The sequence below is a fragment of the Callithrix jacchus genome, chromosome 6 (assembly GCF_049354715.1).
Source record: "Callithrix jacchus isolate 240 chromosome 6, calJac240_pri, whole genome shotgun sequence".
Classification (NCBI taxonomy): domain Eukaryota; kingdom Metazoa; phylum Chordata; class Mammalia; order Primates; family Cebidae; genus Callithrix; species Callithrix jacchus.
Window position 1 is genome coordinate 69739455 of NC_133507.1, and position 906246 is coordinate 70645700.

At 37.7% G+C, this 906246-nt stretch overlaps 5 protein-coding genes, 1 non-coding gene and 2 pseudogenes across 102 annotated transcripts; 4 read left to right on the forward strand and 4 right to left on the reverse strand.

The window, feature by feature from the left end:
- The first annotated feature begins 24896 nt into the window (after positions 1-24896).
- Positions 24897-159104, forward strand: PLA2R1 (phospholipase A2 receptor 1). 11 transcript variants are annotated; one of them, XR_013518903.1, is made up of 32 exons: positions 24897-25487; positions 42777-43160; positions 45727-45900; positions 54939-55112; positions 59338-59451; positions 59946-60089; positions 65491-65685; positions 68048-68205; positions 71491-71589; positions 74801-74913; positions 86100-86269; positions 102576-102778; positions 105881-106026; positions 110153-110237; positions 112722-112854; positions 113443-113478; positions 113975-114132; positions 120201-120265; positions 121042-121145; positions 122676-122815; positions 132867-132984; positions 133697-133827; positions 134493-134637; positions 138234-138472; positions 140357-140525; positions 143377-143517; positions 144017-144133; positions 145623-145799; positions 148863-148895; positions 149024-149269; positions 154416-154592; positions 157498-159104. XR_013518903.1 is itself a non-coding variant. In XM_002749407.7 (31 exons), the coding sequence occupies exons 1-30, from the start codon at positions 24926-24928 to the stop codon at positions 149236-149238; spliced, it is 4842 nt and encodes a 1613-aa protein (XP_002749453.5). In that variant the 5' UTR covers positions 24897-24925; the 3' UTR covers positions 149239-149269; positions 154416-155974. The 11 variants fall into 11 exon arrangements, 7 of the variants coding, with proteins under 7 accessions (XP_002749453.5, XP_008997070.4, XP_078183695.1 ...); XR_013518904.1 differs by having other exon boundaries at positions 144017-144127; XR_013518905.1 differs by lacking the exon at positions 113443-113478.
- A 35890-nt stretch (positions 159105-194994) lies between these two features.
- On the forward strand, positions 194995-366040 carry LOC100402350 (CD302 antigen). 4 transcript variants are annotated; one of them, XM_002749408.7, is made up of 39 exons: positions 194995-195168; positions 201218-201589; positions 206531-206701; positions 210244-210408; positions 221655-221765; positions 222888-223028; positions 227604-227795; positions 228726-228883; positions 230888-230998; positions 231552-231640; positions 231780-231949; positions 234626-234825; positions 236350-236492; positions 252747-252828; positions 256406-256474; positions 258911-259025; positions 262447-262482; positions 262914-263089; positions 263751-263818; positions 264097-264176; positions 265093-265232; positions 267755-267860; positions 268080-268240; positions 281744-281873; positions 283130-283356; positions 287040-287205; positions 288439-288606; positions 290472-290588; positions 301199-301393; positions 304069-304295; positions 305808-305976; positions 317547-317696; positions 319258-319380; positions 320747-320914; positions 347050-347160; positions 349246-349362; positions 350043-350216; positions 357959-357985; positions 362817-363320. In XM_002749408.7, the coding sequence occupies exons 1-39, from the start codon at positions 195075-195077 to the stop codon at positions 363011-363013; spliced, it is 5616 nt and encodes a 1871-aa protein (XP_002749454.3). In that variant the 5' UTR covers positions 194995-195074; the 3' UTR covers positions 363014-363320. The 4 variants fall into 4 exon arrangements, with proteins under 4 accessions (XP_002749454.3, XP_008997076.3, XP_008997077.1 ...); XM_008998828.5 differs by lacking the exons at positions 347050-347160; positions 349246-349362; positions 350043-350216; positions 357959-357985; positions 362817-363320 and adding an exon at positions 322982-324859; XM_008998829.5 differs by lacking the exons at positions 194995-195168; positions 201218-201589; positions 206531-206701; ... (29 more) ...; positions 319258-319380; positions 320747-320914 and adding an exon at positions 330131-330245 and having other exon boundaries at positions 362817-366040.
- On the reverse strand, positions 352133-353109 carry LOC144576653 (NADH-ubiquinone oxidoreductase chain 1 pseudogene; annotated as a pseudogene).
- LOC144576857 (18S ribosomal RNA) lies at positions 355399-355854 on the reverse strand. Its single transcript, XR_013519460.1, has one exon. It is a non-coding gene; the product is annotated as an 18S ribosomal RNA (ribosomal RNA).
- Positions 366041-366362: 322 nt separating the features above from the next.
- MARCHF7 (membrane associated ring-CH-type finger 7) lies at positions 366363-421103 on the reverse strand. 35 transcript variants are annotated; one of them, XR_013518909.1, is made up of 11 exons: positions 420661-420792; positions 404085-404251; positions 394469-394661; positions 392222-392389; positions 388935-390033; positions 385463-385632; positions 375845-375977; positions 372035-372148; positions 370233-370281; positions 368034-368058; positions 366363-367668 (listed from the first exon to the last, which is right to left on the reverse strand). XR_013518909.1 is itself a non-coding variant. In XM_078327609.1 (11 exons), the coding sequence occupies exons 2-11, from the start codon at positions 404235-404237 to the stop codon at positions 367656-367658; spliced, it is 2094 nt and encodes a 697-aa protein (XP_078183735.1). In that variant the 5' UTR covers positions 404238-404251; positions 420912-421103; the 3' UTR covers positions 366363-367655. The 35 variants fall into 35 exon arrangements, 22 of the variants coding, with proteins under 22 accessions (XP_078183735.1, XP_017828935.1, XP_035160655.1 ...); XM_078327609.1 differs by lacking the exon at positions 420661-420792 and adding an exon at positions 420912-421103 and having other exon boundaries at positions 375868-375977; XM_017973446.3 differs by having other exon boundaries at positions 375868-375977.
- Positions 420864-870839, forward strand: BAZ2B (bromodomain adjacent to zinc finger domain 2B). Of its 50 annotated transcripts, none has more exons than XM_035304715.3 (42): positions 420864-420985; positions 422419-422598; positions 483730-483832; positions 535032-535387; positions 600465-600506; positions 685321-685467; positions 709969-710157; positions 715629-715796; positions 717006-717199; positions 736854-737057; positions 737369-737764; positions 748972-749578; positions 751174-751467; positions 753069-753129; positions 753911-754019; positions 754292-754393; positions 767574-767784; positions 775130-775222; positions 775338-775399; positions 779290-779355; positions 781039-781104; positions 782528-782572; positions 782815-782847; positions 784092-784157; positions 802930-803070; positions 806011-806265; positions 807254-807468; positions 815384-815458; positions 816262-816505; positions 823122-823184; positions 824670-824814; positions 836987-837636; positions 838063-838336; positions 838506-838661; positions 839687-839847; positions 848922-849232; positions 849620-849755; positions 853977-854123; positions 860811-861076; positions 861786-861929; positions 866011-866155; positions 870580-870839. In XM_035304715.3, the coding sequence occupies exons 6-42, from the start codon at positions 685323-685325 to the stop codon at positions 870670-870672; spliced, it is 6732 nt and encodes a 2243-aa protein (XP_035160606.3). In that variant the 5' UTR covers positions 420864-420985; positions 422419-422598; positions 483730-483832; positions 535032-535387; positions 600465-600506; positions 685321-685322; the 3' UTR covers positions 870673-870839. The 50 variants fall into 50 exon arrangements, with proteins under 50 accessions (XP_035160606.3, XP_078183709.1, XP_078183699.1 ...); XM_078327583.1 differs by having other exon boundaries at positions 848922-849127; XM_078327573.1 differs by having other exon boundaries at positions 782815-782841.
- LOC144576654 (small ribosomal subunit protein eS1-like) lies at positions 448877-450024 on the forward strand (annotated as a pseudogene).
- LOC108592197 (uncharacterized) lies at positions 532572-536290 on the reverse strand. Its single transcript, XM_035304772.3, has 2 exons — positions 536180-536290; positions 532572-535881 (listed from the first exon to the last, which is right to left on the reverse strand). Exons 1-2 carry the CDS (start codon positions 536256-536258, stop codon positions 535556-535558), a joined length of 405 nt encoding a protein of 134 aa, XP_035160663.1. The 5' UTR covers positions 536259-536290; the 3' UTR covers positions 532572-535555.
- Positions 870840-906246: the final 35407 nt, after the last annotated feature.

The window sequence follows — 906246 nt, forward strand, 5'->3', positions numbered from 1 at the left end:
TGAGCTATATAATTATTTCATTATGTATTACAATGCATAATAATAGAAATAAAGTACACAATAAATATAATGCACTTGAATCATCCTGAAACCATCCCCTTGGCCAGTCTGTGGAAAAACTGTCTTTTGTGAAACTAGTCTCTGTTGCCAAAAATGTTGGGGACCTCAGAGTTAGATAACACAGAACAAGGGTTATATTGTAAGAGGAGAATGCTGGTTCTGAGTAAATATGGTGGCAGTTCTTTAAACTAGACTTGAAAAGAACAATATATAAACTAAAATCCGACCTATTGAACTCTTGGGGCCCGAGCAATTCTAATGTGGGACCCTTTTGAGATTAGTAGAGCACAGAAGAGGAGACCTGCTTCCTAATGGCTAAAAAAAAAAGATGGGTCTGTCAGTTCAGAAGGCAGAGTATCATACTGTGGACTGGAGTTGAGTGGCTTCAGTGGAGCATGGACCTGTCAATGCTGCAGATTGAGCAGAAGCCTAGAGACAAGCAGGCACAGGGAACACAGTGGACCACTGGAACCTTGGGAGTGGCCTAGAGGCAGACACTCAGCACATGCAGTGGAAGGTGGACAGCATTCTGGACTTGGGCATACAGCTGTAGAGGCCATAAGGAAGTAGCTGCCTAAAGGAACATCCCCAAAGGAACATCCCCAGATACTAGAGGTGAGTGTGAGCACTGGAAGAGGCACCTCAAATCTTCCAGGGACTATAGTAAGGAACATAAAATTCAGGTGTTAATGTTAAAAAGACTGTTCATTCCCACTGGGCACTAACACTTGGAAAAGGTTTGGGACTCAAAGGACAGACATATTTGATATGAAGGTAGACAAAGGAAAACCAATTTAAAGTAGCATTTCTCAAATTAACACCTGTAGACCATTAGAGGTCATTGTTCAGTTCTAAGAGTAATTTTACAGTCATGTATCTTATTCAGTCCTTTCCCTAGCCAGTCCTCCCAGAGGAACAATCCACCAAACAAATCACAGGTTTTTCTAGGAAGTAGGATGGCGATGGGAAAATAAGAAGGAAGGAGTGGAGGAATGATGTAGGTCATGAGGACCTACAGGCAAAAATGAGAGTACCAGTGGAAATAACAAAGCCACAACTATTATGATAAATAACAAGCGCAAGTGACAGATTCCAGATTTCATTTTTTAAGAAACTAAACAAGCCAAGACTAGTTCAGGTTTGGGTTTAGCCTTTCTGAAAATAATAGCTCTTACTAACAAACAAGAATTTACCTGACTGGAATGCACAAGTCAAAACAGAAATTAACTAAAACGAGATGCACAGATTTTCTGTAGCTCAAACAGGTGAGTCACACAACCCCCTCTGGGAATACAATTAAGGACAAAAGACCAGGGAAAATTCCAGAAGGCATAGTATTTCATCACACTAAGGAAGTGGAATGTTTTAGAAAGTACCACCACGCCACCTGTGATTTAGTTTAAGCATGGCATGCCTTTTTTCAGTCCATAAAGTAGAAGTGTGCCACCCTCATGTGGAAATTAAATTACTCTGAAAGCAAAATTACTCAGTGAAAAGTCGGTCCAAATGGAGGTCATTAACCATGTTTAGAAACAACCCAAGAGACTATCTTTGAATAAGTGATTTAGGGAGATTTTGAAATGCACAAATAAAATTAAGGCAACAAGAAGGGGGTTGAGATGTGATTTCCACAAGAAAGCCCCAAGACAATTGATGATATTTTCTACTATGTGGTCTGAGGAAAGACAGTGTCAGTGGAAAGCAAAGGTCTTCATGGAGCTTAGAAAAGGAAAGGTAAAAGCAGACCCTGGACTAAATGGAGTTTATTCCATAAATGCAGGATTTGCTTACAAAATCAATAAAATAATTTGCCATATTAACAAACTAAAAAGAAAAATCATATGACCATCTCATACATGCAGAAGCAGCATCAGACAAAATCCAACATCCATTCCTGATAAAACCTCTCAAGGACCCTCCTTATACTGATAAAGGACATCTGCAAAACGTTGGAGTTAACCTACTAACTATTCTAGCTAGTACTGACGGTTCTAGCTGGTACAATCGGGCAATGAATAAAACAAAGCACAACTAGATTAAAAAGGAAGACATAAAGCTGTCTTTATTCATAGATGACATGATCATCTATGCAGAAATTCCGGCAGAATCTACAAAAACTACTATAACTAATACATGAGGATAGCAAGATTTCAGCATACAAAATTAATCTACAAAAATCAATTGTATTTCTATATATTCACAGCAAACAATCGGAAAGTTTAAAAAACAATGCTACTTATAAAAGCACCAAAAATATGAAATACTTTGGAATAAAAATAACAAAAGATATAAAAGATTTACAAAGTAGAAGCTTAGTAAGAGAAAAGTTGGAGACTAAATAAAATGGATAGATGTTTCTTGTTCATTGGGTCAAAAGACTCAATATTGTTAAGATGTCAATTTTCCACAAATTGATCTATAATTCCATGCAATCCCAATAAAAGTCCCAATAACAGTTTTGTAGAAATAGGCAAACTGGTTGTGAAGCTCAAATCAGAATGCAAGGATCTCCAAGAGCTAGAACAATTTTGAAAAAGAACAAAATTAGAAGGCTAACACTACCTGACTTCAAGATTTGTAACACTACCACAATCAAAACAATGTGGCACTGATGTAAAGATAAATAATTTAGCAGAATAGAGTTCAGAAATAGACATAAATAGATAACTCATTTATTATAAAAGTGCAAAGCAATTCAGTGGAGAAAATGATACAGGAGCTAGAAAGAAATTATTTAGGCAGATAACAAGGGCAAGAGTTCTTGGCAGAATTTTCCTTTTAACAAAAAAAGCAGCCCCCAAATCATTTCTTTTCTAACAAAGAACAGCCGAAAAAATCCAGCTACAGCCATAGATAAGCAAGCTAGAAGCTTGCACAGGTGAATGATGGCAGCTGTGCCAATGGAAAAAGGCTACTTGGGGGCCAGGTATGTTCAACATGGAGGCTCCATCTTCCCTTTTCTTTGTCATCACATGTACAGTAAAGAAACAGGCAATACGGTGCCAACCAGGCAGAGAATCTCATAAAAGATTAGGGTGGAGGCAGCCAGATTTTCACATGCTATGCAAATGGCAGTGTGACCAATCTTTCATGTTCTATGTAAATCAGACACCACCTCCTCAAGTTCATCTATAAAACCCCTTGCATTTTGCCATGAACAAGAAAATGTGCTCTCCTCTTTCTGCAGGAGAGAGCTTTTCTCTTTTTATCACCTATATATATATTTTTTTTGAGATGGAGTCTTGCTTTGTCATCCAGGCTGGAGTGCAGTGACATAGTCTCAGCTCACTGCAATCTCCACCTCCTGGGTTCAAGCCATTCTCCTGTCTCAGCCTCCCCAGAAGTTAGGATTACAGGTTCACACCACCATGCCCAGCTAATTTTTGTATTTTTAGTAGATACAGGGTTTCATCATGTTAGCTAGGCTGGTCTTGAACTCCTGACCCCGTGATCTGCCCACCTCGGCCTCCCAAAGTGCTGAGATTACAGGCGTGGGCTGCCATGCCTGGGCTTTTTTGCCTATTAAACTTCTGCTCTCTTCCTCTCTCTTTGTGTGTCTGTGTCCTAGTTTTCCATAGCTGTGAGACAACGAATCTTGGGTATTTACCCCAGACAATGACACTGCTTCATTTTGGGGGCCTATCCAGGATCCAAGGTAGATTCACTAGAAGGCTGAGTATAGGAGATGATTCCAACCCTTCCCTTTCCTTTTGAGGCCATCCTCCATTTCAAAATCAAACCAAACACTGGGCCCCCTTCAGCCATTTTAAAACAATGTGGCTGCCAGCCTTACAAGACTTGGGAGGCAGGCTTGCCAGGAGAACTTAGTGAATCCCTCAGTATGCTGGGAATCATGGCTTTGTTTTGAACCAGTTTCTTTTCACAGAGAGCGTCGCTGTCACTTGAGGCTGGAAGAGGTTCAGAGGTAACTGAGGATTCTTGGCTAGGGGCAAACCCTGGTGTTATCTGAAGGCTTCTGGACTAAACCCAGCCTCCAGAAGCCTGATGGGCATTGGAAACAGAATCTCTAAGCTTTTCATATCACAAATTTTCTCCTTTTCTTTCTGTGCATAATGTCTCCTATCCACTCTCTGTATGCAATGCTGTGGGAATTTTTACAAGACAGTAATGCTGTTAGTCAAGATCAGGAAATGCCATAGTAACTGGGAATATAGCTCAATGTATTGCAGTTCTTGTGATTTTCTAGAAACATGGGGTCTTCTGCCTCCAATCAACGCCTCCACCTCAGTGAGTGTCTCTCTCTTTACCCTTGGTATGGAGAGCACATGGTATATTAAGGCCAAAAACACAGTCTAGTGTAATAAGAATCCTCTCCATGAGACACATTGTCAGCCCTTTGGCAATTCTACTTTTTCAATTCTCCTCCTTTTTGCATCCCTCTCCTAGAGGCCAGCTTTATGGCCCTGCTGTTAACAGGAAAACTCAACAATGTTGGGGGGAAGATGGGGTAAGAGGTCCTCCAAAACTAAATCCTAGTCTCAATACTGTTCCATCACTAGAAAGACTGCCATTCAGTCCCTATGTTCTTTTAAGGTACCTATTCTGCCTCCGGTTAGAATATGACTTAAATAGTAAGGGAATTTTATGTCTAGAACTTAACGAGAGCCACTGACTAAAAATAAATGTTTTAGTCCAGGACTCCCTCCATTAAGGGGCCTTGCCAAATGCAACTGTTACATATTCTTACCCAAGATCCATTTATCAGGGGGCCACATAGGTCTAGGAAGTAAAATCACTAGTGGAGGACTAGAGTCTATGGGTGAGCATGACTAATCCCAATCACTTAGTTCCTCCATTTTCATGGCTGAGGGTCATGCCTGCATTCATGGGTGGCACCTTTAATAGATGCTGAGGCTCAGGGAACCAAGTAAGGAAAACAGTTGGGAGGGATGCCCCCACTATCTTCCCCTCCACCTTGGGCCATTCCAAAGAAAAGTAAAAAGACTAAAGGGACACTTTTTTCACTCCACCACTTTCTAGATGGGTAACAGACCATCTTCAGCCTGCACTCCTCTGAAACTCTGCTTTTGCACAAGGGCGTAGCTTTACTAGACTTTTGCAAGCATGACACAATCAACCCAGCTCTTTAAGCAGTCATATCAAGCAGGCCCATAGGGAATGATTCTCCAAAATTAGAGAAGCAACTTCTGCTGGAACCATCTGAGGCAGCTATTGAGTGTCCAGGCCCTTCTTGTCCCCCTTATTTGGGGCCCCCTCCATTTATGCCATCAGCTCCTCCAGTTACACCATCTCCAAAACTCTCCACCCCTGCAGCTTCACTCTTATCCCTACAGGAAATGCCCAGTGGAGGTGATGCCACTAGGGTTCATGTTCCTTTCTCATTGTAGGACCTTAGGCAAATAAAGGGAGACTTGGCCAATTTGCTGACAACCTTGATAGGCATATAGAAGCTTTCCAAAATTTAACACAGGTGTTTGGCCTCTCAGGGAGGGATGTTATGCTGTTCCTAAGCAAAACCCTAACCACAGCTGACAAACAAGTAGCTCTATAGTCAGCAGAGAAATTCAGAGAGAAGCAATATGTCTCTTATAGTAGGCCAAAAAGGAAAAGAGAACATAGGGAAGGTGAAGAAATAGGAAAACCATCATTCTCAATAGGAAAAGAGGTAGTACCTCTTGACAACCCTGAATGGAACCCCAATCACTCCACAAATGAATGGAAAAGGAAACACTTTTTAATGTACATCTTGGGGGGCCTACAAAGAACTAGAGCCAAACCTTTTAATTACACAAAACTATGATAGACCAAAATCCAGATGCAAATCCTGCAGCCTTTATGAAAAGGTTGAAAGAGGCACTAATAAAACAAACCTCCTTATCCCCTGGTTCATCAAGGAACAGCTAATCCTAAAAGAAATTTTATTCCACAAGCAGCTCCCAATATTAGAAAGAAACTGCAGAAGAAGGCTAGAGGACCAGATAGCACCTTGGAAAATCTCCTGAGGATAGTCACCTCAGTCTTTTATAATAGGAACCAGGAAGACACCCAAGAGAAAGAGAGAAAACACAAGAGAAGGACAGAGGCTCTAGTAGCTGCTTTGCAGGCTTGCAAATTCCAGGAACCCTGAAGTGCATCCACTAGTTGCTACCAGTGTAGCAAGTCATGGCACTTTAAGAAGGAGTGCCCAGGAGTCAAGAGGAAGCTACCTTAATTCGTCCATCCTGTGGCAGGGACCACTGGAGATCAGACTGCCACCAGAGATGGAGATCACTGGGTTCAGAACCAGTCTCACAGATGGTCCAACAGGACTGATGGGTCTCAGGGCTCAAACCCCCAGCTCCAGCAGCTCACCGTACCATCACTTTACAGGAGCCCTGGATAATTCTGGAAATTGAAGGAAGGAAGGTGAACTTCCTTCTGGACCCTGGAGTCAGTCTCTGTCTGCTCCTCTCTGTTCCAGAGCATGACCATGATGGGCATCTCAGGAAAGGTTCTAACCTGAAAATTTCCTCAACCCCTTAGTTGTAGTTGGGGGGGATTCATTATTTACACATGCCTTCCTTATCATGCCAGAAAGTCTCACTCCTTTATTAGGTAGAGACATTTTAGCTCGCATGGGGGCCAGCATCCTTATAACCTCAGCACAAACTCTTTGTCTCCCCCTGGTGGAAGCTAATATTGATACAGAAGTATGGGCCACTCAAGGAAGAATAGGTCAAGCTATAACTGCTAGGCCAGTCCAATAGGTGGGATCCTTAAGATCTATTAAGGATCCCACCTATTTTCCTAACCAGAGACAATATCCCCTAAAGCCAGAGTCTAGGAAAGGGCTAGAAGCTGTTATTAATAACCTGAAGATGCAGGGCCTCCTCAAACCCTGTATCAGCCCCTGAAACACCCCAATATTAGGAATGCAAAACCCCAATGGGGAATGAAGGCTAGTTCAGGACCTCTGCCTCATTAATGAGGCCACAGTTCCAATTCATCTGTGGTCCCTAATCCCTATACCTTGCTAACTCAAATACCTGAAGGAACTAAATGGTTAATAGTCCTAGATCTAAAGGATGCTTTTTTCTGTATAGTGTTACATCCTGACTCTCAATATTTGTCTGCCTTACAGCCCTTCAGCCAAACTGTCCAGTTAACATGGATGGTGCTGCCTCAGGGATTTTGATACAGTCCTCACTTGTTTGGACAGGCACTGTCAAAGGACATTTCCAAGTTTTCCCATCCTCAGGTCATGGTCTTGCAACATATAGATGACATATTGCTCTGTGCCCCAACTGAGGAAGCTTCTCAGGAAGGCACTGAGGCTCTTCTTAATTTCTTAGCCAACAGTGAATATAAGGTTTCAAAATCTAAGGCCAAGTTTGGTCAAACCTGAAGTACCTAGATTTAGTATTGTCTGAAGAGACCAGAGCATTAGGGGAAGAAAGGATTATTTCCTCCTTTCTCCTCCCTAAAACCCTCAAGCAACTAAGGGGATTTTTTTGGACATTACATGATTTTGTAGACTATGGATACCCGGGTGTGGTGAGATAGCATGTCCCTTATGTCACTTATAATAGAAGCTCAAGTGGCTAAAACTTATTTCCTAACCTGGGAACCTGAAGTTCAAAAGGCCTTTTACTCAGTTAAAACAAGCCTTACTTAAGGCACCAGCCCTCAGCCTTCCCATAGTGAAGGGCTTCAGTCTTTATGTATTGGAAAGGAAAGGAATGGTCCTGGGAGTTTTAATGCAGGCCCAAGAACCAGCTCAAAAGCCAGTGGGCTACCTGAGTAAGGAACTTAATTTGGTGGCTAAAGAATGATTAGCATGCCTCCAAGCAGTTCCCGAAGTGGCCCAACTGGTACCAGAGGCCACCAAATTAACCCTGGGAAATTGCTTAACTATTTAGGTCCCACATAATGTAGCCAGATTGCTCTCTTCCAGTGGAAGCCTTTGGCTAACAGAGAGCGAACTCCTTAAATATCAAATTTTGCTGTTAGAAGAGTCTACAATCCAATTGAAAACTTGTTCTCACCTAAATCCAGCCAGTTTCCTCCCCAAGAAAACTGAACATGACTCTGAACAAGTTGTGGTATAGACCTATGAAGCCAGGGAGGGTATCAGGGGAACTCCCCTAGAAAACATAGACTGGATCCTCTTCACCAGTGGAAGTTCCTTTGTAGAGCAAGGAATTCATAAGATAGTAGTCAATCTGAATGATGGTATTGAAAGTGTGCCTCTCTCTCCAGGCAAAGTGCTCAACTAGCTGAAATGATAGTTCTTACAAGAGCACTTGAATTAAGCAAAGTAAAGGTAGCTAACTTTTACACTGACTCCAAGTATGCTTTCCTAGTTCTCCATGCTCATGCTGCCATTTGGAAGGAAAGACACTTTCTTACTGCTAATGGATCCCCTACAAAATACCACCAGGAAATTAACAGGTTATTATCCTCAGTTTTTCTTCCACAAGAGGTAGCAGTGATGTATTGCAAGGGACATCAGAAGGGAAGAGATGAAATAGCCAAAGGAAACAAGCTAGCTGATCAGGCAGCCAAGTCAGTGTCAATGAAGCCTCAGGACATCAACATACTGAAAGCCCCTCTAATCTGGGAAGGCTCCATAAGAGAAATTAAACCTCAGCACTCCCCTGCAGAAATAGAAGGGGCCATCTCTCAAGGATACACTCTCCAGCCCTTAGGATGACTACAGCCAGAGGAGGGTAAACTTAACTTGCCAGCCTCCGTCCAGTGGAAAGTCCTTAATATCCTTCACCAAGATTTTCACTTGGGAAAGGATAAAATTTATCAGTGTGCCTAGAGATAATTTTGAGGAGAGAACTTATTAAAAACAGTCAAACAGGTTGTTAATTCTTGTGAGGTTGTCCCTATTGAGGGGATTATTTTTAAGACAGGCTTCTTCCCCAAACCCAAAGAATGGGAAGCTATTCAGGAGAGGATTGACAGATAGACTGTATCCACATGCCAAAGATGAAGGGCATCCAATACCTCCAGGTATGGGTGGATGCTGTCACTAACTGTGTAGAAGCATTTCTACGCTGTAGAGAAAAGGACTCTGAAGTAATAAAAGTTTTAGTTAATGAAATAACTCCCCACTTTGGTCTACCTAAATACCTCTAAAGTGACAAAGGCCCCTCCTTTAAGGCAGCCATAACACAGAGGATCTCAAAGGCACTGGTCATACAATATCATCTCCATTGTCCTTGGAGACCCCAGTCCTCAGGAAAGATAGAAAAAAACAATGTTATCAAAAGATGCCTCAGAAAACTGTCCCAAGAAACTCACCTTCCTTAGGTCACTCTTCTTCCCATGGCTTTACTGTGGATTGGAAATACTATTTTAAAGTTAGGTCTAAGCCCTTTGAAAATGCTGTATGGACAGCGTTTCCTTACCAATGACTTTCTATTAGACCAGAAATGGTTAACCTCGTATGGTTAAGTATGTAACCTCTCTGGTTCACTTCCAGTTGGAATTAATGCAACTAGCAGAAGCCCAACCCCAAGCAATACAACCACCTTTATTTAACCCAGGAGATTTGGTATTGGTGAAAGCTCTCCCTTATGCTCTCCTTCCCTAAGCCCAAGCTGGGAAGAACCCTGCACTGTTCTTCTTTCAACCCCTTCAACAGTAAAAGTTACAGGTATGGACTCCTGGATAAATTATGCTTGAGTCAAAGCCTGAAAAGCTGAAGGAGCAACCCCAGACAGTCCAGATGGATGTCCTGGATGTCAATGCAAAGAAATGGGAGATCTTAAGCTAAAATCATAAAAGATAAGTGGGTAAGTAAGGGCTACTCATCCTACTCAGTCCCACTCCTACCTTCTCTATTTTTAGTCATTTCTACTTTTTCTCTCAAGATTTACAATCAGATATTATAACTCCTTTTTGACCCATAAAGGTGAATTCTGTATCTTGTTGAGTAAAATTTAGATGGAAATTATTTATTACACCCCACTTGTAGGATTGCTATACTCACTCTACTATTTGTATTAGGACTACACACTGTGGCACCTGCAATGTGGAATTCTGGATGGAAAATTCTAATTGCTGTAATATTCTGCCTAGTTATCATCTTTATAACAGGATTAATAGTTACAGGAAAGATTTAACTGAAATTAACACTAAAATTACTCTGGCCACCCAATCCAATGCCACTTTTCCTGAAAGGAAAAATGTTGTGTCTATATGAATGCTTCTGGTAAAGCACAGTGACATCTCGCGGAGCCAAACCAGTATTACATCCCACCAAATTGACTAACAGGTATCAGACAAACTACTGTCATGGTTATGGCCTATAGTACCTGCACTAATAATGGTACTTTTGTTTTGTTTTGTTTTTTTGAGACAAAGTCTTACTCTGTCATGCAGTGGCATTATTTCACCTCACTGCAATCTCTGCCTCACAGGTTCAAGTGATTCTCCTGCCTCAGCATCCTGAGTAGCTGGAATTATAGGCACCTGTCACCACACCTGTCTGATTTTTAGATTTTCAGTAGAGACAGAGTTTCACGATATTAGCCAGGCTGGTCTCAAATTCCCGATCTCAGATGATCCACCCACCTCAGTCTCCCAAAGTGCTGGGATTACAGGCATGAGTCACTGTACCCAGGCAAATAGTGGTAATCTTAATACTCATATTCAAAGCCTATATTCTAAACCTTCTTGTAAAATTTCTCTCTTCTAACTTACAACCTGTTAAACTCCAAACAGTACTATGATGGAACCATGCCTGGACACACCATTCTTCTGAGGATCTTTAGATTGACCCCAGGAGGAGCCTTGACTACTGTTCCCTTCATGATGCCCCTTTTCAGCAGGAAGTAGCCAGAAAGAGTCATCATCCAACATCCCCTAAGAGCAGTTAAGGTTACCATTTGTGAGGGGTCAATATGATACAGGATCTAGAAAGAAATTATTTAGGCATATAGTAAGGGTAACAGAGTCTTCAGCAGAATTTCCCTATTAACAAAAAAAGCGGCCTCAAAATTATTTATTTTCTAACAAAGAGCAGCCTGAAAAATCGAGCTGCACACATAGATAAGCAAGCTGGAAGCTTGCACAGGTGAATGACAGCAGCTGTGCCAATGGAAAAGAGCTACCTGGGGGCCAGATACGTTCAACATGGAGGCTCCATCTTCACTTTTCTTTGTTGCCATGTGTACAGTAAAGAAGCAGGCAACATGGCACCAGCCAGGCAGAAAACCCATCTGCATAATTAAAAATTAGGTTGGGGGTGGCCAGATTTTTGCACTCAATGCAAATGGCACACCTAGCCCTAACCAGATTTTCCCACCTTATACAATTGGCACACCTGATCCAACCAATCTTTATGTGCTATGTAAATCAGACACCACCTCCTCAAGCTCATCTATAAAACCCCTTGCATTTTGCCATGGACCAGAAAACCCCTCAGGACCCTTCTCTCACCTATTAAACTTCACCCTTTGTGTGTCTGTATCATAGTTTTCTGGGGCCATGAGACAACAAATCTCAGGTATTTACCCCAGACAATGATGCTGCTTTGATGTTAAAAAAACAAAAACAAAAACAAAAAAAACTTCACAGCATATATAAATATCAACACGAAATGAACCACAGACCTAAAACTAAAATCTGAAAATATAATGCCATTTGGAAGAAAACACAGAACATCTTTGTGACCTTGGATTAGTCAAAGATTCCTTAGATTCAAGGATCCATAAAAGAACAAATTGATAAGGTGAGCCACCAAAATCTAAAACTTACATTCTTCAAAAAACAAATATTGCTGGGCACAGTGGCTCACGCCTGTAATCCCAGCACTTTGGGGCCGAGGTGGGCAGATCACCTGAGGCCAGAAGTTTGAGACCAGACTGGTCAACATGGCAAAACACTTGTCTCTACTAAAAATACAAAAATACCCAGGTGTGGTGGTGCACAACTGTAGTCCCGCCTATTGGGGAGGCTGAGGCAGGAGAATTGCTTGAACCCAGGAGGCAGAAGTTGCAGCAAGCCAAGATTGTGCCACTGCACTCCAGCCTGAGTGATAAAATGAGACTCTGTCTCAAAACAAAACCTCACAATATTAAGACAACAAAATATAAATTTTTGGAAGCAAATATTAATAAATTATATATCTGATAAGAAACTTGTATCTAGAATATATAAAAAGTTCTCAAAAATCAATAAAGAAGAAAACAACCCAATGGAAAAAAAGAATTTGAACAATATTCCACTATTATTTGACACGCAGATATCAAATAAGCACATGAAACGATTTTCAAAATCATTAGTTACTAGATAAATGGAAATTTAAATCACAATGTAATGCCACTATCCTCCTGTTGGAATGGTTAAAATTTAAAAGATCAACCATTCCAAATGTTGGTAAGTATATTCATGTCTTAGAGCACCCCTAACAAATTTCCACAAACTAGGTAGCTTGAACAACATAAATATATTGTCTCACAGTACTGGATGCCACACATTTAAGATCAAGACGTTGACAGGGTAGATCTCCTTCTGAGAGCCATGAAGGAGAATCTGTTCCATACCTATCTCCTAGCTTCTGGTGGTCTTCTGGCAATCTTTGGTTCTCCTAGGCTTAGAGATGCATCACCTCAATCTCTGCCTTCATATCCTCATGGTGTTCTCTTCAGGTGTATGTCTGTTCCTACGTCCAAATTTCCCCATTTTATAAGGACACCAGACATATTGGATTATGGCTCATCCTAATGACCTCATCTTAACTTGATCATCTGCAAAGACCCTATTTATAAATAAGGTCACATTTACAGGGTTAGTACTTCAGCATCTTTTGAGGGACACAGTTCAACCCATAACAGAAAGGATGTGGAGGAACTGGAACTCACACAATACTGATGAGAATGTAAAACGGTAAAACATCTTTGGAAAACAACTTGGCAGTTTCTTAAAAATTTAAAATATAACTTCTAGATGATCCACTTATTCCACTCCTAGGTATTTACACAGAAAAATAAAATGGTATGTCCATGCAAGGATTTATACATGAATGTTCACAGCAGCTGTATGTGTAATAGGCCTAAACTGGAAAAAACCCAAATATCAATCAACAGATGATGTGTAAACAAATTGTGGTAAATTCATACCATAAACTACAACTCAGCAATAAAAAAGAATAACTATTGCTGAGTGTAACATGGATGTATCTCAAAATATGCTGAGTAAAAGAAGTCAGACCAAAAAAAAAAAAAGAGTGTGCACGGTATGATTTCACTTAGATAAAATTCTGGAAATTGCAAACAAATATATAGTGACAGCTCAATAATTGACTTGGAGCTGGGGTGGGAAGGGGTGCAACAAAGGACTTACCCAATAACACAGAAAGCCTCCAGGAATGGTAGGTATAGCCACTACCTTGATTATGGCAATGCTTTCATGAGTGTAAAAGTATGTCAAAAACTCTCAGACTATATACTTTAAATGTGGTAAGTCTATTATTTGTCACTTACACCCCATTAAAGCTATAACAAGGGGCTTATACAATTTTATAATTCACTGGATTTGCTAAAAATATATTAAAATTTGTATTTAATCTATCGATTCTAGTTTCAAAAGCTGAGGTTTCTGGCCCTATGTTAATAAATTGCTTTTTTCTAGTAACAAAAGTAAATAAAGCCATTATGCTGGAACAAAACTATATATTAATTGTTATATAATATACTTATATACTTAGTACTTAATTGATAAACACAGTCAAGAAAAAAATTAAGTTATAGTTATGAATTCCTGGTCACCTGTCCATCTACATCTTCCTTTTTTATAAAATCCACACATGGCAACACTGTAATTCCTGTTTTGACCCAGAATAAAAATGTTAAGCTAAAGAAAAGCTATATATCATGACTCAGATGATTCTTAAGAGAGCTAAGCAATATAAAACAGGCTTGCCAATTTCTTAGTGCTCAATTCACTCAGCTTTGTAAATCTTCCTATCAAAAAGCCACACTGAACTTTAATATTTAACCAGTTTTCCTAGGAAAGGTAGGTGAAGACCTTTGTCTGCAAGTTTCTTTTCGCAGCCCTGTGATCATCTCATGCCATATCCCCATTATCTCTGCTACCCTGAGCTTTACATTTTGAATTGCCTAAAAATAAAACTTGACAAAGTCTCCAGCCCTCCCAGCAAGCGAGATAAGTATGACCATGCAGGCTCGCTGTCCCTGATCCTTTTGGACCAGGCTCCTTCCCTCAGAGTGGCTGTGGCTGTACTTCTAGGGGACCAGCTTATGCCAGGTATTTGGCTCACTTTATTTCTCAACTTACAATAACCCTGCAAGACAGGTTTTTATTGTCCTACATATAGAAGAAAAAAACAGCAAGATGATGTAATTTTACCCAGTTAACATAGCTAAGAAATAATGGAAGGAGTTATCTTCCACCTATTCCAACCTGCTCTCTGTCTCCTTTTCCTCCCCTTACCTCTTCCTTCCAGATGTGAACACATCCACAGAGTCTGCTTCCATTTATTGGTGGATATTTTGGATGAACCCAAAAGATGCCAGACCTTATATTTTGCTGTTTTTATTTATAAGGAGCATCGGTGACTACAAAAGCTTTTATACACTTTCCTGAATCTTAAATGATATAGAATATTTAAATTCCTAGAAAATGATTAATAGATGTTAAATATTTAACCCTCCAGACATTCCCCTTGAGTTCTAGGAAGGTTATAGAGCCCAAAGGATGCTAGCTAGAGATGCAACGCCTGGGAAGACACTTCCGTACCTTTGGTTCCCAAACTGGGGTTCCTAGAGTCAAGCAGTTACATACATCCACGACAGCCAGACAGCAACATACTCCCACAACAGCTAGACATGTGCTGTGGCTTCCCGTGCCTTGCTCCCCATTCTTTTTGTAATTACAACACAGCCAATTGGAAATTGCATTCTAACACCAGCTTTCTCTGCCCCAACTGAGCAGTTTATTGTTGATTTCTTTTTCTTTCCATGTCCCAGGCATTACCTCCTGCCCTTTTCTATTCAGAACCCAGCATGGGTTCTGAACACAGACCCAGACCTTCTCCACTCTAGCTGCACGTTAGAATTAATCACTTTGGGAGCTTTTCAAAAAAATACTGTTGCCTAGTCCTACCCCAGACCAACTGAATCAGAATCTCTGAAGGGCTAAGAGCCTGAGTAATGGCTGATTTTAAAAGCTCCCAGGTGACTCTGGCCACAAGGAGGGCTGAGCACTACTGGGCCAGAGTAGGTTTCAGAAACATATGCTGCAGGTGCACATTTCTCCCCAGAGGGTTCGCCTCTTTCTTTTAACAACGTGTGCCTCTTTGCCTGCTTCCTCTGCATAGCCTCAACAAGGTTATATACAGGAAGCAGAAGGGAAGGCATGAGCATGCAGAAATTAGGCTCGGCTCACTGACAGGGGTAAAAAGAGACCCTGTGCAGGTCCAATCAAGACAGAAGCTCAACTGGAAAGTAAGTAAAACTTTCTTTCTGGCTAAGAACTACACACTGGGAAAGCCATTAATTGAATTAAATCGATATAAACTGCTGCTTAGACTAAGGTGAACAGCTAGTTCATTAATTCACTACTGAAATTGGCCCTTAGCCCAGTAAATTTTCACTTCTTTTCACCTCTTAGTACTTAAGCCACAGTGGGTGTTATTAGTTAAAATATCGTGGTTCTGCTAAGTCACAATATAAAACAATATTTTGAACACATCCAGAAGGGTTTAATAAGTAGCTGGGAGGTAGCTGTTAGATATACATATTAAATAGGTTGGAAAACTTCTGTCTTATAGAAACCAATATTCTCTTTTATCTGTAGTACAGTTGCCTCTTAATGAAACAGCTTATTACATGTGGTTAATGGATAGCTCAGGATAGGAATTTGACAATGTGTCACTTAACCTCTTGCAGTGTCCTTATCAGTGTCTAATGACTTTAAAAAAATACAAACTTCAAGGTGTTGCTGTTGTCAGTATTATCTAACAATCGTAGCAACATTTCGTGAGCACTCATTATTTGCCAGGTTGAGTGCCATCCATGCATTATGTTATGCAGTGGATATTCTATTAACCTAATTTACACAAAAGAAACTGTGGCTGGGCAAAGTGCCATGACTTAGCATAGGTCACAGAGAAGATTCCAAACTAGGTAGTAAGACCTTTTAACCACTGCACTATGAGCATAATACGCATAAAGCCAGGCACATAACAACCTCTCAATAAATGGCTGCTATTGGGAAAAAATGAGGACAATGTCATATGGCTTTTCTCTCCACCTGGCAAGAAGACAAATCAATACTCATTCTTTATTTCCCTGCAGGATATTTTTATTTGTTTTAAGTAAAAACAACTACTAATAAAAGCCACCTTTGTTGAGTATTTACTATGTGTCTCTGTTCTAAGTACCTCTCAAGTATTAACTAATTTATTCTCTACAATGAGCTAATGAGATAGGCATTATTATTATTATTACTATTATTATTATCTTGAGACTGAGTTTCACTCTTGTTGCCCAGGCTAGAGTACAATAGTGCAACCTCCACCTCCTGGGTTCAAGTGATTCTCCTGCCTCAGCCTCCTGAGTAGCTGGGCTTACAGGCACCCACCACCATGCCCAGCTAATTATTGTATTTTTAGTAGAGATGGAGTTTTGCCATGTTGGCCAGGCTGGTCTCAAACTCCTGACCTCAGGTGATCCACCACTTCAGTCCCCCAAAGTGCTAGGATTATAGGGGTGAGCCATCACACCCAGCCGGCACTATTATTATTATTCCAGTTTTGCAGATAAGGCAATGAAGGCACATGAAGGTCAAGCAACTTGCCCGAGTCACACAACTAGTGAGTGACAAAACCAGGATCTGAACCTGGCAGTCTGGCCCCAGAGCCCTCTCTGCCTGCCACCACCTGTCCATCTGTGGTCATGGAGCTGAGTCCAGTGAGATTCCCACCAAGAACAACAACCTTTTCCTTGCCAATATCTTCAACTCTTGCATGTGACATCCTGATTAGCCAATATCAGTCTGGAAGAAGCCCAGTGTCCACCTGCTCCCTGCTGATACCTGCGCTGCTGAACATTATTAAGAAAACCCATGAGTCACCATAAATTCGTTGGTCCTGGACCACATTTGCGCCCCTGGTGATTTCCGGTCTCCCCAGCAGCACTCTCTGCTGTTTTATATTGAAGCCAGCCTCACCCACTCTCTCCAACTCCAGCTCTCCCCTCATTCTCAGCCAATAAACTTCTCTGTCACTTCCCAGGGAAACTAGCAGCCAGCAGATGAGAGAACTCTCAACCCTACCCACAGCTTACAGGCTTATCTCGGTCTACACTGCTATTTCCTGCTTTTCAACTATATGACAGGTTCCACCTTCCTTTCTAAAGTGAATCCTCTTAGTACTTCAGGCTTCTCAAGGACCTTACTCTATGAATTTCCTCAGAGTAAGCATCTTTGACTCCTCCCTCCCTAGTACGATCTTTCCATCAGGATTCAGACATGTTAAATCTCTCATCTAACAATGTAACAATGTTGACCATAACAACAACATTCTATGTTCCTAGCCTGTGTCAGACTTTGATACCCCTATAGGCCACTGCCCCCTGGACATTCTCCCTCTTCCCCAATCATATGCCCACAGACTATGCAGCCATTTCTCCTTCTCCCTGCAACTACAAACTGCTTGAAAGACTTGTCTATGCTTGTCTCTGCTCCTAGTCATTCTCAAACCACCAATGTGTCTCCTGCCTCCAACGCTTAAGAGCACTCTTCCCAAGGTCATAATTTACCTCCCTGTCCCAAAGTCTGGCACGTGTCTATCCTTAAATCCTTTGACCTCGCCAGAGCATGTGAACCTCTGTTTGTTATCTCCTCAAAATACTCTCTCCCCAGCTTCCAGAATACCACACTCTCTGCCTTCCCTCTCCTACCTCTCTAACTCCAACTCAGTGTGCTTCCCTAGCTGTCCTTATATGTTGTTGTTCCCTACAATTCTTTCAGGCCTCTCCTCTTCCTTCTCAACCTATACTCCCTAAGCTATTGCACATGCTCCCATGGCTTTAATTATTGGCCACAGATAACCCCCAAATCTATGCTCCTAGACTGTTTCTGGCTTTCATACCCATAATATGCAACTGCCCTCTGGATATCTCCACCTGGATGTCCCATCAGCCTTTCAGCATATCCCAAATTGAAATCCTCCACCTTCCCCAAACCTGTTTCTCAGTGTATGAAGCAATTCAGTTGGCCATTAAATGGGACAACCTTCTTGGCAACTTCCCCTCTTACTCCCCAACACATTCAGTCAAAACTACGTCTTGATGATCCTTCCTCTTAAATATCTCAAAATATATGTTTAGATTTCTTTCCTTCCACTGCCTCCTTCCTAGTCTAGGCAACTGCCCTCTCTCTATCCTGGCTCCTGCAGTGGCCTCCTAAGCCTTATGAATTGCTCACCCCCATCCAGTCTCCAGGCTACAGCAAAAACATCCTTTCTAAAATGTAAAACATAATTCTGGCAGCAATGAAAACTTCTCGGCTTTAGCATGAAGTTCTTGACACGATCTTGGACCTAGCACCAACTTTTCTATTTAGTCTCAATGCTCCTGTAACCTCCCAATACAATCTTCAACCTGTCTGCTACAAGAGTTTCTCAAGCACCTTATGTGCACTGTCACCTCTATTTGATCTGTCTGGAGTATTTGTCTGTTCCTTCTAGGCTCAGCTAAGTCTCTGTTCATGCCAGCCCTTCGTTCCCATTCCCAGGCAACCACTGATCTGCTTTTCTGTCACTACATATCAGTTCACATTTTCCAGAATTTCCTGTAAATGCAATCATAAAACATGCACTCTTATTTGCCTAGCTTTTTTCACTCAGCAGAATTACTTTGAGATATAGTCATGTTGTTTCATGTATCAATAGTTCATTCCTTTGATTTACTTGACTTTGGACTCCTGGTCTATAAAACAGAGAGACTGAATTCCCATTGTTTGAAGCAACCCAGTTTGTGGTACTTTGTTATGGAAACCCTAAAAAATAAATGTACTAGTTTTATATTTATTGTATTTTAAAATTTATTTTTATTGTATGTATTTAAGCTATACAACATGGTTTTATATATATATATACATATGCATACACACATAGTAAAATGATTTAAAGTTTAAAAATTAACATATCCATCACCTTCCATAGTTGTCTTTACGTGTTACAAAGAGCACCCAAAATCTACTCTCTTCGAACTTTTCAGTGCACGATGCAATATCATTACCTCATGCTGTACATTAGATCTCCAGAATTACTCATCCTACATAACTGCAAATTTGTATCCTTGACTTCTTCTATGTCCTCCCCTAGTAACCACTATTCTATTCTATTTATTTAACTTTTTTTGAAAGATTCTGCAAATAAGTGAGATCATACAGCATTTTTCCTTCTATCATTCTCCACTCTGCTCTGTACTCTGGGAAGCTGGTTTCTGTGGACTTCCTTGCCCACTGAATTCCAGCTGGGTTCTGCCAATGGGAAGAAGTCAGAGAGCAGGAGAAGACAGACAGGGTACTTACTGTCTTAGCTTCCTCCCCACCAGGTTTCAGTTGGTAATAGTTTCTGTTCTCTTGTCCTAACAGATGCCCTCTGACTCAAGGGTACAGCTTTCATTAGGTCCCTGTAACTGCTCCCTGCCTCTGTGTTCCTGCAGGTTTATTTGTGGTACAGACAGCTTCATTCTTGCCAGAAGCTGGGTGCTTCACCATCCTGTTTTCGTTCCCTTCACTCTGCCCATACCTTTGTAAATAATTCTGTGAAAGGGAAATATCTTGGGCCCCCAAAATCATTAAGCTAAAAAGAAAAGTCACTTTGGGAACTGCTTAGAGCAAGCCTTCCTCCCATTCTATTCAATGTCACCCCTCTGCTCACTGAGACAAATGCATTTCTGATTGCCTCGTTTGAAGAGGCTAACCAGAAACTCAAAAGAATGCAACCATTGGTCTCTTATCTACCTATGGCCTGGAAGCCCCCCCCCCACCCCCACTTCACTTCTCACAGACCAAATAAATGTTCGTCACACACGCATATGTTGAGTGATGTGTCATGGCTCCTTAAAATGTATAAAACCAAACTGTGCTCTGAGCACCTTGGGCACATGTCACCAGGGCCTCCTGAGTCTGTGTCATAGGCATGAATACTCAATCTTGGCAAAATAAGCTCTCTAAATTAACTAAGACCTGTCATAAATTTTCAGGGTTCATATCTTGGTAACCGTGAAGGGAGTCTGAGTGGCGGTTCCCCTGACCTTTGACAAATCTATCTGTGCTTGGTGCCAGCATAAGCTAACTTTATGGCTCAAACCAGTAGGAAGGACAATTTGTGGAGGTTTGGGAGCTCCATCTGCAGAGAATCCCTGATCTCCCAAAATTTCCATGACAATGGAAAGCAGGTAATCCTTCATGGAGTTTGAGCTCATTTCCTACAGGGAAGACGAGGTTTTTTTTTGTTTGTTTGTTTGTTTTTCTTGTTTCTAGAATGGTGGAGAGACATTTTCAGCATGAGACCCACCCCTAGGTAAGTAGCTAAACTGGGGTTTTGTCTTGGCTAAGTTACAACCAACTGGTTTTAATTTCTCCTTACCATTAAAGCACTCAGTAATCACATTAAGTTGTGTAATTGTTTTGCTTAACTGTTTTTTGTTTGTTTTTTTGTTGTTTGGTTCTGTTTTTGTCCTTGGGTCTTTTTTACCATTGGGGTTTGATTAACTCTGTCTGACTTGATCAAATCCAAAGAAATTTCCAAATTACATACATAAGCCACATTCATACCTGCCTACTGATGTATGGACTTCAGAGTAATGTGGCCTACATAATTTTCCAAATGGTTCTTTTGTTTATTGCTGTTATTCTCCTTTCCTCCCCCTATTTTCTCTTCATAGGACATGAGACTTCACAAACTTCTAAAAATGAGCTTTCATAATAACTTAGGACATACCTGTCTAGGAATAAGCCATCCTAGCTATGAAATGTCAGATAAAAAGACAAAACCTGGGACCAGAGACTAATTTTCTCCAAAAGTTTTTTTTTTTTTTTTTTTTCTGAGAGTCTTATTCTATCATGCAGGCTGGAGTGCAGTGGCATGATCTCTGCCTCTGCTTACTACAATCTCTGCCTATCAGGTTCAAGTGATTATTTGCCTTGGCTTCCTGAGTAGCTAGGATTACAGGCGTGCACCACCACACTCAACTAATTTTTTTATTTTTAGTAGAGATGAGGTTTTGCCATGTTAGCTAGGCTGATCTTAAACTCCTGACTTCAGGTGATCTGTCCACTTCAAGTTCCCATAGTGCTGGGATTACAGGTGTGAGCCACCACGCCTGGCCTCTAAAAGATTTTTAAAAGAAAAGACATGAAATGTGAAATAAAAATATCTTGGGCTCCCAAAATCACGATAAGCCAAAGGGAAAAACTTAGATGGGAAATGCTTAGAGCAAACCTGCCTCCCATTCTGTTCAAAGTCACCTCTCTGCTCAATGAGATAATACACATCTGATTGCCTCCTTTGGAGAGGCTTAACAGAAACTAGAAAGAATACAACCATTTGTCTCTTATCTACCTAAGACCTGGAAGCCACCCTCTTCACTTCAAGTTGTTCCACCTTTCCAGACCAAACAAATGTTCATCGTACATACGTTGACTGATGTCTCATGTCTCCCTAAAATGTATAAAACCAAATTGTGCTCTGACCACCTTGGGCACATGTTGTCAGGACCTCCTGAGGCTGTGTCACAGGTGTGTGTCCTCAACTTTGGCAAAATAAACTTTCTAAATTAACTGAGGCCTGTCTCAAATTTTCAGAGTCTACAGTCCCTTGGGTAAATGTTCAACAAATCAGGACCTCACCCTTTCTTGCTGATACCCTAGTTCGTACAGTGCTTAAAAAATTTTGTTAATTTTGACCCAAACCACAGCTCACACATTGAATTTTAAATCCCATTTTTTTCACTATCAATACAATTCTAAGCTTTAATATTTTTCTCAAGTTTCAAATGATCCCATACTTAATGTCACTGACAGGTTCTTGGAAACTACAATTTTAAGTGAAATGACATACAGTAGGTCCTCAAATAACATTATTTCCTTCAATGTGATTTCATTATTACATTGATGAGAAAAAGAAAATTGGTTTTGTTATATGTTGTTTTGCTTAAAATCATAGTTTCTAAGAACCTATAGATGATGTTAAGTGAGGGCTTACTGTATTTCTTTCAACCTCATTCCTTCCTTCCTTCATTCCTTTGTTCATTCAACAGAGATTGAGAGATGACTAAGTTTCTGAAATTCACATTCAGGTGAGAGACATAAATAATGAATTCCAACTCCAAAGGAGAAGGAAAGCAATGGGAAGCTGTACAAAGGCCAGCAGGCACCAAACCCTGCCCTTCGTGCTCCCCAGCTGCTTGTGCTCCTTTGTGCCCCCTAGTCTGGAGCCATAATTACCAATAGTACAGCACTCTGCAGCATGGCTTCTGAGCTTTGCTCTTGCTCTCTGCTCCTCACTCCCTCCCCATACACCCACAGCTCCCAGAGGTGAACTTTACAGTGTGTCAGACTCTGTGGGAAGCACTCTGCATACATTAGCTCATTTAATGCAACCACACAATGAAGCAAACATTATTATCTCCATTTTACATAGAAGGAAACTGAGGCTAGGGGAAACTAATTGGTTTGCTGGTAAGTGGCAGAGCTGCCTCTTTTAATCATTACCCTACACTGCCTCAAGAACCTGAAACATACATGAGTCCAGAATATGGGTGGTGGTTGTTTTCTTGAAGGCTGAAAAGCTCTTTACCACAGATTTCCATTTCGAAGCTGCAGTGTTTCAGGAAGAGATTTTTTTCTTTTTAAGTAGCTCTTTTCTGAGTGTTCTAATGGTTGAATAGGCAATATGGGGTTGATAGGCCAGGAAACTGTCATCACCTCTCTTCATTATACTAATTGCTCTGAAGACGAAATAAGGTTTGTTTCTCCCTTCTTATTTTACTTACAGTCCCAGCTCTGCTACTTCAGAATAGTATCTGCTACGGGTCAAAGGAAGATTTTCCCCCCTCATTATACAGAGACTAAAACAGGCTCATAGCATGTGAACAACTCACCCTGGTCCACAGCCAGTGGGAGGTAGCCCAATGTCCCAGCAACTGTCCTCATTTGTCAGGGTGCCCCAGTGGCTGCCCTTTACTTCAGACAGACATGCCTCACTCTCTCCCATACAAACAGTTCTCACTTTAACCTTTGTATAATATTTTTTTTTCCACAATTTCTTCCCATCCTCCAACAGCCTCTTCCTCCCAATACCCACTACCTTATCTCAGCACACTTAAGCCTCTGTGACCACTCCAACTCCTTCTAGACTCTCACTTTTACTGTCTTGGACTTTACTACCTTGGACTTCACCAGAGATAAGAATCAGTGTCCCATTTTATGACCTAATTATGCCACGTGCATTGCACTTGCCTGCTGCAATACATGCCAGCCTGCTCGGGCAGGGCCAGATCTTCTATTATAATACTATTGGAATATTCTCATAACAGTGTAGTTCTGAGGCCTTAGGAGAGCTGGATACATAGTTTGTGGCTGAAGTCTGTGTAATCTACTAGATTAAAGCATCTCTTTTCTGCATGTTTTCAAGCAGGAATGCTGAATTCTACGTGTAATGATATGTAGACTCTACACACACTGTAACCTCGCACATCCTCTCAACCCACCTCTTACTCCAGCCTCCTCTACAGCCTGTTTCCCCTAGCTGTCTCCTTGGTCCCCACCCCCCTGAAAAACAACCTGACAGTGCCTCGCCTTTTGCCAAGCTGTGCACCTGCAGCTTCCCGCCCCAGGGCTTCTCAGAGACAAAGCGTGGGACCATGCCTGAAACTCGCCCCTGCTGTAGAAGAGTGCAGGGGAGTTAATAACCCTAGGATCTCCCTTATCAACAGAGAAGGATAAACGTCCATAGATAAACACTTTTCCCCTTTTGTCCTCGGACAGACAGTTCTGAGGCTCCCTGAGGTTACTGCAGGACTGAGCACCTTTTGTTAAGGCAGTGGCCAAGGCAACCGCTTCCCCTTCTTCCTCATTTGGCTCTGACCTTCAATCTTGCTCCCTGATGGGCATCTCCTTCCAGGCTCTGCTTTCTGCCCTCCCCCACCCACTTATGTTTTAATGACTCAAGGTCAGTTCTACGTTTCAAGGTCCCTCTGAAGAAAGGTCTTATATGAGCCTGTTCTCAGAATATTAAACGCTTCCAGCACTCTGCTGGTTATTTGAAGGACAGTTAGAAGGATCGCATTCTAGTCCAGGCTGTCCCACTTACTAGAGAGTAACTTTTGCTGGGTTAAGAAGCAAAGCACCGTTGGGAGGCCGAGGCGGGTGGATCACGAAGTCAATAGGTCGAGACCATCCTGGTCAACATGGTGAAACCCCGTCTCTACTAAAAATACAAAAAATTAGCTGGGCATGGTGGCATGTGCCTGTAATCCCAGCTACTCAGAAGGTTGAGGCAGGAGAATTGCCTGAAAGGAGGCGGAGGTTGCGGTGAGCCGAGATCGCGCCATTGCCTGGGTAAGGAGAGCGAAACTCCGTCTCAAAAAAAAAAAAAAAAAAAAAAAAAAAAAAAAAGCAAAGCACTTCGATTTCCTGGGCAGGCTTTCTCAGCTGTAAAATGGGATAATAGGGATCCCGGCTACTTTGAGGGGCTTGGGAGATCAAAAGGACATGAAAACAGGAGGTTACTTCAAAACCGAAGGAGCTGAACAACAGAAGAATCTTTGGGTTACTCTAGGGCAAGTTCACTCTAAGCTGCCCTCTGCAAACCCGCGGCGTTTACCAGAATCTGGGTAGTTTGCGAACCCGGATGTCAGACTCCGTGTCCTGGAGATTCTCAAATCGCTCACCCCCAACTCCTCTCCGGCGTCCCCCAGAAAGGAGAGGGGGGGCTGCGGGCAGGAGGAGCGGAGAGTGTGTCCCGGGCAGCCTCACTCCTCCCGTCCCCGCCCCAAACGCAGGAATTTCTGGGATGGGCAGATGGCCCACCCCCTCCTCCTCCTTCCCCAAGCCGCAGAGGGTAGGGCAGGGAAAACCTCCGCGACTTCCCCGCGCCCCAGCCCAGAGCCCCGAGTGTCGGTTCACTGTGGCTGCAGGGGTGGCGGAGTGGGTCTCCAGGGCCGGGGGCGGCGGGGGCCCTGGAGGGGTGGGGCTCGGAGGAGGCTGCGGATCCGCCTCCGCGCCGCAGGGCCGGGTGTTTGGGGCGCGGCTCCGGGCTCCCGGGACGTGTGGCGCCCGGCGAGCCCAGTGGTTAGCGATGCTGCAGTCGCTGCTGCTGCTGCCGCTGCTGCTGCTGCTGCTGAGGGCACCGCGGGGCTGCGCCGAGGGCGTGGCGGAGCCGCTCTCCCCGGAGCGGCTCCTGGAGTGGCGCGGTGAGTCTCCTCAGGCCCGGGACCGGTTCGGTACGCTGGAGAGAAGGGCCGGGTGGTCGAGGGAGAAGAAGAGGCGAAGCTAGGGGCCAAGCGGTCGGGCGAGGGCTGCAGCGTTTGTAGGGGTTCGTGTGTCGGCAGTCCCCAGCATGGGGGTGCGGTGGTGTCCTGCAGCCTCTTTTCTGGGCCCAGCACCCCACTCCCGCGGCCCGGCGCCCTCCTGGCTTCTGCGGGGATGGGGGGACCGGTGGCAGGGCTTGATCTCGCCGGCAACTACACTAGGCTGTGGCACCCGGAGTCAGCCCTGGATAGGAGTGTCGGAGAAGTTTCAAAACGGAAACACCGAGAGCTGCTTATTTGGGATGATCACATCTCGGATAATGGCAAAAAGATGGCTCAGTTCGTCCCCTTGCAAAGGAAGCCGATACCTGCAGAGTGACCCCAAGCCAGGCCTCCCCAGTCCACCCCTTTCGGAAGAAAACTTCGTGGGTTTTTGTTTTGTTTTGTTTGAGACATGGTCTTACTCTGTCGCGTAGGCTGAAGTGCAATGGCAGGATATTGGCTCACTGCAGCCTCTACCTCCCTAGCTCAAGCGATCCTCCCACCTCAGCCTCTGGAGTAGCTGGGACCACAGGTGTGCACCGCCACGCCTAGCTAAATTTTTGTATTTTTGGTGGAGACAGGGTTTCACCATGTTGCCCAGGCTGTTGTTGAACTCCCAGGCTCAAGTGATCCGCCCACCTCGGCCTTCCAAAGTTCTGGGATTGCAGTCATGCGCCACCATGCCCCGGCTGAAAACATCAGACCAGGTGAGGGAGAGGAGGGTCAGTGGCTCCATAAGCTGTGTGATCCGGAGCTTTTGCGCCTTAGCCTCTCTCAGTGGAAAATGGGGTTTCCTATATACAGGGGAACCCTGAGAATTAAGTTATTCCCCAAACACACTTGTGTGCACACGGATCAATTCAGCAAACACTTATTGAGCACCTACTACACATAAGACTCAAAGGGATGTGTAAAGAGATGGGAGGAGAGATTTCTAGCCTGCATGGCCTGCATTTGAGAATGGGCACCTCAGGCAGAGAAGCCTGTGGCTAACGGGGGAAGTCCATATATGCAAGTAGGAGGGGGACAGGAGGGAGTTAAATATGCCAGGAGGAGCCTCCAGACAGCCTCCATCCTCTCTGCCTTTAGAGATAAGTTTCGAGAGAAGGGGTAACACAAGATGTGATCAATATCTGCATTCACATTTTTTCCTCCTCAGTAGAGTATGTCAACATTTTTGAGGCAATCTTTTCTAGACTGTGTTTCCTAAGCTCCCCAGAGGCTTAATCAGGGGCTGGTAGAACAAGACCATTCTTATTCTAAGGTGACTGAAGTCAGAGATGCTCTTACCTTCTTGGTCAATTCAGTAAAAATTGCTCCTGTGGATGCACATCTGTTCCTGTGCTGTGTCTTGTTCCTTCCCACTAGGTTTACCATGCAATGGTTATTCCTTTGCATTTTAAAATGTGGGGTTTGCCTGGGCACTAGGTGGTAGAGCATAGCTCACAGGACAGAAGTTGGACTGGGCCACACAGAGAGTATGTGCTGGTGATCCTCCCAGCAAATGGCTAATCCCTTCTATACATAGCAGCCCAAAATCCTGGCCTCAGACAAATCCTCATCAGTGCCTTCTTTTTAGCAGTCAAGGGCACTCTGAAATTAGAGCCATCTGCTAGTTCTTGTATCTTCCAGGTGCAGTTTGCAAATCTGAAAGGGTTGACATAGCTGGCACAGAGATTTTTCAGATATGAAAATGCTGCTGCGGATTTTCCAAGGAGAACAGAGATTATGTACCAGTCCTCATACAGGCTCCCTCCCTGACCCCAGTCACCTGCATCAGTAGAATTTCAAGTGTAGGCTGGACAGGTTTGAAGTTAAGTTTTTCCTGTCAATACAAAATGGAAAAACAAAATCTTAACATTGAAAAGGACCTGAGACATTGTCTACTCCAGCCCTCTGTTCTTCAGATGTGCAAATTGAGGTATGGCTGCTGTGTAGTTAGCCATGTTGTGGGGTGCCTCAGTTTACCACTGTGTTCACTGTATCACTGGGACTCACTTTAGCCATGATTGACATCCACAGAACAACTGAGAGAAAAATGCACACTCATTTTAGTTTCCTTTCCACTAATAATGGCTGTGTAATAATGCACAGTGGATTATACATACAGTATTTTTTATCTAAATTGTTTGATATGTATTATTTATATATCTGATATGTATTATAAGCATGCCAGGCTTGGGAGGCAGATGATGGATTCTATTGTGCTGATTTTAGAATGATTTATCAATAATTCTTGATATGATTTGGTTGTGCCCCCACCCAAATCTCAACTTGGATTGTATCTCCCAAAATTCCCAAGTGTTGTGGGAGGGACCAAGGGGAGGTAATTGAATTATGGGAGCCAATCTTTCCCATGCTATTCTCATGGTAGTGAATGAGTCTCATGAGATCTGATGGATTTATCAAGCAAGGGTTTCCGCGTTTTCTTCTTCCTCATATTTCTCTCGCTGCAGCCATGTAAGAAGTGACTTTTGCCTCCCACCATAATTCAGAGGCTTCCCCAGCCAGGTGGAACTGTAAGTCCAATTAAACCTCTTTTTCTTCCCAGTCTTGGATATGTCTTTATCAGCAGCATATAAACAGACTAATACAATTCTGTATTCAAAAGTCAGTAGATACAGTATGATACATTGTCAGACTTCAGAGCTAGACTGTCTGAGTTCAAATCCTGACTATCCCATTTACCATCTGTGTGACCCAGAACAAGTTACTTAACCTGTCAATAGCTCAGTTTTCTCATCTGTAAAATGGAGCTAGTAATAGTACTTGTCTAAGTGTTGTTCTTTTGCTGCCCTTTCACCATGGTCCCCTCTTCCTCTGGCCAATCCAGACCATTTTGACAGGTTGACATCCCTGTAACAATTATTTACTAACCTGTGCCCAGCACTGTACTTGGTGGGTCTGAAGCTCATCTCCTACCTCTAATCTAAGCATCTCTAACCTCCGGGCCACCTACCAGTTTATGGCCTGTTAGGAACTGGGCCACACAACAGAAGGTGAGAGGCAGCAAACAAAAGAGGCTTCATCTGTATTCATATTACTGCCTGAGCTCTGCCTCCTGTCAGATCAGTGGTGGCATTAGATTCTCATAGGAGCATGAACTCTATTGTCAACTGTGCATGTGAGGGATCTAGGTTATGCACTCCTTATGAGAGTCTAATGCCTGATGATCTGTCACTGTCTCCCATTACCCCAGGTGTGACCATGTAGTTGCAGGAAAAGAAGCTCAGGGCTCCCACTGATTCTACATTATGTCGAGCTGTATAATTATTTCATTACATATTACAGTGTAATAATAATAGAAATAAAGAGCATAGTAAATGTAATGTGCTTGAATCCTCCCAAAACCATCCCCCACCCCACCACCCCATCAGTCTGTGGAAAAATTGTCTTCCACGAAACTAGTCCCTGGTGCCATAAAGGCTGGGGATCTCTGCTCTAGTTGGATAGTCCAAGGAACCTGATTGTGGTTTGTTTTCCCTTATCAGAATCTGAGCCCTTCTTCTAGCAAGTGCTAAGACATGCTGACTTCACTCACTCAAGTACTCCAGATACAAAGAGGGCAGGGAAAGAAAGAAGAAGGGGGTGGGAGCATCCTGGTGAAAGGTGGGCATAGTCATAGCAGCGAATAATCATTGCTAAAGGAAATGATTGGGGGCAAGTAAAGGGTTTTGAAGTTTGTTGAAGGTTGGAAAATGATAAATATTAAATAATCCCCAGCTAATATCATAGGAGAGTTTGCTTCTGCAGTGCTCAACTTTGCAGAGCAGGAGTGGAGAGAATCCAAGTCTGTGTCAGTGCCTAGGAACTCTCAGGATGGACTCTTCTAAATGACCAGCGACCAAGGAGGGGAGGGTGCTAATGAGTGTGTTTGCCATTGGATCCTATCTGGGGAGAAGAAAGTGAAACAGGGTGGGGTGTACAGGGTGTCTCTTGTTATGCTATGCCAATGGAAAGAGGGATAGGAGCTGATGGTCTCAGTTGTTCATTATCTGTCAGGCACTGTGTGCTTTATCTCACTGTTTTAGTTGGGCTCATCTAAAAGCAATTCCTGAGACATGTTTTTTTTAGGGTGCAAGTAGTTTTTTTTAGGAGGTGATTCTAGAAATCATGGTAACGGAGTGAGGACATGAGATCAGTCAGGGAAGAAGCCACCACAGGCCACTGGGGCTTGGTTTTGCAAAGGACCCTCTGAGGAATTGTATAGAACTCAGTGAACCCACCAAGGGGCAGGAAGCTGAAGTATTTATCCAACAACTCCCACCTTTCATTGGCTGAGGGTCACTCCTCGGGTATTCACTCCCTTCTGCTCCTGGTATCTCTGATACACTCAGGCAGAGAGCCACAGAAAGTCCGTGGGAGTACACCGAGACTGTCTGCAGATGAGTGAGCTCCAGGTGAAGGGGTGTGAGGAGGGAACCAACAGAATCTGCTACCCACCTCCAGACTGGGGAGGTAAAAACATGAGTAGGATATGACACTGGCCTCAAGAGGCTGAGAGTCCAGAGATAGACATAGAAACACAAGCAATTATGAAACAGCAAGAGAGGTCTTATTATAACCAGGGATGAGCAAAGTGCTGAAGGCATGCAGAGGAGGCGCTGGTCTAGGGAGCTGGAGGCTCATCAAAGGACATTTGTTTTCCTAAAGGATAAGTAAGCAGTTGCAATATAGGTAAAAGGAGACTGAGCATCCCTGGGAACACATATTTTATGTGCAAAGGCACAGGATCATGGGTCAGGCAACAGTAAAAGTTCAGTGAGCTGAAAGTTCCCTTCTGTACGCTTTTGCATTCAAGAAAAGAGGCCCACTGAAGGTCACTCAGGCAAACGTGAAGTTGGTTGTAATGGTGCCAGGATCTCAAGAGGGGACCCAGGACAGGTTCTTCTGGGCAGCCAGGCCTCCTGGGAAACAGGTACTGGCCAATGACATGAAGCAGTTACTTTGTTTTTCTGTCTCTCTCTCTCTCTGGGTCTCTATGGTGGTTCCTGTTTGGTTGTCCTTTTTGTTGACTGGTTTCTTTGGCTTTGACTAGCAGGACTTTCCTCTGTAGTTTGCTTAGCTTCCTGGGAAGAGTCACTTAATTTCCTAGGAGAGGGATCCAGTTACACTCTTCACAGCATGCTGGCCAGTTCCTATGCTCTGCCCTCTAGTCTAAGGCCTTCCCCTGGCTACTTGGCCATGGTAGGGGCAGGAGGTGCACACAGGGATGGATGCTGCTTCATCAGGGGCTGTGGATGGAGTACAACACCAGAATAGTGTACCAGGCAAAACAAGAAGCAGTGACATGTCTATATTTGGAAGCATGAGAGAGATGAGGAAGAGTTTGGTTGGAAGTACCCTGCTTCTGGAAACAATCTGATTGAGTTAATTGGGTACTCCTGAGAAGGGTCTTGTGGGTTTGTACAAAGGGGAACCAGACCACATGTTTAAATTTAGAAGTGCCATGTTCAGTTTGGGACTTGAAAGGGGTTTCCTGTCACCTTGAAGAGAGTAATATTCTGGAGGACAGCAAAAAAAAAAAAAAAAAAAAAACCGTCTGGATAGTTAAAGCTGAGCTAAGTCAGTCCCAATAGGAAAATTGAGGAGCAGAAAGTTTGGATTCAAGAAACAGGGTTTAAAAAGAGGAAATATATATATTTTAAAAACAACAATAAAAGAAAACAGTTAGTGAAAGTTAGGAGATGAGGAAAAGTTGCAGAATAGGAGTGTTAGTGATTAAAGAGTGCAAATTCCAAGTTTTGGAGATGGACCCATTCTTAGTGACCAGATCCAAGATGTGGTTGTGGGAGTGATCACCAAAGTGGAGACCTCTCAACAGAGGAGGTCAAGAAACCCAGTGTCCAGAGCAAAGCTAGAGTTGGAGTAGGGTTTGGGACTCATTTATCAGCAAGCCACAGTAAGAAATACATTTTACATCACAACCCACAGCATATAAGTCTACATATGTATGACTGAAACAATGTTTCATTTAAAAAATACCCTTACCTAATATGACATGCTGCTACATTTCCCTCTGTTCCATTCTGTTTTGTTTTGTCTTGCTGGTCATGACATGTTCAGTTGATTTCATGACTATAAATGGGCCACAACCTGCATCGAGCCAGAGTGTTGGATCATCTGTGTGGAAGCTGAAGTGGTTTTGGGATGTGGAGAACAGTGGGGAGTCTGCTGGTATCAAAGCCATGGTGAATGTGCAGAAGAGTGGTTCAGGGCAGAGGGCCCCAGTGGCAAGGAAAGGAAGAGGTTCTAAGAGAGGGCTATGAGAGCCACTACCTGGAGGCAGCAGTGGGGAGGAGCTCTAGCCCTGAGATTTTTCCCTATAGCTTCTGTTTCTACTACAAAGGTAAACATGCCCCTCTACTGCTTCCGGCATTTTCTAACGGTTGAGGAGTTGTTACTCTTTGCTATTTTACTTACATCAACACATTGTCTCCTCACCAAAACAGACAGTCAATATTAATACATACCCTTCTTTTACAGGTGAAGAAGAGTTAAATAACTTGTGCCTACAGGAGCTTATAGCATGGGGATTCGAACCAAGTACTCAGCACTAAAGCAAAGGATCCCTGAATAGTCTTGTGACCCCATGATATAATTCATTCTGTATCCTGCTACATGACAGGAACATGCAATTTAGTTTCACAGCAGGAAGAACAGGAGGCCAGCCTCTTGCTCTCTGCAACTCCTCCCTTTCCAAACCCCTCCTTCCACATATGGGAGTGATATTTTCCTAAAGCAGAAATGTGCAAAGCTACTGATTTATGTATTGTTTTAGGCAATTCTGATGTCTAGGCAATGAGCCATTCCACTAATATGCAAACATGGACGTTCAGTAAAAGCATGATCAAATAGTGGTTTAGCTGCCCTTCCTGGCCATGAATCATGCTAGCCGTCTTGACTCCATTTCCCCCTTTTCTGTTTGTCATCCCTCAGCACTTCCTCTCCTTCAAACTTTTCTCATCCCACCTTCTCTGCCTGGCTGCTTTCCTGGCAAGCCTTTGTGAGTCATCATAGATGTCCAGTCTTCTTTGTCCTATTTACTCTTTCTCATTAAGCCTCTAACTCTTTTCCTATTGTTGGTTGTCACAGTAACTGATACTACACAATGCAGTTTCCAAGCCCATGACAGGAAAGATAGGGCCACACAGATCTTTCAGTTGTCCCTGCATCTCTCCTTCTTTGACCTAACAATCTGCTTATTTTTATCAGGTTTTCTGAAGAAATGATCCTCTTGTGTTGCCTCTTCTGAAGTCAATCCTAATGCAGCAAATCCTGATATAATCTATCAAAGTAATCAATTTAAACATTTATAAACCCTACCCTCCATTTTTTACAGAAATTATCCTTGAGAGACTTTTGGAGATATTCCAATGAATAGCTAGGAGCATAAATTATGTTTTGAATTGATCAAAGTAAAAATAAATATTATTGTTCATAAAATAAATAAGAGAATACCATATGGACATTATAATAAGTCACTTAGAGAAAAAGATTTTATAAAGCCACTAAAGAAAATTAGAAAATTATGATTAGAATTTCTGTAACTTGGGTTCTGTGACACAGAGCTAAGCAAAACAGAAAAGTCATAGCCACATTTCCAGACAACTATAGTTCCAAAGAAATATGAAAATAAAAATGTGTTACCACTTCTAGCTTTCAGTATTCTGCTCTTGAGAACTTTTCAATTATGAAAATATAAATGTTTTCTGATTAACTATAAAAATTGTTTAATTTTGCTGCTCTTTGGTACCATTTATGTTAAAAGTTAAGGTTTCCTTTTATTTTTATTAATATTTATGAATTGATCATCCTTATCAGGATCTTGTGATGCCAGCAATGTTATCGATTTTTTTCTTTTTATTAGAACATTTAAATTTTTTGTAGAGAGGAGGTCTTGCTACATTGCCCAGGCTGGTCTTAAATTCCTGGTCTCAAGCTGTCCTCTAGCCCCAGCCTCCCAAAGTGTGAACTACACACCCAGCCTCAGAATTACTATTAAACCCATTGTGCAGACAGGAAAACCAAGGCAGATACTCTTCTAGTTTTAAGCAGTTCTGCCCTAAAAGACATGCTCTGTAGTTTTCCAGGGTCTTTTTTCCAGAATGTTAACCTTGTTCAACTGCAAACAAGGAGAGCTTCATGGAGATGTAACCAGTGCAGTTACACAGGGCCCTATCCTCAGAAAGGCCTTCCTTCCACTTAGGATTTAATGCTCCGTGTTTTGGGGTCTTGGGATTTGTAATAATTTCTATCTTTGAATTTTTGTGCTGTGCGTGATGTCCAATGGGACAACGAAACTTGAACCAGAGGTTTGGAGTTTCAGTTTAAGTTCAATTCTTCCTGATGTCCCCTGTCTACCTCTGTGGGATGAATTCTCAGCTGCCTCCTCCCCACAATTGCTGCTGCCTTCTGCAAACAGTGGCAACCAGGTTGCATTGAAGTTGGGGGACTGGAGGCCTGGGGCCTAGGAGTGGATGCCTTGTGGCATTTTGGGGCAGTGCAAGGCAGCATTCATCACCATTGGACTGGTAGCACTTCTGCAGGTTCTATGAGGGCTGAGTGGGGACCTCTCTCCTATCCTCAATCCAGGTACGATATTGCAAGCACATTATAGTTCAGAGGTTGCAATCTTTTGTGGGCCCATGGGAAAAGGAGATTGACTTGACTTTCCCATGTTCTGCAAAGACCACACATTTTCATTGTACTCTGGACCTTGCAAATGATGTAGACAGCCTGAATAAGAAGGATAGGGACTGTTATAACTTGATTAATTTCCCCCCACCAAATTCATATAAGAATGTTACCTTACTTGGAGATAGGGTGTTCACAGAGTTAAACAAGTTAAAATGAGGTAGTTAGGGTAGCCCTAGTCTATTATGACTGGTATACTCATAAGGAGGGGAAATTTGGACAGAGAAATATGCATAGAGAGGTGATATGAAGAACACAGAAGTTGGTCATCTAGGGTCAAGGAGAGAATCCAGGTGAGACGTTCACCACCAGCTGCAGAGGTCTGACCTACAGACCCTGACTCAATGGCAAATATATAAATGCACTCTCATACCTCGTTCAGTGACTGAAGTTGGCTAGGGATGGTCGTTGGCTGCTTTCAGAGGATGTAATGCAACCAATCAACCAAGACCCCCTGTACATCCACACATTTATTCAGTAAAACATTTCATAACAGAGGTTCTAAGTCAGCATGCTTGCTGATAATTAGCTTAGCTAAAAGAGCGGTTTTACAAATGATAAAAGCTTTAGGTTCTGAGCCCAGAGTAAACACTATTAACAGGTAATTCCCCTTTGACCTCCCCCTGAGAGGACCATCCAGGACAAAGTTTACATGAGTAAACAGAGTAGAGACAAAGAGATGTGGGGAAAACATATGTAAACTAGGAAAACCTTTTATTGTGCCTATCTTTTCTCTAACATAATGAACTGGCTACCCTCAGCCTGTCCCAATAAAATCTTGCAGCCTTCCAAAAGGGTTGAGACTATAATCTATAACTTTCCCTAATATTTTCTGTAATATTTTGCCAGCCACCCCAAGTGAATCTCAATATCCAGGAACCCATCCTTCCCTCACAGCCCTCAGAAGAAATCAACCCTGCCACACCTTGATCTCATGCTTCTGGCCTCCAGAATTGCCAGAAAAGACATTTCTGTCATTGAAGCCAGTCAGTTTGTGCTATTTTGTTATGGCAACTCTAGCAAACCAATACAGGGACTAACACTCTATCTACCACTAAAAGTTGTGGTTTTTTTTACATTTCTACCTCGCCTTTAGTAAATGTTTTTTCTTTGAATGGGCATACTCTCAAAGCAGCTAAGATGAATAGTTCAGTGTAAACAGTTTTGTTTTCAGTAATGTCACATCATTTCTAGGGTTCTTTTGGTTGATGGTGGAGTTGTTTTCTGGTTTTGTTGTTTTTCATAACCCAGTCTTTGAATCATTACCCCCCATCCCTGCCGGGCTTTAATATGCAGGCATTTATGAGGGCATCTTAACAATGTTCTGTCTTTTTGTGTCTTGCCCTAACTTGCACTTTGTAATGACCCTCCCTGGTGATTGAGATGGTATATTTTCAACACAGTCTATAAGATAATCACAGAGCTCCTGTGAATAATGATTTTTTTTACACGATTAATGTCTGTTAGGTACTTTCCAGTTAAATAAAGGCAAAATGATGGGAGAATAGACTAAAAGCTAAATTGAAGAAAGATGTTTTCAACTCAGTTTAAAAATTAATTGGTAAGATACAGAGGTCTAGCAAAGCATCACAGAAGAGAGATTTTTCTGCTAGTGTCAGCAACTGCTAAATGAGGACAGAGCAGGAGGATAGAGGAGGGGACAGGAATGGGCAGGGAGTGGCAAGGAAAGTCTGAAAGGGTTAACCCCTCCTGGCACAGGGGTTGGTAATAGGCAATTTGAAGCCTCAGAAAACTGCAATCTAGTGGCACTGATTAAGCTGGGTTTCATTTTTCCTACATGTGAAAAAGAGTATTGTGTGCCTCCTGGAACTTGGAGTGGCGATTGGGGGAGATTAGAGAGAAAAGGGAAGAGAGCACATAAAAAGATTCAGCAAGAGGGGTCCACAGCCCTGTGGAGATGGTGATTATCCAGGTTCAGAAGATGTCGGAGAATAAAGAAGTCTCAGATATAAGGACAATGCTAGGACAGGGAAAGAGGAGGAAGTTCTGAGACAAGACAAAGAGGTTTCTAAAAAATGTACTTGGATAACTTTTTAGTTGGTTAATAGAAGGCAATTGACAGGAACTCAGTGGTTTCAGATTAAGAGACACACAGAAACTCACATAATTTGAGATAAAATGCACATTTTCATTCAGAGAGGGAGTAGGAAGGGCTGGCCCACTTTTCACTCTGTTCTGTGGATCTGTTCTTTGAAGAACCATGCACATGCTGCCTGCTGCAAACCTGGGAAGCTCCTCACTTACTGGTTTGAAAGGTCATACTAAGAATCCAGATTTTCTGCATCACTCAGCCATGAATAGGACTTGATTCAGCAGCTTACAGTATCCTTTCCTGCTACAGAGTAATCTTAGGAACACAATCAGCTCTGAATCCATTGTTCATTAGATGGAACAGACAGAGACAAACCCAAATTTGTGAAGCTGGAAAAAATATATCTCAAGAGAGAAGCTGCTCATCTTCAGACTGGTTACAGAGGAGAGATGACCTCCCTGTTTCCTTCTGGACTGCATCCCTGCTGAAACCAAAATACTGTTAGAACAGCAAGGAGATGGACAGAGTGAAGAGAGGCTACAGCGCAGGAAGTACATGAGCCCAGCACTAGCTCTGTGGGTAGATGGAGTAGAAGCAATTTCAAACCTACAGGACTCGGGTAGGAGATTGAAATGGGTTTGCAGTCTGCATGCTGTGGCTTTCTAATAGCTTGTCATAAGCATTGCACTTGATGTGAACCATGCACTGGAACTTCTCCTTCCAGTTCCCTTAATGGAGCAGCTCAAAGACTGACTTTATGTGTATAGTTGGATTAGGTGAACACCTTCCTGGTATAATTTATTGAATACCAGAAAGTCCTTTGTCTAAAACGGCACCATTAAAACTATTGTTTTATTGTTTCTTTCAAATGGCTTTTGTGAAAAATGCAGAAACTTCACAAAGGCATAACAGTACAAATGTTATCTTACTTAACACTTCAAACCTTCATTCAGCTAGTCCTAAGAGAAGAGCTGTCTAAAGCTAAAGGGAACACCGAAAGCAGGGAGAGGTGATCAGAAGGGATGCAGAAGGTCAAGTGGAGGGGCCTCAGGAGAAACTTCCTGTAGGTACCTTCAGTCTGTGCTGTTCACACAGGCAGATCAAACTGCAATAATGGCCCCAGGCTTTAGGCTTCAACCTCATGGCACCCCATTTTGCTTATATCTCCTATGTCAAAATATATTTTGGCATTAAGTTACAATTTTTTCTGTGTATTTCAGGGATTCCCCTGGAGAATGTAACTTTCTTGCAGGCAAACACTATGACATGTATATCCTTCTATCTGCCGGGTTCCCAAACCATGCCATATTAGCACTTGACAGATGTTTGTCATCTGAAATTTCAAGTCAGCTACTTCAAAATGTTTGGCAACAATCTATACCAGTTTATTTTCTTCTTTCTAATGTATAAATGAATGCATGTAAATAAAGCTACATCTGAACTGAATATGGTCCTAATTGAGTAGACAGATATAAAATTTCTAAGACAAAAAATGGATTTGGAAAAAAAAAAGTAAAAGAATGGCTCAATTAAATAATCTTTATAATTCCATCCAGCTCTGAAGTTCATGGTTCTGGGCTTATGGGTGGAGTGAGTCTCCTCTGCCACACCCGTCTTCCTTCCAGCACTGCCCTGCTTTGTCCTCCCTTGAAAGTGGCCAAGTATGTGTGTGTGCACACTCCCTGCTCAGAGTCTGGTGACGCTGAGGGGTCCTGTCCACCTCTCATGTGACATCAGTTGAAGAGCCAGTTCAGTGTCTTAAATTTTGGTTTGTTTTCTTTCTCTTATTTGTTATCACTTGGTTCTTAAAGCTTTTTAAATAATTGTTTATTTTATTTTAAGTTCTGGAATACATGTGCAGGATGTGCAGGTTTATTGCATAGGGAAATGTGTGCCATGGTGGGTTGCTGCGCCTATCATCCCATTGTCTTCATGCATTAGCTCTTCATCCTGATGCTTTCCCTTCCCTGCCCCTGCCACAGGACTCAGTGTGTGTTGTTTCCCTCTCTGTGTCCATGTGTTCTCATTGTTCAACTCCCACTTATAAGTGGTATCACTTGTTTTTAAGGGCTTATTTTGTTTTTGTTGTTGCTGTTATTTGTTTGTTTTGAGACACTGTCTAGCTCTGTCTCCCAGGCTGGAACACAGTGGCACAATCCTAGCTCACTGCAGTCTCTGCTTCTGGGTTCAAGTTATTCTTGTGTCTCAGCTTCCCAAGTAGCTGGAAATATGGCATGCGCCACCACACCTGGCTAATTTTTGTATTTTAGTAGAGATCTCAAGTGATTTGCCTGCCTCAGCCTCCCAAAGTGCTGGGATTATATGCGTGAGCCACCGGGTCCCACCATTAAGGGCTTATTTTAAATGCAATTTTAATGTTTTCTTTGGAACTGATGAACTCTCTTCATTAGCTATGCAAATTCCCATGATTCCAGAACAAATATATACAGTTTCAAAGGACAGATATTTAGGCAAATAATTTCTCTCTATCTCTAGCATCTTAGTGTCTGTGAAGTAGCTGGCAGCCAATGAAAGCTAGTTGAATGAATGAATGTTCCATATGTAGTCATAAAGGTAATACCCTAAATTTCAGTTTAACAGTTGATCAATGAAACATTCTCCTCCCACTCCTTAGAAGAGCACACGTTATCTTATGGGGCCAAAGAGTGGATCTGAAATGATCTCCTAAAGAACTCAGAAGTAGAAAGTAGAACCACTGTCTTCCTTGAATCTTATTAAAAAAAAAAAAAAAGGATAGAAATTAGCTTATAAGTTACTTCTAATAAATCAATCTCATTTTTCCTCCTAAACTTATAATTATGAAGGGAAGTATAATAACATTTTCCTGAAATGAGATTTAGTAATTCTGGCAGTACTTCATTAATCACTTAATCAGTGTTCAAGCAGAACTGATGTCCTTGACATGTATAATCAATCTTGATTCCTCCCATGTTTGATTTCCATCTTTTAAAAAATCCAGCCACTACACACACTAAGGATTGGTGGCTTAATTTCACATTATAGTTTTGTTAGAGACATTATGTACATATAATAACAATCAGAATATTGATACCTATTTTAAGTCTCCTCACAGTCTATTTGAAAGTAATCATTTTCTCTTCAGTGAATTTATGGAGATTAACAGTACTCGGATCATATTCTATCATAACTTAATGGAAAAATGGGCTCAAGTCATTTTTTAACTTGGTATATTTGGAGGTAACATGTTGATTATTATTGGTGAACCAGAGCTACTTGCCTATGGCACATTCTGAATAACTTTTCTAAAGCTATTTCCTAAAGGTAGCTGGCATGGAAATGTAAGTAGCACCCCAAAATTAGGCAGCAGTGGATTAGGGGTGTCTAATATGTTCTGCTTTGGAAAGGTACTTTTGTGATTGCTGGTGTGACTACAGAAGTTCCAATTTCTGCCACTCTTTTTCTCTTAACACTGATTAATTTGAAAGTTTAAAAGCATTATTGATCAGGCATGGTGGCTCTCACCGGTAGTCCCAGCACTTTGGGAGACCAAGGTGGGAGGACTGCTTGAGTTCAGGAGTTTGAGACCATCCTGAGAAATATATTGAGATCCTGTCTCTATCAAAAAAAAAAAATTAGCCACACATGGTGGTACACATTTGTAATCCCAGCTACTCAGGAGGCTGAGGTGAGACGATCAACTGAGCCTGGGGAGTTGAGGCCTCAGTGAGCCATGATAGTGCCACTGCACTCCAGCCTGGGTGACAGAGCAAGACACAGTTTCAAATCTCTCCACCCCATAGAATATTTATTCACCCCAAATGTTAGCTGTGTAATTTTCATGTCCACTGATTCACAGACCACCCATCCCCCGATCTACACATTGCTCATCAACACCATGTATTTTTCTCTTTTCTATTAAAAAACCTACAGTGTAGACTTTACAGGTGGGTAATGCAGAAAATCAACAGATGAAGGCTCTTAATTCATAATTGCACATGTATTTGAACAAAGGAGGCAAATATTTTGTTACCTGTTTGTTTGGAGAGTATTTTTCCTCCATAAAAGCTGATAGCGTGGTGTCTCGGGATTGTTTAAAACTAAAATGTCTGCACCTACTGTGTGCTGCAGAAACTGAAGTAGAAATAAACTTTTGTGCTAACAGTGTAAGAGGCTTTGAGGGATACTGAGATTAGCACTCTGTAGGTTCAGCCAGATTTACAGCTGGAGCTATAGACCAAGAATCAGAAAGTCAGAGGGATAAAGTAATAATGACAGCTCCCATTTTCTGAGGCTTTTCATGGTGGTCTGTGGTGTGCTTTGCATGGGTTATTCCATGGAATATTTTTAACAGCCATAAGAGGTCAGTACCATACATATTCCCAGTTTAAAGAGGAAAGATGAGGCTCACAGAAATGGAGCAATCTGCCCAAAGTTACACAGCGGGTCTGTGATGGCTCTATGTGACTCTAAAGCTCTCAACCACTAGCTAGGTCATCTACACACATATCTGAGGTGTATAAACTGAGGTGCAGTCAGTGAGTTGCAGAGCTTACAATATATTTGAACATATATATTAGGTAGAAGCTGAACTACAAACCCATTATAGTGAAGTAATCCTTTAATGAAAAATTAATGGAACTCTAGGTTAGCTAGAAAGTAATTAGTAGGTTACAACAGAAATTAAGGTGAACATTCAACCCAGAAGTGAAAAGTGAAAAGGAGAGTTGGACAGTAAGTTAATTACCAGACTCCATATTGCATTGATGAGAGGTGGATTTGACTTTGAATGACTATTACTAATAACCATGCAGACAAGGCCTTCATTAGGAAAACAAATTTCCTGATCTAAATGAAATCTCCCTAAAACCATTTATTTTCCTCACCCCACCCCCTCTCTTTTGCTCTGATGTACAGTGATCAAAGCAATTCTCTGATAACTACTTCAACTCCTCAAATCTGTGGCTATAAGTAGGGTCACCAATTCTTAAATGAGATATAGCGTTTACTAACACATGGACAATCTTTTTATAACAATATCTTAAGTGATTTTCGTTACTGCAAATCAGTTCTCTTCAGGCTAACTTTGGAGAAACCAAAAACGTTTACCAGAATGAACCATTGTTCCACCATGGATCCATGAGGAGTCCCATCCTGCCCTGTCCCAAACCTCTGTAAGACCTCTGCCCATTCCCGTTCTGCCCTCCATGACATGACCTTCCCTAAACCCCAGACATTCGAGGGAACCCTATCATGTCCCTTCAGAGTTCTGAAGAATAGACAGGAAGTAAAATAGAAGAGGGGAGCCTAGCTCATGGAGAACCAAAGAGTACCTGGGCCTGACCAAACATGAACCGAGGTGACCTCAGCAGCCAGAGGCCAAAGCAGCGAGTATGTTTCAACAGCAAGCACTGACTGAATTTCCACCACCCAGCACATCCATGCTTAGACCAGAGAAATGAGACTCGGTTGCCATCTTCAAAAAGCCTCTGAGAAAACACATTCATAACTGCTGAGTACTAGGTGCCTCCCAAGCCAGCAACTTGGATAAAGTCAGGTAGCAGGTTGGGTAAAGTCAGGCCAGCAACTTGGGTAAAGTCAGGTAGCAAGTTGGCAGCCAACATGTATTCCCCAGCTGGGTCCCACCAGCTTTTTCACAGGAAACTCACCCAAATTCCTTCTTCCTGCTTCAGGGAGGAGAGCTCAGGGGCATGTGGCAAAATGCCTGCTATCTCTGCCTATCCATGTGGCCTCTGGTTTCTGCTACTGTAATGGTGCTCCGTCACCTCTCATGTTTTGAGGTGTTGTGTCATAGCTAGTGCCCTGGGCATCTACCTGCTTCTGCCAGCCCCACCCAGCAAGCTGTCTTTAAGAGATCCCCCCCTCCACCCTTGTACTCCAGATAAACATTGTTTTCTGACCAGCATTGAATTCTGTATCAGATCACAAAGCAGCATTTCACTGATAGCCTTTTGATTTTCTACAGGAACTTGATGGTAGCGATTTTCATTCAGAGGCGCTTGATTTAGCAGCTGTGTTCCTAACGTTCAAGCACTTGTCTGAGAAAGCCAGTGTTGTCATATCCATTGGCACCCAGTGTTCCTCCCCAGGAGCCCTGAGTATTATTACCAGTCCCCCTCTCTAACCAATTGTACAAGTGCATCTTCTCTGTCAGTAACAGACTTGAGTGGATTGACTGGTAACCCTTGTTCCTATATGGCCAATGAGGTCTTAGATCAGAGCTCTGCCATTAACTCCAGTAAGCCCTTTCATGCTTCCCAAGAAACTCCTCTGTTTTTTAAAAATAAAGCCCTTCAGGTGGACCTGCGCAGCAACTCCAGACCTGTGGGAAATGGCTGGCAACTGTGGCATCTCGCACTTAGATATGCACACTGATATCCTCAGGACGCTAGTTAATTCTATATGAAAATTTCCTGCCATGTCTTTGATTTTTGTTTCAGATAAAGGGATATTTGTTATCCAAAGCGAGAGCCTCGAGAAATGCATCCAAGCAGGGAAATCGGTACTGACCCTGGAGAACTGCAAGCAAGCAAACAAGCACATGCTGTGGAAATGGGTTTCAAACCACGGCCTCTTTAACATAGGAGGCAGCGGTTGCCTGGGCCTGAATTCCTCCGCCCCAGAGCAGCCGTTGAGCTTATATGAATGTGACTCCACCCTCGTTTCCTTGCGGTGGCGCTGTAACAGGAAGATGATCATGGGCCCGCTGCAGTACTCCGTCCAGGTGGTGCGCAATAACACTGTGGTGGCCTCACGGAAGTATTTTCATAAGTGGATTTCTTATGTGTCAGGTGGTGGAGACATTTGCGAATATCTACACAAAGGTAAAAATAATTTAGATAAGTATTCGGGTAATGACATATTTTTTAAATTTGCCTATAAATAAAGATTTGTAAAGCATTATGTGAAAGAAGTACACAAGGCCTGGACCCTCACCGGACTTCTGCTAAATATATTTTAGTTGTTTCCTTGCTTATGGTAAAAGGGTTATGAGAGTCTCAGAATGGACATACTAAATTCTGCTAAAGAAGCAGAACTTCTCAGAGTTTAAAGGTATTGGGAGGAAAAACTTTTAACTGACTCTGGGAAGCAATGGAAAGGAGGAGAAAGAACAAGCAGGCAGGAGGGAGAGTGAAAAGGAAGGTGGAAGGAAAAGATCTTTGAAGTGAGGACTTTTGTCATGACAAATATAATAACCGCTCCTCCCCGTCACCATTTCTCTTGTTGTAAAAACCCATTCCCACCTCTGGAGGTATGTGTCAAAGGCACCTCCAATGCCTCCTCACGCTGGCTGCCATTCATGTGGTTGTCATGGTGCAAGTCACTTGAAGATAAATGACAGACTGTTGTCAGGGGTTATTTGGCAGATACCAAGCATGGTTGGTGGGGAAGCATGGTTTAGAAAGGAATTTCATTTTCTGCGGTTATTTTTCTAAACATTAAAAATAAATAAATAAAGTTACGTGGTTAAATTCTAAAATCGCAAACCTGTCCCTCAGGGTTTGTTTGGTAGCTCACTCTATCCATCCATCCATCTATCCATCTGTCATCCATCCATCCATCCACCCACACATCCATTCATCCATCCATCCATCCATTCATCCCACATTTTTATCCAGCAGTGCTGTCAAATCCATCACACATTCATCAGGCACTGGGCTAGGCACCTGATTTACAAAGGCCTATAGGACAGGTGGAGTCCTTCCCCTCATGGTGCTCTGTAGAATTATGCTTTCGCAAAAGCATATCCTCCTAAGAATTCTGTACAGTCCTGGGAAGAAGAGCAAGGAACTCCTAAAGAAGAAATGATTAAAAAGAGACAGAACCAAGGGCCCAGCATTTTCAGGACTCACTAACATAAAGCGAGCACTCTGAATAATCTACAGTTCTGAAGAGGAACTGGATATTTTGCTTTATGTTAACTTTTTAGTCACATACCCACACTCATGGTGCATGCAGGTAAAGAGTCTAGGGAACATAGGCTTCTGAGTAAAAGGAAGGAGATTGAAAGAAAAGGACATATCCTGAAATACCTACAGTTCCTAAAGAGCCCTGACCGCTAAGGCTGGTGCCTGGTGACATGTCAGTTCAGCCCCTGCCAATTGTGGGGCTCTCCATAGCTGGTCCTTTTGCCCCAGGACCTACCATTGACAGCCACAGTTGAGTCATGAAAAGTTTTTGTTGGTTCCTGATTAAGACCAAGAATGACCAAGTATTGCAATATCCTGAGAAAGCAGCCAGCAGGCCACGTCTGCAGGGTCATCTCACTCTAGACCACTGTAGAAGCCACCCAGCCAGCCGTCTCACTTCACCCTCTCCTTGTGTAGGCCATTTGCCCCTTTGCATCCCCAGTGATTCTTCTAAAATGGACATCTGATCCTATCACTTTCCCATTCAAAACCTGCCAAGACTTGCCCCCATCCTCAGGGTAGAGGGCAAAGCCCACAGTATGGCAGGGAGACAGCCCTATGTGCACTGACACTCCAGTATGTCTGTGATTTCCCTTCCCAGAAAGCCTCCTTCCTCTTCTTCATTCACCCCACACCTGTTCTTGTCTCAAGCTCTTTATACTTGCTGTTTCTTCTGCTGGATCAACTCTTTTCTGAAGACCTGCACTCTCAGGTCACCCAGTTCTTATTCAGAGAGACATTTTGCTGTCCTTCCTGTCCAAAGTAGTGCCCTGTGCCCCTCCACCCCATCTCTCCCTCTCTCTCTCTTCCTCTCTCTTCCTTTCTCTCTCTCTCTCCCTCTGTCACACGCACACACACACACAGACACACACACACACATACACCCCACTCTGTCTTCTTGTCCTATTTATTTTTCATCATGGCACTTATCACTACCTGTAATTATACTGTATGTTTATTTGTATATCTCTCTCCTTGCTGGAATAGAAGTTCCACTTGAAGGAACTCTTGCCGGTTTGTTCACTGTTGCATCCCCAGTACTGAGTACATTAAATGCTCAATAAATATTTATTGAATAAATAAATTAATAAATGCCTATGTATCTATTGAGCTTTAGATGCTAATGGCTGATGCATTTGGGGACTGGAAGGTACTATGAAGGTAAATCTCCATTAAAGTTTTCTTCTCATCCATCCACAAATATGAATGTTACTGTGGCAGCTCACCATAGTAAGTGAACAAGTAAACAAGTAGATAAATGTATAAGCAAACCATGTATCAACACTTCTTCTGAGCCCAGCACTGGGTCTAGCACTTCTACCGACAGGAGACAGTGAGGACCTGAGGGCTCACTCTGCTGTTGTGAGTATCTGCCCCTACTAGGGTTTCAGTCCATAAAAAAATGCTTTAGATATACAGCAGTTTCCAGAGATAAAGCCGACATCATACTTACCTGACTTCGTACATTTCTTTCTCCTAGATTTGCATACAATCAAAGGGAACACCCACGGGATGCCGTGTATATTTCCCTTCCAGTATAACCACCAGTGGCATCATGAATGTACCCGTGAAGGTCGAGAAGATGACTTACTGTGGTGTGCCACGACAAGCCGTTATGAAAGAGATGAAAAGTGGGGATTTTGCCCTGATCCCAGTAAGAATAAATTTTGTTTTCTATATATGTCGTGAATAAATCAAAGATGATTAAAAAATTATCTGTATCTAAACAAAAGCACTGGGATTGATATATTGAAGTCCAAATAAGCACCCTGATGGTATTAATATAGATTGTGATTATGGGTTTGTTTTTGCCTTGGAAAGACAATTCTAATCTATATTATTTTTCCATGCATTGAAGAGATGTTAATTAGACATTCTTCATTAAGCTCAGTGCATAATGATGTTTTAACCAAATTATAATACTCTGCGATCTCATTGATCCCAGCTTCCTGGCTGGATAGTTGAAAACAAACCTGATTTCATATAAAGACCAGTTAGCCTTTCAATCCACTCATGAGCTGCCTTAATTTCTCCACATCAAGGCTGTTTGTCTTGCCCATTGTCAAGTCCAGGCACCAGCTGGCCCCTTGATGATCTTTCTAAAATCGCAATTGCCCTCATTATTTCTTGACACTGGATTCTTGACTTGCTTTCCTTAATACTTACCTCCTGGCTATAATCTCATTTGTTTTTTCTTAACTTGATTTTCAAGGTTCAATGGCAGTGGCAGTTTTCTAACTTTTTTTCAGTTAGTGCTTTATTATTTTATTTTTATTTAGCTAGAAGGTTTCCAATTGTTCCCAGGTTTTGGGGAATATTTATGCATACCTCCTACTTTCTATATGCAATTTCCTTCCCCTTGGTTTCTGTGAGTCAGAAAGTATAGCTTTTACAGTCTTTTCATCTCCCATGCCCGTCTCTCCTCTGCATATATAAAATGCAACAAATAAATTTGAAGCAAAGGCAAATTAATGAGATTAACTCCAAAGAATCTGATTTATAAAGTATCTGTAGAATTGTTTTTTAATCCAAGAGCCAGTACAGTTTAGTAAATAAGAAACAGTATAACCTTTGAAATAATCAGGCCAAGATTGGAATCTTGCTTCCTTGCAACAGTGAAATTTTGGGAAGCTCCCTCCATCTAAGTCTCAGTTTCTTCAGCCATAAAATGTAGATAATAGCAGTAACTATTAGGATTATTGCGCAATTCCATTAAATGAGGCATTCAAGGCACTTTTCATAATGTCTGACACACAGTAAACCACTCATAAGGGTTAACAATTGCAGCCAGCAGCAGCAGCAGCAACAACAGCAGCATCAAACCCAATTTATCTTTTCAGCAAACACTTCTGAACAGATGATTTCTCCTCTCTGTTGTCAGTCAACAAGCACTAAGCTAGGCATAGTGGTGAATGCCAAGAGTTTTAGGACTTAGGATCCTCCCTTTAAGGAACTTGGCATTAAGACAGGACAGACAGATTTGCTGTATGCCAGAATATGCAGACTATATTTGAGACAATGCCCTAGAATCACCTGGGAGATAGTTTCAATGCATAACCTGGCCCATCTTCCAGAGATGCAGTGGGTTTAGTATGTAAAACCCAAGCATCTGCATTTTTGAAAAGTGCCCCAGGTCACCATGGTTCAGATCATTCTTCCTCAGGCAATTAATAATATGGAGATAATTCTATGCAATACACATCTATATACAGGGGTAATGTCAATACATTTAACCATCAATATGGTAGGGAGACCTTACAGTGGAGACCTTAGTGTGGGGGTTGGGAATTCTAGAGGCCCACTGCTGATATTAACCCCTTAGCTGCTGGAATGTGGGGGGTGGGGAGCAGGGAAGCCTGGGGCAACAATGGCTATTCACCAACCAGCATGAAAGCATTTTGTTATTTTATAACTGTCAAATCACCAGCCTTCTCTATCTGAATCTAAATGTATGCATGTAGGTGTGTATGCATGTAATCCCTACACACCTTGAATTCCTGAACCAGATTTTATATTATTTTTATTATTGTCATATTATTTACATCATCTCTTCTCTTTCCTTTTCTATCCCCAACAGATGTCATTATTAAAACCAAATAAATGAACAAATACTAATAAAGTTAACACATACGTCACACGACTCTAGTACTAGGGACTTTAAATTAAAAAAAAAAAAAAAACCTACGGCATTCTCCGTAAGATTCTGAAAAGAACCCTGCCACCAACCTCTGTCACTTATAAGCAATGACAGTTTCCCAGTGGAAGCCTGGGTTCAGTGGTGCTCTGGGCTTTCCATTCCTGAGACTATCTATCTGTTCAGCCTCCTATGACTCAGAAGCTTCCTCCACTTGACAGCCTGCCAGATTCCAGCTCTCCTGACCTTTACCACAACCAGCAGAGAGCATGTTTATTTGTTCGGTGCCAGTTTTCTTCCTTTCTCATTACTTTTGGCTCCTGGTAGCCAATATAACTCAAAATGACATGTCAGAGATTGAAACCTGAGCACGCCAATAGCTCTTTCCATGAGGTCAACAAGTGGATAGCACAGGGAAGAGTGAGTGGAATAAAGTAAAGGTCTTCACTGCTGTATCTCACCCTTCTTATGTGGGAGGTTTTTTTTTTAAAAAATATCTCAATCTAAAATGATGCTACCTTTGTTTGGAAAAAAAATTTATTGTAAATGAGCAAAATTTAAAGTTAGTATTCATAAACACATACACAGCAGTGAAGGATGTAATAAAACATCTTCAGCAATAAGGATGACACACAGGAATTTCTCTGGGTTTGTTTAGAGGCAATTCTGGGCCTTTCTAGGTTGTATGCCTTAAACAGCTGCAATTATACTGTATGTTTATTTGTATATCTCTCTTAGTTATATATCTCTCTTAGTTGTATATCTCTCTTTGTATATCTCTCTTAGCAGTCACACTTAGTTAATTTGAGATATTTTTAGGGTACCTACCTGTGGAATGATATGTTTATCCTTGAACCTTATTTTTATATAATTCTGATCAGTTGCTAGAGTGACATAATAGAGCAAATTTTGGCTAGGCACAGTGGCTCCCGCCTATAATCCCAACACTTTGGGAGGCTGAGGCAGTCAGATCACTTGAGGTCAGGAGTTCAAGACCAGCATGACCCACATGGTGAAACTCCATTTCTACTAAAAATAGAAAAATTAGCTCTGCGTGGTGGTGCACACCTGTAATCCCAGCTAATTAGGAGGCTGAGGCAGAAGAATTTCTTGAACATGGGTGGTGGAGGTTGCAGTGAGCCAAGATTGTGCCACTGCACTCCAACCTGGGTGACAGAGCAAGACTCTGCCCCCCCACCACCACAAAAAAAGAAAAACAACCAGATTGATACAATAAATGTATGGTCGCTCTCACCTGAGCCCTCAACATGGATCAGCAATGCTATATGGTTCTGTCATGCAGCTCTCTCATACCCCACAGTGTTGCTGCCAACATCTCTATTCTCCTCTAAGTTCAAACCCTACCTTCCAATCTCCTTCCTAATTCTCATCAGGTTACCTCAGTTTCTACCTCATAATGGCAAAAAGATCCATCAGAAAGGCAGTTTTGGCAACTTCTAGCTCCCTAATCTTAAAGCCTACGTGTGCCTGTGCCCATCTTTATTTCCTCCCTTCTATGCATAAGGATGATGTTCCTCCTTCTATGTGGGCCAAGTCTCCTCACCTGGGCTCTGGAGCTCCTCATCCAACCTTCTCCAACCTGTATCTCAGTGGTTCTCAAAGTGTGATCCCTATTCAATCAGCGTCGGAATTCCCTGGGAGCTTGCTAGAAATGCATAGTAGCAGTCCCACCCTAGACCATCATATCAGAAATTCTAGAAGTTTTAACAAACTTCTAGGTGATTCCAGTGCATACCCATACTCTGCTGGGCCCTTGTCCTTAGCAGTTAGACCTGTGCGAGTCTTAAAATAAATCTTAAAAATAATGCAATTCCTTCATCCCAATTTATGCCTCCTGAAAACACCTCTCTCTCTCATCCTCTATATAAAAAGGATTCGCAAAAGAATTATTGCTGGGCATGGTAGCTAATGCCTGTAATCCCAGCAATTTGGGAGGCCAAGGAGGGCAGATCACCTGAGGTCAGGAGTGCGAGACCAGCCTGACCAACACGGAGGAGCCCCCTCTCTACTAAAAATATAAAATTAGCTTGGCGTGGTGGCTTAGGCCTGTAATCCCAGCTACTCGGGAAGCTGAGGCAGTAGAATCACTTGAACGGGGAGGTGGAGGTTGCAGTGAACAGAGATCGCGCCACTGTGCTCCAGCCCGAGCAACAAGAGGGAAACTCTGTCTCAAAAAAAAAAAAAAGAATTGTTTATGCCTTCTCACTTTGCTTTCCTTCTTCAGGACACTCTCTCCTCTTGTCCGACCTGGACTTCCATTTCCACAGACTATTCATCCATTTATTCATTTAACAAATTTGTATTGGACACCTACTATGTGCCAGTGACCCCTCTGGCTCCTGAGGTTATAACTGTGAATGTGAAATACGAAAGTCATAGTGCCTGCCCTGATGAAATTCACATTCAAGTATAATGCCCAAATTAATATATAATTACAGTTTATCGTAGGTTCTACCTTAGGAAAATACAGTATTATAAGTGAGAATCCAATGTTAAAATTGAGAATCATGGCAGACTTTCCTAAGGAAGTTGTATTTGAGCTCTAACTCAAGAGATGAGTAGAAGTTGTCAAGATGGAGAGTGGGGAAATGAGATATTCATTCAGAGAAGCATGGTGCAGCCATGTGCAAAGCAAAGGGAAAGGGAGTGGTCAGCATGGGTTGTGCACAATAAAGGGGGTATACGGTTTAAATAAAACTAATACTAATAATAAAACCAAGTAAAAAACAGCGTGCTTTTGATTCAGCACGCACATGCTCTAACAATTCTAAACAACGTCAGTGATAAAAATACCCCCACCTGTCCAGGCTGACTGCATGTCACTGGCCAAATATCTGAAGGTTTGAAGAGGGAAGAGCTTATTGCCATCTAAGAAAGACAATGTGGCAAGAGTACAGTGGTTGAAGAAGAGAGAAGACACCCTGAAAAGATAGAGCCCAATTCATAGACAGGCTAGATAGTTCAAAGTGTCATAAAGGTAAGGACTTACCTAATTCTAAGTGCAAAAGGAAGCCATAAAAGGCTTTTAAGCAGGAGAGTGATGATAATCTTTAAAAAAACATTTAAGGATTACTCTGGCTCCATTGGACCGAATGACTTGGAAGGGAGGAATATGCAAATCCTGGAGACTTGGTAGAAAGTTGGAACAACAGTCTGGTCCAGGAGTAGTGGTGGCTTCAGTTGGGTGACAGCCAGGGGCTTGGAGAAATGTGAATGTATTGAAAATCTAATTTGTTGTCAAACTGAACAGGACCTAGTTATCAGGAGCTTAGCTGGGCTAAAGACAGCTGAGCTGTCAGGTGTTGGAGTAGCTGATTAGCAACAAGCCAAAAATGAAATCGTTAAGCTGTTGATCACTCACTAGATGGTGTAAGGAAGAGTCTAAAAGAATTTGCCACCTCCCCCACCTCGCCCCTCACTTCCATTTTTACCCAGGGAATAGCACAGGCATCAAGGGTTAGTGGATCGGCACAGACATGAGTTCAGTTCAGCTCACTGTTGAGAGAACCCTAAACAACAACAATAAAGGCTTTTCAGTTTTATAGATTCTGGGTTGGGGTAAGATGAGGGGAAGAGCTAGGAGACAAAAAGTACTGAGCACTGAGTCAGAATGGGGAAAATGTGTCTTCAAGATTCCACTCTTTCATTTGATCCCAGCCTCAGCAGAGGCATCTGAAGAGGACCTTGGCCCACAGCTTCACATAGAAAGAGACCTAGGAACTGAAGGCGCCTGCACCAGAAATGCAAATAACACAGAGCACAATGGGCCTGAGGGGCCTGGACCCATAACTATAAATCTTTTTAAAAACTGCAGTATGCCAGCTCTGCACCAAATCTGGGGTGGAGGCAGCTTTCCCCCATAAGCCTGCCGGGTAAAGCCTTTGTAACTGCCTATGGTCAGGCCTTAAGAATCACATATAGGTTTTTAACCAGGAGTAGGACTTCTCACTACTAAGAACTTGGAGGCTAGGAGAGAAAGTGAGACATTAATTCACACTCCATGTTTCTGACTCGCTTAGCTAAGTTTATGGAGATATACATTTGGAAAAGTACTATTCAGGTTGGCACATGCTACATGTGAGTCAGTTAGGTAGAGATGTGGACTAGGCAGGTAGATGTAATGGTCTCTGTGTATTTGGAAGTTATGGGAAATGGACCCATGAAAACAAGTTAGATAGCCGTGTGTAGAATAGAAAGGAATGGGGCTCAGGGCCAAGCCTTAAGGCCTCCAACATTTAATTTGAGTAGAGAAGAATAAATCAGCAAAGGAGACTGAAAGGGGGCAGCCAGGGAGGTATAAGGGAATCCAGGCATGGGAAGTCCAGAAAAGAGTAAATCAGCACAAAGAGGGAACTCGGCCTGCCAAGTGCTGATGAAGGGCCTTGTTGATAAAGTCTCAAACTAACATTTGCTGAATTTGGCAACACAGGGATCACTGATGGCCTTAACAAGATATACCTTAATTGCCAGATTGAGTGGATGAGAGGGTAAGTGGGGAATTAGAAGAGGATGAAACACTTCCCGAGTCATTCTACAAATGCACTTCAGTTCATTAAAAGAGAGGTGTAGTTTAGGAGGTGGGAAATCACCTATTTATAACACCAGGCAAAAGATTTTGGTACTCTCTCATCACATAATAGGAGACCCAAAGTTATAAATGACACAACTGCTCCCCTGAAGAAGCTCATAGTTTAGCAATAGAAGAAATGATATAAAGTCAGTCAAAGATGTAAAGAATATGACAATAGTATTATAGCCCTTAAATTAGAATTTTTCAAGAATAATAAACATACCTGAGACAACAGCCTTTGATCTTGCATTTTCTGTGGCTTGGAAAGAGATTATATATAAGTGCGAATGCCCAGGTCAAGGTGGGAGCCTGTGGCAGGTAGGTCCCTGGGGAGCAGTCTCCAAGCCAAAGGTTAACATGTGGGAGTTTTTTGGGGGAGCCCCTTCAGGATCAGTTCATGTGAAAAGGAAGGGAAGAGAGCAGGAGTGCACAGAACAGGCTCTGATGCAGGCCTGACGGCCCCTAGGCCAACTCTATTCAGAGGTCTCAAGCCGGGGTGACCCTTCAGAGTTGCCCCTTGTTGGGATGGGGGTCTAAGTATGTCACTACATTGACCGTCATGGTCTGCCAGCTGCCCTTGGGAAGGGAGAGTGACATTGGGCAGAGACTCTTCTGCCAATGCAATCCTTAAAGGAGGCTTAATACTGAGAGCAGCACATCGCAGTGACCATGACAACATTTTCATTCCGTTACTTACAACCTTCAAATGGGATTCATGGAGTGACATGCAGTCCACCTAGAGAAGCAGAGAAAGGACTTGTGTCTGTCTGTGCAGAAGTACAAACTTTTATACAGGCTGAGTATCCCTCATCCAAAATTCTTGGGCCCCAAAGTGTTATAGATTTCTGATTTTAGGATATTTGCATATACATAATGAGATTTCTTGGGTATGAGACCCAAGTGTAAATACAGAATTCATTTATGTTTTATATACACATTATACCCATAGGCTGTAGGTAATTTTATACAACATTTTAAATAATTTTGTGCATGAAACAAAGTATTGACCAAAACCCGTCACATGGGGTCAAGTGTAGAATTTTCTATTTGTAGTGTCATGTCAGCACTAAAAAAAAAAATCACCACATTGCCCAGGCTGGTCTTGAACTCCTAGGTTCAAGCAATCCACCTGCCTCACCTTTCCAAAAGGCTGGGATTACAGGCATGAACCACCATACCCGGCCTCTTTCTTTCTCTTTTTGTAGCAATAGGGTCTTGCTTCCTTCAGTTTTACTTGCTGATAGCCTTATCTTCTGCCTTCCTTTAATCTTGGATCCTTCTACAAACACATGTATCAGTCAGGAAACTCTACAGACAACCTTAGATTTATATGTGATTTAAAAACCTCTGTAATGTGTGTTGCAACCAGACATGAAAATAAACTGTCCACATTTCACAAGAGGAATATCTAAACTAAGTGTTATCAGAAGGAAAAAACAAACAGAAAGGGTTTTATTGTCAAATAAGTTTCAAGGACACTGAATTAAAATTAAACATCTTTATTACAAAACTTCTCAGAGCCTTGAATATGCTAATGTGCATTGTGAATTTCCCAGAGAATGCTGTGCATGCATTGTGTCTCAGATTTTCCTTGGGAGCCTCTTGAAATTGTCTTACTTTGGGAACCACACTTTAAGAAAGGCTGTCCTAGATGCCTGCTGGTTGCCTGTCAGTCATTTTCAGTCATGCTGCAGTATGGCTCACATTTTCTACATTCTGACATTGTCTGAGTTTGATTTCCGGTCATTATTGTGGCTACTTAGTTCACCTCAGAGTTTGATTTAACATGCTAGCGAAAGCACCCAAACTTGGTTTAATTTTCTGTTGTTTCAAGAAATTTCGGACTTCAGCTCCACATTTCATACTCTATTAAATTTACTTTTGAGCATACTATGCACTAAAGACATTCAGCCAATGTCTTCCAGGTGGATCTTGCTTCTATTCCTCTTGGCTAAAAGAACTTTCTTAAACTTATGTCAGTGTTCCTGTGCTTGATATTTATTTGAAAACTTGTGTTTACTATTGACTCATACTGTAACCTTATATTTTAGCATTTTGTATTTGGGGAGAAATGCCTTTTGAAATAACATTTGTATCTACTGAAATGAACATTTAAAGTCACAGGTTTTCAATATAAAGTTCCAAATGACAAAATAACTCAGATCTTATTTTCACAAATATTTCGCTTCCATCTCCTCTTAAAACTGGTTTCTATTATTATTCTGGAAAGGATCATAACTTTTTCATTGGTGATTTCTTGTATTTTCTTAGGTAAATCATGAAAGAGTTTGACCATATCTTAGCAATGACAATGCAGATTTTATCATAAAGACCTAATCAAGAATAGATTAGGCACTAAAGTTTTAGAGATTGCAAGATGGAATAATTCCATTCAGATTCCTCTTAGAAATATGTTGCTGTATAGATAAAATAAGACTTGAATGTTTTTAATGGACATTGTTTCCAGCCTCTGCAGAAGTAAGTTGTGATGCTATTTGGGAGAAGGACCTCAATTCACACATTTGCTACCAGTTCAACCTGCTTTCATCTCTCTCTTGGAGTGAGGCACATTCTTCATGCCAGATGCAAGGAGGTGCACTATTAAGTATTACAGATGAAACTGAAGAAAATTTCATAAAGGGTAAGTAGGTGGATGATGCACATTGATACTGATACAATAAAAAGGCTGTTGTTAACTGTTTTCACATGTACAAAAATATATGCTGAAAAAATTTCTTAAAAAATATTTTTCTTTCCTTAATATGGCCCAAAACTCTAAACCAAAATTTTTCCTTGAATGCTGAGTGATTCCATTTGACATCCAATGATGTCTTTTTTATTTTCTCTCCCTTGGAAAAGAGAATTTGAAGCCACAGCAAGGGACCCAGGAGAGTGGCAATTCTAACAAGTACATCAGGAAGATTTCTAAATTTAAGGGCTAGTTTTTCTCTTCTGGAGATTTTAATTATTCCATTTTCATTAATAAATCATTAAGTATTTTATTAAATGAACAAGATCTTACCTATCACTTACCATGTGCAGGTACATCATAGGCCTTCTGGTGGGTACCAAAAAAACCCTTGAAATTTAATGGGAAAAGCAAAAGCACATATATGTTAACTAACAGTATAGACAATAATATGTTATAAGAATTGTAAACTTAGACTTATGTTTCATCACCTAAACTCTCCTCTTACTTCTCCTTTATACATTAAATGTGTTTGTATGTGTGTACATACACCTCTTTAAAAACTTGTGGAAATATTAGAAAATATCACAAAATTAGTCACTTTTATAAACAGTTTTTGATGCCAATTTTTGTCCAATTTTATTGCATATATAGTACATGTTTATTTTAGAATAATTTTTAAGATTCAGGTATATAGAAAGCAAAAAAATGAAAAAGTTCCCATAGTTCTGTAATCCAGAGATAACTGTGTTTCTCTGCAAAAATATATGAAGGCATGCGTACATACATAGTATATGTAAAAAATGGTATTATACAAAAATGTGGCAGCCATCAAGCGCGGTGGCTCACACCTGTAAACCCAGCACTTTGGGAGGCCAATGCAGGTGGATCAATTGAGGCCAAGAGTTCAAGACTAGCCTGGCCAACATGGTGAAACCCCCTCTCTACTAAAAATACAAAAATTAGCCCTATGTGGTGGCACACACCTGTAGTCTCAGCTACTCAGTAGGCTGAGGCAGGGGAATCACTTGAACCTGGGAGGTGGAGGATGCAGTGAGTTGAGATTGCACCATTGCACTCCAGCCTGGGCAGCAGAATGAGACTGCATATCAAAACACATACATAAAAAATTAAAATAAATAAAAACATGGCAGCTATTGCATAGTGGTTAGGAGCAGGGAGCCACCTGCCTGGGTTTAAATCCTGCCTCTACTACTTGAGTACCACGGTTGCTGAAGCAACTGATTTAACCACTCTGTGCCTCAATTTCCCCCCTACCAAGTGGAAGTAATAAAAATGCAAATCCTTGGTGCAGATTACATATTTTAATATAGGTGAAATCTTATAAAAGCGCCTGGCACACATAATAAACACTCAGTGTGTTTTAACCATTTAACAACATCTGTGTACACAATTCGGTAATCTAATTATTTTGTTTACCTATATATAAGGAACATTGGCCTGGATCTATAAATATAGATCTAAGTTATAATTTTTAATGGTTACAAAGTAGTATAGGTTAGTGGTAATATATTGATTGAATCTCCTTTCCTTAGAGATATTGATAAAACTATTTGTTTTGTTATTTATTTGTTGATATTATAAAACATCCCTGCACATATCTTTGTGCATACATCCCCAATTATTTCTCTATAAGTTTGAAGAAGTGGGTTCACTGGATGGAAAAGTAAGCACATTTTCAAGCTTTTGAAAGTCATTAACATCTTCCAGAAGGATTGTAAGCAACAAATGAACAATGCGTGCCCACCCTTTCCCCACAGCTATGCAGAAGTCAGAAATTATTATTGAATTTGATTTGAGTAAGTCATAGTGCAGGAAAACATCAATTTTCAAAATCATTATAAGCCTGGAATGGTCTTTATGTAAAAGTTTGCACACCATTTATGAATTACAATTATCTATCTTAACTGCCAGGATTTCTCATGAGATGGTCTGGACTTATGCATCAAATTTGAATCACAATTTTAAAAAATAAGACATGTCAGGAACTTTGATTTAACTACCTCAGTTCTATAATTAGTCTGTGGGAAATGTTTGGAAGAACAGAAGTCTATTCATAAAGGCAGAAACCTGTTCCAACCAAGGTATTTTTTAATTATGAAAATAGTCTAATGTTTCTTGCTAATTCTGGTGAACATATACTATGGTATAAGGAATTATCTAAGCTGTCACAAATGCCAAGAAATATCCAAAGGAATTTAAATTCAAGCTTCTTATTACAGTATTGTGAGCCAGCTTAGTCCTAAAGGTAAATAGATGGTTTTTTTGTGCCTCCAGACACGGATTATAAATTGCACAATGATTTTTTATGTTCATTATTAAAACAATTGCACAATGGGTATTCAAAACAATTCTAAGATAAGAATAATTAATGTTTTAATATTTTAACTTGATTTTAAAATATCACTTGGCACTTGTCTGAATGTGAAATGTGAAAATTTCTCCCTGCTTTGTCAATCCATTTCACTTCTTATCATCATAAGACCTGTTAAATGATTTAATCAAATGGTGATATTGAAAGGAATAATCAAATGGACATTAGAAAGAGATTCCATGTGAATGCCGCAGAAATTTGGAAGGGTGAAACCCATGTATAGTATGCTGTTCTGTTTATTGATTTCTGGGAGTCTCAAAATTATAAAGCACCTTTTTCTCTTTTCTTGAATGGGTTAGGCTCTTTGAGTTTTGCACAATTGTATTGAAATATCTCATCACTGAGGATGCTGCAGCCTTGTTATATGACTACAATAACCTTCACAACCTGGGTAATCATACAATCTATCATCCAAACTGAGATTCTTTTGAGAGTAAAAGGGACTGTGATTAATAATTATTCTGGAACTAGCAGCATGAACCATGAGTTTTCCAGGAAAACTGGGGCATACGGTCACCCTGTTTATAACCCTTATCCATCAGGGTCTTGATCTCAGGCAGGACCCCTGTATCTGACTAAAAATAAATTGGGCTCTGAAGCAGATGAATCGTAAGAGAACAATGCTCTCCTTTGTAGATTAGATGAGTAAATGGCAGCATTTCAAAGTTTCACAAAATTGCCACTTTCATTAAGTTTCTGACACTAGGTTTTGGTTTTTTCCCCCCTTCCAAAATTTTACTGCACAAGTAGTACCTATTTGTTCTGGAATAATGTTTAAAATGTAGGTGCACAAAAAGAAAAACTAAAGAGAAATTTCCATAATTCTGTAACTTTAATAACTATGTTTTTCTGCACATCAATGCATGTTTTTATTCATAGTATCCATAACAAAAATTATATTGCATTAAACCGCGAGTTGTAGTGGTCTGGTTAAGAGCCAGCCTGCCATAAAATCTTCTCCCGCCTCAAGCTGTGGAAGCAGCTTCCAGTTTGCACTGCACACAGCCTTAGGTCCCGACCTGCTAGGGATCCCTTGAGACACTCTGGTCCCTCTTGTTGAGCCACCCAACTCCTGGTGGCTCTCACACTGTACACCCCTCGCTGATCTACTTATCTCAGCACACTTTTTTTTTGAGACGGAGTTTTTTGCTCTTGTTGCCCAGACTGGAGTGCAATGGCGTGATCTCGGCTCCCGGGTAGCTGGGATTACAGGCATACGCCACCACGCCCGGCAAATTGTTTTTGTCTTTTTAGTACAGACGGGGTTTCTCCATGTTGGTCAGGCTGGTCTTGAACTCCCGAGTTCAGGTGATCTGCCCACCTCGGCCTCCCAAAATGCTGGGATTACAGGCATGAGCCACTGCGCCTGGCCTTCAGCACACCTTTTTAGCTTTGAAGATGTGCCTCTGTTTACTTTCTGGGAGCGACCCTGCAGACCTGCTCCTCCACCCTATGAAACCTTTAAGTTCATGAGCTCACTCAAGTAAGATGGCCTCAAGCATGCAATCTTGCACCCTTGTCTAGATTGACAGCCACTGAAAGGCGACATTTCGAGGTACTTGCGTGAAGCTTTCACAGTTGAAAAACAGCTGTCAGTGAGCTGCTCTGTTTCTCAAGATGGTGGGAACCTGCTTTGTCACTCAGAAGCACCATGTGCATTCTGTGCACCTTTCCTGTCATTGACTGGGATTAATTTCTGACTCCATGATTCAGGAATAGGAGAGCAAGAAAGACACGTAACACTGGATTTTTTTTTTTGAAGCTCCATAATTTTCATTTCAGAGCACGTGAGCAGTAAAGCAGTGGAGGTGTGGATCGGTCTCAATCAGCTGGATGAACACGCTGGCTGGCAGTGGTCTGATGGAACGCCGCTCAACTACCTGAATTGGAGCGCAGGTACCCGCGGTGTTTTCTTTGCCTTCATCATGTGGCATCATCCTGCAGCCTTACACAGCAGCATTTCCCATGCACATAGGGCATGCTTTTGTGAGAGTAACTTATAAACATCTTTTAGCCTGACTGAATTCCTTTAAGGCAAGCTTTTCCAAACAAGAAAATAGAGACCAAGGAAACAAGCTTTTTAGCCAAAGTTGCAGGAAGGTTTGAGTGCAAGCCAAGATTTCAGTCTGCTGTTTTAAAAATAGCAACAAATTCCAAAATATCTCTCTACTTTAAAATAATAAAATTGGGTCTTTTGGAATCTTTGGGAAATCATTTAATTGACATGCCTGCAAAATCATAGACAACATCTTATGAGATATAACATCTTATAAAATCTACTATATATGACAAATAGAAGGGCTGTCCCCTTGATGCTAAAAGTACATTTCAATATGTATTATACTAACTGCTTTTACTTCTAACATTAAACACACTCATTGTATTTTCAGAGGTAAATTTTGAGCCGTTTGTTGAATATCATTGTGGAACATTTAGTTTGCTTATGCCAAGTGCCTGGAGGAGTCGGGATTGTGAGTCCACCTTGCCATATATATGTAAAAAATATCTAAACCACGTTGATCATGAAATAGTTGGTAAGTGTTTTATTTTAATTTGTTGTTAGATGTTGTTTACTTGTCCTCTCAGTATATGTAAATTCCTCTAGTTTTTGCTAATAGTTCATAATGTAAACTTAGCCAAAGCTAGTTTATCTTTACACACAAAAAAATATACATCAAAGGGACTATGAATTTGTTAACAAATGCATTTAGGTTTTTACTAAAAACTGAAATAAACTGAGCATAACAAACATTTTTTTCCGGTCTTTTACAAAAATTGTACTATTTAGTTATTCTGGATCCAAAAAATAAGATATGTTTCTTTTTCTATTCTAGTGTTGAGTTTTGTTTATTGTTCCCCTAGAAATTAAACATAATTTAGAAAACAATTTTATAGAATTATTTACTTCATTGATTTTCTGACACACTCTGAATCTCTTATTAGCAATATCATCTCCTCCCTGAAATCACATGCAGAACTTTTAGATGGAGTTGATACTTAAATAATACCTAATTGCAATCTAGCACCAGAAGTCCAATTATTTCAGTTTTCAAAGTCTATAACCTCTATAAGGTCTATAGTTTCTGTGAGAATTAATATCTCACAGAATTTTTATTTTTAGAGATAAAGGTATAACAAAGGTATTTAAAAGAATCATTACAAAAATAATTAGGAAAAAACTCTAGATTTAAAATAAGCTGAATTATCATTTTTAAATATTGTCCCTTACAACTTGGTTTTAACTTCTATTTTCCTTTAAATAGCTAAGCCGAGGAGTTTTATAGAATATGGGGTACAAGCTGGGGAAAGAAGAAGCATCTTGCAGTTTTCTTTCCATTGTTTCAGGAATTTGCTGAAATTACTACCACCTGTTATTGTCCTTCTCCCTCCCTCTCTTCCTTCTGTCATGTTCCTTTCTTCATTCCTTCTCTCTTCATTTTTTCTTTCTTTATTATGCCATCTTGCATTCCCTCTTGACACCCTTCTTTTATTCTGTTATATTTATCCTTCTGATCTGCTAGTTGAGGTCAGAAGACCAGAAATGGGAGTAGTTAAGTTAGCTTGTTTGGATTATTTGCTGTTGCTTCAAGTTCAACAAATTCTTCTGAAGATCGATTCAGTCCACTGGCTTCAACCTTTGTGCTTCCCCTGCTTCAGTCAGAGAAGATCCTCTTTAAAATTCCATGTGTTATTGCTTTTGTCTTTGTTTTGTCTTGCTATTGTCACCCAAGCTGGAGTGCAATGGCACAATCTTGGCTCACTGCAACCTCCACCTCCCAGGTTCAAGCGATTCTCATGCCTCAGCCTCCTGAGTAGTTATGATTACAGGCACCTGCCACCATGCCCAGCTAATATCTGTATTTTTAGTAGAGTTGGGGTTTCACCACGTTGGCCAGGCTGGTCTTGAACACCTGACCTCAGGCGATCCGCCCAGCTGGGCCTCCCAAAGTGCTGGGATTGCAGGCATGAGCCACCATATCCAGCTTAAAATTCCATGTTTAAACATAATTCTGTGAGTGTTTTTTTAGGCTGAAAACCTCTGGAGTCAATAATATATAAAGTTCTAACATTCTTTGGCCATGATTCTAATTGCTGTCAGAGTCCTAGAAACAATTTTAAAAGAAAGTTTTGTTTCCCAAATAGCAGTGAAATCGTATTTAGTTTAACTAAATTAGTTCTTAATGGAGGCACCTAGTTGTGGTTAATAAAATAAGGTAAAAATGCCATCATCAGAATGGGGGCAAACTCCTGAGAAAGGAAAGCCAAAATGCAGCAATATGCATCACCACTGGCCTCCAATGTCCAAAGCATCATGGCACTTAGTTCCTGTAAGTTCCACCCAGAGTCCCTATCAGTCCAGAGCAACGCCACAGACACTCAGACTTATCTTCAAAGTGAAACCTATTTGTCTTCCCCATTTTAGAGGAAGTCATCAGAGTTTTAGGCTCTTTTCAGCTGGGGATAAATATCTGCCTTACCCATACACTATGTATAAAATCCTTGGAATACTTTAAATAGTATCCCATAATACTTCTAAATGTAAAACGTTTTCAAAAATGAACACGTTTTACATTTAAATTTTAAATTTTATATCTAGCCCCAACACTCTGCTTTCATTGTATGTCCTTTGTCAAGACTCTTTACTTCTTCGGTTTTGTTGTTGTTGATGTTTGTTTTACTTTTTTACTATTTTTTAGAATAAAATTTGCTGTGTGTGTTTAAAGTATACAACATGTCATAGGATACATATATAGTACAATGGTTATTATAGTGAAACAAATTAACACATCCATCATCTCACTTAGTTACCCATTTCCCCCAATGTGACAATAGCAACTATAATCTCCTCGTTTAGCAAAAATCCTGAATACACCACATTAACTATAATCCGCATGCTGTACGGTAGACTTTCAGACTTGTCCTTCCTCCATATCTGCTATTTGTATCCTTTTTCCTACCTCAGCTCATTTTCCCTCTTTGACCCCTAGTAGTCTTTCATCCATTCAACTATTCTGTGTTTTGATTAGATAATTTCATCAATTTGCATTCAAAGTAATTATAGATAGGTAAGGACTCACTGCTGCCATTTCGTTCATTGTTTTCTGGTTGTTGTATAGGTTTTTTTCTTCCTCTCATTGTTTACCTTTGTGATTTGGTGATTTTGTGTGTGTGCTAAATTTCAATTCCTTTCTCTTTATCAGTTCTCTGTTATAGTTTTGTTTTGTTGTTTGCTTTGTGGTTATCATATGGCTTACATAAAACATCTTATAATGGACTGTTTTGCACTAATAATAGCTTAACTTTAGTTGCATACAATCACTCTAGATTTTTACCCTACCCCCAATAGTTAAAATTTTGATTACACAACTTACATCTTTTAATATTATGTATTTCTTAATTTATTGTAGCTATAGTTATGTTTTACAATTTTGGTTATTTATTTATTTCCTTATTTATTTATGTTTTAGAGATAGGGTCTTGCTCTGTCACCCAGGCTGGAATATGATGGCATGATCATAGCTCTACCTCCTGGGTTCAAGTAATCCTCTTACCTCAGCTCCCAAAGTGCTGGGATTACAGTCATGAGCCACTGCACCCAACCTATTTTTGACAATTTTGACTTTAATCTTTAAACTAGATATATAAATCATTTACAGACCACCATTACAGTATTTGAGTATTCTGAACCTGACTATATATTTACCTCTAAGGAAGAAGGGGTACTCTGGAGGTTTGGCTCCAGGGAACAGAGCAGGGCTGTAATTTTGGAACCAGAACTAGTACGGCACAGTGGCAATTCAAGCTCTAAGGGATGAAGCATCAGGCATTGGTGACTCCAGACCCTGGGATGGTGTGACACAGCAGTATCTCAGGCTCTGTGAGATCAGGTTCAGTAGCAGCAAGGACCCAGGAACGGTAGCATGTAGCTGTGGCTTGTTTCCTGGGGGGCAAGGAGCAGCAAAATGATGACTCCACTCTCAAGGAAGGTAGGGTGTCTCAGCAGCTCAGGCTTTGTGGGACTAGTCCAGTTCCAGGAAAGCAGGGTGCTATAGCTGTTTGACCTGGAGGGCAGGATGTCCCAGCCCTGCCAATGCTGTTTCCCTTGGATGCAGGATATCACATCAGCTAAGCCCCAGGAAGCACAGCTGCTCAGCTCAGCCAAGGCACCCATTCTCCCATGATAGGGCTGATTCAGCTTAGGTGCTGGAATGTATGATTGCTTTGGGCAGCTAAAGCACTGTTTCCCCTGGATTTGGGAGCCACTTCAGTTCAGGTGCCAGGGGTGTGACTGTTCTGGGCAGCCAGGGTAGGGATTCCTTGGGAGGCAGGGCGCCACTTCAGTACACCCACTGGGAATATGACTGCTCTGGGCAGCCAAGGCACCATTTTTTTGGAGGCAGGGTAATGAGCCAGATCTGGCTCTGAGGGGCATGGCACAGCAACAACCAGAAAGGGTAGATGGAGCAGCTCGTAGCAGCTTGGCCACACCAGGTAGAGTGAAGGCCCCACAGTAGCTTGGCATGGGGATGGTGGGTCACGGGGTAAAAGTGTTGCAGTGGTTCCAAAAGATGGAAGGGTGCTGTGACTAGTTACCACTGGAGCAGAACATGACATTCTAGCAGAGGTTCCTTTTTCAAGATGGTGCAGTGTAGTAGCCCCATAGGCCACAGAGAGGCAGGGTTACAGCGTCAGAACTTTCTCTGGGGCAAGCATAGTCTTGTAGACTCCAGGCATCCCCTTCAACTGGGCTTAGTGCCTGTGAGAACTGCAGGGGTCCCCAGTCTGATGGAGTTGGAGGCTGCTGGGGTCCACTTGCTCGCCCTTTCCTTACAGGGAGAAGTCCTTCCTGGCTCTAAGCTGCTTCTAATGGGGGCTTGGGAGTGGGTGGTGTGGGCGGCAAGGGTTTCTGTGCTCCATGTTGTTTCTGCAACTCCCTTGATGTGCTCTAGCACTCTTCTTCAGCTGCCTTTGTGAAAATGTAGTCATTTATTCATCACTTTGGCTGTTCCTGTGACAGGGACGAGCCCCAGGTGCTACCAGAAAGGGGTCTTGATCCAGATCCCAAGAAAGACTTGTAGCAAATCCATAAAATGAAAAAAGTAAGTTTATTAGGAAAGTAAAGGAATAAAGAAAGGCTACTCCATAGGCAGAGAGCAGCAGCTTGGGCTACTCAGCTGATTACACTTAGAGTTCTTTCTCGATTATATGCCAAACAAGGGGTAGATTATTCATGACTTTTTTGGGAAAGGGGCATACAAGTCCCAGAACTGAGGGTTCCTCCCCATTTTAGAGCATAGAGGGTAACTTCCTGATGATGTCATGGCTTGTAAACTGTCATGGCAGTGGTGGGAGTGTCTTTTAGCATGCTAACACATTATAATTAGCACATAATAAGCAGTGAAGATGACCATCGGTCACTTTCCTCACCATCCTGGTTTTGATGAGTTTTGACCGGCTTCTTTACTGCAGCTTGTTTTATCAGCAAGGTCTTTGTGACCTGTATTTTGTGCTGACTTTTTATCTCATCCTATGACTTAGAATGCCTGACCTCCTGGGAATCCTGCTCAGTAGGTCTCCGTCTTATTTTAATCAGTCCCCAAACAAGATGGATTTGCTGTTGTTCAAAGGCCTCTGACATAGGTGTCTCTGTCGGCCATCTTGCTGCCATCCCTCCTCTCCTTACTTCTTTGTACCTTCACTAGCTCATCTGGAAAATGAAAGACTGAGGTTCATTTGATCCTAGATCTAGATCTAGATCATAGATTAGGCCCTTCTCAACTCTGAAGATCTAGAATTCCATGATTTATGTCATTTTGTGTATTTCTGTTTTTCACATTTTTAAAGTAATCATACTGATTGCAATTTACATAAACTGTAATAAGTAATGTTAAAATAATTGTGAAAAATGACCTTGTTTTTTGTTGGTTTAAAAAGAAAAAGATGCTTGGAAATATTATGCTACCCACTGTGAGCCTGGCTGGAATCCCTACAATCGTAATTGCTACAAACTTCAGAAAGAAGAAAAGACCTGGCATGAGGCTTTGCATTCTTGCCAGGCTGATAACAGTGCATTAATAGAGATAACCTCATTAGCGGAAGTGGAGTTTCTTGTAACCCTCCTTGGAGATGGTGAGTCCCAACTGCCTTTGGTTTAAGAGGTATAAAATATAATGTAGTAACTACTTTTATTAGTAGAGTTGAAAAGAAATTTAAGCTATTTAAAAGTGGCTATTCATGGCACATATATTCAAAGTTTCTAAATGATATTCAGTAGTTCAAATTTATTGAATTTTTACAAAATACATGTTCAGAAACTTTGTAACATCTTCACATATGCCACATATATTAGATGATTTTTATAATAGGAAAGTTTATTTCCTAAAACTTCTAATGAAAAACCTAAACCTGTAATTTAGCCTTATGGCCACTAGATAGCAGTAGTGTGTTGTTAACATGTAATCCACACACTGCAGGGAATCCCTAAGGCAAATAATTGGATTTAAACAATTTTCGCCAGTGGACATGGGTAATTTATTTGGTGAGGTGGTGTTCAGACTGTTCTCCATGTGTAGGTGTTTCAGGCTGCTGGCTTCCACCCAGCCTGAGTCCATCAAAGTTGGTCTGCGCCTCACTGTGTCACGAATCTGACATAAACTTTTGCTGGAAAACCACTGAAATTACTGATTTCATTTTTCAGTTTTTAAAAATACAAAAAATTTCCAAAGTCTACTTTGATGACCTTTTCGATTGTTAGCTTTTAGTTTGGAGTAAAAACACACATCCTTCTCTGTTATTTTTTCCGAATCCTTCACATTTGGGATTAAAAGAACCCTGTGGGCCGCTTATCTCACCAAGGGGACTTACACATCTCTTTAAGCCACATAGGGTCCTTTCCTACCTAGGGTGTCAGTTTTAATTACTTTTCCAGCAACCCCATTTCAATGCCTTTAAGAGGTTTTGTTCCTTTCTTCCCATGGCAGAAAAAATAAAAAGGAAAAAACATACTTTAAAAAACAGATTTAAGAAGTGATTATTTCTTGCATGCATATATTGCAGTGGTGAAGTCTGGCCTTTTCATGGCCTCATCATGCATTGGTGCTCAACAGGCAATTTTTTAACCCTCAGCCTCAACCTACCACCTTTTGGAGTCTCCAGTGTTTATTATCCTACTCTGTATATCCATTTGTCTCCATTGTTTAGCTCCCACTTATAAGTGAGAGCATGTAGTTTTTGACATTCTGAGTTATTTCACTTAGCAGAGTCACCTCAAGTGCCATACCTGTGTGCACAAGATATGATTTCATCCTTTTTTTATGGCTGAGTAGTATTCCATGGTGTGTGTGTGTGTGTGTGTGTGTCCATATTTTTTTATCCAGCCCTCCTCTGATGGATACCTATATGATTCCATCTTTTCTGTTGTGAATAATGCTGTGATAAACATATGTGTACAGGGACAAAAATCATTACATCAAAAAATTACTTTTTGATAGTGAGGTTGCTGGATTAAATGGTAGTTCTATTTTTAGTTCCCTGACTCATCCCCATACTGTTTTCCATAAAGGTTGTACTAATTTACACTCCTACCAATAGTGTATAAGTTTTCCTTTTTTTGCATCCTCAACAACATCTGTTGGGGAAAAAAAACCACATATCTTTAAGCTAGACCATCATTAAAAGTTTGTTTGTTTCATGCCTTTTTCATAATCCAGTGGGACTTCCTATTTTTCCTTTCTCTAGGCAGGAGCAAAACCAGACTTTTCAGATCTACCTAACATACACACATGGCTGTAGCAGAAACCAGATCCCCAGGAAGCCAACTTGCTTAGGTTTTGTTGTTGCATTGGCTTTAGCTCATACTCTGTCTCACTTATAAGGCCTATATCAAGCAGATCTGGATATTATAGGAGTGTGTTAGTCCATTTTCTATTGCTTATAATAGAATACAAAGAAACTGAGTAATTTATAAAGAAAAGAAATTTGTTTCCTATAGTTATCAAGGCTGGGAAGTTCAAGGTCAAAGGGCCACATCTGCAGAGGGTCTTCTTGCTGGAGGAGATTCTCTGCAGAGTCCCATGGTAGCACAGGGCATCCCATGGAGAGGGGACTGAGTGTGCTATCTCAGGTCTCTTTTCCTCTTCTTGTAAAGCCACCAGAACCATTCCCATGACAACCAGTTAATCCATTAACTCATTAATCCATTCATCAGGGCAGAACCTTCATGACCCACTCACCCCTGAAAGGCCCCCCTGTCAATACTGCCACACTGGGGATTAAGGTTCAACCTGAATTTTGAAGGGGACACACATTCAAACCATAGCAGGGAGGGGAAAACATTTAAACAGATATTTTATACCGAGACTTAAACAGGTTTCATCACACAAAGAAATAAAGAAATCACATGGGAAGCGGTCTGTTTTGCTAATAACTCCAGGGTGTTATCTCCTTTGCAAATAATAGGAACCCGTAAGTAATTTACATTTATCTCTTACAGAAAATGCATCAGAAACATGGATTGGTTTGAGCAGCAATAAAATTCCAGTTTCCTTTGAATGGTCTAATGACTCTTCAGTCATCTTTACTAATTGGCACACACTTGAGCCCAAAATTTTTCCAAATAGAAGCCAGCTGTGTGTCTCAGCAGAACAGTCTGTAAGTCGATTCACTTATTCTGTGTTCACTTTGCTGATCTTGTGCTGAAGGCCACCTGTGCTGGAGCCTTGGGTTGTGACGAGACCTAGACAGGCACAGTCCTGGCTCCTTATGGGCCTTCCATATTAGGGAGTAAACGAGTACACACAGAAAAAAAAAACCATGGTAATTATAGTTGTAATGATTGCACCAAGGAAATATGTGACACGATAGTGAACAGTCTGGGTTAAGGCAGGACAGGACAGTCAGAAAGCATTTCTGAAAAGATGACATTTAAGCTTGGACTTCAAAAAACTCTTAAAGAGAAAGGAAGAGGATATTCTAAGCAGAACATGCAGAGGGTAGCAAGTGCAAAGACCCAAAGGCAGACCAAGACCTGCCTTGCTGAATGATCAAAAAGGAGACCAGTGGTGAGGAGGTCATAAGAGATGGGCAGCAGAAATTCTAAAATGCCAGGTTTCTAGGCCATGGTATAGGAACCACTAAAGTGCTTCAGGGAAACAAAGGGCATGATCTGATTTACATTTCAAAATTAACCGTGGCTGCTGCACAGAAAATGGTTAGGAGAGGGATAAAATGGAAGCAGAAAAGCCAGTTTGGAGGCTACTCTGGAGTTGAGTTAGGGTAGTGACTGTGAAGAGAAATAGACAGATCCAAGTGTGTTTTGGGGAATAGGAGGTGTTGCTAAGTTAGATGTGGGGGTGAGAAAGAACTCGGCTTTTGGATTGAGCAACCATGGCTTTGGTGGATGGTGGTTCCATTTACTGCCGTGACGAGGAAGGGAAGAACTAAGGGATGGAAGATTACTCTGGAGAGTCATAGTGTTTAAGCTCTGTTATCTTATTTACATAAAGGGATTTAAACAGTGTGTGCAACCTCTTTGAAACTGTGGATCAGTGGAAAATCTTGCTCTTTTCCTCGCATGTGTGGAGCGGTCCCAGTGGCCTGAACATCACACTCATCCCTATGTTCTAGTCTCTCATTTATCTAAAGCACCTGATTATACAAAATTAGTTTAATCCCAAGCCATTTGAACAGTTTATTATGTCTAAAACAGGCTTAATCCCTTTGATCAAGATAGCTTCTGAATGCAGGAGGTTGTTGGGACTTGGTAGATATCCTTATTCTTTCTAACCACCAGGATACTCTGTCAAGATCCCCCAGGAGGCAGTTTATTAAATGTTACTGACGTGGCTTGACAAAGTAATTATGCCAGCCAAACAGGAGCATTTTCTAAGCACTTAACTTTTGTGACATGTTTCATGGTTTCATCTTTTAATGCTGGCACAGACAAATTACAATTGTACAGTGCAGTAACAATTTTACAAGCTAAGGTGGTGTTTCTCAGCCTCATAGGAAGAGAAGAAATAATACCTCTAAACGTTTGTCTGGGTCTAGCTCTGCTGAAATCCACCACAGTGTTTTGCTTGTTTGCTTCTGAGACAGAGTCTCACTGTCACCCAGGCTGGAGTGCAGTGGTGTGATCTCAGCTCACTGCAACCTCTGCCTCCCAGGTTCAAGCAATTCTCATGCCTCAGCCTCCCAGTAGCTGGGATTACAGGCCTCTACCACCATGTCTGGCTAATTTTTGTATTTTTAGCAGAGATGGGGTTTCATGTTGCCCCTGCTGGTCTCAGACTCCCAGACTCTACCTTCCTTAACCTCCCAAAGTGTTATGATTGCTGGTGTGAGCCGCCGTGCCTGGCCTACCACAGTTTGTTCTACAGTATCTGCTGATTTATTGGTTCATTAGTTTTGATATAATTTAGGTGATCATTTCTTATTGACAGGCATGGGGATTTTTTTTTAAGAGATTGAGGATAGGTATTAATAGTATCAGATATGTCAGCACAATGCTGCTGGAAGTGTAATACTTTGTGGCCCCTGTTTTGGCAGCTCAGAAGCTCCTTAAATAGTAGATGTGTAAAAATTAACATTTATTGACATGGAGTAGAACTCAGTATGAATATAATCCTTATAATGAACAAGTTACCAAATCACAGTTGACAAAAATTTGAATACGAGAGCCTAGGAAACAATTCATTTGTTCTTCCATTCATCTAACAGTTCTTAACTGCAGTATGCCTGACGCTATGGAAGACTCCATGGAGAGCAATGCAGGACTCCTCTTACAAATGAAGGAGTCAGCCCTGGACGTTGTATTTTTCTGATGGTCATGGAAGGGCTCCACATTCCCCTAAAATTCTGGATGCATGAAATACCACCAGAATTTCAATTGTGTAATTTTAGCCTAAGGTTCTGCTTTGTGTTATTAAAAAATCCTACGGGAGGATAAAATTTTAATCTGTTAGCAGTTATTATATTATTATGAATGAAAGATCTGAAAGAAACCTTAGATAGAATGAGAGAAAGACATGAAGTTATCTGCTAGCATATAAAGAGGAAATGGGGTGGTGCTGTGAAGAATTCCTGATGAAAGAATCATTGAAGGTTGACATTAATTTCAGTTATGCCAATATTATGTAGGATGTTTCATCGCAGCTTGTAGGAATTTCCTCAGCATCGGGTATATACATGAAAGCAGCAAAGCATTTAATGCAACCCTTAAAAGTGGTTGAAGAGGGGTATCAGCACTCTCAATTGGTCAAGGGGATGGCTTCATCCCAGTGGTTCTCAGAGTGTGACCCCCAGACCAGCAGCTTTAACATGGCCTGAAAACTTCTTAGGAATGCTGATTCTCAGGTCCCACCAGAGCTACCGAATGAGACACTGGTCATGCGGCCAGTCATCTACATTTCAATTAGCCCTCCAGGTGCTTCTGGAATATACTCGAGATTGAGAATCATGGCTCCATCCCATCTTTTCCTAGAAAAATTGAGAACAGCTTAATGAAAAGCCAGGCTGGCCTTGGTATCAATCCTAGCTCCAATTTTTACTGACTCTAGGACCATGTCAAATGCTAACTCTAACCTTTAAAATGAGAATAATAATTCTGCCTCCCTGGAACGTTGAGATAATATATGAAAATCACCCTGCATGAAACCTAACTCGTGGCAGCAATCAAGAAGCACCAGTTATTATTAGTTGCACCCTCTCTCTTGCCTACTCAGTTACAGATTGCACATCTTGAAACTCGTGCTGGACAGAGGGGCCTCCCATCCCTAGACAAAGTGTTAACTCTTTCCGTGACAAAGCGGGGAGCTGTCTGAAACATTATCCCATGTGGGAACACATTATTATCATATTTTTATTTCTAAGAATTGGTATTGCCCATCAGCATCAGCACAGAGTACATTCATTCTCTGGTAACATTTTTCTTCTTAGGAGGGACACTGGAAAGTCAAAAATTGTGAAGAAACACTGCTTTATATTTGTAAGAAAGCAGGCAAGGTACTCTCTGATGCTGAATCAGGATGTCAAGAGGTGAGTGCTGTTAACATTGCAGTGTAGGTACGGGGACTTCATAGCTAGAATATCAATTCCACCATCAACTTAAAGTGAATTTATCCATGTTTCTCCTATCCCTCTCTGTCTCTGTCTCTCTTTCTCTTTTTTCTCTCTCTCTCCTCTTTCTTTCCCTCCCTCTTTTTCTTAGTCCTGATTATCTTTTGATCTTCTACATAGTATTACTTTTCTTTTGAGATTAAAAATGTAAATGATCCTGATAAATCCTGATAATCTCTTTTGAGATTAAAAATGTAAATGATCCTGATAGTCATCTGTACAGTGACTATCCTGTGATGTGTGATGCCCTGTCTCACACTTGGTTTTCTTTCTTTCCTTCCTTCCTTTCTTTCTTTCTTTCTTTCTTTCTTTCTTTCTTTCTTGTCTTGCTCCATCACCCAGGCTGGAGAGTGCAGTGGTGCCATCCCAGCTCACTGCAACATCCACCTCCCAGGCTCTAGCAATTCTCATGCCTCAGCCTCCCAAGTAGCTGGGATTACAGGCACCACTCTGCCTGGCTAATTTTTGTATTTTTAGTAGAGACAGGATTTTGCCATGTTGGCCAGACTGGTCTCAAACTCCTGACCTCAAGTGATCTGCCTGCTTGGGCCTCCCAAAGTATTGGAATTACAGGCCTGAGCCACTGTGCCTGACCTATGGTTTTTCTAGCTTTCAAGTGAGATATCAGAAAACAACTGTGATTCTTTGCCTCAGAGTAAACTATGCTGTATCAGTCTCAACAGTTTTCCAGACCTGGTTTTTATGCAACTCTGCTTTAATTATTTTCTCTTCTGATCCAATTATTTGTGTTATCATTGAACAATGACCCATCCCTCTAGAATCTTCATTTTATTCATAAATCAATGTGTAAACATGCGAACTACTCGTCATACTCTAGCTGGATAATAGATGTGCCATAGCTGACATGCCACCATTTTATCCAATGATTACAATTTCTGGATTAGTTATAGCTGATCTCTGATTAATCTCTGCCTTATCTGAAATATTGAAGACGGGGCAGGGGCAAGGGTGGGGGCATTTGTCTTACTGTGGCTTTTTGGGAAACAATGTGTTTTATTTTTGTTGAAAGGACAATTAACTTCTTACACTGCAGCAACAGAACTGATGTTCTATTCAAACTTTTGTTCACTGCTTCCCTTTTCCAGCCAGCATTACCGGTGTTTAAAGTTTCTGAGTTCAGAGCCAGTTCTCCAGCTTTGTGAGGAAATTCCCATTAATTTTATTATGCATCAGTCTGTGAATATGGTTTTGAAAGTTTTCTGTTTTTTAGAAAGTTGCTTCAATGCAATTCTCTAAACAGCCCACACTGAAAAAATCATTTTGTAAATTCAATCTCGATAATTTCAAAGCAAAAAAAAAAAAAGAAAAGGTGATTTGTTTTTCCTTCTGAGTCACCTTTTCGGGAATTGGACAACATGAGCAATTCCTTCAGTTTTGTCACCACCATCCTTTCATTTAAAAATGAAGTGGCACCTAGCATACAAAGAGTTAACTGATATAATCAATTATCCTTCCCACATGCATTGTGTGGACAAAGCCTTGAAGTAACAAGTCTGTTTTTCTAATTATTCTATGCTGCATCTTTTTTTCCCTCCCTTTTCTTGAGCCTGTTCGGTTATTGGATTTTTCAAATTTGTTTTGCTAAGCAGGCTATGATCTAAAAATGCTAATGAAGAAATACATTGTCAGAAAAGTCAAGTTGCCAGCCTCCCTCTCTCTGTCCTTCCAAGTACAGGAGCAGTCTAATATCCCTGCTTCTACCCTGGAGAGATTCATGAAGGAGCTGTATGGAGCTGTCAGTTACTCAGAGACTGGGAATAGCAGTGAAAGGAGTGAGTTCAGAGCAGATCCTAGATGGCTGGATGTGGGAGCTCCTGTGCTTCACACCTCAGTTAATGATATGTTTGAACTAACATAGGTGATTTCTAAATTAAGGTTTTCTTTAATTTACTGCAAAACCTAAATCTTTTCCAAGAAATTTATGAGAAATCATTTTATAACTAATCAAAAGCTGGCAAATATTGGCATGGCATACAATAAAAAGTGTTTTAAAACTGGTGAATAAATTAAAATAGATATAAATGATGTGATTTAATAACATTGGGAAAAAAGAACTAAAATAGCTCAGTTTAAATATAGAAGACTAATGAATGTACGTCTTCTGTACTGTATGATTTCAGATGAGATTGGGCATGTTCAGAGTGGTATGGCCATAGACTGTACTGCATGATGTCAGAGAATAGCGCCACCCTTCATTGTTCCCAGGGCTAAGCCATAGACCTACATGTTTGTCATTTTTGTCTGAGTGCCAAAGCTTACTTTCTTCCTCTCTAAAAGGCCAGTCAGTTAATTTAGGAATAATCTCTACCAAAGAGAAAAGAAAAAAACACAAATATTGGTCATTCTGTATTTGGAAGCATTGTGCTCCAACCAAGACCATCCTGGACTGTGCCAGAATAGGGTTTCAGGCCCCGCTGATCCACTCGTTTGACTTTATCCAAGTTCCTAATCTCAATGAATCTCAGTGGGGTAACATGAAATAATCAGTATGAAAGTTGAAAAAAAGCTATAATATTATCTAGATACATTCTCTTTGTTCATTTTCTCTTTGCCCTCTGTTCAATTCTAAAATCTCTGTTTGTATTGTCCTTCTCTGATTCTCAGAACAGCCCCATAAATACTACTATTATCCTCAAATTGTATAGATGAAAAAACTAACATATTAAACAAGGTTGCACAGTAGTGGAGCCAGAATTCAAACCCATGCATTCTGACTCCAGAGCCAAAACTTAATTTCTACCCTCCTGTCAGGGCCACTTATATGAAATTCTGTAAGCCAGACACACACACACACACACACACAGAGAGAGAGAGAGAGAGAGATCTTGAATGAGTGCCTTTTTATTTTCATTTGCTTTTGCTTTTAAGTTTTATGTTTTAAGGTTTTTAGTTAATTTTAAAATTTAGGTTTTAAGATAATAAATAAATGTGGAAGTGGCTATAGTTAATGGTATTACCAGATAGAATAAATATAAAAATATCAAGACAAAAATTCAATGAGTTTTAAATGAGTAAGAGAAGAAAGTCATGTAAGTGGTAAAAGAGTATGCAAAAAGATTTCTTTAACTAAATCAGGATGTGTCCTTAATTTCCCTTTTATGTTTTTAAGGGATGGGAGAGACATGGTGGCTTCTGTTATAAAATTGACACAGTCCTTCGAAGCTTTGACGAAGCTTCCAGTGGTTATTACTGTCCTCCTGCACTTGTAACCATTACAAACAGGTAAAGTAAAAATTTTTTTAAACAGAAACAAGGCTGCTTTGATGTGGAATGATAACATTTGGCTACAATCATAACTCATCAAAATCTGAATCATGCTATACATCAAAGGATTAAATTATTTAAATGAGATTAATTTAAATTATAATATGTTATTCCAGAATTGATTTTGAGTAATAAATAATAGAATTTAAGGTGACTTTTACTTTCCGTAAACATTTGTTAATTATCCAGCTTTTCTAATATATTCAGCTGTTTTTAGATTTTTTCTGCCTTCTGTGTTCAAGCAATTTTTCTGCCTCAGCTTCCTGAGTAGCTGGGATTACAGGCACCTGCCACCACGCCCTGCTAATTTTTGTATTTTTAGTAGAGATGGGGTTTCACTATGTTGGTCAGGCTGGTCTCGAACTCCTGACCTCAAGTGATCCACCTGCCTCAGCCTCCCAAATTGCAGGGATTACAGACATGAGCCACCATGCCCAGCCAAAACACATTATTTAACAAGTCTTTTTTAAATGTAATGTATGTGAGTTATATGGGGTCTTTTTTAGCAGAAAAGAAACAATAAAATGTGGAGGATATTCAAATGCCTCACCAGCACTTTGTCTGTTTAATTTAGATTGAGACTTCTCTGTGCACATATATCTTCCTGATGCTGGCACAGAGACTGTACTCTTTTTACACTCCATATAATCTGCAGCATGCTACTGATGCATAATATTTGTAGGGGATAAAAGCACCAACCGCGAAGGTGATCTCATATCACTATAAATGCCAGGAGGGCAGTGAGGGCTGGGACACCTGGGAGACCAAGTCTTCCTGGGGAAGACAGAAGCAGGGTAGAACTCCAGTGGTGCCACAGGAAAGTACAACTGCAAAGCAAATCATTTGCTTATTTGCCTGGACCATTGCCTTTAAAAATATTCACTGAATATCAGGAAATAGGACAACTGGTTTTGCCTAGAGATCCTTCCTATGTAAGTCTAATTCATAGAGGAATTCCTGTATGATTTCACTGCTCTTCCCACATCAGAAGTCAACATCCAAAGCTCCCAGTATGTCCTTCCTCCTCTTACCCTCTTACATCCTTGACTTCCTTCCCAGCTTTTGTTCCAAACAATGCACAAGAATACATACACACACAAACGCACGTGCGCACACACACACACACATGAATGGATTGATAGCATTTGGCAGACTAAATCACCTGGCAAAAATTTTACTTTCAGGAGATCATCTTGTCAGAATATAGCCCTAACTTTAATGTATCTCAGCATTGTTTTTAGCTCTACCTTTCTCCTCCCAGCTTTAGCTAACAGGCAGAAGAAAGCCTTCATCAATTTATTAACTCAGCCAAAAGGTTCCAAGAGCACCTTGGGTTGGAAGTCCCCCAATCAGTGAGTCAAAATTAAACTTTACAGGAGCCTGACCAATGAAGCTGTATGCTCTTTTGTTCATTACAATGTAATCATGTTCTTTTACCAAAAAATAATAAGTCTAATTGTTTCACCTGCTTTTTATGTTTAGTCTGTTTTCTTTTTTTGTTTAATGTTTATTGAGTGCCTGTTACATACCTGGCACTGTGTTAATTACTTTTCATATGTTATCTGGCCACATAAAAAATTAAGAGCCAAGAGTTGGTTAAATAATTATTTATTGGATACCTATTTTATGAGAGGCCCTAGAGTAAACTCTGACATGCCATACACAAGAAATAAAAGGCATGGTATCATTGTCCAGTGCTTTCTGAAAACCAGCAGCTGAAGAGATAGAACGTTGACCCAAGAAATAAGTAAAGAAGGTAGAATAACACGATAAATGGATAAACTCACAGTGACATTACAGATAACCCAAAGTGCCAAAATGACCCAGGCTAAGGCAGAAATGTGTTAGAACAAATGCTTCATATTCTGTGAGCCCTTTGGGGACCTCATACAAATGATAGACAGTATCTGGGAAAAAATCTATTTTATTTTCCCCAAAACCGGATACAAGACTATGTTGTGAATACTTTAAATGTTTTCTCTGGTAAACTGTACTCAGTAGCCAGCAACTGAGTAGCCAGAAACTGCTCCAACTCTAAAGCAGAACTGTGGCATTGGGAAGTTTGTTTTTATCCCAGTCTTGGCCTCCTAGGCCTGTCACCAACCAAGCCCTGAGGGAGTGCATGTGAGCAGGGATGTGGCATCTGTCCAAGTCAGTTAACATATACTAATGCTACCCCCAAAACATGTTTCCATTCAAAGCAGTAACTCCCACACAGGACTCGTGAGTTGAAGAGCCAGTGCTCTTGATTTTTAAACATTCAGACCCCATCAGGGAAGAAACAAGGAAGGGTATACACTGTACTGCTTTTGACTGACAGTACACATTGGAATTTTCTCCAACAGCATCTTTTGTCCGAGAAGGTTGGGCAGTAGACGGAAAGTCTCTCAGATCCAGCAGTGTCCACTAGCGGCCATGGTAATCATTTTCTTCCATTACTGATTTCCAGTTTGAGTTAAGACACTCCTGTCACTCTTCAGTACCCAAGCTTGTAGTGGCTAATTGATTTTCCACTCTTCTGCACAATGGAATGACAGGTTTGATGGGCACAATTAGAACCACCTGCTACAAATTACTTATTTCTTTTGTGATCAGAAAACTGCTTCTGGTCTAGGACTTTTAACACTTTGCAGAATAGAGAGAGGGGGAAGAAAAACAGGTCCTTATTGTTGAATAACAAATTTTTATTTGCTTGCTGACAGTTACAAAATTTTTTCACTGCTGGCTACTTTGCTTCCAGACAAAGCATGAATGTAAAACTTGAGTTCCAAAATTATAATGGATAATTGGCTAAATCCCTGTGTATCTAAATTTTGAATCAAGTCAGCCATGGAGTATTGGCACAAAATAATCCAAATGTCATTCAATTTTGTGAATTTTGCCAAAAGTGAGAAATTCTGCAATATCTCATTTTCTCCTAAGTTTCCTTTATTTTAATTTATTTTTGAGGCAGGGTCTCACTCTGTTCTCCAGGCTGAAGTTTATGGTGCCTTCATGGCTTGCTGCAGCTTCAACCTCCTGGGCTCAAGTAATCCTCCTGCCTCAGCACTCCAAGTAGCTGGGACTATAGGCATGCACCATCATGACCGGCTAATATTTTTTTTTTTAATTTTTTAGAGACAGATTCTTGCTTTGTTGCCATGGCTGCTGTTGAACTCTTGGGCTCAAGCAATCCTCCTGCCTCAGCCTCCCAAAAGGCTGGGATTATAGGTGTGAGCCACTGTGCCTCTCCTAAGCTTAAATATGCACTATTTTAAAGCATTTTTACAGCTCTGCCATTTTCCTCCAACTGTCATATCTACCCAAAACACTTTTGCAGCTAACGTTTTTTTTGTTATAGTAAAATATGCACACCACACACACAAAGATAATTCACCATGTTGGTCATTTTTTTTTTCTTTTTTTCCGTTTTTTTAATTGCATTTTAGGTTTTGGGGTACATGTGAAGAACATGCAAGATAGTTGCATAGGTACACATGTGGCAGTGTGATTTGCTGCCTTCCTCCTCTTCACCTATATCTGGCACTTCTCCCCCTGCTATCTCTCCCCAACTCCGCACCCCGTGCTATTCCCCCCAACAGACATGTTAGTCATTTTTAAGTGTGCAGTTCAACTACCATCATCTATCTCCAGAACTTTTTTCATGTTCCCAAAATGAAACTGCATGCCCGTTAAACAATAGCCGCCTATTCTCCCCTCCTCCCAGACCCTGGCAACTACTATTCTATTTTCTGTTTCTGTGAGTTTACACTACGTATCTCATATAAGTGGACTTATGTTTTTCTGTGTCTGCTTTATTTCACGTAGCATGTCCTCATGGTTCATTCATATTGTAGAGTCAGAATTTCCTTTCTGTTTAAGGCTAATTAATATTCCATTGTGTGCATATACACATATTGTTTATCCATTCATCCATTAATGGGCATTTGTGTTGCTTCCACCACTGGGCTATTATGACTAATGCTGCTATGAACATGAATATACAAATATTCTTTGAGTCCTGCTTTCAGTTCTTTGGCGTATATGCCTGTATGTGACATTGCTGGATTATATGATAATTTAAGTTTTTATTTTCTGAGGAACCCCCACACTCTTTTGCATAACGGCTGCACTATTTTCCATTCCCACCGGTAGTGCATAAGGGTTCCAATTTCTCCACATCCTGGCCAATGCTTGGTGTTTTCTGGTGATTTGTTTTGTTTTGGTAACAGTCTTCCTACCGGGTGTGCAGTGGTATTTCACTGTGCTTTTGAGCTGCAGTTCACTAGTGATTGGTTATGTTGAATATCTTTTCATGTGCTTATTGGCCACCTGTATATCTTCTTTGGAGAAATGTCTATTATTCAAGTCCTTTGTCCATTTTTAATTGGAATGTTTGTCTTTTCTGTTGTTTAGTTGTAGGAATTCTTTATATATTCTGGATATTAATTCCTTATCTGATATATAACTTACACATACTTTCTCCCATTTTGTGGCTTGCCTTTTCATTCTGTTGATAATGTCCTTTGATACACAAAGTTTTTAAATTTTGGTGAAATACAATTTTATTCATTTCTTATTTTGTTGCCTGTGCTTTTGGTGTGATATACGAGAAATCACTGCCAAATACAATGCTATGAAACTTTTTTCCTATGTTTCCCTTTAAGAGTTTTATAGTTTTAGCTCTTATATTTAGGTCTTTAATCTACTTTGAGTTCATTTTTGTGTATAGTATAAGGTAAGGGCCTAACTCCATTCTGTTGCAAGTGGAGATCTAGTTTTCCCAACACAGTTTATTGAGAAAACTGTCCTTTCTCCACTGAACAGTCTTGGCATCCTTTTTGAGAATCATTTGACATATATCAAAGATTTATTTCTGGTCTATTCCACTTGTCTATGTGCTAGTCTTTATGCTAGTACCACACTGGTTTTTGTTTTGTTTTGTTTTTGAAACAGGGTCTCACTCTATCACCCAGGCTGGAGCATAGGGTTGCAATCACAGCTCACTGCAGCCTCGACCTCCTAGGCTCAAGCCATCTTCCCACCTCAACCTCCCTAGCAGCTGGGACTACAGGTATTCACCACTACTGCCCCCAGCAATTTTTCATTTTTATGTTTTGTAGTGACAGGATCTCACTGTGTTGCCGAGGCTGGTCTTGAACTCCTGGGCTCAAGCAAGCTACCTGCCTCAGCCTCCCAAAGTGCTGAGATTACAGGGCTGAGCCAATACGCCCAGCCCACACTGTCTTGATTACTATAGCTTTGTAGTGGTTTGGAAATCAAAAAGTGTGAGACCTCTAACTTTTTTTTTTTCACAAGTATATTGGCTATCCAGGGTTCTTTGAATTTCCGTATAGATTTTAGAATGAACTTTTCTATTTCTGAAAAAATATCATTGGGATTTTGATAGGGATTGCATTGAATGTATAGATCACTTTGGGTAGTATGAGCATCTTAACAGTATCAAGTCTTCCAAGCCATAAACATGGGATTTATTTCCATTTTTTTGTGGCCTCTTTAATTTCATTCAGCAGCATTTTGCAGTTTTCAGTATACAAGTCTTTCACCTTGTTGGTTTAGTTTATTCCTAAGTATTTGGAGGGCACTAATGTAAGTGGAGTTATTTTCTTAACTTCCTTTTCAGATTGTTCATTGTTAGTGTATAGAGACACAGCTGATCTTTTTGCAACTTCTCTGAATTCATGTATTAGTTCTAACAGGTGTGTGTGTGTTTGTGTGTGTGTGTGTGTGTGTGTGTAAGGCAGTTAACTTTCTTTTAAAAAACAAACTGTAGTTATCCTTTTAAAAAATTATACAATAAATGCATTCTCATTGGTACAAATTTGAGTAAGCCAGAACATAGACTAGGAAGTGAAAGTGCCCCCTTGCCTCCATATTTTTCCCCTCCCAGCCAATCTACCTGCCCCCTGGATTTCCTGTTCCAGGTTTATTTCTTCTGTCTATATTAAGTATATTTTCTAAGTGCATATTTCTTTTCTAATCTTTTACAAGAAACAATATCAAAAACGTAACATTTCTAGTTCTTGAGGAACACCACCAGAAACTTGTGACAAAAATGGTTACAATGTGTATCTACCACTTAAAAACTACTGATACTCTACTTCCATTCTTTATTTAAAAGAAAAAGAAATTGATTACTTTTATATTAGTTCAGCAACAAAGTTGTTATTTCAAAATGGCATCAGAAATATTAACAATTGGCCAGGCACAGTGGCTCATGCCTGTAATCCCAACTCTTTGGGAGGCTGAGGTGGGTGAATCACAAGGCCAGGAGATTGAGACCATCTTGGCAAACATGCTAAAAAAAAAAAAAAATTTTTTTTAATTAAAAAAAAATTAGCTGGGAGTCTCTACTAAAATGCAAAAAACTAGCCTGGCATGGTGGCAAGGTGCCTGTAATCCCAGCTACTTAGGAGGTAGAGGCAGGGGAATCGCTGGAACCTGGGAGGCAGAGGTTGCAGTGAACAGAGATCACGCCACTGCACTCCAGCCTGGTGACAGAGCAAGACTCTGTCTCAAAAAAAAAAAAAAAATAGCAATTGTATCATTGGAAGAAATCCAATTGGCAGTTACTTAGTTCAAAAGTGAGTCCTCCCTGAAGGAATCTCCCAATTTCTCATGTTATATAAAGGCTGCTACTATTTTTAAAATTGAAATAGCTCTAGTGAATCTACTTCCAATGCATTACTTTTTTCAATCCCTTGTTTTAGATAATACAAATGCACAGTCATTTTTGTTGCCTGCTAAATACTATGTTGGTCAAGGATGAAAAAGTGTTTTCTTTTCAGCTACATACATCACTTGCCCACCTGATGAAGAAATACAATGTTCAATTAGAGATTAGTATAAAATACCTCCTTTTAAAATGTGCACTTTTTGAAATACAAAATGTTTATTCTGAAATGAAAAAAATTGTCAATGCATGCTAAAAATATGTATTGCCATCTTCAATTGGAATTTTTAAATTAAAATTTAATGTTCATCAACATAAGCAAATATTTTTATCAGACTTAGAAAAGTTTAAGCTGTGTTTTTCTTGTTTACACTAAAAAAAAAACACTCTTGATTTCTTAACGTTTTTAAAGAGTTTATTTCTTTCTGATTCTAAGAATTAAGAATTAAGAATTATTCCCCTGGCCGGGCCTGGTGGCTCATGCCTATAATCCCAGCACTCTGGGAGGCCGAGGTGGGTGGATCAGGAGGTCAGGAGATCAAGACCATCTGGCCAATATGGTGAAACCCTGTCTTACTAAAAATAAAAAAAAAAAAATTAGCTGGGTGCGGTAGCACATGCCTGTAGTCCCAGTTACTCAGGAGGCTGAGGCAGGAGAATTGCTTGAACCCAGGAAGCAGAGATTGCAGTGAGCCAAGATCGCACCATTGCACTACAGCCTGAGCAACAAGAGCAAAAAAAATCTGTCTCAAAAAAAAAAAAAAGAATTATTTCCCTATAAAGTTTGATTTTCTAGGTAAGTACACATAAACAAAATATTTTATTGTTTTCTTTAAAGAATAACAAACAATTATTACTTTACTGAATCTCTTAGAGATAACATGCTGTTTTGGATCAAATTATAATATAAAAAGCAGTACATGGCCAGACTTGGTGGCTCACGCCTGTAATCCCAGCACTTTGGGAGGCTGAGGCAGGCAGATCACAAGGTCAGGAGTAAGGTCAGGAGTGAGTTAGAGACCAGCCTGGCCAACATGGTGAAACCCCATCTCTACAAAAAAAAAAAAATTAGTCAGGAATGGTGGCACACATCTGTAATCCCAGCTACTCAAGAGGCTGAGGCAGGAGAATCACTTGAACCTGGGAGGGGGTGGTTGCAGTGAGCCAAGATCATGCCACTGAATTCCAGCCTGGGCAACAGAGCAAGACTCTGCAAAGAAACAAAATGTGCATATAGCTATTTTTGGTTCCTCAAGTCACAACATTTAAATTAAACAACCTCAGTGAAACCAGATAAAAAGGCCAGATATTATAAAACTCTAGAATATTCTCTTATGAATGATTCTAAAACACAGGGTGAGAAAAGACTTTGAAAGGTCATTTGCTGTATTACTGTAATACAGAGCTTCATAACACTTTCAGTGTTTGAAACCAAGTAGAGAGTGGTAAAGAATATAAAATTAGGTCAGGCGGGGTGGCTTATGCCTATAATCCCAGTACTTTGGGAGGCCAAGACAGGAGGATCACTTGCCCCTAGGAGTTTGAGACCTGTCTGGGCAACATAGAGAGACCCTGTCTCTACAAAAAATAAAAAAAAACCAGCCGGATGTGGTGGTGTGTGCCTGTAGCCCTAGCTACTTGGGAGGCTGAAGTGGGAGGATCACTTCAGCCCAGAAGGTTAAGGCTGAGATCGCACACTGCACTCCAGCCTGGGTGACAGAGTAAGACCCTGTCTCCAAAAAAGGATGTAAAATGTCCTCCTGTTTCTTTACAAGCTGAAAACAGACACTCAAGAGATTTCATGCTGTTATCCAGACTTAGGTTTTTTACAATATATGCTTTAGAAGACATACATGTTTGCTTAAATTCTTTCCTAACAGGCCATCTTTTAAATTGGACTAGGAAAATTAGAATTCTGTTTTGATTAGAAGGCATTAGGTTTTGATGCATGAGTATTATATGTGACTAAAGATACACTTACCAATTTAAAAAGCAGGTTTCTATTGTTTTAAGCAATGATAAATGGAGATAAAATATCAAATTGGAGTGGACTAAATAAATCTACAATTAATGGGGTAAAAAAATAATAATACAATACTCAAGGCCAAGTTTACAGATAACATAACTTCCCTGCCAATCAAAATTATCTCATAAATGCCATCATAGAAGCTAATGGAAGAGCCAGCAATGGCCCCCGAGTATAGAACCTGCACAGAAAACAGTGGTCCTGGCAGTAGCACCTATAGGGCAGTATCTCGCTGATCTCTAACACATCAATTTCAGGATTAAGTGGGGAACCTGGCTATTTATCCCCCTCGTAGGACGTGCGGCTGTGGCTCGCTTTTTTCTGTGCCCCGCAGCTCGAACTCCTGGGGGAGCATGCAGAAGGGCAGGCTGTGGGCTCCGACCCCACAGCAGCATCTAGGGTTCAGTGTTTACAAGTCCCGAAGCCCCGGTGGGCGTGTGTTACAGTGTGCTCTTTCAGTTTAGCCTTCTGTAGGTGTAGGTGGCTTCTGGCAAGGACAGAGAGGGCTTTCTGTATTCCGGGTTCTTGCCGTGGTGTTCCGGAAAAAATCAGATTACACGTGGGCTTGGAGAATGGGTGCAAGGTTTTTTTATTGCGTGGTGGTAACTCTCAGGGAGGAGAATGGGGAGGGCAGCAGGGGGATGGAGTGGGAAGGTGGTATTCCCCTTGAGTCAGGCGCCCAGAGGCGGACTGTCCTCCCACGTCCCGGCCAAATTCCCACACAGTTCTTCCCGTCCATGGCCTGCCGGCATCTGCTTGTGCCTGTCGTGTGCTCTTCCACTTGTGTGTTCCTCTGCCGCTAGTCACTCTTCCCGCTAGGATCTGGGTGGGGGTTACAGGCACAGGATGGGGGCGGGCCAGGATGGTCTTGGGAAATGCAACATTTGTGCAGGAAAACAGAAAAGCTTGTCCTACCTAGGTCCGTGGGCACAAGCCAGGGGTGGAGCCCTAACCAGGGACCCCGCCCTTCTCCTCCCAGCACTTCCCTTCCCCACCTGATCCGTATTACTACTCTGCCTCCGAGGAGGTAGAGAAAAGCAGACCATGTACTACTGAGAGCATGAACCAACAGAAGTGTAAGGAAACTTACAACAGTGTGTTGGCAATATTTAGTCTTCTATACGTTCCTTTTGAAGCACATTTATGTAAGATTCTACCAGTATGATCTGGATAAAAAAGAACTTTTCTTATTTCAAATGTGTGCTATTTGGGTTATTAATAGAGTATCGGCAGAAAATATTTTCTAAAGCATGATGAAAATTCATATCCCCTGCAAAGATGAGTACCATAGACGCCCAAGATCTCTAAATGGTGCTAATAATATCTGTCAGGCACTTAAAATTTTTACTTCTTTTTATTCTTTTCTCTTTTTATCTTCTATTTCCATTGAGACTCCTCTATTCATAAATGACATCATTGCATTTGCTTCCCTTAGCAAGTTAAGGATGCACGGTATTGAAAAAAACCACCAAAATTGAATGAAAAGGTCTAATTTGCCTTCTCATTAGGTTTTCTGGGTAATGGCTTCAGCCTTTTATTTCCCATTGTCTCAGCAGATATGCCCAGAAGTCACCACTGTTTGAAATGTGTTTCTTCTAACTTTATATGTTCTAAAAATAGCTTTCTCAAGATAGTTTCAACTTAGCTGAGAGGTTCAATGCTAGTTAAATTTTAATAGTCATGTTTTCCTTGGTAGGCGTGCATGTGGAAGCATATATGAGAGTTTTCTAGATCCTGCTTTTGACACATTCATACTGGAAAGGGGGCACTGCCACCAATCATTGAACAGTAATTCATTCAGCTGTTTGGAAAACAGATTAGTGGATGTACGATCTTAGATTAGTTCCTAGGCTTTTACATTTTTCTTCAGTGAAAATGCAGATTTAAACACATTTGAATAAGCTGAGGCCTACCTGTGTCTATGAACACACTGATTTGGGAGACACAAAATTGCTACTTTAATTTCTGTTTCTTTCTCCTCAGGCAAGTGTGTGGTAGGTGGGCGCATGTGAACTCTCTATTAGTAAATGCTCATGCAGAAAAGCATAATATCTTACCTCCTCTCTCCTACCCACCCTTACCCCATGCATATTGTGGCATGGTATGTGTGGTATGTGGCCTAATCACAAAACAGCTCACATGGTACTCCAAGAAATGCATTTGGCCATGTGAACTTTACCACCTATGCTTTGAAACTGGAACTGGAAGAATTAAGCCCCATATGCAAGAGTCATATTCTCCTCACTCATGAATTTCTGGGAATTGCAATGACATTTGGCATTTATTAGTAATGTTCAGGGTCTTTGGGTGTTTTTCTGCTCCATGTTCTAAAGAATTAATGAGAAAGGCTTACTCTAGGGCCATTCTATGCACTTCATTATGTTTTAATGTCATTTTTTATTGCCCAGAAACTTAATATAACCACTTCTGTTTTCCCCTTTTAAGGTTTGAACAGGCTTTTATTACCAGTTTGATCAGTAGTGTGGTGAAAACGAAGGACAGTTATTTTTGGATAGCTCTTCAAGACCAAAATGATACAGGAGAATACACTTGGAAGCCAGCAGGGCAGAAACCCGAGCCGGTGCAGTACACACACTGGAACGCACACCAGCCCCGTGAGTAGAGTGTTCTGCACCACCAACCCTCCCTCACCTCTGGCTCCTGTTTTCTTTACTCCAAATTCCTTCCACCCCTTGGTCCACCTCCTTTTTCTCTTTCTTAATGTTTCTTAATGCCTATATCAACTACAATAATCAGCACAGGTTCACAGGGGATGACATGTGGCTGATATTTATTTATTTATTTATTTAGAGACAGGGTCTTGCTCTGTCACCCAGCCTGGAATGCAGTAGTGCAATCTTGGCTCACTGCAACCTTGACCTCCTGGGCTCAAGTGCTCCTCCCACCTCAATCTTCCTAGGAGCTCCCACAGGCATAAGCCACCACACTCAGCCAATTTTTTTGTATTATTTGTAGCGACAGACTGGTATTGAACTCCTGGGCTCAAGCAATTCTCCTGCCTCAGCCTCCCAAATTATTGGGATTATAGGCATGAGCCAAATTGCCTTGCTTTGTGGTCATTTTTAAAAGTATAATCTGTATTTGACATGTTCAAGGCATAAATTCATTGCTCAAGACCACTACTGCCTTTATTAGCAGCAAGTCCAGTTTCTCCCTCCTAAAGTCTTTCTCCCCACCTGCACCCCACACTGCCTAAGAATCTCAAACACTCAGTTCAGAATGGTCAGTTATACTTCAAAGTACAGTGGATGGGCACATATGGGTACATGCAATCAGTTCACAGTCACTGCCTGTGGTACCTTAGTCAGGATTCCAGCATTAACAGTTCTACTAGCTCATCCTCAGGTGTTTGACTCTGAATATCAAGGCATGAAACTGTGCCAGGTTGGTCAGTACCAGAAAAGCTGATGGTTTCCGCTACAGCCTACACTAGAACCAGTCTCTGTGGAACAAGCCCTTGTATTAAGCTTAGGTCAACAGCCTAGACCCAACAGCCCCTGTACTTCAGGGTGAGTTCTTGCTTGCCAGGATCTCGATCAGGGCTATGCCAGAGACAACAGGAAACAGTTACCAAGTTCAGATCTAGAGGAAATGGGTTGGGGGCTCTTCCCTCCCTGAAGGTCCTGAGCTCTTTGTACAAATTAGTTTATTTCATCCTCAGAGCTCTATATACCATGGTTAAAAAAAAAAAAAAAAAAAAAAGTGTTTGCTAAGCCACAGAGGGAGAGATACCTAGTGGCCTCAAGCTAAAATATAAAAGAGGCCACACAAGCCCTGTTTCTCATAATTATAAAAGTCCAGTTCAAGGTAGTTTGCTAATCTTAACTCTAGACAGTGGTTGGTAAGGCGTCACCAATTTTTAAAATGCAACAACAAAATCATGAATATATTCTCACTATAAATAATGTGACCATATACCTCACTTGCCCAGAACAGTTCTAATTCATGTCTGTTGTCCTAGAGCGATTAACAGCGTGCATTTTTACTCCAAATTTTTCTGGTTTGGATGGTAAATTATGTAGATGCTCTAATTATAGAGAAGCATGCTGAGTAAAATGTGGAAGTACTCCATTACATCTTTCTCTTCACTCCCCCAACATCAGTACACTTCCCTTTTTAGAAATAACCACTGTTAACTGTTTGGTGTGATCCTGCTGGTGTTTGTCTATGCGTTTAAATTCATATATGCACATGTACTTTTTAAATGGATATAAAAATTGCATGTTTCTGTTATTTGCTTTTTTTAACTTAGCAATCTGTCTTGGAGAACTTTCCACATCAAATTTATTAGGCAACATTTTAAACAGATAAGATACATAGAATTTCACGATATGTAGGAGTATGTAGGACTCATAATTTGCTTTGCCATAACCCTGTTGAGGAACAATGGGTTAAATTCATTTTCATTTCTGCTACAAAAGTCTTACAACAGATAACTATGTTGATGCTGCTGTGCATAAATATGAACATATTGGCCTAAAATTGAACAGCCTGTTAAGGCATTATTAGTTTATAAGCTCGTCTAACAAAATTTGAGGGTGCCAATTTTCCCACATTTCTGTCCATACTGAATGTAACAACCTTTTACATTTTTGCCAATTTGATAGAATAAAAAAAGTTTTATCATTGCTTTAATTTCTACCTTTTGAATTAGTAATTTGAGCGATTGTTCATATTTGTACCATACATCTTGTTTTTGTTTTGTTTTTCAACCGTGTGGTCATATAATTTAATCACTTTCTATTTTTATTTTGGACACTTTCTATCTTCCATTGATTAGTGGAAATTGCATTATATTCTAAATATAAATTGTACATGTCTATTTGCCTTTTAATTGATATGTTTTGTCACACATAAATGTTAAACTTTTGTAGTAAAATACGTTTATAGTTTTCATTTTATCTTTGCAGATTTTTATGTTTTCTATTGGCCTTCCTCAACCAAAGATTATAAAAATGTAATATTGCATATATGTCAACAGATTATGTTAAATGTGTTGTCTTCTAATACTTTTATAGTTTTTTTAAATGTATAATTTCAATTGATCTGAGGTTTTTAAAAATATATCTAGGAGATATCTTATTTTAATTTTTCTAAATAGTAACCAATTTCAACACTATATACTAAGTCCACTTTTCATCTACTCAGTTGAAATACCATAATAAACATAAACTACATTCTGATTTTCTGTTTCTCTTCCAATAGCACAAACATAATTCAAGCAGTGTGATATTTAAAGAGAAGCAGAAAGAATAGAATTAATGTCGCTGAAAAGAGAGTACTATAAGAATGTAATTTCTATTATTCCTAGTTTGCTTGGAGCTCTTTTTAAAAATTATTAATAGACGTTAAATTTTACTCAATATTCTGAATCTATTAAGACAATCCTAAGGTTTTTTCCTTTAATCTCCTAATGTGACAAATCGCCTTATAGTAGTAAACCAGCTCTGTACTGTTGGGAAAACTTAACTTAGTGATACGTACTCTAATACATCTCCGGGTTTAGTTTGCTAGTACAAAGCTTCTCATACTCTAACGTACGTAAGGATATCCTGTAGATGTTGCAGAAGTTAAAATTCTGATTTAGTAGATCTGGGGTAAAGTCCAAGAAGCTGCAGTTTTTAAAAAGCTCCTGGCTGCTGCCTGTGTTGTGGGTACACAAAGTAACCTTTGAGTGGTAAAACATTCATATTAGGTTTATGATTTTCACAACATTTTCATAGGGAGAACTAGTCCATATTTCTTCATTTGTATACAGCTTAAGCCTCATGATTATGCTAGTTTCACAGAATGGACTAGAGAATGTTTACTTTTATTCTCTATAGAACTATATAAATGTTTATTAGAATATGCCTCATATTTTATATGGTAAATTTTAAAACAACTAATTCAATTTCTTTAATGCTTATAAGACTATCAAGGCTTTCTATTTCCTTCCAAGGGCTGCTTGGATATCCCACTAGTAGAATTCTGTAATTTTTCAATTTAGAATACATTTTAATTTCCAATATGAATATGATTTCAACCCATGAATTATTTAGAAGAGGTGCTTTTCTTTAATTTCCCAAAATACAGGCGTTTCTAGTTCCTTTTGTTGTCGATATCTAATTTAATTGCACTGTGGTCAGGAAATACAGTTTGTTTGGTACCTGTCCTTTCAATACAAAGTTGGCATTATGGCCTTGCATGTGATCATTTTTATAATATATATATTTTGTATGTACTTGAAAAGGTTGTATATTCTGCTTTTGCTGTATGAAGTATTGCATATATGTCAAAAGATTATGTTAAATGTGTTGTTCAACTCATCTATAACCTCGATTTTTTTGCCATTGTGATCTATCGATTACTGAGAGTTAAATATCTAATACTACAATGGTGGATGTGTGATCTTCTCCCTGTAGTTCTGTCGAATTTTTATATTACATACTTTTTAGGCTATTTTATTATTAGGAACATACAAGTTTAGAATTGTGATATCATACCTGTGGTGTCAAAATCGGTATAGCATTGCAAGTGACCCTCTTGTTCTCTCAAAATTATTTTCTCCTTAAAGTTAATTTGTTCGTGAATGTAGCTACAGTAACTTTTTAAAAATTAGTATTGGCCTAGTATGTATTTTCTATTTTTTCTAACTTTCAGTATTTTGTGTACTTAGAGTTAATGCATTACTTATAAACAACATATAACTAAATCTTTAAAACCCTATTTACATACTCTTTGCCCTAAGAGAGTTTGATTTACTTATATTTTTTGTAATTATGTATATAAGTGGATTTATTTCTTCCATTTTATTATATCCTTTCCATTTATCCTGCACTTTTTAGTCATTTTTTCTCTTCTTTCTTGCTATCTTTTGAATTTATCTTTTTCTCCTTTTCTCATTTCATTCTTTCCCCTTTACTTATCTGGAAGCTATATTATCTAAATCTATTTTTTATTTGTTATACTAGCTATTCAACATGCATTCTTAACAAAATCAACAATATCAAAAGTTATTCACCATCTTTGCTCTCGTATTTAAAAAGATTATATTTTGATATTGCTATCTAGTTTGGAAAATTCTGAACTGTTTCATTTCTGTTAGCCATTATTTTGTTATTTTTGCAATGAATATTTGTTTAGATCTATCTATATGCTAGCATACCATTCTTTCTGTGATCTGGGACACCTTCAGTTTCACATCCTTTTCATTAGACTCCCTCAACCTGAATAGTTGGTTTTACACAAATCTGGAAAGCATTATCTTTTCAAATATTGCCTCTCTCCATTCATTCCAATATCTCCTTTTATTATTCCAATTACTCAGTCTCTCCTCCATGTTTGTTAATATTTTAAAAATATTTTCTACCTCTTGGTTTCTCAAGGATGTATTTTAAGTAACTTCCTGAATTATTTCTGTTCACTGATTCTCTCTTCAGCCAGATCTGTTCTAATTAAATTTTATTTTTTAGCTTTCAGTGTTAGGTATTATACTGTTTTCATTTCTAGAAAGTCTATTTCTGTTTTAAATTTGTGTTTGTGGCTCTTTGTAGTCACTTCTTTCCTCCTCATATTTTTAAGATTCTCTTTTATTTCCTTAAACATATTCAAGTTATTTTGTATTTGGTTTCTAATAATCTCATACCAGAAGTTTTATGGGTCTGTTTCTGAATCTCCTTTCTTTCACTTTGTGGGTTTTGCCTGGAGCTACTCATTTTTCTTTTTACTTTATTTAGGCGAGTTCTCTCACCCCTAGGTTGAAATTGGGCTCCTCCAGTGAAAATCACCATTTGTTTTCACCACTTAGTTTGAGACACTACCAACTAAGGACCACTTTAAAAACTCTGACTGAGGTTTTGTCGAACACATAGGTAGCATGATTCAAAGACTAACCTGCATGAAGTTTGGGTTGTAATTACAAATTCTTTAGAAAGTTTTTTCATTTCTTATTATTCACTGCCATGATTGACAGAGACAAGTTTCCTTAGAACAACTGAGTGAGTTTATTCTCATGTACCCTTACCAAAGGTGGCCAATTTGGGATCCTATTTCATGTAGGTTTCTTCTATTAGACTTTTCACTTTGTATATCTTTTAGGTCTCATCTCCTTTCCCTCAAAATCTCCATGCAACTATCAAAGTTCAAGGTCTCCAGGATTAGAAAGAAACCTTTAGGGTAAATTCCACTAGGAAGGTAGTTTGGCTTCCATGGCTCATACTTTTACTTCATTTGAGAGCTCTACAGATTTGTTTATTTTATGCTATACATTTATAAAGATGTTTTCAAAATGTTTTATCCAGCATTAGTTTGACTGAAATAATCTTTTAGGGTACCTAATCTGCTAGCTGTTTCGCATAGCATCATTTATTTTAACACATGAGATTTTAGGTCAGAGAAGAGAGAAACACATATATTCAGTCTATAATGCAATCTTTGAGATGTCTCCCTCTGTGTTTTTAAAAAATTTTTTTATAACCCTGTTGCATAATTAAAGTCATTCATTCAATAAATTTTATAAGGCATTTGTATGACAAGGGACAATTAAAAATTACCTAATGTACATACCTTTATGCTGCTATAATCTGGGAGTGGTGATAGCAAATACAATAAATAACTTGTATATAGATGTCTTAGTCATTCCTGCTGCTACAACAAAATATCACATATTGGGTAATTTATAAACAACAGAAATTTGTTTCTCACAGTTCTAGAGGCCGGGAAGTCCAAGATTAAGGTGCTAGCAGATTCAGTGCTGCTAAAGACCTTCCTGCAGCGCCCTCACATGGTGGAAGGGCAAAAGAGCAAAAAGGGACTAGGACACTCTCTCAGCCTCTTTTGTAAAAGCACTAATCCCATTCATGAGGATGGAGCACTCATGACTTTATCACTTCCCAGAAGGCCCTGTCTCTTAATGCTATCACACATGAATTTTGGTGGGATATATTACATTCAAACCATGGCAACAGGAAAATATGTGGTGAGCGTTGTAAGAAGTAGAAACTAAAGTACTCTAATAGTTAAATGAAGGGAGGATTAATTCCCATTGAAGTTATCATAAAAGTTCAAGAGGAAGTGGCCTTTCACCTGGGATTAAAAATGTCTGAAACATAGTAGAATTTAGTGGTTAAAGAAAAAGAATCTTCTCAGCAGGACCAAATATATGGGGCAACTTTGAGAAATTTTAGGAGCACTATGTAATTAGAGAGTAAGATATATGGAAGAGAATTCAAATCCCGGGTATGTGATCCCAGGGAAGTTACTTAATCTCTCCATTCCTCAGTTTCCTCTTCTTTAAAATGAGGGCAGTAATAGTATCTACCTCACAGAATTGTGAAAATTAAAAGAAATATTAAATAATTATATAAATAATTTATAATTAATTGTAAATAATTAATTTATAATTTATAATCAATGATTTATAAGACATTATAAATAATTGATAAATACTAGCAAAGAAGTAATTTGCAAAATTTTACCTGAAGCTACAGACAGTGACATTGATAGCCTATTAGGGTTCCTCACCCATACATTCTAAGATGAGGACCTATTCTGTGTTGGGCCGGCCAGCCACCCATGTGAGCACCGTGGGAAACCACAGAGCTTTAAAGCAAGGTCTAATTGTGGCCTATGTGCTTACATTTCTCCAACACTTATGAGCCAATGTTATTTATTTATTTTTTTAATTCCTTTGGATCTCCTGAAATTGGAAGAAAGAAAAAAGAGAGAGATCAAAGAAAGTCAGTTTACAGTTACATTATCTCTGTTAAATACATGGTTTAGAACTTTGTACTTTTGAAGACTTCCAGTTCCCAGTCCAGCAGATAAGAAGCTTAGAAGTTGCTACATCATCCTAATGAGGAAAGAGCTGAAAAACCTGAAAATCAACAACTCTTCTTAGATCCATCACAAGACAAACCACTGCCACCCAAAAGTGGAGAAGTAGGAAGATACAGAGAATCACAACTTTCTGGAGCAGAAACCCACGAGCAGAAACCTCCAGAAGAACCAGTGCTGGGAGAGGAACATCTGAACTGTCATTGATAAAATTGCTGGAAGCTCGACACTGACAACTCTGAGGGTTAAACACTCCAGGGGACCCAGGCATAGGAGATTCCCACACTTTTGTGAGTTCTATCTCCAGGTGATCTATCAGATTATCACAGTGAAATATCAGAGAAAAAACCCCTAATGCTTCCAGCAGAGGAAGGGGAAAAGGAACTATTTTGAAATAGAGCAAAACATTCTGTTCTTAACAAGACCCCGCCTCGAGAGAGGTTATTTTACCAGAGACTGCCTCTGGAGTTTTATCAGAGCCTGACTTATCTGGAGGAAGGGAAATCTGCAACTCCAGCCAGCTCTATCCTTTCACATGATGAAAAGGAAATACCCAGCTCCAGCTCTCTAGCCATCCTGTCCCATCAAGCAGAGAAAAATAACTGAGAAGCAATCACTGATCAAGGGCGAAGTCCAGGAACACAACCTCACCAAAGGCTGAGACCCAATTGTAAAATTGTAGAACACTTTCTCTCCTCCCACACCTTACCATTCCATTGCAGAGGACTGTTTACTGCAGTTTCTTTTACCTACTATATTACATCCACTTTTCAACAAAAATAATACATCCACTAGTATATTACATCCTACCTAATATATTATATCCACTTTTCAACCAAAATAATACAAGACATACTAAAAGGCAAGAAACAGAGTTTAAAGAGACTAAACAAGCATCAGAGCCAGTCAGCTATGACAGGAATGTTGAAATTACCAGACAAGCATTTTTTAAAACTCTGATTAATATGCTAAAGGCTTTAATGGGAACAGTAGACAACATGCAAGAACAGCTGGATCCTGTAAGCAGAGAGGTGGAGAGTCTAAGAAGAAAACAAAAAGAAATGCTAAAGATCAAAAACACCGTAACAGAAATGAAGAATGCTTTTGATTAGTTTTCAATAGACTGGACACAGCTGAGAAAAGAATCTCTGAACTTGAGTATGTGACAATAAAAACTTCTGAAACTGAAAAAAAGGAAAAATACTGAAACAGAGAAGAATATTCAAGAACTATGGGACAGCTACAAAATGTATAATGGTAATATCAGAAGGAAAAGAAAAGAAATAAAGGAACAGAAGCAATACTTGAAGCAATAATAAGTAAGAATTTTCCCAAGTTAATATCAGACACCAAAGCACAAACACAGGAAACTCAGAGAACACCAACCAGGATAAATGCACAAAAAACTACATACAGGCATACTGTATCCAAACTTCAGAAAATAAAAGGCAAAGAAAAAATCTCGAAAGAAGCCAGTGGCGGGGGGGGAAACCTTACCTATAGAGGAGCAAAGATAAGAATTATATCTGACTGCTCTTCAGAAATCATCCAAGCAAGAAGAAAGTAGCATGAAATATTTAAAGTGCTGAGAGGAAAAAAAAAAAACCACCAACCTAGGATTCTATACTCTGTGAAATTATCCTTTAAAAATGAAGGAGCATTTTTATCAGCTTTTATCTGATTTTTATCAGACAAATGAAAATTCAGGAAATTTGTTGCCAGTAGACCCACTTTGCAAGAAATATTCAAAGAAGTTCTTCAGAGAGAAGGAAAATGATATCGAAGCTCAGATCTATATATATAAAGAAAGAAGGAGCATCAGAGAATAAGTGAAGGTAAAAGAAAAACTTCTATTTTCCTTATTCGTAACTGATCCAACAGAAAACAGTATGTTTAAAATAACAGCAGCAATATATTCAAACATAGATTAGATAGATAGACGATATATAGATACATGATTGACAGATAGATAGATCTTAGATAGATAGCTAGATAGATAATAGATTTGCTTTTATACAAATGAAATGAGTGACAGAGATGATGCAAGGGATGAGAGGAACTTTGGGTGGTTGTGATGTGTTCATGTAGGTTCATCAGTGGTAGCAAATGTACCACTGTACTATGGGGTGTCTATAGTGCAGGAGACTGGAGGGCAGTGGTGTTAAAGGGGAACTCTGTACTTTGCACTCAATTTTGCTGTCAACCTAAAACTCTCTGTTACTAACTTTTTTAAATTATGCTTTGCATAGAAGTGAAATGAAGACAAATTAGATTTTTTGTATATAAGCATCAGTTCAGGAAATTTGTATGGAAACTGGTAACTTTCCATAGCTCCAAACAAGTAACATCACAATTTGCTCAACAGAACAACCTTGTTCTATAAATCTATGAGTATTATTAAAATAAAGAGAGCAATAAACTTCCATGTCACACTATACTGCAAAAAAATTAAAGTTTAGGTATCATTTCTATATACTTTGGAATTTTGTTAGGAATGTCTATACCTGTCAAAATAAATTAATACATTTTGAGTAGAGAAAACCTTTGGTTTTAATATTAAGCTTCTTGGGGCATATTTAGATGTCTAAAATCTGGAACTGAAGCAGAGCTCCTTGTCATTCATAAGTTTCTGCTGTAATTTATTTGAGTGGCACTACTCTTTTTCTCTTTTCCCTAAAGCAAAAATAATGCCATGATGTTCAGTTTGGCTGCTCATGCTGATTGACACTGAGTAAATTGTCTCTGAATAAGATGAAAATGTAAATCTTTTTTGAAGAAAATAGCAATATAAAAGCTCCTGTGTTTCCCTTTTTCTTTTAAATTGCAGCTTGCAGAAACACCACCTAAATCACATTTTCTTTCCTGCCTGCCACAAAAGAATCCATTAGCTTGGTCACCACGTAAGAATCTTAATCCAACAAAGACTGACCATGTGAATTGACCACTGAACAGGAAGCCTGCAGCTTTTTATAAACTCAGCCAGGCCTCTCTCTTTATGTCATAGCAGCAAAATATTCACCCACCCCACATCCCACGCCACAGTAGTACATTTGCTACAATTGATGAACCTACATGAACATATCACAACCACCCAAAGTCCCTCTCATCCCTAATATCATTCCTGTTACTCATTTCACTTGCATAAAAGCACGTTAGAAGGGAATCACCTTTCCACCATTTTTTCAACTTAGTATTATGTTCACCAAATAGTATAATGAACCACTATGATACACCACCAAGCATCAGCAGTTACCAATTCATGATCAATCTTCTTTCATCTATACCCTCATGCCTTTCCCATATTTTTCCATAGCAAATCCTCGACATCATATTGTTGCATCCATAAATATTTCTGCATTGTTTCCAAAATATAAAGACTCCTTTTTAAAAGACATAATACAATTATCACCCCTTAAAGTCATTAACTATAATTGCCTGTCATTATAAATCTTCAGTTAATGCTCAAATTTCTAAATGGTTCATAAATGTTATATAATGTATTTTACAGTTAGTTCAAATCAAGATCCAAAGAAGGTTCACGCATTGTAATTGGTTGATAGATCTCCTAGTCTGTTTTCATCTGTTTCTCACCCCCCACCCGACAGCTCCTACCCCTGCCTTTGTTAATGCAAATGGGTTTTGTCTCACAAATTTTCCTACATTGTTGAATGTGTTACTCTATTTTCTTTTTCATAAAATAGGCATTTTTATTTTTAAAAATAATGAGAGACTTGATCAAATTCAGATTTTTTTGAAAGATCATTTCATAGGTAGTTGTGTGTTCTATCTGGATGCACATAATGTCCAATTTTTTCTCTTTTTGTGATATTAGCAACCTTTGATGATCAATTCTTAGATCCATTGACTCATTAGGAGTTCCTTCACTTACAGCTGGGATATTCCTATAAAGAAGTAATTCCTCTCAATCACTTTTTTGTTACCCCATAGTACAATTTTTATAGAAAACACAGAACAAATGCTTAGTTCTTTCCCTTTACTAGTTTTCAAAATAATTATTTCTTCATTAGCATCCTTCATCAGTGACGCATTAGAGGTGTTTTTCTTTTTTTGGCATTACTATGAAGTAAGGGTTTTAAACATATTTGATATGTTTTAATCTATCGCAATTATCCTTTTTAATGATCGAATTGCCCCACCTTTGTGATGGGAATTTCTTTAAGGAATATCTTCTGACTCCTTCTGATGTGATCCTCTTAGTCTTTGATAGTGTGCTTGCTATCTGGTATGACAAGATATAAATTTCTGCTGCAGACCTAGAAACATCCGTTGCTTCAAGGAACTCTGGTGGTGTCTTTTGCTGGGAAATGATATTATTTCAGCATCACTGTCTGGGCCTACGGGTGGTTGTTGTTTGTGGTTTGTTATTGTTTCTAGGCCATTTCAGGGACAGATCTAGGAAGTGTGTGTGTCTGTGTGTGTGTGCGCACGCATGCGTGTGTGTGTAAGATTAAACACTTTTTGAGTTCAAACTCATACTTACAATTTGAATTCAGGACTACAAAGTTAATTAACCTATATTTTAACTGTATTTCCTTTCTTTAATGTCAAATTTCCCATTCTCAGAACACCAGAAAATCCTGTTATTTTTACTAAAAAGCAACAACGACAAAGGGACTCTATGACCCTTGGTATTTCAAGAGAAATTAAATATTCAGGTGTAACAGGAAAAATGGTTTTCATCCATACTAATCATTGCCACTGATCAAATGGAAAGATGATAAATTAGCTTCTCATTCAAGGAGAAGCTAATGCTTAGAAACAAAAATGTACTTTGCACCTACATTAAAGATTCAATATAAGTGGAGGTTGCTGTATGGTGAAAGAAAATAGATGAGTCTACACTTGCTAAGATATTCAAAAACACTTTTCCAAGTTATATTAGAGGCTCATAGGTATCTGTATTGAGAAAAATAAACACTTTCAATCACTCCTTTGCAGCCATGCATAACTCAGGCTCTGCAAAATGTTTTGTTTTTAGACCTAGATATTTCTGGTGCGTTTCACTCATATGGGATGACTCCAGGGTATGTTCACCTCAATTGTTTCAAGTCCATGGAAATATGCAAGTGACAAGGAAAATAAAATCCCAGTAAAGCAAGTCAGGTCTATTTTCTTGAAAGTGCTCTGCACATAGTGGGGAGTACTAGGAAGCCTGTCCCATCAACAGACACTAGAGGCCAATCCATTTTAAGGCTCTTCAGAGCTCTGAAATGAGCCACCACATAAATGAGGATAAACCAGGTCTCATTCCAAGGACCCTTAGAACATTTCCATATCTCCTCATCATCATATAAGTATCTGTCATGCAAGGTAAAAATGACAGAAGATCTTCAAGATCTTCAATGGGAAATGAGTTATCTTCAAGTGATCTACTGTCATTTTTACCTTGCATGACAGTTACTTATATGTCACTTCAAGTGACAGTAGATCTTCAAGGAAATGTGTGGCCACACGCAGGAGAGAAACATGATCAGGGAATGCGAGAGAGCTCCGTGGAACAGGAGCATGATTTTAGGGGAACTCATTCATTCGTTTATTCAACCGTTTATCGAATGCCCACCCACTCACTCTGTTCCTTGATATTGTCTCACAGCAGACCCAAATAAATTTAATTTCAAATCCTGGATCAAGCCCACTACCTTTGTGAGCTTTGGCAAGTTATTAAGCCTCTATGCCCTAATTTTACCATCTGCAAAATGCGGGCACTAATACCTGCCTCAAAGAATTTCTGAAGTTAAATGGGGAAAAGACCATATTAAATGCCTGTCACAGTGTCTGGCAGATACACAGCACTGCAGGAAACTTACCTTGCCTGCCCAAAGAGCTTCACCTTTCCTTGTTAGAGGAGAGAAGGAGAGGGAGGGAAGGTGAGAGGGTAGAGGACTTGAGAGATGAGGATATAAAGGGTTGTTGCAGGGAACCAGAAAATAAGTAGGCAGACTCAAGTGAAATAATTGTCTAGAGGCACTGAAAAACCAGCACAAAGAGGTTTGGTCAGTTGACTTGTTTGTAGGTATTTGAACAGAGAGGTGGACAGTGGAGATTTTCCCAGCTCACTTAATTTTGCATGGTTAGGTAACTTGATGAATTAGAATATCTTAATTGACAGAAAGTCTCCCCATTCATGTTTGTGGGAGAGAGTGAGTGGGGTGTGGGTAAGGCAGTTAAGGAGAATCTGTTGAAATGTGAGACTCACCACTAAGAATAATTGTTTTACTTCTCCAATGGGAAGTGAGTTATCAAATTTAAGAACAATTTCTCTGAAAGAAAATTCGCCTCCACTCTTTCCCACATTCTTACCCTTATTATTTGGCTTTGCAAGCATCCCCACGATATAGGCTTATAAATTTAGTTTATCTCTCCCTTAGCTCGGTCTTCCTTTATTATACCACTTTACTGCTTCTTTGGGGCTGAGACTCCAAAATTTGGGTCAAATGTTCCATTAAGTTAACCACTTTAGAATACCAATAACACTCCTGCAGCACTTTTCATCTTCATAGCGGCTCACAAACATCTCCTTCTTCACTAATGAAGATGAGTCGAATATCTTAAGAGCATCTAAAACCAAAGCTATTTAATCATTGTCTGATGTGGAAAAGTGAGACAAAATGCAAGAACGACAAAAAAGTATATTACATTTCAAACTTGCTGATTCAAACTTTTGAAAAATTCTTTGAACATACAGGCAGAAATCACGCCACAGAATCCTGGTTTTTGGAATGAAAATGGCCATATGCATAATAACAACCTTGTAGGGGTGTTTTTAGCTCTTCATATTTTACGGGTGCTTTTCAATTCATTATTTCATTTGATCTTCAGGAAAATCCACAGGAAAAAAAAGAAATTACTGTCCACATATTTTAGACAAGGCCTATTGTGATTAATTCACATCCTCAAGTTTCAAGTTTCCAGTTACTAAAGATTTGTGCTGGGACTAGAACCCCAAATTTCACTCTCCAAGTCAGAAGTTCTTTCCATGAGATTTCCTACCTGTGCTGTGCAATAACTGGAGGTTCCACTGGGGCTGGAGGAATGAAGCAGGAATGTGTGTATTCCCTCCTCTTTTAACTAGAGCAGTGCCACCAATATGCTGCATTTGGGGCTTTCACATGGTTTTCTCCAGTTCAGTTTTATTGCACAGAGCATGCAGCATCTCCTCTATTGTTTATGATCCAACTGGACTGTGAGCTGCATTTTGAAATTGCCTATAGGCCTGCAAAGCTCCATTCATGGCAGGGGTAGTTGTATACCATACTCTCTCCTTCTTGCCTGCCCCCAACCTTGTATCTTTAACAACTAGCTGTTCTGGGCCAATAGAGCCGTCTGATGGCCTTTGGATGCACCAACTCTTCCTTGACTTCCTTTTCTTCTTTATGAGACATAGCGTGTTTCCTCTTTTACCACTGGCCATTTTTACCTTTGAGAGTTTGATGCATCACACAGGCCCAGGAGGATCTTCCAGATCAGAACCATCTTGCCATGGTGATGCTGGTGCCTAACACACTTGTGCAGCCAGGACTGTTGAAGAAGCAAACACTCATACACTCATTCTTCAGCAAATTATTCCATTCCTAAAGAGATGCTCTTTCTATCTTCCTTTGTCTTCTTTCTTCTCACTTGCACTCTTCATTTTCTCTCTCTTTTGTCTTTCCATGAGCATAAAACAATCAGAACATAGATAACAAGCACAATGCCAGTTTCCCAGTATCTGAAAAAATTGAAGCCATTACTTCTGAAGGGAAATTCAGCAAGATAAATATTAAGTAGTGAGTGACGACATTTTTTAAAGAGCATTCAGGTCCAGCCCACGTATCGGCTTCATCTATAATCACTTGCTTTTTATAAGCATGCCTTGAAAACTCATTTCTCCTTTTCATCCTTCAAAATTTAGCTAAAATGTCACTTCCTGCAAATGTTTTACTGACATTTCTGGACAGCCTCCATCACCCCTTCTGATGTCTCCTCCAGAACTTTGAACACACCTTTTACTATAGCACTTTACACATTATACTTATTACAATTGTGTGTCTGTATCTCACACTAAACCAGGAACTGGTTTTTGTTTTGCTTGGCTTCATCCTTTTCTTTCAAGCAGCTAATATACAGCCTAGCTGAGAACTTGCAGGTGTACAGTTTTTTATTTTTGTTGATAAGTGTGAATTTAGTTAATTAAATGATCACCCAGGATTCAAGAAAGAACAAGCTCATTCTTACTCATTTTAATTTTTTTTCTTGGAATAGAATTGCTTTCTACTATTCCTCACTGAAATTTGAAGTGTATTTTTTGTTGTCATATGAGTTGTATAGATTTTGGTGACAAAATTTAATTTAAAAATCTTAATTTATAAATTGTTTCTATGGAAATATACATCTTACCTTCTAAAATGTTCAAGCATATATGAAGAAAATATGGAGTTTTGTCCATACCTAATCTATATACTATGAAGGTAGGAGGTAAAATCTCTGTATTTTGCTTTTCACAGAAAAACCTCTCTCTAATTCTCTTTCTCTCTGTTCCCTGATGTCTGCCCTGTCCCTACCCCTACAACTTTACCTCATTTAGAGAATTTATCTCATTCTCTTCATCCTTCCAAGGTTTACAGTTTGGTTTTCTGTTGTATACTTTTTAGTCTACCTTGAATCTGTTATTTACATATTTCCCCTGTTGAATCCAGTTGTAAGAGGATGCGCACGATGTACTTTTCATGGTTGATTTTTCACAATGGGATTTGCAAGTACAATATTGAGCTATGGGGGATATTTTGGTTCCAGGTAGGAACAGCTCCTAGTTCCTCATCATTTGCCATCTGAGTGCAAAGCAGACAAGGTCCATATTTCAGCCTTCACACTCTCTTTTCTCTTTTTCCCATCTTCTATTCTTTTCTCCAGAGATGAAGAGAAATGACATAATCAGGTCAATAATGCATTCTTTTTCATCTTGATTGTTCTTGTCTGGGTGCTTAATTATGAGATGTCAATTATTCAGCACTCTGTAACAGCATTCTTCTAAGCTCAAAACGTTTTAGTCATTGGATATTAAAAGTGCTTGTTTTCTGCTTTTAGGCTACAGTGGTGGCTGTGTGGCCATGCGAGGAAGGCATCCACTTGGCCGCTGGGAAGTGAAGGACTGTCAGCACTTTAAGGCAATGTCCTTGTGCAAGCAGCCAGTTGAAAATCGGGAAAAAGCAGAGCATGAAGAGAGATGGCCCTTTCACTCCTGCTATTTGCACTGGGAGTCAAAGCCTGGTCTGGCCAGTTGCTTCAAGGTGATAGCAAGGTTACTTGGGCATTCTTAACAGAACCAGCACCATTTTAATTTGATCCATGTAGCCCAAATTCCTGTATTCCAGGACCCTTTTTTTCCAGAACAGTGCCTGACAGATGGCAGGTGCTTAATCAAGTTTGTTGCCTGTCTCTATCCTTTCAATCATATTCCAAATACTTTTTAAGTCACAAAAATTGACACATCATGGTGATATTGAAGGCTTCCTCATGAAGATTGATATCTGTTAAGCAGAAATACTGCGCACGGTATTTGGCCGGGCACGGTGGCTCATGCCTCTAATCCCAGAACTTTGGGAGGCCAAGGTGGGTGGATCGCTTGAGGTCAGGAGTTCCAGACCAGCCTGGCAAACATGGTGAAATCCCATCTCTACTAAAAATACAAAAGGTAGCCAGGCATGGTGGCATGCCTATAGTCCCAGCTACTTAGAGGGCTGAGACAGGAGAATTGGTTGAACCTGGGAGGCAGAGGTTGCACTGAGCCAAGACTGCGCCACAGCACTCCAGCCTGGGTGACACAGCGAGACTCTGTCTCAAAAGAAAAAAAAAAAGGAAAGAAAAGAAATACCATACATTAATATTAATCCCTGGAAGAAGAGCACCATGCACTGGTTATCACTCTTTGGGGAGGACTCTAAACACCTGACCAGTTTCTGCATAGGTTCCTAGCTCTGGCAGGTCTTGCACAAACTTGGCTGCCAGAATATGAATCTGGTGAGACAGAACTCCCACACAAGAATACGGACAAAGGAACTCTATTACAGGTTGAGTACTCCTTTTCTGAAATGCTTGGAACCAGAAGCGTTTTAGATTTCGGATTTTTTAAAAAAATATTTGCATTGAACTTACCAGTTGAGCATTCCAAATCAGAAAGTTCAAACTCCAAAATGTGCCAGTGAGCATTTCCTTTGAGTGTCTTGTCACTGCTCAAAAAGTTTTGGATTTTGGAGTTTGGATTTCTGGATTTTGGATGCTCAACTTTGTATTCACAGATAGGCAGCAATAAGCAGCTGAAAGGCAGCAAAAAGCACCATGATCCATGGTGAGTCATTCTCCAAGGCTCAGGAAAGCAGCCCCAGGAAGATGGAATCTTGTCTGCACATGCCCCAATTTGTACCACAGCTGAGGGCTCCCCAAAGTGCTCTTCTCAGGGTTTTACATCCCAGGTGCCCCTTGGATCACTGAGCTAAAGCATTGCAAGACATCTGTTCTAGGAGGGATAGGATACTTCATATCTCAGGATATTGCGCTCTTGGTACACTTGGCCCAAGAATTGCCAGGAAAAGGAGGAAGAGCTGGGTCAGCAAGGGTCATTTGAGGAACTGTCCTCCTGCAATATTGAAGCCCTTGTCAATATTGCTCATATACCAAGTGAAGGAGGCAGACACTCAGAGGGTGTTAAATGGTATACTTTCATATTGTTTCTAAGCCAATAAATAAAGTCTTTATTATGGAATGATACAATTTTACTAATAAGAATAGCTGTTGCCGCTTGCAAGACACCCAAAGATCAAACAAATTAATGCATACAGTTGATTTGTATGTGTATATATAGGTGTGTATGTGTGTATGTGTGAGTGTATGTGTGTGGTGTGTGTGTGATGTGTGTGTAGTGTGTGTGTGTGTGTGTGTAAAGAAATCTCTATGTTTAAAGTCAGCTTTAGGTCCTATATTTAAATTAGTTCCTATAATCTTGTCAGAAATACATTTTTTAAACTATGATTTAAAAAAAATTTTTGGTGGTTTTGTCTTGGTTTATTTTCCAAATAGGGGTTTACTAGATCTTGGGAGAAACCTCCCCAGCAGCTCTGCACAGGCAGAGCAGAACGAAGACAGACTCCATCTCCAGAACTATTGTAGCTTGTAGATAGCATGAAGCAGAGGTGAATGTGCTCAATTTAAATTGCATACATGTATAATCCTACATTATATTCATAGAATAATAACCCCAAAAGTAGCCTCACCAAGTAATAAGTTAAACTTTAGAGATGAGTAAACTGAGGCCTGTGAAATGTAGTGATTTGCCCAAGATCATGATCATTTATTGACAGAGTTGGAATAAATCCCTGGTTTTAGACTGCTGGTCCAGTGCCTTTTCTACTATATATCACCCTGATATGTCAGCAAATGCATGGTGTGTGTGATGGGTATGGTGGTAGGATTTATGAGTTTAGAGTGATTCGGGAGGAGGTTCCCAGAGGAGGGAAATTTTGAGATATAATTTAAAAGATGGAAAGGTTGTGCTGTGGTCCACGGGATTTGGAAAGCTATTCATTCTGGTCTCAGCAAGTAAAAGTCTGGTTAGGGCTGGCCACAGGGTGTACCTGTCTGGCAACAAAGGTTCAGGCTTAGTGCCAGGCAGTTGAAAATGAGAAGCGTACAAAGGACTGGGATTGCAAGCCCTGTGTCTTCAGTCCCTTTCCCCAATCTTAAATAAAGCCAAAAGAAGACCTTCCATTTGGCTGACTTCTTCTGGCCACTATGAAGACAACTGAGAAGCAGCAGAGGTTTTAGACACAGCTGAACCACTGCACCTGCCAGTTGAACTAAGATCCAAAGACTAGAAATAGAGCTACCCTAGATCCCAGGTCTCATTCCTCATTTCTTTCCCTGAGTCAGCCAGAGTAATGATCAACCCACTAATTCTAATTTGTCAGAAGGCAGTCTGGTGGGACGGAAGTTTATGGACTCTGGAAGCAAGGAGTCATAGGTCTAATCCCAACTCTGCCAGTTTATAGCTGTGTGACCTAAAATTCTTAACCTCTCTTGGCCTGACTTTATTTATCTCTTGACAAATATTTACTGAGGGACAAGTACATGCCAGTCACAGAGGATTTAAGGTGAAAACAATTCTTCAGAAAGCTCATTTACAAAAGTGAGTTTATTTGTTCGGAGGATAGAAGTAACTAATGGTTTTATGATGCCTAGGCACTTTCAAGTTCAGTAAATGTTACTTCCTCTCACTAGATCAAGCTCTTAATAAAGATAATGATGATTATATTAATATTATTGTTATTTTCTTGAGCAGAGTTAAACAACCTCACCTTGTCTATGACAATGTTAATTTCTTCTCTTTTACTATACAGCTATTTCATAGTGAAAAAGTTCTGATGAAAAGAACATGGAGAGAAGCTGAATCATTTTGTGAAGAATTTGGAGCTCATCTTGCAAGCTTTGCCCATATTGAGGAAGAGAATTTTGTGAATGAGCTCTTACATTCAAAATTTAATTGGTAAATACTTGTTAATTATGAAAAAATTGCAGTCAAATATTCTATCTTCCAGTAAAGCCTTCTTAGGGGTGAGTGTCCCAAGTAGTTGTTTAAAATTCCAGTATTTATATTAAGCCCAAAGCCAAGAAAAATATATATACATATACAGTTTTACATTTATCTTGTACCAGGTTCTCACTTCATAAAACAAAGAACGAAGTGAAAATTGTTTAGATATTTTAAATCTTTTCTTTGTCCTTCAAGTCAGAACTGTAGAGCTTTCCTGCCAAATTCAGAAATTATCTACCCCAGTGGTTTTCAAAGTGTTTCGGAAGGATTCCAAGAATCCTGGAACCCCAGGAATATGAGGGCCACATAGGCAGAGCTCCTGGTTCCTTTCACGCCTCACCAGAGCGACTCTGACCAGCTCCACTGCTAATTATTTTGTATATAATTGGAGCCTATGTAAGATATTGTTTGAAAAAAAAAAGAGTCCCAGTAATTTTTTTAAAATTCCACCCCAACCTCCTACGTTTTCATTTAGGGAAATAAGCTTTGGCTTATCTGTATCCATCTTGCAAGTTTACAGAACCCTGAATTCAGGGGAGTTAGAAACTCACATTTAAACTGGAAGAACTCTAAAAGGTCTTGTGCTACCTGCCACCATATACCATGGTCATCTGCTGTCTGCATAATTCCTTGCAGTTTCAGAATGCTTCTTATTTGGGAGAAAGCTCATTCCATTGCTGAAGGCTGGTTTCAAAGAGCAGCTTTCTCATAAGCCAGAAACCTGCCTCCCCTCAGTTTGAGCTAGAGTAAATACAAATCAAATCTTCTCTATTTTCAAAATAATTGAAGACAGTCATCTTCTCTCCTTTCAGTGAGCTCCCCATCCCTCACTTTGGCCTCTCATTTTGGAATGTTCTTGTTAGCCTGCATTGTGAGAGTATCTTCTGTGGAAGGGGCACAGTTACATGCATAGCTGGTTAGAGAATTCAACAGATGTGACAGACAAAATCCTGCCTCTTAGGATGTTGTGATCACCACACCTCCATGATTCTGTATATGTATTTAATGAAAACAAATGTAATAACAGGCACTCTCCTTCAAGCTCTGGAAATCTGGAGTCTCAATGAAACACTTGTCTGGATCCCAAAGAAAAATCCCATACTATTTTTTGAGGAAAATGTTGGCCTTTCCCATAAGTTTCCTTGTAGGACATTCCCATAAAAAGATTAACATGTGGCATCTATCAAATTATTCATCTTCCACATCCACAAAAATGACCTTAAAGCTGGGAGTTTTTGACATCTCTCCATGTGAGTTTTGTGCAGCATTCTACAGGGAAGGAAGAGGATTTTATGGTTAAATATGTTTGCAAAACAATGCAAAATCTTGGAGATTTGCCATATACATTAGCATCACAAAGGGTTCTAGAAGAAAGCACTATCTTTGACCACAAATCCCTTCTTTTAGAATACTTATTGACATCCCACAGAACTGCTAGTCCCTACGGGAAATGCTGATCTGAGGCCATGACTCAGGAACCTGGCTGCTCATCACACTTGGTAGGGACACCTTTTAATACAGAGCTTTCTGGCCTCACACCAGAGGTGCTGAGTCAGATTCTTCTGAGTCTGAAGAAAAGCTTAAGAAGCTTCCTGGCTGATTAGATTATCAGCCAGGTGTGTAATCAGCCAGGTGTGAGGCCACAAATCCAAAGGATAGATGATAGTCTCCATTGCTCAAAGTTACACTTTGCTTCATTACTTTAGCTCCCTGCAAAACATATTTGCATATTCTGCCCTTGCCTTTTTGTGAGGTTTTCCATGTGACAACCCACACAAACTGCTTCCCAGTTTGCTTTAAGATCAAATATCACTGTCATTTCTGTTTATATAAGTTCTCACACTTGAAATGTCTAGTAGAATTTAGTGTCAAGCATCTATCAAATCATTGATCTTCAATATCTGATCACAAAAACTATATAAAATGAGCCAGGTACAGTGGGTCACAGCACTTTGGGACACCAAGGTGGAAGGAACACTTACGGCCAGAAATTCAATATCAGCCTACGCAGCATAGCAAGACTCAAGTTTCTTTTTTTTTGAGACGCAGTTTCACTCTTGTTACCCAGGGTGGAGTGCAATGGCGCAATCTCGGCTCACTGCAACCTCCGCCTCCTGGGTTCAGGCAATTCTCCTGCCTCAGCCTCCTGAGTAGCTGGGATTAGAGGCACGCGCCACCATGCCCAGCTAATTTTTTGCATTTTTAGTAAAGACGGGGTTTCACCATGTTGACCAGGATGGTCTCGATCTCTTGACTTCGTGATCCACCCGTTTCTACAAAAAAAATTTAAAAATTAGCCGGGTGTGGTGGCTACCACACCTGTAGTCCCAACAAAACCTAGTTCAAAGTTTCAGTGAGGTATGATTATGTCACTGCACTCCAGCTTGGGCAACAGAGCGAGAAGTGTCTTTAAAGAAATATTTTTAAATTCTTGGCTGGGCACAGTGATCCCAGCAATTTGGTGGCCAAGGTGGATTGCTTGAGCCCAGGAATTAGAAAACAGCCTGGGCAACATGGCGAAACCCCATCTCTACCAAAAAGTTAAAAAAAAATTAGCCAGGCTTAATGGTATACACCTGTAGTCCCAGCTATTCAAGAGGTTGAAATGGGAGGATCACTTGAGTATAAGAAGCAGAGGTTGCAGTGAGCCAAGATTGTGCCACTATACTCCAGCCTGGGTGATAGTGAGACCCTGTCTCGAAAAAAATTATCAGTAATTGTATATGTTTCACTTTATTCCCAGACTACCAGGGAATTCAGTCAAATCTGATGCTTCATTATAGCAAACATACCAGATCTCATAGTTATCAGGTGTGGCAGGTATGCTGCTTTTCCTTTCTATTTTATTAACCAGATACACACACAGACACATGTATACACATACCTGTGTGTTTATTAAAAATTATACTATTGATGAAGAGAAAGTAAATACCATTTCATCTTCTAGAAGACAGTATATAGCAGGAAAGACAAAGAACTCTGAATTCAGTGAGGAAAGAAAAGGTTCACAACACTGGGAGAGTGACATGGATTTTCAGCCTGTGCCATGGAGATTAACATGCTTGGCTTAAACTGAAGGTGGACATTCCCACTTTCTCCCAACCTTAAATGTAAAGTATCATCATGACAGTGACCAACCGGGCATCCGTGATCTCTTGGATTTCTAAGCTGCCTTTGACTTTAATTTGTGTCATCCAGGTGGAGTAGCTGAAATATCTGAGAAGGAATTATTCAGAGTAGGCTTGTTTCTCTACACGAAGGAAAATAACGTATCTGTCCCGATATCTGAATCATTTACATCTTTGATTCTTCAAACTTATTCTCAGAAAATTATCTTAGTGAGATGGTTCATTGTACAATTAGGCTTTATTACTTGATTTTTTTGAGTATTCCGTGGACACATTTGTACTCTGTTTCATAGAAGGGAAGATGATTCTCTGTGGAGCTTCTCACCAAGTCTAAACCAATGGTAACAATTGAGGTTAATCTACAACGGGTCAGGGTGACTTGATTTAGAATTATTTATACTGATTTAAAAAAAAAAACAAACCCAAAACCTACTGTGTACCTTTTATTCAATGGGAATGATGGTGGTTAACTTTCAGAGTAAACATGAACATTTAAAGAAAAAGCAACAAATCAAAGCATAGTAAAGTAGAGTAAACAGAATAGTGAAGTAGCAAACAGTAAAGCAGTAAAAGGTCCTCTGGACTAGAGATGCTCCAAAATTTCTTATCCATTTTCTTTTCATGTGCTCTTGTCCTTACTAAAAGGAATTGTTATTCCTGATGAGAAATTCGTTCTCAATAAAAGCTGAATTTTTCCCAACTGTATGTCACCTGTAAGCAAACACACAAACCAAGAGAAATAGAACATGAGGCTTATTCTTCCCTCAGTTCATGTCATAGCTCAGGGTTTTGCACATTAAAAATGCTCAATCCTTGTTGACTTGATCAATCCTGCCAGTAGCATCAGCTGTTTCCTGCATACATAAATATTTTTAAATATTTTTTGAACCTTTCACATAATGCTGTAAACTTGATGGGAAAGGCAAAGCTTTTGTTTCTTCTCTTCACAGGACAGAAGAAAGGCAGTTCTGGATTGGATTTAATAAAAGAAATCCACTGAATGCTGGCTCATGGGAATGGTCTGATAGAACTCCTGTAAGTCTTTTCAAACTGGAGAAAAGGGATGGATTCAAAACAAGTGGCCCTGAAACCACTTGATGAACCAACCAAGAGAAGCTAGAAATGATGACCAGAGCTCCCATGACAAAACTGCACCAGACCTTGGTACCAGGAGAATTATTTTGGCAAGGTCCTGGGAAATCTTTGCTAGCCACATTGTTCTGAGGCCACTGTACAATCTCAGCCTGAAAAAGTATCAAAAACCTCTGAAAAGTCTCCCCAAACGATCCTGAAAAAGAATTAAAAACCTCCAAAAAGTCTCTCCAAACCATCCTGAAAAAGAATCAAAAACCTCTCAAAAAGTCTCCCAAACCATCTCCCATATGAGGTGTCTCTCTGGCAGAGAAGCAGCTGTTCTTTAAAATAACACAATACTCCCTTTACCCTATACCTCCCTATCCTGCATGGCACCTGATTTTCTGAGTATGGGAACCTTGCCCATGTCACAATGAAATGGAGATTATTTTGGAGAATGATTTTTTGTTTATCTCACTCTAAAAGGACAGTAATGCCAGCTTTAGAAATATCACCTTCTCAATCATAGCAAGTTGTTCCAGAAGAAAAAAAGTCTTCCTTTTCACTCATCCTCACACTTGCAAACTTCTGTGAAGGACACAGAGAACTCACTATTGCATTTTTTTTTTTTCAGGTGCAAAGGGTAATTCTCACATTTTTCTCGAAATAGCAGGGATGAAACTGAAGTAGTATCCCAGATTGAAGTAGGATCTATCCTAGGGCACAAGAAAAATCACATTATTCACTTTCACCTGTGAAATGGGGAAACTCATAAGAGCCTGCAGTGAGCATTTGATGTAACTCCTGTTTACTGAGCCCTTATACTATTCTAAGCACTGAGCTGAATGAATGCCTACATGATCTTATTTCATCCTTACAATAACTCAGTGTCAAGGGTATTAGAATGATTAAGTGGTTTGTCTAAAATAATACATAGGAGGCTGGGCGCGGTGGCTCAAGCCTGTAATCCCAGCACTTTGGGAGGCCGAGGTGGGTGGATCACGAGGTCAACAGATCAAGACCATCCTGGTCAACATGGTGAAACCCCGTCTCTACTAAAATTGCAGAAAATTAGCTGGGCATGGTGGCGCATGCCTGTAATCCCAGTTACTCAGGAGGCTGAGGCAGGAGAATTGCCTGAATCCAGGAGGCGGAGGTTGCGGTGAGCCGAGATCGCGCCATTGCACTCCAGCCTGGGTAACAAGAGCGAAACTCCATCTCTAATAATAATAATAATACATAGGAAAGCCAGGATTTGCACACAAGTTGTCTGACTCCAAAGTCACAATGTTACAATATCTCATGGTTGGCAAAATATCAGTAGCCAAACTTTGAAGTAGTAAAGAGCAATAGAGGAAGCCACGTACCAAGATGGTGTTCAAATTTGTGTTGAGGAAAAGGTGTATATAAGAGAGTAGGAAGAGATTTTAAAGGTCACTCAGTCCCACTAATCTATTTTCTGATAAAGAAATCAAGTCTCAGAAAACAGAAAAGGCATAGCAGGGTCAACTTTCCCCGTAAATGGCAGCCACTACATGGAACAGCTGGGTGGTTCAAGTCAATATAGCACTTGAAAAAGAAAATGTGTTACATAGAGGTTGAGAATGCTTCCTTTTGTTTTAGTATAACAAACTCATTAGCAATAAGAGAGGATAGACATTTTGGGTCAGAATAAATAAGATAAGGCCATAAAGCAGTGGCTGAGCTTCTCACCAATCTCTGCTGGACAAAATGAATTCAAATCACACCATTTTCTGAACCCGAGGCTATATATATTTAAGTTAGATGAATTGTTGCATGATGGTATACATGTTTGAGGAGGAATATAAAGGATTTGAAAACATCCTTTTTTTCCCCAAATTTTTACCCTAATTTTACTTGTGGTACATCATTCTTCTGTGAGTCAGTCATTAAATATTTGAGAAGGTTGAGTCTTTAATTCTCCTGTAATATGAATTATATGAGTTATGTGGTCACTCATGGATAGTGACGTGATAGATTCCTGATTAAAGCTAGCTATGGCTTAGAATCTAGTTATTAGAGAAAAAAAGCTTAGTATATGTGCCAACTAATCAAAATCAAAGTTAATATGAAGATCTGACACACCCCTGAGTCCCTAAGAAGTTTACCCAGGACCCTAAGCTGGAAAATGTTCCCAGTTAGAAAAATGTGCAAGTTCAGACCAAAGCTTCATTTGATTTGTTCCTTCTAGAGAAAGGAGTAGCGTACCTTTTTTTTTTTAAGCATCTTTAAGGAAAAAATGCTAAATATTGATTAGCTTGTTCTTCACAAATGTGAAACAACCTTCAACTAGAATGGCATCCAGACATTTCCGAAGCTTCTAGTAGAAGCCTGCAATGCTTATGTACAAGGGATGCCTTTTTTGATCTTTGGAAACTTTGTGGGGGAGCATCATTAAGGAATAACGAATCTTATCTGCTGCAGGTTGTCTCTTCATTTTTAGACAATAATTATTTTGGAGAAGATGTGAGAAACTGTGCTGTTTATAAGGCAAACAAAACACTGCTGCCTTTACACTGTGGTTCCAAACGTGAATGGATATGCAAAATCCCAAGAGGTAAAAACAGTAATAAGATCTTTGTTGTATGTTTGATTTCTAATAATCTCTAGTACTTTCCCAAGTAAAGGATTACAGAGAAGTAAAATGTAAGCACCCCAAACCACCATATCAACAACCTGCATGATGAACCCAATTGCACTATTTTAGCAAAAAATATTTCTATAGTAAATGAGAGAAAGTGACACCAATGCAATATGCCAAGTGAGTTATTTGGGAACTAAAGTAACCAGCTAATATTGCAGAATATTTATAGTGCAAGTACAGTCTGGGAGAAATGTCACTTTGACATTACAAAGCAAACAGGATACTTGTAAAATGAGTAAGTGGAAGCACCTAGTGCAGCGTGTGACACACAGTGGGCCCTCAGCAAGTGCTCATGTCCTTCCTTCTTTAATCAGAAGCCTCTCTGGAGCCCCCTCTTCAAGTATGAGAACTCACCACATATTCCAGACAGCACAATGTACCTGTTTTAAAATGATATTTTAAAAGATGAAGGACAAAACAGTGTGTTTAGAGCTGAAGTAATTCACAGACAATGCACTTGAGAAGCTAGATCAGTCAAGGTGATTTGCTTTCACTTTGCAGATGTGAAACCCAAGATTCCATTCTGGTACCAGTACGGTAAGAACTAGTCTGGCAGTTCTTGAATTTCTAATTATTAATATATACTTTACAAGTACTCCTATATACCATGTGTTGTTAGATTTCTCAAACCGAGCCTCTCTTTTCTTGTGTCAACCTAGAGCTAATTTGTTTAAATTAATAATTAATAAATGTAGTCATTAAGTATGTTTAAGAACTAGTATCTTCAATCATTTTTATGACATGTGATTTTATAGTATGTATCTATCCCTGACCTTTAAATCAGTGAAGGTATCTTGTAAGAGATAGACCAAGGAAAATAAGCAAGTTATATATCTATTTATGTGCATATGTGTCTGTGTGTGTGTGTCTGTGTGTGATGTGTGTGTGTTCAAATTCATGAGTGTGTATATATATAATTTTTTTTAGTGCTGAGTGACCAAATAATAATTTGGGGTCAATCTTAGCATACCTATTTAAATCTGCACTCTCTCAATGAAGTTGGCAATATTTTCACTGTTTCTTTTTCTTTCAGATGTACCCTGGCTCTTTCATCAGAACGCAGAATACTTTTTTCATAACTTTGCCTCAGAATGGTCTAACTTCGAGTTTGTCTGTAGCTGGCTACACAGTGATCTTCTCACAATTCATTCTGCACAGGAGCAAGAATTTATCCACAGCAAAATAAAAGCGGTACTTCAACATAATTCATCATAAAAAATTCAAAGTTTAGCACCTTCTTTTGTCCTAAAAGAACAAAAGAAGTTTCTTTGCGGGGGATGAGGGGGTGGGGAGGGATAGTTTTTTTTTTATTTCACTTCAGACATTTATTTAAATTTCAGTAAAAGCCATAGATCTCTGAGAATTGTTTTCCTCCCTGTTATAGAGATTAAGAGAAAATCACGGAGATACAGGTTTACTGTATTGCTCTGTCATTTCACTTCTCTTCATTCTTTGTTAGCAGTAATGGTGAGTAAGTCGAGATTGTTTCATGAGGTTCATTCAAGCATTCAACACATATTTATTAATACCCTTCTAGGAATTAGGGTTCTGTCAGTGATTAAAACAGACACAAATTCCTCTATCTTCATGGAGTTTATATTCTTGTCTGGGAAGAAAGACCATAATCAATACAAGTAAATAGAATTATATAATATATTAGAAAAAAATAAGTGGATAAATGCCACAGGAAAAAGATTAAGCTCAAATGAGGGATGAGGAATACTTGGGAGGTACCTGGCAGTTTTAAAGTTTCAAATCTTACGAAAGTACATTATTCTTAAGTTTGTAAAGACTAATATACAGAAAATAGTAAGGAGTAGTTTACCATTTCAACTTAAGCTAAAGAAAGGCTACTTAATTCCTTGCAGAACTAAGCTAGTAAGAAACATGCAAGACCTATTGGATAGTAAAATAAACTAGCAAAGAATAGTATACTTTTCAGTGTGTTCCTTCAATAAGCATTTATTATCAAGTATGTGCCAGGCACTGGGATATTTGTCAAAGATGCAAAAATGTATGAGATGCAAGTCTCTGTTTTCAAAAAGGCTAGGTATATATACTTTAAAACATCATGTTGTACACAATAAATACATACAATTTTATGTCAATTTTTAAAACATAAATTAAAAATGATAAAGAAAGTGGAAGTGATGTGATGTAGCAAGTGAAAAGGGCGCATGTACAAATTATGGTGGGGGCATTAAGGAGGGAAATCCTCACTTCCAACTTTCCCCTGGAAACCTCTGAAAGCAAGAAAAGGCCATTTTCTTTTCCTATAATTTAATCACATTTCAGAATCTTCAGGAATCCTTCCTAGCTCTATCATCCTTTTATATCTTTGTAAGTTCACTAGAAAATGAGGCCCTGTATTAAAGCATCCTAGGCTTGAAAAAGAAATGTCTTTCCTCACAGTTCATGGGGATTTAGTGTCTCTGTGTCCTGTCTGTTGCACAGACAGCCCACAAGGTACAAGCAAGTTGTGACTCCTATCACATTCTGATGGAAAAGCCAAGAAAAAAGCTAGGTGACAATCACATGGTCTCACAGACACTCAGTGGCAGAACAACCATTAGATCTGGAATGCTCCCCACCATAAATATGTACACTATTTTGTCACCTTTCCACTCTTACAAATGGAACACTCGAGCAAAAACCATAATGTTCAATATGAGCATGTTCAATTGCATACCACGATGTCAGAAAGTATCCTGAGTAGCTGAAATTACAGGCATGTACCACCATGCCTGGGTAATTCTGTATTTTTAATAGAGATGGGGTTTCTCCATGTTGGTCAGGCTGGTCTCAAACTCCTGACCTCAGGTGATCCACTTACCTCAGCCTCCCAAAGTGCCAGGATTACAGGTGCGAGCCACCTTGCCAGACCAAAAACACACATTTCTTTAGCCAGACACCATACTCTTACCTCAGAGGGCAGTAACAAGAGACCAGATGAATGGCTGAAAACTAATCTATGGGCACACAAAGTGCACATCCCAAAAAGAGCTGATATTTGGCCATACTTACCATAACTGTGTCAGGTACTATGAGTACTAAAATGTAATTTTTCCAAGAACCCTCTGTGGGAAGTCTATTATTGGTACATTTTACAAGTGAGGAGGCTAAGACTTCGAAGAGGTTAAGCAACTTGGTTACACAGCAGCTAAATGGCTGAATTTGGAAAGAAACCCAGGCCATCTTATTTATCTAGTCATTTAAAAACCCTACTTGGTGCTGCCTGTGACAGTGGAACAGCAGTATCAGGGCATGTAAGAGCATGATGTCTTCATGACATCAAAGTGCTAGTCCCAAAATCCTCCCCAAAAGATGGCTGCCAGCTCTGTCTCAGACATGAACAATGAAGGGATTCTTTGATCTTTCCAGCAGAGCTAAGCTCTATTGGGAACTTCTGTAGATCTTCTGTCTTCACCTTTCCTCTTAATTCGTCTCCTAATATTTGGAAATTGAGAAGCCAATGGGGCTGGTAGAGTTAATGACTCCCATAGAAGGGAAGGGTGAAACCCCACAGGTTGAGCCGTTTGAGTCATCATAGCCACTCCCATGGTTTAATTGAGGATTCTGATCTCAAATCAGACAAATGTTATGGTGCCTTACATGGCAAAATTGTCACCCAGTCTATGGCCATGTTGATGTAGAATGCCCTGTCAGTTTCATGGGTAAGCTGCTGACTGATCTCCTTACTGTGCTACAAAAGAAAATTATGGGAAGGTATACGATTTAACTACTGAGAACAGGGCCAGGGGACTGTCTTAGTGTTTTCAGGCTGCTATAACAAAGCACTATAGACTATGCAGCTTACAAATGACAGAAAATTATTGCTCACAGTTCTGAAGGCTGGAAACCCAAGATCCAGGCATTGGCAGATCTGATGTTTGGTGAATGCCTACTTCTTCCTGGTTCATATGTATCCTTACATAGGGGAAGAGGCGAAGGAGCTCTTCAGAGCCCCCTCTTAAGGGTGCTAATCCCATTCATGAGCCCTCCTCAACCCTCATGACCTTATCACCTGCCAAAGGCCTTACCTGGTAATATATCACCTTGGGAGTTAGTATTTCAACATTTAAATTTAAGGGGCCACAAACATTTAGTCTATAGCAGGGGCCAAAGGAAAACAGTGTCAAATTAGAAAGAAGAAAGCTGTTGCTTTCCAAGAAATTCATATTTCTGCATAATTTGTGCCTACTTTGGGCACATGGTGGTGGTGATAGTGGTGTTCATAGTAACCATGCACATTTCGTAAGAAACCCCATATCTAAGAATGTACTACTGGAATGGGTCAATCAATACAGAAAGTATTTCATTCCAGGATGAGGAGCAAGATGTGTAGAGGTCATTCCACTCACTTTTGTCTCAGATCTCTCTTATAAATGTAGGAAGAGGACAAATAAGTAATTTAATATTTTTTTAAATTGCATGTGTTTTGTATAGCTCCCCTAAGAAGAGCAGTGATTAGAATTGTGAAAAACAAAAACAACATTTAGTTCCAGTGTCAAAAAAATTAATTATGAACAAGGAAGCTAGATACAGTTTTAAAAATCTGAAGCAAATAAAATTTTAATAAAATATTTCCATCTTGGAAAAAGAATGTTAATGTTTTCTCTCTCACTCTTTGAGTAACAGAAGACAATAAAGCATGATCAGAGTAAATTTATTTTTTGAGCCATCTCGATAATCACATTAATGCTGAAAAAATGCTGCAAGCATTTTAGGAGTTTTTGACGCAAACTACTAGCTAATTAGTCCATTTGCCTGACATTTTTACACTGTTATGCAGTATTATCATTTTGAAATGGCAATTACCATTATTATTAAATTTTTATTTCTAAATGTTTCTTAAAATGCATATCAAATCTATTAGTCTTCCTCCAAAATATCATTTTGTCATTCTTAATGGGAACATTTTAAAAGATGACAGGTTGTTCTTTCTTATATTGCTTTATGGATTAATATATTGACTGTCACTTGGGGGTTTTGTTTGTTTTTGGTAAATGCTGTTTCCATATGATGCTAACTATAATGGCAATTTGTATATACCAAAATGTAGTTGATGTTATTAAAATGCATGTTCATATGACATTTTTTAAGCCCTGAGCTTACTTCTCTATCACAGTTCTTTATGCAAATACATATTAATAATTCTTTCTTTTGCTGTGACCTTCCAAAGCTATAATTTCAAACATCCACTTTTCATATTGGATGTTCCATTCTGGGTATCTTCTAGCTTGTCCTATGAAGTTCGGTTCTGTGCCATATCACAACAGGTTGTGATGTGCCACATGGAGATTACCATGCCATAATTGAGGTGGTAATAAATATGCCACTTAACATGCAGCAGTTATAATTTCTCTTTAGAGGTCCTTAATTGGGGCAGCGAACAATCCAGGTCATGATTTTCAGTCCTGTAGCACATGAAATCTCTTTAGATTGAATGAAATTGTTGTGGTTCCCCCACTGAGTTCACAACGAGTCTCAATGGACCCATTCCAAAGTCTGACAATGGGAATCTGAATTCAGCATGTAAGAACACGTCTGCAAAACAACACCTCAGGGATCCAAAATTGCAGTTGTTCCTTCTTGCATTATTCTCAAATTGTGGATATGACAAACAGCCATATTGTTTACAGAATAAAAATACCTGTTTATAAATTAGATTGTTAAAGGGCTATTGGGTTCTGTTGTATGGAGAGCTAAAATTACTATGGAAAAATAATATATTGTAAAATTTTTTCCCCAGTCTTTACAGAAGAAGTGAGAGTAAAAATTTAAATATATAATGCTTTCAAATTAACACGATTTTAGCATATAAAAATTAAGTTACAGTTCAACACACACACACACACAACATTAAATATACTGATTTACAGGTCTTAGAAAAATCCTTACTGCCTCTTTCTCTTTCATAGTTAAAGAGGGAATTGCAATATCCTGGATCATAAGTCAGTATTACATCTGCCCTAATGTGTGTGTGTGTGCGTGTGTGCACATACATGCACATGGTGATTTAATTTTATACTTTATTGTACTTGGGTCCAAGTGATTAATAGTGGTGTAACATTAATAAAATATAAAACGATAATTTTCTTTGTCGTTGTTGTTCTATTTCCTTACTAATTTTTACTATCTTTATTCTGAACACCACAACATTACTCATACAACCTCAGATTAAGTGGGCGTTTTGGTTGGTGGTAACTATATCACTCTGTTAACATAGAATTTATAATCTAAAATTCCAATTTTTTGTTATAGAGTTTGAAGTTATATTATGAAGTACATATTTTGAAATGTGTTCCTGTTGATACATGTAAATCTGGTTCCCTTTTTTTATTATACTTTAAGTTCTGGGATACATGTGCAGGTTTGTTATATAGGTATACACATTCCATGGTGGTTTGCTGCACTCATCAATCCATCATCTACATTAGGTATTTCTCCTAATGCTATCACTCCCCTATCCCCCCATTCCCCGACAGGCCCCAGTGTGTGATATGCCCCTCCCTGTGTCCATGTGTTCTCATCATTCAACTCCCACTTATGAGTGAGAACATGCAGTGTTCGGTTTTTTGTTCCTGTGTTAATTTGCCAAGAATGATGGTATCCAGCTTCATCCATGTCTCTGCAAAGGACATGAACTCGTCAAAAGGATAATTTTCTAGTTGTCAAACAATGGGCATTCTGTAGTATTCTTTTGTCCTATATTGTGTCTCTCTATATGGATGCGGAGGAATGCTTACACTGTTTAAAGCTTAACAATCAGACTAATACCTAAAATTCAGTATCTTTATACTAATGATGCCTTGATACCTTGAATTGTTTTCAACTACATGTGACATATGCAGTGAATTATAAATCACTGAAAGGGTAAATCACTAAGAGGGTAAGCCAATAAATTTTTGTCAGGAAATAAATTAATTTTCTGTTTTATTTTATTTTATTTTATTTTAAAAGTATAATATTACTTTTAAAATCCTTATAGGGTTAGAAAAAATACTTTTCAAGTTGTATGAAACTAGAATTATTTTCCATGTTTGATTCCAGTTTTTCTTCATAACGAGGAGGAAATATTTTAGAATAATTAAGCTTCAGGTTTTCTCATGATGCTAGGCCTTGGTATACTCTTCCTTAGAAAATTGGGTAATATAATGAAGAATAGAAAGCTATTAACAGCAACCCCATTAATCTTAATAGCAAAAAAAGGAAAACAAGTGGAATAAATGCTGACTTTTTTCTCTTTCTTTTAATAGCTATCAAAGTATGCTGCAAGTTGGTGGATTGGACTTCAAGAAGAAAGAGCCAATGATGAATTTCGGTATGAACCTAGGTTCATTTGCATTTAATTTTGTTTGAAGAGTTTTATTTGCAGAATGATTGGATTCGATTTTAGTGATCAATTTCAAACATTATATTTAACTTATAAAATTTTGTTTCTCTAACCAAACACATGAGTGTTTTTTAAAGTATACCCTCATGAAACCATCACAACAATCTAGCCAAAAACTTATCCATCACCTCCAAAAGCTTCCTCCTGCCCTATTTATTTATTTATTTACTTATTCACTCATTCATTCATTTTTGTGATGAGAACACTTAACATAAAACTTACCCTCTTACCTGGGCAAGATGGCTCACATCTGTAATCCCAGCACTTTGGGAGGCCGCGGTGGATGGATCACCTGAGGTCAGGAGTTCAAGACCAGCCTGGCCAACATGGAGAAACCCCGTCTCTACTAAAAATACAAAAGTTAGCCAGGTGTGGTGGTGCACACCTGTAGTCCCAGCTACTTCGGGGGCTAAGGCAGGAGAATTGCTTGCACCTGGGAGTCAGAGGCTGCAGTGAACCAAGATCGTGCCACTGCACTCCAGCCTGGGTGACAGAGCAAGACTCCATCTCAAAAAAAATCTACAGCCTTGGAAAACTTTTAAGTATATGATACAGTATTATTAACTATAGGCACCATGCTACATATGATTTTTTTTCAATTTAATAGACTATGATACCTTAATCCCTACCTGAGAACTCTAAGAATGATGTTGGAGACTGGACATGCAGAATGAGAGACCTTAACATTTTTAATCTTCCTACAGCTGGAGAGATGGAACGCCAGTGATATACCAGAACTGGGACACAGGAAGAGAAAGAACTGTGAATAACCAGAGCCACAGATGTGGCTTTATTTCTTCCATAACAGGTTATTTTACTTATCCATTTTTGGGTTTATAATACAAAGTGATAATTTTCAGGAGGCTTAAAGTCTTTTCCATGCATCATTTCCATGAGAAGTTTCTGTTTATTTCTCTTTTTAGTTGATATGTTTAGTTTTGTCTGCCATAAGGCTTAAGGATGGCCGTTCCTTCTGTTCAATGCATGTACTCATGTTCTTGAAAATAATTTACATCTGGATAAGTCCTTCCTCAGAAATCAAAACAGCACCAGAAATGGGCCCAATGAAACTGTTAAAAAATATATGGCTGAAAAATACTTTTCTCTATGAAATTTCAATGTGAGCACTTTAAAAATATATATATATTCCTAGTATCCAATTTATAATTGGCCGGAACTTTGGCCTCTGTGAAATTCACTTCCATTTTTCTATTTAATAAATGTTTTGATTCAAGTAAATATTCTTTTTTTCTTTTAATACCTGGCATCAATTGCTGCCTGACTTAGAAAGGCAATTGTTTGCAAGTTGGATTTAGAAGCACATTCAGGTTAAAGACTGGATTTTAAATTCTCTTCATCAGTGCAGTGTAGTTAGGTTGATTGTCCACTCATGCCCCTTCTTTCTAAACAATAAAATATAACAATATCTGCTACTCTAACAGATTCATAACTAACCTGTGCCCTAGGCCAGGAAAGGGATAAACATGGAAAATAATTTTGGATATGAGGGCCTCTGCAGAGACTTAGGAAAGGAAAATCTGTGTGGTTAATCAGCTTGCTTTTACCAGCAGGTGTCACAACAGCCTACAGAAAGCACTGTTTTGAGAGTCTGGGAGAATGGCAGCTAATCTGCATTGAAAATAGCATTCCAGCCCTTCCTTCAAAGTGCCAACATCTTTTGGCTCATATTTCTGATCTAGAAAACTGAGCCTGCCCTTGCAATTGGCATGCATTCTGCCCTGTTCTGGAATTTATGACTTGGATGCCAACAAAATGCATTCTATAATCCTTATTCTGAAAATATAGCTCTTCTAAATTAAAAGAAAAAGTTTGTCAGAGGCTATATGTGAGTCTGTTTTATTTAAGGGTCAGTATTAAGAAATCCTATTTTCTTGAAAGTTTTTGAGTTAATTTTTCTAAATTATTATATTTTCTAAAGAATTATAAAGTAGGAATTATCTACTGTTTTAGAATCTTTCCTCTCTGCACATTGAAGCTGAAGGGTTTAAAATGAAATAGTTACCCTACAAAGTATTCTTTTGCCACACAAGTCAAATATTCTTAGGACTTTAATCAGTTCTATATTCCAATTGCTGAATTTATTTAGATTTTTTTTAATTTGCAAAATTTCTACATTCTTAAAATTACTGATTTGGCCCCTTGCCCAGTTAGCTGTTATCCTTACAGAACTCTATGATCAGTAGTTTAGTTCAGTTTCTAGATTTTAAAAAATAAATGATGAAAAACCATAGCAGTCATAAAATTAGTGATCAATAGAGAATGCCTTCAAAGAGTCACCATCGTGTCTAAGCCATTTCTAACCCATTTTCTCCTCCAGGACTCTGGGGTAGTGAAGAGTGTTCAGTTTCTATGCCTAGTATCTGTAAGCGAAAAAAGGTTTGGCCAGTAGAAAAAAAGGAAGACACACCTAAACAACATGGAATGTGCCCCAAAGGATGGCTATATTTTAACTATAAGGTAAGCTTGTCTTTCAAAAGTTGCCTTTGTTTTTCTTTTGTAGACACTAATTTTGGAAAGCGTTCAAAAGTGAAAGTGGCTTTTAAAAGCTATGAGTTGCCCATAGGACCTGGAATTTTTTTGTCACAATTTTCAAGAAATTTTAGTTTTCCCATTTAGTAACAAAGCTTTTAGAACAACAAAAAATTTTGTCAAAAACAGTCTGGACACTACTCCTCATTTCTTTTCTTTTTTTTTGTTTTTTTGAGATGGGAGTCACTTTTTTGCCCAGGCTGGAGTGCAATGGCACGATCTCGGCTCACTGCAACCTCTGCCTCCTGGGTTCAAGCGATTCTCCTGCCTCAGCCTCCTAAGTAGCTGGGAATACAGGCACCCACTACCACACCCAGCTAATTTTTGTGTTTTTAGTAGAGAGGGGTTTCATCATACTGGCCAGGCTGGTCTCGAACTCCTGACCTTGTGACCCGCCCATCTCGGCCTCCCAAAATGCTGGGATTACAGGCGTGAGCCACCATGCCACTATACCTAGTTTTACCATTGGCATAGTCATTTATTATGCTGTGTGAATATTTCATTAGATGTGACATATGTATTTATGCATATGTGTGTATTCGTGTGTGTGTGTGCACATGTTTACGTATGTGCCTGCATGCCTGTGTGTCTAGGTTCTGCTCCCAAATAAGTTTTAAGTTCCAGAGGACCCAGACTCCATCTCCTTGTCTTGTGTTTTCCCTGCCTGGAGCCAGCATAGAGCTCTGCCTACGAGTGAATTGAGTGAATAGTAACTTAGCTTGGTCAATGTCATCTTAGCCTCATAAAGCTAGTGCTTCCATACAGAATTGAATTAAGAAAAAAAAAAATTGCCAGTGGGGATATTTTAAACCAGATTTCTTATTTCTGATGCTGCCTTCAATTAAGGCTTAGACTTTCCCTCCACTCCTTATATTTTATAATAAAATAACTTTATAGGCCTTAGGTGGAAGTTATTAAAATGCATCCCGAATTATAATTGTTTAACTCTTAGAAAACTAAAGAACCCAAACTGTGTCATCATTTCATATGCTAATATGAAATTCCTCTTCAATTGTGGACAGCCAATTTTTAATCTAAGTGTTCAGTTATATTGGCAGGGCTTTCTCTCCTTTGTGATCTTTCTCTCACTGTTATTTGAGAAATGAGGCCACCTGGATTTTTCACACATTCATTGAGTACCCACTAAATATTTGGCAGTGATTTTTAAACTTTTTAAAATTGTGTAAAATACATACAATATAGAATTCACCATTCTAGCCATTTTTGTTTACTGTTTACTAGTGTTAAGTATCATATATTCACATTGTCATTCAACAAATCTCCAGACCTTTTCCATCTTGCAAAACTGAAACTCTACCCAGGAGTGTAGAGTTTTTTTAGTTTGCAAAATGCCTACATTCTTAAATTAAAATTACCAATTTTGCCACTTGCCCAGTTAGCTGTTGTCCCTAGAGAACTCTATGATCAGTAGTTTAGTTCAGTTTCTAGATTTTAAAAAATCCATGATGAAAAACCATAGCAGTCATAAAATTAGTGATCAATAGAGAATGCCTTCAGAGTCACCACTGCCTAAGCCATTTCTAACCTATTTTCTCCTCCAGTTAACGACTCCCTTTTCTTCCTACCCTGAACTCCTTTGACAACTACTCTTCTACTTTCTGTGTCTTTAAACTTGACTACTTCAGATACCTCAAGTAAGTGGAATCAGACAGTATTTGCCTTTTTGTGACAGGCTTATTTCACTTAGCATGATGTCCTCAAAGGTCATTGACACTGGCATGTGACAGGACTTCCTTTAGACAGTTGGACAATATTTCATTATATGGATATACTACATTTTGTTTATCCATTCATCCATTGTGACTATTTGAGTTGCTTCTCCTCTTAGCTAATTGATTTTATATATTTCTTCTATCACTGAATTTTAAAAATATATACAATTGCTCTCCCCATTTTACATATGAGAAGACTGATGCTAACAAAATTGTGTGTCTTTTCTGAAACTTTACAGTGGGTAAGTATCAGGCCAAGAAGCACATTTTTTTTGACCCCGAGTCTGGTGTCTTGCCCCTTTCCAATGCCTGCCACTTCACATTGGAACTTAAGGACTCACTCCAGAAATGCAAATTAAAACAACAATGAGTGATTTGCCACTGCGAATCTACTAGAATGGCCCAAATCCAGAGCACTGACAACACTACATGCTGGCAGGGAAGCAGAGCAACAGGAGGTCTCATTCATTCCTGGTGGGAATGCAGAATGGTGTGGCCACTGTGGAAGGCAGTTTGGCAGTTTCTTACAAAACTAAACATACCTGTGATTCAGCAATCACACTCCTTAGTATTTATGTTGGAATTGAAAACTTACATACACGGGGGCCGCAGTGGCTCCGGCCAGATGTCCTGGCGCTTGAGGATGTGAGGCCATGAGTTCAAGGCCAACCTGAGCAACGTTACAAGCTCTCATTGATTACCAAAAAAAAGAAAACTTACATACACATAAAAACCTGTACATGGATATTTATAACATCTTTATTCTTAATTGCCAAAACTCGGAAGCAACCAAGAAGTCCTTAGTAGGTGAATGGATAAACTGGTACACTCACACAACGGAATATTATTCAGTACTAAAAATAAATTAGCCATCAAGCCATTAAAAGACATTGAAGAAACGTAAATTCATATTACTAAGTGAAAGATGCCAATCTGAAAAGGCTACCATACTGTATGATCCCAACTATATGACATTCTGGGAAAGATAAAACTATAGAGACAGTAAAAAGAACAGTGGTTGCCAGGTGTTACAGGGAGGGAAGGAAGAAGTTGTAGAAGATTGTCAGGTCAATGAAAATTCTCTATATGATACCACAATGGTGTGTGCTTGTCATTAGACATATGTACAAACTCATGGAATATACAACCCAAAGAGTGAACCCTAAAGTAAACTATAGACTTTGGATGGTTATGATGCGTTAATGCAGGTTCATTGGTTGTAACAGACGTATCATTCTGGGCTGATGGGACATGATGATAATGGGGGAGGCTGTGTATGTGTGGTTCAGAGGATATATGGGAAATCTCTGTCCATTTCTTTATTTTTTATTTCATTTTTTTTTCATTTATTTTTTTATTTGAGATGGAATCTCACTCTGTCATCCAGGCTGGAGTCCACTTGAATGATCTTGGCTCACTGCAAACTTCACCTCCCAGGGTCAAGTGATTCTCTTGCCTCAGCCTCACAAGTAGCTGGGGTTACGGTGCCTGACACCACACCCGACTAATTTTCGTATTTTTAGTAGAAATGGTGTTTCACCATGTTAGCCATGCTGGTGTTGAATTCCTGACCTCAGGTGATCTGCCCACCTTGGCCTCCCAAAGTTGTACCTTCCTCTTAATTCTGCTGTGAACCTAAAACTGCTCTTTAAAAAATGAAGTCTTTAATAATGCTTTAAAAAAAAAAGTTGCTGCATCAGCTTTGCCCCACAACACAATCAGCTCAGTGGTACTATGAGATATTTTCTAGAATAATGCAATTGTAGTCTAAAACTTTATTATAGCATTGAGGTACACTCTTTTTAATTATTAATACTTTCTGTAAACTTCCTATTTTCTCAAACTAGAAAATCTTTCTATCAGGTATAAATTATTTTCACATTTCAATGTGAGAAACTTGTAGCTAATATTCAATAAGACATTGAGTATTACTAAGTCTTTTATTAAAACCTTTGACAATTAGTTTTTTAAGGCATCTTTATGGTCATAAATTTTCCATCTTAACCATTACTGAGTGCACAATTCAGTGGCATTAATTAATGCATAATGTTATACAACCATCATCTCTAGTTCCAAAACATTCTCACTATCCCTAGCAGAAACTCTGTAACCATAAAACACTAACTTCCTGTTTCCCATCTCCTAGTAACTTCTAGTCTATTGTCTATCTCTATAAATATGCCTATTCTAGATGTTTTATATTAGCAAACTCATCCAATATTTGCCCTTGTGCTAGCATGATGTTTTCAAGGTTCATTTGTGTTTCAGCATATATCAACACTTAACTCCCTCTTGTGGCTGAATAATATTTCTGTGTGGCACGGGTGTGTGTGTGTGTGTGTGTGTGTGAATATTGCACAACCCATTTATTCATTCATCTGTTGATGGACACTTGGGTTGTTTTCACCTTTTGAGTATTGTGAATAATGCTTCAATGAACACTGGTGTGTAAGTCTCTGTTTGAGTCCCTATTTTCATTCTTTTGAATGTATACCTAGGAATAGAATTGCTGGGTCATATGGTAACTCAATAGTTAACCTTTTGAGGAACTGACACATGTTCTTCTGCAGTGATCAAACCATTTTATAATCCTGCTAGCTGTGTGTGAGGGTTTCAGTTTCTCCACATTCTTGCCAACGTTGGCCATTGTAGTCATCATAGAGCACATCAGGTGTTATTTCATTGTGATTTTGATTTGCATTTCTCTATTATCTGATGAGGTTGAGCATCTTTTCATGTGCTTGTTAACCATTTGTTTATCTTCTTTAGAAAAATGTCTATTAAAGTCCTTTGTCCATTTTTTTAATTGGATCATATGCCTTTTTATTGTTGAGTTATAGGAATTCCTTATATATTCTAAATATTAAATCCCTATCCAATATGTGATTTATAAATATTTTTCTTCATTCTGTAGGTTGTCTTTTAACTTTCTTTGATGCACAAAAGTTTTTAATTTTGATGAAGCCCAATTATCTATTTTTTGTTTTGTCACTTGTGCTTTTGATACTGAAGAACTCACTGCCAAATCCAAAGTCATGACGATTTGTCCCTGTGTCTTTATCTAAGAGCTTTATGGTTTTAGTGCTTATATTAGGTTGTTAATCCATTTTGAATTCACTCTAGTATGTGATAACTGTTAGAACAAGTGTATCTGGTGTGTTCTCTACAGAACAAGCATAAAGGAATGCCTCGCTCATCTCCAAATAACATTTGTGGTACAGAGAGTGAACAAACCAAAGCATGAACACAACTGTTCTAGTTACTAACGCTTGCCTCCTCTCATGTGTAAAAGAGGATATTTTAAGGAAATGAATGACAAATCAAATCCTTGGCATTTGAGAAAAAAATTCTTAGAAACCCAGAATAATTGTTTCTTGTTCAGCCTTTTGCTATCATCCTTCCACCAAACCCGATTTTTACCCACACATCTCAATTCTATCCCACGTGTCCTCCTGTGCACATGTAGAGAGTGTATATGTATATGCAAGGGCATGGTGGCAGTGATGGTGGAGCAGACTCAGGGCAAAAAAGCAAGTAAATGCTTCCCAAGAAAGGAATAGAGAGGGGCATAAATATATGCATGAGAATGGGGACGCCTTCTGAAGCTAGCCCTGGAGCGTGATTAAAACACCTTCACATAGCTCAGAGTCATAAAAAAATTTATTGATGACTAACAGCTAAATCAGTAGTTTTCAGCCCTGGTCAAATATTTAGAATCAGCAGGTGAGCTTTTTTAAAATATCAACGTGCAGGAGATGTCCTGAAGATTCTGATTTAGCTGATCTGCATGGGATCCAGACATCTGTATTTTTTAAAAGCTCTCTCAGTTATTCTAATGTGTAGCCAATATTTGCCCAGCAATCCAACAGTCATAGTTCCACAACTCTTTCTTTAAGGCATTTGGAGAATTTGATTGCAAAGGATATCATCACGGCAGGCTTCATGAGTAGGTGGCAATTCACCTGGCACAGTGTCAAAGTCACCATGCATGTCTCCCCAACCACAGTGCCTTACCCTGCACATTAATGCCTACAATTCCACCACTGGAGTTTCTCTCCCTTGTCCCAACACTTTAATTTTTAAAATGGAAATATTTCTGAGATTGCCTCATCTGTCATCTACACCTTGAAACAAATAGGTTTACCAAATGATTAGAAAAACTGCTAATAGGAGAACTGATAGCTGACAGGAGTGGGATAGTTTTTCCCTATTCACAAATAAAGCTTTAGAAGGAAAACTGGGAGATGACAATGATGGAACTTCTTTACTTTACAATTCTGACATGAGTTCCAATATACTATGACCCATTAAACTTTGCTTCTTGTTTGTGAATTTCCTAGGGCTAATTTTTATTGGTTATTTCTGAGGAAAATAATCCCACTTTGTTGACAAATTAACCACCTTTTAGAGTTTTAAAAACTGAGATACACAGAAATTAAACATCTTTTCTAATGTCTCATAAATAGTGTTCTCTGTGTTTGACAGTGTAAAAGAGGTTTGACCAGGAGTTAACCCAGGAAGAGTGAGTCATCTAAGATACTTGTCCCAGCAGATCTGTGGGAGGAAAAAATTCTAAGTGTGTGTGTGCTTCTACTTACATATTTTTATTCAAGACCTGGAGTGAGTGGTAATGGCTGCTTTGCACCATTGAGTTTGGGATTAGTCAATATTGATTTTTGTTCATAACAAAGTTTTTCCTTAAAAATACTCTGACCTGTTTTGGGAATTCATTCAAATTTGAGCACATTATTCATTCATTCATTTGACTATGCTGGATGTTGGGAATTCAATGGTGAGGAAAAACAGACACAGCCCCTTCTCCTTCGGCGCTTACACACTAGAGGGAGAACAAACGTTAGTAAATCGATCAGGAAAATGGCTGTATAATTTAAAACTGTGGTTTATGTGATAAAGGAAAGTTACATGGCTCTAGAAAAGTGTATAGCTGGAGGACCTGACTGAAGTGGTCAGAAAGATAGGGAACATTAAAAATAGGGAGAGGCTCATGTGCTAAGGTCCTGTAGCAACAGGTGAGTATGATATTTAAGAAACTAAAGGAAGCATAGAGAACTAGAATGGTGGAAGGTGAAGCAAAAGAAGTAGGAAAGGGTGATATCACATTGGAGTTCTGGCCTTTATCCTAAGAGCAATGGGAAACCCTGGATGGGTTCAAAACTAAAGAAGGACGTGACCAGGACCAAATTTTAAAAAGCATTACTCTAGATGTAGTGCCAAGGATACACTAGAGTGAGAAGGGGAAGGGTGAGAAAGCTAAGGACAGTTAGGAGGCTATTACTGTAGTGCAGGCAAGAGATTAGAAGCTTGGCTAAAATGGTGGTGGCAGAGACCATGAGGCAGTGGGAATGGGGGATGAGTGAGGGGGCTTTTTGAGAAATGAGATATCCAAATGGCAGGGCTGTTGGGGTGATGGAGTGAGAGGGTGAGGATGCCTTTGAGGCTTCAGGCTTATTATATGTGTATAAATGCATGCTGACCGTGCCATTCAATGTGGGTAGGAGCACTGGGAAAGGACCAAGTTTGGAGAGACCATGAATTTCATTTTCAAATATTGAGCTAGAAATGATTTTAGTACAAAAAAGAATTTTATATTGAAAACCCATTTAGAATCTAGTAGGACCCCCTTAATTCACAGTAATAATCAGAGATACATCAAACTTGATCACATTTTGCAAATTAATAAGTAAACAATTTTAAATTAAGGATGCTGTACTTCATCTTGCTGCTTTGCCTTAATTATTAATGACATCATTTAGGAGTGTGTTAGTAAATATGTTATATTTTTAGAAACAATGAAGTCGTGGTAATGGGAGGCCACACTTCTGCAGTCAAGCTAGTAAATCCTGGCTGAGGCAAACAGAGGAAGCAGAAGGGGGTGTTTTTCTGGAGAGATTTATTGAGCTAACTGAACCAATGAGGTTCATTGGTATTTATGAATGGTTCATTAGTGTAACTATCTGAACACAAGGTGAATTCAAATTAAATGATAAGGCTTCCCAATAATTAATATGTGCCACTCTTTAGAATTTGTAATTAGAGGAAAGAGGCAAAATGAAAGGAAATAGATAAAAGGATAGTTGTTATAAAATTAAACTCCTTGAAAGCCAATTCAGTTTCTTTGTGAAGCAAACAAGACAAAAAGGACCAAAAGAATTGAAAATGTATTTTCTCTCTTAGTTGGCAACTCAACTTCAAGCTAGTTAAGAGTTTCTGGTTTTTATCCTAAGAGCAGTGGAAATTTTCTGAAGGGTTTAAACTAAAGAGTGACATGATCAGGATTTATTTTTAAAAAGAATTACCTTGCACTATTGACGTTTGGGGCTGGATAATTCTTGCCTTTGGAAGACTGACCTGACCTTTGCTTTGCAAATGGTTAGTAGCATCCTTGCTCTCTACTCACTAGTTGCCAATAGCAACGCCCTCCCCAATTGTAATAACCAAAAATACCTGCAGGCATTATCAAAATATACTCTGAGGGGCAAAATTGTCCTGTTGAAGAACCACTGAGCTAAATGTGAAATGCCTGACAATGTCATTTGACAACCATTTGGGGTCTGTTAGCTTTCATTTTGCTTAATAAATGTTTGCTAGGGACCTTCTCTGGTGTGATGTTCAGAAAGGAATAAGACAGTCTCTCTGCTTTTAAGGGGTGTATATGGTAGGGAATGGGGTGGGGAACTGACAAATTTGGAAATTAAAGGATGATAGGGAAAGATATTATATTAGACCAGTCTTGTATCTCTATAAAGGAATACCTGAGACTAGGTAACTGATAAAGAAAAGAGATGTATTCTGGCTCACAGTTCGCAGGCTGTACAAGAAGCATGGTGCCTCACCTGCTCCTGCTGAGGGCTTCAGGGAGCTTACAATCATGATGGAAGGTGACGGGGAACCAGCATGTCACATGGCAAGAGGAGGAACAAGAGGGTGAGGTGCGGAGTGGTTCCAGACTTTCAATCAGATCTCTTGTGAATTGAGAACTCATTCATCACCTAGGGGATGGCCGTAAGCCAGTCACGAGGGATCCGCCCCCATGATCCAATCGCCTCCCACCAGGCCTCACCTTCAATACTGGGAATCACATTTCAACATGAGATTTGGAAAGGACAAACATCCAAACTATATCAGATATCATTCCAAAATAAGATACTAAAGGATGCTTGTTCAAGTGTAGATTTCCATGCTAACTTAGAATTATCCTGTAGCTGGGTTTTTCTCAGGGGCAAGATCTCAGGATCTGACCTATCCATGACTGGGGTTGTCTGTGTTCACTGATGACAGAATTGATATGAAAGAAGAATTCCCAGCAAATTCCAGATGAAATATCCTTTGCATAAAGTCTCTCCTGACCTCTCTGGAATTTTGTCTGATCCATTATAACCTTTCTCTTCTATCTTTCCCTCTCACCTAACTCCATCTAGTCTTACCAACATGCTTCAATTCCATTGAACTTTCAGGGAAAAACAAACAAACTTATCTTCAATACTGCCTGTCCTGCAGAGTATGTATCATTCCATTTCTCATCCCACCCCATAAGAAAGAAACCTCTGCCCTGATACAGACATGATTCTCTCCTGCATAACACTTAACCTATATTGCCAAATTCCACAACTTGTTTTGTGTTCCCTTTAACATTGATGGCCGACCTTCCCTTCATTTCTACTTCTTTCCAGGTGTTCCATACCCTTACTTTCTGTCCCACTGGCATCATTTAGTTTTCTTCTCTGGCTCTTCCCAATGGACCTACTGACCAAATGGCTGACTCAAGTATTTAGTGAATTTAAATACCTGATGTGCTTTAATTCCCCAGTATTTCTCACTTAAAGAAGTGTATTTATAAATAAAATTGAAATAAGCTGTTTATTGCCACCCCCAGAATGTTTTTTTAGATTACATGTGCCAGTGTAAACTTTGCAATCAGGGTGGCTCCTTTTTAGGAATAATACTACTTTTCATTATGCCAAAGACACTATTCTGACATTTCACATGACAAAACACATTCCTGCTTCTGTTCCTGCCTGCTGCAAATGCAGGCAAGTCACTACTCACCCGAAAGCTGCTCCTCTTTGTTTTATTGTAACAACTGTGGAGTAGTTGAAAGAAAAATGAGTTTCTTCTGCCCAAGAAAATTATAAAGAATTTTCAAAGCTGATATTCAGTGTCTTGGGGAAAGTTTTAATTCACCTAGAAAAATACAGAAATGAACCTTTTGTTTTGACATTTGATAGTGCCTTTTGCTGAATATCCCAAAAGACCCAAGCAGTTGGAAGAACTGGATGCGTGCTCAACATTTCTGTGCTGAAGAAGGGGGGACCCTGGTTGCCATCGAAAGTGAAGTGGAGCAAGGTAGAGCACTCAAGGTCCAACCAGGCCAAGATAACCATTTTTATTCAAGTATTTATTAAAATATCCCCCCACCAATACTAACATTCCCAAATCAACATTTAAAATACTGTATTGCAGATGAGACATGAATTTTCAGTTTGACCCATAGGTTTTATTTCATGACATCTGTAAAAATTAGTGTGCTGCATTGCTTATAAACTGCTGGGTTTTGGAGCCTTTCTCTCACCAATAGCAGTGGAAAGAATAAGGATATATTTCTGGCCTATATTTCAAAATGGCTCAAAGAATCTAACGTATAGTCTACATGTAATTGCATGGTAATTACATGTAATTACCATGGTAACATGATTTTTAGATTCCTTTACATTTATCTACATGCTTTTATTTGATATTTAAACAATTTTATACTTTAGTTTAAATATAGTAGATAAATCCTCTTTTGTTTAGACAGGTAATTAATGAACACTGGAAATTGATTTGCTAATGATATGATGAAATCTCAAGTTATCCAGCTAATTTCTGTCAATTTAAACTAAAACAAAAGTGAAAGAAAGCACATTACCTTAACAAGGATAAAGTAACAAATTCCTACAAATGATTCATAATTATGTTTTGCTGGCATTTAAATATAATCAGAGCTATAAATAGGATTCAGTGATTACTCAAATGCTTTCTACAGTATTAAATTAGATAATGTATTCCTGTTTTTCAGCTTTCATTACTATGAATCTTTTTGGCCAGACCACTAACGTGTGGATAGGTTTACAAAATGATGATTATGAAAAATGGCTAAATGGAAAGCCTGTGGTATATTCTAACTGGTCTCCAGTTGATGTAATAAATGTAAGTTTTAACTATTTACTTTTTAGAGATCACTTTGGAAAGATACTTTATTCAAGACTTGTTTACTAAAGCTTTTTTTTAACTTCCTATATTTTGGAGATATAAATTTATATTAGTTTGTTATTAATATATTAATTTTAATGTAATTTTATATAATTTTTTGAAAGACAAGAGTTTCACTCTGTTGCCCAGGCTAGACTGCAATGGTGTGATCTTGGCTCACTGCAACCTCAGCCTCCCAGGTTCGAGTGATTCTCCTGTGTCAGCCTCCTGAGTAGTTGGCATTACAGGTGCCTGGCACCACACCTGGCTCATTTTTTGTATTTTTAGTAGAGCCAGGGTTTTGCCATATTGGTCAGGCTGGTCTTGAACTCCTGACCTGAGGTGATCCATCCGCGTTGGCGTCTCAGAGTGGTGGGATTACAGGCATAAGCCACTGAGCCTGGCCAATTTTATATAATTTTTTTGTGTTCAAAAAATATAATTACTTTACTCATCACAGTAATTGTTTCTTTTGTAGGTTATGAAATAATTTGTGAATACATTTATTAAATGCAAATAAAGAAATAATTGTCTTAATTTTTAAAAATGTTCTTAATAAAAATGTTAATGTTTTAATAATGCTATATGTTATTATGCTCTTGATAACATGTATTATTTTAAAGATTCCAAGTCATACCACTGAAGTTCAAAAACACATTCCTCTATGTGCCTTGATGTCAAGTAATCCTAATTTTCATTTCACTGGAAAATGGTATTTTGAAGACTGTGGAAAGGAAGGCTACGGATTTGTATGTGAAAAAATGCAAGGTAAGATATATTTGGCTTTTTATTCCTTTCACTTCCAAAGTCCATCCTTCTCTTCGATGTTGGTTCTACACAGCTGTGTAGCTAACAGTTTCACAGCTAACAGCGTCAGGCACTTATTCTTTGGCTTTACATAAGTTTAGTTATTTAATCTCCCCTACCCTAGGCTTATGCCCTTTAGTGGGATTATAAGGACTGCCAAGGCCACTTGAGTGATGACCAAATTTATGTGTATCTATCTTAGTCATATTAAATGGCTTGACTGCTTCATTCTGGGATTATGTATCTGTTCAGGTAATTTTTAAAGGTCACTGAGAAAAAATGTTAGGAAAGAATCAGGGAAATAAAGCAATTCACACTTGCTCCTTTTTTGGAACCCTAAAATGGTCTCTGGCTAAATGCGGCATGCAGCCAGTTTCTAGATCTGATGGGCAGAACCCCCAAATGGTTTCTGGTGTGAAATACCAAAGCCACACTATTACAAAATAGCCAACAGGGTCAATGAGCAGTGTGAATGCACTATAACTGACCTTGAGTAGTGTAAATAAAAACAACAGCTCATGTTTTTACTGAGTACTGGGTATCCCTGTCCATACTGCCCGAGAAAGTCATAGTTGATATCCAGAGCTGTGTGGAACTCTGGGCAGCCTAGCAGATAGATAGATAGATAGATAGATAGATAGATAGATAGATGACAGATAGATAGATGATAGATAGATAGATAGATAGATAGATAGATAGATAGATAGATATGCTTACTTGGAATATGAATTTTACTTCTTAGCATGGCATACGTGTAAACTCTCTATCAACCCATCCTCAAAAAAGCAGTGCCAGGGACGCTCCATTTCTGGTTCTCAGTTACCACTTAAACATTATAGTGTTCTAGAACTGAAAGAAGATACTAGATATGTAATAGCAACAGTAGCATGGGAACAGCAGAGCCTTGTAAGGAAAGATATAATATGAGCATGCCAGGTACTTATACGTTTATGATGTACCCAACGCTATGCCTTGAGTGTATGCACAATATGCCATAAAATCCTCAAAACACTTCTATGAAGTAGGTAAAAGCCTCCCATTTTACAGATAAGAAACTTGAGACTTAAAAACATAAGTAAGCCTTGTGGGTGCAATGCTCACACCTGTAATCCTAGCACTTTGGTGGGCCAAGGCGGATGGATTGACTGAGCTCAGGAGTTCAAGACCAGCCTGAGCAACATGGTGAAACCCCACCTCTACTAAAATACAAAAATGTAGCTGGGTGTGGTGGCAGACACCTGTAGTCCCAGCTACTTGGGAGGCACGAGCACGAGAATCGCTTGAACCTGGGAGGCAGAGGTTGCAGTGAATGGAGAACACACCACCGCACTCCAGCCTGGACTACAGAGTGAGACTCTCTCTCTGAGAAAACAAAATAAAACAAAAATAACACACTCAAGATATCTCAGTTAAGCACAATGATTCTATTCCACTACCTTGATGTTGATTTGTTCTTGAAATTTGCCTCTGATCACTTTCTCTCTTTGGTGTTTTCGGGACTGACAGTGTGGATTTTCCTTTGGAGACAGGACAGAACAGTGATGATTGAGAGCACAGGTACTGGAGTGCCCACCACACATGGGTTCCCACCCTTCTCTGTAAATAAGCTTCAGTCAGGTTACTTATCTTCTATGATCATGATTTCTGCAGCTGCAAACTGTGATGATAACCATCTCACACACTCTATGTATATATAACACTTAGCATACTTACACCATATATTTAACAAATGATAGAGTTTTTTTATTATTTCCAAAAATTATTGTTCAGCCACACTAATTATTTATTGTAGCCAACAATAAATATTCAAGTTCTGCTCCTCTTCTCTCTTTGCCAGATAAATATGTGCTTACATTGGGCTTGAGCCCAAAGTCTTTTATCTGCCAAAAAAAATAAGAAAGCTGAATGAGAAGAGACACAAGTGCAAAGCAACACTCCGCAGTTTAGAACTTGGTTTCCAATAGATCTTTCTTTTTCAGGGCAATGGGTGGCAAAACCACGTTGCTCAAAATCACTTGTTTTGAAATTTAATGAAATCAATTACATATGGAGAAATTCATATATATAAAAATACAGATATATAACTCTGGGGAAAAAACGGTCAAATTGGCATTTCGGTAACATATACAAAGAATTTCATTTAATTTTATGAATTATTAGCATTTTAAAACAACTACTTTGATATTATTTTGATTTTGTATAAACAACCATTACACTGGGCACATAGGCTGGGGACAGACTTCTAGCAAAGAGTAAAAATATGATAAAAGTGAGTTCCATCACAATTTATAGAAATTAAGTAGATTTATTTTACTTTGTTTTACCATATGTACGGCTGCTATATTGAGGTAACAGCTTCAGATAAAGGTCAGTTTCCTGATTTGCCATTTTTGCTGGGGGACTATGACCAGAGGAATAGAGTGGAGCAAGAAGCAACATTCATAGGATGCCTTCCGGGTCTCCGTGCAAGTGTGTGCCCTATGTGGATATCTCATTCAGTTCTATCCACACCCCTCCAAGGGAGACCCTAATCATCTCTTGTAGACCACAAATTTGAGGATTAAAAAGGTTAATTTTTCCAAGGACTCTTTACCAGTTAGGGCCAGAAATAGGATTAAGTCCCAGGTCTTGTGATCTACCCATACTTCACATGCTTCTTTCTAACACCAAATGTAGTAAAACCAAATGTAGTACACAGAAGTTCAAGTCACTTTGGATCAGAAGGTACAAAAACTCTTACTTTGTTTTTTGTCCATTAGAGTTTCTAAAACTTAAGTCTATTCTAGTACACAACATAATACAGAACAGAAAGGCAAATGCACATATCAGAGAGGAAACACCTGTTTGTAAAACACAGGCTTGGTTTTCACATGGTCACAGACTCTCATGAACACTCAACCACCAATGATCACATGTGAACAAACCTTGCCTTTTAATTTGTAAACCTTGGCTCTGACAGGTGACATATTAATAGTAACTGTTTATAAGAACAGTGTGTATTTCTAAGAATTTATTAACTTTATTTTTAAATTATTTTTAGAAGTATACATGCAAACATTAAACATAATAGTGACCATCAGTCTCAAAAGTGTAATCAAGTACTTTACCTGATAATATGCAGCCGTAATATTAGGTTTGCAATGCAGCATATGACTACATAACATGTGCCTCTCTGCAATTTATAAGCATTAAGGTCTGCCAAAGCACTGTGGATTAAGCCAAGTGCAGTTAGTGGAGTGAAATCCACCTACAAAGATCATCATCAGTTCACCAAAAAATAGTCAATTTGATAAGGGATGGTCAAAAATGAGAAATCTTCTAGAAATGGTTCAATCTATGTTTATGTTTTTGAAAAATTATTTATTAAATTTCCTAGGTCTTCTCATTTTTTAGCATCACCCACATTTTCAAATAGCGTCCTCATTTTGAAATAGTCAGTTCCAGAAGAAAGCTGTCTGATCAACATGGATCATAGTGACAAGGATCCATGCTAAGCTTTGCCTCCTCCTTTCTCATCCAGATGCTACAAATGACTTTTGTTGCTGTTCTTGTTCTAGATACTTCTGGACACAGTGTAAACACATCTGACATATATCCAATCCCTAATACCTTAGAATATGGAAACAGAACTTACAAAATAATTAATGCAAATATGACTTGGTATGCAGCAATAAAAACCTGCCTGATGCACGGAGCACAGCTGGTCAGCATCACAGACCAGTATCACCAGTCCTTCCTCACTGTTGTCCTCAACCGGCTGGGATATGCCCACTGGATTGGACTGTTCTCCACAGATGTAGGTATCCTAAAGCCCTTGAAACATCCTTGCATAATTAACTTTAGCATCTTCCTCCTCCATGATGTAGCCACTGAAATTAGCACTGAAAAACAAATCCCCAAAATAATAGTAAACATAACGCTTAAGTAATTGGTTTATATGATTATTTGACCAACCTATGAGCAGCCTATGCCTACAAAATAAGAGTGCACACCTCGTTAGGGTAAACATTCACTTGCCTAATTAATACCCTTCAATGGCTCTCTGAAAATTTCCAAGTGCCCCAATACTGCCTTGCATGTGCAGTGGAACACATCTGGAACTCAAGCACTGCATTTAGGAATTTGTGGCAGTTAAAAAATCCCCAAGAAAAATAATGAATCATGTTTCTTGCCTAGAAATGTGATTATTAATTAGTTGAGTACCCCTTATAATTAAACACTTTAGGTTTTATTTTCCTCTAGGGATGTGGTTTAGAGAATATGTTATTTTCATTTTTTAAATAAAAATATTATACACTCAAAGTAGCGAAAAGTAAACTCTAGTCTATCCTGAGCCCTAGTTCTACTCCCTAATATTAGTAATTGTGAATACTGTCTTGTGTGCTATCTAGAAATTTTCCATGTACACATATATGTGTTCCATATACACATATATACTCATGTAATGGAAGAACATGTATATTGTTTTTCAAACACAAATGAGATCCTATTACACATGCTGTCTTTAAACTTGCTTTTTTATTTAATATATCTTTTACAACTTCACATGTCAGTATATAAAAATCTCATTCATTCTTTAGAACTCAGCATGTAAGGATATACCACAACTTATTAAACCATACTCCTGTGAATAGACATTTGGGTTCTTCTCAGGTTTTCAGTTATAAACAATGCACAACAAATATATCTGTGCCAGTAAGATAAATTCTTTTTTCTTTTCTTTTCTTTTTTTGAGACAGAATCTCACTCTGTTGCCCAAGCTGTAGTGCAGTGGCACAATCTCAGCTCACTGCATCCTTCACCTCCCCAGTTCAAGAGATTCCTCTGCTCAGCCTCCCCAGTAGCTGAGAATACAGGCAGGTGCCAACAAGCCCAGCTACTTTTTTACTTTTAGTAGAGACAGGGTTTCACCATGTTGGCCAGGATAGTCTCGATCTCTTGACCTCATGATCCATCTGCCACAGCCTCCCAGAGTGCTGGGATTACAGATGTGAGCCACTGCACCTGGCCGATAAATTCTTAGAAGTAAAATTGCTGAGCACACTTTAAATTTTGACAAGTACTACCAAATTGCCTCCAAGAGTTTGCACCAATTTATATGCCAACAACAGCGTGTGAAAACATCTAGTTTTTCCACATTTTTGCCAACACCAAGTATTATCAAAATTTTAATCCTTGCCCGTGGGAGAGGTAAAAAATAATTATTTTATAATTACTTATTGCCTCATGTAGTACAGAATGTTTTAACTTTATGTAGTCAATTTTGCTTTATGGTCTCTGGATGTTCTGTGACTTAGAAAGGTTTTCCCCGCACCAACAGTACAAAAAAACTTAACCAAATTTTCTTTAACACATTTATATTGTAGATTTTATGTTTGAGAATTTGCTTAATCTGAAATTTAGTTCAGTGTAAAAGACAAGGTACTGGTCCAATTTCACTCTGATTGCTCACTAGAAAATCATAGTGATAGGGAGTCAAGAATTCCTAAAAATCAGAAAAAGATCTTATTTGTGACAGATACTCCTGTTTGTCAAGCTGTATTCACAGATGTCCTAGACCCTCTTTAAAATGGGGTGTGGAAATATAAATCGATGTGGGAGTTGTAGTATGCTCAGATAACATTGGATGATGCTGCCAGCAGTCGTGGCAAAGAAATGATGGCTCAGTTTTCCTCCACAGAATGGTCTTAATTTTGACTGGTCTGACGGCACCAAATCCTCTTTCACTTTTTGGAAAGACGAGGAGTCATCCTTCCTTGGTGACTGTGTTTTTGCTGACACCAATGGACGCTGGCATAGCACAGCCTGTGAATCATTTCTGCAAGGTGCCATTTGTCATGTGCTCCCTGGTAGGTTCAATTCTACTCAACTCAAGAATACACTCTATGTAACTACTGTATGCAAGGCACTGTGCTAAGCAAGGGACATAAGGATGAATATAGTAAGAAGTCTCTGTCTTCACGAAGCCTCTGGTCTGGGTGGTGACATAAAGAAAAGTAGAACTACCAATGATGTAAGAGAGATAGCAAATGTTATGGGGGTTATCAAGAAAAAGAATGTATCGTATCCATTTGGAGAAAGGTAGAAAGGCTTTTTGAAGGACACGGCAGTGCAGATGGGCCTTGATAAATTGTGGCTCACACCTGTAATCCCAGCACTTTGGGAGGCTGAAATGAGTGGATCACTTGACGATGGGGGTTTGAGACCAGCCTGATCAACATGGAGAAACCCCATCTCTACTAAAAATACAAAAATAGCAGGGTGTGGTGGCACATGCCTGTAATCCCAGCTACTTGGGAGGCTGAGGCAGAAGAATCTCTTGAACCCATAAGGCAGAGGTTGTGGTCAGCGCCATTGCACCCCAGCCTGGGCTTCAAGAGTGAAACTCTGTTGAAAGAGAGAGAGAGAGAAGAAAGAGAAAGAAAGAAGAAGAAAGAAAGAGAGAAAGAAAGAAAGAGGAAGGAAGGAAGGAAGGAAGGAAGGAAGGGAGGGAGGGAGGGAGGGAGGGAGGGAGGGAGGGAGGGAGGGAGGGAGGGAGGGAGGGAAGGACAAAAGAAGGGAGAGAGGGAGGGAGGGAGGAAAGGAAATACAAGTCGATAAATGGGTGGGTGTAGATGGGTAATAATAAGACATGGAAAGGCATTCTGAGAAAAGCTGGATGAAAATGTGGAAGGAAGACACGACGGGGCTTGTGTAAAGCAAAGTTGATGTTTGGATTTGCCTGAATGCAGATTAGGTGTAAAGGAGGGGTGGGAAATTAGATGAGAAACATGGGCTTCAAGCATGTATGGAGGAGTTTGAGGATGCATGTTTTTTGTTTTTTGTTTTTTTTTTTGAGACGGAGTTTCACTCTTGTTACCCAGGCTGGAGTGCAATGGCGCGATCTCGGCTCACCACAACCTCCGCCTCCTGGGTTCAGGCAATTCTCCTGCCTCAGCCTCCCGAGTAGCTGGGATTACAGGCACGCACCACCATGCCCAGCTAATTTTTTTTGTATTTTTAGTACAGACGGGGTTTCACCATGTTAACCAGGATGGTCTCGATCCCTTGACCTCGTGATCCACCCGCCTCGGCCTCCCAAAGTGCTGGCATTACAGGCGTGAGCCACCGCGCCCGGCCAGGATGCAGGTTTAAGTCAATGACTGATAGGATTCCAGAGCCATGATGATGATGATGATGATGATGATGATGATATTGTTTGGATATTTACTAGATATCTGGCTCTGCACTTTATAGAATATCTCGTTTACACTTAAAGTTCACCTGGTCTACCCCTTGATTAAACATAAAATGTAAACTCAGAGCATTAAATAGCTTCCTGAATATCTCACAGCTGTCCATCACCAGTACCAAGAATAGAAATCAAGTTTCCTACATAGAATTCCCTAACACAGGCTGGCCTCCTTTTAAATATCTCATTTAGTAAAAGTGCTTGTATTTACTTACATTCTGGGTACTGTATCAAATAACATGCAAATTATATATCGTTAGATCAAAACAATTCAGGATTAAAAGTAAATGATAGCCCCCTATATCTTGGAAAAGCTAATTTTGCTTCTGAAACACCATAAAAGCTGTCCTTCCCGTTTTCCCTTTTTTTTTTTTTTTTTTTGTTAGCATTTGCCTTTTCTTGGAATTGTGACCTTTCAATAACAATGCATTTATTGAATGCTTTGTGAGGCTCTTACTCATTTAAACTTCTCAACTTGTAAGGAAGGTGGCCATGTGGCTCATACCAGTAATCCCAGCACTTTGGGAGGCAGAAGCAGGAGGACCTCTTCAGGCCAGGAGTTTGAGACCAGCTTGGTTAACACAGTGAGACCCCTTCTCTTCAAATAATAATAATAATAATTTTTCAATTATCTAGGGTTGGTGGTATGTGCCTGTAGTCCGAGCTACTCAGGAGGCTGAGGCTGGAGGATCACTAGACCCCAGGAGTTTGAGGCTGCAGTGAGCTGTGATTGTGCCATTGCTCTTCTGCCTAGGTGACAGAGCGAGACTTTGTCTCTTAAAAAAAGTTTTTTAATTTAAAATATTATTTTTAAAGTTTTTGTTGCTAGCTCTCTTTTATAGCTAAAGAAACCAAGTGCAAGGTAACATGCCCATGGCCACACAGCTAGAAAGTGGTGGAGCCAGGATCACAGCATGGATGTGTCTGACTCTCACGCTAGCTCTCTCAAATAAAGTCCCCCTGGAGTTCCCTCATTTATTTTATGTTATGCTATGTTATGATACTTTATTGAATGCATTATTTTCTTTCATAGGTTTATTAGTGGGTAAGGACTTTTCAAATCTGTGATACACAACACTGCATGAAGCGCATACATTTGGAAATCTCTTGCCAGTATCAGTCAGCTGCCACTCTCTCTGGGAGTCATAGCCCCTGCTTCTTCCAACCTTTAGGATGCTAATTGTAAACATGAAAGACAGCCACCCTCACCCAGGCAGACCCAAACCAAGCCTCCAAAGCTGTGCATTAACATATCTTGTTATGTTTAGGTAAAGATTATTTCTGTCAGAAATGCTATAAGCTGGTTCTAGTTTTATAATCATTTACATGAAACCCAATCTTTTAGAGTATTACCATGAAAATCTTGTTACTTTTATTTATCTTGGTCTTTTATAGAATGTAATGTAATATTTATCTCAATAAATAAACCCAGTCACCACTCTGAAATCATAACTGATTTTTCTTCACAGAAACAAGACCATCTGAACACCCAGAGTTGTGCTCAGAAACATCTATTCCCTGGATAAAATTTAAAAGTAATTGCTACAGTTTTTCTACAGTCCTAGACGGTATGAGTTTTGAGGCTGCTCATGAATTTTGCAGAAAGGAAGGTAATTGTTTTTGTGATGGTAAAAATGCTTTCATGTGCTCCTACTTGCCAATTCAGTAAACAGTGTGGATTTCTTTATTCATCCCATTATTTAGTGACTTTAGGAGCAACAAAAACTATTGAAAAAATAAATACTACTGAAGTTGCTTGTTTGGAGGACAGCTACTATATGAAACAATGTCCAGTATAGAATTTGGAAACCTAAGATGATGTCTCAGCACACTGCACTTTCCGAAGGAAACGTTCCTTTTGCATGCATTTGCATTATGCATTTTGAATGTTCCCTAAAATTAATATTCTATGCCTTAACTTCTGAAGTGCAGCTTGTATCTTTTTTAAAATGTGGTTTTCTTTAAATTTTTTAATTTAAAATCTCTTATTTACAAGGAAATTTTCACTTTTCAAAACCTGTGCTTTGCAAATAATGGTATAGGAAACATATTTTCAAGTATATTTACATGTAAACACAAATATTCCTTTGCTACTTGTCTCTCTTATAGGATCTAATCTTTTAACAATCAAGGATGAGGCTGAAAATGCATTTCTCCTAGAAGAGCTGTTTGCTTTTGGTTCTTCTGTCCAGATGGTTTGGTTGAATGCTCAATTTGATGGTAACAGTAAGTGATTTGGGTAGAGGAGAGGACATAAATAAATACATGGTTGTTAAAGCTGATGATAATGGCATCTGTGAGCCAGAAAACTCTCCTTGGATACATTTGCTGTTAAAAAATAGCATGAAGCCTAAAGCCATTTGGAATCTTCCAAAAACAACATTGGAATGCTTTTCTCTACCCTTTTGTCTTTCTCTACCCTTTTGTCTTTTGAAACAATCCCGGAATACCAAAAATAAAAACTAAGAAACAATAACATGTTTACCTTTATCCTTAGCAGGAAGATGCTTGGCTGAAACTTTGTGTTCACAGACTTAGTCATAGCATACCAAAACCATATTTACTTGAAAATATCCCTGGTTTCTAAATGTTATAAAAGCACAACAGAGTTATGAAAATGTTTCCATGATAAACTGTGCTGTTAGGATTCTTATTTGCTACTCATAAAAACCAGAGTTTGTAATAAAATGGAAGCATAGTATTATTTTCTTTATGTAATTGATGGTTATTGAAAGGTACTTTCGAAGAAAATTATTTTAATTGGTATGGAGAGCCTGTTACAGTGGCGTACCAAGGTAGGGGGTAGCCTACCCTTTCAAGGAGGAATTTTTAATCACCAACATTGTTTAGGATTTCAAGCAGATGGTGATAATAAAAAGCAGACCGACTTTTAGTTAGTTTTATTGTTAGTTTTAAGTTATTTTCCGATGGTACACTCCCCCTTATTGCCCACATATGAGATGAACTCTCCTACTGCCCCTAACCTCTTGGTACATGGCTGGCTTGCTATTAAAAAAACTCACTGTAAAATCTTTTTAGAGGCCGGGCGCAGTGGCTCATGCTATAATCCCAGCACTTTGGGAGGCCAAGGCAGGCAGATTATGAGGTCAGGAGTTTGAGAACAGCCTGACCAACATGGTGAAACACTGTATCTACTAAAAATACAAAAATTAGCCAGGCGTGGTGGTAGGCACCGTAATCCCAGCTACTCAGGAGGCTGAGGCTGGAGAATCGCTTGAACTCAGGAGGCGGAGGTTTCAGTGAGCCAAGATCATGCCATTGTACTCCAGCCTGGGTAACACAGCAAGACTCTATCTCAAAAAAAGAAAAATATTTTTAGAAAGCCATTTTGTAATGATAAAGATGTTAGGACTTGAAAGGATTTTTCTTTACTCGATTAGTTTTGTTTATCAAATGATTTCTTTAAATTGATTATAAATATATAGAATATTTCAAAATTCAAACTCTCACATTAAGAAACATGATAACCTAAATGAACTAGATTAGAACACTGTATCTAAAATAAAGAGGCGACTTTATTAATGCCTACCTTTTGCTATTGAGTTCATGACTATATTTACTATATTTACTGAGTTGAACGCATCAGTTCAAGAGTCTCATTAAATTCAGGGGCTGCTTTTTATGGTTAACTCCAGTCTTAGTATGTTTGATAACCATGCACATGATTCATAATGAGTCAACAATTTTCCCACAGATGAAACCATAAAGTGGTTTGATGGAACTCCTACAGACCAGTCAAACTGGGGCATTCGGAAGCCAGGCACAGACTACTTCAAGCCCCATCATTGTGTTGCCCTGAGGATCCCTGAAGGATTATGGCAGCTATCCTCATGTCAAGAAAAAAAGGGCTTTATATGTAAAATGGAGGCAGGTAGGTAAAGTCAGAGAGTAATTCTTCATTTTGATTCTATCTTAACTAATGTTGACCAACCTCTTTAGTATTTAAAGATTTTAAAATCCAAGTTTTGAGAGTATTTACATAGATGCTGACATTATTGTCGTGTTCTGTACCAAACAAGTCAGAGAATATTGCAGCTCCTTCTTTCTGCGATATGGAAAAAAATCCTTATAAATCAACTTAAAGACTGATTTTTCTTGTGTCACCCTGGTTGATCACCTAAAGGGCAAAAAAGCAGTTTCCCTCAAGCAAATAGAACTAGGAATGTAAACCAGCAACTTTCATTCAGGCAACTGCTATTCAGAATTTTTAAGATTTATATTTGGCCTCAGGAAATATAATGTAGGCTTATGTATATTTGTTGCGGACAAGGAAATGTGATTCTCTGCTGCAAGCATAATGCGTCATAAAAGTCACATTTTAACTTAATCATAAGCAACATACTTAGTGTTTAGTAATAAAAAAACAAATTTTAGAAATCTAAGCTGGAAAATTCTAGTCAGTTGCAAACAACTGAAGAGTTTTTTAAAACAGGGTGTTAAGGAGGATCACTGATGGCGGGAAAATGTCTATAATAATTACAGCAGTTTCTAGATGTCCTAAGTATTATAAAGGAGGGATTGATGTGGCTTGGACTGCTAGAGAAGGCTTCCAACATGAGGTTTTTGGATCCCAAAGGATGAGGAGAATTATAGAAGTTGGAACAGAAGAGGAAAAGGCCCAGTGTGATTAAAGGCAGCAGCTAAGAATGTGTTTCAGTGAGTGCAAACAGCTCACATTAGGGGGTGATGAGAATAAAATTGGACAGTAAAGTAGGATACTTTCACAGAGTGCCAGGCTGAAGAGCTGAACTTCATGGTGGAAGAGACAGACCCCCTATGTGTTCTGTAGACACCTGTGATGAAGCAATAGAACTCATGAGGATATGAAGAGAAACATTTGTAATTTAAGTGATTGATACAGGAATGAAAGAGGAAGGGAGAAATAGGAAGATAGAATCACTGGCCTTGGTGACTGATTCAGTGCTGGGAATGAAGGAGAAAACACTGCAGATTTGGGCACCAGTGTTTGAAACCCCCACAGTGTGAGTCTCAACTCTGTGTGAAAAGCATGGCTAAGCCTAATAAATAATGTGCCCAAATTATCACTAGCCTTTAAATATCAAAAACACCTCATGTCTTACAGAACTTGAAAGCTTCCTATAATGCAGATAACACCTGTTTCATCCTTTGCAACAGCTTTCCAAGGTAGTGGAGCAATTAAAATATCCCCATTTTGCAGATGGGAAAAGTGCCTGTCCAAACTGAGGCTACATCAAGGACTACAGAGAAAACTCCCAGTTTCCCAAGTGCTCCTTCCATGCTGCCCACTGCTTCTATCCTAAGGACAAACACTCTTAACAGTCTTTCTCTAAAATGTATCTTTAAAGTGATGATTATCCCAAGTACACTATACAAATTATATGACTGTATTCAATTATCACTTGTATCCTAAAAATTTGTGCATCTGATATACATCAATTTTAAAGAAGTATCTTCATAAAAACACAATAATGCATGTTTTCAACAGTTCAGTGCAACATTATATGGTATTCTTTTTATATTACAAGAACAAGTCTGGGCTGGACACGGTGGCTCACTCCTTTAATCTCAGCACTTTGGGAGGCAGAGGCAGGCAGATCAGTTGAGGTCAGGAGTTTGAGACCAGTCTGGCCAACATGGCAAAATCCCATCTCTACTAAAAATACAAAAAATATCTGGGCATGGTAGTGCATACCTGTAATCCCAGATACTAGGGAGGCTGAGGCAAGAGAATTGCTTGAACCCAGAGGGCAGAGGTTGCAGTGATTGTACCAAGATTGTACCATTACACTCCAGTCTGGGCAACAGAATGAGACTCCATCTCAAAAAAAACAAAAAGTCTGTTTTATAAAAATCTGGATTTGTTATTGGTAACAGTGTTGATTCTTTCTTTTTTCATGTCTATCAGAGTGAATGAGCATCAGTAGGACATCAAGGCACTTTTTTTTTTTTTTTTTTTTTGAGACGGAGTTTCGCTCTTGTTACCCAGGCTGGAGTGCAATGGCGCGATCTCGGCTCACCGCAACCTCTGCCCCCTGGGTTCAGGCAATTCTCCTGCCTCAGCCTCCTGAGTAGCTGGGATTACAGGCACACGCCACCGTGCCCAGCTAATTTTTTGTAGTTTTTAGTAGAGACGGGGTTTCACCGTGTTGACCAGGATGGTCTCGATCTGCCGACCTCGTGATCCACCCGCCTCGGTCTCCCAAAGTGCTGGGACTACAGGCTTGAGCCACCGCAGCCGGCCCAAGGCACTTCTTTTACTCACAAACCCGTTTATTCATCTTCCTCTAGTTCATTCTCTGGATCTTTCTCTAGATCAAAAATAAGAGTTCACATTTTGATATAACATCTACTTAAAAGATGTGTTTTTACAGTAGAAAGTTTTAAAACAGGAACTCTTAAGTTTTTGGATGGAGAAGTTGTTGCTCATTCCCCAAGATCCATGAGATCACAAAGGTGAGAAGATGCTGATTTTAAAATCCTTACACAGATACAGGCAGATTATCATTGTTGAACAAACTCCATATAAGATCCCAACAAAACTGTGAGTTCTTGTATGCAGGGCCTATATTTTACTCTATATTTATTGCAGCACAGTGCTGAGACTGAATGGAAAGTTCTTGGCTTTAAAAAAAAAAAAAAGTGTGTGTTTGTGAGCACTAATAACGATGATTACAGTAAATCAAAGCTCAACAAACTTTTTTTGTAAAGGGCCCGCTAGTAAATATTTTAGGCTTTGGGAGCCATATGGTCTCTGTCACACGCCATTGTAGCACAAAAGCAGCTATGACAATACATCAATGAATGAATGTGGCTAAGTTCCAGTAAAACATTTTTTATAAAAACAGGTGACCCGGTTTGATCCATGGGCCATAGTTTGCTGACACCTGCTGTAAGCAATGACATTTTTGCTGAATGTTTAAAAACTCATTTTAATTTTTGTATTTGGTTTTAGATATTCGCACTGCAGAGGAGCAGCCAGAAAAAGGTACATTTGAAACCATACAGAACATTTTGATTTTTATTAGAAATAAGATAGAAAGCAACTGTATGACAGTATCTATATTAATTCATCGTCACTGAAGTTTTCCTTTTTAAAAAAAAATCTCCTTTCAGGACCAAGTCACAGCATAATTCCTCTTGCGGTAGTACTGACACTGCTAGTCATTCTGGCCATTGTCACACTTTCCTTGTGCATATACAAGCAGAATGGTGGCTTCTTCAGAAGACTTGCAGGGTTTCGGAATCCTTACTATCCTGCAACCAACTTTAGTACAGTACATTTAGAAGAAAATATTCTCATTCCTGATCTTGAGAAGAGTGAACAATAATAATGAGGTCAGAGAATGCCGCAGCCAGCGGGTGAGTAAAGAAGACTAAACAGGAGTCTCATCTGCCTTTCCCTTTACTGCCCAGATGCCATTAGAATGTGAATTGGGTCACTATTTTAATTATTCTTGAAGTGATTACTGGTTTGAATTTTAACCAAATCAGATGGGTTTTGATTTATTCATTTCCCTAAACTGTGATCCATTCTTAAAAAGGGGAAATTATGCATTGGTTATTATTCAGAAAGACAAGAACTATTAAAAGAAACTCCCTATTGAAAACTCTCAAACCAATATGAATAATAGTTTTTGCATTAATGTGTCTCTACTAAAATTTGGGAGAATTTTAAAACCAATCTGGTATCTATTCAGACATTTACACACACTCATTGCATTAAGAAAGACAGAAAGAAGCAAAAAAAAAAAGTTAATCTCATATATGACAGGAAAAGGAAAGGGCTTCTGAGAGGATTCTTAGTTGTTTCTTTTGAATTCACTTTTAATAGCAGGAGTTTGGAAAATACTTATTTCTATGCTTAAGGGTCACAGATTCTGGGCTCTCAACTGATATTTAAGATGACATTCATTTTTATTAGGTCTAACGTCTCAAGCTAAAGGAGAAAGAAAAACATCTTCCTTAAATGGCAAAGACCTTCATTAGCAATATACTTTCATAAACAACCATATAGCTAATATGTGGCCTTAAACCTTCAGTTACTAAATGATGATTTAGTTGGATATTTTAAACTGTCTTATAGATAAGCTTAAAGTAATATATTGAAACTTTAACAGTTTTACTGTTAAAACTCATGGACTTTCTGAAAAACTACAGATATGAAATAATATATAATACTCTTAACAACTGGAAGATATCAAATGTAACTTGGATTTAAAGGAGAAGAGCTGAAGATCTGAATTATAGTCTCATTAGAACCAGACAGAGGATTTTTGAGAAGTACTAAATAAATTAGTAATCTAGGTATCTCTATTATGTAAATGATTTTAGGTGTTCTATTTAATAAACTATTTTATGGAAACCATCTCCTTTTATATTAGTCTAGTTAGTATAGATGGTAAATAATGATTATAATACTGTCTGTAAATAAAAAATTACAGATCTTATTTTTCTTTATTAATTTCTTATAAAGAAAACAGCTTGATAATCAATATCCAAAAATTTACTCATTACAAAAGTGTTTATTGAATTCTATCAAGAAAAAAGTGTGCTGGGCATGATGGCATGCACCTGTAGTCCCAGCTACTTGGGAAGCTGAGGGAAGAGGATCAGCTGAGCCCAGGAGTTGGCAGCTGCAGTGAGTTGTGGTCACACCACTGCCCTCCAGCCTAGGCAATTGAATGAGACCCCCAACTCATAAAAAGTACCATTCTAGAAACAGAGGTGCTAAGGTGAGCAAGTTGGGGTGAGGTCTATCTTTTCATGGCATTTATTTTCTAATGAGGGAAAACCGACAGTAACTCAGTAAAGAAATGCATATGCAGAAAATAGCGAGTGGTTACGAAAATGAAGTAAGGTTCCATGATAGAGGGAGGCTGGGGGACTCTCAGGGCCTCCTTAAGGAGTGTGCATTTTAATTATTACAACCAACTGCCCCAAAACAGGGGCCATTAGTCACAAGGGGGAGCTCTGAGAGAAAGTATGAATGAATTTCTAATAGGCAAACCATCATCATTAGAAATCGAATTTGAAGAGCATACCACTAAGAATGAATCCTTAGTGGTTAATCCAGCTTCCAAAAAGCAGCTCTTTTGGAAGAGAATGAGCTTTCCTACTGCCGTATAAGTGTTTAAACACTGGGAGAGTCTACCTCCATAATTTTTTTAAAAGTATTAGGACTTCATTTTTTAAAAGATGTTATCTTATGTGGCAGTTGCATATTTATGACTCAAAAGAATAATTGGCTTGAATTCACCACATGATATAAAAGCCCAATTTAACAATCTTTTGAGTGATTAAAGTTCTATTCTCTTCAATGGACTTGGTAAAACCTGCTAATCAACCAGACTTCCAGTCAAGGTATATAGCCACATATAATAATTTGACAAAACACGCCATTAGGAAAGTGATTTTGCAGAACAAAACTGTATTGTTTGTCAATGCTCCATAGTTTGATGTTTAGTATTGAACAACATCTCCAGAGAATCTGGACCCATGGACAGATCACACACTTCTTGCTGTTACTGAAACTGCAGAAATAGTACTGAAATATTTGGCTATATTCATATATATGCATTTTTTGAAACTTTTTTTCACATGTATGTTGTTGTTATTGTTGTTTTAAGACAGAGTCTCCCTCTGCCGCCAGGCTGAAGTGCAGTGGCGCGATCTCAGCTCATTGCAACCTTCAACTCCCTGGTTCAAGCGAGTCTCCTGTCTCAGCCTCCCGAGTAGCTGGGACTACAGGTGCACACCACCATGCCCAGCTAATTTTTGTATTTTTAGTAGAGACGGGGTTTCACCATGTTGGCCAGGATGGTCTCAATCTCTTGACCTTCTGATCCGCCCACCTTGGCCTTCCAAAGTGCTGGGATTACAGGCGTGAGCCATCACCCCCGGCCTCACATGTATTTTTAATCCGAACTAGATTTTATAGCTATAAGATGAAAAGGAAAAAAAAGTAGCAGGTAATGGGTATTTTATACACTATTTGGGTGATGGTTACACTAAAAGCCCCGACTTTACCACTACATAATGTATTTATGTAACAAAATTACACTTGTGGCTGGGCGCGGTGGCTCAAGCCTGTAATCCCAGCACTTTGGGAGGCTGAGGCGGGTGGATCACGAGGTCAAGAGATCGAGACCATCCTGGTCGACATGGTGAAACCCCGTCTCTACTAAAAATACAAAAAATTAGCTGGGCATGGTGGCGGGTGCCTGTAATCCCAGCTACTCAGGAGGCTGAGGCAGGAGAATTGCCTGAACCCAGGAGGCGGAGGTTGAGGTGAGCCGAGATCGCGCCATTGCACTCCAGCCTGGGTAACAAGAGTGAAACTCCGTCTCAAAAAAAAAAAAAAATTACACTTGTACTCCTTACATTTATGCCAAATAAGTAGCAGGATCACAAATTTACACATAGTTAATATGCCCCTACAAAAGTCCATTTTTTTTTTGACTAACCTGAATATCTTTTTTTTTTTTTTGAGACATAGTTTCGCTCTTGTTACCCAGGCTGGAGTGCAATGGCGCGATCTCGGCTCACCGCAACCGCTGCCTCCTGGGTTCAGGCAATTCTCCTGCCTCAGCCTCCTGAGTAGCTGGGATTACAGGCACGCGCCACCATGCCCAGCTAATTTTTTGTATTTTTAGTAGAGACAGGGTTTCACCATGTCGACCAGGTTGGTCTTGATCTCTTGACCTCGTGATCCACCCACCTCGGCCTCCCAAAGTGCTGGGATTACAGGCGTGAGCCACCGCGCCCAGCCCTAACCTGAACATCTTTATAGAATCTGGGTAATGGAAATTCTTGGATTTTTCCAATTAACAGTGTCTTGGGCTCTTACAATCACAACAGTCTTCTTTCAGGTTAAATATTTCTTCTCTTGAAGGATCCACTCCTTACTAAGGATAAGGTTAAACTGAATGTTTATTCAAACATTCAGTCTTTTGAAGTTTCTTTCTTTACTCTTCGCAAAATGGTGGTTGGATATATGAGAACTTGTTGTGTCCTGGTAGTGTTGAGGGCAGAAGGTGGTAACTGACTGTGGTTGTATGTTATCCGGTGTCCACTGAGAATAGCTGTCTGGCCTCACTCCTGGGCATTCTGCTGGCATCTGCTGAGAAGTCTGTAGTTGCTTTAATCTGTAGTCTGTTCTCTTTGATTTGGCTTCATTCTGGCTGTCCCTGGTGCTGCCATATCTCTCAAGAATTGGCTGTGTCTCCTGTTGAATTCCCATCTGGACACTGCAGTTCTTGGCTACAAGGCAGTCACTTCGCTCCTGCAGTGGTGAGATCCTACTGGCCACCATCAGCTACTCTTTTAGTACAAGGAGGCGAAATGCCATACCAAACAATCCCACAGTCTTGGTAGCTTAACACAGCAAAGATTTATTTCTCACCCACACCTGCATAGGCTGGCAAGAGGACTTTGCTCCATTCAGTTATTCATGGGTCCATGCTCCTCCTATATAGCCAGCCCTCTGTCTCCTAAGGTCTGGAGTACTCCATGGGCCTCGGATCTGTGGCTGACAGGAAGATGTTAACTTGAGACCCATCTTTATGGAGCTTCCACAGGCTGTTGAAATATATCCTCTAAGTCAACAGTCTTCAAACTGGGGACACATGCTTAAGGTGTTGAGAGAAAGGCTGACGCATAGTCTGCTTATCTGACACAGGATGGGAGTTACTGGAAGACCATGCTCCATGCTCAAAGCAAGGAAGACCTCTTTGAAGCACCAGAATTAGACCAGACTTGCTGGCTCTAGCTGCAGCATTTTCCTCTAACTGTTTACTCACTGTATCTAAAGTAGAGCACGCTCTAAACCTCCCAAGGAAATGCCAGACCACCACAGCTATAGATCATCTGCTTGATGCTTCACTTCCTTTTCACCCCCCACATCCCTGAGCACATGCTTCTCTGTTTAAACACTCAATAAACAGTGTAGGTCTCCAGTGCTCAGGGCCTTCCCATCCTCCTACTTGCGTTGGCCCCCTGGGAGCCCACCTTTATGCACTCTTACTTTTGTCTCTCAATGTCTTTGTCTCCACCAACCCTCGTTACTTCTTAGGTTGTGTCTGGGCTGGATCCCCAACATAAGGAATACAGGAGCATGTGTATTTTAAGAAACTTAATTCCCAGAATCTTCATGTATATTTTTTCTTAAAACTGATTTGCCTGAGAGCACTCCTGGTTCTTCTTTCCCACCTCTTTTTACACAAATGCCTTTCTCTACTTTTAAAAAGAAAAAGAAATGACTTTCATTTCTGATCTTACTATGGGAAAATTCTCCATGGCTCCAAAGAAAAATATTCAAAATATTGATGTCAGTGAAGCTTCTTTTAATTAAAAAAAAAAACAAAAAACCGTAAACTCATTATGTAGGTCCTCATATCTTTGTCTGTGTTAGGGCATTTTTCTGTTAAAATTGAAGTGATGACTTACAAATGAGTTATTTTGCCCCATGTCCATATTCCGAATTAATATGTATTATACCTTTAAACAGCTGGAGTGCAAACTACCTTCATTGGAAGATTTATCTCATCTGTTCCCTGACTATTGTCAAAGAATATGCTACAGAAAAAGTCTGGTGAAAACAAAGTGAAGAGCATGTTGCTAAGAACCTAACATCTTATGTTATCCAGAAGAAAGTCCCAAGACTTGATTTATCTTAGATTTCCATGTGAGTTGTGGGCATGAGTATTAACAAGCTTATTTAAACTGAAAAATGAAATCAGAACTTTTCTGAAAATTTTTTTTTAATTTGGCTCATTGGTTTGACAACAAGGATTGACTTTACCAATTAAGTTTTATGGTGAACATTTTGTATTAATTTAATGAACTAAATCTGCTCCTCTTGTGTTCTGATTAAAGCTTGTAACATGATAAAGACATTTTAATAGAAAAATAGTATTGACCAAACTATAATGAATTAATATTTTACTTTTCCCACCCTTCATTTGTATATCAGGTAAAGCGTGGTGCCTGTAAGTGAAAGAGTAATAGACATAATGAACAGTTATTTGAAAAGTTTTAGTAAAGCCTTTTAGTTTTATGTCTAGTAAATTGACATGAATCATTCTAATGACTGGGTAACAAATCATTTTGCAAATAGCATGTTTCCAGTTCTTTGCTTTAAGGAAAACTGAAGGAGGACATAACCAAGCAGCTAGTTGATAGATAATAAATCATTACATCTATTTAATGTAGAATCACTGTTTTTTGGCAACTGGGAGAAAGGAATTCAAGTAATAGAGGGATATTGTTATAACAAACGTCATTTTATTCTCATCTACTTATTTATATCAACAAAGTTTATATGTTAGACAGGATAAGTTAGAGTATGCTGTGGAAACATCCCCTGTAATATTAATGATTAAAAACAAAAGTCAGAAGTTAGTTTCTTGGTCATGTGAAGCCTGTTATGATCAGGACACTTGCCTCCAAGCAGTAACTCACAGATCCAGGCTGTGTCCTACCTGCAGAACATGGGCCTTCCAATGCTGCCATGGCACTAGAGATCTGTTAAGTTCCCAGGTTTAGGAAGCAACACGTGGCACTTCCACTCGCATGTCACTGGCTGGAATGAGTCACATGACCTAACCTAACTGAAAGGAAGTCCAAGAAGTCTTCTGCTTTGTGTGCTCAGGAAGGAGAGGATAACTGACTGCAGTTAGCACTAGCAATCTCTACTAGAGTTTCTCAGCGGGTATATGTACAAAAAAAGAGAACAGAATTGATGCTGAACCTTGATGCATACTAGCAATTTTTAATTAATACTAATTAATTTTTATCTATGATACATCCATTTCATTAAGAGATCCATTTGCTATCATTTTAGTTTGACATATACTAATCTTATTTTAATCTCTGTACCATATTTATCTTGTTCTGATCAATTGCATACTAACAATAATTGGAATGACAACTCAAAATAGAAGAAAATGTATAATACATAGAGCCTATGTTCACAGAGACTTCTTAAAAAATAATTTTAATTTATATACATATTTTTACTGCAGCAAAATATGACAAGGTAATGAATAAAATATTTCACAAATAAAAGTATATTTCATTAGGATAAAATTCTGTGGGGGAGTTGGAATGGAATTACAAGATTGAAAGAAAGTAATATCTCTGACTTGCTGAAGAGGTTATTTGTGTGTATTTCTATTTTAAAATAGATTATGATAGAATTCAAATTGTTGTAGTGTCTCCAGTCAAAGGAACTTAGGCTTCTTGAGAAAGTCGCTGATTCCAGGTCTATGGTAGGAAAATACAACATGAAACTGGAATATCTTGTGATGGCAGAAAATAAGGAGGTGCTCACAAAAAGATGGGGCATATCTGAAGGGTACAGGGACAACCTGAAGGAGCTCCCCAATGGAAAAGTGGGAACAATTGGTGCAAAAAAAATTATAATACCAGATTATAATCCATAAAATAATTATCCAACAAATATGGATATTTATTGTATGGGTTATAATCCATGTGCCCATACTGATGTAAACAATTGAATGAATGTCCATACTAATGTAAACAATTGAATGAGTGAATGAATGAATGAATGAATAAATGAATGAATGAAAAGGAGAGAAGTAACAGTTCTTCTCTACAGTAGAATTCCAATTACTAAATGTAGAAGAGATGGAAGAAACAAAAATCTCTGTTAGGAAAACACAACAGTAATAACTGTTGTTGGCAAGATCTACCAGTTGGTGCTAAAGTTAATGGGTGAATGTTTGAGGAAAAAACAATATTTGCATAACCTTAGAGTATTTCCCCCAAGATAATCACTAATTACAAAGGGAAAGTAATAACTTTACATTAGAGAAACTTCTTTAATCAAGGGATCAAGGTTAACAGAAACAGTAATAAGCCACATCAGCATCATGTACCCCCTGGTATGATGCATTGAGAAGGTCACATGACTTCTTTGGTATCCTCCCCAATATGCATAATCTAAATTTAATTATGAAAAAACGTTAGACAAATCCAAGTTAAGGAACATTTCACAAAATAAATGATCACTTCAAAAATGTCCAGGTCATGAAAGATAAGGAAAGATTGAGGAAATGTCAAGGATTGGAGACACTAAAGAGACATACCAACGACGTGCAAGGTGAAATCCTAAATTGGATCCTGGAACAGAAAATGGACATTATGGGGAAATGGGAAAGCGAAGTCTGTAGTTTAATTAATAGTATTGTGCCAGTATCAGTTTCTTTGTTTTGATCATTGTACCATGGTTTTGTGAGATGTACCATTAGAACAAGCCAAGGGAGGCTGTACAAGAACTTTCTGGAATAAATTGGCAATTTTTCTATAAACCTAAAATTGTTTCAATATAAAAAGTTAACGTTTTGCTATGATATTAGGTTCCATTGGATATATTAAAATGGTGGCAAGGCCCTTTTATTTTTAAACATCATGAGTAATAATATTCTGAAAATTGCATCCTAATTATAAAAAATGTTGGCTGTCAACTTAGAAGTTTGTGAAGTGATATGCCTTCTTTCACAATTCTAAATTTATATGTAAGCCAAAAAGTTTGAGGACTACTTTCTCTTTTTTCTCTCCTGTCTCAGATGAGAAGCAGGGCAAAATCCTGTGTGTCTCCAGCCTACCTAACACACCATCCGCTTCAGCATTAGGACCCAGACACATCTTGCTGCAGGCCACGCTGACTTTCATCTGCTGCTCGTTTTAATCTGCAGTCTTCTTTTGTGTCACTTCCCTATCTCATCAGCACTTCTAATTCTCATATTCCTGCTTATCCCCTACAACCTTATACCTTAGTATTAATAGGGTATGGCAGGGAAAAACTCACTTAGTTTCCATTCTATTCTTAGAGAAGAAAAATTGGGAGACATTTGCAAAATGGCATGTACATCAGAATTATTGCCAACATTTATAAGAAATTTTGTAGGGATTATCAAGATACATGGTTGAAATATTTATTCCCTCTTTCCCTACCTTTCAAGGATTTAGAGCAGGGGTTGGCAGGGCCAAATCTAGCCTGCAGCCCATCTTGAAACTAAAGTTATTGGAACACTGCCATCCCCATTCACACACATATTGAGCATGACTGCTTTCATGCTTCCATGACAGAGCTGAGTGGTTGCAACAGAGACCGAATGGCCTACAAAGCCTAAAATAGTTACTTTCCGGACCTTGCAGGAAGTTTGCCAACCTTTGATTTAGAAAGTGAAAACCTAAATGGGGAAGTCTTACATACTTTAACGTATCTTAGCAAGCACTGTTATGTTAATGTATATGGGCAGCACCTAAAATATATTAATAAGCAATTCTGGTCAGTAAACATTTATTTAGATCCTACTGTGGTCCAGAAAGTGTCCTGTACTCTGAGGCTATAAATAGTGATAACCCCCCATCTCTTCCCTCATAGAACTCAGTCTTGGGGGAGAGGAATATGTAAATAATAAGTGCAATACAATGTGACATAAATAATATCAAGAGGAAGAGAATCAGAGAAAAAGGGAGGGGGGCTGATTAATTCTGTCAGAAGTAGAGAAGGGCTTAATAAGCAATATGTATTAAACTGTAGGAAATGTTAGAAAAAACAGCTTTCTTTAATATTTTTTGCGCTAGAAAGCAAGTTTTTAGCTTGAAGTCAAAATATTTTTAGAGAAAAATTTTAAAATATGCCTAATATCTGAAATTCTGGATTTAAAAAAGTGAAAATTCACATGTGCCTATAATACCTAATGATGAATTCTAATTGCAGAAAAACGCCAGTAACTAAGACCACAAAATGAGCCCAGTGTATACCGGTGACCTTCTTTACTCAGAGTTAATTAACACAAGCACTTGTTTCTTGCAGAGCACTTTGCTGTAATTTAGAACAAATTAAGGGAAAAAAATCATTCAAGTGCTGTTTTCTGCACACCATGAAGTAAGCATGATGGACCAAAGTTAACTCATTTAAAATATTATTATCCATTTCTTGTAATTATGAAAAGCAACACCATCTTTTTTCTTCAAAAAAAGACATCCTGATCTATGCTGTTTTCAACTTGTTTCCTGTGCTTCTATTTATTAATGGAAATTGATTTTTCAAGATTAATATAAAACGTGTTACCATTTCTCCTGTTAAGTCTCTTATGTATATTAGATTTTAGGTATATGTTCCTGGATATTTTTCCAATAAACATTTCTAATATAATACAGCAAATTGTTAAAGGACCATTTTTGATGTTTTTTTCTGCCCCTCCCCAACCCTGAAATTGTGGCTTTATTGTCTCCACACAGTGGTTTGTGACTTAACTTGAGTTCCTTGAGTCCCTACTTCTAAGAGATTATTTAAACTTCACTCTTTACCTTCTTAGAATATAGAGCACAGTAGGAACTGGACACCCAACTCCTAGATTTAGGAATCAGTGGGTTCTTGCCCTTGTAGACATCAGGACTAGAGGGACGGAAAGACAGAGAACCTGAAGGCAGAACAAGGAAAAACTCACAGAAAGAAATTGGGAGGAGTGGAAACCTAACAAGAAATGTTGCCTCAGTGAGTCACAAAGGGCTTTGGAGTTCCTGGTCCAAAATGTGATTCTGCGGAGGCCGAGGATAAACTTGTTCAAGACAGAGCATGTGTTATTAGATGTAGTGTTCACCCAAGCCACTGGCATGGGGAGTCCTCAAGCAAGGGCTCCTCTAATCAGACAAGGAATTGTTTCCTTCTCTTTTACTCCAGATGACACGTAAAGGTACAAAAGAAAACCAGTCTCTGCACACCACCTAACAAAGGGTGCATCTGAACCAAGCAGAGCCTCCTGGCCACAGGGAAGGAGCAGAAAGTTTGGTGAAACTGGTGCTCAAGGTAGAAATTCCCTGCGGTTGCTGCTGCAACTTATACTAAACATCCCAAGCGAAGTGAAGGGAGAAAACAGAAATATTGAGCCAGAAGGTCTACTTGCTTATGCATTGCTTTAGAAGATAATCTGTAATGGCATATTAATAAGTGAAGTTAATGTTACATTTAAATAATAACCTATATTTGTTACAAAATGTAGTTTCATGGATGGTAGCCATTATAATTATGTTATTGTCATTACTCATATTTACATTTGAATCACTCTTACCTGACTTCTTTGGTCAGGAAATCAAAAAAGTTAAAGGAAGGAATTGTAAGAATTGTTTTAACATTAGTTTAAACATTTTCTTTCCTATTAGAAGACATAAACATACGTTTATCAACTAATCTTTTGGTGTGGGGACAATGTCTTTTTAATATTCCTTCCTACTGGTTTTATGCATAAAGCACATCTGTAGGTGTTGTTCACAATCTCCCGTTTTTAGTAAATGAAAATGAAACCCTGTCTCTGCAAAAAAAAAAAAAAAAAAGCTAAAAAAGTTAGCAGAGTGTAGTGGTGCATGCCTGCAGTACCAGCTACTTGGGAGGCTGAGGTGGAAGAGGCTGAGCCTGGGGAGATTGAGACTGCAGTGAGCTGTGATCGCACCACTGCACTCCAGCATGGAGGAGAGTGAAAGCCTGTCTCAAAAATAAAGATAGCTGTAGACCAATTTGAGTGCAAGCCCTAAATTTATAAAATTTGTAGTTGTCTTGCTCAATAATAGCTCACTGCAATGTCAAACTCCTGGACTCTAGCAAGCCTCCTGAGTAGCTGAGCCTGCAGGCACACACCACCATGCCCAGCTTATTATTTTAAAAAAATTTTTTAGAGACAGGGGTCTCACTATGCCCAGGCTGGTCTCAAACTCCTGGCCTCAAGCAGTCCTCCCTCCTCACCCTGGTAAAGTGCTGGGATTGTAGGCATGAACCATTGCACCTGGCCCTATTTTATGTTTTATAATTAAACTATAAAGTTACAATATCTAGTACAATTGGCATTAAGGGATTTGGGAACAAACACAACCAACTGATGCTAAGAATATGAAGGAACCCATGGGTGGAGCAGCCTGGATGACCTTATTTCACAGGTAGCTTGGCTGATCCCACAGCACAGGTAAGTGGAAAGCTACAGCTTCAGCTGTTCCTGTTTGAGAATTATTCCGCATACAGGAAATAAGACTTTCCCTCAGAACTGAACTTTGAAATCCACACAGAAGAGATCTGAGCATAAATAAGCAAGAAAGAGGGAAAATAGGTCCCCAGGGCACCCATCAGATTGGAACTTGATTTAACATGTCTGAAAAAGGAAATCAAGGAGGTGCTGAGGAAGGGATAAGAAGAGAAACAGTCCCCTGTGGAAGCAGGCTCAGAGGCAGGTGTCCTTAGCAGATTTGGGAGAAGGAACTTGCACTTCCAAAGCCAAGGCTCCTAGGGATGTGGCTAAACGGCTGTAGGGTTCCAAGGGCATCTCTGTGGTGAGGTGGATACATTATTAGGTTATCTGCTGTAAGCACAACTTCCTTTGTTTCATTTCCATGTTCACCAAAAATCTCTAGTTAGGATTTAGGTCCTTCGTGTAGGTGTGTCTGACATTAAGAGAAAGTCTGACTTCAACTTTGAGTATATTAGACCCCTAGAAGGATCTAATAATTCCCAAGGGTTTTTGGGGAACAGGTTGTTTGGTTACATGAGTAAGTTTCTTAGTGATTTCTGAGATTTTGGTGCACCCATCGCCCAAGTAGTGTACACTGTACCTAATGTGTAGTCTTTTATCTCTCACCCCCTTCCCATCCTTCTTCCTGAGTCCCCAAAGTCCATTGTATCATTCTTATGCCTTTGTGTCCTCATAGCTTAGCTTCCACTTATGAGTGTGAATGTACAATGTTTGGTTTTCCATTCCTGAGTGACTTCGCTTAGAATAATGGTCTCCAGTCCCATCCAGGTCACTGTGAATGCCATTATTTCATTCCTTTTTACGGCCGATTAGTATTCCATGATATGTATATACTACAATTTCTTTATCCACTCGTTGATTGATGAGTATTTCAGCTGGTTCCACAGTTTTGCAATTGTGAATTGTGCTGCTATAAACATGTGTGTGCAAGTATCTTTTCTGTATAATGACATCTTTTCCTCTGGGTAGACACCCAGCATGGGATTGCTGGATCGAATGGTAGTTCTACTTTTTAGTTCTTTAAGGAGTCTCCACATTGTTTTCCAAAGTGGTTGTACTAGTTTACATTTCTACCAGCAGTGTAAAAGTGTTCCCTTTTCATCACATCTCCATTAACATCTATTTTTTTTTATTATTATGCCCATTCTTGCAGGAGTAAAGTGGTATCACATTATGGTTTCAATTTGCATTTCCCTGATCCTTAGTGACGATGAGCATTTTTTCATATGTTTCCTGGCCATTTGTGTATCGTGTATCAGTATCTTCTTTTGAGAATTGTCTATTCATATCCTTAGCCCATTTTGTGGCGGGATCATTTGTTTTTTCTTGCTAATTTGTTTGAGTTCCTTGTAGATTCTGGATATTAGTCCTTTGTCAGATGTGTATATTATGAAGATTTTCTCCCATTCTTTAGGTTATCTGTTTACTTTGCTGATTGTCTCTTTTGCTGTGCAGAAGTGCTTTAGTTTAATTAAGTCTCATCTATTTATCTTTGTTTTGTTGCATTTGGTTTGGGGTTCTTAGTTGTGAAGTCTTTGCCTAAGTCAATGTCTAGAAGGGTTTTTCCAATGTTATCTTCTAGATTGTTTATGGTTTCAAGTCTTAGATGTAAGTCCTTGATTCATCTTGACTTGATTTTTGCATAAGGTGAGAGATGAGGATCCAGTTTCATTCTTCTACATATGGCTAGCCAATTATCACTGCACCATATGTTGAGTAGCGTGTCCTTTCCCCACTTTTATTTATTTATTTATTTATTTATTTATTTATTTATTTATTTATTTATTTATTTTTGGTTTGCTGAAGATTAGTTGTCTATAAGTATTGTAAGTATTGGCTGTATTTCTGAGTTCTCTATTCTGTTCCATTGGTCTATGTGACTATTTTTTTGCCAGTACCATGCTGTTTTGGTGACTATGGCCTTATAGTGTAGTTTGAAGTCAGGTAACATGATGTTTCCAGATTTGTTAGTCTTGCTTTGGCTATGTGGGTTCTTTTTTGGTTCCATATCAATTTTAAGACTGTTTTTTCTAGTTCTATGACAAATGATAGTGGTATTTTGATAGGAATTGCATTCAATTTGTAGATTGCTTTTGGCAGTCTGGTCATTTTCACAATGTTGATGCTACCCAACCATGAGCATGGGATGTGTTTCCATTTTTCACGTATGCTTTTTTCAGCAGTTTTGTAGTTTTCCTTACAGAGGTCTTTCACCTCCTTAGTTAGGTATATTCCTAAACATTTTATTTCTCCTAGTAAATTAACAAACTGACATTATGATGTCCTCCTCAGTCTCCTATATGATTTTGTTGGGGCAGTGACAGTTCTGGAACATTGCTATAGAAGATGCACAGGTGTGGGCAGTCTCATCAGAAAGGGGATCTAGACCTGAAGAACTTGTCCTGGTGCAGTGATTCCACAACAAGGACACCAGGCCTTCTTAGATGGCAGAACAATTGTGCATTGGCGTTACAACACCAACCTCAGTTTTTGTAGGTGTTTAGCTGAGTGAGCCAAAGCATGGCATCCCCTGGTCCAGAAAAGAGTGTGTTTCTGTGGCTTGAAACCAGGAACCAGGCCTGGGACATAATGGTGTCCCAGGGGACATAATACTTAAAGCTCCAGCAGATCTCCACACAAGCCCTTCTTTTCTTTGAAGACAACTAGGCTACTTCCACCAGCTCTCATCTCTCTTACTTCATGGTAGTATTTGAGGGATCGCAAATCTATTTCAAGCACAGTTTTACAGATGACAAAAGCAAGACTTAGAAATATTCTTAGATTTTACCAGCAATACCTGGCTAATTTGTGGTACTACATGATAACTAATCAACTGATTCCCAGTTCTGATCTGGGTGGCCTGTAGCCTGACTGTCCCCAGAGCACTGCAAGAAAGAATGTAGGTTGTGGTAGACCAGGGATAATGAAAGAGGCTATGCTATCAGACCATAAAAATCAGGGAAAGGCAAATAGGCTTCTCATCTGACCCAGATGCCTTGAAAAGTGAGATATACTTGTAATTATATACTGGAACCCAAATAAGTCTGTGGAATAGAATAGAAGCCCCAAGGAAAGCTCTGAAAGTGGGGAATTGAGGGGAGGGAGTACAGAAGGGGGAATCAGGAACCCCAGAGGAGATACACAGAATGCCTAACAAACAATTAAATGCAAAGTTCCCCATATGATTTTACTGATGGATCTTAGGAATGGCAAAACTTCCTCCTACGGTCCTGGATAGTAGCAAGAAGTGGGTTGCATCTGTTTTGCTCCATGTTTCTAGAGACTGATGCATTCTTATAAAAAGCTAGTGAGTTGCATCCAATCTGATCAAAGATATAAACAAACAGCCCTGCAAATCACCTAACCCCAGGAAAAAAGAAATTTAAAAGAGTCTTTTTTCAGTAGTAATGACTGGAAAGTAGAAAAATGTGAAATGGAAAGTAGAAAAATAGAATACGATCATTGAGTTTAGATCCAATTGGTCGCATGTATATAAAATACAAATGCCAAGCCTTTTAGCATCAGTTTTATTCCCCTGTCCTCACTCCCAGTCCTGGAGTCCTGGGGTGCTGGCTATTCCTCCAAAGCCACACTCCACCCTTCTTCACCCTGCTTTGTGCCTCAGATGATGCCCTTTGGTGTCCTTGCCCTCTAGTTTCAGTTAGAGCCAGCCCAGTGGGGACTGGGAAAGGAGATTTGAAGGTGGAAAATAAGAAAGCTTGGAGATTTGGTTTCCCATAGCTCCCTCCTTGCCTTGCTGGAACCTAACACTGGCCACATTCCTCCACCGGGGCCACAGTGCCAGTCACCTGCTCCTCTCCATAGCTTCAATGTTTTCCAGGTCCAGGAACAGCAAACACACTGCCTCTTTAGGCCTGGGGTGGTGTAGGCTCCCTGCTACATGGAGTTAGTGGGGTAGGGGTAGTTCACCAACCCTTGTTACTTCCCTTAACCTTCTCATACCTTTATAAATACAGTAGTCCCTTTATTAAACTCTCTGCAGTGACTACTTCAAGTGAGCCACCCATTTCCTGGAGAGCCCCTACTGATACAGCAAGCTTGCAAACATAGAACATGCTTTTGATATTGGAATGGTTCACTATTTAGCCATCTTTTTTCTCCAGCTTTCCATTTCATTTTGTGGGAAGCTTTTCTAACACAACAACATAAAATTCCAATTAAACACATGTTCAGCCCTGCTAGACTCTGAGAGCAAGCGTAGTAAATCATTCCCAAGTAAGCCATTTTTGATCTAAAGTAAGAGTGGACACTAAAAAAAGGTTATTATAAGCCCAAACTGCTAAATTATACTTTCATGACTGAACACAACTGTAATCCATATTATTATTTTAAATTACACTATAAAAAGCAGTCATTTATCGCCTTTCCAAAACACAGTGATAATATATTACCAAATTATCAAGGGTTCTTTATTAAATCTCTTGAATTTGATTTATAATACATGAGGTAGCTTATCCTTGAGAAAGATCTACTAAAAGGTATATTTAGTCTTAAAGTGAGTGAAATAAAATTTCCCTCTAATCAGCTGCCAGAAGCTTCCGCTTCAGTGCTTTGTTGATACTGGTGTCAGCAGGACATTAAAAGCTTGAAGCTTTTTACGTTTGATCAAATACCAACATTATGCTGAAGCAGAAGTATTAATTCATAGAGTAAAGCTTCCAGAACCTCTCCAGCTCTCCTTCATCCTTCCTCCCCCCATCAAAAGGGTAGCATCAAATCAGGGATTCAGGGACAAATGATAGACGGGCATTTTTTCAGTGTTTCATGTACACAAAACCACTCTAGAACCCAAGGGAGAGACAAGCACTAAAACATACTTTTCTAAAAATGCCAGTCACATTTAAGAAAGGGGAAAGTAACTGGTGTTGAAAAATAAGGTGACCTGGTTATTATTCTCATCTTATAATGAGAAATGGAGCACCAGGAAGGGTCAGGAATTTGCCCCAAACTTTCAGCTAGTGTTTGGGGAAGCTGGAACCCTTGTCAATCAGATCATATTACTACAGTCCCTTCCCGAACAAAATCTCTCAACAAAGCAATAGGAAGCCTCCAAGGTTAAAGAAAAAAATCACTTTTATCCACAACTTTAATTCTTAGAAAATAAGAGTTAGCACCATTATTTTTAACAGGTATACAGGTAAAAGGAACTGAAAAAATTCATTACTGGCATGGGGGCAGATACAAGAAGGATCATTTTGGTTGGTTTGAAAATCACATATCAGGGAACTGTGGAAACAGAAGTTGTCCACATCGTATGGCCCAAGTCCTTACTGCAGTAAATGTATTGGACAACGTGGGGCACCACAGGAGTAGTATGTCCCAGACCAGACAGGAAATGGAATGTACCATGACATACAACCAAATGTTACTCTTAATGAAATCTAGGATCTAATCGATTGTTCATACTGGGGTCTGGAACAGATTTTTCCTGGGAGCGAAAAAACGACATGACCCAAAATCAATTTCTCATGTTTTTATTTCGTTTTGCTTTATTTTTTCACCATGACCACCCTTAGTTTTTCACCATCACCATCCACCCCCAGAGTAAAAGAAGATTGTTTTCTAGATAGATGGTCTTCCCTTAGCAATATTGGCATGGATCAAGATTTGGTGCCCAAAGTATTCAACAATAGGTAACTTCTTTCAGTTTAAAGATTCTGGCTGGTCCATTACATAGAATTTCATTTTTGTGAATCTTTGAAGACTATTGTACTTGATATTTGACATTCATTTTGGCCGCTTTCATCTTTGAACACCTTTCCTGACAAGAAGCTATTTCCCAGCTTCCGTTGCAGCTCAGGAGCAGACATGGGACATAGGCCCCACCAATGGATCTATACAAGTGAGACTTCTATTCAGTAGCAAACAATATTGTCCTAGTCCGAAGAGTAGTGCCTACAGATATCAGATCCTAATCCCTGGAATCTGAACGTTACCTTATTTGGCAAAGTCTTTGCAGATGAGATTCAGTTAAGGATGTTGAGATGAGGAAATTATCCTGCATTATCCAGGTGGGCCGCACATGCAATCACATGTATCCTTAAAAGAGGGAGGCAGAAGGAGATTCAACATGTGTGCAGAGAAGGAGGTCATGCAAAGATGGGGCAGAGAGGGATTTGAAGATGTTGGCCCCAAAGATTCTGGTTATGCAGCCACAAGCCAAAGAATGCTGGTACCCCCAGAAGCTGGAAAGGAAGAAATAGGTTCTCCTCTAGAGCCTCCAGAGAGAGAGCACAGCCCTACCAACACCTTGATTTCAACCCAGTGACACCTGATTTTGGAGTTCTGATCTCCAGAATTGCAAGAGAATAAATATTTGTGGTTTTAGGCCACCAAGTTTGTGGTAATTTGTTACACATTGAAAACTAACACAAACATAAAGAAGTAGACCCCATACAGAATGCATTCTAACAAGGTTGGTAGCAGCCACATACAGCTATCAGAAGCAGCAGTAGCAAAGTTTCCAGGACTACCTTCTAGTTCACAGTGCTGCAGAGTCAATGCCCACAAGGTCTGGCTGTGCAGTGCTCCAGTATAATTTGTGCTTTGCTTTTGCTGTGTTGTCTGTGACCCTCTCTACAATCCTGTGAGCTAGAGTATACTGTTAGGAATTACTTTTCTGCCTGAACTATAGTGCATTCTGTTTTTTGCAACTGAGAACCCTGTATAAAAATAATTAAGTTAGCACTATCTTCAACATGTTGGGCCATCCTTACTTATAGCAGATCGTGTGTAGGGCATCTCCTTCTCCCCAGATATTTATCCATGTGAAATCCAGTTAAGCTAAGAAGTATGCAAAACCTTGTGGTGGAAAAGGAGGTGATGTCAGAAGCATATTCAATTCAATTAAGATAAACTGATTGAGTCATTGTATTCAACAAAAATAATGATGAATGAAGCCCAATCCCTGTCTCTAAGGATGCTAATGGGTACTGTAAACATTGTAGAATATTGTAAATGAATACCACATAGTTCCTGCCCTGCTACCTCGCCCTGTGGTTTAGTAATAGAGCATGCCTCCCCTTCGGGCCTCACGAACCCAAGTGTGTCCAGGGACCGGCAGCATCACTCAAGAACTTGTCAGAAGTGTATTAATAGACTCTCAGACCTTAACCGAGACCTATAAATCAGAATCTGCATTTTAACAAGATGCTCAAGTGATTCATATGCATTTTAAAGGTTGGAGGCTCTTTACAAGGGGATAAGGAGGAGGACATTTTGGAGGAGATGAACCTGAGTTGGGACTTGGGTTGAACTAAGAGAAAGACACTCTGAGTAAAGAAAATACCCTGAACATAGGCATGAAGGTGGAAAAGTATGGGACATGATCACAGGTCATAAGGTGTTTTTAAAAATTCTATGTATGAGATAAACAAAGGGGAAGTCGTTTATTTAGAATTTGGTTGTGAAAGGTCAAGGTGGAGTTTCACTTTAGCCTGAGGCATTGAAGGTGTGCAGAGGGGCAGGTGGGAGGGTGACATGACTAGGACTGTGTTTTAGGAAATTTAAACTGACCACATGTTGTCAAGTTGATTCCGAAGGACAGCTAGAAGTAGGCGCTCAGAAGAGAGCATATTGCAATTGTTTAGGCAAGAACAAGGTAGTGATAGTACATGAAAAAAGAAGAATATAAGGGTTACTGGGCAGGAAAACATAAACAGAACTTAGAACTGTTTGTTTGAGGATGTAAAAGAGTCGATTTAAAATTTGAAGTCTGGATGTCCAGCAAGGAAGACAGAAATCTGGAGAAGAAGTAGGTATATCAGCAAGAGGCAAATTGGTGAGTGTTTCAGTCTTGTTGATTTTCATGGGTCAGAAGACATGCATGGGAAGTGCGTTGGAAATGTGAGATTAAACCAGTGCTCAGGAGAGAGGTGGAACCTGGGAAAAGATTTGGGATGAATTGGTGCAAAGGTGATAACTGACACCCAAGAAACAGATTAACTTCCTGGCTAAAAGAATGTGGATGGAGGGGGAAAAAAGAGCCAGGAAAAGAACCATAGGGGATACTCTCATCTAGGAGATGGAGGAAGAAAATGTGCCAGCCAGGGATCCTAGAAGCAAATCACAGAACACCCAACTCTGGCTCACCTAAGCAGAAACAGGATTTACTGATTGGATATGGGCTTGCTCACACAGAGCCAGAGCTGGAGAACCAGGCTCAGAAAACAGGAGGCAGGCAGCCCAGAGCTGCTACATGCTGACGCCAGCCACAGGAGCCCTTTGGTGCAAATGCAACCAGCATGCTGCCTGCCGGGGCTGATGCTGCACCCACCGCCTGAGACAGCGCTCCTTCCACCTCCAGAAATTATTTCTGACTGTCCCAGGCTGGAGCTTCCGACTTGACAGGGTGCAGGTCACATGCCAGGTCTCCAGCAGGAAAGGAGCAGAGGGGAGTGAGAGGGAAGGAACGGCCCTTACCACTGTCCTCCAGGTCCTGCCTGCCTCCTCAGCCCTAGCCCTGATGATTTTCCCAAACAGGCTGAGATCCAGAGGCCGAGCAGCAGAAATTGACAACTGTTCAATAAAGCAGTGAGGAAAGTGTGAACCACAAAGTATCTGAGACAGGTCTCAATCAATTTAGAAAGTTTATTTCACCAAGGTTAAGGATGCACCTGTGACACAGGCTTCAGGAGAGCCTGATGACATGCCCAAGGTGGTCAGTGTACTATAGTGTATTATAGCTTCCTTTAATCACTGTAGGAAGAGATAACATGTCAATCAATACATGTAAGATTCACATTGGTTCTATCTGGAGGGTGGGACAATGCAAAGCAAGGGGGCAGGGCTTCCAGGTAGATTTAAAATTTTCCTGATTGGCAATTGGTTGAAAGAGTTATTATTGGTAGAAAGCAATGTCTGTGGTTGTGGAGACCTTGGTTTTATCATGTGGAGGAAGACTCCAAGTAGCAGGCTTCAGAGAGAACACACTGTAAATGTTTCTCATCAGACTTAAGGCCTGTGTTGATGCTGGTGCTGGAGGGGTAGAATCAGGCATGTCTAGCCCTCTCTTCCCTCATGGCCTGAACTAGATTTTCAGATTAACTCCAGAATGGCTTTGGCTGAGAGAAGGGGTCTATTCAGTCAGTTGCAGGGAGCCTTTGAATTTTAGTTTGTATTACAAAGGAAAGACCAAGAGGAATCAGGAATGTGGTCTCATTGGTGAGAAGAGAGCAGTGGCCATGTGGTCACTGGTGTCCACTGCAACTCAGAGGCCAAAGAAGGTGCGGACAAATGCTTCACAGATCAGTCAACCAAAGTCTCAGGCAACTTTAAAAGGAAATAAAGTCAGTCCACTGGTAGGAAGGTAAAAACCAGACTTCAAAAACAGGGATAGACAGGCAGAGTATGGCAACAACATGGAGACTGTATATAAATGATTCTTTCTAAAAAGTGTGGCAGTGGGAGGAAAGATCAACAAGAAAGTTGTAGGACAGGGGACATTTGAGCCTATTTCAGGCCAATAGGCAGAAATCTGTGAAGAGAGGGACTCAAAATTCCAGAAAAGAGAATTAAATACAATCCTTAAGGATATGGGAGGGATGGGGAGCAGGGAGAAGAGGGTTGTGGTGGAGGGAAGGGTCCAGAACAGAGAAGGAGATGAGGACAAGCAAATCCCGGAGTAGCTCCTTTAATACAAGTTAATATTTAAAGGTGTTTATCATAAACAAGTGTGATGCCAAAAACTGTGGGGTATTCAAACATGGGGAAGACAGGTCATGACTTCAATGAGCTGATGAGAGTAGCTGACCTTCATCAGAGTAGATGACCTTCAATGTTCGTTCAACCTTAAATATGCTAGAACTTAATATTTTTAACTGCAAATATCAATAAAAAACAAGTGAGAACTTAATAAGGTCAAATGATACAAATAGCTATGGGAGTTTAGAGGAGGAAGCAGACACTTCCAGTTGGGAAGGTTTCAGGGAGGAAACAGAATCTTAAAGGATAAGGAGACTTAGTGGGGACAAGGAGCATTTGGAGGGTTTGCCAAAGAAAACAAAAGGTACAAACTATGACACACACACGTATGCAAACTGGATGTCAGAGTAGACATTTATCAATTGTGAGGCTTCCCAGTACCTGAATCTCTTGTTTGAGGTTCCCCATCTTATGAGGCACAGCTATAACTCTAAAAACTGAAAGGTCATATGCTCACTTTCCCTATCATCTTTAGGTCACAGGGGGCACAGCTTGGCTTTCTCAATTAGGAACACTCAGGGGCCGGGCATGATGGCTCACACCTGCAATCCCAGCACTTTGGGAATCCAAGGCAGGCAGATCACAAGGTCAGGAGTTTGAGACCAGCCTGCCCAAAGGGGTGAAACCCCATCTCTACTAAAAGATACAAAAATTAGCTGGGAATGGTGGCTTGTACCTGCAATCCCAGCTACTCGAGAGGCTGAGGCAGGAGAATCACTTAAATCCAGGAGGCAGAGATCACAGTGAGACAAAATCGCACCATTGCACTCCAGCCTGGCAACAGAGCAAGACTCACTCTTAAAAAAAGGAAATAATACAACAGAAAAAACACCTAGAACATGCTCCCAACCTTTCTAGTCCTCAACAGTAAGAATGTGAAAAGCACGTCATATGAAAAGAAATTATTATCTTAAATAAGGGATAATTACAACTTCTCAGTGTGGTACGGAAAGTTCCAAGCCTAGTGTCTGGAACGTAGTAAGTATACATTCAATGTAACCTGCTACTACTTATTCCTTGAAACTCTACAATCTGGTTGCTCCACTTCCACTGTTGACACTGCTCCCATCAAGGCCCCCAGTGACCTAGTTGCTAAAGCTGATGAATGTTTTTCCATTTTTAAGACAGTATTTTATTTAATCTCTTCAAGGTGTTTCATACTGTTGACGCCTCCCTCTTAAATCCAGTCTTTTTTTTTTTTCTTTTTTCCTTTTTTTTTTTTGAGATTGAGTCTTACTCTGTCACCCAGGCTGGAGTGCAGTGGCATGATCTCAGCTCACTGCAACTTCTGCCTCCCGGGTTCAAGCAATTCTCCTGCCTCAGCCTCCTGAGTACCTGGGATTACAGGCATCCACCAAAGCGCTGGGCTAATGTTTGCATTTTTTTTTTTTTTTTTTTAGTAAAGTCAGGGTTTCACCATGCTGGCCAGGCTGATCTCGAGCTCCTGATCTCAGGTAATGTGTCTGCTTTGGTCTCCCAAAGTGCTGGGATTACAGATGTGAGCCACCACACCAGGCCTAAATCCAGTCCTTAAAGTGGGGCACAATAGTTGATCCACTTGGGTGTGGGAAGAAAACACTACAACTTCTATTGATTATAAGATGTACCATTATTTTACATATTATTAAGAAGGAAAAACACTGCTAATTAAATGACATAGCTTCCTTTTGTCACTTGCAAGTTTAGTTAATATTTATTACAAGAATTCTTTTAGATGTAAACATAAATGTATTTAAACTTACAATAATGACAGTATGATTCATTGTGACTAAGTTCACTTATGGGGAGACACTGACAACATCATCACAGCTCCCTTATGGACAAACAATAAAATGGAGAAAATAGGCATTTTACAGTAGGAAAAATATATTTAGTTTATGTCTAAATTTATAAGAAATTAAATTTTACTAATAGTTATATGGATTAAAAATACGTATAATTTATAAGTAAATATACATAATGGGATTTCCTAAAAAAAATACTTTACTGATTGGGTGTACAATGTAAAAAGTTTGGAGACCATTAAATCAATTAAGTCAGCCATTAAATCAATGGTCTCCAAACCTTTAAATTCTAATACTCCTCATGGTTTCTTTCTCCACTCTGACGCCTTTTTCTTGGCTGCCTTCATGCCGCCTCTTCCTCTCTCTTTTCCTGACATGTTAGTATTCCAGATTCTTCATTGTTTAGACACTTCTAGAACTTTATCTACTTTCTGTGCACTGATACTGCTCAAATCTCTGTCTCCAACATAGATCTCTCCTGAGTTCCAGACTGAAGGGATTAGTAAAATTTTTTCATATTCATACAGAGGATATCTAAAATTCATCAAATCTGTAAAAAAAATTGCCTTCCCTTAAATCTTCTCTTCCTCCTGAAACCCTCATCATAGCAAATGGCACCATCACCTACCAGTTGCCCACTTCAGAAGCATGGAATTTATCGTTGCAACAGCCATTTATACTTCTGGATATTATACCTTCCAATAGCACTAGAATATGTCACCTGCTCTCCTTCTCCTCTGGTACTGCTCTAATTTAAGCCTTGGCTGAAAAAGAAAATAAGTTATAATAAAGGCCAATAGCTCCACCTACAATGCAAAATGAAAATGAAAAAATAATTTGCATAGTTAATTCATCATGCTACAGTTACCAAGATCATCAAAATGCTCCAAAACAAAGACATCTGCTGTGAACGGGTATGTGCCAGGGCTCAACACAATATTGTTTTAAGCCCATAATTACCTGGGATGCTGAATTGATTGTTTTTATCCCATAATTTGGTGTCTAGTGACTTAAGTGTCTGGCTTCTAGAGAAAATCCCATTACTGTTTGGCAAACTATTTCAGACTGGATTGATTAGCCATGAAATGAATGCAAGAGATTTGCACAGTTTAAACATGCACTTAATAGTTTAAATATGAGATGACATTGACAGCTTTCCAAATAGTGCTGATACTCTAATAGAGAAATTCACTAACATATATCAGTATAATCCTTACACAGTTTCATTACCATTTCATTTTTTCCTTTATACTTCCATAATTCTCCATTTTTAACTTGACTGTATTCCTAAATTCTTCATCCTGACAATTAACTATGGCAAATACAGCTAAGCTACAATGATCATCAAGGAACATCAAGGAATTGCTGACTTTATTCTCCTCTTCCAATTTTTTTTTTTGAGACAGTCTTGCTCTTGTCACCTAGGCTAGAGTGCAATGGCATGATCTCAGCTCACTGCAGCCTCTGCCTCCTGGGTCCAAGTGATTCTCCTGCCTCAGCCTCCCAAGTAGCTGGGATTATAGGTGTCCACCAGCACAACCAGATAATTTTTGTATTTTTAGTAGAGACAGGGTTCCACTATGTTGGCCAGGCTGCTCTTGAACTCCTGACCTCGTGATCTCCCCACCTCAGTCTCCCAAAGTGCTGGAATTACGGGTGTAAGCCACCATGTCTGGCCAGTCCTCTTCCAATTTTTACACTGTAAATGAAGACAAGTGTAGTTAGAAAGTGCACAGTATACAATTTGAAGAGAAATGTAAAGAATCTCAATTGTACATAGACTGATCATCATTAAAATGAGAAGTTTCTTTAGAATAATCTGGGAGTCTTACTGTACCTCAAATAACAGGTATAGCTCTAACCTTTACAACAGCAGTTTATTATAGTCTATATCCTAGTATGATTTGTCTTATCTCTCCTCTATCTCATTGTTATTGTCCTAGTTACCATTCTCAACATCATCTCTTGCCTGGACTTTTCTTATAGCTCTTGCATTCTTATCAGCTTTAAAGGTATCCACAACTGCCAGAGTTTTTGTGTAGTCTCTTTAAATTTTACATCTGATTATATCTTTTTGGGTCAGGGAGGCCAAAACTCTCCAATGGTCTGCAATGTGCAGAGGTAAGGATCATGCCCCCTAAGGTTGCACACAGGAACTTTCCTGACATGGCTCCACCTTACCGTCCAGCGTCACCTTTGGATGCTACTGTACAGGCAGACCTGGCTCCACGGGTAGGCATCCATCCACTGACAGCTCCCAAGAGCACCACACTGTGTCATATCTTCATGACACTACATATGCAGTCTTGCAACCAGAAGGCCCTTTACCCCACATGGCAACCTTCCCAAACCCCTAGTGTCAATGTGCCACCCCACAGCCTTCCACTCTGGAAAATCTACCATGACATACTCAAGAAAACTTAGCCACTCCGTCCCTTAAGCTGTGACCCTGACTTCAATATGTCTCTTTTGTTGCATGAAATCGTACCAAATCATAAATGCTCCTTAATATATCTCATTTTCCATTAGCCTCAGAGCCACTTGAAGAAAGGGCGATATCTTGTCTATTTCTTATAGCTCCAATACTAACCTTAATAGCTAACAATAATAATAAATATCAGTTATTACACACTAGAACTATGTTTCAGGTGCTGATCTAAATGCTTCCTTCATTTAATTCTTACAATAACTTTATGAAATAGCTATTATTGTTAGCCCCACTTTATATGTAGGAAAAGCAAAGCATAGAATTGGTGCTCAATAAATGTTAATGAATGCTGTCGCCTTTTTAAAAAAATGTAATGTAGTCATATCATATTACTCCTGGGAGCTCCCAGATACTATTAACAACTGGAATTTGATGTCTTGCTGCAGGTAAGGTGTATTCAATGACATGGATACAGCTATCTGCTTTTAGAAGAAGCTAGATTATCTGCCATGCTGAAGGTCCACGTATACTGGGCTTCAAGGTTAATTGTGTTGTTTTGTTTTTATTTTTGTTTTCACATGCTGTACTGGCATTGTAAATCCCTTTCCCCTTCCCCAGTCTCATGTGGACCTAACCATTATCTACATGAATGGTTACATGAAATACTACTTGGACATTTTCTTAAAATGGCAGACACATAGATAAAGTTACTAGGCCTGAGGAGAAAAAATGCTCACCTCAATATCACTAAGTGGACAGTCCTTTCACTAATTTAATGTTTTTATACTTTAAGTCCTCTCTCTGGCAAGTCACTACTAAGACAGATTTGAGAGTTACTCTAGATTATAAAAAATAGTTGTTCTGTGGAACCATAGTTTTGCAATTTTCAGCTATTTTATCATACATGAGCATATGAACTTAGATAGATTTAACCAATATAGGTCATTTCCAGAAAACATTTGCATGAACATAATAAATGAGGAGTTGGGGGCTGGGTAAAAGTCCAGAAGTGGAAGCACTTATAGTACAAGCGTTGGCACCAATTCACATAGTTTGTAGGCAACTGCTTACTACCCACCATGAAGCTGACTCTTCCAGTGAGGTAGAGGAGTGTAACAAACACCCTCTATTTCTACCAAGACATCCATAGCCCATATTGAGAATCACAGAAGGTTGAGTTCAGTAATAATGTATACCTCTCCTGACCTAGACAAGTAAAGAAGAAACAGAAGGAAGCAGAATAATAAAGTAATTGAACCCAAGGATTTGATCATCTGGTTCTTTGGGGGAGTCATGCCTGCTGGCCTTACTTAATATTTAAGGCATTCTGTCATTACAAAAGGCAGTGATAGAATAATGAATGACCACTACCCAAGGGGAATTAAAGAGTGCAGCTGAGCGAAACCAGGGCACACTCCCCCCCCCACACACACACACAACAGTACACTTTGGCTTCTATTCCTTTTAACTGCTTCAGCTTCTTCACGCTCCTAGATGCTGCTGCTTTATTAATTTTTGCTGTGTATCTCATACGCAGAATCCCTCAGAGAGAGGATTTGATTAGTTCCAATAATCACAGTAATCCCTGCTGAGCAACCTCTCATACTGGGCCTATAGAACCCAATGACAGAGCTCCATGCAGATCCCCTCTGATGGCTGCTCTCTTTGTGTACTTCCCTCTGGCATGCTTTTACTCCCAACAGCCAGCACCTGCATCTCTTTGTCAGAGGGCTACCCTCAGACTCCATGAGGCAGCTTCTTCTGCATGCAGAGATAGCAGATAGTGCCTGGGAATTCATATTCCCCCAGGTTCAGCATTAGCTAATGATAGACAAGGATAGAAGTATAAATACCTGGGCTCCCTCAGCCCTGGTGGAACTGTCTATGATGTGACCCATGTGTGTTCGGACCCACTCCCTGTGGAATTGAGACAGTTACCTTCCTTAGGGCTCTTCTTGATTCCACCCTTGTTTGTCTTACTTTTCTTTCCTGTCGCATGTTCCCCACTACCCTACTAGTTATTTTCTGGGAATATATCCTACCTCAAGAGTCCTGTGACAGCCAGACAAACTTCCTGGATTTTATTTGCAGATTCTTTTCACCAGGGGCTGTTTATACAAATCTTTATAAGAGTACCTGCTTCTGGGGAACCCATCCATCTCAGAAAAGGCCATTTCATATTCTACTAAGCCATTTAGAGATTGGCTTGTCTTTAAGGCAAGCACTCATACCTCATCCAATCAGCTATGATAAGTGTTGCAGGGCCATGTGGAACAGAGAATTATAATATGTGCCTCATCAGGGGCTTTGACCATGGGCCATGGCAAAGTCTCAGAGTAAAAGAAGCACAAGGCAAGAACCAGAGATGTCTCAAAATAATGCACTCATATTCATTTGGATAGTGTCTGCTGGGCATGAGAATAGCAAAGTGATAACAAGTGCAGGCAACAATTGTGAACTGAGTGTGTCAAATTAAAGAAACTGAACTGCTCTCTGTACCCAGCATGGAAATGAAAATGATAAAGCAGAACCTTAAAGTATAAGACAAGAATATAAGAAACAAACCTGGGAGTATAACTTCAATAGGAAACACACACACACACACACACACACACACACGTGCACACACACACATAGAAAACTCCAGAAATCAGCCTTTCTCACTGAGAACAATGTGAGATTGAACCACACTTAAGAACCTTAATAATATATTCTTAGTTTTTCATTAACTCACAGGGGAAGTCTGACCACCCATGGGACAGAAACCTGTTACAGCTATTTACAAGGTAGCCAGGGTACACTTTTATTTATGATTGTATTCTGTTTTTAATTTCTGAATTGTTAGGTATCTATCTTTCATTCTACAAATTGCATAGAGTAACCTGATAGGTAATTTATACATTACATTATTTCACTGTAAGAATAACAAAACACTAAAAAATCCTTTAAACCAAATAACTATTTAACTCACTTATAGATGTCATCATCTGCTAACAACATTATAAAACACCAAACAATGGATGAAGTCACAAAATATACAAGGCGTCGTTGAAGGAATCAAGGATAGAAGGATCCGTAGATTCTACTCAAATTCACTTGTAATGACCTGATATAGCTCAGTGGTCCAGACCCTACTCCCCAAAAGAAAGAAAGAAGAAAAACCCAGTGTCCTTCATGGAATAAAACAAACGTTTCCGTTTTTATTCCTGAATGATCTTCCATTGTTACTGAAAGGTATTCTTTTACTTGCATTAAAAGGAATTGTGCCAGGGAGGAGGGAATAAAAACATAAGACTTGGTGCCAGCTTCCACGTGGATGATGAGCATGCACATAATTGTCATACAAAGGAAAACCTGTCAGGCATCCTCATTCTAACTGATAGAATAAGGGTTGGCTTCATGGAGGAGGTCTATGTGAACTAGACTTCAGGGAACAATATAATTTCCAAAAAGAAGCAGTAGGGAATAGGACGCTCTAAAGGCTTATTGCAGTGATTACCATTGTCACTATCTCAGGTGAAAGTAACCCCTGCAAGTCTTAGCATCTTTTTATTTCTGAACTTTTCATTCATCTGTTTTTAAGAAGAGAAGCAGGAAGCCTGATTGGCTCTTTTTCTTACAAAAGAGAGCAATTATGTTATTTTTGGAAAATTTCTCACAGCTATCTTATCTCCGTTTCCACCACTAAAATTCAGACTTCCATTATTGTTCCACTTTGCAAGAGTCCTGATCGATTTCTCTATCTCTTGTCTCCCATCAAATTACTACCACTTTCAGACCAATATTATCAAAACAAGGCTCTCATTATGTCAGTATCTCCACTCAGAAATCTTTAGTGAGACCCAAACAACTGCCAAATCCGGTACCTATCTCCCGTTTAGCATTCAGACAGATGCCAAAGACCAGGCTGAAGAAAGAGCAAGGCCGAGATCACAAAGAACGAAAGACCAGCATCATTAAGATGTTATCTTTCTCAAATTAGTTCTTAAATTAAATGCAGTTCCAGTGAAAAGTCAAACAGGTTTTTCATGAAAGCTGGACACACTGATTCAAAAGTTCAGATAGAGGAGCAAAAGGGCAGGAATAGCCAAGGTAATTTTGAAGAGGGAAAACAAGTGAACTGTTTTCCTCTACCAGAAATTGAGACTTATTCTAAAGGTACAGTGTATGAAAATATTATGCACTATTGGTGCAAAGATGGGTGGGAAACATTTTAACAGAGCCCAGATATTGTCCCATTAATTTATGGATGTGTATATATGACAGAAGAAGCACTACTAATCAATGTAGAAAGTATAATTTGGGATAATTAATTAAACATTTAAAAATTCCTATTTTTCATCATAGAGCCAAAGGCACCCTAGGTGGATTAAAAATCTAAATGTGTAAAGGAAAATTTTTTAATGTTTATAAGAAAATATAGGAGAATCATTTTATAATCTTCAAGTAAGAAAGGAATTCTTAAACAAGAGTGAAATGCATCATCATAAAAGAAAATACTTACACAGCTGAGTAAATTAAAGCTTAAAATGTCTGTACAATAAAAAAATACCACAAAGAAAAAAGACAGGCCTCAAATTCGATGGCTTGAGCCCAGGAGTTAGAAACCAGCCGAGTCAAAATGGCAAAACCTTGTCTTTACAAAAAAAATACAAAAAATTAGCTGGACATGGTGGCATACAATTGTAGTCCTGGCTACTTGGGAGAATCACCTAATCCCCAGAGGTCAAGGCTGCAGTGAGCCAAGACCACACCACTGCACTTTAGCCTAGGCTTTGGTGTGAGACCAGGTCTCAAGAAAAAAAAAAGGATTAAAAAGAATGGCACATCTGTATAGGGTACTTAGTATTAATGGAGCTTGCTGGACTGGAAGTTGTTCTGGGTAAGTCAATGAGTGACTGGAGAGTGAATGTGAAGATCTAGGACATTACTGTACACTGCTGTAGACTTTATAAACACTATACAGGCTACACTAAATTTATGAAAAAATTAAAATAAAAAAATTAAAAATAAAAATACAACATTTAAAACATGTATAGGGTCTCTATTTCTCTGAGTTATGGAGAGGGAGAGACTAAAAATATTAGAGAGAGGAGGAACACAGTTGGGAGTACAGAATTTGCTTTGTTAAGAAAGGAGGGATGTGGGGCACATGCATGCCTATATAATCCCAGCACTTTGGGAGAACAAGGTAGGCAGATCACTTGAGCCGAGGCATTCAAGACCAGCCTGGGCAACGTGGCAAAACCCTGTCTTCACACACACACACACACACACACACACACACACACACACACACACAAATACAAAACTTAGCCAGGTGGAGTGGCGCATGCCTGTAGTTCCAGCTACTTGGGAGGGGAGGGTGGGAGGATTGCTTGAGCCTGGGAGGTCTAGGCTGCAGTAAACAGTGATTGTGCCACCGCACTCCACTCTTGGCAACAGAGAAAGACTGTCTCAAAAAAGAAAGGAAAAGAAAAGGGGGCTAAGATTGATTCCAGGGAGGTGAGGATGGTTCAATAAACATGATATATCACATCAACAGAGTAAAGGACAAAAACCATATGATGATTTCAGGAAATGCAGAAAAAGCATTTGATAAAATTAAACATCCCTTCATGAAAAAATTCTCAACAAATTAGGTATAGAAGGAACATGTCTCAACATAATAAAGGCTATATATGACAAACCCTCTGCTAACATCATAGCGAATGAGGGAAAGTTGAAAGCTTTTCCTCTAAGAACTGGAATGAGACAAAGATGCCCACTCTCACCTCTCTTATTCAACATAGTACTGGGAGTCCTAGCCAGAGCAATCAGGTAAGAGAAATGAATCTAGAATATATAAAGAACTCAACAGGGAAAACACAAGTACTTGATTTAGAAATGAGCAAGGGATCTAAATAGGTATTTTTCTCAAAGACATACAAGCATCCAAGAAACATGAAAAATGCTCACATCACTAATCATCAGAGAAACGCAAATCAAAACCACAATGAGATAACATCTCATCCCTGTTAAAATGGCTTCTATCCAAGACAAACAATAACAAATGCTCACAAGGATGCAGAGAAAGAGAAGACTTGTACACTGTTGGTAGGAACGTAAATTGGTATGACCATTATGGAAAACAGTATGGAGATTCCTTGCAAAACTAAAAATAGAACTACCATATGATCCAGAAGTTCCACTACTGGATTCCAAAGGGATGAAATAGGTATGTCGAGAGATAGCTGCACTCCCATGTGTATTGCAGTACTAGTCAAAATAGCCAAGATATGAAATCAACTTAGGTGTCCTTCAATAGATGAATGGATAAAGAAAATGTGGCATATATACACAATGGAATATTATTCAGCCATAAAAAAGAAATAAAATGCTGTCATTTATGGCAACACAGATGAACCTGGAAGACATTATGTTAAGTGAAATAAGACAGACATGGCAAGTTAAAAACTGCATGTTGTCACTCATAAGTGAAAGCTAAATGAGTTTATTTAGAAGTCAAGAATAGGATAATGAGGTCAGTCACAGTGGCTCATGCCTGTAATCCCAACACTTTGGGAGGCTGAGGTGGGCAGACCACTTGAGGTCAGGAGTTTTAGAACAGCCTTGCCAAGATGGTGAAACCCTGTCTCTACTAAAAATGCAAAAATTAGTCAAACGTGGTGGCTGGTGCCTGTGTTCCCTGCTACTTGGGAGGCTAAGGCAGAAGAATTGCTTGAACCCAGGAGGCAGAAGTTGCAGTGAGCTGAGATGGTAACATTGCACTTCAGCTTAGATGACAGAATGAGACTCTGTCTTAAAAAAAAAAAAAAAAGAGTAGGACAATGGTAACTAGAGGCTGGGAAGGGCAGAGAGGAGGAGAACATTTGGAAGGGGAATACAGAGAGGTTGGTGAATGTATACAAAATTATAGCTACACAGGAGGAATACGTGCTAGTGTTTTATACTACCATAGGGTGACTATAGTTACAATTATTTATTACATATTTTCAATAGCTAGAAAAGAGGATTTTGAATATTCTCAACACAAAGAAATGATAAATGCTTGAGGTGTTAGGTATGCTAATTACCCTGATTTGATCATTACACATTGTATACAAGTATTGAAACATCACACTGTACACCATAAACATGTACAATTATTATGTATCATTTAAAAGTAAAGAAAAAGAAAGAAATTTTTAAAGAGTGTTGGCTCTTCCTCCAACATTGAGAAGCAGATGAGACTAATAGAGAGATGGTGGACTCACATCAGGTGGCCTTGAGCCTATCAGCAAAGTAAGCCCTGAAAGAAGTTCAAAGGGAGTTGGAGCTCGGTCTTGTCTTGCAGAGGAAAAGGACTGGATCTTCTGCCTCATAGAGATATTGGGCAGGTCAAAAAAAAGCCCGTGAATGGCAACATTGATAAGTACAGTTGTGTCATGCTATTAGACTTCTCAGTGTTAAAATTTTGTAGTAGGACTCTATTACCCTTCAAAAAATGTTTCTAAAAATCAGGAATTCAGCATTCAGCTAACAGGTTAGGTGGTCCTGAGCCTTGACACTGGCTTGTGAGTCCACCTGGTAGAGGGTCACATCACACTCTGATTTCCAAAACTAGAAAATCTGACCTTCTCTATCTTATGGTAAAGTTGGGAAAATAATGGTCCTCAAGTGCAAACCTGATCAGTATCCCCAAGGAGCAGAGACTCCTGGGCTTTGATTATTTATCATTCTAACTGTTGTTTTCTTGGAAGAGATCTCAGCAATGAACTGAATTCATCCTGAGGAAAGAGCCTCCAATTACATAAGTAAAAGGCAAACACATCATCCCAGTTCTTGTCTCTTTGCCAAAACATAATGAACATGTGTCTCTGCCAAAGTCAAAAACTTATGTCTTCACTACATTTCTCACATCCAGAAAATCTTCTTTACCACTGAAATTATTTTCTTATTCTCCAAAACATGCACATGGGATGAAAATGCTTCCTAGAGAATTCCTCCACACTGGTGATATTACATTCCTACCCAAAACACATTACTGATCCTTGTAGTACACTCCTACCAACAATAGCATTCTTTCGACCTGTGATCCACCCTTGCATGCCCAAATTTCACTTCTACCCTTATCAGAAGCAGGTAACTAGCCCTAAGACATTCTCATTGGTACTTCTGCAATCTTTCCATCAGTATCAGAGGTCTACATCTAACCTCTCTAATTCTTCTCATATCTACAGTGGTCACCAAAACTTCTGTGCCTCAGTTTCCTTGACTATAAAGGGAGAGGAAAGGGAATGGACTAAGTGAATGAGTCAACCACATCTGCTTCTTGTCCAGTCTCTGCTGTCACTGTTCTGTAGATAACGCTAGTTGAGCATTTGCTTACCTGAAAATTCTTTCTAAAATCTGTGGAGAAAATGCAGTTAATTCTAATAAGATGGGTTGCTCAATTTTGTGTTTTGTTTTTGTTTTTTAAGTGGTTAAATTATAAGCTTATAGTTGCCCTTTGGGGTCTATATCCATGACTACAGTCCTCAAGAGTTTACTTATGACCAAGAATAAATGCAGATCTTAATTGTTGTGGTGTAGCAAGAATTGCTTAAAATTTATTCTTAGACAAAGCCCTTATCTGGGCCTCCTGGGTCCTTCTTATTACACCTGGGACAATCTGTGGGCATTGTCATAACTGCAGTTTATATGAATCCTACATGGCTCTCCTCATGCCACAACTCCTCATGCGGTTGAATATGTTCCATGTGTTGTTTCTCTAGTCCACATCTAACTCAATTTTGGATGCTGTCTCAAGGTACAATTCTTTTGTATGTAAAATCAAGATCATCAACATTCAATAAGGAGAACAAAACCCGTGCTAGGTAGTACAATTGATGAAATTTAATATAGGGAAATAACAAGTTACAGAAGTATTGGAAGAGCTAAAAATAAGTGCTTATGAGGCTACCCAGAAAGCAACAACCACGACAAGCTACTGCCATCCATGGGGCTTGAGGGACAGGGAAGGGATTTTCTCAGTTACAAACCAGGGATATACTGTAGGAACTAGAATGTTGGAGAACCCAAAAGGATCTGGTAGCATGGGAGGGGTTGCCTGGTGGGAGTTGGAACACAAAGGCTGGGACATCCAGGCAGGAGCTAGAACCACAAAGAGGCACAGCCACTGCTTGGTCTCCTCCCAAAGCAGAGAGGAAAGAAATATTCTAGGTTCTCCTCCCCCCAGATGGCCATCTCAGGCCATTCGCTGACCCTAAGCAGAAGGCAACAGGCAAGGGGGTCTGGAAGGTACAAGGTAGCCATTTGGAAATCAAAGCAGAAAAGGGCAGAGAATGGATCTAAGAGAAAACGGGCAAATAACATGTATAAGAATGTGAAAAGGAAATATAAATAACCAGTACACAGAGGAAAATATGTCCAACCTCATTACCAATCAGGGTAATACAATTTTAAATCACTATGAGATACCACTTTATGTCCCACCAAAAATGTTACAACGCCAATGTTGATGAAAATGTTCAGCAGTGGGAGTACTTATACACACCAATGGGAGTGTAAATTGGAGAACACATTGGCACTGTCCAATAATTTTAATGCTACCATACCCTATGCTCCTGGAACTCCATTTCTAGGACCATACCCTCAGGAAACTCTTGCAATGCACACCAGGAGATGGGTATAAAAACTTCATGGGAGCATTGTTCAGGACAGCAAGATACCCAAAGGGAAACTACCCAGCAAGAAACTACTCAAATGTCCCCCAAGAAGAGAACACATAAAGTGTGTTTTATTCTTCGAATGGAATGCTACTTAAAAATGAATGAACTGGAGTGCAGATTCAAGATGGCACGGTAAGAACAACTCAGGATTGCAGCTCTCAGTGAACACGCAGAGGGTGAGTCAAAGCCGCATTTCCAGACGGATCTTTGTTGCCCACAGAATGGGGAAATACCCAGGTGTAGGAGAGACATGGGATGCAAGTGCAGCTGTTTTGGCTATTGCAGCTGCTTTGGCCGGCCCTACAGCGCAGCGGCACTCCACAACACTCCACACAAAACACACTGGTCCAAGTGCCCTGCTAAACTGGCAATCTGAGATTTGGGAGGGCAGATTAGCATATCCATCTGATTAAACGGGGCTTGGACAGTGAGACAGACAGGAGATTCCTGGGAAGTGGCATTTCAGCCAGCGCAGTGGCTCACTGCATGGGAAATCACACAGATCCCGTTGCCCTAACAGCAGGCAACTGAAACACCTGGGAGAGAGCCATCTGTTCAACTAAAAAAAAAAGAAAGAAAGGCGCTCTGAGGCAGGGAGAGCCAGGCGAGCAGGCTTGGTGGGTTTCACCACCACAGGGAAAAAAAGACGGCAATTCAAAATGCTCCAGGTGGAGAATTTCACTGCGGGCACAGCTGAACCCAGGACGGTGCAGCTCAGTGGGGGAGGGGCGTCCGCCATTACCGAGGCAATCCACCCCTACGGAGGTACACTCCCATTGCTGACACAGCCTGCCGTTGCCAAGGCAACCTGCCGTAACAGAGAGACTCCGCCACAGGGTGGAGCCCGTGGCACTGGGGCGGAGCCTGCGGCAGAGCCCGTGGCTGCAGGGCAGAGCGCACAGCAACAGGGCGGACCCCATGTCAGCAGGGTGGAGCCTCGGCAGGCAAATAGTGACTAGACTGCCTCCTAGCTGGGCAGGATAGTGCAACGGACACTCATAAAGAAAGCCCCAATTCCCCGAGACAGATTATCTGAGGAAAAAAAGGGGGGTTTAAGAGTTCTGCTACAGCAGACATAAACGTAGCAGCCTAACAGCTCTGAATGAAGAACGGAGCTCACAGCTCAGCACTTGAGCTCCTACAAAGTACAGACTGTCTCCTCAAGCAGCTCCCTGACCCCTGTATATCCAGAGTCATCTCAAAAAGGACTGATCAGACTGACACTAGGCAGGCATCAATCTGGGACAAAGATAGCAGAAGAAGAAACTGGTAGCATCCCTCACTGTTCTGCAGCTGCTACAGGTGTACCCCAGACAAGCAGGGCCTGGAGTGGACCTCAGCAGTCATACAGCAGAGGGGCTAGACTGGTAGAAGAAAAACCAAGTAACAGAAATACCTTATCATCAACAATCTGGGCATCCACTCAGAGACCCAATCGAAAAGTCAGCAACTACTCAGACGACAGGTGGATAAATCCACAAAGACGGGAAGAAACCAGTGCAAAAAGGAGGAAAACACCCGAAACCAGAACACCTCGCCTCCTAGAAAGGACCAAAACTCCTCACCAGCAAGGGAACAAAGCTGGACAGTGAATGATGAAATGATGGAATCAGACTTCAGAATGTGGGTAATGAGAAACTTCTGTGAGCTAAAAGAACATGTTCTAAATCAATGCAAAGAAACTAAGAATGTTGAAAAAAGATTCGAGGAAATGATAACAAGAATGGGCAACTTAGAGAGGAATATGAATGAATTGAAGGAGCTGAAAAACACAACACAAGAACTTCGCGAAGCATGCACAAGTTTCAACAGCCGAATTGACCAAGCAGAAGAAAGAATATCAGAAGTCGAAGATCAACTCAATGAAATAAAATGAGAAACCAAGATTAGAGAAAAAAATGCAAAAAAAAATGAACAAAGTCTCCAAGAAATGTGAGACTATGTGAAGAGACCTAACCTACGTTTGATAGGTGTACCAGAAGGGGACGAAGAGAACAATTTCAAGCTGGAAATACTCTTGAGGATATTATCCAGGAAAATTTCCCCCACCTAGAAAGGCAGCCCAACACTCAAATCCAGGAAATACAGAGAACACCACAAAGATATTCTGCAAGAAGAGCAACCCCAAGGCACATAATCGTCAGATTCACTAGGGTTGAAATGAAGGAGAAAATACTAAGGGCAGCCAGAGAGAAAGGTTGGGTCACCCACAAAGGGAAGCCCATCAGACTCACAGCAGATCTCTCGGCCGAAACTCTACAAGCCAGAAGAGAGTGGGGGCCAATATTCAACATCCTTAAAGAAAAGAACTTTCAACCCAGAATTTCATATCCAGCCAAACTAAGCTTCATAAGTGAAGGAAAAATAAAATCCTTTGCAAACAAGCGAGTACTCAGAGATTTTGTCACCACCAGGCCTGCTCTACAAGAGCTCCTGAAAGAGGCACTACACATAGAAAGGAACAACCAATACCAGCCATTCCAAAATCACACTAATTGCTAAAGAGCAGCAACAAAATAAAGAATCTGCATCAACTAATGGGCAAAACAGCCAGCTAGCATCAAAATGGCAGTATCAAATTCACACATAACAATATTAACCCTAAATGTAAATGGGCTAAATGCACCAATCAAAAGACACAGACTAGCAAATTGGATAAAAAAACAAAACCCATCAGTGTGCTGTATCCAGGAAACCCATCTCACATGCAAGGGATGGAGGAAGATCTACCAAGCAAATGGAGAGCAAAAAAAAGCAGGAGTTGCAATTCTTGTCTGATAAAATAGACTTTAAAGCAACAAAGATCAAAAGAGACAAAGAAGGTCATTACATAATGATAAAAGGATCGATACAACAAGAAGAGCTAACAATCCTAAATATATATGGACCCAATACAGGAGCACCCAGATATATAAGGCAAGTTCTCAATGACTTACAAAGAGACTTAGACTCCCACACAATAATAGTGGGAGACTTTAACACCCCACTGTCAATATTAGACAGATCAACCAGACAGAAAATCAACAAGGATATCCAGGGCTTGAACTCAAACCTGCAACAAGCAAACCTGATAGACACTTACAGAACTCTCCACCCCAAATCCACAGAATATGCATTCTTCTCAGGACCACATCACACCTACTCTAAAATTAACCACATAGTAGGAAGTAAAACACTCCTCAACAAATGCAAAACAATGGAAATCATAACAAACAGTCGCTCAGACCATAGTGCAATCAAGTTAGAACTCAGAAATCAGAAACTAACCCAGAACCACACAGCTTCATGGAAACTGAACAACTGGCTCTTGAATGTTGATTGGATAAACAATTAAATGAAAGCAGAAATAAAGAAGTTATTCAAAACCAACGAGAGACACAACATACCAGAATCTCTGGGACACATTTAAAGCAGTCTCTAGAGGAAAATATATAGCCATAAGTGCCCATATGAGAAGAGTGGAGAGATCCAAAATTGACACCTATCATCAAAATTGAAAGAGCTAGAGGAGCAAGATCAAAAAAACTCAAAACCTAGCAGAAGACAAGAAATAACTAAGATCAGAGCAGAACTGAAGGTGATAGAGACACAAAAACCCGTTCAAAATCAATAAATCCAAGAGCTGGTTTTTTGAAAAGATCAACAAAATAGACAGACTACTAGCCAGGTTGTTAAAAAAGAAAAGAGAGAACAACCAAATAGATGCAATAAAAAAACGGTAAAGGGGAAATCACCACAGATTCCACAGAAATTCAAACCATCATCAGAGAATATTACAAACAACTCTATGCACATAAACTAGTAAACCTGGAAGAAATGGATAAATTCCTGGACTCCTGTGTCCTCCCAAGGCTAAAGCAGGAGGAAGCCGAATTCTACCAGACACACAAAGAGGAGCTGGTACCATTCCTTCTGAAACTATTTCAAACAATCCAAAAAGAGGGAATCCTTCCCAAATCATTTTACGAGACCAACAATATTCTGATACCAAAACCTAGCAGAGACCCAACAGGAAAAGAAAACTTCAGGCCAATATCCATGATGAACATAGATGCAAAAATCTTCAATAAAATATTGGCAAGCCGATTGCAACAGCAAATCAAAAAACTTATTCATCATGATCAAGTAGGATTCATGCCTGGGATACAAGGCTGGTTCAACATACGGAAGTCTATCAACGTAATTCACCACATAAACAGAACCAAAAACAAAAACCACATGATTATCTCAATTGACGCAGAGAAGGCATTTGACAAAATTCAACAGCCCTTTATGCTAAAAACCCTCAATAAACTCGGTATCAGTGGAATGTATCTCAAAGTAATAAAAGCTATTTATGACAAACCAACAGCCAATATCATACTGAATGAACAAAAACTGGAAGCATTCCCTTTAAAATCTGGCACTAGTCAAGGATGCCCTCTTTCACCACTCCTATTCAATATAGTACTGTTCTAGCCAGAGCAATCAGGCAAGAAAAAGAAATAAAGGGTATTCAAATAGGAAAGGTGGAAGCCAAATTGTCACTATTTGCAGACAACATGATAGTATACCTAGAAGACCCCATCGCCTCAGCCCAAAAACTCCTGAAACTGATAAGCAACTTCAGCAAAGTCTCAGGATATAAAATCAATGTGCAAAAAATCACAAGCATTCCTATACACCAATAACAGACTTAAAGAGAGCCAAATCAAGAACGAACTGCCATTCACAATTGCTACAAAAACAATAAAATACCTAGGAATACAACTCACAAGGAACGTAAGGGACCTCTTCAGGGAAAACTACAAACCACTGCTCAACGAAATAAGAGAGGACACAAACAGATGGAGAAACATTCCATGTTCATGGTTAGGAAGAATTAATATTGTGAAAATGGCTTTACTGCCCAAAGTAATTTACAGAATCAATGCTATCCTCATCAAGCTACCATTGACGTTCTTCAAAGAACTGGAAAAAACCACCATGAACTTCATATGGAACCAAAAGAGGGCCCGCATAGCCAAGCCAATTCTAAGCATAAAGAACGTAGCAGGGAGCATCACACTACCGGATTTCAAACTATACTACAAGGCTACAGTAATCAAAACAGCATGGTACTGGTACCAAAACAGAGATATAGACCAATGGAACAGAACAGAGGCATTGGAGGCAACACAACATATCTACAACCATACAATCTTTTATAAACCTCACAAAAACAAGCAATGGGGAAAGGATTCCCTGTTTAATAAATGGTGTTGGGAAAACTGGCTAGCCATGTGCAGAAAGCAGAAACTGAACCCCTTCCTGACACCTTACACTAAAATTAACTCCAGATGGATTAAAGACTTAAACATAAGACCTGGCACCATAAAAACCCTAGAAGAAAATCTAGGCAAAACCATCCAGGACATAGGAGTAGGCAAGGACTTCATGACCAAAACACCAAAAGCATTGGCAACAAAAGCCAAAATAGAGAAATGGGACCTAATGAAACTCCACAGCTTCGGCACGGCAAAAGAAACAGTCACTAGAGTGAATCGGCAACCAACAGAATGGGAAAAAATGTTTGCAGTTTACCCATCTGACAAAGGACTGATACCCAGAATTTACAAAGAACTCAAACAGATTTACAAGAAAAAAACAAACAAGCCCATTCAAAAATGGGCAAAGGAAATGAACAGACACTTTACGAAAGAAGACATATATGAGGCCAACAAACATGAAAAAATGCTCATCATCACTCGTCATTAGAGAGATGCAAATCAAAACCACATTGAGATACCATCTCACGCCAGTTAGAATGGCGATCATTAAAAAATGTCTCCCATCTGGGAGACAACAGATGCTGGAGAGGATGTGGAGAAATAGGAACACGTTTACACTGTTGGTGGGAGGGTAAACTAGTTCAACCATTGTGGAAGACAGTGTGGCCATTCCTCAAGGACCTAGAAATAGAAATTCCATTTGACCCAGCAATCCCATTACTGGGTATATATCCAAAGGACTATAAATTGTTCTACTATAAGGACACATGTACACGAATGTTCATTGCAGCACTGTTTACAATAGCAAAGAGATGGAACCAACCCAAATGCCCATCGATGATAGACTGGACTGGGATAATGTGGCACATATACACATGGAATATTATGCAGCAAACAAAAATGATGAGTTCGTGTCCTTTGTAAGGACATGGATGAATCTGGAGAACATCATTCTCAGCAAACTGACAGAAGAACAGAAAACAAAATACCGCATATTCTCACTCATAGGTGGGTGATGAAAAATGAGAACACATGGACACAGGGAAGGGAGTACCAAACACTGGGGTCTATTGGGGGAAGAGGGGAGGGACAGCGGTGTGGGGGGAGCTGTGGAGGGATAGCCTGGGGAGAAATGCCAAATGTGGGTGAAGGGGAGGAAGGCAGCAAAACACACTGCCATGTGTGTACCTACGCCAATGTCTTGCATTTTCTGCACATGTACCCCAAAACCTAAAATGCAATAAAAAAAATAAATTTTTTAAAAAAATGAATGAACTATAACTACACACACCAACACAAATGATCATCAGAGACAGAATTTGAGCAAAAAGACAAGTGGCAAAAAAAAAAAAACTTTGAAATGATTCATTTACATGAAATTCAAAAATAGGTAAAATTATAGGTTCTGTTTAACTAGTGAATCATATAAGGGAAAAGTGTAAAGAAAGAGTGAGAGTCAGAGGAGAGTGAGAGGAGAGGTTACCTCTTTGTAAGGAGTAAGGTGAACATGATCGCAAGAGGCCAAAAAGCGTAGCTATTCATTTTTAGGTATGATTTATCTTATAATTTAAAAACATAACTTCAGAGGCTCTAAAAGCGCATGTTCCCCTCCTCCATAATTGTGATTGGGAATAAAATATTACTAACACTCACACACTCATTCAAGTTCTATAGTTATATTTCCATCTCTTCACTTGTGGCTATTAACCTTGCCTAGGTTATCAATCTCCTCTCCATTGTTCCACATTTATAAAATGAGGATTATAGGAGTACTTATTTTGTAGGATGATTCCTAAGCAAGAGAGTACATGGGAAATGCTTAGCACATGGCCGGGCGCCCAGTGGGTGGCAGATGTTTGTAATTTGTTTACACCATTGTCTCAGCTTGCAGCATCCTCATTGCCTTTATCTACTGAATGCTTCTCATCCAAGGACATCCAATTCAGTGCCTGAAGACTGCTAATCCCACCCAAGCTAATTTTCCCCTCTTTTAAATGTCTAGACTTTCCATTGCCTGCATCATTTATGAGGCATTACTATATATTTACTTATTCATTCATGCAGCAAATCATGTGCCAGGTATTAAGGACACAGAAGTGAATGAAGCAGCCATAGTCACTGTCTTTATGGAGCCCACAGCCTGGTGAAGGAGATACACATTAAAAAAATGAGCAAGCACAGAATGATCTACTGGAGCCCTGCTAAGTGCTTTCAGGAAGACGTGTGGGAAGCCTGAAGAACCTGTTATAGAGGAAGCTTACCTAGACCGCAGAGTCAAAAAAAAAAGAAAAAGAAAAAGAAAGATTTCTTTGAGGAAGTAACATCCAAGGTGAGGCCTGAAAGACACATTGCTTTTTATTGTCACCATTGACAATATTTATAAAGAATCTGTAACCTAGGTGGAATAATCAGTGCACATGTCCCAGAAGAAAAAATTGTGGCTGGAGGTATAAATGTCAAATGCAGGTGAACAGAATGCACAGTGTTATGTGGATGTTTGGAAGAAGGTTAACCCCTTGATAGAAGGATTTTACATAAAATGTCAGATCTAAACAGAAAATTCAAGAAAGGTTAGAACTAAGACAAGTAAAAGGAAAATGGCATTCTGGATATGCATATATGGACTGAGACAGAAAAGGCAAGACAGGTTCAGACAGGTAGCTTGGACCAAAGAGTGACATAGGAAGGGAGTAAAGAGAAAGTGTCAGATTGTAGAGGTACTTGCTTTTTATCTTGGAGTTTTCTTTTTGTATTGTGGGCATCTCTGAGATGCTCATGAAAGCTTTGGACCCTTCCTCTTCTTCCTCAAAACACAGTGCATTTATAAAGCTGCATAAAATCTCAGGGTTACATAATTCCCCTTAACTAGCATTTAGGAAATCCTGCTATATGCAAATAGCACTGAAAGAATTTGAGTAGAACAGGGGCATGTTCCAAACAGTGTTTAGAAGGATTCATTTGCCAGAGAGGATAATAACTGTTGGCAGTGAGGTTAGTTGAGAAATTATTGCAATATAATGCAAGCAGGAGCTTATATGGCCCTAAGCTAAGGTGGTGGCCCTAGGAATCCATTCATTGATTAACATTTATTGAGAGCTTACTCTGGGACAGGCCTGTGCCCAGTGTTGAGGATGTGATAATGAATATGGCAAGACCACTGCCCTCAAAGAGCTCCAAGCTGGGCAGGATCAGAAAGAAAGGCAGGCACCTACAGAGGCAGAGGGGATCAGAGCAGTGGCAGTTTCTCCTACTCAGAACTTCCCACCTTAGAATAAAGTCAAGACCCTTCCCACAACAGACATAACTCACCTTCCTGCTGTCATTTCTACTGGGGCCCCCACCACACTCACTTTCATCTCTCTCACAGACACACCCCTTGCTGGTCAGCTACCCTGGACTCTTGACTTATCTTCTGATGCTGGTTGTATTTTCTGGCCTCTGCTTTGTCACTACTTTTCTCCCACCAGCTGTACCTGCTCTAGCAAAGATGCTGCCTTCCTTCAAGCTTTGTCCGGGTCTCCCCATTTATTCTGCCCTGTGTCACTCTGTATGCCTGTATTAGGGTTCTCTAGAGGGATGTATATGAAAGGGAGTTTATTAAGGAGTATTGACTCATACGATCACAAGTTGAAGTCCCACAATAGGCCGTTTGCAAGCTGAGGAACAAAGAAGCCAGTCCAAGACCCAAAACCTCAAAGTAGGGAAGCCAACAGTGCAGCCTTCAATCTGTGGGCAAAGCCTTCAGTCTGTGTCATGGGAGATCCCCTGACAAACCACTGGTATCCAGGAGCCCAAAACTTGAAGAACCTGGAGTCTGATGTTTGAGGGCAGGGAGCACCCAGCACGGGAGAAAGATGAAGGCTAGGAGACTCAGCCAGTCAACTTCTGCCTTCTTTTATTCTAGCCATGCTGGCAGCTGATTGGATGGTGCCCACCCAGATTGAGGGCAGGCCTGCCTCTCCCAGTCCACTGACTCAAATGTTAATCTACTTTGGCAACACTCTCACAGACACACTAAGGAACAATATTTTGCATCCTTCAATCCAATCAAGTTGACAATATTATCCACCACAGTGCCTCAGTCTCCCCAGTACTCATGGGAGGGCAGGGATGTTGTCTTTTTGTCCTCCTATCCCATGGCATTCCCAGATCTTGTGTTGGTTAAGTGCTCACTATATCTACACAACTGAAAGGGCAGAACCTGGGGAGAGGACAGAACCAGGGCAGGTTTGGGAGCCGATCTGTGAAGCTTTGGCAGTGGGAGTCAGGAAGAGCAACCTAGGTCTTTGCATCCTCATGCAACAAGGATGGAGGCCACCTCAAGTACACATTATGTGCTCAGCGACGATGGGATTTGAAAGTATAAAACATTCACTTTCGAGCAATTTAGGTCATTAAGAATTTGGCATAATGATAGCAGTGTCCACAAGAAAAGCGTAAGTAGGACATGAAATTTCTGGTTCTGCATAACAGACTTCTACATTTCTACCAGCTTCTTATTATTATCATTAAATTATTAAGCAAAGAGCTTACTCTCAAAGGTCAAATTGTTATAAAGCATAAATCATCCTTGGAAGTGTCGTTGTTCACTCTGGTAATTCTTGCTTTTAATTCTTTAACAACTATGAGTAGAACTGTAGCGTACCATTATTCCACCTTTGTTTGCACTATCAAAATACCCAAGATGTTGCCAAGGACGACTGAATTCTTAGACTTGACCGCAGCCACCCACAAGACAGGTGCTCACTTCCTCCTCGGGGGAGGAAGGGATCGTGGGTCCCTTTCCAGTCCAGGCTGGAATGGAGAAGTCTTCCCTGACCACGGTGCTCTAGGCAGAGGACAAGGTCCTAAACTGACTGAACCCACCCACCAGGACGGTGCCAAGTTTCAGTAAGGACCGCATCTTCCCAGCTTAGCTGATGAAGAGGCGGGGACCGAACCCTCCAGTGCAGTAGCCTGGTGGCGCCAGGCTCTCCCACAGACCTGCACTTCCCTCTTCCTTGCGGGTCCCACCCCACGCAGATATCCAGCGCCCCGCCCTCTTAAAGCCCCACAGCCGGCCCGGCCCACCCCGGGGCAGAGGAGACGCACTTCTGATTGGCCGAGGGCGGGGTGGGCGGGGCCTGCGCCCGGGCGTCCCCAGGTGCCTGGACTTCGGCGCTGGCGGGGCGGGTGCCGCGTGCGCCCGAGGACCCGGCCAGACAGCTTGCGCCGGCTCAGGATGAGAACGCGCTGGGCGACCCCTCGCCGCGCGGTGGTGCTCCTCATACTGCTCCTCTGGTGCTTCGAGCTTGCAGAGCCGTCTGCCCACGCAGGTAACCGCGGGCACGTCCACCCCGCAGTTAGCTGGGGACCCCGACGCCGCAACTCTGCCGCCTCTCCAGCCCGGGGAAGGGCTGCGCCCCCGGGACAGGTCACGGCTGCTTTGCTTGGGGCGGAGTGTAGGGAGCTCTGGTGCCGGACGGGTGAGCTAGGGGAGGTCCGGCGGAGGAGGCGCCCCAGTGCCCTCGGGGGCCCTGAAGAGGGCGCGGTGGGTGTGGGAGGGCAGCGCCCTTCTGGTGCTGAGGGGATGGGCGCGGTCCACCGTAGAGGAGGCGCACGGAGGCTTTTCCGGGCGGGTACCCTGCTCCGTCGTCTCTCTTCTAAAATATTGCTGCAGTATGAGGGTCCCCATCTGCCCCCTGCGTCCTATCCCACCGGTTCTCGCCCTTCCTTCGCCCCTTGGTCACATTGGCCACAGTGTCAAGAGTAGCCTCCATCCGCAGCGCCAAGGATTCCCAACGATTCACGGACTTCACTGCATCCATGGTGCACGTCAGAAAGAAAGATTAAGTAAACCATCTCCTTCGAAAGTGACCAAGGCCAAGAGTCAGCTATGATGCCCTCACCCGCCGCCTAAAGCAGCAAAACTTTCTTCTCAATGGTTTATCAGCCCCAAACGACCTTGCTCCCCAAGGCTGACAGCCCCACACTGAAGTGCAAGTCGCCTGCCTGGGGACCTGCTGCCTCTCACTGTGGAAGCAGGACCAGAAACAGGCACCCTTCATTGATGTTCAGGGTAGTGCCAGCCCCATCCACTACACCCCTTGGCAACAACCATATACTTTTACTTTCTCTTTTTGCCTGGGCGAGAGGTGTGCAGAGGACTTTGGTTCTTGGTTGGGCTGTATCATGGGGGCATTCAACTGTCACCCCCCACCGGCCGCTTCTGTTATCGTGCCTGTTTGAGGAAGGAAAAGATGGTTTAGGCAGTTTTAAAAACACTAAATTGTTGGTGGTTCTTATTTTCTTTTCAGCTAAGCTACCAGCTGGTTTAAACTTCTTTGGAGTGATGGGAAGAGATTACTCAGAGTGTGAGTGGCATCATCCTATCTACAGCAAGGACCTGTAAATGGACCCTGCTCTGAGTCACACTTCTTCATTCTCCTTTGACCCTGTGTGCTAGGAACTACCAAAAGAATCATTAAAAATAAGATCCTTTTCTTTTGCCTTGGGAATTTTTCTGCCTGCCCCACAATCCAAGGTGGAAAAGTTCACTGCAGCAACTAACTACAGTGAAAATGCGGTAACCTTTCAGTCACTAACCTCTTAGTTCCCATCTACATTTGCTTCAGTCCTGTTTTTATCTCCTTCACAAATTTCAAGATTTCCTTAATCCTTGCAATCACTGCCCTTTCTCGTTGACCCAAAGCAAAAAGCACCAGATTTAACTCTGTTCTTCCTGTGCTAGGTCCCCACAGGTTTTGTTATCCTGTGTCCTTCCTTACTCCTAGCAGCTGCTCTGATAGATTTTCTGTCACCCTTAGACCAGACCTGTGGCCTTGTTAGGGGAAGTACTGGAATTTAGAACCCCTAGCCATTTGGCTCAATTGTTTGGCAAGAGTGTCTGCTTCATGATGCTAGTGATGGCATGCACCTCATCACATGTGCATGACTAGGCTTGTGCAGGTGGCCTCGATCACCCAAACACTGAAGGAGCACCTCTCTGTCCTTGGGGAGATGCCAGGTGCTTAGTTTACATTTTGGCCTGCTTGGAAACTTAACAGCTTGAAGTAAACCAATCTGTCAGGGACTCCTGAGGTTCTCATGAGCCAACACCACCCAATCGTGCTTGAAGACTTTCTGACTCCCAGTTCATTGCCATGGACCCAACTGTAACTTTCAGGACCTGTTTTTGAACTAACCTAGATTTCTGATTCTCTCCTGTTGCACCTACCTGTACATTCTGAACACATGGTAGAGACTCTACAAAATGCTTAATATGTGATCTATGTACAGTCCCTCTGAAATTATAAATGCTGCCATCTTCATCCTTCTTGTTTTCCCAAGCTATTTCCCTATCCATTTGTCTGTGGTCATAAATGTCAATATCTAGCTTCTCTTTGGAATATGTGAAGCTCTTTTGTCTAAGGCTTATAAGGCAGGAATTATTTACTGATCAGACAATAATAAAACACTGAGATATTATTTTCGTTAGATGGATGTAAAAATACTAAAATTTCATTTTCGATTATTATAATGTTATTTAGCCATTTTCTCTCAAACACCATTGGAGAATTTGTATAAAATGAAGCATATACAAAATGCATCTAGGGAGTGATGAGGCTGTTTTTCATCAACTTCTGCCTTTAGATTTGTTCCAAGATTATATTTGGAGGTAAATATTAAACCTTCATTGAGGACTGGTATAACATTGTAAAGTGAACAAGATACAATAAGAAGCTATCAATACTCTATTTTATAAAATAAGTTTTATAAAATCTCTGTAATTATAAGGGATTATGTTCACACTTTCTCAGTCCTCCTTCCCACTCTTCAACCTACTATCCTGATAAGGGTCATAAGACTGAGGCAGATTGAACAGCTCCTGCTAAGGGTAAAGAAAGATATGGAGAAACATCATGAAAGGATAGGATTCTCCCTATCTAATGCGTGCTTACATGTACATTATATATGGAGACTAGTGAGTTTCCTTTAAGTATATCAATAATTAATATCTATAGTAAGTGACCACTGTAAGTGTCAAACATTGAAATTGCATATTTGGTTCAAATGAGGGGTCAGTCTGAGAAAAATATCTATATTCAGAGATGTAGTAGTTTGTTAGGAAGCTTGGCAGCTCCACTTTCACATGTGGCTCCTCCACACCTCTCCTATAGTGTTTTAGAGTTGCTATAAGGTTGTTAAGTGCACAGGTGTCCAGAAGTAAAAATGTGTATAAAGTAGAAAAGGATAATTCTTTCTCTTCCAAAAAATATGTATAAAACAGAACTGTAACTTCAGTGGACATGCCTGATACAAGTGCGATTATAATGGCTTGAAATGGGCTGGGTGCAGTGACTCACACCTGTAATCCCAGCACTTTGGGAGGCCAAGGTGGGAAGATTGCTTGAGCCTAGACATTCAAAAACAGCCTGAGCAACAAAGTGAGACCTTGTCTCTACCAAAAATCAAAAAAGTTAGCCAGGTGTGATGGCATGTGCCTGTGGTCCCAGCTACTCGGGAGTGTAAGGTGGGAAGATCACTTGAGCCTTGGAGGTTGAGGCTGCAGTAAGCTGTGATCACCACTGCACTCCAGCCTAGGTGACCATGTGAGACCTCCCTTGTCTCACAAACAAAAGAATGACCTGAAATGCTACGAGCAGTAGCTGACATAATAAATTCATGGACATCTCTTCAAGAATAATGTGCAACGAATGAACCTACAAGGCTAAGGATACTATCTTGTGGAAGCAGAGGATGTTAGCACTGGAAATGGCTTTTGATATCTTGTACTGGACTGCTTTCATCTTGTATTTGAAGATACAAAGACACTGGGAGATTGTAGCTTCCCCAAGTTCTCCCAGCTAACTGGTAGCAGAGGTAGATCTTTAATCTAGGACCCCTATCTCCTGCTCTTTCCACTGTACAAAGAATCCATTGGATTCTACAAAAACTTTGAAAAATCTAGAACTGCAAACTGCAAAGGAAGGCAAAGCTGCTGCTTCCCAGTTCACCTGTTTGGGATAGAGTGCACAAACTAGAACTGGGAAAGAGAGCGGCAAAACTACAGGGCAGGAGAGGGGATGTTTCCAACAACGTGATAGCCACATCTCCTGCAGGAGGAGACTTCTTTTTTCTTCTGTAATTTTTGATACTTTGGAATGCAAGATTTATTTTGGAGAGGGGAGAGACAATGATTTGGAAAATATGTAGATCGAAGCTCTGAGTAGCTATTGAATTGTGGGATGAGAGAAAGGCCATGAGAGAAAGTGTAAACAGTAATCTTATAAGATAGTACATTTTCCTTTTTTTGTTGACTGTCCTCCCAGCCTGTGTCCATCACGTAGAAAATGGCAGAGGGATGTCAAAGAAGAAAGTGTGGGGGATGTGGCCAGGCACGGTGGCTCATGCCTGTAATCCCAGCACTTTGGGAGGCCAAGGCAGGTAGATCACCTGAGGTCAGGAGTTTGAGACTAGCCTGGCCAACATGGTGAAACCCTGTCTAAAAATACAAAAATTATCTGGGCGTAGTGGTGGGCACCTGTAATCCCAGCTACTCGGGAGGCTGAGGCATAATAATCACTTGAACCTGGGAGATGGAAGTTGCAGTGAGCTGAGATCGCACCCCTGAACTCCAGCCTGGACAACAGACTCCATCTTAAGAAAAAAAAGTGTAAGGGATGAAAGGTTCTATGGCAAACATCCTTGGCTGCAGCCCTGTGGAATTCTTTTAAAATTCAGATTTAAAAGAAGAAATAACTTTAAGTTTTAAATAATTTTTGTTGTTCTTGTTGTTTCTCTTGTTGCTTCTGATATTTAAAAAAAAATTCATCCAAAGTTCAAGCTGCAGTCAGAGTTAATTTTATAGTTATCATTTACATGGTAAAATTCCCCTCAAGTCACCAGTCCCTGGTATGGGAATTTTTAACTCTGAAAGCCTTTGAATTATTACTAAGAAAAGCATCTGATGTTAGTGAAACCAGTGACTGTGACGCTGGTATCAAAGTGAAAGTGCCTTTTGGGAACCAAAATTTTATAGGTCTTTCTGCTGAACTCTGGTTCATTGACAGTGATTGCTTAAGCATGTGTAAAATATTTCAGCTTTACTCTTAACAACATGATGATCTGTGCTATAACTTGTTTAACATGTTCCTTTGTTAAAAAAAAAAAAAAACAAATTGTCTGATTATAATTTGTGGTAACAGATGTCAATCTTATTCCACAAACTCAGGAGTGCAAGAAAAAATGCTTTACTTTATTTTCAGAAAACTAGATTCAATTTTATTCTGAACTCCCATTCCACAAGGTTGCCAGAACTTCAATAACTGTCCTTACTGGGGTCTTTCCCAGCTCATGCAAAGTGCCAGGGAGCTTCCTTCTTTAGACATTCGATCCCACTGGTTACTTCTGGGTTTTCCATTGTCCAAACCCACAGGATCTTGAATCTTGTGGCTCAAGACTCATCAGTCATCACTCTGGTAGTTCCTGGAGTTTGGGGTTCAGCTTTCTTAGGTGATCTACATGGTCAGTCCCTCCAGCCTTTCCCCAGGTCCTGTCACTTTCCTGAGGGTGCCACAATGGAGCTGGCCACAGGTTCCCCTACCCTCAGAACCCAGACCTCTATTTCTTCCAGTTTCTATACCCCACTGTTCTGCTGCTCCCTCAAAAGTTTCCCCATTTCCTCTGAGATACCACAATGAATGTAGGCCTCCAAAAAATATGTAGGGGGAAGTGACCCTTAAATTTTCCTTTTTAGTGGCAGGAGAGCACAGAGGCCTCACTACATACTTGGATCTGAAGAAAGGAACATATAGTGAACATGCTGTGTTAAGCATCGATTTTTCATGTAATAATTTACCGTGCCATAGTAGCTAACATGGAAGCAAGGCAGAATTATGGTCCCAGATAGACTCGGACACTTTTCATTGAGATGAAAAAAGAGCTTTGTTTGTCTTATTAAATGAGAAGGGAAAAAAATCCTTCATGGAATAGCAACAACAAATATACCTGCTACTCTACATGCTTTACATGGATTAGCTGCTTTCATGCTCACACCCACCATATGAAGTAAGTTCTATTTTCCAAGTGAGAAAACTGGAGCCGAGATTAAATGATTTGCCCTGATCCTATGACTAATAAGTAGCAGCAGCAAAATATGGGCCTAGGCTGACTGGGCTCCAGATTCCATGCTCTGACCGACCCCACATACTGCAGTGCCTCTCTGGTCACCACTTCCCACCTTGCATAGTCCACTACAGCATATAAAGGGTGGGAAAAATCTGAGGGTGGCAACAGTACAGTGGTGCTCGGACTCTCCTCAGCAGGCAGGGAGCAAGGTACTTCAACCACATAATCCAGAATCTGTCTGTTCATCTGACTCAGGTAATGACCCCTTCACCATTGTCCATGGAAACACAGGCAAGTGCATCAAGCCACTGAATAGCTGGATAGTAGCAAAAGACTGTGTTGGAACTGGGGACATGTTATGGAAGTGGGTGTCCCAGCATCGGCTCTTTCATTTGAAATCCCAGAAGTGCCTTGGCCTAGATATTACCAAACCAGTGGATTCCTTGCGAATGTTCAGCTGTGACTCCAGTGCCATGCTGTGGTGGAAATGTGAGCACCACTCTCTGTACGGTGCTGCCCAGTATCGGCTGGCTCTCAAGAACGGGCATGGCACAGCAATCTGGAATGCATCTGATGTCTGGAAGAAAGGAGGCTCAGAGGAAAGCCTTTGTGACCAGCCTTATCATGGTGAGTATTAGAGAGGGACTTTGACAGATTTGCGGTTCGTGACATTGAACATGCACAATTTAGTAAAAATAGAGTTGTACATTGGTAATGGCAGTGAGCAAGCTCTTCAGTTCCAGGCACTGTGCAGTTACTTTGGGTGACATTCTTACATGTCCATGATATTTGCCCCTACTTTGCAGGTAAGGCTAGGAGAGGTTAAGTGCCTTATCTGAGGTCACACAACCATGTTGTGATAAATCTGGGATTTCATCAGATAAACATGTACTTCCTCTGATGGTCTTCTGAACCCTAGAGGAAAGGAAATATTAGATTAACAGGAAATCTTTTTACAGGCTAAAAGTCAAATGATCTAATAATGTTGATCTTATTCTAAGTTTTAAAAGAAGAAGAAAGGCCAGGTGTGGTGGTGCATGATTATAGTTCCAGCTTCTTGAGAGACTGAGGCAGCAGGATCACTTAAGCACAGGAATTCAGGGATGCAGTGTGTAATGATCACGCTTGTGAATAGCCACTGCACTTCAGCCTGTGCAACATAGTGAGACCCCATCTCTTAAAAAAGAAAAGAAGGAGAAGGAGGAAAAATGTATTTTCCCTTGCCTACATATTTTGATAAAATGGGAAAACTTTGAGTGGATTTTCTTATTTATTTTCATTTTTGGCATGGCAACCAAATTTTGATGTTTATATTTATGGTTCAGCATTTTAAGAGTAGAGTTTTTCTGTTGCTTCCAAAAATAACTTCACGAATATTGTCTTGGGAGGAGCTGGCCATGGACTTAGCTTGGAGTCTAGAGACTGGATTGTGACTAATTTCCAAGTTAAAGAATGAGTAGATTTATTTTTTTAACCACTAAGTGTAATTGGCTATCACCCAAGCAAATATTTTTCATTATGTTGCTCTAAATTACACCAAGTATCAATAGGCATATAATTATGTCATCTAAGTCCTATTATTTTCCCTTGTCTTTCTTTACAAACTCCTCTAGCTTTACAATGGCTTTCTTCTTCTCTTAAAGCTAATTTAAGCTAAATTTGGCTTCAAAGTCAGGATAGCAGCTTCGCTCCCATACTTTCCATTATCCATCCACACACGTTTTTCTTTCTAGTCTATTTCCTAGTGAAGATGAAGAAATTATTCCGAGAATGTCAAGTTCTACTGTTATAGAGAAATATTAGAGAATTAGAGATGGAGGTTTCCTTTTCGTCAATCCCTGACCTTTGAATAGTTCACAGTCTGTTTCTGTGAGCCAGCTTCCTTCTAAAAGTAAAGCAGTTGCTTTCTGAATATGACTTAAAGGTAAATTCAAATTCTGTGCCACAAAAGCCCTTCTCCAACTTGCCAACTAAGAGAAAACACAGAGCCAAACAAAATGCCTTTTGAATTGGATTTAACTTGTTTTATTGTGTTTGTCCAGGGACCAGAAAGGATCATTTTCTTGGCAGGGTTCTTTTAGTCTCTTGATCTAATTCTTTTGATGGGCATAGTTGTAATCTTAAACTCCCTCAGTCTCCGGAGTGTCTTCATTTCAATATAACTGGTTTTCATTTTTATCCTATGTGTTTTATTTACGCATTTCTAATGTTCTTCTGAGATGGGGACTGTGGGTTTCACTCAGCTGCCGAGTGATCAGTGGCATAAAAAAGGTTAAGAACCCACCCAGGGGACCATTCAGAGAGAGCTAAGCAATGCCACCAGCATAGCCCACAGGCATAAAGTGTTTCTTGACCTTTTCAAATACAATATTTGAAACATGAAAGACTTTTTTAAAAGCATATGTAATTATGACTAGTTAAGGCATACCTCAAGTTTGAGCTTGCACAGAAACCAGGGCCAGACCTGCCACCTCTTCTGTTTCTGTCTAGGTGACTGGTACCATCTATGTTCTACATGTCAGAAATCAGGGCCGGGCGCGGTGGCTCACGCCTGTAATCCCAGCACTTTGGGAGGCCAAGGCAGGTGGATCACGAGGTCAAGAGATCAAGACCATCCTGGTCAACATGGTGAAACCCTGTCTCTACTAAAAATACAAAAATTAGCTGGGCATGTTGGCGCATATCTGTAGTCCCAGCTACTCGGGAGGCTGAGGGAGGAGAATTGCTTGAACCCAGGAGGCGGAGGTTGCAGTAAGCCGAGATCGTGCCATTGCACTCCAGCCTGGGTAACGAGTGAAACTCCATCTCAAAAAAAAAAGAAAAGAAATTAGCAAGGCACCGTAGAGGTTTCAGGCTTTCCTCGTCTACCACTCCAATATAATTAGATATGAAGTCCTGGCAGTTCTCCCTTTTTCAATTTATGTATGTCCCTTCTTGTTCTTAGGTTAGGCACTGCTGTCTTAATTTAGGTACTTTCTCTAGGACTCCTCACTTAGACTCTTGATACTGGTTGTTATCCTTACCTTCTTATCTAGCAGTATAGAAACAAAACATACAAGATACCCTAGTCCCAACAAAAGGAAGTCCAAGGTTACCTAGCTTGTTGCAGGAAAACGTGGGCTCAAAAACCAGTATTCCATTCCCCAAACATAGCTTCTTTCTTTCTCCATCGGCTTTAGCAGCATAAAAAAGGTTTTCACTTGTGACACAAGAACATTAATTTATCATTGTGCCTTGGGTTGCCTCTCACCCCAACTCCCATCCTGTGTGTAACATGTTTATCTCAGAGAAATCCAAAGTTGTATAAATTTGGTTTATACAACTAGCTAGCTGGCTTTTGACTAGCACCCAGGTAGATGTACATTTATATCATTAAGATATCTTGATCTCACTAGAACTTTTCAAATTTTGAATGTTTGGTGAATCATGTAGAGGAAATGGACTTTTCATGGTAGGGTGGCTGCAGAATTCTGGGCAACTCTTAGAACTCTGCCAACAACCTCTTTATCCATTGAAACTATTTTGTCTCATGTTCCTGATGACATTAATTTGCCAGTTTTCTGCATAATCACCTCATCTCACAAATGTGTACCTATTGCATAATAAGCTGTTGTTTTAAGGATGTTGTCACCATAAATTCACACATTCAGAAAAGATCCTTTACAGGAAAGCCTGTCTTGCTAAGGAAGCCCATGGAGATCCCCATCAGCAAAAATGCGTGGGAGCAAAACTTAGTGAATAGTTAGCATAATTTAGCTGCTTCTGGTATGGTGGTTATATGCCTATCATTCTTCAAAGCATATATTGTGACATAGAGAGCTTTTTAATTGAAGCCCAGCTTTGAGCTATAAAATCTAATTTGAAACTTGAGAAGCCACTTGAAACTTGACAGCCACTGATGTCACAAGTTGTCCTTATAGGTCAAGACTAATCAGAGAGCCCATTCTCATCTCTGTCACTTGCAGATGAATGCCTGAATGTCTCACTTGACTACACTGCAAAAATGGGGATTTCCCAGACAAGTAAAATACTTCCCCTATGATCTCACAGGTTTATGATAAAGATCAAATGACAGAAATGTATACCAAGGCATTTTGTATTCCAAAAATCAAAGGTTTTAGAATAAAACTGGTGGTTCTACAAGGAACAATCCTCTGTTCAGGGACTGTCCTCTTAGGTTTGTCATATGGAAAGAGAAATTGGTCATGAGCTATTGGGGGTTTTGAATGTAGTTAAAACCAAAACATAGGTAATAAGCAGAATCCACATAAAATATACTCTTTAACAGAAGTACCCTTTTGAAAACTATTTATATGACACAGGAAAACAAAACCAGTGATTTTTAAAAGACTATTTGCCAAGAAAAGCATCCAGATTATTCTTATAGAATGTATTAAGCAGAACTACAGTAAAAGTTCTGCTTAATACATTCTAAGCTGTTAAATGGCCTCATGCTTCATTTAGATGAACACTTGAGAATAATAAAGAAAGTAGAATCAAATACTGTCTTAAGCACACTTTTAAGCAAATCTGTGAGACATTTTGAGGAACTCTAATTGCCTGGTAAAGGTTGATAAGATCTGATTTCTATGACTTACCTAATGGCCATTATTTGATCTGTTAATGACCGGGGCTTTTCACAAATTGAAGATTTAGAAAAAGGTGACAAAAGAGATACAGGGTTAGCTGTTCTATAAAAATACTTTTTAAAGAGAATTGGTATTGATATAAGCATTGAGTGTTCTTTCTAGCATTTCCAGGCATATTTGAGGTTGGAATTATTTTCCAGTTCCTCTCCATGTACCAGGGAAAGTAATTAAAAGAAAAACTATGTCTACTACCTCACTGGCCACCAGCTGGTCCCATGACTGCCCCGTTAAAGCTGCTGCTGCTTCTTTCACAACACAATTACAGTGCCCTGTTCTTCCGGAGGAATCAACACACAAATTCAGCGGCTCTTCCTCTTACTTCCTCAAAAACCGCAGTGTCAATTCTACCTCCAGTCTCTGAACAATGGGACTGTTCATCCATCTCTCTAACTCCACAGGTGGTTCCAAAGTCCACACCCACCCTCAGTGGTTCCCAGGTATTTTTCTGGCTCCAGCACTTTCTGAAGAAAAGAAAATAGAGGTAAATTTAACCTCAGCCAGGGCACCCTTTCTGGTGAAGTGTTCTGTTGCCCACAGCAGAGTTAGTAGACCCTCACCTGATCAAACCAGGCTCTTTCAGCTCCTCATCACACCACAATAAGTGAAGCTTCACATGGATGATCACTGAGTGCTATCCCCAATTTGCAAAAGCAGAAACTGAGGCTACTAGAAATTGGATAGCTTGCCCACAGATACCCTGTGGGTCGGTGGGGAGCCAGCATTCAAGTCCAGACCTGACAGCACCCATGCTCTGAATTCCTACACTCAGGCTTTCCTCGTCCACCACTCCAATATAATCACTCAGATATTCTAAGTGAAAACAACAGTATTTCTTTTAAAAATGGTTTTAGAAATTAGCAAACTGAAGCTGACTACCCAGTTTTTAACTCTCTTTTCCCCAACTTCCTTTCCAACACAGAGATCTATACCAAAGATGGGAACTCCTATGGGAGACCTTGTGAATTTCCATTCTTAATTGATGGGACCTGGCATCATGAATGCATCCTTGATGAAGATCATAGTGGGCCATGGTGTGCCACCACCTTAAATTATGAATATGACCGAAAATGGGGCATCTGCTTAAAGCCTGGTATGTATGGGCTGGTAAACTTTATGTAGAAAGGCAGTACATTTATATGAGGCAACAGGGAGAAGGAAGAGTTCAAAGTGACTCAAAAGTGACTGGAAAAATATTATCCCAGATAAGGAGTATATGTTTGGAGAAGAGAGAGGTAATGTGTAGGTATGATTTGCCTTCAGAAGCAGGCCAGGAAGTGAACCAAGGTGGATGGTGTGATGGAGGAGGAGGAAGGAGTATTCGACAGCACAGGCACCTCAGGGAGAGGAAGTGTGGAAAAGGCATGCCCAGTTAGGAAATTGCTGCTGACCTTTAGTAGTCTCGGAAGACTAGAGGTGGTAGAAGCTGGGTTGTAGTAAACTGAAGCATGAACAGAAGGAAGTAAGCCTCATAAGTTTCATGGAGAAGAAAAAGAGACTGTTGGCAAAGGACAAAATTGCAACAACTTTATGTAGTTACGATCTCATTTGGCTTTATTGCAATTCTAGAATCAGGCAACACTTCATTTCATAAAATAGAAGACTATAAGGGTTCCAGTTCATTGAACAGAGGGGATTGGCTTTGTGGACAGAAATAGGGCTAAAGAAAACAAAAACAAAAAGCAAAGAGTGGATTGGTTATTTCAAAGTAACTTTCCGTGTAAGATGTGGACAGGGAAACAGAATAGAGAAATAATTGATTGGTTAACATCAGATGACTTCAGGTTAAGGATTAAAACACAGGGAACTTCATTATCGGGTCAATTAAAGATTGAAACTGGCCTGTTTGGGAAATTAGGCGGTTCGCTTTTCTGATTTCTCAAAAGGTCAGATAAGAACTCCATTTCAGTATGGTGACATGGGACTTTGGCATGGGTGACTCCATTTTGATTTTTGACTCCTAGATCAGGAGCTTAGTCCAAAACAGTGACTTCCTATAATGTTTATTTAAAAGAGCAAAGGATAGTTTGAGGGAGAGATCAGTTGAGAAACACTGTTCAAATGGTGAAGTCTTAAGTATATTTATGGCCTGAAGAGCAGGAAGGAAAAGGGATGGATCTTCCTGGGGCTCTCAAAATTGGTGACACTGTTCCTTCTACCTTTCTTGTTTATTGGTCAGAGTGCTTTTTCTCATTACTTTTTACTAGAAGCAAACTGTTCAGGATTTGTTAAAGAATTTGCTTTTCTTTCGAAAGACAGAGACCAAAGTAGCAATTACATCATTATCTGGCACATAACTGAGATACAGTTTCTCACCAATTAGGTGAGAGTTACAGGGGATCACAGCAGCTGACATGTGATAGGTATTCACAAAATATTACTTAATGGACAATAGATTGAAAGAATATAGCAAAGAGAAAGGAAAGAGCTCCAGACCTAAGTAATAATAGTTAATACTTAACAAGGCTCTGCCAGGTGTCAGTTATTGTTTCAGGCTCTCAATATACATTAACTCATTCAATTCTCACAGCAACCCTCAAAAGTACCATAATTTAATCCCCGTTCTACAGATGATCACAGTGAGGCAAAAGGGAGGTACATAACTTACCTAAGATCACACAGCTAATAAATATCAGAGCTAGGATTCAGACCCAGGAAGCCTGGCTATGAAGTCCTTTCCCTAAACAGCTATACCATCCTAACTCATTGAGTAGCTAGCCAGGTGGTATTAGTAATGCTGATCCCTCCTTCAGGAATCAGCTTCAGAATGCAGAGTTCTATGCAACTTGAAGAGATTATACTGGGTTAAGACTTCAGATTTCAGGGTGCACAGAATCACCTGGAGAGTTTATTAGAACACATGTAACTAGGGCCCAGAGATTCTGATTCAGTAGATTTTTGGTAGGGCCCCTAAAATTAGCAAGTTTCCAGGTAATGCCGATGATGCTGGTCTGGGGACCACACTTTGAGAATTATCTAGTTTGAGGCCCAGCCTTCTCAACACCTGTAACCTACCTACTAAAATAGAAAAAGCCAGTACTTACTTCAGCTGTAATTGATAATAAGCAGAGTTTGGTCATCCAGGTATCAACTTCATTTAACTCTCCTTATTGTTTGGATCAGAAATTTATGAAAAGTTGCTTAGAGGTTATCCAATGCAAACCCCCGTTTCTCAGGTAAGAGGCAGCAGGCCCAGATCAATGAAATGACCTATCAGGCTCAGACCACAGTTTTGTGGAAACTGGTGATGGATTCCTTATCCTCCTTCCCCACTGTACATATTTACCTCCACTGTACCTTGTTGCCTTGAGAGGGATGTGTCTTGGTGCCTTTAGCCTCCGTGGGTGTTATGTGTGTGTTGGGGGTTTGGGGGTGGTGTTAATGCATTCATATGCTTCCTAGAGTTACTTTTTATTGGAGGAAACAAGACTGTGAGTTTCTCAAACTTGAGGGCTTGTAAATCATGGGGGTCATGTTGTATAGCAAACACACTGCCATCCCACTGCTGGAAGCTTCTGGATTTACAAGTGTAGGGCCTCAGTGGTAACAATGAACCTTTAGACCGTGTTCTTGCAAATCCACCCTATTTTGTTTTTACCAAATGTTGGAATCCCTGTTGCTATTTATGCCATAGAAAAATGGCTGAAGAAGCAGGATGTGCCACTCAGAGGATCAACAAGACCTGTGCCCTTGATTATAGCTCTGCCACAGTCACCTCTAGATCTTGTTCCTGTCTGTGAAATGAGGACATTAGACAAGACGATCTCTAAAGGCCCTTCCAGCTTATAGGGTCATGAGTATAACATCTGATATGTAACTGGCTATAGGAGACCTTTTGGAAAGTCTCCCAATTAGAGCCTGGGATACACTTGACACAGCCTGCACTGGACTTCCCCTCTTATTGGGAGTATATGGGAGTACATGGGAAACTCTGAGTATATTTTGAACCAGTTGTCTCAAAACTTTTATATCTCATTCAGGAAAGATCTTGCAGGTTCTTTGTCTAAAATTATATATACTCTACAAGCATATATGTATAGTGATTATAGGCACATATATGCACACATATGCATATAAAATGCATATATAAAGTGAATTATATATCATATATTCAATTCTTTATTAAAATGTTAAAGAGAAGCTTGGACTTAGTTTCCCAAATAAGGTACTCACTTGGGCTCAATTTCTTGGCCATTTAAGCAGCATGTCTGTGCACACACATACACAAACAGTGGTTTCTATGCAGACTGTGGGAAAACCCTCTGCAGTCTGCCACTATGTTCAGATGAGCTTTGTTTTTCATTAGCTCAGTGTTCACAACATGTGCACACTGAGATTTGTATTTCAGGCAGAGGGCAGGCAGGGACATGGGCAAAAACACAGCATTGTAATTGATAGGGATAAAAGGAGAGTAGAAAATAAGAAAGAGTGGAAGCTTCAACTAGCCTGAGTAATTTGCTGTGTTATAATTCCAATTTTATTGTGATCAAAATATGGTCTAAAGGAGTGATGGCAGTCTCTATTTGGGCATATCCTAAGAGTATGCAAATCGACTTGCAGTATTTGTAGCATTCTAAGTAATAGAAAACATTATGTCCTTACTTTGTGATCACTGATGTATCTTTTTATCAACAGAAAATGGTTGTGAAGATAATTGGGAAAAGAATGAGCGGTTTGGAAGTTGCTACCAATTTAATACTCAGGCAGCTCTTTCTTGGAAAGAAGCTTATGTTTCATGTCAGAATCAAGGAGCTGATTTACTAAGCATCAACAGTGCTGCTGAATTAACTTACCTTAAAGGTAGATTTTACTTGCATGTGATAGAGCAAAGTGGCTAAAATTGTAAAGATGCTTCTTCTTCTGTTTTCATATCCAGATGTGTTTCTTTGTATGTATCTTTTCTAGCCTCTCTTGGAATTTAAACTTCAACACTGAAACCCATAAGCAAAAAAGTAGTGAATGTAATCATATTTCCCCATTGAGAAATGCATCTTGTGTTGGAAACTAAAGAGAGACTAATGTTCAGAAAACAAGGTTGGATAGGAAGATTAAACTGCTACCCTAATCCTAAATGAAAGGATTTTTTAAAAAGTGAACAATTAATCTCTTTGAACACTGAGAAGTAGAGAATTCATGGAAGGGAAGGAAGATGGTTAAGTTATACTAGGTGGCCTCAGTAAAAGTCCTCAGGGACAAGGAGTGTTTTACTAAATCTTAAAGTGAATTTAGTAACATGGACACAGAGTGGGTAGAACTTTGTCTTGTTTGGGAGATGGTAGTGGTAATTTTTAAATTTTTAATTATGAAAACAAATTAATAAATAAGAATAGATAAAAACTTTAAAAGACCATTTATCCTTTCATAAGAATTTAAGGATCACCTTGTTAATTTCAGTAGCAAACCCTATTGGAACTTTGATTGGAATTGTATTGAATTATAGATTCATAAAAAAGGAATTGGCTGGCTGTGGTGGCTCATACCTGCAATGCCAGCACTTTGAAAGGTAAAGGCAGGAGGATTATTTGAAGCCCGGAGTTGAAACCAGTCTGGGCAGCAAAGTGAGACCTCATCTCTACAAAAAAAAAATGTTTTTAATTGGTTGTTGGCATGTGCCTGTAGTCCCAGCTACTCTGGAGGCTGAGGTAAAAAGATCACTTGAGCCTAAGAGATTGAGGCTGCAGAGAGGTATAATGGCATCACTGCACTCCAGCCTGAGGGACAGAGCGAGACCTTGTCTTAAAAAAATAAATAAGTAAAAGGTATTGCTATTTCAATATTGTCTTCTCCACCATGAAAATTATATGCCTTTCTATTTATTTAGGACTTCTTTTATGTACTCAGTAAAATTCTGTAACACTTTCCAGAGTCTTTTATATCTTTTGAAAGAAACTATATAAACAGAAATTTTATTATATTTAAAAATCAAGAAACCTAAGTTACTGAGTCCCTTATTATTTATTCTTTGGATGAAAGACAAATAATAGTAATATATGATGATGAAGTGCCAGACAGACTACTTCGTATACTTTTTATACATTATCTCATTTAATCCCAGCTAACTACCTTATGAGGTGGACATTATGGTTATGCCATTTTGCAGATGAGGAATTCGAGGCTCAGAGAGGAAATATAACTTGTCCAAAGTCACCCACAAGTATTTAGCAGACCCTAAATTTGAACAGTCAGTTTGACTGGAAAACAAATTGTATCAGACATATAAATGGATTCACCTTTTATAAGACTGTAAGTTCTTTGCAGGCACAAATGGGTCTCATGGGTTGTTTTTACTTTTGCACAAAGCTTTATTGCTATATATTAAACAAACATATATTATCTAATTCAGATACATCCTGTCACACTATTTTATAATAACTGGAACTATTTGATAAATACTTACTATAAACAAACCCTGCTTTCTCCAGATAAATCCATTAATCATTACTACAACCTCATTAAACAAATGTTTTATCACTAGATAAGGAAATTGATACTTAGAAGTAATATACCCAACATTATAGTATCAGATTGGGATTTGAATATCAACATATAGAATTGCAGAATTTTTTTATTTATTCATTTATTAGAAACAGAAATAGAATCTCACTCTGTTGTCCAGGCTGGAGTGCAGTGGATATTCACAGGTGTGATCAGAGCACACTATAACCTTGAATTCCTGAGCTCAGTCTTCCAATTAGCTAGGACTACAGGAGCACAGGATCATGCCCAGCTTACTTTTTTATAATACTACTTATCCCTCTTAGCTATCTTTCTTTATCTCTTTTTATCATTAAAAGGCCACAGGTATTTTGTCATTCTTTTTTGGTTACAGCTTCATTCAGACCTCCTTTCTTACTCGTAGCTTTACCCTTTTCCTGTATTGTCTGGCACTTGAATATCCAGATCTTTAGAATGAAAATCTGCCAAAGAAGCCAAATGGGCTACTGTTTGGCATTGGAACTCTATTCCAGACCTCACTGAAGCCTTACAAAAAAATATTGTCGAGAATGGAAAGTGCCAACCAATTTAACATTAGTGCCAATAGAATATTAACATTTGCAAAGTGATGATTTCAATGAAGGAGAAAAGTGCCAAAGTGTGACAACCAACATCCTACCAAACAATCTAATGATGCATTTAGAGGAGCAATTGTTGCATGATTCTTTATGCATCAGTTTTCTTTAACAATTTATGAAAGTAAAGGAACATGGTAAAGAACCTTATTGTACCCTACTCCTGGCCAGACATGCCCCACATTTAATATATATCATAAATTTTAAAAGTATATCTGTTTCTAATGTTTCAAGTTCCTCTTCCAGTATGAAAGCTTCTTAGGCATATCAATATGCCTAATTATGACTGTTAGTTTCCCAAAACCCAAGAAAACTGTGTTTTAACCTCCAAAACTCACAGTATCCAGGAGGTTTTCCAAGATGACGTGGTAGGAACAACTCAGGATTGCAGCTCTCAGTGAAGGCGCAGAGGGTGAGTTCTAGCCGCATTTCCAGACAGATCTTTGTTGCCCACAGAACGGGGAAATTCCCAAGTGTAGGAGAGACGCAGGAAGCCAGCACAGCCCTCCCGGCTAGTGCAGGCCGCTGCAGCACAGTGGCATCCCGCACAAAACGCACTGATCTGAGTGCCCTGTTAAACCGGCAATCTGCGATTTGGGAGGGCAGATTAGCATATCCATCTGATTAAACAGGACTTGGACAGGGAGCCAGGCAAGGAGATTCCCGGGAAGCAACATTTGAGCCGGTGCAGTGGGCCCCTGCATGGGAAATCACACAGATCCCGGTGCCTTACCAGCAGGCATCTAAAACACCTCGGAGAGAGTCAACCACTTAACTTAAAAAAAAAAAATAAGAGGGAGAAAGGGCTCTGAGGCAGGGAGCCAGGTGATCAGGCTCGGCAGGTCCCACCCCCACAGGGACAAACAAAACAGTGATTGGAAACGCTTGGGGTTGAGAGATTCACTGCAGGCACAGCTGAATCTAGGACGGTGCAGCTCCATGGGGGAGGGGCATCCACCACTACTGAGGCATTCCGCCCCTACTGAGGTACACGCCCAATACTGACGCAGCCTGCCATTGCCAAGGCAACCCGCCAAAACAAAGAGACTCACCAACAGGGCGGAGCCCACAACAGCAGAGCAGAGCCCATGGACAACAGGGCGGAGCCCAGGACAGCAGGGCAGAGTCCACAGCAGCAGGTCGAAGCCCACAGCAGCAGGGTGGAGCCCACAGCAGCAGGGACTGAAGTGGACCTCAGCAGTCATACAGCAGAGGGGCTAGACTGTTACAAGGAAAATTAAGTAACAGAAATACTTCAGCATCAACAATCTGGGTGTACACTCAGAGACGCAATCGAAAAGCCAGCAACTACTCAGACGACAGGTGGATAAATCCACAAAGATGGGAAGAAACCAGTGCAAAAAGGAAGAAAACACCCAAAACCAAAATACCTCACTTCCTACAAAGGACCAAAACTCCTCACCAGCAAGGGAACAAAGCTGGATGGAGAATGACTGTGACGAAATGACAGAATCAGACTTCAGAAGGTGGATAATGAGAAACTTCTGTGAGCTAAAAGAACATGTTCTAAATCAATGCAAAGAAACTAAGAACCTTGAAAAAAGATTCGAGGAAATGATAACAAGAATGGATGACTTAGAGAGGAATATGAATGAATTGAAGGAGCTGAAAAACACAACACGAGAATTTCGCGAAGCATGCACAAGATTCAACAGCCGAATTGACCAGGCAGAAGAAAGAATATCAGAAGTCGAAGATCAACTCAATGAAATTAAATGAGAAACCAAGATTAGAGGAAAAAGTACTAAAAGGAAGGAGCAAACTCTCCAAGAAATGTGGGACTATGTGAAGAGACCTAACCTATGTTTGATAGGTGTACCTGAATGTGATGAAGAGAATGAATCCAAGCTGGAAAATACTCTTCAGGATATTATCCAGGAAAACTTCCCCAACCTAGAAAGTCAGGCCAATATTCAAGTCCAGGAAATACAGAGAACACCCCAAAGATATTCTGTAAGAAGAGCAACCCCAAGGCACATAATCATCAGATTCACCAGGGTTGAAATGAAGGAGAAAATACTAAGGGCAGCCAAAGAGAAAGGTCGGGTCACCCACAATGGGAAGCCCATCAGACTCACAGCAGATCTCTCGGCAGAAACTCTACAAGCCAGAAGAGGGTGGGGGCCAATATTCAACATCCTTAAAGAAAAGAACTTTCAACCCAGAATTTCATATCCAGCCAAACTGAGCTTCAGAAGTGAAGGAAAAATAAAATCCTTTGCAAACAAGCGAGTACTCAGAGATTTTGTCACCACCAGGCCTGCTTTACAAGAGCTCCTGAAAGAGGCACTATACATAAAAAGGAACAACCAGTACCAGCCACTCTAAAAACATACCAAATGCTAAAGAGCAGCAACAAAATGAAGAATCTGCATCAACTAACAGGCGAAACAGCCAGCTAGCATCAAAATGGCAGTATCAAATTCACACATAACAATATTAACCCTAAATGTAAATGGGCTAAATGCACCAATTGAAAGACACAGACTGACAAAATGGATAAAAATTCAAAACCCATCGGTGTGCTGTATCCAGGAAACCGAGCTCACATGCAAGAATAGACAAAGGTTCAAAATAAAGGGATGGAGGAAGATTTGCCAAGCAAATAAAGAGCAAAAAAAGCAGGAGTTGCAATTCTCATCTCTGATAAAATAGACTTTAAAGCAACAAAGATCAAAAGAGACAAAGAAGGTCATTACATAATGGTAAAAGGATCGATACAACAAGAAGAGCTAACAATTCTAAATATATATGGACCCAATACAGGAGAACCCAGATATATAAGGCAAGTTCTTAACAACTTACAAAGAGACCTAGACTCCCACACAATAATAGTGGGAGACTTTAACACTCCACTGTCAATATTAGACAGATCAACCAGACAGAAAATCAACAAGGATATCCAGGGCTTGAACTCAGACCTGGAACAAGCAAACCTGATAGACATTTACAGAACTCTCCACCCCAAATCCACAAAATATACATTCTTCTCAGCACCACATCACACCTACTCTAAAATTGACCACATAATAGAAAGTAAAGCACTCCTCAGCAAATGCAAAACAACTGAAATCATACCAAACAGTCTCTCAGACCATAGTGCAATCAAGTTAGAACTCAAAATTCAGAACTCAAAATTCTGAGTTAGTTCTCAGAACCGCATAGCGTCATGGAAACTGAACAACTGGCTCTTGAATGCTGATTGGATAAACAATGAAATAAAGGCAGAAATAAAGAAGTTATTCAAAACCAATGAGAATGAAGACACAACATACCAGAATCTCTGGGACACATTTAAAGCAGTCTCCAGAGGAAAATATATAGCAATAAGTGCCCATATGAGAAGAGTGGAGAGATCCAAAATTGACACCCTATTGTCAAAATTGAAAGAGCTAGAGGAGCAAGATCAAAAAAACTCAAAACCTAGCAGAAGACAAAAAATAACTAAGATCAGAGCAGTGATGAAGGAGATAGAGACATGAAAAACCCTTCAAAAAATCAATAAATCCAAGAGCTGGTTTTTTGAAAAGATCAACAAAATAGACAGACTGATAAAAAAGAAAAGAGAGAAAAACCAAATAGATGCAATAAAAAACGATAAAGGGGAAATTACCACAGATTCCACAGAAATTCAAACCATCATCAGAGAATACTACAAACAACTCTATGCACATAAACTAGTAAACCTGGAAGAAATGGATAAATTCCTGGACACCTGTGTCCTCCCAAGTCTAAACCAGGAGGAAGCCGAAAATATAAATAGACCAATAGCAAGGTCTGAAGTTGAGGCAGCAATTAAGAGCCTACCACACAAAAAAAGTCCAGGTCCAGATGGGTTCACAGCCGAATTCTACCAGACACACAAAGAGGAGCTGGCACCATTCCTTCTGAAACAATTCCAAATAATCCAAAAAGAGGGAATCCTTCCCAAATCATTTTATGAGACCAACATCATTCTGTTACCAAAACCAGGCAGAGACCCAAAAAGAAAATAAAACTTCAGGACAATATCCATGATGAACATAGATGCAAAAATCTTCAATAAAATACTGGAAAGCCGATGGCAACAGCACATCAAAAAACTTATCCATCATGATCAAGTAGGATTCATCCCAGGAATGCAAGGCTGGTTCAACATACGCAAGTCTATAAACGTAATTCACCACATAAACAGAACCAAAAACAAAAACTGCATGATTATCTCAATTGACGCAGAGAAGGCATTTGACAAAATTCAACAGCCCTTTATGCTAAAAACCCTCAATAAACTCGGTATCAGTGGAATGTATCTCAAAGTAATAAAAGCTATTTATGACAAACCAACAGCCAATATCATACTGAATGGGCAAAAACTGGAAGCATTCCCTTTGAAATCCGGCACTAGACAAGGATGCCCTCTTTCACCACTCCTATTCAATATAGTACTGGAAGTTCTAGCCAGAGCAATCAGGCAAGAAAAAGAAATAAAGGGTATTCAAATAGGAAAGGTGGAAGCCAAATTGTCTCTATTTGCAGACGACATGATAGTATACCTAGAAGACCCCATTGCCTCAGCCCAAAAACTCCTGAAACTGATAAGCAACTTCAGCAAAGTCTCAGGATATAAAATCAATGTGCAAAAATCTATACACCAATAACAGACTTAAAGAGAGCCAAATCAGGAACAAACTGCTATTCACGATTGCTACAAAAACAATAAAATACCTAGGAATACAACTCACAAGGAACATAAGGGACCTCTTCAGGGAAAACTACAAACCACTGCTCAATGAAATAAGAGAGGACACAAACAGATGGAGAAACATTCCATGTTCATGATTAGGAAGAATCAATATCATGAAAATGGCTATACTGCCCAAAGTAATTTACAGAATCAACGCTATCCCCATCAAGCTACCATTGACTTTCTAACAGAACTGGAAAAATCCACCATGAACTTCATATGGAACCAAAAGAGAGCCCACATAGCCAAGTCAATTCTAAGCAAAAAGAACACAGCGGGAGGCATCACACTACCGGACTTCAAACTATACTACAAGGCTACAGTAATCAAAACAGCGTCATACTGGTACCAAAACAGAGATATAGACCAATGGAACAGAACAGAGGCATCGGAGGCAACACAACATATCTACAACCATACAATCTTTGACAAACCTGACAAAAACAAGCAACGGGGAAAGGATTCCCTGTTTAATAAATGGTGTTGGGAAAACTGGCTAGCCATGTGCAGAAAGCAGAAACTGGACCCCTCCCTGACACCTTACACTAAAATTAACTCCAGATGGATTAAAGACTTAAACATAAGACCTGGCACCATAAAAACCCTAGAAGAAAATCTAGTCAAAATCATTCAGGACATAGGAGTAGGCAAGGACTTCATGACCAAAACACCAAAAGCATTGGCAACAAAAGCCAAAATAGGCAAATGGGACCTAATGAAACTTCACAGCTTCTGCATGGCAAAAGAAACAGTCACTAGAGTGAATCAGCAACAACAGAACGGGAAAAAATTTTTGCAGTTTACCCATCTGACAAAGGGCTGATATCCAGAATTTACAAAGAACTCAAACAGATTTACAGGAAAAAAACAAACAAGCCCATTCAAAAATGGGCAAAGGATATGAACAGACACTTTACAAAAGAAGACATACATGAGGCCAACAAACATGAAAAAATGCTCATCATCACTGGTCATTAGAGAGATGCAAATCAAAACCACATTAAGATACCATCTCACGCCAGTTAGAATGGCGATCATTAAAAATTCTGGAGACAACAGATGCTGGAGAGGATGTGGAGAAATAGGAACACTTTTACACTGCTGGTGGGAGTGTAAATTAGTTCAACCATTCTGCAAGACAGTGTGGCCATTCCTCAAGGCCTTAGAAATAGAAATTCCATTTGACCCAGCAATCCCATTACTGGGTATATATCCAAAGGACTATAAATAGCTCTACTATAAGGACACATGCACACGAATGTTCATTGCAGCACTGTTTACAATAGTAAAGACCTGGAACCAACCCAAATGCCCATCAATGATGGACTGGACTGGGAAAATGTGGCACATATACACCATGGAATACTATGCAGCAATCAAAAACGATGAGTTCATGTCCTTTGTAGGGACATCATCGAATCTGGAGAACATCATCCTCAGCAAACTGACACAAGAACAGAGAATGAAATACCACATATTCTCACTGATAGGCGGGTGAGGAAAAATGAGATCACATGGACACAGGGAAGGACGTACTACACACTGGGGTCTATTGGGGGGAATGAGGAGGGACAGTGGCGGGGGGAGCTGGGGAGGGATAGCCTGGGGAGAAATGCCAAATGTGGGTAAAGGGCAGGAAGGCAGCAAAACACACTGCCATGTGTGTACCTCTGCAACTATTTTGCACGTTCTGCACATGTACCCCAAAACCTAAAATACAATAAAAAAGAAAAAAAAACAATAAAGGCTTACTTAATCTAGGGTATTATTAAAAAGAAAATGCATTATGATCCCAGCCAACTTGCAAAAAGAAAATAAATAGAGATAATGTAAATTTAAATTTAATATTATTTTATATCAAAAGGAAGAAGTCACTGGAGTTTAAATTCAGAATTTATTAGTTCTGTAAACCAGTCTTGTTTTAAAACGTCTTTAAGCCTTATCTGAGTCACATGAGGTGGTATCTACTGTATTATCTTGTATTTTCTTGGCTGCACATGACCACATTCACTGGTCTATAGTAGGCATTACTTGTTTTATATTAATAACATACTAATAAATCCAGATATCTGAGTGACTTCAGAGGACTTATACTTTGATTGAAAAAAATTCTAGCTAGCTTCACAATGGATTGAAAGTTTAAAAAAAGGGAAAATTTCCTTTGACAGTCTGTTTAACAGTTTGAAAGGGATTATAAGCATTTACACACACGTATACACTAATAACATGGTAAAAATCCATTAAATAACTAATAATAGCAATATGAATATTATAATAAGAAGAATAGGAAATTGGTCAGTATTATAAAAATTGATCAGGGCCAGCTGGGCATGGTGGCTTACACCTGTTATCCCAGAACTTTGGGAGGCCAAGGAGGGCAAATCACTTGAGGTAAGAGTTCAAGACTAGCCTGGCCACCATGTTGAAACCCTCTCTCTACTGAAAATACAAAAATAAGTCAGGCATGGTGGTGATGCCTGCAATACCCCCTACTTAGGATCTGAGGCATGAGAATCACTTGAACCCAGAAGGCAGAGGTTGCAGTGAGCCAAGATTGCACCACTGTACTCAACCTGGGCAATACAGCAAGACTCTGTCTCAAAAAAAAGAAAAAAAGCCCCAAACAAACAAAAAAAGAGAATTGATTAGGAATGACATAAAAAGGCCTTTTCATGGCTTAGACATCTGAGCAAAAAATATGAGCCTCCTAATAATTACTAATTAATGAAACTTTTACTTGTTATGTTTCCCTTAACATTTCTTTTTTGAAGAGAACATTGATATATGTCCTGTACTATTGATAATTTGTAATTTTTAACCTGTATTTACTCGAGAAAATAAAAGCAAATGATAAAAAAAAGCTGTATATTTATAAATTATAAATGGAGTATCACTGATGTGCCAAAATTATATCTTTGCTCTGAAGGAGATCAAAAAATAGATTTAGATGCAATTACATTAAAATAATTACAAAGAATTAAAAAAAAACTCACAGTATCCAAATCTGGAAAACAAATTTTTATTAAGTACCCCTTTACTGAAAACTACTATGTGTAAATATTGATCTAGGAGTAATGACTTCCTAAGCAACATTGAAATTCCTTACCATCATTTACACATTCCCTTTTCAATACACATGAACTTATACCAGCTTGATTGCATCCACTTTATTGTGGGCATATGCACATTGGGTCACATATCAGAAATTGGCTTCACTACCTAACTTATATCTGCTTTCTATATATATATATATATTTTTTTTTGAGACAGAGTCTCACTCTGTCGCCCAGGATGGAGTGCAGTCGCATGATCTTGGCTCACTGTAACCTCCGTCTCCCGAGTTCAAGCAATTCTCCTGCCTCAGCCTCCCAAGTAGCTGGGATTACAGACATGTGCCACCACACTCAGCTAAATTTTGTATTTTTAGTAGAGATGGGGTTTTACCATGTTGGTCAGGCTGGTCTCAAACTCTTGACCTCAGGTGATCCACCCGCCTTCTATCTTTCTTAATTGCTGATGGCATCTGGTCGTCAAGTAATAAATTTGAATGATCTGTCTCGACTGTAGTGTGTGTGTGTGTGTGTGTGTGTGTGTGTGTATGTTTGTGTGCATGTGTGTGTGTGTGTGTCTCATTCTGTATCTCCAGACTATACATACATATACATACATAAACAGCTGCTATACATATTTCTGACCCAGTCCCAGAAAAACTTGATCATTTGAGGGATCCATGTCTGTATCCTTCTACTAAACTGAAATTCTCATGAGGGCAGGGACTTTTTCATTATGGTTTTTATATACCTAGAACCTGGCAAATTATGTGTATGCATAATGAATTTAAATTGTTGCTTTGGAATACAGTCAGATCTTCAAAATCTAGAAGTACAATGGAAACTGCTTTTGATAAGTTCTATATTAATAAAAGAGGATTAAAAATAGATAGTGAGACAGCTACTCTGAGAAGCTTATGTTCTTACCTTAGATGAAAGGGAACTTGACAAGCTAATAGGAAAGTAGAATTGAATTAACTTATTAGCCTTTGGGTTTCTCAATAGTCTGAAGTTTCTTGTCTAACAGCATTGCCTGCCTTTGATGCCTAGATAGCATCCTACAGGAATTGCTGCCTTACAATCAAAGTCTGCAGATTTGTTTGTTATTAGTAGAAATGTAGGTCTAATTTAGATAATAACTTAGGCAACTTTGTCACTTTTTAAAATTTTTAATTCTTACAGAAAAAGAAGGCATTGCTAGAATTTTCTGGATTGGTTTAAATCAACTGTACTCTGCTAGAGGCTGGGAATGGTCAGACCACAAACCATTAAACTTTCTCAACTGGGACCCAGGTAACTGCTCTTTCCCCACCCCCTCTGCACAGAACAAATCTTCAAGAAAGCAAAAGTTTCTCACTTACCAATAGCTTAGAAACGTTTCAAAATCTTGGCAACTCTTACTATGGTTACCTCTCAGAAGAATTTTTTCTTCCTAAACCATTCTTTTTCTGAGAACTGTTCACTAAGAAAATAAATTTTTTAAAAAATAAACCATTCTTAAATATGGTACTGTTATAGCCAAACTGAACTGCACCGTGGGCAACTGAGCCTTTGAACCTATGAACTCTATAACCATCCTGCATTTTTATTTAAGAGCAGAATGAGTCCACCACATGGCCTAGGAGCCATTCTGTATCCCTAAAGGACTTGGCATGTCTATGACTCACCCCTGCTGTATTTCATCTGCAGCTTAACTCTAATATAAAACATCCCCTCATTTTCAAACTCTTGGGGTCTCCCCACTACAGCACCCAAGTACTGACAACATAATGGTTGTATTTTATAATACAATAAATACCTCAAAGAAAGTCTTGTAGGGAATAAAAACAAACAAAATGCCACAGAGCCTGAAGACTTTCTCCCCAAATGAAGGATTAGACAACTTTGAAAAATAAAATAAAATCTTAGGCAAATTGTAGAACCTAAAGTTAACACTAATTTCAGTACAATACTGCTCTGCATACATATGGGAAAACTGAGTTAGTCACTTTAATTTTGGTTGCTAAACTTCCTTATCAGTAAATGAAGTAATACTCTTATTATTTCAGTAAATAAAATCTTTAAAGATAATCTTTAACACAAGGCCTTAATAGCATGACAATGACAAATTAATATTTTTACTTTATGGAGTAGCAAATTAAGAGCTACTAACCATAGAATATGACCTGGAAGTCATTTGGGGAAAAAAGGTTTTGTTTTGTTTTTGTTTTAAAATTTTAGTGTTTTCCCCTTAGATCCTATATTTTAGAAGAAAGACATATTTAAGCACATAATTATTTATTGAGGCTTACACATTTTAAGTATACTATGAGTTCCCATAAAAGCATAAAATTAGGAATACAAATTATTGTTTCTGACCACCATCCTGACCCTAATTTTCTCATTCTAATGCTTTGAAAAATGTTCCATTTTAAGATAGGCCCAGTGCACCTACCATAGGTGGATCCAGCTGTGCAAGAATGGATGCCGAGTCCGGTCTGTGGCAGAGCTTTTCCTGTGAAGCTCAACTGCCCTATGTCTGCAGGAAACCATTAAATAATACAGTGGAGTTAACAGGTATCTTCCTCACTTACTCATTCAAATGGGCCTTAAAATCATAGTTTTGTGAAAAAAAAGTAAATCATTTCTGACAACCATTTTCACCTGTCCTTCTCCTGATACTGACAGTATAGAAAAGTACTTGATTTTTGACCCTATGGTTAGATATTATCAACCATATATGAATAAAGCTTTGGTTGAGGTAATAAAGAATATTAAATAAAAATATGTATGTGCCCAGGAGAAGGCAGAGATATTTGAGATAGGAAATATACTTCTGTTCGTGTGTGGCTCTTTTTTCTCCAGGGCAGTGGTTCTTCAAGGGTGGTCCCCAGACCAAGAACATCAGCATCACCTCTTCCTGTTAGGAATGAAAGCTCTCAGGACCCACTCTGGATTTGCTACAACAGAAACTCCCAGGATGGGGTCCAGCAATCTGTGTTGTTTTTTTTGTTTGTTTGTTTTGTTTTTTTGAGATGTAGTCTCCTTCGTACAGTCTCAGCTCACAGCAACATCTGCCTCCTGGGTTCAAGGGATTCTCCTTGCTTAGCCTCCTGAGTAGCTGGGATTACAGGCATGCACCACCACACTTGGCTAATTTTTGTATTTTTAATAGAGAGAGGGTTTCACCATGTTAGGCTGGTCTCGAACTCCTGACCTTGAGATCCTCCTGCCTTGGCCTCCCAAAGTGCTGGGATTACAGGCATTAGCCACTGCACCCAGCCAGCAATCTGTGTTTTAAGAAGCTCTCCATGTGGTTCTAATGCATAGTCAAATCTGAGAACCACTACTGTGCATGCCTCCATAATGAGGCAAAACCTATGGACTCAGGAGTAATCCCAGGCTTCTCCACCCTGTGTTCCACAGCACCTGGCCCTCTTCTATCCTTCTCTGCCAGGCAGGTCTTTGCATCCAAAAATCAAGTTAAAAGGAGAGGTGCAGAAGGGCAAAATGTGTACAATGAGGGGCATTTTCCAGGGAGCTTGAGGATGAAAGAGACTCAAGAACAGCTGAAGTTTTTGAGGAGTAGAAAGGTTTGAGTCATTTTTGAAAGAATGGAGAAGAGGAGTGCCTTGACTGTCAAGCATAGGGCCTGATGTGTACCTGGTATTTAATTACATCCTCACCAAGTGAGAGAAACTCATACTCAAACCTGGAGGAGTGTATTAGTCCATTTTCATGCTACTGATAAAGACATACCCAAGACTGGAAAGAAAAAGAGGTTTAATGGGCTTACAGTTCCACATGGCTGGGGAGGCCTAACAATCATGGCAGAAGGCAAAGATGAGCAAGTCATGTCTCCCATGGATGGTGGTGGGCAAAGAGAGAGAGCTCGTGCAGGGAAACTCCCCCTTATAAAACCATCAGATCTTGTGAAACTTATTCACTATCACGAGAACAGCATGGGAAAGACATGCCCCCATGATTCAATTACCTTTCACCAGGACCCTCCCACAATACATGGGAATTTAAGGTGAGATTTGAGTGGGGACACAGCCAGACCTATCAAAGGGAAAGGATTGATTCTGATTGGTTTGTTGTTTGCACAACTCATCATATTCTGCCCTCCAGAGGAGGTATTGACTGGCCTCTAAGGTTGCTTTAGCTAGCACTGACCAGTCCCATGGGGTCATATGGAAGCTGTCTGCTATGGCCTCAAATAATCTTTTTGTAAATGGGCTAGTGACTCTGTATTCTCTAATGCTTTTTGTTGTCTCTTTATAAGTGTCTAAAGTAATGGGTTCATATACCTGGTTGCCTTGTTGATCTTGCATCACCGGGCAAGCCAAGACCTCCCTTTCTCATGCCACTTGCCTAAGACAGAGTCCCAGTCTTTTTTCCAATTTATTGTGGGAGAGGGCTCGGGGAAAATGTCTGCCTCCTCTGTGGCACCTTTAGCTGATAACAGCGGGGCTGAGGGAGGAGGAGGTGGTGGTAAGATAGATGATGGTTCTTCCTCCTTTCCCTTTTTTGGCTCTTGTGTAGAGTGGGGCCAAAGCAGCCTTAACTAAGGCCTGTAATATTAAAGATATTACTGGGACCCATTGCCCTTGTTCATGACGTCACTTAATATTTCTTCCCACTTGCTCCCAGAGTTCTAGGTCTAATGTGCCTTCTTCTGGGAACCATGGGTTTTGGAAAACTACAGTTTGCATTAGATCCCTTAACTGGGCCTTTGAGATCGAGGCTCCACTAGCTTTAAGCAGCTGTTTCAATACTTTTATATACAGTTGCTGTTGAGCTGATAACTGTTGTCCCATGATAAAGCCCTAGCTTGAAAATCCCCTTGAACTTGGAAATCCCCAGTGGGTACCAATTACTTATTGTGCAGTCATTTCACTTTCGTTTTCGAAGGTTTGTCACAATCTGTTGCAGCACTCCTCACACAGGGCACTACCTGCTGGGTCCATCCCGCAGACCCTGGCCAACAACAGATAAATGGAGTACTCAGACACAAGTATGCAGTGTAAGAGTAATTAGGTGACTGCCTGGCTCTAGTGGCCAGAGAGCAGCCCTGAGAAACTGGAGCTGCTTGCTTTTATTCAGTGCAGGCACAATGATGAAAATCTGGAGGAAACACAACCTGTAGGTAATTAGCATTTATTGTTCCCCTTTCAGGGAACTTCACTCGGGGATGATCAAAGGTCAGTTCCTGCTGGGCGCGGTGGCTCACGCCTGTAATCCCAGCACTTTGGGAGGCAGAGGCGGGTGGATCACGAGGTCAAGAGATCGAGACCATCCTGGTCAATATGGTGAAACCCCGTCACTACTAAAAATACAAAAAATTAGCTGGGCATGGTGGCGCGTGCCTGTAATCCCAGCTACTCAGGAGGCTGAGGCAGGAGAATTGCCTGAACCCAGGAGGCAGAGGTTGTGGTGAGCCAAGATCGCACCATTGCACTCCAGCCTGGGTAACAAGAGTGAAACTCCGTCTCAAAAAAAAGAAAAAAAAAAAAAAAGGTCAGTTCCTGGTCAATATAAGTAAACAAGTCTATTTAAGATAAATTCCCCTACATTCCCTTGTACCTACTCCTTGCCCTCTGCCTCAGAGTTATAGAATAGCTGCCTTCAGCTATGCTCCCCTGGGGCTCTGTGTCCTTTCCCTATAGCTTTTCCCACTACTATGACCAATACCCAAGGAAGGATGATTTTTCAGTGTCCTGCTTTAAGGAACTGTGAGTGAAGTGAATAAAGCATCCAAATGTCTTGTCATCTAAAAAGGAGCTTAGAGCAATTTTTAAGGAAAAACTAGATATAGAATAAAGATTGTAAGGGGATATTTTAAGATAATAGGGGAAATAGACATTTATCTTCCAAGTTGATTTAAACAAAATTTAGTCCATACAACAAAAGGCATAATAGAAAATCCAGCACAAACGAAAATAAACTAGAGCAACTGATGATAGATTAAGTAAATATCTCACAGTAGCAATTATTAAGTAAATCATGATGTTTCCACATGACTGAATAATATGCATTTACTAAAATAACTGTGCCAGCAGGAAAATACAAAGAACAAAACCAAATGATATGCCTACTTACCATTTTAATCTCGTAAAAGTATGTATTCATTGAAACAAAAATTAGACTATGAAAATGATTGTATTAAGTTCCATTATGGGTGATATTTTTCCTCCATTCTTTTATCATAATTATAAAATATAACAATAATACATGCTATTTCAGAATATTAAAGTTAATTGACTTATCTTGCAAGTGTAAGAGGCTAGCTGAATCTGAATCACTTTAAAAAAAAAGTCAGTAAAAAAAAACAAGCTGTCCACATTTTTAAGATGCTGTGTTTTCTTACAACAGATATTTCAAATGGTTCTGAATCAGTGAAGTCTGAGTAACCAACTCACTTTCTGGTAGAAGTATTCTGCAGGGTTTTATACTTCATTCTTTTTTTCTAATCTGGAAAGATTAGACCTTCACTTGTGAGCTTTATCATGGTCAAAACAGAATCACTAATTCCATAAGGACCATCTGTCTAGCAGAGGGGAGGAAAGAAGTCTACGGGTAACCTTTGCCCTTTCCCTCCACTGCTGCCATCTCTTGGATGCAAAATGTGTAAATGTCTTATTCTGTCCTTTAAATCTCTGCCTGTCCTTTGTTCAACAGTGAGCATTAATCTACATCCTCTTGCTAAGCTGACCGTGCAAGAAAAGGAGGCTTGCCTTCTTATAATCTTCTCAAGGACAAGACTACGGGGAAACCTAACAAGTTCCATACCCAGAAAAAGATTTGTCAGAAACTGACTTAAGGCACACTTTTCTACTGTCTACTTGGACTAAGGGCAATCTCTCCCTTGATTGTGTCCAAACCTTTTAATAGTCTGCACTCAGCCATATAGCACATTGATATCATGTTAAAAAGTCACATCATTTTCTGAATCCCAGTGGGAATTCCTATGATGCCATGTATACCACATTTATGTGGTAGGCACCACATAAATTCATGACACTGTAGCATCTGAGATCACATTCCCCAGTTTTCCAGAAGACTCATTATTCAAGAAAAAAGAATTTGCAGTGTTATTGATTCAAAATAGATGTATTTTTACTGGAATATAAATAGCTGTTTTTCCCCCAGATGTCTGGACATACTCAGATACCCGCTGTGATGCAGGCTGGCTGCCAAATAATGGATTTTGCTATCTGCTGGTAAATGAAAGTAATTCCTGGGATAAGGCACATACGAAATGCAAAGCCTTCGGTAGTGACCTAATCAGCATTCATTCTCTAGCAGATGTGGAAGTGGTTGTCATAAAACTCCATAATGAGGGTAAGTTTTTAAAAATATCCTATTTGAGAGGTTGAAGACATTTTAAAGCATCCTGGTTTTAGACTCTTGGTGAGAATGAAAAGCTTACAGACTGATCTCACAGGTCAGCACTGTCAGATAGGATTGTCTATAGTGATGGAACTGTTCTACAATCGGCGTTGTCTAGTATGGTGGCCCCAAGCAACATGCAGTTTTTGAGCACTTGGCATGTAGCTAGGGCAACTGAGGAACTGAATTATTACTTTTACTTCATTTTATTTTTGTTGTTTTTTCCAGCTTCAGCCTTTCTGTTGTAGGACTTTTACTTCATTTTACTTAAGTGGCCCCATGTGCCTAGTGGCAACCAATTTGACTACCACCACTGATTGAATGATTTCCCTCTTCTCATGAGCTAAATTCTATTTAAGTTGTGCCAAAAACTTAAGTGATAATTACTTCACTTTTGTAATTATTTGAAAGCTAAAGACTGGTAAAGGAAAATATACTAGACTGACAGTATTATAATCTCTTCCTAGAATTCACTAATAATAGCTAAGAGTAGGAACCTACTTAGTGCCAGCCTGGTGCTCCTTGCTTCACTTGTGAAGGCAGCAGAGTCATACCAGAGCAGCAGTGGACAGTATTTCCATTCAAATTGGGATAGGTATGATTGTATTTATAGAATTTCATTCATCCCATAAAGCAGAGTTTATCTACACCAGATATCAGGAACACCCAGCCTGCAGATGTTCTACCCATGTACTTTACTTGCACAAGTGACTTGAAAAGCTTTCATTACCCAACCTGCCTGCCTTATCAACATATTAATAATCAACTTAAGAGTACTAAAAAGGCTCTTAAAGCTCCATATCAGAATGTAAAAATTCGTATAACAATGTACATATTAAAGTATGAAATTGAGCAAAACCAAACAAAACATTTTTCTTTTAGATGCCAAAGAAGAAATATGGACAGGCCTTAAGAACATAAATATACCAACTTTATTTCAGTGGTCAGATGGTACTGAAGTTACTCTGACATATTGGGATGAGAATGAGCCAAATGTTCCCTACAACAAGACGCCCAATTGTGTTTCCTACTTAGGAGAGGTAGGAAACTCCTCTGGTTTATTTATATTCTTACTGTTATACCTAATGATAACATTAAGATTTCTTTGGTTGGAATGTTTGTGTATAAGCTGGAAAAGAAAATAAAGGTAAGGGCCCTCTAGATCACGGGTACAGGACCACGAACGATTACCTGTTAAGAACTGGGCCACACAGCAGGAGGTGAGCAGCGGGCAAGCAAACATCACTGCCTGAGCTCCACCTCCTGTCAGATTGGCAGCAGCATTAGAGTCTCATAGGACAGTGAACCCTATGTGAACTGCACATGCAAGGAACCTAGATTGCACGTTCCCATGGAACAATTTCATCCCAAAACTATCCTCCTCCCCACCATCTGTGGAAAAATTGTCTTCCACAAAACTGGTACCTGGTGCCAAAGGTTGGCAAAAAATAATCTAGAGTCTAGATTATCCTTCTGGTAGCTACTTTGAAAAGGTGAATAAAAGCAATTACTAAATAACCAACCGACATCCTATCTGAGAGCATCTCTTTTGGTCCCAAACAGATACAGAGAATCCCTTTAGAAGTCAGATTCTTATGCCAGACTGATTCCAGCAACTTGCTTTCTCTCAGAACCAGAGCCTCAACTCACCTTTCTGTCATCAGTGTGATATTGGGCAGATAGCCACAACTTAACCTGAAGAATCCCATCTTCCAAATTCATGTTCAGATTGTTTTATATCAATACTACTTTGAGAAGTGAAAAAATAATTTTATTTAAAAATTAGGCCTAACTTTTTCAGAAAACATCTTATTCCTGTAGAATGCCTAAACATTTTTTTTTTTTCGAGATGGTGTCTCACTCTGTTGCCCAGGCTGGAGTGCAATGGCACAATCTTGGCTCACTGCAACTCCCCCTCCCCTGTTCAAGTGATTATCCTGCCTCAGCCTCCTGAGTAGCTAGGATTACAAGCATGTGCCACCACGCCCAGCTAACTTTTCTATTTTTAGTAGAGTCAGGGTTTCACCATGCTGGTCAGGGTGGTCTTGAACTCCTGACCTCGTGATCCACTTGCTCCCTCCTAAAGCACTGGGATTACAGGCGTGAGCCACCATGCCCAGCCACCTAAACATTTTTTGAACACCCTTTATTAATAATCCAAAATAGGCTGTGTCTTGAGCAGAAAAGATATATGTACCTCTTTGTTTCATTTGTATCACTTTCCTGTGGACTCCTAATTGGTTATATCGCTCAGACATCTAAAGAGATTTAAGTGGAAACAACAAATGTTAAGTGTATTTAAAAGAAATTTAGAAACGTGTCACATTTGGTGCTCTGTTTAAAAAGATATCAAACGTGATAGAAGAACATCAGATTATGGAAAGGGGTTCCCATGGGCAAGAGTGAATTGATGACATACCTAGATAGCATTCCAGTGTTCAAAACTGACCCTTATTACAATCAACTTAGTAAAATTTAATTAGAAGAAAGCAAAGTGATTTACTCAATTTAGTAAATTAATGCTAAGTAGCATATTTGAAAGAGGTAATTTTGAAGTCTAGGCTGAAGCAGAGTTGAAAGAAACTTTTGATCTAGAATTCGTGGAGAATACTTATTCTAACTACCATCATCGTTTTACACATGAGGAAACTGAGAAAGGGAGGTTGATGATGTGCCTAAAAGTTTCCAATTTTGGCCATGCCATAGGAAAGAAGACTATAATGCTGGCAACAGTGGTCTGAAATCTTCTCTCTTCAACTTCTATACTAAATGTCCTTTGATGATTTTATTGTTACTCTTATAAGAAAATGAAATTTATCCACAATGTGACCTTGAGGTGATGCTGAGGTAACTGGCTGTGAACCATCACTTTGCCAGCCTGTTGAGTAGCATTTTCTAGGAGTGTGTTCTCGCATTTGATGATTTGTTTGTATTTCTCTCTCTCTCTCTCCCCCCTCCCCCACCCACACAGATTTTGTGAATTCAGTTCTGAATATGCTGTAAATCATTTCCTTTCAAGCAAATGTTTTTGTCTCCTTTCAAAGCTAGGTCAGTGGAAAGTCCAATCATGTGAGGAAAAACTAAAATATGTATGTAAGAAAAAGGGAGAAAAACGGAATGACACAAGTTCTGATAAGATGTGTCCTCCAGATGAGGTAGGTAAAATCCCTGTGTAAATTTTCCCAAGCGGTATTACAACTTCTTGGTTAGAAATGGTAGCTAAGACTTAAACAATTCAGACTCATAAAATAGAATAAACTACTAGGTTCTGTTCACTTACATTAGAATAAGCCAGAAGGCAGTAAGTCATAGCATATTGGCATTCTTACAGGATGAAAAAGAGTTACTTATTTGAAAATTTCTGTAAGTATTTTTAGGATTACCATCCTCAAGGCTGATATCTTTACTTCCCCCACTAATATTATTAATATTCAAAAATAATTCATTCAGCAAATATTATACTCTTATGATGAGCTAGGCACCAAGGATAAAGAGAAGTAGCCTATGCCTTTTATTGACACAGGCTCACAGGCTTGTGGAGGTTATCTGTGAAATTGCATCCCACCCTCATCACATGTATGAATTCAATGGCCATGTCCTCAGTTTCCACAAGTTCTAAGATGTTATCAGTGTAGCAGAAACATGTTTGTCAGAGGGGGACACTATCAAGTCCAGAAAACAGTTTGACAACATTTTCCTCTGATTTAGGGCTGGAAGAGACATGGAGAAACCTGTTACAAGATTTATGAGGATGAGGCCCCTTTTGGAACAAACTGCAATCTGACTATCACTAGCAGGTGCGACCATCAGTAAACTTGTTCTCATAAACTTTCAACTCTTAGTTCTTCTGCTAAACAGTCTTCCTAGGAAAAAGGTGTATCTTCAAATAGAGTCAGTCATTGTGAAACACTTGCCAATTTGATTCTCTTTTTGTAGATTTGAGCAAGAATACCTAAATGATTTGATGAAAAAGTATGATAAATCTCGAAGAAAATACTTCTGGACTGGCCTGAGAGATGTAGATTCTCATGGAGAGTATAATTGGGCAACTGTTGGTGGAAGAAAGCAGGCTGTAACCTTTTCCAACTGGAATTTTCTTGAGCCAGGTGTGTCTTCATCTTTAAAGTAGTAGAATACTGTTGTGACTAATGAAAGGCAGCATTCCTCCCAAAGATGTTCTTCACTTACTTTTGAAATGTGAGGTATGTGATAATCTTTAGGATTGTAATCTATCTATGGAATCATAAATAGAAGCAGTGGCTAGGTCTTCCCTATTATGTCCTCAGGAATAATTCAATGAAAGAAGTTCAAAAACTTAGTTCTCCCAAACCACCATCTAATGGCTCAGAGCTAGAACCACCAGTGTGAGTTTTTAAATCTTTTCTGTGTAAATCTCAAATAGAATCTAGAAGTTCTCACCTGAAACTCTTTACATTTTCATCTGTCTTCTCCTTAACCTTTCTTCAAAACAATATGTTTTCTTCCATTATTCTCAATGGGTAAGAATTATGGAGGCTATATTGTGTGTATTATTTATTTCGTTTTTGTTCGTTTGTTTTGAGATAGAGAGTCTCACACTGTTGCCCAGGCTGGAATGCAGTGGTGTGATCTTGGCTCACTGCAACCTCTGCCTCCCAAGTTCAAGTGATTCTCCTGCCTCAGCCTCCCAAGTAGCTGGGATTATAGGTGCACACCATCACACCCGGCTGGGTTTTGTATTTTTGTAGAAATGGAGTTTTACCGTGTTGGCCAGGCTGGCCTCAATCTCCTGATCTCAAGTTATCCACCCACCTCAGTCTCCCAAAGTGCTGGGATTACAAGTGTGAGCCACCGCGCCTGGCCTCTTACTTATTTTGAAAGTTGGTTCCTCTTTCTCCAAACAGCCTAAAGCATTGACCATAATTTGCCATAGAATCAGAATACCTGAGCTGGAAAAGACATCAGAAATACTTTTAGAGTTAAGAAAACAAAGACTTTAAAGGGTGATTTACTTGACAAAGATCATCTGGTTATTGAATTAATAAACTCTAGAGTTCCTGATTTTTAAGCCAGTGGCTTTGAATAAGAAAACAATCTAAAGCTTTCTACTTTTCACCCATTGAATTATTTATATTTTATTGCATTGGTCTAATGTGATCAGGAAGACTATCTTTTATAACACAGAGATTAGAAAATATGAGCTTACAGTTGAACATGAAATTTGAAATAGAAAATGCCCACAAAAGTTATGACACATCGTCATCACCATCAACATGAGTGATGTTGCTGGTAACAAAGTCATCGTTTTATGTACAGAAGAAGATGGAGTATACAGATGTTGATCCTGGTTAACTCTCATCTTAAATTAGGAACACTCTAATAGATCAAGCAAATAGATTTCTTTTTTCTTCTCTGGGTTTGTTTGTTTTTTTTTTTTCTGAGACAGAGTTTTGCTCTTCTCACCCAGGCTGGAGTGCAATGATGCAATCTCAGCTCACTGAACCCTCTGCCTCCCTGGTACAAATGATGCTCCTGCCTCAGCCTCCTGAGTAGCCAGGATTACAGGCATGTACCACCATGCCCAGCCAATTTTGTATTTTTAGTAGAAATGGAGTTTCACCATGTTGGCCAGGCTGATCTCAAACTCCTGACCTCAGGTGATCCACCTGCCTCAGCCTCCCGAAGTGCTGGGATTACAGGCGTGAGCCACCGCACCCTGCCAGATTTCTTTTCTAGACACTCAGACATCTCAGAGTAAAGGTCAATGACTAAGTCTTGGTGGTTGGAGAGGTGCTTGGGAAGTAGCTACCATGACTGCTTCCTCCATTCTATGGCTAGAAAGGCTGCATGAAGCTCTCTTTATGATAATTCCTCCCATCCTCAGCCAACTTCATCTATCATGGGCAAATCGATAGGGGGACAGAACAGGGAAAAAAGCACACCCATTCAGGGTAGCAAGGCAATTATTTTTCCCAGTGTCTTGTTCCTCTTGCTGTTTGTGTATAAGAGACCATGTGGCTTCTCTGTTTGGTGGGATAGAAGTTGTCCTCACTACTTTTCAATGTATGTGACTCTTCTTGTCTTCTGACTGCTTTGGGCAGTGTGGTATAATGGAAAATGGAACATGATCCTTTGTCAGACAAATCTGGATTCAATCCCAACTCTACCACTCACTAACTGACTATGGGCAAGTTACTTAGACTTCATTTAGAAAATGGAACTGATATTACAAAGTACTTTTTAATACTGTTATGAATACATAAAATTATGACTGTCACAAAATAAATAGTAAACAAATATATGTTATCACATACCTCCTTCTACCTTTATTGCACCAGCTTTTCCTTTGGATCAGAATCTGAGAGTTGTATTTTGAGGTTTACTAAGTTACTTAAAAACTGCTCAAAGTTGTTAAGCTAATTTGAACCACTCTCCTAAGCAGCAGTACTGCTTAGGGTACAGTTCTAGAAACAAAGCACCTGGGCACAAACCCAGGGGCAACCACTTACCTAATTCTATCACCTTGAACAAGTCACCTAATTCTCAGTGTACCTCAAATTATGACAATAGAATCTCCCCTATAGGTTTGTTCTGAGGATTAATCTTTTTAGAAAAGTACTTTAAAAATAATAAACACTGTCATTGTTATTCTGAACAACACATTTCTTTCCTCTCTGTGTTCCTTTTTTTTTTTTTTTTGTATTCCCTCTCTTCAACATTGCTGAAACAAAGAGTAGAAACACTAGAAAATGTTTGAACTTTAACATTTTAATTTTTAATTGAGCTTTCCACTTCAATCCCAGCTTCCCCAGGTGGCTGTGTGGCTATGTCTACTGGAAAGTCTCTTGGAAAATGGGAGGTAAAAGACTGCAGAAGCTTCAGAGCACTTTCAATTTGCAGGAAAATAAGTGGACCCCTTGAGCCTGAAGAAGCAGCCCCTAAGCCTGATGAACCCTGTCCTGAAGGCTGGCAGAGTTTGCCCTCAAGTCTTTCTTGTTATAAGGTAAAGTAACATTCTCACTCTATCCTTCAATGAAGTTATTTTTCTACTATCCTAGTTCATGTCCTTGTATAAATTATGCTCTTCTCCATAGTACTATGTCACCTAACTAAAGTGCTCTGGAGCACAGAGTCCTTGGCAGGGCATTGCTGAACCTCTGGCATGAGGTAGCTCAGGCCCACACTCTGCATGTGTCCTACCCAAAAGGGCAGGGCCAAAGCCAGAACTGGCTCCTTCCCAAGGTCTTATTTCCCCAGTAAGTTGGTATACTGTATGCCATACTGTGATACTCCCACTGTGCCTATGATCCTCATATTCATCTAATTTTTGTCAAATTAAGAAGTCCAGCACTTCTTATGATAATATATATATATATATATATATATATATATATATATATATATATCTGTGTATGTATGTATGTATGTGTGTGTGTGTGTGTATGTATATATGTGTGTGTATGTATTTATTTATTTGGGTCTGCATCAGTCAACTAGTCCCATAAGCCAACCATTAGATGCCACCCCAAAATTTGGTGGCTATGACAACAAACATTTAGCCTCACATTCACATAGATCTCCAGGCCAGCTAGGGTTTAACTGATCTAGATTGGGCTTGAATGGTGACCTCTGCTTCCAACTTCAAGTCAGATGTGCTGGGCTCCAGTCCTTCATCTAGGGCTCAAGCTGAAAGGGCAACAGCTTTCAGGGGCTTGTTGTTCTCATGGTATATCATTGGAGCCCAAGAAAGCAAGCCAACCATATAAGCACATTTCAGGCCTCTGCTCACTTTACCTCCACTAATATCCCATCAACACAGTAAGTCATATGGCCAAGCCCCATATCAAGATACAAAGAAGTATATTCCACCCACCAAAGGGCTGTGGCAAGACCATCTAATTATAATACAAGGAACAGAAGAATTGGGACAAATATAATTCATCCTGTCATTGTGTCATCATCTCTTCTCCTCCTCCTCTTCTTTCTCTTTCTTCTTTCTTCTTCTTTTGAAACAGCCCAAGTTCCAGATTTAGTTTTGCCACCTTCTGTCAATGTTCACACACCAGTGCAGACTGCTCTTTGGTCCTTCCTCATCAGAAAATAGTTCTATTTTTGTGTGGGTCACAGTATCTTACATTCAAAATTTATATTGTTAGCACATTTCTTTGCCAAAGCCTACTCCCAAAGCATTTATATGTAGCCTTTACAGCCTTGCACACTGGTTCATTATATCTTTCAAGGTCCTAGGAATACAAGAGAATATGGCTCTTGTTGGAACAATTCCTGGAGGAAGACCATCCATCTGGCCACAGGGACTGGCCCAGGGCTGGTCTTTAGTTGAACTGACACTTTCAGCAGGACCTGTCTGTGCCTCAGTATATGTGCTTTACCTACACCTTCATTACCCCTGTAAGAATTCATTTCAGGGGCACACACACAACAGTAACTGACTTTAACACTGTGGAGTACTTTATGATTATGACTTTAACACTGTGGAGAAAACAAATTAACATTATATTTTACTAAGGTATTCCATGCAGAAAGAATTGTGAGAAAGAGGAACTGGGAAGAAGCTGAACGATTCTGCCAAGCCCTTGGAGCACACCTTTCTAGCTTCAGCCATGCGGATGAACTAAAGGATTTTCTTCACTTTTTGATGGACCAGTTCAGGTAATAATTTTAGAATGAGAATTTCTTCTTTTTTTAATTATTGTACTTTAGGTCCTGCAGTACATGTGCAAAGCATGCAGAATTGTTGCATAGGTATATACATGGCAAGGTGGTTTGCTACCTCTCTCCCCACTATATCTGGCATTTCTTCCCATGTTATCTCTCCCCAGCCTCTCCACCCCTGCAGTCCTGCCCCTAGTCCCCACCCCCAACAGACCCTAGTGTGTGATGCTCCCCTCCCTGTGTCCATGTGTTCTCATTGTTCAACACCTGCCTATGAGTGAGAACATGCAGTGGTTGTAGAATGAGAATTTCTATGCTGAATTTGATGTCCTCTAGATAGTCAAAATTGACATGTTCTTACCCTCTCTCCCTGTTGGAAAAAAAATTTACATGCTTTATTATCTAAAAGGTCATTTGGTACTTAGCAGTCATGCAACATCAAGCACTCTTAATGTGCAGACACCAGGAGGAATCTAAAGATAAATGAGATATATTTCCTACCCTTTGTTTAATAAAGTCCAACAGCAATGTATGGCAGAAAATCTAGAACATGGACAAGGAAGGGCCTTGAGAATTCAGAGAAGGGGGAGAGTGTGCTGGGAGTATAATTAGGAAAAATGTCATAGAGAAGGCTGATTCTTGGAAGGTAGGTATTATTTCAAAAGGCAAGATAGGAGAAGGAAAAGGAGCCAGAAAAAAAAAAGAGAGAATATAAGCAAAGGAACTGAGAACAGAATGTACAGATATGGTCAAGGATAAATGAGTCATACAAATTAGTTAGAAAATGGGATTTGGATATGAAATTGGAATGTCCTTGTTTGCCAGGGAAGGAGTTTGATCTTAAGTCAATAAGCACAACTAAACAAAAAATCAAGGTGCATGTGTATGTATTTATGCATATACACATATACAGAGAGAGGAAGAGATTTCACCATGTTGGCCAGGCTGGTCTTGAACTTCTGACTTCAGGTGATCCACCCACCTTTGCCTACTAAAGTGCTGGGATTACAGTTGTGAGCCACCACACCCGGCTTATTTTTAGTTTTGATTAAGTGCGAGTCTGCAAATTTGTTCAATAATAAAGTCCAACTCTGTACTGTTGAAAGAGACTTAAAACAAAGCTTGCCAATTAGTACTTATCCAGCTCTAAGACTATAATGATCTTTTCCTGGGAGAAAGAGGCCACAGAGTATTACAAAATTGTGAAATTCTAATAAAAATCATTTAAAAATTTAAAAACTTAATTTTTTTTAAGTTTTAAAAATTAAAGCAGCTAGCAACATTTTCATTGTGCAACAAATAAGTTAGTGCTGAGTAGCTGGTGGCCTCCTGAAATAGGGCCTGACTCTCCAATTTGCCATGGTCTCTAATTTATTGCTTCTTGACCCCACTTCACTTACTTATGTTATGTGCTTGTCTCATATTTACTCAAACAGCAATTGAGTTAATAATCACAAATCATGGCATGTGATCATCTTAATAGATGCTGAAAATGCATCTGGTAAAATGTACTATTCATTCCTGGTTTAATACATAAATATATACTTATATTTAGTAAATATAACTAATATATAAATTCGTATTTGAATAGAAGAGTAGTTCAAACTAGTAGCTATATCACACTTAATGACAAAGCATTGGTAAGTGCATTTCCCTGAAAGTCCAAGAAAGGTAAGGATCCCTGTATCATCACTATTGTTAATCTTGGTTTGAGATTCATCTTCTGTACATTAAGATAAAAGCAATACTATAATGTGTAAATGTTTATAATATATTAAGCAGAAGAAAAGGTAAATTATCGAAGAGTAAAAATATACTATTTACATTTAAAACTAGACTGCAAAAATACATCAAAAAGGGTAATGGCTATTATATCTCTAGGAAGTAAGATTTTGAATGATTTTTAAAGTGTTTTCTTTGGGCTGGATGTGGTGACTTATGCCTGCAATCCGAACACTTTGGGGCCTGAGGTGAGAGGAATGCTTGAAACCAGTTCAAGACCAGCCTGGGGAGCATACGGAGACCCTGTCTCAAAAAAAAAAAAAAAAATTAGCTGGGCATAGCAGTACACATCTGTGGTCCTGGTCAGATGGCTGACCAGGAGGCTGAGTCAGGAGTTCAAGGATACAGTGAGCCAAGATAGTGCCACTGCACTCCAGCTTGGGCAACAGAGTGAGACCCTGTCTCTAAAAAATAAATGAATGAAATGTTTTCTTTGAAATTTTCCACATAACATTTTCCAGATTTGCTTTTTGTTTTGTTTTGTTTTGTTTTATGAGACAGGGTCTCATTTTGTCACTGGAGCTGAAGTGCAGTGGCGTGATTACGGCTCACTGCAGCCTCAACCTCCCAGATTCAGGTAATCCCCCCACTTCAGCCTCCTAAATAGCTGGGACTACAGGCATATGCCACCACAACCAGCTAATTTTTGTATTTTTTGTAGAAATGGGGTCTTTCCATGTTGCCCAGGGTAATCTCAGATTCCTGGGCTCAAGTGATTCACCCTCCTTGGCCTCCCAATATACTAGAATCACAGATGTGAGCCACAGCACTTGGCCCAGATGTGCTTTAAGAAAGCTTCTGCTGTGTTTTTCTCATTAGAGAATGTAGTTTCACTACAGTGTACTGGGAGCCTAATGTGAAATACAAGACCTGTGTTCCATAAGTATTTATTAAGTGTCTATCGTAGAACCTCAGGTATTCTAGATTTCACTGTCTAGTGTTAGAAATTAATACACAAAATTTCATTGCAGACTGACCCAAGGCAATTTGTATATATTAAATATTAACTGTTGGGTTCTTTTTGAGGTGAGTGTTAGCTCTTCCCTCAAAGTTGAGAATAGATTATAATAAATACAAAATTCAGACCAAATTCTTCCACACATAGATATTTGCTATGCAAACATTCATAGAAGCAGACCCAAAACATTTTATACAACCTGTTTTGTAAGCTTCACAACATCCCAGCAATCTGTCCTTTTGGTATTTTAACTATCACCTTGATTTAACTATCACAGGTTTACTTGAAGCAGGTGTGACAGCATTCTGGCGAAGCATTCTGTTCCCATTGTAGTCAGTATCAGGCCATCACAATCACCTGACTCAATGACTGGGTGTGGGGTTGTTTAGAATCAAGCCCTACTAAGATAAGGGCTGTGGCCTCACAAGATTCTAATATACTCTTGAGAAGTGTGAGAGTTGCTCTAAATATTTTAGCTAATCCCTGCATCTCAAATAACTTACATTTCATTAATGAGAGCCCATTCCTACCATCATGCCAATGAACAAGCTTCTGATTTCACTGACATTAATCTAGTTCTCACATTCGCTCTGCTCAAGCCTCCAGCATGACTTTGGTGATCATGGAAGTCCTCATGGTGGCCAATTCTGGAGCATGACCTTTCTAATATGCCACCAATTCTTCCTGACATGTAAATTTCAAGCAGGACAACTTAACACTCCTTAGGTCTCAAGCTTGACACACACAATATCATACCGTCCAGGTAATGTATTTTTAAGTAAATACTGACATAAGCTCTAGATTCCAAGCAAGCGGTTAGTAACTCTAACTGGAATGAGGAGCTATGAATAAGTACTAAGCAATGAGGTTGTAGATATTTGTGAGAAACAATAAGAGAAAACATTGGAATATCATATATGATAGAAATGACCATTAAGAGCATCCATATACAGAATGAATTACACGAGAAACAAAACTAACATGAAAGGAACTTTTCATGATTTATTTCTTTGTTTGGAATCACATTTGTTAAGCACTCCATTAAAAAATTAATACAAGTTGGAAGGAACGATCCAAGATGGCCGATCGCTAGCATCCCGGGATTGCAGCTCTCAGGGAAGGCACGGAGAACTAGAGGATGCCACACTTTCAGACATATTCTGGTCACTCATGGAGCAGAAGATCCCCCAGTGGGGGAAACACAGGGGTGGCCAGCGCGACTCTCGTGGCCGGCGCAGCGGTTCCAACGGCACCTCGGCGCGGCAGCTCTCTGAGCAGAGTAAACAGGTTTGGAGGACCCGCACAGGTCCCCAGCAGGACACCAGAGCCCGGCACAGTGGCTGCGATGCCACCTCGGCGCGGCAGCGCTCGGCGCAGAGTAAACAGGACCAGTTCCCCTTCTGACCGAGGTTTGGAGCCCCGGGAAGGCAGAGTCACCTACTATGGACACAAGAAGGAAGCCAGACAGGAGAATCCTGGGCAGAAAAGCACCATCAGTTTTAACGCCGCTGCTCTGGCCCTGGGAACTAACAACCTGGACATCCACTCAAGAGACCTAATCTGAAAGTTGGTAATTTCAAAGATGACAGGAGGATAAATTTACAATGACGGGAAGAAACCAGCATAAAAAAGCTGAGAATACTCAAAGTCAGAACGCCTCTCCCTCTAAAGATGATCACAGTTCCACATCAACAATGGAACAAGGCTTGATGGAGAATGAGCGCATCCTGATGACAGAATCACTCTTCAAGGAATGAATAACAACAAACTTCAGTGAGTTAAAAGACCATGTTGTAGCCCAACGTAAAGAAACTAGGAACTTTGAAAAAAGGTTTGATGAAATCCTATTGAGAATAGACAACTTAGAGAGGAGTATGAGTGAATTAATGGAACTGAAGAATACAATACAGGAACTCCGAGAAGTATGCACAGGTTTAAACACTCGAATTGTTCAAGCAGAAGAAGGGATATCAGAGGTCAAAGTCCAACTTAATGAAATAAAACGTGAAGAAAAGATGAGAGAAAAAAGGATAAAAAGGAAGGAGCAAAGTCTCCAAGAAATGTGGGACTATGTGAAAAGACCAAATTTATGTTTGATAGGTGTACCTGAATGTGATGGAGAGAATGAATCCAAACTGGAAAATACCCTTCAGGATATTATTCAGGAAAATTTTCCTAAACTAGCAAAGCAGGTCAACATTCAACCCCAGGTAATACAGAGAACACCACAAAGATATTCCTCAAGAAGAGCAACCCCGAGGCACATAATCTTTAGATTCACCAGGGTTGAAACAAAGGAGAAAATACTAAGGGCAGCCAGAGAGAAAGGTCAGGTTACCCACAAAGGCAAGCCCATCAGACTTACAGCAGATCTCTCAGCAGAAACTCTACAAGCCAGAAGAGAGTGGGGGCCAATATTCAACATCCTCAAAGAACAGAACCTTCAGCCCAGAATTTCATATCCAGCCAAACTAAGCTTCACAACTGAAGGAAAAATAAAATCTTTTATGAACAAGCAAGTACTCAGAGATTTTATTACCACCAGGCCTGCTTTACAAGAGCTTCTGAAAGAAGCATTACACACAGAAAGAAACAACCAGTATTAGCCTTTCTAAAAATATACCAAAAAGTAAAGAGCACCAACATAAAGAAGAATTTACACCAACGAATGGATCAAACAGCCAGTCAACATCAAAAGGCAGTAACCCTAAATTTAAATTGACTAAATCCCCCAATCAAAAGACACAACTAAAACCCAATGGCATGTTACATCCAGACCTGTTTCACATGCAAGGATACACAAAGGGATGGAGAAAGATTTACCAACCAAATGGAGAGCAAAAATAAATAATAAATAAATAAAAAGCAGGAGTTGCAATTCTCTTATCGGATAAAATAGATTTTAAAGCAACAAAGATATAGTGGTAAAAGGATCAATGCAACAACAAGAGCTAATGGTCCTAACACCCAGATACATAAAGACTTAGACTCAATGAGACAGAAAATTAATAAGGATATCAAGGACTCGAACTCAGATCCAGAACAAGTAAACTTAATAAATATTTATAGAGCTCTCCACTTCAAATACACAAAATATACATTCTTGTCTATACCACATCACACCTACCCATAAGCTTAAATGAAACATTGATTGGCCATCATTAATACCCAATTTTTTTCAAAATAAAGCAATATTTCCATTTACTCTCCCTCTTTCTCTTCCTCTTTCTTCCTCTCCTTTACTTATTATTTTTTTTCTTTCCTTCTCTCAAAGAAAAAGAAATCAACTTGTAAACCTCTAGATCCAGGTCGGCAATGTCTCTCTCATTGCTTGATTTCCTTCCTTCCGTTCCCTCCCTCCCTCCCTCCCTCCCCACTTCCTCCCTTCCTTCCTTCCTTCCTTCCTTCATCCCTTCCTTCCTAAAAAAAAAAAAAATTAATACAAGTTCATTATATAAAATTTGGCAAATATGAAAACAGTTAATGAAGCAATCACCTCAAATCCTAGCTCCTGATTATAAACATAGTAAACATTTAGTGTAAACCCTTTCCATTTACTTACATCTCTGCACATATAGCTTTTACAAATCCTATTTTCTGTAGAATATACTATGTTTAAATTTTTCTAATCATAGAAGTAATGATCATAGAATTTAGAAAACAGAACAGCACAGAGAAAAAACAAATCTCCATAATCCCTTCATTCATAGGAACTGTATTTTGTTTGTACTCTGATCCTAGCAGCTAACACAATGCCATAGTAAGCAGACTATGCTGTTTGCTTAATAACTTCTCCATAATAAAGAAATCATTTGCCTGTGCTGTGCTTACTGACCATATTCTAAAACCAAAATTGTAACCATAGCTTAAAGGAAAGAAAGAACCAAACCCATTTATATTATAAAATAATTCTAAAGCTTACTCCTTGAATCCCTTGGCTCTTTATTGCGGAATTGACCTTTCTCTGCAAGATATTCATTGCCCAAATTGTGTATTGCATGCCAAGGAGTTAAGTCAGATTATGCTGTACCTCTCACAATCTACGTTCCACATCTCTATTTGTATTTCAATGAAAAGGATTTGTGGTGCACCAAATCATTAAGGCTCTAAGATCTTTGCAACTCTTAATGGCAGCCCAACAGGGAAAGCCACTGTAGGGCAAAAATAGCCATAGGATTAGAGAAGAAAGCCTTGTTTGCAATGCCATTGCTGCTGTGTACACTACCTCCTGTGATGTAGCATGAATGGATTTAGACATAAATCTAAGGCTTTGCAGAATAAGCACCCTCATCAAATAGTATTTATTGGGGGTTATAGCTGAGATACTGTTTTCCTCAGCAACCAGATGCAGCAGGAAATTTGATTGAGAATAGGAATTGTAACACAATTACACATATTAACTTTTATGCAATCTCTTTTTAACCTAATAGTTTTAAAACCATACACTTAGTGCTTGGAGCAGCAGGAATTTATAAAGAGAAAAAGGGAATCTCAGTTGACTTGATTACCCAGTTATGATCAGGTGCAATTTTTTTGCCCTCACATTTTCCGTGAGGGCAAAAAGTCAACATCGGAAGTGTGCAGTGATTAATGTGATATCCAATTTCTTCTTCCTTTTGTCTGCCTGCAGCTAAACTATGAAACCAGGAATTAGTTACAATTGAGGAAATATTTTCCACTTCTAATCCCATACACACATACAAATATCTATATATATATATACACACACACACACAAGTAGCTATTATTTTCTGTATTTATGACATGCTAGTGAATTCTTTAAAATAAAGCTGAAATCTATAAATTTTCTGTGTTGAAATGAAACTCAGTTTCAGAAAGTAGTAGAGATTAGAAATTTTGGACAATCAAGCAAACTCTTTTCTCTGGAAAACTGTCCTCTGAGGTGCAGTAAAGGAGCCAGAAATGGGCTTGAAAACAGAGACATTTCTCAGTTGAAGGAAGGGGAGCTATTAGCTGAGAGAAGACTGGATAGGGGCTTGAGGAGCTTAGAAAGTTGAGGACAAACCTCTAAAAAGGCCACCAGTGGGAGCCTCTGCAATGCAGGTAACAAATGATCTTTGATCATCTTCCTGGTTGTATTGTGGATTGTGTAAAGAAGATAAAATTGCTAATGTTTACTTTAGGGAAACACAAAATTCTACACGAATACCCCAGGCCCAAATATATAACATGCTAAGATTTGGGAGAAATGGAGTTATTCCCCCCAAGTAAGTATGAGCAGGAAAACTTAACTGCCTCTTTATTTTAGCTGTCTGGCTTTAATTGTGCTGTATATGGCAATTGTCTAGACCCTGTGGTTTAGAAATCCAGAACTCAGGCAGTATGATGGAAGCCTATAAGAAAGATTTGATGAGCTAAAGGCATAAACTGTAAATTCCTCTTGTAGTTACTGAATTTAAACTGGACTTTATTGTCTCCACTGGATATATCTTAAATCCACAAACTGGTGGATCTTTCTCTATGAAAGAAAACAGTATAATAATAAAAACCAAAAGAGGATGGTCCTCATTCATATTCCATTGCATTAAGTCAAAAGCCTTTAGGTTAAAATATGAAGGAATGTTGAACAAAGGTAAGAAACAAAGAAAAACAATTATTTATTAAAAATAAGAAATGAGTTTAAAATTCTTTGCTTTAAGCCTTGGATTCACTAGTATATTTTATTAAAATTCACTTATTATATTTCTCTGTAGACTTATAGTTATATGTTCAATATATTCTGCAGAACTTGAGAGTATGGATTGTTTCTCGATTTGGAATCTACCCCTTCTCTAAAATATATTCTGCATTATGCTTACAGGCATATTACATTTATATATATGTATACATGCAGATGTACTGATCATACGTAACATGTGGCAACAAAAGGTTGATTATATGGAATATTATTGGTTGCCTAAAAGTATAATAAATTTTAGGAAATATTTTCAAATGGAGTTAGAGGCAGAGAAAAATTTCTATTCTTATATCATGTCTACTTATGCTGGATATTTATTCCTGGCTAGAGCATAAATGTATTGGAGGGGAAAGAATTACTTACATGTGTGTTCCTGCCTCTATATGCTTGTGTAGATCATCTTCCTTGGAAGGCCTACCCTTCTTCCTCTTGGCCAGTCTGAATACTGGCATTCAGATCACGGCTAGACAGAAATGTTAGCCATCCCTTGAAGAATAGCTTTTGTCCTACCAACCTCACAAAGTCTTTCTTCATTTTCTGCGGTCCACAGTGACTTCTCCTTTCTCTGAACTTTTGTATAACCTAAAATGTATACAATGCATTTGATAGCTTTCATAATTCGTCTTTCCTTTTTTGTTCATAATATATCTTATCTCTCTACTTTATATTACATTTGAGGGTAGATATTAGGTCTTATACTTCTCTGTGTCCTCATTGCACCTAGCTCAGTACCTTTTACATAAAAGTATAATAAATATAAGTGATGAGTATAATCACTTATATGATTCTTTTTTTTATTACTTGGTCATTTTTATTGCATTTTAGGTTTTGGGGTACATGTGCAGAACATGCAAGATAGTTGCATAGGTACACACATGGCAGTGTGTTTTGCTGCCTTCCTCCCGTTCACCCACATTTGGCATTTCTCCCCAGGCTATCCCTCCCCATCTCCCCCGCCCACTGTCCCTCCTCATTCCCCCCAATAGACCCCAGTGTGTAGTACGCCCTTCCCTGTGTCCATGTGTTCTCATTTTTCCTCACCCGCCTATCAGTGAGAATATGCGATATTTCATTTTCTGTTCTTGTGTCAGTTTGCTGAGGATGATGTTCTCCAGATTCATCCATGTCCCTACAAAGGACACGAACTCATCATTTTTGATTGCTGCATAATATTCCATGGTGTATATGTGCCACATTATCCCAGTCCAGTCTATCATCGATGGGCATTTGGGTTGGTTCCAGCTCTTTGCTATTGTAAACAGTGCTGCAATGAACATTCGTGTGCATGTGTCCTTATAGTAGAGCAATTTATAGTCCTTTGGATATATACCCAGTAATGGGATTGCTGGGTCAAATGGAATTACTATCTCTAAGGCCTTGAGGAATGGCCACACTGTCTTGCACAATGGTTGAACTAATTTACACTCCCACCAGCAGTGTAAAAGTGTTCCTATTTCTCCACATCCTCTCCAGCATCTGTTGTCTCCAGACTTTTAAATGATCGCCATTCTAACTGGCATGAGATTGTATCTCAATGTGGTTTTGATTTGCATCTCTAATGACCAGTGATGATGAGCATTTTTTCATGTTTGTTGGCCTCATGTATGTCTTCTTTTGTAAAGTGTCTGTTCATATCCTTTGCCCATTTTTGAATGGGCTTGTTTGTTTTTTTCCTGTAAATCTGTTTGAGTTCTTTGTAAATTCTGGATATCAGCCCTTTGTCAGATGGGTAAACTGCAAAAATTTTTTCCCGTTCTGTTGTTGCTGATTCACTCTAGTGACTGTTTCTTTTGCCATGCAGAAGCTGTGAAGTTTCATTAGGTCCCATTTGCCTATTTTGGCTTTTGTTGCCAATGCTTTTGGTGTTTTGGTCATGAAGTCCTTGCCTTCTCCTATGTCCTGAATGGTTTTGCCTAGATTTTCTTCTAGGGTTTTTATGGTGCCAGGTCTTATGTTTAAGTCTTTAATCCATCTGGAGTTAATTTCAGTGTAAGGTGTCAGGAAGGGGTCCAGTTTCTGCTTTCTGCACATGGCTAGCCAGTTTTCCCAACACCATTTATTAAACAGGGAATCCTTTCCCCGTTGCTTGTTTTTGTCAGGTTTATCAAAGATTGTATGGTTGTAGATATGTTGTGTTGCCTCTGATGCCTGTGTTCTCTTCCATTGGTCTGTATCTCTGTTTTGGTACCAGTACCGTGCTGTTTTGATTACTGTAGCCTTGTAGTATAGTTTGAAGTCCGGTAGTGTGATGCCTCCCGCTGTGCTCTTTTTGCTTAGAATTGACTTGGCTATGCGGGCTCTCTTTTGGTTCCATATGAAGTTCATGGTGGATTTTTCCAGTTCTGTGAAGAAAGTCAATGGTAGCTTGATGGGGATAGCATTGATTCTGTATATTACTTTGGGCAGTATAGCCATTTTCACGATATTGATTCTTCCTAACCATGAACATGGAATGTTTCTCCGTTTGTTTGTGTCCTCTCTTATTTCGTTGAGCAGTGGTTTGTAGTTTTCCTTTAAGAGGTCCCTTACGTTCCTTGTAAGTTGTATTCCTAGGTATTTTGTTCTTTTTGTAGCAATTGTGAATGGCAGTTCGTTCTTGATTTGGCTTTCTTTAAGTCTGTTATTGGTGTATAGGAATGCTCATGATTTTTGCACATTGATTTTATATCCTGAGACTTTGCTGAAGTTGCTTATCAGTTTCAGGAGTTTTTGGGCTGAGGCAATGGGGTCTTCTAGGTATACTATCATGTCGTCTGCAAATAGAGACAATTTGGTTTCCACCTTTCCTATTTGAATACCCTTTATTTCTTTTTCTTGCCTGATTGCTCTGGCTAGAACTTCCAGTACTATATTGAATAGGAGTGGTGAGAGAGGGCATCCTGGTCTGGTGCTGGATTTCAAAGGGAATGCTTCCAGTTTTTGCCCATTCAATATGTTATTGGCTGTTGGTTTGTCGTAAGTAGCTTTTATTACTTTGAGATAAGTTCCATCAATACCGAGTTTATTGAGGGTTTTTAGCATAAAGGGCTGTTGAATTATATCAAAGGCCTTCTCTGCGTCAATTGAGATAATGATGTGGCTTTTGTTTTTGGTTCTGTTTATGTGGTGAATTACGTTTATAGACTTGCATATGTTGAACCAGCCTTGCATCCCCGGGATGAATCCTACTAGATCATGATGGATAAGTTTTTTGATGTGCTGTTGCAATTGGCTTGCCAATATTTTATTGAAGATTTTTGCATCTATGTTTATCATGGATATTTTCCCAAAGTTTTCTTTTCTTGTTGGGTCTCTGCCTGGTTTTGGTATCAGGATGATGTTGGTCTCATAAAATGATTTGTGAAGGATTTTCTCTTTTTGGATTATTTGGAATAGTTTCAGAAGGAATGGTATCAGCTCTTCTTTGTGTGTCTGGTAGAATTCGGCTGTGAACCCATCTGGACCTGGGCTTTTTTGTGTGTGGTAGGCTCTTAATTGCTGTCTGGACTTCAGACCTTGTTATTGGTCGAGTCATAGTTTCGGTTTCCTCCTGCTTTAGGCTTGGGAGGACACAGGTGTCCAGGAATTTACCCATTTCTTCCAGGTTTACTATTTTATGTGCATAGAGTTGTTTGTAATATTCTCTGATGATGGTTTGAATTTCTGTGGAATCTGTGGTGATTTCCCTTTTATCGTTTTTTATTGCATCTATTTGGTTGTTCTCCCTTTTCTTTTTTATCAGTCTGGCTAGTATTCTGTCTTATTTTGTTGATCATTTCAAAAAACCAGCTCTTGGATTTATTGATTTTTTTAAGGGTTTTTTGTGTCTCTATCACCTTCAGGTCTGCTCTGATCTTAGTTGTTTCTTGTCTTCTGCTAGGTTTTGAGTTTTTTTGATCTTGCTCCTCTAGCTCTTTGAATTTTGACGATATGGTGTCAATTTTGGATCTCTCCACTCTTCTCATGTGGGCACTTATTGCTATATATTTTCCTCTGGAGACTGCTTTAAATGTGTCCCAGAGATTCTGGTATGTTGTGTCTTCGTTCTTGTTGGTTTCGAGGAACTTCTTTATTTTTGCCTTCATTTCATTGTTTATCAATCAACATTCAGGAGCCAGTTGTTCAGTTTCCATGAAGCTGTGCGGTTCTGAGTTAGTTTCTGAATTCTGAGTTCTAACTTGATTGCACTATTGTCTGAGAGACTGTTTGTTATGATTTCAGTTGTTTTGCATTTGCTGAGCAGTGCTTTACTTCCAATTATGTGGTCAGTTTTCGAGTAGGTGTGATGTGGTGCTGAGAAGAATGTATATTCTGTGGATTTGGGATGGAGAGTTCTGTAAATGTCTATCAGGTTTGCTTGTTCCAGGTCTGAGTTCAAGCCCTGGATATCCTTGTTGATTTTCTGTCTGGTTGATCTGTCTAATATTGACAGTGGAGTGTTAAAGTCTCCCACTATTACTGTGTGGGAGTCTAAGTCTCTTTGTAAGTTGTCAAGAACTTGCCTTATATATCTGGGTGCTCCTGTATTGGGTCCATATATATTTAGGATCATTAGCTCTTTTTGTTGTATCAATCCTTTTACCATTATGTAATGTTCTTCTTTGTCTCTTTTGATCTTTGTTGCTTTAAAGTCTATTTTATCAGAGACGAGAATTGCTACTCCTGCTTTTTTTTTGCTCTCTATTTGCTTGGTAAATCTTCCTCCATCCTTTATTTTGAGCCTTTGTGTATCCTTGCATGTGAGATGGGTTTCCTGGATACAGCACACTGATGGGTTTTGGTTTTTTATCCATTTTGCCAGTCTGTGTCTTTGGATTGGTGCATTTAGCCCATTTACATTTAGGGTTAATATTGTTATGTGTGAATTTGATACTGCCATTGATGCTAGCTGGCTGTTTTGCCTGTTAGTTGATGCAGATTCTTCATATTGTTGATGCTCTTTAGCATTTGGTATGTTTTTAGAATGGCTGGTACTGGTTGTTCCTTTCTATGTGTAGTGCCTCTTTCAGGAGCTCTTGTAAAGCAGGCCTGGTGGTGACAAAATCTCTGAGTACTCACTTGTTTGCAAAGGATTTTATTTTTCCTTCACTTATGAAGCTTAGTTTGGCTGGATATGAAATTCTGGGTTGAAAGTTCTTTTCTTTAAGGATGTTGAATATTGGCCCCCACTCTCTTCTGCTGGTAGGGTTTCTGCCAAGAGATCTGCTGTGAGTCTGATGGGCTTCCCTTTGTGGGTGACCCGACGTTTCTCTCTGGCTGCCCTTAGTATTTCCTCCTTTATTTCAACCCTGGTGAATCTGACGATTATGTGCCTTGGGGTTGCTCTTCTTGCGGAATATCTTTGTTGTGTTCTCTGTATTTCCTGGGCTTGAATATTGTTGTGCCTTTCTAGGTTAGGGAAATTTTCCTGGATAATATTCTGAAGAGTATTTTCCAGCTTGGATTCATTCTCTTCGTCACATTCTGGTACACCTATCAAACATAGGTTAGGCCTGTTAACATAGTCCCACATTTCTTGGAGACTTTGTTCATTCCTTTTTACGCTTTTTCCTCTAATCTTGGTTTCTCATTTTATTTCATTGAGTTGATCTTCGACTTCCGATATTCTTTCTTCTGCTTGGTCAATTCGGCTGTTGAGACTTGTGCATGCTTCGCGAAGTCCTCGTGTTTTTCAGCTCTTCAATTTATTCATATTCCTCTCTAAGTTGTCCATTCTTGTTATCATTTCCTCGAAACTTTTTTCAAGGTTCTTCGTTTCTTTGCATTGATTTAGAACATGTTTTTTTTGCTCATGGCAGTTTCTCATTATCCACCTGCTGAAGTCTGATTCCATCATTTCATCACACTCATTCTCCATCCTGCTTTGTTCCCTTGCTGGTGAGGAGTTTTGGTCCTTTGTAGGAGGCGAGGTGTTTTGGTTTTGGGTGTTTTCCTCCTTTTTGCGCTGGTTTCCTCCCATCTTTGTGGATTTATGCACCTGTCATCTGAGTAGTTGCTGACTTTTAGATTGGGTCTCTGAATGGATGCCCAGATTGTAGATGATGAATTATTTCTGTTACTTAGTTTTCCTTCTAACAGTCTAGCCCCTCTGCTATATGACTGCTGGGGTCCATTCCAGGCCCTGGTTGTCTGGTGTACACCTGTAGCAGCTGCGGAACAGTGAGGGATGCTACCAGTCTCTTCTTTTGCTAATTTTGTCCCAGAATGATGCCTGCCAAATGTCAGTCTGATTAGTACTTTTTGAGGTGACTCTTCGGATATTCAGGGGTCAGGGAGCTGCTTGAGGAGATGGTCTGTACTTTATAGGAGCTCAAGTGCTGAGCTATGAGCTCCATTGTTCATTCAGGGCTGTTAGGCAGGTGTGTTTAAGTCTGCTGCAGCAGAACTTATAAAACCCCTTTTTTTTCCTCAGATGCTCTGTCTCGAGGAGTTAGGGCTTTCTATGTGAGTATCCATTGCACTCTCCTGCCCAGCTAGGAGGCAGTCTAGTCACTATTTGCCTGCCGAGGCTCCATCCTGTTGCCGTAGGCTCCGCCCTACTGCTGTGGGCTCCGCCCTGCTGTCATGTGCTCTGCCCTGTTGGCAGAGTCTCTCTGTTATGGCAGGTTGCCTCGGCAACAGCAGGCTGCATCAGCAATGGGAGTGTACCTCAGTAGGGGTGGAATGCCTCGGTAATGGCGGGCGCCCCTCCCCCACCGAGCTGCACCATCCTGGATTTAGCTGTGCCCGCAGTGAAACTCTCAACCCCGAGCGTTTCGAATCGCTGTTTTGTTTGTCCCTGTGGGGGTGGGACCTGCTGAGCCTGATCACCTGGCTCCCTGCCTCAGAGCCCTTTTTCTCTTTTTTTTTTTTAAGTTGAATGGTTGACTCTCTCCCAGGTGTTTCAGTCGCCTGCTGATAGGGCACTGGGATCTGTGTGATTTCCTGTGCAGCGACCCACTGCGCCGGCTCAAATGTCGCTTCCCAGGAATTACCTGGTCTGGCTCACTGTCCAAGTCCCATTTAATCAGATGGATATGCTTATCTGCCCTCCTAAATCTCAGACTGCCGGTTTAACAGGGCACCCAGACCAGTGCGTTTTGTACAGCATGCCGCTGCATTGTGGCGCCGGCCAAAATGGCCGCACCAGCCGAAAGGGCTGCACTGGCATCATGTGTTTCTCCCACACTTAGGAATTTCCCCATTCTGTGGGCAACAGAGATCCATCTGGAAGTGTGGCTTGGACTCACCCTCTGCACCTTCACTGAGAGCTGCATTCCTGAGTTGTTCCTACAGCGCCATCTTCTTTTCTCCTATCACTTATATGATTCTTAATATATTTCTCTGGTATATTTCTTTGGCACATAGACAATACTTTAAACTTAGTGGGCAGTAGGAAGTCAACTATGTTTCAAATATTGTTTGATAAAAATTTAGCCAAATAGTTTGTTCTGCATTTTAAAGAATAATATTTGATAGTGTTACAAACACTTTACAGAAATGCCATTGTTTCTTTTGACTGTATCTAAAAATACCATCTAATATTCAAGCACTACAATAAAAGCCTTGGAATAATTTCCATTTTTTTCTTCTTAAAATTCAAAGTAGAATAGTTTTTGCCTTTCATATGAAGAAAACAGCTTAAAATGTTGTTTTAAAAGTATGGTACTTTTTCTGTAGCTACCGCATATTAAGGGCTTAGTTTCATTTCTTTATGTTGCTTGAAACTATGCTTTTCAGTTAGTGACAAGTCCTTCTGAATAAACTTACTTATCTAAAGCACTTTAGATATGTAAGTGCTAAATATTTTTGCCAAACATTGTCCTCATATTTTTAACACTTGCTTTTTACGCAGTGGCCAGCACTGGCTGTGGATTGGTTTGAATAAAAGGAGCCCAGATTTACAAGGATCCTGGCAATGGAGTGATCATACACCTGTAAGTTAAAATTTCATTGTTTTAGATAGAATGGAAGCACTATTTGTTTGTTAAACAATACATCCTCTCCTAGAATTTATGTGGAACCACAAAAGACCCTGAATAGCCAAAGAAATCTTGAGCAAAAGGAATAAAGCTGGACCTGTCCTCAGAAATACCCTACAAAGTTATAGTGAGCAAAACAGCATGGTACTAGCATAAAAACAGACACAAAGACCAATGGAACAGAATGGAGAGCCCAAACATACATCCACCTATTTATGGACAACTGGTTTACAACAAAGATACCAAGAACCACAATGGGAAAAGGACAGTCTCTTCTATAAATCGTAGTGGGAAAACTGGATTTCCATATGCAGAAACATGAGATTAAACCCTTATCTCATACCATATACAAAAATCAACTCCAAATGAATTAAAATCTTAAATGGAAGGCCCCAAACTATGAACTACTAGGAAAAAACATAGGGGGAAAGCTCCATGACATTGGTCTGGACAATGATTTTTTTGGATATGAACTTAAAAACACAGACAACAAAAGCCAAAATAGATAAAAGTGTATTACATCAAACTAAAATGCTTCTGCACAATAAAGGAAACAATCAGAGTGAAGAGACAACCTACAGAATAAGAGAAAATATTTGCAAATTATACATCTGATAAAAGACTAATATCCAAAATACAGTCATGCATCACTTAACAATGGGATACATTCTGAGAAATGCATTATTAGGTAATGTTTTTGTGCAAACATCATAGAACATATGTCAACAAACCTAGATGGTGTAGCCTTCTACACACATAGGCTACACATCTAGGCTCTATATTGCCCCTAGGCTACAAACCTGTAGAGCATGTTACTATACTGAATACTATAGGCAATTGTGGCACAGTGATAACATAGAAAAGGTACAGTAAAAATATATTATAATCTTATGGGAACACATCTTCAAGGGATGGCTAACATTTCTTTTCAGCCATGATCTGAATGCCAGTATTCAGATTGGCCAAGAAAAAGGATAGATCTTCCAAGGAAGACTATCTACACAAGCATATGGAGGCAGAAACATACAGGTAGGCCATCTGTGGTTGACTGAAAGATCATTATGCAGTGCATGACTGTAGATAAGGAACTGAAACAAATCAATAGCAAAAAAACAAATAACCCGATTGAAAAACAGTCCAAGGATTGAATAGACATTTCCCCAGCGAAGACATAAAAATGGCCAACAGTCATATGAAAAATGCTGAACATCACTAATCATCAGGGAAATACAAAATTAAAACCATAGTAAGTTATCACCTCTCACCTGTCAGAATGATTATTATGAAAAAGACAAATGATGCATGTTGGTGAGGATGTAGAGAAAAGGGAACCTTTGCACACTGTTGGTGGGAATGTAAATTAGTACAACCATTATTGACAACAGTATGAAGGTTTCTCAAAAAATTAAAAATAGAACTAACCACATGATCCAACAATCCTACTACTGGCTATATATTCAAAGGAAGTGAAATCAGAATGTTTAAGAGACTCACGGGGTTGACTGCAGCACTATTCACAGTAGCCAAGATATGAAATCAACCTAAGTGTCCATCAGCAGATGAACAGATGAAGTGAGTGTGGTATATATACACAATGGAGTACTACTCAACCATAAAAGGGAAGGAAATCCTGCCATTTGTGACAACATGGATGACCCTAGACGACATTATGCTAAGTGAAAGAAGCCAGGCACAGAAAGACAAATGCTATGTGATATCACTCAGACGTGGAATCTAAAAAAAAAAAAATGGACCTCATGGAACTAGAGAGTAGAAAGGTGGTTTCCAGGAGCTGGGGCAGATGAGGTGGGGGATTGGGGAGATGTTGGTCAAAGGTTACAAAGTTTCATTTAGATAGGAAGTTCAAGACATCTATTATACAAGAAGTTGGTTATAGTTAATAATATTTTATATCCTTGAAAAATGCTAAAAGTGGATGTTAAGTGTTACCACCACAAAAATGATAACTATGTGAGATAATACATTTGTTAGTTAGCTAAATTTCATGAGTCCACAATGTATATATACTTCAAAACATCATGTTGTATATGATAAATGCATATACTTTTATCTGCCAATTTAAAAAATAAATATATCCACATATCATACAGCCATTAAAATTATGTGTCTTTATTGAAATGAAAATAGACTCACAGATAGGCAGTAAGGGAAAAACGAGTTACAAGTCTTATTTTTAAAAACCCACATGTATTGTTTCTCTATATATAGTCAAAAATAATGAAGATATAGTAGTCATCTTTGGGTAGTATGAATGATTTTTTTCTTTTTGAGATAGGGTCTCATTCTGTCACCCAGGTTGAAGTGCTGTGGTGCAATCTCAACTCACTACAATCTTCACCTCCCAGGCTCAAGCAGTCTTCCCACCGCAGCCTCTGAAGTAGTTGGGACCACAGGTGCATGCCATCATGCCCAGATAATTCTTGTATTTTTTGTAGAAATGGGTTTCACCATGTTGCCCAGACTGATCTCAAACTCAGCTCAGGCAATCCACCCACCTCAGCCTCCCAAAGTGCTGGGATTACAGGTGTGAGCCACCACACCTGGCCACAAATGATTGTTGAAAACAATATAAAGCTGTCTCTTTATACTGTTTATTTTCATTGCTATAGTGAGAAGCTTATATTTTTATTATCTAAAGATGTAAGAGTTATGCAAAAAATATATCTCTTTTTAGGGAGACAAGGTGGGGACGACAGGGTCTCACTGTGTCACCCATGCTAGAGTGCAGTGGTGCCATTATGACTCACTGCAGCTTCAACCTCCTGGGTTCAATCGATCCTCATGTCTCAGCCTCTCAAGTAGCTGGAACCACAGGCACATGCCACCACATCCATTTAATTTTTGTACTTTTTGTAAAGATGGGGTTTCACCATCTCTACAGGCTGGTCTCAAACTCCTGGGCTCAAGCCATCTGCCAATTGTGGCCTTCCAAAGTGCTGAGATTACAGGCATGAGCCACTACACCTGGCCAAAAGTATCTTTATTGGAGGAAATTCCCTATTATTATTCCACATGTTTATATTATCCTAAGGAAGTATTTAACGTAACATTTATAGGAACAAAATTATTCTCAGATATTCAATATGTGCTCCAAATTATCATTGTGTCACCTCATTTTTTATTCTTTCTAAATGTAAAACTCCTTGAGTTTATATTCAAATTGGAGCATGTCTGAGATTAGTTAATCAAATAATGAACATTTCAACGCATGCAAAAAAAAAAAAAGAAATATTTTGCAAGCTTGTTTCTCTATGACTCCAGGAGTCAACTTAATAATATACCATTAACCTTCATTTCTGAAACTGTGGCTTCCTTTGTTTGGAAACTTATGACATTATGACATTTGCTAAGTCCTCTCATGATTTAGCATCACAATATAAAAAAGAGATGAAAAAGTTTTCTTTCTGTGGCATATGAACACACTTGAGTGATTAAGGCTGCCTAAATTACATCTAAATTGCAAATATTTATACATCAGTCTTAAATTCTCAAGCCTCTCTTGTCTTTTCAGGTGTCTACTGTTATCATGCCAAATGAGTTTCAGCAGGATTATGACATCAGAGACTGTGCTGCTGTGAAGGTCAGTACAATGCTGGAAAATCTGCATATTTAAAAAAATAAATCCATCATCATACACAGTCAAATAACAGATCCATGGAGCGCCTTTGCGTGTAGAGCATGATGTTAGATGCAGTAGGAGATAAGCCCACCCATGGCCTGCCCCTCAGCAGCCTAACTTACACTTCATTTGAGAGGATGAAATTCATATTTAAGAAAACTTCCTTCATTACTATACAGTAATAAGCTCTAAATTAGTAGGCTGAGGAAGGTTAATGAAACTCAGAGGAGGAAGTGATTCCCGTGGCCATTGTCCAGGAAGATGTGGGACTTGAACTGGGACTTTAAGGATGGATAGAGTTTCTACAGATGGGATAGGGTGAGGCTTTCTCATGCAGGGATGGTATGAGAAAGTGGCATAAAATAAGGTGGGAGTGGAAGGCAGCAAGGAGAACAGAATATAGATCATGAAGTTTTTATTGGTGCTGTCCTTGATAACAATATTAGGAAATTAGGTTGATGCCAAGTTAAGGTATTTGTATACTTCTTGATAGACAACAGGGCATTTGTTTAAGTTTCTGAGTAGGGAGGGTCATGTGAACTAAGGAGGATATGAGGAAGATTCATCTTGAGACAGATGTCAAATGCAACAGTAAGATTGGAAGGCATAAAAGACCAGTTAGACATCTTCCTTCACAGAATGCATTCATGTATCTATTTCATAAACAGTCCAAGGAGTCCGTGAGGCACTGGGGGATAGAACAGTGACAAGGTACAAAGCATAGCCATTGTCTTCACAGAACTAAAGTCTAGTAGGAAATAAAGACAAATAAGCAATTAAGACACCACTGAGTAAGGACTATGACAGGTGAAATACAAGTTTTATGCAACAAGAATATTATGAGACAATAATAATAACAGTGATGGTGATGGTGATGGTCCATGGTAGTGGTGATGATGATGATGGCAGCAGCTAACACTGATTAACTCCTCTATGAGCCAGCCACTGTGCTAGGCATGTCACATATGGCACTTAACACATAAGCAATCTTGTGAGGTAGGCACTGTTACTGTATTCATCTCATACAGGAACTTGAGCTGTAATTTACTCCCACTTACATGGAGTAAATTTAAACTGAAAGAATTGAAATTTAAACCCATGTGTGTCTGGGTCTGTTACTCTTAACCACCATGCTATATGATCAGGCATTTATAGAAACAGAAAGGGTACTGATTTATGGAGAAATTTTAAGATTTTGTTTAGATATTTTGAATCCAAACTAGCTGAGGTATATGCTATGGTAGGTTGAGATCAAGAGTCTTGAGTTGAAAGGAAAATGTATATTTTAAAAAAAGAAAGTGAAGGGCCAAGAATTGGTTTTGGAGGAACTACCAACATATAGAGTGAAAAAAGATCAAGATGGAGGAGACGTCGCCCAGACTGGAGTTCAGTGGCACCATCTTGGCTCATTGCAACCTCTGCCTCCTGGGTTCAAGCGATTCTCCTGCCTCAGCCTCCTGAGTAGCTGGGACTGCAGGCACGTGCCACCACACCTGGCTATTATTTTGTACGTTTAGTAAAGACAGGCTTTCACTATGTTGGCCAGGATGGTCTCAATCGCCTGACCTTGTGATCTGCCCTCCTTGGCCTCACAAAGTGCTGGGATTATAGGCGTGAGCCACCACACACAGCCTTCATGACGTTTTTATAGAATTCCCAATTTAACACAAGAAAAGGTGAAAACTTCATAGAAGCTTATGGGAACACTTGTACAATAAACTGTATTCTAGGTAAATAGAGTTTCCAAGTATGGAGAGATTTGAAAACCTGCCAAATAAATAAAGAAATACTAATGCAACCTGAATCAGGAACAAGACCATCCAGGGCAGTGTTCTGTAAGAAAAATCTTACCTCACCTGCCAGAGAACCTCCAGAAACTTGGCCTTAAGAGAAAATAGTGCAAGAAGTGAGGGATGTCTCTCCCAAGTCATGCTTCCTCTCTCCTTTTTCTCCTACTTGCTGGCTGGAATTGGCAGTGAGCCATCCTGGACCATGTAGAGAAGGGCAAAATCCTAGAAATGGCATATGACAACCAGAGAAGGAGCCTGGGCCATTGAGGCTGGACTTTTATGTCATTTTCTGATCTGATTTGATCACAGCTTGGTACTTGGATATCTCTAAAATAAATATCCTAACAAAAATTGTCAGGCGTGGGGAAGAAAGTCTGCATTGGATATAAACATGACTTTACAGCATATTTCCTTTCTTAGCCCCTTTGAAGACTCTTGCTCAGGGTATTACTGTTTACATATTCCATTCATTCATGTGTTCATTTATTAAACAAATACATTAAGTGCTAGAGCTAACATAGAAATCAAAATCATAGGGCTTACAGCTTAGTGTTCCGTAAGGAATGTATCAACTTCAAACTATTCTGCAATCCTTTTCCTCTTTTAGGTCATTCATAGGCCATGGCGAAGAGGTTGGCATTTCTTTGATGACAGAGAATTTATTTATTTGAGGCCTTTTGCTTGTGATACAAAACTTGAATGGGTGTGCCAAATTCCAAAAGGTAAGTGGTAGTTAATCCTTTTCACAACCTTCTCATGTTAATATTGTGAATGCTCAGCTCAAAATACTTAAGGGAGCATTTTGATCTGTAATTCTAATGTCTAAAAGCCTATGATGATGCAATTAATATGTGGAGCACCCCTGCCTGACTCTGGCTTCTAATAGAAGCCTAGCCTATTGAAATTTGGTGATACTTTACTCTTTGATCATGGAAGAATTTGCATGGAAGATAAAGTTTAAGGCTCATTTAGGGAGATTAGATTTTGGATGAAATAGTATTTTAAGCAAAAGGAGAAACATAGAATCATTTTAATTTTTTATTTTGTTGCAAAATGAAAAAATAAAGATAGGAAGAAGAAGGCAGGAGTCAAGTAATAAAAATTTGGCAGGTCCCTGTAAAGTTTAGAAGAAATTTTCAGTCAACTACAAAACTGCTAATACTTTTATGTAAACTCAAATTTGAGAAGCCAGTTAGATTGATAGTACAGCCTTTGATAACAGAAAGGAGAGGGGGAGGAACATAGATATAATTTTGCTTCACTTTTTACCAGGAAAATGTGAAATATTAAGAAAAATATTAGGAAGCTTTTAATTCTCAAATTATTATTATCATTTTTTAAGATGTAGTCTCAATCTGTCTCCCAGGCTGGAGTGTGGTGCTGCAATCTCGGCTCACTGTAGCCTCCACCTCCCAGGTTCAAGCAATTCTCCTGCGTTAGCCTCCCAAGTAGCTGGGACTACAGGCACCTGCTACCATGCCAGGCCAATTTTTGTATTTTTAGTAGGGTCAAGGTTTCACTATGTTGGCCAAGCTGGTCTCGAACTCCTGACCTCAAGTGATGGCCCACCTCAGCCTCCCAAAGTGCTAGGATTACAGGCGTGAGCCACTGCACCCAGCCTCAAATTATTTTTAAGCAGACATTAGCCATATTAAATTAATTAGCAGAAAACATCTAGAAATTTTTTAAATAAATTTCTGAACCAAATGTCAACAGATCATTGAAACTAAAGGTATATCCTACAAGTTCTCAAAGAACCCAAAGATCACATCATGGAACTGCTTATTAGAAGATTATTCTTTTTCCTAAAATAGTTAAAAGAGCTTCAGATGTGACATCAGGTATTGGCGAATCTCTTCACAAAGGCAAACTGTCAAACCATTTATAAGAGAGAGAGAGAGAGAGAGAGAGAGTGTGTGTGTGTGTGTGTGTGTGTGTGTGTATGGGTTTTTCTAAAGGATAAATTATGCCTGAGTTACTCCTGATTATTTGATTAAACTCAAAAAAGGGACAAAGGAAACCCAGTTTGGATATCCTTTAAACAAGTGGAAAAGTAATTCGCACATAATTAATTCAGACAATGTCTGTTTTGAAGCATTAGTGTGAGCCTCCCATTACTCTCTGGCATTTGTTAGCATTCCACAGACAGTGCCATTGTTCCAACCAAGGTGCCCTCAGTGTGAGCTGCTGTTCCCACCTCCTGTTTGAGCAGTGGAGCAGACCCCAGAGTTTAAACAAGGGCAACCTTAGAGATGGCAAATTAGTCACCACAGGAAATAGTATAAAGGGCATTTGGAGGTATATACATATATAAACATATATTTTTAACAAGAGAGAAAGGAATTAACTCAGCAAATATAAATCAATTAATCAAACAAATACCTCTTCTAAGTAATTCTACCTCCATTGTCCCCATGCAGAAACAAAATAAAAAACTAAACTCCTGTTCTCAGCCTATTCCCAATTACCTGAAGAAATCCATGATTGCTTGCTCCAGGGTTTAAATGTTATGTTCACTCTTTTTTGACAGTACCTAAATTTCTAAGTTACGATGTGATACATTCACCTGGTTAGATTTTTTCTTGGTTATTAGAGCAGCCTAAAGTTTACCCAACTTGTATTAATCTGTATTTTCTGGTTTTCTTAAAGAAATTTTCCTCTTATGTATCCTAAATCACCATGCCTCTTCTCTGGCTCTTGCCTTTTTATTACTTGGTTCTAATTAATCCTCTCTTCCCTAAAAGAGATATTTTGGTGACCTGTAAATATGAAGTAACCTTAATCCCTGAATAGTTGTACTTTTTAAATATTCTTTTTTTAATTGAGAAAACTATGTCAAAAATAAGGCTCATAAAATTGTTTTTAGGAAAATTATCTATGATGCCATTACCCAAACATAGCTATTTTTATTGTAATTCTTGATACCTTGTACACACATACATGTTTGTAATCTTGTATAAAAACATACCTAGCATCCTGCTTTTCTCACTATTTAAAGATATGTAAAGGTTAGACATAGCTTTCCCTCCCCCACACATAAATAATCAGAAGTCTTTGACAAGATTACAGACAAGAAACTGTATACATTTTGAACTGACTTGCAGCATTATCATTGGAAATTATCCAATATGAATAGAATTGGCTCAGAGAGAGAGAGACCAAAGATGCTGGCTCTGCAGGCAATCCTCTGAGTTAGGTCTTCTGTTGCCTGAGGCCCACATGCCACACCAAAATGAAGAACAGCTATTTGACTCTGTAATTTCTAAGATTAAGCAAATGATGTCTCTGACTTGAAGCCAGTGTGATCTGTGGTCAGAATGAAAAGGGGGAGGAAAGCAAATAGGCTCCCATGAGGAACTGCTCTGTGCCTGGCCCTGTGCTGGCCGCTTCCTCCAGGGCATCACAGGTGACCTTCATTCTCTGTGAGTTAGGTGGCCATCTACTTTTCATAGAGGAGAAAATCAAGACTCAGAGAGAGTTAAGCAACTCATCTGAAATACCACAGCAGCAAAATGTATAAGGGCATTTGCACACTGACTTGCCCAGCTTCCAAGCCTGGAATTCTGTGTAGCATGCCTTATTTCCTCCATTTTCATCTGGGAATCCTGAGTGATTTTATTATTTTCCACTCAGTTTTGTCTCATCTTCTCAAAAGGTTCATCACTGGAGCATTGTACATTGTTTCCAAGGATATCATGGAAGACAATGAACTCTCTCAACCTAAGTTTACAGAATAGTTATTCTTTTCATTAGATTGAGAAGTGGTTCTAGAAGGATGATTATTTTGGTTCCTATTTCTTATTGCTTCTGTGTAACACAAATGATATCATTATTTACTTTCTAATTCTTAGCTATATTTTATCCTTCTGTACTTCTTTTGTGACCTCTGTGACACAAGGCAAAAGACTGCTAGAAGTACTTCATTCATATTTAACAGATCTGCCTTTTGATTGCTCCTAAAGCAGCTTTAGCATCAGCCCCACAAAATACAACTAAAGTGATCAAAATGTGAAGTGACTTGGCCAGAAATGGACAAGCCTCAGCAATACTGCAAGGCCTTTTGAGCTACATTAAAGGCTCTACTTATAGTACACCCTGATCTGTCATTGAATACTAATGCCACTTGCTCTCTTCCTCATATAGGCCACACTCCAAAAACACCAGACTGGTACAATCCAGGTGAGTTAAGAAAACTGAAATTTAACCAAACCTGCTTTTACCTTTTCACTAATGCATTTAGTTAACTATTCAAGTGCCAGCTTCTTCTCTATACATCTTCAAGTGAAATAAAATTTCTCCAGGCAAGGAAGGTGAGTGACTAGTATGGGATGAGGTGATGAAGGTGGCTTTTTCCTTCACTGTGAGTGCAGGGGAGTGGCAGAGTCACTAGCTCAGATATCTCTTGTTTCATAGAGTCAGTACTGCCCTAGCCAGAGAGGGCCAGTAATCTGAATTACTTTATACTTTTGAACATTTTTTATACTTATACTTTAATTAATTTAATAAGTTAATTGAACATTAACTTATACTTTCGAACATTAACTTATGCTTGGAGGACACAGTTTGCTTTGCATAGTCATAACTCGAATCTTTTTCTTCTGCTGCTTTAGAGCGTGCTGGGATTCATGGACCTCCGCTTATAATTGAAGGAAGTGAATATTGGTTTGTTGCTGATGTTCACCTAAACTATGAAGAAGCTGTCCTATACTGTGCCAGCAATCACAGCTTTCTTGCTACTGTAACATCTTTTGCAGGACTAAGAGCCATCAGAAACAAAATAGCAAATGTAATTTAAAATAATATATTTTAAATGTATTTCTTATTTTTATATTTATTCCATTTAAAAATATTTCAAAAATTTTACCAGAATCTACAAAAGTTAAATTTTCCTTTAACGTAAGATTTGCCTTACAACATCCAAATTTGTTTCATGTTTGAAAAATTAAGTAGAATTGCTTATGTTTTAAAATATACAAGATTAACAATAAACATCACTTCATAAGGTAAAATATCAGTAGATAATATAAATGATTCTAATTCCCTGTCATGTTTTTTACTAAAAGTCAACTTTATAGTTAACTTGAGTTTTTGTTTCTGCTACTAAATAACTTTACAAATAGCTTTTGGGAAGAAAAATAATTTCTGTATTTTAAAATTTATAATTAATTGCAATAGGATACTGTATGCCCACTTAAAGTATTAGTCTAATTAATATATGCTCTTAATTACAGCTATTGTATTTCCTGTACCCAAAATGGGATCTTTAAATATACAGAGAGTTTTCAACTACTCTTTGGCAAAAGGTCCTGGCTTGTATAATTTTGAGATCCAAGAAAGGAATGTCTAGAAATTATAGTGGTTAGTGGTTATAGTAAGACAAGGTGTTTGCACCAAATCCCTCAAGAAAGCTCAGCACCTATAAGAATGGATTTTGATTTGTTTTTCAGATATCTGGTGCTGAACAGAAGTGGTGGATGAGAACTAGCGAGGAGCCAATAGATCATTATTTTTCATAGTAAGTGACATCATTGATTTTACCTTTGTAAAGTTATCACTTAAAAGAAGCAGTTTCTTTTACTAAATGGATTTTTATTTATAAATCATTTGAACACTAACCCATAAACGGCCTAGATTAGAGAAACCAAGTCCTTTTGTATGTTGGCATCAAGAAAAAAGGAGTATAAAATAATGGTATTAACATTAAATTTAGAAATAAAATAACTTACAGTAAAAAGAAAAAAACTGGAACACCTAATTACATTATGAGCTGTGAAATTTGTCATTTTCTTTCAGCTCACGATATCCATGGCACCGCTTTCATGTGACATTTGGAGAGGAATGCTTGTACATGTCTCCCAAGACTTGGCTTATGGGTAAAGTTAATTCTAACTCCTCTAATGCTTATTATGTAATATGTGAACCTCAGGTTCCGTTTCTAGCTTAATCTTGTTTTCCTTTTGATTATATGTTTGGTAACTTCATCTTACCGTGATTTATTATTAACAACAATAGTCAAATTCCCAATGCAAATAAAAGCACTTTTCACTGTGAATACTTTAACTTCTTTATCCTTAAGCAGTTACTTAGAAATAAACTTACCACTTTCCTAATTGATAAATGTCTAAGCAAATTTTCAAAGATAAGCAGGCAGCAGTTCTAACATATAGTTTAGGTTAGGTCACCTTCCCCTGATTACACTGCCCCTTCAACTCTCTTCCTACCTCCTGCCTTCATTCTGGGACAATATGGTAGTTTCGCAAATGTGTAATGTTTTAAAACAGTATTGGCATGCTGTAAACTATTGACAAAAATAATCACAGAAGACAGAAATGGCTAGAGAAGAAAGGGAACACATTGTAAGCATTTGGGAAAGATTGATTTCAAGAGCCTTTCTTTACTACTGGGTTGCTTTTAAAATGTGGTAACCGGGTGCAGTGGCTCACGCCTGTAATCCCAGCACTTTGGGAGGCTGAAGCAGGCAAATCACTTGATGCAAAGGAGTTCAAGACCAGCCTGGCCAACATGGTGAATTCTCGTCTCTACTAAAAATGCAAAAGTTAGCCTGGTGTGGTGCCATGCACCTGTAATCCCAACTACTTGCGAGGCTGAAGTACGAGAATCACTTGAACCTGGGAGGCAGAGGATGCAGTAAACCAAGATCACACCACTGCACTCCAGCCTGGGCAACAGAGTGAGACTCTGTCTCAAAAAAAAAAAAAAAAAAATTCTGACTGAAAAATGCTGACTGAAAAATTCTCACCATAGTAATCCTTGCTTTTCATTTCTCAGACTTAGGTAAACCAGTAGACTGTAGTACCAAGTTGCCCTTCATCTGTGAAAAATATAATGTTTCTTCATTAGAGAAATACAGCCCAGATTCTGCAGCTAAAGTGCAATGTTCTGAGCATTGGATTCCTTTTCAGAATAAGGTAAAAAGAGAATTGCTACATTGTGCAACAATGATTGCTTCCATGCTGGTTGTATGGCCTATGACAGAATGGCAGCCCTTTAGTGTGACAACATCACTGAGATAGACTCTGCATGTTTTAGGATCCCACCTGGCCCCCTGTGTCACCAGAAACTGTGGAGGATATCAAGAGTTAACCCTTAAGTTGGTCATGCCTACAGCTCTTTTAAAGTGCAGCGTTTCTATTGTTGGTACTAACATTTAAATTGCTAAAGTTGATCTGTTAATGGATTGGGATGCCTTGAATAGTCAGGACTATCTCTATGGTATTGTAGGACAATGACTTAATTTCTGGCTTGTTTTCTTTTTCCCCTCAAGGAGAGCATCCAAGTAGCATCTGCCAATCAAATTAGACCAGCATTTCACAAACTACTTTTTGGGGACTATACATATGTGACAAAATATTCATCATTGATCTTGCCTCCAAATGGGGGTTTTATGATTAAATAGGTTTGAAAATGCTGCATTCTGTATCTGCCTCTTTGAGATGCATAATCCACGTTGGTATATGTATCTATTAGGAAATGCATTTAGCTGCTGAAGAAAGGTTGCTCCAGTATGTTAAAACATTTATTCTGTCACATTAAAATCATTTGAAGATAAACAGGTTTGTGTGGAAACACCATGAAGTCTTCAAAATCAGACTTCTTTTATTTTTGCTCTGCCATTCTTGATTTAAGGCATCCAAGCTAAAACTCAGGGTGTTCTCTCTAGGGTCTTTTCTAGAAGTAACCCAATGAGTTTATCTATATTGGGTATCTTGGCTCATTGGCCACTCCAGTCTATAAGAGAGCTGGAAAAAAAATTTTGTAGAATGTTTCAAGGAACACAATTTGGGACATACCACTCTACACTAAAGTGATCATAATGTCAAGAAGGAAAAGAAGAAATGTATCTGACAGCTGAAGGCATCTATAGGGAAGTTAGGGGTACATTTTAACTTTTGAAAATTAGGACAATCTTTATAATTCCTTAAGGCAATAGTACTATGTTAATTTGCATAGATGACATAACTTTGAAGTAAAATGTCCTGCCAAGAAAGAGATGAATTTTTAAACAATGTTTCTTGATATAAGGAGATGAAGATTAAGGGCACAGATTAGGAAATCAGGTGGAACAGAGTATACTGACCTTACTATTGTGTGGCTATTTCACTTATGGGTCAAGTTATTTAATGTCCTTGTGCCTCAGTTTCTCTCTTCATTGTGAGAATTAGATGAGATAATACACGAACTGCTTACACATAGAAAGCACTCAATAAATGAGAGATCTTTAAATATGTATATATTTAAATGTAGATATAAAGATATATATATTTTAAAATATATATTTAAAGATAATATGAATAGATATAAAGATATTTAAAGATATATATTTAAAGATAATTATAAATATGTATATTATATTTATAAATATATAACAATATATATATTTATTTATATATTTTTATATATTTATATTTATATATTTATAGATATAAATATTTATAGATATAAGATATAAAGATACATTTTAAAGATAATTATAAGTATTTATATTAGATAATTATAAATATTTGTATTATATATTTATAAATTACATAATTATATATTTATTATATATAAATATATTATATTTTTATAAATATATAATATAAATATTTATATAAATAAATATATAAATATTTATATTATATATTTATAAAAATATAATATATTTATATTATATTTTAATAAATATATACTTATATAAAATTATATATTTATATATTTATATTAAATATATGTTTACATTTATGATATATATTTATATTAAATATTTACATTTATAATATATATTTGTATTAAATATATTTATAATTATTTTAAATATATGTCTTTATATTTACATTGTATTTGCTATATATTTAATATATAAATATATTAAATAGTTGGATTTATATATAAATATATTAAATATATATATTTATTATCAAATAATATATTAAATAATATATTAAATATATAAATATATATTTATATTTATATATTTAAATCCAACTATTTAATATATTTAATATATTCTTTACATATATATTTAAATATTTAATATATTCTTTAAATATATATTTAAATATATATGTTTAAAGATCTCCTATATATTTCTATATATCATATCTATATCATGCATATGTATCATATATATATATATATATATATATATGTGAAAGTTTGAAGATCACTCTTAAGTTGTTTAAATTGAGAAGGTAGCTTGATCCCAAGAGCTCAAGGTTACAGTGAGCTATGATTATACCACTGCACTCCAGCCTGTGTGACAGAGAGAGACCCTGTCTCTTAAAAAAATAATTAATGAGAGCATAAACTTGAATTCTTATGGTACTACATTGCAAATTACCATATCTCACAGACCAAAAATTAGCAGCCCTCTAAAAGATGAAACATTTACTTTCTATGTGAGTGTTCCTGTATCTGGAATCTCATGCTTCACATATGCCTTTGTTTGCAGTGTTTTCTAAAGATCAAACCCAAGTCTCTCACATTTTCTCAAGCAAGCGATATCTGTAACTCGTATGGTGGCACTCTTCCTTCAGTGTTAAGCCAGACTGAACAAGGTACTGAAATTATTTGGGAAACATGTTTTATTCTGATCTGGGGCCAGGTTGGATTTAGGAGGCTATGGGAATTAACATACAAAATTATTATTAAACTTTTTAATGGAACAGATAAAAGACTATCTTGATAGTTAGATAAGCAAAAGATATTCATTGACATTTTTAGTATATCTTTGATTTGAATAGATCAAATGCTTTTTAAAAATCTCTTTCTAACAGATTTTATTACATCCTTGCTTCCGGATATGGAAGCTACTTTATGGATTGGTTTGCGCTGGACTGCCTATGAAAGGATAAGCAAATGGACAGATAACAGAGAGCTGACATACAGTAACTTTCACCCATTACTGGTTAGTAGGAGGCTGAGATTACCAGAAAATGTAAGTTTTTTAAATCAATATTCTTCATACCTCTGTGAAATATTTGTCTTTCATACATTTTTGGACTAAGAGCAAAGGCCTACTGTATTCCATTTACATGAAATGTCTAGAATAGGCACATCTAAGATAGTAAGTAGGTTATTGGTTGCTAGAGGCTAAAGAGGATGGAAGGATTGGGAGTAGTAGCTAAAGGGTATGGAGTCTCCTTTTGGGATGACAAAGATGTTATAAGATTTATGGGGTGATGGTTGTGTAACTCTGTGAATATACTAAAAACTATTGAATAGATACTTTAAATGAGCAAATTGTCTCATATATGAATTATAGCTCAGTAAAGCTGTTACAAGAAGAACAGGTGCCTCCCCACCCTTCTGGTGGATGCACTGGTTTTCCACAGTAGCATCAGATTCCACAGCACTTCTTTCATAACCATGTAAAACCATCAAGTAGTACGTTGTAAATGGAAGCAAATACAGGTGTTTTGCTTTACATTTTGGGACTTTGGGCTCTCAGCCTCCGTCTGCTGAGGTAAAAAGTATAAAATTGGTAACTCGTAATCACTTTTCCCCAAGAGCTAAATATAAAGAAGTCAGAGAAGGGAAGAGGGCATTATATTGACAGTAGTTATGCTGAAACCACAGTATTACAGCCCACTGCTTCTGTTCTCTTTACTTTCTGGATGCAGATCACCCTTTGCACAAAGGGCAAAGATTGAGAAATTAACATAAAAGTCGAATTAACATAAAAGTCTAAAACATACAAAAGTATGTCTTAGACAGTAATCAACTAATGTTCCTGACATAATGTTACTTTGCTCAAGTTGATATTGGTAGCAAAGGAAATTCTGAATCATGAGTAACTATGTACAACACAAATATCAAAATATTACTTGGTTATAGAATATGTGGAAGTTAGAGTAAACACAGCAATGAAAAATGTCATTTTTTTCATTGACAGACCAAAAAATAAGTAGGGGTCTCAATCGTAGTCTCTGATAAAACAGAGTTTAATTCATTTCCAACAAAAGAAAGGATATCAGGGATTGAAGATCAATTCAATGAAATAAAGCGAGAAGACAAGATTAGAGAAAAAAGAGTGAAAACAAATTAACAAAGCCTCTAAGAAATATGGGATTATGTGAAAAGTCATACTACATTTAATTGGTTTACCTGAAAGTGAAGGGGAGAATGAAACCAAGCTGGAAAACACTCTTTAGGATATTATCCAGGAGAACTTCCCCAACCTAGGAAGGAAGGCCAACATTTAAGTTCAGGAAATACAGAGAACACCACAAACATGCTCCTCAAGATGAGCAACCCCAAGACACATAATCATCAGATTCACCAAGGTTGAAATGAAGGAAAAAATGCTAAGGGCAGCTAGAGAGAACACTCGGGTTACCTGCAAAGGGGAACCCATCAGACTAACAGTGGATCTCTCAGCAGAAACCCTAAAAGTCAGAAGCAAGTGGGGGCCAATATTCAACATTCTTAAAGAAAATAATTTTTAACCTAGAATTTCACATTCAGTCAAACTAAGCTTCATAAGCAAAGGAGAAATAAAATCCTTTATGGACAAGCGAATGCTGAGAGATATTGTCACCACTGGGCCTGCCCTACAAAAGCTTTAAAGGAAGCACTAGACATGGAAAGGAACAACCAGTACCAGCCACTGCAAAAACATACCAAATTGTAAAGACCATTGACAGTAGGAAGCAACTGCATCAACTAACAAGCAAAATAACCAGCTAGCATCATAATGGCAGGATCAAATTCACACATAATAATATTAACCTTAAATGTAAATGGGCTAAATGCCCCAATTAAAATACACAGACTGGCAAATTGGATGAAGAGTCAAGACCCATCAGTGTGCTGTATTCAGGAGACCCATCTCACATGCAAAGACACACATAGGTCCAAAATAAAGAAATAGAGGAAGATTTACCAAGCAAATGGAAAGCGAAAAATAAGTAGGGGTCTCAATTATAGTCTCTGATAAAACAGAGTTTAAACCATCAAAGATCAGAAGAGACAAAGAAGGGTATTACATAATGGTAAAGGGATCGATGCAACAAGAAAAGCTAACTATTTTAAATATATATGCACCCTATGCAGGAGCACCCAGATTCATAAAGCAAGTTCTTAGATTAAACTCCCACAAAATAATAGTGAGAGACTTTAACTTTAACCCCACTGTCAGTATTAGACAGATCAACAAAACAGAAAATTAACAAGAATATCCAGGACTTGAACTCGGCTCTGGACCAAGCGGACCTAATGGACATCTACAGAACCCTCCACCTCAAATCAGCAGAATATACGTTCTTCTCAGCACCACATTGCACCTATTCTAAAACTGACCACATAATTGGAAGTAAAATAATCTTCAGCAAATGCAAAAGAGTGGAAAGCATAACAAACAGTCTCTCAGACCACAGTACAATCAAATTAGAACTCAGGAATAAGAAACTCACTCAAAACCACTCCACTACAGAGAGACTGAACAACCTGCTCCGAAATGACTACTGGATAAATAATGAATTAAGGCAGAAATAAAGACATTCTTTGAAAACAATGAGAATGAAGACACAATGTCCCAGAATCTCTGGGACACACTTAAAGCAGTGTGTAGAGGGAAATTTATAGCACTAAATGCCCAACAGAAAAAGCAGGAAAGATCTAAAATTGACACCCTAATGTCACAATTAAAAGAACTAGTAAAGCAAGAACAAACAAATTCAAAAGCCAGCAAAAGATCAGAGCAGAACTGATGGAGATAGAGACACAAAAAACCCTTAAAAAAAATCAATGAATCCCGGAGCCTGTTTTTCGAAAAGATCAACAAAATAGATAGACTGCTAGCCAGACTAATAAAGAAGAAAAGAGAGAAGAACCAAATAGATGCAATAAAAAATTGATAAAGGCAGTATCACCCTCAATCCCATAGAAATACAAACTACCATCAGAGAATACTATAAACACCTCTATGCAAATAAGCCAGAACATCTAGAAGAAATGGATAAATTCCTGGACACTTATACCATCCCAAGACTAAACAAGGAAGAAGTCGAATCCCTAAATAGACCAAAAACAAGATCTGAAATTGAGGCAGCAATTAATAGCCTACCAACCAAAAAAAGTCCGAGACCAGACAATTTCACAGCCAAATTCTACCAGAGGTACAAAGAGGAGCTGGTACCATTCCTTCTGAAATGATTCCAAACAATAGAAAAAGAGGGAATCCTCCCTAATTCATTTTATGAGGCCAACAGCATCCTGATCACCAAAATCTTGCAGAGACAAAACTAAAAAAGAAAATTTCAGGCCAATATCCCTGATGAACATCAATGCAAAAATCCTCAATAAAACACTGGCAAACAGAATCCAACAGTACATCAAGAAACTTATCCATCACAATCAAGTCAGCTTCATCTCTGGGGTGCAAGGCTAGTTCAACACAAATCAATAAACATATTACATGACATAAACAGAAACAAAGACAAAAATTACATGATTACCTCAATAGATGCAGAGAAGGCCTTCAATAAAATTCAACAATGCTTCATGATAAAAACTCTCAATAAACTAGGTATCAATGGAACATATCTCAAAATAATAAGAACTATTTATGACAAACCCACAGCCAATATCATACTGAATGGGCAAAAACTGGAAGCATTCCCTTTGAAAACTGACACAAGACAAGGATGACCTCTCTCACCACTCCTATTCAACACAGTATTGGAAATTCTGACCAGGACAATCAGGCAAGAGAAAGAAAGAAAGCGTATTCAAATAGGTAAAGAGGAAGTTAAATTGTCTCTATTTGCACACAACATGATTGTATATTTAGAAGACTCAATCATCTCAGTCCAAAATCTCCTTAAGCTGATAAGCAATTTCAGCAGTCTCAGGATACAAAATCAATATTCACAAAACACAAACATTTCTATACACCAATAACAGATAAACAGAGAGCCAAATCATAAGTGAATTCACAATTGCTACAAAGAGAATAAAATACCTAAGAATACAACTTACAAGGGATGTAAATGACCTCTTCAAGGAGAACTACAAATCACTGCTCAAGGAAATCAGAGAGGATAAAACAAATGGAAAAACATTCCATGCTCATGGATAGAAAGAATCAATATCATGAAATTGGCCATATTGCCCATAGTAATCTATAGATTCCCCATCAGGCTGCCATTGGCTTTCTTCACAGAATTGGAAAAAAAATACCTTAAATTTCATATGGAACCAAAAAACAGCCCACATAGCCAAGACAATTCTAAGCAAAAAAAAAAAACAAAGCTGGAAGCATCACACTACCTGACTTCAAACTATACTATAAGCCTACAGTAACCAATATAGCATGATACTAGTACCAAAATAGACAAATAGACCAATGGAACAGAACAGAGGCCTCAGAAATAACACCACACACCTACAACTATCTGATCTTTGACAAACCTGACAAAAACAAGCAACAGGGAAAGGATTCCCTATTTAATAAGTGGTGCTGGGAAAACTGGCTATATGCAGAAAGCTGAAAGCCATATGCAGAAAGCTGAAACTGGATCCCTTCCTTACACCTTATACAAAAATTAACTGAAGGTGGATTAAATATTTAAATGTAAGACCTAACACCATAAAAACCCTGGAAGAAAACCCAAGCAATACCTTTCAGGACATAGGCATGGGCAAGGACTTCATGACTAAAACACCAAAAGCATTGGCAATAAAAGCCAAAATAGACAAATGGGATCTGATTAAACTAAAGAGCTCCCACACAGCAAAAGAAACTGTCATTAGAGTGAACTGGCAACCAACAGAATGGGAAAAAATTTTTGCAATCTACCCATCTGACAAAGGGCTAGTATCCAGAATTTACAAAGAACTTAAACAAATGTACAAGAAAAAAAAAAACATCAAAAAGTGGGCAAAGAATATGAACAGACACTTCTCAAAAGAAGGCATTTATGCAGCCAACAAACATTAAAAACTCATCATCACTGGTCATCAGAGAAATGCAAATCAAAACCACATTGAAATACCATCTCACTCCAGTTAGAATGGCGATCATTAAAAAAATCAGGAGACAACAGATGCTGGAGAGGATGTGGAGAAATAGGAACACTTTTATACTGTTGCTGAGAGTGTAAATTAGTTCAACCATTGTGGAAGACAGTGTGACGATTCCTCAAGGATCTAGAACTAGAAATACCATTTGACCCAGCAATCTCATTATTGGCTATATACCCAAAGAATTATAAATCATTCTATTATAAAGACACATGCACATGTATGTTTATTGTGGCACTGTTCACAATAGCAAAGACTTGGAACTAGCTCAAATGCCCATCAATGATAGACTGGATCAAAAAAATGTGGCACATATGCACAATGGAGTACTATACAGCCATTAAAAAGGATGAGTTCAAGTCCTTTACAGGGATATGGATGAAGCTGGAAACCATCATTCTCAGCAAACTGACACAAGAACCAAAAACCAAACACCACATGTTCTCACATAAGTGGGTGTTGAACAATGAAAACACATGGGCACAGGGAGGGGAACATCACACACTGGAACCTGTCAGTGGGGGGCTAGGGGAAAGGTAGCAGGAGGGTGGAGAGCTAGGGGAGGGAAGCATTAGGAGAAATACCTAATGTAGATATGGGGTGATGGACGCAGCAAACCACCATGGCACATGTAAACCAATGTAACAAACCTGCTTGCTCTGCATGTGTACCCCAGAACTGAAAGTATAACAATAATTTAAATTAAGAAAGAAAAGAAAACATGACACATATACTCCATGGAATACTATGCAGCCATAAGAAAGGATGAGTTCATGTCCTTTGCAGGACATAAATGAAGCTGGAAACCATCATTCTCAGCAAACTAACACAAGAATAAAAAGCCAAACACTACATGTTCTCACTCATAAGTAGGAGTTGAACAAGGAGAAATCATGGACACAGGGAGGGGAACATCATACACCAGGGCCATGGGGGTGTGGGGACCTATGGGAGGGATAGCATTAGGAGAAATGCCAAATGTAGGTGACAGGTTGATGGATGCAGCCAATCACCATGGCATGTGTATATGTAAAACTTGCGTGTTCTGCGCATGTACCCCAGATCTTAAAGTGCAATTTTTTAAAATGTCAGCCCTAATCTTAAACTTAAGACAGTTTAAACTTTTAAGCATAATCTATAATAGAAAATACATTCAAATCACCATCTAGTACATATATATAGGTATAATATTAAATTGAAACAAAAGTTTCAAGAAACAGTACTTACCCTTAGAGTTTATGCACTCTAATATTTTCATTCTCTTCTATTTTGTTCTATCCTCCTGTCTTATCCTATTCTTTGCTGTCCAATCCTACTATCTCCTATTCTGTTCTATTTCATTATCACAAATATTAGCCAAAATCCACTTAAGTGATTTCATGATCTACTAAATGAGTCTCAACCATATTTGAGCCCTAGTCCAGGGAATTACAATGAGTACTTTGGCGTCTTTCCTTTTTTTTTTTTTCTCGAGTGAGACTCTGTCACCAGGCTGGAGTGCAGTGAAGTGAACTCAGCTCACTGCAACCGCTGTCTCCTGGGTTCAAGTGATTCTCCTACCTCAGCCTCCAAAGTAGCTAGGATTACAGGTGCCTGCTGCCACACCCAGCTAATTTTTGTATTTTTAGTAGATACAGGATTTCACCACGTTGGCCAGAATAATCTTGATCGCTTGACCTTGTGATCCACCCACCTCAGCCTCCCAAAGTGCTGGAATTACAGGCGTGAGCCACCGTGCCTGGCCCAGCATCTTTTCTTTTAAGGCATTTCCATACATTGTTTTCTTCATATAAGTGAAATTATCGTATATACACTATTACTCTGCTTTTCTCAGTTTGTATTATATCATAAGTAGTTTCTTCAGCCATTAAAAGATCTACTTGATAAGCATTTTAATGGTTGCACAATATTTCTTTTTAAAAAAAAATTCTGTAGGTTATTAGAGAACAGGTAGTGTTTGGTTACATGAGTAGGTTCTTTAGCAGTGATTTGTGAGATTGTGGTGCACCCATCACCCAAGCAGTATACACTGCACTCAGTTTGTAGTCTTTTATCCCTCACCCCCTTCCCATCCTTTCCTCCTGGGTCCCCCAAAGTTCATTGTGTCATTCTTATGCCTTTGTGTCCTCATAGCTTAGCTCCTACTTATTAGTGAGAACTTATGATGTTTGGTTTTCCATTCCTGAGTTACTTCACTTAGAGAATAGTCTCCAATCTCATCCAGGTTGCTGTGAATGCCATTAATTCATTCCCTTTTATGGCTGAGTAGTATTTTGTCATATATACATATATATTCCACAATTTCTTTATCTTTATCCACTCGTTGATTGATGGGCATTTAAATTGGTTCCACATTTTTGTAATTGTGAATTGGATTGCACAATATTTCTTGATTGATATGCCATCGTTTACCTAACCAGTGCCGGGTATTAGATTGTTTACAGTTTTACACAATCATAAATAGTGCTGCAATGAACACCTTTGTGTATAATCTTTGCCTGTATTTCAAATTACCTCAAGAAAAATTTTGGAAGTCATGTAGCCAGATCAAAGGATATAAGTAGTTATAAAGCTCTGATTACCAGCTTGCTTCCAGAAAGACTTATGAATTTACTTTCCTATTCACACCATATCATGATTCCCCTTCTATCTTTACCAGCACATTATTAATTTCTAACATATATCAAGTAGTTAAGATGTGCCAGGCACTCTACTAATGTATCACATGCATTATTTCATTTAATTTGCCCACTAGCTATGAAATAGGGATGTTACCTGTGCCCCACCTTAGAAATGTGAAGACAGAGTCAGTAACTTGCCAGAGATCATGCAGCCTATGCATGCAGAGCCAGGGTTTAAATCTGGGTCTGGGTGGGTATGGTGGCTCACACTTGTAATCCCAGAGACTCTGGAGGTTGAGAGGGGGACAATTGCTTGAGCCCTGGAGTTCAAGGCTGTAGTGAGCAACAATTGCACCATTGCCTTCCAATGTGGGCAACAGAGCAAGATCCTCTCTCTAAAAAAATTTTTTTAATTAAAAGAGAAAAAAGGCTGGGCGCAGTGACTCACACCTGTAATCCTACCACTTTGGGAGGCCAAGGTGGGCAGATTGTCTGAGCTCAGGAGTTGGAGACCAGCCTGGGCAACACGGTGAAACCCCATCTCTACTAAATAATGTAAAAAAATAACTGGGTGTGGCAACATGCACATGTAGTCCCAGCTATTCGGGAGGCTGAGGCAGGAGAATGGCTTGAACCCAGGAGGTGGAAGTTGCAGTGAGCTGAGATCACATCATTGCACTCCAGCCTGGGCAACAGAGTGGGACTCCATCTCCAAAAAAGAAGAGAGAAAAAATATTTTTAAAGTTCCTTAGTCTGCAGAGCCAATGTCCTTTGCCTGTCTACAATATTACCTTTACTGAGCACTTTGCTTTTTAAAATTTTTCTTAATTTGGTAGTTTGATAGCATGTTTTTATTGATCTTTCTCTGATTTCTAATGAAAATAAACTTCAATAAGTTAAATAGTCATTCATAGTTCATCAAGTGTGAGTGTTCTTTTTCGTTGCAAATTTATCTATCAAACCCTTCATGTGTTTCTCACTGACTTTATTGACTTCAGAAATATCAAATATGCTGACCCAGTATTTCTTGTATTTATTGCAAATACTTTTCTAAGTTTTTTTGAGTGAATGCAAAAAATATTACAGAAATAAATTTTGACTATTTTTAATATGTTCAAATCTGTATATTTCCTTTTATTTTTCCTCTATTGCTTTTAGGTTAGAAAGTCCATCATGTAAATTATAAATATTAGTTAAACATATGCCCATATGGTCTTCTAGCTTTGTTTTAGAGGTTTCTTTTTTATTTATTTATTTTTATTTGAGTCAGAGTTTCGCTCTTGTTACCCAGGCTGGAGTGCAATGGTGCAATCTTGGCTCACCACAACCTCCGCTTCCTGGGTTCAGGCAATTATCCTGCCTCAGCCTCCTGAGTAGCTGAGATTACAGGCACATGCCCAGCTAATTTTTTGTATTTTTAGTAGAGACGGGGTTTCACCATGTTGACCAGGATGGTCTCGATCTCTTGACCTCGTGATCCACCCGCCTCGGCCTCCCAAAGTGCTGGGATTACACCGTGCCCGGCCGGTTGCTTTTTTTTTTTAATACAGGGTCTTACTCTGTCATCCAGGCTGAAGTGCAGTGGTACATTCATAACTTACTGTAACCTGGTCTCAAGTAATTTCGCCTGCTTGAGCCTTCCAAGTAGCTAGGACTGCAGGAGTGCACCACCATGTGCAACTAAATTTTTTAATTTTTTTGTAGAGACAGCATCTCATGATGCTGCCCAGGCTGGTCTGGAACTCCTGGCTTCAAGTGACCCTCCTGCATGGTCCTTCCAAAGTGCTGGGATTACAGGCAGGAGTCACTGCATCCAGCCTCTGTTTTGTTTTGTTTTGTTTTCCTTTCTGATAGCATATTATGTCCACGGTATATGATATGTGTTGTCAGTGTATACTTAATTCTTTTCCCTAATCCTAGCCACTTGTTCTAGTATCATTTATTGTATATACTTTCATTTGTTAAAAACAACATAGACCTGGGATAGCACTTTGGGAGGCTGAGACAGGAGGATCACTTGAGCCCAGAAGTTTGAGACCAGCCTGGGCAACACAACAAAACGCTGTCTGTGTTTTTTTGGTTTTTTTGCAAAGAGAAAACAATGTATCAATATAGGATGACTCTTTTATCATATATTAAGACTCTGTGTATATATGTATATATATGTGTCTGTGTATATATTTATATTTTATAATATTTAGATCAGTGTGGTAGCTATTTTTAAATATTTCTCATATATATAATGTGTGTATGTGTGCATGTAACATATGAATAGAGTCAGCCCTTCATATCCGTGGGTTGTGAATCTGGATTCAACCAACTACAGATGGAAAATATTTGAGAAAAAAAAATTTTGTAACCTACATTCTCCTGTATACTTAAATCATCTCTAGATTACTTATAATACCTACTACAATGTAAATGATATGTAAATAGTTGTTATACTGTATCTTTTAGGGAATAATGACAAAAAAGTGTACATATTCAGTATAGACAAAAAAAAAAATTTCTCAAATAGTTTCCATCTGCAATTGGTTGAATCCAGATTCAGAACCCATGGATGTGAAGGGCTGACTATATTATATGTTATGTACACACATACACACATTATATATATGAGAAATTTTTTTTTTGAGACGGGTCTTGCTCAGTCACCAGGCTAGAGTGCAGTGGCGTGATCTCGGCTCACTGCAACCTCTGTCTTTCACGTCCAAGTGATTCCCCTGCCCCAGCCTCCTGAGTAGCTGGGACTATAGGCGTGCACCACCACACCCAGCTAGTTTTTTGTGTTTTAGTAGAGATAGGGTTTCACCATGTTGGCCAGAATGGTCTCTATCTCCTGTCCTCGAGATCCACCCATCTCGGCCTCTCTCTCTGAATTTTTCATTAGGTTTTCTTGGGTTTTGTAATTAGGTAAACATAATATGCGACCAACAGTGCCCCTCTTTCCTGTAGTTACCTCTCTCATTTTCATTTCATGCCTCACTACATATGCTAGAATTTTCATAATTTCCATGCCAAATACCAGGAGCAGTAGTAGCCACCATCCTAGACTTGCTCTGGACCTCAACAGGACAGTCCTGCATGGTTAAATATTTTGTTGACTCTTGGTTTAAGATATCACATTCTATAACTAGCTTATTTAGAATGTTTAATCAGGAATGAGTACTGGGTTTTCTAAAACTTGTTTCCAGCATTTGTTGAAATTGCCATATAGTTTTTTTCCCCGTTAGGCCTGTTTCTATGTGGTATATTTTAGTAGATATTATATTAAACCATTTTTATATTCTTGTTATAAAATCTGGATGCTCGGTGTGGAATAATGTTTTACTATTCTACTGAATTATATTTCTTAGAATTTTACTTGGGAATGTGTTCATCTCTCTTCATGAAGTTAATTTTTATGCTATATTATCATTTTTTTTCTGATCATGTTAGCCTCATAAAAACTGGGTAGCTTTCCATCTTTTCTGTGTTCTGAAATTCTGGTTCAGCCTGGGGAATTATCTTTCCCTGAAAGTTTGGAGGAACGACCTACAAAATGTTAGAACACTTTTCAGAGAGCATTTTTTTATGTTTAAAACATTTTAAATTATTCCTTGTTTATAATTGACTCATAATCATTGTACCAATTTATCATGTGCAGTGTGATGTTTCAATACATGCATGCATTGTATAAATGATCCTATCAGGGTAATTACCATATTCCTCACTTTAAACATTGATTATTTCTTTGTAAAGATAACATTCAAAACCTTCTCTTCCATCCTGAATTATACACTACATTGTTCTTTTCAGAGATCATACTCTAATGATAAAGGAGTTTGGTGCAGCAGTGAAGGGCCCAAGCTCTGGAGTCAGATTGCCTGGGTTTGGATTCCAATTTGGCCATTTATTACGCCTTTGAAAGTTTACTTAACTTTTCTTAAGCCTCAATTTCTTATCTGCAAGCTCTGATACCATTGCACTACCTCCTAAGGTCAATGTAAGGATTATGTAAGATAATTTATTTAAAGCTTTAAATATAGTACAGATAGTAAAAAAAAAAAATAGCCATTATTAATTTTCCATTTCCTTCAGAGTTGTTGGTACATTTTGGTGTTTCCACTTTTCCTTATGACAATTATGTTAATTAGTATTTTTCAAGAAAGTTATCTATTTAATTTAGATTTTCAAATGTATTGAAGTTGTTTATGATATTTTTTAAATCTTCATTATCTTTGCTTGTATTTTTATTTTGCAGTATTTAGATTTTTACAAAAACATATGCATGTTATTGTTTTGTCCACTCTCTTCTCCGCCCTCTACCTCTATTGCTGGCCTGTGTTATGAATACTATTTCTACATTTTTCTATCCCATTTTGGGGGGGGGGGTTCTATTTTTGTTCATTTTCCAATATCCTATACTGAATTCAGTTCATAATTCCTTTTAAAAAAAGAGAATACATTTAATAATACACATAAAGTTTTTTGCCATACCTCTTTTGCCTCCACGGAAAGTTTTACCCATACCTCTTTTTTTGACATTTCTCATTTTATTCTTTCCTATCATTATTTTAGTTCAGTTTTGGTTTACTATTTACTGAGTAGCATTTTGTTTTATCAGTATCTCCTGGCATAAACTTACTTTTCTTATTTTTCTAAGTGTGATATGTTTCAAATATACAGAAAAGTATAGGGATAATATACTTGGAATACATTTTCATATCTAATGTTATCGATTCTGATCAGAAAATGAAATCTAGATACTTTTGTTTTAATATATGGATATTTTTATAGTGGACTAGTATAGGATCAAAGCTTTAAGGTATATTCTGTTATGTGGTACACAGTTAGTTGTTATAAAAAGTATATAAAAATCTAATAAGTTGAATTAATCATTATGATTTTGCTTACTTGAACTGTAGTCAAGTGTTAAATATTACTGGAGGTGTTTTGTCTTATTTATAACAGTTTATCTGTTTTATCAAGATTGCCACTATTCTGTTTTTTTATAAAGTTAATTGCCCTTTATCCATGCTTTGAAAGTTTATTAAGATTTTCTATTCAGGCGGGTATGGCTCATGCCTGTATTCCCAGCACTTTGGGAGGCTGAAGAGGGCAAATCACCTGAGGTCAGGAATTTGAGGCCAGCCTGACCAATATGAAACTGCATCTCTACTAAAAATACAAAAATTAGCCAGACATGGTGGTGCACACCTGTAATCCCAGCTACTTGGGAGGCTGAGACAGGCAAATTGCTTGAACCTGGTAGGTAAAGGTTGCAGTGAGCTCACATTGTACCACTGCATTCCAGCCTAGGCGACAGAGGAAGACTCCCTCTCAAAAACAAATATTTTCTTTAAAATGTCAGTCAGGATGGGTGCTGTGGCTCACGCCTGTAATCCTAGTACTTTGGAAGGCCGAGACAGGCAGATCACAAGGTCAGGAGATCGAGGCCATCCTGGCCAACATGGTAAAACTCCGCCTCTATTAAAAAGAAATACAAAAATTAGCTGGGTGTTGTGCTGTGTGCCTGTAATCCCAGCTACTCGGGAGGCTGAGGCAGAAGAATCGCTTAAACCAGGGAGTCAGAGGTTGCAGTGAGCTGAGATCACGCCACTGCACTCCAGCCTGGCGACAAAGCGAGACTTTGTCTCAAAAAAAAAGAAAAAAGAAAAGAAAATGTCATGGTCAAATCCTTTATGGAATTTTCTTATAGGGGGACAAATTCAATCTAGAATCTAAATTTTTCTTGCTAAGATCTTCAGACCATTGTTACATAATTGCTTGTATATATTTGCCTTTTTGTTTAGTTTTTCGATGAAGAGTCCCGCTACCACTGTGCCCTAATACTCAACCTCCAAAAATCACCTTTTACTGGGACATGGAATTTTACATCCTGCAGTGAACGCCACTTTGTGTCTCTCTGTCAGAAATATTCAGGTACCAATTATTATCTAGATAGCTATTGTACTTTATGCTATTAGATATATATAGTCACTTTCTATAGGGAGGGAGGGGAAAATGGGTTAAAAATTTACCTATTGGGTACAGTGCTTACCACCTGGGTCCAATACACCACATAACAATCCTGCACATGTACCACTGTATCTAAAATGAAAGCTGAAAAAAAATTAATACTATAAATGAATACATATTAATTTATAATCAAATGCCTTAAAATTTTATCATGGCTAAATCCTTATTGGCTTAGTGAGTCAGATTATATCAAATGGAATGTGATTTTTTAAAAAGATCATTGCCCTAATTAATTAATTGTATCTGATGGAATTTGTTAATAGCAGTTATCCTATTATAGTAATTGCATTTTGTTCTTTTTTCTACTCTGGCATTTTTTAGATTTTACTTTTTATTATGGGAAAAGGAGAAGAAAAAGCTTCACATTTTTAATTGAGTGAAGTATTGTGCATTAAGTCTAGTAATAGTATTTGCTGTCAAGTTTAGCATTAAAAATAAACAAATGGGCGTTTGAAACATTATAAACAGATCAGGGTCTATGCATTTCCATAATCCAAATAAAAGTAGAATGCATACTTAAAAGTAGGAACCACCATATTTTGAAAAAGATATTGTTTAAAAGGTATTACATTATTTTTCATTCATCACAATGTGTTCTTAACAAATGATTAAGAAAAAATTTTGTCATGTAATGAAAACTGTATGTGCTTTGGCAGAATTTTCTTTTTTTTGCTAAATTAATCTTCACCCATTTTTCTCATGTTTTTTACTGACTGCTTTATTAGCAAAGTACTATAAAGCAGTAATTCAATTACATCCTCTTGTGGGTGGTTTCTTAATTTCTTCATGCTAGCTCTCCCACATGAAAACTTTGTAAGGGGATACTTAATACAGTTGTTTCCTTGTTGAAGTAGTTCAAACAAAGAGGTATTTAGCACCAACATGACATGATAATACTGGTTACACTTATTTGCAGGTTTTCTCTTTCCTAAATCAGACAAAACAGAATTTTGTTCTGATTTTAGAAAACATTGCAGCGCATACATTTTACTTAAGATATACAGTAAGATCTACCTAATTTTATCACCCAAAATCCAAAATAAATAAATAGGTAAATAATATCTAAAGTAGATTGGTATGGGGAGAAATTTGAAAAAAAATTCCCGTAACTTGCAGGCTGAGGGGAAGGGCTTGTTGTTGTTGTTTTCTTTTACATACAGAAGTTAAAGGCAGACCGACCTTGCAGAATGCTTCAGAAACTGTAAAGTATCTAAATAATCTGTACAAAATAATCCCGAAGACCCTGACTTGGCACAATGCTCAAAGGGAGTGTCTGAAAAATAACATGCAGCTGGTGAGCATCACAGACTCTTACCAGCAGGCATTCCTCAGTGTGCAGGCGCTCCTTCAAAACTCTTCCTTATGGATCGGACTCTCCAGTCAAGACGTAAGTTTTCAGTCCCAACTGCCAGGACTGGGTGATGGAAAGTGACATTTTTTATTATGGGTAGCATCTCTCATATCAGACTAAAACAAACAGGGAGTTTTTATTTTGTTTTGAGACAAGGTCTCACTCTGTCACCCAGGCTGGAGTACAGTGGTGCAATCAGACTTCACTGCAGCCTTGACTTCCCAGGCTCAAGCGATCCTCTCACCTCAGCCTCCTGAGTAGCTGAGACTACAGGTACACATCACCATACCTGGCTAATTTTTGTATTTTTGGTTTTGCAATATTTATCCAAGCTAATCTCAAACTCCTGGATTCAAGCAGTCACCCACCTCGGCCTCTCAAAGTGCTGGGATTCTGGAGTTTGTGACCAGCCTGGCCAACATGGTGAAACCCTGTCTCTACTAAAAATACAAAAATTAGCCAGTTGTCACGTTGGGCGTCTGTAATCCCAGCTACTCGGGAGGCTGAGGCATAAGAATCACTTGAACCTGGGAGGCAGAGGTTGCAGTGAGCTGAGATCATGTCATTGCATTCCAGCCTGGATGACTGAGTGAGATTCAATCTCAAAATAAATAATAAATTAATAAATAAATTAAATAAACCCAGATCAAGCCGGAAGTTCGGGAAGCTGCTTACCCAGCCCTCATAGTCTCAACTGTTTCATAGCATTGCCTTTATTTGCTTTATCTTCAGTGTTGGAAATTCTGTGAAACGCATTGTTGTGTCTGTTGTGAGGAAGCAGTAAGTGATTACATTTCCTAGTTTCAGTCACCCTAAATCTTTTGAGACAAAAACAACATTGCAATGTAGAAAATTTGTCAAGAATAGTAAATTAAAACAACAAAATTAAAGTCACCTGTAATCCCAGTACCTAAAAATAAACATGATTCAATATTTTGACATGGCTCTTTCAAGTTATTTTTCTATGTATACATTTTTATATTTTAGACAACTGGGGTCAGACTATTTTGTAACTCCCTGCCACCCACCACTTAATGATTTCGGTCTTATTTCTTATCTTATTTTCAACCTTTACCTATGATTCTCTTTTCTTTTTTACACAAAATTTTAACATATTCTGTGTAGCTGTTTATATATCCTAATAGCTGCCTAAGTTTTTTGAACGTGACAAAATGTTAATAAATACTTTATATTGAAAGCAACAAGAAGATATTGAAAGCTTTTAAACAGAGTAGTAACAATATAAGACTTTACTTAGGTAGAAGACACTGTGTGGAAGTTTGAGGAGGATCAAGCCACTGGAGAGAGGAAGAGCAGTCATTTTTCTATAAATTCATGTAGGAAATGATGTTGGCCTTTGCAGTGTCTCAGGTGCAGCAGCTCTGGGTTATGTAAAGTGCAGTGTGTTCATGCAGTGGGTCACTCAAGTGAAGAAATAAAAATACATAGAATTTGAGGATGTCAAGAAGGCTTGGAAACCTGAACACAGGCATCCCAAGTCAATGACAGGGCCAGGAGGACAGAGCAAGACTTGGGACATCTTAGTAAATGGCAGGGAGGAGCAAGGCAGCCAAGTCCACAGTGAATGTCATGAGGAGTCTGCAGTGATACAAAGGAAATAATCCTCAAAGGAAATGACCAAAGGACATAAAAACATCTACTCCTTTCTCATAACCCTGTGGTATCTGAGAATAGAATATCAAATAGCCTTCCCCTGTGCGTGCTGAAAGATTATTCTCTTATAAAAGCCATATTTATATATTTATTTATTTAAGATTCAGGGGTTATATGTGCAAGTTTGTTCCAATATATATACTGTGGGATGCTGAGGCTTGGGCTTCAATTGAACCTTCATCCAAATAGTGAACACAGTACCCAATAGGTAGTTTTTCAACCCTTGTTCCACTGCCTCCCTCTCCACTTTTAGAGTCCCCAGACACTAACATTCCCATCTTTATGTCCATGTGTACCCAATATTTAGCTCCCACTTATGTAAGTAAGAACATGCGGTATTTGGTTTTCTGTTCCCGCATTGATTCACTTAGGATAATGTCCTCCAGCTATATTCATGTTGCTGTAAAGGACATTATTTTGTTCTTTTTTATGGTTGCACAATATGACATGGTCTATATGAGCTGCTATATTTTCTTGATACAATCCACTGTTGATGGGCATCTAGGTTGATTCCATGTCTTTGCTGTTGTGAATAGTGCTACAATAAACATATGAGCGAAGGTGTCTTTTGGTAGAATGATTCGTTTTCCTTTGGGTATATACCCAGTAATGGGATTGCTGGGTTGAATGGTAATTCTATTTTTGTTCTTTGAGCAATCTCCAAACTACTTTCCACAGGGGCCGAACTAATTTATAATCCCACCAACAACGTGTGAGCATTCCCTGGTAAAGCCAGGCTTAAATTAAGATCAAGAGTTTAATGAAAAGACATTTGTAGTCTTAATGTTTTGTATTCAGTAAAGAATAGAAGGTGTGGGATGAGTTATTTAGATGGAATGGAGATTCCAAAGGACCAGGGACAGAGGTTAGTGGGGAAGAAATGCTGGGCAGGATGGATGAGTGCAGGCAAAGTCACACTACCGAAGGGCCACTCTGGAGGCCACAATGGCTTAGGCATTAACTGGGTTAGGGTTAGGGTCTAGGATTACAGCTGGCTCTGGTCATGAACATTTCAGAATGAAGCAGCTAGTGGTGTTGAGGCTTGACTGTGTTGTTGTTTGTGGTTCACTAAGGAGACTGTGTGGCTTCATTCAATATTTCAAATAAACTAGTGATGTAGACTGCCTTGGGCCTCAGGAAAGCTTAGTTTAGTGGATCTGTTAGGCCAGCACCAGACCCACCAGTGAGTATGTAAGGCCTGGTGGTCTGGCAGCACCATGGGGAAGCTCAGAGAGGCCTGTACCCCACAATCCATCTCTAGGTACAGGTTGCATACCTTTAGTTTCTTCATCTCTAGGTACAGGAGATGGATTGTGGGGTACAGGCCTCTCTGAGCTTCCCCATGGTGCTGCAAGGACCTTCCCAGGGTATAAAGGCAGACATTCACAGACTTCTAGCACACAGTAGAATCTAGTGAATGAAGAAGCTTCTCTTCCCAATGACAAGTAGGAAAACTTCCAGCCCCATGAAATTAAATGTCACACTCTTTTCATTGATGGGGAATGGAAATTTGGAGAGGTGGGCACATGAAAGCTAGCAAGTGACTGAATTGGAATTCAAAACCAGGTAGGCTTAGCTCAATAGGCCCTATTCCCCTCTTCTGCTGCGCCGGGTTGTCACTGATCCAATCAGTGCCTGTAGTGATCTTCCCCCAGTTTAGCTTTCTGATTTCCAAGAACAAATGGTTCCAATTATGTGTGAGGCAGCACAGCATAATGGTTAGGACATAGACTCTAGGGATTGACAGCCTGGCTGAGAAACCCAGCACTATGGTTTGTATTCTGTGGAACATTGCACAAGTTGCATACCTTTAGTTTCTTCATCTTTAAAATGGAGATAATAATAGTACTTCTCTTATAAGGTTGTTACAAGGATTAGTAAACCAATATTTATAAAGCACAATGCTTGTTACATAGCAAGTGCTATGTAAACATGTATTAAATATAAAAGGAAATTAAAAATCATTAGATTGACCATGACAGTCAAAATAATACAAATGGATAACATGAATATTGCCACTTTAAAGGTATTTCTGCTCCTTACAGGATGAACTCAACTTTGGTTGGTCAGATGGGAAACGTCTTCATTTTAGTCGCTGGGCTGAAACTAATGGGCAACTTGAAGACTGTGTAATATTAGACACTGATGGATTCTGGAAAACAGCTGATTGTGATGACAATCAACCAGGTGCTATTTGCTACTATGCAGGAAGTATGTAAATTTCAGATATTTTAATTCTTAAATTATTAACAGCCTTATAAGTGGTAGAATTTCTGGGGAGTGGTTTTGTAAAATCTGGTTTTGGAATTGTGAAGAAATTATAATCATGTCTTTGTATTCAAGGAGAATTATATATTAACTATATTATTATTAATGAGTTTTTTAAGCATGTTTTATTTTTATGTCAGTTGACAATGGGGATTAACACTTTAAAGTCCCATTATTACTCTACCTCTTTCTGAGTATATTTATACCTATAGAAAGCTTACATTTGTGAGAGTTCTTTTGTGATTCATAATATCACCAACTAACATGACTTTTATGAATCACTCTTAAGATTCTGTTGGTTGTAAGTAACAGCAACCATCTCAAGGTAGCTTAAAACAAGGGGAAATTTAGGATCCCCAAAACAGGGATAAAGCGGAACCTATAATTGGAGATGAGTTGCAAATTTCTAAATTTCACTTTGTAAATTAGAGAAAATCTCATAAACTTAGCCTGAGTCAGAGGAAAGTGTTTTTACAACTGTCAAGGTCATATTTGTCTGTTTCTGGTAGAAAGAAGATGCTACTTCATGGATGAAGGAATTATCGTGATAGGGGAGAGATACTGAGTGATCTCTACTGCATATCAAACCAGTTTAATTTATTTGAGTGGAATATGTCTATATTTGCATCTTTGTGAATGTATGGCTTTTTAATAAAATGGAAGATTATAATCAGATATTATAGATATCAGATTTTAAATCATATTTCTGTTTGACCTGGTTAAAGCAATAACTTATTTAGAACATCAAGTGTTTCATTTAAATAAATGTTCCTATAAAATTAATAGTGTCAGTAGACAGAAACTGAAAATGAATTCTCAAAGTTATAGTTAGGTGACTTTTAATAATAAATATGTTTGTACAGTATCTCTGGGGTGTCCCTTGTACTTGACATTTGGTAATGCAGGAAGAGAGAAACTGCATTTAACCTAATAGCACCTCATTTTTCACATTCTTCCATGCCACAGCAGGGGTAAGAAAATTGTGTCACGTAATTTCCTTCCTATAGAAAGCTGGCTTTTTGTATGCTATGTCTGAGTATAAACAGAGAACAAGCTTCACCAGGATATTACTTCTTGGCTTCCTGAGTATTTCCTAAAAATCAAGCCTAATGACTGTGAACAGGATTTAACATACTTATCTCAAATTAGAATTCTTGCCATTAACTCTTTTTCTAGATGAGACTGAAAAAGAGGTCAAACCAGTTGACAGTGTTAAATGTCCATCTCCTATTCTAAATACTCCATGGATACCATTTCAAAACTGTTGTTACAATTTCATGATAACAAAGAATAGACATACGGCAACAACACAGGATGAAGTTCAGTCTAAATGCCAGAAATTGAGTAAGTATTTTATTAGTCTGTTCTCACACTGCTATAAGGACATACCTGAGACTGGGTTTAATGGACTCACAGTTCTACATTGCTGAGAAGGCCTCACACTCATGGCAGAAGGCAAAGGAGAAGCAAAGGCACATCTTACATGGCAGCAGGCAAGAGGCATGTGCAGGGGAACTGCCCTTTTTAAAACCATCAAATCTCATGAGGCTTACTCACTATCATGAGAACAGCATAGGAAAAACCCAGCCCCATGATTCAATTACCTCCCACCAGGTCCCTCCCATGACATGTGAGAATTATGGGGAAGCTACAATTCAACATGAGATTTGGATGGAGATGCCGCCAAACCATATCAAGTATACTATACTCTCCTTACTTATTGTATTTTGCTAACTAACAAAATATTTCCTGTGTTGTAAATATTTCTAATTAGCACTAGTAACTAGATGTCAAGAATATTCATCTCCTAATATCTACATTATCAGTGACAAAGTGTTAAAATTTGTGTTTAGTTAAAATGGAGAGTATAGGCATAACTCCTTTCTTTACTCATCCATTCAAGAACTAGTCTATGTTTGTATGGAAGGTGGGTTCTCCTTTAAAAGGAAAAGAAATAGGCACAGTGGCTCAGGCCTGTAATCTTAGTTCTTTGAAAGGCTGAAGTGTGAGGATTGCTTGATGCCAGGCATTCAGGACCAGCCTGGGAACATAGTGAGACCTTCTCTCTACAAAAATTAAAAGCATGGCAGCACATGCCTATAGTTCTAGCTACTTGGGAGGTTAAGGAGGGAGGATTGTTGAGCCCAAGAGGTTGAAGCTGCAGTGAGCTGTAATTGCACCACCTGCACTCCAGCTTGGATGGCAGAAGGAGACCCTATCTCCAAAAAAGAGGAAGGGGGAAAGACATGACAACACAAGAGAGCAGAGTACTGGACATTAAATCAGGCTATGCTGTGGGGAAGTGAAAATTGGTTAGTTGGAGTGGTCAAAAGCTTAGATATGCCACAAAGCAGCAGCTGTGATTAAAGGAGTACACATTTCACACTTTCAGCTCTCAAGAGTCTTCAGATAATTCCTATGAGAGCCACTAAAGATTTGTGACTTCTGAATGATGGAACTGTTGGAACCAATGGAACTATGAACTTTGTGGACGTTCCTATAGAAAATATCAAACCATTATTCCCAAAAGTTTGCTCTGTATAACACTAGTCTTGAGAGATGTTCTGCAAAAAATCCTTAGAAGAAGGATGAAAAAATAACCAACGAAAAAGAAAAACGTTGAGAAATACTAGACACCGTAGCCTCCTGTTGGACATTAACAAATGTACATTAACATATACTTTAAGAAATACTGGTGTAAATAAACTAGTTTAACTTTGTTTAAACCACTGATTGCAAACTTTTTTTTAATCCCTGTAGATCTTTTCTGCAACTTTCTTGTTAATTTTGTGAGGAACACCCTTTGGAAAATATTAAGCCTTTTTAACCCTCATAGTGATAACCAAGGAAAAGGAAGATCTGTCTTATAGCCCAGCAGTCCCCAACCTTTTCGGTACTGACTTATACCAACTGAAAATTATCTTTAAATAGGGGGAAGTGAAGCGAATTAATGTTTTATATTCTCTACTCAACTACTAGTTTTCTATTATACCATAAGACAAAATTTGACATCAAAACATTTGAAAACTCCTTAATCTATTCATTTTAGTAAAATGGATATTTTTAATTTATATATCTTCTAATTTTCCAATACTGTTTAGGTTTTAGAGTATTATATTAAACTGGGAACTAAAATGTTTTAAATCTATCAAATAAAATAAAATGTTCTGGATAAGTGATTATTACAATGATTATTTTTTATTTAACAGATCCAAAAGCACATATTCTGAGTATTCGAGATGAAAAGGAGAATAACTTTGTTCTTGAGCAACTTCTATACTTCAATTATATGGCTTCTTGGGTCATATTAGGAATCACTTATGAAAGTAAGTTGTAAATCCGTCAATTTTCTATTTGTTTTTGGACTTCATTATAACCTATTTATCAAGCTATAGTTCTTCAAAGTACATATCTATCAATACATGAAAGTATAATTATGTACTTGACTTACATAAATACCAAGGCAATTTTTGTGTCTCTGCTCTGCCATTAACATACCTTTATCATTGAATTTAAAGTCAAATGGTAGAAAATAATTTTCTGAATTAGTTTGTTCTCACACTGCTACAAAGAACTACCTGAAACTGGGTAATTTATGAAGAGGATTGAGTCACAGTTCCACAGGCTGTACAGAAAGCATGGCTGGGAAGCCTCAGGCAACTTACAATCATGTCAAAGGCAAATGAGAAACAAGCACGTTTTACTATGGTGGAGCAGGAGACAGTGAAGGGGGAGGGGCAACCCACTTTTGAACAACCAGATCTCATGAGAACTCATTATCACGAGATGTTCACCTCCATGATTCAATCACCTCCCACTAGGCCCCTCCTCCAATGCTAAAGATCATTAATTCAACATGAGATTTGGGTGGGGACACAGAGCCAAACCATATCAATTTTCTTTTTGTCACTCTTTCGTCTAGCAACTCAAGACTAACTAAAAATTATCAACATCTCCTATAAATCTTCAATACTGATTTTATGTTTCCACTAACTGTGAGATGAGCGAGAACAGAATCACTCTTCTATTAATGTTGCACCTTTGGGTTTATAACCCTGGCTTGGGTTATATTGGCTTAATAAGCATTAGAAAAATGAGACACATGTCCAGTCACAGTGGCTCACGTCTGTAATCCCAGCACTTTGACTTAATTTACATCGAAAAGTCACTGTTTTGGGTTACTTTCATATACTTATAGAATATTTAATTGTTTATTTGGCACCTACACAAAGAATTTTGCTTTTTAAAATATTTTTGGCGGATTCAAGATGGCACTGTAGGAACAGCTCAGGATTGCAGCTACCAGTGAAATGCAGAGGATGAGTGGACACCGCATTTCCAGACGGATCTTTATTGCCCACAGACCAGGAGATTCCCAGGTGGAGGAGTCCCATGGGTCACCAGCACTGCTGTTTTGGCCAGCGCTGCAGCACAGTGGCTCTCTGTACAAAATACACTGGTCTGGTTGCCCTGTTGAACTGGCAATTGGAGATCCAGGAAGGCAGATTAGCCCATTCAGCTGATTAAATGGTACTGAAACATAAAGCCAGGCCAGGACATTCCCAGGCAGTGACATTGTTTCAGCCAGCACAGTGGGTCGCCGCACGGGAAATCACACAGATCCCGGCACCCTTTCAGCAGGCAACTGGAACACCTGGTAGAGAGTCAACCGTTCAACTTAAAAAAAAAAAAATGGGCTCTGAGGCAGGGAGCCAGGTAATAAGGCTCAGCGGGTCCCACGCCCACAAAAACAAACAAACAAAAAAACAGCAATTGGAAACGCCCAGGGTTGAGAGTTTCACGGCAAGCATAGCTAAAACTGGGACGGCCCAGCTCTGTGGGGGAGGGGCATCCACCATTACTGCGGCACTCCACCCCTACGGAGGTAGTCTGCCATTGCTGATGCAGCCTGCCGTTGCCGAGACAACTCACCATAACAAAGAGAGTCCGCCATTACAGAGGAGGGCCAACATTGCCGAGGCAGTTCTAACCACACCCATACAAACAGGACTGCAGGGAAATACACACAGCAGCAGGGCAGAACCAGCAGCAGGGCGGAATCCACAAAGCTTCTGCAAAGCTTCAGCAAAGCCTCTGCAGGCAGTGACTTGCTGGGCAGGACAGCCCGGGAAAAAAAAAAAAAACAGCAATATAACAGATACTCATAATTAAAACCCTAACTCCCCGGGACAGAGCACCTGGGGAAAAAAATGGGGATTTATGAGTTCTGCTGCAGCAGACTTAAACATACCTGCCTAGCAGCTCTGAATGAACAATGGAGGTCACAGCTCAGCACTTGAGCTCCTATAAAGAACAGACTGTCTCCTCAAGCAGCTCCTTGACCCCCGTATATCCAAAGAGTCACCTCACAAAGGACTGATCAGACTGACACTTGGCAAGCATCATTCTGGGACAAAGATAGCAGAAGAAACTTGTAGCAACCATTACTGTTCTGTAGCTGCTGCAGTTGATCCCCAGGCAGGCAGGGCCTGGAGTGGACCTCAGCAGTCCTACAGCAGAGGGGCCAGACTGTTAGAAGGAAAACTAAGAAACAGAAATAACTCCATCATCAACAATCTGGACGACCACTCAGAGACCCAATCTGAAAATCAGCAACTACACAGACGACAGGTGGATAAATCCACAAAGATGGGAAGAAACCAGCACAAAAAGGAGGAAAACACCTGAAACCAGAACACCTCGCCTCCTACAAGGGATCACAACTCCTCACCAGTAAAGGAACAAAGCTGGATGGAGAATGAGTGAGGTGAAATGACGGAATCAGACTTAGAAGGTGGGTAATGAGGAACTTCTGTGAGCTAAAAGAACATGTTCTAACTCAATGCAAAGAAACTAAGAACCTTGAAAAAAGATTTGAGGAGATGATAACAAGAATGGACAACTTAGAGAGGGATATGAGTGAATTGATGGAGCTGAAAAACATAACACAAGAACTTCACGAAGCATGCACAAGTTTCAACAGCCGAATTTACCAAGCAGAAGAAAGAATATCAGAGGTCAAAATTCAACTCAATGAAATAAAATGAGAAGGCAAAATTAGAGAAAAAAGTGCAAAAAGGAATGAACAAAGTCTCCAAGAAATGTGGGACTATGTGAAGAGACCTAATCTACATTTGATAGGTGTACCTGAATGTGACGAAGAGAATGAATCCAAGCTGGAAAATACACTTCAGGATATTATCCAAGAAAACTTCCCCAACATAGCAAGGCAAGCCAGTATTCAAATCCAGGAAATACAGAGAACACCACAAAGATATTTCTCAAGAAGAGCAACCCCAAGGCACATAATCGTCATATTCACCAGGGTTGAAATGAAGCAGAAAATGCTACAGGCAGCCAGACAGAAAGGTCAGGTTACCCACAAAGGGAAGCCCATCAGACTCACAGCAGATCTCTTGGCAGAAACCCTACAAGCCAGAAGAGAGTGGGGGCCAATATTCAACATCCTTAAAGAAAAGAACTTTCAACCCAGAATTTCATATCCAGCCAAACTAAGCTTCATAAGTGAAGGAAAAATAAAATTCTTTGCGAACAAGCGAGTACTCAGAGATTTTGTCACCACCAGACCTGCTTTATAAGAGCTCCTGAAAGAGGCACTACACATAGAAAGGAACAACCAGTACCAGCCATTCCAAAAACATACCAAATGCTAAAGAGCATCAACAATATGAAGAATCTGCATCAACTAATGAGCAAAACAGCCAGCTAGCATCAAAATGGCAGGATCAAATTCACACGTAACAATATTAACCCTGAATGTAAATGGGCTAAATACACCAATCAAAAGACACAGACTGGCAAACTGGATAAAAAGCCAAAACCCATTGGTGTGCAGTATCCAGGAAACCCATCTCACATGCAAGGATACACAAAGGCTCAAAATAAAGGGATGGAGGAAGATTTACCAAGCAAATGGAGAGCAAAAAAAAGCAGGCATTGTAATTCTCATCTCTGATAAAATGGACTTTAAAGCAACAAAGCTCAAAACAGACAAAGAAGGACATTACATAATGGTAAAAGAATTGATACAACAAGAAGAGCTAACGATTTTAAATATATATGGACCCAATACAGGAGTACCCTGATATACAAGGCAAGTTCTTAATGACTTACAAAGAGACTTAGACTCCCACACAATAATAGTGGGAGACTTTAACACTCCACTGTCAATATTAGACAGATCAAGCAGACAGAAAATTAACAAGGATATTCAGGACTCGAACTCAGACCTGGAACAAGCAAACCTGATAGACATTTACAGAACTCTCCATCCCAAATCCACAGAATATATATTCTCCTCAGCACGACATCACACCTACTTGAAAATTGACCACATAATCGGAAGTAAATCACTCCTCAGCAAATGCAAAAGAAAGGAAATCGTAACAGTCTCTCAGACCACAATGTGATCAAGTTAGAACTCAGAATTCAGAAACTAACTCACAACCGCACAGCTTCATGGAAACTGAACAACTGGCTCTTGAATGTTGGCTGGATAAACAATGAAATGAAGGCAGAAATAAAGAAGTTCTTCGAAACCAACGAGAACGAAGACAGAACATGCCAGAATCTCTGGGACACATTTAAAGCAGTCTCTAGAGGAAAATATATAGCAATAAGTGCCCACATGAGAAGAGTGGACAGATCCAAAATTGACACCCTATCATCAAAATTCAAAGAGCTAGAGGAGCAAGATCAAAAAAACTCAAAACCTAGCAGAAGACAAGAAATAACTAAGATCAGAGCAGAACTGAAGGAGATAGAGACACAAAAAACCCTTCAAAAAATCAATAAATCCAAGAGCTGGTTTTTTGAAAAGATCAACAAAATAGACCACTAGCCAGATTGATAAAAAAAGAAAAGAAAGAATAACCAAATAGATGCAATAAAAAACGATAAAGGAAAATCACCACAGATTCCACAGAAATTCAAACCATCATCAGAGAATATTACAAACAACTCTATGCACATAAACTAGTAAATCTGGAAGAAATGGATAAATTCCTGGACACTTGTGTCCTCCCAAGCCTAAACCAAGAAGAAGTCAAAACCATGAATAGACTAATAACAAGATCTGACGTTGAGGCAGCAATTAAGAGCCTGCCACACAAAAAAAGCCCAGGTTCAGATGAGTTCACAGCCGAATTCTACCAGACACAGAAAGAGGAACTGTTACCATTCCTTTTGAAACTATTCCAAATAATCCAAAAAGAGGGAATCCTTCCCAAATCATTTTATGAAACCAACATCATTCTGATACCAAAACCTGGCAGAGACCCAACAAGAAAAGAAAACTTCAGGCCAGTATCCATGATGGACATAAAAGCAAAAATCTTCAATAAAATACTGGCAAACCAATTGCAACAGCACATCAAAAAGCTTATCCACCATGATCAAGTAGGATTCATCCCAGGGATGCAAGGCTGGTTCAACATACACAAGTCTATAAACGTAATTCACCACATAAACAGAACCAAAGACAAAAACCACATGATTATCTCAATTGATGCAAAGATGGTCTTTGACAAAATTCAACAGGCCTTTATGCTAAAAACCCTCAATAAACTAGGTATTGATGGAACGTATCTCAAAATAATAAAAGCTATTTACAACAAACCAACAGCCAATATCATACTGAATGGGCAAAAACTGGAAGCATTCTCTTTGAAATCTGGCACTAGACAAGGATGCCCTCTCTCACCACTCCTTTTCAATGTAGTACTGGAAGTTCTAGCCAGAGCAATCAGGCAAGAAAAAGAAATAAAGGGTATTCAAATAGGAAAGGTGGAAGCCAAATTGTCTCTATATGCAGATGACATGATTGTATATCTAGAAAATCCGATCCCTTCTGCCCAAAATCTCCTGAAACTGATCAGCAACTTCAGCAAAGTCCCAGGATACAAAATCGGTGAGCAAAAATTACAAGCATTCCTATACACCAATAACAGACTTAAAGAGAGCCAAATCAAGAATGAACTGCCATTCACAATTGCTACAAAGAGAATAAAATACCTAGGAACACAACTAACAAGGAACATAAAGGACCTCTTCAAGGAGAACTACAAACCACTGCTCAACGAAATAAGGGAGGACACAAACAGATGGAGAAACATTCCACGTTCATGGTTAGAAAGAATTAATATCGTGAAAATGGCCATATTGCCCAAAGTAATTTGTAGATTCAATGCTATCCCCATCAAGCAACCAATGACCTTCTTCACAGAACTGGAAAAAACCACCTTAAACTTCATATGGAACCAAAAGAGAGCCCATATAGCCAAGTCAATTCTAAGCAAAAAGAACACAGCAGGAGGCATCACACTACCTGACTTCAAAGTATACTACAAGTCTACAGTAATCAAAACAGCATGGTACTGGTACCAAAACAGAGATATAGACCAATGGAGCAGAACAGGGGCCTCGGAGGCAACACAACATATCTACAACCATCCGATCATTGACAAACCTGACAAAAACAAGCAATGGAGAAGGATTCCCTGTTTAATAAATGGTGTTGGGAAAACTGGCTAGCCATGTGCAGAAAGCAGAAACTGGACCCCTTCCTGACACCTTACACTAAAATTAACTCTAGATGGTTTAAAGACTTAAGCATAAGACCTGGCACCATAAAAACCCTAGAAGAAAATCTAGGCAAAACCATCCGGGACATAGGAGTAGGCGAGGACTTCATGACCAAAACACCAAAAGCACTGGCAAAAAAAAGCCAAAATAGACAAATGGGACCTAATCAAACTCCACAGCTTCTGCACGGCAAAAGAAACAGTCATTAGAGTGAATCGGCAACCAACAGAATGGGAAAAAATGTTTGCAGTTTACCCATCTGACAAAGGGCTGATATCCAGAATTTACAAAGAACTCAAACAGATTTACAGGAAAAAAACAAACAAGCCCATTCAAAAATGGGCAAAGAATATGAACAGACACTTTACAAAAGAAGACATACATGAGGCCAACAAACGTATGAAAAAATGCTCATCATCACTGGTCATTAGAGAAATGCAAATCAAAACCACATTGAGATACCGTCTCATGCCAGTTAGAATGGCGATCATTAAAAAATCTGGAGACAGCAGATGCTGGAGACGATGTGGAGAAATAGGAACACTTTTACACTGCTGGTGGGACTGTAAATTAGTTCAACCATTGTGGAAGACAGTATGGCAATTCCTCAAGGACCTAGAAATAGAAATTCCATTTGACCCAGCAATCCCATTACTGAGTATATATTCAAAGGACTATAAATTGTTCTACTATAAGGACACATGCACGCGAATATTCATTGTAGCACTGTTTACAATAGCAAAGAGCTGGAACCAACCCAAATGCCCGTCAATGATAGACTGGACAGGGAAAATGTGGCACATATACACCATGGAATATTATGCAGCAATCAAAAATAATGAGTTTGTGTCCTTTGTAGGGATATGGATGAATCTGGAGAACATCATTCTCAGCAATCTGACACAAGAACAGAAAATGAAATACCTCATGTTCTCACTCATAGGCGGGTGATGAACAATGAGAACACATGGACACAGGGAGGGGAGCACTACACACTGGGGTCTATTGGGGGAATAGGGGAGGGACAGCGGGGGGGGTTGCTGGGGAGGGATAGAATGGGGAGAAATGCCAGATGTGGGTGAAGGGGAGGAAGGCAGCAAATCACACTGCCACGTGTGTACCTATGCAACTATCTGGCATGTTCTGCACATGTACCCCAAAACCTAAAATGCAATAAAAAAAAAAGAAAGAAAAAAAACATTTTTGACTTTTCAGTAGCAGAGCCATGAATAGAAATTACCGTAAGTCACTGTTTTTTGTTACATTGATATACTTAATAGAATATTTAATTATTTATTTGGCACCAATGCAAAGAATTTTGCTTTTTAAAACATTTTTGACTTTTCAATAGCAGAGAGCCATGACTAGAAATTACTATGAGAAACCACAGTATGTCAACTGAGAGATCTATTAAGCCAAGTGAAAATGTGACTTTTTCACATATATTGTTCAGAAAATTGATAAGTTTGAAGTTTGGAAGAGGGGAAGAGGAACTGAGAGACATGAGATGATATACAGCAGCCAACAAGAGCCACATGGTGTGTGCAGTGCTTCTAATTTGCCATTGCTGCAGACAGATGTTTAGGGGTCTTGCCTTGGGAGATTGTAATCAGTGAAAAGTAGAAATAACCAGGACAACATTGGGTATGTGCAGGTAGTGATGGCATCACTCTTTATACCAATTTATAATTTTAATAGACCTAGCACCTTTTTTTAAAGCTTTATTGCAACCATCACTACCCCAAAAAGAAACACAATACATATTAGCATTCCCTCCCCGTCTCCCAGTCCTCAGCAACCACTGATCTACTTTCTGTCTCTACAGATTGCCTGAATATGAAATTTTGGACATTTTATGTAAAAGAGAGCATACAATGTGTGATTTTTATATGTGACTGGCTTTTCCCATTAGTATAAAGATTTTAAGGTTTATTCATATTGTAACATGTATCAGTACATTATTCCTTTTTGTGACTAAGATTCTATTCTATAGATGTAATACATTTTATTTATCCTGTATCCATTTATGGACATTTAGGTAAATTTTCATTTATGGACATTTTAAGTCATTTTCAGTTATTATGTATAATCCTTCTCTGAACATTCACTACAAGTTTTTGTGTGAACATGTTTCTATTTATCTTGGGTAAACCCCTAGGAAAGGAATTGCTGCATCTTTTGTTTAACCCTTTAAAGAGCTACTAGGTCGTTTTCCAAAGCAGCTATACCAGTTTCCATTCCCAGTGAATAAGAGTACTGATTTCTCCATATCTATGCCAATATTTGTGTGTTTTTCATTATAGCCATCCAAGTGAGTATGAAATGATATCTCACTGAGATTTTTTTTTTTTTTTTTGGAGACAGAGTTTCACTCTTGTTACCCAGGCTGGAGCGCAACCTCCGCCCCCTGGGTTCAGACAATTCTCCTGCCTCAGCCTCCTGAGTAGCTGGGATTACAGCCGCGCACCACCATGCCCAGCTAATTTTTTGTATTTTTAATACAGACGGGGTTTCACCACATTGACCAGGATGGTCTCGATCTCTTGACCCCGTGATCCACCTGCCTCGGCCTCCCAAAGTGCTGGGATTACAGTCCTGAGCCCCCATGCCCAGCCCCTCATTGGGATTTTAATTTCATTTCCCTAATGGCTAATGATGTTAACCATCTTTTCATGTGCTTATTGATATTTGTATATCACCTTTAGAGAAATACCTATTCAGATCTTTTGCTTATTTTTAAAATTGAAACTTTTTATTGTTGAGGTGTAAGAATTCTTTATATATTCTGGATATAAGTCCCTTGTCTGATAAATAATTTGCAAATAATTTCTCCCATGACTTACAGCACAAAAGCATTTTCATTTTGTCATCTGTGCATATGTTAGAAGGCTTTGCTTATTCCAAGGTTCTGAAGACTTACTCCTGTTTTCTTTTTCTTTCTTTCTTTTTTTTTTTTTTGCGACAAAGTTTTGCTCTTGTCACCCAGACTGGAGTGTTGCAGTGGCATGATCTCAGCAAACTGCAGCCTCCACCTTCAGGCAGTTCTCCAGCCTCAGCCTCCCAAGTAGCTGGGATTGCAGGTACCCACCATTATGCCTGGCTAATTTTTGTATTTTTAGTAGAGACAGGGTTTCACCATGTTGGCCAGGCTGCTCTCAAACTCCTGACCTCAGGTAATCCATCCACCTCAGCCTCTTAAAGTGCTTCAATTACAGGTGTGAGCCACTGTGCCCAGCCTCCTATGTTTTCTTCTAAGGGTTTTATAGCTGTAGCTCTTGCATTTATGTTTGCAATCTACTCTGAGTTAATTTTTGTGTGTGGTGAAAGGAAGGAGTCCAACTTAATTTTTTTTTTTTATTTGCATGTGGATATCCAGTTTAGAAGACTATTCTTTCCCCACTAAATTATTTTGGCATCCTTCTTAAAAATCAGTTGACCATAAGTATGCACAATTCTGTAGAGTTTATGTCCAGAGAAGAGATTTCTGTGGCTAATTTTATAACTTATTAATCATGTTTTAAATAGATAAAATAGTTATGTTAATTTCCATTGCAACTACATATATATGAGAAAATAATATTTTTGTATTTAAATAGGTTTTTGGGGAACAGGTGGAGGTTAGTTACATAGATAAGTTCTTTAGGGTTGATTTCTGAGATTTTGGTGCACCCATTACCTGAGCAGTGTACACTGTACACAGTGTATAGTCTTTTATCCCTCACCTCCTCCCACCCTTCCCCCAGAGTCCCCAGAGTTCATTGTATCATTCTTATGCCTTTATGCCTTTGCATCTCATAGTTTAGCTCCCACTTGGTGAGAACACACAATGTTTGGTTTTGGTTTTCCATTCCTGAGTTACTTCACTTAGAATAATGGTCTCCATTTCCAAACAGGTTGCTGTGAATGCTATTATTTCATTCCTTTTTATGGCTGAGTAGTATTCCATGGTACATACATACCACATTTTCTTTATCTACTCATTGATTGATTGAAATTTGGGCCGGTTCCATATTTTTGCCCTTGTGGATTGTGCTGCTATAAACATGCATGTGTAAGTGTCTTTTTCAGACGTGACCTCTAGAAAAGAATAACAAAAATAACAAAATGTTATTCCTGAAGGATGGTGGAATTATAGGTCAATATTTATAGTTTATATTAATATTCAAATTTAAAATAAGCATAATTTACTATTATAATCAGAAAATATCTTAAAGGGTTATACATAATCATACAACCTTTTAGAAGGTTGGGAAAAGATGAAATCTTAACTGCATAACTGTAATTCAAGTCTTGATTTAATCTCTAAGCATAGGAAAAAATGTTTCTTCTCTAGATAATTCTCTTATGTGGATTGATAAGACCGCACTGTCATATACACACTGGAGAGCAGGAAGACCAACTATAAAAAATGACAAGTTTTTGGCTGGCTTAAGTACTGATGGCTTCTGGGATATTCAAACCTTTAATGTTATTGAAGAAATACTTTATTTTCACCAGCACAGCATTCTTGCTTGTAAAATTGAAATGGGTAAGTATAGTAATATAGGGTTTTCTTTCACTCCAGGGAAAGAATATAAGGCTATTAGTTCCACCAGTGAGAATCATACAATCGAATATTTCCTCTGTATACAGTCCTGTGCAAGGTGCTACAGAGGTTACTGAGGAAGTAAAAGACATGGGTCCTGCTGTCAAGGTTTTGACCCTAGGAGTAAAATGTACTTGGGGAAGCAGTATTAAATTCCTTAGAAATGTTTTATGTAAATTAGTCTTAGATTATTTGATACAGACCTAAATTGTAGGGAAGTCAAAACTGATACATTGGAAAAGAGGGGGAAAAAAAAAAGAAAGCCTTCAAGAAGAGGTGAAACTTGGTTGGGCTTTGAAAAATGGATAGAGTTTATATAAATAAAGTATTTGGGGGAAGAGTTTTGTCATTCCAGGCAAAGTGAATGTCTCTCAACCTTGCCTCATCTTTAAATAAATCTAATTTTCAATACATGTTAGTTTTAATTTTTTCACAGCTTAAAAACTGTTAATTATTACCACTGTGCCCTAAAACTGTCATTACTCCCACTGTGCCCTAAGCTGTCTGCTCACAGGGAGCCTGTAACAGTGGTGTGCTGGCTAATCAGCTAACTTCACAGTGCCATGGTCAATTCCGAAGACTATGTCCACCAGCAGCCTCCAGGGATTCCTTTTTATAACCTTGGAGTCCATGTAAACTTTTGAGACTTTTTAGAAACTAGTCTCTAGCCCCAATTTCTAGGCCTTCTGGTTCCGTTTTTTCCCATTCTTGCTCAGCAAAGCATCTTGTTCTCGATCAAGCTGGTCTCTTCTCTCTTCTTTGTCCCAGGCAAGTTGTACGCCCATCCTCATACTTGCACCTTTATGTTTTCCTCCTGCCAAGAAGTTTTTCAACTTCTTTCTTTCTTTCTACATCTTTAATAAACTTTCCATTTTAGGATAGCTTTACATTTACAGAAAAGTTGCAAAGATAGTACAGAGAGTTCTCATCTATCCCACAATCAATTTCCCCTATTATTGACATATTACTTTAATATGGTACATTTGTCACAACTAATAAACCAATATTGATACATTATTATTATTAATGAAAGTCCACACATTATTCAAATTTCCATAGTTTTTATTTAACATGCTTTTTCTTTCCAGGATCCCATCCAGGACCCCACCTTATCTTCAGTCATCCCTCCTCCTTAGGCTCCTCTTCGCTGGGTGGTTTCTCAGACTTTTCTTATTTCTGATGGCCTTGAAAGTTTTGAGGAACACAAGTCATGTATTTGATAGAATGTCCCTCAGTTTGGGTTGGCTGATGATTTTCTCATGATTAAACTGTGGTTATAAGTTTTAGGGGAAAGACCAAAGATGTCTCATCACTTCACATGGGCAGTATGCACTATTCTTGTGACTTATCACTGTTGACTTTAACCTTGGTCACCTGGCCCAAGGTAGTATTTGTTAGGGTCTCTGCTGTAAAGTTACCCCTTTTCCTCCTTTCCATACTGTCCTCTTTCTAAGGAAGTCACTATGTTGAGTTCACACTTACAGGGTAGAAAGTTATCCTCCACCTTCCTGTGAGGGGAGTATCTACACGAATTACTTGAAATTCTACTGCACAAGATACTTGTCTGCTTTCTTCCATTTTTCTTTCCCTTTTTTTTTTTTTTTTTTTTTGAGATGGAGTTTCACTCTGTTGCCCAGGCTGGTGTGCAGTAGTGTCATCTCAGCTCACTGCAACCTCTCCCTCCTGGATCCCAGCTATTCTCCTCAGCCTCCCAAGTAGCTGGGATTACAGGTGCACACCAACATGCTTGGCTAATTTTTTGTATTTTTAGTAGAGACAGGGTTTCATCATGTTGGCCAGGCTGGTCTCAAATTCCTGACCTCAGATGATCCCCCCCACCTCAGCCTCCCAAAATGCTGGGATTACAGGCATGAGCCACCTGTCCCCAATTTTTAAATTTATTCAGTCATTTATACCCTCATCATTGTGGTTTTGTTGTTATTTGTTTATTTGTTTGTAGCACTTCCATACTTTTTCCTTCTTTTTATTCTTAATTTCCTCCAATCCTCTGCATCTAGTATAGATTCATGGTTATTTATTTTATACTTTGGATTATCATCTAACGTACTGCGTTCTGTAATATTTTGCTCGAGTCTTTCCAGCTTTGACCATTGGGAGCTCTTTCACTTGGCTTTCATGGCCTTTAAAATATCCTCATCATTGTGGCTTTGTTGTTTGTGTTTGTTTTAAACACTTCCTTACTTTTTGTTACCTTATTTCTTTTTAGTCTTAATTTCACCTAACCCTTGAGACCTGGTTTGTCAAGCAGTCTTCCTGACTCCTCTCATTCAAATGAGTCTCTACTCAATTTCATATACCCTACTGGTTAACAGTTTTGCTATCATTTCAGCCATTGTTGTTTCTTTCCCCAACTAATACATGAGCTCCTTAAATAAAAAAAACGATGTTTATGCCTTTTTAAAATAGACCAATTGGAGATCTTTAAGAGCTTAAGATATGTGTCATTGCAATAAGAAAAATAAAATATACATTTGACCTCCCTTATTAATAAGAAATCCAATTTTATTTCACTATTGAAATGATTGCATGTTGTCTTATCCAAAAGGTATATTTGAAATAATTTAAATTTTAATCACCAGTGCTTTTAATTATTATAGTTGACTACAAAGAAGAATATAATACTACACTGCCACAGTTTATGCTATATGAAGATGGTATTTATAGTGTTATTCAAAAAAAGGTAACATGGTATGAAGCGTTAAACATGTGTTCTCAAAGTGGAGGCTATTTGGCAAGTGTTCACGACCAAAATGGCCAGCTCTTTCTGGAAGATATTGTAAAACGTGATGGATTTCCACTCTGGCTTGGGCTCTCCAGTCATGATGTAAGTCTTGCTTCGTTTTCCAGAAGCTTTTCAAATCTGCTATTTTGAGGGTTAGAAACTTGAGCATAAAGTATTAATACAAAGTGCAATATTAGATTAAGTACTGGAACTCCATTTGCATAGCATAGTGCTTTCTTACCTTTTACAACACAGAACAAATAGAAAAATTTTACTGTAGAATGCACTAGGGCAAATGATCAGGCCATGCCAAGGGCCCAGTGAATGAATATCTCAACAACACCTCTATAGCCTATCTGGAACAGACAAATTGGAAAGCTGGTGAAAATGAAACCACATAGAATCAGAAACCTCTGAGTTTCAGTACAAATAGTGGATCTTCCATTTATGTGCTGGGTGATCATGAGCAAGTTATTTAATCTTTGCAACCTTATTTCCTCATGTAGAAAATCAGGGTAATAATAATTTCATTGAGATTTTAACACAAAAGTTTATACTTCTCCACGTGGTTAGGACTAATAAATGTATACTTTCTTCCTACTTTTCCTCTAGAAAATTATACTGCTTAAGATTAATTATGCTAGTAAACACATATGTGCCACTATTTGAATCATATTACTTATTTACGTACTAATAATGAGGTCTTGTATACAAAAAATTGTCATCTATTGAGACTATAGTTGTAGTTCTAATTTAAATAATCTTTAGAACAAAGTAGGGAAGATTTTTTTAAAAAGAATAGCAAGATTAGGGCTGGGCATGGTGGCTCATGCCTGTAATCCCATCACTTTGGGAGGCCAAGGTGGGTGGATCACAAGATCAAGAGATCGAGACCATTCTGGCCAACATGGTGAAACCGCGTCTCTACTAAAAATACAAAAATTACCTGGGCATGATGGCACACACTACTTGGGAGGCTGAGGCAGGAGAATCGCTTGAGCCCGGGTGGTGGAGGATGCAGTGAGCCAAGATTGCGCCACTGCACTCCAGCATGGCAACAGAGCGAGACTCTGTCTCAGAAAAAAAAAAAAAAGAATAACAAGATTATAAATTCAAGGAAAAATAAAAGATAGTCTTCCCATTTTGAGTTTCTTGGGAAGTGTTTATCTTTTCTAGACCCCTGCTGCTTAGTGGCCTCTGTAATGTGAAAAATGTAGCCAGAGACAAAGCACAAAACTATAAAACATAAAAAACAGTATTCAGAACAATATGAAGGTGGGGATTGTAAATCTGTAATTGTGACAAATGGATGCCATTTGCATGTTGTTTAACTTCAAGTGTTATGTAAACTCATCCTTAAAAATAAATCTAGAGACAAGGTATAATAACTCTGTCTCTAAGTTTAAAGTCTTCCATAAACTGTGTCAGAGCAAATGTTCCACATCAGTGCATTGGAATTAAAGCTCTGATTTTAAAGTAGGTTCAGACCTATAATACTATAAGCAAAGAAGTAATATTCCATTATAATATTTCTTAAAGTATATATGTTGTTGTTTGTATTCTTTTTGAAGTCATACATCTGGGTTAGGGTTATCTCTATTCTTCTTAAAACAGGGAAGTGAATCAAGTTTTGAATGGTCTGATGGTAGCACATTTGACTACATCCCGTGGAAAGGCCAAACATCTCCTGGAAATTGTCTTTTCTTGGAACCAAAAGGAACTTGGAAACACGAAAAATGCACCTCTGTTAAGGATGGTGCTATTTGTTATAAACCTACAAAACGTAAGACTTGAATTTGAATAACAGTATGTTTACTAAAATGTGACATAATTCATGCACATAATTAAATTCTCAGTGGAATTTTTTATTTAAAAATTTATTCACAAATTCTGTGAAAATAATTTTGAGGCTGGGCGCAGTGGCTCACACCTGTAATCTCAGCACTTTGGGAGGCCAAGGCAGGTGGATCACAAGGTCAGGAGTTCAAGACCAGCCTGGCCATCATGGTGAAACCCTGTCTCTATTAAAAACATAAAAATTAGCCGGGTGTAGTAGCGGGCGCCTATAATCCCAGCTATTCAGGAGGCTGAGGCAGGAGAATCACTTGAATCCGGGAGGCAGAGGTTGTAGTGAGCCAATACCATGCCATTGCACTCCAGCCTGGGCAACAAAAGCAAGACTCCATCTCAGAAAAAAACAAAACAGAAAATCATTTTGATATGTTGTAAATGGAAACAAATACAGTATAACCACCCAGGGAATTTGTTCCCAAAGACTTTCATTTGTTCTGTCACCAGATAACTTCTACCCTAGAATTTGTGAATTCTAATTTCATTTAGCAATGTTTTTCAAAGGCTGAGATGCTTCTTTCAAGAAAAGGGTCCTGCAGGATATAAAGTTGGGAAATACCTCATGAGATTTACCATATTAAAGTTTCTAAGAGTTTTTTTTCTTTTCTCCCCTCATCTCCTCTTCTTTCCTTTCCTTTTCTTTTTTTGACTGGGTTTTTTGCTCTGTTGCCCAGGCTGAAGAGCAGTGGCATGAACATGGCTCATTGCAGCCTCAACCTCCTGGGCTCAAGCAGTTCTCCCACCTGAGCCTCCCAAGCTGGTCTTGAATTCCTGGGCACAAGCAATCCTCCTGTCTCAGCCTCCCAAAGTGCCAAGATTATAGCTGTGAACTCCCATGCCAGGCCAGAGGTTCTAAGAGACTTTCTATAAAAATGAAGTCTGTTTAACTTTGTGTAACCCAGCATTTTCCAAACTTATATGATCCTTAAAATTTAAGGGAAGAGCCCCTTCCATTAGAGGCTGGACTTAGGGTCACCCCAATGGATAAAGCATGAACCTTGAAGAAGATCACAAAAAAAAAACCAAACTACCAGGGGTGGCAGAGGCCTGCAGGACAAGCACGGAGGTAGTAGCGTTGGTTTCTGAAGCCTCTGGTTCTCAGTGCTGGCCATGTTTTCTGCTGTGAAGAATCTTGAATAGCACATTCAACATTTGAACAGATTCAGCAGAAGAAAATGTGAAAACTTTAGAGAAGCAGGTTAATAAAAGAAAGGGAGAATATAAAGAATGAGGAATCAGGGTACAATCAAGAACTGACTTCTCAGTTGTTAGACACAGAAAACAAATGTAACTTTTTAGAAAAACAATTGGAATACATAAGAAATAAGGCATGCAGAAGTGGAAATACCTGTAAAGAGAAACAGACTTTACAGGATGGAGAATAAGGTGACCAGACATAAGTTATGTGCTCTCCTAGGTTGAATAGTGGCTCCTCCCCAAAGATTCTTGTCCAGTCAGAACCTTAGAATGTGACTTTATTGATAAAGTCTTTGCAGATCTAGGTAGTTGAGTAGAGGACATATTGGATTATGGTGGGCCCTAAATCCAATGACTAGTGTTCTTATAAAAGGGAGATACAGATACACAGAGGGAAGAAGGCCAGGTGATGTCAAAGGCTGAGATTGCAGTGACAGAATGACAAGCAGTGACAGAGTGGCAAACCAAGCATTGTTGGCAACCACCAGAAGATGAGAGAGAGGCACGAGACAGATTCTCCATTGGAGACTCCAAGGAGAACCAATCCTAACACCCGCTTCAATTCAGACTTCTAGCCTCCAGAACTGTGAAAGCATACATTTCTGTTGTTTTAAGCTACCAATTTTATAAAACTTATTATGAAAGCCCAAGGAAACTAATGCAAGAGCTAACTTTAAAAACTGGATCTTCAAAAAACTAGAGAATAACAAGCATTAGTGAGGATGTGGAGAAAATGGAACACTTATGCATTGCTGGTAGGAATATAAAACAGTGTAACCACTGTGCAAAATGGTGTGACAATTCCTCAAAAACATATTCATAAGATGACTATGTTATCGAGCACTTCAGTATATACTCAAAACAACTGAAAGCAGGGATTCAAACAGGTGTTTGTACAACCATGTCATAGCAGGATAATTCATAACAGTCAAAAGATGAGAGCAATGCAAGTGTCCATGGATGGACAAATGGATAAGAAGCCTTAAAAAGGAAGGAAATTCGGTGAGTAGGTGCACTGACTCACACCTGTAATCCCAGCACTTTGGGAGGCTGAGGCAGTGGATCATGAGGTCAGGAGTTCAAGACTAGCCTGGCACACATGGTGAAACCCCATCTCTACTAAAAAAAATACAAAAATTACCCAGGCGTGGTGGTGTGCCCCTGTAACCCCAGCTACTCAGTAGGCTGAGACAAGAGAATCACTTGAACCTGGAAGGCAGAGGTTGCAATGAGCCAAGATCACACTGTTTGCACCCCAGCCTGGGCAGTAGAGTGAGACTCTGTCTCAAAAAAAAAAAAAAGGAAATTCTGACACATGCTGCAATATGGATGAACCTTGAAGACAATATGCTAAGTGAAATAAGCGAGTCACAAAAAGACAAATACTGTATGATTCCATTTATATGAGGTAGTACCCAGACATCAAATTTATAGAGACAGGAAGTAGAATGGCAGGTACCAGGAACGAGAAGGAGGGAATATGGGGAGTTATTGTTTAGTGGTTATAGAGTCTCAGTTTTGCAAGATGAAAAAGTTTTGAAGATGGATGGTGGTGATAGTTGTACAACAGAGTTCATTCATTTAGTGCCACAGGACTGTACACTTAAAAATGGTTAAGGCCGGATGCAGTGGATCATTCTTGTAATCTCAGCACTTTGTGGGGCTGAGACAGGTGGATGTCTTAAGCCCAGGAATTCAAGACCAGCATGGGAAACACAGTGAGACTCCATCTCTACAAAAAAATTTAAAAGTTAGCTGGACACAGTAGCACATGCCTGTAATCCCAGCTACTTGGGAAACGGAGTCAGGAAGATCTACTGCACCCAAGAATTAGAGACTGCAGCGAGCTATGATTGCACCACTGCATTGCAACCTGGGTGACAGCGTAAAACCCTGTCTCTAAAAACAAAACAAAACAAAAATGGTTAAGATAGTAAATTTTATGTTATGTGTATTTTACCACAATTAAAAAATGGATCTTTTTGAATAGGAATGTAACACACGTACCATAATGCAGGGTCTTGCAGAAAAAAACAATGAGAGTTGGAAGCAAAACATCATGAAGAACAGGAAGAAAAAAAAATGTATGCAACCCAGTTGAAGACTATACTAGAAACAAATAGACCGAAGATAAGGCATCTCCTTATGTTGCCAGTGCAAGAAGTCTTTCTCTTTTTTTTTTTTTAATTTTTTATTGCATTTTAGGTTTTGGGGTACATGTGCAGAACATGCAAGACAGTTGCATAGGTACACACATGGCAGTGTGTTTTGCTTCCTTTCTCCCTTTCACCCACATTTGGCATTTCTCCCCAGGCTATCCCTCCCCCCCTCCCCCTCCCACTGGCCCTCCCCATTTCCCCCCAATAGACCCCAGTGTTTAGTACTCTTCTCTCTGTGTCCATGTGTTCTCATTTTTCATCACCCACCTATGAGTGAGAATATGCGGTGTTTCATTTTCTGTTCTTGTGTCAGTTTGCTGAGGATGATGTTCTCCAGATTCATCCATGTCTCTACAAATGACACAAACTCATCATTTCTGATTGCTGCATAATATTCCATGGTGTATATGTGCCACATTTTTCCAATCCAGTCTATCATAAATGGGCATTTGGGTTGATTCCAGGTCTTTGCTATTGTAAACAGCGCTGCAATGAACATTCGTGTACATGTGTCCTTATAGTAGAACGACTTATAGTCTTTTGGATATATACCCAGTAATGGGATTGCTGGGTCAAATGGAATTTCTATTTCTAAGGCCTTGAGGAATCGCCACACTGTCTTCCACAGTGGTTGAACTAATTTACACTCCCACCAACAGTGGAAAAGTGTTCCTTTTTCTCCACATCCTCTCCAGCATCTGTTGTCTCCAGATTTTTTAATGATCGCCATTCTAACTGGCGTGAGATGGTATCTCAATGTGGTTTTGATTTGCATCTCTCTGATGACCAGTGACGATGAGCATTTTTTCATATGATTGTTGGCCTCATATATGTCTTCTTTCGTAAAGTGTCTGTTCATATCCTTTGCCCACTTTTGAACGGGCTTGTTTGTTTTTTTCCTGTAAATCTGTTTGAGTTCTTTGTAAATTCTGGATATCAGCCCTTTGTCAGATGGGTAAACTGCAAACATTTTTTCCCATTCTGTTGGTTGCCAATTCACTCTAATGACTGTTTCTTTTTCCATGCAGAAGCTGTGGAGTTTCATTAGGTCCCATTTGTCTATTTTGGCTTTTGCTGCCAATGCTTTTGGTGTTTTGTTCATGAAGTCCTTGCCTACTCCTATGTCCTGGATAGTTTTGCCTAAATTTCCTTCTAGGGTTTTTATTGTGCCAGGTCTTATGTTTAAGTCTTTAATCCATCTGGAGTTAATTTTAGTGTAAGGTATCAGGAAGGGGTCCAGTTTCTGCTTTCTGCACATGGCTAGCCAGTTTTCCCAACACCATTTGTTGAACAGGGAATCCTTTCTCCATTGCTTGTTTTTGACAGGTTTATCAAAGATTGTATGGTTGTAGATATGTTGTATTGCCTCTGTTGCCTCTGTTCTGTTCCATTGGTCTATATCTCTGTTTTGGTACCAGTACCATGCTGTTTTGATTACTGTAGCCTTGTAGTATAGTTTGAAATCCGGTAGTGTGATGCCCCCCGCTGTGTTCTTTTTGCTTAGAATTGACTTGGGTATGCGGGCTCTCTTTTGGTTCCATATGACGTTCATGGTGGTTTTCTCCAGTTCTGTGAAGAAAGTCAATGGTAGCTTGATGGGTATAGCATTGATTCTGTAAATTACTTTGGGCAGTATAGCCATTTTTATGATATTAATTCTTCCTAACCATGAACATGGAATGTTTCTCCATCTGTTTTTGTCCTCTCTGATTTCGTTGAGCAGTGGTTTGTAGTTTTCCTTGAAGAGGTCCCTTACATTCCTTGTGAGTTGTATTCCAAGGTATTTTATTCTTTTTGTAGCAATTGTGAATGGCAGTTCGTTCTTGATTTGGCTTTCTTTAAGTCGGTTTTTGGTGTAGAGGAAGGCTTGTGATTTTTGCACATTGATTTTATATCCTGAGACTTTGCTGAAGTTGCTTATCAGTTTCAGGAGTTTTTGGGCTGAGGCAATGGGGTCTTCTAGGTATACTATCATGTCGTCTGCAAATAGAGACAATTTGGCTTCCACCTTTCCTATTTGAATACCCTTTATTTCTTTTTCTTGCCTGATTGCTCTGGCTAGAACTTCCAGTACTATATTGAATAGGAGTGGTGAAAGAGGGCATCCTTGTCTAGTGCCAGATTTCAAAGGGAATGCTTCCAGTTTTTGCCCATTCAGTATGATATTGGCTGTTGGTTTGTCATAAATAGCTTTTATTACTTTGAGATACGTTCCATCGATACCGAGTTTATTGAGGGTTTTTAGCATAAAGGGCTGTTGAATTTTGTCAAATGCCTTCTCTGCGTCAGTTGAGATAATCATGTGGTTTTTGTTTATGGTTCTGTTTATGTGGTGAATTACGTTTATAGACTTGCGTATGTTGAACCAGCCTTGCATCCCCGGGATAAATCCTGCTTGATCATGATGAATAAGTTTCTTGATTTGCTGTTGCAATCAGCTTGCCAATATTTTATTGAAGATTTTTGCATCTATGTTCATCATGGATATTGTCCTGAAGTTTTCTTTCCTTGTTGGGTCTCTGCTGGGTTTTGGTATCAGGATGATATTGGTCTCATAAAATGATTTGGGAAGGATTCCTTCTTTTTGGATTATTTGGAATAGTTTCAGAAGGAATGGTACCAGCTCCTCTTTGTGTGTCTGGTAGAATTCGGCTGTGAACCCGTCTGGACTTGGGCTTTTTTTGTGTGGTAGGCTCTTAATTGCTGCCTCAACTTCTGCCCTTGTTATTGGTCTATTCATAGTTTCAGCTTCCTCCTGGTTTAGGCTTGGGAGGACACAGGAGTCCAGGAATTTATCCATTTCTTCCAGGTTTGCTAGCTTATGTGCGTAGAGTTGTTTGTAATATTCCTTTATGATGGTTTGAATTTCTGTGGAATCAGTGGTGATTTCCCCTTTATCATTTTTTATCGCATCTATTTGGTTGTTCTCTCTTTTCTTTTAAATCAATCTAGCTAGTGGTCTGTCTATTTTGTTGATCTTTTCAAAAAACCAGCTCTTGGATTTATTGATTTTTTGGAGGGTTTTTCGTGTCTCAATCTCCTTCAGCTCAGCTCTGATCTTAGTTATTTCTTGTCTTCTGCTGGGTTTTGAGTTTTTTTGATCTTGCTCCTCTAGCTCTTTCAATTTTGACGATAGGGTGTCAATTTTGGATCTCTCCATTCTTCTCATATGGGCACTTATTGCTATATACTTTCCTCTAGAGACTGCTTTAAATGTGTCCCAGAGATTCTGGCATGTTGTGTCTTCGTTCTCGTTGGTTTCGAAGAACTTCTTTGTTTCGGCCTTCATTTCGTTGTTTATCCAGTCAACATTCAAGAGCCACTTGTTCAGTTTCCATGAAGCTGTGCGGTTCTGGGTTGGTTTTTGAATTCTGAGTTCTAACTTGATTGCAGTATGGTCTGAGAGGCTGCTGGTTATGATTTCAGTTGTTTTGCATTTGTTGAGCAGTGCTTTACTTCCAATTATGTGGTCAATTTTTGAGTAGGTGTGATGTGGTGCTGAGAAGAATGTATATTCTGTGGATTTGGGGTGGAGAGTTCTGTAGATGTCTATCAGGTTTGCTTGCTCCAGGTCTAAGTTCAAGCCCTGGATATCCTTGTTGATTTTCTGTCTGTTTGATCTGTCTAATATTGACAATGGGGTGTTAAAGTCTCCCACTATAATTGTGTGGGAGTCTAAGTCTCTTTGTAAGTCTTTAGGAACTTGCCTTATGTATCTGGGTGCTCCTGTGTTGGGTCCATATATGTTTAGGATCATTAGCTCTTCTTGTTGTATCAACCCTTTTACCATTATGTAATGGCCTTCTTTGTCTCTTTTGATCTTTGTTGCTTTAAAGTCTATTTTATCAGAGATGAGAATTGCAACTCCTGCTTTCTTTTGCTCTCCATTTGCTTGGTAAATGTTCCTCCATCCCTTTATTTTGAGCCTTTGTGTATCCTTGCATGTGAGATGGGTTTCCTGGATACAGCACACTGATGAGTTTTGGATTTTTATCCAATTTGCCAGTCTGTGTCTTTTGATTGGTGCATTTAGTCCATTTACATTTAGGGTTAGTATTATTATGTGTGAATTTGATCCTGCCATTTTGATGCTAAGTGGCTGTTTTGCCCGTTAGTTGTTGTAGATTCTTCATTATGTTGATGCTCTTTAGCAATTAGTGTGATTTTGGAATGGCTGGTATTGGTTGTTCCTTTCTATGTGTAGTGCCTCTTTCAGGAGCTCTTGTAAAGCAGGCCTGGTGGTGACAAAATCTCTGAGTACTTGCTTGTTCACAAAGGATTTTATTTTTCCTTCACTTATGAAGCTCAGTTTGGCTGGATATGAAATTCTGGGTTGAAAGTTCTTTTCTTTAAGGATGTTGAATATTGGCCCCCACTCTCTTCTGGCTTGCAGAGTTTCTGCCGAGAGATCTACTGTGAGTCTGATGGGCTTCCCTTTGTGGGTGACCCGACCTTTCTCTCTGGCTGCCCTTAGTATTTTCTCCTTGATTTCAACCCTGGTGAATCTGACGATTATGTGCCTTGGGGTTGCTCTTCTTGCGGAATATCTTTGTGGTGTTCTCTGTATTTCCTGCAATTGAGTGTTGGCCTGTCTTGCTAGGTGGGGGAAATTTTCCTGGATAATGTCCTGAAGAGTATTTTCCAGCTTGGATTCATTCTCTTTGTCCCCTTCTGGTACGCCTATCAAACATAGGTTAGGTCTCTTCACATAGTCCCACATTTCTTGGAGACTTTGTTCATTCCTTTTTGCGCTTTTTTCTCTAATCTTGGTTTCTCATTTTATTTCATTTAGTTGATCTTCAACTTCTGAAAGTCTTTCTTCTGCTTGGTCAATTCAGCTATTGAAACTTGTGCATGCTTCGCGAAGTTCTCATATTGTGTTTTTCATCTCCTTTAATTCATTCATATTCCTCTCTAAGTTATCCATTCTTGTTATCATTTCCTCGAATCTTTTTTCAAGGTTCTTAGTTTCTTTGCATTGATTTGAAACATGTTCTTTTAGCTCACAAAAGTTTCTCATTATCCACCTTCTGAAGTCTAATTCCGTCATTTCGTCACAGTCATTCTCTGTCCAGCTTTGTTCCCTTGCTGATGAGGAGTTTTGGTCCTTTATAGGAGGCGAGGTGTTCTGGTTTCGGGTGTTTTCCTCCTTTTTGCGCTGGTTTCTTCCCATCTTTGTGGATTTATCCACCTGTCGTCTGTGTAGTTGTTGACTTTTTGATTGGGTCTCTGGGTGGACACCCAGATTTTTGATGATGAAGTATTTCTGTTACTTGGTTTTCCTTCTACCAGTCTAGCCCCTTCACTGTACGACTGCAGAGGTCCACTCCAGGCCCTGCTTGTCTGGGGTGCATCTGTAGCGGCTGCGGAACAGCGAGGGATGCTACCAGTTTCTTTTTCTGCTATCTTTGTCCCAGAATGATGCCTGCCAAGTGTCAGTCTTTTGGATATAGAGGGGTCAGGGAGCTGCTTGAGGAGACAGTCTTTACTTTGTAGGAACTCAAGTGCTGAGATGTGAGCTCTGATGTTCATTCAGGGCTGTTAGGCTGCTATGTTTAATTCTGCTGCAACAGAACTCATAAAAAAAGCCGTTTTTCTCTCAGCTGCTCTTTCTGAGGGGGTTGGGGCTTTATTTTTGAGTGTCCGCCGGGGTTGTCCTGCCCAGCTAGGAGGCAGTCTTGTCCTGCCGAGGCTCTGCCCTGCTGGTGTGAGGTTCGCCCTGCTTCTGCAGGCTCTGCCCTTCTGCTGCGGTCTCCGCCCTGCAGCCGCCAGCTCTGCCCTGCGGCGGAGTCTCTCTGTTGTACCAGGTTGCCTCGGCAACGGCAGGCTGCATCAGCAATGGGCGTGTACCTCAGTAGGGGCTGATTGCCTCGGTAATGGCGGACGCCCCTCCCAAACGGAGCTGCGCTTTAAGGGAACCTCCTAACAGCGAGCGTTTGGAATCACCGTTTTGTTTGTCGCACTGTGCTACCCCTAACGCTTTGTCCTGGGCTGGCTCACTGTTCAAGTCCCATTCAGTCTCAAGTTCAGCCCTCTCAGGTCTCAGGTTGCCAGTTCAACAGGGCACCCGGAACAGTGTGCTTTTGTGCGGAACTCTGTGGAGCGCCTCTGCACCCCGGCGCAGGCCACAGCCGCACCGGCTACTGGCTACACCAGTCGAGATCTCTGGCTGGCGTCCCGTGTTTGTTTTATATCTGGGAATTTCCCCGTTCTGTGGGCAAAAAAGGTCCGTCTGGAAATGCGTCCCTGACTCACCCTCTTTGCGCATCCAGCGAGAGCCTCAATCCTGGGTTGTTCTCACAGCGCCATCTTGAGTCCTCCCCTCAGAAGTCTTTTTCTTTAAAAAAAAAAAAGGTCAAACCATTCAGAAAAGTTCCCTGTCCTAACGATGCCATCATAGCCACTGTTCAACAAGTTTTGTATCAACAATTGAGCCCAGTGCAACAGCGGAGTAATCAGCAATATATCTTTGCCCAACCAACTATTTCCATAAGGCAGTAAAAACAAGAACTTACTAGTAACATTTGTTTTCAGCAGCAGCATTAGTGAGGAGTTGTGAGAAGTTTCATAGATTGTATAGATGCATTTGGCAAATGTACATTGATCTGCAGCAGCTGGGAAACTTACCCAGGAGTCCGACTGCTGAAGACTTAGTACTCAAATTGGTAGCATTTGTGGGAAGAATGGAGGCAAAGCCAAACAACCAAAGTTCAAAAAGATCATGTCTGGTTTCTAACAGAAGATAGAGAAGCAGCAGAAGGAACTAAGGGCCACTAAATACTCTCTTGATGAAGAAAGAAACAGCAGCAGCCATCCTTCTCTAATTGCAGAGACCACAAATAAGGACTCTACCAAGCAGAGATTTGGAGAAAAAACCAGGAATAGCCTTTACTTACTGAAGGACATGCAGATTATACAGAATGCATTACAAAGCAATAGTTTGGATTGAGATTTCTGACTGGTCCAGGTCAAATATTTGATTCAGATCATCTGTACCTCACTAATACGACCTTGACAATTTACTTTCCAGTTTTCATACACTCTTCTTTTGGAATTAAAAACAGGTGTTGCCGGGCGCGGTGGCTCAAGCCTGTAATCCCAGCACTTTGGGAGGCCGAGGCGGGTGGATCACAAGGTCAACAGATTGAGACCATCGTGGTCAACATGGTGAAACCCCGTTTCTACTAAAAATACAAAAAAAAAAAATTAGCTGGGCACCGTGGCGCGTGCCTGTAATCCCAGCTACTCAGAAGGCTGAGGCAGGAGAATTGCCTGAATCCAGGAGGCAGAGGTTGCGGTGAGCCGAGATCGCGCCATTGCACTCCAGCCTGGGTAACGAGAGCGAAACTCCGTCTCAAACAAACAAACAAACAAAACAACAACAACAACAACAACAACAACAAAAAACAGGTGTTAAAGGGCACAGGCTGCATTCACCAGGCTGCTTCTGTTACTTAGCACAAGTAGAAATCAATTTAAATAGAAACCAGGGTATTTTTTGAGAGCTGAGAAGCCACTCCTACTCTTTTTCTGTTTGAGTGATGTTGCGGTGCTGTTGTTTTATGCTACATAAAACAAATTAGCACTTTTTAAAAATATTTTTTAAAAGTTCTTTTTATGACTAAGTAAAACTAGATTTATTTAGATTATCAAAATAAAAAGAAATCAAAGGGGCCGGGCGCGTCGGCTCATACCTGTAATCCCAACACTTTCAGAGGCTGAGGAGGACGGATCACTTGAGGTAAGGAGTTTGAGATCAGCCTGGCCAAAATGGTGAAAACCCATCCCTCCAAAAAAAAAAAGAATCCAAGGAAAGAAATAATTTTAATTATTATTTCAGAGTAGTTTCAGGTCTGCTTGTCTTGTCTTCTTTTTCTAGTCTGTCTTTCTCGTTTTTACTTTAGTCCAAATCAGTCTTAGAAAGCTACATCATTTTCCACTTCTATTATCTAGGTTTTTTAAATGATATTCCAAAAAGTTAATTAAATTATGTATTTATAGAATGTGGGCTGTGGCCTTCTCTGGTTTGAGTTAAATGTTTCTTTACCACAAGAGCAACAGTTTGAATCAGGGACATTTAATTAGATTTTGAAAGGTGGTCAATTTTTTCTGTGCATTGTTACAACTGTGTCTAATACTTTTATAGCTAAAAAGCTGTCCCATCTTACATATTCATCAAGATGTCCCGCAGCAAAAGGGAATGAGTCACGGTGGATCCAGTACAAGGGTCACTGTTACACGTCTGATCAGGCATTGCACAGTTTTTCAGAGGCCAAAAAATTGTGTCCAGAACGTGGTGAGTTATAATTTGTTGATTTTCTTATGACTCAATAATTAATTCTTAGAATATTTCTTAAGGATATAATTTGAAGCAATAATTATATTTTTGAAAATTTTTAAAAGCATTTTCCATTTCTAATAGCACTGTAAACTAACTGCCCAGTGGTAGGGAGATGGTAAAGTATCTTATGACATAGGAACTCAATGAAATATTGGAATAGCCATTAAAAATGCCTGTAATGCCAGCACTTTGGGAGGCTGAGGTGGGTGGATCAAGAGATCGAGACCATCCTGGCCAATATGGTGAAACACCATATCTACTAAAAATTCAAAAATTAGCTGGGCGTGATGGCACGCACCTGTAGTCCCAGCTACTCAGGAGGCTGAGGCAGAAGAATCGCTTGAACCTAGGAGGTGGGGGTTGCAGTGAGCTGAGACTGTACTACTGCACTGCAGCCTGGGCAATAGAGCAAGACTCCATCTCAAAATAAATAAATAAAATAATAATAATAAATTTAAAATAATAAAATGAAAGTGGCTAAGTGAACTGTTAAGTAAAAATACAAATGACTTTAAATGGTTTTACCTATTGCTAGATGTGCTTATAAAAAGGGATTAAGAGGTAACGTTTTTGTAAAGTTGGCTAAGTAGTAAATAAAATTTAGAGTTGTTCCATTGCTTAGTTATGAATACATAAGCCTAGCCTCACCAGGATAATGAGTCAAAGCAGTATGGTTGTCCAACCATTCTGTGATAGAACTGACCCACATCCTCTGACCACTATAAAGAACAGGGCTTTCTGTCTTCAGATTTAGCTATTTTAGAAAGAATAGCAATGATTGGCTCTCCCCCATGACAAATTTAATCCATAGTCAAACTGTAAAATGACTTCTAGGGAAACTACCTAGAGTATTTCAAAGACCAAAACTTGTTTACCTGCATCCTTGGGTAGCAAATTCACCAGGTAGATGGATGGCATTTATCTAATTTATTTTGATAGCTGTTGTAGAGATACTTGACTGATTGAAAAGTCTTCTAGTTACTGGGAAATTTTGCCTGGGAACCGTTGTGCATTATACATGTATACACATAATGGGAACTGTTGTAAGCTATATGGATGTTTTGAAAGTCAGAAACCTCTTTCTCCTAAAGGAGAAGATGCAATGCTTTACTGTAAATATAGTGTGTAAGTTAAGCATTTAAGACTTGGAGGCATGAAGGTCTGAGTTCAAATCCCAGCTCCCACATATCCTGGCTAAATGACATTGGGAGGTTACATAACTCTGTCTCTTTTCTCATCTGAATAGTGAGAGAGGTCTCACAGGTAGGCAGTTCCAGGACCAAAAAAATATTGACAGATTTTGAAGAAACTCAAAATTACACGTGTTTGGAAGTGATTTTTTTAAGTACTTGTAAACTTTTGACCTAAATACCAGTTTTAAAAACTGTCTCTGTGTAAGGCTTGAGTTTATCAATGATCTTGTTCATAATATATATTTTTTTCAAATGGCTAGTTGAGAATAAACTACTTCTCTAGTTAGCATAAAGCTAATTGAGAATTTGTTTTCCTTCAACAGATCACTCTGCGACTATCGTTTCCATAAAGGATGAAGATGAGAATAAATTTGTGAGCAGACTGATGAAGGAAAATAATAATATTACCATGAGAGTTTGGCTTGGATTATCTCAACATTCTGTTGGTAAGTGAAATAATTGTATGCATGCAAAAAGAGTTCTAACTCAACCTAAATAACAAGTCAGCCTTGGTAAAGAATGTTAGGTGGTGGCTAATTTAAATGTCTCTTCTGGATAAATAAGCTAGGTCGGCTGGCGTTTCTGAATGCTTATAAATTTTGAATGAATCCTGAGTTAACATGGCAATGACGGAAACCACTAATGACACAGAAAATCATGCTTAATAATGTGGAATCATTCTAGAGGCTTATTTCTGAGATCCTTGGATCAACAGCAGGATATTTTCTTCCCTATGTCTGTGCTTTCACAAGGAACCCATGCCTTCCTTCTCTTAGAGTTCTAGTGCCTGTCACTGCATGAATTTGCAGCTTATAACTTTGTTATTCAGAAAGGTATCTTCTTGTTATACCCTTCTCTCCAATAATATTTTTACTATCAGTTAAAATTAAGTCTTAATAGTAGCCTTTAAAAGGTGTCTCAGTATTAGGTTGGCGTGAAAGTCATTGCAAGTTTTGCTATTAATTTTAATGGTAAAAATCGCAATGACTTTCACACCAACCTATAAAATTGCAGATAATTGAATAAAAAAAAATTTGTGGAAGGACTTTTCAATGTGGAGTAGTAGATACAGGGTTTGGGTGAACCTGAAACTGGTAGAAATAAATTAAGAGTACAAATATGACACAAGAGAAAGCTCTTTACACTATGCAAAGTTGAATTTTAAATTATTAAAATAAATGTGAATTCTAAAATGTTAAGTATTTGTTAAAAAAATAGGATTCAAAGTTGTCCATCTAAATTAATTCTAAATCGTGTTTATACTGTCACACAAGGTGGTGCCACTTCAGCTGGAAAGCAAAAATGGAGTCGCGGTGGGGGTGTGGGAAAAGGATGGGGGTGTGGGAGAAGGGTGGGGGTGTGGGAGAAGGGTGGGGGTGTGGGAGAAGGGTGGGGATGGAGGGCCCTGCACTCTTCCTATTCCACCAGCATATCTTTAACCATATAATTTTTAAAAATTAGAGTAGAGGAAGGATATGGGTCCTTAGAAATCTCTGCCTCACAAAATAAATGTGCAGGCATTCTGTACTTTAATCAAAACACCACATTCTCTATCCGTGTTGTCCAATATAACTTTCTACAAAGAGAGAAATGTTCTATGTCTGCACTATCCAACATAGTAGTCACTGACCACATGTGGCTACTATGAAATGTGACTAGTGCAACTGAAGGACTGATTTTTTTAATGCATTTTATTTTAAAAAGTGGCTATCATATTGGACAACACATTTCTGATGAGTTACAGGAACCCCATGCTTGTAACCTACTGGTTTAGTGGCAGTAAACATAGCTGTATTTAATTTCTTTCTTCAGACCAGTCTTGGAGTTGGTTAGATGGATCAGAAGTGACATTTTTCAAATGGGAAAATAAAAGTAAGAGAGATGTTGGAAAATGTAGCATGTTGGTAGCTTCAAATGAAACTTGGAAAAAAGTTGAATGTGAACATGGCTTTGGAAGAGTTGTCTGCAAAGTGCCTCTGGGTAAGTATGTAACCTGTCCTTAGGAAACTTTTTGCAGAGCGGGTCAGGAATTAAATATACAATCCAATCATGTACAGAATTTTGTACTTGGTCTTGAAGTACTTAGTCCTTTAAGTATATCCAGATATTTTGATTGAGTCATAGAGATTTTCCACTGAAAAATAGATTACAAGGGACAATAAACGCATGTGATGTCTAGGGCTCCAGTCTATACATAATTCTTTCCTAAGAAAAACAGAAGTTGCCAGGGTGTTAGGGAAGTCATTTTTTAAAAGATTTTCTGGAGATGTATTTTATTCTATAGTTTGATTCTATAAAAGCTTACAGGTCTATTTCTGCAGTTAATTTGCTTCCTTTCTTACTAATCCCATAAAACTCATGGTTAATTTTAAAACAATGCAAACTGGATTTCATTACTGAAAACATTCAGAGTGTCTATAAAAAATTACAACTTGAACTTACATTTCATTATGAATTGATACATAAAATTACCATGAAAATATTATATTAACTTCATTTCTGGAGAAAGAGCTCCAAAATTTTCACAGTAACATTTTTAAAGATCTCGCATAAAAATTTTGCTTCTGGTATGTAAATATTAAAGATAAAATCTCAATTCTACATATGAGTATCCATGTATACATACATTGAGTCAGTGAATAGAGTGTCTACTATATGCCATGCCCTGTTCTGCACACCAAGATGCACCTGAAAACAAGACAGATAAGGTACCTGTTCTCACACAGATTACCATCTGGTGAAGAAAGACAGATAAGTAAACAGGTCAATTTTTTAAAGAGAGAAAAATATCAAATAGTTATGAACTGTATGTGATGGAGATTAGGTGGATAGCTACTGTAGATTAGGATACCAGGGAAGACACCTAGGAGCAGAAGACACTGAAGCTGAGATCTAAAAAATCAAGCCAAGCAAATATCAAGGGAAAGGGCATAACAGACAGAGGTACCAATTAGAGCAAAGAGCCTAAGGCAGAATGAGTTTGCTGAGCACTCAGGGAAGAACTAAAAGGTAGGCAGGTGCCAGACATATAGAGCTTTGGAAGCAAGGCTTGAGTTCTGGTTTTATTCTGAGTGGAATGGAAAGCAACTGGAAGATTTGGGGGATTAGGTGGGAGCAAAGTTAGGGTGTTGTAAATCGAGAGTTCTATGTTGGCCATTTGAGTTATCCATAGAGAGCTGAGATGTGTAGTGTGCATAGCAATGGTATTTAAAATCATGGGACAGAAAGAATCCATCTGGGCAGCATGCAGAGAAGAGTCCTGGAACAGCAGCTGCACTAAGTGAAGTCATCTTAGAGGCTTAAATCGTTTTGAAACAAATAATAGTTTATTTGGCCCCAGGTAAATCAAACACAAAAATTTAGGCCGTGTGTGGTGGCTCACACCTATATCCCAGCACTTTGAGAGGCTGAAGCGGGTGGATGACCTCAGGTCAGGAGTTCAAGACCAGCCTGGCCAACATGGTGAACCCCGTCTCTACTAAAGATAAAAAAGATTAGCCATGTGTGATGGCACACGCCTGGAATCCCAGCAACTCGGTAGGCTGAGGAAAGAGAATCACTTGAACCTGGGAGGTGGAGGTTGCAATGAGCCGAGATTGTACCATTGCAGTCCAGCCTGGGTGACAGAGTGGGACTCCCTCTCAAAAAAAAAAATGTTTATAGTTGTTAGCAATTTGCTATCAAAGTAGGATAATATTCAGTTAGTGATATTTCCAAACTGGTGTTAGGAAGGGAATGTGCGAACAATCATAGTGCATTAATGTCTTTGAAAGAAAATTTTCATAGCAATGAAGATTTGAATGAAAAGGAAAACACTTAAATTTGAAAAGAAAGCACGTGTTTCTTTTGATCTGATGATGAGTTTGAATTCTATGTTAGTGCTATGAAACAATCAGATTTATTATGTCTGTACACAGCTTACAGGTTTACGTGTGTGTCTGTTCACATCTTACACGTTTACGTGTGTGACGCAAGCCATAATGTATAAAATCAATAATGATCACTTTTGTATTCTCTCCTCTAACATCAAATCTTCTCCTATTCCAGGCCCTGATTACAGAGCAATAGCCATCTCAATTGCCACACTAAGTATCTTAATTCTCGTGGGTGGACTGATTTGGTTCCTCTTCCAAAGGCGCCGTTTGTACCTGGCGGGCTTCTCATCAGTTCAATATGCACAAGGAGTGAATGAAGATGAGATTATGCTTCCTTCTCTCCAAGGAAAGAATTTAGAAGACTAAATTCTCCTAAAAGTTTGCTAATTTGCACTAATGTGTTAGGAAAAATTAGTCACTTAAAATGTGCCCAGTGTCAGTATTTACTCTGCTCCAAAGTAGAACTCTTAAGTACCTTTTCATTTGTTTAGATCTTAAGCATGTGCTGGTATCCACAGTTAATTGCCTGCTCAATGTCATGTTTATCATCCTAATTAACAGAATGGGGAGGACTCCAAAGCTGGAACTAAAGTCCAAATTGTTTGTAAAGTAATATGTTTAATGTGCATTTTCTCTCTTTTAATGTGGTTGGTAATTAGGATATGTATATTTTAATAGAATTTTTAACAAAACTTCTTAGAAAATTAAAACAGGCATATTACTAGGTGACACACCCACTTTTTAATTTTTAAGAGCATCTGGCCAAATGCAGAATTAGTATCTCAAAGTAAAAATCTAACTGTAAATTGCATCAACATTGTTTCAAAATAGTCATTTTTAGCATTGGGGGAAAAAGAAACAATAAGACATGCTTACTTTTTTTTTTTTTTTTTTTTTTGAGATTTGAGTCTCTCTCACCCAGACTGGAGTGCAATGGCATAATCTTGGCTCACTGCAATCTCCACCTCCTGGGTACAAGCACTTCTCCTGCCTCAGCCTCCTGAGTAGCTGGGATTACAGGCATCTACCACCACACCCGGCTAATTTTTTAATTTTTAGTAGAGATGGGTTTCACTATTTTGGCCAGGCTGGTCTTGAACTCCTGACCTCAGGTGATCTGCCTGCCTTGGCCTCCTAAAGTGCTGGGATTACAGGCATGAGCCACCGCACCTGGCCTCTGCTTACTTTGTATACAGCAAAATGATTCCTCTTGGCAAAATGCTTCTTACATTATTCCAAAGTTATTTCATACCAATATTATGTAAATATGAAGAGTTTTTTCCTGTTTATAATTGTTCATAAAACAATGACTTTTAAAGATTTAGTACTTAACATTTTCTGAAGTTTGGGAACATTATTTTTAGATTGAGTAGGTACCCTGTAGCAGTGTGCTTTGTATTTTCTGATGTATTACATCTGACTGTTTCTTTTGTAAAGGGAATCAACTAGGTATAAGACTGACAATTTTATAATTTATGCACTTCACATAGCATGTCAACTTTTGACTAAGAATTTTGTTTTACTTTTTCACATGTTCTGAACAGAGGAAGGGTCCATGAAGGAAAGTGTATGAGTTACATTTGTAAAAATGAGAATTTTTCAGTGAAACTCTAAACCTTGTGATGACTACTAAATGATTTAAAATTATGAGTGATTAAGAAAACATTGCTTCATGGTTATCACTTCAAGGTTTGACGCCTAGATTATATTCTTAGTGACAGCATCCACTGGAAAAGGTGAATATTTTATTCAGCATTTAACTTACTTTTGTACTTTAGAGTATTTTTGTATAATCCATAGATTTATTTTTACGTTTAGAGCATTTACACTATGATAAAGTTGTAAATAATTTTCTAAGACAGTTTTTAATATAGTCTACCATTGTCCTGATTTCTTACTGAATTTGTTAAACTAGTTTTCTTGTCCGATGATCTGTATACAATTTTAGTCATTAAGATTTTCTTCAAAGAACTAAGCCAACTTGATGTGAAAAGCACAGCTGTATATAATGGTGACATCATAATAAAGTTGCTTTATCTTTTAAGTAAAAGTGCTGGAATTGATCCTTATTGAAAAAAACATCTCTAGATTGGGTTTTTTATGTTAGGCATATAGTACAACAAGAAATAAATTGTCCGCCTATTGTAAATCGAGGTATTTGCTCAGAGATTTTGTGTGAATTTTTTTTTTTGAGATGGAGTTTCTGTCACCAAGGCTGAAGTGCAGTGGTGGGATCTCAGCTCACTGCAACCTCCACCTCCTGGGTTCAAGTGATTCTCTTGCCTTGGCCTCCCAAGTAACTGGGACTATAGGGGCATGCCACCATGCCCAACTAATTTTTTAGTAGAGATGGGATTTCACCATGTTAGCCAGGATGGTCTCCATGTTTGACCTTGTGTTCTGCCCACCTTGGTGCCCCAAATTGCTGGGATTATAGGCATGAGCCATGGCACCAGGCCTTTGTGTGCATTTTTTAGAGAATAAAGAGGCTGGGCATGGTGGCTCACACCTGTAATCCTTCTTGGCACTTTGGGAGGCCAAGGCAAGGGAATCATTTACACCCAGGAATTCAAGTTCAGCCTGGGCAACAAAGCAAGACCCCATTTCTACAAAAAATAAAATAATTAGCCAGGTGTGATGGCACCCATGTGTAGTGCCAGCTACTCAAGAAGCCAAGGCAGGAAGATCCCATGAGCCCAGGAGTTGGAGGCTACAGTGAGTTACAATCATGCCACTTAACTCCAGTCTGAGTTAAACAGAGAAAGACCCTATTTTGAAAAACAAGTCAATATTGATTCAGTTGCTGATTACTGGAGAGGTAAAGTCAAATAAAACTGGATTCTAGGAATTGGGAAACCAATGACCATCTTAGCCAACAGAAATGTAGCAGAGTGGTGAAGCCAGAATTCAGATGGGAGTGAGTTTAAAAGCAAAAGAGGAGGCCAGGCACAGCGGCTCATGCCCGTAATCCCAGCACTTTGGGAGGCTGAGGTGGGTGGGTCACTTGAGGTAAGGAGTTTGAGACCAGCCTGGCCAACATGATGAAACCCCATCTCTACTAAAAATAAAAAAAATTAGCCAGATACGGTGGCATATGCCTATAATCCCAGCTACTCAGGAGGCTAAGGCAGGAGAATTGCTTGAACCCACGAGGCGGAGGCTGCAGTGAGCCGAGATCGCGCCATTGCACTCTAGCCTGGGTGACAGAGCAAGACTCTATCTTAAAAAAAAAAAAAAAAAAAAGATGAAAATGTGAAAGAGAAATTAGCAGATGAGGAACATGAGATTTCAAGAAGTATGATGGAGACCAAAAGGAAAAGGATTGGGCCATAGCTAGAGGGAAATAAGGGGTTTTTTTCTAAAGGGGAAAGAAAGAGGTTCACAAGTTTAGAAGCTGAGAGGAAAAACAGAGAGTAGTTGATGATGCAGGGGGTAGAGAGAATCTTTAATGGAGGATCTTGGAGAAGAGAAATGAGATGGGCAGTCCTGAGCAGAAAGAGGAACTGGTGTGGGTGGGCTGGGGAAGCATGCATGCCTTCCTCTCTGAGGCCACAAGGAAAGATCTACAGACAAACATTTGAAGATGCTTGTCTATACCTAATGGTCCCCATTTTCTTGTGTACTAGAAGACAAGGTCTGCTGAGAAAGATGGGTAGCAGGTGGGGGTCTTGTTAAAAGTTTTATAATTTTTTAGAGACAGGGCCTGGCTCAGTTGCCCAGGCTGGAGTGCAGTGGTGCAACTCTAGCTCACTGCAATCTCAACCTCTGATATTAGATTTGGTTTTTGTTTTTTCTGGGAGACAGGTGATTTCAATATGTTATCTAGGTTGGTCTCAAACTCCTGGGCTCAAGTGATCCTCCCAATTCAGGCTCCCAAGGTGTGGAGATTACAGGCATGAGCCACCACACCCAGCCTGGGATCTTAGCTTGGAAACAGTAATAAAAATTTGAAATACCCAATAAGAGAAATGGGAGAGGACAATGATCAAGGTGAAATAAAGTACAAAGTTTGCAGAAGACGCATACAGGGCCCAAATGAAATTCAAAGCCATATTGTTTATAGTGACAGCCATCCAGAGAACTGATTAATATCCTCCACCTGTTCTCAGTTAACTTCGGTAAAGTTGAGGGAAAAGAGAGCATGGGCAGGGAGTGGTGGCTCATGCCTGTAATCCCAGCACTTTGGGAGGCCGAGGCAGGCAGATTACTTGAGGTCAGGAGTTTGAGACCAGCCTGGCCAACATAGTGAAACCCTATCTCTACTAAAAATACAAAAAAATTAGCTGGGTGTGATGAGAAACACTTGTAATACCAGCTACTCAGGAGGCTGAGATACAAAAATCACTTGAACCCAGGAAGCAGAAGTTGCGGTGAATTGAGATGGTGCCACTGCACTCTGGCCTGGGTGACAGTGTGAGACTGCATCTCAAAAAAAAAAAAAAAAGCATGCAGAAGAAAGAGGATATTGCAGGTTCTGAGTTGGCCAGATGAGCACACCAGAGGAGCAAGCGGACAGAGGTATCCAGGCTGGGTGGAGAAAGGGAGAAATAAAAGGCTGAGAAAAATGCAGTCAAGGAACTGAAGCCTGGCATGAGGTCAAAGAGGATCTAAGTTGGAGTGAGAGTGAAGGAAAAATTAAGGGAACGAGGTGTAACTGTAGAGTAAATTGGAAAGTGAAATGTAACAGTGCCCACATACAGGCAATAAGTAATCTGTTTCATCAGGGTAGCATAAAAAATGAGGCAGTGTGCACCAGAGTTAGCAACAAAAAAAAATTATCTCTAATCCAAATGACTTAAAATGACACTGCATTGATAAGAAATCCACATTGATAAAATATACTTTGGTGCCTGAGGTGGGGTGGAAAAGAGAACTTTTACAATTACATTAGAACTGTTCATTTTAATTCTGTAGTTAGGAGGGCAAGAGTCCTCAATCAAGATGTGTCAATATTCAACTGTAGGGTAACTTTGGAAGGATTTGCTCTGATCTGGGGTTTGGTATAAAATAAACCCATTATTGCCAGCTTGAGAAGAAGAATGAAAGTAAATAAGTTAAGCAAGACCTTAATTGTTTGGCAAAGGGGCAGAACCTGGAATAGCAGGGAGAGTATAGCAGAGGAGCTGGGCTCTGGTTCATTTGTTGGCATTCTCTGTGAGTCTATGGGGGAGTCATGCCCCTTCTTCAGGTCACTCAATTTCCTTACTAGTAAATGAAGATGAGCCCTACCACTTCTAACACTCTATGACTCTCCTTATAGACCCGTTTGGTCAAATTTCCTTGGTGTAACCACTTAATTTCAGGCTGGATTATCAGAAGTGTTGAGAGGGTTAGAAAGAGTTGGAAAGGGTTAGAGTTTATTTTTTAAAAAATATACTAATTTTTGAGCAGTTTTAGATTTAAAAAATGTAGCAGAAAGTACAGAGTTCCCATGTACCTCCTTACACATAGCCCCAGTTTCCCCAATTATTAACATCTTGCATTAGCAGGTACATCTGTTCCAGTCAAAGAGCCAATATTGACACATTATTAACTAAAGTCCATTGTCCACACTACATCTTTGTTTTGTGCATTCTATGGGTTTTGACATATATATAGTGATACACATCTGCCATTACAGGGTCCTACAGAATAATTTCATGGCTCTAAAAACCCTGTGTTCCATCTGTTCATCCCCTCTTTTTCCCCACTCCAACCCTTGGCAACCATTTATCTTTGTACTGTCTCCATAGTTTTGCCTTGTCTAAAATGTCATATAGTTGGAATCATATAATATATAGACTTTTTTGATTGGCTTCTCTTAGCAATACATATTTGAAGTTCTTCCGTGTCTTTTTGTGGCTTCATAGCTCATTTGTTTTTAGTACTGAATAATATTTCATTGTTTGGACATGCCATTGTTTATTCACTTATTGAAGGATATCTTGGTTGCACTAGGTTTTGGTAATTATGAATAAAACTGCTATCAACATTCATGTGCAGGTTTTTGTGTGTGTGTAAGTTTTTAACTCATTTGGATAAATACCAAGGGGTTGTGATTGCTAGATGGTATGGTGAGAGTATATTTCGTTTTGGAAGAAGCTTCCAAACTGGCTGTACCATTTTGCATTTGCACCAGCATTGAATGAGAGTTCTTTTTGCTCCACATTTTCAACAGCATGGTCTTGTCAATGTTTTTGGATTCTGGTACCTAACAGGTATGTAGAGGTATTTCATTTTTGTTTTAATGTGCAATTCACTAATGACACATGTTCAGCATCTTTTCATCTGTTTACTTGCCATTATGTAACTTCTTTGATGAATGTGTATTCAGATCATCTGCCCATTTTTTAAACTGAGTCATTTATTTTCATGTTGTTGAGTTTAGACTTGATTTTATAGAATTCTTTTGCCAATGACATGAGGCTTAAACAAGCACCCTTGCTTGACCCTGTCTGGTGTTGTCCAGAGGCCCTCATGGGGGAAGTATAACTGCACAGTTTATGCATACATTGTACCAAACATAGCTGAACGACTCTTCATCCAGGTGCTGGTAACAGAGAAATTATCTAAGAGACATAGTCCACCGAGAAGAGTCTGAAAAGGAGGATTCTGACCATTAGATCCAGAAGAGATGGCTGGCAAACGCCACCTTAACCAAGTGGTTCAAGTTAACGTTACCAGTGATGAGATATCGGCATCTTGTCTTTCTCGAGCAGGGTCATCACTTTTGGGGTACTCTTGCCAAAAAATGCGCAATCCAGTCAGGAGGAAACACCAGACAAGACGAAACTGGGAGACAGTCTACATAACGGCTGGCCAGTACTTTAAAATGTTTCATCGTGAAAGAAAAAGAATGACAGAGAACTGCCCTAGATTAAACGGAAACTAAGGAGACACGACATCTCAATGCAATGTATGATCCTGGTGAGATCCCAGAACAGAAAAGGACCCTTAGAGGGGCAATTAGTGAGATGTGGTAAGTGCTGTAGATTAGCTAATCGCATTATCCCAGTGGGAGTGTCCTGTGTTTGATCACTGCACTGGCATTATGTAAAATGTTAATCTTTAGAGAAGCTGGCTGAAGGGTTACGGAAATCTTCTGTGCTGTGTTTACAACATTTTCGAAGGTCTTAAATTGTTTCAGTTCAAATGAAAATTTAAAAACAAAATTAGAAGTTCCAGAAGGCTGCACAACAGCCGCTCCTGCGACCCGGAGCCCCCGGGTCGTCCTGGGTGAGAGCTCCCCGCCCCCCGCCCCCCGCCCCCCGCGCCCCCGTCCACGCTCCGCCCGGTGGGGATTGAAACCGCACCCGAGAAGCGCCGCCCCCGCTCCCGCCCCGCCCCGCTCCGGCCGCCCCGCCGCTGCCGCCTACCCGCACCAGCCGTCATGCTCCGGGCCACGCTGCCCGCGCTTCTGGTGCCGCTGCTGGGCCTCGCCGCTGCTGCCGTCGCGGGTAAGCGGGTAAGCGGGTAAGCCGTCCATCGCCGGGACTGCGCGCGACCGGCTTCGCCCCCTGCCCAGAGCACAGTCTTCGTGCCCGAGAGCCCAAGGGCGGCCTGCAGACGCCGCACCCGGCCGGGCATCCTGCCCTTCCCTACACGCCCGTCCCCCGTGGGCCCTGGCTCCGGTCACCTCCCACCCTCCTGCCCTCGGGGAAGGGAGGTGGCCGAGAATACGCGAGGGCCCTGTCTTCCTCGGAGTCCATGTCCTCAGCGCAGACCTCACTTCGCTGGGAGGGAACCCCAAATAAGGCCGATTTGGCCGGAGAGCTGAGGGGCTTGGAGTCGTAGGACGAGCGCCGTTTCTGGGCCATTTTGGGCTGAAACGAGAAGCGGGGAACTTGGTGGCGATTTCCCCAGCTGGTGCGCAGCCGGGTTTCGGGTGCTGGGATGAGGGTGGGGGCCGGGGGAAGCAGGCCCTCTTTTGCAAGCAGTGCTGTTTGTCCAGTTGGTTGGTGTTCAAGCTGTTGAAACAGGGTAACAGTTCAGCCAAATAACCCCTGGATGGAAGAGGAACGGGAACAGGCGAAGCTTAGATTTCACTGAAATCAAGGGGTTTTAAAGTTCTAGTCTGCTGTTGTGCAACTGACATCTGAAAAGTCACACACGTGATCAGTGATTTACCAAATGACTCGTGAGGAAGATGCACAATTCTATTGACTGTGTGTTTTAAAAAAAAAAAAAAAAGAAAGAAAACAAGTTTCCGTAAAAGCATGTCAAAAATATGTGACTGGAGAGACTCTGGGGAAGACAGACTTCCAAAAACACCACTGACTGAACAATTCCAGGAATGAAAGAGCAAAATAAAGAACTAAATGCATACTTGTGTGGGCTTAAATAAAGTGATTATACAAGAGATTCCTGCCCTCTGAATTCACTGCCTTTTTATGTTAAGTGCCTGCTCCAAGCCTGCTGACAGGAATATTTCAGTGGACCTCAGTGTTGAAGGCAGCAGCAGCTCAGAACTTGGGTACAAACCCAAGGTTCCTTTCTTGAAGCTTTTGTGGACCAGCATTTATGATTGGTTATGCCATCTGCTGCCTGTCAGAGGGGCAGGAACAAGATGTGCCCATGTTCACAGTGTTCAGGCTGGGTAATTAATTTTGTCTAAAGCAAAGCTGGGCTGCCTCTGAACCCTACTGCATGTCCTCATCGTGCAAGCCAGTAACATCTCAACCCCCATGTAAACCACTCTCTGCAAGGCTGGGCATTTGTGCTTTAGGCTAGTCAAATTTTCTTGTCAGATTTTCTTTCTGTCAGACTTTTAAAGAAAATCAGTTTCTAGATTTTGGTATGTCTCTTCTTCAGTGAAGCTGTTTTGACCAGCAACAGAGGGCATATTTCTCTTTGGAGATTTTTGTGCATTTCCTTTGATAAGTCCAGTGTGGATCAATAGGCTTTTCAACAGCTTTAAAAAAGTGCATGTTGAATAAATTAATGCTGTTAATTAATCCGCTCCTCTAAGTCAGGAAGCTTTAAGGATTAATTTAGAAATGAGCATGAGCTTTGCCCTAGCTAGTTAACCAACTTATCTGCACTTCAGCAAAACAGAGATAATACCTCACGGGGCTATTGGGAGCATTAAGTGGGAACTCCACGTCTAGTCCCTATTACAGGCGTGGTTCATCTTGGTTTCCTTCCCTTTATTCTCTTCATACAAAATGAAGGGTAATTGTCTAACCAGAAAACATGTAAATACCACCTTATGTGTATTGGATGTTTATGGTTACTGAGCACATTCATATATATGCTGATGTTATAAGGCTGAAATCTAAGTGCGTTTTTCATAATACCTTACAAATCTCCCATCCAAGCAAGATCAGGAGTCCTATTTGGCTTAGAACTACGTCAAGAAAGAGTTTGTTGCTGAATACCAAGATCTTAATAGAAAAGTTCTTATGATGTTGCATAATAAATATGAGTATTGCATATAAATGTGATGTTGAAATGGAAATAATTGTTATTGCCTGTCATTTTGGAGGTCATTAGTGAAGTGATCTAATGTTGTTCTTAGCTATTATTTTGAAAATCACAATGGACAAAACATTCTTTAAATTACTGAGTGAAAATCCATGGCATCCCTTTAAAAAGTTTTCCCATAAGGATGCTTAAGCACAGATTATCAGTATGTGTTTATTGGGTCAGTGGTTTCCTCCACCTGGCATGAGATGAGTGAACAAGGATGTTCAGAGTAAGTCCTCATTCCGCGATCATCATGTGGATCAGAGTCTAGGTTTCCAATTTTGAATTGCCATGTCCTACAAGCCTTAGATGAGGTGCCTCTGCCTTCCTCCCTGATGTCATCTCTTAACATTCTTCTTGACATTCACTCTGTGGATACACAGAGTAAACAGTATCTGGGTACTGGAGTACCAACACCTCTGCTCCTTTTGTGCACACCACCTTCCCCCAGTCCTTGGCACAGCTGCCCTGACCACCATTCGGATCTCTGTTCATGTGTCAGCTCCTGAAGCCTCCTGGAACACCCACGTCCTCCTTCATATCTCCATGTTTTATCTTTTCCAAGCCTTTCTGAATGCATCATGTTTATTCATCTGTCTTGCTTGTTGCTCCTCTTACCAGAAGGAAGCTCCATAACAGCAGGGATTTTTACCATCTTGTGGATTTTTGTTTTGTTTTGATTTGTGTCTCCTCACTTATTTTAAGTTACAATAAAAGGATAAAAAAAATAGGTGAGTTATTTAAAAGTAGATGGGATAAGTGGATTGCAGTATTTTTCAAATTATGTTACCTCTGCTCGGTACTCATTTCATAATTGAATTCAAAGCCTTAAATCATCTTAATCTATTGATGCCCTCTCCTCTCCTTTTCTCTCCTCTCCCTACTCCCCTCCTCTCCCCCGTCCCCTCCCCTTCCTGCTCTCCTCTCCTCTTTTTTTTTTCTCCCCAAGACAGAGTCTCTCTCTGTCACACAGGCTGGAGTGCAGTTGTGCAATCTCAGCTCACTGCAACCTACGCCTCCGAGGTTCAAGGAATTCTTCTGCCTCAACCTCTTGAGTAGCTGGGGATTATAGGCGCGTGCCACCACGACTGGCTAATTTTTGTATTTTTAGTAGAAACGGAGTTTCACCATGTTGGCCAGGCTGATCTCAAACTTCTGACCTTGTGATCTGCAGCCTCAGCCCGCCAAAGTGCTGGGATTACAAGTACAAGCCACCATGCCCGACCTGATGCCACCTTTTCTGACTCTTGTGTATGGCACGGTGATGTTTCAGGGGAAATTATCTCAGATTAAATATTAGAGTATTTTTAAATTAATTATGAAATGCTAATGTTTATCTTCCAATGAAAAGGTGAATTACAATTAGGTATTATTTCGGGACTTCCTTTACTGTTGATAATCTTTTAACAAGTTGCTTATGTGTTGAAAACTAGTTTTGCAGCATGGTTACTACTTTCCACAATTTTTCATTGTGTATATCATGTATTTCATTCCTTCTGTGGGTTTTTTTCATATATATATATTTTAGAGATGGGGTTTCACCATGTTGGCCAGGCTGGTCTTGAACTTCAGACCTTGTGATCCACCTGCCTTGGCCTCCCAAAGTGCTGGGATTACAGGCGTGCACCATTGAGTCTGGACCCTTTTGTGTTTCATATATATATATATATATATTTATTTATTTTTTACAAAGGGTCTCACTCTGTCACCCAGACTAGAGTACATTGGTGCAGTCAGGGCTCACTGCACCCTTGACCTCCCGGACTCAAGTGATCCTCCCACCTCAGCCCCCTAAGTAGCTGGGACTACGGATGCATGCCACCATGCTCTACTAATTTTTTAAAAAAATTTTTGTAGCGATAGGGTCTTACTTTGTTGCCTAGGCTAGTCCTAAACTCCTGGGCTCAAGTGATCCTTCTACCTCAGCCTTCCAAAGCTCTGGGATTACAGGTGTGAACGGCTGTACCTGGCCTATTTTAAATTTTGAGGGCAAATCTTTAAGAAAATGGACCAGTGATGCCTAACGAGAAAGGTACAGATTAACAATGGCACACCCCTTCTGTGAACAAATATTATAACAGCCTTTCTGAAGCGGGAAGTGATGGGAGAATATAGAGGTGGATGTCTTGAAAGCTAGATTGGGAAGGGTGATGGAGAGGGGATGGAGTGTCAGAGTACCTCAGTTTCCTTGGGATTCAGAGAGATCCTGCAGCTCAGAGTACAGCCACAGAATCTCTGGATTACTTAGGGACTTGAAACAGCCACTCCCTCCTCCATACATTATAAATGTCATAAATAGCCCCTTATCTTCATCTGTCTCTGCTACAGTTGCCCTTGCAGAAGGTATGTGACTAACTCATATCTTAATGGGAAAGAAGCAAAGGTCTTATTATTGACAATGAAAAACAAAAAGAAGCCTTTGTCTTTTCTTTTGTTAACATTTAGAACAAGCATGTCCCAAGAATCACTTCCTCATGTTGTACTTTTTTTTTTAGAGAGAGAGCGAAAGTGAGCACTTATAAAGGAACAGAGAGTTCTATTAGGTTTGACTAGTAATGCAAAGTATTCCTGTGGATATGATGTTATCTTCCCTTAGCATGTGATAATTTTAGGCAGAAGATCTATATAGAAACTTTTGGAGTTATGCTAAATACAACTTTTAAAATATTCATGAGGCTCCTAAATTTTGGTATATATTAAATACTTATAAAATTATAAAATCCCTAAGAGTCATTTAGGCTCACTATTAATAACAACCTATCTTTCAGGACTGCTGTGAAGAAATAAGAGTAATAGAAAGGCCCTTTGCAGAGAGCTCAGTGGGCATGTTTTTAATTATATCAGGATTATAGCAAAGATACTTAGCATTGAAGACAACTTAGTTTAGCCTTTTGCTTGTGAGGTGCATGAATGTCAACAACTCTCCTCACAGGAGTTATCCAGCCTCTATTTGAGCACTGTTCTTCTGAAAGTAAAAATATGTCTTTTAAGTAGTGCTTAAAACTTGTTTCTGGGGCACGCACACTGATCTATAGCATGAGAAAAGGGATTCCATGTTGAATTAACTGGAGTTACTGCTAATGCTGAAATGAGCCTAAGGAGAAGGCAGTTGAAAGTTTTGGAGAAGTGAGCCAACAGTCTGTTTTCTATTTTTCTATACATAGCCTGTTAAAAAAATTTTTTTGGTCTTGTCACATACAGATGCTCCTCCACTTAGAATGGAGCTATATCCCAATAAACTTGTAAAGTCAGAAAATCATAAGTTGTCCATGATTAAGTTCAGGGCCATTCTGTATTGCTTACTTAGTCATTCAGCAGTGGTCTTTGAGTAGATGGTTATCATCATCATCATCCTCATTCCCATACTGTGCAAACCCAGTGGCTTTGTGTTTGCTGCTCCCTCTGTTCTCCCAAAATATCCATGTCCATGTGACTTTTTCCCCTCTTATCTTTTCAGACACACACACACACACACACAATTGGCTCTCTGTTTCTCTGGAGAACCCTGACTGATACAATAAGCAATAGGATAGTATGGAAATTAGACAGTGTGACAATCAGGGCTGGGTTGGATGAGGCATTGAACATCTACCTTAGCCCACCTTTGAAACACTCTGGGAGAAGCTACCTGCCATGTCATAAGGACCCTCAAGTACCCCTGTGGGGAAGTCCACTTGGTGAGGAACTGTGGTGTCCTGCCCACAGCCAGCACCAACTCACCGCCCATATGAGTGAGTGTTCTTGAAGCTGACCTTCCAGCTCCAGTTCAGTGTTCAGATGGCTGCAGCCCTAGCCAGCATCTTCACTATAGCGTCGTAGAGACCCCAAGCCAGAATCACCCAGCCAAGCAACTGCTTCTGAATTCCTGACCCAGAGAAACTGTGTATAATAACTGTATTTCTTGTTTTAAGCTATTTTTTTTACATAGCAATAGACCACAATATACCATCTAACATATTGTTTTATTATTTTTCTTCCTTTTACATTTCTGCCTCAACTAGAACATAAATTTCCAGGAGGGCAGGAATTGTTTTCCTTTTTGTTCACTGTGGAATCACATTCACCTGGCAAAATTTTTTAACAGCAACCCCCTCAGATAGGTACTGTTATCATTCCTGTTATACAGATAAGGACACTGGGACACAGTAAGCTTAAATAACATGTCTAAGATTGCGTAGTCAGAGCCAGACTTTTCTCCACAGCCTAATGGGCTTAACCAGAGTCCTGTATTGACCCACTTCTATGCATCCCTTCCAGTGTTATGTTCAAGACAGAAGGATAGTTATTATTGAGAATACAATTAGATCTCAGACACAATCTCTGTTGTCATGCAGTTAACAACCATTTGGGAAAACAGGATGCATATCAGATAGCTGCTATGTAACGCAGGATCTAATGAGTGCCATGTAAACAGGTATAGGCTGTCAGAAGCTGTTCTTCGTTTTCCAAAGAAGAATAACTACTCATAGTTCTTATGATCTGTGCCATGTTATTCTCAAAACCCTAGCCTCAACTAAGTGGAATAAGGATAATTTCCTTAGTCAAAAGCTGACTACTCTAGGCTAAGCATCAGCCCAAGATGGGGCCTAGTATATGAACTCTAAGCCTATTTGACTGCTGAGATGGTATCCTCAGCTTTCTTATTAGCCATATAGATGTACAATAAATCTATCATCTGGTAGCCTGAGCATGTCTTTAGTCCTTGTTACAAGAAAAGGCCTCTCATGTTTAAGGCAGTTTAAAAGTCTTATAGATGTTCAAAGGAGTCATAGGTTGGAGGAAGATAAGGGTTAGACACTTCATGGAGAATCGACACTTGAGCTGCCATTGAAATAGGAATATCCCTTAATCAGTGTTTTAGAGATCATATCTCCAGATCATTTTAATTCATAAGTATAAGAACTACATGTTTCACAGCATGCCAGGAGCAAAAGAAAAAAATAAAAGAACTATAAGTGTACAGATAAGTAATCTGTAAGTTTTGCTTGACTTGGGTGTTGACTATATTTTTGTGAACTTACTAGACATTTTATTTTATATAAATGGTATTTCAAAAATTAATTCATTGTTGCATATTGTCAAGTTATTTGTTATAAGTAAGAAAACACTATCTGTAGTTTTGACTAGAAATAATACAAAGGTGCGTTTCTGAACTAGTGGTTCAATGATTGCCAATGATTTATAAAAGTGTTTCAGGTGTCATCCAGTGTGGTAATGTAGTTTCCAGTTCAGTTTTTTTAAATTCCATAAGATAAAAGAAAAAGAGCAATAAAAGGAAGCAGAAGAAAGTAGAAGAGGGAAAAGAAGAAGAAAAAGAATCATCAAAGTTGCAATTTAGAGTCTCTGCCCTTTTGACTTTCAGTTTGTGTTTTATTCTGGAAATGACTGCTTGTGTCCTCTGTCATGTCTCTGGCAGCAGAGAGGGGAAGGAGGGAAGAAACCTGCCTTTATACCCTAGTTCACTCATTCAATGAATATTTATGGAGATCTTACTAGTACCCGTAACTGCTTTTTATCACCCGCCCTTTGCTTGGATATGTTTTTTCTTTTTTCTTTTCTCTGTGGCCACCTCATATTTATCCAGTGAGATGTAGCTCAAATATTGCCTACTTTTTTAAATGTTCACTTATTCTGCAAAGTCATAGACTTCTTCTATATCTCATAGCATTTTATCTATCCTGTCTTCATAATATCTGTTATGTCTGTCTGTCTGACTCTTCCATCAGACTGACCACTTTAAGTGTAGGAGACTTTTTTTCTTTCTCCTCACCTCTTAGCACTAAGCATTATACCTGACACATAGGAGTTGCTCAGCAAATGTCTGATATGGATGATAGGTAGCCTATCATTTGTTGATAACTTGTTTAAAAGTATAAAAGATGGAATTTTGCATCTGGCTACCATGGAGTAGGAGACTAACACTCCCATTAAGAACAACTAGAAGATCTAGATTAAATTCCTTAAGAATCATATATGCTGGCATCAGAGAGCTGCTAAGGCAGTTTGCTGAGCTGAGCCCAAAAGTCTGTGTATTCTTCTTAAGAGAGCTGGTAAAATCTTAAATAGCTAAAAGCAGAGCAGAGTTTTTGGCAATCTCATGGTGCTGAGGAAACAAAAAATATGAGTCTTGACTCACCAAAGAGGAGGTGGCTCTAGTTAATATCCAGGCTTTCAAAGATCTGTAGGCGCCGGGCTTCACAAAGACTAGAACACCTCTTCACATGGACTCAGTTCCTGCCAATAAGAAGCCATTCTAGAGGAAGATGACATCACTTAGAGGTGCTACAATTTTTCATACAGTGTTTGGCATTAGATAGATAGCTACCAGACAGAACAAAAAAAAAAAAAAACGGCTTAAGCGGGTGTGAGGGTACCAGAGAGGAGAGTAGAAAACAGACTTAATAGGTGACCTTGAAATTAGAGTTACCAGAAATGGACTTTAAAATAACTGTGATAAATTAAAGAATATAATTACTATGATTAGAATTTTAAAATATAATCAAATTGAAATTTAAAAAATATAATCAATTTGAAATTCTGTAACTGAAAAATCACTGACATTATAAACTCAATAGATGGGATTTAAAAGCATGAAAACCTGAAGTGGGCTCGGCACAGTGGCTCACGCCTGTAATTCCAGCACTTTGGGAGGCCGAGGTAGGAGAATTGCTTGAGACCAGGAGGTAGACCAGGCTGGGCAATATAGTGATACCCCTGTCTCTACAAAAAAAATAAAACAAACAAATTAGCCATCTGTCTACTAGGGAGGCTGAGATGGGAGGATCATTTGAGCCCAGGAGTTCAAGGCTGCAATGAGCTATGACCGTGCCATTGTACTCTAGACTGGGTGATGGAGAGAGACCTTGTCTCAGAAAAAAGAAAAAAAAAAGAAGTTACCCTTACTGTCAGTTAAGTTACAATTTAAGAGAGCATTAAAAATAAACCAAAAAGAACGAGATTATAGTATAGAGTATTAACAGTATTGAAAAGAGCAAAAGGGAAATACCGGACATGATAAAAAGTCTAACATGGATGTACTTTGAGTCTCAGAAAGGGAGGAGAGAGAGAATGGAGCAGAAGCAGTATCTGAAATGATAATGGCCAATAACTTTTCAGAAGTGACCAATGAAAATAACAGATTTAGAAAGTGCATTGAATTCTTAGCAGAATTTAAAAAAAAACTAAAACAGGAACGATCCAAGATGGCCGATCGCTAACATCCCAGGATTGCAGCTCTCAGGGAAGGCGCGGAGAACTAGAGGACGCCACACTTTCAGACAAAGTCTGGTCGCTCACGGAGCAGAAGATCCCCCAGTGGTGGAAACACACGGGTCGCCAGCGCGACTCTTGTGGTCGGCGCAGCAGTTCCGCCGGCACCTCGGCGCGGCAGCTCTCGGAGCAGAGTAAACGGGACCGCTTCCCCTTCTGACCGAGGTTTGGAGCCCCGGGAAGGCAGAGTCGCCTACTACGGAAACAAGAAGGAAGCCCGACAGGAGAATCCTGGGCAGAAAAGCACCATCAGTTTTAACGCCGCTGCTCTGGCCCTGGGAACTAACAACCTGGACGTCCACTCAAGAGACCTAATCTGAAAGTTGGTAATTTCAAAGACGAGAGGAGGATAAATTTACAATGACGGGAAGAAACCAGCGTAAAAAAGCTGAGAATACTCAAAGTCAGAACGCCTCTCCCTCTAAAGATGATCACAGTTCCACATCAACAATGGAACAAGGCTTGATGGAGAACGAGCGCCTCCTGATGACAGAATCACTCTTCAAGGAATGGATAATAACAAACTTCGGTGAGTTAAAAGAACATGTTGTAGCCCAACGTAAAGAAACTAGGAACTTTGACAAAAGGCTTGATGAAATCCTATTGAGAATAGACAACTTAGAGCGGAGTATGAGTGAATTAATGGAACTGAAGAATACAATACAGGAACTCCGAGAAGTATGCACAGGTTTAAACACTCGAATTGTTCAAGCAGAAGAAGGGATATCAGAGGTCAAAGTCCAACTTAATGAAATAAAACGTGAAGAAAAGATTAGAGAAAAAAGGATAAAAAGGAATGAGCAAAGTCTCCAAGAAATGTGGGACTATGTGAAAAGACCAAATTTACGTTTGATAGGTGTACCTGAATGCAACGGAGAGAATGAATCCAAGCTGGAAAATACCCTTCAGGATATTATTCAGGAAAATTTTCCTAAACTAGCAAAGCAGGTCAACATTCAACCCCAGGTAATACAGAGAACACCACAAAGATATTCCTCAAGAAGAGCAACCCCAAGGCACATAATCGTTAGATTCACCAGGGTTGAAACAAAGGAGAGGATACTAAGGGCAGCCAGAGAGAAAGGTCGGATAACCCACAAAGGCAAGCCTATCAGACTTACAGCAGATCTCTCGGCAGAAACTCTACAGGCCAGAAGAGAGTGGGGGCCAATATTCAACATCCTCAAAGAACAGAACCTTCAGCCCAGAATTTCATATCCAGCCAAACTAAGCTTCACAACTGAAGGAAAAATAAAATCTTTTATGAACAAGCAAGAACTCAGAGATTTTATTACCACCAGGCCTGCTTTACAAGAGCTTCTGAAAGAAGCATTACACACAGAAAGAAACAACCAGTATTAGCCTTTCTAAAAATACACCAAAAAGTAAAGAGCACCAACATAAAGAAGAATTTACACCAACACATGGATAAAACAGCCAGTCAACATCAAATGGCAGTAACCCTAAATTTAAATTGACTAAATTCCCAATCAAAAGACACAGCCAAAACCCAACGGCATGTTACATCCAGACCCGTTTCACATGCAAGGATACACAAAGACTCAAAACAAAGGGATGGAGAAAGATTTACCAACCAAATGGAGAGCAAAAATAAAAAATAAATAAAAAGCAGGAGTTGCAATTCTTGTATCGGATAAAATAGATTTTAAAGCAACAAAGATATAGTGGTAAAAGGATCAATGCAACAACAAGAGCTAACGATCCTAACACCCAGATAGGAGACTTAGATTCAATGAGACAGAAAATTAATAAGGATATCAAGGACTCGAACTCAGATCCAGAACAAGTAAACTTAATAAATATTTATAGAGCTCTCCACTTCAAATACACAAAATATACATTCTTGTCAATACCACATCACACCTACCCATTAGTTTAAATGAAACATTGATTGGCCATTATTAATACCCAATTTTTTTCAAAATAAAGCAATATTTCCATTTACTCTCCCTCTTTCTCTTCCTCTTTCTTCCTCTCCTTTACTTATTTTTTTTTTTTCTTTCCTTCTCTCAAAAAAAAAGAAATCAACTTGTAAACCTCTAGATCCAGGTCGGCAATGTCTCTTTCATTGCTTGATTTCCTTTCTTCCCTTCCCTCCCTCCCTCCCTCCCTCCCCGCTTCCTCCCTTCCTTCCTTCATCCCTTCCTTCCTCCCTACCGTCCTTCTTCCCTTCCTTCCTGCCTTCCTCCCCCCCCAAAAAAAAAAAAAAAAAAACTAAAACAATAGCATACCACTGTAAAACTCATAAAAACCAAAGACAAAGAAAATCTTTAAAGCTTCAACAAGAGGGAAAAGCACATTACTGTCCAAAAAGCAATAGTGAGACTGACAGCTAACTTCTTAGTAGAAATGATGAAAGCCAAAACAACAAAACTATAGTCATTCATTGCTTAGTTAACAACAGGGATACATTTTGAGAAATGCAGGTTTTCATTAGGCAGTTTTGTCATTGTGCAAACACTGTAGAGTGCACTTACACAAACTGAGATGGTATACCTACTACACACCTATGCCACATGCTGGAGCCTATTGCTCCACAGTAACATGCAGAACTTACATGGCTGTGTTACTACTATACTGAATGCTGTAGGCAATTTCAGCACGACATAAGTATTTGTGTTTCTAACCATAGCGAAAGCACAGTAAAAATAATGGTATTATATAACCTTATGGGGACACTGCTGTATATGTAGTCTATCATTGATCAAGATGTCATTATATGGTGCATGACAATGTGTATCTTAAAGATAAGCTGTCATTCTACAATTTCATATTTGCAAAGATAGCCATCAAACATGAAGACAATATAAAGAGCTTTTTTCTTTTGAGATGGAGTCTCGCTTTGTCACCCAGGCTGGAGTGCAGTGGTGCAATCCTGGCTCACTACAACCTCCACCTCCTGGGTTCAAGCAATTCTTCTGCATCAGCCTCACCAGTAGCTGGAATTACAGGCACCCACCACCACACCCAGATAATTTTTTTGTGCTTTTTAGTAGCGATAGGGTTTCACCATGTTGGTCACACTTGTCTTGAATTCCTGACCTCAGGTAATCTGCCTGACTTGGCCTCCCAAAGTGCTGGGATTACAGGAGTGAGCTGCTGTGCCCAGCAAAGACATTTATTGGATATCAAGAACTGAGGGAGTTTCCAGTAGACCTACACTTAAAGAAACACCAACAAGATTTCTTTAAGCAAATGGAAAATTATCCCAATCAGAAACACAGAAATGCGAGAAGGAATGAAGAGCAACAGAGATTTCATTTAAATCTTAAATGAAGATTTAAATAGGTATTTAAACCTAAAGGAACACTGGCCAGGCAAAACAGTAATAAAACAATAAGATAAAGGAAAGAAAGTCAATGAAATTAAAATATTGTATGTTTCTGGGACTGCCTACAAAGTGGTAAAAGTACTGACTGATTTTGGGTATTAACAAAGGAAAGTCACATATTGTAATTTTCAGGGTACCTACTACAGAAAAATAATTAAAGAATATATAATTCACAAGCTAAAAGAAAAAGGATCAATGTAAAATGTTTAATACAAAAAGAAGACAATAAAGGAGAAAAAACATCAAATAAGTAGGACAGGTGAAAAACAAATAGTAAGATGGTAGATATAAACCCCAATTCATCAGTAACTACATTAAATATTACTGGAAATACTTCAATTAAAAGACAGATGATCAAGCTGGATTTTAAACAAATACTTGCTGCTTGCAAGTATTATAATTACTTTGAAAAAGTGTTTGGCAGTACCTGTGAAAGCTGGACATATCCACACTCTATGGCCCCAGCAATCTACTTCTAGAAATGTACTCACAAAAAGTATGCATAGGATGTTTAAAGCAGCATTACAATAGCCACAAACTAGAAACTACCCAAATATTCATCAACAGTAGAATAAATAAATTCTTAAATAAGTCTTAAATAAAATGATTGTAAAAGTAACATTTATCAAAAGAAGCCAGACATCAAAGAGTACATAATGTATCATTCCATTACTATAAAGTTCAAAACCAGGCAAAACTAATCGATGGTGTTACAAGTTAGGTTAGTGATGACCTTTGGAAGAATGGTGAGCAAAAGGGGTTAATGTTCTGTTCTTCATTCCTCTGATAATTATATGGGTATGTTTACTTTATGAAAAGTCACCAGAACATTAAAGAAAAAAGAAAAAAAATTCACCAACTTGTGTATTTATAATTTGTGCATTGCATGCATGTTTTATTTGAATAAAAAGTTTACTTTTTAAAAATTTATCAGGAAAGGTATTAGAATTGGCAGCAAAGTCAGTTCAGTTGTATTTTAGTACTTAAGAAAGTCAGCCAGGCACGGTGGCTTATGCTTGTAATCCCAGCACTTTGGGAGGCCAAGGCAGGTGCATCACCTGAGGTCAGGGGTTCAATACCAGCCTGGCCAACATGGCGAAACCCCATCTCTACTCAAAATAAAAATTAGCTGGGCGTGGTGGCATGCACCTGTAATTCTAGCTACTCGGGAGGCTGAGGCAGTAGAATCACTTCAACCCTGGAGGCAGAGGTTGCAATGAGCTGAGATAGTACCACTGTGCTCCAGCCTGGGTGACAGAGTAAGACTCCAACTCAAAAAAAAAGAAAAAGAAAAAGAAACTTAATGTGCTTCAAGAAGGAAAGGTTGAACCCACAGGAAAGAAGAGTGTCTGAAGATGTTGAAGAGATGATAAATTAAGCTATTTAAGGACAAGTAAGAGCATTCATTCATTCAGTTGAATAGTTTAAGTCTTTATTACAATCCAAGAGATGTTTGAGGTGTTAGGAATTCAAAAATTAAAAAGGCTCAGTCTCTATTTTCAGAGTGGTCACTGTCTAGGAGAGAAGATTCGAATGATGATGTATGTAAAAGCTACATATTTTAAATACTTTCCTGTACTAGTGAGGCACTGTGCTGTGCAGGTTTGCAGCATCTTACCTGATACAACAATCCAGTGAGTTAGATGTTATCTCTTTTTTCCTGAGGAAACACAGGAAATAATAGAAGTTGTCCAAGGTCTCACCACCAAAATGAAAACAGAAGTCTTTCTGACTTTAAAGCCATGTTCCTGCTGGTACTTTACAATTCCAGTGGATGGTGGATGGTGAAATTACATGCATAAGTCAAAATCAATTCTAGTGGGGATGCCTTGGAGAAGGTGGTATAGATGGCCTGGGCCTCAAAGGATGAGCAGACAGAGAATAATGTGGAGAGGATCTACCTGCTCCATGTACAGACTTTCAACCAAGTGTCTTTTTTTCAGACCCTCCTCCTACCAAGTTATCTGGCATCTCCAATTCCTGACTCTTTTCTGGACTTCTTTGCTTTGTAAATGTTGGTATCATGTAATTGTATAGCCAGATTGCTTTAATTTAATGTTTCATAATGAATGTTTTCCCAAAGCAAAGTGCTTGTTGCAAAACACTGTATCTTTAAGCCAGCATAGTGGGAGAGTTCTGGATTCCTGCCAGAGTTAAACCAAGGTAGTTATGTGTGTAATTCAAGTGCTTATGAAACAGCTGGAAGGAAAAAGAAACTTGGATATAAAATAAATTATTGGTGGGCACAGTGGCTCTTGCCTGTAATCCCAGCACTTTGAGAGCCCAAGGTGGGAGGATTGCTGAGCCCAGGAGTTCAAGAGCAGTCTGGACAGCATAGTGAGACTCTATCTCTACAAAAAAATTAAAAAATTAATTGGATGTCATGGTGTATACCTGTAATCCCAGCTAATCAGGAGGTCAAGGACGAATCCCTTGAGCCTGGGAGGCAGAGGTTTCAGTGAGCCAAGATCATGCCACTGCACTCAAGCCTGGGTGACAGAGTAAGACTCTGTTCTCAAAAAAAAAAAAAAATGTCTGATACAGTAAGTACGAATATAAGGGACACACTGCTTCCTTTTAAAGGCAAGACCAGTATGTTGAACATTCCACTTCTGCTCAACTCTCATTATCGAGAAGTTATAAGACTTCGAAGCAATCTAGCTTGGCGGCCATGTGCTCTGTGCTATATAACAAGCTGAGGTCAGGCTGGGCATGGTGGCTCACGCTTGTAAGCCCAGCACTTTGGGAGGCTGAGGTGAGTGGATCACGAGGTCAGGAGTTCAAGACCAGCTTGGTCAACATAGTAAAACCCCATCTCTACTAAAAATACAAAAATTAACTGGGCGTGGTAGCAGGCCCCTGTAATCCCAGCTACTTGGGAGGCTGAGGCAGGAGAATTGCTTGAACTGGGAGGTGGAGGTTGCAGTGAGTCCTGATCTCGCCACTGCACTCTAGCCAGACTCTATCTCAAAAAAAAAAAAAAAAAAAAAAAAAAAAGCAGCTGAGGTCAGTACTGGGAACAATATTCTGAGCTCAGTAAAACTGAGAGTGTAGAATCAACTTAGATTAATGTAGCTAATTGGTAAATTCTGATCTTTGTGGTAGGGCTTGCTTCTACTTGTTTATATTAAAAATGTAATGCACAACTTAGGCTGGGCATGGTGGCTCACACCTGTTATTCCAGCATTTTAAGAGGCCAAGGCAGGTGGATCGCTTGTGCTCAGAAGTTTGAGATCAGCCTGAGCAACATGGCAAAATCCCATCTCTGTAAAAAATACAAAAATTAGCTGGGCATGGTGACACTTACCTGTAGTCCCAGCTACAGGTATGTGCCACTATGGAGTAAACACTTGCAACCAACCCCATGGTAACCTCATCAGAACTTATGTTCATAGTGAGGAAGATGAAATTTTATTCCTCATCTACCTTATACAAGTTGACCTCCAAATTCTTGGTTTTGCCCAGATGTATCACAGCCCAGACTTTAAACCAGTTAAGCTGAGGTGGGAGGATCCCTTGAGCCCAGGAGGCAGAAGTTGCAGTGAGCTGAGATCGTGCCACTGCACTCCAGCCTGGATGACAGCACAAGACCATGTCTCAATAAAAAAAAAATTTAAAAAAAGGCAGAACTTAAACATAAAATGTCTATATAATGCTAATGAATTAAATTCCAGAGTCTAGGCTTAAAAATGCACATCTTTATAATAAACAAAAAGAGACCAAGAGAGAAGTGAAGGAGATGTCCCTTTACAGCAATACAGGCAGAGTTATAGTCCTATTTTATCAAACTGCCTCAAAGAATCTACTTTTGAAACTGTTATATGCTGCAAAGATAACCTTCAAAGAAAAGTCTGATTGGCTGTCTTCTAGATAGTTTGTTACCTTGGTAATAACACTAATTTACATGTCTGAATTCCTGAACAACCTAAAAACTTTTATCTTTCCTCTGTAAAGTCGAAGAGAATTCTCTTTTCACATTTCTCTTTTCCCATATATTTAATAGAGAGAAACAAATTCCTGTTACACTGGTTGATTTCTTATTTTAATAAAGATTTAACAAAGGAAATTGCTTTTGTGTGTGTGTGAAACTTTAATATCTAATATCCTTATCTTTGGGAATTTATGTAATTCTTTTTCTCAAGTTATTTAACATAGTTTTTCTTTTTTCTACATAGACTGTCCTTCATCTAGTTGGATTCAGTTCCAAGAGAGTTGTTACATTTTTCTCCAAGAAGCCATCAAAGTAGAAAGCATAGAGGATATCAGAAATCAGTGTACAGACCATGGTAAAAGGCTTATTTTTTTTTGTTTCTTTTTTCACAAATTAGTAAATAACGTTCATTAATTTCTTTAAAAATTGATTTTGTCATGTCACTTTTAACTGGGCCCTGAGATTTAATATACAACTTTTATTTGACAACACACAGCTACAGGCAGTGGAATTGGGTATATATTTAATCCTGGAGTTGGAAGACAGGTGTTGGAGAATACTGTCCAAAGCTGGGTCTATTTAACATGCATATCCTATGCCAGGCACTGTGCTTAAGCACAGCATATACTTTACTTGGCTTTAATTATCATAACAAACCTATCAAGAGCTGTATTATTATCATTTTATTGAGAGATGAAAATTAGGTTATTTGTTCACCGTTACACAGGAAATAATTGACAAATAATTTTAACCCAGGTTTGTTGGATTTTAGGCTTAGAGTTCTTAATCACTTAGTTCTGCCTGGAAAGTGCTGAAGTCAGATTACATGGGACATGAATTAAGACTGTAGTAAAGAAGAGTACATTAAGGAATAATTATTAAAAGGCTGTTTGCTACAGCATACTCTCAGCATTCTGTAGGAAATAGATTTATAACTTCACATTCTAAAATATTTTAAATAAAAATGTCTTTTTTTCTTGAGATAGGATCTTGCTCTGTCACCCAGGCTTGAGTACAGTGGCGTGATCATAGCTCACTACAGCCTTGAACTCCTGGGTTCAAGTGATCCTCCCATGTCAGCCCCTTGAATAGACAGGACTATAGGCATACACTAGCTATTCTGTTTGTTTATAGAGACAGGGTTTCACTAGGTTACCCAGACTGGTCTGAAACTCCTGGCCTCAAGTGATCTTCTTGCCTTGGCCTTCCAAGGTGCTGGGATTACAGGTGTAAGCCACTGCATCCAACCAAAAAAAGTCAATTTTAAAAAACTGTGCTTGGATACTATTTATATATTTATGGGCAATTTTGGACTATTGAGCCCAAAATGTATCCTTTTGTTGAGTCTCTAATTATTGTGACACTTGTTAGCTCAAACTAAAACTGTGATGTGATTAGCATCTTTTTCAACCCAAATATCTAACCTGGTGATATGAGAGTCCTGATTCTTTAAAGGTGCTTTTTATTATTGTTATATTCTTCAACAATATAACATTTGGAAGAATGTATCATATTGTATTAGGGATACCTTAATCAAAATCATATACATTTATTATAGGAGGAATAAATGTAAGCACAAAAGTTATTTAATCTCATTAAAGTGCCACATAGTACTTAATACATATATGTTGTTTCCCTTTGAAAAAGTCTTACCTGAACGTAGACTCTGTGAAAACAAGATGAAATTTCCAACATGCCAATATGGTTTTATTTCAAGGTAGTTGAAATAAAATAATAGCAATTTTGTTGGTCTCAAAAGATTTTTAAAACAAGTTTTCTCCTGCGAGTATTTTCTTTCCCTCCTTCCTCCCTTGCTTCCTTCCTTCTTTTCTTTTCATTCTCTACTCTCTCTGTCTCATTCTCTTTCTCTTTCTCTTTCTTTTTCTTTTTCCTCTTCGACAGAGTCTCAGTCTGTTGCCCAGGCTGGAGTGCAGTGGGACGATCTCAGCTCATTGCAACTTCTACTTCCTGGGTTCAAGCAATTCTTCTGCATCAGCCTCCTGAGTAGCTGGGATTACAAGCATGTGCCACTAGGCGCAGCTAATGTTTTTTGTGTTGTTTTGGTAGAGACAGGGTTTTGTCATGTTGGCCAGGCTGGTCTCAAACTCCTGACCTCAGGTGATCCACCCACCTTAGCCTCCCAAAGTACTGGGATTACAGGTGTGAGCCACGATGCCTGGCCCCTACAACTATTTTCTATCCCTTCAAAACCTCCATTTATATTAGGTATACTGAGACATAAACATAATTTCAATGACATAAATCTTTAGAGGCTGAGAGCCAAGGCATGTTCCTATACCCTTATTAGCTTGTATGAACCATAAGATCAAAGTTTATTGTCCAGCTCTAATATATATAAAAAGTTAATTATTTTTATATGGCTAGTGATTTTCACTGATTCTGGAATATGCTGACTTTTTTCTCTTTAAAATAATTTCAGGAGCAGACATGATAAGCATACATAATGAAGAAGAAAATGCTTTTATATTGGATACTTTGAAAAAGCAATGGAAAGGCTCAGATGATATTCTACTGGGCATGTTTTATGACACAGATGGTAAGCGATATTTACCTCATGGGACTTGACTTTTTTCTTCTTTTTTTAATGTAGTAAAACTGATGGCTCTTCAATTCTCTAGTTCAAGTTGATGATTCCTGTGGCCTCCAGGTGTTACATTTTCAGTGTGCACCTATGATCGAACCACAGCTTGTTCCTGGATAGCTCAATGAGTTACACAGAGGAAAGCCACAGCTGATTCTTGTCTGGATTAAAATGTGGTTCTAAATCTCGGTATTTTTGTAATATGGCATGATTGTAAAAGTTAGTGTCAGCAACTAATAGGCTAAGGATAGACTAAATTATCATGGTTCTATTAAATAAATGTATTTATCATCACTATAGACAAATATAAAGTACATATGTAAATATTTTCAAATGAAGTGAAATTACTAAGGTTACTACTATTTTAACTATTTTTCTTGACTTTCTTCCCATGAGAATATTATACATATACTTTTTTTTTGCAAAAATTGGATTATCTTCAGAACCCTCTTAAATTGATACCTTTGATGAATTGACTATACACAGGATATACTTCTCCTTCTAATTTTAATCATACAACCAGATGTTTAGACCAGACATACCTTATTAACTTTCCACCTTTAATTCTATACCCTTTTTGGCTTTGAACATCTTTTAAAACTGTCATAATGTTGAAAATATTCCTTAATTGACAGATGCGAGTTTCAAGTGGTTTGATCATTCAAATATGACATTTGATAAGTGGACAGACCAAGATGATGGTGAGGATTTAGTTGATACCTGTGCTTTTCTGCACATCAAGACAGGTGAATGGAAAAAGGGAAATTGTGAAGTTTCTTCTGTGGAAGGAACACTATGCAAAACAGCTAGTAAGTATGACCGAAGGTGTTTTTCCATTCTAGGAGGAGCAGGAAAAGTAGGGCCAGTTTTAAAATAATTTTATTTGAGATAAGTGTGCCTCATTAAATAGATTAAGGCTGGGCATGGTGGCTCACACCCGCAATCCCAGCACTATGGTAGACTGAGGCGCTGGATTGTTTGAGTACAGGCATTCAAGACCAGCTTGAGCGAAAACTCATCTCTACAAAAAATACAAAAACTAGCTGGGTGTGGTGGCATGCGCCTGTAGTCCCAAATATGTGGGAGGCTAAGGTGGGAGGATCAGTTGAGCCTGGGAGGTTGCAGCTGCAGTAAGCAGTGACTGAGTCATTGTACTCCAGCCTGGGCAATAGAGCAACACTCTCTCAAAAAAAAAATTGGGAATAAGACCTCAGAATGTTTTAATAGGATGGTTTACTCTCAAGTCTCTTGGAACTCAAATTGTAATTCTCTTACATTTAGGAGGTAAGGCCAGATCACATGAAATAGGCATACTTTTAGTCTATCTGCTTAGTGTTTGCAAGAGATCAAAAATTTCTTGTTGTTCAAAGGAATTATGATAATCTCTTTACATGTGAATTGAGTGAGCAGAAGTGGTGAAGAATAATTATGTATAAGTCCAGAATCCTCATGTTACTTTACAAAGAATTAGATTCTCCATAAGAACTAAACATCCTTTGTTTAGACAAATAATAACCACATCATAGTTTATAATTTATTTATTTGGAATTAAAATGTTGTCTTCTGACCCATCGGAAGATTTTTTTTTTTTTTTTTTGAGATGGAGTTTTACTCTTGTTACCCAGGCTGGAGTGCAATGGTGCAATCTTGGCTCACTGCAACCTCCGCCTCCTAGGTTCAGGTAATTCTCCTGCCTCAGCCTCCTGAGTAGCTGGAATTATAGGCACGCACCACCATGCCCAGCTAATTTTTTGTATTTTTAGTAGAGTCGGGGTTTCACCATGCTGACCAGGATGGTCTCGATCTCTTGGCCTTGTGATCCCCCCGTCTCGGCCTCCCAAAGTGCTGGGATTACAGGCTTGAGCCACCGCACCCGGCCAAGATTTTTTAATGAACAAAGTTACCCTGGCCCACAACAGTATTTTGATGTTATTTGTTAAAACACTACACAAAGTTTGTTGTTCTAAGTTTTAAAAAGTAAATGTTTTCTCATTAAAGAAACCTAAATTTTCAAAATGTGGGCTGAGCACAGTGGCTCATGCTTGTAATCCCAGCACGTTGTGAGGCTGAGGCAGCCTGGTCAACATAGCAAGACCACCATCTCTCATCTTCACACTTGAGAAATCAGTGTGAGCCAGTATTGTGATAAGAGTTTCTGTGAAAATATTATGGGAAATAGTAAGTTGAGCTAACGGGTTAATTAGTACAGGAAGGGTATAAGCAACATTTTTGGGGTATGAACCTGATAGCTTATTTAGCTGACCTTACTTTAGGATGTGGTGTAATAGGTGGCACAGAGAATTTTTGGATTCGCAGGTAGGTTCAACTGCTGTAGTTCTAGAAATAAGAGGATTTTAACCTGTATTATTTATCAGAGTAATTCTTTTATCAGACATATTTCCTATGTTTGGGGTGGGATGCTGGAAATTAGAACAGGCATTGAGATATTTCATATGCAGAATGCTAGTATAAGTGGTAGAAAGTTTTTTCATAGAAGATATGTGAGTTGGTGATCATATGTGAAGATATGTGAGTTGGAATTGAGGATATGCTGTTTGAATTCATAAAACAGAGCAGTTAAGGCCAGGTGTGGTGGCTCACGTCTGTAATCTAGCCTTTGGGAGGCCAAGGTGGGCGGATCACATGAGGTTGGGAGTTCAAGACAAGCCTAACCAACATGGAGAAACCTCATCACTACTAAAAATATAAAATTAGCTGGGCGTGGTGGCGTATGCCTGCAATCCCAGCTGCTTGGGAAGCTGAGGTGGGAGAATTGCTTGAACCCAGGAGGCAGAGGTTGTGGTGAGTTGAGATCACACCATTGCACTCCAGCCTGGGCAACAACAGTGAAACTCTGTCTCAAAAAAAAGAAAACAGTGTGGTTACAAGGAAGGTCTGGGTAATGAAATTTGTGGTATAGAGTTCTGGCAAATATATGGTGTGTAGTGCTCCTAGGAAAATGGTAGTTAGGGCATTTATTACAATAATATTCATGTATTCTGCTATCAAGAAGAGGGCAGATGAACCTGCGGCATATTTGATGTTGAAATCTGAGACTAACCGACTCCTGTTAGATCAAAAGGGGCTCAGTTAGTTTCTGCTAGGGTGGAAATAAATCATATTATGGCTAGGGGCCATGATGGCAGGAGCAATCAGAGGAATTCTTGCGCTTGATGAGTGCATTCAAGTTAAATGAGCCACTTACCAGTAGAACTGATAGCAGGATAATAGCTAGGATGACCTCATATGAAATTGTTTGGGCTACAGCTTGTAATGCACCGATGAGTGCATAATTTGAATTGGTTGCTCATCCTGATCACAGAATAGAGTAGATGGCTAGGGTTGATGTGGCTAGTATCAATAGGAGGCCCATATTAAAATTAATTAGAGGATCTGGTATAGGGAGGGGAGTTCATAAGAGGAGAGTGACAGAAATGGCAAGGGTTGAAGCAATAATAAAAGGGGTACTAGTAGATACTGAGAGTTGTAGGGTTCTTTGGTGAAAAGTTTTATTGCATCAACGAATGGTTGGAGCAGTCCTTAGGGACCTATAATGTTAGGCCTTTGCATAGTTGTATATGGCCTAAGATTTTTCGTTCCATGAGTACGAGGAATGCTATAGCGATTAGAGTGGGAATAATAAGTAGGAGAAAGTTAATTATAGGCATGTTGTTAAAAAGAGAAGTTGAACCTCTGATTATAAAGTTTTAAGTTTTATGCAATTGCCAGGCTCTGCCATCTTAACAAAACCTGTTCTTGGGTAGGGTGTGTGATGATTTGTTAGACTAAGATAGCATCATCTATGGGGCGAGGATGCTTTATGAAATGGGCCCTATTTCTCTTGTCCTTTCATACTGGGAGAAATGTTAAATAGACAGAAACCGACTTGTATTACTCCGGTCTGAACTCAGAACACGTAGGACTTTAATCATTTAACAAACAAACCCTTAATAGCGACTACATCATTAGGATGTCCTGATCCAACACTGAGGTCATAAACCCTATTGTCTATATGGACTCTAGAATAGGATTGCACTGTTATCCCTAGGGTAACTTATTCTGTTAATCAAATTATTGGGTCAAAGTGTGTTAACTCACTTAGATTAATGCAGTCTTAGTTTAAGTTGTTTGGAGGTTGAATTATGCTCCGAGGTCACCCCAACCAAAATTTTTAATGTAGGGACCGTAGGCTAGGGTTATAGGCTTTTTTGAGTTTTAAATTTTATTCATGAATTAGAGCTCCACAGGGTCTTCTCATTTTACTTGTTTATATCCATGTCTTCATGGATAGGTCAGTTTCACTGATTAAGAGACAGCTGAACCCTCGTATGGCCATTCATACAAGTCCCTATTTAGGGAACAAGTGATGATGCTACCTTTGTACATCAGGATATCACTGTTGAACATTTGTCACTGGGCAGGCAGTGCCTCTAATACTGGTAATGTAAAGGTGATGTGTTTACTAAACAGGCAGGGTAAAATTTGCCAAATTCCTTCTACTTTTTGTAATATTTCTTTAGAGCATACCTGTATTGGATTAACAGTATAAATAATAGGATGCTTATTATATCACTTACTAGTATTAGGCTGTTAACTCTCTGTTGAGATTCACCCAAAATATTAAGGGAAATATTAGGGAAGTTTTAAGATTATAGTCTCAAACCCTTTGGAAGGCCAAAAGGTTTTAATGAGACCAGCTGAAGGCAGCCAATTCTTATCTTAGAGCATTAGATCATAGGGTACAGATTAGGAATAATAGAAACTTTCCCAGTTAAGTCTGTTTACTCCACATCCCTTTGTCTCTACTCTGTTTACTCATGTAAACTTTGTGCTGGATGGCCCTCTTAGGGGGAGGTCAATGAGGAATTACCATTAATGGTGTTTACTCTGGTCCCTTGAAACCAAAACCTTGTATCATTTATAAAATCACTCTTTTAACCATGTTAATTATCTACAAGCATGTTAACTTACTATCTCTGTTATTAAATCTATACTGAATAAATGTGAGGAGGAACAGGGAGTAGTGGTCAGTTAGTTGCAATCACCCTCTGAAAGCAGCTGATGACCATCCCTATCCCACTCAAATTGCTGTACTGGGTGTGTGAGTGTATTTCATTCATCTGTCAATTAGTCACGGTCTACAGGACAGACCTCTGCAGGTGGTGATCAGTGTCTCAGGTGGTGACCCCGATGTGATCAATGCCACAGCTGGTGCCCGGGTGTGAGGAACGCCAATGTGTTCAACATCTCAACTGTCAGTAGATTATTCCAGTCTGATGTAAGCTTATGCAATGGAGAACATCTTGTTACTTATATTAACATTATTGCTTCTAGTAAGTAATAGATTAATCTAATGTGATGTCAGGAATTCAGTAGGGTGATGAGAATTTAAAATAGTTAAGGTGTTGACTCTGAATGCTTTCTTAATTGGTGGTTGCTTTTGGGCCAATTATGGTGATAATATTTTTTACTCTCTGTAGGAAGGTTGTTTCCTAGGGTCTAAAGAGCTGTCCCTCTTTAGATTAACAGTTAAACTTACAGGGAGATTAAGTAATTCTGTGGGTAAGTTTAAAGTTGAACTAAGATTCTATCTTAGACAACCACCTATCACCAGGCTTGGTAGGCTTGTCACCGCTACTCATGAATCTTCCCACTATTTGCCACATAGGTGGGTGTCTTTCAGCTCTTCTTGAGTAGCTTGTCTGGTTTCAGGGAACTTGGCTGTGGTTCTCTGTGTAAAGTTATTTTCTAGTTAATGTATTATGCAGAAGGTAAGGGTTTGTCTTTGCTTTTTAATGGTTTTCTTTCATCTTTACCTTATGGTACTGTCTATTGAGCCAGGGTGAAAATTTCTATCAGCTATACTTTTGTCTAAGGTGAATGGTTTGATTAAGATGGTTTAATAATATTTTTAGTGAGGTTTGAGACTAGAGTTGGCTCAAAGTGATCAGGTCAAAGTGGATGCTTTTTTAAGCTACACTTTGATTTGTCCAAGTGCACTTTCCAGTACACTTACCATGTTACAACCTCTCTCCTCTATATGTGCATAGAGAGGTTTTAGTAATAGTAATTTCTAGGACAATATTTGAGGAAGGTGATGGGTGGTGTGTGTGCTTCATGGCCTTATTCAACCAAGCACTCTGCTGCTCGTTTACTGCTAAATCCTCCTTTAGCCTTTAGATTTCATAAAGGTTGTCATGAGATTATCTGGGTAAAGAAAATGTAGCCCATTTCTTGCCACCTCATAAGCTACACCTTGACCTAATATTTTTATGTATATACTTGTGTTTATAGTCTTTTTAGGGTTTGCTGAAGATGACGGTATAGAGGCTGAGGGCAAGAGGTGGTGAGGTACATTGGGGTTTATCAATTATAGAACAGACTCCTCTAGAGGGATATAAAGCACTGCCAAGTCCTTTGAGTTTTAAGCTGTTGCTTGTAGTATTCTGGCGAATGGTTTTGTTAATTTAACTATTAGAGTTTAGGGCTAAGCATAGTGGGGTATTTAATCCCAGTTTGGGCCTTAGCTATTGTGTCTTCAGGGTATTAAAGCCACTTTCATAGTATATTTTATTTCAGCTGGAGTTTTTCACAACTTAGATGGAGCTTAGCTTTACTGAGGGCAGATCTTAAACACTCTTTACACTGCGTTTCATTAGCTTGGGTTAATTGTATGGCCGCGGTAGCTGGCACGAAATTGACCAACCCTGTGTATCAGTAGTTAAGCTTTCGTTTCTTACGAAAGATTTATCACTGCTGTTTCCTATGGGGGTGTGGTTGAGCAAAGTGTTTTGAGCTGCATTTGTGTGTGCTTGATACCTGCTCCTTTTGATTGGGTTGATCTAGAGGGCATTTTCACTGGGGTGGGGATGCTTGCATGTGTAATCTTACTAAGAGTTAATAGAAAGGGCCAGGACCAAACCTATTTGTTTATGGGATTGTACAGACCCATCTAGACATTTTCAGTGTCTTGCTTTGAATAGTTAAGCTATGTTAACTGCATAAATACTTAAGCATAAAATTAAAATATGAGAAGGAAAGAGGTAAGTATAAATAGTCGTTTACAGTTCTGGTAATTCCGGGTCTTTAAAGTTGAATTGGCAGAGGTTAGGCTGAGAGGATTATTTATAAGTAGAATATAATTGATTTAGGATGTGATACATGGGGTAGCACTTTCAGAGGTGTATGCTTCAGTATTGGGGTGGAAGTTTAGCTATTGTATTTATTATATAAATGGAGGCTTAATTTAGTAGGACGGTCTTAAGATTTTTAGGAAAATTACATCAGTTGAGGGATAGCTGTTGGGGTATTTTAAAATATGATTTCTGGGCTCTGACTGGGTTGCATTTTAGTCTCTTATTTTTGGGGTTTGAGGATACATTTACCTAGGTTGATGGTAAAGTCAGAGATGGGGGGAGGGTGGGTTGTGGATTTAATCGGAAATTGTTTGTGAAAGTGAGTGTATGTGTGTGAGCGTTTCTCTACAAAAAAGTTTGCTTTTTAAAAAAACGTTTCAAAATATGAATTTGGAAAAAAATCAATATGAATTTGGGGTGTCTGAAACATGATAAAGGCAACCATTTCCCCATTTTGCATCTTTAGTATTTTCCCCTTCTATTTCCCCTGTAAACCAAAACTCCACATCCTGCTCTATTTCCTTTCTTTACATGTGGAATTATGTATATTTCTTTCTTTCTTTTTTTGAGACAGATACCACTCTGTCACTCAGGCTGGAGTGCAGTGGCACGTTTGCGGCTCACTGCAGCCTCTGCCTCCCGGGTTCAAGTGATTCTCCTGCCTCAGCCTCCTGAGTAGCTGAGACTACAGGCACGTGCCACCATGCCCAGCTCATTTTGTATTTTTAGTAGAGATGGAGTTTCACCGTGTTAGCCAGGATAGTCTTGATTTCCTGACCTTGTGATCTGCCTGCTTCAGCCTCCCAAAGTGCTGGGCTTACAGGCATGAGCCACCATGCTGGCCTATGTACGTTTACTTGCTACAGCAGGATCCTTGACTGCTATTAGTTTTACAGTGATTATCAAAATATTTATCATAGTTTATTGGTAGTAGTATTCAACTTCAAATATTTTTTTTTAATTGGTTCTTTTCAGTTACTGCACCTCAGGGTGCCATTACATAAGCAAAGTTTGTAATTAAACTATAACTTCAAAACATCAGAAATGGTGAGTACCTCCATACTAAGGTAGTTAGGGTCACAGTTGTTTACTTTTGTGACATTTGTTTTCTAGACTCTCCAACCAGAATGCTCTTACTTCCTTTACCTCATTATTGTCTTTTCCTCAAGATCCTGTATTCTTTTCCACCAGACAAGCTAATGCATTTTGTTAGGCCTTTACATCTTTCTTTAAAAACTAAGTTCAAAACAGACAACACAGACAATTAATGAGGCAAAGAAATAAGGATTTTAAGCTAAGAATATATTGATAGTAAGCTAGTAATAAAAGGGTTTATTTTTAATGATTGTGAATGTGTTTAAAGTGAATCCTATAATAAAGCATAATTAAATTCTAATTTTTATTTTGTCTTTTAGTCCCATACAAAAGGAAATATTTATCAGGTAAGTAATGACTTGGTCTTTAAATTTTTCCCACAATTAAAATGTATCAAAATTCTGGCACATTAAAATACTATTACAGACCCCTTTTAAAAATTACATAATATAAAGTAGAACAATTTTTATAAGAATATAGAAGGGTTTCTGAGCTTCGTAATAAGACTGAACATTTTATTCTACAATATGTAACTTTCTCTGGCTTCTTTTACTCAGGCATTTTTTAAAGATTCATCTGTGTTGTGCACATTCACTGAATTTTTTTCCTAAGCTTCATAGTATTTTATAAATATATCACATATTGTCCATTCTTTTGTTTATGGATATTTTGATCACTTCTGGTTTCAAACTAATTTGAATAGAGCTGCCTATGAACATTCTCGTATATCTTCTTTTGGACCTATGTTCTCATTTTCTTCAACTATATTCTAAAATGTAGAAAGCTGGGTCATAGGGCAAGCATATATTTAGATTTATTAGAAACCACCAAATAATTTTTCAGAATGGTTAAATCATGTTACATTCCTACTGGAAGTGTGTACAAGTTCCATTTGCTCCGTGTTCATCCCATGATGATACTGTCAATTTCTTTAATTTTAGCCATTCAGATCAGGTATGTAGTGATCTTCTTGTGGTTTTAATTTTCATTTACCTGACAATGATGTTGAGCAATTTTCACGATTATTCATTTGTATATCTTTTGTGAAAAGGCTTTTACCCATTTGCGGAGTTCAGTGGTGTGAGCTTGACTCACTGCAGACATGACCACTTGGGCTCAAGCAATTCTTCTACCTCAGCCTCCCAAGTAGCTGGGACTACAGGTGTGGGCTGCCACCCCCAGCTAATTTTTTTTTTTTTTTTACAGATGGGGTTTCCCCATGTTACCCACGTAGTCTCAAACTCCTGAGCTCAAGTGATCCACCCACCTCAACCTCCCAAAGTGTTGAGATTACGGGTGTGAGCCGCCATATTATTTTTATCAATTTGCCTTTATTACTGGTAGGATTTTTTAAAGCAAATTTTGTTTCTTTAAATTTGGATATCAGCTGGGCATGGTGGCTAACGCCTGTCATTCCAGCACTTTGGGAGGCCAAGATGGGTGGATCACCTGAGGTCAGGAGTTCAAGACCAGCCTGGCCAACATGGTGTAACCCTGTCTCTACTAAATAATACAAAAATTAGCTGGGCATGGTGACAGGCACCTGTAATCCCAGGTAATTGGGAGGCTGAGGCAGAGAGAATTGCTTGAACCCTGGGAGGTAGAGGTGGTTGCAGTGAGCCGAGATCGTGCCGCTGCACTCCAGGTTCAGTGACAGAGCGAGACTTTGTCTCAAAAAAAAAAAAATTTGGATGAGTCTTTTGTCAGTTTTCTATTTGTGGGTTATTATGATAGGACTATGATAGAGAAGGAAAGAAGTGCTGAGCTTGTGTGTATACAGGAATTACATCCTCATTGATCTATAGGAGAAAGATAATATATAACAAGTGTTAGTGTTATATGCAGCAATTAGAACTCTTGTGGTGGGAATGTAAAGTGCAGCCTCTGTGAAAAACAGTGTGGTGGCTCTTCAAAAAAATTAAAATAATTACCATTATGATCCAGCAATCCCACTTCTAAGTATGGATTTCAAATAACTGAAAGCAGGGACTCTTTGATATCTGTACACGTATCTCTTTGATATTTGTGTATCTATGTTCATAGCAGCATCATTTGCCACAGCCAAAAGCCGGAAGCAATCCAACTGTCCACTAATGGATGAAGGGATAAACAAAAAATATTCTGCACATACAATGGAATATCCTTTAGCCTTAAAATTCTGACACATGCTATAACATGCATAAACCTGAAGGACATTAGGCTAAAGAAAATAAGCCAATCGCAGGACAGGCACAGTGGCTGATGCCTGTAATCCCAGCATTTTGGGAGGCCGAGGTGGGTGGATCACCTGAGGTAAGGAGTTCAAGACTAGCTTGGCCAACATGGTGAAACCCCATCTCTACTTAAAATAGTAATGATAATAATAATTAGTTGGGTGTGGTTGTAGGTGCCTGTAGTCTCAGCTACTCGGGAGGCTGAGGCAGAATTGCTTGAATTCAGGAGGCAGAGGATGCTGTGAGCAATCTTGGCAAACGGAGTTCTCCTTCATACCAAGTGTAAACTGGAAGATTCCTTTGGGAAGAATGCTTTCAACAGAATTAAGGTGTCCATAGTTGGATGCACCTAGTGTGGCAAGCAGACAGGAAAGGGGAAGTTAGTCCAAGCTGGGTTCAGCAAAGGTTACTGGAGAGGATGCAGGAGTTAAATCTTCAAGAAGTAGACATCAGGCAGGAGACAGAAGACAGGTTATCTGAGATGACAAATCAGGACCGAGGTAAAGAGTTCAATTTTTGCTGCCATTTATTAAATGGACTTGGGCAAGTCATTTAAACCCTGTGCCTTGTAATTAAATGCACAATTGGCCCTCAAACTGACCTGAGGTTACAGCCCAACAAAATGTGTCACATCATTTTTGAGACGTGGATATTGTATATTTCAGGCCTCAGATGATCAGTGTTACAACTAGGGCATGAAGGTAGCAGTTAGATAAATAGGAAACAAGAGAAAAATGTGTAGTCTTGAAAAGAGAGGAAGTCTACAATTTCCAGATTGGATGACTGGGCAGTGGTTGTTTGCAAGAATTCAGGTTAGATTTGGGAGTAAAGTGGGGCTACACACATATTTATCTAGGGATTTACATAAGACTTGAATGGTTGAGATCAACCATGGAAAGCTTCGAGTCCACAAAGATGACTAGGAAGTAGCTGTCTGAAAAATAGAAGAGGGCAATGTCAGGGAAGCCAAGTGAGGAGACAACTTCAAGGCTGGACAGCTAACAATCTAGTTGCTGCTTCAGGTTGAACTAAAACATCCAACTGTTTATGCATTTAGTCATACAGAGATCATTAGTAACCTTTGCCACAGAAATTTCAAGAAAATGGATTAAATGGGCTTAAAAAATGACAGAGAAGTGAAAGCTTCTCTGTTTCGATGTTTGCTGTTTCCTCAAGTAAGGAACATTGTTGGGCTAAAAAAGATTTTTCTTAAATTTCGTTTCTTTAAATTCATGGTAAATAGCTATTATATGCTTGGTCAGGCAAGCGATGGTTTCTTCCTTTCATTAATTACATAGATAATATATTTCCTAATGTAAAACATCCTGACCTCCAGATAGAAACTATATTGTCTTAATAGACTCTCATCAGCTGCCTTGACAACTGACTTTGTCATACATTTTAGTAGTATGCAGCTAGCTAACTAAAACCCATGGAGGCAACTTTGGCCAACAGTCACTTGCAGAATTGAAAATACAAGCATATATACTTACTGTGTCCCACCGATCTGGATGCTGTCCAGTTCTTAGGATACCAGGTCTTTTAATTTTTAAAACTATATGATTGAGTCTGTAATTCTCAATTATCATATTTCAGACTTAAGTTTTTGTTTTTCTATATTACTATCATGTAATCACTATTCAAAGTAGATGCTACTGATTATGAAGGTGTTATTGTACAATCATTAGTAGACTCAGTGTGTTCACATTAGTAATGTTAAGGTTCTACATCGAAAATCAGCTATGTTAATTTTAATAACACTAGGGGGCTGGGCACAGTGGCCCACACCTATAATCCCAGTACTTTGGGAGGCTTAGGGGGCAGATTGCTTGAGGCCAGGGGTTTCAGACCAGGGTGGGCAACATGGCCAAACTGTCTCTACTAAAAATACGATTATCTGAACATCGTGGCACATACCTGTAATCTCAGCTACCTGGGAGGCTGATGCACGAGAATCATTTGCACCCAGAAGACAGAGGTTGCAGTAGCCAACTAATGGAAGAAACCCATTTGGAATCAGTTTACAGAATCTTAGCTTTTTTCATTTCAATGTCTTTAATAGTACCACCACCAAACCTGCCCTCACACCTTACCAAATTTTGTTTCAGGATTAAAAAGATAACTCACTTGTGGCCATTTCCTCACTCCTCCCAAAAAATCCTGTCAATATTTGAAAAATATCAATGGCTCTCCCTCACTTTAACAAATAATTTTGGTCAGATTTCTCTCACTAATCTTAGATTCTTCCAGGTCTCATTTTAACAAGTACCAGAAGGAGTATTATGAATATATTTAATAATCAAAAATCTGCCAAAAAATAATTCTGAAAAATTTTCACGTTCTTTAGTCTATTACTATATATAATACAAGTACCTGCCCAAAAGTATTTTCATCCTCCTGACTTCTAAACCAAGTGATTTTCCTCAATTTATTAGACTGGATTCTTACAGAAAGATAAAAAGGGTTTTGAATGGGCAAGAACTACAAAGTTTCCCAAGAACTTTAGGGAAACAAAAAAATCAAATAATGCAGAGACAAGGTACTTAACTGCAATTCTTGGTGTTTTTTCAGTTAAACAAATCTTAAATTCCCAAAGCCAGGTGAACCATTAAACCTCAATAATGTAACACAATATCTAAATACTACAATTCCTAAAGGGAAGAGTAAGTCTGAATTTGTAGTGTTAGATCAGAAAGTAAAGCCAAGGAAGACAAACTGGAGCATGGCGATTTCCATTTTAGGATCTTAAGTAGAGTGGAGAAGCACACAACTTCATAGAAAATTTGAGTAATGTTCTTCAGGCTAAGAAATATAAATCTTGATAGTAATAAATGTGAAATTTTTGTTTTCTCACCAGTGTGGGAAATTCTAAACACAGAAAAATGTTTACACTAAGTTGTTCTCCCCAAAATATACTTGCAACTTGTGTATCTGAATCTCCCATATATTGTCTTTTCCTTTTCAGATAACCACATTTTAATATCAGCATTGGTGATTGCCAGCACAGTAATTTTGACAGTTTTGGGAGCAATCATTTGGTTCCTGTACAAAAGACATTCTGATTCTCATTTCACCACAGTTTTTTCAACTGCACCCGAATCACCTTACAACGAAGACTGTGTTTTGGTAGTTGCAGAAGAAAATCCTGTTGAATTTGACTAAGCTTTTGGTAATCCTGCACTAAGATATCAACAAAATGCCTTGGACGAGATTCTTGGGAAGGATTTTAATATAAAACTTGACATTGGATCTTACAACTTTAATGGTATTCCTTATTCTAGTAACATTATTTTTATGTATTCATCTGTTGTGACAAAAATCTTTAGGTTCATTATAAAATCAGGTTTTAGAAATGATCTTAGATCTAATGTAGTGATTTTAACCACCTTGTCAAATGCAAAATGTCACTTGAAGGAAAGCTTTAAGCCCAAGAAGCAGATAAAAATAAAAGCCCAGCCTATTTGTCTCACCTGATGTATCTTCCCTATTTACTTATATGTTTATTAGTAAATATGAAATGGGGAATAAGTGATTTTAAGTACATCGCATACATTTAAATAATCTTTGATAATGGTTACTTTGGCAGGTAATTCCTCTAGAATGTGTATCTCCTTTTATGATTTAGATGAAGAAAATTTTACAACTTTTATAACACCCCTTAACACATACATAATTTTAGTTTCATTACTTTTATACATACCATTTAATCACGATTCAAGTTTTAATGGAATTTTATAAATTTTTTAAAACTAAATATGATGGCTGTGTCCAGGAAGGCATGGAGAAAGCTGGCAATTAGGTTAACACTTATATATCACAGTGCCACTTTAAGGATTTCTCTCCTGCCAACATACCTTTTGTACCTTCCCCTATACAAGATGTATCTCATTCTCCTCAAGCATTTATAAATTTTTCTTTCAAAGACACGAAAACTGTAAGCAAAAACCAAAGAAAAACAATGAGTACAACTGTGGTGACGATGATCAAAGTTTTTAGTACATTTATTGTACATTTTAAGAAAAAGGTGAAAATCATTTGGGGAGTAAAAGAAGAAGCTGAGTGATTTTCCTCACCATCAATAACTCTACAACAGGCAAGAATGTATAGATTTCATGTAAATTAGTCATCTATCACTTATCAATGGGGACAGGTTTTAAAAAATGCATAGTTAGGGCATCTCTGTGAACATCAGCATCAGCGTGTACTTACATAAACCCAGATGGTATAGCCTATTTTGTTCCAAATGCGCACAATATATTACTGTGCTGAACACTACAGGCAACTGTAACAGTTAAGTATTTGTGTATCTAAATATAGAAAAGGTAAAAATATGGTCTACTATAGGAACACTGTTCTATACGTGTTCCATTGTTGTCTGAAGTATACTGTTTATAAGTCTGAAGCTCAAAAAAAAACAATCCCTCTCCTGAATCCACACTCCATCAATTATGTTATTTTCTTATGGGGAGATACACTATCTCACTAGCTTGACTAATGGCAACAAAGTCCCAGCTTGTGTAATCTCTTTTTATTGACCACATAAATCGAAAACACACCTCATAACAATTAATGGCACTAATGAGACATGAGTAACTAAAAAGTGACAGAAAACTATCAACAGTGTGGCTATCTGGTATTGAAAATGCAGGCATTACACTGTCTGTTACACAATCATGCTCTATAAGAGCTTTACATTTCCTAGATTTTCTGTATTGATAAAGATGTCTATTTTATTATTACACAATCATGCTCTATAAGAGCTTTACATTTCCTAGATTTTCTGTATTGATAAAGATGTCTATTTTATTATTGATAGGCTATCAATGTCAATCAATAGTGAACATTACTCTGGAATTCCTGATTTTCCTACCCAAATTCTACCACACCTTGAAGAACCACAGGCACAGTAAAAACATGGCATATTATGGGAACTAAGAGTTCTAAGGAGTTCTTAAAGGAGTGGTAGAATTTGGGTAGAAAGCAAGTCCAACTTAAAACCAAGTCTCAAACATTTAGAACTACAATGTCCGATAAACCACTAGCCACATGAGGCTACTGAATTTAGTTTAAAATCCAGTCTCCCAATAACATTAGCCACATTGTCAAGTGTCCAAATAACAGGTGGTTAGTGGGTACTATACCGGTCAACATAGATTACAGAACTTTTTCATCCTTTTAGGCAAGTTTTATTGGGCTGTGCTGCTCTTAAATCTTACTTTTTACTCAACTCCCATACAACTTTCTTCTGCATGTTTTCGCACTTTCTACCTAATGGCAGCTCTTCCAAACTAGCTGTTTTAAACTTTGATTTAATTTTCAGTGTTTGGTTTCATTTTTCAATACGGGAAGAGGCCTCTGGTAATGAAGTGTGTGCTCTCTCTAAATATAAATATATATGATGGATTCTCGCTCTGTCACCCAGGCTAGAGTGCAGTGGCTTGACTTCGGCTTAATGCAACCTTTGCCTTGTGGGTTTTCAAGCGATTCTCCTGCCTCAGCCTCCTGAGTGGCTGGGACCACAGCCCCCTGCCACCACACCCAGCTAACTTTTTGCATGTTTGATAGAGATGGGGTTTCACCATGTTGGCTAGGCTGGTCTCAAACTCATGACCCCAAGTGACCACCCATCTTGGCGTCACAAAGTGCTGGGATTACATGCATGAGTCACCCTGCTTGGCCTATATTTTAATTTTCTTTATACACCTGAATATCTGTAACAGGCCCCTTACATATTCATTAGTCAAGAGATAATTGGGTTACATAGGCAGGCTTGTTTATTACATTCAGAATGTAGAAACTGCTTTCTTCAACATCTTGGTTCTCGCTATTAATAACAATATAATTCTTTGGTAGATATTTAGAATAACATTTTAAACTATAATTTGTTAGAAAATTGCATTTTTATAGTGTGCAGTGTATGGTCTCTTTAATTCTGAGTTTAAAACTGATAACCAATGAAAGCCTTTTCTCTTATTCCTCTGTCATTTACATGATAATCTGAAGCTAATATGACAATATTAAAATACTAAATGGTATGGAAAACTACAAGAATACTGCAAAGCTTAAGCCATTGCTATCACTGTCATTTAGCATTTATTGACGGAACTATATAGAATATCTTATATGCATACCAATGAATGTTTTGTACTAGTTAAAAATTTTAAATAAAGTTTTACGGGTTAAGCAGAAGACAACTAACATACTGAATTTTATTAAAAGTATGTATGCTCAAATTTAAAGCATCCTTAAGGACAACTATCACACTGAATTTTACTGAAAGTAAATATGCTCAAATTCAAAGCACCCCTAAGGACCCACAGAATATATTAAAACTACCACCCTTAAATTTTATATTTTTGCTTTATGACAAACAACGCAAAGACAACTGGCAAGAGGTGAGCAAATGTTTTAGAACATTTATATTATATGAGATTTGAAATTTTAATAAAATTCTTGGTTATAAAGTTTGAAGTCTTCTTTGAACACCAGTTTAAAAGGAAACATTTCAAACTGTAAATAAATCAGTGTGCACTTTATTGGAGCCAATGTTTTACATAAAACCAACAAACTAAGTGTGGGCAAATTGTCATTCACTTTTGAGAAATTACATGGTTCCTATTTAGGTTTGAAAAAGTAGTTTGTTGCAATAACATCAGACCTTAACTTGTTTTAAAGTGTATCTCAAGGGTATTGATTGACAGAAGAAAAAATACAGTGTTATGTAAGTATACACAACTCATGACCACAGTGTAGATCCATTCATGGTGAATAAGGTACATCTGCCTTTTAAAGGTAGTGAAAAATACTAAGTCATCAAATAAATGCTCAGAATTACCAAGGAACAGTTAAAAATGACCAGAATCCAAACAGGTTATTTATATCATATTTATCTATAAAGAAGTGACAACACTAAAAAACACATTGAAAACCAGTGTTTTAAACTTTGAATGTGGGATTTAAAAATATTCCATTAACTTGAGATTGCAGTATTTTTTTCAAACCAAATAGCATTTGACTGGCAATTCTCATAGAATTTACAGCTGTAATATTCCTAAAAGGAATATCTACATACTATAGCCTATCAAATATAATCTGCATTTTGCAAATCAATACAAAAATGCATCCATCATTTATACATTTGATATATATGTACTTTTTTTAAAAATTTGATTTTATTGCTAAGTGAATTTGGAATTCAAATTAAATTTGGAAACCTAATATAATGCTCTTCTCGGAACCTTCTCCCATTCTTTTTTTAGTTTTTGTTTTTAAACACTGGAAGCAAATGATTATCAAAATGAGACTGCAACTTAAGGCATTTTAAAAGAAAAAGAATTAGGTGCCATATGGATTTAATTTCAAACGCGTATTTTGTCCCACTTTTCTCACTAGCAAGAGACTAAAACACAAATCTTTTTTTCATAAAGATGACTACAGTAATCAGAACACAAAAAAGGGTTGATGGGCATTGCTTAGATATTTAAAACAAGGGTAATACTTTCCCACTCACCTAAAAGAAAAAAATCTTTTTGATTACCAGTTTATAAACATCAGATTTGCTGTGTTAAAAAAGTCCAGCAGAATTTTAATTCAGCAACACTTGAGAATGAATATATATATACAGGCATACATGTGTGTATTCATTTTATATATAGTCAATGTATTTATTAGGCATTCCCCTACAAAATTAATTTATATTTAATTGCCAGTTTTAATAAACACTTGTGTTCACAGATCATCCATCTGTCTTGTATGAAGTTAGGCAATATCAAATGTCCTGTTATGGTCTCCATCGTCTTCGGAATCATCCTCTGAAGCTGTTGAAAGAAAACAGGATAGTCAAGAATGATTTTAAGGGGGATAAAAATGGGAAGTGTAAATATGAAGCCAGAACAGCAATGACTTGTAAAAACAAAAATCCCAATTTAGTATATTGTTTGATCAAAATGATAAGTTATATGACAGGTTAGGGTGGTCTGACTGTCGGTGATTCCCATCCACAATGCCCCCGCCCCCACATCTTTTTGTAATGTTCTGTCAATTTTTATAAAAATGAAAATGCTTAAAAATGTTCAAGAGCATCTTCTAAACATTTTTTCTGAGATAAATCTGTCTTCATAGTAGCTAATGATATATAAACACTAGGAAAAAAAGTGAATTTAAGGCAAGTGCTCTCACACACCTGAGTAGAATCTGGCTTATTACCGCTGCATGTTTGATGCATCCGATGAAAATGAAAAGAAATGTACATAGAGTAAGAGGTTATGGGTGTTCTTGCAATTTACATCAAAGCTATGTCTATACAATGCCAACATAAAAGTTCATTTAGTAAGTCAGAAAAGCTTCATATAGACACAGCCTAAATTAAAGTAACTGGATTCAGTAAAACCTATTGTTGAGATTATTCCCTTGTCTCCACACTGTCAGAAACTTATCACCTTTGTAATATTTCTGACCTCAATTTATTCAAGAGTCACTAGTGGCTCAAGAGTTAAAAATAAAGCATCCTGGGTGTCTTTAGGAAGGACATAGTAAGTATAAAACTATGAATTCTATGAACTGCTTTGCACATGAAAGAAAACGCAAACTCACTAAAATAAACATCTAACCACCATCTTTCCCCCGTTATCAAGGGCAGAAAGGTTTAATGCACTCTTTTCATATTTACATTGGACAAATTAAGAGCATCCAACAAATGGAATCAACCTAGGGCAGAGCACAGAAAAACTATGCAATACTAATAGATTTAAATCCATTCAATAAATGACACAAGCATACAACTGGCTCATGACTGATATAAACTCTATTAAGTTTTATGCTGTATCACTGAGAAATACCAAACTAAAAGATAACGACTTATTAAGGAATTTCTTGTGTTTTTCCATTTAACTCCACTCCCTAGGAGAGGATAATTTAGTCAGAACCCATTTCAGAATGTATGAATACTCTAGTGTTTAGGGGTTAACTTGTACCACCCATGTCTTTCATGCTCAGTTGAGTTTGGACAAATTTCACCTCCATCTTTTTCTTCCCACATGTTAGGAGTGGACAATACTATGTTTAAGAAACTAAATTTTAAATGACAATGTTAGTTTTTTAAAATGGAGAAACTTGGGGAAAACATACACTGAAACAAATTACTATCACGACATTGAACAAAGTATATAATTAAAAAACAACAACAACAACAAAGAGACCTTTGCATTAGTCCAACATAAGGAATATGAAACCAAGGTTTAAAGGGAAAAAAATTTTATACCAAATGAGTTTGCACTGACTCCTTTATTTTCACATATCCTAATTAAAATTGTGAAAATATGCTACCTGATTCCATCTCAAATCCTTTTAAAACTTGAAAGTAGTATACACTTAATGACAAAAATCTATGTTTTAGATTATCTAGAATTAAAAGGTTCCTATGAGGACTAAGTCCTTTTTAAACTTAACTTCAAAGGATGTTGAGCTTTCTCTAAAGGTAAAAACAGTATGCGTACTACAGATAACACTCCAAATAGTTCGAAGATGAGTATGGAAAGTAATCAACTGAAGAATACATATTTTAAAAAGACACTTCGAGTAGTGTTTTGGAATGGGTAATGAAGTGTAAAGAAGTGTAACGAAGTGTAACTTCGAAGGGTAAAAAAGTAAAATATGCAGGGGTTGGGTGGGGTAATCTTCAATTGCCAGTTCCAGGAGATTAAAAAGAGGGTAGGCTGTACAGATGCCTGTCAAGATTTGAGAATTAAGTGCCTTCACTTATGAGCCCAGGCAGAAATCCTGACGATGGAATGTGATCTTAAGAGACTGGAGCTATTGGCAGAGCTTGCCTACCTATTAAAGGTCCATGAGAACTTATAAAAAGCCCCCCCCAAAAAAAACCTCACCAAAATAAGCCCTTTATGACTTCTGATATGGATTCAGAATTAGGACTCCTGGTCCCATATTTTCCTGGAATCATATCACAAGCCCAGGAATAATCTTTTATGATCTAACAAATCTGAGTAAACAGGCAAAATTTCTTACCAAAAACAAAATTTTAAAAATCATAACAGATTAAGAAATATGGTTCGATTAGTATTTAAGATTTATGCCTTCCTTTTTAATTATAAATCACCTGAAATCAAGGTGATCAACAGTAAATTTCTCTTTGAAAAAAACAAAGGATGAAAAAAATTACATTCTTCCGTACTTTAAAATATGCTTTAAAAAAACTAACGTCAGTTGCCCAACCCATATTTCCCAAATCAATCATTTTGGTATTACTAATCCTATAAGTGAAGCTCTAATTTGGCAGAAAAGAGTTATACTTAGGTTTTTCTCTGTGGATTTAATTTGCAAAAGTAAATTCAACAAGTCTGGGGAGGGGGGAAATTCCACCTACTTTCGAGATCTTCCATATGTGCCTGAAGAGTTCTTGCAAGGTTAATAAACTAGAAACAATGCAGAAAGAAATACAGTAGTTTAAATGTTGCAAATGGTTCTAAAGAGAGAATAGTTTAGGAGATTCATTTCTACTTAATAAGTCAAACATCATTTTAAGACTTTAAATAGGGGTCTTTCTCCCCCCAACATCGAAAATTACAAGCTTAATGGTATTAATTTTTAAATGTTTTATATAATCATTATAATCATGTAGAAACCAGTTTTCTAAAAATGGGAGGAGATAAAATAATTTTATCCAATAATATTGTTTTCTCATAACACTTAAAAAAAATTATGAAATGGAGGGAAAAAGGCCAGAAAACCATCCCTTGTATTTGGACCCAAATAAATTCAACTTCAGCGGCCATGAAAAAACAACAACAAAAAAACCTCCCAAGAATCCATATTTTCCTACCTAAATTTGATAAAGTATACATTTTATGCCAAAAAAAAGTATACATTTTTCATTAAAAAAAAAAATCCTATTGACTTCCACTTTGGAGTATTATCCAACATTTTGTAATTCTTCACCTTAAAACTTGTAAATATGAACTTTCACAAACACATTAAATTCAAAAGTTCTTACAGGTTTTATGTGGTTTATTCATTCTGAAGATTAAGGTACTTTTTTAGAAATCATTTTACAGTATTAAGGTTTTAAGGGCTCACAATTTCTAAAGTACTTAGAAGTCAAGAGATCTTTGCTCAAATTCCGAATGCTCTTGATAGATAATAATAATGTTCTTCAATGATAATTATCTGTTAAGTGGCTCACTGGAATAATGTCCACATGATGATAAAATACAGAAAAATATTTTACTAATTTAGAAGTAATATACACATTGAATTGCAGTTATGTGATAATTCTCAAAATAAAAACATTACATTAACTCTACTACATTTTCATCACCAAAGTTAACAGTAATATAACAAAGTTTGAAGGATAGACTTATGAACACATTTCAAGATATGAAGTGTTCAGAATACTACAATAATGGGAGATATATAGAGACCCTAGCCCTTGCTACACAAAATGGCCCAGACAAGCAGAGCATGAAGTTTCCTCCGGTACACTGAGGCAAAAAGCATAATTTACTTATAAATACCTAACAAACAGCTAGCAAAAATGTCATATTATGGCCAATAGCATACATAGTCAACAACCAACTATTCCGTATCTAAAATAGTTTGTATGTAATCTGGACACTTAAAAATTAGTACACTGGGGGGCCACGGTGGCTCCGGCCAGTTGTCCTGGCACTTGAGGAGGCGAGGCCATGAGTTCAAGGCCAACCTGAGCAACGCTACATGCTCTCATTGATTGACAAAGAAAAAAAAAATTAGTACACTGGTTGTATTTTGTAGAACAATAACAAATAAACTGAAGTTAATTTCCCATACTCTTTGCTCTTGGAGTTCAATTTCAGGTTTCTAAGTGATAATACTGAGGTTCTATTTTAGTAATAAAAAGCCCATTTTCCCCTAGATGTTTCCAATTCTGTTTTTTCAATGAAATACATTCCAATTACCTTCGAGAGCTAGAAAATTACTTCTCTAAAATAACTTTATGAGAAAATCAGGCTGCTTGTTACAGAAGTCACAAATTTCCATTAAATCTACAATATCTTAATTTTTAAGAAACATTATAAAAATAAAAGCTTCCCAAAGGAAGTAAGATGTGAACATATAAAACAATCTGCTTTCCAAGGCAAACACTTGCTGGATCACACCCTCCCTCTCCCCAACTTCATTATTACTTACTCGGACACGTGTGCTTGGTTCATTTGTATTTCCCATCATATCAGAAAAGCTTTGTTCGCACAAGTGCAATAACACCACTAGGTAGAGACCAGAGCTGATAAACTCATACTCAGCCTTCAACAGGAAAGCAAACAGGAGAAAAGAAAAATACAGAGAATGAAAAATTAGTAGAATTCAGACTGATACTCACAGTACACTGATAAATTAGAGGAAATGTATTCATATCCAGTTCCTAATAAGGGATACAATGCCATTAATTAAGAAAAAAAAGACTGTCCTTTATAATTTCATAAAATTTTACTTTTTATTCTCATAGTCTTCTTTAGTGTAATGACTTTATATAAAAATGGAACTTCTAAAAAATTTGATGGTAGAATGAATGCTTTGGTTTTCTATAAAGCTCATAGATTTCATTATACAAACAGCTATAGCTATATATGTTTAGTTAATTACATTTCATCTATAGCTAAGCCAATATACTTCTATAACTAAAACCTATTGTGATAGCTCAAGTGTTTTTCTGTGTAATAAAATGAACTTAAAGGCATAGTAAATAAAATAATGAATTAATAAAGGTAAGAGAGTAACTAATCATTCACACAGAAATCTATAGTTGGTAAAAACAGCTCTTTGATTCCAAACTGTTCTGTTGTGTTAAACTAAAAGGAAGAAGCTGAGACAAAATTAAAAGAGAGTTATGTCAAGGTTCAGGACTGCTGCCAGGGACACACTTCCAAGTTGCCTTGTGGAGAGTGCTCCAGAGAACAAAAGAAAGGCTCAAATTTTTAAAGAAAAGACAAATCAGGAAAGGAGAGATAACAAAAGTTGTCCACTCTGAATTCTCATTGGTTTACAGAAATAACGTTGGTTAGTGATTAGCTACACACTATTGTACTATAGGGTATATGACATTTATGGCTACTTAGCATTAGTTAGTTTACAGCCCACAAAGCAAGCGGCTTCAAGAGATATTCAAAGGAGAGTGAGATGAGAATGCTGTTACATTTTAAACACCTCTCTGGACCTGATAATTTTAAGGAGCTCACATTCCTCAGATTAAATGTCCCCCCTACCCCCTCCTGCCCCTGTTGTTTTTAAGCCATGAATACAAATCAGGAATAATATAGTATTATTAAAAATCTAATCTGTCCTTTAATTTTTACACTGAACTACTCATAAACTGAACTGGGTAACTGGTTCATCAGAATTTAAGAACTCTATGATTTTAGTACCACCTTCAGCAAGTAACTGGTTATCAGAGTCTACTGAGTATTCAAGAAATTTGAGGCCAGGCATGATGGCTCACACCTGTAATCCCAGCACTTTGGAAGGCTGAGGTGGGTGGACCACTTGAGGTCTGGAGTTCAAGACCAGTCTAGCCAACATGACAAAACCCCATCTCTACTAAAATTACAAAAATTAGCCATGGCAGGCACCTGTAACCCCAGCTACTTGGGAGCCTTAGGCAGGAGAATCACTTGAACACGGGAGGCAGAGATTGCGCCACTGCACTTCAGCCTGGGCGACAAGAGCAAACCGCCCCCGCCCCCCACACACACTTCAGCCTGGGTGACAAGAGCAAAACCACATACACACACACAGTTGAACTGCTTCACTTAATAATTTATTTTTGCCTTTGTAACTTACAAGGGAATAATATATTCACAAATTTTTTAAAAAAACTTTAAATGGGGCCAGGAGCAGTAGCTCACACCTGTAATCCCAGCACTTTGCGAGGCAGAGGCGGGTGGATCACCTGAGATAAGGAACCAGCCTGGCTAACATGGTGAAACCCCATCTCTGCTAAAAATACAAAAAATAAGCCAGGTGTGGAGGCAGTTGCCTGCAATCCAGATACTTGGAAAGCCGAGGCAGGAGAATCACTTGAACCTAGGATGCAGAGACTGTAGTGAGCTGAGATCGTGCCACTGCACTCCAGCCTGGGCAACAGCGAGGTTCCATTTCAAAAAAAAAACTTAAATGGTTATCACCTTGTAAAAGATCAAGACACTGGGTAATGAGGAAATAGACTTACTAATCACTTAAAAATGAGTGTATCTATCAGGCCACTAGAATCTATTATTCATACAGAATAAGCAAGTTAAAACCACAAAGTTTAATCAAGGCTGTCATTGTTTTTAAAATGACTCCACCTGATATTTCCTAATACTTCTAAAGAATATGAGTCATTAAAATGCTTAGAAAACAATAAAACCATTCCTGAGTTCAAAAAGGACTGGCCAAGCCTGGTGGACAAGTTCAGGCGTTCTAGACCAGTCTGACCAATATGGTGAAACCCCGCCTCTACTAATAATACAAAAATTAGCCAGGCATGGTGGCACATGCCTGTAATCCCAGCTAGTCAGGAGGCTGAGGCAGGAGAATTGCTTGAACCTGGGAGGCGGAGGATGCAGTGAGCTGAGATCACCCCACTCCACTCCAGCCTGGGCGACAGAACGAGACTTCATCACAAAAAAAAAAAAAAAAAAAAAGAAAAAAGAAAAGAAATAAAGAAAGAAAGAACGGCCTCTGAGAGACCAGGATGAAGCATCTCGAGAAGGAAGGCAGCAAAAGAAATAATCCTTTTGAAACCTACTCTCATTTTGAAAAATTATGTATTTATTTCTGCATGATTCCACTTTTCCATGATTCCTCCATTTTTTAAATATCAATGCTCAGCTAGCTACAAAGAACTCCTTGGGGATTTAAGACATTTCCTTGCTGAAAGTGATTTTCTTTTTTGGACAACTAGTGCAATGGAGAATAAAACAACCTAACTGGCATTAGAGTAGCACCTATGCTATATCAACTGCTTAATGTTTCAGTCTTTAGATTAGTGATTCTTAATCTGGATTCAAGCAATTAGCTTCAAGGGATCTGGGAACCCCTTAAATTATAGAAATAATTTGTGTCTATATATTTTTAAAGAAGGGTACATTGTTTTAATCAGATTTTCAAAGGGTATCCATTATTCCCATATTTAAAAAACGCGGTTCAGAAAATATCATATTAATGTATGATTCTATTTGTATGAAATTATCCAGGGTAAGTAAATCTACAAAACAACACAGACTGGTAGTTGCCAGGGGCTGAGAGGACAGAATGGGGAGCAACTGTTTAATGGGTAGATGGTTTTCTTTTGGAGTGATAAAAATGTTGAACTAAACAGAGATGGTGGCTGTACAAAATGGTTTTCATGTTTTATAAATCTCATTCAATATAATAAAAAAGAGTAGGCCCATTACCCCTACATTTAAAAAGTGTTTTTTGTTTTGTGGAGACAGGGTCTTGCTATGTTGCCGAGGCTGGTCTCAAACTCCTGACCTCAAACAATCATCCTGTTTTAGCCTCCCAAAGTGCTCAGGATAGGAGTGAGCCACTGTACCTGGTCAAAGTGTTTTTCAAGCACTTCATGCATTCCATCATATCTTTTATTCAACAAATATGCTAACTACACTTCAATAATTTGGCTCTAGAGTCACCCTTATCTCCATAAACACACATCTGCCCACCTCCTAAATTTTCCTTCAGTAAAGAAAACGGGGGAAAATATTGAGCTCTTCATTCTAACTGTATCATTCATGCATCTCAAAAAACTTATGGCTGTGGGGAAATCAGGTTGGCATCCCTATTTTGGAACAACTTTCCTAAGCTTAAGGGAAAAAAAATTATGAAATTCTAACACCTAATGAAGTAATAGAATTATGTTAAGAACATTATCATTGTTATTATTATTTTAATGCAAGGTTTCTGACCATGATTTAATCTTTTCTTCAAGAGCTGTCCTTGAAGCATAGAATAGACACTTACCAAATTAGGCAAAATATACTAACTTGTTCATTTGCATGAGCTCTATGTAGTTCATGGATATCAAAATCCTCCAGGTTAAGCTCCAACTTCTCTTTACATAGTTCACAGGTTGTTACAGCTTCTAATGAAGAACCTGGTGAAAATTAAATTACAAGTAAAGCTTAGTTTTACAATGTCTTCATAAAACACTTTTCCTCATCAAGTTTTAAGCTTAAAATTAAAAACAAAGGAGATTGAGACACGAAAAACCCTTCAAAAAATCAATAAATCCAAGAGCTGGTTTTTTGAAAAGATCAACAAAAGAGACCACTAGCCAGATTGATTAAAAATAAAAGAGAGAACAACCAAATAGATGCAATAAAAAATGATAAAGGGGAAATCACCACAGATTCCACAGAAATTCAAACCATCATCAGAGAATATTACAAACAACTCTATGCGCATAAACTAGTAAACCTGGAAGAAATGGACAAATTCCTGGATTCCTGTGTCCTCCCAAGCCTAAACCAGGAGGAAGCTGAAACTATGAATAGACCAATAACAAGGTCTGAAGTTGAGGCAGCAATTAAGAGCCTACCACACAAAAAAAGCCCAGGTCCAGACGGGTTCACAGCCGAATTCTACCAGACACACAAGGAAGAGCTGGCACCATTTCTTCTAAAACTATTTCAAACAATCCAAAAAGAGGGAATCCTTCCCAAATCATTTTATGAGACCAACATTATTCTGATACCAAAACCCAGCAGAGACCCAACAAGAAAAGAAAACTTCAGGCCAATATCCATGATGAACATAGATGCAAAAATCTTCAATAAAATATTGGCAAGCCGACTGCAACAGCAAATCAAAAAACTTATTCATCATGATCAAGTAGGATTCATCCCGGGGATGCAAGGCTGGTTCAACATACGCAAGTCTATCAATGTAATTCACCACATAAACAGAACCAAAAACAAAAACCACATGATTATCTCAATTGACGCAGAGAAGGCATTTGACAAAATTCAACAGCCCTTTATGCTAAAAACCCTCAATAAACTCGGTATCGATGGAACGTATCTCAAAGTAATAAAAGCTATTTATGATAAACCAACAGCCAATATCATACTGAATGGGCAAAAACTGGAAGCATTCCCTTTGAAATCTGGCACTAGACAAGGATGCCCTCTTTCACCACTCCTATTCAATATAGTACTGGAAGTTCTAGCCAGAGCAATCAGGCAAGAAAAAGAAATAAAGGGTATTCAAATAGGAAAGGTGGAAGCCAAATTGTCTCTATTTGCAGACGACATGATAGTATACCTAGAAGACCCCATTGCCTCAGCCCAAAAACTCCTGAAACTGATAAGCAACTTCAGCAAAGTCTCAGGATATAAAATCAATGTGCAAAAATCACAAGCATTCGTCTACACCAATAACAGACTTAAAGAAAGCCAAATCAAGAGCGAACTGCCATTCGCAATTGCTACAAAAAGAATAAAATACCTTGGAATACAACTCACAAGGAACGTAAGAGACCTCTTCAAGGAGAACTACAAACCACTGCTTAACGAAATCAGAGAGGACACAAACAGATGGAGAAACATTCCATGTTCATGGTTAGGAAGAATTAATATCGTGAAAATGGCTATACTGCCCAAAGTAATTTACAGAATCAATGCCATCCCCATCAAGCTACCATCGACTTTCTTCACAGAACTGGAAAAAACCACCATGAACTTCATATGGAACCAAAAGAGAGCCCGCATAGCCAAGTCAATTCTAAGCAAAAAGAACACAGCGGGGGGCATCACACTACCGGATTTCAAACTATACTACAAGGCTACAGTAATCAAAACAGCATGGTACTGGTACCAAAACAGAGATATAGACCAATGGAGCAAAACAGAGGCACCGGAGGCAACACAACATACATACAACTATATAATCTTTGATAAACCTGACAAAAACAAGCAATGGGGAAAGGATTCCATGTTTAACAAATGGTGTTGGGAAAACTGGCTAGCCATGTGCAGAAAGCAGAAACTGGACCCCTTCCTGACACCTTACACTGAAATTAACTCCAGATGGATTAAAGACTTAAACATAAGACCTGGCACCATAAAAACCCTAGAAGAAAATCTAGGCAAAACTATCCAGGACATAGGAGTAGGCAAGGACTTCATGACCAAAACACCAAAAGCATTGGCAGCAAAAGCCAAAATAGACAAATGGGACCTAATCAAACTCCACAGCTTCTGCACGGCAAAAGAAACAGTCACTAGAGTGGATTGGCAACCAACAGAATGGGAAAAAATTTTTGCAGTTTACCCATCTGACAAAGGGCTGATATCCAGAATTTACAAAGAACTCAAACAGATTTACAGGAAAAAAAAAAACAAGCCCATTCAAAAGTGGGCAAAGGATATGAACAGATACTTTACGAAAGAAGACATACATGAGGCCAACAATCATATGAAAAAATGCTCATCGTCACTGATCATCAGAGAGATGCAAATCAAAACCACATTGAGATACCATCTCACGCCAGTTAGAATGGCGATCATTAAAAAATCTGGAGACAACAGATGCTGGAGAGGATGTGGAGAAAAAGGAACACTTTTACACTGTTGGTGGGAGTGTAAATTAGTTCAACCATTGTGGAAGACGGTGTGGCTATTCCTCAAGGCCTTAGAAATAGAAATTCCATTTGACCCAGCAATCCCATTACTGGGTATATATCCAAAAGACTATAAATCGTTCTACTATAAGGTCACATGTACACGAATGTTCATTGCAGCACTGTTTACAATAGCAAAGACCTGGAATCAACCCAAATGCCCATTGATAATAGACTGGATTGGAAAAATGTGGCACATATACACCACGGAATATTATGCAGCAATCAGAAATGATGAGTTTGTGTCGTTTGTAGGGACATGGATGAATCTGGAGAACATCATCCTCAGCAAACTGACACAAGAACAGAAAATGAAACACCGCATATTCTCACTCATAGGTGGGTGATGAAAAATGAGAACACATGGACACAGAAAGGGGAGTACTAAACACTGGGGTCTATTGGGGGGAAAAGGGGAGGGCCAGTGGGAGGGGGAGGTGGGGAGGGATAGCCTGGGGAGAAATGCCAAATGTGGGTGAAGGGGAGAAGAAAAGAAAGCACACTGCCATGTGTGTACCTGCGCAACTGTCTTGCATGCTCTGCTCATGTACCCCAAAACCTATAATCCAATAAAAAATTAAAAAAAAAAAAAAAAAAAAGAAAATGTCCTTATAGTAACTTCTCTGCCTATAAGGAAATATTAATAAATATAGACATATTCTACCTAAAAAAAATAAAAAAATAAAAAAAATAAAAACATAAAAACCTTAATGGAAAGGAGAAGAAAAGGAAATACATTTCTGCAGTAAACCAGTAATGTCCCCTAATACAGCAGTCTATAATATCCAATGTTCACATCAGGTCCTGCCCTATGATAATAAGCCACCACCCATTATTTAGATACCTTGGTTGTTTTCTTCCCAGATAATCATACATCCTTCATCACAGGAAGCTGACAGAAGCAATGGAATGTCATCTGTACTTCCTACTTCCTCCTTAAGTATTTTGGCATGATGGCATGAAAACAATGTTTAGTGACGCAACATCTAAAACACCTAGTTACACACCAAGCCAGTATCTTTGATGTGACAACACACACCTAAGACCTTTTGGAGTTTAAAAAATGTGTCTGTCTTACTTGCTAGAATGGAAAAAAGGAGCCAACTTTGTCCAAATAAAAAGAGCTCCCTTCAGTCATAAAAGGAATTAGTCTTGTTATATGCTGCAACATGATGAACTTCAAAAACATTATACTACATGAAATAAGATAGATATGAAAGAATAAATATTTTATGATTCTACTTACATAAAATATCTAGAATATGCAAATTCAGAGAGACAGAAAGTAGATGAGACATTAGCAGGGATTTGGTGGAGAAGGGAGCAGGAAGTGAGGAGTTACTGCTTAATGGTTAGAATTTCTGTCTGGAATGATAGACAATTTTGGAAATAGGGGTGATGGTTGCACAACACTGTGAATGGACCAAACTGTGTACTTAAAAATGGTCAAAATGGCTTATTTTATGCTACTTATGTTTGTTTGACCAAAAACTTTTTTAAATAGAAAACTTCCATATCGATTCAACATTTGATTATTCTGAAGCTTTTTGGTTCCAATTTGGTAGGCAGTAGTCTTGTATAATTAAATATGTAGGTTCTTTCTACCTTTTCCTTTGTTTATATTTAGATAGGGTTTCAAATGGAAAAATGACCTTAAAATTAGAGTCAGTTGTACACATATCAGGGTAGATAGGTTTAAATTCAATTCAACTAACATTTGTTGAGTGATTGTTATGTGCAAGCAGTTAATTAGATTTTGGAAATTCAAAAAAGAAAGAGTAGAAGGTCCTGCCTTCAAGGAACTCATAAAACTCTACTAACTAGTGTTAGTCAAATAAGAATTTTTTAGGAGTAAAATTTGGCATACGGTCCAAGATAGCAGTATTTTCTAGAAAACAGCTGAAAGTGAGTCTAATCTGAAGAAGTAAGCTGTCTCAAAATGAGCTGTTGTAAAATTACATTGAGTTTTCACTACATTTTGAGTATATGAATAAAACCCAGCTTCTTTTTAAGAGTCTAGCATACATGAAAATGTAATATGGACCTTGGAGATAATTTAATACAGATTCTTATATCTTGGTGCTTCATTTTCTTCCTCCGGGGAATAAAAGACTTCCACATAGCTGGGAGCAACCCATTTATTCCTGTTTTTGCTGGAGACGATCTCACTCTGCTGCCCAGCCTGGAGTGCAGTGGCAGATCATGGCTCGTTGCAGCCTCTAACTCCTGGGCTCAAGCGATTCTCTTGTCTTGTCCTGTTGGATTACAAGTGTCACCCACCAATCAGCCTACTCCTGTATATCTTAATCAGGGCTCTCTCCATTACACTCTGACTGTACCTGCCTAAACCTGTACTAGATTTATTGTATTCATCTTTGTACATCCTGTAGACTTTAGCAATCCAAATTTAGTAGCTTCTTAATAAATGTTTAAATAAGTCTCTACCAGAATGATGGGGTATTTGTGCAGCTATAAAAAATACTTCTGAATAATTATCAGGAAAGTTTAGTTGCTGAGACCTATACATTCAATTGGCCATAGTTTGAAAAGCATTTATTATAACCTTATAAAACTAACTTGAGGCCAGGTATGGTGGCTCACGCCTGTAATCCCAAAACTACGGGAGGCTGCCGAGGTGGGCGGATCACTTGAGATTAGGAGTTCGAGACCAGCCTGGCCAACATGATGAAATCCCATCTCTACTAAAAATACAAAAAATTAGCCAGGGAGACCACCGCGGAGGGCAGACCACTTGAGGCCAGGACTTTGAGATCAGCCTGGCCAATATGACGAAACCCCACCTCTACTAAAAATACGAAAAACTAGCCAGCCATGGTGGTGTGCGCCTGTAGTCCCAGCTACTCAGGAGGCTGAGGCAGGAGAATCCCTTGAACCCAGGAGGCAGAGGTTGCAGTAAGCCAAGATTGTGCCACTGCACTCCAGCCTCGAGACAGAACAAGACTCTGTTTCAAAAACAAAAACAAACTCTGATTTAATTTAATCATGTACTTACCATGTGCCTGGTACACTGGAAACTATAAACATTAACTATTTTGACATTCATTAACAACTTTATGAGGTATTACTCAATTTTACTCATAAGGGAACTGAGGCTCAACCCCAGTCCTACTTAAGAATCTTTGAGTGTGGATCTGAATCATCTGTATTTTTTGTGTTTTGAGACAGAGTGTCACTGTTGTCACCCAGGCTGGAGTGCAATGGGGCAGTCTTGGCTCACTGCAACCTCTGCCTCCTGGGTTCAAGCGATTCTCTTGCCTCAGCTTCCTGGGTAGCTAGGATACAAAGCACCACTACACCCAGCTAATTTTTGTATTTTTAGTAGAGGTGAGGTTTCACCATGTTGGCCAGGCTAGTCTCAAACTCCTGACTTCAGGTGATCCACCCACCTTGGCCTCCCATAGTGCTGAGATTACAGGAGTGAGTCACTGCGCCCAGCCCATCTGTATTTTTAAAAACTCCAGTGAGTGATTTTGATCAGCAGCCAGGGTTGAGAACCAATGTTAAGAAACATGCTCAAGACCCTATAGCTAGCTGAGTGTTCAAGTAAATGTTCCAAACTAGGCTTGTCTAACTTCAAAAAGCCAATGTTCTTAAACGATAAACTGTATTATCTGTTTTCCTCCATATCTAGCACTAATAATCAGTTGTCTGTATCAGAAGTTAAGTCAAGTTGTTGTTCTTCATTTTGGTAATAGCTAATATTTCTGGGTCCTTAAGTATCAAAATGAAAAGCATGTTAAGTGTAATCTCTCATTTAGTCCTAACACCTGACCAACAAAGCCTGTGAGTTACTGTAACACCACACAGATCAGAGAAAAGGCAGCTCCAGATGAGACAGCTTGTTTGTTCAGCGCCTTGGGCTTAGACTAGCTTAGAAGAAAAGATACTGCTTGCGCCTCTTGTGCCCACCAAGGGGGCTACTGCTCACCACTTGACTATCACATTACTAGGAGCCTCAGGAATTTTCCCAGTATCCCCGTAATATCCAACTTGAACCCAACTCCTCCAACAGATTATGAAAATCAGTGCCATCATACCTCACAACGTATTTGCTTGTCACCATGCTATAATGATCAGACCTTTAATCTCACACAATTATGTACATTTATTAATCTGATCTAATTTTCTACCTTACTAGTAGTCTCTATGTCCTCTCTTGTACTCATGGTCTAATACCAGTAAATTCCTCTAATCACCAACCTTTCTTTTTTGAACTTTTTACTTTCATGTCTGAACCACAATGCCACCTGACTAATAATACCTATATGTATGTTTCTATAGCCATTTTATCTCCACAGTCCTTTGTAACTCAGGACCAAGAAGTGAGGGTAGTTGCCCACCCAACATACCCATTACTGTTTTCAAATCCTAATTCCCCTAATTCATTAATGACTTTAGCACCTGGCTCTCTACTTTCTTTGCCAACTAAATTCTTGGCTTTTTCAACACCCAAGACCGGTCCCATTGGATTATAACTTTCTCAACATCTTTGCTTCCAATATTATACCCTTTCCAACCTCAGTCACCCACACTAAGTTGATCCCGCTTGATTTTGTCACAACTTACTGTACTACCCCTAAATCTCTATTTTAAGTATCCCCTCCTCCTGTATACCAATTCTTATTATTTTAGCCTACTTAGCTCAGTGTCAATAAAATTCAAAGATACTCTACACTTTCTCATTATACACTTTGTGATGTCCTTATTTTCCTTCTGATTTTAATTTATATGATTGCCACAATTATGTCCTTATACATACCCTTAACTCCCTTCATCATCATATCTGCCTGGCAAAAGACCCACCAGCATTGAACTCTAGTCCATACCTGTATCCCAAACAACTGATAACAGCTTAAAAAAAATTGAATGTATACCTAATTTTAAATTCACTTTTACAGACACTAATACAATCTGGAAATCCTATGACATATCCACATCCTTAGAATGTTATTTTTCTCATACCTCAAAAACCTTCTAACCTGCCTCCTAATATGTGAAAGGCCTTACCTAAGGAAACAGATGCAATTAACGCAGGAAGTCATAAATCTTCCCATTAAAGCAACAAACTGATCAACACCCATATCAACACCAGCCTTCTGAAGAGAATATATCCTTTCTCCTATTAAGGGATAACCACTCAACCTGTGCTCTGGATCCCATCTTCTTTCTCCTCTTTTCGTATTTTTTTTTTTTTCTGTTTGAAGTCTCAAAATAAAAACATGCCTAAAAATCTCCTACCTCAAAATTAAACAAAAACACTTCCTGTGATCCCATATAACTCTAATTCCTGTTCCCTATAGTCTCCTTGGTAGTAAATTTGTTCAAAGTGTCAAATCTGTGTTGCTGTCTCTCCTTTCTTACCTCCTTTACTCTTCTCAATCTAATCTAATAAGGTTTAGGAACCCACGATTCCAGAGACTGAAACCACCAAGAACACCCATGCTATCAAATCCAATTATTCTTTCTTCTCCTCTTACTTGACCTCTCACAAGTGCAGGGTTGATCACATACTCCTTAAAGCATTCTTCTTTTGGCTTGCACAACACATTTTCGTGGTTTTCTTCCTTTCTGACTAAAGGCTGCTCCTTAAATCTCCTCTGTTCTCACTAAATGTTAGTGTCCCAGGGCTCTGTCCTGGGCCTATTTTTTTGCTATCTGCTCTTCCTCTAGCTGACCAACACCTCAAACGTTACTCACGTGCTCATAACTGAAACTAATCAGTGTTTCCCCTGAAATGCCAGGCTTGTATAGCTAACTGCCTACATCATATTTCTATATGGTTATCTAATAAGTAGTTCAAATATAATGTCCAAAACAAAAGTGTTAGTCCCCTTTTCAGCTTCCTATTTCAGTAAAAGGAACTGTCATTCACTTAACTGCTCAGCAAAAATATAAGCTTCCCTAATAGTTCTTTCTCCTTCATTCCATCACATCCAATCTACTGAATTGGATGTCTTACAGAATCTACCCACAAAATATATCAGAATCTATCCATTTCTATCATCACGATCACCACTGCTACACTTTCATCATCACCAACTCTAACAAGTGTTCCAATAATAGACTCCTGTTTGGTCTCCCTGTATTACTCTCTATCCTCCATTCTCTACAGAGCAGCCAAATATGAGTGACCATTTCATCCCCTTTCCCTTTAGTAGCTTCCCATCATACTTAAATCTAAGGTTTGAGCCTCTGCTTTAAGTCTTGCATGAGCTAACCTCTGCTAATCTTTCTCATCTCAGCTTTATTCTCTCCCCGACTAATTATACACCAGCCACACTATGCATAATTCAGCTCCTCAAAAACATAAAGTTGATTTCCACCTTAAAGTATTTGAACTTGCTGTTCCCTATGCTAGAGTGCTCTCCCCTAATTATGGAATAGCTCAGCTCTCTATTTACATGTTCTCACCTCAGAAAGGCATTTCCTTAACATCCAATACCAATACAAGAAGCAAGTGCCTTGTCTTTTTACCATCCTATAACTAATGTCTAAGAACTACTGTGCCTGGCTCTATTACAGGCACTCAATGAACAAATAAATCCCCACAGGAGCCTTATTATTGTAATTTGCTAAGTGACACAACAGCAACATTAGAAATAAATCTTTCTCAAGAACACAGTTGGTAAATGGGGAGTCTATTTCCTTGATTCAAAAGGATCTTACATGATATAAGGGACATACCAGTGATCACAAATTACAGCTGTATTATACATGTTATTAAGTAGTAAATGGTTGGGAAATGAAATACACATTACTAAAAATTTATAAAGAAATACTAATGCTCTTTAATGCTTCTGCTAAGACTTCAAAAATGATTAAGACACTTGTTAAAAGTCTAAATTCAATAATCTATAAATTATAAATTTGTTAACCAAAAGGCATACATACGTGCATCTCTTAGAAAAATTGTGAAAACACAAAAGGGTAAATCTTACCAGAGTTAATTTTGGCCTGTAACCACTTTTTCATACATTCTTGGTGGACATACTGCAAACTTCCTGTGCACTTGCATGGCTCTATCAGCAAATTAGATGATGATGCAGCTGCCATTTGACAAATTCTACATAAGTCACCTTCTTCTTCTTCTGAGTCCTCTAAAAGGAGGCTGGAAAAGAAGGCACATTTCCCAAATCAATCATAACTCATCCTGGTTGGTTACTTAAGTCACACATAATCACAAGCTCTCTTTTTTGATATTTCTACCCACACTGTCTCTGGGTGGAAAAAGCAAACAGTAACATCAGTGAAACAATAACAATTATTATTAATCAGCAACCCTCTGACTGAAAATGAAAAATCCTCTCACTGAGAATAAAAACTGTAACAAGCATTTTATGAGCTTCCATAATAGTTCTTTCTCCTTCATTCCATCACATCACAAAAATTACTTAAATTTGAAAATACATGATAGGTTAACCTATCATTGGCAGACAGTTTAAGACCTATATTTTTCTCAATGACTTTATAAGTACCCCTAAAAGATTTTAATTTCTGAGGTATTTCAGACTACTTCAAGTCCAACAGTATAAAGATAAGATAAACTTACCACTTTTGCCCCTTGCCTCCCCTCAAATTTTAGGGCTGTTTCCATGAATTAAACACATACTGGCCTGTAGATTCTCATTTACGTTATCAGAATGACATTTAAACTGACTTGTATACCACAAAAAAAATTAAGAAGTATGTTAAAATTCTCCATCCCTCCCCCATTTCCTGCAGAAATCTTATAACAGTTTCCATTAACCTATGTCCTCTATTTAACAGGCCATTGTGTAATATAAATGCAGAGTAATAGTTCTATAAAATAATAATGGTTAAAATTCCTACTGCGTTATTCTACTGTTGGCATGAAACATGTCCTCAGTAAATTTGTAAAACAGAATGCTGAACTGTTACTGAAATACAATCTGGAATATATGGATTCCTAAATGAACTTATCAAAAGATCTGTGGAAAGAGATGGATATACAACTGCTAGGAGACTTTCATGCCCTGTCTTAATCAGATATGACCTCAAGCATGAATTATTTTTAAAGACTGAAAACAGTATTTACATTTGACCTTTAAATTTAACGTTCTTCCCTTGAGTTTCAATTATTGACTTGGTGGATTCAATTTTTCTGTACCATTTTTAACTTAATTGTGTAATGTCTTAAAATCCTTAGGTATGAGGAAAGATATAATACAGGAATACAAACATATACACAACACACAGTCTCTCTCTGGCAAAATAACCAACAAATGGTGCTTTTTAAACTAATCAGAGTGGTGCCGACTCAATCATTTCTTTCTGAAGATAACTAAACTACTAACACTTTGCCCTCTGCCTACACTATTGTACTCAAATTAACCTAACCTTGAGGGCTGAAAATATATTACTACATTCCTTAGCAGACAGCAGACAGCTGGCAAATAGAGGAAGCTGCTATCATAGGCAAACATTAAAGCAAACACTACCAGAGTAGAGTAAGCCTTTCTACAAAAAAGGAAAAATGGCAAGTTTAAAAGCAGGAAAGTAACAGTCACATAGGATAAAATCTATCCTATAAAATGAGAAATAGAAGTATGGTAGCCCAAAGTATTTTCTTATTAAAGTACAAAAAAATCTAAAAATAACAGTAACAACTATGCTTCCTAACAGTTCTATTAGGCTTTGTGATAAAGAAAAAAAAATACCACAATATTAACGTTATATGGCTTTTCCTCGAAGTGTATTTCAAATAAACTACTTTATCTCATTGTATTTTAATGTTAAGTAATTAGACTAGGATGACTAAATTAATAGTCAGGCTGGGAGTAAGATCTCTGCTTTTTTGTCTTTTCACTCTAACCAGTAATTTATAAGCAACCTTTAACTCTATATAAAGATTTATTTGTATGAGTAAGAGTTTCATTCTGTCTCTAGGCTGGAGTGCAGTGGTGCAACCTCAGCTCACTACAACCTCCACCTCCCAGGGTCAAAAGATTCTACTGCCTCAAGCTTCCTGAATAGCTGGGACTACAAGTGCACGTCACCATGCCCAGTTAATCTTTGTATTTTTAACAGAAATGGAGTTTGACTATGTTGGCCAGGATGGTCTCAATCTCCTGACCTCCTGATCCACCTGCCTCAGCCTCCTAAATTAGTCTGGAGATTACAGGCACGAGCCACTGTGCCTGGCCTACACTGGTATTTCTGTTAAATAATTCTAATATGTAAATAACTGCGTAAGTATGATGGCTCATGCCTGCAATCTCAGCACTTTTGGAGGTTGAAGCACAAGGATGGCTTGAAGCCAGGAATCTGGGACCAGCCTGGGAAGCAAAGCAAGACCCATCTCTACAAAATATTTAAAAAGAATATTCAGTATATACTTGGACTTCAAATACAAAATAAAGATTATTTTGTGCATCAAATTCCAAATAAATATTAATATATCATCTTAGTAACAGCTAAGACAGATTTACTGGTAATCTGTTCCACTTACCTACCCCATTTAGCATTAGTCTACCAAAAAATTAAGTAAGAGATTAAGATTTTTGTCTTTCTGTATATATGTACTCCAACCTGGTTAAAATAAAATAAACTTTAGATTACTTTCTGACGTAATTCACATCCCCCATTGCCTATCCGAAATTATTAATTCTTATCTGTTTACCTACGAGTGAGCCATTAACACCTTAATGAATGTAAATGTTAAGGGAAGAAATTTCATGCTGGGCCTGGTGGCTCACCCCTGTAACCCTAACACTTTGGGAGGTGGAGGCAGGTGGATCACTTAAGGTTAGGAGATTGAGACTAGCCCGGCCAATGTGGTGAAATCCAGCCTCTATTAAAAATACAAAAATTAATTGGGGTGGTAGCGGCCGCCTGTAATCCAAACTATTTGGGAGGCTGAAGCAGGAGAATTGCTTGAACCAGGGAGGCAGAGGTTGCCGTGAGCCAAGATTGTGCCACTGCACTCCAGCCTGGGCAACGGAGTATGACTCCATCTCAAAATAAAAAATAAAAAAAGTAAAAAATAAACTTCAGATATCAATTTTATAAGAAGCCAATTTAGAAATGAAGAGTTCTGGGCCGAGCGCCGTGGCTTATGCCTGTAATCTCAGCACTCTGGGAAGCTGGGGCATGTGGATCACCTAAGGCCAAGAGTTCAAGACCAGCCTGACCAATATGGTGAAACCCTATCTCTACCAAAAATACAAAAATTAGTCAGGTGGTGGTGGCGTGTGCCTGTAGACACAACTACTCCAGAGGCTGAGACGGAATTGCTTGAACCCAGGAAGTGGACATTGCAGTGAGCCAAGATCACGCCACTGCACTCCAGCCCAGGCAACAAAGCAAGACTCCATCTCAAAAAAAAAAAAAAAGAGTTCTTTCTCTAATATATTCTTGCTTTATACGCTTAAGACAGGCATTCAAATTTACCTCTCTTTTATTTTCTGCAATCTTTCTGGATCTCTTGAAGGTGCATTTTTAGTTTTATCACTTTTACCATCAGCTGAATTCCAACCTGAAGGAATAATATCTACAGTGATCATGACATTGTCGGTCAAATTACTCCCAAGTGCTGGGGGGACTGCAAACCGGAATAAGGAACCAGGAAGAATCCCTGCTATTCCTGTATTTCTTCCACCTTGAGCCGAATCTGATGTAGAGCCACCTGCTGTGGCACTGCTTGATGCTGCAGATGCTTGTGGTCTGTTGACAGCAGCTCCAAGAGGATTATTCTGTGTTTCAAGGTGAACCACTTCATTTGATTCTCTTCTAAAAATATGAGCTCTAGATGGTGTATCAGAGGTAGGTATCCTTGAAGATTCATCTCTTCCCTCTCGCCTCCTTCTAGAGAACAAAGGTGTGCATCTATTTCTAAGTGAGGAAGATAACCATGGTCCTGTATTTCTGCCTTCAGATTCTTGATTAAAATTTTCTGAATCTGACTCAGAGCTATGATTGTGGCTAAGAGATGACAAACCCCATCTTCGCCTAAGAAATCGAAATCCCTGAGAAGCTTCAGATGCCCTATTATCGGGAACTTCAGAAGTCGATGGTACGTTACTACGGGACTGTGAAGCTGTCAAGATTCTTGGAGAAACATAAGAATTTTCAGAACTCAATGATCTTGTATTCAAAGAATCCTGACTAGATCTTCGTGAAAAAAAAGTAGATGACATGCTAGAAGCTATACGTGACAGCAATCTCCTGGTTGTCCGCCTACCTTCATTGTCAGAAGATTCTTGAAATGGTCTTTGAGATGAAACAACCCTTTCTGAATTGCTTATGATTGGGGTTTCATCTCTACTTGAAATATACGAAAATCCCGGTTGTGTATTGCTTCGGGAAGATTCTGATTCTCTTGAAGAAAAATTTGATCTTAAGGAATTTCTGGAGTCCCTAGAACTTAGTATGGTCTGATGTTCAGAAGGCAATTGGTGGTTTGTGGATGATGTATTCAACTGTAAAGTGCTCACTGAGTTTTCTTTTGGTCTTGCTCCTTGTGAATATGAAGCAACTCGGTCTTGAACATCTATTTTTGAAAGAAAGTAAAGATAACCAATTACATGAAATAATTGGAGCATTATTATTTGCATTTATTTACTATGTTGAGTGACAAACAAAGCACTGGATTCAAACTGAATACTGTCATATTGTAACTAGAGAGTTTACTATTATTATAGAAAAAACATAAACATATTTCTCTTTCTATTCTTACTAGTAAAATCCAGTAGTGCTGTGTAGAGTCAACATTACAAATATATATAAGAAAAATGTATTATGAGCTTATGAAAAGCAAACATTACTTGATAAAATTAAAACAGCTGAACTCATTGATCAGAAATTATTTGATATGATAGAATAATATCTAGTATTTAAGTTGAGACAATTTTAAACAGGCCAAATAATACAATGTAAATGACTCTTAAAATGACTAAAAGCAAAATCATCCTAGGGAGACTGTTTTGGAGATTTTTTTTACTCTGTGCAATAAATTAAAAAGTTGTTTTAAACCCTTGTAATTTTATGATAAGTCTTGCTAATAGCTAAAAATTTTTCCAATTTTTTCTTTCTTTCAGGTTAATAGCAGTAGTTTTTACCCCTGGCTACTCATCAGAAATACATTTGCTTTTAAATATTGGCAAGGAACTATGAATCAGAATAGGGCTGTGACATCTGCACTTTTGAAAGGATTCCTTAAGTGGTGGTTTAAATCTACAAATAAGATTAGAAACGCCATAGGATTCCTTTGCAAAGTAACTACCCCATATACCTTGTGTAAGAGCTAAATTAATACTATGCTAATACATGAAGCTTTATGAAAGGGTAAATGTTAGGAACTAAATCTGTTTCTATCCTGTACTTTTATACACCCAAACCTAGAAGCTATCGATACTGTCTACTAAAGTTCTACCATCCAAAGCCAAGGAAGTAAAATGTTATCATTTGTTATAGAGCAAAGTTTTGTCCCAATAAGATAAATTAAGATAGCCTAGACTTTTTTTTTTTTTTCTTTTTAGATAGAGTCTCGCTCTGTTGCTAGGTTGGAGCGCAGAGGCAAGATCTCTGCTCACCACAACCTCTTCTGACTCCCGGATTCAAGTGATTCCCCTGCCTCAGCCACTGAAGTAGCTGGGACTACAGGCACACACCACCATGCCCGGCTAACTTTGTATTTTTAGTAGAGACAGGGTTTCATCATGTTGGCCAGGCTGGTCTCAATCTCCTAACCTTATGATCCACCCACCTCGGCTTCTCAAAGTGCTAGGATTACAAGCGTGGGCCACGAAGCCCGGCCAAATGAACCTTTAAAAACAAAACATCATTTTCCTACTACGTAAATCAAGCTCCATTTCTGCCTACTGTATTTGTCAACTTCAATTAGCAGCACCTTTTTTCTTCAGTTACTTAGTATGATAATTTAAGGCTATGTACAATGATACAAAGTGTAGTTATGTGCAGGGCTCATGCCTGTAATCCCAACACTTTAGGAGGCCGAGGTGGGCGGATCACCTGAGATCAGGAGTTCAAGATCAGTCTGACCAACATGGTGAAACCCTGACTCTATTAAAAATACAAAATAGGTGGGCATGGTGGCATATGCCTATAATCTCAGCTACTTGAGAAGCTGACGCAGAAGAATCGCTTGAATCTGGAAGGGGAGGTTGCAGTGAGCCGAGATCGTGCCATTGCACTCCAGCCTGGACAACAAGAACAAAACTGCCTCAAAACAAACAAACAAACACACAAACAAACAAACAAAAAAAACAAAGTGTGGGTCTTGAAGTCAATTTAATAAAACTAGAGGCACATTCATGTTATACTGAATTAATTCCAAATTATGCCTTAAAATGGTGATTTCAACTTTTAGTTATTTCAGATTAAGAAGTAGTTATTTATTAAACTACATGATATAGGCAAATTATATTTGAGGATTTAAGATTTAGTATGTTACTTTGTAACACAGACATTCATATAAGGAAGAATGTAGGCAAACAATGTAAAGGTAGATGGAATCTAGATAGTCATATTCATCTGCTGTACTTCAAATTATTTATTTTTTAAGGTCAAAGTAAGTAAAATACTAGAAAAAATATTAAGGTATTCTGAAATCTTCATAAGATAAAACATATACTTTATTCATTTGTATTGTTGTTTTAATAATAAGAGAAAAATGGAACATTATGAAATAAGCTATACTTAATGTAATTTATACATACATGATGAAGTTGTGAAATCACCACTTCGGTGACTATAATCCATAAGATTACTAATAGAGGAATCTGTTCTTCTCTCCAAATCTCTCCTCTCTCTCATTAAGTCTGTTCCAAATGATCCAAGTACCACTGATGAAGATCTAGGAACTTGATTATGCCTCCAAGATGAATCTTAAAATAAATTAAGTTTTATTTCAGAGAAAGCTTTCACGGCCTTGAATGATTAAAAAATCTTCAGTAATACAGAGGAAGGTTACTATTATTTATGATCCTTTTGTCTCAGCCTTCCGAGTAGCTGGGACTACAGGCGCACACCACCACACCCAGCTAATTTTTGTAAATTTAGTGGACACAGGGTTTCACCCTGTTGGCCAGGCTGGTCTCAAACTCCTGACCTCCAGTGATCCGCCCATCCTGGTGTCCCAAAGTGCTGGGCCAATGCACCCCTACTTTACTGTTATTTATTACGAGAATCCCCTATTATGTAGTTATCAGAAACAAAATTCAGTAAAACATAAAATTATTCACAAATGAACTAATCACTTAAAAAATTATTTCCTACTCCAGTCTTCTCTGCCTAACACTAAAATCTACCCCCATATATGATGTCAATGCCTTAGTCGCTTCCCACATCTACCTATACATTAAGTAAAACAATTACAGAACAAAAATGTAAATCTTTCCAAAAATAGAGAATTTCATAAAAAGTCAATGAAAGTGATGCTGGAGAACTGCCAATATCAAAATTAAAGCCATCTGGAAAGGGAAATGTCAACAATACAGTTTTATCAGAATTATTTTTACTGCTATCACAGTTGGTTAATTCTCTATTCTAGAATTCTTTATTCTAAGAATTATTGTTATAGTTATCAAAATTTTATTAGATATGATTTCATTTAAAAGTAAAAATTCTCAACCTCTTTCCTTCACTATTTACCTTGATATTTGATTCTTCCTTCCCTAATCCTAGTAGCCTTAATAATTCCTCTTTATTAAGAGAACGGCCCAGTGTATTTATGTTTTCACATAGCAGAAGAGAACAAAAATATCTCTGGCACAGTAGTGTTTTTCTACAAAGTTACTGTCAGTCTGTGCTTAGCCATCACGACATTCTTAATATCCTTCAGATGGGCACTGTCTTTCCCATGGCAGTCCAGCTTATCAAAACAGACAGGAATTGCTTACACCACTTCAACTGGCAATACATAAACATTTAAAGAATTTTACCTCCAATTGTGTCATCATAAGTTTTGACTCCTCTTGAACACTGGCACTAGCTAATATTTCATTTGAAGAGGAGTATGAGTAGGACGGTAGCCTCCTGACCCTTCAACAAAAGATCTTTTCAATGTGTGTGAAAAAAATGTGTCTCCGAGTATAATACCAGGCATGCAGCTTTATGGATAGACCATCCAAATCCCAGAGTGGTTAGGACCTCGCCCAGCGCCACACATCTAGAGGACTAAAACTGTGACTTTCTAATTCCTTGTATAGAACTCCTACTAAAATACCACCATTTTTTTCTAACTCAAGAGTTTCCGTATTTTTCGTTTGTTTGTTTAAGAGGCAGTCTTGCTCTATCTACCAGGCTAGAGTGCACTGGCATGATCATAGCTCAATGTAACCTCAAACTGCTGGGACCAAGCAATCCTCCAGCCCCAGCCTCCGAAGTGGCTGGGGACTACAGGCATGCATCACCATGCCCAGCTAATTCTTTATTTTTTTGGTAGAAACAGGGTCTCACTATGTCGTCTAGGCCGGCCTCAAGCGATCATTCTGCCTTAGCCTCTCAAAGTGCTGGGACTACAGGTGTGAGCCACCATGACCAGGAGAGTTTCCATATTTTCTGAAAATATTACATGCTACAATGTTTATCATTTACATAAGACATGCTTAAGCAATATTTTAAACACATATCAGTAGATTTAGCTTTCCTTATAACAATATAATAACCAAAAGAATATACACATTTACCAATTTGATTACCATGTAACACCAGCTATTCTAATTAAAATCTACTAATATCCTGTTTATGTAGGATATCTATATCAAATACACAAGAACAAATGCAGAATAGTTAATATCAGTTGTAGCACTAATTTAAAGTAAGATTTTGGAAATTCCACTACATTTCTGAGCCACTCACTGTCTTCATATAAAATCTACTTTCTTCATTCCGAAACTAAGAACGACTGTATTATACCTGAGGGGTAAACGGGCTTAAAATACCTACAGAAACTTAATTCTTACCTGATACTGCATTTAAACCATTTCCAACATTTCTCCCAGCTGAGGTAGTACAATTTGTACAAGAAAGTTTAGGTCTTTTTGAATCATGATCCCGTTGCTGGTTCTGCGATCTTGAGCGTGCTCCCTGAGTTATCTCAGATTCACTATACCATGTAGACTGAAATGGTGATGCAGATGCTGATGCTGATGTAGACTGTAAGTTCAAAAAATTTTTTTAAACAAAAGGCTGCATTCAGTATTAAATTTAACTCACAATCCTCTAATAAATTCCCATAAACGTCAGTTTTTGACACTGATTTAAAAGGGTTTTATGCATTAAAGTAGATGAATCTTGTTAAATGTGGAAAAAATACCAACTATAGGAGAACAAATTTAGATCATGAATTTCATTTTTGATTCTTGAATGCAAGTACCCAAAGGCTTACAGACACTCACTGTTCACTAAACAATTTTCATGACTCATGACAGATGCAGATTGTATGGCTATATCTGAGACAAAAAAATGTCTGTTAATATCAGTATATAAGTATACGTATCAGAATAAGTAATGTTAGTATATAGAAGGAAGGTTTTCGTTAGTTTTGCTATTGCCTTAAGTTCAAAATCAAACCTTTTCCTGGTTCCTACAATCCAATTTTGTCCCTTTTTGTTCAAATATCCTCAGTCCGAAACAGTTAGTTTTTTTCCCTCTGAATTCTTTGAACAATTCAAGAAAGTGTTAGATTCATTTAACAATATACTATCTCTTCTGTTGCCTAGAATTATAGGCCAAATGAAATCAGGGAGTAAGTCTATCTGTCTTCAGATATACTACCTTGGGCATAACGAATTGCTTAAACAAGTAATTTTGGGGTTGTTTTTGCTTTTTGGCTATTATAAATTACGTTGCTATAAAGTGCTGCCTCACACCTTTTACTTTGCTTTTTGGCTATTATAAATTATGAACTGTAAACTTTTGTGTGGATGTATGTTTTCAATACTCTTGGGTGTAACTGATAAATCATGTAGTAACTTGATGTTTAATATTTCAGGAAATAACTATTTTTCGAACTATAGGTTGATGCTAATAGCTGTGATGGCAGCAGCAGCCCGTCTGGAGTGGCTGCCACAAACGCTGGCCATAGCAGGGGAGGCATGGGAGGGTCTGTGTGCTCCACGGAGCCAGCAACAGGTGGGAACCCCAACTACTTCCAAGTTGGTACGGTAGGAGCCCTGTGCTCCCAGGCCCAGATGTGGCTGCAGACCTCGGTATTCCTGTGCTCAGGAGCCTGGGAAACCTCCCTCTCCCCCACAGCTCCTGCTCGGAGCAAAGTTTTGGCTAAGCTTGGGTGATGTCAAGACCCAGCTGTGTGAATACCAACACACCAGCCCCCTGGTGCCTTTGCCCCCTCTGGACTTTAGGCACCAAGAAGCACAGACGGAGGCCAAGGGGGTACTGAGGGCAGCTTGGCATGGGTCTGCAGATATCCCTTAGCACCAAAGCCTGGGTGCCACAAACAGCAGCAGGAGGCAGACATGCTCTTGGGTAAAAAGGTGCAGGTCTCCAGTGAAACCCCACCTTCAAATCAGGGATGGCCTGAAGCCTGGAGGCTGGGCTGCCAGTTCCACAGTCCAGGGTGAGCACTTACAGTACTTATTTCAGGCCCGCCCATGGTCTCCCATGGATCAATCAGCATGCACTTCCTCCCTTCTGAAGCCCATAAAAATCTCAAACTCAGCTAGATGTCAGGCCAACTTGCCTATGGACAGGAGCTACACCTTGCTCACCTCCAACTATCTGCATATCTCATTCTTTATGGACACGGGACAAGAACTTGGGACCTGTCAAACGGTGGGACTTGGAGAAATGTCACACAAACAGTACTGAAAACATCCCTACCTACCCCCGCTCACTGTGGAAGAGCTCTAATCCTTCCAGGAGCTCAGACCTAGGGGTTCCACAAACCAGGGCTGTGACAGCTTCTTTGGGGCTCTGTGGTTTCTGGTGTCTCCAAGCTTCTGGGTGCCACCACGTTGCTCAGTGTCCACAGTAGAAACTTCCTGTAGTACTCCTGGTTCACCCACAGCCTCACAGGGTGCCAGCACCCAGAGCTGCCCACCCCATTGCACCCAGCATGCCTGGCTGTAGGCAGTGGCCAGATCCTGAGCTCACTTGCTCATACACCCCTCGCCCAATCCGTGTCTGGCTCACCCTTGGCAGGCATGGGATCTGAGCCAACAGCATGACTCAAGCAAAGCCTGCCAGGCCAAGTAAGCAGAATAAGCCCAGCAGACCCGAGCAAAACTCGGACAAATGCACCACCAGCCACAGAGCCTTCTAGCTGGAAAAGTAACACTCCCAAGGATCCTGTGACAGCTGTACCATTTTACAATCCCATCGACAATGTATGAAGGTTCCAATTTCTCCACTACTCACCAACACTTGTGATTGTCCATCTTTTTGTTTTATTTTGTTTTGAGACAGGGTCTCAGCTCTGTTGCCCAGGCTGGAGTGCAGTAATGCAATCACAGGTGACTGTGGCCTTGATTTCCTGGGCCCAAGCAATCCTTCCACCTCAGCCTCCAGAGTAGCTGAGACTGCAGGCATGGGCCACCATGAACAGCTAATTTTTAATTTCTTTGTAGTGAGACTGGGCCTCATTATGTTGCACAGGCTGACCTCGAATTCCTGGGTTCAAGCAATCCTCCCAGATTGGCCTCCCAAAAATGGCCTCCCTGGGATTATAGGCATGAGTCACTGCACCAAGATTGTCCATCTTCTTTATTTTAGCTATGCTAGTGGGTGTTAAGTATATTATTGTAGTTCTGACTTGTATTTCCCTAATGACTAATATTTTTTTCATGTGCTCATCAGCCATTAATGTAGCTTTCGAAAAAAATGTTTATTAAAGTCCTTTGCCCATGTGAAATTGGGTTATCTTTTATTGCTGAGAGGTAAGAATTCTTCATATATTCTGGATATAAGTCCCAGTATCCAGTAAGATATATGCTTTGCAAATATTTTCACCCATTTTACAGATTGTCTTTCACTCTCTTGGTATCAATGCATACAAACTTTTTTACACAAAAAAGTGTGTTTTTACAAAAACCAATTTTTTTATATATATATATATATATATATATATATATATATATATATTTTTTTTTTTTTTTTTTTCATTTCTTGCCTCCTAACTATCAGTACTCATATGCAACTAGATGGAAGTAATTAAATTTACACTGGAGTTTCACAGAGTTTTCTTTTTCATTAACTTTCCAGTCTCTACCCAGATTTGGTTCCCAGAGTAAATACTTTTCATCAGTGATTCCAATTCAAAAGGCCATCTGTGTTATGGTGAATTCTATAGTATGTGAATTATAATGCAAAAAACAAGGGGAGAGGTGGAAGGCTATCTAGCCCAACCAAAGGAGCTGAAATACTATACTGTATGTCTGAGAAATCATCAATAAGACAGTTTGGAGACTTAATAACTATAGATGCTCTGTGTACAATGGAAAGAAAATAACTTTATATAACTAGCAAGCATTCAATTTTCACTTTATTTCTATATACCTTCATAATAGTTATTTACACTACCTTTTCAACAAGAGGTTTACTAGAACTATAGTCAATGAAATTTACTATTACTATTGTATAAACCAACATATGTTTTCAGAAAATTATTTCTAAGGTTTAAAAATATTTTCCCAACACAAATGCCTTGAAAACAATCCAATAAAATAAAAACCTTAATGAGAAAATATTTGCAAATCATGTATCCAACAAGGAACTTGTATCTAGAATATGTAAAGAACACTTACAACTCAGTAATAAGACAACTATATTTTAAAATGAGCAAAGGAGCTATTATAAATAGGCATTTTTCAAAAATGTACAGTAAATGGCCAATTAGCACATGAAAAGATGTCCAACATCATTAGTCATCGAGGAAATCCAAATCAAAACCAAAATGAGATACATACCACTTCATACCCATTAGGATGGCTAGAATCAGAAAGTAAGACAGGTGTTGGTGAGGATGTGGAGAGACTGGAATCTTCATACACACAAATAGGAATGTAAAATGATCTAGCCAGTTTGAAAACAGTATGGCAGTTCCTCAAATGATTGAACACACAGGTTATACATGACTCAGCAATTCCATTCCTTTCTTTTATGAGATAGGGTCTCATTCTACAGCCCAAGCAGTAGTGAAGTGGTGTCAACATAGCTTACTGAAGTCTCAACCTTCTGAGCTTAAGGGATCCTCCCACCTCAGCCTCCCAAAAAGTTAGGATTACATGTATGCACCACCATAGCAGGCTAGTTTTTAAAATTTTTTGTAGATATGGGGTATCGCTATGTTTCCTTGGCTGGTGTTGAACTCCTGGCCTCAAATACTCCTGCCATCTTGGTCTCCCAAAGTGATGGGATTCCAGGCATAAGCCACCATGCCCAGCTCTATTCTTAGTACATATCAAACACAACTGAAAACACAAATCCACACAGACACTTGCATATGAATGTCTATAGCAGCAGTATTCATAATAGCCAGAAGGTAGAAACAACCCAAATGTTCATCAGAAAATGAATGGATAAACAAAATATGGCATATCTATACAATGAAATAATATTCTGCTAAAAAAAAATAAAGTACTGATATATGCCACAACATAGATGAACACTGAAAATATGCTAAGTCAAAGAAGCTAGTAACAAAAGTCCATGTTTTGACTCATATATCTGAAAATCCAAAACAGGGAAATCTACAGATATAAAGCAGATTAACGGTTGTTTTGCACTGGTAGGGGAAGGGGGACTAGAGGAGTTGTATAGTGATAACCATAATGGTTGTACAGCTCTGTGAATATACTAAAGACTATTCAACTGTAAATGGGCAAATTCTATGTATGTGAAATTATAACTTAATAAAGCCATTTCTTAAAAAAGAACTTGAAAGACACCTGCAAATTTACATCGAGGTTATCCACTGGCAAATGATTAATCATTAAAAATCATGTAATACACAGGAACAGAAGCAAGCCCAGAATGATATTCTTTTCCTGGGCTCCTTATTTCCATGAGTTAATGCCTTGACTGTGAAGTAAATAAATCCTGCTTTGAAAAATTTCCAGACCAAAATTACCTTAGCCATGAGCAACAACCTAAGACTTTCAGCTCTTCTTTGTTTTAAATATTCATGTGATGTAGAGTAACCATCTCCGTACCAATGTAGAAGAAACTCCTGTCACTCTACTGTACACTTTCAGACCAAACTGACAAGCTTTGTGTTTCCTCTGAGGAATGGTAAATCTTTTACTTTTTGAGACAGGGTCTTATTCTGTCACCCAGGCTGGAGTGCAATTGCATGATCACGGGTCACTACAACCTCAACCTCCTGGGCTCAAGCAATCTTCTTGACTCAGCCTCCTGAGTAGCTGGTACTAGACGTGTACTACTATACCTGGCTTTTTGTTTTTTTCTTTTAATTTTTTTTTTTTGTAGAGAAGGGTCCAACTATGTCACCCAGGCTGGTCTCAAACTCCTGGCCTCAAGTGATCCTCCCACCTTGGCCTCCCAAAGGGCTGAGATTACAGGAATGAGCCATCATGCCTGGCCTCTTTTCTTAAAGGCAATACCCATTATAGAGCTAGTTGTGTTTTCCTGTGATCTTCTTGATACCCAAAATAAGAGTTCAAATTTAACTTAAAAATGCTTCAGGGTTTATGTAATGCCTATCAATGTTACAATCCTGACCCATTTTCTGTATTGTATTTATTACTCTCAGTATTCTGTTTGTATTTTTCCTTATCCTCTTTTAAACTATTTTCATTTTCTTGTTTAATTGTATATGCATTGATAAATTTATTTCCTTGAAAGCTACACTTGTATAACAGAATTTTTGAATATTAATGACCACTGGTTCTATACTATGCAAAATATGCAATGGCACTGATCTCTATAGCAGTTATCTACATACCAAAAAAAAGGTATCAATAACTTTAAAAAGTCTTTTAAAATTATTTCATCTTAAAAGTAATGAACCTCTCAAAAAAGCAAAATAGTCAGGACAAACACTAAACAGATTAGTGTTTCCTTAAAGTTACAGAAAAATATACCAAAACAACATAAACAATTACATATTCACAAATAACACAAGTTTTTACTTTTAACAATACAAATTATAGAAATTAAATTTTTTTAAAAAATGTTAATTCTGCTTACTGTTACTAAAGAAGTAAGATGATCAGAGTTTTCAATCATTCAAATTGTAATAAAAATTTAAAGATGGGATAACAGAAATAACAGCAAGATTAATAAACAGATGAAGCCCAGCTTACAAATGGCTGAGAACCAAAAGATATTTATGAAATCAACTGTTTGGAACTTAGAATCTACATTTTCCCAAAGAAACAATGCTATCCAGAGTCTTGGGATTCTTAAGCTCAAGTATATTACATAATCATGTACTGAGAGAAACCACTTATATTTCTAAATTTCAGAACCTTATCAATGAATTGACACAAATATCTGTCTTAACTAAAAACAGAGAAGTAAAAAGTGTTCTATAAAATGTCAAGCACTATGTAAGGTATTCCCACACTATTAAGTCCATAACATAACTGAAATTGTCATGTTATGGACTTCAGAAGCTTCAGATTTACCAAGTGCCTGAATAACGGAAGTTTCATGTCTCTGAGAGTTGTGAGTAGCTTCAGCAATTTTTTTTTAATGTTCTCTCTGACCAGGTGTTGTAGCTCACGCCTGTAATCCCAGCACTTTGGGAGGCTAAGGCAGGAAAACTGCTTGAGCTCTTAAGTTCGAGACTAACATGGGCAATATAGTGAGACCTCACATGTACAAAAAATTAAAAAATCCATGCAGTGTGGTGCGCATACCTGTATTCTCAAGCTACTCAGGAAACTGAGGTGGGAAGACAGCTTGAACCCAGGAGGCGGAGGCTTCAGTGAGCTGAGATTGTGCCATCACACTCCAACCTGGGTGACAGTGTGAGACCCTGTCTCAACAACTAAATTTTAAAATGCTTCCTTTGACACTGAGTAATCTTAATAATGCTAAATAAAACTAAACATACTATACCTAATTTAATATTTGGATAACATCATACTATCCCCTAAAGATATTATCTACTTAAACCAATGTAAAGCCAGGAAATAATAATGGTAACAGTAAAAGTAACAATTATAAATAATTATAATTGGTAACATCTGAACCCCTATACTATATTCTAGGCACATGTATGCTTTCTTTCTTAACAGTAAGATGAACAGCAGTGGCTGTATGAAGAAACCACTATCATTATCACCATTTTACAAAAGAAAAAACAGATAAATAAAATACTGGCCAGGCATGATGGCTCATGTCTGTAATTCTGTCACTTTGGAAGGCTGAGGTGGGAGAACTGCTGGAGGCCAGGAGTTTGAATCCAGCCTGGGCAACACAGCAAGACCCCTCATCTCTTAAATTAAAAAAAAAAAAATTATTAGTAATTATTGGAACAATTATAAAAAACAAATGCAGCAGTAGCTAACATGTATATAGTGTTTATCATACACCAGGCAGTATAAGCATACAGCATTAAGCCATGTACCTGTAACAACTGGATATGGTGATACTAAGACAAAAAGATGTCGACTGGGTGCGGTGGCTCACACACCTGTAATCCTAGTACTTTGGGAGGGAAGGTGGGCAGACTGGTTGAGCCCAGGAGTGTGAGACCTGCCTGGGCAATATGGTGAAACCCCATCTCTTCATAAAAACACAAAAATCAGCTGGGCATCGTGGTATGTGCCTGTAGTTCCAGCTACTGGGGGAGAGGCTGAGATGAGAGGATCATTTGAGCCTGGGTGGTCCAGGCTGCAGTGAGCTGTGATTGCACCACTCACTCCAGTTTGGATAACAGAGTGAGATCCTGTCTCAAACAAACAAACAAATCAAAAACAATAACAGAAAAAGAGATCAATAGCTAGTAAGTGATGAAACAGGACTCCTCCTCTCTAGGCAGTATAGTCTAATTTCAAAGTTTATGTGCTTCATTAATAAGCTATAAATAGATTTAGAATTAGACAAAAACAAGTAGACAAAATTTTACAAAGATAAGGGAAAATATAATTCTGTGCCCTTTATATGTTACCACGACATTTATACAGAAAGCAAAATATATGATTCTACACCTCTAGGAAGCATAAACTTGCCTAGCAACAGAAAAAGGACGGTATCAATTGACATTTAAAATGAGACCAGGTTCCATTGAGCTGGAGTTTAAAATAAAATAGAGACCAGGTAAACAGCTCATATAAAGTCAATTAAGAAGTGGGTAGCAGATATGGGCATTTTAGTTTCTGTTTGTTTTTTAACTTCAGTCTTGCTCTGAATGTTTTCCAGAATGCTTACTACTGTGTATAAATATTTTTGAGACTGTGTCATATACCAGATCACATAAATATATAAATACTTAACACAAACAAAGTTTCAAAGGATGCTTTTGGAGTACCTCAAAATCAGACTTTTGCAAATCAAATATTAATTACAATGTTCAGCTAAAAATGTAAGGAGCTTAAATTTGTTACAATGATAAGCCATTTCAAAAGCCAAAGAACTAGTCAGGCATGGAGGTTGTATGCCTATAATCTTAGCTACTAAGGAGACTGAGGTGAAAGGATCGTTTGAGCCAGAGTTTGAGATCAGCCTGGGCAACATAGCAAGACCCTGTTTCAAACAAAACAAAACAAAAAGCTTGTGGTCCTAAGGAAAACTAGCTACATAAGTGTAGATGGACACATCAATACAAACTCATTACTCACCATAAAAATAAAATTTAAAAATTCATGTAAAAGATTTTTAGCACTTTCACAAAAAGATAACCTGTTAATTTAAAAATCACTCAAAGCAAAATATTTAGAAGTTGTATTCTCAAAGAAAAACACTTAACATTTGCTATTCCATACTGCTTTGTGTATATGCAGAGAACAGTCAGATGAATAAGTATGCTCCTTCAAGGAAAAGGATACAGTTTTTGTTCCTCTGACAAAGCCAGTCACATTGACTGACAAGCTTAAATTTATACTTAAATTGATACTTACGTTTTTATGGGTAAAGTTTTCCAAGTCTTTGGAAGGCATTTTTTTTTTTGAGACAGTGTCTCACTTTGTCATCCAGGCTGGAGTACAGTCTCATGATCTCAGCTCACTGCTACTTTCACCTCCTAGGTTCAAGCAATCCTCCCACCTGAGTCTCCCAAGTAGGTGGGTTTACAAGCATGTGCCACCATGCCCACTTATTTTTTTGTATTTTTAGTACAGATGGGACTTCGCCATGTTGGTCAGGCTGGTCTCAAGTGACCTGCCTGTATCAGCCTCCCAAGGTGCTAGGATTACAGGTGTGAACCACCATGCCCAGCCCTAAAGTATGTTTTTTTAATGAGGTTACAATCTGCTGCTATCCATCATTCTGAAGCCCAAAAAGTTTGAAAAATGTTATCCATTTTGCTACACATATATTGGTTTTGATTTGAGGACGCCTCAGATCCAGCTACTACATTTTTTAAATCCCCCAAGAGTGGTCCTAGGGATTTTGAAAAAGACTGTTTACATATATTCCAAATGAAAACGTTACCTGATATTCAGAATCCAATCTAAATGAAGAGTCTCTTGAGTGACAGGTATCATTTAAACTATTTCCTCTGCTTCCAGACATCATCCTAGCACTTAAGGAGCTGGAGGGTTGAACAGAAATTCTTCTTGGAATCCTTGAAGGTTTAGACTCCATTCTTAAAGATTTTTCTGTGAAATGCAAATTTTCATTAATTGTCTTTGGCAAAACATCAAAGTTTTAATGCTTAATCCTCCCTAATCATCAGCTCAAATAAAAAATTCACCACGCAAATTAATTATATCTGACAAGGTAAATTGTGAAATGATCACCACCTCTCTTCCACAAAGCAGTTTATCAAAGGTTTCCTATCATCCATAAAAGGAAGCAAACAAACATGGTAAAAGTGGCATGAAGAATTCTGAGGTCTGCTTTTTCCAAAATCTGGGCTCTTTCCCTTATCTAATTTTGTCTATTACATATTCTACATGAATTTGTCCTTGACTCTCTTGGTATGCTCTATTTTTAGAGTTCAATGCTCATACCTGTTATACTATTTGCATACCTCTCACAAACCTTTGTATGTGCCTGGAAAGTCTATACATTCCCCATGCAATTCTTGGTCATCAGTTTAAACGCAAGTAGATTTCTTCTCTGTATGCTTCCACTTCTGACATACCCCTTTCATGCTACTTTGCATTGTAATTTGTTTACCCTTCTACTTCCCTGTCTCAACAGTGAATTTCTAGGTTAGAATCATTTAAAGTATTTAAAAATCACTGCCTGGGGTATAACAGGTACTCAATAAACAGAAGTTAAAACGAAAAAATGATGGACTTTTTATTTACCACGCATAGGACCTCTTAATTATAACAAAAATAACAGCGATAGCTGATATCTATGAAGTATTATATGGCGAGATCTGGGAATAAGGACCTTCTGATTATCTGTTAGTTCGTTGAATCTCCAGACCAACCCCGTGAGACAGGCACTATATTACCTCCACTTTATAAATAAGAAAACAGGCACTGAGAGATTAAGTAATTTGCACATGATCACAGAGCTAATAAAGTACTTCTCAAAATGTTTTCAAAGATTGTTTATGGTACTACTAGAAAGTGACATTTTAAGTAAAAAGGTCAATCTACAAACACATGCAGTATGATTCTAACTATGCAAATAAAATGAATTAAAACTTCTGAGGAAAAAAAAACCCAAAATGTGGAATTGAGTGCTTTCTAGTTTAAAGTTTAATAATTTCCAAGTTTTCTTCACTAAACATTTCTAAACCCACAATTACCTATGACTATATATAAATGGAATCATACAATATTGTGTCCAGCTTCACTTGCTCAACATTGTATTTGTGAGATTCATCAGTGTTGTTGCAGGCAGTTTTAAGTTCACTCTAATTTCTGTACATAGCATTCCACTATATGAATGCACACAACTTATTTTCCCATTCTACCATGAATGAACACTAGATTATTTCCATTTGGGGGCTATAAAAAACAGTGCTGCTATAAGGAAATTACTATTATAAACTTAAAAGTTTATAATTTTAAAACTTTTTTTAAAAGAAGTTTTAAAATTTTCTCAGGCAAAGACTTACAAAGCCTCTGACTGTATTTCATATAAGTGGAATCGTACAGTATTTGTCTTTTCGTGATTGGCTTATTTTACTTTCCCTAATGTCCTCAAAGTTCATCTATACCATATGCCAGAATTTCCTTCCTTTTTATGGCTAAATAATATTGCATTGTATGTATAGTCATGCATCACTTGAGAATGGGAATATATTCTAAGCAATGCATCTTTAAGTGATTTTGTCATTGTGTGAACATTAGCAGTGTATATACACAAGCCCAGATAGTACAGTCTAATACGTGGACTATATGGTATAACCTATTGTTTCTAGGCAGCATGCCTATACAGCATGTTTCTGTACTGAATACCGTAGACAACTGTAACACAATGGTGAGTATTTGTATATTTAAACATAGAAAAGATACATCAAAAATAAGTAAGAGTAGAGCGTTGTGTCAATAACGTTAAGGTTACAGGTTCGATTCCTGTATGGGCAAAGTGTTAGCTGTGGTTTCGGGCGGCCGGTTAGCTCAATAACGTTAAGGTTACAGGTTCGATTCCTGTATGGGCAAAGTGTTAGCTGTGGTTTCGGGCGGCCGGTTAGCTCAATTGGTGAGCTCTTGGTGCTCGTGCTCAACTGCCCAAGGCCGCGCGCTCGATTCCTGGCTGCGCCTCGGTTCCCGGCCTCACGCCGGCCGCCCCAGCATTTTGGCCAGGTGCGGTGGCTCACACCTGTAATCCCAGCACTTTGGGACGCCAAGGCAGGTGCATCACGAGGTCAAGAGATCAAGACCATCCTGGTCAACATGGTGAAACCCCATCCCTACTAAAAATACAAAAACTTAGCTGGGCATGGTGGCGCGTGCCTGTAATCCCAGCTACTCAGGAGGCTGAGGCAGGAAAATTGCCTGAATCCAGGAGGCGGACGTTGCGGTGAGTTGAGATCGCGCCATTGCACTCCAACCTGAGTAACAAGAGCGAAACTCCGTCTCAAAAAAAAAAAAAAAAAAAAAAAGAGTAGTCAAATCATAGAGAAAGAAGATTGGTGGTTAGCGGGAGATGGGGAGCTATTATTTAATGAGTATGAAATTTTGGTTTTACAAGATGAAGAGTTACAGGCATAGATGATAGTGATGTCTGCACAACATTATGAATGTATCCAATAATATTGAGTTGTACACAAACATGTTAAGATGGTAAAATTTATTATGTTCTCAGTATTTTATCTGACATGCACCCCCGCAACTTGTTATTTTATTATAACAACAAGTTGGGGGGTGGGGAGGGTGCATGTAGTTGGAAAGCAAGTTGGTGAATTAAAACCTGTATCTGGAGCAACAGAAACTCAGACTCTTCCCCAGTTCCATTCCTCTAAAGACAGGCTATTTATATTCTGGAAAATAAATATTTCCTAGGTAACACTCTTGTGCCCCCCCCGCCCGCCCCCTGCATCTCCCACACACAATGTACAATCATCTCTGCAGGAGTTTAGGCATGGGTGAGTAAAAGGAATAAAAGAAAATTTATATACTCAATAATATTGAGACCCAAAGACTCTTTCCAGGTCCTGTTTCTGCAATGCTGTCAAGAGACTAAGGGCTTCTACTCTTGGATCACCAAACACCAGTGATAAGATTTCTGAATGCCATTTGAAATGTTTCCACTTCAAAAGGTAGCCTTCCACTAGACCATTCTATCCTACAGCAAAAGCTGCTAGTCACCCAGAGTTTCTAATCAGGACTTTTACTGCTTCCCTCTAACTGACAAACATCAAGAACCAACATGTAATCAAGGAAGGTCTCCAATATGAAAGAAGGACCAAAATAAACAACAACAACAACATTTTTAAGATGGTGCAGGGAGAGGAAAATTTTGGGGAAAGGGGCTTATTTCTATTCTTACAGGGATCAAATAACTTTCATCCATAAAATAAGAACAGGATGTGTGAGAATACAAAGAGAGCATAATAAAGAGTTTATGGAAATTAAAAATGCCATATACTTGTTAAAATAAGATACACTGAAATAAATTCAACATAAGGACTGGGGAGTAAGTTGCAGAAACCTCCTGGAAAGCAGAACCAAAAGAAACAGCAAATGTAACATGAAAATAATTATCCAGAGAGTTATCATTTGACTGTGGTTAGAGGAAAAGGAAATAAAGAGAAATCTACCAAATAAACTTTTCTAGAAATGAAGAACACAAATCTCAAAATTCAAAGGGCTCAAGACTACATAAGGGGATCAAAGAAAAAAAGACCAACACTAAGCAAAATATATCATCTTGTAACTGCAGAAAATCAGAAGTAACAGGAAGATCCTACTAGAGTGGAAAAAGTGGGTCACATACAAAGAGAATGTACTCAGAATGGCTTAACAGCAAGAAAAGTCTTAAGACAATGAAATAATGCTTATAATACTGAGAAAAATGTTTAGCCTTTAATTTCAATCTAGCAAGTATATTTGAAGTGGAGAACAGAACGTTTTCAGACATGCAAAGTCTCGACAAAACCAAATAACCAAAACACAACCAGAGGAAGCTAAATGAAGAGCATGTCCTAGAAAAATGGGAGTATGAGGCAGGAAACAAGGTAAGAAACCTAAGAAGCAATGATAAAGGGGAAGTTAAGGAGGATGGTATATAGAAAGCAAACAGTTCAGACTGGAACAGGACCTCACGTGGCTTTTTTTTTTCTTAGAAAAAAAAAAGCATCACATGGAAACTTACCTCACTAGCACGTGGCAGAGATGGTGGTACAATTGGAAAAAAACGGTGTGTATACAGAACAAAAGGCAATTTTAAAAACTAATTTTTTAACTTGGAAAAACTTAGCCTTCAATGAAAGGAGGCATGATTGTATTAGGTGAGCTTTTTAATGTTTAACATAGGCATAATAATGTAAATATACACTACTGAATCAATTTGTGAGATGGAAGTGAGCAATGGAAATAAGAATGGTAGAAAACAAGGAAAAATCATGAAATCACAGTCCACTGTTTAGAAAAAACAAAGTATCTAACTCCTAAAACAAACAGCTACATAGTAGAGAGGCACTGCCTTTCCAAAGTGGGACTAGAGATGGGGCAAAGGGTAAGGAAAAGGACTGCTCTTTTCCTTAGAAGCAGGATGATCTATTTCCCCATTTGCCCCAAACAGTCCCAGTTTACGTGCTAAAAAATTCTAATTTATGCTCATTACCCCAGAAAAATTATTAATAGTGCCTACACTGTCTGTTAAAAGTGGCCTCATTTAGATGATAAAGCATATCGTCACCCAACTTATAAATATTTTCTACCATCAGCTTTGTACAAACTATATATGTATTTGATAAATCCATACAAAATCTTTCATTAAAAAGAGGTAAATTCTGAACTGGAAATTTTTAAAGGCATTCATTAGGAGAAAGAATATTAATGGTTAAACACTGACAATGCAAAAGTCCACGAACAATTTAACAAGTAGCAGATGTGGTATTTTATCAAGATGGCTATGAAAACACTAGAGACTGTTATCTGCAATCTGAGGATTTTTGGGAGACAAAATGCTTTTTAAAAGACATGCGTCAATATTAAGTTCTATGACAACAACAACGCTTCTGAATAATTCCTATTGTAGTTTATTCTGACTACATTTATACCCAGTTCTTACTTGCAAAACTAAACTAATCTGCTTAAAACAAACCTCTTGGGGGAAGGCAAAGAGGCAGAGTCCTCTGAGAGAGATAATTTGATATGCTATGAAACTATTTTTGGCAACTCCTCTACATAAATTGATTGAATTCTGACAATGTAGGTGTTACATGAAAACTTACATAATTTGGTTGCATAAGTTGTAGGTCAAAACCATAAAATACAGTGAAAACCAAAAATGTTTTTGAGAAACTTCTATCAAATCACAAGGTTCTATGAGGCATCTTTTCAAGTTCATTCATTCATTTAACCAAGTTTTTTGGATACTCGTGTGCTAAGCACACTAATTAATACTCAACAAGGAAATGAGGTAGGGGGACAACATTAAACATTCTGAGATGGTGCCTGTAAAGAAATTGTCGTCTAATAGGGAACAAACTACACAATCACACAACTTAAATAGTTCTAAGTGCTACAAAGGAAAAGGTACAGCCTGGGCGTAGTGGCTCACAACTGTAATCTCAGCACTTAGGGAGGCTGAGGCGGATCACATAAGGCCAGGAGTTCAAGACCAGTCTGGCCAAGATGATGAAACCCTCTCTCTACTAAAAATACAAAAATTAGCCAGGTGTGGTGGCATGCCTGTGATCCCAGCTACACAGGAGGCTGAGGCACAAGAATCATTTGAACCCAGAAGGTGGAGGTTGCAGTAAGCTTAAGATTGCGCCACTGCACAATAGCTGGGCAACAGAGAAAGACTCTCTCAAAAATAACAACAAAAAGAAAGAAAGAAAAAGGTATAAGCAAAAACAACAGATGAGTGGAAAGAGACATTTGAAGCTTAATGTTTTAAACCAAGACTTAAACAGTGCAAAAAGAGTTCACATGTACAATCTTTCCTCAATGATCAACAAAATGGTCTTTTCTTTTCCTTCTGTCACTGTATCACACTTTTTAAAATTCAGATTTTATTTCACAGCTGGACAGTTAGGCTATCTTCCTGTTTGGTGATAAGAAACCTATCACCAGGGTTAATTTCATAGGTATGGGCTCTAAGCTTCAATAAAAGTTTTGCAACGAATATCCTGAAATTCTATCTTTGAATTTGAGTTTTATAAATGTCAGATAGGATAGTGGAGCATGTCTCACTGAAGTCCCAGTCATGAGAAATCCACTAGAATTTTATGCTCATGTTCCTCATCAACAAGTCTATTACTGAGGAAGGGGAGGCACTGACAAGAGGCTACACTTTCCATTCTCCAAAACCTGGTATTTAGTGCGAAAGGAATTTAATTAGCTACAAAGCCACAAAAAAAATTCTATCAGTATTTGAGATTTTTCACTTATTGAACGTTTTGACTTCTTTTTTTTTTTGAGATGGAGTTTCGCTCTTGTTACCCATGCTGGAATGCAATGGCGCGATCTCGGCTCACCACAACCTCCGCCTCCTGGGTTCAGGCAATTCTCCTGCCTCAGCCTCCCGAGTAGCTGGGATTACAGGCACGCGCCACCATGCCCAGCTAATTTTTTGTATTTTTGGTAGAGATGGGGTTTCACCATGTTGACCAGGACAGTCTCGATCTCTTGACCTCGTGATCCACCCACCTCGGCCTCCCTAAGTGCTGGGATTACAGGCTTGAGCCACCATGTCCGGCCGAACGTTTTGACTTCTGAGATGAAGTTTCTGGATGAAGATTCTCTGAAGCTGATATGTAGCTGGCTACTTTACCTTAAAAGACATACTTTTACTCTGTTAAGTATGCCCTCACCTTAAGACATTTTAATAATGGCTGACATAAGCAATAAGAGTAGAAAACCTACATTCATACCAATTCAACAATTTATTTAGTCTGTCTATCTTACAAACCTGCGGGCTTGTTTTAGCTACTAAAAAAATTAACTGCTTTTTAAATAGGTAATTTCATTCCTCTGGTTATCCTAAGAAACTCTGAAGAGCTCCAGGATATAAACAAGGTAAGGAATCTTAACAGGCTACCTCCTCACAATAAGCTGGACTCCAAAGGACCACAACCTGAGATTAGGAGTTAAGCTATTATACCAGGGTTGGTGGCTCACAGCTGTAATCCCAGCACTTTGGGAGGCCAAGGCAGGTAAATCACAAGGTCAGGGGTTTGAGACCAGTCTGGCTAACATGGCAAAACCCCATCTCTACTAAAAATACAAAAAACATGGTAGGGTATGGTGGCTCATGCCTATAATCCCAGCTATTCTGGAGGCTGAGGCAGGAAAATTGCTTGAACTTGGGAGGCAGAGGTTGCAGTGAGACAAGATTGTGCCACTGCACTCCAGCCTGGGCAACAGAGCAAGACTTTGCCTCAGGTATTTAAAAAAAAAAAAAAAAAAGTCGAGCTATTAATAGAAGTAAATCAGTTCTTGTACAGATTTGTAGCCCAGGTTAATGCTGCCAGCTTGGTAAGTGGAAACCTGAATCCTGAATTTGGTTTAAGGTGGTCCCACCTTAGTAAATCACTAGGAACATGGCAGAAGCCAACAAAAATCTTGCTGGAGGAAAATGCCTTCACGCTAACTTTCAAATTATTTCTACAAGTAATTTTTCAAGCATAATGAATAAGGGATAAGTATACAATGAAATAAGATACCACAAACAAGGTCTTTCAGACACAAGATGAGAGAAAAAAACATAGTAGCAAAAACATCAAATCAAGCATTTTGGGCAAATTATAAAACTATGCTTAGTGTGTTTAAATAAAGAGAAGCTTGAAAAATACAGGCAAGGAACAGGAAAAGGCAAAAAGAGCACTTTTTAACAAATACATCATAACCATAATATTAACAACACCATGAGGATGAGACGCCCAAAATGAAGACGTTATGTAAGATAATTGGCCTAGACTCCAGAAATCCTCCATGGTCGGGCACAGTGACTCACCCCTCTAATCCCAGAACTTTGAGAGGCCAAGGCAGATGGATCACAAGGTCAAGAGTTCAAGACCAGCCTGGCCAAAATAGTGAAACTGCATCACTACTAAGAATACAAAAATCAGCTGGGTGTGGTGGCATGTGCTTGTAATCCTAGCTACTCAGGAGAGTGAGGCAGGAGAATCGCTTGAACCTGGGAGGCAGAGGTTGCAGTGAGTCGAGATCATGCTACTTCACTCAAGTGACAGAGCAAGACAAGAAAGGGGGAAGAGAGGGGAGGGGGAACTCCTCCAACATTCTTGGCCTCATACTAAGTACTAGGCAGTGGCAGTCCACTACTGGAATACTCTGAAGGTAAATAAAGCAATAAAGCTCATACCCATCTCAACTACAGACAAAACAAACTCAACCCATCGTACTAATGCCCCGACAGAAGTAGAATATGCCCATATCAATGCATAAATATTATTTATCTCAGTCTCTAATCTGTTGGTTTTAGTTTAACATTTAGTCAAAACTTGTATGATGTACAAAAATGCAATGAAAACAAAATCAACCCATTACCCAGACACAAAATGGCAGAACCAGACAAAGAGATGGTCCCAATGTCAACAAATAAGGAGACTGATGGGTTTAAGAGCAGACTATGTAAAACTGAAAAACTGGGGAAGGAGGAAATAAGCTAGAAAAAAATCCCCCCAAACTAATTAGTATTAAGATCATTACAGGAAGAAACATGGTGGTTCCAAGATAAATCAGTAAGGACTCAAAGTCATGGACATGGATAAAAGGCAGATTGAATACTTATTTCCCAAGTCAGAAAGAATTTACCTAATAACTGGGAAGGGAGGAAATTATTTATAATACTGATGAAAAACAAATGTTTTACTGCTTTCCTTTCAGGGGGTTGGGAGTGGGTGGGGATGGGGTGGTCAAGGAAGCACACAAAGATTAATTGGTTTTAAAGAATAAGCTGTCTGGCCAGTGTGGTGGCTTCCAGCACTTTGGGAGGCCAGGGCAAGACTGTTTGAGGCCTGGAGTTCAAGACCAGCCTGGGCAACATATTGAGACCCTGTCTCTACAAAAAATATATTTAAAAAAGAATAAGCAGATCAGCCTGGCCAACGTGGTGAAACACAACCTCTAATTAAAAAAAAAATTAGCCAGGTGGTAGTGGCACATGCCTGTAATCCCAGCTACTCCGGAACTGAGGCAGGAAGGTGGAAGTTGTGATGAACAGAGATAGCGCCACTGCACTCACAGTGTGACCCTTTCTCAAAATAATAATAAGCAGCAATCTAAGGTGCCCAGAAGGTCCAGAAGAATGCTGGAAATAAAATTTTAAAAACACAGAAAAGCAGTGTGGCTGACAGTAAAATTTTCAATTCTATACACTGATTTATTTACTTTTCCAGATACATATGCTATCTCCTTGACTTCTACTTCTACTTTACTTTCTAGTATACAGTCGGCTTAGCACTCTTCCCACCAACTTACCTCTAGTTCAATTTGGGGTACTATGAAAAAGTAAACTGGAAAACTTCAGGCAGTTGAAGAACCCATTAGGAGTAAAGGAGTTCCAGCAATTACCCTACTTAGAGCTTTCTCTGACGACAGCTACAAGCTGCCTACCAGGTAGAGCTTGGATTTTGTTTACCAAATTTGGAAAGCTGTGAATTCCTAAAAACAGTACAATGTCCAAACGTTTTTCTTTGATTCTGCTTATGAAGGTTTTTCTCAAATGTTATGTATCCCCTTCCATTATGCTATAGATTAGTGTCCCATTACTATAATAATGGCCTTGTTCAGGTATCTGTCAAGTATACACAGTAGTCATAAAATAAACAGCCTAATAAAATGCCCAACCCTATTAACATATGCTACCTCCCACACCAAAAAGTCTTTTCCTGTATGTTAATGTATTCTTTAATAAATATGTATTTAGGCTGGGCACAGTGGCTTACTTAACGCCTGTAATCCCAGCACTTTGGGAGGCTGAGGTGGCAAATCACGAGGTCAAGAGACCCCATTTCTACTAAAAGTACAAAAATTAGCTGGGTGTGGTGGGATAAGCCTGTAATCTGAGCTACTTGGGAGGGTGAAGCAGGAGAATCACTTGAACCCGGGAGGTGGAGGCTGCAGTGAGCCCAGATCATGCCACTGCACTCCAGCCTGGCAACAGAGCGAGACTCAGTCTCAAAAAAAACTGTATTTAATATGTTAATAAAATTTAATTCCTATTCTTTTTTTTCCAAAATAGAAAACTGAGACTAGGCAGAAAATAAGTTAATCTTTGGCTAATTTTTGCACATCTGCCAATTTCTATGGTGGTGTCGGATCACGAGGTCAAGAGTTCAAGAGACCCCATTTCTACCAAAAGTACAAAAATTAGCTGGGTGTGGTATAATCCCACGTGCCTGTAATCCCAGCTACTAGGGAGGCTGAGGCAGGAGAATCACGTGAACCCAGGAGGTGGAGGCTGCAGTAAGCTGAGATCATGCCACTGCACTGCAGCCTGGCAACAGAGAGACTCAGTCTCAAAAAAATTGTATGTAATATATTAATAAAATTCATTTCCTATTTTTTTCCAAAATAGAAAACTGAGGCTAGGCAGGAAATAAGTTAATCTTTGCCTGATTTTTGCACACCAGCCAATTTGTATTTGTAGAAATATATTAGTTGAGTGCCAGCTTTAAGGTCTGCCCCTTACTTGCCATGCTTGGGTATGTCTCTAGGTATAATCTAATGCTTAATTTCCTCACTTACAAAATGGTGATAATGATAGTATCAACTTCCCAGGTATAGTGTGAGTTTTGCTGGCACACAGCATGTGTTCAACAAACGTTAGCTATTATTAAGCAATATTATTAAGCGTCAAGGTTTTCATATAAACAGCTCAGTAGAAATTTTGTTGGCTTTTTCATTATTTGAAATTTGTCTTTAACACATAGTAAAACATCTTTCAAAGTCATTCAGATTTATATATAGGATATTCACCGCAGGGTAAAGAAACCTATACGGGATTACTTTTATAAGCACATGCATTCAACAACTGGAAAGAAATAGCCATTTTTACCATTTTACTGTTATCTCTGGGTGATGGCATTATTGATGTGTTTTCTTTCTTTATACTTAGTTTTCATAAAAATTTCTTAAATGTACTTTGTTAATTGAGGTCAACAATTATTTGCCAAAGGAAAAGACATTTTTTAAGTAACTTGTATTACAGAAGTCCTAAGGAGAATAATTCCCTAACTTGCTGGTTTACAGCCTTAAGCAGCTACAAACCACAAAGTAGTAAATACTAAGTAATACTCTTCTAGTAAAGATTAAGTGAAAGATAAGGTTAAAATTACTTCACAAAATGGAGTTCAGATTATCTACGTGTGACTTAAAATTTTTATCATGAAAAATTTTAAAAATACACAAAAGGTACAGCCAATAACGAGTGTCCACATACCAATCAAGTCTTCAACCATTATCAACATTCAACTTCTCTGTTCCGTCAGCTACTTTATTATTTTAAAGCAATCCCAGGCATATTTTTGAGAATATGTTTTTGTTTTTGTTTTGTTTTTTAGATAGAGTCTTGCTCTGTCGCCAGGCTGGAATGCAGTGGCACAATCTTGGCTCACTGCAACTTCTGCCTCCTGGGTTCAAGCAATTCTCCTGCCTCAGCCTCCAGAGTAGCTGGCTGGCACTACAGGCACATGCCACCACGCCCGGCTAATTTTTGTAGTTTTAATAGAAACAGGGTTTCACCATGTTGGCCAGGATGGTCTCGATCCCTTGACCTTGTGGTCCACCTACCTTGGCCTCCCAAAGTGCTGGGATTATAGGTGTGAACCACCATGCCCGGCCAATATCTATTCTTAAGTGGTCTAAAGAATCTCTGGTAAATTACAAAATGTGGCTACAAATTTCCTTCATCTTAGTATTAGCCCCCTTTGTAATGCAATGTTGCTGCTCTGCCTAGGACGAGACATACTTCCCCACCCCAGTCTTGTGTGACTAAGAGAATGTACTGTGACATTTTTAAAATGTGCAAGGTTTTAAGAGGTCTCATAAGCTTCTCTTGGAATGCTGTCCCAAGACTCCTGTGTCATAAATGATCACACAGAGCAAGACCTAGATGTCAACTAACACCAGCTGCCAAATATGAGTGATGCCATCTTGGATCTCCCAGCCTGGGAAATCCTCCAGCTGAATGCTAGTACACAAGTAAGCCCCAGCAAGATGGGTAGAACTGCCCAACAAGCACCTAGAACTGTAAAAAACAGTAAACAGTTGTTTTAATCCACTAGGTTTTCAGGTGGTTTGTTATGCAGCCATAGAGCAAAGCTTCATAACTTATCCTTTTCTACTGTTACCATTCCGTTATCTTACACCCTCAGTCTCTGAAAACTGATTTTAACTGAGTCTAACTAGATAACTATCTTAAATATTACAGGTTCTGAATTACTAAAAGTATACCACTACTATATGATACACTCATGGCACAAAGGTGAGATTAATCACACAAAATACCAATACAATATTGACTGATTGACTGGAGAGAGGGTCTTGCTCTGCTGCAAAGGCCAGAGTGCAATGGTGCAATCAAGGCTCATTGCAGCCTTGACCTCTTGGATTCAAGTGATCATCCCACCTCAGCCTCCTGAGTAGCTTGGACTACAGGCATGCACCATACCCAGCTAGTTCCTGTATTTTAGTAGAGACAGGGTTTCACCATATTTCCCAGGCTGGTCTCGAACTCCTCAGCTCAAGCAATCTGCCTGTCTCAGCCTTTCAAAGTGCTAGGATTACAAGAGTGAGCCACCATGCTCAGCCCCAAAGCAGTATTTCAAGAGTCTTCCAGAAATACAAACACAGAGTTACAATTTCATTATTTACATACACTTAGCATATCCTTTTCTTAAAAAAAAAAAAAATCTGCTTCTGGGGAAAATTTTTTTTCCTTAGTGGGAAATCATAGTCTACAAGGAGACATGGAAGCTAAGGGTGGGTCAATAAGGGAATCACTGTGAAAGTACACACATTTTAGGCCTTAAAAAAAATCAGCTCTTGATTTTTAGCTGACAAATATTTAAAACACAGGAATATTATATACCCAAACCTTAAAAAATTAGAAAAAAGTTTAACATCCCATGAGAAAATATGACTATGATGTTAAGCCTACACTACATCACTTTAAAAGACAAAGTGTTCTCCTTGAAGTGAATTTAATCTCTAAGCATCAAGTTTCAATCTTCATTCACTGAGTGGAAACCATTTTAGGGTTCTTTCTACAAAGTGTGAAACATCATACTAATGGACAATGATCATAATGGAAAGATAACTACTTTTGAGGTTCAAAACTTGCCTTCTTTTTAAGCTGTTGACAAAAATGGGTGTAGAGCAGCAGGTGATTTTAAAACCAGGTATTCAACTTACCTAGTCTAACCAGTAAAGTCAGAGAAACATATTTGAGGGCAGGAAAAACGAGCTCCGATCATGTAAGTTCACGCCAGGGTGGAAACGTTGAAAATTAATGAAAATTAAACCCCAGCGTGCTGTGGCTCACAAGCAGGCCTGTAATCACAGTGCTTTGGGAGGCTGAGGCAGGAGGATTGCTTGAGCTAAGGAGTTGGAGGCTAGCCTGGGCAACACGGTGAAACCCTGCCTCTATAAAAAATATAAAAATCAGGCATGGTGGTGCATGCCTGTAGTCCCAACTGTGACAACTGCTTGAATCTGGGAAACTGGGGCTGCAGCAGCCTGGGCAACACAGTGAGACCCTGTCTCAAAAAAAAAAAAGAAAGAAAGAAAAAAAGAAAGAAATTAACCCCCTTAAAACTCTCAAATTATAATTTTATCCTCCTCAACCTCTGACTTTTTGACTCATCTTATGATTAGCAAATACTGTATATTAAGATAAAATTTTTGACTGCAATTGAATTCTGCTTTGGTGAATTCAAGTAATCCTAGTAGGAACTTAAAATCTGATTCCTTTTAAACAGTTAAAAGCTTCTTTAGCTTAGTTTAATTTGTTGTTTAAAAGTGAAGTTTAATGCAACACTGCATTTCATTCATGCATGTCCCACTGTTCTTTATTACTGGAACTTAATTATCTGTGGTAACAGAAGGATATATCATAAAGATAATCTAAAAATTATTTTTATTTTGTTAAGGAACACAATAGCTCTCCATTCCACAGAATAGAGCACTAACTTTATTTTTATTTATTTATTTTTTAGACAGGGTCTCACTCTACGGCGTGCGGGCTGGAGTGCAGTAAAGCTATTATCATACCTCACTGCAGTCTCCAGCTCCTGAGTTCAAACGGTCATCCTGCCTCAGCAGCCTAAGTAGCTAATAGTAGCAGTGTGCACCACTACATCTGCAAAGATGGGGTCTTTGTGGCCCTGGCTGCTCTTGAACTCCCGGCCTTAAGCGATCCTCTCACCTTGACCTCCCAAAGTGACGGAATTACAGGAGTGAGCCACCACATCCAGACACTAATTTTCTGGTACAGTAGAGAAGGTCTTTCATGTCAGGCTCTAAATTACCATTCAATGTATGTTTCAGCTACAGGAACAAATCATGAATTCCTAAAACAAAACATCATGACGTTGCACAGTTTCTTTATCAAAGTCATAGTGATCCTTCACATCTTAGTTCAAGCAATAAATAAATCCTGTAAAATTTCCAAGATTAAGTACCCCTCCTCTATGCTCCCACAGAACTACTGTACAGTCATACTAAGATAATAATAGTTGTTTATACATTAGTCTGATGACTAAACAGTAAGTTGTGGAGGGCAGATGCCATGTCAAGCTCATTCTTGTAATGTGAAGCTCTCTGTAATTTGTAATTTGAGTACGACAAATCACAAGTTATCCAAAAAAAGTTTTAAGATATTTGACAGATTTTGCATTATAAAATTATTTTCCTACAATACAATGTCAAAATGCATGCAATTCTTGAACATACAGCAGATAAAGAGTTGTGTGAGGTGGGTATGGAGCAGACTAAATGCTGGCTACAGGAGAGTCATGGATGATGACTTTTGTGTCCATGTTTGTTACCTGACACCTTCATGTAGAACATACCTGGGCATCCTCATCCTTATCTGGGAAAATAAGCCCTCTCCCAGGGTAGCAGGAAAAAAGAAACCATTTGTACTTAAGTAGGAATTATTCAAGACAACTGACCCAGCATGAAACTGGAAAAAAACCAAGACTAGTATTATGTCCGCCAATGACTGCTTCACACAGCACCTCAGCAAATTTAATCCTCTCTAGAAATTAACTGCCATGTTTCTGAGACAATCTTATGAGCTTAAATAACTATGGCAAAAATCAAGACTCAAACCCAGGTCTTCTGAGTCTGGTGCTACTATCTTATACATCAGTGCTGTTTCCCGAAATGCTGTAGAGTTGTTAAATGAAAATATACTGACCCCATTTCTCAAATTAACTTTTTGCTACCTCAAGAAAAAGATCTAGTTACACTACGTGTGTGCTTTTTTAGTAACTGTACATTGTTTGATTTTTAAATCAAAAATTCATCTTTAACACTACCTCCTGGTTCTGGACAGAAACGTGGAGATTTAAAATAACATCTAATCAGAAAAAGAGTTAATCAATCCTACAAAATATGGGGGGGGGAACCCGCTAAATTTAGTTTTCGCACATTTAACATTAATCGTGACGAACTTATTACTCTGATACTTTCCCAATATATTTACTTTGATAATTGGGAGAAAGTATTAAGTGCAGCATTTTAGGGGGAGTGGGTGGACATATTCATCTTCAATACGCAGTTTCACCAAAATGAGGGAGGTTTCCTACTCCCGGCGCCTTCCATATTTTTACTTCTTAGGCCAACAGGTCCATCTTTAACACAATCGTCTACTTCGAGTTGCAAAACCCACAATTCGCCACAACACAAAAATAACTCCCAGGGCGTCAAGATATTCAAAAACTGGCGTTACCAACAAGCCAATCTTGGTCGAATCTAAGGGCCTGCCGGAGTCACTTCGACTCCAGGCCGGGCTGGCCGAGCCGGAGGCCTGCTCGCCTTCTCCCCGCGTTCACTGGCTAGGCTCACGCGCTACACCCGCTGCCCGCAGGGCTCCGAGGATCCCCCAGTACCGCGGCCCAAGAGGAGGCCGCCCCGCGCGTCAAAGGAGGGCTCAGGCTTTTTCCCCTTACCAGCCACACGTCCCTGAGGAAGACACACAATCTGCCCCCTCCACCAGCCACAAACTCCACTACCCGACGAAAGGCCCCTGGCAGGGGAGGCCTGCGCCGTGCCCCTCTTCGCACCGGTGGCCCCGGACAAAGCTCCTCCATCCCATCCGGGAAGGAAGCGGCCTCCGCGTCCGCAGGCCTCTTCGTTTCCTCCCCTCCCCCACTCGCGGCCTGGTCCCGAACTAGCTCCCGGGACGAAGAAAAACGAGCTCCGCAGCTCATTACCGCTGCTCCTGAGCCAGCACTGACCAAGGCGCGTTCCGCTCGCAGCTACCCGCACCGTCGGCTTCCTACTTGGAGTTCTAGGCCCCTGACTGTGGAAAAGCAGTCCGCAGCGAAACACAATGGCGCCCGCCTCTCTCCCAGATCCGGCGCAGAAGTAGCCGCCACCGTTAAGTGCCCCTCCCTGCTCCTGTTCCCCCCTACTTCTCGGACTTCCTGGCTTCTCGCGAGAGTGGCAGCGCTGCGGGGATCGAGAGCTGCGGGCTGGCTGGACGTACCCCACCGCCGGGTGGTGCTCTGACAGCGGGAACCGTTGAAGGGCTGCCCCCGGGGAGTCAGCGAGACGCCTCTGGTAAGCGGCTGCAGCTGGCTGGCCTGCGTGCGGGCATCTGGGCTGGCGAGTGTGCGGGTGCCGAGAGCTGGAGGCCCGGCCCTGGGTGGTCATCTCCACCCAGTTGGCGTCCCCGCCCGGCTAGCGTCTCTGCGCCAGCCCCTTCCCTCCTGGGCGCCGGGTCCCCGCCCACAGGGTCTTGCCTACCTGCGGGCCCAGTACTCGAAATAACGCCCAGCTCTTTGGCTTTTTTTTTTTTTTTCTTTTTCTGCCGCTTGGTAAGTGGCGCAGTGAATGTTGAATTGAATCAAGCACTGCCTTTTCCGACCTCCCCGCTCCCCGCTTGCCTCCCTGCCCGTCCTGTGTGATTTGACTGACTTCCCCTTAAGAGTTGGAGCCTGTTTGTCCAACCTTGTTATAATTTCCTTGTGGTAAATCTTGATGGTGGCAATCATGTCTTTTAAAATCGTGATACTAGCCTTTAATAGCGTAGCTATCGATTCGACAGTAAACAAATTCACCTATTTAGAAAGACGGAGGAGAATTGTGAGGTGAATGGTCTGATGAATAGTAGATGAAACTTTCAAAGAACTGTAAATGTGGCAAAGTAAGATTTAAATGAGTACTAATAAATAAAAGGGAATAGGTTAGGGAAAAGCTACAGTTTACGTGGAAATATTTAGATGACATGTTGATTTGGAATAATTAATCAAAAGTTCTTTAATGGAAAAGATCAATTATTGAAACTTGGAAGAATACTGAAAGGCACTTGATTTTTTAAATGATTTATTTTGTTAAGGTATTAAAAGTAATCCTTTGGGTCCAAATAATTTTAATAAGTGAAACAATGTTTATATGTATTTTACATCTGTTTCTGTGTCATTACATCTGAAGAGAATGGAGTATCAATCACTATCATCCTTATTTTACTGTTTTAGGGACTAAAAGACTGTCCATGTTTCACTATGATAAATTCTAAAATACTATACATTTTAAAGATTTAAAGTTTAGTATTTTAAGTTGGCATGTTAAGTGCCCATCTAACTTTTAGGCTATGAGATGAAAATAAGCATTTGGTATGGGATAAAGTGAATAGAGATTACTTTCGAGGAAATTAATTTGCCCTTTAAAGAAAAAAAAATTTTCCAGCCTGTTCAAGTGCCCCTGCAGCATTGTGGTTATAGATATTATGTATACACCCTGAAGAACCAGACTGTATGGGTTCAAATTCCAGCTCTGCTTCTTACTACCTTTATTATTTCAAGCAGTTCCTTAACCTTGCTAAACCAAGGTTTCCTATAAAATGGGGGTTCATAACAGTACCCATCCCCTATAGGGTTGTTGATTAGATAAGATAATGCATCAGTTCCTGGATTCCATAATTGTTAGCTATTAACATACCATGTCTGAACCACCAATAATATCGTCTCTTTCTGTGACTTACTATTACATAGGTCCCTTAAACATCTCAAGATTATTCTCTGCTAAGAGAAATGACTGCACCCTTTTCCTGAGCTATGGCAGTCAGACCTGGCAGTGGTAACTACTCTACAGAACTCCCAAACCTGGCAAGGATGGTGCAGATTTTGGCAGATTATGGCTTTGTCCCTCCCCAGCACTGATGATATTATGAAGTGAGTATGACACCAATTTCCTATGCTAAACAGAGCTTCCAGATTCTAGTTTTTTATTGGTGCTGGTAAATAGATAAAGACCACTGATAAATATGTTTTTACTATTTAAGATTGGTTTGTTGTGTTTTTCAATGTACTCTCTCTGATTTCAGTATTCAGGTAATTATCATGAGTGATAAATAATTATTGAGATTTTGCTATCCTAAAGACATTTTGCTAGGAATTATGGATGTGAATAGGTCATGGAAAATGACCATATTTTCTTAACTAAAAATCAGGATAAAGCAATTTGACAGGCAAGTGTTTGAAGTCAGAAATGTTCCAGACAGTCTAGATGCCATGGTTGCCTTTTATCCACAGAGTTCCCTCCCTTGACCTTCCCTTGCTAAACTTTTTATTCTTTATGAGTGACTCTAACATACATTTCTGTTTCTAAATATCTTTGTTCACCACTCACCTTAGTTTTAATTTTTGAACTTGGCTTCTTCTCTAAGTTAACATCTTATTGACTATTACTAATTTTTTCCCCTTTTATTTTATAAACCTGTCTGTCATTTAGCCACAGTCATTCAGCCCTTTACTGTTATGTTTTGAGTATTTTTTAGTACTCACCTGATAGCTTAAAATGCTCTTTCAGATAATTGAATTTCCAAGTACTTGTTTTTCCCTCTTTTTTTATCATCTCACAAGCTAACCTTGTAAGAAGCTTCTCTTTGGCAAGGGCAGTTGTACAGATATCCTTTACTTTGCAAAAATGGTGGGACATTGAAAAGATGTGGTTACATTTGCTTTTTGCAAATCATATAATTTTTTATTGATACATAATATTTGTATATATTTGTGGGGCACATGGGATATTTTGTAACATGCATAGAATATGTAATGATTGAGTCAAGATATTTAGGATAGTCATCACCTAGAGCATTTATGACTTCTGTGTTGGTAGTATTTCAAGTCTTCCCTTCTAGCTATTTTGAAATATACAATATGATGTTGTTAACTAGTCACTCTGCTCTGCTATCAAACATTAGAACTTACTTTTTTTATCTAACTTTATGTTTGTACACATTAACCATCCTCTTTTGTCTCCACCTACCACCACACACATACCCTTCCCAGCCACTGGTAACTATCATTCTATTGTCTACCTGCATGAGAACAACTTTTGTTTTTTTTGAGATGGAGTCTCACTCTGACGCCAGGCTGGAGTGCAGTGGTGTGATCTCAGCTCACTGCAACCTCCGCCTCCTGGGTTCAAGTGATTCTCCTGCCTTAGCCTCCCAAGTAGCTGGGACTACAGGCATGCGCTACCATGCCCAGATAATTTTTGTATTTTTAGTAGAGATGGGGTTTCACCATGTTGGCCATGATGGTCTCGATCTTTTGACCTCATGATCTGCCCGCCTTGGCCTCCCAAAGTGCTGGGATTACAGGCATGAGCCACTGTGCCTGGCCAAGAACAACGTTTTTAGCTCCCACGTACACGCAGTATTTGTCTTTCTGTGCCTAGTTTATTTAACTTAACATAAGGCTCTCCAGTTTCATCCATGTTGCTACAAATGACACGATTTTATTCTTTTGTATAGCAAAATAATTTTTCATTGTGTATATGTACCACATTTTCTTTGGCCATTCATTCATTGATACACACTTAGGTTGATTGCATATCTTTGTTATTGTGAATAGTACTGCAGTAAACATAGGAGTAGAGGTATGTCTTTGATATACTGATTTTTTTTCCTTTGAGTGAATACCCAGTAGTGGAATTGCTGGATTATATGGTAGTTTTTTTGTGTGTGTAAGTTTTTGAGAACGCTCCATACTATTTTCCATTATGACTGTACTAGTTTACATTCCCATATCAGTGCATAAGTGTCCCTTTTCTCCACATCATTGCCAGCATCTTGGTTTTTTTTGTTTTTTTTTTTTTTTTGTCCTTTTGATAGTAGTGATTCTAACTGGGCTAAGATGATATCTCATTTGTGGTTTTGATTTGCATTGTCTTGGGGATTATGATGTTAACTATCTTTTCATATGTCTGTTGGCCATTTGTTTGACTTCTTTTAATAAATGTCTATTCAGATCCTTTGCCTGTTTTTAATGGAATTATTTGCTTTTTTGCTGTTGAGTTTGAGTTCCTTATTCTTATCATTCTTATATATTTTTCCTAATGTTATGGATATTAATCCCTTGTCAGATGAATAGTGTGTAGATATTTTTTCTCCCATTCGGCAGGTTGTCTCTTCACTTTGTTGGTTGTTTTCTTTGCTGTGCACTATCTTTTTAGTTCATAGTCCCATTTGTCCATTTTTGTTGCCTGTGCTTTTGAGGTCTTAGACATAAAATCTTTGCTTAGACCAGTGTCCTAGAGTGTTTTCCTTATGTTTTCTTCTAGAAGCTTTTTAGTTTTGGGTCTTATTTAAGGCTTTAATCTATTTTGAATTGATTTTTGTATATGGTGAGAGATAGAGGTTGTTTCATCCTTCTGCACATGGATATCCAGTTTTCTCAGCACCAGTTATTGAAGAGAGTTTTCTTTTTCCAATGTACATATACTTTTAAGTTGTAGATACAGTTTTACTCGGGATGAGACGAGAGTACTTAGAGTGAGGTCACAGAGTTGAAAACAAGGGATACCAATTTCTTCTCAAATGGGGATATTATTAATCCCTAGAGAGGGGAACTGGTATCATCAAACAACTTAACAGTCCACTATTTAAAGTAGATTTCAGTCTATAGATTCAGGATCCCTACTTCTTTTTTTATCCAGCCCATAATGTCATGAGGACTCCTACTTCTGAGGGATATATTACTTAAAGGTCCATTGCTTTAAAGTCTTGGTTGTAAGGAATTTCTTTCATAACAAAAATAATAAACTCTCAATTTAGTGCCTTTATAAATTTTATTTTTTCAACATCAAGTTTTATTTGAAGTTGCCACATTTAACAAATGAACATCCAAAATATCCTGTTGGTTGACTTCTGCTGGATCAGCATCAAAACCTCTTAAATCCCTAAGCCAATATTTAAAAGGATATAGAGGCCAGATGCAGTGGCTCATGCCTATAATCCCAGCACTTTGAGAGGCTGAGTCAGGAGGACGCTTGAGACCTGGAGTTTGAAACCAGCATGAGCAACAAAGCAAGACCCTGTCTGTACCAAAAAAAAATTTTGAATTAGCTCTGTGCATTGGTGCATGCCTGTAATCCTAGCTACTTGTGAGGCTGAGGCAGGAGGATTGCTTGAGCCCAGGAGGTTGAGGCTTTCAGTGATTGAGGCTTGCATTGCATTCCAGCCTGAGTGACAGACCCTGTCTCAAAATAAATAAATAAAAGGATATTAAAACACATAAAGAGAGTACCATCTTGAAACCCTCTCTGAGAAACCACTCTCTTATATCTAAGCTTACAATCTAGATCTCACTGCTTCTAGAAAGATCATTCCTGCTTATAGTTACTGTAGAATAACTGGCCTCATCAGGAACAGTTCCCAATTTATGGAACACTTGGAATTCAGACCTTGCACACTGCCTGAAATACATAAAATGCTTAACAAAAGCAGATATATTTTATTCATTTTTAAAAATATGTGAGGACTCATTCCATCTCCCAGGCGGTGGCACCACCATAGCTCACTGCAGCCTCAAACTTCTAGGCTCAAGCTGTCCTCCTGCCTCAGTCTCTCAAGTGGCTGTGAGTACAGATGTGCCATGACTGTGTGGGCTATTTGTTTTTAAATTTTTTCTGCCCAGGCTGGTCCTGAACTCCAGGCCTCAAGTGATCCTGCCACCCTGGCCTCCCAAAGTGCTGGAATTACAGGCATGAGCCACCATGCCCAGTTAACAGATATATTTTATTTTATTTTATTTTTTCAAGACAGAGTCTCACATTTGCCTCTCAGGCTGGAATGTAGTGGTTCAATCTTAGCTCACTTCAACCTCCGCCTTCCAGGTTTGAGTGATTCTCCTGCCTCAGCCTCCCGAGTACCTGGGACTACAAGTGCCCACCGCCATGTGTGGCTAATTTTTGTATTGTTAGTAGAGATGGGGTTTCACCATGTTGGCCTGGCTGGTCTTGAACTCCTGACCTCAGGTGATCCTCCTGCCTCAGCCTCCCAAAGTGCTGGGATAACAGGCCTGAGCCACTGTGCCTGGCCAACAGCTATATCTTATTATTATTATTGTTAATAGAGATAAAGTCTCAGTACATTGCCTAGGGTGGTCTCAAACTCCTGACCTCAAATGGTCCTCCTGCCTTGGCCTCCCAAAGTGCTGTGATTATAGGTGTGATCACCATGCCTGGTCCTATTTTTTATTGTTTATAAAACTGGGAATTGGAAAACTGGTACACGGACCAAATGTAGCCCACTACTTATTTTTAAATACTTTTATTGGAACACAGATATGCCCATTAGACTGTATACTGTCTACTGTTATATATTATGTATTATTCAGGGTTCCCCAGAGAAACAGAACCAATAGTATACAATACGTTGTCTGACTGTCAAGATATTTATTTTAAGGAATTGGCTCATGTACTTGTGAAGCCTGCTAAGTTTGAAATTTGTGGAGCAGGTTCACAGGCTGGTAACTAAGACCAGAGTTTATGCTGCAGTCTTAAGGTAGAATTTCTTTTCTAGGAAACTTCAGTTTTTGCTCTTAAGACTGATTGGATGAGGCCCATCAACATTATCAAGAGTAATCTCTTTAAAGTAAACAGATTATAGATATTAACCACTTCTACAAAATACCTTCACAGCAGCCCGGATTAGTGCTACTTAACTGGGTACTCTAGCCTTGCCAAGTTGTCGTATAAAATTAACCATCACAGTTTAACTGCTTTCACCCTATAGTTTAGTAGTTGTCAGAGTTTAGTAGTTGTGACAGAGATGGTATGACCTAGAAATCCTAACATATTCAGTACCTGTTACAGAAAGTTTGCTGACCTCTGGAGTAAGCCATAAAACCAAATTGAACTAACCTCTGTTCTTGCAATAGAGTTCAGCCAAATGTACACGTGTGTGTATACACACACACACACAGACAGGCACGTGAGCTTCAGAATGATAGTAATCAAGGACCGTGCTTGGCCTCTATGACCACTTCAGACTACATTTTTTTGAGACTAGAAGCAGAACGGGATACTGATATGAATTCCTTGAACATTTCTTCTGGCAAGCAGCCTCTTTTATCTTAAAAGTTTTTTTCATGTCCACATTTGTGTACAGTTTTATAAAAAGCTATGTGATTGTATCATACCTACTATTTTAATGTAGTCCTTTTCTTTTCCATTTTTCACCTTTTCCTTGCCTTTTTCTTTTCCTTTTTTAATCTGGCTTTCCTGCCTCTGTTTACTACTCCACAAACATCCTTTGCAACTAATGTTGACCAACTACTGTGTATCCTCCCACCTTATTGTCTGCATGGTCACACAATCATAAAAGAGCATGTGTGTGTATATATATTTACAGAAATACTGGTAATGATAGAGTTCTTTTTACCATTTAATTTATAAAATGAAATCAAATTTAAGCATGCATCTTCATCTAACTTTTCATCCTATAGTCCCTTTTCTCACAATCCCTATTTTTATTTAGTTGCTTAGCCTTTCTTTTTGATTTGTAATAGATATTATCACTCTGCTGCCTTCACAGTGTTTTTTTCATTTCTATTGATTTTACATGTAATATTTTTTTTGCCATAGATAGGTTTATATGGTAAAATGTGTTAATGATTTCTTTAATAAGTTCTAGGTTTCCAATTTAACTTAAAAAGTTTACTTATGCCTGGATATTATCATGCAGTATCCTACGTTTTCCAGATTGTGCTTAATTATTCTCAATTAATTGATCTCATATCTCTAAAAAAAATCTCATTTTTTATATGAAATAAGATAATAGGATCTAATTTTATTTTCTTCTCAGTAGCTAGCCAGGTGTGCCAGCAGCATTCTTCAATAATCCATTCTTTTCTCTGTAATTAGAAAGACCACCTTTGTCATATATTGAATTTTTAAATTTATGTTAAATATATTTCTGGATTTTATTATTCTGGATCCTATTCAGGGCTATAAATGTTAAACTATTCAGAAAATGAAATATTGTTTATCTATATTTTGAATCTTTCTCATTTATTAATACTGTTCTGTTTTTCTGTTACCTACTTGTTCACTTATAAGAAGTGGTAACTAGGCTGGGCGTGATGGCTCATACCTATTAATCCCAGCACTTTGGAAGGCTGAGGTGGGTAGACCACTTGAGCCCAGGAGTTTTAGACAAGGCTGGACAACATAATGAGACCACATCTCTACAAAAAAATACAAAAATTAGCCAGGTGTGATAGCACACACCTGTAGTCAAAGCTACTTGGGGGGCTTAGGCAGGAGAATTGCTTGAGCCAAGGAGGCAGAGAAGGCAGAGATTCCTGTGAGCTGAGATTGCACCACTGCACTTCAGCCTGACAGCCTGGGTGACAGGGTAAGACCCTGTCTTTAAAAAAAAAAAAGGCTGGCACAGTGGCTTATGCCTGTAATCCCAGCACTTTGGGAGGCCAAGACAGGTGGATCACCTGAGGTCGAGATTTGAGACAGCCTGGCCAACATAGTGAAACCCCATCTCTACTAAAAATACAAAAATTAGCTGGACATGGTGCATGCTCATAATGCCAGGTACTTGAGAGGCTGAGGCAGGAGAATCGCTTGAACCCAGGAGACAATTGGTTAATTGCACTCCAGCCTGGGCAACAAGAGCAAAACTCGGTCTCAAAAAAAAAGAAAGAAAGAAATGGTAATTCTTTCTCCTCCAGAATCATCCAATACACCTAATGATTTTACATTAAACAGTGCATGTTATACTACCAGCATGCCTAGGAATTATCTTATTTTTTCCACTATTCCTTTTTCACTTTCTTGACAGTTGGATAAAGCCATTGAATACACATGCTCCAGTTATTTAAAAACACCTCATCAGTACTTTTATATATCATAATAATACTTTAAAAACTATATACATACGATGTATATACTACTTAACTAGTTTCTCAAATAACCCTATTTTTTTTTTTTATCCCTGAGTCCATTCTAAATTTCTCACCATGGGCTTCAGTGCTCTTGACAGCAAATGTGCCATTTATACCAAGGACAGTATAGAGGAAATCCTGCATATCTTCCTATTATATCATCATAAAATGGTATAGAAATGGTAACACACTTAAAATATTTACCTTATATTTTTGTTTGTAAAACTGGCATGGCACATAAGCATGTTGGTGGTAGTGGTTGATTATTGTGGTTTCAGTGTTATTTTCTTCAAAGCTGTGACCTCTGCACTTTTCAAAAAAAAAGTTTTTTTTTTTTTGAGACAGGGTCTTGTTCTGTTACCCAAGCTGGAGTACAGTGGCACAATCACTGCTCACTCTAGCATCAACCTTCTGGGCTCAATAGATCCTACCAGCTCAGCCTTCCAAGTAGCTGGGACTACACGCCTGGCTAATTTTTGTATTTTCTGTAGTGACAGGGTTTCACCATGTTGTCAAGGCTGGTCTTGAACTCCTAGGCTTAAGCAATCTGCTCAACTCAGCCTTCCAAAGTGCTGGGATTAAGCTGTGAGCCACCACACCTGGCCCAAAATTGTATTTTAATTTCGTTTTTAGAGGATATTTAACTCTGCGGTTTTTTTTGTTTGTTTGTTTGTTTGCATAGGATTAATTTTGCCTACGTTTGTGGGAAAGCTTTTTTTTTGGGTGGGGAGGGGAATGATTATTTCATTGTTTTCAAGTCCATTTATTAAGGTATTTTTTAAGCTTATGTTTATCACAAATAGTTATTTAAATTGAAAGTTTTGCCCTGGCACAGTGGCTCACGCCTATAATCCTAGCACTTTGAGAGGCCAAGGCAGTGGGCAGGGTCACTTGAGTTCAGGAGTTCAAGACCAGCCTGGTCAACATGGCAAACCCTATCTTTACTAAAAGGAAAATACACAAATTAGCTAGTTGTGGTGGCAGGAGCCTGTAATACAAGCTACTCGGGAAGTGAGGGCAGGGAGAATTGCTTGAACCTGGGAGGCGGAGGTTGCAGTAAGTTGAGGTTGTACCACTGCACTCCAGCCTGGCCAACAGAGCAAGACTCCATCTAAAAAAAAATAAAAAGAGAAAGTTTTAAACATGGTTTTGCATATGAGGTCCTAAGATATGAATGAAAAATGTGAAAAACAATTTTAATCAGTATTTTTTATTTTCTTGTAAGCCCTTTACCAGTTTTTGTTTTGTTTTGTTTTTTTCCCCTCAAGACAGTCTCACTGTCAGCAAGCTGGAATGCAGTGGCACAATCTAGGCTCAGTGCAACATCCCCCTCCCCAGTTCAAGCAATTCTTCTTCCTCAGCCCCCCGAGTAGCTGAAACTACAGGTGTGTGCCATCCTGGCCAGCTAACTTTTTTGTATTTTTAGTAGAGACGGGGTTTCATTATGTTGGACAGGATGCCTCATGATCTGCCCACCTTGGCCTCCATAAGTGCTGGGATTACAGGTGTGAGCCACCCCACCCCAACAGTTTCATAAATGTAATGATATGGCTGTTTTATGTTAGGCTTCAATTTCTTCTGTTAATAGCCAAATGCTTTCCAGATCCATCTATTTTGTTATTATTGATAATAATACAAATTAGAAGATGACTAAAATAAAATTTTTTTGTAAAGTTGTATTTCAAGCTTTTCATGGGATGTATAAATAAAAATAAGTCATTAATTAAATGGTGGCATTAAAAAATTAATTGGGCAAATGAAAATTTGTCTCTACAAAGTCTGGGTAAAGAGTTTTTAAGTTAAATTTGAATAATTCTTGATAATGTCCAGAAATAAAAACTGCTAGTGTTTGCACTTGTCTGTGCTTGAAAGAAAGCTACACATACACCATTAACATTTTATTAAAAGAAAAATTCATGGAAAAAACTAAAAGTATGGTAGCACTTTGCTTTTTAACTGACCAAAATAGGAGAAAACAACTCTTAAACATTGAATAGAAGCTTTTGCACATTTCTTAGAAGATTTTTGGTTTTTGCTAGAAGAACCAAATGTAGGATTTAAGCTTTGTCAGAACAAAATTGGCAGAGTTATGTAGTGAAAAAAAATCTACAAAAATTAACATAAGGTAGATGTGGATATAAAATATATTTAAGAGTGGCCAGGCTCAGTGGCTCACATCTATAATCCCAGCACTTTGGGAGGCTGAGGTGGCGATCACCTGAGGTCAGAATTCAAGATGAGCCTGGCCAACGTGGTTAAACCCCATCACTAACTAAAAACAGAAAAATTAGCTGGACGTGGTGGTATGCACCTGTAATCCTAGCTACTCAGGAGGCTAAGGCAGGAGAATCACTGGAACCTGGGAGGCGGAGGTTGCAGTGAGCTGAGACCATGCCACTGTACTCTAGCCTGGGAGACAGAGTGAGAATCTGTCTCAAAAAAAAGATAAAAGAAAAAATATATATATACACATATATATACATGATTTAAGAAGAATGAAATATGAAGTCAAATTTTAAAAATAAACATACAACTATTAAAAATATTGTACATTTTTAATTAGCTGTAACAGAACAGTTCCCTCTTTTCCCTGAATTTTTTTGAAGTTTGAATTTAGCATCCATTAATACATACAGATGAGTAAGGTTCCTCTATTTATAAAAAAACAACTGATATAGATCCTCAGTGCTTAAGAATGAGACTATATACTCCTATTAAAAATCAAGAAATACATTAGAGTAGCCTTCATTGTTATTTACAGAAATTGATAAGAAGAAAAATAAAAAAGGAACAGATCCTATTTGTATCTATAACTAAATTCACTTTGTTTTAAAATTCTCATTTGAAATTTTATGTATAAATTGGAATTTACCATAAATGTGTCTTAGCTTGGTGGGTTGGGACTCAGACACTAGTGACATTGAGGTTTCATTTATAGAATATATTAAAACTTTTTCATTTATAGAATATATTAAAACTTTTTTATTGCTATTGAATAGAAATAAATTTTATTGTATAGTTTTTATGGAAGACCAGGCATTCCTCTATTTAGTACAGTAAAATGAAGTTTTGTAATATTTTTCTTTAATGAAAAGTGTGTTTGCCAATTAAATTTGCTCTAATGTTAAGCATGATTAGATTACATGTTTATGTAACAACTAGGAATTTAATATAAATTTAATTTGAACATCTTTCTCTAAAAAAAATTAGACATCACTTTATGAAATTGAGAAATTATTTGTCTTGCCCATTAGTGTAAAAAGATTTAGCTAAATGGAACTTAGGTAGAATTCAGCTGTGTGTTCCACATCCTCGGATTCAGCCAACCACATATCAGAAATATTGGAGGAAAAAAAACACTAAGAAATAACAATACAATAATAAAATATATTACAAAATTTTTAAAAGCATAACTTTTTATATAGCATTTACATGGTGTTAGATATTATAAGTAATCTAGAGATGATTTAAAGTATACAGGAGGATTGTGTAGGTTATATGCAAATAGTATGCCATTTTATATAAGGAACTTGAGCATTCATAGATTTTTATATCAACTGGAGGTCATGGAACTAATTTCCCCCTACAGTAAGGGACAACTGTAATTGTTTCGTAAATTCTAAGTCTGCTGTCAGTGAAGTTCTATGGTCTGAATATCCTCCAAAATTCATAAATAGTATTATAATACTACCAATGTGATATTTAATAGCAGGAGCACTTAGGAAGTGATTAAGTCATAAGTGCAGAGCCTTCATAGTTGGGATTAAGACCGTTGAAAAAGAGCTTGAGGGGAGTGGGTTTTCTGTCTTTTTTTCTGTCATGTCAGGAGACAATATTTCTCCTCTCTAGAAGGAGCAGCAACAAAGTACCATCTTGAAAGCAGAGAGTAGCTCTCACCAGACACTAGTCCTGCTGGCACCTTGATGTTGGACTTCCCAGACTCCAGAACATGATATATAACCAGCATAGATAAACAGGGTTCTAGGATTTGTGAGTTGATAAAATTCATTGTAATTGAGAGTGAATAAAATATATTATAGGTTTTGTGGATGTGGCTTTACAACTGGGCCCAGAAAAGGGTAGGATTCAGATGGGTGGAAAGAAGTAAGAAGCAACATTAGGGATGACTGATTAATCAAAGTGCTGAGGCAAAATATTAAACAGCATTTTTCCACTGATTTATTGTAAGCTCTATGAAGAATAAACTTTGAAAATTCAAAGTTTGTTTCTAACCCCAGCTTTTTTTTTTTTTTCCCTCTAAGAGACGGAGTCTTGCTCTCTTCCCTAGGCTGGAGTGCAGTAGTGTGATTGTAGCTCACTGAAACCTCAGGCTCCTGGGCTCAAGCGATACTTATGACTCAGCTTCCCATGTACCTAGGATCACAGGCGTGCACCACCACACTCAGCTCATTTTTTTAAAAAAGATGGGGTCTTGCTGTGTTGCCCAGGCTTGTCTGAAACTCCTGGCCTACAGCAATCCTCTCATCTTGGCCTCCCTAAGCGTTAAAATTACAAGTGTGAGCCACTATGCCTGACCCTGTAGCTTTTTTTTTTTTTTTTGAGACAGAGTTTCGCTCTTGTTACCCAGGCTGGAGTGCAATGGCGCAATCTTGGCTCACTGCAACCTCTGCCTCCTGGGTTCAGGCAATTCTCCTGCCTCAGCCTCCCGAATAGCTGGAACTACAGGCATGCGCCACCATGCCCAGCTAATTTTTTGTATCTTTAGTAGAGACGGGGTTTCACCATTTTGACCAGGATGGTCTCGATCTCTTGATCTTGGGATCCACCCATCTCGGCCTCCCAAAGTGCTGGGATTACAGGCTTGAGCCACCGCACCCGCCAACCCTATGGCTTTTTAATAATGGTGTTAATGTGCTTAGACCAACCTAAATATTGATTTTCTACACAATCCAAAAACTTCTAAGGAAAGTGTATCACAATTTTACAAGGGAGGTTGAGAATGTCCTCAGTTTTATATCATCAGCCCCTTTAAGGATACTGGGTATGTCTGCTACCACCCTATGTTCCTTGCTCTGTTACCACATCTACTTCTGATATCTAGGATTATCAGAAGACAGTCTTTGCAAGCTATAGGCACCCCAAAAAAGTAATAAGCAGGACATGTTGCTGTAGTTTTCTGTTTTTTAAATGCTTAAAGAAGTTAAGTAGTAATTATCTGGTAGCAGTGCATCTGTACTAATATGTTTTTGACAGATAAAGTAAATATTGTCTTGTTGCTAAAAAATCTTTAGTTCAAGTTACTATTCAATTATGTAAGAAATATTTATAACTATCAAAAAGTTTAAAATTATTGCTTTGTATAAAATTAAAAAATGAATAGACATTTAAAAAATATTTAATAGCCACCTCACTTCTAAGAATAGACATATTTTTAACTTCTAAGAACTATTGAGAAACAAAGCATTGATGTAGGAGATTATTAAAGTGAACTCACTATTTTATAAAAATATGATGAGAAGGGCTAAACATTCTTAATATGTGAAGTAGCAGTATTCCATATTAAAATATTTTTATATTGAGGAGAAAAAGTAGGCAGTTTGCAATACTATATAATATATAGTACTTACTAGAAAGGGCTAAACATTCTCTTTTTTGTGTGTGTGTGGGAAGGTGGCAGACAGGGTCTTGCTCTGTTGTCCAGGCTGGAGTGCAGTGGTGCAGTCACAGCCCACTGCAGCCTCAAACTCCTTGTCTCAAGGAATCCTCCTGCCTCAATTATCTGAGTAGCTGGGACCACAGGTACACACTACCATGCCCAGATAATTTTTTTTTTAGAGGTGGGGTCTTGCTATATTGCCCGGTCTGGCCTCACGCTACTGGAATCAAGCAGTCCTCCCACCTCAGCCTCCCAAAGTGTTGGAATTACAGGCATGAGCCACTATGCCTGATCTAGTAAAATATTTTACTAATAAGTAGAGAGAATGGATTTGTGGAAAACTCTTAAACTCATAAGGTACTGCTGTGAATCTTCTAGTGTTGATGATTAGCATGCTAATATGTACTGAACAAATTTATAATTGTTGATAATTTGCAATGGAGTCTTTTCATTCTGATAGTCAAAGTACTTTATAAACACTAAACCTTTCAAAAATCTCTCTTATAATAGGTATTGTTAAATTAATTACATATTTCATATGAAAAAACAAGAGCTGAGGGAGGCAAAGTTACTTCCCTAAGATTACATAGTATTTAACTGATGAAAACTGAGTAGTTCCAAATTTCTGTTACTCAATTCTAACCCCCGTATAAAATAAAATCAGTGTAATGCTAAGAAATACTATTATACTTCCAAGAATAAACTAAAAATTTGTCATAGCAGTTTAAAGAAATGTCTTTATTAAAGTGAGTATTTCAAGGTAATCTCCTTTAAGTATAAACATATTTATGTAAGATATTTATATTTAAGAAGACAGTAATTCAATATTTTGCTTTTAATATCATGATCATTAAGTTTCTTACATAGATTCTCTTCTAGTAAGCAAAGTTCAAAAAAAAGCCAAAGTTGGTATAGACTGTGATTAAAATACTATTTCATATAGCCAGGGTGATAAACTACTTATTTATTAAAGTTGTCTGCTTAAATATAATAAAAATGATTGTCCTAATGGAGAGACCCCCTAAACAAAGGCAACTAGCTCCTTTTACATAAAAGACTTTTACATTATTTTGTATTTTAGTGAACAGCGTTTTTTTCTATTGTAATTACTGATTAGCTATATCACATGATTTATGAATTGTTTGTTATGGTAGAAGTACAGTATCTTTTGGAAGAATTTATGCTGTATTAACCAATGAGTCAATTAAGATTAACCAATTTCAATATTATCCTTAAGCAGTATTACCATTTGCAATACTAGAATAGACATATCCCAGACCATTAAAAACCTGATAATTCTTTATCCAGAAACAACAAGCAGACAAAATATTTATGAAACTATTAAAAGATTGATTGGGAAGCTGAAGTAATGGCAAATACATTACTCTGAAAATCCCCACACATCCTCCAAAAAACTATAAAGATGAACAAATAAAACTACACATAGCTAGGCTGGGCACAGTGGCTAACACCTGTAAGCCCAGCAATTTGGGAGGCCAAGGTGGGTGGATCACCTGAGGTCAGGAGTTCAAGAGCAGCCTGACCAATATGGTGAAACTCTGTCTCTACAAAATACAACAATTAGCCAGGCATGGTGGCAGGTGCCTGTAATCCTAGCTACTTGAGAGGCTGAGGTGGGAGAATCACTTGAACCCGGGAGGCAGAGGCTGCAGTGAGCTGAGATTGCGCCATTGTACCCCAGCCTGCGTGACAGAGCAAGACTCTGCCTCAAAACAAACAAACCAAAAAAAAAAAAACACTACACATAACTATATGTTAATGTTAGAATGCAGAGAATGTTCCAACTTCAAATTATCTGTAAGTAGAAAAACACATTAAATCCTAGCTAGCCATTATTCATGCCCTTGTGCAAGCCATGGTAGAAAGCAAGGATGATCTGGGAGAAACTGCACAGGAGAACAAAGAACCTGGTGGCAGGCTTAAGATATTGATCTAAAGACATTTCCAGAAGAATTTTCTCCTAAGAAATACTGATAGATCAGAGGAGATTACAGGGAAGGGATTTACAAGTTTATATGGGACTCAAAAAGGCAGTTTTGGAAAGGCACTTATTAGGGAAGAAGAGGGTAAAAAGGAAGGGATAAATGCCCTCTAAAAACTAAACAGTTAAGAAAAATATTGAAGGTAAAAATTTAGGATCCTGCAAGACAAAAAAACATTTTTTAATTGGAGGTCAAATCTCACACTACCTTGCCCCCAAATCCAACTAATAAAGAAGCCATACTTGGAACGATCCAAGATGGACAATCGCTAACATCTCGGGATTGCAGCTCCCAGCGAAAGCTCAGATAAGGAGAGGACGCCACACTTTCAGACAAATTGTGTTCCCTCACAGAGCAGAAGATTCCCAGTGGAGGAGCTCCACGGGTCGCCAGTGCGACTCTTGTGGCCGGCACAGCGGTTTCGCCGGCACCTTGGCACGGCAGCTCTCAGTGCAGAGTAAACAGGACTGGTTCCCTTTCTGGCCGAGGTTTGGAGGAGCCACACGGGTCGCCAGCGCAACTCTTGTGGCTACCGCAGTGGTTGTGCCGGCACCTTGGCGCAGCAGCTCTTGGTGCAGAGTAAACAGGACTGGTTCCCTTCTGACTGAGGTTTGGAGCTCCGGGAAGGCAGAATCGCCTATTACGGACTCAAGAAGGAAGCCAGACTGGAGATTCCCGGGCAGAAAAGCACCATCAGTCTTAAAGCCGCTGTTTTGGCCCGCGCAGTGGGTTGCTCATATTTTGGCCCTGGGAATTAATAACTTGGACGTCCACTCAGAGACCTAATTTGAAAGTTGGTAATTACAAAGACGACAGGTGGATAAATTTACAATGATGGGAAGAAACCAGCATAAAAAAGCTGAGAATACTCAAAATCAGAATGCCTCTCCCTCTAAAGAGGATCACAGTTCCTCATCAACAAGGGAACAAGACTTGATCTAGAACGAGCTCATCCCATTAACAGAATCAGGCTTCCAAAGATGGATAATAAGAAACTCCTGTGAGTTAAAAGAACATGTTACAGCCCAATGTAAAGAAACGAAGAACTTTGAAAAAAGGTTTGATGAAATCCTAATGAGAACAGACAACTTAGAGAGGAATATAAGTGAATTAATGGAACTGAAGAATACAATGCAGGAACTCCAAGAAGTATGCACAGCTTTAAACACTCGAATTGTTCAAGCAGAAGAAAGGATATCAGAGGTAGAAGTCCAACTTAATGAAATAAAACAAGAAGACAAGATTAGAGAAAAAAGGATAAAAAGGAATGAGCAAAGTCTCCAAGAAATGTGGGACTATGTGAAAAGACCAAATTTATACTTGATAGGTGTACCTGAATGTGACGGAGAGAATGAATCCAAACTGGAAAATATTCTTCAGGATATTATTCAGGAAAATTTTCCTAAACTAGCAAAGCAGGACAATATTCAACCCCAGGTAATACAGAGAACACCACAAAGATATTCCTCAAGAAGAGCAACCCCGAGGCACATAATCGTTAGATTCACCAGGGTTGAAACGAAGGAGAAATTACTAAGGGCAGCCAGAGAGAAAGGTCAGGTTAATTACAAAGGGAAGCCTATAAGACTTACAGCAGATCTCTCAGCAGAAACTCTACAAGCCAGAAGAGAGTGGGGGCCAATATTCAACATCCTTAAAGAACAGAACTTTCAGCCCAGAATTTCATATCCAGCCAAACTAAACTTTACAACTGAAGGAAAAATAAAATCTTTTATGAACAATCAAGTACTCAGAGACTTTATTACCACCAGGCCTGCTTTACAAGAGCTTCTGAAAGAAGCATTACACATAGAAAGAAACAACCAGTATTAGCTTTTCTAAAAATATACCAAAAAGTAAAGAGCATCAACATAAAGAAGAATTTACATCAACGAATGGATAAAACAGCCAGTTAATATCAAATGGCAGTAATCCTAAATTTAAATCAACTAAATCCCCCAATCAAAAGATACAGCCAAAACCCAATGGCATGTTACATCCAGACCTGTTTCACATGCAAGGATACACAAAGACTCAAAACAAAGGGATGGAGAAAGGTTTACCAACCAAATGGAGAGCAAAAAATAAATGAATAAATAAAAAGCAGGAGTTGCAATTCTTGTATCTGATAAAATAGATCTTAAAGCAACAAAGATATAGTGGTAAAAGGATCAATGCAACAAGAAGAGCTAATGATCCTAACACCCAGATACATAAGACCTATAAAGAGACTTAGACTCAACGAGACAGAAAATTAATAAGGATATCACGGACTCGAACTCAGATCGGGAACAAGTAAACTTAATAAATATTTATAGATCTCTCCACTTTAAACACACAAAATATACATTCTTGTCAATACCATATCACACCTACTCATAGGTTTAAATGAAACATTGATTGGCCATTATTAATACCCATTTTTTTTTAGAATAAAGCAACATTTCCCTTCTCTCTCCCTCTTTTTCTTCCTCTCCTTCACTCCTTTGTTTTCTTTCCTTCTCTCAAAAAAGAAAAAAAAAATCAACTTGTAGACCTCTAGATCCAGGTCGGCAATGTCTCTCTCATTGTTCGATTTCCTTCCTTCCCTTCCCTCCCTCCCTCCCTCCCTTCCTCCCTCCCTTCCTACTTTCCTCCCTTCCTGCCTTCCTCCCTTCCTCTCCCCCCCACCAAAAAAAAGAAGCCATACTTTACTAAAAGCAGAAGTCATTTTTGAACTAGGAATCTTGTAAACTGTTTCCAGTCAGTCCTGTTCACCTAAATGAAGGAGTGACAGGAACTTTATATATAAGTAATTTTGAAAGAAAGTAGAAAATGAAGATAAAAAATAGGAAATGAGGTTTATTTAATGAAAATACCTATAACCTCATCCTAAGAAACACAGGCATAAAGATAGATATATAGACCAGGTGTGTATTACACTTGTAATCCCACCACTTTGGAAGGCCAAGGTGGGTGGATAAGTTGAAGTCGAAGTCAGGAGTTCAAGACCAGCCTGAACAACATGGTGAAACTCCATCTCTACTTAAAAAAAAAAAAAGTAGCTGGACATGGTGGCATGCGCTTCTGTATTTTCAGCTACTCAGGAGGCTGTAGCAGGAGAATCATTTGAACCTAGGAGGGAGAGGTTGCACTGAGTCAAGATCACTCTACTGTACTCCAGCCTGGGCAAAAGAGTGAGACTCCATCTCAAAAAAAAAAAAAAAAAAAAAGATAGACATGTAGATCAATGGAATAGAACTGAAACTTCATTAATAGACCTTTATGTATTTATATATTTTTAAGATATTTCTGAAGTATTTTTTAAATATATATTTTATTGCCGTTTAGGTTCTGGGGTACATGTGAAGAACATGCAGGATTTTTGCATAGGTACATACATAGCAATGTGATTTGCTGCCTCTGTCCCCATTACCTGTATCTGGCATTTCTCCCCATGTTATCCCTCCTCAACTCCCTACCCGCCACTGTCCCTTCCCTAGTCCCCCCAACAGACCTCAGTGTGTGATACTCCCCTCCCTGTGTCCATGTGTTCTCATTGTTCAACACTGCCTGTGAGTGAGAACATGTGGTGTTTGATTTTCTGTTCTTGTGTCAGTTTGCTGAGAATGATGGTTTCCAGGTTCATCCATGTCCCTACAAAGGACACGAACTCATCGCTTTTTATGGCTGCATAGTATTCCATGGTATATATGTGCCACGTTTTCCCTGTCCAGTTTATCATCAATGGGCATTTGGGTTTGCTCCAAGTCTTTGCTATTGTAAACAGTGCTGCAATGAACATGCATGTGCATGTGTCTTTATAATGGAACGATTTATAATCCTTTGGCTATATACCCAGTAATGGGATTGCTGGGTCAAATGGAATTTCTTTGTCTAGGTCCTTGAGGAATCGCCACACTGTCTTCCACAATAGTTGAACTAATTTACACTCCTACCAACAGTGTAAGAGAGTTCCTATTTCTCCACATCCTCTCCAGCATCTGTTGCCTCCAGATTTTTTAATGATCACCATTCTAACTGGTGTGAGATGGTATCTTAATGTAGTTTCGATTTGCATTTCTCTAATGATGATGAGTATTTTTTCGTGTTTATTGGCCTCATATATGTCTTATTTTTTAAAAGTGTCTGTTCGTATCTTTTGCCCACTTTTGAATGGGTTTGTTTGTTTTTTTCTTGTAAATCTGTTTTAGTTCTTTTTAAATTCTGGATATAAGTCCTTTGTCAGATGGGTAGATTGTCAAAATTTTTTCCCATTCTGTTGGTTGTGGTTCACTCTAATGATTGTTTCTTTTGCTGTACAGAGAAGCTCTGGAGTTTAATTAGATCCCATTTGTCTAATTTGGCTTTGTTTCCAACGCTTTTGGTGTTTTAGTCATAAAGTCCTTGCCTATGCCTATGCCTATGTCTTGAATGGTTTTGCCTAGGTTTTCTTCTAGGGTTTTTATAGTGTTAGGTCTTATGTTTAAGTCTTTAATCCATCTGGAATTAATTTTAGTGTAAGGTGTCAGGAAGGGGTCCAGTTTCTGCTTTCTGCACATGGGTAGCCAGTTTTCCCAACAAGCATTTATTAAACAGGGAATCCTTTCCCCATTGCTTGTTTTTGTCAGGTTTGTCAAAGATCAGATGGTTGTAGATGTGTGGCGTTGTCTCCGAGCTGTTCTGTTCCACTGGTCTATAACTCTGTTTTGGTGCCAGTACCATGCTGTTTTGATTACTGTAGCCTTGTAGTACAGTTTGAAGTCAGGTAGCATGATGCCTCCAGCTTTGTTCCTTTTGCTTAGAATTGACTTGGCTATGCGGGTTCTCTTTTGGTTCCATATGAAGTTTAAGGTAGTTTTTTCCAGTTCTGTGAAGAGGGTCATAGGTAGTTTGATGGGGGGATAGCATTGAATCTATAAATTACTTTGAGCAGCATGGCCATTTTCACGATATTGATTCTTCCTAACCATGAGCATGGAATGTTTCTTCATCTGTTTGTGTCCTCTCTTAATTTCTTGAGCAGTGGTTTTTAGTTCTCCTTGAAGAGGTCCTTTCTATCCTTTGTTAGTTGTATTCCCAGGTGTTTTATTCTCTTTGTAGCAATTGTGAATGGCAGTTTGTTCTTGATTTGGCTCTCTTTAAGTCTGTTATTGGTGTATAGGAATGCTTGTGATTTTTGCACATTGATTTTGTATCCTGAGACTTTTTTGAAGTTGCTTATCCGTTTCAGGAGATGTTGGGCTGAGATGATGGGTTCTTCTAAATATACAACCACGTCATCTGCAAATAGAGACAATCAGACTTCCTCCTTTTGGTCAATTCATTTTCATCAGGAATGCCAAGTTAATTCAACGTGGGAAGAAAAACCTCTAACAAATGATGCTGGGATAAATGGAAATTGACATGCAGATAATACAGTTGGACCCCTACCTAACACCATGCACATCCAATTAATTTAAAATGGATGAAGCTCTAACTTTAAATACTAAAACCATGCAACTTACAGAAAAAATTGTAATGTGAATATGACATGTAAGTATTCTTGACCTCGGACTTACTAGCGATTTGGTTTTTTTTTTTGGACATGACACCTTCAAGTATAAGCAACCAAAGAAAACTATGTAAATTGGACCTCATAAAGTAAAACAGACAAACAAAACAAAAAACCTTTTTGCTTCAAAGGATACCATCAAGCAAGTGAAAAGACAATACATAGAATGTGAGAAAAAGGTTGTAAATCCATATATAACAAGGGATCTGTGTCCAGAATATATAAAGAACCTCTTAAAACTCAACAATAAAAAGACAACCTAATTGTAAAATAGGTTACAATTATTATTGTAAAATTGGCAAAGGATTTAAATAGGTGTTTTTCTAAAGAAGATATAAAAATAGCCAATAAGTACATGAAAAATAGACAATAAATGTATGTTCAGCCTCAGCAGTCATTAGAGAAATGCAAATCAAAACCACAAGGGAAATATGGCTACGATAAAAAAGATAGACAGTAAAAAATGTTGATAAGGATGTCAAAAATTGGTACCTTCAAATATTGCTGGTGGGAATGTAAAATGGTGCAGCTGTTTAGGAAAGCTGTTTAGCAGTCCTCAGAAGTTTAGTTGCCATATGACTCAGCAATATCATTCCTAAGTATGTACTCAGGGGAACTAAAAATACACGTCACACAAAACCTTATACACAAATGTTCATATTATAATAGCCAAAATGTGGAAACTCCAAATGTGCAACAGTGGGTGAATGGATAAACAAAATGTGGTGTATCCATTCAGTGGAATATTATTTAGTCTTAAGAAGGAATGAAATTCTGCTGCAACATGGGTGAACCTGGAAAACATTATCATTAGAGATGGAAGCCAAATTTAAAAGGTCATATATTGTATTATTCCGTTTATATCCATGTCCAGAATAGGCAAATCCGTAGAGATAGAAAAACAGATTAGTAGTTCCCAGGTACTGGAAAAAGCAAGAGGCAGGAGTGACTGCTAATGAGTATAGGGTTTCTTTTTGCAGTGACAAAAATGTTCTGCAACTGAATAGTGGTATTGGTTTCATGAACTTGTGAATATACTAAAAGCCACTGGATTATATATTTTATGTATTTGTTTGCTAGGGCTGTCATAACAAAAATTAATATACAAACTGGTAGCTTGAGCAACAGAAATGTATTTTCTCGCAGTGTGGAGTCTAGAAGGCCAAGGTCAAAGTGTCTCAAGGGTTGTTTTCATTCTCAGACCTCTTTTTTGACTTGCAGATGGCTAACTTCCCCTTGATGTGTTGTCTGTGTCCTAACATCCTGTTATAAGGACACCAGTCATATTGAATTAGGGCCCACTTATATGACATCATTTTACTTTACTTTTCTCTTTAAGGGTCCCATTTGCAAATACAATTGCATTCTGAGGTACTAGAGGAGTTAGGACCTCCACACATGAATTTAGTTGGAGAAGGAGACACAACACTTTAAAACAATGGATGAATTTTTTTTTTTTTTTTTTGAGACAGAGTCTTCCTCTTTCATCAGGCTGAAGTGCAGTGGCACGATCTCAGCTCATTGCAACCTCCACCTCCTGGGTTCCAGCGATTCTCCTGCCTCAGCCTCCCTAGTAGCTGGGACTACAGGCATGCACCACAATACCCAGCTAAATTTTTTTGTATTTTTACTAGAGACGGAGTTTCACCATGTTGGCCAGGATGGTCTCGATCTCTCCACCTCATGATCTGCCTGCCTCAGCCTCCCAAAGTGCTGGGATTACAGGCGTGAGCCACTGTGCCCGGCCTAAAACATATGGATGAATTTTCTGATACGTAAATTATATCTCAATTTTGAAAAATGTAAGAACCTACTTTTCTTTCCAAATAAGTTTGAAAACTTAAATGAAAAAAGTAATTTTTAGCCGGGCACAGTAGTGCAGACCTGTAAGTCCCAGTTACTCAAGAGGCTGAGGAAAAAGGATTGCTTGAGACCAGGAGTTCGAATAGTCATGTGATAATTAGGCTGTGAATAGCCACAGTACTCCAGCCTGGGCAACGTAGTGAGATTCCATCTCTTAAAAAGGTCAGGTGTAGTGGCTCACACCTGTAATCGCAGCACTTTGGGAGGCCGAGGTGGGTGGATCATGAAGCCAGGAATTCAAGACCAACGTGGCCAAGATAGTAAAACCCTACTGCTACTAAAAAATATAAAAAATAGCCAAGCATGATGGTGAGTGCCTGTAATCCCCACTACTCAAGAGGCTGAGGCAGGAGAATCACTTGAACCGGGGAGGCGGAGGTTATAGTGAGCCGAGATTGTGCCACTGCACTCCAGCCTGGTGACAGAGCAAGACTCCATCTAAAAAAAAGAAGAGATGGCTGGGTGCAATGGCTCACACTTTGGGAAGTCAAGATGTGAGGATCCCTTGAATTTAGAAGTTTGAGACCAGCCTAGGCAACATAGTTAGACTCTGTCTCTACAAAAAAAATGAAAAATTAGCCAGGTATGGTGGCACATGCCTATGGTCCTAGTTACTTGGGAGACTCAGGTGGGAGGATTGCTTGAGCCTAGGAGATGAAGGCTGTAGTGAGCCATGATCTCACTTTGCACTTAGCCTGGGAGGCAGAGTGAGACCCTGTCTCAAAAGTCTCAAAAAAAGAAATAGCTTATTTTTAAGGCAAATATAGTTCATCAAAATTGGCCACATTTGGGGAAGTTTAATTTCTGTAGAAATAGAAAAGAATATCAAGTATCCACTGCACCAGTTCCAGATGGTTTTATAGAGATATTCCATGAAACACTCAAAAGATAGTCTCAGTGCTCCATAAACTGGTACAGAACATTGCACATGGATAATACCAATTCCTAAAGACAGCACAAAAAATAAAAAAAATTACAGACCAATATCAATTGTAAATATTGATACCAAGTACTAAATAAAATATTAGCAAACAAATTCCAATGTCATATATTAGGAAAATAAGCTGGGCATGGTGGCTCACACCTGTAAATCCAATGCTTTTGGAGGTCAACATGGGAGGATTACTTGAGGCCAGGAGTTCAAGACCAGTGAGATCCTGTGTCTACAAAAAAATGTTTAAAATTAACTGGCATGGTGGCACGCACCTGTAGTCCTTGCTACTTGGGAGGCTGAGAAAGGAGGATGGCTTGAGCCACGGAGTTCAAGACTGTGAGCTATGATGGCACCATTGTACTACAGCCTTGGTGGCAGAATGAAACTCTATAATAAAATAAAATAAAGTAACACATATGACCATAAGGGATTTATGACCCTTGAACAAAACAAGTTTGAACTATGCAGGTTCATTTATTTATATGTAGATTTTTTTAATTTTTAATTTTTTTTATTTTAAAGCGACAAGTCTCACTATGTTGCCCAGACTGGTCTTGAACTTCTGGCCTCAGTGATCCTCCAGCCTCAGCCTCCTGAGTAACTGTGATTATAGGCATGTGCCACCATGCCCAGATTCTGCAGACTTGTTTCAGTAAATATATTGGAATATTTTTTGAAGATTCCTATCAGTTTGTAAAAACTTGCAGATGAACCATGTAGCCTAGAAACATCGAAAAAAAATTAAGAAGCCCAGTGTGATGGCTCACACCTAGAATCCCAGTACTTTGGGAGGTCAAGGCGGGCAGATAACCTGAGGTCAGGAGTTTGAGACCAGCCTAGCCAGCATGGTGAAACCCTGATTTTACTAAAAATACAAATATTTAGCCAGGCACGGTGGTCTGTGCTTATAGTCCCAGCTACTTGGGAGGCTGAGACAAGAGAATCTCTTGAACCTGGGAGGTGGAGGTTGCAGTGAGCTGAGATTGTACCAGTACACTCCAGCCAGTGAGACTCTGTCTCAAAAAAAAAAAAATTAACATAAGGGCCGGGCGCGGTGGCTCAAGCCTGTAATCCCAGCACTTTGGGAGGCGGAGGCGGGTGGATCACGAGGTCAAGAGATCGAGACCATCCTGGTCAACATGGTGAAAACCCGTCTCTACTAAAAATGCAAAAAATTAGCTGGGCATGGTGGCACGTGCCTGTAATCCCAGCTACTCAGAAGGCTGAGGCGGGAGAATTGCCTGAACCCAGGAGGCGGAGGTTGCGATGAGCCCAAATTGCGCCATTGCACTCCAGCCTGGGTAACAAGAGCAAAACTCTGTCTCAAAAAAAAAAAAGGTAAAGTTAGGCATGTCATGAATGCATGAAATATATGTAGATACTGGTCTATTTTATCATTTACTATCATAAAATATACACAAATTTAAAAAGTTAAAATTTGTCAAAACTTACACATATAAACATAGATCACACATGGCATCATTCACAGTGGAGAGAAATGTAAGCAAGCAGAATGATGCAGTATTAAATAATAACTACATAAAGTTAATGTAGCACATGTTGTACTATTGTAGTAATTTTGCACTCGCCTCTTATTGCCATTGTGGTGAGCCCAAGTGTTGAGAGTATGCACTTAAAAGGCCTTGTGATGCTAATCATCTCCACATGAGCAGTTCATCTTTTCAGTAAATGGCATTGTATCAGAGTAAAAAGTGATCTTTTGCAGTTCTCATGTATTCTTTATTCTGTTTAGTGTAATACTGTAAGCCTTGAGTAACACTCTAGGATCCATACCAGGCACCACTAGTGATGCTGGAGTTGCTACCAAGAAGCAGTGAAGTTATGGCATTACAATAAAAAGTTGAGATGTGCTATAGATCAAGGTGTGCAGCTGCAGATGCCTTTTTTTCCATTTTAAACAGGCACTTCTATAAATAATCTTGTAAACAGATGATATAAACTTACAGTATCAGTAAATACAGTACAGTACTGTGTTTTCTCTCCCTTATAATTTTCTTAATAATCTTTTCTCTAGCCTATTTGGTTGTAAGAATACAGTGTTGTATGTAACATACAAAATATGTGTTAACTGACTGTGTTATAGGCTTCTGGTTAACAGTAGGCAATTAGTAGTTAAGTTTTTGTGGAGTCAAAAGTGATATGCAGATTTTCACCTGAGTAGGGAGTCAGCACCCCTCTCCCTAGAGTGTTTAAGGGTCAACTGTATTGCAAAAACACAAGATTGGTTCAATATTAGGAAACCTGTAAATATAGTATATCATGTTAATAGATATAGGTCTAAATCATATAATTATATCTGTAGATGCTACAAAGACCTTTAACAAAATCATCATCTTCTGATAAAAGCACTCAAGAAAATAGGAATTGATGGGTATTTTCTTAATATGATAAATATATGTATACATACATTTTATATATATGTAGGTATGTATATACACATGCACGCACACCTTAATCTTAAAGTTATCATCGTAATGGAAAACACCAAGGACATTTTAACTAGTACCATCAGGAACAAGGCAAGGATATCTAGTAACAACACTATTACTTATCATTTTACTGGGGATGTTAGCCAATACAGTTAAACAAGAGGAATCAGTAGAGGCATAACAATTAGCATTGAAGAAAAAAAATTATCTCTATTTACAGATGATATGATAGTATATTTGGGAAATCCTAGAGCAGGGGTTAGCAAACTGAGAGCCAAATTTAGCCATATTTATTTGATTTTGCATTGCCTCTGTCATCTTTTGCACTATACCAGCAGAGTTGAACAGTTGTGATGGAAACTTTGGCATACAAGAATGAAATATTTAGAGTCTGGTGTTTTTACTGAAAAGATACATTGTATGGACTTCTGCACTAGAAAATCAATGGTAAAACTAATTCAAATAATAAAAAAATTAGTAAAAAAATTCAGTAGTAAGCTATAAAATTAGCATTCAGAAATTTACATATCAATAATATGTATATATATTATATATGTTATATATGACTACATATTAATGTATATTATATGTCTATAACAATTGGAAGATAGAGTGGTAAGGGAAACCCCCATTAAATAATGAAGAAGATAAATACTTAGGAATAAATGTAACCAAAAGTATATAAAAATATAAAAGCTATTTGAGAAAAACTCTAAAATACTTGTGAAAGACAGTCTCAATAAAAATACCAACATGGCCTTTTGGCTCTCTGAGCAGTACCACGGCAGTTGGCAAGAACAAGCACATTACAAAAGGCAGCAGAAGGGAGCCAAGAAGAAAGTGGTTGACCCATTTTCTAAGAAAGATTGATATAATGTGAAGGCACCTACTATGTTCACTATGAGAAATGTTGGAAAGACGCTAGTCATCGGGACCCAAGAATCCAAAATTGCATCTGATGGCCTCAAGGGTCATTTGTTTGAAGTGAGTCCTGCTGATTTGCAGAATGATGAAGTTGCATTTAGAAAATTCAAGCTGATTACTGAAGATGTTCACGGCAAAAACTGCCTAACTTCCATGGCATGGCTCTTACTGACAAAATGTATTCCATGGTCAAAAAATGACAGACAATGGTTGAAGCTCATGTTGATGTCAAGACTAGTGATGACCACTTTCTTCATCTGTTCTATGTTGGTTTTACTAAAAAACACAGCAATCAGATACAGAAGACCATTATGCTCAGTACCAGCAGGTTTGCCATATCTGGAAGATGGTGATGGAAATCATGACCCAAAAGGTACAGACAAATGACTTGAAAGAAGTGGTCAATAAATTGATTCCAGACAATGTTGGAAAAGACATAGAAAAGGCTTGCCAATCTATTTATTCTCTCTATGATGTCTTCGTTAGAAAAGTAAAAATGCTGACTGGGAGCAGTGGCCCACGCCTGTAATTCCAGCACTTTGGGAGGCCAAGGTGGGCGGATAATTTGAGGTCAGGAGTTTGCGACCAGCCTGGCCAACATGGTGAAACCCCTTCTTTACTAAAAATACAAAAAAAGTAAGTCAGAGCATGGTGGTATGTGCCTTTAATCGCAGCTACTCAGGAGGCTGAGGCAGGGGAATCACTTGAACCTGGGAGGCGGAGGTTGTAGTGAACTGAGATCGTGCCACTACACTGTAGCCTGGGAGACCGAGTGAGACTCCATCTCAAAAAAAAAAAATCAGAAAAGTAAAAATGCTGAAGAAACCTAAGTTTGAACTGGGGAAACTCATGGAGCTTCATGGTGAAGGTAGTAGTTCTGGAAAAGCCACTGTGGATGAGACAGATATTAAAGTCAAGTGAGCTGATGGGTATGAACCACCACTCCAGGAATCTGTTTAAAGCTCAGACTTATAATAGTGGCAAATAAAAAGTCCTATTTGTGAGAATAATAAAACATGCTTTTTGTTTGAGGTAGACAAGTTGATGTAGAATATAATTCATATGAAGAAACAAGTATGTAGGAGTAGTCAGGAATTGTTTCAGGCAAAAATCATTAATGGATTTTACAGTATTATGTGAAGAGTTGTTAATAAGGTGGATGTATTTTACATATCAAAATATCTCCCCACAAGATACTAATCAAAAATGGAAAAAAATAGCAACTATACAATGGACATACATGACACATACCACATTAACCAAGTTGTGAAAGTTAACACTAACAGTAGTAGAACCAATAGCATCTCAACAGGATACACAAAGAAGAGCACATTGTTTCTTTGTGAGCACAGTGCAGTATTACTGCAAAAATGCACAACCTGAACATAAACATGAAGAACCATCAGTCAAACCCAAATTGAGGGACATTTCACAGAATAAATGGTTTGTATTTTTCAAAAATGTCAAGGTCATGATAAACAAAGACTGAAGAATGAATTACAGGTCAGAGAAGTCCAAAGAGATATGACAATTAAAAAGAATGTATGACCCTCAATTGGATCATAGGCTAGAATGAAAACAATTTTTATATTACTCTTTTATCATATTTTTCTTATAAAGGACATTAGTGAAACAGTTGGTGAAATGTGAAGGTCTATATTGAATAGTATTGTATTAATGCTGATTTTCCTATTTTGATAAATGTACTTTTATTGGAAATATACATTGAAATATCCAGGAGTAAAGGGAATGATGAAAAATGTCTTTATAAAGGGAGCAGAAAGAGACTGATAAGGCAAATGTGGTAAAATGTTAAGTTTGGGGAATCTGAGTGACATGTATATGGAAATTCCTTGTACTTTTAAAATAATAAACTTCTGGGCCAGGTGCAGTGGCTCACGCCTATAATCCCAGCACATTGGGAGGCTGAGGCAGGTGTATCCCCTGAGGTCAGGAGTTTAAGACCAGCCTTGGCTAATATGGTAAAACCCCATTTCTACTAAAATACAAAAATTAGTCGGGCATGGTGGTGTGTGCCTGTAATCCCAGCTACTTGGGAGGCTGAGGCAGGAGAATTGCTTGAACCTGGGAGGTGGAGTTTGCAGTGAGCTGAGTTCATGCCACTGCACTCCAGCCTGGGCCACAGAGCGAGACTCTGTCTCCAAAACGTCTGGGCTGGGCCTGGTGTCTCATTCCTGTAGCCCTGGCACTTTGGGAAGACGCTTGAGCTTATGAGTTCAAGACAGGCCTGGGCAACATAACAAGACTTCATCTCTACTAAAAATTAAAAAAACTAGCTGGGCGTGGTAGCACATGCCTGTGGTCCCAGCTACTCAGAAGGCTAAGGCAGGAGGATTGCTTGAGCCAGGGAGATCAAGGCAGCAATGAACCATGATAATGCCACTGCCCTTGAGCCTGGGTGACAGAGCAAGACTCTGCCTTAAAAAATAATACTAAAATAAAAAAATAAACTTTTACTTTAGAGTAATTTAAGATATGTAAAAGTAGATAAAGTAAAAAAATTTGTTCTATACTCACAGCACTTCTGATATGAAATGTATGGATTTTCCACACCAAGCAATTTTCCAGTTTACGTAGATACCAATGTAATTTAATTTTATTCTAGTACTATCCACCTAGAGTTAGCATCAGACTTCACAGGCTAAGTAAGGGCTTAGTCCAACAAGACTGCCTCCATTCCAGCTTCAGACACCATTCACAAGTCCCAGGCCTCCAGTACTTCTGACCAACTTGACTACAAACTGGGGGGGTCCCATAACCTCTGCTTCATGTTCAACAATTTATAATAGTTTACATAACTTGGAAAACACTTTACTATTACCAGTTTATTATAAAGGACACAAATGCACAAATAGATAAAGAGGCATACAGGGTGAGGTCTGGAAGGGTCTTGCGTACAGGAGCTTCTGTCTTCAGGGACTTTTGGACACATCCTGCCTCCTGGCATGTTAATGCATTCAACCTGGAAGCTCTCTGAACCTGTTAGATTAATGTTTTCATGAAGCTTCCATTACATAGACATTATTGATTAAATCATCAGCCATTGGTGATTGGCTACAATCTCTACCCTCTCTTCCCTCTGCAGAAGTCTGGGGGAAGGGCTGAACGTTCAAACCATCGAATCACAGGGTTGGTTGCCCTGGCAAGCATCCTCTATCTTGAGGCTGTTCACCTTAGTGGCATAAACTCAGGTATGGTTGAAAGGAGCTTGCTATGATTAACATAACATTCTCTCACCTCATTATCATTCAGGAAACCTCAAGAGTTTTATAAAGTTTGTGCCAGGAACTGGGGATAAAAACCAAATATTCTATTGCAGTCGAAAAAAATAGTATAGTGAGTTATTATATAATACATTCTTGCTCAGTTTCCTCTAATGTTAATGTTTTCAATTACTGTGATACTTTTTTTAAAACGAAGAAACCTTAGCACATTACTATTATCTAAACCCCAGACTATTTGGATTCCATCTGTTTTTCTATTACTGTCTTTTCAAACTCCAGACTTCATTCAGATTTCACTTATTTTTTTCTTTAATATCCCTTTTCTGCTCAAGATCCAATTCAGGTTATTACAATGCATTTAATTGTTATATCTCTCCAATCTCTGGTCTGTGAAAGTTTCTTAGTGTTGTTTTACATAACTGACAGTTTGAGGAGTCTTTGTAGGCTGTTCTTCAATTTTTATTTGCCTTATATATTTCTCATTATTAGAGTGGGGTTATGCATTTTTTGGAAAGAAGACCATAGAGGTGAGATACCCTTTCATTACACCGTATCAAAGGGTAGATGCTATCAACGTGATCTCTCTGGTGAAGTAAACTTTGATACCTTAGTGAAGGTAATACTCTCTCTCTCTTTTCTCTCTCTCTCTCTCTCTCTCTCTCTCTTAAAGTAGCTCTGAAGCCCAAGCTGGAATGTAGTGGTGCTATCATAACTCAATGTAGCCTTGAACTCGTGACCTCAAGGACTCCTGGCTCAGCCTCCAGAGTAGCTGGGACTGCAGGCACATGCCACTACGCTCAGCTAACTATTTTTAAGGTATTTTTGGTAAAGACAGGGTCTTCTTATGTTGCTCAAGGTTGTTTGAACTCCTGGACTAAAGTGATCCTCCTGCCTCGGCCTCCCAAAGCATTGGAATTATAGACGGGGGCTGCCAGGCCCAGGCTCTATTATTCTTTATTGTTAAATTCCTATTTTTCTTGTTCTGTTATTTGGAAAGGAGTCACTAAGTCCAGCCCACTCTGAAAGGAAAGAGTTGAGGTCAGGGGTGCAGTTAAGCTTCTCCTGGAGGGAAATAGTTTCTAAATATCTTACATATTCTGTAAGAAAGATTTGACTCTTATTTATTATTTATCATATATTTGTAACAGTTTATTTTATTCTTTGCATTATAGTGCAGTATGGCATTATGTATAGTGTAATAATGCCATTATGTATATTGTCACTCAAATTATTCCAGCATTGGCCATCTGGAGTTTTTTGATTTTTTTTTTTTTTTTTTTTTTTGAGGCAGAATTTTACTCTGTCGCCAGGCTGGAGTACAGTGGCACAATCTCAGCGCACTGCAACTGCTGCTGCCTGGGTTCAAGTGATTCTCCTACCTCAGCCTCCCAAGTACCTGGGATTACAGGTGTGTGCCACCATGCCCAGCTAATTTTTGTATTTTTAGTAGTTACAGGGTTTCACCGTATTGGTCAGGATGGTCTCAATACCTTGACGTTGTGATCCACCCGCCTCAGCCTCCCAAAGTGCTGGGATTACAGGCATGAGCCACCATGTGCCATGGGGAGTTCTTTGTGGTAGGCTTCTGTGGCCCTTTAACATAGCCCCATTCCTTTGTTTTTTGATCATTTCCTTGCTTTCTGGTACTATATGATGCGTTTCCGTTTTCTTCTATTTTCCCTCTTCCAGCTCTATAATCACCTGTTTCTTCAAGGTTTCTTTGTTTTTTTGGTGTGTGTTTGTTTTTGTTTTTGTTTTTTATTAGAGAATGATATTTAGAAACCAAGATCTTGGCACAAGGCAGTTTATACCATGTTTTCTTTAAGTGTAAAATTATTACAAAAAAAAATTAAGAACTGAAAGTTGTCAGATGCATATCCCGTTTGTTATTCCTAAGTGTTCTACCTTGGTTAAGCTGTTATGTCAGTTGCCAAATGTTATCTTACTTATAGATACTTCTTTCTAAATAAAAATTATATTTATACTTCACTTGGTATCTGGAAGTTATAAAATTGCACTACAACCTGAGTACAACATTTTTGTATATTTTATTTGTAACTTTTTCCATGAGGTGGAAACACCTTGTCATGTTTTGCTCTTCTTGTGAAAAGCAAGAAGAGGTCTATGATTAAATCCACAAAACTTTATATAACAAAACTAATTAGCAAACAGTCTAGTTTAATATGCATACATAAAAGGGCATAGCAGAGGCATAAAGGAAGGAGATCTGGACGTTACCATGACTTTCATGCAACGTCCACCCACAAATTCCACTTTAGTGAATAAGCATGATGAGGACAGCTTGGCCTGTTTGGCAGGAAATTCTGTGTATGAAAATATAGTATTTATTATAGAAGGTTTTAAAAATACCTTTTTGATCTATGATATATAAGAAGGTTACTGCTAAATCATTTTATTCTGTATCATAGGGTGTCATTGTAGAAAATAAATGATTTCTGGCCATGCGCGCGGTGGCTCACGCCTATAATCCCAGCACTTTGGGAGGTGGAGGCGGGTGGATCACGAGGTCAAGAGATCGAGATCATCCTGGTCAACAAGGTGAAACCCCGTCTCTACTAAAAATACAAAAATTAGCTGGGCATGGTGGTGCGCGCCTGTAGTCCCAGCTACTTGGGAGGCTGAGGCAGGAGAATTGTTTGAACCCAGAAGGCAGAGGTTATAGCGAGCCGAGATTGTGCCATTGCACTCCAATCTGGGTAACAACAGCGAAACTCCATCTCAAAAAAAAGAAAATAAATGATTTATTCTGGAATATTAGAATGGGTAAGGAATGTGTGCAAATAAGAGTATAGGTATGCTTTAACTTTTAGTGACACATAAGAGTATAGTAATAGTAACAAATAATGTAAAGGGGAATATGAATAAAGACACTTACAGTGTATGGTCTAATCCCTCTTTCCCAGCTACTCAGGAGACTGAGGTGGGAGGATCACTTGGGCCAAGGAGTTTGAGGCTGCAATGAACCATAATTGCACCACTGCACTCCAGCCTTTACAAAGACTAAAAGAGATAATTCATCCTATTATTGTGTAGACAATGTCATCCAACTAAATACTACTTCCACTTTTTCTTTGTTTATTTAGTGAGTAACCATGGGTTAGTTTGCCAGTTTCTTAGAAGGCCAAACATGCACTTTCTATACAACTCGGGAATCTCATTTCTAGGTTTTTACTCAAGAGAAATAAAAATTTTATGTTCACACAAAAAGCTGTACATCATTGTTCATAGCAGCTTTATTCACGCTTGTCACAAAGTCGGAACACCACAAATATTTGTCAACTTTTGAATGGTTAAAGTGTGGTACATCCATGCAGTGGAATTAGTAATACAAAAGAACAAACTACTGGTAAATACAACAAAATGGATGAATCTCATGTGCATTATGCTGAGTAAAGGAAGCCAGACTCCAAAGGCTGCATACTGTCATGATTGTATTTATATGACATTCTGGAAAAGGTAAAACAGGATAGGACTAATGGTTGCCAGCAGCTGGAGGACAGAGGGGTTGACTACTGTGTAGGCTGAATAGGGGCCTCCTAGAGATATCCACATTCTAATTTCTAGAACCTGAAAGTGTTATAAAGCAAGAGACTTTGTAGATATGACTGAAAATTTTGAGATGGGGCAGTTATCTTGAATTATCTGAGTAAGCTCTAAATTTAATCACAAAGATTCTTAAATGAAAGAGAAAAAAGGGTTAATAGGGGAGAAGGTGGCAATGTGAAGACAAATTGCAGTAATGTAGCCAGGAACCAAGGAATACTGGTAGTCTTTAGAAGCAAAGGAACAAGGAACAGATTCTTCCCTGAAGCTTCCAGGAGGAACCTGCCCTCTTAACATCTTAATTTTAGCCTCATACAATTCATTTCATGCTTCTGTTATGAGGAACTATAGTTTTGTTATTTTAAGGAACCAAGTTTATGGCAATTTTTGTAGCAGCAACAACAAAACACAACTACAAAGAGGCACAAGGGAATATTTTGGAGTGATGGAATTGTTCTATATTTTGGTTGGGGTGGTGGTTATGACTCTGTGTGTTTATTATAACTTATAGAACAATATGCTAAAAAAAAGTGTGATTTTAGCCAAGCATGGTGGCGCATGCCTCTAGTCCCAGCTTCTCAGGAGGCTGAGGTAGAAGGATTTCTGGAGCCCAGGAGTTTGAGACCAACCTAGGTAGCATAGTGAGAACCCATCTCTTAAAAAAAAAGTGTGAACTTACTATATGTTAGTTATACTATAGTAAACCTGACTTTTAAAGAAATGTTTTGTTCAGAACATATTTTTCCAATGGAAAAAATATTAGAAATGCTGGTTGGTGTCTTGGACAGCCCATGGAAAGTCTATACATTTGTTAACTATAATACAGATGGCAACTCTATACAGGTAAATAGAGCATAAATAGAGCACAAATAATAATGCTTGGTGGGGGAAATGCACTCTGATTTCTTAGCCAAAAAAACCAAAGCCATTACACACACACACACACACACACACACACACACACACACAGAGAGAGAGAGAGAGAAAATGATGTAAGGGAAAGTCTGCTGGCTGGGAAGACTCCTGGAAAGTGTGTTTGTGTGCCTGTGTGTGTGCGTGTGTGTGTGTGTTGTTTTATCTATGTGTGTGTATTGTTTTATCTCTAAAACAGAGATGCATGAGAAGAAATGGTGCTTGTTTTCCTCTTCTGGAATAATTGCAAAAAATGTAGTGTTTGGAACTGCTACAGCCAAGAGGAAAACAGAGGGAATTGCAGAGAAGTTGAGCTGGTATTTTATTATTGGTTTGATGAGTTTGTCAGCCCTGGAACTGTTCTGTCTTCTCATTATATGAGATAATCAGCATTCTCTGCCCCGTCCCCCCACCAATGCCCCCACATAGTTGGCTCTGCTGTCTTGCATAGTCAGGAGCTTCTGTGCATAGTATCTTCTGTTGTCTCCCCACGTTTACTTCAACATTCTCCATTCTGGGTGGCTGAACAATAGTAGCAGGCTCTCTTGCCTTCTAGTTTCAAATGTTTTGGCCAATAGAGAGAGCCTGAAGGTCAGGTGTGGTGGCTCACGCCTGTAATCCCAGCACTTTGGGAAACCCAGGCAGGAAGATCACTTGAACCTGGGAGTTCAAGACCAGCCGGGACAACATAGTGAGACACTACTCTCTACAAAAAATATAAAAATTAGCTGGCATGGTGGTGCTTGCCTGTAGTTCTGGCTACTGAAGAAGCTTAGGTGGGCGAATTGTTTGAGCCCTGGAGATGGAGGCTACACTGAGCCTCTGTAGTCAAGCCTGAGTGAGAGAGGCAGACTCTGTTAAAAAAAAAAAAAGCCCCTGAGCAGGAAACAAAGAGAATAAGAGGGAAAGAAGAGGCTAAGGGGTAATTATTCCCTTGGCCCCAGTCCTATAAGGTTGCCATGGATGGGTGGCTACGTTTCTTTTTTTTGGGGGGGGGAGGAAGGCAGGAAAGAAGGGAAGAAGGATGGTAGGGAGGAAGGAAGGGATGAAGGAAGGAAGGAAGGGAGGAAGCGGGGAGGGAGGGAGGGAGGGAGGGAAGGGAAGAAAGGAAATCAAGCAATGAAAGAGACATTGCTGACCTGGATCTAGAGGTTTACAAGTTGATTTCTTTTTTTTTGAGAGAAGGAAAGAAAAAAAAAAAATAAGTAAAGGAGAGGAAGAAAGAGGAAGAGAAAGAGGGAGAGTAAATGGAAATATTGCTTTATTTTGAAAAAAATTGGGTATTAATAATGGCCAATCAATGTTTCATTTAAACTAATGGGTAGGTGTGATGTGGTATTGACAAGAATGTATATTTTGTGTATTTGAAGTGGAGAGCTCTATAAATATTTATTAAGTTTACTTGTTCTGGATCTGAGTTCGAGTCCTTGATATCCTTATTAATTTTCTGTCTCATTGAGTCTAAGTCTCCTATCTGGATGTTAGAATCGTTAGCTCTTGTTGTTGCATTGATCCTTTTACCACTATATCTTTGTTGCTTTAAAATCTATTTTATCCGATACAAGAATTGCAACTCCTGCTTTTTATTTATTTATTATTTATTTTTGCTCTCCATTTGGTTGGTAAATCTTTCTCCATCCCTTTGTTTTGAGTCTTTGTGTATCCTTGCATGTGAAACAGGTCTGTATGTAACATGCCATTGGGTTTTGGCTGTGTCTTTTGATTGGGAATTTAGTCAATTTAAATTTAGGGTTACTGCCATTTGATGTTGACTGGCTGTTTTATCCATGTGTTGGTGTAAATTCTTCTTTATGTTGGTGCTCTTTACTTTTTGGTGTATTTTTAGAAAGGCTAATACTGGTTGTTTCTTTCTGTGTGTAATGCTTCTTTCAGAAGCTCTTGTAAAGCAGGCCTGGTGGTAATAAAATCTCTGAGTTCTTGCTTGTTCATAAAAGATTTTATTTTTCCTTCAGTTGTGAAGCTTAGTTTGGCTGGATATGAAATTCTGGGCTGAAGGTTCTGTTCTTTGAGGATGTTGAATATTGGCCCCCACTCTCTTCTGGCCTGTAGAGTTTCTGCCGAGAGATCTGCTGTAAGTCTGATAGGCTTGCCTTTGTGGGTTATCCGACCTTTCTCTCTGGCTGCCCTTAGTATCCTCTCCTTCGTTTCAACCCTGGTGAATCTAACGATTATGTGCCTCGGGGTTGCTCTTCTTGAGGAATATCTTTGTGGTGTTCTCTGTATTACCTGGGGTTGAATGTTGACCTGCTTTGCTAGTTTAGGAAAATTTTCCTGAATAATATCCTGAAGGGTATTTTCCAGCTTGGATTCATTCTCTCCGTTGCTTTCAGGTACACCTATCAAACGTAAATTTGGTCTTTTCACATAGTCCCACATTTCTTGGAGACTTTGCTCATTCCTTTTTATCCTTTTTTCTCTAATCTTTTCTTCACGTTTTATTTCATTAAGTTGGACTTTGACCTCTGATATCCCTTCTTCTGCTTGAACAATTCGAGTGTTTAAACCTGTGCATACTTCTCGGAGTTCCTGTATTGTATTCTTCAGTTCCATTAATTCACTCATACTCCTCTCTAAGTTGTCTATTCTCAATAGGATTTCATCAAGCCTTTTGTCAAAGTTCCTAGTTTCTTTACGTTGGGCTACAACATGGTCTTTTAACTCACCGAAGTTTGTTATTATCCATTCCTTGAAGAGTGATTCTGTCATCAGGAGGCGCTCGTTCTCCATCAAGCCTTGTTCCATTGTTGATGTGGAACTGTGATCATCTTTAGAGGGAGAGGCGTTCTGACTTTGAGTATTCTCAGCTTTTTTACGCTGGTTTCTTCCCGTCATTGTAAATTTATCCTCCTCTCGTCTTTGAAGTTACCAACTTTCAGATTAGGTCTCTTGAGTGGACGTCCAGGTTGTTAGTTCCCAGGGCCAGAGCAGCGGCGTTAAAACTGATGGTGCTTTTCCGCCCAGGATTCTCCTGTCGCGCTTCCTTCTTGTTTCCGTAGTAGGCGACTCTGCCTTCCCAGTGCTCCCAACCTCGGTCAGAAGGGAAACCGGTCCCGTTTACTCTGCTCCGAGAGCTGAGGTGCCAGCGGAACCGCTGCGCCGACCACGAGAGTCGCGCTGGCGACCCGTGTGTTTCCACCACTGGGGGATCTTCTGCTCCGTGAGCGACCAGACTTTGAAAGTGTGGCGTCCTCTAGTTCTCCGCGCCTTCCCTGAGAGCTGCAATCCCGGGATGTTAACGATCGGCCATCTTGGATCGTTCCGCTACGTTCCTTTACTGAAAGTCACAACTCCTCTCAAGGCAGCCCTCTCTTCACAATTATCTCCCATTTATACAGTTAGCCAAAAAAACCAAAGCAATTAAAAAAAAATCTGGAGATACTGCACTATTCTGTGGTTTCCTTACGTGCTTTATTAAATCCTTCTGAAATAATCTTGAGCGTAACAACTGTATAATTGCTGGAACGCTGACTGTATATTATCCAAATGGATAAAACTATCCTTCAATATAGTAATTCTTTCGTTCACTCTGGCATTTATTTATCAGATCTGTTAAGATTTTTATTTCAGTGGCTATATTTTTCTTTTCAGATGTTGATTTGTTTCTTTTACTTTTTTCTTTCTTTTTTTTTTTTGTTTGGTCAAACTGGCCTGTTTCTTTTTCATATCTAACTATTCTTGTATTATTTCTACCTGATTTTATTTTATAATTTTTATCCTTTTCTGATGAATGTGAGTTCTTTATTACTTTGAACATCTTAAACACTGATTTTTAAAATCTGTCAGATTTGTATAAAATTATTTTTATAGTAAAATTATGTTCTGATTATTAATTTTGATAGCTGTTTTAGCATAAGATTTTCTTGTTGGTATTGGAATTTAGATTAGCAGGCCCATTTTAAGTAGAAGGAAATTTTGAAGTGTGTCTCCCCCTTTCTCCCTTACTTCTTGCTCTATACTCACAAGTATCTTCCTAGCAATTTTGAGGTTACCTGTACCCAAGCCTTGCCCCAGTCTACGAATAGGTTTTGTATCATCATTTCAGGGCTGTTATACTGTAATATTATTTAGGGATATTGTTCATTGTGACAGGCATGATCATGATTCTATATTTTTGTCTTCCTGTGTGCTAGGCCAATATAACTCCACAGAACTGAAGCCTAGGCAATAGGTTGGTAGCATGTTTTGTAGCCTTATTTTGCAATAGTGGGTAACAGCTCCTATTGCAAAGGACAAGAATAAGGATAAGGAATATATCTTTATTCCTGTCCTTCAGCTATCTGTGGTTTTAAATAGTGAACCTGTCTGTGATCCCTTATTATCACATACAGCATATTTAGTGAGCGTTACTCCAAAGAGGCTGAATTGTCAGCTGCCATCACTGCCTGCTTTTGGACTGGAGACTAGAGTGCCTGCGTATCAGCCCCATTCATTAATCTGTATTACTCTTCAGTTTTTGGTCCACATGTTTGTTTTGACTTTCAACCTGATTGTACCTTTTGGTTTTATACTTTGAAATTTTATTTGACATTTGAATCTGTTTTGGGATATAGGAAATAAATCTGTGTATATACTTATTCTATCAGAATCTAATATTGCTAATTAACAAATTGGTAGTATGAAAACATAAAAGCACAGATGTACTGTCAAGTAAGTACAAAACACAAAGCTTGAGGAATTAGCTTAATGCAATGGATAACAAAAAAGATTTTTCAATTTCTTAACAGGTTGTAATCTTCATCTTTCTTTCCTCTTTGTCCTTGCTTTTGTAAGATTATACTTTTTTCTCTTGTATACATTGGATTTTGTTCTGGTACTAACTGATGGCTGTCCGGAACTACCCCAGTTTTTCTTGCTCAGTCTTGTGAAAAATCATATATTATTAACATAATAGGCCGAGGATTAAGAGTGTTACAGAACATTATTTTTCCTTAAAGCTAAAATAATTTTTGTAGATTAGAGTTTGTTGAGAATAATTTCTCCTAAGCCAGAGATACAAAATTCATCACAATGGGAGTCCCAACTCTGATTATGTAGTAATTACTGCCTAGAAATGTGCATTGAGCATTGAGGCTGCATCAGCACTTCATAGCAAAGTGCACTTTGAATGATTTTTGATGTGTGCCATGGGCAGAGAAAGAGGGAATAGTGGCCCAAATATTTGGCATTCCCTTCCTACGTTTTTAAGTAAATTATGATAGATTCTTATGTTTAAAAGAAATTTAATTTTCCTAGTTCACTTTTCTCATATATAAATATGAATAATTGTCTTCTTAGTGCCAATTCCTGAATAGTGATTAAGTAATTTTGGCATTGAAAGCATTTATTTAAATTATTACTTTTATGAAAATTACATTTTCATATCATATTCTGCATAAATGTCAGAATTAGGAAAGGCTTATAATGTTAAATCACCTACATTTAACAATTATTTTATAAAAACGTACCTAGATACAAATGCTTATGGCTACTTTGTTTATAATCACCCAAAATGGAAAACAACCCACATGTTCTCCATAGCTGAATATATAAACAAACTATGCAGTTTTACTTTATACTATACTATTCTATATACTACCCCATATAGTATATAATGTACTGTGGAATACTGCTCAGCAATAAAAAAGCATGTCACCTTTAACAGAGTGAGAAGACAAAAAAGTAATGAACTATTAGGTAGTGAATCTCAAAGGCCTGCAGAGTAGAAACTATTCTCAAAGAGGTTACCTTCTGTATCTTGCCATTTATAAGCTATTCTTGACAAGACAAACCTATATTGTTAGAAAACAGATCAGTAGTTATCAGGGGTTAGGGATTATGAAACTGTAAAAGTAATAGTACAAGGGACTGTATACAATAGTACACAATAGTGTTTGATAGAAGTGTTCTGTATCCTGTTTGTAGTGATAGTTACATAAATCTGTACATATTTCTAGGTTTATAGAACTATTTGCCTCCCCCACCATCAAATAACTTTCATAATTTTAGATCAATTTTAGGAAAACTATAGAATAATACCTTTTTTTTGACATAAGATAGTCTCACTATGTTGCCCTGGCTGACCCCTAACTTCTGGACTCAAGCAGTCCTACCTACCTCAACCTCTTGAGCATCTGGGACTACAGGCATGCACCACTAGAATGGAGAATAGTACTTTTAGTACAGGTTGTACGTATGCTGTGATATGAAGTAAAAGGGAAATGCTGAGGATTAGAATAAAATGTCTAAGAAACTATATGCAAAGAAAAAACTATATTGCAATTAGGCATTTGGGGTTGGTATTTAGTATTTAGTATTTGTATTTTATAATCGAAAAGCTATAAAATATCTATATTTTTGATACTGCTCTATGGTCTGGTTGAGGGAACTCGATCAAATAACTTAATTGCTCAGTTACTAGGTTCTTTTTCTATGGAATGAGAAGTTTGTACCCTCTGCTTCTCAAACTGAAATACTAATAAACATTTTATTCCAGACTATGTTCGCATTAATACAAAAATGTTTTAAATTATTTAGCATTAAGTAAAATAGATGCTCCAGGAAAATGCTCCATATTTTTTCTGGTGGCGTCACATAGTCTCTGCCATTCCATTCTATTATAATTGTAATAGCATGAGACTAGGTAACATAGTATTTCTAATAGCTGTAAAGTTTTGGTTTGTATTAATATTTGTCCGATAGTTTTTTTTTTCAAGTTTTTATCTCTAAGTATTTATTTTTTGAATACTATGCAGAACAGGAATTTAAGACCACTAGATGGGGATGTAAACAATATAGCATTTGCTTCTGGTGCTCAGAAGTAACTTGGTGCAGCTTTAAGTATAATTCCCAGAAAAGAGGAGAGAAAACAAAGAACAAAACCACTTGTTTTTTATCTTCCTAAATGTTATAATCATCTTGATTTGGGAAAAATAAGCTTCTGAACTAAGAATGAAATCCTCTGTGGTCAGATAGCATATTGCAAAACCCAAATATCGGTGACTTTAAATGACTGTCTTTGAATGAATCTCCATTTTTGCAATATGTGGCATTATTTGTTTTATAAGTGTATTTTGTCCTCACATATTTTTAATGAAGATACAAAATTAGAAATAAAATGTACCATTTAAAACACAGTGCAGTTTTTTTCTCCTGGGTTTTCTGTCCTTTTCTTTGATATTATAAAAAATAGTGAATGATCACTTGTCTCTTTTAAAACATACTTTAAAAAATTATATTAATACATGGCTTATTAGTTACTTTGAGTCTTCTACATTATAATTAGCAAAAGCATAGTTACACAAAATATTAAGAATTTCTTTAAAAAAAAGTTGGAAACAAAATATCATTGTGTTATACTGCAGTCTTTTAAAGTGTTTACCAAAAAAATTAGAAAAGGACAAGGCTTTTTGTTTTTGTAGACTTTTTCCTCTTTCTTATCTTTAAAATGAAGGAAGCTGTGTATTTTCAGGAGTTCAATTTCTTCTTGAGAATTTTTATTATCTAACTATATATTTTTATTACTTTTCAAGCAAATATGTGTGTTCATTGATAATTATATAAACTTTGATATTTATACATCATTATCACCATTGAAGATTCTCTTTCAGCATAATATTTCTATCCAATAAGGGCTGACAATTTTATTTTAATTAATGATTCAATTTTTAAAAATTGTAATATATATAAAATAAAATTTGCTATTTTAACCACTTCTAAAAATTTTAACACTTATATAACATAAATTTAACCATTTCACTCATTTTAAGCCTACAATTCAGTAGCATTAAGTACATTCACACTATTGTGCAACCATCCACTATTTCTAAAACTTTTTCATCACCACAAATAGAAACTCTGTAACCAGTAAACAATAACTCTCTATTGCAGCCAGTCTCTGGTAACTTCTAATCTACTTTCTATTTTTATGAATTTGCCTTCACTGACTCAACTTTAAAATGACTGTGTGTGTGTGTGTGTGTGTGTGTGTGTGTGCGCGCGCGCGCGCTGGCCTTGGACGTGTGGGCTCAAGCAGTCCTCTCACCTCAGCCTCCCAAGTAGCTGGGACTACAGGCACCCACCATGTGCTCAGCTTAAAATTACTGTGTATTTTTTAATTTTCCACTTGAATGAGAAAATTTAATATGGTAAAGGCTTACTGTTGTCATTTAGGAGAAACATAACACCATGAATAGTGGTGTGTGCATATATATAAACAGCTGTGAAGTGTCACAAAGAAACAAGTCACTAATATACCTTATTTAAAAATGGTAGTTGAAGCCATGCATAGTGTATCACACCTATAATCCCAGCAGTTTGGGAGGCCAAGGTAGGAGGATTGCTGGAGTTCAGGAGTTCAAGAGCAACCTGGGCAACATAGGAAGACCTTATCTATAGTAAAAATCAAAAAAATTAGCTGAACTTAGTGAGGTGCCCCTGTATGCCCAGTCACTTGGGCATAGTGGGAGGATAGTTTGAGCCTGTGACATGGAGGTTAGCAGTGAGCTATGATCATGCCACAGCACTTAGCCTGGGTGACAGTCACTTGGGCTGAGGTGGCAGGAAGTTTGAGCCTGTGACATGGAGGTTGCAGTGAGCTATGATCATGCCACTGCTCTCTAGCCTGGTTGACAGAGTCAGACTGTGTCTCAAAAAAAGAAAAAAAAGTAATTGAAACATTTCACGTAGAAAAGCTAAGATTTCATTATATTCTATAATGAGATGATATGTGGGGAAATATGAAAATAGGTAGGTAATTATTAAATCAGTTGGGAAAATCTGGAGAATCATTTTCTGTACATTATTTTAGATAAAATTGTACCTTAATTATCTCCAAAAAATAATTTATGTGTTTTTTAGTATTTCTTCAGATTGTCTTTCTTAGGTTTCACAATTCTATAACTGGAGAGGTTTCCCTTTATAAAGTTGTACATACATTGCTATCACATGTTTACCTTGAATTTAATCCCTCATATTCTCTGTTCACTAGACATAGTAAATAGTTCACTAATGTATATAAATTTCTCCTATCTATGATTCAGGAATTAGAGGGTTTTTACACTTAATGGGCTCATTTAACATTTGTTAAATTATATTCTGTTGTACCTTTTTTTAACTGAAAAAGTGTGATGTGTTTAAAAAATATTTTAATATTTTATTACCTCTTTTAATTTATTTATTATAATAGAAACAAGGTCTGAAATTCCTGGCCTTAAGTGATTTTCCCACCTATGTTTCCCCACAGTGCTGGGATTATATGCAGGAGCCACCGTGCCAACTTATAATAAGTCTTATTCCAGTCTAAAATTAGGGGATTCTGTCTTGTCTTCCCCAATTCCATATAGGTGTATTATTTCTGTCCCAGTAAGGAACTCTGGCTCCCAAGAATGTTTTATATGTTTACTCATTTGCTTAATGCTGCAACAAAGACAAAATCATACAAAAATGCTACTCCAGTGTCATTACAGACAATAGGCTTTTAAGATAGAGCTGAAGAATTTTTTGAATTTTTATTTATTTTTAGACAATGAAAGGTATATACTTCAAGTACTGTATTTAGAAATTATTTGGATTAGTTGTACCTATGTTATTTATTCAAAATCTTTACAATTGTTTCTTCAAGTATTCAATTTTAGGTTTTCCTTATTCTTTTTATTTTTTTGCAAAAAGCCAAAAAAAAAAAACCCTCTAGGGGAATGATAAAATGATAACCAGAAACGAAAAAAAAAACCACAAAAAAATTAGTTGTCTAAAGAAGATGAGTGAAAGTGTAGAAGGGTTCAAGAGTGAAGGAGATCCACTCTTGTCATCCAGGCTGGACTGCAATGGTGCAATCTCAGCTCACTGCAACCTCCACCTCCCAGGTTCAAGTGATTCTCTTGCCTCAGCCTCCCAAGTAGCTGGGATTACAGGCACATGCTAACACGCCTGGCTAGTTTTTGTATTTTTTAGTAGAGATGGCCAGGCTGGTCTCGAACTCCTAACCTGAAGTGATTAGCCCACCTCTGCCTCCCAAAGCACTGGTAATTCTTCTTTCCCTTCCCCTTTCCTTTTCCCTCCCTTCCTTTATTTTCATCTTTCCTTCCTTTTCTGTTTCTCTTTCCTTTCTTTCCTTCCTTCCTTCCTTCCTTCCTTCCTTCCTTCCTTCCTTCCTTCCTTCCTTCCTTCCTTCCTTTCTTTCTCTCTCTTTCATCTTTCTTTCTTTTTCTTTTTTTTTTTTGAGACAGGGTCTTACTTAATTGCCCTGGCTGGAGTGCAATGGTGTGATCACATAGCTCACTGCAGCCCTCACTTACTGGACTCAGGTGATCCTTCCATCTCAGCCTCCCAAGTAACTGGAACTATGAGCACATGCCACCACACCCAGGTACTTTTTGTAGAGATGAGGTTTCACCATGTTTCCCAGGCTGGTCTTGAACTCATTGGCTCAAGCAATCTGCCCACCTTGGCCTCCCAAAGTGCTGGAATAATAAGTATCAGCCACTGCATCTGACTTCCCTGTTCTTTTAAATTAAAAAAACTTTTAAAAATGATATTATTTACTCTTAAATAAAAACTATGCAAAAATATATAATTGATGAAATGTCATTCCGTCTTCTGTCATTTCACTCGCCTTCTTTTTTTTTCTCTCTTTTTTTATTGCATTTTAGGTTTTAAGGTACATGTGAAGAACATGCAAGATAGTTGCATAGGTACACATGTGGCAGTGTGATTTGCTGCCTTCCTCCCCATCACCTATATCTTGTATTTCTCCCCATGCTATCTCTCCCTGACTCCCCACCCCCCACTGTCCCTCCCCTATTCCCCCCAACAGACCCCAGGGTGTAGTGCTCCCCTCCCTGTGTCCATGTGTTCTCATTGTTCAACACCCATCTATGAGTGAGAACATGTGGTATTTCATTTTCTGTTCTTGTGTCAGTTTGCTGAGAATGATCCAGGTTCATCCATGTCCCTACAAAGGACACGAACTCATCGTTTTTGATTGCTGCATAATATTCCATGGTGTATATGTGCCACATTTTCCCTGTTCATTCTATCATCGATGGGCATTTGGGTTTATTCCAGGTCTTTGCTATTGTAGACAGTGCTGCAATGAACATTCGTGTGCATGTGTCCTTATAGGAGAAGGATTTATAGCCCTTTGGTTATATACCCAGTAATGGGATTGCTGGGTCAAATGGAATTTCTATTTCTAGGTCCTTGAGGAATCGCCACACTGTCTTCCACAATGGTTGAACTAATTTACAATCCCACCAGCAGTGTAAAAGAGTTCCTATTTCTCCACATCCTCTCCAGCATCTGTTGCCTCCAGATTTTTTAATGATCGCCATTCTAATTGGTGTGAGATGGTATCTCGATGTAGTTTTGATTTGCATTTCTCTAATGACCAGTGATGATGAGCATTTTTTCATATGTTTGTTGGCCTCATGTATGTCTTCTTTTGTAAAGTGTCTGTTCATATCCTTTGCCCACTTTTGAATGTGCTTGTTTGTTTTGTTCTTGTAAATCTGTTTGAGTTCCTTGTAAATTCTGGATATCAGTCAGCCCTTTGTCAGATGGGTAGATTGCAAAAATTTTTTCCCATTCTGTTGGTTGCCGGTTCACTCTATGACTGTTTCTTTTGCCATGCAGAAGCTATGGAGTTTGATTAGGTCCCATTTGTCTATTTTGGCTTTTTTTGCCAATGCTTTTGGTGTTTTGGTCATGAAGTCCTTGCCTACTCCTATGTCCTGAATGGTTTTACGTAGATTTTCTTCTAGGGTTTTTATGGTGTTAGGCCTTATGTTGAAGTCTTTAATCCATGTGGAGTTAATTTTAGTGTAAGGTGTCAGGAAGGGGTCCAGTTTCTGCTTTCGGCACATAGCTAGCCAGTTTTCCCAACACCATTTATTAAACAGGGAATCCTTTTTTCACTGATTCTTTTTGTCAGGTTTGTCAAAGATTGTATGGTTGTAGATATGTTGTGTTGCCTCTTATGCCTGTGTTCTGTTCCATTGGTCTATATCTCTGTTTTGGTACCAGTACCATGCTGTTTTGATTACTGTAGCCTTGTAGTATAGTTTGAAGTCCAGTAGTGTGGTGCCTACCACTGTGTTCTTTTTACTTAGAATTGACTTGGCTGTGCGGGCTCACTTTTGGTTCCATATGAAGTTTAAGGTGGTTTTTTCCAGTTCTGTGAAGAAGGTCATTGGTAGCTTGATGGGGATAGCGTTGAATCTGTAAATTACTTTGGGCAGTATAGCCATTTTCACGATATTGATTCTTCCTAACCGTGAACATGGAATGTTTCTCCATCTGTTTGTGTCCTCTCTTATTTCGTTGAGCAGTGGTTTGTAGTTCTCCTTGAAGAGGTCCTTTATGTTCCTTGTTAGTTGTATTCTTAGGTATTTTATTCTCTTGGTAGCAATTGCGAATGGCAGTTCATTCTTCATTTGGCTCTCTTTAAGTCTGTTATTGGTGTATAGGAATGTTTGTGATTTTTGCACATTGATTTTGTATCCTGAGACTTTTTTGAAGTTGCTTATCAGTTTCAGGAGATTTTGCGCTTAGACGATGGGGTCTTCTAGGTATACTATCATGTCTTCTGCAAATAGAGACAATTTGGCTTCCTCCTTTTCTCTTTGAATACCCTTTATTTCTTTTTCTTGCCTTATTGCTCTGGCTAGAACTTCCAGTACTATATTGAATAGCAGTGGGGAGGGAGGGCATCCTTGTCTAGTGCCATATTTCAAAGGGAATGCTTCCAGTTTTTGCCCATTCAGTATGATATTGGCTGTTGGTTTGTCGTAAACAGCTTTTATTATTTTGAGATACTTTCATCAATATCGAGTTTATCGAGGATTTTTAGCATAAAGGTCTGTTGAATTTTGTCAAAGACCTTCTCTGCATCAATTGAGATAATCATGTGGTTTTTGTCTTTGGTTCTGTTTATGTGGTGAGTTATGTTTATAGACTTGCGTATGTTGAACCAGCCTTGCATCCCCGGAATGAATCCTACTTGATCATGGTGGATAAGCTTTTTGATGTGCTGTTGCAATTGGCTTGCCAGTATTTGATTGAAGATTTTTGCATCTATGTTCATCATGGATATTGGCCTGAAGTTTTATTTTCTTGTTGAGTCTCTGCCGGGTTTTGGTATAGGATGATGTTGGTCTCATAAAGTGATTTGGGAAGGATTCCCTCTTTTTTGATTATTTGGAATAGTTTTAGAAGGAATGGTAACAGTTCTTCTTTGTGTGTCTGGTAGAATTCGTCTGTGAACCCATCTGGACCTGGGCTTTTTTTGTGTGGTAGGTCTTAATTGCTGCCTCAACTTCAGATTTTGTTATTGGTCTACTCATGGTTTTGACTTCTTTCTGGTTTAGGCTTGGGAGGATGCAAGTGTCCAAGAATTTATCCCTTTCTTCCAGATTTACTAGTTTATGTGTATAGGATTGTTTGTAATATTCTCTGATGAAGGTTTAAATTTATGTGAGATCTGTGGTTTTTTGGATCTTTATGGTTTTTTATTGTATCTATTTGGTTATTCTCTCTTTTCTGTTTTATTAATCTGGCTAGTGGTCTGTCTATTTCGTTGATCTTTTCGAAAAATCAGCTCCTGTATTTATTGATTTTTTTGAAGGGTTTTTTGTGTCTCTATCTCCTTCAGTTCTGCTCTGATCTTAGTTATTTCTTGTCTTCTGCTAGGTTTTGAGTTTTTTTATCTTGCTACTCTAGCTCTTTCTATTTTGATGATAAGGTGTCAATTTTGGATCTCTCCACTCTTCTCATGTGGGCACTTATTACTATATATTTTCCTCTAGAGATTGCTTTAAATGTGTGCCAGAGATTCTGGTATGTTGTGTCTTCGTTCTCGTTGGTTTCGAAGAACTTCTTTATTTCTGCCTTCATTTCATTGTTTATCCAGTCTACATTCAAGAGCCAGTTGTTCAGTTTCCATGAAGCTGTGCGGTTCTGAGTTAGTTTCTGAATTCTGAGTTCTAACTTGATTGCACTATGGTCTGAGAGATGGTTTGTTATGATTTCTGTTCTTTTGCATTTGCTGAGGAGTGATTTACTTCCAATTATGTGGTCAATTTTTGAGTAACTGTGATGTGGTGCTGAGAAGAATGTATATTCTGTGGATTTGGGATGGAGAGTTCTGTAAATGTCTATCAGGTTTGCTTGTTCCAGGTCTGAGTTCAAGTCCTGGATATTCTTGTTAATTTTCTGTCTGGTTGATCTGTCTAATATTGACAGTGGAGTGTTAAAGTCTCCCACTATTATTGTGTGGGAGTCTAAGTCTCTTTGTAAGTCATTAAGAACTTGCCTTAAGTATCTGGGTCCTCCTGTACTGGGTGCATAAATATTTAGGATCGTTAGCTCTTCTTGTTGTATCAATCCTTTTACCATTATGTAATGACCTTTTTTGTCTCTTTTGTTCTTTGTTGCTTTAAAGTCTATTTTATCAGAGATGAGAACTGCAACTCCTGCTTTTTTTTTTTTTTTTTTTTTTTTTGCTCTTTATTTGCTTGGTAAATCTTCCTCCATCTTTTTATTTTGAGCCTTTGTGTATCCTTGCATGTGAGATGGGTTTCTTGGATACAGCACACCGATGGGTTTTGGCTTTTTATCCAATTTGCCAGTCTGTGTCTTTTGATTGGTGCATTTAGCCCATTTACATTTAGGGTTAATATTGTTATGTGTGAATTTGATCCTGCCATTTTGATGCTAGCTGGCTGTTTTGCCCATTAGTTGATGCAGATTCTTAATTTTGTTGATGCTCTTTATCATTTGGTATGTTTTTGGAGTGGCTGGTACTGGTTGTTCCTTTCTATGTGTAGTGCCTCTTTCAGGAGCTCTTGTAAAGCAGGCCTGGTGGTGACAAAATCTCTGAGTACTCGCTTGTTCGCAAAGGATTTAATTTTTCCTTCGCTTTTGAAGCTTAGTTTGGCTGGATTTGAAATTCTGAGTTGAACGTTCTTTTCTTTAAGGATGTTGAATATTGGTCCCCACTCTCTTCTGGCTTGTAGGGTTTCTGCCGAGAGATCTGCTGTGAGTCTGATGGGCTTCCCTTTGTGGGTAACCTGACCTTTTTCTCTGGCTGCCCTTAGCATTTTCTCCTTCGTTTCAACCCTGGTGAATCTGACGATCATGTGCCTTGGGGTTGCTCTTCTTGAGGAATATCTCTGTGGCGTTCTCTGAGTTTCCTGGACTTGAATATTGGCCTGCCTTGCTAGGTTGGGGAAGTTTTCCTGGATAATATCCTGAAGAGTATTTTCAAGCTTGGATTCATTCTCTTTGTCACATTCAGGTACACCTATCAAACATAGATAGGTCTCTTCACATAGTCCCACATTTCTTGGAGAGTTTGTTCATTCCTTTTTGCACTTTTTTCTCTAATCTTGCCTTCTTGTTTTATTTCATTGAGTTGATCCTCAACCTCTGATATCCTTTCTTCTGCTTGGTCAATTTGGCTGTTGAAACTTGTGCATGCTTCGCGAAGTTCTCGTGTTGTGTTTTTCAGCTCCATCAATTCACTCATATTCCTCTCTAAGTTGTCCACTCTTGTTATCATTTCGTCAAATCTTTTTTCAAGGTTCTTAGTTTCTTTGCGTTGAGTTAGAACATGTTCTTTTAGCTCACAGAAGTTTCTCATTACCCACCTTCTGAAGTCTGATTCTGTCATTTCATCACACTCATTCTCCATTTAGCTTTGTTCCCTTTCTGGTGAGGAGTTGTGATCCCTTGTAGGAGGAGAGGTGTTCTGGTTTCGGGTGTTTTCCTCCTTTTGTGCTGGTTTCTTCCCATCTTTGTGGATTTATCCACCTGTCGTCTGTGTAGCTGCTGATTTTCGGATTTTGTCTCTGAGCGGATGTCCAGATTGTTGATGATGAAGTTATTTCTGTTTCTTAGTTTTCCTTCTAGCAGTCTGGCCCCTCTGCTGTAGGACTACTGAGGTCTACTCCAGACCCTGCTTGCCTGGGGATCACCTGCAGCAGCTGCAGAACAGTAAGGGTTGCTACAAGTTTCTTCTTCTGCTATGTTTGTCCCAGAATGATGTCCGCCAAATGTCAGTCTGATCAGTCCTTTGTGAAGTGACTCTTTGGATATATGGGGGTCAGGTAGCTGCTTGAGGAGACAGTCTGTTCTTCATAGGAGCTCAAGTGCTGAGCTGTGAGCTCCGTTGTTCATTCAGGGCTTCTAGGTAGGTACGTTTAAGTCTGCTGCAGCAGAACTCATAAATCCCCCTTTTTTTTTCCCAGGTGCTCTGTCCTATGGCATTAGGGTTTTATTTATGAGTACCATTGTGCTGCTGCCTTTTTTTTCAGAGCCCTGCCCACCAAGGAGGCAGCCTAGTCACTGTCTGCCTGTAGAGGGTTTGCTGAGCTGCTGTGGGCCCCGCCCTGCTGCCTTGTGAAATTCCCTGCAGTCCTGTTTCTATGGGTGTGGTTAGAACTGCCTCAGCAATGGTGGCCCACCTCTGTAATGGCGGACTCTCTCTGTTATGGTGGGTTGCCTCAGCAACAGCAGGCTACCTTAGCAATGGTGAACTACCTCTGTAGGGGTGGATTGCCTCAGTAATGGTGGATGCCCCTCCCCCACAGAGCTGGGCCATCCCAGGTTCAGCTGTGCTTGCTGTGAAACTCTCAACCCCGAGCATTTCCAATTGCTGTTTTTTTCTTTGTTTTTTTCAGGGTGGGCCCCGTCGAGCCTGATCACCTACCTGGTTCTCTGCCTCAGAGCCTTTTTTTTTTTTTTAAGTTGAATTTTTGACTCTCTCCCAAGTGTTCCAGTCACCTGCTGAAAGGGCACCTCGATCTGTGTGATTTCCCATGTGGCGACCCACTGTGCTGGCTGAAACAAGGGTGCTCCCGGGAATCTCCTGGCCTGGCTCTCTGTTTCAGACCCCTGTTTAATCAGATGAATGGGCGAATCTGCCTTCTCGGAGCTCCAATTGCCAGCTTAAAAGGGCAACCAGACCAGTGTATTTTGTACGGAGAACTGCAGTGCTGTCTGAAACAGCCGCACTGGCCAAACAGCCGCACTCGCGACCCGTGGGACTCCTCCACCTGGGAATCTCCTGGTCTGTGGGCAATAAAGATCCATCTGGAAATGCGGCATCCACTCACCCTCTGCGCTTTCACCTGGTGCTGCAATTCTGAGCTGCTCCTAAAGGGCCATCTTGGATTGTCCGACCTTTTGGCAATGGTTCTAGTGATAAATCTGGTCGAGTAGCAGCTGCACTGCATCACCGAGGGGCTGCGGCAGGGTGGAGTCCTTGGTACTGGCGGTGCCAGATGGTGATGGAAAGGCTTAAACTAGGTACTGCTCTCTACTTTGCGCCCAGCCGCCACCCACGCTCACTGCAAGTGACCGCTCCCCCACCTCCGACTTCCAGCAACTCCCAACAGCAGTTCCCCACCATGTGCACGCAGATGCCGATGGCCCTCACCTTCTTTACATAACTAGTTTTTTTTCATTTCTGGTTATTCCTCTGGAGGTTTTTTTATTTTTTTTTCCTTTTTTTCTGTGTGTGTGTGTGAGAAAATATGTATATCTTCATATGTAATTATATATTCTTATTTCTTTCAGAAAAGATAGCTACTATGTGTACTTTTTTATAGTTTTGATTTGTTTGATTTTTGCCTAATATATCCTGGATATATTTTTATCAGTTCATAGAGATCTTCATTATTCTTTTATAGCTGCATAATTTGGGATGTACAGTGTATGGGTATCCATAGTTCAACCTTCTAATGTAAGACCATTTATGTGTTTTTCCTGCATTTTGCAATTTCAAATAATGCTGCAATTCATCACGTTGTACATAGATATTTTTATACATTTACACTGTATATTCAGGGCAAATTCCAGAAATGGGATTGTTAAATCAAAGGATAAACACCTTTGTAGTTTTGTTTGATGTTGCCAAATTTTTCCCTTTAGAGATTATACATTTTATATTCTGCCAGCAATGGTTAAATTCCTGTTTCCTCACAGCCTCACCAACAGAGTAGTTGTCAAACTTCAGAGTTGTTACTGGTCTAAAGGTGAAAAATGGTATCTTAGTGTAGTTTTAACTTGCATTTGTCTCGTGAAAGTGAACCTGAATGTACTTTCATATGTTTTAGAGCCATTTCATATTAAGTTTCTGAATCATCTGGTTAATTTTTTTTCGCCTATTTTTCTATTGGGATTAGACTTTTTAACTGGTTATCTAGGAGTTCTTTATGTATTAGGAATATTAGCCTTTTACCTGTAGTTTATGTTGCAAGTATTTCCTCCCTGCTTATCATTTGTCTTTGGACTTTACTTATGATGTTTTTTGCCATACAGAAGTTTTTCATTTTTATGTAACAGATTTGTCAATATTTTCTTTTAATGAATCTGGAGTTTGAGTCATATATATAAAGTCTTTCTCAATACCTAAGTTATAAGAAAATTAATATATGTTTTATTTCACTCTGTATCATTTTCACTTTATATTTAGAACTTAGGTCTATGTGGGGTGTATGCATATGTATGGTGTGCAAAATGAATCCACATATATCATTTTCCAAATAGCTATCTAGTTATCTCAACATAATTTATTTAAAAGTGCATTTTTTTCTCTAGTCTTCTGAGATAACCTCTTTATTGCATACTAAATTTCTAAATCTCTACTTTTTGGGTTTTAGAATCTTTATTCTTCCTCACTGGTCTTCTTTCTATTCATGTGTTAATACTATACTAGTTTAGTAATAGTAGATTTCTAATATGTTTAAATAACTGGAAGATCTAAGCTTTCCTTTTCTTTATTAGGGTTTTTCTGCTATGCTTTCATACTTACCTGTCATATGGATATTAGTATCAACTTGTTCAGTTGCAGATCACACTAATTTTATAAATTTCAGTATAATTAATAAATTTGTAATAATGAATCATTATATTGATGAACAAAGGATGTCTTTATGTTCATTCAAGTCTACTTTTATTATTATTTGGAGTGTTTTAAAGTTTTCCTCATAAAGACTTTGCATGTTTGTTTTTAATTTATTCCAGATATTTTATTTTTTATTGTTATTGAAATGGACTTTTTTACTCTATTGTATCCTATAATTGTTTATTGTATGAAAAAATGAAGAATTTTAAAGACAAAAAACAAAAAAGAGCAAAACATGAAGTTTCAAATAACAAATGCACAATAAACAAAGTAAAAATGACAGATAACAAACTGGAAAAATATTTGTAGTGTATGTCCCAGACACAGGGTTATTATCTGTAATATGTTAATAGTTGCTGAAAATAAAGGAAAAAATGGACGTTAACCTTATGGAAAAAGAATCTGTACTATGAACAGAGGCCTAATACAAAAAAAAATTTTTTTTGAGACAGTTTTGCTCTGTCGTCCAGGCTGGAGTGAAGTGGCAGGATCTTGGCTCACTGTCTGCCTCCTGGGTTCAAGCAATTCTCCTGCTTTAGCCTCCTGAGTAGCTGGGATTACAGGCACATGCCACCACACCTGGCTTATTTTTTGTATTTTTAGTAGAGATGGGGTTTCACTGTGTTAGCTAGGATGGTCTCAATTTCCTGACCTTGTGATCCACCTGCGTTGGCCTCCCAAAGTACTGGGATTACAAGCATGAGCCACCACACCCAGCATAAAAAATTTTTTTAAACGACAGAATACACACTCGGGTTATTCATGAGAAGAGGAAAGAGTGCACTAACATATAATTTTTTACTTATGAAATTGGCACAAACCCATGAATTTCCAACTGTTGGTGAGGATGTGAGGAATCAGGCATTGTCATACACTACTTATGGGATTACAAAGTGGTATCATACTATGGAAAGGGATTTGGCATTATTTTTCTCTGTATCATATACATTTACCCTTTTAAGCAGCAGTTTCATTGCTATGTCCCAAAATTTAATTGAAAAAAAAAATGCAGTATGAATTATGTACAAGGTTATTTATTATAATCTTATTTCTAGTAGAAAGAGACTAGAAACAATTCAAATATCTATCAAGAGGGAATGGTTGACTAAAACATGGTACATCCACACAATTGTGAAACACAAGCCTATAAACAAGAATGAAGAATATCAGTATATACTACTGGAGTGGTTTCTAAGATATTCTGTTAAGTAAAATAGTGAAGTTTAGAAGACTATATAACATTCTATATTTTATCTGGCCCATTTTATTGGTATAGTTCAGAGGAACAGATCTGTACCAAAGTGCAGAGAGAAATAAGGATGAAAGATACAGAAAAGAGCTTAAGAGCCAAATGGGACATAGGGCTGCAAAGGTCTAATGAAAGGTAACATCTATACATTTGGAAATTAAGCCAGATAGTTCTCCATTACCCTTGGATCGAAGAATAAACTACAATGTAAATTAGAAAACTATTTTGAGGCCGGGTGCAGTGGCTCACATCTGTAATTCTAGCACTTTGGGAGGCTAAGGTGAGTGGATCACTTGCGATCAGGAGTTCAAGATCAGCCTGGCCACATTCTACTTTTAGGAGAGATTTTTTTCATACAATAAACAATTATAAGATACAATAGAATAAAAAAGTCAATTTCAATAGCAATAAAAAATAAAATATCTGGAATAAATTAAAAACAAACATGCAAAGTCTTTATGAGGAAAACTTTAAAACACTCCAAATAATAATAAAAGTAGACTTGAATGAACATAAAGACATACTTTGTTCATCTCTCCTAAAATACAAAAATTAGCAGGGTGTGGTGGTGCATGCCTGTAATCCTAGCTACTCAAGAGGCTGAGGCAGGAGAATTGTTTGAACCGGGGGAGGTGGAGGTTGCAGTGAGCCAAGATAGTGCCAATGCACTCCAGCCTGGGTGACAGAGTGAGACTCCATCTCAAAAAAAAGGATCACGAGGTTAAGAGATCGAGACCATTCTGGTCAACATGGTGAAACCCCGTCTCTACTAAAAATACAAAAAATTAGCTGGACATGGTGGCGTGTGCCTGTAATCCCAACTACTCGGGAGGTTGAGGCAGGAGAATTGCCTGAACCCAGGAGGTGGAGGTTGCGGTGAGCCGAGTTCGCGCCATTGCACTCCAGCCTGGGTAACAAGAGCGAAACTCCGTCTCAAAAAAAAAAAAAAAAAAAAAGGAAAAAAATTTCAAATGAATGCTAAAAATAAGACAAAACTTATGGGATGCATTAAAAGCTATGCTCAGAATGAAATTTACATCCTAACATGCATATAGTAAAAGAAGAAAGCACCCCAAATGATCTAAAAATTTACTTTTTAGTACATTAGAAAAATATCAGAAAGATAAATTTAAGGAAATAAAAGATTATAAAGTAGAATTAATGACATAGAAAATAAGCATATATTAGAAAAAAGCTAAAACTACAAGTTTATTCTTTGGAAATACCATTAAAACTGATAACAAGAATTGTCAGGAAAAGACAAGAAGACACAAATTGTCATTATTTAAAATGAAGAAGGGGATATCATTATATATCCAACAGACTTTAGGAGGATATTTGGAACTATGCTAATATATTAGGAAATGTATGTGAAATGGAAAAGTTCCTGGAAAAATTCAACATACAAATAAAAGAAGTTGTCTATGTCTATATTTATTAACAATAGTTAAAAACCTTTCCACATAAAAACTTTAGGTTCCACTGGCTAATTATTTAAAACATTAAGAAATAGCATTACCTTCCACCAAGTCTTTAAGAAAGTAGAATACAAATGAAAACTTGCCAACACATTTTATGAGACCAGCATATTTTGATACCCAGATCTGACAACTAGAAAATAAAAGTTCCATATTTCTTTTTTTGGAAAATAAAGACAAAATTCTCCCTTATTGAACTTTAAGTTTGGTTGTAATTCAAGTGGAGCAACTCCATCATACACTGCTGATAGATGACAGCATTTTGGACATTTTTTGTGACTGCTAAAACTGATTCGTGTGTGTGTGTATGTGTGTGTATGTATGTATGTATGTATGTATCACGTTTCATTTCCATTTCTAGATATACCCCATACACATGAATATGTGCACTGATAAGATATGTACAAGAATCATAGCAGCATTATTCTACTAGTTTGAACCCAGACTGGGCAACATAGTAGGACTTCATATCTTAGAAAATGAGTGAAGTCCTACTGCTACTAGATGCAGCAGCAGCAATATATCTCACCAGCATAATATTGAAAAAATAAAACTCAATGCAAAATAATATCTACTGTATGATTTCATTTACATAAAATTCAAAACATTCTACATTATTCAATGTTGTTACAATTCATAGTGCTTATATTTGTGAATAATGATAGGGAGTAGTGATTGAGAAGGGTATGTTAGAGGGGCTTCTGATGTGTTTGTAATGTTCTATTTCTTGAACACTTGTCCACTTTGCAATGCTTTATAAAACTATGTGCTTATGGTTTATGTACTTCTGTTGATTATACTTCAATATACGTATGTTGATTAAATAAAACTACCCTTCTCCAAACAGAAAGACTTTAAAGTATAGCAACCAAATACAATACGTATACATTTTTTGTTTTTAATTCCCAAAAAGAAAGCTGTAAAATGATTTGATGAGACAATTAAGTAAATTTGAATACTGACTGAATATTATTGAAAATGTCTGGCCTGGTGCGGTGGGTCTTGCCTGTAGTCCCAGCAATTTGGAAGCTGAGGTAGGAGGATCCCTTGAGTCCAGGAGCTTGAGACCAGCTTAGGCAGCATAGTGAGACCCCATCTCTACAAAAAATTTTTTTAATTAGCCAGATGTGATGACACAGGCCTGTAGTCCCAGCTATTTGGGAGGATGAGGTGGGAGGATTGCTTAAGCTTGGGAGGTCACGCCTGTAGCGAGCTGAGCCATGATTGTACCACTCCACTCCAGCCTGGATGACAGAATGTGAAAGACCCTGTTACAAAAAAAGAAAATGATCATTGATTTTTAGGTGTCAGAATGGTATAGCAATTTTTTTTTAAGTTTCTTCTTTTATAGACACATTCTGAGGTAGTTACATATGAAATGATAGGATGGATGGATATAGTTTGCTTCTAAGTAATCCTATAAGAGAAGTGACTAGAGGTATTGTATTAGGGTTCTCTAGAGGGATGGGAGTTAATTAAGTATTACCTCACACAATCACAGGGTCCCACAATAGGCCATCTGCAGGCTGAGGAGTAAGGAGAGACAGTCCGAGTTCCAAAACTGAAGAACTTGGAGTCAGACGTTTGAGGCTAGGAAGCATCCAGCACAGGAGAAAGATGTAGGCTGGGAGTCTAGGCCAGTATCTCTTGGCAGATTTTTCCTCCTGCTTATATTCTAGCCATACTGACAGCTGATTAGATTGTGCCCACTCAGATTAAGGGTGGGTCTGCCTTTCCCAGCCCAGTGACTCAAATGTTAATGTCCTTTGGCAACACCCTAACAGACACATCCAGGATCAACACTTTACATCCTTCAATCCAATCAAGTTGACACTCAGTATTAACCATTACAGGTATAGAAGAAATAAAAATGTCCATATGTTCATAATATCCTACACTGTACAAGAATATATATGGGTTTATTAATATGACTTTTCCTACTATTCTGAATCCTTGGAAATTTATATAATGGATACTTACATTTTTGTAAATAAATAAAAATTCTTTTCACATAACATAGCTGGAGACATTTTTGTTTTCTGCAATTATTAGCTTATATGGTATCAAGTGTTAAAGAGAGAGAGGCTAAGAACTAGGAATGACAATTCTAATGGAAACCGTTTGGATGGAGGCCACACCACATTGGGACACAGTGATGGACTAAACATCTGCAACAGGCACAGTAAAGTGACAAACTCTTTTTCTTTTTTTTTTTGAGACGGAGTTTCGCTCTTGTTACCCAGGCTGGAGTGCAATGGCACAATCTTGGCTCACTGCAACCTCCGCCTCCTGGGGTCAGGCAATTCTCCTCCCTCAGCCTCCTGAGTAGCTGGGATTACAGGCACGCACCACCATGCCCAGCTAATTTTTTGTATTTTTAGTAGAGACAGGGTTTCACCATGTTGACCAGGATGGTCTCGATCTCTTGACCTTGTGATCCACCCGCCTCGGCCTCCCAAAGTGCTGGGATTACAGGTGTGAGCCACTGCACCCAGACAACTCTTTTTCTTATCAACAAACTGTATTGCCCATATAAATGAGAATTCCACCAGACCTGAGAAGCATACTTTTTGGGTGGGAGGGAAAGTGTATTTTTGGAGTAGAAGAGGATTTATATATATTTCTGACCCCTCTACTTCAGTTACTGGAGAGTCTGGCAACACATTTCCCTGACTAAAAACAGATAGCAACTTGACACATGAAATTATAACTTCTAAGGTTGTCAATTAGTTGTGATTAGTTTCACAAGATCAGTAAACCTATGTGGCATGTTTTAAGTCAAGCCAGACTTTGGATAAGGAAACTAACTAGTAGAAAAACTTTTATGTCATTCAATGCAGTATCTTTTTTTAAAGTGTAGCTTATAAGCTTAAGGGGCTAAAATATTGTTACATTTACAAGCCTCATGTTAGAAAGGAAACTGAGACCCTCTGAGTATAAGTATCTTGTTTTGGGGCCTTTTCCAAATAATATTGCCTGCTAACACAATCCAGGATTATTTGGAGAATAGCTACTTAAGTGTTTGTAGCAGAAGAAAATAATATTTGTTTATAATATATTATTTGTTGTGAGAAAGCAAGAATACCTTTTCAGATGTCTGGAAATACTGACAAAGATGTCAGATTCAAGGAGCTTTTATTGGCCAAATGTTGACAATTTGAACATAAAAAAGAAGACCATGGTTACAATAAATGGAACCAGTTGAATCTGTGAAAAGCCTGACATCCATGATGAGGCTCAAAAGGGGCAAGTACATTGTGCTCATTAAAGTCATACCCATCTACGTGAGTCAATCCCCAGGTACAAAAAATACAAAAATATACACCTCATGGTTGTTGGCCAAATAATCACTCACCAAGGCCCAAGGAGCGGACTCTGGAGAGAAAGATTTGTGACCATGGACCTTAATTTGTGTTCACTGTAAGAACCCTTCAAATGCAGGTGTTTTGAGGCAACCCTCAAGAAAGTGTTGGGCCTAATTTTGGACAGATGCTCATGGAAGCTTGAGACTTGACCTATTACTCACTTGCCTCTCAGTAAACTCTCAGAAATATGCTAGGTGTATGTTATATATTTACACCAGGTTAGCTGGCAAGCACTCCCCAAAGCCTGAAGCAACAGGAGGAGGAGTCAGAAAGCCATAACACTTCCCTCTCTCCAAAAGGATAAAGTAGATGCTGCTTATACCTGGAAAAACCTTCACTCCGGTTAGCATCACTGGCAACTGTATTTCCATGAGGATTCTAAGGTCCCAGGATTCTATATAAGATGTAGTGTTGTTTACTTTCTATTTTAATGAAAATTGTATAGTTTTATTTTCTTCTGTTTATCTTTCCAACTTGGGGAATTTATGGGAAAGAAAAAGGCAATACTGGCAGTTGAACATTGTTTATGTGGGTGAGATCCCTTGGATTTAACAATTAAAACATTACAACTTGTGTGTTTACATGATCAACTGCTATAAATCAGCTACAGTATAATCCTTAGGTACATTCATGGTTGTTACACTACTTCCTCTTCAACATTTTTGAAATGTGTGCCATAAATCCTAATTGTCTCGATTGTGAGCAGTCTTACATTCTAAAGCAAAATTATTGTTTTGTTGCAACTAGAAAACTATTCTTATATAAAAGTTTAGAATGTTTATATGGAAAATGAAATAGTAATGTGTAATACAAACTTTATACAAAAGTTTATGATATTTATATGGAAAATCAAATAGTAATGCCTAATATAACAATATATACACAACGAAAAAATAAGTAAAGGGTTTCTGGGATGAAAATGAGGTGAAGAATTTTCAAGTCACACTTAAGTTTGACAACATGGTTGTATTTTTGAGCAGCTCACAAGAGAACTATTCTAAGAGTTGTGGAACATTATTACATACAGTTAGGATTAATTGTTTTATAAAGGAATTTGTTGATATGATTAAAAATTAGATATACATGAGAAGTGACCATTAGAGGGAAAAGCAACATGCTATCCAAATCTGAAAGGTCATTAACATAAGCATCTCTAGTGTTTGGTCTTCATTATATAAATGTATCAGATTATTTGTTAAGAATACATAAACTTTTTCTGCTAACTTGACTAGTATGCTGAGTATCCCTGAGCAGAAAGCGTTCATATTCATTGACCACGCCTCTGAAAACTTCAGCAGGACCTGGCAATTTTTTTTTTTTTTGTCTAATTGGTGAAAGCATCCCAATAAATAACTGTTGTATCTGATATGTTCTCTTCTTTTTAAAATTGAGACATATATATCTAAACTCAATTTTAAAACATTGCCTCTCTGGGTTCACTTTTAAAAGTATTTAAGGTAGTACCTTCTAGAAGGAATTAGTTATTTATGTCGTATATAGCTACCAATTATTTTCTGTCTTAATGTGTATCACCCTTGTATGCATTTTTTAAAAATTTAAAATGGTTCTTTGAGACAACGAAAGTATTGCAAGGAGCTCCAGTGACCCAGTTGAATTATAAAACATTAACCAGTAAGACAGCAGTTCTGAACATCAACCTTGACAGCTTGTGAGTGAAGACAGTAAATAGTAAGGGAGGGCCAGATTTAAAGATTCAATATATTTGACATGACAAAATCAAGGGATAAGGAATATTGAGGTGCAGTTTAGAACCGTGAGTACTATTCTTGGAAAAGCAGGCCTATACACACTTATAATCTGAAACCTAAGATAAAGAAAATCATTATGAAAGCAGACAGAGAAAAGTTTGCTTTACATACAAAAGAAAAATAATTTGAAGGCCAACATTTTTCATCTGGAAGCATAGAGGCCAGAAGACAGTATAACATCATCTTAAAACCTGAAATAATAAATCAGTCAGTCCAGAATTCTGTGTCCAGTGGAAGTATCCTTCAGAAATGATGGCAAAATTAAGACAATTTTACAAATGGGAAACTAAGAGAAATTTGTCTCCAGCAGACCTATACTACAAGAAATGATAATGGAAGTTCTTCAAATGAAAAAGAAATGATATTAACAGAAAACTTGGACCTTCAGGAGCAAATGAAAAACATCAGAAATGGTAAATATCTGGATAAAAATAAAAGACTATTTTTATCCTCTTAAGTTCTTTAAAACTACCTTTGAATATATAAAACAAAATTATAACATTGGAGTTTTGGAGTTTTCAATATATGCAGATGTAATACATATTTACATTATTTTTATTTTCAATAAAAGTTTTATAATTACTATAAAACACATAAAACTGTAACAATATATGGTATGTGGCAAGGGGACAGGTGATTAAAGGCACCTAAATGCTTGCAAGGCATATGTATATATTTTACATGAAGAGAAGAGATAATAGTGTTCTGCTTGAACTCTGAAAGGTTAGAGATGTATAATTGTGATACATCTCTAGAGATTAGTGAAATCACCAAAAAGAAAATACAAAGAGGTATATAGCTCATGAGCCAATAGAATTGTCAAAATGCAGTACTAAAAAGTATTTAAATTATATTTCTAAAAAGTAGGAAAGAGGCTGAGCGTGGTGGCTCATATTCCAGCACTTTGGGAGGCCAAGGTGAGTGGGATCACTTGAGGTCAGGAGTTCAAGACCAGCCTGGCCAACATGGTGAAACCCCATCTCTAGTAAATATACAAAACTTAGCCAGGCATGGTGGTGCATGCCTGTAATTCCAGCTACTCAGGAGTCTGAGACAGAAGAATCACTTGAACCCAGGAGGCAGAGGTTGCAGTGAGTCCAGGTCACACCACTGTACTTCAGCCTGGACGACAAAGCAGCAAGACTCCATCTCAAAAAAAAGGAAAGAACAACAGGAACTACTGCAACAACAAATAGAGATAACAGAACCAAGTAATAAAATTATTAAGTGAAATTCAGCTATAACAATGATCACATTAAATATCAAACGTCCAAATACTAAAATTTAAAGGCAGGTTGTTAGAGCAGATATAAAACAAAGAAGAGACTATACTCCCTACAGGAGATATACCCTAGGCTGAAAATTACAAATATGTTAAAAGTAAATGAATAGATAAAACTATACCAGGCAAACAGCATAAAAAGAAAAACAGCTATATTAATATCAGATGAAATCGCTTTTAAGACTGAGAGTATTACCAGAGAGAAAGAGTGATATTTCTTTCTTTTTTTTTTGAAACTGTCTCATTCTGTCTTCCAGGCTGGAGTGCAGTGGCCTGATCTCTGCTCACTGCAGCCTCCACCTCCCAGGTTCAAGTGATTCTCTTGCCTCAGCCTCCTCAGTAGCTGGGATTACAGGCACATGCCACCATGCCTGGCTAATTTTTTATATTTTTAGTAGAGACATGATTTCACCATGTTGATCAGGCTGGTCTAGAAGTCCTGACCTCAAGTGATCTACCTGCCTCAGGCTCCCAAAGTGCTGGGATTACAGGCATGAGCCACCACGCCTGGCCAAGAGTGATATTTCATAATGATTAAAGGCACAATTCAAGAAAACATAATCACAAATGCCTGTGTAACACCAACTTAAACATGAATGAAGTAAAAATTGAGATCATAGTAGATTTTAATACTCCCTTCTTAGTTATTGATAGAACAACTAAAAAAATCTGTAAAGACATAGAAAATTTAGACAACAGGATGAACTACATTGATCTAATAGATATATTTGGAATACTATACCTAAATAACTGCCAAATACATTTTTTTATGTTCACATGGTATATTCTCATACAGAGACCATGTGATAGACAATAAAACAAAACAACAAATTTAAAAGGAATGAAATTACTCACTTTGTTCTCTTACCACACAGAATTAAAAATTGATAACAATAAGATAGGAAAATACCAAATATTTTGAAATTTAACAATCCCTAAATAAAAAAAATAGGACAAAGAAGAAATCAAAGAGGAAATCAGAAAATACTTTGAAGTGAATGATAATGAAAATACAACAAATCAAAATTTGAGGAACGTAGATAAAGTAGTGCTTACAGGGTAACATAGCTTCAATTTCTTTGCTTTTTTTGAAACAGACTCTCTTGCTCTGTCACCCAGATTGGAGTAATATGGCATGATCTCAGCTCACTGCAACCTCTGCCTCCCAGGTTCAAGCAATTATCCTGCCTCAGCCTCCTGAATAGCCAGCATCACAGGCATGCACCACCACGCCTGACTAATTTTTATATTTTTAATAGAGACAGGGTTTCACCATGCTGGCCAGGCTAGTCTCAAACTCCTGACCTCATGTGATTGGCCTGCCTCGGCCTCCCAAAGTGCTGGGATTACAGGTGTGAGCTGTTTCAATTTCTTAAATTAGAAAACAAAGCTTTAAAATTAATGACCTAAGATTTTAAAAAGCTGGACTAGGAAAAGCAAATGGAACCTAAACTAAGTAGAAGGAAGAAGGAATAAAGATAAAAACAGAAATCCACCACCCAAAAAACAGATGAGAGAAAACTGACAAAACCAATATCTGATTATTTGAAAAGAAAAACAAAATAAACATGTACTTACCTAAATGATTGAGAAAAAAGAGAAAGCAGTTGACGAAATTAAACATGCATTCATGATATAAACTAAGTAAACCAGGAACAATAGGGAACTTCTTAATCTGAAAAGGAGAATATACTGGAAAACCCCCAATTGACATCATATATAACAGTGAAAGATGGAATATATTACCCCAAAGATTAGAAACATGGAAAGAATAACCTTTTTTGTCACTTATATTTAACATTGTACCAAATGCTGTAGACATTGCATTAGGGCAAAATAATAACAGTAATGTGTATAAAGATCCTAAAGGGCAAAGTAAAAATGTCCCTCTGCAAAAGCAACTACTAGAACAAATGAATGAATGAACAATGTTAGAGAATATAAAGTTAAGATAAAATGAGTTGAATGTTTTATATACTAGTAGCAAACAATTGGTATTTTTTAAAAAAATTTTATCAAAAGATAATACTTAGGAATAAAGATAACAAAATACATTTCCAATCTTTACCCAGAAAACTATAAAACACTGATGAGAGAATTTTTAAGTGACTGAATTTAATAGATATACCATGTTCATGAATTACAACACTCAGGATTGTTGACATGTTGTTTCTAATCAAATTGATTGATAAAACCAATATAATTTCAGTAAAAATTTCCATAGACCATTGTGAGAGAACATGAAAAGCTGATCAATGTGAAAATGCACAAAAACAAACAGTAATAGGCAATGCAATTTTTTAAATGATAAAAATTGGAGAACCTGTTCAGATTTAAGACTTCAAGTTATAGTCATAACTATTTGTTATTAATCAAATGAAAAGCCCATGGAACAATGGAACAGAATCAAATCTTAAAATAGCCCAAGCGAACACATATATAATTAACTGATTTTCACCAAGGATGCCAAGATAATTTAGTCAGGGAATGGAGAGTTTGTTTTTTTGGTTTTTTTTTTAGACAGAGTCACATTCTGTCACCCAGGCTGCAGTGCAGTGGCACAATCTTACCTTACTGCAACCTCTACCTCCCAGGTTCTAGCACCTGTAATCCCAGCTACTTGGGAGGCTGAGGCAGGAAAATGGCTTGAACCCAGGAGGCGGAGGCTGCAGTGAGCCGAGACCATGCCATTGCACACCAGCCCGGGTAACAGAGTGAGTGAGACTCTGTCTCAAAAAAAAAAAAGTTAGCAACAGGCTGTGCACAGTGGCTCATTCTTTTAATCCCAGCACTTTGGGAGGCCAAGGCGGGCAGATCACCTGAGGTCAGGAGTCCAAGACCAGGCTGACTAACATGGTGAAACCCTGTCTCTACTAAAAATACAAAAAGATGGCTAGGCATGGTAGTGGGCACCTGTAATTCCAGCTACTAGGGAAGCTAAGGCAGAAGAATCGCTTGAACCCAGGAGGCAAGGTTGCAGTGAGCTGCGATTGCACCACTGCACTCCAGCCTGGGCAACAAGGTGAAACATCTCAAAAAAAAAGCAACAAAAGAAAATTACAGGAGCAAAACTTAGTCTCCAAAATGTGTGTGTGTGTGTGTGTATAAATAAATGAAACTTAGCCAGATGTGATGGCAGGCGCCTATAATCCTAGCTACTCAGGAGGCTGAAGCAGGAGAATCGCTGGAATCCGGGAGGCAGAGGTTGCAGTGAGATGAGATCTTGCCACTGTACTTCCCCCCAGGTGACAGTTCAAGACTCTGTCTCAAAGAGAAAAAAAAATTGTAGTATATCCATACAATAGAATACTACTCAGCAATATAAAAAGGTAAACTATTCATACACACATTACAATATGATTGAAGTTCAAAGTAATTTTTCTAAGTGAAGTTACCCATACAAAAAAGGAATACATACTGTATGATTTCATTTATATAAAACTATATAAACAAAATAAACAAATGTCTAATGGCAAGAAATAGATTGTTAGTTGCTTGGGGATGGGAAGAAGGGGAGTAGGGAGGGAGAAAAGATTACAAAAGGGGTGAAAAAACATTTTGGAATGATGGATATATTCACTATATTGATTATGATATTGTTTCATGAGAATATTCATAAGTCACAATTTATCAAATTGTATATTCTACATGTATGTATTTTGTATATCAGTTATACTATAATAGTGCTATTTTTAAAATAAATATTGGTGGCCAGGCATGATGGCTCATGCCTGTAATCCTAGCACTTTTAGGAGGCTGAGGTAGGTGGATCACCTGAGGTCAGGAATTTGAGACCAGCCTAACCAACATAGTAAAACTCCACATCTACTAAAAGTACAAAAATTAGCTGGGTGTGGTGGTGCATGCCTGTAATCACAGCTGCTGAGGAGGCTGAGGCTGGAGAATTGTTTAAACATGGAAGGTGGAGGTTGCAGTGAGCTGAAGTCATGCCACTACACTCCAGCCTGGGCAACAGAGTAATACTCCATCTCAAAAAAAAAAAATATTGGGGAGTATGGGGAGGAACTGGAATCCTTGTACACTGCTTGGGGGAGTGAAAACCATGTCGTTGCTTTGCACAGTTTGGCAGTTCTTTAAAAAGTTAAACATAAAGTTACCATTAAATCACTTCTACAATTAGGTATATGCTCAAGAAAAATGAAAACGTGTCCTCAGAAGTAGTCACAGATTAATGTTCATGGCAGCATCATAATGGCTAAAAGATGGAAACAACTCAAATTCTATTAAATGAAGAAAGGATAAACAAAATGTTATATATCCATATAGTGGGATATTATTCATCCATAAAAAGGAATGAAGTACTAATTCATTGTAAAAGATGGTTGACTCCAAAACATTATGCTAAGTAAAATAAGCCAAAAATGAAAGGCCAGATATAGGATTTCACTTATTTATGGTATATATGGTACCTTGTAGAGGCAAATTAATAGAGACAAAGCAGAATAGAGCTTACCACATGCTATGGGGAGAAAGGAATGGGGAGTTACTGTTTAATGAGTATAGAATTTCTGTTTGGCATGATGAAAAAGTTCTGGAAATGGAAAATGATGATGGTTGCACAAAATTATGAATATGTTTAATGTCACTGAATTGTACACTTAAAAATGTTTAAAATAGTAAATTGATGTTATATCTATTTTTTATTTATTTTGAGACAGAATCTCACACTGTCACCGGGGCTAGAGTGCAGTGGCGCGATCTTGGCTCACTGCAACCTCTGCCTCCTAGGTTCAAGCGATTCTCCTGTCGCACCCAGCTAATTTTTTTATGTTTAGTAGAAACAAGGTTTCACCATATTGGCCAGGCTGGTCTCAAACTCCTGACCTTGTGATTCGCCTGCCTTGGCTTCTCAAAGTGCTGGGATTGCAGGTGTGAGCCACCACACCTGGCCAATGTTATATTTATTTTACCTTAATGAAAAAGTAATACATGAAATTATACTGTAATGAATAGAAGACTTCCAGTTATAGTAGTTGATGATTTCTCCCACAAAAAAAATAAGTATAAAAGTGGATAAATTTGTTAAAAATAACTACTTCTATACACTGGAAATCAACCCAAAGCAGGTAACACATTGAGAAACATAAATCTTGAAAAACTGTTGCAGTTTGAGTATGAATAGTGAGAGTCTGTGGCCTTCTTGTCTGGAGCCGTTCCTATACCTCTTCCCCGGGGAACTTAGCGGACAAGAATGGTAGTTTTACCAGCTTTTGACTGGCTATGGCTACTATGACATTTGATGTCAGAGGAATACTCAGAAGTAGAGAGTAAAAATTTGTGTGATTGCCAGCTAAAATTGTCAAATTAGGCTTAAAGTGATGGGGAAAACCCCAGTTTTGTTAACCAAAAGTTGCAGTCCAATCTGGGAGACCCGGAAATGAGGTATCTATATAGGGGCTCTCCACATATCTCTTGCTAACTAGCAAACTACACACGTTCAAAGAATACCCAAGAGCATCTGGCAAAAAGTAAAAAGACAATGGAGACTAAAGATTTGGCTCAAACTTTTAGTAGGTTCTGCAACCCACACACAGATAATTGGTAAATGGTAAAAATCTTATTGGCTCAAGGTATTTGAGCACAACGTTGAGGCTGACTGAGCCACAGCCATTGGCTGACTACTGAGTGGTGTTGAAACAGGCAAATTCTAGGAAGCCGGATTACAAAATAATAGTAGGAAGCAGAAACTGAACCGAAACATTTATGGAAGAAATTATAAAAATTCTCTACAATCTCTTCCAGAAAATAGAACAGAGGGAATGCTTCCTAACACATTCTGTCAGGCTGGAATTATTCCAGTACCCAAACTAGACAAAGACATTGTAAGGAAAGGAAAGTACAGATCAAAATCTTTCATGAATATAGATGCAAAAATCTTCAACTAAGGCCAGCCACGATGGCTAATACCTGTAATCTCAGCACTTTGGGAGGCCAAGGTGGGAAGATTGCTTGATCCCAGGAGTTCAAGACCAGCCCAGGCAACATGGGGAGACCCCATCTTTTCAATATAAATACAATTTAGCTGGGTGCAGTGGCTCACACTTGTAATCAGAGCAGTTTGGGAGGCCAAGGTGGGTGGATTGCCTGAGCTCAGGAGTTCAAGACAAGCCTGAGCAACATGGTAAAACCCCATCTCTCCTAAAATACAAAAAATTGGGCCGGGTGCGGTGGCTCAAGCCTGTAGTCCCAGCACTTTGGGAGGCCGAGGTGGGTGGATCACGAGGTCAGGAGATCAAGACCATCCTGGTCAAAATGGTGAAACCCCGTCTCTACTAAAAATACAAAAAATTAGCTGCGCATGGTGGCGCGTGCCTGTAATCCCAGCTACTCAGGAGGCTGAGGCAGGAGAATTGCCTGAACTCAGGAGGCGGAGGTTGCGGTGAGCCAAGATCGTGCCATTGTACTCCAGCCTGGGTAACAAGAGCGAAACTCCATCTGAAAAAAAAATAATACAAAAAATTAGCCAGGCCTCAATGGCGTGTCCCTGTAGTCCCAACTACTCAGGAGGTTGAGGCACAAGAATCCCTTGAACCAGGGAGGTGGAGGCTGTAGTGAGCCGAGATTGTGCCACTTCACTCCATCCTGGGCAACAGAGCAAGACTCTGTCTCCAAAAAAATAAATAAATAAAATAAAAATAAAATTTAGCTGATGATGGTGGTACATGCCTGTGGTTCTATATACTTGTGAGGCTTAGATGAGAGCATCTCTTGAACCCAAGAGATCAAGGTTGCAGTGAATCATGATTCTGCCACTGTATTCCCGGCTAAGTGACAGAGCAAGACTCGGTTGCAAAAAAATATTTTTTTCAACTAAATATTGGCAAATCAAACCCCACAATGCACAAAAACAATTATATACCATGACCAAGTGGTATTTATTCCAATTATGCAAAGTTGGTTTAGCAAAGAGCAACTAATGAATTTCATGACATCAACTGACTAAAGAAATCATATGATCACATCAGTAGATGCATAAAAAGAATTTGACAAAGTCCAACAACCATTTTTGACAAAAATATTTTTCAGACTGAAAATAGAAGGGAATTCCCTCAAATTGATAAAGGACGTCAACAGAGAAACTACTTCTAAAATACTTAATGGTGAGAGACTTTACTTTCCCACTAAGATCAGAAACAGGATAAAGATGTCCACTTTTACCACTCCCATTCAGTGTCATACTGAAGTACCTATTTAATTCAATAAGACAAGAAAAACAAAACGCTTGCAGATTGGGAAAGAAGAAATAAAACTATTGTTGTTTGCAGTTTTAAAGCATCAACCAAAAAATCTGGCACTAATAACTACTTATATCAAAGTTTCAAGATACGAAGTTAATATACAAAATTCAGATGCTTCCTTATATACTAGCGATGAACAATTTGAATTTCACATTAAAAACCACAATACCTTTTACATTACCACCAAACTTTAGTACTTAGTACTTAGATATAAATCTGACAAAGTATATACAAGAACTATGTGAGGAAAACTACAAAACTGTGACAAAAGAAATAAAAAATCTAAATTAATTGTGAGATATTCCATGTATATGGATAGGAAGAGTCTATTATGTCAAGATGTCAGTTATTTCCAACTTGATTTATAGATTCAACACAATCCCAATTCTAGTCCTTGCCAATTATTTTGGGGACATCAACAAGCTGATTCTGAAGTTGAATAAATGCAAAAGATGCATAATAGCCAACAAAATATTGAAGAACAAGGTTAGAGGACTGATACTCCCCAACTTCATGGCTTACTGTAAAGCTACAGTAATCAACACAGTGTGGTACTAATAAAAGAGAGGACAGATTGATACAGAACATAGAAACAGACCTACACAAATAATAGTCAATGGATCTTTGACAAAAAAGCAAAGGCAATTTAATGTAGGAAGGATAGTCCTTTCAGTAGTGCTAGAACTGGACATCTAATGCAAAAAAATTAAACATAGACCTTACAGCTTCCAGAAAAATTAATTAAGCATAAATATACCGAAACATAAAGCTACAAAACTATAAAACTCCTGGAAGATAACACTGGAGAAAATCTAAGTGACTTATGTTTTGCAGTGAATTTTTAAATACAACACCAAAAGCACATACTCCATAAAAGAAAAAATTGATAAGTTGTACATGATTAAAATTTAAAACTTCTCTGCAAAAGACACCATTAAGAGAATGAAAAGATAAGCCACAGAGTGGGAGAAAATATTTGCCAAATACATATCCAATGACTGTTCTTCAAGCATTCAATGACCTATTTAAAATTCAAAAATAAGGAAACAGACAACCTGATTTAAAAATGAGCAAAAGATCTAAATATTTATTTCACCAAGAAAAGATACACATGGCAAATAAGCATATGAAAAGATGCTCAGAATCATTTACCATTAGATAATTGTTAGTTAAAATGTGAGTGTTATATCCAGACAATGGAATATTATTCAGTACTTAAAAAAAAATGACCTATTAAGAAATGAAAGAACATAGAGAAACCTTAAACACATATTGCTAAGTGAAAGAATCCAATCCAAAAAGGTTACAGACTGTTTAAATCCAACTATATGACATTCTACAAATGGCAGATCTTTGGAGACAGTAAAAAGAGCAGTGGTCATCAAGGGGTTCAGGGTGAGGTAGGGAGAGAAGGATGAATGGGTGGAACACATAATTTTTTTTTTTTTTAATTTTTTATAGGTTTTGGGGTACATGAGCAGAGCATGCAAGACAGTTGCGTAGGTACACACATGGCAGTGTGCTTTGCTTTTCTTCTCCCCTTCACCCACATTTGGCATTTCTCCCCAGGCTATCCCTCCCCACTTCCCCCTCCCAAGGCCCTTTTCCCCATAATAGACCCCAGTGTTAAGTACTCCCCTTTCTGTGTCCATGTGTTCTCATTTTTCATCACCCACCTATGAGTGAGAATATGCGGTGTTTCATTTTCTGTTCTTGTGTCAGTTTGCTGAGGATGATGTTCTCCAGATTCATCCATGTCCCTACAAACGACACGAACTCATCATTTCTGATTGCTGCATAATATTCCATGGTGTATATGTGCCACATTTTTCCAATCCAGTCTATTATCAATGGGCATTTCGGTTGATTCCAGGTCTTTGCTATTGTAAACAGTGCTGCAATGAGCATTCGTGTACATGTGTCCCTATAGTAGAACGATTTATAGTCTTTTGGATATATACCCAGTAATGGGATTGCTGGGTCAAATGGAATTTCTATTTCTAAGGCCTTGAGGAATCGCCACACCGTCTTCCACAATGGTTGAACTAATTTACACTCCCACCAACAGTGTAAAAGTGTTCCTTTTTCTCCACATCCTCTCCAGCATCTGTTGTCTCCAGATTTTTTAATGATCGCCATTCTAACTGGCGTGAGATGGTATCTCAATGTGGTTTTGATTTGCATCTCTCTGATGACCAGTGACGATGAGCATTTTTTCATATGATTGTTGGCCTCATATATGTCTTCTTTCGTAAAGTGTCTATTCATATCCTTTGCCCACTTTTGAATGGGCTTGTTTGTTTTTTTCCTGTAAATCTGCTTGAGTTGTTTGTAAATTCTGGATATCAGCCCTTTGTCAGATGGGTAGACTGTGAAAATTTTTTCCCATTCTGTTGGTTGCCGATCCACTCTAGTGACTGTTTCTTTTGCCGTGCAGAAGCTGTGGAGTTTGATTAGGTCCCATTTGTCTATTTTGGCTTTTGTTGCCAATGCTTTTGGTGTTTTGGTCATGAAGTCCTTGCCTACTCCTATGTCCTGGATAGTTTTGCCTAGATTTCCTTCTAGGGTTTTTATGGTGCCAGGTCTTATGTTTAAGTCTTTAATCCATCTGGAGTTAATTTTAGTGTAAGGTGTCAGGAAGGGGTCCAGTTTCTGCTTTCTGCACATGGCTAGCCAGTTTTCCCAACACCATTTGTTAAACTTGGAATCCTTGCCCCATTGCTTGTTTTTGTCAGGTTTATCAAAGATTGTATAGTTGTATGTATGTTGTGTTGCCTCCGGTGCCTCAGTTTTGTTCCATTGGTCTATATCTCTGTTTTGGTACCAGTAACATGCTGTTTTGATTACTGTAGCCTTGTAGTATAGTTTGAAATCCGGTAGTGTGATGCCCCCCGCTGTGTTCTTTTTGCTTAGAATTGACTTGGCTATGTGGGCTCTCTTTTGGTTCCATATGAAGTTCATGGTGGTTTTTTCCAGTTCTGTGAAGAAAGTCAATGGTAGCTTGATGGGGATAGCGTTGAATCTGTAAATTACTTTGGGCAGTATAGCCATTTTCACGATAATAATTCTTCCTAACCATGAACATGGAATGTTTCTCCATCTGTTTGTGTCCTCTCTGATTTCGTTGAGCAGTGGTTTGTAGTTCTCCTTGAAGAGGTCCCTTACGTTCCTTGTGAGTTGTATTCCAAGGTATTTTATTCTTTTTGTAGCAATTGTGAATGGCAGTTCGTTCTTGATTTGGCTTTCTTTAAGTCTGTTATTGGTGTAGACGAATGCTTGTGTTTTTGCACATTGATTTTATATCCTGAGACTTTGCTGAAGTTGTTTATCAGTTTCAGGAGTTTTTGGACTGAGGCAATGGGGTCTTCTAGGTATACTATCATGTCGTCTGCAAATAGAGACAATTTGGCTTCCACCTTTCCTATTTGAATACCCTTTATTTCTTTTTCTTGCCTGATTGCTCTGCTTAGAACTTCCAGTACTATATTGAATAGGAGTGGTGAGAGAGGGCATCCTTGTCTAGTGCCAGATTTCAAAGGGAATGCTTCCAGTTTTTGCCCATTCAGTATGATATTGGCTGTTGGTTTGTCATAAATAGCTTTTATTACTTTGAGATACGTTCCATCGATACCGAGTTAATTGAGGGTTTTTAGCATAAAGGGCTGTTGAATTTTGTCAAATGCCTTCTATGCGTCAATTGAGATAATCATGTGGTTTTTGTTTTTGGTTCTGTTTATGTGGTGAATTACGTTGATAGACTTGCGTATGTTGAACCAGCCTTGCATCCCCGGGATGAATCCTACTTGATCATGATGAATAAGTTTTTTGATTTGCTGTTGCAATTGGCTTGCCAATATTTTATTGAAGATTTTTGCATCTATGTTCATCATGGATATTGGCCTGAAGTTTTCTTTTCTCGTTGGGTCTCTGTCGGGTTTTGGTATCAGGATGATGTTGGTGTCATAAAATGATTTGGGAAGGATTCCCTCTTTTTGGATTGTTTGAAATAGTTTTAGAAGGAATGGTACCAGCTCCTCCTTGTGGGAACAGATAATTTTTAGAATCGTGAAACTATCTTGTATAATACTGTAAAAGTGGATACATGTCATTATACATTTGTCAAAACTCTTAAGAAGCAACAGAAAGCAAATCCCCTGCTGTAATCTGCAATTTTAATTAATAATGGATCAGTATTGGCTCATCAGTTGTGGTCAGTGTACCACAGTAATTCAAGATATTAATAACTGGGGAAGAGGTTTGAGGAATTATAAGGGAACTCTCTGTACTTGCAACTTACTTTTCTGTAAAACTAAAATTGCTTTAAAAAGTTTATTAATTTTTAAAAGAATAATCAGAGACATCAGTAGCTGCATACTGCCTGAGAGACAAATTCTGCAATTTAAGTCTAGGCAAGTTACTAAAAATAAATAAATAAGCCAGGCGCCCTGGCTCACACCTGTAATCCCAGCACTTTGAGAGGCTGTGGCAGATGAATCATGAGATCAGGAGTTCAAGACCAGTCTGGCCAACATGTTGAAACCCTCTCTATTAAAAATACAAAAATTAGCTGGGCGTAGTGGTACATGCTTGTAGTCACAGCTACTTGGGAGACTGAGGCAGAAGAATTGCTTGAACCCAGGAGGCGGAGGTTGTGGTGAACCGAGATCATGCATTGCACTCCAGCCTGGGTAACAAGAGCAAAACTCCGTCTCAAAAAAAAACAAAAACAAAACTTACATTCAAAGACCTAATGGGAAACATAATAACAATGACTCAACATAAAGGGGGAATCTAAATAGATAAATATAATCTGTAGAAAAGGAACCAAATAGAAATTCTAGAGCTTAAAACTGAACTTATCTTAATAACTGAAATGAAAAATTTCCTAAATGGACTTAGCAGCAAATTGAAGCACTCAGTAAACTTGAAGATCATTAAAAATTACCCAATGAGATCTTTAGAAATTATCCAGTGCAATGTCAGGTATCTGGTATACATGTAATGGGCATCCCAGTATGAGAGTGCTGGGGGAGAAGAAATAATTAAAGAAATAATTAATGAACACCTCCTCCCAGTTTTGATATCCAGAGGAAAGAATGAAGAGGATTGGTAAACGTAAATTTGTGGTAAAAGACTTTTTTATTTTATTTTTTATTTTACTTGAGGTGTATACTATATTCAGCAGTTCTCCCCATGTTATCCCTTCCTAGTAAAAGACTTCAAGACATATTTTTGTTTTCCTAATTTTTTCAAAAAGCAAAGTGTTTAAAGTAATAATTATATCATTTTTGTTGAATGTATAACATGTAAATATAATTGACATTAATAATACTAAGGAGGGTGGTGGAAGTGGAACATATAGGAGCAATTGGTTAAAATAAGATTGAGTCTTTTAAAGTAGATTGTTATAAATTAGAGACTTAGTATAATCCATAAAATAATGGACTGGAAAGTAACTACACACACACACACACACACACACACACACACACACAAATGTATTTAGTATAATTGTTTAACATAAAAGATCATATAGGAGTAACAGAGGACCAAAAAGGATGAATAGGAAAAAAAAAAGAGCAAGATGGGAAATACAAATTCAACTCTATCAGTAATTACAATGAATGTGAATGGACTTCAGTCAAATGGTAGAAATTTGCATCCCTTTATTCCTGTGCTGCACTATTGTGACTATATTCCATTTGCCCCTGCAAATCCATTATTCTTAGTCCACTTTGCTTTTTACCCTAGGAGTTAGATTTGTGTGAACTATATAGATCTATGTACTCTCTGCCATTTGGTCAGTTTCCACCAATGAGGAGCCCTTGAAGAAGATCAGGGAAAGGGAGGAGTATGTGGACAGTTATTTTATTCCCATGGCTCCCTTCCCAAATGGGTACATTAGGCTCACTATGTCTCTACACTGGCCATGTCCTTTTCTCCACTATTCCTTCCTTCTGGCTACAGCAGCTAATTCCTCTCCCCATAAGGACAGTAAAAACTCTACTGATATCATTCCAGTGTTATTGTACTGTTTTTTTATGGTTCCCTTTCAACCTCACTTTTATACATACATAAACCTTGAATTATCCAAACTTGAGAGGGCTACATGTGTCCTAAGGGAACCTGGGCTGATATCTACACCTATAATTTTTACGTAGGATTTTTTTTTTCACATTCCTTTATGTCAGCCATCTTCTCATTAAGTATTCTTCAGGCCGGGTGCGGTGGCTCAAGCCTGTAATCCCAGCACTTTGGGAGGCTGAGGCAGGTGGATCACGAGGTCAAGATATCTAGACCATCCTGGACAACATGGTGAAAGCCCCTCTCTACTAAAGATAGAAAAAAAAAAGTATTCTTCAAATATCCTTCATATTTTTCTTTTTCATTCTGAGAAATATTTTAATCTGTCTTTCACATCTTTCTTCACTTGGCTTTTTTTTTTTTTTGAGATGGAGTTTTGGTCTTTTGCCCAGGCTGGAGTGAAGTGGCATGATCTCAGCTCACTGCAGCCTCCACCTCTAGGTTCAAGCGATTCTCCTGCCTCAGCCTTCCAAGTAGCTGAGATTATAGGTGTCCGCCACCATGCATGGCTAATTTTTGTATTTTTAGTAGAGCTGGGGTTTTGGCATGTTGGCCAGCCTGGTCTCAAACTCCTGACCTCAGGTGATCCACCCGCCTGAGGGTGGATATTTCTTCACTTTCAATGTGACTATAGTACATGTTTAGATTTTTTTATTTTCCATTAGTTAATTCCTTATACTGTACTAATGGCCTTTGAATCCATGTAATCATTTTAATTCTTCTCTTTGACTTTCCTGTTGCATCTTCTTTGAAATAACCAAGCACATGAAAACTAAATGTTTAGCTGGGTGTGGTGGCTCACACCTGTAATCCCAGCACTTTGGGAGGCTGAGGCGGGCAGATCACGAGGTCAAGAGATCAAGACCATGGTGAAACCCAATCTCTACTAAAAAATACAAAAATTAGCTGGGCATGGTGGCGCATAGCTGTGGCCCCAGCTACTTGGGAGGCTGAGGCAGGAGAATTGCTTGAACCTGGGAAGTGGAGGTTGCAGTGAGCCAAGAACGTGCCACTGCACTCCAGCCTGGTGCCTGGCAACAGAGCAAGACTCTGTCTCAAAAAAAATAAGAAAAAAAAAAAAGAAAACTAAATGTTTATATTTTCCTCGGATGAAACTATAGAATAAATGCTATTTTACATGTCTTTTAATCTTTTATCTTGGCTCACTACAGCCTCACCTCCTGGCTCAAGCAGTTCTTCTGCCTTGGCCTCACAAATACAGGCATGCATCATCACACCCAGCTGATTTTTGTATTCTTCTGTGTAGACGGGTTTGCACCATGTTGCCCAGGCTGGTCTTGAACTCCTGAGCTCAAGTGATCCGCCTGTCTCAGCCTCCCAAAATACTGGGATTACAGACCTGAGCCACCATGCCCAGCCTGTGGTTTCTTTTCAAAACACTCTTCTCATTTTTTTTCTTTCCTCCTTCCCTTTCCTTCCCTCTTCCTTTCCCTCTTCTCTTCCCTCTTCCCTTCCCTCTTACTTTCCCTCTTCCCTTTTCTTTTCTTCTCCTTTTCTTTTATGCCCAGCCTGTGGTTTCTTTTCAAAATACTCTTCTCATTTTTTATTCTTTCCCCCTTCCCTCCTCCCTTCCCCTCCCCTCCCCTCCCCTCCCTTCCCTATCCCTCTCCTCCCCTCCCTTCTCCTCTCCTTTCTTGTCTACATATTTAGTAAATTCTTCTGGCATTCTTTTCAATATACAGCATTGAAGAAGAAACCCTGCACTTTCTTACTGTAATATTAAACTGCTAGCAAATTGTGCTCTTAGTGCTAACTTGGCGGGTTTCTACCTTTCTCTGCAATACCTGTTGATATTTATCTTTTTTTTTTTTTTTCGAGACGGAGTTTCGCTCTTGTTACCCAGGCTGGAGTGCAATGGCGCGATCTCAGCTACCCACAACCTCCGCTTCCCGGGTTCAGGCAATTCTCCTGCCTCAGCCTCCTGAGTAGCTGGGATTACAGGCATGCGCCACCATGCCCAGCTAATTTTTTTTTTTTTGTATTTTTAGTAGAGACGGGGTTTCACCATGTTGACCAGGATGGTCTCAATCTCTTGACTTCGTGATCCACCCGCCTCTTCCTCCCAAAGTGCTGGGATTACAGGCTTCAGCCACCGTGCCCGGCTGATATTTATCTTAAATGGATCTGTTGGCCCTTCTTGGGTTTTTTGTTGTTTTTTTGGGGGAGGGGTCTCTGTGTAAATTAGAGTGACATCCCAGTTCACAATGCTTTGATAATATGTGATATATTCAAGCCTATCTTTCCATCCTCTTTCTACTACCAATATATATAATGTATTTCAACCCTGTGCTCTTGCTTCTTTATGTGTTACATGCTGAGAGTTACAAACTCTGTAGGTATAACAGAAAAGAGGCTATGGTGGAGTCTTTAGCAGGCTTCTCATTCTGGTTTCCTCAGAATATTACTCCGTGCAGTTGAGAGATGCCTATATTTTTATTAATCAGTATATTACATGTAATGAAAGTTAAGTTCTTTTCCTGCCTCTGTTAGTCTATGCTGCTCTTGTTGATAAAATGTATTTTTCATTCCATTCACGTTATTATAACGGGAAAAATTCCACTAAGGTTTTGGCTTATTATTTGTTATTTAAAGTTCCCGTACTCTTTTTTGGGGGATTAACTTCCAAGTCTACTTAACACTTTTTTATATTCTAGTGAATCTTAAAGAATTTTAAATGTGGAAGAATTTCTTAGAGATTATCTAGTAGAATTTTCTATTTGATGAAGATACGGTACAGAGGTTAAATCAGTATTCCCATAGGCTCAACCAAATGTTGTAAGATACAAGCAGATTTTCTGATTGCTAGTCAATTGCCCTTGCCATTGTTTCATGATAAATCTTTTCTTATTTGAGTTTGTCAATAATTCTATTAGAAGGAACACTAGTATACTAGTGTAGATTTTAGTAACAAGTGTGTCAATAATTAGCTAAATGATTTTAGAAGTCACTGAACCTTATTTGTAATTACATCATGTATCATGTAAGCCAGTGAATCCAGGTTTTCTTTAGGATTTTTTTCACTTGTAAAATTCAATTTCAAGTTGTTTTGATTTCTAGGATGTCATGCAAAGACTATCTTAAGTTTTGTTTAGAGAGACTAGGTAACAAAAAACCTATAAGATATTATTCTTTCCAACTCTTTTATATGTTCTATTAAAAGAATTGCAGAACATCTGGGTCAGCTGCATATATGAGGTTAGGTATACATTTGAACAAATTCCAAAATAGTTTAATAGAAGAAATGTTGTAGAAATGATTTTTTTAAAAGATAATATTCTTTTTTTAGGTAAAAATCTTATGGAAGTTTTAATAAAAAGGTGGTGTGGGAGGTGAATTCAACAGGACACTTGGGGCCGGGCGCAGTGGCTCACATCTATAATCCCAGCACTTTGGGAGGCTGAAGCATGTGGATCACTTGAGGTCAGCAGTTAAGGACCAGCCTGGCCAAGATGATGAAACCCCATCTCTACCAAAAGGTATAAAAAAATTAGCTGAGTGTGGTGGCATCTGCCTGTAATCCCAGCTACTTGGGAAGCTGAGGCAGGAGAATCGCTTGAACTCAGGAGGCGGAAGTTGCTGTGAACCGAGACCACACCACTGCACTCCAGCCAGGGTGACAGAGCGAGATTCCATCTCAAAAAAAGAAAAAGGAGACTTGGGCCAGGCACAGTGGATTCCTGTAATTTCAGTGCTTTAGGAGGCCAAGATAGGAAGATTGCTTGAGCCTAGGAGTTTGACACCAGCCTGGGCTACAGAGTAAGACCCCATCTCTACAAAAACAAAAATATTAGCTAGGCATGGTGGCATACACCTGTAGTTCCAACTTCTTGGGAGAGTGAGGCAGGAGGATCACTTGACCCAGGAGGTCAAGGCTGTTAGTAAGTCGTGTTTGCACCACTCAACAATGTATGAAGCCTTTGGAAAATAGAGCAAGATACTATCTCAAAAAAAAAAAAGGACTTCTTGCATGCTCAACATTACTAATTATAGGGAAATACAAATCAGAACCACAATGAGATACCACTTTATGCCCACTAGAATGGCTGTAATCAAAATGATACTGGCCAGGTGTGGTAGCTGACACCTATAATCCCAGCACTTTGGGAGGCCAAGGTGAGTGAATCACCTGAGGTCAGAAGTTCGAGACCAGCCTGGCCAACATGGTGAAACCCCCATCTCTACTAAAAACACAAAATTAGCCAAGCATGGTAGCACACACCTGTAATCCCTGCTACTTGGGAGGGTGAGGCAGGAGAATCACTTGAACCCAGGAAGTGGAGGTTGCAGTGAGTCAAGATCATGCCATTGTACTTCAGCCTGGGCACCAAGAGCAAAACTCAATCTCAAAAAAAAAAAAAGATAGTAACAAGTGATGGTAAAAATGGAAGGAAATTAGAATCCCTGGGGAGGAAGTAAAATTATATAGCCAATTTGGAAAGCAGTCTATCAGTTCCTCAGAAAGTTATACTTATTATATGACTCAGAAATTTTACTTCTAGGTATATATCCAAGAGTGGAATAAATACATTTTCACACAAAAGCATGTACATGAATGTTTAAAGCAGTATTATTTGTAATAGCTTAAAATTAGAAACAATTTAAATGTTCACTAATAGATGAATGGAAAATCAAATTTGATCTATTCATATAATGAAAAAAAAATTTTTTTTTTCAGACGGAGTTTCGCTCTAGTTACCCAGGCTGGAGTGCAATGGCACGATCTCGGCTCACTGCAACCTCCGCCTCCTGGGTTCAGGCAATTCTCCTGCCTCAGCCTCCTGAGTAGCTGGGATTACAGGCACATGCCACCATGCTGAGCTAATTTTTTGTATTTTTAGTAGAGACGGGGTTTCACCATGTTGACCAGGATGGTCTCGATCTCTTGACCTCGTGATCCACCCGCCTCAGCCTCCCAAAGTGCTGGGATTACAGGCTTGAGCCACCGTGCCCGGCCTTTCATATAATGAAATATTATTCAGCAATGAAACAGAATGAGGTACCAATAAATGCTGCACTGTGGATCAACCCTGAAAACTTATGCTATGCTATGTCACAAAAGACCACATATTCTATGGCTCCATTTATATAACATGTGGAATAGGTAAATTCTTAGAGAAAGCAGAGTAGTGGTTTTCAAGAACTGGGGGAAGAGGGGAGTCGGTAGTGATGGGGTATCTTTTGTGGGTGATGAAAATCTGTAGTGATGGTTGAACAAATTTGTAAATAAAAAACACTAAATTATATATTTTAAAGGGGTAAGTTTTATGGTAAATGAATTATATTTCAATAATATTTTAAAATATCAAAAAATGATATGTTCCTACCAATCTTGACATAGCTGACCCAGTGAATGTACTATTGAAAACATAATAAATGAAAACCTACACTATTGCCAAAGATTAAGATTGGCGGAAGAGTGATCATGAGATTGTACAAGAATATTCACTGACACTAAGGAGAGAACTGGAATGAGAAAAAACATAAATCACTCCTTCCCAAATCATTTTATGAGACCAATATCATCCTGATACCAAAACCCGGCAGACTCAACAAGACAAGAAAACTTCAGGCCAATATCCACGAAGAATGTAGATGCGAAAATCTTCAGTAAATACTGGCAAACCGATTGCAACAGCACATCAAAAAGTTTATCCATTACGATCCAGTAGGCTTCATCCTGGGGATGCAAGGCTGGTTCAACATATGCAAGCCTATAAACGTAATTCACCACATAAACAGAACCAAAGACAAAAACCACATGATTATCTCAATAGATCAGAGAAGGCCTTTGACAAAATTCATCAGCCCTTTATGCTAAAAACTTTGAGTAAACTAGGTATTGATGGAATGTATCTCCAAATAATAAAAGCTATTTACAGCAAACCCACAGCCAATATCATACTGAATGGGCAAAAACTGAAAGTGTTCCCTTTGAAATCTAGCACTCTCTCACCACTCCTATTCAATATAGTATTGGAAGTTCTAGCCAGAGCAGTCAGGCAAGAAAAAGAAATAAAGGGTATTCAATTAGGAAAAGAGGAAGTCCAGTTGTCTCTATTTTTCGATGACATGATTATATATTTAGAAGACCAGATCGTCTCAGCTCAAAACCTCCTGAAACTGATAACCAATTTGGCAAAGTCGCAGGATACAAAATCAATGTGCAAAAATCACAAGCATTCCTACACACCATAACAGATTTAAAGACAGCCAAATCAAGAACGAACTGCCATTCATAATTGCTACAAAGAGAATAAAATACCTAGGAATACAACTAACAAGGAACGTAGAGGACCTCTTCACGGAGAACTACAAACCACTGCTAAACAAAATAAAAGAGGACACAAACAGATGGAGAAACATTCCATGCTCATGATTAGAAAGAATCAATGTTGTGAAAATGGCCATGCTGCCCAAAGTAATTTATAGATTCAATGCTATCCCCATCAAGCTACCAATGACCTTCTTCACAGAACTGGAAAAAACTACCTTAAACTTCAAAGGGAACCAAAAGAGAACCTGCATAGCCAAGACAATGCTAAGCAAAAGGAACAAACCTGGAGGCATCATGCTACCTGACTTCAAACTATTCTACAAGGCTGCAGTAATCAAAACAGCATGGTACTAGTACCAAAACAGAGATACAGACCAATGGTACAGAACAGAGGCATCGGAGGCAACACCACACATCTACAACCATCTGATCTTTGACAAATCTGACAAAAATAAGCAATGGGGAAAGGATTCTCTGTTTAGTAAATGGTGTTGGGAAAACTGGCTAGCCATGTGCAGAAAGCAGGAACTGAACCCCTTCCTGACACCTTACACTAAAATTAACTCCACATGGATTAAAGACTTAAACATAAGACCTAACACCATAAAAACTCTAGAAGAAAACCTAGGCAAAACCATTCAGGACATAGGCATAGGCAAGGCCTTCATGACTAAAACACCAAAAACATTGGCAACAAAAGCCAAAATAGACAAATGAGATCTCATTAAACTCCAGAGCTTCTGCACAGCAAAAGAAATAATCATAGAGTGAACCAGCAACCAACAGAATGGGAAAAAATTTTTGCAATCTACCCATCTGACAAAGGACTGATATTCAGAATCTACAAAGAACTAAAACACATTTACAAGAAACAAACAAACCCATTCAAAAGTGGGCAAAGTGGGGAGATGATCCAAGATGGCCGATCGCTAACATCCCGGGATTGCAGCTCTCAGTGAATGCGCGGAGAACTAGAGGACGCCACACTTTCAGAATAATTCTGGTCACTCACGGAGCAGAAGATCCCCAGTGGAGGAAACACACGGGTCGCCAGCACGACTCTCGTGGCCGGCGCAGCGGTTCCGCCGGCACCTCGGCGCGGCAGCTCTCGGAGCAGAGTAAACAGGTTTGGAGGACCCGCACGGGCCCCCAGCATGACACCAGAGCCCGGCGCAGCGGCTGTGACGGCACCTCGGTGCGGCAGCGCTCGGCGCAGAGTAAATGGGACCGGTTCCCCTTCTGACAGAGGTTTTGAGCCCTGGGAAGGCAGAGTCGCCTACTACGGACACAAGAAGGAAGCCCTGCAGGAGAATCCTGAGAAGAAAAGCACCATCAGTTTTAACGCCGCTGCTCTGGCCCTGGGAACTAACAACCTGGATGCCCATTCAAGAGACCTAATCTGAAAGTTGGTAAATTCAAAGACGACCAGAGGATAAATTTACAATGACAGGAAGAAACCAGCGTAAAAAAGCTGAGAATACTCAAAGTCAGAACGCCTCTCCCTCTAAAGATGATCACAGTTCCACATCAACAATGGAACAAGGCTTGATGGAGAACGAGCACATCCCAATGACAGAAGTACTCTTCAAGGAATGGATAATAACAAACTTCGGTGAGTTAAAAGAACATGTTATAACCCAACGTAAAGAAACTAGGAACTTTGAAAAAAGGTTTGATGAAATCCTATTGAGAATAAACAACTTAGAGAGGAGTATGAGTGAATTAATGGAACTGAAGAATACAATGCAGGAACTCCGAGAAGTATGCACAGGTTTAAACACTCGAATTGTTCAAGCAGAAGAAGGGATATCAGAGGTCAAAGTCCAACTTAATGAAATAAAACGTGAAGAAAAGATTAGAGAAAAAAGGATAAAAAGGAATGAGCAAAGTCTCCAAGAAATGTGGGACTATGTGAAAAGATCAAATTTACGTTTGATAGGTGTACCTGAATGCGACAGAGAGAATCCAAGCTGGAAAATACCCTTCAGGATATTATTCAGGAAAATTTTCCTAAACTAGCAAAGCAGGTCAATATTCAACCCCAGGTAATACAGAGAACACCACAAAGATATTCCTCAAGAAGAGCAACCCCGAGGCACATAATCGTTAGATTCACCAGGGTTGAAACGAAGGAGAAAATACTAAGGGCAGCCAGAGAGGAAGGTCAGGTTACCCACAAAGGCAAGCCTATCAGACTTACAGCAGATCTCTCAGCAGAAACTCTACAGGCCAGAAGAGAGTGGGGGCCAATATTCAACATCCTCAAAGAACAGAACCTTCAGCCCAGAATTTCATATCCAGCCAAACTAAACTTCACAACTGAAGGAAAAATAAAATCTTTTATGAACAAGCAAGAACTCAGAGATTTTATTACCACCAGGCCTGCTTTACAAGAGCTTCTGAAAGAAGCATTACACACAGAAAGAAACAACCAGTATTAGCCTTTCTAAAAATATACCAAAAAGTAAAGAGCACCAACATAAAGAAGAATTTACACCAACGAATGGATAAAACAGCCAGTTAACATCAAATGGCAGTAACCCTAAATTTAAATCGACTAAATCCCCCAATCAAAAGACACAGCCAAAACCCAATGGCATGTTACATACAGACCTGTTTCACATGCAAGGATACACAAAGACTCAAAACAAAGGGATGGAGAGATATTTACCAACCAAATGGAGAGCAAAAATAAATAATAAATAAATAAAAAGCAGGAGTTGCAAATCTTGTATGGGATAAAATAGATTTTAAAGCAACAAAGATATAGTGGTAAAAGGATCAATGCAACAACAAGAGCTAACGATCCTAACACCCAGATACATAAAGACTTAGACTCAATGAGACAGAAAATTAATAAGGATATCAAGGACTCGAACTCAGATCCAGAACAAGTAAACTTAATAAATATTTATAGAGCTCCCCACTTAAAATACACAAAATATACATTCTTGTCAATACCACATCACACCTACTCATAAGTTTAAATGAAACATTGATTGGTCATTATTAATACCCAATTTTTTCAGAATAAAGCAATATTTTCATTTACTCTCCCTCTTTCTTCCTCTCCTTTACTTATTTTTTTTTTCCTTCTCTCAGAAAAAAGAAATCAACTTGTAAACCTCTAGATCCAGGTCGGCAATGTCTCTCTCATTGCTTGATTTCCTTCCTTTCCTTTCCTCCCTCCCCCCTTCTTCCCTTCCTTCCTTCCTCTCTACCGTCCTCCTTCCCTCCCTTCCTGCCTTCCTCCCAAAAAAAAAAAAAAAAAAAGTGGGCAAAGGGTATGAACAGCCACTTTTCAAAAGAAGACATATATGAGGCCAAAAAACATATGAAAAAATGCTCATCATCACTGGTCATTAGAGAAATGCAAATCAAAACTACATTGAGATACCATCTCACGCCAGTTAGAATGGCAATCATTAAAAAATCTGGAGACAACAGATGCTGGAGAGGATGTGGAGAAATAGGAACACTTTTACACTGCTGGTCGGAGTGTAAATTAGTTCAACCATTGTGGAAGACAGTGTGGTGATTCCTCAAGGACCTAGAAATAGAAATTCCATTTGACCTAGCAATCCCATTACTGGGTATATATCCAAAGAATTATAAATTTTTCTATTATAAAGACACATTCACATGAATGTTCATTGCAGCACTGTTTGCAATAGCAAAGACTTGGAACCAACCCAAATGCCCATCGATGATAGACTGGACAAGGAAAATGTGGCACATATACACCATGGAATACTATACAGCCATAAAAAGCGATGAGTTCGTGTCCTTTGTAGGGAAATGGATAAATCTGGAAACCGTCATTCTCAGCAAACTGACACAAGAACAGAAAATCAAACACTGCATGTTCTCACTCATAGTCAGGTGTTGAACAGGAGCATCACACACTGAGGGCTGTGGCGGGGAATAGGGGAGGGACAGTGCCGGGTGGGGAGTTGGGGAGGGATAACATGGGGAGAAATGCCGGACACAGATGATGGGCAGCAAACCACATTTTCATGTATGTACCTATGCAACAATCCCACATGTTCTTCACATGTACCTCAAAACGCAAAATGCAATAAAAAAATACTTACATACTTTTCTTCATAAAATTAAAATAGTCCTGATCCTTGAAAAAGAGATAAATTTTTTCCTCCTACTATTAACTCCTCTTGATTGAAATGAGATTTGTAATAATCAGAAGGCTCTATAGCCATCCCATGACTCCTTTCTGCGATGGCCATAATACTGCACCAACCCATTTCTATTTTTTTCCATATTCATAATGTAAGAGTAATGGTAAAATAAGTGCACAGCAATTCTTAGATATATGATTCCCCACATAAGTGAGGAAAGCAAGTATCTTGATAACAGTATGTGCTGGGGATTATAATAAAAATGATTTTTTAAAGGAATTTTCAGGCTAGTTAATAAAAGAAATTTTTATCAAATTAAAAATAGACAAATAGAATCTTATATTTCTAGATGAGATGGAGTAACTGGATAATATTTAACCTGCTACCTGAATAATAATAATATGTGAAATAAGTGGTTTTTAAGACATTGGGCATTGGGTAACAAAGGACATTGTTTGCTGAGAGACATGAATCAAACAAAGTTGGCCCTATTATTGTCTCGGCTTATTGCTGCAAGAGAGTTTCCAGGCCTTTCACAGAAAGGGGAAACAGAAGTAGCACTCAGAGACTCATGACTTGAGGAGATATTGCTGATAGTCTATAGAGACTGAGGTCACTAGATATCACAGGGTGCAATACTGAAGTAATGACAGTCACTATGAGAACTCCAGAGATCTAGAGAAGATCCTCATCATGTTTGCAGTAGAGTACTGATTAGTGTATGAATGTGAGGAAACTACCCATGGCAAGGGAAAGAATCACTGAAAAGGTTGAGAAGAGGGAAGAATATGCAGAGTTCTCACAGGAATGGAATAGTGCCTTTTGCCACCTGTCAGACTAGGAAACCTCACAATTTACGAGGCAGGGTACAGCATTTTAAAAGATCTTGCATCAACAGTGTGGAATCCTTAGCCTTAAACTTAAATGCTGCCTGATGAATCTTAAAAGCAAGACCTGAAAGGATTAAATTGTTTCCAATTTAACTGCAACCCAGAAAAAAAGCCCAGGAAACTTTATAGTAATAAAAACATGTTCAGTACTTCAAAAGGTAAAATTCACAGTGTATGATGCCCAGTAAAAAAACTAGCAGGCAGAAAAAAAAAAAGAAGAAAAAAAAAAATTCAACCAGAGAATCGGGAGAGACAGAAAAAAAAAAAAAAAACTAGCAGGCATGGAAGCAAGCAAAAAAAAAAAAAAGACTAAAATTGACAGATAAGAATACCGTAATTTCTTATAATTGTATTCTGTATGTAAAATAAAGCTGGAGAAAAGATCAAATATATTAAGTAAAAAAATGAATGATATAGAAGAAATCCAAAACAAACTTCTGGTGCTCATAACTATAATGTCTTCCATGAAAAACAAAAAAGATGGGATTAACTAGAGGTCATATCTGGTAGAAGAAAAGATTAGTGAAATTGAAGCCATTACAGTCAAAAACATACAAAGGAAGCCATAAAGAGAAAAATTAATTATTAAAAAAATGAATAGAACATCATTAAGCTGTGGACACCTTTATAAATAACAGATGTGCATCACTTCTATTCAACTATAAATGTAGCATAATATATTTGTAATGGGACTCCTTTAAGGAAGGGAAGGCAGAAAAAAATACTTAAAGACATGCTGACTGAGTTTTTCCAAATTTGATCATAGCTTTAATCCCAGAGAGTGAAGAAACTCAATGAAACCAAAAACGAAGAAACATGAATAAAACTACATGAAGGTAGGTCACCACCAAATTGTCTAAAACTCGTAATAAGACAAAATCTTGAAGGCAGCTTGAGGGGGAAAAAAAAAGAAGACACATGACCTACAGCAGGGGTCACCAGTCCCTGGGCATGAACTGGTACCATTCCTGGTCTGTGGCCTGGGCATGGTAGGAACTGGGCCACACAGCAAGAGGTCAGTGGCAGCAAGTGAAGCTTTATCTGTATTTACAGTCACTCCCCAACACTTGTATTACCACCTGTGCTCTGCCTCCTGTCAGATCAGTGGCGGCATTAGATTCTCATAGAAGCACAAACCCTATTGTGAACTGTGATTGTGAGGGATCTAGGTTGTGCATTCCTTATGAGAGTGTAATGCCTGATGATCTGTCAGTGTCTCTCATCTAGTTACAGGAAAACAAGCTCAGGGCTCCCACTGATTCTACACTATCGTGAGCTCTATAAGCCTTTTATCCAAAATGTATAAAGAACTCTCAAAGCAAAATAATAAGAAAACACAACACAGTTTCTTAAATGGGCAATGAGTTGAATAGACATTTTACCAAAAAATATAAAAGAATGGCAAATAAGCATATAAAAATGCTCAATATCATTAGTAATTAGAGAAATGCAAATTAACACCTCAATCAGATAACACTACACATTCTATTAGAATGACTAAAATTTTAAAAACAGACTACCCCTTATTTTGGCTAGGGATGTGGAATATGTGGAATACTTATTCAATGTTGGTGGGAATGTAAAGTGTTATAGCCACTTTGATAAACAGTTTGGCAGGTTTTTTTTGTTTTTGTTTTTTTTTTGAGACAGAGTTTCTCTCTTGTTACCCAGACTGGAGTGCAATGGCGCGATCTCGGCTCACTGCAACCTCCGCCTCCTGGGTTCAGGCAATTCTCCTGCCTCAGCCTCCTGAGTAGCTGGGATTACAGGCACGCACCACCATGCCCAGCTAATTTTTTTTTTTATATTTTTGGTAGAGACGGGTTTTCACCATGTTGACCAGAATGGTCTCAATCTCTTGACCTCGTGATCCACCCGCCTCGCAGTGTTTTAAAAAAATTGCATATCTACCATATGATCCAGCCATTCCACTCCTTAGTATATACCCAGAAAATGTAATGACATAAGTCTGCATAAAACTAATTACATAAATGTTTATAGCAACATGACTTATAATAGCTAAAATGTAGGGAAAAAATCTAAATATTAATCAACTGAAGAGTAGGTAAATAAAAGCTGTTATCTGTACAATGAAACACAATTTAGCAATAAGAGAAAGAACAGTTTAAATATAGAAACAATGGATGAATCTGAAAATAATTATACTGAATGGAAGAAGCCAGACAAAAAAGAATACATAGTATATGATCTTATTTATATGAACTTCCAAAAAATGCAAAATAATCTATTGTGACTGAAAGAAAATCAGTCATTGCATGGAGTCCATAGAGTTGGTTAACATGAAAGAGTGGGAGGAAACATTATAAAGAAGCAAGAAGGGCAAGAGAGGCTGAACACAGTGGCTCATGCCTGTAATCTTAGCACTTTGGGAGGCTAAGGCAGGCAGATTGCTTGAGGTCAGGAGTTCGAGACCAGTCTAAGCAACCCCTGGGCTGCAGACTGGTATCAGTCCATGGCCTATTAGGAACTGGGCCACACAAGCAGGAGATACGTGGCAGTTGAGTGAGCATTACCACCCAAGCTCCATTTCCTGTCAGATCAGCAGTAACATTAGATCCTCAGAGGAGTATGAACCCTGTTGTGAATTGTGAATGGAAGGGATCTAGGTTGCATAGTACTTATGAGAACGTAACTAATGCCTGATGATATGAGGTGGAAGAGTTTTATGCTGAAACCATTGCACCCTCTTACCTTGCCCTGTCCGTGGAAGAATTGTCTTCCACTAAAGCAATGTCTGATGCCAAAAAGATTAGGACTGTTATTCTAAGAAATGAAATTTGGTATTTATCAGAGGTGATTTAAAAACAAAATGAAAAAACTTTTTTTTTATTGCATTTTAGGTTTTGGGATACATGTGAAGAACATGCAAGATAGATGCATAGGTACACACGTGGCAGTGTGATTTGCTGCCTTCCTCCCCTTCACCTATATCTGCATTTCTCCCCATGCTATCTCTCCCCAACTCCCCACCCCCCATTGTCCCTCCCCTATTCCTCCAACAGACTCCAGTGTGTAGTGCTCCCCTCCATGTGTCCATGTGTTCTCATTGTTCAACACCCGCCTATGAGTGAGAACATGTGGTATTTCATTTTCTGTTCTTGTGTCAGTTTGCTGAGAATGATGGTCTCCAGATTCATCCATGTCCCTACAAAGGGCACGAACTCATTGTTTTTGATTGCTGCATAATATTCCATGGTGTATATGTGCCACATTTTTCCAGTCCAGTCTATCATCGATGGGCATTTGGGTTTATTCCAGGTCTTTGCTATTGTAAACAGTGCTGCAATAAACATTTGTGTGCATGTATCCTTATAGTAGAATAATTTATAGTCCTTTGGATATATACCCAGTAATGGGATTGCTGGGTCAAATGGAATTTCTATTTCTAGGTCCTTGAGGAATCGCCACACTGTCTTCCACAATGGTTGAACTAATTTACAGTCCCACCAGCAGTGTAAAAGTGTTCCTATTTCTCCACATCCTCTCCAGCATCTGTTGTCTCCAGATTTTTTAATGATCGCCATTCTAACTGGCGTGAGATGGTATCTCGATTTAGTTTTGATTTGCAGTTCTCTAATGACCAGTGATGATGAGCATTTTTTCATATGTTTTTTGGCCTCATGTATGTCTTCTTTTGTAAAGTGTCTGTTCATATCCTTTGCCCACTTTTGAATGGGCTTGTTTGTTTTGTTCTTGTAAATCTGTTTGAGTTCTTTGTAAATTCTGGATATCAGCCCTTTGTCAGATGGGTAAACTGCAAAAATTTTTTCCCATTCTGTTGGTTGCCGGTTCACTCTATGACTGTTTCTTTTGCCATGCAGAAGCTATGGAGTTTGATTAGGTCCCATTTGTCTATTTTGGCTTTTTTTGCCAATGCTTTTGGTGTTTTGGTCATGAAGTCCTTGCCTACTCCTATGTCCTGAATGGTTTTGCCCAGGTTTTCTTCTAGGGTTTTTATGGTGTTAGGTCTTATGTTGAAGTCTTTAATTCATGTGGAGTTAATTTTAGTGTAAGGTGTCAGGAAGGGGTCCAGTTTCTGCTTTCTGCACATAGCTAGCCAGTTTTCCCAACACCATTTATTAAACAGGGATTTCTTTCCCCATCGCTTGTTTTTGTGAGGTTTATCAAAGATTGTATGATTGTAGATATGCTGTGTTGCCTCCAATGCCTCTGTTCTGTTCCATTGGTCTATATCTCTGCTATGGTACCAGTACCATGCTGTTTTGATTACTGTAGCCTTGTAGTATAGTTTGAAGTCCAGTAGTGTGATGCCTCCCACTGTGTTCTTTTTACTTAGAATTGACTTGGCTATGCAGGCTCTCTTTTGGTTCCATATGAAGTTTAAGGTGGTTTTTTCCAGTTCTGTGAAGAAGGTCATTGGTAGCTTGATGGGGATAGCATTGAATCTTTAAATTACTTTGGGAAGTATGGCCATTTTCATGATATTGATTCTTCCTAACCATGAACATGGGATGTTTCTCTGTCTGTTTGTGACCTCTCTTATTTCGTTGAGCAGTGGTTTGTAGTTCTCTGTGAAGAGGTCCTTTATGTTCCTTGTTAGTTGTATTTTATTCTCTTTGTAGTAATTGTGAATGGCAGTTCATACTTCATTTGGCTGTCTTTAAGTCTATTATTGGCGTACAGGAGTGCTTGTGATTTTTGCACATTGATTTTGTATCCTGAGACTTTTTTGAAGTTGCTTATCAGTTTCAGGAAATTTTGGGCTTAGACGATGGGGTCTTCTAGATATACTATCATGTCATCTGCAAATAGAGACAATTTGGCTTCCTCCTTTCCTATTTGAATACCCTTTATTTCTTTTTCTTGCCTGATTGCTCTGGCTAGAACTTCCAGTACTATATTGAATAGGAGTGGGGAGAGAGGGCATCCTTGTCTAGTGCCATATTTCAAAGGGAATGCTTCCAGTTTTTGCCCATTCAGTATGATATTGGCTGTTGGTTTGTCGTAAATAGCTTTTATTATTTTGAGATACGTTCTCTCAATATCGAGTTTATTGAAAATTTTTAGCATAAAGGCCTGTTGAATTTTGTCAAAGGCCTTCTCTGTATCAATTGAGATAATCATGTGGTTTTTGTCTTTGGTTCTGTTTATGCGGTGAATTATATTTATAGGCTTGCGTATGTTGAACCAGCCTTGCATCCCGGGATGAATCTTACTTGATCATGGTGGATAAGCTTTTTGATGTGCTGTTGCAATCGGCTTGCCAGTATTTATTGAAGATTTTTGCATCTATGTTCATCATGGATATTGGCCTGAAATTTTCTTTTCTTGTTGAGTCTCTGCCGGGTTTTGGTATCAGGATGCTGTTGGTCTCATGAAATGAATTGGGAAGGATTCCCTCTTTTTGGATTGTTTAGAATAGTTTCAGGAGGAATGGTAACAGTTCTTCTTTGTGTGTCTGGTAGAATTTGGCTGTGAACCCATCTGGACCTGGGCTTTTTTAGTGTGGTAGGCTCTTAATTGCTGCCTCAACTTCAGATCTTGTTATTTGGTCTATTCATGGTTTCAACTTCTTCCTGGTTTAGGCTTGGGAGGATGCAAGTGTCCAGGAATGTATCCATTTCTTCCAGGTTTACTAGTTTATGTGCAAGAGTTGTGGGTAATATTCTCTGATGATGGTTTGAATTTCTGTGGAATCTCTGGTGATTTCCCCTTTATCGTTTTTTATTGCATCTATTTGATTATTCTCTTTTTTCTTTTAGAGGCAGGACTTTCTCTGTCACCCAGCCTGGAGTACAATGGCACAATCACAGCTCACTGCAACCTTTACCTTGCAGGCTTAAATGATCCTTCCACCTCAGCCTCCTGAGTAGCTGGGACTATAGGCACATAACACGGTGTCCTGCTGATTTTATTGTTCGTAGAGTCAAGGTTTCATCATGTTGCCCAGACTCGTCTTGAACTCCTGGGCTCAAGCAGTCTACCTGCCTCAGGCTCTCAAAATGCTGGGATTACACGTTGAGCCATTGTGCCTAGCCCAGAGGTGATTTTTAAAGCCAAGTGTTAAAAATGCAGCATAGGTCATTCTTACTGTATATGAGAGACAAGAAATGAAGGAGGAATTATTATGGAAAAAGTTATCAGAACATGGATATTGGGAAAATTCTTAGCCTAGCCATATTGTACAAAATGAGGAAACTTATTCTGAAGAGAACATGAAGTGTGGTATGGCTGAAGAACCACTTGATAAAGAAATTGTGGGTGGACCTCATGGATGTATTCAGGAATCTCAGCAGAAGGTCGGAATAGAAATGCAATTATAACAGCAAAGACACTGCCAATTTGAACTGAGGACAGAGAAAGACAGGACAGAATGAAAGAAGGCTTTCAGACTTCTTGAATTGTACCAGTCAGAAACATAGAATTGTTCAGTTGCAAATGTGCACTATACTCAAGGAAAGGGAAGAGTAACACCAAAGGTGATTCCAAAATCATGAGTGCTGCCACTGCCAGCACTAGACTAAAGGGTAAGACAGTTTCCTATTTGGCTTCAGAGAGCTGCAGATACATGCAGCATCAGACCAAACAGCTGTTGGTATGATATTGCCATCCCAGTAGGCCTAGAAGGTGGGATATCAAGCCATGAACACTTATCTCCAGCTTTAAGATCAAGTAAAGTTCTTCTTACTAGGTTTTAGGGTTGCCGGGCACCTGCCATCACATTCTGTTCCCTACTTCTCCCTTTGGGAATGGCAAAGTCTATCCTATGCACAGCCCACCATTGTATTTTTGAAGCATATAACTTATCTGGTTTCACAAGTTCATAGCTGGAGAAGAATTTTTCCTCATGATGATAGTACCTTGAGTCTCACTCACATCTGATTTAAATTATATTTATTTATTCATTAACTAGAGATGGTGTCTTGCTCTGTCACCCAGGCTGGAGTGTGGTGGCATAATCATAGCTAACTGCAGCCTGTACCTCCTGGGCTCAAGAGATCCTCCTATCTCAGCCTCCTGTGTAGCTAGTAATACATCTGAGAGCCACTACACCCAGATTAGATAATATTTAAATGAGACTTGGCCTTTAGATGTTTGAGTTGATGCTTGAATAAGTTAAGTTGTTTTTTTTTTAAGATGGCGTTTCACTCTTGTGGCCCAGGCTGGAGTGTAATGGCATGATCTCTGCTTACTGCAGTCTCTTCATCTCAAGTTCAAGTGATTCTCCTGCCTCAGCCTCCTGAGTAGCTGGAATTACAGGTGCCTGCCACCATATCTGGCTATTTTTTCATATTTTTAGAAGAGACGAGTTTTCGCCATGTTGGCCAGGCTGGTCTACAACTCCTGACCTCAGGTGATCCACCCATCTCAGACTCCCAAAGTGCTGGGCTTACAGGTGTGAGCCACCACACAAGCCAAGTTGAAACTTTTAAGGCATATATTTCATATATTTTGCATATGAAAAGGATATTAATTGTGGGGGATCGAGAAGGGAATGTTATGGGCTGAATATTTAGATCCCCTGAAAATTCATATGTTAAAGCTGTAAACTAATGCGGCTGTTTTTAGAAATGGGGCCTGTAAGGGTAAGTTAGATTGTAAGGATGAAGCTTGATGTGATGTGATTAGTGTTTTTATAAGGAGAGTTGTTAGAGAGCTCACTTTCCTTCTCTGTCATGTTAGGAAAGAGCAAGATAGTGGCTGCATAGAAGCCAAGAGAATAGGCCTCAGAATGAAACCAATTTTAGCATTACCTTGATTTTGAACTTAACCAGCTTTCAGAACTATAAGAAAATAATTTTGTGGTTTAAACCACCCAATCTATTGTATTTTGTTGTGGCAACCCAAGCAGACAAATACACTTTCAAAGATGAAAGTGAAGCAGAAAAGTAAAATGTGATAATGCTGTTAGCAACATTCAAGTCTATCGTAAATGGAGTTATAGTAGAAATAGCTGATCATGAAAATGCTGGTATTGCTGTTGTTCAAAAGATTCTAGATATTAAATCAGGAACTTAATATTGGTGAGGTTATCAACATAAATGAAGAAAGTGATTGTGAGGAAAAGTATTAAGATGTCATAAGGAAAGTCATACAGCAAAAAAGTTTCAGAGTAAATCATGAGATAGTTGATGTTATTGAAAACACAAAGAATAAAATGATGGAATGTGATCCATACTTACAAAGGAGTATGAAATTCACTGAGGCATTGAAGAGGTGAATATTCCCTACATTGATTTATAGGAGAAGAAGGCAAGCACTGTTCATCCTACTCTTGATAGGGTTCTTTTTTTTTTTTTTGAGATGGAGTTTCACTCTTGTTACCCAGGCTGGAGTGCAATGGTGCGATCTCGGCTCATCGCAACCTCCGCCTCCTGGGTTCAGGCAATTCTCCTGCCTGCCTCCTGAGTAGCTGGGATTACAGGCATATGCCACCATGCCCAGCTAATTTTTTTTTTTGTATTTTTGGTAGAGATGGGGTTTCACCATGTTGACCAGGATGGTCTCGATCTCTTGACCTCATGATCCACCCGCCTTTGCCTACCAAAGTGCTGGGATTACAGGCTTGAGCCACCATGCCCGGCCGATAAGGTTCTTAACAAAGGTAAAACATTTTAATTATCATTGTTTTTAATGCTCTGAATTATTTCATACAAAATAAATATTAGTTGTAATCTTTTTACTTTTCTATAATTTATTTCTGCATTAGGGAAGTTTTTCATGTTTTGCCAAAAATTAGTAAAAGTCACAGAACAATGGTCATTTCCCCCATTAATTATTAAGAATGTTTTGGCAGGGCACAATGGCTCACACCTGTAATGCTGGCACTTTGGGAAGTCAAGGTTGGTGGATCACTTAAGGCCAGCAGTATGAGACCAGCCTGGCCAGCATGATGAAACACCATCTGTACTAAAAATATGAAAATTAGCCAGGTGTGGTGGCTGGCACATGTAATCCCAGCTACTCGGGAGGCTGAGACAGGAGAATTGCTTGCACCCAGGAGGCAGAGGCTGCAGTGAGCTGAGATCATGCCATCTCACTCTGGCCTAGAAAATGATCTGTGGAAAACATACTGTAGAACAAGAGAAAGGAACATTCTCATCAAAATTCAGTGTGTATAACACTGAAAATTAAGTAAAAGAAAATCCACATTTTCAATTGCTACAATAAAGTTAAAGAGTAAGCTTGTTCTTAATAGAACTTGAGCTGAAAATGCAAACTAAAATAGAAAAATTTCAGAATTAGATAAAAGGGAGTTGAATGATACAAGGAAAGATTCTAAGTAGATTAATACTTCACTGATAGAATTATTTATGTCTGTATTAGAGTCAATATGTACCTAAATATGCAGACAAATCACTGTGATACTGAATTTACCTTGTGAGCAGGGGAGGAAAAGGGAAAAATATGAATATAATATATTATATTTGAGAGATAACTAACTTAGATAGGTTCATAATTTCAAAATAAGAACAATGCTGGTATAACTGGCTAGCCATATATAGAAGATTGAAACTGGACCCCTTCCTTACACCATATGGAAAAATCGACTCAAGATGGATTAAAGAATTAAATGTAAAACCCAAAACTATAAAAACTCTGGAAAATAAGCTAGGCAATACTATTCAGGATATAGGCACAAATGAAGAAGATTTCGTGAGGAAAACTCCAAAAGCAGTTGCAACGAAAGCAAAAGTTGACAAATGGAATCTAATTAAACTGAAGAGCTTCTGCCTAGCAAAAGCAACTATGAACAGAGTAAACAGACTGCTTACAGAATGAGATAACATTTTTGCAAACTATGCATCTAACAAAGGTCTAATATGCAGTGTCTATAAGGAACTTAAAGAAATTTATAAGAAAAAAAACCCACTAAAAAATGAGCAGAGGGGCCGGGCTCAGTGGCTCACGCCTATAATCCCAGCACTTTGGGAGGCCGAGGCGGGTGGATCACGAGGTCAAGAGATCAAGACCATCCTGGTGAACAAGGTGAAACCCCGTCTCTACTAAAAATACAAAAAAATTTAGCTGGGCATGGTGGCACGCGCCTGTAATCCCAGCTACTCGGGAGGGTGAGGCAGGAGAATTGCTTGAACCCAGAAGGCAGAGGTTGCGGTGAGCCAAGATCATGCCATTGCCCTCTAGTCTGGGTAACAAGAGCGAAACTCCGTCTCAAAAAAAAAAAAAAATGAGCAAAGGACATGAACAACATTTTTCAAAAGAAGACATATGCCCAGTAATCATGTGGAAAAAACAAAACTTAACATCACAGATAATTAGACAAATGCAAATCAAAACCACAATGAGTTACCATCTAACACCAGTCAGACTGGCTATGATTAAAAAGTCAAAAAAATAACAGATGCTGGCTAGGTTGTAGAGAAAAGGAATGCTTTTACACTGTTAGGGAGAGTGTAAATTAGAGCCATTGTGGAAGACTGTGTGGCTATAAATCATTTCTTCCAGATTTTCCAATTTATTGGCATATAATTGCTCCTGGTAGTCACTAATGATCCTTTGAATTTCTGAAGCATCAGTTGTAATGTCTCCTTTTTCATCTCTGATTTTATTTATTTGTTTATTTTTTTTTTAGTTTGTCTAAGGGTTTGCTGATTTTATTTTTTCAAAAAAACAATGTTTTTGTTTTGTTAATTTTTTGTATTGTTTTCTTCATTTCTATTTTATTTATTTATTTTCTGAGCTTTATTATTTCTTTTCTTCTACTAATCTGGGAGTTGATTTTCTATTGCATTTCTAGTTCTTTTTTTTTCTTTTTTTTCATCCTGTCTTATGGTGCTGAGCTTTTCTAGTTCTTTAAGATGCATCATTAGATTATTTATTTGAAGTTTTTCTTCTTTTTGAAGTAGGTACCTTATAGCCATAAATTTCTCTTACTACTCCCTTCACTGTATTCCATAGGTTTTGATATGTTGTTTCCATTATTTGTTTCAAGAAAGCTTTCAATTTCCTTCTTAATTTATTCATTGACACACTGGCCATTCAAGAGCATATTGTTTAATCTTCATGTGTTTGTATAATTTCCAAAATTACTCTTATTATTGAGTTATGGTTTTATTCCATGTGGTTAGAGAATATATTTGATATTATTTCAGGGTTTTAAAAAAATGTTTTAAGAGTTGGTTTGTGACCTAACAAATATTCTTCCCCTCAGCCCATGAATCTTTCAAGGATAGACCATAGGACGTTTTTCATTATGTAATGAACTTCTGTATCTCTTCTTACGGTTTTCATTTTTAAATCTATTTTGTCTACATCAATATAGTTATTCCTGCTTTTCTGGTTTCCACTGGCACCAAGTGAATGTTTTTTTCCAATCCCTTTATTTTCTGTCTATGTGAAGTGTGTTCCTATATGCAACAAATCACTGGGTCTTTTTTAAAAAAAAATCTATTTGGCTACTCTGTGTCTTTTGATTGGAGAGTTTAGTCTATTTACATTTAGTGTTATTATTAAGTAGGGACTTACTCCTGCCACTTTGCTACTTTTTTCTGGTTGTGCAACAAATCACTTGGTCTTTTTTAAAAAAATCTATTTGGCTACTCTGTGTCTGTTGATTGGAGAGTTTAGTCTATTTACATTTAGTGTTATTATTAAGTAGGGACTTACTCCTGCCACTTTGCTGCTTTTTTTCTGGTTGGTTGTTTTGTTATCTTCTCCTCCTTCTTTCCTTCCTTCCTGTCTTCCTTTTAGTTCATTTGATTTTTTTTTCTAGTGGTATGATTTAATTTCTTGCTTTTAATTTTTTTGTGCATCCATTTTATGTTTTTTGATTTGAGGGTACTATGAAGCTTGCAAATACTATCTTATAACTTACTATTTTAAATTGATGACAATACTGCCTGCATAAACAAACACATATGAAAGAGAAAACTAATAAAAACAATATACTTTTAAGTTAATCTCCCTGCTTTTTATCTTTTTGTGGTTTCTCTTTATGTTTTATTATAACTGTCTATGTCTAGAAAAGTTCTTGTAGTTGGCCGGGCGTGGTGGCTCACAACTGTAATCTCAGCACTTGAGGAGGCCAAGGTGGGTGGATCACAAGGTCAAGAGATTGAGACCATCCTGGCCAACATGGTGAAACCACCACTCTACTCAAAATACAAAAATTAGCTGGGCATGGTGATGTGTGCCTGTAGTCCTCTACTTGGGAGGCTGAGGCAGGAGAATTGCTTGAACCCGGGAGGCGGAGGTTGCAGTGAGCCGAGATTATACCACTGCACTCCAGCCTAGCACCTGGTGACGAAGCAAAACTTTGTCTCAAAAAAAAAAAAAAAAAAGAAAAGTTCTTGTAGTTATTATTTTTGATTGGTTTATCATTTAGTCTTTCTATGTAAGAGTAATTTATACACTGTAATTACAGTGTTATACTGTTCTGGGTTTTTTTTAATGTGCTTACCATTACCAGTGTTTTTTAACTTCAGTTGCTTTCTTCTTGCTTACCAATATCCTTTTCTTTTAGATTGAAGAACTCTCTTTAAGATTTCTTGTAGGACAGGTCTGGTCTTGAAGAAATTCCTCAGCTTTCATTTGTCTAGGAACATCTTTATTTGTCCTTCATGCTTTGAAGAATATTTTTGCTGAATATAATATGCTGGGGTAAAAGTGTTTTTTTGGTTTTGTGTTCTTTTGTTTTTTGGTTTTTACCCTAGCACTTTAAATATGTTATGCTACTCTCTCCTGCCCTATAAGTTTCCACTGAAAAGTCTGCTGCCAGACATACTGGAGCTTCATTGTATGCTGTTTATTTCTTTTATCTTGCTGCTTTTAGAATCTTTTCTTTATTCTTGACCTTTGGGGGTTTGATTACTAAATTTCTTGAGATAGTCTTTTTTGGGTTAAATCTGCTTGGTGTTCTATAACTTTCTCGTACTTGAATGTTGATGTCTTTAAGTTTGGTAAGTTCTCTGATACCCCTTTGAATAAAGTTTCTACCCCTATCTCTTTCTCTATCTCCTCTTTAAGGCCATTAGATTTGCCCTTTTGATGCTATTTTCTAGCTCTTGTAGGTATGCCTCATTTTTAAAACATTTTTTTCTTTTGTCTCCTCTGACTTTGTATTTTTAAATAGCTTGTCTTCGAGCTCACTAAATTTTTTTCTGCTTAATCAAGTCTGCTATTAAATTCTGATGCTATCTTCGGCATGTCAGTTGCATTTTCAACTCTAGAATTTCTGCTTGATTTTTAAAAATTATTTTAATCTCTTTGTTAAACTTATCTGATAGAATTCTGAATGCCTTCTCTGTGTTACCTTGAATTCTTTTAAGTTTCCTCACAACAGCTATTTTGAATTTTTTGTCTAAAAGGTCATATATCTCTTTCTCCAAGTTTGTTCCCTGGTATCTTATTTAGTTCATCTGGTGAGGTCATGTTTTCCTGGATGGTGTTGATGCTTATAGATGTTCATCATTGTCTGGACATTGAAGAGTTACATATTTATTGTAGTCATCACAGTCTGGACTTGTGTGTGCCTGTCATTCTTGAGAAGTCTTTCTAGGTATTCAAAGGGACTTGGGCCCCACGTCCAATAATACTATGGTTTTTGTGGACTCATGCCTGAGGTATCACCTTGGTGGTTTTGGATAAGATCCAGAAAAATTCTCTGGATTACCAGGCAGAGAGTCTTACTCTTTTTTCTTACTTTCTTCCAAACAAACAGAGTCAGTCTCTCTGTATTCTTAGCCACCTGGAACTGGGAGTATGGTGATGCAACCACCCCTGTAGCCACCACCACTGTTAATACAGTGGGTCAGACCTGAAGCCAGCACAGCACTGGGCCTTGCCCAAGGACCTTTCCCTTAGGGTGGCAAGTTCTCCCAGGCCTCTGGCATATCCAGAGATGCTGTCTGGGAGCCAGGGATTGGAGTAAAAAACTTTAGCAATTTACAGCCAGGTATGGTGGCTCATACCTGTAATTCTAACAATTTGGGAGACTGAGGTTGATAGATTGCTTGAGCTCACAAGTTCAAGACCAGTGTAGGCAACATGGCGAAACCCTGTCTCTACAAAAAATTTTTTAAAAAATTACTTGGGCATGGTAGTATGTACCTGTAGTCCCAGCTACTTGAGAGGCTGAGGTGGGAGAATTGCTTGAGCCTGGGAGGTTGAGGCTGCAGTGAGCTGTGATCGTGCCATTGCACTCCAGCCTGGGTGACTCAGGGAGACCCTGTCTTGAAAAAATTAAAAATGAAAAGCCTTAGCAATTTACCTGATGTTTTATTTTACTGTGGCTAAGCTAGCACTCAAACCATAATACAGAGGTTTTCACAGTGTTTCCTCTCCTTTCCACAGGCAGAGGTGGTTCTCCTTGTGGCTAGCACCACCACCAGTCCATGGCGGGTTCTGCCAGGCCACTGCTAATGTTCAGTTCAAGCCCAAGGGCTCTTTTATCAGCTTGTAGTGAATGCTGCCAGGCTGGGACTTAGCCTCAGGACAGTGGGCTCCCCTCTGGCCCAGAGCAGGTCCAGAAATTCTGGCCAAGAGCCTAGGCCTGTAGAGCCTGCTTGTTGCTCTGTGTACAATGTACTGTGTACAAGCTGATACCTAAGGTGCAAGACAAAGTCCCCTTTACTTTTTCCTCTACTTTTCTCAAACAGAAGGAGTCTTTCATCATAGTCACCACAGCTGGGAATGGGCTGGGTACCACCTGAAGCCAGTATATCTCAGAGCCCAAGGCCCACTGTGTACTTCCTGGGTGTTGCTGCTTGTTCAGGGACTCTTTAGCCAGCAGGTAATGAATCTTGCCAGGACTGGGTCCTTCCCTTTGAAAGTACTGGATTCCCTTTTGGCCCAGGGTAGACTAGAAATGCCATCTAGAAGCTAGTGCCTGGAATGGGGGCCTCACAACTCTGCCCAGTGCCCTATCCTACTGTGATTGAGCTGGTTTCCAAGATGCAAGACCAAGTTCTCTTTATTACTCTTCACTCTCCTTAAGCAAAAGGAGGGAGGTCACTTTCATTGCTATAAGCTGGACTGCCTGAGGTTGGGAGAGGGATGGTATAAGCACTCTTATAGCCACCCCAACTAGTATCTTCCTAAGTCACATGCCACCATAGTCCCCTGGCTCTAAGCCCAGCCTAGCATTAGGATTTGCCTAGGAATTTCAGTCCTTGTGTTGTACACTATCTTTCAAGTTTACCTAGGACCCCAGAGCCCTTCAGCCCACAGTGGTGAGAATTGTTTTGAAACTCAAGTGCTGACCACCACGATGGGTGATTTCTCTCTGTCTAGTTCTGGTTCAGATGCCCCCTCTGTGCACAGGTGCTGGCTGAGCCCAGTACAGCTTTATTCTCCCACTAAGACAGGGCATCACTGAGTTCAGTGTAGTCTCCCAGGTGGTGCATTCTCCCTCCCTACAGTGGTGAGAGTTTCTCTCCAAGCCTCACAACTACAGTCAGGGGGTCGGGGAGGGGTGGTTGTGGCAATTTAAGACCACCTCTCCTGCCCTCCTCAATTCCTCTTTCAGGAATATGAAGTTAAAACAATTTACTGTGATTGCTCACCTTATTTTTGGTTTTTGTGATGGTGATTTTCTGTGTACAGATAATTATTTAAATTTGGTGTTCCATTTGGGGGTTGAGCAGAGTCGGCTTCTATTCTGCCATCTTGCTCTGCCCCCCACAACCCACTTTATGTTTTTTATATTTGTTTGGTTTTGTTTTGGGTTGGGATCTCATACTGTGCAATTCCTAGAACATAATTGTCATAAATGTGAACTCTGATCATGATTCTCTTATTAAAGATAGTTCTGAAAATTACACTTATTATTGACTTTTGGTCCTGTATATGTATTTTTTGGAATACAGTGAAAATATGGCTGGACACAGTGGCTCACACCTATAATCCCAGCACTTTGGGATGCCAAGATGGGTGGATCACCTGAGGTCAGGAGTTCAAGACCAGCTTGGTCAACATGGCAAAACCTCATCTCTACTAAACACACAAAAATTAACTGGACATTTACAGTACCAGACCAGCTTGGTCAACATGGCAAAACATTGTCTCTATTAAATATACAAAAGTTAGCTGGACGTTTAATGGTACATGACTGTAATTCCAGCTACTCCGGAGGCTGGGGCATGAGAATTGCTTGAACTTGGGAAGCAGAGTTGCAATGAGCCGAGATCGTGCCACTGCACTCCAGCCTGGGTGATAAAGTGAGACTATCTTTAAAAAAAGATAATACAGTGAAAATAAATAGACAGTAAATATAAAAACTCTGCTTTCCAACCAGAAACATACTGGCTGTCAAGGAATTTTTGAAATTGGATGTGAGATAAAAACATTTCCTCATTGTTCTAAAAAAGACCATTTTAGTGGTTTCAGGGAGCTTTCCCAAATGGCATGTGGTAGTACCCTGAATAACTTGAAACTCTCCTTCAGGACTATACTAGTATTAATTTTATGCTGAAGATATTATGTGAGGACAGCTTATAATGTAAAGATGGTTTAATCACTTTTGGATGGCCTCTTTAACACACTGAGGATGTGTATTCTCCCTCCCCTGCCTCCATCCAGAAAAAGTAGTCATTCCTTACTGAGTAAATCATGTGCTCATTTTACTTTGAATATTTCTATTAGGTAGTTATCACATTGTATCAGATATTTTGGGGTGTGAATGCCTCTCAGTTGGACTGTGCATTCTTCAAGGGCTAGCAGTTGTGCTCTGCCTCAACAGACATGTACTGGTAACACTTTTAAAAAGAGACTTTCTGGGAGAGTGAGACCCTGTCTGAAAAAAAAAAAGACTTTCTGGAAATAAAAATGATGCATGCTTATAAGTACATATATAAGTTTATAACTTGCATTGATATAGCAGCTATATTATACTATTTATTTATTTATTTAATTGTTGAGATGGAGTTTTTTCACTCTTACCACCCAGGCTGGAGTGCAGTGGTGCGATCTGGGCTCACTGCAACCTCTGCCTCCTAGGTTCACGTGATTCTCCTGCCTCAGCCTCCTGAGTAGCTGGGATTACAGGCATGCACCACCACGCCCAGCTAATTTTTGTACTTTTAGTAGAGATGGGGTTTCACCATGTTGGCCAGGCTGGCCTCGAACTCCTGACCTTAGGTGATCTGCCTGCCTTAGCTTCCCAAAGTGCTGGGATTACAGGCATGAGCCACTGTGTCCAGCCACAACTTATAAATAATAATAAAATATCCACTGCTGTCTTATAAAAATCATATAGCCGGTTGATTCTCACAGAATGCTATAGTTGATTTTTACCCAACCCTTATGTCTGTAGTCTTATCATTTGGTAGCCAATCTATGGTTGCAATTGTTGAACAAATGTAATTCTGACATGCATGTTAGTTGATATTTTTGTTTAAGTAAATGAGTAAGAGGAACATTAAACAACAAAAGTATATGTTGGAACTTTGCTTTTTCATCAGTGATGGGAACAACTTCTTGCTAAATTTTTAATAGTTTCTATGTATTGTTAACATTCAAATTGTCTCATCTTTGGCCAATGGGAGCCACCTCATATTGAACTCTTCAAGTTCGCCACCAAGTCCTTTTGACATGACACCAATAATCTTTCTTAATTTCCATGCTTACTGGTGTGATAGGGTATTCTAAGCTCATTTTTTAATATTTCCTGTCCCAAATTTGGAGTCAGCCATTGCTTCATGGAATCCTTTTTAGGGGCAGATGGTGTATAGAGAGCATAATCTGTATACTGTGGGTGTGTGCTGGTTGCTATACACTCGTCCTTGTTTCTAGGTATTTACAGTATGCAAGTAAGAAATATGTATTTTTAAATATAAAATATCTAATGAGTTCATTCTAATATATATTTTTAAAATTTAGCATCACAAGAGTTTTTATGTAATTTAAAAATTAATTTCCCAAAAACACCAATGTATTCATTTTTTTCTTTTACTTTATTTACTTATTTTTTGACAGGGTCTTGTCCTGTTTCCCAGGCATGAGTGCAGTGGCACAATCTTGCCTTACTGTAGTTTTGACCTCCTGGGCTCAAACAATCCTCCCACTTCAGCCTCCTGAGTAGCTGGGACTACAGGTGTGTGCCACCATGCCTGGCTAATTTTTAAAATTTTTTGTAAAGTTGGGGTTTCGCCACGTTGCCCAGGCTGGTAACTCCTGGGCTCAAGCAGTTCTACTTGGGCCTCTCAAAATGTTGGGATTACAGATGTGAGCCACTGGGCCTGGCTATTTGCTTTTTCTCAGACTGTACTTGCAACAGTGTTACAATAACAACACCAATAATAGCATAAGAATATAGTTAGTGATAATTTCAGTTGCTGTTTTGTCTTATTGCTTTGAATACTATATACTTTAAATTAGTGTGTTTTTAGTTGTTGTGTTTTAAAGTCACTTGGAATAATTCTCTGTATGGTTATGCCACCAACTTCATATACAACTAAGTTCATTTATTTATTTGGGTTTCACTTTTATGGGATTGTATTTTGGTGTTTTGACTTTTTTGAGACATAGTCTCACTCTGTTGCCCATTGGCATTATCATAGGCCACTGCAGCCTTAAACTCCTGCGCTCAAGCTGTCCTCCTGCTGTGGCTTCCCAAAGCACTGGAATTACAGATGTAAGCCAGTGCACCTGGCCTGCTTTTAAACTTCGTTTCTGTTTTATAATAATGTAAATGACTTTATATGGTTCCAAATTCACATCTACAATATAGGTGTTGTGAGATACCCACATACTGTACTGTTCCTATTTTTACTGCTCTGCTCCCTTCCTCCTTTTAGGTAACCATGTTTTTTTTTTTTTTAAGGTTTTAATTTATCCTTTCAATTAAAAAATAGGTAAATATCTAGATGAATGGTGGCATACTATACTACATGTTTTTTTTCCTACTTGCTTTCTTCACTTAACAATAAATACTGGAATTGACTGTAAAGTACTTCATACGTCCCTCATACTTTTTGAAAATTGTATAGTACTCCACTGTGTGGATTTACCATAATTAATTCAACCATTTCACTATGACAGATATTTGGATTATTTCCAGGCTTTTGCTATAGCAGTGTTTCAATGAATAACTTCCTATATACATACCTATTTTCATATTTTTGTCAGTGTTGGTCAGATTCTCAGAAGTGATATTTGCTAGCAAAAATGAAATAAAATAAACACATATGTAACTTTGTTATATACTGCCAAATTCTCCCTTTTTGGGGTTTTTCCATTTTCTGCTCCAAAAAGAAGAATAAAGAAAGAAAGAAACAAAAAACTGCCTTTTTTTTTTCTACAGGAGCCTCACTCACTAACAGACTGTTTTGTTAAACTTGGATTTTTGCAAATCCAATGGATGAAAAATAGTATCTCAGTGATTCTTAATGTGCATTTCTCTTACTTTGAGCAAGGTTATGAATCTTTTTATTTAAGAAGCATTTCTTTTATTTTTTTCTGTGTTTTGTTTTGTGTTTGAGACAGAGTCTTGCATGTTGCCCAGGCTGTAATGCAGTGGTAAATTATGGTGCACTACAACTTCAAACACCTGGGCTCAAGTGATCTTGTCTTAACCCCCCAAGTACCTGCGACTAGAGGTGTATACCACCACACTCAGCTCTTTTGCTCTCACCACACCCAGTTCACTTTCTTTCCTTCTTTCTTTTTCTTTCTCTTTCTTTTTTTTCTTTATTTTCCTTTTTCTTTCCCTTTCTTCCTTCCTTTCCTTTCCTCTTTCTTCCTTTCTTCTTCTTCTTTTTTTTTTTTTTGAGGCAGGTTCTCGCTCTACCTGGCTGGAGTGCAGTGGTTTGATCATGGCTCACTGCAGCCTGGACCTCCCAGTATTCAAGTAGCTGGGACTACAGGGGTACACCACCATGCCCCACTATTTTTGTATTTTTTGTAGAGACAAAGTCTCACCATGTTGACTAGGCTGGTCTCCAGTTCATCTGCCTGCCTAAACCTCTCAAAATGCTGGCATTACAGGCCTGAGCCACTGTGCCCAGCCCCATTTCTTTTTCTTGAAAATGTCTGCTAATCCCTCTAGTCGTTTTGTTATCAGGTTGTTAGTCTTTTTCTTCTCTGTTTATGGATAGGCTTTACAGTTTGCTTGTGGTGTTTTTGTTTTGGCTATAGAAAAGCTGTATTTACCAAGTAAGATTTACTAATATTTTCCTTCATTGCATCTGGTTTTGACCATTGCTAGGAAATTTTTCTTTACTCTCTAATTGTTGAGGAATTCTTCCATAATTTTTTCCAGTATTCTTATAGATTAAATTCTTCATATTTAAATATATGATCTTTCTCAGTTTTATTTTTGGAATAGATAAAATTTATCCTTTTCCTTATGAATAAATATCCAGTTATTTGAACACCACTTTGGTTTTTTTTTTTTTTTTTTTTTTGACAGTGCTCACTCTGTTGCCCAGGCTGGAGTGCAATGACACAATCATGACTTACTTCAGCCTTGACCTCTTGGGCTCAAGCGACCCTTCTGCTACAGCCTCCGTGGTAGCTAGGATTACAGGCATGCAACACCATGCCTAGCTAATTTTAAAATTTTTTGTAGAGACTGGATCTAGCTATGTTGACTAGGCTGTTTTCAAACTTCTGACCTCAAACATTCCTCCCGCCTTGGCCTCCCAAAGTGCTGGTATTACAGGCATGAGCAACCGTGTGTGGTCTTGAACCCCAATTATTTAAAAGTCCATCTCTTCCTCACTGCTTTGAGATACAGCTTTTATTTATACTAAATTTCCATATGTACTTGGGTCAATTTCTCATTTTCCTATTATGTTTTATTGGTTCTTTATTCATGTGCCTTTGCCAACTATTAAATTATAAAGGTTTTATAACATTTTAATATCTGTTATGATTGTCCCGTCCACCCCCGGCAAAATCTCTTTTTCAAGATTTTCTGTTTTTCTTGTTCCTTTTTCTAACTGAATTTTATAATAAATTTGTGCTTATAGCTGTGTTCTTAATCAGGGTTGTTTATCAGAAGCCCGTTTAGAGTTAAAGAAGAAAAGAAATACTTGACTCCCACTCAGACATAGTGAATTCTGGACACTGGGGACATTTAAATTCACATAGTGAATTCTGGACACTGGGATAATTCTGGACATTTAAAACAATCTCTACAGTTGATTCTGATAATCCCATTTTTAAAAGAGGCTTGCTTATAAAGCATCATACTCTGGTTTTAATTCCATATGATTTGTTTTCCCTTATGGATTCTGGCGTATAGTTAATGACTCCAGCATCTACTTTAAGCCAGATTTCTCTAGTCCTCTTTCACTCCTTCCTCTTCCTTAATTTTATTTTCAGTTAGTCACCAAACTGAAATTTTACCTCAAAAATATCTGGCTGTAAATCTCCAGTGATGTCTTTCCATCATTCTCACAGACTGTTAAGCAATCTCTTCATACTGCAATCTATCATTTGTACTGCCTATACAGTTATTGTTCCCTCAAAACAAGGTTGATCATGCCACTTCTTCGCTAGCCTTTGTTGGCTCTTAGGATAAATTCAACCACCTTACCATGGCACTTAGGCCTTTTACTCTCAGGTCTCAGCCTTCATCTTGGTCATGACATCCCTATCATCCCTTTATCTCTGTCCTTCCTCATACTGAATATTCCTGCTATAAAGAATTTCTCACTAGCAGATGGACACCAGATCTAGTATCTTTGCATATTTACACTTATTGTTTCTTTCACTTAGAAGACCATCTCCTACCCTGAACTTCTTTGCCTGGTAAGCTCTAAGTGTTTGAGATGCAGTTCAAATGGCATCTCTTTGATAAAGACTTTTTAGGTCTCCCAGTGAGAATTAGTTGCCTCATCCTCTTTATTCTCACAAAACTTTATTATTTGTATCTTTATAATGTGATTTATATGTCTCTAATCTCCCAGGAATTTCACACTTTCTACATCAACCAGAATGTGAGCTTTTCATGTTTTTCCAGCCTCTAGCATAGCACATAGCATAGAGCAAGCACTCAAATGTTTGTTCAATGATTGAAAACAAATAGTTTCATCAGTCTGTAGTGATTGAAACAGAAACAAGATATGACAGCGGCCAGCTTGTTATACTGTTGAGATCTCTCGTTTGTTTTTCTTTGTAGTCAGCCTTCCTAGACTTTGTTCTCTGTACATGGCAATTCCTTACTCTTTGAAGAACCATCTACAATACCCATAGTAGTAAATTAGGTAGTTATCCAACTCTATCTCTGTATCTACCTATTTAAGAAGTTCTGTCTTTGCCCTAAAAACAGATGCTTCTTTGTAGAAGGAAGTGCAACAATTTAGTCCATATTGGTGGCATAATTAGCCTGTGGGATGAGTAAATAGGTATAGAATTTCAGAGTTAATTCTCACTAAAATTGGAAAAGATCTGCTTGATCATTAAATTCTTTCACAATTATGTACATGATGAAATACTAATACAGATGATGATCTTGGGTAGAAGACTAAGTGCTGTTTGGAGTTAAATTATTTTATAACTATAGCAATTATTTTCTCTGAAAATTTCCCCCTCAACTGTATATTATAATCTCTGAAATGATGAAGTATGATAACATGAAAAAAGGGGAAGAAATCATATTTTAAAAACAATTTAACAACAACTTCTTAGTAAGAAGGTATCAAATACTTGGAGTAATCCAGTTTAAAATTTCTAGGACATCATTTCTTTCTCAAGAAGAATCAGTTTGAAAGTACTGACTAAATTGAATAGTATATCTGAGTTACCAAATAACATTAAATAATTTTAAACATATATTTTAATATAAATTAAAGCTTTTATTATTGTTTCATTGAAATAGAGAAATTCGTTTTATGAATTTGAGATATCTATGTTAGTTTTTCATTTACCAACTATTTTGCTAATTATTGATTTTCATATAACTTCACCATTGACGATGTCACAAATATTTCCTGAACTATATAGAGCCCCTCATAATAAAAATGTATTTTAAAATGTTTTAAAAAATACATTAAAATCAAGCACTGTTACCCCTTTTCTCCTTTTTTCCAACCTTTTGATGATGATAAGATTTATTTGGTTACAAGTTACTTCCTTGTACAATCAAGTAAAAGACAATTTTGGGATGTATATGGCTTGAAATTATTTATACATAATCTTGTAAAAATTTTTGAATTATGATTCTAAAATTACTCAGGGGAATATGAGTTTTTATATAGTAGTTACTAACTTCCATTACATATATTCTGTTTTTTTCTGTTGATTAGACGTATTTCCACAATTTAAATTAATGAATTTTATTACTTTATTTTTTTCACAGGTTTCTTTTCTAAAATCCAAGCAATGTAAATTACATACCCTTATGAAACCATTGTTTGAGAAACCAATGTGCTATCAGCAATTCCAGTATTTCAAAATATATTTGGAACCAAAAATTGAACCATGCTTTGCAGTATATTGTTTGAAGTATTTAAGCAAAGAATATATTCTTAATTATTCAAGTTACAGTGTGCCACTTTATTTCAAGCAAAGTATATTTTAGGAGAATTCTTTATGAAAATCAAGATAACTTGAATCTAACACTTTTTTCTTATCTTTTCAAAATTATTTTCAACAGTATGCTAATGATTAAAGTGTCAGAAATAGATTGTTAAAAATACTAATATTCAATACTTTATGCATAGAAATATCAGAGAATTCCATTTTTTAGTTCCACATACTTAAAAATATTATTTATTTGAGTAATAACCACTATTGTAGAACAATGCATGAACTTTTTTGTATGTGACTTGGGATAGAAGTCTTAGATACTAGCATTCATACCTATATTTTAATCTATGTTTTTCTTCTGGAACATTATTAGTAAATTTTGAGATTATAGAACTGTTGACCCAGTCGTACATATACAGAATGCGGCCTCCGAGTTAATTAAATATGAGTTAATAATATATTATAAGGAAATTATTGTCCTTATTACAGTTATTAGGTAGTTACTCAAATTATAGCTTGAAAGGAAGGCAGAGCATGGAAAACTCAGGATTAAATTATGCATTTGAACCTTAGGCCAGTTTTTACTGTAGAGATAGTTTGCTGGTAAAAGAGAAATTGTATGTCATTGAAATTAAATGCTTTTCTGGGGATGGAAGATTCCAGTTTTTAATGAAATTACTGAGTGTGGTGTAGTGAAATGATTAAAATCTGTATTCTGGGAATGTGGCAGGGAAAAAAAAATCAATAAGTGCTAGCACAGCTTTGCTGCTCAATGTGAATCCTGAGAATGAAATAAACTACTACAAAAATAATAATTAAAAACATATCAGCACATTAATTTATTTAGCATCAGTCTCCTGAGACATCATATTCACTAATTTTTAGCATACATTTTACTATGTAATGAGCAGCCTTCTTTTCAGATATCCCTATTAGACAGGCAGTATTTCTGCCCTTCCCCCAGTGCTCCTGCATTGCAATCATTGTACTTGCACTTATTATGTTACAAATGACCGAGGTAAGGCTGACATTCTCAGTGCATGCAAAAAGACCTAGTCTGCCAAGCTTTTTTTTTTCCTAATGAAGCAGCTTTGTGAAATCTCCCCATGTGTTAATACTAATGAAGATCCTCCAGCACAATTAAAATCACAGCCAGTAGCTGAAGAGGAAACATAAAACAATAGCATCTTTTAAGATACATTTATCCACATATGTATGTATAAAATATACACAGATGATCAAATTATTCTCTGATAGCTTAATTTTTACTTACTCTTCATCCTCAAAATCAAATTATGCAATTTTTAATTATATGAACTTTGAGATTTTCTTGTGTTCTGAAGGGAAAAAATGGTACCTCAACGAACTTCTTAAAAAAATTACGTATCTTGTTGGCTTATAAAGTGTTACCAAGATTAAGGTTTTTTTTTTTTTTTTACAAAAAAACTGTTTTTAGGAATCTAGAGGATGGGGTGCGGGAGGGAATGGGCCATATTTTATCTTTAACTTGACTGGTTGCAAGATTTGGGAATTGGGGTTGGGGAATGGAAGGTAAAAACAAAGTTGTAAGAGATTCTGGGGATAGACATACAGGATATAACTGCATGTGTAGTTTAAAGGAGCACAGGGCTACCAGTCTTATTCATAACTTGATTTTTTTTTAAAGTGCTCAGTGGCTACAATTTGCTATGCTTTTTTCTAACCTCTCAGAAACTGGAAAAAAAAAACTATCGAGATTACCTTTTACAGTGTGTGCAACTTTAAAACCATTTACTACTTTAACGCCTTTTATTTAAATTTTAACTGTGCATAAACATTACAGCCAGTTTAACTTATCCGTGGAAAGGCAGTAGAATTTTACCCCGGGACCATCTTGCATCCTGCTTTTTGAGTTTTAACATCCGCAAAATCTCGGCATATTAATTTAGTTGATTTGTAGAATTCTGAGTTTAGGAACAAAAAAAGTTTAGGTGGAGATGGTTGACCTATGCTTCCTACTCTCTAGTTTTTGTTTTTTAAAAACTAAGCTTTAAGTCCTGTTTTCTGCGCTGTCTTCTTTAAAAGCAAAACAAAACATTTTAAGTTTCTTAACTTTTTCTTGGGACAAGGAACCTTGAAAACTCAAAGCTACAGTATTCTTGGAAGGAAGAAGCAACCCCCTCCCTTGGCTCCTTTAGGAGCTGATAGGTCATTTATTATTGGAACTGAAATGGTATAAACAATTCTCTCTCTTTTTTTCCCTTGTTAACAGCAACTTTCATTGTTAGAGAGAGGAGAGAGAGAGAAGCCTTGTTGGTTGACGTCACTTGGTTCATGAAGCCTTCGCCTAGAAGTGAAGCTGCTGAACAAACCTTGAGAAGAATCATCTCCTGCTTCAATCTGCTGCTGGATAGGAACTAATCAGAGAGAGGCGGAAGACGGAGAAGGAGGGAGTCAAAGGCTTTCCTGATCACAAATCTCACCTCCACTACAACTCTCTTTATACTTTTCTTGCAGAAATAATAATAGAAATAAGGAGGTGGTGAGGTTTCCAAAAATCTTAACCTTCAACCATCTGGGGAAAAGGCAAAAATTCCATTCACCGCAACTCTCAGTTCGAAAGTAAAGGTGAGTTTAAAATCCTCGGGCGTGAGGGGTTCGGGTGAGGATGAAAATACCCAGTGTTACAAAGCCAGTGGAAACAGCAGCGGAGAAACTGCGCTCGGGCGAGCGGGGGACCCCGGAGTTGCTGCGTGGAGGCGCTCGCCCCGCCGCCCTCTCGCCCTCCGCCGCTGTTTACCCTCGCCGGTCGCTGTGGCTCTTTGTTGTGGTGGCCGGAAGGCTGGGGTGGTTCTCGGGGTCCCGAGTGGAGTTTGGGGGAGGAGGGCGCGGAGATGTGCGGTCCTGGGTGGGAGGTAGGGAGTGCGGCCTCAGGAGAACGTAAAGTTTATTCCTGGAAGCCGGTGCGGGACTTCGCTGGAGTAGGGCCGTGGGCAGGCTCCCAGCCGGGCAGGCGCTGCCGCCGCGAGTCCGCCGCCTTTGTGCCGGCCGCCCTGGCTTCGCGTCTCCTTCCTCTTCCTCTTCGTCTTCCAGCGCTCTGGTCGCCGTCAACAGTTTTGCTTCTTAAAAAACCACCTCTGTCAGCGTTGCGATCGCCGTTTCTACCCCGGGATATCCGCTGCTCCCCCACTCCCGGCCGGGGTAGTTTCTGGATCACTCCCCCCCCACCCCTGTCCGCCTCCTGCTGCCCTTTTTTTGCCTCCGCCCCCTCTTCCCCCTCGGACTGTGGAGCTGCGTCTGCCACCCCCAATCCCCGGCTCGGGCCTCTAGCTCTCCCGTGTGTAGCTGGAGGCTCTGAGTTTACTGAAGATGAGCGGGGGTGGGGCTGGGGCAGATGGGATTGGGAAAAGACCTGGATACCTGGGAAGGTCTCTGTCAGGACGCAGAAGGTTTGAGGAGCATTGCTTCTCGTACAGTAAGGTCTGTGCCTTGGTCTCATCTTTTAGCAGTTCTTCCCCTGGAACGACTGCCAGCTCCCAACTCCTCTGCTTCCCTCTTTTAATCTTCTTGTCGCTACCCCTCCCCCCAGCCCCCCACTCAGCCCGGTTGCCTTTCGCGGCTCCCTCCCCTTTAAGTAGTTTCCTGAACCCCAGAATTGGGATTTGGGAAAGGGAAGGAAGTGTTTGAAGAGTCCGAGCTGGCCCTGTTGTTTGGGAGATTTTCTCTTCTTTTCTTTCTCCCTCTGTATTTATCTTTTGTCTGTTGCTTCCTTATAAAGAGGGAAGCAGCTGCTGTCCTTGACCGAGTTGTTGAAATTTATCCCTTTGTGTATATTACAATATCCTCCATTTTTTTTCCTGCCCTCTAAACAACAAGCGTTTCGCCATCTTGGGCAATTTTATTCCCAAGTCTCTCTCTCTTTTTTTTTTTTTTTTGTTTTGAGGAAAGGAAAGAAGCATTAGGAAGGCAAAAACTGTGTCTGCATAAGGCTCAAAGTTTAGGAAATGTTCAGGGGGCCCAGTGACGTCATGTAAACTTTATGGAGAAATTTTCCCAAGAGTAAATATTTTGCTTAATTTTTCTCCTGTTGTATAGGATTGTGTAACTTACAGGTTGATGATAGGTTGTGTGGCTTATTTTTGTGTTTTGCTCTCAAAATGAATATACGAAGTCTGCATATTGTATGTTCTGGTAACAGGTGGAAGATTACGTGCAAAAAATGGTAAAAAAAAAAAAACTTTTTGGCGTCATTTGTTATTTACCTGGTTTTTGTATACATTTTTTTTTTTTTAATTTAAAGCTTTCAACTATTATCTGTAGTGAGTGTATTCCCTTTCTTATTTACTCCACTCTACCTGTAGATTTTTTTAAAAATTAGCTTGGTTAATATTTATGTATGGTTATTTTAGATTACCTGGCTTCCCCTTTGTAATAAAATGTACAGGGTTTTTTTTTTTAATTTATTTACATTTTGAAAAGAAATGACTGAATACCTTAAGATAATGAATACTTTAAAATTTAGAAGCAGATACTAAGTCAAACAACTGTGGAGTATTTAAGAGGCATAATTGATTTTTAAAAATATTTTATAATCTCTAGCTATAAACTCTTTGTCAGCCATTATGAATAGATAATAAAAACTAGCACTGTTTTAATTTTCTTGTCTAAAATAGTTTTTCGCCTCAAAAAAGTTGGTTTGGTCACATGACCAAACTTAATGATACACTGACTAGTATATAAATAAGAGGCACTGTACATTGAATGGGAAAGTGCAATTCTGTCTCCTGTAGTCGTTTTCAGTCAGCATATTTACATCTCTTCTAACAAGGACATGAAACTGTCTGTATTTAATTTGCATTCTCTTTGTCTTCTGGGTTGGGGGAAAAACACTGACTACAATTAACTTAAGAAAAGCTAATAGAAACAACTCTGAATACATTGGAAAGGTTTGTCTAACACAAAAATTTATGTTCTATATGGTATGTTTTTATTTCTGTAGCAGTCTTTGGTGTTAACTATTTATCCAGATATTTGCTTCATGTAAGATGCGATATAGAAAGCTTGACTGAGTTGAATGTCTGCCATTTATGTGAATTGTAGGTAGGTGAAAAATGTTTAAATAGTTAAAACACATAGAACAGATGGTTCTAAATTATACATGCAACAAAGGACTAGAAGATTTGGCAGATTATAAATGGCAAGCAACAGAGAATAAGCAGTTTAAGAAAATGGTAGTTAAGAACATTTGATGTCTCACACCTATTGTAAACACTGTACATATTATTGTCACTGTGCTGCATAATCAATAATTTGGACAACATTAAGACACTTGTATGGTTCAGATAGGAAAAAGTAATATTTTTACAGGTATTTGAAAGGAGTGGTTGAATTGAAAATTATTTTAAGCCTATGATGATGAATACCAGGTTTTTAAATGAAATTAGATTGTATGCTTCAAAAATACAGTTATTTATGAGAACTTAATACTGTGTTCTTATAATGATTGGAGAGAAATAGGAATGGGTACATATTTTAAAATCCAGATAATAGTAGCTTCGCTGTTCTCATATGTTAAACTAGTGCCTAAGTATAGTACCATTTACTCTTAGGAACACTAATGAAAAAAATACTTCTAAACTCTTCATTTTTGGAAATGCATTTATTGGAATACTGCTTGTGTCATTTATTAAATACTTATTAAATGAAGGAAGGATATATTTTAGTTTTAATTTTTGAGGTTTATACATAACATGATACTGATTTTACTTGAATATAGTTAGTTTACTTTGAAATTTTAGAATAGATGGATTCTTACAGTTTTGTTTTCTTTCTAGAAGAGTTTCTAAGTAATTATATTTAGCATTTTCAAAAAATTTGGAATAGCTTAAAGTATTCAACTTGGTAGAAATTTGTTTTTATTTTTTATAAGCCATTCATTTAAAATGCGCATAAGAGTGTAATGGAAACCTTAGAATTTTAATTCTGTTGCCCTTTCTCCCATTTCTTTGTTTGCATGTTTATTATAGAACTGCAGTGTAAAGGAGCAGATGTTTTGCCAAACATCCTGATGTGTTGCTTTTTCTTATGGGAGTGCATAACTGTTCCTTCTGATGCATCAACTTGACAGCTGGTTGATTTCATGGAGCTGCTAAGAAGCCATTAGTGGTGTCATTGAATTGAAACAGAACAGTCACTCCCAGCTTGAACTGCAATTGTTAATGTCTTTGTTGCTACTTTTGTGTTACTATACAAGATGTAGGATATCACAGTTGCACAAAAGTTCAGGATTTCTGTCTTATCTCCTTGAATTAGTGAAAGTGTATGTTGGGGTTTAAAGGTTTCTCAGAGAAGAGATTTTAAGTTGTAGTTTCTGAGTGAAAGTACGAAAAGAAGAAATATGATTTAACACAAAGTAATATGGTGATTTTGATCCTTAAGAGGAATTTATATCATCAAGTTTTAGTGATTTTTAGTATACTTGGATTTCCTGGGGGATTAATTAAGTTAATTAATTAATCTGAATACCTAGTTAGGTATTTTCAGAGTTTTTTTGGTTATATAAAACTAAGTATTTTGTATCATGAAGTTTTAAAAATATTGTTGCCTTATTTAATGAATGTTAATCTATTTGGCTGTTTCTTTAAACTTGTGGGAGGTAATCAGAAAAGAAAAGAAATAATTATTGGGGAAAGAGGCAGTTTTGTATTTAATTTTTCTTTACGAAGAGGCTAGAATGTTATTTAAAAATTCATACAAACTATGATGTAAAATACTAGTAGACATTTAATGATTTTTAAAAATTGAAATTATATTTTTATTGTTATAACTTTTATTGATAGTTTCAGCTATCATACTGTGATACTAAAATGGTATCATCCCATTGGTGCCTATGTATTTTCTACTTTTTCTAATTATTTGCATGGTGTTTTTTGGTGGGAGAGGAAATGGGAGGGAGAAAAGAGGAAGAATGAAAAGTGATAATCCCAGCACGGAAAAACACATTTTAAAAAATTCATGTCAATGAACTTTCGGATAATAAGATTTAAGGATGTAATATAGTTTATTTATTACTATGTTAAGATAATTTTTCTAGTCCCAATATTTATTGACTTTTAATTTGTAGGTCTTTAGGTGTATTAGACATTTAAATAAGTCCTCAAAGAGCATAAAATCTGTACCATTTAAAATGTTTGCCATTACAAAAATAAATACTTAAAATATGAAATTGATTAGAATATATAATTTGCTCTACCATATAAACAAATTTTTAACACTTATATTATTGATTCCAGAATTATGATTTCCTGAAATCCTAAGTTTATAGAGACACTTTCCTTTTAAATAGGTTGTACATTACTGTGACTAAAGCTAAGATTTATATTCAGGCAATGTGCTTTCTTAACTGTTTTTATATAGTAGCCATACAACACCTTAAAAAGAAAATCATTCTGTTATCTTTGACTATGACTCAATATTTAAGAAATATATTTACTCATAACATTTTTGTTGGGGCAGATATTCATATAAATCAAATTATGGCACATTGAATTGTGTATGAAATATAAACTTTTTTTAAAGGACTCCTGCTAATTTATTTTTAGAGATGATATAGTCTTAGTTGTACTATACATAAACATCCTATAGTTTAGGAACTTTTAGGCATCAGAGTTCTTTAAGGAAGAGAATTCTTAATAGATCATTTTAAAAGTTCAAACTTAAATTTACTGGTTTTTCTGTTGACCATATTAAATATGCCATTATGGGTAATAAATATATTTAATTCATTTTAAACTGCATATGGAGTTATAAAATATTGGTCACATCTTTGTTGAAAACAGGAAAAGGAAATGAATATATATGACTTTTATATCTGTTTTGAGTGCTATTTGATTTGTGGCAGTCATAATAGAGTTTGAAATGTAAAATATTTAAGAGTATGGATATTTACAAGTTAAACATTGAGTTTTTAACATTAATAGGGTTTTATAAGAATATGAGGTGAAAATGTACTTTTTATTCCACATATTTAAATTTTTACTATATAAGGTAAGACTATTTCAATTTGTTTTAAAAGATAAAGTTAATGCTCTAAAAATCGTTTTTATAATTTATGAAATTCAACTTGTACTTTGCCTTTTGAATATCTTTCATTCAAATAAAAATTATTGCACGTTGAGGATAATAATAATGACAGCAACATAGATAAGGACCTTTACTAATTTTGTGTTGTGCACATGTGTGCATGGCATGTAAGAAAAAGGAGCATTTGGTTTGAAGATAATTCTTGCATTGGTACTTCAGCTATGTATAGGCATAATTGTGTGTTTTTTCCTGTTTTTTCCTCTTAACACTTTTCCATAAACATGTACTCATTAATCAAAGACAGTGCACTCCTGCTGAGGGCAGAGAGGTTCATCAAATTGGCAGTCAGTTTGGTGTAAAGAACAGTGTACTGAAGCTCTTAACTTGCTAGGACATAAATAAATCTAAGGTCTTTATATGCAAACCCTAGAGGTTAATACTGTATAATTCAATGTCCTGTCTTTGTTTTTATGATTGATGTTTTTAAATGTTTCAAGCTTGGTGAAAGTCTTCTAGTAGGTCAGGTCTGATTGGCTGTAGTAAGAAAGCATTAGGTTGTCAGAAGGACTTTGAGTATGCTGCAGAGATTTTGATTTTTTTTTCCTACGAGATCATTGTCATATTGCCTGAGCTGTTATAGGAATGTACCAATGATTGACATTCCCTGCTGTGATAATGGACCTAGTGCATAAAATGCCAATAGTTTGGTCCTATTTGTTCAGAAGCTTACTGCTATTTGTATCCTTAACAGAGCTAACATGTAGAACAAGCAAAACTACTGGGATTTCTCTGTAGAAATAGTGCTGGGATTTGGCTTTAACAAGAATTGGTTGCATATTCATAATTTAAGAACAGCTGGTTACAGCAAGCACATAGTCATTTGCAAGCTATTATAAACCATTCCACTCACACATGGAGCCTGTGCTTGATGATTTTTTTTTTTTTTTTTTTTTTTTTTATTGATCTACCTGCATTTAAAATCTGGTCACTGCTGCTACAGAGAAGCTCTTCATTTTAGCTGTGTTCGCAACACAGAACAGGTTCAATTTTAAATATTTAATTTAAATTTAATGCTGAATAAAATGAAGCTTGAAGGAAACAAGTGTAGAAGGTCATGTCTTACTTGTCATATAGTTAATCTTGGCCAGAACCAACCAACCAAACAAACCTGGATTATACAACTATTGCAATTTTTGCAATATATGTTTTATGATTTTTATTTATAGGTTAATAATGGAATTATTTTTGATTTGAAAATACTGCTAATAATATTTTACTGGTTATACATAGTTTTGGGAAACAACATTGAGTAGATTCTCATTAATTGATCTAAAACAATGTCATCTAATATGTAGAAAAGTGGTCGTATGATACTTTTAGCTTATGAGTGATGCAAAGCAAGATAGAAGGGAAATTGACAGAACTTTATAATTGGGTTAGAATAATGCTAATCCTAAAACTGTAAAGCTACTCTAATTTTTTAGAAGGAATCTAATAAATCTCTTTTGCTTTTTGGGTCACTTCTGGAATATTAAGCACAGATATTCTCTTACAGTATTTAAATGGTATTTGTAAGTTAGGCCAGCTATAATAGTTTCCTGCATGTTGTCAGTAATAACTGTAAGGAAAGAGAAGGAAATCTCTAAATCTCAAGCTTTCATTGACAAGGGTGGGAGGAGAAAATGTTAAATGCTATTTCAGCTCTCCTTTTAGGAACCACAGGGAGCTGTGCCTTGATTTGTGTATGTTAAAATAAGTGAATACCTGAGTGATTTACAATGATGCGTTTCCATACATGGTGTTAGGTTCACATGTGCATGTATGTGTTTGTCCCCACACTCGATGATGAAGTAGCTCTCAGCACTTCAAGGTTGAGTACAGTCCTAAGAGTGCATTTTACTCTTTCTTGACTTCACAAATGGCTGGATAGGTTCGTGATATAACAGAATATATGGCCAAACTTAATCTAGCTGATAGTAGGCTCTACTTTTTTAAAATAATAAATCCAAAGGTTATTAAAGGATGATGCATTACGTTTTAGTTTTGAGTTGCATAGGATCATAATTATAATTAGTTAACTTTACATTATTTGAGATTACATCAGGCATTTTGTAAATTATTTTATGTCCTTTTCTTTTCTCCCTTTTGACTATTGTCATTTCATTTATTTCTCTGCTCTTTTGTGTCTCATCACAGAATAAAAGAAGGAAAATTCAAACAAATCTGGTTTTCCCTGACTTCCCACTTCTTGATGAAGAAGAGTTATTAGTGTTTTGCTAAAATGAAGGTTTGGGATTTTATTTGTCTGCCTTTTCTACTTCTCATTACATAAATAATTATATTTAGAAAAGAGGAAGGGTGAGTTAATGGACTGAATTTTTATTTTTATTTATTTATTTTTTAAAGACAGGGTCTCACTCTGTTGCCCAGGCTGGAGTGCAGTGGTGCTCCTGACCTCCAGTGATCCCCTGCCTCAGTCCCCCAAATAGCTGGGACTACAGGCATATGCCACCATGCCTGGCTAATTTTTGCATTTTTATAGATACAGGGTTTTACCATGTTTCTCAGGCTACTCTCAAACTCCTGGACTTGAATGATCTGCACACCTTGGCCTCTTAAAGTGCTGGGATTACAGGCATGAGCTACCACGCCTGGTCTGACTGAATTTTTCTATATTGTATTAGTAATCCATCAAAACAAAAAATTTAGACATTGTTTGAAAAAGTGAAATGACTCAGTGCCACCCACCACAGGAGAACTTCATGTATTTGATACACTTGTATTGTTCTAGTATTAGTAATAGGAAAAGGAGGAGGCATCTACCTTCATTCTTCAAGCTTTTATTGATTGTTGTCTCCACGCATGCCCTTGGAGAGCTATGGATAACAATTTATGAAAGTTCAGAATAGGAGAGAGAGATGACTTCTGGTTGGAATCATTAGAAAAGGCCCTTCGGTTTAGGTACCATTGAACTAGATCAAGAACAATTAAATTTTGAATATTCACAGATCAGGAAGACAAGATCCAAGAAAAGAAGGACTAAGTAAGCCCCTTATAGAACAAATATAGAGCTAGAACTCTATATTAGAGCTAGTCCATTTGACATCTGGGATGGTTCTGCCTTTTCAAGGTCACCCCAACCTATACCTCTTCCACCTAGAAGGAAAAGAAAATGTCATGGGATCCTTCCCTTCCTTCATTGCTTTCAAAATTGACTACTTGACTTTTTCTGGAGAAGATGAGTTCATCAGCTTCAAATCCTCCATTTCAATGATAGGCTTCTTTGTGGTCAGTGACAGTGACAGTGACAGGCTAAAACTGACAAAACTGCCCTTTCTGGTCAGAGATATTTAAATCTTCTGTTTTGTGATTAACCAGAACCCCTCCCTTGGCCTTGGTTCTTTTCTTATGCTTTTGAGAATAGTTTTTCTGGAAACGTAAGGCATGATCACCCCTGTTAAGAACATTGAGTAGAGAGCACGGGGTGATATCTATGTATTCCTTTTCTCCATGATGATGGCTCTGGCTCAAAAAATACTTGTCCTTCTTTTAGTTCCTTTGGTTGAATGCAGAAGACAAGCAGACCGCTGGACTGCCAGTGACAGGCATATCTTTAAAGACAAAAAGGAGGGCCGGGCACCATGGCTCATGCCTGTAATCCCAGCGCTTTCAGAGGCCGAGACAGGCAGATCACTTGAGGCCAGGAGTTTGAGACCAGCCTTGCCAACATGGGAAAACCCCACCTCTACTCAAAATACAAAAATTAGCCAGGTAGGCGTGGTGGCACATGCTTATAATCCCAACAACTCAGGAAGCTGAGGCATAAGAATTGCTGGGACACTTGAGGTGGAGATTGCAGTGAGCTGAGATAGTGCCCCTGTACTCCAGCTTGGGTGACAGAGTGAAACTCCATCTCAAAAAAAAAAAAAAAACCCACACAATTTATAGCCCCTATTTTCAATAATGTCAGTACTGGTTTTCACTGAAAATAGAAGTTCCAGTTGAAGTGTATGAAAAAGGAAAGTTTAAAAAAATTTCTAAGACACAAATATATGAAAGGTCTTTTACATAATGTCTTGGCCAAGGACAATAAATTTTAGTGGTTAATCTTTTCCTAACTTCATTATTACTACATCATCATCATAATGAAATTTATTATTATTGCATCATCGTCATGAAATTTGCTTTATTTGCAGTATTGTGATGAACCTTTACTTGCAAGAAATTTGTCCTAAGAAAACCTTAAAACTTTTAGGTATCCATATTTTATCTTGTACAAGGATAAGTTTTGAGGTAAATTAAAGATGGAAAACAGTGAAAATAAAAGGGAATATAGTATTAAGTTTAGTTCACAGCTATGCTTACTATCTCTTCTGGTTCCATGATTACATGGTCGTTGAAATGTGCTTCTGATCTTCCTTGGGTAAAGTATTACTGTTAACATAAACCATTGTGATGACACAAGAAGCACCAAAACCTATTTTCAACATTTGAGAAAATCAGGAGCAGGCTTTAAGTTACAAAATGACCTTTTCTTCCTTTCATGGGTTATTAGTGCAGCATGCTGAAAAAACAGAGTCTTCAAGACAACAGTAACTGACAGATGTTTGGGTCAAATCTCTTTATTTTAAAAGAGGAGTTACTTTGGAGCTCAAGTTAAGTCTCCTTAGGGTTTAGGCAGAAACAACAAAAAAGGAGACGATTTTAAAGAAGGTTTCTAAATGCAGTCAGAGTGGAGCGTTGTTATGTAATCAAGTCATCTTGGAACATATCAAGATTTTGTCTGTAGTGGTGTATTTTAGCATTAAATTTCTGTGCCTTGTCATTAATATTATCTGTAGCTTGTTGGGAAAATAACTCTTATCTGTAATCATACCTTGGGGATTTGAAGTAAAAAGTTGAAGGGTTAGGGAAGGGAAGTGTAAACAGTAAACACTTGGTCCAGGAAGAGAACGTGTAATAACTTTGGACAATGAGATAGAAGCTCTCTTTACCCTTCCCCCTGCAGAAAGCCTGTTCGTAGATTTGCTTGCCAAAACTCACAAAATAGAATAATTGTTTTAAAGAATGTGAAAATGTTTTTGTACTGTGTGTGAAATAGGAAGGTAGAAATAAGGCATGCTTGGGAAGAAAGACTAAATAGTGTGACCAGAATTTTACTGTTCTTAAATTTTTATTATTAATTTTTTGGAGACACGGTCTTGCTCTTTTGCCCAGACTGGATTGAACTCTGGGCATAAGAGATTCTCCCATCTTAGCCTCCTGAGTAGCTGGGACTACAGGCATGCACCAGCTATTTTATTAAAATGAAGTGTTTTATGACATAGTATCTTGAATTTGACCTTTTGTGTTTTAATATGAGACAACTTTTGTGAAATAGATTAGTTTTGTAAATATCGTATTCATTCCAAGTAGCGTTTAATATGTTGCAGGTACCAACTAAATTAATTACATATACATAGGTAAAAATACATGTTTGTTTCTATATTTATAATCTTAGCACCTCAAAAGTAAGCTAAAAATAATTCTACAGCTACCCATGGAAATAAATAAAAATTACCTATCAGGCCAGCCGCAGTGGCTCATGCCTGTAATCCCAGCATCTTTTGGAGAGCCAGAATGGGAAGATCACTTGATGCTAGGAGTTCACGATCAGCTTGGTCAATGTAGCAAGATCTTGTCTCTATACAAAATTTAAAAATAAAATAACCTGGATGTGATGGCACATGCCTATAGTCCTAGCTACTTGGGAGGTTGAGGTGGAAGGATCACTGGAACCCAGGAGTTCGAGGCTACAGTGAGCTATTATGCTCTGTAGCCTGCGTAACAGAGTGAGAGGCTCTCTCCCTTCTCTGTCTCTCTCTGTCTCTCACACTCCAGCCTTGGTAACAGAGTGAATTTCTCTCTCTCTCTCTCTCTCTCACACACACACACACACACCCACACACACGCAAAATATATTAACTTGTCACTTCTTTAGATTTTAAAATAATTTTCTTACTTTTTTAAGCTTAAAAATGCCCTCTTCACAAAACTTTTTATAGTTATTTCTCATATTTTGAATTTTTTGACATTTAATGATTCTGAATTCCTTTCTGCTATAGAACTGTCCTTTTATGCCTATGTTAAGGCCCAACTTCCCATCAACACTTACCTATATCACATTTTCATGTTATATCATATTCTCTAAAATGTCTATTATACGGAATATTGAGCTAGATAACTAAAGGTCAGTTTTTTAAAGCATTGTCATGTTTTGGTTGTAGTTTTGTTTCAATGTCTTGTGATAGGAATCTTTCTTAAAAAATACTAATTTTAATTAAATATATTGAGAGTATTCAAAATATGCTTTGATTTTCAAGTACATGCTAACAGAAAAAAATATGCTTTGATAAGGTAGGGTTATCATACTGCTAAGTAATTCTATTACATTTTAGATGCCTGAAGTAAAACTATTTGAGTATCAAAATATTGTACTCTATAAATATGTACAATTATTACATGTCAATTAAAAATAGCTGAGCATGGTGACTCACCCCTGTAATCCCAGCTACTTGGGAGGCTGAGGTGGGAGCATCACTTGAGGCCAGGATTGTGAGACCAGCCCGAGTAACATAGTAAGACTCCCTCTAAAAGTAAAATAAAATAAAAAATACAAGAAAGGGAAAAAATCTATTTGAGACTGTACCTGGGAATTTAGAAAACAAATTATCATATTTGTGTCATTTGCTTCTTTATGATAAAAGGGTATATGCAGCTGTACAACTTGCCAGTTATTTATTCCTTCTTACAGTTAATTGTATTCATTGTCATTTGACTTTACTTCTTTAAAATTAAAAGTGTATTTCTTCACTATCAAATATTAATAAAAGTTTTGAAAAGTACAGAAAAGTATTAAGATATAAATTTTAAATGTTCAAAATTCTATTATTCACAGGCTGCTGTATTCATTATTAGTTTGTTTTATGTTGAAATGAAATATTTACTGAAATGAAATTGTTCATTAATGAAACAGCAGGTTAGTGTCATGAACCTATTCCTGGAAAAGATGAAAATGACAGAAGTAGGCATAGAGTGAAATGCTTCTGTGGTATTACCTAAGAAAAGTAAAATAATCCAATGGATTAAGTGACAAGGACATGAGTGACCTTGGCATTAATAGTTTCAGTGGAGTGGTTTGGATTAAAGCTATAGAAATGAAAACATGTTTAAATAGTTTGGGGGTTTTGTTTTGTTTTGTTTGCAAGGAGGAGGAAAATAAATTGGGTAGTTTCTGGGAAGGAAATGTGGGAATTTTTTTTTTCTTTTTTTAACAGGACAAATGAAGATACAGGGACAGAAGATATAATTCAGAGATTCTATGAGAAATGGAAAGAAGTGGGTTCCAGACCCATGTTAGACTGATTATCATGAACTGGAATAAGGGATACCTTTTTTATTGTAACTAGAGGGAAAGAGAAACTATGGGAATGCATAGTGGTAAAATTGGAGTTTGAGGAAAAAAATTTCAGAGTTCTAGTTCCAAATGTTAGCACTTTTTTTTTTTTTTTTTTTTAACAGAAATGCCTACTTGTAATCCCAGCTACTCAGGAGGCTGAGGCAGGAGAATCGCTTGAACCCAGGAAGTGGAGGTTGCAGTGAGCTGAGATTGCACCACTGCACTCCAGCCTGTGTAACACAGCAAGACTCCATCTCAAAAAAAAAAATTATATATATTTTTTAATATTTGGAATAAAGGATACCTCTTTTAATATTTGGAATAAGGGATATATTAAAAATATATATGAATATGTGGAATAAGGGATACCTCTTTTATTGTAACTAGAGGGAAAGAGAAACTACGGGAATGCATAGTGGTAAAATTGGAGCTTGAGGAAAAAAATTTCAGAGAGTTCTAGTTCCAAATTTTAGCACTTTTTTTCTTTTAACAGAAATGCCTACTTGTAATCCCAGCTACTCAGGAGGCTGAGGCAGGAGAATCGCTTGAACCCAAGAGGTGGAGGTTGCAGTGAGCTGAGATTGCAGCACTGCACATCAGCCTGGGTAACACAGCAAGACTCCATCTCAAAAAATATATATATGTATGTGTGTGTGTATATATATATATGGAATAAGGGACAAGAAGAGCTAGGCAGTAGGGAGTATGGTTTGCATATATTTTCTCCTAGAACTTTTTCTCTGAGTCTGTTGAGATCTTTGCTGTTGTTCTGTATGTGAGGGTGGAACTCTGATTTTAGCAATTTCCCTGCTTTAAGGAGAAACTGGCATACCTGAAGATGTGAGTGGGAGGAGGAAGAGAATGACTCTGTAATCCTGTAGATTATGAGTTTTGTGTGGTGAGTCATAGCTTTTGTTTGCTTAGTCAGATTTGATCCTCACCTTCAAAGCTGTCTCTTCAACCCTAATGAAAGGTTGAGAAAAATCAAAACGATGATACTGAAAAAGTAGCTCAATTATTTTCTGCTTTGCTAATATGTGTCCTAAGCTCTGTGATTCCCCACTTCTCTTTATAGGCCTCCCATGATTCTAAACGTCAACTATGAAAGCTATGGGTTAGGACATTTCTGAATGTCCATTTATTTTTTGAGAATGTTCTCTTACTAAATTCTGAACCTTGCACTCTTAGGGCATATGCATGTAGAATCACAGTCTTATTAAAATAGTACTAGTATTTTCATTGGTTCCCACACTAATTTTGGTCCTTTCTTATCCTGTTTGGTGGATTTGGGGACTAGATCATGTGAATGTACATTATTGAGATGTTAAAGACTCTTTTCACATATCCACAAAAATGCCCCTAAGAAGAATTGGTACCATTTTGTATATACTCTTGCAATTGGAAGTTGAGAATCTTTTTTCATTGTTTTTTTTAACAGTGGGAATAATATTTTAATTTGCATATTTTTTATTTTTATTTTTTTTGAGACGGAGTCTTCCTCTGTTACCCAGGCTGTAGTGCAGTAGCATGATCTTGGCTCATGGCATCCTCCATCACTGGGTTCAAGCGATTTCCCCCACCTCAGCCTCCTGAGTAGCTGGGACTACAGGCATGCGCCAGCAAGCCCAGTTAATTTTTTTTTTTTTTTTTTTTTTTTTGTATTTTGGTAGGGTTGGGGTTTCACCATGTTGGCCAGGATGGTCTCCATTTCTTGACCTTGTGATCCACCCACCTCAGCCTCCCAAAGTGCTGGGATTACAGGCGTGAGCTGTCACACCTGGCCAATTTTTATATTCTTGATATGGATAATCAAATATTCCTAAATTTGTTAGGGAATTGTATTTGTTTCTGAATGGTTTGGCAGGAATGATTCTGGTAAGATTTTTGGAGCAATGTGATCATATAATAATTATCTTTTTAAAATTTGATTTTGTTTTTCTTTTGTTATTATATATTTTCTGGCAATTTTCATTTAAGATTATATAATAATTATCTTAAAGATTTTTCTTGATTCCCCCCCGCAAAAGGCTGGTCTCATGAGGTATGGCTTATTATTTACAAAGGTGTGCAAAAGTATTAACCATATAGGCTTCCGTGAGTTTACTTGTGCATATGTTGAACCTATCCACTATGTACAACTACTAAAGCTACAAAATTAACTTTTGGATTTTGTCTAAGAAATCTGAGCTAGGATATTTAAAAATTACTGATGTTTCCTATCATCAGTCTAGAAAGCAAGCCTGAGACATTTACCAGATTTTACCTACAATAGTAGCCCTAACTATCCCTCAGATATCTTAAGGTTCTTCGCCTGCCAGGAAGTGATCTTCCTTATCACCTAAAAAGCTGAGCCCCTGTAAGACAGGGACCAGGCTAGTTTTCCAGAGAGTGCTTGTAAAGTCAACATTAATTCCTTAGAAGTAGCTTGTTATACCTGCATTGTTCTCAAATATGACGCTCTAGGTAAAACGTCAGTTGTTCAACAGGTTGAGTAGCCAGGATTACAGGCATGCACCACCAAGCCTAGCTAATTTGTATATTTTTGGTAGAGGCGGGGTTTTGCCATACTGGCCAGGTTGGTCTTCAAGTGATCCTCCCTCCCTGGCATCCCAAAGTGCTGGAATTACAGGCATGAACCACCACACCCGATTAATGCTATATTTTATTTTATTCATTTATTTATTTTTTGAGACAGAGTGTCACTCTTGTCTTTCAGACTGGAGTGCAGGGCCTCAATCTCGGCTCACTGCAACCTCCATCTCCCGAATTCAAGTGATTCTCCTGCCTCAGCCTCCTGAGTAGCTGGTATTACAGGTGCCTGCCACCATGCCTGGCTAACCTGTATTTTTAGAAGAGCCAGGGTTTCACCATGTTGGCAGGCTGGTCTCTTTGACCACTCTGGTCTTGAACTCCTGACCTTGGGATCCACCCACCTCAGCCTCCTGAAGTGCTGGGATTACAGGCATTAGCCATCATGCCCAGCCATGATTTTTCTTAAGAGTTTTTGGTCAGTATTTCCCCCAAGAGTAAAATTATAATGGACAGTAAAGACATTGACATATTCCCAGGGATTTCTCATAAAACATAAATTTTCTGAAATATTTGTACTAATAACATATTATCTGTATAAACTTAACCTAGGAAAAGCTAAATATCCCTTTTGATTTGACACTTTTCCAGTGCAGTTCTTATGAGAGTAACATATCAATTAAACCCTATTCTTTCCAGCAACTCTTGTTATGAGATGAAAGAGTAAGTCTATGTGATCTTATTGAGCCACTCTGGGAAATCTCAAAGATAGTTTAGTGTAAAGTATTTAGTGTACTGTGAAAGTTTTATTTTTCTATATTTAGGATCTGATTAGGGGAACGAAAATAGAGAGTTGTCAAGATATTTGGGGCTTGTTTGAGATAGAATCATGGCTGCCTGAGAAACAAGCTTTGGTTACTTATCTAATCTAAGTAACAATAAAAATATACATAGAAGATAGCCAGACCTGGTGTCTCACTGCTGTAATCCCAGCACTTTGGGAGGCTGAGGCAGGTGGATCACCTGAGGGTGTGGTGGTGCACACCTAAAATCCCAGCTACTTGGGAAGCTGAGGCAGAAGAATTGCTTGAACCCAGGAAGCAGAGGTTGCAGTGAGCCAAGATTGTGTCAGTGCACTCCAGCCTGGGTGACACAGCAAGACTCTGTCTCAAAGGTAAAACCTTATCTGTTTCATACCTGAGGAGGAACCTTTATTCAGTTTTTTTTTCTTTAGATGATCGGGGACATAATGAACTCAATGTAAGCACAGAAAATTATTCAGTTAGGATACAGAATTTTTGCTATAGAATAGCCTTTCACATTGAAGATGAAGGAATTAACCAGTATTCTAAGGAAGCAAATCCATCAATGTTGAGTGAAATTTTGTAAAATTTAAAATGTTTCGAACATTTTAAATACTCAAATTAGCAAGAAAAACCAATCCCATCAAAAAGTGGGCTAAGGACATGAATAGACAATTCTCAAAAGAAGATACACAGGTGGCCAAAAAGCAAGAAAAATGCTCAACATCACTATTGATCAGGGAAATGCAAATTAAAACTGCAATGTGATACCACCTTACTCCTGTAAGAATGGCCATAATAAAAAAGTCAAAAAATAATAGATGTTGGCATGGATGCAGTGAACAGGGAACACTTCTACACTGTTGGTAGGAATGTAAACTAATACTACCACTATGGAAAACAGCGTGGAGATTTAAGAACTAAAAGTAGAACAACCATTTGATCCAGCAATCCCACTGCTGGGTATCTACCCAGGGGAAAAGAACTCATCATATGAAAAAGATACTTGCACATGCATGTTTATAGCAGCACAATTCGCAATTGTAAAAATGTGGAACCAAACAAAATGCCTATCAATCAACGAGTGGATAAAGAAACTGTGGTATATATGTACATATATATATATATATACACACACACCCATATATATATGAGATAGAATACTACTTAGCCATAGAAAGGAATGAATTAATGGCATTCGCAGCAACTTGGATGAGATTGGAGACTTATTCTAAGTGAAGAAACCCAGGAATGGAAAACCGAACATCATATGTTCTCACTCATAAATAAGAGCTAAAATATGATGTAAGGATGCAAAGGCATAAGAATGACACAGTGGACTTTGGGTACTCAGGGGGAAAGGGTGAGAAAGGAGGATGAGGGTTAAAAGACTGCAAATTGGGTGCCGTCTATACTGCTCAGGTGATGGGTATACCAAAATCTCATGGATCACCACTAAAGAACTTACTCATGTAACCACACCCTACCCCCAATACCCTATGGAAATCGAAAATTTTAAAATATAAAAAATAATAAAATGTTTGGTAGCTTCTTTTCTATGTTAGCTGTTATAAATCAAGACAAATACAATTTACTTTCTAGGTTAGGGTCTTCATTATTGTCTTTTATACTCTTGAGCAAACAGACATTTTACCTTAGGCCAGTGCTTCTCTCTAATGGGATCTGTGGTGTCCCACATATTTTTATAAAAATACTAAAATTTGCTAATATGCAATATATTAATCATTGTTGTCTTCAAATCAAATAGTAAATAAGCACTTAAAAGTATTTATCAGTCTTAATTTCCAATATGGTAAACACCAAGAGTTACAACCTACGTAAAATAAAAACTCTTTTGGAGTCTTAAAATAAGAGTGTAAGAGATCAGAAGACCAAAATGCACAAGAATCTCTTCTTTAGGACAGTACTACTTTTCCTTGAAAATAAATGCATATACCTAGTTGAGCTTCTATGCCACTATTCCTCCTAGTATAGTCTGTTAAAAGGAAGACTTCAGCCAAATTAAGTGTTAACTGAGCAAAGAACAATTCACAAATCAGGCAGCCTCCCTAGCCAGAGTCGGCTCAGAGACTCCAGCACAGCCAAGCGGTGGAAGAAGATTTATGGACAGAAAAAGAAGTGACATAGAGAAAACAGAAGTGAGGGGCTGGGCGCAGTGGCTCACGCCTGTAATCTCAGCACTTTGGGAAGCCGAGGCGGGCAGATCACGAGGTTAAGAGATCGAGACCATCCTGGCCAACCTGGTGAAAGCCTGTCTCTACTAAAAATACAAAAATTAGCTGGGCATCGTGGCATGTGCCTGTAGTCCCAGCTACTCGGGAGGCTGAGGCAGGAGAATTGCTTGAACCTGGGAGGCGGAGGTTGCAGTGACTAACTGCATTCCAGTCTTGCCACTGCATTCCAGCCTGGCTCCCGGTGACGGAGCAAGACTTTGTCTCAAAAAAAAAAAAAGAAAATGGAAGTGAGGTAGAGAAATAGCTGGATTGGTTGCAGCTCAGTGTTTGCCTTGAATATAGTTGGAACTGTTGGCCACATTTGATTTGCCAAAACTGGGTGATTGGCACAAGAGTGGGCTATGGTCTGTTTATACCTCCACTTGTTATATATAGTTCAGAATGTACAGAGAAACCTTTAGGCTGAACTTAAAATATGTAAGGAAGCAGCTTTAGGCTAAACTTATTTAACAAGTTACAACCAGTCATATTAATTGTAACTTTTAGTCAAAGTAATTTCTGTTTCACAGAGAAAAGTTGGAGGTGAATAATTGAGAACTGTGTCATACCACCAGCATTTTAGCAGACTAGTAGAGTTCATGAGCACACACAACACACAACACCACTTTTTACAGTACACATGTCTTTTTCACCTTTTTTTAAAGAAGGAATCTTGCTCTGTTGCCCATGCTGGAGTGTAGTGGTGTGATCTCAGCTCACTGCAACCCCCACCTCCCAGGTTCAAGGCATTCTCCTGCCTCAGCCTCCCAACTAGCTAGGGCTACAGACAAGTGCCACCATATCCAGCTAATTATTGTATTTTTAGTAGAGACGGGGTTTCACGATGTTGGCCAGGCTAGTCTCAAACACCTGACCTCAAGTGATCCATATGCCTTGGCCTCTCAAAATGTTGGGATTACAGGCGTGAGCCACCACGCCCAGCCCTTTTTCACCTCTTAAAGTGGCAAAAATTGACATAATCACTAACATGACCTAAAACAGCTTATCATAAGTATATAAAACCTAAAAGCAGACGTGTATGTTTAAAATGATGCATAGTAATCAATGTTCAGTATTTTATCTGACTTAGAAGTTATCTAGGTATTGAATAATTATTTGGTATCAGTCCAAGGTTTTAGGTTACCTAAAGATTTGAAAATTTATCTTCAAGCTGCCATGCTACAAAATATACTTACTGTTGAAATAAAAATTTGTCAGCTATGCCCGGTTGCTTGAGCCTATAATCCCAGCACTTTGGGAGTCTGAGGTGGGCAGATAACTTGAGTTTAGGAGTTTGAGACCAGCCTGGGCAACACAGTAAAACCCTATCTCTACAAAAACTATAAAAAATATTCACTGGGTATGGTGGCATGTGCCTGTAGTCCCAGCTACTTGGGAGACTGTGGGAGACTGAGCTGGGAGGATCCCTTGAGCCTGGGAGGCAGAGGTTGCAGCAAGCCGTAATCACCCAACTCTACTCCAGCCTGGGTGACAAAGCAAGATTACATCTCAAAAAAAAAAAAAAAAAAAAAAAAAAATTGTCAAAATAATGATTCAATTTAGTTGAACATGGGAATTTATCTGTTTCATGTTATAAATATAGAGGATCAATGCTAGCTTGTCTGATTGGTTAAAGCCATCTTTTTTTAAATTTTGAATTTATTAAATTAGTATCGTTTGCCAAAGATTTGCCTTTTTTATATAAACCTGGGTTCTTAAAAGGTTCTTACTTAGTTTTTCTAAGCATTTTCTTTTTTTTTTTTATGCACATGCAGAATATTACCAGTTCTGTCTTTTTACTGTCTGGGAATTTAGTTCAAAGAAAATTGAAAGGCCTGGAAAGGGGATAATGGTGGAGGTTGCACAACGTTGTTAATGCACTTAATGCCACCTAAGTGTCCACTTAAAAATGGTTAAAGAATGTGTCTGATCTCTGATTTCTAAAGCGAAGGAGGAACAGGCCTAGTTAGTACTTGGATAGGAGAATGTAGGCTTTAAAAAAAAATTGTAAAAATGGTAAATTTTATATTACAGCAGTCTCTGTCTTGTCCTCGAAATAATTTTATATTACAGCAGTCTCTGTCTTGTCCTCGAGGAGATAAGTTCCAAGACACCCAGTGGATGCTGGCCAACCCCCAGTGGATAACTATGTTTTGTTAATCTAATAATTAGACAACTCTTAAGTGACTAACAGGCAGGTAGCGTTTATAGAGTGGATATACTGGACAAAGGGATGATTTGTGTGCCAGGCAGGATGGAGGGAGAAGGCATACAATTTCATCATGCTACTCATGATGAAATGGCGCACAATTTAAAATTTATAAATTGTTTATTCCTAAAAATTTCCTTTTACTATTTCTGGACGTTGGCTGACTGCTCGTAAATCAAACCTCACAAAGTGAAAACATGGATAAATGGGGTCTACTGGTATGTATATTTTACCATGAAAAACAACGCCCCAAAATAAAAAGAACGGTGAAAAGCACCAATAACTTGGTATGATGCCGTAGATAGAACATAATCTTTTTTGTTTTCCTTTGTTAAAGTCTTCCATAATTTTTCCTCACAGGAACATTCTTTTAAAAGGCGTAAGATTTCAAGTGATAGGATACATAGAAGTATATTCCAGATTCTACAAAGATAAAATACAGATATCTGGCCAAAGTTTGCATGATCACTGAGGAAAATAATGATAGATAAAGGTGGAAATATAGATTTTTGGATATACTCTTTGTTCTCCGATGGTACAGATTAGCCTGTCAGATGTTTTATTAAGTGAACATTTATTTTCTTTTTATTATTTCAGTTGTCATATGGAGTTGGGGGCTTAAATTTTTATTTCCATTATCAGTAGAGTAATCCCATTTGGCATGAGTTTTGGCCAAACTGCATCACAAATCTTAAGGCTTTGCTTTGTCATTTATTTTGTAAGTATCTTCTCCAGGTAAGGAACTCAGTGTTGAGGTGCGAGGGAATAAAGAGATGAATAAGATACTTTATCAATTTATCTAATTCTGCTTAGCAAATATGTAAAAACTTAACAAGTTAAAACAATGTATTTGTTATTGCAGTTTCTGTAGTTCAGGAATCCAGTAGTGGCTTAGGTAGGTGGTTTTAGCTCAGAATGTCTCAAGAGATGTCTGTCATGCTTTCAGTTGGGGCAGCAGTCATTGCAAGGCTCAACTAGGGCTAGAAGATCTGCTTCAAAGCTCATATGGTCCTTGGCAGGCCTTTTTTCCTTGTCCCAGTTCTGTTGATGGGAGACCTTAGTTCTTGATCACGTGGTCATTTCCACGGTGCCGTGTCTGATATGGCAGCTTGCTTCCCCTAGAGTGAGTGATGAGAGTTGAGAGACAGAGACAGAGTTTCTTTTTAGATAAGAGAAGAAAGAGGATAATTTTGAATATAAAACAACTTGAAAAAGAGCAAGCAGTAGAAAGATCTGTTAAAGTCATGATATTGGGCCAGGTGCAGTGGCTCCTGCCTATAAGCTGAGGCAGGAGAATGCCTGAGCCTAGGAGTTGAAGACCAGTTAGGCAACATAGCAAGACCGCGTCTCCAAAAAAAAAAAGAAAACAAGAAAAAATTCATGATACTGAATATTTACAAATTTAACATGATCCCAGAATTACTTTGTAAATCTACTGAGGAAACTTCCATTCCAGACACATTGTATATAATTTATTGATATGAAGTATACATATGTGAAAGGTTCATATCCATATCAGTATTAACAGACAGATTTATTTCTTTTCTTTTTCTTTTTTTTTTTTTTTTTTGTTGTTGTTGTTGTTTGAGACAGGGTCTCACTCTGTTGCCCAGGCTGGAGTTTGGTGGTGCAAACATGGCTCACTGCAGCCTCAACCTCCTAGGCTCAACAGATCCTCACGCCTCAACCTCCTGAGTAGCTGGGACTGCAAGCACCCACCATCATGCCTAGCTAGTTTTAAAAATTTTTGTAGAGATAGTGTCTTGCTTTGTTGCCCAGCCTGGTTTCGAACTTAAAGGTAGCTGCTTTGCTCAGCTTAAAAGCCCATGTTAGAATCAATTATTTTAAATAAAGTAAGAGTTTAAAGTAAATTCCTAATTAGGATCACAAAATATGATAGAATATTTTTTGAAAAGCATTACTTCCAGTACTGTGATTTTGCTAGAAAATGAATCTGGACATTTGGCAATTTCTGGGTTTATTTGGTGGGGGGGAGTTGGGCCACTCTTAGTAGGAGTGGAATCAAATTTCTGGAAAAGTTACCAGTAAAATTTAAGTACATTTTCATGAAAACAATCAAGGAAAAAATATTGGAATGGCAACGTCCTCTCTTTGAGTATTTTTAAGGTTGTATGAACTGCAATTTCCTTCGTTTTATATTTTAGATTATTTTCTTAAAGTTAAATTACTGTATATGCCATTCAGTACTTTAACTCTTCCCCACTTAGCTGTTACCTTAAAGTGTCTCCTCCTGTTTTCCTTAGCCTAGCTTTGTTGCCATGGAAACAGAAGTAGATGGGGAACTGCCAAATAAGCCAGCAACTGAAATTAATGAGATAACTCTTCACCAGTAGTTGCCATGTCCCATTACAACTCCCGTTTTAATGGAAATAAGTGTGTGCAGGGAGCCTGTTGATCAGAAAAAAAAGTCTGTAACTTAACTTTCATTTGCGTCAGAGTTGTTCATTTACCTAGAAAGCTATTAGAACATTTTTTAATAGCTGGAAAAGGACTTTTCATTTCTATGTAATGGTTATATTTTTAAATGTTTATAATGTGATTTTTATTCATTGGTATTAACACCTACTTTTCGGGCAGTGGGATTTGATATTATTTCCTATCATCTCACTGTGGAAAGAATGTTTTCACAGATATTACTTAAGTGAACATAGAAACAGAGACATAGATCTTATACTCTGATAAGAATGCATTAAAATACTATTAAATTTAAGCAGATTTAATGTTATATGTTTATCAGCTCAAGAAATGTGTTTAAGAAATAAAACTTTTTAATGTAAAAATGATTATTTTTAAAGGCTAGTTAGAAGCCTTTTAAAAGTGCTTTTTTACACTTTTTATTTTCCCCTTGAAATGTAAATAAATCTTATAAAGTACAGATTGTGAAGAGAACTATTAGAGATCGCTAAACATTTGCTTCTTTCTGTTCCACTGTGCCCCACCCTCATTTTTGCAATTAGGGAATAGCATACCTTTTTGGGTTTTTTTTGCTTTAGGACCCTGAGTTAAAGCTTCTTTTCACTGATTGTTGCCTTTAAAATTTTTAATTCTTATTTCCAGTTTATTCCCATATATGTTTATTTTTGAAGATTTCTTTTTTTTTTTTTTGAGGCAGAGTTTCACTCTTTCTCCCAGGCTGGGGTGTGATTGTGCTTCCCTATCAGTAAAACTGTTTTGGAGCATGGATTACCAGTATATGTATGTTTGTTTATGGATTATATACATTTACTAAAATTCTAGTATTTTATGTCAGATATACACTACACTAATAAATATAAATGAAATAGGATGAGATAAAGATTATATAAACAGTATCTTAAGACATTTTGCTAATTGTGAATGCTTTATATTCTTATTAGCCAGTTTCTCAAAGTGAATTAGAAACTTAGGGTGATTGTTAACAATAATAAATACTGTAACTCAAATAGTTTCTTTTTGAATTTATAGTTGTTTTTTGGCTGAGATCATCATTTTTTCCTCACAGTGTGGCTGCTAACTAGCAGCAAAAGCATCAGCTTTGGCACTTCATGTTATTTCTTGTGATTCTGTTAACTGGTATTATGTTTAATCCATGCATTTTTTTGGAAAAAATCTTTTTAAAGACCCTCATTTATGAAATTTGGCTTAGAATAGCATAATTTATAAATCTACTTCATTATAGACCCATAAATTATGATTCTGAGCAGGAAGAGTAAGAATACTACTATGAGCCCCTCTACAGTGTGGACTTCATACTCTTCCTGCCAGGTAGCTTAGGCAATGCACAAAAAGCCTAATATTCAGTTCTATGAGTGGCAGCAGTCTCAATCCATGTGTTAAATATTAGTAGTTAGCAAATTTTTCTCTTAATAAAAGTTAGATTCTTTATGATTTCTTCTCACATTTAAAAAGATCATCTTGAATATCCTACTTTTGAAGAAATTAGTTTGTTTAATTCTGGCATCTGCATGTAGGCTCTAGATGCCATATTTTCTTTCTGGTCCTTACTGCTTCAGTCTGCCTATAGTCTTTTTCCTTATGTATATTTCCCTAAGGTGGAGTGGCTGAATATATAAAATGTGTATCTGGCACATTTTATTTGAGGAAATAATTTTATATTATAATTTTTATTTTACTTTTTATTTTAGAGATGTGTGGCAAGTATTCTCCCTGGAATATATGATTTATTTGTAAATAAAGTCAAACAGAGCTACAAAGCTAAGCAGTGGTTCTCAGGGGCTTTTATTCACCTAGGGAGCATTTTCAATATGTTGTATATTTTGGTTTGTTAAAGCGAGCTATTAACATTGAGTCTGCAGGGCCAACAGTGATAAACATCTGCAAAGTTTGGGATGGACCCTCCCCAATGAAGAATTATCTTCAAAGGGGAAATAATGCACTATGGTCATACTTAAGAGGGTATGCGTGTGTGTGTGTGTGTGAGAGAGAGAGAGACAGCATTTTACTCTGTTGCCCAGGCTACAGTGCAATGGCCAGTCATAGCCCACTGCAGCCAGTGGGCTCAAGTGATCCTCTTACCTCAGCCTCCCAAAGTGTTGAAATTATAGACATGAGCCACTACACCCAGCCTACTTTGGAGTTATTGTTGGCCAAGGTGATTCACCATTAATTCATAGATATATCTTACACTGTAGGTTAAAATGAAGGCTCATTTAAATGTGGTTATATAATGCTAAGATGTTGCCATATTTTGTTTGGCAAACAGGTTTTTTTCCTTTCGAGCTGGGGTCTTGGTCATCACCCAGGCAATCGTAGCTCACTGAGGCCTCAAACTCCAGACTCAAGCTATCCTTCTGCCTCAGCCTCCTGAGTAGCTGGGACTACAGACACATACCACCATGTGTGGCTAATTTGTTTAATTTTTCAGAGAGACGGGTCTCACTATGTTGCCCAGGCTGATCTTAAAACTTCAGGGCTCAAGCACTGCTCTCACATTGGCCTCCCAAAGTTTTGGGATTACAGGCATTAGCCATTGCTCCTGGCGTTTTTTTGTTGTTGTTTTTTGTTTTTGCTCTTGATATACTGAGCAAGACTCCGTCTCAAAAAAAAAAAAAAAGTTACATATTTACAACACAGCACTGTGTCTTAAACTTGGTAATTTAGACAATAGCTACTAGCTGATTTTAAAGTTTAGATTTTAGTGACTTTTTGATGAGTAAGTTGAAGTATGTCCAGGTATACAAAGTGGGAAAGGACAGGCAGGCTTAAAGTTCAGGTATTGTAGGAAGTGCTAACAAGTAATATTGGAAGATGAGGTTTAGATAGGCAATTAAGAAAGTTGCAGGTGATAGGATATTATTAAAGCTTGTTTTTGCCATTTTTACATTAACTTAATAAAAAGGTGAAGAGACATGATTAGGTTTAGTGAGATTTAGGTTTTAGGAAGGTGTGCCTATTGGCTTTGTGGAAGATGTACTGGAGGGAGGAGAGAAATGTTATTTCTTATGTAGTGAACTTCAGAGTTGTAAAATCTTGTAGGATCATACTGTTAGTGACAAATCTAAATTTTAGCTTTTTTTTTTTGAGACGGAGTCTCGCTCTGTCACCAGGCGCCAGGCTGGAGTGCAGTGGCGCAATCTCGGCTCACTGCAACTCCCGCCTCCCAGGTTCAAGCAATTTTCCTGCCTCAGCCTCCTAAGTAGCTGCGACTACAGGCACATGCCACCATGCCCAGCTAATTTTTGTATTTTTTAGTAGAGACGGGGTTTCTCCGTGTTGGCCAGGATGGTCTCGATCTCTTGACCTCATGATCCGCCCGCCTCGGCCTCCCAAAAATTTTAGCTTTTATACATCAATTTATTTTTTAGTTTTAGAGTATATGTTGTGCAAGCTTAAGTATATTCTATATGAAATAATTTTAATTTTCAATACATTTTTAGTCTTTAGTGTTATTTAATGTTTTATATCATTTTTAAGTAGGGACAGAATCTCATTTGGTTTCTCAGGTTGTTCTTGAACTCCTAGTCTCAAGCAGTCCTCCTGCCTCAGCCTCCCAAAGTGCCAAGATTTAAGTTTATTCATGTTCAAGATGATAATTCATTTATATCATAGGTGTTTGGATACAGAACAAAGATAATTATTGGTCTTCCTTAGATATTTTTTTCTTTAGTAAGATACTTATAAGTCTGCAATTGATAAACTGGTTCAACTGAAAATTGATAACACTTTTAAGGTGGCTTGATAGCAAAGTTAGTAGTAATTTACAAGAAAAATTCTGAATTCTTTGTAAGTGATTTATTTATTTTTGTTCAGCAGATTTGTATGTACAGCCTAGCACTTTCCCTGCAAAAAATCGAAACAAAACTGGGTCACAAAATAAAACAGACATTTTCAAAGGTTAAGTAATACCTTTTAGTCTTGAGATTCTCCCAAATTCTTTTTTGCTGTGTCAGATGTGAAAAATTATAATTGTAAAATCATTACCACAATGTATAGATTATCAATAAATTAACAGTAAATAGCAATGAGTTTCTAGATTTAGTGTGAAATTTGAAAGTTAAAGCTGACATAAAATAATTAGTGTAAAAACAATAATCTACTTAGCACATAAAAAATGACTGACTTGTACATTCAGATTCTGAGTATGAAATCTGCCTTACTCATACTTGAAATTATTCAGTTAGCAATGTAAAGGTGACTTTTGCCAAAAATTTGGGATAAGTAGACATGTAAAGAAAAGTCATTTATTTAAGCCAACAATGTTGAAAAGATTAGCTTTAAGTAAGCATTCAGGCAGCAAGCAGGTCACAGCTGACAACCCTTCTAATAAGAGCAGAGACTGAAAAACCTGAAAGCAATCTGGCTGGTGCCATTTAGCATAGGGACAAAGTTCTAGTCATTTAAGGAGGGCATTACTGTATTACAGTTATAAAACTAACACGTAGGAAATATCTAACTGATTTTATTAAATCTGGGTATCAGAAATAGACAAGGATTGAAAGTGGAAGTCTGTTAACCATTTTATTTAGAGTATTTTTAGCATGGATACCTAACATTTTAAAAAATAGCTTTTAACAATTATTTGCAAAATTTACAGCAACAGACCAGGTGCGGTGGCTTACGCCTGTAATCCCAGCACTTTGGGAGGCCAAGATGGGCAGATCATCTGAGGTTAGGAGTTTGAGACCAGCCTGGCCAACATGGGGAAACCCTGTCTCTACTAAAAATGGAAAAATTAGCCAGGCATGGTGGCAGGTGCCTGTAATCCCAGCTACTAGAGAGGCTGAGGCAGGAGAATCACTTGAACACGCGAGGCAGAGGTTGCAGTGAGCTGAGATCACACCACTGCAACTCCAGCCTGGGGGACAGAGCAAGACTGTATATAAAAAAAAATTTTTTAAGCAACAGTCTTCTCCTCAGTGCAATTGGAGTTGATAGCTATTCATTTACTCGAAAAGGAAATCATAAAAGAATACATATGCATATAAATGTAAACATTTAATACAACTTTCACATTCATATGCCATATTTTTTTTATGTGTCTATTGGGGGCCAGACAATATTTTATCTGTGAAGATGATCCCCTCATTGTAAATCATTGTGGTTTTTGCAACTACATTTCTGAAACAGAAGTTTCATATCACGTTTTTAAAGTGGAGCAAGAACTTAGACACAAAACTTTATTTTTTTTTGAGACGGAGTCTTGCTGTGTCACCCAGGCTGGAATGTAGTGGTGTGATCTTGGCTCACTGCAACCTCCACCTCCTGCCTCAGCCTTCCAAGTAGCTGGGACTACAGACGCATGCCACCACACCCGGCTAATATTTTTATTTTTGTATTTTAGTAGAGACGGGATTTCACCATGTTGGCCAGGATGGTTTTGATCTCCTGACCTCATGATCCACCCACCTTGGCTTCCCAAAGTGCTGTGATTACAGGTATGAGCCACCATACCTGGTCCAGACACAAAACTTTCTGGGTGCAGAGTCCTTATACATTTGTATGATGCTTTCTACCAGTATTTTATAGTTGTTACCAACATGTAATTTAACAGTAACTTTAATGAAAACCTACTTTTTCAAGTGTTTTTCAGAAGAATTTAATTTTCAGGGAAATAACCTTTCTTTTTGCACTCATTTCATTGCTCTATATAATAAAGTGTATAATTATGGTATCAACTAGTATCAGCCTTAATACGTTAGAACACACATGGCTTCATAGTCATACAAATCACATAGAGGGAACAAAACAGGATGGCTTACTGGAAAGGGAGATACATATGTAATTGCCGTTAAGATTTTTGCCTTCACAGTTCCTTGTTCCATGTGTCTAGAAATTCCCATACCCATCATCTATCTAGATCATCTTTGAGAGAGATCTCAAAGGAATCTGTTCTGAGGTAATTCTGGAGATTTGCCTTGATACACTCACCTCCCCCATCCCAAATCTGGGATTTTATTGAATGGATATAACCCCTTTTGTTTTTCTGTGGTTTCTTCATGGTCTACAGCCAGACCACCCTGAACATGCCTAATCTCATCTTTAGTCTTTTCATATTACTCGTATTTCCTCCTCCTGCATCATTATTTTTTCCTTTCTTGAATTATTACCATTAACATACTAGGGGAAAACAGTTCTTCCTTGACCTCTTTGTTTCCTTTACAACTGCACCAGATCTCTGCTTTTCATTCAGCAGAGAAGGAAACCTCTAATTTCCTCTCCTGACATTCTTTCTTGATCTTCCTTCAGTAATGCTTCTGCTTTATGTCAACTCTACTGAAACTCCTCTTGTTGATGTCCCTGGTTGACCTCAGTGATTTCAATCCAGTTATTGGTTTTCAGTTCTCATCTTGACAAAACTAACAATGTTTTACACAGTTTATCATTCTGTCCTCCTTGAAGCATTCTTTTCCTTTGATGTCCAGAATTTTTTATTTTGTTTTTCCTCTTCGTTTTCTGATTTTCTTTTTTTTTTTTTTTCTGGGCTCTCTTCATCTTTCTATCCTTGCTCCAGAACTCAGTCCTTGGACAGCTTCTGTTCTTTTACTATAGTTATTCCATTGGTGAAAACGTTTAATCACCTGGGTTTAGATAGCATCTTAATGCTAATGACTCCCAAATTTGCTTAATTATTTTTTTTTAAAGACAGAAATTTATAAGCCCAGGTTTTTTCCATGAACTCAGACTCTTACAGCCAATTGTCTTCTTGACTTCTGTACCTGCGCACTGACTAGGCATCTTAAATTTAACATGTTCAGTGTCAAAAGTTTGACTTCACCACTCCCTATAACAGTCTTTCCCATCTTAGTAAGTGACGACTCATTCTTGTTACACATATCAAGAAAACATTATTGTATTAGTCTGCTCTTGCACTGCTATAAAGAAATACCTGAGACTGGGTAATTTATAAGAAAAGATGTTTAATTGGCTCATGGTTCTGCAGGCTATACAGGAAGCATAGTGGCATCTGCTTCTGGGGATGCTTTAGGAAGCTCCTATTTATGGCAGCAGGTGAAGGCACATCACATGGTAAAAGCAGGAGCAAGACGGAGAGTGGCCAGGTGCTATACACTTTTAAACGACCAGATCTCCCCAGAACTCACAAGTGCAAGAACAGTAATAAGGGGGTGGTTCTAAGCCATTCATGAGAAATCCATCCCTATGTTCCAGTCACCTTCCACCAGGCTCCACTTTTAACATTGGAGATTACTGTTCAGCATGAGATTTGGTGAGGACACACATCCAAAACATGTCCTGTCATCTTTGACTCATTTCTTGTCTACATTCTTGACTCTTCTTTTCCATATCTTAACTCCTCTCATATCCCACTTATAACTCCTCACACATCCCACAACAAATTGTGTTGACTCTACTTTCAAAATATATTCGAATTCTCACCATTTTTCATCACCTTCACTGTTCTACAGCCCAGGTTACTATCATCTCTTGGATATTTGTAGCAGCCTTCTAAATGGCTTCTGTTCCTACTCCCAAGAGTCTGTTCTCAACATAGCAACCAAAGTGTTCGTCTTAAAACCTAAATCAGGCCAGGTGCGGTGACTAATGCCTATAATCCCAGCACTTTGGGAGAGCAAGGTGGGCGGATCATGAGGTCTAGAGATTGAGACCAGCCTGGCCAACATGGTGAAACCCCATCTCTACTAAAAATATAAAAATTAGCCGGGCGTGGTGGTGCACGCCTGTAGTCCCAGCTATTCAGGGGGCTGAGGCAGGAGAATCACTTGAACCTTGGGGGGCAGAGGTTGCAGTGAGCTGAGATCATACCACTGCACTCCAACCTGACGACAAAAAAAAACAAAAACAAAACCTAAATCAGATCACATCCCTCCTGTGCTTAAACCCCACTGTGACTTTACAATGACCTCACAGTGTAAGAGTCTTTACAAGACCCTTTACTGCATTATCTTCCTCACAGCCTTTTACCTCTCTCATATTTCTTAGTATTCTTCTCCTTCACTCTGGGCTAGCTACACTAACCTCCTGGTTGTTTCTTGTACACTTATCAGATGCATTCTTCCCTCAAGCTATTTGCATTTGCGGTTACTTCAAATAACCTTATGGCTTGTTCTTACATCTTTCAAACCATTGCTCAGATGTATACTTCCACATGACTCTTTACCTTAACACTGTAACAAAAATCACAAACTGTCTGCCCTGTACTCTGTTTTTCTGCTTTATTTTGCCCCCATATACTTATGGCCTTCAAATATGCCATATGCTTTTTATTTAAATATTTCTTGTCTGTTTCTTCTCATGAAAAAGGCAAGAAATTTATATGCTTTTTATTTATATTTTTCTTGTCTGTTTCTTTCCGTGAAGAAGGCAACAATTTTTTTTCTTTTTCTTCACAAATGAGTAGCATCTAGACAGTATCTGGTACAGAGTAAGCACTACATACATTTTTATGGAATGAATGAATGCAGTTGTACTATAATAACTGATTGACTTACGTTTGTTCCACTTGATTCTAAGCCTCTTAATTGGCAAGTGCTATGACTTCCTACAGTCTGTTTCATAAGTGGTTAACATACATTAATTGCATTATGTTTGCTCAGCTTATAAAAGGATATCTTCATGGCTAGGCGTGGTAGTTCACACCTATAATCCCAGCACTTTGGGAGGCTGAGATGGGCTGATCAGTTGAGTCCAGGATTCAAGAGCAACCTGGGCAACATGGTGAGACCCCATCTCTTAAAAAAGATACAGAAATTATTTAGACGTTGTGGTGCTGGCCTGTTGTCCCAGCTACCCTGGAGGCTGAGCTTGAACCTGGGAGGTTGAGGCTGCAATGAGTCGTGATCGCATACTGCACTCCAGCCTGGGCTACGGAGTCTCAAAAAAAAATAAGTATGTGAACTTCTACAGGGCATTTATATTTTCTGTTGGCTACTTATTTGTATTACAAAAGATGTATTCTTACCAGAGAAACTCAAATCTGTCAGCATAAAATAGATGTATTCCTTTTGGCCTTGCTGATTGCAGTTTCCAGAATTACTTTAAAATGGTTTGCTGTGCATTCTTTCAGACCTTTTTATATGCATATGAATATATATATATTTAAATCTGGTTAAAATTTGCATTATTCTGTAGTTTATCTTTTCTACCTATGTCACACAAATCTGCCATGTGAATATGTATATAAATGTTTTCTTTAAAGAGATTATACAGTGGGCTGGGTGCAGTGGCTTATGCCTGTAATCCCACCACTTTGGGAGGCCGAGCTGGGTGGATCATCAGGTCAGGTGTTCAAGACCAGCCTGATCAACATGGTAAAATCGCATCTCTACTAATAATACAAAAATTAGCTGGGTGTGGTGTTGTGCACCTGTAATCCCAGCTACTCAGGAGGCTGAAGCAGGAAAATGGCTCAAACCCGGGAGGCAGAGGGAGGTTGCAGTGAGCTGAGATTGCACCATTGCACTCCAGCCTGGGTGACAGATTGAGATTCCATTTCAAATACACACACACACACACACACACACACACACAATGATGTGTAATTTTAATCATTCCTTTGTGGAGGGACATTTAGTTTGTCTCTCATTTTGGGAAATATTGGGTTATACAAAGTTAAGTATTTTCTTTTCTGTGTTAATGGATCTCCAAAAAGGGCAAAGGGTGTGCACATTTTTTCTGAACTTATTTTACCATAGAACTTTTTTTTTCATGGACTGTGAATTTTTTAAGAGTGTGTCATATCACCGATACTCCATTAAAAGTATTTAAAGCTCTTGTCAATCTTCTGCTTTTACTTATAAGGAAATTAAGACTGAGTTAGTAGAAAATTGAAACTACAGTCTGTTTCTTGACTCTGTTCAGTGTTGTTCCTTTCACTTTGAATTTAATCTTCATTTAGTACTCTTTCCCTGAATTCAAATAAGAAAGCTACGTAGTGCACTAGAGTTTCTGTAAGGGAAAAAAACAAGTTTTCATGTGTTGATACTAGGGAAAGATTACCTTTCCATGTCATTAGGTTTTTCTTTTTGTTAGCAGGTGATATCTTTGTAGGTAATAAACAAGTGAAAACAAGTGAGGTTTCAGTCAGTTTAACATAGCTTTCTTTAAATCACTTAAGTCCTCTAACAAATGAACCAGTTCTTTTCTCATGCTGAATAATTCTTTTAATTACTTTAAGAACAGCTTTAAAAGCAGTATTGTTTTAAGTATTATTTTAAGTTTTTAGTAAATTTCTTAGCTATTTCTTTAGCCTTTCTCCTTCTCATTAAGGCACCTACTTTTATTTCTTATGTGTATAGAAGGACTTTGGTCAATCTAAACTATGTTTTAAGATAGAGATATGAGGATATGTTTTAAGACAGAGATATTGTTGACTCTTGTCACATAATTGGTATTAGTTTTTGTCTTTCCCTAGGCTGTCAGGTTTCTCTACTCTTAGGGTAAATTTAAAGTATTTTTCCTCCCTAACTTAACATTTGCTTGGATCAAGCAAGTCATTTTCTGTAGTAAAAACAATAATTAGACTATGAACTGTATCCTCTTTTAGTTCTTTGCTTTTCAAATTTATTTAAAGAAATCAAAATAGTTTTTTTCTGATTATAAAGATAATGCATACTTATAGAAAGTGTAAATGTAGAAATAATTTTTAAAAGACAGTTAAGTCACTTAAAATTCTATCTGGAGCTAACCACTTTAATGTGGTTAATGTTCTTCTCTATAAATATATACACATAAAAACAAGGTCATACTCTATTGGTCTGGAATTTTTTCTTTTTAATCAATAATATGTTTTGAAACACTTTATTTTTTAAGTAAATTTTTTTTAGAGACAGGATCTCACTCTGTCATCTAGGCTGGAGTGCAGTGGTGCTGTCATGGCTCACTGCACCCTTGACTCCCTGGCCTCAAGTGATCCTCCTCCTCAGCCTCCCGAGTAGCTGGGACTAGAGGCATGCACCACTGTACCCAACTAATTTAAAACTTTTGGGAAAATGGGGGTCTCACTGTGTTGCCTGTCCAGGCTGTTCTTGAACTCTCGTGGTCAAGTAGTCTTCCAGCCTCTTTCTCCCAAAGGGCCGAGAATACAGGTGTGAGCCATTGTGCCTGGCCACACTTTCCTTTTTAACTAGTGTAGAGAATATAAATTTTTTTTTTTTTTTTTTTTAAGATAGAGTCTCACTCTGTCACCCAGGCTGGAGTGTAGTGGCGCAATCTCGGCTCACTGCAGCCTCTGCCCCTGTGGGGTTCAAGCAATTCTCCTGCCTCAGCCTCCCAAGTAGCTGGGATTACAGGCACATACTACTATGCTCAGCTAGTATATTTCTGTATTTTTAGTAGAGATGGGATTTCACCATGCTGGCCAGGCTGGTCTCAAACTCCTGACCTTGTGATCACCCGCCTCGGCCTCCCAAAGTGTTGGGATTACCAGCGTGAGCCACAACACCCCGCCTAAGAATATAAATTATTAATAATTGCAAGATCATTTTATGGATATACTCTAAGTATCCATTATTAGACATTTAAATGATTTCTACGTTTTCAAAATTATGAAAGTTCCATGTTGAGCGTTTTTATGGGTATGACTTTTTACCCTTGTGATTATCTGCACAGGATACATTCCTAAAACAGAAATTGCTGGATCAATTTTTTTTTTTGAGAGGAAGTTTTGCCCTTGTTGCCCAGGCTGGAGTGCAGTGGTGTGATCTCAGCTCACCACAGCCTCCACCTCCTGAGTTCAAGGGATTCTTCCACCTCAGCCTCCCTAGTAGCTGGGATTATAGGCATGTGCCACCATGGCCGGGTAATTTTGTATTTTTAGGAGAGACGGGGTTTCTCCATATTGGTCAGGCTGATCTCAAACTCCCAACCTCAGGTGATCCGCTTACCTTGGCCTCCCAAAATGCTGGGATTACAGGTGTGAGCCACCACACCCAGATAAAATTTTTATACTTGTTACCAAACTGCCTTTCAGAGTATTGGTATCAACTTATACTCCCTCTAAAACTACCAATTCTAGGTTCTTTTTTAAACCTTTGGTAATCTGATTGGTACATAATGATGATTCAAGATTGTTCAAATTTGCATTTCTCTATTTGTAAGATTTAATTTATTTTCATGTATTCATCACCATTATTTCTTATTAATTTGCTTGTTTTTATTTTTATTTTTTGTAAAGATGGGTTCTCACTTTGTTGACCAGACTGATCTCTTTTATTTCTTCTGTAAATTACCTGTCAATATCTTTTGACCACATTGATGTTATGCTGTTTGAACTTTCCATATATTTATTTGTATAATCCTCACAAGAATTCTCTTAGGTAAGTTGTATATTTGTTCCACTTACAGTTGAAACTGAGATGTCACTGAGTAACGTGCCCAAGATTATATAGCTAGTGTATAGTAAATCTAGGAATTAAATTCAGATTTCCAATATTGACTCTCTATTAGGCCAGCTGGGTTTAGTTGAACTTTTAAATAAAATTGTGGAGCTAATTTATATTCTTGATAATGTTGTGAAGCTATTTGTTTCTCAGGAATTAAGTTTTAGATCTTAAAGGAAAGATATTTTACTAATGTGTATGAATTTTGGTCCTTGCATTTTAGGTTGCTTTGTAGAATTAAGCTTTCTGTCCTCCAAACTTCATATAGTCTAAACGCAGTTGCTATGAATGAAAGAAAATGTAGAGATTCTTCCCTTGGTATCTATCTCTCTTACAGTGGTTCTCTTTATATATTTCCAACTTTAGAGATTTCTCCTTCTAGCCGACTCCATGATCAAGCAAGCTGGTAACCACTCTGGAATCTGGGTCATGTAAATGCTGAGGAGTGGCTATGTTCATTTACTTTGAGCTGTACTTCTGCAACAGTGGATGAATGCTTTTGGTGAATGGCAAGGGAGAGCTTGTGACAGTGTGGTGAATAAGTCTTTTCCATGTCTGTTCTCTGTTCTCATGCCTGACCTATGTCCTCAACTTCAAATAGGTGATAGTACCATAACTTCCCTTTTAGCTTCAGTTATTATTGTGTAGACTGGCAGAATTTTCTTTTCAATTTTGATTGTTCCTTTATTGTAGTTTTAAAGCACAATAGGGGAAGTTGGCTTTAAAAATATATAAGGAAGCCAAACTAGATTGTTATTATTATGTTTATAAGGTAATTTTTCTTCTGTTCCAACCACACTACTGAATTAGTTCCTTTGTGCATCACAAGTTACATTCTTTTTTAAATCCAGTGATCTTCTCTCAACAAATCTTGACATTTTCAATCATAATTAGTCTATGAAGTGTAAACATTCCCAAAGTTATTTTGCTATATATATCCTAAAGAGCTGTCTATTGGTCTTCTCACTTTTAAGGGAATATTAGATCTAAATGGTTTGCTTGCTGCCTGAAGTATTAGGAGAGTATCATTAAACATAGAGGTCTTAAATATAGATAATTCCCCTAAATAATTTGCCAAATCTTAAGCTAAAAGAGCCAGTGGGTTTGTCCCAGAAAGATTGTTTTGGCTCTACAGTCTGTTGCAGAGATTTTGAGACTGTATCTGTGTTAGGGGCTAAATGCATTTCAGTCATTTGACAAATAATTATTTATTGAACACCAATTATGGGTTAGATGTCCAGAAAACTGAGATACACAAAACACACTCCCTGTTCTCAAAAAGTAGGGAATGATTAACAGATACCCACATGATGATCAGGTCATTGCTGTAAAATCTTAGACCACAAACATCAGAGATATGAGATATTGGTTCTAGTTCTGTTATTTAAGTGTAGGGCCAATACAAAAAAATGTTTCTCTTTTTAAATAAATTCTAATGGTTTTCACTAAAGCATGAAGTTATTTAGTCATTTTGAAGTTTAGAATTTGTAAGATCTAAGAGGGTTTTCATTAGTTTCCTTTATATCAGTTTATAAAAATCAGAGCATTTTCCATTCAAATACCATTATTCAGAAAATTTTAATTACTGTATCTTTGAAAAAAGATTTCTATCAGAGAAGTAACTTCAAAAGTTTCTAATAGAAAATATTCTTTTGTATAAATTTACATTATGGTTTCAGAAATTTGTCTTTGATTATTATGCAGTTGTCTTACCTTTTTCTAGAGCAGAGAAATTCAAGTAGAATGTTTTGTAAGTAAACATTGTTAAATGAACTAAGGGAATATCTAAGATAGCACCACTTTGAATTTTTCTATATATTGCTTCCATGCTACCTTAATCATTTAGATGACTTATTTTTAATCTTGATTTTTTTTTTTGAGGCGGAGTCTCGCTCTGTCACCAGGCTGGAGTGCAGTGTCACAATCTCAGCTCACTGCAACCTCCACCTCCCTGGTTCAAGTGATTCTCCTGCCTCAGCTTCCCGAGTAGCTGGGAATACAGGCACATGCCACCACACCCAGCTAATTTTTGTATTTTTAGTAGAGATGGGATTTCACCATGTTGGCCAGGATAGTCTCCATCTTTTGACCTTATGATGTGCCCACCTCAGCCTCCCAAAGTGCTGGGATTACAGGCATGAGCCACCTCGCCCAGCCTAATCTTTAAATTTTTAATAATGTCAACTTTTATTTTAGATAAATAAGGTGGTACATGTGCAGGTTAACATGGGTATATCACATGATGCTGATGTTTGTAGTATGATTGATCCCTTCACACAGGTGGTGAACATAGTACTGTTTTCACTGGCAATTGTATCGCTCTTTCCTCTCCTCTCTCCTTCCTTGCCTCTCCCGTCTCCTCCCTCCCCTCTCCTGTCTCCCATCTCCCCTCCCCCTCCTCCACCCCTTTCCCTTCCTCTTCTTTTTTCCCTTCCCCTTCATCTTCCCTTTCCCTTTCCCTTCTCTTTTGAGACAAGGCCTCACTATGTTGCTCAGGCTGGAGTGCAGTGGCATGATTATGGCTCACTGCAGCCCCGACCTGCCAGGCTAAAACTGTCCTTCCACCTCAGCCTCCCAAGTAGCTGGGACTACAGGCACACCTCACCACTTCAATCTAATTTTTGTGTTTTTTGTAGAGATGGTGTCTTGCCATGTTGCCCAAGCTGGTCTAGAACTTCTGGGCTCAAATGATCCACCTGCCTCGGCGTCCCAAAGTGCTGGGATTACAGGTGTGAGCCAGTATGCCTGGCCTATACAGGCCATTTCTAATACAGGCACATTTCTGATGAACCAAGTTTACTACATTCTTCAGAACCGTGATTCTAAATCTTTTCCACTTTTGTCAAGCCCCTAACCCTTTCTGCTGTTCCTTGCAATCTTTTTTAAAACGTAAAAAAAAGTTAAAAACATTGCACATATATGGACTACAAAATAATACATATATGGACTACAAAATAATACAGTGAAATGGTATGTACCTACCACTTTGCTTTAATAAATCTTAATCTTTTAGTGCATATACAAGTTATTTTAAAAAATAAATAAAAAAGAGACACTTGAAACCTCATGTATAGCCTATCCAGTTCCATTCTATCTCCACAGAAACAACCACTGTCCTGAAATTCATATTAATCACTCCTGTGAAAGTATTTGTACTTTTTTATTCCACACATGTATATGATATACAGTATTGTTTGGTATGTGTTAAAATCTTATATAGCATTTTACTGTATGCATTATTTTCTATCTTGCTTTTCTCACTAGTCTTTGTTTCTCATTTATCCATGTACTATAAGCCATTCATTTGAATTGTTGAGCAGTATTTCATTCTATGAATATAATACAGTTATTTATACTTTACCATCTAATAATGAATGCATGAGTATTTATAATTTTTCACTATTTCAGTGAAAAGGAATATTCTTCTACTTGTTGTCTTCTGCATATTTATATGAGTTAGAGGGGGCAGATCTGTATCTCAGACCTTGAAATAACTAGCTCTTGACAAATTTATCTTTTTGTTGGTTTTACTAATTAACATTCCACTAAAAAATGCATGCAAATTTCTATGTCTCAGGATTCTGAGAAATTGGACTTAAGATTTGTACCTGAATTATTATTAAAGGATAGCTGACTATTATTTTTATATCACTGATTGTCTGTTTGAACATCTTTCATAAGTATACTTGTCATTTAAATTTCTTTTTTTTTTTTTTTTTGAGATGGAGTGTTGCTTTTGTTGCCCAGGCTGGAGTGCAATGGCACAATCTTGGCTGACCGCAACCTCTACCTCCTGGGTTCAAGCGATTCTCCTGCCTCAGCTTCGGAGTGGCTGGGATTACAGGCATGTACCACCACACCCGGCTAACTTTTTGTATTTTTAGTGGAGACGGGGTTTCTCCATGTTCGAGACCATGTCATGCTGGTCTCCAACTCCCAACCTCAGGTCATCCACCTGCCTGAGCCTCCCAGAGTGTTGGGATTACTGGCATGAGCCACCATGCCCAGCCTGTCATTTAAATTTCTTTTGTGAATTGCCTGCTCATATTCTTTGCCCAGTTAAAAAACATGAAGTTGTTTTTCTGTCTCTCTTACTCTACATTTATTCTACACAGTTAGAATGCATTTGAGATGTCTTTGCTTAGTTAGTGCCTTGCCTTTTCACATTGATTAAAGTATCTTTGTTGTATAGAAGTTTTAAAATTGATAGCCGGGCGCGGTGACTCATGCCTGTAATCCCAGCACTTTGGGAGGCCAAGGTGGATGGATCACGAGGTCAAGAGATTGAGACCATCCTGGTCAACATGGTGAAACCCCATCTCTACTAAAAATACAAAAAATTAGCTGGGAATGGTGGCGTGTGCCTGTAGTCCCAGCTACTCGGGAGGCTGAGGCAGGAGAATTGCCTGAACCCAGGAGGCGGAGGTTGCGGTGAGCCCAGATCGCACTATTGCACTCCAGCCTGGGTAACAAGAGTGAAACTCCGTCTCAAAAAAAAAAAAAGTTTTAAAATTGTTCATTTTATCAGTTATTTTTTATTTTACATTATGCTTTAAAAGAAAAAAAAAAAGCTTTTCTTGATACATCATTGAGTAACCCAAAATTTAGTGGTTTGGAAACAGCACTTATTTCACTATAGCTCATGGTTTCTGTGTGTTGGATATTCAGTTAGGGCTTAACAGGGTGAACTCCTCGCTCTGTCGCTTCCGTTTTTTTTTTTTTTTTTTTTTTTTTTCCTGCGACAGAGTCTTGCTCTGTCGCCCAAGCTGGAGTACAGTGGTGTGATCTCGGCTCACTACAACCTCCACCTCCTGGGTTCAAGTGATTTTCCTAGCTCAGCCTCCCAAGTAGCTGGGATTATAGGCATGTGCCAGGACACCCAGCTAATTTTTATATTTTTAGTAGAGATAGGGTTTCCCCATGTTGGCCAGGCTGGTCTCAAAATCCTGACCTCAAGTGATATACCTGCCTTAGGCTCCCAAAGTGCTAGGATTACAGGCATGAGCCATTATAAGGTGGGGTGACTTGAAGTCTGGGGTGACTTGACAGCTGTGTCTTGCTGTTGATTAGACATAGGCTGGTTCTACACATTTTTCCATACATTGAGTAGGAAATCAAGGACAATAATCAATAGAAGTGTGACAATACGCAGTTTTTCTTTTCTCTAATATAAATGCTTCTTAAATTTAATTATTATTTATGACTATTAATATGTTGTCATGTTAGAGAAATATCTGCTGTTCTTATGAGTTAAATAGGAGTTTGGTTTTTTTTTTTTTTTGAGTCAGAGTCTCGCTCTGTCACCTAGGCTGGAGTGCAGTGGCTTGATCTCGACTCACTACAACCTCAGCTTCTCAGGTTCAAGCAATTCTCCTGCCTCAGCTTCCCAAATAGCTGGGATTACAGGTGTACACCACCATACTCATCTAAATTTTGTATTTTTAGTAGAAATAGAGTTTCGGCCTGTTGGCCAAGTTGGTCTTGAACGCCTGACCTCAATTAATCTGCCTACCTTGGCCTCCCAAAGTGCTGGAGTTACAGGCATGAGCCACCATGCCTGGCATAAGAGTTTTTAATCATGATTTAGAGTTGAATTTTGTTAAATACTTTTTTTTGCATTTTGATAGGATAACATAATTTTCTCCTTTTAATTCTTTAATGCTGTGATTAACATTAATAGCTTTTCAGAAATAGACCTGTCCTTGCATTCTCTGAATAAAACCTACTTAATCATGACATGTTAATATTTTAATACTCTGCTGGATTTGATTTACCAATATATTTAGGATTTTGCAACTGAAATTGGGTAGAGGTTTTGCTTTCAAATTTATACTGTCTTCACAAGTGAAGTTTTTTTCTTTGTCTTTCATCTTTTTCATAATAAATAAATAATAATCCAAAAGACAGCAGAAAAAGAGAAAAAAGAATAAAAAACATATGAGACTATTTGTAATAAAAAACAACTAGCAAGATGACAGATTTAAATTCAACCATATTAATGATTACATTAAATATAAATGATCTAGATACCACAATTAATAAGAGATTGTCAAATCAGATAAAAATGTAAGACTCAACTATATGCTGTCAAAGAGAAACCTGTTTTAAATATAGAGATATAGGTAAATTAAAAGTAAAAGTGTATAAAGAAATATTCTACAAAAACTAATCAAAAGTAAGCTGAGTGGTTATATTAATTTTAGACAAAGTAGGTGTCAGAGCAAGGAATATTATCAGGCAAGCCAGACATTAACGATAAAGGAATGTTTTCATCAAGAATTATCAATTCTTTATAACAATCCTAAAATCACGTGTACCTAAAAAGTAACATCTATCCCAGAAAATTTGAGATTTTATGTAAAAGGGATAATTTCCTAGAAAAATATAAATTAGCAAAATTGTTTCATGATTTTAAACACCTGAATAAATCAATAATCAAGAAATAAACTGTATCAAAATTTAAAATTGCCATCCCTTAAAAGAAGACATTTAAAAAAGACTCCAAAAAAACTGAATTACCACACATAGGCAGAATAGATTTAGTTAAACTTTAAAGAACAGACTGTTCTAATTTATATACAGTTTCTCATATTGAGGCTATTACTTCATTATGTTTTGACTTTTGCTGTTGCTGAGGAATAGTCTGTTGTTAGGTTAATTCTTATTTCTTATGCGACAATTTGTCTTTCTGACATATTTTATGATTTGCTCTTTATCCTTAATGTTCCACAGTTTCATCTTGATGTGTCTAGGTGTGGATATATTTTTATTTATTCTTCTTTGGGCACAAAACATGCTTTTAATCCGAGAAACTCAGATGGGCACAGTGGTTCCCACCTGTAATCCCAACACTTTGGGAGGCCAAGACCCGATCATTTGAAGCCAAGAGTTTGAAAGCAGCCTGGGCAACAAAACAAGACCCTGTCTCTGCAAAAAATAAAATAATTGGGCTGGGTACAATGGCTCATGCCTGTAATCCCAACACATTGGGAGGCTGAGGTGGGCAGATCATTTGAGATCAGGAGTTCAAGATCAGCCTGACCAACATGGTTGAAATACCATCTCTACTAAAATACAAAAATTAGCCGGACGTTGGCAGGCACCTGTAATCTTAGCCACTCTGGAGGCTGAAGCAGGAGAATCGCTTGAACCTAGGATGTGAGGGTGAAATGAGCATAGATCTCGCCACGGCACTCCAGCCTGGGCATCAGTCAGACTCTGTCTCAAAAAATAAAAATAAATAAAATAAAATAATTGTCTGGGCATGGTGGCATGCACCTGTAATCTCAAATGCTTGGGAGGCTGAGGTGGGAGGGTCATTTGAACACAGGAGTTGAGGCTTAACTGAGCCCTGATCATGCCCCTGTACTCCAGCCTGGGCAACACGGGACACCATTTCTCTAAACAAACAAAGACATCTGAGAAACTTTTCTTTGTTCAATTCTAGCAAACAGTTCTTAAACTGTTCAAATTTTACCTCTTTATTATTTTCTCCATTTCTTTTTATGGCCCTTGTATTTGTTGTATATTAAACTTTTCAATATCTTCTAAATATCTGTTGATGGTTTGTTTTTTTAAAACAGTTTCACATACCATAAAATCAACCCTGTATACAATTTATTGGTTTTTAATATATTCACAGATTTGTATAGCCATCTTTAATATGTAATTTTAGAATATTTTCATCACTCCAAAAAGAAATTCTATGTAAATCGGCAGTCACTTTCCATTTTCAGTTCCCCCAGTTCATAGTATACATGTATATACCTAAGTATATATGAAGGAAGGTCCAAAAAGATCCTGCGCATAGGAGCATAGGACTCCCTGTGGAGTCACTCTCCATTTCCTGTTCCCCCAGCTCCCATTATCCACTATCCTTCTTTCTCTCTCTATGGACTTGCCTACTCTGGACATTGCATGTAAGTGAAATTATACAATATATGGTCTTTTGTGACTAGCTTCTTTCATGTAACATAATTCTTTCCAGGTTTATCCTTGTTGTAGCATGTATCACAACTTCATTTCATTTTCTTACCAAATAATATTTCATTGTATGTGTTGTTGTATTTTGTTTAAACATTTATTATTGATGGACACTTGAATAATTGTAAATAATGCTGTTATGAACATTCGTATACAAAACCTACATATATGTAGGTTTTTGTGTGGACATATGTTTGTAGTTCTCTTATGTATATAACTAGGAATGGAATTGCTGGGTGACATAACTCTATGTTTAACTTATTGAGGAATTGCCAAAATGTTTTCTAAAGTGGCTGCAATATTTTGCAATCCCACTGGCATTGTATAAGGGTTCCAGTTTCCCCACATCCTTACAAACACCTGTTAGCTTTTTCGTTTTTGTTTTTTTTGCCATACTAGTGAGTGTGAAGTGATATCTCATTGTGGTTTTGATTAAGATTTCTCTGATGGCTAATGATATTGAGCATCTTTTCATATGCTTATTGGCCATTTGTATATCTTATTTGGATGAAATATCTGTCCATACCCTTTGCTCATTTTTAAATTGTGGTGTTTGTGTGTGTGTGTCTGTGTGTCTGTCAGTGTCAGGGTTTCACTCTGTCACCCTGGGTTGAGTGCAGTGGCACATGATGGCTCACTGCAGCCTCAACCTCCCAGGCTCCAGGAATCCTCCCCTTTGGCCACCCAAGTAGCTCAGACTATAGGCACATGATTCCACGCCCAGCTAATTTTTGTATTTTTTGTAAATAAGGCATTTTACCATGTGTGCCCAGGCTGGTCTTGAATTCTTGGGCTCAAGTGATCTACCTACTTTGGCCTCCCAAAGTGATAGGATTATGGATGTGAGCCACCTGTTCTGGCTGTGTTATTTGTTTTTAATTATTGAGTAGTTATAAGAGGTTTTTCAAAAACTATATTTTGGATACAACTGTCTTCAGATATATGATACACAAATATTTTCTTGCATTCTGTAGGTTATCTTTTCACTTTCTTAATAGTGTCCTTTGAAGGACAAAAGTTTATATCATCTAGTTTTCCTTTGATTGCTTATGCTTTTGATGTCATATCTAAGAAAACGTTGCCTAATCCATAGTCAAGAAGATTTATGCCTTTATTTTCTTCCAGGAGTTTTCTGTTTTTAGTCTTAGGTTTGGGTCACTGATTCATTCTTAGTTCCTTTTTGTGTATGGTGTGAGTTAGGGGGTCCAACTTCCTTCTTTTACATGTGTATATTCAGTTGTTCCAGCACCTTTTGTTGAAAAGATATTCTTTCCCCATTGAATTGTCTTGGCACCCTTGTCAAATATCATTTGACTGTACATGTAAGTAAGAATCTCAGTTCTATTCTGTTGATCTAACGGTCTAACATTAAGCCATTGCTACCACAATTGCTACCAGCAATCTGCTCTGATTGCTGTAGCTTTGTAGTAAATTGAAATCAGAAAGTGTGACCCCCTCCAATTTATTCTTCCTTTTCAAGATTATTTTGGCAATTCTGGATCTCTTATTACTAGATTTCTTGCAATGAGTTCTCCTTTCATGGTCTTAACTCTGTACAGTTTTATTAACCTTTCATGCTATTTAATCTGCAATTACTTTTTTCAAGGTCACTCATAATCTTTGGCCCAATTCAGTTATATTCCACCCCTCATTTTTGAGTCCTTTTTCAGTTTTCTAGAAACCTTTTTCATTTTGCACTTTCTGGTCCTCTTTTTGATATTTTTTCCTCATAATATATATTTTTTTCCAGCTAGGTAGTGAGCACTTCTCATGTTCTAAGTACCCTGTTAATCTCTGGAAAAGAAAATTCCAATTAAGCACAATTCCTTTCTCATGCTGCTTATGATAAATAATGTTAAGAGAGAGGCAGGTACATTCATTCACCTGTCTTTCATAAAGGAGAATCTGATTTTTGTTTTTGCTTTGATTTTGATAATGCATGTTAGCTTAAGTGTTTTTTGTTTTTTGGTTCTTGATTTTTGTTTTGGTTTTGAGATGGAGGCTTACTCTGTCACCCAGGCTGGAGTGCAGTTGCATGACCTCAGTTCACTGCAACCTTCACCTCCTGGGTTCAAGTGATTCTCCTGCCTCAGCCTCCCAAGTAGCTGGGACTACAGGCATGTGCTACCATGCCTGGCTAATTTTTTTGTATTTTTAGTAGAGATGGGGTTTCACCGTGTTAGCCAGGATGGTCTTGATCTTGTGACCTCAAGTGATCCGCCTAACTAGGCCTCCCAAAATGCTGGTATTACAGGCATGAGCCACTTTATGCAGCTGGCATAAGTGTTTTTAAACTTTAAAATAACAGTTTAAAAGAGCATACTTATATTAAAATAATTGTGAAATATAAAATCAAGCACTATCTCTGTGGAAAGTTGAATACAAATGAATTGCAAGAAAGGCAAAAATCTACCTCTAAAAAAATGATACAAACATACCTATGCATAATAATAATAAAATATATGAGTAGTTTAATTATTTTTTATTGTTCACTTTCACTCATTTATACATTTATCCAAAATAAATATTTTGAGTATTGTGTGTATTTTTCCAAAACCAAATTATCCCAATTACTCATCATCAACTTGGTCTCCAGCAATTTAGTTCCATTTTGACAGTAACTGTTTGAAGTTATTGCAGGCCCCACGGTTTAAGGTCTCAGTCCCATAAGACTGCCCCCACTTCAAATGCTGGTTACCAATAGGGTGTCTAGGTGACTCACAGTTGTGACTGACTAAAACTAATCAGAGGTTCCCACAACCCCCTTCAGCTTCAGTTATTTGCTAGAATGACTCATTGAGCTCAAGAAAGTGCTATACTTACAATTACAGTTGATTATAACAGATAAAAATGAGCATCCAGATGGTGAGGTATATAAGGCAATGTGTAATAGGATCCTGAGCATAGGCGCCTCTGTCCCCATGGAGTCAGCCTATGCTACCCTCTCAGCACATGGATTTGTTTACCAACTTGGAAACTCTACAAATCCCATAATTTAGTGGTTTTTATGGGGGTTTAATTACATAGGCATGCTTGATGAAAATTGGTGCTGTGGTTTGATGTCCCTGCCAAAAATCATGTTGAAACTTGATGTTGCCATTGTAGCAATATTAAGAGGTGGAGCCTTTAAGATGTGATTAGGCCATAAAGGCTCCACCCTTATGAAGGGATTAATGCACTTACCTGGGCAGTGGGCTAGTTATCTTGGGAGTGGGCTTCTGATCAAGAGACAGATTTGATGGATATTCTTTCTTTATCTTGGGCACTCCCTTACCTTCCATCCTGTTATAATGGAGCATAGCAGCTGTCATAAGATGCCAGTGCCATGTTCTTGGAGTTCCCAGCCTCTAGAACTGTGAGCAAAATAAACTGCTATTATTTATAAACTACCTATTCTGTGCCATTCTGTTATAGCAGCAGAATAGGGACTAAGACAATTGGCCATTAGTGATTGAACTCAGCCTCCAACTCTTTTCCCCTCTTTGGAAGTCAAGGAGTAGAATGGAATGTTTTAACTCCCTAATCATGTGGTTGGTTTTTCTGCAGACCAGAAACATGATAATGCTATCTAGCCCTCCTCTTCCCATAAGTCATGTGATTAGCATAAAAAAACAAATTCCAGGGTTTTTAAGATTTCTGTACCAGTAACTATGGGCAAATATTAAATATTTATTACTACACCACAGAATTTACTATATAATATAGGGAAGGAAAAATATCTTTCTCTTTACCCATCCTAGGTTCATGGCTAAGTTTCCTGCACATGCTGTTTCTCAGATTTCTTTAGCTTAAAATATTCGGTATGTCACAGTGTCATGGTTTTGGGGGAGAGCATTTCCTGAATCCCATCAGTATCAGACATAATTCTGGCTTTTATGAAACTTGAAGACAGAAAACAAATTGATAAAAAGAAAATCCTGGCTGAGTGCAGTGGCTCACACCTGTAATCCCAGCACTTTGGGAGGCTGAGGCAGGCAGTTCACTTGAGGTCAGGAGTTTGAGCCTGGCCAACATGGAGAAACCTCATCTCTATAAAAATACAAAAATTAGGCCGGGCACAGTGGCTCACGCCTGTAATCCCAGCACTTTGGGATGCAGAGGTGGGTGGATCACGAGGTCAAGAGATCGAGACCATCCTGGTCAACATGGTGAAACCCCATCTCTACTAAAAATACAAAAAAAAAAAAAATTAGCTGGGCATGGTGGCGCGTCCCAATTACTCAGGAGGCTGAGGCAGGAGAATTGCCTGAACCCAGGAGGCAGAGGTTGCGGTGCGCTGAGATCGCGCCATTGCACTCCAGCCTGGGTAACAAGAGCGAAACTCCGTCTCAAAAAAAAAAAAAAATTAGCCAGGCGTGGTGGCATGTGCCTGTAATCCCACCTACTCAGGAATCTGAGGGAGGAGAATCTCTTGAACCCAGAAGGAGGAGGTTGCAGTGAGTCGAGATTGTGCCACTGCACTCCAGCCTGGGCCACAGAATGAGTATTCGTCTCAAAAAACAAGCAAAAACATCCTAAAAGTGGGGTATAAATTATTCAGTGATAGAGATATGCATAGCATAGCATCTTACGGAATATTAGGATTACCACACTTACCAACCTGCAGGGCATGCAATGAGACAACTAGGGTTGGAATGGAGAGGTGAGTATTTCTGGAGAAGGTTGCTTTTTGCCTGACAAGTGGAAATAAGACAGAGACAGAGAAAGGGTGAGAAATGTGCTGGGATATGAATGGCAGGAAAAGGTCAGTCAAGGTGAGGTCACTCTCTTCTCAGGATGATATATAGGAAAGATTTTCAGATTCAAAGTGTTACTTATACTTTTTATATCCTGACTTCTATATTGTGAAATCCCGTTAAAAATACTGTAATGAGACCAGGCATGACAGTCACGCCTGTAATCCCACCAGTTTGGGAGGCCAAGGTGGGTGGATCACAAGGTCAGGAGTTCAAGATCAGCCTGACCAATATGGTGAAACCCTATCTCTACTAAAAGTACAAAAAATTAGCCCCGCAGGGTGGCCTGTGCTTGTAACCCGAGCTACTTGGGAGGCTGAGACAGGAAAATCGTTTGATACAGGGAGGCGGAGGTTGCAGTGCCAGACTCCATTTCCGAAAAAATAAAATAAATTTATACCTAGTCAAATTTAGATATTCAGGTGATGAAGTTTGACAGCTTTTCATGATCTTGTCCTTTTCTCACAGTTTTATTGTTTTAAATTCAGCTCTTAAGAATCACAAGCAGGAAACTCAGACATGTCAGTTTCATTTTAACTACTAATTGAATTGAATCTGATTAATTAGTTTGAGTGTAATCAAATCACTATTCCTGTAACTTTAAAGAAACATATTTCCTGTTCAGCCCAGAGTAATTTAGGCATTGTCAGTCCAGGCAATCGTCTTAGCCAGTGTTGAAAGAGAATAAAACCAGTATTACTTTGAAAGTTCAAAATAAAAGAGCTTTTTTTTTTTTTAAGATGGGGTTTCACCATGTTGGTCAGGCTAGTCTTGAACTCCTGACCTCAGGTGATCTGCCCACCTTGGCCTCCAAAGTGCTTGGATTACAGGTGTGAGCCACCACGCCCGGCCAGAGCTTTTTTTTTTTTTTTTTTTTTAACTTTTCAGGCTGCATGAACTCCTTTCTCATGAATGAGAACTTAAGAATTCATTTAAATAATTATAGTTAAATATATAAATACAAATGTGATTATTTTCAGAAGTTGATTTATCTGAGTGATAATTTTTTTGTTGCATACCTTAACCCAGTCATGATGAAAAAATTACATGCTTTTTCTTTTTCAAGCTATTATCTGTTGATTTTGATGGTTTTGTTGAAAAGCTACATGGTGTTTTAATATCTGCCTTTTTCTGATTATTTGACAATTTCTAATTTTTATTGAATGTTAACAATATGATATTCTGTGGACATCCACTGTTCGTTAGCTAGATAATACATCTGATGGGTGAGGAGGCAGAGAATTCCCCAGAGACAGACCAAGGAATGGAGAGTGACTGCTTAATTGGTATGGTGTTTCTTTTGGGAATGATAAAATGTTCTGGAATTAGATAGTGGTTATGGTTTCACAACATTGTGAATGTACTAAAACCACTGAATTGTACACTTTACAGTAATTAAGATGGTTTGTTTTATCTGAAAAAATTTATTGTGATTTTTAAATTGTAGTATTTCAGGGAGGAATACCTAAAACATGTGGAATACTGCTATTCTGGATATTTAAAACTCATCCTGGAATTACAACAATGTGCAACATTCTTAACTCTCTTATTTAGCTGCCAAAATGCCCAAGCAATATGCCATTGACAAATTCTGAAAGATGTTAAAGAAATTATCCTACAAAACACATTGAATTTATTGCTGGAGTGTCTTTGACACCTCAGTAGAATGACATTCCTCAGGTTCCAGTAATAAAAAACTGTCCTTCTTTCAAGAAAACGATTTATTTTTACCTCATGAATACTGTAAGTGATATAAACAAATAAAAGCTGTATATGACTGCCATTTCTTCTTTGCACGGATGACCAGGAAACTGAAAGCCATATATTTATAGGTCCCTCAATAACAAAGGTTACAGAGTCTTGTTGAATGTATTTTTTTTCTTTCTTTCGAGACTGAGTCTTGTTCTGTTGCTTAGGCCGGAGTGCAGTGGTGCAATCTCAGCTCACTGCAACCTCCATCTCCTGGGTTTAAGCGATTCTCCTGCCTCAGCCTCCTGAATAGCTGGGACTACAGGCGCACACCACTGCGCCCAGCTAATTTTTGTTTTTTTAGTAGAAACAAAGTCTCTTCACGTTGGCCATGCTGGTGTCAAACTCCTGACCTCAGGTGATCCACTCGCCTCTGCCTCCCAGAGTGCTGGGATTATAGACATGAGCCACCTTGCCTAGCCCCTGAATGCATTTTTAATTCCACCCTTATTCTTAACCTCATCTTATTTTTCTCTTTTCATTTCCTTAATTTGCGTTTTATTTTGTATACGATGTATCTTAGTGTATTACCTCACATCTTATTTTAGAACAGTAAAGGATATACAAATACAAGATCCTTTTAAACCAAGGCTCTTATAATTAGAAGGGGGAAAAGTTAAAAATGCAAATATGTGTTTGAGTAATGTATCTATGTAAATTTACATAAATTTAAATTAGTAGTCTTTATAATGGTCAAATTCTTAACTTTTTAAGGAGGCAAGAGAACAAGTGGCAAACGTTAAATAAGCAAAGGGAAGGGAACTCTGGAGATGATGAAAAGTTATATAAATGATTGATATGTGAATGGCCTCCTATTGTCAGTGGTAAATTATAGAATTCAAGAATACTGAAAATTCAAAAATGGAAATGGGTCAATAACTGCAGAGGGAGAAGGGGAAGCACAGTGGAGATGTTTTCTTAAATTGGTGGCTTTGCTGTTTGTCTAATGTTGATTCAGTCTAAATCCAACTGTGATTAATCAAATCAAAGGCTGTACATGACATTTTTATACTGTGCATTTGCATGTATCTAGCTTAGAAGGACATTGCTGTCACATCATAAGATATGTCAACATTGCTTTATGTAATATTTTTAACATGGCAGCCTATTACAAAATACTATTGTTTCTAAATGATTTTTTAAATTATCTACATGTAGTATTTCCCTTCATGATTTTTAATATAGTTTCTATATAATTATTCAATTAGTTTCATTTCTTTTATTTATTACCTTTGTATTTCCAGCAGCAAGGACAGATTTAATATATATATATATATATATATATATTTTTTAGATGGAGTCTCACTCTGTTGCCCAGCTGGAGTTAAGTGGATCAATCTGGGCTCACTGCAGCACCCCCTCCCGGGTTCAAGCAATTCTGTCCCAGCCAACCAAGGCCCGGCAAATTTTTGTATTTCTAGTAGAGATGGGGTTTCACCATATTGATCAGGCTGTTCTTGAACTCCCGACCTTGTAATCTGCCCACCTTGGCCTCCCAAAGTGCTGGGATTACAGGCGTGAGCCATCGCCCCCAGCCTTAAACACTTATTAGATGCTTAGTAATCACTGATTTTGCTTCTGAAATTTTTGCCATAATCATTTTTTCTCTCTAGATCATCTCATCAGTATATGTGTTATACTGTCTCACATTTTAACACAAAAATAACTTTGAAGACTCTTCCAGGTATAGTACCATTTATACTACCCTTCATAGCAAAACTCGGTCAGAGTTGTCCCTATATGCTGCTTTCATATCCTCATCTCATTTTCTCTGCTTTTTACCGTTTTCATTCTTTTGTCCTTACCACTTCACTAACAACATTCTTGTCATGGACACCAGTGAAATTTATCTTGCGGCTAGTGCAGTGGCTCATACCTGTAATCCCAGCAGTTTGGGAGACTGAGGCAGGCACATCACCTGAGGGAGTTTGACACCAGCTTGGCCAACGTGATAAAACCCTGTCTCTACAAAAAAATACAAAAGTTAGCTGGGTGTGGTGGTGCATATTACTAATCCTAGCTACTTAGGAGGCTGAGACAGGAGAATTGCTTGAACCCTGGAGGTGGAGGTTGCACTGAGCCAAGATCGTGCCACTTCACTCCAGGCTGGGCGACAAAGTGAGACTCTGTCACAAAAAATAATTTATCTTGCTAAATCCTCAGGCCTCATGTTGTTTTCCCTGAAGCATTTGTCACAAAATGTTTCATGTTGTCTTTCCTGAAACTCTTCCCTTGGGTACTTAACTTTGTCAAGATCAAACTCTTGATTTCTTGCTACTGTTACCACTACCACCACCAGCTATCCTATTCCTATCCCATTGTTTTTTATCTCAACATTTGGCAATGTCGTTTACCCAGCTGATCTGATCAAAACCTTGGAATCATCCTTAATTATGCTGTTTTTTCTCATTTAGTCTATCGGCAACCAAATATCAAAAATATCACTTCTCTCACCACCAATGTAGCTACCATGGTAGTCATCGTATTTCTACCTGAGTCACTACAGTTGCTCAACTGGACACTGTATTTTGATTCTCCTTTCTCTTCCACATCCCCAAGATTATTCCATATACAGTGACTAGAGTATTGTTGTGTTTTTTAAAATCAAATAACATCATTTCCTTAGTCATAATATCCCATATGGCTTTCGGCACATGTGGAATAACATCTAGAGTATTTACTGTTGCTTTCCAGGCCCTCAATAGTCTCTGCCTTGCTCTCCTACCCCCGATCTTATTCTGTATGAGCCCTGGCCATTCTTGTCTTTTTTTTAAAAAAAAAAACACCAGGCCTTCTCACCTCAGGGCCTTGGCACTTGCTATTCTATCTGGTTACTTGATTCTCAGGGTAATTATCTTCTCAGAGATTTCTCCTTGCCATCATTTCATCTCTTTACTCTTCAGTGTAGTACTTATCACTATAAAAAGGATACAGTTTGTAAAAATGATATTGTAGGTCTCTACTGTTAGAATGTAAATTCTACGAAGCAGAGACTTTGTCTTGTTCACTGCTGTATTCCCAGGTCTAACACAGTACCTGCCACATAGAAGTCAATTGACGAATCATTCTTTTTTCTTTATTGTTTTTATTATTTTTTTCTTAAATTGCATTTTAGGTTTTGCAGTACATGTGAAGAACAGGCAAGATAGCTGCATAGGTACACACGTGGCAGTGTGATTTGCTGCCTTCCTTCCCTTCACCTAATTTCTGGCATTTCTTCCCATGGTATCTCTCCCAAACTCCCCACCCCCCGCTGTCCCTCCCCTATTCCCCCCAACAGACCCCAGTGTGTAGTGCTCCCCTCCCTGTGTCCATGTGTTCTCATTGTTCAACACCCACCTATGAGTGAGAACATGCAGTATTTAATTTTCTGTTCTTGTGTCAGTTTGCTGAGAATAATGGTCTCCAGGTTCATCCATGTCCCTACAAAGGAAATGAACTCATCGTTTTTGATGACTGCTTAATATTCCATGGTATATATGTACCACATTTTCCCAGTCCAGTCTATCATCGATGAGAATTTGGATTGGTTCCAGGTCTTTGCTATTGTAAACAGTGCTGCAGTGAACATTCATGTGCATATGTCCTTATAGTAGAATGATTTATAGCCCTTTGGATATATACCCAGTAATAGGATTGCTGGGTCAAGTGGAATTTCTATTTCTAGGTCCTTGAGGAATTACCACATTGTCTTCCACAATGGTTGAACTAATTTACACTCACACCAACAGTGTAAAAGTGTTCCTATTTCTCCATATCCTCTCCAGCATCTGTTGTCTCCAGATTTTTTAATGATCGCCATTCTAACTGGCGTGAGATGGTATCTCAATGTGGTTTTGATTTGCATCTCTGTGATGACCAGTGATGATGAGCATTTTTTCATATGTTTATTGGCCTCATATATGTCTTCTTTTGTAAAGTGTCTGTTCATATCCTTTGCCCACTTTTGAATGGGCTTGTTTTTTTTTCTTGTAAATCTGTTTGAGTTCTTTGTAAATTCTGGGTATCAGTCAGCCATTTGTCAGATGGGTAGATTGCAAACATTTTTTCCCATTCTGTTGGTTGCCAATTCACTCTAATGACTGTTTCTTTTGCCATGCAGAAGCTGTGGAGTTTGATTAGGTCCCATTTGTCTATTTTGGCTTTTGTTGCCAATGCTTTTGGTGTTTTGGTCATGAAGTCCTTGCTTACTTCTATGTCCTGAATGGTTTTGCCCAGGTTTTCTTCTAGGGTTTTTATGGTGTTAGGTCTTATGGTTAAGTTTTTAATCCATCTGGAGTTAATTTTAGTGTAAGGTGTCAGGAAGGGGTCCAGTTTCTGCTTTCTGCACATAGCTGGCCAGTTTTCCCAACACCATTTATTAAACAGGGAATCCTTCTCCATTGCTTGTTTTTGTCAGGTTTGTCAAAGATTGGATGGTTGTAGATATGTTGTGTTGCCTCTGAGGTCTCTGTTCTGTTCCATTGGTCTATATCTCTGTTTTGGTACCAGTTCCATGCTGTTTTGATTACTGTAGCCTTGTAGTATAGTTTGAAGTCTGGTAATGTGATGCCTCCTGCTGTGTTCTTTTTGCTTAGAATTGACTTGGCTATGCGGGCTCTCTTTTGGTTCCATATGAAGTTTAAGGTGTTTTTTTCCAGTTCTGTGAAGAAAGTCAATGGTAGCTTGATGGGGATAGCATTGAATCTATAAATTACTTTGGCAATATGGCCATTTTCACGATATTGATTCTTCCTAACCATGAACATGGAATGTTTCTCCATCTGTTTGTGTCCTCTCTTATTTCATTGAGCAATGGTTTGTAGTTCTCCTTGAAGAGGTCCTTTATGTTCCTTGTTAGTTGTATTCCTAGGTATTTTATTCTCTTGGTAGCAATTGCGAATGGCAGTTCATTCTTGATTTGGCTCTCTTTAAGTCTCTTATTGGTGTATAGAAATGCTTGTGATTTTTGCTCATTGATTTTGTATCCTGAGACTTTGCTAAGTTGCTTATCAGTTTCAGGAGACTTTGGGCTTAGATGATGGGGTCTTCTAGATATACTATCATGTTGTCTGCAAATAGAGACAGTTTGGCTTCCTCCTTTCCTATTTGAATACCCTTTATTTCTTTTTCTTGCCTGATTGCTGTGGCTAGAACTTCCAGTACTATATTGAAAAGGAGTGGTGAGAGAGGGCATCCTTGTCTAGTGCTAGATTTCAAAGAGAATGCTTCCAGTTTTTGCCCATTCAATATGATATTGTCTGTTGGTTTGTCGTAAATAGCTTTTATTATTTTGAGATACGTTCCATCAATACCTAGTTTATTGAGGGTTTTTAGCATAAAGGGCTGTTGAATTTTGTCAGAGGCCCTCTCTGCATCAGTTGAGATAATCATGTGGTTTTTGTCTTTGGTTCTGTTTATGAGGTGAATTATGTTTATAGACTTGCGTTGTTGAACCAGCCTTGCATCCCCGCAATGAATCCTACTTGATCATGGTGGATAAGCTTTTTGATGTGCTGTTGCAATTGGCTTGCCAGTATTTTATTGAAGAGTTTTGCTTCTATGTTCATCATGGATATTGGCCTGAAGTTTGCTTTTCTTGTTGAGTCTGTTGGGTTTTGGTATCAGGATAATGTTGGTCTCATAAAATGATTTGGGAAGGATTCCCTCTTTTTGAATTATTTGTAATAGTTTCAGAAGGAGTGGTACCAGCTCTTCTTTGTGTGTCTGGTAGAATTTGGCTGGACCTGGGCTTTTTTAATGTGGTAGGCTCTTAATTGCTACCTCAACTTCAGATCTTGTTATTGGTCTATTCACGAATTCGACTTCTTCCTGGTTTAGGCTTGAGAGGAGGCAAGTGTTCAGGAAATTATCCATTTCTTCCAGGTTTACTAGTTTATGTGCATAGAGTTGTTTGTAATATTCTCCGATGATGGTTTGAATTTCTGTGAGATCTGTGGTGATTTCCCCTTTATGGTTTTTTTATTGCATCTGTTTGGTTATTCTCTCTTTTCTTTTTTATTAATCTGGCTAGTGGTCTGTCTATTTTGCTGATCTTTTCGAAAAGCCAGCTCCTGAATTTATTGATTTTTTGAAGGGCTTTTTGTGTCTCTATCTCCTTCAGTTCTGCTCTGATATTTCTTGTCTTCTGCTAGGTTTTGAGTTTTTTTATCTTGTTCCTCTAGCTCTTTCAATTTTGATGATAGGGTGTCAATTTTGGATATCTCCACTCTTCTCATATGGGCACTTATTGCTATATATTTTCCTCTAGAGACTGCTTTAAATGTGTCCCAGAGATTCTGGTATGTTGTGTCTTCGTTCTCATTGGTTTCGAAGAATTTCTTTATTTCTGCCTTCATTTTATTGTTTATCCAGTCAACATTCAAGAGCCAGTTGTTCAGTTTCCATGAAGCTGTGCGGTTCTGAGTTAGTTTCTGAATTCTGAGTTCTAACTTGATTGCACTGTGGTCTGAGAGACTGTTTGTTATGATTTCCATTCTTTTGCATTTGCTGAGGAGTGATTTACTTTCAATTATGTGGTCAATTTTAGAGTAGGTGTGATGTGGTGCTGAGAAGAATGTATATTCTGTGGATTTGGGATGGAGAGTTCTATAAATGTCTATTAGGTTTGCTTGTTCCAAGTCTGAGTTCAAGTCCTGGATATCCTTGTTAATTTTCTGTCTGGTTGATCTGTCTAATATTGACAATGGGGTGTTAAAGTCTCCCACTATTATTGTGTGGGAGTCTAAGTCTCTTTGTAAGTCATTAAGAACTTGCCTTATATATCTGGGTGCTCCTGCATTGGGTGCGTATATATTTAGGATCATTAGCTCTTCTTGTTGCATCGGTCCTTTTACCATTATGTAATGTCCTTCTTTGTCCTTTTGATCTTTGTTGGTTTAAAGTCTGTTTCATCAGAGATGAGAACTGCAACTCCTGCTTTTTTTTTTTGGCTTTTTATTTGCTTGGTAAATCTTTCGCCATCCCCTTATCTTGAGCCTTTGCTTATCCTTGTATGTGAGATGGGTTTCCTGGTTACAGCACACTGATGGGTTTTGGCTTTTTATGCAATTTGCCAGTCTGTTTCTTTTGATTGGGGCATTTTGTCCATTTACATTTAGAGTTAATATTGTTATGTATGAATTTGATACTGCCATTTTGATGCTAGCTGGCCGTTTTGCCCGTTAGTTGATGCAGTTTCTTCATTGTGTTGATACTCTTTACCATTTGGTATTTTTTTGGAGTGACTGGTACTGGTTGTTCCTTTCTATGTGTAGTGCTTCTTTCAGGAGCTCTTGTAAAGCAGGCCTCGTGGTGACAAAACCTCTGAGTACTTGCTTGTTCACAGAGAATTTAATTTTTCTTTCATTTATGAAGCTTAGTTTGGCTGGATATGAAATTCTGGTTTGAAAATTCTTTTCTTTAAGGATGTTGAATATCGGCCCCCACTCTCTTCTGGCTTGTAGGGTTTCTGCTGAGAGATCTGCTGTGAGTCTGATGGGCTTCCCTTTGTGGGTAACCCGAGCTTGTTTCTGCCTGCCCTTAGCATTTTCTCCTTCATTTCAAGCCCGGTGAATCTGACAATTAAGTGCCTTGGGATTGCTCTTCTTGAGGAATATCTTTGTGGTGTTCTCTGTATTTCCTGGACTTGAATATTGGCCTGTCTTGCTAGGTTGTGGAAGTTTTCCTGGATAATATCCTGAAGAGTATTTTCCAGCTTGGATTCATTGTTTGTCATATTCAGGTACAACTATCAGACTTAGATTAGGTCTCTTCACATAGTCCCATATTTCTTGGAGACTTTGTTCATTCTTTTTTATGCTTTTTTCTCTAATCTTGCCTTCTCATTTTATTTCATTGAGTTGTTCCTCGACCTCTGATATCCTTTCTTCTGCTTGGTCAATTAGGCTGTTGAAACTTGTGCATGCTTCACGAAGTTCTCGTGTTGTGTTTCTCAGCTCCATGAATTTACTTATATTCCTCTCTAAGTTGTCCATTCTCATTAGCATTTCATCAAATCTTTTTTCAACATTTTTAGTTTCTTTGCATTGGGTTAGAACATGTTCTTTTAACTCACAGAAGTTTCTCATTACCCACCTTCCGAAGTCTGATTCTGTCATTTCATCACAATCATTCTCCATCCAGCCTTGTTTCCTTGCTGGTGAGGAGTTGTGATCCCTTGTAGGAGGAGAGGTGTTCTGGTTTCAGGTGTTTTCCTCCTTTTTGCACTGGTTTCTTCCCATCTTTGTAGGTGCTGATTTTCATATTGGGTCTCTGAGTGGATGTCCAGTTGATGATGAAGTTATTTCTGTTTCTCTTTTTTTTTTTCTAACAGTCTGGCCCCTCTGCTGTAGGACTGCTGAGGTCCACTCCAGGCTCTGCTTGCTTGGGGATCACCTGCAGCAGCTGCAGAACAGTAAGGGTTGCTACCAGTTTCTTCTTCTGCTATTTTTGTCCCAGAATGATGCCTGCCATTGTCAGTCTGATCAGTCCTTTGTGAGGTGACTTTTTGGATATACGGGGGTCAGGTAGCTGCTTGAGGAGACAGTCTATTTTTAAAGGAGCTCAAGTGGTGAGCTGTGAGCTCCGTTGTTCAGAGCTGCTGGGTCAGTACGTTTAAGTCTGCTGCAGCAGAACTCATAAACCCCTTTTTTTCCCTAGGTGCTCTGTCCCGGGGAGTTAGGGCTTTATTTATGAGTTTCCGTTGTGCTGCTGCTTTTTTTTTCAGGGCTGCCCTGCTCAGCAAGGAGGGAGCCTCGTCACTGTCTGCCTGCAGAGGCTTTGCTGTGCTGCTGTGGGCTCTGCCCTGCTGCCGTGTGAACTTCCCTGCAGTCTGTTTATATGGGTGTGGTTAGAACTGCCTTCACAATGGTGGCCCACCTCTGTAATGGACTCTCTCTGAAGTGGCAGGTTGCCTCAGCAATGGCAGACTACCTCCATAAGGGTGGATTGTCTTGGTAATGGTGGATGCCCCTCCCCCACAGACCTGGGCCGTCCCGGGTTCAGCTGTGCTTGCCCTGAAACTCTCAACCCAGGGTGTTTCCAGTTGCTGTTTTTTTTTTTTTTTTTTTTATGGGGGTGGGACCTGCTGAGCCTGATCATGTGGCTCTCTCCCTCAGAGCCTTTTTTTTTTTTTAAGTTGAACGGTTGACTCTCTTCCAGGCATTCCAGTCGCCTGCTGAAAAGACACTGGGATCTGTGTGATTTCCCATTTGGCAACCCACTGCGCCATCTGAAACAACGGTGCTGCCCAGGAATTTCCTTTCCTGGCTCCCTTTTTCTGTGCCCTGTTTAATCAGATGAATGGGCGACTCTGCCTTCCTGGAGCTCCAATCGCCAATTTAAAAGGGCAGCCAGACCAGTGTATTTTGTAAGGAGAACCGCTATGCCATGGTGCCAGCAAAATAGCCACACTGGCCAAAATAGCCACACTGGTGACCTGTTGTGCTCCTCTGCCTGGGAATCTCCTGGTCTGTCAGCAAGTGTCTGGAAATGCTGGTCCACTCACCCTCTGCACTTTCACTGGGAACTGCAATTCTGAGCTGCTCCTAAACTGTCGTCTTGGATCTTCCGTGATGAATCATTCTTTTGTTCATTCAGTAAATATTTAATTCATGTTTTAATGAGTGAATCAGAAAATGTTAAAATTGGCTTGTGATTCATATTCTGATTTTCATACTTGTTAAATTTTTTTATTATAAAATATACATAACATTAAGTTTATCATTTTAGCCATTTTAAAGTGTATTCAGTGACATCAAGTACATGCATTCATATTGTTGTACAACCATTATTTTTTCATCTTCCAAAACTGAAACTTTGTACCCATTAAATAATAATTCTCACTCTTCCTTTCCCAGTCCCTGACAATTATCATTTTGCTTTCTGTCTCTATGAATTTGACTATTCTGAGTACTGCATATATGTAGAATCATATTGTATTTGTCTTTTTGTGACTGGCTTATTCTACTTAGCATAATGTCTTTAAGGTTTGTGCATGTTGTTGCTGTTAAATATTTTTAAGTGGCATTTTTTCTCCAAGTACATGTAAATTAATTTTATATATGCCTTACATCTCAGTCATCTGTGACTCTCAAAAAATTTTATGAATGTAATTAACTAAACTTTACAGTATCCCTTGTGAAGTTGATAATTATGGTATTACAAACTGAAGAAGTACTGATAGATTGCCTAAGGTACATAATGAATATATGCCAAAATTCTAAGGACGGACCAGGGTTATGTAGTCTCTGTTGAAAGCATTAGACCAAATTTTTTGTTTGTCATGAAAGTATTATAAGTTCCAGGAAAAACCAAGAGCAGTAATCGTTATTTAATTTTTCTAAATATTTATAGCAATGTTCTTTGAGTAAAAAAGAGTAAAATACAAATTTTCTGAAACTTTGTATTTATTAATTGTAACTTTAGTTATTTGTCCTAACTGAATATTTCTTTGACCTCTATTATTAGATTGTATGGTTATTTTTCTAGTCTTCACAGCCATAGTCTGAAATTGATTTTTGAAAGTATGGGTTAGAATAGCATCATGTCTGTTTTTTAGGTATGGTGCTTGAAAACTTTATAAAACTAGTGCCTATGTTTGTCTAGATTCCTGGCTTATTTAAGTGATTTAAAAAAAAATATCTTGTGAGAGTCAAATTATCTGTCAATTTGGCACTTGTAGACAGAACCAAAATGGACTCTAATTTTGATATAAAACACCAAAAACTTCTATAATCAGACAATGTGTCTTAATATTAATTTCTAAATGCTTAATCCAAAGCTCTCTGTGGGTTGTTACAATTTGAATTGAATTCCCTGAAATCTTGTAGTTAGAGAAATAAAAGTATATATAACTAAAGCAACACATAATTTTTCTCAAATGAAACTTCATTGTATTACTTCACCCAAGTCATTGGTTCACTTTTGGATATTGTGTATACATTAACCTCAAGAATGTTTCAATAGCAGTTGGCAATGCCTCCTTCCTCTACTGGAAGCTTGTTTATGGTTCTAAAGTGGAAACTTAAGAGGGAGTGAGTAAGGATGTTGAGAAGCACTAATCAGTGTTGAAAGAATACAGTGGTAAAGTGTAGAAAAACAGGCAGCTTGTGTGTGTGTGTGTGTGTGTGTGTGTGTGTGTGTGTGTGTTTAATTTACCAAGTCTAATAGCCAGTTGTGCTTTGTTTGCATGTTTTTTTTTTAACACCAGCAAAGCAATGAAGTTGTCATCTCAGCTCTTGCTAAACTTCATGTAATAAGGCTCATTACTGTCTGAAAATTTTTTGATTTAACCTATAGGAATTACACCTTTTTAAAGAGAAATTTCACTTATACAGAACAATAAAGACAAGTGATGCAAATGAAGAATGTAATGCATTTTGATGGAATGCCAGTTTTTTGCAGAAAGGATAATGTAATTATTGATACCTCTTAGTAATTTATGGAAATGTAAATTTAGTTTTAGTCATAATAGTACATGAGAAAACAAAGCAATTCTGCCCAGCTGACCAAAGTAAAGCAATTTGCAGCTTTTAAATACCAAGCAATAATGCAATCTGAAGAGGTTTAAAACTCAGTTCTCCAAATCCAAGATTATTTTCCCACATAAGCACTATTATACATTAAAGATTCTGTGGTAAAATAAATCCTTTTCTGCAAACATAAACTTGAAAGACATTTGAAGATGTAAGAATTCCTCTCCTCCAAAATTTTAGAGCAATTTTATTGAAATGGACATATCCTACCAAACAGAATTGAGGTTTTCTTTTTCCAGTTCTAAAAATATTGAGAAAATAATTTTTCAAATATTTAGGAGCACCATTTACAGTCCAGTCCAGGTATGGTTTCTGAAATACATAGTAGTACCATCTGATGTGGCAGCCACAAGCCACATGTGGCTATTTAAATGTGCATAATTAAAATTAGTATTTGAAAGTTAATTCCTTAGTAATACCAGCCATATTATAAGTACTCAATAGCCACATTTGGCTATAGGCTACTATCTTAGTCTATTTCGTGTTGCTATAAAGGAATACTTGAAGCTGTGTAATTTATAAAGAAAAGAGGTTTATTTAGCTAACAGTTCTCATCAGCTCAGCTTCTGGTGAGGGCTGCACCAAAATATGGCAGAGAAGGTCAAAGGGGAAGCTGGCATGTGGTGAGAGGGACCCATCCCAAAGATATCTTGGCTTTATAACAACTCATTCTCACAGGAACTAATCCATTCCCCAGAGAACCAATCAAGTCTTTGAGAAGAACTCAATTACTACTGCTAGAATAGCACCAAGCCGTTCCTGAGGGATCCACCCCCATGATCCAGACAGCCTACCTTATGCCCCACTTTCCTGCAATATCACACTGGGGATAAAATTTCAACATGAGATTTGGTAGAAACAAACAAACCATATCCAAATCAAAGCAGGTATATATTAGACAGCATAGACACTGAACATTTTCATTATTGCAAAAGTTCCATTGCACAACACTGGATAGACCACATTGTCACCAATTTCCCATTATATAGTTTTCTATTATTTTCAAGTATCTCCCGCTCCTGCCAAAAAAGTATTGCTTATATCCTAAGACTGTGATTTTTTTCCCCTACTGAATAATCTTCAAATTTAAAAAGTCAGTATTTGAAATGATTAGATGATGGTATAAGCAAGTTAGGGTTTATAAAAATTTTATTAAACCTCAAAAAGAAATGCCAAAATATGTACAGTTGACACTTTAAAAAGAGAATGATAAAGACAGTCCTTAAGTTCTCCATGTCCATAGTCCATAATCCAAGATAACCACACTGAAACAGCCAAAAATAGCATATGATTTGTGATATTATTTTTCATATGTCAATTTTGAAAATAATTTTTGTATTGTACAACCATACCTTGAAAAGAGCATAGAACACAAAAAAATCAAACTGATATATAAATGAGTGATTATGTTGTGATTATTACTTTAACCGAATTTCAGAATTAATCAGCATTTACTTCTGTGTTCAGATTGAGAGAAGTGAGAAAAAACAGAGAGGTATTCTATTGATTTATTTTGTTGACTCTTTTTACTGAAGTAGGTACAGATAAATATCTTTACTTTGTAAGTATGTAGTGTTGTCAAGGAAATGTTAAGACTTGAGTATACTAAAATTGAGTACATAAAGAGAGACTTTGATTTGGGGCAGAGCATGAGGAAAAATAAAGATCATACACGCTGATTGCTGGAAAAATACTCATAGGATTGCATATCATGACTTAAAATTATTTTTTCATATTGGTAGGTGGGTAACATTTGTAGATGTTTTCTGGGGGTTAATATTATTGAGATTTTTCTCTGTGCCTATTTACTAAAACGGTGACTTGTAGAGAAATAGCATATAACCAATACATTAGTTGAATTATGTTTTCATAAAATGTAATATTATTTTTTATATGTGTAATTTGAATAAGTTTCTTAGTCTTGAAATGGTTTGAAAGAATTACGTTTTGCTTGTAAAAACCATGTTGGATTTTTATGAGCAGCTTTAAGATTTGTCTGGCTTTATCCTCTAGTGTCGTTTTAATTTCATTTATTTTTTTTTCTTTATGCAATTGTAGGTACCTAGTAAGTCATTTATAAAAACTGCTACCAGGAGGAAGGAATGCCTTTATTAGGTTTTTATACTATGAGCTTTAGTGCTTTAAGTAAACTATATTTTTAACTGTAAGTTTATCTTTAATTAACTTATAATTTTTCTAAAAAATCAAAAGTAAAATGGAACATTTATGTTTTTTTCAGATATGCATGTTGTTTGAGTTGTGATTGTTTACAATGGTTTTAATATCTCTTTTGAATTACAGAGTTTAATAGAAGTAGTTTTTTCCCTCACAAGACTTCTTATTTGACTCTGTTAACATCACATCACAAGACTTTTTTTTTTTTTTGAGACAGAGTTTCACTCTTGTTGCCCAGGCTAGAGTGCAGTGGCATGATCTCAGCTCACTGCAACCTCTGTCTCCCAGGTTCAAGCAATTCTCCTGCCTCAGCCTCCTGAGTAGCTGGGACTATAAGCACCTAGCACCATGCAGGTCAGTTTTTTTGTATTTTTAGTAGAGAGAGGGTTTCACCATGTTGGCCAGGCTGGTCTTGAACTCTTGACCTCAGGTGATCCACCTGCCTCAGCCTCCCAAAGTGCTGGGATTACACTTAGCCACTGTGCCCAGCCTATGACTTTTTTTTGTATTGATTAAAGTTGAGTGCTTAATGTTAGGCAACTAGGTCCTTGAAAGCAGTTTTTTTGAATACAGAGAGTAATGTGTTTTATGTACGTAGCCACCTTCTTTTTTTTTTTTTTTTTTTTTAGACAGGGTTACACCTTTACCCAAGATAGAATGTAGTAGTATGATCACAGCTCACTGTAGCCGTGACCTCCCTGAGCTCAGGTCATCCTCCTACTTGAGCTTCATGAGTAGCTGGGTGGGACTACAGTCATATCCCACCATGCCTTGACAATTTTTCTATTTTTTGTAGAGATAAGGTTTCACCATATTGCCCAAGCTGGTTTTGAACTCATGGGCTCAAGCAGTCTGCTTGCCTCAGCCTCCCAAAGTGTTGATATTACAGCCATGAACCACGTTCCCAGCCTATGTAGCTACCTTCTGATCTGATTTTAACCCTGAAATTCCACTTCTCTTACTTCCCATGTGCCCTACTTATAGATACCTGCCAAATTCTGCTGGCTGTTCTGTTTATTCTTCATATTCCCTTGGTGAACTAGCCCACAGACTTAGCTTGAACTATATTTTTATATAACATATTTTAAAATCGTGGACTATCCTAAATTTCTACCTGCTGGTGGGAAGCATCTTCATTTGAATGGCCTGTGGTAACACTGGTCTGCCTAGTTCTAAACATATGTTCATCCTAGGGTTTTGGTGATTATAAACAAAAACATGACCTGCCATACTATAATAAATAATGACCTATAAATAAACTCCAGTCCTTTTTTGCTTATTTCTGTCATACTAATTATATGATTCCTGATACTCTAGGTTAATTTAAATATGACTTCTGGCATCAAGAAAGACACAAATTTTAAACAGACTTTTTGGTTTCTGAAATTTCTTAAGTATGCTTCAGCTGTTTGCTAATTCTGTTTTCCTATTGCAGGTTTCACAACAGTGATGTCACAAGATTGACCTCCTGATCACAGTAAGATCAAAATGATAGTTAACCTTTTAAGGAAGTTTCATTTTCTCTGAGAATGAGAATTGACTTAGAAAACATTTGTAGCTTAAAATTATTATTTCTTTTGCCAGCCAATTGAATGTTAACATTTTAAATTAGTTGTATCATATTTCTATGTAGTTATTTAAATATCTTTGAAATTTTGCTCTACAGGATTTAAAAAATATTTAAAATGAAAATTACTTTTAATTTATAACTGCAATTATAGGCCTAAATATACTAAATTATTTCAGTGTGAGTTATACTCTGAACATCATCTTTTCTTTAGTTTTTATTTTTACCAGAAAATGGCAGAAAGTTTAAGGAGATTCCACATTAGGAAAAAATACCTAAAAGTAAATTACTTTACATTGTAATGAATTATTAAGGAAAGATTATGAAAATATAGCCTTGGTAGGCCGGGCGTGGGGGCTCATTCCTGTAATCCCAGCACTTTGGAAGCCCAGGCAGGTGGATCGCCTGAGATCAGGAGTTCGAGACCAGCCTGGCCAGCACGGCGAAACCCCATCTTTACTAAAAATACAAAAATTAGCTGGGCATGATGACATGTGCCTGTAATCCCAGCTACTCGGGAAGCTGAGGCAGGAGAATTACTTGAACCTAGGAGGCAGAGATTGCAGTGAGCCGAGATCATGCCACTGTGCTCCAGCCTGGGCAACAGAGAGAGACTCCATCTCAAAAAAAAAAAAAAAAAAATATGTATAGAGAGAGAGAGAGAGAGAGAGAGAGAGCGTCTTGGTAGAGTTTTTAGGCATCTTGCTTAAATTTTTTATTGATATTTATAGGATTTGTAAATAGTCTTCCAGATATGGAGAGTTTTTTGATAAAGGATGGTTCTCTTAAGTAATCGATACTTTTTAGTTTTATCTAAAGTGTTAATTTCCATTGTATGTAAGGAAATACATTACCTAAAGAAAAACTTTGCCAGGGCCTTAGAAAATTCTAAGTGGTAAAATCTGAATTTCAATCATGAGCTTTATATCATTTTTGCAAAATTCTCTTAAATAACAGATAAATTTCTAGTAAATATTTATTCCATGAACCTGCTTCTTCTTTGTTTTAATTTTTATTTTAACTCACTAAATCCAGAAGCATTAATTATTAGAAGTGTAAATTCACATAGAATGTTTGTATTTATGTTCATTTTTGTTTTTTTTTGAAAACTGGTTCATTTGTTAAGTTTAACATTTTGCTGAGACTAGAGAGAAGTTTTATTGCATTTTTAAAGGCATTATCATCATAATTTTGTCTACTTATGCTTATAGCATATTTATTCATTTTCCTAAGGGGACATTTTAACTTTCTTTGATTTGTAGCTCTTTCCTTATTTGTTTTTCTTAATCAGAATGTTGCCCTAACTGAATATTTTACAATAAAATATTGATATATTTCTCTAGAAACCTTCCAATCAGCATTTAGTGCTTTACAATCAAGGAAGTTAACATTAGCACTAAATGAATTTTCTTTTTTAATTTAAAAATGCTCACTCCTACAGCTTATTTTTATTTAAAAAAATTTTCCCACAGTTTATTTTTAGGGTAATATTAAGAGAGTAATTCATTGCAACTGATATAAATCCAACAATTTCAGGACGAGAGGTAATAGTTAATATTATTGTATTTTAAATAAGTTAAAGAGTAAGAAGTGTTCATGTGAGAGGTTCATAAGTGACTGATATTAGAAACCTTAACTTTGGTCCGTGAGTGTCAAAAATTCGTCTGAAAGTGTGGTGTCCTCTCGTCCTCTGCGCTTTCACTGGGAGCTACAGTCCCGAGCTGTTAGCAATCAGCCATCTTGGACTTCTTGGAAAGAGTCCCAGTGGAGGGGCCCCACAGGTCGCCAGCGCAACTCTTGTGGGCAGTGCAGCAGTTTTGCCTGTGCCTCGGTGCAGCAACTCTTCGTGCAGAGTAAACAGGAGGAGATTCCCGGGCAGAAGAGCACCATCAGTCTTATCACTGCTGTTTTGGCCAGTGCAGTGGGTTGCCTGGATTCCAGCAGTGGGAATCAATAAACTGGGCATCCACTCAGAAACCCAACTAGAAAGGTGGTAATTGTAAAGATGACGGATAAATTTATAACAAAGAGAAGAAACCAGCCTAAAGTGGCTGAGAATACCCAAAATCAGAACCCTTCACCCTCTACAGGGGATTACAGTTACTCATCAGCAACGGAACAAGCCCTGATGGAAAAGGACTGTGTGCCATTAACAGAAGTAGGCTTCAGAAGGTGGATGATAAGAAACTTCTGGGAGTTAAAAGAATTTGTTCTAACCCAATGTAAAGAAACTAAGAACTTTGAAAAAAGGTTTGACGAAATGCTAACAAGAATGGACAATATAGAGAGGAATATAAATGAACTAATGGAGTTGAAAAACACAACACAAAAACTTAGCAAAATATGCACAAGTTTGAATAGCCAAATTGATCAAGCAGAAGAAAGGATATCAGAGGTCGAAGACCTACTTAATGAAATAACACGAGAAGACAAGAATAGAGAAGAAAGGATAAAAAAGGAATGAGCAAAGTCTCCAAGAAATATGGGACTATGTGAAAAGACCTAATTTCCATTTGATAGGTGTACCTGAATACGACGAAGAGAATGAATCCAAGCTGGAAAATACTCTTCAGGATATTATTCAGGAAAACTTTCCGAATCTAGCAAAGCAGGACAATATTCAACCCCAGGTAATACAGAGAACACCAGAAAGATATTGCTCAAGAAGAGCAACCCCAAGGCACGTAATCATTAGATTCACCAGGGTTGAAACGAAGGAGAAAATACTAAGGGCAGTCAGAGAGAAAGGTCAGGTTACCCACAAGGGGAAGCCTATCAGACTTACAGCAGATCTTTCAGCAGAAACCCTCCAAGCCAGAAGAGAGTGGGGGCCGATATTCAACATCCTTAAAGAACAGAACTTTCAGCCCAGAATTTCATATCCTGCCAAACTAAGCTTCACAATTGAAGGAAAAATAAAATCTTTTATGAACAAGCAAGTACTCAGAGATTTTATTACCACCAGGCCAGCTTTACAAGAGCTTCTGAAAGAAACATTATACATAGAAGGGAACAACCAGTATTAGCCTTTCTAAAAATTTACCATAAAGTAAAGAGCATCAGCATAAAGAAGAATTTACATCAACGAATGGATAAAATAGCCAGTTAACATCAAATGGCAGTAACCCTAAATTTAAGTTGACTAAATCCCCCAGTCAAAAGATACAGCCAAAACCCAACAGTATGCTACATCCAGACCCATTTCACATCCAAAGATACACAAAGACTTAAAACAAAGGGTTGGAGAAAGATCTACCAACCAAATGGAGAGCAAAAATAAATAAATAAGTAAAAAGCAGGAGTTGCAATTCTTACATCTGATGAAATGGATTTCAAAGCAACAAAGATGTAGTGGTAAAAGGATCAATGCAACAATGAGAGCTAACGATCCTAACACCCAGATACATAAGACTCATAAAGAGATTTAGACTCAACAAGACAGAAAATGAATAAGGATATGCAGGACTTGAACACAGATCTGGAACAAGTAAACTCAATAAATACTTGTAGAGCTCTCCATTTTTAAATACACAAAATATACATTCTCCACCTTAAATACACAAAATATTGATCGGCCATTATTAATACCCATTTTTAGAATAAACCTACATTCCCGTTCTCTTTCCCTCTTTTGCTTCCTCTTTCTTCCTCTCCTTTACTCCTTCTTTTTTTTTTCTTTCTTTATTAAAAAAAAAAAAAAAAAAAAAAAAAAAAAAGAAACCTTAACTTTGTTATGTCAGTGTTGTGAGGCTTTTGCCAGCCCTTTGAGTTAAGAAAAGAGGGTAGATTTCAACATAGATTCAGGTTGAGAGTGCTAGTGAGAGAGTAGTTCAAATATGTGTTTACCATGTGGCTGGAATAAAATGAGGCCAGGAAAGGGCTGCTTTATTCAAAGGAAATAGATCAGGAGACTAGTCATTGATACATAAACTGGTATAATGAGATGACCTAGTAAGAATAAAGGTAAAATGTTATGTTTAGAGAGGGAGATTATATTATGGATTGTTTAGGGGATAAAGTGTAGTAGCTATTTATATATTATGTAATATAAGCTTATATATGTGTTTTAATCAAAATTTTCAGAAGTCAGGAGAATTTCTATTTTTTTCTTTGATGTCACAATCCATAGAAATGTCAAAGCCTTTTAACTGATCTTCCTTCTTCCGGGCCATTATCAATTTCGTTGACAATCCCCAGTTTAATCTGATTACTGTATTGCTCTGTTTCTTTTATTTCTCTACTTAAAAGCATGTGGTGGCTTCTCATTTCCTATGTGATCAAATCCAGACCTTCTAACTTGGTGTTTAAGACCCTTCCTCAGTTTGTCTTCAGCATATTTTCCTTTTCTTTTTTTTTTTTTTTCTGTGAGACACAGTCTTACTCTGTCCCTCAGGCTGGAGTGCAGTGGTGCAATCTCTGCTCACTGCAACCTCTGCCTCCCAGGTTTGGGTGATTCTCCTGCCTTAGCCTCTTGAGTAGCTGGATTACAGGCACATGCCACCACCCAGCTAATTTTTGTATTTTTAGTAGAGACAGGGTTTTACCATGTTGGCTTGGCTGGTCTTGAACTCCTGACCTCAAGTGATCTACCTACCTTGGCCACCCAAATTGCTAGGATTACAGGCATGAGCCACTGTGCCTGGCATGTCTTCAGTATATTTTTTATTATTCAAGAGTAAGAACCGTACACTCTACCTAATGTGGACTATTAGTATTTCCTACCTTGGATATATGTTTTGGTTCCACACTTACATGTTATTCCCTTTACCTAGAATATTGTTTTTCTTTTCACACGTAAAAAAAAATTCTGGTGAAATCAAATTTTCTCTCTAATATTGTATCAACATATAATCATCTCCCTGAGGTTTTCCATAATCATCCTAGTTCTCTGTTCCTAATACTTTGGTGATGCTTAATTTTTATTAGTTCTATGTTACTCATAATTGTATTTATTTTAATATGCATCTTCTTATACTCAGCAATTGTTTGTCGGTAATCATAATAAAGCAGAAAGTTCTAAATCAATTAATGTCTTTAGCGTTCTTTTTTTTTTTGAGATGGAGTCTAGCTCTGTCATCAGGCTGGAGTGCAGTGGTGCGATTTTGGCTCACTGAAACCTCCACCTCCCAGTTCAAGTGATTCTCCTGCCTCAGCCTTCTGAGTATCTGGGATTACAGGCACATGCTGCCATACTCAGCTAATTTTTATGTTTTTAGTAGAAATGGGTTTTTTTTTCCTCTTCTTTTGAGACAGAGTCTCGCTCTGTTGCCAGGCTCCAGGCTGGAGTGCAGTGGCGCAATCTCAGCTCACTGCAACCTCTGCCTCTGGGGTTCAAGCAATTCTCCTGCCTCAGCCTCCCGAGTAACTGGGACTACAGAAGCGCTCCACCACGCCCAGCTAATTTTTATATTTTAGTAGAGACGGGGTTTCACCACATTGGCCAGGACAGTCTCGATCTCCTGACCTCATGATCCATCCACCTCAGCCTCCCAAAGTGCTGCGATTACAGTCATGAGGCACTGAGCATGGCCTAGTGTTCTTATATTAAAATTGAAATAAGGATATTAATACATTAATATAATTCAACCACAGGAAGCAAGGTGTATAGAAAGGAGCTTAGATTTTAGAACCAATAGAGTTCAAGTACTAATATTACTGTGTACTTATTATGTGACTTCCAGCAATTCAGCCTCTTTATGTCTCAGTGTCTGCACCTATAAAACGATGCATTATTTGAATTTAAAAGGATTATGAGATTTAAATTCAATTTTTGTTAGCTTCCTCCCTCTTCCTGATATAACTTTATGGCTTGCTCCTTTACAGTTACACCAAGGGGCATGAAATCAACCATAACAATCAGCGATTTACCCTAAACATTCACATTTACCTTACTTACAAATTGTGGCCCTTTTGTCTGTTTTAATAAATAGATTTCTACATTATGTATATTAGTGATAACTTTATTGACTTATGTAAGTTTTAGCAGGGAGGCCAATTACACCTATTAATATAATATTCTTTTATTTGAGGAGAAGAGAGTCAGACAACTAGAATGCCAACATCTTAAAAAGCCAGAATGAACTTTAGGATAGTTTAGAGTACTCTACATTCCTCCTATGTAATGCATGAGAAAACCAAGGTCCAGAGAGTTTGAGGAAAAGTAGTGTACATAATAGTTAATGACATGAACTGGGGGTTTAAAGAGCCTTTGTTTAAGTTAGTGTTCTGCTACCTGTGTAGCTGTTGTGATCATAAGTCAACTGTTTAATCTATGACCCAATTTCTAATTTTCTAGAGTAGGGATAATATTATGATGTCTAGAATATTAAATGAAACATTGCTCATAAAGCACTTAGCACAAAAGATGGCACTTACTACATTTTTCTTACCCTCCTCATACTCATCAATGAGAACTTGGACTCAATCTGACTTTGCTTTATCCTACTAGAATTTTTACTGTTCTGTTTTGTGATCAGTTCTTACTAGATTAAAAATCTCTAAACAGCACTTACAGAAAGTATAATAAAATAATGCAGAGGTTATTTTCTTGAATCTCCCTTAATCCTCTGTCTTTTCTGAGAGTACTTGTGCAGTTTTATTTACATGCAGTTCTGTTTATATATAATTTTATTATTATAGTCGCTATATTTTATCTTCAAATATTCTTCTGTAATATTTTGCTGTCTGTTTAATAATTGGTTACAACCTTTTAAATAAAGTGACTTTTTCTGTTTTTATTAAATTTCTTAGCTGGGCACAGTGGTTCTCACTCCTGTAATCCCAGCATTTTGGAAGGCAAACACAGGGGGTTGATTGAGTCCTGGAATGAAAGACCAACCTAGGAAACATAATGAGACTTTGTACAAAATAATAAACAAAACTAGCTGGGCATGGTGGCCCAAGCCTGTAGTCTCAGCTACCTGGGAAGCTGAGGTGGGAGGATTGCTTGAGCCCAGGAGTTCAAGGCTGCAGTAAGCCAAGATTGTACCATTGTACTCCAGCCTAGACTACAGGGGAAGACCTTTTCTCAAAAAATTTTTTTTTCGTTTTTCTCCTTGGTGATTTTATTATGAATATTACTTAAATTTTGTAGAGATATATCTTTCCCAAAAGTAATACTTAATAATTGAAATTTAGAAGGAATTGCTATATAATTTTATAGTGTATATACACACTGTCAGAAACACTAGTGTTAGCTAGTAAATTTAAAATGTCAGGTACCTACCACAGGGAAGATATAATAAAGGATGGCAGTGATTGATAGTTATCCCTAATACTTATAAACCCTCTTCTAATTTTTTTCCGGTATATTACTACCTAGAATAAAAGCATAATTTCCCAGTCTCCCTTGCAGCTAGATATAGTAATCTAACTAAATTTTGGGAAGACATATATAGGAAGAAGTAGTGTGTGCAAATTTCAGGATGTATCCTTAAAGGAATAGGTGCACATCATTTTTTCCCCCTTCTTCCTTGCTGGCTGAATTGTGAGCATGATAATGGGACTGTGAGTGGAAACCCCATAATGAGAATGGGTAAAGCAGCATAAGAAAGAAAATCCTTACTAACATGATGTTACACTGTCCATACTATCTTGTCTATATCTGGACTTCTTTAACATGACAAAGATAAAATTCTATATTGTTCCAGCCATTCACCTTTGGGCTTTCTGTCACTTGTGGCCAGAACTAATCCTGATACTAAGATAGCTTGACAGAGAAACTTTATACCATTGTGGCTGGGTGCAGTGGCTCACACCTGTAATCCCAGAACTTTGGAAAGCTGAGGTGGGTGGATCAGGCCAAGATGGGCAGAACACTTGTCTGGAGTTCAAGACCAGCCCTGCCAACATGGCAAAACCCTGTCTCTACTAAAAATGCAATAATTAGCCAGGCATGATGGCACACACATGTAGTCCAAGCTACTTGGGAGGCTGAGGCCGGAGAATCGCTTAAACCCAGGAGGCAGAGATTGCAGTGAGCTGAGATCACACCACTGCACTCCAGCCTGGGCTACAGAGCAAGACTCCATCTCAAAAAAAAAAAAAAAAGTTTATTCCATTGTTCAAATGTCTTTTTTGTTTTTTTAACATCTCATTATTTTTAATTGAACTCTACTGTCTCTCTTGCTGGTTTAAGTCAAGCTTGTCCAACCTGTGGCCTGTGGGCTGCATGCAGCCCAGGACAGTTGTCATTTCAGCCCAACACAAATTTGGAGACTTTATCAAAACATGAGATTTTTTTTTTGTTGCAATTTTTGTTTTTTAGCTACTCAGCTATTATTAGTTTTACTGTAGTTAATGTGTGGTTTAAGACAATCCCTATTCATCCAGTGTGGCCAAGGGAATCCAAAAGATTGGACACCTCTGGAAGTTTTAGGAGAAGAATGGAAAAGGAAATGATTCATTCTGTCTAACACAGGGGATCAAGAAATGTTTACAGAGGAGTGACACATGTGGTCTAGATTCTTGAATTATAACGTAGAAGAGGATCTAGAAAGAGGAAATAGGCATATAGACTTGAAAGAACATATGTTCAGAGACATATAGATATTTTAGTGTTTGTTTGTTTGTTTGTTTGTTTGTTTGAGACTCGCTCTATTGTCCAGGCTGTAGTGCAGTGGCACAATCTTGGCTCACTGCAACCTCTGCCTCCCAGGTTCAGGCAATTCTCCTGCCTCAGCCTCCCAAGTAGCTGGGATTATAGGCTCACACCACCACACCTGGCCAATTTTTGTATTTTTACTAGAGACGGCGTTTTACCATATTGGCCAGGCTGGTCTAGAACTCCTGACCTCATGATCTGTCTTCCTCGTGACCTCCCAAAGTGTTCGGATTACAGGTGTGAGCCACCATGCCTGGCCTTAGTTTAATATTGTTGAAATACAACATTTGAGGAAGTAATTGAGCCTAATGGTCAGCTCTTATAGGAATTTATAAACTAAAAACTTTGGTAAGTATTAGATACATAGTGAAGAGTTATTTTAATATAAATAATTTTAATATTGTTTATTGGTTTCCATTAAATTTTGTTGGGATTTTGTTTGTTTGTCATGTTTTTATTTAGAAACAAGGTCTTGCTGTGCCACCCAGGCTGGACTACAGTGGCACAATTATAGCTCACTGTAACTTCAAATTCCTGGCCTCAAGCAATCCTTCCATCTAGGCCTCCAAAGCACTGGAGTTACAGTGTGAGCCACTGTACTCAACCCCAATTAAGTATTTTTAATAAATGTATTTTGATACATGTGTTGAGGAAGGAAGAACAAAGCTAATATTTATCCACTGATTTATTTAAGATACTAAGTGCTTATTTGAACCTTTAACACTTTTAGAAGACATCATTACATTTTACAGATGCCCAAACTGAGACTTGGAAAGGTCAAATATCCTTCCTAGTATGCTATAAGTGATAGTTAAATCATTATTTGAAAAGTGCAAAAAAGTCATTTCCAGAACAAGTTTACTATGTGCTATCTGACCTTTATTTTTCACTTTTCTAATACCAAAAGTAAAGTTCTAGTGAATTTTAAAATACCTTTTGTAAAATATAATAACTGTCATAAAGTCAGAAGTAAAAGTCTTTTTAGGAATTTCCATATTTTGTACCAAATAACACATCTAAAAGTTAAAATTTTTAAATGTAGTACAGTAAAGTTATGAAATATGTCTTAAACATTTTGTTTTCTAGAGTCTGAATGTTTTGAACAATATCTTCAAAGTTAGTATGTAGCAGTCATTTAAATTACTTCATATAAATCTATTTCCCATTGCTATTCCTAAATGTATATTTGGATAAAAGAAACTCTATTTACCTCTAATGCATTTTCTCAGAATTTGTACTGTTTTAACATTTAACAATCAATGGAACTAAAAGCATGCATGATGTTCTCTGTATGAGTGGCTGCATATATAAATAACACCATGCTGTACAGATTCAAGTTAAACTTCTTTTGAACAAGTCAAAGTGTGGAATATAACACAATCCTTTATTTAAAGATAGATCTTATTTATCAGAAAATTCTAAATGAGCTACTGTTTAGTAAATCTGTCTTTTTTGAAAAAGAAACTTTTCCAGATCTAGTATAATTAGTAGAAACATCAGAGGGTATAAAATAAAAACCAGTTTTCTGCTATGACTTGATGTTTTCTTATTGTAATCATCAGAGTCTAGCATGTAAACATTTCCTGAATTAAGGTTACTTGAAATTGAATCTGTTAGGCAGTGAATAAAATGCAACTGTAGTCTGCAGAAACCATTTAGATGAGAAAATGGGTGTTGTACACTGAGTTATAGGTTTATGATACTTGACCTCTTTGGGTTTTTTTTTAATATAAATATACAAAGAAAAAACAAGGGAGGAGAAAGAATTTTGACCAAAATGGGGAAAAATTTTTTTTACTATATAGCATCAAAAGTTAGTGTGTCATGAATGTTAAAAATAGTTTAACTAATACAAATATTCCTGAAGCTGTCCTTCTGTAAATGCATTTTAAAACATTACATCAATAGGTTCCTTTGCATCAAAATGTAAGATAGAATGTATAAACTTTGCAACATGCAAAGTATGCTGTTTATTTTGAAAATAGCACATCTAATGCTTGCAATTTTATTCTCTGATTATTTCTTTTTTCTTTTTTTGAGACAGAGTTTCACTCTAGTTGCCCAGGCTGGAGTGCTATGGCGTGATCTTGGCTCACCGCAACCTCCGTCTCCCGGGTTCAAGCGATTCTCCTGCCTCAGCCTCCCAAGTAGCTGGGACGACAGGCATGCACCACCATGCCTGGCTAATTTTGTATTTTTAGTAGAGATGGGGTTTCTCCACGTTTGTCAGGCTGGTCTCGAACTCCTGACCTCAGGTGATCCGCCCACCTCAGTCTCCCAAAGTGCTGGGATTACAGGTGTGAGCCACCGTGCCCAGCCTATTTTCTGATTTTCTTTCTCTTCAATAGAACCCCCTCAACCTTTGTTGATAAAAGCCATTATTTTTGTCTCCTTACTGCCCTTAACACTGAATATCTCCTGTGTGTCTTTTTTTAAAAAAAAACTCTAGTAGCTTTGTATTTTCAGTGTCATCTTTATGGAAAGGAAATTTCAGAAAACGTAGACACTTGGCACTAAACTCAAATGTCACAGTTCATTTCAAATGTTACCTCCTCCATAAAACCTTTGGATCCTTTGCAGTTGGAATTAATCTCCCTATCATTTCTGCCTTTCAGATTTGTTATTTCTGTTATAGCAGTGTACTTAAACACAAGGGCACATGGACCTGAGTGTGCAAATATATTCTCTGCAAGGAGAAAGAGGGCTAAAATTTTCAATGTTAATATAAAAAAATAAGTATGAGCATATTTTTAGATCATGTGGTACGCCATGCCTACCTTATAACCAATAACTACCATGTAGTTTCAGAAGTATGATTATGTTTAATTTTGTTAGTCTAATGAAAAAAAGAACAAAATATGTGTTTTTTTGGTTTTTGGTTTTTGGTTTTTTAGATGGAGTATTGCTCTGTCACCAGGCTGGAGTACAGTGGTGTGATCTTGGCTCACTGCAACCTCTGCCTCCCAAGTTTAAGTGATCCTCCTGCCTCAGCCTCCCTAGTAGCTGGGACTACAGGCATATGCCACCATACCCAGCTAATTTTTTGTAATTTTAGTAGAGATGGGGTTTCACCACGTTGGGCAGGATAGTCTCAATCTTTTGACCTTATGATCCACCTGCCTCAGCCTTCCAAAGTGCTGGGATTACAGGCGTGAGCCACCACCCCCAGCCCAAAAATAGGTTTAATATTGTAAATGGTTCACTTGTATTAAGTGAAAGCCTGATGACATCAGGGTGAACTAAAAGTTTTGCAGTCATTTGAGTAGAAACAAATAATAATAAATGATTTAGGGCATATTAGATGTATTAGTCCATTTCATGCTGCTGGTTACCCAAGACTGGGCAATTTACAAAAGAAAGAGTTCTATTGGACTTATAGTTCCACATGGCTGGAGATAACTTCTAATCATGGTGGAAGGTGAAAGTCACATCTCACATGGATGATGGTAGGCAAAGGGAGAGAGCTTGTGCAGGGAAACTCCCGTTTTTAAAACCATCAGATCTTGTGAGAATCATTCACTGTCATGAGAATATCACAGGAAAGACCTGCCCCCATAAGTCAGTCACCTCCTACTGCATTTTTCCCATGACCTGTGAGAATTGTGGGAGTTACAATTCAAAATGAGATTTGGGTGGGGACACAAACCATATCACTCGACTACAGGCATGTCAAACTCAAATGTAACTGGAAAATAATGGAGAAATAGCAGGCAGTACCATTTTTATGTTGAATATGATTTGTTTTTACAAATGATACTAATTTGAAATGTGTTATTTGTAGCTTTTATGTACATATTTGGAAATTGTTTTGGTATTATATCTGAAATAAGATCTGGAAGCAAGAGGAAGACTTTATCCTTATTCATAGTTTAGTTTTTCTATATTTCAGTAATGTAACAATATAATAAGTCAGTGGGTGGGGGGGTGTTTCACAAAACTTTTTTTTTGTCTTCATAAGTGGTTTATACATAGGTTAAGTTTCAGAAACATTGTTACAGAGTCCTTAGATACCTTATGTGATGATTGTGTGTTCAGCTGTTTCACCTGTTAGACTGTAAACTCCTTATAATCTAGTAAAGTCATAGATTATATTTTATTTATGCTTGCAGTTACATTAGAGTCTGTCTCAATACTTTTTCCTAGTAGTGACCCAGTAGATATCTATGTGAAACTTGGCTTTGTAGGTGTGCAAAGTGTAATATAAGGAAAATTAGTGATGTTTTTGCCTTTTAGTCTATAACTAGAATGTATAGTATAGAAAACAGAGAGAGTATATATTTTAACAATTTGAAATTTATAAGTGTTAACAGAGTTCTCTTTTTGAAATTAAATGCCCCCTAGATACAGTGTTGTATGAATTACCTTAATTAGATCATCAATTTTATTTTTTTTTAGCCGATACTTATAGATTGGCAACAGAGAATGAATGAGTGATTTCCTGGCAGGGTAGAACTGAGCAAGGAGATGTAACCAGAGTGCTTCAGGGAACCGAGACAGTGTATCGTTGCAGAAATGTAGTTTTTTATATTAGAGCAGATTGAGAACATTGGTTCATCAAGAAGTGAAGAGGCAGGAGAAGGGACTGGGAAGAGATATGGGAAGGTACTAAAGATAACACTATCCACCTTTGAGTTATTGCCTAAAGCTACAGAGCTTAGACAACATTCCTTTTAACGTTAGTGGAAATAAAACTGGCATAAATTGCCAAGAGCAGTGGCTCACACCTGTAATCCCAGCACTTTGAGAGGCCGAGGCGAGTGGATCACAAGGTCAGGAGTTCGAGACCAGCCTGGGCCAGCATGGTAAAAGACCGTCTTTACTAAAAATACAAAAGTTAGCTGGGCATGGTGGCACACACCTGTAGTCAAAACTACTTGGGCAGCTGAAGCAGGAGAATTGCTTGCACCCAGGAGGCGGAGGTTGCAGTGAGCTGAGATTGCATTACTGCACTCCAGCCTGAGTGACAGAGTGGGACTTCATCTCAAAAAACAAACAAAAAAAAAAACCCCAAAAAACTGGCATAAATTAAAATCTCAAATAATATAGCAAGTATATTTTCCACTTTTCAAATTCTGTTGTGATAGGTTTTTGTATAATATTGCCATAGCAGAGTTCAGCTGTTTTACAAATTTTTCAGCGTCTTATTTCCTACTTAAATTGAATTATCTATTCCTGAATTTCGAAGCCATTTATATGTAGCCTTGTCCTTATTGACCTAAATTAATTTCACTCTGCCTTCCAACACACATTCTTTTATAGTCAAAATGCTCCTTTAGCCACAAATATACTGACGATTTTGTCAGCATTTTTTCCCCACAGATTTCCTTTTCTTGAAGTGCTGCTATCTCTCTTTATCCAGTGCCAATCCATTCTTCAAAGAGGTCTTGTAGTCTTCTGTGGTCACTGTGACTTTCATTAAGTTCCCTTTCCTATCAGCATTTTATCTTTATCTGTAGCTCCCCAGATCTCTCTTGTAAATTGCAGAACCTCTATTTGCAGCTGTCTATATAGCATGGTACCTGGTTATCCCACAGACATGTAATTCAGCCCACTCAAACTTGAACTTGTTTTCTTCTAATTTTCCAGAAACCTTTTCCTTTTTATGTATTCCCTGTATTTAGTCAATGATATCAGCATCTACTTAGCCACTCAGGTAGAAATGTTAGTTATCTTCAGCTGCTTCCTCACAAATTCACATCTATTCTCGGATCAAATTCTATTGATTCTCTATGTGCAATGTAATAAGAGCTAATATTAGTGGAGTGCTTACTGTATGCCAGGTACTAAACATTTGACCTGTAGTAATGCAATTAATTCTCTTAGTTTTTAGAGTTGGACACCATTGGCTGCGAGCAGTGGCTCATGTCTGTAATCCCAGCACTTTGGGAGGGCTAGGCAGTGGATCACCTGAGGTTGGGAGTTCGAGACCAACCTGACCAACATGGTGAAACCCTGTCTCTACTAAAAATACAAAAAATTAGCTGGCATGGTGGTGGGCACCTGTAATCCCAGCTACTTGGGAGGCTGAGGCAGGAAATCACTTGAACCTGGGAGGCAGAGGTTGCAATGAGCCGAGATCGTGCCATTGCACTCCAGCCTGAGTGAGACTCTGTCTCAAAAAAAAAAAAAAATAGTGTAGCAAACCATTATTAGCCCCGTCTTACATAAGAAAGAAATTATGTACTTGCTAACAAAAGTATGTATCTCCACCATGAGGCTTTCCAGCCAGAATGGAAAAAAAAACATGACCCAGCCTAATAGGTAGGAAATAAAAAGAACAGAAGGACATGTTAAATTACACCAGGGGAATAGAGTCAGGAACATCCAGACTGTGGAAAACTCTAAAAGGCAAAGGACCTAGTTTCTTCAGCTAAAAATAATAAGGAAGAAAAAAGAAAAGATTGGCTGTAAAACTTACAAATTTTAAGACTTGAATCATATCAGCCAGTGTCAATGTGTGGATTTTATTTGAGTCCAGATTCAAACAAACAGACAATTTAAAAATATAAAACAAAGACATTTGTACATGGATTGAGTGTTTGATATTAAAGAATTGTTAAGATTTTAGGTATGATAGTAATTTGGGGCTTTTTGTTTATATAGAAAGCACAAGTTCGTATCACAAAAGGATAAGTATCTCTGTCAGAGGCTGAGCTTGAGGAAAAAAAAAGTACATTTGTTGATTACTTTTTTTACTCAGCATTTCTGATAAAAGAGGATTTGCTAAAAAAAAAAAGGTGATAGAACTTTTAGGCTAATAGCGTTATCATACCTAAAATAAATTTTTATTGTTTTACAAATTTGTACTTCTTCTGCAAACAAGAATATTATTATTGTATCATACCTCCTTAATAGTCTGTGTGTTTCACAGAAATATGGGAAATTCAAGGAAATAAGAACTAATATTTTTAGAACCTCTATAAAATGATTATAATAAGTAATAGTCAACATTTGAGTGATTATGTGCCAGGCACTCTGTCATGAGTGTATAGCTTTAGTTTATTTCATCCTCCTAACAACTTTGTGAGGGGGAGGTATTATTATTTTCATTTTAAAGGTGGGAGAAACGATCTATGGAGAAGTTAAGCAATTTTCTGAGTTACATGGCAATCAGTGAAGTTTAGGATTTAAACCCAGGCATTTGACATGGAGCCTGTGTCTTTATTGTTATGCTGCACTGCTTCTCTTTTTACTCTGATACTAGGTGCTTTTAATGTTAATTTCATTTATTATAAAGAATTCCAGTAAAGATCACTACTTTAGGTAAATAGGAAGATAATATAACACTTTGAAGGAAAAAACTAAAAGCCAATATGACTGGAGTACAGACAGCAAGGATTGTGGTTTGAGGTAAGCAACTAGAAAATATAGGACATAGTAAATCATACTAAGGGCTTTTGTTCATTTGTTTGTTTAATAATATGGACTTTTGGCTGAGTGTTTAATAAGGACTTTTGGCTAGGTATGATGGCTCATGCCCATAATCCCAGCACTTTGGGAGGCTGAGATGGGTGGATCACCTGAGGTCAAGAGTTTGAGACCAGCCTGGCCAACATGGTGAAACCCCATCTCTACTAAAAATGGAGTAGCCAGACATGGTGGTGGGTGCCTGTAATCCCAGCTACTTGGGAGGCTGAGGCAGGAGAATCACTTGACCCAGGAGTCAGAGGTAGCAGTGAGCTAAGATTGAGCCACTGTACTCCAGTGTGGGGAACAGAGTAAGACTCTCCGTCTCAAAAAAGAATAATAATAATAAGGACTTTTGCTTGTTTTGTTTGTTTGTTTACCCAAGAGCAATGGGAAATGTTTGATGTTTAAATTATCAACAACCCAATTTTAATTGAGGCTTATAGAAGTTAAGTAACTCTCTCAAGGTTATATAATGATTAAGTGGTAAAACAAAGGTCGTAATCAAGGAGTGTTTGGATCTAACATCTGTATCACCCCATTTCTTAGAAATACAAATCTAAGAAATGTGTGAAAAATTAAAAGGCCGAAGTTTCTTTGAACTGATATTCTTATTTCAGCAGATAAAGGCCTACTATGTTGAGAGATGTGATTTTACCCTTTGCAAATATAGTCATATTTACATTAATTTTGTTAGCTCTGCTGGCAACCTGTTGCTTCTCAGTAAATAGGTGAACCACAGAGTTCTACAGTGAACATTAGAATAAAGATATATTTGATCTATTCTTATGATTTCTTCTATTTTTTAATCCCTGCTCTCTAAGGGAGAGCTAACAATGAAGGTACTTATATACCAGATAGTTTCAAAGTATCATTTTGCCTTAGACTTATTGATATTAAGTAACTGCTCCTAGTTGACATAACTAGTACTGGTTGTAACTAAGATTCCAATTCATATTTCACTAACTAAAGACCATGCTGTTTCTATTATAATACTCTCAAAGAATATAAAACTAACTTGTATTCAAGAGACCTTAGTATGGATATTTAGAAATAGAAAACATAATCCTCAGTTAATACTTGCTAGTTGATTGAGTGACAGAAACAGGATTATGAAAGAAAAGAATTCTGGAATCAGCTAGTGTATGCCCTTAGGTGATCTTACAAGACGTGTTCTTCAACCCATTTATATACTGCCAATCTCTCTCATTTAATTTTCTTTATTTTTATATCTCAGTTATAGTATTGTTATTCTGTAAGGAAAGAGACATGAAGAAAGCTATCAGATAGAAAGTTGTTTGGTCTCAAAGATTCTGCCTGACAGCACATTCCTAGGTAGAGACTTGTAACCATAGCCATTTATTCTTTCAATCATTATATTGTGTGTTTCATATACTGTCACTCATTCATTCATTTGTTCATTCTACAAATATTTATGGAGTGCTGCTTATGTGTTTCCACTGTGTAGATATTGGGATTACTGTGGTCAATAAGATAAAGTTTCTTCTGTCATTAAGTTTATTTTCTGGTGGGGAGAAGTAAACAAATATATAAGTAAAATATTCTCAATTATTGATAAGAGCTCCAAAGGGGGTTGGAGGAAGGAAAATGTGATAGCACATACAGGGAGTGGGATAGAACTGAGGGCAACGTAATAGTCAGGGAATGTCTCCCTGATGAGGTGACACTTGTGTTGAGAAATGAATCACCAGAAAACACCAGCTGTCACTTGGTGAAGTTCAGATGTTATAATGATCACAGTGCCAATGAGGCTGGAATGTAGTGAGCTATGGGAATAAAGGTAGGCAGATACAAAAAATAGTTTTAACTTCTTTCTAGTGTGAAGAGAAGCCACTGGAATATTTTTTTTAAACTTTTTCAAATTAAAAAAAAAAATAGAAGCAGGGTCTCACTTTGTTGCCCAGGCTGGCCTTGAACTCCTGGGCTCAAGCAATCCTTCCATTTCAGCCTCTCAAAGTGCTGGGATTACAGGCATGAGCCATGTGGTTGGCCTGGAAGATTGTTTTGGTTGGTTGATTTTAATACCCAACACCTCCCCAACCCCGCCACACACACACCATGTTTAATTTGAGAGTGTTTCATATTCAACTTTTCTCCTAGTGGAGGTTTTTATGGAGGATGCCATATCTAGTACCTAAATGTATTAAAGCATTATTATAAATTCTTTCTGCTGTGTACAAATTTATATTTTTTGTTGCATTCTCCTGTGTTGCCCCTAAATTATTTGCCCTTAATAGCATATTTAGAAACTTCCATTATCTTGAAGAGAAATTCATGGTTATGATTTATTCCTTGTTTTAATAAGCATTATGTAGTTCTTTTTGAATTATTTACTAAATTTATAGAAGTAGAAAATGCACTGTTCTTCTTTTCTTCATTAGGAGCTTATTTTCTAGTGGAGAGACAGACACATAAACTGGTCATTACAGCCGTGGTAGATGGCACAGTAGAGGTGTATGTATAATGTTGTTTGAAGGTAGAAAGCATGATATGATCCTAATGGGTGGGAAAGGCCACATCAAAAATATTCAGTCGGTGGAGATTTTCTCCCCAGCATTTTAAAGCAGAGTATAGGTATGACTATTTGAACAGTGATGCTGATGCTGCGAAAAGTGTGTAAAAAGATTTTATGTTTTCCAACTTTATAGAAAAATAAGTAGTGTCTTTCTTAAAACATAAAAAAGTCAAATTATCTTGGAAGTAGAGAGTGAAAAAGCATTGTTGCTTTTTGTTACCGTTGTCCTGTTTCCCTTTCGTTTTCCCTAAGTTTACATAAGGTGAGAAGATAAAATGTTAAGTTTTGAAGGAAGGCTTCATAGGAAATTTTGCCACTTTTTTTTTTTGAGAATTGGGCTGTATGATTATCAGCAAAGGAATTGATTTATCTCTGATCATGTGATGATGCCCTCTGATGGTCCTCAATGGGGTTCCTATATCTTTTCCCAATTGAAAATTCTAGGTATAGATGTACAGTGCTTTTTGCTATAATATTAAGCAGGCACTTTCATAACTAAGACCTACCAGAGTGATAAGAGAATGCCAGTACAACTGGAATGGGCAACATGACCATAGAGAAAATGATGTGATTTTTAAGTCTGTTTGCCAAGAACCAGGAGGAAGGCTCTTAGAAAGTTAAATCTAGGAAGATTTCTAAAATGAAAAGTGCAGTTACAAATAAATGCAGAGTACTTCATGCAGGGATTAAATCAAAAAAGACTGGTGTTGTGCAAAGATTTAATATAATAGAGTGAGTATTAAAAGAAATGATAAAAACAGCAGAAGTAGCAGAATTTTAAGTGAAGATAGGAAGCCTTTATATAAAATTGACCTTTAAAGTTAATTGCACATACGGGAGTTGGAGACCAGTCTGGGAAATATGGTGAAACCCTGTCTCTACTAAAAATCCAAAAATTAGCTGGCCGTGGTAGTGCACACCTGTAGTGCCAGCTACTAGTGAGGCTGAGGTGGGAGGATCCCTTGAACCCGAGAGGCAGATGCTAAAGTGAGCTGAGATCAGGCCACTGCACTACAGCCTGGATGACAGAGTGAGACTCCTTCTAAAGAAACAAACCAACAAACAAAAAAGTTAATTGCACATAGTATTTACTAATGAAACAAGCCTCTTCCTACACAAGACAATTTCTAACAGAAAGGATTTCATGAGACTGAAGAAGAGGACAATAGACTTCTTAAAAAGATGGTAGATTAACATACATGTTTACTTCAGCCAACTGTTGAACCCCCACTAATTATATTGAAAAGGAAAAAGATTTTTGAAAAGGCATAAGCAAAGAAACAGGAGAAGAATGAATAGCAACAAAATTCTAGAAGCTGGAGAGCAATGGATAAATAGTAACTGATTAATCAGATTGATAGAACTGAATAACTGAATACTAGATAACATTGAAGAAAGCCTAAAAAAAATTTAAAAAAAAGAACAGTTTATACATTTGAAACTCCCAGAGGCTCAGCAGTTAGCAGTTCTCTTTATTTCTGGAATAGACAGGAGGAGAAAAGGAGGATATAGTTATAGGTACAGGTGAAGCTCTACATACAAAAACTTTATGAAAATGGGAATTCTTTATTAAACATACAATTAAAGTCTGTTCAACCAGTTAGATTCCTCAGTCTCCTCCACTTAACCCAGTCAGGTAACAATGCCTCCTTTATTCCTTTATCCAGGAGAAGACTGAAAGTCAGACACCTTTGGGGATGTACAGTTCCAATCACATTGTTTTACAGTCATCACCACCATCCATCTCCAGAATTCTTTTCATCTTTAAAAAGTAAAATTCTATACACATTAATGAATAATACCTCATGCCCACTTTACTCTGGCCTTTGGTGACCCACCATTTTACTTTCTGTCTCTATGATTTTGACTACTGTAAGTACCTCATATACGTGAGATCATACAGTACTTGTCTTTTGTGACTGGTTTGTTTTACTTAGTATCATGTCCTTAAAGTTTCTTGCATGTTGTAGCATGTGACAGAATGTCCTTTCATTTTAAGGCTGAATGATACTTGTGTGTGTGTGTCTATGTGTGTGTCTGTGTATATACCATATTTTATTCATTCACCTGTGGATGGACTCTTGGGTTGCTTCTGCCTCTTCACTATTGTGATATCAACATTTTAAAGTGACATTTCTATTTTGTTTATTAAGCATAGATTAAATTTTGCTATACCATATTTAAAATGTTAAGATTGCTTTTATTTGCTAATGTTTGGCGTTCTTTCAATGTCAAGAAATAAGCTTTTTTGTTGTTGGTGTTGTTTTTTTTTTATTTTATTGCGTTTTAGGTTTTGGGGTACATGTAAAGAACATGCAGGATTGTTGCATAGGTCCATACATGGCAATGTGGTTTGCTGCCTTCCTGCCTATCACCTATATCTGGCATTTCTCCCCATGTTATCCCTCCATTACTCTCCACCCCTCTCTGTCCCTCCCCTAGATCCCCCTGACAGACCTCAGTGTGTGATGCTCCCCTCTCTGTGTCCATGTGTTCTCATTGTTGAACACCCACCTATGAGTGAGAACATGCTGGGTTTAATTTTCTGTTCTTGTATCAGTTTGCTGAGAATGATGGATTCCAGGTTCATTTATGTCCTTACAAAGGAAACGAACTCATCATTTTTTATGGCTGCATAGTATTCCATGGTGTATATGTGCAACATTTTCCCTGTCCACTCTATCATCAATGGGCATTTGGGTTGGTTCCAAGTCTTTTCTATTGTAAACAGTGCTGCAATGAACATTCGTGTGCATGTGTCCTTATAATAGAATGATTTATAATCCTTTGGATATATACACAGTAATGGGATTGCTGGTCAAATAAAATTTTTATTTCTAGGTCCCTGAGGAATCGCCACACTGTCTTCCACAATGGTTGAACTAATTTACACTCCGACCAGCACTGTAAAAGTGTTCCTATTTCTCCACATCCTCTCCAGGTTCTGTTGTCTCCAGATTTTTTAATGATCACCATTCTAACTGGTGTGAGATGGTATCTCAATGTAGTTTTGATTTGCATTTCTCTAATGACCAGTGATGAGGAGCATTTTTTCATATGTTTATTGGCCTCATATATGTCTTCTTTTGAAAAGTGTTTGTTCATACACTTTGCCCACTTTTGAATGGGTTTGTTTGTTTCCTGTAAATCTGTTTTAGTTCTTTGTAGATTCTGCATATTAGCCCTTTGTCAGATGGGTAGATTGCAAAAATTTTTTCCCATTTTGTTGGTTGCTGGTTCACTCTAATGTTTGTTTCTTTTGCTGTGCAGAAGCTCTGGAGTTTAATTAGATCCCATTTGTCTATTTTTGGCTTTTTTTGCCAATGCTTTTGGTGTTTTAGTCATGAAGTCCTTGCCTATGCCTATGTCCTGAATGGTTTTGCCTAGGTTTTCTTCTAGAGTTTTTATGGTGTTAGGTCTTATGTTTAAGTCTTTAATCCATCTGGAGTTAATTTTAGTTTAAGGTGTCAGGAAGGGGTCCAGTTTCTGCTTTTTGCACATGGCTAGCCAGTTTTCACAATACCATTTATTAAACAGGGAATTCTTTCCCCGTTGCTTGTTTCTGTCAGGTGTGACCAAGATCAGATTGTTGTAGATGTGTGGTGTTGCCTCCAGGGCCTCTGTTCTGTTCCACTGGTCTATATCTCTGTTTTGGTGCCAGTACCATGGTGTTTTGATTACTGTAGCCTTGTAGCACAGTTTGAAATCAGGTAGCATGATGCCTTCGGCTTTGTTCTCTTTTCTTAGGATTGTCTTGGCTACGCGGGCTCTCTTTTGGTTCCATATGAAGTTTAAGGTGTTTTTTTCCATTTCTGTGAAAAAGGTCATTGGTACCTTGATGGGGATAGCACTGAACCTATAAATTTCTTTGGGCAGTATGGCCATTTTCACGATATTGATTCTTCCTAACCATGAGCATGGAATGTTTCTCCATTTGTTTGTGTCCTCTCTTATTTCGTTTAGCAGTGGTTTGTAGTTCTCCTTGAAGAGGTCCTTTTCATCCTTTGGTAGTTGTATTCCTAGGTATTTTATTTTCTTTGTAGCAATTGTGAATGGGGGTTTTCTCATGATTTGGCTTCCGTTAGTCTGTTATTTGTGTATAGAAATGCTTGTGATTTCTGCACATTGATTTTGTATCCTGAGACTTTGCTAAGTTGCTTATCAGTTTCAGGAGATTTTGGCTGAGATGATAGGGTCTTCTAAATATACAATCATGTCATCTGCAAATAGAGACAGTTTGACTTCTTCTTTTCCTAATTGAATACCTTTATTTCTCTTTCTTGCCTGCTTGATCTGGCTAGAACTTCCAATACTATATTAAATAGGAGTGGTAAGAGAGGGCATCCTTGTCTAGTGCCAGATTTCAGAGGGAATGCTTCCAGTTTTTGCCCGTTCGGTATGATATTGGCTGTAGGTTTGTCGTAAATAGCTTTTATTATTTTGAGATCTGTTCCTTGGATACCTAGTTTATTAAGAGTTTTTAGCATAAAGGGCTGTTGAATTTTCTCTCCATCTATTGAAATAATCATGTGCTTTTTGTCTTTGGTTCTGTTTATGTGGTGAATTAGATTTATAGACTTGCGTATGTTGAACCAGCCTTGCATCCCCAGGATGAAGCCTACTTAATCGTGATGGATAAGCTTTTTGATGTGTTGTTGCAATGAGTTTGCCAGTATTTTATTGAAGATTTTTGCATCTATGTTCATCATGGGTATTGGCCTGAAGTTTTCTTTTTTTGTTGAGTCTCTGCTGGGTTTTGGTATCAGGATGATGTTGGTCTCATAAAATGATACAGGAAGGATTCCCTCTATTTGTATTGTTTGGAATAGTTTCAGAAGGAATGGTACCAGCTCTTGTTTGTATGTCTGGTAGAATTCAGCTGTGAACCTGTCTGGACCTGGACCTTTTTGGTAGATAGGCTATTAACTGCTGCTTCCACTTCAGCCCTTTTTATTGGTCTATTCAGGGTTTCAACTTCTTCCTGGTTTAGGCACAAGTGTCCAGGAATTTATCCATTTCTTCCAGGTTTACTGGTTTATGTGCATAGAGTTGTTTATAGTAATCTCTGTTGGTGGTTTGTATTTCTGTGGAATCTATGGCGATATCCTCTTTATCGTTTTTCATTGCATCTATTTGATTCTCCTCCCTTTTCTTTTTTATTGATCTGCTCAGTGGTCTATTTTGTTGATCTTTTCAAAAAACCAGCTCCTGGATTTATTGATTTTTTGAAGGGATTTTTGTGTCTCTATCTCCTTCAGTTCTGCTCTGATGTTAGTTATTTCTTGTCTTTTGCTAGGTTTTGAGTTTTTTTCATCTTGCTCCTCTAGCTCTTTCAATTTTGATGGTAGGTTACAGATTTTAGATCTTTCTTTGCTTCTCATGTGGGAATTTATTGCTATAAATTTCCATCTAGACACTGCTTTAAATGTATCCCAGAGATTCTGATACATTGTGTCTTCATTCTCAGTTTCAAAGAACATCTTTATTTCTGCCTTCATTTCATTGTTTATCCAGTCAACATTCAGGAGCCAGTTGTTCAGTTTCCATGAAGCTGTGCAGTTCTGCATTAGTTTCTGAATTCTGAGTTCTGATTTGATTGCCCTATGATCAGAGAGACTGTTTGTTATGATTTCCGTTCTTTTGCATCTGCCAAAGAGTGATTTCCTTCCAATTATGCGGTCAATTTTAGAGTAGGTGAAATGCAGTGCTGAGAAGAATATATGTTCTGTGGATTTGGGGTGGAGATTTCTGTAGGTGTTTATTAGGTCCGCTTGGTCCAAATCTGAGTCAAATCCTGGATATCCTTGTTAATTTTCTGTCTTGTCGATCTGTCTAACATTGACAGTGGAGTGTCAAAGTCTCCCACTATTATTGTATGGGAGTCTAAGTCTCTTTGTAGGCCTTTAAGAACTTGTTTTATGTACCTGGGTGCACTTTTATTGGGTGTGTATGTCTTTAGGATGGTTAGCTCTTCTTGATGCATTGATCCTTTTACCATTATGTAATGCCCTTCTTTGTCTCTTTTGATCTTTGTTGGTTTAAAGTCCATTTAGTCAGAGACTAGGATTGCAACTCCTCTTTCTTTTTGCTCTCCATTTTCTTGGTAAATCTTCCTCCATCCCTTTATTTTGAGCCTATGTGTGTCCTTGCACATGAAATGGGTTTCCTGAATACAGCACACCAATGGGTCTTGACTTTTTATCCAATTTGCCAATCTGTGTCTTTTGATTGGGGCACTTAACCCATTTACATTTAAGGTTAATATTGTTATGTGTGAATTTGATCCTGCCGTTTTGATGCTAGTTGGATGTTTTGCCCATTAGTTCACTTTTTTTTTTTTTTTTTCATTTTGTCGATGGTCTTTACCATTTGGTATGTTTTTGGAGTGGCTGGTCCTGGTTGTTTCTTTCCTTGTTCAGTGCTCTTGTAAGGCAGGCCTGGTGGTGACAAAATATCTCAGCAATTGCTTGTCCATAAAGGATTTTATTTCTCCTTCACCAATAAAGATTAGTTGGCTGCATATGAAATTCTAGGTTGAAAGTTCTTTTCTTGAAGGATGTTGAATATTGGCCCCCACTCTCTTCTGGCTTGCAGGGTTTCTGCAGAGAGATCTCCTGTGAGTCTGATGGGCTTCCCTTTGTGGGTAACCTGACCTTTCTCTCTGGCTTCCCTTAGCATTTTTTTCCTTCATTTCAACCCTGGTGAATCTGACGATTATGTGCCTTGGGGTTGCTCTTCTTGGAATATTTTTTTGGTGTTCTCTGTATATGCTGGACTTGAATGGTGGCCTGGCTTGCTAGGTTGGGGAAATTCTCTTGTATAATATCCTAAAGAGTGTTTTTCAGCTTGGATTCATTCTCTCCATCACTTTGAGGTATACCTATCAAATGTAGATTAGATCTTTTCACTTAATCCCATATTTCTTGGAGACTTTGCTCATTTCTTTTCACTGTTTTTTCCTTATCTTGCCTTCTCATTTTATTTAATTGAGTTGATCTTCAATCTCTGATATCCTTTCTTCTGCTTGGTTGATTTGGCTGTTGAAACTTGGGTATGCTTTGCAAAGTTTTTGTGCTGTGTTTTTCATCTCCATCAAGCCATTTATATTCTTCTCTAAGCTGTTTATTCTCATAAGCATCTCATCGAACCTTTTTTCTAGGTTCTTAGTTTCTTTGCATTGTGTTAGCACATGTTCTTTTAGCTCTGAGAAGTTCATTACTACCCACCTTCTCAAGCCTGTTTCTGTCAACTCATCAGATTCACTCTCTATCTGTATTTGATCCCTAGCTGGTTAGGGGTTGTGATCCTTTGGAGGAGGAGAGGTGTTCTCATTTTGGGTGTTTTCATCATTTTTGTTCTGGTTTCTTCCCATCTTTGTGGATTTATCTACCTGTGGTCTTTGTAGTTGGTGACTTTTGGATGGGGTCTCTGAGTGGATGGCCTTTTTGTTGCTGATGAAGTTATTTCTTTCTGTTTTTTAGTTTTCCTTCTAATAGTCAGGCCCCTCTGCTGCAGAACTGCTGGAGGTCCACTCCAGACCCTGCTTGCCTGGGGATTACCTGCAGCAGCTGCAGAACAGTAAGGTTTGCTGCTGCTTTCTTCTTCTATTATCTTTTTCCCAGAAGGGTACCTCCCAGATGTCAGCTGAGTTCTCTTTATGGGGTGTCTCCTTGGATATATGGAGTCAGGGAGCTTTTGAGGAGACAGTCTGTCTCTTATAGGAGCTCAAGTGCTGTGCTGGGAGCTTTGTTGTTCCATGCAGAGCTGCTGGGCAGTTGCTTTTAAGTCTGCTGCAGCAGAAGTCATAACCAACTCATTTCCCAAGTGCTCTGTCCTAGGAAGGTCGGCTTTATTTATAAGTTTCTGTCCTGCTGCTGCCATTTTTCATAGATGCCCTGCCCCGCATGGAGTAGTCTAGTCACAGTCTGGCAGCAGAGGTGTTGCTGAGCTGCTGCAGTCTCTGCCCAGCTGCTGTGTGTACTGCCGTGGTAGTCGTGGAATGCCTAGGTAGTGGTGGTCGCCCTTCCCCCCAACTGAGCTGGACCATCCTGGGTCCAGCTGCTCTTGCTGGGAAACTCTCAATCCAGAGCATTTTAGCTTGTTTTGTGGGGGTGGTACCCGCTGAGCCAGATCGCCTGGCTCTCTGTCACTGTCCCCTCCCTTTCAGTTGAATGGACGGCTCTGTCTCCCAGGTATGCCAGGCGCCAGTTGAAAGAGCCACCCTGATTTGTGTGAATTTCTGTGCGCCATCCCAGCACCAGCTGAAATCGCCATGCTGAAGACTCCTGACACTTTTCAGCCCGGGAATCTCTTGGCCTGTGGGCAGTGAAAATTTGTTTGGAAATGTGGTGAGCGCTCACCTTCTGTATTGTTCTTGCTGGGAACTGCACTTCAGAGCTGTTTCTATTCCCATAATAATCTTAAAATAAAAGATATATATTTCTTTTTTTTTTTTTTTTTTTTTTGAGACGAGTCTTACCGCTCTGTCTTCCAGGCTGGAGTGCAGTGGCACAATCTTGGTTTATTGAAACCTCTGCCTCTGGGTTCAGGCAATTCTTCTGCCTCAGCCTCCCCAGTAGCTGAGATTACAAGCAGGAGCTACCATGCCCAGCTAATTTTTACATTTTTAGTGAAGACACGGTTTCACCCTATTGGCCAGGTTGGTCTTGAACTCCTGACTCCAAGTGATTCACCTGCCTCGGCTTCTCAAAGTGCTGGCATTATAGGCATGAGCCATTGCGCCTGGGCAGGTGTATTTTTCTTAAGCAAGAAGTCATCTTGGAAATCAAAAGGTATGAGTATGAAGAAATATTTTTCCCAAAAGAGCAAAAATTTACCTCACTGGAACATGTGTGGCACTTGGCAATTTAATTTTATTTTTGTTGAGTATAGTGTTAATAGTAAGTACTGAAAAATTAAGAGTAAAAGCTCTGATATATGATTTTAATTATTTATCATCAGCATACTTATTTTAACGGAAGAAATAAAACAAGTTACTAGAAATTAACGTTGTCCTTTTTTATGTTTGTTAAATTTACTTCCCTATAAAAATTGTTTATTAATTTAGAAACTATGTTTGGAGGCTGGGCACCGTGGTTCACACCTGTAATCCCAGCACTTTCAGAGACCAAGGGAGGTGGATCACCTGAGGTCAAGAGTTCGAAACCAACCTGGCTAGCATGGCTGATGAAACCTCTTCCCTACTAAAATTACAAAAATTAGCCAGGTGCGGTGGCAAGTGCCCATAGTCCCAGCTATTCTGGAGGCTGAGGCAGGAGAATTGCTTGAACCTGAGAGTCAGAGCTACAATGAACTGAGATGGCGCCACTGCACTGCAGCCTGGGTGACAGAGCGAGACTCCATCAGAAAAAAAAAAAAAGAAAATAAAATAAATTATGTTTGGAATACAAATTATTTCAGAATACAATGTACTGTCACAAGAGGCATAATGATGTTTTGGTCAAGGACAGGTTCCCATAAGATTATAATACCATAATTTTACAGTTTATTTGCTATGTTTAGATATGTATACATAGACAAATACTTTTTATAGTCACGTTTCAGGCCTATTTCTATTTGAAACACCATTTAGTACAGTAACATGCTGTACAGGTTTGTAGCTTAGAAATAACAGGCTATACATTATAACCTAGATGTGTAGTAGTCTTTACCATCTGTAAGTACACTCTGTGATGTTCATATAACAAAATCACCTAACAAACATTTCTCAGAACATATTCCCATGGATAAGTGATGCATGACTGTAAATCATAATTATATTTAGTAAATAAAATTGTTTTACTCTATTTGCTTTACACATTCCTTCAGAAACACACTTTATTAATCCTCCATGTATTTGAAATCATGACATAGGAATAGATACAAGGTTTTTATTTGAAATTATGAGGAACCATTGTGTAAAAAATAACAGTATGAAATGTTAATAAAGCTTTAATTTGATTATGGCCTCTCTTGTTAAAGAACCTTATAATAATATTTATTCCATTAACCACAGTTTTGAGATTACAGTCAGTTTTAGCTTTCCTTGGAAATGTTAAGTAATGATTTTCTTGGTATATGGCTTAGTCTACACTAAAAGGCCATTTTGGTTTCACATACATTCATTTTTATCTCACCAATAAAGTTATGATATGCTTAAACATGGAAACTTGGCTTACTCTTAGTTGCTCGTAAAGGATATTTAATAAATGACCAGCTAATGGCTAAAGCAGGATCAGAAATACAGGGTTAATTCTGAAATCTCTGATTCTGCCTTTAGTTTTGTGGCAGTTGTGTTATTGGTTATATTTGTTTGGTGAAAATCATTCTTTTTTTTTTGTTTGTAAAATGCTTTGTATCTTTCAACCTTTCATATGTATAAAAAAATGTTAAATCTTAAATCAGTCAGGATTAAGACTATTTTGAAAGATTGCCTACTTCTACAACTTAAAGTTTGTGGGGAAATTAAGATAATATATTATACGTAAAGCTGAAAATAATAATAAAAATGATAACAAGTTTAGTACTTTCATTTTGGAAAACCAAACCTCAGAGTGACATGTTCTATACTGCACAGCTAGTTTATGGTGAGTCTCTGGGATTGGTGTCTAATTCCTAGTCCAGTGTCCTTTTTCTGAAAATTAAGTGACTTTCTTCATTTCTTTTTAATGTATTTTGTTCTTCTTTATGTATTGTTTTAGAAAAAGGATCATGTATCAGGCCTGTTTCTGTTAATGGTATCACCATTTCCCACAACAAGATATCAACTCTTGGTATTACTTTAGATTACTCTTTTCTCTGGCTTCAGATAATCAAAACTTAAAAGTGCCTGTTATCTATCTTCAATATCTTTCACATCCTTTATTTTCCTTTCATTCCTACCATCACTCTTATCAGCGCATGCTTAGATTGCCATATTAGTTTACTTTCTAGTTTCTCTGTCTCCAATATCATGTCTCCTTTTCTTACTTTTTGTGGCTAGCATTGCTACATAAACATATCTAAAGTCATGATTTTTTTCACATCTTTATGCTATTTCCTTTTTCTGGGAGATTCTTTTTCTACCTCTCCATATATATTTTAATGTTGCACATTCTTAAGAGACCCAACTCAAATCTCATTTCCTTCTCTGTACTGGCCATGCCTACCTAAAAGGAATGTGACTTGTAAAATCTGGGTCCAAGTAGTGTGTGTAATCATTTGACATCTTGACAAAGAATCCTTTTATCATAGAGTACTAGAGCAGAAAACGACATTAGATACCGCTTATAATAGTCACTTAACGACAGGTAAGTGGTTTTCCTGGAGTTAAATGATTAACATAAACTTAGAGAGTTCAGGGCAGAGATGCAAGTAAACTCAAGTCCCTAACCTCTAATTCCAAAATTTCTTCTTATGTGACACACTTCCTATCACTGTAAAGTGCATTGTCTTTTTAGATGCTTGTTGATGAGTGCATTTATTATTTCCTCAGTTTGCGGCCATGAGTCTTGTTTTAAACTCCTTTGTGCTTCCCTTAATATTTTGCACATAATAGGCCTTTATTCATTTTTATTTATTTGGTTGAGAACAATTACTTTCAGATAAAAGTGTAAGATTTGATTTCCATTTGTACAGATATTAATAGCCAAGGATTATACTGCTTTTGTTTAAAAGAGATGGAAGCACTGTTTTTAATAGTTCTTGGTAGTTAGCATTTGACAATATTGAAAAATTCTCTGGTTCTATTTTATTGCTATGTAAATGGGTTTCACTTTTTTAAAATGTTAAGAACATTGATTAGAGTACAAAACTAGAAATGTTATCAATATTTCTTCATTGTTTTAATGTTTTCAATTTCTAAGGAAATATTTTATAAAAAATAATTTTGTGGCAGATTTTGTTAAATGGAAATACAATAATTCTGTTGTCTTAGTTACTAAGCCATTATTGAAAACTACTTAATACAGTCGTTTTAGGTTTTAAAGTTTTATGAATATATTTGATTTAAAGTACATAAAGCAAAAGAAATTATAGGAAAGTATATGTAAGTGTATGGATAATTGAATATACACACTTTAAAATTCTTTTGCAACTCAGCATGAATAAAAATGGTACATTAGAGAGCAGCTTAAATGCCTCTCAGGTGAATAAAGCATGGGCTTCATGCTTGTTGTTAGGGATATATGTATCATCGGCTGTAGATGTATTACAAAGGTGATGTCAAGGTGAAAGCAGGCTTGCAGAATGGTTGGAAATCATTGATATTCTGACTTGGAGGCTGTAAATGGCTCAGTGGCAGATGGAGTCTTTGTCAAGGAAGAAAAATGGCAGCTTTGGAGCACGTAGATGTTTTGCTAGCAGCTCAGCACATAGGCTGTGACCTTCTAGTATTCAGGAATCTTTTCCATGGCCTAATAAATTGTTCTCAGCTTTATACACCTAAAGTAGATAAATAGTCATCATCACATTTCAGTACAAATTGAGGTGTTTCATTATAAAGAAACATAAGTATGTTTTATTGTCTACTTTTTAAAGAAGTAAGCTTTTTGGGGAAGGAATGTGCATTTTTGTATCAAACATTTCTCAGTTGGTTTGCAAGAGTAAAAACATTTAATGTTTTTCAATCAAAAAAATTGATTGAAAAAAAATTTCTTTTAGAATCACAGAATATTAAAGCCTAACAGTGTGCTAAAAATTCTGGACTTGTCCACTCATTTTTCAGATAAAAAAATTAAGGGTTAGAGATTGTGACTTAACTAAGACCCCTTAGCTAGTTCATGACTCTTAAATTGTAATGTCTTATAAAATAGCTGTAGTTATGAAGGTAAAATTCTCTTTAAATAAAACTTACAATACCACAGAATACATCTAATTATTCATGACAGCTGCATAATGACAATAATAATTTTAAAGACTTTTATTTACTTTTCAATTGCAGATATTTTTATTGGGAAGAATTCAGGATTTTCATGTTAATTTGCCTTTTTTTTTTTTGAGACAGAGCCTCACTCTGTTGCCCAGGCTGGAGTGCAGTGGTGAGTTCTTGGCTCACTACAATCTCCACTTCCTGGGTTCAAGTGATTCTCCTGACTCAGCTTCCCGAGTCGCTGGGATTACAAGCATGCACCACCATACCTGGCCAATTTTTGTATAGTAGAGACGGGGTTTCACCATGTTGGCTAGGCTGGTCTCAAACTCCCGACCTCAGGTGATCCACCCGCCTCGGCCTCCCAAAGTGCTAGGATTACAGGCATGAGCCACTGTGTCCGGCCTTAATTTGCTATTAATATATTGTTGTATAGAAAAATTTTGTTGACTGGAGAGTTTATATCTGAATTATAAAGTTATATATGCATAACTGTTCTTATTCCTCAATAAATATTGTATATGAATCAGAACCAATTAAAGTATATATCTTATGTTGACTTATATGGGTATTTTTAAAAGTCCTTTCTTTTAGAAATATTGCATTTCATATTAAAATATTTAAGGGTTTTGTAGATTGTATACTGAGGTATTTTGAAAAATTGCTGCATTTATCAGTGAACATTTCTTTCAATTTTAAGGGGAATATATGTCACTCTGAGAGTATTATGTGAAATATGTTCAATTGGACAGTTGACCTATATTGAAGAGTAATAAGTCATGGTTAAAATTAAAAGTAGAGACATTACACACCTAAAACCTATGAAAGTACTTGACAATTGCAAAAGTTATAGAAAGAAATCACTGTACATCACAAAAGAAAGTGACTCTCTTTTAGAGGGTAAAGGTTGCTACATTCAATATTATAGGTAGTTCTTTGCAAGCCAGTGTCTAAGGAAGTGCTAAAGAAAAATGTAAGAAGTTATACTGAAATGTTTGTGCATTTTCTAAAGATACAATTATGTAGCAATTTTATATTTGTTTTTGAGTAAGAGAAAAGTTTGAAAAGTTAGAGCTCAAAGCTTCCAAAATCCTCAGTTTTTTAAGGATAAAACTGGTCTGATCTTTTACATTAAATGTGGATATGAAAAATATGAACAACAAAATCGTAAGTGAAAATACTGTTTTTATCAAAGAATATGTTGATGTGTAGGTATTTTACTTACTTATCTTAGCTATTTACCTACATATCATTATCTACTTTAATATAAACACATTCAGATAGAGGTTATATGATGATCACTAAATTATTCAACAACTATTAAATATCTAGTTACATGCATGCCATAAAGATAAGAAACTAAACAAAACAGCCACTCAGCACTCATGGAGCTTTTCATTCTATCAGTGAAAGAGATAAAAAAGTTATATGTAGTATATTAGATGGCAGCTAACTCTTAGGAGAAAGGTAAAGCAAATTAAGAGTTATGAGTATGAATTAGCCAGGGGTATGAATTAGTATTTGTTATAGATTGGCCATTGAAGACCTTTCTATTAAGATGGCAATTTTGCAGAGATCTTAAGGAAGTGAGGGAGTTGAATCATGTAGATACCAAAGCGAGAACTGTTCCAAAGATAACAGTAAATGCCATGACACTGAAAGAGATTGTGCTTAGCATATTCCAAGAATAATAAGGAAATCAGTATGGCTAGAGTTGTGTGAGCAATGAGCGAGAGTTACAAAGGAAGTCAAAGAGATTTCATAGAAATCAATATTTAAATCATTTTTTAAAGAGAAGATTGAAAAAAATGCTCTTTAAGCTTAATCAAATCATACATTGTTGTCAAACCAGTGGTTCCTGTAGTAGTTTTGGTAGAGCATTGGTTGTATGGAGTATTTCATGAAAAAAAGGTTCCATGGTCAAATAAGTGTGGAACACATAGAGTTAATGTTAAAGTGAAAAGGTATTGTTTTATTTAACAACTTTTTCTGAGCCTTTTAAAATGTGCTAATGTGTTTTGGGAACCTCCAACTTATTTGACCCTTCCTACAAAGAACATCTTATGGGACTAGTGTTTTTCATGCTTTGGTAAGTGCTATATTAGACAATCCTACAGGTTAACTAGAGGTTAATAAAAGGATTTTCTACAATCAATTGCTGTTGTATAACTTCTCTGCTGTTCTTTCTTTCTTTCTTTTTTAAACGGAGTCTTGCTCTTGTTACCCAGGCTGGAGTGCAGTGGTGTAATCTCGGCTCATTGCAACCTCCACCCCCCCAGGTTCAAGTGATTCTCCTACCTCAGCCTCCCAAGTAGCTGGGATTACAGGCGCTTACCACCATGCCCAGCTAATTTTTGTATTTTGAGTAGAGATGGGGTTTCACCATGTTAGCCAGGCTGATCTCTAACTCTTGACCTCAGATGATCCACCCACCTCGGCCTCCCCAAGTGCTAGGATTACAGGAGTGAGCCACTGTGCCTGGCCTTCTCTGCTGTTCTTAAGCCAACACCTTTCTCGGCCCATTTTTAACAAAGACTACATTTCTTTTTTCCCCCTAAACATTTCTCAAATCCATTTTTTCTTCTCAGTTCATGATGCTTAAATCTTAATGTAGATTTACATCATGTCTCATCTGGGCTGTCACAGTAACCCCCTAACTGTTGTCTCTGCCCATAGTCTTGCTGTGTCCAAGTTCATCATCCTCTCAGTGATGATATAATTGACATCACAAATCAAACTAGGTTATTTACCCACTTAAACTCCTTTATTAGCCTCCAACCACTACGGATTAAAATTTAATCTCATTTACAGGGAATATGAAATCTTCCACAGTCTGTCTCTTGCTTACATCTAAAAGTAATGCCTCAATCTCCCATACTTAGTGGTCTCCAAATGTTAAATGGTTTTATGCTTCCTCAAATAAGAGGTGAGCATGTAGTCCTTTTGCCTTTACTCAGTGCTGTTACCCCTGCCTGACACAGCCTTCCCCTGTGAGAAGGCTTCCGGGTTTAGAGCAAAGATCATCTACAAAAACACTCTCAAGCTCTTTCTGGATAAGTCAGATGCACTCATGTAGAACTCTATCAAAACACTGAAAATAATGAAATAAAAATATATATTTGTGTTTTTTCTGCTGTGTATATCTGATACTTTGTAACCCTGCTAAGTGCCTAATACTTTAAGTGGATACCCAGTAAGTGTTAAAATTAATTCGAGAAATTGAACAATCTTTTTCTGTAGTTCATAACCTGTTTGGAAAAACATAGGTTAAAACCTACAAGACAAAACCTAGTGAAGAGTTCCTCCATATGATATAAAAACATGATTCACAGAAGAAAACAAATCGGTAAATTGAACTTTATCAAAATTAAAAACATTTGCTTTGCAAAATGCCCTGTTGAGATGATGAAAAGACAAACTACATACTGGGAGGAAATATTTGAAAACTGCTTATCTGACAAATGACTCATCTTGGATATAAAAAAACTAAAAACTCAATAGTAAAAAGGCAAACAGTCCCATTAGAAAATGGGAAAAAGATATCCATTTCACTAAAAAATATATATAGATGTCTGTTGAACACATGAAAAGATGTTCACTAGACATCAGAGAAATATAAAAATGACATATTACCATTCACCTATTAGAACAGTTGAACTCTTGCTTGAACTCGAGTTTAAGACCAGCCTAGGCAACATAGCAAGACCCCATCTAAAAAAATTAAAATTAAAAATAGCAAGAATATGAAATGCAAGGATATGAAGAAATCAGATTCTCATGTATTACCAGTGGGAATGTAAAATGGTACATTTTACCCTGAAAAATATTTCGTGGTTTCAAAAAAAATAAAACACACACTTACTATATAACCTGTGAGTGGAGATTCCATTGCACTCTAGCATGAGTGATAGAGTGAGACCTGTATCAAAAGCAAAATAGCAAAAAACTGGTAGGGTTTTTCCCTCCACTTCCCTACCCATCTCTGAAAAAGAAAAAAAGTGTTTCTCCTCACTAAACCTAAAACTTCATTTTTTAAATTTATATTCACTTCTGCCTCCTCTAGAGGCTTGCTTCATTGATCTGCCAAAAGACATATTCATTTTTTTCTCATGACTTATCCATTGTTATCTAAAGGATTGTCCTAGCTTGAAATAAAGTGATAAACAGAAGTACAAACAAAACTTTCACTCCCCTCCAGTGTTTGTGTTAGCATATTAAAGATATATATCTATGATAATATAAGTAGCTTTACATCATTCAACTACTATGTAGTATTTCATTATAAAAGATATTTATTCATTTTCCAATTTTTCAAGGTTTTACTCTGCACTGCAATTTACGTTCATGTATATGACTTTTTATGTGCATGTATGGAAACTCTTCTGGGTGAGATATCCAGAAGTAGAATTACTGTATTACAGGCTGCATCCAGCTTTGACTTTACTATATATTGCCTGATTTCTTTCTATATAGGGTACCAATATATGTGAGGAATGCATAAAGGATTTCTTCTCTACTTTTTTGGCATTTGCTTAATTTTTATATTCCGACTTTCTGCATATAGAGCCTGCTTTGAAGTTCAATAAATTTTACTTCTACAATACAATTTTTAAATTTCTTTCTCTAACCAGCCAAGAAATTTTAAAAAATTATTTATCTTTACTTTCATACATGAATAACTTTTATATTTATCCCCTCATTTGTCACTCTTCTGCCACACCTTCGTACAAAACCTCGCTTTTGCCTAAATTATCTCAGGAGATCAAATATTGCAATATCCTTATTGTGTATTTCTTCCTGCTTCAATTCATCCTCCTTAAAACTGCTAGATTAATATTTCTAATGTGAGTAGTTTACCATTGTTTGCAGCATTAAATTTAAACACTTAGTGTGGTATTTAAAGTTATCTCCAATAAGGTCTTAAAGTACATTTTCAGCCAAATAAATATCTCTCCCACTATTTTTACATAAGCCCTAGGTACTAGCCAGACTATTATTACTTTACTGATTGATTGAGTCATTCAAACATTATATAATAACAAGCTCTTATACTGCCCAGGTCAGGTTGAGTATTCCTTATCTGAAATGGTTGGGTCTCGAAGCATTTAGGAGTTCAGATCTGTTCAGATTTTGGAATATTTTCATATACATAATGAGATATCTTGGGACGGGGACCCAGGTCTAAACACTAAATTTATTAGTTTCAGATGCACCTTATGTACATAATCTGAAGGTAATTTTATATATTTTAAATAATTATGTGCAACACATCACATAAGGTCAGGTATGGAATTTTTCACTTGTGACATCATGTTGATGCTCAAAAGTTTCAGATTGCTTTTCTGATTAGGGATGTTCAACCTGTGTATTAACTCTTGGGTCTTATAGGTACTACTGCTATAAAAGGAACAACTCGTGATTCCTGTTATTAGGGAACTTGGAAGTCACCTCAAGCTATTCTAGGAATATATCCAGTGCTTTTTAGCTTTTGATCCTTAGCGTATGTTCTCCTTCCCCTTGGGATGCCTCTTTTCCTGGTTCCTCCACCTACCCATCTTTGTTATTCAAATTCCTATAATACTTTCCAAAGCCTACTTCAGATGTCATTTTTTGATAAAAGCTTTTTTCTGACATTCTCTGTTAATTTTGCTCTGAGTACTTTATTTGTACCACTCTTATGGTATAAATGGTAGTATGTTCCATGTATTTATCTTTTTTCTTTTTTTTTGTCCCCTCTGGATCAGTATTTATCTTTATTTTAGAGACACGGTCTCTCTATATTGCTCTGACTGGTCTGGAACTACTGGGCTCAAGCACTTCTTAGGTCTCAGTCTCCTTAGTATCTGTGACTACCATGTATTTATTTTATTCTTCCAAGACAATAAATAGAGTACTTTGTCCATTCATCTGTATTACTAGCATTTAACATAATGCCTTGTATATGATAGGCTGACTGCTAATTAAAATAATTTAATTGAAGATAACCTTAGTTATTTCTAATTTCACCAATTGGATTTATTTAAGAAAATATAAATCTTACTTAGAAAAATTATGTAGTTTTAATCCAGTTTTCTTAATTTAAAATACTACAGAATAAACTTGAGACTTTGCTTTGATGAGTAGTAAACTTTGTGATTAATACAACAGCTTTTCCATTTGTTTTTAGACTCTTAGGTAATTTTTCTTTTCTCAAGTCAGACTGTTCTCTTTAGAACCATATGAATTGCTTCTCTTGAAATACCTTGGCATCTGCTAGGCACCTCCTCTACTCCCAAAAGCAGTTCTTAATTTTCTGCCATCCTGGGTTTGTTTGTTGTTTTGTTTTTGAGATGGAGTTGCGGTCCATTGTCCAGGCTCGAGTGTAGTGTCATGATCACAGCTTACTGCAGCCTTGATTTCCCAGCTCAAGCAATCCTCCCCCTTAGCCTCCTGAGTAGCTGGGACCACAGATGTACACCAGCATGCCTGGCTAATTTTTTAAATTGTTGTAGAGATGGAGTCTTGCTATATTGCCCAGGCTGGTCACAAACTCCTGGCCTCAAGCCATCCTCCCACCTTGGTCTCCCAAAGTGTTGGGATTACAGATGTGAACCTGTAATCTCAGTGCGAGCCCATACTGGGCTTCTTTACAGATTTTATTTGAAGAAAGGCCCCCTTCTGCTGAAACAATTTAAAATCTTGCTGAGTATAAATTATTGTTTTTTATATGTATTTAATGTTTTCCAATATTTTATAGAAATATATTATTTCTGCCTCTTTATTCTTCATATTACCACAAATTTTAAATCTGTAGTCTGAATGAATGAGACTTTAGATGAATAAGCAAAAGGTAGGCTGTGGACTTTGGGTACAACAAATAAATTATTCTCTGTGTATTCTGTCTTTTAATATGGATTTTTAAAGAGTTATTAGAATATCAGAAATTACTGAAATTGGTTATTAAATTGTTAGGTTCTCTGAAGCATTTTCTAGAACAGGGCTTCCTAAACTTTAATGTACAGAAGATTCTGACTAAGTCTAGTCTGGGGCCTGAGTTTCTGCATTTCTGTTTCTCTCTCTCTTTCTTTCTTTCTGTCTTTCTTTCTTTCTTTCTTTCTTTCTTTCTTTCTTTCTTTCTTTCTTTCTTTCTTTCTTTCCTTTCTTTCTTTTTCTTTCTTTTCTTTTTCTTTCTTTCTTTCCTTCTTCCTTCCTTCCTTTCTTTCACAGATCTTGCTCTGTCACCCAGGCTGGAGTGCAGTGGTACAGTCATAGCTCACTGTAACTTCAACCTCCTGGGCTGAAGTGATCTTTCCACCTGAGTGTCCTGAGTTGCTAAAACTATAGGTACCTGCCAACATACCTGGCTAAATTTTAAAATTTTTTGTAGAGACCAGGTCTCACTGTTGCCCAGGGTGGCCTAGAACTCCTGGCCTCAAGTGATACTCCCAGCTCAGCCTTCTGAGTATCTGGGACTACAGGCACACACCACCACACCTTGCTAATTATTTTATTTTTTGTAGAGATGGGGTCTTGCTTTGTTGCCTAGGCTGGTGTTTAACTCCTGGCCTCAAGTGATTCTCCTGCCTTGGCTTCCCAAAAATGTTGGGATCACAGGTATGAGCCACTGCACCTGGCCAAGAGTCTGCATTTTTAACAAATAATTTCCATATTCCTGGTCTGTGGACTTGACTTTGAGTAGCAGTGAGCTAGATGATCTTCCAAACCTTATTAGCATGTTTTAGGATTTTTTTTTTGTGCTAGTGAAAGCAGGCTTTTGGTGTCGCACAGATACTCGTTTAAAGTGTCTGTTTGTCTATGGTCTGATGCATATTTTGATATTTTAATAGAAATTTCTGGATTTTTAAAGGAAAATCTGATGTTATAGATTGATTGAATTTTCTGTGGTTATGTGGTTTTTTTCATTAAAATCATCCTTCAAAGTTTTAAAAATAGCCTTGACAACTATTAGACTGTCAGTGGCAACTTTCAGAGTTTACATTTAATAAGGAATGTGTAATTGTTTATTTCTGACAAAATTGTAGTTAATACTGCCTTTGGTTACTTTTGCAGGATATTGTTTGAGGTTAGACATTAAGGTAGTATAACACTGTAATAGTAAACTTAATCTTTGTTTTACTCTGGATGTTTCAGTTGTACTGAAGTACTGCTTTTTGTTGCTTTTGTTAAAGCTTTATGATTATGAATTAGTAGCAATTGTATACCAGAGATTATCCTGTTATTTTATCTGTAGCACAGGTGAATTGAAAACCTAATTTGTGTAAATGGACAACCAATAGTATAATATAGATAGCTCTTTAGTTAAGTAGTCTATACTCAAAAGGATATAAATGGATTCAGGGGGCACATTAATACTTATTTTTTCTTTAAGATATATCACATTAAATACTTTCATAGTCTTGTGCTTTTATTAAAAATTGTAACTAAATCATAAATCTTAAAGAAAATTCCAAGCATTACTTATTTTTGACAAATATTAATTGGTAATCAACATTGGCAGACCGGGATAGTAAAACATATTAAGGGAAAAGTATTATTTTATTTTAAAAACTTCAGAATAATTTTTATTTTAATGATATTAGCCCTACATTATTTCATTTAATAATTGTCAGTAGTTGAAATTGCTGAAGAAATTACATTATTACAAAAGTGACTTTAAAATGTTTATTATTATTTTCTTATTAAATAAGTAAGCACCTTGCAGTTAAAGTTTTCACATAAAATTTATGTAAAATATTGCTAAAAAATTTTTTGGACCTGACATTCAACAATTCTCTTTAGAAATAAACCTACTTTGTTTCTTCTGGTAGCATCCATTGATTTCTTCTTTCTAAAGGTAGACTAATAGTGCTGATAGAAGCAGAGCAATTTATTTACATTAAAAATAAATGTGTTGAGTAAAGAGCAATAAATTATAATATAGAGCTGATTTTGCTTCACCCATAAGTTCTAAAATCTAAAGGACAAAAATACTGAAAAGGTTGAGAAAAAATGAAAGAAAGAACAAATGATGCAAAAAGAAAATGACACTGAGGTCCTTGGTTTAATACATATGTATTTCAGGTTGATGGTTGTTTCATTAGCAAATCTCATTGTTATGCAATGTCTGTTCTTCTGCAGCAAAATGAATATTATATTCTCACAGGCTCTGTGTATATTATGTTGCAATAAATGAAAATACATCTGTATCTGTCTTTGGCTTACTCTTTCCATTTTGTTTTTAAAGAAAAGAAAGAAAATGGAATAACATTCTTTTCTTTTGTTGTTAAATTTGTTCGAAAGCCATTTTGATTTGTATTATGGATATGTTTCCTACTTTTTTTCTTTGAAGTAAACAATTATAAGGTAGTTAATAAGGTAACCATGTTAATTATCATATAACTTTCTTAATGAATAGAATTAATCTTGATTGATTTAAGTTGATAATATGAAATACTTAAGCATATGTTTTTTAACATATTTTTAAATATTAGGAGTGGTTTTCCTTATTGCAAGAAAGTATGATAAGGAAGTATACATAGTATGTCAAATCTAAATTACAATAGCAAAATTATGTATTGAGATTACTAAGATTTGAATTTTCATAAAATAGGAAGTTCAAAAATAAATTTCAGTGGCTATACATTGGAGGAATTCATTGAAGGGTAATAAAGTATTATGCTGCATGAATTTTATGTAATGAGTTTAAATATGGAGCAAACTGTATTGGATGACAATTGTCATTTAATCTTAGTCATTTTGAGGTTTGACTGTAGCGTACAAAATCGATTTGGTTTTTGGTAGTGTTCTCAAAAGTTGTCTCACAATTGAAATTATTTTGACAAGCTTAAAAGCAGAAAAACCCAAGCTTAGATCAAATATGGGTTGTGATTGTATACCATGCAGAAATCGCCTGTCTGTAAAAATTTGCCTTCTGGTTCAATTGATGCAGTCATAATAAATGTCTTAGTTATGTTGAACAAACATGAGCTGTTTTAAATATAAACCGCAGTTTATTAATGCATCATATTAGGTTTATTTGTACTTAGAGTATTTGCTACATGTTGAGCATTTTGTTATTCATGGTGGGTAATATAAAAGAAGGAATTTCAAGATCTAGTAAAGGAGATTCCCCAAATCTATAGCTAAATTATGTAGAGAAAGGTTTTATGGGCCCTTCAAATAGAGTCTGAGAGAGAGCCATCCTGGAAGTGATGAGACCAAAACTGCTAATGAGGTAGGAGAACAGATAGGAAACAACATAAGCATAATCTGGGAGGCAGGAGGACGTAAATTTAGGATCTTCAGGAAGCAGAGAACAGACCAACCCAGTAGTAAGGAAGATTTTATTTGCTACAATCTATTTACCTGACATAAAAACCAGAATGCATCATTGTTATATTTTGTCAGTGTTCAGTCCAGATACTATACCTTGGTAGCATGTCGGTTGACATCACTGATAGATCTTGTTTTTTCTTGTATAATAAAATAAGAGATAGGAAATTTCCTTTATATCAACTTCACTGTCTTTCCCCTCCACCAGTAACAAAAAGTAAATGCTCTAAAAGTATGCAAATATGAATCTAAATTAATGCAAACTGAATGTGAAGACAGAGTCAAATTTATCTACTATAGTTAGAAATACCAAACTGGGCAGGATCATGGAAGGAAGATCACCAATGAAAAGAGGAACTCTTCTTAGTTAAAAAGAAAGGTCCCTTTTAATTGTCTGGACCTACCTACCAATGTTTTATCTTTTGCCTGATCCTGGAACCCTGGTTATCCCATTTTATGTACTCATCTGGCATAAGAACCTGTCTTTAGAAAATAGAATATGAATTTGGAATTTGAAAATGGAATTTAACATAAGATCCTGGGAATTGTTAGTGTTTGTTTAAAGATCCAGATAAGAATTGCAGACTTCCTAGCAAGATGGCTTATTTTGGGGAATCTTTCATTATGTTATCACTCTGGCTCACGCTGAGAAAACGTCATAAAGAAACTATGTGAATCTTATTTTAATTGCTGTAAAGATTCTATTGAGAAAACTATTGTGTGGTCCGGTGTTGAATTTTTGAAAATTATTTTTAAAACTACTCTCAATTCTAAGTACTAGAGAATGCTTTGGAGGTTGTTTGTAAATTACATCTTACAGAGAATGAGAATTTTGTAACTTGATCTTGTTTCCCACTTTCCTTTGATTGCTAAGGAGCTGAACCACCCACATCATAGACTTGTGCAAGACCTTATGATATGTGTTTCTTTGTTCCAGTTTTACTCTGTGTTTTCATCTTTCTTGTTTCCTCTTATTTTCCCTTTTATTCATATTAGTTTTAAAGACAGCATTCTGTTCTTCTACTCATTGTTTTGAAAGTCATCTTAAATTATGTTGGAATAAGATGGAATATAATAATAAGATGGGATGTATTTGCTACACCTATTTATTGTAGCAGAAGGCAAACACGTAAAAAGTAGAAAACTTTCTTCCTTCTCTTGTTTCTCTGCCTTCCCACTTCATTTTGCACATAGTTCTTAATACAGAGGACTTATCTCTGTGGTTTCTTGGACTTTCCAGAGGGCAGGGGAATTCACTCTGAAGCTTTTTGTCTATGTAGCACTACTAGGTCCAGTTAAAGAATGCCTGAGAGGACAAGTAAGGCTGAAATATACCAAAGAGAAGGAAAAGATATATTTTTCTCATTTGTCAGCTCTGAGCACAAGTCTTTTTCCAGCTGGTATTTGTTCTTTACCTTTTGACTGAATTATAAACTCATAATATCAAAACTTACTGAGTCTTGATAAAAGCCACCTTGAATGAAACCATATGTCAAATTTATTTGCTATCCTCTTTATGTTTTCATTTCATCATGCTCTAAATTTGACACATAGGAAACTAAGATAGTCATAAGCCATTGAAATAATTGAAATAATAATTTTCGTATGTAAAATTTTGTTTTGTTTTGGTGTATGAATTACATAGTTAAAGATACGTATGTGGTAGGAATCACATATTAAATTTTCTGTAAAGGAAGTAAGAACTGTGCTTTGCATTCCATGTGACTACTATGGTATTTAAATTATTTAATGTTAATGTGACCAAAAAATTCAGCTGGAAATGTTAACTTCATTGTCACAGGTTTTTGAAAATTTGCTATTTCCATGTGTCGTGGTGGTGACTAGTGATGTTAGCAACTTGAATTAATGTGGTTCGATACCGAATACATACTCCTTGAAATGACATATTACGTATATGTAATGAGACCTGTTCTGAGATTCTATACCCTTGGCTCAGTCTTCTCTCCTGGGTGTTCTTTTTTTTATTTTATTATAATTCTGTTTTGTTGTATTTTCTATTTCGGTACACTAGAACTTTACTTTGCAAACTGAATAGATACAAACTTAATTTAAGTAGTATAAATGTAATATGTTAACGTAATTACATGGTTGTAAAAGGGGCCTTAAGAGCTCTTTGCATTAAAATTAAAGCTTATTGTGTTCATTATAGGACACAGATACATAGCCTTAGTAGATATAGAATTTTAAAGATAAATGCAAATTTTGTGGATTTACAAAATTATCTAGATATTTTTAAAGTAGTAAATTAATTTATCATTTTGATGGAGTTGGGTTTTTTTGTTTCATACCCATGATTAATTTAAGTCGGCCCTTATCAAACTATACTGGAAATTTCAGAGAGCAAAAAAAAAATAGTAATTTGGGGGAAAAAAAACTATGGGCAAAGAAACTTAGTTTTCAAACTAACAATGTTTTTAAAAAATGCTCACAGGTTAAATATTTTAAGTTTTTTTTTTATTTTTGAAATATGTGTTTAAAATAATGTAGAGAATAGTTTCAAATTATGTAAACTTTCTCATTCATAGGAATTTTTTTTCAAGGACTGACACATAAATTATAAAGCAGTCTTACTTTGCAGGAAGTTGCCCAAGTAAAAAAATAGACTTATGCTTTGACCACACACAAAAAATTGTTTGGTCCTTATTATAACTCAGAAATTTCTTTTATGTACTTTGTTATGGCAGCTGAAATTTAAAGACTTTTCTTTTATTTAGCAGACTTTTTAAGCAGTTATTTTTATTTGTTTTTAAAAATCTTGTTAGCATTGCTTTGTTTTCTGGCAGATAGTTTATCTGCCTGAAGTGATTTTTGAAACATGCTTTTAAACAGTGCCAGTTTTCAAGCATTCCTATCATGTGGGTTTTTGCATGTGAGGAATAAACCGTTCTTTAAAAAGGAAGAATCTTTATTGTCTGTTTAACGTTAATAAAATTAAGAAAAGAACGATTACTTGAGACATCAGCCTTACCTGGCTTAGTTTTATCACGTGAGCATTCACGTTTGCTGGTGATCTAAGTGCTCCACCTGCCTTTCAGTTTGTTTACCAGGAAATCAAGATGTGTAAACTGCAGGAAGTACTATTTGACCCTCTCCGACAGTATCTCATTACAATAATTGCTAATCTCTGAATAAGACAGCCATGTTTTGTGAGTAACAGAGAGAGAGAGGTTGTGTTAGGTAGATTTTAGGTGTTTCAACAAATAGAGCATTGTAAATGCTTACTTGGATTATGGTTTCATGTTAGCTTTTGATAAAAGACATATGCTGACCTTTGGGGTCAGTAAAGCTAGGACACAATAGTAGGTATTCTTTCATGCCTTTTAACTGAAAAATATCACGGCTTGTTGTTTTGGAGTGCTGTCACTGCTCTGAATCGAAAGGATAATGGCTACTTCCTGATTAAACTCACTCTCCACAGTAAGCTGCTATTAATGTTATACTCTGTCTTTTTCTCCTGTAAATGCAAGGCTATTGGTGTTTTCTTTACTTTTTAACATTTTTTTTTCATAGATTTCTTCTAAATATATCCTGAGTTAAAGTTTGCAATTAGAGCAGAAACTACTGTTTAAGTTTGGAGGATTTTTTAAAATGAAAAAGTATTTCTGTTTGGTATCTTGAATCCAACCAGCTCATACACATACTATAGGTTTTGGTTAAAGAAATTAGCTTTATTAAACACATTGAAATGATAATGATATTAAGCTGCCACTTTCTTGGCACTCTAAGCAAAATTTTAAAAATAACTTATGTAGTAAATAGATTAATTTTTTCAGAGACTTTGGATAAACTCAAATTTTATCTTGATTCGATAGATGTCATAATTCTATTTACATATATTCTCAAAATATGTTTATAATTTTAATTATGAAATTAACATTCTTAAATTAGCAAAGAGATCCTTATGACATAAAAACAATGTTAAGTATTCAGAATATAAGAAGGGAATAATGAGCTTCTTAGTTTTAATCCTAAATCTGGCCATCATGCCATCTGTGGTCTTGGGACAATCATTTAAACTGCTTACCGCAGTTTTCTTGTCTACTGCTCGTGTGAGTGCTTAGGCAAAATGTGTATATTTGTTTATTTCTTTATAGTGGTACAAACTACAAAGAAAATGAATTTCACAAAGTATTTTATAAAATGGAGAACTGACCCTGCACTTAGGAAAACATTAGCAGTAACAATAGACAGAGAAATTTTTTTTTAATTTATGACTTTAAAAGAAACACCATTACATTGACTTTTTAATTTGTAACAGAACTCTTAGTTTTGCTCAATCTTTAATATAATATTACCAAAGGAATATACATAGGAATATACATATGTTGTTGGATACATGACTAAAATGGGAAGTAGAAAGCTTAAAGGTGATTTAATAAAGAATGACAAATATACTTAACATTGTTTAACTTTTTCTCAAAAGTCTTATTTCTGAAAGTAAAATTGTTCAGAGTAGAGGGAAGAATGTATATATGTATATATTATGGACATGTAAGTATAGGTGATATATGTGGTAAAATGTGTATTTTTTAAGCTGTAATATTAGCTATGTTCATTATATAAAAAGAAAACAAGATTATGAAAAATTGAAAGTAGTTACTGAAGAATGTTATAGAACCTAATATCTAGGAATGTTAAAAATGAGATAATATAAATAGAATCCTACTTTTGTTGAAAGAATTAAGGTAATTTCTTTCACATAATGCTTATTGGGGTAATTTTAGGTAACTCAGTAATTTTGGATATAAATTACTGGCATATTCTCAGGAGATTCTAAAGGTTAAGTTTTGTGAGTATTGTGACTTAGTCAACTTATCAAAGTTATAATAGTGCCTCTATTTTAATTTGCAATTACAAGTAATTGATGTCATTTATTGAATGCTTACTATATGCAAACCTCTGGGCTAATTTTCTTGTCATTTAATATTCATGATAATCACATGAGGTGGAGGTGTGATTATTCCATTTTATCAATAAGGAATTAATTGTAGAGAATTTAAATAATTTGATTAAGGGCCTTAGCCAGTAAATACCAGAGCCAGACTGAAAACACAAACACAATTCAGAATCCAGAACAGTCTCCAGTGTCATACCATTAACCGTTGTGTTTATATTTTGGAGACAGTAAAGGTGCTTACACATTTGATTTAGATGGTTTTATTTTTTTCATTAATTTATCAAATATTATGGAGTAACTAAGTGTCAGGCATTTTAAGAAATTACAGGCAATAGCATTATAAAGCAATGTAAAATCCCTTGTTTCAAGAAGCTTGCAGTCTAATAGAAGAGGCAGAAAATTAATTGGCCAAACAGTACAATGTGATAACTGATAAAATATAGGTAAGTACAAGATGCTAAAGGTGACGCAAAGGAGAGAGATCCAATGTATCATTTTATTTCCATATTTAATTTTTATTTTGGTGTGCTGTTTTAGGTACATGGGAAATATCAGTAAATAAAACTTTCAAAGGTCTCTATTTTTGTGGCACATATAGTAGGAGTGGAGATAAATGATAAACAATAAATAAGTAAACTGAATAATATCTTAAAAGATGACAAATGTTATGAAGTAAAGAAAAAGGAGCAGGATGTGAAGGTTAGGTGGTGATGGGGATTCAGGGGCTGAGGAAGGACTCACAAAGAAGATGATATTGAGCAAAGATTAAGGAAGTCAGCTATGTGATGAACACCTTGGGAAGTCTTCCAGGCAGAGGGTATGAAGTAGGAGCATGACTGATTTGCTCAGGGAAATGGAATGATTGTCATTGTGAGTACCGGTATGGAGAGAGAGAGGGTAAGAGGAAGTATTGTCAAAGGAAATGAGTGGTGGGTTATTCATGTAGGGCCTCAGTGGGGACTTTGAGGAGCCACTCCAGGGCTTTCAGTATTTTTAAAAAGGATTACTCCAGTTGCTATGTTTAGAATAGACTGTATGTAAGGAGGCATGGACTCCCAGTTAGAAGGTTCTTAGAGTAATCTAAATGACAGAAGGTAGTGGCCTGGTAGCAGTTAAATTCTGGATGTTTTTAAGGTAAAACCAAAAAGATTTCCTGATGGGCTGAATATAAGATTGAGGAAAGAGGAGAAAAGATGACTTTAAGGGTTTTGGCAGCTGGAAGGATGATGTGGCCATCAGCTGTGAGATAGGGAAGAATTTCAGGTGGAGAAGGTTTGGAATGAGGTTGAGGAATCAGGACTTTGGCTTTGGATGTGGTAGACCAAAATGTTTATTAGATATGCAAGCAGAGATGTGAGAAGGCTTTCCAGAGTGGGAATGACCAAAATTGAGATGGAAGAATGAATTGGATTTACCTAGTCAAACAGGTAGTTTGTAGTGAAATTTGAGAGCATTTGCTATATACTTGAATGAATCTTGGCATTATCTACTTTACATATTTACTAATGAAAGTAACATATAAACATCTAATAAGTAAAAACATTGAAAAAGTAATAATATTTCAAAGAACAAAATTATTCTGTGTAGTCAAGTTTTCAGAGTATTTCACTGACTGCTGTTTTTATGAGTTGTCTACTATTGTGCTTTTATGTATGTTGATTCTCACCGTGGTACTGTAAGGTAAATAATATTTCTATTTTACATTTGGAGAAACTGAGTATGAGGGAGATTAATATTGCCTATGGTCATTGATATATTAAGTGGTAGGCCTGGATTCAAATCCAGGTCTTTAGATTCCATTACCATGCTTCTTATTTTAAAACCGTATGATGTTAAAGTTAAAAATTTTTTAGACTTTTGTTTGAGATCTCAAGGAGTTGTTTTTTGGTTTTTGTTTTTCTTTTTTTAATGTTGGTCATCATTCTGTAGTGTAACACAGTGCTTCCCTTGGGACATAAGGTTTGTAGATTCTTGATCAAGGAATCAAGCTGTTTGTTGTTGTTCTTTGAGTAACTACAGAGCTTTCATTATAGTTGCCTATTATAGACACTCCCTCTACTCCTGGTTCCCATCCCTGTGTATAGTGCTTAATAAGTGCTTAGAAAATTACAGCTGTTATTATCATCATCTTTTTCTTTCTACTATGCTGTGACCTTGGGAATCAACCCAAACTTGTTGGAATCATGTATAAATTATAAAACTTGAAAGACTAAGGGCACAAAGATGTTCTAAATAATGAAGAATGAGTGTTAATCCATATATTTTTATCAGCTTGGAGACCATCTTTTATTTCCTTTCCTTTTTCGGCTGTTTTTTAGACAAGTGAATTTGCTAAATAGCTGTGTTTCTAATTGGAAAACCATTAATCTCTAAGATGCCAGTGGGTATTTTCATTGCAAAAGTGAATATAAGTTGTTCAACTTCAGTAGGGAATAAAAATATATGCTTGTTCCTTGAAAACATACTTACTTTTGAGGTAACAATGCCATATTTTAAATACTTAAACCTTTGGCCTTCTGGATCAAAATAAAAGTTATTTCATGTAAGTTAATATTGTTTACATTTATGATGTTTTTAAAGATACTTAAGAGCAAGTCATTAAGAAAAATTGCATAGAAATATCAGTTTTTTTAGAAAACCAGTTGTAGATTAAAATAGTATATGAATCGAAATGGTAATTTTAAGTATATACTAAGGGAATAGATAGAAAATTTACCTTGTCTATATATTTCTGTGCTATAAACATATAACTTTACACTAAATCTGTTGTTTTGATACATTTCTCAAAATTTTATGCTATTTTTTCAAAGGAACAAAAATGACGTATTCATTCTTCCTATGCCTTTCTCAAAAGTTTTTCTTTTATTTTATTATCATAACTTAAAAACTTCTTTAAGTATAACTTATTTTATGGTCACTGTAATCATTAAACAGGTTTTTTAAATAAACAAAAATGTTGGTTGAACCCTACAACATTCTTTATTTTAACTAAGTTACCTGTGTAATTTCATATTTTAATTAATTCTGTTTATGATCAGAATTATATTTCCTATTTCTTCTTAATTATAAAAATAAAACTGTATATGTTAAACATTTGCATATTACTTATTTTTAAAATTTGTTTTATTGGACAATGTCTTTGATTCAATTGGGGAAAAAGAAATGACTGATGAGAAAAAATGTTCTGTTCATAGTATTTTATTATTGCCTAGTTTTAAATAATTTTACTGAACTAAATCTGTTATATCCTTTATAAATTGAAATGTCTAGAGAGGCTTGGCGCAGTGGCTCATGCCTCTAATCCCAGCACTTTGGGAGGCTGAGGCAGGTAGATCACCTGAGGTCAGGAGTTCGAGACCAGCCTGGCCAACATGGTGAAACCCTGTCTCTACTAAAATTACAAAAAATAAGCCGGTTGTGGTGGTGGACGCCTGTAATCCCAGCTACTCAGGTGGCTGAGTCAGGAGAAATGCTTGAACCTGGGAGGCGGAGGTTGCAATAAGCTGAGATCATACCATTGCACTTCCGCCTGGGCAACAAGAGTAAAACTCCATCTCAAAAAGAAAAAAAAGAAAGAAATGTCCGGAGAATGAGTATTCTAATTAATTTTTTCTAGAATAGTTTGCTTTAACGTTTATTATTAAAATTTAATGTATTTGTGCAAGTATAAAATTGAATTTTTTTTTGATAATTTGAAAACATGGAGGGCTACTGGGTCCTGATTTGACAGTCTGCACTACTGCTAATCTAGTTTGGTAAATAAAGTACAAACAAATATTAAATGAGTCTTGATTTGATAATTTGAGCAAGTAATCTAGTTTTACAAGCAACGCATAATCAAATATTAAATGTGTTACAGTAATTAAAAAACACCAGAGCTGTCAAAAGGAGGATAAGATTAATTACTCAATGAGTGATATGTAAGTAAAATACTATGAGTTGACAGTAAGAGAAGGGTCACTAGAATGACCAGGAAAGGTTCCTTTGAGGAAAAGGAACTAGAACACTATCTTTGAGAACTGAAGAAGGACTTTAAACATTAGTTTTTAAAATAGCTTTACTGAGATATAATTCACATACCATACAGTTCACCCATTTAAAGTATACAATTTAATGGCTTTTGATATATTACATATTTTACATTGCAGTAAAATATCTGTAACATAAAATTTGTCATTTTAACCATTTTTATCTACACAATTCAATGGCCTTAATTACATTCACAGTGCTGTGCTACCATCATTACTGTCTATTTCCAAAATTTTTTCATCATCTTAAACAGAAACTCTAACCATTAAGCAATAATAACTCCTGGTTGGATGCAGTGGCTCATATCTGAATCCCAGCACTTTGGGAGGCTGAGGCGGGAGGATCACTTGAGACCAGGAATTCAGGACCAGCCTGGGCAATGTAGTGAGACCTCTTCTCTACAGAAATAAAATAGCTAGGCAGGTGGCACACGCCTGTAGTCCCAGCTACTCAGGCCTTGAGCCCAGGCTGCGGTAAACTATGATTGTACCACTGTACTCCAGCCTGAGTGATAGAGTGAGACCTTGTCTCAAAAAAATTTTTTATATAAAAAGAAAAGCCGTAACTCCCCATTTCCCTCACCATCCCCCATCTCCTAGTAACCTCTAATCTACTTTCCATCTCTGCAAATTTTCTCCTTTTACATATTTTTCATAAGTGGAATCATGTAATATTTGTCTTTTTTTGGGTTGGGCTTATCTCACTTTAGAATTTTCAAGGTTCATCCATGCTATAGCATGTAGCACAATTTCATTTCCTTTTATAGTTCAATTTTATAGGGATAGGTATATGTATACATATATTTATACATATATAAAATGTACTTATGTACATATATTTGTACATATATGCAAATGTACATATATACATGTTTGTACATATAAATACATATAGTTATGTAAATATGTGTATATATCACATTTGTTCATTCACTTTTGAGAGACATAGGTGTACAAGTATCTGTTCAAGTCTATTTTAAATTCATGTAGTAATTTTACATTAACTTTTAGGAGGAACCACAGAACTGTTTTTCAGATGGCTGAATCAAGCATTGATTTTATTCTGTTACACTGTATGGTGAATGTAAAAGATTAGGCTGAATGAATACTGGCTTCAGCACATACAGAATATTTTTCTTAAAAGAGAGAAAAATAAAGCCATATGTGTTAGGGGTGAAAATGTGTATATGTAAACAGCCACCTCTTAAAGTGAATTTAAAAAAAAATAATTAAGCCTTCTGGTTATATGTAACCCCAGGTTTGTAATATTTTCTAGAATATGGTCATTGAGTTTGAATTTCTTAGTCCCTAGGAACAATGTTATAAAAGGATGTTTCCACAAGCAATTAGAATTAATAGTGTATTTATGCCTAGTTTTAAGATATCTATTTATTAATTGCCTTTTTTGCATTATAATATAAAATCACTCAACTATATCTGACTGGCAAGTATTTCCAATATATTCTTTTTAGTCAATTTATTTTCCTTCATATATGTTAATATTTTATAAGTGAGAGAACTGTAGTCATTTCATTCAGCATTTTCAAAATCACTCTTGCTATATAAATTCTGGAATTTAGTATGGATTAGGAGAACAATATTTACCTATCTTTTCAAAGATCAGGGACCACTGAGCCAAAAGGCAGGGCTTATTTCACTGACTTGATAAGGTCATAGGACCCAGGAAATGGGGAGCAATATTAAAATAGGTAAACTTTTGGACTTAATTACAAGTTTCCCTAAGAGGGATATATAATATCACAAATAGTAATGACTCACACTTGTGGATTCAATAAGGAAATAAATGGTAATAACTGATATAATGGGTCACCCTGATGAGAATATTATTTAGGACATCTGAGAGTAATTTCTGAAAATAAAAGGAAGGCTACTTGTAAGTTTTCTTTAAATTTCTCATCAGGGGGTATACATGAGAGTGTGTAATGAATAGGGAAATTGAAATAGCCATCAGTTTTGAGGAAATTGACATGGATAGGTCATGGAATTTTTTTTTTCTTTTTTGGCAAACCTCTGAGGCAATTTGCCTTATACGAATTTGAATCTTAAGTAGGAACTGGTAACAAGATTATAGGGTGTTTAAATCATTAACAAAGGTTAGACTTGGATAAATCTTTTGGGAAGTAAGTTTCCGCATGGTTAAAAGCAAAATTTCAATAGTCTATACAGCACAGAATTGTAACAAACTGAATAACTTTGAATAACTTACCAAATACAAATTCAATAATTAGATAAATAGTTTAAATGATTTTAGTTTGACATTGCTGATCTGGCAAGAAAGTAAGGAGTCACTGCGACTAAAAATTAGGTGAAATAGAAAATTTAAAGAGGATAAGAAAATGTCAAAACCAACTTTCATTTCAAGGAACCTGCTGAACTTATGATGGAAGTATCTATGAGGCTGGGTAATAGCCCATATTCAAAATCAGATATATAGGCTAGGCACTGTTGCTCATGCCTGTAATCACGGCACTTTAGGAGGCCAACGGGGTGGATCACTTGAGGCCAAAAGTTCAAGACCAGCCTGGCCAACATGATGAAACCCTATCTCTGCTAAAAATACAAAAATTAGCCGGGCATGGTGGTACATGACTGTAATCCCAGCTAATCAGGAAGCTGAGGCACAAAATCACTTGAACCCAGGAGGCAGAGGTTGCAGTGAGCCAAGATCATGCCACTTGCACTCCAGCCTGGGTGACAGAGGGAGACTATGTCTAAATACATACATACATATATACATACATAAATCAGATATATAGTGCTGTTACTTTTATTTCAAAACATCTCTACTTCCATTTTGAAACAATATGGTCTCTTTTGAACCTCACTTTTTAAAACTTTTAAGTTCCTTCTTTTTAAAAGTAATCATACCTTTGTATAACTCTTACCTACTTTGTCCCTTATCATTTTCTTCTTTTAAAGTTTTTGTATTATTCAATTTAGATTACTTCTCATGGTGGGAAGACTGTAATGAAGCCTGGATCTAATTCGATTCCTAATATCTTAGTGCAATGATTGAAAAACACATCTAATTTTCCAAGTCACATTATCCCTTGTACACAAGTAGACACACATTGAAAAAATCTTAATGCCTTAGAACTTTCTGGAACTCTAGTATATGTGAAATTCAGAAATTTTTTAGGGAGACCACTGCTTTTCTCTCAAAGAAACACCTTTCCAAGTCTTAGTTTTCACCTAAAACTTAGAATTAATATTCTTTCTAGATATAATTTTGTCGGCTATCTGATTAATTTTATTGCCATTTTTTGAGAGTCTGTTCTAGAGCTTGGTGCTTTTAAACTTTACATACTAAAATGAAAACAAAAGCTGGTTTTTTCCAAGTCATATAGACTTGGATGTAAATATTTTAGTGTAAAGAATCTTCTCCTTTACTGGGTGTTGTAATGTTTCTATTGACTTTGAAAGACTTCCTTGTTCTATTAAAAAGATAGGATTAGAGTTAGTGTCTCTGACTTACTCTCCAAGTCTTCTACATCTATCAGTCATCCCAAGATGCCACTCCAGACCTTGTTGTGAGTAACCCTATTAGACAGGATAGAGGAGTGTTTAAAGTATATTGGTGGTTTAGACCTATCATGCAGATCTATTCTAGTATAATACTAAATGCAAATGAACTAAACAACTGAGGAGTATCTCTGTCTTTTGTCTTCCTAGGTTCCCCTTTTTTATCTTCCTTCCTTCTTTGCAAAATTGTTTAGATTTTTTTTTAACCTCCTCAGTCTCACAGTTGTTTGAAGCCTAACTTTCTACTAAATCAGCTGTTCTTCTGTTGCCTAATAAACTTTTTCTGGAGCATATTTGTTCAAGTTTTGTACTTTGCTTTAATGTATCAGGCTATATTTTACACAGGAAACGTCAAGTTTTTTTTTTCCTCAAAACCATTTAGCTCTCTTTTGCAGCCATCTAATCTCTCTTTGATGACCATCTAAGTATTTTTCAGAAGGTCTTGTTTTGTTATTATCCCAGACTTTATATGGGGGCCCCATGAATCTAAAACTTACATAGTTTAGATAACTTAGTAGGAATACCATTACTTTTATGTTGACCTGTTCCATAAAGTCTTACTCCTGATACTGAACAAGAGATTTTTGTGTGAGTGATGGGGTATTCATCAGTCCCACCAATAGTGCCAATTTTCGGACCCGTATTTCTTTGGATAGTTTATCTTGCTGTTAGATTCTCTCACTTGAATCATTCTTTCTCTTTTCCTTTCCTCTCTTATCCTCCTCTCACTCTAGGACACAAATTACTGAGGGTGGAAAAAAACTCAGTACTCTTGTTATTTGTATGTGACCCCAAAAAGGAAAGTTTTCAAGGTTAAAAATTGAGGAGAGGAGAATAAGACATTATGGTAATAGTATTTCCCTTGTTGGTCCTGTATTCTTATAGATACACAGTTTCTGAAAGGCAGGGCTTTTCTTCTAAGCTGTGGCTCAAGTATTCATAGCATTGTTCCTGAAGGTTTGCAGTTTTCTTGGACCGGGCTGACGCTGTTCTTTATGGAGTTACTGCCCAAGTACCAGGAGATATTCCTCCATCTAAGCAGGTAATAGAAATCTACATTATCCCTTTCTGGAAGTTTTTCTTTTTTATTTCCTAATAAGTATCTATTTGTTCAAATCTGCTTATTAATAATTCCTTAGATGTGATGTTGAAACGGAATTTTGTGGATATTCATTTACCCTAGTGTAATACAGCATATTACAGCTCAGATCTCCTGGATAGCTGAGGCAGTAGGTTCCATTGCTAGGCCCAATTTCCCTCCTGTCATCCTGGCTCCCGCTGGATATGGGTGAGCTAGAGCCTCAAGAAGTGATAGGCCATGGTAAGAATTACTTAGCAAGGGATTTATGGTTAGAGAGACTTACCTAGGTAGTCTCATGTCTGTGTAGAAACTGTTTTGGAGGGGTGGAGGTCCTGTTTTCCCTACCACTTTTTTTGTATGCTACTCTAGTTATAGCACACTTGCCAGCCAGCCCATACGAGAAGGTTTTTTTTGGGAGGAGCAGAAGACTCTTGGAAAAGAGAGATCTGTGTTTCAGATTCTCTGTCATCGTTGGGACAGGAAGATAGCTGGGAGTTCTCATAACTGTCCTTGTCACCTCTCATCCTGAGTGCTTATCTGGACACAGGGTAGATAGTTTATAATGCATTATACACTTAGCTCGCCAATGTGTAACTATTCAGAACCTCAATTATTCCAGTTTTTCATTTTCAGTTCAGGTTACAGAAGCTGGCTTTATACATATCTGCTGTTACTTGTATGAATTGTTCTCTTTTTGTGTTTCTGCCTGGCTTTTAGGGTTTAAAATGATGATGAATTTTATATTCCTGCCTTCTTCTTATGGGACCTTTTTTATCCAAGCTATCTGTATATTTTTCTTATTCTTTATATTAGCAGATATTTTCCCGTTTCCTTACATTAGCAGATATTTTCTTTCTTTTTAAGTTTTTCTTCGTTTTAGTGAGTCTTACAGCATTTTTAACATTAAGTACTGGGTCAACAAGGCAGTGAATGTTAGTTGATTATTATTTTCATTTGAACTTCAAAATTGTTATAATCCAGCAGTGTTGAAGCTTGAAAAAGCTCTATGGCAGAGATTCCCTGGAATCTCCTGGAGGGCTTCCCAACCTGTTAATGTTTACATCCCACCCCTCGAGATTCTGATATAATTGATGTGGAGATGGACCTTGTCACGAGTTTATATATATTTAAGATCCCCCATGTGTTTCTGATAGACAGCCAGGCTTGTGAATCATTACATTAAAGGAATTATGTGGTAAACTTGTTTATGAAGTAAAAAATTCATTTTATACTCAGAAGATACTTGAAAAACTACTAGGTGAAGGCACTCTGCTGGAATTCCGTGAAATTATGTATACTTCTTTGCTTCACTGTTTTCTATATTAAGATTTTTATTGGTCAAGTTTTCTCTAATATATGACCAGCTCCATTTTCAGTGGGCTTATTACTTTTATCTGAAGATATTACATAAGTCATTTTCATGTTATTCTTTGTCCACCAAGATTAAAATAAGTTGAGCATGATTATACAATGAATATGTAGCTTTATAAATTAAGTTCTGTCATCTAAGGGAGATTGTGAATGATGATTTCTCTCTATATCTTTGTTTAAAATATAGCTTATATATACAGATTGAACTAGAGAACCAAATAAATTCATTTAAAACTTTGATAGCTAAAGGGATGTTCTAGACTTGTGTTTTCAAATATTTGTATATAGTATTTCATATTTATCTAAAAATTATCTTACTTTGTAAGCTGAGTGGAACCCTGTTTGCCTTTTATGAGACTCCAATATATGTCTTAATAGAGAAGGATGTGCAATATGGGACTAATAAGCCAAATGTGACTCAGTTGATCCCAAGATATTGATGTGTTTTTAGTAAAATAAAATTAGCATACATAAATGAACTAGTGGTACCTAACTCCCTGCCTTTAATGAATTTAAGAAGTTTGATAAAAATATGGAAAAGCAGAGTTTATTGGCACAAATAGATTTCTTAAATGTCAAGTTAAATTTTAACGTTCAAGCTGGACAGAGTGCCATGTACCTGTAGTCTCAACTATGCAGGAAGCTGAGGCAGGAGGATTGCTTGAGGCCAGGAGTTAGAGGCTGAAGTGCACTAGGATCTGCCTGTGAATAGCAACTGTACTCCAGCCTGGGCAACATGGTAAGACCTAGATCTCTTTAAAAATAGTTTTTAAGGTTTCAACAGTTTATTAAAATTAAGAGACCTAAGTGCCAACATGCATCTGTCATCAGAAGAATTTATATAATATTCTTTGCAAGTTATTTATTTAATGTTAGGGTAAATATACTAATCAAGATTTATGTTTTACCTTACTTATCAAGTTTACAGTACATTCAGAAACCCTTAAAGCAAAGTATAGACATTTGGCATATTTTATTCAATTCACTACTTTGCGGAGACTTTTGAAGAGATTTTCTGATTTGCCAGAAGCCAGATATTGGTCTGTAATCCCAGCACTTTGGGAGGCCAAGGCAGGCGGATCACCTGAGGTCAGGAGTTAGAGACCAGCCTGGCCAACATGGTGAAACCCTATACATACAAATGAGAGAGAGAAAGAGAGAGAGAGAGAGAGAGAGAGAGAGAGAGAAGGAGAGAGGGAGGTAGGGAAGGAGGGAAGGAGGGAAAGAAGACAAAGAAAGAGATAAGAAAGAAAGAACAAGAGGTAAACAAGAAAAGTAGGAAGTAAGGAAGCCAAATATCAGAAAGGAAGGAAGCCAAATAGCAGGAAGGAAGAAAGAAAGAAAGACAAATATCAGAAAGGAAGGAAGCCAAATAGCAGGAAGGAAGAAAGAAAGAAAGACAAATATCAGGAAGGAAGGAAGGTAGGAAGGAAGGAAGGAAGGAAGGAAGGAAGGAAGGAAGGAAGGAAGACAGGCAAGTATCAAAATAGAAAATTGCTATATAGTACAACGTTACAAGTGACTTAATTAGGGAATATACAAGATTAACAAGAAAGGACCTAAGACTTCCTTAAGTCAGAATGGTTCCCCAGAGGAGGTTACACATGAGATGAGACCTAGAGTATCTGTAGGAGTAAGGCAGAGAATAAGGGCAGCGCATTTGAGGGAAAACAAAAATCATGTACCAAAAACATACTGTGAATATAGGGGGAGACAGTGGTGTATTTGGGAACGGCAAGAAGTTTAGTCACCTAATATATGAGAAGAGAGTGGGAAGGGTGACCAAAGAAGTCAGAGGCCTATTAAATAGAGCTTGTTATGCCTAGCAGAAGACCTGAGATTTTTATCATACAGGTGATATAGAAACACTGAAAGAGTTTAGGTAGGGGAGTGGTGGGATCATATTTTTATATTAAGAAGATTACTGCTTAAGAAAAACAGGATTACTCTTGGTAAAAACAGGACTGGAGGAAAGAGAAACGGAGATACCTACTGGAGGGCTACTGCATTATTTCCAGTAAGAACTGATTTTGGATTTTACTAACATGATGGTAGGAATAGAGAGAAGATACATATATTTATAATATTGGATAAACTCACTAGTCCCTGAATTGAATTAATACAGCTTTAGCAAGTTTTAAAAAAATATATGTAAATGGTTGGGTGCAGTGGCTCACGCCTGTAATCCCAGCACTTTGGGAGGCTCAGACAGGTAGATCATGAGGTTAGGAATTCAAGACCAGCCTGGCCAATATGATGAAACACCATCTCTACTAAAAATACAAAAAATTAGCTGGGTGTGGGGGCATGCACCTGTAATCCCAGGTACTCAGGAGGCTGAGGCAAGAAAATCACTTGAACCTGGGAGACAGAGGTTGCAGTGAGCTGAGACTGCGCCACTGCACGCCAGCCTGGGCAATAGTGAGACTCTGTCTCAAAAAAACAAAAATGTAATATGGAGATGCAAGATCACTAAATGGATGAGCACCTGAGAGAGTTTGGTATGGGTACATGGCTTGATTTTCTGTGTTAGTAGCTCATTATAACACATGAAAAGTCATATTAGAGACATTCTACGTTTAGTCTTACATATAGAGTCTAGAATCAAGAATATTGAATTTAAAATTTCCATAGAGAATTCATTAAGTCAAATGGCATTCTATCATTAAGTGTCATTGAGAGATGCAGATTTTTTTTTTTTTTTTTGAGACAGTTTCTGGCTCTGTCACCCAGGCTAGAGTGCAGTGGCTTAATCTCAGCTTACTGCAACCTCCACTCCCAGATTCAAGCGATTCTCCTGCCTCAGCCTCCTGAGTAGTGCCATCATGCCCAGTTAATTTTTGCATTGTTAGTAGAGATGGGGTTTCACCATGTTGGTCAGGCTGATCTTAAACTCCTGACCTTGTGATCTGCCCACCTCGACCTCCCAAAGTGCTGGGATTACAGGCATGAGCCACCATGCCCGGCCCAGATAGTCTTTTTTTTTTTTTTTTTTTTGGAGACAGGTCTTGCTCTATTGCCTAGGCTGGAGTGCAGTGTCAGTGATCACAGCTCACTGTAACCTCAATCTCCCAGGCTCAGGCAGTGCTTTTGTCTTAGCCTCCCAGGTATCTGGGACCACAGGCACATGCCACCATGCTCAGCTAATTTTTTTTTCTTTTTAAGAGATGGGGTCTTGCCATGTTGCCCAGACTAGTCTCGAATTCCTGGGCTCAAAGGATTCTCTCACCTTGGGTTTCTAATGTGCTGGGACTACAGTTGTAAACCACCTAGCCAGCTTTTTAATTTTATTATTATTATTTCTTTAATTTTTGGTGATGGAGTCTAGCGATATTGCCCAGGCTGGAGTGCAGTGGCATGATTTCAGTTCACTGCAACTTCCACCTCCTGAATTCAAGCAATTGTCCTGCCTCAGCCTCCCAAGTAGCTGGGACTACAGGCTCGCGCCACCACACCCAGTAAATTTTTTGTAGTTTTAGCAGAGACAGGGTTTCACGAGGCCAGGTTGGTTTTGATTTCCTGACCTTGTAATTAGCCTGCCTCGGCCTCCTAAATTGGGATTACAGGCATGAGCCACTGTGCCCGGCTACCTTTTTTTTTAAAACAGCTTTATGGAGATATAATTAATATACCATACGATTTGTACATTTAAAATATACAATTCAGTTTTTACTGTATTCACAGAGTTGTGCAACCATCACCACAATCAATTAAAACATTTCATAATCCCCCAGAGAGACCCAATATCCATTAACAGTCACTCTTAATTTTCCCCCAACTTAACCAGAGTTCTGTATTTTCTGTCTCTAGAGTTGCCTTTTCTACACGTTTCATTTAAATGGAATCATGCAACCCATGGTCACTTGTGACTGGCTTCTTTTAATTAATGCATTGTTTTCAAGATTCTTCCATGTTGTATCATGCTTCACTCCATTCCTTTTTATTGCTGAATAATATTTCATTGTATGGATATACCCCATTTATTTGTTCATCAGTTGATAGTCATTTGGTTTATTCCACTTTGGGGCTATTATGAATAAGAGCTATGAACATTCAGGTACCAGCTTTTGTGTAAACACATATTTTTATTTTTTTAGGGTATATGCTCAAGAATAAGAGTAGAATTCTACCTAAGAGTTGAATTGCTGGGTCATACAGTAACTCTTAACGTTTAGCCTTTTGAGGAACTCAGATATTCTTAACTTTTCAACATTTGAAGTAGAATATTTAGATGAGCATTTAAATTACAGACAGTTTTGTGGTTAAATTAGGTATATATGGTTTTATCATTAGACTACATTAATTTTAGTAATTGGCAAACTATATATATAAAGAATACTTAAACGTTTTTTAAATCATGGCAATGCTCATTTTTATAATAATTTTATTATTGAGTTTGTACTTTGTTTTACTTTGTAGAAATACTAAAAATTTTGGCTCATAGTTATATTCATTATATCACTGTATTTAACCATTAAATGTTTTCACACAAAATTGTGTATAACATATGTATTTGGCACAGTATCTCACTTTGTCACTCAGGCTGGAGTGCAGTGGCATGATCACAGCTCACTGTACCTCAACTTCCCTGGGCTCAGGTGATCCCCCTCTGTCAACCTCCTGAGTAGCTGGGACTAGCACACCACCATGCTCAGCTAATTGTTTTTTTTTTTTATTTTAGAGAGAGAGATGGGGTTTCACCATGTTGCCTAGGCTGATCTTCAACTCCTGGGCTCAAGCCATCTGCATGCCTCAGCCTCCCAAAGTGCTGGGATTACAGGTGTTAACCATCGTGCCAAGCCATTTTCTTTTCTTTTCTTTTCTTTTCTTTTCTTTTTTCTTTTCTTTTCTTTTCTTTTCTTTTCTTTTCTTTTCTTTTCTTTGAGAGAGTCTTGCTTGTTGCCCAGGCTGAAATGTAGTGGCACAATCTCGGCTCACTGCAACCTCTGCCTTCTGGGTTCAAGCTGTTCTTCTGACTCAGCCTCCCAAGTACCTGGGATTACAGGCATGCACCACCACACCCAGCTAATTTTTGTAGTTTTATTAGAGATGGGGTTTCTCCATGTTGTCCAGGCTGGTCTCAAATTCCTGACTTCAGGTGATCCAGACGCCTCAGCCTCCCAGAGTACTAGGGTTACAGCCATGAGCCACCCTACCTGGCCTCCCAGCTGTTTTCATATTTTAATGCAGGTGGTACTAAGACATGTTTAGTATGTATACTTAGGGCCTTGTCCTATGAAGGAATTTTATTTTCTCTGAGCATTGTCACAGAGGGTCTTCAGTCTTCCACATAAAAACTAAGAATATTATAATAAAGAGAAGGCCAAGACAATAAGGAAAAAAAAACACCCCCCAAAAAATGCTGGAGGCATCACTTCAAAGAAAACATCACAGGAGGCTCCCCAGCTTCAAAGTACAAGGCTACATACAGTACTTGTGTACTTGTATGCTTGAATACTACAAAGCTACAGTAACCAAAACAGCATGGTACTGGTCTAAGAACAGCACAGAGACCAATAGAACAAAATAAAGAACTCAGAAATAGGCCAGGCGCGGTGGCTCACACCTGTAATCCCAGCACTTTGGGAGGCCCAGGTGGGCGGATCAGCTAAAATTACAGAAAATTAGCTGAGTATGGTGATGTGCACCTGTAGTCCCAGCTACTTGGGAGGCTGAGGCAGGAGAACCGCTTGAACCCAGGAGGCAGAGGCTGTAGTTAGCCGAGATCACGCCACTGCACTTCAGCCTGGGTGACAGAGCAAGACTCTGCCTCAGAAAAAAAAAAAAAAAAACTCAGAAATAAGACCACACACCCACAACCATCTGATCTTCAAAAAAATCTGGCAAAAGCAAGCGATGGAATAGGACTCCCTATTTAATAAATGGTGCTGGGAGAGCTGACATAGACATATGTGGAAAATTTAATCAGGACCCCTTCCTTACACTGTATACAAGAATTAACTCAAGATGGATTAAAGACTTAAATGTAAAACCCAAAACTATAAAAACCCTAGAAGAAAATCTAATCAGTACCATTCAGGACATAGGCACAGGCAAAGATTTCATGACGAAAATGCCAAAAGCAATAGCAACAAAAGCAAAAACTGGTAAATCAGATTTAATTAAAGCAAAGAGCTTCTGCACAACAAAAGAAACTGTCATCAGAGTGAACAGACAACCTATAGAGTGGGAGAAAATGTTTGTAGTCTATCCGACAAAGGCCTAATATTCAGAGTCTACAAGGAACTTAAACAAATTTATAAGAAAAAAATAACCCCATTAAAAAGTGGGCAGAGGACATGAATAGACATTTCTCAAAAGAAGACATACATGCGGCCAACAAACATGAAAAAAAGCTCAACATCACTGATTATTAGAGAAATGCAAATCAAAACCACAATGAGATAACTTCTTACACCAGTCACAATGGCTATTACTAGAAAGTCAAAAAACAACAGATGCTGGTGAGGTGCAGGGAAAGAGGAATGCTTTTGCACTGTTGATAGGAGTGTAAATTAGTTCAACCATGTAGAAGACAGTGTGGTGATTCTTCAAAGATCTAGAAGCAGGAATACCATTTGACCCAGCAATCCCATTACTGAGTACATACCCAAAGGAATATAAATCATTCTGTTATAAAGATACATATACATGTATGTTCATTGCCACACTATTCACAATAGCCAAGACATGGACTCAACCTAAATGCCCATCAATGATAAACTAGATAAAAAAAATTTGGTATGTATACCATGGAATACTATGCAGCCATAAAAAAGGGATGAGATCATGTCCTTTGCAGGGACATGGATGGAGTTGGAAACCATTATGCTGAGCATTCTAACACAAGAACAGAAAATCAAACACAGCATTGTCTCACGTATAAGTGGGAACTGAATAATGAAAACATGCGGACACAGGAGGGTAACTTCATACACTGGTGCATGTTAGAGTCAGGGTGGGGTGAGAGAACATCAGGAAGAATAACTAATGGATGCTGGGCTTAATACCTAGGTGACAGGTTGATCTGTGCAGCAAACCACCATGGCACATGTTTACCTATGTAATAAACCTGTATATCCTGTACATGTACCCTGAACTTAAAAGTAGAAGAAAAAAATTATAATAATAAAGAGAAGGTGTAGCATGCCTCCTGTTAGGTATTTTATTATTTATTTGGCCAGAAGAAAACAGAAAGAAAATATTTTCTTCAAACTTAAGATACATGATTGGAAAACAGCTCAGTGAAAGTCAACATTATTTATGTTAATATTTCGGCATTGCCAATAGAGTAAAACATGGACAAGCATATGCAATTTAGAAAATAATAAAAATTTTGAGGCAAATGGATGAAGCATATTTGAAATGATAAGTTAATACATAATTTGACCAAATGTTATAGTTAAGAGAATAGTAAGGGGAATTATAATAACTTTTTGTTTGTATTTGGAGATTATCAATGTCAAAAGGAGAAAACTTGGTCCCTAGATTACTGAAAAAAGTACTGTTATAGTCAAATTAATTTTGTGTATAATGAAGGTTATAAAATTACGTACTAACTTCTCAGGAAAGAGCAGTTTTACTACTTTAGTTACCTAAGAACTAAAATAAAAATATCACTCCTATCTAAAACAAAACTTCAGAATATATTATTATATAAAGCTAAGGTAAAGATGGCATTTTTGAAACTCCACAGCTTCTGCACGGCAAAAGAAACAGTCACTAGAGTGGATCGGCAACCAACAGAATGGGAAAAAATTTTCGCAGTCTACCCATCTGACAAAGGGCTGATATCCAGAATTTACAAACAACTCAAGCAGATTTACAGGAAAAAAACAAACAAGCCCATTCAAAAGTGGGCAAAGGATATGAACAGATACTTTACGAAAGAAGACATATATGAGGCCAACAATCATATGAAAAAATGCTCATCGTCACTGGTCATCAGAGAGATGCAAATCAAAACCACATTGAGATACCATCTCACGCCAGTTAGAATGGCGATCATTAAAAAATCTGGAGACAACAGATGCTGGAGAGGATGTGGAGAAAAAGGAACACTTTTACACTGTTGGTGGGAGTGTAAATTAGTTCAACCATTGTGGAAGACAGTGTGGCGATTCCTCAAGGCCTTAGAAATAGAAATTCCATTTGACCCAGCAATCCCATTACTGGGTATATATCCAAAAGACTATAAATCGTTCTACTATAAGGACACATGTACACGAATGTTCATTGCAGCACTGTTTACAATAGCAAAGACCTGGAATCAACCCAAATGCCCATTGATAATAGACTGGATTGGAAAAATGTGGCACATATACACCATGGAATATTATGCAGCAATCAGAAATGATGAGTTCGTGTCGTTTGTAGGGACATGGATGAATCTGGAAAACATCATCCTCAGCAAACTGACACAAGAACAGAAAATGAAACACCGCATATTCTCACTCATAGGTGGGTGATGAAAAATGAGAACACATGGACACAGAAAGGGGAGTACTAAACACTGGGGTCTATTGGGGGGAAAAGGGGAGGGCCAGTGGGAGGGGGCGGTGGGGAGGGATAGCCTGGGGAGAAATGCCAAATGTGGGTGAAGGGGAGAAGAAAAGCAAAGCACCTGCCATGTGTGTACCTACGCAACTGTCTTGCATGCTCTGCTCATGTACCCCAAAACCTATAATCCAATAAAAAATTAAAAAAAAAAAAAAAAAAAAAAGATGGCATTTTTGAAAGATTGGCAGGGGATCACCTAATACTCTTAAATATCTCTTTAGGCTTACCTGCGAATGAAATCTGCTTGGAATTGAAAATTATCTTGACATTTTAAACATATATTTGCTCACATTTAACTTACAAAAGAAATAATGTTGACTTTTATTAAGCTGTTATTTTTTACCCTTGTATCGTAAGTTTGAAGAAAATATTTTCTTCTTTGTATTCTCCTGGCCAAACACCTAAGAACAAAATACCTAGCAGGAAGTGTACTAGGCCCTTTCTTAGTAGCTCTTTGAAGTAATTATAATTAGTCTCACTGTACTGAGTCAGCAACTAGAGCTCAACAGACATAATGGCTGTGTGCTGAATAATACGGTGTATTCATAAAATAAATACAGAGCCGTAAAAAGTCATGTCATTAGCATCTTCCTGGATGGAAGCTAAAGTGCTCCATAATTCAAAATGGGAAGTTGTGACCCAGGATTAGTCAGATCCAGCTTTATGGATAAAGGGACTCTAGGGCCTGTGTTTAAAGGAGTATAGTGTTTGGATTATTGGAAGTAAAAACCAAAATATGTCTCGGTGGTGTAAATAGCATGAGTGACCATGAGAAAAGACAGACAAGCATATTTGTTAGGAAGTTTCTACTAGGCTCTTCACTTGGCAAGGAGCAGTAACAGAAGAGTATCTTCTCTCTCTCAAGGTGGCTCAGCTTCTCTGTACACTTTACTCTTCCATTGTTTTTTCACAATCCACTTTTTAAAACTTGTATACTTAGGCCCCAGCCTTAAGGATCTCTTATCTCAGCAACAACTTTTCCTGTTTCTATCAGTTAAAATGTTTATATCAGAAAGAATCTGATTTGACTATAGAATCTTTTAGAGACCATTAACACATAGATTTCTGGCCAACTATTGTCTCCTTGGGTTGTATCTGTTTCAGACAACTTTGACCACAGGAATGGGATCATGTGGCCCACTGTAGAGAGACAAAGTTTCTCTCAACATCGGGAAGTCCTATCTGCTGAATTAGGCAGTCCATAAAGAGGAAGGCTGAGTGAAGCACAGGGAAAGCATAATGAGTCATGGACATTCCTACTTCCTAGATGGGGTTGGAGGGTGGAACTTTTATGAAAACTGACATCATTTAAAAATTATATCAAGGCAAAAGGTCTTTTTTCTTCCTGGTAACGTCATCAGTGAAGCTGCCTGTCTCCACAGTCTTTGTGTTTGCATCTCCCTAGAACCCCTCTTACTACTATGAATTTAGTGAAGTGAGCACATGTATTTCTGTTTATCAGAAAAATTAAAAGAATTTAGAGTAATTGAGATTTAGGTTGAATTATGGAGATAACAGTATGAAATGAAAAATTTAGAGAAAATTGAATAGTGAGAATTATTAAATGATGAACTTTTACAAGACGAGGACTGTGATTTATCTTTATTTTCTAACAACTAAACCAGCATAGAGATTTGCAGTAAATGCTCAAAAATAGTTGTTAAATAAATAATAGACCAGCTATTTCAACATAAGAGGCAAAAAAGGAATAAATCCTTAACGTATAACATTTTCTCTTGAAATTTTATGAGAATTCTCAACATTTACTTCTTTAACTATAGTAGTATTAATTTTTTTTAAGACAGTGTCTCACTCTGTTGCCCAGGATGGAGTGCAGTGGCGCAGATCTTGGCCCACTGCAACCTCCACCTCCCGGGTTCAGGTGATTCTTATAGCATTAATTTTTTAAAAAGGATTTCTTCTTCAACTGAAATTTATATGTAGCTTTGGATACTCATATCTGTTTCTCCTACTTTACTCCAGTACTACCACATGGTCTTTGTAGATACTAAAATTTATAAGTAAAGCTGAATCAGAAATGTGATAATTTGAAAATAATTAAAAGCATAAAATGTCCTATATATTATAAAAACTATTCTAAATTTATAACTAATATTGGATTCTCAGATGGCAGTTGTTTTCAGAAGATTGTATATTTTCATTTTAAATGTTTTATATTTTTTGGAGTATGAGAAAATGCCTAACTTTTAATATCAATATCCCTAATTATTAGCAAAATTAGGAATAAATATAACATTTTCCCACTGCATATCTTATTTTCTTAATTTGTTTGCTCATCTACACTTATGGCCCCTGAAAAGGCCACCCTATTTCTGGAATTTATATAGTACCATCTTCTAACACCTGGTACCCAGGTACTGTCACTTAGCACAATTTCTTTCTAGTAAGAATCTGTTTAACTCAGTGTTGATTAGGTATCTGCTGTTGCTCCAGCCTACTAGAGTATAAACCCTTGAGGTAGAGTACTTGACCTAATTGACTTATTCATTATATCCTAAGCACCTAGCATGCTTCATAGTGTGGTAAATGCTTCTTGAAAGGTTGAACATCAGATGTTTTCATAAATGGTTAAAAGTTTGTATAATTATCACTTAGAGCATCTAGGTGAAATAACTTTGATGTATATTTAATTAATTGAGTATACAGAATAAAAGACTAGTATTTAGATGGCATCCCAGGTGCGCAGCCAAATTAAATACCCCTTATTTCTTTGTCACAGACTAGAAGGTTAAGAGTATATGCTGCTGAGCCCTAGAGGAATTCTTAGAATTTCGTACAGCTGCTCTCATCCATGGATTGTGTACACAAAGCCTGGATTCTCCTAGTATAGTAATAGTAATATGTGCATGTATATGTGAGTGTATCCGTATATAAATTTATTTATATGTATATAAATAGTAATTTATATATGTATATAGTAGTAGTCATTCTAATATAGCAGCTGGTATGATTAGGGATTGTAAAATTCTTCTGTGCTTCCCTATAGAAACCATACATTACTGGGAATACAAATAGATATGTGTTTTTCAAATATCTCTGAGAGTAACCCAGACTATTTCACTTTTTATGATTTTACTATGTGGATTTCATTACTTTGAATGGGTTATGACCCAAAGTTTTAAAAATATTGCTGTAACTGGGACTAAAGAGTTCAGTTACTAGTGACTTAAAATTTTAGCGTTGGTAGCCAGTGTTTCCTGTATATTATTTATGTTTGCTTTGCCTACCTAGTAATAGGCCCTTCTGGTATTCTGATGTAAGCTGTAGTATAAAAGGGCAGTGGACTTTAGTTTCTTTATGAACTCTTGAAGACCTTCCATGTATGGAGAGTGTCATCAGCATCAGTGGAAAGGCAAAGGGAAGGCCATGCACACATATCCTGTTTCTGCTCTTTTTCTATGATGCCACCTTTTTTTCTATCAAATTCTTTTTAACTAAATCATTGAGCATTTATAGGAGATATTTGTTTATTGCCTCTTCTGCCAATAATAACTGGACCTACAATATTGCAAATAGAACAAAACTCTTTCGATTTGTGCTAGGGATATTTCAGTAGAAACATTTGAGAAGTAATGAAAGATGAGAGTTATTTCAGGTTATCTTCAGAGGGAATAGTTTAAGCTTTTAAGTGAATACTTTATAAATAAGCTAAACTCCACCTCAAATAATTCTCCTGAAATGAGAATTATTTCAGTTTATCTTCTGAGTGAATAGTTTAAGCTTTTAAGTGAATACTTTATAAATAAGCTAAATTTCCCACTGATTTTAATGAATTTTAACATTTTAGCAATAACTATACCCTGTGAAGAAAACATGGTAGCATGATATTAGTTTAAGTTTCTTCATAGAGCTAACTGTTGATTTGTATCTAATACTGCACATCAGTCTTTCTCAAGAAAACTTTAATAAGGCAGTATCTGCCCTAAAGCTGCCAACTCATGTTTAAACAGTTTTAATAGTCTACTTACTCAATATGAAAAAGGCTTTCTCACTAAGGGAGAAGATTTCAGTGTCTGGGGGAAGAATATTATCATTTAGAGTGACACTGTATAATAAAACTTTCTATAATGATGTGATAACTGCTGAGCACTTAAAATATGGCTAGTGTGACTTTTAAATTTTATTTGATTTTAATTAATTTAAATGTAATTTTCTGCATGTGTTAATGGCTGCCCTGTTAGATAGTACACTTTTAGATACTACTTCTGATACATTGATTTTGGGTTATCACAGTTGCTTGCTGTATAGTTGAATGCTGTCCTTAAAAACTGGAATGAAATGTAATGAGTGGACCAGATTTTGTGTCTAGTTGAAGGTATAACCACACAAAAGAACTGTTTAAGGGACTTTTAAATATTTTAATTTGACTAGTTGACTGTATTTTGAGGATCAAAAGAACTGTGTTTTCAGTAATTGTATTATTGTGTTAGTGTTGTTATTGTTATTCTGAGGCTATTATGTATTATTTTAGAAATCAAATGAGTTAATTCTTTTTTTATTTGAGAAGGAAATAAATAATGGTGCTCTCATTGATGAGAGCAACTGTACAAAATTCTTTTTTATGAGACGGAGTTTTGCTCTTGTTACCTAGGCTGGAGTGCAATGGCGTGATCTTGGCTTACCGCAACCTCCATCTCCTGGGTTCAAGCAATTCTCCTGCCTCAACATCCCAAGTAGCTGGGACTACAGGCATGCGCCACCATGCCCAACTAATTTTTGTATTTTTAGTAGAGGGGTTTTCAGCATGTTGACCAGGATGGTCTTGATCTCTTGACCTTGTGATCCACCCGCCTCGGCCTTCCAAACAAAATTCTAAAAATTCCTCTAAGGCTCAGCAGCATATACTCTTAACCTTCTAGTCTGTGACAAAGAAATATGGGATATTTAATTTGGCTGAGCACCTAGGATGCCACCTAAATACTAATCTTTTATTCTGTCACCCAGGCTGGAGTGCAGTGGGCAATCTTGTCTCACTGCAACCTCTGCCTCCCAGGTTCAAGCAATTCTCCTGCCTCAGCCTCCCGGGTAGCTGGGATTACAGGCACCTGCCACCACACCTGGCTGATTTTTATATTTTTAGTAGAGATGGGGGTGTTCACCATCGTGGTCCAGGATGGTCTTGAACTCCTGACCTACTGATCCACCTGCCTCTGCCTCCCAAAGTGCCGGGATTACAAGCATAAGCCACCAATCCTGGCCATGAGTTAATTCTGTACTGTGTGCTGAAAGTGTAAAGAACTGAGGTTTTTGGCACATTAACTGGGATTTTTGGCATGTTAAAAGCAAGGACTACAAATGTAAAAATAGATAATAAAAATCCTATTGTTCTGAGTTTGAAGTGAAAGTGTTGAAATGACTTTGTCATTAAAGTATGAAATACAATTATTTTTAATCAATTATTTTCTTTGAATTTTAAAATCTGTGATCATTTTGAAACAGATTTGATAAAATACTAGCTCCAGTATCAGGATTTTGTAACTTAATAGTTATAGTGTTGCTGCTTTTCTTGTCATATTTTGGTTTTAAACATGATGAATTAATTTACAACACATAAATAATGAAGACACATTTTCATTTATTCAACAAATATTTAATAAGCAACTGTTTTTGGCAAAGTATTCCTCTAAGACTCTGGGAAATGTAAGATACTAATAACATTATTTCTATTCCCATAAGCTTACTAATTCTTAGGCAAATTTATGCAAGTCCATGGTTGTAATACAGGATAAAATATGGTAAGTGCAGTGAAAGAGACAGTGATAAAATACTAGTAAAATACTATGGATTTGAAACTTTGACTTCTTCAAATTGTCAATTTGAACAGTGCTAAGGGTTTGGGATCTCTGACTTTCTGCTTAGGTAATTTTTGTGTGTCTTTTTCACGGGTGTCATTCATGGTGTCACTTTGACCTGGGGTTTAAAGAATAGGGAGGATTTGATATGCAGTGATGGGGCAAGGGATGAAGAACATGTTAAGGAGAGCAATGCAATTGAAATTAAGGATTTGGGAAAGTATGGTGCAAGAACCAGGAGATGGTGACTAATTAAGTTTGATTGGAAATACAGAGGAAGTAAGTTTTGAGACCTAAGCAAGTCTATAAAGTCAAGCCTAAGGAATTTGGGTTTAATTTTGTTGTTAATATTAATGGGAGAATAGATATGTGCTATCACAATGAATTGGTTCATGGGGCAAGAGGAATCAATTAGATGACTGTTCAGGTATGAGAAATAAAATGAAGAATTATGATACTAATAATGACTATCTTCAGCAACAGCTGACTATAATAGTTATTAATAGGAGAATTTTGACTTCTATTATGGCCTACGAGAAGTTTTAAAGGAATGTGATTGGCTGGGCGTCGTGGCTCACGCCTATAATCCCAGCACTTTGGAAGGCTAAGGCAGGTGAATCACCAGGTAAGGAGTTTGAGACCAGCCTGGCCAACATGGTGAAACCGCATTTCTACTAGAAATACAAAAATTAGCCAGACATGATCATGGGCACCTGTAATCCCAGCTACTCAGGAGGCTGAGGCAGGAGAATGGCTTGAACACAGGAGGCAGAGGTTGCGGTGAGCCAAGATCATGCTGCTGCACTCCAGCCTGGGCAAAAATCAAGACTCTGTCTGAAAATAATAATAATAATATAATTGCTAAAAATTTGAATTTCAGTTTAGAGCTCTAAACTGGTATAACCTTTGACAGAAGAGTTTTGATGCTCACCAATTATAGAGTTAATTTTCTCCCAAATAATAGTATTATATGCCTGCTTTCTAGCAGATAGGCACATGTTAAACTAGCAATCATTAGTTTAGAAATAATTAAACATCAGAAATGTACATTACTTTCATTTGGAATGTTTGAAATTATGTTTTAAATCTATAAGCAATTTGGTTGTTGCATATTTTCCAAGCGTTGTTATTGATATCAACAGCCAATTAAAGGACGGAGGACATACATTGGTGAGTGTTAATAGGACTAGAATAAATTTTTGTGAACCTGCTTTAAAACTTTTGTTTTGAGGTTAATATGACCCTCAGACCTATTAAACAGGTAAAATTTACATAAACTTAATAGTAGCCGTAAACTAGACTCTTGCAAACTTTTGGTTTTTTCCAGCTCTTTATGACAGATTCTGGAAAAGCTATTTTGGGGGGAAGTTTTCATGCATTCTAGACAAGACCAGTAATGTCAGAAAGCATGGTGCATTTTGTTGTCAGTCTTGCCTTCATTAATGGAGACCTGAGAAAAATGGAAGCTGACCATTTTTTGGGGTGCATACTGCAGCTCCAGAGATTTGCAGTGTGCTAGCCAAAGCACAGTATGTGTTAAATGTTAATTTCTTTATGTGTCTCTTTATGGTGTCTATGACATGGGTTATTGATATCACCTTTAAAATCTTCAAGTTACTGGCCTGGGCAACATAGGGAGATCCCATCTCTACAGAAAATTTGAAGAAAAAAAAAGCCAGGTGTGCTGGCACTGCCCTATGGTCCTAGCTCAGGAGGCTGAGGTGGGAGGACTGCTTGAGCACAGAAGGTCGAATCTGCAGTCAGTGAGTTTTGATTACACCACTGCATTCCAGGCTGGGAAACAGAGTGAGATCTTGTCTCCAAAAAAACCCACAAAAACCCCAAATTCAAGGTTTACTTTTGATATTATTAATCTGGAAAGAAGTAACATGAAATGTTAATATGAAACCATAATACTAAGATTTGGCTTAGGTTAGATGGGTCACACCCATGCTAGTAAACTTCTGGGTTGGGCAGATTCTATTGCTGTTTTGGACTTCTCATTATAAAATTTTGTTTAAAATAATTGAACCAATATCTAAACCTTGTATTGAAAAATGTAACAAAGGGAGATTTGACTGTCCTGTGTGTGTCATCTATGTATTTCATATCTGTTTAATGTATGGTAATTAAGAATTATCATAAGCAAATTTAGTATTTACAAAAAGAATTAAAGCATGGATTTTGCTACATATTCCTTTAGACACTAGCATTTTTTAAATTTTGTCATAAATTTAGCGAAAAAATAACATGATAGTTTTTGACACTGACAAAACAGAATAGGTGAAAACCAATATAATGTGATTTCAAGTTTCAGCTTACTTTCAGAACATAAATTGATGAAAACTGTATCCTTAGTTGAAAATCGTCCATTTTGTTCATTTCTGTCTAGATTTCTTTTCCTTCCTTTTTTTTTTTTTTTTTTTTTAATTTTTTATTGGATTATAGGTTTTGGGGTCTTTTCCTTCCTTTTTGAGACAGGGTCTTACTCTCACCCTGGCAGGAGTGCAGTGATATAGTCAAACCTCACTGCAGCCTGAAACTCCTGGGCTCAAACAATCCTCCCAAATAGTTCAGCCTCCCAAATAGCTACCACTACAGACAGGTGCCTGTAATCCATACTGGCTGGCTAATTTTTTTTTTTTTTTTTTTTTAGTAGGGATGGGTTCTTCTAATTTGCCTAGGCTCAAACACCTGGCCTCAAGTGATCCTTCTGCCTTGACCTCTGAATGTGCTGGGATTATAGGCATGAGCCATCACACCTGGCATTGCCGTCTAGATTTCAATTTCTTTTTGGGTTTATCCGGTTTCAGGTTTGCTTATCTTCTTGAATCTTTAGGTTTTTCTGTCTTTAACCAAAATTAGGAAGTTTTTAGCCACTGCCTCTTCAAGTGATTTTTCAACTCTACACCATTTTTCCTCCCCTAAGATTCTGTTGACATGAATCTCAGACATTTTGTTATTGTCTCAAAGGTCTCTGGGTCAGTTTTAATTGTTTTTCAGTGCTTATTCTGTCTGCTGTTTAGACTGGATAATTGCTATTGATCTATCTTTGAGTTCATTGGCTCTTTTTTTCTGTCATCTTCATTTTGCTATTGAGTCCATTCAATTTTTAATTCAGATTAATACATTTTTAAATTCTAAAATTTCTGTTAGTTTTTTTTATATCTTTTGTTTCATTGCTGTTTTTCCATTTCTATCAAATTTGTTCTTGACAACTTGAATAATCAGCAACTCATTGGTGTAAGATATTGGGCATCAAGAAATACCTATCCATGGATAGTATTCTGTCCTTCATTATAAGGGGAAAAGCATAGATGAGAGGAAATTGGCTCTGAGTCAATCTAGAATCTTGCCTTCTGGTTAATGAATAGGCCAGTAATGCTAATAGGTTGGCTCTCAAAATATATGTGGCATTTTAGTGAAAAATTATTTCTTTATAGTGTCATTGAAATTTTGTAACTCTGGGTTAATGGTACCTGGAAAGGAAGCTCCAGAGTTTGTGACTAGTTCACCACTTTTAGACCATCCTGGACAAATGATTATGAATCAACTTCCCAAAGTATCATCAAGGATAGATTTTACCTCTGTAAAATAGCTCATTTCATTGTTGATCACTTTGTGATCAATAATTTTTCCTGTGTCAAATATAAATTTTAAGGTTAGTTCTTCCCCCCTAAAAAATAGCAAATGAGTGTTTCATTTTTGTTTAATATTTTCTAATGTGGATAATTGAAATAGACTGAAAAGTATAAAAACAAATTAAAGTCATTTATAACTTCACCATTCTGAGAACCATTGTTAACATTTTGGTGTATTTCTTTTTTTGTTGTTGTTCTTTTTTATTTTCAAATTTTGTGGGTACATGGTGTATATTATGGGGTTCATGAGATATTTTGATACAGGCATATGATACATTATAATCACATCAGGATAAATGGGATATGCATCACCTCAAGTGTTTATCCTTTCTTTGTGTTAAAAACAATCCAATTCCTGGCAGATGTGGTGGCTCATGCCTGTACTCCCAGTGCTTTGGGAGGCCCAGGTGGGTGGATCACTTGAGGTCAGGAGCTCAAGACCAGCCTGACTAACACGGTGACATCCCATCTCTATTAAAAACACAAAAATTAGCCAGGCGTGGCAGCAGGCACCTGTAGTCCCAGCTACTTGGGAGACTGAGGCAGAAGAATCGCTGGAACCCGGGAGGTGGAGGTTGCCCAAGCCGAGATTTACGCCACTGTACTCCAGCCCGAGTGACAGAGCGAGACTCCATCTAAAAAAAGATAAAACCAGTTGGGCCATGGCCTGTAATCCTCATATTTTTGTGATGAATTTCTGTGTGTCCTTTGAGCTTCTTGTATTTGAATGTCTAGATCTCTACTGAGGCCAAGGATGTTTTTCTCAATTATTTTTTTCAAATAAGTTTTCCAAAAGTAGATTTTCCTTGTTTCTCTGGAACACTAAGTATTATTCTTACATTTATCTTTGATTGGGTTAATTTGAAAGTCTTCAAGCTCTGAAGTTCTTCTGCTTGTTTGATTCTCTTGTTGAAACTTGGAAAGGAAATAGTGAATAGATAATAAAATAAATCAGTTAAAACCTGCCCAAGTAGGTGATTGACATGTCAGCGTCTAGGTGTTTGGGATGGAGAACTAGGAATATACCCAGTATGAGGTAATAAGATTTAATTTGAAGATACCTTGTACAGTGGTGTGAAATTGGAAATTAAAGACCAGGAGAGTGAAACTACCTCCTACTTGAAGGTGAGGACTTAGACTCTGACGTCACAGTGAATAGATTAGATAGCCATATTATTAAGAACTGGAACGAGACCAATATATATTAGACCAATGGTTTGCCACCTTTTTAAAAAAGCCATGGGACCCTTCCTTTAAACAAAATCTCACATAGAATCAACATGTACAAAACATATACAAGAAGATCCTTGACACAAGCAGTTGGTATGTGTGCCAGAGCTGGAGCCTCTATTTCAAGGTTACTGGGAGTAGGTTCCCCACTTCCTAAGACTTAAATGTACCCTAAGACTCTGGAGCATTTTGAAAGGTAATTTCTAGCAATAACAGACCTTTAGAAATTTTTCTCTTTTTGTTGACTTAACCGTTTTATACAATCACGCACAAAAAATATATGGTGGAAAATAATTCTCCCACCCTAGAATCCAACTTCCCCATCCCTTCACCTAGAAGTAAATACAGTTACCAATTTCTTATATATTTTTCTAGAAATATTCTTGAGCATACAGGAATATCAATATATCCCCCCTTATCTTTATCACAAATGAGATCTTGCTATTTATAGTCTCCCCCACCTTGCTCTTTACATTTAACATACTAGATAGTATAGGTCTACCTCATTCTTTTTAATACCTGCATAGTACTCTAGTAAAGATTTTTAAAATTTAATTTAACAATTCTTTATTGATGGAAATACGTTTTGAATAGTCTTTTGCAATTATAGTTGTGTAATAAATATCCTTTATGTTTACCTTTACCAGTATGCTTGAGTATATTTCTAGACTTTTGAGTAGGAAAGTGGTAATAAGAAGAAAACAAACCTAATATGAGGGTGACCAGTACCAAAAAAAAAGAAAAAGAAAAAGAAAAGAAAAACCCACAGTTTTTGCATGGTATTCACAACCTCTTATCCTCACTTTGTTCTTTAAGAGGTGTATTGTTTCTGTTATGTGGTTCTGAATCTTTCCTATTAAAGGGACTTTTAATTTTAGTTAATTAGTCATGCTTCCTGGTCTTCTGAGTATACATGGATATTTTATATAGAGGAACATGATTTCTGTTTGATTCTCTGCTTTAGTTTTTCAGTCTCATGCATTGGTCTTAGTTGCTTTCCAGAACTATCTTAGATATTCTAATTAAAATTTTAATTGTGTTTCTTAGTTAAGCAAAGTTTTAGGCCTTTGCTTGTTCTTTGGAGCCCCTTGGATTTGTAGATGAAAGGATTAGCTAACCATACACTGTCTCTCTTTTTATCTTTCTAACCTTTGTTTCCTTGTTAGACATTTCTAAGTCTAGTTAGCATTTAAATTCACAGACTATAACTACAGTTTAGTTGATCCATAGATATTAAATCTGACTCAAATCTTATTCTTTTGTATCTTTTCCGTATGTCTTAGGATGATATCTTCCCCACAGATAGCTCATTGCAAAGGAATATTTAATCCTTTGGATGGAAAGGGATACTCTGAATATATTATTTACTGCGCAATATGAAAGCCACTGCTTTTATGCTTGGATAATTTCTCACCATCAGGTCTCTTGAGGTAAAAGTACAAAAAGAGCAAATCTTTAAAAGATTTAACAGAAATCTATAATTTAACATGCTACATATTTGGAGATAGAATCAAGACCAATGAAAAGAATGATAAGGAACAAATGGAATTAAATTGTTAAATATTTTAATGTAGTATTAATTTTGTGTGTTTTGTTGGATTGGGAGGTCAGTTGTTTTTAACCACCAAGTTTATAGAAACTTGAGAGCTAGTTTAATTCAATCTCATAATTTTTTAGGTAAGGAAACTAGTATTTAGGGGAGTCTGAAACTTGCTCAATATCACAGGTTAATGCACAGAACACTTCTGTTTGAAGATGTAATAAATCTTTTGTATATAATGGTAGTTAAAATGTGCCAAGTGACAAAAAAAAGCAACTCATTTTACAGACTAATATTTTAAATCACTACATACCATACTTAATTTCTCAAAATTCTGTTCCTGAAAATGTAGTTAAATAAAAATTTTATGAATGGAATCTTTTTCCTATGAACATACTATTTTCAAAGAATAATTTTGTCTGCTGTCTAATAAGGTATTTTGGCCAAATCCCCTATTTCTAATGTCCTTTAACAGAAAATTTTTCATTTGTTGCCTGGTTTTTGTTTGTGTTTCACTATTTAATATCTTGAAGATTTATGTGTTGAAATGTTCAGTTGCCTGGAAGTTATCTAAACAAATAGTTATATATAAACCTTTCTCAGAATTTTTAGAAAATATTGAACTTGTATGATAAAACTCTACTCTTAGTGGTTCTAATAAGCCAAAAGAAGTAGCATAGTGACTACCTCCTGATATTCTTCCTAATTATCATATTTCTCTAAGGATACATTATAAAGGAAAAAGTAAAGACTCACAGAATTTGCTGTGGTTTGAACTTCCACAAAGAACTTTTGCTATTGTTAGTACAAATAAAATCATTTTTTTTAAAAAAATGCTTTCAGGAAAAATGTCTGTTTTTATTTGTAATTTCTGCATCTTTAATCTACAGCTATTCTTATTTTTTATTACTCTGCTTTTCTTGACTGAATATGGCTGTACTTTTAAGTATCAGTGCACGTGAAACACAGGGAACTGATCATGTTTACATATCTTAGGCAACCTGTCTTGGTCTCCCTGTTAGCACCTGTTCAGGTTTATACCTACCAGCTGTCAGTGTTCATGAACTCTATGATTACACAAACCAGGAATATTTGAGATACATAAATTTGAAAAATATTATCATTAACAACTGATCATTGAATCCGTTTATAGTACATAAAATCATGCAGGGAAGAAGTTGTGGTCTGTCATTTTCATAAATTCTGCTTTTTATTTGCTCTCATAACTGTTATAGATAAATGTCATTTTAGTAAAATACATCAAATTTATGTTACCCAGTATGAGTGAGCATTGTGATGTGTGTTAATTGCATGTGATATATTATCAGTGCTTAAAAATTTGGATAAAATGTAAAATATTAGACTCTTAGAGGGATGCTGACACAAAAGATGTTGAGTATAGTTTTATCACTTATTACAGTAGCTTTGGGTCATCAAACTCAGCTTGATTCATCTTATTATTATAGTTATATAGAATTCCTATTTAAAGTTTTGGCTAGTTGAATTTCAAATAATAACCTTTTTGATACTTTAGATTTCATTCATAGCTATACTAACAGTTTGGTTTGGATAATTCTGTAGGTAAAGACTGTCCTTCTTGGGCATTTTAGGGTATTTAGCAGCATCCCTAGCCTCTATCTCTCCTCAGTGCCATTAGCACTCTTCTAATTGTGACAACCAAAAATGTCATCTAGATCTTCCCTGGTAGGGGAGATGGTGTGTCACAAAACCAAAATCACTGCTTTAGGTTACAGGAAAGATCTAAAATGAATCAGATCATTTGTAGTCCTTCATCTTCTGCACATTTTTCTCCCATGATTCACAACATATTTTTTTCACTGTAGTGTTTTATGTTAACTTGTGGTTGTAGTTATCTTTACCCTTCTTACTAGTTAACTTTCTTTGTGGTTTTTTGTTTTAGTTTTAGTTTTGAGATGGAGTCTTACTCTGTTACCCAGGCTGGAGTGCAGTGGTGTGGCTTAGGCTCCCTGCAACCTCCACCTCCTGGATTCCAGCAATTCTCCTGCCTCGGCCTCCCAAGTAGCTGGTATTACAGGCACCCACCCACTACCATGTCATGCTAATTTTTGTAGTTTTTGTAGAGACAGGGTTTCACCATGTTGGACAGGCTGATCTCAAACTCCTGAACTCAAGCGATGCATCCATCTCGGCCTCCTGACTTCAAACTCCACTACAAGGATCCAGAAACCAAGACAGGATGGTACTGGTACCATAACAGATATATAGATCAGTGGAACAGAACAGAGGCCTCAGAAGTAATGTCACACATCTACAACCATCTGATCTTTGACAAACCTGACAACAACAAGCAATGGGGAAAGGATTCTGTATTTAATAAATAGTGTTGGAAAACTGTTTAGCCATATGCAGAAAGCTAAAACTGGACTCCTTCCTTATACTGTATACAAAACTTCGCTCAAGATGGATTAAAGACTTAAATAAGACCTAAACCACAAGAAAGCCTAGAAGAAAACCTAAGCAATACCATTCAGGACATAGGCATGGGCAAAGACTTCATGACCAAAATACCAAAAGCAATGGCAACAAAAGCCAAAACTGAGAAATGGGATCTCATTAAACTTAAGAGCTTCTGCACAGCAAAAGAAACTCTCATCAGAGTGAATAGGCAGCCTACAGAGTGGGAGAAAAGTTTTGCAATCTGTCTATCTGACAAAGGGCTAATATTAAGAATCTACAAAGAACCTAAACAAATTTACAAGAAAAAAACAACCCCATTAAAAAGTCAGCAAAGGATGTGAACAGACACTTCTCAAAATAAGACATTTATGTGACCAAAAAAATATGAAAAAAGGCTCATCATCACTGGTCATTAGAGAAATGCAAATCAAAACCACGATGAGATACCATCTCATGCCACTTAGAATGATTATCATTAAAAAGTCAGGAAACAACAGATGCTGGAGAGGATGTGGAAAAATAGGAATGATTTTACACTGTTGGGAGTGTAAATTAGTTCAACCATTGTGGAAGATAGTGTGGCAATTCCTCAAGGATCTAGAACCAGAAATACCATTTGACCCAGCAATCCCATTACTGAGTATATACCCAAAGAATTATAAATCATTCTACTATAAAGATACATGCAGACGTATGTTTACTGCAGCACTATTCACAATAGCAAACACTTGGAACCAATCCAAATGCCCATCAGTGATAGACTGGATAAGGATAAGGTGACACATATATACCATATAATACTATGCAGCTATAAAAAAAGATGAGTTCATGTACTTGGCAGGGACATAGATGAAGCTGGAAACCATCATCCTCAGCAAACTAACACAAGAACAGTAAGCCAGACACCGCATGTTCTCACTCACAAGTAGGAGTTGAACAGTGAGAACACATGGATACAGGAAGGGGAACATCACACTTTGGGGCCTACTGGGGGTTGGGAGGTAGGGGAGGGATAGCATTAGGAGAAATACCTAATGTAGAGGACAGGTTGATGGGTGCAGCAAACCACCATGGCATGTGTATACCTGTGTAATAAACCTGCACGTTCTGCACATGTACCCCAAAACTTAAAGTATAATATTAATAAAAAAAGAATCTAAAAAAATCTGAAGAAATGAGTTTCTGCAGATTCTTACATTCTATGCTTAAATTATAAATAATAATTCATGTGATAACCTATTTTGTCAATGTAATATGAATGTATTAATTTTTCATCTTTATTTGTATTGTAGATGAAAAATCAGCTTATTTGAAAAATTTTAAGATAACATACCTTACCATTGGTATTTATACAATTATTAGACATTAAATTCTTGACACATAATCTATCTGGCTAAAAAATATAATGCCATGGTAAGGATATACATAATCTATAAATAGTATAACTCTTATTCACTTTAACATGAATAATCTAGAATACCTTAAGGTTTCTTTTATTGCCACGTATACGGATGGGTAATTATATACATAGATGTTTACTTATTAAAAACAATAGCTAACAAGTATTGAATGCTAGATACTCTGCCCTTTACATGCATTATCTCATTTAATCCTCCCAACTACATCTTCTTCAAATAACTCATGAGGAAATTGAGAACTGAGAGAAATTACATACTTTACAAGTTTATAACTAAAACCTTCAGACACAGTGTTTGAACCCATATAATGTTTATTATCAAATATCTCACTGACACAAGGTAGTCTGTTCTTCATTCCTTCAAGGTTTAGTTTTTTATACTCTTTAACTCCAATGCATGTAATTTTCCTTTTTTTAGTGCTTATTGTATGGAAGACTTTGTGTTTTTTGTTTTTTTTACTTTTTATTTTGAAAGAATTTTAGAATTAAAAATACAAAACAGAGCAACCTTGTTCTTTGAACAGTTTTTACAATATGGTAAGCCAATGATTGTTTTGTGGATTTTTTCACAATTATACAATTTCACAATTACAAAGGCATTGCCTTCTCACCTTTTAACTGTCAAGTTGATGGCCAGGATTTCTTGTGCTTTAGCAGAGAATGATAGCAAATAAAACTGAAAGAATAATATTTAACTTAAAAAAAATTTGAAGAGCTAATCCTTATAAATTTAGGCATAAGACAATCTTTATTCTAGTGTAGCAAAGGCTACAGTGGATTTGTTAAATTTCTATAAAATGAAAAAAAAAGGATATGTATAAGATAAACGTCTAGTAGTTCACCCAATTTTTGGTTTTTAGAACTAAGAAATGCCTGTTAAAAACAACAACTACTAAGGCCAGTATGAGAGAATTAGTACTTTACATGTGAGGAGACTACTTAGCCACCTAAGAAATCTTAGGCTAAAAATAAATATCTAGTATCAAAATAGTTGAAGTAAAATAATACATGAATATATAAAATAATACAGGAATATATAATAAGAGATTCTAAGGAATCTCTTTTTAAGAAGTTAAGCTCCTTCTTACTTAAATGAGGTAAAAGAACCAAAAATAGAAGAAAAAAATTACACCTTTACTGAAACTAGAAAAGGCCCCAGCCTTATACTACTAGCTCTAGTTTTACTCTCATTGCCAGGTTTAAATTTTATTTTTAAGCAGTGCTGTAGCAAACAAAGTTGTATATATTACTTTACCTAATGATACTTTATTTCTCTCTGTGTGTGTGTGTGTGTGTGTGCATGCATTTGCACATCTGCATTTATTTATTTAAATAAATATTCAGATTAAATCTTCAGGGAAAGTCATATCCAGTAAGCTGTATGTGTGCAAAAGAAGCAGTTTTGTCTTCTGGATATTTCTTTTACTTTCTGGATTTTCCTTACTTTAGTCGTGAATCAGGTTTTATCAACAGTAAGAAAACATATTATCGTATAAAAAGATAATGACTATTTTATGTTAAGCTCTTATATGCCAAGTACTCAGCTAAAGTGCATATCTTATTATATCACCAAATTATTTCTGCTGTGGAGTACAAAGGCAGCTTTTTTTAAACACCTTCCATTATATATTTAAGTAGCAAATAGAATTCTTGAAGACAATGAGGGAACCAGCTATAAAGAAAACATAACCTTTTCCTAAACTCTCTTTTAAGTAAAGAATCCATTTTTTTTGTATTTAGTGAAATTAGACTTGGTAAAAATAATTTATAAGGGCCTTACCATCAGACAGCCACATGTCTTACTATTGCTGACCCAGAACCTACCCTTTAAACATTAGTTGCGTGCAACCATCAGTAGTAACTATGGCTTTCCCATAATGAATTCTGATAAAGAGAAATACAAATTCTGTTAACAATATGGACAGACTCATCATAGCAGTACTGTCATCAGTGGAAGTGATTTACAGTAATACCAGAATATGAAGAGAATTTTTGAACTGTATATGATTGGAAAGCTCATAGAAATGGTCTTATTAATGATGTTATATGTCGATTTGAGATTACCTTCCCCATATGTATCTATCTTAGGAGAAAAATTATCTACATACTTTATGGATTCAGTCAACAATTAGGCAAACACTAGCCCTGCATTATTTTAATTAGTCCATATTTTAAAATAAAATCCAACTTTCTTAGTAAATATACAGTTATTCTGTGAGTTGCCTGTAGAATTCAATACAGAAATCCTTCTGTAGATTATTTAAATGGGAAGAGTTTTCATGTGGCTGATCATAAATTCACTTGTAGGTAAGCAGTATTTTTTTTCTTATTGTAGATTGTATTGTCTTTAAAGCATCTGTGAATTTAATGACTTTCTTGCTTGATTGTGCATGCATAGAGTATTAAAATGAATATAAAATCCCCATTATATTCCAGATTATTAATATCAGCATCAGCTATTGCAATAAAACCAATGCAAGACTGTACCTACAAAGCCAAACAAATTAATAAAGATGATTAGAAGTGCTTTTGTCATTTTTTTTTTTTTTGAGACAGAGTTTTGCTCTTGTCACCCAGGCTGTAGTGCAATGGCATGATCTTGGCTCACTGCAATGTCTGCCTTCCAGGTTCAAGCAATTCTACTGCGTCAGCCTCCCAAGTAGCTGGGATTACAGGCGGCTACCACCACACCCAGCTAATTTTTGCATTTTTGGTAGAGACGGGGTTTCACCATGTTGGCCAGGCTGGTCTCAAAGTCCTGACCTCAGGTGATCTGCCCGCCTCAGCCTTTCAAAGTGTTGAGATTACAGGTGTGAGCCACCACTCCCAGCCTGTTTTTGTCATTTTAAATGGGTCACGTACTAAGGCTATTTTGAAATCATGATTTAAATTTTCCTCCAGTAAAACTCTGAAATGTATTTGCCTTTTCTGAGGGGCGGGGGGGGGGGTGTTCACTTTATTGGGGATTCCCAGGCCGGATTCTGGGTCACCAAAGACCTACAAGTATATTGCTATCCGGATTTAGAAGATAAAGATGCAGTCCATTCAAATATGGTGGTTTTTTTTTTTTTCATTAAGGTAACATAGGAATTATGTTGCAAGTGAATAAATGATGAGATTTGGCATAAGATGAATATAACATGTTAATTAATATAGTTATATATTCATGTTAATGAATATAGTTTGAAATTACTATATTCAAACCACTATTAACTTTTGGGGTATAAGAAAACTCAAGAGAAGTTGGTATACTTAAACTTATCCCATAAGTTGGTATTTTAAATTATATTGTTTTTATCTACTCCATACATCTTTCCAAAGAACATATATTTCTAAATTTATTTTATACTTTTAAAAATATACAAAAATGTTTAAATATGTTGAATTCTTTTGAAAAAACTTTTATTGGATACTGAGAATTAACATTGTCCCTTCTCATAGATATGGAGTCTGGAGAACGGTTACCATCCTCAGTAGCCCCCTCTACTACACCACCTTCATCTTCGACACCTTCTGTGGCTTCAGTAGTTTCAAAAGGTGGCCTTTCCACTGGAGTTGCTTCACTTAGCTCTACAATCAACCCATGTGGTAAATACCCTTTATTAACTCAATTTTAAAATGTCATTCTTTTAATAATTTGCATAGTATTTTATTGCACTCTGAATAAAATGTTCTCATGACTTGCATTGACTTGTTGAATAAAGGCTAGGTTAAGCACCTAGTCTTTTTGCTTTTTCTGGATTTTACACTGGGATAGCACTGGGTATTCCATGCTTGTTAGGAATTGTCTTTGAGAGTTGAATCTTGATATCTTAATATGTTTTATCATTTTAATTTATAAATTAGTAAAGTCTTTTAAAACAATAGGCCCATGAAGGAATGAAATACAAGGAAGTCCTTGGTAGACACTGCCCTAGATTTACTTCCGGTATTTGAAATGACCTTTGTAAACTCCAGCTATTCCAGTTCACAGATGTATACTAAGGCAGATCATTTACTTGTTGGAAAATATTTTTAGAGTTTACAGCATCAAGTTTTTCTTAAACAGGAATAAAATTTATATTTGCCTAAAAGGAGAGCTTTATTTCAGAAGTGAAAATATTCTCAATTTTGATTAATTAAGATAGCTTTACCTCCCAAATCACTCTTGGCTCTTTTACACAGTTTTGATCAAATACATCCCTTTTATTAAATACCAAAAATTAATTAATTCACTTATTTATTGGTAGGAAGCATTTTAAATTTAACTATTCCTTATAGATCATTTCATGTTTATAAACAGTAACCTAAACAATATTTTACTTATTCATAATTAAACTTGAAACTTTTGCATAAATAAAATGCATAAATATGTAATATTTGCTTACAAAATACCCTAGCAAATTGTCAAATAAATGTTTTCAATTATTTTTGTTTTTCCAATCAATGGAATCACAAGAAGGATGACATTTTATCGTTATATTATCATTGAACCATTTTCTAGTATATTCTTAGGGATTACAAACTAACTAAAATAGCACTATATATTTTTTTTAAATTAATATAATTTCTGCTCCACCCTGTGTACAGTCTTCATCAAGTAATTAACAAGTTTGTTCACATTTCCTTTATATGTAAAATGATGGCTAGACTGTAAAGTGTCCAAGCCTCTGATGATATACTGTGCTCAAAAATAACAATGCTATGATTGACTTTTTACTTAGATAAGTTTATGTAAATGATTGCACACAGTTGTACTTGTGTAATTATATTTTCCTGGTTTTTTTTTAAACTCTTCTTTCTCTTTCCTTTGTTGTGAGCTCCTTTCAGTGTATTCTATTATGCTGTCTTTGTATTTATTTCTGAATTAGTCTTTGACATACATAGTATTCCAAAAGAAATGTCTTTTCTTATGTTGAAGGCTTCAGTAGCATGCTTGAGTACAGGTTCTGAGTTTTCTGAACACTTTTTTCTCATTTAGTTTTCTGAATTAGTGACATTGGAATTGCTTGTGATTCTCATGAGTCATATGTTGGGCACTATTTTTTGTTTGTTAGTATATGGTTGCAGAAAGGATGGAGTATGCTCAGTTGCTGAACAACACTGGAAACCTTGTCTAGAAAGAGATGCATTTTTTTATCGTTATTTGGTACTAGTAAAAAAGGGTGTAGAGTATTTATATTCAGATGCTTATTTTGAAAGAAAGTATAATTCCATTTACCCAGAAATATATCATTTATTAACACATCTTTTTAGTACCTACAACATGAGTTTTTTTCATTTTGTAGGTAAAATAGTTTTTTTAACTTTTACAGAGTTGTAGTCCATGTTTAAAATAAAGCCTTTTACAGCAACCCTAGTCGGGGGCTTATAGATAAAACTCCCATCTCCCTGGGACAGAGCACCTAGGGGAAGGGGCAGCCGTGGATGTAGCTTCAGCAGACTTAAATGTTCCTGCCTGCTGGCTCTGAACAGAGCAGCAGATCTCCCAGCACAGCACTTAAGCTCACTAAGGGCAGACTGCCTCCTCAAGTGAATCTCTGACCCCCATGCCTCCTGACTGGGAGATGCCTTCTGACTGGGAGATGCCTCCCATCAGGGGTTGACAGACACTTCATATAGGATAGCTCCGGCTGGCATCTGGCAGGTGCCCCTCTGGGAAGAAGCTTCTAGAAGAATGGACAGGCAGCAATCTTTGCTATTCTTCAGCCTCTGCTGATGAAACCCAGACAAGCAGGGTCTTGAGTGGTGGACATCCAGCAAACTTCAACAGACCTGCAATAGAGAGGCCTGACTATTAGAAAGAAAATTAACAAACAGAATAGCATCAACATCAACAAAGAGGATGTCCACACAAAAACCCCATCTGAACATCACCAGCATCCAAGACCAAAGGTAGATAAGTCCATGAAGATGAAGAAAAACCAGTGCAAAAAGGCTGAAAATTCCAAAAACCAGAACACCTCTTCTCCTCCAAAGAATCACAACTCCTCACCAGCAAGGGTGCAAAACTGGACAGAGAATAAGTTTGGCAAATTGACAGAAGTAGGCTTCAGAAGGCAGGTAATAACAAACTCCTCCAAGCTAAAGGGACATGTACTAACTCAATGCAAGGAAGCTAAGAACCTTGAGAAAAGGTTAGAGGAATTGCTAACTAGAATAACCAGTTTAGAGAAGAACATAAATGACCTAATGGAGCTGAAAAACATAGCACGAGAACTTCGTGAGGCACACACAAGTATCAGTAGCTGAATCAATCAAGTGAAGAAAGTATACCAGATATTGAAGATCAACTTAATGAAATAAAGCATGAAGACAAGATTGGAGAAAAAAGAATGAAAAGGAATTAACAAACCCCCCAAGAAATATGGGATTATGTGAAAAGACCAAATCTACATTTGATTGGTGTACCTGAAAATGATGCGGAGAATAGAACAAAGTTGAAAAACACTCTTCAGGATATTATCCAGGAGAACTTCCCCAACCTAGCAAGACAGGCCAACATTCAAATTCAGGAAATACACAAAGATAATCCTTAAGAAGAGCAACCCCAAGACACATAATCATCAGATTCACCAAGGTTGAATTGAAGGAAAAAATGTTAAGGGTAGCCAGAGAGAAGTTGGGCTACCCACAAAGGGAAGCCCATCAGACTAACAGCAAATCTCTCTGCTGAAACCCTACAAGCTAGAATAGAGTGGGGGCCAATATTCAACATTCTTAAAGAAAAGAATTTTCTACCCAGAATTTCCTATGCAGCCAAACTAAGCTTCATAAGTGAAGGAGAAATAAAATCCTTTACAGACAAGCAACTGCTGAGAGACTTTTGTCACCACCAGGTCTGCCTTGCAAGAGCTTCTGAAGGAAGCACTAAATATGGAAAGGGAAAAACTGGTACCAGCCACTGCAAAAACATACCAAATTGTGAAGACCATTGACACTACAAAGAAACTGCATCAATGAACAGACAAAACAACCAGCTACCACCATAATAACAGGACCAAATTTACACATAACAATATTAACCTTAAATGTAAATGGGCTAAATGTCCCAATTAATTAAAATATACAGACTGGCAAATTGAATGAAGAGTCAGGACCCATCAGTGTGCTGTATTCAAGAGACCCATCTCATGTGCAAAAACACAGCTAGGCTCAAAATAAAGGGATGGAGGAATATTTACCAAGAAAATGGAAAGAGGAAAAAAAGCAGGGATTGCAATCCTAGTTTCTGATAAAACAGACTTTAAACCAACAAAGATCAAAAAAGACAAAGAAGGGCATTACATAATGGTAAAGGGATCAACGCAACGAGAAGAGCTAACTATTCCAAATATGTATGCACGTAAAACAAGAGCACCCAGATTCATAAAGCAAGTCCTTAGAGACATATGAAGAATTAAACTCCCACACAATAATAGTGGGAGACTTTAACACCCCACTGCCAATATTAGACAGATCAACGAGACAGAATATTAACAAGGATATTGAGGACTTTAACTCAGCTCTGGACCAAGTGGACCTAATAGATATCTATAGAACTCTCCACCCCAAATCAACACAATATACATTCTCAGCACCACATCACACTTATTATAAAATTTATCACATAATTGGAAGCAAAACACTCCTCAGCAAATGCAAAAGAATGGAAATCATAGCAAACAGTTTCTCAAACCATAGTGCAACCAAGAACTAGGATTGAGATAAGCACTGAAAACTGCACAACTACATGGAAACTGAACAACTTGCTCCTGAATGAATATTGGGTAAATAACAAAATTAAGGCAGAAATAAATAACATTTTTGAAACCAATGTGAACAAAGATACAATGTACCAGAATATCTGAGACATATTTAAAGCAGTGTTTAGAGGGAAATTTATAGCACTAACTGTCGACAGGAGAAAGCGGGGAAGATATAAAATTGACACCCTAACATCACAATTAAAAGAACTAGAGAAGCAAGAGCAAACAAATTCAAAAGCTAGCAGAATATAAGAAATAACTAAGATCAGAGCAGAACTGAAGGAGATGGAGACACAAAAAACCCTCAAAACATCAATGAATCCAAGAGCTGGGTTTTTAAAAAGATCAACAAAATAGATAGACTGCTAGTCAGACTAATAAAGAAGAAAAAAGAGAAGAATCAAATAGATGCAATAAAAAAATGATAAAGGGGATATCACCACTGATGCCACAGAAATGCCAACTACTATCAGAGAATACTATAAATACCTCTATGCAAATAAACTAGAAAATCTAGATGAAATGGATAAATTCCTGGACATACAAAGAGAATTAGACTCCCAAGACTAAACTGGAAGGAAGTTGAGTTCCTGAATAGACCAATAACAAGTTCTGAAGTTGAGGCAGTACTTAATAGCCTACCAGCCAAAAAAAGCCCAGGAAAGACAGATTCATAGCTGAATTATACCAGAGGTACAAAGAGGAGCTGGTTTCATTCCTTTTGAAACTATTCCAAACACTAGAAAAAGAGGGACTCCACCCTAACTCATTTTATAAGGCCAGCATCATCCTGATACCAAAACCTGGCAAAGACATAACAACAACAAAAAAAGTAAATTTCAGGCCAATCTCCCTGATGAACTTTGATGCAAAAATCCTCAATAAAATACTGGCAATCCAAATCCAGCAGCACATCAAAAAGCTTATCCATCACTATCAAGCTGGCTTCATCCCTGGGATGCAAGGCTGGCTCAACATACACAAATGTTAATACACATTTATTAATGTAATCTATCACATAAACAGAACCAATGACAAAAACCACATGATTATCTCAATAGTTGCAGAAAAGGCCTTCCATTAAATTCAGCAGCCCTTTATGCTAAAAACTCTCAATAAACTAGGTAATGATGGAATGTATCTCCAGATAATAAGAGCTTTTTATGGTAAACCCAAGCTAGTGTCATACTGAATGGGCAAAAGCCGGAAGCATTCCCTTTGAAAACCAGCACAAGACAAGAATGCCCTCTCTCACCACTCCTATTCAACTTAGTATTGGAAGTTCAGGCCAGGACAATCAGGCAAGGGAAGGAAATAAAGCACATTCAAATAGCAAGGGAGGAAGTCAAATAGTCTCTTTTTGCAGATGACATGATTGTATATTTAGAAAACCCCATCGTCTCAGCCCCAAATCTCCTTAAACTGATAAGCAACTTTAGCAAAGTCTCAGGATACAAAAATCAATGTGCAAAAATTACAAGCATTTATATACACCAATAATAGAGAAACAGACCCAAATCATGAGTGTACTCCCATTCACAATTGCTACAAAAAGAATAAAATAACTAGAAATACAACTTACAAGTGTTATGAAGGACCTCTTCAAAGAGAACTACAAACCACTGCTCACGGAAATAAGAGAGGACACAAACAAATGGAAAAAGTTCCATGCTCATGGATAGGAAGAATCAATATCCTGAAAATGGCCATACTGCACAAAGTAATTTATAGATTCAATGCTGTCCTATCAAGCCACCATTGACTTTCTTCAGAGAATTTGAAAAAACTACTTTAAATTTCATATGAAGCCAAAAAAGAGTTTGTATAGCCAAGACAATCCTAAGCAAAAAGAACAAAGCTGGAGGCATCATGCTACCTGACTTCAACCTATACAACAAAGCTACAGTAATCAAAACAGCAATGGTACTGGTGCTAAAACAAATATATAGACCAATGGAACAGGACAGAGGCCTCAGAAATAATGCTACACATCTACAACCATGCGATCTTTGACAACCCTGACAACAACAAGCAATGGGGAAAGGATTCAGTATTTAACAAATGGTGTTGGGAAAACTGCTAGCCATATTCAGAAGACTGAAATTGGACCCCTTTCTTACAACTTATATCCAGAGTCTACAAAGAACTTAAACAAATTTACAAGAAATAAAACCTCATCAAAAAGTGAGCAAAAGATACAAACAGACACTTTTCAGAAGAAGACATGTATGCTGCCAACAAACATGAAATAAAGCTCATCATCACTGGTCATTAGAGAAATGCAAATCAAAACCACAATGAATTCCATCTTACCATCTCATGCCACTTACAGTGGCAGTCATTAAAAAGTCAGGAAACAAAAGATGCTGAAGAGGATGTAGAGAAATAGAATGCTTTTACACTGTTGGTGGGAGTATAAATTAGTTCAACCATTGTGGAAGACAGTGTGGCAATTCCTCAAGGATCTAGAACCAGAAATACTATTCTAGAACCAGCAATCCCATTACTGGGTATATACCCAAAGGATTATAAATCATTCTGTTATAAAAACACATGCACACTTGTGTTTATTGCAACACTGTTCACAATAGCAAAGACTTGGAACCAATCCAAATGCGCATCAGTGGTAGACTAGATAAAGAAAATATAGTACATATATGCTATATAATACTATGCAGCCATAAAAAAGGATGAGTTCATGTCCTTTACAGGGACATGGATGAAGCTGGAAACCATCATTTTCAGCAAAGTAACACAGGAACAGAAAACCAAACACGGCATGTTCTCACTCATAAGTGGGAACATGAGATCACATGGACACAGGGAGGGGATCATCACACAGTGGCTGCTGTCAGAGGATTGGGGGCAAGGGAAGGGACAGCATTAAGACCTGATGCATGTGGGGCTTAAAACCCTACATGACAGGTTGATAGGTGCAAGAAACTACCACAGCATATATATGCTATACCTATGTGGCAAACCTGCATGTTGAGCACATGTATCCCGGAACTTAAAATGAAAAAAGTATATGGTTATTTGATATCAGGCCAGTGTGACAGACTGAATTGGCTTTTTAGTTTTGGAACTCTCATCACTTTGGGCTGTTGGTTAACGTATCAGTCAATTCGGCTAGAGATAAGAGAAATCACTAAAGCTATTTTAAGCAGAAAGAAATTTATATAAGCAATTAGGTACTTTTGAAGAGCTGGCCCCTGGCCCATATGAATGATTACAGTCCAGTAATCATAAACCACCAACAGAACTCCAGGGCTTTTTGGCACTGCCTGCCTGATTTGAACCAGCAAAATGGATACTTCATGTGCTACCATTTACTTAACAGTTTTTAATTCTTCCAAATACATCTGAATGGCAGAATCTAAATTACTTTCAGAACCCTGGCTGCAGGAGTGACTGGTAAATGTAGTTTTTAGCTGCCAGCTCCTGCATCATTGGAAGGCACACTAAAAAGAAGTTGAAACAGATCTTGAATGAAACAATTATCTACTCATTTGAACTCATCTGATTATAGCTCCTCTGCCATGTCTCCCCAGCTCTACATTGTAATAAACTTTTCTGATACACATATATGAACTTTATTACCATTTCAGCAGCCCATTTTTTAAAAAAACTATTTCAGTAGAGCATCTAGCTTATGTATATTTATTACAGATCTCATTTGAAATCCTGTTTTATGTAATATAAATTAAGCCAAATAGAATAAATGCTTAACTCAGTGTGATATGGCTGTTAACTTTCACTGACAATAGCAAATATCTATTGGTTGTTTTATTAAAGATTATAAAGGACTTTTTCAGGACTTAATTTCTTCTATACTTTAGAAGAAATTAATTAATTCTCCTTTATCTACTGGATTATGTTTGTCAGTATAAAAGCATGCTCTTAATATCACCCATCCTAAAAAATACTGGTATGTACAAAAAACTCTTCTTTTTAGGGGGAGCCAAGGGAGGCAGAGTCTTACTCTGTTGTCTAGCTGGAATGCAGTGGTCTGATTACAGCTCACTGCAGCTTCGACCTACAAGGCTCAGTCAGTTTCCCCACCTCAGCCTCCTTAGTAGCTGGGACTGCAGGTGTGCCCAGCTAATTTTCTCAGTTCTTGTAGAGACTCACTGTATTGCCCAGACTGGTATCAAACTCCTGTGCTAAAGCGATCCTCTTGCGTCAGCCTCCCACAGTGCTGGGATTACAGATGTAAGCCACTGCGCTTGGCCCCAAAATTATTTTTATATCCCCAATACTCTTCTAGTTATTGCCCTGTTTTCTGTTAAAATGTTCACAGCCCAACTTCTGAAAGGAGATAGTTACATATGCTTTCTTCTTGTCTTTCACACGTGTCTCAACTCATACCAATGTCACCTTTCTATCCTCATCTCACTCAACCTCAACAGAATTTGACATAGCAGACCACTCTCTTCTTCTTGAAAATCTTTCCTTTTAGCTTCCATTATACCACTCATGGATTTTTCTCTACATTTTTTAATACAACTCCTTCTTAAGTTTTTTTCCCCAGATCCCCTTACTCATAAATGTTGCATTTTCCAAGTCTTGATTCTGAGGCCTGTTATCTCCCGGCTTGTTGTTCGAATATACCTATAGGAAGACTGCCCAGACTTTCTCTCTGAGCTCATGAACATAAACGTTTCACTAGATGTTTTATAGGCATCTCAAACTTAACCAATTTAACACATCCCGAAACCAAACTTTTGGTTTTCTCCCAAAACCTGTTTCCTTCACATTCTCTATCATTAAATGATACCACTATTCATCTGGTAGCTTAAGCCATAGATATGGTGGTCTCCGGATTTATCCATTTCTCTTTCACCCCCACATCTAAATTCTGTTGATTCTACCTTCAAAGTAAACCTTGAGTCTCTACACTTCTGTCTCTACTACCACTGCCCTACTATTCATCTGGTAGCTTAAGCCATAGATATGGTGGTCTCCGGATTTATCCATTTCTCTTTCACCCCCACATCTAAATTCTGTTGATTCTACCTTCAAAGTAAACCTTGAGTCTCTACACTTCTGTCTCTACTACCACTGCCCTAGTCTACACTAAAATCTCTCACCCATATCATTTCAGTTCATTCTAACTGGCCTCTCCACTTCTATGCTTGCCCCGCTTTTATCTGTTCCTCTCAGAACAGAGTGAAACTGCATATGCAAACCCTCCTACTTTTAATTTCTTTATTTTGGTGTAATTTATATACCATATAATTCATCATTTTCGATGTATACTTTGATGAATTTTGACAAATGTATATACTCATGTAACTTCCAGGCTGTAGAACAAATTTATTATTCCAGGAAGTCGCTTTGTATCTTTTTGAAGTTAAATTCTTCCCTCCATCCCCACCCTGGCAATCACTAAGACAGTACCTTCTATTCCTTCTTTGCTGAGAATTTTTTATTATAAATTGGTATTAAAGATTGTCACATGTATTTTCTGCACTTATTGAAATGATCACGTGGCTTTTCCCTTTTAACTTGCTATTTTGGCAAATTACATTGATTAACTTTTTTATGCTTAAGCTAACCTTGCATTTCAAGAATTAATCCCATTTGATTGTGATGGGTTATCCTTTCAAAATACTGTTGGTCTTGCAGGCAGCAAGTGTAGAAATAAAACACTGTTGGATTTGATTTGCTAAAATTTTCCTAAGGAATTTTGCACCTGTGTTCATCAGGGTTATTGGTCTATAGTTTTCTTACAATTAATTAAATGAGTGGGTAAGATTCCTGCCTCTCATATTTTTGAAAGAATATAGAATTGATATTATTTTTTCTCTAAATGTTTGGTAGAATTCACTGGTGAAATGTCTGGGCCTGGAGAGTTTTGGTTATTTAAGTTGTTGTTGTAAGATATTAAATCATGAATTCACCTTTTAAAATGTAGGTATAGGCCAAGCATGGTGGCTTACACCTGTAATCCCAGTACTTTGAGAGGCCGAGGCAGGCAGATTATTTGAGGTCAGAAGTTCATCATCAGCCTTGGCAAACACGGTAAAACACCTTCTCTACTAAAAAAATATATTAAAAATTAGCCAAGCTCTTTGGTGGGCACCTGTAATCCCAGCTGCTCAAGAGGCTGAGACAGGAGAATTGCTTGAACCCGGGAGACGGAGGTTGCAGTGAGCCAAGATTGTAACACTGCACTCTAGCCTGGAGACAGAGTGAGACTCCTGTCTCAAAAGTATAAATAAATGAATGAATAAAATAAATAAATAATGTAGGTATAGAACAATTCGGGGTATCTTTTCCTCCTTGAGTGAGCTTTGGTTGGTGTCTTTCAAGGAATTTGTTCATTTCATCTATGTTATTAAATGTATAGGCCTAAAGTTGTTCCAAATATCACCTCATTCTTTTTATGTCTGTATGATTGGAAGAGATGTTTTTTGTTTTATTGCTGATATGCATAACTTATGTCTTTTCTTTTTAGTGATTAGAAGTTTTTCAATTTTATATATATTTTTAAGAACAAACTTTTGGGTTCATTGAATTTTCTCAGTTTTCTGTTTTTTTCTCTCATTAATTTCTGCTCTTACTATTATTTCCTTCTATTTTTTGTGGGTATGATTTTCTCTTCTTTTCCCTACTTTCTTTTCTTTTTTTTTTTTTTGAGATGAGTCTTGTACTGTCTCCTGGGATAAAGTACAGTGGTCCAATCTCTGCTCACTGCAACCTCCACCTCCTGGGCTCAAGCAATTCTCCTGCCTCAGCCTCCCAAGTAGCTGGGATCACTGGTGCCTGCCACCATGCCTGGTTAATATTTTGTATTTTTGGTAGAGACAGGGTTTCACTATGTTGGCCAGGCTGGTCTCAAACTCCTGACCTCGTAATTCGCCTGTCTCAGCCTCCCAAAGTGCTGGGATTACAGGGGTGAGCCACTGCACCTGGCTAATAAGCTTAGATCTAATAAGCTTAGGTCGTTTATTTAGCAACTTTGTCCTTTTCTTATATATGTATTTGATACTATGAATTTCCCTTGTAATTACTGCTGTAGCTGCAGCACATAAGTTTTATGTGTCATTTTTTTACCATTCCAGTAAAAATATTTTCTGATTTCCTGTGTTAATTCTTCTTTTGCTGATGGTTTGTTTGGAAGTCATTTAGTTTTTTAAATTGATATCCATTTTAGTTTTACTGTGGTTAAAAAATGTACTGATATTATTTGCACTATGATTCTTTTGGCTTCCCACTTCTGCTTTTTTGTACTAGACTTCTGTGGGTCTCCCCTGTACCTGTGAAAATTCTTGGTTGGCAAAGTATTTAGGTAGAGATGAGTCTTCTTTTCCCTTGTTTCTTTTTAGTTTTAGTTTTTGTTTTTTGCTTCTTAGATTACCCCCTAATTTCCAGTTGCTTTGCCAGCTTTGGGCTCAGTACTGTGACACTTCAGACTCTCTGCTGCCTGAGATAATCATGATGAGGGAGTGTACTTTAAATAAAGAAATACATCAAACTCAGCAGATCTGCTGTATATAGCTGTGCTCTTCGAGAGTAGATTTATCTTCATTCTCTGCCTGCTATTTTGTAGTGACCCTGGATCCTTTTTCATTCATGCATATTATACTTGCAGCTACGTATTTGGATAATTGAAACTCTGAATTTGGGTCTCATACTTTTTGTGGTTTGCTCACTATAGGACATTTCCTATAGTGATTTCCCCCTTAAATTTCAAGATGCTGCCTTAGCTCTGAATTCTGACCTCTTACACCTTTAGTTGATAAGCCTGCTGTTTTTTATTTGACCATTATCTGTAACTATAACTATGTGGTTTAGGCAGCATTATTAGACCAGAAAGATACAAAGTCATACTTTTTACTTCTTGTTAACCATATTTTCAGATTAAACTTTTCTCTGCCTTCCTTCTGCTTCTGGATGCTTTCCCGTATCTTCGCGGGGGGGGGTTTAGCCCAATTTTAGTGATTATTCTCTGTGGAGGATTCACAGGACCACTTTACTCCTCCACCATTACCAGCAGTTGTCTTCCACCCCAAAATAACTCACTTACTTCAAAAAAAATTTTCACCTAAGACACTACAGATATGTGACATGTGACCCAGCCTAGCCAATTCAAACGTCGTCTTTCCTAGACAATGATTTGTTAAGGAATGGACACAATATAAGTCAATTAATCAAAGCGAAGAGATTCCATTATAGAATTTTTATTGGTGCTGGGGGAGGAAAAACACCTCTCCTCATACTGACCTCCTCAGCTTCCCACTCCAGCAACTTTGAAAAAGGGCCCATCTGAGAAGGTAGAACCAGAAGAGGAGAGAGAAATTAGGTCTTGGTAAACCTTCAATCTAGCTTCTTCATCTATAAAATGAGCCTTTCTAAAGGCTTTTGAGTTACATGAGTCATTAGATTAACCTTTTCTACCAGCCAGATTAACCTTTTCACCTAGCCATATCTAGTTGGATGTTTTGTACTTTCAACTTAATTTTTACATAAGGCTGCACACCCTCTGTGACCTAATCCTGCCTACCTTTTCAAACTTACCCAGTACCGTTCTCATTCTGACCCTTTATCTTTCAACCTCCCTGACCTTTTACTTCTTCGGATAAAAAGCATTCTTCCCCAACTCAGATTTTCAAATATATTCTCCTTCTGTCTGGAAGATCTTCATAAAGCTGGTTCTTCCACATGCTTTGTCTCAGGTTAGATGTCCTGAGATATTATAATAATAAATTTGTTGTGTCCACTTGACTGGCTTATGGGTGCTCAGGTTAAACATTATTTCTGGGTGTGTCTGTAAGGGTGTTTATCAGTTGAATCAGAGGACTGAGCACCTTGTCCTCCCCAGTGCAGGTGGGCATCATCTAATCTGTTAAATAAAGAGAACAAAAAAATGGAGGAAGAGGGAGAAAGTTCCATTTGCTTGACTGATAGATCTGGGACATCAGTCTTCTCCTATGACTGGGACTTAACAGCATCAGCCCTTCGGTTCTCAGAATTATACCACCAACTTTCCTGGGTCAGCCTCCATAATTTCAGTTCCTTATAATAAATCACATATAATAAATCAGTGTATCCTGTTGGTTCTGTTTTCTAAAGAATCTTGACTAATACAGACTTTAATTAGACTTCTAATCATAGTATCTAGGTAATTGCTGTACCTATAATTTCCTCCATAGCACTCTTCACAATTTATAATTAAACATTTGGTGTTGTTTTACTTATTTGCCTCTTCTTCTACATTAAAAGGGCAAGGACTTTATCTGTTTTACCAATATGTATCCAGTCAGCGCCTGGCACAAAATATATAATAATAATAAGTAATTATTGAGGAAAGGAAGGGAAGCAGAGAGAAATTTACAGGACTAAGACTTGAAACTTAAACAGTAATTAACTCTGATTAATAAGTTTTCTGAGCGGTGCTGTGCATTGCTCTGGTAATATCAAGTGACTGCAGATTTTAGTTGGGAATGGGCATCATAAGCCACAAAATAAGGAATCTTAAAAGATCAGTTGAGATTACTGAAGAGGCAGTGTATAAAAGCAAACCTGAAAGTCAAAAATTACGATTTAACTAGAACTCAACGTAAGAAACAGAGAGAACTTAAGTTTACACTTAGTAGAGAATCACCAGGGAATAAGATAGGCCTGCTCTTGATGGTTTGTGGATAACGCCAAAGTTTCTTTGAGTATTTATGTTATACTGTGAACTATTGCAACATAATTTTTTCTTTTAGTTGATGTGTCAATGTTGCAGGCATCTATAAATCCTAAATAAAGCCTCTTGAATTTTATTTTCTTTTTTGAGACAGGGTCTCACTCTGCTGTTCAGGCTGGAGTGCAGAGTTGTGATCTCAGCTCACTGCACCCTCCACCTCCCGGGTTCAAGTGATTCTCTCACCTCAGCCTCCCAAGTAGCTGGGTGCTTGCCTCCATGGCCTAATAATTTTTGTATTTTTGGTAGAGGCAAGGTTTCACCATGTTGATCAGGCTGGTCTTGAACTCCTGACCTCAAGTGATCCGCCTGCCTCAGCCTCCCAAAGTACTGAGATTACAGGCGTGAGCCACTGTGCCTGGCCAGGCTGTTGATTTTCAACTGTCTAGTCTTTTTGCAGTGGGGTTTATTTAATGAAAGGTTTGATCACAAGTATTTTTGGAATATTATTTTACTTCACTTTTTAGTAGTTTTAATTTGGGATTTTAGTAGTAGGTTACTTGAGAGAGATAATGTGTTCAAGTCAATTAAGTACTCTTAAAAATAAAGCAAATGTTATAGGTTAAATTGTATCCTCCCCCTCAAAAAACACAGGTTAGAGTCCTATCCCCTAGTACTTCAGAATGTGACCTTACTTGGATATAGATACCTTACAGAGCTAATCAAGTTAAAATGTATATCCAGTATCCTTATAAAAAAAGAAATTTAGACACAGTGACATACACTGCGAGAAGCACCTGTGAAGACACAAGAAGAATACCCAATGTTATAAGAAACTAGAAGAGAAGCATGGAACCCACCTTCCCTAGTGCCTTCAGAAGGAAAATGGTCTTGCTGACACCTTGATTTCAGACTTCTAACCTCCAGAACTATAAGACAATAAAATTCTGTTGTTCTGAGTCACACAGTTATGGTACTTTGTTATGGCAGCTGCAGCAAACTAATACATACCCAGTCTATACTTTGAAAACTGGTTGTAATAATTTATGTTCATAATGGGAAAGCCAAGACTTTCTTATTTATTGAAATATAAGTAGAACAAGATTTAGAATAAGGTAAGTAAAATAAAAAAGAATTGCATTATTTTTAGTGCTTTTTTCTATTTCCTTACTAAAAGTACAGCTATATTTGAATAAAAGTATATATAAAATATTCTGTATTTTTACCACTTTATGAACTTTTAATTCTTTTCATTAGATCTAACAAAAATTATCACAAAAGAGAAACTGTTCTTCTCTTTTAAGAACAGTCATTTGCCTGAGTATTGGTGCATCATTTCTTCAACAAAGCTTGTTCAGCATGTTTGATGTTATTAAATGGCAGCTTTTGTTCCCAAAGCTACCTAGGCTCCCAATGACTTGTTTTCTCATAAAAATGCCACTTGAAGAGAAAATGGTAGTTTTACAGTAACAAATCCTGGCAGATACCAGCTTAACCAAGTGGTCAAGGTTAATGTCACCAGCACTACATAGCAACATTACGGGCCCTAGTATGTTGCTCTCAGAAGGGCATATTGACCATCTTTTCTAGTAATGCATCACCTCTTCTAATCATGAGAAGTCATCAGACAAACCCAAGCAGAGGGGCATTTTATAAAATAGCTGTGACCAGTACACTTCAGTGTATTAAAGTCATAACAAACAAGACTGAGGAAATGTCACAGACTACAAATAAGGAGACACAACACCTAAATGTAGTATGAGATCCTGGATTGGATCTTGGGAAGGAGAAGTGACATTGGTGGAAAAACTGATTAAATCTGAATAAATTATTTATTTAAGTTATTTAATCACAGTTAATTTCTTAGTTTGGAGAATTATTCTTTAGTCATGTAAGATGTTAACATGAGGAGAAGTAAGGTTGAGTAGAGAGTATATAGGAACTCTCTGTACAATTTTTACAACTCTTGTGAGTCAAAATAGTCTCAAAATAACTACTCAAAAATGAAAATAAAACCCAATATGAATAAACATTTCTCAAAAGACATACAAATGACCAGCAGATATATGAAAAAATGCTGAGCATCACTAATCATTAGAGACATGCAAATTAAAATCACAATGAGATATCATGTCACACCTGTCAGATTGGCTTTCACCAAATAGACAAAAGACAAGTCTATTGGCAAGGATATGGAGAAAAGGATATACACTGTTAATGGGGGTGTAAATTAGTACAGCCTTTATAGAAAATAATATGAATGTTCCTCAAAAACTAAAAATAGAATTACCTTTTAATCCAGCCATTCCCTTTGTGGAATTTACCCAAAGGACTTGAAAACATTTTGTCAAAGAGATTTCTGCACTCCCATGTTCATCGCAGAACCATTAACAATAGGCAAGTCGAGGTATTAATTTAATTAATAAAATTATTATTTATTAATAGATTATTAATTAACAAAATAAAATTAATTAAAGTATTAATCAATACTTAGGTTGATTACAGGTGAATAGATTTTTTTTAAATCTGGTATTTATATACAATGGAATACTACTTAGCCTTGAAAAAGAAAGAAATTGTCTTATTTGTAACAACATGGATGGAATCAGAGAAAATTATGCTAAGTGAAATAAGATAAATCAGGCACAGAAACACAAAATACTGCATGTTCTCACATGTGAACTCTAAAACCATTGAACTCATAGAGAGTAGAATGGTGGTTACAAAGGCCAGTGATTGGAGGCATGGGAAGTTGATGATCAAAAGGTACAAAATCTCAGACAGAAGAAATGTTTCTTTTTTTTGAGTTCTGTTGCATAGTATGGTGAACATAGTTAATAAGAGCAATTTCAAAATTGCTAAGAGAGTAAATTTCAAGTGTTCACACCACAAAATTTAAGTATTTCATAGCTATGTTAACTAGCTTGATTAAATTATTCTACGTTGTATTCAGAGATTATAATATCACTTTGTACCCTATAAATTTATGTCATTATAAATTTTCAATTTATAATTAAAAAAACACTTGGGGCCAAATTAGCATCAGAAGAGATTTGTTTTAATGTTTACAAAATACAATGCATATATCATATGTTATATAACTCCACACCCCACCAGTGTTGTTTGGGGGACAAATATATTCATATTTCTTCATGGAAATGTCTGACATTTCATACAGTATAAGATACATAAAACCTATTTATATCTTTTTTTTTTTGAGACGGAGTCTTGGTCTTGTTACCCAGGCTGGAGTGCAATGGCGCGATCTCGGCTCACCACAACCTCCGCCTCCTGGGTTCAGGCAATTCTCCCACCTCAGCCTCCTGAGTAGCTGGGATTACAGGCACGTGCCACCATGCCCAGCTAATTTGTTGTATTTTCAGTAGAGACGGGGTTTCACCTTGTTGACCAGGATGGTCTCGATCTCTTGACCTTGTGATCCACCCGCCTTGGCCTCCCAAAGTGCTGGGATTACAGGCTTGAGCCACTGCACCCTGCCCAACCTATTTATATCTTTTAAAAAAGACCTTGTTTCCATTCCATGCATTTTTTTAAATGTTAAAATAAAAGGCTTACTGGCTCAAAATATTTTGAGAATGCAGGAGAGCAATGAGAATTACTTGGAGAGAAATGTTTTGTCACCATTAACTATAGACTTCTTTTTGTTCTTTAATCAAAGTTCAAGTTTACAGAATTTAGACATTTTGAATTCAGAATTTTTCTTTTTCTTTTTCTTTTCTTTTTTTTGGAGATGGAGTCTCGCTCTGTTGGCCAGGCTGTAGTGCAGCAGCACGATCTCTGCTCACTGCAACTTCTGCCTCCTGTTAAAGCAATTATCCTGCCTCAGCCTCCCAAGAAGCTGGGACTACAGGCACACACCGCCACACTTGGCTAATTTTTTATATTTTAGTACGGATGAGGTTTCACCATGTTGCTCAGGATTGCCGGAGCTCAGGCAATCCGCCCACCTCAGCCTCCCAAAGTGCTAGGACTACAGATGTGAGTTCAGAATATTTAAACATTAATATACTTAAGAATTTTAATATGTGAGCCAGTAATTAGAGTATTGCGTTAAAATAATTTTGATGATGTTCATTTTGGTATTACACTTAGTTATTACTGATGTTAATTAAAGTCCTCATAAGAACTTTATTTGAATATACTAATATTTTTAATTAGTCATACTTTGCAAAATGTACATTAGAGACTGATTTTGTAATGTTGTAAATTTATGCTTACCATTTTAAAGAACTATATACAAAATTTGAAGACATGATGTAACAATTTTGTGTAGCACTAAAAGATTAAAAGACATTTTAGCAGACAAAAAAGTAAAGTTATGTCATGGTAAGCAATTTTCTTGACTTTTAAAAAGATTAAATGCTTTAACATACTTAGTAATTACAATAATTTTGTTTTATTTGCTCTCTAGACTTTTCCTTATAATGGGAGATTTTGTCCACTGGTGGTTTAGATTCAAGGCATTAGTTCAATTTTTATACAATTTCATTCTTATTGGGGGAAAATATTATTAAATTATTCATTAATATTAATAAAGGCATTTGTAGTTACCATGCCTTGTTACTGACACACACCAGCATTTGTGTATTGGTTTCAATCACTTTTATATATAGTGATTTGATTTGGCTAGTAGAATTTGAAACGCTTTGCTGAAAAGTATTCAGCTTATTATAATTTGAGAACATAGGCATTGCAGATGTATATTAATTTTCATTATGTAAAATGTATATAGTTACCTATCTTAAAATAGAAACTAAAATAAGATTTACATTCATAATATTGAAACTCTGTTTGAATGTTAATATCTATAAAAAATTGTGGTCTTCTAAAAATGCTGTTAATATAATTCATCAGTTTGCAAATGTTTTCTCTGAGCAGAACTCCAAAGTTTTCATCAAGACCAGTTTTATTTGTAAGCAGTAAATCTGTTGATATTAAGTATATTAATGTAAGAAACATTTGCCTTTCTAAAAGTGGAACATTCGAATATCCAAATAATTTTGGATGATAATAATAATTTGTAGTCATTAGGTTAATAGAGCCTGTTTGACTTGAGTTGTATTTCATTTTGTGAAAGAATCTTTCTGCTCTTTTATTAATACTAAATATGCTTTGTTTTAAATCTAATTATAGGATTGACTGAGCTATCATCAGTCTGTGATCAAAATTTTCCTTATGAACAGTAGTTTGAAATGTTAATTAAGGTAGTTGAAGACTAAGGACATTGTCCTGGCGATGGAGCCAAGAATGGAATCAAAACAGCAACCCCTGCTGTATAAAAAAATTAAAGCCACAAGAGAGACATCATTCTAAATACCCAGTGAGCTTTTATTAACCTTGTGAGCGACTTTTGCAATTGGAGCAAAGTGACATGTTATATTTTAATCATTTAAAGAGTAACTCCTGGTTATTCTAACCTTTTTTTGGAATTGTTTTATATACTTTGAGTTCTGGGGTACATATGCAGAACGTGCATGTTCGTAACATAAGTATACAAGTGTCATTGTGGTTTGCTGCATTCTAGCCTTTTAAAAGAAGAGGGAAACAAAGGATTGAAAACTATTATTTTGGAGTTGCCTGTAGCAGGATTATGTTGTGTTGTCTCTGCCAACTGATAACAGTTTGCTTTGTGCAATGTTGTGTAAATAGTAAAAATGGCTTAAGAAATGGCTACTTCCTTCATAACTTTTATACTCTAGTAATGGTATGATAAAAGACAAATTGCCAATAATAGATCATGAACACCGAAAGGAGGCCCCAAATTTATCTTTCTGGAGATTCAGGAATACTTTTTGAGAATATGTTTTTGAAATGGTTAGTAAAGAATAGAATTATAAAGGGTAGAAATCAAAGAGCATGTTATATAGGCTTTGGAGATTCTCAAGTGGACGATAGTGTAACCACAAATACACCAATTAGAAACAGTTTATTAAGTACCTATTGTGTTTCAGATTATTGGAGATGCTGAGGTAAATAAGATTCCATTTTTGTCTCAGAAATCTAAAATCCTGGCTTATAATTCATTTGTATAGAGGTTATAGTTTAAACAGTATAAGCATGTAAAATATTATAGGAGAAAGCATAAGAGAAGGAAAGAGACAGCTGGATAAAATCTTTAGGAATGCTTTACATTTAGGGAAAAATAAAAGTAAAAGAAAATCCAATAAAGGAGAAAGTATTATTGAAAGATGTATAGTTGAGAAGAAGATCAAGAGGGCTCCATGACCTAGATCCTAAGGATGAAAATCGGTTTTCATAAGAAAGTGGGCCAGGAGCAGTGGCTCACTCCTGTAATCCCAGAACTTTGCGAGGCTGCGGCAGGGTGATCACATGAGGTCAGGAGTTTGAGACCAGCCTGGCCAATGTGGTGAAACACTGCCTCTACTAAAAATACAAAAAAATTAGCTGGACATGGTGGCACACAGCTGAATCCCAGCTACTCAGGAGGCTGAGGCAGGAGAATCACTTGAACCCAGGAGGCAGAGAGCTGAGATTGTGCCACTGCACTTTAATCTAGGTGAAGAACAAGACTCCATCTCAAAAAAAAAAAAAAGAAGAAAGAGACAATCAGGAATACCAGACTTATGTAAGAGGTTGAGAATGAAAAGAATGAATATTAGAGGGATCTAGTGATTAGGAAAACTTTAGTTTTACAGACCAAGTGGACAGGAGGCTTGATGCTTAGCACAAATGTTAAAAGATTCTGAGAAGAGATGAGCAAGTAGACATGGCAAGTGTAAGACTTTTCCTTTAAGGTTAACAAAGGAGAGATATTGATGGTATTGAGGGGAAAAGAGACAGATAGAGTCCAGGAGTGGCCCTGGGAGAGACTAAAGGTCATGCTGAGAAATAAGGGAATGGAAATGTGAAACTTGTGGTTCAAGGATGAAACTTAAAGAGTTTAAGATCCTGTAAGTGGTAGGGTTTTGTGTGATCAAGTCCAACATGTGACCTAAATGCAATCAAGGAGGAATAAAGGGCCAGTGGTAATATTAACAAATGAGGACCAGGGGCAAAGGAATCTAGGAAGCATAACTGCAAGTTTGCATAAAAACTCAAGACAGCTTCTTGTTCTGATTGAAACCCTTTGGAAGGAGTCCCATGGATAGGCCTCTTCTGCTCTAAATGAGTAGTGAATTAATTCATTCAAAAAAATTTATTTTATGTCTGTTATGTACCAGACATTGTTTTAGGTGTTTGGGATGTATTACTGAGTCCTGTATATGACAGTACTGATTTGTAATATTGAAATATTAACAAACTTGTACATTATGGTATAAAAATAGTCTTGTGCCGTTTAAATTATGCTCAAAACATGAGTTGCTTGAGGTCAGAAAATTGTCTTACTTATCCTTGTATGCCAGTTACTAAGCATTGCACCTGACGTTTAATAGGTATGTTCATGAAATGTTTGAATTACTAAAACCATTAAATAACAGAATAATTCTGGAAGTTTTTTACACAGAATTACTATCTATGTTTTGTAAAAGGTAGAAAAAACAGTATTAAATTTGTATATATAACATTACAGAACCTTTTAATGAGACAGTTTACTTTTTAAAAAAATCACTGAGTTTTAAATTCTTGCTATAAAGGCAAAATATAGTAAAATTATGAAATGTATTTTTGAACTATTTCCTTTCTGTAGTATAACTTCCACATGAAACAGAGGAAGTCTCTTGTGGATTTTTTTTTTAATGTATGATATTACTACAATCATAAGTGATCATAATTTACTTTATTAAATATAGAAGTAAATCTTTTTCTCACCAGCAAGGAGTGGACCTGTAAGATTCATCATCACTAAGGATGCTTTCCATGCTTTAATTATTTTAACCAAGAATTTTAGAAGAAAGAATTAGAAAGTAGAGTTGAAGTAGCCTTGATCTGAATGCCCATCTCTGCATTGTTGCCAGGCATAGATGTCATTCTTGTGTACAGATCTATATATCTTTTTCCATTTGAATCTGTGATGCAGACAGCTTATTTTACTGAAATTTTCTACTTAGTTGCTTCCAGATTTCATTATTTTTAGATTTAAAAAAGAACTTTTTGTTGTCAAATTATGTATCATTGGTTCTTAATTGTTGCTGCAAGAGTGATAACTTCATTTACCTATTCCTCATGTTTTCTGCTTGTGAGACTACAAAGTTTAGCTTCTTTGCTTCTTCCTAATAATGAAATTAATGCTGTAACTATACATCTAAGAATGCTGCTTACTACCAATTATTTATTACTTATTAATTACTGCCAATTATTTATTACTTACTACCAATTATTTATTAAAACTAATTGTAATTATAATTAATTACAGAAGTATTTCTATCAGTTTCTAATCATTGATAGTTTAAATTTTTCTGAATTTTTATATTTAATATAGCTTTTTTAGCTTTGAGATTACTTCCCTCAAATTTCTTTGTATTAAATCATGACTACATACATGTAATTGATATAATTTAAAATTTGTAAAATATAAATTACAAATGACCCCAAATTCCCCAAAACTGCAATATTCAGTTCAACTTGCTTACTACACAAATCGAAGGAGAAAGAAATGTAACGTACTGATCAAGTGTAAACATACTGATCATAGTATGTTTATAAATAAAACATTTAAGTACATTTGAGTCAGGAAGTTGCATTGATTGGTGAGAACCAGAGATTTTATATGTAATGACAAATGAAAGTAAACACTGGTATTTAAAGTTACAAGCTCATTTTTTGAAAAAACTAGCTGGGTTTCTGAAAACTTGCCAAAAAAAAAAAAATAATAACACTGTTTCTGGTAGCCTATCACTGGTCTTAAAAATAGTGACATTTGAGTAAGCTTTTTTGGCAATAGCATACTGTTTTATTTTGACTCATCTTCAGTGCTAATGCAGTCCATTCTAATAACACGGAAGAACTAACTCAACAAAAACAATAATTAGCTAACTTAAAAAAGACACCCAATTTTATGCCCTGTCCTTGTCCTCTTAACTTACAGTTTCTTTGTGAGCCTTCCTTGTAAAGACACTTTGAGGATCTTCCCTGTGAGATCTAGTTACTGCTTTGTTATAATCAGAACTTTCCTCTTATAGCCTGATGCAAAATATAGTTAATATAATTTATTTAAATATTATTTTAAAAAGTCATTCATATTTTCCTTTCAGTAAAGAATATAGCATTATTTTAATAAAGAATATAGGCTTTATATCAGACTTTGGAGGGTACACTCATCTTTTTTAGGACTACTTGGTTTTCAGGGAGCAAGAAAACAAGGGAAGAGATTTGATTAATGACTAAATGATAACAGTAAATGCACTATTTTAAACTTACATTTGGAAATTTCAAACATACTATGTTAAAACTCATTAAATTGCAGTGCACAGTCAGGACTGTTGTAATATAAACAAGAGATAGCAAGGAAGCTTTATTCTGACTTTAACACAGAGCACAAAACTGTTTATACAGTAAATTCTTAAGATAACGTAGAGTATTCTCTTTTCCCAGTAGCAAGCGAGGGTACCTTAATTATTTTCTGGAAGTACAGGGAAGATTTCTAAGTATTAGAAAAATTTTCTGCCAAATTCCTACAAAGTATGAAAAATAAGTCATTTTTTAAAATCATATAACATTCCAACCTGGAGTTGTAACACTTACTATTAGATTTTCTTTAGATTAAAAATAGAATTGAAAAGTCAGACTCATTTGAATTGAACATTGTCTATGAAAAAGTTAAAAATGATTTTTATATTGATAACCACTTGTGAATGCATTTAGAAATATCTTTGCAAATGTATTCATTAAGTACTTATGTTGTCTGTGCATTGTTTTATTAGACTAGAATTTACTACCTTTTTGGTGTCAAGATACTCTTCTCACCTAGAAAATACAGTCATACACTGCATAATGACATTTCAGTATATTATAATCTTATGGGCTACATATGCCAGTAGCCTATAAGACTATAATGCCATATTTTTACTGTACTTTTCTTAGGTTGAGCTATGTCTAGATATACAATTATTTATCATTGTGTTACAATTGCCTACAGTGTTCAGTTCAGTAACATTCTGAACAGGTTTGTAGTCTAGGAGCAACAGGCTGTATCCTATAGTCTAGGTGGTAGACTGTACCACCTAGGTTGTATAAGTACATTGTACAATGTTTGCACAATGACTGAATCACCTAACAATGCATTTCTTAGGTTGAATTCCTGCCATTAAATAACTCATGATCATATTAGAGATGAGAGCTTCAACTCTGGCATGTTGAAACTGTGATCTTGCTTAGAGTGTTGAGTATTAACTTGGTGACAGATTCTGGACTTACTTCAGTGGCTTTCAACCTTAGATTACAAGGATTTTTAAAATTTTCCTTCTTATGAGTAAAAAATATTGATAATATATTAATGTACATATGTTAAGAGAAATTTGGCCTCACTTCCTCAGGTCAAACAATTTTAATTAGTGAAAATTACTTAAAACATGGGTTCTCAAATCTCAAATTCAAAGTAAGTAAAGTTATACCATTTATTTTAATTATTTTTAGCGTGCTTTCATGTTTCTAGAAACATTTTTTAGGGCTTGAAGAGTAGAAAATGCAGAAGAAAAAATGTCACAAAAAATAGGTAAATTATTATAAATTTTAACTATAAACACTGAAATCAGATAATTCTCATCTGTTTTTATAGTCCAACTTTAAGTGTGTTTTTTTCCCTCCCAGGACATTTATTCAGAACAGCTGGGGATCAACCGTTTAACCTGTCCACAGTGTCGAGTGCCTTCCCAATGGTCAGCCACCCAGTCTTTGGTCTACATTCAGCCAGCTCAGGGCATTCAGAATTTGGTGGTTTGGGGACACTTGGTACACCCACAGCCTTAGCAGCACATCCCCAACTAGCATCTTTTCCAGGTAAACATCTGTTACAAACAGTGTTCATGGAAAGGAGGAAAGCTTAAGAATGTTCGAGCAGTAATTTGTTGAACAAAAGGAATAGTGTAATGCCTGGTGTATTGTAACTTGGGTGCAAGAATTGACTCAATCCTATTTATCATGTGCAAAAAATTAAACACCTTAAGTGTGTTAGGTGGCAGAGCAGTTAATTAGATATCCAGGTATTTAACTAGAGAAACAGGTGTCTGTCACAGAAGGTAATAATTCAGGCAAGTTTTTTCTCATGTTTTTTATTGAAGTATAATATACAGAAAAGTATACATATTCTATGTGTAGAGTTGAATGAATTTTTCTCAGCCTTATTTGATTTTTAAAAATCTTATTTAACTTAGTGTGAAACTGAAGTTCAATTTTTATAATGAGTATTTTTACACTTCTATTTTAGGTTCTCACTTTCTTCATTATGTAAGGAAAATGAGCTAGACTCTTAAATTTCTTTATTTTTCTATTTTGGTTTGGTTTTTTTGAAATGAAGTCTTGCTCTGTTGCCCAGACTTGAGAGCAGTTGTGCAATCTCAGCTCACTCTCAGGTTCAAGCAATTCTCCTGTCTCAGCTCCCAAGTAGCTGGCATTACAAGTACACACCACCGTGTCTGGCTACTTTTTGTATTTTTAGTTGAGACAGGATTTCGCCATGTTGACCGGGCTGGTCTTGAACTCCTGACCTCAAGTAATCTGCTGCCTTGGCCTTCCAGAGTGTTGAAATTACAGGCATGAGTCACTGTGCCTGGCCTATTTTTCGGTATTTGATCAAAACAACTATACAGTTTTACCACTTACATGGCGAGAGGATCAGTATTATCCGAAATTCTATAGATTATAAGGATTTAGTAATTCAGTAAGATATTAGTTAATTAAAACGTTAGAAAAACAGGCTTTAATTTCTTATATTATCTTGAAAGCCTAAATTTGAATGTGTTTTCTATAGATTAATTTGACTTTAATAAATTTTAGTAAGGGCTGCATTTATTAATGTATGTAAAATAATTTAAAACATTATAGCATAATTTTAGAGACAAATAGGCCTGAATTTAAATCTGGCTTTGTTACTTCATAGCTGTGTGATCTGGAAGAAATTATCTGGCCTCTTAGCCTCAGTTTTCTCATCTGAAAAATGAGGATCGTAATAATAGTACCTGACTCATAGGGTTCTTGTGAGGATTAAAGGAGTTGAGTAATGTTTAGTGCCGAATAGTGTCTGGTGCTCTTAATTAGTCCATAATTGGTAACTATCATGATTATTTTCTTTTGCCCACTTTAATGGTTAATAATTTATCAAATGCTTCTTTAAAAGGAAAGAAGTGTTTTTAAAACTATATGTAGAAAGGATAGATGATTAAATGTATAGTTCAAGTACTATTTCTTGATTCATATTACTTCTTCAATTCAGTTGTCTGGGAAGCGAGGACACTGAGGAGGAGTAATGTGTGTGGACAGTTAAAGAAGTCTTAAACCAAGTATTAACATTTCCTTCAAAAATATTAATAGGAATTTATTCAGTTCCCAGCATGATTGTTTAGCAAGAAAAGCTTTCCACAGATATTTACTGAAAATATGATTACTGAATAAATATCAAAATAGATAATAACAATATAGATAGCTACTGGTATCCTAAATATTTTTATGGTTTTATCCTGGTTTATTACACTGTTGCTTTTGAACATTTCTGAATCACAATGTAAATACTGTATTATTAAAATTAAATGTCTTTTGTTTAGAATGATGGTTAACACATTTAAAAAATTACTCGTCTGGGACTGGGCAAATTGGCTTACACCTGTAATCTCAGCACTTTGGGAGGCCAAGGTGGGTGGATCACAGGTCAGGAGATTGAGACCATCCTGGCCAAAATTGTGAAACCCCGTCTCTACTAAAAGTACAAAAATTAACCAGGTGTGGTGGCACCCACCTATAATCCCAGCTACTCAGGAGGCTGAGGCAGAATTGCTTGAACCCGGGAGGTGGAGGTTGCAGTGAGCCGAGATCGTGCTACTGCACTCTAGCCTGGGTGACAGAGTGAGACTTTGTCTCAAAACCTCCCCCAACCAAAAAAAACTACTCATCTAGATTTCAATAATGTTGATACTTTCACTATATAGAAAAAACTTTTATAGCTTCCCCAGCAAAAATATTCACTTATTCATTTAATGTACAGTATTCTTTGGGCATCTACTCCTCTCTGCACACAAGGCCAATTATAAGTTGCTTACAGTTTTTAGGAGACAGATAAACAATTACAAGACAGAGTCTTTAGTGATAATAGTATGCCTAGATGAGCATACTTTTTACCAAATGGGCAGAGACTATGCCTAGTTTTCAAAGATTCATTTTGTTTAATTTGTAGATTTCATACAGTAACTTAAATATAAATTTTCTATAATTGTCTTTATTTGGAAGGGTAACCAAATTGCCAATTTTAAATAACCCAGTAAATAAATGAGGACAAAACAGGAAGATATTACTAGGAATTTTAATTGAGGAATAATTTATTTTTACATTTTATATACTTGCTAAAATATGCATATCAGATTAAATCAATAAATGTAAAATTATTTAATGGATATTAGCATAATAAAATTATTTCCATTTTATATTGAAATAGTATTTCATGGTAATTCAAAAAAGTATTTGTACTTTTTGGTAATTAATTGTGGTATTAAATTACCATGAATTTTTGCAAAGTATTTTTGGCTCTGTCAAGTATGAAAGATTTTTAAATTCTGCTCAATCATCTAGGTTCAAATTGAGATCCATTATGTCCTCTGAAGTATTATTAATAGAATCTTTGAGTTACATATGTTAAATATTGACTGGGCATAGTGGTGGCTCATGCCTGTAATTTTGGGAGCCCAAAGTGGGTGGATACCCGAGGCTGGAAGTTTGAGAACAGGCTCACCAATATGGCCAAACCTCATCTCTACCAAAACTACAAATATTAGCCAGGCATGGTGGTGCAGTCCTGTAATCTCAGCTACCATCGAAGCTGAGGCACGAGAATCACGTCAATCTGGAGATGGAAGTTGCAGTGAGCCCACATCAGGCCACTGAACCCCAGCCTGGTGACAGAACGTCGCTGTCTCAAAAAAAAAATTAAAAAGTTAAATACTACATTGTTATTTCTTTTGAATATACTTAGAAATTTACCATATGCTAATTTATGTAATCCTTATTTTGTATTTTTCATTTTATCAACAAGCTGGTTTGTGACTAAATTTTATTTTCCTAGACTACAGGTAAGCTTGTCACTTAACAAAAATTATTTCCTATGAAATAATATCAGACATTTCTAAAATTTACATTCAGAAGCTCTACCACTTGCATCTTTTTATTTAATTGATCTTATTTACTTGTTTTGTATTTTTCTCTGTGGTATCAGGTTATTTTTAACACACATTTTCCAATTGTTTTCCCTAATCTCTACTGTGTGTTTATTTACTTTTTTTCTTCCTTTGAGGGAGAGTTTCACTCCATCACCCAGGCTGGAGTGCAGTGGCACAATCTGAGCTCACTGCAACCTCTACTTTCCAGGTTCAAGTGATTCTCGTGCCTCAGCTTCCTGAGTATTGAGGATTACAGACATGCACTACCATGCCCAGCTATGTGCCTATTTACCTTTGACATTCTCAAGTACTTTAAAAAATGTTTCTTTCGGAGTTTATGTCTAAAATATTTGAATCTTATTACACTTTGATTACCTTACCAATTTTTTAGTTGTTTACAAAGTCTATGAATTCCACTTTAATTACAGACTCTGTGTTAAATTATATAAATATCATTGGGAAACCTCAGTCCTTCCCCTGCTTTTTAAAATATTTCATAGAGACAGGATCTCTTTCTGTTGCCCTAGGCTGGTCTCAAATTCCTGGCCTCAAGTGAACCTCTCACCTCAGCCTCCCAAAGCTCTGGAATTACAAGTATGAACCACTGTGCCAGGTCATCAGTACAGTAACTTTTTATCAGCTAGCTAAAACCTAGCTTTCAAACCTATAAATAACAATACTCCAACTGTGCTGATACAAGCCTAAAATACACACTTTTTCTCCCTATCTAAATGTACATCTTTCATCTAAACAGTGGATGAATGACTAATGCTTTTGTATAGTTATTCTTGGTTCCATTCTCATTATTCAGGCACAGCTGAATATTCATTGGTGTCATTTTACTAGTAATGCCTTCACAGTGCAGAAAAATAGATTTTGCAGTTTTCTACTTACACTGTTTTTTAGACTTTTGAGAATGGCAGCTGCCATGAAAATTTCACTTTTCTTTTAAACCTGATTTTGCTATTAGGTAATGAAGGTGCATATCACTTTACATTCTATTTTTAATGAAGAGGTATTCCTAGAAAAGTGTTAAAGATTATAAAATGCAATATACTGACAATTTTGAGCTTTCACATACTGTATTGTTGTGGGATTTTTTTCCTTTAATGTTCTTGTGGTTGTCACAGTCCAGAAAAAATACACTATATCTTTTGGAAGATTGGTCTGAAAGATAATAACTGATCTGATAACATAGCGGACTAGCCAGTTGAAGAAGATTGTTTTTGAGATTTTAGATGGGACAATACAAATTTACTTCCTCCTTCCTTAAAAAATGTATAAAATTTGGCTTATTTCCTTTTCTAAAACTTTAAGAGAGACTATTTTAAGTATTTACCTTTTATTGAATGATTTTCTACCACTTGATCATTTTATATCAATAAAACAATTATTGTTATCTGCAATTTATGAGAGGAAGTAAAAACAAAATTCAGGCTTTCATCATTAACTTTAAGAGGAAAAGCTTTATAAATCTTTTATATTTTAATGTGAAATTACTTGTTTTTGAAATCTTTGAGAACTTATTTTTTAGACCATAAACAGGGCCTCCTGATTTTGCTATATTTATGGTTATCTTTAAGTACAGAACGTTTTCTTCCGTAACCGTATTTGAGGTATAGTGGATTATAGCAGTTTTGTATTATGCTTTAGGCTATCTGATTTATCAGAGCCAGATTTATATTGTATGTAATTTGAGGAAAGTCTTAACATAGGTTGTAGATATAAACTTAAATTCTAAGGATTTAAAACAGATGAGAAAAGTTGTGGGATAAGTCACCAAAGAGTGAAATACTTCTTTTATATTCCGAGTTTTCACTTTCATTTTTTAAACTGTTGACTACCGTTACAAGCTTGAACTCTACAAAGCTGCCAAGTGAAGATCCTTAGATACTGGCCTAATGAGAAGAGTGATAAGTGTACAAGTTCAACTTTTTAAAATTAGGAAAGTGATCAGAAGTATGAATAATTCAGCAGTTTTGTTCCAAGATGAAACTTGAAGTTTTTTGTTGTTTTTTTGTTTTAAAAATAAAACATAGAAAGCCATTTTGACATTAACTGGAAAATTAATTTATATATTTTTGTTTGGTTGGTTTGTTTGGTTTTGAGGTGCAGAATGGTGGCGAACGACAGATGCTCATACTCGTACAGGAGCAACCTTCTTTCCACCATTACTGGGAATTCCTCCACTATTTGCTCCCCCAGCCCAGAATAATGATTCTTCTTCATTCCATTCAAGGACTTCAGGAAAAAGTAATCGAAATGGTCCTGAAAAAGGTATCCACATTAATATAAGTGAAGTATAATAAATTTTCCATTCTAATATTATTTTCATAACATTCAGGTTTAATACATTTTTATTGTTTTTGCTTGTTTGTTTTAACAGAGACAAGGGCTCACTCTTTTGCCCAGGCAGTAGTACAGTTGTGTGATCATAGCTTGCAACAGCCTCGTCTTCCTGGGCTCTAGTGATCCTCCTGCCTCAGCCTCCCAAGGGCTACAGTCATGCATCACTATGCCTCACTACCTTTTTTAAATTTATTTTTATTTTTTGCACGACAGGGTCTCTGTATGTTGCCAGTGGTCTCAAACTTCTGGCCTCAAACAATATTCACACCTCAGCCTCCCAAAGTGCTGGGATTACAGGCATAAGCCACCGTGTACACTTGGCCTTAATAACAGTTTTATAGTGTTATGCTAGACCTTTTCACATTTTCTTGGTTAATTCTTACAATAGTTCTTTGAGATTAGAAGTATTTTAATTTTGCAACCAAGATCAAATAAGTTGTTCAAGAAAATACTGCTCAAATAAGTATGTGATCTAGTCAGAATTTGAGACCAATTTTTCCTCTGTATCTCATTACCTCCCTGTATGTAACCCAATACAATGTGTTACTTCTTCTGTAATTAGGTGTTAATTTCATTAAAATTCATAACCTAGTACTGTTTTTAAATGATCACAATATTTCTGCAGTTAACAACTTGTTAGGATATAATTTGAAACAACATTTTAGATGGTTTATTATCTTTCTTTTCACTTGTGTTACAAAGTTTGCTCTAAAAGGAGAACATTTGCATTTCATCATCTTTCTAAACATTTTGTTTAATTGATGTGAAATTCACTTAATATTAACCATCTTAAAGTGAACAATTTAGGCATATTTAATGCATTTGCAATGTTGTGCAACCACCACCTCTTATCTTCTTCTGAAACATTTTCATCATTGCAGAAGGAAACTTTGACCCATTAAGCAGTTGCTCCCCATTCCCCTCTCCCTCAGCCCCTGGCAACCATCAGTTTTCACTTTGTCTCTATAGGTTTACATATTCCGAATATTTCGTATAGATGGAATCATACAATAAGACCTTTTCTGTCTTCTTTCACTTACATTTTCAAGTTCATTCAATTTTACATGTATCTGTACTTCATTGTTAACTGACTCAATAATATTCCATTGTATAAATATGTTTATTTTTATTTTCAAGGTGTAAATGGGTCAATAAATGGAAATAGTACATCATCTGTAATTGGTATCAATACATCTGTACTATCCACTACTGCTTCAAGTTCCATGGGACAAACTAAAAACATAAGCTCAGGTGGAGGAAATCGAAAATGTATTCAGGAACAAAGCAAAAACCAGCCTTTGGATGCTAGAGTTGACAAAATCAAAGATAAGGTAAGTTATTCTTTGAAGGACTAATATATAACAGATCTATGTATCTATATATATATATAAGATTAGCATTCTGAAGGTCAAATCAACAGAATCTCTGGATTAATTTCCTATGAATTACCAACTTTTATTTTTGCAGTATGTTTATGGTGTCAGTACCAGTATAAATAATACAAATAGTAATAATAGTTAAAATTTATTGAGAATTTACTGCAAGTCAACTCTCCTCTAATTGCTTTTCATGAAATATCTATTAACTCCTTCCTACATCTGAAATGAAGTAGCTACTGTTATTACAAATGAGGAAGCAAAGCACTAAAATAATTAGCCAGTAAGTGACTGAGCTGGGATTTTAGGGCAAGTGGGTTATCTCCAGTGCATTAGAAAACAGTGAGTAAGAAAACCTTTTATTATGGAAAATTTCAAATATACAAAATAGTCAGAATAATCATTTGTAACTATTATTCAGCTTCAACAGTTATCACATATGGCAAGTTTTATTTCTTATCTATCCCTAATTTTGCAAGTTATCAATTTATTGCCTTTCAGCTGTAAATCATTCTTTTCTGCTTTGCCACTTGTTGCAATCTTAGTACTTGTTAGTAGAAGGTCCTAGAAGAAGATGATACTTCTTTTTCTTCTTCTTTCAACTTTTGTTGTTGTTGTTGTTGTTGTTGTTTGACAGGGTCTGGCTCTGTTACACTGGCTGGAGTGCAGTGGCACAATCTCAGCTCACTGCAGCTTCCACCTCCCAAGCTTAAGCCATCCTCCTACCTCAGCTTCCCTAGTGGCTGGGACTTCAGGTGCATGCCACCATGCCCAGCTAATTGTTATATTTTTTTGCAGAGATGGTGTCTTACTATGTTGTTTGGGCTGGTCTTGAATGACTGGACCTAGGTCTCCCAAAGTGCTGGGATTACAGGCATGAGCCACCATGTGTGGCTGGGAATTCTTTTTCTTGTTCTAGTGTTTTCTTCCTTTTCTTATGCTGTGGCTGCCAATGGGTGGCTTCCTTGCTGGCTGACAACTTCTCTAGTGGTGTCCAGGAGATCCAGTGGTAGTTAGGAGACCCAGTAGAATACATCATCAAGTGAGTTTCATTGGCATCTCATCAGGCAACTTCCATGTTTTGGAAAGTAGGTAGCTTTCAAGCTAACTTTACTGCCACTGTAGCTGACAGGTTCCCAGCCAAGTTTTTCTGGTATCTTAGCAAGCAGTGTTTTGTGTGTGTCAGCCTTGACTGTAATACCTCATTGAGTTTCTCTGCCATTCAGTGGGCAATAGCCACATCCTCTCCCACAGATTCTGAAACTTAGCCTTGAATGAATGAAGAGTTTGGAGGGAAAAGGCCCTCTTCCAAGGTTATCTTTATTTCATGACTCTACTTTAGTTCTGCAAAAAGTATGTATTCCCTACATCTCCTTTTCCTGTATTATTTAGAGGTCTCTTATCCCTCTTAGTAGTTAATCTTCTGTTATTAATCAATATTCTTTATGTTAAATGTTCAGATTGTTGATGTGGTTTCTTCCTTCTGAGTAGATCTTGTCAGCTCTATAATTGGTACCAGGAGTAGGGTGAGTATGCAGCTTGCAGGTGGTAAATTCAATTCTACACTCTGATCACACTACACTTTTGGATTTTCTCTTCCACATTATGCCAGAAGCTCTGACATCTCAACTTTATAAAATGTAGGTCATCACTGAGCCCAGGTTTTATTTATCTAACCAGGTAAGCTGAGAAGCCTCTAGCTGTATGATCTAGCATATTATATATTAGATCACTTTTATCAGTGAATTTGGTCTGCTCCAATTTGTAATTTCTTCTTGTATAAGAGGTCTGAGTTAAAAGCCTTGGTATCAGCTGCAAACATTTGGGAAACAAAGATAGAGCTGTGTCTTCTCTTCTACATTCTATAAAAACTACTTTCAGGGCCTGGTTTTTCAGTGGAAGAGAGTCAAAAGTTTGTCATCCTACACACATGATGTTCTTCACCATCTTAGCAGCAATATTATGACTAAGGAGCTTTTGATACATCATAACACGAATAGCAACATATGGGTAGCCACTGACTGCAAATGACATTGATCCGAATGTTAAATCTGAACTATGTGCTTGTTATACTCCAGTTTCTAATCCTACGAACTACTTTATCAGACTTTTCTTTGTCCTTTTTCAAGACAGTATCAACCTCCGTTTATTTTCCAGAACAAATGAAACAAAACTAAACAAATACATTTATTTCCTTTTGCTGAACATATTTTGTAGATATATTTCCTCTAATTCTTTAAATTTCCTTCTCAACAGAAAACATTTTCCATAGTGTAGCAGGCTTGTATGAAGACTTGGGGGAAGGTCATCTGGTAATGCTAAGAAGCTTGATGGTATCCATCACAAAAATACAAAAGTTCTGTACGTAGGCCCCAAAACAACCATTTTCTTTCCCTTTCAACCCACACGACTGAGCACTCAAGCAAACATGATAAGAGATTCTTAACTGTTTCCTCCCAGGGACACAGGTGTCAGTGTCATACTCTCCACCTGTTGTTCCTTACCTGCTCTTGGCTCTTCTCCCATAGGATTTGTTTCAATGGCAGTCTCATTAGTGTAAGCACTAAGGGCCTATCTCTGAGCTGCTGCCAGCTTCTCTGATCCCAGACACTGACTGAAGCCATTAATTTCTGACTCCCATACCATTTTGAACCAAATCCCAGACATCATACCATTGGATGTATTTGTATGTGTGCTTCTTAAAGTGAAATGCCCATGCTTTTAACTCTTATCTTACCTCCTAAGAAGTAGTGCTAAAATCAGGTAAAATCTCCAGTGCCTCTACAGTATGTAAGGCATTGTACAAGACCTTGGAGGCATGACTGTGACACAGTTCCTATACTTAGTTCTAATGAGGAATCTACATTAACATTCCTAAACAGAATCAGTGCTATTATACTAAAAAGCTGTTACTTGGAGAACATACTGAAAACTCACAGAGGTACCTCTTTCTACCCAGTTTCAGAGATAGATTCTGAAGTACCAAAGTAGTGTCTAAGGCAACTAAGTGGAAATAACATCATAGAGAGATTGTCTATTTAAGTAAGGCATACTAGAACTTAAGATTTCAGAAAAACAGCACTTTCAGATGATTTGCGATTCAGCATGAGTTTATGGCAGTGGGTTAAGTAAAATGGAGATAAAGGGTATTGGAACTAAAGAAGAAAATCGTATGCTTTTTTACCCAGTATTTTTTTCAGTTTTCAAAGCTTTTTAAAAAAGTAGCTGCATTTGCTCTTTTCATGTGTAGTTTGAAAAACTGTTCTTCAGCTAATTTTGATACCTTCCACGGGGCATGGGGTACTTATCTCAGCCATTCTCATTGAAAGTCATTGATTAAGTCCACTCCCCTCATATAGTCTGCATATATATTTAGAATAAATATTGATATTTTAATTAAATAATTAAACTAAGACTATAATATACATTCTGTTAAGAATAAAATAAAACAATTCAAGGTTGAATGAGTTCCACCCCAACTGCTGTACAAGTTATTGTTCCCACAGCAACCAAAATAGTCTTTAAAAATATATCTGATTTTTCATGGTTTGAAAATATTATATGGTAGGGAATAGTAAGTGGTACTGCTGCTGTGGAAAACAGTATGGCAGCACCTCAAAAAATTAAGTATTGAATTACCATGTGATTCTGCAATTCAACTTCTGAGTATATATACCCCCTAAAATTGAAAGCAGGGTCTCAAAGATGTGTCTGTACACCCATACTCATAGCAGCATTGTTTACAATAGCTGAAATGTAGACACAAACCAAGTGTCTGTCAACAGGTAACTAGATAAGCAAAATATGGGGGTTGTGCATGTGTACATGTACATACATACATACATGTAAATATTATCCATCTTTAAAAAGGAAAGGAATTCTGATATTTGCTACAACATGGATGAACTCGAGGCTATTATTATACAAAGTGAAGTAAGCCAGACATAAAAAGACAAATACTGTACCATATGATTTCACTTATTTGAGGTACTTAGATTCATCAGAATTACAGACTGAAGTAGAATGCTGGTTGCCAGGGGTTAGCACGGAAGGAGGGATAGAAAGTTAGTGTTTAATAGGTATAGAATTTCAGTTTTACAAGATGAAAAGAGTTAATAGGGATAGAATTTCAGTTTTACAAAATGGATGGCACTAATGTTTGCACAACATTATGATTGTATTCAATATCACTGAACCATACATTTTAAAATGGCTAAGGTAGTAAATTTTGTGTTATATATATTTTACCACAATAAAAAAATTGGGGGGGGAGGAATATATATCAAATGTCATCACTCCCTCCACTAGTGTTCTATCCCACTGGGAATAAAGTCCTTGCCAAGGCTTATAAGAGCTGTGTGATCTGGCCTCTACCAGTTATTCATGCTTATTTCCTACCTTTGCCTCCCTGGTTCACTGTGCTCTAATTGGTCTGCCGACCTTATCGTTTTGAACACACTCAACCCACTTCTAGCTGGTGGCTTTTTCCTTTGCTGTTTCTCCTGTCTTGAAAGGCTCTTCTCTATGTCCTTGGTTGAATCACTCTTGCTCTCCCTTAGGTCTCAGCTCAGAAATGTCTTACCTGATGACTATATGTAATGCAAAGCCCCGCCCCACTCCCCAGCACACATTGTCTATCCAGTTATTCTGTTTTGCTCATGGTATTTTATCACTCAAAACATTAATTTAAATTGTTTGGATTGGAGATCCAAGATAGCAAAATAGGAACAGCTCTGCAGTGCAGTTCTCAGACAGAAGAACACAGAAGGTGAGTGATCACCCCATTTCCAAATGGGTTTTTACTGCCCACAGACCAGGACGTTCCTGGGCTGAAAAGTGCCACAAGCTTCTGGCATGGCTGTTTCAGCCAGCACTACGGGTCTCCTCACAAAAACTCACACAAATGCAGTTCCAGGCAGCCATTCCAACAGGCGCCTGGAATGCCTGGGATACAGAGCTGCCATTCAACTGAAACAGAGAGCCAGGTGATCCGGCTCATTGGGTCCCACGCCCCACAAAGACCAGCACTCTGAAAAGCTGTGGATCGAGAGTTTTGCAGCAAGCGCAGCTAGAACTGGGACAGTCCAGCTCAGTGGGTGGAATGGCATCAGCTATTACTGAGGCAGTCCACCACTACCAAGGCAGTCCACCATTACCCAGGCAGTCTGCCATTACTGAGGCAATCTGCTTTTATTGAGGCAGTCCGCCATTACCAAGACATTCTGCCATTACTGAGGCAGACCACCATTACCGAGGCAGTTCTAACAGGAAGTTTACACAGTAGCTGTGCAGAGCCCACAGTAGCTGGGCAGAGCCCACAGCAGCTCAGTAACCCATCTGCTGGTAGACTGCGGCTAGACTACCACCTTGCTGGGCAGGGCATCTCTGAAAAAAGGCCGCAGCACATCAGAAACTTATAAATAAAGCCCCACCTTCCCAGGACAGAGCACCCGGGAAAAATGGTGTTTATGAGTTCCACTGCAGCAGACTTAAACATACATGCCCAAAAGCTCTGAATGGAACAACAGAGCTCCCAGCTGAGCACTTGCACTCTAGTAAGGGACAGACTGTCTCCTCAGGCAGCTCCCTAACCCCTATGTATCCAAAGAGACAGCTCGTAAAGGAGAGCTCAGTCTGACATCTAGCGAGTACTCTTCTGGGATGAAGATAACAGCAGAAGAAAGTGACAGCAACCCTTACTGTTCTTCAGCCCTCGTGGGTGATCCCCAGGCAAGCAGGGTCTGAAATGGACCTCTAGCAGGCTTACAGTAGAGGGGCCTGACTGTTAGAAGGAAAACTAAAAAACAGAAAAAAATAACTACATTAGCAACAAAAAGGAGGTCCAATCAGAGACCCCATTTGAAAGTCACCAACTACAAAGACCACAGGTAGATAAATCCACAAAGATGGGAAGAAACCAGTGCAAAGAGGATGAACACACCAAAACCAGAATGCCTTTTCTCCTTCAAGGGATCACAACTCCACACCAGGAAGGAAACTACGCTGGATGGAGAATGAGTCTGATGAATTGACAGAAGCAGGCTTCAGAAGGTGGGTAATAACAAACTTCTCTGAGCTAAAAGAATATGTGCTAACCCAATGCAAAGAAACTAGGAACCTTGAAAAATGGTTAGACGAAATGCTAACGAGAATAAACAACTTAGAGAAAAAATATAAATAACCTGCTAGAGCTGGAAAACCCAATAAGAGAACTTCACGAAGCATACACAAGTTTCAGTAGCTGAATTGACCAAGCAGAATAAAGGCCATCAGAGATTAAAGATCAAATCAATGAAATAAAATGAGAAGGCACGATTAGAGAAAGAAGAGTGAAAGGAAATAAACAAAGTCTCCAAGAAATATGGGATTATATGAAAAGACCTAATCTACTCTTGATAGGTGTAACTGAATGGGACGGAGAAAATGAATCCAAGCTGGAAAAGGATATTATTCAGGAAAACTTCCCCAATCTAGCAAGGCAGGCCAATATTCAAGTCCAGGAAATACAGAGAACACCACAAAGATATTCCTCAAGAAGATCAACCCCAAGGCACGTAATCGTCAGATTCACCAGGGTTGAAATGAAGGAAAAAATGCTGTCCAGTTACCCACAAAGGGAAGCCCATCAGACTCAGCAGATCTCTTGACAGAAACCCTACAAGCCAGAAGAGAGTGGGGGCCAATATTCAACATCCTTAAAGAAAAGAACTTTCAACCTAGAATTTCATATCCAGCCAAACTAAGCTTCATAAGTGAAGGAAAAATAAAATCCTTTATGAACAAGCAATTGCTGAGAGATTTTTGTCACCACCAGGCCTGCCTCACAAGAGCTCCTGAAAGAAGCACTAAACATAGAAAGGAACAACTAGTACCAGCCACACCAAAAATGTACCAGACGGTAAAGAGCATTGACACAATGAAGAAAATGCATCAACTAACAGGCAAAACAACCAGCTAGCATCAAAATGGCAGGATCAAATTCACACATAACAATATTAACCTTAAATGTAAATGCGCTAAATGCCCCATTCAAAAGACACAGACTAGCAAATTGGATAAAAAGTCAAGACCCATCGGTGTGCTGTATTCAGGAAACCAATCTCATGTGCAAGCACACACATAGGCTCAAAATAAAGCAATGCAGGAAGATTTACCAAGCAAATGGAGAGCAAAAAAACCAGGAGTTGCAGTCCGAGTCTCTGATAAAATAGACTTGAAACCAACAAAGATCAAAAGAGACAAAGAAGGGCATTAGATAATGGAAAAAGGATCAATGCAACAAGAAGAGCTTACTATCTGAAATATATATGCACCCAGTACAGGAGCACTCAAATCCATAAAGCAAGTTCTAAGAGACCTAAAAAGAGACTTAAGACTTTCCCACAATAATAATGGGAGACTTTAACACTCCACTGTCAATATTAGACAGATCAACCAGACAGAAAATTAACAAGGAAATCCAGGACTTGAACTCAGACTTGGAACAAGCAAACCTAATAGACTTCTACAGAAATCTCCACCCCTAATCCACAGAATATACATTCTTTTCAGCACCATATTGCACATACTCTAAAATTGACCACATAATTGGAGGTAAATCACTCCTCAACAGATGCAAAAGAACAGAAATCATTAACAAACAGTCTCTCAGACCACAGTGCAATCAAATTAGAACTCAAGATTAAGAAACTAACTGAGAGCCGCACAGCTTCATGGAAACTGAACAACTGGCACTTGAATGTTCTGGATACACAATGAAATGAAAGCAGAAATAAAGATGTTCTTTGAAACCAACGAGAACAAAGACACAACATACCAGAATCTCTAGGACACATTTAAAGCTGTGACTAGAGGGAAATTTATAGCAATAAATGCCCACATGAGAAGTGAGGAAAGATCTAAAATTGACACTCTATTGTCTAAATCGAAAGAGCTAGAGGAGCAAGATTAAAAAAATTCAAAAGCTAGCAGAAGACAAGAAATAACTAAGATCAGAGCAGAACTGAAGGAGATAGAGACACAAAAAACCTTTCAAAAAATCAATAAATTCGGTGGGACTCAAGATGGCGCTGTGAGAACAACCCAGGATTGGAGCCCGCGTTGAATTCGCAAACGGTGAGTCAGTGCTGCATTTCCAGACTGATCGTTGTTGCCCACAGAACGGGGAAACTCCCAAGTATAAAAAGACACGGGACGCCAGGCAGTAGGTCTGCCTGGCGAAGCCGGCAGCCAGGGCGGCGGCGGCCGGCCCTACCCAGCAATCCCCACAGGGCGCGCTTGTCCGGGTGCCTTGTAGAACCGGCAACCTGAGACTTGAGAGGGCTGGACTTGAGACTGAACGAGACTTGCACAGTAGCCCAGCCCAGGGGATTGCAGGGACAGATCGGTTGGGATACCCAGTGGGACGAACAAAACCGCGATTTCAAACTATCCCAGGCAGACGGTCCGAGACGCTCTGTGTGGGAGGGGCGTCCACCACTACGGAGGCAACCTGCCCCAACTGTTATACACGCCCACTGCTGAGGCAGCCAGCCGTTGCCGAGGCAACCCGCCCCAACTGAGATACACGCCCACTGCTGACGCAGCCAGCCGTTGCCGAGGCAACCCGTCCCTACTGAGATACACGCCCACTGCTGACGCAGCCTGCCATTGCTGAGGCAACACGCTACAACGAAGAGACTCCGCCGCAGGGCGTGGCGGAGACCACAGCAGAGCTGGCAGGAACAGCGCGAATCACACAACAGCAGGGCGGAGCCTCGGCAGCCAAACAGTGGCTAGTCTGCCTTCGAGCTGGGCAGGACACCTGATCGGACATCCAAAAATAAAGCCCAAACCCCTCAACACAGAGCATTTGAGAAAAAAAAAAGGGTTGTTTAATGAGCTGTGTTGCAGCAGAATCAAACATAGCAGCCTAACAGCCCTGAATGAACAACAGAGTGCACAGCTCAGCAATTAAACCCCTATAAAGTACAAACTGTCTCCTCAAGCAGCTCCCTGACCCCTCTATATCCAAAAGACTGTCATTAGGCAGGCATCATCCTGGGACAAAGAGAGCAGAAAAAGAAACTGGTAGCATCCCTCGCTGTGCCACGGCTACTAGAGGTGCACCCCAGACAAGCAGGGTCTGGAGCAGGCCTCAACAGTCGTACAGCGAAGGGGCTAGACTGGTGGAAGGAAAACCAAGCAACAGAAATACATCATCATCAACATTCTGGGTGTCCACTCAGAGACCCAAACGAAAAGTCAGCAACTACGCAGACGACCAGCGGACAAATCCACAAAGATGGGAAGAAACCAGCGCAAAAAGGAGGAAAACACCCGAAACCAGAACACATCGCCTCCTAGAAAGGACCAAAACTCCTCACCAGCAAGGGAACAAAGCTGGACGGAGAATGACTGTGACGAAATGACGGAATTAGACTTCAGAAGATGGATAATGAGAAACTTTTGTGAGCTAAAAGATCATGTATTAAATCAATGCAAAGAAACAAAGAACCTTGAAAAAAGATTTGAAAAAAGATTCGAGGAAATGATAACAAGAATGGATACCTTAGAGAGGAATATGAATGAATTAAAGGAGCTGAAAAACACAATACGAGAACTTCGCGAAGCAAACGCAAGTTTCAATAGCCGAATTGACCAAGCAGAAGAAAGAATATCTGAAGTCGAAGACCAACTCAATGAAATAAAACGAGAAACCAAGATCAGAGAAAAAAGCGCAAAAAGGAATGAACAAAGTCTCCAAGAAATGTGGGACTATGTGAAAAGACCTAACCTACGTTTGATAGGTGTACCAGAAGGGGACGAACAGAATGAATCCCAGCTGGAAAATACTCTTCAGGACATCATCCAGGAAAATTTCCCCCACCTAGCAAGACAAGCCAACACTCAATTGCAGGAAATACAGAGAACACCACAAAGATATTCCGCAAGAAGAGCAACCCCAAGGCACATAATCGTCAGATTCAACAGGGTTGAAATAAAGGAGAGAATACTAAGGGCAGCCAGAGAGAAAGGTCGGGTCACCCACAAAGGGAAGCCCATCAGACTCACAGCAGATCTCTCGGCAGAAACACTACAAGCCAGAAGAGAGTGGGGGCCAATATTCAACATTCTTAAAGAAAAGAACTTTCAACCCAGAATTTCATATCCAGCCAAACTGAGCTTCAGAAGTGAAGGAAGAATAAAATCCTTTGCGAACAAGCAAGTACTCAGAGATTTTGTCACCACCAGGCCTGCTTTACAAGAGCTCCTAAAAGAGGCACTACACATAGAAAGGATCAATCAGTACCAGCCATTCCAAAATCACACTGAATGCTAAAGAGCTTCAACATAATGAAGAATCTACAACAACTAACAGGCAAAACAGCCACTTAGAATCAAAATGGCAGTATCAAATTCACACATAACAATATTAACCCTAAATGTAAATGGACTAAATGCACCAATCAAAAGACACAGACTGGCAAATTGGATAAAAATCCAAAACCCATCAGTGTGCTGTATCCAGGAAACCCATCTCACATGCAAGGATACACAAAGGCTCAAAATAAAGGGATGGAGGAAGATTTACCAAGCTAATGGAAAGCAAAAAAAGCAGGAGTTGCAATTCTCATCTCTGATAAAATAGACTTTAAAGCAACAAAGATCAAAAGAGACAAAGAAGGCCATTACGTAATGGTAAAAGGATCGATACAACAAGAAGAGCTAACGATCCTAAACATATATGGACCCAACACAGGAGCACCCAGATACATAAGGCAAGTTCTTAATGACTTACAGAAGGACTTAGACTCCCACACAATAATAGTGGGAGACTTTAACACTCCACTGTCAATACTAGACAGATCAACCAGACAGAAAATCAACAAGGATACCCAGGGCTTGAACTCAGACCTGGAGCAAGCAAACCTGGTGGACATTTACAGAACTCTCCACCCCAAATCCACAGAATACACATTCTTCTCAGCACCACATCACACCTACTCTAAAATTGACCACATAATTGGAAGTAAAGCACTGCTCAACAAATGCAAAACAACTGAAATCATAACAAACAGCCTCTCAGACCATAGTGGAATCAAGTTAGAACTCAGAATTCAGAAACCGACCCAGAACCGCACAGCTTCATGGAAACTGAACAACTGGCTCTTGAATGTTGACTGGGTAAACAACGAAATGAAGGCAGAAATAAAGAAGTTCTTTGAAACCAATGAGAATGAAGACACAACGTGCCAGAACCTCTGGGACACATTTAAAGCAGTCTCTAGAGGAAAGTATATAGCAATAAGTGCCCATATGAGGAGAATGGAGAGATCCAAAATTGACACCCTATCGTCAAAATTGAAAGAGCTAGAGGAGCAAGATCAAAAAAACTCAAAACCCAGCAGAAGACAAGAAATTACTAAGATCAGAGCTGAGCTGAAGGAGATTGAGACACGAAAAACCCTTCAAAAAATCAATAAATCCAAGAGCTGGTTTTTTGAAAAGATCAACAAAATAGACAGACCACTAGCCAGATTGATTAAAAATAAAAGAGAGAACAACCAAATAGATGCAATAAAAAATGATAAAGGGGAAATCACCACAGATTCCACAGAAATTCAAACCATCATCAGAGAATATTACAAACAACTCTATGCACATAAACTAGTAAACCTGGAAGAAATGGATAAATTCCTGGACTCCTGTGTCCTCCCAAGCCTAAACCAGGAGGAAGCTGAAACTATGAATAGACCAATAACAAGGTCTGAAGTTGAGGCAGCAATTAAGAGCCTACCTCACAAAAAAAGCCCAGGTCCAGATGGGTTCACAGCCGAATTCTACCAGACACACAAGGAGGAGCTGGTACCATTCCTTCTAAAACTATTTCAAACAATCCAAAAAGAGGGAATCCTTCCCAAATCATTTTATGAGACCAACATCATCCTGATACCAAAACCCGGCAGAGACCCAACGAGAAAAGAAAACTTCAGGCCAATATCCATGATGAACATAGATGCAAAAATCTTCAATAAAATATTGGCAAGCCGATTGCAACAGCAAATCAAAAAACTTATTCATCATGATCAAGTAGGATTCATCCCAGGGATGCAAGGCTGGTTCAACATACGCAAGTCTATCAACGTAATTCACCACATAAACAGAACCAAAAACAAAAACCACATGATTATCTCAATTGACGCAGAGAAGGCATTTGACAAAATTCAACAGCCCTTTATGCTAAAAACCCTCAATAAACTCGGTATCGATGGAACGTATCTCAAAGTAATAAAAGCTATTTATGACAAACCAACAGCCAATATCATACTGAATGGGCAAAAACTGGAAGCATTCCCTTTGAAATCTGGTACTAGACAAGGATGCCCTCTCTCACCACTCCTATTCAATATAGTACTGGAAGTTCTAGCCAGAGCAATCAGGCAAGAAAAAGAAATAAAGGGTATTCAAATAGGAAAGGTGGAAGCCAAATTGTCTCTATTTGCAGACGACATGATAGTATACCTAGAAGACCCCATCGCCTCAGCCCAAAAACTCCTGAAACTGATAAACAACTTCAGCAAAGTCTCAGGATATAAAATCAATGTGCAAAAATCACAAGCATTCGTCTACACCAATAACAGACTTAAAGAAAGCCAAATCAAGAGCGAACTGCCATTCGCAATTGCTACAAAAAGAATAAAATACCTTGGAATACAACTCACAAGGAACGTAAGGGACCTCTTCAAGGAAAACTACAAACCACTGCTCAACGAAATCAGAGAGGACACAAACAGATGGAGAAACATTCCATGTTCATGGTTAGGAAGAATTAATATCGTGAAAATGGCTATACTGCCCAAAGTAATTTACAGAATCAACGCTATCCCCATCAAGCTACCATTGACTTTCTTCACAGAACTGGAAAAAACCACCATGAACTTCATATGGAACCAAAAGAGAGCCCGCATAGCCAAGTCAATTCTAAGCAAAAAGAACACAGCGGGGGGCATCACACTACCAGATTTCAAACTATACTACAAGGCTACAGTAATCAAAACAGCATGGTACTGGTACCAAAACAGAGATATAGACCAATGGAACAAAACAGAGGCACCGGAGGCAACACAACATACATACAACTATACAATCTTTGATAAACCTGACAAAAACAAGCAATGGGGCAAGGATTCCATGTTTAACAAATGGTGTTGGGAAAACTGGCTAGCCATGTGCAGAAAGCAGAAACTGGACCCCTTCCTGACACCTTACACTAAAATTAACTCCAGATGGATTAAAGACTTAAACATAAGACCTGGCACCATAAAAACCCTAGAAGGAAATCTAGGCAAAACCATCCAGGACATAGGAGTAGGCAAGGACTTCATGAACAAAACACCAAGAGCATTGGCAACAAAAGCCAAAATAGACAAATGGGACCTAATGAAACTCCACAGCTTCTGCACGGCAAAAGAAACAGTCACTAGAGTGGATCGGCAACCAACAGAATGGGAAAAAATTTTCGCATTCTACCCATCTGACAAAGGGCTGATATCCAGAATTTACAAACAACTCAAGCAGATTTACAGGAAAAAAACAAACAAGCCCATTCAAAAGTGGGCAAAGGATATGAACAGATACTTTACGAAAGAAGACATATATGAGGCCAACAATCATATGAAAAAATGCTCATCGTCACTGGTCATCAGAGAGATGCAAATCAAAACCACATTGAGATACCATCTCACGCCAGTTAGAATGGCGATCATTAAAAAATCTGGAGACAACAGATGCTGGAGAGGATGTGGAGAAAAAGGAACACTTTTACACTGTTGGTGGGAGTGTAAATTAGTTCAACCATTGTGGAAGACGGTGTGGCGATTCCTCAAGGCCTTAGAAATAGAAATTCCATTTGACCCAGCAATCCCATTACTGGGTATATATCCAAAAGACTATAAATCGTTCTACTATAAGGACACATGTACACGAATGTTCATTGCAGCACTGTTTACAATAGCAAAGACCTGGAATCAACCCAAATGCCCATTGATAATAGACTGGATTGGAAAAATGTGGCACATATACACCATGGAATATTATGCAGCAATCAGAAATGATGAGTTCGTGTCGTTTGTAGGGACATGGATGAATCTGGAAAACATCATCCTCAGCAAACTGACACAAGAACAGAAAATGAAACACCGCATATTCTCACTCATAGGTGGGTGATGAAAAATGAGAACACATGGACACAGAAAGGGGAGTACTAAACACTGGGGTCTATTGGGGGGAAAAGGGGAGGGCCAGTGGGAGGGGGAGGTGGGGAGGGATAGCCTGGGGAGAAATGCCAAATGTGGGTGAAGGGGAGAAGAAAAGCAAAGCACACTGCCATGTGTGTACCTACGCAACTGTCTTGCATGCTCTGCTCATGTACCCCAAAACCTATAATCCAATAAAAAATTAAAAAAAAAAAAAAAAAAGAAAGAGAATGGAAGGAGGAGGCCAGGAAGGAAGGAAGGAAAGATGGGAGGGAGGGAAGGAAGGAAGTAATTTTGTAATTCTTCAAAATAAAACAAATGAAGAAATGTCTATTTGAAAAAAAAAAAAAAAAATCAATAAATTCAGGAGCTGGTTTTTTGAAAAGATCAATAAAATAGACTGCTGGTCAGATTAATAAAGAAAAGGGAAAAGAATCAAATAGATGCAAGAAAAAATGATAAAGGGGATATCACCAGTGATTCCACAGAAATACAAACAATCATCAGAGATTACTACAAACAACTCTATGCATATAAACCAGTAAACCTGGAAGAAATGGATAAATTCCTGGACACTTGCACCCTCCCAAGCCTAAAGTAGGAAGAAGTTGAAGCCCTGAATAGACCAATAACAAGGGCTGAAGTTGAGGCAGCAATTAATACCCTACCAACCAAAAAAAGCCCACATCCAGATGGGTTCACAGCCAAATTCTACCAGACATACAAAGAAGAGCTGGTACCACTCCTTCTGAAACTATTCCAAAGAATATAAAAAGAGGGAATCCTTCACAAATCATTTTATGAGACCAACATCATCCTGATACCAAAACTTAGCAGAGACTCAACAAGAAAAGTAAACTTCAGGCCAATGTCCATGATGAACATAGATGTGAAAATCTTCAATAAAATACTGGCAAGCCGATTGCAACAGCACATCAAAAAGCTTATCCATCACGATCAAGTAGACTTCATCCTGGGGATGCAAGGCTGGTTCAATATACGCAAGTCTATAAACTTAATCCACCACGTAAACAGAATCAAAGACAAAAACCACATGATTATCTCAGTAGATGCAGAGAAGGCCTTTGACAAAATTCAACAGCCGTTTCTGCTAAAAACTCTCAGTAAACTACGTATAGATGGAATGTATCTCCAAATAGTAAAAGCTATTTATGACAAACCCACAGCCAATATCATACTGAATAGGCTAAAACTGGAAGCATTTCCTTTGAAATCCAGCACTAGACAAGGATGCCCTCTCTCACCACTCCTATTCAATATAGTACTGGAAGTTCTAGCTAGAGCAATCGGTCAAGAAAAAGAAATAAAGGGTATTCAGTTAGGAGAGGAGGAAGTCAAATTGTCTCTTTTTGCAGACAACATGATTGTATATTTAGAAGGCCCCATCATCTCAACCCAGAATCTCCTGAAACTGATAAGCAACTTCAGCAAAGTCTCAGGATACAAAATCAATGTGCAGAAATCACAAGCATTCCTATACATCAGTAACAGACTAAAAGAGAACCAAATCAAGAGCGAACTGCCATTCACAATTGCTACAAAGAGAATAAAATACCTAGGAATACAACTAACAAAGGATGTAAAGGACCTCTTCAAGGAGATCTATGAACCACTGCTCAAGGAAACAAGAGAGGGCACAAACAGATGGAAAAATATTCCAAGCTCATGGTTAGTAAGAATCAATATTGTGAAAACGGCTATACTGCCAAAAGTAATTTACAGATTCAACGCTATCCCCATCAAGCTACCTATGACCCTCTTCACAGAACAGGAAAAAACCACCTTCAACTTCATATGGAACCAAAAGAGAGCCCATATAGCCAAGACAATCCTAAGCAAAAAGAACCACAAAGCTGGAGGCATCATGCTACCTGACTTCAAACTACACTACAAGGCTACAGTAATCAAACCAGCATGGTACTGGTACCAAAACAGAGATATAGAGGAATGGAAAAGAACAGAGGCCTCGGAGGCAACACCACACATCTTCAACCATCTGATCTTTGACAAACCTGACAAAAATCAGCAATAGGGAAAGGATTACATGTTTAATAAATGGTCTTGGGATAACTGGCTAGCTGTGTCTGGAAACAGAAACTGGATCCCTTCCTGACGCCTTACACTAAAAGTAACTCCAGATGGATTAAAGACTTAAACATAAGACCTAACACCATAAAAACCCTAAAAGAAAACCTATGCAATACCATTGAGAACATAGGCATAGGCAAGAACTTCATGACTCAAACACCAAAAGCATTGGCAACAAAAGCCAAAATAGACAAATGGGATCTAATTAAACTCCAGAGCTTCTGCACAGCAAAAGAAACATTCTTTAGAGTGAACTGGCAACCAACAGAATGGGAAAAATTTTTTGCAATGTACCCATGTTACAAAGGGCTAATATTCAGAATGATAAACTGGTCAAGGAAAATGTGGCACATATAAACTATGGAATACTATGCAGCCATTTAAAACAATGAGTTTGTATCCTTTGTAGGGACATGGATGAATCTGGAAACCATCATTCTCAGCAAACTGACACAAGAACAGAAAATCAAACACTGCCTATTCTCACTTATAGGGTGTTGAACAATGAGAACACATGGGCACAGAAGGGAGCATCACACACTAGGGTCTGTTGGTGGGGACTAGGGGAGAGACAGTAGGGGGTAGGGAGGTTGAGGAGGGATAACATGGGGAGAAATGCTAGATATAGGTGACAGGGGGATGAAGGCAGCAAACTATATTGCCATGTATGTACCTATGCAACAAGTTTGCATGATCTGCACATGTACCCCAGAACCTAGAGTACAATAAAAAACACACATTTAGAAAATTGTTTGTTGATTCTCTTTTTCCTGTTCTTACTAGGCAGAGCTGGTGTCTGTTTCTCACATCCTTGTTTCCCCAGAGACTTGAGCAACTGTGCCTGATACATCATAGCCTTAAATATATATTTGTTTTGTTATTAAATGAAATAAATATACAGTGAAATGAAGGTTCAAGGAGAGGGTTCTGAAATATTTTCCCACATTGGATGGGGAAAATTAATAAGCTCTTATTTGATCACTTTTTGATAAACCTAAGAAGACTAACTTTTTAGAATGTTTTAGCCTGTAGTCCCAACTAGTTGGAAGGCTGAGGCAGGAGAATCGCTTGAGCCCAGGAGTTCACTACAGTGAGCTATGCTAGCACCATTATACTCCAGCTTAGGTGACAGAGTGAGACCCTGATTCATTACAGTAAAAAGTTGTTTTTAATTAAAAATTCTTAAAGTAATAAAACATTTTAAATGAGAGAAAAGAGACTAGCTAATTATTTGTTGAAATAATACACACATAAACATACTCTAATAAAATGAAACTGATATAAACCCGCCTTTTCCCTTTTTCTCTAATACACTTGTCTTCTCATTTCTACTTGTTTTAATGAATACTAAATTGGTTACCTTATAAAAATAGGACTCTTTACACATTGCAAAAGAATGCTTAAAAGAGACTCCCAGCATCAGAATCACATTAAGTACCCATTTGGAAGTGGAACTCAGGAATGTACTGTTTTTAACAAGTTTTGCAAGAGAATCTTATGCACCCTAAAACTTAAGAACCAGCATCTCTGGATGACTACTCCTGGGGAGCGTAGTTCCCGTTTTTCATGCCATCTTTAAATAAAAAGCTACACACTTACTCCTTGGGCATTGAAACAGGAGTTTATTTTTCTCTGCTAAATCATTGTAGCTCTCTTATTTCTTATCTTTCTTAGCCCTTAGTAAAACAAAAACGATAATTTCAGTATAGGTACCTTATGATTTTCATAGTCTTGCTGTACATGCTTAGAAAACCACAACAGATTTTGATTGCAAGGAAGTAGCTGTTTCTTTGACAAAGAAATGGTAGTGTTAATATTAATGCATTATTATTTCCCTGGTCTTTCTCATCTTGTGGTTCACATACAATTCCAATTCAGTTTCTCATTCCTCTCTGCCCTACTCTGAGGGTAGAAAACTCAAGAAATGTTGGTAGCTGTTAGTCTGCTTATTGAATTGTTTATCTTTGAAGGAGGCATTCTGGTAGCTAGTTTAGAGCAGTTAAAACAGAGTCATTGCCAGGAGAATATAATGGCAGGAGTGACTCTCCTCACTCAAATGAATGTTACCTGAATCAGTGTTCAAAAGACACAATAAAAAACTACAGATTTGCAATCTGTAACTGTGGATTCAATTTAGCTTTCTGTTGTGGAGATTATATTACTGTATTTCATTCCCCAAGCTCCAGTAGTCATGAAAGGATGTATTTCTGTTAAGATCATAACTTTCATAATTTATTGCTATTTTGTTCTTTATCCGCAAATGCCATTGAAATGTTCCTAGATTATACTTAATCTTGTTGCTCCATCATTTCAGTGTTTCTCCTTTTCTGTTTTTCTATTGGTGAAATTTTAACTTTCCCATTGTTAAATAATTATAAATATTTTCAATATTCTGCATGACAGAGCTTGCACTTTTTATTGAGGAGTTCTGTCATAAGTTGATTGATCAGTTTGTTATTTTGTTATGATTCCTCTCATGATGTTTTCTCTTTTTATCTACTACTATTACGTGTTCTTGAACACAAAACTTCACTTTTACATGACCTAATATCACTTTCTACCAGCTTTGGATTTTGTTTTTCTTGCAGAGTCTTAAATGTTCCAAAAATAAATCTGTCTCTTTATATTTATCTATCTTGTCTTTTTTTAAATCTTTTCTGAAATGAAACATAAACAGTTAAATTCCTTGACCCTAACTAAAGCAGCCCTGTAAGTCTTTTGCTACCCTACTCTATATTCTCCACAGCACTTATTATTGTATGGAATGATTTGCTTTTATACTAAGCATCTGTCTACACTCCCCTACCACCAGCACTAGTAAGTTTCTTGAAGGCAAGGAGTGTGTGTGGCATGTTGTAAGTAAATGTTTGGCTACTGACTCACTATCTGTCTGCAAAAAGAAAGAAGTCTAAAGCTATATGTGTAACTTTCAACGTATGTATCATAGTTGGGATTATTTGGTGAACTGATCTTTTTAATCTGTCATACATTTTGAAGAATAACATCAATATGAGTACATCTACACATATACTATATTGATATTTTCAATATTCTACATGACAGAGCTTGCACTTTTTATTAAGGAGTTCTGTCATATAAGATAATTGATCAGTTTGTCAAATAATTACCATGACAATATGGCTTTTTCCTACAATGACATTTTGAGATTGAAAATATCACTTGAAAGTTAAAAAGAGCATACCCTTTTTTGAAGTGAATGTTTTCCCGAAATAAAGTCTTGCCAATACCTTGTCGTTATCCAGAAACCAAGGAAGAAAGCTATGGAAAGTTCTAGCAACAGTGAGAGTGATTCAGGCACATCATCAGACACCTCAAGTGAAGGCATTAGTAGTAGTGATTCAGATGATCTAGAAGAAGATGAAGAGGAAGAAGATCAAAGTATTGAAGAAAGTGAAGATGATGATTCTGATTCAGAGAGTGAAGCACAACATAAAAGTAACAACCAGGTACAATTTTTTTCATGGACAGTATCCAGACATATTCGTATTTAGGAATTAACTGGCTTATCTTGACTCTCAAAGTCTGTAGTTTTAAAGTTAATCATTACCTGGGGCTCATACTTTTGCACAAGAAAGAATATAAAATGGAAAAATATTTTTAAAGAGGCATGTATTTATTTTACTAATTTTTAGATTTTTAGATATTATCATACGGCATTACTAACACTTTTAAAGCACCCTTTATCTCCAGGTTTTACTGCTTGATATTCTTTGTCTTAATAGATGTTAGGAAGTTACCTTTTCATTTTTATTTCTAGGTGCTATTACATGGTATTTCAGACCCAAAAGCAGATGGACAGAAAGCAACTGAAAAAGCCCAGGAAAAAAGAATACACCAGCCATTACCTCTAGCGTCTGAATCCCAGACTCACTCATCATTCCAATCCCAGCAGAAGCAGCCTCAGGTTTTGTCACAGCAGCTTCCATTTATTTTCCAAAGCTCTCAGGCAAAGGAGGAATCTGTGAACAAACACACCAGTGTAATACAGTCTACGGGATTGGTGTCCAATGTGAAACCTTTATCTTTGGTAAATCAAGCCAAAAAGGAAACTTACATGAAACTCATAGTTCCTTCTCCTGATGTTCTTAAAGCAGGGAATAAAAATACCTCTGAAGAATCTAGTTCATTGACCAGTGAATTGAAATCCAAACGGGTGAGTTACAAATTATTTATATAAGAATTTTATTATTAAAAAAAGATACAGCATCTATATTATCTTATAATATACAAGTTTAAATTCTACTGTCATTTTAATACTTTCTTAGTGTTCAGGAGTAGAATATGTACATCAGAAAACTAAATTTCTCTGATTTTATATTCACATATGTATCTGTTTAATATATTTTTGGCAATGCAATCATGTCATTCTGGCTCCCCTGCAACCCATCCCTAAGGTAAGCCCCCACCCCCAAGATCTAATGATTTAGAAATAAGGGGATGGGCCAGGTGCGATAACTCACACTGGTAATCCCAGCACTTTGGGAGGCTGATCACCTGAGGCAGGCAGATCACCTGAGATCAGAAATTCAAGACCAGCCTGACCAATATGGTGAAACCCCATCTCTACTGAAAATACAAAAAATTAGCTGAGTGTGGTGGCATGCACCTATAGTCCCAGCTACTCTGGAGGCTGAGATCGGAGAATTGCTTGACCCTGGGAGGCAGAAGTTGCAGTGAACTAAGATCATGCGACTGCATTCCAGCCTGGGTGACAGAGCGAGACTCCATCTCAAAAAAAGAAAAAGAAAAAAGGGGATAAATATGTTTTTATAAGAAAAGCTTCAAAATTACTTGGGTCAAATTAGTGTCCTTTTTTCCCTAATATCAATATATATATATTTGAGACAGGATCATACTCTGTGGCCTAGGCTGGAGTGCAGTGGCATGATCTCAGCTCACTGCAACCTCCCCATCCCAGGTTCAAAGGATACTTCTGCCTCAGCCTTCCTAGTAGCTGGGACTACAGGCACGTCCCAACACACCTGACTAATATTTGTATATTTAGTAGAGACAGGGTTTCACCATGTTGGCCAGGCTGGTCTCAAACTCTTGACCTCAAGTGATCTGCCCGCGTCGGCCTCCCAAAGTGCTGGGATTATAGGCATGAGCCACCATATCCGGCCAAATATATTGTTTTTAAAGAAATGAGCTCAAGTAATTTATATTTATAGTCCTAGAATTTATAAGTTTTAAGTGTAAAAACCCTTCAAAAAGAATCAGCTTTCTGGCCAGACGTGGTGGTTGACACCTGTAAGCCCAGCACTTTGGGAGCTGAGGCAGGAGGAATATTTGAGGGTAGGAGTTCAAGACCAACCTTAGCAACATAGTAAGACCTTGTCTCTACCAAAAAAAAGAGAACATTTTCCTTTGCCATTCTTTTTCTTTCTTTCTTTTTTTTTTTAAATTTTTTACTGCATTTTAGGTTTTGGGGTACATGTGCAGAACATGCAAGACAGTTGCATAGGTACACACATGGCAGTGTGTTTTGCTTCCTTTCTCTCCTTCACCGACATTTGGCATTTCTCCCCAGGCTATCCCTCCCCAGCTCCCCTTCCCACTGGCCCTCCCCTTTTCCCCCCAATAGACCCCAGTGTTTAGTACTCCCCTCCCTGTGTCCATGTGTTCTCATTTTTCATCACCCGCCTGTGAAAATATGTGGTATTTCATTTTCTGTTCTTGTGTCAGTTTGCTGAGAATGATGTTCTCCAGATTCATCCATGTCTCTACAAACGACACAAACTCATCATTTCTGACTGCTACATAATAGTCCATGGTGTATATGTGCCACATTTTCCCAATCCAGTCTATCATCAATGGGCATTTGGGTTGATTCCAGGTCTTTGCTATTGTAAACAGTGCTGCAATGAACATTCGTGTGCATGTGTCCTTATAGTAGAACGATTTATAGTCCTTTGGATATATACCCAGTAATGGGATTGCTAGGTCAAATGGAATTTCTATTTCTAGGTCCTTGAGGAATCGCCACACTGTCTTCCACAATGGTTGAACTAATTTACACTCCCACCAAGAGTGTAAAAGTGTTCCTATTTCTCCACATCCTCTCCAACATCTTTTGTCTCCAGATTTTTTAATGATCGCCATTCTAACTGGCGTGAGATGGTATCTCAATGTGGTTTTGATTTGCATCTCTCTAATGACCAGTGGTGATGAGCATTTTTTCATATGATTGTTGGCCTCATATATGTCTTCTTTTGTAAAGTGTCTGTTCATATCCTTTGCCCAATTTTGAATGGGCTTGTTTGTTTTTTTCCTATAAATCTGTTTGAGTTCTTTGTAAATTCTGGATATCAACCCTTTGTCAGATGGGTAAACTGCAAAAATTTTTTCCCATTCTGTTGGTTGCCGATCCACTCTAGTGACTGTTTCTTTTGCCGTGCAGAAGCTGTGGAGTTTGATTAGGTCCCATTTGTCTATTTTGGTTTTTGTTGCCAATGCTTTTGGTGTTTTGTTCATGAAGTCCTTGCCTACTCCTATGTCCTGAATGGTTTTGCCTAGATTTTCTTCTAGGGTTTTTATGGTGCCAGGTCTTATGTTTAAGTCTTTAATCCATCTGGAGTTAATTTTAGGGTAAGGTATCAGGAAGGAGTCCAGTTTCTGCTTTCTGCACATGGCTAGCCAGTTTTCCCAACAACATTTGTTAACCAGGGAATCCTTTCCCCATTGCTTGTTTTTGTCAGGTTTATCAAAGATTGTATGGTTGTGGATATGTTGTGTTGCCTCCGATGTCTCTGTTTTGTTCCATTGGTCTATATCTCTGCTTTGGTACCAGTACCATGCTGTTCTGATTACTGTAGCCTTGTAGTATAGTTTGAAATCCGCTAGTGTGATGCCCACCGCTGTGTTCTTTTTGCTTAGAATTGACTTGGCTATGCGGGCTTAATTTTGGTTCCATATGAAGTTCATGGTGGTTTTTTCCAGTTCTGTGAAGAAAGTCAATGGTAGCTTGATGGGTATAGCGTTGATTCTGTAAATTACTTTGGGCAGTATAGCCATTTTCACGATATTAATTCTTCCTAACCATGAACATGGAATGTTTCTCCATCTGTTTGTGTCCTCTCTGATTTCGTTGAGCAGTGGTTTGTAGTTTTCCTTGAAGAGGTCCTTTACATCCTTTGTTAGTTGTATTCCTAGGTATTTTATTCTTTTTGTAGCAATTGTGAATGGCAGTTCGTTCTTGATTTGGCTTTCTTTAAGTCTGTTATTGGTATAGAGGAATGCTTACCAATTTGTCTATTTTGGCTTTTGTTGCCAATGCTTTTTGTGTTTTGTTCATGAAGTCCTTGCCTACTCCTATGTCCTGAATGGTTTTGCTTATGTGGTGATTTTTGCACATTGATTTTATATCCTAAGACTTTGCTGAAGTTGCTTATCAGCTTCAGGAGTTTTTGGGCTGAGGCAATGGGGTCTTCTAGGTATACTATCATGTCTTCTGCAAATAGAGACAATTTGGCTTCCACCTTTCCTATTTGAATGCCCTTTATTTCTTTTTCTTGCCTGTTTGCTCTGGCTAGAACTTCCAGTACTATATTGAATAGGAGTGGTGAAAGAGGGCATCCTTGTCTAGTGCTGGATTTCAAAGGGAATGCTTCCAGTTTTTGCCCATTCAGTATGATATTGGCTGTTGGTTTGCCATAAATAGCTTTTATTACTTTGAGATACGTTCCATTGATACCAAGTTTATTGAGGGTTTTTTGCATAAAGGGCTGTTGAATTTTGTCAAATGCCTTCTCTGCGTCAATTGAGATAATCATGTGGTTTTTGTTTTTGGTTCTGTTTATGTGGTGAATTACGTTAATAGACTTGCCTATGTTGAACCAGCCTTGCATCCCCGGGATGAATCCTACTTGATTATGATGGATAAGTTTTTTGATTTGCTGTTGCAATCGGCTTGCCAATATTTTATTGAAGATTTTTGCATCTATGTTCATCATGGATATTGGCCTGAAGCTTTCTTTTCTTGTTGGGTCTCTGCCGGGTTTTGGTATCAGGATGATATTGGTCTCATAAAATGATTTGGGAAGGATTCCCTCTTTTTGGGTTATTTGGAATAGTTTCAGAAGGAATGGTACCAGCTCCTCTGTGTGTTTGGTAGAATTTGGCTGTGAACCCATCTGGACCTGGGCTTTTTTGTGTGGTAGGCTCTTAATTGCTGCCTCGACTTCAGACCTGGTTATTGGTCTATTCATAGTTTCAGCTTCCTCCTGGTTTAGGCTTGGGAGGACACAGGAGTCCAGGAATTTATCCATTTCTTCTAGATTTACTAGTTTATGTGCATAGAGTTGTTTGTAATATTCTCTGATGATGGTTTGAATTTCTGTGGAATCTGTGGTGATTTCCCCTTTATCATTTTTTATCACATCTATTTGGTTGTTCTCTCTTTTCTTTTTTATTAATCTGGCTAGAGGTCTGTCTATTTTGTTGATCTTTTCTAAAAACCAGCTCTTGGATTTATTGATTTTTTTGAAGGGTTTTTCGTGTCTCTATCTCCTTCAGTTCAGCTCTGATCTTAGTTATTTCTTGTCTTCTGCTGGGTTTTGAGTTTTCTTGATCTTGCTCCTCTAGCTCTTTCAATTTTGACAATAGGGTGTCAATTTTGGATCTCTCCATTCTCCTCATATGGGCACTTATTGCAGTATATTTTCCTCTAGATACAGCTTTAAATGTGTCCCAGAGATTCTGGCATGTTGTGTCTTCGTTCTCATTGGTTTCGAAGAACTTCTTTATTTCTGCCTTCATTTCATTGTTTATCCAGTCAACATTCAAGAGCCAGTTGTTCAGTTTCCATGAAGCTGTGCGACTCTGGGTTAGTTTCTGAATTCTGAGTTCTAACTTGATTGCACTATGGTCTGAGAGGCTGTTTGTTATGATTCCAGTTGTTATGCATTTGCTGAGGAGTGCTTTACTTCCAATTATGTGGTCAATTTTAGAGTAGGTGTGATGTGGTGCTGAGAAGAATGTATATTCTGTGGATTTGGGGTGGAGAGTTCTGTAAATGTCTATGAGGTTTGCTTGCTCCAGGTCTGAGTTCAAGCCCTGGATATCCTTGTTGATTTTCTGTCTGGTTGATCTGTCTAATATTGACAGTGGAGTGTTAAAGTCTCCCACTATTATTGTGTGGGAGTCTGAGTCTCTTTGTAAGTCATTAAGAACTTGCCTTGTGTAACTGGGTGCTCCTGTATTGGGTCCATATATGTTTAGGATCGTTAGCTCTTCTTGTTTTATCGATCCTTTTACCATTATGTAATGGCCTTCTTTGTCTCTTTTGATCTTTGTTGCTTTAAAGTCTATTTTATCAGAGATGAGAATTGCAACTCCTGCTTTTTTTTGCTCTCCATTTGCTTGGTAAATCTTCCTCCATCTCTTTATTTTGAGCTTTTGTGTATCCTTGCATGTGAGATGGGTTTCCTGGATACAGCACACGGATGGGTTTTGGATTTTTATCCAATTTGCCAGTCTGTGTCTTTTCACTGGTGCATTTAGTCCATTTACATTTAGGGTTAATATTGTTATGTGTGAATTTGATACTGCCATTTTGATGCTAGCTGGCTGTTTTGCCTGTTAGTTGTTGTAGATTCTTCATTATGTTGATGCTCTTTAGCATCTAGTGTGATTTTGGAATGGCTGGTACTGGTTGTTCCTTTCTATGTGTAGTGCCTCTTTCAGGAGCTCTTGTAAAGCAGGCCTGGTGGTGACAAAATCTCTGAGTACTTGCTTGTTTGCAAAGGATTTTATTTTTCCTTCACTTCTGAAGCTCAGTTTGGCTGGATGTGTAATTCTGGGTTGAAAGTTCTTTTCTTTAAGGATGTTGAATATTGGCCCCCACTCTCTTCTGGCTTGTAGTGTTTCTGCCGAGAGATCTGCTGTGAGTCTGATGGGCTTCCCTTTGTGGATGACCCAATGTTTCTCTCTGGCTGCCCTTAGTATTTTCTTCTTTATTTCAACCTTGTTGAATCTGATGATTATGTGCCTTGGGGTTGCTCTTCTTGCAGAATATCTTTGTGGTGTTCTCTGTATTTCCTGCATTTGAGTGTTGGCCTGTCCTGCTAGGTGGGGGAAATTTTCCTGGATGATGTACTGAAGAGTATTTTCCAGCTTGGATTCCTTCTCTTCGTCAAATTCTGGTACACCTATCAAACGTAGGTTAGGTCTCTTCACATAGTCCCACATTTCTTGGAGACTTTGTTCATTTTTTTTTGCTTTTTTTTCTCTGATCGTAGTTTCTCGTTTTATTTCATTGAGTTGATCTTCGACTTCTGATAATCTTTCTTCTGCTTGGTCAATTCGGCTGTTGAAACTTGTGCATGCTTCATGAAGTTCTTGTATTGTGTTTTTCAGCTTCTTTAATTCATTGACATTCCTCTCTCAGTTATCCATTCTTGTTATCACTTCCTAGAAAATTTTTTCAAATTTTTTTTCAAGGTTCTTAGTTTCTTTGCATTGCTTTAAAACATGTTCTTTTAGCTCACAAAAGTTTCTCATTATCCACCTTCTGAAGTCTAATTCCGTCATTTCATCACATTCATTCTCCGTCCAGCTTTGTTCCCTTGCTGGTGAGGAGTTTTGGTCCTTTCTAGGAGGCAAGGTGTTCTGGTTTCGGGTGTTTTCCTCCTTTTTTTGCTGGTTTCTTTCCATCTTTGTGGATTTAGCCACCTGTCATCTGTGTAGTTGCTGACTTTTTGATTGGGTCTCTGAGTGGACGCCCAGATTGTTGATGATGAAGTATTTCTGTTACTTGGTTTTCCTTCTACCAGTCTAGCCCCTTTACTGTACGACTGCTGAGGTCCTCTCCAGGCCCTGCTTTTCTGGGGTACACCTATAGCAGCTGCAGAACAGTGAGGGATGCTACCAGTTTCTTTTTCTGCCATCTTTGTCCCAGAATGATGCCTGCCAAATGTCAGTCTTTTGGATATAGAGGGGTCAGGGAGCTGCTTGAGGAGACAGTCTGTACTTTATAGGAGCTCAAGTGCTGAGCTGTGAGCTCTGTTGTTCATTCAGGGCTGTTAGGCTGCTACATTTAATTCTGCTGCAACAGAACTCATTAAAAAAACCCTTTTTTTCTCAGATGCTCTGTCTCGGGGGGGTTGGGGCTTTCTTTGTTAGTGTCCGTTGTGCTTTCCTGCCCAGCTAGGAGACAGTCTAGTCACTATTTGCCTGCTGAGGCTCCTCCCTGCTGGTGTGAGGTTCACCCTGTTGCTGCAGGCTCTGCCCTTCTGCTGCGATCTCCTCCTCCTGCCACGGGCTACGCCCTGCGGCGGAGTCTCTCTGTTGTAGTGGGTTGCCTCGGCAACGGCAGACAGCGTCAGCAATGGGCGTGTACCTCAGTGGGGGCAGATTGCCTCGGTAATGGCGGACACCCCTCCCACACGGAGCTGCATCGTTCTGGGTTCAGCTGTGTTCTCAGGGAACATCTCCACTGGGAGCGTTTGGAATCCCTGTTTTGTTTGTCCCACTGTGCTACCCCAAACGCTGTTTCCCTGGAATCTCCTGGGCTGCTCACTGTCCAAGTCCCGTTCAGTCTCAAGTTCAGCCCTCTCAAGTCTCAGATTGCTGGTTCAACAGGGCACCCGGACCAGTGTGCTTTGTGCGGAGCGCTGTGTAGCACCGCTGTGCTATAGCGCCGGCCGCCAGCCTCACCGGCTGCCGGCTGCACCAGCCAAAACCTCTACCTGGCGTCCCGTGTCTCTTTTATACCTGGGAATTTCCCCGTTCTGTGGGCAACAAAGATCCATCTGGAAATGCAGCCCTGACTCACCCTCTCCGCGCATTCACTGAGAGCTTCAATCCTGGGTTGTTCTCACCGCGCCATCTTGAGTCAGTCCTCTCCTCTTTTTTTTTTTTTTTAGAAGGAGTTTTGCTGTTGTTACCCAGGCTGGAGTGCAGTGGCACGGCTCACCGCAACCTCCGCCTCCTGGGTTCAGGCAATTCTCCTGCCTCAGCCTCCTGAGTAGCTGGGATTACAGGCTCATGACACCATGCCCAGCTAATTTTTTGTATTTTTAGTAGAGACGGGGTTTCACCATGTTGACCAGGATGGTCTCCATCTCTTGACCTCATGATCCACCTGCCTCGGCCTCCCAAAGTGCTGGGATTACAGGCTTGAGCCACCGCGCCCGGCCTCCTTTGCCATTCTTAATGAATTATGTGAAATATTAACTACTACTTAGACAAACACTGAAACTACTCTTTAGAGAATTTTTTCACCTTTGTTTTTCTTGCTTTTGATTTTACTTCATATACTACATTCAGATTCTGTTATATGCATTATGTTTGCATACAATATCCTCTTATGGTTACAAATATTATTATTAAGCATCCTAATTAGATAACACTTGTAGAACATTTAATGTTTGCCATCCATTGTTCTAATTGCTGAACATACATTAACTCCTCTGTAATAACATCTGTGAGTGCTACTAATATTATCCTCATTTACAGATGATAAAATTGGACATTCACATTAGACTCAACTCTAAAAGATGTTATCTTCTCTTTGTCAGTACCTGTTAATAGAGTTAGAATTACCTAACTGCATCCCTTATGAGTTCATTATTTTCTTTTTATTCCATAGTTCATTGTTTTCTTAAAGGTTATTAGTCATTGAATCCTTCAGTACGGTTACACTGACGACAATCTAACTTAAATCCATATAGATTGATTGAATACATCTACTAGGATTGGAATTTTGTAGGTCCTATGTCAGCTTTCTTTTATTGACGTTGATGTGGAGGACTTTTTGTGATCTGCAGACTCAGGTGGGGGTGGGGGAGGAAGAGCTCAGAAGTAGGACAGACATTGGAACTCATCTCTTTTCACACTATTATTCACATGGATATTTTAAAGCAGCAAGAGATTTGCTACTATAAAGTCTCAATTTTGTCTTCATCTCCTTTTTACACACCACCCCAATTTTAAAATGGATAATGTGTGTACTATAAAGGAATAATTGGAACAAAATATATTTTTATTATAAACTAATCTTTGGCTGTTCTTAAAAACTTGTTGGTGTCAGTATATGGGAAGTGATTCTTCAGAATTACATTGAGAAATAGTTGGAGAAAATTAAAATATAAAACTAAAGAGACTTTTGTTTCCGTGGCCTTTTGGTCCTATATATTTAGAAGGAAAACTTACTACCTGTAAAAAAGATTATAAAATTATTACATAACATAATTATGTTCTAACAGATAAAAACACACTAATTTTCCTGCTGAAAATTTAAATCTTGTATGTATTAAAGATTTTATGTAAGAATTTTGCTATACAATTACATTGAAAAGGTATCTCTATTTAATATAATTTTCCATAATTAACTGAATAATTACTAATTAAGCACTTTCTCTTTGTAAGGTATTGCCTTAGGTACAAATATTGTGACAGTTTTTATTTACAAAGTATTATCTTAACAAATTAATTTTCTAAACGAATACAGTTTAGGTGTTAAGATAAAAAATGTACATTGCTTATTGCTTTGTTAGTACTGCTGCTTTAAAATATTTAATAAGTATTACATGCCAAGTGCAGTGGCTCATGCCTGTAATTTCAGTACTTTGGGAGTGTGGTGGATCACCTGAGGTCAGGAGTTTGAGACCAGCTGGCCAACATGGTGAAATCCCTAAAAATACAAAAACAAATTAGCTGGGTGTGGTGGTACGCACCTGTGGTCCCAGCTACTCAGGAAACTGAGGCAAGAGAATCACTTGAACCCATGAGGTGGAGGTTGCAGTGAGCCAAGATCATGCCACTGTACTTTATCCTGGGTGACAGAGCGAGACTGTATCTCAAAATAATAATAATAATAAAATAAAATATTTAGTAAGTATTTCATATGGCATTTCATCAGCATTCACACTTGTGAAATCTCTGTCACAAATCTTTGCTGATTTGAGTGTGAGGAGCCCAGGTCTGATGCTGACAACACTGCTGGTGTTAATTTCAGAGCAATCATCTTCAATGAAGAATTTTACCTTAGATTAAGAAATTCAGTTCCTTCTGTTAACTCAAGAGATTTTAGCAATTCTGCTGCTGTTTATGTTTATTTAATATTTTAATCATAGTAACTTTATAAAATTCATGATTTTATTGTTTTCATGGAGATTCTAATAGTTAAATAATTTTTTGTTTCTTTATAGACATAAATTTTATGTTTTATAAATTAATCTTTTCCAAGATAATTGTATTTTTCTAAATTGTTTACTCTGGAATGTTAGTGTGCAAAAGGCAAGCTAAAGTCGATCCCACAGAATGTTGAATGTCTATTTCTGCCAGCTTAGTATCTTAAATCTTTGCTTCAAAGAAGTTCTTCTTGCTCAGGAAGTTATTCATTCAGCAACCTAAAATTGTTTTTTGAGTACATACCAAATGTAGGGCTCTGAACAATGTCTTAGGAAGACCATAAAGGTGAATAAATAAGTGCTAATTCATTTTTCAGGATGTTAACTTATCTCCTTAGAGGTTTAAGGCACATAGGCATATGCTATGTATACTTAAGGTGGTATGGCATAAGAGTTCATATGCTCGCCAACTTAGAACTGTTTGACTTATGATCTTTCAACTTTACAATGGCATGAATACTGTGCTATACACATTCAGTAGAAAGTGGTATAATAGTCCCTTGATGCTGGGCAGCAGCAGTGAGCCACCGATCCTGGTCAGCCACATGATCACAAGGGCAGACAACCGATACTCTATAGTGTACTGTGTTGGTAGGTGATTTTGCTCAGCTTTAGGTGAATAAAAGTGTTTTCAGCACATTTAAGGTAGTCTAGACTAAGCTATGATATTTGGTAGGTTAGGTGTATTACATCTATTTTTGACTTAACAACATTTTCAACTTTCGATGAATATATGGGGAAGTCACCCCTGCTAAGTTGAGGAACATCTATATAAAGAGGTAAAGGAGTGCAAAGGATAGAGGCAAAGAATGCTTCTGGCTGGGAAATCTGGAAAGCTTCTTGGGTTGGATCTTGAAGAATAAACAGTATTTTGTCAGCTTAAAATTTCTGAAAGGAGGCTATATTATGCAAGGAAAATGGTTTCAGGTTTGAATTATTATGAAAATTGAAGCAACAGTAAAGAGGGGGTAGTCAAAAGGCATATAATTTTTGAGGGGGAAAACCTAAATTTTAATTGGATATAGCCAAGATGTAGCAACAAATTTAAATCATGATATACAAGTAACAACAGTCATAGCTGTTGCTACTTTTACAGCACTTGTATATCATGATTTAAATTTGTGTATGATATGATAGCTGTAATTTGTTTTTAGATATTGACAGCAAATAAAAGCAATCTTTGTTTTTTGGTACATTTTGTTATGTTTTTTAACTTATGTTTCAACAGGAACAATATAAACAGGCATTCCCATCACAATTAAAGAAACAAGAGTCATCTAAGAGCCTGAAGAAGGTTATTGCAGCTTTGTCAAATCCAAAAGCAACCTCTAGTTCACCAGCACATCCAAAACAAACATTAGAAAACAACCACCCGAATCCATTCTTGACAAATGCACTTTTAGGTAATCACCAACCAAATGGAGTTATTCAAAGTGTCATTCAAGAAGCTCCTCTAGCACTTACTACCAAAACTAAAATGCAGAGCAAGATTAACGAAAATATTATTGTTGCAAGTAGCACCCCTTTTTCGTCACCTGTAAATTTGAGTACAAGTGGCAGAAGAACCCCTGGCAATCAGGCACCTGTAATGCCCTCTGCCTCTCCCATCCTGCATAGTCAAGGAAAGGAAAAAGCAGTTAGCAATAATGTAAACCCAGTAAAAACACAGCATCACTCCCATCCTGCAAAATCTTTAGTGGAACAATTCAGAGGAACAGATTCAGACATTCCCAGTAGTAAAGATTCTGAAGATTCAAATGAGGATGAAGAGGAAGATGAGGAGGAAGAAGATGAGGAAGATGATGAAGATGATGAATCTGACGACAGCCAATCAGGTTATTTTCATTTTAAAATTTAAAATATTTTTCTAAATGCTATGTGAATCAAACAGTTTAAAGGGCTTCTTAATTCAGACTTAAAATCGGTGTCATTTACTATGTCTCACACAGCTTTTTGCATTTCTGTAATGAGCTTGTAAAATACAGGAGTAATTGATACTGGAAATCCTAAGTCAGATTCTCAGCTTGTTATTCACTTGACATTAAACAAATAATCACTTTAGAGTGAATACAAATGATGTATAATTGAGACATAATTACATCAACTTGGTTAATTTTTATTTCATTTAGGACCACTCTTTTTTAATTTCTTCTGCTACTTGTTAAAATGTATCACCGGCTGTTTTGAAAAAAGGTAAAATTATAGTCATAGTCATTCAGAAGGTACCAAAAACCTAAATCACTATAAATGTCCCACAATAACACAGAATTCATTAAATAGCATATACAGTACTCTCTGATTTAATTTTGAGTCACTTTCTACTTTTTTTTTTTTTTTTGCTGGGTTGGGGGTTAACTTCTTTGAATTTTTATTTTCCTTCCCTCTCCTCATTCCACAGAAGATTGAAAACATAAAATACAAGAAAGCTTAAATTGTGAATACACAAATGAAATACATATTATAAATGTTTGTGGATTTGTTACTGGTCATCTACAGATTCAAGTAATTATTTTAGCAGCTAAATGAATAGGAAAATATACTCGGATATACAATTTAAAGTATCTATAAGTTAAAAACAAATTTTGTGCTCAGGGTAAGAACCACTCTTCATGGGGTTCCCATAAACAACTTTGCATGATCATAAATATCAATATTCATAACTTTAAACATAAATTTTTATAATAAATTTCAGTATAGGCAAATAGTATCACACAAACCAGATATCCACAAGAGCTATTGTTCTGGGAACTATGAGGAAACAGTCTAAGTATCACTCTTATGTTTATCAAGTTTAATCTAGTAATAGACTTTACACATCTAGAGGAATGGATGCATCATGCATAGGATTACATAGCTAGAAACAAATTATTAAATTATCCTACTATAATTATTTCTGTAAGCCTAATTTTTTGAGAGGCCTAAAAAGCCTGATGAAGTCTTGTATGTAAACAGAAAAACTGCAGCCAAAAAATAAGAATCTCCTGTTGAAATTGTTTTGTTTTACTCCAAAGCCCAAATGAAAGTATGATGTAGTTCCAGATTTCTCTTTCTCATATTCGACCTACTATACTTCTTAAGCCATTAGAATCTGTTAGTGTGAATAGCCAGTCTAATTCCCTCTTTTACTTTAGTTTCTCCATTAAATAAAAAATTAAAAAGCCATTAAGCATAACTCATGTGAGTAGTGTCACATGAGAACTGTTTTATGATTAAAGTGTTGAGTAAAACTAACACTTTAAAAAATTTTTTGAAGATTTATAGCCTACACATATTATTTTCAAATAGCTTATAATATTTACTCTTCAGGAAAAGTGCTCATTTGAGTTCTCATTCGCAGGTGCTGGTTCCTGAACTAGTCCGTTTAAATACAAACTGCAAATTATTGGTGATTATCTAGTTATAATGTACAAATGCTTCTTTTACTTCCCAGAATCAGATAGTAATTCAGAATCAGATACAGAAGGATCAGAAGAAGAAGATGATGATGATAAAGACCAAGATGAATCAGATAGTGATACTGAAGGAGAGAAAACTTCAATGAAACTGAATAAAACAACTTCCTCTGTCAAAAGCCCTTCCATGAGTCTCACAGCTCACTCAACACCTCGTAACCTCCACATAGCAAAAGCCCCAGGCTCTGCTCCTGCTGCCTTATGTTCTGAATCCCAGTCACCTGCTTTTCTTGGTACATCTTCTTCCACACTTACTTCAAGCCCACACTCTGGTACCTACACTTTATTTTTATTATTCTAAAGTAGAAGTCAACCCATAGCAAGAATTTTTATTGGTAGAGTGTTCTGGAGATGATCTCATGGGAATCAAGATTAAAGCTAGATTTTAGGTTGGCTAAGGAAGGTCAGCAAGTATTTTCAAAGGATATGACCCATTACCTGGTCTTTTTACCCCCCTGAGCTTCCAGTATAAGGATCTGACTGATGACAGTTCTTTTGTTTTTGAATCTTTTCTGCTTTTGTGTTCAGTTTGTGCTTCTAGAATATAGAATTTAATTGACAATTGGACTTTTTTGTACAGTTAACCCTTGAACAATGCAGGGTTTAGGGGCACTGGCCCCTAAACAATTGAAAATCTGTATGTAACTTTTGGTTCCTCAAAAACTTAACTACTGTTAGCCTACTGTTGACCAGAAGCCTTACTGATTACATGAATAGTCCATTAATATATGTTGTATGTGTTATATACTATATTCTTACAATAAAGAGAAAAGAAAAATGTTAGAAAGTCATAAGCAAGAGAAAATGCGTTTATTCTTCATTACGTGGAAGTGGATCATCATAAAGTTCTTCATTCTCATCTTCGTGTTGAGTAGGCTGAGGAACAAGAGGATTGGTCTTGCTGTCTCATGGGTGACAGAGGTGGAGGAAAATCTGAATCTAAGTGGACTCACACAGTTCAAACCCACATTGTTCAAGGGCCAACTGTACTTTATTAAAAAGTTCACTTGCTTACTTAAGATGTTATCCACCCAACATATAGCCAGTGTCATTTCTATTAGTGAGTAGCATTCTTATTCCATGAGCATGCCATGTTTCTTTTTTTCCTATTTGACTTTTTATAAATTCCTAGAGGTCTTCATTTAATATTTCAAATCTACTTTCAGTTCTCATTCAATGTCTGAGAAAATAAATGTATATAGTAAAATATTTTGTTTTTACTTATTTCACTCTCCTCTGATCAATTTCTAGCTTTGCTTTTATTTACCACATACCAACCAGTATGACAACCTACTAATTTTAGATGAATTTAATTTGCATTTCTGAAACTTTATCTCTGTCTTTGAAAATTTTCACATAAAATCCTAATCCTGCTCCTTGGTGGTTTAGGTTAATTAAAAGACCTGGTAGTGTTTTTTTTTTTTTTACTATGGATGTATATGGACATAGAAATTAAATTGTCTCTAAATGTGTAAGCCAGCTTTTGAAATTTTCCAGCATCCGAAACCTCATATTTTCAAAGTCAATAATTTAAATTGTTTTTCTGAAACCTCTATTTCCGTCCTGCTTCTCTAGCCATCTGTTTAATAACAAAATGAGAGGAAAGGTGTATGTTTTTACCTTGGATTGTATTTTCTTTAGAGAAAAAAAACAGTAACTCTGTCATTCAGACCCAAAAGAAGAAGAAAAAAGCCCCCTGCCTTACACAGTGTTTTACTGAAAGCCGTCTAAAAATAAAGTGTAAATTGCAGAAATACACTAAATAATCCAAGTCATTAAAATATACTTTTTTAAAGAAAGGTTTCTAAACTATCAAAAGATTATTATCTATATAAATGCATTTTTTATTTTAACCAGTTGAATTTTTTTAAAGGCACTTCCAAAAGAAGAAGAGTAACAGATGAACGTGAACTGCGTATTCCATTGGAATATGGGTATGCAAAATAAGGTTTTCCTTTTTCTTTTTCTTTTTCCCCCATATATTTATGCATGTTTGAGGTATACACGATTTCTCATTCTCTACAGTTGATAAAAGAAGTCCATAAGCTGCATAGTATTTATGCAGCTCTAGCAGAAGAGCCAGAGCGAAGGGCAAGGAATTTGGTATATCAGAAAACTGAAATTAAGTCTGTTTTCTTGAGGTATGGCAGAGCTGGGGTGGGATGATGCAGCCAAGTAGGAACATGACTGAAAAAGAACCAAGAGCAAATTAGATGGCCAAGGGCAGGAAGACAGTGAGACTATGAGAAGTTTTTGTGAAGATAGAATTAAAGGACAGTAGAAGCCACTTTGGTCAAAATTGAGAGACACAACCAGAGTTTGGCTAAAATGGTTGAATTAGAAATGACAGCTTTCAGATTGAATGTACATGAACCTCAAGCAGCAGACAGCCAGGTTTACGTTACTCCTAACTTAAAGCTTTTCAGATGTAAAAAATAGTACAGATTGACATGTTACTGAAATGTCAGAATACCCAAAGTAATTAATTATGATTTCTGAAAATGTTGGAGTTTAAATATTTATAAATCGAATCAATTTTTTAGTTGAATTAGCTAAAAATCTAAATAATTTTAATTGTTTATATATTTGGGTTTTTGGAGGAGTTTGTTTTATTTTTCATGTTTTCTAGAGAACATGTATACTTTAACATTTTTTTATTTTTAAAAGCTCTCTTAAAATTAAGTATGTCATAACCTTCATTTCTGTTATGTATAGCTGGCAGAGAGAGACAAGAATAAGAAACTTTGGAGGGCGCCTTCAAGGAGAAGTAGCATATTATGCTCCATGTGGAAAGAAACTTAGGCAGTACCCTGAAGTAATAAAGGTACATACTTTTCACCAAATAATGTACATTTGGTGCCTATTAAGCATGATCATGTACAAAAAAAAAGTGTACTCCTTTCTTGGATAAAGTTCCTTGATACTAAATATTCTCTTATATGGATGGGACTATTGTACATAACCTAAATTGATCTCCTATAAATTTATAGCCCCTTGATAGAGTATGCAAAACATTAGTGCCGTGAAGCTAGCAATACATGAAAGCTGGGTTGTAATTATTAAAACCTGAAGTGGAAAAATATGTGATTTTTTCAGTATCTCAGCAGAAATGGAATAATGGATATCTCAAGGGACAATTTCAGCTTCAGTGCAAAAATAAGAGTGGGTGACTTCTATGAAGCCAGAGATGGACCGCAGGTATCCACTTTTTAAAAAGTATAGTCTTTGAACCAAAAAGTAGTACCATAACCAAATGAAGTAAATTTCACTACACTCTGGAGCATTGCCTTTCATTAATTAATTCATATGGCTATACATATAACTTTGTGGTAAGCACTCATTAAGGCCTCAGTTTACTATGTTTAACAAGGAGCTTTTACATAATAGGTATCTTTTTCATATTTAAGTAAATTTTTCCTGTTTATTAATTCAACCTACAACTTTACAGTTTATACAGGTATAAAAGTATCTGGATGTTCATATGAAATAATAGGAAAACACTAGTTTCCTGAAATGTACAGCTAGTTTTAAAAACTAATTTGAATATGAAACCCCTATTATTATAAGTCAGTCCAAAAGAGGATATACATGCCCTAGCGTTTTGGAAGAATCTTGTCCATTTGATTATGCTACACTATATGACGCATTTTCACAAGTTTGATAAGTTTTTTTGTCATTTCTTAAATTTAGATAAATGAAATTTTTGGTTTTTGCAGAAATTCACTTTTTACATTAATTGGTGCACGTTTCAGAACATATCACCACTGCTCCTTTGAGTTTATGGTGTTAAGTACACACCCTCACCAATCAGCAAAAAAAACCCACCAAGGAGATCTCATTTCCTGTATTTTCCTTTAATTCCTTTCCTTTGTTCCTTAGTTGTGTTCAGCTGCATGTGCTTTTTACTCCCTTTAGCTGCATTGAAAGGGTTCCCAGTTAAGCAGTAATGAGACCTAGATTCTTGTTAATCCATTAAATACTCTTGTATACTCTTGTAATTTTGAACAATAACAAAATAATGCCCCCTTTCCCTCAACTTTGTTATGTGCCAAATAGAGACAATTATAATTACACTTCTGCCTCATAGGATTATGACAATATTAAAATGAGATCATGTGCATAAAAATGTTTCATAAAGGCTAAAATGCTTAGCCAGCTGAAGTTGATATTTTCTTTCTTGATTGAACCTCTCTCTCTTCCGTCCCATTGTAATGCATAGAAAAAAAATGTTTGGCAATTAAAATTTTGTGAATAGGCAGGTTTTTCTATCCTATCTTACCCCTTAATTTTACAATTTAGAAATGGAAAAGGTCTTCCTTATTCTGCAAGAGTTTCTTAAAATTAGGCAAATGAGTTTTGAAGCTTAAATGAATTTTTTAAGGTCACACAACATCAACAAGGTTGAGACATAACTAGAACTCAAGGTTTCTGAAAAAGTAATCTTTTGCATACATCATGTAACCTATTTTCTATTGTAGTCCATGACTTTTAAAGAAAGAAGTTATGTCTAGATCTACCTGTCTCTTTGTTGGTAGTTCTAAAATGCTAAAATGTGTTTATCTGAGATTTATAGAAATATATAAAAATATATTCTAGGGTTTTCTATTTTTCTTTCTTTTTAAGCAAAAACTAAAGATTTTTTTGCTTAGACTAAATCTGTCACCAGATTCTTAGAAATGTAGTGAACCAGTGTTACACATTCTATATACACTAAATCAGTTTTATAGCCATAAAGCATATTAGAAACTTTAAAAATTTTTTTAAAACTTTTGGTTCATGTCGTCAGATTCTTACTTGTATTATTTATGCCAAAGATATCCTTATGATTTTAAGTTCACTAGATTTTTGTTCTGAGAGGAAAGCTAATTTCTATTTAACACATAAAGGATTTTTAGTTTTATATCAGTGACAGTTAGACCTAATCTAAAAAGCCTCATTACACAGAGTAGCATGTTCTTTGACATCCATTCACTTTTTATTAAATATAATCACTGTTTTCCAAATGCATATTGTCTTATTGAGATCAATTCCAATCAAGGAAATAGGATGAATTACTAAAGCCAAATATGTTAAGCCGCTAATATTTCAGCAGAATACTAGGGGAAAACATTTGCAATTTTGAGAGCATTTGTTTTAGCTGAAACCAAAATTAGTACACAGGAATTCAGGACACTTTTAGAGAACAGTAAAGGTAAGTCATCCAAAAAAGTGTTCTAGTTAATTAATTAGAAATGCATAAAGTTATAAAACCATGTATATATTTCTATATACTGGGTTATATGATTCATAGGTATAAGCATATGGTTAACTGGAAATGTATATCATTATATAAGAATTTTCTATGAAAACCAAGATTATGTATTTTTGTAGTAATTATGATATGAAAATAATTTTGATCACCCTAAATTTTGTAGAAGATGTAAAATATAGTGTGGCACAAAGCTACAATGATGATCATATGTGTTTACAATAGATCTACTTTTATGCAAATTGTATAAGTGGTTGGATGATGAAACATGTTTTTAAAAATGCATATTAAGGGCCGGGCATGGTGGCTTATGCCTGTAATCCAAGCACTTTGGAGGCCAAGGTGGGTGGATCACCTGAGGTAGGGAGTTCAAGACTAGCCTGACCAACATGGTGAAACCCCGTCTTAAAAAAATTAAAAAATAAAAAATAAAGAAATATTAAAAAAAAACAAGGTTTGGAAAAATGCATATTAAAAGACTAGAAGAAAATTTGTCAAAACTAATAATGGATGTAATGGTGATAATCGATTTTTTTTTTGCTTTCTACATTTTTTACATGTTGTATCTTTTCTAAAATTTGCTTGTTTTATGTATATAATGTGAAAAACAGGCCAGGTGTAGTGGCTCATGCCTGCAATCTCAGCACTTTGGGAGGCCAAGGTGGACGGATCACTTGAGGTCAGGAGTTCGAGACCAGCCTAACCAATGTGGCGAAACCCAGTCTCTACTAAAAATACAAAAATTAGCTCGAGTAGTGGGAACCCAGCTACTCGAGAGACTGAAGCAGGGAAAACTGCTTGAACCTGGGAGGCAGAGGTTACAGTGAGCCAAGATTGCACCACTATACTCCAACCTAGGTGACAGAGTGAGACTTGGTTTTAAAAAAACAACAATAGGAAAAAAATTTTCTGTCTTTTAAAAGTAAATACCTCTATTCTTTGTAATCTAATAAAGCTGAGAATTCATAGTTTTCCAAATACATGGAGATTGTACAAAATGAACTTAAATGTTACAGCTATAGTTTTCCAAGTGTCATATATCTATTGGGGTGTTTGATAGCAAATGAAATGCTGTATTGCAGATCCATTAGTATAGTCAGCCTTCCATATCTGTGTTTTCTGCATTGGTGGATTCGACCAATTATGGATTGAAAATACTCAGGGAAAAAAATTTTATCTGTACTAAACATGTGCAGACATTTTTCCTTGTCATGATTCTCTAAAGAGTATAACGTAACAACTATTTAGGTAACATTACATTGCGTTTGATATTATAGGTAATCTGGAGATGATTTAAAGTATTCAGGAAGGTAGGTATAGGTTATATGCCAATACTATGTTATTTTTATTCAGGGACTTGATTATCTGCAGATTTTAGTATTCATAGAGGGGGGTTCTGTTTGCCAAGGGACGACTCTATTCTCCTATTAAAACATTTGCCAGGAAAATGTAGTTTCTTCATCATGTTTTTCTCTTTGTTTTTTTGTTTTTTGTTTTGGAGATGGAGCCTTGCTCTGTCGCCAGGCCAGAGTACCCTAGTAGCTGGGACTACAGGCACATGCCACCACGCCCAGTTAATTTTTGTATTTTTAGTAGAGACAGGGTTTTAGTATGTTGGTCAGGATGGTCTCCATCTCTTGACCTCATGTTCCGCCAGCCTTGCCCTAAGTGCTGGTATTATAGGTGTGCACCACTGCGCCCAGAATTTTTCCTCCTAAAACATATCCCTAAACTCCCAACAATAGTTCTGTATGTTCTAATTTTACTTGACACATTACAAAAATTGTATCAGTGGAATTCCAGTTCTCCATATTTTACGTGTAAAATTTAGGAGATAATACTTTCTGCTAGAAGATAATATCTGTAATACAGAATTATGGGTTTTTCTCTTGTTTATTGAGAAAATGATTTATTCCTTCCAGAAGTATAATTTACATCTAAGGCCATTAATCTCAATATTAAATACTAAAGAAGTAAAAAAGTTAATTGAAAACAAAAAACAAGTCCCCTCACCCCAAGGTCTGTATAGCAACCTGTGATAAATCTGAAAGAGAAACAGCAGCCCATCAATATTTTATTTCAGAAAAGATAAAATCATTGTTTCTTACATTTAAGAATTTTTTTGTTTTAATATTATTTTTTAAAGAAAAAAGCCCATAATTTAAAAACTCTTTTTTAATAGCCATTCTGACTAGTGTCAGAATGAGATGGTATTTCATTGTGGTTTTGATTTGCATTTCTTTAATGTTTAAGGATGCTGAGCATTTCTGCCTATGTTTGTTGGCTCCATGTATATCTCTTTTTTCAGAAGTGTTTGTTTATGTTCGTTTTTAAATGGGGTTATTTTTTGTTTTTTGAATTAAGTTTCTTAGAGAGTCTAGATATTACACGTTTGTCAGAAGTATAGTTTGTGAATATTTGCTCCCATTCTGTAGGTTGTCTGTTGATAGTTTCTTTTGCTATACAGAACAGAAGCTCTAGTTTAATTAGGTCTCAATTGTCAATTTTTATTTTTATTGCAGTTGCTTTTAGAGACTTTGTAATAAATTATTTGCCAAGGCTGATGTCCAGAATGATATTGCCTAGTTTTGCTCCTAGGAATTTATAGTTTTAGATCCTACATTTAAGTCATTAATCCATGTAGAGTTAATTTTTGTATATGATGAAAGGAAGGGGTCTACTTTCAATCTTCTGCATATGTCTAGTCAGTTATCCCAGCACCATTTATTGAATAAGAGAGTTCTTTCTCTATTGCTTGTTATTGTTGACTTGGTCAAAAATCAAGTGGTCATGGGTATGCAGTCTTATTTCTGCCTTCTCTGTCCTGTTCCATTGGTCTGTGTGTCTGTTTTGGTACCAGTACCATGCTGGTTTGGTTATCGTAGCCTTGTAGTACAGCTGGAAGTCAGGTAAGTGTGATGCCTCCAGCTTTGTTCTTTTAGCTTAGATTGCTTTGGCAATTTGGGCTCTTTTGGTTTCATGTGAATTTTAGAATAGTTTTTTCTGATTCTGTGAAAAATGACATTGGTGGTTTGATAGGAATAAACTTTGAATCTGTAAATTGCTTTAGGCAATATGGCCATTTTAACAATATTGATTCTTCCTATCCATGAGCATGGAACATTTTTTCATTTGTGTCTTCTCTCATTGCTTTCACCAGTGTTTTGTAATTTTCATTATAGAGATCTTTTACCTCCTTGGATAGCTATATTCCTAGGTATTTTATTCTTTTTGTATCTATTATTGTAAATGGGATTGTGTTCTTGATTTAGCTATCAGCTTGGATGCTATTGGCATATAGAAATGTTACTGATTTTTGTATATTGATTTTGTATCCTCAAACTTTACTGAACTTATTTATCAGTCCTAGGAGCCTTTTGTCAAAGTCTGTAGGGTTTTCTAGGTATAGAATCATATTGTATCTTAAGACAGATAGTTCGATTTCCTCTCTTCCTATTTGGATGCCTTTTTGTTGTTGTTGTTGTTGTTGAGTACCATGGATATTTTGCATAAGTTAATCATTGTTTGATTCAAGATATTTCTGGGCTTAAGGTATGACTATATGTATATATATATATATAAACAGAAAACACTTGTTGAAAATATTGTTATTTTTGTATAGTACAATAAGATGAGAGGTATATGAGCTTATTAAAATTTAGGTAAATTGATAATTAACTGAAGGACAACAGTCTAATTTGTACCTTTAAAAAGAAGACATGCCCTTAATTCGAGAAAATAGTATTAAAAATGAAATGGGGATAAAAGGCCCAGTACAGTGGCTCATACCTGTAATCCCAACACTTTGGGAGGCCGAGGCAAGAGGATCACCTAAGGCTGGGAATTCAAGGCTATCCTGACCAACATATTGAGACTCTATCTCTACAAAAAATAAAGTATTACCTGGGCATGGTTGGGCATGCCTGTAGTCCCAGCTCCCTGAGAGCCTGAGGTAGAAGGGCTGCTTTAGCCCACAAGTTTGAGACTACAAAGAACTATGATCATTGCCATTTTACTCTAGCCTGGGTGACAGACTTGAGACCCTGTTAATTAAAAAAAGAAAAAGGAAAGAAAGAAATAGGGAATAAGATATACTTAATGTATTCATTATCAGTTTTATTTATTTTGGTCCACAGATGTAATGAGGAATTTGTATAATCAGCTACTTTTCAGCATCTACTGATAGTTTTCAAACATTTCTTACCAGCTTCTGTAAAAATCTTGATTTTAGAGGAGTGATATAGACTTCATGGAACAAAACAATTATATATAATACTCTTTATAAGTCCATGCTGTACTGGCTGGATACCTTTTAATGAATTTCTGTTAACAGTTTTAGAAACCCCTTTGAAAATGGTGTAAGGTAAATAAATTTCCTGTGGATTCCTGTGGATTTCTGTTTTATCACATTATAAAAAACTTGTTGAATAAAATGTCATTGTTTTTATTTTATTTTGTGTTTGATTGTCATAATAAAAGAAAGTAAGGTTGAGCTAGACATATTCTGGAAATAAAATAGCATTATTTTTATTTACCTAAATACAATACTAAGGTAAGAGATATTTACATATTACTTAGGAATAGAGGAAGGCATCAAAATAAATTGTTAATGACAAATTATTTTGAAATATATGATGATCTACCTTGAAAAGCATTTTTTTTGATTTGTAGAAAACTATATATCTAAGCATAAAGACTTGATTTTTTTTAACCAGGTGGTTTAGAAGCATTGTATGGAATGTCTATTGTTACCAGGTAAAAAAAATGCATAAAATTGAAAGATGCAAAGAAGAAGCAAGTTTAATATGACTCAGAAAAATGTTGCTTATTTTCTTTGAGATGTTGCATTTAGAAAGAAGTACAGTGTTTCTTCTTTTTTAAAATGCACAAGTCCATAAAAAGTAAAATGTCTACAGTTCTTACTGAAAAGAGCCTTTGTTCTGAGTCATTTAATCAATAAATATTTATGGCAAACACTTAATGTGCCAGGCATTTTTTTCCCCACATAAATGTCCCCTAAAGGCATTTTCCTATAGAGCAAATTGTGAACACACCTTTCAGTACAGAAATGAAATTGAAAGCCTGACTTTGAAGAGAAACTAGTGTTCATAGAGAAACTGAAGAGTACAAAAAAATGAGTGTTGGTTTGGAGAAGCTTATTCTCTGGGGAAGATAAAACAGTAGGCACAATGCTGCCCAGCTAAAAGTTAGGGTTTTGTTAATAAGGAGTAAGAGGAGGCTTCACAATTAGGTAGGCAACACAAGTTTCTGGCACACTTATAATGCTAGTAATTATTTCGAATTAAGTAAAGAACAAAAGATTGGGAGTCAACAACCGGAGTTCTAATGCAGCTCTGCAGTTAACTGTCACACCTAATGCAACATAGCTGTGGGCACGAATGGACACTGAGAACATGCAAGATCAGTACCAGAAATGTAAAAGTCTGGAAATTTATGTCACTGATCTACCAAGTAGGATTTCTGTGGCTAGGCAAGGCCTGTACTAACAGGACAACTATATGAATCCAAGATTTTAGGAGGAAGATACAGAAGGAGGAGATATAAATTCGTGACTATTAGAGGACGATATGTAAGTAGAAAGCATAGTCAGCATTGTGGAAACAACTGTATCAAACCACATCTTTCTCACCTGTTTTTAACAGATGACACCCTTCCTCACGGTTCTTACTCTTTCACATATTTTAAGTGCTATGTATTGTATGGTATAATAAGCTATAGGAGTATGGTGGCTTAAGAATATCTGTCATAAAATTTATAATATGTCACCCTCTCGCTACCTACCTCTGGCACTAAGTAGCTAGAAATAGATATAATACTAAACTGTGAAATAGGCATAAGGAACCAACAAAATTTTGATTTTTTTCCTCATGATGTAAATTTTTTATAGGAATTACCAAATATTGTCACAAATATCTGATACCCTTTCTTTGCTCGTGCCCTAAGAACTTTTTAGTTCTAGGAGGGTAATTTAGTATCTTACATTACTTTGAAACACTGAAGCTAACTTCTCTCATCTGTAATGTAAATATATATAAGAAGAGGTCTTTAGGATCAATTTGCTTTTAGGTATGACGTTCTAAAGGTTTCATATAAACAAATTAGGAAGTAAAGGATTCTGAAAGTATAATTTCAAAAAGAAAGGTAGTAAAAAATTAACTTTGTTTACTTAAGCTATTAAATTTACTGAGAATTATTTAACCAGAAATCAATTTGGTAAATGACCAATCCACTGAATGACTAATTGTCCTTAAATTGTCACACCAATTGCCTTAATCCATATTTAAAACATACACAACTATTTTACTGTTGGAAGCAAGGACTAGAATAGATATAATTCTCACACCAGAAAAATATGAGAAGAGTAGGGGAAAGTCCCTCCATTCACTTATATAAGACTGAGCATTCAAGAAGTACAGTACTAGGCATCTCAAATGTTAACTTGGGAAGCTGCGCATCTAGTGGCACAGGACTATAAATCCATGGTGACATTGCTGCATCATAGTCTTGGTAATACTAAAAGTTAAAAAAAAAAAGTCATCCATAACTTGGCAAATAAATCATTTAGCTAATCGGCTTTTGGTGGACTGGTTTACTGCATTTACATAATTATATGCTGCTTTTCACCAAAAATAAATCAGCTTACAAGTATTTTTTTTAAATGGGAGCAACAAAAGAAGAAGACAAGCCAGGAAGTAAAATTGAATCAGGAATGAGACTTGAGAACACATCCCATTAAGATCTAAACATGTGGCTGCTAAACCACATATTTATTCTAGCTATCAGTGAAACATGGGAAGCCCAGTTAATTTAGGCAATTTACTGTCTGAGATTAGGTGAAGACAAACCAGTTGCTCATGAAGGGTTCACCTATCCTTTGAAGTCATTTATTTATGAAGACTATATAACAGAAATGTTGAAATAGGAAGGTCATATTTAAAATAAATTTCATGATCTCTTTTGAATTTTTGAATACAGAATTAAGAACACACTAAAAAGAAATGTTTTCTTTCTTTAAAAATCTGTTTACTTTATAAGTCATAAAAAATTAAGCAAATAAATTTGCCAATTTTCTCAAATATTTCTCCATCCTTATGTGTTCAGTAAGAAAACCTCATTGCCATGTATTTCCCTTTTTCATGTGGTTTAGAAACTATTCCAAACCTTAACTGCCTTTCTGGTTTACATCTAAGCTTTCCTGCTTCACATCCAGGCAGTGTTCAATTTCAGTCCATTCTCTCTCCAAAAGACCAATGTACTATTCATCTCCGTTTCCGGCTCTAACTCCTGTGCTGTAATCCAGGCCATCATAATTTTTATATGGAGAGTTTAGACAACTTTCTCTCCCAACCTCTAAACTCTTTTTTTAATACATTACTACCCAGGGTGTGGTAGTCGTAGGGTCACCTGCCTTAGAATAGACTGAGCCTAAGGTCCTTGCTAAAAATGTGGTCCTTTAGGGAAAAGGATTCTCTCTAGCTCATCTTTAGATAATGTTATGCCTTGCTCAGAGTAAAGGTGCCTCAACAAACATTTAAGTAGTGGAAACTTCATTTTTATAATATAGTACAGCTTTACAGTTTACTTTCACTTATTTCATTAACTTATTTACCTGGATTATTCAGTCTTCTGAAATAAAACATAAGCCCTTTTCTTTTTTTCCTTTTTTCTCTTTGTAGTATTTATAGACCTGAATGTATTATTCACTAAGAATACAAATTAGCAACTTTTGAAAGCAGAATTAGAATAATATAACTAACATAGTCTTGTCCAGGCACAGTGGCTTCTGCCAGTAATTTTAGCACTTTGAGAGGCCAAACGGGTGGATCACCTGAGATCGGAGTTCGAGAACAGCCTGGCCAACATATCGAAACCCCATCTCTACTAAAAATACAAAAATTAGCCAAGTGTGGTAGTGGGCACCTGTAATCCCAGCTACTTGGGAGGCTGAGGCAGGAGAATCACTTGAACCCAGGAGGCAGAGGTCGCAGTGAACCAAGATCTTGGCACTGTACTCCAGCCTGGGCGACAGAGTGAGACACTATCTCAAAAAAACAAAAACATAATATTCTGCCATCTCCATCTTGTTGATCATCTTTTCTTATCCATATTTTTAAATTAGTCAAGAACAATTATTTTCAGTAAGTATTTACTATCTTAAATCTTAGAAATCAAGAAAAAAGAATTAAATTCTTTTGATATATAATTTCTGATTGACAAAAAGCCAATGGCATGTGAATAAAATGACATAAATTGTATTTGCTTTTCCTGAGGAAAAGTTTATTGAGAAAAACACTACTTGTTGTCACCCACAATTATTTTCTCTCTTCAGTGAATTAAAGCTGTAGTATGTGTCAGATTTTCCTAATGATTCTTTTCCCATTTTCTAAAATCTAGGTGTCAGAAAATATTATAAATAATTCAATATATGCAGTCTCTTTAGGAAGCATTTGCTTTTTAAATTCCAAGGGCAAAAATGTGAATGATATGATCACTATATTTGTCTGGTAAGTTTTAGGCACCAACATATTTTGTTCCTTTTTGACATAGGTATATTTTACTAGCTGAATAAAAATGGAACTATGTAAAAATTGTCTCTGGATAAGAAACATTGATAAAACTCTTAAAATATTGAGCAAAAATTGATTTTATTATTAATAAGATCCTTAAAAAACCCAATACAGATTTGTTTACAGGCTTTTATTAATCACTCTTCAAAGTGTCATGAATGTCACTTTTATATTTTTCAATTTATATAATACATGCTGCCTTGGTGCTTAAGAACATAATAAAAAAATGAAAACCTAAACTAATCAAAAGCTTCCCACGGTAGTGAACATAACCTAACATGAAACTATTCTGATGTCTCCCCTTTCAGTGGCTTTTGGCATAAAAATACACTTCGTACAACTATCGTTTCTATTGACTTCATTTGGAATCTCCACAAAAAATTTTCGTTTTCCTTATGATTAATTTTTAAAAATATTTTTAACATAAGAATTACTGAAAGGAATTAGTGTAGATGTTATTTTTAGCATAAATATATATGTATGAACGTATGCATTAAATTTTTTTCTGACAGTCTTAACATTATGATCTTGGCTGTGCTTTCATGGCTAAATGTTGTAGTCTGTCATTTACCAAGTATAAGAACATCTTTATAACATCAAGTACTTATAGTGGTCAAGTACACAGGTTTTAGAGTGAGATAGTCATGGATTTGAATGACAGTTCTGTTTCTTTGCTGTCTATTCAACCTCACTCAGCCTGAATCTCCTCAATTGTAATGTAAAAAAAAAAAAAAAAAAGCCCACCATATGAGATAGAAATGTTGTGAAGATTAAAGTATATTCAAAGTATCTGGAACAAAACAAAATACTTGGAATGTGAGATGCAGCTATTATCCATAATCATGTACAATTTAGTACCCATTAACTGCAATATTCATAGACTTCTTACCCCAGGTTAGGCAAATTATGGTATTAAGTAAAACTCAAGAACTTTAGGTTATTTTTGGTTGCACATTTTCTTCTAGTGACTCAACCAAAATTTCCACTTTGAGGATATTTTTAGAGAAAAATACTTTTTAAAATTTTTCTTAACCTTCATAGTGAAGGAATTAACTCTTAAAAAGAAATAAGACAGTTATTTTAAAAAAGATGTCTTCTATATCTGAATATATTGTTTTGGACTATAAGGTAATATAACATAATGTATTTGTTTTGATTGACACATACAGGATACATGTATTTATGTGCTAAGCACGATTATTTTTATAATACACTAGTATTGTTTGGTGTGTGCCTCCACTAGGAGGCTTATCATAGGAAATCTCAAATATATACACAAGTAGATGGACTGATAATATATGCCTTTTACCCATCATAAACTTTAGGAATTATCATTTGGACCAATACCGTTTTACATGTACCCTCATCTACTTCTCCCTTCCCAAATTTGTTGAAGGAATGTTTCCATTTGTGTTTCTAAAAGATAGGACTCATAACCATAGCACCATTATTGTACTTTAATATGTAATTTCTTTTTAATTTTTTTCATTTTTATAAGTACATAGAGGGTATATATATTTATGGGGTATTTGAGTTTTGTTTCTTTGTTTTTGTTTTTTTGAAACAGGGTCTTACTCTGTCGCCCAGGCTGATCAAATCCAGGTTTGATTTTTGTGTGTATGTGTGAGGGGCAATACTACTTTATAGGTGATTGTATGAGCCTCCATGAGGAGGCTAACATCTGTCTAGTTGTGTCTCTTTTTGATGATAGGCAGCCATTCAAGTTCATTGCTTTGGTCCACTAATTCATTAGGTATTGCGGAATGCTGATATTCTAACTCTTTCTGTCTTAATTTATTAGCTGTAATATTTATTAAGAGAAATTTTCATCTATTATTTAGGTAGCTTAGTGTTTTGGTTTAACTGGTACCCAATAAGATCAATCTATAGTGGCATCATTGCACAACTAATATTTTTAAATATCTGCTAACTCAGTGGTCATTATAGTTCAGAAAGTGTGATTAAGATGTATATATCTGTGTTTATAGATACAAATACAAATCTCTATATATATTTAATAAAGCTTAAGTCATTAAAGTAAGAATATTAAAGGTATGCCAAAAGCCATAAACAATTATATATCTAAGTTTAATTTAAAAATAAAATTCCTGGCCAAATGTGGTAGCTCATACCTGCAATCCCAGCACTTTGGGAGGCCAAGGTGGGCGGATCGCCTAAGGTTGGGAGTTCAAGACCAGCCTGACCAACATGAAGAAAGCCCGTCTCTACTAAAAATACAAAATTAGCCGGGTGTGGTGGTGCATACCTGTAATCCCAGCCACTTGGAAGGCTGAGGCAGGATAATTGCTTTAACCCAGGAGGCAGAGGTTGCGGTAAGCCGAGATTGCGCCATTGCACTCCAGCCTAGGCAACAAGACCAAAACTCCATCTCAAAAAAAGAAACAAAAGAAATTCCTAAAGTTTATACCAATGTTAAACATTTTTAAATGTATATGATTTTTAGCTAGAATTTTCTGACATTTTGGTCTCTTGTGTTGATTTTATTTGTAATATATTATTTCTATAAAATGTTAATCAAAAGGGAATGCAGTGGTGTCTTTTGAAAGAAGAGGATGTCATTCCTCGTATCAGGGCAATGGAAGGTCGTAGAGGAAGACCACCAAATCCAGATAGACAGCGAGCAAGAGAGGAATCCAGGATGAGACGTCGGAAGGGTCGACCTCCAAATGTTGGCAGTGCTGAATTCCTAGATAACACAGATGCAAAGTTGCTAAGAAAACTGCAAGCTCAAGGTAGGAAACGTGTCTGACACTAATAAACCTACTAAAAAGTATACTAAAATGTTTTTGACTTAGGATTGATACTGCTCTCAATTTTTAAAAAGTAAATATTTATGTTAGAATAAAATGAAGAAATAAGGAGTTCCTACTGGTAACTGGAATTCTTTGATTAGGTAATCTTTCAAGAACTGTTACTCATAAACACATCCTATCCTGTGTAATTAGAACAAAGTGAGTGTTAAGCTTTTGAGGCTTGCACAGAAAGGGAATCAACCAGCACTTGGCACATGCCTTAAGGTTGTGCCAACCTTCTGGAAATTCTCATTTTAACAGCTCCCAATTCCTTGAGGTGGTACATGGGAATAACTCCAAAATATGTGGATCTATGGAGTAAATTTTCAGTCAGAGAACTCCAATTACTGGTAAGTAACCCCAGTCTTTCAGTTCGGGTTCTCCTGTAGTCCAGATATAGATAGTATATATTTTTTCGGAATACCAAATTAATACATTTAAATCAAAAAGTTACTTTAAGATAAGCAGAAGGTATCATTTATCAAGCTCAAACTGCTCATAATGACCTAAACTGTATAATTGAATTGACATTATACAATTCAATAATTCTCAACATCAAATTCCCATGCTGTGTATGGCAAAGAGAAGGATGAGTAAAATAGAAACTAGTAAAATAGTTGCTAGTAACTAGTAAAATAGTTGCTAGTGGCAAATATGAAGAGACTTAAGGCTGTCTGAATATATCAACATATGTGTAGATGTCTTATAGTTGCAAGGCATATACACAAAGATATATAACAATGTAAAATAAAGGTTTAATAGTGAAAACTGACATAAAAATCTCACAGAATTTTACTTCTCTTAGGTTTCTTATTATCCCTATAAATAAGCAAAATGTGAAGGAAATGCATAAAAGACTTATTTGTATGTATTATAAACACCGTCATAATATTGACTTCTCTGTTACTGCTTTGTTTGTATTATAAAACAAATTTTCATGACAAAACTCATAGAACAGAATGCTTTAAAGACACATGTAATTTCAATGCTTTGGGAGGCCAAGATGGGAGGATTGTTTGAGGCCAGGAGTTTAAGACCAGCCTGGGCAATGAAGCAAAACCCCCATCTCGACAAATAAAATTTAAAAATCTGCCAGGTGTGGTGGCACACACCTATAATCCTAGCTATTGTGGAGGCTAAGATGGGAGGATCCTGTGAGCCCAGGAATTTCAAGGTTACAGTAAGCTGTGATCTTGCCACTGCACTCTAGCCTTGGCAACAGAGTGAGACCCTGTCTCTAAGGAAATAAATAAAATAAAAGACACTCTGATTCTTATCAGTGGAATAATTACTCTTTCCAGAAATATGTTTACACATACAAACACATGTAACCACTCATATATACATATATATCCTTTCTGATTTTTAAAATAAATGGACTTGAATCATTCTCTTATTGATGACTGTTTAAGCTATTTCCAGATCTTTGCTATCATACAATTGTATTAAATATATATTACACATATCTAAACATATGTTATACCTAAACATATTACACAAATCATTTTCAAGTTTTTTTAGATAGCAAGCAAATATTGTGTCTAATTCACTCTTTGACTGATAGCTTGTTAACTGGCTAGCATATAACTTAATATCATATAAATTTTTTTTGTCTTAGTATGTGTATTAGTCTATTCTCGCAGTGTTGTAAAGTTACTATCTGAAACTGAGTAATTTATAAAAGAAAGAGTGGCGGGAGGTGGAGGGGACCTGGGGAGGGATAGCCTGGGGAGAAATGCCAAATGTGGGTGAAGGGGAGGAAGGCAGCAAAACACACTGCCATGTGTGTACCTATGCAACTATCTTGCATGTTCTGCACATGTACCCCAAAACCTAAAATGCAATAAAAAAAAAGAAAGAGGTTTAATTGGCTCACAGTTTCTCAAGACTGGGGAGGCCTCAGGAAACTTAGAATCATGGCGGAAGGGGAAGCAGCCACCTTCTTCACAAGGCACCAGGAGAGAGAGAGAGCAGGGGAATCTGCCACTTATAAAACTATCAAATCTTGTGAGAACTCACTGTCATGAGAACAGCATGGGGGGAACCCCCACCGCCATGATCCAGTCCCCTACCACCAGGTCCCTCCTTTGACCCATGGGGATTACAGTTTGAGATGGGATTTGGGTGCAAACACAGAGCGAAACCATATCAGTATGCTAGTCAGATTTTTAAAAATTGTTTTGGTTTCTTATAAGACTTTCATCCCAAAGAGTTATTGATAAAGGTTAAAAATAAAAAGTCAATAAATCTACAGGCATAGATGGGTTTTAAAAATTGTTATTGTCAATAAGCTATTGACTCTTCTGAATAATGCTTAATGATAGGGAATGTGGACATTGTTTGCATGAAATAAGAAAGCTTGAAAATAACTGATAACCAAAAATGGGCTCTTCATGCATATTTGGTGTATCTAAGTATCATTATGAGTTAGTATTTAAGATAGCAAATTTAGATTTTTTTTTTTTTTTGAGACAGAATCTCACCCTGTCACCCAGGCTGGAGTGCAATGGCACGATCTCAACTCATTGTAACCTCTGCCTCCCAGGTTCAAATGATTCTCCTGCCTCAGCCTCCTCAGTAGCTGGGATAACAGGCACCTGCCACCACACCCAGCTAATTTTTGTATTTTTGGTAGGGACGGAGTTTCACCATGTTGGTCAGGCTGGACCTTATGATCCATCTGCCTCGGCCTCCCAAAGTGCTGGGATTACAGACATGAGCCACCACACCTGGCCTAAAATAGCAAATTTAAATTTGCAAAATTAATTATATATTTTTTGTAACAAAGTAGAATTATTCAATTTTACTGAATGTTATTCTCTCTCCAGATTTCAAATTGATTTGTATTCAATTACATAGTTTACCCTGGTTATAATATATTGGATTGCATTTTGCAAGTTCTGTTACCTTTGATCTTATTGATATTACATGTGTTCTTTCTCAACATGTATGTAAAGGTTATTTAACAGTAAGTAATCATTATTAATATTTACAAGTATATGGAGTATTGTTCGCATTTTTTCTTGAGAAGAAGAGAAAGTAAAAATGAAGCACTTTATCACCTCTTTCATTGCTAAAAGCCTTCTATGTTAAACTTTGGGGATTATCTTAGAGAATTCTAGAAGAAGTTTTTGTTATGTATTATCCTGTTATGATCAACTAGACTGAAAAATCAGACTTAACTTGAAGAAAGTTTCAGAATAGTGAGATAAATGTAAGTTTTGAATGTGCATCCAAACATTGTGAAATGAGAGCTCTAATTTCTCAGAGTATAGAGACAAAGTTTGGATAAAAAGACTTTCATTCTGTATAAATAAAGCTACTTGTTGATTGACTGATACCATTAATATCTCAAATTTCCAAAATATCAAGTAGCATCTATTTATTTCATATGTGATAGAAACTGAGATGCCTGTAAGTAATCTCTACCATGCACCACTATTTTAAGGTGTATACTAAGAAAGCAAAGTGCTGCCAGTTGTCAGATACATTCTGACCTTAGGGATGTCAAAATGTTTAAAAATGCATCTTAGGATTAAAGAAATGAGTTACATCCAAAATATCCCTAATTCTATGTGATAATAAACTTCATCTTTGAAATTAAAGTGGGCAATTTCTTAAGCCACAAAAGATACTTTTCCAATTAATATTTAAAAGGTAATTATAATATATTCACCAACCAAAAAAAGCAAATAAATGAGAATATATTGCAAGCAGTTTATTTCTACAGTTTGGGTGAACTTTTCTAGGTATCTAAATCATTGTCTTTCCTCTATACTGTCTTTTTTTCTTCTCTCTTTTTTTTTTTTTTTTGAGATGGAGTTTCACTCTTGTTGCTCAAGCTGAAAAGTGCAAAGGTGTGATCTCAGCTCATTGCAACCTCTGCCTCCCAGGTTCAAACAATTCTCCTGCCTCAGCCTCCTAAGTAGCTGGGATTACAGGCATCTACAACATCACCCAGCTAATTTTTTGTATTTTTAGTAGAGATGGGGTTTCACCATGTGTGTCAGGGTGGCCTCGAACTCCTGACCTCAGGTTGATCCACCTGTCTTGGCCTCCCAAAGTGTTGGGATACAGGCGTGAGACACTGCACCCAGCCTTTTTCTTTTCACGTCATCTTCTTTTCCAACTGCCCATAATGTAAAATTTAAACTATGTTATTTTTGAAACAGAGTCTTGCTCTGTCACCTAGACTGGAGTACAATGATGCAATCTCAGCTCACTGCAACCTCTGTTTCTCGGGTTCAAGTGATTCTCCTGCCTCAGCCTCCTGAGTAGCTGGGACTACAGGTGCGCGCCACCACACTCAGCTAATTTTTTTGTGTTTTTGTAGAGATGGGGTTTCACTATGTTGGCAAGGCTGGTCTCAAACACCTGACTTCATGATCCGCCTGCCTTTGCCTCCCAAAAGCTATGTAAATTTTGAATGATTAATTAAAATGTTATATTTCTTACTAAAGTTAAAAAGATACAAGTTGAACTTTTAAATTTTTTTGCCCCAAAGATCTTTTAAATTACTGGCCAGACACAGTGGGTTATACCTTTGTAATCCCAGCACTTTGGGAGGCTAAGGTGAGAGAATTGCTTGAAGTCGGGAGTTTAATACCAGCCTGGGCAATAAAGCAAGCCTAGTATCTACAAAAATAAATTTTAAAAAAATTAGCTGGGCAAGGTGGTGCACTCTTGTAGTCTGGCTATTCAGGAGGCTGAGGGGAGAGGATCACTTGAGCCCAGGAGTTGGAGGCTACTGCGAGCTATGATTGTGCCACTGCACCTGGGTTACAGAGTAAGACCTTGTCTCAAACAAATAAAAATTATTGTGCACTTGTGTAGGGCTTGAAATTGACTGATACATTCACACACAAACATGATCTATGTGTATTATAGAATTTTCTTATTTAAAGTTAAACTTACATTAGAGAATATGGGTTTAATTTGGAGCAACAGATTATACTTATGACATATTTTCTAGGATATGATTGTTTTTATTGCATTTTAGGTTTTGGGGTACATGTGAAGAACATGCAAGATAGTTGCATAGGTACACACGTGGCAGTGTGATTTTCTAGGAAATGTTTTTATCAGCACATCTTTACATCTCAAGACAGGCTACTACAGGAGAATTCAAAACTTTCAATTCTTAAAGAAATATTTATCTGGCATTGTTATATATGAGAATAATATTCTTCTTGTATATTATTAGCAAAAGTTGCTGACCCTGCAGGTCAGTTTATAAGTTTTTATGTCCCAGAGTATTTAGTGAACAGGAGATCCTTTCTGTGTGACCCAGAAATTTTTGCTGATGCCTGTAACCTCCTAATATTGAAAATGGTTGGGACATTGGAGATATACTTTATCATCATCTTCCATTTTATTTTTCATTAAGACTTCCAGTTTACTAGATGAAGTTAGGCCTTTTTACATCTCTTCTCCTTTTTAAAAATCTCAGTGATAGAAAATTGACCATAGTGACCAACTTTTTACTTCTGCTATTATGAGGACATAGGGTTAAGTTCTTAGCTAAAATCTTAAGATGTTCAAAGTTTGCTTAAAAAAGTTTTAGAGATAGTAGCATATAGACTATGGAATCAGAAAGTCCTGGGGTTTCTTTGGGGCTTTTGTCTCGTTGGAGTGCAGTGGTGCAATCTCAGCTCACTGCAACCTCTACCTCCCAGGATCAAGCAGTTCTCCTGCTTCAGCCTCCCAAGTAGCTGGGATTACAGGTTCCCACCAGTACACCTGGTTAATTTTTGTATTTTTAGTAGGGATGGGGGTTTTACCGTATTGGCCAGGCTGCTCTCGAACTCTTGACCTCAGGTGATCCACCCACCTGGCCTCCCAAAATACTGAGAATACAGGCGTCAGCCACAGTGCCTAGCCAGTCCTGGGTTTTTTCTTGGCTATGCTGTTTAACCTACCCTGTAGGACCCTTAGTTATTTTATGTGTAAGCTGGGCAATAATGTTGATTTTATAATGTAGCTGTGAACATTAAACAAGGTGATGTAAACGTAACACAACAGTACCTGCAGTCAATAAATGGTGGAAATTTTTAGAACTCAAAGTGATTCTTGTGTTAGCAATTATATTAACTGTCAATAAATGTAATTTAGGTTTCTTTGTTCAGTGGCTACAGAATTTATAACAATGTCTAATATAAAGTGATGCTTTCTAAAATAGTTATATGAGCACTTTTAGAGTTAGAGGTATTCAGGCCAAGTTTGCCAGCAGAAGAAAGCAAAGATATTACATGGTTTCAGTATCCATTATACCCTTTGCCACAATAGTACTCAGTAACAACCACCAAACCTTAGTAGCATACAACACTGTCTTAATCACTTGTGCAGATGAAATCAGCTGGAAATTAGCTAAGTAGCTTTGCTTATCTTGGCTGGACTTGTTCACATTTGTGGGGTCACCTGGCCCCCTGTGTTCCAATCGTCCAATAACCTAGCCTTCAAGTCATATCTCCAGTATTGGGCAAAGCACAAAAGCAAAAGCAGAAACAATACAACTAAACTTTCAGGCTCTGTTTTTATCACTACTGTTAACATCCTTTTAACCATGGAAAATCACATGGTTGAGTTCAGAATCAAGGGACAAGAAAATATATTCCACCTCTTGATGGGAATTGCTACAAAGTCACATTACAAATGGCATGGAAAAGGGAGGAATGAAAAATTGGGGCCATTAATTTTGTTCATCTACCCTAGTTTCATACATGTGTCCTTGATAATTATAAAAACTATGTTGTCTTTAAAAGTCATTGACATTCTGCATTTATTTTATTTGGGAGATTTAGTCCCTCTCCTCCATATATGAAAATACCACTGGATTCAGGAACTTAACCTTTATAGCTAATTGAAATATGAAGTTTGGGTGGGAGGGAACTTTGTATTTATTTTAATTGGGAGTCTTTCTTATATGTTAAGACTGAAGCTACATTACAATTCTTACGGTATTAGCAGCTATTTCCCTACTAAGTGGGATTTACTTGAAGTGTGAAAAAAATGTACTTAAATGAGCCTCTTTGATAAAGATTAAAAGAAACATCATTTTTATGTAGTCCTATATATGGAATCAAGTTTGATGAAATAATTTGACAGTTTCCATCGGAATGAACATGACATTGTCTACCATACCACTTTCCTACTTGTATCTGTCTGACCTTAGGCAATTTTCTCAAATATTATATCCTTTATGATGATACCATTTTCACACAGTTATTGTTTTAGGTTAGCAGTTATAGAAAGTTATTAATACTCTTTGAAATTTTGTGTTTTTCAGAAATAGCCAGGCAAGCAGCACAAATAAAGCTTTTGAGAAAACTTCAAAAGCAGGAACAGGCTCGGGTTGCTAAAGAAGCCAAAAAGCAGCAAGGTGAGTGATTTAAATGATAGCATGAACTTGAAGAGTCAGTACTGGGGAAATCATAAGAGGCTTCTTTTCTTCATTCCCTTTTTGATGATATCTATCCTTTGGTTTCTCGTCATAGCAATAATGGCTGCTGAGGAGAAGCGAAAGCAAAAAGAACAGATAAAGATTATGAAACAGCAGGTATGTGTATACATTGGAACTGACTTTTAAAATATGGGACTTATTTCGAGGATTTGTTAGTAATGTACATTATTTTTTATTTCTTAAATAACTATATTTCACATTTATGTTTGTGTCTTATTTAGAAAGTTGCTATCTTCTATTAAAAATTTACCTTACTTTTTAATAAAGTCTTCTACTTCAAAGTGTTTAAAGAAATGATTACCAAACAGTAAATTTGAATAAGTACTTTAATATCCTAGTAGACTTTGACTATAAGCTAATATCTTGAATAATTTTCAGAATTTTTAAATTAGTGTATCAACGAAGTTGATGTTCAAATGTTCAAATTTTAATAAAAGCTTGTTGTTCTTAAATATGTAAAATGTTAGTATAAAATTAAGTTTAGGTTATACAAAATAAGATTTGCCTTCATTGTTTCTGAATGCTTTCAGGGTTACTTAAAAGTTGCTACTTCAAAAAAAGATGATGAGAGAATTATTTTAGCATATCCAGAGTTCTCTGTTTTGAATCTACAATATTTCTCCCCATATGGTTTTCAAAATTAGGTTTAGGTAAGAGAAGTAATTTTTAAATTTTCATAGGTAAAAATTAGTGAGAAGGTATTCAGCTTTATTTTAGATTAGAATGTGTAAACTACTCTTCCTTCTCCTCATACTCATGGTAACATTAAAGCAGAAAGCAAATGGGGAGAAAATACTATTATTTTTAAAATGTTAGGTAGCAAGTAGTTATTTCTAAGAATGAAATGAAATCAATTATGTTACTATATAAATACCAGCTAAATAAATGGCTTAGGTTGGATTTGATGTGATTATCTCTAAGGTTTCTTCCAGTATTCTCTAAAGTAATATGACTAGAGAAGTTGATACAGAATTGAGATTCAGGATTTAGAGTTTGTAGTCAGGCAGCCTACAGTTAAATGTGGACTCTGCTGCTTAATAATTTTGTTAGCTTAGATGAATGGCTTAACCCGTAAGTCTTTATTTCTTCCATCATAAAAGAAGTTAACTGCAGTATCTGAATAAATGAGATAATGAATGTAAAGTGCCTACTGCAGTGCCTGGCAACAAAACACATGCTCAACTTTTTAAAAATAAATATAAAACATCCCAACTACATAGTATACTTTTTTACCACCGTAATTTAAAGTAGTCAGTTGTAAACTTGAATTCCATCCTTAGTTTGTTAATTGTGACTGCTAGAAATTGTAAGATTGATCTGAAATAGGCTAATGAATGCATTTGTTAAATATATTTACTAGAGTATATGCGTAACAATAAGTTTATATTTCATTTTAAGTGAAATACTGTTGTTTCTGTTATACTTCTGTGTTGAAAGTTTTATAGCTTATTCTGTTTGCTAATGGCTGGAGACTCATTAGATCTTGTCAGCACTTTAAATTCACCTTTATGATCCTTAAGTCTTACGGTAGCTATAACCTAAATCCACATGGTCTTTGCTTCTCATCAAGAAAGCATTGAGCTCCAAAGTTTCCAGCAACATTAATGCAAATCAACTGATCTTAATATTTATCAAGATATTTACATCTGAGGCCAATCTCAGAATACTATCTGATTTATTTGATTCAACAAAGTGAATCAAAGTATAGAATAATTCTACTCATACTATCTGTTATATAGTATGAGTAGAATTATAAACTCAGCATTCAACGTAGAATAAAATAGTAGCATGTGTTTTCATCTTTTGGATTATTTTTTTACCTACTGGACTAAAAATATCACCAGATAGTTCTTCAGGCAGTTTCTGGAAGATTTCAGAAATATTCTTACAAAGCAGGAGGCACAGTGGCATTGTGATCTGACCAGGACTCTATATTTACTAAACATTGGACTTTAGACAAAATATTTACTTTCTGAGAACCTCAGTTTTCTCTTATGTAAAAAGAAGATAATTTAAGCTTCTCCTATTTTTTTAATGATCAACAAGATACTAAATATAACGTGACTGGCTCAGTGGTTGAGTACTCAACATTATAAAGTTAACCTATATTATATTAATTTACCATGTTTATCTACATGCTTATGATAGCCCTACCACACACATATGGATATATATAAAAGTCACTTCAACAGTTAAGGTAAAGTTTTAAACTGTGTTCATAAGCCCCAAGATTCTCTACCTATTTGTCTGCATAGGAGAACAAGTGATTTTGCTGACTTTAAAACATAGCACTTAATAAAGTTAGGATTGACAAGCGCAGAAAAGTTAGATCAAGAGTATACTTTTCTCAGATCTCAAGTTCTAATTCTAATAAATACTTCAAAAATGAATTAAATACAATCTTTTCTAAGACTTGGAAATTACGCAAAAGATACACTTTGGGGTTTTGGGTTTTTTTTTTGTTTGTTTGTTTCATTTTGTTTTGCTTGTTTTGCTTTGTTTTGAGACAGAATCTCCCTCTGTTGCCCAAGTTGGAAGTGCAGTGGTGCGATCTCCGCTCACTACATCCTCTACCTCCCAAGTTCCAGCAATTCTCCTGCCTCAGCCTCCCAGGTAGCTGGGATTACAGGCATACACCACCATACCCAGCTAATTTTTTGTATTATTAGTAGAGATGGGGTTTCACCACCTAGCACTGTTTGTTTCTTGACCTCAGGTGATCCGTCCATCTCGGCCTCCCAAAGTGCTAGGATTACAGGTGTGAGCCACAACACCCAGCCCACTCTGGGGTTTTTATTTTTGACAACCTACAATTAATATTCAGTACCAAGATAGTATCACCAAAGTCAAAGAATGTGATCAGTCTTGTGAAATCAGAACAGTAATTTCTAAAATTTCATCATCCTGCAGTAGACTCCTACAGGGAATCAATGAGTGTATATAAAAAGATATTAAAATGCATATTAAAGTGTAGCTGCAGTAGGTACAACTAGCATCTGGAAATGGGAGCAGGCGTTGTGAAATACAGGTCTATAAAATGTGTTGGCTCTGGAAATTCTAGGACAAGTACAATTTTCAAATAGGAAACTTTGAATTTTCTTTTTTAACTTGTATTTATTCTCATCAATGCCAATTTAGGACTTTTGAAGGGATTAAGGAACATGAAATTGCTAAGAATGTATTTAGAGCATATGAGATAATTTTTAGAATTAATATTAAATGTTTATCAAAATTTATATGATTAATAAGTTAGAAGACATATCCAATAACCAGTTCATTAAATTTAGATAATGTGTACCACAATTATGTCCTACATATAATTCCCTGGAATGTTAAATTATAATTAATTAATTAATTAATTAATGTTACAGGTTATTTCTGAAATGGGCTAATTGTGGTAGTTAAAAGCAATGTTTTATTGTGCTGTTCAACATGTGAAAATAAATTTTAGAATGGAAATTATTGTTAATAATAATGTTACAATTGTGTCACTATATACTTTTTAAAACATTTTATTTAATCGTGACAAATGAGAAAGGGCGAACACCTCTCTATTTTACAGAATAATAGTTATTATTTACTTAAGATCATTCAATAAATGACCATAATCTAAAACTAGCCTTATGTTTTCTGACTGCTGATACATGATTTTTCTGCTATTCAGTCCTATATTTATTTCAAGTTAAGTATTATTTGTAATTGCAAATATTTATAAAGCTCTTGAGGCTATATGAGTTTAATCAGCTTGGTTTACTGAGTTGCTATTTATTTGGCCTTTGCATTTTACAAATTACTATGAGAAACTTTATCAAATCATATTAATTTAAGACACGAAAATAAATATGATTTTATACTAAATAATTAAATTTTTATATTCAAACTTTGGTAATTTTGTGCTTATAACTTCAATTATTTGATTCCACTCAAATACTCTTTACTCAGATAGTTTATTTTATTATCTGAAGTTATCATAACTTTTCCTACAGGAAAAAATTAAGAGAATACAGCAAATCAGAATGGAAAAAGAACTTCGAGCTCAGCAAATTCTAGAGGTAGAATTCTTAAATTTAATATAATTAAAGTAATATAGTCATATATTTTAAAGTCTGCAAAAATAAAAATTTTGCATGCATGTTTTCTCACACAAATTAATATGTTTGTCAGATATTCTCTTTAAGCATTCTGCATAGAATAAAACTTTATCTGAGCCTTATTTAGCAAGCTAATCTAATCGTAACAGTAAAGATGTACAAAATGAGACACAAGAGACAGGAAAACTTGTGAGCAGTCAATAGAGTTGTCATAAAGTTCATGTGCTAAAATGTTTTACTTTTATAAGAATAAACAACAAAAGAAAAATCATTAGGGCTTATACTACGATACTTTTAATTTAGAAACAAATGTTTACAGAAGTAAACATTTGAAAAGTAAAAGTAAATTTTAAATGTACAAAGTTTTATCAGATTGTTTTTCTGGTTTATAGCATATCCCTCTTCCCTGCAAGCTGATTAGAGTAGAGATAGAGAACATCTGTTGGCAACAGCAAAACTCGTAGGTAAAAAACAGCAAAGGAAAAATACGGGAAAACTTCATCTAGCATATATAGGAACTGAAAAGCCTGGGAACAGCCAGTAATCTTTTATTTGAATAGCAAGCAGTTTTCAAACTTTAATAGCCCAAAGGCATTACTCTTTGGAGTGGTGCAGTATAATAACTGATGTTCAAAATAATTGCTCTGAGTCATCAAGAAAATGCCAAATTATATTTAGTGTACTGTGTCTAAGCAGGTATATCTTGGAAGTATTTCCATCTGAAATAGTGAAAATAAACTTTTCATGTTTAAAATTATTACAACTTCTCCACCATTCAGAAAACTGCTGCTTTATAGAACAGTTTATTCCCTGAGGGCTGCAGATAGCTGAGGTTTTCTATGTTACAGTTGGATTCCTTCTAGCAATACATATTTTCTTACCCATTTCAAATTAATTTTAAAAAATTGAAAATATTTTCTTTTAAAGTAAACTGACAATAATTGCTAGATAGTGATGAAACTTCTATACAGTTAATGACTTTAAGATTATGAAGCTTATGTTAGGTAAATAGCTTGATCTTAATAGACTGTGCCTCATGAAAGATAAGATTACAAGTTTTCATTCTGTTAAAAAAAAAACCTTGAATTTAATCGCAATATACAGAGATAGGGAAAATCAGACTTAATATGCTTCATTTAATAGGTATATACCAATAATGAATTTCTTTATTTCAAATTTTCAAGTTTAAAAAATTTTAAATAACGTTAACATGTTTATTCTCAAATATTACTAATTCTTGAAATAATTTTTATCAGTTAAAATCCATTATGTTTTCTAAATTTTTTACAGTTTTAAAATCAGAAAAACAATATGACATAAAATCATTTTTCTGTGATTAAATTTTAAGGTAAAATACCATAAACACTCAATTATTTCAGACTTTTAACAAAGCTCAAAGAAGAAAAGCTGCCATATTCTTAAGAATCTAAGAAATTTTTGTGTATTCCAATGCTAATCTATAAATTAGAAACAATATTATTATGTTAAACATAATGTTAACTGGGGGAAATCTGTAATTGTCTACATATATGTTATATATTGTTTCGTACGTTGTGAGACGTGTAGCTTCATTTCAAGTTTGAGATTATTTGCAAGTTGTAGTGGTGCTGTTGCATGACTTTGAGACCTGTTTTGCATGCACAGGCTAAAAAGAAAAAGAAGGAAGAAGCGGCAAATGCCAAATTATTGGAGGCCGAGAAACGAATAAAGGTTAGTTTAGATGAGAATCAGAGTTTTTATTTTTGAAAAATAAAAACTATACATTATACTAGCATCAATTTTATGAAAAAAATAGCTTTCTTCAACATGACTGTCTAAAAATATATTTAGCATATACAAGTGTATAATACATGTTTTTATATGTATGAATATTGTATGTGTATTTTTATTTTATTATGCAGGGTTTCTTGTAATGCTTTGAGCTCTTTAAATAGGAGACATCAAATCAGTAATGCAAGTTGTTGCTTAATACCTGTGTGTAGTTTTGCTAGATAAGAATGACTCCACCAAAACTGTTTTGTGTGTTATTTATGTTTATGTTTATGTTTATGTTTAGACATGGACTAGATATGGTATGGGTATGTTTATTTTTGTGTCTCAATCTGATTCCCCCCTTTATAACTTTTTCTTTGTTAATATTTAGCAACTGTTTTATTTATTAAAAATGAAAAGCCTACAGAAACAAAAGCCAAACTTCATCAACTGTTATTTACCAATAATAAAATTAGCTGGTTTATTTAGTTTCAAGTGTTTGCGGTGTTTTGTTCTGATTTCCTGGCATGGAGTATAAGAGAGTTGTCCCCTTCCTCCCCAACCCCACCCTGCCATCCACCAGTAACTGAATACTGAAAGAGGGTAGCTGGGTGAGCCTACTAGTACTGGAAACAGCCACCACAGTTACACCTTGTAAAGCCAGGGAACTGTTTATCTCTTCTACATAGACTCTCTGTGTTTATTTTTAAAATTTCTACCTTTTCATGCCTGCTCTTAATGTTAATTTCATCCTTATTTTACCTTTATAAAAATATTGAGATTGGTGGCATTCCTAGATGGTTTGCTTTAAGCCTCATCCCCTTGGAATGGTGCCCTGAATCGTAGGTGGACAGGAAAATTTCACACTAATCGCCTAATTTTTGTCAATTTTATTCATACACAGTATATAGAAATGAAAAATGATGTTAATTATAGAGTATATTTGGGAGCTAACATTCAGAATGGAGAGAGTTCTAATCAGCTAGATTTGAAGGTTGCACCATAATGTATTAAACTGATTAAAAAATACATGTGTGGGTTATATCTGATAGGTTCTGACCATCTAGCTAGTTAGTTCAATGAATGTACCTTTGAAGTGTGCTGCTAGTTCAGTCATTCATTAAATTTTAAGTTAAAATTACTACTGAAGAAAGATCCTTGCTACCATGTTTACCATATTATACAATTTCTATTAAGTGTTTGTTAGGTAGAGGCATATGAAATTGAATTGACATTTTATAACTAAAAATTGAATATTGGCCATTTCATATGATTCACCCTAATGGAAGACTATAGAATCTCAGAAAAGGGACTTTTAATACTTTTAGCATGTTCTAAATCTTCTCTAAAGATCATGTATTAAAAGTTTCTTATTTTTAAGGAAAAAGAAATGAGAAGACAACAAGCTGTTCTTCTGAAACATCAGGTCTGTATGCATATAGTTATATATCTGTTGAATATATATTTTCTAATATTGCTTAAACCTATTTGGGGAAAAATCTTCAAAATATTTTCTTTAAAATTTCTGATATAATTTCTGCTTAAGTTTTTCTTTCATCTTACAGTTTATTGCCTTGCTTTGGTATTGGTGTCTTTTTGGGGGGTTAAAATTGGTTTTATGACTCTGTGATTTCTGTTTCATAATGTTGTGCCAACTCTTTCTACCAGGAGTTGGAGAGGCATAGACTAGATATGGTATGGGTATGTTTATTTTTGTACATCTAACACCGCATTGTGATTTGGTTGTGATATGGTTGTCATAGCAATGCATAAAGTGTAGCACTGGCTGCTGTCATATTACATACTGCTGCATGGCTTTACAGCACAGTGCATTGCATACATCTGCTTGTCTGTCTATAAAGAAGTATGACGCATCTCCAAGATTTTACATTGAATTGTACCAGCCTTAAATAAGGCTGCTCTCTAAAAATTTACATTACTGATGTCACAGAGAAAGTTGGATCACTGTACAATTAGATACAATTATGATCCATATTCTCCCATCATTCTAGATGCAAAACTGCCATTGAATACAGTGGGAATTTTGAGTTTGCTTGATGAGAGAATATGAATTATATTCTGGTTTCATAGACAAATTTTAGAAATAACTTTAGAAATATCCCTTTGGAGAAACCAAATGTGCTTAAACAAAAAAAGAATTGATTAGATATTTTAAATATGTGATTTTTTTTATTTTAAAAGTAAAGTGAGATTATCAAATAAAACTAGTGCTTATCTTATTTTCATACTGTGCCTTTAAGATTCCACCTGTTAGCCCATGGTGCAGCTTTTGTGGCTTTAAATAGTACATCAGGTGGCAGACATCAGTAAACAGGAATATCCCATTTTATTAGTATTCTATATGAAACAAGACTAGTTTAACTAAATTGATATTAAAACCCTTAAAAAATATCCTCTAATTTGTTGGTGGCTTACTGGATTTACAAAATGATTTTGTCTTTGAAGTAAAGTAACCAACTCCAAAATCATGACATCAAACTATGAATCAATTTCTTCCTGACCTAAAATTTTAAGAACAACACAACCTTTAGTTTAATTGGCCATAGTATTTTGGTTTTTCTAATAGCAGATGTAAGGTAACTGACCTGTTCCAGCCAACCATTATGCTTTTTGTTCTGCCAGCTTTTGAAGGAGCATCACAACTGACCATAAGTAAATCTTGTATGCTTCTGTTTACACTGTCTCCATGTTCATTGCTTTACCTTTTTGCTTTTGATTGTTCTTGTATTTGCTTTCTAAACCTGAACTAAAACATGCACAGACTGGCCATTCTTGTCTTATATTTAGTATTTACTGTGACTTGTCTATAAATGCTAAACATGCTATACTGAGTTTTTGTTTTGTTTTTGTTTTTGTTTTTCCATTGGAAAATCAAACTGCTAATTGTGGTTGAGTTATTTTCCAAATTTTATCTGGCCTCATAGGAACGAGAGCGAAGGCGACAACACATGATGCTTATGAAAGCTATGGAAGCTCGTAAAAAAGCAGAAGTAAGTGTATGTTTCTAGAAAAATATCACTGTATAAAGTAATACTTTTTCCTAAAGCATTGGCTCTTCTAAATATACATTTTTCAGAGTATAAGGTTTTTTGTGACTTACTGGCTTTCATAAGCAAACCAAAAGTTTAGAGATAGTAACCAAGTGTTAAAACATAAAAGAATGTAGGAAGGATTCCAATGTATGTGTTGGTTTTCCTGGCTAAGATTTTAATTGTCTTTTTTTAGTGTGGTAAATGACATTGGTTTAGATAAAAGTAGCTATTTATTACTGACACAGAGTTTCACAAAACTAGTATTACAGCATGCCTAGACAAGTCCTATATGTCCTAATTCAAACACAAATCATTCTGACCCTGGATTTCTGCCCTAAGAATTATTCTTTAGCATTCTCTATGTAAAATTAGGTCGAAGTATTTTTCTTAAAATAACTTTTAACAGATAAATCAGGATAAGAAAATTATTGCAGTACATCAGAATGAGCTTATTTGGAGTTTAATAGAAATCACTTAAAGGTTAAAATAAATATATGTTATAAAGGAATAACATTCTGTATTAAAACAGTTGAATACAGTCATTATACTGGGGCTTTGGAGGTTGAAAAACACAGATTCCCCTGCTGGTTCTGCCACCAATTTGCTTTATGTTTTCAATCTACTTCTTTAAAATTAAGATAAAGATATCTACCTCCTAGGATTATGGGATTATCAAGTGAGATAAGCATTTAATAAGGAAGAATTAATGAAAATAACACTGTTTGATCTAGAACTTGGGAGGCCTGTATTTCCGTATTTTGGTCTCAGCTCTAGCTTAAATTAGCAATATAGACAGATGTTGGGACTGTAGAGAAAATAGGTATATTGTTTTGGAACCTGTGCAAAGTAGCCAGATTTTCTGAATTTGAATTCTGATTTCATTACTTTCCAGGTATATGACCTTGGGCATGTTATTTAATTCCTGTGTGATTCATTTCATCTATAAAATAAAGATAATACTAATTTCTGTTTCCTAGGGTTCAAGAGATGATTAGATGGACATGTGTCTCTATGTGTGTAAAGTTCTTAGAACAGTGCCTGGCACCACACAGTACTTAGCCACTGACATTACATATGTGTAGAATAGGCTTAGCAAGATGCATCACCAGGGTTGTGAACTACTGACATAGATTACCTCTTAGCATAGACTTAACATAGCTTGTAACATATATTACAGTGATCATTTTCTGTGACTTTTTTTTTTTTTGAGATGGAGTCTCACACTGTCACCTGGGCTGGAATGCAGTGGCACAATCTCTGCTCACTGCAGCCTCCACCTTTCAGGTTCAAGTAATTCTCCTGCCTCAGTTTCCTGAGTAGCTGGATTACAAGTGCCCGCCACCATGCCTAGCTAATTTTTTGTATTTTTAGTAGAGACAGGGTTTCACCATATTGGCCAGGCTTGTTGCAAACTCCTAACCTCGTGATTCACCTGCCTTGGCCTCCCAAAGTGCTGGGATTACAGGTATGAGCCATCACACCTGGCCTACTTTTCCTAAAGCTATGGAAGTTTTACTCCAACACTTTTCCTGCCGTCTTTTTTTCCCTAACCTTTTGATTATCCAGGCCTATTGACACCCTCTATGCCTAACATAATAATCAAATCTATTTATCTGTGCATGGAATTATAGCCATAGTCTCTGAAAAATGACAGTCAGGGAAAGAGAGAGGTAACATATTCCAGGAATTGGCATGGCTGCTCTCTATTCCCTTATGCAAACAGTACAGTGAAGGGAAGAGTAAGGAAGGGGACTAATTAAAACCTGAACACTGAACCTAATTCCCTCAGTGTGGCGAGATGGAAATGGAGGGACCAATTAATAACCCAGGAAAAAGATGTAGAAAATCCCCCAAGAGACAAGTTCTTCCCTACCAATTGTGGGTTGGTTTGTTTTTAATCAGAAGGAATAAAAAGAACCGGGGCTTGCCATTCTGGTTTTTCCTGGCAGGGAGGAAAGCTAACCAAAATAACACAGAACATTGTCTTCAGGCATACAAGGATTCATTAGAAAAGAAGATACAGTAAAATAGTAAGAATGAGATCATCTGAGGGAGGGAATGCCCAGGTGAAAGACGCACCCCAAAGGCCTCAAAGACGTGAACCCTCCCTCTGGTTTTTCATATTTGCCCACTAGGGCCTGGGGACAGTGGGAAAGCTGCTACAGAGAGGTGAGGAAGATCTGAGTTGAGTAGAGGATGGCAGCCATGGGAGAAATAACGCTGATTAAAATTAGGTATTTTAAGAATCCTTCAAAGCCTAAGAGCACCTCTCAGAGGAAAAGGATATACTGTTGACTAAATAGAGTGAATCCACTACAGTGCTTCCAATAAAACTGAGAAAGAGATTCCAGAAACCTGATACAGCTCTCCCTTTCCTAGGTACATTTGTCCTGAGCAAAAAGAAACAGACATAGAATACAGAATACTCACAAATCTGAAGTATGTATAAGTCAAAAAGCAGGGAGCAGAGAAATGGAGAAGAGCTGAAGGAAAATTAACCCAGCTATATTGGATCAATACAAGTTAATAGCCTTGCACATATTAAGCCTAAATACTTTGAAAATAAATGGCAAGGCAACTGTGTTAAAATACTAAACCAAAATAAAGCCAATAAGTGCATATGTACATGATGTAATGACTTAAATCCTAATAGCTGAAAGAGCCTGGTTTCTCTGTTTTCATTATTGCTTTCCTCAGCAGTCCCTATACATTCTCCACAGAGAAGCTGAAGTGGTCTTTTCAAAAAGTAAACCAGACACTATCCTGACACTATGCAAGGGCTTCTCATTGCAATTGCAGTAAAGTTCAAACTCCTCACCATGGCATTCTCCCACTGAACTCTGCCTATCACTCCAGTTTTACATCATACAATTTGTCCCTTATGCACTATATTCTGGTTATTTTTGTCTTGCTGTTATTCCTGAATGAACAGTGTGTACTATTGCTGTTTTCCACCAAATATTCAGATGGTTCCTATTTGCTGTTCAGTCACCAATCAAATGTTAGCTTTTCACAAAGGCCTTCCCAGCAGGAGAATCACTTGAACCTGGGAGGTAGAGGTTGCAGTGAGCAGATATTGTGCCATTGCACTCCAGCCTGGGCGACAAGAGCATAACTCCATCTAAAAAAAAAAAAAAAACCTTTCTCAGAACACCTAATTTGCTTTTTCTTACACCCCACCCCATTCATTCATCTTATTGTTTCTGGGCTAGTTTCTCCCAGAATATAAGATCTATGATGACAGGACTCTTGTCTGTCTATACCATTGTATTGCCAGTGCCTCGATTAGAACCAAGTAAATAGAAGGTGCCTAGAAAATTGTAAATGAATGAATAAAGTAAAATTAAAGTGATTGTGACAGAACTAAAAAATCAAATTAGGTACAAAACAATTATTAAATTATACTACTAAGTTTTCTATGTAATTATCTTGATACGATAGTAAAATCTTTTAACTTTATTTTACTCCAGATGGTGTTCTTTTGTTATAGTCAAACACTCAAGGAACTATTATTTTACAATACAATAACATATGCCACAAATAATCCTCAATCAGAATGTTTCAGAGAATTTCACAGGTAAAATTGAATTCTTAAAATGTTATCAGCAGGGAGAGGTGGCTGGCTCACACCTGTAATCCCAGCACTTTGGGAGACTGAGGCAGGAGGATCACCTGAGGTCAGGATTTCGAGACCAGCCTGGCCAACATGGTAAAACCCTGTCTCTATTAAAAACTACACACAAAACAAATTAGCCTACATACTCCCATAATCCCAGCTACTTGGGAGGCTGGGGCAGGAGAATCACTTGAACCTGAGGCAGAAGTTGCAATGAGCTGAGATCATACCACTGCACTCCAGCCTGGGTGACAGAGTGAGATTCAATCTCACACACACACGAGAAAGTTATCCTCTGATAATCATAAACCAGTGAACAGGTGTCATGGACTAGATAATTTTATCAGTCATTTTGATTTTAAATTGTGTTTCTCTAATGCAGGGGTCCCCTGGTCCTCAGACCAGTACCTCCTCCTGAGCCAGATGCCAGAGCTTGACCTCCTGTCAGATCAGTGGCAGGATCAGATTCTCATAGAAGCATGAACCCTATTGTGAACTGCACATGCAAAGGATCTAGGCTACATGCTCCTAATGAGAATCTAATAATGATGATCTGAGGTGGAAGATTTCATCCTGGAACCATCACCCCCACTACCCCACTCCTTTCTGTGGAAAAACTGTCTTCCATGAAACTTGTCCCTGGTGCCCAAAAGGTTGGGGATCGCTGCTCTAATGAATGGTACCCATAGATCTGTGATCAACTAAGTGTTAATTTTTCAAACTACCAAGGTGTGCCCAGGATTCAATTAGATACTGTGGGAAAAACAAAAAGAATATTTAAGATGTAATCATATTAGAGAGATAAAACTGAACAGTGTAAGTAGTTAAGTAAATGCAAGGCATATTTTTAATGATGATCAAAACTTTCATCCAGTCTTACATAAACCTCAGTATTAACAAAGCATTCCTATATGTACTTGCCTGTTTCATCATTATTAATTACCATGCACAAGATGTAACTAGTGGAATGTCAATAATGGGCACCCTGTAGCTTCATTTTCTGCCACCTATTACCTCCCAGTGGCCCAAATCTGTAATAATTTTCTGTTATTACCTGTTTAAAGAACAAACTTTATTATAAAATGAAGGCCAAATGATACTTAGGCAAGAACAGTCCAAATTCTGAATTGGCTCACAAATAACCCTGATTATAAACATTAATACCTTTAGATCTTTAATTATTACACTATAAAGAAAGAAAACTAGGATTAAAATGAATGTTATGAATAATGTTTAATGAATAATGAAGTTAAAAAACAAATCGCTTTCACTATGTTAAGTAAAAATCTCCTACAGTACCCAAAATTTTTCCAAGAAACTCCCCACACCTATCAAAGTAAGGAGGTAACACAAACACTACTTGTGTGATTCTTTGTGTATACTACACTGATCTTTTGCATTTAGTGCTACCTCAATATATTTTTTCACTAAAAAAGCTCTCAAATTTCTATTGGTTTTCAAGTTGTTAAATCTAATTTTTTTATTGCATTTTAGGTTTTGGGGTACATGTGCAGAACATGCAAGATAGTTGCATAGGTACACACATGGCAGTGTGATTTGCTGCCTTCCTCCACTTCACCCACATCTGGCATTTCTCCCCAGGCTATCCCTCCCCAGCTCCCCCCACCACTGTACCTCTGCTATTCCCCGCAATGGACCCTAGTGTGTAATGCTCCCCTCCCTGTGTCCATGTGTTCTCATTGTTCATTACCTGCCTATGAGTGAGAACATGCAGTATTTCATTTTCTGTTCTTGTGTCAGTTTGCCGAGAATGATGTTCTCCAGATTCATCCATGTCCCTACAAACAACACGAACTCATCGTTTTTGATGGCTGCATAATATTCCATGTTGTATATGTGAGACATTTTCCCAGTCCAGTCTATCATCGATGGGCATTTGGGTTGATTCCAGGTCTTTGCTATTGTAAACACTGCTGCAATGAACATTCGTGTGCATGTGTCCTTATAGTAGAACGATTTATAGTCCTTTGGATATATACCCAGTAATGGGATTGCTGGGTCAAATGGAATTTCTATTTCTAGGTCTTTGAGGAATCGCCACACTGTCTTCCACAATGGTTGAACTAATTTACACTCCCACCAACAGGGTAAAAGTGTTCCTATTTCTCCACATCCTCTCCAGCCAGCATCTGTTGTCTCCATATTTTTTAATGATCACCATTCTAATTGACGTGAGATGGTATCTCAATGTAGTTTTGATTTGCATCTCTCTGATGACCAGTGACGATGAGCATTTTTTCATATGTTTGTTGGCCTCATGTATGTCTTCTTTTGTAAAGTGTCTGCTCATATCCTTTGCCGATTTTTGCATGGGCTTGTTTGTTTTTTTCTTGTAAATCTGTCTGAATTCTTTGTAAATTCTGGATATCAGCCCTTTGTCAGATGGGTAAACTGCAAAATTTTTTTCCCATTCTGTTGGTTACTGATTCACTCTATTAACTGTTTCTTTTGCCGTGTAGAAGCTGTGGAGTTTGATTAGGTCCCATTTGTCTATTTTGGCTTTTGTTGCCAATGCTTTTGGTGTTTTGTTCATGAAGTCCTTGCCTACTCCTATGTCCTGAATGGTTTTGCCTAGATTTTCTTCTAGGGTTTTTATGGTGCCAGGTCTTATGTTTAAGTCTTTAATCCATCTGGAGTTAATTTTAGTGTAAGTTGTCAGGAAGGGGTCCAGTTTCTGCTTTCTGCACATGGCTAGCCAGTTTTCCCAACACCATTTATTAAACAGGGAATCCTTTCCCCATTGCTTGTTTTTGTCAGGTTTATCAAAGATTGTATGGTAGTAGATATGTCGTGTTGCCTCCGCTTCCTCTGTTCTGTTCCATTGGTCTATATCTCTGTTTTGGTACCAGTACCATGCTGTTCTGATTACTGTAGCCTTGTAGTATAGTTTGAAGTCCGGTAGTGTGATGCCTCCCACTGTGTTCTTTTTGCTTAGAATTGACTTGGCTATGTGGGCTCTCTTTTGGTTCCATATGAAATTCAAGGTGGTTTTTTCCAGTTCTGTGAAGAAGGTCATAGGTAGCTTGATGGGGATAGCATTGAGTCTGTAAATTACTTTGGGCAGTATGGCCCTTTTCACAATATAGATTCTTCCTAACCATGAACGTGGAATGTTTCTCCATCTGTTTGTGACCTCTCTTATTTCGTTGAGCAGTGGTTTGTAGTTCTCCTTGAAGAGGTCCTTTACGTTCCTTGTTAGTTGCATTCCTAGGTATTTTATTCTCTTTGTAGCAATCATGAATGGCAGTTTGTTCTTGATTTGGCTCTCTTTCAGTCTGTTATTGGTGTATAGGAAACTTGTAATTTTTGCACATTGGTTTTGTATTCTGAGACTTTGCTGAAGTTGCTTACCAGTTTCAGGAGTTTTTGGGCTGAGACGATGCAATCTTCTAGATATACTATCATGTCATCTGCAAATAGAGACAATTTGGCTTCCTCCTTTCCTATTTGAATACCCTTTATTTCTTTTTCTTGCCTGATTGCTCTGGCTAGAATTTCCAGTACTATATTGAATAGGAGTGGTAAGAGAGGGCATCCTTGTCTAGTACCAGATTTCAAAGGGAATGCTTCCAGTTTTTGCCCATTCAGTATGATATTGGCTGTTGGTATGTCGTAAATAGCTTTTATTATTTTGTGATACGTTCCATCAGTACCGAGTTTATTGAGGGTTTTTAGCATAAAGGGCTGTTGAATTTAGTCAAAGGCCTTCTCTGTATCTGTTGACATAATCATGTGGTTTTTGTTTTTGGTTCTGTTTATGTGGTGAATTACGTTTCTAGACTTGCGTATGTTGAACCAGCCTTGCATCCCCAGGATGAAGCCTATTTGATCATGGTGGATAAGCTTTTTGATGTGCTGTTGCAATCGGCTTGCCAGTATTTTATTGAAGATTTTTGCATCTATGTTCATCATGGATATTGGCCTGAAGTTTGCTTTTCTTGTTGAGTCTCTCCCAGGTTTGGGTATCAGGATGATGTTGGTCTCATAAAATGATTTGGGAAGGATTCCCTCTTTTTGGATTATTTGGAATAGTTTCAGAAGGAATGGTACCAGCTCCTCTTTGTGTGTCTGGTAGAATTCGGCTGTGAACCCATCTGGACCTGGGCTTTTTTTGTGTGGTAGGCTCTTAATTGCTGCCTCAACTTCAGACCTTGTTATTGGTCTATACATAGTTTCAGTTTCCTTCTGGCTTAGGCTTGGGAGGACATAGGTGTCCAGGAATTTATCCATTTCTTCTAGGTTTACTAGTTTATGTGCATAGAGTTGTTTGTAATATTCTCTGATGATGGTTTGAATTTCTGTGGAATCTGTGGTGATTTCACCTTTATCATTTTTTATTGCATCTATTTGGTTATTCTCTCTTTTCTTTTTTATCAATCTGGCTAGTGGTCTATTTTGTTGATCTTTTCAGAAAACAAGCTCTTAGATTTATTGATTTTTTGAAGAGTTTTTCATGTCTCTATCTCCTTCAGTTCTGCTCTGATCTTAGTTATTTCTTGTCTTCTGCTAGGTTTTGAGTTTTCTTGATCTTGCTCCTCTAGCTCTTTCAATTTTGACGATAGGGTGTCAATTTTGGATCTCTCCACTCTTCTCATATGGGCACTTATTGCTATATATTTTCCTCTAGAGACTGCTTTAAATGTGTCCCAGAGATTCTGGTATGTTGTGTCTTCGTTCTCGTTGGTTTCGAAGAACTTCTTTATTTCTGCCTTCATTTCATTGTTTATCCAGTCAACATTCAAGAGCCAGTTGTTCAGTTTCCATGAAGCTGTGTGGTTCTGGGTTAGTTTCTGAATTCTGAGTTCCAACTTGTTTGCATTGTGCTCTGAGAGACAGTTTGTTATGATTTCCTTTCTTTTGCATTTGCTGAGGAGTGATTTACTTCCGATTATGTGGTCAATTTTCGAGTAGGTGTGATGTGGTGCTGAGAAGAATGTATATTCTGTGGATTTTGGATGGAGAGTTCTGTAAATGTCTATCAGGTTTGCTTGTTCCAGGTCTGAGTTCAAGTCCTGGATATCCTTGTTAATTTTCTGTCTGGTTGATCTGTCTAATATTGACAGTGGAGTGTTAAAGTCTCCCACTATTATTGTATGGGAGTCTAAGCCTCTTTGTAAGTCATTAAGAACTTTCCTTATATATCTGGGTGCTCCTGTATTATGTCCATATATATTTAGGATCATTAGCTCTTCTTGTTGTATCGATCCTTTTACCATTATGTAATGTCCTTCTTTGTCTCTTTTGATCTCTGTTGCTTTAAAGTCTATTTTATCAGAGACGAGGATTGCAACTCCTGCTTTTTTTTTTTTTTTTCTCTTCATTTGCTTGGTAAATCTTCCTCCATCCCTTTATTTTGAGCCTTTGTGTATCCTGGCATGTGAGATGGGTTTCCTGGATATAGCACACCAATGGATTTGGCTTTTTATCTAATTTGCCAGTCTGTGTCTTTTGATTGGTGCATTTAGCTCATTTACATTTAGGGTTAATATTGTTATGTGTGAATTTGATACTGCCATTTTAATGCTAGCTGGCTGTTTTGTCTGTTAGTTGATGCTCTTTAGCATTTTGTATGTTTTTGGAATGGCTGGTACTGGTTGTTCTTTTCTATGTGTAGTGCCTCTTTCAGGAGCTCTTGTAAAGCAGGACTAGTGGTGACAAAATCTCTGAGTACTCGCTTGTTCGCAAAGGATTTTATTTTTTCTTCACTTATGAAGCTCAGTTTCGCTGGATATGAAATTCTGGGTTGAAAGTTCTTTTCTTTAAGGATGTTGAATATTGGCCCCCACTCTCTTCTGGCTTGTAGGGTTTCTGCCCAGAGATTTGTTGTGAGTCTGATGGGCTTCCCTTTGTGGATGACCTGACCTTTCTCTCTGGCTGCCCTTAGCATTTTCTCCTTCATTTCAGCCCTGTTGAATCTGACGATTATGTGCCTTGGGGTTGCTGTTCTTGCAGAATATCTTTGTGGTGTTCTCTGTATTTCCTGGACTTGAATGGTGGCCTGCCTTGCTAGGTTGGGGAAATTTTCCTTGATAATATCCTTAAGAGTATTTTCCAGCTTGGATTCATTCTCTTCGTCACATTCAGGTACACCTATCAAACGTAGATTCAGTCTCTTCACATAGTCCCACATTTCTTGGAGACTTTGTTCATTTTTTTGTGCTTTTTTTTCTCTAATCTTGCCTTCTCATTTTATTTCATCGAGTTGATCTTCGATCTCTGATATCCTTTGTTCTGCTTGGTCTATTCGGCTGTTGAGACTTGTGCATGCTTTGTGAAGTTCTCACGTTGTGTTTTTCAGCTCCATCAATTCACTCATATTCCTCTCTAAGTTGTGCATTCTTGTTATCATTTCCTCCAATCTTTTTTCAAGGTTCTTAGTTTCTTTGCATTGAGTTAGAACGTGTTCTTTTGGCTCACTGAAGTTTCTCATTACCCACCTTCTGAAGTCTGATTCTGTCATTTCATCACACTCATTCTCTATCCAGCTTTGCTCCCTTGCTGGTGAGGGGTTGTGGTCCCTTGTAGGAGGCAAGGTGCTCTGGTTTTGGGTGTTTTCCTCTTTTTGCACTGGTTTCTTCCCATCTCTGTGGATTTATCCACACGTCAGAGTAGTTGCTGACTTTCCGATTGGGTCTCTGAGTGGACGTCCAGATTGTTGATGATGAAGTATTTCTGTTTCTTAGTTTTCCTTCTAACAGTCTAGCCCCTCTGCTGTAGGACTGCTGAAGTCCACTCCAGGCCCTGCTTGCCTGGGGAACACCTGTAGCAGCTGCAGAACAGTGAGGGCTGCTACCAGTTTCTTCTTCTGCTATCTTTGTCCCAGAATGATGCCCGCCAAATGTCTGTCTGATCAGTCCTTTGTGAGGTGACTCTTTGGATATACGGGGGTCAGCAAGCTGCTTGAGGAGACAGTCTGTACTTTATAGGAGCTCAAGTGCTGAACTGTGAGCTCCGTTGTTCATTCAGGGCTGCTAGGCAGGTATGTTTAAGTCTGCTGCAGCAGAACTCATAAAGCCCCTTTTTATCCTCAGGTGCTCTGTCCCGGGGAGTTAGGGCTTTATTTATGAGTATCCGTTGCACTGTCCTGCCCAGCAAGGAGGCTGTCTAGTCACTGCCTGCCTGCAGAGGCTATGCTGAGCTGCTCTGGGCTCTGCCCTGCTGCCGTGGGCTCCACCCTGCTGCCATGTGGAATTCCCTGTAGTCCTGTTTATATGGATGTGGTTAGAACTGCCATGGCGATGGTGGTCCGCCTCTGTAATGGCGGACTCTCTGTTATGGCAGGTTGCCTCGGCAATGGCAGGCTATGTCAGCAATGGCTTTCTTGTTAAATCTAATTTTTATAGCTTTTTTTAAATATAAATGTATAATTATTTTTTTAAATTCTCAGATTTATATAAATTATTATCATTATATTAACATTAAAGGGTCATTAGTATATCATCATAGTTCATAAATATTTTCATAGTGTGAGAAATACTAACATTTATCCTTATGAATATAAAAAGCTTATTTCCTAATTTAATAGGAAATATATGTGCTTACGTTGTTACTAATCATTAGAAACAAGGTTGATTTAAGCAACATGAGAATGTAATATTTAACTCAAAATCTTTTGTTTTCATTATGAAAACTTCAAACTATACCAGTCACAAATTTATAATCAGTTTACTCATATTAACTGAATAGTCAACCATAGTAATATTAACAGTCTTCTGCATGTCTCCCCAAGGATCAGTAAACTGCACAAGGTTGTTAAATGTGCATCTATCACAGAATTACTATGTCAGCCCTTCAGGAGACAAAACCACAAAATGGAAGAGAGTTTCAGGTTTCAGAATTCATCTAATAAACAATTTGAAAGCAGAAAAAAACATGTACTCTCCTAAAGATTCAAGTAATAAGGAATATTTTATAATTATATATTTACGCCAGTCATTTAGTAAAAAAAATAAGTAGAATTGTACATGTAGACAGTTTCTAAGCAAACACATTTTTGGCTGACAAAATAGTAGGTATACTTAAACAGTACTTATGCAAATGTACTATATTAACAATTTAACTTTCAGCACCATAGGAAAGATAAAAATTATTTTAAGAAATTTTTAAAAATTCAGGAGCCAGGCCCAGTGGCTCACACCTGTAATTCCAGCACTTTGGGAGGCCAAAGCAGGCAGATTGCCTGAGCTCAGGAGTTCGAGACCAGCCTGGGCAAAACCGTGAAATCCCATCTCTACTAAATTACAAAAAATTAGCTGGTCATGGTGGCATGTACCTGTAGTCCCAGCTATTCAGGAGGCTGAGGCAGGAGAATTGCTTCAACCCGAGTGGCAGATGTTGTGGTGAGCTGAGATCATGCCACTGTACTCCAGCCTGGGGACAGAATGAGACACCATCTCAAAAAAAATATTCAGCAGAGTGTTAAATGTCATGTAAAAAATCAGGTTTTGTAAAACTTTGTTATTTATATTAAAATCTTTAACTCAAGAATTAGTAACATTTCAATTTTAACTTAGGAGACATTTATGTAATAATAGCTATCCTACATAATATTTAAAGATTGTTTGTCTAAAGTAAGTACAGAATAACCAGAATATATAAAGAACTCAACTCAGTAGGAAAAAAAATCTGACAATCGAAGTTAAAAATGGGCAAAAGACCTGAATAAACCAAAAGAACACATATGAATGGCAAAGAGGTATATGAAAAGGTGCTGAACATCACTGATCATCAGAAAATGTATATGAAAGCTACAATGAGACATCACTTACCCTAGTGAAAGTGGCTTTTATACAGAAGACAGGCAATGACGAATGCTTACAAGGATGTGGATAAAAGGGAACCCTCATATACTGTTGGTGGGAATGTAAATAAGTACAGCCACTATGAAGAAGAGCATGGAGATTCCTCAGATAACTAAAAATGGAACTACCATATGATCCAGCAGTCCCACTCCTAGGCATATACCCAACAGAAAGGAAATGAGTATATCAAAAAGATAACCTGCACTCCCATGTTTATTGTAGCACTGTTCACAATAGCCAAGATTTGGAAGCACCCTTAAGTGTCCATCAACAGATGAATGGATAAAGAAAATGTGGTACATATATACAAGGGAGTACTATTCAGCCATAAAAAAAGAATGAGATCCTATCATTTTCAACAACATGGATGGAACTAGAGGTCATTATGTTAAATAGAAGAAGCCAGGCAGGGAAAAGCAAAATTCACATGTTCTCACTTATTTGTGGGAGCTAAAAATTTAAACAATCAATGCCACCAGGCACGGTGGCTCACGCCTGTAATCTTAGTACTTTGGGAGGCTGAGACAGGTGAATCACAGGGTCAGGAATTCAAGATCAGCCTGGCCAAGATGGCAAATCCCATCTCTACTAACAATACAAAAATTAGTCAGGCCTGGTGGCAGACGCCTATAGTCCCAGCTACTCAGGAGGCTGAGACGGAGAATCACGTGAACCAAAGAGGTGGAGGTTGCAAGTGAGCCAAGATCACATCACTGCACTTCAGCCAGGGTGATAGAGCAAGACTCCCTCTCAAAAAAAAGAAAGAAAAAAAAAACAATGAATGCGGGATATAGAGAGTAGAATGATGATTACCAGAGGCTAGGAAGGGAGTGGGGTATGGGGGGAAGTGAGGATGGCTAATGGGTACAAGAATATAGTTAGATAGAATGAATAAGATCTAGTATTTGATAGCACAACAGGGTAATTAACGGTCAACAGTGATTATATGTTTTAAAATAACTAAAAGTGTAATAGGAATTTTTGTAATACAAAGAAATGATAAATCTTCAAGGTGATGAAAAATATACAAATAAATACAGAAATTTTCATGTAATACTTTTGTCACAATGTGATAAGTGGAAAGTTTTATTTTTTTAAGTATTTTATACCTATAAAGATAAGAAGTATTTTAGGGTTTCTTCAATCATGTGCTTCTTAATTTTTTCCTTTAATTTTCATAATATATAAATATAAAATTAAAATGTAAAAATAGTAGGCCCTTTTAAAAAAATTTCCTGATCTACTCACAGTCAATATGTGGCCTATAAAGCAGTGTCATTTTTGGTTTTTCTATCTGTCTTCTACAAATGGCTTGTGTTATTAATCTTACTTATACGTTTATTCTTCCTGTACCCTGGGGTAAACCTGTGTCTCTTAAATTATATTTTTGTCTTTTAAATTTGAGTACAGGTTGCTACCAAAAGAAATGTGTTCTTATTATGCCCAGAACAAATACCTAACAGACTTGATAGAACCATCAAATGCAGAAACCATAAGCCTCTGTGCAACATGATCTCTTCAAAATGACCTGTTTTGCAATCTATAAGTTGTAAACTTCACAGTAATGGGTCATTCTACTGCATTTGTTATTTGGATTTTTAACTTAAATAATTCTAAAATAGAATAAATTTATTTATATATTTGTTATTGTGCTGCTGACTTGTGAAAATCCTTTATGTTTTAGAGTCCCCAAAGTAATCTTTTTGTGCACAAATTTTCACTCTATGTGAACCAAACTGTTCAGGATAATCTAAATTTAATGCATTTACTATCAACAGATGTTTCAACTTTGAAATGAAATTTTAACTGACTTCTTAACTAAGATATTAGTAAAGTTTTGATACAAACAGATCCCATTATATAATATTATATTCCTTCATAGAATATATAATTAGGGTGATGAAAAGATATTTTGTTATAAATGACTTATAATCCAAGAGCTCATATTTATTTTAACATTTTCTGTATCTGGAAAACTGGGTGGGGATAAAGGGAAAAAGGCAAAAAAAATTAGGATGATGTATGCTACTTTGCTTATAATTGTAGTTAACCTAAAATCTACTTTAGAGCTACATTTTGTTGTCATTTGTAGACAGTCTAAGTTATTGTCCTGAAGTTTCACCAGGATTAATGTAAAATATGTTTTAACTTTCTTTTCATATTAGGATAGGTTTAATCACTTTTTTCTCTAGCAAATCAAAGGCCTGTTATGAACTGACCTTGAAAAATTCACAAAATTCCATTGTAAAATTCTATTATCTGGCAGAGCAACAAAATATAATATTATAGAAATTAGATATAGGTTCATAATATGGCAGCTTACTTTGTCAAGAAAAGGCTAAGGTAAAAAGTGGAAAAATAGATTGTTCTTCTGAGCATTATACTAAGTCTAGCAGCGAGGGTACTATACAAATTTTCATGCCTTTATATTTGGCCTAGAGTAGCACTGGCACTTTAAAGTTTAGTTTTTGGCAAAATTATTGGATAATAAATCTGCTTAATTTTTGTAGGGGAGGTTTCTGTTTGCAAGCATACTGAATCACAATACATGTTATATGGCTAAGAAAATAATGTTGAAGTAAATGTTAGAAATATATTTTAGATGGTTTTAAAATTTCTAAATGTAATCTAAATATTATTAATAAATTCATTGAATTCCACTTTTGGATTCAAGGTTTATATATACTCTTAACTGAAAATGGAAGATATCAGTTATGTTTGTTCACAGAGTAAAATATTTAAAGTGAAGAAAAAATTGCCTATTGAATACGTTTCAGTAGGCCAGTTCAAAATGTTACCTTAATTTTACTTTGTGTCATTTGAAGAATTAATCATTTAGCAAATTTATAAATACTCAAATGTTTATATGCCATAACATCTATACCAAATGTATCTGTTACAGTCATATCACAACTGTAGTCAGAAGTAAGAACAATACTTAGACTATGGAGACCAATGGGAAAGGAAAGTCGGACTGATACAGGCTGAGAGTCAAAGAGGAAGATAAAATCATTAAAAACTTTCTCTAGGTGTCCAGGGGAGAATTGGATAGGTCCATGAAGAAACAGGTGAATAAGTTATTTCCCCTGCCCTCTAGACAAGGACTATACTTGAGTGAGAGAGATCAACTTTAAACAAGCAGTTGCTACACAGTACAACAAATGCTATAGTAAGTTGTATGGAAGCTCAAAAGCAGGAAGTACAAAATGTCTGAAGGAGTTGTGGGAAGGATTTAAAAAAAAAATCTAGACAAGGACTATACTTGAGTGAGAGAGATCAACTTTAAACAAGCAGTTGCTACACAGTACAACAAATGCTATAGTAAGTTGTATGGAAGCTCAAAAGCAGGAAGTACAAAATGTCTGAAGGAGTTGTGGGAAGGATTTAAAAAAAAAAACAGGCTTTATACAGACTTTTTGTGAAGAAGGAGGAACTAGGCATTCTAGACAATCGATATGGCATATACAGAGGTACAGTACTGTGACTAAACAAGACCTGGGAGTGGGGTACAAAAGAGGATGTTAGCCATTCTAACCTCATGTACATGCCCATCTTGGCTTTGGTGTTGCTTCATTCACCGTTAATCATCCAAGCAGGAACTTCAAAGGGGCTATGCTGTCTTCTCCACACAGGTGTGTCATACAGTGTGGCTGGAACATGGGAAATCCACTGTGAATTGTGAGATATGAGACTAGAACTTGTGTGGAGCTAGATCGTGACAGGTTTATATGCCGTTCTAAATATTAGTTGGTGGTTGAGGGGACCTTGGAAGCTCTCACTCTTTGAGAGTCAACTTGTACCAAAATCACAGAATGTATGTTAGTTCTATACAATTCATACTGAATTGAGAGACTCCACATTTTAATTAAAAAGGCCTAACAGTAAACAGTAATAAATATTTGTCTTTAACTGATAAAGGTCACACCAATTTCTATATTTGTTTGGAAATCTCCATTTAATCATAAATAATATTGATGTGACTTTTACATTATATTCCATATTATGCTTTTCTAATTGGAAAAAAGTATCACCAGCTGAAATTCATATAGTCCAAGAATATAATCTATCTTATGGCATTCAGTGCTCTAGCTTGTTGCCCATGTATCTGTGGAGTGTGTATGTACCTCTAGGATTGCTACCAGTGGGAAGTTGGCACAGTGAAGAGAACATCAGTGTCACATGGGTTTTCTTTCTTTTTAAAAAGTAATAGGAACCATTTTCAACACTTTAGTAACTAGTAGTCTCAATTATTATATTTGTAACTGTTGTTATAAATATAATCATTAAGAGATCTGGGTTAGCTCTATGTAAAGCCATGTCACTTAATGATGACAATATATTCTGAGAAGTGTGTCATCATTAATCAATTTCATTATTGTGCAGACATCATAGAGTGACATACCCAAAGCTTAGATGGTATAGACTGCTACACATCTAGGCTATATGGCATAGATACTACAGTATGTTCAATTCTTGATTGACTAAAACATGACATGGCACATGAGTATAGCAGAAAATTTTACAGTAGCTTCTTTGAAATTAGTAAGAGGTATTAAATATGCTTTTTTCTGTTAGTGATCCTAATTCATTGCTCTGGTGAGGAACCAAAAACTTAAATCTTCCCTTCTTTGGAAAGTTCTTAGAGCAACGGTTCATGTGTTTAAGAATCAAAATTTCAATTCTAGGGGATAAAATTATTCTACCAGTGACTCTGCTGCCCTTTTGTAAGGGCTAGTAGTAGTAGCACTTCCGGATACTGCCTAATAATTTGATTTGAAAATCTGTACCTGCATTGTGGGACTATTACACATTAATTGTGTATATCTATCTTTTGTTGTTAGACCATCAGAAACTGCTTTTTGGTTTATAACTGATAAAATTAATTATAGAACTTTTCTGATGTCAACATAAGCTTCCTTATCATTTGTCCTCCCACAATGTCTGCATGAATCAGTAACCCAGAAATTCAGAGGCAATATAAAAATGAACAGTAACTTGTGCATATCATATAAAAAGGCCCTGATGATCTGGTCTCTGGCTAGCATAATATTCAGCAACTGTTCAACTTGCAGCCTACACTCCAGTCTTGAAACTGCTAGCAATTTTTCTACTCTCTGGTCCCATGTTCTTCCCACTCCTCTTTTTCTCCCTGTTGGCAATTCCCTTCAGCAGCAGTCAGGGTGCTCACTTACCAGTGATAATTGAAATGGAGATGATTAGAATATGGGCATAAATAGTAATAGAGTACAGAAAGCAGTGAGTGCTTTGTTAAAATCAGAGTTAAGAGCTATGAGACATAATAAAAATTGGTAGTGTTTAATTAGGATTTAAATATGCAGATCGGAAAAATGAACTTTTTGATTGGAGTGAACCAATATAAGCAACTAAGGAAATAAATATTCCATCAGGAATAGCAAATTCTAAACCTACACAGAAAAAAAAATGTGAGAAGTAAGATTAGAAAAGAAGAGTCTGGAATTCAAAAGTAAAGACTTAGACCTTATTTTGATAGAAAATTAAAAGACTTTTAATCAAGGAAGAGATAGAATCAGCCTTACAAAAGTAAACCAATTAGCAATGTGTGGCACATGTACAGTAGTAGGTTAGAATTGACTTATGATTCTACTGTTGTCTCTCCTCTAAATAAATGAGAGCTATATTTGAGATATGATGATAAAGTAATGATAATGATATTATAATAGAAAATCTCTTCACTTCCTCCAACAAAAAGTCAATCCCTACAACAGACAAGTCAGTTATTTCCATATTATTGCCATTACCAAAACATTTTTAATGCTTTTGAAATTGCCTTCAGAATTGATTTTACATTCTCTTTAAGTGTTGTTTATGGTGTGAATAATATTTTCCTTTCATCACAGGTGCTATGTTAAGACTAGCTAATTCACTTTGAAAGAACTGCTTTTGCAAATTCAAACATGTTACTTCCACTTTCCTGCTGTAAATCCTTTGCTTCCTCGAGCCACACTAAAATTTGTGCTGATAACTTTATTTAGTAAGATATGTAGTTGCCCATGTGCATTTTAAATACCTGCTTTTATTAATAAGTATTTTATTCTTATAACTTGGCAAATGATTAAACAAATTTTGAATAACAAAATAGTCTAGGTTGAATCTAATATTGATATTAAATATATACAGTCAAGATTATTTTGAAAATCAGAGAGTAAGTTTAACGAAAAGCAAAATAATACATTGTTGCTATATAATTCTAAGTTTATCCCAACATATACAATGATTAAGAAGAATATGTGTACATTATTTTCTTTTTAAGGAAAAAGAACGGTTGAAGCAAGAAAAACGTGATGAGAAAAGATTAAATAAAGAGCGTAAACTAGAGCAACGAAGATTAGAATTAGAAATGGCAAAGGAACTAAAGAAGCCTAATGAAGACATGTGCTTAGCAGACCAAAAGGTAATTTATATGTCATGCACACCATTTTATTAATTAATTTTTCCAGTTTTCTTACCTGATTTATTTGCCAGAGCTGCTATTGCGAAAGCCTTTCATTTTTAACTATAGCAGTGAATTTCCAACTCTAGGTCAATTTGCCTTTCCTAGATAGCTACCAGTAAACCTCTCTGGATCTCTTATGCTGGTAATGGCAGTTTTATTGTTTGTTTGGTTGGTTGGTTGATAGGTTGTTTTCAGACAGGGTCTTACTCTGTCATTTAGGCTGGAATGGAGCAGTAGCAGGATTATAGCTCACTGAAGCCTCAACTTCTCATTCCCAGGCTCAAGTGATCCTCTCACCTCAGTCTTCTGAGTAGCTGGAACCACAGGTGCTTGCCATCATGCCTGGCTAGTTTTTTGGTTTTGTTATTTTAATTTTTTGTAGAGACAGGGTCTTCTGTTGCCCAGGGTGGTCTCCAACTCCTGGGCTCAAGTGATCCAACTGCCTCAGTCTCTCAAAGTGCTGGGACTCCAGGCATGGACAAATCTTAACTCCTCCCCACATGCCTACAAATATTTAAATAAATTAGGATTTATAATCTATGACCTACTTCAGTGCTTTCTTTCTTTCTTTTTTTTTTTTGAGAGCCTCACTCTTGCCCAGGCTGGAGTGCAGTGGCACGATCTCAGCTCACTACAACCTCTGCCTCCTGGGTTCAAGCAATTCTCTTTTATCAGCCTCCCAAATAGCTGGGACCACAGGCACCCACCACCATGCCCAGCTGACTTTCGTCTATTTAGTAGAAACAGGGTTTCACCATATTGGTCAGGCTGGTCTCGAACTGCTGACCTCAGGTTATCCACCCATCACAGCCTCCCAAAGTGCTGGGATTACAGGTGTGAGCCACTGCATCCAGCCTGACCTACCTCAGTGCTTTCGGTGGCCAACCTTTGAATATGTTTACTACATGCTGGGACTATGCTAAGCACTTATTTGAATTTTGTCATTTAATCCTCAATACAATCCTTTGGTGTTGGTATTTTTTCCCATTTACACATGAGAAAACTGAGACACAAACATGTTAAGGAACTTGCCCAAGATTATACAACTAATAAATGACAATTTGGATTCAAACTCCAGTTTGTTAAACTCCAGGCGTATACTGTTTATCATCCTGAAAGCCAAGAAACTGTGTCCAACCAAAGCACCTCCTACGTGTTTTGTTTTCCATAGTGCTTCACAGACATGTAATGTTGCTGAAATATAAAAGTATAAATTTAGAAAGCTTGCTATAATCTTGGCATCCAGCATAATTTCATAAACTTTTGAGTAGAAATCAATTATGTTTTGACTGTAGTTAAGAAGATGGTACTTCCAGAAAAATATCAATAATGCATTTCATCTCTATATTATTATACTTCATTAGTAGGCTATGTATTTACTTATATGCAATATTCAAATGATATGCAAGTAATTATTGTCTCTTGATTTATGTAAGCTCTTTTCTAAAGTGCTTAAAGCCAACTTTTAATATCCGAGAATGGATTGAACTATATTAACATTCTATTTACTTAGCATAAATGCTTCTAAATAAAAATGAGAGTATACATACTTAGTAGTTTTTAGTCATTTGGATGTTTAAATTTTCCTAAGCAGAGAATGGGTATATAAATTAGTTAACACATTTAATAAGCTCATAGTGATCAAGCTTTCTAAATCCTAAGTGAGCTTCATTTTTTGGTATCTTTTATATTCATTTAAATTCATATGTACTATATCAAGTATGTAAGTCCATTTTGAGCCACATTTTTATTAACTTAGCTTTGTTATGTAAATTTTTAGAATTACATAGAAATGTGTATGTTTCATGTAGTTCAAGAAAAAGAGAGAGTGAGGATTACTGGTTTTCAAATAGAATATACAATATTTGTATGAGATGAGCTATTATCTGTAGTTTTGTATTTCCACACAGTATTAGTAGAAAAAGTCTTCAATTGGTTACCTTATTCAGGTGGAGGGTGATGAGGGTGGAGAATGCAGGGTGGAGAGATATTTTTGAACAAAGGCCAATTCAAATAAATAGGAATATTTATGTCACTTTTTTTCCAGTTAAAATTTAAAGGACTTCTTTAGGCTCTCATTCACTGGCAAAAATGTTTTTAATTTAGATTACCTATTTATTGAATTTTTTAAATGTTGGTGACAACTAGTACTGGAATTTAGTCATTAAAATGTTAATATGGGAGCATATTTGAGAAATAGCAACAGAGACAGCTACCTATTTTAATACTGAAACTCATATAAACATTTGCCTAAATACAGGAAAACCTAAAGAACTTAATTACATTATAACTGAGTTTTTATGTACAGGGATAAAACGGATTCTAGTTATGCGGACCTAGTTTTTTGTCTGCATTCATTAGCCACAGATGGTACCACTTTCTGCAACCACAGAGCCTACAGATACATACTGTTAGTTTCTAAGCAAAAAAAAAAAAAGTGTGATTTTTAAATACGTCATAATTATTAGAAGAAATTGATGCACATGCCCTATAAGTATGTCCATGGTAAAGTACTTTTGAAATGTTTATATTTTATTTAATTTTTGCTCCAGTTATATAATCTGTGTCTTGTTAATATAGATATGTCAGTTGATTTAATATGCAAGTTGATTAAAAATTAGTGTCTCTTTTGCAAAGATCTAAGTTCATAATTGAATTCAACCAAAATTTATTGATGGTTGCTTACTTGTATGATGATACTTACTTCAAGACGCTATGCTTAGTTCCATGGGGGTTTCAGAAATGCCCCCAGACAATTTAGCATCCCAAAGGAAGCTACTGGTACAATACAAGAGGGAAAAAAAAGGTAACAGCTTATTTTACTTTAGAAGATATGAAATCGTGGCTTTTTAAAAATTAAGCTATTTTTACTTTATTTGTATTTTATTTTATTTTCAGCCTTTGCCAGAGTTGCCTCGTATTCCAGGACTTGTTCTCTCTGGAAGTACATTTTCAGACTGTCTCATGGTGGTGCAGTTCTTACGAAACTTTGGTAAAGTTTTGGGCTTTGATGTGAATATTGATGTTCCAAACCTGAGTGTTCTTCAAGAGGGATTGCTAAATATAGGGGACAGCATGGGTGAAGTACAAGACTTGCTTGTGAGGCTCCTCTCAGCTGCTGTATGTGATCCAGGTCTAATTACAGGATACAAGGTAAAAAAAAACAAAATATAAAATGTTTTAAATTTGTGCTGTCAGTGCATTGGTAAATAGCTTTAGCATATTAGCAGAAGATTATGTAGATAGATCTAATTTTTCCACATAATGTCACACAAAGTTAAATGTAGATTTGTGTCGGGTTATACCATGTACAAAGAAAGCCTGGTTGTAAAGCTTAAGGAATTAGGCCATTCTCGTCACTCTTTTTTCTTCTAGCTGTAGGCAAAGACCAAGGTGATTTAAGGAAATATTTAAGTGATATTCATCAACAACAGAATGCACAATTCATAAGGCCACTAGAACTTGTATGTGCCTTCTGAAATTATGCCTCGTTCTCTCTCAGTCACTGTGAATAACTGAAGCTAATCAAGGCACCTATAGACCAGAACGTTAAGACCCTGTGCTACTCAGTGGATCCTCAATAGGTCCATATTTATCTTCATTCCAAATACAGTATACATTCCAGGGAGCTTTGCTCTAGGTAATACTGTGGAGAGAGAACCTCTCAGATGCACCTATGTTTCTTCTCTCTCCCTCAGTGTTTCCCTATTTATTTTCCCTCATCAGCAAAACTTATGACGCCTTAAAGGTAGAAAACACAATACTGTTTTTGATCCTCCCCACTCTGTCATTCCTGATAAAATGTCCAGATAAAACCTGGGAAAAGGTTGATGTTGCTTTTATAGTCATGGAAGGCTTGATAGGTAATTTAAAACTTCTGCTACCATGAATTTTCATACTCTTCTCCCTGCCTGACTTGGAACCAAGGATTTGAAGAGGGAAAAGAAAGATACAAGTACTTGAATATTTGTCTGTCTTAACTATTGACTATTTTTATGTCTCTTTCATTAAAAAAAAAAACTGAATAAAGCCCTTGTTGGTAATATCTAGATCAAATAATATATATATTTTAATCTTATTGTTTTCATGTTATATATACATGGTTATGAGCAATACTGATAAAAATGCCAAACTTTTATAGGCTAAAACAGCTCTTGGAGAACATTTGCTGAATGTTGGTGTGAATCGAGACAATGTTTCCGAGATTTTACAGATATTTATGGAAGCCCACTGTGGACAAACCGAGCTTACTGAAAGTCTGAAGACCAAAGCTTTTCAGGCTCACACTCCAGCACAGAAAGCTTCGGTCCTGGCTTTCCTGATTAATGAACTGGCATGTAGCAAGAGTGTGGTCAGGTGAGCATACGCCCAGGCTTTTCCATGATTTTCTTCCATTTTGAATTTGTCTCATTACAAAATAATACAAATTAATTGTAGAAAATTGGAAAGTTACAGACCAGCAAAAAGAAGAAAATTTAAATTGTACTTATCTCAATATTTAGAGATGACCACTAATAATATTTTCATATATTTCTTTGTAGTGTATTGAAAAGAAAATTGGATCATACTGTATGTCTGTAACGTGGTCTTTGTCATCTGTTTTGTTTAATAATTTTGTTAAATCTTTATACATAATTATTTTTATATTTTTACTTGCTATGGTACCAGAATGTGGTACCACCACAAGAATACGGAATTTGTTTTCCTTCACATCGTTTAAGTATAGATGAACACCTGATTTTGCTTAGTAGCCATTCATAGAATTATGTAGCCACTTTTTATTTTGTTATATGCTAATACAATCCTATTCATTTATCAATGCATTAATTTACATTTTTTATAAAGTACTTGATCTTATTTAAAAGTCAAAATGAGTTCTTACTCTAATAATACCAATACTGGCCAGGCTTGGCTCATGTCTGTAACCCCTTTGGAAGGCTGAGGGGGTGGATCACAAGGTCAGGAGATCGAGAGCATCCTTGCTAACACCGTGAAACCTCATCTCTACTTAAAAAAATACAAAAAATTAGTCAGGTATGGTGGCACATGCCTGTATTCGCAGCAGTTTGGGGGGCTGAGGCAGGAGAATTGCTTGATCTCAGGAGGCAGAGGTTGCAGTTAGCTGAGATCACACCACTGCACTTCAGCCTCAGCGACAGAGTGAGACTCGGTCTCAAAAATAGTAATAATAATAAAATACCAACACTAACACACACTCTAGTATTCAAAATTTGGGAACAAATTCATGTTCTACTTGTCCTTGTTATTCATTGTTTTACAGACTTTTAACAACTTTTAGTCCTTCACCTTTCTAGAAAAAGGATCAATCTAGATTCAGAGTCATGCATTTCTACCAGTGTGGACATTTTAAGTTTTCTGTAGTTAGCTATAATATTGTATAAATGTAATTTTTCATTTGTTTCTGCTCTTCATTGACAGTCATCCCAAAAAGTATAATAATATACACATTTTACAATTTTATGAAAGAATAATTTTATTAAACATGAGCATCATAACAAATAGTAATGCCATATGGCACTTATTCAGAACACTTACAGACAAATTCAGTGTAAATGGTACACTACAGTTTTTACCTTAGAAGGAAAAAAGTACCCTATTTGACTTTACCAGATATTATAATATTCTTAGTTTCTGTTTGGTTGTTCATATATGTACACTTAGACAGTGTATATGCATATGTATATATGTACACTTATATAAATATACATGTGTGTTCTGGTATCCTGCTTTTATTTTATAAATTATCACATCTTAAATGCATGCAACAAAACTTGGAATGCTGTGTTTCTTTTTTTTTTTTTAATTGTACTTTAGGTTCTGGGGTACATGTGCAGATTATGCAGGATTGTTGCATAGGTACACACATGGCAATGTGGGTTGCTGTCTCCATCCTCCATTGCCTACATCTGGCATTTCTCCCCATTTATCCCTCCCTGACCTCCCCACCCCCTTGCTTTCCCTCCCTTGGCCTCCCCAACAGACCCCAGTGTGTGATACTCCCCTCCCTGTGTCCATGTGTTCTCCCTGTTCAACACCTGCCTATGAGTGAGAATATGCAGTATTTGATTTTCTGTTCTTCTGTCAGTTTGCTGAGAATGATGGTTTTCATATTTATCCATGTCTTTACAAAGGACACAAACTCATCATTTTTTATGGCTGCATAGTATAATATGGTATATATGTGCCACATTTTCCTTGTCCAGTCTATCATCGATAGGCATTTGAGTTGGTTCCAGGTCTTTGCTATTGTAAACAGTGCCACTATGAACATACATGTGCATGTATCTTTATAATAGAATGATTTATAATCCTTTGGGTATATACCCAGTAATGAGATTGCTGGGTCAAATGGAATTTCTATTTCTAGGTCTCTGAGGAAGTGCCACATTGTCTTCCACAATGGTTGAACTAGTTTAAACTCCCATGAGTAGTGTAAAAGTGTTCCTATTTCTCCACATCCTCTCCAGCATCTGTTGTCTCCAGATTTTTTAATGATCACCATTCTAACTGGCGTGAGGTGGATCTCAATATGGTTTTGATTTGCATTTCTCTAATAATCAGTGATGATGAGCATTTTTTCATATGTTTGTTGGCCTCATATATGTCTTATTTTGAAAAGTGACTGTTCATATCCTTTGCCCACTTTTGGATGGGTTTGGTTGGTTGTTTCTTGTAAATCTGTTTTAGTTCTTTGTAGATTCTGGATATTAGCCCTTTATCAGATGGGAAGATTGCAAAAATTTTTTCCCATTCTGTTGATTGTGGTTCACTCTAATGATTGTTTATTTTGCTATACAAAAGCTCTGGAGTTTAATTAGGTCCCATTTGTCTATTTTGGCTTTTGTTGCTAATGCTTTTGGTGTTTTAGTCATGAAGTCCTTGCCTATGCCTATGTCCTGAATGGTTTTGCCTAGGTTTTCTTCCAGGGATTTTATGGTGTTAGGTCTTATGTTTAAGTCTTTAATCCATCTGGAGTTACTTTAAGTGTAAGGTGTCGGGAAGGGGTCCAGTTTCTGCTTTCTACACATGGCTAGCCAGTTTTCCCAGCACCACTGGGGAATCCTTTCCCCATTGCTTATTTTTGTCAGGCTTGTCAAATATCAGATGGTTGTAGATGTGTGGTGTTGCCTCCAGGCCTCTGTTCTGTTCTGTTGGTCTATATCTCTTTTGGTACCAGTACCATGCTATTTTGATTACTTGTAGTACAGCTTGAAATCAGGTCACATGATGCCTCCAGCTTTGTTCTTTTTGCTTAGGGTTGTCTTGGCTATGCAGGCTTTCTTTTGGTTTCATATGAAGTTTAAGGTGTTTTTTTCCAGTTCTGTGAAAAAGGTCATTGGTAGCTTGATGGGGATAGCGCTGAATCTATAAATTACTTTGGGTAGTATGACCATTTTCACAATACTGATTCTTCCTAATCGTAAGCATGGAATGTTTCTCCATCTGTTTATCTCCTCTCTTATTTCCTTGAGCAGTGGTTTGTAGTTCTCCTTGAAGAGGTCCTTTCCATCCTTTGTTTGTTGTATTTCTAGGTATTTTATTCTCCTTGTAGCGATTGTGAATGGGAGTTTGCTCATGATTTGGCTCTCTGTTAGTCTGTTGTTGGTGTATAGATATGCTTGTGATTTCTGCACATTGATTTTGTATCCTGAGACTTTGCTGAAGTTGCTTATCAGTTTCAGGGGATTTTGGACTGAGATGATAGGGTCCTCTAATCGGCAAATAGAGACAATTTGGCTTCCTCTTTTCTTAATTGAATACCTTTTTTTTTTCTTGCCTAATTGCTCTGGCTAGAACTTCCAATACTATATTGAATAGGAGTGGTGAGAGAGGGCATCCTTGTCTAGTGCAAGATTTCAAAGCAAATGCTTCCAGTTTTTGCCCATTCAGTATGATTTTAGCTATAGGTTTGTTGTAAATAGCTTTTATTGTTTTGAGATATGTTCCTTCGATACCTAGTTTATTGAGAATTTTTAGCACAAAGCGCTGTTGAATTTTGTCGAAGGCCTCTCTGTATCTGTTGACATAATCATGTGGTTTTTGTCTTTGGTTCTGTTTATGTGGTGGATTACATTTATAGACTTGCATATTTTGAACCAGCCTTGCATCCCCAGGATGAAGCCTACTTGATCATGATGGATAAGCTTTTTGATGTGCTGTTGCAATTGGTTTGCCAGTATTTTATTGAAGATTTTTGCATCTATGTTCATTATGGATATTATTGGCCTGACGTTTACTTTTTTTATTGAGTCTCTGCCAGGTTTTGGTATCAGGATGATGTTGGTCTCATAAAATGATTTGGGAAGTGTATTGTCTGGAATAATTTCAGAAGGAATGGTACCAGCTCCTTTTTGTAGGTCTGGTAGAATTTGGCTGTGAACCCATCTGGACCTGGACTTTTTTTGGTTGGTAGGCTATTCATTGCTGCCTCAACTTTAGCGTTTGTTATTGGTCTATTCAAGGTTTCAACTTCCTCCTGGTGTAGGCTTGGCAGGGTGCAAGTGTTCAGGAATTTATCCATTTCTTCCAGGTTTACTGGTTTATGTGCATAGAGTTGTTTGTAGTAATCTCTGATGATGGTTTGTATTTCTGTGGAATCAGTGGTGATATCCCCTTTATCGTTTTTTCTTGCATCTATTTGATTCTTCTCCCTTTTCTTTTGATTAATCTGGCCAGCAGTCTGTCTATTTTGTTGATCTTTTCAAACAAACAGCTCCTGAATTTACTGATTTTTTAAGGATTTTTTGTGTCTCTATCTCCTTCAGTTCTGCTCTGCTGTTAGTTATTTCTTGTCTTCTGCTAGGTTTTGAGTTTTCTTGATCTTGCTTCTCGAGCTCTTTCAATTTTGACGATAGGGTGTCAATTTTGGATCTCTCCACTCTTCTCATGTGGGCACTTATTGCTATATCTTTTCTTCTGGAGACTGCTTTAAATGTGTCCCAGAGATTCTGGTATGTTGTGTCTTTGTTCTCGTTGATTTCGAAGAACTTCTTTATTTCTGCCTTCATTTCATTGTTTATCCAGTCAACATTCAAGAGCCAGTTCAGTTTCCACGAAGCTGTGCAGTTCTGAGTTAGTTTCTCAATTCTGAGTTCTAATTTGATTGCCCTGTAGTCAGAGAGACTGTTTGTTAAGATTTTCATTCTTTTGCATTTACTGAGGAGTGATTTACTTCCAATTATGTGGTCATTTTTAGAGCAGGTGTGATGTGGTGCTGAGAAGAATGTTTATTTTGTGGATTTGGGGTAGAGATTTCTGTAGATGTCTATTAGGTCTGCTTGGTCCAGATCTGAGTTCAAGTCCTGGATATCCTTGTTAATTTTCTGTCTCATTGATCTAATATTGACAGTGGAGTGTGAAAGTATCCCACTATTATTGTGTGGGAGTCTAATTCTCTTTGTGGGTATTAAGAACTTGCTTTATGTACCTGGGTGCTTCTGTATTGGGTGTGTATATATTTAGGATCGTTAGCTCATCTTGATGCATTGATCCTTTTACCATTATGTAATGCCCTTCTTTGTGTCTTTTGATCTTTGTTGGTTTAAAGTCCATTTCATCAGAGACTAGGATTGCAACTCTTGCTTTTTTTTTTTGCTCTCCATTTGCTTAATAAATCTTCCACCCTCCCTTTATTTTGAGCCTTTTGAGCCTATGTGTGTCTTGCACATGAGATGGGTTTCCTGAATACAGCACACCGGTGGGTCTCGACATTTTATCCAACTTGCCAGTCTGTGTCTTTTGAATGGGGCATTTAGTCCATTTACAGTTAAGGTTAATATTATTATGTGTGAATTTGATTCTGCCATTTTGATGCTAGCTGGATGTTTTGCCCGTTAGTTGACGCATTTTTTTTTTTTATTGTGTCAATGGTCTTTACCATTTGTTATGTTTTTGGAGTGGCTGATACTGGTTGTTCCTTTCCTTGTTCAGTGTTTCTTTCAGGAGCTCTTGTAAGGCAGGCCTCGTGGTGGCAAAATCTCTCAGCAACTTTTTGTCCATAAAGGATTTTCTTTCTCCTTCACTTATGAAGCTTAGTTTGGCTGAATACGAAATTCTGGGTTGAAAGTTCTTTTCTTTAAGGATGTTGAATATTGGCCCCCACTCTTTTCTGACTTGCAGGGTTTCTGCAGAGAGATCCCCTGTGAGTCTGATGGGCTTTCCTTTGTGGGTAACTGGACCTTTCTCTCTGGCTGCCCTTAGCACTTTTTCCTTCATTTCAACCCTGGTGAATCTGACAATTATGTCCGTTGGGGTTGCTCTTCTTGAGGAATATCTTTGTGGTGTTCTCTGTATTTCCTAGACTTGAATGGTGGCCTGGCTTGCTAGGTTGGGGAAGTTCTCCTGGATGATATCCTGAAGAGTCTTTTCCAGCTTGGATCCATTCTGTCCATCACTTTCAGGTACACCTATCAAACGTAGATTAGATCTTTTCACATAATCCCATATTTCTTGGAGGCTTTGTTCATTTCTTTTCACTCTTTTCTCTCTATTCTTGCCTTCTTGTTTTATTTCACTGAGTTGATCTTCAATCTCTGATATCCTTTCTTCTGCTTGGTTGATTCAGCTATTGAAACTTGTGTGTGCTTCATGAAGTTCTCATGCTGTGTTTTTCAGCTCCATCAAGTCATTTGTATTCTTCTCTAAGCTGTTTATTCTAGTGAGCATCTCATCTAACCTTTTTTCTAAGTTCTTAGTTTCTTTGCATTGGCTTAGCACATGTTCTTTTAGCTCTGAGAAGTTTGTTATTACCCACCTTCTGAAGCCTGTTTCTGTCAATTCATCAGATTCATTCTCCATCCATTTTTGATCCCTAGGTGGTGAGGAGTTGTGATCCTTTGGAGGAAGAGAGGCGTTCTGGTTTTTGGTGTTTTCCTCCTTTTTGTGCTGGTTTCTTCCCATCTTAGTGGCTTTATGTACCTGTGGTCTTTGTAGTTGGTGACTTTCAGATGGAGTCTTTGAGTGGACGGCCTTTTTGTTGATGATGAAATTATTTCTTTCTGTTCCTTAGTTTTCCGTCCAACAGTCAGGCCCCTCTGCTGTAGGACTGCTGGAGGTCCTGTCCAGACCCTGCTTGCCTGGGGATCACCTGCAGGGGCTGCAGAACAGTAAGGGTTACTGCCAGTTTCTTCTTCTGTTATCTTCGTCCCAGAAGGGTACGTGCCAGATGTCGGCCTGAGGTGTCTCTTTGGGTATACGGGAGTCGGAGAGCTGCTTGAGGAGACAGTCTGTCCCTTATAGGAGCTCAAGTGCTGTTCTGGGAGCTCTGTTTTTTCATGCAGAGCCACTGGACATGTACTTTTAAGACTGCTACAGCAGAACTCATAACCACCTCTTTTCCTAGATGCTCTGTCCTAGGAAGGTTAGCTTTATTTATAAGTTCCTGTCATGCTGCTGCCTTTTATCATAGATGCCCTGCCCCACACACGTAGCAGTGTAGTCACAGTCTGCCAGCAGGGGTGTTGCTGAGGTGCTGCAGGCTCTGCCCAGCTGCTATGTGAACTGCCTTGGTAGTGGTGAACTGGACTGTCCTGGGTACAGCTGCGCTTGCAGTGAAACTCTCAATCTAGAGCGTTTCAGATTGCTTGTTTTGTGGGGGTGGTACCCACCGAGGCAGATTGCCTGGCTCCCTATCTCTGCCCCCTCGCTTTCAGTTCAGTGGACAACTCTGTCTCCCAGGTGTTCCAGGCACCAGTTGAAATGGCCACCCAGATTTGTGTGAGTTTCTGTGTGCCAACCTGGCACTGGCTGAAACCGCTGTGCTGAAAACTCATGGCGCTTTTTGGCCTGGGGATCTCCTCATCTGTGGGCATGGAAAATTTGTTTGGAAATGCGGTGGGCACTCACCCTCTGCATTGTTCTAGCTGGAAACTGCACTCCTGAGCTATTCCTATTTGGCCAGGAACTGCACTCCTGAGCTGTACCTATTTGGCCACCTTGGATCCTCCCCCAAAATGCTGTCTTTCTAAGGCAAGGGTGTGTAATTTCTTTCTTGGTTTAAGATAGAAACCACAGTGATTTTTCTAATACTAATGTTGTATCCATTGGAGAAGTTATTACTTTTCAACATGTATGTGTATACATACATAAACACATGTATATATGAATGTATATATGCACGAAGTCAATTTTATCATTTTTTACTTACTCAAAAATACATTAATTTACATATAAAATACATTTTTCCATATCAAATTAAAGCATTGCATAAACTGATTAATTTGCATCTTTTAATAAATTCTTGCATTGGCAGTGAAATCGACAAGAACATTGATTATATGTCAAACTTGAGGAGAGATAAATGGGTGGTAGAAGGTAAACTCCGCAAGTAAGTCCTGTTATATTAAAGTTAATATACTGTTTTCTTTTTATACAAATTCCCAGTAAAGCATATGAATTGCAAAGATAGAATTTAAACTTTTATTGTTTAAAGAAAAGATAATGCTTAATTTAGATGGGATATGAAATTAATAAAACTTAGGGGCAGAATTTACAACGGATAAAAGATGTAATGAGATTCATTGAGCTTACATTCTTCATACTTAAAGGAAAGTCATTTTCTGTTTTTTCTTTTAAACAAGTCAAGCAATCACATTTTCTAAGATTGTGGTTGCTATTAAGTTGCTTTTATCACAAATAGAATGTTTGGAACTGCCACTTTTTTTCTTAATTGCTTTCTAATTAAAATTTGCTTTTGCGGAATCTAAACTTATTCAACATTAAAACTTAATTATCTTCCTGCCAGAAAATATCTTGCAGAAATTACTCCTATGTTAAGAGGTTAGTTTCTTTGTAGTAATTTGAATTGAAATTTATTCAGTCAGTTAGTATGGGATCAGAAATTATTACTCAGCTGTTGTTAGAATTCTTCTTTTCAGCTTGCATAGTTTTTTTTTAAATGAGTCTAATTCCAAAGAGATATCCAGAATAACTCTTGAAAGTTAATGCATTTTGTTATTAATGGAAACATTTCTTAGGTTTCCATAATCCTAACTTTTTTTAACATTGGTGTATTGCTTAACACAAAATAAATGCTATAAGGTATTTTTGCATACAACTCACATTTTGCTCTTTTAAAACTATATTGAGAAGTTGTTTATTCCATGTCATCACTTTTTGTAATATTTAAAGGCTCAGAATCATTCATGCTAAGAAAACAGGCAAAAAAGACACTTCAAGTGGCATTGATCTTGGAGAAGAGCAGCATTCCTTAGGCACACCCACTCCAGGACGCAAACGAAGAAGGAAGGGAGGAGACAGTGATTATGATGATGATGATGACGATGACAGTGATGACCAAGGTGATGAAGATGATGAGGATGAAGAAGATAAAGAAGACAAAAAAGGAAAAAAGCCTGATATCTGTGAAGATGAGGTAATCACATTTAGGTTAATTTTAAGACAACTAGAACTGCATAACGTATTTGAGAAAAACAGAATTTAGAGTCAGATGGATTTGGATTTGAATTCAGTTTTGACATTTACTTGCCTCAGTTTCTTCATCTTAAAAATAAATATTACAATATACGTCCCATAATGATTTTTGTGATTGTTATGTAAATATCTAATAGAATGTCTGTACGTAAAGGGTACTGAGACTGAATAAAATAAGTTTTTTAAATATAATTACTTGAGAATTCTCTAAAGAGATATGCAGATTTTTAATTTCAGGTATTCTGTTTCATTCTATTAACATACTGTGTTACATTTGTATAGCGCTTCATGCCTTTAGAAGTGTCAGGTTTAGTGAAAATAATGTATTCCTCAAACACCAATTATTATTTCTCTAGTTCTAGGCACTATTAATCAAAGATAAATAAGGCACTGAAAGTCCTATCTCAATGTACAGTCTCACCAAGGAGGATTTGCAAAAAGAAAACATAATGTTTTAACTGCTTTGAGAGGGGTATTTACAATGTGCTAGGCAGATACAACTTAAGATCATTTAGACTTTCTCAGGAATAAACTTCCACAAAGAGTTTCTGGACCCATTAGCTGAGGCTATAAGCTGAGCCAAACATTAACCTGGGTAAATGTCTGGGGAAGAGTGTTCCAGGCAGAGAGAAATGCATAAGCAAGGGCACAGAAACTGGAAAACACAATGTGCTTTAAGGGGTTTGCAAGTACATCAGTGTTACTGGAGTCTCACATGCAACAATGATGAACTGGGATCTTTTGCTTTTTTTTTTTTTTTTTTTTGAGACAGAGTTTCCCTCTTGTTACCCAGGCTGGGGTGCAATGGCGCGATCTCGGCTCACTGCAACCTCCGCCTCCTGGGTTCAGGCAATTCTCCTGCCTCAGCCTCCTGAGTAGCTGGGATTACAGGCACGCGCCACTGTGCCCAGCTAATTTTTTTGTATTTTTAGTAGAGACGGGGTTTCACCATGTTGACCAGGATGGTCTCGATCTCTTGACCTCGTGATTCACCCGTCTCGGCCTCCCAAAGTGCTGGGATTATAGGCGTGAGCCACCGCACCCGGCGATCTTTTGCTTTTTTAGTGATAGGAAGCCACTGAAGGGTTATAATTAGAGAATGCCACAGTCAGCATTAATTTTTAAGTTACTCACTCTGGCAACTATGTGAAAGACAGAAACAAGGTGGGGCAAGATCAGAGGTGCAGAGATCAGTCAGGAGGTATTGCAGTGGTTTAGGTGAGTTGTGAGAGGTAGAAACTAGAGCAATGGTAGTTGGGATGAGGGAGAAAATTATTTAATAAATATTTAGGAGGAGGAATGGGTAGGACTTGAAGATGCAAGGTGGACTGTGTAGGTTGATAGAGTGGTATGATGGATTCCAGCAATCTGGTTTGGAAGACTTCATGCTGTTGTTGCCATTAACTGAAATAGGGAAATCAGGAACAGAGTAAATAGATAATTGGGGGTGGGGGGGGTAAGGGAACAGATAGTTCAAGACAGGAAATAATGATAGATTTATTTTAGGACATGCTGAGTTTGAAGTACCTGTGTAGAGAAGTTCAACAGTCAGTTGGATTTAAGAATCTGAAGCCTGAAGAAGAAATATAGATCTGGATGTTATTATCACATAGATGATAATTTAAAATCATGAGGTAGGTAAGATTGCAGAGGGGGATTGGTTTAGTGAATACAGTAGTGGACTGAGGTTGGAACCCCAGGGAACAGCCAGATTTAACAGGAGCTGCAAGACTTCTTGTTGAAGAAGCAACAGCAGAGAGGTTGAAGATTTCTATAATGAGTTGGGGGTCCCCAAGATCACCTTCAGGTTCAGTGACTCACTAGGATGATTCACATAACTCAGCACATACTTGTGTTTATGGCAATGAATTACTACAGTAAAAGGAAACAAAGCAAAATCAGCAAAGAGTATATGGGCAATGACCAGAGGAAACCAGATGCAACCTTCCAAGACTCATCTTCCAGTAGAGTCACACAGGACAGGCTTAATTCCCCCAACAACAAGTTATGACAACATGCATGAAATGTTATCTACCAGGGAAGCTCATTAGAGACTCAGTGTCCAGGTTTTTACTGGAAGATGGTCATGTAGGTAACCTCTGCATAGCATGTGCCAAAATATCAGATTCCCTGAAGAAAAGCAGGTATTCAGCGTAATCCATGTTGTTAGCACAAATAGTTCAGGTCCATATTAAGAGCTCATCTTATCAGTTAAGGTAGGGAGACCCTCCCAAAATCTAAGCTCCCATATGCCAGTCAAGGACCAACCTTGTAAGCAGGCCTTCCAAAGGATAGCAGTCAGGCCTGCTGTATTGTCTTTTCTACACATGTAATAATAACAGTAATCAAGAAAATCAAACATTGCAAAAAGGAGAGTGATAAACAATGGTAAAGCAGTAGGAGGCTAGTGTGATGAGGACTGAAATGTTGATTGAATTTGGCAGCATAGAGGTCATTGGTAACCAGTGTCGACACAGTTTTAGTAGAGGTATGAGCACAGCTACCAGGCTATAACTGGTTGATAACAATAGGAAGTGAGAAAGCGAAGATGACTGTTTCAAGCATTTTGCCTCAGAAGAAAGCAGGACAAGGAGCCAAGGATTTCTTAGATGTGAAAGACTTGAGATGACTTTTGATGGATAGGAAAGAGCCAATAAAATGAGAGAAGGGGATTTAAGATGAAATAAAAATAGCACAGTGGTATAAGGTTCTAAAGATTTTGGAGGGGCTTCAATCAAGGTGAAGGAGCTACCTTTGAGGAGTAGGTCACAGGGAAGAAGGCAAGGTCATAGAGGGATGTATATGTATGTATATGAGTTTAGGGGAAGCTACTGTAAGTCATGAAAATGGACATGTATAAAAGGTTGAAGTTCACCTTTATCAGAAAAGAATGCTAGATAGGACTGTGGAATTGAACTCAGAAAAACAACATACAGCTAACCATTTCTTCTGCCCTCAATGCTAAGAGATACTTAGCTAAGGAAGTCTAGAAATAACTCTTTTCCTTCCTTGCCTCAACTCAGTAATACTGGAGAAATAAAGAAAGCTTAGAGAGATGAATTTATTGATGGAATGTGAAAGCTGAGCGATAAATTTATTGATGGAATATGTGAAGACAATATCTAGTTCGGACCAATGCTAATCAAATTTATGAATGAATGTAGAACTGATGATGTGCTACACAATTCTCTTTCTAAGTAAAAATAGCATAAATACAAAATGTCAGAAATTCTCCCTTTCCAATGTTATATTTTAAACCAGAATGGTAAAAATTACTAGAACGAACTTTTCTTTTTTGCTGTTTAATTTTGGTAGAACATTTAACATGAGATCCACCCCCTTAATAAATGTTGAAATATACAGTATACACTGTTGGTAACTATAGGCATGAGTTGTACAGCAGCTTTCTAGAACTTATTCATCTTGTGTAACTGAAATTTCACACCCATTAAATAGTAACTCCCCAGTTTCCCCTTCCTTCCAGCCCCTGGCAACCACCATTCTACTCTCTGGTTCTGTGAGTTTGACTACTTTAGATACCTCATAAAATTGGAGTCATGTAGAATTTAACCATCTGTAACTGGTTTATTTCACTTTGCAAAATGTCTTCAAGGTTCACCCATGTTGTTACATGTGGCAGGGTTTTTTTAAGGCTGAATAATATTTCATTGTATCTATATATCACATTTTGTTTATTCATCCATCTATCAATGGACACTTGGGTTGCCTTCACCATTTGGCCATTGTGAATAACGTTGCAATGAACATTACAGCACAAATATGTTGAGATCATGATTTTAGTTCTTTAATAAACACCCCGAAGTGGGATTGCAGGATCAGATAGTTTTTAAATTTTTTGAGGAGCCTTAATACTGTTTTCCATAGTGGTTACACCATTTTACAATCCCACCAACAATGTTTGAAGGTTCCAATTTCTCCATATCCTTGCCAACACTCTTCTCTGTCTCTGTCTGTCTCTCTCTCTTTCTGTCTCTTTCCCTCCCTCCCTTTCCCTCTCTCTCTCCCTCTCCCTCTCTTTCTCTTCCTCTCTTTCTTTTTGAGTAACTATCGTAACAACTGTGAGATGATGTCTCATTGTGGTTTTGATTTTGCATTTCCCTGATTAGTGATGTTGGACATCCTTTCACATACCTGTTGGCCATTTTTATGTCTTCACTGCAGAAATGTCTACTCAGATTCTTTGTCCATTTAAAAAATCTGGTTATCTGGTTTTTGCCATTGAGTTCTAAGAGTTACTCACATACTTTGGTTATTAACCCCTTATCAAATATATGGTTTGCAAATGTTTTCTCCCATCCTATAGGTTCCCTTTTCAGTCTGTTGTTTCCTTTGCTCTGAGGAAACACTTTAATTTGATACAGTGCCACTTGTCTATTTTTGTTTTTATTTCCTGTGTTTTTCATGTCATATTCAATAACTCATTGTAATGAATTCAACTTCACTACTTTAAAGAGTACCAATCTGTAAATGAGACTACATTGAGATTCCTTGCAGAAGTAATTTATTTCATAATATTGTACTTTTGAAACTATTGAATTATGTACATTCATCTGTGACATACAAATTTTGGGTATCAGAAGTGTAATTACCCAACAAAAGATACCATTTATAAGCAATTTGCTTCATTTGGCAAGTAGAGCTGTTTCCATAGCAGGAATTAAACCTTTCTGACCAAAATTAATTACCTTTTCATAGAATTAGTAGCCCCTTTTAGCACTTGACATTATAAATTATGTTAAAGTGTTAACTCATAAATTTAACAACTTGGAAAACAATGTACAAGGAATTCAGTTTATTCTACTGTATAGTTATCACTAAACTAGAACTTATTTACAGAAATTATTTGTTTCACTTGGTTTCTTTTTTAAACAGAGAATTAACAAACCATACATTTTATTGTGTACACATAGACTATATGAAAATCATTATTAAAGTTTTAAAGAAGATTTGCCATTTAAGGAAGTATTTCACTTTTTTATGAGTGTTGAATTATAGAGTTAATTAGATTTTGGGATCTCATTGGCAAAGATAAATTTTGTTATTAATGTGAGAAAACAATTGCAAAATTTTGTGAAGTCATAAATATTAGGACCTAAGAAGTCAAATTAACATTTCACGTTAAATGATTTGAATTATTCTTTATAATGAAGAACTGGCAGACACATCAATTTCCTATATAAGAAAAATTTTGATTACATACTGAAACTGATTGATAAGTTAGGCACATTAGTTCTCAAAGTATAGATTTGGCCTCTCAAGTTTACCTTCCTTAAAGGATATCCTATACATGTTGGGAATTATTTTTGTTCTAAAAGCTCAACGTGTTCAAATATAGATAATCTTCTTCCCTTTAAAAATAACTCCTTCAGTTGATATCAGTGTTTTTACAGTCTCCTAGATTTAAAACCTTAACATCATAATTTATTTATTTCATCATCTTCCTTGCCCCTCTGTGCCGCATGTTGATGAGTTGCCAAGACTTAACAGCTCTATAACTATGTAACATCTCTTACATCCATTTGTTTTTTTCCATCTTTCTTTCTTTTACCCTAGTAATAACCATATCCCTTCTTCACTAATCTGTTAGCTAGATTTAAACTAAAACTAGTCTGTCAGCTAGTTTTACCAATTTTAATCCCTTCTCTGCTCCAGGCCATCTAATAACTATTGCCAAAATAACCTTTGGAAAGCATAATTCTGATGTTTGACCTACCTCAAAGGATCATTTTGTTAATTGCCAAACATTTACAGCTCTTCGCAATCTAGCCCTAAACTCATCTTGCCTCATCTCCTACCTTACCTCTTTATGCACCTCTTATGTCAAGACGTGTCAGACTCTTTATAGAATGACCTGTCCTCTTTTCTCTGATGAATGCATTTCTAACCATTCTTTAGTAGTGAATTAAAACATGACTTCTTCTATAAAGCCTCTCTTGGTATACATTTCCACTAAAAGTAATCTTACTCTGCCTTGAACTTCATAGCTTTTAATGGCTACCTCTCTTTGAGATATAAATCTTCCTGCTATTTGGGAGGTTTATGGCATGTGTGGTTTTGTTATGTTTTGTTTTTTGAGGGGATAAGGTCTGCAGAGTAAAGTGCAGTGGAATGGTCATAACTCACAGCAGCCTTGAACTTCTGGGCTCAAGTGAGCTTCCTGTGTCAGCCTTCCAATTAGCTAGGACTACAGGCACCAGCCACTGTGCCCAGCTAATTTTATTTTTTGTAGAAACTGGATCTGACTATGATGTCCAGGCTAGTCTCAAATTCCTGGCCTCAAGTGATCCTCCCATTTCAGCCTCCTAAAGTTCTGGGATTACTGACATGAGCCACCATACCTGGAGTTTTGTGTTTTTTTTAATGTAACATTTTATGTATCTCTCTACCAGATTATTAGTTTATAGAAAAGAGCTGATTCTTATTCCTTTCCATAATATGTCTTCTAGTACTTTGCATATAGGAGACTTTCATTAAATATTTACTGATTGTTTGAATCTGAAAAATGGATAAGTGATACTGTATTTTCTTATGTATAGGATGAAGGTGACCAAGCAGCAAGTGTTGAAGAGCTGGAAAAACAGATTGAAAAACTAAGTAAAGTAAGCACTTTTCTGATTAACATTTACATCATCACAGTGTTTTTAAAATCTACATTGTATGGGGATTAGTTTTTCTGACTGCTAAGCAAAAACAAGCTTTCGGTGAATAATTAAAAATGAAGATTCTGAATAGCATTTTTGTCCAAAAAAAAATAAGATGAGAAGTGCTAGAAACATTCTTACAATTGAACTTTACAAGCTTAATGCCAGGGTTAAAAGCCTGACTCTTAAAACATCATACTGAACTTAATCAGAGCCTAGAAAGAAAATATTCTATATTCTTCAGCTCTTCATATAAATACAAAGTATCAATCAAGGCATAGTTTTATTTTTTGAAATTAATTACTAAAAAAATTCAGTTGAATTTCATAGTGATAGTTTCAGCATCTTAGGTTTTATTTTACATTTGTAGATTTGTGGACTTAATTTATATTGGATTTGTAAACTGTCCATATTTACATACTTCTCATTAAAAATTCAGTTTCAGCAGTGGTTTATGCCTATAATCCCTGCACTTTGGGAGGCTGAGGAAAGAGGATCATTTGAGCCCAGGAGTTTGAGACAAGCCTGGGCAACATGGCAAGATCCCATCTCTATTAAAAAAAAAACTAAAACTAAATTTCATAGGATTAATGAAATTTAAAATAAGCTTTGTATAAGAACAAAAATGAGTTTTTAAAAGTATTAAGAGATGCCTGTGTATGGTATTAGTATTAGATTTTATCACAGATCTGTCCTAAAACTTAATTATATGTTGTCTAAGTTTACAACATGAGTATAAAAATTGGCAAATACATGTTTAGCCAATTACATATATATTATTTGGTGTTTGTTTTGCTTTGTTTGTTGAAACAGAGTCTCACTCTGTCACTAAGGCTGGAATGCAATGGCACGATCACCGGAGCCTTGACCTTCCAGGCTCAAGCCATCCTGCCACCTCAGCCTTCCCAGAAGCTGCAACTGCAGGCATGTGCCACCATGCCCAGCTAATTTTTCATATTTTTTTGTAGAGATGGGGTCTTACTATGTTGCCGAAGCTGGTCTCTAATTCCTGGGCTCAAATGATCCACCCGCCCTGGCCTCCCAGAGTGCTGGGATTACAGGCATGAGCCACTGTGCCTGGCCTATATGTATTATTTGTTATATACTGTAATCAATAGAATTGAACCACTTTGCTTTGGCTCTGTAAAATACTTGATCCCACTGTTTATTATCAAGTATAAGACATCTTTTACCATAAGATACTTGATAAAATAAAACTTATCCTCTTACTCCATGGCAGCAAAAATAATTATCCTTACAGTGATTTCTATCTTTATAAATGTTACTGAAATTGAAATGAGGCATGAATATTTAGCCCTTTTGCTCTTTTCTCAGTAGTGAAAAGTATCTGCTTAAAGGTATAATAAGTATAAAGTTACTTATATATTAATTTTTAAAGCATTTAACATCCCAAACTTAATTATATGTACCATTTTTTAACAGCAACAGAGTCAATACAGAAGGAAGCTCTTTGATGCTTCTCATTCATTACGTTCAATGATGTTTGGCCAGGATCGTTACAGACGCCGGTACTGGATTCTTCCCCAATGTGGGGGGGTTTTTGTAGAAGGCATGGAGAGTGGTGAAGGTAAGAACTAATAATCCAATATAAATTGTTAAATAAGAAACTATATATTTTACAACTCTGTTACTCCTTCAGTATATTTTGTGTTCCCATAATCAATGTTTGATAAACATGTACAACCTTGCTTCTGATTCCTTTTGAACCCATAATGCCCCTTCACTGATACATAAAAAGGAGGAGAAGCACTAGAAACATTCCTACAATTGAACTTTACAAGCTTAATGCCAAGGTTAAAAGCTTGCCTTAAAACATGATACTGTTGATATTCCAGCCCTTGATATTTCTTTTGCTACTATTTCTGACATCAGACATAAACTGTTCTTTCTTTCTTTAGTAGACAAAGATCTGCACCTGTATTACCTTTTATAGCTGCTGCTCCATTTCTCATCCTTCCCATTGTCAAACTTCCCAATAAGTGGTTTTTTACTTTATAATAAGCATACATCCTGACACTACCCCCAATAGGTAACTTGCTTAAATCTAAGACCTTCATTATAATCCTCATTCCTTTTCAAATCTTGTTAATGTTTGAAATTTGAGATCACCTCCTTCTCGTTCAAACTTCTTCCTTTTCTGAATTTTGTGTTACCATAAATTCATGATATTCTACCTTTAGACCTTTTTCGCTGGCTCCATTTCTGTTACATTAACTAGTAGAGTACATTGTGCATTTATGTGCTCAGTAAACCTTCTTGAATGTAACTTTTCAGAACTCCACGTCTGGACATTTTCAAATGCCAAATTCTGATAGAGACAAAAGTGTTATGTCAGTGCTTATAGGTTTTAGAATGTAGCTATTGACTTATGTTGGTACATGGAAGCAAAAATGTTTTTTACTTTCTGAAATCTGTAAGCACTAGCATTAACACTTTTGTCCCCATCAGGCATGGAAGAAAAAACCCATTTTTGAATGCCTGCTGGGTGATAGACATTTCTAGGCACTGTAGGAGACACAAAGCTGTTTAAGATAGAATCCCTGTTGGCTGGGCGCAGCAGCTCACACCTGTAATCTCAGCACTTTAGGAGGCCGAGTTAGGCAGGTCACAAGGTCAGGAGATTAGAGACCATCCTGGCTAACACAGTGAAACCCCATCTCTACTAAAAATACAAAAAATTAGCCAAGGGTGGTAGCATGTGCCTTTAGTCCCAGGAGAATCACTTGAACCCAGGAGGCGGAAGTTGCAGTGAGTCGAGATTGCACCAGTGCATTCCAGCCTGGACACAGCAAGACTCCGTCTCAAAAAAAAAAAAAAAAAAAAAGAATCCATATGTTTATAGTCCACTGGGGAGAGAAGACTGGCTAATCATATAGATGACTTTAATAGAAAATATAAATAAAGCAGTTGCTTTTAAGGTTTTTGTTTTTAGTAATGGTTTTTGTTTTTAAAACATTTTCACTTTTCTTAATGAAAATGTTATGCAGAATCAGTATCTAACCAAAACAGAATTGTTCTGATTGATCTGTTTGGAAGAACTTCTAGCCTGTACAAATAGACCTCTCTTCTGTATACTTGCTTTCCAATTCAGGAGTGGCCCTAGAGGCAGCTCTAATGATTTTAGGATTCTGCACTAAAAGTAAGTTCAGAACTTTCAAAGGTATGAGAGTGAAGTGCCTAGAGGGATCAAAACTGAGAAACATTATGTACCCTACTTAGTATTTTGTCATAATGTTTGGTAAAGATATTTCTGCCACTAGACTGTGAGCTCTTGGAGGGCAGAGACTCATTTTGGCAAGGGAGTTACACTAACATAGATAATCTGGGAGCAAAGTATGCATTGGATGGAAAGAAGAAGTAAAGAAACTTAATGTGGAACCATTACAATAATCCAGCTAAGAGGTAGGGAGGCCATAATCTCAGGAGGAAACAGAGATTAAAGGAAGACAGAAAGAAGGATCTTGAAGGTTGAATTACTATAAGAAATTATTTAGTATGATGTAGCAAAAGTGGGGATTAGAGATAAATTTAATGACTTGATTCCCAATAGGAAAATTATGGGCTGTGTATGGTGGCTCACACCTTTAATCCCAGCACTTTAGGAAGCCAAGGCAGATGGATCACTTGAGGCCAGAAGCTTGAGACCGGCCTGGGAAACATGGCAAAACCTTATATCTACCAAAAAATACAAAAATTAGCCAGGTGTGGTGGCACACACCTACAGTCTCAGCTACTCAGGAGGCTGAGGCACAAGAATTGCTTAAACCTGGGAGACAGAGGTTGCAATGAGCCAAGAGTGCACAACTGCACTCCAGCCCGAGTGACAGAATGTACTGTCTCAAAAATAAATGAAATACATAATAAAAATTATGATACTTTAAAATTAATTAGAGCAGTCAGTAGGAGGGGTTGTTTGAAATGAAATTAAGTCAAAGTTTTAGTATGGGAATGTAATTTAAAATGACAAAATTATGGGTCCTTTAGAAATACAGAACCCGGGAGACTTGAGAGCAGATTTTTTTTAAATGCCCAGGTGAGTGGCTTTTTAACCTTAGGTATAATTGGAATCACCTGAACAGCTTAAGAACCCAACCAATCTAAGCCCTACCCAGACCAGTTAAATATTCACTATGATTAAGAGCCACATTTTTCTTAGTCACTTGGGCATGTAAACTTGAAGTATCTAGGACATCAACTTTCCTTCAGAATACCTGAAATCAGTCTCTTTGCAACACTACTGAAATCAGTTCTTCATCATTATATACCTGGATTATTACACGTGTCTTCAACTTCTCTATATACAATTCCTTCTTCTATTACATTATTTCTCTACTCTGAAACCTTAAATATAACCTATAACCTGTAACATGAAGTTATAAATATGTACTTAGCTATAGGAGTTCAGTCAGGATAGTGGGAAAAATTTTTAAATGGACACAAACCTTGGAAGGCTGGAGGGTCTTGCAAAAGCCTCAGAATAGGATTTGGCTAAAGGCAGCCAGATTCTCTTATCTGGTGCCTGAAAGCTTAAGTTAAATAACTCGTGGATGTAAAGAAACTGGTCTAGATAAGTGAGTTTACTTAGGCCTTGGAACCTGGCCTTTAATCATCTGTAAGACTGCCGTCTCTGGGGAGGGTGACCGTATAATTATCCACAAGTGTGTTGACTCAAAGCCTTTGTCATTAAATCTATACTTAATAAATGCCTGCAGTGCCAGCTGGTGAGGGCTGCACCCTCCTTGGTGTCTGTGAGTGGCCGAGACCCCTAGCCCACTCTTTCACTGGATATCTGTGTCAGAGTGTATTTGTTCATCCATCGCTGAGTCAGGGTCTGCAGGTCGGACCCGACAGCCTGGCATTCAAGACTGTATACAATTCTGACTCCAAGCTGTCTTTACACTGTTCTCTAATGAGAATTCACCTAGTCCAGTCTACTCACTCAACATATATGTATTCCTCCCCTTGCATCTTTGCCAAATCTTGTTCATTATATAATAATATGCTTTTCTTCTGCCATCTAAATTTCACCCATCCTTTCTGATCCAGCTCAAATCCTAAACTTTTCCGTAAACTTCCCAGCTTATTTAACTGGAACTTTTAATATACATGAAATTGAGCTTCCAGAAAAGCAGATCATTAATTAGACAATTATTTTAGCACATTAATATATATACTATTTCCTTATTTAAATCTTATAATCTTCATCTGTACTTTTTATTTTCCATGTTGTTGGAAGGATAGTACTTTCTATATCACAGGCACACTTAAAATACTTTAAGATTTAAATAAGTAAATAAATAATTTATTTATAAGGTTTATAAGAATAGCTTATGAGACCATTTGTTTTTTGTTTCTTTGTTTGTTTTAATTTTAGGCCTCTCAAATTAAATAACATTGATCGAGTTTACATATTAGACCTCCGTTTCCATCCAGGCTCTTCTACATAACCTCTCTGGACACTGATTTTCCTTTCTGCAAAAGAATATTAATAAGCTCTATATACATTCTTTGGTTGCAATAAGGATCATATCAGATAATGGATCTAAAAGAACTACAAAATGTTATATAAATAGCAGTTGTACTTTGTACTATCATTTGTGGTCATTACAGAGCAGGAGGAAGAAGGGATAATTTTTCATTTAGTTTATTTTCTTCTGAAGTTTTTTATTATTTCATTAATAGATCTATTAGTATATGTGATATATTAGTGAATATATATGATTAATATTAACATGTATTAATCATATAGGCATATATTAATCATATATTTTCACTAATAATATATATATGATTTACATATGATATATATATGATTAATAGATCTATTAATGAAATAATAAAGGAATATACATCTCCTATATTCTATGTGCTGTAAACATATAAATAACAGGTATAGATTTCTTCTTTTTATCTTACCATTAATTAAAATAAGGGAAAAACTCAGACGATTTATTCATCAAGTGTTTATTTGCACCTGTACTGTGTCTTATACTAAGTGCTGTGGAGAGGCAAAATAAGACCAGGTGCAGCAGCTCTTGCCTGTAATCCTAGCACTTTGGGAGACTGAGGCAGGAGGATTGCTTGAGCCTGGGAGTTCATAACCAGCCTGGGCAACATAGCAAGACCTTGTCTCTACTAAAAATCATTTATTATATGGCTGAATGTGGTGTGCACCAGTGATCTCAGTTACTCAGGAGGCTGACATAGGGAAATCACTTGAGCAAAACAAGATGCAAAAGAATCAGTTGAAGGAGGACTCAAGATGGTGCTGTGAGAACAGCCCAGGATTAGAGCTCTCCTTGAATCCGCGGAGAGGTGAGTCGGAGCTGCATTTCCATACTGATGTTTGTTGCCCACAGAATGGGGAAATTCCCAAGTATAAAGGAGACACGGGACTCCAGGCAGTACCTCTGCCTGGCGAAGCCGGCAGCCCAGGTGGCGGCGGCTGGCCCTACCCAGCGCTTCCCACAGGGCGCGCTTGTCCAGGTGCCCTGTTGAACCGGCAACCTGAGACTTGAGAGGGCTGGACTTGAGACTGAACGAGACTTGGACAGTGGGCCAGCCCAGGGGATTGCAGGGACAGAGCGTCTGGGGTAGCCCAGTGGGACGAACAAAACCGCGATTTCAAACAATCCCCGTGCAGATGGTCCAAGACACTCTGTGAGGGAGGGGTGTCCACCATTACCGAGGCAACCCGCCCCAACTGAGATACACGCCCACTGCTGACGCAGCCTGCCGTTGCCGAGGCAACCCGCTACAACAGAGAGACTCTGCCGCAGGGCGTGGCAGAGACCACAGGAGAACAGCAGAGCCTGCAGCAACAGGGCGAACCACACAACAGCAGGGTGGAGCCTCGGCAGGCAAACAGTGGGTAGTCTGCCTCCTAGCTAGGCAGGACACGTCAACGGACATCCAAAAATAAAGCCCGAACCCCCCACCACAGAGCATTTGAGAAAAAAAGGGTTTTTATAATGAGCTCTGTTGGAGCAGAATCAAACATAGCAGCCTAACAGCCCTGAATGAACAACAGAGCTCACAGCTCAGCAATTGAGCTCCTATAAAGTACAGACTGTCTCCTCAAGCAGCTCCCTGACCCCTCTATATCCAAAAGACTGATTTGGCAGGCATCATCCTGGGACAAAGATAGCAGAAAAAGAAACTGGTAGCATCCCTCACTGTGCCACAGCTGCTAGAGGTGCACCCCAGACAAGCAGGGCCTGGAGTGGACCTCAGCAGTCGTACAGCGAAGGGGCTAGACTGGTAGAAGGAAAACCAAGTAACAGAAATAATTCATCATCAACAATCTGGGTGTCCACTCAGAGACCCAATTGAAAAGTCAGCAACTAGGCAGACGACAAGCGGATAAATCCACAAAGATGGGAAGAAGCCAGCGAAAAAAGGAGGAAAACACCCGAAACCAGAACACCTCACCTCCTACAAAGGACCAAAAGTCCTCACCAGCAAGGGAACAAAGCTAGACAGAGAATGACTGTGACGAAATGACAGAATTAGACTTCAGAAGGTGGATAATGAGAAACTTTTGTGAGCTAAAAGAACATGTATTAAATCAATGCAAAGAAACTAAGGAACTTGAAAAAAGATATGTGGAAATGATAACAAGAATGGATAAAATAGAGAGGAATATGAATGAATTAAAAGAGCTGAAAAACACAATACGAGAACTTCGCGAAGCATACACAAGTTTCAATAGCCGAATTGACCAAGCAGAAGAAAGAATATCTGAAGTCGAAGACCAACTCAATGAAATAAAACGAGAAACCAAGATTAGAGAAAAAAGCGCAAAAAGGAATGAACAAAGTCTCCAAGAAATGTGGGACTATGTGAATAGACCTAACCTACGTTTCATAGGTGTACCAGAATGTAACGAAGAGAATGAATCCAAGCTGGAAAATACTCTTCAGGACATCATCCAGGAAAATTTTCCCCACCTAGCAAGACAGGCCAACACTCAAATGCAGGAAATACAGAGAACACCACAAAGATATTCCGCAAGAAGAGCAACCCCAAGGCACATAATCGTCAGATTCAACAAGGTTGAAATAAAGGAGAAAATACTAAGGGCAGCCAGAGAGAAATGTCGTGTCACCCACAAAGGGAAGCCCATCAGACTCACAGCAGATCTCTCGGCAGAAACACTACAAGCCAGAAGAGAGTGGGGGCCAATATTCAACATTCTTAAAGAAAAGAACTTTCAACCCAGAATTTCATATCCAGCCAAACTGACCTTCAGAAGTGAAGGAAAAATAAAATCCTTTGCGAACAACCAAGTACTCAGAGATTTTGTCACCACCAGGCCTGCTTTACAAGAGCTCCTGAAAGAGGCACTACACATAGAAAGGAACAACCAGTACCAGCCATTCCAAAATCACACTAAATGCTAAAGAACATCAACATGATGAAGAATCTACAACAACTAACAGGCAAAACAGCCACTTAGCATCAAAATGGCAGTATCAAATTCACACATAACAATATTAACCATAAATGTAAATGGACTAAATGCACCAGTGAAAAGACACAGACTGGCAAATTGGATAAAAATCCAAAACCCATCCGTGTGCTGTCTCCAGGAAACCCATCTCACATGCAAGGATACACAAAGGCTCAAAATAAAGGGATGGAGGAAGATTTACCAAGCAAATGGAGAGCAAAAAAAAGCAGGAGTTGCAATTCTCATCTCTGATAAAATAGACTTTAAAGCAACAAAGATCAAAAGAGACAAAGAAGGCCATTACATAATGGTAAAAGGATCGATACAACAAGAAGAGCTAACGATCCTGAACATATGTAGACCCAATGCAGGAGCACCCAGATACATAAGGCAAGTTCTTAATGACTTACAAAGAGACTTAGACTCTCACACAATAATAGTGGGAGACTTTAACACTCCACTGTCAATATTAGACAGATCAACCAGACAGAAAATCAACAAGGATATCCAGGGCTTGAACTCAGACCTGGAGCAAGCAAACCTGATAGACATTTACAGAACTCTCCACCCCAAATCCACAGAATACACATTTTTCTAAGCACCACATCACACCTACTCTAAAATTGACCACATAATTGGAAGTAAAGCACTGCTCAACAAATGCAAAACAACTGAAATCATAACAAACAGCCTCTCAGACCATAGTGCAATCAAGTTAGAACTCAGAATACAGAAACCAATCCAGAACCTCACAGCTTCATGGAAACTGAACAACTGGCTCTTGAATGTTGAGTGGGTAAACAATGAAATGAAGACAGAAATAAAGAAGTTCTTCGAAACCAATGAGAATGAAGACACAACATGCCAGAACCTCTGGGACACATTTAAAGCCATCTCTAGAGGAAAGTATATAGCAATAAGTGCCCATATGAGGAGAATGGAGAGATCCAAAATTGACACCCTATCGTCAAAATTGAAAGAGGTAGAGGAGCAAGATCAAAAAAACTCAAAACCCAGCAGAAGACAAGAAATAACTAAGATCAGAGCTGAACTGAAGGAGATTGAGACACAAAAAACCCTTCAAAAAATCAATAAATCCAAGAGCTGATTTTTTGAAAAGATCAACAAAATAGACAGACCACTAGCCAGATTGATTAAAAATAAAAGAGAGAACAACCAAATAGATGCAATAAAAAATGATAAAGGGGAAATCACCACAGATTCCACAGAAATTCAAACCATCATCAGAGAATATTACAAACAACTCTATGCACATAAACTAGTAAACCTGGAAGAAATGGACAAATTCCTGGACTCCTGTGTCCTCCCAAGCCTAAACCAGGAGGAAGCTGAAACTATGAATAGACCAATAACAAGCTCAGAAGTCGAGGCAGCAATTAAGAGCCTACCACTCAAAAAAAGCCCAGGTCCAGACGGATTCATAGCCGAATTCTACCAGACACACAAAGAGGAGCTGGTACCATTCCTTCTAAAACTATTTCAAACAATCCAAAAAGAGGGAAGCCTTCCCAAATCATTTTACGAGACCAACATCATTCTGATACCAAAACCTGGCAGAGACCCAACAAGAAAAGAAATCTTCAGGCCAATATCCATGATGAACATAGATACAAAAATCTTCAATAAAATATTGGCAAGCCGATTGCAACAGCAAATCAAAAAACTTATTCATCATGATCAAGTAGGATTCATCCTGGGGATGCAAGGCTGGTTCAACATACGCAAGTCTATCAACGTAATTCACCACATAAACAGAACCAAGGACAAAAACCACATGATTGTCTCAATTGACGCAGAGAAGGCATTTGACAAAATTCAACAGCCCTTTATGCTAAAAATCCTCAATAAACTCGGTATCGAAGGAACGTATCTCAAAGTAATAAAAGCTATTTATGACAAACCAACAGCCAATATCATACTGAATGGGCAAAAACTGGAAGTATTCCCTTTGAAATCCGGCACTAGACAAGGATGCCCTCTTTCACCACTCCTATTCAATATAGTACTGGAAGTTCTAGCCAGAGCAATCAGGCAGGAAAAAGAAATAAAGGGTATTCAAATAGGAAAGGTGGAAGCCAAATTGTCTCTATTTGCAGAAGACATGATAGTATACCTAGAAGACCCCATCGCCTCAGCCCAAAATCTCCTGAAACTGATAAGCAACTTCAGCAAAGTCTCAGGATATAAAATCAATGTGCAAAAATCACAAGCATTTGTCTACACCAATAACAGACTTAAAGAAAGCCAAATCAAGAACAAACTGCCATTCACAATTGCTACAAAAAGAATAAATACCTTGGAATACAACTCACAAGGAACGTAAGGGACCTCTTCAAGGAGAACTACAAACCACTGCTCAACGAAATCAGAGAGGACACAAACAGATGGAGAAACATTCCATGTTCATGGTTAGGAAGAATTAATATTGTGAAAATGGCTATACTGCCCAAAGTAATTTACAGAATCAATGCTATCCCCATCAAGCTACCATTGACTTTCTTCACAGAACTGGAAAAAACCACCATGAACTTCATATGGAACCAAAAGAGAGCCCGCATAGCCAAGTCAATTCTAAGCAAAAAGAACACAGCGGGGGGCATCACACTACCGGATTTCAAACTATACTACAAGGCTACAGTAATCAAAACAGCATGGTACTGGTACCAAAACAGAGATATAGACCAATGGAACAAACAGAGGCACCGGAGGCAACACAACATATCTACAACTATACAATCTTTGATAAACCTGACAAAAACAAGCAATGGGGAAAGGATTCCCTGGTTAACAAATGGTGTTGGGAAAACTGGCTAGCCATGTGCAGAAAGCAGAAACTGGACCCCTTCCTGACACCTTACACTAAAATTAACTCCAGATGGATTAAAGACTTAAACATAAGACCTGGCACCATAAAAACCCTAGAAGGAAATCTAGGCAAAACTATCCAGGACATAGGAGTAGGCAAGGACTTCATGAACAAAACACCAAGAGCATTGGCAACAAAAGCCAAAATAGACAAAATGGGACCTAATGAAACTCCACAGCTTCTGCACGGCAAAAGAAACAGTCACTAGAGTAGATTGGCAACCAACAGAATGGGAAAAAATTTTCACAGTCTACCCATCTGACAAAGGGCTGATATCCAGAATTTACAAAGAACTCAAGCAGATTTACAGGAAAAAAACAAACAAGCCCATTCAAAAGTGGGCAAAGGATATGAACAGACACTTTACGAAAGAAGACATATATGAGGCCAACAATTGTATGAAAAAATGCTCATCGTCACTGGTCATCAGAGAGATGCAAATCAAAACTGCATTGAGATACCATCTCACGCCAGTTAGAATGGCGATCATTAAAAAATCTGGAGACAACAGATGCTGGAGAGGATATGGAGAAAAAGGAACACTTTTACACTGTTGGTGGGAGTGTAAATTAGTTCAACCATTGTGGAAGACGGTGTGGCGATTCCTCAAGGCCTTAGAAATAGAAATTCCATTTGACCCAGCAATCCCATTACTGGGTATATATCCAAAAGACTATAAATCATTCTACTATAAGGACACATGTACACGAATGTTCATTGCAGCACTGTTTACAATAGCAAAGACCTGGAATCAACCCAAATGCCCATTGATAATAGACTGGATTGGAAAAATGTGGCACATATACACCACGGAATATTATGCAGCAATCAGAAATGATGAGTTCGTGTCGTTTGTAGGGACATGGATGAATCTGGAGAACATCATTCTCAGCAAACTGACACAAGAACAGAAAATGAAACACCGCATATTCTCACTCATAGGCAGGTGATGAAAAATGAGAACACATGGACACAGAAAGGGGAGTACTAAACACTGGGGTCTATTGGGGGGAAAAGGGGAGGGCCAGTGGGAGGGGGAGGTGGGGAGGGATAGCCTGGGGAGAAATGCCAATTGTGGGTGAAGGGGAGAAGCAAAGCAAAGCACACTGCCATGTGTGTACCTACGCAACTGTCTTGCATGCTCTGCTCATGTACCCCAAAACCTAAAATCCCATAAAAAATTAAAAAAAAAAAAAGAATCAGTTAACCTGTCCCTATCCACAAGGAGCTCACAATCTAATTGGAAAGATATAGCACTTATGAAGACAAAGAGAACATACAAGTGTATGATATGTGCAAGTAGTGTGTCTGACAGGCAAGGCTGATAAGGATCAATAAGTGTCAAACTAGTAGAAACTACCATAAATAAATGGTGCTGAAAGTTGGTTCAACATTAATAATATACATTATTCTCGTCATCTTACTACTTTTTAAAAGTTCCTTGAAAATATAATGTGTTCTTAATAAAATAAGATTAGATTTAACATTAAATGCACAAGTTTTTAAAAAATTCTTATAATAACATTAACATCAATTAATATTGAGGGGAGAAGATATCACCCTTCTAATGACCAGAAATAATGTAATCTAGATTTTCACCTCTCAAATATTGGCAAGGACAAAAATATTGACAGCATCCAGTTTCATTGAGGGTATTGGCACACAGATGCCCTCAGGTACTTTAATGTGAGTATATATTGATCCAGGCTTTCTAGAGGGCAGTTTGACAATGTATTTCAAAAACTCTAAAAAGTACACATCTTAGTTTTCTTCTAGGAATTTATTTTAAGGAAGTAAATCAAGGGAACAAGTCCAAAAGTATAGACAAAAGGTCATTCATTATTTACAGCACAGTTTGTAATAGTGAACAATTGGGACCTATTATATATCAGTAGAAGATTGACAGTTTAATAAATGATATAGTTATCATATATTTCATTCTGTAGCCATTAAAATTTATAATGAATTTGTATGTTTATCGACATGTCAAGGTGTTTACAGAGTATTATTCAATAAAACGCTGTAGTAGTTTAGAATATTATGTATGTAGTAGAATTTCTTTTTTTAATTATATGGATTTAAGTGTGTATGTGTCACATAGAGCACTCCTAGAGGTTTAATACAAAAAATATTAAGGGTAATTTTTGCTGTGTAGTAGGGCTTTTAAGATTTTTTGTACTTTTAATATTTTCAGATTTTAATTTTTTTATAGCAAATAAATGTTGATTTCCCTGTGAGTGAAAGCTATCATCTACAAAAAAGGAAAATATAGGGAGTATTCGGTAATCTAAACAAGTTTAAGTATTTTTGCATATAATTTGATAAAGAGTAATGACATATATTTACAGTATTGGTTTGATCTGGAGTAACTGGTCTTCATAATGATTTTTGATTTTGTAGGACTAGAAGAAATTGCAAAAGAAAGAGAAAAACTAAAAATGGCAGAAAGTGTCCAGATCAAAGAAGAAATGTTTGAGACTTCTGGGGACACTTTAAATTGTTCAAATACAGATCACTGTGAACAAAAGGAAGATCTTAAAGAAAAAGATAACACAAATCTATTCCTTCAGAAACCTGGCTCTTTTTCCAAATTAAGCAAGCTTTTGGAGGTAGCTAAGATGCCTCCTGAGTCAGAGGTTATGACTCCCAAACCAAATGTTAGTGCAAATGGGTGCACATTGTCTTATCAGAACAGTGGAAAACATCCACTGGGCAGCATCCAGTCACCAACAACACAAAGCAATGTGGAAAAGGCAGACTCTAATAATCTGTTTAACAGTGGTTCAGGTGGTCCAGGGAAGTTCTATAGTCCTCTCCCTAATGACCAGTTACTAAAAACGCTGACTGAAAAGAATAGACAATGGTTTAGTCTTTTGCCACGAACACCTTGTGATGACACTTCACTTACTCATGCCGAAATGTCAACTGCTTCTTTGGTGACTCCTCAGTCTCAGCCACCATCTACGTCACCTTCACCTGCCCCAGCTCCTCTTGGATCTTCTGCTCAGAATCCTGTTGGCTTAAATCCATTTGCTTTATCACCTCTTCAGGTTGGTACTGCTAACTGTAACTCATTTTGGTATTGCTTTATGTAGTCTTTGACCCCAAGGAGATTTTGGTCAAGGGGGATCACTCAAATAGTGAAAATATTCCTACTACAGTATGAAAACTGAAGCAACTCAGAGTTTCTGTCACCAAGGTTCATTAGAACAACTGATTTCTAAACTTGGTCTAAGTCTTCTTTAATTACTTTTAAAATTATTAGTGTAACAGTATATCTGAAAGGGAAATTACTTTGGGGAACAAATAAGAACATGGAATGTAACATTTTTATTGCTAATGTATTTCATTTTCCTTTAATTCTAATAAATAAAAGAATATTTTTCAGAATTTTGAAAATAATTTTATATTCTAAACATTTTTCCTAACTTCTTAAAATAATCTACTTTTTATTAATAAATGTTTTCTTTTTGCAGGTGAAAGGTGGAGTATCTATGATGGGACTTCAGTTTTGTGGGTGGCCCACTAGTGTGCTTACTTCTAATATTCCATTTACGTCATCTCTACCTAGTCTAGGATCAGGGTTAGGGTTATCAGAAGGAAATAGTAATTCATTCTTGACTTCTAATGTTGCTTCAAGTAAAAGTGAATCTCCAGTACCACAGAATGAAAAGCCCTCTTCAGCTCAACCTGCAGCTGTTGAAGTAGCAAAACCAGTAGATTTTCCTAGTCCAAAACCTATTCCAGAAGGTAGGTACATTGGGATGGTTTATAGCCACTTACTCGATTTCAGTATTATGGATTCCTATAACTGAATATTTGATGGCTCTATATATGTATTAATAAATCTTTTTATTTCCATAATGTCATTTCCTATTCAAAATATTTGTAAAAGATCTACTTATTGGTCTTGACTTAGAAATGCAGTTTGGTTGGTGGAGAATTATTGACCCAGAGGACCTAAAAGCTTTGCTCAAAGTGCTGCATCTCAGAGGAATAAGAGAAAAGGCATTACAAAAACAAATTCAGAAACATTTGGATTATATTACTCAAGCCTGCATCAAGAATAAGGATGGTATGTACCTAAAAAAGATGTCAGCTTTCTTGCTTAGTTATAAGAATTATTTTATTCTAAGCATATTTTAGCACAGCCTACTGGTCCTTTATACTCATGAGTTCCACATCTGTAGATTCAACCAATTGCAGATCAAACGGATTCAAAGAAAAGAAAGATGGGTGTATCTGTACTGAACATGTACAGACTTTTTTTCCTTATCATTCTTCTATAAATAATATAGTATAACAACTATTTCCATAGCATTTACATTGTCGTAGGTACTGTAAGTAACCTAGAAATAAAAGCATACAGGAGGATGTATGTAGATTACATGCAAATAGTACACCTTTTTTTTTTTTTTTTTTTGGTGAGAGAGTCTCACAGTGTCACCTAGGCTAGAGAACAGTGGTGCATTCATAGCTGATTGCAGCTTCGAAGTCCTGAGCTCAAGCAATCCTCTTGCCTCAGCCTTCTGAGTAGCTGGGACTACAGGCACATGCCACCACATCCAGCAAGTTTTTTTTTTTAATTTTTTGTATCGACAGGGTCTCACTATGTTACCCAGGCTGGTCTTGAACTCCTGGCCTCACGTTATCCTCTCACCTCAGCTTCCCAAAGTGCTAAGATTATGGGCATGAGCCACCACTCCTGGCCAACGCCATTTTTTATAAGGGATGTGAGCATCTGTAGGTTTTGGTATTCATGGGGTTGGGAGGTGTCCTAGAACCAATTCCCCACAGGTATCTAGAAGCAAACGATATCTTAATTCACTACTATTTTTTTTCTGTTTTACTCAACGAACTATTTATATTTTTTAAATTGATATTTACTGTCTTGTAATTTTTTACACCTGCAGACATACTGTTTTGTGTTTTTTATGGTGTTTCTACTTTTAAGAGTAAGCTGCCTGTACATAGTGTATTTGTGTATGTCAAGTTAGATGTACATGGCCCCCTTAGAATTTTATTCACTTTCTGGAAGAAATCTCTGAAGGGAAAAATCTTAATAAGTGGATTTTTAAATTAATTTCTTTTAAAATATAGTTGCTATTATTGAACTGAATGAAAATGAAGAAAACCATGTAACTCGAGATATTGTGGAGAACTGGTCAGTAGAAGAACAAGCAATGGAAATGGATTTGAGTGTCCTTCAACAGGTAGAAGATCTAGAAAGAAGAGTTGCATCAGCAAGTTTACAAGTGAAGGTAAAATCGATTTGGAAAAAAATCTGTTTTTAGGATAATGGAAGGTAACTAATATGTATTACATGCCTAATATATGCTGGTTAATGTGCTAAATGTTTTTACTTTATCTCATTTAATTCTGAAAACAATCCTGGATTAATTTCCCCCATCTAGTAAGGAACCAGGTTCAGAGTAAATAATGTGCCAGTGGTCATATAGTAAGTGCCTAAAGGTGCATTTAAATGAAGTCTGACTCCAGACCCCATGTCCTTTTTAGTAATCTTTCCGCCTCCTTAATGATATTTAGAAGTATTATTTCTGATGCTTAGTTCTTTACTACCAGCGGAATTCCAGTTTCACCAAGATGAATGTGATGATCTAGTACAAATCTTTTCAAACTCCTATTGTAGTGTGTCATATAGAGCCATGAATTTCCTTATATACAAGCCATGGTATATGTCAGACTTTTACACTATATAGTTTAATTTGGAGACCAATATAGATATATCCAAATATATGTTATAGATGCAGTGACACATGCACACATACCCTATATATATATGTAAAGTTTTTATTTACTTATTTATTCATTCATTCATTCGTCTATTTTCTGGGCATTTTCATATCATGGATAATGATCAGAACTGGCTTCCAGTGGACAAACAAAAGGAAAACTTTACCCTTGTGGAAGAATTTTTGGTTTTGTAAAGAGGGAGGGTATATAAGTTCTCCTTAAAAGCATGAAAGGTTTAGCACCTGCTAAGGTTCAGTTTTGGGTTTTGGTAGATTTTTGTTTGTTTGTTTTTGAGATGGAGTCTCACTTTAGCACCCAGGCCAGAGTACAGTGGCTTGATCTCAGCTCACTGCAACCTTCACCTCCAGGTTCAAGCAATTCTCCTGCCTCAGGCTTCCAAGGTACATGTCACCATGCCCCGTTAACTTTTGTATTTTTAGTAGAGATGGGGTTTTGCTACGTTGGCCAGGCTGGCCTCAAACTCCTGACCTCAAGTGATCCACCCACTTTGGCCTCCCGAAATGCTGAGCTTACAGGCATTAGCCACCATGCCTGGCCAGAAACTGCTAAGGTTTTAAAGGTTTAGAAAATTTAATCTCCATGTAATTTGATTCGAAATGCCATGCTTTATTCAGAATGAGAAATTTATGGCATAATGCTATCCTTTTCAATAATTGAGATTTTGCTTTATAATTAGTTTAACATGTGGCATTTGAACACTTCTGAAGATCTCAAAAAATGTAGTTTTCCAGAGCTAATAAAATATCCCTTTCTTGTGACGAACGTAATACCAACCTTGGGAAGCAAAAATTTATTATTTGCTGAAACTATTGTGCTAGTAAACTATGTGTCTCCTCCTCCTGGTACTATAATACAGTGTAAATGTGCCTCATGTATTCTCATCTATCTAGCATCTTCAACAAATGAACCCTTTCACACTATTTTATTTTCTAGAGAAATGAAAATTATTCCATTTAGTGCTATAATTTTTAACATGTTTTTGGAATGCTTATATTACACATGTCACTACCTTCTTAAATTGAAAATAACAAGACTGATTTAAATTATCCTGGTGACAAAGGATCTTCAGTTTGAAGACCAATTATTAGACAAAAATTCCCTCAGGAAACAAGAAGAGGTTTTGCCCCTAACCTAAATGATCTTAGTATGCTTTGCTTTTAAAACTGTTAGATCTGCTTTCTGTAGTCTGTGGTTGACCTCTCAGTTTGTCAGTTGTTGCTACTTGCTGGTTTAAATTTGATTGGTTCCACAAGCCTTATTTTCCTCCAGCTTTTTCCCATATCATTTGTCAATTCTAAATGACTGTTGATTGGGAAAGTATATCATCAGGCTTTTAGAAATTATGTGTAAAATCAGAGTGTGCGCCTGAAACATTTTCCTGGTGACATACTCAGATTTTGGTCCATTGACCTTATCACATTGCTGGCTGCTCAAATGTTCTTGGCTGTGTTCTCAGTAGCTAAGATAAGTAAAATTTGCTTTATAAATTGTTTAAATTTATAAATAATAATGTACAGTATCATGGAGTATATGTTAATGTTTTGGCACATGTAATGTATAGTGATCAGATAAGAGTAATTAGCATATTCATTATCTCAAACATTTACCTTTTTTTTCTGTTAAGAATACTCAATATCTTCCTCTAGCTATTTGAAAAAATATATTTTAACTATGGTCATCCTACAGTAATATAGAGCACTACAACTTCTACCTACCTAACAGTAATTTTGTATTCTTTAACAACTCTCTCTTTATGCCTCCCTACCCCTGCTTTTCCCAGCCTCTAGTATCCTCTGTTCTACTTTTTACATCTATGAGATCAACTTTTCTTTTAAGCTTCCACATGAGTGAGAACATAGAGTGTTTAACTTTGTGTGTGCCTGGCTTATTTCACTTAAAATAATATCCTCTGGTTCCATCCATGTTGCCTCTAATGACAGGATATTTCATTCTTTTTATGGTTGTATCATATTCTTTATCCATTCATCTGTTGTTGAACACCTGGATTCATTCTGTATTTTAGCTATTTTGAATAGTGCTGAAGTAAACATGTCTCTTCATTACAACAATTTTCTTTTCCTTTGGATAAATTCCCAGTAGTAGGTTGCTGGATCATGTGATAGCTCTATTCATAGTTTCTTGAGGAACCTACATACTCTTCTCCGCAATGGCTGTGCTAGTTTATATTCCCACCAACAGTATGTAAGAGTTCCCTTTTCTATGCATTCTTACAGCATCTCATTTTTTTTTCTTTTTGGTAATAGCCATTCTAACTGGGGTGAGATAATACCTCATTGTGGTTTTAATTTGCATTTCCCTGATGAGTAGTGATGTTGAGCATTTTTACATATATTTGTAGGCCATGTATATGTCTTCTTTTATGAAATGTCTGTTTAGATCACTTGCCCATTTTTAATCAGACTGTTTGTTTCTTTGCTGTTAAGATGTTTGCGTTCTTTCTATATCCTTGATATTAATCTCCTTGCATATGTATTATTTGCAAATGTTTTATCCCATTCTGTGGGTTTTCTTTTCACTCTTGAATTTTCCTTTGCTGTACAGTTTTTTCATTTTATATAATCACATCTGTTTATTTCTGCTTCTGTTACCTGTGCTTTTGAGGTTTTATATATAAAATATTTTCCCAGACCAATGTCCTGTTTCTTCTAGTGTTTTATCATTTGGGATCTTCCATTAGGTCTTTGATCTATTTGAGTTGATTTTGTATAGGATAAGAGATGGGGCTCTAGTTTCATTCTTCTACATATGGATATCCAGTTTTCCTAGCACCATTTATTGAAGAAACTCATTCTTTTCACAATGAGCATTCTTGGCACCTTTGTTAAAAAGCAGATGGGTTGTAGAGTTGTGGATTGATTTCTGGGTTTGTTTGTTTGTTTTGAGACGGAGTCACACTCTGTTGCTCAGACTGCAGTGCAGTGGTGCTATCTCAGCTCACTGCAACCTCCACCTCCCAGGTTCAAGCAATTCTCCTGCCTCAGCCTCCTGAGTAGCTGGGATTACAGGCATGCATCACCATACCTGGCTAATTTTTGTATTTTAATAGAGACAGGTTTCACCGTGGCCAGGATAGTCTCGATCTCCTAACCTCATGATCTGCCCACCTCAGCCTCACAAAGTGTTGAAATTATAAGTGTGAGCCACCATGTCCAGCATGCTGGGTTTTCTATTCTATTCCATTGGTCTATGTGTCAGTTTTTATGCCAGTACCATGCTGTTCTGGTTACTACAGCTTTGTAGTTTATTTCGAGGCCTTGGTAGTCTGATACCTCCAACTTTGTTCTTGTTGCTCAGGATTGCTTTAGCTATTCAGTCTTTTGTAATTCCACACAAAGTTTAATATTTTTTCTTTATTTCTGTGAAAAATGTCATTAGTGTTTTGATAGGGATTGTGCTTGAATCTGTAGATTCCATTGGGTAGTATTGTCATTTTAATAATATTGATTCTTCTGATCCATAAGCATGGTTGTATCCTCTTATCCTCTTCAGTTTTTTTCATCAGTGTTTTAGTTTTCCTTGTAGAGGTCTTTCACTTCTTTGGTTAAAATTGATTCCTAGGGTTGGGTTTTTGTTTTTGTTTTAGTTTTTGTTTGTTTGTTTGTTTGGTATCTATTGTAAATGGGATTACCTTCTTGATTTCTTCTTCAGCAAAAATTTGTTGTTCATGTATCAAAATGCTGCCAAGGCCAGACACAGTGGCTCATGCCTGTAATTCTAGAACTTTGGGAGGCCGAGGTGAGAAGATCACTTGAACTCAGGAGTTTGAGACCAGCCTGGGCAACATGGCAAAACTCCATCTCTACAAAAAAAAATACAAAAATTAGCTGGGTATGGTGGCACGTGCCTATAGTCCCAGCTACTTGACAGGTTGAGGTTGGAGAAAGGCTTGAGCCCAGGAGGCAGAGTTTCCATGGCTGTTTGGGCTCTTTTTTGGTTCTATATGAATTTTTAAATAGTTTTTTCTGGTTCTGTGAAGAATGTCATTGGTAGTTTGATAGGAATAGCATTGAATCTGTAAATTGCTTTGGGCAGTTTGGCTATTTTAATGATGCTGATTCTTCCTATCTATAGGCATGGGATGTTTTTCCATCTGTGTCATCGCTGATTTCTTTGAGCAGTATTATGTAATTCTCATTGTAGAGATCTTTCACCACCCTGGTTGGCTGCATTCCTAAGTATTTTATTGTTAGGAAAACTTACTTTTTGTTTCATTGATTCTTTTGTATTTTTGTCTCAATTTTGTTTATTTCTGCTCTGATCCTTATTGTTTCTTTCCTTCTACTAACTTTGGGTTTGGTTTGTTCTTACATTTCTAGTTCCTTGAAGGGCATTGCTAAATTGTTTACTCGAAATCTTTCTACTTTATTGATGTAGGCATTTATTGATATAAACTTGCCTCTTAAGACTGCTTTTGCTGGGTCCCATATGTTTTGGAATATTGTTTTTATATTTTCATTTATTTCAAGAAATTTTAAAATTTCATTCTTAATTTCTTCCTTTACCAGTAGTTGTTCAGCACCGTATTGTTTAATTTTCATGTATTTGTATAGTTTCAAATGTTCCTCTTTTTGTTGTAGTTTTTTTTCCATGTAGTCAGAAGAGATACTTGATATGATTTCAAATTTTTAAAATATTTTGAGATTTGAGTCTTAACATATGGTCAGTCCTGGCATATGTTTCATGTGCTGATAAAACGAATGTGTATTCTGTAGCTGGTGGATGAAATGTTCTGTAAGTGTCCATTTGGTCTATGGTACAGATTGAATTCGATGTTTCTTTGTTGATTTTCTGTCTGGAAAATCTATCTAATACTGAGAGTAGAATGTAGAAATCTCCAGCCATTATAATATTAGGACCTACCTCTACATTTGGATCTAATAATATTTGCTTTATATATCTGAGTGCTCTGGTATTATGTGTATACATATTTATAATTATTATATTCTCTTGTTGAATTGATCCTGTTGTTATATAATGTCCTTCTTTGCCTCTTTTTATAGTGTTTAACTTGAAGGGGTTTTTTTTTTTAATCTGACATAAGTATACCTATTCCTATTCACTTTTGGTTTTCATTTGCATGGGATATTTCTATCCATCCATTCACTTTCAGTCCTCATATCTCTTATAGGTGAGGGGAGTTTCTTCTAGGCAGCATATAGTTGGGCATTGTTGGTTTTTTTTTTTTTTTTAATCCAGCCAGCCAGTCTATGTCTTTTAAATGGCAAATTTAATTAATTTACATTCAGGGTTACTACTGATAGGTGAGTGCTTACTCCTATCATTTTATTGATGGCTTTTCAGTTGTTTTCCACAATCCTTCGTTCCTTACTTCCTTGCTTATTACATATTTATTGTTTTGGCTGGGTTTTTTTTCATAGGGATACTGTTTATCATCAGGCTTTTTAAGATTATGTGTATAATAATTTTCTTTCTTTCTCTTTCTCCTTTCTGTATTAGCTTTCCCAGTGAGTTTTATAGTATGTTTTCATGATGGTGATTATCATCTTTGTACTTTCAGATGTAAGACTGCTTGAGCATTTCTTGCATGTCCAGTCTAGTGCTGATGAATTCCTTTAGTTTCCCTCAGTCTGTAAGACTTTTTTTCTCCTTCATTTCTGAAGGCAAGCTTTGCTGGGTATAAAATTTTTGGCTGGCAGGGTTTTTTCTCTATATACTTTGAATATATCATCCCATTCTCTCCTTGCCTGTAAGGTTTCTGCTGAGAAATTTGCTGTTAGTCTAATGGAGATTTCATTATATGTGACTTGACAGTTTTCTTTTAATGTTTTCAGAATTCTTTATCTTTTGACTTCTTATAGGCTAACTATAATGTGCCTCAGAGAGGACCTGTTTGGGTTGAATTTCTTGGGATTCTTCGAGCTTCCTAGACCTGAATTTTCATCTTTCTCCCAAGACATCGGAAGTTTTCTACTATTATTTCATTAAATTTGTTTTCCTCACCTTTTCTCTATACCTTCTGTAACACCCACAAGAATATGTGTTTGCTTAATGGTGTCCCATAAATTCTATAGGCTTTTTCTCTCTTTTTTCCTTTTTCTTTGTTTTCCTTTATTTCCTTCCCCCCCCCCACCTTGGTCTGCCTCTGTTATTTCAAAATACTGTCTTTGGGTTCAGAAATTCTTTCTTTTCCTTGGTCTAGTCTGTATTTTCGGTCTAGTCTTGTATTTCTTATTTTATTCATTGGATTATTTAGCTCTAGAACTTCTGTTTGGTTCTTTTTTATATCTGTTTCTTTGTCAATTTTTCTTATTCAAATCATGAATTGTTTTCCTGATTTTGTTGAGTTGTCTTTATATATTTTCCTATTTTTTCTGTCAAACCATGTATTTGTACCTATTAATCAATTTATCTTAATCTCCCTCTCTCCCTACCCTTCTCAGCCTCTAGTAACCACCAATCTACTCTTTACATTCTAGAGTAAAGTAGTTTTTTTAGTTCTCACATATGAGTGAGAACATATAATAATTTGTCTTTCTGTATCTGGCTTATTTCACCCAGCATGATATCCTCCAGTTCCATCTATGTTGCTGCAAATGACAGGATTTCATTCTTCTTTATGACTAAATGATATTCTGTCCTGTAAATGTACTGCATTTTTAATTCATTCATCTGTTGATGGGCATTTAGGTTGATTCCATATTTTAACTATTGTGAATATTGCTGCAGTAAGTAGGTAGTACCAATATCTTTTCCATATATTGATTTTCTTTCTTTTCTATGTATATCCACTAATGGAATTGCTAGATGATAGGGTAGTTATATTTTTAGATTTTTGAGGAACTGTCACACTGTTTTTCATAGTGGATAAGTTGTTTGTCTACCTTGATCTTACTTTTTTCAGTGTAGAAACTGTGAGTTGGGGAGAAATTTTCTGTGTGCTTGGTACCCAGCAGAATGAGGGTAGAGAGGCATTGTGGATGTGGAATTTTAATTCTCTTGCCATCTACTCAGAGATTTTTTACTTCTCTCTTGCCTCAGGAACTGTCTCATCCTCATGTTTCAATTTTGGTATATCACTGGTGATCATCTCAGTGCCTTGTGTTTGTTTTTGGTTTTCTAGGTTGTTGGCGGCAGGGTCAGGGGGTCAGTGGGGGCAGGAATTGAAGCCAGCTTGCATCTGTGCCACCATTTTAGAGTCCATCCTTCCTTTCTAAATATAAATACTCTACTGAGTTAAAGGGGAAGAACTGATCCTAGTATATAATATAAAATAATTATATCTGAAGAGATGTTTAATTTCATTCTGTTTTTTATTTAATATGCATTTATTTAATACCTATTTCATCTCAGGCAGTGGACACCAAAAAATTGGATAAAATGTTATTCCTACCATCAGAAAGCTTCTCATATAATAGAGAGCGAAGATGTATACATATGCAGAATCTAGTAACTGATTGTTGAGAACAGAGTAATGCATTAATTTAGAAAAAGACTGACTTCTGGCAGAAATATGGAAGAGATCATGGAAGATTTCATGTAGAAGTTGAAATGGAACTTAAGAAAATGAGTATGGTTTGGACAGTTAGAGACTAGGGAATATCATACTAGGAAATGGGAATAGCATGTACAGAGTACAAGGATTGGGAAGCTTATCCTGTGTTTGTGGACTAGCAAGTTATAGAATTTGACTGCAACATAAGATTTGTGAATGGGAACATGAAAAGGGATAGATTGAGGTACTTGAATGCTATGGCAAACATTTGCTAAAGAATAGGAAATCTTTGAAGGATTTTAAGCTACAGGATTATTGATTATTCAATCAAGATATATGTATTGAGTGCCCATTGTTTGCCAGCACTGTACTGGAAATAAATGAGTAAAAGCAGACATAGTCCCTGCCCTCATGGAATTTAGAAGTAGAAAAGTATTCATCAAATAATTACACTAGTATAAAATTGAGTTTATGACAAGGCTAAGGAGTATGATCCTATGAGAACCTGTCAGAGAGGGACTTAGCTCCTGAAAGAGGTCAGGAAAGGATTTCTATTGGGGATCCTTTCTTGTTGAAGTGAATCTTAACATGAGAGCTACAAAATGAGTGGCATTAACTAGATGAAGAGGAGCAAGGAAAAGCAATAAAGGTAATAGCATATACGAAGCCTCTGCAGTCAAAGGAAAAATGTTGAACACAGAAGGACCCTGTACAGAAGAATGATGGAAGGATGAAAACAGAAAGGAAGAGCAAAGCTCAGAGGCTACCCAGACATTGCCATTTAAGTGAGCCCATGAAACCAATAAGCATTTTAATCTAAAATCTTACAAAATATTTGGCTGATTTTTTTATACCTTTCATAATAGCAAAAGTTTATAAATTTTATTTTTCAAACTTTTCTTAAAACTATTCCTTTTAATTTTTTGTTTTTATTTCTACCTAATTTTAGGAAACACAAGGTGTAAAAACTTTTAGTAATGATCCTTGAGATCTGCCAGTATCCAATACTGTATTTTAAGTAAAGGTAATTCAGCCATCTGGCATTTTAAGAGGAAACCATAATAACAGTATTCTCTTGATATATAGGGTTGGATGTGTCCAGAGCCTGCATCAGAAAGGGAGGACTTGGTATATTTTGAACATAAGTCATTTACTAAATTGTGCAAGGAGCATGATGGAGAATTTACTGGCGAAGAAGAAAACAGTGCACATGCACTAGAACGGAAGAGTGACAACCCCCTAGATATAGCTGTAACCAGGCTGGCTGATTTGGAGCGGAACATTGAAAGAAGGTATCTGAAGAGCCCCTTAAGTACCACCATTCAGATCAAACTGGATAATGTGGGCACAGTTACTGTCCCTGCTCCTGCACCATCCATTAGTGGTGATGGTGACGGGTAGGTTTTTGAGATTAACTTGAAAAATTATTGTGCTTCTTTGCTAATTGGAGCCTATTTTCTATTGCCTGTTATCTATGTATCTTCTTGTATGTCTGTGATCCATATGGATCATGCTATTTGCATGGTGCTTTGTAAAAACTTTTTTTTTTTTGTTATGTGCGTTGATAATCCTGCAAAGTGATCTTACATTTACCCGGTTGTGACTAAGCTTTGAGGCACGTAGCCACAGTCTGTGCACTACATCAAATTTAGTTGCTTAAACCTTATACTTATTGGCTGTTACATGTTTTTGTCATTGCTTGGCTTTCAATGTGATGACTGTTTCACATTCAGTAATCGTAAGTGTGGACATGACCTACTTAATTTTTCTATATTTCAATGCAGAATTGAAGAGGATATTGCTCCAGGGCTCAGGGTATGGAGAAGGGCAGTATCAGAAGCTCGCAGTGCTGCACAGGTAGCTCTGTGCATTCAGCAATTACAGAAATCAATAGCATGGGAAAAATCAATTATGAAAGTTGTAAGTGTTTTTATTTAAGAAATACTATAACTAATTTACTTTGTCCTGTTTCTTCCAACCTCCAGATCTTTCTTAATTGCACATTACCTATTGTCATAATAATGTATGCTATACTTGAGAGTTTTTCTAATTCTAAAAGATTTTTGATACTTTCCTCCTTATTGAAGGAAACTTTCAAATGTGTTATCTTTTTTGTTAAAATCTTGCTTCTGCCTCCTTTGAATATTGTTTATATATTCTAACTGAAGTTGTCTCCTACATTCCATCAGCATAATAGTTGTTAATCTAAATCTTGAAGGCCGTTTCACTCTTGTAAACAGTTGCATTGTTAACATTACCTGCTATATTACTGCATTGCTAAAACATCTTTTTCTATCAGTTTTCATTTTTAATTCTCAGGAGCACTTACATAAGTACATACAAAATAAGCAAAGAACTATTAGTTTATTTGTTTGGTGTCGGATGTGATTAACATGAATAGTAGATCCTTTAGTCTTTCCTTTACTAATTAAAACTGGTTTTTCACCCTTCTCTAAGCCCAATTAGCTTATTATGTGGTAAATCTCTGTTTTGTGCCAGGCACCAAAATGCTGTGTGTTCAAAATAAAGAGCCATAATTCATGTTTTCCAGAGAAATATTTATTTTAAATCATGTACAAGTGTCCCTCTTGTCTCTTTTGTATATCATATATAGAAGTATCTATTATATGTAGTCTTTTAGGAATTACTTTAACATTTATTTTTTTTTTTCTTTTTTGAGACGGAGTCTCACTCTGTCACTGAGGCTGGAATGCAGTGGCAAAATCTCAGCTCACTGCAAGATCTGCCTCCTGGATTCAAGTGATTCTCCTGCCTCAGCCTCCCGAGTAGCTGGGATTACAGGCACCTACCACCATGCCTCGCTGATTTTTGTATTTTTAGAAGACATGGTGTTTCACAATGTTGGCAAAGCTGTTCTCAAACTCCTGTCTTCAGGTGATCCACCTGCCTCGGCCTCCCAAAGTGCTGGGATTACAGGCATGAGTCACTGCACCCAGCCACCATTTACTTTTGACAGACTAGCTTTAACTTGTCAACATTTGAGATTCCTTTTCATGAATGACTAAAGGTGAAATTCCTTTACCTAAAATGGTTGTTTTCCTGAAGAAGTGATTGTTAAATAACTGAGCATTCTTTGTCCCATTTTTACCTTTATGCTTCGACTACTCAAGGCCTTATTAATTCCACACAAATAAATTATGTTTCTTCTATGGTTTTTCACTGTTTCCTAAAATATCTATGGAATAATGAATTTGCACTTTCACAATGTGCTCCAATACAGGTCTTTCTCAATTCAGATTGGAATTTACTATAATATTTTTTTAAACGGAGCCTTTGTTGCCCAGGCTGGAATGCAGTAGCACAATTTCAGCTCACTGCTACCTTGGTCTCCTGGGTTTGAGTGATTCTCCTGCCTCAGCCTACTGAGTACCTGGAATTACAGGCATGCACCACCATGCCCAGCTAATTTTTGTATTTTCAGTAAAGGTAGTGTTTCACCATGTTGGCCAGGCTGGTCTCAAACTCCTGAACTCAAATGCTCTGCCCACCTGCCTCGACCTCCCAAAGTGCTGAGATTACAGGCATGTTACACTGCACTTGGCCCAGAATTTACTATAAATTTTAAGGCACTGTTCGATTCATTTCATAGCGTTTTTACCAGGTACAGATTTTTTTTTCTTCTAAAAACTATTACTGAAACCAGCTTTAAAGTCACCTTAGAAAAATATATTTGGTAAGATCTAGGCAATAATGATTTTTTTTTTTTAAGAGAGAGAGAGAGACTGAAACTAAGTTCTTGTCAGGTATGGTGGTGCATGCCAGTAGTCCCAGCTACTCCAGAAGCAAAGGCAGGCTGATCGCTTGAGCCCAAGGGTTTGAGGCTATAGTGTACAATGATCACACTTGAGAATAGCCACTGCACTATAGTCTGGGCAACATAATGAGACCTTGTCTGTAAATAACATTAAAAAAAAAGATTAAGTCCTAGATCAGAATGAAATTTATAGTTATATTTTTTCTCATCTACATCAAAGCAATCATCATGATGTGTTCAGTTTTATTATAAACTGATACACAGAAACCTAAAACTTGTATCAAAACCTGCTTTTATATTGATGTATTTAAATTCTGCAATGTAAAGCTTTATTTCCATTTTTGCAGATCCATTCACCTTTCCGTTCTACATATACACTTATCATTTAGCTCCATCCCTCACAATCTCCATTTCCTTTTTCAAATGCTGAATAATACAGTTTTTTTGCTATGGAACTACCTTGAAAAGAAGGCAGTGTTTTATAGTTAAAGATTAAGAGCACTTTATAACCTTTAGAGACATAACAGTGCCTATAATAATCCTCATAGTAATTCCTAATAAAATATTAAAGTGCGCAATATCTTTAGAAATACCCTGTTGGACAGAAACCAAGCTTACCAAGAAAAAGAGGGAGTTGTTATAATTTGTCTCCAGATAACTCTCTACCCACAGTATGCTTTATATTGTTGTTAAACAATAGGCAGCATCCACTGTTTTTTACTGTAGTAGCAAAGGAATTAAAATCAAATATTAATATATTTACCATAACACTGTGAGTTGTTACTGTAATTTTTCAAAATTCTTATGAGTTTGATATCTGTCACCCTTTCTTTAAAAGTATTAGAAAATAATTTTATTTTTAAATCCTAAGTATGAAATGTAAGACAGACCTTGTAGTATTTTTAGTTGCCTAGTAGAGAAAACAATGAGTATTTACTTACATTCATGAAACTGATTTTTAAATTCTGTTGTTATAGGGATATAAATATAACCTTGCAATTGTTATCTCTCAGTGAATATTTTTACAATAGAAGTTGTAACGATGTAATTCAAATATGGAGAAATAACACCATCTTAAGGTATTCAGTGATGGTGATGTTAGAAAAGGTCATAGAATAGATACTGATTGTTGGAATGGTAAACTCTGCTGCTTTTGCTCTTGGTAACCATGCCAATTTTACTATGAAATATATAGTATATACATTTGATAAATATTTGTTAACTTGAATAGTATGTATCTGCTGTTTAGATAAGATTCTAAAACTATCATTGGTATACATACTAAGTTAGATCAGAAGACCGTTTTATACTTTCCCAGACTAAGATATAATATTGCATTGAAAATTAAAGTAAGTTTGAACAGTTATTCTATTTTGTTTTTAAGAGCATATAAATACCTAACTTTAAAGTAGTTTAAATGATTTCTTGTTAAGTGTTTTCATTTTAAAAAATATTGATTGCTGAACATTTTCTTTTGTGACTGGAATATGAACTAAATGTCAAAAAAATAATATTAGTGCTCACCATTTTTTAAAGCCATCTTGAAAGTTTTTACTTGTCTAACTTTTCTTCTTTCCTTTGTAAAACTTAATATACAGGATATGTGTACATGGAAGAAGTCTTCTCTTTGCAGATTTAAAGTTTTTAAATATATTAGAAAATTTTCAGTAGAAAACAGTTTTATTTTTAATTCTAAAAAATAATGACCTCTTAATTTCTTAAATGTATCTTTTTTTCTTTAGAAACTATTTTGTAGGATCCGTTTTCTGCACTTGTGACACATGTTTGATTTGGGTTGATTTTCAAAGTTTCCTGGTTTGAACACATTTTCCCATCTATCACAAAATATAGATGAATTAGTCAAAAATGTAGGGTTATCTTTTTATTATACTTAATTATACTAATACAACTTTGCTAATTTTGATTCTAAAAATTACTCTAACTCTTATTTCTTTCTCAGGATATCGTGAGGATGCTCTAAGATAAGCAAAAGATGAAGCACATTAAACAAATAAAACACCATGTATTAAAGCTATTCATTGCTTTATGTGCTCTAATGTCGTGTTAATTATTTCATATGTTAATGTGTACATGCTTCTGAAGTGTGTGCAGGCATCCTGCCTCTAGCTTTGTTCTTTGCAGTGTACTTGAAATGTGCATATACCCCAATAGAACTGCTCACCCGTCATGTGGTCCATATCTGTGTAACGAAAGATACATAGATGTGTATGGCTACTGTATATTTGTTAGCAAGCGGAATGAATGTTCAGCACTAATAAAAAATAGGAATTATGGTGTGTTTAACATCCCAATAACTATTATTCATAGCAGAGGGTTAATTTTAAATGATTTTTCGTGTATTATAGTACTGCCAAATCTGTCGAAAGGGAGATAATGAAGAACTGCTTCTTCTTTGTGATGGTTGTGACAAAGGCTGTCATACATACTGCCATAGACCCAAGATTACAACTATCCCAGATGGAGACTGGTTTTGTCCAGCTTGCATTGCTAAGGTAAGACTGATCTAAAACTAAACTTTTTATTTTATTTTACCTTTTTATTTTTTTTTTAATACAGGGTCTCAGTTGCCCAGGCTGGAGTGCAGTAGTATGATCATAACCCACTACAGCCTAAAATTTCTGGGCTCAAGCAATCCTCTGGCCTCAATTTTGTAGCTGAGACTACAGGTGTGCACTGCAGCCAGCTAATTTTTTTTTTTTTTTTTTTTTTGAGAGATAGTCTTGCTATGTTGCCTAGAATGGTCTCATACCTGTCCTCAAGCAATCCTCCTACCTCAGCCTGCCAAGTTACTGGAATTACAAATGTAAGCCACTGTGCCCAGGTCCAAACTAAACATTTTAATTACTAGATCAAAATGCAGACTTTTATGGGGTTTATGTTTTGAAGGCAGACTCTTCTAGGTCTTCTCTACCTCAGTAATTCTCTCCCATGTTTAATCTCTTAACCTAATTATTAACTACCACCTTTCCATAAACTCACTTTGGACACCCATCTGTCCACCTCCTCTTTTCCTTCCAGTTCACTCCCTGTAGCACTTCAACTCCAGCAATCCTTTGATCTCACCAGGACTGTCAGTTTGACTTAAGACTTTTCACTGTTGTTCTCCCCCTTCATGTCCTATCTTTCCTCCTAATCTGTTTTATGTATCATTATCCCATTATCCCAATCATTACTTCCACCATTAGGTCCTGTGCCTCCCCCTACCCACCTTGGTAAAACCATTATTGTGGTTAATAACAACTCTGATTTCTCTAGCACCTGTACCTTTGTATCTGAATATAGCTGTGGAATATTCAGCCTTTAAATTCAAGGCATTAAGGCCCAGGGATGTTGGCTCATGCATATAATCCAAGCACTTTGGGAGGCCGAGTCAAGCACATCACTTGAGGCCAGAAGATCAAGACCAGCCTGGCAAACATGGCAAAACCCTATCTCTACTAAAAATACAAAATTATAACTGGGCAAAAATTAGTGGTGACGCATGCCTGTAGTCCCAACTACTTGGGAGGCTGAGGTAGGAGAATCACGTGAACTTTGGAGGTGGAGGTTGCAGGGAACCCAGATTATGCCACTGCACTCCAGCCTGAATGACATAGTGAGATTCCGTCTCAAAATAAATAAATGTAAGTAAATAATTAAACTTATGATGTTATAGGGCTTTTAATAATGTCAAGAATTTAGCTCTGTCTCCTCCAACTTCATTCTCAGTTTACTGTCATTCAACTGAGTAAACGGAAGCCATGAGAAGAAAATATCACAATGTCTTGCCACCATATCTGCTGTCCTTCTGTATCTGGGCTCACACACCTTACCTTCTCTGTTCTTGCCATGAACTCCTGACTAAGCCAGTTTTCCCACTTGTGCCTCAGATCCCATCCCTTACCTCCTTGGGGATATTATTCCAGCAGTTCTCTCTTCTGCATCATCAATTTCTCCTTCTCCACTCGGTTCCTTTCTTCAGCCTACTGATATGCTGCTATATTTCCCATCCTAAGAAAACTAAGCGAAAGCCATCTTCTTTCCTCACTTCTCCCTTGATCCAGTTCCTCCATTTTTTCCTTCCATCTACAGAAGAACACTTGGAAAATTTTGTGTTCTAATTTTATCTAATACCTCTCTTCTGGTTCACTCTTTTTTTGTTTGTTTGTTTTTTAAGACAGGGTCTTCATTTGTTACCTAGGCTGGAATGCAGAGACACTATCACCATTTACTGCAGTCTTGATTCTTCCACACTCCAGTGATCCTCTCACCTCAGCCTCCCAAGCAACAGGGACTGCCGACCTGTGCCACCGTGCTCGGCTAATATTTTTTAATTTTGTAGAGATGGGGTCTCACTATGTTGCCCAGGCTGCTCTCAAATTCCTGGGCTTAACTGATCCTCACAACACAGCCTCTGAAGCCTGGGATTACAGATGTGAGCCACCACACTCAGCCCTGATTCACTCTCCTCACTGTAGATTTTCACCTCCACAGCTTCTCCAAAAATGTTCTTATTGTGGCCACAAATAGCATTCACATTTCTCACTCCAGTGATCAGTGCCTGTGTCATCCAACCTGTTACATTTGCTAGAGCTGAACACTCTTTCCTTCTTGAAACAGTGATTTTCACTTGACTTCTAGGATACCATACTCACCTGGTTTTCTTTCCAGTATTTTCTTCTTCTCAAGTCTCCTTTGATGATTTTTCCCTACCTCCCTGATCTGTAAACATTGGAGTGCTTTCTTTCCCTCAGGGTTATCATCTGTAAAATAGGATAGTATCTGCTTTGTGGGGATTTGTGAAGAACAAATAAGGTCATACATGTGAAAGTTTTTATAATGTTATAGTTCTGTGTTTATTTTAATACTTACTATGTTTAGGCTATATTTCACTAGATAGCAAGTGGTCTTACATGACATCATATTCACTAATAATCTTTTTTTATTATTTTGATTATTCTCGATCATTTTTGTCATACATAGTTAAATATTACTTAGCAGTGATCTTCACAGATTGTATACAAAATTATCTCTTATTGTACATAAAATTATCTTTTAGCTTTATAAACTGTCAAGTCATAGAAAGTTTCTCTAATACTCTATGAATTAATAACAGATAAGTGTTTGAAGTCTTGGGAGTATCACCTGGACATTTTGTCTTCAATAAATATTCTTAAATTAGTATCCTTAGCTATCTATCATTTCAGGAGTAGACTTGGAGACATAAAATCTATAATCTCATTCGAGCCCTTCTCTGTGAATGCAGCTTTCCAAGCCTCTGCTTTTTTTGTTTTTTAACTGTAGTAAACTAGATGTTTCTCATAGTTAATTTGTAATTATTTTAAAACATTTGTGCTATACATACACCTTGCTCTCAAGTGGCTTTTTCTGGATACATCATCCTGATTAACTATTTTTACTCTATGTGTATGTGTGTTTATGTATGTATATATGTGATCATAGGATCACAGAATCAAAAGGATGTGTGTGTGTGTGTGTGTGTGTGTATGTGTGTATGTACATATACCTACAACATAGCTATCCCTCAGTATCTGCAGGGGATTAGCTCCAGCATCACCATGGATATCAGAATCCACAGATGCTCAAGTTCCTTATATAAAATGGAATATTATTTTCATATAACCTACACACATCCTCTCATATCCTTCAAATCATCTCTAGATTATTTGTAATACCTAATAAAATGTAAATGCTATGCAAATAGTTGTTATACTATATTGTTTTTTTATTATTTTTATTGTTTTGTTATAGGAGGTTGGCTTTTTGTTTTATATTTTCTTTTTCTTTTTTTTTAAATTAAGACAGAGTCTCATTCTATCACCCAGGCTGGAGTGCAGTGGCAACTGCTGCAACCTCCACCTCCCAGATTCAAGTGATTCTCTTGCCTCAGCCTTCTGAGTAGCTGGGACTACAGGCGTGCACCACAACACCCAACTAATTTTTGTATTTTTAGTTGGGACGAAGTTTCACCATGTTGGCCAGGATGGTCTCAAACTCCTAACCTTAAGTGATCCACCTGCCTCAGCCTCCCAAAGTACTGGGATTACAGGCATTAGCTATTGTGCCCAGCTTTGTTTTATATTTTCTATCTGTGGTTGGTTGAACCCACAGATGTGGAACCTGCAGGGCCAATTGTATTAATACACACTTATAAACACACACATAGATAACACACACAAACTCACCTATTAGACATTTCAAACTTCAGTGCCTACAAAAGCCAAGTAAGTAACATGAAAGAGTTCATTGGATCCCCTAGGGGGCACTGTGGCAAACAGGAGAATCATGTCTCTATTTAAATTTAAGTCAAAGCTCAACTCTACCCAATTGTTGTCATGTAGGAATGTGGGCCCCATGTTCAAGAACCCATATATTCAAGGGCAGTTGAGACTGTGGATTTTTATGTCTTCCCAAATATTAAGTATTGGAAACAAATTCAGAATTTTTACAAGCATTATTTGAAGCAAATAGCACATTCTGTGGCCTGTTTGAAGCCTGTGAGTCACCAGTTCGTGACTTATAAGAATTTATAAACATAAAAGATATGTGCCATTGTTCATTAAATCTGAAAAGTTTTGCTTAGGATCCACTGAAGTTCCGCTTTGAATTCGTACTCTAGCCAAGAAAAGGTGATGGGGGTTGGGGAATGCTCTGCCCAAGAGCAAAGTAATCAAGTTAACAGAGTAACTAGATAAAAAGTTTGCTTTTAAAGTATGTGTGTTTGTACTATCTAATTAGATCAGCTGACCCACATCATTTTTTGTCTTTTTTTAAAAATCACAAGTCTTTTGATTCTGTGATTTCAATTGTATATTTCTTTCCTTCCTTTTTTTTTGAAACAGTCTCATTCTGTTACCGAGGCTGGAGTACAGTGGGGTGATCTCAGCTCACTGCAACCTCCACCTCCCGGGTTCAAGTGATTCTCATGCCTCAGCCTCCTGAGTAGCTGGGAATACAGGCATGCACCTCCACACCCAGCTAATTTTTGTATTTTTGATAGAGATGGGGTTTCACCATGTTGACCAAGCTGGTCTCTAATTCCTGACCTTGCTGTTGGCCTCCAAAGTGCTGGGATTGCAGGATGAGTCACCTCGCCCAGCCCAATTTTATATTTTCTTACTGTATGTATTAATTTGTTAGAAATTTATACCAAATAATATTTTAGTTCAAATAGAAACTAGATGTTTTGGCCCACTATTTATAACATTTTGTTTTTTTTTTTAAGTAATAAAGCTATTCAGTCTAACTTGTCATTAAATGGACTTCCTCTTCATTGTGTTAAGTATTCTGCCTTTTTTAATGATTTCAGAGTACTGAAAGCTCAGTATTTTACAAAAAAAAAACAAAATAATCAGATTTTAATGAATAAAAATAACTAAATGGAGAAGAGACTGAATAAAACGTTAATTATTTCAGTCACTGACAGAGGTTGTGATTCTTTGATATGATATGGAGAAAGCTTGGGATTTATGGTTTACCTTAAAATCAATTAGTCAATTAAAATATCTCCTTAACTATACTTTAACCTGCTAATAAAGAAGCAAATAATTTTAACTATTTGATTAAGAGCATTTTCAAGTAATGTAAGCAAGGTGGTGCACACCCATAGCCCCAGCCACTCGAGCTCAACAGATACTCCTCCATGTCAGCCACCCGAGTGGCTGGGGCTACTGTAAGCCATGATTGTACCACTGTATTCCCAGCGTGGGCAACAGAGCGAGACTGCCAAAAAAAAAAAAAACCAAAAACAAAAAAACGACTACAGCTAACTTTAAGTTATTGGTAAACTGATTTGTTTTGTTTGAGACAGAGTGTCTCTCTGTTGCCAGGCTGGTGGAATGAAGTGGTGCCATCTTGGCTCACTGCAACATGTGGCTCCCTGATTCAAGCGATTCTCCTGCCTCAGCCTCCAGAGTAGCTTGAATTACAGACATGCGCCACCATACTCAGATAATTTTTGTATTTTTAGTAGAGATGGGGTTTCACCATGTTGGCCAAGATGGTCTCGGTCTCCTGATGTTGTAATCTGCCTGCCTCAGCCTCCCAAAGTGCTGGGATTACAGGCGTGAGCCACTGTGCCTGGCCTGCTACACTGATTATATGACTTTGCAGTCTAGAATTTTTTAACAATCTAGTTAAAGGAATAGTTTTCTAAAAGTGTTTGGTATGTACCACATATTTGGAAAATCAAAATAAAAGTCATACATTGCCAGAACTTTACATCTCTCTTTTATGATCTATTATATTTATCATAACATTTAACTCTCAAAAGGCAGATTTTATTTCTCTATGAATACAGGGTGGGGCACCCTTCTTGTTGCATTCATGTGCTGCCTGCAATTTGTGGTTATATTTGCATAAGACCACATTGAGATTTCTTTTTTGCATGTAATCCTAGAGCTAGAATGACTTTAGCAAGTATGTGGTTTCTCATTCTTATTTTTAAAATTAGAAAACAAGACCTCACAAATATTTTTGCTCAAAGTTAGTAACAGAGCCATAGCTGGAATTCATATCCTTTGGTTCCAAGCACAATGTCTTTTATAGCTTTCTATGTTGTTTTTTTCAAAAACAGACATCGTTTTCCCCCATCTTTCACCAATGCTTAGTTCACACCTGGGAATCACAAGTTTGTGGAATTCTCTTCTTATTGCAAATACCTTTATTTTTTACCCAAAAAAATAATCAATTTCTAGTAGATTCGATCACTTGGATTTCTCTATTTGACACTTCCTTAGCTCTTTTTCATTTTTTGGCCTGGCTTTTTATTATCTCTTCAACTTTCTTTTTAACTATTTCTATATTTTCATTTATATTCATCTTTATTTCTAATTCTGTTGTGCTCCAAAAGAGAATTCTTTTGTATCTTTAAAATCATTCAGTTAGTGACCTACACTAAAGGAATACTACAGACATGTTCTATAGATGAACTACCATGAGATCAGCATCTCAAGTTTTAAGAATTCTTAAGATTAATAGACTTTTCATATTTTATTAGATTTTATCCTTATGAGAGAAAAAATACACAGATCTTTCTTAAGAATAATAGTTATAACTATTCTAGATCAGAGTTATTCTTTTTACTTGTTTGTCCTGTCAGACGTTCATAATTTAAAATAATAGAAGGTCTGTAGACAGACACTTTCTTACACTTCATTTTACTTTTTTTTTAATTAAAGGCAAGTGGTCAAACTATAAAAATCAAAAAACTTCATGTCAAAGGAAAAAAGACTAATGAGTCAAAGAAAGGCAAGAAGGTAACTTTAACAGGAGATACGGAAGATGAAGACTCTGCATCTACAAGTAGTTCTCTAAAAAGAGGAAACAAAGACCTCAAGAAAAGAAAAATGGAAGAAAATGCTTCTATTAACTTGTCAAAACAAGAAAGTTTTTCTTCGGTTAAGAAACCTAAAAGAGATGACTCCAAGGACCTAGCTCTTTGCAGGTATTATTTCCATTTTCATGCACTCTATATTAAAACTTCCCATTTTATTTGTTAAAAAACCTTTTACCATATTAAAGCTTCCTTTCTGATAATTTGTGCAAATAAAAAATGTAAAGCATAAGTATTAAGAAAATGTGTAAGTACAGTAAATCTATTCCTTTGTCTTTTAATGTTAATTTGCATTGAGTTTTTATTTGAAAGATTATAATAGGCCTGGCACAGTGGCTCATGCCTAAAATCCCAGCACTTTGAGAAACTCAGACGGGCAGGTCACCTGAAGTCAGAAGTTTGAGACCAGCCTGGCCAACATGGTAAAATGCTGTCTCTACTAAAAATACAAGCATTAGCTGGGTGTAGTGGCACACACCTATAATCCCAGCTACTTGAGAGGCTGAGGCAGGAGAATCACTTAAACCTGGGAGGCTAAAGTTGTATTGAGCCAAGATGGCGCCACTGTGCTCCAGCCTAGGCAATAGAGCAAGCCTTTGCCTCTGTCTCTGTCTCTCTCTCTCTCTCTCTCTCTCTCTCTCTCTCTATATATATATATATATATATATATATATATATACATATACCCACACACACACATACACACAGATATATATATGTGTGTGTATATATATAATATACATATATATAATAACTGAAATTTTTTTTAATTAGAAAATAGACAATTGTGGATACTGATTTCAAACATTATTTTCTTTAGTATGATTCTGACTGAAATGGAAACTCATGAGGATGCATGGCCTTTCCTACTTCCTGTAAACTTGAAACTTGTTCCTGGTTATAAGAAAGTTATTAAGAAGCCTATGGATTTTTCCACAATTAGAGAGAAACTAAGTAGTGGACAGTAAGTAAATCATTTCAGTTTACTAAATATTTATTGAATCCCTGATATGTGCTGGGCATATTTGTAGTGAGCCAAAGTTATTTTAATTAGCCATAAGATATAGGCCCTTCCTTTCAGGTGGGTGTGTATCTATTTGGCTAGAGTAGAATAGTATAGAAGAGAAACCAACTAAAATTATTTAAGAAATTAAAAATCAGTGTAATAGGCCGGGCACGGTGGCTGATGCCTGTAATCCTAGCACTTTGGGAGGCCAAGGTGGGAGGATCACCTAAGGTCAGGAGTTCAAGACCAGCCTGGCCATCATGGTGAAACCCCATCTTAAAAAAAAAAAAAAAAAATGTAATAAACCTGCTTTTGACGTTGAAAGAGCACCACAAACCTAGGCTGAAGGTAAGGAAAAGTATCAGGAAAGCCTCCCAAAGGAAGTAATAGCTAAGCAGAATTCTGCATCTATGGCGTGACCACACCTCATGTGGATTTAACAAAAATTGACTCAAATATTGTTAGATGATCATAATGCAGAAATAGAAGATCTTTGGAAGTTTTACATATTAAGAGCTTTAATGTAGTTATTGGAGAATACCAAAATTCCATTTATTAATGTGGAGAAAGAACTATTATTTGCTCCTCTCTACCATATTCTCTTTGCAATCCTATTTCAAGAATAAAGTTACTTACTTTGAGAGGCTCTCCTGATACTCATGCAATGTGTATTTTAATTATGTTGTTATTATTCAGTATATTATTTAGATCTTCCTGTACATTCTTTTGGTGAAAATAACTGGAGTCTGTGTACTCTATATTTAATTTAGAAGAGTTAAATAGAACTTATAATGATCAGTGTCCCTCACATATACCAAGTGATTTACTAGGTTAACCAGATGACTAATTTATTTCTTCGGGAGATGAAATAACAGTCTTCCAAAGGTTTATGTCTGTTTTGTTTTATTATTTTCTTAATTATAGAAGGGACCTCCCTAAATTCAGGAAGCATTTAAAACCATTAAAATGATTGATTGGTACTGATTGGTTCCAATATGCAAATGCTGTGATCAAGACATGGACTAGTTCTTTCCTTGTTCTATCAAAATAGTCCATTGTCTAGATGGATGGCACAATGAAATTTGTAATTGACGTGGCTGAGACAAAGAATTACACATGAAGACTTTACTAGGATTTAAATTAACTCTTGATTTTAACTTCCATGATCTTCCAATTCCTGGATACAGGATTAACATAAACCTCAAAACTCCTAAAACAAATAGGCTTCAAAATAAATATAACAAAAAATGCTACAAAATCATATGGGCCAGGCGAGGTGGCTCACACCTGTATAATCCCAGCACTTTGGGAGACTGGAGGCAGACAGATCACAAGTTTGAGACCAACTTGGCCAATATGTTGAAGTCTCGTCTCTACTAAAAGTACAAAAATTAGCTGGGCATGGTGGCGCATGCCTTTAGTCCCAGCTACTTAGGAGGTTGAGGCACGAGAATCACTTGAACCCAGAGGTGGAGGTTGCAGTGAGCCAAGATCACACCACTGCACTCCAGCCTGGGCAACAGAGTAAGACTGTATCTCAAAAAAAAAAAGCTACAAAATGAGAGCTCCTTTGGAAAATGAGTTCGGGTAAATGGAGGAAGTCACAGGGGAAGAGGAAGAGAGAAGGAAAAACAGTCTGTGCAATCCTGTTTTCGATGCCAGCTGTGTGGGAAGCAAAATTCAGTGGATTCAAGTTCCTCAGACTCTCTAGTTGGAGTTGATTAAACCCAAATTAATGAGGTAGAACCAAAACTCACAAACCATATTTAAAATTTTTAAACTAGAAATGTTTAGAATAGAGGGAGTGGCCTACTTTAATGAATCTTTCTGAGTTCCGTTAGCTGGCCATCCCCTAAAGGAAGGACACACATATGAGTTGTATACATTTTTCAGCTAGAATCTCGCCTAGAATTCTCTCCTGGGTTCCACTCTCCCTAAGGTTAATCATTAACCTTTTCTTAGGGTAAGGAACAATCAAAAGAGAAGTAGTTCTTAAAGTAACTTTAAAATATTTTATAAAAATCATTCCTACACATACTGTATGATTCCATTTGTATGAAGTATCCCGAATAGATAAATTCGTAGGGACAGATAGAAGATTGGTGGTTGCCAGGTGCTGGGAAGAGGGAGGAATGGGGAATAACTGCTTAATGAGTATGTTTCCTTTCAGGGTGATGGCAGTGTTTTGAAGACAGAAGTGACGATAATACCATTTTGTGACTTAAATGCCACTGAATTGTCCAACTTAATATGGTTAATTTTATGTGAATTTCTTCACCTCAATAAAAATAAGCAAATAATTCCTAGGAAAATGGATGAGGTTACATGTGAGCATATTAAACATACAGAAATTTTTCTTTCATTTACACAGAAGAAGGGAGTGAAAGGTCATATAAGATATTTCACCAAAAAAATAGAATTCCGCTTTGACAAGCTTTCACAGCACCAGTCCCTCATGGGGTATTTCTTTTTTTTAATTTTTATTTAAATTTTTGTGGATACATAGTAGATGTATATATTTATGGGCTGTACAAGATACAGGCATGCAATGCATAATAATCACATCATGGAAAATTGAGTATTACGTCAAGCATTTATCCTTTGTGTTACGCATAATCCAATTATGCTCTTTTAATTTAAAGTTTGTACAGTTAAATTATTATTGACTATAGTCCCCTGGATGTGCTATCACATACTAGATCTTATTCATTCCTTCTATTTTTTTGTGCCCATTAACCATCTTACCTCCCCACAGCCCTTCCCAACCTCTGGTACCCATCCTTCTACTCTGTTTCCAAGAGTTTAGTTGTTTTGATTTTTAGATCCCATAAATAAGTAAGAACATGTGATGTTTGTCTTTTTGTGCCTGGCTTATTTCACTTAACATAATGACCTCCACTTGATCCACATTGTTTCAAATGACAAAATCTCATTTTTTTTTTTTATGGCTGAATAGTGCTCCATTGTGTATAAGTACCACATTTTCTTTATCCATTCATCCATTGATGGACACTAAGGGTGCTTCCAAATCTTGGCTATTTGAACAGTGCTGCAACAAACACAGGAGTGCAGATATCTCTTTAATATGCTTATCTCCTTTCTTTTGGGTATATACCCAGCAGTGGGCTTGCTGGATCACATGGTAGCTCTGCTTTTAGTTTTTTGAGGAACCTACAAAATGTTCTCCATAGTGGTTGTACTAATTTACACTCATGGGATATTTTTAATGTTTACATTATTTTAGTATCCAGCTTGTCATAGGTTAGAGTTAATTTAAAATTTGAATTTCTAAAAGCTGTCTTTTAAAATTTATTGAATTGGCTTGAGTTGGCTCGAAATGACCATTTCTTTCTTACTAATAAGCTTAGGCAAATTCATTCATCTTTCTTTTCTCTTTTCTGTTTTCCTACAGAGAAAGAGAATTGGGTTTATCTCACCAGAAAAGCATGGAAACCACACTGCTTCTTGTTGAAAGACAGACCCTCATAATGTTACCTCTAGTACAGAGATAGCATATGCTTTGTTTGCCTATTTGGGTTCATCATACTCCAATTCCTGGGCAAAAGAGCATTTATAAGAGAAGATAAGAGAAATGGGGAATTCCGTATATAACAGCTACAAGACAAGTGTTAATTTTATCATTGCATAGGAAGCATTTACATGATTTCTCCTGCAGCTGAGCATTTTTGAATACAGATAATAGGATCCTACAAGTGATACATTTGGTCAGATAACCTAATAAATTAGTCAAGTGGGATAGGTCCTGTGACAGAATTGTGTGACAGAGGTCAAACAGGAGATGGGATATGGGGAAATGCCAGTTGAAATATGTTTTGATCTTTAGAGAAATATGTTTTTCCATTTAACCTGTTCTTTAAATCCAGTATGTTCCAGAACATACAAAATTTTTTAAATGTTCTATCTATAAAAGTGTATCATATTTTTATATCAGTTTAAATGCAGTTATCCTAACTCTTCATTTTTTTACAAAACAAAGCCACTCTACGAAAGTAATCACTAATTATGTGTTTTCTTTCAGGTATCCAAACCTTGAAACCTTTGCTCTAGATGTCAGGCTTGTTTTTGACAACTGTGAAACATTTAATGAAGATGATTCTGATATAGGCAGAGCTGGCCACAATATGAGAAAGTATTTTGAAAAAAAGTGGACAGATACTTTCAAAGTGAGCTGAAGTTATAATAATCTCTTTATTTTTTTTCTTTTAAACAAGGACAAATGAGACCAGCAATGTGAACTGTATTTACATAAATGTGCAAGGCACATACATAATGACTTTCTTTTTTCTTAAGATAAGTATAAAAAAAAAGTATCAGAAGAATGATACCATTTTTAAAGGCTTCACTCCTACAACAACCAAGGCCCTTGGTTATTGGTTTGTGTGATTTATCAGCTAATTTAGGTAGAACAGGGAAGCACACCCAAAGAATTTTCAAAGGAAAGGGTGTTATAGTGCAATAGCAATTAAAATATATCAAATCGCACTGAATACTCAACACCAGAGCTCTAATGTGGGAAATGGTTCTCCTTTCCCTCTCAATAAATATCTATTTTTCATTTTTTTACTTTGTAGTTTATTTTTTAGTGAATGTATTTAATTTTATGAATTATTTATGATTAAACCACATCCAGAATCTTCGTTTTCTGTGAAAAGGAAGAACTAGAAAATTGCTTTAAATCTTGAAAATACAACAAGGAATGTTTTAAAATATAAAACAAAGCCAAGTTAAACTGTTTACACTGATGTGCTATAAAAGCACCAAAAAGAAACTTTACTGTAGAGTTACAAGTACATTTATATATATATGTTGCTGCATCACTTGTGTAGTTAAATTGTATTTCAAAACAGTGAAAAAATTGACATGTATATACTGTTCATTCTTGTTTATATTAAGTCTTGTTTTAAGTATGTATTATGTGTATATATTGTTTGCAGACATTATTGTTCATGCCTTAGAGGATTGTAGCGTTTTATTTTCGTCTTAAGGTAATGATAGCTATACAGTCTGTACAGTAATTATCCTCTACCAACACTGTGGCGTCTCCTTAATCTTGGTAGTGCCTGCCTTTGAAACAGGGTGTAGGGGATATTAGTTTTCCATTTTTCTATTTTGTTACATAATTTTAAGCCACCAGGGCCTAAATTAAAGTATAATCATTTGTATCCACGTGGAATAAAATTGTGACAATTTCCTACGCACACAGTATTTTTTCATAGAAACACTTCCCTCCCATTTGCCTTGCCTCAGAAATAAATTTAAAAGACATTTGTAACCACTGTGTTTTATCTACTGTGTGTTGTGGTGGCCTGTTGGAGGCAAATAGATCAGACTTTTTTTTGTACCTATGTAAGAGTACTTGAAGTTTTATTTAAAATAAAATGTTGTGAAAAAAGGTAGCATTCTTTTTTTTAGGAGTGTTATTTTTCACTATGTGTGGCACGGATACAATAAAAGACTTTTACAAACTTATTTTTTAGTTTTTCTTAATGTAACTGAAAATATATTCTTTTTTATAAAGCCAGTTAATTTAAATTTGATTTTTACAGAGACCTAAAGGAGGAACAGTGTGTACAGTATGGCTCACAGAGCACTGGGGTGGGTGGAAGAGGGTGAGTTTCAGTCAAGTGGCCAAACTTCTGTAGCCTCTGAGCCTCACTGGTCTGTAAACTTCTCTGGACCTGGTCTTCTCTCTTCTTTCACATTTTCAAGATGAAAATATTAGAATACACTAGATCTTGTTCTGGTATGAAAAATGTCTCTATGGCTAGCCAAATAACCCAACTGTCAAGAAGAAAAACTGATATATAAATTAGTCTAATAAGACATGTATTTCTCCAAGCATTCAAGAAATACAGTTCGCTGCCCTGCTGAGCTCTGCCGGACTCTGGAGAATCACTGTTGTACAAGCCAGGCACGGCTTTCATGGAGCTTATAGCCCCTTGAAGTGGGCCTTAGATATTGTCCACTGTTTTTTATCATGAAGAGAGAATAGAAATGTTTTGAAAAAAATTTTTGTTTTACCTTCACAAAGCTTCAAAGGCACAGAGTATTTTCAGTATCTCCACTGTTTGTGAAGACTTATATGAAAAACAGCTGTTACTATGTAAATGTGTCTGTTTCTGTTAACCAAATATTGTAGTGATGCCTTAAGGGGGCTGGTGCTTGAGCAAAAATGCCTTGTAGAGCAGGGAAGAAGGTGGCACTGTGAATACAATGTCTGGTTTTTGTGTTTCTAGAACTGCCTAGTGCTCCATGGGGAGTCTTCATGAGGGGAATCCATGGGGATACTTCATGAGGTTTTTTTTTTTGTTTTTTTTTTTTTTTGCCTTAGAGATTATATATGCCTACATTAATTTATATTAGACAGTTCATAAGTGGCTTGATAATAACTTGTCTAGTGTCTGAAGGGCTCATAAATGAGAAAATGCTTAAGCACACATATACAAAGTTTTGTGAGAGTGATAATTTACTTTTTTAAAATAGGGAAAAAAAAAGGAAAGCTTGGTAAATATATTGGCTCCTTTGGATTGGTGTCTTCATTGTTACTCAGCAGAGGTAGCTGTTAAAACCTTACTGGTGGGTGTGATCCCACAGGGCTGCAGTTGGAGTAGGTGACAGTCGTTCCTATACATCATAGATCACTTGTTATGTAAGTGACTCGTGCACTCCCAGTGCCCTAGGTTGGGCTTATTCTCAATAAAACCAGTATCATTGTTCTCCTCAAATTAAAAAAAAAAAAATTATCCTAACTCTCTGATGTCACATAGTTGCAAGTATATATAACATATTTTCATTAAGATAAAGTAGGCTTTCACGTGAACCTTCTTCATTTTAGTCCTAAATGCTCTGTAAATTATTTTAAAACTGGCCTACTTTCAAGTTTAGATTTAGATTATCATTCAAGTGGTGACCAACCAGGAATAACCAAACAATCCACTACTGCTGAACACAGAAAATCATCATCAGTTGGAAACAATATGTAGACAGTAAATTAATATTTGAGTTGTTAACCACAGTGAAAATTAAACAGGTGAAAATGTGTCTATAGGTACACCTAAAATTCAAAGGAAATAAATTAACCATAAATGCAAGGTGATCCTTTTCTTGTTCCAACCCCAAAATAAAATTTGTCACAAGCTATTTAATATTTAATCTAAATTATGAAGGATCTAATCTGTCTTTGGTACCTTAATGTACCCCTCCATGCTCCTTCTCTTTTCCAACCACTCAATCCCCATATTCTTTAAGGAAATTCAAAATTATGTTCCTTTAGCTTTATCCGATTAGACACATTCTCAACAAAGAAACCTGCTATCATACATTTACTCTTAATTATAAATTTAATTTTTGAGCTACCTCTTTCAAGATTATTTACATTTTAAGTATCTCCATTTGAGAAATGAAAGAGATTTGTGTTTTGCTAAAAGAATCTTATTTCAACAAGGTGAATAAGGGAGGTATTTTATTTTATCTTATTTTATTTTTATTTTTGAGTCAGAGTCTTGCTCAGTTGCCTAGGCTGGAGTGGGGTGGTGTGATCGTGGCTCACTGCAACCTCCACCTCCCAGGTTCAAGCTATTCTTGTGCCTCAGCCTCCCACGTAGCTGGGACTACAGGCACGTGCTACCACACCTGGCTAATTTTTGTGCTTTCAGTAGAGATGGGGGTATCACCATATTGGCCAGGCTGTTCTCAAACTCCTGATTTCAGGTAATCTGCCTGCCTCAGCCTCCCAAAGTGCTGGGATTACAGACATGAGTCACTAAAAATTTTTTTCCACAGGGATGACTTTAAAAAATAGGGAAATGAATAGAATCTTATCTGTTAGAATCTTGCTTCAACAAGATCTCTTAGACTTGCTTTGGCCACATTACAACTCTACCAAAAAAAGGAATTTTTTTTTTAAACTTCAACTAATTGAGGTAATTAATTCCTTTCTTTAATTAATGGCACACTCTTTACATTATTCTTGCAAAGCCCCTCTTTTTTGCTTTTTTTGTTTTATTCTTTCATTGGTCTCCACTTTCCGCCATATACAACCACTTAAAATATGCCTTTCCAGTCAACCCTTTAGGTATTTATTTGGCAATATGTTTCTTTATATAATATGAAAAATACATATGTACACACAGTGGTTTTTAGACATATGAATTGCCCTATGCTATAAATCCTACTGTCTTTAAATTCTGTTTCTGTTTCTTTTGAGTTAAAAAAAAGTGTAACTCTAGTTCATTGGTTTAGATTGCTATAAGGTATTCCATCAGAGGCATACACCATATTTACTTACAAATTTCTCTAGAAATGACAACCTAGGTTACCTGCAGCTCATTGTCACTGCAAATAATACTGCAGTGATTGTTTTAATACATAGACTTGTGTATGGAATCCAGTTTCCAAGTTGGTCCCAAGTGATCCTTGCCTTGTATTCATGCCCTTGTATAATCCCTTTCCACATTGTATTGGGGCTAATCTTTGTGACCAACATAATATGGCATAGTGATAGCTTGTGAATTCCCAGACTAAGCCATAAAATAACACTGCTGCTTCCACCTTGTTCTCTTGGATTACTTGTTCTCTGCAAAACCAGCCACTATGTTATGAGGACGCTCTAGCAGCCCAGCCCTGTGGAGCAGCCAATAGCTACCACCAACTTACCAGCCCTTTGACTGAGGCACCTTAGAAGTGGATCCTTCAGCCCAAGTCAAACATTTGGATGACCGGAGCCCCAGCCAACATCTCAACTGAAATTTCATGATCGACCCTGAGCCAGAACCACCCAGCTAAGCCACTCCTGACTTCTTAACCCATAGAAGCTATGAGATAATAAATGTTTATTGTTGGTTTAAACCACTCTGTTTTGAGTAATTTGTTATACAGCAATTAATAATTAATATCCAGAGGTAAGTGTTTCTCTAGGATCTACACAGGGGAGAATGCCCAGTTGTTAGGTCTGTACTTGCTTAACTTGCCGTGATATTGCCATGCTGCTCTTCAGACAACTGTACCAGATCAGCCTCCTACCAGCAGTGGAAGAGGGCTGTTTCTCCCTACCACCCAACCAGTTCTCAATATTTGGGTTATTTTTTCCTAACAATCTATTACAGATTTTGAATTTTGAAAAGTATCAAAATATCTATGCAATAAATAGACACTTCAGTTGCCTATTTGGGAAGACTAAGGTCATCCTTCTCATCTGTATATAATATCCCTGCAGCAAATGTGTCTTGTTTACTTTTTAAACATGTAAGACATCTTTTACAACCAAGTACGGTCAATTTAGCTAGTAGATATAACAAGTGAATTTACTAAACAATGTCATTTAAGGATGAAAATTGATACGACATTACATAATGATTGAGATGTAGGTTAATTTCACATAAATGATTTCACTTAGGTTAGATAGCTTTTTATTGTATAGATACTTTAAATACAAAATATCTATACAATAAATAGACACTTTTCAATAGCAGTCTTGTCTTTTAGATGCTGGTTGGCTGTATGATTCAGGGGTTGAATCTTTGTTAGTAAGACAACCATAGTAACTCCATTCCTCTTGAGAGTGATTGCTTAACGAAGGCATGTGATAGAATTCTAGGTAGTGACAAGAGAGCAAGTCTGCTGGGAGACTTCTGGAGAAGTGTCCAGTGGAGAACTTGTGTCCCAAAGTGACATATTCTCTTGTCTTTGGAAATGGTTGTCAGAGACCATGACGCTTGGAGCTTCTGCAGCCTTTATTCAACTATGCAGAGAGAATATGAAAGTAACTCTGTGGAGAAGGGTAAGTACAGGAGGGGGAAAGAAAGGATTTGGGTTCTTTATAACATGAGTCATCAAATTAACCTTGGAACTGCTACTACATCTGAACACTTTGCTAGGTGAGAGAATATATTTATTGTGTAAGCCATTTTGATGTGAATCTTTTCTTTCAGATGGAAGTATCTTGATATAGCCAGGGCTACTGCTTCATTGCTATTCAGGCTACATGCTGTACAACTCAAAGAGTGCTTCATTTGTGTAGATCAGGGTACAGCTCACGGGTAAGAAAGCTAATATCAATTCTACTAATACTCATTGACACCCAACTTAGTAAACTTAAGATAGGACTTAAACATTTGTTTTTGGCCTTTAGAAATGGCATTCCTCAGAACATGTTATAACTGATTTTCTTGATGACTGTAAGTATTTGTTGAATGCATTTTTTCCACAAAATATTCCATAACTAATCTGAGCACTGGTAGCATTACAGAATGATAATATTGAGATGTTTATTAATTTTTATTTGTTTATTTTTGAGATAAGGTCTTGCTCTGTTGCTCAAGTTTGACTGTAGTAGTGCAACCGTGGCTCACTGCAGCCTCAACTAGACTCAAGCAGTCTTTGCCTCAGCCTCCTGAGTAGCTGAGACCACAGGCCCATGCTACCACAACTGGCTAATTTTTTTTTTTATTAGAAATGGGGTCTTGCCATGTTGCCCAGGCTGGTCTTGAACTCCTGGGTGCAAGAGATCCTCCCACTTCGGCCTCCCAAAGTAGCAGGATTATAGGCATGAGCCACTGTGCCCAGCCAAGATATTTATTCTTAAAAGATTAATGCATACTAGTTTATTTAGAAACAGTTGCATTGCTTTGGAATGAAAATATAAAAAGAAGAATGAAAGCCAATTTTGCTTCTGTACATGAGGAAGAAACTAGGTCTAACTTTAACCCTCCTACTGTAATCAATCGGGCAACTGGACAAAATATATGAAACAAATGTGTTCAGACATTATATTATAGGGGCAGTATAAGACTCTTAATTTCTAAAATAAGTGTAACAAATGAAGCTGGTCTTGTAAGTTTTCCCTGGCTTCTGCTGAAGACACTTTCTGGACTTTAGTGAAGACGTATATTCTCAATAGAGCACAGAAATCACACGGAGTTGAGGAGACAGGTCAAAGTTTAGGAAGGCTAAAGTTGCTGGTGTTTCCAGGTTATAATACCAGAGACGAGAAGGCTACACAGAAACAGCTCCAAAAATCAAGTCTGCCCTGAGACATTTGATAAATACTAACCTGCACGTGAATAGGATGGAACTCTCCAAGGCCAGGTAAAAAATGACCAGGGATCTATAAGTCAAACAATCCTCAGATCTCACACAGGGCTGGGAGACATTTGAGTTCTGACTAGTCAAAGTAGAGAAACTTCATAGATGAACTCCCAGGAAATTCAATAGAGACACCAAAAAAGTCACCTTAAGAATAGGGCTAAACTAGCTCTGGAGAAAAGGCTACTATTACTCCTCCCCTAATGAAGTTTGCAAACAAGCCTCAAAAGGATCAAAATGATCTGCAAGTAACTTAACTGCCAACTAGAACGAAGTCCAATATTCTTTGGAGTTTGCAAACAAGCCTCAAAAGGATCAAAATGATCTGCAAGTAACTTAACTGCCAACTAGAACGAAGTCCAATATTCTTTGGAGAAGACAACAAAATTCAGTACTCAACAATGTAAAATTTTTTTTTTTTTTTTAATTTTTTATTGGATTATAGGTTTTGGGGTACATGAGCAGAGCATGCAAGACAATTGCGTAGGTACACACATGGCAGTGTGCTTTGCTTTTCTTCTCCCCTTCACCCACATTTGGCATTTCTCCCCAGGCTATCCCTCCCCACCTCCCCCTCCCACTGGCCCTCCCCTTTTCCCCCCAATAGACCCCAGTGTTTAGTACTCCCCTTTCTGTGTCCATGTGTTCTCATTTTTCATCACCCACCTATGAGTGAGAATATGCGGTGTTTCATTTTCTGTTCTTGTGTCAGTTTGCTGAGGATGATGTTTTCAAGATTCATCCATGTCCCTACAAACGACACGAACTCATCATTTCTGATTGCTGCATAATATTCCATGGTGTATATGTGCCACATTTTTCCAATCCAGTCTATTATCAATGGGCATTTGGGTTGATTCCAGGTCTTTGCTATTGTAAACAGTGCTGCAATGAACATTCGTGTACATGTGTCCTTATAGTAGAACGATTTATAGTCTTTTGGATATATACCCAATAATGGGATTGCTGGGTCAAATGGAATTTCTATTTCTAAGGCCTTGAGGAATCGCCACACTGTCTTCCACAATGGTTGAACTAATTTACACTCCCACCAACAGTGTAAAAGTGTTCCTTTTTCTCCACATCCTCTCCAGCATCTGTTATCTCCAGATTTTTTAATGATCGCCATTCTAACTGGCGTGAGATGGTATCTCAATGTGGTTTTGATTTGCATCTCTCTGATGACCAGTGACGATGAGCATTTTTTCATATGATTGTTGGCCTCATATATGTCTTCTTTCGTAAAGTATCTGTTCATATCCTTTGCCCACTTTTGAATGGGCTTGTTTGTTTTTTTCCTGTAAATCTGCTTGAGTTGTTTGTAAATTCTGGATATCAGCCCTTTGTCAGATGGGTAGACTGCGAAAATTTTTTCCCATTCTGTTGGTTGCCGATCCACTCTAGTGACTGTTTCTTTTGCCGTGCAGAAGCTGTGGAGTTTCATTAGGTCCCATTTGCCTATTTTGGCTTTTGTTGCCAATGCTCTTGGTGTTTTGTTCATAAAGTCCTTGCCTACTCCTATGTCCTGGGTAGTTTTGCCTAGATTTCCTTCTAGGGTTTTTATGGTGCCAGGTCTTATGTTTAAGTCTTTAATCCATCTGGAGTTAATTTTAGTGTAAGGTGTCAGGAAGGGGTCCAGTTTCTGCTTTCTGCACATGGCTAGCCAGTTTTCCCAACACCATTTGTTAAACAGGGAATCCTTGCCCCATTGCTTGTTTTTGTCAGGTTTATCAAAGATTGTATAGTTGTATGTATGTTGTGTTGCCTCCGGTGCCTGTGTTTTGTTCCATTGGTCTATATCTCTGTTTTGGTACCAGTACCATGCTGTTTTGATTACTGTAGCCTTGTAGTATAGTTTGAAATCCGGTAGTGTGATGCCCCCCGCTGTGTTCTTTTTGCTTAGAATTGACTTGGCTATGCAGGCTCTCTTTTGGTTCCATATGAAGTTCATGGTGGTTTTTTCCAGTTCTGTGAAGAAAGTCAATGGTAGCTTGATGGGGATAGCGTTGATTCTGTAAATTACTTTGGGCAGTATAGCCATTTTCACGATATTAATTCTTCCTAACCATGAACATGGAATGTTTCTCCATCTGTTTGTGTCCTCTCTGATTTCGTTGAGCAGTGGTTTGTAGTTCTCCTTGAAGAGGTCCCTTACGTTCCTTGTGAGTTGTATTCCAAGGTATTTTATTCTTTTTGTAGCAATTGCGAATGGCAGTTCGCTCTTGATTTGGCTTTCTTTAAGTCTGTTATTGGTGTAGACGAATGCTTGTGATTTTTGCACATTGATTTTATATCCTGAGACTTTGCTGAAGTTGTTTATCAGTTTCAGGAGTTTTTGGGCTGAGGCGATGGGGTCTTCTAGGTATACTATCATGTCGTCTGCAAATAGAGACAATTTGGCTTCCACCTTTCCTATTTGAATACCCTTTATTTCTTTTTCTTGCCTGATTGCTCTGGCTAGAACTTCCAGTACTATATTGAATAGGAGTGGTGAGAGAGGGCATCCTTGTCTAGTACCAGATTTCAAAGGGAATGCTTCCAGTTTTTGCCCATTCAGTATGATATTGGCTGTTGGTTTGTCATAAATAGCTTTTATTACTTTGAGATACGTTCCATCGATACCGACTTTATTGAGGGTTTTTAGCATAAAGGGCTGTTGAATTTTGTCAAATGCCTTCTCTGCGTCAATTGAGATAATCATGTGGTTTTTGTTTTTGGTTCTGTTTATGTGGTGAATTACGTTGATAGACTTGCGTATGTTGAACCAGCCTTGCATCCCTGGGATGAATCCTACTTGATCATGATGAATAAGTTTTTTGATTTGCTGTTGCAATCGGCTTGCCAATATTTTATTGAAGATTTTTGCATCTATGTTCATCATGGATATTGGCCTGAAGTTTTCTTTTCTCGTTGGGTCTCTGCCGGGTTTTGGTATCAGGATGATGTTGGTCTCATAAAATGATTTGGGAAGGATTCCCTCTTTTTGGATTGTTTGAAATAGTTTTAGAAGGAATGGTACCAGCTCCTCCTTGTGTGTCTGGTAGAATTCGGCTGTGAACCCATCCGGACCTGGGCTTTTTTTGTGAGGTAGGCTCTTAATTGCTGCCTCAACTTCAGACCTTGTTATTGGTCTATTCATAGTTTCAGCTTCCTCCTGGTTTAGGCTTGGGAGGACACAGGAGTCCAGGAATTCATCCATTTCTTCCAGGTTTACTAGTTTATGTGCATAGAGTTGTTTGTAATATTCTCTGATGATGGTTTGAATTTCTGTGGAATCTGTGGTGATTTCCCCTTTATCATTTTTTATTGCATCTATTTGGTTGTTCTCTCTTTTATTTTTAATCAATCTGGCTAGTGGTCTGTCTATTTTGTTGATCTTTTCAAAAAACCAGCTCTTGGATTTATTGATTTTTTGAAGGGTTTTTCATGTCTCAATCTCCTTCAGCTCAGCTCTGATCTTAGTAATTTCTTGTCTTCTGCTGGGTTTTGAGTTTTTTTGATCTTGCTCCTCTAGCTCTTTCAATTTTGACGATAGGGTGTCAATTTTGGATCTCTCCATTCTCCTCATATGGGCACTTATTGCTATATACTTTCCTCTAGAGACTGCTTTAAATGTGTCCCAGAGGTTCTGGCACGTTGTGTCTTCATTCTCATTGGTTTCGAAGAACTTCTTTATTTCTGCCTTCATTTCGTTGTTTACCCAGTCAACATTCAAGAGCCAGTTGTTCAGTTTCCATGAAGCTGTGCGGTTCTGGGTCGGTTTCTGAATTCTGAGTTCTAACTTGATTGCACTATGGTCTGAGAGGCTGTTTGTTATGATTTCAGTTGTTTTGCATTTGTTGAGCAGTGCTTTACTTCCAATTATGTGGTCAATTTTAGAGTAGGTGTGATGTGGTGCTGAGAAGAATGTGTATTCTGTGGATTTGGGGTGGAGAGTTCTGTAAATGTCCACCAGGTTTGCTTGCTCCAGGTCTGAGTTCAAGCCCTGGGTATCCTTGTTGATTTTCTGTCTGGTTGATCTGTCTAGTATTGACAGTGGCGTGTTAAAGTCTCCCACTATTATTGTGTGGGAGTCTAAGTCCTTCTGTAAGTCATTAAGAACTTGCCTTATGCATCTGGGTGCTCCTGTGTTGGGTCCATATATGTTTAGGATCGTTAGCTCTTCTTGTTGTATCGATCCTTTTACCATTATGTAATGGCCTTCTTTGTCTCTTTTGATCTTTGTTGCTTTAAAGTCTATTTTATCAGAGATGAGAATTGCAACTCCTGCTTTTTTTTGCTTTCCATTAGCTTGGTAAATCTTCCTCCATCCCTTTATTTTGAGCCTTTGTGTATCCTTGCATGTGAGATGGGTTTCCTGGATACAGCACACTGATGGGTTTTGGATTTTTATCCAATTTGCCAGTCTGTGTCTTTTGATTGGTGCATTTAGTCCATTTACATTTAGGGTTAATATTGTTATGTGTGAATTTGATACTGCCATTTTGATTCTAAGTGGCTGTTTTGCCTGTTAGTTGTTGTAGATTCTTCATTATGTTGAAGCTCTTTAGCATTCAGTGTGATTTTGGAATGGCTGGTACTGATTGATCCTTTCTATGTGTAGTGCCTCTTTTAGGAGCTCTTATAAAGCAGGCCTGGTGGTGACAAAATCTCTGAGTACTTGCTTGTTCGCAAAGGATTTTATTCTTCCTTCACTTCTGAAGCTCAGTTTGGCTGGATATGAAATTCTGGGTTGAAAGTTCTTTTCTTTAAGAATGTTGAATATTGGCCCCCACTCTCTTCTGGCTTGTAGTGTTTCTGCCAAGAGATCTGCTGTGAGTCTGATGGGCTTCCCTTTGTGGGTGACCCGACCTTTCTCTCTGGCTGCCCTTAGTATTCTCTCTTTTATTTCAACCCTGTTGAATCTGACGATTATGTGCCTTGGGGTTGCTCTTCTTGCGGAATATCTTTGTGGTGTTCTCTGTATTTCCTGCAATTGAGTGTTGGCTTGTCTTGCTAGGTGGGGGAAATTTTCCTGGATGATGTCCTGAAGAGTATTTTCCAGCTGGGATTCATTCTCTTCGTCCCCTTCTGGTACACCTATCAAACGTAGGTTAGGTCTTTTCACATAGTCCCACATTTCTTGGAGACTTTGTTCATTCCTTTTTGCGCTTTTTTCTCTGATCTTGGTTTCTCGTTTTATTTCATTGAGTTGGTCTTCGACTTCAGATATTCTTTCTTCTGCTTGGTCAATTCGGCTATTGAAACTTGCGTTTGCTTCGCGAAGTTCTCGTATTGTGTTTTTCAACAATGTAAAATTTAATATGTTTACCATTCAATCAAAAATTACTATGCCTAGACATGAAATGAAGGAAAACATGACCTATAACCAGGAGAAAAATCAATCAAGAGAAACAGACCCAGAAATGACAAGGATGATGGAATTAAGAGGAAAGGATTTTAAAATAGATTATTATAAATATGTTGAAGGAAAAGTGAGCATGATGAAGAGAGAATGAAATATATAAAAAACAAGCCCTGGATTTTTTTTTTTTTAAGAAGTATGACATACAAAAAGAAAATACACCATGATCAAGTGGGATTTTATCACAGGAGAACAAGTTTAGTTTAACTTTTGAAAAACATCATAGTAATAGAATATTAGAAAAATTACCATATTAGCAATATAGGAAAAAAACAATTATCTCAATAGATGCAGATAAAGCATTTGAAATTCACCATTTCATGTTTACAATTCTAAGCAAATTAAGACTACAAGAGAATCTCCTCAATGTGATGAAGTACATTATGAAAAACCTATACTTGGCATCCTATCTAAGTCGAAGACCAAATAGTTGCTTTCATTCTAAAGATTGGGAACAAGACAAGAATATTCATTTTTACCACATATCTTCTACGTTGTTGCACTGAAAGTATTAGCCTTCACAATAACAAAGAAGAAATAAAAAGCACTCAAAATGGAAAGGAAGAGGCAAAATTGTCTTGATTTGCAGATGACATGATTATGTATATACACAATCCCAAGGAGACTACAAAAAGATAATCAAAACTAAAGTGAATTTAGCCAGGTCACAAGACCCAAGAAAAAAATACTTGTTAGATTACATCAAAATTAAAAATTTTTGTTATTCAAAACAAATTCTTTTTTAAAAAGAAAAGAGACTACTGATTGAAAGTACAAAATTGGCAATACACCTGTTTTTGAAAGATTTGTATCAAAAATATGTTAAAACTCTTATAAAATATAACTCCACAAAAGAAGATATACAAATGGACAGTAAGCACACACACAAGTGTTTAATTTTATTAATATCAAAGAAATGGGAGTTTTTTAAAATGCATAATGAGATACAACTATACACTCACTACAATGGCCAAAACTAAAAAAGCTGAAAATAAACACCACCTGTTGGCAATGATGTAGAGGAATTTGGAACTCTCATGTAGAATCATTGGAAATAGAAAATGGTATGACCACTTTGGAAAATTGTTCAAGTTTCTTATAAACTCAAATATACACTTTTCATAGTAATTCCACTTCCATGTATTAATCAAGAAAAATGGAAACATGTTCACACAGAGACTTGGAACAAAAATGTTAATAACACTTTTATTCATCCAAAACTTGGGGGAAATAACTCTTCATTAACAAGTGAATAAACAAATTGTGCTATGTGTGTAGAATGGAACATTAGCAATAAAAAGTAATAAACTATTATGCCAACAAGTTTGAATCTCAGAAACATAATGATGAACAAAAAAACCAGACACAAAAGAGTATGCACCCTATGATTCCATTTATATGAAATTCAAGAAAAGGCAAAAACTAATCTACAGTGAAAAAATGCAGATCAGTGGTTACCTAGAACCAGCCAGGGATGGAAAAAGATTGGTTGCAAAGTGTTGTGGGAATTTTTTGTGTGATGGAATTATTCTATCTAAATGATGTTAAAACTTAACAGAATGTCCAGTTTAAATAATTGATTTTATTTTATGTAAATTAAACTTTAGTCCATTTTCTCAGAAACCTGAAGATTTGGTATCTGGATGTATTATATCCTTAATTTTATTATTTATCCATCATTTTTATTTATCAGCACTTCATAGCCTAGGATGTGGTCACCTTTACAGGTAGAGGATTTTCATGGTAGTTTATCTTTCAATGCTGATTTTTTTCAACGTGGAACTGGTGCTATGGTGGCATAAAATATGTTTAAGCCCGTCAGATAATTTGAGAGTCATATGAAAGACAAGTGGAAAGGAACTTCCTTTGGAAAAATGGGGCAATTCAGCTTTGAATATGGCAGGCTGATGCCTTATCTGAATCAGGAATAAAAATTGCATCCCTGTTCATCTTTATACAGTTTCAAATATTACCTCCATGTTTCTCAGTGTTTTTAACATTATGTACAGCCAGGCATGGTGGTTCACGCCTGTAATCCCAGCACTTTGGGAGGCTGAGGCAGGTGGATCACGAGCTCAGGAGACTGAGACCATCCTGGGCAACATGGTGAAACCTCATCTCTACTAAACATACAAAAATCAGCCAGGCGTGGTAGTGCGCACCTGTAGTCCCAGCTACTCAGGAGGCTGAGGCAGAAGAATTGCTTGAACTTGGGAGGCGGAAGTTGCGGTGAGCTGAGATTACACCACTGCACTCTAACCTGGTGACGGAGCAGAATCTGTCTCAAAAAAAAAAAAAAAGACATCTATTGTTGTTGTTGTAATTCTAATTATTCTTGTTGGATTTCCATGATGCCATGCCTAAAATGTTATATTTACTAATTAATTGCATTAAAAAATTGTAGCTTATTTGATAAATAAATATCAAAAATGATGGATAAATAATAAAATTAAGGATATAATACATCCAGATACCAAATCTTCAGGTTTCTGAGAAAATGGACTAAAGTTTAGGTGCAAGTACCATTCATTTGAAGCTATTTGAGATTATTGAAAGTAACATTAAAACACGGGTTATTTTATTCAGAGAAGTGTAAAGGCTGGGAAATCTCAGACTTACTTAACATTGATAATTCCTATGTCGACTCCTATACAGATGGCCCCTGATTTACAACGCTTGACTTATGATTTTCCAACTTTACCATGTTGCAAAAGCAATATGCATTCAGTAGAAATAATACTTTAGTAAAGTATTCAAATAAATTACATGAGCTATTCAACAATTAACTAAAAAATAAGTTTTCTGTTAGATGATTTTGCCCAACTGTAGGCTAAATGTAAGTGTTCCAAGCACATTTAGTGTAGGCTAGGTTAAACTATGATGTTTAGTAAGTGTATTAAATGCATTTTTGATTAGGATATTTTCAACTTATAGTGGGTTTTCTGGGAAATAACCCCATCACAAATTAAGGAACAACTCTACTCCTTTTCCTTCTTTCGCCCTCAAACTCTTATCTTTAATCCCCTACCAAGACATCCCACAGGTAACACAAACTCAGCACATCTAAAATTGGCTTCATAATCTTCCTACTTTTGGATTTGCTCTTTCCTCTGCATTCCATTACCTCAGTTAACAGAATTAACACATATCTAGCCACCCAAGGTTAGAAACCTCAGAGTTCCTCCAGACTTCTTATTTTACTTCCCCTCTCCACAATATCCTGTTGAAACTTCCTCTAAAATTCCTGTAGCGTGAATTCATTTGCAACTTTCCACTCCCACTGACATTTTACTAATTTAGCACTCACCATCTGCCAGGTACTAATATCTCACTTTTTCTAGTTGCCTCTTTTTTCTTTTAAAAAATTGTGATATAGGCCAGGAGTGGTGGCTCAAGCCTGTTATCTCAGCACTTTGGGAGGCTGAGGCAGGCAGATCACTTGAGGTCAGGAGTTCAAGACCAGCTGGCCAACATGGTGAAACGTCATCTCCACTAAAAATACAAAAATTTGGTTGGACACAGTGGCTCACACCTGTAATTCCAGCACTTTGGGAGGCCAAGGCGAGTGGATCACCTGAGGTCAGGAGTTTGAGACCAGGCTGGCCAACATGGTGAAACTCATCTCTACTAAAAATACAAAAATTAGCCAGGCGTGGTGGCAGGCACCTGTAATCCAAGCTACTTGGGAGGCTGAGGCAGAAGAATCGCTTGAATCCAAATGTGGTGTATATATACACTATGGAATACTATTCAGCTATAAAAAGGAAAAAGATCATGTTCTTTGTAGGAACATGGATGGAGCTAGAAGCCATTATCCTCAGCAAACTAACACAGGAACAGAAAATCAAACACCAAATGTTCTCACTTATAAGTTGGAGCTGATCAGTGAGAACACATGGACACATGAGGGGAACAACACACACTGGGGCCTGTCAGTGGGGTGGAGGAAGGGAGAGCATCAGGAAGAATAGCTAATGGATGCTGGGCCTAACACCTAGGTGATAGGTTGATCTACGCAGCAAACCACCATGGCACAGATTTACCTATGTAACAAACCTGCACATCCTGCACATGTACCTTGGAACTTAAAAGTTAAAAAAAAAAACATGGAGGCAGATATTGAGAATGTCCATCTAATGTTCCTAAGCAGAAGCCCTCCAGACTAGCAGAAGTATTATATCCATATGAAAAATGTAGCTATATGTCATATGGATATATGAAGGATACAGTTATATTATACACTCAAATAATCAACCTTCCTTCTTCAAATTTCTCACTTAGCAAGAACCTTTCTATTCAACTGGCTTTCCACATAGCTCACTTTCAGGGAGAGATTGCAACAGACAAGTTCATATGGCAGAAAGCTCTTTTTAAAATTAATGTACAGCATAGTGACTATAGTTAATGATACTATATTATATACTTGAAATTTGATAAGAAATCTTAAATGTTTTCACCACACTCACACATAGACACACACACCCACACACACGGTAACAGTGTGATGTGATGGATATGTTAATTAGCTTGATGTAGTGCAATGGCACAATCTCCACTCATTGCAACCTCTGCCTCCCGGGTTCAAATGATTCACCTGGCTCTGTCTCCCAAGTAGCTGGGATTACAGGCACCCACCACCATGCCTGAGTAATTTTTGTATTTTTAGTAGAGATGAGGGTTCACCATATTGGCCAGGCTGGTCTCGAACTCCTGACCTCAGGTGATCCACCCACCTCGGCCTCCTAAGTGCTGCGATTACAGGCATGAGCCACTGTGCCTGGCCTAAATTTTTTATATGATGCAAGATAAGAGCCATCTTCATTCTTTTGCATGTGGATATCAGCTTTCACTACACCATATGTTGAAAAACTTCCTTTCCCCATTGATTGGTCTTGATATTCTTTTTGAAAATCATTTGACACACATATACATAAAGGTCTATTTCTAGGCTCTCTATTCTATCCACTGGGTATATGCCTTTATGCCAATATCAAACTCTTTTGATTGCTATAGCTTTACAATAAGTTTTGAAATCAGTTGTCATCCTCCTTTGTCCACCACTCAGCCATCATGGTTATTCTCTTGAACCCAGTTCTGATTTTGTCAGTCCCCTGGTAAAAATGTATTTGCATAGCATTAAAGGCTCTTTAGATACAGCCACATGCTATTTTTCAGCCTTTCCTCCCACCATAGGCCTATTCTCTCCTCCCTACACAGTCTACACATCCCACAGAAGTTCCCAGAACACAAAATATACTTTCCCTCCACCTGCAAGATCCTACACACCTGTGCCTTCCCATGCTGTGCCTCCCACCCTCTACTCCCAAGTGGCAGTTACTTTTTCCTCTTGTAACCCATAGCACTTTGTCACTATCACAGCCATCATCACATTATGTCATAATAAATTGGATACAGCATACCAGCTTCACTCAGTAAGTGTCAAGCTTCTTGGTGGCCCTTCAAAGCATAACTTGTGTGTGCTTGGCTTTCTCAGAGTTATCATACCTGTCTATTATAGTTACACAGAGAAAAATGGCATAAAGCTAAGGACTTACATATAGTACATTATTTAATCTTCAGAACTGTCCTATGAGGTAGGTACTTTGTCAGCCTTATTTTACACATGAGGAAATCAAGGCCTATCCATCTTTGATTACACAGCTAGTTAGGTGTCAGAACTAGGATTAAAACTCACAATCAGCTGCCTCCAAGCCCATGCCGTTAACACTATGAAGCCACTAAAGAGGGACAGCTGATGAGTGAATTACAACAGGATCTGGACACCTACCCACTTTCTTATGGGCAGGGAAATAGTTTTATCAGGACTCCAATGTTGAGCAGACTCAAGATTGATGATATGCACAACCTCACCAACAAAACCATAACCAAAATATCAACTACATTGTAAGGGGAGAGATTCCTTTTCAGTGACTAAGGCATCATATTCTTGTTTCCAATGTTATGATATCTGGAAGAGGGAATGACTCAGCTAAAAAATGCTAGGTGAGCATAGAGTTAACTCAAGGAGAATGTTACAAACAACTATTTTAGCTATGCAGTAGTAAGGTCAGATCAACCAGCCCTTCTCCACAACAAAGCAAACCACAGTGGAACTATCTGACAACTTCTGGGGCTCTCTTCTAGACAATGCATATTTAACACTACACTTTACCCTTCTAACTCCCCCTTTTCTTGGTCCAAAATGCTTATCTCCCTTTTTTGATACTGAGAAATTAAAATATCTAAGCTTTCTTATCACATTTTTTTTTTTTAGTTCTGCCACTTTGAAATTATATCTGGCCATCTGATTGGAATAACGGATATTTGCAAAGCTCATTTGAGTCATATAGTCATTGACATTCACTTGGTGTATGCATAAAACTTCTTGCAATTGTGTATGAATGTAATTGGCCCTCTTCTCCTTTCCATCTTCCTGTGAGCATCTAGAATTCGCTTTCTCCTGTAACTAGGGATATTGGTATTACAGGCTGCATATCTGCCACTCTTGCCTGATGTAATTCCTCAAGATATTGTATCTTAGATATTTTTATCATGTGTTCCAATAGTGAACATGTGATAAAAAATTTTAAACATCTAGCACTTAGTATAACATCTGACATATTAAACATACCCAATAATACCTTCCCAATTAAGTTTTCCTGTCAAGGAAGACATTAAAAAGAATGAGCAAGATGTTCTGAAAGCAGTGCCAAAATTGGGGCTCTAAATATCTTTTAGATAACAGCTACACTGAAATAAATGTTTGACTTTCCAAAACGATTGCTTTTAAAATGATAGCTCTTATTCACACGTATATGTTGGACTATATTTCATGCAATGTGCATCATGTTACTTTAAAATATATCTCAAAACTTCATAATGTTCTGATAGCACATAGAACAATCCACCTCCTAGGTTCAAGCGACAATGGAGAAGAGATGTGACATGAGGAAGAGGCCCATGTCTGTAATAAACAGCCTAAGAAGCCCCAGTTGAATTCAATAAGTGAACAAGAATGGACTGTTGCCAAGTGGAACTTCTTTGTAATTCTCCACTTTGCTTCTTTCTGGTCTCCAACTTTGATCTCATTTCCTTTGAAGGAGGACAGCATCTGCCATCTGGCCCAATTATGAATGCCACAAAATCAAAGATTTTCAGCTTTCCACATTAGCATAAAAACATGGTGGAATTGTATTTCCTATACCCACAAGGGATATAGGAACCCCAAGAGTTCTGAATGCAAGTCTCGTGTGTCTATTCTTGGTCAAGGATTTAATCGCTCTATTTTTGGTCTAGCATGGAAACTATTAGTGTTGAAAATGACTCCTGCTCTGTTAGCCTAGGTCCCTGATTAACTATGATGAACAGAATTTCCTACTAATTCACAATGGACATATAGCATAAGAAAGAAATAAACCCTTCTTTGAAGACACTGGAATACTGGGTTCCATTGTAACTGCACCATCAGTCAGGCCATCCTGACTGATACTCACAGACTGAGTATCAGAGGCTGTCAAACCATTGGACTAGAAGGGGGAAAAAAATAGGGTTTAACATCCTATTGCTCTAGATTACATCACTTAAGAAGGATTCCTAGAAAAGAACTAGAATGAAAAATAGAGGAACACGTATAAAAGATGAAAAGAATCTTAGAAAAGCAGATACATTGAACTAGAGCAATCTGCCATGGTCAGGAAAGACTGCAATGTATTTCACCCTAGATTCAAAAGAGAAACACTAATTTTCAGAAATATTAGTCATGTGCAGTGGCTCATGTCTGTAATCCCATCCCAGCACTTTGGGAGGCCAAGGTGGGCAGATCACCTGAAGTCAGGAGTTCAAGACCAGCCTGGCCAACGTGGTGAAACCTTGTCTCCACAAAATTACAAAAATTGGCTGGGCATGATGGCGGGTGCCTGTAATCAATGCTACTCAGGAGGCTGAGGCAGGAGAATTGCTTGAACCTGGGAGGCAGACGGTACAGTGAGCCAAGATCACACCATTGCACTCCAACCTGGGGGACTGAGCAAGACTCCTCCTCCAAAGAAAAGAAATGTCATGATGAAAGACACAAAAAGGCCATGCTGAGTGGCTCACACCTGTTCCCACACTTTGGCAGATGAGGCGGGGGGATCACTTGAGGCCAGGAATTTGAGGCTGCAGTAAGCCATGATCCCACCATTGCACTCTAGTCTGGGCAACATGGCAAGACTATCCCTAAAAAAAACTTAATACATTAGACAGCCTTGGTGGTGCACACCTATAGTCCAGCTACTTGGAGGCTGAGCCAGGAGTTCAAGGCTGCAGTGAGCTATAATTGCACCATTGCACACAGCCTGAGTGACAGAGCAAGACCTTGTCTCTAAGAAAAAAGAAAGAAAAGAAAAAGGGATAGTAGAGATTTATTAGATTCATTAAAGGATACAAAAATTATAGATGGATAGGAGAAATGCGTTCTAATGTTCTAAGCACTGTGGGTAATAATATATGGTTTCAAGTAGCTAGAAGAAGGATAGTGAACATTTTCAACAAAAGCAAATGATAAATGTAGGAGATGAGGGATCTGCTAATTACCCCGATCTGATCACCACATATGATATGGATTGAAACATCACTATGTGCCCCATAAATATGATAACTGTGTGTTAATTTAAAAAATAAAATATGATTTAAAAAATTACCAGAAAAGAAATAACCTAAACCTCTACTAGAAAAGAGCAAACTTAGCCTAAAGCAAGTGGAAGGAAGAAAATCATGATTAGAGCAAAAGTTAATGAAACGGAGAATAAAACAGAATAGAGAAAATCAATAAAACAAAAAAAGGTTATTTGAAAAAAAAATCAACAAAATGGACAAAGCCTTAAGTAGACTGAGAAAAACAAAACTCAAATTACTGAAGTCAGGAATGAAAGGGGTACATAATTTAATATAAATTAAAAGGCATATAAGTGAATCCCAATAAATTAGATAACTTAGGTGTAAATGGACAAATTCATAGAAGACACAAATTACTGCAAGTCAAGGAGATAATGGGAATAAAACTGTAACAAGGAAACAGACTGAATTAATGAGAATTTTTTTAAAGTTTTCACAAAGAAAAGCCCAGACCAAAATGGCTTTACCACCAAATTCTGCCAAACATTTAAAGAAGAACTAATAACAATTGTTCATTAATGATTCCAAAATATTTGGAGGAGGGATTACTTCCCAACTCATTTTATAAGGCCAGTATTATCCTAATACAAAAATCAAATGACATCACAAGAGAAGAAAAACTAGAGGCCAATATCTCTTATTACAGGTGCAAAAGTTCTCAACAAAATATTAGCAAACTGAATCCATCAACATATAAAAATAATTACTTGCCATAACCAAGTAGGATTTATTCTAGTAATAAAAGATTGGTTTAATGTCCAAATAATTAATATAATATACTATGTCAATAGAATAAACACAAAAACCCCATGATCATCTCAGTAGATGCAGAAAAAAATCATTTAATAAAATCATACAACTTTTTGTGAAAAAATACTCAACAAAGTCGGACAGCAAAGAACTTCCCCAACCAGATGAAGCATATTAACAAAACACCCACAGCTAACATCAGACTTAATGATGAAACACTCAAGGTTTTCCCCTTAATAGAGACAAGAAATAAGCAAGTATATCCACACACATAGTTCTGGTCAACAATGGACTGGAGGGTCTAGCCAGGACAATTAGGCAAGAAAAAGAAATAAAAGGCATCCAGACTGTGAAGAAAACTATCTCTATTTTACAATGGATACTTAGAAAGGAAAAATGCTAAGAAATACACACCAAAAAAACTATTATAACTAAAAACCAGGTTCAGCAAGGTTGCAGGATATAAGCTAATAGACAAAAAATCAGTTGTATTTCTATATACAGCAGTTCTTTGAATAACATCAGTTTCTTCTACATTGTTTCATTATAAGGATGAGGAAAAAAATTGATTCCACCTGGGTTGCTGTCCCATGTGGAGTTTGCACGTTCTCCCTTTGTCTGCCTGGGTTTCCTCCAGGTATTCTGTTTCCTCCCATTTCCCAAAGATGTGACTATTAGTTGAATTGGCATATCTGGATTGCCCCAGTCTGAGTGTGGGTGGTGTGTGTGAGTGCGCCGTGCCATGGGATGTTGTCCTGTCCAGGGCTGGTTCCCACCTCAAGCCCTGAACTGCTGAGATAGGCTCTGGCCACCTGTGACCCTGATCTGGAATCAGCAAGTAAGTAATTACCTTACTTGTTTTTATTAATCTGTCTTAAATGTATAAATAGCTCACATTTATTTAAATGTTTGATATTATTACAAGTGTTTTTGTCTTCATTAAGAAGTTTAGTGGTGTTTTTGTGACCAGAAATATGCTGTAGAAACTTAATTCTTGTTTCTGTCAATTAACCTATGGCAAAGTTAGTTTCATTATACATCATTTCACTTAAAGCTGCAGTTTCCAAGAATGTATCAATGATATTAAGTGAGGACTTACTTTGTTAGCAATAAAAAATCTGAAAGGGAAATTAAGAAAACAATTCCTTTGGTGACATCATCAAAAAGAACAAAATACTTAGAAATAAATGTAATAAAAGAAGTATAAAACTTGTGCCATGAAAACTATAAAACACTGTGGAAATAAATGAAAGAAACCCTAAATAAATAGTAATTAGGATAACTGATCTTAATTACCAGTTAGGATCAGGTAGTAACTGGTGATCGGTTTAGGGTCACTTTCTGTAGTAATAAAAAATATTCTAAAATTAGATTGTGGGGATGGTTGCACTTTTCATCGGTTAAAAGACTTAATATTGTTAAGATGACAGTAATCCCCAAGTTGATCTACAGATTAAACACAATCCCTATTAAAATTTCAGATAACTTTTTTTGTGTGTGTGTGGAAATTGACAAGCTGTTTCTAAAATTCACATGGAAATGCAAGGGGTCAATAATAGCCACAGCAATCTTGAAAGAGAACGTTTCATGAAAGTTGGAGGATCACATGCTGATTTGAAAACTTACTAAAAACTACATTTATCAACACAGTGTGGCAGTGTATAAGGATAGACATATAAATCATTGAAACAGAATTGAGAGTCCAAAAATAAATCCTCATCTTTATGTCCAATTGATTTGAAATGGTGCCAAGACAATTCAATGGGAGAAACAGGCTTTTTAACAAATGGTGCTAAGATAACGGAATACCTACATGCAAAGGAATAAAGTTGGACTTCTCCTTTAAACCACACATAAAAATTAACTTCAAATGGATCACAGACTTAAATGTCAGAGCCAAAACTATAAAACTCTTAGAAGAATACATAGGAGTAACTCTTTGTGACTGTGGGTTAGGTGAATTCTTCCTGTATACTACACCAAATGCACAAATGAAAAAAAAAACAAATAGATAAATTGGACTTCATGAGCTATCTCTTCAGAACTATTAGGATGGCTATAATAAAAGAGACAGACAATGTTAAGTGTTGGTGATGATGTGGAGAGTTTGAAACTCTCACACATTGCTGGTAGGATTGTGAAATAGTATAGTGTTTTGGAAAACAGTTTGATATTCCTCAAAATGTTAAGCAAACAGTTACTTTATAACCTAGTAATTTGACACTTAGGTATATACTCAAGAAAATTGGGCTGAATGTGGTGGCTCACACCTATAATCCCAGCACTTGGGAGGCCAGGACAAGTGGATCACCTGAGGTCACGAATTCAAGACCAGCCTGACCAACATGGTGAAACCCCATCTCTACTAAAAATGCAAAAATTATCTGAGCGTGGTGGTTGAAACCAGTCAGGGTGACAAAGCAAGACTCCATCTCTAAAAACAACTAAAAACGTTAGCTAAGCACGGTGGTACATGCCTATAGTCCCAGCTACTTGGGAAGCTGAGGCAGAAGGATGGCTTGAGCCCAGAAGTTGGAGGCTGCAGTGAACTATGATTGCACTACCGCACTCCAGCCTGGGTGACAGCCAGACCCTATCTCCAAAAAAAAAAGCAGGCAAAACAAAGCATAAAGTCCAGGCCTGTTATGTATTAGTCTGATAGGAGACTCTTTCCTGGGTATGATTATCCTAGATAGGTAAAGGTGGACAAGTTTCATTTAACCAAAATGGAATCACTTATGTCAAACCCTAACAAAATGGAGCCAGAAGGATATAAAGCAGGTATCCTAATTCACACACGAGCCTGTAACAGGAACTGTCACAAAGGACTTTCTCAACCAGAATTTCCAGTTAAGCCACTTCTATGATGGCGCTCTTCTAGCAATAGCCGGTACCACCAATGAACAAATGCCACCAACTGTAATAAGCCCCTCTAGCCCATGGTTGTTGTTTCAATACAGTTTAGTGGATTTCTCCTTTTTTCTTTTTTTAGAGACAGGATCCTGCTCTGTCACCCAGGCTGCAATACAGTGTTTATCATAGCTCACCACAGCCTCAAACTCCTGGGCTCTAGCCTCAGCCTCCCCAGTAGCTGGGATTGCAAGGCATAAACCACCATGCCCAGTTGATTTCTCGTTTTGCCTCTAAAAACTTCCTGTTGCTGCAGCCCCCTCCGATGCATCTATGGTTGGCCATAGCAGGCATATCGTGGATTGCAAGCCCGTGCCATTCTCCAACAACTCGTTTCTGTCTTGGTCTCTGTGGCTCAGTTTGGGTTGACATTGCTTTTGGCAGTTCTAGTAACACTGATCTCACAACCATCACAATGGGAGACTCCACAAGACAAAATCTGTATGTGTCAAAAAATAAAAATATTTTTTCTTTGGAAAAATAATTGGATTTAACTTAAATTCCTTTGACTTTTTATGCCTTTGGACTTCAATTTTCAAGATTTAATCTTAGGTCCTTAATTTCATTTATGAATTTCATAACAGGAAGCAGTTAGAGTCACATTTTAGTCATTTTGTTGCTGGAATATTTTAGTTGTTTAATCTCATTGCAGAGCCTCTTGTGAACAAATCTGGACACTATAGTGTCACATAGTTTACAATGGGAATGAGATTAGGGAATAATTATTCAGTTTGGGGTACAAAATGGCCCCAGAATTGATCATTAATATGCTGTTCTGGCCTATGGCAGAGCTTTCTGAGGTGAAAGTCAATATTGACCTCAGCTGACTAAAAATGAACCATGAAAGAACAATAGTTGGTATGAGAAGAGTAACTTAATGACAGTTAGGAGCAAGATAATCCAGAAGTTTGGGACCCTCCCACAATTCCCTCAGGAGGCGGCTACAACCCTGGCTGGCCTGCCTCAATGGTTCAGTGAAGAACAAACTACAGAAGGCTGGGGTTGGAAAAACATTCCGCTCCTGGGTTCGCGTTCCCCATGAAGGGACCAACAACACTGGCACTCTTGGTCCTTCCACCCTTTACTCATGCCTCCCCTGTCTGGTAGGTGAGTTAAGGATAAGAGAATGGGCTTGTATAGCTAGTGCCCCCTCCCACATCTTTGGCCTGCCTACAGGAGCATGTTTTCTGGTTGATGTGGGTTGTACTGTAAGCCTGGCAGCAAAACCTCTGTCCTGCGGAAGGAAGCTTGCAGTTTTTCCACGCTTACTGGGTGGGCACATCAGTTTAACTGTGGGATTCACAGTTAAGAAGCCAATTGAGGCATCTCCCTGGCCCATGTCACCAGGTTAGAATTTTTCAATATTAAAGGGAATGTTTTGATTGCTGTCTGTTGTCTCCATACTCTTCAATGGGCATGGAAATCAGATGGGAAGAACAGATGTTATTTGCTGGCTTCTTCAAACTCTGTGTGTAGATGGAACACATTGATTGATACTACATTATAGAACCAGGAAGATTCTTTCACAAATGAGATCACCACTGGTCTCAGTCTTGAAAATTTTTTAGATTATAATAATCAAAAAGGATAGAAAAGTCACTCTATAGAAAGGCACACACGTTCATGGTGTTAGCAACGGCAAATCCACAGGGTCTGCACCAACTTGATTCTTATCCTGAGAAAAGAATTCATCCAGGGGACATAAGGCAGAGTGAGAGACCAAAGCAAGTTTTTGAGCAGGAGTGAAAGTTTATTAAAAAGTATTGAATGGCTGGGCACAGTGGCTCACACCTGTAATCCCAGCACTTCGGGAGGCTAAGGCAGGCAGATCACTTGAGGTCAGGAGTTTGAGACCAGCCCAGGAAGCATGGTGAAACCGTATCTCTGTTTAAAAAACACACACAAAAATCAGCCAGGCATGGTGGCGTGTGTCTGTAGTCTGTTGCCAAGGCTGGAGAGCAGTGGCCCACTCTGGGCTCACTGCAACCTCTATCTCCCAGTTCAAGTGAATCTCCTGCCTCAGCCTCCTGAGTAGCGGGTATTATAGGCGCACACAACCACTTCCAGCTAATTTTTTATTTTTATTAGAGATGGGGTTTCTACATGTTGGCCAGGCTGGTCTCGAACTCGTGACCTCAAATGATCAGCCTGGCTCGGCCCCCAATAGTGCTGGGATTACAGATGTGAGCCATCGTGCCCACTCTAAAATTGACCACATAATTGGAAGTAAAGCACTCCTCAGCAAATGCAAAACAACTGAAATCATAACAAACAGTCTCCCAGACCATAGTGCAATCAAGTTAGAACTCAGAATTCAGAAACTAACCCAGAACCGCACAGCTTCATGGAAACTGAACAACTGGCTCTTGAATGTTGACTGGATAAACAATGAAATGAAGGCAGAAATAAAGAAGTTCTTCGAAACCAATGAGAACGAAGACACAACATACCAGAATCTCTGGGACACATTTAAAGCAGTCTTCAGAGGAAAATATATAGCAATAAGTGCCCATATGAGAACAGTGGAGAGATCCAAAATTGACACCCTATTGTCAAAATTGAAAGAGCTAGAGGAGCAAGATCAAAAAAACTCAAAACCCAGCAGAAGACAAGAAATAACTAAGATCAGAGCAGAACTGAAGGAGATAGAGACACGAAAAACCCTTCAAAAAATCAATAAATCCAAGAGCTGGTTTTTTGAAAAGATCAACAAAATAGTCCAGTAGCCAGATTGATAAAAAAGAAAAGAGAGAATAACCAAATAGATGCAATAAAAAACGATAAAGGGGAAATCACCACAGATTCCACAGAAATTCAAACCATCATCAGAGAATATTACAAACAACTCTATGCACATAAACTAGTAAACCTGGAAGAAATGGATAAATTCCTGGACACCTGTGTCCTCCCAAGCCTAAACCAGGAGGAAGCCGAATCTATGAATAGACCAATAACAAGGTCTGAAGTCGAGGCAGCAATTAAGAGCCTACCACACAAAAAAAGTCCAGGTCCAGATGGGTTCACAGCCGAATTCTACCAGACACACAAAGAGGAGCTGGTACTATTCCTTCTGAAACTATTCCAAATAATCCAAAAAGAGGGAATCCTTCCCAAATCATTTTATGAGACCAACATCATCCTGTTACCAAAACCTGGCAAAGACCCAACAAGAAAAGAAAACTTCAGGCCAATATCCACGATGAACATAGATGCAAAAATCTTCAATAAAATACTGGCAAGCCAATTGCAACAGCACATCAAAAAACTTATCCATCATGATCAAGTAGGATTCATCCTGGGGATGCAAGGCTGGTTCAACATATGCAAGTCTATAAATATAATTCACTACATAAACAGAACCAAAAACAAAAACCACATGATTATCTCAATTGATGTAGAGAAGGCATTTGACAAAATTCAACAGCCCTTTATACTAAAAACCCTCAATAAACTCGATATCAGTGGAACGTATCTCAAAGTAATAAAAGCTATTTACAACAAACCAACAGCCAATATCATACAGAATGGGCAAAAACTGGAAGCATTCCCTTTGAAATCCGGCACTAGACAAGGATGCCCTCTTCACCACTCCTATTCAATATAGTACTGGAAGTTCTAGCCAGAGCAATCAGGCAAGAAAAAGAAATAAAGGGTATTCAAATAGGAAAGGAGGAAGCCAAATTGTCTCTATTTGCAGACGACATGATAGTATACCTAGAAGACCCCATGGCCTCAGCCCAAAAACTCCTGAAACTGATAAGCAACTTCAGCAAAGTCTCAGGATATAAAATCAATGTGCAAAAATCACAAGCATTCCTCTACACCAATAACAGACTTAAAGAGAGCCAAATCAAAGATGGCGCTGTGAGAACAACCCAGGATTGGAGCTCTCGTTGAATCCGCAAACGGTGAGTCGGAGCTGCATTTCCAGACTGATCTTTGTTGCCCACAGAACGGGGAAACTCCCAAGTATAAAAAAGACATGGGACGCCAGGCAGTAGGTCTGCCTGGCGAAGCCGGCAGCCGAGGCGGCGGCGGCCAGCCCTACCCAGCAATCCCCACAGGGCGCGCTTGTCCGGGTGCCCTGTTGAACCGGCAACCTGAGACTTGAGAGGGCTGGACTTGAGACTGAACGAGACTTTGACAGTAGGCCAGCCCAGGGGATTGCAGGGACAGATCGTTTGGGATACCCAGTGGGATGAACAAAACCGCGATTTCAAACTATCCCGAGCAGACGGTCCGAGACGCTCTGTGGGGGAGGGGCATCCACCACTATCAAGGCAACCCGCCCCAACTGAGATACATGCCCACTGCTGACGCAGCCAGCCGTTGCCGAGGCAACCCGTCCCTACTGAGATACACGCCCACTGCTGACGCAGCCTGCCGTTGCTGAGGCAACACGCTACAATGAAGAGACTCCGCCGAAGGGCGTGGCAGAGACCACAGCAGAGCCTGCAGGAACAGGGCGAATCACACAACAGCAGGGCGGAGCCTCGGCAGCCAAACAGTGGCTAGTCTGCCTTCTAGCTGGGCAGGACACCTCATCGAACATCGAAAAATAAAGCCCAAACCCCCCAACACAGAGCATTTGAGAAAAAAAGGGTTTTTTTTTAATGAGCTCTGTTGCAGCAGAATCAAACATAGCAGCCTAACAGCCCTGAATGAACAACAGAGCTCATAGCTCAGCAATTGAGCTCCAAAAAAGTACAGACTGTCTCCTCAAGCAGCTCCCTGACCCCTCTATATCCAATAGGCTGACATTTGGCAGGCATCATCCTGGGACAAAGATAGCAGAAAAAGAAACGGGTAGCATCCCTCACTGTGCCACAGCTGCTAGAGGTGCAGCCCCAGACAAGCAGGGCCTAGAGTGGACCTCAGCAGTCATACAGCGAAGGGGCTAGGCTGGTAGAAGGAAAACCAAGTAACAGAAATAATTCATCATCAACAATCTGGGTGTCCACTCAGAGACCCAATCGAAAAGTCAGCAACTACGCAGACGACAAGCGGATAAACCCACAAAGATGGGAAGAAACCAGCGAAAAAAGGAGGAAAACACCCGAAACCAGAACACCTCGCCTCCTAGAAAGGACCAAAACTCCTCACCAGCAAGGGAGCAAAGCTGGACGGAGAATGACTGTGACGAAATGACGGAATTAGACTTCAGAAGGTGGATAATGAGAAACTTTTGTGAGCTAAAAGAACATGTATTAAATCAATGCAAAGAAACTAAGGAACTTAAAAAAAGATATGAGGAAATGATAAGAAGAATGGATAACTTAGAGAGGAATATGAATGAATTAAAGGAGCTGAAAAACAATACGAGAACTTCGCGAAGCATGCACAAGTTTCAATAGTCAAATTGACCAAGCAGAAGAAAGAATATCTGAAGTCGAAGACCAACTCAATGAAATAAAACGAGAAACCAAGATTAGAGAAAAAAAGCACAAAAAGGAATGAACAAAGTCTCCAAGAAATGTGGGACTATGTGAAAAGACCTAATCTACGTTTGATAGGTGTACCAGAAGGGGACGAAGAGAATGAATCCAAGCTGGAAAATACTCTTCAGGACATCATCCAGGGAAACTTCCCCCACCTAGCAAGACAGGCCAACACTCAAATGCAGGAAATACAGAGAACACCACAAAGATATTCTGCAAGAAGAGCAACCCCAAGGCACATAATCGTCAGATTCAACAAGGTTGAAATAAGGGAGAAAATACTAAGGGCAGCCAGAGAGAAAGGTCGAGTTATCCACAAAGGGAAGCCCATCAGACTCACAGCAGATCTCTTGGCAGAAACACTACAAGCGAGAAGAGAGTGGGGGCCAATATTCAACATTCTTAAAGAAAAGAACTTTCAACCCAGAATTTCATATCCAGCCAAACTGAGCTTCAGAAGTGAAGGAAAAATAAAATCCTTTGCGAACAAGCAAGTACTCAGAGATTTTGTCACCACCAGGCCAGCTTTACAAGAGCTCCTAAAAGAGGCACTACGCATAGAAAGAAACAACCAGTACCAGCCATTCCAAAATCACACTAAAAGTTAAAGAGCATCAACATAATGAAGATTCTACAACAACTAACAGGCAAAACAACCACTTAGCATCAAAATGGCAGTATCAAATTCACACATAACAATATTAATCCTAAATGTAAATGGACTAAATGCACCAATCAAAAGACACAGACTGGCAAATTGGATAAAAATCCAAAACCCATCAGTGTGCTGTATACAGGAAACCCATCTCACATGCAAGGATACACAAAGGCTCAAAATAAAGGGATGGAGGAACATTTACCAAGCAAATGGAGAGCAAAAAAAAAAGCAGGAGTTGCAATTCTCATCTCTGATAAAATAGACTTTAAAGCAACAAAGATCAAAAGAGACAAAGAAGGCCATTACATAATGGTAAAATGATCGATAAAACAAGAAGAACTAATGATCCTAAACATATATGGACCCAATGCAGGAGCACCCAGATACATAAGGCAAGTTCTTAATGACTTACAAAGAGACTTAGACTCCCACACAATAATAGTGGGAGACTTTAACACTCCACTGTCAATATTAGACAGATCAACCAGACAGAAAATCAACAAGGATATCCAGGGCTTGAACTCAGACCTGGAGAAAGCAAACCTGATAGACATTTACAGAACTCTCCACCCCAAATACACAGAATATACATTCTTCTCAGCACCACATCACACCTACTCAAAAATTGACCACATAATTGGAAGTAAAGCACTGCTCAACAAATGCAAAACAACTGAAATAATAGCAAACAGCCTCTCAGACCATAGTGCAATCAAGTTAGAACTCAGAATACAGAAACCAACCCAGAACCGCACAGCTTCATGGAAACTGAACAACTGGCTCTTGAATGTTGACTGGGTAAACAATGAAATGAAGGCAGAAATAAAGAAGTTCTTCGAAACCAATGAGAACGAAGACACAACATGCCAGAACCTCTGGGACACATTTAAAGCAGTCTCTAGAGGAAATATATAGCAATAAGCGCCCATATGAGGAGAATGGAGAGATCCAAAATTGACACCCTATCGTCAAAACTGAAAGAGCTAGAGGAGCAAGATCTAAAAAACTCAAAACCCAGCAGAAGACAAGAAACAACTAAGATCAGAGCTGAACTGAAGGAGATTGAGACACGAAAAACCCTTCAAAAAATCAATAAATCCAAGAGATGGTTTTTTGAAAAGATCAACAAAATAGACAGACCACTAGCCAGATTGATTAAAAATAAAAGAGAGAACAACCAAATCGATGCAATAAAAAATGATAAAGGGGAAATCACCACAGATTCCACAGAAATTCAAACCATCATCAGAGAATATTACAAACAACTCTATGCACATAAACTAGTAAACCTGGAAGAAATGAATAAATTCCTGGATTCCTGTGTCCTCCCAAGCCTAAACCAGGAGGAAGCTGAAACTATGAATAGACCAATAACAAGGTCAGAAGTCGAGGCAGCAATTAAGAGCCTACCACACAAAAAAAGCCCAGGTCCAGACGGGTTCACAGCCGAATTCTACCAGACACACAAAGAGGAGCTGGTACCATTCCTTCTAAAACTATTTCAAACAATCCAAAAAGAGGGAATACTTCCCAAATCATTTTACGAGACCAACATCATTCTGATACCAAAACCCGGCAGAGACCCAACAAGAAAAGAAAACTTCAGGCCAATATCCATGATGAACATAGATGCAAAAATCTTCAATAAAATATTGGCAAGCCGAATGCAACAGCAAATCAAAAAACTTATTCACCATGATCAAGTAGGATTCATCCTGGGGATGCAAGGCTGGTTCAACATATGCAAGTCTATAAACGAAATTCACCACATAAACAGAACCAAAAACAAAAACCACATGATTATCTCAATTGATGCAGAGAAGGCATGTGACAAAATTCAACAGCCCTTTATGCTAAAAACCCTCAATAAACTCGGTATCGATGGAACGTATCTCAAAGTAATAAAAGCTATTTATGACAAACCAACAGCCAATATCATACTGAATGGGCAAAAACTGGAAGCATTCCTTTTGAAATCTGGCACTAGACAAGGATGCCCTCTTTCACCACTCCTATTCAATATAGTTCTGGAAGTTCTAGCCATAGCAATCAGGCAAGAAAAAGAAATAAAGGGTATTCAAATAGGAAAGGTGGAAGCCAAATTGTCTCTATTTGCAGATTACATGATAGTATACCTAGAAGACCCCATGGCCTCAGCCCAAAAACTCCTGAAACTGATAAGCAACTTCAGCAAAGTCTCAGGATATAAAATCAATGTGCAAAAATCACAAGCATTCGTCTACACCAATAACAGACTTAAAGAAAGCCAAATCAAGAAGGAACTGCCATTCACAATTGCTACAAAAAGAATAAAATACCTAGGAATACAACTCACAAGGAACGTAAGGGACCTCTTCAAGGAGAACAACAAACCACTGCTCAACGAAATCAGAGAGAACACAAACAGATGGAGAAACATTCCATGTTCATGGTTAGGAAGAATTAATATCATGAAAATGGGTATACTGCCTAAAGTAATTTACAGAATCAACGCTATCCCCATCAAGCTACCATTGACTTTCTTCACAGAACTGGAAACCACCATGAACTTCATATGGAACCAAAAGAGAGCCCGCATAGCCAAGTCAATTCTAAGCAAAAAGAACACAGCGGGGGGCATCACACTACTGGATTTCAAACTATACTACAAGGCTACAGTAATCAAAACAGCATGGTACTGGTACCAAAACAGAGATATAGACCAATGGAACAGAACAGAGGCACCGGAGGCAACACAACATATCTACAACTATACAATCTTTGATAAACCTGACAAAAACAAGCAAGGGGGAAAGGATTCCCTGTTTAACAAATGGTGTTGGGAAAACTGGCTAGCCATGTGCAGAAAGCAGAAACTGGACCCCTTCCTGACACCTTACACTAAAATTAACTCCAGATGGATTAAAGACTTAAACATAAGACCTGGCACCATAAAAACCCTAGAAGGAAATCTAGGCAAAACTATCCAGGACATAGGAGTAGGCAAGGACTTTATGAACAAAACACCAAAAGCATTGGCAACAAAAGCCAAAATAGACAAATGGGACCTAATGAAACTCCACAGCTTCTGCACAGCAAAAGAAACAGTCACTAGAGTGGATCGGCAACCAACAGAATGGGAAAAAATTTTTGCAGTTTACCCATCTGACAAAGGGCTGATATCCAGAATTTACAAAGAACTCAAACGGATTTACAGGAAAAAAACAAACAAGCCCATTCAAAAGTGGGCAAACATATGAACAGACACTTTACGAAGGAAGACATATATGAGGCCAACAATCATACAAAAAAATGCTCATCGTCACTGGTCATCAGAGAGATGCAAATCAAAACCACACTGAGATACCATCTCACGCCAGTTAGAATGGCAATCATTAAAAAATCTGGAGACAACAGATGCTGGAGAGGATGTGGAGAAAAAGGAACACTTTTACACTGTTGGTGGGAGTGTAAATTAGTTCAACCATTGTGGAAGACAGTGTGGCGATTCCTCAAGGCCTTAGAAATAGAAATTCCATTTGACCCAGCAATCCCATTACTGGGTATATATCCAAAAGACTATAAATCATTCTACTATAAGGACACATGTACACGAATGTTCATTGCAGCACTGTTTACAATAGCAAAGACCTGGAATCAACCCAAATGCCCATTGATAATAGACTGGATTGGGAAAATGTGGCACATATACACCATGGAATATTATGCAGCAATCAGAAATGATGAGTTTGTGTCGTTTGTAGGGACATGGATGAATCTGGAGAACGTCATCCTCAGCAAACTGACACAAGAACAGAAAATGAAACACCGCATATTCTCACTCATAGGTGGGTGATGAAAAATGAGAACACATGGACACAGAAAGGGGAGTACTAAACACTGGGTCTATTGGGGGGAAAAGGGGAGGGCCTGTGGGAGGGGGAGGTAGGGAGGGATAGCCTGGGGAGAAATGCCAAATGTGGGTGAAGGGGAGAAGGAAAGAAAAGCACACTGCCATGTGTGTTCCTACGCAACTGTCTTGCATGCTCTGCTCATGTACCCCAAAACCTAAAATCCAATAAAAAATTAAAAAACCAATGGAACAAAACAGAGGCACCGGAGGCAACACAACATACATACAACTATACAATCTTTGATAAACCTGACAAAAACAAGCAATGGGGAAAGGATTCCATGTTTAACAAATGGTGTTGGGAAAACTGGCTAGCCATGTGCAGAAAGCAGAAACTGGACCCCTTCCTGACACCTTACACTAAAATTAACTCCAGATGGATTAAAGACTTAAACATAAGACCTGGCACCATAAAAACCCTAGAAGAGAATCTAGGCAAAACTATCCAGGACATAGGAGTAGGCAAGGACTTCATGAACAAAACACCAAAAGCATAGGCAACAAAAGCCAAAATAGACAAATGGGACCTAATCAAACTCCACAGCTTCTGCACGGCAAAAGAAACAGTCACTAGAGTGGATCGGCAACCAACAGAATGGGAAAAAATTTTTGCAGTTTACCCATCTGACAAAGGGCTGATATCCAGAATTTACAAAGAACTCAAACAGATTTACAGGAAAAAAACCAACAAGCCCATTCAAAAGTGGGCAAAGGATATGAACAGATACTTTACGAAAGAAGACATATATGAGGCCAACAATCATATGAAAAAATGCTCATCGTCACTGATCATCAGAGAGATGCAAATCAAAACCACATTGAGATACCATCTCACGCCAGTTAGAATGGCGATCATTAAAAAATCTGGAGACAACAGATGCTGGAGAGGATGTGGAGAAAAAGGAACACTTTTACACTGTTGGTGGGAGTGTAAATTAGTTCAACCATTGTGGAAGATGGTGTGGCGATTCCTCAAGGCCTTAGAAATAGAAATTCCATTTGACCCAGCAATCCCATTACTGGGTATATATCCAAAAGACTATAAATCATTCTACTATAAGGACACATGTACACGAATGTTCATTGCAGCACTGTTTACAATAGCAAAGACCTGGAATCAACCCAAATGCCCATTGATAATAGACTGGATTGGAAAAATGTGGCACATATACACCATGGAATATTATGCAGCAATCAGAAATGATGAGTTTGTGTCGTTTGTAGGGACATGGATGAATCTGGAAAACATCATCCTCAGCAAACTGACACAAGAACAGAAAATGAAACACCGCATATTCTCACTCATAGGTGGGTGATGAAAAATGAGAACACATGGACACAGAAAGGGGAGTACTAAACACTGGGGTCTATTGGGGGGGGAAAGGGAGGGCCAGTGGGATGGGGAGGTGGGGAGGGATAGCCTGGGGAGAAAAGCCAAATGTGGGTGAAGGGGAGAAGAAAAGAAAGCACACTGCCATGTGTGTACCTACGCAACTGTCTTGCATGCTCTGCTCATGTACCCCAAAACCTATAATCCAATAAAAAATTTAAAAAAAATAAAATAAAATAAAATAAAAAAAAAAAGAGAGCCAAATCAAGAACGAACTGCCATTCACGATTGCTACAAAAAGAATAAAATACCTAGGAATACAACTCACAAGGAACGTAAGGGACCTCTTCAAGGAAAACTACAAACCACTGCTCAACAAAATAAGAGAGGACACAAACAGATGGAGAAACATTCCATGTTCATGGTTAGGAAGAATCAATATCGTGAAAATGGCTATACTTCCCAAAGTAATATACAGAATCAATGCTATCCCCATCAAGCTACCATTGACTTTCTCCAAAGAACTGGAAAAAACCACCATGAACTTCATATGGAACCAAAAGAGAGCTCGCATAGCCAAGACAATTCTAAGCAAAAAGAACACAGCGGCGGGCATCACACTACCAGATTTCAAACTATACTACAAGGCTACAGTAATCAAAACAGCATGGTACTGGTACCAAAACAGAGATATAGACCAATGGAACAGAACAGCGGCATCGGAGGCAACACAACATATCTACAACCATACAACCTTTGATAAACCTGACAAAACCAAGCAATGGGGAAAAGATTCCCTGTTTAATAAATGGTGTTGGGAAAACTGGCTAGCCATGTGCAGAAAGCAGAAACTGGACCCCTTCCTGACAACTTACACTAAAATTAACTCCAGATGGATTAAAGACTTAAACATAAGACCTGGCACCATAAAAACCCTAGAAGAAAGTCTAGGCAAAACCATTCAGGACATAGGAGTAGGCAAGGACTTCATGAACAAAACACCAAAAGCATTGGCAACAAAAGCCAAAATAGACAAACGGGACCTAATCAAACTCCACAGCTTCTACATGGCAAAAGAAACAGTTATTAGAGTGAATCAGCAACAAACAGAATGGGAAAAAAATTTTGCAATTTACCCATCTGACAAAGGGCTGATATCCAGAATTTACAAAGAACTCAAACAGATTTACAAGAAAAAATAAACAAGCCCATTCAAAAATGGGCAAAGGATATGAGCAGACACTTTACAAAAGAAGACATACATGAGGCCAACAAACATATAAAAAAATGCTCATCATCACTGGTCATCAGAGAGATGCAAATCAAAACCACATTGAGATACCATCTCACGCCAGTTAGAATGGCAATCATTAAAAAATCCGGAGACAACAGATGCTGGAGAGGATGTAGAGAAATAGGAACATTTTTACACTGTTGGTGGGAGGGTAAACTAGTTCAACCATTGTGGAAGACAGTGTGGCGATTCCTCAAGACCTTAGAAATAGAAATTCCATTTGACCCAGCAATCCCATTACTGGGTATATATCCAAAGGACTATAAATCGTTCTACTATAAGGACACATGCACACGAATGTTCATTGCAGCAGTGTTTACAATAGCAAAGACCTGGAACCAACCCAAATGCCCACTGATGATAGACTGGATTGGGAAAATGTGGCACATATACACCATGGAATATTATGCAGCAATCAAAAAGGATGAGTTCGTGTCCTTTGTAGGGACATGGATGAATCTGGAGAACATCATTCTCAGCAAACTGACACAAGAACAGAAAATGAAATACCGCATATTCTCACTCATAGGTGGGTGGTGAAAAATGAGAACACATGGACACAGGGAAGGGAGTACTAAACACTGGGGTCTATCAGGGGGAATAGGGGAGGGACAGCCGGGGGGCGGGGAGCTGGGGAGGGATAGCCTGGGGAGAAAGGCCAAATGTGGGTGAAGGGGAGGAAGGCAGCAAAACACACTGCCATATGTGTACCTATGCAACTGTCTTGCATGTTCTGCACATGTACCCCAAAACCTAAAATGCAATTAAAAAAATAATAATAAAAAATAAAAAAGAATATATTCCAGAAAAATTAAAATAAATAAAATAAATAAGATTTTCAACAGCTACACAATTAGGGTGAGGAATCCATAAAACATTCACATCTTTAATATTCCAAGTCAAAGTTCTAACTGCTTTAACACTCTGTCCTCTACCAGTTCACTGTACAAATCTATAAATTCTTATAAATTAATCTTTACAAATTTTGTTTCTATATTATATTGGCCAGATAGTTTAGTTAACATCTCCTAAACTGCAAACGGGTTGACTGAAGACCAGCCTCAATGAGGCTTCTGTCTTTGAAACTGCCTGTCTCTGTAGAACAGGCAAAGCTGACTATATTGGACTTTAAGTCATGGTGCTAAACTACTGGAAGGTGTAGGCACGGGTTTCTTTTATATATTTTACTTAAAGTATATTATAACCAATTTGGCTTATCAAATTACTGTAGCTAGAGGCCAAGGCAAGCAGATCATTTGAGGTCAGGAGTTTGAAACCAGCCTGGCCAACATGGTGAAACTCTGTTTCCAATAAAAATACAAAAAAGTTAGTGGTGGCGGGTGCCTGTAATCCCAGCTACTCGGGAGTCTGAGGGATGAGAATCGCTTGAACCTGGGAGGTGGAGGTTGCAGTGAGCTGAGATCGTGCCGCTGCACTCCAGCCTGGGCGACAGAGATGGATTTTGTGAGGCTCCATTTCACAAACAAACCCACACATAAATTAGTGTAGATAAAAGGGTATCCCTCAAGTTTGACAAGAAAGGGGAGAGACAGGCACATGTTGCTAGAGTGTAAACTGCACAACCTCTCAGAAGAGCAGTATGGTAATATTTATTAAAACTTATAAATACTTATTAAAACTAAAACTTATTTACACCTTTATGCCCAGTAATTTCCTTTCCTTTCTTTTTCATTTCTTTTTTTTCTTTTTTGTGAGACAGAGTCTCACTTTATCTCCCAGGCTGGAAGTGCAGTGGTGCCATCTCTGTTCATTGCAACCTTCGCCTCCCAGGTGCAAGCTATTCTCCTGTCTCAGCCTCCTGAGTAGCTGGGATTACATGCGTGTGCCACCACGCCCAGCAAATATTTTGTATTTTTAGTAGAGATGGTGTTTCACCACGTTGGCCAGGCTGGTCTCAAACTCCTGACCTCAGGTGATCCACCAAAAGTGGTGGGATTACAGGTGTGAGCCACTGTGCCTGGGATCCATTTCCATTTTTTTTTTGAAACGGAGTTTTGCTCTTGTTGCCCCGGCTGGAGTGCCTGAGTACATATTCATAAATACAGATAAAGATTTATGTATATAATGTGGTAATATATAGAGGCTAAAAGAAAAAAATATTTTGGTACAAAGATATTTCATCCACCATTATTTATACTAAGGGCAAAAATGTTGAAGCCATCCAGCAACAGGGAAAATGTTAAATAATTTATACCATTAGGTAGAAAAAAAGCTAATGAAATTTTAGACATTGAAAAAGCTCATGACACAAGTATATGTTCAAAAAGACAGTTTGAAGGACTTTTTGTAAAATTATTGATGTTTTTTCTGAAAGACTGAGAGGAAATGTTATCTCTGAGTGGTGTAATTACTGAACCTGGGAGGTAGAGGTTGTGGTGAGTCGAGATTGCGCCATGGCACTGCAGCCTGGGCAACAAGAGTGAAACTCTGTCTCAAAAAAATGTTTACTTTTTTTTTTGAGACAGTCTTGTTCTTGTCGCCCAGGCTGGAGTGCAGTGGCATGATCTCAGCTCACCACAACCTCTGCCTCCCGGGTTCAAGCGATTCTCCTGCCTCAGCCTCCCAAGTAGCTGGGATTGCAGGTATGCGCCACCACGCCCGGCTAATTTTGTATTTTTAGTAGATACCGGGTTTCTCCTTGTTGGTCAGGCTGGTCTCGAACTCCTGACCTCAGGTGATCCGCCCACCTCGGCCTCCCAAAGTGCTGGGATTACAGGCCACCGAGTATGGCCCAATTTCAAATTTAAATGTAACCATTTTAGGTCATTACTCTTCAAGGGTAACTTTGGTTTCTACAGGCTGATATATTTTTAATATTTC

Coding starts and splice junctions, on each gene's coding strand:
- PLA2R1 (XM_002749407.7), top strand. CDS start 24,926: ATGTCAGACTCCGTGTCCTGGAGATTCTCAAATCGCTCACCCCCAACT. Junction 110,238..112,721: donor AATGGTCTGATAGAACTCCT/GTAAGTCTTTTC, acceptor TATCTGCTGCAG/GTTGTCTCTTCATTTTTAGA. Junction 120,266..121,041: donor AGAGCCAATGATGAATTTCG/GTATGAACCTAG, acceptor ATCTTCCTACAG/CTGGAGAGATGGAACGCCAG.
- LOC100402350 (XM_002749408.7), top strand. CDS start 195,075: ATGAGAACGCGCTGGGCGACCCCTCGCCGCGCGGTGGTGCTCCTCATA. Junction 223,029..227,603: donor TAATACAGTGGAGTTAACAG/GTATCTTCCTCA, acceptor TTTTTCCCCCAG/ATGTCTGGACATACTCAGAT. Junction 317,697..319,257: donor AAAATTGTGTCCAGAACGTG/GTGAGTTATAAT, acceptor TTCCTTCAACAG/ATCACTCTGCGACTATCGTT.
- MARCHF7 (XM_017973445.4), bottom strand. CDS start 404,237: ATGGAGTCTAAACCTTCAAGGATTCCAAGAAGAATTTCTGTTCAACCC. Junction 375,978..385,462: donor ACAGGCCAAAATTAACTCTG/GTAAGATTTACC, acceptor AATTTTCACCAG/GTTCTTCATTAGAAGCTGTA. Junction 367,669..372,034: donor AACCAAGCACACGTGTCCGA/GTAAGTAATAAT, acceptor TTCTTTCAACAG/CTTCAGAGGATGATTCCGAA.
- LOC108592197 (XM_035304772.3), bottom strand. CDS start 536,258: ATGAGACCAAGGCACAGACCTTACTGTACGAGAAGCAATGCTCCTCAA. Junction 535,882..536,179: donor CCTGACAGAGACCTTCCCAG/GTATCCAGGTCT, acceptor TGGTTTTTTAAG/AAGCAAAACTGTTGACGGCG.
- BAZ2B (XM_035304715.3), top strand. CDS start 685,323: ATGGAGTCTGGAGAACGGTTACCATCCTCAGTAGCCCCCTCTACTACA. Junction 737,765..748,971: donor GTGAATTGAAATCCAAACGG/GTGAGTTACAAA, acceptor ATGTTTCAACAG/GAACAATATAAACAGGCATT. Junction 861,077..861,785: donor AAGGACCTAGCTCTTTGCAG/GTATTATTTCCA, acceptor TATTTTCTTTAG/TATGATTCTGACTGAAATGG.